At 42.8% G+C, this 974,343-nt stretch overlaps 3 protein-coding genes and 5 long non-coding RNA genes across 32 annotated transcripts; 4 read left to right on the top strand and 4 right to left on the bottom strand.

Annotated features, from left to right (window-relative positions):
* Positions 14,173-49,895, bottom strand: LOC110257511. 3 transcript variants are annotated; one of them, XR_002340229.1, is made up of 5 exons: positions 49,731-49,867; positions 45,314-45,470; positions 41,698-41,849; positions 37,134-37,383; positions 35,977-36,857 (listed from the first exon to the last, which is right to left on the bottom strand). It is a non-coding gene; the product is annotated as an uncharacterized LOC110257511 (long non-coding RNA). The 3 variants fall into 3 exon arrangements; XR_002340230.1 differs by lacking the exons at positions 35,977-36,857; positions 37,134-37,383 and adding an exon at positions 14,173-18,917 and having other exon boundaries at positions 49,731-49,895; XR_002340228.1 differs by lacking the exon at positions 37,134-37,383 and having other exon boundaries at positions 35,988-36,857; positions 49,731-49,895.
* Positions 49,653-180,985, top strand: CPVL (carboxypeptidase, vitellogenic like). 7 transcript variants are annotated; one of them, XR_002340223.1, is made up of 14 exons: positions 49,942-50,047; positions 67,309-67,497; positions 75,633-75,751; positions 91,164-91,278; positions 92,247-92,305; positions 94,256-94,335; positions 99,407-99,473; positions 114,248-114,366; positions 114,537-114,579; positions 115,463-115,594; positions 119,568-119,666; positions 121,256-121,429; positions 132,471-132,667; positions 143,682-143,807. XR_002340223.1 is itself a non-coding variant. In XM_021078578.1 (14 exons), exons 2-14 carry the CDS (start codon positions 67,332-67,334, stop codon positions 180,557-180,559), a joined length of 1,371 nt encoding a protein of 456 aa, XP_020934237.1. In that variant the 5' UTR covers positions 49,942-50,047; positions 67,309-67,331; the 3' UTR covers positions 180,560-180,985. The 7 variants fall into 7 exon arrangements, 6 of the variants coding, with proteins under 6 accessions (XP_020934236.1, XP_020934237.1, XP_020934234.1 ...); XM_021078578.1 differs by lacking the exon at positions 132,471-132,667 and adding an exon at positions 180,545-180,985 and having other exon boundaries at positions 143,682-143,864; XM_021078575.1 differs by lacking the exon at positions 132,471-132,667 and adding an exon at positions 179,332-180,083 and having other exon boundaries at positions 143,682-143,864.
* On the bottom strand, positions 157,507-182,093 carry LOC100515112. Of its 4 annotated transcripts, none has more exons than XR_002340226.1 (5): positions 181,393-181,415; positions 166,450-166,655; positions 164,381-164,610; positions 159,725-159,901; positions 157,507-157,961 (listed from the first exon to the last, which is right to left on the bottom strand). It is a non-coding gene; the product is annotated as an uncharacterized LOC100515112 (long non-coding RNA). The 4 variants fall into 4 exon arrangements; XR_002340225.1 differs by lacking the exon at positions 181,393-181,415 and adding an exon at positions 180,077-180,148; XR_002340224.1 differs by lacking the exon at positions 166,450-166,655 and having other exon boundaries at positions 181,393-182,093.
* Positions 215,944-324,027, top strand: TRIL (TLR4 interactor with leucine rich repeats). The gene is given in 7 exon segments (XM_013985740.2): positions 215,944-216,500; positions 216,503-218,406; positions 231,091-231,193; positions 320,422-320,503; positions 321,379-321,559; positions 322,762-322,812; positions 323,827-324,027. Coding segments are annotated over 2 exon segments (2,427 nt in total). The 5' UTR covers positions 215,944-215,977; the 3' UTR covers positions 231,091-231,193; positions 320,422-320,503; positions 321,379-321,559; positions 322,762-322,812; positions 323,827-324,027.
* On the bottom strand, positions 330,587-754,548 carry CREB5 (cAMP responsive element binding protein 5). Of its 7 annotated transcripts, XM_021078565.1 has the most exons (12): positions 754,431-754,510; positions 750,864-753,943; positions 676,478-676,549; positions 670,621-670,714; positions 656,876-656,997; positions 588,558-588,730; positions 436,489-436,615; positions 430,502-430,612; positions 349,315-349,644; positions 344,523-344,753; positions 337,943-338,051; positions 330,587-337,034 (listed from the first exon to the last, which is right to left on the bottom strand). In XM_021078565.1, exons 2-12 carry the CDS (start codon positions 750,864-750,866, stop codon positions 336,871-336,873), a joined length of 1,536 nt encoding a protein of 511 aa, XP_020934224.1. In that variant the 5' UTR covers positions 750,867-753,943; positions 754,431-754,510; the 3' UTR covers positions 330,587-336,870. The 7 variants fall into 7 exon arrangements, with proteins under 7 accessions (XP_020934224.1, XP_013841203.2, XP_013841201.2 ...); XM_013985749.2 differs by lacking the exon at positions 750,864-753,943 and having other exon boundaries at positions 754,431-754,548; XM_013985747.2 differs by lacking the exon at positions 754,431-754,510 and having other exon boundaries at positions 750,864-754,424.
* On the top strand, positions 759,257-814,780 carry LOC102167346. Of its 5 annotated transcripts, XR_002340318.1 has the most exons (6): positions 759,257-759,356; positions 761,113-761,207; positions 802,434-802,542; positions 809,460-809,541; positions 813,428-813,568; positions 814,061-814,780. It is a non-coding gene; the product is annotated as an uncharacterized LOC102167346 (long non-coding RNA). The 5 variants fall into 5 exon arrangements; XR_002340315.1 differs by lacking the exons at positions 813,428-813,568; positions 814,061-814,780 and adding an exon at positions 809,717-810,426 and having other exon boundaries at positions 759,259-759,356; XR_002340319.1 differs by lacking the exons at positions 813,428-813,568; positions 814,061-814,780 and adding an exon at positions 810,076-810,426 and having other exon boundaries at positions 759,259-759,356.
* Positions 779,318-780,873, bottom strand: LOC110257547. The gene is made up of 3 exons (XR_002340320.1): positions 780,775-780,873; positions 779,565-779,752; positions 779,318-779,409 (listed from the first exon to the last, which is right to left on the bottom strand). It is a non-coding gene; the product is annotated as an uncharacterized LOC110257547 (long non-coding RNA).
* On the top strand, positions 894,134-928,909 carry LOC106506833. Of its 4 annotated transcripts, none has more exons than XR_002340508.1 (4): positions 894,134-894,271; positions 895,990-896,060; positions 914,671-914,767; positions 923,599-923,684. It is a non-coding gene; the product is annotated as an uncharacterized LOC106506833 (long non-coding RNA). The 4 variants fall into 4 exon arrangements; XR_001302413.2 differs by lacking the exon at positions 923,599-923,684 and adding an exon at positions 916,664-916,873 and having other exon boundaries at positions 914,671-914,772; XR_002340510.1 differs by lacking the exons at positions 914,671-914,767; positions 923,599-923,684 and adding an exon at positions 927,426-928,909.

The following is a 974,343-nucleotide window of genomic DNA, read 5'->3' on the forward strand; positions in this document are numbered from 1 at the left end:
GGCTGCCAGCGCGGCTGTGGGGCGCTCCTTCCACTCCCCTCCAAATTGTCCTTTGTTGCGCTGGAGCTGAGCAGGAAGGTGGTTTCCTAAAATACCCCCCAAACACCCTGCAAGCCGGTCTGGCTGCACTTAAGTACCCCAGCCACGGACGGGGCCTGACGGGTCCACGGGGCTTTTGAGATGGACCTTCAAAGAAATAGAGACGTTCCAGACATGTCATCAGGCCCACACAAAGCCGGGTGTCAAAGAGAAAGAGGTTCTCAGACTGTATCTTGCCAAAGATCCTCACAAAAGCCCTAAGACTTGGCAGCAGGTCCAACTGAGCCCTTTCCCGGTAAGGAACTGCTTAGGTGTGTGAGGGAAAGGGACTCCGGCGCAAGGTGTGTCCCTTAGCCCTGTATTTAAAGCTAAATTAATTTCACTGGAAGGAAATATCGTGCCGATTTTTTTTAAGTCTATTTCACGCTCCCAGCAGGGTAATCGGTTCTTTCATTCCTGAAGCCAGAGAAAACTGTGAAATTTGAACAGAAATTGTTAGATCAAAGGAAAGAGCAAACATTAAAGGAATGAAAGTACTCTCATTATGTAGCAAAGTGGAAAGTGTTCGCATTGGGGTAGTTCAATTTTAAAAAACATGGTTAAAAGGACATAGTCAATTTAAAAATTATCAAGAGTGACACAGGAACAGCAGCCATTCCTAGGGGGTCCACCTCAACCAAGCACCTGACACACAGTGAATAATAAATGTTGAATAATCACAATGCATGCCCGTGTCACATTTTCTAGTATCTTATTTTTTTTAATCCCCTCAAAAACACCATCCTCGAGATGTTCCCAGTAAGATTTTTTTTTTCTTTTTTTTTAAATGCTGCTTGCTGAATAGTTGAGGCCTCTTGAGTACTCTCTGGTCACACTGGACTGAGTTTTCCTGATCCTCATTTACATGGAACTTTGAAACATCCTTGCCTGGTATAAGGGGACCCTAGCACCCCCACCCCCCACCCTTCCATTCTTCTTCTTTTTTGTCTAATGCAACCTTGATGCAGCTTAATGTGGAGCCCTACGGGGACATACGGCCCACCCCAAACTTGACCTTGCTATCAGAAGAGACTTCCTGTTTTTTCAGAGTTCTTCTGATCAAAGGCATTATCTACATCTTTGACTGGTGATTGATGCACCCCTCCAGATCTTTAGCTGGGGGACTGTCTGACTTGGCTATGTCTCATAGTAGGGTTATTATCCTCTGGGCTTTGAAGAAGACAACACCCAGGTCCAAATTCTGATTCTGCCCTTTACTAGCTATGTGACCTTGAGCCTGTAACTTCCATCCACCGAGCCTCAGTTTCTCCACCCACAACCAAACATCTGATAAGATAGGGGGTTGTGAAGATTTGAATCAGACAATATGTGTAAAGCCACAGTCTGCCTGGCATAGAGTTTGTGCTCCAAAAGTCATTTTGTTTACTTGAAAGATCAAATCTATGACTTGAACAACTTTTGCTTTCTCCATTGCCTCTGGAGATGACTGGAGGTAACTCATCAGCAGTGACTTGTCTTACCAGGAGAAGTGTTTACCTCTGGCCCAAGGTTTAGATCTTTCTTGTCCCAGATGGAGCAGTACTCAACAGGTTTCATGATTCATCTCAGAAGTCTCACAGAGGGATGCCGAATTCTATTTTTGCCGTTTGCATGATAATAGTTACCCTCAAAGAGCTTTGCAGTCCTTAGTTAGAGGAAGTAAAACATGGCCCTGTTAAGTAGACTTTTTTTTATTATTCCCAATTAATTAGATGGAGGGACAGAGGGGCACTTGCTGTGAAGGTATCACCCCAAGGCACCCTGTGCTACACAAAAGTAGAATAAGATGGACAAGCATTTTTCTTCACTGGGTCCAGAGGCCAGAAAAACACAGGACCAATAAGCATGCTGGCAGAGCAGAAATGGGATGACTGGGGAGGCTTCGCTTATTGGTAGGAGATGGATGGGAACCCTGAAGTCCGTTATTTTGAAGAACAAAAGGAAAGCTCCAGGTTTAGAACTAAAATCTGAAAGTTGATCAATACTTTGGGTGGTTAAAAGTCATAAACAATGGGGAAAACTCAGCAGGCATATGATCGCACACTGACGTTTTTCTCAGATTCAGAGGCCTAATGGCTCGTTGCTACTTGCAAAAATGTTTAATATCAATAAATTAGCAGGAGGTGGCTGAAACAAGATGCTAACCCCCTCCTCAGTAGGCTCAAGAACCTGTTTGTGGACCTTCCAAAGCATTCCTGTAAATGAAATAATAAGAAAATTAGTTCATGTATTTTATTCACTCATGTATGGCACTATCTTTAGACAATGCCTATTTGCTCCCAAAAAGGGGAATATTGGTGTTCAAAAGAGTTTAAGTCTGTGTGACAAGTAGGAATTTTTTTTTAGACACGTCCACCTTTTTTCTTCAAATATTAAAATATTTATGGGGTGAAAGGAGGCTGGTTGACAACTTGGTTTATTTAGGATTAGAAATTACTGTTTTGTTTAAACGTGGCTTTCATGCTTAATTTAGCATTTAGAACTTTCCCACCTTCTCCTTCCAAACATATTTCCTGTTGCCCCCTTCACAAAGGTACCCCTTCTTCACCTCACCCCGTACCACTTGGGGCTGCCAGCACTGGCCTTTTCCCATCTCTTCCTACTGGGCCTCGTCCTTACTATGAAGGTTCTAGAAGAATGCACCTTCCTGGGGAACCTTCCCTGAGCCAGCAGCCAGAAACCAGCTCTCCTTCTGTTGAATTCCTCTAGTCTTTTCTCTGTACCTCTTAAATGGCCAGATGCTCTGTCTTGTTTCAGTTGCAACTGTCAAACATACTTTATTAAAAGCTTCCTGGAGACAGGAGCCTGGCCTGGCCGGCCTTTGTATTCTCTACCACACTTTACACACAGTAGGCGCTCAGTGGATATTTGCTGAATAAGTGCACAAACCAAGGTACAAATGAATCCAAATGGTTCGCATGTACACCAGTTAATTTTCACAGTAGCTGTGACCACAGAACAACAAGATGCGAAGTACTACATCTGCAGCACAGAAAAGAAATTGATGGGCATGTAAGGACACCCTATTTCCAACTAAAATGGTGAAAAGATAAAATTAAATTTACTTCTTTGTGTGTGTGTGTGTCTTTTTAGGGCTGCACCCAGGGCATATATATGGAAGTTCCCAGGCTAGGGGCTGAACTGCAGATCTACACCACAGTTCACAGCAACGCTGGATCCTTAACCCACTGAGTAAGTCCAGGGACTGAAGCCGCATCCTCATGGATACTAGTCGGGTTCACTACCACTGAGCCACGACAGGAACTCCAAGATTATATTTCCGTGGTGCAAATATTTGCAGCCCCAGCCCCCACTCCCATCACCAGCTGTTACAGCTCATGTAATTTATTGTTTACAGACTAGCTCTTATGTTACTATAATTTGTTTATTTTTGCTTTACTGTTGGTTCCTTTGAAGTTTAAAAGCAGACATGAAAACACCGCAGGGTGAATGTGGGCTGTTGTGGCTGGAGCTGGGCTCCCACATCTCAGGCGTGTTGGTGAAGGTCATTCCTTTTCTCAGTGCTAAGCACAGAATGAAATATTCCTGACTTTCAAGATTAATCCAGTGGCCAGCATCCACTGGAGAACTGCGGGGCTATTTGTCAACTAGCTTTAAATATTTTATGGCAAATGCTCTATTACAGAAAATAGGTCCTTTTGCCATCAATTTCTCAACATCGATACACTCTTTGTTGTAGTGAGAAACAGTCCCCTTTGTAGTTCAAGCCGTGTTTCTAATGCAAAGATACCTAGTCTGGTTAAAGAGAAAACATTGGCTCTTCTGGGGTAGTGCCAGGCATAACTAGAGGGCAAAGCTGAGAAACAGTGCGTTTCCTCCAGAGGTGCGCAGGCAGCTCAGGGTAAGGTTATTAAGCAGACAGCTCAGACGCCGCAGGTAGCAGCCCAGCCTCTGAACAAAAGGAGTCCACACCTGGGGTGCAGACAAAGGAGGCCGCCTCGGCTACCCAATTCCCCATTCACACTGCCTGCTGCTGGGGACCCCTAGTGGCCACACGACGCAAGCACAGGTGTTCCTGAATCCTCTCTGAGATGTGGAGGGGTCCATGTGTAATGTTAAAAAGTTCACTCAACTTCTTTCTCTCTCTGACACACACACACAAGATGGCAGGGCCTCCCACTGGGACATTTTCCCACCAGCCTCCTTGGATAAGCATCCTGGTACAACTTGAAAGTAGGGTTTAGTGTCAAGAGTACAGGCAGATTACTCAAGCTCTCTGTCAAATTTAGCCCCTATAAGAAAAAAGAGGATGGAGTTCCCACTTTGGCTCAGCAGATTACAAACTTGACCAGTATCCATGAGGATGCGGGTTCGATCCCTGACCTTGCTCGATGGGTTAAGGATCCAGTGTTGCTGCAAGCTGCAGCGTAGGTTGCAAATGCAGCTCAGATCCGATGTTGGTGGGGCAGTGGCGTAGGCCTGCCGCTGCAGAGGCAGCTCCAATTCAACCCCTGGCCTGGGAAATTCCATATGCCCCAGGTGCAGCTCTAAAAAAATAAAATAAATTAAATTAAGAAGGGGAGAAAATTAACATTAGCTGAGTACTACTGCTGCAACTTTTATTACCACTTAGCACGTTCCCTGCCACGAGCGCTATAGAAAAACCTCACCTTCCACACAGTAATCATTTCCTGTGTGCTGGGCCGTGCCGTGCACTTTATGTTCATGATTCTGAAGTGAGAATCATGGTCTCCATTTTCCATTTGGGGAAACCAAAGCCAAATAATTTTTGTCGTATCTTAATCAAAATGGACAACAATCCTAGTGGTAGGTCTTATCATCCCTACTTTGGTTACGAAAACCCCAAATGAGAGAGAGTACATAATTTATCATGGTTACAGGCATCGGTTTGAACCCAGCTTTGGCTGATTCTTTTCAGAACACACGAGAAGAAAATTTACCCTTTAGATTTTATTTGAATTTTCTGCTTTTTTGGGTAAACATTTTCCTATTTGAGCCTTTGCTTGGGTGAGAAATGAAGACATTTTTTTTTTTTTTTTAATATTTTTAGGGCCCAACCCACAGCATATGGAGGTTCCCAGGCTAGGGATCGAATCTGCGCTGTAGCTGCCAGCCTACACTAGAGCCACAGCAATGCAGGATCCGAGCCACGTCTGCGGCCTACACCACAGCTCATGGCAACACCGGATCCTTAACCCACTGAGCAAGGCCAGGGATCAAACCCATGTCCCCATGGATGCTATTCGGGTTTGCTAACCACTGAGCCACAACTGGAACTCCCCAATTCTGCATTTCTAACAAGCTTCTGGGTGATGCAGTCGGTGCATCACCACAGGGTAAGTCACAAGGGTCCTAGGGCAATGGTTTGCAATGCTGGGTACCAATCAGTCACCTAGGAGGCTCTCAGAAACCCCAGAGTCCTGACCCCAGGACAATCAAACTGAAATCTCTGTGGGTGGGAACCAAACATCAGTTTTTTTTTTTTAATAACTCTTTGGAAAATCCAACATACTGCTAAGATTTGGAGCCACTTAGGGAAAAATGGAATTTAGAAAAGAGATAATAGGAGTTCCTGTTGTGGCTCAGCAGTGAGCTGTGGTGTAGGTTGCAGACTCTGCTCGGATCTCATGTTGCTGTGGCTGTGGTGTAGGTCGGCAGCTTCGATTTGACCCCGAGCCTGGGAACCTCCATATGCCGCAAGTGTGGCCCTAAAAGGCAAAAAAGGAACGATGGAAGGAAGGAAAAAAAGAAAGAAAAGAACGAAAGAAAAATACTATCAAAGGAGTCAGTTGGGGATGGCGATTTAGTGATTTTCTTGAAGACTGTCTCTGGCCATAAAGGAAGAGGAAAACTCAGCTTGCGTCAGGCCCTTTTATAAGACCACGTGGCCACAGCCACCGTGATGTAATATGATAGAATAGGATCTAACATTAGGATAAAACTTTCTCAATCTACATGGGGTAATGCAGATTTGAGTCTATGTTATGATTTTTTAAATACAGTTTTCGATGAAAAAGCATCAACAGTAGGCTCTTACCTTAGGGCCACTCCCACAAGAGCTGCCAGCTGTCAGTGAGGCAGATGTTTGCTGGCAAATCCACTCCATCATTTCTCAATCAGAAAGAAGATTAGAAATGGGATTTTCAGCTCAGATGGGGTTGAAGGGTGATGTTTATGCCGGAGAAATACTTGACGCCGCAGCTAGAGAAATTGCTTTGGGGGAAAAAAAAAAGCCCTCAACTTCTTATGTGTTATGAATATATGAAAATGAAACCCTCAGCTTGGGCAGAAAGAGGCAGTTTCATAGGTGATTGTATCTGACTTCCATGTCCAATGTGGCAGCAGCAGAGAGACAAAAAGAATTCTAGTCTAGTTGTCTTTCTACCCCAAAAATTTATCCTCACCAACACACACTCCCAGGCCTCAGGCTGAAACTGATAAGGGTGACAAGTTAAATAAACTAAAATGTATAACGCAGTTAATCCATGTATGAGGTTCATTTCATGTGTCACCTTATTTGAGCCATGGGGCGCCCAGCTATTTGGTCAGACATTATTCTGGGTGTTTTTCGATAAAATTTACATTTAAATAGGTAGACCAACTGTCCTTCCAAATGTGGGTGGGGCCCATCAAATCAGCTGAAGACCCTAATGGAACAAAAAGGATGGTTCTCCCCTAAGAGAGAATTCTTCCCCAAAGCCTTCAGATTCAGACACCAGTTCTTTTCTTGCCTTTGGATTTGATTTGAAATATTGGCTCTTGGAGTTCCCATCATAGCTCAGCAATAATGAACCTGACTAGTACTCATGAGGACGTGGGTTCGACCCCTGGCCTTGTTCAGTGGGTTAAGGATCCAGCATTGCCGTGAGCTGTGGTGTAGGTCACAGACGTGGCTCAGAGCTGGCATTGCTCTGGCTGTAGTGTAAGCTGGCACCTACAGCTTCCATTCAACCCCAGCCTGGGAAAGTCCATACGCCCTGGGTGCGGCACTAAAAAGACAAAAAGAAAAAAAAAAAGAAATATCGGTTCTTTCTAGGTCTTAAGCCTGTTGGCTTAAGACATAAGCCATCAGCTCTCCTAGGGATCTGTTTTGCTGACTCACATTGCATATCTAGAACTTACCAGCCTCCACTAGCATAAGCCACCATATATAAAGGAATTGGCTTGGCATAAATATATGTTTACATACACATTCTGTGGATCTGTTTAGCTGGGGAAACCTGACCAATAATTCACATAGGTAATTTCTTTATGTATGCCTCCAGATTTTCAAATTATATATAATATAATGAGATTTGTATAGTCAGTGATTTTTTTTTTTTTTTTTTTTTTTTTTTTTTTTTTTTGCTGCAGGGTACAGTGGCTTGATGTGGGATCTTAGTTCTCAGACCAGGGATTGAATCCGGGCCACAGCAGTGCAAGTATCGAATCCTAACCACCAGGCCACCAGGGAACTCCCTAATCACTGATTTTTAAATTGTGTGTCCTTAAATGAACAACAGGAAGGGTCATGTCCTCTCACATCGCAAGTGTCTATACTTGAGAGCAGTGCTGCTCCTCAAACTTTAGAACCCACGAATATGAACTGCAAAGCTGTTAAAACAGGGTCCCATGCGCTGAGATTCTGATTCAGGTTTGGGGTGGGGGCTGAGCATCTGCATCTCTCACAAGCTCCCAGGTGATGCTAGTCCATGGACCCAGCGGAGCGACAAGGTCTATGATCGCTGTAATAGGGATCACGGCCCCTTTCCAGGGGCCTGTGTTTTACTCTCCACTTCCTGTGTTTATACCACCAATTCGCTCCTTAAAAAAATTCCACCATAATGTGTGGTTTTCTTTCTACCTGGCTGAGTCTGGTGGGCAACAAGGGTGTTCTGCCTTTTTTTTTTTTTTTGCATCCTCCTTCCCCAAGAACCTTTCCTATAACAGAATTTCAAAAATGTTTGTAGACTCCAATTAAGTGTTTATCTTTGTTCTACTTTCCCAAGCCATTTAAAGGCAGCGGGCTGTCCTGATTTTGCACACAAAAGGGCAGGAGCAGAATTACCACAGTCAGATGCCGACTGATATTTGCTTCTGCCCTGTCCAAAGAATTTAATCTTCTATAAGCCTAGCTCCCATTCTCTTTGGGGCGGCCATGTCAAGAATCTTTTTTTTTTTTTTTAATTAATTTATTTATTTATTTATTGTCTTTTGTTGTTGTTGTTGTTGCTATTTCTTGGGCTGCTCCCGCGGCATATGGAGGTTCCCAGGCTAGGGGTTGAATCGGAGCTGTAGCCACCGGCCTACGCCAGAGCCACAGCAACGCGGGATCCGAGCCACGTCTGCAACCTACACCACAGCTCACGGCAACGCCGGATCCTTAACCCACTGAGCAAGGGCAGGGATCGAACCCGCAACCTCATGGTTCCTAGTCGGATTCGTTAACCACTGCGCCACGACGGGAACTCCAAGAATCTTAATGTTTCATACCATCGTGGGACGTTAAAGCCTTTCTATTGAACCCTAATGATGGAGACGGAGACCCAGTTCACTCCATGTCTATTTCCAGACATGTGCACGTCAGGGACGGTTTAGACAAAAATGTTTAAACGTTGAACTGCCTTTTTCAGTTTTGATCCAAATGTGTAACCCTGGGTAAAAATATCCTAGGGTTGTACATGGGTCACATCGACTGAACTTGTCAAGTAGTTAAATGTGATAATCTGGCAAGATGCTGCTGATCTGGCAAGACTTAAGGAGAAGTCTGAACGATACTGCAACTTTACACATTGTCCTTCTGAGCTGAGTCTTCATCTGCGCACTCTGTTACACCCCTGTATCACACCACAATGTGTTAATGGATACCTTCGTCCCTTAATGCTGTTTGTGATCTTATTTTATTATTGCTAGACAGAACACTTCAGGTTCAAGCAATTCTTTCAAGGCATTCAGAGCAGAAATCTGCCACCACTGCCCGCCTTCCTCTGCCCTCCTATTTGTCAAACTCTATCATTACCTTCTCTTTTGCACACAGCATCCTGTCATAGTCTCATAATAGAAGTTCAGCTTGTTTGCATATGCATTTGCATGTCTTCATTAAGAGGAAGATGGCAAAGTGATTAATGAGGGTTATTTCTCATTTCGCAAAAGAAATATGTCTGTTTCTTTACAGCCTGCATTCAAAGCACTGAAAGCAGCCGTTATAAGTTAGTTTAACATCAAATCATTTGCAGCATTTATGTTATTGAAAATGTTTTCTCTTGTAAAAATAACCATGCAAACTGTAGATGTGTTAGAAGTAAAAAGACATCAGCAACAGAAAAGGCAAATCGTCCACATTCCCACCAGCATGAGCACGAACATTAACACTTTCGTTGTATTTTTCTCCCTGTGGGGGTTAGCAGTTTAGCAGTCTGCTTTTTTGCAGTTTATGTTATGGAGGCATATAAATATACATGTGTAAAATACTTTGTTAAGACATATATCAAAAGTGGTTAACTCAAAAAAAGTGGTTAACTCATGCTGAAATTATTAATTTTCTATATTGTGTCATTTAAAAATTATTATACTTTACTTTTATATGGGAAACACGAAGAAAGCTACCTTTGTTTTGGAATAAAGGAATAAAGCTGTGTGAATATTCATCATGTCATTACATATTCTTAATGAGTATTTTTTTTTTTTGGTCTCTTTGTCTTCTCTAGGGCCGCACCCATGGCATATGGAGGTTCCCAGGCTAGGGGTCCAATCGGAGCTGTAGCCACCAAGCCTATGCCAGAGCCACAGCAATGTGAGATCCAAGCCACATCTGTGACCTACACCACAGCTCACAGCAACGCTGGATCCTTAACCCACTGAGCGAGGCCAGGGATCGAACCTGCATCCTCACGGATGCTAGTCGGGTTCGCTAACCGCTGAGCCATGACGGGAAATTCTTAATGTAATTTTTAATGGCTGTATAAAATTCCATGGAATGAATTTGCAATAACTTAATTCATTATTCTTCTGTTGATTAAAATTTAAATTATTCTGTAGTTTTTGCTTTTTGTGAATTACGTTGGGATAAAAATCTTTGCACAGGGAGATCCCCTGCAAAAATAATGTACTTTAAAGAGATAATTCCTTTACGTTTTTCTCTTCTATGCATTTTTCTTGCTTGCTTTTGCATTAATAGAATTTTTCTAATTCGATTTTTCTCTTTTCATTTAAAGAGTTTTAATTTGTTTGAAATTTACCATAAATATTTTTACAGATATACTTTCAGTTTAACAAAGCCTAGTGTTAGTCTATATCCTTACTGTACAGACCAAAAATAAGAGGGCATGAGGTTGCTTTAACTCTAGTTACCTGACATCTTATGTTTTGCACCTCCTTCTAGCATTTTAGATCAATCTTTTTTTAAAAAAAAAACAACTGGAAATTAGACATTATCGTTCATTTTACAATGTCACTGTTTAGGTTTAAACAGAAGTTTCTCATCTTCTTTGCTCACAACTCTTTCTTGCACTTAAGACTTTCCTCTGTATTCTTTTTTCTTCTTCCTAAAGCACATTCTTTTAAAGTTCATTTATGAGAATTTAATAGTCATCCCTTTCAATTTTTGTCTGTAAATGTCTTCATTTTATCTTTTTTTTTTTTCTTCTTTTTCCTTTTTTAGGGCCGCACCCACGGCATATGGAGGTTCCCAGGCTAGGGGTCCAATTGGAGCTACAGCTGCCGGTCTACACCACAGCCACAGCACCATAAGATCCGAGCCGCGGCTGCGCCCTACACCATAGCCCATGGCAATGCCAGATCCTTAACCCACTGAGCAAGGCCAGGGGTTGAACCCACAACCTCATGGTTCCTAGTCAGATTCGTTTCTGCTTCGCCACAACAGGAACTCCTGTCTTTCCTTTTGAATAAAAACGTGGGCTTGTAGAATAAAGCTGACAGTTAATTTCCTTCAGCACTTTGAATACACTATTCCACTGTGTTCTGACAAGTTTTCTTGTCAACAAGAAGTTCATTATTAATCTAATTATTGTTCCTTTTCTGGCAATATTTTTTTTTTTATTGTTTTTAAGAATGTTTTTTTCCTCTGTCTGGCCATTCTGAAGCTTTCCCACAGCATGCCCAAGTGTGATTGGATTTATCCTGTTCAGGATTCACTGGCCTTTCTGAACCTGAGAAGTCGTGTCTTTTTCCAATTCTGGAAAACAGCTATCATCTCTGAATATTACCTATTCAAAAGCCTCAGTCATTTAGACACATGTTAGAGTGTCTCATTATTTCTCAATATTTCTTAACCTTTTCTTATTTTTTATTTATTGGTTTCTCTGTGCTCTTCTGTGGGTAATTTATCCTCCACTAATTTTCTGCTGGTTATCAATCAACTAAATATCAATTTATCTAACCTGCTATTTATCAACTGAATTGAATATACAACTTCAATTCTTTAGTTATTTGCTTTTAGAAGTTCACTCTGTCATTTTCCAAGTCTACTGGGTTGTTTTTCCTAGCCTCTTGCTCCTTTATCATCCTGCGGATTCTCTCTTACATTCTTCTAACATTGTGCTAGGAATTTTCTTTCTGGCCCTTCCAAATCCACACCCTACCCTGCTCTGTACCATGGAGGCTGATCAGCTGGACCACATGGGTAGATGCATTCCCTCGTCCAGATGAGCTCTGGCTCCTCTCTCATGACTAGCAGAACTTTGCTTTCTATTGGTGCAGCTTCCCAGGAGCATCAGGGCACGGCTGCAGCATCCTCCTCCTGCATCCTGTGCCACCAAAAAGGATTCTCTCCTGCCTTTGACCTTCCCCCAGTTTTTCTCCAAAGTGCCAAGCGGAGACCAAGGAGAGGTGCTTGGGGGTGGGTACACATCCCTTGGGGCCCCCGTTATTCTAAACTGATATATACCAGTACACTCAGCCTTTAGGGATTCTTCTTCTTCTTCTTATTTCTTCTATGGCAGCCACCTCTTCCTCCTGCAAGATGTCAAAGGTGGAACAACTCATGTGTCCTGACTCTCCTTGGGGGGAGGGACTGTTTACTCTTTGAAATGCAGTTTCCTGGTTTCCGGTGACCTCAGCCCTCTGATGAGTTCAGGAAGACTATGATTGGTTTTGTACACTGTTCAGCATTTTCCTGTTGTCAGGATGGGAGTGACACTCTCTCTCTCGCAGCTTTCCACACCCCAAGCAGGAGTGGAATTCCCAGTGTAGTCCTAAGGGCACCACCCTTCACTTCCCAAGCTCCCAGGTTTGGAGGGTAAATTACTACGTGGCCACTGAAGGTCAGGCCCAAGCTCAAGGCTAGGAGCACCTGGCAGAGGCCTCAGGGCAATGCCAGCTGCAGGGATCACTGCCTCTCTGGGTTCTTGCTGTCTCATTTTGCTGGCCTGAGAGGATTTCCCTTATTTTTCTATAAGCTCTGGCACGCATTTAAAAAGACTTTTTAAACAAATGATCTTAGCCAGCATTTTTACCTGATACGTACCTGAAAATCTCTTCCACGCATCGAGTAAGTCATATAGCCAGAACCAAAACTTTTATGCTAAAATTTTAATAAATTACTTTTTCCTTAGTAAGATGAATTAGTCTCAAAATTATTGATTAGAAGGCTGCGTAAGTCAAAAAGCAGTGGTTAATGTGAAATTAATATTTTAAATATGGAATCCATTAATGTAAAAGATTGACTTTACTAAGCTTTTCTTAAATACTCTTAAATACTCTAAAAATTCAATTTGTCTAGAGGATGTTAACATGAATAATTTAAAATTCATTTTCCAGCTGCAAGGGAGAGAATATCAACTTTGAGGATTCAAAGGGTTAGTTATTTTTAACAATTTTTTTGACAGATGATGAATGGATGGTTATTGATGACAGATAAATAGATGGATAGATTGTTGCTATAGTATAGTAAGATACACTTTAGACATTGATCTTACCATAAACAAAAGTAAGCCTAAGTTTCAAAGTCAGAGGATTCTTGGGTCAGAAAGTTCATCAACTTGGAGTTCCCGTCACGGTGCAGTGGAAGCAAATCCGACGAGGAACCATGAGGTTGTGGGTTTGATCCCTGGCCTTAGTGGGTTGAGGATCCAGCGATGCCGTGAGCTGTGGTGTAGGTCGCAGATGCGGCTCGAATCCCACGCTGCTGTGGCTCTGGCGTAGACCAGCAGCTGCAGCTCCGATTAGACTCCTAGCCTGGGAACCCTGGGTGTGGCCCTAAAAGGACAAAAGACAAAGTTCGTCAACTAGATACAACCAGTCAAGTAACAGAAATCGGTTGAGATGCCTACAGCACCCATGCTACCAAGACCACCATGGGACTGAATCCTGGAGAGAAGATGCTGCTGCATTTGAGGACCTAATAAGATGTCTCATTAAAGGACTGGATCATTGCATGAACTCCCCAAATAGAAAAGCCAGATTCTTCTTGGATTCCGTTTAGGAGGCCCAGCTACCCCGGTATGTTAACAGGCTCCATCAGACCCTACCTCTGATTTGGCTGATCTGGATGGTTGACTTCTCCCTCCTTGGTTGTTCCCAGAGTGTTCTCCTGTGCACGGCCCATGCCGAGTTCTCAGTTGAGGAGGACAAGCTTTTCAGATAGAACCGACCGTTCTCTATAGTCATGCATATCCGACTGTTCTCTATAGTCATGCATATCGGAATGGGAGGCTTCCCTCCAAATCAACATTTTTTTTTGACCTTGGGAAAGTTATTTGTTTATTTTTTTAATGATTTTGTTGTTGTTGTTGTTGTTGTTGTTGTTGTTGTTGCTATTTCTTGGGCCGCTCCTGTGGCATATGGAGATTCCCAGGCTAGGGGTCGAATCGGAGCTGTAGCCACTGGCCTACGCCAGAGCCACAGCAACGCGAGATCCGAGCCGTGTCTGCAACCTACACCACAGCTCACGGCAATGCCGGATCGTTAACCCACTGAGCAAGGGCAGGGACCGAACCCGCAACCTCATGGTTCCTAGTCGGATTCGTTAACCACTGCACCACGACGGGAACTCCTTAATGATTTTTATTTTTTCCATTATAGCTAGTTTACAGTGTTCAGTCAATTCTCTACGCTACAGCAAAGTGACCCAGTCACACACACACATACATATTCTTTTTCCCACATTATCCCCCATCGTGTTCCATCCTAAGTGACTCGATATAGTTCCCAGTGCTATACAGCAGGACAAATCAGCTCTTAAGTTTCACGTGTGGGAACTCTATGTGAGGGCAGGCTTGAAAGCTTCAGTTACGACTGCTTCACTCCTTCAAAATGAAGGATTCGCTACCTTATTTTTGGGGTTTCCCTGCTCGTCTCTGGAGGCTTCCCAGAGATGCCCTCATTCTAATCCCCAGAACCTGTGAACAGGTTGCGTACATGGCCGAAGGGACTTTGTGGATGTGACTGAGGTCACAGATCTCGAGATAATCTTAAAATTGTCCTAGATTCCAAGTGGATTCAATCTAATCAAATGAGTGCAGTGGTCCCCCCTTTATCCATGGGGGATACAGTCTAAATTCCCCAGTGGATGCCTGGAACTGCAGATAATACTGTACTTCATACACACTGTTTCTTCCTCTACATACAAAGCTTAATGTATAGATCAGGCACTGCAGCGACGAACAATAACTAATAATAAAATAGAATGATCATAACAATACACTGAAATAAAAGTTACAGAAATGTGATCTCTCTCTCAAAATGTACAAATTTAATGCCTTTTCCACTTGAACTAAGCACTGGCCATGACTGTGGGCATAACTTTTGCAGTATGAGATTCGAGAGAAAAATCAGCCTAAATTTCTTTGTCCTTCGTCAGAATTTCACAAACACAAGTTTCGTTCTTGCCACAGATCCTGGCAATCTCAGCTTACAATTTTTTCCCTTCCTTATTAAGTCAAAAAAATTCACCTTTTGACTTAAAGGAAGCACGTGATGGCCTCTCTTGGGCACACCCGAGTCGCCAGCATCCCTAGTCTTGCACCTCGGGGCCTTGATTCAATAAACCAAGGGGGCCTTGCACACAAGCACTGCGAGACTTCGACAGTCAATCTGATAACCGCGGCAGTGGATCTGATAACGGAGCGTTTCTAAGCCACGCTCAGGACAAGCTGGACAAAGGGATGATTCACATCCTGAGCAAGACAGTGGGACAGCTCAAGATTACATCATGCTACTCGGAACAGTGTGCAATTCAAAACTTATGGACTGTTTATTTCTGGAATTTTCCACTTAATATTTCTCACTGGGACTGACCTTGGGTAACGAACCATGGAAAGTGGGACTATAGATAACGGGGGGTGGGGTGGGGGGGTGGCTAGTGTAGTTAAATAAAGACTCTTTCCCACCTCTGGTGAGAGAAATCCAATGGAACTAGAGGCAGGAGAGATTCAAAATGAGATGGGGATTTGACCCACTGCTGCGGACCCTGAAGATGAGAGGCCAGGAGAGGGCAAATCCAGGCGGCCTCCAGAAGCTGAAGAGTGACCATGACCAACAGCTAGCAAGGTAATGGGGACCTCGGTCCTACGATAATACATCTTATGAATTCTTTTTTTTTTTTTTCCTTCTGTGACTGTTGTGGTACCTGGCACCATTTTTTTGTTTGTTCGTTTATTTGTTTTGTTAGCTTCTCAATCACCTGGAAAGAAAACATTCTAGAATAACATTAAAAACAGCTCTGATCAAGTACGGTTGTCATTACTACACAACACAAAGCAAGTACGAGATAGTTTATATTCACAGAGGTACAAAACAATACTGTCCTACATCTATAATACAAGAGGGCATAACTAAAAAGGCATGATTTGAGACTTGATTCTCTTTTTCCAGCAGCGGGCCTAAACGATGGTTATGACAGAGCTCTGGTTCAGCAATGCACCATCTTTCTTTCTTTCTTTCTTTCTTTCTTTCTTTCTTTCTTTCTTTCTTTCTTTCTTTCTTTCTTTCTTTCTTTCTTTATTTCTTTATTTATTGTCTTTTAACAGCCAACACCATAGCCACAGCAATAATGGATCCAAGCCATAACTGCAAGGGAGGCTGCAGCTTGCAGCAACCCTGGATCCTTAATCCATATCACGAGACCAGTTAAGGTCAAACCCCGCATCCTTACAGAGGCAATGGCTGGTTCTTAACCTGTTGAACCACAGCAGGAACTCCAAAATGCACCTTCTCTGATAGAATATCCTTTCTTGAATGGCATAGCTCTAGCTACTCACTGCCCTTGATGAATATCAGATGAAAACCATTAGAAAAAATAAATAAACAAAAAAAACACACCACCTTGGATTCAAACAAAGATGACTGAAGACGGGCAAGCAAGACTCAACTTAACTAGTATTTGACCGCTCTGAATGCTAAGAGCTCCACGGAAGAAAGGAGATGCCGAGCAGCCCTTCAAAGCTTTGAGCCACAACCCAAACACAGCACCATTTCAAACGGAAGCAGTAGCCAAACACTGTTCATTTGGATGTGTTCAAGGATGCCGACATCAATATTTCATCACCTGCTCACTCATCCAGGAAGAAGGAGAGATTAGTTACTGTACTTTGTGTTCAACTCAGTTACCATGCTACAAAAATAGCAAGCTGCCATAATAAAAAAAATAAGGCTTCTTTATTCTCACCAGTTATTTTCTGTTCTTTACCACCAAGCCTGTAAATGCTATCACCATGTTCAAAGAACACAAGGGAAAAAGGAATGTCTGACGTCTTAGCTGGGCTCAATCCATTGTTCAGGATTCCTCTGCAGTGTTATTTCCCGCATAATTCCCTTATGAATTCTGCCAACACCTACATGAACAAGGAAATGGACTCAAGAGCCTGGAGAAGGAGCGCATCCCTGTGGACACCTTGTTTTTGGCCTGATGAGACCCACTTTAGACGTATGACCCACAGAACCATGAAGCAGTGTATCTGTGTTGCTTGAAGTCAGTAGATTTATGGTAATTTGTTACAGCAGCAGGCAGAAACTAACACAGCCTCCTGTCTTCTTGTCTCTCATCACATGAAAATGAGATGATATTTCATCATGATGACATTTCATCACTAACACAATACTATATGCTTTACTCTGTACCCACTCGACTCAGGTATTCTAGCACCTTCATGGATTCTTGTAACGCTGTAAGAAGGCCCCACTACAGAGGTGAACACAGGGCTGAGCAGAGCCATTTCAGGTCTGCTCTAAGTTCCATTTGGGGAGTTCCTGTTGTGATGCAGCGGAAATGAATCCAACTAGGAAACATGAGGTTGAGGGTTCGATCTCTGGTCTCGCTCAGTGGGTTAAGGATCTGGCACTTTCGTGAGCTGTGGTGTAGGCTGGCAGCGGTAGCTCTGATGCAGCCCCTAGCCTTGCAACCTCCATATGCCAGGAGTACAGCCCTAAAAATAAAAAAATAAAGACAAAACAGAGGCCATGAAACCAGAGATCTCATAAGGATAACTCTGAAGGGGAAAAAAGCTAAGAGATTCTGAAAGCACAGTGTAAGAACCCAGATCCAGTTACACATGAAAGAAGAAACTTCTAGACTTTTTAATTATCTAACTTAAAAAAAGCAAAAAGAAACTTTTAAGTTTGCTTGTGTTCCCTTCCACGACAAGAAGCTTGGCTGATAAAAGCATCGGTGTCCCTGGGTTGCTAGGGGTTACTCAATAAATGGATCTCGATGATGCAGGTACAATGCCTGGAACATAATGGGCCTCAAATGACTAGTTTTCTTTATTTTTTCAGTCCTTCTTCACAAAGAAAATCTCATGCTTTAGATGTGTCCTCCTGCCTCCAATCTCAAACTCGTGGGACTCTGAAAAGAGACACATAAGCCACGGAAAGTCCTACACAGGATGATCGCACTGATGAACGGGCTCATGAATTACCTTTCCCATTGAGACTATTCGAGACCGAAACTTGGGAGGTACTCTGGCTCCCCAAGTGTATAGTGACTTTCAGGCGCTGTGATCTGAATGTGGAGAAAACCTTTTGGACTAGGCATCCTTTCACTGGTACCCCTTACATTACACATCAAAGGATCGTCACTCCATTAGTCTGCACCTTAAACACAAAACCCCAAACCCCCAAATCTCTTAACGATGACCGAACAAGATTTTCCCTGTGTTTCTCTGCTCTGCTTGCAGAATCTATTTGTTTTCTGGTCTATGTCACATTACATATGTGATGACCAAGACCATGAGAGAAGAAACCATATCTGTACTTTCCCCATCAAGGACGAGCTACTTTTAAAAAGCAACATTAAGTGTTTTCACTTGACAAAAGCTTGAGATTAGGCTATTCCTTTTTGGCAAGTGTTTAGATGGACAAATGAACATGCATGATTTGGAGACACACGGGTATCTTCTTAATTATGCCACGTGTCTGGATTTGACTTCAACAAGTTCTATGCTTTGAACGGCTTGTCTCTTGACAAATATTTAGTTTGTGGGATCGGATGCAATAACATCTCTTAAGGTTTTAGAGCTTGTCTTCCCTGCCGGCATGCGAAAGAAATATTAACAGTCTCTGATCTTACACTCTGTATACAGAAGGCTCTTGATAAAATCCTCAGGACCCGAGCTGAAGAGGATTCTGGGTGAATTCAGTTCCCCCTGGGGGCCCATCCTCGTCCCTTATTCAGGGCAGGGTGCTCTTTCTTCTGGCAAGCTCAGCCAGAGGGCTCTGGACTGGATAATGCTGTATGTTCTTCCATGATGCACATACTCTGTGGAAGGATATCCCCATGGAATAACCAAGCCCAATTAACAGACTGTTCTTCTTATAGACGTGTGAAATTCCCTGGGTGCTCCTAAGGGCTTTTTGGTTTCTGGGAGTGTTGCAGAAAGAATGTAGCAGGAAGCATAGAAGGTGCTGTCAGATCCCATTATTTCCTGTGAAAGAGCAATGCATATGTAAGCAGTAGCAGGGCTCCAGGATCAACAGTCAGAAGGGGGAACCAAACCGGCGGTTCATTACGTTCAGCACCTTTCATCTTGATTGACACACCTGGTAAACAGTCGTTTTTAATAAGAGAAAAGTGGGTTTGTATCCATTTGAGAAACGGATTGGCCGAGGTACAGAGCTCTGGAAGTTGTTTCTGCCTGAGGTTAGGAATTACAGAAAGTCCCTCATAAGGATTCCACAGAGCCTGGGAACAAGATACATTTGTCATGGAATGATTGGTCTTTCGTGAAAATATTCACTAATTATGCAGAAGCCATTATAAAGTGGGGAGAGGTATAAGTTACTTAAATGAGCCATCAGAGGAACAACTGGAGAAAATATGAACAATGCGGGGAGCGGGGGACTAATATTTACAGTATCTAAATTAATTAAAGGAAGGGCAAACTCTGAGATCACACAGAACAAATGTTTTATTAGGGATGCAGATAAAAGAAACACTGGCATGACAAGGTGTGATGGTTAATTTTATGCATCAATTTGAGTAAGCCATTGGATGCCTAGATTAAACATTGTCTCTGGCTGTGTGTAAGGGTGTTTGCAAATGAGATTAGCATTTGAATTGGTGAACTCAGTGAAGACTGCCCTCCCCACTGGGCCTCACTCAATCTGTTGGGGGTCTGAACAGAACAAAAGGAGGAGGAGGGAGAACTGTGCCCCTTTTCTTCCTGCCTTACTGCTTGAACTGGAGCATCTCACAGCATCTTCTCCTGCCTTCAGACTAGGAATTTTACCATCAGCTCTCCTCGCTCCCAGGCCTCAGACTGAATTAGTCACCAGCTTTTGTGGATCTCCAACTTGCAGAGGGCAGACTGTGGGGTTTCTCAGCCTCCATAATTGTGTGATCCAATTCCTCATAATAAATCATCATATATATATATATATATACACGCACACATGTGTGTGTAAATATATATTCATATTCACCTTCAATAGGCTGTATGTATAGCCTATTGGTTCCATTTCTCTGGAGAACCCTGACTAATACAGAAAGCATATTAAAATCTTGCTTTTGAAGATTCATTGTTCCCTAGATTTGCTCTGGTAACAAAAATTGGAAAGAAATATGTCAGATCTTAAGACAAAGGAAAAGTTTTATTAGTATCGCCAGCAGTCAAAAAGCAGCCAAGAAAGCACACTAGAACCAGGTTCAAGAGCTCAGAGAGGTGGACAGAGGAGACTCTGTGAGATTCCTTGCAGCATCACTCCAGACCATGGGCTTCAGCTGGAAATCTGGGAGCACTAGGTTCATCAAGAAGATCAAAAACAAGTACCAAAGGGATGCGCAGGTTCTTATTCCTGCCAGATAACCATGGAATAAGGGCAAGGAGAGCACCAGGCAGGCCAACTCTGCCAACAGTGGCCAGAGGGAAGGGAGAGAGGCATTTCTGGATCAAAGGAATCAAGCAGACCCCGACGAAAAAAGACAGAACTGCAGTGACAGCTCTACAGAGAACGTGAACCAGAAAACCAGTGACCCTGGGTTGGTCTTTTTCAGTTCCTCTTTGATACATTGTCAGCTACCTTCCTTTTTAAAGAGAAAGACAATAATATAACACCTATAAAACAGTTATATTTATTTTTTAACAAAAATTCTTGTATTTAGACATTTGTTTAAAAAAAGTCAGAAACCACTACTCACTAATGAAGTTGCTTAAAATAATTATCAAAACATTACTTCAGCAAGTTCCTCTTATGGTTCAGTGGCAATGAACCCGACTAGTATCCAGGAGGACTCAGGTTCCATCCCTGGCCTCGCTCAGTAGGTTAAGGATCCGGCGTTGCCATGAGTTGTGGTCTAGGTTGCAGATGTGGCTTGGATCTTGCATTGCTGTAGCTGTGGCATAGGCCTGCAGCTGCAGCTCCAATTTGACCCCTAGCCTGAGAACTTCCATATGCTGCAGGTGTGGCCATAAAAGCAAAAAAAGAAAAAAAAAATTTTAGAGAGGTATAAAATGGAATTGTTAAACTCTCAAACACAAAGCACACTGTATACAAATAACAAAGACAAAGCACACTGTACACAAATAATTTAGAAGAAACAACTTGATTAGATGATACACTTGAAGGGAGTTAATGTGAGAATGCTCTTTCCAGATTCTTCTATAATAGAAATATCCGTGTAGTGCCTTTATCCACAGCATTGCCACATATTTTAAATTAGGTACTTTTAAAAAACAATAGTGCTGAACATACAACACACAGACTCCTTAGAATAGGTGTGAAAAAAAGGAAACTGAAATGAGGAGAACAGGGAAAATCTCATATTCTGCTCCATGCGAGATAAATTTCTTCTTATAGCCATTAAAATTACCTATGAAAGTCAAGCCGTAACTTGAGTTCCTTTTCCTCACAATATCCTAACAATCACTAGGACTTCCATTTCCATCAAATATAATTGATTATTATTTAATTCTGAGTCACACTGGGCTAGGCATTATTTCAAACAAGGCAAATAGGCACAGTTCATACATTTTATTTATTTATTTTTCTCAGGCTGCACCCATGGCATATGGAGGTTCCCAGGCTAGGGAATGAATCAGAGCTGTAGCCACTGGCCTACACCACAGCTCAAGACAAGGCCAGATCCTTAACCCACTGAGCAAGCCCAGGGATCGAACCTGCGTCCTCGTGGATGCTAGTCAGATTCATTTCCGTTGAGCCACGATGGGAGCGCCAACAGTCCAGAAATTTTAGAAGCTTATAGGTTAATATGGGTAGTGGTCAACACATATGCATGTAAAAAACCTAGAAGCATAAAACACACCTACTGGGACGTATCTAAGGAACATTTGTATATACTAAATTGTTTCTAGCGCTTTTAGCACAATACATGTAAAAGATTTTTTAAAAATCTCCTTAGCCACCTGGTTGGCCAAGACACAGATGCTCCTCAGAAGCCTACAGCTTAGGTTTGAGGGAAAGAAGGAAAAGGCTTCAGCTTGGGTGGGTTGGGAGATGGGAACAGAGTTCACACAAAGCTGAGTCTCCAAAGAGCAAAGGGTTCTTCTCTTCAAAGATACTCAGCTGAAATTATATGGTTTCAGAATAATCGACTGGACTGAGTAGGGATTACAGACCAAACAAGATCAGCCAGGAGTCAATAATTACTGCAGCTGGGTTATGGCTCCAAGGGGGTTTTTACACTATTTCCTCTACTTCTGCATATGTTTGAAATTTTCTAAAATGAAAAGTTTTTTTGTTTTTTTTAAGAACCAGAGGATTAAAAGAAAAACGATAAATTGCGGAAAGAAAACTGAAACAAGGCCAACAAAAGATGAGAATCCAAAATGTTCCATAAATGAGTAACAGAAAGACAAATCAATTGAAAAATGGACAAGAGCCATAAATAGGTGCTTTATGAAAGGAGGCAAGAGATGTCCAAAAAAAAAAAAAAAAAAAATCAAAAGATGTTTGGCTTCATTAAGTAAGCAGGAAAATCCAAATTAAAACCACAATGAGATACTTTTTACAGCGTGATAGGCTTAGGGTATACTGTTACTGCCAACACCTGAGAATCTTATACTGACAAAAGTTTACCTGTCACTCACGCTCACGAGCCACTGTTAGGCTCCACTCATCATAGTTACTCATGTTCCCAAGGTCACACAGCACCACCTGCTGAATGTTGGGGGTCTCCTTTCCAGAGGGAAGAGAGCCAGGGAGGTATTTGCATCGGCAATTAATTGCCCCAGCCTGGAAGCAGCATATATCTTTTCATAATTCCTAGTCACTACAAGTCACATAAATTCAACCACAAGGGGTCAGGAAGTGTAAGTCCTCCTTCCGTGTGCACGGTAAGGGGGATAACTGGAAATGTGGTCACAGCAGCATGACCAGCAAACAAACAAACAAAAATCCAGCTAGAAGTAGCTCTCACACCCACAAATAATAAAACAGATAATACTCGGAATACTTGTTTATGAGATACCATGCAGTACAGAAGATGAATGAGCAAAAGATACACACATTTATCTGGCTGAATTTCAAAGACATCATATCTTGAGTAAAAAATAACTGTCAAGAATTGTGGTGTTTTGACAAGGGCTTAAAACAATCAAAAACAGGAATTCCCATTGTGGCACAGTGGAAACGAATGTGACTAGGAACCATGAGGTTGAGGGTTCGATCCCTGGCCTTGCTCAGGGGGTTAAGGGTCTGGTGTTGAAGTGAGTGTGGTGTAGGTCACAGTTATGGCTCAGATCTGGCGTTGCTTGTGGCTGTGGCGTAGGCTGGCAGCAACAGCTCCCATTAGAACCCTAGCCTGGGAACTTCCATATGCAGCAGGTGCACCCCTAAAAAAGACAGAAGACAAAACAAAACAAAAATAATATATCGTTTTAGGGATATAAATATACAAATAAATAAACACATCTTAATGTGACACAAAATTCAAGATAGATGTTACCTCCGAGTAGATTGGGGGAGAAAGGGACTGAAAAGGTGCCAGTAATTTTTTTATAATAAACTTATTATTGTATTAATAATGGAGCTTTAAATATGTGTATATTGTATTATTCTTTAACTTGTACATATACATTATATATACTCTTATTTATTACTGAATGCAAAAAAAAACCCAGTGAAATACCTATATTGTGAAGAAAAACCAATCAACAGAAACAACAAAATGACACAAATAGTAGAATTAATAGTCAAAGAAGGTAGAGGAAAGCAAGAACACAAAGGGAAAACTTTTAAATATTAAAAAGACCCCAAATCAAATTTCTAGAAATGAAAACTGTAACTGATATGAAAAATCCACTGAATGGGATTAACAAGCTAGACATAACAGAAGAAAAGCTTAGTGCACTTGAACATATAGCAATAGAAACTGCAAAAAATGAAACACCAAGAAAAAACGACCAAAAAAATGAATGGGGCATCAATCTGTAATCAACATCAAGTGGCCGAATATATATATTTTGTGTACATACACAAAATTGGAGTTTCAGGAGTTCCCATCGTGGCACAGTGGTTAATGAATCCGACTAGGAACCAAGAGGTTGTGGGTTTGATCCCTGGCCTTGCTCAGTGGGTTAAGGATCTGGCATGGCTGTGAGCTATGGTATGGGTCGCAGACGCGGCTCAGATCCTGCACTGTTGCTGTTGTGGCTGTGGTGTAGGCCGGTGGCTACAGCTCCAATTAGATCCCTAGCCTGGGAACCTCCATATGCCCGGGGAGCGGCTCAAGAAAAGCCAAAAAGACAAAAAAGAAAAAAAAAAAAATGGAGTTTCAGGAGGATAATGGAGAGGGGTGACAGAAAATATTTTAATTAAAAAATGCCCAAAATGTGTCCCAATAAAAAGGAAACTATAAACATATACATTCAAGAAGTTCAAAGACCAACAAACAAATTTATTTTTAATGATAAAAACTACAACACAGCACATCATAATCAGCTGCTAGAAACCAGTAAAAAAGAATCTTAAAAGAAGCTGGGTTGACAGCAATCCCACTCTTGGGCATATATCAGGACAAAACTTTCCTTGAAAAAGATACATGCATCTGTATGTTCATTGCAGCACTATTCACAACAGCCAAGATGTGGAAACAACATAAATGTCCATCGACAGATGAATGGATTAAGAAGATGTGGTATATATGCACAATGGAATACTACTCAGCCATCAAAAGCACAAAATAATGTCATTTGGATGGATGGAACTAGAGACTCTCAAAGTAAGGGAAGTAAGTCAGAAAGAGAAAGAGAGGAGTTCCCATTGTGGCCCAATGGAAGCTAATCCGACTAGGAACCATGAGGTTTCAGGTTCGATACCTGGCCTCACTCAGTGGATTAGGGATTCAGCGTTGTCGTGAGCTGTGGTGTAGCCCGCAGATGTGGCTCAGATCCTGCATTGCTATGGCTATGGTGCAGGCCGGCAGCTGTAGCTCTAATTCGACCCCTAGACTGGGAACCTCCAGATGCCGCAGGTGTGGCTCTAAAAAGCAAAAAAAAAAAAAAAAGAAAGAAAGAAAGAAAGAAAGAGAAAGACAAATGCCATGTGATATCACTTATATCTGGAATCTAATATATGGCACAAATGAATGTTTCCACAGAAAAGAAATTCATGCACTTGGAAAACAGATTTGTGGTCCCCAAGGGGGAGGGGGAGGGATGGACTGGGAGTCTGGGGTTAATAAATGCAAACTATTGCATTTGGAGTGGACAAGCAATGATCCTGCTGTGTAGCACAGGGAACTATATCTAGTCACTTATGATAGAACATGATGGAAGATAATGTGAGAAAAAGAATGTATATATATATGTGTGTGACTGGGTCACTTTGCTATAAGTAGAAATTGACAGAACACCTTAAACCAGCTATAATGGAAAAAATAAAAATCATTTAAAAAAGAAGCTGGGTTGAGAAGGGGAAGGGAGAGACAGTTTACAAACAGAAAAATAAAGATAAGAATTACAGTAGATCTCTTGTAAAAAAACAACAAAAAATAAAACAAAAACAAGCCAGAAGATGGGAGTAAAACCTTTAAACTAGTAGGAAAAAAATATTGATAGCTTAGGATTCTTTACCCAATAAAAAAATATCTTTCAAAAATGGAGAATACAGACTTTCTGATGCATGGGGAAGCTAAACAAAGACTTCACTAGCATATCAGCACTACCAGAAACATTGAAAAGAAAGTCCTTTAGGAGAAGAAGCATGTTATGAAACAGAACTAAAAAATGTACTTCTACACAACCCATGAGTCAAAGAGAAAGTCACTTGGGAAATTAGAAATTACTTTGAACTCAATGCAAATGAAAACAAGATATGTCAAACTCTATGTTATGTTGCTAAAGTAATATTGTAAAGGAAAATCACTCCGGTTTCTCTTCTACTCCACTACAACCCTCCACTCAATAGAATTCACTTTTCATCACCAAACAGGTTTTTTTTTTTTTAGCCACACAAAGCAATTCTCAGATACCAGTTGGGTGTCCCGCAATTTAACTCAATTCTGACACTATCTACCTGGCGATAGCATCAGACCTTACAGGTTATTAGCTCAGTCCCACACACTGTCCCCATTTTAGACTCCAATTTTAAGTCCAGGTTGTCCCCTGTGCTTCTGACAGATCAGCTCTAAGGGGGCGGTTCCCATGACTTCCACCTGGGATTTGAGTATTTATTGGCACAGCTCAGAGAATGCAGGAAAACAATTTGCTTACTAGATTACTGGTTTATTACAAAGGATATACCCCAGAAGCAGCCATATGGAAGCGATGCACAGGGCAAGGTGTGCGGAAGGGGTCGTGGGGTTTCCATGCCATGCCAGACCTGCCACATCCCCCACCTGGAAGTTCGCTGAATCTCATACTTTAGGGATTTTTAAGGAGGCTTCACTGCCTGAGCATGACGGATCGCATCGCTGGCTCTTGCTAATTAATTCAGTTCTCCAGCCCTTCTCTCCTCCCTGGAGGTCAGGAGATGGGGCTGCAAACGCAACCCTCTATCACAGGGGTTTTCCCCTTGGCAACCAGGCCCCCACCCCATCTTTAGCAGCTCTTTAAAATCACCCCATTAACACAAACGCAGGCCTGACTGAAAAGGATTTGTTCTGAATAACAAAAGGTACTTTATCACTCTGATCACTTAGGCCATTCTAGAAGTTTTAGAAGCTCTGACCTGGAACGGAGACAGACCAAATATATATTCCTAATGACAAATCTCAATATCGCACATGTTTAGACAGAATTTAGAGCATTAAGTCCTTACATTAGAAAAAAGTCAGAGTTCCCTCTGTGGCTCGGGGAAAGGAACCCGACTAGTATCCATAAGGACATGGGCTCCATCCCTGGCTTTGTTCAGTGGGTTAAGGATCTGGCATTGCCATGAGCTTCAGTGTAGGACAGATGTGGCTCAGATCCCATGTGACTGTGGCTGTGGCACAGGCCGGCAGCTGTAGCTCCAATTTGACCCCTAGCCTGGGAAATGCCCTATGCTTGGGTGTGGCCCTGACCCTGAAAAGCAAAAAAAAAAAAAAAAAGGAAGCAAAAAGCCACCAGTGACCTAAAGAAAAAACAAATTAAAGTAAGGAGAGGAAAGGAAATAATACAGATAACAGAGGAAATAAAAGACAGACAATTAAATAGGAAATAAAAAATAGAGAATATCAATGGAATTAAATGCTGGTTATCTGACACCAATAAGAGTGATCAAATTTTAGGAAGACTGATCAAAGCAAGAAAAGAGAGAAGATACAAACTACCAATTATAGTGATGAGACAGGGGACAGCACTACAGATGCTGCAGACTCTAAAAAGAAACTATTACGAACAAGTTTTTGCCAATATATTTGTCAGCTTAGATGAAACAAATTCTCTGAAAAAAACAATCTCCCAAAGATCACTCAAGATGAAAGAGAGAATCTGAAAAGCTTTTAGTCTGCTCAGGCGACCGTAACAAAATACCACAGTCTGGGTGCTTCCAGATTGAAAACAACTGAAATTTGTTTTCACGCGGTTCTGGAGACTGGAAGTTGAAGATCAAGGTGCCAGCAGGTCAGTGTCTGCTGAGTTCTCACTCCTCGAGGTGCAGATGGCCACCTTCCTGCTACGTCCTCACATGGCAGGCAGATATCTTGCTCTCTTCCTCTTCTTATAAAATCACAGTCCTCTCAGATTAAGGTCTCGTCCTTTATTGTTATTATTATTATTATTATCATCATCATTAGCCTGCTCACAGCATATGCAAGTTCCCAGGCCAGGGAGAGAACCCAAGCTACAGCAGTAACTAGAGCCACAGCAGTGACAACACTGGATCCTTAACCTGCTGTACCACCAAGGAACTCCAGGGCCCCACCCTTACGGCCTCATTTAATCTTAATAACCTCCTAAAGACCCTATTTCCAGTATAGACACAGTGGGGATTAGGCTTCAATATATGAATTTTGGGGGACAAAATTCAGTCCATAGTATTTTTCCACTGGTCCCCCAAATTCATATCATTATCACATACAAAATATTCATTCCATCCTAACAGCCCCCAAAGTCTTAACTCATTCCAGTATCAACTCTAAACTTTTTACTTCTCTAGAATAAACGCCTAGAAGTTCTATTGCTGAGCTATGGGGTAACTGCATGTTTAATTAGAAACTGCCAGATTCCCAGGGTGGCTGTATCATTTTACATTTCCACCAGCAACGTCTGAGGGATCCAATTTCCCAGCATCCATGCCAACATTTGTTATTAGTGGTACTTCTTTTATTTTAGACATTCTAATAGATGTGTACTGACATCTTCTGCGGGGGGTTGTATTTTCCTAATGGCTAGTGGTATTGAACGACTTTCATGTGCTATTTGCCAACCATATATTTGGTGAAATATCTGTTCAACTCCTTTGCCCATTTTCTTTTTTTCTTTTTAGGGCCACACGCACGGCATATGGAGGTTCCGAGGCTAGGGGTCGAGTGGGAGCTGTAACTGCCAGCCTATGCCACATCCACAGCAACGCACCGCTGGATCCTTAACCCTCTGAGCTAGGCCAGGGATGGAACCTGCGTGCTCATGGATACTAGTCAGGTTCATTTTTGTTGAGCCCCGACAGGACCTCTGCCCATTTTCTAAATAATTGTTTATTTTCTCACTGTTGAGTTCAGAGAGCTCTTGTATACTCTACTTTTGAGTCTTTTATAAGATACGGAATTTGGAAATATTTTCTCCAAGTCAGAGGCCTGTCTTTTCATCCTCTTAAAAGGGTCTTTTACTGAGCCAATGTTTCAAAATTTCAATTATCAGTTTTTAAATTTGAATTCAATTACAATTTGGGTAAAAAGGTCAGTCTCACTATGCAAATTACAGGTACCCACATGGAGCTCGTGGTTATCTATTGAATGGCACAACTTAGAGGAAGGGTGGAATTTGGTTGGGCATCATTCCAGGTAAGGGACCAATATAAATAGGACCAGAGCATGATGGGGCAAGGGAAGTTAGAGACAAACAGACAGACCTAATTGGGTAAAGTCTGAGATTCAGGATGAGCAAAGGGACTCCAAATGGAAAGGTCAATTGGGTCCAGACTGTGAAAGATGCTGAATACCAAGAAGACAGTTGAAGCCTCACCAGGTAGCCTCCGCAGAGCACCAGGGATCTTCTGAACAGGAGAAAGCTGTTATTGCAGGCAGTGTTTTTGGAAGATTCATGGGTAGCAGTGTTCAGAGGACTAGGAAAAGTTGAAACCATGCTCTCCTCTCCTTCCTCCTGCTTCCCTCTCCAAACTCAGTCATGAGAGCCCAGTCAGGGATAATGCCAAAAACATTTAAGTTTTTTTTCCTAATCTTGAGCACCTTGCCTTATCTTGTTAATCACAGATAAAGTACAATGAAGAGGCTTAAGATAATACCTTAAGAAGTGAGAGAGCTTATAGGTATTATTGTAGAGAATATCAGTTTATAGAAAAAAAAGTTTTTACAAAAGAAGAGTGGGGAAACAGAGTTAACGAAAGTAAGAAAAATTCAGTGATAAAGGAGAGGCTCAAGGAAGTAAAGTTTTGCTTAATATTATTATCCAAAGGTTGACAGACATTTATAGACAAAAATAGTTGACAGTTTTTCATAATGATCAAAAATAGGAAAGACTACAGATCTGATATCTGTGACTAAGAGACATCATTTGAATGTGATCAATAAGTCAGAAGATAAAGTGGTCTCAGAGTAGATTTGTTGGCTTAGTCTTATTAAGAGCCCAAGCACCTTCAGTCCTTGCTCTCTGCCACCCTTAGTGCACATGTGATGGTTTTTCCTCATGGCCACAAGATGGCTGTCACAGCACCAGGCATCACATTCTCACATGACACCACCCACATTAGGAATCAAGATGTTGGGATTTGGAGTGGGGATGTCTGCACTTCCCCTCTTTTTTCAGGGGGAAACTATCCCAAGCCTTCCACTAGGATTCTAATTACAATTCACTGACCAGGACTTGATTACATGACCAGGTGTCGAACAGTCACAGGCAAAGGGGAAAGGGGTTGCCAATCACGGCTAAGGTCAAACATGACTCAACTCACAGCACACTGCCATCCTGCCCAAATTAAATTGAGACAGTAAACAGGAAGAGGAATGACCGATGGATAAGCAAGTTACCTTGTCTGTCTCAGAGAAGGACAGAAGAATTGACCAGGGGGAATATGGGGGAATTAGAGAAGCTTTATGGGACAGCAGTCCAATAAATTCCAGAACGTACCACTCATGTCTGCGGTCACCACTGAACGTCTGGCACCAATCGTGCACGTTGTGGGTGCTCAATACACATTCTAGGATAACTGAATGAGGAGGTGACAAACTGAGTAGGATTTAAACATGCAGAAATATTTATGAGGGCTGAGAAATCACACTGATATTAAGAAAGTGGGCTTTCTTTATCAGAGAGCCAAAACACCCGCAATGTTTCTCTTTTAGGGAGGCAAGCTAATCATGATGCCTGGCTCTTCACCACGCCTGGGTGCTGATGGACAGGCTTGTCCAGGCAGAAGACCGTGACCACCAATGAGAAGACGAAAAAGGCAGGGATCTTTGACAGCCCAAAGAATGCCATCAGGGGAACAACTCATTAATCCTTCCACACCTATTTCTTGAGACCATAAGAAATATGGCACATAATAAATACGGCACATCAGGCACTGTTCTAGGTACTTGCAATACATTAGCAAACACAAACAAACAAAACATTTCCTGCTCCCATGAGCTTATATTGTGGCATAAGAATGGGTGAATTACAGTTAGCAAAGTGAACGAAGTTAGCAGGTGACAAGTGCTATGGAAAATAAACAGAAGAGGGTAAAAGGGGTCAGAAATCCTGGGGCGGGCGCTATGGGAGGGTTTAAACAGGGTGGTCAGAGACATCTCACTGAGAAGAAGGTGACAACTAAGCAAACTCTCCAACGAGGCAAAGGAGGGTAAGAAAACTTGTGGGATGCAGTTCCCGTCGTGGTTCAGTGGTTAACGAATCCGACTGGGCACCATGAGGTTGCGGGTTTGATCCCTGGCCTTGCTCAGTGGGTTAAGGATCTGGCATGGCCGTGTGCTGTGGTGTAGGTCGCAGAGGCAGCTCGGATCCTGCACTGCTGTGGCTCTGGCGTAGGCCGGTGGCTACAGCTCTGATTCAACCCCTAGCCTGGGAACCTCCATATGCTGCAGGAAGCGGCCCTAGAAAAGGAAAAAAAAAAAAGAGAAAAAAGAAAACTTGTGGGAACACTGTGTCTAAGCTTAGAAACCCCACTTCTCCACGCTACACAGAGACTTTATTATTGGCACCTTCCCTGCCTCCACCCTTCTAGAAACATGGGCCTCCCAAACCTGCCCAAGAGATCTCAGCGTGTCAGGGAAGAGAGCCACTCACTACTTCTCCTGGAAACAAAGTTGAGGACCTCAGTACACAAGTTTTGACTTTTTGCATTGATTGGATTTTGTTATTTCTTCGCCATTTCACACATTTGACACTGAAATATAGTGCTTGCATTTAATTAATTAAGGATGAATCCCCTTTAATTTTATTGTGGCTCATTATCATCACCTTAATATGTCTCTTCCAACTAATGTTTCTTTGTGAGAACTATAATGGGGACAATGTCATGAGAAAAAATTAGCCCCTGACACGTAAGCTGGATCAATGCACTGCAGTTGAGATCTGGAAAAGTATAAACCCTACGAAAATTTAGAAAATACTTATGAAGTCACCATGATTCTATCCTGATGCTCGCTAAGTGAGACTTTTAAGTTACGAGGGAAAAGAGAACGGTCTTGTTTTGGGGTTCTGCACATTCCAGTGGTGCCAATGACCAGTTTGTGTGACATTGGGGAAATGCAATGGCTTCAGTTTCCTTTTCTGTAAAATAAAGGGCTGGACTGGGCTGATCTGTGTGATCCCATCCAGCCCCCAGCTCCTTCAACTCTAAATAATTAGTTTTGTCAAGCTACGCACAGACTTGGCTTTCGGCTTCTTTGAAGCAGATATTTGTTGTGGCCAAAATTGCATTTTCAAAAGAGTTAAATTCATAACTTAAAACTACCCTGCTTTCCAAACTGTTTGTCTTAAGGTAGTGACCACTAGCAGGTTTTTTTTTTTTTCTTAATACAAAATACAGATTAAATGTTATCATGACACCCTGAAACTCAGGTTCAATTTCAATGATAGTACTTATGTTACAAAATAGAACACATTTTAAATGCACCACCTTTAAAAAAGAACAGGTTTTTACTCTATTTGATATATCTATCAATCCAGAAAGGTTTCTTTTTCTTTTCTTTTCTTCTTTTTTTTCCTTTTTAGGGCCGCACCTGCAGCATATGGAAGTTCCCAGGCTAGAGGCTGAATCGGAGCTGCAGTTGGCAGCCTACACCACGGCCATGGCAACACTGGATCTGAGCCGCATCTTTGACCTATGTTACAGCTTGAGGCAAACCCGCTGAACAAGGTCAGGGTTTGAACCTGCATCCTCACAGATACTATGTCAGGTTCTTAACCCACTGAGCCACAAAGGGAACTCCAAAGTTTTGTTTTGTTTCGTTAACACCCACACCCATGGCGTCTGGATGTTCCTGGGGCTGGGGACTGAATAACCCAGAAAGTTTTCAAATTCCACCATTCAAAGCAAGTCCATCTGGAGAAACTCACCCTACCTGAAGAACTAGTAAGCTCATGATTTCGAGATGCCTCAGGGATTTGGGGTTTAACTTTGAGCCTTCCTCAAACAGCTGTGGATCTTGGAAAAACCGTTTAACCTCTTGTGTGCTCAGTTTCCTTCTCTGCAAATTTCAGGAGCTGGGGACCTCAGGTTCCTCTGAGGTTTACATTCTCTGCCTCCGGCCCAGATAAGGAAATCTGCTTGCAGGAGCCATCAGGAGGGAGGCTCTTCTCACCAGCCCTGGGAGGCCTCGCTGGCCCTGCAGCCCAGAGGACAACAAGGCCAGCAAATACCAAAGAGCCACCTATGGACTACACAGGCTTCAACGTGGGCACCCAGATTTTAATTTCCTCTTACAGCACAGTCCCTGGGGTAAACTGTACTTTCCAGTGGAATAATAACCACCGAGGATATTTTGATCGCTCGAGGAGATCTCATTTTGAAATCAGGTTTAAGACACATTTCCCTGGTGGTTTTCATTATCAACAAAATGAAAGCCCCCCAAAGAATGTTTACAAACTAGAGTTTAAATACATTGGGATATGAAAAAGTGTCTCTCCAAGAGTTAAGCATCTGTAAATATTTAAGACCAGGTGAAATCACAAATATGCCTTCCAATGACCTCTTTTACATTTGAGTAGAAGCCAAAGGAGCCAGCAAAATACCAGGGAACATTATGACATGAAACTGTTAACTCTACGGTCCTATATAAGAACTCAAATTACAACACAGAGTTGGGGAAAACGCATAAATTGTCCAGATACAAACAAAATCAACTCCGCACTTGAGAAAACAGATCACACAGAGGACGCTGAAGCATCCCCCTTTCCTCTCGGATACACTTGGATAGTAATGAGTTCACATCAAGACCAGGCTACACAATAAATAAAGCTTCTTTGCCTGAATTTTCACGATTTAGCTGCCCCCGCCCCTAGACAACATGCATCACAGCCTCACACTTTACTCTGGTTCTCTCTGCCTGTGGACCAGACATTATGTTAGATGCTTTATTCACATCCTAGTAAGTGTTCTTCTCAGCAGCCCCTAACAGTAGCAATTGTTTGCTCTGTTACAGGGCAGTAGAAACTGAGGTCCCAAGAGATTATGTGTCTGCTACAAACTGCTTTTCCTTCAAATTCCAAAAAACATTAAGGAAGACAGTCCTTGATCACAGCCTTCCTTCCTTCCTTCCTGCAGAAACTCATTCTAGGAGTTCCCGTCGTGGCGCAGTGGTTAACGAATCCAACTAGGAACCATGAGGTTGCGGGTTCGGTCCCTGCCCTTGCTCAGTGGGTTAACGATCTGGCGTTGCCGTGAGCTGTGGTGTAGGTTGCAGACGCGGCTCGGATCCTGCGTTGCTGTGGCTCTGGCGTAGGCCGGTGGCTACAGCTCCGATTGGACCCCTAGCCTGGGAACCTCCATATGCCGCGGGAGCGGCCCAAGAAATAGCAACAACAACAACAACAACAACAACAACAACAACAAAAGAAACTCATTCTACTTCTAACACACTCTACTCTGTGGAAAGCATCCTATAAAAGCAGCCCACCTCCACCTTTTTCTTTCTTCCTTTCTTTCTCTTTCTTTCTTTCTTTCTCTCTTTTTTTTGTTGTTGTTGTTGCTTTTTAGGGTCACACTTGCGGCACATGGAGGTTCCCAGGCTAGGGGTCCAATTGGAGTTGTAGCTGTGAGCCTATGCCAGAGCCACAGCAACGTGGGACCCGAGCTGTGTCTGCCACCTACACCACAGCTCACGGCGGTGCCAGATCCTTAACCCACTGAGCGAGGCCAGAGATCGAACCCACAACCTCACGGTTCCTAGTCGGATTTGTTTCCGCTGAGCCACAACAGGAACCCCTACCTCCATTTTTTTACGCAGTTTGCAGTGAAGAACAGAACTCAGAGAAATGATTAGCTCAGTTGTGCCTCTGCCTTCATTATCTGAGTACCCCTGTAGCTCGCCTTTTCTGGGATAAATTATAAACTTTCCTTTCTGTTTCCCTTTGCAACCATTTTTCAAAAGACATCTTCTCTTTTAGGAGTGGAACTGAGAAAGAGAAACAGTATTTTAAGAGAGGGGAGTAAAACAAAAAGATTACCACAGCGTTTTTCCATTAGCACCATGACATTTCTAATAATCTACCCAGAAGGATTTTTTTTTTTAGCATCCTCCTAAGTGCCTCTTGAAAACCTCTGTGACATACACGATAGCTACTGACTAATTTGTTCTGGCAGAAAAATGAATTCAGTATTATCGAAAATATGTTTCCTATCACCAGATCTTATTCAGGTCATTGAGTGGCTTTTCACTGGTAGAAGGGAGTAGAATTTACCTTTAATGAAACATTATTGAGAAGAGAGAGAAAAATAACATTTTGACCTACTCCAACATTAGCAAAATGCAAATCATAGTCAATTTTCAAGGAGGTGATATTTCAGTGGCTTGCATTTCTGGGGTTGTGCATTAATCTGAATTTTTTTTTTTAAGCAAGGTGAACGAAAGGGGCAGGAAACAGACTGTGAATAAACAACTGTGAAAAACTAACTTTAAGCAGCTTTCAGCTTAGTGACTGAGATAATGCCATTTCTCTAGAGAAGTTCTAAATATAGAGGAATAATGGATAGCAGTTTACCACAAGCTGTGCAGCTTCCTAAACCAGCAGGGCATTGAATGGGGGAGGATTGTAAAGTCCCCACAGCAACTTCAGAGATTGATTAAGGATGTGTTAGCGACAGGTTCCAATGGGCGTGGCAGGGTGGGGACGGGCGGGGGGGTGGGGTTTACTGTCACAGCTCATTCTTTTTTTAATTCTGGTGCCGAGATGGGGGTAGCTGCACTGTCAGAAGCAGATGTGGGTGATGAGGATGTTAAGGGGAAGAAAAGAGAGCTCTTCATTATTCCTCTTTTGGAAATAAAGAGGGATAAAATTCAGCAATCACTTCCCTATGATTTGTCAGCACAGCCAGGATACTGGCTTCCTTTCCCTAGGTGAGATTGCTTCCTGCTGCCAGCATGAGGGAGCAGGATGGATAAATGTGTGAAAAAGAAAATTAAGCTTGAAGGGTAGCTTTTATTTTGATGCTTGCTAGGCATTCTTTCTTGTGTTAAAATTAGATGTTTTGGAGTTCCTGTTGTGGCACAGTGGAAATGGGAATACGACTAGGAACCGTGAGGTTGCAGGTTCGATCCCTGGCCTCGCTCAGTGGGTTAAGGATCTGGCGTTGCCATGAGCTGTGGGGTAGGTAGCAGACGCGGCTCGGATCTGGCGTTGCTGTGGCTGTGGCATAGGCCAGCAGCTGTAGCTCCAATTAGACCCCTAGCCTGGGACCCTGGGACGTGCTGAGGGTGCGTCCCCCAAAAAAGGCAAAAGACAAAAAAAATTAGACATATTGGTGACTGACAGCCATAGCATTTTAATGCAGGGCAGCTTTCCCTAGAGAGACCCCCCATATGCATAACATAAGGGGCAGTTTTCACAAAGTATTACAACTTCTTGGACTTTGTCTTTAGCTACAAAGAAGCAGAAAAATCTGAAAATCTAGTCTAGTGCCGTGGGTAAACTATGCCAGGGAGTAACAGTCACTTCGATACTAGCAAAAAGCTCCCTGGTCAAAACCACACCATTAAATGCATATTTAATCAGAGTTTATAGACAGAGAAAAAAATTCAAAGGTTCTCTCACAAATGACCTTTATAAGAGATGTCTTCCTCTCAGCTGCCTCAGGGCAAAATTTCAACCAAAGTGAAATGGGATGAGATGCGGCTGATTATTTAACAAGATCTTGTCATCAGAGAGAACGTAACTTCTTTTTTCAGAGTTAGGGCTTCATACATATTTTGGAGATGGTTTGGTGATTCAGCAGTTCAGGTTTATAATTTTCTAATTAAAATGTATCCTTCACATCAATTTTAGAAAAAAGTAAGTAACAAGCTTAACCCATGGCATTTAATCATTGAGATTTGTTTTGACATTTTTAGAACATGGAACCTAATACAGAGATGCGATTACTTCGCAATAGATTTGCAAGGAAGGTGACATGTCGCCTGAGAATTTACAGAGGAAGAATGCATTATTAGTCTGATGGGGGAAGAGAAGACAGAAAAGAGCTCGATGTCAAAAAATTCAACATACATGCATGATTTTCAAAGCGCCTCTCTTTAAAGTCTGGGAATAACCTTGTATCTGAACTTTCTTCCATCGTAGCATGCTTGGCTGCTCCACCCCTGGCCCTCTTTAGATCTGAGAGGAAAGGAACAAGGGTGCATGGAAAATGAGTTGGCTAACCAACAGCCAAAGGGTACAAGCTTGATCTACTGTGTAGGACAGTGTGGCCTGCTCTGGACCCATCGGCTCCCGGCTTACTGCTCAGCTCTCAGACCCTGACATGATGCCCTAATACTGTCCGGACACAAACAGAGGGTATTTAAGGAGTGTCTCTCCAGCTGCTCTGTAGCCTAGAAGAAAGCCATCCCGAAGGTGACATTTGTCGGCTGGCTCCCCCTCCAGCCCGCCTACCTTCCTGGTCCCAGTTGAGGAAGGACTGTCCCCTGGTGACCTTGCTGAAGGGAGAGGATTTAGAAACAGGGAAGTGGGATGGTCATGTGAATAACTCCATCATTCATTTTCAGCTTCAGAGTAGAGGCTCCTGGACACAGATGCGCAGAGGATGGGGGTTTTCGTATCAGACAGGCCCGCATTCGAATATTGGTTCTGCCACTTTGTGACCTTGGACAAATTACTGAACGTCTCTGGTCTTCGGTTACTTCTGATACAGAAGGGAGAACACAATACCTACCTTTTAGGGTTAGGATGAGGTCTAATTGAGATAATATGTGTGTGATACACTCAGCATGGCTTTTGGCTAATAGGGCTCAATATCGTCAGGGGTTTTTTTAGGGCTCAGTATCTTTTTGTTTGTTTTTCAAGAGCTCAATAAAATTTGCGAAATTCTTTCAAGGACCAGAGGGTCTCTCCTTCTAGTTTTGAAAACATTTATTTTTATTTTTAATTTTTTTTGATAATTGCTTTTTTTTTTTTTCCAGGGCTGTACCTGTGGCATATGGAAGTTCCTAGGCTAGGGGTCAAATTGGAGCTGCAGCTGCTGGCCTATGCCACAGCCACAGCCACAGCAAATCAGAGATGCATCTGTGACCTACACCATAGCTCATGGCAACGCCGGGTCCTTAACCCACTGAATGAGGCCAGAAATGGAACCGAGTCCTCAGGGATACTAGTCTGGATTATCACTGCTGAATCACAACGGGAACTCTGGCCATTCTTTTACCAGATCATATAGCTACAGAGGTCCTGTAACTGAGAAACCCACCACCCACGAGGAAGTCAGCACAAGCCAGATTATGATGCTCCCATATATTAGTAACCTGAATCAACCAAGGTTTATTCCTTTCCAAGAATCCAGTGTTGACTTCGTATGAAAAGGAGAAAGGATCATTCCTTTTCTATTCTTTTTGCCATCGCATGTCTGGGTGGGCTGGAGGAGGCCCAACCAAGCACAGGTGGTTACATCCCCTGGGTGATCACTGCGCCGCCCAAGACATGCTGGACAGTTACTCATGCATTCTGACTCCAAGGCTTGCCCGGGCATCCATCTCCTCCCTCTGGACTGAGGGAGGGTAGTAGGGGCAGATGGAGTCCATGAGTTGCCACAAGGTCTATTTTCAGATTCAGAAACCAGCGTTGGAGTTCCCGTCGTGGCGCAGTGGTTAACGAATCCGACTAGGAACCATGAGGTTGCGGGTTCGGTCCCTGCCCTTGCTCAGTGGGTTAACGATCCGGCGTTGCCGTGAGCTGTGGTGTAGGTTGCAGACACGGCTCTGATCCCGCGTTGCTGTGGCTCTGGCGTAGGCCGGTGGCTACAGCTCCGATTAGACCCCTAGCCTGGGAACCTCCATATGCCGCGGGAGCAGCCCAAGAAATAGCAACAACAACAACAAGACAATTAAAAAAAAAAAAAAGAAACCAGTGTCAAGAGAAAGGCTGTAGCCAGGGACAGAGAACAGAGAAGGAACAGACCTGGGGACTGGTCCCCTAGTGCATTCTCTCTTCCCAACTGCTGTGTGCGGCTAGACTGCAGCCATCTCAGATGCAAGCGAGGAGAGTCCTCTAAACCCACAGACGTTAGCCACGCAGGGGTTACTGAGCAGTGCAGCCTGAACCACCATGCATAAAACACAAGATGAAGTTTTACATAACTGACTGAGCATTCCTGCTAAGGTCTACCCTTCACCAATTCCATTTGTATTCCTTTATTTGGTGATATGACTTGGTTCTTGAAGTTCTTGGAAACCCTCAAGAAGCTACAGACCCTGAAGCATAGAGAGGCATTTTTCTAGGCCAGCTCTGCTTTGACTCACACAATTGATCACATGCACAGTATTTTGTTAGCAAGTAGAGCAGCTGGACTAGCCACCAGTGGCGTTAGAGGAAAATAAAATCTGAATAAAAGAAAAAGAGGAGACACCCCATGCCATTTCACCTATTTAGTTTCTTTGATCTCTGTTTATCATTTGTAAATTTTTTGCCTTCGACAAATGAATGACTTGCTTGTTATGCGCCAGGCATTGTGCTATCAGCTCTACAGGCAAGTCAGTAAATCCTCAGATCAGGCCAGCAGGGCTGTCCTCTTTCCTTAAAGGAGAAAGCAATGGCTTAGAGAGGTTAATTAACACAGCAAAGGTCACACTGCAAATGAGTGGCTGAGCTGGGATTCAAATTCCCATCAGTCTACTCCTAAAGCCATGCTGTGCCCTTCACCAGATATTTTAGTGAGCATCCTGGCAGGTTCATCATAATATCAATACACACCTTGCAGGGGTGGCGAGCAAGTTAAAGAGATGATATAGATGGAAAGTGTTCGGCAGACCATGAGGCCCCGCAAAGCTTAGCTGTGATTATTTCTCACGGCTTTACTCAGAGCTAGCTCTGCTGTCCTTGGTGGCCACGTCTTTATTAATCCCATAATTCATCCTTAATCCACCCAAGTCTTGTTTGCCTGGCTTTCTCAATAACCAAAGGGAAACTGAAAATATGGCTTTCGTAAGAAAGATTTAACACCTGCTGCCAAAGGGGGGCTGGATCATCAGAGGAGAAGAGATTCACTTACAAAAGATGTAGATTAATCTGGACGTGATTTCCCAACATAAACCAGGCACAAGGAGGCAAGCAACCCAGGGAAGGATCATTGTGCTGAGAGTGGAAGCACTTATTATAAATAATGACCATGTAATTATCCACAACTTCCCTGAGTCTGTAACCTGTGGCTGGTCTGAGGAGGTGGCCTGTCTTTCTAAGTGTAAGGAGACTGAAGCGCATCCACAAATTTATCAGGGCACGTGTCTGGGCCTCACAGCGGGGTCACCACTTCCTGGGCGCACTTCTCAAAGCTGAGGGCCAGGGTGCAGGACAGCTGTGGGGCCTCTTCTGCTGGATCCCCTCTCCTCCGCTATCAGCATGAAGACTTTTTGCACGTGTGTGAAGGCAACACATCTCCTGTCTTTGCTGAAGCATCGTGTTTGTTTGCAGAGCACATGAACACAATGGGCAGGCCCTGAGGTTCCTCTTCCTGGTGTGCCTCCAAGCCGTGTTCGTGAGCCCCGAGGTGCTGCTGAAGAGGCTAACACCACTCAAAAGGAGCAAGGGCAGGAGTTCCCTGCTGGTGTCAAAGGCTGTCACTGCTACAGCTCGCGCTGCTGCTCTGGCACAGCTTCCATGCCTGGCCTGGAACTTCCACATGCCGAAGGCATGGCCTGCACCCCCCGCCCCCCAAAAAGGAGCAATGCAAGAAACCATGACAAGGGTAGGGAGCGACCCAGCAGACACTTCCAACAGGGGCATGGCTGTCTCCAAGGTTAGTCAGTTCCTCTTGTTTTCATTCCAGTTCACATTAGCTTGGTGGCAGCAGCTAATTTGTAGCAATGGGAAACTCAAGACTAGAATTGTCTTGACCTGCTTGAGCCATGTAAACAAGCTATTTCCTGTGTCCTCTTAGTTGGAATGCAAGGCCTACTGCAAAGCTCCCGCCATAAGTCAGGGAGGGCCATGCCTTTCTGCGGTGTCCAGCTACAACAGAAAACACTGGGGAAAAGGACTCAATTCAGTATTTTGGGTGAGGCAGTTGCAACGAATGACAATCATAGGCCTGGAACCTCACAGAGTCTCATGCTCATCATCACAGCTATGGCTTACTGGGCCCATCCTACATGGCAAGTGCGTTACGGACATCTCATCTCACCCTCTCAATAACACTGTGAGGTGGCTAATATTATTTTTATCAAGTGTGGATGAAAAAGCTGAGATTAAGTAACTTGCCTGAGGTCACTAGATGGCAGGTTCTAGATAGGAACCTGGGCCCAACTCATGCTCTGAACCACCAGGGCTTTTAACCGACCAGAACCTCCCCAGAATCTGCAGGAACAGAAGGCTTAGGGGAACCCTCAAGTCATCTGGACTGATCAACCTGTCCATTTAAAATTGTTTTCAGAAAAGCCAATTCGGAGTTCCCACTGTGGCTCAGTGGGTTAAGAACCCAGCACCGTCTCTGTGAAGGTTCACGTTCCATCCCTGGCTTCATTCAGTGGGTTAAGAATCCGGCATTGCTGTGAGCTGCAGTGTAGGTTGCAGATGAGGCTCAGATCCAGTGCTGCTGTGGCTGAGGCTGTGGCGTAGGCTAGCAGCTGCTGCTCTGATGCGACCCCTAGCCTGGGAGCTTCTATATGCCACAGGTACAGCAGGAAAAAGAAAATAAATAAATAAATAAACCATCAAGCAAAGCCAATCAAAGAATAAGGCTGATCCAAATCTCTTTACAAAGCTATTCTTTTGTCTGCCTTTGAGAACTCCTGATATAAGAAACAGGCGAAAAATATTCTCTCTAGCAGTTTGATCCTCCTCTGCGAGTTATATATTTTGAGTCTTTCAGCTGTTAAGTTAATTACAGTTATGGTCATTTGGAGATAAATGTAAAAGAATACTCTTTAAAGTAGAAATATTTGACCAGTTCTGCCAAAACGTGCTAGTGAGTAGAGAAGGAATACGTTTGCTTTTAAGGAATGACACATACCAAAGTCATTCATCTCCGCTGTGTTGCTGCTGATTACACCTGAACGGTCTGGATGCAAGCACAGCCTGTAGATGGTCTCCTCCATTGCCGCGTGGTTTCTGAACAGAACTTGCTCCATGGGCCACTAGATGTGTCACTTCGGAAGCCACTGTCTGATGGAGAATGGGTGTTAACAAGGACAGGGAAATTATTATTTTTTGCAATGTATAGACTCATCCTTTTTGCCCATCCCATGGGGAGCTGTCCCCAAATCTTCTCAGTGCATCTAAATACCCTTCAAAGTGGTACCCTCTTTTCTATCGTGACTGTGGGGGGTTGTGTAGTGTCCCCCTCAAAAGTCATATCCACCCAGAATCTCAGAAAGTGGCATTATTTGGAAATATGGTCTTTGCAGATGGAACTAGTTAAGATGAGATCATAACTGGATTAAGATGTGCCCTAAATCCCATGACTGGTGTCCTTCTGGGAAGAGGAGAAGACACATGGAGAAAAAAAAACATATAAAGATGGAGGCAGAGATGGAAGTGATGCAGCGACAGGGCAAGGAATGCCAGGGATTTCTGGAAGCTGGAAGAGCCAAGAAAAGCATCTCCCCCTGAGCTTCAGGAGAGAGAGCAGTCCGGCCAATACCTTCATCTCGGACTTCTCCAGAACTGTGAGAAAATCAATCTCTATTGCTTTAAGGCACCCAGTTTGTGGTCATTTGTTATGGCAGTTCTAGGAAACTAATACAGGGATTAGCACACACAATTTGGCCCAGGCCCTCAGCATCTTTTGCAAGGATTATTTTTAGTGAATTAATAGCGAGGAAAAATGGGAAGTGACTCAAATGACCAAATGTTGGAAAGTGGTGGAATACATTATAGTATATTCATATAATTGAACATTATGCAGCTATTAATATTATGTGTTTGAATTAACAACATGTGAAAACAATTGGGATGTAATATGCCAACTGCTACAGAAGAATAAATAACTCCATATAATATTATTTCAATTTTTTTTGGCTGTGCCTGCAGCATATAGAAATTTCAGGGCCAGGAATCAGACCCACCACCACAACAGTGACCCAAACTGCAGAAGTGGCAACACTGCATCCTTAACCCACTGAGCCACCAGGGAACTCCAGTGTGATTCCAGTTTTGTTTTCAACATATGTTTGTACACATAAAAGATTAGACAAAAATATACCATATGGTTATCTCTGAGGGGGTCACAAGATTTTATCTGATCTTTTCATATATCCTCACATTTCTATAATGATCATGCATTATGATCATTATAATAAAAAAAAAAAAGTAATATGGCTTACTCCAAAAATTCAGAAGACTATCAGTTCAGCAGTTTTCAAGCTATTTTGACCACATCTCCTAGTAACAAACATGGTTTGCATTATAACTATAGCAGACTACAGTCTAAAGGACCACACCCCTTATCTAAATTCTTTGAGGCAGTTTAAGGGGGGGAGGTTAAAAAAAAGGATTTCCTGAGTCTTCTGTTTCTTAAAAGCAATCAACCTAAAATGATCCTCATGGCAAAGAGACAATTTTAGGGTGACAAATTTTGCTTCACTAGAGTTGTGCCTTTGAAACTCCCCCAAGAGGTCTCACAGTCCCAAAGTTCAGTTGGTAGATTGTTCTATTTCACTGAACCAGTTTCTCAGTCCTGACAGATACGTCACTTCAGTTAAACTCATTTCAGGAGGTGGTGATGCAGGTGGGCTCCCAAAGGCCTATGGTACCTGCAATCAGGTGTTAAAACAAGGGGCACATCAATGGAAACAAACATGATGCAAGGGCTAATGATGAAACCCCAAATAATCCCAGTTTCTGAGTTCTGAAGGCAGCCAATAAAGATATATGGATGTTTGGCTCAAAGCGTTTTCAGAGAGAGTAAGAGCAGATAGTGGCAAATTGACAGATATTCCTAGTCTGCAGTTTGAATGTCTCTTGGGATCTTTCTGAGTGGCTTATATGGGACTAGATAGGAATATGTCTCTCTACATGAACTGTTGTGATGATTTCTCTGAAGTTTAGATCAAGTGGTCCAATTTTAGCTTGCATGACTTTGGAAAAAAGGGGAATTTTAGTTCTTAACGATTCCAAGTCTGAAGGGTAGGAGAAAAAATTAGAAATGTTAGTTTGGAAAGTTGTAGCCAAATATTGGAGGAAACCAGAAAAATTCAAGATCCAGTCCAGTTTATAGGTAGAAAACAAACCTCAAAGGCAAGGGACAGAATTAGAATCTAATATCCACAGTGTATTACTGAAACATAATTTTTCTCTCTACAATCATCCTTGGGAGTTCCTGGTGTGGCTCAGCAGCTTAAGAACCTGACATAGTTTCTATGAGGATGCAGGTTCAATCCCTGGCCTCACTCAGTGGGTTAAGGACCTGGCATTGCCACAAGCTGTGGCATAGGTTGTAGATGCGGTTCAGATCTGGCACTGCTGAGGCTGTGGCGTAGGCCAGCAGCCACAGCTCCAATTTGACCCCTAGCCCAGGAACTTCCATATGCCGCAGGTGTGGCCCTAAAAAGAAAAAAAATAATAAAAAAATAAAAAAAAATCATACTACTTTTACCAAAGATAGACTAATTTATTTGCAAAATAAGTTTAGTTGCAGTAAACTTGGCCTGTTTAACTACATACAGGGAGAACAGAAAATGCCCATGTAACTCTTTAATCTGCTTTGTTGGAACTTTTCCTACGGAATTTCAGATTGGACTTTTGAATGCCTCTCCAGAACAGGAAGCCAAGCCAAGGATTTCCCATCAGACTCACCTGCAATACTGATACCTTTCAGTGAATTCCTCTCCTCTCGAGAGGTCCCCCCAAAACCTAGAAGTTCCCATGCCTTCCAGGAAGCGACCTTGTTACTCACCAGATAAGGCTGATAGGAAACCTACAAGGAAAGTCTGTAGGAGGAACAGGCCATGGGCTTGGCGATTATGTGCTGGTTTATAGAGTATCTCATTGCATGGAAATTTTCTTGAGGTTAGCAGGTGACTGGGTATCCATTTAACCCCATTCCATGACCAGTTTATCCCCTCATGAGTGCGTCCTTGAGGTGGTGAGCACGCTAATGGCTCTTTCTATTTATTTACTTATTTATTTGAGGGGGATATGTTTTTTCTAATGGCTCTTAATTGCTCTACCCAGGCCAACCAATTTTGCGGCTCTGTCTTCCAAGACATCCCTTATCAGTGGCTTTTACCTCATGTGCATATTCATTCACAGAAAAGTTTGTCTAAACAGGTGCCATTCTGGTGAGAACTGTGAACTCACTAGTCTGCAAGGCTCGAACTGCAGGCCATAGGGCCCTATGGGGCCTGTAGAGCCTATGCCTGTGCTACTACCCTATGGTTTTTCTTCCTTATGACAAACAACATAAAATACAAGGACGAAGAAAAAACAGTGACTGTCTCTGGGAGAAAATGGATCAATAAAGCCAAGAATACACGACCAATTGACCAGTCACTAAGTCCAAGCTACTATAGTTCCGCAAATATTTTATCCTACTAATCAAAATCTAGAAAGAGAGAGAGAAAGTGCCACTTCCATTCTACCACACCCTACAGACAGAGATTCTGGGAGCTGTAATAGAAAAATCTTACCTTCTGCCAGCTTTTGTCAAATGTCCCAGGATCTCTTTATCTGCAGCAGTCTTCGGAAAACAGCTTTTCCAGCCAGTGAAGGATTCTGCCGGATACACCAACTATTGGGGGAGGAGAAAAACTTTCCTCCTACCCTTTCTAGGTTCTTCTGGCTTGTCTAAAAATTAAATTGATATGAGACAGCTTAACAGGAGAAAATCAAATTTAATTACATACTTATAAGAGCCCCATGAGAAAAATTAGACCCAAGAGATGAATTTTGGAGTGGCAAATTTTGCTTCCCTACACCCTGGATTACCTGTTGGGCACAATGTGATCGTGAGGATCCTTTTACAAGAGAGACAGAAAGATCAGAATGATTGGTAGGAGATGTGAGGATGGAAGCAGGAAGCCAGGGGCTGGAGAGACACAAGCACAGGGCCATGAGACAAAGAATGCGGGCAGCTTCCAGAAGACGAAAAAGACGAGAAATCATAACCTCCTCTGAATCCTCCAGAAGGAATGAAGCCCCGCTGAAGCCCTGATTTTAGATTTCTGACTTCAGGACTATAAGATAATAAATTTGAATTGCTTTCAGCCACTAAACTTGTAGTCATTTGGAATCTGCCAATAGGAAACAAATACCATGACCTAATACATAAATCTGTACAAACGTTGAAACAAAGTTTCACTCCACACGATTTACTCTCATATTTTCTTTCCCATTTTCATGGATTTAATTGTGTCCCCTCGAAAAAATATGTTGAAGTCATCACCACCACCCACCCCCAGATCTCAGGAGGCAGCCTTATTTAGAAATAGGGTTTTCACAGAGGTAGTCAAGTCAAATGAGGTCCTTAGGGTGGGCCCTTACTCAGTGGGTCTGGTGTCCTTATAAAAAGGGGGACTGTCCCATGAAAACCAAGGTAGACACTGGAATTACGATGCCATAAGCCAAGAAGGGCCTGGGGCTACCAGAAGCAGGAAGAGGCGAGGAGGAATTCTCCTCCTGGAGAGGGAGCATGGTCGTGCAGACACCTTTGTTTCAGAAGTTCAGCCTCCATAACTGAGAGACAATGCATTTCTATTGTTTACAGTCACCCGGCTTTTGGGTACTTTGTTATAGCAGCCCTAGCAAACTAATACACTCTGTTCTGTTCCATTCCACTCTATTCTATTTCACTAAGAAAACGGATTTCCGAGTGTACTAATTCTGAATGACATCAGTTTTCACTCAAGCTTTTTCCACTTTAATTTCTTAACCTCCGCTGAGCCAACCCCTGACCCATCCCAAATGCATCCACAATAGCCCTGAACAGTCAATAAGTCCCAGATCACAACGGTGCTTCTCACATGCTGTGCCGTTTGCTTGTGCTATAATACCTTTTCCCCTCAGTGTCAACTCATTTTTAACTTTCAGCTACATGTCACCTCCTTTGGGGTGTTTTCCCTGGCTCCTTAGGCAGGCTGATGTGGTCCTTGCTCTCTGTTCCTACAGCACTTTTATAGGACTCAATGACAGCACTTATTTGTGTCAATTTAAGGGATCAGTTTAAGTGTCTCCCTCTCCCTATCGTCTAACTAAACTCCAAGTTTCTTAAAGAAGACTGTTTATTTCCTTTTTTTTTTTTTTTTTAGGGCCACACCAGTGGCACATGGAGGTTCCCAAGCAAGGGGTTGAATCAGAGCTGTAGCTGCAGGCCTACACCACAGCCACAGCAACTTGAGATTGGAGCCACATCTGTGACCTACATCACAGCTCAGGGAAATGCCAGATCCTTAACCCATAGAGCAAGGCCAGGGATTGAACCCATGTCCTCATGGACACTAGTCGGGTCTGTTAACCACTGAGCCATGACAGGAACTCCTTCCTTTTCTTTTTGAATCTAGGTTTAGTATCTAGTATAGAACCAGTTTGATTTTCATTTAAGTGGCTCCATTTTGGATACATGTATTCCTAGGCCAGTGGCTCTCCTTGCAGTTAGGCCAAAGGGGCCCTTGCCTAATGCCCCCACTTTAGGAACCATCCCCCCTTCTCTGGCCCTTGACTGGCTGTACAGCCTCCTATAGGATGATGCATCCACAGGGCTAAGTCCATTGTGCCCCTTGCCCCCAAATCCCTACTTCCCCGAACCTTGTTCTGAGTATCTAGGACCCCCAGTTTGCCTCCCCAAGTGGCCCTAAGCCTGCTTCAAAGGCCTACACATGAGCAAAAGTATTGTCTGCCAGTGTCTACACTGCATAAGTAACTAGTGTGCATGCTTCTAGGCCCAAGAAGAGGCCAGGGGCACGGCTGCCCCTGGGGAGCTGGACTGAGCCCCCATGTTGGGACTGGAGCTTAGCGGGGAAAGGAGCGGGTGGTTGCAGACCAGGGATAAGAGACCAGCTGCCCCTCACACCCCCCCCAACAGGGGCAGATCATCAAGGAGTTTGCATCTGGCCTTTCAGGTTCATTACAAAAGTCTATCTGTCAAGGTAGGAAGGCTGAACCTATCTTATCTAATACTTTTTAAAGGCTGGTGGATCTCGATCTCAAAGGAAATTTTTTTTCCCCCACCAACACATTTTCTCCATGAAAAGAACAGCACTTCCATGCATAGGGTGTGATGGCAGGCAGCGATGGCTGCAGTCACCAGCACACATCCCAGGCCGGGTGATGTACGTGCAGCTTCTCGTTTAGGCCCCCCTACCACCCAATAAAGTACTTAGGAGAGAACTGAGACTCAGTGACATTAAGTAATTTGTTCCAGATTAGAGTTAAAGCTACAGGCTGATGCTGGCCTTAGTTGCCTTAGTGAATGCTCCCAAACTGAAGTGGCTTAAGACAACACTGAATTTTCCCCCAACTAGTGGGCTGGTTGGGCTGCTGCACTGCTGGTTTTGCCTGGGCTAGCTCACGCAGCTGCCCTCTGCTGCAGGATGGGCTGGACTGGTTGGTCGCAGTCGTTTCTCTCCCCAGCTTGCCAGTGGGTGCTGCCGCCTCTGGAACACGGAGGTTCTCCTGCACATGACCTCTCACGCCCCGGGAATCATACTGGCTCCTTGTCATGGCGGTCCCAGGGCAGCTGGCTCAGAGCAGAAGGTGAGGCTTTTTGATTCCTGGGATGGACCTGGCACTTGCCCACAATCTAATGGTCAAAACGAGTTACAAGGCCAGTCCCGATTCAAGGGGAGGGAAGAGCGACTTGACCTCTTGATGGGAGGAACGGCCAGGTCACCTTGCAAAGGAGCATATGGTGACCTTGTTTGGACCATCCCTGAAAACGATGGGTCAGAGCTAGTAGCTACATAGCAGAGCCAGAATTCAAAGCCCTGGGATGCTCTCATAACTGCCACCTCTGAACCATGGCACATGTGGGGACTTGGACCCGGAATGATAACATTCCCGTATTTTGTCTTATCTCCTCGCACTTTTTAGTCTCCTTACCTTCTTAGTCTTAAAAAAGAAATTCAATCTAGTAAATTTTAAAATCTAATTGGCTTTATTAAACGATTTGTGAGCCGGGCAGCATCCCATCTAGCAAACAGAAAGGCATCCCAAAGAGCTAGAGAAAAGGAAAGGCTTTTAAGGCAGAGGGGGCTGGGACAGGAAGTCACAAATGACAAAAAGAATACATGATAGGCTATTTCAGGCAAGGTCGCCTTCTTTGAGGGGAGAGAAGGGTCTGTTAGGTGAATTATTTCACTGGTGCTGTCCAGGAAATTCCAGACTGACTAAGATTATGTTAATGGGGGAAGGCTGGGATTGCAATTAGGTTAGGTATTAAATCCTTGTTTGGTGACAGAGGCTTAGCACAAGCGACCCCATGTTGGGCCTGCTTGCTTATTTATTTACCTTTTTTTTTTTTTAAGTCTCTGTCTTTCCCCAGTGTCTGGCTCAGTGGCCAGCCCCTGGTGGCGGTTAATCCTATTACAGGTGTGTCATATCCAAGAGATGACCTTGAATGTGCTACTTAAACTAAGTCTCCGTTTCCCACCTGCAAAATGTTAATAGTTATAATACAGATTATACCAGGTGATGCCCGCTCAGTAATGCAGAGAAAGCACTTGACACAGTGCTGGCGCTCCCTGTGGCCCCAATATTTGTGTCATTAGCCTGTGGGCATCCAGGAATGCACGTGGGCCTTTTAAATAGGGGGAGCAAAACACCTCTTGGCTTCCAGATGCACACAGCAAGCTTGCAGGCAAGTATTACTGAAATTCCAAAACAGTGTATGCAAATTCCAAGAGAGCAGCTTCAAAAAAGTGGAAGAGGAAAAAAAAAAATAAAAAAGCACCAAGGAACGAACAAATCAAACGGAGCTGCCCCGCGGCCAACCTTTCTCTGCTTATTTTTCCAATTTCACACTGGGGCGGAGGGCTTCTCCCAGGATCGGAAGCCGCGACGGAGCCGGCGCGCGCGGCCAGGTCGCGGGGGTGGGGAGAGGTGGGGACCTACCTTTGACAATATAGGTCTAGTCACGTGGGTCTCCTCCTCCTCCTCCTGAGAGGAGCACTCAAAACCTCGCGATCTGCGAGGTGCTCGCGATTGCGAGGGGCGACAGCCAAGGCCGCCACCCTTCTTCCTGACTCGGGAACCCCGCGGACCGGCTGGCTGGGGTCTGCGCGCACCGCGAGGCGGGAGGAGCGCCGTGTGCGCTGCGTAAGCGCGCGGCTCCGCGGGCGTCGCGGGGTCCCCGGGTCCCGGACGCAAGGCGCGCAGGGAGCGCGGTCTCAGAAGCCCTCCGCGCCACGGAGGGAGAAAAGCCTGGTGGGGTAAGGCCAGGGTCGGTGGTCCCGGGTGGCTTATAGTTTTCAAGTCGGGGGCCTGGGGATGCTTGACACCCTCCTTTGGGCACAGCCAGCCCAGAAACACTCCCAAAGCCTCCCCGCCCAGTCTGAGGAGGTCACCACGGGCTCCTTCCAGACCACGAGACTCTCCAGAAGAGCGCCAAGCTCTGGGGTCCTCCATCACTGTGGATGCAAGGGATTGGGGCGAAGGACACGGCGTCCTCTTCCTGCAACAAGTTTCTTCGGGATGTTTTGATTTCCTGGGAGCTGTGGAGGAGTGGAAACGGAAAATGCCTTCAGTTTGTGAGGGTCCCACAAAAGGAGACTTGGCTGGAGTGAAAGAAGGAAAGCAGCGAAAATCCTATTTTTCCTGGAATGTAGGGTTAGGAGAAAACCAGGGGCGTGGTGGGACAGGTGGAAGGAGCTCCCTGCCACGTCCTTGCAGGGATGTTCGCCGGAGCCAGGGGGCCACGTGGAGACTTGTGTGAACTGGAAGCATCCAGCGCTTTTCAGGTCAGCTTGGTGTTCTAGAAAAACAGGGGCTTTGGCGTACGTATGGATTAAAATCTCAGTTCTTCCTTTGGCTAGTTGGTGACCTATTTAAGCCCCCTGAGCCTCGGGCTCCCCATTGTCACCCTCCCTTTAAATGTGCAACTACTTTTTACTTTTTCTGGTGTGGGATGAGTAAGAACAGAGCTGTAAGGAGAAAAAAAAAATCCGATGAGCATTTTATTAACTTAAATAACTTTTAAGAAGGTTGTTCAAAATAGGAATTGGAGCACTTTTGGAAAAGTAGATGCACTGGCTTTGTTGGCGAATGAAAGTTTGAAACGTTGTCAAAACCCTTTATCTGATTGGGTTTTCTAGATTTGTCCTCCAGGCTAATCTAAGTCCTGTGGAGACTCTTTACAGCATAATGCTAGTGTTCTTAGCAAGAAGGTGTTTTATTCTTCTTTTATAGGAATTGGTTCCTTTGGAGGGAACCACCATATATATGCATCCAGCTTACAAACCAATTTACAGTGAGGTTCTACTAGGCTGATTGTATAGCCTGAGAAATAAGTGGGCTTTGACTGACAGTTCAAATGACTTAGAAGAGTGTTAAGCAAGTCCACTGGGCTTATCAGTTCACTCTCCTTGGGAAAAAATAGCAACAAGACAAAACAGCAGGACAGTATTTTGTTAACGAATTTGTTTTTGTTTTAGAACGCCTATTTGTTAGAGGAAAAATTGTGTTGACAGCTACTCTGGTATTCATGGAACTAGACAGAGAGAAAGAGCTTAGTTATTGCCTCAGGTAACATCAGATACCTCTTTATCATCCCCACATACCCAAGATAAATAGATAATGAGCCATAAAAATAGGAAATGTAATTCATTTTAAAGAGCAAACATAATTATTATTTTGGCCACACCCACAGCATAAGTTCCCAGGCCAGGGACTGAACCCAAGCCACAGCAGTAACCCAAGCCACAAGGTGACAGTGCCAAGTCTTTAACCACTACTAAGCCACCACGAGACTCCAGAGATGATTATTTTTGTTTAATAGTCCCATGGGTTTAATGATGTGGAGTTTTCAGGGACTGAACTAACATTTAAAAGAACTTAGGTAGAGAAAGTTTCCCATAATGAAAAAAGGTGCCTTTAGAAGAACAAATCATTAATATGTATATTGACTTGGCAGAGTGTTAAGCTGGACAGTGAGCTCAGAACTGTACTTTCCTGGTCGAAGCCAGAAATGGAGTTTGAACTTTTATGCTATACAGTTGTAAGTTCGAAGATTTAAGCAATAGACTCAGTTCACAGGACATTAATCAGGTGCCTTCTTCATAAAAGCTGCGCTCCTGCGTGTAACTGAACTGAAACCAGGGTGTTGAGATTTCTCTCCCTCCCCTGAGAGATATTACAGGTACCACCTTGCACATGAAATCACATGCTTTTCTTTTATTGCTTTAACCCAGAATCTGGGGAGCAAGATGGGAGTGGGGGAATAATTCTTTATGTTCTTAGATCCATTAGCCTGGAAAAGCAAATTCTCAGCATCACCTCTTCCCAGGATCCTTGGGTCTTATCTCTTAAGCTTTTCTCTGTGTTCTAATTCTAGTTAATGGCTGTCTTTAAATTGCTAGGGTTATTGTTTATTTAGGCATCCTGGGGCTAGCTCTTCCTCCTCGCCCTCTGGGGACTCCATATTCTGTTGTTCATCTTTCAGAAAGACCCCTTGACATATCTTCTTGTACCTGTATGATTATCTGGGAGAGGTAACCCAGCTTCTAAGAGATTCATTCCCTTGCCCATTTATTCACTGAACTAATATTTTTCCTAGTGTTTGATTATGAAAATTTTCTTTCGGAAAAGTTGAAAGAATTTTACGGTGCCCCGTAAACTCCTATCTACATTCTGTTATCATTCAACTGATCCTGATTCAGTGCCTACTCTTTACCTAGAGTTATGCTTACCTATAAGGACATAGAAAGCAGAGTAAAGTTAGGGAATAAAAAAAGGTTTGATTTGGCTGGCGCATAGTGTTTATAAAGAGGTCAGATGACTGTGGAAAATTTTGCCAGTATCACATTGTGGAAGACATTGAATTTCATGGCAGGAAGCTTACACCTTGTCCTGGTTGCACTTGGGAACCATTGAAGGCGTTTGAGGAGGGAAGTGTCCTGTGCTTTAGAGAGCTCATTTCAGCACCAGCGTTAGACTGAATTGGTATGAAGAGGACCGGAAGTCTGAGAGGCACTTGAGGGTTTGCAAGTGTCCCCAGGGCAAGTAAGGATTGAACTGTGAACGTAATGGATTGCACAGGAGAAAAAAAGAGGAGAGGTGGGACTTTGTGAGCGATTTGAGGTGAGGACTCGGTGTAAGAGCCCCAGCGCCCCTGAGAATCAGGAAGTCAAAGGAGGAGGAAGTTCAAGAGGGATGCTGGTGTTTTAAGACTTCATAGTTTCGAGGGACCAGTTGGATACCTGTGCAGAGGAGCCTGCCGAGAGTGGGGAGCCCAGCAGCAAGGTCAGGATGGAGCACAATTCTGGACTAGCAGTTAGTGAGCCAGGGGTGGTTGAATGAGAAGGTACAGAAGGAGAAAAGCAGGATGAGACCTTGAGGAAAATCTGAGTACATAGAGTTTTGGGTACAGAAAAAAAATAGGGGTGTTCAATTATCAGTTTGTGTTTTAACGATGGTTTGATGGCTCTGTCTACAGCGTTCTTGTAGCTACAGTTCTCCTTGATAACATCAGCAAACTAAAAATCATATCCACAGGATCGGAGTGGCTTTTTTCCTACTCCCGCTATAGAGGTGCAGGGTGGGGAGAGGGTGTGAAAACAGGGTGGAACATAAGGTGGCAGAGGGGTGGGAAGCGGGAAAGTGAAATTCTTTTTTTGTCTGGGTCTTTTAGTGCTTTACCAGTGTGAATATTCATTTCCAAATATCAGGAAGTCAGATAGTTTAATGAATTTGTCCATCTTTTCAGAAAACCACGCCTACTTAATCTGGGAACCGTAACAGCCTGTCCTGATGGTGGCCATGTTTTCTGCACCAAACCTCAGATGGGATGCATATTCTGAAGGCGCTGTCACCAAGCCTTCATCCAAATATTTAGCAACCAAAGCTCCCCTTCCCTTTCCACTTTATTGCTTTTGTCTATGCTCTTTGTGCTGAATAAATATTCAGTTCTTTAAATCCCTCTTATTATAATCCTCTTATTATAATAATTTACCACTGACAAGGCAAGGGAAATTGCATTTAATTAGCATCTATTCTGTGGTCAGGGACTGCTCTAAGGCCTCAGTTAGACGGTGAGGGCGGTACCTGGTCTGAGTTTATAAAGTATGTATATCTTTGTCACCATAACAAGGAGTGATAGTGTGGGTCCACTGAGAATACGAGTACTTTGTCTGGTGGTAGAGTTTTCAAGTGGCAGATACACATTTGAAGCTTTGTTTAAATCCCTTGTGCCCTTCCCATGGGACTGTATTACCGTGCCAAATGCGTACTGTGTGCCAGGCGCTGTGTGAGCTCTGCATATGTAGGTTTCTTCTTGTCCCCCCTCTGGTTTGATAGGTAATTCAGCAAGAAAAGCTCACACCAAAATCACTCAATTGGTTATTGCTGGTGGCGTATCGACCCTCTGGCCCTGTCTTATTTTCACTCAGCTTCTTTAACTCTGCAGGAAGAATCAAACCCTCTGAGAAATGCCACCCCCAAGGAGGAGTTTGACCATCTGTTCATCAGTTCTCCTGAAGCTCTCACCTTCAGTCCTCTGCTGATTTTGTAGAATGAGCTAGAGAAAAGCTCTATGTTGGATTTGTTTTACTGTTTGTTGTTCTCCATCTTTCTTCTCCTTTTCCCATTGTCCCTCTTATCATTATCCCCCATTATCTTATTATCTTATTAATTATTATCATTATCTTATCATTATCCCTCTTATCATTTGATCCTGTTCCCTCGTTTCATTACTTTCCTTCCATCCTGAGTCTTTGGAGAGAGGGTGAGATAAGATACAGGCTTATAGCAGGATTGTATTGACTCTGTAGTTGTAATTGACTCTGATATGCATAAGGAGTGTGCCTATCTGTTCTCTTCATCCTTTGCTCTCCAGGTTGGAAGTAGCCAGTTGCCCAGTGAGCAGTGGGATTGGCATGGGGAGTGAGGTTATTGGCCAGTGCAGACTTGAATAAGCACAGCATTCGTTAGTAGTGGCTTAGAGAACAAGGCATTCCTTGTCTTTATTAGAGCACTTACCCAGTCTGCCTGTTAGTGGGTTTTGTTCAGCCCATCTCCTTTTTCTTAAAGGCGAGTCCTGTGCCTTTTTCATCTTTGACTCCCCTACAAGTCTTAGCAAAGTATCTTACACTTTAATTATACCCAGAAAAATCCCTAATGTATTGAGTTCTGTTAAAGGAGAGAAAACTCTTTGAATGGCAAGAGAATGTGGAGGAGTCTCTACATTTGAAAAGTCCAGGAAATGTGATTCTTGCAGGGAACAGCTGGGCTGGGCAAAGCTCTCTAAGCTCCCAAGTTGGGCAGCGAGAAGTGTAGATGGCTCAATAAAGAAGACTCCATTTGGAGATGGTGGAGTTTATATTTGACACAAGGGGAAAGTGGCAGGCGTAGCTAATTCTGAAAGTGAAACATTTTCCTGCCTGGGTTTCTTGATGAAGAATGTTATTAGCAATCAAGAAATCAACTGGAAATAATTTGGTTTTTTTTTTTCTCCTCCTCTAAGAACTGGAATGCTTGTAGAATCCACTTGGCTTGCAGGAGAGGCAACCCCCTGTGCCATTGCCTGGGTGCTTTAGGACCTGGCAGCCTGCAGCTCTTGATGTGAAACCAAGATTCTTTCCACAGTTCCCAGTATCCCAGCACCTAACATTAGTGTCTAGAAAGTCTGAGACTTGTTTCAGACTGAACTTACTGGAAGCCATTGCGTTAAAATTTGGTGGTAGTTTTTTGTGTTTGTTTTTTAAAGTCTGTACTCAAAAAGCATACAGTCACCAGTTTCGTAGCACAGATACAAAAATAGCCTTTCTTAGGTTTCCAAGCTTGCAGACATTCAATCGTCAGTTCATGGCACCCAGAACTGGCGTGGAGCCCATTCCTGCTCTTTATTCCTTTTTAAGACAGCGTCTGTCGTTGAATGAATACTGTATTGTCTTCTCCCATCTCCTTTAAGATATTGTTTTTGTTTTTGAAGCGCTACCTGTACTATGCATACAGTTTCTTCTTCTTTTCTTCTATGCATACAGTTTCTTTTTTTCTTCAAGTAGTTTCTTTTTTTCTTTCAAATGAGAGGCTTTTTTCCAATGTCTAGTGGTTCTCTGCACTTTGGTTATATGTTAAATGTGAGAAATGGAGTTGCTGGAAGGAAGCTCCATTGTGTGGAAGGAATTTGTCAGGAGTTCCCTGGAAGCGATGGGTGGGTGCAAGAATTTTCTCTGGAGGACCTCCCGTGTCTGTATGTGTGTCCTTTCTCTAAGAGAATTCAGTTCCCGCAGGGAAGGCTCCTGCAGGATTCTTCTGCAAAGGGTGAGGGATAGAGGGATAGAAGCTTGCTGTGCCTCAGCAAGCTTTCTTAGAGCTGAGGGTTCAAGGGGCGTGTTCAGGGTGTGTTGGTAGGTAGACTTTCGCTTAGTTTTCAGTTGGGTGCCTTTTCCCCAACTTTTACTGTGCTTCCTATTCCCAGGCCTAGAGTTTCTCTGGTTTAATTTTCCAAAGAATAATTTTTCTGCAGACCTAAGCCTCTCCTTTCCCCTGTTAGTGTGGGAGGGGATCTGAGGCTTTACCTGCTTTGTTTTACACTCAGTGTATCAGGTACTTACTAATGTTTAGCCTTTCTGTGTTTGTAATGGGAATTAGTTTATTTCTCATGTATATTCTGGTTTCCTTCTCTGCACACTGTTTGTTCACTTTCCATGTAACAGCAACAATATTGATGCGCCTTATTTGCTGTTGTTTTTCCTGTTTTCTCGGGCGATGGGATTTATACCTTTTCAAAGTGTCTTTGCTTCCATCTTAGAGGGGTTTTTATGAAAGGGCAGAGGTAGATGTGTTCAGTTCACTATGTTTTAGCAGAAGGATTACGTTCCATCTTGACAAGTTGAGTTTTATATACAGTAGGGCATCAGGTAGCAAAGTTCAGCCGGCAGTTGGATAGAAGAGCCTGCCGCTGTTAAGAAGAGCGATTATTTTGAGTCGTGTCAGTAGAAGGTGCTACTCAAAGTGATGAGACCACCCGGGAGGGAGTGTGTGCAGTGAGATAAGCTGTGTACCACGGATGGACTCCTGGGAAATCCAGTATTTAAAGGAAAGCGGAGGGAGGGGGAACCGTGAAGGAGAACATTCGAGAAGATCTGTGAAACACGTGAAAGGCAGTGATAAATTTACCAAAGGGGTAGTGTCAGCGTGTCGGAGAAATCAGTTAAGGTAAAAGCTGAAACTTGTCTTTTGAATTTGGGAATCTGGAGATCACAGATGACTTTGCAAGATGGTGTGGACAAGTCAGAATGCAGCACGAGAGTGGAAACAGGTTTTTTTGCTTTCAGTAATTGCTGACAGAGGCAATAATAGAGGGTGTTTCCATGGCTTAGGAACCAGATGAACAAGTTTGTGGGCTTTTTCGACTCTCTCCATTTTGGATACTATGCACACCTGATTTTAAAATACTTAATGGGGGAGTTCCCACTATGGCTCAGCAGCAGAAGAACCCAACTAGTATCCAGGAGGATGCAGGTTAGATCCCTGGCTTCACTCAGCGGGTTAAGGATCCAGCGTTGCCATGAGCTCTGGTGTAGGTTGCAGACGCTGCTCAGATCCCGTGTTGCTGTGACTGTGGCGTAGGCCATCAGCTGCAGCTCTGATGTGCAGCCCTAAAAAACAAGCAAACAGACAAACACTTAAGGAGGGGATCCAGTTCAATATCCTTTTGTTCTTGCTAAAGAGGGCAGTTGTGATTTTGTTGCTCTCTGATTAGCTGTGTGAAGATATTTTGGCTGATTTGCTTTTAAAAATTGTGTTTCACCATCCATTCTTTCCAGGACTCACCAAATAGCAAACTCTTTTCTCTCACCTGAAGTCTGGAGAAATTGAGAAGGCAAAAGAGCAAGGCAGGGAGAGAGCATAATCTCACTTTTCTTACTGAGAGTCTGGACTGGGTTGGAGCTTTTACTTCTGGGCAAGGGGACTGAAGCCCAGGGAGAGCAGATGTGCCCAGACGGGCACGGCCCACCCCTGGGTGGAGAAAGAAAACCATGGCTTTCTCAGGGAACATTGAGAGAATTGAGTCCGGCATGCCCAGTTTATCCATCAGATGAGTCTTTCTGCCGCAAGAGGCCAGCCTTCCCACTGATGGAAGTGAGCCCCCCAAATACATGATTTGATACCCGATCCCATTTGTACCACCCCACCCCCCACCCCCATCACTTGCTGGACTCCAGCCATGCTGCTTCTGCCCTCATTTCTCCAGTTAAAGGGCCTTTGCCATCCCTATTCTCCATCCTGGGACTTTCTTCTCCCTAGAAAGTCGCTTGAAACTCTCAGATACCTTCAGATCTGTTCACACGTCACCTCCTTAGAGGGACCTCGCCTGACCGCTCAGTATCAGTAATTCCACTTCTCGACCACATCCCTTCCTAACTCGTTACTCTGCTTTAATGTTCTTAATAGTGTCACCTGGAGGGGAAAAAACCCCACAAGTATGAGAGTTGTGCGTTAAGTTTTATTTGGGGCAAAATGAAGACTATAGCCCAGGAGGCAGCATTTCAGATGGCTCCGAAAACCCGCTCCAAAGAGTTAGGGAGGTGTCAGTGTATATGTGAGTTTTGCAAAGGGGAAGTTTCATGCAACCAAGCCCATGTTTTGGAGAAGGTCACTGCTCGTCACGAGGAGCAGATGTTACCCTGAAGGATCTTAGTGCTTTTCTCGATGTGAGGAGATGCAAGAATTGGGCTCCTACAGTCTTCTTCTGAAAACAGCTGCCCATCTGAAGACCTGTTCGGCCAGTTTTCCTAGAGCAGAGGGTACCTCACTTCTCATCGTCACCCTGAGCTCTGTCAGGGGGTGTCAAGGGTCAGCAGCAGATTTAATCCTTGTAGAGGCAGGTGGCAAGTGCCAGTCTCCAGGTGGCCATCGCTTTGCTCGCTCTCTCGTCCCCGTTTTACAGGAAGTTTCATGAAGGCAAACCCTTTGTCTCTTTTGTTCCCTGTGCCTACCTTGACGTCTGACATATAGGAATTAAAGATAAATGTGTTTATCTAGTGAGCGGCTGGTCCAGTGAACTTGGGGTCTAACGGTAGCAGAGCGGGACTTGGGGAGTTGCTCCACCCACATGGGTCTCTGTTGAAGAGCTGCTCTAACACCTTTCAAGGTGATGGCGAGGGCCCGCTGAGACAGTAGGTGGAAGAGAGATGAGGGAAGCCCTGGAGTAATCCGGGAGTATTGCATGGAGCTCACTCTCAATCGCAGTAGTATCTCTTTGGAATCATGGAGGAGCTCTTGTCAACTCAGTGACAAAGGATGGTTAAGGTGACAGTGTTGATGCATTTCCCAGGATCATCCTCATGTGAAATATTCTCATTCATCTTGTCCGATATTACCCTCGTATCTGCCACACTGTGTATCCTAATTATTTTATTTAAAAAACTTGGTCATCGTAGAGAGCAGAAAGGAGGCCAGTTCTAAAAAGAATAGGGCTGCATTTACTGCAGCAAAAATAGAGAATTTCTCAGCAGAACCACTGCTTTTGCCATGACTCTTAAAGGACTGAGGGAGTCAGCCACCCCTCCCAAAAAAAGGTTTATTTTCAAAAATAAATAAAAAAAGAAGCCAGAAATCCTTTTTTTTTTTTTTTTTTTTTTTTGGTCTTTTAAGGCTGCACACGCAGCATATGGAGGTTCCTAGGCTAGGGGTCCAATCAGAGCTGTAGCCGCTGGCCTACACCACAGCTACAACACAGGACCCAAGCTTGCCTGCGACCTATACCATAGCTCATGGCAGTGCCTGATTGAATCTGCCTCCTCATGGATACTAGTTGGGTTGGTTTCCGATGCATCATGACGGGAACTCCCGGAAACCCATTTTGAAGCAATCTCTGGGCATCTAAGTTTCAATTCTTTGCAAATAAACATGCCCTCAAATCACTTGCAATTTTAGCAGTTATAAATTTTGCAAAGGGTATGCCAAGATAATCCAGTTTACCCAGAATTCTGATTTGGTCCAAAGTTGCATGGAGGCAGATTTTGTTGTATTTTATCATTTGTACAATGATGTGTGAAAAATACGCAGACGTTGGAATCCTCTAGCTCTTTCTTCAAAGTTGAGCTTTACTGTTCAGTGGTTGAGTCGGGAGCTGGAGAAATTAATCTGGGACTTGAGAAACCAGTCAATTAGGATTTAGTTTCCTCATCTGAGTATATCTTAGATAAATCTCTGGACTTCAGACCTTTCTAAGAAGAGTGACAGATAAAACACACGTGGTCCACAAGCAAGTGAAAAGCTCTGAAATATTCATTCTGTAACCAGGAAACCCGTTTAAGTTTGTTTCGCCCAGGTTTTTCCCAAACTTTTGTTCTTATAAAATCTAATACTATCTTGTATTAGATAACTAATATCCCATGAGGGATGCAGTGGGAAATCCTGGCTTACCGTAATGCCAGACATCTCCTCAATACAAAATCAGTTTAGCTTCTCTTTCCCGTTTTGTTGTTGGCCACTCAGAATTTTCTCTTGGATGCTTCATGATAACTAAATTCTACTCTTTGTCCCTTTACCCCTGTATCTTGATTCCTTCCACAGTCTTGCCAGCTATCAAGGCATTAGTTTTCTAGGGCTGCTATGGTATTGTAATACTAGAAATGTATTGTTTCCAACTTCTGCAGGCTACAAGCCCCAAATCAATGGCCATGTTCCCTCTGAAACTGTAGTGAAGAATCTTTCCTCATCTCATCTATCTTTTAGCAAAAATGTTACTTTTGTATGTTGTATTTCCAAACTTACCTACATAGGGAGGCGAGCCCCTGGCCTGCATAGGATATTTTGGGAGATGCTGGTATTGGGACTATAGAATGGTCTTTGGAAGTTGATTTGGACTGGCCTGCAATCTGTTGCTCTACTGTTTACCAGCTGTGCGACCCTGAGCAAGGAATTTTTTTTTTTCTTTTTTAGGGCTGCACTCATGGCATTTGGAAGTTCCCAGGCTAGGGGTCTAATCAGAGCTACAGCTGCTGGCCTACGCCACAGCCACAGATACAAGCCTCGTCTTCGACCTGCACCACAGCTCATGGCAATGCCGGATCCTTAACCCATTGAGCAAGGCCAAGGATCAAACCTGCGACCTCATGGTTCCTAGTCGGATTCTTTCCGCTGCGCCACAAGGGGAACTCCAAGGGCAAAGAACTTAAATTCTCTGAGGATCAGTTCCTCATCTGCAAAATGGGGTGCTAATAGTACCTACCTGGCAAAGATTACAAATAAAACCACAAAGCAGATAGCACAGTTCCTGGACATAAAGGGCATTCAATAGTCACTGGCTCTTGTCAGAGTCATGCTGATGCTTTGGCTCTTGGGGACGGTCTTTCTGTTTCAAAAGTGTTAACAACATTTTGGGACTTGTCTGCTTTTTATTTTCCACCCTCATTAATTTTTCCTTCCGGTTGGAGTGAAATTTCAAGGTAAAGCTCCCCGCTATAGCATCAGATAATATTATTTTCTCCTCTTCCTGATTCTTTTCTTTTTTTTTTTTTTTTTTTGTCTTTTGTCTTTTGTTGTTGTTGCTATTTCTTGGGCCGCTCCGCGGCATATGGAGGTTCCCAGGCTAGGGGTCGAATCGGAGCTGTAGCCACCTGCCTACGCCAGAGCCACAGCAATGCAGGATCCGAGCCGCGTCTGCAACCTACACCACAGCTCACGGCAACGCCGGATCATTAACCCACTGAGCAAGGGCAGGGACTGAACCCGCAACCTCATGGTTCCCAGTCGGATTCGTTAACCACTGCGCCACGACGGGAACTCCTTCCTGATTCTTTTCGTTCTCACCTGCCACACAACCCAGGTTTGCCTGCCTTTCCTGTGAGCCCAAGGATATGGTGGCGGAGATAAAGATGACGAATTCAGTTAGCGAGATGAGACACCCCTGTCTGATGCCAGAGGGAAGCCTGTGGAAAGGAGACAGGCATGCGAGTCTCAGCGTCGCCTCAGCAAACGGTTGCCCATCACTTTGTGTGTCGTGTCCTCCTTGGGAAAAGAGCACCTCAAATATCAATTTTAGAAATTAAAATGATGTCTTAAGGAACACGAATACGAGAGCCTTCCCAGTAAAGGTTTTCTTTTACCATTTGTTTGTATGGAAATCCTTTAGCAAAAATGGCTAGATTGGGGATTTGGGTTGGTATTTAATTCAGGGTTGCACACAGTCGCGCTTCATTACAGGATTCAAATGTTTTGGATATGCCCGAATAATCTTGAGTGAATCTTTTTTAAATAGAGGGGCCGTTTTCCTGTGCCTTTCTCTAACAGCAGATCTCATGGAAATGCCTCTTACTACTTGGCCTCTTTTTGTTCCTTTGTCTGGGGGATGTTTTTCTTCTGTTAGGAGTTACTAAAGCCAGTTTAATATGTGCGGGAACTCCAGATAATCATTTTAATTGCAGCTGTGATATTTATTACATGGATTAGTTTTATCCTTGGTTTGGAATAATCTGTAATATAAAATGGAGACATGGGAAGGGAAGAAGAGGAAAATGTATGGGCTACGTGACATGTTTACTTTTTGTTTCTTTGTCCTCATTCTGGAGTTTTTGTTTTCGATTCTTTTTTTTCCACTGGTAGAACACGCACTTTCCAGTCGCTTTCTCAGGCTTATTTTCTCAAAGCCTTGCCTATCTCGGCACGCTGCTGGTTGCCTCTACACATAGATGAAAACTTGGCAGGAGCTTCCTTTTTTGTCTCCTCTGATCATTTCATTGGAACTGGGGTATGACTTGAGGGAAGGTAGTTTCCACCTCACATACCAAATAAGGAACATGAGACCAACAAGTGCATGTAAATGTTTAACATCTGAAGCCACAGTTTGGGATGTCTGCTGATTTCTGTGGTGTAAATATTCCCACCATGGCTAATTTCAAGCTATGAGATGTTACAAAACACCAAATTGGGAAGAAATGCAATTAGCAAACCATTATATAATCTTTCCAGCAGAAAAATATGAAAACTATAACTCCAGAGCATAGGTGATAGTAAAATGTAGTGAAATAGGGAAGTGATGTGTTTGAGTACATGTTACTTATGTTTTTTAATATAACTTTTGTTTTTTGTTTTTGTTTTCTTTTTAGGGCCACGCTTGAGGCATGTGGAAGTTCCCTGGCTAGGGATCAAATCAGAGCTATAGCTGCTGGCCTACACCACAGTCACAGCCATGCAGAATCCGAACCTCGTCTGCCACCGACCCCACAGCTCATGGCGACGCTGGATCCTTTAACGCACTGAGTGAGGTCAGGGATGGAACCTGCATCCTTCTAGATACTAGTTGGGTTCGTTATCACTGAACCACAGAGGAACTCCCCAATATAACATGTAATGGTTTGCTTTTAGAGTTTAATTTTGAACAATGGCTCTCATAGTTCCCAGAAGTCTAACCATGGAAATACATTGATTGAGAACCAGAGAAGTCACTGTCTTGCCCAAGATTCAGTGAATGAGTCATGTCAAACCTGGATTAGCACACCCTGTTTCTAAAACCCACATTTCTCTAGAAAGATTTACTTATTAATGCTTCTGTTTATTCATTTGTTTATTATTATTTTTTATTGCATGCTCCAGTGATCTAAAGAAAGGGGTTTAAGGCTATTACAGGTGGTTACTATCTACTGAAACAGTAAGAGTCACAATATCCAAATACATACAATTGTAACCAAAGTTGGGAGAGTGGAAAGTGGATTAAATTTAGAGCCATAGATGAATGCTGTTTTTGCGTCTTGGCCGTACTGCTGGCCAGTGGTGTCATCTTACTTACAAGTTACTTACTTCTCTGGTTCCAGTTATCTAGTCTGTAAGATGAAGGGATTGGGCCATATGAATGTCTATGACCTCCTCTGTGTCTAACATATCATGGTTCATTAGTTAGACCCATCAGTTGAACAAGTATTTGCTTAGTACCAACTATATGCACGTTTGTTATGGACTCTACTCCCGGGAGAATTAAAAAATAAATGTAGTAAGAGTAATTATTATTAGAACAGCATCTCACATGAATGCAGAGCCTTCTAATTCACGAAAGAGAAACTTGATGTTGAGTCTCTGCAGGTCTATGGCTTTCAGAGATCAAGACACCTCTTCACAGAATGTTAGAGAAAGAACCTCTTCTAAAAGAACAAACAGAACCCTTATTCCTAGGAAACGCAAGAGGTCATAACCAGGTAGGAATAAGGAATAAGGAACAAGCCATGCCTACCAGTTGCTTCACCATCTGATAAAGATGCAAAACCAAAAATAATTTTCTTCTAATTATGATTAATTATTGTAGAACATTTAGAAATTCTTAATACGTATTAAATAAGGAGAAAATACCATGTATCCAGTTTAATAGCCTGGTTTTCTTTACCTAATATTAGTATATTTTCCAAAACATTCTTGGTAGAGTCATTTTAATTGCTGTATGTAATTCCATCTTTTTTGGTGTACAGTAATTACTTATATTGCTTACACTGTTGACAGTTTTTATTATTCTAAATAACACTGTGATAAATAGCTTTGTTGGTATCAAAAACTGCATTGGATACATGGTTTCCAATTATAATATTTAAGGTTTAGTTAAGACAGTTTTAGTGAATCATATGCTTTTGGCCTTTAGCTTATTTGATTCTGCCAGTATTGTTTTGTATTTGCCCATGTTTTATTCTATTTCTGGACATTTATTAAGAGGAATAGCTTGCTTGAATCCTTTGATATAATGTATTTGAACTGGAAATAGCACTGATGTTTTCATATCAATTCAAGTAGACATATGATGCAGTGTAGGGGTAATATTTTTTATTTCAACTTTCTGCAAACAATAGCTTCCAGTGTGGGGTTTATTAATTTAGAAAGGGCTCAATAAATGTTCAATACATAAAAAGATTCTGGCTAATTTAGGATAGACAAAAAAAATTTGTGAATGATATTAAGAAAAAAAAAAAACTTCTGCATTCATCATATGGCTTTTATCTTCATTAGGAGAGATGACAGCTAAGCACAGTGCAGGAATTCTGACCATTAAATGAAACTGAAATGAAGTATGTTGTGGCTTTAATTCACCTACATAAGAAACCAGTAGTTATTTGATTAAATGCTAGTTAGCAGAAGCTCCTAAATTGACCCAACTCTTACTTTTATGTATTAGATTTATGTCAGTTAAAACATGACTAGGTTTGCCTTTCTGTCTTTAACATCTTTGAGTCAACATCTGCTTCCAAGGGAAGTGCTATAACTACCCTGGTTATTTAAATATTAATGTCTTCCATTAAAGGGGGCTGGATGTTTGCAGCAGAAAGATTGAGAAATTAGATGGTATGATTAGTTTCTTGTTCCTGCCCCCAGGAAAAAAAAAAAAAAAAACCCTCTAAATGGAAGGGCTTCTTCCAATATGTTTTTAATACTACAGATATTTTTTTTCCCCCTGAATCAGTTAGAGAGTAAGATTGTTTATTTCAAGCATTCTTTGAAAGTAGCTGTTACTGAAATATGAGTGTAACAAGTTCACATAATTAAAAAAATGTTTTATCAGTGCTATGGTGGTCATTACCCTTGGGCTTCTTGGGAACCTAATTTCAGTTTCTAAATTCATTCTGTTCCTCATTATAGTCAATAACAGACAAAAGCATTTTTTTAGCTGCATACTCTATTTGGTTGGACTTGTTTACATTAAGTCTGGGGAATTCTATTAAGTTAACCATGAAAGACTTGACAAGGATTATATATTCAATCAAATTATAATTATAAACTTTTATCTTATTGAAGAAATGTGGCTGCAAAGCTTTTTACATTTGCTACAACCAGTATTTTCATATTAGGCCAAATTGGGTTGTGATAAGCATGTGGTTAATAGGTTTTCACACATTTTGTGTTTTTAAGATGTTTTAATGGCTTGGTATTGTATAGTACTGCACAATCAAAAGCAGTCATTGTATTTGCATAAATTGTGTATTTCTTTTTGCATCCAGATATCTGAGCCAGTGGAGTATTTAAATCCCGGTAGTGCAGAGTCGTGTAACAGCACTGATGTGGCCATCAGAACACTTAGCAGAGTCAGGATTAAGGGGAAGCAAGAGAGGCACCTGCTTTGGGTGTAAAATTCAAGAGTGCTAATATACCCAATAATCAAGATAAAGAGTGTTTTAATGCAATACTTGAAAAATCAAAACTAATGCAAAAAATCCATGGTGGACCAAATTTCAAAATTAAAAAAAAAAAAAAAAAAAAAAGAGAGAGAGAGAGACAACGTTCCCACCTTGCATCTGCATCTGTACCAGTCCTGGCCCCGGTTGCATTCTAGTTCCAATTTCTCCATTTTGACGTCCATGGATAAGGCTTTTTTTTTTTTTTTTTTTTTTTTTTGTCTTTTTAAGGTGGCACCTGTGGCATATGGAGACTCCCAGGCTAAGGAGCCAGGGAGTCTGTAATCAGAGCTGTAGCCGCCGACCTACACCACTGTCACAGCAATGCCAGATCCAAGATGCATCTTTGACCTACACCACAGCTCACAGCAACACCAGATCCTTAACTTACTGAGCGAGGCCAGGAATTGAACCACGTCTTCATGGTTACCAGTCAGATTCATTTCTGCTGAGCCACAATGGGAACTCCCTACGCATTCCTTTGAGTCAAGTTTTCCCTGTCTAAGATTGATGATAACAGTCCTTGCTTTCCTGGTTAAGTTATTAGGATATTCAGATCAGCTGAAAATACACAGGAAAGCCCATTCGAAATGCAGTTAACAAGTTTACAAGTTGAGAGAATTCACCATGTAATTTTAAGCCATTATTTGTATCATCCCAGATGAATACTCATAAGAAAATATCGGATTGGAAGACCCTTGGAAAGCTTTGTGTTAATAATGCTTGAGGTGTAACTGTTGAGTTCATTTGTCAGCTAGTTCTAGGGACAAGGGCCTGAAAATGGTTTCAGGACCCTCCTTCTCGGCCTTCTTTCGTTTTTGTTCTTGATGCCAAGTGTACTGATTTGTCAATGATAGGAAGGTGACCAGAAATCCATTTTGTTTATTTTAAATTTCCCTGCAGTGTGTCCTTTTTCTCAAAAGAAGCTGATCCTTCCCCATTTCTCCTACCAAGCTGAATCCCACCCACCCTTCATTCACCCTCCAGCTTGGTAGGGCCTTCCCAGGTTCTCTTGGCCTGAAATATACTTGTGATCAATGACTCTCTCTCCTGCTCATGTGGTGATCCACTGACAGAGTCCCCGTTGTCTTGATGCTTCATGGAATCCTGCGTTGAATTTACTTTCCAGACCACAGTTTTTGAAATGTTTCTGTAGTTACATTGCAAATCCCTTGAATAGCATTCCATTAGACAGTTAAAATCAGGGTGGGCAAGGATTGGGTCTCTATTATTTAGGTGGTATCTAAGGTGCTTAGCAAAGGGCAATATATATATATATATAGAGAGAGAGAATACAAATGAGTGTCTTACATACAAAGAGGTTCAGTAAATATTTACTCTTTGGCCTCATTTGTGGAACGTTGTTGTTTTCATCCTAGGCCTGGAGGAAACAGTTGGTACCATGTGGAAGGCTCCTGTTTTGCTGGCCCTCTTGATGCTCAGCCCTGGTAGTGATGGCCTGTTTCGCTCAATATATGGGAAAGCCCATGTTTTCAAACCACCTAAAGGAAACGTAGGAGAGCCATTATTTCTAACTCCTTACATCGAAGCTGGGAAATTTGCAGAAGGTGAGTGCAAATCGGAAAACCACTGGTATGCTTTCAACAGTGTGGAGGTTTTTCTTAGGCTGTTCCCTCACAGGATTTCAAATACATTCTGGTATTGTACTCAGTTGTTTTATTTCATATATGAATGATTTGATGTCATATAGTGTCAGTGCTTTGAACTAAAATGGGAGTTCATCAGGGCCAAATTAAGTAGCGCTTGAGTCCCTGCCGTCTGTTTATAAAACTAGTGTAGTAGTTATCTACAACTGGTCGCTTAATAAGGTTAGAACTTGCTACATGTCAGCGACTGACTCCAGTTAATATCCATTTGCTATAAACTCATTTAAGCATCTCAGTTACTTGCCAGAGTCATATAGACACCAGCTGGTACATACAGGATTCACACCCAGATGCTTCATCCACTTTTCCTCCTCTGGTTCTTAAAAAAACTTTGCATTTTAGAAAATTTCAAACATATGCAGAAGTAGAGAAAATAGTATAATAACCCCCCGTAGAGCCAAAACCCAGCTTGAACAATTATTGACTCATGGCCAATCACTTTTTTTAAGGGCCCCATCCACAGCATATGGAGGTCCCCAGGCTAGGGGTTGAATCAGAGCCACAGCTGCCAGCCTGCGCCACAGCCACAGCAATGTCAGATCCAAGCTGCGTCTGCGACCTACACCGCAGCTCACAGCAACACCGGATGCCCATCCTCATGGGTACTAGTCGAGTTCATTATCACTGAGGCACAATGGGAACTCCACTGAAGGCTTTTATTTAGAGATTATAGAGCTTTGTATTATTATGAATAGAAAAAAAATGTTGTTTGATGTCATCAGAGACAAAAAATGTATGACCTGCCTGTGCTCTTAATGCTTCTTCATGGTTAGGAAAAAAATCACTGTGCAAGATAAATTATGCAATCTTTCTGGACATCAGGAGGCTCCAGAAAATAGTATCGAGGCAGCTATTTGAGAAGCTGTTCGTAAAAGGGAGGAGAGAAACAGGGTGGCAGCTGGAGAGAGAGAGTCAGAAGGGTCATTAAGAGGGTAGGAGATAATGATGGAAATGGCCCAGTAAAAAGGGGAAGGTTGCTGGGGGTGGGACACCTGTTCCTGGAGCGTTTTTCTTAAAGGATATGAACATCCATGGATGGTGGTGTTGATGTTTATCCCTAGGCACAGTGGGAAGGCAGAGTTAATGCTTCTGAGGCTGGTAGGTTGGTAGATACCATAGGAGTGTGGAACCAACTGGAAATTTCAGGGAAATGATGTAAACATCAAAAATAACTACATATTTTGGGAATTCCCATTGTGGCTTAGCATGTTAGAACCGACATAGTGTCCGCAAGGGTGCAGGTTCAATCCCTGGACTTGCTTGGTGGGTTAAGGATCCAGTATTACCATGGCTGTGGCATAGGCCTCAGCTGTAGCTCTGATTCCAACCCTAGCGCGAACTTCCATATGCCGCAGGTGCGGCCCTGAAAAGAGAAAACATTCTGTATGAAAGTTAAATGAAAGCATCTTTTCTCCATCTGAATATTTCTCATAGTTAGTATGCTCTCATCAATTCTATTTTTGGTTTGGTTTAAAACCAAAACATCCTCCCCTCTTAAGGGTGCATTTGATTCCTGCTCATACGTCTTTGGCATACACATTGGGTCCATGTTTCACCATCTCTCTTTTAAGAAAAGGTGAAAAACTTTGACAATGTTTAGTGACAATGTTGTCAGTCTTTTTTTTTTTTTTTTTAAAGACTCATTTCTGTTTGATGTAGAAAAGTCATGAAAAGAAGGTAGCCCACTGGGTAGGCTGATATATCACTAGATGTAAATGAAGAGGCAAAATATCATTAAGCCAAATCCACCAAATTGGGTCGCATGCATTTCCTTTGGCTTCCCTTGTAAGTGGGTACTGAGGACTTGGATTTTGTTCATTTGCAACAACTGGAAGTAAATCATTTCATGTAGAGCTGAAAGGAGTAACATGCTTATAATGAAACCCTACCAATCCACGGATGAGGAATCTGACACTCAGATATTTTACGTGACTTGCCCAAGGGGACACAGGGAATAGTGGCAGAGATAGCTTGAAGACCCAGCTTTCTGACTCCTGCTCTGTGATTTGCCTGCTGTACTTTATGCTCCATTGTTTAAGAAGCCTGAGCTCTTCTGGAGTGAAAGAAGGCAATGCATGCTAATGTACTAAAGAATTGCATTTGAAGTAGACATGCTGGGAATTTTTTTCTTTTTTCTTTTTTTTGGTTTTTAAGGCCGAACCCTTGGCATATGGAGGTTCCCAGGCTAGGGGTCGAATAGGAGCTACAGCTGCTGGCCTACACTGTAGCCTCAGCAGAGCCAGATCCAAGCTGTGTCTGCGACCTGTACCACAGCTCACAGCAATGCCGGATCCTTAAGCCACTGGGTGAGGCCAAGGATCGAAGCTGCATTCTCATGGATGCTAGTTGGGTTTGTTAACCGCTGAGCCACGAAGGGAACTCCATGCTGAGAATTTTTAGAAGGAAGCTATTCCTTTTGGTTGGCATCATCTAGGTAGAATAGTAACACCACTAGTAGCAACAGCAGTAGTAGCAATAGTAGTAGTAGTAGTTAGAATAAGAAATAGCTAACATTGAGTAGTAATTATATCCGTAGTACCTGGCACGGTGCCTGTAATTACTCGATACATCTTCGTTGAATTTAAATTTAAATGCTTTATACCCATTAGCTCTTTTAATCCTCAGAGCAACCCTAATGAGGAATGAATAATTACTGTCCCCATTTTACAGATGAGAAAACTGAGGCCCATAGAAATTAAGTATCTTGCCCAGGGCCATTCAAAGCTAGTTAAGTGGCAGATCTGGAATTAAAACCTCACTGTGCCCAAAGTTTGAATCCCTGTGCTATGTGACCAGCTTCAGACTTGAGGGTTTTGGAGGAAGATCTGGGCAAATGAGAAAGGGCCTGTCCAGACTGAGTGAGGAAGTCTGCTTCAACAAAGCATGCAGGGACAGTGGCCATGGCGTGTCAGAATCGTACATCTGGTAGAAGCAGGAGCAGAGAAACCTGCCTGAGAGACCGTCCACATCCCTCCCATTCCTGGATTTCTCGCCTACAAATACTTCGCAGTTATGGGCGTCAGCAGGAGTAAAGAAAGATTCTCAGGGAGAGAGTCTTGTCTTCCGTCCCCTTGTGCCAAGCCTGATCACCATCTGATGAGTGACAACATTTAAAACATTAAATCTGGTGTAGTGTCACTTTCTAAAAAATTCTGTTCCAAAGTCAGAAATCTCTGAACAGAATTATAAGGGGCTGATCCAAAATCTGGTACATCTGGGTATTCAGATGCAGCCCTGACAGCATAATTAAGGATAATTTTATTCATCCGCTTTACCAAAAGTTCAGGAAGCTCTGGACAGATGGTCAGCTCACTTCCCCGCATGCCTTTTGTTTATCAAGTCTGTCATAACCTTAGGAACGTGAGTCTTCATGTCGCAGTGGAACACTGTTGAGATAAACAGTAGTTCACAAAAAGACAAGGGAAATTTTGATTTTTTTTAAAGATTCTCCGGTTGACTGGCTTCGTTTTGTGTAATTGTAATTGCATGTTTGCTTTCTCTGCAGCTAGAATAAGCCGTTACTCTCTGAAACCAAATGAATGTAGAAGGCCAACTTTAGCGTTTTCCAAATACTCCCTTTTCACAAACTTCAAAGAATTTTTTTTTTTTTTTTTTCTTTTTGACGCTGGGCACCCGTGGCACATGGAAGTTCCCAGGTTAGGGGTCCAATCAGAGCTGCTGCAGCTGCTGGTCTACACCACAGCCACAGCAGCAGAAGATCTGAGCTGCATCTGCGACCTACACAGCAGCTCACGGCAACGCTGGATCCTTAACCCACTGAGCGAGGCCAGGGATCGAACCCATGTCCCCACGGATGCTAGTTGGGTTCGTTACCGCTGAGCCCCAGGGGGCATTCCCTAAAGAATACTTTGCTGTGAGGTCTTCATTCATTATTACTTGTGGTCTGGGAGTGTCCTGTCTATCCTGACGACGGCGCAAGTCTTTGCGAATATGAAATGCCTGATTAGCTCGTTCAAGCTCTTTGGTCAGACTCCAATCTTCCTGAAAGTGTAACCACAGAACATAACACGTAGGAAGTGAAACCGCTTCAGAGAAAACCTTTTTCCTTTTTTCCACTGTTTGAAACATTTGTATTGTGAGTCACAGTTCCAGGAAGAATGAAACTCCTACAGCTTGGGAGTTTATTTTCCACATGCTGTTAATAGTTTCTGGAAGGATGAACAGAACATTTGAAAATGGGGAACCTCAATTGAGTTGAAAGAACTTTTAATTATTGTACTGTGGTTTTGTTAGAGGAATTTAAAATTTAAAACAGGGTGAAACACTTTTTTTTTTTTTTTAACAGGCCAGAGAAAAGTTTCTCTATATTTCTTCAGATCTCAATAAGGCCTGCTTGCCTTTGGAGGTTTTTGTAGAAATAAGCTAACCCTAGCGCATTGCCGGTGTGTCATGTTTTCGTTCATTGCTGCACACTTATTTACCGACAAGTGTGTATGGAATGTCTTAGGTGCAAAGGTCAGCATGTTGTGTCCCCAGGTGTGCAAAGATAAACAAGACAGACTCCTGGCTTTCCAGGAGCCCCCGATGCAGAATGCAAGGTAGAAAATGTATCCCAGTCAGTACCAGGCAGCAGAGAAACAACTCTGGAAGGTTCCGAGAGGAAGGGCTGGATAAGGGCATCTGAGTCCTTTTCAGAGCTGGCCAGCAGATCCTGTGCTGCGCTGGTCTCAGAGAGACAGATTGATTCAATCACCCCGCTCCCTTTCTCCATTCCCTCCGGCTCCTTTCTATTATATATTTTCTCTTTTTCTCATTCTATTTGACCGTTCTCATTTTTCTCTGTCTTTCTCGAATGCCCACTTACCCCTCTGTGATTCACATCTCACTCACGCCCAACCCCTTACCCTCTGGTTCTCTGTACCCCCCTTTTTAAAGGCGATGGGGGCGGGGGTGGTCTCTGTTGGAGGATTTCAAGACGAATCGTTTTGTGAAAAAATTTCAAAAGTATTTTAGGTACAGACTTCCAACTATACAAAAGCAAGTCCTGGGAATGTATTGCCCAGCGTGGTAACTATAATTCATAATTCTGCATTGCCTATTTGAAAGTTTCCAAGAGTAAATCTTTATTTTTTATTTTTTATTTTTTTTGTCTTTTTGTCTTTTCTAGGGCCGCTCCCACAGCATATGGAGGTTCCCAGGCTAGGAGTCTAATTGAAGCTGTAGCTGCCGGTCTACACCACAGCCACAGCAACGCAGGGATCCAAGCCGTGTCTGCGCCCTACACCACAGCTCACGGCAACGCTGGATCCTTAACCCACTGAGCAAGGCCAGGGATCGAACCTGCAACCTCATGGTTCCTAGTTGGATTCGTTAACCACTGAGCCACAACAGGAACTCCATCTAAGAGTAAATCTTAAAAGATGTGTAGCTGTGTGTGGTGACGGATGTTAATTAGACTTGTTGTGATAAGTTCACAATGTGTACAACTATTCAATCATGTTATACATCAGAAACTAATGTAATATGTGTTAAGTATAATGCAACAAAAGAATGGCCCCAAGAATGTTTTAAAGGCTGCCCAGCTCTGGAGGTGATCTTTCTTTGGGCTAATTGAAAAGGAAGCAAAAGAGTTCCCATCGTGGCCCAGCAGAAACGACTAGTATCCATGAGGGATTCGGGTTCCATCAGTGGGTCGGGGATCTGGCATTGCCATGAGCTGTGGTGTAGGTCTCAGACATGGCTTGGATCTGGCATTGCTGTGGCTGTGGTGTAGGCTGGCAGCTGCAGCTCTGATTCGTCTCCTAGCCTGGAAACCTCCATATGCCCCAAGTGCAGCCCTAAAAAGCAAAAAAAAAAAAAAAAAAAAAAAGTTAAAACATTGAAAAGGAGAGAGAGGGGTGAGCGGTGAGGGGGGCCTGGCACATATCATTTCTCCCTAAACATTGTTCTTTTCTTTTGCTTAAAGATCTTTCTTTTATCCTTGCCTTTTTTTTTTTTTTTTTTTTTTTTTTTTGCTGGGGAGGGATAGATTTCAATGGGGAGAGCTAGAGAGGTTGGATTAAACAATCTTTCCTGGGGGAACTAGACTGAGCGCCCCAAAGGCAGTCTTCTAGACTGTTCTTGAGGCGGCCCACAGGCGATCACCCCTCTCTTTGCCTGAGCCCTTGTTAGTTGCCCACCTCTGTGCTCAGGGGCCAGAGGTGTGTTTCCATCTGATCCTCCTGGAAAGCCCAGGGTGGAGGTATCGGTATCCATGCTTTGCACAAAAGGAAAGAGAGGCTCAGAGGGAGGAAGCAACTTGCCAGGGAGCCTAGTGAGGGCTGCAACCCCAGGTCGGTGCAGCTGCCAGCCAGGCTCTTCCTAGCCTAGCAGGAGCCTCTGGAAACTGCCCGCTGAGACCGTTCCTTCATCCCCATCATCTCTCCTGCTCCCACGGGCTCTCTGCTCCGAATCAGTAGGTGCATTTTGCATAGAATAATAGCCATGCTTCCTACCAGCCAGAGGTGTGCTGATGAAAGTTCAACAACCAGCACTGGAGTCGGGGCCCCAGACCCCTGAATGTCAGTATTCTCACCACGGCCTGCTGCGGCCTATCAGTGACGTCCCTGAATGCCGAGCTGGGAAGAGATGCTGTTGATCAGCCCTCCAGGGCCCCTGGGCTCTGGTACCCCACTGAAAGCATCTTTAGTTGGTGGCACATGTGTAGGATCGAGCTTCCTTACCTACTCTGTACTAAGCAGGCTCCAACTTAGGAAGTCTCAGACTGAAGTAGCTTTTCTTGAAGGACTCGTTTTTCTTGAGGACACTTGCTTTATTCCCTCTCAAGGAGTCTTCTTCACCCAGACTTGCTCACCACCCCCTGCTCCCTACCTATTTACTGTTCCTCCTCTGCTCCTTTCCTAGTCACTGCTGCCCCTTCCACCTGGCCACCTCTACCTCCTCACTCTCTAGCTGTGAGATGCTGTGTAACTCCACAGTGTGACAGCTGGGTTTAAATCCCAGCTCTCCTTTACTAGCTGTGTGACCTTGGGCAAGTTACTTAACCTCTCTGTGCTTCAGCTTTCTCATCTGTGCAGTGGAGATACTAACTCTACCTACCACATAATGTAAAGCCCTTGGTACAGTGGCTTTGTGGGTGTTAGTTCTGTTAGTAGTATTCACTCCTGGGCGGCCTCAGCTGTCTAAGCATCCCCTCTCTCCCCGTCCCTGTCCCTGTCCTTTTGCTACCACAGGAAAACCCGGACTTCTGCCCTCTACAGCTGTCCCTTGTCCTATCTGGCTCCTTCCGAGTAGCCACATGCTCACCCCCAGTCTCACTACCTGCTTCTCCCCCACCCTTCCCAGCCATCCCCACCCTCCACGTGTCTCAGTCCATTTCCCTTGGTGGAAGTGGTCGGGTTTTTTTGCTTCTTTCATGGTTTGGTAAGGAGGGTGTGGAGAGCACAGGCCTCCCCCAGGCTGAGAGCTTGTACCCCCACCTTTTAGGGTCGGGTGACTTTATCCTGCTCTGGCCTTCCAGGTGGCCCTATGCGAACACTTATTTTACTCTTTACAGTGGAGCTGAGGAAAGGTGATTTTCTTTTCTTCTTAAAAAAAAAAAAATCTTATTATAGTTCATCAAATACATTTGAGGCCAAAAAAAAAAGCTTAAAATGTTGCTTATCCTTGGAGTTCCTGCTGTCGCACAAAGGGATTGGAGATGTCTTGGAAGTGCTGGGATACATGTTCAATTCCCGGCCCACACTGGGTTAATAATCCAGCATTGCCTCAACTGCAGCTTAGGTCACAACTGTGGCTTGGATCTGATCCCTGGTCTGGGAACTCCATACACCATGGGGCAACCAAAAAGAAAAAAAAAAGTGCCACTGTTCTTGGCTAAATGGTGAATGTGAACTGTGCGGAGCTGGCCGGGGCAGGCTGCAAGGTGCTCCAGGAAGCATCTTCCTGCCAATCCCTTGTATCCTTTCTGATCATCCATAACAGAGCTGGCCCTGGGAGAAGTCTGGCCACAGCAAAGATGGCTAATACTCTCTCATTTCTCTAATCCTCGGGTACATTTTTTTTTCCCCTGCTAGGAAGACGGTTGAGTTTGGTGGCTCCTTTCCCAGGATGGAATTTGATGAGTTATTCTGGCTACATCACTGTGAATAAGACTTACAACAGCAACCTTTTCTTCTGGTTCTTTCCAGCTAAGGTAGGCCTGCGCCAGTGCTCTCACAGCTCCCTAATACTCAGGAGCTGACTGTGTTGCTCCAGGTAGAAATACTTGTCTATGGCCAACCTCAGCGATTTTTTTTTTTTAAAAAAAAAACCTCTCAGATTTTTTTCTAAAAATAAGTGCCAGTGACTCTGTGTGCTGTTCCTGTTTATACGCAGGAAACAAATGTTCGTGGGGGAGGTCCAACTTTTAAATTCCTTGTAGCCTTGTTCAGAATATTAGCGCTGTCACCTTCTTCCTGCCACGGTCTTCTTCCTATCTTTTTGTTTTGTTCTAAAAATACTTGGGGGGCAGGGATGGGTGGTGGGGAGCAAGGGAGGACAAAAAGGGGGGATGATTTCTGAAGTTCACAGGTAATGCATGTCTAAGCTTGTCTCAATTTAGTCTATTGTGGTCATGGTCTTACTGGGCTGCTCTGCCAGTGGATTTTGCTATGCTAGTTATTATCCTTAAACTCACTCCCTCATGTAGCCGGTACCCAGTTACTGAGTAGTAGTTTGTGAGGACACAGGGGAGAGAGAACCAAACTCCCTCTATGGGTCTTTAGAAGAGGGGTGGGGAAGACTGGTGACCCAGAAAGGCTTTCTTGAGAAAGGGGCCATTCATCCTCACCCATCCATACCGACACAGGATCATACTTTCTTGTACTTTATCACCTCTGTTTAATGTAAGTCAAGGTCACACAATTCTTCAGCACGAGCAAATTACTTTAGGCTTATGGGTACTGTTGGGTTTATTGTAAGAGATGCTGAGATGCGTAAACAAATTTTATCCCACCACAGGGTAATTTTCTATTTTTATTTTCCAAATTGGATTTGCTTTAGAAGCCAGAGAAAACAAAGAAAACGTTATCCCTATGGAGGGTAGGGTTTATATTTGCATATGATTTGCATATAGCAGTATCGCATACGTAATGCCTGAGTAAATTGCTTAATCCAGAGTAGTTGAAACTAAATTGCTTTTCTTGGTACTGTTGGCTAGTATTTTTTTCACTTTTCATTTCTGCTTTTTCACCCATGGCCTCCGACAGTTCACCAAGTAGATGTGGATGAGGGGAGGCATATAAGAAATGGTGAGGAATTCTAGATACTTTGTAGTTGGGGCTCAGAGTCATTTTCAGACTGTTACCCACTCTGGGAAGCCTCTCCTGGACCCCTTGTTTCTTCCTCCTTGTTATTGTTGAGTGAGGCAGGTAAAGTGTCCGAAGCACAGGATTTAGGGAAGGGCTCGCTCTCAGGGTTGTACAAGTGCAAGGCTGGCCGCTGAGCCTATGGACCACCACCTGGCTTCCGTGCTTCCAGTCCCCATGTGACCCACATTGCCGGAAAGAAACACCTGGGCAGGCACATTCCGATGGAGGTGGTATGCTGTCGCACGCATTCTCCTGGGATGAAGGCTAGAACAGGAGCCTGAAGGGCAAGTGCAGCCTGCGGGGCCAGCTCTCCTATCCCTGCTTGGTGTTCCCCAAAGGCCCACTGGAGCTCCACCACCCTCCCCGCCTCTCCCACCCCCATCCCACCCTCGCCAAACCTAGTTCCTTCCTCTCTCTTCTGCTTTGGTGGTTGGTTATAAGGCCAGTACGTCCCTCATTGACCTCTCCTTGGTGGTGTTTTTTTTTTTGTTTGTTTTTTTAGTAATGATTGAGATTTGTGAAAACAGGAATAAATGGTGAGGGAAGGGATTCAACGAAACAACCCAAAGAACCCAGTCTTTTCCTTTGCAGATTGCATCTGAGCAAGTGGACAGCTTGGTCTAGAATATCGGTGATGCTCTGGGGCTCTAAAGGTAGTCAGGGAAATGGACTTGGGTTCTGCCCCCGCTCCTGGTTGGTTGGCAGACTGAAACCCCCTGCAGGGAACAATAAATGGCCTATTGGGGCCCCCTTTGAATTAAATGAAGACCTACCCACACATCCCCCAATCAGATTATGGTTTTCTGGGCCCAGAATTGTAGCTCTAAACACATTCTAAGATGATCCCAGAAGAGGTAAACATAAGGCCACCACTGCAGGAAAGAAGGTGCCTAAGCCCGCAGTCTTCTATTGGAAGTGATAGACCGAGCTTCCGGGGAGAGAGGCGGGGATGAAAAGATGACAAGTGTCACCATGAGCGATTGATCCAAGTCATCTGCCTTCCAAGACGGGAGCCCACACACGCACAGCCAGGTCTCCGAGGCCCCAAAGCAACCATTCCTGCCAAGCCAGTCAGGCTGTAAATTACGGACCGGGCTAGTTTGGGTGAAGGAGATGAAGCACGTGAGAGGAGAAGCAGTGGTCACCGAGATGGGGCAAGAGTTCCTTTCGTTTGGTAGAAATCTTAGTTTGTTGCCTGCCACGGGGAAGCAGCTGATAGTCTCATCAGGAGAGAAATGACCCTTTCCAAAAACTGAAGACAGAATAAGAGATGCAGGAAGGATGCCACACCGGTCATATCCTCTGGGCGATGCTTTGGGACTGCTGTTTCTCGAATTGTGTGTTCCTGTTACTTCTGTGGGACTCCCCTGTTATTGTATACAAATCAGCGCCTAATGGATTCCAGAGCTTGAAACTGGTGTGCAGTTGGGGACACAGTCTGCCAGAGAAATGAATAGGCATTTTGCATGAAATGAAAAGTACAATGAAGCCAATAAAATTGAAACAATTACAATAGCTCTTCTTAATTGAACGTTGGCTATGTGCTAATAAGCACTGTGCACCTTCTTCTGTAATGCTTACAAAACTACGTGAGGAGGAATGATTATCCTCATTTTATGCATGAAGGGGATTATAGAGAGGAGATAATTAGCCTCCAGTTAGCCAACTAGTAATGGGCAGAACTAGATTTTGGTTTTTTATTTTTAGTTTTTAAAAATTTGTGTTATTGGCGTTCCTGTGGTGGCTCAGTGGAAACAAATCTGACTGCTATCCATGAGGATGTAGGTTCGATCCCTGACTTCACTTGGTGGGTTAAGGATCTGGCGTTGCTGTTGAGCTGTGGCGTAGGTCGCAGACATGGCTTGGATCTGGTGTTGCTGTGATTGTGGTTGTAGCCAGCGGCTACTGTTCCAATTGGACCCCTAGCTTGGGAACCTCCATATGCCACAGGTGTGGCCCTAAGCAGAACCAAAAAAAAAAAAAATTGTGTTTTAGTTGATTTACAATGTTGTGCCAATTTCTGCTGTATAGCAAGGTGACTCAGATATATATATATAATCTTCCATCATGGTCTATCCCAGGAGATTGGATATAGTTCCCTGTGCGGTGCTGCAGGACCTCATTGCTTATTCATGATACATGTAGGAGTTTCCATCTACTGACCATCCCACTCTCTCCCCCCGACCTTGGCCGCCACAAGTCTGTTCTCCATGTCTGGGAATCTGTTTCTGTTTTGTGGAGAGATTTGTTTGTGCCATATTTTAGATTCCACATATAAGTGACATCATACGGTATTTGTCTTTCTCTTTCTGACTTACTTCACATAATATGAGAGTCTCTAGTTGTGGCAGAACTAGATTTTAAAACTAGGTCCCTGGTGGAGGAATCTTGGCTCTTGATTGACACATGCTGATCCTGAGAACACTAGTCATGGAAGGCCACAATAAATCATTGAAAGTAAAGCTCTTGAGGAGTTTCTGATGTGGCGCAACAGGATTGGTGGTGACTCTGGAGCGCTGGGACACAGGTTCGATTCCTGGCCCAGCAAGTGGGTTAAGGATCTGGCATTGCTGCAACTGTGGTGGATGATCCCTGGCCCAGGAACTCCATATGCCACGAGTGAGAGAAGGAGAAAAAGAGAAGGAAAAAAAAGTATAGCTCTTGAGTTAGTCAGGCTTGGATTGCCAAGCGTGATCTTGGGCACATTCTTAACTTCTCTGAGCACTGGTTTCCTGTTTCAAGTGAGGTTCAAAATAGCTACTGAACAGTGATTTAGAGAGAAATGAGATAATGTGATTAAAGTCTGAATGGCGTCTGATACGTAGTCAGTAGAGTTGCTGGTATTATTTCATCATCATCATCATCATCATTATCATCATTATTATCAGTTTTCCTAGTATTAACACAAATACTGTACAGAACAAAACCAGTCCCAAGCTGGGCCCTTAAAGAAGGCAGGAAATAAGGAGCAAGTTCCTTATTTGGAATTGGAAGGATTTGGATGGCAGCCAAAAATGTGGATTAATTGTTACTGGGCAAGGAAATTACAAAGTGAAATTGGGATTTGTCATGTTTAAGAAGATAAAATGGCACAGAGATTATTATTTTTTGAAATTAGCATCCTTCTCGCTGGAAAAAAGATATCTCGCATTTGGCATTGTCCTGTAGACGTGGGAGTAGAAGTAATTCGTTGGATGCATTCAGCCAAAACCTGCCGATCATTTATCTCAACAGTCATGGAGTCAAAAGCTGAGATGTTTGAAGTTGGGCCCAAACCCCTTTATTCGGGACCCCTCTTGCTTCTCGGGCCAAGGACAGCAGCTGGGGTTCCTGGGGTCTGAGGAAGGTCGGCATCAGATTGGGGGGTCAGCCAGGCCAGGACAGGGGGAGCCATGGGGGCACCTGGAGGCAACATTTGAGGTGCCCCCTCCGTCTTAAGACCATACAGCTGCTGGCCCGCCCCAGCAGGCCCCAGGGAAAGCAAGAGAGCACAGGATTGGGTGAACACGGTCCCCACGTCCACAGTGCAGTGCGAGGGCAGCGAGCCCCTCTGTTGCTCATGCGCCAAAGCAGAAGGCATTCTCTGGGAGCAGAAGAGCAGGTCTCCAAAGGTGCCTGAAATGAGATAATGTGTCCTTTGGACAAGCAGGACAGCCGCCCCTGAGAGGGCAGGCTTGGGGCCAGGGCCTCCGCACAGGCTCCATTCACTCCCTCTGGGTGTCTGGACTGCTTCAGTAACAGTCAGGGAGATAGAAGGCAGGGCCCCCCAAACTTGCTACGGCTCATCAGGCATACCTGGGGAGCTTTACAAAGAGCTCAGTGACCAGCCCCTCCCAGCAGAGATTCTGACTCATTTGATCTGCAGAGGGCCCAGGGATCAGTATTTCTGTCAAGCTTCATAGTGATTCCAGTGCAGCTAGTCCGTGCACTTGAATTTGGGAAGAGAGAAGTGGGGTCAGGGTGCTGGGATTCTCGTCGCAGGTCTGCAGTCCCTTGCTGTATAACTTGGGACAGAGCATTTACCCTCTCTGAGCCTCCGTTTTCTCATAGAGAAATAGAGATGTAAACGTAGTTGATGCTGAAGGTCCTTTCCCAGGCTTGCGACCTCTGGTGTCTCTAGTTTGAGTCGGCTGCCTATAAGACATGGCTCAACGTACAACCCAAGATCCAAGAACTCTAAATCAGGGTCTAGGTTGGGTGAAGGAACTCCTGAATTTGGAGCCTCTGTAACTAGCCAGGTCACCAGCCCCCAGTAGAGCCCCCCGGGATCCTCATTTCTTGTACGCATGCTCCTGTGTTGTCCCCTTCCACACCGAATCAAGGCTGGCCTTTGCAACCAGCGCATTAAAGCAGAAATGTTAGTGTGGCTTCCGAGGCTGGACTGGTAACGGCGATGCTGCTTGTGCCTTGGTGTTTTGGACCACTCACTCTGAGGGAAGCCAGATGCCATGCAGAGAGGATGCTGAAGCAACCATATAGACAAACCCTTCTGCAGAGGAAGCAAGGCCTCCACCCTCCAGCCAACCTTGGAGTCAGGCCTTCAGGTGACTGCCGTCCCAGCTGATACCCTGACTGCAGCATCATGAGAGACCCTGAGCTGGAACCATCTAGCCAGTTATACCCAGATTCAAATCCTACAGAAAGTATAGGAGATAAAAACTGATTATTGTTGTATTAAGCCACTACATCTTAAAAACATGTTATGCCGCATGTGATAGCTAATATTGCCTCTAGTCATGTACTTTTTGTGCTGTGACTGTGATATCTTGTGACATCTAGAACTATGGGAGTGACTGGTGACTCCTGTGCCAGTTTTTGGTTGTTTTGTGTGTATGTGTTTTTGGGTTTTTTGTTGTTCTTTGTGTTTTTTGCCTCTCGGCTCCAAATCTTCCCTCTTACCTGCTCCACGATACTTTAAATACTTTAAATATTTTTTTCCTACACAGTGACCATATTAAGCTTTGTCAGCAGAGGGTGCTGGAAGGACATTGCAGGAGGAAGTTGACTTCTCTTTCCTGGCCCCTTGCCCTGTGTCGTGATTCCTCTCCGGCCTGCCGCCCAGACTGTCAGCAGTGCAAGTGGTGGGGCGGGCGGGGGGACAGACATTCAGTGGCACTTGGCTGGTTCCCCAGACCACGACGACCCTCAGCAAGCTTATAGTCTGGACTCTGTCTCCAGGGACCGACCTGGCTGCGGCCTTCTCAGCGTAGGCACCATTCATTCCAGGTCTTGCCAGCGAGCAGGCTTCCTGCAGTCCAACTTTCTCTGGAGTCCTCTCGCCAGCCTGGACCACCTGCACCCCCGAGCGTGCTTTCCCACAGCCCTTCTGACGTGGACGTCATGCGGTGTTAGTTGTGAGCTTCAAGCAAGCAGGCTCCCAACATCCTGACTGCCACTGCCTTCCTCACCCCACCAGTCACAGCCCATTGTCCGTGGAGGCCTTTCCTACTTGCCTACGGGATGTGGGCCAGCTTTGCCTGGGAACCTCAGTGAGCTTCCCAGCCACCAGTGGGCCACAGTCATACCTTCTCTATGGGATCATAGCCATGGGAAGGGCCACGCCTCACCTTAGGAGTCTGTCTCCCTCAGCCCAGGGTGCTCGTTGGAGTTTTCTTTACATATTTGTGGTTATTCTCCCATTATACTGAATACCTCTTTTTCGTAAAATGTCCCTATTCGTCAGTGAATGCAGGAAGCTATCTCGCAGGCTGGCCTTTGGTCAGCACTGGGGAAGTGGCCCATCGAGAAGCAGACCTTCTGACATTCTGTCCCTACTCTTGCCCTGGGCTGGACGTGATACTCATGGTTGATGGGGGCCAGGGCAAACCCTAGAACTTGTGGCAGAATTAAAGGTCAAAGTTTCCAGGTTAAAAAATAGTAGTTAAAAAGATGGGGAAAAAATGAAGAGTTAAAATGACTGTGTGGTTACTGAGAAGGCATCAGGAGGCAGGGCAGCCAGTCGACTTTTCTCTCTCAGCCTTATTCTGCCAAGACCCATGGATCGCTCATCTGTGCTTCGTTCAGCTGTTGGCAGATCAACACGCTTTGCTTCCACATGCTTTTGGCAGAAAATGGCTACACTACAGTATCCAAGTTTACCTGTCCTTGGGCTATGCAATCAACAAAGATAAACGGGCTCTTCTTGGGAGCAGGGTGTGACTGGCCCAGTTGGGGTCATGGGTTCCCTCTTGGTCCAGTCAGCTAAGGCTGAGTGTGCCTGGTCATGTGATAATACATTCAGCTAACGGGTCCTTTCCATTGGCAAATGGAGGGTCTGTTTTTAGAGAAGAAGGTATGGGCTGGACAGATCTCTTAAAATATGTCTACCACTTGTAATTCAGCAAATATACAAGAGGTCATAGACATTTGTCTTCTTTAAACTTTCACTGTTTATCTTCCCTTTTATATGGATTTATGGCTTCAGGGATCTGGACTAGAAGGTAGTTGAGTGAGACAAATCAACAAGGAAGTACCTAAGAAATGGTAAATTATCACATCCAGAGCTGTGTTCACACGCTGCAGCATGCTTTGTGTGCCTGATTCCCTTTGAGAAATGAAATTTTAACATGGAGAAGAAAGTAACTTTTTCAGCCATTTCTTTCTTTGCATCAAGAAGCAAAGTCAGGAGTTCCCGTGGTGGCGCAGTGGTTAACGAATCCGACTAGGAACCATGAGGTTGCGGGTTCGGTCCCTGCCCTTGCTCAGTGGGTTAACGATCCGGCGTTGCCGTGAGCTGTGGTGTAGGTTGCAGACGCGGCTCGGATCCCGCGTTGCTATGGCTCTGGCGTAGGCCGGTGGCTACAGCTCCGATTCAACCCCTAGCCTGGGAACCTCCATATGCCGCGGGAGCGGCCCAAGAAATAGCAACAACAACAAGAAGAAGACAAAAAAAAAAAAAAAGAAGCAAAGTCAGAAAGTTCCTTGTGGCTCCATGGGTTAAGGACCTGGTGTTGTCACTGCAGGGGCTCGGGTCACTGCTGTGGCATGGGTTTGATCCCTGGCTCTGGATCTCCCATAGGCCGTGGGCATGGCCGAAGAAAGGGAGGGAGGGAGGAAGGAAGGAAGAGAGAAAGAAAATCAAGCCTTTTCTTCGACACTCTCTCCCCATTCATTCTAAAGTCCAACTTTCTGAAAGGAGGCATAAACAGAGAAGCCAGAGCTATGTCTTGAAAGAATGAGAGTCAGGCAGAAAGCTTAGGGAGGAGAAAGGTAAAGAGGATTCTAGGGAGCTGTAAGCTGACTCAAATTGATGAAGCAATTCAAAGCTCGATGAGCATCAGTGGGAGCTTGGGAGGCATGTAAGGAGGCCTCAGGACAGAAAAATGTTGGGAAAAGGTCCTTCTCCATATGATGATGCTGTGGCAACAGTCATAGCATAGGAAGTTTTTAGTGAGTGGTCGAAACCAACCACTCTAAGTAAAATGCCTCTGAAAAGCACGGAGGGTCTTAAGCAAGTTGTTCGTACGTGCTGGGGTGTGTATGTAGAATTAAAGTGTTATTAGGTACCTAGTTAATGATTCTCATCACAAAATCAATTGCTTTAAATAAAAAGTTCTGGCTTAAGGTAACACCCTTAGTGTAGCTGCTGAAATATCAGCTGAACTGGGATTCGTGTGGCAAAATAGGAGTCCATTCAAACACACGTGGGGAGTTTTAAGACATTCACTTGGGGTCCCAATGACTTCAGCCACAACAGAGCGCAGTACTTACACCAAGCAAATGAGCAGTCTCTGCATTCAGAAGTGTGAAGGGAACCTTAATTCATGTAGCCCTTGCACTTCTTATTTTAAGCGGTACCAGTGACTTGGGTCTACAGGGGTCAGGGTGCTGTTTTCTTACAAAGTATGGTGTTCCTTGTCGGGAGCCGGAGGAAGGGGTGGCTAGAGTAGGTTCCCAGCCCTAGGCATTGGCAGTGGCAGAAAATATTTTCCCAGTTGCTGAGGTTCCTAAAATTCTCTAGGGTTACTCCAGTAAGTCTTCTGCAGAGAATACAGTCTTGTTACCTGAGCGTGCCTGTCTTCAGGGCTCCCCTGGCCCCAGTGCACGAATGTTCTGCTTCAGGGATAACGTCCATGGCCTGAATGGAAGATTATCTGTACCACGTGATACCCGAAGATGGGTGGGGGCAGGGCCAAAAGGAAGACTCCAAGCATAAGGGGGTGCTTACCACGTGGGGAGCAGTGGGGCAGGAGGGTTGAGTACTGCTGTCATTTCGTTCATGTCACCATATAGAGCCTCCTCTGCGCTCACTTAGAAGCAAGGGTAAAGGAAGAAGCTGGGTGTTTCTAAGATTCTCTTTAGTTCCAGGATGCTCAACCAAATAAATGAGCCGCACTTACTTGGAATGACAGTGTATTAACACAGAGGATTGACTTTTTCACGGTCATAGTGAATAAATTTGCTACTGTGAGAGAGGGTGACATCTTTGCTGGAGATCTGAAAAACAATGGGTAACCTGCCTCCTGGGCGGTTCATTCAGGAAGGAACCCTGAGGAAGGAGCGGCCAAGTTCACGAATTGGCCACCAGGGGTCGCCAGAAGAATTGAAAGGGCTCCTGAGGCAAAACCAGACTCCTGTTCCCCAAGAAGAGGGAAGATCTGTGGGACCTGTGTGCCCTCACCCTGCTCTTGTCAGAGAGACTTCTCGCCCAATTATGAAGGATTCTTTGTCCCTTCTTTTTTATGTGGAGTTGCCTTGTCCCTTCTTTTGGATCATCTTGCTGCACGACTCTGACCTATATGTCATAAGGAGAGATTTTTTCTTTTCTTTTCAATTAAATATGTAAATGCTTATCAGGAGGGGATTGCTCCCCTTTCCGGTCTTAGGGCAAATGCTGGCCCATCACCATAGGTCTTCTTTCAGTATTGGATCTAATGTATCTCCCTTGCCCTTTCCTATCACCCCCTTATGTAATTGATTTTTTAATGCCTGTCTTCCCGCCCGACCAGAACAATAATCAGAGCTAACATTGAAGTGGCGGTGGCAGGCACTGTTCACGTGCGGGGAATAGAATAACTTGGAAGCTGCACAGCGACCTGGTATAATAGATCTTCTTCTTTTTAAGCAGAAGGCACTGAAGACACAGAGAAGTTACATAACTTGTCCAAAGTCACACAGCTGGAAAATAGCATAATTAGAATTCAGACCTGGACAGTCGGGTGCCCAAATCCATGCTTAATCATTAGTCATTAAGTATCCTACTTGTCCATAAGTGGACATTGATCTGTGTCCCCAGCCCTAGAATTAAGCCTGTCGGTGTCATATGTTGAAGGAATGAATATATTGTGAATTCAGAGTGCCGACTCTTCAGCCAAATAACAGTATGACTGTAAATCAGCTATAATGGAAAAAATAAAAATCATTCTTAAACAAAAAGCAAATAATGATATGAACTAGACATGAGGTTTCCACAACATGCTGTTAAGTGAATACAGCAAATATAGAGTATTCTGTATAGCCTGATTCTATTGTTGAAAAAAAAATTGCTTGTATATATAGCATATATAACATCTACAAGATATATGTATGTTTATATAGGGGGAGGTTGAGAGGGGCAGGCATAGAGAAAAATCTAGAAGACTAATATTCCTATGATCATCTCTAGGAAATAGGATTAGTTGAACAAGGGGGATTTTTTTTATACCCTCTCTGAAAAAAAATTAAGAATAAGTACTTGCTTTGTAATATAAAAAGCTTGAAGTAGAATTTTTCAAGTTTTTGACAAAAATAAACACTTTCTCTCTCGTTTCATACACTCTTAAATGATAGCTTCAAAATAATAGAGACTTTAAAAGTCCTGAATTTTGTAACTCTGTATATAACTAAAGCACTCAGTCTTACTTTATTTGGTCCCGCGTTTTGCATTGTGGTTTTGTTTAGGAGTCTGCATTTACGTTTATTCTTTCCTAAACAAGGGGTGATGAGCCAAAGAAGGGCTTCAGTCTCACAGTTGAGAGCGAAGTGTATCACCTGAGGAATTATCGCATAATAACTTTATGGCATCATTATCAATTTAGTTATTGTTATATGTCCTGACATTGTGATACCATATCATCTTACAGAAGTCCATAGGCTCTGTTATAATGAACTTTTGGGGTTTTTTGGCATTGAACCTGTGAACCTTTCATTTCCAGGGTCTGACTTTTGCATCTCCTTCCAGATAAGGGCAGTATTAGTTCACAGGTTGGTTGGCTCATCAGAGTAAGATGTGTGTATCTGGAGTTTTCTTTAAGAAATGGGCTTCTTCAGAGGTTGTTGGGCTCCTTCCTCTCCTTCAGGAAAGTAAATTTGAGGAGCAAGGTCAGCTGAGGTTGGAGGTGTGTATGCAGATCTCTTATTATTTAAGCATTCCAGGAATGCAGTGTCCTGTGCTTCAAAGTTGCATAATAAAGATGTTTGGCACCCGAGGTGTTGACTTGACTTTGTAGTGTGGCCTCTCAGGGTCAGCTTATTTTTCTGAGAGTCCGGAGGTCCCATCATTGTGCCAGGTCACAGGAAGGAACCTGAAAAGCAGGGGAGAATAGGGTGCAGACCAGAAGGCCTGGGGCATCCAAGAGGGCAAACGCTCCCCCACCCTCCAGAGTCTCAGCCCTGCCTGCACATGAAACCCCCTGGGAGCTTCTAAAACAGACCGATGCTGCCTCACCCTAGACCACTTGAATTGGAATCTCTGGGATTTGGGCCTGAACCGTAGTTGGTTTTGGTTTGGTTTGGTTTGTTTGTTTTTGCTTTGGCCAAACCCGTGACATGCAGAAGTGCCTGGGCCAGGGGTCAAACCCGTGCCACAGCAGAGACCTGGGCCACAGCAGCCTCAGCACCAGATCCTTAACCCACGGAGCTACGCAGGAAGTCCTGAGCAGTAGTTATTTCCAGAAGCTCTCTAAGGTGGCCAAGATTGAGACCCAGTGGCTCTTGTGTCGCCCTCCATGGCTTCTCGATGCTCCGCTGCACGTGAGGAAGGAACTGCGGAGCTGGAGCTCCACTGGAATGTGTGGACTCTCAGTATGTCCCATGCGCCAGAGGCTGGAACTGCTTCTCTCCAGATTCCAGGGTCTCTTCCCCTCTGATGCGCTCCTGCTGCTGAGTGAATCCAAGAGGAGGGTGGCCCTGGGGAGCGGTAGTGAATAACAAGGTAGAGGATCCACGGGGAGGTAAACGTCACTTATTCAAACCAAACACACACAGCTGGGGCCAAGCAGACTAGGGCCGAGCTGGTTCCATTTATTCAGCCCAGTAGAGTTGACAATATCATTTTAACTCTAGGAAAATGATGCACTTTCTCCTCAGGGTCCTCAGGCAAGCCTGTGAGGTGGGCATTAGCACCCTTTGATGGATGAGGCAGTGGAGGCCGGAAAATGCGAGGGCCGGGATCACACAGCTATGATATAGCCAAGTAGAACGAACCTGTCTGACTGCAGGTTCCGGAGACACTCTGCTTCCCCGCAGCGGCTTTGAGTTTCATTTTTTCTGCTTCAGCTTGTAAGTCCCTGGTTCTCTTGAATTCTTTATGGACCTTTGCAACACTTGAGGCAAGAAAACGAACTAGTGAAAAATGACCAGAGAAGATGGCCAAAGGAGAAAAAAAAAATAAAATAAAAACCCAAATAAACAAACAAACAACTGTTCCCTGGGGAGGAAACAACTCACTTTTCCTCTTCTCTCTTTTATGGTTTACATAACAGTCGTCTATCTGCCTGTTGTGTCTCTGTTGCAGCAATAGCTGACCTTTGTAGAACATGCACTGTACTGGACTTGATGATGATGAGCTTATTTAGTCCTCCCCACAAACACATGGCATGGGTACGCTTAGGGATCCCTCTTTTCCAAATGGGGAAACTGAGGTCCAGAGGGCAGAGGCAGCCTGCCTAAAGTCACGCAGATAGTGGGGAGTAAAGCCCAGGTTGGGATCCACTTTGGGACCAGAGCTCACACACGTCTCCGTTACACTGTGCTGACTGTTGGAGCTACAGCCCTACTGATCTGAGTTCCCAGGCTGACTCTGGGCTCCTCTCTTTTCTACCTGTTTCCTTAGTTATAACAATCATTTGGGCTTAATGTGCTTTTGTCGTGCATTAAGCTTTACAAATACCATTTCATTTAATCCTTTCACACTGGGAAGTGAGACTCCAGTGGCCCCTCCAGCTGAAGGCTCTCCTCCAGCTCCTGACGGTTCTGACAATTGCATCTCTTTCAGCACGTTCCCTTGGGCCCTTCCCAAAGCTAGCTGTCAAAGGACCTTGTAGATTTTCGGTGACTAGAGAAGAGAAATCCCTCGGTCCCTGCTGTCCTTATGCTTAGAACCCGTTGTGATCAGCTCTTGTTCCAGGTCCTTGGCTGTAGGTCCCAGATCACCTTCCCGTGAGTTAGTCTTGGCTTCTGCCCGCAGCCTTCTCACATCATCCGGGTGGATGAACCAGTCCCCTCTGGCTCCCAGTACAACCCAGGATCTGTGTGACTGGGTTAAGCATGAGGTTGCAGGATTTCGTTCTGGGCTGAAACAGTAGGGTCCTGTCTTGCCAAGCCTGGCTGACGGGACATCAAATGAGCCATGACATCGAATGAGGACCGGCCGTCACATCTTACTCGGAGCCTTGCAGAGGCCAAGTGGAGCCTCTTTCAGATCGCTCTGGAGGATCCACCTTGGGCCAGGCAGTTTCTCTTTGATTTGAGGATTTCCCCATCAGTTCCCCTCTGTCTACAGCATCATTCTCTGGCTCTCCTTGGGGCCGAATCCTTTTCAACTTCCAAGTCTCAATTCTGCTCCGAGGCTCCCATTGAGAACTTCTCTGATCACTGTGACCACGGAAGGTGCCTCTTTCTTAGGCCTTATTTGCTCTCTTAACATGACAGCAAATTTTTCATCTTCCACACTCTCTAATCATTGTATTCGTTCATTGACTTAACTGGCTGTATTTCCCATGAAGTGTAAGCTCGAAGAGGACAAGGACCTGTCCCTTTCACTCACTGCTCTGCTCGGACCTCCTCCTAGCGTAGTGCTGACCCCAGTGAGGTACTGAGTGAGAGCAGTAAAGGCCCCATTGTCATCAGGGGTGACGGCGTTGACTACTGCCAGGAGCTAACTTCCAGCACCCCAACACTGCCAGTGACCTTTTCTTATTTACGTCTCACACGTCTCCTAAATACCTTGTGTAGGGTTTTGTGGCTGTTGTTTGCACGGACTAAATGACTGGGGGCCTGTCTGCTTATTCTCAGGTTCATCGTGTTGAATGAAGTTACAGTTGTCTCTGTGACCTATTGCTGCATAAATAAAATCGGAAAGGGAGTTTGGGCTCTCAGTTAAAGGGGCCAATTGTTACTTCGGAGGATGGATTCTTTGTTGCACCTCTTTGGGAATATGTTGGTCCAGGGGAAGAGTCCCCAGAAAGGGTTTTGTTTTTCTTTCTTTCCATTTTATTTATTTTTTATTTTTTTTATTTTTTTGTCTTTTTGTCTTTTGTTGTTGTTGTTGTTGTTGCTATTTCTTGGGCCGCTCCCGCGGCATATGGAGGTTCCCAGGCTAGGGGTCAAATCGGAGCTGTAGCCACCGGCCTATGCCAGAGCCACAGCAACGCAGGATCCGAGCCGCGTCTGCAACCTACACCACAGCTCACGGCAACGCCGGATCATTAACCCACTGAGCAAGGCCAGGGATCGAACCCGCAACCTCATGGTTCCTAGTCGGATTCGTTAACCACTGCGCCACGACGGGAACTCCCTTTCTTTCCATTTTAGGGCTACACTTACGGCATATGGAAGTTCCCAGACTAGGGGTGGAATCATAGCTGCAGCTGCTGGCCTACACCACAGCCACAGCAACGCCAGGATCCTTAACCCACTGAGCAAGGCCAGGGATCGAACCTGCTTCCTCATGGATATCAGTTGGGTTTGTAACCCACTGAGCTACAGTGGGAACTCCGGGAGTCCCCAGGAAGTTTAAACAGCTGCAAAAATAAAACCATGCCCTAGGCGGTATGCTGGGTGTCTAGGGGCGTTCTGAGGCAATGCTTCTACAATGCAGGGGGTTTCTGGCTATTGGAGAGAAGAGATTTACCTGCACAAGGTAGATACCAGCATGAGAGACAAATACTAATTCAGAACAACAGGCGATGACAGCGCTTAGCTTGTAGAGTGGTCATTGGGGTCTGGGAAGGCTGGGTGAGATTCAGTCAAGACTGTGGAAGACGGAGGATTTGGGTCAGTTTGCTTGGGTCTATTCTTAGCACTCTGTGTAGTCACTGGGTCCTTTGTCCCTTCTAGATAGATCCATGGAATGCTCCAGTCGTCCTCTGGCTGCAGGGTGGGCCGGGAGGCTCGTCCATGTTCGGCCTCTTTGTGGAACACGGACCTTATGTTGTCAGAAGAAACATGACCGGTGCGTATTGCTTGGACTCCGTTTTCCCCTGGAGAATTCTTTATTTAAAGCTTCTATCTGCTCTAGAAATAACTTAGAGTGAACACTGAACTACTGTAAATGGCTTAGCAGTTCCAGGTTATGAAAACATAACTTTCTCGCAACATCTGTCCAAGAAGAAAGAGCCAGCAGGACGAGTGTCCTGGCCAGGTTGCTTTCTCCTTTGAAATTTGGGTGGAAGGTTCTAAGCTGTGTTCTGCCAGTCTGCTGCTGACTCACATGATCGGGCTCACGAAAACAGTTGGCATTTATTACTATGTGGGCGAGCCCTTTTGCGTGGGAATAATGGGTGGAATTATATCCACTATTAGTCACATGAACTGAACACTGTATGGTTCCATCATGTAAATGATCGGATATCTTAGAAACAAGATACTGTGGGCTGGGCTGAGTAAAGGAAAGACTGGAGGGGGGCAGCCCACGTCCAGCTGTAACCCAGGTTTACCTCCATCTCGTTTTTTACTTTTCCTGGGTCGGGATTTGAAGGGCGAACCCGTTTGTGAAGTCAGTAGACTCCTGTGTGCACTTTTGTCCAAGTTGTGGTTCTCTTCAGCGTTGATGGGAGGAAGCGGATTCTGGAGAATCAGGCCTGAAGGATGATGCCCCCAATTGGACAGATGGGTTCATTGCATCCATGCTTACTGGGTGGTTCTGCTTGAACCAGCTGCATGGAGTTTTGTTTCCAAAGTACATCTTAGATGTCAAAACTCTCTGGTTCTGGGGACAGTGAAGGAGAGAAGGGGGGGAAGAAAAGGTGCAGGTGTCTGGTCCCCACCATGAGAGTATGACATGGTGTCAGAGGGACACCAAGGGTTTGTTGCCATGGAGAGGACAGGTGGGCACGTTGGCTCCTAACCAGAGCTAAACCTTACTTAGGTGGGATGCTTTTTCTAAGGACCCAGTCTAACACCTCCTCTTTGCTTTACTAGTGCTTGCCAGAGACTTTCCCTGGACCACTACCTTCTCCATGCTCTACATTGATAATCCAGTGAGTACCCCCCATGGGCCTAGGAAAGGGCAGTGTTGGCCTCGCTTGTCTTTTTTCTTTCATTAAGTGCATTTGAGAAATAGAAAAAAAATACAGATTTCCTTTTTTTATTTTAAAATTTATCTATTAGAAAAACACAATAGAGGTTTAATTTCTCTAACATGTACCATTGCATCCACGTTTGGGAATTTTACTTGCTACTGTCTCACCTTCCTTCTTTTTTAATCTTATGAAACATCGTTTTTCCTGGATTATACCATCTGGGAAAAGGGATCCGTTTCTTCCCACTGGTGATATGACCGTCTCCATATCCTGGGCTCTCGTATAGCATGGGAACTCCTGATTTTTCGAGTAGAGTTCTAGATATAAAAAGTCAAGGCTGGTCCCCTTCACTTATTACAGTAAGCAGAATGTCTCCCCTTGGGGGGGGAGTAAAATGCAGAAATCTCCTTGGGAAGTTTTTTTTTTTTTTTTTTTTTTTTGTCTTGCTGTCTTTTTAGGGCTTTACTCACAGCATATGGAGGTTCTCAGGCTAGGGGTCCAATCAGAGCTGTAGCCGCCAAGCCTACGTCACAGCCACAGCAACACAGGATCTGAGCCACGTCTGCGACCTACACCACAGCTCATGGCAACGCTGGATCGTTAACCCACTGAGCGAGGCCCGGGATCGAACCTGCATTCTAATGAATGCCGGTCAGGTTCCTTCACTGCTGAGCCACGATGGGAAGTCTGGGAAGTTCTATGAAATTGAATTAAATACACTGCAAAATAGGAAAGTTAACTTTAAGGTCAACTTCTGCAGATTGGGGGTGTCATTTTCCTCTAATTTCTCTAACTTCTTTCACTTGCAGGATGGTTCAAAGAGAAAACAGATAAATAAGGAGAAAAGAAATCCAACATTCTTTTTTCCCTGTCTCCCCCCATGTTTTATCCTCTCTCCGAGTCTATTATTATAATTCCATTTTTTTTCCTTGCTTTTTAGGGTGCACCCGAGGCATATGAAAGTTCTCAGGGTAGGGGTCGAATCGGAGCTGCCACTGCCGTCCTGCACCACAGCCGCAGCAATTCACCGTCTGAGCCACATCTGCAACCTATGCCCCAGCTTGCAGCAACACTGCATCTTTAAAGCCACTGAATGAGGCCAGGAATTGAACCTGAATCCTCATGGATACTAGTCAGGTTTTTAACCTGCTGAGCCACAATGGGAACTCCTATAATTTCATATTTAAATAAAAGTTTAATTAAATATCCTATTCCCTTGGGTGTTTGGAGGAAAAACAAAAACAAACATATTCACAACTGGGTGTGTGTTTGTGAGGGGATTCCTTATACATATTATTGACACAAAATAAGTAGTAGGTTATCTTACTGATTTACAGTTCAGTTGTCCATGAACTTGGAGGTCCTTATACCTATGTCCTTGTAGGTATAAGGAAATATTAGTTTAAAGCTAATCTTTATTCTAAAGCCCCTTATCTGCTGAATGAAGGTGAAAGTGCTTAGTGGCCATATTTCCCACATAGAAATGGGGGAACACACACACACACATACGCACACACACACACAACTCTTTTATCTCCAGCCTAGAGAGTTCCTTCAGGTTTCAGAGAGGAGACAACTTTGGGTCCTTTGATACTGTAGTAGGGGCCAGGAAAGGTGAATTCCTGGTCCTTAAATCAAGGCCTGGCAGGGTCTCCACTGTGAGATCAGAACAGCTCAGCCACTGACTCCAGGGCGGAGCTCTGTGCTGCTATTTTATTTGGGCTTGGAGGAGGGAGTGGGAAATAGGTGACATGCAGCATCCACCTGTGAGGATGGCTGAGCGCAAGTGGGGTGATGGCAAAAATCTGAGGTCAAAGGCATGGTCTTTGGAATAAAGTTGATTTCAGGATCTCCAAGCAGCGCATGTGTTGCTCTGCGTTTATACCTGCTTATTTATTTCACCTGCAGGTGGGCACAGGCTTCAGTTTTACCGACCATCCCCAGGGATATGCAGTCGATGAGGATGATGTGGCTCGAGATTTATACAGGTAAAGGCCCTGGCTCTCTCCTGGCCGCCTTCAGACTGAACGATTTTTCATTTTCAGAAGGAAAATTCTTCTGGTAGTAGAAGTATTATTGATTGGTCCCCATAGTCCAAAACCTGAAGCTCTTTTAAGAATGCTTCCACATGAAGAGCTCACATGTGCACGAAAGCACATACCCACAAAGTGCACGCATGATCTGTTTTCCACTTCATTAAACTATCATTGATGAGTGTGAAAGTGGCCTGCAGAGAAAGTAGCAAGAAGAGCTGACATCTGAAGGCACTATTTTAATTTTATAAAAATACCCTTCAAAAAACAATAGAAATAGAGCAGAATTATTCAACCAAAGATTATTTTCCAGTGTTTCAACTAGATGCCTGAGAGGTTTCTGCTTGCTTTCCAAGATTATATTTAACTTTGCATTTGCCAAGAAACATCACCTCCCATGTTTGTTTGTTTGTTTTCTTTCCCAGGATTTCTCCTTTTGTGGCCTTCACAAAATGCAATTTTTCCCTCGTGTTTCTTCTTTGTGACTTTCAGAGGGAAAGCTCCGTTTGTTAGCTCATCTTACTTTTCCCTTCATATTACAAATTATTCTTTTCCAAAAAAAAAAAAATTGAAGAAAAAATGTGAAGTTGTAAACTTGATGCAATGGTATCCATTATTTCTTCTTTTCTTTTTCTGACGTTCACTATTTTTAGTACTTTTTTTTTTTTTTTAAGTAAATGACCTTTCTTCTTTGGTCACATTTTTTCCAATCTGTAAATTATTGCTTGAGACCAAGTTCTGGATTCTCTTTGATCACTAGGGCACCCCCCTTTCTGGGTGCATAATAATAACGTTACGAAAAGAATTCTAGTGGCTAGAAAGCGTTAACTAGCTCCACCGCCCTACCCACCCCCCCACTTTCCCTGAACCGCAGTCTGCTAATTATTTGGTGAGCAAACCCCACCAATCCCCAGAGTGAAAGTGAATCTAATAGGAGTCAGAGTTTTTTGATCTCTGACAAAAGCTTCCCGTTTTCTTCTTCTTTCTCCCCAAGGCAGATGGCTGGGGGGAGTGGAAAAAGGAACTTCCGGCTTCTCTCCTGGAGATGTTTCTCTCTTCTCTGCTGACCCAGAAAACGATATGGCTGTTGTTTGTCTGCCACGCTTTCATGTGCCACATGGCCCATTATTTTAACACTTTCATTCAGTTTCCAGGCGGCTTGACTAGGACCCACCCTTCTGCTTCCAGATACAGAGGGTCCTGGGGGCAGATTGGCCAGATCCTGGCAGGGGTCCCTCCCCGACTCAGCAGCTCCCTCTTTCCCGCCGCAGACATAATCCCAACGGCTGTCCTTACAATTTACTCGAGCACCATGTCTTTCTCATTTAGCACTGACGGTGGGCTCTCTTTTTTCAGATGGAAACCTGTTTCTCCCTTGTTCCCCCTCCTACGCCCACCCTCTTTTGGCTCCAGTCCAAACAACTTCAGTGGTTTAACTAGCAAACACCCCGAGGGCGGAGGGTCTGTGTTAAAGAAACGCATCAGACCCTGGAAGCCAGAGCCTGGCACGCCTGCCCTTCCTTTGCTGTCTCTCCTGCCCCTCCCCCAGAGATGGTCGCAGCTTCCAGTTGACCCTCTGCGTGGGTATTTACTGCTGACATGTGGTTCGTCTCCTCTTGCAAGACATGTAAAGAGAACCTATTTCAAAGCAGCCATTGTTTATAGCTGTTGTAGTTCTTTTTGCTTCAGGCTCTCAGAACTGGAAAATAGCTAATCAGGGGTAGTGCAGAAAACTGATTTCAGCTGTTTCCTTTATAGTTTATACTATTTATTTCCCTTTGTTGACTGCATTCTTCTCTCCAGCTGTCCAGATGGATGTTTGGAATAAGAAGGTTGCTTTGAAACCTAGAAACGGGCTACTACAGGTTGGAAGAGTAGGACTTTTTTTTCCTCCCTTCGAAAACCATTTCTTTTTTTCTGAAAATCCTGTTCCGTTATTAATGCCTGGCTGTAAGGAGCAGACTCCTAAACAGACATTTGGCATTCACGTTTAGGCTGCTTTTCTGTGTGTTTAGAAATGAAACTTTTCCACTAATAAAATGTTCATTTTTTTTTTAACTTTTTGGAGTGTGTTTGGAGCCACAGTACCTCTGGGTTTAGAAAAATATAGATTTCCTAAAGGATAATAAGTTTATTACCTTTAAGTTGGAGTAGACCAGCTGGTGCCACTCTCTCCCTCCACCACTATTTTTTTGCCTGTTCTGTGCCAGACACTGTTCCTGGTGCTGCTGATAGAGTCATAGGCAAGCTCCCCAGTCCCCACTCTCTTGGTGTGCCTGAAGTTATTTTCTTAGCAGCCAAATAGAAAGGCTACAGTTCTAATCCACATATTGGTTTGCATGGGAAATAGTATCTAGTGCTAAACAAAACTGCAAGACAACATGACTATGAGACAGGTTATTAAATGAGAACATGGCATGATCAGAGCAGGTGGAGAAGATCACGGCCCGGCCACACTAGATGTGGAACAAGTGCATGGAGGTGGCTGGTTCCGCATCTGATGCAGCAGAACCAAACCACCGAGGTTCTCGTTGCTGCGCTTCTTTCAGTCCGTCCCTCAGTGACTAAAGATGCACCTTGTTTGGCTTTTGTTGGTATGGAGCTTCTGCTGAGATTATTTTAACTTGATTCTCCTAAATGTCTTGTATTTATTATGCCCTTGACTCCATTAGAGCTGACTGAAGTTCAGGGCTGTCTTTGGATCTGTAATGCATTGTCATTTACATCTAGCTTCTCTGCTCCAAACTCACGTCCTCTTAAAAACAAAACAAAACAAAACAAAACAAAACAAAAACTGAGTGGCATTTTTGCCCTTGCAGTGTGTTTCATCCAGTTGTCTTTTAATGTACCTTTCTGCCACCAGAGAGCCTTTGACTAAAATTCTACTTAACCGACAAGGCCTTGGCACAATGCCAACAAGTTTGCCAGATGGAATCACTTGGAAGAGAGGTGTTTCTTGTGCTGTACAGCACTTGTGCCTGAATAAATGCATGGAGCAGGTGCGCACACACGTGTGTTTGTGTATTATGTATTATGGTTTTTTTAGCAATTCTACTGCTAAAATTTGAAATTTTATATGGACATGATTCTAGATTTTATTTTTCATGTTTTGGTCATCCTGCGGCATATGGAGTTCCTGGGCCAGGGATCAGATCCGTGCTGCAGGTGTGACCCATGCCCAGGATCCTTAACAGTGATTGGGGATGGCACCTGCATCCCAGCAGTCCAGAGACGCCGCCAATCCCATTGCACCGCAGCGGGAACTCCTAGGTTTTATGTTTAAGGAAACCCGCATCATACTATGTATAGTCCTTGACTGAAACGCAGCTCTATGAGCAAATGCATAGCTTCATGTAACTTACTAAATTTACCTTTTTCATTCCCCCTTCCCATTTAAGAAAGACCTACAAAGACTTTGCTGTGATTAGCCAAAACTTTGTTCAGATCCTACTGTGAAATTAAAACTCTATGATAACCTTCTCAAGTGGGACCTTGCCTAAAGAATCCTGTCCTTTTTGAGCTAGAAGCAACCTGGGAGATTCTCTTTCTCAGCCAAGATTGCCAGATAAAATACCGAATGCCCAGAGAAATTTGAATTTCAGATCAACAACAAGTAATGTTTTAATCTAAGTATGTCCCATGTGATATTTGAGAATTACTTAGACCAAAACCTTACTTGTTGTTGATCTGAAATTCAAATTTAAGTGGACATCTTGTGTGTTTATTTGCTAAACCTAGCGCCCGCAACAATTCTACAAATTCTCTAAGGAAATCAGCCTGAGGCTAACGCACACGGCTTAGTTGAGACTTACTATATTAAATTGTCCATTGCCATTCCAAGTAGCAGGAAGAGAGAAGGAGAAGTCATTTTTAGCCTGAAGGTTGAAGTGGGAAGGGTGGAGAATAAACTCCTATTTTTATCTCAGCTCTAAAGCCAGCTTATTGCCAGCACAAACATGGAAGCTATATAATGCAGCTTCCCAGATTTAGTTGCTACAAAGGTTCTAGCTACTATAAATAATAGAGAAATACACAAACTCTGCAGTAGAATTTAACTGTGGGTTTTTATGAGCCTTTGAAAATTAAATATTGCCAGGATCATGGTGATTGGAATGACCCAATTTTGTCTATGTGTAACCCTTGACCTCTCTCCTTCTCCTGGTTTTGCAAAGGCCTCCTGGCCTTTCATCCTCACTGGGTGATTCACGGCTTTTAGTCCCACAGCAGGAAACTGGAACAAAAAACCCTGCCTCGCTTCTCAGGCATGGCAATCTGGGTCACAACATTCCCAAAGCGTCTGAGTTTCACCAGGTTTTGTTTCCTTTTTGAAAGATTTTGTTCAAGGAGAGAATCATTCAACAAGCCACGCTTTTCTTGCTTATTATGAAATAAATTTCATGAGTCTGTTTAAATCTATTTCAGTGTACCAAAGTGGCTGTTGGCAGTCTTTAATAAATGTGATTTTCTGAGCCTGAAGGACACTGTACATTTACTTGGCAATCTATGGCCATTTGGTGGTTTTTCCTTTGAACTGTAGTCAGTTTTACAGCTTTTTGGTTCTTTGGTTACTAAAACGATGAAATTCTGGGAGCCCCATTAGAACATAGAAATGTTCAGGGTTCCCCAAAGAGAGGTTGGTTCGCATTACCTCACCACAAACCAAGGTTAATGGGGTCAGAGGTTTGCAGAACTACCTCTGCAAGTTGTGAGCTAAAAAGTGAAAGCCTCTTGCCCTTTGTTCAAGGGTCCGCTCAACAGGTAGGCGATCCAAGTTGGTAACCCCGAGATTTGGAGAACTTCCCAGAGCATTGGTGTCCACTTGTCTCAATTGCGGAGAATCACCAAGGTTGCCCTCAAGTATTTTCAAACCATCCACAGAGTATGGAGTGTTACGCATGTGAGACTGCAAAAATGCCTCCAGGAGCTTATAGCATAAGAGTATCATGTGAAACCTATTGTCCAAGGGTAAAATTGGGTCGCATAGCATGATGCTGTCTGATTGTTGTCATGGTTCTTCCTTTTGCAGTGCACTAATTCAGTTTTTCCTGCTGTTTTCTGACTATAAAGAGAATGACTTTTATGCCACTGGAGAGGTGAGTTGAAGCCACGTTTTCGTGCGTGCTTCCAGCATCATCAGAACTGAAATGTATGGTGACACTTGTGGTTTACTCGCTCAGGATATACATCACACACATACAAATATTAATTTGGCACATATAAACAAGTCTCCTCTTAGCTCCAAAATGTCCTCTGTGACATTTTTTTTTTTTTAAATTCTGGGCCTAATAAAGATTCGTATGTTATAATGGGTTGTCATGTCTCAGTCCCATGTCTTTTTTGTTGTTGTAGTCATTTGTGATGATGATTTTCAAGAGTCTAGAGCAGACCTTTTGTAGCATGTCCTATTTTTTTTTCTTTTTTTAAAAATTGAAGTGTGGAGTTCCCATCGTGGCGTAGCAGAAACGAATCTGACTAGGAATCATGAGGTTGCGGGTTCGATCCCTGGCCTCTCTCAGTGGTTTAAGGATCCGGCATTGCCGTGAGCTGTGGTGTAGGTCACAGACGTGGCTCAGATCCTGCATTGCTGTGGCTGTGGTGTAGGCCGGCAGCTGTAGCTCCAATTAGACCCCTAGCCTGGGAATCTCCATATGTCACGAGTGTGGCCCTAAAAAGCCAAAAAAAAAAAATTTGAAGTGTAGTTGATTTACAACGTTGTTTTCGTTTCTGCTGTACAGCAAAGTGATTCAGTTTGTGTGTGTATATGTATATATATTTGTATGTATGTATATATTTGTAAATATGTGTATATACGTTCTTTGTCTTAAAATGCTCTTTTTCATTATGGTTTATCGTAGGGTATTGAATGCAGTTCCCTGTGCTGTACTGTAGGACCTCGCTGTTTATGCCCTCCATGTGTAATAGCTTCTATCTGCTAACCCCAACCTTCTAGTCCATCCCTACCCCAACCTCCTCCCCCTTAGCAATCACAAGTCTGTTCCCCTTGTCCACAGAAGGAGACTGTGGACTGTTTCTGTTTTGTAATTAGGTTCATTTGTGTCATATTTTAGATTCCACAAATAGGTGATACTGTATGTTTTTCGTCTTTCTCTTTTTTGACTTAATTCACTTGGTGTGATAACCTCTAGTTGCATCCATGTTGCTGTGAATGGCATTATTTCATATTTTTTATGGCTGAGTAGTATTCCATTGTATATATGTACCACATTGTCTTAATCCATTCATCTGTCAATGAGCATTTAGGTTGTTTCCATGTTTTGGCTGTTGTGAATAATGCTGCTTTGAACATAGGGGTGCATGTATCTTTTTTAATTATAGTTTTGTCTGGGTATATGCCCAGGAGTGAGATTGCTGGATCATATGGTAATTATGTTCCTTAGTTTTCTGAGGAACCTTCATACTGTTTTCATATTGACTTAGTCAACTTACATAGAATGTTCCATTTTCTGACTTTGTCTGATTCTTTCCTTAATGCTTAGATTTGGTGAAAACATTTAGGAAGAATACTACATAGATGATATTGTATATAGTTTCTACTCTATCACATCATGAATCACATAATGTCCCTTTTTCCATTACTGGCAATTCCAAATTTGATCAGTCAAGTGGTGTCTGCCAGATCTTGCCATTGGAAAGGTACTTTTTTCCCTTTGAAATTCATAAAAAATCTGAGACCATGTGAACATCTGTTCCCCCCACCAAATATTCCACCAAGTAGTTTTAGCACCCACTGATGATTCCTGTCTGAATCAGTTTTTACACTGGAGGCTGTAAAATGATTTTTTTTCTCATCTCTCTTCCTTCAGGTATCATCTGTCATTCTCTTCTTCTCTGATGTATATGGTCCCATATTTGGTCAATGGGAACCCCTTCAGGCTGTCTTATGTTCTTTTGATACATTGTCCTCATTTGTCCCCATTAGTCTTTGGGCATTTCCTTGCTTTTTGGCACAAATATATGCTCTAGGATTAACTTGTACTTTCCCTGTCCAGCCCTGGAAATAGTTATTTCTTCAAGGAACTCTGTTTTGTTTTAATGGGTAATGGTATTTAAAAACCAATACCATATTGCTGCTGGGATGCCATATCTTTTAGACTTTGTGGGCAGAGCTCAGAAACAAAATGACTTCATACAGATGCCCACAATTCTAATTTAACATAATTTTTTCTTCCTCTTCCCGTTCTATATTTTTTTCACTCCTCCTCCTGCACTGAGAACTGGGATTCCCAACAGCATCAGTGAATTTACTCTTTACTCAATCCTACGATGCATTCAGAATGGCTTCAGAATTATTACATTAAGTACCACTACCAATAAGAAACCTCCAAGTTGCTTTCAGTATTTTTTGCCAACAATTATTTTTATCCTTTGTATCTCACTGCAGATTTCAAATCAAAGCTCTATGTTTAAGCTGTGTAAGAATTAATTTTTTTTTCCAGGGTGACTATGTTGCAATTTCATATACAGGTTCACTTGCATATGTTGGTTTCAATTTTAGGATTTGCTTTTTTCACCCTTTTAAAATTAAGATTGTTTTAAAAATTAATAGTAAAAATTAATAGTGGCCAGTATTTTGAGAACACAGAAATTTGTAGGTGCTAGGAATACAGTTATGAACAAGACAGAAGAATTGCCTGCCTTCATGCATTCCACAGGTGGAAAAAAGTGATAAAGAAAGAAGTATGTACTAAATGGTCAGGCAGTGATATGCCTGAAAAAGATAAGCAGAGTGAGGGCTGGAGGGTGATGGAGGTGCTATTTTGAATAAAATTGTCAGAGAAAGGACTTTTTGGTAAGAAGACAATTGAGCAGAGTCCTGAGTGATGTAGTGGGGTGATCTCTGCAGTGTCTGGGAGAAAAGCTTTCTTGGAAGAAGGAACAGCAAATGCAAAGACTGTGAAGTAGGGACAGGCTTGGTGCCCTTGAGGATAAGCATTGAGCCATGGTAAAAGGAGCTTGGATGCGAAAGGAAGGCAGATCATTTAGGGTCCTGTTGCCCATGGCAGAGAGGTTGGATTTTATTCTAAGTGTAACAGGAAACCATATTGAAGGGTTCAGTGTTCACAGAAAGGGTATTTAGAATCAAGTTCAATTCAATTCAACACACATATATTGCATATCTAGTTTGTCTGAGGCGTTGGACAAGTTGGAAGTTCAGTGATTAATAAGACATTGACTCTACCCTAAATCTGAGAGTTTGACAATACAGAATGAAAAGTACAATTAGAGAAGGAGCTGTAAAAACAAGTAGCACAGATGAGCGCAAATAGCCACCTCTCATTATGGGGTCCTCAGGAAAGGTCAGGAGAGGCAACAGTTAACTTGGATTTTTAAGAATGAATATGGGTGTATTAGTCAAGGCACTTTTTCTTACAAGTGACAGAAAGCCTATTCTTAGTGACTTAAGGAAAATGGGATTTCTTGGTCGGCATCAGGCATAGCTGGATCTGGATGCTCAAATCTTATCACTAGGATTTTGTCTCATGTTCTCTCCATTGATTCAATTGGCTTGACACTTACTGGTTTCCTTCTTAGGTGAATTCTTTTCACCTGTGCTCTTGTCCCCCCACCCAACTCCAGAGCTCTAGATATAGCCTATCAGCTCAACTTCTCTTTTGTATATCCCTGAATTGCATATGATCCATTTGGATCCCATGCCCATTCTAGAACGAATAGCCGGGGTCACGGGGATGGAGTATACACGTTGGCCAGAATGGTACCCAATGTCCATCCAATGCCCTGGGAGGCAGAGATCATTTCAGGTCCTTCACCCTGAACCACAAAACCTGGAGTGGGAGATGAGAGGTCTCCAGAGGAAGCTCTGAGTGATGGTACCAGAGGGACAACTGGCAGGATGCTAGGCAAGCACAGACCACAGGTGTCCATTCTAAGAGTGTCAGAGTGAAAAACAGCCTCAGCTTTTCTAAGAGAATGGCCAGTTATGGAACTAGGAACTTCCTTCTTTTCGCCTGCTTTCTTCTCTTTCTGAACTGCCTGGAAAGGCTATCCTGACTGCTTAGCATATTACACTCAAATTTTTTTAAGCCAGTTATCTGGTCAGGATTGTTTAGGACCTCTACTAATAATTCCCTGCTGTTTCTTGCCTTTTAACCCACATCAGAGGCGGGCCCCGGGCAGGAAGTGGACTCCTATTATCTCAGTAGCAACCCTTGAAGGCGCCCGATCTCCACCTCTAGCTAAAGAGCGATCTGCTTAGTGTCTAATTCCTGGTCTTGCAAGCAGCATGCTGACGTTATTAACCACGATGCTGAACTTTCAGCAGAGCTGCCACATTCCGGATGAAAAATTTGACTTGTCCACTTCATGTCTGCCTGATGGTTTCGTGTGTGTCATTTCCAAGTGTGGGTAGGAAAGGACAATTTTCTTTTTACATTCTCTGCTGCCAGGATGGATACTTTTAAGGAAACTTGTGCCGTGCAAATGATGCAGGAAGATGTAAATGAGGGCAGGCAGGGCCTGGGGTGGAATTGCACGTGGAGGCAGCACTGTCTTCAGGAGAACTGCACAGGATACCTTAAGTCGAGGCACGTCTTTTTCTAGAAGGAAGAGCACTGAATAATGCCCTGGCGGTTTATTATTCATAGACTGCTGTGTTTCTCTAGTCTGGTTTGTTCCATCTGGTCTTCTGTTCTAAGGCTAGGAAGCAGAATGGAGGAGTGAAAGGAATTCTGGATTAATAATCAGGAGACCTGAGATTCCGTACTGGTTTTGTCTCTCTCTGGATGATTCTAAACCTGCCCTTTAACCTCTCTGGGCTGCTGCTTTTCATCTTACAATCAGGAGGGCTGGTTTTTAGATTAAATCACTTCCAGGGATATTTTCCTTTACTCGTTGTCCAACCGTAGTTACCTAGATATGCTCTGAAAGCGCCTGTATTCAGTTGCAGTTTTAACATGATACCCACCCACCCTCCCTGTGTCCACCCCCAAAAGAAAGGTTGCAGTGGATTCTTCAAGAAAGAGAAAGCCTTCTCTTGTGGATTCTTAATTTCCTCACACTCTTGGGGAGACCGAACAAATGAAAATGCTCCTAGATTCGTAGAATTGCTCTTGGAGCATAAATGCATGAACTCAGAAGGAGTTTTCTGGATTTCATTGCAAATGTCCTGGATGTAAATATTCTCCACATTTGTGTGCTGTGAATGAGGGTAGCCTGATGCTCAGAGGGGCCGGAACAGCTGTTCCGCGCCCTGACTTTGGTGTAAGGGAGTCTGGAAGTAATAACAGTACCTACTGCACAGGGTTGTTTTGAGCATTTAATTAGATAATCCTCCTCAAATATTTAACAGGGTGACTGGCTGTGCTAAGTACCCAACACATGACGGCTATTATTACCATTCATGTTGAAAAGCTGGATTAATATCTTAGGTTCCAAAGCATATGGCCTTACGTGTGTAAACTGGGGCTACACTGAAAAAGCTCTGCTCTCTGGTGTGGGGGGTGGGGCATTGTCTCCCCTCTTATTTTAAGATCATCTCTTAAAAGAAGTTGTTCACTTCATGTAGAAGCTAACGGTGAAGCTTAGACGTGTGCAACATAACAGCGTGTGTCAGGACCGACCCAGGCCCCTCGCCCCTGCCACGGGGACCCCGGCGAGGCCACAGCAGGCGCGGTGTGGACCCTCCGTTGGGGCAGCAGAGGAGGAAGAACGGCTTTGTCTTCTTCCCTTCTTCTCTCCATTTTTGCCCAGAACCCCAACTGGAATTAATTTTCTCTAAAGAGAGACAAATGTGCCTGTAAATCACCCTCCTCGAGGCATGAAAAAAATGTACTTCAAAAAGAGAAACAAGCTGCATTTAATTCACATAATTAACTTTCTTCATAAGTGTTATCCTTTCTGAGCCAGTAACTATTAGGGAGATTGCTCTTTTTCTTGAGGTACAGACACACTTAGAATCCACTCCAGTGTACACGGGTTCAGCTAGACATTAAAGCGAAACAGCCCAGCCGCTGGAAGGCGAGGGTCGGGGGGTGACGGGACCTCGGAGGGAGAGGTCTGCCCGTTATCCTCTGAGCCCAGGGCTTCGTGTCCCCTCGTGGGGAAGACTCAGCACATAGGGGCTGTGGTGCCCATGGGTGGGAGTTCTCCCAAAATGAGAGGGCATGTGGTTAAAACTGGGCATCTCCAACAAATGAATTAAAAACCCCCACAAAAGCCCTGGGCATCTCTTCTCAATCAGCAGGAGGGGGTCTACTTTCCTCAGAGGCAGTTTTGCAACCATGGTTAATTTGAGGGCCGCATCTGAGACAAAACTTTGAAGCTATTTAAAAATGAGTGAGCTTCGTGGTTACTTTATCTTCAGCTGCACGAAGGAAGTCCTGCTGGGCTCACGGAGTCTGATTTCTTTATTGAAATCATCATGGTCCACTGGCTCGGGTGGCGGGCTCCTGGGAGGCGAGAGCCAGGTTTGTTTAAATTTCTTTCATACAATACGAGGCGCCGTGTTTAATGAATGTTAGCGAGTGGCTTCGTGCAAGGCCGTTGCCAGATAAAATAGCAATATGGATGGTATTTCTCCCTGGCCTCTTTTCATCTCCCTGTCATGGCTCTCCCTCTCCCTGGAAACCATTTTCGATTCCTTTATTTTCCAGGGCTCTCTGGTGCCTCCCTTTTCCCGGCTGCCTCGTGCTCAGGTTCTGTTGCTTCATGCTTCCTCCGTCCTCATCACGGATCGTTCTGCTTCTCACCCCTCTTCTGACTAGTGATCAGCCCACTGTCCCTTAGAGAGAATCTGAGCGATTAAACATACACCCAACACACTTGTCTTTGGATGGAGGACAGAGCTTGAGCCATAGACAGCCGCTTGTAATGGGAATTTTAAGCCCAGATACACGGGTGAAGGGGTGGCCTGGGAGAACCGTCCTAGCCGTAGGTCTGACTTGTTTTCTGTAGGCTACACCTTTATCCTATTAGCCCAGCCTTGTGATCATTGAATTCAGAAGTTAGAAGAGGGCCTTCAAGCGTGTCTAGTCCCCTTGTTCAATTTACCGATCTTCGTTGAGAATACTGATTGAGAGTGGATCATAGGACAGGCATGATGCAAAAGCACTGTTTCATGCATTACCTTGTTGAATCTTTACAGCCGCTTTATGAAGCTGCCCCATTTTACAGCTCAGATGACTAAGCCTTAGAGAGGTTAGGTTGGCTTTGCAAGCTCACCCAGCCAGGATTGGAACCTACGCAGCCGGACTTCAGCCCAAAGACTGTAGAAAAGGGACAGGCTAAGGATTGTAACCCCTTGCATGGAGATGCTATCTAGAGCCTGGCTGCATTCTCCTCAAAACTGTTCTGTCTCCAAGACCCGCCTCTTCCCACAGAACAAATCCGCTGTCTGTGCTAGGGAATCACACCTGCCTTTCCTATTCTGCGCCGAATCTCTAAGGGTTACTAACCTTTTACAAACCGAAAAGAAGTTCCCTAGCTTCTTGGATGTTTTCATCTTTCTGGCCAAAACTTGGTTCTAATCGTAAAGACTTGGCTTTGATCATAAAGTTTTATGGAGTAAATGGAAGTTTCAAGTGATATAAAGGCTTGAAGTCCTTGGAATGTAATTATTTCTCAGAGCTTGGAACTTGCTGAATTTTATTAGATGGCATTGGAGCTGCTTTGACTCTTGAGCTAATGACAGATGTCTATTTTCAGTCATGTTCCTCTGACTTGCCAATATTTTCTTTCAGAATTGACAACGGATTTGTGACTATTTAATGAGTTTAATATTAGAAAAATCAGGAGTTCCCATCATGGTTCAGTGGTTAACAAACCCGACAGGCATCCATGAGGATGCAGATTTGATCCCTGGCCTTGCTCAGTGGGTTAAGGATCTGGTGTGGCCGTGAGCTGTGGTGTAGTGGCAAATGCGGCTTGGATCCCATGTTGCTGTGGCTCTGGCGTAGGTCCCCGGCTACAGCTCCCATTCGACCCCTAGCCTGGGAACCTCCATATGCAGCGGGTGTGGCCCTAAAAAGACAAAAGAAAAAGAAAAATCAAGGTTTAAGCTGGCAACCTGAAGAATTGAACAGGGGCATATGGAAATGTTTGCAAATTGGGCCTCTGGCTTTTGGATCGCATATCTAAGTCAAATCAGCACATATGTGCTGATTCTTTAGTTACATGGGAAAGAATACGTTAGTTACATGGATCAGAAGTCATTATAAGCTTTGTCTAAAGTGAGCTACCATGCTGGACCAAGCAGCATGGTGACACAAATAGTACCTGATGGGGTGAGATTTCTAGGCCGGGGACAGGAAATGCTAAATTACATCTATTACGCAGCTTCAACCTTCTAAGTTCTGTCTCTGGTGAGCAAAGGAAGGGCTCGTTTGTTGACTGTCACCCACTATGTTCATACTTTTGTTTAAAAGTCAAATTACCCGTAGTCTCTAAACAAAAGGGCTTATTCATCTGGTCACATCACCTGGCTTCAAGCTGGGTTTCTCCAGAGTTGGCACTGCGGTCAGAGTTGGGGGGAGGTGAGACGCATCTTTTTCACCTATGTTTGTCACTGATGGAATTGTTTTTTAAAGATCCTTTTAAAAGGAAATAAGCGTACATCATTTGGAAGGCAGTACATACTTTTGCATAAATTTATGTGACTAAAAGTTGGATACAGATCAAAAAGTTTTTGTTATGTGTCTAATCCTGCAGATTCTGCATTTCTTTGTAAGCTCACAGTCAAGAGAAATAGATGTTTAGATAAAGTCATGTTCTTGTTAGAAGCTCTTTTTTTTTTTTTTTTTTAATTGCAGCCGTGTGGTCTTGAAATTAGATGACGCATGGTCTAGCAATGTCTAGGAAGTGGTGGAGATTACCACCATACCAAAGTTCCAGCTTTCCTCATTCATTAATTTTCTGAGCTGACCACACCTCTTCTCTCCTATGAAGTCAAGGTCGGCCTAGCTTAATCCTGCCCTCTTAACTGCCATGTTTTGTGCACCTCTAGTCCATTGAGGCTTTTCTCCAGTTTTTGTGGTTTTCAATGTGTGTATAAAATGCTCTTCAAGGCACGTCCCCCTGTTCCCATTGATCGCCCCCGCACATGGGGGTGGCTCTACCATGGTCTGTACTTGGGGACAGCTAGAGGACATGACGCCAGTGGTGACTTTCTCCTGAAGAGCAGCCCACTTGTGCCCCCTGGACGACATGGAGGAGTTCTTGACCAGCCATGAAGTGGATTCTTCAGAGGCATTCCTTCCCGCTGGAGTGGCTGGAGGTTTGGGAGCAGAGCAGCGTAAAGGATGGAGAACGACCCTGACCGTCTCGACATGCCATTGCCGAAGCTGACAGCTCCCTTTTTCCACTTTCAGGTCCAAGTGAGGAGCTAGGGCCAGAGGATAGTGACGCATGGCGCCCAAGTTCAAAGGCCGTTGCTCATGATCGCTGATAAAGGTTCTGCAAGTTTTACCATAAAAGGGATACTTAAAAGCAAGTCCGAGAATGAATATAACTACATCCACTTTCTTTTTTTTTTTTTAAACTAAAGTTTAGTAAGAAATGTAGCCGACGGAGAGTAGCTTAAACAATAGTAACTGCTAACATATGTGAAATTTCTGTACGAGGACATTGTTTCCATTAGAGTATTATTCTCTGACTTTTTTTTTTCTTCTGGAGGAGCGGATTGAAGTTTGATTTTAGATATGATTTTTTCCCCCTCCCTTAAAAGTCACTGGGTGGCAGGGGTATAGTAAGTTTGCTATAAATGTTGTTGAAACATGTAAGAAGGGAGAGATTCAAACAGAATACACAGTTACAAGTTTCTTTAAGTCCAATTTCATTGTGCTTTTACACATCTGGATGATTAACCAAGCATTACATTCTCTCTAGACTATTTTTACAAGTACAATATGCTCCTAACGTGATTTCCATTAGGCTGTTCCAAACATTAGTTAAGAACTCAGAAAGATTGCAGACCAAGATTCAAAAACCACTATGCAACTGTGCTGCTGAGACCTTTTTCTCTCATGGGGGAAATAAAAGATTGAGAACTGAATTCTGAGATCCTTCTGATGTAAGAGGAGAACTGGAGGTTTATTGCTTCTTTTAGCTTCAGCAAACACAGGCACATGCAAACATACCCTAATACCTCCCGCCCTTCATGTCAGAGGTGAGCTCAAAATATGAGCACCCTGGGGCTAAGGAGCCATACAGGAGTAGTGCTGGAAATCGCAGCTTCTTTAATTATTGGAAAGGAATAATTACTAAGGGCAGACCTGATGTGTTGATTGCTAACCTATTTGAATTATTATGTTATGTAAATATGTTTGTCCAACCGAGTTCCTCCCTTGAAGGTCACTGCTGAATTCTAAAATACTATGTGTTCAGATAGTTTCTGGCCGTGCTTTTCCTCTTTCCTTTTATAATTGCTTTGATGCTGTTCCGAGCTTTTATGAGGCCAGGGTCAGATGCGATGGTAGAAGGTTGGTGTTCATTCACAGGCTTCGGGAGCTTCACTGGCCAGCTGCTGCCCACATTGGTGGACACCAGCCAGAGATCAGAGAAACCACAGGGCTGCTAGTTGTGGTCGTCATCGCTTTAGTTATTGTTACGGCCAGAATTCAGAACAAAAGAAGCAAGAGTTCATAGAATTACAGGAGTACAATGATAAGTCCTAAGGGGCCATGGAGTCCATTTCTGATCCATCAGACAACCACGCCTGACTTCTCCCCCCAAAGTCTGGGGCTCTAGGAGTTCCCTTGTGGCTCAACGGAAACAAATCTGACTAGCATCCATGAGAACGCAGGTTCGATCCCTGGGCTCGCTCAGTGGGTTAAGGATCCGGCACTGCTGTGAGCCGTGGTGTAGGTCACAGACGCAGTTCGAATCTGGCATTGTTGTGGCTGTGGCGTAGGCCGGCAGCAACAGCTCCGATTAGACCCCTAGCCTGGGAACCTCCATATGCCACGGGCACAGCCCTAAAAAGACAAAAAACAAAACAAAACAAAAACAAACAGTCTGAGGTTCTGTTCTATTTAAAACCTATCCAGAAAAGAGAAAACTGGGTAAAATAAAACATAGGATGATTTAAGTTGAAGGATGATTGTGTCTGGTTGTCTTTTAAAGTGCTCATAGGGGTCAGAGCATCATTAAATTGAGAAACAAATGGTTCAGGAAGAAGAAACAAGTCTGATCCTGAAGAAAAAAGAAAGGAAGAAATGTGTCTCAACAAGGAGAGAGAAAAGAATTGAAATTTCATTATAATGTTTCGGTTTCTGTTTTCCATAAAAGAATCCTCTAATTGTCTACTGTGTGACAGCCCGAGTCACTCAACCAGTGAAACGATTAATGAAAACGGCAGGGAAGGATTTGTCACACTGACGCAGGGCGAGGAAGTGTGTGATGGTCATGAGAAAGCAAAAACTGAGGCAAAGAGCATCATTGTTAGGCTAGCAGATGTGCGCTGAACATTGAGGAGTGGATTTTTTGGACGTGGTTACAGAAATATCCATCTCACTGTCTCTTTTGCCAGAATCTGTCCCCTTAGCAAGTGTGTAGTTGATAAATCCGAGGGTGGGTCCCAGCCTGGGGGGGCCAGAGACCCATAGTTTATTCCAGGACTGTTGATTGAAATGTCATTTGATAGGAGAAGTGAGAGGTGTAGAAGCAGCTAAGCTTGGATAGAATTCCAGGTGGGCATGTGATTGAAATGCACAGACCTTTGTTTTCATTATCTTAAAATATAGGAATACTAGGACTTCCCGTCATAGCACAGTGGTTAACGAATCCGACTAGGAACGATGAGGTTGCGGGTTTGATCCCTGGCCTTGCTCAGTGGGTTAAGGATCCGGCCTTGCCGTGAGCTGTGGTGTAGGTTGCAGACGTGGCTCGATCCCTCATTGCTGTGGCGCTGGCATATAGGCTGGTGGCTACAGCTCCGATTGGAGCCCTCGCCTGGGAACCTCCATTTGCCATGGGAGCAGCCCTAGAAAAGGCAAAAAGACAAAAAAAAAAAAAAAAAAAAAAAAAGGGAATACTACTCAGCCATAAAAAACAACAAAATAATGTCATTTGCAGCAACAGGGATGAAACTGGAGACTTCTGCACTAAGTGAAGTCAAGTCAGAAAGAGAAAGATAAATACCATGTGATATCACCTATATCTGGAATCTAATATACAGCACAAATGACCCTTTCCGCAGAAAAGAAACTCATGGACTTGGAGAACAGACTTGTGGTTGCCAAGGGGGCAGGGGAGGGAGTGGGATGGACTGGGAGTTGGAAGTTAATAGATGCAAACTATGGCATTTGGAGTGGATAAGCAATGAAATCCTGCTGTGTAGCACAGGGAAATATATCTAGTCCCTTGTGACGGAACATGATAGAGGATAATGTGAGAAAAATTACACTTGTGCGGCCCTCAAAAGACAAAAGACCAAAAAAAAAAAAAAAAAAAAAAAAAGACAAAAAAGAAATTGTGAACTTTACAAGTTTTGTGCTTTATTCATTTTTGTGTCCATACAAGTATCTACCACAACACTTTTGACAGAAGAGCTGCCCAGTAAACCATCATTGAATGAAGACTATAAAATACATCTTTAGCAGTGAAATAATTACTCAAGAAAATTTTCTTTTTTGGGTCAATGTACAGAAATTCTGTTTGATAAATGTTCACTTATTGTCCCAAGCAAGAGAATATAGTACTGTTATACAACAAAGCACGTTTCAGACATGTAAACACGTCTTCATATCACCATGAGGAAGCTAAAATGTACTCGCATGTGAATGGATAAGTGGCTTTGATTCAATACTTTGCCTAAAGCATTGTTATTACACAAGAGGGCTGCCTCAGTGAGGTGATCTTGTGTAAATGATGTAATTACATCCTTCCATCAAATTTGGAAGGGGTTTAGTTAGGATTTGGGGAATGTCGGGCCAGGTCTAATTCTGACTCTACCACTTAACCTCTCGGAGCCCTGATGTCCTCATGTTGAAATGGGAATAATGGTAACTCCAACATGTGATTATGGCATGGAACAAATGAGAGCTCTCTGGAATTCCCAGTCTTTGAACTGCAGACCCCCAGAGAGCCTTGGAAATACTGCGAAGGTTCTACAGATTCATACGTACCCACATAATGCCTCTAGTCTGTCTAGAACATACGTGCATGGCTGTTTTTCACGTGCATGTAGGTTAAGTCAAGATTCATTCCTTCACCAACTGTTTATTGAGCACTGAAAATAAACAGCATCAGGACAGGGTCCATACTAATTAAAAAAGCAGACAGAGATCCCAGTGTTTTTGGAACTTCTCTTCTAGCACGGGTAGGGGAATAACAACACACAAGGAAAAGTTTGCTGGAGAGTAATAAAAATTAGGATGGAAAAGGAGAGAAGGGAATATAAACTATCCAAAAAAGGTATGTCGGAGTTCCTGTCGTGGCTCAGTGGTTAATGAATGTAACTAGCATCCATGAGGATGCGGATTTGATCCCTGGCCTTGCCCAGTGGATTAAGGATCCGGCGTTGCCATGAGCTGTGGTGTGGGTTGCAGACATGGCTTGGATCCCACGTGGCTGTGGCTGTGCTGTAGGCCAGCAGCTACAGCTCTGATTCAACCCCTAGCCTGGGAACTTCCATATGCCATGGGTGTGGACCTCAAAAGACAAAAGGCAAAAAAAAAAAAAAAAAAAAGGTGTGTTAACATTTTAGATAAGGTAGCCAGGGAAGACATCCCACAGAAGACCTCATTTAAGGAAGCGAGGGAGTTAACTGTATGGGTATCCGGGGAACATCCTAGTAGCTGAAACAGGTAATGCAGAGGCGCTGGTGGAAGGAACAGTGGGGGTTCCAAGTATGATTTGGTCTGAGAGGGGCTGGAGAGGAATGGGCAAAGAAGATAGCAAGGGAGAATGTTCGTGACGTGACCAGATCATGTCAGCCCTTTGTTTGTGTGGGACAAAGCACGTTGCTTTTGCTTTGAGAGCGATGGCAAGTCATTGGAGCGTTTGCGCCCAGGTGTGGCAGGAGCTCGTTTCACAGACCACTGTCTTGGAAACAGACTGGATGAGGGTAAGAGCGAAAGCAGCAGCCCACGAGGAGGCTGCCGCAAGAAAAAGACCTCGGGCGGTGGACATGGGCTGATAGGATAGGCAGCGTGGATGAGATTCACTCGTGGTCTCTCGTGGGGTGTAAGGGAAAGAGGTGAAGGATGGCACCAAGGGAGTGAGTGCCCCGTGGGGCTCGGGGGGTTAAGGTTGACATCCTCATTTTGGCCGTGAGGTTTTTTTTCTTTTTAACGAAAGCTTGCCATGGAACTTTCTGATAAGAAAAATGCCAGGGGTGGCAGAATTGTGTTCATTGGTGTCCGTGTTATTTTCTCTTGGAAGGAAATAAGAACGTTCACTTAGGCTTGTTCCCTTGTTATTTTTTGTGCTCCTAACCTGTGACTTGCACGTCCCTTGCTGCTATTAAGTATGACAAGAGAAGGAAGGGACAGAGCTCTTTGCTCTTGGAATTTGGAATGTTAAGAAACACGTGGTGTGTCTTGTGGAAGTTCTGCTTGTTTATGGTGATTTTTTTTTAGGGCTGCACCTGCGCACGTGGAGGTTCCCAGGCTAGAGGTCAAATTGGAGCTGTAGCCGCCGGCCTACACCACAGCCACAGCAACTCGGGATCTAAGCCATGTCTGTGAGCTACTCCGCAGCTCACAGCCACGCCGGATCCTTAACCCACTGCGCGAGGCCAGGGATCAAACCCACATCCTCATGGATACCAGTCTGATTCATTTCTGCTGAGCCCCAAGGGGCACTCCCTGTTTATTGTGCTTTTCATTCACAAAAACTCCTCCTGTCGTAGCATCGGTTTGTGATGGTTGATTTCACCGTCTCCCCTCCTCAGTCTTACGCCGGGAAGTACGTGCCCGCCCTCGCTCACTACATCCACGCGCTCAACCCCGCGGTGACCCTGAAGATCAACCTGAAGGGCATCGCTCTCGGAGACGCATATTTTGATCCCGAGTCAGTAGGTGGCTCCTTTTTCCTTTCCCTTTGGTTCCTTAAGGAGATTAAATCCCCTTTGGTCAGAGGGAGGCTCCTCTTACCCTGGAGACTGAACTTCACAAAGGGAAAGACTGTTGCTCAGTTGACTAATGATTTAAATCTTCTAATTTTTACCAAATGTTTTACAGTGTCAGCTTACGATGGCAGCCTAGGCTGGCAGGGAGCACGAGTGTAAGTGTGAGCATTCTGTGTGCATGTGCTTGATGTGCTTGTGTGTATTTTGTGTGTATGTGTGTTGTATGTCATGTGTGTATTTGTGTGCTGGGCATGCATGGTGTGAGTGCTATGTATGTGTGTTTATGTGGTATATGTTATGTGTATATGTGTGATGTGGTAGGTAGTGTGATGTGTTTGTGTATGTGTGTTTTTATGTATGTTTTATTTGTATGTGTGTTTGTGTGGTATGTGTATTTGTGTGTTGTGTATGCATAATATGTGGTATGTGTATATATTTGTGTGTTGTGTGTCGTGTGTACGTTTCATGCAAGTGTGTGTTGTGTGTTAGGTGATGTGTGTGTTGCGTATTTGTGTGTATGTGTCTCATGTGGTAGGTGGTTTTATATGTTGTGTGTTCATGTATGTGTGTAATGTTTGTGTGATATATTTGTGTGTTGTGTGTATTTGTGTATGTTGTATGTTTCATGTATACATGTGTTTGCGTAATATGTGCATTTGTGCTATGCGTTAGATGATGTATGTGTTGTACATTTGTGTGTGGTGTGTCGTGTGTTTTATGTGCGTGTTTGTGTGACATGTGTATTTGTGTTGTGTGTTAGATGATGTGTGCTGTGCATTTGTGTGTGGTGTGTATTGTGGGTCGTGCGATGTGTGTTGCATGGCAGGTGGTGTGTGTGGTGTGTGTGTGTTTTCTGCATGCGTGCATTGTGTGGTGTATTTGTGTGGTACGTAGGCACTGTGTGTATGTATGTATCGTCCGGCTCTGCTAATTCCAGCATGAGATTGACAAACGACAAAGGCTTTTCACAGGCAGGTGGGCCCCACTCGCGTCGCTCTCTCTTCCTGCGGCATGTGTGTTCACCTCTCTTCTCCTCAGGTCATAGGGGGCTACGCGCCATTCCTGTTCCACATCGGCTTGTTGGACGAGAAGCAGAGAAAGTACTTCCAGAAGCAGTGCGACGTGTGCGTGAAATACATCCAGGAGGAGAAGTGGTCTCAAGCCTTTGAAGTGAGTTCTGGGCCGCGCTGCCCTGGAGCAGCGCGCTCCGGCTGAGAGGGGCCTGGCCCTCTGCTGTGAGGGGGGTGATCTCAGGTGCCGGCCCCCAGCAGGAGGCTGGACCGGTGGGCTCCGAAGGAAGAAAACAGCCTGGGTTTCTGTGACTTGACTTTGGCAGTATGTTAAGCCTGAGATCACCTTGGGGTGTTGATCTAACTGTGTCTTTCATTAACTGTTTTGATTTCTTTCAACACTGTGTAGGCCCTCGGGGCAGCCCTACCAGAAGGAAATCAGAAGAGGGTGGATGCGTCTGCGTCCATATGTGCTCGGAACCCTTCCGAGGGTAGTGTCCTCACACGGGGCTCCAGCTGGGGAGGTGGCTGCAGTGTAAGAAGTGGCACATGTTCCTGTGTCAGGAACAAAGAGTATGAGGGGTGGTCTTTTGAAACTTTTGTGAAGAGCCTTTGGCATTTGGAAATATCATCAAGTCGCTCTCCTGAAATTGAAGATGGAATAATAGGGTTACATTCGTCACCCTTTTGGGGGGTTGTTTAAAATATAAGCCTGGACTAAATATTAGGATACAAGGGGATTGTTTGTTTGTTTACCACTGCAGACAAGATCAGGTGCAAACAATCTTCCTTGGGGGTTTTTGCCTCCTTGCCACCGAGCTGGCATGTTTGACACATGAGTAAATGAGGCAGAGGCTGAATTTGGAGCCTTTATCTTCTTGTTCTTGGAGGCACAGCCTGTCATAGTTCACCTGACAGCATTGAAGGCCAAGGCCTGATATTAATAATCTTTTAGGTGCTGTAGGTCAGCTGGCCCAGCTCAAAACAGGGGACATACCAACTTATGGAGAAGGTGGGGTGACAAAGTTGTGCTCCATTTTACAAATAGGGTGCCAGGGCCCTGCCTGAAATCCCCCAGGGCAGTGGCTGCCCTTGCTATGAATTCTGACAGCAGCAAGTGGTCACAGGGGACCGCTTACCCCCACCCATGAGTGGGGGAGCTCAGGAAGTCCCAAGCCAGCCCGCTCCCCTTTCGGTGTCAGGACATCTGTTGTGGCTGCAGATTGTGGAATCAGAATTTCTTGTGCAATTGTGAATGCAAAGGAAAGACGAAGGAGCTTGTTTTCTCAGGGAAAGGTCGGGTCATTCTTCAACTTGCATTCCCAGTATTTTCAAGACTGGCTTCAGGCTATCTGCTGTGGTAGGCAGAATGGATGTAAAGGACTCAATTTTTAGGAGTTCCCATTGTGGCGCAGCAGAAATGAACCCGACTAGGAACCATGAGGTTTTCGGTTCGATCCCTGGCCTCTCTCAGTGGCTTAAAGATCCAGTGTTGCCATGAGCTGTGGTGTGTGTTGCAGACACGGCTTGGATTCCATGTTGCTCTGACTGTGGTGTAGACCAATAGCTGTAGCTCTGATTCGACCCCTAGCCTAGAAAGTTCCATATGCTGCAGGTGCAGCCCTAAAAAGACAAAAACAAAAACAGGAAAGGACTCAATTTTTAGAATTTAGAATTAATATGGATGTTCCCATCGTGGCTTAGTGGAAATGAATCTGACTAGCATCCATGAGGACACAGGTTCAATCCCTGGCCTCATCAGTGGGTTAAGGATTTGGTGTTGACATGAGCCGTGGTGTAGATCACAGACATGGCTCAGATCTGGCATTGCTATGGCTGTGGTGTAGGCCAGCAGCTACAGCTCCAATTGGACCCCTAGCCTGGGAACCTCCATATGTCACAGGTGTGCCCCTAAAAAGAGCAAAAAAAAAAATTAATATGAACTGTTGCATTGCATGAGACCCATCTGAAAGTGAGACAATTAATTGATGTGTTTTTGAAGACGCATACAGGGATTAACCAATGTCAAGAGCAAGAACTTTTTTTTTTTTCCTTTCTATTTAGGGCTGTACCCGCAGCATGTGGAGGTTTCCAGGCTAGGCGTCCAATCGGAGCTATAGCTGCCAGCCTACGCCACAGCTCATAGCAACATCAGATCCAAGCCGCATCTTTGACCTATAGCACAGCTCACGGCAATGCCAAATCCTTAACTCACTGAGCAAGGCCAGGCATCAAACCCGAAAACTCATGGTTCTTAGTCGGATTCGTTTCCACTGCACCACAACAGGAACTCTCAAGAGCAAGAACATTTGATATATCGACTCAAAGGGATATAGAAAGCAGAAAGATGTCTGTGCTGTGTGTGATCCGGCAGCCTAAGCACCCACAGGATTTGTGAAAAGTTCAGATAATTTGTGTATTCAGAGATAAGGCGAAGATGGTCAGTGAGGTTAAATAGAGCCTCTCCCAAACCAGATTTGCCAGAAAACAGAGAAAAGAACACCCCCTTGCTTACCCCCCCGACCCTGCAAAAAAAAAAAAAAAAAAAAAAAAAAGTGAGGGTATACCATGTCTCTGTGACCATGGGTCGAAAATCTTGAGTGGTAAATTAAAACACTGCTGCTTTTTCAAGGGAAATAGGTAGAATGATACTTGGGAAAGTAAGCCAGAGTGGTAAAATGTGTCTCAACTCATGCAATAGGAGACTCCCAAGAAATCACGAAACCCAAGAGAATACAAATGTCAAAGTCTGAAGCCTAAATAATAAAGCCTTTTCGATGTTCCAGTCGCTTAAAATGATTTCGTTAATCAAAGAGCGGTAACTCACAGCTGGAGGGACATTTAGATCGTCTTCTCTCCCGACTCACAGATACACAACTGACATTCACTGGTTAGGATGCTGAGACCCAGAGCAGTGCCATCCATTGCCAAAAGCCACATCATAGATGGTGGCAGGCCTGGGGCTAGAATTATTCCCACCCTGGTATTTCTCCAGTGGTCATTTTTAGGCGTTCTATAAAAACCCCCGAACAAACATCTTAGCGATTCTGCAAGCTGCACTGTGGCCGACCCCGGTCCTGTTCCGTCTCTCTTCCTGTGGACAGTGTTCGGCATCAGAGCTCTCTTTGTGAAACAAGGTTTGACCAAAAACTGGGTTCCCCAGGTCTCGCCTACCCACCTTTCTGTTTGACGACGCGTGATTTGCCAGCTCGAATAACAGTCCCGCAACCCTATTGTCCTTCACCGCATTGATCCTACTACCCCTTCTGATGCCCCACCCCGCAAGTCTTAATTTCTCTAATCACCCAATTTAAACCCAAGGTCATTCGTCCCCCCTCTTCTCAACCTATGCCCTCTTCGCACTTCCTCCAACAATTTGGGCCCAACCGCAGCCCTGGCTACATGCACCTCTCTGCCCCTGACCCCTGCCTCCATGCAGCTTCACATGACCAGGGAAAAGCACACAGCCATGCCGACGGCTCCCATCCTCAGCTCATGACCCGGTGTTTGTTTAAGTCCAAAGATAACTCCCACCAGTTTCCAAGCAGCTGCATGTATATCCACGTCCTCTGATGCATGATTGGGCTATGGTAACCCTTCCCCACCGGGCTGACTCCCACGGTCGGAGCCTTGGAGCTCACTGCTTCTCCTCTGCCAGGAAGGTTATTCCCTAGATGTCTGCATGGCTGCTTCCTCCCTTCCAACAGGTCTTGACTCAAATGCCACTTTCTAAGTGAGACCTCTGTTTCTTCCGTCCTGGGGTGTCCCCTGGACCTGGGCACACACGCATGCCCACTGGCACACGTGGCACTTCCCACTCCTCTTCTCCTTGCTAGTTTTCTCCGTAGCCCTTCATCACTCTCTCATCCACTGCACATTTTACCTCCTAAGGCTTGTCTGTTGTCCTCTCTAGAGCAGAAGTTCTGTGAGGGAGCCCTTTTGTTCTGCCTGGTTCACTGCTGTGTCTCCCATGCTAGGACAGTGTCTTCAGCACAGAGATGTGGGTAAATGGTTGTTGAATGAAACACTGCAGGAATGAAGCAGTAACTGAATAAATGAAAAGACAAATGCCTAGATATTTTTACCCACCCTGATCTTGTCCTTCTTTCTTTCTCCCCTCTCTTCCAACCTAGTTACTGGATAAACTACTAGATGGTGGCTTAACAAGAGAGCCTTCTTACTTCCAGAATGTTACAGGATGTCCTAATTACTACAACCTTTTACAGTGCACGGTAATGACATTTTAAAAGAAAACCATAATAGTGTTTGCTTAAAACTGTTGGCAAAACCAACCTTCCTCTGATTTGGGAAATATTATAGCTAACTTTACACTAGACAAACATGTCCAAACTGTATTGCATTATTTGCTCTACTAATCTATAGGATTTTTTTTTTTACCTCGCCCATGTTGTATACATTATAATCTGACCATTGAGAATGTGTGATATTCCAGATAACTCAAAAAAAAAAAAAAAGAAAAAAAAACCTTTGATTAACAGTTTCCCCCCCAGGAGAGCTTGTTATACAGAAGTTCTTTTGTGGAGGACAGAGGCCAGGATTGAAGTTCTGGGTATCAGGTCCCAGAGCTCCAATCCTATAGTGAGGTTTTTGAAAATGCCCACATTATTTGTTCTATACTTAAGACAGTTTGGATAACCCAACCTGCCAAACCTTTATGAAAATATTTGCTTTGTCGTGCTTTTAACTTAAGATGTTTCATGCAGTTAGCATGGCCCTCATTTCAAGGCCTCTTGGGATATTTCTCAAAGTATCCGAGTAGTTTCTTTCATAAGAGTAGGCCACAGTTGATGTCTTTAATGTAGAATTAATCAAATCAGACAAAGGGAGCCAGAGTGGGGATTTAGATTTTTGTAATCTTGTGTCTAGCATATATGACAGTGTGTTCTGTTTATAAAATTGCCTCATTTATGAACTATTTTGTTTTGTTTTGTATTTTGTATGAACTATTTCATAAATGAAATATAAAACTAGTTTCAGTGGAATTTGCCAACCCTGTGGTTTTGAATTTAGATTCTACCAGGAGAAACACATGATAGACAAGAAAATCTGTGATTACATTTTTTTCTTTACAAAGTAATGTGTTCATAGTTAGCAAAAATTTTTAATGATTCACAAAATTGTTGATGTCCAACTCTTTTTTTTTAATCCTTTTGTAATGTTTTAAAACCGCAGTTACTCCTTTTTCTGTTCTTTTAGGATATTTTCTTTTATGCGGTATTTTTTAAAAGTAAGACTCATGGACAACTTTTCTTTCGTCTTATGTCCTTCATAAAGTATCATTTGTTTTTACACTTAATATATTTCCCCCCTTAAATTATGGTCATCTCCTTATTCTGCATGTGTGGTTTTAATAAACAGAAAAGAAATCCTCAGCTTTCAATCCACCACATCACCTCCCTGGCCCCTTGTGGTCCATTTTACCTTCTTTCCAAGAGCCTCCAGCCAGGAGCAAATTGATTTTGATAATCTCACCTCTTCATTTTCCTTATCTTTGCCTTGAATGGGGTTTTTAATTGGAGTCAGAGATCGCAAAAGATTTGTTCTTACAAAAAGGAAACTCCAGCACTTGCAAATTGGACATGGGCTCTGAGAGTATCAGATCGTCCAGATTTGTTTAGTAAAGTTTAAATTTCCCCCAAACCCCCAGGTTAAAATGTTCAGGGTGGAGACCAGTTAATAGTCCTGTCACATCTTGTTCACTGTTATGTGTGTTATGAGAAATTTGAAGCTTTCCCAGCATGCTGTTCCCACCACCCAGTCCAGTTCCCTAATATCTTTTTAATGCCCCCCCTTTTGCCAGGAACCTGAGGACCAGAGCTACTATGGGAAATTTTTGTCCCTCCCACAAGTGAGACAAGCCATCCATGTGGGAAACCGGACTTTTAGTGATGGATCCAAAGTTGAAAAGTACTTGCGAGAAGATACAGTCAAGTCTGTGAAACCGTGGTTGACTGAAATCATGAATAATTATAAGGTAAGAGAGTTACTTCTGTTACTATCTATTTTGGGAACTTTTCAGATGACCCAGAGCAGAGATGACTTCTTTCACTTGGGATTTGACTTGCCATTTTTTACCTTTACGGTATCTTATAAATATAAATAACAACCACCGCATTGTTTGATTTCTGTGAATTAAAGGCTTTGATTTTTTTCTTTTCCCATCTGATTCAATCACTTTCCCCTGATAGTTCCTGAAAATGAAATTCTCTTTGGCACGTGCCAGCTCTCATCATTTCTTGAGAAAAGAGGGAGAGCAGAGCTGAGAAGACGACTGGCCTTGTGTAGGCCAATTGTCCCTTATTGTTTGCTTTATGATATTAATGCCAATGAAGTCAGCGATAAATGAGATCAAATGGTTATTCCCAAAATGCTTTTGGCCTGATGATTGCATCCATTCATGTCACTCAGCCGCAGGGTCTTCAGTGTCTGCTTTAAGCCAAACTTTATCCTGGGTTGTCACACTGAAGGGATGAATGAGTCAGGGTCCCTGTTTCGAGGCGTGTAAAGTCAAGCACTGTGGTAGCTGTTTGCGATGTGATTTGCTTCTGGAGATACTAGAGGTTCAGGCAAAGGAGCTGTGGACCCTAGAACTGTCCCTTTGAGGGAAGGACCCCAAGCAGGGGACAGAAGGAGAGGCATCCTGCAGACCAAAAAGTGGCTGCTGCTAAAACAGACTGCATATTCGTGTCTACAGCTGCCATAGCCCACAGGGCAGTGATCCTGGGCATTTCTTTCCCACGCCTCCTCCTCAGTCCTCCAGGACTGCTGGCCTTTGTCCTAGGCACGGTCAGGAGGAGCGTGCTAATGACAGAGGAGGTCACCACCCAAGGGGACCCACTTTCTCTCTGTTTCCTGGCAGAGGCAAGAGTAAAGTTTGGGGTGAAGCAAAAACAGGGCAGCCAGGAACCAACACATGAGTTAGACAAAGGCAGTCTCTCCTCAAGATAGTTTATGTCTATCTGTCCGGAAATTGTCTTAAAATACTGCTTCTATTTGAACCAGACTCCCTGCTGCCATTTTCTGACATAAGGATCACACACTTCTACGATGTCTGTGGTGGCAATAGTGTCCCTTTGGGTTGTTCGGTGTGCAACCTACAGCACTGTCCAGGGAGTCATTGGCCAAATGCACCCTTACTAGATTGTGTTTCAGCATATACCTGACCTAGAAGGCCCATTTTCTGGTCCTGCTTCTAGTACACAAGAGTTTGTGCCCCAGGCATAAAATCTTTATTCATAGAGTCTAAAGTCAATGGCATGCAGAGGGTACAAACCCATTATAAATCTTCAGAACTTGATGAAATACTTTCTAGGAAAGAAAGAGTCTAACTAGATTAGGTCAGAATTTCAGCCATCCCTGTGTTTGGTTCTGTCAGGGAAATGTAGTGGCGTATCCCCTCCTGCCTGGAGCCATCTCTGAGCACCTTTCTTACGTACTGCTGGTCCTTCTGTCTCAGCTCTCAGACCACACTGTCTGTTCCTCTGTGGTCATGCTTAGCGCTTAGCACACTGTACTGCCATTATGGGCTGCCCATTGTAGCCCCAGCCTCAAGCAGATGTCAATAACCCATGAATGAATAAATGAATGAAAAATCAGTTCTACACATTAGTGCTATATCTAATAAAAATATATCTAGTCAACTTGTTCATAATCTATTAGTTATTTATTACCCACACACTTATTAAACCAAAAAGAGCTTAGCACTTGTGTTTTCAAAGCATAAACAGTGGGCATAAATATAGCATTAAGGAATGCAAGATGGTGTTTCTGAATGGAAAGCAGATACGTTCCAGTGTACATATTTTCGCATGTGCCCGTGGAAGATAGATTTTCTTACTGTATAAATTTGACTGGAATGTGATTCCCTTCTCAGCCAAGTGAGGATAGCGTGAGATATGCAGCTCACCTGATGTAAATGCTCCGGTTATTGGCTGATTGCCGTGCAGTGTCCACTTGCTTGATAAAGGAGAATATGTTGATTAAAGATGGTCCTGCCTTTTGATATTTAAACATTTCTGCCCCAGTTTCCCATGTATCCTAAAGATACTCATATTAATCCCAATGAAATCCGAATATTTTCTCAACTTTGAAACTCTGAATCAATTGTCTGAAAAAGAGACTAGATTAGTGGTGCAGATGAACCACATTTCCATAAAGAAGGAGAACAAAGTACGTAGCCACTCTGAGTGCAGATCAAAAAGTAGCTGCTGCTAAAACTGACTGTATATTCATGGCTACAGCTGGCATAGCCCACAGGGCAGTGATTATCTTTGGCTTGTCTGCTAATGGTGGTGAACCTCAGTGTGTATGCGGTACAGTCAGAACAACCTAGGTTGGCTTAAAACATCAGTAGCCTCAAGATTATATTTATGTAAGCCTCAGTGCTAATTTGTCAAAGAAAATTGTGCACATGTTTCTATTCATAGGAACATGGAAGTCCTTTTCTAGTACTGGATTGATGTTAGCCAATGTAGAGTGTCTGATGAGCAAGGAAGACCTTCAGTCAGTTTCTGGGAAGCACATTAGTTTCTTCATAGACTGCATGAACACATAATCCTTTTCTTGTTATGACCTATAGGGGGCGTGTCCTCAAAGTCATTCTCTTTTCAGTAATTTCAGATGTTTGGGTGGTAAATTGAAATGTCATATCATATCAGCAGTTTCCAAAATAACTAGAATGAGAAATAATCTGTTGGGATATTGGAATCCTTCATGATTAAGTCAGGTCAGGTGAAATATTATCAGGATTTCTAGGAGGTACCTGGGTCATAAAAATGAGTCTTCAAGTTAGGCATTTTGGTTTGAGTTCTGGTTCCACTGTTCACTGCCTGTGTTCCTCAGGAGGAGGATGCTAAAGTTCTCTTTGCTTCAGCTTCCTCGCTGGGAAATGGAAATAATAATAGTATTACAGGTGAGTTCTTGGGAACACATGAGTTAGACAAAAGGCAGTCTCTCCTCAAGATACTCTATTTCTGTCCAGAAATTGTCCTAATATACTGCTTGTGTTTGAACCAGACAGACACAAATTGAAGGAATTTTTTGTCAGTAGACCTAACTGTAAGAAATGTTAAAGTTCTTCTTCATAAAGAAGGAAAATGTTACAGATCAGAAACTCAGATCTACATAAGGAAAGTAAGAGTATTACAGAGTAAGTAAGTGGAAGTGGCATGCTTGTCTATGTAGAAAACCGAAAAGAATCAACCAAAAAAAACCCCTGGAACTAAGAGATTATAGCAAAGTTGAAGGATACAGGTTTATATACAAAAACCAATCACTTTTCAATACACCAGCAATGAATAAGTGAAATTTGAAATTAAAAACTCAAAAGCATTTACATTAGCACCCCCAAAATTGAAATACTTAGGTGTAAATCTAAGAAAATGTGTATAAATCCATATGCAGATAATGACACTGTTCTGATGAGTGAAATCAAAGAACTAAACACATGGAGAGATAGTCCATGTTCATGGATAGGAAGGCAGTGTTATCACGATGACAGTTCTTTCCAACTTGATCTATACATTCAATGCAATCTCAACCAAAATCTCAGTAAGTTATTTTCTGGACATTGACAAACTAATTCTAAAGTTTATATGGAGAGGCAAAGACAGAATAGCCAACTCAGTATTGAAGGAGAACAACAAAGCCAGAAAAATGACACTACTTGACTTGGAAAACTACAGTAATCAAGACAGTACAGTATTGGCTAGAGAATAGACAAGTAGATCAATGGAAGAGAATACAGAGCTCAGAAATAGACCTGCATAGATATAGTCAACTGATCATTGACAAAAGCGCAAAGACAATACAATGAGCAAAGAGAAGCTTTTCAACAAATGATGCTGTATGCAAAAAAAAAAAAAAGAAAGAAACCCAAATCTAGACATAGACCTTACACCCATCACAAAAAAAATTAACTCAAGATGGATCATAGACCTACATGTAAAACACAAATTAGAAAATTCTTAGAAGGTAACTTCAGGAGAAAACCTAGATAACGTAGGGTATGATAATGACTTTAGGTACAATGATGTCTTATAACCCATATTCTCTGACCACATACAATTAATTTAGAAATCAACAGTAATAATATACGTAAGGGAGTTCCTGTTGTGACACAGTGGAAACAAATCTGACTAGTATCCAGGAGGATTCAGGTTTGATCCCTGGCCTTGCTCAGTGGGTCAGGGATCTGGCATTGCAGTGAGCTATGGTGTAGGTCACAGACACGGCTTGGAATCCACGTGGTGTAGGCCAGCAGCTACAGCTCCTATTCAACCCCTAGCCTGGGAACCTCTAAATGTGCGGGTGTGGCCCTAAAAAACAAGTGAAAAAAAAAACCTATTAAAATCGAAATAAAAATGTAGTTCTATATAGCACATAGATCAGAAAATTATGATCAAAAAAGGAGGAAAACTTCATATACAGCAGTGATTTAAAAAAATAATACAGGAACACTAGAATGAAAACTTAGGTCAACAAATTCTAAACACATGAAAAGGGAGAAATTCTTGAAAAATGTAATTTACAAAAACTGAGTAGAGAAGAAAACTAAAACTTAATGGTCCTGAAATGTTGAGTAAATTGAGTCCTTGGTCAAAAATTATGCCAACCACACACATACACATTAAAAAAACCCCACATACCATATACATGTAAGTTCCACCAAACTGTCAAGAAATAAAAATTTTAGTTCTACTGAGAGTAAGATAAAATATTCTTCAAATCATTCTAAGGAATTATATCATCCTATTACCAAAAGCAGGTAAGGAAGGAAAAGGAAAATTATAGAAAAATCTCACTTATAAACATATATGCACAAAGCATAAACCAAATAGTATAACAGCCTAATCCACCAGTGAATAAAAAAGATAAGGCCAGGCTGATCTCATGAACGCAAGGACATTTTTGCACTAGGAGTTCTATCGTATAATTCACCATGCTAAAACATTAAATGAGAAAAAATTTCTTTATCTTAATTGATGCAAAAAAAAGTGGATTTGATAAAATTAAAGTCCATTTAGGATAAAATTTTTAGCAAACTAGGAGTAGAATCTGTATTCATTTTCTATATCTGTTGTAGCAGATTACTATAAACACGATGGCATAAACTATAGAAATTTATTTTTTCACAATTCTGGAGGATGGAAATCTGAAGTCACTTTCCCTGGGCTGAAACCAAGATGTCAGTAGGGTGTCTCTATGGGAAAATCCATTCCTTATCATGTCCAGCTTCTGGTGGCTGTTGGCATTCTTTGGCATGAGGCCATTTCATTCCAGTGTCTGTCTCTGTGGTCACCTTGCCTCCCTGTCTTCTGTGGTGAGTATCCTTCTGCCTCCCTCTTAGAAGGATACATGAGAGTGCATCTAGGGATCTCCTGGGTAATCTCCCCATCTCAAGATGCTTAAAGCAATCACATCTGCAAAGTATTTTATTTTAAAAAATTTACTCACAAAAGGAGTTCCCATCGTGGCTCAGTGGTTAACGAATCCGACTAGGAACCATGACGTTGCGGGTTCGATCCCTGGCCTTGCTCAGTGGGTTAAGGATCTGGCGTTGCTGTGAGCTGTGGTGTAGGTTGCAGACTCGGCTTGGATCCCGTGTTGCTGTGGCTCTGGTGTAGGCCGGCGGCTACAGCTCCGATTAGATCCCTAGCCTGGGAACCTCCATATGCCATGGGAGTGACACAAGAATTGGCAAAAAGACAAAAAAACAAACCAACAAAAATTTACTCACAAAGAAAAATGTGCGGTAGAAACGAATCCAACTAGGAACCATGAGGTTGCGGGTTTGATCCCTGGCCTCCCTCAGTGGGTTAAGGATCGTGCATTGCTGTGGCTGTGGCTGTGGCGTAGGCCGGCAGCGGCTACAACTCTGATTAGACCCTTAGCCTGGGAACCTCCATATGCTGCAGATGTGGCCCTCAAAAAAATAAAATAAAATAAAATAAAATAAAAAGCCAAAAAAAAAATGTACAGGTATAAAAGAAAATCCTTATTTGATAAATAGTACAGTAATAATTGTTTTAGGAAAGAATCATTAATGAATCCTAACATTAGTAAGCGATAGTATGATGAGAATCAGGGTATTTACAAAGTTTCAAAATATCTTCCTTCAAAATATTTACAATGAAGGGGAAACCAGTAACTTGACAGTGGAGAAACCTGACATATGGATTAAATGATCTAAGTTAACATCACCAGTAATGGGACAAATCAGCATTATGTGCCTCCTGGTGTATTGTGCTGAGGACAACTGTCAAAGATATATAACGTGAACTTGATCATGAGGCAAAGCAGAGAAGCTCCAATTAGGGGACATTCTACAAAATACTGGCTAGTACTTGTCAAAAGGTCACGAAAGACACACACACACACACACACATTATTTTTATTATGTTCCTTCTTTTTAAGTAGCACTTTTTAAAGAGGATAAACAAATACCCTCTCATACATTGATTGTAAGATGTATCCTGATTTAAAAAATAATAAAATGCAGTAGGGGGTGGATAGATAGATAGATGTAAATAGGGCATCTCTAATATCCTGGAAATGCAGCCCATACCCCGTAAATCCTACTGATTTTGAATCCTTTGCTCTTTGTGGAAGTCCCCTGGCCCTTACTCCTTTCTGATGAAGAAGTTACATTGTTCTCCTGAAGATTCTTGCAAAAGATGCTGATGGTATTTTCTCCCTTTCTCTGATTACAGTTCTTGCCTTCCTAAAACATATGGGTTATAAAAAGGACTGAGAGTACATGAGAGAGAATATGAGTGTGCGAGTGTGTGTGTGTGTATTATTTCCTGTGTGAAACCATTATTTCAAAATAAAGAAATAAATAAAAATGGAGCTACAGCTCTATACATAAAGGCCATTTGAATCCAAACCAAAACATTGCCCTTGGACTGAGGTTGCCTTTGGTGCTACGTTGTCTGGAAGGCCACTGCAGTTTTAAGAGGTACCATCTCCAAAGGCCAATACCTCCACATGCTTTTGCTTTTAAAGGTTAAATTGCCCTTGGGTAGGGCTTAGTTCGCTGTGTTTAAAAGTTCATCTGGTCAGGAAATTGTAAATATAAAGTTACATTTCCCTGTCACTTATCATTCTGCAGCTCATTAAATTTCAACTAATTGCATCTTCAGAATTCAGGATCTTAATATTTCTCGGCTTTACCACCAGACTGAAATCTTAACACCCAGGTCGTTAGAGTTTTATTTACTTATCCGAGGCTGTCAAAAAATCTTCATGAGCAATGGGCAATTCCTGGTTAATGGATGTGACTTAGAAGTTTGAAAGGTAAATATTTCTAGTAAATCTCACTCACTTTAGCCGTCCTCCTAATTGCTTGTGGCATTTTCCTTAATAACATCTTCTGATGGCAAAATGTCAGTGTTACTAGTGCCACGAAACTGGATTTGATGCACATCTAGCATATACCAAGAAAAATTTAACACCCCATTTAAGGCCTGATTCTTCAACTGCTAAGTTGGACCCTGAGCTTCCATCAAACTGTGGCAGGAAAAGTCTGACTTTTTTTGACTGTAACCCAATATGATCATTTTCTTCCAAATCCTTTGAAGACTATAAAAAGAATGCCAGTGCCATTCCATGAAAAACCTCTGGGAGGAGGAAGCAGCTTCTAGGGAAGCATAAAAGAAGAGAGGGAAGCTAATCCTGGAACATTCGTTTTATAAAATCATACTATCAGTCAGCAGTCATCACTTTTCAAGCAAATAAAAGTAGTGTACATTTGAAAATCAGTCATACCGCAGAGTTCTTTGTGAATTACTTTTACCTGTTTTAGTTATAATCCAAATGCAAGAGTAGCATTAATTTTTTTTTTTAAATGAAGCCGGATTCTTCTGGGCTTCTTTGATTTTTAAGCATTTCAGTGAGTAAAGGGGAAAAAGGAATACTCATAAATTATTAAACAGACTTCAGTTGCACTCGAACTTGCCATGCTGTTGGCACCTTGTCTTATTTGTCCTTTAAACTAAAATATTCACATGAGAACCAGCATATTTTTATTTACTCTTATTTCTTTAAGCCATTTGATAATATATTCTGCCATGTGAAGTGGTTTATTTTAAATTGCATTGCTTGGAGTTCCCATCATGGCTCAGCACTAACGAACCCAACTAGCATCCATGAGGACACTGGTTCAATCCCTGGCCTTGCTTAGTGGGTTAGAGGATCCAGTGTTGCCCTGAGCTATGGTGTAGGTCACAGATGCGGCTCAGATCCCACCTTGCTGTGGCCGTGGTGTAGGCTGGCAGCTGCTGCTCCGATTTGACCCCTAGCCTGGGATCTTCCATATGCCGCACATGTGGCCCTAAGAAGACAAAATGAATGAATACATAAATAAATAAATTGTGTTGATGGGATTTATTTTGTTGGTCTTTGAAAGTACCTCATGCTCAGAACATTAGAAGGTCCATTTATAATTTATGGCAGCGGGAAAAGAATTTAATCTGGACCCATCCAAATACAGCAGGGGGAGGGTGGTACGAGAAGAAAGTGTTAAGCAGTGATACCACTTGCTACATAGATTCCAGGGACCTAAAAAAAAATCAACAAGCTAAGAAATGCACGTTTAAGTCCAGTTGCTGTGCAATCCAGCTGTTAGGAAACACAGGTGATTACATTGGTTGACTTGACTTTGCAAAGATAAATAGCGAAAGAGGGAGGGGAGTATTCCTTTCTGGATGCAATGAAGAATTCTTCTTGTGCAATAAATGTCACCCCGCTGGCCTGGCCTCTCCGTCTTTATTGCTGGTGTCTTAGTGTGACGCGGAAGATGCAAAATGATGACAACACGTCTTCTAAAATATTGGCCCATGGGAGTTCCCGTCGTGGCTCAGTGGTTAACGAATCCGACCAGGAACCATGGGGTTGCGGGTTCGATCCCTGCCCTTGCTCAGTGGGTTAATGATCCGGCGTTGCTGTGAGCTGTGGTTTGATCGCAGACGCGGCGCGGATCCCCCGTTGCTGTGGCTCTGGCGTAGGCCAGCAGCTACAGCTCCGATTAGACCCCTAGCCTGGGAGCCTCCCATATGCCGCGGGAGCGGCCCAAGAAATGGCAAAAAGACAAATAAATAAATAAATAAAATATTGGCCCAGTGGAAGCCAGTGGTCTTCAAAGCAGTACGTGCCTACCACATCCTGTGGGGTGTGGGAGGACGGTAGTGTACATGAATGTTTTATTTCAAATATAAGCTTTCTTAGTGTTTAATAGATGGATCGGCACTAGGGCACTTATTTGGTCTTTACGGTAGAGTCACGTGTCAGATAGAGCCAGGATGCCCCGCCAGTGTTTGGCTTTGGTTTTTCTCATCATAGTCATCATTGCCATCATCATTTACGTCCATTTGCCGCAGAATCTGACTCCAGGTCCAGTGCTTTTTGCCCTGCAGTTTCCTAGGTGTGGATGACTTAATTCAGTGGCCCTGACCCTTTAGTCCAATAGGGAAAGCAGTATTTGCATACTTCCCACTGCTTGAGAAAGTCTCAATCACTGACCTCTAGGGCTCTTCATAGTTGTTTTTTTTTAATGGCTGCACCCATGGCATATGGAAGTTCCTGGGCCAGGGACTGAATCCAAGCCACAACTGTGACCTATATGCCGCAGCTACGGCAAAGCCAGATCCTTTAATCCATTGTGGCAGGCTGGAGATTGAACCTGCACCTCTGCGTCAATATGAGCAGATTCTCAACCCACTGTGCCACAGTGGGAAGAGAAACTCCTCTTCCTAGGGGTTTTTCAGCACTGGGTTTGCCCGGCCTGCATTGTAGAAATTGTCAACCAAGCCCCTGCTGTGGGGCAGCCTGTGCCATCTGCTTGCATATTATGAACAGCTCCCAAGGGTTATTGCTGGATAACAGTCAGAGCCCCAGCCCAGAATTCCTGTACTGAAGGACATGTGACCGAATGAAAGCCAGGAGCCCCTCCACCCAAGCTTCTGAAAGGGGGGCTGGAGCCTTGCCCCCTCTGTCTCGATTTTTCTGCCCTGTGGTCCTCTCACTCTGCATATTCATGTCTATTTCTTCTGCTTCCTGACAGCCCCGCTATTGGTTACAGTGATTTGTACAATATGTTTGAGCCCATTTGACATTCTCTGGGAAGAAAAGGGGAAAATACACTTTCCTTACCAAACAAGGGGGAGTTTTTGGGGGGAGGGGGGAACACCAAAACCTAACTGCAAGCCAGTGAGGTGATCTTGATGAATATCACCAGGTTTTCCCACATTGATGAAAACATAAAGAACACAGAGCAGCAGTTCGACTTTTTTTGTTTTTTAATTGGCAAAGAGAAGTCAGCTGTACGATCAGGTCTGTGCCTTCTTTCCTGAGACTGTCCTGGTTGGAAATTTGCTGCTCACCTGGGGATAGATAACAAGCGGAAATTAAGCTTGTAGAAGTGGCTTTTGTGGCTCCTTGGGTGACAGCGTACTTACTGTCACTCTAGTCCTCTCCTAAGAGAAACGCAAAGTAATCTTCCTTCACAGAAAACTAGAATTTTCTCAAGCCGGAAGGCAAGTTTGTTATGGAAGAAGGGGATGCCAGCGGGCCGACGCTTCTTAAAGGGCAGCCAGAATCCAAAGTGGGCTGCACCTTGCCGCATGCTGAGCGCTCCATGCACTGGAGTCTCTAGGGCCTCCCTTCCCACTGCTCATATTTCTTTGGGATCTTCCAAGCACCTCTAACTTGATGCTTTTTGCTGCTGAGTTAGCTTTCCTCTTGCAACAAGGCCACCCTGCTCTCCACCGCCCCTTGGGATAACTTCGGAGAGAGGTCACCCATTTCCTGTTCTACTTGGGCCAAGGGGTAGTAGTAGGGCAGCAGTGACACTGTTTAGTGACAGGGGCTCAGCTCTCCTGTTTCTCCCCCTCAGCATCCTTGGCGCACCATTCAGTTTTATCACGATGCTATTGGTTTTCTCGAACTTGAGCGATGGGGGCAGTGTTAGGGAATGGGGAGCTGGCAGGGGCACCTGACTGCAAGGGGTTTTCCTGCAGCTCCTGCTGATTTCCGCTGTAAAGATTGACACCGTGGGAGTGTCTTCCACGCCTCCCTGTGAAATATTCTCCAGCTTCCTTAATCCACCTTCATGACCTGCAGACTGCTCCTCTGCGAGGGACCATCCTCAGAAGTCACTGCTGGTGTTTGGCAACTGTTGACCAAAGGACCACTTTTCTTTGCAGGATATACCAAGGTATACAGCTGCTGTCCAATAGAAATATAATGCAAGCCACATGTGCAATTTGAAATTCTCTAGAAGGTTCAGTAAAAATATAAAAAGAGGGAGTTCTTGTGGTGGCTTAATGGAAACCAATCTGACCAGCACCCATGAGGACGCAGGTTCAGTCCCTGGCCTTGCTCAGTGGGTTAAGGATCTGGCATTACTGTGGGCTGTGTTGTAGATTGCAGATGCAGCTCGGATCCCGCGTTGCTGTGGCTGTGGCGTAGGCTGGCAGCTACGGCTCTGACTGGACCCCTAGCTTGGGAACCTCCATATGCCATGAGTGTGGCCCTGAAAAGGCCAAAAAAAAATATTTATATATATTTTAATATATAAAAAAGTATATATATATGTGTGTGTGTGTGTGTGTGTGTGTATATATATAAATAAAATAAGGTAAAATTAACCTTAATAATATATTTTCTTTAACCCAGTATATCCAAAATGCTATCATACCAACATTTAATCAATAGTAAGAAGTTATTGAGATGTCATCCATCCTTTTCTTTGTACTAAGTCTTCACAGTTCCGTGTATATCTTTGGAGCACATCTCAGTTTGGACTACCCACATTTCAAGTCCTCACTGACCACTGCTGGCTGGTGGCTACTGTATTGTTGACTGTGAGTCAATTCCTATAGGCTTATTGTAAATCACAACATTTCTTGTTTGCTTTTTTGGTTGGTTGGATCTGCATATGTATACTTGTTAATTAAGTACACTGAAGAATGTGGAAAGAGAAAGAAATTGGTCCTTGGCCCACCTTGGAGTAGGGTGATAATATTGGCAAGCATGTGACAGTCTTTGGGGAGGACCTTGGTATGACCTTGAAGTGGATATTCTGACAGCCAGGGAGGACCCTCCTCTCTGGGAGGAGTTGTTTGGAGGAGAAGCAGGCCTGTTCCTGGGACACTGTCAGTTCATAAAATCCAGTTATTGATGCTGAGCAATACATGAGAGGTGATCATCAGAGGTGAGGGGATCAGAAAAGGGCTCTGAGAACAGACCCTGAAACAAGAAGCAGAGCAAAAGACCCCCTACAGTGGGCCTCCAGCACTCTTCTATTCAAATGGGAGGAAATTATTATTCTGGGTCATTTATTAAAAGTTATTTTAAGTGTGCTGTTCTAGCTAGTTAAAATGTTTTCAAACATGCTTGGGTTGGAGTGATGGCTTCCTGGATCCTTTTCAAGTTGGCTTTGCTTCTGGTTCCTTTCTAAAAGCAACTAAATTATTTAGAGTTAAGTTTCAAAAAAGCTGGAATAATTTTCTTTGGCTGCAAGACATTATTTGTGTAATCGCTGGACACTCACTCAGACTCTTTGCCCTCCTCCCATTTTTTCTTTACTCATCTTGGCAAAACCAGCCAGTAGGGGAATGGCAGGCCCATGGGGGTGTTTATTCTATATTCATTTTCTCTTTCTTTGTCTTCCCTTTTCCTTAAACAAAGTATGGCTCCTTGGAGGAATGGCATGGTTGCAGAACGGACTACTGTTTCATTCGGTGGTTGCATTTTTTTTCTGCCACCGTATCCTCTTGGCAGGCCCTGGGGACTCAGGCTTCCTGGGTATGACAGCCCTAAAGTCACCAGGAAGAAGTAGGGCCAAGAGTGTGAGTAATGGGCAATGGGGGTGGAGTGAGGGGGGACCAGGCATTGTCCCTAAAAGGATAACAGTTCTACCTCTAGCGGGAATGTTGCTAAAACATTGCAGTCCACCGCTGAAATTGTTTTTCTTTTGCAGCTGAGCTCTTGAGAAGCCCTTGGGCATTGCCTTGGGTTGAGGTGGATATTACTGAAACTAATTCTCTTCTATTCAGGAGAAAGGCACTGGTGGGTCATGCTAATTGCTCCAGGCAGAAAGAACTCCTGGCTACGCTGGAGTTTGTAATAGAAGAATGATGAGTAAGGCAGCCAGAAGAGGAAGTGTAGAGGGCTGCTTTGTAAGAGTTTCATTGATTTAGCATCTGTAGGGAAAGCTTCTTTTGAAAAAAAATTTTTTCTTTTTCTCTTTTTTTTTGATTAGTGAACAGGAGAACATTCAAAGCTAAGACAGATAGGGGCCAACTGGGAACGCTGTGCAGCCTGGAATAGCTTAGGCTGCTGTTCAATCATTTCCCCAAACAGGAAACCACAAAATGTTAGAGATTAAGGTCACTAGATCATTGGGAAAAGAGCATAACTTTGTCTGCAAAGTATTATGATGGATTGTAAATGGGCCAAAATATAAGCATAAATCTTTCGTCTAAAAATGCACCGACAGAAATCCAGCCTTCTCGCAAAAGCTCAGTTTGCTTTCCTGGTGTACCGAGAGACCAGAGCTTCCTTCTGTGGCCTTTCTGTAATTTTCCTAATAAATGGCGGGGTAATGGGGGAAATAAGTGCTTTGTGTTCTCTGTTGGCAACACGTGTGTTTTGTTTTGGATTTTTAAAAAGTTAGGGTTTAGATCAGAAAGTGGCCTCCATGTGATTTATTTTCAGTCTTATGCTGTTAGACAGGCGACAGTGAAAATATAACAAAATGCACATGTATGTACATTACTGCCCCAAATTCCATCTTTCAAGTATTCAGTTGTACAGGCACCATTAAAAGCACAGATTTTTTCCCCCCTTTGAGTATCATGTACATCCTTTAACTTAGGAGAAGACCAAATCTAAGTTTAGAGGGTGTGGGATCTTCTTAGCCGAGACAGAGGTAAACAGGCCCGCAGGTATATTAGCTGACACAGCTGGTTGCTTTATGTCTGCCTGGACATTGTTTATCTTTCAGGAGCAAATGCTCTGTGAAATAAGGGTTAATCATCATCTGACTCCGTTCACTAGATTTTTCCTAGAGGGAGGTTTTCTTACTGAGAGAGTTAAATCCATGAACAAACTGCTGATGTATGTACATCCAGAAACTGAAAGTTGATGGTTTGAAATGTGAAAATGAATAGATTCTAGAAAGATTTAAGTGGAACTGACTTTTTTAGCCCCTCTATTTAAGGAAAACAAAGAATGAAAGAGTAAACTTGCTTTTCCTCTTCTGATTTTCCACTGTTTTGAAAAAGTTAAAAAAAAAAAAGTGGCATATTAAGAGACAGGGGCCCATCTTTCTACATCTGTTCCCTTGTCGCCCAATCCTTAGGCTCTCCATAAATATTACTGATGAATACATAGACATTTCCTATGAGCAGATTAAACAAACAAACACATTCTGTATTTAAGTGAGCACGCACCCTTTTCTCCAACTCAGACAAAAGGCCGCTTCCCTTCCATTTCAGATGGAAGTGAAACTTAGCTGCCTGTGGATCCAGGAAGGAAATGAAATAAATAGTTGAGTTGGATTGAGACCTATTGCTCTTTCTTCTCTACCATGACAAAGATAGGGATACAGAGAACATTCTTCTCTTTTAAGAAGAACAATAGCATAAGCATTGAATAAATGACAGCTGTCCTTGCACCTCTGTTGGGGGTGGGCAGAGGACACTCAGGAAGTGGCAGGGCTGTGTCTTGGGGGCACAGCTACTGCCCAGCCTTAGCTCCTTGTGGCCAAGTGGAAATACAGGCTCCGCATGGTGCAATCTTCCAGTATTTAAATGCCAGCACCTAATTGTACAAACAACCTCAACGCTGTGTGGACTAGAAGTTACGTCCAAACTAAATGCAGGTCCTAGGCAGCCAATTTAAAATTTTTACACTCCACTATAGAATTGATTTTTCAGATTATTCTTGATAAAAAGTAAGAAAGACATGGATAAAACCTTGCTTTGCAGGGAGTTCCCTTTGTGACACAGTGGAAACGAATCCAATATCCTTGAGGATGCAGGTTTGATCCCTGGCCTCGCTCAGTGGGTTGGGGATCCAGTGTTGTCATGAGCAGGTGTTTAGGTTGCAAATGTGACTCGGATCGAACCTTGTTTATGGTTGTGACTGTGGTGTAGGCTTACAGCTGGAGCTACAAATGGACCCCTAGCCTGGAAACTTCCATATGCTGGGGGTGCGGCCCTAAAAAGTAAAAAAAAACCAAAAAAGCAAAAAGGTTTGCCCTTCAGGTTACAGGATATTTTTACATCTCGTATTCCATTTGTTTCTCCTAAGAACCCAAGGATGTAGATATTCTACTTCATAGAGGAAAAATAGGAGGCTCAGGGTGAGTACATCACATCTCCAAGGTCACTCGGTACACAGGCCTTGGGAGGCTGGGCCAGAACTGGAGCTCAAGACTCCTGTCTGCACCTGTCACACTACTTTTATGAAACCCTGCCATTTGTCTTGTCAAATTGATGACCTAGTGCAATTATGTTAGAATTCCAGCTCTTACATCCTAAATCACGGTTGTAATCCACAGGTAACATTTCATTTGAAAATTGTGCAGCAATTTTTTTTTCTTTTTTTCTTTTTTTAGGGCCGCACCCGCAGCATGTGAAGGTTCCCGGGCTAGGGGTCTAATCGGAACTACAGCTACACCACAGCTCACGGCAATGCCGGATCCTTAACCCACTGAGCAAGGGAAGGGATCGAACCCACAACCTCAGGGTTCCTAGTTGGGTTCGTTTCCGCTGTGCCACAACGGGAACTCCTGTGTAGCTATTTGAATAGCGATGTTCAATTATTCAAATGTAGTGATAATAATAATAGCTAGCATTAATTGAATATTTACTACTACGTGCCTTGAATACAGAGAGCTGTACCTGCATTATGTTATGTAATTCTCCAAATAACCCTCTCTCATATATATGTTTCTTTTCTACCCATTTTACCAATGAGGAAACTGAGCTCTAGAAGGCTAAACGACTTAAGATGATCTTGCTAGTAAGTGGCAGAGCTAGGATCAAACCCAGCCACAGAGCCAGTGATTTTTAACTGTAAACAAAGAGTGATGCTTTGCATTTAAGTTTTCTCTCTGCATGTGTAATTACAAATAGAGAATAAACCACCTGTTCAGTGTGCCCTTTGGAGGGCATGGGTAGTGACTTAGACAGTGAGGCAGTGTGGAAGAGGGATTAGAAGTACACACTTGGGACACGCTGTGTCCCCAGTCAGCTCACCTTCCTGCACCTCCGTCCCCTTGTTCCTAAAATGAGATAAATAATACCCACCTTCTGGGAGTGTTAGGAAATCATGGGTGTAAAATGCTCAGCACACTTCCCGCAACATAATAGGAAGAATGAGGGAGTTTTACTGTTATTCCAAAATGTCCTTTTAAAAGTGAAAAGCTATGCTCTTAACCATATTTTTCTGGCATTGTATGGGGAAATTTCTTGGGATCTTGAATCCCGTGCTTCAAAACTAAAAGTTTCTTTGAAAGGGTAATTTAGAGCCTTATGGCTCTGACTTCCAAGAAAAGGCTGCTGAGACACCATACCCAATGTGTGTAAGGCATGTTATTTCATTTGCGTACACAGAGTTCAAGTTTACCTTGGCTGGATTCCCTTACTGTTAGCCTTTGCCTAAAAGAGTGAGATTGGCAACCAGGTATTTGACACAAAAAGACCATCTGCATATTCTGAAGGCTCATTTCAGAAGTACTTTGTAGACCATCTTCCAAGGCAGTATCCCATCATCAAATTACTTGAAAAGGGGGAGGACTGACACTCACCAAAGTCTGCCAATTTGTGCTGTGCTAAGACCCTCGTCACATTTTCTCATTAATCCTCACTACAGTGAAGTGTAGGTCTTACATCAGCATGTCCAGGAAAGGGAACCACAGCTCATAGAAGTTAAGCCGAGTATCCTGGGATTCCCAGGAATTGCATGCCGGGACATCTGAGGCATTCGTCCAAGGATGTGTAAGTTTGGATTTCATCCTTTTAGCAACAGAAGCAACTCTGGTTACTTTTTTGTTTGTTTGTTTTTGTTTTTTACGGTCGTGCCCACAGCATATGGAGCTTCCCAGGCTAGGGTTGAATCAGAGCCATAGCTGCCAGCCTACACCACAGCCAGAGCAATGAGGGATCTGAGCCGCATTTGCGACCTACACCATAGCTCATGGCGATGCCAGATACCTGATCCACTGATGGAGGCCAAGGATCAAACCTGCGTTTTCATGAATACTAGTTGGATTCATTTCTTCTGGGCAGAATAATACTTCTCATCCACAACCCTGGTTCCTTGAAGCACAAAAGGAATGGATCAGAGGACAGGATAGGTCAGAGAAATCATGGGCAAACTGAAGAACTGGAATGAGATAAAGATAGGAACCGGGGGCAATTCTGGGAATCCAGGTAGCAAAACTAATGGGCAGACTCTTCAGGAACCTTGTGTTCCTCTGTCCACAATCTAAATTCTAGAGAAAGGGCATTTGAGAGCCCTAGCTTAGGTCACATACTCATCCCTTGCCTAGAGCAGGAGGACACCGACTGTCAGCCTCTGCTAGGGCTGTGTCTGTTGAGGGAGTGGGAATACAGTAACCTGGGAAGGGGGGGTGGTCCCAGGCAAGCCAAAATGCAATCCCTATACAGCATTACTGAAAACCTTTAAAGGGCACAGCTGACTTAACCCTTCAAGTGTTGATACGTCTTATGGGGTGTCAGGCACTGTGGAAAGGCAGTGGGTGGAGTCAGGGCTGAGAGCGTTCTCCTGGAGCTGATGCTGTTTCACAGCTGCAGAATCAAAGCCACTCCTTGCAGCAGAAGTAAGGCATCTGTCACCAGCTGAATAATGTCCTTGTACCCATATCCTGATCCCTAGAGCCAACGTGAGAAATGATCGAGAGATGTTCCCAGAGTGGGACAAACAGACCAGGATGGTTTCTGGACTGGAGATGTGAACTCTTGTCTCCTTTTCCAGCTCTCTGCTCCCTAAGACTTTGGGTAGCACTAAACATACAACTGTGTCCATTTGCAGGAATTTAGCTCCTTTTTTAAGGCATACTGGGAAGACGTTTGGAAGTGTGGGATCACCTCGCCCCTTCACAGTAAAATGGAGGCGGGTCTAATAATACTTCTCATCCCTGCTCTGTGAATCTGGATGAGGATAAAGCCATGTGTACATGAGAGCCCTCTGAAAAGTAAAGGACATCATAAAATGCTTTTCTCATCTCTTTCTTGTGGAAAAAAAAAAAAAAAAAGAATGATCATTATCCAAATCACCCAGTGCCATCTCTTGCAAATGCTTGAATTCTGGGATGAGTTTTTAAGATTACCCATGACTTAGCTAAAGTTATGCTGTTTACCTAGTTGTCGTGAAAGGAAAAAAATAAGAGCTGGTAATACTTGAGTTGCCGTAAATTATTCCTCAATAAAGACCCATCTTTGCCAAATTGAGGGGCCCAACCTCTTAATGACATTGTTTGTTCTCTTATTTTTTCATTATAGATGCATCCTAACCAAACATACCAAAAACACCTAGAATACTGTCAAGTGAAAACAAATCACTCATACTTTGACGACCTTAGCTTGTGAGCATTTTGATGTATTCTTTTCCCAAGTGTGAGCATCTTCATAAAATATAATAATTAGAGTGTGTGAGCGGTGGAGTCAATTTTTCATGGATGTGTTTAACAAGAAGTAGTTTTCCGTGTCTTCCCATCACCATCACTTTCGACAGACTAACCAGTCAGATCTCGAAGTAGTAAAAGAAAAGAGAACTCTCTGCAAGGAGTCCCTCTGCTCTTTCACTGAGGCTTCGCAGCTGACCAGAAAGGAAAGTGAGGAGCCTGGATATGCAGAGGCGCTGCCTGATCTGTCCCTGGAAACCTAGTCCAAACAGAGCGTTCTCTGCCACTTGCTGGGTCAGAGTGACTCCTGACAAGGGAAGTGTAGCTAAAAGCTGCTTTCATCTCTGTCTCCGCCTCTCTGCCTGTAGCCCCTGTTGCTTAAAATACCAACAAGCCTCAGGGGAGGGTTTGCCCCAGACTGTCCCAGTTTTAGCCTGAAAGTCCTGCATCCTGGGAAACTCCTCCATCCAGGGCAAACTGGGACAGAGGATCACCCCCACCAGGAAGAAGTGGGCGAGTGTGTGCAGATCCTTCACCGGTGGCCAACCTGTTGGGGCTTAGGCCTTGTCCTGGCACTTCTCTGACTTTCAGGATGTGGGTGACCAACACGTGCCCTCAGGACCACCCACCCCCGCGCTCCACCCACCTGGCTTCTCAGCTCACTGTCACTGGATCCAGGGATTTCTCGCCCACTCACCCAGCCCTGGAGGCACCCAACTGGGATATTCCTGTAGGGGCTGATGGGAGTAAATATGACATTTAGATAAAAATAGCAGCTCTGGAATTCTGAATAGGGCAGCCTTAAATGCCAGCTCTGAAATCACTTTGCTTGATCATTAATCTGATTTTTTTTTTTTTTTGGTGGCATGTGATTTATGTACCCTTTAGAAGTTAAAAATATTTTCCTTGCTTTGCAAAGAAAGGCTTTCCATTTATCTCCCCCCCCCAAAAAAAAAAGTAGGCCTTCTGCATATCATGTGCACCGAATTATGCTGTCCAGCCCTCACTGCCTCATTCCGAAGGGCTAGTACTCTTTATGATGAGTCTTAAAAGACAAAGGAGACAGTTTAGGGATGGGCTTTGTTTCAGTTCGGTTCAACAGACACCGACTCTAAGGCTGTACCTATCAGTCTGTTTTTTGCTCTGATCTGTGGATTTTACTAACATCCCTCAAAGACAAAAAATCCAAATCAATTTCAAAATATACTGATGATAGTAAGATAGCAAGAGGCACTCAGAAAGATGCAAGCTTCATACAGGGGCCACACAGAGGAGAAACATCGAGATGCACTTTGTATGTGCTAGTTAATTAGCCTCTTTTCATTGAAATCTAGAGGAGGAATTACTTTATAGATGATTATCTTTGTTAATCAGCGATAATCAGGCCTTCCTAGAATGGGGAAGTACTTAAGCCCTGGTTGCTGGTACAGATCGTATGTAATTGTTTCCATACTGTTGGCAAACAGCTGGAGAGGTTTTGCATGGGCCATAAGTACTCCGGGTCTTCGAGGCAGTGTCTTTGTATAAACAATGCAAATTTTTATTGCTATCGTTGAGTTGTTTTTTTTTTTTTTAAGAGGCTTTAAATCTATCAGGATTTTTTTTTTTTTTTTTGGTGGGGAGGAGACGGGGTTCTGCTTAGGAGAGTGGAGGTGGTGATGGTGGCTGAGTAACATGAAAGACCCTGTGTTCCTATAGGGGAGGCCCAGGGGTCTTTCATCTTAGGCTGAATCCTGGCCCACTGCTGCTTGAGGATTTGGAGTGTGTAAAAGTCCTGGGCTTTTTAATTATGTGTAAGCCTTTTAAGAGGCCTGTACCAGGAGGGCAGAGATGGAAACATGTGGTGAGACATTTTATATCCAATTTGAGGACTCAACCAAGGCCTTCACTGGAGCCAAACAAGAACTTCCAGAGAGATCAAACATAGCATGGAATTGAAGGAAATCTCTTTGTTGGAGGTAGAGGGACGATACCGCATGAAAATTATGTTGTGTTGATCGCAAAGAAGAAGAGTAGAAAGGGGGGAAATTACTCAGATGTCCAGCACCAAAAGTTTCATTTTTTAATGTTTCATTCCATGTATAAAAATGACTATATTGATTTTACGTATTCATAATTGTGATTTATGCTTGACATTCAGCTTGCCTACTTACCATTATGTGATAAGCTTTTTCCACGTTGCTTGGTGGTTTAGGCAAAACAGTTTAAGTGGTTTTGCAGTATTCTGTAAAATTTCTGTACCGTGGTTATTTGACCATTCATTAATATAGAACTTCCAGACTGCATTCGTTTGTCATCATAAAGTTTCAGTGATTACAGTTAAATAATTTTTTTTATTTCTTTGGGCTTGTTTTCATAGCATTTATTCCCCAAACTGGCATTACTGGACAAAGAGTCTCAACAGTTTAAAGTTTTTGCATTAAAAACTGACCATTACTTTTCTGGAAAGTAGTGCCATTTTAATACTGTCCCCAGAAGCATTACAACTTCATCAGCATTATTGTCTGAATTCTTTTTCAAGAAAATTGAAAGCTATTGGGGGAGAGGAGAGAAGAGTGGCCTTAGGGTTTCTCCTACAACACCCATCCATTCGGCTTTTTTAATAAAAAAGTGTTTTGAAGGACATTTCTAATTGTTGACACGTGACTGTCATACTTAAGAAAAGGAGGTCTTGAAAGGGGCCTGGCAGGAGTTCCCGTCGTGGCTCAGTGGTTAACAAATCCGACTAGGAACCACAAGGTTGCAGGTTCGATCCCTGGCCTCGCTCAGCAGGTTAAGGATCCAGTGTTGCCGTGAACGTGGTGTAGGTCGCAGACACGGCTCGGATCCCGCATTGCTGTGGCTCTGGTGTAGGCCAGTGGCTACAGCTCCAATTGGACCCCTAGCCTGGGAACCTCCATATGCAGCAGCGGCAGCAGCCCAAGAAATGGCAAAAGGGCAAAAAGGCAAAAAAAAAAAAAAAAAAAAAAAAAAGGGGGGGGGGGGGGCGAGCGCTGGCAGATGTGGTGCCTCCAACCAGTAACAAATCTGAGGCAACTGCATCTATCTGTCTGACTCAAAACCTTATAGTTGCCATTGAAATATAGGAGGGGAAATCAATGGGATTAGTAACAGCAGAGAGAATGCCCATCTTGCCAGCTGTTGCAGCGCCTGAAAGCGAAGTTAATGAAATGCAGGCTTCATGAAAATCCTAGGGTTCCTTAGTTCCACTGAAATGTAACCACAGCCGTCTTCTTCAACAGCCCTACATCCAAGTAAAGCGTATATCCCCGGGTAATACGGCACAAATGCTTCTGCACACAAGAGAGGTGCGTGCAGATTCCTAAGACGAACCAAGCTTCTGGAAGCAGGCAATGCTGCAACAAGGCCTGAGTTTATTTCAGGTCGCTGATGTGGGTCGCCAAGGAGAAAAAACGTGATCTCGCTGGTCTGCTGGGCTGGCCTCTCTGAGCAGGACATCAGAGAAACTCACACCCCCTTTTCTCACACGCATGTGCTCTCTGTACCTACATACACTGACTGGCTTCCCCGGCTGAATCCTGCATTTGCCCACAGCTCAGGTTCCTTTCAGGTTCTAATCTACAATGGCCAATTGGACATCATCTTGGCAGCTTCCCTGACCGAGCGCTCCTTGATGGCCATGAACTGGAAAGGATCCCAGGATTATAAAAACGCAGAAAGAAAAGTTTGGAAGATCTTTAAATCTGATCGTGAAGTGGCTGGTTACGTACGACAAGTGGATGCCTTCTGCCAGGTATGAAAATTCCAGGCATACGGGTGTGGGAATGGGATAGTGGGATTGAAACTAAAGCTCTAGTACCGATAAGGCTTGGTCAGCCTTAAGCAAAGTCATACAGCAGCCAGCATGTCTTCTGTTGGAGAGAAGGGTGGTCGGAGTTCCCATTAAAATACAGATACTCGATGTTCAGACAGAAGTTGACAGACACAAGGGTAGGTGTTGTTTAATAAGAGATAAAGTAACACTTTAAAAGACAATACTTGGACAGTTCCCCCTCGTGGCACAGCGGAAATGAATCCAACGAGGAACCATGAGGTTGAGGGTCCAATCCCTGGCTTTGCTTAGTGGGTTAAGGATCTGGCATTGCCATGAGCCGTGGTGTAGGTCGAAGATGCGGCTCTGATCTGGCGTTGCTGTGGCTCTAGCGTAGGCTGGCAGCCGTAGCTCCGATTCGACCCCTAGCCCGGGAACTTCCATATGCCACGGACGCGGCCCTAAAAAAAAAAAAAAAAAAAAAAAAAAAAAAAAAAAGACAATTCTTGGAGTTCCCATTGTGGCTCAGTAGTTAACGAGTCTGACTAGGAGCCATGAGGTTGTGGTTCAGTCCCTGCCCTCGCTCAGTGGGTTGGGGATCCGGCGATGCTGTGAGCTGTGGTGTAGGTCGCAGACACAGCTCAGATCCCACATTGCTGTGGCTGTGGTGTAGGCTGGCAGCTGCAGCTCTGATTCCACTCCTAGCCTGGGAACTTCCATAGGCCACAAGTGCGGCCCTAAAAATAAAGTGCTTAACCCCAAAATATAAATCATTCATGAGATAATTCGTCTATTTGGGAAATAGACTAATTTCCCAAAAGAGAAAAGAGAGCTTGAACAAGTTACATGAGGAGGTTCAATGTAATCTCCTCTGGCAAACCTATGATCACATGGAGCCCGAGGACAAAATCTCTTAACTGATGCTCTAGCATGACCTTTCCTTTAGGGGTCAGATGTTATTCTGGCCAAGCCTGTCCACTACACCTTCAGTTTGAAGCTCTTGGCTCCTCAAAGATGAATAGGTCTTCCTCAATGACTGTACTGGTGATTATACTGTTTACCTCCAGAAAGTTTTTGGAGAAATTAAAAAAACCCCTTAAGTTTGTATAGTTAGTCTCAAGAGGAAAAATTTAGTCTTTTGGACTTGACTTTTTGTCCTCTAGTTTTTTACGTGAGGCAACATTGGGATCTCAATTCTGTACCTCCAAGTATTTGGAATTACAGGTGTGTTTTTTTGTTTTGTTTTGTTTTGTTTTGTTTTGTCTTTTGTCTTTCGAGGGCTACACCAGCAGCATACGGAGGTTCCCAGGCTAGGGGTCCAATCGGAGCTGCAGCCACCAGCCTACACCACAGCCACAGCAATGAGAGATCCGAGCTGTGTGTTCGACCTACACCACAGCTCACGGCAACGCCTGATCCTTAACCCACTGAGCCGAGGCCAGGGATCGAACCTGCAACCTCCTGGTTTCTGGTCAGATTCATTTTTGCTGCGCCGCCATGATGGGAACTCCTGGAATTACAGCTTTCTAATGCTTGAGTTTTCCTTTAGGCAAATCCATGTTCCAAATAGAAATTAATCAGAAGCATGTTACCTTAAAAGTACTTTTCTCTGGTTTAGTAAATGAGAGTTCACAAAGAATTTCGTGGGGTCACTGCATTATGATATGCATTACTCATTTATGTTAGAAAAAGATGATAGATCAAGTCGAAATTAAAATTCTAATGTGAGAAGGTACCTTTTTCTGCCCTTACTCCAGTCATTCTAAGCATTAAATAACATGTAAGCAATTTCAATATTACACAAAGTGTTAACTACCGTGGACAAAGAAAACAGTTGAGGGTCATATTTCTGGGCTCAAGTGAAGGTACATTTGGAAAAGTTACAGCATTACAGTTTCTAGATAGAGGTAAATTATACCAAAGAATTAAATACTGGTAGAATGGCAAACTAAACACTCAAGAGTAGAAACAGTATAGAAGTTTCTACTATACTGAAACAGTAGAAGCAGTATAAATATGAGGCTTGAAAAGGGACCGGGGAAGGGTGAAAGGGGTGTTGACATGCATAGATCTGGAGGGAGGATGGAAAGTGCTGTGTCAACTCCTGTCCGCGTCTATAAACTTGCATGGAAGCGACCTTGAATTTGGTATTGACTTTGGGGACAACAATAAATAGACAACTCTGAAGAATGATTCCAAAATAGTGGACTTCCTGGACATGCGGAGGCTCTTCAGTTGAAGAAAATAAGCTGGACTTAATTTTTGTTGTTCACTGGTCTCTTTTTAAGTAACACAACTTATATAGCAATTCAGGTATTTTTTAAAAAGAGGGAAAAACAACAATAGTTTCAACATTTGAAATTGCATGTTAATTCATTCCTCTGTGCACAGGTACATTTTTTAACAGTTTTAAAAGTGTAAGATGGACTCTGCTTTGTTACTTCAGAAAACGTGTATATTGAGATACAACATGATATGGAAAAATTAACAAATTACAAATATACACGTAAATGAGTTTTCACAAAGTGAACGTATTCATGTCACTGCCACCTAGATGAAGAAATAGAATTGATCTAATACTCCCCCATTGTCACTGCTACCCTCCTTCTCAGGGAGGACTCCTCAAGTCCTTCGGACATCTAATATCCTAGATTAATTTTGCTGGTTTTTGAATTTTTATAAATGGACGCATTCAGTATGCACCCTTTCGTATATGGTATTTTGGCTCAGTTTTATGTTTATGAGATTTATTTATTTTCTTGCATTAGGCAGTTAGTTCATTTTCACTGATGTATAGTACTCTAATATAGATTTCATATTATATATTATGAATAACATAATTATATTATACATAAATATGCAACTATTATATACAAATATATAATATATATTGTAATATAGTGATACACACCCAATTTATTTAATTATGCCACTCTTTTCTACAGATAGTAGATACTTTCATCTATTTAACTGGGTGGTTTTCAGCTTTTAGCTGTGAGGACTAATGCTGCCATGAACATTACTTTCCATTTTTAGATACACTTTTGTATTGTGTATATGAGGGAGTGGAAGAGTGGGATTGCTGAGTTAAGGGTGCCAGTTCTCACACTAACTAGCAGTGTGCAGATGTTCCAGTTATTTCATGTCTTCTCGGATTGTCAGTCCTCCTTGTTTTCAGTATTCTGGTAAATGAGTAATGCATTTTATTATGATTTTAATTCTCATTTCCCTGATGACAAGTGAAGATGGGCATCTTTTCATGTATGTGTGAGCCATTTGGATGTTCTCCTGTGAATACCTGTTCAAACCTTTTTGCCCAGTTTTCTCGGGTTGTCTGTCTCCTGATTTATATCACTTCCTCATATAGTCTGGATATGAGTTCTTTGTCAGTTGTATGTATTGCATATATCTTCTCTCACTCTGTGGGTCACTTTTCACTTTCTTAATGATGTCTTTTGATGAACAGAAATTCTTCATTCATTTTAATATAGTCCAACCTATCAATTTTCTCCTCTATAGTTAGTGCTTTTAATGTCATATGAATAGACACTTTTTGTTATTGTTGAGAGGCTTTATTGTTTTGCCTTTCACTTTTGGATCAACAATTCAGGCGGAATTGATAGTAGATGGGTGTATGATGTCAAGATTCTTTTTAATCCATAGAAATATCCAAACAATCTAGCATCAACTTGCAAAAAATATTCTTTTCCCACTCTTCTGCAGTGTCACCTTTGTCATAAATCAGGTAACTATGTAGGGATGGCTTTGTGTCTATTCTCTGTTGTCTATTCCATTGGTTTATATATCTGTCCATGAGACAAGACCTTAGTATCCTATTTACTGTAGCTTTATAATAGCTCTTAATAACTGGTAATGTGAAACCTCCAACTATATTTTGCTTCAAAATTTTCATTGTTATTCTTGGGTTGTTTGTTTTTTTTTTTTGCATTTCCATATAAGTTTTAGACTCGCTTTATCAGTTCTCTAACAATTTCTGCTGAGATTGTGTTTGACGTTGCATCAAAAACCTTTTATCAATTCTAGGACTGTTAATACCTTTACAATATTGAATATTCAAAGCTATGCATGTATTATATACCTTCCTTTATTTAGGTCATCTTTTATTTTTCTCAATTACATTGTATAGTTTTCTAGCTAGAGGTATTATATATCTTTTGTTATAGAATCCTGGGTACTTTGTGGAGTTTTTTATGCTATCATGAATTGTATAATTTTTGGAAACTCCAGTTTATAATTATGTGCCAATGCATAGACATACAATTGATTTTTATATTTGTATGCAGTAATCTAGCAAAATTTATTAATTCTACCAGTATGTAAATTCTTTTGTGATTTCCTACATACATAATTATTGTCTTTTATGAGTAATAGCAGTTCTGTTTCATTTTCTTCAATAGTTACAGTTCTTATTTTTTTCCTTGCCTCTCATCATCAAGACTTTGCTGAAGCTGAAGAAAGGTAGTGAGAGTGGAAGTCTTTGCCTCCATCATGTATCAGAAGGGATGCTTATCCCTGGGATTGGTCTACACATATTTTATTTGGAATATTGGTATCTATGTTCTTGAGAAAAATTGGCCTGTAACTTTCCTTTCTTGTAATGTCTTTTCCAAGATTTGGATCAGGTTTATGCTGGCCTCAGGAGGCATCTCCCCTCTTTCCAGAGCTTGAAATAGTATCTTTAAAAAAAAAATACTGGCTCATATAATGTAAAAACCTTATAATAACATACGGAAGTATTCATTTGCTCATCCCTCCCTTTGTGATGGCGGTCTTGTACATTTACGTCTACAAATGTCGTAAATTCTGAAGTGAATAGTTAGGATTTTTGCTTTAAACAGTTCCCCATAAATAATTTAGGAAACAAGAAAACATATTTTATATTTATTTATTATAAGTCTTTGTTCCTCTGTTTAGAGCCACATTTCCATCAGGTATCATTTCCCCTCAGCCTGAAGAACTGCCTCTAACATTTCCAGTAGTGCTGGTCCACGGTGATGAATTCTCTCAGCTTTTATTTTTTGTTGTTGCTGTTATTCCAAAAAGTATTTTAATTTTTCATGAACTAGTATCTTTAAGTGTTAGGGGATTTATTGGTGAAATGTTAGGGCCTGGAGTGAAAGTTTTTAATTATAGATTCAATTTCTATAATAGCTATGGTATTAGTCAAATTTCTGCTTTCTCTTATTGTCAGTTTTCATTTTTATTTTTAAAATTTATTTTATTTTATATCTCTATCTATCTAACTATCTATCTATGTATTTTTTTTTAGGGCCACACCCACAGCATATGGAGGTTCCCAGACTAGGGGTCGAATCGGAGCTACAGCTGCTGGCCTACCCTACAGCCACAGCAACGCTGCCAGATCCTTAGTCCACTGAGCAAGGTCAGGGATAGAACCTTCATCCTCATGGATCCTAGTCAGATTCGTTTCTGCTGCACCATGATGGAAACTCCAACTTTTATGTCAGTTTTCATAAGTTGCAATTTTTCAGGAATGTATTCGTTTGATCTAAAATTTAAAATTCTTTGGCATCAAGTTGCCTTTATACATCATTTTACTATCATTTATGTCTCTTAAAATCTGTAGTGATATTAGTAATTTGTGCTTCTCTTGCCTGGAGTTTAAAAATGCTGTTATTCTTTTCAGAGAACCAGTCCTTTATCGATTTTCCTTAGTGTATTTTTACTCTCTGTTTATACTTATCTTCTTGCTCTTGTTTCCTTGTATGTGTTTTACTATTCTTTTTAAAATTCTAATATGGATACTTAGAATATGACTTTTCAGTCTTTCTTCATTTCCAATATATGCACTCAGTGTGCTGAATTTAAGCATGGCCTTAACTGCACCTGAAAATTTGTCATAGTTTTATTAGCATTGAGTTTAAAATATTGATAATTTCCATTCGCTCTCCTTTGACCAATGGATTATTTTAAAGTGTACTAATTGCATAATTCTCAAACATTTTGGTCTTGTTTCCTTGCATTTATTTCAGGCATAAGGAAACACACTCTATTTTTGGTTTGTGGTCAGGAAACATACTTTTCATAATTCTGATTATTTGGAATTTGTTGAAACTTGTTTTATGGCCTGCCAAACAGTTGATTTTGATAAATATTCCATGTAGATTTATAAAGAATTTGTATTAGTCACTTGTTGGTTGTAGTGTGTCAATTAGGACAGTCTATTAATTTTATTGTTCAAATCTTCATATCCTTTCTTCTTTCTTACTGCTTGTTTTATCAGTAAACAAGAGAGGTCTGTTAAAAATCTCCTGTAATTGAAGTTTTTCTATTCTCTTACATACATTTTTACTTTATTTTGTGTCACTAAGTACATAAAACTGTAGAATTGTTATACCTTTCTGGCATATTAACTATATTCATCATATAAAATGTTCCTTTTTTTATCTATATTGCTTCTTATCACAAAGTCTAATTTGTCGATAATTGTATAACTTTGCCATCTCCTTTTGATTAGTATTTTCTGGGATTTTTTTTTTCCAACATTGTGCTTTTGGTCTTTCTGAATCCTTACATTTAAGGTGTGTGTTTTCTAAGCAGCATACAGTTGTATTTTGTTTTTTTTTAAAATATAGATATTGATAGTTTTTTAAATGGAGTAGTCTATTTACATTTATTATAATTACTGATATATTTGTGTTTAAATATATTGTTTAACCATGTTCCTATTTATCCTACTAGTACTGTATTCCCCCATTTCTCTTACATTCTCTTGTATTACTGACATGTTTTATATCATTATGGTTTTTATCTTTTTTAAGCGTGTTGCCTATGCATTCTTTTAATCTTGTTTGGTGATTATACTTGAGAGTACTATACAAATTCTAGACTTACTTAATCCTAGTATTAATTAGAATTTTACCACTTTCCAGACAAATGCCAGAGCTTTAGATCACTTTATTTTTCATGCTTACTCTCCTGCTTTTTGTATTATCATTATATTTTTTTAAAAAACATCAATTACACATATAGTCTAAATATCACAAGACATTATTTTCTCAGTGTATACAGCCAGTACTCATCGAGACCCATGTAGTTATCCTTTCACTTGATCTGCAATGTCATAAGTATTTCCATGCTTATGACTGGGATTACTTTTCTTTGCCTAAAGAAATCCTTTTAGTATTTATTGTAGTAAAATTCTGTTAGAAACATTTTCTCCATTTTTGTTTGTATGAGAATGCTTTTATGTTGCCTTTAATTGAGAAGGACATTTTCCATGGAATTGGTTTTTAGTTTGGCAGATATTTTCTTGCAGCACATAAAAGATGTTATTCTACTGTCCGCTGACTTCTGACCATAAGTCTGTTTTATTGCTGCTTCCTTGAAGGTGATTTTTTTTTTTTTTTTTGTCTTTTTGCCATTTCTTGGGCTGCTCCCGCAGCATATGGAGGTTCCCAGGCTAGGGGGTCGAATTGGAGCTGTAGCTGCCAGCCTACACCACAGCCACAGCAATGCACGATCTGAGCCACGTCTGCCACCTACACCACAGCTCATGGCAATGCCGGATCGTTAACCCACTTAACAAGGGCAGGGACTGAACCTGCAACCTCATGGTTCCTAGTCGGATTTGTTAACCACTGCGCCACGACGGGAACTCTGAAGGTGATTTTTTTAACCCCCACCCAACTACTTTAAGATTTTCTATTTTGCATTTTCAAAAATTTTTACTGTGTTGTACATAGGTGTGATTTGTTTATATATGTATATGTATACATGTGTATATACACATATATCTTAACTAATTAATTAGTTTACCCAGCTTAGGTTTCTTGAGCTTTGTGAAGCTATGGCAGGTGCAGCCCTAACAAACAAACAAACAACAAATGACACCTAGTTCTTGAACCTCTTGTATTTGCATCACTCATTAACCTGATTCTACTGGGTTTTTTTATGGCAATTTGATCCTTTTTCTTGATATGCCTAGAAGCTTTCAATTGAATGTCAGGCATTAAACAGGTAAAATTATGGAAATAGTTTGAGTTTTTGGCTGATGATATTTACCTTCAGAGAGATGTTATTTGCTTCTATCAGGCAATTAAAATAGGGGCAAGCACCTTTATCAAGTCTGGAGTCGAGTGTATTTAAATCTGGAATTTAGGTGGTCTAGTTCCATGGCCCTAAGTTGATATTTGTGGTATTAACCAGGGTCTCTACCCTTTGGCAGAGCACGAACACCAGTATCTCGCCGTCAAAGCTCCATTCAAGTTTCCAGTCTCTTAACTACGCACTTTATGCTTGGTTTTGTAGCCTCTTGGCCCCTGAATTAACTATTGCTTTGATGTGGACAGGGCCAGGGAATGTCAGACTCAGCCTGTTGCCCTTCCGTTCACTTCGCAAACCTGTTCCCGTGCAGAATAGTGGGCTCCCAAAGAGGTCCTCCTCCTAATCTCTGGAACCTGTCAATATGTTATGTCACGTGGAAAGAAAGAATTAAGGCTACAAATAAGCTTGTTAATCATCTGACCTAGAGATGGGGAGATTAATCTGGATTGTCCAGATGGATCCAGTATAATCACAAAGGTCCTTATGATTGAATGAGGGAGGCAGGTGAGTCAGAGTCAGAGAGTTTTGAAGATGCCACACTGCTGGCTTTGAAGATGGAGAAGGACCATGAGCTAAGGAATGCGATTGGCATTCAGAAACTAGAAAACATAAGAAAACAGATTCCACCCTAGAGATTCCACAGGGAATGGATTCTTGCCAAGATCGTGCTTTTAGTCCAGTGGGACCATGTCTAACTTCTCACCTCCAGATTTGTAAAATAACAAATTATTGTTGTTTTAAGGCACCAAATTTGTGGTGATTTGTTACAGCAACAAGAGGAAATACACCCCTAATGTCCTGGCTACCTTGCTAGATTCTCAAGATCTTCAAGTGGGTGTGTTCTGTATTTTGTCCAATTTTTCTAGTTGTTCTTAGCAGGAGGACTGAGAGCGAGTGTCTCTGCCAGCATAGGATGTGCCACTTGCTGTTTTATTCTTTTAACATTATATCACATGTATCTTCAAAGTTGCAGTATAAATTCTTAGCCTATTTTTAAGCAATATTCCATTGAATTGATATAATTAATTTTCTTAAATACTCTCTTATTGTCTGTTTAAGGTTGTTTTCTTTCGTTGTTGTTATTGTTATTATTATTAATTGTAAGCTAATTTTCCAGCTAATCGTTTCCATAGTCCTACTGATCTACATAAACTATTTAAACAAATCAGTCAAAAGATAGAATATGATTTTTTTGTGTGCAAGATAATGAGAGAAAAAAGGGAAATAAAAGCTAGGAGTTATAAGGGATGGACTTATCTACCTATATTTTAATTCAATAATGATAAAGATAGCTTTTGTTTCTTGAGCACTAAATATGTGCCAGCTGTTATAGGTACTTCGTGGATATTATTAGAATACATCTGAAAATTACATAATGTCATTTCCATTTTACATGTGAGGAAACAGACTCAGAGGGTGACCAGTTACTCTGGTATCATCCACTTGTTCAGTTTGTTCCCAGAGCCTGTTTGCCTGTGTCTGGGGATTTAATTGCCAGTCAGGTGGGCAGTTTTAGCTACGTAAAAGAGAAACGCCCAGGAAAAGAACTTCCTTATTTAATTATTTCATGTGTTTGAAAGACATTTGTTAGGCCTTCCTTAGGGACAATACAAACCAGAGAGTTAATCCACATTCATGAGGGTCTAAACTTCCTACCTCCCATCATCCAAACATAGTAATACTTTTTGCCTGTGGCTGGATATGAAGAAATATGAGTTCTATAATGAAATGCCCATATTCTTTTATTTCCGACTGCATCCTCCCATTCCCTGACCAGATGGCCTGGCTGCTGCACAATCAGCAGGCGGAATATTATTTTTAAAATGTCCCTTCCATCGAGGAGATTTTACCCAAAGGAGGGAAGACATACAGGCAGACAATAAGCAAATGTACACAATAGTAACTAAGATGATGTCAAAACATAAACCTGGATGACGTGAAAGAGCATCAGCGGCAGCTGGGACGGGACTTCTTTGGACGGTGGGCCCCAGGAGCCTTTCCGACGAGGTGAGGGAGGAGGACCTGAGATAGCAGGACAGCTGCCATGTGCACACAGGGGCCAGCGTTTCCATGCGGAGAATGTCCGAATGTGCCAAGGGACAGAAACAAGCTGGGTGTGTCCGAGGACAGCCAGGGGGGCCAGCGGGTCTGAGGTGTGGTGAGGCGCGGGCAGCGGAGGAGGCAAGGCTGGAGGATTGGCTGTGACCTCATCGTGTGGGAGCTGGTAGGTGGGGTCAAATTTGTATGCAGAAAGTTCATCACAGCCCATATAAATTATATAGATATAGCTCCTGTCTTGTCCAACTTCATTAAACCTCAGCCCGTAGATAAAGCTCTAAGCCTCTTGTTCTGGTTTGAGATCCCTTCCAGTACAAATTCTGAGTTACCCTCTTTGGTATCATGAGCCTCTTCACACACATTCTTAAGTAGATTCTTTTCTCCCACACGGAAAAATGTGCTTGTGGACATCTTTCTGGGGGGAAGAATTTTTCAGCACAACTGCTGACGAGTCTAGGAATGATCATTGTTACTGAATCAATCTTGGTACAATATCAGGTTATAGATACATGTGTGTATGTGTATGTGCGTGTGCTGTACATGCACATACCTACAGCATTCGTGAGCAGGACCCTGATTCTATGGAATTAATGTCCTTCTAAGAGGAGACACCAGAGAGCTCACTTGCCGACCCCCCCACCTGCCACCCCCTGCACCGCCACTTGAGGACACAGCACGAAGGCAACCAGATCAGCTGGCATTTTCATCTTGGCCTTCCCAAACGCCAAAACTGTGAGAAATATCTGTTGTGTAAGCCCACTCAGTCTATGGGATCCTCATAGAATTTTTGCAGGGATTCAATAAGCTAATTAGCTTAGAGCAGCCCCTGACGCATAGAAAATATTTGTTATTATTATTATTGTGGTGGTGGTATTGTCACTGTGGATCACCTGTAAGAATATGCAAAACAAAAGGAAAATCAGAAACGGTAAAAGAGCAGGGAAAATGTTTGATTTTCCCTCAGAGGAAAGTTGGAGTATTCACATTCAGCCATTAAAGGCAGACATATGGGCCAGGGTTGTCAGGCAGCCATCGGCACGTCCTTGCCCCCCGCCCCCCCGTCTGCGACCCTGCGTTATGGTGAGAACCCCACCAGGCACACTCAGCGGGTCCTCAGGTCCTTCGATGGCTGCCTCAGCCACCTGTTATTTTATGTCCCCCAGACCAGCCGTGTGAAACGCTCCAGTGCCTGGCATTGCACATGTGTCCTGCTCAGGCGAGATGGGGGCTGCAGGGCAGCGTGTGTCGCAAAGGTGGGGAAAGGGATTGGCCGCTGCTCAGAAACTTGTGGCCAGTATCACCCTGAGCCCGCTGGCTTTTCTTGTGAATGCAAAACACATTGAGACGAAATGGCACTCCTCCGGCTGCCAAAACCCGGGTAACAAAAGAAGCGAGGCTCACATATGTTTGTGATAGAAGTGTTTTACTGCACGGCGAGGGATCTGCATTTTATGTAGGTGATTTTTACGATGTTGGCAGCACTCCTTCCCACGAATGCCTCAGCCTAGGATCTGCGTGGCGGGTGGGGATGGGGGAGGCGGGATGAAGGAGGGGAGGGAGCTCCCGTGTTCACAAAGGCGTTCTCTGCGGATCGAGGATCCTGTTCACAATGGCAGGCATCTGATGATGAAGAAAACGGGACTTGGCTTTTTTAGCATTTGACACACAAAACAGAAGCCGGCATATGCGTCTGCCAAAAAAGAAACCCCGCTCTCTGCCAAACTCCACAGCTCTTAATTTAAAAATCAAGACCAAAGTAGATTTGTCTCCAGAGGGGTCCCTAAAATGTCCACTTGAAGGAATGACAGCTGTCCCAGGAGAGCATCAAGGTGCTGAGATGGGGAGTGTTTTGTCTGTGGGTCCATGGCAAGGGATACCTGCAAAATCAGCCCGTTCCAGCTAGCCTTGGGGATCAGATGAAAAATGCGTGCTTCCTGTTGTCCCCTGTGGGTCCTGGCCATCCCTATCTGTACTAAGAATCCGATGCGCCCTTGTGATATAATCTGAGAGACATGGGTTCTTCTGAGCCTTGGTGTTTTCATCTGTAAAAGGCAAGGTTTGGACTTGAGTTATCTCTAAGATATCTTCAGAAAAAGATCAGAAATATTTTTTTCATTAATCCTCAGAAGGGCTCAGTTAACAAGCAATAGAGGCTAGATAGTGGCCTTCAGTGTGTGTGTGTGTGTGTGTGTGTGTGTGTGTGTATGACTCACTAGTGTTAACAGCGTAGATCAGAGGTTTAATCCTTTTTCTCCTTGGCTGGTGACAACTCATGTCCATCACTGTCAAGGCCACTTTCCTGCTCTTTCTGAGATCTTTTTCTGCCTTTCTCCAGTGTCGTAATTGCTGTTCACGATTTGTTTGATATTGCCAGTGCTTTTGAAATGCAGGACGTTTTGTTCTTATATCATCAAATTGTTATTTCAACTCCAAAGACATTTTGATGCCACATTTATAAATATAAAATTTCCATCAGAATAATAATCCAGGTGAATTTCTTGAAAAACATCTTTGTACAAAAAGACTTCAGCTAAATTTTCTGAGAAAAGCATTTTTCTATCTTTATCTCACTGGAAATATTTTTATTGAAACTAATTATTTTCCATGTAAACATTAAAAGGAAGATTTGAGTCACTGGCCAACTTTCATTCCTATGTAGTCATACAGGGCCTAGCTTCTTCTACCATGAGTTTTGCTTTATTTCAACAAATCTCTTTTTCCTGATTGCAATCTGAAAGTGCAATTTTGGTTTTATGTTTTCATTATCAATAGCAGCTCAGGTTATTCAATAATTAAGGAACGGATTATTCCATCCTTGGGCAGCATTTTCCAGCTGGAACAGATTTTAGATCTCCTTTTCCAGGTAGGAAGATTGAAGCCCAGAGGTTCAGTGACTGTCCCAAAGTCTCCTACCAATTTCACATCTGAGCTGAGACTAGATTCCAGCCTCTTGGCATCCAGCCTGGTGGCTTCCTCCTTCACCAAGAGCACTCACCTCTGGAATGATGGACTGGAAGCGGTAACCTAGTACAGTTAGACATGGAGCCTGCATACATGTCTGCTGTAATTAAAGCAGGCCTGAGAAATAGCGTGTTTTACTTCTAGTCTTAACTCTTAAGTCACATGCACGTGCCCTTCTATAGACAGAGTATCAGGATGTTTGAAAAGATGCTAGAGCTTAGTAGGTGGTGAGGCAAAGTTCAGGCATTGCTGAGAATGTTATAGCTTTACCTCAGAACTTCTGATGTTAATAAAGGAACAGATGCTGAAATTGGCTAAAATGAGCAGAGGAAACAGGGTGGGCAGAGCCTCAGACTGAGAGCGTACGAGGCAGGGCCTAGGCAAGACACACAGTCTGCTTTCTAATCTGGAGCCTGGAGGATGAAAGCTGGGAGAGAAACTGGAAAGGGACCGTGGGGCCCCACGGTAGGCAAAGGGATGAGTGTTCCATTGTTTAAGCAGTAGGGGGTCATTGAAGGGTTTTTTCCCATTTTTTTTTTATTGTGGTAACATATACATGACAAAATTGGCCACCTTCACGGCACTCATGATGCTGTACAGCCATCACCACCCAGCCGTCTCCACAGATCTTTTCATCTTATAAAGCTGAAGCTCCATAATAAAACATCGACTCCCCATCCCCCCTCTCTGAGCCCCTGGCAGCCCCTGTTGTACCCCTGTCTCCGTGAATGTGACTCTAATCTAAGTATCTCATATAAGTGGCAGGACACAGTGTTTGTCTCCGTGGAGGATGTTTAAGCATGTCTTCAGAGCTTCGGAACGTTTCAAGTGGCAGCAGTAGGATGACTTCAGGATGCAAAGAGGTCAGAGAAGGGGATTCCTGGGCCACGGAAGGTCACATGAGGAGCTGTTTTGGAAGAAGGTTCTCCACCTGCTTCCTGAGACCACTTCTTCGTGCTCGATTCTGAGCTCCTGAAATAGAGGAGATAAGCTTTGTAATGTCCAAGCTGTAAGCACCAATTTCTGTTTGAGTGATGATGTTTACAGTGTAGTTAAGCCAACCCGAATGCTAAGTATCCACAGGGAGTTGCCTGGCCCACTGGTGTCATCCTGGGGCCCTCCTCAGGCGGCTGTAGTGAACCCCCCTTGCTCCTCAAAGCACAAGGCCTGAGCCATGACTTTCATACACTCTGACCTTGACCTGGACTTGACTTATGGAGTCCTCAGGCCTGTGTCTGCCACCACTCCTCAGGGGCTTCTCCTGGACTTTCCAAGAGGGATCAGACCGGCCACTGGGGGTCACAGACAGAGAAACCAAAGGGAAGGAGCCCACCACCCTCAAGGCGTGGCTGTCCTGGAGAGTGGCGCCCAGTGGGAGGCAGTCTGGAGTAATGAGAGGAAGGGGGACTGTGGATTTAGACCCACCTGTGTGAATTTCACTTTTGCCATTTAACAGCTATGGGCTGGTTAAATGGGGGTGTCGGGAGGGCCAAAAGAGATGCTAAGGATGGCTGCTGATCCTCCAGCATGTGCAAGCCCTCGGGCGAGTGGTCTGCAGCATACTTTCTTATCCACAATTTTATGGAACACTCACAGCTCTCCTGCATATTATATGGTTGCCTTTACTCATTTATAACTGAAGCAGCAAAAGTTTCACCTGGGAAGCGTGCTTAAGGTTTCAAATACCAGCAGTATCAGAGATTTGACACGCCTGTACCTGTCTTTCCCCTGCATCACTGGCCTTTAAGTACCTGTGTGGGCCGTGGAGCTGGAAGGATGGGCTAGTCTGGTTGATCAAATTGAGGCCCCGTGTCTGTCCTTGGGATGTGTATGTGGTGGCGGTAACAAAGGTGGGTGGAGTGCTGGTGGTGGCCAGTGTACTTGGCGGCACATCCAGTCCACACAGAAGAAACTTTTCGGAGTTCCCGTCGTGGTGCAGTGGTTAGCGAATCCGACTAGGAACCATGAGGTTGTGGGTTCGGTCCCTGCCCTTGCTCAGTGGGTTAACGATCCAGCGTTGCCCTGAGCTGTGGTGTAGGTTGCAGACGCGGCTCGGATCCCGCGTTGCTGTGGCTCTGGCGTAGGCCGGTGGCTACAGCTCTGATTCGACCCCTAGCCTGGAAACCTCCATATGCCGCGGGAGCGGCCCAAGAAATAGCAACAACAACAAAAACAAAAAGACAAAAAAAAAAAAAAAAAAGAAGAAGAAGAAACTGTTTTGTAAAGGAGGGCAGAGTTTTTATGAGGAAGAGGATGGGGAGGGCCTGGTGTGCAGACACAAAGCGGTAACAACTGCAGCTTCCTAACTGTGCTTTTCTAAAACAAACATTAACTGTTTTATTTCTTACACTACCCACAACTGAAAAAATGGTGAAAAGAATAACCACAGTCCTTTGAGTAGGAGGGAAGATGAAGCTAGGATTTCAACATTTCCACGGATAATCTACAGAGGGAATGACAGAGAGCTGGCCACTTGCCTCTCTTGGATTTCCTGCGAACAATTCATTTCTTTTTAATTTAGAATTTTAAACAGCTCAGGGAGCATGAGGAATTATTTCTGAAGGAACCAACAATTCCAGAAAGGTCTTCGACAAGTGGTTGCATGGACAAGAATCAAAGCAAGCAAAGGGCAACAAATGTAACTTTTGCATCCAACTAGTTGTTAGGCAATGAGGAGTTAAAACAGTATTTAATGGAGGAAAGTAGCTATTAAACAGATTTGAGACAATGATTACCAAATGCAGCTAATTTCTGGGAAACTGTTTTGGCTTTGTCACAGAAGTCGTTCACCAGAATCTTCATCTCTCTCCCAGCTCTGCTGACTTCTACAAAGAGGGATGTTCTGATCCATGGGTTCTTTGTCTCCATCTTCTAGATCTGTGCAGATTCTGTCCATTTATGGGAATCAGACTCTGGGCAGAAAACCAGGACGTAGCAATCAAACCACACCCTTGCCCTCTATAATAAGACCTGCCATCATTAGAGAGCCTGAAGGCAGTTCCCAGTTGGATCTCCAGAAGCAGGCATTGAGGCAGAGTTTGGGGTATAAATGTTTATTAGGGATTAACACCTGAGAAAGTAAGGGACAGGAAGCAGAACTGTCAGAGGAGGAAATCAAACTGTGATAGCGCCTGCTAAACTTTGGCCAACCCGGGAGGGCGCGCCAGAGAGACTGGTTTCCATCAGAGCATCTTCCGTCATACAGAAGTGATCAGACCTTTCTACCCTTCCTTCCCTTAGTCCCCAAATGTGGATGCCCCAGGAAGGGCATCATTCGGGGAAAGGCCGTGCTCTGCAGCCAAGGCAGACCCTGAGGGAGCTGACAGCTGGAAGTTGTCTACTGACTAGATTCCCTCCAGCTGAACCCCAAGTCCATCCTTGAAAGGGATCTGATGATACACCTTCTGTGTCTACCACAAAGGCCACTCAGATAATGTAGTCAGAAGTTCTTGGCGTTTTCAGGGGGTAGAAAGCAGCAGAAATGACTGGTTTGCCTAAGACCACATGGATATTGGCCTTCCTTTGTTTGCCTAATGTAATCTTTTGCTTAAGCTCTCAGTGTAATTATTTCTTCTATCTGCTTTAGAACGATGACTCCACCTTATTTTTCAATTTACATCAAGATTCCAAGATAGGGGAGTTCCCGTCGTGGCTCAGTGGTAGTGAAACCATCTAGTACCCATGAGGATACGGGTTTCATCCCTGGCTTTGTTCAGTGGGTTGGGGATCCGGCGTTGCCATGAGCTGTGGTGTAGGTCACAGACACAGCTCAGATCTGGCGTTGCTGTGGCTGTGGTGTAGGCTGGTGGCTACAGCTCCAATTTGACCCCTATCCTGGGAACTTCCATATGCTGCGGGTGCAGCCCTCAAAAGACAAAAAAAAAAAAAAAAAAAGATTCCAAGGTAGGAACAACAGATCTTTTGGGGAAAAGAAGAGTCAGTAAATACATCCTTTTTTCAGTTATTTATTACAAAAGACGAAACTGCTCCAAAACTTACTGGTTTAACACAGCGGCAGTGTATTATTCCCCACAACTGTGTGGGTGGAATGGGCTCACAGGGTCATTGTCCTGAATGGGGTAGGCTGAGGTCACACACGGCAGCTGCAATCAGCTGAGAGTTTAGCTAAAGGAGGGACATCTGGAGTGATCGCCTCTCCTCTAGAGCTTTTTCCACGTGACCTCTACCTATGCAGGGCCCCGGTCTGGACTTCACAGCATGGTGGCAGGTCTCCTAAGTTGAGAAGCAAAAGACACCCATCCTTTTAAGCCCAGGGTTCAAAAGTCCCAGAATATTATTTCTGGGGCATTCTCTTGGTCAAAGCAAATCACAGAGCACAACCAGACTCCTCTTGATGGCAAGAATGACAAAGAATTTGGAACCATCCATATCCAAACCGATGTCTCTCAACCTTTGCAAATACAGATTCCCAAGGCCTGTTTCCAGATATTCTGACCCTGTTGGTCTGGGGTAGACCGGAGCATCAGTGTTTATGCTCCTTAGGGAATTTCATATGCAGCTAGTTTGGGAGAACCCTAAACTGTAATGTCTTCTGTTCCTCTTTTGATACTGAAATAGTTCCCATCTCTCAGGAATCCAGTGTGGCTCATGTTTCGATAAACTTCCATTCTGACACCCACATAGAGTTCTAAATCCTGACCTATTTTACTTACCTATAGGCCAACTAGAAACCTAAGAACATAGTTTTACTCTTAACAAACCAGCCATTGATTTGAAGCATCACCTTTAGAAAAGTGTCCTCTAGTCAACAGCATTTACTGGTATGGCTCTGGGTCTCTGAAATCCTCAGCCAGAACCTTTAACTAAATGTTAAACCTCAGTTCCCTGCCATGCATTGTAGGTTTACAAGTTGTCTTTGTTCTCTTGAAACACTGATAGACCATTGGTAACTTAGACTCATAGAAAAACGCTTTTATTTACTCAAAACATTAGCTTCCTTTTCCCAGCAGAGTTCTGTCCTGTACTGAAATGATGTGGTCCTTGTGTGCAAAGCCTTCAGCTAGTAGTGTGTCTTTGTTACTTTCCAACGAAGATACAACTGGATCAAGCCAGGTCTCCACAAACATTATTGGGCAATATCGTAGCAAAGATGTTGCCCACCATTCACAGTGAATTTGTTTCTGGATATTAATTATTGATCAAACACTGTCATGGACTGATTCAATTAGTCCCATGTCAAAGCAAAAATAAAAATGCAGTGATTTAGACTGAAGCCTTATCGGGTAAGCTTAGCACTTCCATTGGGTGATCATTAGGTTATTTAACAGATTCTTAACCTGGTGTAAGGGTTTGTGGTTAGGATTCAAGGGGTCAATGAACTTAGAAGGGAAAAAAATTGCACCTTTATTTTCCCTCACCACTAACTGAAACACCATTTCCTTCCATTATGAATTATGAAATTTAGCATTTCCTTCCATTATGAATGTAGGCAACAAACCACAGCAGTGTTAACGGTGCCATTGACCTTGTCGCCGTAGAAAGCAGAGATGTTTTCGTGTCGAAGACAGGTGCTGTTGCAGGATGCTTAGGACCATCAGTACTTCAAGGTTACATCAGTTATCAGACCCACGGTTTGCTCTTTTGCGTGTGTTCATATAGAAGTCTGTTATGTTGCCGTTTCACAAATTCATGTTTAACTGTTTTGATCATTTCAATGTAATGGCTTCATTTGTAATCTATACTGTATATATATTATGCATACACATTGGTATATGATACATTATATATATATATATACACATATCTATAGACTCATATATCTAAAAACATTCTGAGAGGTGTCTGTAGGCTACGCTAATACCCATAAGAGTCCACGGCACAAGAAAGATGAAGAATCCATGCGTTAGACTATTTGAATTGGTGAGGATAGTGTATAGCCCCTCCTCAACCCAAACCATGGACCATCTTTGGTGAACTCAGACTGAGAAGTGATGAGCTTGAATTTTACTTCTTGTTTATTACCTTGATGATTCTCGCTGCTTCCATTATGACCTTGCTCAAGTGCCCTTATATTATAGGGATTAAGAGAATGGGTACTGGGTTAGCTAACCCAGCTCCATCGCTTACCAGCTGTGCGACCTTGGGCAAGTTACTCTATCTCTCCAAGAGGTTCCTCATCTGTGAAGTGGGGATGATATTAATACCTGCCTCTCTCACAGAAGGATTAATTATTAGGGCTAGTTAAAGTAATGTTTATGTATGACTTGACTCTGCCTGGCACCTAGTAAGCATGTAATAAATATTTATTTTTATTGCCTTTATTGACCTTTCCTAGCACGAATCTGTTTTTTTTTGTTTGTTTTTGTCTTTTTAGGTCCCCACCCATGGCATACGGAGGTTCCCAGGTTAGGGCTCCAATAGGAGCTACACCTGCCAGCCTACACCACAGACGCAGCAACTCGGGATCTGAGCCGTGTCTCCAACCTACAGCTCACAGTAATGCCAGGCTCTTAACCCACTGAGTAAGGCCAGGGATCGAACCTGTGTCCTCACGGACGCCAGTCAGATTCATTTCCTGCTGAGCCACGACGGGGAACTCCACATGAATCTGTTTTCATAGGGCAGGTTCCCTCCAACCCCATCTAATAGGTCCTTGAGAATGATCATGTCTTGGAGTTCCCGTCGTGGCGCAGTGGTTAACGAATCTGACTAGGAACCATGAGGTCGCAGGTTTGGTCCCTGCCCTTGCTCAGTGGGTTAACGATCCGGCGTTGCCGTGAGCTGTGGTGTAGGTTGCAGACGTGGCTCAGATCCCGCGTTGCTGTGGCTCTGGCGTAGGCTGGTGGCTACAGCTCCGATTCAACCCCTAGCCTGGGAACCTCCATATGCCGCGGGAGCGGCCCAAGAAATAGCAACAAACAACAACAACAACGGCAACAAAAAAAGACAAAAAGACCAAAAAAAAAAAAAAAAAAAAAGATCATGTCTTAAAGGGTCAGACAGTAAAAACAGGCTGAGAATGATTCATCAGATAGACCTAGAACAACTGCAGTTGTATCTCGTTTTCACTTCACCGTGACAAGGAAACTGTCTTGGTGAGAGATGGAAGACGTGAGGGGCGGGGAGGAGTTCCACATTTTGCTGCATGACGGTCTAACAATAGCAAAAAAAAAAAAAAAAAAAAAAAAGGCGCTACATTGAGTGATGAGATGTTTCTAAGGCATTGAGGCCCTTTTAGTATAACGATAATTTGAAACATCCCTGTTGACAATAAATGAAGCATCCAGCCTTTATGCTTTTGTTCTGGTTTTCATTTTTTTCCCATTTGTACTGAGCTTCTAACATAGAAAAGGGAAGAAAGGAAATATAGGAGCTTAGATTGAGAGAGCAAAAAATAATCTAGCCAAACCAAAAAACCAAATGTTTGACACCTTCTTGCTCTTCTGCTGTCCAGCATGGAGATGTGGGTGTTTATTTTTGTTCCTCAATTTATTTTTCTATGCAGCAACCGGAGTCCCAAGGTTTCCATTCTGGCACCAGCTCTGTGTCTTGGAGTCCTTGCCAGAGGGGGACTTCCCACTGCTGCCTTTGTTTCGATTCAATTGCTTCTCCGCAGCCTCCTCACTTACTGTTTTTAGACATATGGTCCATCTCATCATCTCTGTGTTGGGCAAAAGGAAAACACACAACAGAGAACATACTAAATTTCTCAAAGAATCATTTTTTTGAGTTTGGCAGCATTAGTAGGTGGGGTTTTTTTCCTTTTCTTTTTAAATTAAAAATTGAATAATAACCAAAAATATATACCATACTTGTATAAGATAAAACAAATGATCATAAATGAATGTTCTTGTGCTTACTAGTCATTTGGCCTGCCCTCCCAATCCCATCCCCTTTCCTCATTGGCCCTGAAAGTAAACCACTGCCTTGGATTTTGTTTTTATCATCTTTTTGCTTTTTAAAAAATTAATAGTCTTACTACACATATACACCTCCATAAATGATATTTTACTTTTCATGTTTAGTTTTCTATAAAAGGAATCATTCTGTACGTATTTTGGAAGAACATATTTTTGCTCGTCAGTACTTTGAGATTGATCTATGTTGATACATTCAAAACTGTGCTTTGTTCTTTTTCATTACTGCATAGGATTCCATTGTATGATTATATCTTTCATCTGTTCATTGCTGATGGACATTCGGATTGTTTTCAGGTCTTTTCTACTACAGATACCGCTGCTATGAACAGTCTTGCACATATCTCCTTGTGCTTGTGTGCAAGCGTTTCTTGAAGAATAATGCCTCGAGGTGGAATGGATGTGTTCACAGAGCTTGAGCATCTTCAGTTTCCTTAGATAAAGCCAAACTGTTTTCCGGATTGATTGTATTTTTTTCCAGTAACATAAAAGAGTTCTGGTTATTCCACTATTTCACCAACTCTTGGACTTGTCTTTGGGCATCTTCCACCTGGGCTTGTTCAGTGGAAGGAGGTTTAATGTCCTCTCCCATGTCTTACTTTCATGGTCTGAGTTCTTTTTCTCTTTCCATCTTTCCCATCTTCTTCTCTGGCTACCATCAAATTGAAAGACTGCAGCATCTACACCCAGTGAAAGGCACATCAGTGTTGGTGCTGCTTTGGTTGTGTAGATGCACTTTTCTTTTTGGGTATCTTGTGCTGAGGTTGGCTATCAAAATATCCAGCTGAAAAAAATTAGAAACGTATTTCTTCAGCACTTTTCACTGCAGCTTACCAGCAGCAGCTTGGTATAAGACAACTGATAAGAGAGTATGCCTGGATTTGCAGGCAAGCCCTAGACCATAGGAGAAGAACCTGAATCTTCTTCTAACACAGCACAAGTCCCCTCATTCCCATCACTCTTCCACTGAAACAAGGAAGTGAAGATTTTTAGTCACTTTGCTGTGAGTCTTATCAGAAAATTGACTAGTAATTGGCAAATACTACTCGCTCAGTCCTTAGCTAGCATTTCTAACATCTGCTTTATTTTATTTTATTTATTTTGCTTTAAGTGGCTGCTTATGGAGGTCCCCAGTCTAGGTCCAATCGGAGCTACAGCTGCCAGCCTACCACAGCCACAGCCATGTAGGATCCAAGCCATGTAGGATCCAAGCCGTGTAGGTGCGACCTACATCACACCTCACGGTAATGCTGGATCCTTAACCCACTGAGCGAGGCCAGGGACCGAACCCTCAACCTCATGGTTCCTAGTCGGATTCGTTTCCACTGTGCCACGCACGACAGGAACTCCTCATATCTGCTTTATAGTAACTTTCTCGCTGACTGATTTTACTCACTTCCTAGCGCTTGACACAGAAACCACAAAGAACTACCTAAAAAAGGAAAACACTGATTTTACACGCCAGTAAAAAAGTACATTTTGAGGAAATTAAAAAAAAGCCCAAAAAACCCAGTGGCTACCCTACATTGTAAATTCTAAAATGAAACCATTTTTGCCTTGTGGCGTTTTAAGAAAAGACATACATTTTAAAAGATGCCATTCAAGAACACTCTGAATATGTGTTTCAGGTCATCGATGAGGCTTTTTTCCTTCTACAGCAGACTCTTCAGCGAGTCTCAACTCGTCTCCTTCGCTCCAATCTATCCTTCTTCTCTCTGTGCTTTTTCCAAAGTGCAAGTCCGGTCGTGTTTTTTCCTTGTTGAAAACTTCTCACTAAACTCGCTGTGACCTGAAGAAGAAAGTCTGAACTTTGAACAGAGAAGAGTGGAGATGTTTGATCCAGCCTTGGCTTCCTTCCCCAACCTGAACTCTCACCCGCCCTCCTTCTCAGTCAGAATCCTGAAAAAACAAAACCCCTTACAATTCCCCAAACACACCTCACTTTTCTGTCAGCCATTGGTTCCCATGGGAGTCCCTGCCCTTTTCTTACAAGGCTCGTCCTGCTCCTCTGACTGCCTGGAAAAGCCCCATTTGCCTTTGGATCCATTACCTCCAGGAATCCCTTCTGTCAGGATACCCCCTTTTCAGCATCTCTCTCTTTGTATGTGGTACCCGTGGCGGGTACCACACGGGGGGTTTCATTTAACTCTCCAATCGCCTTCCTCCCCTATTCAACACGGAGCTCCTTGAGGGCAGGAATACTATACGACGTCTGCTTGTGCAAACCCCTTAGCACAGTTCCTGGCACTCAGTAAATGTTCAGGGAATTAGAATTAAAATCAAATTGGCCCTGACCCTAGGCCTAGACCCCTCTCATTTGTGTGTGTCTTCAAATACTGCAGTTCTCAAGGAATGCAGTGACCACTTACCATTTGTACACACCAGAACGGCTTCTAGGAAATAGACTAGACATGTTGAGATAATGAATAGTTCCAAACAATTCCCATCAAACGAAAGGATGCATTGTTTATGTCGGCCAAAGACTATTTCCTTTCTGTGTTACATAAGAGAAAACGGGAGGAATAGTCTGGGAAACAAATTTATGGAAGGAGTTGTAGAAATCAGATTATCTCAGTGGCTGACTGGAGTGTCCTCCCCTTTAAAAAAAATTGACTTCTCAGTATTTGAGGGTTTTTTTTCCCTTTTCTTAAAAAAAAAAAAAAAAAGACACAGTTTGCTTCCTGAAAACAAAGGAAATAACAAACAATAGCAACTCCCAATTTTACTCTGATTATTTGCCAAGAGTCCTCTTAGTTCATGTGGTTTGTTTCATTAGAGAGGCCTGATTAGCATAAAAAGAATGCTTCTAAATTAAGCTACCCAAATATGCACTTAGTTAATACTCAGGGAGCTAATTTATTGTATTATTTAAAATATAAATTGGATAGCAGAGCTATTTGCTGAGGTATAACAGCTAACCAATGATGCATAATTTTCTCTTAGCTGTTGAGTGGTTTTTAATAATCTATTGAAATTTAACAGAGAACCATTTCATTATGGGAAGTGAATAAATGCTAAGAAGGCTAACGTTTAAAGTATAATCTGCACATGGAGAATGGGTTTTAAAAATTAATGATCTTTGAGGAACAAAGAGGGAATTGGGGTTTGCTTTTTAGACAGTAACTTCTTGTTGTTTTAATTGGAAGTGAAACCAGATTCACACATTTGTTCGTGTGAATGTTAAATGCAGCCAAACAACAAACAAGCTGTAGGATAGAGGCAGGTAGGGAAACGGGCAGCATGAAGGAACAAAACAAAGTTGTTTGCAATACTGACACGTTGTCATCTGGACTAAGGACACTATTTTTGCCTGGCACTGCCTTTGGTTTAGTAGTAAAGACAGCGTGTCTTGTTTTATTCTAACAAATGACATCATGAAAATGTGGCACCTTTTGGCATGTTTTGTATCCCAAATTCCAGAACCTGGGGACATCTGTGGGTCTGGGGTCCCCTTAGGCTGTGTGCGTCAGGAACTTGGTTCCTCTCTGGCTGCGGAGTTGTCCTAGACTACCTTTGGGTCTGGGACAGGGGGTGTCTCAGGGGCTCTGATACACGCAGAAGGATCCTGACAACATGTTGGTATGGTCTTGAAACTATCCCTGCCAATAATACTAGAACTCAGTGGGGACACGTCAGAATGGAAGCAAACAACAGGACCTTCTTATCTTCCTGCAAATATTTGAAACCCAGCCCATCTCATATCCTGAGCCAAGGTTTCAGAGAAGATTTGGACTTTATAATTTATCCATTTGGATGGATGGTCTTTTGATTCATTTGGGGAAAGAAGACTGCCCTACTATGTTCCCCCCAGGAGAGCCAAAATCACAGAAGCCATGGTCTGAGGGTAAACTGGCTGGGAGGGAGAGGAGTTGATGGGCTGCAATATTTGCCAATTTCCGTGGTATAAATACTCCCACAGTGGCTGATCTCACACTCCCAGCGTGACTTCACCAGATGTGGAGGGGGGCAGCAACATGCATAATCTGATCTCCTGAGCCAGTGGGAAAGCACTCCAGCACACCACTGTGAGAGCCATCCTGCACTACTGTTTGCAGGAAGCAGAATTTGGGTCGGTGGGCTGGCTCTTATTTTCATGTTACCCAGAAGACAGTGAGCCAGGAGCTACGTCCTCACAACGCTGCTGGCAGAGAGCATTGGCTGCTCTAACCTCAGCCCTCTCCTCCCCTCCTCTCATTCTCTCGTCCAAAAGAAGCCTGAAAATGGACATTACAAAGCTAGATACTGAGTAAGGGTCGTGATGGAACTGGATAGTGCTCTTCCTCCTTCTGTGGCCATCCTATATACAAAACGGGACATGGAGGGGGTCAAGTTTTGATTACGTTTTAACTGCATCAAATCCTGTGTTGTAAGGTGGGTTCTTAAAAGGGAAAAAAGGCGGAACGGCTTTTTGCCATTTTGCTAAAACAAGTAAGGGCTTGCTTGCTTGACACTTCTGTGTGGGGAGAGCAGGGTGTTTGGCATGGCATGTGGTGAAAGGGGGCAGAGGGAAAGAATGGGATGGATCCTGGTGTTGGCAAAGCTTAAGGGATCCAGTTCACGCTAGAGTTAAGCATAGTGACAGAAGTTTGATCTCTTATTCAAGTTGCTTTCTTACTGTAATTGGGACTGTCTTTCCCATGGGAAGGAAGGATTCATAGCATGGAAATGAAAGAAGCCTGGAAGAGAAATATTTCCCCTCTAAAGAAAATATTATGATCTTTCTTTCTGAAAAAGTATGGTATTGAAATTTACAGTTATTAGTAACTTCTGCTCTTTCTCTGCTCTCAAAGGGAAAAAATATTCCTTTGACCATAAAAATTCAGAGAATAATAGTATGATGACCTGTGGTTGAGGGTTTATTGTTTGCCTATATGGTACTTAGTGCAGGCTTAAAGTGTGGACTGAGTGCCATGGAACGTTTTATATGCATTCTTTCTTTGAATTCTCACAGAAAGCTGAATATTCTTGGAGTGACTTATCATCCCAGACGGCCTAGCACTTTTTCAGTGTTACCACCAAAATTCTATGTTCCCAGAAAGTCCTCAGACCTGGGCAAACTGGGACAACTGGTCCCCCTTTCTTATCTCCATTTTACAGGTGGGAACAGAGCAGCAGTTAAGGCAGCGTCACAGAGCAGGCTTACATCTCCATCTGCTGCATCCTGAGTCCGTGCCCCTAATCACCGGGCCCAGTCACTTCCTGCGACACTGAACTGTGCTTTTAGGTTCCCGCTGATCATAGTAACCAAGGAAAGAGGAGGCGCTGACCTTGGCCGTTCATTCCGACGTTGCTGAAATTAACACAGAGATCCTTGGCGTTGATATAGAGAAAATTTCCATGACTTTTTTTTTTTTAATTAGACACATGCAGAGCACACCAAAGCATCTGATTTGGTGAGACGAGACTTAAGAGATTTGATCAAAAGGTCTTCACCTCTTAAACATTCATTCTGTACATTTTAAAAAGAAGGAGTTTGCTATTTGATCACAAGATTTCTCCTACTTGGAAAAATTCCCTGTCAGAAGTCTGTTTTTTATGCCACACAGAAACGTCTCTGTCATTTAATTTCATAAATTTTTATCCCATCTATTCATTGGGGGTCATAACACTTTTTTTAAAAAAAATTACTATCCTCTTCATAATATATTATTTTATTATCTATTCTTTTAGTGTTTACCCAGAGATTATACCACACATCCTGATTTAAGAGAGATGGCTTTGAAAATAATGCTATCATTTTCCAGATGTATTACCTTATAATAGTTTAACTTGATTTATGCCACCTTTTGTGCCACTGTTGTCTTTTTTGAAGGGAGGGGAATGTGATAGGCATTTTTATTGGCTAATTTTTTATTTTTCACAAATTTTAAAAAGCGATTGACGTACAGTTGATTTACAGTATTGTGTTAATTTCTTCTGTTGGCAAAGTGATTCAGTCACATGTATATATTCTTATTCATGTTCTTTTCCATTATGGTTTATTGTCTTTTTTTTTTTTTAACTTCTCCATGGTCCAGTCTCCACAGAATATTACGGTTACTGATGTTCATTTATTTTTCACTCACAGATGTAAATGATCTGTTGCTTTCATTCTCCTCTGTATTTTCCCATGTTTCCTTTAGGGATACTTTGCCTTCTGAACGTTTTGTTTTTCTTTTAGCGCAAGTCTGCTGGCAAGACTTTTTTTTTCAGTTTTTTATTTCCTTGAAAATATCTTACGAGGTCACTTCTGTAGGAATTGTAGGTTGCCGTTGTTTTCCTTCTGAACTTTATTTATTTATTTATTTTTGTCTTTTTAGGGCCCCACCCTTGGCATATAGAGGTTCCCAGGCTAGGGGTCCAATCAGAGCGACAGCTGCCAGCCTACACCACAGCCACAGCCACATGGGATCCGAGCCGTGTCTGTGACCTACACCACAGCTCAGATCCTTAACCCACTGAGTGAGGCCAGGGATCGAACCCACAACTTCATAGTTCCTAGTCAGATTCGTTAACCACTGAGCAACAACGAACGGGAACTCCTTCCTTCTGAACTTTAAATATCGTATATTTCACTGTCTCCTAGTTTCCATTGAGTAGTTGGCTTCTTGGTTCTTGAAGGTATTGAAAGCACTGTTCCTTTTTCTCTAACAGCTTTAAGATTTCCCTGTCTTTGGTTTTAGCAGCATACTTTGGGAAGACAGCAAGTGCTTCATGGGCTGGGCCAGGAGTCAGAGTGCAGGAGTATGACTGGAGGCACAGCCTTGGACAAGTAACATAACCTTTCTGAGCCTTAGTTTCTTTTTTTCTTTCTTTTTTTTTTTTTTTTTTTTTGGCTTGTCTTTTTAGGGCCACACCTGCGGCATATGGAGGTTCACAAGCTAGGGGTCCAATCAGAGCTGTAGCCACTGGCCTATGCCATAGCCACAGCAACACCAGATCCGAGCCGCGTCTGCGACCTACACTACAGCTCACAGCAACGCCAGAGCCCTAACCCACGGAGAAAGGCCAGGATCGAACCCACAACCTCACGGATCCTAGTTGGATTTCATTTCCTCTGCGCCACGACGGGAACTCTTTTTTTTTTTTTCAGCCTTAGTTTATTTAACTGTAAGTTGTTTAGCTTTTCTTCCTTTCACCTGTGACTTTTTTTTTTCATGGCTTCTTGACCATAAAAGCTTAGAAATTGGTGAATTTCCTAAAAAGAAAAGCAACACAAAATGGTAACCTCCCTTCTCTGGAATTCTCTTTCCTCCATGATTTGGGCCTCTCAAGTCCTGGTTGCTTTCGGATACTTTTAAATAACTTCCTTTTCTTTTTAATTCAGCTTTATTCTTGTTCTTACTAGAGTGGGGTTATTGTGTCATAATCAAAAGTGAAAGTCCTGTATTATGATATTGTTACAACTGATTGAGTAAGGGGGTGCATTTAAGAAGCTCCTTGGGAACTGTAAGGTGGCATCAAAGCAAGGCAGTGACCACTCTAGAAACGATACCGCAATGGCTGCATTTAGGTTGGCGCACACACCTTTTCCCTCTTATTCAGTGATCATTTGCTACTCGAGAACTTAGTGGTAAATCCGAAGGAGGAGTCTCCCCGAAAACTGGGATCTGTGGGAGCAACTCTGAACCTTGATCTTGGCTTTGTTTTTGTATTTGAAAGTGACTTGCCAGACTCTTTGTTAGGAGGCGGCTGCTAGCAAGCTTTGGCTTATTTTTATTCTCATTCCCAAGTACCATTCTTTGTAGGATATATATATTTTTTATTTTGTCTTTTAGGGCCACACCCGCAGCATATGGAGGTTCCCAGGCTAGGGGGCGAATTGGAGCTGTAGCTGCTGGCCTACACCACAGCCATAGCAACACGGGATCCGAGCTGTGTCTGAGACCTACACCACAGCTCACGGCAACGCCGGATCCTTTAATCCACCGAACGAGGCCGGGGATCAAGCCTGCATCCTCATGGATACTAGTCAGATTCATTTCTGCTGAGCCATGACAGGAACCTCTTTGTAGTATATTTTTTATTTGAGTGTATATTTATTTTATTTCTACTCATGGTGAGTATCTGAGAGCTAAAAGGCAAAAGTTTGTAAATGTGGAATGGAATAAAAAATAATGAAAGCACTTCACTGTAAACCAGAAACTGTAACCAACATGATTCCCTTGAGTGTCTGCATCATTCTGGAGTAGAAAACAAGGACTATAAGTCTATCCTATGTCACCTGCCTCCAACACCTGCTTCTGTCATAGGCCTCTTTCTTATTTCTTGGTTTAATAACATCGCTTCTTTCAAAGCTGCACGCGTCAGAAGCCCGGCATGGAAAGGATGTTTGTGGGGTGGTGGGGGTGGGGGTGCTTTCACTCACTTTTACATCTGATTTAAATCTGATTAATTACTAATTTTATTGTTTCCACCCAACATCCCTCTTCCCCTCCCTTGCTCACCATGTGTCCTTTGAGCCTGCGTCATGTCTTCCCTGTTCAGCCAGTCTCCTACTTTGCCTCCTTCCAGTATCATTTCCTTCCAATTCAGTCTCCTCATTATGTATTAAATCATCTTTCTTTCTTGGTTTATGTCTTTTTAGGGCCACACCCGTGGCATATGGAAGTTCCCAGGCTAGGTGTCCAATAGGAGCTACAGCCACGGGCCTACGCCACAGCCACAGCAATGATAAATCCGAGCCGAGTCTGCAACCTACACCACAGTTCATGGCTGAGCCAGATCCTTAACCCACTGAGTGAGGCCAGGGATCGAACCCGAAACCTCATGGTTCCTAGTCGGATTCGTTTCTGCTGTGCCACGACAGGAACTCCTGAATCATCTTTCTATAATGCAGATCTGAGCACATCACTATGTTGCTTAAAACCCTTAAGGATATATCCAGAATAGGGAAACTGAGAGAGAGAGAGAAAGTAGGCTTGTGATTGCCCGGGACTGGCTGGGAGAGGGGAATTGGAAAGTGGTTGTTGAAAGATTCAGGGGTTAGAGATTCAGGGTTTCAGGATTGCTAAGGGATTTAGGGTCTGCAACCAGATAGTGGTGATGGTTGCACAACATGCGAGTGTACTCAGTGCTACTAAATTGTTCACTGTGAAGGGTTAGAATGGTAATGTTATGTGTATTTTCACACACACACACCCTTATAGGATAAGGTCTGTGCATCCCAGCAGCATGCCATATGGGGTTTACCTGCTCAGTTGTCTTTTCTGCTTTTCCTCTAACTCTCCATAACTGGAAGCTCTTGGAGATTACTGCATGTGCCATGCATTTTCACGCCCACTGCTTTTGAACTCTGCATCCTGTCTTCTGTGCATCTCTCCCTCCCTGCCCCACCCCCACATTGTCTGTCCAGGGATCTGCTCCTCCGGGACCCCTAGGATGTCTCCCCTGACACATCTATATCAACCCACCCATTGTGAACTTCCCTCTTTATTTTGTCATCTCAAAAGGCACCCCTGGGAACCTTTATTGCCAGGTCTCTGTTTCTAGTTCCAGGGAGAAGTGTACTGTTTTCTAAAAACTAAAGTGGAATGAAGCTTTAAAGTATAACTCTTCTAAAATTCATGACACAGTTGTGAACCCTGAAACATCTGGAACATATGAGTTTAAGGGTTTCAGCTCTACTGCAGACACACCCAAAATATACAGTTTCTGGTGAGGAGACCATTTCTCTCCAGGGAGCCTTGAGCTTAATCTTTCACATTTAAATATGTAATCATGGCCCTCTCACATTTTTTCACCTCTAAAAACTGGAGTGGTTTGTGTCCTGGAGAGTGGTGAATAGCTTGGCGATAAACAACAGAGTGGTTGATGTTTTTTCATTACTCATAAATTTTTACTTTTTTTTTTGTCTTTTTGCCATTTCTGGGCTCTCCCGCGGCATATGGAGGTTCCCAGGCTAGGGGTCCAATCGGAGCTGTAGCCACTGGCCTACGCCAGAGCCACAGCAACACGGGATCCGAGCCGTGTCTGAACCTACACCACAGCTCATGGCAACGCTGGATCCTTAACCCACTGAGCAAGGCCAGGGATCGAACCTACAACCTCACGGTTCCTAGTCGGATTCGTTAACCACTGTGTCACGATGGGAGCTCCATAAATTTATTTTTGAGGTTAACATCATAAAATACAGTACGGGGACCCACTGGAGAACACATACTGTGAGAATTTTGTGGCATATTAAAAAGACTTGGTTCCTAAATGAGCTTTTCTTCCCAGTCGTTTTTCTTTTTTTCTTTTTCAGGCTACACCTGCAGTATATGGAATTTCCCAGGCTACGAGTCCAATTGGAGCTGCAGCTGCAGACCTACACCACAGCCACAGCAACGCGGGATCCAAGCCGTGTCTGTGACCTATACCACGGCTCATGGCAATGCCAGATCCTTAACCCACTCAACAAGGCTAGGGATCCAACCTACATCCTCATGGATACTAGTTGGGTTTAAGAACCTCCTGAGCCCCAACAGGACCTCCTCTTTCCAGTTCTAATGACACCATTTATGATGTCATTTGGTCATTACATATGGTAGCTCAGAATTAGGCCTGGGATCAGACAAGTCACTGAGAATAAGAATTATAACACATGGAGTTCCCGTTGTGGCACATCGGAAACGAATCCGACTAGGAACCATGAGGTTGCGGGTTCCATCCCTGGCCTTGCTCAGTAGGTTAAGGATCCGGCATTGCCGTGAGCTGTGGTGTAGGCCAGGGGCTACAGGTCCGGTTAGACCCCTAGCCTGGGAACCTCCATATGCTGCGGGTGCGGCCCTAAAAAGACAAACAAACAAACAAACAAAAAAAGAATTATAACACCCAACCCCTGTTATCTCTTCTTCACTACTTGATTATCATGGACAGAGAGGGGTGTGTGTGTGTGTGTGTGTGTGTGTGTGTGTGTGTGTGTGTGTGTGTAAACAATAGGAGAGCAGGTGATCAGGAAAAAAACACTAAGGTGAGGTCATGAGTGGATGGTAAACAGATTTCTCTTTGTATTCTCTCTTGATATAAAAAGAGAACTGCTTGGTTTGTGACAAAATAGAAAGTTCCTTTAAACAGTGGTCTGCAAAGAGTAGTCTTTGGACCAACAGCACCAGTATTACTTTGGAATTGCTAGAAATGCAAATTCTTTAGGCCTGGCCTAGACCTTCAGAACTGGAAGGTCTAGGGGTGGGGGCCCAGCAGTGTGATTTAAGGAGCTCAGGTATTTTTACGCACGTTCAAGTCTGAGAACCACTGTTTTAAAAAAACTCACTTAAACCAAGGTTTTTTGATGGGAATGTAGGAAAAAAATGTTCTAGGTTATTTAGGATGAAGCAAGTTGTTTTTTTTTGTTTTGTTTTGTTTTTTTAAATGTCTTTCCTAGGGCAGCACCCGCGGCATATGGAGGTTCCCAGGCTAGGGGTCTAATCGGAGCTGTGGCCTCCAGCCTATGCTGCAGCCACAGCAACGCAGGATCCTTAACCCACTAAGCGGGGCCAAGGATCAAACCCACAACCTCATGATTCCTAGTCGGATTTGTTTCCGTTGTGCCAGGACGGGAACTCCTGAATCAAGTGTTTTGACCTTGGATTTTGAACAGAGGTAATTATTGGAAGAAAAATTATAATAGCTAATCTTTCTTTCTTTCTCTCTCATCTTTTTTTAAGGCTGCACCTGAGGCATAAGGAGGTTCCCATATGCCAAATTGGCTAGGGGTCAAATCAGAGCTGTAGCTGCCGGCCTACACCACAGCCACAGCAACACCCGATCCTGAGCCGTGTCTGTAACCTACACCACAGCTCTCGGCAACACTGGATCCTTAACCCACTGAGCAAGGCCAGGGATCAAACCTGCATCCTCATAGATGCTAGTCGGATTCGTTTCCGCTGAGCCACAAGTCCACAATGGCTAACATTTCTTAAGTACTAATCCAGGCCAGGCATTGTGCCAAATGTTCCTTGGATATTATTTCATTAATTCCTTACACAACTGCCCAGGACATACTCTTTCATTCCCGTTATACAGGTAAGGAAGCTGAAACTCAGAGAGGTTAAGTTACTTGTCTAAGGTCACACAGCTTGCCTATGTTCCTGGAGTCATGCTCCTGCATTCTGACTCCCGAGCTCAGGCCGTCAAGTACTATGCTGGCTCCCCATTAGTGGCAGCTCTGTTCCAGGAGGCAGGATGACCTTTAGCTCTTGTGTATTCGGTCTATTACCATTCTGGACGATTGCTGCCAAGCTCACTTCCAGCCAAAGCAGCTGTGATTTCTCATAAACATGACTTCCTTAAGTGTCCTCAGCTGAGCTGAAGCTGCACAGAAATCACTCATCAGATTCCTGCCAAGGCCAAAGAATTGGATGGGAAGCTACAGGAAGAGAATTCTAGCTTGGGATTGGGTGGTGGTGGTGGGGCAGCAAAAGTGTTCCTCCAGAGTCACACACAGGGACTCTTGTCATAGATTTGTTTACTTTTTGGTCCGTGACCAGTGGGACATGTTGGGTTTTCAGATGCAAGCTCAAACACAAACGCTAGATGGGCCCCACTGTCATTGCCTGAGGCACAGATGACAGTTGATAGAAGGTAGCATAAAGCAGATGTCCCCAAAGGCATATGAGGGGTAACTCCAATCTCACAGTCCTTACCTGCCTCACTCAGAGCACTGTTGGGAGGCAGGTGGAATGTTCTGTGACTAAGCCATAAAGTTCCATTCGAAGTGAGAAGTTACTGTGTAAGTACTATAATGTGATTCAAAACACTGGTGCTTGCATGAGAGGCCAGGATTCTAGCTAATTCCCCCACTTAACAATTGTATGACTTAGATAAGCCGCCTAAATAGCTCCAAAGAGCTCAGTCACCTGGATGCTGCTGTGAAAGGTGCTTTCTGCCATTGTTCAGTGCACAACCTCTACAGCAGTGCACTGCAAAGTAAAATCCATCTAATGTTGATCCATTTGCCTCGCAGCAAAGTTGGAAGATGGTGGGTGTTGGGATGTGGGTTAATATAATCCACACACTATGTAAATATATATGGGTTTTGTTTTTCTTTCCTGCTTCAGTTGCCTTCAGATTGAGGGAGGCACAACAAGGCCAGGGCTGGTGAACATGGTCTTTAATTGCTGATTGTGATTCAGCCACTACAAGTCACTGAATGTGAGTGTGTGTTCACTCACTTCATTCACTACTCAGCTCCTGTCCATTCTCCACACGGGCAAGAAGCTCTCTTGCATGCAGCTTCCCAACATGAAGGCCTGCCCTTGTCCTCTCCTTGGGACATTTACTGAAACCAAAGATTTTGCAAGTGCAGAGACGAGACCCCTTCTTAGCAGCCAGGTGTAAGGGGGTCCCTTATGTCTGAACTCACCTCAACTATAGAGTTTTAAGGATGCTTTATGCATCCCGAGAGGTGACACACGGGACCCATTGATATCCAAACTTGGTAAGTTTACCCTTAAGTGGTTTCCATCATATGTTAATTTTACCTAAAATCTGGGAGGAGATGTACTGATATCCCTATTTTACTTTGAAATGTGTCAAAAATATAAGGTGGATTAATGGGTAGTGAAATCAGTATGTTAAAAAATGAGTAAAGGGAGTAGTCATTAGAATGTCGGTATATATGTAAATTCTTACAAATTTCCTGTGTGTTTGAAAATGTTTCATAAAATACTGGAGGAAATAGAATGTTCTAACTCTTTGCTGCTCAAAAAAAAAATGGCCTTTTAAAATTTCAGTTTCAAGGATTTCTTTTTTGTTGTTGTCTTTCTTGGAGAATCAAAATATCCCCTTTATTCATAGAAAAGGCTAAGGTGGAAGGTATAGCTTAGTATGAGGGCCAAGCAACAGGCTAGTAAGGATGGAATTAGGCAGATACTCCCCCAGTTGCAGGCAGAGCTGGTGCTGGTTAAGTTTCCCAACCTCAGGAGCCTAACCAGGTAAGAATGATGGCCCAGCATGGAGGGCAGGAAGAAGACAGGGAGGAAAATTTCCAGTTTTATATACGTGAAAGATGAATGGAGAGATGAATACAGATAATACCATTTATAATGAATGGTGAATACACCATTTTAAAACTTTCTTACCTTAAGGTACCTATTATTAATGCTATCAAAAAGCAGAGCATCAGTTTGTGTCTACTAACCCCAAATTCCCAGGCTCTCCCACACCCGCCCCCTGCCCCTTGGCAGAGAGGTCCTACTGCACAGCATAGGGAACTATATCCAGTCTCTTGGGATAGGCTATTATGAAAGATAATATAAGAAAAGGAATATATGTATATGACTGGGTCACTTGCGGTACAGCACAGCATTGTAATATCACCTATAGTTTTAAAAAAATGTAAAAAAAAAAAAAAAAAGCAATCAGCGTCTCCAACGGCATGAATTGATAGAATATATTCATTTCATGTAAGCTTTAAGAATACTTTAATCCAAATAGAACTTCCCAGGTATTTAGAATATCCAATTTTGTAAATTTCAGCTTCTCTCTTGTCTTTCTTCTTGAAGGTGATTGTTCGGGGTGGAGGACACATTTTACCCTATGACCAGCCTTTGCGATCTTTTGACATGATTAATCGATTCGTTTTTGAAAGAGGATGGGATCCTTATTGATGGAGAAGCTACTTTCCTAAACGAGTTTTACTGGGTTTTAATCTTTGAAAAGAAATTTTTCAAAACTGAAAGTGTCGCATAAATTAAAAAATTATCTTTTTAAATTGGCAAAATATTTCTCATCAATAAAAATTATGCTCGAAAAAAATGAGGTTCTCGTTTGGGGGGAGATTGTTCACCACAAAATTCACTGTAAGAAAACGCTGTTAACATGAATCTATGAATCTAACATCTTTCCTATTTATGCATCATGTGCTCACATATTCTAGTAATTGTACTGTATATTTGGCTTTTTCCACATCATTTCCCCCTCATATTACCCATCTATTAATTGGCTCCCTGGGGAACTAGATTTCAAAAGTCAAAGCCTATTCTCTCTGCAAATATTTTTGAGGTCTTTTAATTTCTCATTTTATGCCTGATTTCATTCAGGGTTGAGATCTTCCTTTCTGCTTTTGTACATGTTGCTCATGTTTCCCATTTATTAGAAGATCTCAAATCAAACATTCTTATCAAAAGCTAATTTTAAGTATTGCAAAAAATAAACTGGGAGAAGCGTGCACAGTTTCGCATGTGACCCCACCCACAAGTTAAAACAGTTGCATTTGGTCCCAGCCAATAAATGTAGTGGAAAGGGTACCAGCTGTGGCTGGAAGATCTGGGTTTCGTCCCAGATGTGTCACACGGGTCTCCTCACTGTGCCAGCCTCCCCAAGTCTCAAAGACGGTAGCCAGAAGAGATTTCTGCCGTTCCTCCCAGCTCATATGTCGTTGTCATACAGACCGTTTCATCAGGGAGCCGTGAGACAACACACTCAGGTGTCCTCATTTTTATAGATTCCATTTTGCATCAGCTACTGACTAAAATTGCTTTGTAACCCTCAAATCAGTGCCTGCTCGCGTTGGTGCTCATTCGGGAACACACACAGAGCGATGAAAAACTTGAGACATCCGACATGCATGTCCTCAGCTGAGGTCAGATGAGGTTGAGGCTACACAGCCTTCTCGTTTTCAGTCTTCCTACTGTAAACAAGTGTCCTTTTGGCAGTCTACTGAGTGCCACATTTTTCTGTATCTTCTTGCTTTTTGTTGATTTTGTTGTTTCAAAGGGCCCCCAAGCATAGTGCTGAAGTGCTGACTAGCGTTCTTGCGCACAGGAAGACCGTGGCATGACATGGGGGAAAAGATGTGTGTTGGATAAACTTCCTTCACGCATGAGTCAGATGCTGTTGGCTATGAGGTCAGTATTATCGACGCGACAATATATGCTAGGTAAGATTTCTTTAATACACATAAAACAAGGTCATGTATTGAGCGGCTGACCAAGATGTGGTGCTCAGAGGCTAGGAGGAACCCAATCCTGGGTTTCCCTGTGAGCAGTGGTTCAGAACTCGAATTCATTGTTTAGGCAGACGTTATAGAAAATATCTACAGCGAACAGAGAGCATGAACGATTTCTTTTTTCGAACCCAAAACCTCATGATTTCTAGTCGGATTCGTTTCAGCTGCGCCACAACAGGAACTCCTCCCAAAATTTTTTTTTGGCCACGCCCACAGCATGTGGGTTTCTGGGCCATGGACTGAACCCATGTCGCAGCAGTAACGCCAGATCCTTAACCTGCTGTGCCATCAGGGGATTCTAACAATTTTTTTAAGTATATTTTGATTTTTATACAATTTTGTGCCTAGGTGACACACACACACACACATTAAACATCTGGTCCAGAATCTCAGAGAAAGAACTGCCCCTTGGGTCATTTTGCTGTGGAAGCAGAGCCCAGAAGGTAGGCCTATGGACTAAGTCTGCTCAGCAGAAAGCCAGAAGGAGAGTGTTTGGGTTCCCTGGGCAGCCTGGCAGTGGAGAGAAGATGGTGCCAAAAATTCAAGGAAAGGGGAGATTTGAGGAGATAAAAAGAGGGAGACTTGGAGTTCCCATTGTGGCTCAGCAGTAACAAACCTGACTAGTATCCATAGGGATGTGGGTTTGATCCCTGGCCTCGCTGAGTGGGTTAAGGATCCAGTGTTGCCGTGAGCTGTGGCGGAGGTCTCAGGTGCGGCTCGGATCTCATATTGTGCAGCCCTAAAAAGGAAAAAAAAAAAAAGAGGGAGACTGGCCACATGTTGGCTGAGACCAGAGAAATTTAGCAATTTAGAAATTCTGTGGAATCTGGAACTAGGAGCAATATTCGCCCTGACCTCCCTGCCCCAACTCTGCAGGAAGTAGGGCAGAGGGAGGCTTGCCGAATGGTGGTGTTGCATTGGGGTAGGGGGCGTGGGGGAAGTGAGGTGACTTGACTTTGGGTTGTAAAGGGGCAGAAAAGCACTTCTGTTGCAGGGGAGTCCATGGAGTAGGGCGGGAAGGCCCAGCCTCAGACTCTAAGAACGTGTGAAACAGGCCCCCCCGGAGGTTCATTTTAGCCGCAGACACCCAATTCTGTAAAACCAGAGGTAATGAGAACAGCTATCCTTTGTAAGCCCCTAAAATCTACCATATATTCACCAAGACATCACTGGGTAGACGGTGTTCCCATTCCACAGAGGACTCATGCCAGTTCACACACACAACGAGGCTTGCCTGAGTTTCTACAGCCAATGGCAGAGACGGTTCAGATTCAAACCTAGCTGTTTCTCATTAAAGTCCACCCTCTTTCCCCAGAGCAGGCATCCTGCCTCCTGACCCCGAAGCTCCTCTCACCGCATGACATCCACGGATAAGCATCAGGCGACCTCATTTGGGGTTAGGGTTTGTACCAGCCTGAAAAATGTGCTTTAGGAGTTCCCGTTGTGGCTCACTGGTAACGAACTGGACTACAAGGAATCGGGTTCGATCCTTGGCCTCGCTCGGTGGGGGTTAAGGATCTCCCATTGCTGTGGCTGTGGTGTAGGCTGGCAGCTACAGTTCCACGTCTAGTCTGTGAACGTCCATATGCCGTGGGTACAGCCCTAAAATGCCAAAAAAAAAAAAAGGCTCTATTTTGAACTACATAAATCATATTATTGGAAACTAGATGTGCAATCGGCTCCACCCAAGAGGAACGAGTGTAAATTTGGATCGTGATTCTCTGGAAGTACTAAGAGCTTTCATTTAACTATTTATTTATGATGTAAAGTTCTTCAGCCATCTTTTTTTCATGCCACCAAAACCCTGGTAGATAAAGCCGGAAAGCCAAGACAGATCCCAGGACCAACTGCATGACTGGAGCCCTGATTGTCTTTTTTTTTTATTTATTTATTTGTTATTTTTTGGGGAAAGTCCACATTCCCATCCCTTCTTGTGAATGACAAGACCCCGCCTCTTCCCGCGGATGATGTATGAGCCGTGGCTGTGTCGGTCTTTAGGCCAGGTAAGCCCCCGATTCTAAGCTTGGAAACCACCACTTCTTTCTTCATGCTGAGCCCTTGTGGGACTGGCTGCAAAGCTGAGTGACCGAGGCCCGCTTGACTCCACCGCCACGCCGGAAGTTTGTACCCTGGGATGAAATACTGCTACCTGCACAGATGTGTTTATGTTTTCTTGCATACTGTAATGGCGATTGCTGTTATAATTCGGAAGATTTAAAAAACATTCAGAAAACAAACGGGAGAGTGATGGATGCTGTTGCCCCTGAGACACCAAGCTTAGGGATTGAAAGCAGGCCGTTGTGATTTATATCCGCTCAACCCCAGGGAAAGACATCTGTTCAATCATTTGAAGGGGAGTGTTGGCAACTTCAGGAGTGTGACGTGGGCTGTGTGCATTTCCCCCGGCTCTACAACTGAGTAGAAGAAGCCAGGCCTGTGGTTGCTGTTCAAACGGATTGAACAGGAAAACTCCTTGCATCTAGCCAGATCTTTGGGGTCCACGTTAATCTTTTTCTTAAATCTTTTATTTGCAAATTGTTTGTTGCAAAAGTTAAGTAGAAACATCCCCTCCCCAACCCCATGCCATACCCAGCGGTGTCGGCTGCTAACTCACCCCAGGCTGAGGGAGGGTGGGCTACTCTGAACTCCGTACCACTACGACTGCCCTCATTGGGGGGAGACCGTGACCCCCCCAAAACCAAAAGAAAACAAGGTGTTGTCTCTAGAAAAAAGGAAGCCTGGATGGTGGGCAGCCAAGAGCCAAAAAAATGTTTACCATACGCACAAGTCAGAGCTCAGGAGAAAGATTAAAGCCAGCCTCTACATTTTGACATGTGGTGGGCACACGCATTGGTAATTTTCCTCATTTCCCAATGCATATTTATAATCAAGACTCACATACATCTAATAGTCTTTGTGGATCCTTTAAATGGTCTTACATGAACCCAAGGGGAAGAAGAAAGGAAGTCCCTGAGGGAACTGAGAAGGGGGGAGGAGGAGTGCTGTGTAAGGGACAGGAAACGCAGATACCCATATCAGCATGAGTATTAGAAATCCCCCTGGATTCTTGGTCCAGTCCTGGTTTCCATCATGGTTGCACTAGGATGCATCAAATTAAAGTCTCCCATGTGACAGGAACTGTTCTGGATGCTAAAGACACAGAGATAACTGTGGCCCACTCCCCTGCCCCTGAGACCCTCTAGAAGGAAGGTGGGTGACAACCACACAATTAACTAGAGTCCCAGAGCGGGGGTTTTTTGGTTTCTATTTTGTTTTGTTTTTTTGTCTTTTTAGGGCTGCACACACAGCATATGGAAGTTCCCAGGCCAGGGATTGAATCAGAGCTGCAGCTGGCAGCTTATACTACAGCCACGGCAACGCCCGATCTGAGCCACGGCTGTGAGCAACACCACAGCTCATGACAATGCTAGATCCTTAACTGACTAAGCAAGGCCAGAGATCGAACCTATGTCCTCGTGGATACTAATCGGGTTCATTTCTGCTGAGCCACAACGGGAACTCCTGGAGTGCTCTGAGAGCAGAGACCAGGGAGTGATGAATGACTCCTAGGGAGAAGGAATTTTCCAAACTGAGGGGTAGCAGGGAGGAAGCCTAGAGCACGCGTGGGTGTGCCTGGGAAAAGGTGGGGCTCTGAGCGGACCCACGGTCTGCCTTCTCCTCTCTCATGTTTATCTCCCCACCTCTGACAGTTCAATTATTTTGTTGCAAAACCTGAATTCTCAAAGGAATTCGCTCTAAACTTCTATCATGGAAAAAGTAGAACTGATTCCCATCCATAGTCAATGGATCTGAATAACCCCCCCCAACAACAACAACGTTCTGTTTTTCCATCTTTTCTCTGCAGAGTCGGGGAAAGATCTAGAAGGCCGTCTCCCTGCAGGTCTATCCATCAGCAGGCTTTGGTGGCATGTGAAATGGCACTTCTTTAGTAAAATCCTCACATGCGCCACAGCAACATGCTGGGACAGGCTGTCTTTTTACCAGTTTCCCATCTCCCCTGGGAAGAGAAACATCCCTTAAGGAGGTCATTTTGAAATGGCCCCATAGTGTGACTCACTGGAGGGACATGCCGAAGGCTTGGGGGCAAAAATAAACAAAAGTGAAAAAATACGTCCCGTTCTATCCCCAAAAAAGGCTGGGAGCGGTGTTGCCCTGGACATGTGACGCTGATCTAGGGGGAGGATTTTGTTTAGTAAATGAGGCAGCTTGTTCAGGGGGAACTTTCACTGGCACATACGTTCCTGGGTAGGGCTGTGAGGGGTCTCTTGTAAGACACGGCTCCCTGCAATCAGCTCCTTCTGCCCCTGAAAACCCAACACTCATTAGGCTGGAACTTCAGGACAGGACTGTAAGTGTTCTAGTTTCTTAAGCACTGAAACATGCAGTTCTCTTCTGGCCTCTTAAGGGAGCCAAACTCCAGGGAGCTTTGCTTCTAGATCATACCCCTCCCTTGTTGGGTTCCAGAGAGTAAAAAAAGATGCACCAGCCCAGGGAGCATGTGATTCTGAACCCCAATTCCAAATTTTCTGAGATTTCCAACTTTTGAGTGGATTTTTTTTTTTTTCCTCCCTGGACAGGAGTTAAAAAAAAAAAAAGTTAATAGTCACATATTCAATTTGGAAACATCACAAAGAGGAGAAAAAGAACTCAGTAATCTTGGAGCTCCCATTGTGGCTCAGTGGGTTAAGAACCCAACAGAGTGTCCATGAGGATGTGAGTTCAATCCCTGGCCCTGCCTGGGGGGGTTAAGGATCCAGTGTTGCCACAAGCTGTGGTGTAGGTTGCAGATGTGACTCAGATCCAGTGTTGCTGTGGCTGTGGTGTAGGCTGGCAGCTGCAGCTCTGATTCGACCCCTAAGCCCTGAGAATTTCCATATGCTGCGAGCGTGGTTATAAAAAAAGAAAAGAAAGAAAAAAAGAATTCCATAAATCGAGTTATTAGGATACACGTGGTTATGAAAACTGGAATTGGATGGTTTAAAAGCACCAGTGCCAACAATTCCCATGGGCGTGTTTTCTTGGTGAAGACAGCACTGATAAGATTGAAACTGCTCAGAGGTTCGTGTTGTTATTTCCTATTTCTCATTCCACACAAATCCCTAAATTTCCAACAGAGGTGCTATCAAATAAAAGCCAGAGATGAGATCCAGGGACAGGGGAGGCATGGAAAACCTCAGCAGAGACCAAAAGGAGGTAAGCAGAGGTGGGTTCCTGAACCACCCGAGGGCGGCATGAGGCGCCTGCCCCAGTGAGATGGATGTGAGGGTCCCCCTGTCTCCCCTGCTCCCCTTGCAGATGCAACAGTGGCCTGGAATCTACAAGGGCCGCTGGTCATTGTGATGCGCTCTCTCTCCCGCTCTGTCCAGAGCCACCGAGTAAAGAAAGCAACTTGGCATTAGGAGTGGAGAGCAGGTGACGTTGGGCCTCCCTGGGGACAGCTGTTCCACACCAGGAAAGACAAGCACAGGAGCTGGGACTGTTGGCAACAGACAGTTGCTACTTTTCCGTGTTTATGATGTTGAGGGATCCTGGCATCTTAATAAATTCCCCCAAAACAAACTCCTAATGAATGGCATAACACCATGTAGATACAAGAGAGAACTGTCCAGCTGGAAACAGAGTGATCAAACTACTCTACACCTCAGACTAGACAGACAATGTAAAGCCCATTTCTTCTCACATCTGCCTGGAGGGATTTCATAAAACCACCATAAAAAGGATTCTGCATTTCCTGGGGAGAAAACCTGAGGCTGCATAGGTCTGCTCCTCTGTTTGAATTGACCCTGTATGTACACCGAAGCAGCTGCTCAAACTGTGCCCAAGCTCAGGCTTCAAATGACTCAGTGACTGCTCCCCTTACTCTCAGGGCATGGCCTTGCCTCCTGCTCCCTGAGACGGTCGATCAAAAGGATCTGACACTGGATCCCAGGGTTTTCCTCCATCATTGCACCAGACTGTTGCAGCAGCACTGCCCAGATCCCCTGCCTGCCACAGCGAAATCAGGACTTCTCTTCCGAGCTCCTTACTCAAAGCTCCAACTTGCCTGATGGAAACTCAGACTTCACATAACCAGACTGCTCATCTTTCCCCCAAACCAGAAGCTCCTCTTGGCTGTCCCTTGTCAGCTGCAGACATCCCCCTTCTTGCAATCACCATCCTTCTCTTGCCTTCCTCTTGTGTTCAGTCAGAGGTCAAATCCTGTTTATTCTACTTTAGCAATACCTTTGCATCTCTGTTCTCCTCTTTCTTCCTGTTTCCAGGCTATTGCACAGCCTACTGAATGCTCTCTCTGCTCCTAACCTTCCTATCACCAGGCCCACCCACTGATCCATCCTAGACAGCGTTGCTATTTCATTTCCTGGTGCACAGCTCAAACCTATCCACTCGCTCTACCACCCAGTGGCTGCCAGGAACCTTCAAGTTGATGTCAAAATACCTTAGCTTTGAAAGCCTGTCATAAACTGACTCCACCTATTCTGGGCACGCAGGGGGCTGGGGGTGGGGCTTCTTTTCCCCTTTTGCTCAAATACCACCAGTCAGATGAGGTTATTTGTCTTCACCTATAACCACCTCTATTTTCTCTTTGCTCATTTCTCTCTTTCTATCCATCATACTCTGAAATGAAATACTCCCAGCCTTCAAAAGTTTCACTCAAAACTGGAAGACCCTTTGGCGTTCCCATTGTGATTCAGTGGAAATGAACCCAGATAGTATCCATGAGGATGTGGGTTCCATCCCTGCCCTTGCTCAGTGGCGTAAGGATCCAGCATTGCCATGAGCTATGGTGTAGGTCGCAGATGAGGCTCAGATCCCATATTGCTGTGGCTGTGGAGTAGGTCAGCAGCTGCAGCTCTGATTTGACCCCTTGCCTGGGAACCTCCATATGCCGTAGGTGTACCCCTGAAAAGCAAAGAATTAAAAGAAGAAAGAAAAAAAAAGTGTAAGATGGCTTAAGCTTTCCTCCTGCCTAGTTTCTCTCCTTCCACCCCTGCCTCAAAAGAATTGCTTTTTTTCCTGCCTCTTCTGTTTCATTCCTGTAACACACATTTCTGCCTCGTGTCAGAATTGTCTGAAGTTTTCCTATTTTGTTCCTCATTTGAGCAGGTAGCAGACTCCACATCCCCGGCTTCAGGAGCAGGGTAAGAAGCAGATGATTCTGGCTTTTGCTTTCTAAAAGCAGCCAGAGGCCCACAGGGAGGATAGAGTTTGAGAAAAGGTGAGTAGCTTGGAAAAACAGGGGAGAAACACTAGACTAAAAGGAAATTCTCCCAGCTGCGGTGGGAGCAAGTTCGGCAGGTTCTGCTTTGCGGCAGGGGCCCTGTTAGGGCAGCACTCGGGGGAGCTGAGGCCAAAGGCAAGGACGTTCTCAGTGCTGGCCAGAAGCAGCAGAGGGCCACAAGGTGTGAAGGGGCTGTGGGAACAGACACAGTGTGATGGGCTGGTTTGAGGGGACCTTCCCCAAAGCCTTTGTCGCCGTATAAGACCTTGAAACCTTAACACACCTTCCTCCTCCACCACGCCAACCCCAAGGTTGGGAGAGGAAGGGAGCAGAGCAAGAAGGGACATGAAATTTCCCCCTAGCCCAGCAGGATAGGGGTGGAGAATTTTTAGATTATTGCAAAAAATAAAGACCATCTTTCTCATCACCTGAATTCATGCATTGGTGTTCATATCACAACTTTTCCCTTGAAGAAGAGAACCTGACCTCAGCAATCTTTAGACCCATTGTGTGCCAGGCCCTGTTCTAGACGGACAGAGATGCAGCAATGAACAAGCCCAAAGACCCCTCCTCAAAGGCATGGCATTTCGGTGAGTGGTCAGTGTTCAAAGGCACACATGCCTCTAGAGATACATATCAACAAGGGCCAAAAAGAAAATCGAAGCATCACGGGAAGCAAGCGTGGCGGGAAGTGAGGGCATAGGGTTGGTGGGGGCAGGCCCTCCTGACATGCAGACCCCGAGCAGAGTCCGAAGGAAGGACAGGAGGGAAGCTAGTCTGTATTTCAGAGAGCTCACTACCAAAACGGCAGGACCAGCCAGGCGCCCAGGCTCTGCCCAGAGAATAAAGCTCAGGATCTGTCTGGGAGGAGGGGCCGGGACTGGCAGAGTCCCGGGTGGCAGGAGATCCAGGTAAAGACTGGAAACGTGCTCAGCTCTGTTCCCCTTCAGGGTGCATCACACACAATACGGCTCAGGCAGTACTTAGGGAATCACTGGGGGACCGAGCATCACGTATCGCTATTGATGCCGCATTGAGAAGTAACAGATAACACACAAAAATATACATAAATACATGTGACATAAAATGACCCATATGCTCATAGCCCAGAGGTAACCACTTTTAAGCTTTTACTATAGTCCTTCTAGTCTTTTATTATTTGTAGATCCTATTTTTTTTCACATTTGAGACAATAGTATGTCCTGTGTTCTTCACTTAATCCCATTGCGATTTTCAATATCCTTTAACTCACTTAAGATACCTGAGTGATACTTTAGTGTATCTTTAATTGGTTTCAGCAACTCAGACAAAGTGGGTGATTGGCTCTTTCTTAAGGGCCACAGGGGGTGCTCAGCAGCCACTGACTTTTATGAGGAGGGGGATCCAGGGCCACCTGTAGACAGAGGGGAATGACAGCATGCCGGCCCACGTGGCTCCGGGCTGCAGGATGCCCTCTGCTCCCTCACATGGGGAATGCCTGCCGGGCTTCACAGCGCCCAGGGCTTGATCATCATTAGGAAGACGGTGCCTTGAACCTGCCTCTGCCCATTAGGGCTCGAGGCACTGGAACATTTCCTGGAGAGTCATTTTGTTCCTCTTGGGTGTCTGCTTCTTCCTCTAGTAACTGCTTCCACCTGCTCCTGATTCTCCCTCTGGGTGAATGACTCAGCTTGACTCGGAATCCACAACTTGTGGCTTCCAAATGAGCCAGATCACATTGTAACACAGGGACATGTACCTCAACCCAAGTCAAACCACCTAAGAGGACAATCATACATTAGCAAACATAATACATATTTATTTTCAATGTCCAGGATTATAAACTCTTCTTCAACTACGAAAAATAAACATGTGCCTGGGTTTAAAACATTCGGAAAGGGCTCAACAGAAATCAGGCAAAACCCCAGCTCTTTCCTGACACGGATTTCTCTCCTTTCACTGAGCCCTGGGAGAAATATAATGGGCATGTTCATGGCCAAGAGGGAGGACTCCCTTAAGTGTTTCTGGAGTAAATGCAGATACTACAGTGGACCAACACTGTTACTGCCTAAAGATGTTTTGGCTGGTTGTTGAAGCTACTTTTTTGTCCATGAGCAATGAATTAATGTATTCAAGACTTGCATTACTGAAAGGAAAACAAAACCAAAGCAGGACGAAATTAGTAGGAAATTTAAGGGAAAAAAAAAAATTACAACCACCAACAAACGATCCTCGGTTTGGCTGAGATAATTAGAGCCAGACGGGGGAGGGAGCCCAGGTGACCAGATGGTGGGGACGTTTCTAAAGGACAGAAGTGGCTGTGCCTTGGCCAGCACAGTCCTAAACCTGCAAATCATTTCAAGTATCAGCGAAGTAGTCCCTTACTGCCTCTTTCTCTTCCTCCTGCTTCTCTTGCTCGCGCATCTTTCCCCACAGCAATGGGGATGTTCCAGGCTGGAGCTCTTCCAAATGAGGAGGCACCGGGAGACAGGGCTGGGTACCAAGACTGAGGAGCGGGGGCAGATGGCAGATGGAACAGAGCAAAGCATCTGGGATTTGAGACATGATCACCTACCCAGACTCTGGATTTCAAAATAAGACTCCCGTCTCAGAGATAATAAAATATACCTTCGGTGGCTCAAAGGCCAAGCAATTCCTGGTGGGGTGTTTCTTTGAGCTTAACCAGACCTGCACATATCCTCCGTCTAATTCTATCATGTGGCTTCTAATGCCTTCATATGTAGCCTCTGGCAACAAAGCCATTTTCCAATTGCTAATATCCTCTCCCTTCAGCACTCATCCTGCCAGAATCACTTACAGCTCCAGGTCTGAATCTTCCCAGAAAAGAGATTTTTTTTTTTTTTTCCTTTGGCGAAATGGTTTCCGACAAACAATCCTTTCTGCAAGACACACAAATATAAAAGTTCTGTTCCTTACAATCAGCACAAGAGTGAAGAAATTCAGGATCTTGGTGCTCCAGATGCAAAAGTTCTTTGTGTGGTAATTTTTAATTTATGCCCCTTATCATATGTGGGACTTCAACTATTTAGTGAAGAGCCGAGTCTGTCCATCACATCGACACTCTCGTTAATGCTTCAATTCATGCTGGAAGCCCTTCCGAGAAGCTCCACGAGCTCTATAAGGACAGGGACTTTGGTCCACTGTGTTCAACCCTGTATTCACAGCTTCTAGTAGAGTAGCTGGCATGCCTTTACAAGCATTCATTAATATTTGCTGTAGGGGGAACTGAGGTATTTCCTAATGGGAAACTGAAAGTCTGGCCATCTTTGAATTCTGTGGTGTTTTGTGTGAAACAGCAGTGTTTCTCTAAACTGGGGTTAAGGAGGAAAAATCTGACCTAGTTTCACCCTTAGGAAGCCACCAGACTCTTCGAATAGATTTTTATCTAGCTTACTTTAAATTTGCAGACTACCACTAGGTATTTAGAAAGTCAACCCTTTCTTCTATTACAAATAAAAATTCCATTTTGTGTCATAGCAGCAGCCCTTTGTCAGTTACCAGCGAAGCCCTGCCTGCAATGACAAACAGACTGCTCACCCTATGTTATGCCTATCAAGAGGATTCTGGACTCAGGTAAAGGGATATACTTCAAATTACATAGGTTAAGATGAATTTTTCTCAATTCTCTTCAACTTTGAGTAAAGTAGGATGTATCATTCTGAAACTACTCCCCATTGTTTTATTTTTAATCATTCTTAGCGATATGACCCAGTGGTTGAGAATCTGAGAAAATATAAAATTTCTCCATCTGCTTTTCACTGAGAAGAACACTGATTTAATAGAACGCCAACGACTGTTGGCCAAATCCCAGAGGAAGCTGTGCGGTGATTCTTGAGTGACTTTTTCAAAGTCTCTCTTATATTTATAATGAAATTATAAATGAAAATCCAGACTGCCGTATAATATTTCCCAGAGAGAAAAAAGTCTGTTCCAAAGGTGCTGACAGCTAAAGAGAAAACCAGTGGGGCTCTCAACAGTAAAACGGGCTCGGATTAAAGAGGCAGAACTGAATCCTTGGACTGAAGTTCAGATGGAGACCTAAGAGTTTTCTGGGTTTTCTTTGAACCCGAGCGTGGGGAATATGTACCAGCCAGAGGTAAAACCAATTGATGATGATGTCAGACCTGCTTCTAAGAGCACTTTCTCCACTTCGAAACTTGCATATGGAATTCCAGCGAAAAGAACAGCATATGCATCAAGAGGTCTCCAATGTGCCACTGAGGATTTGCGGATGGAATTTCCACGTCCCTCCTGTTTTAATACTTTTAAAACCAATTACCGTGAAATGTGGATGCGATCCAGTTGGGGACTTCACCTGCGGATGTGGTGCTCTAGAAAACGAGCAAATCAATGGACCATGTATCTTAGACAACTGCTGTTTAATCAATTAACTGTTCAGTATAAACTATTTTGTTCACGGCAGCAGAAGTGACCATCGATAATTACGGTGTGCCTATTACTGAAATATAAAAAATGAAAAATCTTCCTTTCCATGCCTTCTCATTTTTTTCTGACCAGGTGGAAATGTAATTCATGCATATCTTCTGGGATTCAGCCCCACGCATAGGAAATGTGATTTAACAGCATCTAAGCTTCTGAGAGTTAAATGGACTTGCCTATTGATTTCTTACCACTTTAGCAGGGTTATTAGAAATGTATTTTGTTAATGGGGCTGACAGTGAGGTTGACAGTATAACAGCATTACCACCAAAAGCAGCTTTGATTTTTGCCTTTAATTAGAATTTTCATACCATAGCGGCTTGGATTTCCCTGGAATTCGTGCTTTAAAGGGATTATGTTGACGATTATGAAAGTGGAACCCTCGTGGAAAAAGGCTGGATATTCACCTTAGGAACTGCAGCCCCGTGTCCCTCCTGGCCAAGTTGCTTGTGAATGTTTGAGGATTTCTGTCACGCTCGAAGTTGCCGTGAAAGCATAGAGCCGCTAAAGAAAAATCCTCCCGAGAAAAAGGCTGGGAGTTGGCATGGCAACGGTAAACAGGACCCAACCTTTCCCACTTTAGAAAATTCACACAAGCCTAAGAGCTAGACCGTAGAATGCCAATATGATCTGCATATCGAAAGATGAGAAGACAGCAAAAGTGCTGTTTAATGACTTAAAGAACAAGCCATCAGAAAACAGAGTCGAAGGGTGATGTTAGCAAAGAGCTAAAGAGGCCTTCATTCTTTAGTCCAGTGGAATAAGAATATCAGAGGGCTGAGATGGGCCAGTGGGCATTGTGCTGGGCCAGGCAGCCTTCCAGCTCTGAGGTGGACCAAGGGGGACTGGCTGCACAGGCTGAATGTGACCACTGCCCATGAGTCAATTAAAATGCTTCGTAATTAAGGGAAAATGGTATCTAAGGAGCATTGCCTCCATAAAAGGGATTTGGAATAAGACCAATGATAGAACGAACTGGACCTCGGTTTGAGCCACTGCACTCTGCGGCAATGTTGGCTGTGTCAGCAGCTTCTTCCTCAAGAGAAAATCTGAGTCCTTTTCACATGAAGAAGTGGAGGGCTCTTTCCAGACAACTTCAGATGACATTAATGACAGAGACAAGAGGTACTACAGAAGCCTCCTCCACCCCACCCCCATACCACGTTTACATCTGCAAGAGGTGACAGAGATCAAGCCTCAAGGTGCTTGAAATTCATTTGGAAGAGAAAAGGCTAGGATATCCACGCATGATAGTTTAGAATAGTTATTATCAGGTAATAACCAGCGCAGGTGGACACTCTCCAGATCCCAGAGTCTAGTTTAATTCCATTTCAGCCATTTAGATCCCTGCATAGGAACTTTAGCAGGTATAATGCCAAATTGGGAATGAGACAAACATTGCCAAGTATATGCCTAGACAATACTTTTTTTTTTTTTTTTCCTTTTTAGGGCCGTACCTGCACCATGTGGAAGTTCCCAGGCTAGGGGTCAAATCAGAGCTGTAGCTGCGGCCTACACCACAGCCACAGCAATGGGGATCGGAGCCGTGTCTGCAACCTACTCCCCAGCTCACAGCAATACTGGATCCTTAACCCACTGAGAGAGGCCAGGCATTGAACCCTCATCCTCATGGATTCTAGGTAGTTTCGTTACCACTGAGCCAATGATGTGAATCCCGATACTTTCTTAAAATGGAAATGTCCTTATTGCTCTTACTGATTGAAAGAGAAGATTGAAAGCAACTTAAATATCCATTATCTGAGTCTTCTTATATAAATATGATGCCTGCCTTAAAAAAAAAAAAAGAACAAAAAACTAGAGAATGAGGAAATTCACCTTGTGCTGACACAGAAAGATCTCTGTATCACTCAGCATTCAAACAGGAGAGTAGAAATCACTGAATGTATTTCAAGCAGAGAAGGATGCAATGGAGGGAACTGGTTAAAAAATGCTGGAAGGGCTGAGGAGCAGAGAAAGAAGACAGCTGTTACTGAAAGACTGGGAAGCTGCCACTGTCCCTTGGCTGGATCCTATGAATGGATACTCGCGGCCAAAGTTGCTGGAATACCCCCAGGCTTCTGGAGCTTGTAGCACAAGCAGTCAAAGCCAGCTGCATGTCCCTGACGCTGCCAGTGGCACAGGAAACCTCTTCTTCCCACACAGGAACCTACTACCTATCCCTCCCATTGAAGAACCTAACAAGAAAACAACTGGATGAGTGTCTGGAAAAGAAGATTCAGGATATGTAGGAGGATGAATTAGGACCTAAGAGCCAAGAGACACAATCCAGTACATCCACTCTTTTGCAACTCATATTCACACATTCCATTGTATCCATCCAACATCATACTTCTACCTAACAGAATGCAACTCTATTCCTCACATAAATGAATGCAGGCTCTCAGTCTGTCCCCAAAGGGGGAAATGCAGTGTGACGACTGTGAGGAGGCAGCCTCAACCACTGCGTTCACCTCTGAGTGATGTCAATTCCTCTTCTCTTTTAGTCACCCTAACACCTTGGATATTCTGCAACCTAAGGACTAAATCGTAAAGGGAACCACCAGTGACACTCAATGTTATACATAACAAGGAAAGAAAATATGCAGAGCCGCCATAGTTCTTGCTTTGGTAACTTACTGGTAACAAACCTAGTTGATTGATAGTGATAACAGTTGAATAATAATCATTTTTTGTTTGTTCGTTTTTTGTCTTTTTGCCTTTTCTAGGGCTGCTCCCAAGCATGTGGAGGTTCCCAGGCTAGGAGTCTAATCGGAGCTGTGGCCTCCAGCCTATGTCAGAGCCACAGCAATGAGGGATTCGAGCCACGTCTGCAACCTACACCACAGCTCATGGCAGGACCAGATCCTTAACCCACTGAGCAAGGGCAGGGATCAAACCGGCAACCTCATGGTTCCTAGTTGATTTGTTAACCACTGAGCCACCCGACAGGAACTTCAGTTGAATAATTATTGTTAATGAGCTTCTTCCACTATCTATTCCATGTTCCCTTTGCCTTTAACCAACACCTCAGTTGTCTGGGTGGGGCTCCTTCCTAGGAAGATGATTTAAACCTTCATTTCTAAAGCATCCAAGAGTTTTTAGTAGTCTGGCAGGTTGCAATACTAGTCCAATAAATTTTTTTTCCATAATGTAAAGAGTTCAATGTAATAAACCAGCTACCAGGTGGCTGGCTATTCTGCCCGAGGAATGATCTCACATGACAGCTCAGCATTGGTTTCTGCTGTCAGCAGATTAGGCATCCAGCAGTGACAATAGCCAGAACAGCCTTGGTGAGGACAGGTGCATACTGTTGAGCCATGTGTGGCCTCCATTCCCACCGCATTCTACATAAGGCTACTGAACAAGCCTCAGGGTGACTGGGAAAGGAGCTGACCGACATCCACAGAATGGTCCACTCTGTCCAACTGATTGCTAAGAGCCTTGTCCTGGATGCCCCATGGTGAGCGTTCACATGTGACGGCACCGGTATGGAGAGATTCATCTGCAAACCACTTCCTCAGACTCCCAATGTACCAAAAAAACCTCTGGTCACCCACGAATTGGTACAAACCCCTACCTCTGGCCATCTCTCCATCCAGATAAAGTGGACAGCTGCTCAGGGGTCACCAGGAATAGCATGCAGCATTGAAAATAAGGTTGACCTACATGTATTGGTCTGGAAAAAAAAGCTCCAAAATTACTTAAGTGAAAAGTATCAAGGTAAAGAAGAGTACATGGTAAGCTTTTATCTGAAAAAAAAAAAAAAAGCAGGGAATAAGATGATACATAGAGTTATATAGAAAGGATATATACTTACATGTGCATGAACATTTCTGAGAGATGTGGGCTTATTTCCACTGGATTTCCTTTCCTTTCCTTTCCTTTCCTTCCTTCCTTCCTTCCTCTCTCTCTCTTCCTTTCTTTCTTTCTTTTTTATTGTCGTTTTTGTGGCATACGGAAGTTCCTGGACTAGGGGTGGAATTGGAACGGCGGCTGCTGGCCTACACCACAGTCACAGCAACGAGGAATCCGAGCTGCATCTGTAACCTATGCCACAGCTTGCAGCAAGGCCAGATACTTAACCCACTGAGCGAGGCCAGGGATTGAACCCACATCCTCACGGAGACTACATCAGGTTCCTAACCTGCTGAGCCACACTGGGGACTCTGAATATCCTTTTCCAATGTTTCAGCTGTTTTTAAGAAGTGTATTTATTATTTTTCATTAAAATTTAATAAAAATAGAAAAACAATTTTGCTGAAAGGAAAAAAGTAAATTTAACATTCTGTCTGTGCATTATTTCACTAATGTAAAGACAAATTTCTTATATAATGCTTAAAAGAGAAATACCACTATTTTCTAAGTTATTTTGGAAGATAATGGGAAAGAGTCCTTTTAAACTGATTTTTACTGAACCAGCAGCGTCTTTATTCAATAATTTGCAGTATTGGGATGTAAATTCTCATTATGTATACCCAATATAAACAACCGTTTGTTTTAAATATAATATTTTAAGTCAACTATAATTCAATTACGAAAAAAGATTTCTACTTTCAAAATGTATTTCTGTTGGGCATACAATAGGAATTTCATAAAAATGTTTTGGGTTGAATCAGATCAGTAATTAGATAAATATCAACCTAAGCATTGGGAAATGGAATTTAAATACAAAACATTATCCCTTCTTATTTTTTTAAAATTTTTTTTGTCTTTTTGCTATTTCTTTGGGCCGCTCCCGTGGCATATGGAGGTTCCCAGGCTAGGGGTCGAATCGGAGCTGGAGCCACCAGCCTACACCAGAGCCACAGCAACACGGGATCCAAGCCGGTCTGCAACCTACACCACAGCTCACGGCAACGCCGGATCCTTAACCCACTGAGCAAGGGCAGGGACCGAACCCGCAACCTCATGGTTCCTAGTCGGATTCATTAACCACTGCGCCACGACGGGAACTCCCTATGCCTTCTTTTAAAGATGAGTTTGTAGGTGTGTGTATATACATATGTGTATTGAAGGTAGATGAGCATGTTTTTATTTTTAGCTTAGTGAATAGATTATAAGGGTGCCATGAACTAGCAAACCATTTAATCATATAATTAACAATGAGGAAGTTATCAATTAGGGATGGAAAGGAAAATGAGACCAATCTCCAGAAGCATAATTCATCCTTGAGGCTGGAGTTTAAAAATGCACCTATACTGAATTCAGAGGATATTTTAAACATAAAGGTTTTCATAGTCAATAGTTCTTAAAAAAATAAAGAACTATATATATATATATCCATTGGGTACTTCTGAAAAGAGAAAGTGGAAATTCATCACTTTCAGTCTGTCAGCCTGGAATCTCTCATTTAATACTTTCATGAGCCACATTCGTATTGAAGACCACACTGATGATCTTGATGGATGACGAGACCTTGAACTGCCTCCTGAAACATCAGGTAAGACGGCATTCCTTTCTGTTTTTAGTATTAAGCATACTTACGGTAATCAAATCTTTTGAAAGCTCGTACACTGTGCAACATAATAGCATTAGATATAATAAGCTCTTCATTTCCCAACCTTAAGCATATTTTAAGCATTAGGAATTTTCTGCTATTTGTTTAAGCTTGTATGTTTTTTCTTTCCCTAGTTTACGGAATTATTTATAAGTTACACAATATTCATGCTCTGTGCTAAGTGCCACTTCTCTTTTGCAGCTGGAATACAAGTACCTTCTTCTGTTTCATTATCCATTTTAAAGCTTACCTGAAGCTAAGGAAGTAATCATTCATTGTGATGGACTCTCTGGGGTGGTAGTATATTGTCAAAAACATTAGGATTTTGTTTTTAACATTGGGTCTAGTTGCTGATTTTTTGTTTGTGAACAGACAATGATATATAGGCAATATATAAAATCTTCACACTAAGGTGCAATTATTTGTAGGTAAGAGCTACACCTTGACAGGCATCCAAGATGAAAAAAGCTGAAACTTGGTTTGCTGACAAAATGCTCATCTATTTGAATTCCAAGAGGAATTGATTGATGGAGCATTCTCATACCTATATGCAAGTCTATGCATGATGCTTCAGATAAGCATTTTCCAAACTTTATGGTGCATAAGGAAGCAGGTGCGGATTTTGCTGCCAGGCAGAGTTGTATTCACAGATCTGGGATGGGACCAGAAAATCTCACAAGCTGATGCTGCTGGTCCACAGACCTCACCTTGAATAGGAAGGTATAGAGTAGGGGTCCTCAATTCAGGCTGCATGTTATGGGGGAACCTAAAAGGAATACAGATGTCTAGGTCCCACTTCAGATCAACTGAATCAGAATCTCTGGGCATGTGATTCAGGCATTGCTAATTTTTTTTTTTTACTGTTCCCCAAGTGCCATGGAATATGTTGAAGCCGTAACTTCCCAGTGTGGTGGTATCTGGAGACAGGACTTTTGGGAGGTAAGTGGGTTTGGATGAAGTGATGAGGTGAGGCCTTCATGGTGGCGTTAGCTCTTATAAGCATGGCCCTTACAAGAGGAGACACTAGAGAACTTGCTCTTTCTCTCTGCCAGGTAAGACAGAGTGAGAAGGCAGCTGTCTAAGAGCTGGGAAGAGAGGCCTTATCAGAACCTGACTATGCTGGCATTCTGATCTTGGGCTTCTAGCCTCCAGAACTGTGAGAAATCAAATCTGTTGTTTAAGCCACACAGCCCATGGTGTTGTGTTAGGGCAGGCTGAGCTAAGATACCAGGTGATGCTAATAATATGCAGCCAAGGTTGACAACCACTGTTGTAAAGGGTATTGAGGTGGCATGATCACAACTCTGTGTTAGGATATTTACGACCTACTTGGGGAGTTAAGACTTGGGCCTGTAAAAGTAATAGGTAGCCAAGTATAAGACTGGGTTAGAGAGGTAAAGAGTATTAAGAGATCCAGAACAGGAGAGCAGACAGGGTTGGGGGGGAAGAGAGAGGAAGGCTGGGTCACCATTTAAACAGTCTTGCACAGTATGCACTTCTTTCCATCTGGCTTCTTTTACTCAGCATGATTATTTTGAGATATACCCACATTATCACACGTATCAACACAAAGTCATTAATTTTTATAGTTGAGCGACATTCTATGGATATACCACAGTCTGTTTATCCATTTAATTGTTAGGGAACATGTGAGTTGTTTCCAGTTTAGGGCTATGAGAAATAAGACCACTATGACTATTCTTCTTAAAAAAATTTTTAAAAACATGTTTTCATTTCTCTGGGGTAAATATCTCAAGGTCATGTTTCTTGGCCTTTCATCACCTTGAGGTGATGTTTCTTGAGATAGATGTATGTTTAACTTCATAAAGAAACAGCAAAACAGTTCCCCAGAATGACTGTATCATTTTATGCTCCTCCTAACATTATACAAGAGTTCTTGGAGTTCCCATTGTGGCTCAGTGGTAACCAACCCAACTGGTATCCATGAGGATGTGGGTTTGATCCCTGGCCTCACTCATTGGGTCAGGGGGATCCAGCATTGCCATGAGCTGTAGTATAGGTCGCAGAAGCAGCTCTGATCTGGCGTTGCTGTGGCTGTGGTACAGGCCAGCGGCTGTAGCTCCGATTCAACCCCTAGCCTGGGAACCTCCATATGCTGCAGGTGTGGACCTACAAAAAGCAAACAGACAAACAAAACATGAGTTCCAGTTGCTCCATATTCTCACCTTAGGAACTGTCAATCTTTTTTTTTTTTTTTTTTTTGTCTTTTTAGGGCCGTACCCGAGGCATATGGAGGTTCCCAGGCTAGGGGCCTAATCCAAGCTGTAGCTACCGGCCTACGCCAGAGCCACAGCAATATCAGATCCGAGCCGTGTCTGCGACCTACACCACAGCCACAGCAACACTGGATCCGTAACCCACTGAGCGAGGCCAGGGATCAAACCCGAGTCCTCATGGATGCTAGTTGCATTTGTTAACCGATAAGCCATGATGGGAACTCCAATATTTTTTGTTTGTTTATTTTAGGGCTCCACTTTGTTTTAAAGGTCATGCACTCATCTATGTGATGAGATCAAGATAATCAAGAAGCAATTTAGCATGGTAGTTGAGTACTGAGTCCTTGGAATATAATCTGGAAACATAAAGAGAATTACTAATAAAATAACCCATTGACCCAGCAACCAACTTTTAGGAACCTACCTACATTTATATCTGCTCATGTACAAGATAATAAAGGCACACATTTAATCACTGCAGCATTGATTGCAACAATAAAAGCTTAGAAAGAATGCACAAGTTCCATAATAGGCAGCTGGTTGAATAAACTGCAGTACATTACACAATGGAATTATAAGAAGTTCTAAAGAAGGAATGAGAAATGTTTGCATGCACTGATATAGACAGAGAGATCTCCAGAATATAGTATTAAATGAAAAAAAAAATAAAGCAAGGGGTATGTGAATGAAGGGGGGCATTAAAATAAGGCTGCATCCCCAACACATACACATCCACGTACTCATACATGCAAAAAAATCCCTACTACACTGAACATATAAATAAGAATCTAATAAAATAGGATTATGTATAGAAGCAGGGAGGGGAGTATGAGCAGAAGTAAGACTTCTCTGTGAATATTTTCCATATAATTTTGACATTGAAATTTATAAATGCATTACCTATGAAAAATTACAACTAAAAAAAAATCCTAGAATTGAAAAATCTAAACATATATCACATTGGTAAAATGACGACAGAAGAACTGCAGAAAGAAATACCCTGATTTGTGAAAATCTTTAAGCTCATAATGATACTCTAAAAGAAAAAAAAAAATCAGTTGCCATCACTGAGGTGATTATTAAACTCCTCCCTTTAAGGATTGACAATTAGGGAGTTCCTGTCCTGGCTCAGCAGTAATGAACCCCAGCTAGTATCCATGAGGATGCGGGCCTCGCTCAGTGGGTTAAGGATCCCGTGTTGCTGCGAGCTGTGGTGTAGATCGCGGATGCGGCTGGGATCCCGAGCTGCTGTGGCTAAGGCGCAGGCCAGCAGCTGCAGCTCCAATTCGACCCGGAGCCTAGGAACTTCCATATGCAGTGGGTGTGGCCCTAAAAAAACAAAAAACAAAAAAAAGAAAGAATTGACAATGAAAGGAAGAGGCAGTCCAAAAGCCTTCCCCAGTCGAGAATGTTTGTCAGGGCAACCAAACAGCTCTGGTTGACTGGGGAAGGCGTCGCGTCACTAAGAAAAGCAGCTAGTTAATGTAGAAAAATGACAGCATTGGAAAAACGTCACCATTTCGTGATCTCTAAGGCATATTAACTCCAGCAAGGATTGTCAAACGGAGCTGGCCAGTAGGTCAATAGCTGAGGGGAAGCCGCACATCTGCATGGGGTTAAAGGAAATCCACATGGCATACTTTCTGGTCACAGGGGAACAGCATCCTTCTCTAGCAGCAAGCTCAGGCTGCTATCCCCTAACCAGAGGACAGTCGGAGTTTTGGCACATGATGGTGGAACCCAGATGGCACGGGCCTCCTGATGGAATGCCATCCGAAACACACAACAGCACCCAAAATGTATTCTGGACAAAATGCATTCATATGACTTGACGAAGCTCTTTGATGTAACTTCCGATTTACAGGAAATGTAGGGGACAGAGGAGCAAGCTAAGCGACCACATGAGGAAGCAATCAGACAAACATCGAGAAGGAAAATTAGTAGATGAAAAAAAGGACTGTTTTAGATTTAAAATACCTAAGGGATATAACAAAGCATTAAAAATGCATGGCCCAGACGTAAATCCTGATTTGGACAAGCCAGCTTTGGGAGAATAGCTGGGGAACAATTAGGGTTATTTTAATATGATTGCAGTATTAGATGCCATGAAAATTTATTGACAGGGAAAAAAAGATTATTAAAGGAAAGCAAGCTATTTACAAATTATGATCTTGTTCGAGCATAAAAAATATGTGTGTGTGCATGAAAAGATCTAGAAATAAATATAATAAAAGACTCATGCTTCACAGTTTCTGGTTGGTGGGTGTATTGGTTTTCTTACTGCTGCCACACAAATTACCAAACATTTGGTGGATTAAAATGATAAAAATGTACTGTTACAGTTCTGTAGGTTAGAAGTCCAACACGGTCTCAGTGTACTAACAATCAAGGTGCTGGCAGGGCTGCCCTTCTTTCTGGAGGCTCCCTTTCCTTTCTTTTTCCAGCTTCTAGAGACTGCCCACATTTCCTGGCTCATGGTTCTTCCTCTCTCTTTAGAGCCAGCAACAGCAGATTGAATTCTTCACACACTGCCTCACCTTGAACTTCTCTTCTGCATCCCTCTTCCAATTATTAGGATCTTTGTGATAGTTGGGCCCATCAGGATAATCCAGGGCACTCCCTCATCTCAAGGTCAGCTGATGAGCAACCTTAATTCCACCTGCAGCCTTACTTCCCCTTTGCCAGGTAACTTAACATGTTCACAAGTTCTGGGGATCAAGACATAGATACCTTCGAGGCGCTACTAACTAGCCTACCACAGTGGGAACATGGTATTTATTTTCTCATTGTTGCTCTCTGGATTTTCTGGGTTTCTATAATAACGAAAAACTATTCTTCATTTAAAAATAAGTACAGTAATATTATGGAGAGCATGGCTACACACCTATAGTAAGAATAAAGAAAACACATGACCCAGAGTTCCTACTGTGGCGCAGTGGAAATGAACCTGACTGGTATCCACTAGGATGTGGGTTTGATCCCTGGCCTCTCAGTGGGTTAAGGATACGGACATTGCCGTGAGCTGTGGTGTAAGCTGCAGATGCGGCTTAGATCTGGTGTGGCCATGGCGTAGGCCAGCACCTGTAGCTCCTATTTGACCCCTAGCCTGAGAACTTCCATATGCTGCGGGTGTGGCCCTAAAAAGCAAAAAAAGGGGGGGGGAGACAACATGTCCCTAATTATATGTAAATAAGGATGGGTGGCTTGGAAAATTTCTACTGACAGAATCCCATTTTTTAAAATGCTGTAGTTTAAGGTATATGAAGTGGCAGATGATATAGTCTGAAAAAATGTTATGTATCCAAAAAATGACTCTAGTGATGACAAAGGACCCTGGTCAAAGATTCACTTGAAAAGTGAATGACAATTTTCACAAAATGTGATTTCAAGTTCTAGCTCTGTCACTTAACAGCCGTGTGACTTTGCGCCAGTTTTTTAACCTCTCCTTGTTTCCATTACATTATCTATAAAAGAAGTACTTTCCTCATAGAGTTACTGAATAAGTAAATGATTTAATACCTCATCAGGCTTAGAACGATGCCTGGCACATGACAAACACTCTGTAAATGCTAGTCATGATTGGTTATTATTCTGGCAGGTGTGTGTAGCCACCTGTTTTGGATGGAAAAACCACTCTGGAATTTTAGTTAAGCTGGTACTTATATTCCATCACCTCTGAAAATCATGACAGTCATGCACTAATTATCAATGGGGTTCTTACACCCCAGGATACTAGAGTAATTACCCTGAGGGTGTCACTTATTGGAGTTTTTCCCAGATGGCTGGGTTCCCAGGAAACACCCTATCAGGGTTAGCACGATGGCTAAATAATAATTTTGAGGCATCAACAGTCATTTAGCCCAGAATCATCAATATTCCAAATGTACTTAAAACTATGAGATTCTAACACCTGACTCTATGCAGATGACATGCTACTATGCATAGAGAACCCCAAGGATGTCACACAAAAACTACTCAAACTGACCAATGAATTCAGCAAAGTAGCAGGATATAAGATTAACATTCAGAAATTGGTTGCATTTCTGCATACTAACAACGAAATATTAGAAAAGGAATACAAAAATGCAATACGTTTTAAAGTTGCACCAAAAAAAAATTACATATCTAGGAATAAACCTGACCAAGGAGGTGAAAGACATATACTGAGAACTATAAAACATTAATCAAGGAAATTAAAGAGGATTCAAAGAAATGGAAAGATAGTCCATGCTCCTGGAACAGAAGAATTCATATCATTAAAATGGCCACACTTCCCATAGCAATCTACAGATTCAATGCAATCCCTATCAAATTACCCATGACATTTTCCACAGAACTAGAACAAACAATCCAAAAATTTATATGAAACCATAAAAGACCCAGAATTGCCAAAGCAATCCTGAGGGAAAAAACCAAGCAGGAATCATAACTCTCCCAGACTTCAGACAATATTGCAAAACTACAGTAATCAAGACAGTGTGGTAACTGGTACAAAAACATACATACAGACCAATGGAACAGAATCGAGAATCCAGAGGTAAACCCAGACACCTATGGTCAATTAATCTTTGACAAAAGAGGCAAGAACATAAAATGGGAAAAAGACAGTCTCTTCAGCAAGTGGTGCTGGGAAAACTAGACAGCCGCATGTAAATCAACGTCTCCTGTTAGAAAGAAAAGCCTCATATGTGCTAGTTTGACAACTTGAGGGCAAAGAAAACAAGTTTGCCAGGACTGTGAGAGACTGGAGACAGCTTCCACATACGTTATTCTGCTCATTGTGAATTTATATTAAATTAATTGGATACCATGAGTTGTTGAGATCAGTCAAGCATAAAGCCCACATTTGAAGGATTTTCTCATGAACAAATTCTATGTGATATTGAATAATGTTCCATATCATTCAATGTAATAGATTCCTTAATGTTTAAAACTGGAAGGGATCTTAGGGATCATTTTAATCTAGTGTATCTCAGACTAGATTAATGGTCCTAAGCATCACCTCTTCTTCCTCCCTCCCTCTCTCTCTTTCATTTCTGCAGGATTTTTTTTTCCAAGCCTTGAGCACACTCTTGTACACTGTGACTCTCCAAGACCAAGACCTGGAATATGACCCATCCTGACTACAGAACCTGCTTCATTTTTGATCTCATCATTTTTTAATTTCGCAAGGGCTCCTACAGATGATAAGAACCCTCTGGGCTGGATGATAATCACACTTCATAGAACATGATGCCCAGAACAGCCACATGATGCACTAGGTGCACCACCCAATCTAGAGCTGGCTTGGAATCTAGGTTTGTTCCTACAGCTGTCTAGAGAGAACCCCTGTGCTACAGACTGTGTGCACTGGGCCTGGGCAGCCTGGAGTGGAGCGAGGGAACAATTAAAAGATAGAAGCAGAACCTATAAGGAAAAGGAGGAGAAACAGTCACTGAGAATATGCCTTCCTCCTCTTTGCCTTTCTGCTCAACCGAACATTTATTAAAGATCTGAAATATAAGAAAGATGATGCTGGGGGTTACAGAGGGCACCAAAAAGCTGTGCACAAGACTTGGTCTTATTGAGAACAGATTTGGGGCTGCTGAGGGAGAATGGGGTGGAAAGGGATGAATTGGGAGTTTGAGATTAGCAGATGCGAACTAACACATACAGAATTCGTAAACAACAAGGTCCTACTGCAGAGCATAGGGACTATATGCAATACCCTGTGATAATCCATAGTAGAAAAGAATATAAAAGAGAACATATAGGTGTAACTGAATTGCTTTGCTATAGACCAGAAACTAACACAACACTGTAAATCAACTAAACTTCAATAAAATAATTTTTTTTTTCTTTTTTAGGGCCACACCTGCGACCAGGCTCAGGGTCGAATCAGAGCTGCAACTGCCGACCTACCCACAGCCACGGCAACATGGGATCCGAGCTGCTTATGGCACATGCAGCTTATGGCAACACTGGATCCTCTACCCACTGAATGAGGCCAGGAATCGAACCCGAACCCTCATGGATACTAGTCAGAGTCTTAACCCGTTGAGCCATGACAGGAACTCCAATAAAATAATTTTTCTACAAAAGGTCTTGGTCTTGCCCTGGAAGGCCTCAGAGTCTCACTGAGAAGGCACACATGAAGTTAAAATGTTAGCAACAATCTACTGTCTTAACACTTTTGTAGCTTGTAAGCACTTTCACATATACTTCTCCAAACTCATACATTGGGCAAGCATGATCTGTTCTTTTTATAGATGAGAAAACAAACCAGATCAGAGAGAACCTGATCCAAGAGACTATACCATGGTTCAAGGTCAGAGACCCACCATCTTCTAATCACCCAAAACATATCATATAGGCAGTTTACGACAAACATTTGACTTGACTTTCTGATGACACCTGCCACTGCTGTCGGGGGTGTTTACAATGCATACAGTAAATTGTTTGACTGTATCCATAATTATTTCCACGATCAAGACTCCGTTTTTTTTAAAAAGGTTTATAAGGAAAGCCACTTGTAACAAGGTAAGGAGGACATGGCAGGGCAATGGAGAAAGCAAGAGTGAAGATGGTATTAGGTCTTCTTCTTAAATTTTTTGATTGCGCCCACGACACAGAAGTTCTAGGGCCAGGGACTGAACCCAAGCGACAGCAGTGACAATGCTCCACAGCAGTGACAACGTTGAATCCTTAACCATTAGGCCACCAAAGACTCCCAGTATCATGCATGTTTGTACAGAAGACTTTTTAACTGCAAAAACACATGTTCCCTAAAGAAAATTTTGATTGCAAAGTAGAATGAAAAAAAAAATCTGTTATTTCATCAACCAAAGCAGTGTTCAGCCATTCCCTCACTTCCCAAACTTTTAAAGTCATACACACTATCAAACTTGACGACTTACATTAAGCTTTTGAAGATTCTTTAGTTCTAAACATCTTTAATTGGTAACAACCACTTTTTCTTTTTTAAACCAACAACGTAGAAACCAGAAATGAAAAAGATGCTAAAAGCATTTAAGTTTGAGGTATAGCAATTATATTTTGGAAATTAAATAGGGATGCATGGAAGCTGGAGGAGTGTCCTTACAGATCCATTAGCATTCTAGCCACAGAAATGTTTGATCCTGCCCACAGCAAGGCTCCAGTGCTGTGGCTGGAAGCTTTGATCTTGAGTCCCACTCCAGCATATGGTGCTACTAAGCATAATCAAAGTGCAAATCTTTATAGAAATTACAGAGGCTGAAAGGGGGATGGATGCTTCCTTCCTCTAATTTCCTTTCCTGCCATGTTCTTGGTCTTAAGTAGAAAAACATTTGGTCTTTTGATGAAATCTGCAGATAGTTGGGGAGCATTTTTACACTGTATACAGTCAATTATTTGACTGTCCGAAATGATTTCCATTACTGAGACTGGCAATGTTTCCTGCCAGCTTAGAGCCACGGTTTTCATACCCATTTACCAATGGGTATGAAATTGCCTCCCTTATTTTGGCCCTACACAGTGACATTAGAATAAGGGGACCCTGACAGTTCTGGCTTTTGGTGGGGGGTGGGATAGAGGGGAAGGTACATGACACATGCACATTCAGATTTTGACAATAAATCATTGAAAATTTTCAGGATGAGCTGTGAATTCTTGCAGTTGATCCTCTTCCAAAGGGGTGCCCCCCTTACAAATTTTGGTAAGCCATGAATTATAACTCAGATCAAGGTGTTAGAAACACAGTATTTTTTAAATTAAATTCCCTTCACGTAGATCTGTCAGCCCACTGAAGAGAGTGGGAGACAACCTCTAGATTATAAATTGCAAGCAAAACTCGTGTTTTGGCAAAGTAAATTATCCTGACCCTCTCACCCACACTGCGTTGCTCCATTTGAGAAACTGCCATGCCCCTTGGCCCAGACAGACAGGCCTCAGGCAAGCTTGCAATCTGCAAGGAGCTGGACCAAGGAAGACTCTGTGTGCCGTTTCTCATGGTTACTGCTTATTGTGCCCAAGCCTTATGCACATTATTTTTAATCATGCAGTTATTAAAAAGAGAGAGAGAGAGATGTCTAAAGCATCATTCAGGAAGTTTCGTCAAGTGCAGGCCAGTCTACTTCCAGCTGGTGGGCGCCTGCTCGGCTTCTGTCTGTCCTCACTGGGCAGCTCCAAGCCTGGCTGGCTGGTACTCTTACTGCACCGGTTGCTAAATATTTTGACTATCATCCCGAACTGGCCTCATTAGTTGTACATAGAGGCATGTATCAACAGGGAGCCTAGTGAGGTCCAACTATAAAATCCTGGGTCAGAAGTCAATGGTTTAGATTGTGGTCTGAACTCTATCATTACAGCAGCGGCTCAACCCCAAAGTTAGCTCGCTCCTCTAATCCTCAGCCTCCTCGCCTCCAAATTGGGGCTATGAATAACCCCACCTGACTGACTCATGAGGCATACCGAGGGTGAAACCGGACATCAGATATGAAAGCATTTGTTCTCAAGTTTTTTTTTTTATCAATTTCAAAGAAATCTGTAGTAATGGCACATCATTTAGAAAATGCCAAAGCGAAGGATGTAAACAATTATTCATTTTCTCCTCATGTAAAGGCAACTGTTAACATTTCAAAATTTTTCTTCTAGCCTTTTATGAAAACCCTTTGACAATTCAACCACAGTTGCTGAGGATCTCACAAAAATGAAATAAAACAAGGCTGATGTCCTTCCAGCTGGGTGGGGATATCAAATGGTTAAATAAATGTTACTACTGCAGTATAAAGAAATTCAAATGAAAGAAGAGTGAAAATCTGAGGCTTAATCTCAACTACAGGTCTGGTTCCTGGAGATGACAAATATTTGAGTATTTAAGAGTAAGAGACAGGCTTATACCTAAAGCATTTCCTTAGACGGACTTGGTTCAATTCTAAGGGAAAACATCTTTATCTTACTGCTATAAAATTTCAGGTACTCAAAAGCAAACTCTATACCATAACCATAAACAATGTGTGGAGTTGCCTTATTTCCTCTCTGCCAACAACTGCCTTTCCTTTTTTGGTTTGCCAGCGTTCACTGTAGTTCTTATAGATCCGCTATCTGTTTATACATGTCAGTTTCAAATAGCCAGGCACCTCTGAACTGATGGATGAGGACGTTCCTTAGACAAAAAATCCTTGGACTTTTTTTCCAAGGACATAATTTCCTTGAAATTTTGGAAGCAGTCACCTTGTAAATGCCCTTAAGCATATACAGCATTCTGTGGGCTGACACTTTCTACGAAGGTTTTTAGTTCTTTATTATTTTCTTCTCAAAAGACAATTACTACGAGCCCTGCAAATGGTGCTCATTGTGCTTATTTATGATGGCACCATCCTTCTGGATTATCGTCTTCTTTGGTTTTTGTTTTTGTTTGTCTTTTTAGGGCTGCACCCACCATACATGGAGGTTCCCAGGCTAGGGGTCCAATCGGAGCTGGAGCTGCTGGCCTACACCACAGCCACTGCAATGCAGGATCCGACCCGAATCTGTGACCTACATCACAGCTCACAGCAACGCCGCCAGCGGATCTTTAGCCCACTGAGCAAGGTCAGGGATTGAACACATGTTCTCATGGATGCTCATCGGGTTCGTTAACGCTGAGTCATGATGGGAACTCCCAGGATTATCATCTTTGTATTTAACTCGCTGGCGGTGCTAAGCTCCCAGAAGGCAAGGGCCTTGTCTACTCTCTCAACCGCTAGGCTCCTAGCAAAGGAGACATCGAAATGTTTGAATAAGCCCATAAGAATTCTCAGTCAGTCAAAATACCTAAGACAGTACCTGGGAATGTGCTACATAAACATCTCTAGGCCCTGTTCTCGACATTCTGAGCCAGGTTATCTGGAGGTGGGCTTAGGATCCTGTATTGTTAATGAGCTCCTCAGTTTTCTCCTCTGTGAAATGCGGAGAACAGCAGTTCCTAGCCCACAAGGCAGCTGTGGAAATGAACGAGTGACTTCATGCAGGGTGTTAGACCCCTACATCCGTGCCAGTATTGCTACTGTTGTGACCGGAATAAGATAAGCCAATCCAGACCAGGTGTTCTGGAAATACTATTAATACTATTAATTTTCTGAAACTGAAGTGTGTGTAAAAATCAGCCAGTGGCTCATAAACGTAAGTGCGGGGCCTTGCCTCCGGAGATTCTGATTTCACAAGGCTAATACCTATCCACGAACCTGCACTCCTGTATTTCCTTAAGGGCACAAATGAAGAATCAGCAGATAAATGGTAAACCAGGGGTTCTCTTATTCACAATTCTAGTAGCCAAGGCAAAGAAACACGCCTCTCAGACTGGGGCAAAGACGAGGCTCAACACAGATAGAGAATTTGGGGGCTGGGAGTTCCCGTTGTGGCGTAGCAGAAAGGAATCCAACTAGTATCCATGAGGACACAGGTTCGATCCCTGGCCTTGCTCAGTGAGGTAAGGATCCAGCGTTACTGAGAGCTGTGGTGTAGGCTGACGATGCAGCTTGGGTCTCACGTTGTTGTGGCTGTGGCATAGCCCAGCAGCTCCAACTCTGATTCAACCCCTAGCCTGGGAGCTTCCATACGCTGCAGGTGTGGCCCTAAATAGCAAAAAAAAAAAAAAAAAAAAAAAAAAAAAAAAAAAAGACAGAGAAGGGGTTTGGGGATCACTTGGTAACATGCCAAGGGACCACTAGGGGCTCTGGATTTCCTTCTTCATCTGTGTCAGGGGCCACACCGCCTGTGTGGATCGACTTATGAGGAATGAGGGAACAGCTGCCTTCTCTGCAGGCCGCCCTGAGTAAGCTAGGGACGGGGCTCCAGTAGAGCTTGGCAGGCCCACCCCTCCCTGCAGCCAGGAGCTGCCCTGAGCTCTCCTGCCCCTCACCTGTCCTGCACCAAGGCAGCCTGGGCCAACTCATGCCAGCTCCAGGAGCTGCTGAAGAAAGACATGGCCTGGAATCCTTCCTGCTCCTATAGGTGAAATGCAAGGGAACCACAGGTTGCCTGGGAAGAAAGTGTGTACCTCCCTGGCAAGCCCGGGAAGATTCCATGCCCGGGCAAGAAGAGCTGAAAAACCTTATGCCACATATATGTATCATGGAACCAGCCCAAACCTGCTTGTGCTTCTGACCTCTGAAACACTCCCAGCGTGCTTGAGATTTAAAGGGCGAGCTTTCCAAAAGTAAAAGGACAGTGCTCTTGTTTCTCTTATGAACAGTTCCTTCCTCTGTTGCTACTTGTGATGATGCAAATTATACAGGTAAGCATAATCGATACTCTCCTGCAACCTGATCAAGCTGGGATCCATCTATAAACAAAGATGTTAAATAGTTAAGAGGCAGGCATTTAAATGGAGACAACTCTGCCCTTGCTCTTACTAAAAATTAGTGCTTTTTATAGAAAATTGGGTATAGGCTATGTTATAATAAAGTAGAATTTACATTTAAAAAATGCTTTCCTCCAAAGTCCTGTAATTTTTCTCCTCTTCTTTAATCCAAGAACATGTACTTTCTCCTCCTAAAATGTTACATATGGCCAGACCTGTCTCCAGTGTTTGAAAAGCCTAGGGTTAGAGCCTTGGTCCATGGTTCCCTCTTAGCTCTGGCTCCTGCCTTATCAGGAGTCTCCTGGAGCCTCCCAGGCATTAAAGTGGAAATCCCATCCCACACCTCCAGATTCTTTTGAACAGCTGCCCTTTAGCCTTCTCCTGGCCCTCGGGGTATATACACTAGTGGCATGACTGGTCCCCAGGAGGACAGATGGGCAAAAGGCCTGCACAGACTTAGGCAATTAAGGAAGGAATTCCAGGATCCCAGGAACCCTGAGCAGGAGTAATGGGGATGTGGGCAGTGGGTGGGTACATCTCTTTGGAAGCCTGAAAATGAAACCCTGCTCTTATGGGGAGCAGAGGATAGAGTGCAGGGTCCAGGGCAGGGGCCCAGGCTGCGCTGGTCCAAGAGTGGTGCTGTACACATAGTATCTATATGATGCCTACATGTATGTTACATCCTAGGTCTGGGTGTTCTTTCAACACACATCCTACACACTGTCTCTGTTACCAGTTTCAAGGTTTGAGAAGGTAAGGACTGACAAGAAACATTTTCTTTGTGTAGTACCTACTTTATTATTTACCTCGATGTGGCAGTGCACATATGAGCATCAACTGCCTGCTGAAAGCCTTCAAGGGGAATAAGGGCACATTTATTGGAAGTCATTGTATGAGCAAGGCTGCGTGATAGTATTTTAAAAAAACACAGATGTCAAAAGAATCTCACCAACAAAGATTCAGACAAAAGATCTAGAGGTTCCTAAGTGACTCTCTGGCACCTGTCCCCAGGCTTCCTCTCCTGATGCCCTGCTTACCTTCTTATCTAGGTGGCACTCAGCACTTCCCTCCTCTGGAAGCCTTCCTCATCCTCTCAGTCCAGCCAGGTGCCCCGCTCCAGGCTCCCACAGCTCCTAACACCTGGCACTGCAAATGCTTCCTGCCCATCAGCCTCCCCACTAAGCTGCTGCACCCTGAGGTCTGGCTCTGTGTCTTATCAGCGCTGCATTCCCGCTCATCCTGAGATACAGCACGTGCTAAATTCTCACTAAATGCTTCCTGCCTGATCACCAGCAGTAATCTGCAGTTTTGGAGTTGCTTTTATAGTTCTTCAAGACCAGGCGCTCTAAGTACTGCCAGATTCAAGCAAAATACCATTTTAACTCCCAGAAACGAGGGATGGTCTGAAGATAAATCAAACCCCCGAACATGCTGCCTTACAGACATGGAGACCCCTGAGGGCACATACGGATATCACATATGTGTGCTCCGAATTTTCACTGTCATTCATTTGTAAAGTTGACGTCAGGTTATATGCCTTTAACAAGGGAAGCATTTGTTTTTTGTTTTTGTTTTTTTAATTGCAATCACTTTTTTCAGAAAGAATTTATACACACACACACACACTTTATCTGCACATCTCAAAATCTTACTCTTACTGAAACTGGATTGAGGGTTAGCAATGCCTATCAGAAACTGTTTCTACTTATTTGAAAGTTTAAGCAAGGTTAACTACATGAGGCAGATGGGTTTAAGACAACAGAATGTTATGGAAAACCAATTGTCGTTGGACATGAAGCCATGGATGGTGTTATTTCTACCTGCAATCCAGGACTACTGGTGGGAACATTAAACACCGGGCACTAATACTCCAAACAGCCACAATGTTTAAAAATACCGAACATCTTTAGGGATCTGATAACTTTATACATCCTATATAGAGGCATCTATAAAGGAAAGACACCCCCAGTAGAGCGAGTGATTAGTCCAAACTCCTAGTGGCCTCGGAGGGAAGGCCCCCTCCTTTACTCTGAAAGTACCCCCTACACACACTTCCCCGGAAGAGTCAGAAGAGGAAGCTTATGCAGAGGAGGAGGGTCTGATTTCTGCTTCTCCCTCCTGCCCATCACACCTCTCAGTTCCCCACTCAGAAGGCTGTGTGTGCGTCCCCGGCTGGGGGCTCAAAGGCAGATGCTGTGATGCTTCCAGGTAGATCTACCAGCCCACACTGTGAGCCAGCAGCTTCTGAGTGTTCTTTCCCTGAAAAATCAAATGACCTCTGCTGCCAGCAAGGACTGGGGTCCCTGGAGAAGCATCTAGGGCCCAGATCAGGAGAACTTGTGCATCACAGCACAAGCTTAGGTCTCACCCTCTAGGGCAGCCAGACCTTCACAAGGAGAAATGGAGTCAAGACTAAAGGGGGTTTTAAAGTTTCTCACAATGAGAACTAAAACCCAATTTACCAAATTGCCTCGGCAACTTCATCTTTCATCTTGTTCAGATAGACACCTGGTTCCCACGTGCATCCTTTATTCAAAAACTCAAAGCAAATAATCACAAGCAAACTTGTTCTGCTCACTGGGCCTGGGAGGGACATCTCACCAGCTACCGACTTCCATCCTCCAATCCCATCTCCCTGGAGCGAGGTCCCTCAGTGTAAGGCTTCAAGAAACATGCTGCTAAGGTCTCATCATTCTTTAAATTCACTTGTCTATCTGAATGCTAAATAAGGCAATTAATCACCATCTAACATTGGAATTATTCAAAATCATTTGCCTCTTGGCAGCTTTCTCCCACTTGAGCCTTACATTATTAGTTAACTTTTCCATGCCTTGTCCTCCCCACTGGATTGTCAGCCTCTTGAAGTAAGGAAGTGAATGTCCCTTTCCTTTAATGTTCCACAGAATGGGTCCTTAGAATGACATTTTCTGAATACCCTCTGGATGAGGGGGAGGGAACAGCACGCAGGAACAAACAGTAAGTAACAGCTCTTCCTTGTCCATTCTCATTCTCAGCTGGGGCTGCTGAATGGTGCCATTAATAAATGTTCCACTCCCTATTGATAACAGAGCTTAATACTTCCCCAAATAAACCAGATCTGAAAAACTGGGGGTCAAAAAACTAGTATCACCGGCAAGCCCAGGCATAAAGGGGAGGGCCCAGCAGGTCGCAGTCAGCAGAGAGTCTGTGAAGGTTTATATATATATATGTATATATATATGTACACACGTGCAGAGCCTACCCCAAGGGCTCTAAGACTGGAGGAGAATTAATGGAACTAAATCATCAAAATTTGACGGACACTTTTCATGGTGGTAGAACCAGTTCTGAGCTTTCTTCATGCTCTTGCCTACAGCCAGGCCAATCCGCTACTCAGTCCGGATCCCCTGGGCTACTGGCCACCAGGACCACGACGGTGTCAAAACCCAAGCACGCAACAGCCAGAATGGCTTGACCTAGCTCTTCGGACAGTAGCCCACAGACAGTTACTGGCAGACAACTTTGTGTTCCCCCAAACTTCCCGCTGGCGGACTCTGTGCGGCCAGAACTTCTTGCAGGGTAGCACCTGGAAGGCAAGGCTTAAAAAACGAACAAAACGAGCCGCGCATCCGTTGTTTCGAAGCGACCGGTGTACTCGTCTAAAATAAAAAAGATTTCTGTCTGCAAATCCCGTTTGCTCGCCCGGTAATCCACCCCCGCCCCCAGCCCGGCGTGTCCGACCCGTACAGCTGTTTTTAATCCCTCCTTTTCTCACTTGGCGTCCCGGGCTCGGGTTGACCAGACGCGGAGCCACTTAGCGTTTCCTCCTCCCCCTGCCGGGGTCTGTCCTCCCTCCGCCGTCTCCTCCCCCCCCCCGCCCCCCCGCCTGCATCCCTGGGGGCAGAGTGTGGGAAGAACGAATTTCCGCCGGGTTAGTTCGCCACTCGCCGACTTGGGTCCCTTCCGGACGCAGCCCGCACACCCCCGGCTCCTCCGCGGGCTCTTCCACCGAGGCCGCGCTACCGGTCCCGGACCGGGAGCGAGGAGGCGCAGGCTGCGGGGGCTGAGCCTCCCGGGCGCAGCAGCCGAGCCGCGCCGGGAGGAGCTCTTGGAAGGGCTCCCGCCTGCAGCTGGGGAATCCGCTCGGCGGGGAGAATCCGTGCCAGGGAATCCAGCTCTCCGGACTCAAACTGCAAACAAAAAGCTCAGGTCTTGCTCCCTCCCTCCGCCCCTCGACGCGCACCCGGAGAAACAGTTTTCTGCAGAAATGCAACAAGTAGCACTCGGAGCTCGCGGGGCGCCCCGCGCCGCCTAACTTGGCCAGGCAAAACCTCTGCAGAGACCCGGGCCAGCCACCGGACAAAGGGCGGAGGAGGGGCTGGACGGCGCTGCAAAGTCCGAAAGAGGCCATTTAGCGACTCTGGCCAGGCCAAGGGGAATGCAGAGGAGACACAGAGCCGGCGGGCCAAGAGGACGATCCGGCCTCAGCACGCAGGGCGGGCGGCGATGGAGGCTGCTCGCGCCGTGCGCTTCTTGCTCGTGGTGTGCGGCTGCCTCGCGCTGCCGCCGCGGGCCCAGACGGTATGCCCGGAGCGCTGCGACTGCCAGCACCCCCAGCACCTTCTGTGCACCAACAGGGGGCTCCGAGCCGTGCCCAAGACCAGCTCGCTGCCGAGCCCGCAGGACGTGCTCACTTACAGCCTCGGCGGCAACTTCATAACCAACATCACGGCCTTCGACTTCCACCGCCTGGGGCAGCTCAGACGGCTGGACCTGCAGTATAATCAGATCCGCTTTCTGCACCCCAAGACCTTCGAGAAGCTCTCCCGGCTGGAGGAGCTCTACCTGGGCAACAACCTCCTGCAGACGCTCGCTCCCGGGACACTGGCGCCGCTGCGCAAGCTGCGCATCCTCTACGCCAACGGGAACGAGATCGGCCGCCTCAGCCGCGGCTCCTTCGAAGGCCTAGAGAGTCTCGTCAAGCTGCGGCTGGACGGGAACGCCTTGGGGGCGCTTCCGGACGCCGTCTTCGCCCCCTTGGCAACTTGCTCTACCTGCATCTGGAGTCCAATCGGATCCGCTTTCTGGGCAAAAACGCCTTCGCCCAGTTGGGGAAGCTGCGCTTCCTCAACCTCTCTGCCAACGAGCTGCAGCCCTCCCTACGCCATGCAGCCACCTTCGCACCGCTGCGCTCCCTCTCCACTCTCATCCTCTCAGCCAACAGCCTGCAGCACCTCGGGCCGCGCGTTTTCCAGCACCTGCCGCGCCTGGGCTTACTCTCGCTCAGGGGCAACCAGCTCACGCACCTCGCGCCCGAGGCCTTCTGGGGGTTGGAAGCCTTGCGCGAGCTGCGCCTGGAGGGGAATCGGCTGAGCCAGTTGCCCGTGGCGCTGCTGGAGCCTCTGCATAGCCTGGAGGCGCTGGACCTAAGCGGCAACGAGCTGTCCGCTCTGCACCCCACTGTCTTTGGCCACCTGGGCCGGCTGCGCGAGCTCAGCCTGCGCGACAACGCGCTCAGCGCCCTCTCCGGGGACATTTTCGCCGCCAGCCCAGCCCTCTACAGGCTGGATCTTGACGGCAATGGCTGGACCTGCGACTGCCGGCTGCGAGGCCTGAAGCGTTGGATGGGCGACTGGCACTCTCAAGGCCGGCTCCTCACCGTTTTCGTGCAGTGTCGCCACCCTCCGGCCCTGCGGGGCAAGTACCTGGATTACCTGGATGACCAGCAACTGCAGAACGGGTCTTGTGCAGATCCCTCGCCCTCGGTTCCCCCGACTGCCGACGGCAAGCAGCTGCCCCTACCCACAGCCCAAGAGGAGGAGGTGGCGCCCCCTCCAGGTGCCCTTGCGCAGGAGCCTCCGCAGCCCCAGCCGCAGCAGCGGGGTCGATTTCTGCCAGGGGTGGCCTGGGACGGGGCTGCCAGGGAGCTCTTGGGTAACCGCAGTGCCCTTAGGCTGAGCCGGCGAGGCCCGGGCCTTCAGCAGCCGGGTTTCAACGCCGCTGCTGCCGCAGGCCCGGCGCCACACCCCCAGGACCTGCTGGAGAAGCCAGAGCGGGGACGTCCGACTGCGTCGGATCCTGCCCACGCGGAGCCCACCCAGACGGCTGCGGCTGGCTCGGCGCCAGCCGGAGACCCATGGCAGCGCGCAGCGAAGCAGCGCCTAGCGGCGCCGCAACTAGAAACCGCAGCCCAATCCGACGGCGGGGTCGGCCTGCCGCCGCTGGTATCTGACCCGTGTGACTTCAACAAGTTCATCCTGTGCAACCTGACGGTGGAGGCGGTGGGCGCAGACAGCGCTTCGGTGCGCTGGGCGGTGCGCGAGCACCGCAGCCCCCGGCCGCTGGGCGGCGCGCGCTTCCGACTGCTCTTCGACCGCTTTGGGCAGCAGCCTAAATTCCACCGTTTCGTCTACCTGCCCGAGCGCAGCGACTCGGCCACGCTGCGGGAGCTGCGCGGAGACACTCCCTACCTGGTGTGCGTGGAGGGCGTGCTCGGCGGCCGGGTCTGCCCTGTGGCTCCCCGGGACCACTGCGCGGGGCTGGTCACCCTGCCAGAGTCTGGGAGCCGAAGCAGCGTCGACTACCAACTGCTGACCTTGGCCCTGCTGGCCGTCAACGCGCTGCTGGTACTCCTGGCCTTGGCCGCCTGGGCGTCGCGCTGGCTGCGGAGGAAGTTGCGGGCCAGGCGGAAGGGCGGGGCCCCAGTCCACGTCCGTCACATGTACTCCACCCGACGGCCCCTGCGCTCCATGGGCACCGGCGTCTCGGCCGACTTTTCTGGATTCCAGTCGCACCGACCGCGCACCACCGTGTGCGCGCTCAGCGAGGCGGACCTCATCGAGTTCCCGTGCGACCGCTTCATGGACAGCGGGGGCGGCGGCGCGGGCGGCAGCTTGAGGCGGGAGGACCATCTCCTGCAGCGGTTTGCAGACTAGGTAGATCCAGGGCCTCCAGGGGTGTGGAGACAATCTCATTGGCCTTGAGCAGCCAGCTATCCGCAGGACCCTGCCACCCACCTCGGGGGAATACCCCATTTTATGAGACCTTCTCTTTCCCGGCTTTTGTGCCTTTACCAGAGAGGCCAAAGGGGACAGATAGCTAATTCTGCACCATCCCCCAATCCCAGTACTCACTCATGAAGTAAATGGATATTATTGGTGGTCAAGGCCAAGAGTAGGGGACAAATGGATGTTGGGGTCCAGAGGTGGGAGGTCTTCTCTACGTGGACACATTGGTGCAGCTATAAGAATAGATTTTTTTTTTTTTGGCATTATAATGCAATGGCCTGGCCCCTTTGGGGGTAGAAAAGGGTGCTTGTGCCCTTCAACGTGGCCAGAAAGAGATTTGGATGCATGTTTTTTAGTTTGTTCAGTATCAAACAGAGGAGGTTTGTTTCTATTTAAGGAAAAAAGAACTTATTACCATTACAAAGAAGGCTTGGCAACTGACTCCACGGGTCTGGTGGTCTCTGCCAAGAGGGGTGATGTCGTAAACAGGTGGTAAAGTGGTAAAGTTTAATACACTTGCCCAGGAACTCATTTTTTTTTTTTTTTTTTTTGGTCTTTTTAGGGCCGCACCCTCCACATTTTGGAGATTCCCAGGCTAGGGGTCCAATCGGAACAGTAGCTGCTGGCCTGCGCCACAGCAACTTGGGATCCAAGCCAAATCTGTGGCCTACACCACAGCTCATGGCAATGCCGGATCCTTACCCCTGAGCAAGGCCAGGGATCGAACCTGCATCCTCCTGGATGCTAGTCAGATTCCTTTCCTGCTGAGCCACGATGGGAACTCCCTGGGAACTCTTTTATGTTGGTTGGTAAAACATTCAGGACAACTTAATGTTTAAATAATTAAAGATGCGGTGTTTTTTTTTTTTTTTTTTCAACAATGTGAAGAACTCTGACATTTAACAGACTGACCAATAAACTCAAGGACTGTTTTAGTGGAGCTCAGTAATTCAGCTATTTGCCTTGTAACAGTCACATCACAAGAACATTCGCAGACCTTGAAGTTAACTAAGATTACATACTTTCTTAGGAGAAGGCTTCATGCAAGACTTCTCTGTCAGGGTTGCTCCTGTGGCTTTTTAATTTTATTTTTTTAAACCTATATACGGAAGAGGAAATATCAATGTCGAATGCCATAAAAGAATGTAATGTGTATATATATCCGATGACCCCTTAGGGAATGCCAGCGTTCTGGTTCACTCACCACATCTCTGACAACCTGTCCAGATCGGAATAACTGTGATGTGGTACTTCCGGTGTTTTTGTCAGTGACACGCGGTTGACTGTGCCCTGTGGCTCTTGAGTTGCACAGTTAGGTGATAAATGGTTGCACAGTTAGGTAATTTCCTAATGGGGTGAGCAAAAGGCGACTTGCCATTGATATGTAATGTTTGATCACATATTGTCTTACTTTACATAAAAGAGCAGAGGGGGACAATGTGAAAGAAAAATGTGCATCAGTGGTTGTCTGTTTCTACTAAAACCAGAAGATTGGTATGAGTACTTAAACCTCACTGTGAAATAATTCTATATTTTGCAAATTATTCCCTCCACTACCCAGTGTTTTCTGTCCTTGTTGTGATTAAATCTTATCTTTTAGTTAGTCATTGCAGTATTTCTTTGAAATGTTTTTGTTTTAAACTTAGGGCTAGGCTCCTTTATTTGTTCAGTTGTTTTCAACTACTTGGGGTATTTTCCTTTCCTGATATTTATGAAGTAGATGTTTATCACTAAATGTAGTGCTTTGGTTTACATTAATGATTTTGTGTGTGGTCTGAAACACAGTCACTTAGAGCGTGTGCACGATCTCGTTATGTTAACCGTGGTTATGGAGTCGTTGGCTGTGGGGTGCCGGGGAGGCCACTGCAACGGTGCTAAGGCTAACAGGGAATCTTCTGTTGAGGGCCTTAAGCCCCTGAGGGTCCTGAAGACTCAGGGAATCTGTCATAGTCCAGGGATCCTTGCACCCCACCCCATCCCGTTTATGTTTGGCCTCCACTGAGCCAGGCCTGCCCTTGTCCCAACAGCCGAAGAGGGACACAGGGATTTCAATGAGCGGATCTTTGTTTATGTTCAGATGAGTAAATGTCCAGACCACTTAAAATACAGCTGCTTTTCTGGCGGTCTTATCCGTGGGGCCGAAACTTAATAAACCACAGGAAATGGACTGTCATTCTTAGTTTGCTGCCAGGGCTTGCTTCAGATTCCAGGCCTATTGGCATTTGGGAGCGGTGAAGTCGTTTGCTCTTATTTGCAGCCTTGCACTTATCTTGCAGCTCTTGTGCGCCTAGGTGTTGCATTGGTAGAACAATTGCATTTCTTAGCTCTTGCTTTTCCACAGCAGTGTAATAAAGTGAATCCCTTGAAAGTCTGGAAAAGTCCTCTGTTTCTTCCCACCACCTACCCTTTCAACTGCAAAAAATCACTGAAAATGCTTAATGCCTGAATCCATGTAAAAACAGTTTCACTGGAAAGCCTTTCAGTGGGAAATGAATAAATGTCATACATTGTTATGTTCAGTGATCTCAATAAACCCACTTACTAATGGAGATGTCTTAGTGTTGGAGTTTCCAATATTTTATATGCTTTCATAATGGCACCCTGCCTTTTTCTGTAGCAGTTTTCATCAATGAAAATGAAACAAGCTGGAAGTCTTTCTGTCCTCTTTCAGTGTTTTTAAGTTTCCATTTCCACAGTCGAGTGTGGGCTTAATTTTTAAGAAATGGTTGTGTGACCTTCTGCCCAAAGAAACAGTGAGGCGGCTCTAAAAGCAGATGGTCAGCTGTGAGGTGAGAATGGTGCTAAAACACCAGTGACGGCAACATGATGGGTCTCAGCAGGTTTCAGCTGTTTAAAGCAAACAATTAAAAGTCAAACCCATGGACTCGCCTGGAAAAAGAAGGACTTATCTTCACCTGGAGGCCATCTTTGCCATTACAAAGTTTAGGAAAAGGTAAAATTCCTAACGTAAAAAGAATACACTTTGCTCGAGGTAGGAGTGGTCAGTTCAAGAGTCATTGACACAGTCTGGAAAGTGGTGGGGTCCTCGGTGCAACCAGTAAGATCATTGCTTTCATGAGGCGGATCATTTTGCAATGCTGCCAACTAATAATTAGCATGTGATCAGAACCCCTTCACTGATTTGCCAAACACCTGGTTTTCACCAGGAGTACAGGCAGCTGCTGTATATACTGTGAAACTATTACAGGAGACACTGGATTCCTTGGTATCTGTACTTAACCCCTCCTCTCTCTGCTCCTGAGATGTGGAGATAAGTGACAGTGAGGCATTTTAATGCCAGGAATATATTCACAATTCCAGACCATGACCCAGGATCAAGACAGAGTCCTCCTGAGCCTTGTATCTTCACCATCTCAGAGAATTACAGCATCACTGTAGTTCAGAAGGTTTTTAAGAATGTGAGGAAGGAATTTTAGTCATCTGAGAATAACCTTTCTCTTAATCTCTTTGTGCCGTAGCTTCTCCCCCGCCACATTTGCTGTTTTATTTATCGTGATAGGGACTCACGGATATGTTTTATTCCATGAGTCACAATCTAATACTATTGCGATTTTGTTGCTCAAATTGTCCCATATTACTGAATACAGTAAGAGTGATTACCTGTACTGTTTAAGATTTCTTTCTTTTTTGTTTTTGGCTGTGCCTATAGCACATGGAAATTCCCAGGCCAGGGATTGAACCCATGCCACAGCAGCAGCCTGAGCCACTACAGGGACAATGCAGGATCCTTAACTGCTAGGCCACTAGGGAACTCCAAGTTTTCTTTTTTTGACGGTTTATTTTTGGCTAGGGTATGTCTGTCTAGAGATTTACAGTCAAAATACTGTTTTTTAAAGCGCCCATCATTCCACTAGGAATAGTTCCTCTTAGGGTGGTTTGTTACCAACGAGACTCCTCGAATTCACTTTACTTCCAATTTTTAAGGAACTGGTTTTGCAGCATTTAAATTGATTTTATAGTTAGGTAAAAATTCATTTGGTTCTGAAATCAAATCCGCAAAACGAGACGTTTCAGGAAATTGAGCTTCTGTCCTTTTCCTTCTGTTGTCTTCCCACCCGTCTCTTATCATAGCCGTTTTTGGAAATATTATGGCTTCTGCAACTGTTAAAATGGGAATGCTGGGTCCTGACTGCACAGTTCTATTTTAAGGAATAAATAAGGAAAGAGCATTGGACAACACCAGTTACAAGGAAATTGTTTAATAAGCAGTAGAGGTCTTATTGGTAGCAGTATTCTCCTGTGCTCAGGGTGACAGTTATTTGATACATTTGAGAAGTTTCATGGACAAGGCATTCTGCTTCAGCCCTAACCCATCCGAAAATTCAGATAATGAGATCATAGTGACTCTTACCTCCCCTCGTTTTGGTTAATCGAGGCTCTTCTCTAATTTAGTGGGGAAGGATGGCTCTTGAAATACTCTCTCATTATTTGAAAAGGAAGTGACTGTACTGGTATTTGAGCAAACTTTCCTATATTTATTAAACCCTTAGCACAAGTTGAGTCAGGCTTTAGATCGGAACTAAGGCTGCGTAAGTGGTCTTGCTTACGTGGTGCCCTCCTCCCCCATTAACATAGCGATAGCATCTCCAAGTGTCCTTTTCCTCTCAGTTTACTTAGAAGGATACTTTGCATGCACACATGCTTTTTTCCCTGGGGATTTCAGATTCCTTCCTCCTTCTCAATCATGTGGCAAATAGTATTCTTTTCATTTTGCATGGGAGATTCAGGTCTTTGGAGATTGTACTTACTTATATTGAGAACTGAAACAATTAGAAAAAAAAAATGTAGCTTCCGGAGGATCTGGTTGCTTTATCTTGGGACAAAATACCAAAATATCCTATTGCATCTGTTAGAGAGATTCTAAGCTACTGTACACTGAGAAACCGTTACAATAGACAGTGGATTCCTTGATATCTGTACTTAACCCCTCCTCTCTCTGCTCCTGAGATGTGGAGCTAAGTGACAGTGAGGCATTTTAATGCCAGGAATATATTCACAATTCCAGACCATGACCCAGGATCAAGACAGAGTCCTCCTGAGCCTTGTATCTTCACCATCTCAGAGAATTACAGCATCACTGTAGTTCAGAAGGTTTTTAAGGATGTGAGGAAGGAATTTTAGTCATCTGAGAATAACCTTCTTTCTCTTAATCTCTTTGTAGGTTCTCCCCCCACCCCCGCCCCGCCATTTACTGTTTTATTTCACTTATGGACACAGAAATGTGGCTTTGTGATTTGGCTGTGAGCTGGCATCAGGTGCTAGACAAATTGCCCCAGCATTGCAAACAGCAAACAGCATCTCCTGACTATGTAACTTCATAACATTTCTTTCAAACTCACCCAAGTGTTTTAAATACTAGCTCTGCCGCATAGTTCATGCTGAGACAGGGCAGCACGGTCATGTAAGATCAGCCGTAACCAAGCAGCAATTATGCACCTTCTGAGTTCTAATTTTTGACGAAGTAATTCTTACCCTAAGTTGAGTTTATTCCTAACTCTTAGCATGTGTACACTGTAGCGTGAAGAGACGTACTTTTAATGGTGACTGCCCTCTTAGTCCCTCTCTCTCAATTTTGATGTCTTTCTAAGGACATTTACTTTAGGAAATTAAAATGAGTGCAAATAATAACAAACACCCATATTAGCATCATTCACTAACAGTTAACATTGTGCAATGTTGGTTTTCAGCCTTAATAAATGTCTTTATTGACAAAACTGCTGATTTCCTTCCCTACACTCTGTCTTCTAAAGTAGCTGCCATTGTGAGTTGAATGTGCTTCCTTCTAACAATCAATTCTCCTTATCCACCCAAGTTACGTTGTATAAGATTACAGCGAATATTGAATTAGCAAATACTGAACCATTGCTCCCAGGGGAAATTCAGGGTTAGGTTCCTGCAAGCCTCTGGTCACATTTTCATCAAGCTGTCAATATATAACCTTATTTTATATGTGTTTCTGTTTAAAGACACCTATTTAATATATAGCATTGATTTATTAACATTAAGCTCATGGCGGAGAGCACGGTAACTCATGCCTGAAGCAAGTGTGTCAACACATATGTTTTCCCCCAAGACACATCTTTCTGCACTTAGGGACATGAGCCAGCACTTCAGCCCTATGCTTGGGAGCCCTTTTAAGACAGCAAAATTGTCAACATACAGCATGAAAATGCAGAAAATGTGGCACCAAATAGACTGTGAAAAGGACCCTTGTTTACAGTCTGAGCTATGAAACAAGGAGGCAAAACATTGTCTTGTTCAGCTCCAGCTGGGATCACGCACAGCACCTCGCATTTTCCACTGCTCTGGGCAGGTCTGCCAATGGCCATGAAAGTGCTGCAGAGTGTTAATTCTGGGGTTTTGGTGAGTAGGTGAGTCCACAAATGCATGCTCCGTGAATAATGCAGATCAACTGTAACTTTCATCTTCCCCAGTCCTCCTCCTGTACCCCCTTGCCCTTTGCTCAGTGCCTCAGTTATCTTTTCTACCCCTTGACCAATCTCTCTCTCTCTCTTTTTTTTTAGAGGTAAAAGCGGTATGCAATGTTACATTAGTTTCAGGGGTATAACATAATTCTTGGATCTTTGTATACAAGGTACACTACCAAGTGATCTCCACAAGTCTAGTTACTACCCGTCACCATATAGTTGACCCCCTTCACCCATTTCACCCACCTTCCAACCTCCTTCCGCTCTGGTAACCATCAGTCTGGTTTCTGCAGCTAGGAATCCTGTGTTGCTTTGTTTGTTTGTTTGTTTTGCTTTTAGATTCCATATATAAGTGAAATCATACAATATTGGTATTTTTGTCTAACTTATTTCACTTAGCCTAATACCTCAAAGTCCATCCATGTTGTTGAAAATGGCAAGATTTCCCTTCTTTTCATGGCTGAGTAATACTCCATTGTATGTGTCTACCACATCTTCTTTATCCATTCATCTGTTAGTGGACATTTAGGTTGTTTCCATATTTTGGCTACTGTAAATAATGCTGCAGTGTACATAGGGGTGCATGTATCTTATCAAGCTAGTGTTTTCATTTCCTTTGAATAATACCCGAAAGTGGATAGCTAGAGCATACAGTAGTTTTATTGTTAACAATCTTTTGTCTTTTAAACTGGTAACCAGATAGGTGTGGTTGTATTGTTGATGGTGGTAGCTTTGTATGTGTGTGTTGAGGATGAAGATGGGAGGGTTTTTTTAATGAGTTTTAATTTGTTTGATATTTTCTACTTATTCTTTCCGAAGTGTTTTTCTCCTTTGCTGCATGTGCACAGTTTCTATTTCTTACTTGGGGCTTCTTATCACACATTAAAAATGTCCCTACTTGTGTCTTCTCTTACCTTTGCATACTTAACCGCTTCCCCAGTTCTCAAAGGACTCCACAAAGAAGAAAGGGCTAAGTATATCCCTGGGCTAAGTGTATCCCTGAGCTAGGTGTATCCCTGACTCCATTTGCTCTGGGCTCACTTTTCAGAAGGTGTCAAGTTTTTGTCTCATTTATTTATTTATTTATAAATGCCATGTTCCTGTGGCATGCAGAAGTTCTCAGGCCAGGGATGGAACCAGTGCTACAGCAGCAAACCAAGCCACAACAGTGGCATTGCTGGATCCTTAAACAGCTGAACTCCTGCTTCCTTTGTATTTTGAAAGGCTCTCTGACATTCTTTGTGCCAAGGAAAAGGATGGGTTGCTCTCGTGTCTTACAAGTTGTCTTCTTGGAAGATCTTGTTTATGTGCTCTCACTGCCTTCATATACCTTGTTTGGCTGTATGCTTTTTCTATTTCTATTTTGATTGCCAGTCTCTCTCATTCACACACACACACACACACACACACACACACACACACACACACACACTACTTTCTGTTTGTTTTTGCCTTGTGCTTAATTCTACTTAGGCTTTTGTTTTATTATTCCCTGTTGGTGTCACTCATTATAACTATAGTAAAATTATCAAGATCAGAAAATTTAACACTAATAAAATGCTATTATCATTTTTTGGCCACAACCATGGCATGCAGAAGTTCCCAGGCCAGGGATGGAATCCAAGCCACAGCAGTGACAACCTCAATCCTTAACTGCCACACTACCCAGGGGTCTTAAAAATGCTGTTATCAGATCTACATTCCGTATTCGAAATGTATCAACTATCTTAATAATGCCCTTCTTAGCTGTTGTCCCCTTGGTTCAATGTAGAATCATGTATTGCATTTCCATGGCATGTTATTCTTTCTCTCTCTCCCTCTCTTTCCACTTTTAAATTTGATTTTCTTTCCTTTTTAAGATTTATTGAGGTACAATTTATATACAGTCCAGTTTACCCTTTTGGAGTCTATAGCTTCATTAGTTTCCACAAATACATGCAATCACGTCGCCACTACGCCACTCAAGATGCAGCGCATTCATTCCATCGCCACAAAAAGTTCCTTTGTAGTCAGTCCCTTCCCCCGACCCCAGCCACAAGCAATTACAGATTTGATTTTTGTCCCTGTAGTTTTGCCTGTTCTAGAATTGCACATACGTGAACTCAGAGAGCATGTCACATTGTGTGTCTGCCTTTTCCCCTTATCATAGTGCTTCAAGATTCATCCATTCTGTTGTGTGCGTCCGTGGTTCCTTCCTTTCTGTTGCTGAGTAGTACTCCGTCATGTGGATCTACCACACAGGTTTATTTCTTCACCAGTTGATGGACATTGGACTTATTTTTAGTTTGGGACTGTTAGGAATAAAGCAGCTCCAACATTTGCATACGCATCTTTGTATGAACATGTGTTTTCATTTCTCTTCACTAAATACCCAGGAGTGGGATTGCTAGGATATTTGTAGTGTGTTTCACAAGAAACTGCCAAAGTAGCCACACTATTTTGCATTCCCATCAGCAGTATATAGACTTTCTGATTGTTTCCCACATTTGCCTGCACTTAGTTTTTTACCTGTTTCCAAAAAGCCATTCTGTTAGGTGTGTAGTGTTATTTTGTTTGGTTTAATTTGTATTTCCCTAATGACAAAGGATATTGAGAATCTTTTTGTGGAAGCATTTGCCGCTTATGCTTCTTTAGTGACGTGTTTGTTCAAATATTTCATTTTTTCATCGGGTTCTTTCTATTCTTATAAGTGAGTTATAAGAATGTTTTGTGTGTTCTGCCTACAAGTCCCTTGTCAAATATATGTTATGCAAGTATTTTCTCCCAGTCTATGGTTTACCTTTTAATTTTCCTAGAGGTGTTTTTCTGTACATTTAGGACTATGACCCATTCCAAATTGATCTTTTTATATGGTGTGAGGTATGAATCCAGTCAAGTTGACTTTTTTCGGCTTATGTACATCTACTGATCCAGCAACTTTTGTTGAAGAAACAATCCTTTCTCCACTGAAAAATCTCTGCAACTTTGTTGAAAAAAAAAATCTATCGACCCTATATATAGGTCTATTTCTTGAAACTCTATTCTCATCCACTGATCTATATGTCTATCCTGTGCCAATATCAAATTTTCTTAAAATCAGGTTGGGTGAATCATCCAATTTTTCTCCTTTATCACAATTGATTTTGACTCTTTAGCTTTTTTATTTTCCTTAAAAATTTTAGGATCAGCTTGTTATTGCAACCAAAAAAAAAAAAAATGCCTACTGGGATTTTGATTTACATTACATTAAATTTGTAGATCAATTGGTGATAATTGACATTTTAATAGTGACTCTTGATCTGTGAATGCAAATAAATAAATCTCTCAATTTATTTAGGTTTTTTAAAAAAGTTTTTTTTAAATTTGTGTGTTATTTGATCACATCCATGGCATGTGGAAGTTTCTGGGCCAGGGGTTGAACCACACCACAGCAGCAAACCAAGCTGCTATGGCGACAATGCCAGATCCTTAACATGCTGCACCACAAGAGAACTCTGTCAACATATTTAGTTTCTTTTAAATTTCTCTCACAAATGTTTTATAATTTTCAGCCTGCAAAACTTGCACCTATATTGTCAGCTCTTTGGTTCATGTTTTGATTATTTTTGTAAATGGTATTTTAAAAAACCTTCAATTCCCGTTGTCCATTTCTAGCATATACAGATAAAGTTGTTTTTTATACATTGACCATGCATCTTGTGAATTTGATAAACTTATTTATTTCTAGTAACTTCTTATTAGGTTCTTTGGAGATTTTATGTATATAAAGATAGTTTTATTTCTTTCTTCTAATCTGTATGTCTTTTTCTTGTCTTATTGCACTGGTTAGAAACAGCAATACAATGTCAAATAGAAGTTGTGTGAGAAGACTTCCTGACTCATCGCTAACCTTAGGGAGAAATAAATCAAGCTTTAAATATTAAGTATGATGTCAGCTCAAGATTTTATGTAAATTCCTTTATCAGAGTGAGGAAATTATAATTTGCTGACAGTTTTTATCATGAAAGTATGCTGAGTTTTGTCAGTTGCTTTTTCTGCTTTATTGAAATGATCGTCTGATTTTCCTTTTTAGTTTTTTGATATGGTGAATTAACATTGATTTATATTGTAATGTTGAACCAGTCTCGAATTTCTAAGATGGATCCTACTTAGTCACTATACGTTAATTCTTAGTCATATTAAAGTCTCTGTCTAATAGTTTCAACATGTGGGCATCTCTGAGTCCAGTTTTATTGATTGCTTTATTTAACAATAGGACATTAGGCTGTTTTTTCATGCTTTTTTGTCTTCTACTTTGTAACTATTATGAATTGTTGTGGTTTGTTTTTTGTTTTTGTTTTTTGGCTGCACCCACGCCCTGTGGAAGTTCCCAGGTCAAGGATTGAACCTGCATCCTCACGGACACTGTGTCAGGTTCTTAAGCTGCTGAGCCACAACGGGAACTCCCCAAGTCTAATAAGATTTAACTGAATGCTAAACATCGTGTCAGAAGAATACTTAAGACTGAGGTAAATAGTTTTTATGCCCAGAAGTGGATAATACTCTTCTTCTGTCAGGCAATAGCTGTGAGGAGTTGAATCAATTACGTCAGTATTTGAGCTGGGTTTGGATTTTCTTGTCACTATTAGAGCACCACAGACTTCAAATTTATTCACTCATATGCAGATTTATTTGTCAAATAGCATGTTTAACCTGGATTTTTAGAATTGTTTATTTTCAGAAGCATTTATTATGTAAATTTGAGATTTTCTGGATTTGACAGACTGTGTTTTTTGGAGTTTTTGCACACACGGACAGATGTTTTTTAGTCAAGCTTGTGTAATGATTTATGCTAGTATACATGCAAATTTAGCACCCAGGAACATGTTTTGTTTTTACCTAACTCTTCCCCCCTCAACATTATGTAAAGCATGGGGACTCCTTTGCAAACAGTAAGGCCAGCTTCCTTCTGTAATGAAGAGCTCTGTGGACTGCATTATATTTAGGTAACATCTGAAAGAGTTCAAGTGAAGGAGAGTGAAGAATTGTGTGCTTTTTAAATCCCTGTGGTTGGAACTTTTAGTGTCAACTTGAGACCAGCATCAATCACGATATCCTGAATTCTCAATTAGACGTCTTGCCACATACAGCATTTGCTTAGGAAGAAGCCCTGACTTGTAAAAGGCAATGCCTTTCTATTGTACACATTGAGCTCTAAACAAATGCTTAACCTGAAACCAAGGTGGTAGAGGAGGAGCACAAAGAATTAGATACAGTAGGAGTCCTAGTTCCTGGAATAATCCACAGATGCCCCACTCCAGGCAAGGACTGTTGCAAATCCATTATTGTATAATAATCATCAGATCTCAAACTTTTAGACAGACAAAAATTAGCCCATTGTCATGGATTGAATAAAAACACCCAATTTTAATATTACCTACATCAAAGGTTATTAATTGGCCATACAGATCATCTTATAGAAGGGACATGCTGTATTTGAGATTTTTATCTTAGTTTTATACCAGTCTTATTTTGTGTTAAGACTTAAAGTGGGTATTGCATAGAGTAAGTATGTCAGACTCTCACGTATTAATGGGTTGGAGACAGAGGGCATTTAGTTTTGTTCCAGGTGCTTTTTTAAGAGCTTTCCCTACACTAACCCATTCCATCCTCGTAATAATCCTCTGAGGGAGATACCACTACGCTCCTAACGTTAGAGATGAGGAGATGGAGGCACAGAGAAATTATGTACTCAGACCAAGACCCCTGACTGGGGAGGTGTCGGAGTCTTGACTGGAAGCCAGGCTGGCTCCAGAATCCTAGCTGTCAGTCCCCGACACTCTGCGGCCGTGCATGCACACATGACAATGGACAAAACAGCAAGGGATTGTTCTCAGGATTCCCTGTGAACCTTTCTTTTCTTCCCCAATACATTTAAAAGTCATTTCTAAGGAATTTGACCTTTTTTCGCTGCCCATTTTTTTAAAAATCTGTATAAAACATCCAGGGCAATCCCCAGAGCTAACGTGTGGGTCTGTAAATATTTAATGAGAGAGCTGTAGTCCATCTCAGAGCTGCAAATGCTCCCCTCTGTCCTGACATGCGTGGGTCCCTGTTGTGTGCTGGGAGGTTAGATCTTTCCGTTGGTTTATGAACTCTCTTAGGACAAGGACTCCATGCTGTATTTCTCTTTATGTTTCCACAGAGCCTGGCCAGCTCAGAGGAGAGCTGGCTCCCTGCTTATTGATGAGGGCTGCAAGGCAGCTCTTCACCCTTTCCCACCGAGATCCACAGGCCAGACTGTTTATGTAAGTCATGTACATTCGTGTTTGGGGGCAGGTCATTTAATAGCTGTAATTCTACCCAAAGGTACATTTATATCGCAATGGTCAAAAACTCATGAGTACTGTAAGATGGTACATTGGACCAGGGGTACAGTCTGATTCTTTTTTTGGTCTTTTTAGGGTTGTGCCCCTGGCATATGGAGGTTCCCAGGCTGGGGTCGAATTGGAGCCCTAGGCTATGCCACAGCCAGAGCAATGCTAGATCTGAGCAGCATCTATCTCCTGCACTACCGTTTGCGGTGCCGGATCCCATTGAATGAGGCCTGGGATCCTCATGGATACTAGCCGGGTTCTTAACCCTCTGAGCCACAATGGGAACTCCTGATTCTACTCCTTTTACCTTTAATATAGGAATACAGTTCTCAAAAAGTCAACATTTGGGAAATGTAACATACATTTCTTCTCTCTGGGTACAGTGTCTATTATGTTGCTTAGACATAAATCTGGAGTGATTTATGTCTAAGACAATTCTAAGAATTGTCTAGAATTTATGTCGAATACAGCCTAAGACATGTTGCTTAGAATAGACCTTACTTATGTTGGTATTCCTATCATCTAGCAGGGTGCCTTTCACATCAGAGGTTCTCAAGAAATACCAGTGGATTTTTAAAAAACTTTAAGCATTAGTCCTGTTAGGAACGGAGTTATGGTAGGAGAAATTTTCCGTCGAAGGTCTTTTGGATCTGCCAAAGTCTGGGTTATTGTTTCCTAGGATATGGGACAGAATATTGTTGTCGACACACTGATTTTATTTTCCACCTGGTCCCCGTTCTTCAGTAACTTCTCCCCACCCCCCCACCCCCACGAAATCATGACTGAGACTTAAAAAAAAACTTCCACGGCAAAACAACCGTTTATCAATTTCTTTGTGCACTGGAAAGACACAGTATGACAAGTGTGTTTGTGAGATAAGGGATGTGTTCAGTGACATGGCGACGCACAGATTGACGTACAGGCAACCAGTCCCGCAGGTGAGTGATTATCTGCAGTTGCCAGAGGGAGCAGCTCCCATGGCTGATGGGGCTGCTGACCTTGGTGTATTTATCATCATTATCCCAGGGGACAGAAGCCAATATCTCTCTTCTTGTGAATACACAGCCATAAAAGGAACCACAGTCCAGTGGAAAAGAACTTGTGTGTATAGGTGGTGTGTGTGTGTGTGTGTGTGTGTGTGTGTGTGTGTGTGTGTGTTTATAAGAGATGGGGGTTGGGGAGCAAGAGGTGGTTTCTTACATTTTCTTTCCTCTTTTAACTTTTTTCTTTTTTTACTGAGAGACATGAGTCTCTCACATGCAAGCTCAGATTTATAATAGCTACTCCAGTCTGCAAGACTTCAAGGGGCATATTTTTCCTTATAAGGGAGCTGAATAAAGCTGCAAAACATGGATAATCTGTGTTATCATCTCTCAGGCTGTGATCGCCATCCAATTAGGGGAGGCCAGAGGTGAGGGATGTGACCTTGGATGATGCTGGGGCTGTCAGCCCGGCCCCCCTACCCCAGCAGGGTCCTAACTGCTTCTTGGCCTGGAGTTTAGAGGCATACTTTGGGACCTGAGTTCACTGGCAGCACCAAGCCTGCTTGGGTGGTGGGTGGAATCGAGCCCCATGAAGCTGTTGTGGAAAGGGAGGTGTAAGTGGCAGGGTATAGGGTGCTCAGGCCACAGTGGTCCTAGAGTGAGGATAAGGAGGTGAAAGAGGCTTTATTTCCAGAAAGAAGCGGTTGCCATGTGTTTTAGTTTGCTAGGGCTGCTGTAACTAAGCGTCGTGGACTGGCCAGCTTAAACAACAGAAATGGACTATCTCATAGTTCTGGAAGCTACAAGATCAGGGTGTCAGTGGGCTGGTTCTTCTAAAGACTGTCAGGAAAGATCAGCTCCAGACGCCGGCTGCTGGTGGACTTCTGGCATCGTGAGCTTACCTTGGCTTGCGGACACAGCCTGAGCTCTGCCTTCGTTTTCGTGTGACTTTCTCCCTATGTCCCTGTCTGTGTCTGAATTTCCTCCTCTAATAAGGACACCAGTCATATCGAAGTAAAAGCCCACCGTACTTCAATAGGAGCTCATCTGAACCGTAATTATAACTGCAATGACCCAATTTACAAAGAATGTCCCATCCTAAGGTACTGGAACCTTAGGGCTCCAATACCTGAATTTTGGAGTCGGGGGAGACACACCTTGGCCCCCTCACTGGATGCAGTCTGTCAGCGGTTGATTCACTTGGGGGTATTTCCTTGATTATTCCTTAAAGGAAACAGGGATGGGACATGGAAGCAGGGAGGCAGTGGTGGAGTGGTTGATTTCTCTTTTTCCGATAAAGAATAAGAATGTGAGAGACAAGCCTGTGGGGGGAATTGGTAAGGTTCCCTCATGGTTCATCAGGATAGCCATGGTTTTGAGGACACCAGCGGTATCTGAGTTGAAATATGGTCTGTAGGTCAGAACACCTAAGTCCTCAGAGCTTTTGCAAATGCCCAGTGGCATGTGAATGTCAGCCGCCCAGGCACAATTACCCAAAGTCCTTTCCTGATGTCTTCAGAAATTTAGGGGTGCTCGTCTGAGGGGCCTCTCTCCTTTCCCGTGTCCTAGTTCCGAAGGAGACCATCCTTCAGGAAAGTCCCATCATTTCAGCCACGTGCCTTCCTAGGAGTACAGTGTTTTCAAAATGAGCGATTTAGTTCCTTCACAGATGCCAAGGTAACATGATGTTTAGCTGAGACCGGGCGCTGGGTACTTGGTGAAATATTTTGTTTGCCTTATGTCAGTCCTCACAGAAGCCAGTGATGGTATCATTCCCATTTTCCAGAGGAAGCAATCAAGGCTCAGAGTTCACAGAGGAGTCAAGAGAGACTCGATTTCTATCTCTATTCTTTTTACTCTGCCTCCGTGCTGCCCTCAGTTTTTGAGGTACATCTTTGAAGGATGTGGATTTTTAAAAAAAAGCATCTTAAATATCACATTGAGATAAGAATTTGTTTTATTCCTTGGAGCCTCTGCTGTAAACTGAGGAGACGGGATTTTTGTAGGTGATCTCTGTGTGTCTGGGTAGCCCTAAAACCCATCTCAAATTATGAGTTTTATTCTCCTGTTTTGGATATAAGAAGGAGAAGATGTAGGCTGTCAATTTGCTTTTTTTTTTTTTTTTTAATGGAATTTCAACATCTCTTTTTGGAATTTCCTGGCTCTCAACCAAGTATGTAGATCTCGTTTCTGAGAAGTTCATCTATTTTGGACGGCAAAGGGACCATAATCTGGTTATTTGGAGGCTCTGGTCTTTGGAGACTCATATTTTTCTTTTCATCTCTTCCGCCTCTGTGCTCCTCCTGCTCCTGCAGATGTCCCGAGCTGACCATGTGCAGCTTCCCTGGCACCCAGCGGTAGCCAGTGTCCCTGGCCAGGAAAACATGCCCACTTTCTAGGCTGAGATCCACTTCCACTCCAGGCACATCTCCTGTGGGCCAACCAACAGGCTTTGACTGCTTTAGTTCAGGAAGACATGCTTGTTTGTGGATATGGTAATGACGCCAGTAAAATTCAATTACTGGATCCTAGAGGACGGGAGCTGGCGATAATAAATTAAGAAACATGAGCTTTGGAGTATCTGAACTGAAATTATAATGGGGCTATTGAAAAACAAACAAACAAAAATCCTAAGCATTCATTTAATAATAGATGCTGCCTCTCTCCCCACCAAAAAATTAGTTCATCAACTACCCCTTTGTTCTTGACATAAAGGAATATGTCTGAGACACAGCCAAGAACATTTTGTCTTAATTACTTGTATTGTTGTCGCCCCCAGAGCACACCTGGCTTGGGGGTAACTGGTACACAGGGAGGAAGCAGCCGGCTGGAGGGGGCCTCCCAAGGCCACGGCACTAATCCACGCTGGGCTCACAGATGCTCGCCACCCATGGCCTTGGGTTTCAGGTTGCCATCCCGGGCTGAGGTCTGAATGGAGGTTGTAACCTCAGAAGGTCCTGCTAGCACTTAACCACTGACATCCATCAAGAATGTCAAGGCTCGCATTGTCTCATTAATTTGAACCAGCTTTCCTGCAATCAGATCCTTTTTCATGCCTAATCTTTCCCCTCTGTCTTTCTTCCTTTGTGAGCAGTTTATAGCCTCTTCCGCCTGTGAGTTGTGCCCTGGAAGGCCACTCTTGGGGGAGAGGTGCCTTTGCCCTCCTCCCATTCCGTTAAGCTGAACTTGCGGTATTGGTTGCTGTTTCTTTTCCAATGTGAATTTCAAGTACATGAATGGAGAAAGACCATTTAAAGCAGTCTGATATCTCTGCAGACTCTATCTTGCAGATACTCTGAAGGTTAAATGGTGTGTCCTTCACTTTATTTCCTTTCCCATCCAGATCTCAACATCCAAGTATATAATTCAGAATTGATGGACAGAGGAGATATGGAAAAGATGGCAGAAGTGCTAAAAAAAAAAAATGTCCTGACTTAGCAGCATGGTATTTTTTTTCACCTGCAGTAAATGTCTTTTGAGGCATCTACTGAGACCCAGCCCTTTTCTTAGAGAATTGGTCCTGAGCCCCCACACCCCCTTGAAGGACTGGAAGCGTGGATCATGCTTGTTTTGTGTGACCCCATAGGCTGGTCAATGCATGACCCAGCTGCGCACAGAAGGACCTTGCTCCAGGAACTGCAATGTGGGCAGGTCGTTTGGTTGGGCCAGGGCTTGGAGAAGGCAGAGCTCTGGAGTTTGGGGCCACCGTTTTCAGCCATGTGTCCAGAGACGTGGAAAGCCAGGGGGTGGGGGGGTTTTGCCAGGAATCAAAGATGTCAAGGGAAGCAGACGCCAGACTGGCCTTCCTGGAGACAGGCAAGGTCACTTCCTTGTTTCAGAGTGACTATCCGCTTCCTAATTTCAGACCTGGTGAAACAGGGCCACTCTTCACTGGGTACATTTAGCGTCTCCCAATAAAGTCTCCCTGTTTGCTTTGGTTGATCACAACACGTTGGTGTGTGTGTGTGTGTGTTTAACCTACACATTACCATCTAACATTTTCTTGGGCTTGCAGGACCTCTGGGAACAGCAAAGTGAATGGCTCTAGCATGAGACTTGGAATATAGTAGGCGGGTACCATGACACATGTGTTCAGAGGATGGCAGTGGGGGCGGTCTTACCTTTATACAGGATGACCCTCCATTTCCCTTGTGCCCCCCCGCCCCAGCTCTTGCGCGTGTCCTCTCTCCTAGGACCCTGTGCCTAATACTGCCTCTTAAAGCGTCAAACCGTCATTATGTCTTTATCTCACTTGCCTCTCGGCCAGTGTCTGCTCCATGTCCTTCTTCTTAGCGCCTTGAAAAATTTTTTTCTAAGATGTTCAGAGATGATAAAAACGTATTAGCTCATCAGGAGATAAGGGAATCTGCAATTTGTGGCAGACTGTCTTAGGGCTTGTCTAAATTAGGGGTGATTCTTTCCATCACAGAGACAGAGGTTTCAGGACATCTAGAGACAAAGGATTTTACTGTCTTTTTTATTTCCCATGAAATGCAATGCTAAGCAGGGTTCATATTTTACCCACACGGCTTCCTGGCCTCTGCCGAAAGAGGCGTTTCATCCGGTGCCCCAGCTGTTCTGGAGCCTGCAGTGGGGTGGCTGTCGGGGAAGGGGAGACACAGAAGCGGTTGGGGGCCTCTGTGCAGGCTCTCAAGTGCACTTCCCTCAGGGCAACAGCCTGTGGAAATGTCCAGTCTGACTCTCTTCTTTCGGCACAATGGAGGGCACCTGTCTCTGTTGTTTATCAGAAAATGAGCAGTAAGCACAATCTCTACATAAAGAGAAACTCAAAAAGACTATATTTCTGATCTTCTTGGTGTTAGTTATCTTCTGGAAAAAAAGGCACGGTCTTGGTAGAACTTGTTTACGAATTACAGTTACAGTTCATCAACCCCAAATTCTCTTTCGAAGGAAAAACCAGAATACGAGGTGCCTGTGCTGATTATAACACATGGCCTACCAAGCCCCGTGCTGGGTACTTCCGTGCATACTTCATTTAAATGTCACTGGAGTAGGGCCATCTTACTACGGATTTTTTTTAAGACGTTAAGTCAGGGCCTAAGAGGTCACATAGATGGTAAGTAAAAAATCTGGTAAGAAAAGGTCACACGGCCAGAGTGTGGCCCCAAGTTTACCTGACTCTTAAAAGCACTAGGTCTACCACCCTCTAATGTCTGATAAGACATCTCAGGGTGTGTGCTTGTTAAAAATCCCATCCCGGGCCTGTTGCAGATCAAATAAATCAGCATCTTCTAGAAATGGGTCCAGGAATTCATCTCAGGTGAAGCTTATCAGGCAAGTTAGATAAAAGCTGCTGTCAGGCTTTAAATGCTTTTTTCCCTCTTTCTTTAACCCAGTAATTCTTGGCAAGGTGTTTGCAAAGAAAGCCTTTTCTCTTTTAACAAGCTTTTGGTTTTGGAATCATTTTGAGAAGTTGCAAAAATCACACAGAGAGGTCCCATATGCCTCCTCCAACCTCTTTATCTCTGATGTTAGGATCTTACAGAAACTAAGAAACTAACACTGATCAGCTGTTACAAACTGCGTGTGGCCGCCGCTTACCCTGGAAACGATGACAATGACAGAGAAGGAAAGAGAAAGCTGGGACAGTCCATATTTGCTTTTTTCTTTCCTTTGTCCTCAGTCAGGCAAGGGCAGAGGGTGTTGGTAGATGGTGATGATCAAGGAGTGATTAGAGCTCATCATGTGTAACATTTCCACCGTTCTGTTAAGAATGAAACGCAGGAGTTCCCGTCGTGGCGCAGTGGTTAACGAATCCGACTAGGAACCATGAGGTTGCGGGTTCGGTCCCTGCCCTCGCTCAGTGGGTTAACGATCTGGCGTTGCCGTGAGCTGTGGTGTAGGTTGCAGACGCGGCTCGGATCCCGCGTTGCTGTGGCTCTGGCGTAGGCCGGTGGCTACAGCTCCGATTAGACCCCTAGCCTGGGAACCTCCATATGCCGCGGGAGCGGCCCAAGAAATAGCAACAACAACAACAACAAAAATAATGCCGCGGGAGCGGCCCAAGGAATAGCAACAACAACAACAATAACAACAACAACAAAAGACAAAAAAAAAAAAAAGAATGAAACGCAAATATGCATGCGTGAGCTATGAAATGGAAACTGTGTGATTTTAGTGATTTCGCGTGCGTACTTCTATTTTCCTTTAAAACTAGCATTGTATTGTGTAAAGATGGGCAGAGAAGTTCACACTAACAGTTTAAGGTTTTACATTTACCTAGCATAGCATTAAAATAGCAAATTAAAAATATAACAAGTGAAGGTAGAGACGGAAGGAAAAGAAAAAATTTGTATTTAAAAAAAAATTTTTTTTTTTTTTTTTTTTTTTTTGTCTTTCTAGGGCTGTACCCACAGCATATGGACATTCCCAAGCTAGGGGTTGAATTGGAGCCGTAGCTGCCAGCCTACACCACAGCCGCATCAACGTGGGATCCCAACCTCGTCTGCGACCTATGGCAATGCTGGATCCTTAACCCACGGATCGAAGCCAGGGATGAAACCGGTGTCCTCATAGATACTAGTCAGGTTCATTACCGCTGAGCCATGATGGGAACTCCAAAAACAAATTTTATTTTAGTTCATCTGCACTTGTTTCTTACTTTTTGGACAAAAAGCCCCAGAATTTTACTTTGCACTGGGTCTGATAAAATGCGTAGCCAGTTCTGCTGACCCCTTAGTCAAGACCTATTGTCTTAATGAAGCCACTGATGGTGGCGATTCTGACACCTGGGCAGAAAGAGTGGAAAGAGGTGCTGGGAGTGGAGAGCTTCTGCCATCCTAGGCAGTTACAGCCAAGGGGCGGGGGGGTGCTTATTCTCCTGCATTAACCATCCCTTCCTGCCTAAATGGCCACAGGCCCCTCACCATGAGTCCTATATTTGAACTTCCACATAGGGCCCTGGGGCAGGAGGATTCCTGTTGCATCTTCTCAGGGATGAGTGCTTTTTGATGCAGAGAGTGTAAGAGCGAATGACACATCAGGAAGCAGTGGGACCCTTGACCTGCCCCAGGCATGTGGCTTCTGCATAGATTACTCTCAATTACACTGCTTAATCATTTCTGTGCTCCAGTGGGCAGGTTTTCTAGTTTAGCTCGAATATTCAATCAAAGAAATATCTTTTGCATCTACAAAACCTGCTAAGTCGTTCAACAGAGAACGGGGTGTTTCTGTGAAAAGGCAGCACAGTGGGTTCAGGGCAGCAGCTTTAATTTATATCTGGAAACTAATTAGCCTAATGGAGCAGAACGGGTACAAATGGCTGTACAGACATCCTGCCCCAGCAAACAAAACATGGCTCTGGTAATTAACTGACACAATGGCCGTCTTCTCTGCTTGGACATTTTCATTGCAATGTGCCTTTCAGGATAGGGCATCCCTTTTAATATTGGCAAGGTTTCCAGCGGGTGAAAGGAGGTGCATCCTTCTCCAGGGAGTGGGGGACCCCCAGAGCGATGCTGGCCATGAGCAGGAGGAGTTACCCTTTGTGTGCTAAGGTGGCTGGGGCAGCCCTAGGTGTGGGGCAGCCCTTCTTGTCCCGACGAGACTTGTGTCCCTGGCAGTAAGACGTGACCAAGGGTCAGGCAAGGTTAGTAGGTGGCCCACTCAAACATGCCCCGTAGCTGTCCCTCCGTGGGAATCAGGACAGGGCAGTCTTCTCCGTCTCCCGCCTCAGGCCTCCCTCCTCCTCGCCAGGCAGCCTCCAGCGCTCCTACCAACTCCTGGTTCTTCCGTGTTTGTTCTCAAACCCTCCTCTCCCCCCCACCACACTCCTAATTTCCACCCTTGAGTGTCTCATCTGAAAATTTCTGGACTTTTTTTCCCAATTGGTCCTCCTGCCGCCTTCTGCTTACCTGCTACATAGAACTACGAAAATGGTCCTTTATAAACCAAAATATATGGGTTTGGACCCTTGCATTAAAATCCATTGTTTCCATAGCTGTGAGGATAAAGCCTTCCTGCTTGTTATTCAAGGACCTAAAAGCTCTTTCCAGAATGTTCTTTCCCTGGCTACCGGCAAGTCTTACTCCTCTTGTCCTTCAGAAGATGCTTTGAATATTCAGACTGAGACCGAGCGCCCCCTGACACTCCCTCTCCTCCTCCCCACTCCTCAGCCCCCGCCCCCTCCCCGGTGTGTTTTCTGTACTTAGCTTGTGGGCTGACACTCTCAGTCTTCATTTGTCTTCTTTATGGTCATTTTCTTCACCTGCACCAATATACTTTCTGCCAAGTTGGGTATTTTTCTCCATCTTGTTTGCGGCTGTATCCTGTCCTTGGCACACTGCCTGGTGTACAGTAGGAGCTGGCTAGTCATTTGTTGAGTGAATTGTCAAATGGATTAGAGCCTTGCCTGCTTCTCTAGCTGTGTCCCCAGCCACGTCCTTAAACCCTGAGCTCCAGCCACGTTGGATCTTTGCCGATCTGTATCACACCGCCGAAAACCGTGCATACAGTTCCTTCCCCCTGCCATCCCTATCTTTCTACACATGCCACTCCTTCTCCATCCTTCTCTATCCCCTGGTGCCTTGACAACCCCATCATGCCCTCTTGCAGTGCACACTTGGTGCTGGACCATGCTAACGGGGGCTAGGGTTGTCAGCATCCTCTCCCAGGAATGCTAAGCAAGGGCCAGATGGTGCCTAGTGGGTCTTTCCCCCCACCCTGGGGCTTCAGATGCTTGATGAGCGAATACACAAATGATATGCCCCCAAACACACAACCAGTTAGTGCCAAGGACCAGAGTAATGCCCAGATACTCTGGCCTTCCATCCTTGGTACTTTATTTCCACCAGAGAACCTTTTAGAAGACATTCTTCCCACTTCATGAAAACCCACAAGGTACCATCTGCGCTTCTACATCCTCTAGCTTCCTGGTACCTGGCCAATATTGTTTTCTTTCAAAACCAAATTTTTCTTAATTTGTCATTCTTCTAATTGCCTTCATTAACAATGTCATCTGATTAATTTTCACAAAGTGGTTGTTGAAGCATAGAGAGATTTTTAGGCATGAAGATTTTGTTGAGATTTGCAGATGTTTTGAAGTTACTCACACCAAAGAAATACATCCCAGGCACATTTGCAAGATTTGTGTGTGTGTGTGTGTGTGTGTGTGTCTGTTCCATGAGTACATTTTATTTTTCATGCAAAACTTCAAATACACATAGAAGTAGTAGGAATAGTATAAGCCTGAAAGTTTCATCACTCAGATGAACAGTTATCAATGATTTGCAACATTTCCTGTTAGTTTTTTATTCTTTGTTGAAGTATTTTAAAACATATCTCAGACATCGCATCATCTTATCCTACTTCAAAATACCTCTTTTTAAAAAAACTAACCATAGGACCTTTTATCGTGTTTAACAAAGTTTAAAATGATTCCTTGGAAATATAATGCAATTTTCATGGAGGTATCTGAGGTGCTCCCTTGCTCTCTAATTGTATAACAGAACAGAAATCACTCCGCTAAGGAAGGGTGGAGGTATCCAATTTGTCTCCTCACACATTTCAGATGGAAGCTTGAAATGCCCCATACTTGATTTCCTGATAGGTGGGGCCTCCTTGAGGCTTTCTTATTCATCTGAACTTTTCTCCTTTCAAGAGCCTCAGTAGACACTGGCTTTGAAGAACTGCATTCTCTCCCCAGCCCATCCTCAAGCCGGGCTTCCATGGTCCAAGTCCTTTGAAGGCTGACACCCCCCGCTCACCATCTGCATGGTGAGCACCTGTATGCCAAGGTTAAGTTGAACTTAGATGACCAGGGATTTCCATTTCCTGTCTTCCCTGTTGGCCCTGGCACCTCATAAGCACGGTGACCCATTAAGCTCACTAAGCAGAAAGCATTGAGGTTAGTTAAGTGAATAGCATTCAGGTTAGACTTTCAGAATTCCGATGTTACCTCCACCATCCGTGGAGCCAGGAAGAGGGCACCAAAGAGACACAGGGTCTGGATGTCAACACGCCTGGCAGAGCCTTTCTGGCTTGGCAGTGGGCGTGTCCTACAGCCCCCACTCCCTCCACCCCAAAGATCCTCTCCTCGCTTGCCAGGGCCAGCACCCACAGTGCCCATCACACCCTCCCAGATTCTGCACGACCCAGCCCCTCCCCTCTCCGCCCTCCTTCCTCCACCCAGCCCTGAGGCTCATTCCCTTTCCTTCTGCGATGCCACTTGTTTTCCCGTTGCTAAGCTGCCTGCTGCACTCTGGCTGTGCCGGCTGCCGCCTCTCCACCCCTGCCCTGCTCAGATTATTCAAATCAACCCTCTGCTGCCGGACATAGTTTAAGTACCGGGGCTGTGTGACAGTCCAAAGGACACATCAAGGAGTCAGTAACAGCCCACACCTTGCGTTCCCCAGCAGCCTGTCCTTTCTGGGAGGGAAGGAAGTGCGATGGCTTCGGGCTTTGTGGCTACATGCGCCTGATTTTGCGCTCTGGCCCCAGCACTGAGTAACTGAGTGACATAGTAGTCACTCACCCTCTCCAGCTCAGTCTCAGTTTTCTCATCTGTGTAAGGGGATGATAACGTAAGGGTTTTTGCATTTGTCTGCTCTAAGGATTGAAGGACTTCCCCTGTGCAGTGTGTTCAGTCTTACGTCTTCAAGTAGGAAGAACTCAAGACATGCTAGCCGATAGTAGTGATAGCAGTTGAGTTCGTGCTTCCATCGTTATCATCTGCTTTCACAGCTGCATCTGCTACCCGGTTGGGGTAGCTGTTAATCCTTCCATGACGAGGGTGGAAAACACAGGCACAGAGAAGGAAGCCAACCTGCTCAAAGACCAACAGCCAACGTTGGCGTCAGACTTGTTTTGTGTTTTTCCTACTTTGTCACTGGGCCCCAGAGATATCTAAGTCTCAAGATGAATCCACCCAGCTCCTTCTTTTGAAAAGAGAATTTATTTGGAAGCCATCAACTCCATGTGCCTCATTTCCCACTTGGAAACAGAATAATTTTTGATCAGAATTAAATCATCCCCAAGATGAAAATATGTGTGTCTATTCCCATGTCTTTTATAATGAGAATGAGCAGATAGTTTGGACTTCAAATCAGTGCATGAAGACTGAAAAGGGAAAAACTGGCCTTGAAGTACGTGGTATTGAATCATACATGCCGCCCAGAGACAGGACAGGGCTACAGGAAAGCTGACTTTCATAAAAGAAAAAGTAGGAGTTCCCATCGTGGCTCAGTGGTTAATGAACCCGACTAAGAACGATGAGGTTGCGGGTTCGGTCCCTGGCCTTGCTCAGTGGGTTAAGGATCTGGCGTTGCCGTGAGCTGTGGTGTAGGTCACAGATGTGGCTTGGATCCTGCATTGCTGTGGCTCTGGCATAGGCCGGTGGCTACAGCTCTGATTAGACCCCTAGCCTGGGAACCTCCATATGCTGCAGGTGCGGCCCTGGTAAAAAAGACAAAAAAAAAAAAAAAAAGAAAGAAGGAAAGAAAGAAAGAAAGAAAAAGTAGTAAGAGTACATCATGCTGCCCAAGGAAAAGTGAGTAAGTTCAGGTGTCTTTTGCCAGCCTCCTCATGATTCTAATGATAAAAGAGTTGGTAATTCAGCTGCTTTCCGAGGAGACCGAGGCTCAGATTTGGTGCCTGACACTATCTCCCTTAGTCCTGTTTGTTGCCCCAGGCTGCCCATGACCCCAGCCTGGTCCTGGTCCCTGGGAGGACATCATGAGGGCAGGTGGGCCCTGGCTTTCAACGCCTTTGAAGGATCAGCTCTAAGACTCTGCAACTCTAAGTGGCATTTGAGTACCAGTTTCACAATCTGTTAGATCCGGGACCATTATTTAGTTAATATTTTCTTCATATCTACTCACTTAAAATTTAAAAACAAATTAAATTCATTGTATTAGTCAGGGCAGGCTGGGCTTTGTTGCAGTAACAAATAAACCCTGATATCTCAGTAGCTTAACACAGCAAAGGGTTATTTCTCATTCATGTAAAAGCCAGTGTGAGGGAGATGACTTTCCAGGGCAGCTTTTCTTGAAAATAACTCTCAGGTGGTGACTCTTAGACCCAGGCTTCTTCCATCCTATAATGCCACCGTCTGAGAATGTGCAGAAGGAGCTCAGGACAGGCTGCCCCCAAATGTGCCGCTTTGGCATATTGACTGTTTTGAGCTGAAGGCATTCGAAAAACAGCAAATGCAGGGAAAGACTTTCTGTGAATTCCCCGCCCCCGCCACCTGCCTGAAGACAGATCCTCTGAAAGCAGCTCAATTGTCATAAGTCTCCTCCCCCGGAATTTTTATCAACCAGGACGACTGACCCTTATCCCAGGAGAGGCGACTAGTGGTGGGCGCCACATCCAGACAGTGTCACAGGTGATCACATCTCCCACCCGTTCTTCTAAGGGTCCATTCGTCCTTCCCCAAAATCACATGCTCTCCCCGAGTCACCACACCCTTCCCCTGTTAAGACAGTCTTATAAGCTCTCAAATCTCAATGCTTTTAGGGGATGCTTATGGTTTTTTTCTGATTGCCCTAAGGATATAACATTTAAAAACAATACATCTGTATACCTTTTCTTCTGTTAATCTTCCTGTCAGTTATAGACTCGGTTATTGAACCTGGAAAAGTAAAGGAAAAGTCACAGGGTCCCTCCTGACTGCAGAGGGGCCGGAGAGTGGAGCACAGCATGTGGAATATCTGCTGAGCACAACTGCTTCTGCCACAAAGATGGAAAATGCAAAACTGATGTTGTCGCGTGCTGTGAATGAGACAGTCTTTTTATTTCTTTCTTTCTTTCTTTTTTTTTTTAATTTTACGGCTGCACTTGTGGCATATGGAAGTTCCCAGGCCAGGGGGTGGACTTCAGCCACAGACTGTGACCTATGCCGCCGTCGTGGCAGTGCTGGATCCTTTAACCCTCTGTGCCAGGCTAGGGATTGAACCTGCACCTCTGCAGTGACCTGAGTCACTGCAATCAGATTCTTAACCCACTGCAGCAAGTGGGAACTCAGAGATTCTTAAATAGATGCAATGAGAACAGTGTATTACATTCTAGGTAGATATGTTGCTTGTTAAACATTCTGATTCTTAGATTCATTTAGTTTGTCCAAGATATTGGGGTTAGGGTGGAGGGAGAGATAGAAATATAGAGAGAGATACAGAGACAGAGAGAGGAAGTTGAAGACATATTAAGACCTATTAGCATATTGGAATTCCCTTGTGGCTTAGTGGGTTAAGGACCCAGCATTGTCACACTGTGGCATGGGTTCGATCCCTAGCCCGGGAGATTCTTCATGCCATGGGAGCAACCAGAAAAAAAAACAACAAAAACGCAGTATCTTAGAACAAATGGAGACTTTCTCCCTGAAGGAATCAGAAAGGTTGAAGGATGATTGAAAGAGGAAGAATTTTCTCATTCTATAATTTGATGCTGTTTAGTACTTTATCCACGTCCTAACTGAAATCATCTCTCTTTTTCTACTTAAAATCTTCGGATGGACAGCAGTGGTCCACGTGACACCCTCTAGGAAATGCTGTCCTCATGGGCCTGGGTCCACGTCACCCTCCAAGGCAGCCGCACACATTTTTAAGATTTGCCATGTGCCTGGCACTGTGCTCTGGCTGCTGTGGGCAGAGGTTATGGTGACCTTCCTTGCCCTTAGATTTCAGAGACTGGCGAGACCAAGAAATAACCAGCAGTATATGAAAAGCATTTGGGGACTCTAAGATGTTACTGGAGTGACCCTTACAGGACAGCAGATTTTGAAAGACCGCTTCCATAATGTCCTACTTCTGTTTACTCACCCTATGATTTTATCTCCTTTCCATGTTTCTTTCCATGGTCTTAATGAAACCCACTGGTAGAAAGAAAAAGAATCAGCTAATGTGTTCTAGGTACTTTGGATTTCGTGTCCCTTGAGACCTCAAACATCCTTGGAGGGCCATGTGATGAGACAGGTGATGCCACTTCAGGATGTGGGGAAGCTGGGTCGCAAGTCATTAATAACAGTGTCGGATCCACACTGCAGTTATGGCACGTACTGAACAGAGGGGGAAAGGCGGCCGCTGTGGGTCTAGCCCTGGTCCTGGCCCTCTTCCCGCTGAACTGGGCAGTACCAACTCAGTTGTGTTCAAGGTGACTTCTTGCAAAAATTAGAAGGTTGGACCAAATGTGTTTCCTGCACATGAATGGTCCTGGATGCAAAGGAAGCTTTCCCCTCAAGCCCACCCACGGAGCATGGATGACCTTGGAGTTCTTGCCCTCAAAGTTTAGCCCCGGCCGTTCCATCATTTCTTCTTCTGGCACATTTGACTCTTTGTTTTTTTAGGGGCTGGGGACATAGTAGTAACCTCATCAGTGTTGCTTTTGTTTACTTATCTTATTTAGTACTTACTGTGTGCTGGGCGGGCCCCGACCCAGGTATGTTAACAATATTAATTTAATTATCATAGCAGTGAATACTATTATCACACCCATTTTAGAAACGGGAAATATGAGGCCCGGGGACATTAAGTAACCTGTTCAAGATCAGAAATCTCTTGAGGGGCAGAGAGATTCAGCCTCGGGCAGTCCGGGGCTGAGACTGCCGTCACTGCTCGGCACGATCTCTGGCCAAAACAGTTGAATGAGCTAATAATAAGAGGAGGCATGCAGTGATGACATACAAAATAAGTATTTTTTAAACAGTAAACGATGAGACAATCAGAGGTTGCAGGTGCACTTGGGTGAAGCCCTGTGAGAGAAGAAACAGTGAATCATGCCCTGCGGAGAGAGAAGGGGGAAAATGCCTGTCAGCTTACAGACCACAGGCTTTACATGCATCAGCTCGTCTTCTCACGACAGCCTTGCGGGGCTGGGGCCTGTTATCATCCCATTTTACAGAGGAGGCTGAGGGACTTGCGTAAGGCCACGCAGATGCTCAGTGGCGGAAGCCAGGGCCTGGACCGCAGTGCCTTGGGGCGGAGTTGGCTTGGTGGGGGCGGGGCCAGAGGATCCGCTGCTGTCAGTTCAGGACCCAAGAGCCCGGATGTGGTGCAAGGGCAGCTGGTGACAGCTTTGCTGGGGACACGGAGGGTTCCCTGAGCGCTTCATCACCTGAGAGGAAGGAGCCAAGTACAGAGGAGGGTCTCACAGGGCCAGTAAGGATCTGACACACCCCGTGTATCTGCCTCTACACGTTCCAGTCATACTGACCGGTCCACTGAGGGAAAAGATACACAGTGCATAGGAGATGCGTATAGACAACGAGGAGAGTGAGCCTGGTTTAAAATGCGACAGGACTAGATTACTGTCCTGTTGCACAGAAAACTCTGCTATTGCTTTGCACCAGGACCCCGCATCTTTCACGCTATGCACTTTTTTGAGGAGCAAAACCCTACTAGCTGAGTTGCACTTCTTTGATCTGGTCATTTGGACTTATGAGCAGAAAACGCTTCCAGAAATTAGACTGTTTTGAGGTTGAGGAGTTCAGTTTTTCTCTAAAGTTCCTTCTAATTCTCAGGACCTAAGAGGGAACAAATAGTGGATTACCATCCACGGTACTTCATCCCTCAGTTAACTTTGGATATTTGGGGGCGTGAAGGGGAAGAGGGATGGGAAAGCATACACAGGCGGCACACTTCTTTACAGCACCTGTATGTTTTATTTAACTGTATTATTTCACCGCAACGTGAGCCCGAGCTCTTGTCCTGCACCACATTGCCCTCTAGCGGTCACTTCGTGCTATAGCACCCAGAGAAAATTGCCTTTCAGAATGAAGCCAGGCCGGGGACCCGCTGAGGAAGTGGGCGGGTGCAAACAACCCTGTAGCTTCTGGCTCCACCGCGTGCGGATCCGCCGCCTTCTCCTCCCAGCCTCGCCCTTTCCTCCCACAGCACCACCCGGCCTTCCTGCCACCCCACTCAGGGGCGTTCCAGCACCCCGTGACCCCCTGTTCCCTCCTGCCGGCCCCTTCTGGGCCTCTTTGTGGAGAGAATGCAAAACTGCTTCCATTTTAAATAAAAAGAGCATCCTGTGGCTAGAAATATCCGAGGAGAAGCGTTTTTAGGAATCCCCTGAAGAGAGCTGCTACGTGAAAAATAGGCATGATTCAGCTGAAAAAATAATCATTTGCTGTTGCTGCTTTTAAGCCGGACCTCAAAAACGTCCCCTAGCGGAGGGCGGCTCTGCTTTGCCAGTGCCCCTCTATCCCCCTTGGCCACGTCCAGACCTTGTAGTTAACCCCGTGGGACAGCAGCAGCCCTGCAAATGCATGCATTTGTCATCTTAAGAGCTTTGGATGAGCCGACTTGAATTTCAGATCACTAGACACCGTTCTAATGGCTTGCTTCTGTCAGTAGGTGACATTGGGTAACTTCCGGAAGCTTCAGTAATCCCATGAGGCTTTTGGGAGTAGCTTAAAAAAAAAAAAAAGGTAGGAACCAAGAGAACAGAGTCAAAGAAAGCTGCTCTGCATAGAGTTAAACTCGGTCTTCCAAGAGGACATTTTCAAAAGTAGCTTTTTATATTCACGTGGGCTTCCATTATATACTTAATGATGCCCAAGTAGAACGCTCAAACACCACCCCTGCTTGGGTGGTGAATTCATGATAGATGTTTACTTCTTATTTCTGTATTTATTTTTTTTTGCAAAGGGGGTTTTCTGTTTGCATACAATAAAATTGTATTTAAGGCTATGGGAGCTAGGATTTCTCTTAACAATTAGGTAAAACAAATGACCCCAAAAGTTTAATTGTAGACTGGCACTCCTGAAGTAGTTGGGCGTTTAGGCCATACCAACCAAGAACAGCAAATAACGGAGAGCTTGCAGGGTCAGATATTGTGAACAGGAAATCTGCCGAAGCCTTGGGGATGGGCGGCAGCTGGATTTCCTTAAGATTTACAGGCTTACCAGACTAAACATGCCCTTGTTTATTTCTGCTTTCTGTGAACACACTCCCGATGAAGATACGCCACTACCTCCTTTAAATGCCCCACGTTTGAAAAAGCTCCCCTTCTCTCTTCGTGTCTCTCAGTGTGACTGGCTTAAATGTTAATGTGTTTTAAGACCATAAAACATGCATAGATGTTTTATTAAAAAGATGGGAAAGAATAGGCATTTCCTTTGTGCTGGTTTATATTTCTAAAGCTTACATGATCTGTTTTTCCTTGCCATTTTGCGTAGCATGACTCTGATACCCCAAATTGACATAAGCCTGAGCCCTAATACTCTAGTGATAATACCTAAAAGAAAAAAATGACACCCGTGGAGGCATAAAAGAAGAGTCATCACCCATGGAGTTGTCAATATGATCAACATGGATGGTGAACCCAGGTAGCTTGGGCCAGTGACCTTGGTGCAGTCGCTGAATTACCCTTCTGCAGATCCAAGGGTCTGCACGACCTTCACAGCTCTGCAGACACAGCATCGAAGATGACGGGGGGGCGACGACTGCATCACAAAGGAGACAGGGGCTGCTGCAACGTCCAGAACTAGTGGCTGAATCATTTAAGGAACTTCAAGACAACTATCCTTCAACACAAAAGGATACACGATTGATCATCAGTGGTTAATATAACTGGGTGATTCCTATGAACACAATGTTAAAAAGAAAAAAATCAAAGGAATAAAGTCGAGGTCTTGTCCCTAGCCATACAGAGTCCCTGATAATGGGACCCTCTGGCCTGTTATTGGATAGCCTGTTGAAGCTGTTCTGAGAATGGCAGGACTGTCAGAAGAGCCGAGATCCAGTTGATTTAGAAGGTTGGCTTTTTTAAAGGGGGGGCCGTTACCTGTGCTCACTCTTCCTCCAAGGATCACACTGATTTTCCAGCTCCATAAAATCCTGTCCACTTCCTTCGTCTCTCCATTCCTTTTCTCTTTCCTTCCCCCTCCTTTCCCAGGACAAGGCTGTTTCAGGCCCTCTGCCCACAATGACAGCCTGAAGATTTATGAGAAATTGTTTCAGCCTATCAGGAGAAGAGAGGCAAAATATTTAACAGCATAGGAACAGGCAGGGGCAGACCTAGACTCTGTGAAGTCATTTGGGGAGCTCAAAAAAAAAAAAAAAATGCTATGCAATGACAAATACAAAGGTAAGCATGATAGTAACATTTACAGAAAATGAAAAAAATATATCACAGCAAATTACTAGAAACCTGGAGGTTTCAGTCCTTTGGTATCTTTTATACAAGGTACCTAGAATGCTTAATTAGAAATGCTTTCTGAGTGCAACCTGGCTTCCCCTGCACCCCCCACCCCCCACCCCGGGAGCCCTTGGTGACTCTTCCTAGCACTCCCAGTGGCCTGAGCTGAAGAAGTCCCAAGCCTTCGCCTTCATTTCCTTCTTCAAATTCTGCATCTAGTCTCAGGAGCCTTCACTCAGAGTGATCAGCAGCCGAAAGCAGCCTGTGTCCATGCAGCGAGGTCCTGAACCGTTTCAGAACCCACATCCTGGAAGAGGACTGCCAGGCCGTGTCGTTTGTGGTCGAGAATATCGGTGCAGGGTGCTTGGCAAGATGGGTTCCAAGTCTCTGCGTGTGAACTTCGCTTCTTGGAACCTCTTTTGTTCCCCTTATGTCTGTAAAACAAGGGTGATGAAAAGAGATGAGCTACATAAAGCCCCCAGCCAAGCGCCTGGCATTGACTCGCCTTTGCCTGGTGGGGGGATTTATTAGAGCGTTGGATACTGAAAGTTATGTGTGTGTCTCTTTGCATGTGTCTCACCGTCCCCCCAGCCCCCTTCCCTGTTGACTACAGGAGACATTGAATATTGGGGGAAAATCCATTCCCTATTTAATGTTCTACTGTCTCTGCCTTTTCTACTGTCTCTCGGATCCAGTCCAGCATGTACGTGATCATATTATCCATTGCCTTCTCTAGGAATAAGCAATGAGGGGATGGTGTTTTGTTTTCTGTGGTCCCCTCTCAGGAGACTAGACCCAGGATGCAGGTTTCTGCTCCGTGGCTGATGGGAGGGTGCAGATAACGAATTGTTTACGTTCCTGGCGTGGAAGGCAGGCTCCTTGGGAATTCTGTGCTTCTGGAAGCTGTGGTCTTCTGTATGAACACTGCTTTGGTCGCAGCCCTCTCTGGCTGATGGGAATGAATAGAAACCTCAGGATGTGACCGGATCCACCTGGGTGAGGTGTGGGGCGCGCTTAAGAGCCACAGTGTCCAAATGGCTCTGGTGAAGTGCCTGTGGAGTTTACCCTCCTCACAGGCATCAGTGAGGGGTTAGGACCCCAGAAGCTCCTCAGTGCTGCAGAAGGCTTTGCAGTCTTTGGATGCTAGGAGCTATCACTTAAGTTCTTAATGTCTCAGTTTCCTTGGCTGTAAAATGGGGATAAAATCTCCCTTGCCTGCTTCACTGGAACAACAAAACATAATAATGCAAGTGGAAATTCCTTATTTCTCTAGAGAGAGCTATAAAATATTGCTATTGAAGCAATAGTAGGCGTTCCTGCTTTGGCGCAAAGGGATCTGTGGCATCTCTGCAGCCAGGGCGCAGTGGGTTAAAGGATGGAGCGTGGCTGCAGCGTAGATAGAAACTGCGGCTCAGATTTGAGCTCTGCCGAAAGTTACCATGGGGTTCCCTCTATTTACCATAGGGTACACCATATACCGTGGAATGTACCCTCCATATACCGTGGGGTAGCAAAAAAAAAAAAAAAAAAGCAATATTGTAAGTTAGCATTATGGAGTCATTCTACACAATTTCTTAATCCACTTTTCAGTAATGAGATTTCCTCATACTTCTTATATTTACACTTCAGTCCTTCTTTATTGTTTATATAGGTTATAAAAATTAATTTTAAATGTTAAGCTCTATTGGGTTCTTTCCTTCAAATTTGGAGTAATATGCAGGTGATGCCTTCCTGTATAACCATGGTCTTTCTATTTCACCTGCTTCCTGGCGAGCATTTCTCAAGTCGGTGAAATGGCGCCATCGTGTGGCCTCATGACTTACTGTCCTTCACTACTCATTTAAACCGTTGACTTTTTAATATTATTGGCAGTTAAGTATCAAAACGTCTATTTTCTGTTTATATTAAAACACTTTCCCCATTTTACCTCTAAAATATATAGATTATGTGGAAATTTTAAAAAATTCGGTGGAGCCTCCCTTCAGCTGCTTTTGTGAACTATTAGTGGAAGTTTCCATTTGTTCTTGGCATGAAAGTGCTTGAGTAATGTTTGTGAGTGATAACAAACTTAATCTGGGCCACAATCCTGCCTTTGTGATGGTGGAAAATAAGAAAACTCACTTTTAAAAGATATCTCCCCCAATTGGCTGATGAAAAATTACATATAATATGTATCTTCCACAAAATACATTTTATTGGGGGGGTACATAAGGTAATACATTTTAAAAAGAAATATGAATCAAAATAAAATTTTAAAGTGTGCTTAGCTAGATTTACTCAACTATATTTAATCAGTTAAGCAGTTCAAGGCAGAAGCACTTTTGGAAATGGGATATCCTATATTGGACGTATATTAAATGGAAGGGTCTGGCAAGGATAAATTTGTTAGGGAGACTATCACAGCAAGGGATGGTTCTCTTTTTTCCTGCTCACCCTCCCCCTGCCCCACCCCCCTGCCATGGGATAAGAATGAAAGTAATAATGTTTATTTTGCAGTGCATTGTGTAAAGCTCTTTTCCTGCATTGTTTCTTTCAGTAATTGCGGAAGGGTGTCAATCATGTCCCATTAAAACATTATGGGAGTTAAAAAAGAACAACTCAAAACTAGCCAAAGTGACCAGAAGCACACATTCAAGCTAGGAGATAGCCATCTGCCAGCAGGGCTAGGGGCTCCATAGCTTTGAACGCTTTGGGTGGTTGATGCCCTCTGGTGGCCGTTATGGGAATTTACTAATTTAACACAAATTTGACCATTACTGGCACCAAGATGTTTGCTGGTGAGAACCAAGTCCTGTCCAAGGAATCTGAAGCCACTGACATGTGACCAGTGACGTACGTGAAATACAACCATGTTTGTCTTCATTAAATTCCTGCTGTAGGAGTTCCTGTTGTGGCTCAGCTGAAAGGAACCCGACTGGTATCCTTGGGGCTGCAGGTTCGATTCCTGGCCTTGCCCAGTGGGTTAAGGATCCAGCATTGCAGTGAGGTGTGGTGTAGGTTGCAGGTGCGGCTCGGATCCTGCGTTGCTGTGGCTGGGGCGTAGGCCGACACTTACAGCTCTGATTCGACCCCCCAGCCTGAAAATGTCCATATGCCTTGAGTGTGGCCCTAAAAAGACCAAAAAAAAAAAAAAAAATCCTGCTGTACATGAAAGAGATAATCAGCAAGTGATTTTACATGCACCGGTGTGTTAGGATTCAGTGTGGAATGTCTACAAAATGATGTGGGTTGATGCTGGGTTAGCATGGCCACTGTCTGTTTTCCCACTTTAGCTGTTGAATCAAGTGAGCGCAAATACTGAAAACATCAACCAAGATCACCCAAAGGGGAAACTAACTGTGGTTTGTTCATTTGATCTGTTTACACGTGAAAGCTTCTGTTTTAAATGTACATCACATATTTATGCATTTGTGTATGTGGACACCTAGGAAATTCCCGAAGGACAGGTGTCGGATTGTCAATCACCCTAACCTTTGGGTCCAAGATGAGGAGATCAAAGAGAATGAAAACTTTTGCTTTATCATTCATTCACGCTTTAACATAAACATGTGTGTCTTTCCTAATAAAACAATCTTAAGTAAAATATACAGATACCAAATAAAGAGTCAAACATATGCCCACCTGAAACATAACATGCCCTGAAAATATGATAAACAGGTTAAGGAAGTGTTGTAATTTATTTTATTATGTAAGCCTTTAAAATATGGATCACTATATATTGGTTTTGGTAGAATTTGTATGAATTCCCTGGTATTTTCCTTGCTCCCGAAGGTGACTACAGATCTAAAATATTTTCATTACCTGCTGAGGAGTGTAAACTAACAGCGAAAGCAAGACATTTGGATTCCTCTTCCAAGTTCCAAATTTCACAATTTCCATATTTGTTTTAAAAAAAATGTCCTTTTTAAGGCAAATGACAGGTTATGGACCACAATTATGAAAAGTCGCCCCAAAGCCACTTATTAATACCAGGCCTTTGTGTCAAAAGAGTTAAGGGTTTTTTTTTTTTTTGGAAATCGCATAGAATACAAAACAACATAAAAATGGGCAGGAGGCACAAGGAGAAGGGAGAAGAGGAAAGAGACCTAAAACAGACCCAGGCTGGAGAGAGTCCACAAAGCTTGCTGCAGAAGAGGAAGTTCTGTGAGACTTTCGGGGAGGCTGAATCACAGGCTTAGTTTGGAGTTTGCTAACAATTTTAACAAAGGAGGAACGCCATGCATTCCAGGAGTCACAGGTCCTTAGGAGAAGAGCACATCAGTAGTGAAGGAGAAACAACAGCTTCTGGGCGATGAAGACAAGAAAAATGGTCCCTGCTTGACTGGCTTCTAGATCAACTTAAGATGTATATATATATATATATATTTTTTTTTCAGTTTGAAGGAAGTTTAATTTTTTTATCATATATATATATATATTTCTACTGTACAGCATGGTGACCCAGTTACATGTATACATTTTTTTTTCTCACATTACGTGCTCCATCATAAGTGACTAGACAGAGCTCCCAGTGCTACACAGCAGGATCCCATTGCTAAGGCAACATTCTGCATCTGTTTACCCCAAGTTCCCTGTTCCTCCCATGCCCTCCCCTTCCCCCTTGGCAACCACAAGTCTGTTCTCCAAGTCCATGATTTTCTTTTCTGTGGAAAGGTTCCTTTGTGTCGTATATTGGATTCCAGATATAAGTGATATCATATGGTATTTGTCTTTCTCTTTCTGACTTACTTCACTTAGTATGAGAGTCTCTAGTTCCATCCATGTTGCTGCAATGGCATTATTTTGTTCTTTTTTATGGCTGAGTAGTATTCCATTGTGTATATATACCATATCTTCTCCTACTCCAGTCATCTATCAGTGGACGTTTGGGTTGATTCCATGCCTTGGCTCTTGTAAATAGTGTTGCAGTGAACATGTGGGTGCATGTGTCTTTTTTAAGGAGCATTTTGTTTGGCTATATGCCCAAGAGTGGTTACAGAATGGGAGAAAATAGTTTCAAATGATGCAACTGACAAGGGCCTAATCTCTAAAATTACAAACAACTTATACAACTCCACAGCAAAAAAGCCAACAACCCAATTGAAAAATGGGCAAAGGACCTGAATAGCATTTCTCCAAGGAAGATAGACAGATGGCCAACAAGCACTTGAAACAATGCTCAACATCCCTGATAATTAGAGAAATGCAAATCAAAACTACCATGAGATACCACCTCACACCAGTCAGAATGGCCATCATTAATAAGTCCACAAATAACAAGTGCTGGAGGGAGTGTGGAGAAAAGGGAACCCTCCTGCACTGTTGATGGGAATGTAAGCTGGCACAACCACTGTGGAGAACAGTATGGAGGTACCTTAGAAAACAATACATAGAACCACCATATGTCCCAGCAACCCCACTCTTGGGCATCTATCCGAACTTAAGATATTTTTCGTCCTTGCAGAGGAAGACGGGTACCAGTGCTGAAGCCACCCCTAGGTTATCCTGGGCTTCAGGCAAGGCAGCTGCTGTTGGTCAGTCTTTCATCCTCCAGAACATTTCATCATCCGCTTTCTGGTGTCTCCACTTTCTGTCTGCCGGGATCTGGAGCCCAACCTCACCCTCTGCTTCCGGGGCCCTGACGCTTTCTCCATTTCTTCCCAGTCCGGTCGCTCCGTGGGACGGCTCTATAAGACCCTTTTGTTTCCTGTGCTCATGATCAGCAATGCGGTTGCGCCCACTCCCCACTTAGGGCATTTGCCTTTATTTTTTGTTGTCTTATGATGGCAGCTGGGCAGGTGGGTGTCACTACCCATCGTTTATACCAGTCGCTCCCCTTCACTCCGTTAGCGTCTCCTCTGGCTTGCCACAGTATTTGCAAATTCTCCTTTGGCCGTGGAGATCACAAATGCACCCTAGCCGATTAAATGCATCAGCTTTATTTAATACGTCCTGGTGCTGTCTTCCACATATTTCATTCCCGAATTGTTTATTTTCTTACAGCTGCCACCCATTGATAGTCCAGGGTAGGGTCTGCGAGGACCTCTTTTAAATCAGTCTTGAAATGAGTCCATCCATCCCCACTGGCTGTGTGTGTCCTTCCCCCGCGGTCTCCCTCCCTTTAAGTGTGCATATAGCATCCAAGTTCACACATAAAAACACATGGTGCAATGACAGACTGTGATGTCCTAACCCAGGGCAATAAATGGACTATTCATCTCACCAACGTCTTGGCCCCTGCAGGAGACTTGAAAGGAAAATAAACAAAGTTGTGAGTGGGTGTAGGTGGAACCGTCCACATTTCCTTTTCCAGACAGCACAAGAAAATTAGGCCAGGTGCCCAACGTGTAGGCGCTGGCATTCTTCGCTTCTAGTTTTCCTGCCCATAAGACAGGAAACCAGTGCTGGGTCCATGCAGTTTCACACACCAGGTAATGGCTGGGCCAATTCAAAGACCGGAGGTGCTTTTGAGAACCAGCGGTCCCTATAGTTGTTTTTGGTGCCGAGGGCACGATCGAGGTCTAAAAGCAGAAGACTTTACAAAGTGGGCACACGGGGACCAAGATCAGTGATGGCTTTGGGGAGACATCAGTGCTGCCAGTTGCCCGGAAACCTTCTCGTCCCACTCTGGCCCATCTGATGCAGCCTCCTGTCTGCTGTGTCATCGCCTGTCCCAAATGTACGCTGCACAGTGAGGACGCATTGCCACTCTTTCTCGAGAGAGGGTCCGTGTATATTGGACCTGCCATCAATTAGCTGGTTGGAACTATAGGTTGGAACAGAGCTGTGTTAGGCTACAGGTTTTCGGACCAAAGAGGTGGCAGTTGTGCTGTTCGCCTTTGTGAGAGGGAGTTCAAGTTGTAGATGATGCTTCGACCTTCATCAATTAGTAGGCACATGTTTATATGGGAATCTACGTGGTGTACCTAACAATACTGTTTTGGTAAATTTCTTTTTCAAAAATTTTACTTCATATCATTTGATTCTAGTTCATTAGCTGCATGGAGGTTTGCAATGCCTGACCTTTATGGTGGATTGATCTTCTGTCAATATAAAATGACATTCTTTGATTCATGTAATGCTGCATGCCATAAAATGGCCTTTCCAGAGACATGAGACCGTGTCAGGGCCCTGGAGGCACAGGGTGAGGTTGGGGTCCAGTTCTTTTTTTTTAGGGCCCCTGTGGCTTATGGAGGTTCCTGAGCTAAGGGTCGAACCGGAGCTGCAGCTGCTGGACTGCGCCACAGCCGCAGCAATGCCAGATCCAAGCCGCATCTATGACCTACACCTCAGCTCATGGCAACGCTGGATCCTTTAACTCACCGAGCTGGGCCAGAGGTCAAACCCACGTCCTCATGGATACTAGCTGGGTTCATTACTGCTGAGCCACAACGGGAACTCCAAAATTGACTTTTTAGATATCAGGATTGCTACCTCGGCTTACTTTTAGTTGGTATTTGCTTGGCAAACCTGCCTATACTTTGCTTTTAAATTTTTAAAAATGTGTATTGCCATATATCCTCTATACAGAAATGAGAATGTGTAACTTGATGAATTGGCCCCAGTAACTCCCTGGTGTAACCAGGTCGCAGATCAAGAAATGGGAACATCGCCAGCACCCCACCCCGAAGGTTCCCGAAGCCCCTTAACCATCACAGCCCAACCCCAAAGATAAACAATAATCTGACACCTACACCAAAGATTAGCTTTACCTGCTTCTGTACCTTTTATGCATGAAATCGTACCGTTGTGGCTCCATGTTTGACTTCTCACATTCAGCGTGTTTCTGATGCCATTCGTGGGCGGGCATGTAGAAATGGCACCATCATCCTGATTGCTGAATAGAAATCCATTCTTAACTGCACCACCAGTTACCCAGTTTACGATCATGTCTCCAGCTTTCGGCCACGGCCCCATTCTGCTGGGAACATTGCTGTACTCGTCTTTGGTGTGCCCACGCGTACGTTTCAGTTTGCTGAACGGGACTGGCATGCTGGATAATTAGCTATGCCGGTGTTCAGGCTGCATGGATGGTGCCAAATCATGTTGCAAAGTGGTCGTACCAATGTCACTCCCAGCAGTAGTGGATTAGAGCTTTGGTTGCTTCCTAGCACCAGGTATTGTCAGACTGTTTACTTCCAGCCATTCCAGTGGCTTTTCTGTGGTATCTCGTGGTTTCTACTTGAGTTTTCCTGATAGCTGATGATATTAAACATCTAGGTTCTCTGTCCTGTTCCCTGGTCTACTTGTTTATACTTGCGCTATGAGCACACTCTCTTAATCGCCTATAATTTAACTTTTTGTGTCTCTTTGGTTTAGGCATCTCCTTTACTAGCAGCCTATAACTGCCTTTAGGTTTCTGAATCCACCTCGGAAATAATGTCTCTAAAAAAGAAGTTTTATTAAGCCATTCATTGTTATTGTTATAGCTGATACATATGACCTAGTTTCATGTTTCTATTTTGATTTATTTAATGTTTACTTTCTCCTCATTGGTTAATCTTATTTTTAAAACACCTCAAAACTAAATAATTATAACTATTAAAATCAGTAAGTTCATAAGTATTAATGCCCTTTCAGTCATAACTTTGGCATCAAGTCTGTGGCAGTTTACCTTGAGCTTTTCTGAACCCTGTAGGTTGGAATCCCTGTGCTTTATAGCTTGAATCCTTTTTTTTTTTTTTTTTTTTTTTTGTCTTTTTGTCTTTTTCAGGGCCATACCCACAGCATATGGAGATTCCCAGGTTAGGGGTCTAATCAGAGCTGTAGCTGCCGGCCTATGCCAGAGCCACAACAATGCCAGATCTGTGCTGTGTCTGCAACCGACACCACAGCTCACGGCAACGCCGGATCCTTAACCCACTGAGCAAGGCCAGGGATCGAACCTGCAACCTCATGGTTCCTAGTCGGATTTGTTAACCACTGTGCCACAACAGGAACGCCTATAGGATGAATCTTGTTTGTGCCTCTGTAACAATCACTTCGCATTGATGTCATTATTTTGTCCTTTCTCCTGATCCTTCAAGGGATTTCTTCACCTCAGTGATTTGTTGTCCTAAAGCATCATTTTTACTCTTGATCATATTACCATCAACTTTATTCACGCTATTGTAATTTTAGTTTTCTAATGTTTTGGTTAGTCTCTTAGTCTCTGAGCCAGGAATCAGACCCCAAGGGAGGCAATAAAGCCGATTTCTACCTTTTTTTTTTTTTTTCCTCTGGCAGGTTGGTCCTGTGTTGCTAGCAAACTTTCTGGGCTTTAAAGGGCTAGTGTTTTCAGTCCAGCTTCATGCTGTTCATAAGTTAATGGAAAAATCTTCCCTAGTTATGGCAATAAATTCACTCTCAGTTTTCATTTTTTTTTTCAGCTGTGGGATCTCATATTATCTGTTAAGTAGGATGGATGCTAATAAAGCATTGGGAGAGATTTTCTCTGTTGCCAACAGCCAGGGGTACCTGAACCTCTCCCTCCAGCATCATATATATCACATCATTCTAATATGCTTCTTCACAAATATATTTTTATGTCTTTTTTTTTGGGGGGGGGTCTTTTTTGGGCCACACCTGAGGCATGCGGAAGTTCCCAGGCTAAGGGTTGAATCAGAGCTGTAGCCACTGGCCTCACCACAGCCACAACAACTCAGAATCCAAGCTGTATCTGTGACCTATGCTGCAGTTTGTGGCAATGCCATATTCTTAATCTACTGAGTGAGGCTAGGGATCAAACCCACATCCTCATGGATACTAGTCGGGTTCTTAACCTGCTAAACCACAACAGGAACTCCACAAATATTAATGTAATAAAAATATTTTATATTTAATAAATTTAATTTAATTTAATAAATTACTAGGTTTAATCATTTTAAATTTAATATTTAAAAATAAAATTTAAATGTATTTAAATTTTAATAACTTATTAAATTATTATTAAATTTAATAAATATTTAATAAACTCTTTTTTAATATAAGCTATAAATTTAGAGGTTTTGTGTTTCTGCCATCTTTCAGCTTGGGATCTTCAGTAATTCCTGATTAATTATTCAGGGTCATTCACTCACCCTCGCAGTAGCCTCCTTTATGAGCCAGTCTTGAATCTTCCACTATGTGTAGATTTAATTCAAGTACACACCCACTGGTGATCCTGGTTTCCTCAATTCCGACCATAAGGTGATTGAATTAAATTTACCTGAAAGATGCTTTACAATGTGAAATCCCATTTTTTAAACTACACTAAAAAAAAAAAAAAAAAATCACAAACCAAACCAGCTTGCAGAAATCGCAGGCACTGGCATTAATAACCTTTCCTTCCTAACAACTTCTTTTCGTTGACTCTGCCCAGAAACAGTTGGCATTGTGACAGTGAAATGCTTGTGCATGTCCAGAGTGCACCTGCTCTGAACCTTTTCATTAGTTAGGATGGTGGACTTACTGCATCGGCACTAGATACGCTTATTTATTAGACTTTGGACATTGCCACCTCACAAGGCTTCTGTGGAAACAGTGCATGGCTAACATATTAATCCACACTTAGGGGACAAGCAATATCCTGCAGTGGGGGTAAGAGGAATCCTTTAAATTCTCCCAAAAGATAAAAGATATTCTAGAGACATCATTGATTCTAGAAAATGGAAGTTATAACCTACAATCTCTTTTCACGTACCCAAATGTCTTTTTTTTTTTTTTTTTTTGGTCTTTTTAGGGCCGCACCCACAGCATATGGAGGTTCCCAGGCTAGGGGTCTAATCGGAGCTGTAACAGCTCACGGCAACGCCGGATCCTTAACCCACTGAGCGAGGCCAGGGCTCAAACCCACAACCTCATGGTTCCTAGTCGGATTTGTTTCCACTGCACCATGACGGGAACTCCACAAATTTCGTATTGTTTTCCCACTGTTCTCTTCGGGCCGTTTCATAGAATACCACCATAAGAATAATCTTTTTTTTTTTGTCTTTTTAGGGCTGCACCCATGGCATATGGAAATTCCCAGGCTAGGGGTCAAGCCACCCGCCTACACCACAGCCTCAGCAACTTGGGATCCCCAACCCACTGAGCAAGCCCAGGGATTGAATCCATGTCCTCATGGATACTAGTCAGGTTTGTTAACCACTGAGCCACGACAGGAACTCTCCATCATGAGAATAATATGATGGGTCAACGACAAAGCCAGAAAGAATATCCATATACAAATAAAAGAAAACAAACCCCAAGTCTGAATATTTTACCTCTGTACTGCTGAGCCAGGCACGTTGTGACAGTGACAGTGTTGACTCTTTGGAGCTGCGTGTGTGGACCCTGTGTGTGTGTATACGTGCAACGTGGCACTGGATGGTAGTGTATTTCTTTCACAGTTTAAACAACTGCCTCCAAAATAAAATAAATTTTAAAATTGTTCAAAGACTTTTTGGTAAAAGGTTTTAAAGTGTCTCCTCCAAAAAGATTTTTGGAGTTCACCCTGGGAATGATTTTAGCATCAAAGACATTGTTTCCAGCCTGTAAAACACCATTTTTACCCACAACGAAGCAAAGTTTAATCCTCATGAAAGCAGCGTTAGCACAGACCTGTGGTATTTTAGTACCAGAGCTTCTTGGAAATGATCTGGAAGATTTATAAAAAGGTTCTACCCGTGAATTTAGAGGAAGGTGAAATGAAATGTGTCGAACACTCTGGCCAGCCTGCAGTCGCCGTGCGTCCTAAATGAGAGGCAGGTGTTGCTCTGGAGCCAGGTGAGACAGTGATCGTAAAACACACACATCTCTGCTTGAAAGTTGCAGGACGCATGACCGTCTCCATCAAAGGTTTGCAGTGATCCTCAGCCAGGCTGTGCAGACACGCACAGGTTGGAATATTTTTAAAACAAAAAAAAGCTGGTGAGGCAACCTTTCAAACAAGAGGCCTCTGTTTTGAGGATCTTTTTAAAAGCAAATGAAAATATAAGGCAGTATAAAGCACACTGAAAAATGGAGCATCGAAGGAAAAGTAGTGCGACACCTATTTAAAAAAAAATCTGTCAGCAAGGATTGTCACTTTCGAAACAAGACATTGCCAAGTGTTTGCCTCGGGGGGATTTTATAGATTTTTCTAGTCCAACCCATGTATCCTTTTCATTTAGGTCACAAACATTTGTACATTCAGCCTTACTCTGCACCAGGCAGAAGAGAAAAGCTGAGGCGTGGAGGTGTGTTAAGTGGTTTTACCAACATCACACAGAATCTAATAGTTATCTATGTAGGTAACAAATTACCTCCAAATTTAGCAGCTTAAAATGACTTCTTATCTAACCATTGCTGTGCACCCAGAATCTGGCACAGTCTAGCTGCATCCTCTGCTTCAAGGACTCCTCACAAGGCTTCAATCAAGGTATCAGCCAGGGGTGGGGTCTCATCTGAAAGCTTGCATGAGGCAGAGTCAAGCTCCCCAAGCTCAGTTAGATAGTTGTTGGCAGAATCCAGATCTTAAAGTTGTTGGACTGAAAATTTTAGTTTCTAACTGGTTGTTGGCTGGAAGCCTCCCCTTATCTCTTGCCACATGTACCTCTTCAAGGTGCAGTTTGCTTCATCAAAACCAGCAAGTTCGTATGTGAGTTAATAAGGGGGAAATCATATCTTTTGTAACCTAATCACAAAGTGACCCCCCCCCATAATCTTTCTTATAGTCTATTGGTTAGAAGCAAGTCATTTGGTCCAGCCAAGGAAAGGGGATTTTATTAGAACACTAACGGGATGGGATTATATAGAGAATAATTCCAGGAGGTGGGGGTTATTGCAGGCTATCTTAGAAGTTTACCTACCCTACAGAGTAAATGATAAGACTTAAAATATACTATGATGTGTTTTACATCCTACAGACAAAATACTTTAGGTAAATAACAGAGAAGAATCCTTTTCTCTTTTCTGAGCCACGTAGAGTAGTATCTACAGAGAAATCCAGTTGATTTCCAAGAAATTTTTAAAAAATCTCATCAGGAGTTCCCGTCATGGCAAAGCAGAAATGAATCTGACTAGGAACCATAAGGTTGCAGGTTCCATCCCTGGCCTTGCTCGGTGGGTTAAGGATCTGGCATTGCCATGAGCTGTGGTGTAGGTCGAACATGTGGCTCAGATCTGGCGTTGCTGTGGCTGTGGTGTAGGTGGGCAGCTGTAGCTCTGATTAGACCCCTAGCCTGGGAACCTCCATATGCCGTGGGCGTGGCCCTAAAAAGACAAAAAGACCAAAAACAAAAACAAAAACAACAACAACAAAAAACAACCCTCATCAATTACTTTGAATGTGAGAAGGTGTTCAGAAAAGTTTCCAGTACAGCAGTCATAACCCAAGGGGCCCTCTTCTTCATTTCCCACTTCAATCCGCTTATATTAGGTGATTATATAATGTATCTGAACTAGGACGCTTTTGATAGTGAAAGGGGACAGGATGACATTAGAAACTGCAGGAGTGACCCAGGACCACTCCTGGTAAACCTGGCCTACTTATATCCACAATGGAAGAACAGCCCTCCTCCAATTTGGAAGCTCAGAGCTTGAGTCGTGAGGAAGGAAAAATAGACACGGAATCCACCTTGGCCATCTATGGAGTTGCAAATCTGCAGCCAGACACCCCTCCCCGCATTGTGCATCTGAGTGGCTTCTCTGGGAGTCTTTTCCTGAAATTGAGTGCCTCTAGAAGAGATTTTTGATGCTTTTCAATTGCTTCCCTTCATTGTCATTTCTCATTCCTTTCTCTGTTAATTTCACGAGCAAATATGAGATGTACCTTGACTCTTTCTGGTTTTGTGATAGCTCTGTTGGCTTTTAGCCTTTTACTTCCTTTTTAGTATTTCCAAATGCAGTTCATACAGGAGAGATGGCAAAGTTTGTCAGTGATTGGTGTTTGGATGAGCAGGTCATTTCTTGCTATAACACTGACAATAGATTTTTCAATGGAAAGTGATAATCCAGTGTTTCATCAAATGCTTACTTAAAAATGAAAATCTGTACCACCACTGTTTATTACTTGTCAATCCCTCTTCCTCTTTTGACACTATGTCATATACTTCCAAGTTAAATTTATAGAACTGACTTAAGTTAACTAAAGGCAGCAAACATTTGTGAATATTTGTTGAAACTCATGGAAATACTGCCTGCAAAGTAAGCATTTGTTGGGTCAAAACTGTCTGTCAAAATGCATACTTTCAATGAGAACCAATAGCTGGTAAAACATTTACTTTGTCCGAATCGATATACTTACTACTTTAGATGGAGTTCTAAATATGGGAATCATTTCTTTACGCCCAGGGCATCAATTAAAAGTGAGATCAGACAGAGAAAGACAAATAAATGATCTCATTCATATGTGGAATCTAAAAAGAACAAAAACCATGCCCACAGATACAGAGAACAGATTGGTTTTGCCAGAGGTGGCTGTAGGGGTGAGTAAAATGGATGAAAGTGGTCAGAGGTGCAAACCTGCAGTTGCAAGATATCTAAGTCCTGGGTTCTCACTCCCCGAAACTAACACAACATCGTAAGTCAACTATATTCTAGTAAAATTAAATTTAAAAAAAAGATGTGCAAGTCCTGAGGACGCAATGTACAGCACAGTAATTGTAGTTAAAACAAAAAGAAAAAGAGGTGTAGGACAATTTCTGCTATGAAGGACTTCCAGGAGTACCATATACGCATGACTGAGCTTGTCTTCTGGCGGCTGCTGAGAGGACAACGCTCCCTCCATTCTAAGCTGTCCATGGGGTGGGGGGCATATTGCTTTCCAGCAACTTAAACAAGAGAAACAGGGCAGCGTTCACAATTCCTCCTTCATCCCATTCTGAACATGTCTGCATTTCTTCTTGAACATATATGTGTGTGTATGTGTATATATATATATATATATACACAATGTATATAAATAATAACATGATGCGACGTGACATGATAAAATCTTTGAAAACTCTGCAAAAAACATCATCCATCACAAATTACTATCCCATTCCCTGGGGCAACCATGATCAATGATTTCTTATGTTTCCTTCTGGAATTTTCTATGTCTGCGCAAACATATAAACATTTGCATATGTTTCTTTTTTACACAAAAGGGAGCGTAACCCCCCCCACCAAACTTAACACATTGAAGTTCTTTCCAAGTCAGTGTCTATTTGTTGATCTTCCTTGGTGTACCAAAGAATGCTCCAAGTATTTCACTAATGGATGCACTTCATCCAGTATGGCCAGTCCTAAACATTTAGATTGCTTTCTATTGTTAAAAACTTGCTGTATATCCACTTGTAAACCTTTAGAAGGATTTATACATTTTTTTCCTGCTAAATATTGCCAAACTCTCTATTTCCCCTCAATCTCCAAATACACAGCTAACTCACAGAGACTAAACATGGCTTTTCCCTACATCTTCCTGTCACCAAACTAGTTCATCATTGCTCATCTCACAGATGAAAAACATACTTTTTGTTTCTGACTTGATGGTCTTTCTTTTTTTTCTTTTTTTTTTTTTTAGGGCCACACCTGCAGCATATAGACGTTCCCAGGCTAGGGGTCACATCGGAGCTACAGCTGCAGGCCTACACCACAGCCATAGGAACACAGGATCCGAGCCGTGTCTTTAACCTACACCACAGCTCACAGCAACACCAGATCCTTAACCACTGAGTGAGGCCAGGGATCAAACCTGTGTCCCTGTGGATACTAGTCGGATTCGTTTCTGCTGCACCACAACAGGAACTCCGATTTTTCTTTAATTTTGATGATGGTTAAGTATTTTTTCAAATCCTTGCATTTCACTTAAACTGCATTTTCTATGAACAGCATGCTTGCAGATGACTTGCCCATTTTTCTGCCAGATTGTTGGGTTTCCCCACTCTGAGATTTGAAATGTTCCATAGCTTTGGGTGGAGTTTTCATAGAGATATATACTCCAAATTTATAGAATATATACCAAATCCCGGATCAAGGGTTCTTGGGAATAATTTAACCACCATAATGTTCTTATATGTGATTTTTATTACCCTTTAGCTGCTATGGCTTTGGGCTTTAAAAAATACACAAGGCCTGTCTTTTACAGAATGGATTTCAATTTTTAATGTCAGCTCTTAAGAAGTCCTCATCACTCCTATCTTTCCCTTAATGATGTGCTGGCACTCAGCGTCAGCAAATGGCATTTTGTTTCTATGAAAGCATTTAACCCTCTCTGGTCCTGGTTTTCATTGACTTTCAACGTCAGATGCTGTGGTAACAATAAAAGCAATGCCATGTGTCACTTTGAAGTGTTCAAGTTGAAGGTCTCTCAGAGATGCTGATTTTATTGGGCCGATGTGAGGAAGCTTTACGAAACCAGGGCACGTGTCTCGATCCGGTTAATGCAAGTCTTCAGAGAGGCTATGCAAATAGAATATATTTATCCCTTCTTTTGATTTATAGATTGTCTTAAATGTTATGATTTACATTCTGGTTCTGTGTCTCTCCTAATGTTGCTTTCTGAGAAATGCAAAACCTGTGGGGAGAAAGAACCGTATTCCAGGATCTGGCTTTTGAGAGATTTTTCAAATGTAACTCCCATTAGCATCACTGGAGACGGGGCTCCCCCATCCTTCTCACCCCAGCCAAATGCCTGGAGGGTAATGGATTATCTTTCTCTCAGCAGACTCCATGGGAGATGGTCTCAATGGCTTATGCATTCTGGCCGGAAAATACTCCCTGCAGGCATGCGGGAGATTTCTTCCTGAGTTCTCTAGCAGAGGTCCGCGGGGATTGAATCTGGCTCACAAAGTGTAAACCCCATGTACTGTAAGAAGAAGATCAAGGGCAGCATTGGCACTAAGTGGTTGTTCAAAAGTTTCCAACTGTTCTAACTTTTCAAAAACAGAGAGTGAGTTTTTGTTGCTTTAGCCTTAGGGAATACTGGAAGAAGGTGTCTTTAAACACCCACTCAAAATGCCCAGATTTTAGGAGGAGGAAAGAAAGCTATAATGGGAACAAAGCTATGGGTTTCACATTTGGATAAGAAACCAGAAAGGCAGGAAAAAAAAAAAAAGCAAAATCTTTTAGAGCAGACTTTTATGTTTGTCTGTGTGGAAGGCATTTTTAAATTGAAAGCCAAACAACGGGTAACCAAAAAATTATGTGGTAGCTCCAAAATAGTTCCTTGACGTGTAATTGTGTTGCGTGAGAGCTTAGGTATCTATAGCATCTTTTGTGATGAAGCAAGGGGTAAGCTTACTAAATGAATAATGCGCTTTTGGAAAGTCAGCAAGAAAAATCTTTGAGTGCAATCCAAAGAAACAAAAGAGCTTTCTTTAAAAAAAAAAAAAAAAAAATCGTCAGGGTGGAGTTGTTTCTGTATTTCAGATCCTGGATCGGGAATTCTGGAAGATTGATGCCATTACCCAGCGCACACTCAACCAGCGCAACTTCATCACGTAATGTTTTTCTGGTTGTTCCAGAGAGCTTAAAGGACAAAAGGTTAGCAAACACTTAAATTACCAGTCACATTAAGCTTTTGTTTTGTGGTTCTTGGGCTCCAGGGAGGCCTACAATTTTGGATTTGAGTTGATAAAAGGCAGATTCAGGGAATTATTTATTTTGCTCTTTTTCCATCTGGGCTTCCACATTAATTGAATGGATTCATTTGGTGCCATTTTCGTTCCCCTTAGAATTTTGGTCATGAAAATTAAGAATCGTAACTCTAATATCTCACACAGTCTGTGAGTAATGGCAGGATGCTTTATTGCACTGACCTTTCCAGTTTTCTAAGTTTTGATTTGCTGAGTTCTTTCCTCCTCTTTCTTGCAGTTTACTTATTATGATTATTAATGAGGAAGCAGAAAAAATGACCATTCAGTCAAACTTTAGGCAGTGGGACCTAATAAATAGTTTCTGTCTAAGATCTAACATTTGCCCCTAAATACAGTAATTATTAGGTTGCCTGATGATGTGCTGAATTTTACAAGGCTCTTATTAGGGAAAGAAAAAGAACATAATAAATCCACTAATGTGGGTAATGACTGGTATGGAAATTGAAAATGGTTCAAAATTAACCCACTCCTTTTTTCCATCTTCTAAATGCCCCCTGGGTCTTAATATTATTCATCATATAAGTACACTTGCTTTTCTCTCATTTCAATTAGTTCTGCATTGCCAAGAAGCTCCAGAATTATTTGCAATTAAGTGCTATCGGGCCTACCCAAGCACTGCCAACAAATTAAACAGAATCAAAGGAAAAATATAACAAACCTGCATTAGCCAATTGATTCTAAAACTGGACCGTTAGCCCTTTGTGTCTTACTCATTGTTAGTTCCCTGGCACTCTGAAAAACACTGGAACTGAGAGGCACCAGTGGAAGCTCTTAGCATTATCACTGGGTACTCAGTAACGACTGCTGAAGGGTTGAATAGCATAGTTTCCTCTTTGGGCTTTCTTACTTTTATGTGGCAAGATAATCTTATATTAACTGTAAGACTTTCTATTTGTCTTTTAGAGAAGCCAAAAGACAAAGGGTGAATGAGGGGGCATGGTGAAGATTGAGGCAGGGAGAGTATAAAGGAATGTTTTCTATTTTGTGGATTAAAGAATATTTGAGGTATGATTTTCACTCTGCAGTGCTACTGTCAAAATTTCAGGTTGTATGAAACATTGCATTTATAAAATACATCTTTGGAATAAATTCCGTGTCATTCACAAATGTAGTTATTTGTTGAGGATAAAACTTTAAAAAATAGACTGAGAAAAAGACCTTAATGTCACCCCAAATCTCTCCTCCTTGTAGCTCCTATTGGTGTTTGAAATTTTTTAAAAGCTTAATTGAAATCAGGGCGAGGTAGGGGGAAAAGTGAAACTCAGCTAGGACCAAATACCAGTTCTACCAAACAAAATAAAAGCAATAAATGAAACAACAATCAACCAACCAACCAAAACCCCACCAAACCTTTAGCTAGGAAGTTGATCAACCTAACAAAGATTATCTACCAGAAAACAAGAGCTAACATGACACTGAACACTGAAACATTGGAAGTATTCCTATTAAAATTGGAAAAAAGAAAAAGATGTCCATTATTACCATAGAATTCAACACTATATTAGAGAGTTTGCCAATGTAGTAAGACAAGAAAAAGAAATTAGAAGTAAGGATAGAACAAGAGGAAGAAATAAAATTGTCATTATTGGCAGATATGATTGCTATTATGGGCTGATTTGTGCCCCTCCCTTAAATATATATGTTTAAGTTCTAATCCCCAGGATGTACATAATTATATTTGGAGATAAGGTCTTTAAAGAGGTAAGTTAAAATGAGGTTTTTAGGGTGGGCCCTAATCTAATATGACTGGTATCCTTATAAGAACAGGAAATTTAGACACGTAGCGTCACTGAAATATGTGCAGAGGAAGGTGTGCCCACGTGAGAACACAGTGGGGAAGGCAGCTATATGCAAGCCAAGGAGAGAGGCTCAAAAAAACCAAGCCTGTTGAACATCTTTATCTCAGATATCTGGTTTCCAGGACTGTGAGAAAATTAATCTCTGTTTAAACTACCCATTCTGTGGTATTCGTTGTTCTGGCAGACTTAGCAAACTAATACACATCTACTTTAAAATGCAAGTGAGGGGTTCCCATTGTGGCTCAGTGGTAACAAACCGGACTAGTATCCATGAGGATGTGAGTTTGATCCCTGGCCCCGCTCAGTGAGTTAAGGAATCAGCATTGTCGCAAGCTGTGGTGTAGGTTGAAGATGTGGCTCAGATCTGGTGTTGCTGTGGCTGTGGCCGTAGGCCAGCAGCTGTAGCTCTGATTCGATTTCGATCCCTAGCCTGGGAACCTCCCTATGCTGCCCTGCAGCCCTAAAAAGAAAAAGAAAAAAGATGCAAGTGAATCAAATAAGGTCAATAAAATGAGCAGAGAGTAATCAATATGTAAACATCAATTGTGCCTTTATATTCTATTGTACTGGGGGGAAAATATCCAATTCAAAATACCAACTTGAAACATGAAATGAATACTAAGTATAAGTACAACCCCATCTATGCAAGATTTTTAAAAAGAAGATGATAAAATTTTACTGAAATACATTGAAAAAAACTTAAGTATACAAAAATGTACCATGTTCCTGAATAGGAAAAGTCACTTGTAAAAATGACAATTCTGCCCCCAAATTAATCTGAAAATTCAGTGTCATTCCAATGAAATTTCCATCAAGATGTTTTTATAAGGCTTAGTAAGATGATTTTTAAAAGTTAGAAGAGAAAATTTGAAGGAAATGAACAATTTTTGAGAAATTAGAAAAAAGCAATCTTTTCCTATTAGCTATCAATATATCATAAAGATATAGTAATTAAATCAATGGGTATTTGTTTAGCAAGACGAGGTCAAAGGAGCAGAGTAGGAAGCATGCATGTGTACACTGGAATTTTTTAAATCTTCACATGAAGAGAGAAAGTATGTCCATTTAGTAAATAGTGTTGAGGTAGTCCACTTGCCGTTTGGAAAACAATAAAGCTAGGCTTGCACTTGGCACCAGGAATTTAGATTTAGTAAGGAAATGGAAATGGGACTAGGATGGAGGGAAAGGTAGTAGATAAAGGATGAATTCTCTGTTTTGCTTTGTGTATGTATTTCTATTTGCTTGAATATTTTCTAATTAAAATGAATTTAAAAATTACTTGATAAACTACAAAATTACTTAATAACTTCATAGGCACATACTCCTACACAAAAGGAAATCTTGAGTTTGGGGCTGAACAAAACAGAATGTATAACTAACGCTGCTGGATGTTTTCAAAATTCTCCCCTCTGCAAGAGCAGCCCTAATTCAGTTTCTTCCCTCCCTGCTGTTTGCTTTCATGGAGAATGTGGATTGGTGCTCTGAACACCCGGCAGAATGATGTTAAAGTGTAAAATTAAAAGGTGCTAGAGAAAGCACCTTCCAGCTTTTTCTAAGGAGGCATCGCTGGGTAGATGGTGGAAGAGAGGGAGTGCTGGCAAGACAAGGCTCTGGTGAGGGAGGGGGAATCGCTGTCTTTCTGGTTACCTTCCACCTACCCCTGCCCTGTGATTCCAGGAGCTGTCAGTGAGGAGACAGGGGCAGCAGCAGGCCCTGAGGCTTAAATTAAGCCCCACTTGTCCAGAAGCTCTGAACAGCAGGAAATTAAGCTGGTGATCTGGGAACCCTAGCCTGGCAAAACTTCAATCCTGGGAGTTCTCGTTGTGACTCAGAGGGTTGTGAACCCCACTAGTATCCAGGAGGATGTAGTTTGATCCCTGGCATCCCTCAGTGGGTTAAGGATCTGGGGTTGCCGTGAGCTGCAGTGTAGGTTTCAGACGAGGCTTGGATCTGATGTTGCTGTGGCTGTGGTATAGGCCAGCAGCTGCAGCTCTGATTCAATCCCTACCCTGGGAACTTCCATAAGCAGTGGGCGCAGCCATAGAAAGCAAAAACAAACAAAACCCCGAAACTTCAGCCCATATCTTCCACAGCCTGAATGTGTACTGTCTCCCTCAAAAGAGCTGAGATCTTAGTAGTCCATTCAGTCATTATCAGATATGCCATAGTTAACTAAGAGCAAAAAGAAATGGCTTACTCAATCAAGTGTGGCTTTTAAGCTACCGCTTATTCAGCTAAGATTTCTGTTTTCCTAATTCCAAAGAGTTTTCTTCCCATAGAAACTGCCACAGGGAGGCGTATAGTTGGGGAGGAAAGCCATGAAAGCTTCATGCCAACACAAGATGAAGATGTTCAGGAGATAGACAATCGATTTGCAGCCAACATTTAACATGGCGCGTAATAGGGTCAGGATTGGGCAGCTGTCTGAGGGAGGGGGGTTTGAACTGTGATTTCAGGGACAGGGTGAGGTGGCCAGGAGTTGTGCTGAAATCATCAGAAGGAGGGAGGTTGTTCCTGGTGTAAGGGAAGGAGGAACAAAAAGGCTTGGGGTTTGAGAGTGGGTGCCCTGTGGGAAAGATGTGAACATGGAGAGAAGGGTTAAGTTGGGGAAAAGTATGGCTGCAGATAGAAATTACATGCGACTTGGGCTGATTTTCTAATATTTCTGCCCCCTTTCTCCATATGAAAGTATCATATAATATACTGATCACCCATCTTAAAAGCAGTGTGAGAATTCATGAATTCAATCTGTAATGGATTGTGAAACATCAAAACCTTTATTTACATTTTAAGCATTTTTTTTAATATATTGAGGAAATGCTTTCTACCAGTTTGTCAGTTGTCTTTTGGCTTTTTAAAAATTGTATTTTGTTTGTTTTGTGATGCAAAACCTTTAAATTATTATTAGTAAAATTTATTTTCCATCTCTTCTTTGTAATACCTCTGGAGTTTGAGTCATTGTTAGGAAGCCTCTCTTACATTAAGTCTAAAGAAGAATTGATCCATATAAACATCTAGTACTTTATAGTCTCATTTCTTTTCCTTTATATCTGTAGACCATTTGGAGTTTATTCTCATACATAATGGGAGCTGTGGATTTAATTTTATCTTCTTCCAAATGGCTACTCGGTTGTCCAACATTATTTATTTTAAAATCCATCTTTACTCCAGTGGTTTCAAATAACATCCTTATCATGTATTAAATTTTCATATGTTTTTGAATTTATTTCTGAATTTTCTATTCTATCCTACTGGCCATATGCCAGTACCACACTGTTTTAATTATAGAGACTTTATAGTATGTTTTAGTGTCTGCTAGTTCCCCCTCATAAATATTTATTTTCAGTATTCCCTGGCTATTCCTGCATGTTTGTTTTTCCATATAAACTTTGGTATCAACTTAACCCCATAAAATAGCTTGTGGGTATTTTTATTAGGATGCATTGCATGAGTAAATTAACTTAGGGAAAACTCACATCTGTATAAAGCTGAGTTATCCTATCCAAGAAAAGAAAATGTCTATTTGTTCACATCTACTTTTTAGTCTTTCAAACAGTTCAGGAATTTATTAAAAGAGTCTTTTTTTTTTAATTTTTTTTTAGGGCTGTACCTGGGACATATGGACATTCCCAGGCCAGTGGTCTAATTGGAGATAAAGCTGCTGGCCTACACCACAGCTCACGGCAACGCCAGATCTTAACCCACTGAGCAAGGCCAGGGATCGAACCTGCATCCTCATGGTTCCTAGTCAGATTTGTTTCCCCTGAGCCACGACAGAAACTCCAAGTAAAATATCCTTTGTATGTATAGGTTTTACACATTTCTTATTAAGTTTATTATTAAGCATTTTAGCCTTATTAATGCTATTTATTGTAAATGAAGTTTTCTCTACTATTATATCTTCTAACTTTATATTGTTTGTGTATATGAAATCTGTTGATTTGTAATGTTGATTTTATATCCTGCTACGTTATGGAATCATTTTATTGTTTGAGTTAGTTTCATCATTGATTCTCTGGGGTTTGCTAGTATTTCAGCACCAAATAAAGATCATTTTCCTTCATCTTTACTCATTCTTATACCTTTGATTTCTCGTGTCCACTTGCCCTGGCTAATAACCCTAGTACAATGTTGAATAGAAGAGACAGTGGCCATCCTCGCCTTGTTCCTTATTTTCATGAAATTGCCTGTTAGGTCTTTTATGCAAGATCATGGACACTGATTATGAAAAATTATAGAGAATCTGGATAGTGTTACCTTCCTGAACTTGGGTGTTAAGTTTCTTCTGGCAAGCATATAGCATATTAAAAAGTCACCTTGATCCAGTTGAGGACTGGATATTTCTTTTTTTTTTTTCTTTTTTTAATTTTCCCACTGTACAGCAAGGGGGTCAGGTTATCCTTACATGTATACATTACAATTACAGTTTTTCCCCCACCCTTCCTTCTATTGCAACATGAGTATCTAGACAAAGTTCTCAATGCTATTCAGCAGGATCTCCTTGTAACGGATTGGATATTTCTCATTTGCCCTTACTTTTAAGGTGTATCACTTTCAGGCTTAAACATCATTAGAAGCTCCTTTTTGTAGGTTCTGAGCTCCAGTTTTGTCTTCCTAGTAGATGTGAAAATGTCAGAATCTCTAACTAGCAGGTACTTTGGGTATAGTTTCACAAATTTCACCCTGCATATATACGTCTTAGGAATCAGCAAATACCTCGAGGGGCAGCCAGGATGGAGTGTTGTGCTCTCCTCAGTTCACTTTTCCTCTCCCCGGGATCTGAGCATCTCAAGTCTTCTTTTCCTTGGGTACTCTCTTACAGCTTCAAACAGCTTTTTTGTTTGTTTGTTTTGTTTTGTTTGTATTTTATCTAGCTTGACAGTTGTTCTCAGCAGGTGGGGTAGTCCGATACCAGGTACGCCATTAAAATGGGAGCAGACATCATCCTCATATTATCTTTCTTAAAGTGAATGTCATTCTCTGGTGACATTTGAAGATCTTGTCAGTCTAACTTTTGAATATAAGTGGGTATTCACATTGGGAATTTATGCTTTCCTCCCCTCTCAAACTTATTACAGCACTGTCATGCAAGAAATACCGTTGCCTCGGGTCATCTATATTGGGAATCTTAAGAGCAATATTCTAGTAGGTTTTAGTTTTAGCATATCCATTGAAGTTATTGTACATCTTTCTTGGGTGATAGTACTCAGATTAGAAATCGTATGAGTTTTAAACTCTTCTCTCCTTCACTTCTCTTATTGTTCCAGTCTTAAAGACCTACTGACTCTACCTCTTCAATGATGCTGTTCTATCCTTTACTTTCCATTATCAGTGGTAGCGTCCAGATTAAGACCTTATCATCCTTTTCCTGGACTATTGCAGTGGTCACCTGTCTGGATTCCCAGCCTCTCATTTCACTCATCTATCTCCACTCTCATCTACCCTGTATGCTGCTCCTAGAGGTAATCAACCTAATACACAGCTCAGAGTATGAAAGTCTCTTCCTTAGAAACCTCTCCACTGCTTCATGAGTGAAGTCTAAAAATCACAAGCATGGCGTTCACTATCTGATCTCCCATTATATTATCCTCCACAGCTCCTCTCATTCTCATTTCCAGCATCTGTGACCTAGACATTCTGTCCTTGAATATGCCACACCATAGCTCACCTCCAGGCTCTGTTCATGTAGTTTTCTCTGATGAAATCGCCCATTAAAACCTTCTCAAATTTTTGAAATCTTACTCATCCTTAGTAGTCCAACTGAAGTGCCATGACCTCTTTGAAACCTTCCCTGTTCCTCCAAGTCAGAATTAATTTTTCCTTCCTTTGTATTTCATAGCATTGCTTGTAACAATACTTAGCATTTACCTTGCATAATATTAAGAGTTAACACATATGAGTGCCAGTATGTCCTTGAAAAACATGTCTTATTTATCCCCCCAAATTCCATGAGAAAAGGACTAGTGCTATATCCATGTCATTTGAAGTGCAGAACTAGCTGATAATTAGTAGCTTCTCTCTCAGTGCCTTCTATAACGTCGACTCTTGTTTACCAGTCTTGCTGAAACAAAGAAGCCCTTTATTGATGACCTCCCATTGGCCTGGATGTCATTCTTAACAAGAGGTCACTTCCTCCCTTCAGGTAATGAAGTGGAGGAAACATTTACTGACCACTCCTCATGTGAGCACTTGTATATTTCATACAATCATTAACACAGGTTCTATTATGTTTCCCATTTTACAGCTGAGGAAACTGAGGTTTTAAGAAAGTTAAGAAACCTGCTTATGGCCACACAGCTAGTAAGTGGTAGAGCCCAAGCCAGAACTCATGGCCTTCTGTCCCCAGAGCTACAGCAGTTAATCATCCTACTATAGTGTCTTAAAAAATGGATGATAACTGGAATTGGTTCCATATTTGATACCTCGGAGTGCCTATTACAGAGCACTATTTGTCTCTTTAAACGTCTCCTTTTCTTCCGGGGAAAATGGCTTCGCAGCTGGAGGCTAAGTTTCCCAGGCTCCCTTGCAGTTAAGAACAGCTCTATTTTCACCAATGAAACTTAAACTTTAATTATGTGAACAATTTCCACCTCCCGTACCTCGGGGGAAAATGTTTGCCTTCTATTTCCTCTCTTTCCCTTTCTCAAGAGTTTAAAATCAGGCAAAGAAATAGCTCAGTTTCAATCATTTAGACAAAAAAAGACATTTTATGAATGGCACAGCAGCAAGATGAAATGAATCTAAGTCCCTCAAATGGTTTTGTGGAGCAGAGCTGCCCTCCCCCTATTTCCACGAGACAGAAATAAAACCAAATCTTATTTAAGCCATTGTATTGGAGGGATGTCTTTTTGTTACAGAAGCTTAGCCTTTATTACCCTAACTAATACACCATCTATTCCAAATGGATGCTGCCCATTCTTTTCTGAAGACGATTTGAAGTTTCACATCTTGAGATTCTCAGTGTAGGGGATGGCTGTGGACCAAGCAGGTATTTATGAATGCATCAGTAACAAACCAAGGATCAATGACAAAGTTGTGGTACTAATGACACAGTTAAGATGTTTTTCATCATGCTTTATGACCCCCAGTTAGAATCTCTTTCCATTGTAAACTTCACTTCTACACCCTCTATACATACTTTATACTAGCTTGCATTCTAGCCACAGAAAATATTTTTATTCAGGTGATATGGAGCAAGCCCTGAGAACTTAATGAAATAACCAGCTGGGTGACACAGAATATATTCTTCTCGGTTCTCTGGATGCACAAAGGGGAGAAGAAAACTGCCCCAGCAGGAATAAAAATGTGAAGACACCTGGCCAAGAAGATAATGAGAACCACATCAGCGCGGAAAAGGGAGAACAGGCTCCTGAGGACTGTTGAGATGCTGAAGTGTCAGAATATGAATGCCGTCCAAGGGAAAAAGCATGTTTATCCTATATGTGCCATAAGCCAAGGTGGGGACTGGTTTGAAAGGCTAAAGAAATTTAAGTCAGGAAAAAAACCCAAACCAAACAGGTCGAGAATGAAAGGGGGAGAGCGAGAAAAAAGATAGGAAGGAAGAAAAGAAGGGAGGGAGGGGAAAAGGAAGGAAAGGGACTCTATGGAAAAAAGTAAAAAAAAAAAAAAATCAGCTTCACAAACTGTAGATGGGTTAGTTCATGGTCCTCCCTTAGAGGTCATAAAACTTTCCTTCGGGGGGGCCCCCCTCTGCAGATGTGTGACACACCCAAAGGAAGTCCAGTGTGGGAGTCCAGTGACACAGGACTCACACCTCATCTCAAGCCCTTCCAGCTTCTGGCAAGGCTTTTCGTGAACTTTACACTCAGGCAGAGTTTCCTTTCTTAGGCAGGCACCTCCCTTGTACAAGTAGGAAAAAAAGCCAGAGGCAGCAGAGAAGCATCTTTGCTCCAAGGGCTAACTTCTTTGAGGGTTTTATATATCCCAGTGGTATACCAGCCATGTCACCGTTTAGACTCATGGTGGTTCCTTGGGAGAGCTAAGGTCTCCCACAGGAAGCAGTGGGTGGACCAGGAAGTCCACAGACCTTTCAGATGAAAGACCTGGGGTCCACCATGGGGTGACTCATGGGGGCCCAGAGCTCCAGTGATCTCCAGATCTACTCCAGTTTCCTAGTAAACTCAGATCTACTCCAATTTCCTAGTAAACTCCATCTTCACAATCCTCTCTCCTTCCCAGAAGCCTCAGCCCATTTATTTTTTGTACACTTTTTTCGCCTGGAAGATTTCAGCCAGTAGTCTCTTGTGTTGGAATTTTTAGCTGTAATAGATCTTATTTATAAATTTGCAGTAGTTTGTACTGATTGTCCACAAATAAAAATAGAAAGCGCTCTAGCCCGTTACACACAGGAAGGTCTTTTCTTTCCTCTCTGAAGTCTAATATGAACTCATATTTCACAGCTAAATGTTTTCTGGTGTGAATCATTTAGGGGTGTTGGTCCTTTTAAAAGCATCATTGATAAAATGTTAAAGGGACACATTTAAACATTCTTTAACAGACTGACCTCAAGAGCTTGTCTGGAGGACTGTAAAGGGTAATAAAAATAATATATTACTTACAAGCTATTAGAAGAGGGGGAAAGAAATAATTAAAAGTTAAACCAAAAGATGGCAAGAAAAGAAAAATTAAAAAGATAAATAACAGGTGGAAAATAATAGGAAGCAAACAAATGGCATGATGGCAGATTAAAACTCAAACATATTGGTAATTAAACATGAATTGATTTAAAACTCCAAATAAAGGACAAATATCGTTAACAAATAATAAAACAAAGCCCTAGTACTTGCTACTTGAAGAGATTCATCTTAAAGGATGCAGAAGTGTTGAAAATCAGAGGATAAAAAAGAATATAAAATTCACACAATAAAATAATGAAAACTAATAGAGCTATCTTATGGTGAGAAAAATTAAACTTCACAAGAAATATTGCTAGAGATAAAGAGAGATATTTTATAATGATAAAAGTTACAACATTCACAAATTTTTGTGCAATAAATAATACAGTCTCACATTGTATTAAAAATTGACAGAACTAAAAATAGAAATAGCCATATGCACAATCATATTTGTATTTTTTTTAACAAACTCCTCTTAGTAACTGATAGAATACATAGAAAAAATTCATAAATACATAGGCAATTGAAAAAGCAGGGGTAACTTAACCAAATTTGCATATAAAAAATTCTGCTCACAGCATCTGTGGAATACATTCTTTTCCAATGGACATTTACCAAAAGAACCATATGCTTATCTATAAAACAAGTTTCAACACATCTCAAAGAATGGAAATAAGTTATCTGAATGCAGTGAAATTAAACTTGAAATCAGTAATAATAAAGAGCCAGCATGGGAAAGTCCCCAAATGTTTGGGAATTTAGCAATACGCATCTGAATAACCCATAGGGAAAGGAACAATTATAATGAAAAACTTAAAAGAGAATAAATTGAACTAAATTATAATAAAAATATAACATATAAAATCCAATGGACTGCAACTACAGCTGAGCTTAGAGGGTAGTTTCAAATCTGTATATTAGAAAAGAAGGCTAACAATGAAGAAGCACTTATCTCAAGTGGCTAGAAAAAGAACAATAAAGAAATTCTTTAGAGGAGTTCCTGTCATGGCTCAGTGGTTAACGAATCTGACTAGGAACCATGGGGTTGCGTGTTTGATCCCTGGCCTTGCTCAGTGGGTTAAGGTTCCAGTGTTGCCATGAGCTGTGGAGTAGGCCAGCAGCTACAGCTCTGATTGGACCCCTAGCCGGGGGACCTCCATATGCTGCAGGAGCGGCCCTAGAAAATGCAAAAAAGAAAAAGAAAAAAAGAAATTCTTTAGAAAGTGAAGAATAAGGATAAAAGCAGAACCAATGTGTATAAAAAATATATACTAGAGAAGAATCAACGAAGCCAAAAGTTGATTTGTTGAAATACCCCCTTCCATTGGTAAACTCCTACAAATATTATTCAAGAAACCAAGCAAAGTGAGAGATCATCAAAATCAGGAATGAAGAAGGAGCCTTTCTACACAATATCTCAGGTATTTAGGAAGAAATAGTACCAATTTTATATAAATTCCTCCAAAGCATTGAACTAAAGGGGATAATTTCCAGCTCATTTTATGAGGCCACAAATCTTGATAACAAAATCTGAAAAAGTACATTACAAAGAAAGAAAAGCTTAGGCTCATCTCTCTTGTAAAAATAGGTTTTGGGAATCTCCAACAAAGTGTCAGAAAAAAACGAATCCAGCTATATGTAAAAAGGATGCCCCTTTATGATCACTTTGCATTTCTTCCAGGAATACAAGGCTGGTTTAACATTTGAAAAGCTATGAAATCTGTCATCACTGTCAGAATAAGGAACACCCAAATGAGCAAATGAGTAGCTGCAGAAAAAGTATTAGAATAGACCCTCATTTGTCATAAAAAAAAAGACAGGCATTGAAGGGAATTTTTGCAATTTTATCAAATTTTGGAAAGTATCTCAAAAAAAATTTGGTCTTCAACTTACGGGGAAAACATTGAAAACTTTTGCTGTGTGAGATCTCAGATAAGATAAGGACATGTGACATCATTGCTTCCTTCAAAATTGTACTGGGAAGTGCAAAACCATGGAATCCCAGGATGCCCCAAGGTAGCTGAACCTCAAGAAAGGGTTAGTCCTTTGAAGGGTGGATTCCCCAGGGGTATCAATGCTTGGAAGAGAATAAAAGAGAGGACAGAGGAAAATGAAAGGGAACCCAGAGGGCTGGTTCTGTTTGGGGGGTGGGATAGAGAAGAAAAACTTGGAAAGCAGCCAAAGTTACTAGAATCTGTAGGGGAAAGATGGGTAAAGTGGATTTTTAGAAAGAGAGTTCCAGTGAAGACCTATTTTATTTTACTTTTCAAGGCTTAAAAGGTATTTTTTGGAGGAAGGGCAAAAATGCCCAGTTTTAGTCCAGCTACGTATGTAAGGTACTCTAATTAGGGTTGCCAAATAAAATACAGGATACCCAGTTAAGTTTGAACTTTAGATAAACAATTAATCTTTTTTTGGTATTATTGTGTCCTAAGTATTGCATGGGACAGTTAAAGGATAAAGTAAGGCATATTAAAAATTGTAAGAGTTTATTTGAGCAAAAATTGATTGCAATCAGGTAGTGACCAACCAGAAACGGTTAGAAGAGCTGGGGAGAGACTTTCATGGAGAAAAGACAGAAGCAAAGCAAGGACCTTATTGATTGGCTACAGTTTAATGCTTAGTTGGTTGTGATTGGTTGCTCTTAGCATTTTAATCTTGTAAGCTCGAGGCATTTACAGGCTTAGAATTTGGATTGCTTACACAGGCCACCACAACATTAAAGCCATAGCCATCTAATGGCATCTTTGCCTAATTAATTTGACAGGACCTACTTATACTAAAAGAACTGTGGGTTGTTTGTATGCAATTTACAGAACCGGGAATCCTATACTTTTATTTGGTAAATCTTGCAACCCTGTTAATATTAGAATCATAAATGACATGGGAAACTTTTTATTATAGGATCACCATCATTTATCCATGGCAGTGTCGGCTTGCATTTTAGTAGATATAAACACAGATGCAAAAAATTTTTCAGTAATATTTTCTTTTGAGAAGACTTCCTTTTAATTCACTGTGGCCCGTGTGCTTCTGAATGCATGGTTTGTGCTGCTGATAGACTGCTCGGTGAAGAGCTTATCCTGTGTTGCAGGGCCCCAGAGAAGTCGGATCTGAACGGAGGTTTTACAGGAGGAGAGGGAGGCAAGTTTATAGGAGCCTCGGGAACTGGGTGGTAGAGAAGAAAAGGTGAGAAGCTGAGAGTATCCAACACAAGCTTTAGAAAATGGACTCTGTGCTTCTCCTAATTTGTAGCTACGGCAAAAATCAAACTTCGTTTTACTGCTTTTCTTCCAGCTGAAGCTCATTAACTGTGACTTTTTCCACCTCAGGGCACGCTAAAAATGCTGTTCTATAGAATGCACACTCATTTTCCTGCCCAAGCCCAAACTACTGAAAAGTCATCTCCCTATCATCTTATCACTTTCATGTGTTGTGGAAGAGGCTTCTTGATTATTGGTTTCAATTCTGCTTTCTTTATATTCCTGCCCGAATATATTTCCTGCCTGTTTTTCATTGTTCTTATTTCTGTCCACTTTCTTTTTTCTAAGCCGTTGATTCTTGCTCTCACACCATGAGTGCATTCTCTAGTAAGTGATATTTAAATCTTTATTGTTAATTCTTTGCAACTTTAATATTTCTTTGTAAACCTATTTTCAAAGTTCTTTAAAATAGACATTTAGCAAGTTCAGGGCTACTTTTTAGGCACTCTACCATGTACTGGATTGAATTGTGAGTACTATGTGTATGATGTTGCACCTCTTTCTGCACCATCATAAAGGAATACAAACCCTCATATATAAACGTGACTTACAGTGCATCCTGGGCATCCCATTTAAAAGATTCTTCAATTTGTATGACTCTGTCTCCAATGAAGAAGTCCAAACAAATAGCCTAAAGAGTCAGTGTCACCACTGAAAGGAATTTCTTCAACTCATTGGATAGAAAATTCTCAAAAGATTTGGCTTGTTTATACAGAATGAGTTATAAAATGTGTGGTCCATAGAGAGCAGAGTTTATGGCAGAGTCCCTAAGCCCCCACCCCCCCAACCCCCCCCAGGGAAACTTCAAGTTCATCCCGTCACCTTGTCTTAGCATTATAAACACAAAGCCTTGTATAAATAACCCCGAAGAAGTGCAAAGACATTCGACCGCATTAGAGATACTTGAGAATAAGTACAAACGTAACATTTTAATGTGGCCTTGTTTTCTAAGGGGCATAAATGGCTGATCATTTTGCAATGTACTTCAGCCCATGCCTTGAAGCAAAAACAGAAAAGTGAGGTCAAATTTCAGCACCTTCGTCTGCATCCCTGGAAGTCTGAATTAATTTTTGTACATCAGCTAGAATAACCACATGCATTTCCAATAACAGTAATCTTAGTCTAGCCTTAGGAATAGAAGTTAATAATAGATATTATTATTATTATTATTTTTTTTTTTTTTTTTTTTTTGTCTTTTTGCTATTTCTTTGGGCCGCTCCCGCGGCATATGGAGGTTCCCAGGCTAGGGGTCGAATCGGAGCCGTAGCCACCGGCCTACACCAGAGCCACAGCAACGCGGGATCCAAGCCGCGTCTGCAACCTACACCACAGCTCACGGCAACGCCGGATCGTTAACCCACTGAGCAGGGGCAGGGACCGAACCCGCAACCTCATGGTTCCTAGTCGGATTCGTTAACCACTGCGCCACGACGGGAACTCCTAGATATTATTTTTAAGTTAACAGTGGGCTAAAACCTTTAACATCTTTTCTCTTATCCTCTTAATTAAAATGTTTTAAGCTCATTCTTTGCCTGACAGACAAGTCGTAACCTAGTTACCAGATGGTCCCACCAGATAGCAAGATTTCTCATAAAGCCGGAGTAATTGAGATGGTATGGTTTGGGTGTAGGAAAAGACATACCAATCAGTGCAACATCCCTTGTACATGAGGTCACCTTGCTACTTGGAAGAGGTGTCCTGCAGATGACTAAGGAGGTGGATGGGTGGGAGAATGACTGTCATTAAATATGTTAAGATAACGGGTAATCCACCTGGAAAAAAATCCATTCTGATCCTTACATCACATCACAGCCCTATCACTGACCATACCCCCAACAGACTAAGAACTTGAGTGTTTGAAGCAAAATAAAAGATACATGAAGAGTATATCTTTATGAACTTGGGGCAGGGATTCGTCTCTTTAAGAAAACACAATAAGGAGCTCTCCTGTGGTTCAGCGGGTTAAGGATCCCGGCATTGTCACTGCAGCAGCTTGGGTCACAACTGGGGCGTGGATCTGATCCTTGGCTTGGGAACGTCCACCTGCTGTGGACATGGCCAAAAAGAAAAAAAAAAAGAAAACACAAAACACAATGAAAAGTTCCATCTATTTGACTACCTCAAAGCCGAAAATTTCTGTTTACCGAAAGACATCATAAAAAGAATGATTAGGCCAAACACATAGTGGGAAAATATAATTATTAAATGTAATTAGCAAGAGATTAGTATCCAGTATTTATAATGAACTGTGATACATCAATAAGAAAAAAACTGATAGAAATAAGAAAATAAGCAAAAGAAATAAAAAAAGCATGTCACTGGAGGAGAAGCATACTTGGTGAATTAAATCAGAAAAAGATGCTCAACCTCATCAGTAATCAAGAAATACAAATTTAAGGAGTTCCTGTCGTGGCTCAGTGGTTAACGAATCCGACTAGGAACCATGAGGTTGTGGGTTCAATCCCTGGCGTTGCTCATTGGGTTAAGGATCTGGCATTGCGGTGAGCTGTGTTGTAGATCGCAGATGCAGCTCGAATCTGGTGTTGCTGTGGCTCTGGCATAGGCCAGTAGCTACAGCTCAGATTAGACTCCTAGCCTGGGAACCTCCATATGCTACAGGTGTGGCCCTAGGAAAAGACAAAAAAAAAAAATGCAAATTTAAACTACAGTGGGATTTGTAAACAAATCTGTATGATTGGTAAAAATTTAGAAGTCTGACAATACACAGTACTGGTGAAAATGTGATTCCACAGGAACTCTCATACCTTGCTAGTGGCTTATAAACTGATAGAACCACTCTGGAATACAATTGTAAACAATAGTTTAAAAGCTTTTAAACCAGAAATTCCACTTGGAGTTACATAGCCCACAGAAACTCTTAGGCAAGTGTATCTGGAGACACATACAAATTACAAAATCACTTGTAATAGCAAAAAATGAAACAGCCTAAAATGTTTATGAACAGCAGAATGAATAAATAAACTGTGATGTATTTCTAATAAAGTATAAGGTGGAGCAGTGAAAATGAATAAACCGCACTGACTCCAAACCAGGGAGAATTTCAGGAACATAATTACGACAAGGAGCCGTATTACATGTAAAACTCAACTACCAGGAAAACAAAGCAATTGTATCCTGCATATTCAAGAATGTATGTACAGGATATAATATTCTTTTAAAAAAAAACAAGAGAATGATCAATACAGCATTTTGAGAGTTTTCCTTTAGGAAAGAGGTGGAACATACAGGTAGATGATGTAATATACTGATTTCTAAGGTGAATGGTGAGGTGACAAGTGTCATTTTCTCTTTCAAAGTTAGTATGTGTTACATACCTTCTCTTTTGTGTATCGGGTATTTCATCGTCATTGTTATTGAGAGATGTGGTTGCCAGTGTCACTCCCTTTTTGAGAGCTAGGTTGCCAGACTCTCACAAAAAGCTCACCCTCTTTGTATACTTTTTCTCAGCAGTGCCACCTTCCTTACACCACTTTTCTGCTCTTCACCCTTCTCTCTGACCAACCCCTTGGACTCTCTGCCCAAGCCATCTTTGCAGGCTCAGGGATACGTGTAAAACACTCGGGCTGGCTGTATCTAGTTCTCCTAAGACTTCAGCCTCAGTCTGAGCCTCAGCTCCCACTGGCCTGCGAGAGGTAGTTGGACAGCAGGTCCCAAGCATGGCGGGACCCAGAGAAGCATTAGCAGAGAGGTCGAATGAAGAGTTCTAGTGCACTGGGCAAAGGGACTTGTAGACCATTGACTAGTACAGTAAGTAAACCCTTAAAGCTGTTTATTTAGCCCAGGCCTGGGCAGATTCTGAATAAGCAGGGGTAGGAGTAACAGAATTTTCTTGTCACATACTGCATTGACTGCATTTGAATTCGTGGTGCCAGTGTTCTGTGAGTTACTCAGACAGATTAGATTTTTTTATGATATGGTCCCAAGCTGAATTTTACACATGGTCATGGGAGATGGAATCAGTTCCATCTCTTTCCTCTTCCTGGTATCTACCGCTTTTGCCATTTGCCATTGCAGTTCTCGCTGGAGATGGAGGGAAACCCCTGGCCCTTGACTAGGGGGCAGGTGTGTGACTTAGTGATACAAATGGAGACCTTTGGGCCTCTACTATGAGAGGACTCTGCCAGTGGCGGCCTGCTCATCTCAGACAGACGAAAGCTCCATCAGGCAGACCTGATCTGAACCTGCAGGCTGGAGCCAAAGCCAAATGAGATCAGTAAGGCTGCCTGGCCGACCTGCAGATGCGTGTAACAGAATAAATGCTTATTAGTATATGTCACTGAGTTTTGAGTGGTTGATGCGGTGTTGCTTTGTCACCAGGTGACGGATACACTGGTCTAAGGATCACCATAGCTTTCCAGGAATCTAAAAGTACCACAGGGACCGTTTGGCAGTCATCACACTTTTGCCACCATCACCATCATCACCCCTCTGTCATCATCATGATTAGGAAAGGGTCGTTGCTGCGAACACCAAAGCAGTGTTTCTGAGTTTGATTCCTAGCTCTGCTTTTTTTTTTTTTTTTCTATTTCTGCTTTTTTTTTGTCTTTTGTCTTTTTGTTGTTGTTGTTGTTGTTGCTATTTTTTGGGCCGCTCCCGCGGCATATGGAGGTTCCCAGGCTAGTGGTCGAATCGGAGCTGTAGCCACCGGCCTACGCCAGAGCCACAGCAACGCGGGATCCGAGCCGCGTCTGCAGCCTATACCACAGCTCACGGCAATGCCGGATCGTTAACCCACTGAGCAAGGGCAGGGACCGAACCCGCAACCTCATGGTTCTTAGTCGGATTCATTAACCACTGCGCCACGACGGGAACTCCCTAATTCTGCTTCTTAATCGCTCTGTAGTCCTGGGCAACTTACTGCTGTAAACCCCAGTTTTCTTATCTAGTTACTTTGTCTACCTCTTGGGAATTCCAGTGCTTATTAACACAAGGCAGCCTCTGAGAACTTCTGTAATGAAGAAAGCTTTCACTTTCTTTAACCTGGTTTTATCCAAGTTGGTTAACCATGAAATTCTTTTATTTGCAGAAAACCATTTAATATCTCACAGGGCTTATATCACTTGGGACATGATTTTCAAGTGTTGCTTAGTGGCCAGTAACATGGTCAAACACCCTTGATGCAGGGGAGTTTTTGCCTGGTTCTAAAATATTTCCTTTCTAGCAACAATAAAATTTTACTGTCCTTTTCTCATTTTCTGCTTAAGATAATAATGATCAGCAAAGCCTTGCTTTAACTATCCACTTTAGACAGTAAATACTTTTCAAATAGGAGACAGAACTCAATCTGTTTAATAGGGAAAGATGAAAGTCAAAATTATACTGCCTTAGAATTCCAATTTTCCTTTATTTTTTTTTTCATGTCAGTGCACCCTGTTCCAAAGGCCAAAACTTCATCTCTGAGCTCTTGCCAAAGTACAAGATTCACATTTTCATCCTTCTGTTGAACATTTTTACCAGTACTTGAAGCTCAGAATGTCCAGAATGAAACCAATCATCAAGTGAAACTGTTCTTTCTGATTTTTTTTTTTTTTTTTTTTTTTGTCTTTTTGCCTTTACTGGGGCCGTTCCCGCGGCATATGGAGGTTCCCAGGCCAGGGGTCAATTCGGAGCTATAGCCGCCGGCCTACGCCAGAGCCACAGCAACTCGGGATCCAAGCTGCATCTGCGACCTACACCACAGCTCATGGTGAGGTCGTATCCTGAACCCACTGAGCAAGGCCAAGGATCGAACCTGCAACCTCATGGTTCCTAGTTGGGTTCGTTAACCATTGCGCCACGGCAGGAACTCCTCTTTCTGATTTTGTAAATGTCATTGATGACAATGCCATCTTGTTGGCCTAGAAATCTCTGAGTTATTGGTCTTTTCTCTAGCTCACTCTATTTCCTTGAGCCCAAGAATTTACTAGGTCTATAGATTTGACTCCTGTCTGTCTTTTACATCAGTCATCTCCTTTTTATTTCTGATGCTCCGGGTCAAGGGTAGCAAACTTTTAATGTTAAAGGGCCAGATAGTAGATATTTTAGGTTTCACAGAGTCCTATAGTCATCTCTGCCATGTAACTTGAAAGCAGCAATAGACAATACCTAAATGCATGGGCAAGGCTGTGTTCCAATAGCATTGTATTTGCAAAAGCAGGCTGTAGTTTGCTAGCTCCTACTTCTGGCTAACTTCTTTATCTCCATAGGTAAAATCTGCATTTGTTTAGGGATTTATACATTGATTACTGCTTGTGTGTGTGAGCATGTGTGTATGTGTGTGAGTCTGTGTGTGTGATGCTTTACAAGCTCACAACCATTCAACACTGCAAATATTATCTTGACAGAAGGAGAGATTGAATTTGGAGGGATTAAGTGACTTTGAAAAGTTCCATAGATAGTAAGTGGAGAGCCAGGATTCAAACCTAAGTCTTTGCCAAAAGAAAAGAAAGAAAGAAAAAAAAAATCTAATGATGGACGTTATCTGGACCATTGGCTCCTCCATGAACTCCCAATCTTCTGCCTCCATCTTCATCATTTGTCCTCATAAATAACCACAGACCATGTTCTAAGTTATAGCCTGTTCATGTCATGTCTCTGCTCAAAGCCGTCAGTGGTACTCTATTTCTCAACTGGGTGTGAACTCCTTATCTAGTTTTCAAGACCTTCTACAGCAGATTCACAATTGCCTTTCCAACAATAACTGCATGGTGGTCCTTTTGGAATCATACTTGTCACCAAAGACCTACTTCGTATGCCATTTCCTGTGAAGACTTTTCAAATCTACCCAACCGTCATGGATTGGGTACTTCTTTGGGAAGTAATCTCTTAGGCAGAGATAAGTATGTAGGATGTTTATTAAGAAATGTCCTTGGAGTCAACCCTGTGGAAGGGAGGGGATGAAAGCAGGAGCTGTTATGAAAACTCAACAACAGATTTAGCCATCACATGGGCAGCTCTGGTGCTAGAATGGTCCTTAAGAGGTATCCCAAGTTGAGCCAAGATGTCCAAGCTTTTGCTTCCACATCAGTTAGTCAATAGATGTGGCTTCTTGGAAAAGGGTATGACTTTGAATAAGGCAGCTTTCTGTAAATGGGCCAGTCCCCAAAGGGGCTGACAGCCAGAGGTTGCATGTCTTCAGCACTACCTAGCAACTGAGACAATGAGTCTTTCATCAAAAGGGAATCATGACAACATCCACCACATCAACCAGATGCTGAATTTCTTTGTACTTCTTTTATTTGAAATTTCTTATGCAATTTACAATAATCTGCTCTGTATTACAGTTTTGTGTATACTTGCATTTCTAAATCTGTATTATCCCTTCTTTGCAAGTTAAAGGACACAGTATAGAAAGAGCATGGATTTCAGATATACCTGACTTGCATCTCCGCTCTGCCTCTTACTAGCTGTGATCCTGGGCCACCTCCCCAACCCGACTGGGTTCCTGTTTCCTGATGCAGGAAATCATAGTGCCATGATATTCCAGAGTTGTCATGAGAATAGCATGAAGTGACAAATGCCAAGTGCTTGACTCATAATACTAGTTTCCTCCATTTTTAGGGAAGAAACTCATTTTGGTGTCCACCAAAGCAATTGTCACAGTGCCATAAACATATAAGGCACCTGATACATCTTTGTTGAATGTTTGAAAGATTCTTTATAAATTCATCCCTACTACCGATAGGAATCCCTCATACGTATATGGGCTATCCATGTTGGAGCTAACCTAGAGACTTTGGAAAAAGAACTGAGTGAAAGAGAGTGAGAGGTGGGGGGGGGGAAGAAAGATAAAGAGTCTTTTAATGTTTCTTTGTGTGGGTTTGAGTGTGTGTATATGCATGAGGCCATCGGGACCACTGGGTAAATACTTCTTGAGTGTATCTTGTTGAAAATCCATCATTTAAAAACCATCTGTCTTAAGAACCATAGGACAGCAACAGAGTCACAAAAAATTAACCAAGGCCTTTGTTCTCAGAGTTGGCAGTGCTTAATGACAGTTCTGGCCCTCTCCTTGGGACTACAATCTCTTTTGCAGCAAACAGCAGTAAATGTCAACTCTGAAAGCCACCCAGTTTGACAACAAATGATTTAAGCGCCCAGGGTGACAAGAAGACCATATTTTATTGAGCCACTGAGCTGACTTTGAAGACTTACTTGCTGTCATTTCATATCAGATGGGCAAAAATGCCTACAGTAGCAGATGGAAAGTGTCAGCCTGGGAGTTTATATATACATAAAATCTTAGCTTGCAATGAAGGATAGAAACTGAAGCTGACTTTCCACATTGTTTTAAAAAAGAATTTTGGAACATTCTCATGATCTATGTTCATCTAAGTATAAAATTCCAGAGAGTCATATTATCCATATCCCAGTTAGAAGCAACTTGTGCTTCTTGGATGCTACCACTTATAACTTTCCAAGAAACCCCTGAGATTGGGAGCAACTTCTTGATTAATCTGAAAATTCATCATTGGTAGAATATTATCAATGGAATTTTTGGAAAAAGATGAAGCTTACTAACACACAATGCCTCATTTCTTATCATTGTTATTGCCTTGAATGCAAAGCACCACATACTTGTGCCAGCTGTACCCCTTACAAAGCCGCCCACCCAGGTAGGTGAGTGGGGTGGAAACCCAGGTTTAGAAATCAAGCTCTGGCTGCACCCACCACCAGGGGACATCTTTTTTTTTTTTTTTTAAAAAGCTCAAATGCTGTCATTTAAGCTTTTAAAAAAACACAACTAATTTTCATAATTTGATGTCTCTTTATTATGCCTAAAATCTCAAAGAAAAGTAGATATATGGAGAAGAGAGAGGGAGGGAGGGAGGTGTGATCATTAAGAATAACACAGGGATCCTTGTGGCGTTGGAACAATCCTGCAACTTGACGTGGTGGTAGTTACACACATATATGCACATGTGATAAAACTGCATGGGACTTATATACACATACAAACAAGTGCAAGTGAGACAGGACATCTGAATAATATCAATTCACTAATCTTATGGATATTGTTCTATAGTTTTTGCAAGATGTTATTTCTAGAGGCAACTGCTATAGGGCATGTGGGAATTCTATTATTTTTTTTTACAATGGCATGTGAATCTACAATTCTCTCAAGATTAAAAAGTTTAATTAAAAAAAAATAGATACTCCAGGCTTCACACCAGGGTGGTCTTCTTGCTCTTTATGGTGAAGCGTCAACTTTCTCAGCTAGTGGGAAAAGATGAATGGCTTACCCTGTTTTATTAATAATAGCATGACTTGGCCAGGACTGGAGGGAAATGGTTCTTGATTGCTGTCTGTGTGCATTGCAGTGATCTTATCACAAAGATTTTTTTTCCATTGACATTTAAGAGAAAATATAAATATGGGTGTGAAGATTTTAAGCAAGCCCCCAGGGACAGGAGCTTGAGATTACAAATCTTCAGAAGTGTTTTAATAGTCTGTCAAACTCAGTTGACAATGTTTTATCAATTATGGAAGCTAGTTCCATAGTGATAAAATTAATAGTTTAGAAGGGGATGGAGAATTTCTTTGACATCTAAACCCAAAAGTCATCCCAGGGGTTTTACAGATAAATCAAACCCTGTGCTCCCTTTGTTAATGAAGAGAACCCATATCAGGAGTATACTTCAGTTCCAGAAACATCATTAGTGGGAAAGGAAATAATAAAGAAAGTACAGGGAAATGTTCCAGGATGTCAGATAAAAGGCAGTCCAGATTAAAAAAAATATTAAGTAGTTACTAAAATGAAGTCCAACATCACAGAAAGCAGATATCCCTGCGGGGATGGTTGGGACTGTGGCTTTCATGCTCTTTATCTCTTTAATTTGCCCAAGGGACTTCTGGTGACAGAGGGATAGTTCCCCCCACCTCCCCAAAGGGAGAATGTGTATTATATCATCTCCCTACCCAGGGTTCCCCAACTCCACACTCAGTCTATTTTTTTTTCTCTGGAGAAATAATATCATAAGCACATAAACCATAAGCACATCTGGGAGCATACAAAAAAAAATTAAGCTTTTAAAAGTTGCTAGTGTACCACAAGACTTCCCTCTTTTCACATCTTAATTCTGCCGTCTTTTATTCCACGCCTATGATCTCTTAAAAAATTTTTTTTAATTAAAGTATGGTGGATTTACAAGGTTCTGTCAATTTTTGCTGTGTAGCAAAGTGACCCAGTCCTACATATATATTTATTCAGTAATGTTCCACCAGTGCTGGAGGAAACTTAAGGATGAGTCTTTTAAATCCCCTATAGCTCTAAAGTCAAATAAATAGATATACATTAATAAGTCTGACATAAAATAACATTTTTTATTTTCCCAAGACACTTCAGAGAGCGATAATATTCCTCACGTAGAAGGTGCTAAAGTGTCCTCGTGCTTCTACAGTAAAATTGATAGTTTCCTTTATTATAGTTAATGGGAGCAGTGAACTTGGCCAGTGGGTTTATCCAGATCAAACAAACCCAGAGCCTTTCATTACAAAACCGCATCAGGCAGAGCTGATGCCTCTAAGAGGCCAATGCTAAGTTTCTTCTCAATCTGCCATCTTAGAATCAAGGGAAACTTAAATTTTCATCTTTGAAAAAGCCCTTTCCTTATTATTTGAGAACAGTAGGCTTCAACAGACTGGTTTGGGACCATACAGGGATCATCAGAAAGATAGTTTGACAAGGCTACTTTCTGCATAAATTATTGTTCAGAGCTTTTGGCCAGGAGTCATGTGTTTGTACCTTGTACCTTTTCCTTTATTTAGTAAATGGGGCTTTCTGGATTTAAAAGATCTTTGTGGACAAGGGTCATTTATCTTGCACTTTTTAGAAGGATGAATCCCAGGGTCTTATGTGGACCCAACTGAATTTCCACACAGTATGATCACGTTTCTCCCCCATGTGGTCTTTGCTTACCCCCCATATGTGCTAAAACCCATCAGTGGACCCCGTGGCTCTTCAGACCTCAAGACCACAGCCAGAGTCCTCTGGGTCACTTTCCAGGCCCTGTGTGACCTGCTCCAACAACTTCTGCAGCCACCCTGGCCTCTCCCCTCTCTGGACCCCTCAAGCCCCTCATCCCCATGGTAGAGCCTCATCATATCCTCAGTGGAATCTTCGTGAGCTCTCTAGACCTGTGCATCCCCCAGGAATGGCACTCACAGCACCCACACCAATCCTGGCAGCCCCCATCAAGTGGTAATTGTCCATTTCTCTGTGACCTTTAAAAATGTAATTCCTGGCTTTTCCACTAGACCATAGCTTTCCTAGTGGCAGAGTTTCCTTTTTCTTGCTTTGCCATGAAATCCCAGCACTTAGCATTGTGTCCAGCACGTGGCGAGCACGCCATAAGCATTTGTCGAATGGCTTCATGCATGAAGGATGCAAACGTATTTTACTGATGGCCAGATTGGGAAGTGAGTGAGTAGGCAAGAGAAGAAATAGAAGGGAATGTGAGAAAAGCAAAGAGAAAGAGAGGCAGGTTACACTACAAGGTGTAACCTAATTATTTTACAAAAGCAAAGAAGGATCATGGAATTACATCCCCAATACAAGAGAATTAATTATACCATGTAAACTTAATGCATGTAAAGACATAGGGACAATTTCTCAGTTCATTCCTTCAAAAAAAATATTTCTGAAGCATTTACCAGGAACTGTGCTCAGTATTAGGGACTCAGCGATGTACAAAACACTCAAAGTTCCCGCTCTCAGGTAGCTTGAGTTTTATATTTGAAAATAAATATTTAATGTAGAAGCTGGTCCTAGAGCTATGCAGAAAAATGAAGGCGAATGAGAGGGAGACAGTACAGAAGGTGCTATTTTAGACAGAGTGGTCAAGGAAGGCTTCTTTGATGGGGCAGTGACATAAAAGAGGCATGGAGCCTTGCAAATCCCAGAGTAACAGCCTTCCAGGCTGAAGGAAGAGCAAGTTCAAAGGCCCTGAGGCAGCAGTGTGCTTGGTAGAGAAACAGGGAGGAATGCAAGTTCCTTCCCCAGAGACGGGGCTTTTCATCTTTGTTCTCACCCACTGGTGCTGTCCTGCCTTCTTTGGCTAAGTTCTCTCGGGCCTGGGAGGAGAAGGCTCTGCTCCTTTAAGCCGTGAGGAATCTCAGCAACCCATTAAAATTATCCAGCAACCAGGAGCTTCAGGGAACCTTGCACCTGATTCTGCCCTAACTTTGACCTATTGGCCGCCCATCTTTCTCATCGGGCTCTTCTCATCTTACCCATCATGCCTGTCTGCCAGCAGTACCCTCACCTTCTTCTGACCTTGACACTCAACCTAGGGCTGTCAGGTTGACCTGACCTAGAAATCAGGCTCTCCATGGCACTGACCCCTTCTCAGGAGGTGTTCCTTCAGACTTTATTAGGATGCTGGAGCTGAATCAGCATGGGGTAGCCATCATCAATCCTTGCCAAGGTGTTATCTGACAGACTTTCAGTGTTCATCCTCCAGAGAAAACATCAGTGTCAAAAATATCCAAGTAATTTTCAAACCCAATGAGTGCTTCTTAAAAGCATGCAGGAGATCCTGCCATGGCAGGGGTGGGGAGGGGTTGTCTCTGCTTAGCACGCTTAAGTCACATCTCTGCTATAGTCTCTACCTTATTAGAACATTGACCTTGACTAGCAATGTCATTGACAGCCCTCTATCTCCCAGGGGAAGGAATTCAAGACCATCCATGGCTCTCTGTGTCTGTTCTGAATGATACGCTATAGAAAGGGGTTTGGAATAGGAAGAATGCCACCCCTCCCTCAGAAATATACCTTAATGCTTAGTGACAATCAGGACTCTCATTGGCTGCGTTCTGTATTTCCTCTGGAATTGGACAAATGTTTGCTGTTCTCTTAAGAAGACATCACTAATCTCACAACACATAAAGTAACATGAGGTTCCATGGTAGTTGGGCTTTTAACAAATACCACCCATTTCTCTGGGTTGGTAGAAAGAATTGTAACAATGGTGCAGATGGAAGAAGTAGCAAAGCCACTGTTCTTTCTTACTGCCTTAACATGCTGTGAAAAGAAACGCAAATATTTTAACAAAGAGAAATAGCATCACCTTCTTCTAGGCGTGGGTAGGGCAGAAGGAATTCTCTTAAACCCTTAAAGATTATTACAAGACCCAGTTTATGAGTATCAGCTATTAATTTACATGTGAGAACTTGGATTCCAGATGCACATAGGGCACAAGCGTGCATTCAGAAAGAGCAGCAGTGGAGTTCCTGTGGTGGCGCAGCGGAATCGAATCCGACTAGGAACCATGAGGTGGCACGTTTGATCCCTGGCCTTGCTCAGTGGGTTAAGGATCTGGCGTTGCCGTGAGTTGCAGTGTAGGTCACAGACAAGGCTTGGATCTGGCATTGCTGTGGCTGTGGTGAAGGCCGGCGGCTGTAGCTCCAATTGGACCCCTTGCCTGGGAACTTCCATGTGCCATGGGTGTGGCTCTAAAAAGACAAAGAAAAAAAAGAAAGAAAGGAAGAAAGAAAGAAAGAAAGAAAGAAAGAAAGAAAGAAAGAAAGAAAGAAAGAAAGAACAGCAGAATCCTCTCATCATCTTCCAGCTAGCCATGCCATATAGTCCATGGTTAGTGATCATTAATTATCAAGTTATTGATATAAATTGCCTCTTTTAATATTTATTTGTTTAACCTAGTGGTTGGTTATTTGAACAATAGTTTCTGCTATAGGACTTACTGACACATCCAAGCAAAATTTATTAAGCCTCAGCAAATGGTATGTTATACTGAGGTCTGTTCCTTGTTCATATGTCTAATTCGCCCCATCAAAAATATAGTGTCTAGAGATTAAGGGCCTTTAATACGATCTTTATTGGCTGTTTAACTCAAGACAATGATGAGTACCAGTGACTACATATACTTTCCATGATGAACAGAGAGAGAGAGAGAGAGAGAGAGAGAATACCAACAATTTAAGTTAAAATTTCCACATCGGGAGTTCCCCAGTGGCTTAGTGATGAAGGATTTGGCATTGTCACTGATGTAGCTCGGGTTCAATCCCTGGCCCAGGAACTTTGGGCATGGCCAAAAAAAGTTCTGTATTTATGAATTTGGGTTATGATTTCTTTAGTTTATAAAATTAATGACTATGCATGAAAACCCCAAATGTTATTGGGTTGAACCCTGCGGTGGGCATTCCCTCCTTTGCTGCTGCTCCTTCCTGCTGGCACCCCAGTTTCCTTTGGGGGAATTATGAAATCTCAGGGCCAGTCTCTCAGGACATCTGAATAAATCTTTGTGCATTTGGCTTAAATTTGCCAGAAGATTCTTTTCCCTTTAGCCAAGAATCCTAAGGGATATATACTTTATGAAGAACAAGGAAGAGAAGGAAATAGCGGTTGGCATTTCAGACCCTTTCTCTTTGTCCGTGATTAAGATACCGTATCTTAATGACAATGAACACGGTGGAAAGAAATGGGTTAATATTCATGCTTCACCTTAAATGTCTTTGGATGAAAAGTGTTTGTTGGTATTACCATTAGTGCCTGCTCACTGGGGTACGAAGAGGAGAAAAATAATCAATAGTCCCTAACTTCCCTGGTCAATATTGTTTTCTAAATTCCTCTGCAGTCTTACCTGAGTTATTCCATTTTTTAAAACTGAGAGTGATGCACAAAAACTAGCATAAAGGAAGATGCTTCGAACCTTTAAAAAAAAAAAAAAAAAGCACTTCTTATTTATTCTCCCTGTTGTCTGCTCATTAAAACCCTGTGTGTGCCACCTCTTTCTGACAAAGGGGGTTTGGTTCTAGGTCCTCTGTGTACTCTCCGTGGGGCCGAATGACCTGGCACTGGGGCAGATCTCGGAGCAGTAGGGAACTGCTGCTCCCCTGCCACCCCTGCGTACTTAAATTTTTGCCATCAGAGCATCTTCGCCACGGGGTCCTGAGATAATGAGCCGTTTCCTCCTAGATCCAAGGCATGTTAGATGGAAAAGGTACTGGAGAGACCATTTGGTTTAACCCTGTCACATTTTGGAGGAGAACACGGAGGCTAGTCTAAAATAACACAGTTTAATTTGGATATGAGAGGGCAGACTGGATTTTCATTTCTAGACATGACTTCAATCCTTTCATTAAGGCCTCTGCATTTCTCCCACGGAAATCATTTGGAGGCATGGTGCTGTGCCCTACCTGGTAAAACAGTACATTCATTTAATGCCGTAGGCGCCACTGTCCAGCAGAACTTTCTGCCGTGATGGAAAGGTCCAAGTCGTGTGACTGACGGGCACACGAAATGCGGCTGGTGTGGCCGAGAAACTGCGTCTTCTTTAACTTTTCGTCGTGCGAGCACAGAGAGTTCCTGCCTAGCCTTCCCCCAGCCTCTCCTGACAAGTTATATGACCATTATATCCATCACGAAGAATCTCCAGCGTGAAGAAATCCACCTTGATACACGGCGATTAACTCACCTACACCCTCTTTTCGGGTAGCACCAATTCTTACTACTCGCATCTGTATTTCTCGCCTCAGATCCAGTCCGGGATCCCACATTGCTTTTACTCATCAAATCTTCTGGAAGAACTGAATATTTAATTTGATCTGATTTAAGTTGAAATAGCCACATGTGGCTAGTGGCTACTGGTAGGGACCGTGCAGCCACAAGCGGACAAAGTAGGTTCACCTCCATTGCTTTCCTTACTTCTGACGACAGCCCAATGCAGAGGAGGACAATGAAGCCTGGAGAATCTGTGCCTTATCTCATCACATCGCCAGTAAGTGGCAAAGTGGCTGAAAGCCTCCGGGATTTTCTGACCCTCGGCTGCCTGCTTTTCCCACTCGACCACAGCTGCTTCCCCACAGTGACATGTATGACTTAAAATTCACAGGAGACTCTGATGTAACATTTATTACTAAGATATGTGGGAAAATCTATATGTCTTAGAACATCTTTTACAAAGCAGACAGCCCTTTGGAGTGGAAAAGGTCTCAGCATTCGGGAAGGACAGCTCCTCCCCTCCCCGACCTCTAGATGAATGTTGAATCCCGGACCCCCGTCTTAGGACCTCTTCTATATTTACACACTCTCTCTAAGTGATCTCATTCAGTTCCTTGGCTTTAAATAACATTTAGAAACTGATGGGCCCCAAATTTATATCTCCAGGCCAAACCTTGCCCTGAAACTCCACCTGCTTCCCTCTTCTAGTCGCGTGACTGCCTAATGGCATCTCAAACTGAGAGTGTTGCACGCTCTCCAGTGCTTCTGGTCCAGGCTTCTCTGGGTCTTCACAGTTTTGTAAATGGCACCACTGCTGTTCATTATTCAGGCTGAAAACCTAGGAGTGGTCCTCAAAGCCTTTCTTTCTTGTTCTCATGTGCAGCATCCAAACCATCTGCAAAGGCTGTTTCTCCATCCTTTCTTACCTGGGCTGCTACTAAAAACTCCTACCAATCAGCCTCTGATCGAATCTTGTAACTTCCCCCTTTAGAGTCATCTAACAGCTTCCCACTGCCCTTAAAATGAAATCCAACCACCTGGAGCTAGCTTTAAAGGTCCTAGACGATTTCATTCTCTGTATTCTTGGAAGGCAGCTGTGCTCACCACTATACCACCAATGCTGTACGCATGCTCTATTCCTTTTTTTTTCTTTTGTCTTTTCTAGGGCCGCACTCATGGTATATGGAGGTTCCCAGGCTAGGAGTCTAATCCGAGCTGTAGCTGCTGGCCTATACCACAGCCACAGCAATGCCAGATCTGAGCCGTGTCTGTGACCTACACCACAGCTCATGACAATGCCAGATCCTTAACCCACTGAGCAAGGCCAGGGATCGAACATGCAACCTTATGGTTCCTAGTTGGATTCATTAACCACTGCGCCATGATGGGAACTCCTCTCTGTATTCTTGATTCATGACATTCTAGCCAAACCAGACTTCCATCAAACCAAAGACTCAAATGCACCAAATAAGGACTCATCTACCTTCAGGGCTTTGCAGCTATTGTTCCTTCTGTCTGGAAGTTCCACCTCCAGATCATTGCATGGATGGTTCCTGGTATGAGGGCCTCAGCTAAACTGTCACTTTCTCATAGAGACCGTCACTGACCAACCATCCACTCTCCATCACGTTGGCCCAATTTTTTTCTTAGTAGCAGTTATCCGCTCTCTGAAATTATATTCGATATTTTTTTTCTGTTGTTGTTGTTCCTTTGGTTATCTCCAACTTAGATGTCAGTTCCATGAGACCAGGGACCTTCTCTCTTGAACACCATATCTCCAGTGCCTGTAAATATTTGGTACATGGCAGAACCTCAATAAACCACTGGGTGGATGGATGAAGGAGGGCTCCCACATGAACATTTATATGCCAGACCCTCGGTAAATACATTCCTATTGCCTATAAATTCATTCCTATAACCAGAATCATTGGTTAATGTTTTGTTTTGTTTTGTTTTTTGTTTTTTGTCTTTTTAGGGCCACACCCGTGGCATATGGAAGTTCCCAGGCAAGTGGTCCTATTAGAACTATAGCAACTGGCCTACACCACAGCCACAGCAATGCCAGATCCGAGCTGCATCTGTGACCTACACTGCAGCTCATGGCAACGCCGGATCCTTAACCCATTGAACGAGGCCAGAGATTGAACCTGCAACCTCATGGTTCCTAGTCGGATTTGTTTCCATGGCGCCATGATGGGAACTCTAGTTAATGATTTTCTGAGTGGCACTCAGGATCAGCCCATTATTGGATCTATCTCTGTCTAGCCTCACAGCCATGAAGATAACAGAATAACACACCAGAAGTCATAGCCATTGTGTTAGCTAGGCTAGGTGAGGTGAGGCTGCAATAACAAATATACTCAAAGCCTCAGCAGCTGAATACAGCAAAAGGTTTTAATGCTCACAAACTCTAGTGCAGACTGGGCTGCTCTCTAGGGTACTTCTCCCTGAGGCAATTCAGCAGTCTAGATGGTTTTGATATTATGATGCTGACATCACCATAAATAGCTTCCTGGTCTCCTAGCAGACAAAAAGAGAGCTGGCAGTTCACACACCAGCTTCTAAATGCTTTGGCCCAGAAGCAACAAACACTCTTTCTGATCACAGCCCATTAGCCAGAAGTGCTCATGAGATTCTAATTGCAAGGGGGTTTGCAGTATGGAGGAGTCAATGACTTTTTGGTGAATGGAAAATGTCTCTACAATATTCTATCCTTGAACACACATAAAACAACTCACACCTCTCCAAAGGGGATTATCTGAAGTCCCACCTAGTCATTGCATCCAGCTCCTAGCCCTGGATCTCTAGAACATCTGTTGAGTCAGGATGAGGCTCAGCATGGTCCAGAGACCTGTGAACTAAAACAACAAGTTATCTGCTCCTTGCCCCCAATACCCAGTATACAACAGTGGTACAGGGAGGGGCCAATCCCAAAGCACAGTCCCTTTTGGAAAAGAGACAATTGTGAGACATATGGCAGGATGTAGTCGGTAACAGGGTCCAGGGTGCTTCATAGCCTTTGGCTCCACCTCTGGAAGTTCCTTCCTTTTTCATTATTTTTCTTGGCCAAATATAAATTGGGTGTTGGGGAACATGTCCTGTTAGAGAGATGCATGGCCTTCTCAGCCCATTTCCTGCTCACAAGATATTAAGTCTCAAATAGTCTCAAATAGAGCTCATCAAACCAATAGTTTTCTCATCTATCTGTTTCCAGTCAATTCTCTGAGCCAGCAACCACATCCATCTTTCTTTTTGAGAAATGATCTAGTCTTTATTTCCTTGCTTCCTTTCCTCTCATGGCCCTCCATGTCTCGCCTTCATGGTCCTGTCTGCTTTGGTGGGAAACGTACTCTTTCATAGGATTTTTATGCTGAGTCTTTTTATTAAGAACGGTTTCCTTGAGCACCACATGATTGGTCTGATTATTTCCCTGAGTTGCTTTGGGTTTTTGTTGCTTGAGTGTTTCCTCAGTACCATCAGGAATCAAGAAATTGTCCCTTGACCAACTCATTTCTAGAATGTACTTTTTCCTTACTGTTTGTCAAATGGTCAGTTCTTTATTGAGCTCGTCTCTTACTTCTAACACTTTGCCACACATAGTCTACAGCAACCTCTTCCCTGGGAGTGGTAGGCTCCCTACCCAGTGATCTCCACTGTCTTCTGCATTGTTAGGGTTAGGGTTAGGGTTAGGGTTAGGGTTAGGGTTAGGGTTAGGCCAATAGCCTGCATAGCATGGAGTACCATTTCCCTCAGATCTGACGTTCTTGTCCTTACTGTGCACTGCTCAGCCATTGAGGCAGGGCCACATGTTTCAGTTTTGAGGGTTGTTTTTTTGTTGTTGTTTTTGTTATGGTAGCACCCAGATTAGGTCATCTCCCAGACCCCTTTAAATTCCAATGTTCTATGATCTCAAGATGATGCACCTTGGTCTCTCCGACAATAAAATTCCTGTTGCTGGAACGCTATTGTTGAAAGCATGTACATTAGACCCATAAAGAAATCAGCATGCAGAGTAAATACTGGTGTATATTTTCCTCCTATGCTTGCCTTAGAGAGAGCAGGAGAATAAAGAGGCAGTCGTATGATTTTGATTGTAAGTCTTTGGTATTTTTGGTGTAATGATACCACATCAGTCTAGTAAAAGAAGAACAAGACACAGCGAGCAATGGAAAAAGCAGTCCAGCATAAGGGAGGGAGGAACAGAGCGTTAAGGAGTGTAATTGAGAGGAGTCCTTCCTATAGTCAAAAAGGGTGTGGTGGGCAGAGGCAGGAGGGACTCCGCCTTTTCCAGTCTTTGGCAGCTGCTCAGGGAAGGGGTTTATGGCCAACTTTCAGGAAATGACTCAAGCAAGAAGCAGGGTTAGCCATGAAAGCTCAGGGTTTTAGACAGCACTGGTAATGCCAGGCTCCAACGACTTTCTTTAAGGGATATTTGAAATTCTATTCATCCTGGGCTTTGTAAGAGCCATAGCCAAGTTAAGGGTTGGAACTATGGTCAAGGGTGGAGACGGGTGATGCAGTGAGAACAACAGGGACCAGAGGCTCTTTGACTTTGGGCAAATTACTTAACCCTTTGGAGTGTCACTTCCTTCATCTGTGAAATGAGGATAAGAAAAATACTTAGGTTTGGTGAGAAATAAACGAGATCATGTGCATAAATAGCAAACGGTTTATGTTCACCAGTCACCAGTGTCGGTAATAATGATGGCGCTTATGATAATGATGCCTTGTGGGAGGTAATGGAGGTTCTCAGCCTCATCGGTACATTATAAACACCTGGGAGCTTTAACAACCCAGTGCCTAGGAGGCATCTCACCCATTAAATAGGACTTGCTGGGGCGGAATCCAGATATTAGCACTCTAAGATCTCCCCAGTGGATTCCAATGTACAGTCGACGTAGAGAGCCATGAGTTAAGGGTACCACCTCCAGAGAACAGGAATAACTTATTAGAATCCAATACCTCTAAAAGCATGGTCCATTAATCAGGCAAAATTTTAAGAGATAGCATTTCAGTGTGATGAGCAGTGATCCAGAGGCGTCCTGGGTGTGGATCTACCATTAATATAACTGTTTAACAAATGTTTATTCAATCCCGTTATTTATTTCCCTCTGGCAAGTCCCGGGGAATCATCGATGAGCAAGGGAGGGAAGCTCTTACTGGGGAGGTGAAGGTCGAGTGCAAGAACTAAGCGAAAAAACCCAACCCCAAACTTGAACAGTGGCGGCTTCAGTGAGAGATGAGTCACCAAGGGATCTTGACTCTTTGGATCATGGCTCGTTTCTTTTAAAAAGAAGTACTGAAATCATTCCATCAAAGACCTGTTCAATTTGGGTGGTGAGCATGTTGGTATTTGTTATTGTTTGCACTTTTTTCTAGTTGAAATATTTCATTAAAAAAGAAAATGCTGCCCCGTGCTAAGTGCTATGATGGGGGTAAGATTGGGAGACAGAGGGCATAGAGAAGAGGGCCACCCATCAGCTGGTTCAGAGTGGGTGCGGGAAGGCACCAGAGAGGACCATGGAGAGCTTTCAGGAGACCAGTGACACTTCTGAAACAGGAAAGTGTCCCAAGAGGATTTTCATTTTAGAAAGATGAAAGGGGGTAGGGGTGGGGAGAGCAGAGATGGAGGCAGGGATTTCATTAGAAGACCATTTTCTCCAGACGTGAACTTCATAAGGCCTAGACTAAGGCGCCTACAGTGAGTGTGGGAGAAGGCAGTGCAGGGACCGGAGACATTCTGCAATGAACTGATAAAACTCAGATGCCTATTGGATGTGCAAAGTAAGCAAGAGGAAAGCTGGAGGCCTTCTTGAGTTCCTGGAGTGGGCTTTTGGGTAGACACAGATCTTAACACCATCAACTCAGCTAGGGCTTTCAGGATGAGCAGCAGATTGGAAATGTGAGAAAGAAGATATCAAGTTCTTTTGGGGAACCGGTGCTGGTGGTACACCCGAGTGTCTACAGCAATAGGACACATGGGCTCGGGAGAGAGGTCCGTCCAGAGAGAGAGATATGGGGCCATCGGTGTACAGTTCATCTTTTGATGTGAGGGAATAAGTTCAGACAACAGGGTGACCAATAGAGAGCCCCAAGAGTGGGCTGAGAATAAAATCCTTCCAGAGAGGGCTGAGAGGAAGCAAACAAACAGGACGTAAAATTAGGAAAGAGTTCTGACCAAACCCAAGGGAAGGTGTGAATATCAAGGGGAAAATAACCAAAAAGGTAAAAAAAAAAAAAAAAAAAAAAAACCATGGTGCAGTCAACAGGATACCCATGAATGTTATTACTAAATATAGGGACTCCTTGGCTGGCCAACGGTGATTACAAAAGCTATTTTAGGACACTGGATTGTAGAAGGTAAACTTGCAGCATGGAAGGTACTCATTAAACACTGGTTGGATTGAAATGCACTGGGTTACTGCCATCATGGGATAGGCCTTGAGCCTTGAGGCAGAGGTAGGAGGTGTAGGAGAAGGAATGAGGTCTTTTACTGGGCTTCTCCATCTGGCTCAAGACCAGTGTTTCTGCTGATGAATCTAGAGAGGAGGGTCCCCTTTGCCAGCCTGAGTTAAGTTGGCTTTTGCCAACATTCTACAGCCCTGATCCATTATCAGTAAGTGTCACCCCTTTGCCATATATAGAAACAGTAAGTGCAAAAAAACGCATTGTGGGGGTGGATGACTCAGGATGTTTGGCAATGAGATAAATGAGCATTTTACCTTTAGTGGTGATAGATCGAGGGCCCTCAAGGCAAAGACTGCTGTCTGGTTTTCCTCATTGGCGTCCTCCTCCTACTAAAGTTTTGCAGGGCTCTAAGCAGGCCACCAGGACCCACAACAAAGCATTAGTTAAAACTAGCTTCTGGTCCAGGTTTGAAAAGCTCAGAGTTGCCCTGTGGAGCTGGGTGTGTACCCATGAGAGAGCTTCACAAGTAAGGGAAGAAACCCCGTTAGCTCTGCTCTCAGTTGCTTCTCCAGTTTATAGCGCCTTGTCCCTGCCACCAGTAGACATTCAGAAGCTGTCTGTAGACTGACATTTGGGAGGAACTGGGGTAGAATCATCTGGCACTGTGAATTTCCTTAGTACTTTTTCTGACTTGGTCTATGTGAATTGTATCAGCTAGGATTCAACCAGACACACAACCAATGCATTCATATATATTAAGAGATATATTACAAGGAGTTGGCTTATACTATTGTGAGAGCTGGCTGAGCAAGTCCCCAGTTTGTCAGGGAGGCAATCAGGAAGCGATCACAAGCAGAGTGGAGAGCTCTGTGGGCATGGCTGAAGCTTCGGTCCCCAGGCAGTATTTCTTCTCTGTCTCTCCATCCCTGTCTCTGGGAAGACTCAGCCCAGTTTTTAAGGGCTTCCAACTGATTAAGTCAGGCCCACCCAGGTCATACATTATAATCTTCCTTACTTAAAGCCAACAGAATCATGACTCTAATGATATCTGCAAACGCCCCTCGCAGCCACATCTGGATCAGTGTCTGATGGAATAACTGGGAATTTTAGCTTAGCCAAGCTGACATCAAAAAAGCCATTACATGGGTGTAAGAATAATGTGTTGGAGACCCTGTGACTGAGTAAAGAAAATAGATGGTGTGTGCGTGTATCCGTGGGTGGAGAGACAGCGCTGAGGGGTGGGGCTGGCAGGGAGAAGGGTGCTGAAAATCAGGGGACCTCCTTGTTCTCCCCTTTTAATCTGGGATCTCATGAAAGTCTGGGGAAAGTCACTGGTGACTAACATACTGTTGAGGAAAACCATGACCTCAGGTTCTGTAGCCCCGACACTGAGGAAGAAGGCCAGTCCAACGTTATTAGACTGCCACCACTTTGCTTGTATTGCTCCGCCTCCGCCAGAACTGCCGCCCACCTTCCTTCCTATTCAAAGCAAAGCGCTGCTCTGTATTTTCCGCCACGCCCCCTCGCGTGGTGAATTTCTCCATAGCGCCGCCAGAGGGCGCGCGAGCGGAGGAAAACGCCGCCGGGCTCCTGGAGCCGTCAGGCAGCCGGTGCTGCGACGCGGCGACTCTGGAGACCTGGGACCCTTGGCCAGGGGACTTCTCCTTCCCCAGAATCCCCACCAAGGCTGTCACTTTTTTGTGCACGTTTCGGAGAAGGGCAGACAGGACTCCTGGGAGCAAAGAACTGATAGATTTGCTTTCCTTTGTAGAGGATGGGAGGAGGCATTTGCTGGGGAGGGAAGCGGTGGCCCGGGGACAAGGAGAAGAAACCGGGCGTACCTCGTGTCTCACTCTCAAGCTGTAGGCCCCTACGTCCCATTCCTGAACCCCCTGGGCACCATGTCTCAGTACTCCGGACATCGGAAGGCCCACCGTCCGGAGAGGAAGGCACCTGGCGTCCGGTCCCCTCCCGTGGGCGCGCACAGACCGACTGGGCGCAGACCAGGAGCCCCGCTTCGCGCACAGCCCCGCTGCTGGATCTGCCTGTCTCCCCGACGTAACCGCCCCGCTCACTGGCAGCCCAACATCCTTAAAGTCAGGGGCCCAAGGCAGAGACGCAGTTCTTTTCCGTGGTTTTCTGTCTTTTTAATCTCGGGATGAAAAAGCATGTCTGCCACAGCTGACACATGTCACCCATCTCTCCTTTCTCTTTCCTCCTTAAAGATGCAGAGTCTTCATGAAAAGCTATTAAAAGCACTATAGATTTTGAGAGCAAGGAAAATCACGAGAGGACTTCAACCAAGGTTTTAAAGCCATGGGCGTTATTAAAAATAATCACAGGCCTGGCTTTTCGCAGTTCTCAAAGGCGGATGGTGAACAAAGACAAGGAGAGTAGATCAGACAGTTCGAAATTATAAAGAGCGGCTGCAGTGCTCATAATTTGCGCTCCAAGCACTCATAATTCGCACAATAGGGACGTTTAAACACCCAGCGAGCCTGAGCAATAAACACATTTCTCACTCAAACATAACCAAGGTCAGAGAGGGAGGCCGCTGCTCTTTTCTTGTCTCATGTAGGCACCTCGTGGCCTCAGCTTATGTGTGGTTTTGGAAAACTCTGACAGCAACGAGTGTCTGGGAGACTTCTCAGTTGTCAAGAAGCGTCTTATGTTTCCTAAAGAAACTCAACCTAGATTCATTAAGCCATGTCACAGAGCAAAGAGAATTAAATATTTTTTTAAGACTGCAACTAATCCTGAAACTTAAATATAGGAGACAGAATCCTACCTATGAAAGGTCTGTGAAATTTTTACAGGAAATGTGCAAAGATGCTGTGTTTAAATATGCTCAGATGAGAAAAAAAATTGGGATTTCCCCCCACAAAAAAACCCAAATGATTTTTAGCCGTCTGTTCCCAGACCTCTCCTCATAGACTTCAATTACATAAAATCACATCTTTTTGAGTCATTTAGAAAAATATTTATATCTCAGTGAAATCAAGGAGACTCTTTGAAAGATATTGCTAGTGTATATTTGAGTAAGGCCAAAGCTTGTATTTATGCTTTTTTTTTTTTTTTTTGTCTTTGAAATTGTAGGCTCACATTAAGGATTTTCCCTCCCTTTATAAACATCAGCACAGTGCCATAAATTCCTTTATTTGCAATTGGTATATCCCATGCTTAACAAAGAACTTTTTAAAGAAAAAAAAAAGTTCCCTAATGAAATTCAGTCCTTCTTTATAAAAAGAAAAAAGGATCTTTTATATGCATTTTTATATGCCCTAAATATATAAGCGCGGTGTGTACCTGGTAAAGTTGCTTTCTGCTGATGGGGTAACACAGGTAAATCAACATAGAGGCCACAGCACATTATAGGGTCCACTTTATTGGGTTTTACCTTCAGGTAAAGACTTCTATTAAGAATGTACAAGTGCCTGCATACCTAGGCTGCCTTGTTTTCCACAGGGCTGTATACATAATCTCTTTTAAAATTTTTTTAATCAAAGCTTGCTATATTGCATACATTTAATTGGAATCCAGTGGTTAAAAAATATATAAAAATTTACTGCTGTAGAAAAGTTTTGATTAGTCCTTTCCATTAGCAAGTGTTGTGGAGTAAACCCTCTAACAGTCTATTTACATTCAGACAAGAACGGACTTAGCAAAACAGGTGATGCTTTCAACTGTACAAATATATTATTTCCCATAAATACTCCTAATGAAAGAGGTGGTCTGTTTCAGAGGAAGTAGCTGCCATGAAGACCTTGAAAGAATCCAAAAACATTATTCCTGACCTTGATAAGTACAGGCATGAAGGCTTGCACGGTGAGTTATTAGGTGTGGAAAGGCAGAGTCTAGAAACTTCTCCCACGTACATTTTAAAGTAAGCTGCCCAAAAGCACAGCTTCTGAGAAGCACTGCCCTTTCTCCCCACTTCCAAAAAAAAAAAAAAGGGTGAATTCCAATACAAAGAAAGGTTGTTTTTCCTTAATGAGATGTTTCGGAGGATGGGAATTTACGCTGGAACGCCTGACTTGATGATGCTAACATTTTTTAAATAAAAGAAACAAAAGAGAGAGAAAAACATCATGCTTCTCAACAAACTTCATATGTGAAATATGTTCAATTCTCTTGGACTTTTCTGATTAACTTTCCTCTGATGTTTAGATAACAATTTGGACTTTATCAGCTAACATCAAAAATAAAAATAAGATTCAGGTATGGAGTTCCCGTCGTGGCGCAGTGGTTAACGAATCCGACTAGGAGCCATGAGGTTGCGGGTTCGGTCCCTGCCCTTGCTCAGTGGGTTAAGGATCTGGCGTTGCCGTGAGCTGTGGTGTAGGTTGCAGATGTGGCTCGGATCCCGCGTTGCTGTGGCTCTGGCATAGGCTGGCAGCTGCAGCTCCGATTCGACCCCTAGCCTGGGAACCTCCATATGCCTCGGGAGCGGCCCAAGAAATAGCTAAAAAAGACAAAAAAAAAAAAAAAAAAAAAAAAGATTCAGGTATGACAGGGAATCTTGGGTCTGTCCCATTTATGAGTCTCCAATTCAAGAAGAGCTGCATTTCTCTTCAATTGTTGGGCAAGGTCTGGAATCAAGATGCTGTTTTCTAAGTAACTTCGTGTTCCTGTGTTTCATACATGACAGACCTCTGACTTCACACAGTGAAACCTGCAAAAGCCCCACAGGCTGGAGCCACAAGTCTGAAGCTAGACTTTTCTGGTTCATCATTCAGGCTGTTTTTAGAGTTAAGTGAGTGAATATCTTCATTATTTTTTTTCACTACTGCTATGTTTTTGGTAAATTTCTAGCTGCTATAATCCTGTGTGTGAGACAGAAGGAGAGAGAGAGGAAGAGGCCACAAGAAGACAGAGCAGCAGGGGAAAAAGGAAACACTGGGAGTGCAGAAAGCTTCTGCTTTGGGATATGACATGTCCTTCTTTCCACTATCTTAATTCATGGTGAATTTAAAGAAGGGTCTTATTTACAGAAGTAAATCCCTGCTTTGTTTTTCAAAATTGGTTGCAGTTATAGGAAACTACTCTGTGTCATGATTGTACAGATGCAGTGTTTCCATTCTGTGGCTTATTCTGTGTGCATGATACACACACACACACACACACACACACACACACACACCCCTTTTCTTTCTCTTTGAATATCAGCGTAGTTGGCTGACAATGAAACCGTGAATAACATCTCATTCTTTTTTGTATCCCCATGTTCTTTCTTTGCAAAATTGATACCTCTATTTAATGAATATAATTCAATGTCAGCAGCAAACAATACCAACTACAACGTGATGAGTGTAAAGAATGTTACACCATAAGAATACTTTGCGGGAAAATGACATTTCATATTAGATTTATTTAATTTGATTATGATGAAAAGAGAATTTTTTGTCTTTTTGTCCTTTTTAGGGCCACACCCGCGGCATATGGAGGTTCCCGGGCTAGGGTTCTAATTGGAGCTGTAGCCGCCAGCCTACCCCAGAGCCAGAGCAACCCCAGATCCAAGCCGCTTCTGTGACCCACACCACAGCTCACTTTGACAACGCTGGATCCTTAACCCACTGAGCTAGGCCAGGGATTGAACTCACAGCCTCGTGGTTCCTAGTCAGATTAGTTTCCACTGCGCTATGATGGGAACTCCAAGAGAATGTTAATGTATTCTAATCCAATAGTAAACGGTCAAAAGAAGCAAAATATGTATAATAATCTCAGTTTTTCGGATGTAGTGTATTTGAGTACTATTCATTTGATGTGGTCCTACTTCTTTAAATTTGGCTAATTAAATCTGAAGTTGCACAACCTGTTCATCTGATAGGTTAATCAAGGGAAGAAATTTAGTTCAAAGCCTGAATAGCATGCAGCTGTAATACTTTTTGATATAAAAAGAAACCCTACTCACAGACTTACATCCAAGTGGGTTTGACAGAAAGACCTATTGATAACTTCCATTTGTAAGAAACAGCCTTATTTGCAGGTAAGGAGTGCAGTATTATGTGCATTATAATACTATCACATGTAATGCAATACTAACAGCAACCCTTTTGTCAAAAACCTATGATGTCTGGCACCGCACAGAGGGGGCTCACACAAGAATGAACAAGGGTGCAATTTCGTAGTTCCTGTTGTGGTTCAGCAGTAATGAACCTGACTAGTATCCATGAGGTGGCAGGTTCAATCCCTGGCCTTGCTCAGTGGGTCAAGAAACCGGCGTTGCCGTGAGCTGCGATGTGTCGCAAATGTGGCTCAGATCTGGCGTTGCTGTGATTGTGGTGTAGGCCGGCAGCTGCAGCTCCTATTTGACCCCTAGCCTGGCAACTTCCATATGCCTCGGGTATGGAAAAGACAAAGAAAAAAAAAGAAAAAGAAGGATGCAGTTTGTCCTCTAGAAGATGCAATCCAGTGGCTCTTTTAGGAAAATAAAAGAATTACCTGCTCTTTAGTAAGTTTTTTGTTTTGTTTTGTCTTTTGTCTTTTTTCCTTTTCTAGGCCCGCTTTTTTGGCATATGAGGTTCCCAGGCTAGGGGTCTAATCAGAGCTACAGCTGCCAGCCTACGCCAGAGCCACAGCAACGTGGGATCCAAGGTGCGTCTGCGACCTACACCACAGCTCACAGCAATGCCGGATCCTTAACCCACTGAGCGAGGCCAGGGATCGAACCTGCAACCTCATGGTTCCTAGTCGGATTTGTTAACCACTGTGCCACGACGGGAACTCCTGGTTTGAAATGCAATTTTAAAACAGTGACTTTGTGCCTCAGCTCTCCCCAGAAAGGGCCAATTTCGTAAACTCCATGCAAACAGTCAAGAAGCCATTTGTCGCCACATCATTTTTCTCTTTTCCTAGCTTGTTCCACGGACCTTCTTTCTAAAGTGTTTAGTTCTAAAGTAAATTCTGTTTCTTTAATGTTGGGCGTGTCAGGAAAAGAAATCGTGGAACATATAGGTTTTGCTTGCATTCCTCATGAATCTGAGAATGAGACAGTCTTCCTGCATAGAAAGAAAGCACAGCATTCAGCAAACTTACACCAAATAATCAGAAAATGCTAACAATTTAAGATTTCAGTGAAACTTCGTATGGCTGTAAGAAAAAAAAGACCTATTTCTAAAATCAATTACCTTGTCATGCAAGCAGCTCTGATGAAGCAAAACCTCTTCTTTATTTAGAAATGATACGTGATGGCTATAAGGAGATTTTCAAAAGAATTATTGTTTTGCAGATGCCCAAATCACACAATGATTTCTTTAAAAAATCAAGAGAGCAAAAAGAAAAATGACTGAGGACGTTTCACTCTCTGCCTTTTTTCTGTATCTCATCCCGAGGGCCCTGAAGGAATAAGGGAATTGCTCTCCTCCACGCTCCCCTTTCTGCTCATTTCCTGTCACATGAGAGGTGATTTTTCAATGGCCATCTCCATTGTCATTCGCCTGCAGCCCCCAGGTCAGAAGACTGACAGTATCTGGAAATCTACAAAGTCAAAAGCATTGTAGACCCACTCCCTGCGGATGCTATGCCAAGAAGAGTACAAAAAATAAGCTAAGTGAGAGTCTCTCCTGTGTTCATCGTGGACAGAAGGTTCTAGAAGGAAGAAGTGTGTTTCTGAGTGTTCCTGGGTGAGCAGAAATTCTGTTGCTGCCATGGAGTTTTCTTCTGTCTTTGACATCTCCAGCCATGGGCTGGATTAAAACCCTTGGCCATGAGTGAGAATCCAGCTCTCCGGGGGGTGGGGAGAAGGCTGAATTCGCTCTGCCTCGCTGCGTTGGAGCCGCGATATCTCCTGCTGACCAACGGTCTGGTGTGTCGGGCCGCGTTTGGCTGGCCCAGGGTCGCCTGAGTGACATCTTTCTCTGTCATATTTTGAGACTTCCCTACTGTTTTTCTAACACAGCCGAGGAAGGGTGGGCCTCGGAGGGGAAGTTACTGTTTCTTTCCTGAGATGCTCCATAAGGCCGATGACTGTGGGCCAGGGTGGGGCTAGGACCCGGCTGAAATCTTGGCGGGAGCCTGCGAGGGGACCCCACCTACAAGCTGACCGAGCGCAAGGTCCTGGTCCCGGCTGTCCTGCAGATGTCAGCCGTTGCCTCCCAGTTCCAGCTGATCTGGCTTCGTGCACGAAATGGCATCTTTCCCTTAGGGACCCCCGTTCCTGCAGTGTCACTTAGGAGATGTGCTGCCTGTGATAACAGCGCCTCGGAGAAGGCAGCTTTTTACACCCAGTCCTTGGGTGACCTCTGAGAGGGGTGCCATACCCACAGCCCTCGTGTCTCTGCCAGGGCCCACTCCTGGGAGGGCGGGACTCCTTCCTTGTCTGTGGTGACCCCTCGTGTCCCACCCCCACCTGCCACCGAGCTGGGTGCCGGGTGGGGAGCCTGGCTGCCTGGCCTGGGGGGTGTGGGGGAGGACTGATGGGGGCCGCGTGGCTGCTGGTGCAGTTATTTATTATTTCACTGAATTACTGCTGAGTGACAAGGGCTCCCTGCATCCTAGCAGCCTGGCATCCACGGAACATATTTGTAACATGAATCGCGAAAGAAATAACAAAAATATGAAATGGCTAATTAGAGAGCCATTTCACAAAGGTCCTGCCTGATGACAAGTTTTTTGGTCAGTCTTGCCATTTGCTAATTTCCAAGTGGGAGTGAAATTGGAGTCCATGAATCCAGGCCTCCAAGCTGGAGCGAGCAAGGAAAGAAGACAGAAGCCTGAGATGTTCAATATACCTTCTCCCAGTCGTAACATTTAGGATGAATTCATGGCATTTGGGAAAGCTCTGAGGTACCCCCAGAGGGTTTCGTGGGAGGTGTGGACCCATAGTCATACAGCAAGTGATTCTAGCCTATTCTGCTCTTTCTAAGACTCAACTAGTCCCTGGTTAGCAGAAAACTCAATGCCCTTAGCCGATGTTTTCTCTCTCTCATATTAACCATGCATAACAAGTTGAGTGACTCTTTCCCTGTAGTGCAATGAAATAGTACAGTGTTCTCTGGGAGATTTTAAAAGCCTTCGAAGCAGGCAATCATGCTTCTGAGGTCACATGAGTGATGAATAGCCAAGTCTCTATTAATCTGTGTGTGAGCATACCTTTGGAGTTTATAGCAAAGATGAAAAATGGACTGGCAGGGTCTTCTCCACTATTTGACTGGCTAACGCTGCAACAGCTCCTTCCTTAGAGGGTGGGCACGGGAAAGAGCACCCACGTAGGCTCTACCAAGATCTTTTAAGCATCGGGAAGGACTATTATGCTGTATTGCCTGCCTCTGACTTACATAAAGGGAGAAGATCGGTTCTAGAAGTGGAATAGGAACACACAAATCAGCAGAGAACACAAAGGTACTTGGGTTTCTCTTTTATTTCCATATTTATGGGCTAACAAGATGACATTCTAAGGCATGTCAGGATTCTCTTTCCCTTAGCATTGTATATCCACCTTAAATCCTCTGTATTTTGGTAAATGTTTCACTGCACAAAAATACCATCCCCAAACCTAATGGCTTCAACCAACGATTTTATTTTGCTCACAGTTTTGGGGGTCAGGCATTCGGGAAGGGATTGGCTGGGCAGTTGATCACCCATCCTTAGGAGGTCAGCTGGGGCTGCTGGGGCTGCAGGATCCTTTCCAAGAAGGTGTCTTCATTCACATGCCTGGAACCTCTGGGACTGGGATACTGGGCTCCTCTCCCCCTCCCCCTGCCCCTTCCCTCCCTGCCCCCTCCCTTCCTCCCCTCCTCCTCCTCTCCCTCCTGCTCCTCTGCCTCTTCCTTCTCCCCTCTCTCCCCTTCTCCTCCTCTTCCTTCTTCTCCTCCTCCTCTTCCTCCTCCTCTTTCTCCTTCTTCTCTCTTTCTCTCCCTGTGGCATCTCATCCTCCAGGGCCTCTCCATGTGGCTGGGCCTCTGCTCAGCATGGTGGGCTCATGGAGTCATGGCGAAGCCCACGTCTTACTTGGGGGCTGGCTTTCAAGAGGTAAGACTTGAAAGAAGCCAAGCGACTGAAGACCCATGCCTAGGACAACCTCAGTGTTTCTTCCATGCCATGCTCCTGGCGAAAGCGGTCGCAGGGCCCTCCCACATGCCAGGACTGTAGCTGTAGACTCCTCCTCTTAATGGGAGATGGGCCAAGGTCCGTTGCTGAGGGATACGTGGGATGGGAGATATTGTTGTCACTTTTAGCAACTATAATCTGTCACAAAACAGAGGTCTAAAGAAAGTTTAGTTGTTAAGACACGACCTATAAAGTCTTCCTTTTCCATTCTGATGTACGGATTTGCATTTCTGTCATGAATCCTCCTTCTTTGGAATCTGTGCCCATTGGGACTCTGCATGCAGGTCACCTGTGCTCAAGCAGCCCCTCCTTGTGAAAACCACCAGGCAGACTGCCATGCCTCTTCCAGCCTCCAGCACCGGGTGCATCCCTGTTATCACCTGTCAGCCTGCTCTCTGGCTACCTGCCCATCCTTACTGATGGACTGTGCCTTGAGGCAAGAGCTGTATCTTATTTATTTCTCTGATTTTTAACTAAGTCATTAAAAAATTTGTAGCTCATCTGAATTATGGTGATTGACTTAATAAATGAATAAATGTCACCCTGATTCCAGGAACTTGACCCTATAGATTCATGAAAAGAACCAGTAAAAGAAAAAAAAAAAGAAAAAAAGAGAAAAACCTGAGGGTAAGGCCAGGAAGACTTTTTCCTATTTGGAATCAGGGCGGAGGAGAGTGAGCCAAACCCACACCTTCTTCACCTGATAAGAGAGATGCTGAAGAGCTGTGAATAGCAGCTAACTAGCCTGTTTATTTCCAGAAAATAGGATTTAATTAAACACACTTTCTTCAGCAGCTCTTACCAATCAAAGGATTAGAACCACTCTGGGTGCCAAGTACAAGCTCTTGGGAGGAAATGATCTGGAAGAAAAATAATTTTCTCCACCTCAAAATAGGAGTAGGAAAAATATGAAAACAAATATTTTTGGTCTAACATTTAGTAATTTTAAAATTCCACATTCAGCTCTCCAGTGTCTATTTCTTTCCTTTAGACTAAAAGTCTTTTTTTTTTTTTTTAGATTTTATTTTTTACTCCGAGGATTTTCATGTAATTTGGGGGGGTGTTTTAATCACATTTCTGCAGTTTATTACCTTGGAGGTTTGCCCATTGTCTAGAATGAGGAGTTTATTTGCTAAATTGAGGAAAACGTAGGCGAATGTTTGAGCTTGTGGGTAAACGGATCAGGATGCCCGGATCACAAGGCCGCGTCGGCCATCTGCTCTGAGCACAGCCACATCTGTGGGGTCACAAGAGGGTCTCACCCAAGGGGGCAGACTTAGGAAGCCCCTCCCAGCCACAAGGACATTTCACCTGCTTATCTGGCAGAGATGGCTAGACCGAGGCCAGCTATTGAGCAGGTATCAGAAAATGGCTGATTTGAGAAGGTGACTCATATTGACTCAAGGGGATGCTCGCCCGGTTAGGGTTGGATGCAGATTTGACTGTTGACAGGAGCTCTTCCATGGCGCTTGGGGGTAGACGGCTCTCCCAGCTCCAAGGCAGCATCCAGCACCAGGGGGATGGCCTGGAGCTGTGCTGTGCGTTTCCATCTACGCGTGCTTTTCAGGGAGCCCGCAGGTCAGATGTTCTGCTCATGACTGACGAAGCTACTAACTGCCTGGGGAGGTTGGAGAAAAGTGAAGGCGAAAGGCCACACACTGTTCCACAGAATTTTTGTTTGTTTTTAAGGGCCGCAGGTGTGGCACATGGAAGTTCCCAGGCTAGGGGTGGAATTGGAGCTGCAGCTGCAGGCAGACACCACAGCCATGGCAATGCCAGGTCCAAGCCATTTTGCAACCTACACCACAGCTCAGGGCAACACGGGATCATTTAACCCACTGAGTGAGGCCAAGGATCAAACCCAAATCCTCATGGATACTAGTCAGGTTCCTTACCACTAAGCCATGCCGGAACTCCTGAAGAATATTCTTGTTTGTAGATTCCAGAGTTCTTAGGTAAAATTTTTATTTTGCATTTGGGCCAATTGTGTGTGTGTGTGTATGTGAGAGAGAGAGAGAGAGAGAGAGAGAGAGAGAATGTGTCTATCTCTGATATTACTAGTGAAGTTATTGTATAGATTCAAACACATCTCTTAGCGCTCCCTCAGTGCTAAGTAAACCGCGTGCTAAGCCAGATGGGATTATAGAAATGAGCGAAATACAACTCGGATCCTGCAGATGCTGTCACGGAGTGGGGAGACAGCACAGACAAATATTGACATGCAGCACATTGCAGTAGGGGCTGTGATAAGAGCAAGCCGAGCACCATGAGAGTGGAGTAGAGGGAATGGACGCATTTTAGCTGGCAATCTCTTGGAGAGGCTTTGTGGAAGAACAGGCAGCCTCACTCGGGGTGGAGGGGCGGGCAGAAGGATTCCTGGCAGAGGGAACTGCCAGGCGGTGGAAGGGGCAGCCTTGTCTGGGGAAACGCGTCCCTGGGGTGCGGGGTGGGGAGGAGGATGGAGAGGATGTAGCAGGATGGAAGGGAAGGGAGGTTGAGGTGACATTGTGGAATCCTGTCTGGATGCCTCAAGCTACTGAATCTGGACTTTGCTTATTTCGCAGTGAAGAGCCATGGAAGGTGTTTGAGTTGGGTCAGGAGTGTGTGTGTGTGTGTATCTGTGTGGCTGGAGGAGGAGGAGAGGGAGAGAAGGAGGGGGAGGGAGAGGAGGTCTGTGCTTTAAAAAGGATGTGGGTTGGCAGTTTGGGCCACGCAAAGACACGAATGGAAGCAGGGAGGCCGGTTCGCAGGGTGTTGCCATTGCGCAGCTCAGAGACAGTGCGATTCTGCAGGAGGGCAGCGGGCATGGGTAGAGAGGAGGCAGATTCACGTTTTCTCATGAAGGCACAGTGGCCAGGGTTTACCAAGAGTAGAGCTGAGGGTTAGAGAGAAGGGTGAACACGTACAAAATACGTACGAGGGCTCCACGGCACCGCGCTGGCCTGGGATGGGGAAGGAGAAGGAACCACTTTGTGTGTCCAGGTATCCATCTGTTAATGCACAGAGCACACTGTTGCTGAGCACGTGCAGGCACGGAGCTGGGGACTGGGACACCGCGGAGGACCCAGACGGCTGTGGCGCTCCAGGGCTGTGGGAACTGGGGTCAGGAAATCCCGAGAGTAATTAGGTTCTGTGGTATAGACTTGGGAGTTGGCCTTCAATAATCAATCGGGGACTCCAGGGGGTTGAGTCAAGGAGGAAGTTCACCAGTGGGAAGAAGGTCTCATAAAATTATCTGCTCCTCTAACCCTTCTTAGTGGAACTTATAGTTCTTTTGCTGAGAAAAAGATCATGAAGATATATATATATATATCTTATGTGACAATATATATAGCTCATAACGATCTCTCTCTATATGAACATATATGTTTGTCTGCATTCAAGACCACCCGTCCTTTCCCCCCCCTCCCTGATTTCCATGCTGTAGACACAGATACTTTTTTCTGAAGTCATCTAGATTCAGTGCCTCTTGAACCTAATTAAAGTAACAGGAGACAAAGTGGAGAACAGCTTTTCAGGAAGGATGTGGGGTGTCTGGGCTCTGAGCCTGCAGGGTCCACACCTTTGCAATCTCGCTGTGCAGGTCAGCTCTGCAGCTGAATTGTTTTCCCAGTCCTTGGAGACTAGCCTGATCGGGTTCACTAATGGTTGGACTTTCCTTGGTATTTGCTTACATAACACTATCAGGACACAGGGCTTAAATATTTTATCAGGTTGAAAGGGTAGTTTTCATAACACGGCATTGTGTGGCCCGCAGAACAGACGAGAGGGGAGGAAGAAGGGTCTTGGCCTGTGCTAAGGGACATAACTTGAATATGCATTCTGATATGAAAATTTTGATTAACTTGATAACAAGACTGCAGGGATTAAGACGTTGGTTTCCCCTGAATTGTAAAGGCAGCTATTGAAGCATAGTGTGTTTTACTTAAGTGCCTTAGCTAGTGTAATTGACTCCTGGGCATAAAAATCATGTAGTCCTGACCTGTGTCTAGGCTGCTCCTGGTTGGGGAGAACCAGGCAGGGGCTAATTGTGCGACTGGGCTGTTTGCGCACAAATGCTCCTTAGGATCCACGAACACTTAGAAGGGAGATGGAAATTTGTCCATTAGCCAAAAGAGCCGAATGCACTCTGGGATGCAGAAGAGCCACTCTCTTTGATTATTAAGTGCTTCGTAATCGGAAAGTATAAGTTAAGAAGAATAAAATATGTGCCCCGGGAGCAGACCTTTCGTAAACCTTAAAAGGAGAGAAGCAACACCAGAGAATCTGCCAGGATCCTTTCAGATCTGTTCTAGGCTGCTAGCTGATTACGAAACAGTGTCTGCTGGAGAAAACATCCGCATATAAATGAATATTTGAATGTTTGCAACCAATTCAAATTACCCTAGGAAACAGGTATTTCTCCCTGACTCTTTGAACAAAGGAATCGCTCAGGTTTTGCCTTTGACTAAACTGGCCCTGAGGATGAGGGTCACAATCCGAGCTGGAAATACTTGCTGTATGTTTTAGTTTTTCATATCAAAGTGCCTTGGTTCCTTTGGCCTCATCCGTCTTCCTGATGCGTTAATCTGTTCTTAGATTCTATCAGTGATTTTAAAATTCCAGCAGGCATCAAGGTCACCTGGAGACTTGTCAAGACAGATCGCCGGCCTCACCGTCAGAGTTTCTGGTTTAAAAAGCCTAAGGTGGGGCCTGAGATCTTGCATTTCATACAGGTTCCCAGGTGACGTTGCTGGGGCTGGTGCCAAGACCACACTTTGAGAACCCCCAAATTTGGTGTTTTCTAAGCTTCCTCTTAGTGGCTCCGAACAATCCAGGGAACTTAATGGAGGCTTTTCTGCCATGATAACTGATCAATTTAAAATAGTGGCGCCTTTCCCAATTTCCTTTTATCAGAAAACTCTCTGATCTCTACTGGAAAGTAGATTTTTCACAAGTGCATGTATGTAGAGCAAGTGGTAGAGTATTAGCAACCACATACACAGATGCACCTCAAGGGCATCGTGCTAAGTGAGAGAAGTCAGGCAAAGACAGACAAATTCCATATGATCTCACTTATGGGTGAACTCTAAATAAGCCGAACTCCTTAAAACAGAGAGTAAACTGGTGGCTGCCAGGGGTTGCGGTTGTGGGAGAGAGATGTGGTTTTGAAACTGACAGCACTAACGGCCTGAACTTAGCCCGAACACAGACTGGGACTTGCACCCACGTGCTGGGACTCGAACCCAACCCAGAGCCAGATTGGGACTTAAACCCACGGTTTTAAATAAGAATTGCTCACCCTGTAACTGGACGCACTAATGTTCAGGTTCTTTATGCCTCTGCACAGAAGGAATTTAGCCAGCGACAAAGTAACAGGTAAGAAACAGATTTATCAGGATAGGACGCTTGTAAGAGATACAAGCAGGCAGGCAAGGAAGCTCTACCCTGAGGATCCAGGGGGGCCACAGTTTTATCATCCAAGTGGAGCAGGGGTTGGAAAGGCCCCCCTCTTCCTTTCCGGGAGTAGTAGCTCCTCCTCAGTATCCGGTAAGGTGTGTATTCAAATCAGCTGAAGGGCTATCTTCAAACTCTTTATTTTTTTATTTAATTTTTTTATTACTCAAATGAATGTATCACATCTGTAGTTGTATAATGATCATTCATAGGATTTCCATCCCATAACCCAAGCACATCCCCTCGCCCCCCAGACTGTCTCCTCCGGAGACCAGAAGTTTTTCACTCTTGACCACGGTCTGAATCTGAATGAACGCAGGCCTCGTCGCAACCCCACCCAACGTCTTGAGGCAATTTGCGCACCTCGACTAGTCAAGCAAGCCTGCCTCGTTCTCATGGCTTCCTTGAACTTGCAGGGGTCTCCCAACCTCCCCCAGGTTTCCCTCTTTATCTGTGATCCCCTATTAGGGCTTTTACAACCACCTGTGCCTACTCTACCCCTATCAGTTTAAGGCCCCAAACTTGCAACTCATCGAGAAAAAAAATCCTGCAGATCTAATGCCCAGCAGAGTGATTCGAGACAACAATATTGAATTATAATCATCACACTTGCTAAGAGACTAGATCTTAATTATTCCCACCACAAAAAAAGAAATGAGATGTGACAGCCGTGCTGGCTACTCCGACACAATGGCAGTCATATCACGATATATACCGGCATCCCATCGGCATGGCTACACCTTCAATTTATACAAGTCACACATATTTCAATTATAAATAAATAATAAATAAATAATTTGAAAGTTAAAAAAAATGGTAAACTGATGTAAACTTAAATGTTGGATTCTAGTCCCAAGAAAAGGGCTAACTAGCTGTTGAACTTCTTGTGGGTTTTGTTTCTCAGCAGAATGAGTTGGCTGCATTACAAAAAATTTAAAGGAAGCAATCAATATTGATAATATTTTCCCTTGATGTAGCCTGGAGGCGTAAGTTACAACCAAATAGGGTTATTGTATGAAAGGAAAGTTCCAGGGAAGCGTTGGGGTGGCGATGAGGAAAGGAGCAGGAAAAGCTGAATTGGAAGGAAGCAGCGGGAGCTGTGGGTTAAGGAATGAATGAAACCTGTATCAGCAGCGCCAGTGACAACACGTGGTCTTCTCAGACCCTTTGGTTCCTTGCCTGTTACTTTCTTTCCTGACCAAAGCCACCCGATGGACGAGGTCTGTCGAAAGGAATGCTTTTCAAACTCTTAACTGCTTGTCAGTGACTTGAGGTTCTTACCAAAATGAAGATTCCAGTTCATTAGGTCGCAGGTGGGGCCTGAGATTCTGCATTTCCAACCAGCTCCCAGGAGACGCCAGTGTGGCTGGTCCCCGATCACCAGGGCTGCCTTCACGAGCCTGCATCAGTGGTGTCGTGCGGTGCATCCTGTCATTTAAGGTGAAACTTAACACATCACATTACTTTCTTCTGACGTAGCCTTTTCTCCTACAGCTGCGCCATCAAACGTTTGGTTGGCTTGTATAACTGCTGCCGCCGCACACAAAGCCGCCAGAGCTACAACTGACCCCTTTGAGTAAGTGATCCTGATGCTTCCTAGTTTGTATATGGAGGTTGATCAGCAAATGCTCTCCTTTGCTATTTTTTCAAATCTCTCTGACATGCACTTTTTTTTTTGGTCTTTAGGGCCTTACCCAAGGCATATGGAGGTTCCCAGGCTAGGGGTTGAATTGGAGCCTCGGCTGCCAGCCTACACCACAGCCACAGCAACTCGGGATCTGAGCTGTGTCTGCAACCTACACCACAGCTCACGGCAATGCCGGTTACTTAACCCACTGAGCGAGGCTGGGGATCAAACTTGTGGCCTCGTGGATACTAGTCAGATTTGTTTCCGCTGAGCCACGATGGGAACTCCCAGACATGCACCATTTTTCTTATGCTAAATTGTTAGTCTGACTTCTTTTTTCTTTTTCTTTTTTTCTCCTCTTTTTGGCCACCCACGGCAATGGAGTTCTCAGGCCAGAGATTAGATCCGAGCCACAGCTGTGGTGACGCTGGATCCTTTATCCCAGTCAGCTGAGCCAGGGATCTAATCTGTGTCCTGGCACTGCAGAGATGCCTCAGATTCCATTGCACCACAGTGGGAACTCCTGACTTCATTTTTCAGATGAATCTTATTAACTGATTTCTGGGGTTTGAAGTCAACTCTTGTTTTCGGACTCTTCTTCTAATTCTGGGTCACACAGCTGACACGAGACATGCTTTGATTCCCGTGGTGGTCTTTGAATCATCAGTAGCCCCAGCCTAGAAAATGGATGCCATCTGGTGATTCTTTGTACGTGCCACGCCAGCTTTCTGCATTTGCACGGTTTCAGTCCTTTTCCACGCCTGATGTGTATCCAACATCGGGATGGTTTAATACATTTTAATTGAGTACTTTATATATTTAAGGCACTGATGAGAGTACCAGTCTAGGCTCTCAGGGTGGTTATAACCCAGGAGAAACACTTGGCTGGAAGGGGAATTACTTCAGGTGAAGACTGAAAGCTTGATTCTATTGAGCAGTAAGCCGGCATGTAAGGACCCACTGCTGGTGTAATAACAGCGGCCTTGCAAGGCTCAGGATCACCAGGTAAGGTTTCTTCCTCCTGCTCCTGTCAGAATCCCCCCAACACCCAGGTTTTCAGTATCCATATCAGGCAAAATGGATCTGGCTACTTCCATGGAATTTGCAACTTTCATGAAATTTTTCTTTTTCTGCAGTTAGTGTATTGAGTGATTATGTTTTGTAGCTGTTACAGGGCAAGTTCAAGTTTCTCGGTCTGAAGGCTTTCATTTCCTAGGCACTGTGCTGGCTTTCATGCAGTGTCTCGTGGACATTTCTTGAGATATATGTTTTTGTCCTGATGTTGCCGATGTAGTTACTGAGACCTTGAGAGGTTCATTTGTCAGGTTAAATAGCCAGTTAAGGAGCCAGCATTTGGGCTTGGAAATGCTATTTGAGGTCCATTGTACCAACTCATGGGTTTGCATACTTAATAAGATTCAGTTGAAAAGTAAAAAAAGAAAAGTGAGGGGAAGAGAGAGTTATAGATACAGAATTTAAGGTGGTCAAGGCAGACTCGGCTCCCTCCGTGAGATGCAGGCAGAATGGTTTTGCGAAAGACACTGTTCTGAAAATTTGTTCTCAGGGGCCGGAAGATGGCGAAGGAACAAGAAACAGGGCTGCCTCCCAGTTTAGCTGGGAAGCTTGGCTTGTGGTGGGCAACCAATTCTGTTTAAAATGGAATTATTTTGTAATGTTATTAAGGTAAGTGGACCATGCCCCATCCTGGAGGAAAGAGCTCTGCGTGGAGAGACTTCATTTAATTGCTTTGTACAAGGGGCCACATCTTAGCTTACCTGTAAATGAGAGCAAAGGAAATAAGCATACACAGCTATGCAATGCTCTGAATTCAATACAATGGAAACTTATAACCCATTGCGGCAGGCGCTGCTGGGCTGCCCGGCTGCCATCCACTCGCCAAGTCTTTGTTGCAAAAAAGGACCTCAGAGTGTTTGGGATGGTGGTGTGCCCACCTCTGGGAACAGGTGGTCGGTGATCTCAGCTAGCGCTTCCAAACGTTTTTCATGACTTGACACATAGTCAGTGATTAAATTTGCACAGTGAATTCAAATATTTACAAAGAGAGACATTATTAAATTTGAATACAATTTCCAAATAAACTATTTCTTATTTTTTTTGTAAATAAGAAATGCAATCTTGTTTTCACAAACCTAAGCAGATTGCAGACTTGGAATGGTTAATTAAGCATACTGTAATTTCTCTTCTAGATTTTCTCTCAAATTCCTGATGGTTATCGTCATTTGGGGTCGCACAAATTGGTGAGTAAAAAAAAAAAAAAACCCGTATTTATAATGTTTCAAAATTTATGATAGTTGAAAAGGTTTTTTCTTAAAATCTCATATTTCTTTGGCAAGTATAGTATTAAAGTTTTGTGTGATCATGTGAATGTATTTCAAATCCAGTAAAATTTGTTGTCTTTTTCCTAAGGCCTGTTTCAGAGGCCTTGCACAACATAGCACATGAGTTGGAAAGCATGGGTCTAGGCAAGCTTGATGATCCTGTGCCCACTCTTGCAAGCTCTTTATTTTTATTTTATTCATTTTCTTTTATTTCCTCTTTATTTTTTTAAAATGATTTTTATGTTTTCCATCACAGCTGGTTTACAGTGTGCTGTCAATTTTCTACTGTACAACAAGGTGACCCAGTCATACATGTATACATTCCTTTTTCTCACGTTATTATGCTCCATCATAAGTGACTAGATAAGTTCCCAGGGCTACACAGCAGGATCTCATTGCTTATCCATTCCAAAGGCAATAGTTTGCATCTGTTAACCCCAACTTCCCAATCCCTCCCATTCCCTCCCCCTCCCCCTTGGCAACCTCAAATCTGTTCTCCAAGTCCATGATTTTCTTCTCTGTGGAAAGATTCATTTGTGCCATATATTAGGTTCCAGATATAAGTGATATCATATGGTATTTGTCTTTCTCTTTCTGACTTACTTCATTTAGTATGAGAGTCTCTAGTTCCGTCCATGTTGCTGCAAATGGCATTATTTTGTCCTTTTTTATGGCTGAGTAGTATTCCGTTGTGTATATAAACCACATCTTAATCCATTCATCTGTCAATGGACATTTAGGCTGTTTCCATATCTTGGCTATTGTGAATAGTGTAGTGCAGCCTCTTTTGAAGCTAAGAGAGGCAAGTGACCTCGTTCTGGCCAATGAAACACAACAGGGTTGGCCAGGGGTAGGATTTGTTCAGGGACAGTTTTTGTTTTTTGAGTAAATGAGAACCAAAGTGAATGTGCCTGGTACTGATCCTGCCCCCAGCCTTTCTCCCTTGACTGGGGGTGTGCTCTGGAGCTTCAGCAGCTGTCTTATGATTAAGAGGTGAGACACATCAGGGAGAAGCAAGAGTACTGCAGAGCTGCTGGTGCTGGCATCATTAAGCTTCCAGATTAAGGCCAAGAGCCCTATCTCCAAATTTCCTACTTTGTAAGAAAAATAAACTTTTACTTGTTTAAGCCCTTAGAAGTTGAGTTGTCTGTTATTTGCAGTCAAAAGTATGACTTAACCTGTTTATTTTACTGTGCCCCAGAGACACACAGGGAATGAAGGACTTTAGAGTTCTTTATCTATTCAATGAAAAATTTAGAACAATTCCCTTCCTGTGCAAGTAAAATGATAGTCTGGTAAACGTTAAGAACTTAAACTTGACTCATCATCTGTGAAATAGGTGTGAATGTCCTTCAGTACATGCCACTCGTTGGTCTAGGGAGCCACCTTTAATGCCTCTTCCAGGGTGGTGATGCCCTGGTGCGTGGTGAGAATGAGCTGCGTCTGCTTGCAGTGGCTGGGAATGTGCTGGGAATAGAGCATTAATTAGTTCTCTATCACTTCCAAGAAACCCACCTACCTTAAAAGGAGAGATTTTTTGGAAGGACCTTGGGTTGTTTTATGGTAGAACCATTCAATGCAGAGAGAGGTGGATGCAGTGAGTCAGGTGAGACCACTTCAACAGGAAATGACCGTCTCCAGAGCTGTCTTTCTGCCTCTGGCTCCTGCTCCTGCTGTCTTGGCTTTACTTCTTTCTCTTGCTACAGACTAGTCCCCTTATCTGGCAGACACTTGGCTCCTGGTAGCTCCCAAGTTTACCTCTTTTGTTTTTTTATTTTATAATTTTTTATTTTTTTGGCTTTTGTCCTTTTTTTTAGGGCCGCACCTGCGGCATATGGAGGTTCCCAGGCTAGGGGTCTAATTAGAGCTGTAGCTGCCGGCCTGCGCCAGAGCCACAGCAACGCCAGATCAGAGCCGCATCTTCGACCTATACCACAGCTCAGGGCAACGCCAGATCCTTAACCCACTGAGCAAGGCCAGGGATCGAACCCGCAACCTCATGGTTCCTAGTCGGATTCATTTCCGCTGTGCCACGACGGGAACCCCCCAAGTTTTACCTCTTTTAGATTCAGTTTCCAGAGGGAGATTGACTCCCTAGACTTTACCTCCCATCCCTGTATCCAGTTGCTGGGGCTCCTTGTTCATTGGGAGCCAGGGCAGAGTACTAGACTAAAAGCTATGGCCAAAGGCCAGACATTAATCTTCTGTCAGAGCCAGAGGGATGGAGTGGAGGGAAGAGAAATTTCCAGAGAAGGGTACGGTTGCAGTATTGTGCAGAGTTCTTTAGCTAGCCACCACAGAGGTAACTCTCACCTCACTCTGTGTATGTTTATACTGACAAAGGAGACAAGTAAGGAGCAGACATCTGTGTTGGTTTAAGGTCAAAGAGGAAATCAATAGATAATTTAGTATGGAGTTCCCTGGTGGCTCATCAGGTTAAGGACCTGGCATTGCCACTACAGTGGTTCAGGTGGTTGTTTTGGCACGGGTTTGTTCCCTAGCCTGAGAACTTCTACATGCTGTGGGAGTGACCAGAAAAAGAGACAATTTAGTATGAAAATGTAGAACTATAAATTCTTATTCCAGACTGTTCTATTCGCTTATTTTAGCCTTTTTGTAGTAATTCTCATTGCTTTCTTATTGATGAGAGTTGCCTTATGTCCTTGTCACAAAACTTTCTTTAGTTACTACAGTACCTGGAGGGAATCTGGGGACAAGAGTGTTTTCTAACCTCATTCTGGAGACATCCTTATAAACACAAACACACTGGAATCATTTATGGAGAATGTAAAAAAAATAGAGCAATGATCTTTCCTGAAAAGTATAATTGTAATCAGTCAGTTTAAATCAAAAGAGTGGGAAGTTGTAAAACATGACAAGCTAAGTCTTTCTCCCTTTTGTTGATGGTTACTTTTTATATTTTGAATATTATGGCCTGCAGGCTAAGCCATAACACCCAGAAAATTTATTTTATTTAATGTTAATGAATATTCAGTTTGTTTCAGTTCAAGCTTTCAATAACATGATTCATTAACATTCATTCATTCAACAAACATTTGGGAGTTCCTGTAGTGATGCAATGGAAAACAAATCTGACTAGTACCCATGAGGATGCAGGTTCGATCCCTGGCCTTACTAAGTGGGTCAGGGATCTGCCATTGCAGTAAGCTGTGGTGTAGGTCGAAGATGCGACTTGGATCCTGCGTTGCTGTGGCTGTGGCATAGGCTGGCAGCTGTAGCTCCAATTTGACCTCTAGCCTGGGAACTTCCGTATGCCGAGGTGTGGCCCAAAAAAGCAAAAACAAAAACAAACCTCCACAACAAAACAAAAAACCATGTGTTAATATCCATTCTGTGCCCAGCTTTGTACTGTCTCCTCATTGTACTTTTTTCTCTTAATATGTCTCAAGGGTAAATGACTGGACTTCCATGAGATGGTTTTAGAAATAACAGCTGTTTCTTTCTCTCCAGCCGTCATTTTCTCCCCCCTCCCTTTATAGAAGTCTTGATCTGCCTTCAGAAGCAGGAGCTTTAAATCCATGTAACCCTACTTCCCACGACACAGTTGATTATACTAGGGATAAAAGCCTCACCCGATATGGTCAATCAGATTCTCTCCTAAGAAATTAGACTAGAAAGGTGGAAAGTGAGTTGGTGTTAGAACTAAAACACCAGAGATGTTGGATGTTGAAGGTAGTATTTTGGTGCAGAACGAATGGGCCCAGATAGAAGCAATTAGGTGAGTATACAAACCAGTATATGGAGAGAGGGAGAGAATAGACAGAGTGGAATGAGGAAACATCTTTCCTCAGGGACCAAGGCAAGCCAGAGAGATTAGCTTTTTAATGACTTTCCGGGGTCATCATTATAGTTGCTACCCTTACCTGGTTGGGCTCCATGAGCTACCTCTTACATCCCTACAGGAGAATCACCTTCACTCAAGCCTACTTGATAGGGTTTATCATTCTTTTTCTTTCCTTCCTTCCTTCTTTCCTTCCTTTAGGGCCACACCTGAAGCATATGGAAGCTTCCAGGCTAGAAGTCAAATCAGAGCTGCAGCTACTGGCTTACGCCTCAGCCACAGCAATGAGGGATCTGAACCGCATCTGCGTATTATGCCATGGTTTGTGGCAACGCCAGATCCTTAACCCACTGAGCGAGACCAGGGATCGAACCTGCATCCTCATGGATACTAGTTGGGTTCTTAACCCCCTGAGCCACAACGGGAAATGTGGGTTTCTCTTTCTTTAAGCAAACCCGCTCTGACTACACTGTGAGTTGATGCAGGTCAAACAGTCAGTGAGCCAGTTTAAACAGAGTGCTGCATGTAAGATAACACCAGTGGAATAATAGTAGATCGAAGACTTGTCCTGTGTCAATGCAATACAATCAGGTTTAGATACTTAGAGCAATTTTCTTGTTATGAGAGTATTGAGGAATTAGAATATATTGTGAATGTGGGATTTTCCCTTTTTATTCATTTAAAAGAACACGTAGGAAGATCTCTTCTTGACAAAGTGCAAGTGATCTATGGAGAACTTGTGTGACCTGCTGGCTCTACGCTCATTGGGCCTATGTTGTAGTAATACTGGTTTCAAGAAATTTATGGAGGATTACTGATAATTGGCTCCAGTTGGTATAAGGACATATGATGTGAGCCAACACACAGTGTCTGACAACATAGAAGGTGAAACTTAGTAGTTACTAAAGGCTTCATGACTTAATTTCCAGGTTTAAATATAACCATTTTCAATAGCAATAACAACAGCAATAATCATAACGACAATAGTTTTGCTAGATCTACCAGCGAAAAAACTCTTTTCCAGATGTTTTCATTTATCCACCCTTTCAGCCATTTTGAAAAATCATCTACAGTTGCCAAAAGGGAGTAGCTTCTGAAGTAGGCTAATCTGAACCCAGATTCTATATCTTTAAAATCAGTAACTTTTTTCTCCTTTGTGGCCTAATTCTCATGCTTGTTCTGCTTAAGGTGGTGTCACTGCCACGGGAACAGATCTCACAAAGTGTCTTCCTTTCAATTACTTTAAAAAGGAGGCCTGTTGTGCTCCAGGAGTTTATGATCTCATAGTAAGGATGCTTAGGATGCCAAACCACAAGGCAGGTTGTCTTGCTGAAAAACTATTTTTCTTGGATAAGAAGATATGTATCACAAAATTAAAATGAGATCCAGTCACCAACCAGGAATCGACCACAATGGCAAGTGTGAGATAAGAGGACATTATTAAGCCCCAGAGACATACGGGGATGAAAGGTGGGGTGGGGATTAGTGCTGTCTATCCTCAAAGTATAAATGTGGAATCGTAACAGTTTTTAACCAATAGTAAATGGCTTTAAATTGCAAATGAGTGTGGGGTGGGTATTACAATGGCTCTCTTGGGAGCTATGAGTGTACTGAGTGGGTCCTAATGTAAGTGTAACAGATGAGATTGCCATTAGCACAGCCATCCTCTCCCCACACCCCAAACTGTTTCTGTCCCCAGTTCAAATATCCTGTCTCCGTGTCAGGCCGTGTGTCAGATGACATGCCCTGGTACTTGGTTTTCAAGTCCAAGTGCTGTGGCCACAGAACCCAGTGGTCGAGTCGGAGCATTCTGAGAACAAGGGAGAAAGAAGGCAAAAAGGAAACAACACATCAGCCATTCCACGAATGTTCGTACTCGGTGCCCACTGTGTATCCACTGTACTAGGTTTTTTTTTTTTTTTGCTGTTGTTTTGTTTTTTAGGGCTACTCCTGTGGCATATAGAAGCTCCCAGGCTAGGGGTCAAATTGGCGCTACAGCTGCTGGGGCTACACCACAGCCACAGCAACGAGGGATCCAAGCGATGTCTGTGACTTATGTCACAGCTCATGGCAATGCCGGATCCGTTAACCCACTGAGTGAGGCCAGGGATCAAACCTGCATCCTCCTGAATTCTAGTTGGAGTCTTAATCCGCTGAGCCACAAACTCACACTGTTCTAGAGCTTGGGTCACACGGGTGAAGAAAATAGAAAACATTCCTGCTCTTGTCGAGCTTACGTTCTACTTGGGGGAGACAGACGATATAACGTAACAACTAAACATAAGTTATGTTTGATGGTAGTTGATGCTAGCAAGAGTGGGCTGGGCAAGAGTGAGGGTGATGTAATTTTACGTAGGGTGGTCAAGAAAGGCTTGTCTGACAGGGAGACGGATGAGAAAGTGAGCTACGCTGACAGTTGGGGAAGAATATTCTGGATAGAGGGGATAGTGTGCAAAAAGGCTCTCCAGCGGACAGGAGGAGGGATGTTTGAGGAACCTCGCAGGCATTAATGGAGCTGGAGAGGTGTGAGTGGGGAAGGAAAAGAGCAAGAAATGAGCTTGGGAAAGAATAGGGTGAGGTCAAGGTCAAGTTTATGAAATTTGATAGTAAGGAATTTGGCTTTTGCTCTGCATGAGTGGCGAAGTCCTAGCAGGGTTTTAATTGGTAGAGAACACGGTCTGATTTCCACTTTCCAGACTCCCTACGGCTGCCCGTTAGAAGGAGAGTGCTGCAATAGTCCAGATGAGAGATGCTGGTAGTTTGGACAGAACGGTAACGGTAAAAATGGCCATCTTGGATGGTTGGATACCGGCCCCGCTGATGGATCAGACTGAGTGTGAGAAAAAGAGGAGCGTGCCTGAAAAAAAAAAAATGCGAAAGAATAAAGAAGAGGAAAGCAGGCGGTAGAAAAGGGAGGCAGGGTCATAGCTACAAGAGTGCATGCTTACAGGGTCTAAGACTGTCCCTAGGGCTTCTGGGAAGTCAAGCAAAGAACTCCAGGATTTGACTGCTGACTAGCCAGCATGTTATTCTTGGTACCTGGACACGACTTAAATGTGAATGAATAAATTAATGAATTTGCCCTTTTGGGGCTGCACCATCAGCATATGGAAGTTCCCAGGCTAGGGACTGAATTGGAGCTATAGCTGCCCGCCTATACCGCAGCCACAGCAATGCAGGATCCAAGCCGTGTTTTCAACCTACACCACAGTTCAAGGCAGTGCCAGATCCTTAACCCACTGAGTGAGGCCAGGGATCAGACAGGGGTCCTTATAGACACGAGCCGAGTTTGTTACCGCTGAACCACAATGGGGACTTTATACTGGCTGCATTTTTTCTTTCTCTTCTTTTTTCTTTCCTTTTATGGTGGGGGGGGGGTGGCACACCAGCAGCACATGGAAGTTCCCAGGCTAGGGGTTGAGTCAGAGCTGCAACTGCTGGCCTACACCACAGCCATAGCAACAGGGATCTGAGCTGCATCTGCACTGCAGCTTGTGGCAATGCCGGACCCTTAACCCACTGAGCGAGGCCAAGGATTGAACCCACATCCTCATGGATACTAGTTGGATTCTTAACCCTTCTGAGCCCCAGCAGGAACTCCTGGCTGCATTTCTTGACTGTTAGAATCTGCTAATCCCAAAGGGAAGTTTAGTTGTGTAGCCAACCCACTGTGAGTGTGTTAGACTGGTGGCCTCAGGTGGGAAGTTGGATGGAAGAGGCAATGGGAGAGCAGAGATGGTCTGGGGGGAAAAACATCTTACCTGCTTTTGTCCCTACATGCTGCTGACCCTGAAAGAGTAAGCCTTGGTTTACAAGGTATGAACAAGACTTTGTACAGAATAGATGTCATTATCCCCAAACCCCAATTTTATCATACAAAGGGTACATATATTATTTGCATTTGAGTGCTTTATTATATTGGAATTGCAGTGATATTATTAACATTTGTACAAATGCACAAAATCTTGTCTCTTCTTGCTAGAAAGAGATGTAAAAATCTGACCTAGTTGAACCGTCTTAATGAACTCATTGTCCATCGGTAACAATAAATGTGTTCACGATGCAACAAAAAGCTTAACATAAAATTAAACATATTAAATGCTGCAGCAAGTATTTACACGTATGTACCCCCCAGTTTTTTTTCTCCTTCCAGTAAGGAAGGTGGTTGCTTTACAAATAGACAAACAAACACAAATGCTTTACTGTTTACAATTACAGACGCCCCCCGCCCCCCGGCCCCAGTCCAGAACTTAAAGTGACAGCACCTTTTTTGAGGACTTCCTTAGTTAACACTTACTTTGCACAATGCTAACTTTTTTTTTCTTTTAGTTCTATTTTTGGACAATATTTTTATTCCAATTGTCCTAGAACATTGTGTTTGAACAGAACCATTTTCCTGGGTCTTTTCAGAAGATTCCCAAACCCCATGTCCTCTCCAGAGAGAACATTTCAAGCTTATCTTTTCTCTAAGACAAACCTCAAAGGCAGAACTCCTCTCTCTAGGAGGCAGGTGTGATTTAGCAGAAAAAGAAGGAAAGAGGGAGGGCCGATCTTCTGTTCTGCTGGCTGATGGGGAGGGGTCTTCTCTGAAACCCCCTCCACTTCAGCATGGCTGATACCTTTCATCATCTCCTACAGCCTTGGTATTTATTCTAAAGGAACAAACTAATGAGCTTATTGTGCATGAGTTAAATGATGTCTTTTAAGCTAATTTATTCCAATTCCACATTCTCAGTCCTGAGGCTAAAATGATTCTGTTAAAAAAAAAAAAATCCTATAAAGTCCTATAAGATGAAACTCAATGTAAGAAAAATCTTAAATGGCTTAAGAAAAGCTTTCTAAATCCTGGCTTCTAATGAGCTAGATAGTGTAAGTTGGTCTAAATATAACAGCTGATAATTATTGATCCCCCTCTGATGATAAGCTTGGAAAGGTATCAGAGTACCACTTAAGAATATTAATCTTTTAACAAATGCTGGCAATTTGGCCTTACCCTCCCCCCCTTTGACTTGTGGTTAAATAGCTTTTTTAAAAAATAGACAATTTATAAGGGAAAAAAATATATAAACATTCTTTAAGCAATTTGGCTCTAAGCATTACATCACTGAAAACTCCACAAGGAATAGGAAAATATTTTGAACGGACAGACACTTTTCATTTCCATGACATGATAAGCTAGGTAGGGTTCTCTTTGTTTTGGTATTGAACTTTACTTATAAGTTTATTGCTTCAGTGTCTTCTTGTCCTTTCATAGATTATAATTGTCAGAGGTGCTGTCCCTAATTACGGTACAAGGCAATACTGTATTTTTGAGACCTAGGAATGAAAGAGTGAGGGCCACCATTTTTTCAGCAGCCCAGAGACGATGGCAAGGACAACATCCAGCATGCAACGTGATGCACAAAAGAATAAGTCTCCTGGCTCATTCAGGACACTTTGGTTTGGAGAATGAGATAGAAACTTCTTAAGTGTAGCATAGCTGCTGCCTCACATCTGTTGCATAATATAACATTAAAAAAAAAACATGCTATGAAGAAAGGGATAAAGAGTATAAACTAGCTCTTCTTGGCATTCTCATAGCAGGTTTCATCTAGGCTGATGTGAGCAATGTGTCTTGGCTCTGCTACTTGCGAACACACGCAAATGTACCTGGCGCAAATACTCCATAAAGTATTTTAAATGATGCAGCTCAGAGCCTTAGAGGCAGCGTGGGGGGGTGTTAGGGACGGGAGAGTGAAGGCAGGTTTGAGGACAGGGGAGGAGGTTCCAAAGAGAACGAGAGAAACCAACAGGGATGAAAAACGCTAAAGTGCAATTTTAAAACATAAATTATTTTAAAAGTAGAAGACAGATTCTCAGTTGCTACTGTTCGCATAGGCACGGTTTTATTCCAATTTAAGCAGTTGTTTCCTTTCCCTTCTCAGATATACTGCATCATGGAACTTGAATGGCTTAAAGCTACTGCACATTGTTTGGGAAGGGTCAAGAAGGAGCCCCCAGGAAGCTCAATAGTGCAAGGCATTCTAGGAAGCTGGGGGTGGGGTGGGGTAGGGAGAAGCAGAGATGAAGTTGTTTTTACATGTTGATGAGAGAGCCGTTCCAGTTATAGCTACTGATTCCCTTTAGCGGAACTCTGCTTCCTAAAAGAAAGAGCTTACTTTAAAAATGAGAAAAGAAATAGATGTTTCTAAACTGCTCTGAACGTAGATTAAAAAAATAACTCACAGAGCAATAAAAATCCTTGAAATTTCTATGCACAGAGATCTAAACAGACATTTCCACCCAATGATGGGAAAGAGCCATTGAAACCCTGAAAAATGAAGATACACGCGACTAGAGTAGTTTATTACCAACTAATGCTTTAAAAACAAGCAGATCCTACAGAAGAATATTGTTCAAATGGAATGTTTAAAAATAACATTTATTAATAAATATCTTATAAAATTCTAAATTAATAGATTCCTGTTCAAATTTTGCTTTGGTCCTTGAATTCCACTGTATACACACATACATACATATATATTTTCTTAGATGGTTTTCATTAACCAGAAAGAAGCACATTCTATCCTAACTGGATGGCTAGTTTTATAGCAGTTACAGATGCTTAAAACCCTCTAGCCGAGGGCTGGTCTTTTTATCGCAGCTGGTTGAAGGTTTTCATGACAAACACCACCGAACACACGAAAATGTACTCAATAGGCCACAACCACCTAAACATTCACCACGGATGCCTCGCAATTCAAAACATGCTCTGCATATGATTTCCCTGACCCAGCGCCCCCAAAGAGCGACTGCTCCAAGTCACTCTAATTATGAAAACGCATGCAGTGACAGCACACAAACGGGCTGTCCCCCTGGGCCCGTCTTGAGGCTGGGACTGGCATACATTGCTGTGGAGACAGGTGTAAAGGGAAAACATCCAACCTCACGCCAGCTGTAAAACGAGTCCATTCATCCACAGGAAGGAAGTTCACTCTACTGACCTCATAGAAATGTCCTGAGGAACGAGGAAGATGGGCACGTCTCACTTTAGGTGCGGCGTCACCTGGTAGAAACGCTCTCAGTGTCCCCATCTCAGCGGCCGACTCCTGCCCCAGAAGGCAGGAGAGGTGCCGTGGAAGCTGCCAGGCAGGCTGGCAGTGACTCGAGGGGCAGATCCTGGGTGTGAATGAGGAGGGGCTGTGCTGCGGGCCCTCCTTCCTCAGGATGGGTGCTCTGAAGGTCACTGCCACTGACCTGGGACAATATGCATGGGTGACCCCGTAACTGAGTGGGAGAAGAGAACGGGGTAGAAAGGTTTGTTTCCCCAGGTTGGCAAAAGAGTGTGGGACCAGGAGGGATTTTCAGGCAGGCCGACTAGTCTACGATCTGGTGAAAGTTAGGCCTTCAAGTGAAACAGCTCATACAGATAAGCCGAGTGTTGGATTGGACCCGTGAGCTTTTCTGTTTAGGATTTGCAGAAGCTCTGACAATTGGCTGGCAGCTTCCATTGACTGTATTTCCACTCTGCTAATGAACATACCTAAAGGCCCTGAGTAGAACAAGAAGACAGTTTATTCTAATTATACGTTGAGGCCCGTTTGCTAACGTGTGTGTGTGTGTGTGTGTGTGTGTGTGTGTGTGTGTGGTTGGTTTGCCTACTTAGCATAAAAAACAGACATAATGAGCTATACATAATGCACATCAGTCAAACTGTCAAGGTGCTGAATTAAGAAAACTCAGGCAAGTTCTTAACTGCAGAGGCTTTCGGTTTAACAAAATATTTCAATCGAGAGGTGGAACAGAAGGAAAGTAAACCATAATTTTAGTGACAGCCTACTCCTTGGACATTCTGATATTACCAGTGGATTTAAAAAAACAAACAAACCCATTTCATTAAGTGCTATGCATGCAGTAAAGGAAGAAAGTATTAGTCAAAGCAAAAAAATAAAATAAAAATAAAAAAAATTAAAAAACCCAAACATTTCAGTGAGCAATTTCTCCTTTTTAGGGGGACATATAAATGGTCAAAGAAAGGAGTTTTGAAAACATTATTTTTGATTTCTAAGTAGAGACAAGCATGATAACTTCTTTCTTAGCTAAATCTTAAACTTCTTAGGAAGCCAGTTAGGTCAAACCATTCAGCTATTACTGCTGGGATTCAAAACAAAACAAAACAACTATGAATTCAGTATTTAAAATACTTAAGAATGATATGTTTGTCTAAAATATAATAGAAAATCCTTTCATTTTTGCATTTTTTTCTTTTTTTCTCTTTTCTTCTTTTTTTTTATGCTTTTGCTTTTGTTTTGATTTTTTTAGACCCTATATTCAAGTTAGGAGTTTCACTGGAAACTCAAAACTTTCTTTTGAAAGCACTGCATACATGAAAAGATCGCTGACAAATACTGATTTAAAAAGTAAATTATTAGATACAACTGAAACTAGTTATAAAAACCATGCTTCATGACTCTTATATTTTCTTTTTTTTCTCCAAAATAGATTCTTACACTATAGTGAGAGAAAAAAAATCCTTCCCTTTTCTGAACTCTTATAAAAGCTACACCTTTTGTAAAATACTATTCTTTTAAATTCCATAATCTCCCTTTCTCTTACACACACACACACACACACACACATGCACGCGCACACGCAAGCACAGTCACACTCACGTCCCAAGGTCAAGCATTCAAATGGAGATGAAACAGCAGTACCTGCCTACACTGCTAGAGAAAATCATTAGCCCCAGCGATTTGTGAGATGCACTATTAAAACCTTAGCATAAGTAGAATGGCTTGTTTCAAGGAGGCACAACTGTGGTTCAGGACTACCTGCTCTTTCTAATGGGCAAAGTCCACGCAAATTGCTGAAAATAGAAATCAGAATTATTCAGAAAAGTGGAGTAGCCATGTCCACGGGATTCTGTCAGCAGCTGAAGAGCACTTTAACTGTTGTGTGAGGGCAGAAAGCACCTCCATGGAAATTAGATTTCTTTCTCTCTTTGTTCTTCCAGAAGTTCATCTACTTTCAGCCACTAGGACAGCCAAGCTGGTTCCATAGGCTTAAGGAAAAAAAATAATCTTAGGCTATTAGCAGCTGATGATTGAACAATGTAATCTGTGTAGTGCACAGAGCCCTTCTGAATTATTATATAGTACATGGATTTTCAACATTATAGACACGCCATATAAAACCAGTTGTAATTCGAGGGTGTGACGTTATAGCTTGGCATTATAATTTGGACTTTTCACAATTGACGCTTACAAAGTTCCCTTCCCCAGTGTCTCCACAGCTGGCATTCAACAGTGCTTCACCTATGGCTAAGCCAACTTTTATTTGCTCTGATTATTAAAAACATTAAATCAGGCACATTAAACATCTCCCGGTTACTAGTTTGTAAAAAGCAAGAGTTGAATGAAATCCAGCTGTAGGTCACAGGCAAGGGAAGCCACGGCTAGGTCCACATTAGCTTTTTTTTTTTTTCCTTTAAATATTATTTTCTTCTTTACATGCAATGCTAAAGGTGGGGGGGGGGACTACAACAGAAGAAAGTAAAAATGAAGAGTCAACAGGGAGCCCAGAGGTAAAAGTACAAAAGGGAATTTGGGCATTCTAGGAAGTGGACCAAGAGGAGGAGGAGAGGTGGTAAGATGCTTGGTGGTTTTATGTGGATGTCGATGGATCTTACACTTTTTTATGATAAAAGAAAAGAGTTGTGGGGGATTCTGGTGACATCACAGCCAACTCAACATGAGTTATGATGTCATCGGACCTCTCCCCCAGTTGCCTTGCAATCTGTTTACTGGACATCTAGGTAAGCCTCATTTTGGCTAAAAGCTGCGGTTTAACAAGATTCACCATTTCTTAGGCAAAGGGTTGGACTGATAAGAATGAAACAATGACTATATACAGAAAGAGTTCAGTTTATAAACAAGAAACCGGTACCAGAAAATTGGAGAAAAGCACCGAAGCATTTCCCAAGCGGATAGATTATTAATTGCATAACTCCCTTTTTTTTTTCCTTATATAACTAAGTATAAAAGACAACATTTCCAATAATAACTATAAAAATGAAAGCCAGTCTTCGAAGGGCTGAGGAGTCGTCCAGGTCTGAGTGAATTCTAAAAATGCCCTTAAAAGAAAGGACGCAGGAAACACGACAGCTCTTCTTGGAGGCAAGGTCTGACCCTCGGGTTTTAGAGAATCGGATTCAGGTCTGTTCTGTGAGTGGTGAGCTGACTGAGGGTGGAGCTTCCTACCACCTCGCTGACGGCCGAGGACGTGGTGATAGTATTATGCTGGATGACTTGCTGCTGAGAGCACGTGGGGACAGGGCTGGCGGGAGGGCTACTCTCTGGACCTAGGGAAAAACACACACACACACCCCAATATAGCTCCTTCTGGGGGGGGGGTTGGGGGTGACTCCAAAGACAGCGCTAGGTGTTTACTGGAAATAGGAGGGTTTCACACATATTCTCCCTGAGGTTAATTTCCAAACCATCTTTTAAACTACTGTCACAAAGCTAGGCCTTCCCAGTCTATAGCCACAAGCAAAGCCATGCTTTCTAGATCAGCAACATGATTTGATGGGCTTGAGTCTTGGCGCATGAACGCCCCATCTGGTCTTTTCGAGTCGCCCTCCGTCTAACAAATGTGGAAGAATACTCAGATGTGGTGGGAGAATCTGTGTTGTTCCATCTAAAAAACTATTTGAAGAGACACTGACCTTCAGCCACGAATCCCTGCTCCTCCTCCCGTCCCCACTCAATTAGCGTGGCGCCTATTGGCCTTCCAGGTGCAGAGACTGGGATCTAGGAAAAGGGACCAGGAAAAGGGACCCATCTTTGCATATTGGTAAACTGAGACCTGGTCACTAGCTTTGTGGCCCACTGAATACCATACTGCACATCTGAGACACTGGATATGATTCACCCACAGCCTGTTTCCCAGCCCATAGATCTCTCTGGAAGGCTGCTTAGCCCACTGGAATTGGGCTCCTACTGACTGCGGAATTGGAATTTGGTAGAATTTTACAGTCTGAAAGGTGAGGGAAGGTCTGGCTAGAAATTATCAGAAGGTGGTGGAAATGGTGAGGAACAGGGGTCAGAAAAGAAGGATTCCCCCTGGGCAGCAGTCCAGCAGCCACTCCAGAATTCTAGCAGGATTTCTGCCTGGGTGTGCACTCTATGTTTGTTCTTTTAATACAAGCCAATGTGAAATTAGCGGCAAAAACCAAGACACGAAAAAAGCAAAAAGTCAATGACTTACTTAGATATCCTTGTGATTCTTTCTGCATGGCTGTTATGGGGCAGTCTTTATGCGTTAACAACAACTGTTTCAGCTGTGCCACTTCATTTTTCAACATGGACACTTCGTTCTGGAAAGAGACAGATCAAAGCCATGTGAAGAAGACCAGAGAACACAAGCCCAAGGCCCTGTGCACTTTAATAATACAACGGGCACACTTCTGTCACGTCTGGATGACATTAATAATATTATTTAACAGGACTTACCTGAAAATGTGTAGCTTGCCATCACTTTGGCCCTCCCACTTACCAGAGGCTTTCTGAAGAGACTAGGTTTAACTCAAGAGCTGAATCCTATTAAAAGTCCCGAGTTGAGACGGTGAACTCGGGACCAGGCTACTTGGGTGGGACCCTGCCTTCTACACTGACTGGGGATGCTGGGCAGGTGACATAACCCGGCCGAGCTCCAGCAACCTTGTTTTTCAGACAGGGATGCAAAGAGTACTGTGTTCTTGGAGTTGCTGGGAGGATTAAATGAGGGAAGAGACGTAAAACACACAGAACAATGCCCAGCACACACTAAGCTCTCAGTAAACTTGGCTCTCGTAATCATCTTCGTGCTGTCTTACAAGCTCAAGTGGGCACCGATCAGGAGTAGACGGTGAACATGAGGCACTGGGAGGAATCGCGTGGCCTGGTGAGTGGCCTCAGACTGCATGGCCCTCAGAATAAGCTGGCTCATCTACCGATTTCCCCAAAGAAGTTCTTAGTGGGCTGCGTTCAACAGAGCGCATTCCTCTGCCTGATGCCACTTAGCAGAAGCCATGGAAACATATGGAGCAAATAATGGTCCTCTACTTGTGGGGTCAGGTCAGCCCAGGGAGCAAAGAGCAGTAGAGTTTGCGGCCATGACTGAAGCACTGGGATTGGTCCATTAACTAGTTTGGCTCATTTCACTCTATAAACTATCCCCCCTCAATATCAAGGTGTTGCGGGTTGCATGTGCATTTTTAAAAGGTACTTAGATACGTGCCTCAAATCTCCACTTTAGATAGTCCATAGTAGGTAGTAATTCACAAAGACAAGTTCCTAGCTTTGTGGTATAATGTACTTGGCCCTACTGTGTACAAGTGCAGTGGACCCTTGAACAACATGGGTCTGAACTGTGTGGATTTTTTCAATAGATATAGCCCTATATGATTAGTAGTTGATTGAATCTGAGATGCAGAACCACGTATGGGACTTGAGCAGAAGCAGATTCTGGTGTCTGAGGCCAGTCTTGGAACCAACATCCCCCACTGATATAAACTGCAGAATAGATGGTTCCAAGGTGCTTCCACTTGATAAAAGTAAACTGTAAATGTCCCACTAGCTCAAATAAGCCAGTTTACAGTTGTGATAAATAATACCCTTTCTCTGGCCAATGTTCATTTGTGGCTGCCAGACTTTATATTCCACATGGAGGAGACTTTAAAAAAGCATGCACACAGAAAAAGGTGTTTTAACCTTGCTGTCATTAAGTTGTATCTACACTTGCAATATGAACTTGGCTTTTCAGGCATGTATTTATCACCTAGAAAAGTAAGTTTAGAATTCCAGAAGTTAATTAAAAAAAATTGGTGGGGGGACTTGTTTCAAAGAATACCTCCTATTTCCATATTGATGTGCAAGATGTATTATAACCAACCAAATGTTGAGTAGCATAAACAAAAAGAATAACAAGCTCATCTACAGAGGCTCTTCTCTTTTTCCCTCCAAGCTTAACAAAATAAAAATGCCTAGCTGCGAAATTAGCATGAATGCTGAATAAATCACTTCATTTCACAGGAAAATTGCTCTTAAATTTGAGAACATTCAGGAAGGTGAATTGTATTTCCCACCTCCAAATGAGTGTGGTTGATAAGGGGCCCTGTCAAAGCTGAAAGTGTCCCTTGTCAACTCGGGGGTCAGTGGGACAACTTTATTTATAGGACAATTTATTTTAGCCTTAAACACTATTTTTTTTTCTTTGATTTTATGCCCATTTAAATTCAGACAGCCCTCCTTGCTTTCCCCAGGTCTCCCTCTGCTTAAAATAGGCTGTGTAAAAGAAAGTTACTTTTAGACCATTGAAGTGAAGGCAACCCCTGGTGAAAAACAGAGAGACACAAAAAAACGGAAAAAAAAAAAAAGAAAACAAAGATGTGTGAATGTATATACATTTGGCCTCAAAATGAAATATATTATTTGTATTTGGACTCTAGAAAGAACACTTTTCTGAAAAAAACAACCGAGTCCATGTATGTATCCGTATTGTGAGAGCTTTTACAGAATCTTCATCAGATTCCATAAAGGAGCCTTGGGGTTCAGAAAGGTCAAGAACCTTCTGCTGCCCTAGAGAGAGCAGAGTGAATCGTGTGTGTGCTGTGCATGTGCACAATCAGCTGAAAGCCTCCATCGTAACAGAGTGCTTGCTGCAGGAAATGTACAAATACCTAGAAGATATTTTTAAGTAAAAATCCTTTTCAAGGTAACATAAATAGAAATTACCTTGAATACATTTTGGAAGAGAACAGCCAGACAGTGAACATTTCAAAATGCATGGAAGAAATCAAAAGTGGCCTGCAGTTCTAGTAGGAAAGTAAAAACCAGGACTTCTAGAGGCATTTTCTTACTGTGAATTACCTTGCTTTATGAATTGAGGCAAATCACTTTTTTTTTTTTTTACTCCCTTGTGTGGGTTATAATAATAACTATAGGTCTTCATATGAAAGCACTTTGCAAAAGCAGAATATTAATAATCAGCTGAAATCAGTTCATTTTTTTTTTCACTTGCAAGCAAGTTCAGGTTTGCTGCTCTAAAAAGGTTGGTCATTTAAATAGAGAAGGTAAGACCACAGATGCCATTAGATCAATCTGTTCTTAAACCCGTAAGGCTGCCTTGAGATGAAGTAGCACCCTTACAGAGACATTCAATACTAGAATAACATGCTGTAAACAAGTACTCCGAGAAGTCCCTGGTAGCTACATTTTCAGTTTTTGGTTTGGGGGGCATGTCATTTTGTTAATATGCTAAACTCAGAATGCTCTTTGATGCTTTGATGCAAGCAACAGTCCATGCCAAAAATCAAATCAAATCAAATCAAATCAAAACGGTTCTGCAACATAGCACCCCCAGCCCCAGCCCTTTTTTTGGTAGATTAGCTGAGGCCAGGTTTGGTTCATTCTAAAACAAAGGACTTTCAATTTGTAAAGCAACATTTCCCATCTGGCCTGTTCTCTTGCCAAGTCCCAAACCTGGGCTCGTGTGTCTAAAATTTCAGCAGCGACTTAGGCCATGTGTCTTTGCAATGAGAAAGAAAAGCAATTATTTCCGTGGGCGGCCAGATAATTTCCTATCATCTGTTGAACACAAACAATCCACTAGGCACCACCTTAGCACTTGGTGACTTTAGAGCTGATCTTAGCCACTCTGTTGGCGAAAAGAATGTGGATTCCTTCATAGCTGAAGAGCTTTCTAAAATGAAAGATCACAGAGCAATGGATTAAGTCAAGAAAAGACTTGCTTGGGTCCCCATCCTACTACTGGCTGGTTGTGTGACTTTTGGGAAGACACCTCCTGTCGCCAGAGCCTTGGTTTCTCCCTCAGTGAAATGTCAGATTGGGTGGCTTCGAATATTTCCCCCAATTCCTATACCTGTATTGACTTCCTGGGTAGGTATTTGTTGTAAGACGAGGAAATGAAGTCTGGGAGTTTTGATTTTGTTTTCTCGGGTCTGATTTTTCCAAGCTGAAACTCTGCAGCCTAACTAGAAGGCTCTAGGCTGGAAAACAGCTCAAAAGTGGCAGCTGGCCATCCAGACCGTGGATATTCCATTTGGCTGGAGTTTGTTTGTTTAGCACCTTCCACTTCTGTTTACTTAAAATTTGGCTCCACTGGACCAGCCTCAAGAGAGACACCTTTTTCTTTTGACGAAGGTCCAGTGAGAGGGAAAGGGTCATTCAGAGGTGGCAGAATCTGCACATCCTCTCTAGCATCACAAGGCACGAGGCCGCGCACTCAGCATCCCAGAAGACGTGGAGCCATTGTGGCTTCTGTCTCTCTGAAGCAAAGCAGTGGTTGGAAGACACCAACAACTTAGTCTTTTTGAAGACCATCCCTTCCCCAGGCATGGCTTGAACAACCAAAACATTGGTGCCTGCTGAACGGCCCAAAGAGAACTTATTTTTCCCCCTGATATTCAGGAGCTATAATTCTAGCATCTCTTAAACTTAGCTGATTTGGCTCTAGATGTGAAAATCAATATGTTAGGTTCTCATATGTTTACCTGACATGTTAAGTAAAAGCTAGAACATATGCATATGTCAAGTCATGAACCTTCTGACCTCAAAGTAAACCAGCGTCCTTACTTTTCCTGGCTCTCTGCCATGACCCCCTCCCTGTCTTCATGCTCCAGAATGATAGTCAATACCCTAGAGTCATTCTGCAGGGATTCATTTTAGTTAAAACTGATTTAAAAATGTATCGGCCTCTGACTCCATGTCAGCTGGCTGCCCATGGCTCCTTCATCTAGGCCAGTGATTCTCAATTGAGGGTAATTCTGCCCCCTAGAGGGGACATTTGGCAATGTCAGGAGACGTTTTGGTTCTCACAACTTGAGATTCGGGTAGAAGGTGCTACTGATATCTAGTGGCTAGAGGTCAAGAATACTGCTAAGTATCTACAATGTGCAGGAGACAACAGAGAATTCTAGAGCCCCAAAATAGTAGCGCCAAGATTAAGAAAACCAACACCCGTCCATGGTCCTCTTGTGGACCTTGGAACTGGCTGCAAGTTCCAGAGGTTCTCATACTTCAGTCATTACAAAACCACTGCAGTTATTATTTGCTGGGTCACATACACCAGGACTTTTATTTACTTAACGTGTTTATACAACTTAACTCATTTTTTTAATGACTTAGTCTGGTCATTACCAAAAATACCTGTGAAATTGAAGGTCTGATGTTCTAATTACACTTTGCGATACACATGAACATTGAAATATGATTATTAATATTAAAAGTGTGTACTCGTGGTCTACTTAAAAGTTTCCCACATACTACTATGCCTGCCAGATTCTAGAATTATAGACTTTTAAGTCAGAGAGGCTTCGGAGGTGTTTGAGTCCCGCCATCCCCCTGCGGCTTGATTCCCTCAATCACATCCTCGCCCAAGTGGTCAGGCAGCCAGTTCTTGGACCCTCCAGAGGGTCCAAGAACTCATTCACTTATTCAACAAATAGATATTGAATACAGGCTCTCAGGAACTTTCCATGCTAGACCTGACACTAGAAAAGGAGGGTAGGAGGTCAGGGGAGAGGGTAACAAAACATAGCCCCCACCTTCATGAAGCATGCACACCAGTGGAAGGAATGATCTTATTTCCCCCATGTCTGCGATAGAGGTTTCCCAGCTCTTTCTTATGTCTGTCATATAAAGATGATAAATGTGGGGGGGGGAGTCAACCTTCATAAATTATGACAGTTGGTCCATGTATAGCCCACACGTTCTTCGTATACTTTCCATTTGTATACTGAACACCCCAAGGCCATTCCAATGTCACAGAATGAAATATTCAAAGGGTTGTGGGTTTGGCACCCTCACTGCTCCTTTCTAAGGATGCACAGACAACAGGGGGTAGGGGCGAAGGTGACCTATGAACTACTGAGGAGCAGATTCTCCCTGTTTGGGGCACTCTGTGCCCTCTTCCCTCTACTCTTTAGCCACTCTCTCTGCTCCTGGAAGTACTGGGTTATAATCCACATTTTTTACTGCTATCCCTACACTGCTTCGCATAATCTAATACTTGCTTTTTCATTTGCTGGTGAACCATGCACTCCTTTCCATATCAGAACAAATGCCCTAAACTGCATCATCTGTGAGGCATGAAGTCCGCTTGGAGAAGCCCGAGGTCCTCGAGTTTCTCAAACACTCCTAGAAACGGCCTTGTTATAAAATGCCCCCCATTGGGCCACCCATGAAATGCAAAACTCATGCAAAAGTCGAATATTGTCAAGTTTGAAATGAGATGGAAACAGGCCTTTTCTTATGGAACAAAATAATAAACACAAACTCCCCTCTCCCCCTTAAACAAAAATACAGATAATCTGGTATAAACTGAAGCAACTCCTCATCCAGCGAACATAAAGGATCGCCTTTCAGTTGAGGATTTATGATGTGCCAGGCACTGTGCCAACGACTTTGGAGACGTTAGTTCATTTATTCCTCCCAATAACTTTATGAGGCTATTATTCCTATTTTACACATGGGGACACTGAGAGCCAACGAGGTTAAACACAGCACATAGGTGCTGAACAAGAGTTTGAACCTCTGACCAAAGCTTCTGCTGCCAGTCTTACAACTTAGTTGGGCAGAGTCTCCCGCCCCAGAAGAGATTGCTTTAAAACTGAACAGTTGTCTTGTTTGGCAGAGTGTCTCAGAATTCATCAAGCTTGGGGAGTAAGCCTGCAGTTGCTCTGTGGGCTAACGGGTGGCCTTACTTAGGTCAACAAGCGCCTGCGGGGCAGGACATGCCAACTGTACACAGGGCCTTTGAGTGTGGGGCGAGAGACAGTGGCCTGCACCTGAAGCTGCATGTTTGTCTGGGTGAGTTCTTCTGCTTTCTTTTCCAGTGACATCACCCAGACCTTCCTCTTCTGTCTGCAGCGGGTGGCGGCGGCCCGGTTCCGTTCCAGAAATTTCCTCCGCCTTTCGTCGGGATCCTCATCCACCACCCTTCGCCGGCGCCCCCCTGTGGGCTGGGGCGGCTGTATCGTCTGGGTGGGCTGCATCTGTTGTGTCGCTGGTGAGACCTGCTGGGAAAGGGAGGGAGGGGGTGAGGGGGAGAGAGAAGGGACGAGGGGGTAAGGTGTTGACATGCAAAGCACAGAGAGCCGTCGGTTGCGTGCGTGAAGCACGTCCAACGTGGTTTCTAAGAATGAAGTCAGTGACGCCACCACGCTCAGGAGGAGGAGACGCATCGCCCGGCTATCTTCTATGATATTTTGGCCAGATAAAGCGATACCTTGTGAAAAGGAGTCAAGGAGATTTTTTTTTTTTTTTCCCCTGAATGGCATCTGGCTGAATCAGGATGAAAGAAACATTTATTCTCCTCTGATGCTAAAAACGTTTTAAGGGGCGTTGTAAATCGTGAAAGCGCCCCCGTGTGGTGATGGTCACAGGTGAAAACAGAGAGGACAGGGTGATGGTCATCCTATGGATGGGTCTTCTGGCAGGTACAGAAAAGTCGTCTGGGGCAGGCGGCGAATGCCTTTCATGTGTCAAAGCCACGTTCCTAGAACACACCTCTGGGCCAGCATCACCTCTGTGACGCCTCTCAAAAGAACCCTGCGAAGCCTGGAAAGCGGCTCAACTCCTTTTGTCACAAGATCACAGTTCTCCATCCAAAGGCCTGGCTGGACCTGCAAACTCCAGATGGGTCTGCCTCCTCCTCAGAGCTTGACCGAGGCAGAGGGAGCCACAGGAGGGCTGTCAAGGTGATTGAGCAGCAGGGCCTTTGAAAGTCCCTGCCCGAAGCAGCAAGGAGCCCTGTAATTCATCCACCAGGGAGAGGTGGCTCTGGATCGCCACAAACTTACAAGGAAATCTTAGGAGTGGCAAAGCACTTTATTAAAAAGTGTTACTATGCTTATAGATTCCTTGTAAGGTCTGCAAGGGGCTTAGCAACATCTGAGGTTTTGGGGACCCCCACACCTATAGCTTTACTTCCCGTCATGCAGCAGACACTCAGCACCTAGTGAAATGTCTATGACGGACTCTTTATGTGTCTGGACACCTAACACTTCCTTAATGCACTTCACTCCTTCCCCCTTTCTTCATTCTCAATAAAGGCCATTTCTTTTCTTTTTTTTTCCTTCCTTCTCAGTCACTCAGGCTTATGGCCCTAGTACCTATAAAGCTGTTTTACAAGAGACATTTAACCTGCAGAAGTAACAGGCAAAAAGTTTTTAAAACGAAACCCAGCAACCTTTTCTACCACATTCCAACCCTATGATTGAAATCAATCAGAATGACTGTAATTGCAGTAATAATGGCTCCTGGTTGACATCCGCTGACGGACGGTGATATAGTTTAATCCTAAACTCTATCAAGCCCTACACGACTAACTGTAAAAGAATCAGGCTCAGGACTGAGGTCAGACTGCATCTCAGTAATTTTATTTCAAGCGAAGACATTTTCTAAAACTGTTTATTGTCAATTCCTTTCCTCCCGATCTCAGAGGAGTAACAAACTAAGATCTTACTCATCAGAGTGGCTGCTGAAGATGTAATCCTTGTTCCCGGCAAACATTTAGCACGAGTCACTTCGGATGCTAACTTCCGAGCTAACCACCACAAAGCGAAGCCCAACGCACTAACCTGGCTATTTTTGCCTGTACCATTTCTTCCTGTGAATTAGTGACCTCACCTTGCCAGACCTAGACAAGACTCTAAAGCAGGCAAAACTAGGTCTGAATCTCCACTGCAGGGATTGCTCTTTCACTATGGTATTCTCCCACGCTGACTTTAACCAACCTTTATTTCCTGAAACTTTTCCTGTGCCTTCACCTAAAGGGGTTAAGTTCTGTGTGGTGGGGTTCAGGCTCGGTCCAGGTTCAGGGGTCAGCCTGTGGTTTGGCTAAGAGAAATTCCTGGTGGTTGAGGAGCGACAATAGGACTCTGAAATCACATTCTTATATGCAAGAGAATCACAAGAAGCCAGAAGAAATTGCAACCCTAAGATGAGAATCTATGTCTCTGGTAATTATTCTTACTCGTCATCTTTTTAAAATGGCATTCTGTTGGGGGGAGGGGGGAGGTACCTTGGGAGCATGGGAGTAATAGATGCACATTATCGTATATAAAATAGATAAACAAGCATTTACTGTACTTTGCTGTACACTTGAAACTAACATAATACTGTAAATCAACGGTACTTCAATAAAAAATAAATAAAATGGCATTCCATTCACATAAGTTTTGATCTGAAAGTTTTGATCAAAAATAACTGATTGTGATTTCGAAAAGATTTATTCCAAGTCATCTTAGAATCTCAGAGTTGGAATGGCCTTAATAAATTTCCTCTCCGGTTGTTCTGACAATCATACAATTAGGCTACATGACAAGAATCTCATGTAATCAGGTGAGGTAATACAATCTAAGAGTAACATTTCGAATGCTGTCTAAATGATCTTGCTCAAATGTCAGCAAGGCAAACCTGGACTCTTTCTTTTTAGCAGTATAGAATAAAAAAGCAACTTTGTGCAGCCAAATATAAAGGCAATTAATTAATTAATCGCATATACAATTGGCCACTTATGGACTTGAAATGGATGGCAGTTGGCTAATTGGTAATTAGCTTGTGAATGGCTTTTATATTTCATGAACTGTTAAACTTGTCTGTGAAGAAACTTGCCCACAAAGGCATCCAAAACTTGATGCTATCCATTTTCTTAAAAAAGTAAGTACACATGTGACTCTATCTACCTATCTTTGACCTTGTAGTTTGCTTTTTTCTTCTAAATACATGTCCTCCCATGGCCTGTGATGAAAAAGGTGCACTGGATGACATTTTATTGCTAAAATACTTTAGAAACTTCTAGCATATTACTTCGGTCTGGAATTAATCATGGCGAACATGCATGGAAAACTGTGCTGAAGGATAAACACTCTCTTGTCTAATACTCCTAAGAGTCTATGAGCTTAGTCTACTATTACCCCATTTTTCAGATGGGAAAACTGATGCTTGGGGAGGTGAGTCTACTGATGGCAGTCATGCAGCAAGTAAGACAGGAATAGAATGAAAGTTTTCTTACTCCAAAGCCTGCACTCTTATCTGCTCCATAGGATACTTCTAAGAACCTTTGCAAAAGTAAGCTTACCTGGTGAATAAGCTTATCTACTGAATAGATTAGGAAGCTGCTTGTGGATCACCCAGCTTGTGAACGGTTGACCAGGTTTGGTGTGTGTCGGAGAAGTTGCAAAAGCTCTAAAAGCTGCCTGGTGAGAGGTGCGGTGGCAGATGATGGAGGAGACAGTGAATAAGTGTTATTTGGCGATCCCAAGCTTCCAACACCATTCTGACCCAGCTGGTTGGAACCGGGCAGTTTGCATGGGTGGAGAGAACTGACAAAGGTCATTCTGCTTGAAGGTCCAAAGCGTGGAGGGCTAGCCATGCTCCTAGACATGTCCTCCACTCATTTATTAAAACTCACTCGGGAACACGGACCCGCCTCTCTTCTTGGGCTAGGTGATGTAACGTCTGCCCGGTCCCCCGACCCTCTTCCAGTTGAGTCTAAAAGCTGTTCTTTCTAGCCACTCCTGGTGACTCTCCACCCCTGGGATTTGGCCTTTCTTTTGAACCGATCATCTGCAGAGCTTGGCTCTCTGCTCCCTCCAACACGTTTCACATTGGGTAGGATGAGTCACCCCTCTTCACCAGTTACACAGTACCTTACACCCTAACAGCCATTACCAAGCCTCTTTGTCTGCCTGAAATTGTTACTCTTTAAATTTTTAACATTTACTGTTATTCAGAAGATTGTGCATCATATTTAACTTCTGACTTACAGGTAACAAAATTGAGTCTCTAGTAGTTCCCATTGTGGCTCAGTGTTTAACGAATCCGATTAGGAACCGTGAGGTTGCAGGTTCGATCCCTGGCCTTGCTCAGTGGGTTAAGGATCCAGTGTTGCCGTGAGCTATGGTGTAGGTGCCGATGCGGCTCGGATCCCGAGTTGCTGTGGCTATGGCGTAGGCCAGCGGCTACAGCTCTGATTAGACCCCTAGCCTGGGAACCTCCATATGCCGTGGGAGTGGCCCAAGAAAAGGCAAAAAGACAAAAAAACAACAACAACAACAAAAAAAATGAGTGTCTATGATATTACAAAGCACTGAAGCTAGAACCACGATTAGAATTAACTTATTTTGCACATTCTTAAGTTTGTTTGTTTGTTTGTTTTGCCATGCCCAGGGCATGCCGAAGTTCCCGGGCTAGGGATTGAACCTGCACCACAGCAATGATTATTTTCCTCATTCTATATCAACATCTTTCTTTAATGCTTACTGGCTTCTTCATCCTCCCATTGGTATTATTATTTTTAGGGTTAATTTTGCGAAACACTGCCAAAATAGATTTTGGAGAACTTGAAGTTTACATTTTCCCCTAGACACTAGACCTGATATTCACTGTATTCGTTCTAGCAACTATGATCTGGTAGGGTCTTATGGGTAACCGTTACCTCCTAGGTAATGAACAGAGCCCCCCAGAGTGTCAGATAGAACACCTGGACTTGTCAAACAACGTTGCCGCCAATGAGCCCACATTAGAGCCTGTACTTTGAACATGAAGGAGGAAAGAGTCATGAAAAAGGTCTACCTGTGCTTGGTTGCCGGAGTGCAGGGGTGGGTGTGGCGAGGTCTGGTGATGTGCTGGGTGTGCATGAAGGTGGGAGTGGGAGTGATGGTGTGGGTGGTTCTGCTGGTGATGGGGTTGAGGATGAGGATGGTGTGCTGGGTGCTGGTGCTGGTGCTGGTGCGGGTAGGGGTGATGGGCTGGCAGTGTCTGGTGCTGATGTGGGTGGGAGTGCATGTGGTGGTGTGGCGTCTGGTCCTGCCGGGAGCCCATCATTTCCATCATGTGTCCCATGGTGTTCATATTCCCATTTGACATGGCAGCCGGGTGATGGGTCAACGCAGCCTTCAACCTCTGAAACAGAACAAAACAAGAGGGGACAACTAGAGGTCAGTCACGTAGTACACGATAGGGATTTTGAATCCAAATGACTCATCTTTTCAATTCTATAATGTTTTCCGGTACTACTGTTAACATCTTTTTTTTTAAACTGGTAGCAGTATGGCTTTTCTATTAATTTCAATTTTTCATGCGTGTTATAGTAGGTAGGAGGGTCAATATCAACCGTAAATGTTACTTAGTTCAACGGTCATGGCAAACGATCAGGATATCCTAGACATTCTGCTAAAAGGTACTTCTGCTATCCAATTGTTCATCATAACCTATTGACAGCCAAACGCAAGCATGAACCCAATAGAACCATTCAAGTCGATAATACCCCTGAACAAAGGGCCCATCTGATATGGTCTGTGCTTAATAATGAGTCAGAAGAATGCAAGAATTTTGTTTCCCAAAAGATTTCTAAGACCCACAGAGGACATAACTTCAAATTTTAGAATACAGGAATACTGCTCATGTTATTTTAAGTCTTCAAGTTAGATTAGAAATATACAACTTTTGGAGGCCATTTGTTACTATGATATTTCTCATAGTCCCTCAGATAATCTAATTTTCTCACACAGTAATGTGCTTCTGTTCTTCTGATTTGAGGAAGGCAAGGAAGAAAGTAGGAGAATATGATGTATTGCAGCCTTCTACAGCCTCTTTGACGATGACATCGCAGGCTAAGTTCAAGTTGAACACGCAAGCCTCATCCACCAACAAGCAAACAGACATGTACACAAATAACTTCTCCCTGAATCTAACCCCTAAGCAGAGGTCGGAAAACTTTTCTATAAAAAGTCAGATAGCAAATATTTTGATCATTGCATGCCGTAGAGTCTCTCAAAACTACTCAATGCAGCCCTTTAAGCACAAAAACAGCTATAGATGAGATGTAAGCAAATGACCATGCAGTGTTCCGACACAACTTTATTCAGGAACAGGAAATTTGAATTTCATATAACTTTTGCATGACATGAAATGCTATTATCCTCGGTTTGATTTTTTTCCCCCAATCGTTTAAAAATATAAAAACCATTTTTAGCTCCTACGCTGTGCAAAATTAGGCAGCGGGCCAGAAGGGGCCCAGAATCTGGCCCCGATTTAAAGAATCAGTTGGTAATCAGCTTAGTCACAGTTTCTTCAACATTGTTTTTTCTTGTACACAGACAATTATCATCCTATCCTGAGGGGCATAACGTACAAAGTACTCTATAATACAGTTACTCCTTGGAAAGGTATCTTCTGCAGAGATGATAGTCTAGTTGGCAAGCTCACATTGGCTTCTTAAAGTATTTACTAGGGGGCTCCAAGTTCTCTCCTGATTTGTGTTCTTCTCTGATTGATGATGGTGGTGTAATCGTTGCAAAATGGAAGAGTTGCATTTAAAATGATGATCAAAGCAGCCATGCTCCAGCATGCACAATACGAATGAGTCTCAACCAAACAGAGAAAACTACTGATAAATACCAATTCAATTCTTTGAAATCTGTAGTTAAACCTAAAGAGCCTCCACTTGTTAAAAAAAAAAAAGTCTGGGGGGGGGCACAGTTTGACAGACTATGTTCATATTCCATAAGCACTGAAAACAATTCTTACTTCCTGATCCAGTAACCACTGAACCCACCTGCCTCCTCTTTGATGAGCAGCATCTGCTGTACAGCAGCGCCTGACCCGAATCCCAAAGAAGCTAAGCTTACTGAATCCCTGGGAAAGAGTAGATGCTGTGTATTGTGTTAATCGCTAAATGAAATAACAATAAACAGAAAAGTGACCAGATGCTCCTCATCTCCAATTTTCAGAAATGATTTCATTGTTTTTATACAAATGCTCATTATAAAAAATTCAAGCAATGCTTAAAAGTACAATGAAGTCAGCAACCAATGAACCAAATGCATTGTTTATATCTGGTGGGTGAGCAGCATTCCAGACAACTCTCTCCATGCACATGTAGAGATGGAGGAACAAGCAGAACAATTCCATAACAGTGGAGTCATAATAGCATGTGATTAAAAAAAACCCTCTCATTTGAATAGAACGTAAGCAAAAGAAGTGAAAACTGAATGAATCACTGGACTTCACATACATGTTTCTTTACTCAAGAATAGTTTCTAAATGATATCTCTGAACTTAAAAGTGAAGAAAATTATGAAAAATTGCATTGAAATCACTATTTTTAATTGACATACTGGATAGTATTGATGGATTTTCTAAACTATTTTTATAATTTCACTATTATAAAAATATACAGATGGAAAGGAAAAAAAAAAAAAGCAAATGACAACCAACTATAAGAATATGAGGTAGAAATGTCCATCCACAGATGAATGGATAAAGAAGATGTGGTACATATATATACAATGGAATATTACTTGGCCATAAAAAAGAATGAAATAATACCACTTGCAGCAATATGGATGGACCTAGAAACTATTATACTAAGTGAAGCTAGTCAGTGAAAGACAAACATCACATGATATCACTTATATGTGGAATTTTCAAAAAGGATATAAGTGAACTTATTTGTAGAACAGACTTTGAAAAACTTATAGTTACCAAAGCGGACAGGTCAGGGGTGGGATGGACTGGAGGCATATAGACACTGAGGTATATGGAATGATTGGCCAGTGGGGGCCTGCTGTATAGCACAGGGAAATTTACCCAATATTCTGTGATAATCCATGTGGGAAAAGAATCTGAAAGAGAATAGATATGTGTGTATGTATGACTGAATCACTTTCTCTACAGCAGAAATCATCACAACCTGGTAAATCAAATGCACTTCAGCAAAACTTTAACTCCCCCCCAAAAAGAATATGAGTTGGAAAAGTAAAAGCCACCTGTCTACCCCTTCCTTCTAAGCCCCATTCCTCAGATGAAACCGCTAAGTACTCACAGACATATCCTTAGCATTTATCAGAATGTGTCTGTGCAAACCCTTTTTATGATATATTGTTTTGTATCTTGCTTTTTCTCCACTTCAACAATATATATATATTTGACATCTTGCTTTATCAGTAAAAACAGCTTATTATAATGGCTGGCATTAATTGAGCACTCACTACATGTCGTGTCTCATTCTGTGTTGTACAAATATTAACTTCCCTAATCTTCAGAACCACCCCGCAGGGCACAAAGAGAGGCTAAGCCACACGCCCAAGCCCTGGCCACTAGAGGGGGTGGGGGCAGGCTACCTTTAGAGCCTGTTCTCTACACCTGGAGAGGAGGTGCCAGAAGGCTTGCTAAGCAACTTTGCCAAAAACGGAAATAAACTGAGTTATGCCACCTCCTCATCAAAAGCATAGGCAGAAAGAAGGGCCTAGAAAAAAATGACAAGATGCCATTACTGCTCGTTCCAGCACACAAATAGAGTTCCAGATACACTTGTTCCGAAACTTGGCAGAGGCAAGGATGGGTGTAAGAATTTCTAAGCAGCTCAACTGCAGCGAAGGACCATCCAGAGCTTACCTCCCTTGATACATTTGTGAAAAAATGGTTACTTAAATTTCCCCTCAAACACAGATCTGAAAAGGTCCATGAATCTCTTCTCCCTAGCTTTACTTCCTAACTTTCAGGTCTACGACCTAACTTCCTGAGGTCCATGAATCTCTAAGATCCACAAATTCCCAAGGTCCAAGGTCCAAGGCCCACGAATTCCTAAGGTCTACGACTTAACTTCCTAAGGTCCACTAATCTCTCCCTAGCCTTATGTCCTAACCTGCAGGTCTATGACTTAACTTCAGGTCTTTCTAATGCTCAGAGGATGAAAGTCCAGCCTTTAATGTGGCCTATGCATAGGCACTGCAGTGTGTACCCAGCCTTCCCACTAACCCTTTTGCACTTGATCATCTTCTTGTCCGGGGTGATTTTCCTTTTCCTCGAATGTTCTATAGCTCTCTGCTCCAAGATCCTCCGTAGTAAAATTCTCCCCACTCTCCTGGTCTACATTAATTCCTGCTGTTACATGGTCCTAGTAGAACCATACTCCTCTTTTAAAAATTCAGTTTGCAGTTCTGATTTCTATTTTTATTTTTTTGCTTTTTAGGGCTGTATCTGTGGCGTATGGAAGTTCCCAGGCTAGTGGTTGAATTAGAGTTGCAGCTGGCAGCCTACACCATAGCTCATGGCAATGTGGGATCCTTAACCCACTGAGTGAGGCCAGGGGTCGAACCCGCATCTTTGTGGATACTGGTCGGGTTCATGAGCCACAACAGGAACTCCCGCAGTTCTGATTTTTAGTATGATCATTAAATTAATACTCATCAACCATCCCAGAATGTAAGCTTCGTGAGAGCAGAAACCATGTTGGATTTTGCTCGGTATTAAAATTCAAAGTTTTAGCTAGTACTTATGGGGCACTGAATTCATATTTTTAGGAATGAATGAATGGATGAAAGTTTCTGAGTCTTTTGATGAGAATGTAGCATTTTTCATCTTGGCTCACTGCAGGTGGTATTGGTATGAAAGGATAATTTTACTATCAACCAAGGTCAGCAGAATGACTACAGAACTCATACAGGCAGATGGGCCATCAAAGTACCATCCGAGGAGCTCCCCACTCCACACCCTGCTTCCCCTCTAACAGAAAAAAGGAAAACATAAATAAATAAGAGGAATGTGCATTAACTTCATCTTGATATATTTTCCCTGAAAGAGTGGCACGCACAGAAAATTGAAAAGCTGTCTAGCAGTGGGTCACTCTATTATCCTTTCAATGCTACAAACAACTTTTCCACCTTTAATTAGGAGCAAATGGAGCCTGACAAATGCACACTAAGCACCAGATCTTCATCTCTCAAATAATTAGCTTGTACTGTTAAGGGAAATTACTTGATTGCCTCAAGTCTCTTCTTGCATGTTTCATGCCAAGGCAATCATATTAATAAGGCTATAACATTCCATTTACCCATTCATACAACAAATATTTATTGGGCACTAATGTTAGGCATCTTATTATTTGCCCATGACCTGAAGGAAGTGGGAGACACACAAAACCAAAGGTTTTTCAAATCACTGGGAAGAAAAAAACACATACTTGAGGATGAAAATAAAGACTTGCCGGCGCTCCTTACAGACTCTGAGGGCTTTGGGCGGAGTCCACCCCTAAAGCACCAGCCTGTGTCATCTTTGAAGGATGGCACTGAAGATAAAGGATTGAGCTCCTTTGCATATGCCACATTTAATATTCTCCATGCCATTTCTAAACAGTTTGGGGGCACTTCTCAAAGTCCCAAGGAGCCCGCCGCTTCCCTACATCCTGGTGCCAACAAGAGTCATCACACTGCAAATCATGAAAACATGCCAAATATAGATATTCGTACCCCACTCTCTGAGGGATGATAAATGACCAGCAGATGAATCCAAGCTGTATTTTGCTGAATGATTTTTCATTTTGAAGCTGAACTGGGTCTTATGTTAAATAGCATTCTACCCAATGCCAAGAAAAGGCAAGGAATAGAGAGGCAAATTAGTGAGCAAATAAACATCTATTTTTCAGCTACGAAACCCGGGGCTATTCCTGAGGTGCAACTGAAGGAAAGAGAAAATAATCCTGTTTACTTTCTCTCCGCCTCTACCACATCCATTTACTCGAGAGAGCAAATCAGGAGAGACAGCGGGAAGCCTGACACAGCTGGTTTCAGGCAATAGGGGTCATTTTCATTCAGTCTGTGTATTTTATTTTATTTTATTTTATTTTATTTATTTATTTATTTTTGCTTTTTAGGGCTGCATCCGTGGCATATGGAGGTTCCCAGGATAGGGGTCAAACAGGAGCTATAGCTGCTGGCCTATGCCAGAGCCACAGCAATGCAGGATCCGAGCCAAATCTGCGACCTACAGCACAGCTCACGGCAACGCCAGATCCTAAACCCACGGAGCGAGGTCAGGGATCGAACCCTCGTCCTCATGGGTGCTAGTCAGATTCGTTAACCACTGAGCCACGAGGGGAACTCTGGTCTGTATATTTTATAAGCTCCTTGTTCACTGTTCCCAATGGGAGAATGGACCTGCTGCTGGGATGGAGTCTGGTAAGAAACCACCTGTCAACCTCATCCCATACCATGCAGGACCGCTGCCCTGATGGCCCAATCCCAGGGCCTCTTTAATCTCGGGCTTAGCTCAGTTCTGTATTGCCGCACATTGTGCGAAGCCCAGGTACATGCAAACGTCATTACCTCCACGTGGGTGCACGCACGTGAGCCTGTGTGAGCACACGCATGATACACCCTCCCACACCCACCCCCGGTGATGCATCTCCCCTTTGCAGCTCGCTCTTGCCAATCAGAAACTCTCCTGGAACTGTAAAAATACTTCTCCATTTTCAGCATAGCAGGTTGCTTACGCCTTACAGACTCTGAGAGCCAAACAGAATTGAATGTTATTTGAAATTCAGTTGGATGGGTTGAAACAATCCTTCAGAAAGATTTTCATTAAAAATGCCTCTTGGGTTTTGTTCTGGAAAAGGATAATACCAAAATGTAGTGCTGCTGAGTTGACCACAAGAGACCATCTAAATAAAAATAAGATAAAAATCCATATTCATATTTCCTTTTGAATACACAAAAACTGCCACCACTGGCCACCCCAATGTATTTCTGTAAAATGTAATTTCTTCTTCCATTCTCCTCCCAGAACATAGCAGCTCAGCTGAGGTGGTCAACACAGGCTTCTCGAATGATCCAAAGGGTCAGCAGTGTACACCTCTAGAACACTTCACCGGAGGAATGCTGGCAACATCAAAGTCTACTGACCTACTCTAGGTATCAAGGATTTCTGAAATGATGTCCCTGAATTCACAAAAAATAACTGATATTTAGCCACTGAATTTTCTGACTATATGTAGCCAGTGTGGATCCCCAAATCCTTCCCAAGCTTGGACAGAGGTAGGGCTGAGAACTGTCCTGGGTGCCATGGGACAGTTACACGAACTTGGAGCTTCACTTAGCCAAGGTACACGTACTTTTAAGGCCCAGATTCATATCCGGGCTTCAGGATGTCTGCTGAGAATGATCATATAAGCCTGATGGCATAGTGGATCTTAAAATCCATGATTATTTCGGGATCATTGTTTAGACAATGAACTAAAATCACACCTGGCTTAATCACTTGGAATAAAATATGCTCCTGTCAAAACTTTCATACTATCTCAGCGCTGAGGGTTTCTCAATTTGAGTATTCTGCTTTAGGTTTTGGTTTGGTAGTAAAATTTCAAATAAGGCTAGAAGGTTGGGAGGAGAGACTATCAGGGAGAGAGAAGGACGCTACAGGTCTAGGAGGGAAAATATTCATACTCTTTGTCATGCTGTCATTCAAATGTGTTAACTCTAAAGATATTAGAAATGATGTAATTAGGAAAAAACCACAAAGGGATTGTATTATAAATCAATACTATAGTCCTTTGGAAAATGATGCCAGGCAATCTCACAAACAAGGATGGTACCACAGAAAAGTGGCACTTGGACAGTTCTAAAGTAAGCAAGGAAAAGAACTGGGTGTTTGTTCACTCTTTCACTGTCCACCTGTGGGTATAACTTCTAAAGTGAGGTACAGCAGACCTAAGTGCTGGGTGACATGTTCAACTTCAGTGGTTAAAAAAACCAAAACCAAAACCAAAACCAAATCAAAAGGAAACAAAACCCACGCAAAACCAAAAAAAAAAAAAAAAAAAACCAAAAAAACCCCAAGATAAGTCTTAAGCAATTTTCCTGCCAGCCTTTTTATGTTAATATCTAAATTATATACTAATTACAGTTCAAGAGTGACTGTTCCATTTATTCTTGTTAAGTGAGGAAATTAATGAATGCACATTTATAGCATTGTTTTACTTCAGATACCCTGCATCTCTTTGATGCCGGAGCTGTCTTTTATAATTCAGCAGGCTAGTGGGCATTTTAAGAGGCTGTGCATTTTAGTGAATTTCAGAACCAAGAGCTGTTCTGAGAGCAAGAGCTAGTCCTCATTTTACTTTCGTTTTAGGTAAGTCCTTAAATAAGTAAACTATTGGCTCTACGTGCCTTAATGTACTTAACAAATGAAGGCAGGATTCTGAGCTCCCTATTCCATCAGGGAAAGGGTCTGAGTTGATGTTAGGCAGGAATCTATTGCAAGAGTGAGTTGTAGGAATGTCTAAAATAAAGTCGTTATTGCAGAGAATTTCAGAAGAAGAACAGGAGACTTGGACTGAGAAATCTAGGTTTGAAAGCCTGGTTTCATCACCGTGGCTGGTCATCTTGAGCTTCAAATTCCTCTTTTATGAAATGGGGATACATAATGGGATTAAAAAACTGTATAAGCAGTAAGGATATGCAGAATAATCAGTGGGACAGAGTGGAGTTATTTTAAGAGCAGAGATTAAGACAAGCTTTGGATGAAAAATAAGAAAATGAGATAGTAAAAACCTTTTTCTTATCATTAAAATGTGTTTAGTTAACTTTAGATTTTTAAAAATTCAAAATAAAGCACAATGGAATATTATACATCCATAAACAAGGGGTGAAGTCTTGATACCCGTTGAAACACAAATAAATCTCAAAAACACTATCAAATGAAAAAAGCCAGACACAAAGGGTCACGCAGTGTATGATTCCATTTTCACAAAATATCTAGAATAGATAAATCCAGAGAGACAGAAAATAGATTAGTGATTGCCAGGGGATGGAGGGGAGGGGAAGATGGAGAGTAACTGCTTAATGGGGACAGGGTTTCCTTTTGGGTGATGCAGATATTTTGGAACTGGATAAAGGTGATGGTTGCACAATATTTTGAATGTACTAAATGCCACTGAAATGTACTCTTTAGGATGGAATATATGAATTTTGTCCATTAAAATAGTTTAAAAACAGGGTTCCCATTGCTGCTCAGCAGTAATGAACCCAACTAGTATCCATGAGGATGCGGGCTTCAGTCAGTGGGTTAAGGATCTGGCGTTGCTGTGAACTTCAGTGTAGGTTGCAGACTGCTCAGAGCTGGCATGGCTGTGGCTATGGCATAAGGTGGCAGATACAGCTCCGATTTGACTCCTAGCCTGGGAACTTCCATAAGCCGCGGGTGTGGCCCTAAAAAATTGTTTTTAAATAAAGCGCATTAAAGCAAAATAGGAATCTCTTTCTTTTAACAGGATGCTAATAGAAACTTTTGACCTCTGAGGATGACTACTATTCATTATGATGTCACCTTAAGTGAAACACTATGCGAACAATAAAAGCCAAAGAGACATTTTGCCCTAGTCTAGGATAAGGTCCATGCCGGGTTTTCAGTAAGTGTCTCAGGAAATTGACTCTGCAAGACAATGGCACCTTCTCTCTCCTACAACTCTATCATCTCCTAGCTGGCTCAGAACTAAAGAGAAAATGCAGAAGCCGCAGCCATCAACTGTGTATAACATAGAGCTAGTACAGAGTGTTAAATACACTGCATAAGGCACTGATTTCCCAAAAGATCTTGGCAGCCTAGCATCAAGAAATCCAGTAAGAGAAATTTAATGGGGATCAGCGTAAGATCTTATGCTTGGTTGACAAAAACAAAACAAAATAAAACACACAAAACAAAATAAAACACACAAAACAAAATAAAACAGAACAAAATAAAACAAAACTCAGAAGACTCCAGAACGGTCCAAAAGCAGCTCAGGAGAGATGTAGCATGGTGATTACATATATAAACGGATGCAGGGGTTTCATTCGACCTGTTTCAAGCACCTTTATGCGATGCACGTGTCCAAACAACTGATGTGGCTTTTCAGCTGCCTCGACAAAACTAGATTCGAGACTTTAATGCAAGAGGGTAAGAGCTGTGTTCACCTCTGCAGAGGCCAGGATGTGCACTATACAAGCCCAGGTCCCCACATCCCTGCCTGCCCACAAAGATCTCACATCAGGCCTAATACGTGTTGGATTTCCTCTCGGGGAGTATCCCAACTGTCAGTTGATACGACAGACACCCTCTTACCATTGTTTTCCCTCTTCAATGACACTGCAATGAATATCTTTGTATTTGCATATCTTGACATATTTGCCTGATTATTTCTAAAATGTGTTTATTATTAAAAAAAAAACAAAAAACCCCAAACGGATGACTTGATCAACCCAGTTGTATCGCCTTTCTGGGCAGAGGTGAATGGTAGGAGTAGCGCATGCATGTGTAGGGGGGCGGGGGGGATGGGAGCTGGGTATCTGTTAAGAGGGAATCTGTACTGAAAGGATGGGGCACCTGCTAAGTATCAGTTTTCGTTATTGAGCCCTTTCTTGGGTCTCATTTTCTTCTTCTATCAATATCCTCATATCCAGGTGAGATATTGCCATATTACAGTTTTAGGGTCCCCCGTTTTATTCAGATGACTGAGCTTCTTTAGCACTGTGGAATGACTTTCGGTACTAACTTGGCTCTAGCAGATAGCATATGCTCCTGGCTGGTTTCCCTGGTAATTTTAAAGGTGCTGAATACACAGTGGGCTTAGAATAAATATTTGTTGATTGCCTGCCTGCCTGCCGCCCGCAAGTCTCCAGGAGTGGTGCCTAGCCGTGGAATGTCTTTGAAGCGCTGGCCTATAATTTTCTCCACAGAAAGAACACCTTCTGGTGGTGGTGGCAGGGAGAATAATGCCCTTTGTCTTGCTAGCAAACCCTACTCACCCCCCAAAACCCAGCACCTGCAAGCCTGGGTAATTTTAAGTGAGGGCTTATTTCCAGCTTTTATAGAAGAAAAAAGTTCAATTGGAAAAAAGTAATCCTTTGTTATTTTATTTTGGACGAGCTTTTAATCAGAAACACAAGCAGTAACATATGTTAGCAAAAAACATATGAAACATAGAACTTTGCATTTATAACTCACTGGAAAATCCATGTTACTGCAACACTAAGTTTGGGGTTTTAATTGCACAGAAGTCAGGAAATTCAGATTCAAGTTCCCACAGCAAACTTTACTCTGTACATACACCCCAGGGCTCTTTCTGAGGGAGGTGATCTAATTATTTGGCCAAAAAGTGATGCAATAAACAGTGATGGAAAGGATTGCTCCTCTTTGCTACATTTCCCATCATCCCAAGCGAAATGGACATCTGGCAATGTTAACCACAGAAAGTGTGCCCTTTTAAATGCAAGGCAATCCCTGGCTGTGTGCTTGGTGACCATCATGAAGAGCAATCCCACCGCAGAGCTGGAGGCAGGAGGCCCACGACTTGACAGTGTGTGGCTGGGGTGGAGCAGCCAGGTGCCCCATCACCAGTCCCCCACTGGATCCTTCCCCACACCCTCCCAAAAGCAGCTGTGTTCAGTGGGCACTGCTTTACCACCCCCACTCCATCCCTGCAGGGCACCTCTCAGGAACTCAGATGCTCAAACTTCTGCATCTGAAAGTCTGACCAAAAGGACCTCCCTGGACACACCTCTGCCTGGTCCTGGGAAGACTTCTCCAAGGCAGTTGTTCAATATTGTCATCTTCTGGCTTTATGCCACTTTTTGGGAGATGGCAAGATGTGTGGCACTGGTGGAGACGTTGACTGTCTGCCCAAGGGGGCCTCAAGCTTAGGATAGGTAGGAAGTCTCCAGGTGTTCCTCTCCAACCATGTATAGTAGATTACATGTACCTCGTACCCCTTGATATCGATACCCACGCCTATCTAATATGCTATGTATGTCCAGTTCTGTTTTTCTTCCTGGTAGAATAGGAACGCTATATTCTGGTTCCCCACTCTCTCCTTTGCCTCTGATCTGATCCCTGTTTGAGTGCCCCAAAGCATGTCAACACAGACATGGGAGGAGAGTGGAGAGAGGGGAGGTGGGCAAGAGGAAGAGTGTGTGTTCTTAAGTGCTACGTTCCATCTGGGGCTTTGTAAGTGCCCGTGGTCCAAAGCCACTGGACCAATAGCCAAATCAACGTGCAGTGATGGTTCTACTATCCTGCTAAAGAAGAGTTCCAGGTCTGCCTGCAAGTAGCCTGGGTTCTATGGTGCTCAACTCAGTAGTCCTGAAGTAATAAACATAGCACATCCATAAACAGCCCCTCGGCTCTGAGCACACTGAGAATCAGAGATGCCATTGCGAAGGGCCTGTTCTCACTGAGCAGGAAGGACCAGGAGACACCTGTGAGCGACCTGGGCTAAAGCAGCACCGTCATGAATAGAGGTTTCTATCACAGCCTACTCCTTGATTTTTTAGGCAAACCATACCAGGGAGAACAAAGCTGTATGCGTGTGGGTGGTGGTGGAGGGACCAAAATAAAACACAGCATCTTTTTTTTTTTTTAACTACATGTCTACATTTAGGCAAAAAAATATTTTTTATAAAGCACAGCTATACTTTAGGCATTTCCAAGAGAAGCCATTTATAATTTATGGAGAGTCTGGCTGCTTGTGTGCTTATAAAAAGTTAGGCTCAAGGAGAGCTTTTGAATTATGCCCAAGAAGAGGATGGTGCAGAGAGTTTCCAGCCAAAAATGAGGAACAGCTTTTTTCTGAGCTGATGTGCCTCCAAATCATGTTGATTCTCACGCGCCTTTAAAAAATCCCACTAATATTCTGGGGTTGAAGAACATTAAGTTTACCGGGCTCTTTTCTAGTTTGAGAATTTTTCTTTCTGTTTCAAGAGGTAGGACCAACATGACACATGAACTCTTTGGCACATTTTTAAGAGTGAAATTACAGTCCCTTGCTAAGCCATCTTTTTACCTCTTCATTCCTATTGTCTCCACGGTGTACAATTCAATAAACCGGAGACCTAAATCTGCTCTTTTACTGCCTACGACATAAGCAATGGGGGTGGTGGGGTGGGGAATGTGGAACCATCTCTTTAAATCACATTGTCACAACTGAGTACCATTCTAAAAATGCCAAAGAGAAAGCTTTCTGCTTGATTTATTAATTGAAAATGGCCTGTCTAGGAACTTATCTTGTAACAAGCCTAGGATATCATTTTCATGATCTGTCTTCTTTTCTAGCTCAAGCAATTTCTTTTCTGACTCCAAACTTCTCTTAAGCAACTGCTCACTGGGGAGTGACAATAATACAGTAGTTTGCCTTAAATCAGTGCCATCCTTCTAGAGAGAGCAAAGCTCTTTGCAGATATTAAGCCTCCGAAGGAGGTGATGAAAATCATTCCCCATGTTTTGGAGACGGAGGAAATACCTCTGAAGAAAAAAATGCCCAATCACTTGCTTGAGAGCCAGTGTAAGCAAGGGATTTGAATCTGATCTTGTTCTTTGTGCTGCAGCCTGACAGCTTGCCTAGTGAGAAGAAAGATGGTGGATAATATAAAGAGCGTGGAGAGGTGCCTGTTGTGGCTCAACAGTAACCAACGTGACTAGTATCCGTGAAGACCTGGGTTCAATCTGTGGCCTCAGTCAGTGGGTTAAGGATCCGGCGTTGCCAAGAGCTGTGATGCAGGTTGCAGATGTGGCTCAGGTCCTGAGTCATTGTGGCTGTGGCGTAGACTGGCAACTGTAACTCTGATTCAATCCCTTGCCTGGGAACTTCCATATGCCACTGATGTGGCCCTAAAAAGACCAAAAAAAAAAAAAAAGTGTGTGGAAAAGGCAAGAAAGGAGGAAAGAGGCAAAAAGCTAGAGGAAAGGGGAAAAGACATAGAGGAGAGAAGCAGGAGAGAAAGCAGGTCAGTTCTGGCTGGAGATGGAAAACGTGTTTTACCTAAGGGCTCTGAGACTTGTATTTCCTCATACACTAAATATACTATGATCAGGCAGAATCATTGCAAAAGAGAAGTGGATACAAGGTTGACTCAAAGTACTGCAAACTCAAACAAGCTCAATTCCCTTTTTTTAGAGAACTATCCCCTCCACCCTAGTTTCCAGAAAAATTAATCACCAAGAGTGTTAGCAAGTGATTTCTGCCTTTCACCATATGCCAGTTAAAGAGAGGCTGGATTTGGTGTGGCAGATAAGGAAGGAACTGCATCCTGTAGGGTTGTTTTTCACATGAATAACTTTCTACACAGACAATCTCCCACTTCTGTAAGGTTTTCAAACCATGCGTGGTTAACCAGAGGCTAACAAAATGGTTAACCAAATGTGTCATCTGCTAAGCCAAGTGGAAACAGTGATGGCAGCACTAGCAACGGGGGGTTGTTCTTCTGTTTCTGTGACACATGCATCCAGCCTGACTTTCAGAATGGCATCAAGTTTGAAAGAGCATAGGGGAGGCTGCAGACTTCACATAGGGGAAGCCCGGCTGACCAGGGGAAGGGCCGTCTACATGGACAAACTACTTCTTCCAAAAGAGTGTGCTGAATTTTGCACACTCTTCATGTGCAGAGATGGTAAGCCCTCTGAAAGGACTCTCTCCATCCCACTCAGCCTGCCTTAGTTTTCATCTCAAGTAAAATTCAGATCTAGGTAACATCAGTTCTCAATTAATTAAGGAAACGATCAAAAAGATATCATAGCAAAGCGCTTTCACCCAGTGTTGCCACTCTGGGTATAGACTGTGAGCTTTCTCCATCGTGCCCATATTACACTCAGTTCTGGTCTAAGTGCTGGGACCTAGCCCACCCAGTGGGAATCTTTTAAAGGAGATAGATTGTTTTTCTTGCTACCATTTCACTGCTTGCTACTTCCCCCCTTTCTCTTTCTTTTCTTTCTTGATTTTTCTTTCTTTCTTCCTTCCTTCCTTTCTTTTTTTTTGCTTGAAAGTATCCTTCTATTTCCTTCCAAAACCCATTCACTATAGGAAGCATATCACTATGAAGCTTCTTTGGTGGGACGCCACATATATTGTGCCTTGCCAAAGAGGACAACTGCCAGTTGTCAAACAATTTATTATACTCCAGTAACATTTGCTATTAAGAGGAGGAGTAGTTTTTAAATGAACCGATTTGATTTGTATTATTTAGTAGCTCAAAATTCTTTCTGGAAGTAGGAGGGATATGTACACTCAGTTTGTAAATAAACAAAGAAATAAATTTTACACTCCTTTGCAGCCAACCACAACTATTTTCCCTGGGTGGAATGGGCAGGGAATATCTTTGAATCAGATTCTAACAAGAAAAAAAAATACATCTAATTCTCCTTTTTCATTCTATTCCAAATCTTAAATTCAATCTGGGTCTATAACATTGCCTCCGCTGGCATTCTTGGACAAAAGACTGAAGAGATAAGGACAGAGGGAAAATGAATGGAAAAGGGACATGTCTTTTAAGTCTCTTTCTTCTATCATCCCAGGTTTAAAATGTTTAACTAGTCTGTTTTTCACTTAAAGACAGATCATGTGTCACAGGATAAAAATCAGGGACTCCAGGCATGGGTACTCATGATTCATGCTGAGTACACTGGTATTTAATACTATATTCACCTACTTGCTGAAATAACAGTTACACTTCTTTTGGATCCTAACTTTGCACACTTCATGTGCAGAGAGGAGAAGCCCTCCAAAAGGACCCTCCTCATCACATGGCTCTCTGCTTTGTTTTGATTGCAGATAAAATTCAGATCTTGGTAACATCAGTTATCAATTAAATATATTATCAAAAAGATACCATAGCAAAGAACCTTTCAGCTGGTGCGAAGAAGGTAATGTTTTTCCAAAGCACTTGCCATTCGAAGTTTAAGAGGAGATGGGACAGGAAGATTATCAGCCTGGTTGATCCCCTTCTGAATGACAATAATTACTTAAGGAAGAGGCAAAATTCCTTACATGAAGTCGATTTTGATCACTTCAGAACTTAATGCTTACAAAATAATATCAGCTGAAATCTACAAATCTCATGAACAGGACCTAATGATTGCATTAACTGATTCATGAATTTAGATGTACTACTGTTCTGAGTTTGAAGGCTGGTTTAAAGAATACCTATAAAACATCAAACATGAAAACAAACTCCATATGGTACCCATGTCTCCGGCGACAGATACAGGTAGATTCTGTTTATTGAGATGAGAAAACTGTCAGGATGACTGAATGAGACACTTTAAGGTCACACTCCTTAAGTGCATTAGAAAATCAGGGAGATGGACACGCAACATGCACATCTGAGATCTCCACATCCCATGCCAACAGCATAGATGCCAATTTAGGAATACAGAAAACTTAAGGTAACTGAATCTTTCACTCTTTTATGCTCTTGGGGAGTGTGGGTGACATACATAGCTTGGGCTCTGATGCACTGTGGCTGGCCATTAAATGTTCCATGACTTTTTTTTTTTTTAAATCAGGAGAGAGTTTTAACCTGGCTCCATTTCAGCTAGGGTAGTAGCAGCCTCCCTCCCCAGGATTCCTCTACCCTTCCAACTGGCCAACGCCTGCTTGACTTTCTCAAGTAGAATAAAGATCACCCAGAATAACTGGCTGGGCGTGGCAGCTCCTCCGGTGCTCCCCTGATGTTTTGGAATAAGCTGTACATTCTTTCAATATACATTTAATGAGCATTTACTCTGTGCATGGTAAGAAATACAAAGCCAATCCCGCCCTTTCCAAAGAGCTTGAGATCTAGTCAATTCCATTATTCTGAGGTCCTGGGACATTATGGATTAAATGAGTTATTTCTAGTGATATTTTAGATCAAGGTTTGATTGCTCTAGCCTGAACTAAATACATCCTGCTGGTGTTCTGGGGCTAACTAGCATTTCGGATTGCAACATATTTAAACCTGACTTAAATTGGGACTTTTTGTCATGGTTCAACCCAATGGTTCTCAACCAATGGTGATTTTGCCCCAGGAGACACTTGGCAATATCTGGAGACATTTTTGATTGTCACAGCTTGGATGGGGGTACTGCTGGGACCTAGTGGGTACAGCCTAGATACTGGTGAACATTTAACAATGCACAGCACAGTCCCTTATTACAGAGAATTATCTAACCCCAAGTGTCAATAATGTCGAGGCTGAGAAACACTGCCTTAACCTGACTCCCAGATTAACTAAACCAGGACTCAATGACATTTACCAATCAGTTATTTATTTTATTACTTTGAGGGGGACACCATAAGGCCATTGTGATGTAGGTACTAAAATGAGCTGGTATCAAAATCGAAGTTAATAACAAAATATCTTCTGTGTGACATTCCTTTCTGTCTTTAATGAAATTGATCAGTTCTCTCGGGCTCATGAATAGAAGTGGCAGTAAGGATACTGAGAATTTAGTTTTCTATAAACATAGGCTCTAATAACTGGAAGAGTTTGGGGGCCTACCTGGACCAAAACACCAATTACATTTTCTAAATTTATCTATAAGATTTCTTTCATAGATTAAGAAATTGGGGGTTCGCAAGATTGAAAAGACTTTGTGGTTCCTCAAGTTCAAGGTTGAAGGTAAATTAGCATCCACACCTCCTGACTGCCAGTCCAAGCCTCCTCCACTGTCCTGGAGACTGAACTGGGACTCAGGTGCATCTTAAACTCAGAAAGGCAGAGGTGACACCTGAAAGTGCTAACAGCCCACGGGCTGTGTATTTTCGCTGGTCCTGAGACAAGTTCTAAAGCTGGGCTACTTCTCCCCATTGTCAGCCACTGTGCACTGGGGGAATCTAGGGCAGAGTGTATGAAACAGGCAGTTCTCTGCATTTCCTCAGATGGAGGAGACGGGTGCCCCAGGTTGGGTGCTCCGGGAGCGGGTGCTCTGGGTCAGGTCTGCCAAACTAGAAGGCAAGGGCAGATCCCAAGACCTTTCAGGGGATGTCAGAAAGGGCCTAACCACAGTCTCCTTTCCCAATGGCAGCTGGGGCACTTCTCTCACTTTTATCCCTCTAGCTCCTAAATTGGTTGTTGGATTGCATTCTGCTATCCTTCAAACAATCCCATCCCTGTAAAGGTCTTTAAACGGAATTATGTGAAGCTTCAGTCCTGGCATTCTCTTCTCAGTAACATCTTAGGTTTGCACATGGAATTTGGCCCATCCAGTGAGAGAAGAGGTGTAGACTCCACCTGCCTGCAGAAAACGAATGATGATAGGCTCTGGATTAGATAGTGAATTTCCTACTTCTACTTGCAAATCATCAACCCACATCCAGAGATTCTGATAAATAGTCTGATAATCCTTTTTCATAGATAGAGCTCACATTTATTTAGTCTTTCAGCGTAGGGAGGAGGACTTCCCTCCCATTCATACCCTATCTTTTGTCTATAAAGAATTTTAAGAGGGGAGCCTGGAAATACAGTAATCAAGGTATTACATAACTTCCCTTCCTTTCTCCTTTCGGATCTTCTGTAAAATAAATACAAGGTATGTCGAGGCCAAATGCAAGCTTGAAATCTGTTTCACATTTTCTTTGGAAGTATTGGGCACAAGGCATGGAAAATGGGTGGTCAAGAAGCTTCATGCAAGTTGGCTGGCTCCTCTTTCAGCCTTCGGACACCATCACTAATATTCTCCTTGAAACTGTCACCATCTGTCGCCCTCCACCCTCAGAATCTGCCTCATGACCAAGGAAATGGGACAAAACAGGGGACCTGAGAGTTTGTTGAAGATGAAGAAGGGGGAAAGTGGAGGGAAAGGTACCCTGGCCCATGACCAAGTCCCAGAAATAATGCCGAAGTCTGCCCAGAGATTTTCCTATGGCCCTTTAAACAGGATCCTTGTTGGAATTTTTGGATTCTGTCCAGTGGAGTTCAAGTGCATTCTTCAGGGCAGCCAGTTACTGTTCCACAGAGGTGTGAATGTCCTGGAGTTTCACAAGCACAATACTTCACATTGTTCGTTCCGAATTACTTTAATTCCTCTTTCTACCACCCCGCCCCCATCACCATTAAGAAGCTGCTGCATCTGCAGAGAAGCCTAGCACAGCCAGGGCTGGAAACACCAATGAAAGCAGGAAAAAGACCTTCAGTAAACATCCTAGTATGAGACTATAATCAAATTTTTGCCCATTTTCCCCTGATAATGGTTAAGGTCTGACTTTAGCAATTACATGGTTTGCCCCAAAAGCTCTGTTTTCCAAAAAGATGAAAAAAAAATGAAGGTTCTGTTCTATACAGACAATAAAGCACATACACTCTGGGAAAAGTTTCTAAATGTCTGGAAGCCCACGAATCCAATAGATCAAGAACTCGTGTATTCACCCCGTCTACATCTGTGGCCAGTTCCAGATTGTACCCTGCGGATGACTTGTATATTATTACACGACGCAACATCCTAAAATGAAAGCACCTCTAGGAGAATTACGGTGCTAAATTGGGATATACAATCCAGATGCTTCCCAACTCGGGTGAACCCCAGGAGGTCTCTGCCTCCGACAGACTGAGACGACACAGAAAAGGCTAATGATGCCTCCACATGGATTTAGCCTGATGGGGACTGTTTATTTTTCTGACTTTGAGAGACTGCACTGGGGACCAGCAGAAAAATGAATAAAGAAAGGTCCCCTTGAGCTGTACAGAACCTTGAATCCCAAAGAACAGCTTCTAAACATCCATATCTTTAACAATAGGGACTTGAAATCAGGTCTTTGGAGACAAAGAAAAGAGAGTGGAAGGAGACACCGAAGAAAACGGCAAAGGTGCAAAAACGAGTGACAAGTGCAACAGCGTGTCAGGTTGCTGCTTCTCTTCCCCAAGCCTTTGGCCAGCCCTTGCACTCATTCCGGAAAGGCCCCAAAGCTGTTTGGCATTAGAGGTGGGGCAAGAAAAAAGCAGACATCACAACACTCTGCCCGTGAACCACATCACACTCCCCTCCCTTAACGAGAATCTTGTGGGCTTAAACCACAGGCTCATAACCGAACCTTCCCTGCCAGGGCAGCAGACAAATCTTGCTTTCCCACAAGCCGGCTCGGAATGTCTGCATCCCACCACAGGGCCCGAGCTTAAGGCTCCATCATCGAGGGCAGCCAGATACGTTCCTCCACCCCTAGCGACTCTGTCCTGGCCCTCAGCCAACGTGAGGAGACCAGGGAGGGCGGGAAATCCTATAGCTAAGCAAACGGAGCAGGAAGGCTGGGAGCAGCACAAAGGGTTGAAGTGGCTAATTTTTCCACGTTCCCCCCGCTGTGGTTAAAGCAGTGACAGATAATTTATCACATATTTTGATTGCATGCCAGCTGGCTGAAAAAAAAAAAAAAGAAAAAGAAAGAAAAAAAGAAAAGAAAGAGTTGTTTATTAATTCAATTAGCTGGCTTATTTATCAGGGCTGGGTTAGCAGGGGCGGTGAGAAGGCCAAAAGATGCCAGTGTCAAGCTGTCTCTTGCAGGACCTGCAGGCAAGTGGAGACATGCATCCTTACCCCTCAAGACTTTGAGTGTCGCACTAGCTGTGTTTACCCTGAATGCTTGGTCTGCGACCAGAAAGCCCATCAATTGTAATAAAATACGAAGGTGGGAAGATGCTCGGAATGGGACAAAGTCATCTGAGTGGCGACAGTCAGCAGGGTTCCTCACCCGTTCAGGGGCCACTTTCAGAGACGATATGGCGTCCTTTCCAAACTCATGCTTTTGTTTTTTTCTCATTCATGGGCGGATATTTATACCCAAGGCTGCCAGTGTATCAGCAGTTTGTCCAGACCACTGTTGCCCAGGATCAGAGGAATCATTCCTACACTAAGTGGTGTTATGCCACTTACTTTTCTACTTTAATAAGAAGAAAACCCATGCAAAGTTTATTAATTGTTGCTTTGTGCCAAGCTCTGTTTGTGGGGCAGGTGCCCATACTCTTGACCCTGTTCTTGGCTGGTCTAAGCCAATGTCTACTTGGTGACCGAAATGGGCATTGTCTGTGGATCCTGTGGGTGGCGAGTAGAAAAGAATGGGATGGGGGGGGGAAGGGGGAGGAAGAGATGGCTACAATTTTATGTTTTATTTCAGAATAACCTAATCATAACAAATGGTTATGATGTATACATTTGATTCTGCTTTTATTCAGAATGGAATAATTCCCCTCAGTAGCCTGACAAAGAAAGTGTTTTATAAACTTGGAAGGAAAATAACTTTTGGACTAATATATAAGTCTATGAATTCTCACACGTAATTTGGAACAAATGATATTTTGGATTAAAAAGAGGGGAAAGGAACCATAAGAGCGTGATAAATACTTCTGGTTAATCAAGCAGTAAATGTGACATGACGATGGAGCCCATGATAAGACCAAATCAGCCTTGAGTGGGAACTTTGCATATTAAGGGGAAATGTGATTTGGGAGCCTGTTCAATCAGGGCCGAACCTGAGCATGAGATGAGGGAGACCCTTGAGGATTTCACTGAAGGTGAGCATCCCGGAGGCCTCTGTGTCTCAAGCTTCATTGTTCATCTCAGTCACTAATTATATGGGGACAACGGTTTTCCCCCAGTCTCTTGAAGTGTCATCTTAATCTGTCCTTTCTTTCCTCCCTCCCTCCTTCTCTTCCTTCCTTCCTTCTTTCTTGTACACATGCAGTACCAGCTCTGGAAATAAAACAAACCCTCAAGTGCACTCAGAGCAGTGCCACCTCACTGTGACTCCGCTGGCTTCTCTGCTTTGTGCAGCCTGAGGAAGAGCCCAGGGTGTCAGCTCCCTTTCATCATTGGCTAACTCAGCCACTGGATCCTTGAACTTGGCTTCTCCCTTGAAAATTTCCTTATTTCTAAAATGCCCCAAGAAATACTAAATCCTTAATGCAAATTCTTCTTGGTATTTCAACGCTTATCTTCTAATGCCACCCTCCCCCCAACTTGTAGATGACTATTGAGTTGGATTAAATCAAGTGGAATTAAATCCCACCTTGCCATTAACATCTTTTGTCTCCTCAGTTGTGACTGCTTGAGAGTGTCTGCTTTCAAAAATGGGAAGGAAGTTTATGTGACGACACACTGGTGTTCCTTTAGCGTTTCTTTCATTTCTTCTTTTTATTTTCAGATTAAATAAAAAAATTAAAAACTGATATATTTTGCCTAACTTTGGATATTCTGTTTTTCATATATGTTCAATTTTTCCAGTTGAACAAGCTGTTCAACTTCTGCTGTTGATGGTGTATCAACCTGAGACTTTGAAAATTTGGTTTATCAGTTATGTCTGGAGATGGTAAGGCCAACATAATGATCATCCTGACATTACTTTTTTTTAATCTTAAGAGATGGAAACCTTTCCAAAAATTTCTTCAGCAGTCTTGGGTCAAAGGGTCAATTCTTACTGTATTTCCACCAAAGGAACAGATGGATATACATGTATGCACACATGTTTATTTTTGGTTGAGAAGTTTATTCATAAGCAGGAAAAAATGCTCAATTTAAAATTTCACGTTGTTTATCTAGTCACTTGTAATGGAACATGATGGAGGATAATGTGAGAAAAAAGTCACATATCTATGACTGGGTCACTCTGCTGTACAGCAGAAATTGACAGAAAATTGTAAATCCACTATCATAGAAAAAACAAAAATCTTCAAAAATAAATATTTTTAAACTTAAAAAAAATAAAACTTCGCAGTGTTCAAGTCTAATGTGTATTTTTGGATTCGGCAATATCTCTAGTAAAAGTTCAGTTTCTAAAGTTCACTTTCCATTTCTAAAATTATGGAAAAGCCCAAACCCTCTGCCTCAGCACAGCCTAAGCACTAGATATACTATTTCTAGGGAAAAAAATTATTATATAAAACAATAAGCTTGATTGACAGGACACTTCAGGGAAGAACTCATAGCTTTTCTTTGTAACTATTTTATCTGACCTCTCAATTTGTTTCAAATGATTAAGTTTTATTTTTTTATTTTTTTTTATTTTTTATTTTTTTGTCTTTTTGCTATTTCTTTGGGCCGCTTCCGCGGCATATGGAGGTTCCCAGGCTAGGGGTCCAATCGGAGCTGTAGCCACTGGCCTACGCCAGAGCCACAGCAACGCGGGATCCGAGCCGCGTCTGCAACCTACACCACAGCTCACGGCAACGCCGGATCGTTAACCCACTGAGCAAGGGCAGGGACCGAACCCGCAACCTCATGGTTCCTAGTCGGATTCGTTAACCACTGCGCCACGACGGGAACTCCAAGTTTTATTTTTTAAAAGTGAGAGAAATCTCGCAAAGGTGAGAGGAGTATCTTTTTTTTTTTTTTTTTTTTTTTTGCCATTTCTTGGGCCGCTCCCGCGGCATATGGAGGTTCCCAGGCTAGGGGTTGAGGCAACCTACACCACAGCTCAGGGCAACGGCGGATCATTAACCCACTGAGCAAGGGCAGGGACCGAACCCGCAACCTCATGGTTCCTAGTCGGATTCGTTAACCACTGCGCCACGACGGGAACTCCAGGAGTATCTTTTATTGTGTTGTGGCCACCTTAGCACTGAAAGTCTGGCTTCTCATCTTGGGTAGGAAAGGCTGTGGATGACACTCCCCCGAACACTGCCTGACCTTTCACAACGGTATTCTCAGACTGACTTCTGGAGTTCGCTTCCAGAAGGTTCTTACAAAGAATGCAATGTTACATTTCAAATCTGATGCCTTGGGAAATAGAAACTCTTGTCAGATAGATAATGCCACTCAATGTAAATTTGTCAAGACTACATATCAACATTTTAGAGATTCTTTTTTCCCCCCTGATAGACTATTTCGTGTCTCTGCAGATAGAACAGATCAGGCAAATTGGGGATTTTTTCAGGATTTCTCTTCATATTGTCCCTGGAGAATGGGTATCCCATCTGCTTGGCTGAATGCAGAGCAATCAAAGGGCACTGATCTCTCCAAATGGCTTCATTCATCACTGTCCTTGGATGCTCCAGGGCATCTGCCTCTAGGAAGGTCACTCGGGCACCCTCTGGCCCCCCATACAGTGAAGCACAGCAGAACCACCCTCCTCAGGATGCAAGATGTTTGGAGACGTGTGACTATTTCTCCTCTCAGAGCTCAGAGTTATAGAAATAACATAATTCTATTCCTCAAGTTCTAATTTAATAGGCATTCAATCCAGCACTGTTTTGGCTAAGACAATTTGCATATATTTTACCTCTCTGCCATCACAACTATAAACTATAGTGCCAAAGGGGAAAAAGTGGGCTATAGCTCCCGAATACTGAGAGAACAAAAGTATTCTCTTGTACGTTGGGTATACACTTCAGTATATCTGAAAGACAAACAGTGGAAAGAAGCCCACTAAGAACCAAAGCACAGGTTCCCTGAAGGGGCTTGATTTTGAATCATTTTAATACAGCATCAGTCATGATTTGAATTGTGAAAGGCCTTTTCTATTACTTAAAGCCTATCTCCGCCATTTAGGATGGGAGAGCTGTGTTTTGTGTGGTGGAGAGCAGACCCGCTTCACCAGGGGTTGTCTGTTTGCACACTTCAACTGACATCCAGCTTCTTCATCTCCTGAGTATGAAGGCGTCAGCGTTACCCTGCAGACCGCAGTCTCCTTGCCTGAGACACAGAAACCGGTCCACCAGGCTGACGGTGTGAGAAAGATGGCAGGAAGTGGAGAGATGCAGAAGTCCTGGCTCTATCCTCAAGAGACTTACTGTCTAGTTGGAAGAAAAAAAGTACACCTCCCATAGCTGGGTAGGCTTCAGTGCCAGATTAGTAGAAGGGACAGAAAGTGTCAAAGGAGACAGAGCCGGATGGCAACTGGGGTGGCAGGAAGGTGAGTTACTAGGAGGTTTTAGGATGGTTTGAGAGGGACAAATTCCAAGTTGCTAACAAGGCGTAGTGAACTAGACGAGCAGCCGTATGAGCGTCTGTAAAGGTCCCCTTCTCCTCCGCTACTCATTGCCAACACTCATTATTTACGTCAAGGGACCCCAGGTGCTTATTATCTATGCGGGTCTATCCTTCTCTTTCACTAACCAACAGCACGTTATGCCTTTGGTCAATTTCATCTCTAAATAGAAAAACCTGGTCCCAGCCACCAACTGATGACAGTCATGGTTAGTGGGCCTGGACGAGGAGTCAGTATAATTTAGAAAAATGTATTATTTGTATTACAAGAAGATTCATTTTTCTCCCTTTTCCTTTTCTGAAGAAAGGCTATGCAGAAACAAATAATTGCAGTTAATAAATATCCCAGGATAGGTCCGATCAGCCCGTTTCTTTGATTTTTAAACTGCGGGCTTTTTGGGTGTCTACCCACCCCCCCCTTTCTTTTCCTCTGAAGCAGGGCTGGATGTGGCAGGCTGTGTTCCAAAACAGTATCCTTTGCTCTTCTTCCAGGAAAGAACTTTTCAAATAAGGTCCCAAAGGCTCCTACAGTATTAGCGAGCACACATACACCTACACACGGCTGACACTCGCCAACTCCTGACATGGGAATTCTCAGAAGCACACCAAAGTCTCTGTTGGATTTAAATTTATTTTTAATCACATAAAATCCAATTTGGAAAATTGATGCATGGGATTTTCTGAGTCACCAGAAGCTCTTTATAAGATTGCAAATGCATTGAGAAGGAAGAAATCTGTCTTGGCATGGCTGGTATTTCATAACAACGGTAAAAATGATTGGTTTCCTCGGTTTAGAATGAATGAGATGAGTTTCAAAATCTATAAAAATATGCTATTAAATCCAAACATAAAGTCAAGATATATTTGATATATCTGACTCACGGGGAAGAACAGGAGGAAAAAAGAAGTCAGCCTTTTGAAACAAGTTTGTTTTGCAAACTTTCTTTTTCAGTCTTATTTAATTGCCCAAATAAGATTTATTATTCTGAATCATATTAATTAATTATAAAAGTGATATTTATTCTCTACTCATAGTCATTTTTTTGTTGTTTTTGGCAACATACTAGGACGTTTTTCATTTCCTTTAGGAGTCTCCAAAAATGATAATGATGAATGTAATTTGAATTCATTTCATACTCAGAGTCCTTATTATTTATATCCCCATGGAAACAGTCCCTATATCTGTAAGCGGATTTCAAGAGGGAAGGCATGAAGGTTTTTATTAAATTAACTAGTGGTACATCTCCAACACGATCGGGAATCACAAATTTACAACAATAATCAGTTCTGATGATAACTGATCGTCAAATCTTAAAAGGAGAGGGTGGGACAATTTCCCATCCCTACATATTTAATATGCCAAGAAGCCCTTAAAGTGTTGTTTGGCTTCTTTCTATGCACAGTTACTGTAATCCTTTGCTTTTTTAAGTTACAATCTCTTGCCTTGTCACTGTTAGACTTAAATATTATGCAACTTTTTAAATGAATTGCACATTAAATTAAAAGTACAACTGGAAAATGCTGTTTACATGAAGATGTTTTTCTAGTTCCTACAAGTTCTCAGTATTTTCTTATGAAATTTTCTTGTTTCCTATTCTTTCCATGGGAAAAGTAGGTAAGTTCTGAATGCCTGGGTTATCTTTCCCACCGTAATGTGAAAGCAAGTTAAAGGTATGCACAATTCAGCATGGAAACATCAACAAACAATACAGAAAAGATCAATAAACTGTTCTCCATCAGGGGGATGGTTCCATAAATCACGGTACATTCATATGGAGACATGCCGTTCAACCAGAGAGACCGAGTATTCAAAGATTATTTATGCATAGACAAAAGGCCAAAAGAAAATATTCTATCGAGTGTAGTTGTCTCTGAGTACTTACTTTTAATTTTTCTTTTCTTCTATCTTATTTTGCAATTCCTAAAAATTGCTTTTGGAGTTAACACAGAACTTTCAATCAGAAAACAATCAATATAATTTACAAGATTCACCACGCATCAAAACACTTAAAAGAAATAGTGTGAAGGCTTATATGTGTGCAATTAAAAAAAGTCTCCAAAACAAAGACGAGTCACAGATCCCAGGACTTTTGATGGGCAAACATCTGGACGGCAGATTAAGTTGTTCTTGTTCTGATTGTTTTGCGGTGGTGTCCGCAGGACTTTACACTTCCCACTGTCTATTTTTGATTTGATTTGATTTTTTTGCTTTGAATATGAATCACTTACATTGTTACTGCAATGCAGTCGCATGAAAAGCTCTACATTTTAAAACCAGGGGGTATTTTTCTGCTAATCTTTTTATACCAGAGCCATTGAAGTTTGAGATAAAATAAATGAATGTGGGAGGGAAATTACTACAAGGATTTTTCATACAGTGAAACTCTGCCAAATTGAGGTTAATATATAAATGCAATCTGGAATGACTGTTTCATTCATAACTGGAAGGGTAAGAATGAGAAATTAAGTTAGGGAAATACAAGCGTAGTGACATCAGGGGATAATACAGTGAGTTCAGACATTGTTTTACAATTCAGAACCTTCAATTGGGGACCACAAGGATAGCAATTTAGGAATGTCTTTGGGGTGTTGAGTTCCTTATAACGATCTACTATGTAAAAGGGTACAGCTGCTTTGGAAAACAGTTTGGCAGCTCTTCAAAAAATTAAACATAGAGTTATCATATGACCCAGCAATTCTACTCATAGGAGAACTGAAAGCACAGGTCTACACAAAAACTTGTACCTGAAGATTCAAAGCAGCATTATTCACAATTGCCAAAAATTAGAAACAAGCTAAATGTGCATCAGTTGATGGATGGATGAATAAAATGTGGTACAGCCATACAATAGAATGTCATTCAACAATAAAAAGGAATGAAGTGCTGATACACGATACAACCTTGAAAAGATTCATGGATGAACCTTGAAAACATTATACTAAGTGAAAGAAGCCACTCACAAAAGGCCACATATTGTATGATTCCATTGATATGAGATATTCAAAGTAGGCAAATCTTTGGAGGCAGAATTTGAGTGGTTTCCCCGGGCTGGAGATGGGAGAAGGAGTGGCTGCTAAGGGATAAGGGATTTCTTTTCAGGGTGATGAAAATGTTCTAAAATTAGATAGTACCAATGTAAAACTCTATAAATATACTAAAAGAGGTAAATTTTTAACAGGTAAATCTTACGGTATATGACTTATACCTCAAAAATTGTTTTAAAATCAATCATATTTTATAATGAGATGCAGTTCTTCCGAGGGAAAAGCAGAAATAATGTGACTTAAATTTTTTCAAAGAAGTTTCAAGTTCTGGACTAAAACATTCAGAGTCTTATGAATACATTAAAAAATTTTTTTATCAGAGTATGGTTGATTTACAATGTTATGTTAACTTCAGATGTACACTTAGGAATCCATTTTGATAAAGAAATACAAAGATTAAAAAATTCTGTATTTTTTTTTTAATATTCTCTAGTAAATGAGAATGGTTTTTGGTTTTGTTTTTTTGTCTTTTTGCCTTTTCTAGGGCCGATCCCGAGGCACGTGGAGGTTCCCAGGCTAGGGGTCTAATCAGAGCTGCAGCCGCCGGCCTACACCAGAGCCACAGCAACACGGGATCCGAGCCGCGTCTGTGACCCACACCACAGCTCACGGCAATGCTGGATCCTTAACCCACTGAGTAAGGCCAGGGACCGAACCTGCAAAATCTCATGGTTCCCAGTCGGATTCGTTAACCACTGAGCCATGACGGGAACTCCCAGAATGGTTTTTAAGACGGCACTGTTTAACTTCGTAGCCAAGGCAACCAGGAGATCTCACTTCTAAGCCCCAGGCAGGTACATGGTGCCAGTTTCCTCATTTGTAAAAAAAGTGGTAACTCCTGGCTTTCTCGGAGGGACTTGATTCAAAAGAACAAACACACATAGATCACCTGTTGGGTTCATGGGAGTGTAGCAGGCATTGCAGCAAATATAAAGAGGAACAAAATGTGGTCTCTGCTCTCAAGAAAACGTTAATCTCACGGAAGGTAAAAAATAAAAAAGTATAGGTAAATAATCTTAAGATATAATAGTAGTGTCATCACAGTGATTTATTATGGGCTCAGGTGAAAATACCTTAAATGTGTATCAACAGAGTGAAAAATAAATTTTGATGATGGAATACCCTAGAGCAGTAGAAATGAATGAACCAGGAGTAGCAACATGATAAATCTGATACACCTAAAGATGAGTCCTCCTTCCTAGTGATCAAGTTTAAGAAGAATAGATGTGGCATAAAAACATTTCTCTAAAGCTTAAATGTACTGAAATACTATATTATTACTACTAGAATCCCTGAATATTAAATATCTGCTAATATAAAATGTTAACATTTAAAAATGGAACATATAATTATATTACACAAATATTGTATAAATATATATTAGTATTATATAAACCTACATAATATATAACTACATGAAGATATCTGTGGGAACAACAAATACCAAAATCAGACCGTGGTTCTTCTAAGGACTTACGGGGCTTCTACCCTATGAATGGTGGGCAAATTGGTGATTATTACATTATTTCTTGTACAGTTTTATATATCTTAAGCACTGCATGACATTTTTTTAAAATTGTATTAGAGAGAAACTATATGTCAACATCTAGTGGGTGAAGCTAGTGGATGAGGGAACACTTCTAGGAAGAGGTGCCGGAGCTGGACCAAAAAGGGTGCATGATTTTGACAGGGAGAGAGGAAAGGACGGCCTTATGGAGGAAGGGAATAGTGGGAGCCAAGAGAAAATAACAAGCCTTTGGCGTTAGGAACCACAAGGTCTCTTTAAGGCACACAAAGCATTTTTAGATCCCCAGCTTCTTACAGATTTTTCAACTGCCAAATACAAAGGACAGGCACATTTTAATGAATACACTAAAAACAAAACATAACCAGAATCTCCAACTGTGTTTGGAGAGTGGCAAACCTGTTCTTTCTTTTTCATAGTGAGAACAAATTGGGATCCCTGGAATATACCACTTGGGAGATGGTGGGAGAATAATTTTATCCGCAAGTATTAAGTTGTTGCCTGAGGACAGCTGAGTAAACAGTTTGCTGAAGTCTGTTTGAGGACTGCCAGCTAGTTACACCCATAATTTCATCTCTATTAACAAAAACAACTCACACTGCCGCCGTGCCCTGCTCTGGCTACCCCGTGGTTTGCAGAATTTGAATTATGGAGTGTCACTTGAGTAACATTCTATAGCAGTGGGGGCTGTGTTTTGATGTCCTTTCGTTACCCACCCCCACTCTGTTGATTTATGGCAAACCACGCAGAGACTTAAATCAAAACTCGAAAATACGTGTGAAATAATGCAAAACAGAGTCTCAGGGTTGGCAATTCCGTAATTATACCTAAAGGGAAAATAATTATGTAATACCTTATGGCAAGAGTAAGGCTCAGAATAACAAGTGTCCATACTGTAAATGTGGAATTCTGGAAAGAACACGCAGGGTCTTGGAAAAGAAGCCAAGGGAAAGGTGGCATTTTCAAAGGACCCAGAGACAACTCTGTGAATAATACTTGGCCTCTGATAATACTTTCATGGTCCAGGAAATGAAAGCTCGAGTGAGTGAAGCGACACGGACTCCGACAAAATGAATGCCAGAAACTGGGACAAATCTCGAGTTGTTGATTGTCTCAGCTAAGCCCCGACGACTACGTGCGACAATAGCCATTGGTTTTACCTATCGGTTCAAATTCTAAACATGTGAAAGCAACTTATTGATAGAAAACAGACAACTCTCCAAGTCTTGATGGCAACTACGAAATGGAAATGAAAACCAAACCCAACCAAATCAAACCAAACCAACCAAACCAAAACCCCCCTCATACTGGAGACCTTTCAGTTAAAAAAAAAAAAAAAAAAGAAAGAAAGATGAAAGAATTCTTCAGTAGTCAAGAGCATGAAACGCTCCCCTCGAAGTTTATCAGTTAATGAACAACCTCTAAAGTCAAGGGAAATATGAGAGCAATGACCTGGGCAACGGTCCAGCTTAAATCTTCATGTTAGAAAACAACTCTCCACCTACCACCATATGGTAAAGCCCTGGCACGGGAACTGGAATGAAAGATGCGAGGAAGGGATTAGGTCACGAAGGCTCTTACAGGCTGACTTTGCTCATTAAAAAGCAGCTCTGAATTTAAGTGTTCCCGAAGTCCCTCAAGGCACCCACAGGGTGGAGCCATCCCAGGTGAAACTGTGTGAGCTGGGGGACAAAGGTGTCAATGAAAACCATTCCAAACAGGGAAATCAGGGAAAGATATGGGTTTCTTTACGGAAGCAGTTGGCAAACTACTGCCCTTGGGCCAAACCTGCCAGCTGTCTGATTTTGTAAATAAAGTTTTATTGGAATACAGCCCTGCCCTTTCATCGATATTTTGGCTTTGGAGGCTTCTGAGATGTAACTGTAACTCAGGAAGTTATAGGCACCATATGGCCCACAAAACCAAAATATTGATTATCTGGCCCTTTTCAGAAACAATTTACCAATGACCTGGAACAGCTTCAGTTATTAAAATCCCTTTAGAGGAATAATTTATAACACAGCTATCTAACTGGGCACAACCTTTAGGCATTTATGCTCAAGACTTAGAGTGAGAAATTACCTCCCTGGGTTCTTTTTGGTTATTTTACTTTTCTAATTCAGGGTAAATATAAATCACGTATTAAATTAGGCTGTAACATTTGAAATTGGGTCTTAACTTTTTTTTTTTCTCTGTGAGAGAGAATGACAGTAGAGGTTGGTGGCATCTAATGCAGCCAATCTTAAAGTGATTCATTTTGGAAACCAAGCTCTTAAGAAAGTATTAAAAAAGAAATGTGGGGTGAGGGCCTCGAGGGAAGTTAATATACTTGAAAGTAGCCCACACATGGATGTTACATGGCCCCTTTAGAATGACAACATTGAGATCAATGAGAAAGTTGCCTGGGATTGTGGACGAGCAAAACGGCAGACCAGGTCAGATCACAAGACTCACTTTCAAATCCAAATGCTCTCCATACTCCACCGTGCCCTGCCACGCAGTGCATCTTGGAAGGAGGTCTTGCTTGGGAAAGCTGAGCCCTCTTATCTTAAACCTGAGTGAGCTTGGACAAGTCTTTCAGTCTTTCTGGCTCTCAGGTAATTTATCAAAAAATGAGTCATCATATTCCCAAAAGGCTTTACTGCTTTGCTCTATGAAATCTACAATCGAGACTTTTACCACATGTAGTTTGAAAAGACCTCTAAAAGAGAAGTTACCTTCCTGTGTTTCCTTCATAACAATTCTTGCTCCCTTCTCAAGTATTCAGCCGGAAGAATTGGTAGTTTCAAACATGGGGTGCGTTTGTGGTGGACACACTGGCCCCCACCTCTCTTCACTTGCTGCGGCCTCAAGGAGTCAGGGTTCCGGGGACCCTGTCTCACAGCCTCTGCTGGTGGGTTTGGCTTCACATTCCCCAGGGCCCCTCAGGGACACCCTGCTTCCCATTCAGTTTTGCCCCAAGCAGCTGCCCCTTCAGCCTGCCCAGGTCACACTGCTGCCCTCATTGCTCTTACGCACCAGCTTCCAACACCTTTTTGCCTTTAACCTAAGCATTTTCTAACCCTGAGCTCATAGGTCCTAAGGTCTGTAGCCTGAACTGGGGTCTCTCTAAAGAGAGATTCTGTCAAATTCGGGAAACTCCACCAGCCTCTGCTCTCTGAGGAAGTGGATTTTGTAAGCGAAACTACTCCACATCCCTTAAAAAGTCTAGGCTGGGCAGCCAAGCTAGGTAGGCGAGTTTCAGAAGGAGAACTGCTCTTTGCTATCTAGTTTCTACCAGGCCAGGAACAAAGAGGTGACCTGCCCTTCATGAGAAATGTATTGCCTAGGGAAAACTGATGCTCAGGCACCAGCCACGCAGAGGCACGGGATGCTCTGACTCTAGGAAGCAGAGTCACTCAACTTTTTTTTTTTTCTTTTTAGGGCCACATCCACAGCATATGGAAGTTCCCAGGCTAGGGGCTGGATCGGAGTTACAGCTGCCAGTCTACACCACAGCCACAGCAATGCCAGTTCTGAGCTGAGTCTATGACCTACACCATAGCTCATGGCAATGTCGGATCCCCAACTCACTGAGCAAGGCCAGGGATTGAACCCAAATCTTCATGGATGCTAGTCGGATTGTTTCTGATGTGCCACAATGGGAACTCCCCACTCAACATTTTTTGAAATGACCAAAAAAAAAAAAAGTTATAAGTGTAAAAAATGCCTTATTCTGAGAGACGACCCTAACATCCCACTCACCACCCACCTACCCACCCATGGGGCCCTATAAATCAGGTGTTACTGACATGGCAAATTGGCAGCCAACGATTTAAACATCACGAAGTGCCAGGTCTGGGCCACAATACAGATCCCTTTTTGTTTTAAGGACTTTCCACTTAAAAATACACTTGGAAGTTTCTGGAAGGGATAGGGCTATAGATGAAATGCCCACACAGAGAGAACATGATATGGGAAGGAATGTCTTGCTTCTAACAAGTACAAGGAGCCTGATAAGAATCGTTTCATGCATTCACATGACTCTCTGAGGTAGGTGTTGTTATCCTCCTATCAAAGAGGAAGGGGGGCCTTAAGAGGAGAAGGAACTTGCCCAGACTCACTTGAATAGAATCCCCTTATTCGAAGATGGCTCCCTTGACAAGGTAGCATTAACTGACTAAACATTTCCCTTGAAAAATACTGGGAATTGTAACCATGGCATTTCAAGTCTTGTGTTCCTCCCCTAAAGTATGAGCCTTTTTCTTTCTGCTTCCAGAACCACCGAAGCTTTCGAGTTCAGTTCATCCAAACCCCTTCGTAGAACAAAGAAAGAAACTGATGCATAGAGATGTAGGGTGATTTATTCAAAAGACAGAAACTAATCACTGACAAAGCTCTTCTTCTCAGTCCTGCTACTATTGCAGAATTTTTTTAACATAAGAGAGAACACCCCCATCAGTAGGAGAAAGAAAAAATCACCAGGGATATGTGACTCAAAATTTAAGGCCCACCCACATTTTGTTCACTGGCAAAAACCACCAACAGATATCAACTCATAGTCTCATCAATGGTATGACTGTCTCTACCATAATTGGGTTTCCTCTCCTTTTTCTTAGTTATTTTCCTGGTTATGAAAACCAACTAGTAAGCAGACTAATGAATGAAAAAAAAAATGAATCATGATGAAAACTCTAAAATACACCCCTGCTCCCCTGGCTGCATATCCAATAAAAAGTTCTTTTTTCCTTCTCATACTTTATTCAGAAAGGCTGGCTAATGAAGAAGATGCTGGGCAAGACTGCAAGGAAATGTGTAAATGTTCTGGTTTTTGCTGTGTTTCTCTTTCTTTAGTCCCAACTTTGGTGGTGGGACTAAGCTCAGCAGCAACTGGAAGCTCCAGTACACCAGACGTCCACAGATACCTAAGAAAGCTTGAAACAACCTTGTGCCTCAAAGTGGCCACAGCTCTGCTCTTGTGGGCAGGACAACAGATGGAATTTTAGTTGAGCCCTCGTCTCTCTCTTTCTCTCCACTGGCTTCCCTTCCTCACAGCTCCTTCTTCACAGCTCTCACCCCAGCAGAGGCAAGAATGAGGCTGATGGGAGAAACTGTTGTGGGGGGCCCCCCTGCCCCATCTGAGCTTGGGTTCCATGTCTGTCACTGGCCAGCTTCAGTGCACAGAGGTGTATAGGACAATGGGCCCGCCTGACAATAAGTGGCCTAAATTCTCCTCTGGCAATTGCCCCCCTCTTGCATTGTAATGGAAATGCCTGGTTTTAAAGCTGGAAAATACTCCAATGATCCTTTTCACTTTTTAAATCTGATCCCACCTTCCTGAATTCCAAATAATGGATCATCTCATTTTGACCATGGTCATACTCCAATTCTCTCCATGGCGCCCCCAAAATGACAATTCAATCAGGGATCTTCCCCCAGTCTCCTTAAATAGGTGTTAACTCTGAAGCCTATTTGCATTCACTTGAATGTACAGTTACTTGCTTCAGAGCTGTAGCAGGACATATGCTTAGAGGCTCCAGGACATGTCCTTTACATGCATGGAAGGTTAATAAATAAAGCACCCACCTAATGGGTTATGGCTGCAGGCCTGGTCAAAACAGGACTAGTTTATCTAAATAAAGGAAAATGAAAAGATAGTCTGTGCTCATGGATTGGAAGAATTAATATCATTAAAATGTCCATAATATCCAAAGAAATATATAGATTCAATGCAATTGCTTTCAAAATTCCAATATCATTTTTCACAGAAGTAGAAAATACAACCCTAAACTTTGTATGGAACCATAAAAGACCCCAAATAGCCAAAGCAATCTTGATAAAAAAGAACAAAGCTGGAGTCATCATGCTCCCTGATTTCAAACTATATTACAAAGCTATAGTAATTTAAGCAGCAAGGTATTGGCATAAAAACAGATACACAGATCAATGAAACAGAATAAAGGGCCCATAAATACGCCCACGTGTACATGGTCAATCAATTTATGACAAAGGAACCAAGACATATAATGAGTAAAGGACAGTCTCTTCAATACATGGTGTTGGGAAAACTTGACAGCCACATGGAAAATAATGAAACTGTACAACTCTTTTACACCTTACACAAAAATCAACTCAAAGAGGATTAAAGACTAGAACAAGGCCTGAAACCATGAAACTCCTAGAAGGAAACATAGGCAGTACGCTCTTTGCCATAGGTCTTGTCAATGACTTTTTCAATTGATACCAAAAGCAAAAGCAACAAAAGCAAAAATAAATAAGTGGGTCTATAGCAAAGTCTAAAAACTCTGCACAGCAAAGGAAACTATCAGCAAAATGAAAAGCAACCTACTGAATGGAAGAAAATACATATAAATCATGTATCTGATAAGAGGCTAATATTCAAAATATATAAAAGCCCCCATAACTCAATAGTAAAAAAAAAAAACAATCTGATTAAAAAAACTGTAGAAGATCTGAATAGACATTTTTCCAAAGATGCATACAGATGGATACATGAAAAAGTGTTCATCATCATTAATCAGCAGAGAAATGCAAATCAAAACCACAATGAGATACCACCTCACACCTGTCAGGATGGCTGTGATCAAAAAGACTAGAAACAGGAGTTCCCATCATGGCTCAGTGGAAATGAGCATCTTGGATCTGGTGTTGGCTGTGGCTGTGGTGTAGACCAGTGGCTACAGCTCTGATTCGACCCCTAGCTTGGGAACCACCATAGGCCACAGGTGCAGCCCTAAAAAAAAGAAAAAAAAAAAAGACTAGAAATAACAAGTGTTGTGGATAATATAGAGAAAAAGGAACCGTTGCACACCCTTGGAGGGACTATACATTAGTGCGGCCACTATGGAAAACAATATAGAGGTTTCTCAAAAAATTAAAAATAGACTACTATATGATCCAGCTATCCCATTTCTTGCTTTTTATCTGAAGCAAACAAAAACACTAACTCTAAAAGATACATACAACCCCATGTTTGTTACAGCATTATTTACAATAACCAAAATATGGCAAACTAAGTGTCCATGGATGGATGACTGGATAAAGAAATTGTGGTGTATATGTATATACACATCATTATACACACACACACACACACACAGACAGAGATAGAGACAAATACAGAGCTGGAGAGACAGGAATATTATTCAGCCACAAAAAGAATGAAATCTTGCCATTTGAAACAACATAGATGGATCTCAAGGGCATTATGCTAAATGAAATAAGTCAGACAGAGAATGACAAATACTGTGTGACCTCTCTTTTATGTAGAATCTAAAAAAATCAAAAACAAAAAACCAAACCAAATCAAAATAAATCAAGCTCATAGAGCATGGACTGAATTGGTAGTTTGCCAGAGGCAGGGGCTGGGTGGGTGGGGCGGTACAGGGAGAGAGGGAGGAAGGAATGGACGAAATGTTTTCATTTAAATAAATTGAATAGTTTATTATTCACTCAAGAAGATAAATGCCACCTTTTTAAACCTTCTCAACTCTTTGCATGTTAATGCTTCCTCATCTAGTTCTCTTTAGAGTGTCAAAGTATTTACACCCAAGCATACATAACTATAGGTCAGTGCCCACTCATTGCAAGACAGGGTCTTCTGGATGGTGTGGAAGAATAAGAGAGGTCCTGCTTGGCTCAGGAGGCTGCCTGAGCAGAAAAGCGTGAGACTGACGGAAGGTTATCCTCAATGAAAGCTGCTCAACTCAGATTTTATCAGCTGGTTGAAACTGCCTGCTTCTGGGAAGATGGCCAACTTGGTGAACTCGTTTGGGTAAGGAGAATTTCTCTATGAGGTGTCATAAATGGTGGGACTAGATTGGAGCTCCTGACCAAACTTCAGTGTTTGCAGGACTCTCTCCATAGATTGCCCAGAAGTGAGTGCTTAAAACCTTAACTTATTCATAAAGAACTAGGACGAGAAGAGCTTCTATGCAGGAATCCCTTTTCCCCAAACACATACCCAGTATCCTCAGAAGGCCGCCATTTTATCCTCTGATTCAGAAAGGAAAACCTCAATGTCTGTGAAGCAACTTATTCTACCCTGAGGTAAAATCTGTCTTTCTGAAACCTAACTCCTTTCCCACACTGCAGACTTTCCAAAAAAAAAAAAAAAGAAGATAATCATCACCTTTAGATATTGGGACTTTCTCACTCCTCCACACAGTATGGTTACCAGATTCTCTACCCATTTGGGTGAGGACAAACTACCCCCTACCCTTTGCCCTCTGCCAGGGCTTCACCCACCTCTACATCCCTAAGACTAAAGCATGGGATGGAAGAGCCTTCCATTGTCACTGGCCACCTCCTTCGAACTTCTCCATCTCCACACCCTCTCACCTCCCATGAAAGTCTTTTTCTTCACTAACTTTTCCTCTTTCTCTTCTGAGGAAAGGGAAGAGGTGCCCCTCCCCCATTCCACGCTCTGGAACCTGCTCCCTCTGACTCTTCCTCCCCTCCCCTCACGCCCCTCTTTCATACTTCATCCAACTCCGACTTCATTCTGCATTTTTTACCAAATGAGTCCAATATGTGCAAAATCCAAAGATTTTATAAATGATAGGACTGTTTTCTTTCCTCAACTGACCAACTTTTAAATAATTTCAGGACATCTGGAGAGCTTTTCTAAAGTACCTTTTTTCACATTTTGATTTTTTCTTTTTACAATGAAATTAAATGTTAACATATTTGTGGACCACCTGAATAAATGCAAAATCTCTTACACAGGAATGACATTTTAGATGGGTCATGAATGGATGCATCTTTAGGGACCTGCTTTAGGCTGAAGAGGCTTTAAGCAAGATGGCCTGCTTCTGTCCCCTAGTTGGGAACTTTGTAGCAGGGGCGGGATAGATACAGATGCTTTGCAACGTCATTATTTTGAAAAGAAACTGCCACATGGAAAAAGCCACGGAAGTAAAATTGAGGGTTGTAGAAAGGGTATTTGCCAATTCATAATGTGCCTCTTCTCTCCCCACCCCTAGGTTAAAGGTTAAAAATGTCCTTCAGTCTATGCCTTGTCTGTCCTGATTCATCTTGGAAATTCTGAGTCTTTAGGGCCATGCTGGGCTGAATGGTTATTTTGCAACATCTCTAATCAGAACAACTGCCAAGTTCAAAATGAAGCCAGGTTTGTTAAGATATTTACTAAGAGGAAGATTCCTAAAAGGACAGAGCAAAGTTCAACCAAAGAAAACAATGCTGTGAATACAGCAACACAAGAAAGCCTGGCTAACCCATCTCAGAATTTCTATCCTCTCTCTCTCTCAGCTATGCTTTTTGACTTGTCAGTGATGTACTGCCTATAGCTGGGTCGGAAACACATAATCACAGTGAAAATAAATACAAAAATTCACATACAGAGGGGAGCAGCAAGAATTTTAAAATAGTGTCATTCTGATTTTTTTTAAAATTCAGTCATGATGTGAAGACAAAACATAGAGTCCAGAGTGATTCTCCTTCCAGAATTTTTCTCTGAGCATGCAGAGTGTGTATTACTCCTCATTAAAACATACACATAAAAGAAGCACAACTAGACATCAGTATAGAAATAATGTTGGGGCTCTGTGCTTAAACTGGTGCACAAATGACTTGTACATGTTTCCTATTTAAAGAGACTCAAAGCCTGATATCACCTTGACCTCAAGAGTTACCTTGTAAATGAAACTTTGCTAAGGAGACATGATTGTCCCTCACCTTCCAGTGGAGACTCGTAGGTGAGGGCGCCCGAAAGTCTAGAAGGCTGACCAAGTCTGGCTGACCTGGAGCCTGAGGACGTGTCCTCCTCATCGTTATTTAAGGCTTAGTTACCCATGAAAGCCATTCCCAGGTCTCCATCTCAACAAACAGCCACAGATGATGGACTGTTTTCACTTTTGTGGCTGAAAACCTGACCTCCCCAATCCTGGGTTCTCAAGTGATTGTCATACTCTAATCATCAACTTCTCCTGCACTTGCCAGAGGAAGCTAGACAGCAATTACAAGGGGCTCAAGGCGGGCTGTTTAAATCCCTTACCAAGAACTAAGAGGGACTGAAAATAAATCCTGGGACCTGAACACCGCTTTTCCTTCTTTTCACTAGACTGTGTTTTATTTCTCATTTATTTAACCAAATGACTTGTAAATAACTTTAAAGAGACAAAGTATAACATAAATAGCATAGTGGCTAAACCAGCAAACACTATATAATAAGTTCTTTTTTTTTTCTTTTTATGATTACACCTGTGGCATATGCAAGTTCCTAGGTCAGGGGTCGAATCAGAGCTGTCACTGTGACCTACACCACAGCCACAGCAACACCAGATCAGAGCCCTATCTGTGACCCATGCTGCAACTTGTGGCAATGCTGGATCCTTAACCCACTCAATGAGGCCAGGGTTGGGCATCCTCACAGAGACAGGGTTGGGTCCTTAACCCACTGACCCACAATGGGAAATCCCTAATGAGTTCTTAATATGCACTGGGCACATGCTAAGGAACACACAGCTATTATTTCATTTTTTTTTTTTTTTTTTTTTTTTTTTTTTTTTGCTATTTCTTGGGCCGCTCCCGCGGCATATGGAGGTTCCCAGGCTAGGGGTCCAATCGGAGCTGTAGCCACCGGCCTACACCACAGCCACAGCAACGTGGGATCCGAGCCGTGTCTGCAATCTACACCACAGCTCACAGCAACGCCGGATCATTAACCCACCGAGCAAGGGCAGGGACCGAACCCGCAACCTCATGGTTCCTAGTCGGATTCGTTAACCACTGCGCCACGTCGGGAACTCCTCATTTATTTTTTAATTTAGTATGTCTTGAGGCTTCTAGTTTACTCTCTGGAAAACTGTAGCTCCAAGTCTAAGTAATGTGTCCAAGGTATTCAACTCGTGTTAGTCTGATTTTGACGTCCTGCTTTTTCCTGCTGTACCACCCAAAGAGAACTTCTGCGATTACAGTCTATGATGACTTGTGGCTCCTTCCTAAACCTATCTACACATTGACATTAACTTCAGCAATCTGCCACTAGCTGGGTACAGAGAGGGGACCTGCAGCAAGGTGGTGGCCCCATTTGGAAACACACCGTGTTACCCCAATTACTCTCTGAGGGCACATTACTAAGTGTCCGCCATAAATATTTCTGGATTTGAGATCTGGTGCAACGTATGAGAAACAGATTTTCTGCTGTAAATACAACAGGCAAAGAAGAGATTCCTTCTCTTCGGTCATTCATGAATTGACCAATATTTTTCTCTTTTTATTTCTAGGTCTGACCCTCTTTTTTCAGTTGTTTTTGTCTCTCCTTCCCTCCTTCCCTCCTTCCTCCCTCCCTTCCTTCCTCCCTCCTTTCCTGTCTACTTAAGTCATGGCTCCACAAGAAGGATTAAACATAGGGAGTTCCTGTCGTAGCTCGGCGGTAACAAATCTGACTAGTATCCATGAGCACATGGGTTTGATCCCTGGCCTCACTCAGTGGGTTAAGGATCCGGCATTGCCATGAGCTGCGGTGTAGGTTGCAGATGCAGCTTGCATCCCCCATTGTTATGGCTGTGGTGTAGGCTGTCGGCTGCAGCTCTGATTAGATCCCTAGCCTGGAAACTTCCATATGTCACAGGTACGGCCCTAAAAAGAAAAAAAGATTAAAAAGAGAATTTATGCAAAAATATGGGTAAGGCCAATGTGATTCTGTGGTATTTGCTCTACTGGAGAGAAGAACACCAAAGGAAGGAACAACAATTAAATATCTCATTGCACATCTAAAATGCAATTCTGGCTCTTTGAATGAAAAGTTTATAAAGAATCTTGAATAAATATTTTTACAGTTTAAAGAGCTAGATTTAGGCAAGGGTAGAACGTCTAAGAAATACAGACTCTTGTGTTACTGACCTTTAACAAAGAACTCTGATTGTGTCTGAGAAAATCAGACCAGACTATGGACAATGTCTACCACTGCATCCACCCTTTATGGTTTTCTATCATGGCACATGTGACAAGAGATGAAATATTCAAAGGCTAATTTGTAATAAAGTCTGCCATCAAATATTATAATTCAAAATAATACAAATGTCACTCACATAAGTAACAGTGAGATAATCAGCTCATGTGTGTCACCATGAAAATGACCAAGGTCTTAGCTATTCCCTGGCTATAAGAGCAGAGAATCTGACTATAAACTTCGTTAGGTATACACCTCTGGAAGACGATGTGAAGGCAAGTTGTGTTGGGTCAGATAAGATGGAAGTGACTAAAGAGGATTTATGTGACATCAACAGGGTGTCAGGGACCATTCTAAATCCTGCCATTCTCAGAAATAAATTCTTCACAGCAAGAGAAATAGAAAACACCCTCAACATTTGTATCTAAACATGAAAGAAAAGAAGAAAAGAAGGTCTCACTTTTTCAAACATGTAAAGCTGACCCACGTTTCAAAATGTAACAGTCAATCCATGAGGAGGGATTTTATTTCTCACAGGAAGATAACAGCTTTACAAACCAGTAGTGTTTGCAAAGAGTTTTAAAAAGTGGAAAAGCATACTATGAAAATAGAAAACAAATAAATTATGGCTCAGACTTTCTTTAACCCACCGGAATCAAATGGTCTAAGACTATCCAACAGGAATATTTGCACCAAGCAAATATTTATACATATAAACCCTCTCGTTTTAGTTGTGATCTTTCTCTTAAACATCATGAATTTTACAGCTTGGCAAAGTGTTATGTTTGCCATCCAAAGCCCCGATGGCTAGCAGTAGACTAGAAGTGTCAACTTCTAGGTCACTCTTCTTAAAAGAAACTCAGGACTGTGCCTGCCTTTCAGCTCTGGCCTGTTTATAACACTGTGCAATTTGTTATAAGGTTAACATTATATAATTTATAGTTCGGTTGAAATTTGTTAAAAAATAATGAGTGACATAAAAATGATAGAGAACTTGGGGTGAATTCAGGTCAATGGAAAAAAAAAAGTTTTTATAGCTATTGAGCCAGTATTGAAAAACACATCTCCAGCACCACGAATGTATTTCTGTACTATGCCAAGCAAAACAATCTCTACATTCCTGATTATATCATGCTTTCAAGTCTTACGAATAGGGAAAAAAGTCAGCAAACATTCCTAATAGAAATATATCTGTTATCAATCACGAAATCCCAGAATAAGAGCAGGATAATTCATAAGAATATTGAAAATCCACTGAAAATATATTCAAGGGCTCTGCTTATTGTCAGGCCTATGCTGTAAAATAACTAAGCACTGGGGAAAGAAAAGTTGTGCCTTGCCTCAGGACCAATGTTCAAGGCTGAAGTGTGGCAGGATAACGGGGGTTATAGCCGTGGAAGGTGTTCAATTAACTACAAGGGGAACTTAGAGATTTCTTGAAATACTAAAGTAACAAGCCCAAGATAGTCCTGAAGACGACAATTTTCTTCCCATCCCAAGCTCTTAAGAAATAGTGGCCTTGCTTGAGAAAAAACAAATTACAGAAAGAAAAAAGGGACTCCCTTTGAAGTAGCACCTATTGCACCTCCAAAAGTGAGGTAAATATGCTTATTTAATGCAGACACACCTCATAATACAAATATCTGTTAGTAAATTACTAAGAAGGCAGAGGTCTATGTAAAAGATTTTCTTGCTTATGAGAGCGGGAATGTTTTCATTTTAAAGAGGAGAACAGATCATGCGGCAAAGTTCATGGGAAAAACAAGACAGCTTCTGATGTGATCATACTCAAGAAACTCTGGAGCTGATAAAGGCACTTGAGCCACTAAGCAAGGTTAGTCTTCCATTACAGTGCCCACTTTTTTTTTTTTTTTTTGTCTTTTTGTCTTTTTGCCATTTCTTGGGCCACTCCCACAGCATATGGAAGTTCCCAGGCTAGGGGTCGAATCGGAGTTGTAGCCGCTGGCCTACACCAGAGCCATAGAAACGTGGGATCCCAAGCCGCATATGCAACCTACACCACAGCTCACGGCAACACCGGATCTTAACCCACTGAGCAAGGCCAGGGATCAAACCTGCAACCTCGGATTCGTTAACCACTGAGCCATGATGGGAACTCCCAATTCCCACCTTTTTTGAAGCTCCTGAGAATCCGTATCTTCCCTGGATAAAACTCTGCAAAGGTAAGAAACAAGTCCCACATTTCAGCTGAACATTTTAGATATAAGATCCTCTGGAAGGCAAGTATTATATATGAATGAGTGATTAAAGCCAAGGTTCTCTAACAGATTTATTACATCTCTGAGCTCCAAAGCAAAACAGAGCACTAAGACAGTATGAGGAAATAAAGGAATGAAAAAAATGTGCTCTCAGTTTTATACTATCTAGAGGTCATCTGAGAGTCTAAAAAAAAGGTCCAGAGTTTAAGATAGATAACAATTTTGCTGAAGAACAGAAAAATATACTTAGGTTTATCAAGTTTTTATTTTTATTTTTTGTATTGAGTAGGATGGAGGGTTCAAGATGCAGACGTGCATTAATTCTGGGTGTGTAGTGAGCAGCGAGAAACAATGATAAAACGGCCACTAAAATTACATCACAGCATTAGTTTGCTGTGAGTTCCATAGCATTAGTTGTGTGCCAGCAAGCTATTTGCATTGAATGCTGCATATACAATTTCTAGTCCTTGTCCATGTTGATAATAAGAACAACAACAAATAGTTCTTTAATAAGTATTGGCTGTAAAACTCAAACCACCAAACACCAGGTACTGAAAATTCTTTTAAAATTAAAAGTAATTTAATCTATGTGACCTGAAAATTTAAGCTCATCATTTTGACGTCTAAATCGCTAAAATTCTGTTCACACTAAAATTTTTTTGTAAACATTTGTTCCCTTAGGATTTTATTTGAAATGTGAGTTGTTGAAGTTAGCTGATTCGAATTGACGGTCCAAACAATAGTTGATGCTAAATGTGAAAACCAAGTTTAAAGAACAAATAAATTTGGGTTGCATCCTTGCAATGCGGCATGGATTGTTTGGAGAAAATCTAGAAAGCTATAATTTTAATATCTTGGCTGATAAATTTACCTTTCTCCTCACTACAAACTTTCTTCCTCAAGAAGTTAGAGAATGAGGTCAGTTTTATCCTCAACCAGTTAGGTTACAGTTTGGACTCACACGTTTCTCACTATTTTATATTTATGTCACAAGTTCACTTCTAAAAATTATTCTGCTTCCAAAACCAACCAGAATCACACTATTTTGGAAAAGGATAAATATTTAAGGGATTGCTGAAAATTTCTCAACTCTTGGCATATACCATTGGCTTATTTTCATGAAGTTATCATATTTATCTCCCCCCCACACACGTGTTTCCACAAGAGAAATGATACACACACACACACACCTCACACTTTTAAAATGACCACATACAGAAGCAAATACTCTCTCCCCATCATATACAATATTAGCTACATGACTTTCTCCACCTGAAAAAGCCCCACCCTATTTGCATCTGTGATACGGGGACTGCCCCGTGAGAGAGAAATCTTTAATTAAGTCTGGAGTTTAAATTTAATTAGATAAATGGACTGCCTGGAGATTTATACCACGTCGCAGCTCAGCAGCTAGAGAGGCAGCCACTCGGAAAACATTCTGCTAGGACCCTTCCAAAGAATGGAAACATGTCCATTCACTCACCCTTTCCTTCAGGCAGAAACCCGTGAATGTGAGGGAGAAAAGGACTTTTAGAGATTTGGTTTGACACCCACCACGATATAGGCAAAGAAACTTCAGAGCAGTTAATAACGTGCCCCAGGACCCACTGATGGTTACCTGCAAATATGGAGCCCCATCTGTGGTCTCCTCCTGGCCCTTCTCTGCTCTCAGAAACACATTTCACCCCTAAGCAAACGACTACCTTTAAACACATCTGAATTTTTCCTCTATCTATCTGCATTTTTCTCTTCTTGAACTTGAGATCATCAGGCATACGCAGCTCGTTCTGGCATTTCTGTCTATTAGTGTGTGCCGCCTTCGTCTCTGTTTCTAAGCCCGTCAGTGTGTTCCGGGCTGTTGCAGTTCCCCACCTGATGATACTCCCTTTGGTGGAGTGTGCGGGAAGCAGGGGGAATCGTAGGTAGACAGTCTCCCCGGGTCCTCCCGTGAGCGGGGCTTCCAAATGTGCTCCTCTCCACACAAGTGGAGGAAGGCACGTTCCCGCCACCGAGAAATATTATGGAAGATTAATTAGTTAGCATTTGTAAAGTGCTTTGAAAAATGAAAAGTGCTATTATGACACCTAATTGCATTTCTCTCTTCTATATTCAGCAACAATTTCATTTGTATTTGTTTCTGTGCCAAGAAAATAGCTGTGTAGGCTTATACAGGCAAGGATATGAAAATCAGCCCTACGAAGGTTTTGCTTCTTTTTTCTTTTTAAAAATTTCTCTTCTTTTATCACTTCTTGTCTCTAGACACAGATCTGTGCTGCATGCCACATCTTCGTAAGTCAATGCTATATTTTGAACTGAAATGCCTTTTAAAAAAAAGTTTTATTGAAGTAGAGTTGATTTATGAGGTTGTGATAATTTTGGCTCTATAACAAAGTGATTCAGTTATATGTGCACACACATCCATTCTCTTTCAGATTCTTTTCCCACACAGATTATCACAGAATATTGGGCAGAGTTCTCTATACTATATAGCAGGTCCCCGTTGGCCAATCATTACATACCCATCAGTGTGTATAGTCCAATCCCAGTCCCCTACCTGTCCCCCTTGGTAACCATAAGTTTCTCAAAGTCTGTGAGTCTGTTTCTGTTCTGCAAATAAGTTCATTTGTATCCTTTTTTTTTAAGGTTCCCCATATAAGCGATATCATAGTGAAATGCCTTTTAATAAATAATTTTGATGTGTGTGGCAAAACAGGCAACCGATAAGGTAAATGCTGATTCACAAAGAGACAGCCACAAATGATAATATGTGCCCTGCAGAAGTTATGGCAAGACTGCCCATCAGATGAACACAAATGTGCAGAGACAGCGTTGGCTGAAGCAAGAGCTCTGGAAGGTCTGAATCATCCCCTCGCATCTTCAAGGTGGTATCATCAGTAGGACCTAGTAAACATCCTTCCTCACTGGTTAGGCCACTGTCTTAACCTGTCAGGATGCATCAGAAGTGCAGAATAATTTGGCTGGTCTGGTTTTGCTGCCACACGTAGATACCCAATGGAATCTCCAGAGAAAGGAAAGAGAGAGAGGTGTGTGTGTGTGTGTGTGTGTGTGTGTGTGTGGAAACTCAATCTGATTTAGAAATCAACTCTCCGGTAGGTAATGTTGTGTTCTAATAAAGACCTGGAAATACAGACTCAGAGGGTGTAATTAACAGAGTTGGGAAATCAACAAGCCAGAAAACTGTTGATAGAGAAGGATTTCTATTGTTCAAAACATGTTTTGTGCACTAGGAAAACAAAACCAAATTCTTTCTCTTGGCATCTACCTTGAAAAGCACATCAGCTAATGAAGGGGGCACAGGGCTGACATCATAGCATAACCAGCAGCCCGAGACCTATTTGTATGTGGTTAGAAGCTAAATTCTAGTTTACTGCTGATGTCATTAGTCAGACTTGCATTAGCGATGCGGATTGGCAAGCTTTCCGTTTCTTCCACATAATCAACAACCACGGCACACCACAGAAAAACATAAACCTGACCATGTCAGGCATTCTGAAAAGTTGCTTGGTACATGCATTCCCATCAATTCCCATGGCCAAGGCTGCAGGAGCAGAGACGAGATGGAGTGATGACATATGACCTTCCTATTCTGCATCCTCTCTACAAAGGCCAGTGAGCCGCCGTCCAAGCCTGAGCACAAATGAGCAGAAATGGTTTTGCAGCGAACTTATTTAGCTAGACACACGGGCAGCCAAGGCTCCGCTTGATAAACTTAGCAGGAAATAAAGCAAACGAAGCCCTCATTTAAGGAACACGGTTTGATCTGCATGACTGTGTACACTGTTAAAACCAAATTGTACGTCTTTAATTTCTGGTAGACTGCACACACGTATCTGCTGAAAGAACCTCAAAAGTATGCTGCCCATCTGCTCTGGCTATTGAAACTCTGAGACAGCATTCTTCAAATACGTTATTCTAAGAAATCCCACGTAAGTATAAATAACCAAAGTCAGACTTCACACATCTGGCAAAAGTGCATGTCAGAATTGGGTAAATTTATATTTCATTGCTCCTTCTCTTTATTTTGGAGCTATTTCCTCTCTACTTGGCAAGACATGCCGTACCTTAGCCCAAACTCAGTTGAGTTTCCAATACAATTGCTGTGATATATCTGTTAACAGAAGTACCCTGCGTAGGTATTCCCAAACCTCAGTTAATCTTTACTTTCTTGTTTTAAGGGGGAAAAAAAAAGGAGGTTCGTGCATGTGTGAGTGTGCCTATATACCCACACAAAAACACACACATCCATTGCCTGGATAATCTCTAGCGGTTTCTACAGAAGTGTGTTCTAACAAAGGAAACAGTTGAGGTAATCACTCCCAGTACAAATTCGGGGTGCTCAGGACGGAACCAATTGCTCTCCCATTGGCCTCCTGACGCTGTGCTTTTCACTAATGCCATTCCCTCGGTGGAATTACTGACGTCTAACTTTAAATACACTTTTCTGTAATTCAACTAACAAAACTAATTAGGAACTGTGAAAGGCTATATTGATAGAGTAAAAATATATAAAACAGCTCTGACAATTCTCCTGGAGGCCTCCATACATCACGGGACTTTGGGCTCCACTTCGGGCTCTTTGGGGCTATAGCATGTAAATAAACTGAAGTAAAATCTCAGGTTTTAAAGTGCCTTTAAAGAACCGCACGTTTCCTGAAAGAGCCATTTTCAAATTACATATAAACATGTTTAATCAGTCTTTACTGCTCTAAGCGGTGGGGGCACTTTACAGGGGCTTGACTCAGTGACCGACAGACTGGGGGGCTCAGAGCCCAGCAGCGTCGGAGGCTACTGGGTTGATCTGTCTCATGAACCAACACGTGCGTTCCGTCACAACTACTTCGCCTGGCTTTCCCCAACATACTCCCTTCCCTTCATGCACCAGCCCTCGCGTGCACCTGCTACACCCCAGCAAACCGGTAGCTCGCCTTTGACAAAGATGCAACCAAGGGTTACAGCCACAACAGAACCACTCCACTGAGCCACAGAAGTCAAGCACCGTGCTGTACGTGGCTCACACACCCCCGAGCAGGGATTTCTACAGGCTGCAGGGACAGCTGTTTACTTCTTAAGTGTTCATTCTAAGAGACAGCAAAGGACTCAGGTACACGTGGGCACAAACCCTGCTTTGATACTTGCTAGTTATTAGGTGTTTCTTAGCCTCAATAGCTTCATCTCTAAAAGGACTACAGGGACCAGAATGGCAGAGGCCATGATGGCTGCTCCCATTACATTGCTCCTTCCAGTAATACTACAAGAGTATCATTCCTACGGTAGTCCTGCTACAATACTCCAGCAACACAATGCCCACCATTGCTGTTACTGCTGCTATAACCACTGCTGCGACTGTTACACCGCTGCTGCCATGCTGTGGGCCTGTGATACCCCAACATAATTACCACAATGCTCCCACTGCGCCTCCTGTGCATGCTGATGCTGCCACACAATTACTACTATAATGCTACGACTACACTACTGCTCCCACTGCTACTCAACTACTCTCCCTAGTACTGTTAACACTGTTACTCTTCTCTATTTCAACTCATATTGCTGCCTATTGTTTTGGGGGTATTTTGTATTTGTTTTTTTTTTTTATGATTTTTATTTTTTCCACTGTAATGGCAGCCTAGTGGTTAAAGGCATAAACTTGAGCAGTGAGACTCCTGGGGTGACATGTCAATTCTGCTACTTACCCTGTGTGACTGCATGACTTTGAATAAGCTATTTAAACGGTGCCTCAGTTTCCTCCTCTATAAAATAAGAATGGTATCCGTACATATCTCATACGATTGTTATGAGGATGCAGGGCGCTAATATCTATAAAGCGTTTAGGACGGTGCCTGGCTCAGAGAAAACACTATTGAACAGGATGCTGACAAAAACGAGCATGGATAACTGATAACCGGCAATAATGCAACGTGATGGGCACTGACTGTGTGTAATCTGGGACGTGTCACCCACAGACTGCGGACTGTCAAACTCATTTATTAATGGTTGGTCATACAACATTAGAAAGGTGAGTGCCTGAACCAATTCTCCATAAAACCATTGGGTCGTAACCAGCAATTTAAACGGGATGCAAGGATGGCCAACTGCCCCACCCCCCGTCTCCCTCTCTCGCTCTCTTTCTCTGAAAACTGCCGTCAACTCCCAACAAATGTCTCTGAATATCAGGAATGCACTTTGTAGTATCTGGTTGCAGCTGAAAATGATAACCAGAGATGATGGGCTGCGTTGGAGAAGGCCAACAGCCGGCATGTCGGCCAGGGAAGTTTGGGTTCTCAAACTTCTGGAAAAGATTCCTTTCTAAGTGCAAAATAAACAGGTCTCCATCCCACTGAAATGTAAGAGGTACTTAGACACAATCTACTTTTTTTTTTTTCTTTTTAGGGCCACTTCCTCGGCATATAGACGTGCCCAGGCTGGGGGTCGAATCAGCTACATCACAGCCACAGCAACATGGGATCCGAGCCGCGTCTGCAACCCACACCGCAGCTCACAGCAATGCCGGATCCTTAACCCACTGAACGAGGCCAGGGATCGAACCTACATACTGATGGATATGAGTCGGGTTCATTACCACTGAGCCACAACGGGAACTCCCTAGACCCGGGTTATTTTTGACTGAGAAAGGGAGCTGGAAGGCCCTTCCTCTGGCTGTGACTTGCCCCCCACTGCACTTGTCTCTCTTCTGCGTAGGGCCACAGGGGACTGGGTCCTCTGCAAGGCCAGCAAGTGCTTCCCAGCTGATGTGTAAGTCGCTCGAGACAAGCGGGTCTGCCTAGAGTGGGATGACGTAGGCTGTAAGCTGTGGGCGCCTGCACCTTCCTACGCTCTGTACAAAACTCTATAATGATTAGATCTAAGTTCTTTTTCCTTATTTTTAAATTTTACCGTTTTTTTGCCTTTTTAGGGCCACACCCAGGGCATGTGGAAGTTCTCAGGCTAGGGGTCAAATTGGAGCCACAGCTGCCAGCCTACGCCACAGCTCACAGCAATGCCAGATCCTTAACCCACTGAGTGGGGCCAGGGATGGAACCTGCATCCTCATGACTAGTCGAGTTTGTTACTGCTGAGCCACACCGGGAACTCTCTAGATATAAGTTCTTGCAGAAGATAGAATGTGTGCTGCTTCTCATTATACCCTGAGGGGCTATCTCAGTGCCCAGCACACAGAAGGTTTGAACAAATGTTTGCTAAAGGAATGAATGAACAAATGGACTTAGAGATCTCTTGAACACTTCGGAAATACACTTTAGCCCCTGAGACTGTACATTTTTTTTTGTCTTTTTAGGGCCGCACACGCAGCATGTGGAGGATCCCAGGCTAGGGGTCCAATCGGAGCTGTAGCTGCAGGCCTACACCACAGCCACAGCAATGCAGGATCCAAGCCATGTCTGCGACCTACACCACAACCATGGCAATGCCAGATACTTAACCAGGGATGGAGGCCAGGGATCGAACCCATGTCCTCATGGATGCTAGTCAGGTTCATTAACAGCTGAGCAAACTCCTTTTTTTTTTTTTTTCCCTGAAACATATACATTTGAGAGAGCTGGGTGTCTGGCCGGCAGTGTCCATTTCATTTTTCTCATAGTGAGCCGCTGCCCAGATCATTGCTCTGCAGCCACTACCAGCAGTGAGCAGAGTTCATCCTTAATCATGGTCTAACGCTGCCCAGCACGGAACCTGTACTATTCCTAACCCAGTGCGGCCTCTTCCTTATTATGATTAGCTGATATGTGCTTCTTGCACATTGCTGCCAGATTCATCTCCCAGAAAAGCTGATTTCATCCTGTCCCTCCCTGCTCTTAATCCTTAGTGACTCATTCTTGCCTGAAAGATAATGACCGTTTCCTCAGGCTGGCATTCCAGAGCCTCCAGGGTCTGGCTAGCACCCAGCGTGCCTTGGCCAAGGGACCTCCCCGTCTCCTTCACACAGATCGACCCCTCAACAGGTCTACCTACTGCTCAAGCCAGAACGCAGAGTCAGTCACCTGTCAGTTGATGCATCGACTCGAGAGTTTGTATCGGGAGCAGCTGTTACCAAGAAGGCATTAGCAACCTCTCTCTTCATATGGTTTCCTCAACCAGGGGAGCCAGAGTCTGTTCTTCCTTCAATGCCCTACCTGCTTCCTTTACCAGGTCTTTGCGCCAGGTCCACCTGGTCCAGAAGCATGTTTGCCTCCTCCGAATTTCTACAGCACTTCGTCCTGATAGCATGCCTGTGGTACACTGGTCACAAACTGCCTGGCGTTAACTTCCTGCTCCCCGACTTTAGCGGGGCTATAATCTCCTCAAGGGCATGGATCCTGTACCCCTCGTACAACTAACAAACCTAGGCAACCTTCAGCAGTCGTTTCCCCTCAATACTGAATCCTGGATGCAATCTACAAGATGTGATCATTTTAAAGAATCAAATCGTACCCATTCTTCCAAGTTAGGTTCGGAGAGGGCTACCGCTGTATGGGATGGGGGTTTGTAAGCTCAGACCTCAGGTGAGAGAGTTTTCCTGGAGAGCCTTTTAGAAGCTGATGTTATCTTTGGTATCATGGCACCTACCAAGGCAGATACAAGCAAAGGCTTGGTATCCATATCTTTAAAATATCTTATTATTTAAATTGGATGTTGCCTGATGCCAAGTGCAGAGTGAAAGATCTCTCTCCAGTGTAAAGCAGGAGGCAAAAATCTTGGAGAGCGTGTTGGGGGCTGAGGGGAAGGAGTGGGTTTTCTTTCAAGTTCTCACAGCTCTAATAAGATGATGATGTTGGCAAGGGGCTGTCTGCCAGCACGCTCTTGGCAACTGACTTCTCTAAGTTGGTAGGAACCGTAGGTAAAATATGAACTGAAGTGCACCTTTAACCACACTGCTGGTGACTTAGCTCTGACATGCCAGCCTGCTGCTGCTTGGGAGGGCAACACACCCCAGTGGCATCACCTAACGACAGCCAAATTCCTTCCTGGGTCTTGCGACGGAGCTGTCGGAAATTGATGGGATCATCTTTTCCTCTGAGAGCAGGTGGCCAGAATGGATGTTCCGAGGACGGAAACCATCCGCTACTGCGGTTCTGGCCACGGGCACCGCCTTGCACCTCTGCTTCTCTCGTGGATCACTTGAGTTACGCATGACCCACGGGGCATCACGGCACACAGGCGAGCCGTGCTGCAGCCCAGCGCAAACAAACCGAGGGCCTTTGGTGTGAGAATGGCAGTTCTGTGGCTTTAAGAAGGAGCTGGTGCGCCCTGCAGCAGAAAAGCCTGTAGACTCAGCTGTGTTCTTACCTCACTTTCCCTTCTGCAGTGACCTCACCCCACCACAATGCTACTATTCATGCAGATGGAGTGAAACCCTGCATACAAAAGTTTCATTTAGTCACATAAACATGAATATTTAGGCTCTTTGATTAAAAAATGAAAGCTAGATATTTGGTTTTCTGCAATTTCATGGCATTGAATGAGTATTTTTAAAAATAAGTTTAATTTTAAAGACTAACTTTGAAGAAAATAATAGAAAAAATATTCAGCATGCCCCTCTACCTTTTTTTTTGGGGGGGGGGAATCTATATTTCCTGGTAGATTTACCCTTCTCTCATCTTTTATTGTACCATAATCTTTAGATCCCGCAGATTTTCTATTTACTGTTAGAAAGTCAACCTTGGAAAATAAAGATATTGAAACTTTCCTTGAAATACAGATCTAATTTTTAAACTTTTATTCATTTTTCATTTAACCAAGAGGTTCATTGGGTTTCTCTGAGCATGTGTGTGCACATGCTAACAAGTATTTAGAATAAACTCAGAAAGTGCATTCAGTTACTTTCAAGGTTGTAAGCGACTCAGGGTTGGAAAGAGGACTTAGAAAGAAGTTTCAAAGAGTCTGGTCCCCCAAAGGATACCTGTGGAATTATTGCTAATTTCAACTTCTCAAAAATATCTTTTTCTTGTTAATAAAAGAAACCCGGAGTAAAAGAGTTGAAAAACAAGCATAAAGAAGAAATAATAATAAAAAAACCCTCATGATTCTGACACCTAAAGATAAATTTCTGGTATATCTTACCTGGTATGTGTGTTGAGGGGGGGAGGGCAGTGTGTGTTTATGTGAGAGAGACAGACAGGGAGATTAGGGACATACAGTATAAACACTATTATTTCTATTTTTGTTCACATTGTATATTATTGTGATCACCAGAACATTTCCTCCTGCCATTGTTTTTTGAAAACATAATTTTAACTGTGGTGTAGCCCTGCACTATTTGCTTGTTGTTGGGCATTTACCCAGTTTTCCCAATCCCTTCTATAGCAGGGTAGTGAAGACCCCTGAACACAGAGCTCTACCTAGCTCTGCAACTATGTTGTTGAATTTATTCTTTTAGGTAGAACTGAAGGATACGGATATCTTCAAGGCTAATGAACAACCTCGAAGGGCCTGGTGCATCTTGCCAATTTGCTTTCCGGAGAAGAGAATCCCCACTATGGGTGGCAAATAATTGAAATCCTCTTAGCCTATCCACTTGGGTATTAAGTATGCTGCAGAACAGCATCTAAAACATTTTCGACCAAAAACCATATATTTTTCCTTAGTCTCCTAACTATTTCCAACAGTAACAACAAAAGATTCCTTTCAGTAAAGGATAAAGAGTGGAACATAAACACCAGTTCCTTCTCTCAATGACCTGCCAGGTATGAGAAATTCTACTTAGTTTTCTAATCATACAAGGGGATGTGAATACATTCGTGCCTTATTGGAACAGACATATATTATCCTAAAAAAAAGATATTGCCTCAAAGAGTTGTATAACTCAAGGTTTCTTGAGCGGTATTTTAAAGAGACTAGAACTGAGATTGCTACTTAAAATGAAATCTTCAGTCAACCTGCAGATTTATGAACATCAAAATAAATTACTTATCATGATTTAAAAAAACAAAAAAAAAATGAAATCTTGGTTGCGAATCCTTTGGGGAAATGAAGAATCCTTTGTTAATGCAGGAAATTACATCAGTATTTATTTCACAAGTTTGGATTTCTATGTGAAAATCTTCCTTAAAACAGGGAGTACCTTAGTCTCAACATATTCTCCTGAGACCGTTGTTAATAGCAAGGAGAAAGATGGTTAACTTAATGGTGGAGAAGCCTGACAGATACCAGCTTTACCAAACGATCAAGGCTAACGCCACGAGTAATAAGATCTATCATCATGAAGTACTTACCCCTGAGATGAAACCGAGGAAAGGGCACAACATCACCTCTGGATATTCTTCTAAAACACGCCTAACCTCAAGAGTTCCTGTTGTGGCTCACCGGTGACGAACCCGACTAGTGTCCATGAAGACATGGGTTCGATCCCTGGCCTTGCTCAGTGGGTTAAGTATCCAGTGTTGCTGTCAACTGTGGTGCAGGTTGCAGACATGGCTTGAATCCTGAGTTGCTGCGGCTATGACTGTGGTTGTGGCTGGCAGCTACAGCTCTGATTTGACCCCTAGCCTGGAAACTTCCATAGGCCACGGTGCAGCTCTGAAAAGACAAAACAAAACATACGTAATCTCAATAATCATGAGAAAACCTCAGATAAACATACATTGGGGGACATTCTCTAAAGTAACTTGACTTAAAAACATCAAGTTCCTTAAAGACGGAGGACAGACTGAGAAACTGTTATAGATTACAGAGACCAAGACAACGAAATGCAATGTGAGATCCTCAGTTGAGGGATAGAACAGAAACAGGACATTAATGGCGGGGGGGGGGGGGTGGGAATGGGAAAATATGAAAAAAAAAGTCTGTGGGTTTAGCTAATAGCATTGCAACAATGTTAATTTCCTGGTTTTGATAATAATCCTATGGTTATAGAAGATGCTAACATTAGGGAAAGCTTGATGATGGGTATATGGGAACTCCATAGAGTTTTGCAACTTTTCTGTAAGTTTAAAATTATTCCGCAATAAAAGGTAAAACATTTTTCTTTAATTTTTTATTTTAATTTTTACTTTTTTGGGGGGGGGGCTGCACCTGTGGCATATGGAAGTTCCCAGACCAGGAGTGGAATCATAGTCCTGGACCCAAGCAGCATCTGTGGCCTATGCCACAGCTTGCGACAATGCCAGATCCTTAACCCGGTGAACAAGGCCAGGGATCGAACCCACATCCTCAAGGAGATTTTGTCAGGTTCTTAACCTGCTGAGCCACAATAGGAACTCCTAAAACATTTTTTAAATTGTGACATTAGTAATGAAAAGGAAAAAACTATGCACCTATAACATAACAAATTTCACATAAAGAGGCACGTCCTATCTGGAAGGCACTGGATCCTCTCAGATGATTGTAACTCCATGACTGAGTAGCAAAATTACTCTCCATTCTGAAATGGCTCATTTAACCTGTCTTTACAGAAACCTGAGAACATGTCAGAGACAAAATCCAGGGGCTCTTCACATGGCCAAGAGGTAAATTCCAAATATGTCAGCTTTTCTCTTCTCACCAAATGATTATTGTGTCCACCCCTTCAGGACAGAGTCATGGCTTTTGTAGAACGCTGAGAACGGCATCTTAATGAATAAGACACATAGGAAAAAGGGACATTTCTCTCCTCCACGCCTTCCCCACGGGCCCATGTTCAGTCTGTGTGCTACCTGATACCTGCCAGGTTTGTGAGCAACCAAACTGTTTCCTTTTTTGGCAAATGAGGAAAGAAAGAAGTTGCCTTGATGTTTAGGAGAAGCCTCGAGAATCTATACCAAAACAGTTCATCCGGGCACATGCCATTTAAATTCTTGGTGAGATTATCAACTATCCTCTTTCTGCCCTTAAACATTTGCAGAATCTGTGCTCAACCAGAGGGATAATTGAAAGATTCCATAGGGATAATTAGGCCTGTGTTTGGCCAGTTCTGAAAGCTGATGGAAGCCTGAAATTTCATTACCTGGTAAATTCATTCCAAAAAATTAGATTTCAACTCATGACACTTCAATTACATATTTAAAATGAGTATTTAATTTGATAATTATTTCATGCTAATTAGGTGAAAGTGTATCATGGAAAATATATCTTCTCTGGCTTTAATTACCACATTGCAGAAACATCAAAATAAGACTTAATTCATATGTTTTAATCATCTTTTACTAATTAAAACATAATAAGTATGGAAACTACAAGCATCTCTAACTCCAAAAGGAAAGAATTACATATCTCACATTAAGGCTTAAATCGTATTTCTTATATTTCTTGTATACCAGATACCTATCGTATGGGTTTTAAAATGTTTAACACAGAGCTATCCGATTCTTTTAAAATGAAATTCATGAGTTTTCTTATCAGACATGTTTCATGTTGAATGCAAAAGCAAGTCCAGATAACTCTATACGAAAACCATTTCATATAAAGCTTAAAGACAAGCAAAATGAAAAATACTGTTGCTACAAAACTCACATATGCATGATAAATGCTTTTTTTTTTGTTTGTTTGTTTTCTTTTTAGGGCTGCACCTGCAGCATATGGAGGTTCCCAGGCTAGGGGTCTAATCAGAGCTGCAGCTGCCGGACTACACCACAGTCATAGCAACACAGGGTCTGAGCCCCATCTGTGACCTACACCACAGGTCACGGCAATGTCGGGTCCTTAACCCACTGAGCGGGGCCAGGGATTGAACCTGCATCCTCATGGATCCCAGTCGGGTTTGCAACCTGCTGAGCTACAGCAGGAACTCCTAGGTAGATGCAATTTTTTAGATGCTAAGGACTGATGGGCGCAAATCTCAGGATAGTGGTGAAAGGGGGAGGCAGAGGATGGGATGCGGAAGAGCACACAGGTGGTTAGAAATGACTGCTGACCTAGCTCTGGGGCTGGGCTGGGGCTTCACGGGTATTTGTCTTATCACTTGTGCTTTATAATATGCACGCACACTGCATATGTTCTCATTTTAAGAACATTAAGGGAAAAAAAGAAAAAAGTGTATTCCATTTGAAATGCTATCTATTACTATGACCAACAGTTAGGAAAAATACTTGATCATTTGCATACATAGGTTTATTATTAAAAGTTATATTTGGGGAGTTCCCGTCGTGGCGCAGTGGTTAACGAATCCGACTAGGAACCATGAGGTTGCGGGTTCGGTCCCTGCCCTTGCTCAGTGGGTTAACGATCCGGCGTTGCCGTGAGCTGTGGTGTAGGTTGCAGACGCGGCTCGGATCCTGCGTTGCTGTGCCTCTGGCGTAGGCCGGTGGCTACAGCTCCGATTCGACCCCTAGCCTGGGAACCTCCTTATGCCACAGGAGCGGCCCAAGAAATAGCAACAACAACATCAACAACAACAACTAAAGACAAAAAGACAAAAAAAAAAAAAGTTATATTTGGGGTCCAATATATCTAGAAAGGATATAGTATATATTTTTATATTATGCACATTAAAAAAAAAAGATTAGTTGCCAAGAATGATGTCAAATTACAGTTCTTAGCCAGCTTCTTGGCCAATTAGATTTTACTTCTGAGACATGTAAAATTATTTATCTTGCACAAAATCCTGGCAACTGCATTAAACACTTCTTCTCCTGGTACTTATGTATTAGGTACCCCTAGCAACCTAGTAAACATGAAATAACCTTAAAGATTGCCTTGAAAAATTGGCTGATTCCATCATTATGGACATTGTTGTAATGAGACCTATAAAATGCAGAGAACATCTGATAGAACTCAAAACAATAATTTAAAGTCTGAGTTAATGCCAGCATCTACGGTCTTTGTTTTAATAAAGGCAACATACAATGAACATATGGAAACTGATTTGATATGGCCAGTGTATGAACTGCCCTCGCAATTTGTAGGAGCCAATGATTTCTTATTCAAGAATAATTTCCTCCCAGTTACTTGTATTCAACCCCCACTTCTTTTCACTGTCCCTTTAAGCAGGTAGACCCCCCAACAGCTGGGTGCCACCCAATGAGGCTTGAAGCAGAGGAGGCAAGAGTGACTCAGATCAGAGGAGCGCCTTGTAAATCAGCCACATGCAGCCCTGAGACATCCATCAGGGCAGTGTGCCCTTTCTCCACCGCTGCAGTCATGAAGTCATGGGCCTGCCATGGGGCTAACTTATTATTAAAATAAATCACTGGCCTAGAGACTTGAGTTTAAATGCCAATTAACTCATAAGTAAATGGGAAGGAGCTGACTTGTCTCATCAGAACATTGTGGCGAGAAGTTGAACAGTGCTGAAATTACCACCCTGTGTTGAGGCCTGGGTGCTCACAGATGCTGAAATACCTAGAGAACAGGGGCCTTTTAAGGCCAGGCTTGAATTCTGCTCAAAAATCCTCCCTTTCTAGTTTCTTCCTCAAGAATAGCTGCAACTGGCTACCAGTAGCTTCAGTAGAAGCATGAACTTTCAAATGCACTACATCTTCCTTGATTGTCAAATAAAACAAATTAAAAAAAAATCACAGCCACCTGCTCTCGGGTTGCTTTCTGTCTCTGCACAAAAGCAGCTGTGTCACTGGGAAAAAAAAAGGCATTGAGATTTTCCTCCCTTCTTTGATTTTATTCCTTTCCAGGCAACATCTCACAGAGATACACAAGCCCGCTGTCTGCAGGGCCAAGACCTACAAGCCATTCTGAAATCCTGATTGCATGCTGGGGCACAGGCCGGCTTCTTTTCCTCCCCAGCATGCCACTCGTAGTAAGTCAAGTCAGCAATATCCTCCAGCGCCAAATTCTAGCTTCATTTGTTCCATGGATAATGAAGTCTCATTTCTCAAGAATGAAGTTGCCCCCACAAAGCCTGCTCAGGGCACTGAAGAGTCTTCTCGGAGCTCTGAGATTCCTCTTGTTTCACAGCATTGAGCTATAGAAACTCATCCTTCTTGGCCAGGACACACCTCTTCTCTTTGCAAGAGGGTCACACTCAGAAGGCAGGCTCTGCCCTCAAGATCGCCAACTCTGGCTTTGAGGACAGAGATTTCCCCTACCTGCACATTATTCTTTCTTAGGATGACAACCAGAGTAACAACTTGAACTTCCAAAGAGTCCTGTACATCTCTTTGTTTGCCTTTGTTTGCCAAGATGCCCACAGATCTAGGAATTTACCCTTCAGTGTGCCCTGTATAGATGTGGACTTGCTTAGACTACCACAAAGGCAGCCCGGGCTGCAGGGAAACAAAACAAAACACTTCACTTCAGCTCTTCACTGTTCCTGTTCCAAGTGACCTACAGACATGTTATGAAAACATGGCCTATTAAGTCATTATTTTTTATCCTACTTATCCAACGCCATCAGGTAACAAACCATCATCTGAAGCCAGCCACATGGCCACAGGCCCAACTGGAATACATCCATTGACCCTGTCATATTGTGCTGGCTTTTCTCCTACAGGAACAGACAACACCACACCACCTTGAACTGTGATTCTAGAAGGGCCTTCCCCACACCTTTCAGGATCTCCTCCACCTCCTTCATCCAGCTGAGAAAGCGTGTGCCTTCAGGGAGGGAAGCGGTTCACAAATGAAAGGGAACACTGGTAAACAAAGACTGTTTTTCATCGTCCATTATGAGCTGGGAGGCTTTGATCTTTGTGTCAAGGAAAGTAGGGTCAAGCTTTGCCTCTCCATCACTTATAGGACAGGCCACAGGCGTCCTGTCAGCAGGCCAGCCCAGCCCAGGTCTGAAACTTCCTCAGAGGATGGAACTGGAAAAAATGCACGGGGGCTGGTCCTCCTTGCCTGGGTATCTGGCTTCAAGTTAGGGTTCAAGAGTGAATGTCGTCTCTCTGCTTGGCCCTGGAAACAGGAAGGTGAGTCCCTTCAATGTGACAGGTTCCAGACAGCTGCCAGCAAATCCATATGACATGGTTGCCTCCCTCCCTTAAAGGGGATTGGCTGTCCCTCCCTGTGGATAGAATTCTGCCTCGATGCAGAGAAGTGCCTTGTTGTTCAGCCACTTTGCAGTTCTAAATGCCTCTTTCTCATTATGGGATTCATTTTGGCTTTAGCCTTAATGAGGAGTGATTGATGCATTCATCGTCTATTATAGAAACGATGCTGCTGAGAATATGTAAAATACAGACAATGAAAGATCATCAGATCACCAACCAGGTGCTCTGTGTGTGCACACATGCACGTGCACGCATGTTTGTGGTTTGTGTCCCCTTTTTGCTTCTTCTCCATCTGTCCTTCTTGTTCATATAAGATGATACAAGTTGGCAGCCTTCATATTATTTGCTTACAGCAGAAGTAAGGAGTTCCAGAACTGCCTCAGGAAAGAAAGTCTTACTTCTAATATGGAGAACAACTTAGACAATAGGAGCTTATAAAACATTTATAAAATAAGGTATGAAAAAGGAAGTATACATTTTTTTTTCTTGAGAAAAAAAATTAGACCTGTTTTGCACTGAAACTCTTTTCTACACTGGATCCTAAAGCTTCCAGCTCCTTCCTTCCGCAGAATCCTAAGAACTGTCTATAAACCAGTAACATTGTCTCAGGGGATTTCATTACTGAAAGGGCTCATTAGGAAAGACATTAAAATACGAATTACCTCATAAACTATTTAGTTGTGTACCCAACGGGAATGTGTACTTACTAGGGCCTGAGCTTTTCACAAATAGAGCTAATCAATTAAGCTTCATTAGAAACTGAAGGGGGTCTTTAAAAGATTGGACAAGTCAGGGACCAACTACAAAAGGACTTGACAGGAAAGAAGCATCTTCTATAACATAAATGCTAAAGTTAATTAGCAGCCTTGGAGTACAGTGGATAATTCAAAATATTCCTCTCCCTGGCTAGAATTCCCCTAGGTTCAAAGGTTCCAAAACCAGTTCACCTCACTTTCTTGTGATCCACCTGAGGATCTTATTTTTGTTTGTTTGTTTGTTTGTTTGTTTTTTGTCTTTTTGCTATTTCTTGGGCCGCTCCCCCGGTATATGGAGGTTCCCAAGCTAGGGGTCAAATCAGAGCTATAGCCACCGGCCTACGCCAGAGCCACAGCAATGCGGGATCCGAGCTGCGTCTGCAACCTACACCACAGCTCACGGCAACGCCGGATCGTTAACCCACTGAGCAAGGGCAGGGACCGAACCCGCAACCTCATGGTTCCTAGTCGGATTCATTAACCACTGCGCCACGATGGGAACGCCAGAGGATCTTATTTAAATGCAACTTTGCATTTAGTAAGTCTGAGGTGGGGTCTGAGATCCTGCAGCTCCAGCCAGCTCTCAGGTGATGCTGATGCTGCCAGCTCAGAAGCCCCACTTTGAGCAGCGAGGTCTCAGATAATACAATTTAGCCCCCAAACACAATTCAAGTAGCCTTGCTGGTGCTAAAATGGGCTGCTACAGATAGATGCCACGTTGAACCTAATTTTTCTTGCTGCTTGACATGGTGGGATAGAATGAAAAAGGTACAGGCAGGCTGCCTTTGTACCAAAATTTCTTTCCCCTCAGGTTGCTAGAGAATTTATTATCACTAATAATATTGGTGAAACTTTCATGTAACACTAAAAAAAAGAGGGAGCCTGATGTAAAACTAGCTTTATATCTCTGAGAGAGACCAACTTCTAAAGGAAATGCTTCAGCACGTTTTTAGTAGTTAGACAAAAGGGTAGATAGAGATAGCTATTATTTTCCCCTCCGAACAAGGAAATATTTAGTCAAGCTCTGCGACTGCACATCCAGGCACTGAGCTAGCATGGAACTGGACTTCCTACAGGAGCACTCCTGCAGGCTCTCAGAGCAAGCACAAGTTCTTGGGCAAAAGCAGGGAGCTGAAGGATCCTGGGTAGGATGAAAATGACAACCCTGAAAGCCCTGGATGAGTGGTTCTCGCTGGTCTCTTAGAAAACAGCAGTTTTCACTGTCTTGCTAATCACGCCACTTCTGGAAGGAGAACATCAGCACTGCTTCAGAGGTGGCATCGGTCACATCAGTCACTGCAGGGGCAAGGAGGAAGCCTTTCTCCTACCTCAACAGCACCAAGCCAACTGCGAGAGCAGCAGGTGGAGGCAGCAGCATGGACATGTCTTCTCTGGGCCACAGGGCTCCACTCTGCCATGGCAGAAATGTGGCATCAAGGTTTCTCAAGTTCATGGCAGAGGCAACAGCCAAGGGCCGGGATGAGGGTGGATATGCTCCTTCTCAGCTCTCGGAACAGAGCTGGGTCCTTCAGATGGGGCCAGGGCACTGAAGCAATACCAAACCCTCAGCACATTCTGAGCCTGGGCATAGACTCAGGCAAAAGGGCACTGGCTCACTTTCCAAATTCTGTGCTGTTCTCTAGGCCATTGAGCCCACAGCTGAGAATCTGGCCAAATAAGAGCAAGCATACCATCAGGTTATAAATGCAGAGATGTGGCACAGGGACCTCAAAATCTATTCCTGGTTCAGTGGCTGTCACTAACAACAGGTGTGGACTCAGGACCCATGTTCCCTCACCCCATCTCTGTTAACAGTCACACTTTCAGTTACTTCTGAGAAGCTGGCCAGGACGTGGTTGAAAGAGCTATGTGCGTGTGACACAGGGTCAGCTTTCTCCTTCCTCTGAAGAAGTGCTGGATGAGGGTGAAGCAAGAGAATTCCCAGGGCACAACACTTAAGGGGCCACTCAGTCTCAGAGTTGTGCAAATGCATCAGTGCAAAGTCATCAGTTACACAACCCTTAGAGGGAGTGCTTGTTTTTGTTTGTTTGTTTGTTTTGTTTTTTGGTTTTTTTTGCCATACCCATGGAAAACAGAAGTTTCTGGGCCAGGGACAGAACCCAAGCCTCAGCAGCGATCCAAGCTTCTACAGAGACAACACCGGATCCTTAATCTGCTGTGCCACAGTGGGAACTCCCAGGCATGCTTTCTCAAGTTTGTACCTTGGGTACCTCTCTTGTCCGTTCACCCAAATCCTAGCCCTGCTTTCAAGCTTCATAAATGGGCCAATCTGCAAGCTTCTACGCTTACCTGTTTACCGAGGGACAGCTCCTCACTGGGAAGGCCCATGTGACCCTGGGGCTTTACAGATTCCCATAGAAGAGCCACTGGAATTTGAGACTAGATTTTTTCAAAGGTCAACCATGGGGTTGTGTCAGGATTTTGTTTAAGATTCTAATATTTAAATAATCTTCAGATTACTTTGGTAAACTGATATGGGCTGCATTGTGCTCCCCCCAACAGTGAAGTCCAAACCCCCAGTACCTCCGAATGTGACGATATTTGGAGATGAGGTCTTTAAAGAGGTTAAGGATAAAATGAAGTCATATGGGTGGGATCTAACCTAACATGACCAATGTCCTTCTCAGGGGAGGTGATCAGGACACAGACACACACAGGGAGACCATGTGAAGCCACAGGGAGAAGGCGGCCATCTATAAGCCAAGGAGACAGGCCTGGGACAGAGGCTTCTTCCGCATCCCTCTGAAGGCACCAACCCTGCTGACACCTTGACCCTGGACATCTACCCTCCAGAACGGAGAGACAATACATTTCTGTTATCTAAAGTCACCCAATCTCTGGTACTTTGTTACAGCAGCTCTAACAAACCAATACAGAAACCGTTTCTTACGTGCTCCAATTTCCACTTGATCTTTTTCCCCCTTCTTTTAAAAATAGCCTCAATCACTAAGGACAACCAGCCATCGACACTTTGGCTCTACACGTCCATCCAGGTCTCAGCTCTCATCCAGGGAAAGCAAAGCAAGAAAAAGCAATAGTCTGGGATATGGAGAGAAAATTTCCCAAGTATATCATTATAGGTGAAAGACGCTTGGAAGGGTAGTAATTTATGTTTTTAGAACTCACAGATATAATTTCTAGGTGGACAGAATGTTAGAAAACGCTAGGTTATTAATAATGAGGAGGAGATGAAGGGCTTGTTCTCGAAGATGAAGTAAAGCCTATAGAAGCGCTTCAATTAGTTCAGCCTGGCAGGGGGAGATTTAATCTTTCTCTAGCTCATCTCCATCATGCCTGTCTTTAGTTTTGATGCTAAAAAGAATCAATCAATCAATTGCTCCGACATCAAAAAGTCACAATACATCAATCGAATGTGAGAACCGCACGCTGTGGCTATTTCTAAGAGCTATGAAAACGTCAATATCTTAAGCCGGTCGGAGATGCCTGCCTTTGCTAATGATGAATCCTAGGGACATTGATTTCTATGGTCACCTGATCATCATTCCTCGGCTTTCTAAATCCAGTAATGGTGTCAAATAGCCATAATAGAGCTCACGGTAATAGAAGAAGGGAACGTTCAAAACATACTTAATTCCGGAGGTATTGGGTTGTCTTTTTTTAAGAAAAGGAATACATCTTGACTTTGTAGAAGTTCGCTCTCCAAAAGCCTGGACCAGAGAGGAGTCCAAGGACTCCTTCTCAGAGCGAAAAGTGTTTCCTGTGCTTCTCAAGGAACCTCAGGAAGCTCAATCTCTACGGCAAGTAAAAAGCACTGTCTCCTAGGATGGTGGGAGGGAAGCCTTGTCCCAACGACTTCTCTCAACACATGTAGACAGACTCTTTCAGGTACATTATGAATAAAAAGCTTTTGTGAGGAGCCCTGGGAAAGTAACCATCTCTGACATTTCTTGGGAAAAAAAAATTGTGTTTTGAGTTCTGAATGACTGATTTTTAAACACACTTGGGGAACACAGTCCTGTGTGAGAGTCAGGCCTGCCTTTAACAGAATTGTTTGCAGAAGATTCACCTTGGCGTTCCAAAGGCAACACTATAAACCTTTTGAAAGGTGCTCAATCCCACAGCACTTTCGGTAATTCAACAGCCTCCAGTCAAGTAGACATCTGTTAATTTAACAAGTGCGTAGAAAATCCACTGTGTGGGTAATGTGTTGATAAGGTATTCTTAGACCTGAGAAACTCAAAGCATAAAATCCAGTTGGAACACTGTCCTCTGAAATCACATTGGCTTGAAAAAATATCAAACTACGTTGAACTACATTTTTTTTTTTTTTGGTCTTTTATCTTTTTTGTTGTTGTTGTTGCTGTTGTTGTTATTTCTTGGGCCGCTCCCACGGCACATGGAGGTTCCCAGGCTAGGGGTTGAATCGGAGCTGTAGCCACCGGCCTACGCCAGAGCCACAGCAACTCGGGATCCGAGCCGCGTCTGCAACCTGCACCACAGCTCACGGCAACGCCGGATCGTTAACCCACTGAGCAAGGGCAGGGATCGAACCCGCAACCTCATGGTTCCTAGTCGGATTCGTTAACCACTGCGCCACGACGGGAACTCCTGAACTACATTTTAGAACTTGCACGCCAAGTGATAACGGAAGAAATTTTCTCAATGTCTCCTAAACCATTCATGCCATCTTTCCAATCGCCTTTTTGTTTCCTTAAGAATTAGATGTATGGAGGGTTTTCTACTGAAAAGGGATACAAAAGCAAGCTTGGGTTACCCCATTTTAAAGGAGATTTCGAATAGTGATTTGTAAAACTGTTTCTTTCCCTTTGTCCTGCTCACCATTTTACACGATTTCTAAAAACCTGATCTCCACGTGAGTCTCAGCACACTCGAGAATAGTTTTTGTTATGGAGACCTTTCTCTGTCTATCCCCTGAGTCCATCTCTTCCTTCAAAAGGATTGCTGTGACTGGTGTTTCCCAAACAGCAAAGTCCATCATAATCCTAGGAATGAAAGCCCAAGTGGCTTTTGTGATAAGCAAGACCTCAATTGCACTTGGTAGACACTTCCAGCAGAGGGAAAATACCAAACAGAAAAGGGAAGTGCTCATTGTCTGTAACTTCAGGGAATAAGTGGCCAGGGGTGAGTTTTATGAGATCTGACTGTACAATCCAGAGAATAAAATTTATATATGTACACAGTCGTTTACTGATATTTTCATTGGATTTGCCTAAGTCATCCGCCCATAACACGCCTAGAACTGCTTCCAAGTTCCCTCACCTAGTGGCATATAAAAGCTGCTTTTACAGAAGTCTCCAGTTTCCAGCCTACGTATCAGCCAGTGATTTGCATAATCCTTAATACCCACCGCTCCCGGGTCCTTTTTTCAGCCACCTAATGCAAACAAGATCTGGCTCAAGCTTCCCTAAACTAATCCATGCTAACACCATTTAGAAGGGAGACGATTCCGTGTAAGTTGGCACAGCCGAATAAGCTCCCCATTGTATCCAGGGCAGTCTGAGGAGAAAGACATTAATGAATATGCCAGTGGGGAGAGCCCTCAGCTTCTCAGCTGTTTGCTGGACCCTAACGCTGGAAGAAACTTGAATGTTTTTTTAACCAAGGTAAGGAATTTAACTCTACCTCCCTGTCTGGATCCTAACAGCTCTTCAAGACCCAGATCAAAAGCAACAGCTTCATGAAGACTGAAGACTGACCCGACCCTTCAGGACTCCCTTCCTGACACCCAATAATCAGTCTTTCTTTTGAACTCAAATATCGTTTTTTGGTAATGTTTTATGACTTCCCCCAACCCTGTTCAATATGTATGTTTTTTGGAGGCTGGCATAGCATAAATAATAAATGCTTCTTGAATAAACACACACATACATATTTTTTAGATAATTTTTTAAAGCTAACTTTCTAACGCTATTTCTTCTCGAGCATCCCCAGGCTTCTGCTCATTCTGTTTGTTCTCCCTCGAAAACCTTTCCCGCTCACCCTTCCAGTCTGCTTAGACCAGCGCTGCTAGATGGAAATTTCTGTGATGCTGGAAACGCTCTTTATCTGTGCTGTCCAGTATGGCAGTCACTGGTCACAGGTGGCTACCGAACACCTAAAATGAGGCTAGAGAAACTCGGAAATGGAGCTCTAAATTTCATTTTATTTTAATGAATTTACACTTTAAATAGCCACATGTGGCTGGTGGCCACTGTGCTGGAGAGCCCAGGAGCTTGACTCATCCCAGAAGTCTTCCTGGAGAGCCACTCTGGAGGCTCAGCACCGTCACCAGCAAGGTGGATTTGCCACACTTCGTACTTGACTTTATCATAACATGTATCACAGTATACTTAGTTGTCTGTGTATTCACCTGATGTTTCCATTGGACTGTAAGTTCCTGTGGGCTTGAGGTATGACTTATTCACAGTTTTATTCCCAAAGACCAAGTATCATATTGGCATTTTGGAGGGGCATGATATTTTTTTCAATGGCTCAGTGGATTGGCTCGCTTCTTCATATATAATAAATCTACAAAACAGATCTCTTGGAACCATGTGAGCGGGAACTAAGAGATTAATGGTGGTGATGTGACAAATTATCTTTGTCTAAGGAGCATGCACGGCTCTTTAGCTTATCTTTCCTTGCAAATGCAAGCCCTATCTTCTTCGTAACTGTGACTGAGGAACAACTTGCTTGTAGAGCTCTTGGTCATTAAGCCATGACTCTATCCAGACTTGCTCTTTCAGAAAATTCCCAGGAGATAAAAGTTCACTGCAATGATGGAGTGAGATAAACATGCTTTAGCTGTGATCCCATGTTCTCACATAGCCCGTACTGGTCTACAGAACAGCTGGACTCATTCATCAGATTTGAAAATAATCAGGTCTTCACACTCTGTTATCACGGGGAGGGTTGTTCCAGAGAGTATGTTGGCAAAGAGCCTTCTTAACCATGTCCTAGAGACTCAACCACCTCCATGCAAGGGGCTAGGGGGGTCTCCTTCACCAGCACTTCCTCCAAACCCACTTGCAGAGCATAAGGGAAGTCCTCATTGAAAGCAACAACAAGGCTAGGTGTTTGCGCGGGAAAAAAGTAATGCCAAAAGTTGGCATGGCACCACTTCTGTCATTTTAGGGTACATAGTTGAGTCTTGTGGCTAGACATACTCCAAATATTTGTATAATTTAAAGTAATTTGTACCGACATGGTAAAAGTCTATTTTAGGCAATGGAATTTAATACATATTTCTTGGTAAGCTTTTCGTCTTTTGTGTAATTTTATCCATATTATTTTAACATTAAAATGTTTAATGTTATAAAACATTTTCATATTCATATGTTTGCAAACTAACAAAGCATAAAACAAGAACATGTGTTTGAAATTCAAAAATATGCTGCACTGAACTCCTCTTTCTAAAATAAGCTTTTAACTACTTAAAAACTTTTTGTTAAGTCATTTGCATTCTTACATATTGCACTTAATTGGTGAATTCAAAGCAACAGCTGTATAACTCCCATGGGTTTCCAAATCTAAGTCCCTATAAGGAGCAGCAGAGTAATTTACTGCATTAATCAAACCTAGGAGTTGAATTCTAGAACTGAATTTACCACAATTTTGCTGAATGATCAAAGGTAAGGTACTTAATCTCTCTTAGTCTCAGTTTTCTCTTTTATGAAACTATGGACTTTGTACAAGTATGTTTTAAACTTCATGAATTAAATCAGGAAAAGATAAGCATCCTTTGAAGCAGGGGAGAAAGAAGGAAAGAACAAATTATATAAAGTAGAAAGAGAAATTACTATGTGCCAAGTACTGTGCCAAATGATTTCCCTGTACTACCTCATGTAATCCTGAAAATAACTCTGCAAGTGAGGCCCTACCATGAGCCCCAATTTATGGTTGAGAAAATGAGGAACAGAGAGGTTAAGCAATCAGGTTGGAAAGCTAGGCTTCAAAGCCAGGCAGTCTGATTCCAGGGTCTTTGTTCTCAACAAGTGGTTCATTCTGCTTCTCAAAGAGAAGACAAAAAACAAACAAACAAAAAAACTTATTCCTAATTCCAAATGATCGCTGTGCCCCCCCCCCGAAGAGCCTGCTCATCTGCATGAAAGACAAAAATGGTCCACCTATCTCAAAATAGGAGCTATCAGTCATTATTAACCTTATTGTTAAAGACACAGAGACTTAACATTCCAGGTTTCAACGTTAAAAAATAAACCTCAAATTCCATGATCTATAGTAATAATCTGAGTTTCTGCTGGGGTGCAGATTTAAACTGTTTGCTATACTGCTCCCGGCAGGAATATGACTGTCAGTCTGGCCATCCATCCAGGGTCAGGGCTGCAATGCGGTTTTCTCTAACTGTTGCCCTGGGTGCAGGGACATGATGTGTTACAGGCACGACTTTGGGAATTCACAATGCTGGGCAAAACACGCAGGAATGTCAGGAGTCTACTGCTTAAGAAAGAAAGAAAAAAAAAAAAAAAAGGAAGCCTAGTGCAAAGTCGACACGAATAATAAATATTTGCCAATTAGTCGTCACCACTTCCACATTTCTACCCATCCAAGGATCCAGGCACCATGCAGTTTCTAGGTTGCCAAAGCAGAGATCCAGCATGGAAGGGTCATATTCCAGATTAGGGTTCCAACCCTCATTTGCTGGCTGAGTGCTCTTGGGCTATGTCTTTTGTACATCAGTTAATTTGCCTGTAAAAACAGGAACACCTACCTCATAGGATAATTGTAAGGATTAAATAAAAGAATATTTGTAAATGCCTAGTCTCAGTGCTTTAAAAAGTGCAGTTTCTCACCAAATCTTCACGTCATGGAAATCACATGGCCACGTGATGCATGATAAACACTCCATGCATGTTTGATATTATTATGTAATTACTCATATCCATCCATTCGACAAAGAGATATTCTGTGCCAACTATGTGCTGGGTAGTCAGATCCCTCCCCTGAGGGAGCCTGGGTACTAGTAAGGAGGTTACAGTCTGGTTAACATAAGACTCACTCAACCTTAAAATAATGCTCCATTAATATCTCCCCATGGGAATTAAGCCGTTTCGTATTTTCAGCTTAACTTTTCTTGCTTGAGAAGGGATTCAGCAACATTTAACCATCCAGTAATAATGATAAAGTTCAATCAATATAAATCCATATACTTCCATCATGGCTGGTGAAATTAAAATGGTCAGAGGTTGATTTCTCAAAAGTGGGCTATGAGTAGGATCCATAAAATCCTATCTCAGGTAAATGGGAGAGACACAAACATATCTTCAGTTTATTCAAGGTGCTCAGGTTTATATATAAATAAACAAAGCCTCGGTTAGATGGACATGGAAAATGTGGGAGAGCCCCATTTATACTCCCAAGGAAGCCAATATTTTTGCAATAAATAAGCTGAATAACTATAAGAATCAGAAAGCTTAAGGAGATTTTTTGTAAACCTTCAAAACACTGTGCTTCCAAGCAAAAGACTCAGGTAAATAGAGCATCAAAAAACGATGAAATATACTTTCAGACATGCATTTAGTTTTAGAAACAAAAATATAATTAACAAAGAAAGGTAATAAAGCCAGCTAATTATTATTATTATTATTATTATTATTATTTTGTCTTTTGTATTTTTAGAGCCACACCCGCTACATACGTAGGTTCCCAGCCTAGGGGTCTAATCGAAGCTGCAGCACCAGCCTACACCACAGCCACAGCAACTCGGGATCCGGGACCCGAGCCACATCTTCGACCTACATCACAGCTCACAGCAACGCTGGATCCTTAACCCACTAAGAGAGGCCAGGGATCAAACCCACATCCTCATGGATACTAGTCTGGTTTGTTAACCACTCAGCCACAACGGGAACTCCATGCCGGCTAATTATTAAGAATTTAAAAAATGCAGTAGAGGATGGACAATCTGCTCTGTCATTTGTCCTCTGGATTCAGACTCACCCCAATTAAGACAAGTTGCCTTAAGTACAGAAATTATCAAAAAAGAAAATCGAGTGGTCAACGACCATGGAAAAAGATGTGCAACGTTACCCACAGGGTAAGAAATGCCAACCAAAGCTGTTCCAGATTTTGTTTAAAAATCCGGATGTTTAATACTTCTGAAAATGCTGTAAGATGGATGGCCTCCTATAACATAGGAAGGAAAGAGGATCAGTATTAATTTTAAGAAATTTGGGAAGTTCTCCTGTGGCACAATGGGTTAAGGATCCAGCATTGCTACAGGGGTGGCACAGGTTGAAACTTCAGTACGGGTTTGATCCCTGGCTCATGAACTTCTACAAGCCATGGGCATCCTCCCCCTCTAGAAAAAAGGGGGGGGGAGAAAAAGGAACGGAAAAATTAAAAAAAAAAAGAAATTTGGCAATATATATATATATATGTATATATATATATATATCCTTTAAAATGTTTATTCTCTTTGACCTAGTAATTTATTTTAATTCTGGGACTACATCCTAAGGAAATAATCAAAGATGTAATCAAATAATTTCAGATCAGCTTTTTGTTTAATTTATTTTCTATAATCAAAGGGTTATTTCTAGCAGAGACAATCTAAATACCCAAAAATAGACATAAAGGAAGTTAAAAATTTTATGTGATATCCATAGGATAAATTATACGATTGTTGAAGTGTTTTCAAAAGATACCGAGCGGTATGGGAAAATGCACAAATACCATGTGAAACTTTTCACAAGTGGGAACACAAACCAGAGGCTGTATGCAGGGCTGCTCTATAGAGCTGTGCTTGACTGTGGCTGGCAGAGCCCCAGATACCAATGCAGGGATTTGGGAAATTTGTGGCAAGGATTCTCACCTGCTCAAATATCTCTCCCCCACTCACTTGCCATAGGGTCCTGAAATTCTACTGCTGGTGAGTCAACCATCTGAGTTAAGTCCTACCTTATCTCTGGAACTTATAAAAAAAAAAAAAAAAAAAAAAAAAAGCCCAAAGTGTAGGGCAGCGTATTAAGTCACAGTAACATCTCCATCTAAAAGTTTATCTGATTTTTCCCTCCTCCCTTCTATCAGGAAGTATTTACTGGGTGCCTGGAACACTCAGGAAAGCTGCCAACCCTGGGACATGGCATCAAATTGGCCTCTGTTCTCAAGGAGTTCACAGGCTGGCCATGGGGCAGGTTCACAGACAATGACATGTAATAAAGCCTCTACAAGGAAGAGATAAACAAGATGCAAATGGAGACTAGCCCAGCAGAAGGCATGGCTCCTGTCTACCTGAGGAGGTTGAGAAGACTTTGCAGGAAATGTACATTTGAGCTAAGTCTTAGAAAAAAAGAAAAGAAGTGGCGTTTGCAGAGCAAAGGAAATAGGATAGGAGAGGCAAGGCAGCCAGAGAGAGCAAGAAGTCCTCAGAAGAAATGTCAGGCTTCTGGAAGGGGCTTTCGGAGAGGGACCATGCTGTGTGGAGCTGAGTGGAGCAGGAGAGGCTGGGAGGGACACAGGACCCGTTCCCCGGAATCACGGGCACATTCCCATGTAGAGGTGACAAAAGGGAGATAGACAGTCCAGGAAAGGGTACAAGTGAAACACTTGCCAACTCTGAAATTCTACCCAAGCGCGAACTTGCTCCCTCTTATACTTGAGATGCTGGCTACCTACTGAAATCAGGTCACTGCCTTGCCTCTCTGGTTGCACCTTTAATCTTTAGAATCCAAGGCCAGAGTTGAATGAAAATCTTGTCCTCCTTGAATATATCTCCTGCCTGGTGAGTGCAAATACCATTTCGAAATAAAAATACTCGATCTATTTCTGTTTTTGTTGGGACTCATTGATTCTGAGAACCTAATGATTCATCTTATCCACACTACAAAGAAGGCAAGGGAATCGGTCATATACTGCAGTACAGCTAGATTTTCAAACAAACAGGAAAGACCATTTTAAAAGATATCAATGGGAAAAATATATTCTCTCTTAGTTTTGGATTTGAAGATTGGATTCTCCCTTTTATTATTATTTTTTAAAAATTTCCTTTTAAAACTCCCAAACTTTTAGGAAAACTTTGCCTTCTCTATGTGCCCCAAAGCCCCACCTTCCATTCCCCTCAGGGCACACATTTTCTGACGAATCTTCTGTACTTCCCACATAAAACACCAAACCAACGCACAGCAATCATCCCAAAGTGCAAAGCAAACTTTTCTTGTTAGTTGTGCTGGCAAAAATCTTGGAAAGTGTAAGCTACATAAATTCCAAGAAAAAGACCAAAATATATCTCTGCAAAGCAGAACTTCCTTCTAACAAGATTTGTAAAATTCCGCCCTTCACCGCCTCCCCCCCCAGCCGCTATTCTGACACAAGCTGAACTTATTTGCACAACGTTCCAAAGCAGACAGGGACACACGCGAGCGCACACGTACACAAACACACAAAGAAGACGTGCCTGAAGACTGTCTGAGAGGGAGTGTTCCGAACCAGACCGACCGTGTGCTGTGTCCTTGCCCAGATGCATCTGACTTCAGGCTTGGGAACATTAAACAAACACAAAAACAAGAGCCGGCGATGTGCGTGCTGGGCTGGGTGACAGAGGCAGCGAGCAAATATTGGGATTGTATTTCACCTGTTGCCATGGTTACCAAAGCAGGGTGGATACTTGCAGAAAGAGAAAGAAAGAAAACTGGGAAGACAATGAGTCCTAGGAGACCGAATGTGTGTACGCGGAGGCGCTGGTGAGGGCGGAGGAGGGTGAGCCAAAAGAGAATATCCCATAAAAAGGGCCATTTCAATACCGCTTTGTGCTGGGTGCTCAGAGAGCTTGGTCATCCCTCCATACCAGCACGAAACAGATCTCCAAAAGCCCAAGGAAGATCCTCGAAGCCCCAAAGAACACGGCAGTGAGACGTGGGACGTTTACTTTTGCTTGGTGGCAGGCAAAATCAAGGCAGTTAGTACTGGGTACCAAGAGATGCAAAACTCAGCGCATAGCCATTCTCCTGGGGATCAATAAGACCAGCTTAGTGATCTCAAGCCCAGACCACAAAGTCTCAGAAAGAACTGCAGAGAACTCTACCCATTTCTTCAGGCATTCTGATGATGAACTTCAATTTCTATTTCATACAAAAGCTGACTGACCCTCTTCTTCCCAGGCACTCTGTTTCACTAACGCAACTCTGCAGAAAACGCTTCAGGAAACACTGGCTTAGAAGGTTCACTATCACAGCAACCAGCAGATGGCTTTCTGTGTCAATTCTTGACCAGCACCTGGGAAGTGAAGTACTCTAACCTTGAAAACTTGGAATCTGGGTTCCCATTCCATTTCTTCTGCTGATTAGCTACATGAACTTAAACCAGTTGTTAACTTGAATGTCAGGCTTTTGTTTCTCAAAGGAAAGAATTTTGCTAAAATAATCCCTGAGCTCCTTTCCTGCTTTGGAATTTAGTGACTCATAGCAACAGATAATCTCTCAAATTCTCATTTTCAAAACAAATATAATCCAATGAATAATCCCATGTATTTGGAATTCTGATCAGCACCTGGAATGTAAACCCTATAGGAATTTGTTCTGTAGAAATATAAATAAATGGTTGCTAGCTCTTATCAATGATCTCATAATCTAATCATTTACATTGTACCAAAAAAAAAAATGGACACCATGTATTCCTAAATGAAACGTTCTACATTGTGTTAAGTGGGCAACAAGGCAGAGGTATGTACAAAGTTATACTTTCAGCCAAAAGAAAGGACCTGGGGCTTCCATTAGCTCTTAGAGGCATGTTGTTGCTTTTAGCTCTGTAATTCAGCCCTTGTCTTGGCCAGACAGAAATATGGATTAGCCTGCTCTCCAGTGTTTAGATGATAAGAACTAGAGAGGCTAATAGGTGGCTGAGCCCAGCTATTAATTTAAGCCAAGACTTCCTTTATACACCTGAGTTTTACTTTGATAAGAATTTGCTTTGATTCAGAATAAGTTATCATGGGGATGTCAGAATCAGCACAATGTAGTAGAAACAGGGTGGAAATCAAAGAAGACTTGGGCTCAGGGCCTGATCGTGCCACTGGATAATGCTGGAAAAGTTACAAAGAACTTCTCGGTGTTTATAAAATGAGAATAATAACATTTCCCCGTCGACTTTACAGGGTTGTTATGAGGCTCCAATGGGACAAAGGGCACGGAAGCACTCAGAATTTGGAAAGTGCTTTACTAGTATAAACTCACAGGATGATCATCCCCCTGGCTGGCAAAACATTATGGTTTAGAGTCAGGACCAAGCGCCCAATGCCTGGGTTCACATCCCAGCACCATTTTTTTTTTTTTTAAATCAGCTTGAATGTTCTTTGCAAGTTATTCAATCTCTCCGATTATTCATTCATAAAACAAGATGAAGGACCGTACCTCCGTCAGTGGATTGTTTCAAGAATTAAACGAGCTAATAATACACTGCAAGATGTTTAACATAATTTCCGCCACATACACAAGTGATTCATCAATGTCATCAATTACCATTTTCTACTATGATGTTTTAAGGTAAATTGCCCTTAAAATGAGATCCACTGTACATAGCAGTGAGAGCTTAGATTTTTGCTGTGGTCAGTGTGGAGTCTTAACCGAATTCCTATTCATCTGCATATTGGCCCGTGAGGGAAAAGGATTCTGCAAAGAGTGGGCACCTTGGTTCAGCCCATCATTGTGTTTTGATCACTGGCTGCAGGGACACAGGACTGCTGGCACCCTCCAAACGTTAAGAAGAGTTTCTTCCAAGCCAACAGCATTTCCTGCCTTGCCACAAAGCTTCTGAGAAGCAGACATGCTATTTATCACTGCTTTTTATTCCTGGACTTTTAGGAAGCAAAGCTGGGGGTGATGAAAGCAAATAGGCAAATTGAAGAACTGCATTTCTCAAGAGTGCCAGGGAGATGTTACCTGGAGACTGCCTTTTCATGTGTATAAACTTTCCAGGCAACTCCATATGGAGCCAGGCTTCCCTGTGATTTATCTGTTGGACAGTGGGTGGCCAAGGGGCACGGTAGGCAAACAGTTATCCAGCTTGATAATTAGGGAGGGGAAAGGCAAACACAAACACACCCAGGTTGACATTCAAAACAAAGTGGAGATTTAACCATGGATTGCTCACTATACCACCCCAGTTCTCATCTGCCAATCTGCCAGGAGGAAACTAGGAGCCAAAAAAAGAGGCGCTGTTAGTAATTTATCAGTACAGCTCATGGAAAAAGTGCCATTCTGGGTAGAAGCATGAAGGTCTGAGTTGGGACCCAGCTTTGTGTTTAAATGATGGCTTGACCTCCCTAAGTCTTTACCAGGCTTTGGTGTCCTCAGTTGTCAAAGGAGGAACTGGATAACAGCCTTTTATCACTAAAAGGCCTTAACACTCCAATCATTTTGGTTTCTTTCATTCATTCATTAATGCATATATTTATGTGTTCGTTCAATAAACTGCAAACCTAACTGTGGATGAAGTATTAACAGTCAGTGACCAAAATACAGCACAACTGGCCTATCACAATGGAAGAAACAGAATTTAGTATTCATTGCTTTCAATTCCTAGGAGGGCAATGATATTCCAAGTTCTGTTTTCTAAGGAAGAGACACACTGCTTTCTTCTCAAGGAAAAAATATGATGGATATTGTTTCTGGATGTCTTTCAAACAAATCAAATGTAGTCAGCTACTTTTTACAAGCTGAATACTTAGCATTTAACAAAATTTATCCTCCTCTTCTCAGCTCCACCCTTGCCCCCTACCCGCTCCATCCCACCCTCATTTCCAGAGCTAGGGTTTGCTTCCTTCTCATAATTTTAATTCACCTCAACTCAATTAAATTCAGTTCTCATTCACGGGACCTTTCTCAGTACATGGAGCTTACACAATGCAAGGATTATTTTCAAGGAGCTTCCAATCAATCAAGTAGGAGAAACACACATGTAAAACAAGAAATGTCAAGGTTAAAATGTGTTTGAATAAGAGGCAGTGAAGCTGGATCAGTCAGTGAGGCCACAGAGCTCTGATTAAGCCAAGATGAAAGTTCCATACTAACTAACCAACCATTCCACATCCTTTCCAGGTTATCTGGAGGTCTAAATTACCTTTGTCTCCCGTTAGTATGTAAATATACATTAATCTAAAAAGAATTTGATTTAATCTGTTGATTACTGATATCTGGAAGCTGTATATTTTTATCTAAAGAATCTATGCTGTGATGAAAAAGCTTTGTCATTCGTGTCTGATACTTTAGCTTTTGCTTGGTGATATGTTGTTGGGCTAGTTTTTTAACTTCTTAAAGCCTCAGTTGCCATAGCTGTAAAATGGGAACACTATTGCTGTTAGGGGGCTGTGCTGAGGATGAAATCAGGTCATAGCTATGCATACCTTCTTTCTGGCAACCATACCTCATAGGCTTGACTATCCCTATCCAAATTGAAGGTGCAATCTGGGCAGAGCAGCCAGAGCCCTCTAAGAATGGGTGTTTATATGGCATCCTTCATTTTAGTCAGTTTCAACGTGGTAACCTTCACCTCATCATTAATGAGACTTGAGACTCAAGACAGGTGTATGGACAAGTTCTCCTCATCTCTTATTTAGTTTCCAACTGTATTACTGACTTCTTTAAAAAGAAAAGAAAAGGTAAACATTTTTCAGGGTTAGCTAGAATTGGTTTAACTCTCACGAATAGAAATAAACACAAATCTACACAACTCTAAGGGCAGCACATCCACATCTGTGCAGAATCACGTGCACCCAGCAGAGGCTAAAAACAGCTTGCAGTCTAGTGTGCATTTCCCCGACTCATTCTATCCCCTTCTCCATTCCTCTTTGCTCATCCCTCTCCTTCCCTCCCTCCCTGCTTTGAGTGTTAAAACGATCCACCAGGTATCCATTTCCTTCCAGCAGACCTCACTTTCTTGGAAGACACCTACAGATCCCAGGAATCTGGGAGGAAGTGCCTATTATTCAGGGTGGTTAGAAAGATGGAAGGCTATCACAGCTCTAAGTCTGATCTGACCCTCAAATGAAGTCCAATATTCACAGATTCACTTGCATAACGGTGAAGCCACACATTTGTTGGCTTAATTCTTCAGAAAAAGATCCATAAAACTAAATCATTATCTGCTAGAACTATGATAAAATCAGCTTGGACAGATGTGACTACATTGCCTTGAGGTACACTGCTTGATACTTGCACATTAAATCAAAAGAACACGCGTGATGCTTGATTTAGAATGTCACAGATTAATACACCACAGAGCTTATTGGGGACCCTTATTTTGCTCTCTCCTACAATAGAAATGACTGATTTGGAGCAAGGACAATGGATGTATTCTATTGAGCCATCACTGGTCCGACAGCTTCTAACAAAGCTGTACATTTAAAGCAATCCTGTTTTAAGCTTGAATCCACCTCCAGGACCTCAGAGTTTCAACAGAGATTCAGGATGATGGCTTTTTCAGTGGCCAAGAAGGAGTGTAAAATGGACACTCTGACACCACTGGCCCCAGGAGAACAGGTCTGCAGTGTTGTGGGGTGAGTGACAGCTCCCTGGCAGCTCTCTGGTTTGTCCTAGGCTCTAACACACCCCACAGAGTTTCTTCATCACAATAGCCCATGTGTGACCTTTGGAAAAGTCCTTGAAAACAGTGAAACAAGAGTCTTAGTTGAAATCTGGAATCCATTCCAGTCTTACACAGGAAGAAAATTAGGCATAGAACAACAAAGCCCATGGTTCTGAGAAACCTGGGGAGGCTCTGGCTGACATTAAAATCGTGGAAGACTTTTTTCTTTTTCTCTACTTTGTCGTTTATAAAAGCTTTTCATCTAAGCGACCCAAAGCTGCTAGAAAATACTGTACAGTTAGGAGACGGGAATGAGAGATGTCTGCAGCGAATAAAGCGAGCAGAAATAAAAACTGAGCTGCTGAGTCATGTACTAAACAGCATTCACTTAGCACTTTTCCAGCTACTAGAAATGTTATTATTCCAAAATATAAGCGGTTGATAGAACCATTTTCCCCTCTGGATCAACAATAATCCAAATTTGTATTGGCAATAATGGGGTTAGGAGTGGGAGCTTGGAGCAGAGGGGAAAGCTGTGCTCCTTAAATCCCAACTCCATGGTACAGTTCATCCACCCAGACATCATGGATCTGGAAACATTCATTCACGTAGAACATGAGTCAGTAGAGTAGTACGCTTGCTCAAACTTCAACTCGACAAACATTTGCGGGATAACACTATTTTTATAGGTACAGACCAATTCCCTTTTGTCTTCTGCTGATATAATTCACTATTAATCTGCCACATCCTGTTTGTATTTCATTTGTATATAAATAGCCATAAACCTGTCCTCTCTTTGGAAGCATTTTTCTTCTTTGCCAGCAGGAAGGGGTAGGACACTTCTTCAGTTGAGTGGTGGCATAAACCTCCAGTGAAACTCAGCTGGCAGGGAAATCTGGTGTGGACTTGTGTTTCTGCATCCACCTAAAGTTTGTCTGGGAGGTCCCTCAAAAGGGATACAGACCCTGAACCAAACAAGATGATTCAGAAATAACCCAGCTGCAGGAGTAGCCTCGGATGCTCAGACCCAGAACACATTCATACACATGAATGTTAATTTTGTTTTTTTCTTAAGTACCTTCACAGCTCATTTTTTTTTTTTTAATTTTCCTTTCAAAAAATGTAAATGGCATTACTCTGGTCTCCAAAACAGATGCCAGTTTGGACTTGACTCTTCCAATAAGTATTTGGTTTGGCTCAGCAGGGCTTGGGTTGAAAAAATATTTGCCAATTCCAAAAAGATTTAACGAGCTTTGCTGAAGATCCCGGTGCCATCTGGCACGTCACAGAGACTGTGGCACAGCAAAGAGAACTCTCCCAACCACAGATTTTATTTGCCCAATGCAGCCAACACTGGGAGTTCAGTTGCTTCCTTGGGTTAAGAAGCTGCAAGTCAAATGAGAGAACTTTCCAAGAGAAAGTGACCAAAGCAGGCATTAAAAAAAAAAAAAAAAAAAAAAAAATTGCTGCCACCGAGAACCAAATCTTTGGGTTTTGATAGCTCATTTTTAGAGATGTCAATAACATCCTCCCACCAGCCATCAGACACGGTCCCCGATGCTGTCATTCAGCCAACCAAACAAATCTTCAACTTCTAACAAAAGCTCCCCTTCTCCAATATCAGATACTAAAAACTTTGCTGTATTTTGTTGTCATCAGATACCTTATTAACTGGTGTCAGAATTTACAAGAAAACTGAATGAACTACTTCAAGTAATTCCACCAAATACAACTAGCAAGTTGACTTTATATTGCCAAGACTGACAAGCATTGCTTTTATTAATATTTAGTAGAATATGGATGCATGAATTTATCACTTGGATTGGAAAGACTGACCTTACTGCTTATCAGTCTCATACATTAAAAGTCACTGAAGGCTGTCACCTAAAATCAGGCATTTCGGTCTGAGCTGCAGTGACCCCTGGAGAAAACAAGGTTCTGGTCCTTTCAAATCAACGTCATGTCTGACGACTCTAACAAAAAAATGAAAAATATTTTCATAATAGTGTGTGCTTGAAAGTCACACATCTGTTTTGGTGGCTATGGTGACAGGAAGAGTAGCACTGAAATTGTAACCACCTCGAAGGAGAAAAACTCTGGATTGTTTTCGTTAATTTCACTTTTTGAGCAAACATACACACACTTGGGTGTGTCCCACCTCAACTCCTTTGGGTCTCCCCGAACTTCTAAATGTCCCTTTCACTGAGGCCACAAGCTGATCCAATGCTTGTTACACAGGCACCCAATGCCAAGGTTCAGTAGGTTCAGTAACAAATAGCCTCAAAGAGAAAGCCAAGCCCTGCACTGCCTTTCCACAGAAAGACTTATTCACTGAAACAAAGATGGAGCCGTCTACCTGACAACTGAACTTTGGAAGTCGGAGCAGAAATCAAAAGAAAAAGTCATGCCATAACAGAAGGATGATTATAACTGTTATTTACCATTTTGGCTTCTGAATGCATTGGCTGGACTTGGGGAGAAGCACAGGGGTTGCTGAGATTTGGACCTTGCATTCCCAGGAGGTTGGAGTTCACTGACATTTGTCTCTCCATCTAAGAGAAAGGAAAGTGAGAGAATCAGAAGTCTCAGAGAGGCAGTGATGGTCACAGACAAAGCTGCATTTCTCTTTCCAATGGACCTGTTTAGAATTTCCGCATTTAACTCCGGGGAAAGCCTGTGGTTTGGTGAAGGGTAGGCAATGTATTCCTGAGCCTTGAACTCAAGCACATCAAAGATTCATCCAAAGCTGCACCTTCTAGAGAATACGACTGATGCCAGAGAGAACTACGTTGTCATGGTAGGTCATTTCCAAACAAAAGTATGGAATATTTCCATTTTTGCAAACACTCCAACTGCTTCTCATCACGTTTATTTTTAGAACTATAAAGAATAACATATGCATAGAAAAATGCCGGAGGGACACAGAATATACCAAATGGCTATCTCAGGTTACCTGGGGCTTTTTTTTTTTTCCTCCCTAAATTTTATACAGAAATGAGAATCATTTTAGCAATAAGAAAAAATTCATTTTAAAGGCCACCCTCTTAAATACGGTGCATCTTCCCCTTGCTCTAACTCAGGACCATAATCTAAATGATCCAGCAAAAGTATCTGAGCTGCTGCCCCAGGCGTATCTTCTCTTCCCTGTTTACCTGGTCATGACTTGCAATTGTAGGCCTCCCAGCAGGGAGAGGCCTCTGAGGAGGTGAAGGAAGCAGGGAGGGTGTAGTGTGTCATGTGATCAACTCTCCCCCCTAGTCCTTCAGCTCTGCCATGGAGTCCAGGGTGAACATCCAAACACCTGAATTGAATTCTGGCATGTTTTTGTCTCTAGGGTGTCCCTGTTAAAAAGTGGACAGGCCAAAAATCTCTATTTCAGCTGGGGAAGGGTGTGTCTGATTCATATTTTCTGTTTCGTAGAAAATCAGCACTTTTCAAAGAAGGAAAATAATGCAAGAATACTTAATACTTACATCGCACAGCAAATAATGAGACTTCCCTCAGGGGGGAAATTGTGTCTTCAAAGCAGAAGTTTTTCCATTTGCCAAAGGATGGAAATGAAAACAATGGTCGGAAATTTTAGGAAACCAGGTTTCTGCTCAGTTAGCCTAGGTAGTCTTAGGAAAAGCAGAGTTCCTTATCACCAGAGCTCGTCAAAGAGCGGAGGATGGAAACCTCACATGTGAACTAAAGGGCCCTTTGAGGTCCCTTCCGTTGGTGAGACTCTATTACAGCAGTTCCTGCAGTGTCCACCCCAGGGCAGGGGTATAATTATAACACTAATGTGTGGATTGGCAGAGGAGCTGTTAAAAGCCTTCTCACGAATGATTGGGGAGCATTTCCTTCACATCAGGGCACCATCAGCCCTTACCTTGTCCTGAATTAGCTTATCAGTTATCTAGCAGCATCTGCATATGTGAAACTGTTTCCAAAGGAGTTATTTAATGACAGAGAACCTTCTAGAACACTCTAGCAAAACTTTTTGTGGCTTCAATTCAACAAAGTAAAATAGAGTTGTCCCTTGATATCCGCTGGGGATTGGTTCCAGGAACCCCCTCCTATAACAAAATCTGAGGATGCCCAAGTCCCTTACATAAAATGCCATAGTATTTGCATAAAACTTTCACACATCCTCTCATAAAATTTATATCTTCTCTAGATTACTTATAATATCTAACAAAATGTAAATACTATGAAAAGAGTTGTAAATACAATGTAAATAGTTGCCAGCGCTTGGCAAATTCAAGAGATATATTTTTTGGAACATTCTGAAATTAAACAAAAAAATTTTTTTTTCAATCCATGGTTGGTTGAATCTGCAGATGAGGAATCCACAGGCAGAATATATTCACTCTCATATGACCCTAAGTCTCCAGGCAGCCTACATACGCTCATCTTTTAAATAATCTTTTAAAATCATGGTAAAACATACATAACATAAAATTTACCATATAATACTTTTTAGAGGTATAGTTCAGTGCCATTAGGTACATTTATGTCTGCTAATTGTTCAGTCACTGAGGTTTATCTAAAAAGTGCTCATTACTTAATCACTCCCACTTCCAGAGGCTGAGGGATAAGAGAGTGGAACTCTCTTTATTTGACTCTTTAGTCCAATTAGTGACCTTCTCCTAGAGGGGAGTCAGGTCTGGAGGAGCTTTTGCTTCAGTGTTCTGCGGGAAGATGGTTCAGCAGTACACACCATTGTCAGGGTGTTTTTCAAGCTACTAGCTCTCGTGCTGTACAAAGAAGTGAGAGGAGCCTGCTGGCTGCCTGTGGATCCAAAGTCAGTCAAGCTTCCCACTTTTTGGAAAAGTTACTGTCTATGACCACTTCTACCTTGTGACTCACAAATTAAACAGGCTGATTTCTCTATCTTAAAAAATTACATTTTTTTTTCCCACCTAAGTAATTATAGGGGGTTAGCAAAAGCTTCTTCAAAACAACTATTTGGTGCTTTGTGCTAGCAAGGCTCTGCCCATGAGTGTGGCTTTAGTAAGTGGACTAGAATTAAGAGATCAGAAAATGGGAGTGGCTTTGCCAAATAATAACTGACATTAAGCCCTACAGGTAAAACATCCAGGTAAAGGATATCACCTTTTTTTTTTTTTTTAAGCTTCTTTTTCTTTAAAACAAATTGGAAAATGGGAGCTAAAATGACCATCGTTCACTGAGCTTTCTCATAAATGGGTGTTCATACTCCCAAATTATTTCAGCATTTGACTTTCAGGATCTTAAGTCATGACCCAGTGAACTCCTGGAAGGCAACACCTGCTTCTTCCTTCATCACATCCTCAGCATCCAGCACAGAGCTTGGCCCATAGGAGGTGCTCAACAAAAGTGTATGAAAGAAATGAATAAAGGAACACATTCACCATTTGTTTCAGACCCAGGGCTTTGTGAAATATGGAGCCTGACAGCACGCACTACAAATCAGTTAAGAAAATCACCTTGACCTACAGACGTTAACTAATCTACTAGAGCAAGAGAAGTGTGGTTTCTCTGGGCAAGAACTCTATGGGAAGACTATGCTTGACATGCCGATGTTAGAGCACAGGAGCTGGTGACTTGATAATAAGGAAGAAAAGGCTCAGGTTTCTAGGGCCTAGAACTCTCAGCATGTGCTTTGAGAGATCTTGTATTAATTTTCATTAGCTACACTAATGTCACTCTAGATCACCATGTCCCAACCTCGGCACTACTGACATTTGGGGCCAACTAATTCTTTGTTGGGGTAACTGTCCTGTGCACTGCAGAATGTTTAAGAGCATCCCTGGCCTCTACCCACTAAATGCCAGTGGCATTGCTCCCAAGTTGTGACAACCCACTAATAGTGTCTTCAGATATTGCCAAATGTCCCCTAGGGGATAAAACTGCCCCCAGCTGAGAACCACTGCTCTAGGCTGACACTATCCACATGGCAGCCATGGGTCTGGGAACTCCTATGGGGACAGCAGCCCTGACTCTTTGTCCACACTGGCTCTTTAACACACACCTGGTCCTTTGCTTCCCTAATAAGGTATCAACAGGAGGCAAGTTGTACAATGAAGTGATGTAGTGGAAACCAGTGCCAGGCACCCTTTCTCTGGGCCTTTTCAGCCCAAGTGTCCCATCTTTGCTCCTGGGAATGGTACACAGGTTAGTCAAATGGGAAAAAAAAAAAAAAAAAAAAGATCATGGGATAATATTTTTCTGGACAATTCACAGAATTTCCGAAAGGAAACTATTTTGGACAAGAAGGATTTAAAGCCTAGATGAAGACGGTTTGTGGTAAAAATGTTACTGCAATTAATGGGATGAATAACAGCATCGATGGTGCCGGGTTCCTTCATTTAAAGATAATCATGGCGAGGGAGTCCCCAAGGTGGCTCAGCGGTAACGAACCCGACTGGTATCCACGAGTTCTTGGGTTCGATCCCTGGCCTCGATCAGTGGATTTAGGATCCAGCGTTTGAACTGTGCAGCAGGTCACAGATCCATCTGGTGTTGCTGTGGCGGTGGCAAAGGTCAGCAGCTGTAGCTCCCATTCGACCCCTAGCCTGGGAACCTCCATATGCTGCAGGTGCAGCCCTAAAAAAAAATAAAGCAAAAAAAAAAAAAAAAAAAAAAAAGATGTTTATAGTGAGCAATGCAGGTAAAATGAGTCAGCTCACCTGCCCTTCTGGCCCAATTTACAAAGACTCTTTCTAGCCTCAACTACCGGAATACTTGCAATGGGCAGGCCCCTGTCGCCACAATTGGGCCACTATAAGCCCCTCTCCATCCCCCTGCTTCCACTGGGATCAATGAGCAAACTGCTCATCCTGGGATGATGCGGGCTGCTCGGCAGGAGATGAAAGGGCACCCTAGTCCCAACTCTTCACGCACAAGCTGTGTGACGTTAGACAACTCGCTTCCGTGTCTGACTCTCTGGCTTTCCACAGGTGAAACACGTAAATCAAGGATGCCTGCGAACCTAGTCCCACAGGACTGCTGTGAGGACAAAAGGAAATAGCAAATTTGGACAATTCCCTAGAATGCTGGAACGCTCTGTGAAACATGGCTGATGTGGGAGGGGTTTAACTGGATTGTCACGTGGCCTCTAGGACTTTTAAGGACTCTCGTGGCTCAGGGAGTCCTAACACCAGCCACGTGCACCAAAACACAACGCCAGGGAAGAGGAAGACGTCCAGGGCGGGGCTCTGTGGCCGGAGAGCAAAGTTCACTCTGAAACAGTCCATATCTGCCTTTTGCACCAACCTGTTGTCTTCAGGGAAAGGGCAGTGTAATGTCACATATGCGTGTAAATGCGGGTCAGACGACCTGGATTTAAATTCTGAGTCTGTCACTCACTAGCTCTTAGGGACCAGGTCACTTAACCAAGTTCCTCAGCCTCTTGTGCTTCAGTTTCCTCATTGGCAAAATGAGGGTAATGAGAGCGCACCCCTCAAAGGTTAAGCATGTCTGGATCACATCGAGGTCAAGAGGGTGGGCTCCAGGGAGGGAAAATTCCTGGGTTCGAAACTCAGCTGTTTTGCTTCTCAGCCGAAGAAGTTAGTTACTTGCCTTACTTTCTTCATTTGAAAAGTAATAGTACCTATTTGAGAGGGGATAGTAATAGTACCTAATTGAGAAGGTTGTTTCACGTATTGCTGACATGCTTAGCGGGTGACTGGTACATGGTCAGCACTCAATAAGCACAGCTAGAACACAACACGGTAAGCGTGGATACATGTTATCGGTTATTCTGTACCATCGTTATTGGTTCTGGGGTTTTTTTGCTTTTTGTGTGTGTGTGTGTTTTTTGTTTTTTTTTTTTTTTTTTTGCTTTTGAGGCCTGCGTTCAAGGCACGTGGAAGTTCCCAGGTTAGGGGTTGAATCGGAGCTGCAGCTGCCGGGCTACACCATAGCCACACTAATGCCAGATCCGAGCCGCGTCTGCAACTTACACCACAGCTCACGACAATGCTAGATCATCGACCCACTGAGCAGGGCCAGGGATCGAACCCACATCCTCATGGATACTAGTCAGATTCATTTCCGCTGAGCCACAAGGGGAACTCCCCATCATTATTATTGTTATTACAATAATGACCACGCTGAGTCCTGGTAGATCACTCGCCGGCAATTTAAGGACACTGTGTATATGGCCCAACCTATAGACTTTGGAGTAGTCCTAAAACCCTGTGTCCCTGAACAAATTCCATTTCCTGGGTATAACAAGCCACTTGTCACCGGCAGAAAGATGGGACCTTGCCTCACAGGGAAGCAGTGAAGGACAAGGAAGCCAGCAAGACGCCTAGGGACGCACCACCGGGCACTCAAGCAAACCAGCGTGGAGCTTGACTTCCCATCCAGAAGAAGCCACTCTCTTCCCCATCAGCTTAGATCTCAGCTTTTCTTGTGCTCTCAAGGGGAGCAAGCTTCGACAGAAGTGAGAAGTACTTACTGGCATCAAGACGGCGGAAGATCCTGGCATGGTGGGGTTGGGCAGGGTCCCGGGCATGGAGGCTGGCATAGGCTGTCTCTGTCTGTTGTGAAGATGTAGCAGGGAAGATAGAGAGCCTGGGACAGGCCTGGAAACAAACAAACAAACAAAAAGCAAACATTATTCCCAAAGCCTGGGCAGGAGATTCACTGCCTCTTTCCCAGGTCCAGATCCAACAGGGACAATACCATTACACGAGCAACAGATCAGATCCTCTGATGGGAGCCACATAATTGAGGATATTAGGGAAATAATCACAAGTATAACACAAGCCTGGCTTCCTTTGCTGTTTCCTAGTTAATACATCAAATTCCACTTCATTTCCTGACCTCTGTTATCTAACTGATACTCAATAGACAGCAAGTCGGTAAATCTGCAACAACTTTTGTATCTTTGGAAAGAGACCTGGTGGTGAAATTCTGTGTGTTAACTCTGGAGTCTCTGCCCTCTGGAGGATCCTAGAGCCTGAGATCTGCATGCATTTGTTTTTGCCCACACTTCACACCTCTGCCTGGAAGCCTGCCCGGATATACTTTCACTAACTGGATTTGCAGAGTCAACTTCATTCATAATTTCCCCCAAATAATCCATTTTGACTTTGTCATGGTTCTCCACTGTGAATGAAAAAAAAAAAAGGCAGGTCACAAATCAAAGTAGCCAGATCGTGGTTCACAGCAATTCAGTGAGGCTTTCTCAAGGCTAGTCTAGAGGCTGGGCCCCAATTACCCCCAACCCCTCATTTCATAATAACTCGAAGTGTTAGGCTGTTGGACAGAACCTGACTAGGGCTTGACCTGCAGGACTTGCATAGGCACTTCTTGAGGTGGGGAGGGGTACACAATTGGAGCTTTTCCTTCAATTTACCAAAAAAAAAAAGTTTCAGGCCCTTACATTGATTTCACGAGCCAGGGACTATGGGGCTTAGGCAAAAAAAAAAAAAAAAAGGGGGATTATTTGTGTTTATTAAAAATGGCAAACAAGTGACCTCCCTGGCTAGATTCTCAAGCTCCTGAAGCTCTTGCTCTGGGCAGCTGTATACATGTTAAATCCATGAAGTAAAGACAACAAACAAATCAAACAAAATGAAAAACACCCCTGAGGACCTCTGAGTCTTCCTTGTTGAACCATCTTAAGCCCGAACGCCATCACAGAAACCCGGGCTTCCTGGATTAATGTGTTTTCTTAAAAAAAAAAAAAAAAAAAAATCCCCTTGGGCTACACACTGGGGGGCTACACACTGGGTAAGGATTGCAGAGCGACGTTCCAACGCCTTCCTGTATTTCAGGGTAGGACTCCCCGGTTCAGAGAAGTCTCTTCTTTGCAGCTCACCTGTCTACCATGGGGAACACATGGAGACTGAATGGGGGGAAGTCCTTCGCACTGCTTTCACCATTCCAAATTTTCCGTTCTTTGTGCCTGAACTCTTCCTTGGAAAGAGAGCTAGCTATCACAGTCACACACATCACAGAGGGATTAGTCCAAATTACTCCTAGATTTACATGATGAGGAAGGCGTATACATGAAAATAGAAGCGAATATAAAACTCGGACCCAGAGTTAACATGACTGTACCAAAATTACAATCAGTTCTATTAACAGAATGTGTTGTGAGAGGGGTTGCATAGACAGGCTAACGTAAGAAGCTTGGAACAATGAAACGAGTGTTTTCAGAAAAGCGAATGAAGTACTATGGGTACTCCTTGACAGGTACGCTTGAGACTTCTGGTGTACGGATTAACAGTAAGGATTAGTAAGGCCTTTGCAGGTCCATGTCCTTGTGTTGTTACAGTTGTAGGAAATGGCTGGCTTTAATGGCTCCAAAATTCTATAGTTTTCATGTCACTGGATCTTAACGTCTATGTCACTCAGGGATAAAGAGCTCAAGACAGAGAAGCATAAAATGCCACCCAGTCAAGAGACAAGGTTTGTTTTATATCCTCCAGTTTTAACGTTTTGTTTGGGTCCTTTGCTAAAAAAAAAAAAAAAAAAAAAAAAAAAAAAAGCCGTATATTAAAGTATACGATTTTTAATAATGGTAAATTCCTCCAAGTACAAGATTAATAATACGAACTCCCCACTTTCATAATGAAACCCTACAGACAGTTCATCATCCATTCACCCATTCATCTTAGATACCCAGATAGAGACAGACAGACCTCTGCAGACACATACATACATACAGCCTTCTACCACATGTCTGCTTAGCAAGTCACCAGGGATAACGCTTTGAGTATAGACAGGTAAGGACAAGCAAAAACTGTTACAGGAAAGACGACTAAAAATATTCCATTATGTTGATGGGCAGTGTCACCCTCACGAACAAAGGCAACACGTTGTCATCATTTACATTTTGTCTCCAACGTATTAATGATAATCTTGGGTATCAGTTTTTATTGATGGGTTATTTTCAAAAAAGGAATCAATGAAACAACTTAATGGTATGCCAGGGATGATGCAAAAGTAATTAATTTAAAACAAGTTTTCATTCTTTCCCAAACCACAGGAAGCTCCCAGTTGTACAGACTAATGGGGAAATGGTATGTTTCATTTACTTCACCGTTCTTATTAGGAAAGTTATTTCTATGCCATGCGCAGATCTCCTAGATTTTAAAATATCAAATATTCTCGCACTAATTAAGAAAGTCTTTCAGGGTACTGGGTTCCCTTGGGGTTATGATAATAATTACCTGATGATACCAATCAGACCAATTAGCAATGTATACTTGCAGGGAAAAATGATTATTTGAGGACCCTATATATTTGAATTCTGAGTAATTCTGAATTATTGTCTTACATAGATTCTATAAATAATTTCCTCAACCCCACCTACAAAGCCTATGGAGTTTTCTAGGCTTCTTGCTCGAGCTTTTAAAACTGCAAAAACTGAAAAAAAAAAAAAATCTGTGCCTACCTATCACTAGATATGCAAAGGATTAGAATAAGGCAATTACACTGCTCGGCCCAATAAATAAGCCTATGTCTAGAGTAGTGAGAACGCTGAGGCAAGAGTGGTATTGGAATAATTGCTTTAATTGTCTAATTCCCTTCATGCATATAGAAATAGCTATTATTTAATACACTGTGCTTGCACAAAAGTTGTATTGCACTTATATATCGCTTCATATTTTTCTAAATATTTTCACCTTCGTGTGACTTGAACTGACGCAATGTGGTAGGTGGGTCATATTAAGCCCATTTTGCTCAGGAGTAAGCTGAATTCAGAAACATTTAAATGTGCCCAGGGTGATATGGGTCACGAAAAAAAGCGGAACTTGAATTCAGCTTGCAATATAGGGCTTCCCTCATCCCACCTTGATGGTTCCCAAAACTAAGTTATTATTGATTTTTTAATACTAAAATAAATCCATGGTCCATTTCCTTTGATACTCACATTCCTCTCTGGATTTTCCAATGAAGTAGTAAAATTCTGGAATACTGCTAATATGAGAAATCACTCATCCATGGGAAATTGTGTTTTTTCCCTTTTAAAAAACAAAAAAACTTCCCAAACGACACATCAGCTAGGCTCTGAAAATAAGACGGCAAATTGCAGCAAAGTTGTGAAAACAAAGACCCAACAGTCTTTCTCCAGTGCAGGCTTGTTGCCATGAGCTAATAATTCCAGACTTTGAGCAAGCCGAGCCTCCTTTTTAATAACCCTATGCCTCTAGGTAAAGTATTTCTACTAAAAATTATTGAGGCATGGAACAAGGTAAGATGTGTGAGCTCATGTTGGATTGTTCAATTACTAAACGGAGTCTCGCAGCATTAAGAGTTTTCCAACTTGACAGATGATTCCTCTTCATACACTTGTATAAACATACTGCTTATGGCTGAAATCTATGTAAGCTTTTCTTTCAATTAAAATGTCAGGGATGACAGACTGTGTTTTCACTGTCCTTAACAGAATGATGGGTACCACAGCGAAGGATTTCATGTCCTCATTTTTCCCACTAAAGGATGTGTTTCAGTGTAGAGGTGGTTGTAAAGAAGGACTCTGTCTGCTGGTCTTCCTCGCCCTTGGGCAAGCCTAACTATCTTTTTTTTTTTTTTTTTGTCTTTTTTTGTCTTATCTAGGGGTACAGCATAGGGAGGTTCCCAGGCTAGGGGTCTAATTGGAGCTGTAGTTTCCGGCCTGTGCCACAGCCACAACAACGCAGGATCTGAGCCGTGTCTGTGACCTACACTACAGCTCACGGCAACGCTGGATCCCTAACCCACTGAGCGAGGCCAGGGATCGAACCTGCAACCTCATGGTTCCTAGTCGGATTTGTTAACCACTGAGCCATAACGGGAACTCCAAGACTAACTATCTTTAACAAGCCAGAGTTTGTGTTTGGAAGATCTCAAGAGGGTCATTGCAGACTGCTCTTCCTTCCCAGGTTTTCAAAAGATCCATGACCTTCTGAGATTGCTTATTACCCTCTAACAACAGGCAGAGGCCAGGTTTGTGGAGAGACAGAGAGAAAAAGCAAATGATACAAAAAAAATTACATTGGAAAATTTGGAGATCAGTATTAGCATTGAAATCAGATCACAGGTATCTAAGAAAGCTTGAGCAGATAACAAAATAAAACAACAAAAGGACTTGGTCTTGGGGGTGGTGGGACAAACTGGAAAAAAAAAAAAAAAAAAAGAGCCTGAAAGCAATAACCTGGCAGGAATAATGCTCAGGGAGCAGAGGCCCCAGGTGCTATTGATATTAGAGTTTCTGACTCCTTAACTTGTAGGTTCTCCATCTCATCATCTGTTGGATGAAGGGATCAGGCTATAGGCCACCTGGAAATGCCTTGAAATCACTCTAAAATTCAGATTCTAGGGATCCAGTTGAAAATGAGATGGTCTTAATCTAGCAAGACTGTATGTTCTACTATGATAAGGGCATATTCTTTATCGCTCACTGATGCGTCCACAGCCCTCAAGCAGCACCGGGCATGTAGTAGGTGGTCACGTGTATACTAAATGAAATTGAGCTAGCACAGCACTTAGTTCTTAAGACCACGACTACATTTGAAACATGAATAAATCCCAAAGAGACAGGGTTCCTAAAAAGGGAGAGAAGTTGCTAAAAAATGGACACGATCCATTCCATGGGGCCCATGTTTTATTCTCATTTAAATGTTACAGGATTTCATAAACAGACTAGAGAAAGCTTACTGCCCGCTGTCTTTGTGTATGCTTAAGAAAAGAAAACTCTGCTTCCTTTGCACCTTTTTAAATGAGGTACTGTGGCCTAACTTAGCAAACGAGCCTCTACTAGGATGGGGAAACTGAAGAGGGGAATACAACACTCTTAAATCTTAAGAGAGGGCAGTTTGTAATGAGAAATGCTTATTTAAATCTTAAGAGAGGGTGGTTTGTAATGAGAAATGCTCATTCGTCTCCTAAATGGAATTTTTTAAAATTTTATTTTGATTAGCGTATAGTTGATTTATAGTGTTGTATCTATATTTAGAGTTTTAAAATTTATATTTATTTATAAATAAACATTCAGTTATATTTATTTGTAAATAAACATTTATTTGTAATGATTTATATTTGTATATATTTATTTATATTTACAGTGATTTATTTATATTTATAGTTGATTTATGTGTTAATTTCTGCTGTAGAGCAGTGACCCAGTTTTATATATATATATTCTTTTTCTCATATTATCTTCTATCATGGTCTATCCCAAGAGACTGGCTATAAGTGGAATTCAAAAATTGTAAAATTCCTGTTTTCATAAAGAAAGTAAATTGCCGGCACAAGCAAGTAGCATGTGAGTTGGAAAGACAATACGGTCCCTTTCTTCTCTGGGTGAGAACTACATTGTGAAATGGGTAGTGAAGAACATGGGCTCAGGAGCTGGCCTGCCAAAGCTGGAGTTCCAACTCCGCCACTTAGTAGCTGTGTAACCTCTGGCAGAGTTACTTGGCTTCTCTGTGCCTCAGTTTCCTCAACTGTAAAATGGGGTGATGGGATATTTACCTCATGACGTTAAATGAGTTATCACATATTAAATATATTGAATATGCTTAACAAAATTAGTTGTGGTTATTGTTATTATTACTCTTCTGAAACACTGACCAAACAACCGATTCATCACAACACTTTTACCAAGAAACTGTGGCTTAAGAACATCAGTCCTGGAGTTCCCGTTGTGGCGCAGTGGTTAAGGAATCCGACTAGGAACCATGAGGTTGCGGGTTCGGTCCCTGCCCTTGCTCAGTGGGTTAAGGATCCGGCGTTGCCGTGAGCTGTGGTGTAGGTTGCAGACGCGGCTCGGATCCCGCATTGCTGTGGCTCTAGCTTAGGCCGGTGGCTACAGCTCCGATTCGACCCCTAGCCTGGGAACCTCCATATCCCCGTGGGAGCGGCCCAAGAAATAGCAAAAAAAAAAAAAAAAAAAAAAAGAACATCAGTCCTTAGCTTTAACTGAAGAATTACAATCTAACAGATATAAAAATGCCCCCAACTCCCTGCATATATAAGCTATTTCTTTTAAAATCCATCAGCTTTAGAATCCCAAACCCTTCTATGGAGGCAAATGGATTCCTTCCACCAACAATTTTACAGAATTGCAAAATGACTTCACACTATGCCTCAGAAAGGATCCTTGAAAATATTTCCTCAAAATGGAACCAAACTAGGTCCCCAGAGATCAGTCCTTAGTATCTTGTTTTTCCTGAAAACAATGACAAAAATCCAACAGAAGCAACAACTAGGAAAACAAGAGAGCTATCTGACCCACATCGTGCAAGACATCATATTACTTGTATCTTTCTGAATGAGCTCATGTTCTGTACCAAGTCTTACAGCCAAGCTCCTGAAGTTGGATGGCAAATGCAGTAGTTCCCCTTTTAAAAAATGAGGAATTTGAGGCAAAGTAGAAATAGCCTTAGAAAAGGCAAAAATTGTCAGAATTCAATAAAAATATGTATTTTTCTCTTTCAAAGCTTCTTCAGGCTCAAGAAGGACCTCTGATAAAGATGGGGAATCTCCCTGCAAGAATTGTCCCCACCCCCACTCTTCATCTGATGACACAGACATTTGGGTGTCCAGGAAGAGAACTGTGCCTCCAGTCTCCTACCCAGCTTTAGCCCCCATCTTGTCCTGAAAAGCTAGTAAAATCGCCAGGGCAAAACAGCAAATGCTCCAGCTCATCAGAGATGCCAGTAAGCCCACATCTTTGTGATGGAATTTAACATGGCTCCATGACCTTGTGTCATCTGGCCCCTCGCTGCCTCCCCAGCTCATGGCCCTGGGCTCCACACACTTGCCATAATGACTTCCTTATAGACCCTGGACACAAGTAATCCTACAACCTTCTCTGGGCAATGCCATCAGGCTAGGGCCTTTGCTGGAGTGTTCTCAGTGCACCCTAGTAGCTAGTACTTTTTCCCTAGTAACATTTATCACCATGTATTCAATCAATCATCAAAAACCAATTAAGCACCTAATATTTGTCAGACTCTGTACACTTTCATTTCAGAGGGGGAAAAACTGATTTGGCAAATTAGGTCACTTGCATAATAATTCATTTACAAACATCCAGTTGGTAACAACATGATGATAAACAAAACAGATGTGTTTCATGATTTCCCGGAGTTTGCCATCACCCCTTCTCTATTCATTAATGATTTTAAATGGTTTTAAAAAATATCTCTGCTCCCAACCAGACAATACACGTTGTAAGTCAGAGATTGTGTCCGCTTTGTTTACCAAAGTAGATACTTCTGAAACCTAAGGAAGCACACAATACCTGGCAGGTATTTAATAAATATTTCTTGAATTAATGAAAGCATAGATATCAAGAATCTCTTCCACTAGCAATGGACACTGCAGGAATAGCGTTCAATAAATTTGCTCTGCTAACTAATGAGAACTTAATTGATTTACAAGTTGTAAGTGAAACTCCAATTTATATTAACAGCCTAATCTAACCCACTTCTGTTCTGAACAAGCATAGTTGGTTACCTCCAAGGTAATCTGTACTTTTGATCAGTGCCCCTTAGATTAAACTCGAGCTTTCTGATGAGTTCTAGACCCATTTATTTTTGCATGAATTAAATTAATTTCCATTTGAAATTATTTGGGGGGCATTTCATAAGAAAAGGTCACAAATAATTCAAAAACACTCATCTGTCTCTAACCTATATAATGTTTTAAAAATTGAATGCCTGCCCTGCAATAAGGTTGCACTTTATAATGTCCAGAGCTCTGGGTCCAGGGGTACCAGTTACACCCATATCATGGTCAACTAAACCTCTCTGCTTTGTACTGACTTAGCCATATTGACAAGAACGTTTTTGTAATCACTATGGCCAGAGGTGTTGGAAATTAAATTTACCACAGAAGATAAAATTAGGTCTCTTAAAAAAAAAAAAATCAAGTTTGTACTACCGCCGCCTTTATCATATAGATGTAGTATCTGATGTCCTGGAAATGTAACTTCTTTTTCTTTAAATGAAAGCCTGACTGTGAGAGAGCCAATGGTCATAATAAAATGTCATAGAGCTAACAGAGCTGCCTCCTGCTGGAGCCTTTGCTGGGTTTTACAGCATTTGTGCTGCGTGTATTCAGGCAGAGGCGATGTTTACTGGTGCTTTTAAATGTTTTAAACAGAGAGAGTAGTGATGGAAGGAGAGATGCGAATTTATGGCTATTCTGTTAAGGCTAGTCAATCAATCTCTTTTTTCTTCTTCTTTAATGACTGATTTCTGCACCATTAATCTGAATTAGCCATGCAGTCAGCTTGATTCATTTAAGTTAACCAAAAACATGGCTGATTGGTTTCTGATGCATTATTGTCCAAAAAAAAAAAGTTTTTAAAAATCTGATATTTTTCCTTGTAAAGAGCAAAAGACTCTTTATAAAGACCCTTTATAAAAAACTCTAAATGGCTGAACAGTTTGGCATTAGCCATGGGTCAGATTTAAAGACATGAAGAGATGGCTTTTCAATTAGCCAATAACTTCTCAGTTGCATCAATTATTCATAAAGTTACACTTAGAAAAGGCAAGTAAATGCACATCAAAAGATATAAAATAAAAGATTTTGAATGCAGGCTCAAATAAATGATATATATCTATCTAGCTGGCTGGAGGGAAATTTTTTCTCCATAGAAACATATCTCTAAGGAAAATTTCTTCCTGTTTGTGAGTTGTTAATAAGCTTCCTCCTTGCTTCCTAAGGACAAATAAGTAGCCCTCTGATTATGAGCCTTGTTGTTTCCATGTGACTGCTGCTTGCATTCATTCACCATACATGAATAATTCATGCAAACATTCACTAACACACTTGCCTGGATGTTCTGCAGAGGCTGAGCGCTCCCTGCACTTACAGATGCTCCCTTCCCCCGACTCTAAGTTCGGCAATTCCCGTTTTGATTTCTTCTGGATACTCGGCTGGTCAGTTACCATATTTGAGTGCGTAATTCATGGCATCATCCACACCCAGCACAATCCCCCAGTACTCATGTTCCAAATAGACAGCTCAGTTTTGCTGCTGAATGACGGGAGCTCCAAGCGCAAAAGACTTCAGCCAGCAAAAACAGAGAGCTCTTGCAAGGATCATCTGGGCAACCTTTACTCATCCTTGCTAGGTCACCCCCACTAATGCCTCCATCTAACCTCTTCTTGGATCACGAGGCAGGGTCTCTCGGGCAGTTTTCAAATGCCTCTCCTGGGAGACCAGATTTATGACAGGTCCCACCCTGCCGCTCGCCAGGATTATTTCAGCTCTTTAGGGGGAGGTGATAGAAATGATTAGCTCCACAGCTAAACTGGCAAGAGAGGGGATGTGTCAGCAAGGCAGGAGCAGCTTCGGGCAGCTGAAGTGACAGGCATGGGCTCGGCAACCCTCAACTGCTGAAAGCCTGATTTCTCAAGTTCTGTTCTTCATGATAAAGTAACTGAGATGCTGCAGGGTAACACGTTCACTGGGGAAACACAGACAAGGAAAGAGACATGGCCTCAAGGCTTGGCAAACTCTTCACTAGGTTACAACCTAACAGCTGCCAATTCCAAACCACGGCTGTAACCAAATAACCAAAAACCATAGGATGCGGTGTGGGATCCGAAAGAAACCCTGGTCAGGCAGGGGATGAACATCATTTGGGGATGGAGGAGCCACGAAAAAATGCTAAAAGGCCAGAAGGGAAGACCTAACTGGGAAAGGAAAAGGAAAAAGCAGACTGGGAGATGTTGACAACCAGCTTCAAATTTCCAAATGGCTACATTCAGAGCATGGTGACCAGTCACTTTCAAACCCAACTGGAGCGGAATAATAACAATAATACAGCAACAGCACAAGGGGTTTAACTTATAAGAAAGAACATCTCCCGAGAGCGAAGGGTGTAAAACAATTAAATGGCTTACTGAGGTTTTGGAATTTCCTCTTCTTAGGCTCTTAAAAAATAGATTTGTCCCGGTCTGGCAGGGTTTCCAGGGAGGAGGAGGAACTGGCAGACCTCTCCTAGTCCTAAATTAGGTCTATTATTTTCACTTATTCCAGTCAGAGTGGCTGACAGAAATGATAGAGATAATGCTGGCTGCCATCATTAACCAGAAAATCGAATAAAGCTGACAAGGCACAGGCTTTGTGTCGCCTGCTGGCCCTGCCACGCACCACGCGTGTGTGCTCTGCACAAACCACTGAACGTCTCTGTTTTCTCACTGGCACAAAGGGGACTAGTAGAGCCACTCCATAGGTATGGCGTGAGGACGATTCGATAACCAGGTACAACATTCTGTGTGTGCTTGTCCCTCGCAAGATGATCAGTGTATATTCTACTCGAGCAATGATTCATCTATTTTAGAAAACCAAATTGCAGCGAGTGTCTTTTAAAAACACAAAGTAAACCTATAGTCTCCTCCGCTTCAGGGGGAAGTGGTTTGGGGAAAAGACTCAGAAACATCCGGCCTCTAGGAGGATCTGAATGTCTTTTCCATTACTGGCAGCCCTGGTGCATCCTGGCCTATCATCTTCTTAGAGAAACCTGTTGATTTCTCCAGTCTAGGCTAGTGTCTGCTGCATGCCTCAGGCTCTCCCTTAGATTGGAGGGAAAGTGTCAGGGGGCACAGAGCTTGGCACACAACAGGAGACTTATGGAGGTTTGTTGAATGACTTAATGAGGTTACTTCACTGTACAGGGTCTCTCGCTTCCTGGAAGCAACACTCCTATGACTCATCCATGCCAGACCTCTTTTTCAAGGATCCTGATAACTTGAAACACTACCCTACAGGGACAGTCACCGTATCAGTGACCTGAGCAAGGGGGGGTTGGAGGAGGGGTGGAGTTTCTAGGAAACTTGTGTGTCCTCCTTGGGCACACTTTCCTGAGCTACCTTTCAAGTCCTCCCACTTTGTAGAAGCACTTATCAGGGAGCTAAATTGATATTAGTCTGGAACACTTAATAAAATAGCAATAAAGTTCATGATAATGACACTTGGCATTTACTTTGCACTTTGCATCCCCAGATCTCAAAGGGTTTAGCAACTAGACTTTTGGCTATTTTCTTTCTCTCTTCCTTTTTCTTTCTTCCTTCCTTCTTTCCTTCCTTCCTTCCTTTCCTCCCTCCCTCCATCCCCTCCCTTTGTTTTTTTCTTTTTAGGGCTGCACCCGCAGCATATGGAAGTTCCCAGGCTAGGGGTCAAACTGGAGCTACAGCTGCCAGCCTACACCACAGCCACAGCAGCACAGGATCCAAGCCACACCTGTGACCTACGCATAGCTCTCAGCAACGATGGATCCTTAACCCACTGAGCGAGGCCAGGGATGAGACCCATATCCTCATGGATATTAGTCGGGCTCGTAACCTGCTGAGCCACAAGAAGAACTCCTGGCTTTTGCTATTTTCAAAGCTACTCATGGGCTGGACATACAAGCAAAGAAACTACTGAGACAGAGCTTCTCTTTGGCCCGAGTTGGTGCTATTGTTAGGCTCAGAGATTGAGATAATGACCATGCTATGTATATAGACACACCCGCTACACACAAGCACCCACAGACCTCAGACGTCTACATGCTCAACGCAAAAGTGATATGAAGACTTTTGGTCCCAAACATACTTTTGTCTGTATCAGCCAGGTCCAACCCTGGAGGCGGGTTTGCCTTTTGATAGATTAGTTTTGCCGTGATATATCTTTCAACCTCCTTCTCAGTATATTTATAAAAACAATCGGAACATCTGTGTCTGTGCTGTAAAGGCATGGACGTTTTAAAGGGCTTATTTTTCCTTGAAGCTCATTCCGGAGGAAATTTTGTTTAGGCTTAAATGATTAGTTAAAAGCCACACAGGGCTTTATGTATAAAGCATCTCTTCGAAGGCACTTCTCCCTTCCCTGGTGGCCTTGCATTTTGCCAAAGAGAGTGACTTGCTCAGTTTCCCATATTATTCCCCAGACAGTCCTAGTCCTGCTCCCAAACAAATGTGGTATTTGGGGTTTCGAGTTTAAATGTAATTTGGTATCATTTCAGATGTCTTCCTACAGCTTAATAAACATCTTCCCCAGAGGGACGTGGGGTCTGATTTTAATTTGTGGTAGGGTTATGGTCACAGTAAATGTCAATTTTAGCTATCGACAGTAAGTCCCTACTAGAAACAGAAATAGAAAGCGACTGGTGGTACATTTATAGGACACGTGCCTTCCCCCAGACATCTCTCCACGGGTGTGTGACGACAGCTTAGTTTCTCCTCAGGCCCCTGGAAAATCAGTCGCTCACCGGAACAGAACGTGGCAATCTGAAGCTCATACAAAAGATACAGTGAAGGAACTGAGCCCTTCATGGTATGGCTTTGAATCTGAAGGCGCCACTAAGTGTGTCACTTCCCTTCCTCCGCTGTGGGTTTGCCTGGCGATTGTAGGCTGTGCTCTCAAGACTTCTGCGTTTCCATTTCTTTATGAATAAAATAAAGCGGCTGAGCCAATCATCTTCAAGAACACTTTGACTCCAAAATTATCTAATTAGATATGCTCAAGAGTGCATAACCTGACCCATGGAGAAGCCCAGAACTAGTTATTTTGGGGAAGCAGCCCACTGGTTGTGAGTGGGTCTTCCTCAAAGCTGCAGACAAATGGGTACTTTGTCCCTAGCCTCTTTTTGGACATTCTTTTTCCTCCAAAGATGCCTGGGTGCAAGTACCACTTAGCCAAGGAGGGCAGAACCACAAGTCCTGAGGGCTAAAAGGAGGGGTCGTTTCTTCTTGCATATGAAAAATGATCCTTCTGATTAGCATGAAATAAAGGTTTCACTCTTCTGGGCACTTGAGTTAGTCCTTATCATTAAACAGAAAAATATTCTTTGAGAGAGGCTGGGCAGGTCCCGAAATCAGCAGCAGTTCTGTCTTTTCACTGTGGTACCATCAGGCCCTTTGGGATGGGACTACACTGGCTGTTCTGAGGAAGATCAAGGTTCTCCAAGCCTGTGACTTGCCAGGAAAACCATTTTCACTACCGAGGAGTAAGTACTATCTGACCCTACCTGCTAAAGAGCTGAGATAACAAGCCCTAAGGGCCTACATGGAGCCTTATGGACGGGCCTGTCCACAGGGCCTCTTGTGTGTCAACGTGACTAGGCTGCGGGATGTGCAAATATCGGGTTCGACCTTATTTCTGGGTGTGTCTGTGAACGTGTTTCCACAGAGGGTGGCATTCGAATGGGTGAACTGAGGAAAGCAAGCTGCCCTCCTCAAGGTAAATAGGCAGCATTCAACCTGCTGAGGGCCTGAAAAAAACAAAGGAGGTGGAAGTTTGAGAGGGTCTCCCCCCGGCCCTGCCCCGACCCCTCACCCCCTGCCTGATGGGGACATCAGCCTTCTCCAGCCGCTGGACTTGAACTTAAACCACCTGTCTTCCAAATGTTCGGGGTTTGGTATTTAGACTGAAATTTACATCATGGCTTTCCTAGGACTCCAGATAACAGGGAGAAGAACATGTCTCAGCCCCCATAAATGGCATAAGCCAATTTTTTAAATAATAAGTCATATGTATCTTCCTAGCCTACTGCCTATTGATTCTCTGTCTCTGGAGAACCCTAACTAATACAGTGTCTCCTCTTTAGAACCTTCTCCCTAGAAAGTATCCTATGTTTTCTTTCTTTCCTTCCTTCCTCTCTCTTTCTCTCTCTCTCTCTCTCTCTCTCTCTCTCTCTCTCTCTCTTTCTTTCCTGTCTTTTTAGGGCTGCACCTGCAGCATCTGGATGTTCCCAGGCTAGGGACTGAATTGGAGCCACCGGCCTGTGCCATAGCCACACCAGATCCAAACCGCATCTTCAACCTCTACTGCATCTGGCGGCAATGCCAGATCCTTAACCCACTGAGTGAGGCCAGTGATCCAGCACACATCCTCATAGATACCAGTCGGGTTCTTAACCCACTGAGCCACAATGGGACCTTCTATATCTTCTTAAATATATTCGATAACTGTGAATTAGTGGAATCTAGGCATTAACTTTCACATCCCTCATCCTTCACTTCCAATCATTCACCAAGTTCTATTCACTCTACCTTCCAAATAGACCTGGAATCCATCCTTTTAGCTTCATCCTCACTCCCAAGATTCCAGTCCAAAACATCATCTAGTCTCATTTGGTGCTTCCCAGTTGCTATCTCCATTTTTGCTTTTCTCCAATCCAGTCTCTGCACTGCAGCCAGAATGACCTAATCATGACATTTACCTGCTCAATGTTCTCCCACGGCTTTGCTCAGCATTCAGGATTTAATAAAATCATCCTGTAAGCATTCCACTGCTCAGATGTCTTACTACTTTCCACCCTGACTTGATATGTTCCACCCATCCTGACTTTTGTTCATTTCCCAGAATGTGCCAAACTCTTTCCTACCCCAGGACCTTCACACATCCCACTGTCTTTGCCTGGACAGATTAGCCATTGGCTCTTTTGTTGACCAGCTCTTATGTATCTTTTAGATCTTGGTTTAAATATCACTTTCTTAAAATTTTCTCTGACCCCCAAATTGCAGGTCCTCTAATCGAGAGGACTACACAGCTCCATGTGCTATTCCTTCATGCTTTTCTAACAATATTTTACAGGTACAATTATTTATTTAGCGCCAGTCTTTCCCATTAGACACATATCTCCCTGATGGCAGAGGCTTTTTCACTTTTGAAGACCAGAGGTAAAGTTATTCTGATTTCTTTTAACCACTGGGAAAATCTGTGCTTATTTTCTGGAATAGTCCACCCCATTTGGATGGAGAACGAGAAAGACAAATACCATAATATAGCTAGAAAGCTTTCTAGAAGTTAAAAGGATTGATCCAACATAAGTGAGTACCATAGTAATCACCTACATGCCTTTAGTCATACATCTTTCTGCCTTTCTGAGGCCTGGAGCTCCTTCTTTTGAAGAGCACAAAAGCCAAATGGGAATATTCATTCCAGGACTTCTACTTTGTGCTCTAGGTTAATGCTGAAGCACTCAATTGTTCTTATGACAGGTAAGTGTTTTCTTTTTTGGCCAGTGGTTCCAATTGTTACAGCTCTCCAAATGAGTCAAAACCCCTAAGTTTTAGGTAAGGTTCCCGAGCATCAAATATACATGCCAACCAAACTTCTTCCATTAAAATAGGGCATGAAGAACTATAGTTTAAGTGCCTTGGATTGCTTTCCTTATAAGGCAGGAAACTGAAAAAAGATCTTCTGGTTTTTTACTCAAAAACAAAGTAAACAAAAATCAGTGACTTCCAAGTCCAGTGTGGCTGAGAAAATTCATTTTCTTAATATGGAGTGGGTTCAGGAGTGACGGGGGAGCGAGTGGACGTACAAGGATGACGGTCTGCTGCAGACTTCTGGCAAACTCTTTGGCCTGTTGGTCCACAGCCAGTGTTTTTCTTCATAAATGGATTCCACATCTTTATTAAGTTAAGTATTTCTTTTTTTATTATTTGAAACATACTTTAAATATTTTGTTTTATGACGTCCTGGAAATTGATACAATTCCTTCTAGATCAAGGAAGATGGGAAAATCAATTACAATTTTTTTTCGCATTGAGAGCGATTACCAAAAATTATGCCCCAATTTAATTTATCCATTACGCTGAATATCATTTGACGTCATGTGTGAACAACTCAAGACAGCCAGAATTAAGGGCCGTCCTTCTGATTAGGTGAATCAGTTATTTTCACAGAAAAGCCCTAAATGATTATGAAATAGAAACATACCCCTAAGTGTGTGAGTTGATTTGTAAAAAACAACACAGAATTGTAAGTTTTAAATTACACTTAACCTTTTATAAGAAACCCCCCTGCAAGAACACACCAAAACACATCAGAGCCTGATGTGAGCATCTAGTGTCAGATCCTTTACACAAACAAGTTACATTTTGTAATCCAGGGAATGAATCTTATTAAAATAAATTTTTATCTGACATGGATGGAATTTCAAAAGTGGCCCGTTTACAGATGAGTTAATTGGCTTTCTCCAAAAATGGAGGAATTTTTAGGACCATTTAAGTCATGAGAACTATTGGCTCAGAATGCGGAGAAGGGCTCGAAGCCCAGCCCTTAGCAGAAACTAGAGTTGCCTTCCCTACTCTTCAAAACCAAGTTCTCAAAACCTCCTAATGGGTTTCACTGTTTTCTTTCCAGTGCTTATCATAATCAGGGAACCACAAATTTGCATCCCTAATGGACTCTTTTCAAAAGTGTGTTGACATTTCAGTAGGTTTTGAATAGCTCTTAATGCTTCTCTCAATTTGGGCAGGTGCCCACAGATCTCCTTATATGGATCTGGACCTATAGACTGTCTGCTTTACTCACTTTTTTTTTTTTAAATCCCTGGGAACCGATCTTAATTATACCCCTAAAAAAGTGAAAACTCTGAAGTCAGATGACTCAGAAAACGACCTGGATATCCACAGGCAGGGCAGCATCTTAACTATATCTGTGAACCCAGGCACGAGTCAAGAGTGTCACCTCTTGCGTGGTCAATCCACTTTTTTGAGTGTCTATTTTTGTCAAAAGGAAATAGATATAAATAAGACCATGGAGATAAACATAGGTTAGGGAAGAAAATTGAAATCAAGCCGAGAACGCACCATCTAAGCAAAAACTTCATTGCATTTTATTGCTTGAATTTTCTACAAGGACCCAGAGGGCCTACAGAGGGGCCATTGCAGTTCCACTTACTTTTTGTGGCTTCAGTATGAATACAATCCAACAGAAACACAACTAAAATTATTTTTCAAGTTTTTTTTTTTTTTTAAACATTTACTCAGCTCCTGCTATGTTTCAGGAACTGTGCTGGGAATCCAGAGTGAATAAAAGATCATCCCTGCCCTTAAGAATTCCGTCCTTTAGTGAGAGAAACAGATAAAGCATGGAAGTCAGAGCAGGTGTAATGGGAGAACCACCCCCCATGCCAATTGATATCTGATACTGGGGAGTTCAGGGGAAGGATTCTAGGAGAGGAGACACATGAATTGTTCCAGGAAAGAGGAGACGTTAACCCCCTCCACTGCATGTGTACACATGTGTGTGCATTCATGTACGTGTGTGTGTGTGTGTGTGTGTGAGAGAGAGAGAGAGAGAGAGGGAGAAGGGATATTGGTGGAAGGGGTTCAAAGCAGAGTTAATCATCTGTGCAAAGCACGTTATTAGAGTACAAACAGACAGGCCAAGAAGATATTAAATAATTACTGTTGTGCATAGCTTATCATGAGATGAAACTCTCTCTCTGGGTGCTAAGAATCCCTGTCTAGAAAAAGGCATGCTATCTGATGTGCGACTATTCAGCCCGATTCCCCATAGGCGACAAACAGGGTAGGTAGGTGACTATATACATTGAGAATTTTTTAAACTGATTTTCCAGTATTTCATGTAGATGGCTGAGTTACAAACGAAAAGACCCACTTGACAGAGCTGTGCAAATTCAATTCTTTTTGAGGTGGTGAGCAATGGAATAAAAGGAAGAGAGATTTAGGGTATAGGGCAGGGTCTCAGCATTTTCCAAAATCAAAGGAACCTTTCTTGGCCCTATTTTCTCATATTAAGCTGTTTCAGAAAAGGTGAAATGGAGCCAGAATTTGGCCCTCCTTTTTCGGACTCAGAAGCCTTCCAAGACAGAAAGCTGGTATCACTGAGTTTTCTCTCCAATACTCCTACTTTTCATGTATTTCCTACTTTGAGCTCAATCAATATAAATAGGCATGAGATGGGGGGTACTCATAGATAGTTTTAACAATCACTGCTATGCAGCGCTTTCACTGGAGGTACTGAAGCTAGTTTTCTGCATTTCCTGTGAATTTTACACTCCCTTTGGGGTGCTCCTTTTGCGACAAATTAATTTTAGTTCCTGGAGAGGAAAGTCCTACCTCAAAACACAGTGTCAGATGCTGTAGTACCAAGTTAATAAATGGATTTCCCATTACTTCCAGCACAGAGTTAAACATACAGATTGAAAGATAGCATAGCCTTTTTTTTTTTTTTTTTTTTGTGGACTACATTGACTTGAAACCTTTGAAAAGTATATTGTTGTCCCCTCGTTTCTAAATCGATATTGGCAGTCACTGAATGCCCCCTTTCTTTCAAAGGAAAAGAAAGGAAGGAAGGAAGCGGGCAGCAAACCTTGGTCCTCCCGGCTTAAACATGAAAATGAAACAAGGGCTTAAGACAAGGTAGCGCCACAGAGCAAATGGCCCAGCTCAAGCCTTCTCTCCTAGGTCCCTTCCCTGACTTGCGGTGTGCAGCTCAGAGCCCATAAAACTACTCCTTCTGTGCTTTCGCATGTGGAAAATGAGACTGTAAAAGCATCAGCCGGCTTCTGACAGGAATAGCTAGTAAAAGAGAATGGGAGGGTGCCGCATACATAAGATGCACCGCTCTCATCAGAGAACCGGTCCGTGGGTCCTTCATACATGGCTCCTGAGGTTCCACCTGCCGGCAAGAATTCTAAAGCGTGGAAATGTCCTACAGTGAGGTTGTGATGATGGTTGTATAACTATAAATATGATAAAATTTATGAATTGGAAAAAAAACAAAAGAGCACTACAGATTTGTAGTAAACAGCAAAAATTAAAATTATATAGAAGAATGTAAAAAAAAAAAAAAGAATTCTGAAGTGTGGCGATGTTTTCATAGAGCTTATTGAATAAAGAAACTATAACAGCATTCAAGTTTCCAGGACCATTCCCAGCAACTTGAAAACCTCAACCTAGGCCCTGCCTCTATAATATATAGCATTTCCACACTGTGGCTGTTTTAATAAACCAATGGATATTTCCCTCCAATCTGTTTGCTTTTAGTGAACTTTTTTTTCGCCGTCTCTGAAGAAGCTGGCACTATAATGTCAGACAAATGACTAAATAACTGTGCATTGCTCTAGACACCAGCGAATAAAATATACCAAATGCTGCATATCCCTAGAGTGTATTATTCCACTTAGAAAGGGGTATAATTGACTTTGGGTAGTATGGGGAGAAAAAATCCAAGAATTTTTGAGTACTGGGGTTATTTTCCGGTAATTGCCTGACTTGAAATTTTAGTTTGTCAATCAGACCGTTCTCCTAGCCCTAGAAATGTGGGGCTTTTTTGGGGGGAGGTTAGGGGGCAGTATAAAAGGAGAACTGGGAAAATGGCTAAGCCCCATAGGCCTTTTTTCTTGTCACAAAGTTGTTGTCAAAAAGATTCGCTATTATGTCTGGGATGGGTGAACTCCGTGGCATTTTGCCTTCAGTTAAAAATGTCTCAAACCATTTTTCAAACATTTTGAGGTTTGGCAAAAACCTGAAATCCATCCTGCCAAGCACTTTCCCCCCTTAATTCTTAAACCCATGTGTCTTTCAAGGGAAATTTAATCCGTATGTTTCTGATTCATTTACACTTAACTCATCAAAATGGTGTTTTGTAAGAGCTATTTGATGTTCAAGAAGTCTTATGAGCTTCTCTTTTTATAAGTCTGAAAAGCCTTTCTTTCTGAGAACCAGAAAATTGTATTTTACCAGCTGTAAGCCAAATGATTGGAGCTGCGTTAAGAATCAAGAACCTGCCGAATTGAGGAGGCAAGAAACTAGCAGACACAATGACATAAATAAACATCCTAGGTCTGCCTGCTCGCACATCAACCGAAGGCCTTTCAAACTCTTCCTTCCCTGAAGAAGTCTATCCCAGGAGGCCTATGATCAAGCCATAAAACTGAAGTGGGCAAGAACTGGGATTCTGCCACAAAAATACCCACTGATTCTGGAGATCACCACTTGTAAAATCCCAGCTCAGAATCATGTGTGTTTCTTGAGATAAACCTATTACCTAGGAGATAAGATAATCAATGAACGCCAGAACAAGAAGAGACTTGGGTAATTTCTGCTCCGGTGATATTAAGATGGTGTTTCAAGGACTTCAGGGTGAAGGTGGGGGCATGTGTTGAGACGGAAGCTATGCGCCCATCGGAGGCTCTAATTTTTCATACCGGGCTTCCACATAAGAAGATTGTTTTAAAAAGGACTCTAAGGGCAAATTCACTTTGAAAACAAATATCTGAATTTTATATGAGGATGCTGAGGTCTGGGGACGGAAGCTTGGCGTTGGGACAGAGCTGGCAACACAACCCAGGTCTCCTGACCCTTGTCCAGTCCTCCCCTGACCTTTCCACGGCGCCGATGCCTTTTGAACTCTGGCTGCAGTTCATTAGTGAGGTCAATTAGTGAGGAATTGGTGAGATCAGTTTAATCCGACATGACTAGTATTTTATAGGATATGATATCCAAGAAATTATACACAGTAAAGATTCAGTATTGCCTCACACAGACCGACACACACAGATGTAAACATATATACATGTGCATATACTGGGCTGCGATATAAAAAAATGGTTTTTATTTTTCTGGTCTTTTTAGAGCCACACCCTCGGCATATGGAAGTTCCCAGGCTAGGGAACTGTAGCTGCCGGCCTACACTGCAGCCACAGCCAAGACAGGTCTGAGCCGCGTCTGCAATCTATACCACAGGTCATGGCAATGCCGGATCCTTAACCCACTGAGCGAGGCCAGGGATGGAACCTGTGTCCTTTGGATTCTAGTTGGGTTCACTAACCACTGAGCCACGACAGGAACTCCTATAAAATATATTTCTTACTATTGTTCATAGCAAAAAAAAAAGTTTCAAAAGCCCTTTTCCATAAAAAAAAATCACATTTCTTTTACTGGCAGTTCAGCCGATTGGAGTTTTCCATTTGCCTCATTAAAGGCCACGTGGCTGGAAGATCCAGCATGAAGGACCCTCTCACTTCAGGGAAGAAATCCTAAGAATCACCGGCCTGTCTCACCAAAGGCAGCTTAATACCGATTGGGAGAAAAGAACAAAGAACAAAATGTGTGATGTGGAGAGGAGGGGGACATGCGGGGACAGATACCTAGTTGAGAAGAGAAAGGGTCCTCTCATCTTCACATGATTTACAAATGGCAAGAATGATTTCCGACTTGCACACGGTGCAGCTGCACGGGGCACGATCCAGACATATTAGCTCCAGCATGTTTCCAAAGCGCATTCGCCGAGCACTTAACAATCATCAATTAGTTAGAAACATCCTTTCGAGGTCGGGAGGCGCAATAGTTCATCTCCACACCACAGAGCTTTGGAGACTTTAGGGAAGCCAAACCATACAGCACCTGGATAATTACTGTGGGAAGATTAATTGGGTTAACTGGCTGTGAGGAATCTTGTGATAAAGCATCATGAAAAATGCTGCCCCCGTCGCACTCTTCCATGTCAACGCTGGAGTCCTTCGTGCCTAACAGCTGAAAGCTGCCTCCATGGGAAAGGATGCAAAGTCATTAAAACAACTATGAATTACCCTTTGCGCGCGCGCGCTCTCTCTCTCTCTCTCTCTCTCTCTCTCTCTCCTTTTTTTTTCAGAATCGTAATGAAGTGACAAGTTTTTTGTGGTCACAAAGTGCTGGAGTCTCTTTGGGATTAAAGTGCAAAGTGGGGCTGGGTTGGGAATTGTGGTCCAAAACCGTTCCCTAGGTGGGGAGGGAGAGGGAGGAAGCAGCAAGTTTCAGAGCCCAGAGGTCACATCCTGCAGGTGGGTGGGTGCTGGATCTGGGGTGGTTTCCAAGCTCTGGCCTCATCAGACACGCACTCAGTGGAGCAGCGAGGGGGGCCAGAGAAGGCAGAGGGAGGAAGGGAGAGAGCAGAGCGTGGGGGAAGCAGAGAGAGCCTGACTCCGGGACATTTACCTCGTCTGGCTAATGGACTAGGGACGTACGCCCCACCCACTAACTAGACACTGGGGAGCTTTTGGCTGGAGGCAGAAGGCAAACTATCTAGTCCCCCTCCCCTCCCTCCTGACCAGAGGGTGGAGTCTTTGCACAGCCAGGTGCCTGAGCGACTCCCAGCTTTCCAAGCCTGGCCATTGCCCCTCTGGCCCCTGCACCTCTCAGTCTTTCTCTGTGCTCTTCCCACCGCACCATCCCCAAGAGCCAGAACTCAAAGGGGACTGAGAAGCATAAGCTTGAGCAGAAAGATGCCATGCTGGGCTCCAGGAAGCCCAAGAGCCTGGGAGGGCAGAAACGTGCTCCTCACCATGTTGGAACCAGGTCCTGGCACTGCCAGCAAGTAGCTTTATGATATCAGGTAATATGTCACATTTTGGGATGGCTTCAATTTCGGACTCAGTAAGTTGAAGGATCTCTAAAGTTCCCGCCTATCCATGCATTTAGAGGGATACAGGATTATTAATCTACCACTAAGAGTTCTGGATGCCCAGAGTGAAGCCAGTGCAAATGCCATCCCTTGTGACTGTACACCGGAGCCCCCTCTTCACCCTCGGTGGAAGGGAAGGCAATGTCAACAAGGCAGCCTTGTACTGAGCTAGGGCAAAGTCTGAACTAAGGAAGGTAATGCGGCTTGAGAGAAGCCACTTTGTAACCCATATTAGGGTGGATGCTGGTGAGAGCGAAAAACTACAGGTGAAAATGCAACGCAAGAGTAATTTACGTGTCCATTTACACTAAATGGGTTTATCATAATTGCTGTTATTATGATTAATTCCAGAGGAATTAAAGGACCTCAGCCCTTTGTTGCAGAGCGTTGCTGAGCTGCCTGAAGCATGATGGTAAATAAGAATGTCAAGAAGAGGCAGGTGCAAAAGAAGAATTGCTTTATGCAACATCTGAAAAAGAAATCTGCTACTTAACTAAAAGCTGTGGGGGGCGGAAAAAGACCCAAGCCTTCTTGGCTCTGAAATGAACTGTTTTCCCGTGTCGTCTTAAACCTCATTTGCTGGCCTGTGAGGAGATGGTCCCGCAGAAGAGAGGCTGTGTTCTGTCTCTCTTCCCACCTCTCCTCCTGCTCACAGTCTCCTGGGCATCTCGGGACTCAGTTTTCCTTCCTGGGAAGGAACCGCTGGACGACAGTGTTTCGCTCTATGCAGTTAAAGCCCCAAATATACCATTATCCGGACTACCAAAAGAGTCCACTAGTCCCATGATTAAATAACTAGCACGTATTGAACATTTACTATGCTAAGTGCATAACACTGACTGAACATTTACTATGCTAAGTGTCTTATAGTCATTATCTCATGGATTCCATTTCATGGATGAAATAATTGAGGCTCAGAAACTTTCAACAGATGGTCAAAAATCACGCAGCTACAAGTGGCAAAGCCAGAGTTGGAACACAGAGCTGCCTGACTCCAAAAGGACTCTCAAAGCGTATCACTTGGGCCTTGCAGATTTTGAACAATCCGGCCCTGCCTCTGCGAAGAAGCTTCCTCTGCACCCTTCCTTAGCAGTGAGATGGGCCCCACTGAGGGCAGAGGGGCAGAAAGTGGGAAGCCGGGCCCATGAGGCTACAAGAGGCCCAGCTGGCCTCTCTGCCGTGTCAGCACATGTATCCAGCTCCACATGACTTCAATTCTTTAAAGATCTTTGATTCTGAAAGTTCACAGGCTCCTAAAATACTGTAATTCAATGGCAGGCCTTCCAGCTTATCCAACACAGTCTCTTGGCCCCCATTTTCCTTCTCCCATTATGATGAGTGATTGAGTCTGTGCTTTAATAGATACCTTGGCATTTCTTTGAAGCCTTATTATTGTTTTTTTCCAGGCTTGGCTGTTCCAAACACCTCCAGTTCTATTTCGGCCATTAAGACGGCAAGGAAAACAAGTTAAAAGGTAAAATTCAATTTCTGGTATGGTGTGGAAGAAGGGAAGATTTTGCTGAGAGCTAGATGGGTCTTGGCTACTGTACATCTACTGTCGCACCCTCCATAATGATTGTCAACTGTTGATTAATTCTTCTTGGGTGCAGCGTTGCTTCATCAATCATTAAATAAACTCTCCTGCTGGGGTAGGCACAGGAAGAAACGATGTATGGACTGGTTATAAAGTGTATGTGTACTATGTCGTGGACTTTGGAGTCCTAAGTCAAAGTCGATCTCAGTTTTCCAGGATGTAAGGAGTCAAGGAACTGCTGTGGTTGCATCCAAAATTTGTGAAATACACACCTCTGAAGGCACCAAGCCTTAACGTACAGTTTCATCAGACTAGCAAAATCTGTACAAAATTCACAAACTTTGATTTGGGCCAGAGGATTTTTATTGGCCTGGCCCCCATTTATCAATGCGGCCCATTTCCCTTCCTCCTCTCTGCTGTCTACCATATCTCTGTGCTCTATCTGCTGGTGCAGATGCTTGCACACCCAGCTTTGGCAAACCCAATGCAAAAAGAGTCCCTTTGGAAGGTCAGAGGCCCAAGAAGACCAAACAAAAAGAGAGCAGAAAGAAGAAGCCCATGTTCCATCCACCGTTTCTACTTTTCTAAACACAGTTTCAGGTGTCCCCACCCTACTTTCTGTCAGACCCGTGACAGGGTTCAATCTCAAATCCACACTCATTTCTGCCTCTGAGTGTGGACCTGCCCTCCTGCCCAGTGCTTACTGAGGAAAATCTGAGACAACGTTTTTAGAATGCAGCTTGAGACAGCCTGGGGCCTGTTTCCGGCAGAGACTTGGGGACCCTGGAATAGAACCCCTGATGGCAGTCTTGGGCCCCATCACTGCGGCATGATCCCACCAACTTCACCATCATAACGGTTGCCACCTTGGGGATCCCCTTCTCTGCAATCTCCAAAACATCATTTTTATGACCAGAAAAGATATGTGAAAGAGACAGCAGGCTTCAAAGGCAGCCTCACCTGACCAAAGACATGCATCACACACGTGTGCTACTGCACAGAGAAATCCTCTTTGTCAAGCCCCAAAGGCAATCCAGTTCTCACGACCAAGCTCGCTCTTCTCCGTTTCACTCCATTTTCCCATTCACAAAGCCACGGCTGAGCATGAATGGGGACGCAAGGGTCTTTTTTTCCAACCTGCATTGTTCTCTCTCCTTCCACTCAGGTCACTGGAAACTTGGCAGGTTTTGAGGTTTTCTCCTCATCTCACTTTAATCAGAATGGACCTTTTACCTCTGCTTCTAGTACCTGACTTGAGCTCAGACCTGCTTGATTTTCTAAATAAAAAGAAGGGAAGAGAGGCTGGGAAAGGAAGAAGTCTGAGTGATGCTGGGAGCAGGATGCCCGCCAGAGTCTGCAGTTGGTCGCCTGCACAGACACTTCCCCATAGGACCCCTTCCTGTATCCGCATGATGGCAGCAGCTGAGACTGCATTCCTGTGATCCCACTGTGTGCCAGGGCCCTTAAAATATGTCTCCAGCCCTCATAACTCCACACAGTAGGTATGGTTATCCTCATTTTACAAAAAAAAAAAAAAAAAAATAGAAATTACAGCACAGTGAGGTTCAGTGACTGGCCAAAGTTGCCCAACTAGCATATAAAAGAGTGACTTGAACCCAGCCTTCTGACCTCAAAAGCCATGCTCTTTTCAGAAGATTCTATACTACTTCTCTGATCAATGGCTACCTGACTTCCTGGTGTCACCCCCTCTCTGCATGCCATAGATGTGTCCACCAAGAGGGAAATGGCAGGGCAAGGGGAAGAAGGCTGAGCTTGGCTGCAACTTATGGGTAAGCTTGAGCGTGGACAGTGGGTATCCCTTAGTTCTGTATAGATCTGTGCCTCTTCTGTTGTGCCACCAAAGCCCCGCCGCCCCCCTTCACTTGCTAATATGTGAGGCATGGCCCCAAAGACCCCTAGGGAGGCCAAAGCTTCCATCGAGGCCATGCCCGGAGGGAACGTAAAACATGAACCACGTCACCAAGATCATACACGGACAAGCACAGCCACTAGGTCCATGGTGGTCCTGATGGTGGAGGAAGGTTTATTAGTGATGGCAAAGCTAGAGCTAGACCCTGTGTGGACTGGACTCAACAGGTTAGAGCTCGTATGAACCAGGGCAAGTCTGACCCTTGGTTTTCACATTGACAAAAACAAGACACACACACACACACACACACACACACACGATACAGGTAAATCCAGGAAACACTGAATGAGAGCAGTAAATTAGAGCAATGTCCATATCCTGGTTGTGATATTTACTCTAGTTTTGTCCGATGTCACCGATGGGGGAAACTGGGTGAACGGTACCCGGAGTCTCTGTGTGATTTCTTACAGGTGCATGTCGGGCTACAAGGACCACAATACAAATTTCAATTTGAAAACAACAATAATCACAATAAAAACTCCCAACGAAACCATCACCAAACAGTGGAGCCGGTGATCCTCACCCTCCTGGGTTATCCCAGGGAGGAAGTGGGGTAACCAAGTCTGACCTGGGCTCACAGCCGGGCTCACACTCCTTGCCTGGCCTCTCTGTCAGTCCTTCCGGACCTCTCTGATGATAGGTGAACACCTCGGAGCCAAGTCAACATAAATTGTAATGCACTAAAAAAAGAAACCATGCCCTCTTTATTCCTGAAGAGTCTCAAGCACTCACTTGGCACTCGTCAAACCCTGCACAATGACTAATAACCTTCAGCAGTGGTTTCGTTTCAGCTCTGAGTAATTCCCCCTCCCCCCCATAGGCATAGTTGTGATCATTCCCTGTGCACAATTAAGCTGGGCCCATAAATACATACTTTACAATAAAGCCACTACCCTGGCATTTGCCTGAAGAATAGGGATATTGTTTGGTAAAATTATCTTTCGAACAGGCGCATATATAGTTTTGCCTTTCAAGTTCTTCGAAGGTTTTAAATAGCCTTCAATCTCATCTAAAACCTTGAATTTATGTTAAAATTACCAAAACGTATCAAGGAGTCGCAAAATCTTTGGGGGGGGGATAAATTATTTAAAAGTACTGTTCTGAATATGCAGATGAATATGAGGGCACGAAGCACAGGTGCCTCCTACATTTCAGCATCATTTTAGACATCAGAGGGCCTTGTGGGATCTTTTCGACAAGTTGACTGCATTGATGGGCCTTCCTTTCTATTCCGCCTTTCTTTGGGACATACTCACCCAGGTAATTATCTCTCACTGAGGACTCCTCGCAGGTTGCATGTGGAAACTAAGGATTTCACAAGAGGAGCGTTCATGCCAAAATGCGAAAAACAAAAAGCAAGCTTCAAAGTGGGGAAAGACACGTTCCCCTTCACCCTCCCCAGCTCGTGTCTTTCTTGAATTCAAATGTACTTTTCGCTGAAAGGCTGTGCCAAATACCTTTTAGCAAAACTTTTACAGAACACGGACACAGACACAGAACTTTCAAGCTGAAAGGGACTTCCGAGGTCACCTTAGATTGGTTCCACACGGGGTGGGGGTGGGGGGGGGCTGGTTGCCCACTTTGTCTGCTCTGTCATCTTGAAATGATGCTTTAAGGGACTCGCTCAAGGTCATCAGGCTTAGCACTCAGGCCTCCTGACCTTCCGCCACAGCACGCTGTTTCTTCCCCACTTTCCTCCCCCTTCCATCTCTGTCCACCCCCCTGCCCCCGAGGGGAGAAGACCCATAAAAAGTCATGATTAGTTATATCCCGAGCGTGCATTAAATACATAAACAGAAACACCTTTCGGGTACATGCTCCGTGCCTCTGCATCCAGCTGTGTGATGATCAAAGCTGAGTCAGAGACGTTTGGAAGTAGCCACGAGTCAGGGTAGACTCTCTCCCTGGACTGGCCCTCCAGGCATGGAGGCCTTCAGCTGACAACTATCTAATAATGCTGGGTGGTTTCAGAAAGCATTGGGCCCAGACCGAGCATCATGGCACTAAATACATTTATGAAACGCACAGAAACGTGGTAATAATGTTCAAAACGTAACAGTCTCTCTCTCCCTGGGTATCCTGGATCCTTAAAGCATCAAGAACACCATCGCCTGTCCCTCACTCCATTTGCTTCCTGTTAATTCCTTCCTCACAAATATTAACTAGCTGTTTCTAGACCAATCAGTCCGGAAGTTTTCATCATCTCTCCCTTGACCGCAGAGTATCATCTTGGAAAATAATTCAAGAACATACACGTTTTAAAGTTAGCACTGGATTAAGTTCATTGGCATGTGAAAAAACAGAAAGTTAAAATTAACCGCAGCTAACGTGAGCTGAACAAATAGGCGAAGAAGGGCTGTAGCTGCTTTGGGGAGCATCATCTATTATGTGAAAAAGCGACAGTACGGTCTTGAGAAGAAACACAGTGGCACAACTCTTTCGACTCAGCACCGCACACCAAAGAGTTTTCCAGGCATTTGCAATTCACCAGTTACCCTCAAAAGCCACCCCCCACTCCCACCGTCACTTCACTTCGTCCGACCTTTTATGAAAAGACAACCCTTGTGAGCCATTTCAGAAAGAAAGAGGGAGAGAATCCTGGTGGAAAATAATACACAGCTGTGATAATATCACTTTTTTTTCAAACACCATAATATAGTTTTACTTTTAATAATAAAAGATAAAAAAGGGGCGTCTGTGAATAATTAGAGATTGTAGTCTGAAGCCAGTTACAGTCCCTGCAATTGATAATAAACTGAAAACCCCTTGAGAGCAGGTAAATGCTTTGCAACCCTGACCCCCTGGCTCTCACATTACTTAACTACCCTGCGGTTCTTGCATTACATCACCATTCAAGCGATTGGTTCCTGCATTTTAACTCTCTCCCTGTCTCCTCCGATTAGGAGCGACACTGCAGCGAAGAAACTTCGCCCAAGAGTTTGCTCCTTCTCGCTTCGCTTTTTCTGTGTGGCCCTTTTGCGCCTGTCCCTCCGGCTCGCTCCGATTTTTTTTTTTTTTTTTTTTGCGTGTGTGCCCAACCCAGCCTCCGTTCAACTCATGCAGGTTGCCATTACTAGAACAAAAACTCTGATCCAAGTGAAAAGAAATGCCTCTTCGGGACCAGAAGAGGAGCGGAGGGGCTGGGGGAAGAGGAGAAGGAAGGAGTGGAGAAACAAAGACGGGCAGGAAGGGTGGGGGGGACAGGAGGAGGAGGAGGAGGATGAAGACTCCAGGAAAGAAGGCAGTAGGGACCACCTCCCCCCCCAAATCTATAAAATCGGGAGAAAGAAAATAAAATTAAAAACAAACCTCATGGACATCACTGAGGCTGAATTCCCTCCTGAGGTGCAGAACATGAGAGCTGTGGAATGAGTGTGTGTAGAATTTGAGCCAAAGCTTAACTAGCCTGAGTGAGTCACATCCTTCCCACTTGATTCCAGGCCAAGCGATGATGTCATGAGCTGGCCCTTCTCTAGCGCCCGGCTCGGCTCGCTCACTCTCTTTCTCCTGGGCTCGCCCTCCTCCCCCTTCTCCTTTTTAGCTCCGTGCTGGTGAAGTCACCATTTAAATCTGGCAGAACTGAAGCAAAAACTTCAATGTAACCAAAACAGCCCCAGGCCGAGTTCCAGACTCAGGGAGCCTGAGTGGTGCAATTGCCCTTAGAAACCAGTAAACAGAGCGGGGAAACAGTACCGCCTGGGGCTGGCCCAACAGCTGCCTGGGACGCAGACAGGGACCCGGGAGTTGTGCAGGCAGGGGTCCACTGGTTCCGATTAAAAAGAAAAAAAAGTCCTTGAGTTTGGAGGAGGGGTAATCACAGGGGAGACACACGCAAGAGGCGGAGGCGAAGGGGTCAAAGAGCGGGTTGGGAGGAAGGACGGAGCAGGAATAACCGAGACAGGTCACCAGCCCAGGCTTTTCTTCAGAACCAGGTGACACGTTTCCATGGCCCACGGCTCTTTTTTTCCTGGAGCTGGATGGGATTTTCTGTTGCTGAGTGCCAACCACCAGCCCTCCAGAGATGCGTCGCCTCTGACCTCCCTGTCAGCAAGGGCAAACCCGCTTCTGGGCCAAATCCAGCCCTCCAGAGGGGGAGATCAGTCACTGCTCCCTTGGCCCAGGTGGGCTGCTCTTCTACATGCAGAAGGGGGGAAAAAACCAAAAAAAAACAAAAACAAAAAAAACCCCTCGTGACTCAACACAGAGCTTGGCTTCCTGAGATTAGCCTCCACTCTCAGGTGAGTTGTCAAAATGAAGACAAGCTATGGGTTCCCCCAACGGCTGGGGGAGCATCGGGGAGAGGGGATGCTGACTGTGAGTTTTTCAAACACTGGGAGAACAAACCCTAAGAGTGTGTCTCTTTTTTAATTACAGAGGGAGGAAAAACAGCCTGGGGTGGGGAGTGGGGGGAAGGGAGTCAAACATTATCCTTCACCAATGACTGTGAAGTCCTTTTAATTGTGGAATTCTAGCCCTCACGTCACTCCTCTCCTGCTGGGGGACTTTTCACCAGGACAGTCCAGACCCTGGGTGGCTGGGTTAGCAAGGCTTTTTAAACTTTCTCTCCTCTCCGTTTTCTCTCCCCCCTCACCCTTAATGCCTCCTTCAGAAAGAAAAAAAATAAAAAATAAAAATAAAAATGGGAAGTTCGCTAGAATTTTTTTTAAATACCACAAAAGCAGAAGACAGGCATGGCATTGCAATTTTTTTAACTATGTGTGGCTTTTGCCAGCGTCAATTGCCACTCCTGGCTTTTGTGATCAGTGACTTCAGTAGGTGATACAAGCCCTGATCTGTTTGCAGGGTGCCAGGCAGAGAAGATCCCAGCTTCTAAACCTGCTTTCAGAGAAATCTCTTAGCTTAAGAAAGATACCTGCTGCCAGCGGCCAGGGCTGTTGCTCATCCGGGTGCCTTGCAATTTCAATGAGAGCTTTAGGGAACATCATCAAACTCAGGGCGAAAGAGTTAAAAAGCCAGGTTCGCCCAACGGTCTTCCTGACCCGGGGGGCTGGGGTGGGGAAGAGCTCTCTCTCCCAGTCTGCCCTGGGGCACGACATCCCCAATTGACGCTGATGCCACAGTTGCTCCAGTGACACCTTTATCAAGGCAGGCAGCTCTGAATTAGAGGTGATCAGCCGTAATTACAGCTGGCGCCACCAAAGCCCGTGGCCTGACAGCGGCAAATGTGGTTGTTATAAAGTTTGGTCCACCATGTCAGTGGCCTGTATAACTCACTTACGTCTGACTCGCCAAGCAGCTATTGATTTTTCTTCTGATGCAGCGAATAAATAAAACAAAATCTTGCCTCGGAGCCTACCAGCCTTTCCACTTCAAGAAAGGATGACAAGATTTTATAAAAATGACTTTCGCCTTTTTAGAAGAGCCTCTGACCATGTGGGCTAATACAAAGCTAAGGGCTTTCACTTTTCCTTCTCTATGCCCTAAAAATCTCCTTAGATTTCATATGGAAATGTTATTATTTTAGGCATATCAAAATGGATATGCGATGCAGTTTTCTAAATTGGCATCTTCCTGTAACCACAGGGGGAAATACTTTATATAGGACTTTTTCTTAGAATGTATCCCAGGGGCTGGGTGAGGCTGCTACTCAGTGGGCTCCTGCTTCTTCTTTTTTCTTTTCTTTTTTTTTTTTCCCCCAGCGATGTAGGCAAAAGGGACCCTATGCTGTAGGTAAAGATTATGTAAAGATCTGTCTCCTTTGCCTTCCTTGGAAAGTAACAAAGAAGACTGCAGTTTGGGGCAAGGCCAGGTACAGACCTGTCATGAGACACCCCAGCACCCCTGCTCCTGCCGGGAGGAGGAAGAGGCCAAGAGATTCCAGGGTGGTGAGGGTGCCTCTGGTCAGGGACTGATGGGGCCAGTGGGTTCAGGGCTTCTAGCCAAACTCCGAGAACTCTGCAGCTGATGAAGATGCCACTGAGCCAACAACACGTGGGCCACACGGACACTCCAGTAAACCTTTTTTGTTGGGCTGGCCGGAGTCAGAACCCACGTCAGAGTTCAAAGGGGTCTGAGTATTTACATGTGCACTTGGCTTCCGAACATAACAGTGGCCCCTTCCCCGCCATTCCAGGCATTTTCACTGGCTGTTGGGTTTCTCCCCCCTGCCCGGGCCCCAAAAAGAAACCCTGCTTTTCTCTTTCCCTTCCTGTGAGCCGTTAATGATAGAGAATATCCTGTTCCCAAAAGGAAATTCCCCCTCTGACTCAAGAGCTCCCTTTTTCATCCTTTGGACCCTCTGGTCGCCTCCCCCACCCCGTGCGGCCCCTCCGTGTCCTTGCTGCTCTTCTGAAGAAGGGGGCTTTGCAGATCCGAGTTGTAAGATGCTGTAATTCCAGCGGGAGCCTTTTTAGAAGTAGCCCCTGGCCAACAGGCGAGGCCTCCAGATTAGCTGGCTTGCTCAGGAATGCGTACAACACCCTCCTTTCCGAACGTGTCATCCTTGGGGAGAGGGTGGTGGGTACCGCACCGCGCAGCTGTTCGGTGTAACTCACGTCCTCTCAGCTCCTGATGAAATGTTCGGCTCTGAAGAAGTGAAAAACCCCTGAGATTTGAGCTCAGAGTTCAGAATGCGTTTGGGCTATCTCCAAAACACCCCACTAGAAAAGCACAACGTGGATTGCGGGACCGAAGGGCACCCAAGCCACGTCGAGGCCCCTCTGCGTGCCCGGGTGAATTTCTGAGCGCAGACACGTTATGGAAACACACAGCAAATACAAGAGATGCTAATCATCCTTCCTAGACAGAGCTGATTTTTTTTTTTTTCCTTTTCAGTTGGACTTTAGTCTCCTCAAGGAAAAGCATATCATCTTCTTTCAGACATTGTTTTTAAAATTTAACCCACGATTCCTACAGTCCCAGGGGAGTTGGAGGGGTCAGATAATTTCAGAGTTAAATAAGCTCTAATGACTATCACATGTACCCAGGCATAAACCTAGTATTAAAAATTATTCAGAAAAAAAGTGGCATCTCTTCCTTTTTTAATTTACAATAACCATCCAGGTGGTTTTCTAAGGCCTCCTTTGCAAATTGCTTCCAGCGAACCTTCCGGTCACAGACCACTGCACACCCACGTGGTGTCATTCAGCCCTCCCTTCAACTTGGGTGTCCTGTGCTTCCGCAGTGGACAGAGGCTGAGGGGCTGTCTGGGTCACTCCGTGCAGCATGATCCTAAACTGTGTGCGAGTGGGATTCACTAGTTTGGATGGTTGGGGCTGCTCTAACCAGCTCCCGGTTCTAACAGGGAGAAAGCAAGAGAGTGGTCAGACCTTGCTTTTCTTCTGTCTTGTACCTGCTGTAATCCCTATACCCCAGCTCAGGCTCCTAGAACCCTCAGGCAACTCGCTGGCCTTCCTGTGTCAAAACCTATTTTTGATGTTCTGAAGTGGCAATGTTTACTGTGACAGGCAAAGGAATGCATTTCTAATGATGGAGGCATCAGGAAGCCTCAGGGGTAGGTATTGGAAGAGCCCTTTGATCAGCCTTAAAATAGTATCCTCAATTCTGCCTATCTAAACGTTTTTTTTCCACCTAGCTTCTCCCGCTTTAAAATGCGTATGTCATTGCATCACTCGAACGCATCCCCACAGCAGAAAGGCAGCTGACATTCAATGAAAAATGAATGAGCGAATGAAAAAACCTCAGCTCTGGCACTATCTTTTCCGTGAACACCTGGCAGGACCACCAGGCTGGGGTAGGCGTGTCCATTCCTCTGAGCCCCCATGGCATCCTGGACCAGATTCTACCCCAGCAATAAGCCAGTTATGGAAAGTGCCCACTGCCATGCCTGTCTTTCTAGGAGTCCTTAGCTTCCTCAGGGCAGCCGATTCACCTTGGCATCCCTAGCACTTAGTAAGCACCTGACTCCCACACAGTAGGCCCTCAAGCAATGTGTCTGAACCTGAAGGGGTAGCTGCATAAGCTGCTCAGTCTTCCCTGCATCTTCTCCCTCCTAGCAGTCCTTTTCCCCTTTTGCACTCTCGCCACAGTTCTTCTGTGGCTGCCTTAAGATCTGGAGCGTCTAGAAAACCTAGAAAAACAATATAAAGCAATCCTAGGAAATGTACCGGTTGGCCTTGCCATTTCTCCTCCAAGGGCCTTAGAATTCTTCTCGCTCCCCATTCCAAAAGCCACATGGCAGCCATGCCAGGATGAGCACCCCAGGGTCTTTGTCATGAGAGCAGCTGACATTAAACGATTTCTGCCAGTTTCCTACATGAAGCATCTAGAGGAACTGAAACTCGAGGTGAGAGGAACTGGTTTTCTCCTACTGGTTGGGGTGCCTTTTGCCTGGTTGCTGGGGCACTCTAAGGAAAGGGAGACTGCCACCACGGGACTTACCCATCTCCAAAGAATGGTGGGGTCAGTTCTTTTTTTTTTTTTTCCAGTTTCATTGAGAAGTCATTGACCTACATCACTCTCTAAGTTTAAGACCTATGCAGAGCATGACGGTCTGACTTACATATACAGTGAAGTGCTTAGGGGGTATCTGTTCTAATCACCAGTTCCTACAACTCAGGGTTAGGGCTACGGGAAGAATGAAAATGGGAGAGGTCCAAACATGGGTGGGTAGAAGGACACACGTGGTCCTATCTTAATGGTGTGGCCAGACTGCACGGAATTCATGTTCTGGTCTTGAGGGGACCCAGGACGTGGCACGAACAGGACCAGCTGGGGAACAATCCTGCTCTGCTCCGGAGATGCTGGCATGTGATGGAGGGAGAGAGGCCTCTACGGTGGGCTCTGGGGGTCACCTTGGTTAGGAGAGGTCATCACCAAATTCCCATCATCCCTTTAGAAAAGTGCAGTGACTGGTTCATTTAGGCTGAAGCCAATGGGATGCCCAGGCTTCAAGTTTTTTTTTTTTTTTTTTTTTTTTTTTTGTCTTTTTGCTATTTCTTTGGGCCGCTCCCGCGGCATATGGAGATTCCCACGCTAGGGGTCTAATCAGAGCTGTAGCTACTGGCCTACACCAGAGCCACAGCAACGTGGGATCCGAGCCATGTCTGCAACCTACACCACAGCTCACGGCAACGCCGGATCATTAACCCACTGAGCAAGGGCAGGGACCGAACCCGCAACCTCATGGTTCCTAGTCGGATTCGTTAACCACTGCGCCACGATGGGAACTCCCTGTTTTTTTTTTTTTTTTTTTTTTTTTAGGGCTGCACCTGTGGCATATGGAGGTTCCCAGGCTAAGGGTCGAATTGGAGCCATAGCTGCCCGTGTATACCACAGCCACAGCAATGCTCATCTGTGACCTATACCACAGCTCAGGGCAACGCCGGATCCTTAACCCACTGAGCAAGGCCAGGGATCGAACCTGCAACCTCATGGTTCCTAGTTGGATTTGGTTCCACTGCACCATGACGGGAACTCCCAGGCTGCAAGATTTAGGGAGGCAGTCACTCCACGGGGCATTCGAGGGCAGGGTGGCGATTATACAAGCCTAAGAGTGGACACCCCACTTGTCCTCAGCCTCCTGCCCAGGTCCAGGCCCTGGGTGGTGAAGCCTTAACAGCTCTCTGTACTTCACGAGCACCAGCAGGACTAGGATCGAAATATCAAGTTCTGGGTCTACCTGGCCAGCTGGGGAGAACACGGTGACCCCTGCAACAGACTGGACTTTCCCTCAGAGGCGCCACTTCCACCTATCTTTCCGTCTTCTCAATTCCGGGTCTTTGAGCTGGCCATCCTATTTTTCCCACTATGTTTGCTGCTTATGTGAAACATACGTCTCTATTTTCTCTGTTAGATTTGCGGAAACTGATGTTTTTTCCATTGTTTTGTAGCTATGGTATGTTTCATTGACACATACATATATATATCTATGATATATGTGGAAGCATACAGATGTGCAAAGTATATATACACACGTATGTTTACATACACATACAAGAGATGAATATATATGCATGTGTTTGTGTCGGCCTTTGCCATCATTTACTGAGCACATATTCTGTGCTGTGCATTGTTAGGTGTCCCACAGATGTTAATTCTTTTAATTTTTCAGGAACGCTATGAAGTAGGCACTTTCATTACCCCCGTTTTATGGATGAAGAAACTGACCCATGGGATTTAGTAACCGCCTGAAAGCCACAGTGGAGATGACACTTGAATTAAAGCTGTCTGATGCCAAAGTCGGGAGTGTGACCGTGACACCTCACTATTTCATACCAGTGCACTCGCACTGCTGTTCCCGGAGACCTGGGTTAACCTGCGTGTTCCCAGCCATCAGGAGAGGAAATGTGGGTCTTAGGAGATTCAGGATTCTGATCAGAGAGACTTCCCAAGGGAGGGGAGGAGTAGGCAGAGAAAACCGGAAACTCTTTATGGTTTAACATCAGAAAGTGAGAAACGGAAGTCCCTCTCTCAGGTCACAGGACGAGGCTGCCTGCCTCATACCCCTCACCTGGTCTTCTCTTCCTCATTATCGCACCTGAAATCTCATCAGGGGCCGCACCCTGACCCAACACTGCCAAGTCCATACTTACAGCCCTCCTAGAGCCCTCACGCCGCTGGTTTCCGAGGCTCCTTTTCTTGCTGGGTTTCCCCATTTCAAGGGGAGGGAAATGCGTTCCTGCTAGAACCTGAGCATCGTTGTTTACTGAGAACCCCGATCTGGAATGTTACCCTTTGCATATTTTCAATTCAAACACTGGCGTGTCTCTTTCTGAATATCCCCCCGCCCCCGCCCCGCCAAATACTTTGCAGTTGCACCAAAAAAACCCTTCTGGAAAAGATGGCTTACTTGTTTGGATAAAAGCCCCCAAACCATACATTCGTTCAGAGCTGTTTTCATTGTTAAACATTTTAAAATGAAAAAAAAGAAGACCCTGCAAAAGTCAGAATGAGTTTGAAGAGGTTTGGAGGGTATTAGAAATAAGAAGGAAGGCTTAAACATGGGAATTCTATTTGTGGCTGGTTTTCCTTTCACAGAGATTCCAGCTCCAGGGCTCTGCGTGTCTTTAATAACTGACCTCCCTTTACTCTGAGCAGAGAGGTTCACCAGCACTGAGCGTTCTGCAAGAGAATGAACCCTCTAACACTCTTGCCTGGAGGGGATGAGAAGAATATATTTCTTTAAACCCCAAACATTAAGCTCTTGGGCCTTCCAAATGAAATTATCTATGTTTTTATTAACAGAGCCCCTGAGTTAAAAAGTTGGTTTTGATAAGAGAGAATCAATGAAAGAGAAAACCGCTGACATAATATTTGGGTTTCCAAACCCACTTCCACATTCTGCTGTCCCTGGTCTCAGGCCTGTGCCTGACAGTGGTGCCTGTATTCACACCAGAAATGCCAGGCAGAAAGGTGCAGTTAACCCTGCCCTGCATGCTGCGATTCCGACCGCAATTAACAAAACCATCACAGGGATGCTTTCACAGGCATGGGTATGCGTTCCTGTCCTTCTCAATGTGCCTGTATGATTCATAAATACCTTAGTCTTGTCCTCTCCATTCTTCTGAGAGGGAAAGTCGCTATTAGGATGCCCAAGGGGTCTTTAGGTTTGGCTATAAAAGATTTTAAATTTCTCATTCTTCATAAGCTTTAGAATTCCTCTGCCATGAATAGAAATAGGAAGGAAAGAGAGATTCAAGCACCATCTGGGCCAGTCGGGGTGCCCAGGGCTCCTACCCAAACTGGAAAGCACACTTTTAAGTTGCTTGGAACACACCTTTCATGCATGAGCCATGATCCTCCCTGAGAATTTCATGAAAACTGGGAACCCGGCTTTTAACCTTGGACCTCAGGTTAAAAATCCTCAAGGCAAAAAACAAACAAACAAACAAACAAAAAAAACAAACACGCTTTCTTTGTATTAAACGTCAAGCTATGCCCTTCTACAGGGAAAGAAAAGCAGGCAGGGACAGGTGAATCCCAATCCTTTAAAGGCTACCCTCCAGCCAGGCACCATCACCAACCAGCAGACCAGGGTCTTTTTCTAGCTCAGTGGCTCTCAGGTGTGGTGCTCTTGAGAACAGGTTAAAACACAGCTTCTCAAGCGCTACCTCAAAAAGTTTAACAGCCAAGATGGGGACGAAGGGAATATATTTTAAAGCAAAACGCTCCAGAGATTTTGATGCTAGTGCTCCGCAGACCACACTTGAAGAAAGGCTGCATTCGAAGTGGTCATCCTTGGTCATGGAAATATTACAAACAGATGAACTAGGGAAGAGAAAAACTGTTTGTTTACATGTGTATTTTCCCTGCCGTTCAGGGTCTAAAGGAGCTGCGATTTTCTTTTGCCCTTTTTTAAAGGGAAAAAGCAGAATAATCGGCCCTAAAATGATCAAGCCTTCAGAAAAGGGCTTCTCCAAAACAGGACGCCTAAAAAGGGATGGAAAGAAAACATCTGTGTTCCCAGTAACACAACGCCGTCTAAATGGTCGATGGAATTATGGTCTCCAGGACCCCCCGATAAGATTAGGGTTTCCTGACCTGCGGCTGGTTTAGCAAGGCACGGCTCTCCTGTGTTTACTATCAATGCTTCCAGATATTTACTTTGCAATATTTCCAGTCTTCTAACGACAACCACAGGGAGGGCACTTCAGGGAGGGGAAGGGAATATTAGTGGTAACTGAAGAGTAAGTCTCATGGTACCAGCCCACCGCACCTTTGGCCCGACTTGGCTATCTTCCAGAACGTTCACTGAACGTGCGGTCCTGGTTCGGTACACCACAGAAGCCCACGGAATTCTGCACAGAGTCTCCTTCTCTGGTGTTCTTCACCCAGCACTTTTTCCAAAGGATGCTGTACAACTTTTTTCAGAAGTCTTTCATTTTTAACCTTGTAAAGTGCCAGTCCATCCGCAAACCCAAAAGCAAGAGAGACCGATGAAGGGGAATGAGGATCAGGACCCGTGAGTCATCAAGGGCTGCATCTGCTCGAAGTGGGAATTAAATGTCTGAATTACAATGATGCTCCTTGTAATTTCTGCTAGACCAACTCTCTGCCATATTAATATGGTCACAGCACCACTAAACAGACACCACCCACCTGCCCAGGGGACAGACAGGAGGAAAAACCTTGGTAGGTGCCGAATGTCTGGGAAATAATGCTGTCACAGGAGGTAGCAATGTTCTAAGAGATAAAGGGCAGGGAACATCAAAAACAATGACGGTGACGCCAAAAGCAAAGCGGTGTCTTAAGCATTTCTTTGGTGACTTACCACCCTTCTAGCCAGGGGCCATCATGCCCCTTCCATTCGGACAACTGATGCAGCTTTTTACATCCATTGACTTAGAGAAGCCTCCTGCTGACAAGAAGAGGAAGGCCTCCAAGATTTGGGGAACAAAGAGATACTGTTTGTTATTAATGACTCTAATCTTTGAATGAAATAGTTTGGGGGTAGTAGCCACCATCTCTAAACTCCTTTCAGAACCAAATAGTCTATAATGGCCAGCAAACTGCCCTTTCCATTTGGTAGGAAAAAATGTCCTTCTGGCTGATTTCTCATAGTCAAACCCAGAGTCCTCCGTGTCTCAAATCTGAGCTGCCTGTTGAGTGTGTGAGCGCATGCGAACCTTATTCCAAACTGAAACAGTATCCTTGGTGCAAGGTTGCACAGGGTAGCACAATTTTGCAAGGTTAGATGGTTTTGAGTCTGGAAGGCCCCATAACTCAGTCTGGGCAGCTTCATATTAATTTGTCAAAGTTGCTGTTATTGTAACAAAGGCTATTTGGTGTTACCTGATATCTCTTGGCCTGGCCAAACCTCAGCAAAATTGAGATCCTTTTGTTTCTCTCTCATCTCCCCTTTCGATATCTCTGTGGACATTTCCTGATGCCCTTTTGTTCTTCGCTGGTTTCAAGTCATCTCACAAAAGATTTTAGCTGATAAAGGCAACTGTACTGCATAATATATACCAAGAACTCAAGGAAACACAAAGCCACAAGGTCTCATGATGGTACTGGAGCACTAGGACAGAAAATGGGAGGCAGGTGATTTGGTAGAAGGATGCTGAGGAATCTTAGGTTATAGATTTCAGAGAAACTGCAGAAAGCAAAACCAACATGGTCTCAGACTTCAGGGAAACAGCATTCTAGTGGGTGGAAAGAGAGGATAAACAAGTAAACAACACACAAATAATTACAGATAGTGATAACAGCTATGAAGTAAACAAAGCCTGGTGATGAGGTGGGATATTGGCTGTAGTGAAATCTTTTATTTATTTATTTTTTTCAGGGCCACACTTAAGGCATATAGAAGTTTCCAGGCTAAGGGTCCAGTCGGAGCTGCAACTGCTGGCTGGGATCACGTGGGATCAGAGCTGGGTCTGGGACCTACATCACAGCTCACAGAAATGCCGGATCCCCAACCCACTGAGTGAGGCCAGGGATTGAACCCATGTCCTCATGGATGCTAATAGGGTTCATTACCGCTGAGCCACAACAGGAACTCCATGGAAGTCTTTTAGATGAGGTGTTCAGGGAAGTTTGCTCCAAAAAGATGACATTTTACCTGAGAAGCAAATAATGAGCTACGGAGGGGTAGGTATAGGTATGGACGAGAAAGTATTCAAGAGAACAAACTGGATTGATCTCCCAGGACAGGGAAGGACTGTGTGTGTTTCCTGCAGGGAAAGAAAGAAGGCCTTGAGGGAGGGAGAGGGAGAGGGGAAAGAGGCAGGTAGGGGTCTTGAAGACCACAGGACAAGGTTTCTATTTTCTTTTGAGGCAGAGAGAAGCTATTGGTAAATCTAAAGAAGGGAGTGCCCTAAACTGATTTGTATTTGCAAGAAATTGCATTAACCGTTGTATGGAAAATGCACCGCCCAAGAGTAATACTTCAAGTCTGGGGAACAGTCGAGAGATTGTGCAATAGTCTGGATGAGTGGCTATGAAGACTGGCATGAGGCTGGTAGCAGAAAATGGGTGAGGAGAGGGCAGAGCCAGGAGGGATGGAGGTGGCACCAGCTGCACTACCTGAGTCGGCACAGGAGGAAGGCAGAGGAAGCATCAGGGAGGACTCCGAAATGTTGACCCAATCAAGGGTTGCTATCGGCCTTGAAGAAGAAGACTGGTGTTGTAGATGACTTGGGGAGGGGGGAGGGCTTTGCTTTGGACAAGTGAAATCTGAGCTGTCCAGTGACCTACAGATGGAAAAATCAGAAAGGCAGAAGGATAGGAAGCTCTGAGCTCAGCAGGGCGGTTAAGGCTGAAGACATCCATCAGGAATCAATTCTGATGGACCGTCTTCAAAGCCACAGACTGGGTGAGCCTCTGAACTGAGTCACACAGGCCACCCTTGCAGTAAGAGGTGGGCAGGGCAGGATCAGCTAGTGAGGTGGGAGAAAAATCTGGAAAGAGGCAGAGGAGAGTCTTGATATCAGTATAATAAGTACAATAGTCACTTCAGATGACCAGGAAGTACGAATTGGCTAAGAATCACCACCTGTCCAGTCCCTCTTGTGGCCGTGCGCTGCTTAGGAAAAGATTAAAAGGCAACAGAGAGTCAGCTGAATCAGAGAATCATGCCTGTCACCTTCCTGCAAGCACCGGGCCCCTTCTCCCCAGGCTCTTACCCATCCAGAAAGAACTCATTGTAGTGAGGAGGACTTGAAGATTTTATTTGCAAGCAGCAAAAGATAAGGAGCTTAAAAAAAAAAAAAAATCCTATCTGGGGGCCAAAGCTTTTCAATACCCTCTGCCCGGGTACCTTCCCCTTTTATAATTCGCTGTTCCCGAGGGAGTTAAAACATGGCTCTCACACCCAGATAAATATGTGTAGTTTTTATTAGCAAGAGATAAACTTCCTGTCAACAAGGGCTTCTGCTTTATCCAATACCAGTGTTGAGATTTAGCAGAAATGAGAAAATTGAAATTATCCATGAGCATTAGATGGAGACCTTCTTTTGTCTCAAAGGCTCAGGAGCTAGATTAAAAAGAAAATCCTAAGAAAAGGAAGAAAGAAAGAAAGAAAAGAAGAAAGAAAGAAAGAAAGAAAGAAAGAAAGAAAGAAAGAAAGAAAGAGAGAGAGAGAGAGAAAGAAAGGAAGAAAAAGAAAGAAAGAAAGAAAGAAAGAAAGAAAAAGAAAATCCTACAAAAATGTTTTTAAACAATAAACTTTACTAATGTATGTGATTTTAATACCTCGAAGACATTTCCAACTTGGAGATGATCCCAGGGGGGTTTGGGAATGTGGGCTGCTCAATAGGTTCTAAAAGCTGCTTTCCAGCAGACATTTTCTAAAGGAAACAAGTATCCTGGGACAAGTTTTAAAACGGGGAGGTCCTTTTGGAATGTGTGATGCTGTCCATTATACTAGACCCGGGAGGCCCCGGATTTTCAAAAAATGGAGACTTGACAAATTTACCACCCCACACTTAAAATCAAATAATACATTTAAAATTTTGAAAGCTAAATGGTAGATGTTTTTATGAAAACCCTTAAGCTGTTCCAGGTAAATCCAAATTTTCCTAAACTGTTGTGGCCTTGGGTCTAAATAAATCTGTCCCTCCACTGCAGATGTGATTTAGAAAGGGCAACAGGGGGGGAGATAGAGGGTGGGTGGGTATTGGGGTACAGGAAGCCTAGGTAATTGTGAGGCCAAGTGCTACAATGTTTAAATGTAGGGGAAAAGCAGAAAAATATGCTACAATTTTCAAAGTATTTGTTACAATACTTTGTATACATATTGGCACAAAGTATTTGTTACAAATATTTGTTACAACATCAAAGTATTTGATATATTCACTAAAATACATATTTGTTAAAAACAACCTCATATTTGTTTAATTAAAAAAAAAAAAAACCTCATAGGGTGTTGGACCATGAAGATTTTGAAGTCCAACTTTCCTCATTTTGCAGGTGAAGAAACTAAAGTATGGAAAAGGGTCATTAGCTCAAAATCACCCTCAGGCCCCCTGCACATATTTCGGAGCTCTTTCTTTCTTTTACACCCTGGATGGAGGTGGGGGATGCGGAGGGGAGGAGAAGCTGCTGGCATCTCTGGGCTGTGGAGACAGAGTCTCGTTGGGTGATTTTCCTTAATTCGTTCTTGGCTTTGGGCTCTTGGGAGTGGAGGCTGTGCTCTGAACAAGATGTCAGCCGAGGGGCATTGGAAATGGCCCATTGAATCCACAGCTGGGGTCCAGGGCATTTCCCCTTAACTGAGTCAAGACGGCCAGTCTCTGTCAATCAGAATTTATCAGGGCCTATTTCATTGCACATTATTAAATGCCCTGATGTTTTTGTAACCAAATAAATGCATTATGAACAGGACACTTTTCCTGCAGTTCTGTACAACATCCTGGCTCTGTTCTTAGAAGTGGATACAAGGCAATAGGGACTCTGGCCACAATCATGCCAATTTATCTGTTATAAAGCAATCTGTTACCTCATTTAATCCTCCTAGAACTTTTCCCAAGGAGAAAGCTGAGGTCACAAAGGTGTACTGACTAGGCCAAGAGCACACAGAGTTATTAACTAGATCCCAGGTGTTCTGGCATCTTAGTCCAGTGTTTTTTCCCCATTTATACATAATTTTTCTCCTTGTCTAGTCTCCTGGATGTGTATTGTTTTATTCTGAAAACTGATTTTTGTATTTGGTTGGCTGTAGTGGCTGGAACTTTTTTCCCCATTCACTATGATTGGATATCATGTAAAATTTGCCATTTTAGAAGTTCTTGTTGTGGTGTGGTGGAAACAACCCCAACTAGTATCCATGAGGATGGGGGTTCAATCCCTGCCCTCGCTCAGTGGGTTGAGGATCTGGCGTTGCCATGGCTGTGGTGTAGGCTGGCAGCTATAGCTCCTATTTGACCCTAGCCTGGGAACTTTCATATGGCACAGGTGCGGCTCTAAAAAAAAAAAACAAAACAAAACTAAACAAAATTACCATTTTAACCTTTTTAAAATCTACAGTTCAGTGGCATGCAGTACATGGCTGAACTTTGGAGGGAGGTAGGAAGAACAGGGAAGTGTAATAAAAATTATTATAAACAGAAAAGCTAATCAGGGAGTTTCTGCTGTAGCACAATGGGTTAAGAATCCCACTGCTGTGACCCGGGTCACTGTGGAGGTGCAGGTTTGACTCCTAGCCCCATGCAGTGGGTTAAAGGATCTAGTGTTGCTGCAGTTGCAGCACAGGTAGCCACAGCTCAGATTAATCCCTGGCTCAGGAACTTCCATATGCTGAGAGTGTGACTATTAAAAAACAAACAAACAAGCAAACAAAAAAACCTAATCAGTAAATCCTTACTAAATGCTAACCAATGTGCTAGAAGTTAATTTGCAATTTCTCACTAAACTGTAAAAGCAAATCTTGCTGCAATTCTCATCCTTCTTTCATACATGAAGAAACGAAAGTTCAGAGAGGATAAGTAACATGCCCAAGGTCACACAGCTGGCACGTGGACAGAGTCAAGTCCCAAATCCAGCAGTTGACTAATGCGTTCCCACTCTAATCCACCACACCTTGTTGCTTTTCCTTTGAGGCTGCTATTAAAACAGAGAACTGAAAGGCTCAATTCTTCTTCCTTGGCTTTGCTATCAGGGTTTTGAACCTTCCCATGCAGACTGGCAACTGAATAACCCAAGTACTATCCGAATCTGAGAAGCACTGGAGCCAGGGAAAAAGACCAACAGTCTCCTGCTTTTCTCCTGACAATCTGCAAAATTCAGATTGCTGTTTTCATTAGCAGTGTGATCCTGCTGTGGAGCACTAGGGAACTATGTCTAGTCACTTAGGATGGAGCATGATAATGTGAGAAAAAAGAATGTATACATGTATGTGTGACTGGGTCATCATGCTGTACAGTAGAAAATTTACAGAACACTGTAAACCAGCTAGAATGGAAAAAAATAAAAAGCATTACATTAAAAAAAAAAAAAAGATTGCTGTCTTCTAGTTGAAGCTAGCAACATCTAAGACTGGCCCAGCATACCCAAACCATGCTTATGCTAAAGCTAATTAATTGTAAGAGAGCCTCCATTTTTTGGAAAAAGACCATGGAAAGCAGGAAACATATTTCTACATAGGAAGTGTCTGAATTCATTTCGAAATAAATGTCATTAAATAACTCAAGCAATCTAGTACACGCTTTTGGATAAGAGGCTGTGGTAGGAAATGTAATTATAACTTCATCAGCAAAGCAGGCTGCTACAGACTGGTGGAAATCACACAGGCACACGGTGTAAATATGCACATGCCTGTCTATTTCTATATTAGCGAACTTCTGTTGTTTGGACTTGTATAGATCTGTCCTCTCGGGCTTTTTAGATGGCACATGGGAGATAGGCGGAATTAAAAACAAACTTTGAACAGTTACTTCATATCAGCTACATATTTCCTCATGCTCCCCTCTGGATACAGGTTTTTGTGGATGAAATCTGTTTATATTATGCTGGGTGAACTGTCAGCCTCTCTTAATCCACATTAATGACTACAGAAAGTATTTCCAAGGACAGAAACCTAATAGCCCCTAGGATCCCCAGCTCAGGTAGAGGTCCACTGACAGCATCTATGAAAAGGCAGTGAACTCAAATAGGCACTTTTCAAATGAGGTGCCAACTGGTCTTAAAAACATTTTACAGTTAATGCATCAACATGCATCTTTTCGTATGCAGCAGAGAATACTCAGAATGACATCAAGAGGGACAACTGGTCAAAGAAAACAAGAAAAGAAGCCCCCCAGGAGCTGGGACTCCACAGTGGGGCTGGTGCATGGGTCCCCAGAGCTGCCCTTGGCTTCCAGCGGAGAGGTACATCCTTATGCAGGCACAGGAAGAAGCAGGCCCCAGGAGCAGGTGAAATTACAGAAACAAAGATTCTTGACACAGGAAACAGACTTCCAGAGCTTAGGGCAAAACAACAAATGCTTTACTTCTGTTCTAGGAGCTTGGCTTGTAGCCACAACCAAACCCTCCCCTGACGCCCCTGATGCGAGGGTCCTGTGTTGGAGATTAAGTCCCTAGTGGTGTTTTGCTCTTGTTTCTTTTTATTTTGAAATAATCTTCAGAAGAGTTGCAAAGATAATCCAGAGCCTTCCCAGATATCCCTCATGGAGCTTTCCCTAATGTTCACATTTTATTGAACCCTGGCACATTGATCAAAACTAAGAAACTCACACTGGTGTGATACTGATGACTCAGTTACAGACTTCATCATCTTTTTCACTAATTTCTCTTCTTCACCAGGATACCACCATAATGGGGCTTATGTAATTTTATTCCCTTGCTCAAAAAATAAGCTCTCAATTGCTAACAGGAGCAAACTGTTCTGCAGTTATTTGGTTGCATCCTATATTTTTAGAATCATCTGCCACAGTTCACCAACATGTAGTTTATAAGGTTTGGTTAGAGCCAAAGTGGACATGTTTGCTTTCTCTCAATATAACATATCCCAATCTTTCTTACACCTCCAACTTTGCTCATGATGTTTCCTCTGCTAGAAACATCTTCCAGGGCCTCGTGGTTTTATCCTTTCTTTAAGGCTCAAAACAAGTGCTTTCTACTTCAATAAAACGTTCCTGGTGCCTCAAGTCAGAGATGCTTTTTGTCATTTTTTAAAATAAATGATATATATTTTCTTCTTCTCCTCCTTCTCCTTCCTCTTCTTCTTCTTCTTGCCACACCTGTAGCATATGGAAGTTCCCAGGCTAGGAATCAAATCAGAACAGCAGCTGCCAGTCTACATACACCACAGCCACAGCCTCACCAGATCCGAACTGCATCTGTGACCTACACTGCAGTTTGTGGCCATGGTAGATCCTTAACCCCCTGAGTGAGGCCAGCGATCCAGCCTGCATTCTCATGGATGCTAGTTGGGATCTTAAGCCACTGAGCCATGATGGGTACTCCTCAGATGTACTGGCCTAAGGATCACTGGTGGGCAGTACTGGTGCACTGCTTGTGCAGCATCCTGAGGGTACCACCAAATGGGACATCAGAGCAGGGCAAGATGGAGGGTATGACCAAGGCAGCTGAGGTCAGAAAGACAGGAGGCCCTGATCCCTGTAAGATGGAGATAACGGGAGTCCCAGGATGTAAGTACTGCAGTGAATTTGAAAAGAAACTTCTCACTCTCACCCACTGGAGTGCTTGAGGCACAACAACAGAATGAGGCTCTGATATAGACTGAAATCATACCATAAAAATAATATAAAAAGATCAGGTTATTTCCTCCTTTCCATGACTTTAATTGGAATAAAGCCTGTTTTCACCCAAACTCTTGTTTACAGGAAATCCTAAATCTTTGTAAACTTTCTCTTGTTTTAATTTTTGTGTTTTGTCCTCCTTTTCTTAGGATGTCAAAGGTTATAAGAAATAATTTTTTTTCTTCTGTAGCCACTTTAGGGGAAAACATACAAATATTCCTGACTACAGCAATTGTATTATACTTCTATAATTCTACATTCATATTTGCATAATTACAATAGAATTTTGTATAGTTACCAATATATGATAAACATGATTACTAAAAAAGAAAGTTTGACATATCCAGAGATGTTTTCAAAACTCAGACAATGAAAAGGAATGTATGACGTGATCTCTCATATTGGAATGCAGAACACTGATTTTTTTTTCCTGCAAATGAAAAGATGTGATTTGCTTTTTATTAGTTTTCTTACATATCTTTTAGCATTAAGTTAGTAAAGAAACTTAATAAAAACCGAACAGTATAAAGTGAGATCATGCTTTAGACATAGGAAGGAAAACGTCAGGAATTTTCTTTATATATCCTCACAATGAATTCTGAAATAAGTAGAGCTTAATAGAGATTCAAACAGGATATAACCTGACTGTAGAACATTTTATGAAAAAGTTTTGATTTTTGTATATGACTATGCAATGTTCCAGGCTGGGAAAATTATGCAAGAAGACATATGATTAACTTAATGTGACCAAAAGGCAGACATGCAGTTTTTAAACCTTTAATTATCTTATTCACTGTAACTTCTTTTAAAAGGCAAAGCAAAAGTTTAGAAAAAAAAAAAACTATTAATAAGAACTGAGTATTTACCAGTTGCAGTTTTTAAAAAGTCTAACACATCCCTCAAATAAAAGTACAAATGTGGACTAATTTCAACTCCATTGAACAGATATTTGTTTTTGTTTCCTGGGCTTTGTCATCTTGAGGAGATGGGCTGGATGTGACTTCAAAAACAACTGTATAGAAAAATGTTTATTTTATTTGCAAACTTAGAAATATTTTGCAAGCTTACAAATAAACAGAACAAATTCTTCTCTGATGTAACACTGAGAAGGTTTTTTTTCTAACTGTTTAATCTTTTTTCTTTTCTTTCTCTTTTTTTTTTTTTAACATCATCCAATAGGATTTACTTAGAAAATGATTCCTATCCCAAAGAAAATATTTAGGCAGATTTATTCATATCCTTGGTTTAATATGGATAGAAGTAGTCTAAGCGTATTTCATTGAAGAAAGGAAATATATCCACAGTTCCTTTTACATATTAGCAAGTGCTTTTGACTCCTCAAACCCCAAAACATTCTATATGTTTAAGAATTTATACAACCACTATGGAAAACAGTATGGAGGTACCTCAGGAAACCAAATATAGAGCTATCACATGATCCAGCAATTCCTCTGCCGGGCATATATCTGGACAAAACTTTCACTGAAAAAGGTACGTGTACCCCTATGTTCTCAGCAGCACTATTCACAATAGCCAAGACATGGAAACAACCTAAATGTCCATTGACAAATGAATAGATTAAGATGATATGGTACATATACACAATGGAATATTACTCAGTCATAAAAAAGACAAACTAATACCATTTGCAGCAAAATAGATGGAACTAGAAACTCTCATACTATGTGAAGCCAGAAAGAAAAAGGCAAATAACCGTACAATAACACTTATTTGTGGAATCTAAAACATGAAACAGATGATCCTATCTAAAAATAACAAATAAAAAACAGAAACAGATTATGGCCAAGAAGAGCAGACTTGGAGTTCCAGGGCGGGGGGAGGGGAGAGAGTGGGATGGATGGGGGTTTGGGGATGCAAACTGCTGTATTCGGAATGGATGGGCAATGGGATCCTACTGTACAGCACAGGGAAATGTGTGTGATTGGGTCACTCTGTTGTACAACAGAACTTGATGAAACATTGTAAATCAATGATACTTTAACAAGAATAATTTTAAAAAGATAAAAAAGAATTTAAACACCCTCAAAAGAGCAGTTTTTAGAGAAGGTCACGGTAGCATTTTAACTGACATCAACAAAGCTTGATAGTAGTTTCAAGCAACTAGAAAGGCAAGGTAAGTGCTAACAGGAACATACACTAAGCCATAGTATCCTTGACGGCTCTGGCTGGTATTGCAGTGGTCACTCTGGGACTGATCTGGTCCACCCAGTGACAGCATACATCTAAGAACTTTTAGATGGGGCTGTGCAAATCATCTGTGTTTGTTTAGACTGGATCTTTCAGGGGAAAATCAGAACTTTCTACCAGATCCTAAGAGGATCAATCCTTGTCTCACTCTCTCCCTCGAAGAGCAGATCCTCAAATCTTGTTGCTGATGACCCACTGGCTCCAAGCATAATTTGTAACAACCAGGTCCCAGAAATCATCAAATAATTAGGGGCATCCTTGCGAGTTTCTTGACATGGGTTTGGCTTCAGAGGATCACTTATTTCCAGCTTTTGCTGCTCCCATATCTTTCCACCTCCCTTTCTTTGGGCCACCCTGTGCTCTGACTTTTATTTTAAATTTTTAAAAATCTTTAAAAGAAAAAAAGAAAAAGAGGCCTTGGACTGATTCTCAAACAAGCTGCACCTGCATATGTAAAAACCCGTTAACAGCAGGAAAAGAAAGTGATTTGGGACTGACTCAAGGCAGGGAACTACCCACTGAATCATCGCTGACACCTCCAGGGTTTCTTAGGAGGTCTCCCATAAGAACACCGACCTAGCCCAGCCCTGTTTCTTATAAGAGCTTAGCTGAAGGCGGTATGGCCGCCAGCCATATTACTCATTGGGGATATTGAGTCATATACATTTATAAGGGTGGGCACAGAACACGAAATATCCCTAAGGTGTTTTGCAGCTTGAATGATGCTACCAAGCCACAGAGTAATGGAGCTCAACGGCTCACTCCGGGTATAACATGCACGCTTCAGCTTCGCCACATGCGGTTCTTGTTTATTACCTAAACTTTTGGCAACTGCCCCTTGTTACAACGTTCGCACATTTCCAAATGAGACTGTTTACCATTTTTTTGAGAGGTGGAAATGAAAAAAGAGAGCACAAAGTCCGTTTCTGTAGATAGTCTGGACCATTTGATCCATCACGGGTGGGATGCTCTTTATGTGGGATCACGTATATGTCTAAAGGTGCAAGAAACATTCTTTGTTTAGACTGAAGACTCGTCTCTTAATTCCACTTAAGTCTAACCTCAGAAGCTAGGTCGTGTCCATAGTAACGTGCATGAGATTCTACTGGGTACCCCTGCCCTGCTTGCCATTCAGGCTGAGCACAATCTGTGAATGGTGGCTTTGCAAGGACAGGAATATATCTACCTGTTCCTTCAACAACCATTTGCTGACACTTATTGGTCCAAGCCATTCTTCCCCCTCATCCTTCCCGAATTCCTCTTTCTCACCAAAAGAAAAAAAAAATTTTTGATAGCACTTGCTTGTCTGTTTCTTTCTCCCACCTTCTTTGAAAAGTCCCTAAATACATTCTTTCAAATTTCATTTAAACTGGAGCATTTGGTAAGTTGATAGTTATAGCATGCTCACAGCTGTGGGAAAACTAACATAAAAAATAACCAGCTCAGAAAAAAAAAAAAATGGCCCATGCACAACATCTTTGAGTTTTTATGTTTTATTAGCAATTCGGACTCATTACTGTTTGGGGGAGGAAGGAAGGGAGGGAGAGAGAGGTTTCTGCAAGTTGTTTCTTTAATATATTAAGCAGAGATTTCCAATCAGGTTTCATGTGACTCTGCCCAGTCCTTTCAGCTGGGCTATAGCAAGGCAGGATATGTTGGCCATGGGCCCCCCATTCTCTTCCGCTCAAACCACCCCACCCATGCCTTTCACTCCTCCCCCACCCCCCCTTCGCTGAAATTCATTATCCCACAGCAGAGGTCAAGCTGAGCATTTCATGAAGCTTTCATAGAAAAATGAGATAACCTTCTTATCTCAACTCAGTATGCTCTCTGATCTTTCCTAGCTTTTGTCTTCTTCGTAGTCTTTTGGGCAAAAGCAAGATTACCACTTATTGCTAGCACAGTGTCACTGTAGTTCTGAATTATGACAGTCGGAAAGAGCTGGGCCATATTTAATAGCTTGAGATCACAGACTTCCCTGACACAATATTTAGCCAGGTCTGTCTTTCTTCCAGAACTCTTGTTATTTGTACATGTTGTGTGACTTCTGGGGAGAATATACTATCTCTAAAACTCACTTTTCCTTTCCTTTGCTCTTCCAGTATTAATCACCCCCACCTCCCTGCTCACTCTCCTGAAAAACACTGCCCGTTTTACTATGAAAAAGCATGAATGTAGACTAAAAGAGTTCTGTTTCTAATCTTTTATGCCTCTTGGTGAATCTTTGGGATATAAAAACAAACTGCGTACTGAAATAGCCTCTGTGGCAAGCCTCAGGAAAATCACCAATTATCACATTTGAGAAAATGTTAAATACACAGGCATCATGTTTTCCAACTCAATTGCTACTCTTTGCCTAGGAACACAGGAAGGAGGATGATGGAAAAGGGGCAGGCACAAGAGGAATCAGAAGAATGAAACAGGAAAATTCATTTATTTAACCCCTTGCTTTCAGAGAAAGGAAGGAAGGTAGGAAGGAAGGGAGAAAGGGAGGGAGGGGGAGCTGGAGGGAGGGAAAGAGAGAGAGAGGAAGGAAAAAATGTGACTTGTAAGATTTTTCTCTTTCCATAGGCGGAAACTATTTTTTAAAGTCCTGGAAGGAATTGAAAAGGGAAAAGATTTGGAGTCTGAATTATCAAATTGTACTTGAAGGGCTGAATTAGCTCAGTGCTCCTTGATATGATACATAGCTGGGAGACGAGAATGCTAATTCCGCCTCCATCAAGGAGATGACTGGTCTGGCTTGTTTTTCATGACAAGGTTGAAAGCTCTCAGAAAGAGAGATATTAGAAACTAAGGAAGCTGACAAGTCCTGTATGATGGGTTTCGAGGCCAGTGCAGCTCTTAACTGAGGTCTGGGACCAGCCGCATCAGCGCCACCTGGGAACCTGTTAGAAATGCAAATCCTTGGGCCCCACTCCAGACCTGCGAATCAGAATCCTTGAGGATGGGGCCCAGGAGTCTGTGCAATTGCCTTCCAGGTAATTCTTCTGCAGGCTGTTTGAGAGGCTCTCTAAACACCCTTCCCCCCAAAGATTTTAGCCTGCACTGGGGAAGGAATCGTCCTTATCCAGCCCTCCTTCAATGAAACAGCAGTAGGACTAAAGCACCAAGAAAGAATACAAGACAAGGTGTAAAAGGCCTCATTTCTTGTGAGCAAAGGAAAGACAAGGATAGAAGAAATGAGCACACACACACCCAGAGAGCAGATTCACGGAATCCCTAGAAGAAAAATAAATAACCAGAAATATTTGAGGAGAGACTCCAATCACAGGATGAGAACAGGTGTTCGGTCTCAGAAACCTCCGTCTAGAAGCCAGAGATGGTTCCAACTGGAAAATAGAAATATGGACTCTTAAACCAGGGATTGATGGTCCCATCTTGCTTTAGAGACCCCTCAAGGCTTCGCACACAGAGGGGTGGGGAGACATCCCTCCACGTGCTGGCCTATCCACCAAATGGAAATGTGTCAGCAGAGGATTTTACTAATAGAAGAAACTGTGATCTTTCAACCAAACGGATGCTCTCAACATCGACCTTCCTCAGCAGCAAATGAGTATTAACTAGGAAACCTGAGAGTGAAACCCAATGGGCAGACAACTGTTAACTCATAAACCAAAGGCTTTCTCATCCCTTCATTATCCTCCTTGAGAGAAGCAGGGACAGGACTTATCCAGGGCGGAAGGCCCCAGAGACGCTTCCTTACACAGCTCACAGCGTGGTGTTCATGAGTCCGCTCATCAGGGCTGGGGCGTGTGTGTGTGTGTGTGTGTGTGTGTGTGTGTGTGTGTGTGTGTGTGTGAGAGTGAAAGGGTCATCATTTGCAGGTAAGTGCTTAAATCAAACATCAGAGAGAGATGACAAGTCAGCTTTATGGTTTGGCCCCTAAAGACTTGCTGTGGGGAGCAAAAATCAACAAGCCTGCGCTGTACAGGTTTCAGCGGCCAAGTTTAACCACCGCCATTTCCTGCCGAGGCCGGCACGAGAGCACACTTAGCCACATCGTGTTTGGAACGCCTCTCGGTGCCGGTGTCAAGTGCAGAGCTGCGGTAAAGCCACCTGGTGAGGTCACCCACCATAAGAGCTTTGCAGGTACTCAGGGGCTCTCTGCCTCCCCAAAGCCCAGGCCCTTTAGAACATCTCGTCCAAACCACGTTAAGGTTTTCTTCTCACCTTTTTAATCAGGGCTAGTGGCTATTCGCGGCCGTCAGGCAGCCTTTCAACTCCCTAGACCATCAGAGGAACAACCTGTCTTTTCTTCTGTTTGCTTCTTTTCATTCGCTCATTGCAATGGTACTCTCTCCTCTAGGGGATGACGGGTCTGCACAGCCAGAGGAGCAGCCCGTTTTCCTGCTGTTCACTAAGGGGCAACCACCTTGTCCCTGGGGCTGGCATGCACAGATCTAATGTGAAATGCACTCATAGGAAACGGATCCAAACAAAGAATTGTGTTTCCCTATTATGTGATGTTTCTGTCCGGGTCAGTTTCCTTTACAGCTGGCGTGTCTGCCTGTTACGACAGGAAAGGCAGTGGTCGTTTATAGGGTTTACAATTTTTCTACAACTTTCACCTTAAATCCTCATTATCCTCCCCTTAAAAATAATGTATTAAATTTCCAACTTTGTGTAAGTGCAGGAGAGGGTATGACCTGAGTAAGCAGAAGCCCCCCGACAAGCCCAGGTGAGTGAGTGCTTGAAAGCTAGAAAGAATCAGAATGAATTTACAAAATCAGTCAACCGTGGCTTACTTAGGAGAAAAACAAAATTCAGAAAATCCCAGAGCGCTCATGAATTCTGTGACTCTGTTTCAATAAAGACAGGGAGTTTTATATATGAAGTTTAGTCTCTCTAAACCTAGTGAATAATTGATGCTGACAGTATGCACACAGCCAAGAGAAAACAGATAATGAGCTAAGAAAAATGTTCTTTCAAACAGATCGAGGGGGAAACAGCTTCCGATGACATGGAGACCAGGTTCCATGGAAGCTGGGGGAGAAGGCTGGGGAAAAGAAGAGAGACTATTTAGGGGAAAATCTTTATTCCCATTCAGGATATTAATTTAAGAAATATTGAGCATCCAGCAAAAGTGATACCTGTACCACGTAAATAAATATGACATAATAAATGCTATAGGAGCAGAGTTATGTTGTGTCAGGAGAAGGGCCACTGGCACTGGGGTTGAAGAGGAAGGAAGCAATGAAAGAAGGCTTTATTCAAGAGGCAACTCCTGAACTGGGGTTTGGAAACCAGGGAGAAAGGAAGCAGGAGGCAATAAGATCTTGAAGAAAGGGCCATATTTTCTTCTTCATACCTCACCCTCACCCCTACAACTAAGATGAGCCTAGAGCAAAAACTCAGTTGAGGCTAGTGAGTGGGTGTTGAGAGGCATTCAGACAGAAGACAGCACCAAAGAAGACGAGGAGTTGCCAAAGTGATTGGCATCTTCAAGGCCTGGCAAGTAATGGAGAAAGGCCAAGGGTAGGGTTTGAGGGGAGAGAAAAAGGGGGGAAATAAGCTGAGGTCACACGGTGGAAAAGCTTTGTAGGTAGTGCCAAGGAGGATAGCTTTTTCTCTGGAATCAAGCACTTCCCAGAGTGTGCTGTGGGGACAATGAGTTCCACAGAATTACTAAGAATAAGAATGGGAAGAAGAATGTTGGGAGGAGAAAAGAGGGGGAGACATGAGGTTAAACAAAGTTATCTATCCAGGCATTTTACTGTAAGACTTCTCAGTTTTTAATAAAATAATATTTTACCTGGAAGCCACTGTGGGCAGTACTAGATAGTGGAACTTAGACCTGTTTGTAATTATGCATTTATTTGATTCTTTATCTCGATTTCCAGCAGGGCATGGACTAATTCTGTTTTTACTCACTGTTGTATCTCCTGTGAACCACAGAATGTCTAACACACAGTAGGTATTCACAAAATTGTTGAATGAATAAATGATAGTTTGGCTGGGTATACAATTGTTTTCCCTCAGTTTTTGTTTGTTTGTTTGAGGACAACTGTTCCTTGTTTTCTGATCACTGGTATTGCTGATGAGAAGTTTGAGGGCATTCTGAATCCTGTTCTTTTAAGAGTAACCAGGGCTTTTTTCTTTCCTTTAAATACTTAGAAAATTTTCTCTTTGTTTCTGTAGATAAGCTGTAACAGCTTATGTTTCTCTATGCAATTACATTTTTGGCATTATCATAAGGAAAAACGATACCATTTACAGAGGAGAAAGGAGATCCTCAATTCACCTGAATGTACTTTTTGGTTTTTTTTTGTTTTTGTTTTTGTTTTGTTTTGTTTGTTTGTTTGTTTTTTTTTTGGTCCCAAGGCCACTCCTGCTCTTTGGGACTGCTGAATTGAAGTTTGGAACATGACAGCAATTTCTGCTACATTTTTTCCCTCTGTTCTAATCCTATCTTCTAGAAATTTCTAAGAATTTTTGATCCAATAATGATATCTTTTGTCTTTTCCCAGTATTGTTACAGTTTCACATACAAATATGTTTACTTTTTCTCATTTCAAGGGGAGATTGGAATTGCCCTGGGTTTGCCACCTTGAACAACTGTATTTGTATTTTCATTTCTGTTTTTTAAAACTCATCATTTATTAGAGATATCCAAATCACACTGACATTTAATTCAATTTAATCTAATCCATACTGCAGTAGATTTTCTTATGTGTGTAAATTAGGAAGCAGCTTAAAAACAAACCAAAAAACCCTGTAAAATGTGTTGTCACAAAATGATGGTTTCCAGCTCCTTCTGCCAAAAGATACTATGAGGATTAACAATAAAATGTTGGTCAAAGGCTTTAGGCTCTTTGTACCTAAGATATATCTGGCTACAAGACAGTGTCATAGAGTATTGAAAGAATAAAAAAATTAAAAAACAAAACAAAACAAAACAAAACTCCTGAAATGGGTTTAGGAAGAGTGTGCAGCTGACACCTTAAATTTCTTCCTTAGTGAAAAAAGTGCTTTTTTGAACCCAGGTTGCCCTCCTTGGCTTACAATATCCAACATCCCATCAGGCATTTAGCTCTGAACACCGTTTCCATAAAGTGCCACAGGAACCGATTCCAGCTGCTGAGGGGACTTTCCAGATATTGAATAATCTCCTGCAAAGGCTTTCCTCATGCGTGCCTAATAAACAGGAAAAATCTCATCCGCCCAGCACACTTACTGAGTAGGTTATTTAAAACACTGACTCTCTGGTACGTCTGTGAAAGGGATGAATCAGTAGGTCAGTGTCCTGAGGCCAGAGGACCAGATAAAATGCTCGTTCCCATTTTGGAGATCCCTCTACCTGAAGACCTAGTATCAGTTATGCTATATGTGTCACCTTTAGAGCCTATCGATGCATATTTAGTACACAGTGAGATGGAAAGATGAAAGACCCAGCCAACTGAGGGAGCATTCATTTAAGGCAAATAGCCTTGAGCCTATCTTTGTGCTGTTTTTTCCCTGCAACAAGAGGCTGCTATCTCTAGCCATGTTTGTCTCCAGTTGTGCAGCAGCTGTCAGCCCTTTTCTTATCCCCCTCCCCAAACCAGAGACTCAACATGGCCTTCCCATCACCCCTTGCTTTAATCAGCTCCAAGTATGAGAAAGCCAGGCTGCATCCTCTTGGGAACGCCACGAACCTGCTGGTGGGCTACTTGGCCAGACCTCAGCAAGCTGTCTATATGATAGTGTCTCTCACATTTCTCTGTGTCTGAGTGCAGACGTGCTTATTCAAGGATGCCTGAGCTCCCCAGCGCAGCTGCAAGGACTGCTCTTTCTTGCAAATGAAGATAATTACTGTAGGCACAGAACAGACTCTGGCCTCCGCCACCAATGTTAAGCACCTCTAGTCTGTGTGAAACCCCACATGAAAGTCAATCTCCCCAAAGAAGCCTTTAAAGCAAAACAAAGGCTCCGATCCATTCATGGGCAGAGGTAGACAGGAGGGATTGTGTGGACCCTAATTCTGTTTCTTTCTGGGTTTACCCAACCACAGAGTTAGTCATGAAATGAATTTTTACTCCTTGACTTTGGAAATTTGACCCTTACTCTCTTTGGAAAACAAAAGTCTGGGGCATGCACAGGAGAAATGGCTCTAAAAAAGCAATTGAAAACTCATCCTGTCATTTGCCTGGAGCCATAAGTATCCTTAGGTGTGCAAGCCATGCTCCACCCTTATCAGTACGTTTATTGATATTGCATGCTCTGTATTAAGCAGGACAATGGTGTGGAGTGAATGGTGCTCACGGTCACTAATATTGTTTACCCAAGAGTAACCGAAGATAGACCATCATGTGCCTGCTCAGTGAGCAGACAAGAAATGGAACCAGCAGTTCATCTTTTTGTTCAGTGTTCTCTGTGTGTGAACAAAGAGATTTATATGCACAATAAAGCAATAAAAACATCCTTCAGAATCTTTCTATGAATGCGTTTATGACTACACTCTAATGAGCCACGCTGGCATATATCTAAGCAGCTGGCTTGATAGCTGATTGGTTCCACTACTTTACAAAGGAGATACAGTGACCAGAATAGAGAGCTTTGGAGCATTTTTTTTTAATGTGTAGCCAAGGGGTGGGGTAGGGGTGTGTGCGTGAGGCAGAGTAGAATTTCAGAGACCAAGGGGACTGAGAATCACCTTAGTTCTAATGCCACTAGAGAGAACTAAGGAAAGCATATCCTCCTGACCTGAAAGGTTATATGTGGAAACCAATCATCCAGAGAACGCTCCGCGGAACTTTCAAGTGGTCCTCTACTCGTCCAATACATGGCGTGAAAACTGATTTTCACAACCACATCTACCATACATTTGAGACCCTTTGTGAGTATGGCAGATGCGGGGAACAAGGTTGGTCTTTAGAGTTGGGACAGGTGTGTTTTCAGAAGGGGTGATGTGTGTTTGGGATCACGTCTGCCTGGAAACATATCCCATTATCCCATGGTTTGAAATTCTCTAGGAAAGTGCCTTTTCCTCTACTTTCTTTCCTTTAAATAGTCTCATGTGTTGTCCTGCGAGTTGGTTATCTTGCAATATTTTGCAAAAAATAAGGATACTAAAAGGGGAGTTAAAATCTTCTTATAGGCACATGTACAATGTAAGAAAACGGCATTGTTATAATCAAGGAGCAACGCATGACAAATAACGTGTTCTGGAATAAAATGGCAACAACGTCCCTCTTTTAAGGCCCAGGCTGAGTGAAGGTGCTAACAGAGCAGAGAAATACATACTTAGGTCTCTCCTGTTCATTGACAACTTGGCCCCTCCCTCCAGGGACAGAAGGTCAGGTGCTTGACCTGACGATCTTCTTGTGGTACAAATCCCAATGAGCCTTGGTGGGACGTGGGTTATTTCCCATTTTACCCTCTGAATCCGGAGTCCAGATCATTGATACATCATGCTGCTGTGAACATCATCTGATTTTAACACAGAATACTGCCTTTCTCATAGCCAAGGAAGAAATTACTGGGTGCAAAGAACTGAGAGTGATCTCTTTACAGTTTATAAGTATGTTGTACTCAGTAATTTCATCCAAGAACCTAAACCACATGGCCATCGTGCCTCTGGGAGTGAGAAATACTCTGCCAAAGGGGGTACATTTAATTTTTTTAGGCATAAAGAGTATCCCAATACAGCTCTCTCTTAGCCTCGTCTTCGTAGAGTATTTTCTTCATTGTTTTCATTTTCAGCTGAGCGAACTCTAAAAAGACAAATTAATGCTCCATTCGAGCGCAGGTCTTGTCAATAGTGCCTTGCTGATTATTGTTATGAATAATTGCAATGTATTGTTATACGACCAGCCCACAGAGGGGCACACCTGGGCTGAATTTTAGACAAAGTCCCCAATATAGGTCCATTTTTTTCTCCCTTAATCAATTGAAATGTTATTCAATAGGCTCCATTTCCTGCATTTCAAAAATGTTTTAGAATGTGTTAATGAGCTGCTGACTTTGACAGGGATTAAATAAACTCTGGCGGGTTATTCTTGTTATGATCTTTGCATAAAACTCAGTTGATGGAGGACATTCAGAGCTCCCCAAACTGCATGGTTGTGTAAAACAAAAACACAAGCAAAAACTCCTATTCATTCCTTGGTAAATATGACACTATTATTAAAACTAGACTCACAGATATCATGATTGACAGAAACTTTCAACATTTTATTTTACTTAAAGATTTTTTGCTGTAAATTTTTATACAGCAAAAGTTTAAAAAGTAGGAGTTCCTGCTGTGGTTCCGTGGGCTAAGAATCTGACTGCAGCAACTTGGGCTGGAAGTGGGTTAAAGAATCCAGGGCTGTCACGGCTGTGGTGTAGGTTGCAGCTGCAGTTCAGATTCAATCCCCGGCCCAGGAATTTCCATATACCACAGGTGCAGGCATTAAAAAAAAAAGTTTAAAAAGTAAAAAACAAAAACCTCAGTACCCACCACTCAAACAGAGAAATAAAATGTTACAAATGGGAAAATGGGACTGGATTTTCACCTCTAACCCCCTCCTGGGTCCTAGTCACAACTCTCTCCCAGCTAGAGAGGTCATGGAATTTTGAACTTGGTGATCAGCATCCTATATCTACTTTTTAATTTTACTATGCATGTGTGTCCTTGGAATCTCTCACTTTTCAGCCAGGATACCTAGTTGATATCCACTGTGATGCCTGGTTCTGCGGGAGATACCAAAATCTAATAATTTTTTAGCTGGAAAGGCATAAGACACCCCATGTCTTCAAACCACCTGCCATCTTATCACTGGTGACCTCATTCTCAAATACAAAAGGCAGTATGACAAAAGGTAAATGAATCATCCAGGGTCACACAACATCTGGCTAGCAGAATGAAGAATACAGCATGGACGGCTCCCACACATGCCTCCCACTAACCTATGATGCTCTTGTGCTCTAGTGCTTCATAATATATTTATAAGCACTCCACAATATGTAATAAATCATTGTGTATTGATTTAAACAGTGCCATTTGCAAGCCTCAAAGCGCTTTACTGTATTACATCCATAAAGGCATCAAATCAGTTCACCAGCCACGACAGGCCGGCAGTACCTGGCTATTAGGGTGGTGTCAGCAAAACTCCAAGGCAAGCTAAGAACTAGGAGTGCGTTTGCATTGGCTCTTGTAAGCAGCACATCTTGGCTAATTGGCGAGGAAATATGTGCTAGAGTATCTTAGATTTTAACTGCTTGGATAGAGAGAGAATCTTTTATGTGTATAAATCCATGTTTTCATTAGAGGTCTGGTGTGTTGGAAACTTCACAGGTGTAAGGGACTGGCTACAGGAAAAGAAAGACTGAGTTAATCCACGCAGGAGAGGAGCACATTGGGAAAATCCACCTGCTCTTAGAGGTAACCTCAAGTGACAGGCACCTGTCAGTTTCTTTAAAATGTTTTTGGAGTTAAAGCCATTTCAACGGTCAGGGCTGGGGATTTTAAAATTCACTCTAAGGGCTGTGATGTGCTAAAGCCAGTTGGACCAGCTTTGGGGGGAGACAATTGTTAAATATTCAGGAATTCTGTAATCACTTCTTAAAATGTTGGTATGCTGAAATGGACATACTAGTAGAGGCACAAAAATTGGTAAACCCTAAAATCAGGACTAGCCCCTACATGAAGCTGGTTTGCCAGCACACTGCTACTTCTACTCATCCTTTAGGTGGCGGAGTTTGCGCTTGAACCTAATTTTTACTGGATTCGGAAATGAGTCTTTGGAGCAGCCTATGGATTCATTCACAGATAGTTGTTATGGAAAAATATCTTTGTACCTGGCTGGCAAATAATGTGAGGTGGTGTCTATCATGTTCTCCTGGATGAGTGGAAAAACTCATACTTTCCCAAAGTGTAAATCAGGAAATGGCTATCATGGAAATAGCTACTTCTAAAGAAATAAAATAAATGTATAATGAATGTTTTCACCCACGTTCGGTCAGGCTCAATAAAACACTCTTTGCCTTCATGCTGGAAATCTGAAAGGGCATGCCATGTCAACACACTGACAAGTTACAGAATTACTTCTGTTCCCAAGAAAATCACCAACACCTCAATATCCCATCAACCCAAAGTGCCTCAAAGGGAAAAGGTTCATAGACATTTAGTGAAAATGCCCAGGTCTACTTTTCAATTAGTAACTCATTTAATTATTTAGGGATGGTTCTTCCAGAGTAAAAGTTGTTGTCAAAGTGGTACCTTCACATCTCGTGATTAAAAGAAATACTTTCCATCCGATGTTAACATTTTGCATGGAAATGGTCCAAAGTAATTACTCCGACTCCCTGCCAAATCAAACACACTGGGTTACTTACTTTCCTAATTTTAGTTTCTTCTTAATTTTGGTTCCTTCCTAATTTTTGTTTCACTCATGTCTGGGTGGAAAGGCCTCAATGTCATCCCACACCTCACTGAAAAAGACTGTTATAGATAGACGCAACAAGATTGAATCTGGAATAGCCATCGCCACAGTTTTCACTTGGGGGGCATGTGTGCAAAGGCAGCCGCAAAGGCAGATTTTCCTTGAACCTCCATGACAGCCAGCAATGAACCTGCACATCTGGATGGTATCAGAAGAATCCATCATGATCTTCCCATTGTCAAGGGGAATCGAAGAGAATTAATGCCCAGGTGGATGTGCGGGGATGGACAGTTTTATAATAACAGTTTATTGAGCATCTAATCTGTGTACAAAGTACCACTTGGAAAGTACAGGAGATAGAATTCAGACCTGCTCTAGCTAGCCTTTTTCCTCCACACCACCTGCCTCAATACGATGCTATCTGAACGAGATCATGGACTCGCCCTCCCTTCTAGATCTGCTTTTAATAAATAGTCTTTTTTGACATTAATAAAATTAGAGCCATTAAGAGTTTTGGTTACTAGAATAAACTTTGTTAAAAACGTGATGTGAAAATATTTCCGTTATAGCTGTAAAGCAGTTTGAAAATGGGAGCTTTCACATTTGGAGTGAAATTTGTGAATTGTGAAATGTCATCCGGTTATTCTAACTGTAATAACTAGTATTGAGAGTAGAAAAGTCATTATTTAAAATACTAGATATGAGAAAGGAATAAAAACTTTGAAACATGGCTTGCTTATAAGTTTACCTTTATTTTTCTAATTAAAAAAAAAAAAATTAGAGCCACGCCCACAGCATATGGAAGTTCCCAGGCTAGGGGTTGAATCAGAGCCGCAGCTGTCAGCCTACACCACAGCCATAGCCACACCAGATTTGAGCAGCGTCTGCAACCCACACCACAGTTCATGGCAACAACAGATCCTTAACCCACTGAACAGGGCCAGGGAAAAACCCCTGTCCTCATTACAAGTACCCATTATGAACCCATGTTTGTTACTAGTAACCAGTAAGGTTCATTACTGCTGAGCCACAGCAGGAACTCCTAGAAGTTTACCTTTAAAATAAAGTTTTCATTAATTATTTGGGAAGCAAGAGATTACTCCACAGCCAAAGTACACTATTTGGTTATTTTTACCACTTTGCACAATAATAATGTTAGCGCCTTTCACTTTTAACTACAAAAAGCAAATAGGTCGAATGTCAATTTTCCAGTTTCACAAATGAGGAATTAGGGTTCAGGAGTGTAAAGGAACAGAGCAAACTGAAACACAGCTCTTACCATTCTCATCAGGTCCATTCTCCACCACACTACACAGAACAGGGAACTTTAAGTTTGACAGAGTGACAGCACAAGAGACAGGGGTAGCACTTCTGAGGATAGAATGACGAATTCCAGCTCAAATGTAACGTACACAGTTCACGATGCCAACAACACACCGAACAGGCAAATAGTGATGAGAGTTAAAAAAAAAAGTTAAGCAAAATATTAGGTCTGGCGTAGGTTGGTACCCAGGGCCTAGAGGATGAAAATGGACCAGAAAAACACTAAAACCAACAGAAAGGCCCCAACGTCTTCCTAAACCTGTGATTCAAGTTCATTTAGGGCTTGTTCTGTATGTTGCTACACACACGCTGCTATAACATTAATAAGGCATCTGGTGAGGCCACTTTTTGAATGTTTTCCCTGAGAAACACGCTTTCTCTCCTTTTGCCCCTTCCCCCAAGAATGCAGTCACAGTCTTTTGTGTTATTTTTAGCATAGTCTCCACCACACGCTAAAAAGACAGCAACAGTAAATGGGCCTCTAGTCACTACTGTGATTTTCAATAAAATTTACCTGGCCCATACTAAAGTCTATTTGTTAAACCATATATTTGTTTTACAGGTTATTTTGCCAGGAGGTGTAAACCTGCTTCTCCTACTAATTGAAAGAAAGAAAGAAAGAAAGAAAGAAAGAAAGAAAGAAAGAAAGAAAGAAAGAAAGAAAGGCAGGAAGGAAGGAAGGAAGGAAGGAAGGAAGGAAGGAAGGAAGGAAGGAAGGAAGGAAGAGAAAGAAACAGTGAAAGCAAAATCATGTCCTCCGGCGACGAGCTGTCTTTATATTCCCATCCCTCCTTTACCAGCAGTGCCAATTCTGGATCACCGCCACCACTGCAAGTAACCTGCAAAGGGGGTTTTGTTCCCATTCAGCATGGTACTTTGCTTTTCCCTTGCTCATGTTTATGTGACTCAAATCAATGCAGCAGAAAACTTCAGTTCAATATGCCGACATCCAATAATCAAAGATGATTAAAATCACCGCTTGTTTTTTCTCTTAAAAAAAAAAATCATTGAATTGGAGATCTAAAGAGCCATCTGCTACCAAAGGTGTTTACTGGTCTTGGTGAATGCGTCCTTGGTTTGGAAAACAATTGGCGATATTCTTTTTCTTTGTTATTAAGAAATACACCTTCTGGAACGTTCTCACCTATTCGGCTATTCGGTGCTACTGCACGGCACCATCGCATGGTGATGAGGCTCCTCCTCATCTTAACATGAATTTCTTATGAATAAAAAATGCTAGGCTAATTCTTTAGAGCTTGGTGTTTTGAGGTTTTAGCATTTCCCTTGAAGGATTTGAAACTACGTGAATTTACATGACTGAAAGAGCAGAACTGTGGCCTGGCAGGAGCAATCAGTACAGACAGCTCAATGATGTGTAAATGGAAATGGCAACACAATTGATTTGACCAAGGCACTCAATACTGCCTCTGAAGGTAGCAAAAAATGAGCAGGTCTGCTGGGCTATGGTCGCACTCAGTGGTTCCAAGTAGATATAATTTACAAAGCATGCGAAAGAAAACCTTGCTTCAGAGAATCTGGGTTTCTAGATGTAGGTGAAATGCCCAAGTCAGCACCTGGCTCAGGGAAGGTGTTTAAATATTACTTTCCCCCACTTTATTCTGATCACAGAATGTTTCAAGAATTTAATTGGATTACATATTTTCAGTATCAAGTACAACCACCATTAGCAGATATTGCCAATTATTGATATGTACACGACTCAACTGGTGTAAATGGGAGCCAACGAGCTACCTACTGACTTGGCACATCTTGTGGGACATGCTCATGAGTCAGCACATTTTCAAAGTGAATGGTTAGACGACTTTCAATTAAGAGAGCTGCTTATGTTCCACTTCACTGTTCTTGCTATTGTCCTAAGTGTTTCCTAGTAATTAGCTGGCTCGTTCGATCATTACTTCAAGGCTATAATAATTCTGATATTTCATATGCAGCCATAATAAAAAGGTAAGTAGTTTGTTCCCAAGGAATATGTATGTATCTGTCTATTTAGCTATCTAGCTATCTCTATGTATCTACTTACTCATGTCTCCCTTTATCCATTTGATCATTCATTCATCAAATATCCACTTTTAATATACATATATTTTTATTACTCAATGAATTTTATTACATTTACAGTTGAACAATGATCATCACAACCCAATTTCATAGCATTTTCAAATAGCTATTGATCACCTTTTCTTTGTAAGGCTTAACAGAGGATATAAGATATAATAAGATATGGTCTATTCCTCAAAAAGCTTATTTACTTTACTGGAAGGATGGTGAAAAATAATCTCTCATGAAAAGGTAAAACTATCTTTTCTGATCCCGAGTCAAATGCCATCCAAATATGTTGAATACTTTCTGGTGATTTGGAGGGTGACCCCCACTTTATGCCATCTCCAAGGCCAGGGGTTGGCAAGTTTTTCTGTAAAGTGCCAACTTCACCAGCCATATGGCTATATTGTCTCTACAGCAACTCTTCTACCCTTCATCAACAGACAGTATGTTGATGAAGGGCCTGGCCATATTGCAATAAAATTTTATTTGTAGGTAGTGAAGTTTAACTTTCATGTAAGTTAAAAAAAAATTTCATCTAAGTTTTACATGTCATGAAATAGTCTTCTTTAATTTTATCAATCATTTAAAAATGTAGAAACAATTCTTAGCTCTTGAGCCATATAAAAGCAGGTGTCAGGCTGATTTGGGCCTGGAGTTATGGTTTATCAACTACTGTCCTAGACTGAATGAAGGCATTTTGGTGGCTTCCTTTCTCAGGAAGGATTTGCTGGTGGCCAGGAATCATGGGAGTTTCAACCACCTGCTCTGTACCTAGTTCACCTATGACCACATATGTGAAGTCACTGATAATCCATGGCTTCCAGGAAAAGCACTGTGGGCTTTCTGCATACCTGCTGAAAACCAGTCCCTTCCTCTCTGGTAGTTGTAGTTACCTGAACACTACTGAGCATCTGGTAGTGTTATGTTTAGACTCCCAAAGCACAAACACTTTATTGGTAGCACAAAAGTACTCAAGGTAGCTTTAATTAAAAAGAGAGCAAAATAGGGAGTTTCCGTCATGGTGCAGTGGAAACGAATCTGACTAGGAACCATGAGGTTGCAGGTTCGATCCCTTGCCTCGCTCAGTGGGTTAAGGATCTGGCATTGCTGTGAGCTGTGGTGTAGGTCACAGATGAGGCTCAGATCCCATGTTGCTGTGGCTATGGTATAGGCCGGCAGCTGTAGCTCTAATTTGACCCCTAGCCTGGGAACCTCCATATGCCATGGGTGTGGCCCTAAAAAGAAGAAGAAAAAAAAAAGAGAGCAAAATAAGAGAAACTTCAGAAAAACACAGACTTTTTTTTTAAATAAAAGAAGCCTCAGGTATGTTATGAAAATTCCAGTAACGTTTTAGTAACTCTTGATAATCAAATAGTTAACAATGCGTGGCTTGTTCACTGTCCCCATACCAGTGTTCTAATCTATGCATGGAGTCAGAAGTCAGGCATTGCTTTTCTAAGGTCATAGTCCATCGTTCTTCTAGCTCTTCTTCAAATAAAATAATATCAAGACAAATCACAGATATCAGATGATGCCACTGACAAGGGCTTAATTTTCAAAATATACAAACAACTCATACAACTCAATATCAAAAAAACAAACAACCCAATTTAAAAAAATGGGCTGAGTAGATATTTCTCCAAAGAAGATATACAGGTGGCCAATAGGCACACGGAGCAATGTTCAATATCACTAACTATTAGAGAAATGCAAATCAAAACTATAATGAGGTTTCACCTCACATTGGTCAGAATGGCCATCATCAAAAATTCTACAAATCAGAAATACTGGAGACGGTGTGGAGACAGTTGGTGGGAACATAAATTGGTACAACCACTATGGAAAACAATATGGAGATTCCTTAAAAAGCTAAAAAGAGAACTACCATACGATCCAGCCATCCTTTCGTCTTTGGAAAAGACAAAAACTCTAATTATAAAAGACACCTAGATCTGATGTTCATAGCAGCACTATTTGCAACAGCCAAGAAATGGAAACAACCTAAATGTTCATTAATAGAGGACTGATAAACAGCAGAATATTACTCAGTCATAAAAAGAATGAAATAATGCCATTTGCAGCAACATGGATGGGCCTAGAGGTTATCATACTGAGAGAAGTAAGTCAGACAAAGACAAATATCATATGATATTATTTATATGTGGAATCTTCAAAAAATGATACAAATGAACTTATTTACCAAACAGAAACAGACCTACAGACATAGAAAACAAACGTGGTTATTAACAAAGGGGAAAGGTGGGGGGGTGGATAAATTAGGAGTTTGGGATTAATAGATACATACTACTATATATAAAACAGACAGACAACAAGGACCTACTGTATAGCACAGGGAACTATATTCAGTGTCTTGTACTAACCTATAATGGGAAAAAACCTTGTAAAATAATCTATAATGGAAAAAAATATATATATATCTCACTTTGCTGTACACCTGAAACTAACATAACATTGCAAAACAACCATACTTCAATAAAAAATAAATAAAAAGAAGTCACACATTTTGTTGCTAATCTGTGGTCCCATCTCAATGTAAATTCTCTGCGAGCCTGATTATCTTTTATCTTACCACTGAGAATGACCGTCTCTGCATCCTCCCAGTCCCTCTCACCAGGTATAAACCTAATTATCTTGTATTCAACCCATGCTACTTTAAAAATAACAAACTTCAAACTTTCTACAGGAATCTCAAAAATTCTTCCCAGCTTGACATTATATAGCTATGATTTTCAGAAGATTTCATCTGATATCTGTGTATCCAATATATTATCTGCCAGCTGCATGTGGCTATTTATCTTTAAACTGAGTGACATCAAATAAAATTAAGAATCTGGTTTCTCATTTTCCAGTCCTATTTCAAGTGCTCTATAGCCACATTCCCATCATGGCAGAAAGTGCTTCTGCACTGCCCTTATTCAGATGAGAAAACGGAAGATGAGCAGTTGTGACTGTCATTCTTCTTGATTTATTTATATCAGAATTATCCTGATCGCTTAGTTCTCTATTTCTCCAGAATAAAATTACAGATTTTTTGAATTACAAGTGCTAACAATGTGTTAGTATTAGACCCTACCCTCTAATAATAGGCTAGGATGCTTTTCCTTTTAAGGCTTCTATTTCCCATGTTTAGGACCAGGAATCAGCAAAGTAATTTCAATCATATCACCTCTGGTCAACATATAGCATTTAGGGAGGATCTGCCTTCCTCCTTTGGGGGGAATTCCTCTTGAGTAGGGTTGTAGTGGAGCACATGAGGCAGGCTTGGTTAGGTGAATGGTCCACCCTAGCTTATAATCTGGGGCAAGTAAGACCAAGAGAGGGCAGACTGAGTCATTTGTGCCTTGTTGGCGACAGTGTCCAATAGTGATGGTGGGCAGTGCCCAGGGGTGGCAGCTATGATGTCCTGGTCAGGCTATTTTTCTTCCCCATATGTACCTGCAGCATATGGAAGTTCCCAGACTAGGGTTTGAATTGGAGCTGCAGCTGCCAGCCTACACCACAGCCACAGCAACGCTATATCTGATCCACATCTGTGACCTCTGCTGCAGCTTGCAACAACGCTAGATCCTCAACCCAGTGAGTGAGGTCAAGGATCAAACCCTCATCCTCACAGTCACTATGTCAGGTTCTTAACCTGCTGAACCACAATGGGAACTCCTTGGTCAGGCTATTTCTGCTACATGCTTTCTAGGCCCTTTGCAGCTACTCTGATCTCTGCCCCCTTTCTAACGCCGATTCCCTCTCTGGTTGATTCTGGGAGCCCAAATATCCTTTGAATACATTTCTTTTTTGGCTTCAGATAATAGGAGTTAGTTCATTCTTCTCTCCACCAAGAGCCACCACTGTTACTGCCTGTTATTTCCACATTCTACAATCTTTTCAGGTTAATCTTGTTTTCATGAAAACAAATAAACCTAGATGCAAAGGTTTTTGTTACTGGTGCCATTGTTGCTATACCAAGGGCTACTTTTTAGAAAATTTACAATTGCTGTTAATTGCAAAATCAATAACGTCTCAGCCCAATAATAGTAATAGTAATAAGAACAACAACAGTAATAATAATAAAATATTGCTCACAACAGGGTTATTTCAGCCCACAAACAAAAAGGAAACCATAAAGAAAACACATTTCAAATTCTTAGTGGTGCGTTCATCCTGCCTTTTGGGTTTCTGTGTCACAAACGTTCTTCCCTCTCTGAAAGATTTCTTTCTTCTAAGTGTGAAAGTTTTGTTCTCTGCTTTCCTTGGTTAATGCTCTCATGGTAATGGGCACTATCCCTCTTCAAAACACATGCTATAACCCTGAACCCAAGGCGCTCAGAGGCTGGCCTTTTGCATTGTTAACGCAGTCATGCCCCAGTGTGGGTGGAGATGGCTTTGACCTCAAATGGTTACTTCAAAATACTTCAGGAGATGACAGCCCTGGGCCTTTCTAGAAAGGGGTGACTGGAGTTTATCTTTTCCACTTCCTCTCTGTTTTCTTGGGTCTCCGGGCTGAACTATCGCTTGTGGAAAAAACAAAGTTGGAAGCGTTTCTCCATTGAAGAGGGACTTTCAGGTTTACCTAACTCCCTGGCCAAGATATTTCTCTCCAGAAAAAAGCAGCCTTGTGTGCAGGTCCACCTGTTGCCTGGTATCAGCATCATAGACACACTGGTTATGTGCACCCAGGTCTTCCTCGAACCACTCAGAGAAACGAAAGTCTCCAAACAATCACAGCAGAAGAGTAAATGTTCTCTCTCTGCCCACATTTCCATACTCTATAGTCTACATAAGCTCAGACACACACATGCTATATCCACATAACAGAATATAAGATCAGAAAAACGACTCTGATTGGCCACAGTATCATATCACACTAACAATCAGTTCTATCCCAAACCTACAAGCAAACAGGATACTTCACAAGATTTCCTCAAAAGAAGGTAAAATCACCATCAACAGAACAACTACAGCTTACGCTGGTCTCCAGGGAGATCGTACCTTCAGCCTGAAATCTCCCTCCTGAAGATTCAAAGGCAATTAATGTTATCACAGTAGTAATTTAGCATCAAGAGACTCATACATTATAGAATAAGATAAAAAAATCATTCTTAGAGCCACCTACTTTTTCATGGCTTCTACTTACACTGTGATTACTCTTTATTATCAGTCTGAAGGCCGGGCCAAAACCTAGTCATGTGACTCAAAAAGGGGAGCAATTGGAAGTTGTAGCAAAACTTGGTTTAGATACCATCTTGAAAATGGCACTGGAGTGCTTCCATCTGAAAACAAAGAGTTGGCCAGGGACTGCTGGGAGAGGTTTCCCCAAGCCTCTTCATGTGTCTGTGCTCTAATAAGCCCAAATGCTCCCTGGATGTGTACACTAAGTGCCATCACTCATAACAAAGAGCAATTTACAAAAACTGGTACAAAATGGTATATGTGGGACAGCAAGTCTAACAAGCATTTTGAGAAACACACACACGCACACATGCACCCCTAACATAGAGGGTCTGTGTCATTCAGCCTTAAGAGATAAAAAAATTTAGGTGCAGACAGGTGCACTAGAATCCTGCTGGCTTTTCTTTATCTTTTCTTTGTAACCATCAAGAACAAAAACCAATAAAACTTCAAACTGGATCATAATCTTTCACTCCGTAACCTTCCCTTCCCTCTACCTAAGTTCATTCACATACGTATCCTTTGATTCCTAGTGGGCAGCTGGTAGAATGTTGGGGCCTATAGAAAAGATTATGTTTCTAGAGAGACCTGTATTTTTGTCATAATGGGAATGATTTTCATTGATAAAGTCTAGCCTCCCAGAATGACCTCACATCTGGATAACCTGAAATTCCTATTGATAGGCTGAAAATACTTCCTCTGGTGCTATTCTGGAAAGCCTAAAGGAAAGGTATTCATATAGAAAGATAACCAGCCATCACTCACCTCAAGGCTCTTTCATACCTACCAGTAAGACCACACTTAGCCCAAGAGGGTGTGCTTGCTGCATTAGATGGATGGTATTCTTTTTTTTTTCTTTTTAGGGCCACAGCCTCAGCATATGGAGGTCCCAGGCTAGGGGTCGAATGGGAGTTTGTAGCTCCTGGCCTACACCATAGCCACAGCAATGCAGGACCGAGCAGTGTCTGTGACCTACACCACAGCTCACAGCAATGCTGTATCCTTTATCCACTGAGCGAGGCCCGGGATCGAACCCACGTCCTCACCGATACCAGTTGGGTTCGTTAACCGCTGAGCCACAACAGGAATCCAATGGACAGTATTCTTGTAGAGATTTGCCTCTAGCTCAAAGTTGTGATGATAAAGATGGTAAACCTGGTACCTGGACTCTTAGGAGGTGTTTACCACTTTCCAGACTCATTACATGTATTATCTCATTCAGTTTCTCAACACGGTTGAAGCAGTTACCTGTATCATCTCCCATTACAGATAAGCAGACACAGATAGAGAAGCCTTCACTTCCCCAAGGTCATTACAGTTCCATTCAGTTTAGAGAGGGTGTGTGTCTGAGACTGTGAATAATGTAGGGGCCAGAGGTCACCATGGGAACCAGTTGTGCACCATAAGTGAATGGGGAAGGAAAATCCATGCTAACCAGTTTAGAATAGAATAGAAACTCCAGATACACAAAGCCACCTAGAAATTGGACATACACTCCAACCCTTTCAGTGACCCCGAATGACTAGGCCCTGCAGTTAGCTAGAAGATTCCCTTCAAGAATATGCAAGTGTTTTTAGAAATTCCCAGGACAGCTGGCTCCAGCGGAGGACTCTGTTGGATTCTTACATACAGTGACATTATTACATCAATTGACTAAACGTTCAGAAAGTCTAAACATTCAACACAATTCCTGCTGAACGTCTTCAGAACCTGACAACGGAGAATAACACCTTGAGAAAACAGGCTTCCTCTTAAGATGTCTAGAACTTTGGAAGCCAGTCAAGCCATGGTGTGTGTGTGTGTGTGTGTGTGTGTGTGTGTGTGTGTGTGTGTGTGTGAAGAAAGAAGCTGACCCTTTAACAGTAGTGCCAGAACATGAAAAACAGGGTTAAAAATCTATTTCCTTCCTATCTCCTTCCGGCAAATTTTGAACAAGATCTTTAGATACTTGTTTGCATCCCCCTTAACAAAAATGCCAGTTCTTCTACATGCACATTTCCATGTGCTCTCATCTCTATTCGGACTGCACACAAACACTTAGAAAGGAAAAGGAAAAAACTTACACAGGACAGTTCAGTCAGCCAGAGCGACAAGTCTTTCTGAACCGAATTGGGATGAGGCTAATAGGTGAGCCGTCAATTAGATCATTTTCAGCAGGAGCGAAGTGCACTTTGATGCATGCATTGCGGCCCTAAGAAGCATGGCCCCACTGCTGGCCAACATGTCTACCCATGACAACTATTAACAGGCTGATTGGCAAATCATATGAAAGCACTTACATGGAGAAAAGGCCTTTGTATGTGAAATAGCAAAATAAAGTTCAGCTTGAACTATTTAAAAAAACTGAAGTTGGCAAATACATGATTCTGTTGCACTAAATAGTTATGTTAGTATTAGTAACAGCTTCTCACTTTCTGGAGTTTTAATTATGTCTCTCGGGACTGGGAGAAGGGTGAGGGCAGGGGGATACAGATTTTTAACAGCTTATTTGGTTGCTGTCCCTACCTTTACTGCTGTTGAACTAAAAAATCTCCACAGGCTAAAATTCTTTACATTGCAAATAAAATAGTTTTTCCCTGGTTTTTATCAGCACGGGTCCCACAAGGAACCGACAGCCGGTTTATGTCAATGAACAAGACTTATTGTTTTCAGATTTATTTTTTTATAGCAAAAAAAAAAAAGAAAAAAAGTTGGTGTTGAGCTTAAACAAAGGCAACAAAGAACAATGAAGACTCTAATTTGGGGTTCCAGCGCAATTGCTGGGTTGAATAAAGGGCATCTTGTACCCAGCTATTTGTGGGAGGACTCACTAATCTTGGTGCTCCTCTTGAACTTGCTACACATCATGATCTGCACACACACGAACACAGACTCCTGCATGTGCGCACATGCTTTCATTTTTACCCAATGGGCAGACATGTTTGCTCTGCGTGTATTTCTGGTTTCCGTGCTCCATCCATAAAACCCAATGGGATGGGGACTGGAGGTCAGAGAGGCAGAAAGTAAAGCACAAAAGAGAAATCCTGGAGGACTTAGGGCATTTCATCTGAGACAAGAACAAGAAGGTGGCAATAGTCCTTGCTCTGCTGGATTTATAAAATCTCTTCTTACTTTGGTCTAACTCATCATTTCCTTTATCCTAGAAAAGAAAATGATGTTTCTAGAAATGTGGGCGATACAAAGCCCAGTTGTTTTCTGAAAACACATGTCTGCGGTCCATTACCCTTCCCGTGCCAGAGGGTAAGTCCTCCTGGCAGAGCGGAGAGTATGGTTGGAAGTCAGGAGACCTGGATACTGATTCCGCCCCACCAAAAAACGGCTACCTGGATTCTGGCAAATCACCAAACTCTTTAATCCTTAGTTCCTTTATCTGAGAAGTGACTTTTCCAAGGGACTTGTCCGGGTCCAATATTTCTTGATTCCACATTTCCCTCTTTGAACATTTGGCTGCATCTTCCATTCACTCAAAAATGGTCCCTCCGGAGTTCCTGTTGTGGCTCAGTGGTAATGAACCCAACCAACATTCATGAGGATGCAGGTTTGATTCCCAGCCTCACATACTGGGTTAAGGATCCAGCGTTGCCGTGAGCTGTGGTGTAGGTTGCAGATGCGGCTCAGATCCTCTGTTGCTATGGCTGTGAGGTAGGCCGGCGGCTACAGCTCGGATTCGACCCCTAGCCTGGGAACTTCCATATGCCGTGGGTGTGGCCCTTAAAAAAAAAAAAAAAAAAGGTCCCTCCAGCCATCACCTGATGGTGGCTCGTTTGTCACGGCCCTTCGATTCTAGTTTCTGGATGGTTCCCTTCAAACTTACTAACCATCAGGTCCTGAGTTGTATGGGAGTCACTGGTGACAAACAATCACCTCCAGGGCATTAACTAACATTGACCCAAGGTTCTTAGCTCCCAGGAACAATGCATTTCCACTAGGGCTTCTTAGAGACCAGAATGAGCTTCTGCTAATAATGAAATTTTGGTCCCTCATCCAGGTAGAAGTGAAGGAGTGGTTTGGGGTGATGTCTTTTAGTAAGACACTCATCAACCATTTGGAGAAGAGCAACGTTCTGAAAACAACCCCAGCTGTGCCAAAGAGTCAGAATTGGAGTAAGCAGCAAAATGTATTTGAGAATGAATTTTAAAGCACCATCAATGAAGCTCTGAGGAAACACAGAACTGGATATTAACACTCCTTCTCAGGAGTTTTACATGCTGTTACAATGACCAATGAACTGGAGGTGAGGAAGTAATTTTCTCTCAGTACACTGGGGAAGGGGGTCTCGCTCTGGGGAGCTAGGTAGAAATAATCAGCTCGAAGAAGGGGAGACATGAGTTTCAGGCCTTTACAGGAGGTATATAATTTAAAAATGCTGTCCTGTCACTTTCTCAGTTTCAAGGCTCATTTTCTTCCGGGATGTGGCCAGCTCACATTTTGTAATCCCTTTTAATTATGGTGCTCATCATATGAAAGTTACGTCCATAGGTCTTCCTAAGATCACTCCTAAAAAAAAAAAATGCACTCAAGCTGATTTTCTTAATTCAATTTTGTCAGAGAAATCATTTGATAGAAATAATATAAAAGAAGTACTTTGTTTTTTTCCCCCCGCTAGTTTTGGGTAGCGGTTGCTGAAATTGTTATTTCTGCATGGTCGTTGTTGTTGTTTTGGAAGATCTCCGATAAACTTCGAGCAACATCACAGTGTTCTGTCTGGCTTCTTTCTGTCCACATGCGATCACAGTCAAAACACCCCAGAGGTGTTGTCCCTGAGTTCATGTGGTAAGAATGGAAAATGTTCAAGTGGTAAGAGAGGGGTGAGCATCACAGCTTTGTGGTGTGAGCAGCCTGGCGGAGAATCAGGTTCTGTGGTTCAGGCTCTTGAGTTACTACCTAGACCTTCACAGTCTGGCGCTGAGCTGACAGAACAGGGCATCATCTTACTCACTTGCCTACGATGTTCTAGCCCAGGTAAGCACCGAGGGTAACATTTTCAAACAAGTTCTTCCCAGACTGAGATTGGGAGGCCAGGCTTTATCCTGTACTCTGTGGATACAGGGGGATTCTATTCCTCTTCCACGTCCAGCTGCTTCGTGTGTGTGTGCTCACACGCACGCACATGCTCTCAAGGTTTTGCCGTGGTGGGTGCATATAAGACCACAAACTTGGCCAGTTGTGAGTTCCTGTGGTCTCCTGAAGGATTGAGAGGCATCTATTATGACTCCACAGCACCACTGCTGGCCTCAGGGTTGAAATTCCTTCAAGCGTCAAATAAACCTCCTTTATAACTAACTCTTGCCTGTCCCAATTCAAACTGAGTGGAAAACTGGGTTCTCTTACATAGTAGATAAGACAGGACACCAGGATTCCTCGTTATTTGGTCTTGATGAGCTTCAGATAAGGCTCTGTGTGGTCTTTGAGTCCATGCCTAATGCCTAGCTGCATTATTCAGGTTCTGATGAAAAACCAGCAGCAAGGAATGACGGATGTTTTGTTTTGAGTTTTCTCACATACTATGAAAAATTGAAATATGGATTTCTTTTATTGAATTTAGATGTATGTTCGTTGTTCACTTTCCAGAAATAAAAAGTGCATAGTTGAGGTAGAATATAATGAATTCCACAGAAGTCCATATTTCTGTTTCTTATCTCTTGGGACACAAAAATTAAACCTACTGAACTGCTTACCCCCTTTTCTCGGGCTACATGTCTGTTGATATTTTAGCACAGCACATCTGTTTTAAGCAATTTTGTTTTGGCGTACCCTAATTTAAGAAGAGACCCATGCTTGTATCAGAATGTTGGACTTACTCTAGAAAATGCTAGAGGCCAAACAAAGGTAAGACTAAGGCCAAGAAACTTACAAGACCTTGTTGAGTATCAGGAGAAACTGAAATCATTAAGTTGAGTCATTACCATTTGATTGGTCCAGAGAAATAAATGTATGAAGTATTCATGAAATATAGCATGCTGGGTACTGGGCTAGTGTGGGTGTTACACATTCCCAGGCCAATATTTTCCATAAATTTTTTTTTTCAAAAAGTATAGCCAAAAATGTATTTCAGATAATTAGAGGTGCTAATTTTCCTTTCATGCAATACATAATCAGGATAAAAAAGATTGATATGGACATTTTACTTCTTTGAAATTTGGGAAGGAGTGCACAAAATATTCCTCACTGATGAACTAGCCCCCAGTTCAAAGGAAACAAAATGTCCAGGTTTTGTTCTCAAATTTGCTAAGTGAGTTGAAAAGAGTCATTGGTAGATGATCAGTCTCAGTTTTCATAAAGAAAATGGGCTACTTTCTACGGAATTCCCATCATGGCTCAGCGGTAACAAACCCGACCACTGTCCATGAGAATGGAGTTCAATCCCCTTCACTCCGTGGGTTAAGGATCCGGCATTGCCACGACCTGTGGTGTAGGTTGCAGACATGGCCAGAATCTGAGTTGCTGTGGTCTTGGTGTAGGCCTGCAGCTACAGCTCTGACTTGATCCCCAGCCTAGGAAACTCCATATGACACAGATGTGCCCCTCCCCCCCAAAAAGGGTTAATTTCTAATATATATTATTGATAAGTTGTAACAGTAGAAATTGAGTTTGTGTATTCTCTTTGAGAATAAGTGTACCCTCCTAGAAGCCAGCACTGTATTTATGTGTTATGTATGTTGTATATGATACATACATGTCTGATCTCTTTCTTTAAGATAGGAGGTCAAATGAAGACTGGATCATGATTTTCTTGACCAACACTATAGGGACCGTTACCTATTACAGGTTTTTAGTCCACACCTCTGCCCATATACCTCACAAGAACCCCTGCATCCAGCATACACAAGCCCAGAAATTTGATAAACATTGGAAAAATCCAGGAAAAAATTATTAATTAAATACGGTAAGTCATTGTTTATACCCAAGGAAGGAGGCGAACAAATATAGTAACAAAGATTCCCAAAGAGGTATATTAATTAACCAAAAAATATATGTCAGCTATAAATTGATAAGACAAGGCAGTCTGAAGCACTAATTATCTGAATTCGTCTTAATTTCCAGACCTGAGATCTACTAATTTTCCTTGGTCAAACTACTTATCAAGGGTTTTAGAAAAAAACAGGGACACAATAAAAATAAAAATGGTAAATCACCCAATACTTTACATCTAAACATAAGTTCTAAATTGATTGACTTACAGAACTCAAGGACTCAGTATCTAAAGCAACACCCTCAATCCACAGACTGAAACACACAAGTTCTTCCCCACCAAAGGGTCTTCATCCCACTGCTCTTTCTGCACAAATACTTTTCCCTCTGCATCTTTGTGTGGCAGCTCTTTCTGATCCTTGGGGGGTCTCATCTGAAGTGTCATGTTTCAGATAAGCAGTTCCTGCATAACCCATCTAAATATCCCGCTCCCTTGTCCTTTGCCCTCTTCTATTGGTCTCTATTTGGGAACCCTACTTGTTTCCTTTGTGGTGACAATCATCACAAATTGTGCTTTATAATTAAGTATTTTATACTTGTTTCTTATCAGTCATCTTCACTTGTCTACAAGCTCCTTGAGAGCAAACTATTACATTAACCTCTACATAGCAAGCTTCTCATACACCATCTACCCTATGATAGCCTTTCAAGAACTATTTCTGGGATGAACAGATGAATGAATAAATGAATATTATAGGGTCCCACTGAAGCTGGAGATATTCCAAGCTCAGAAACATCGTGTGATCAAGTTTCCTTTTGAGAAAAGTAACTCCAGCTGAAGAGCGTGGAGGCTGAATAAGAGAAACCACTCAGGAGACTAGAGAAAGGGTGATGAGAGGCTGAGTCAAGGCGGTTAGGGCAGAAATGAGGACAGAAGAACAAACACGAGATTTTCAAAGTCAGTAAATAATATGCAGAACACCAATTACCAGCTTATAGGTTATGTAGAAGAGTTTTAGATGTGACTATGGGGGATTTATTTATTCCACAAATACCTGGGGATGTAACAGACAGGCATAACACCTGACATCATGAAGTCCATAGTCTAGGAGAGGGGGCTTTAAACAAATCTTTATATATAAATAAATTCTTTAATGAGAGCTGAAAAGTTACATGGAAATAAAAGGGGACCGGGTTTACGGTGTTGCCGAAACTGAGTCAGGGAATACAGGAGGAGCGAATCCAGAGGAGGAAGAAGCTGACAGGTTCATCAGCGACGTGGTGGTAATAGTCCTTGCAGTCCTTTTGAATGCGAGGATCACATGTGCAGACGTGCTCACACATTCCACAGATGAAGGCTGTTACTATTCCTCTCTGCACCCTTCACCTCCCCAGCAGAGAACTTCCAGGCACCATCCCTCTAAGGTACAGGGCGTGAGCTGGATGCACAAATACAGCTTCTGTGTGATTCTGCCCTTCATTTTCCTCTTTCGTTAAATGAGGGGTATTATGTGAATTTATCTGCTTATGTAAAAAGGAGATTAAAGTATGAAAATAAAAAACCAGCACATTAAACTTTTTTTTTAAAAGGAGGAAATTGGAACAGACGATCGCTAAGGTTTCATCCAGTTCTGTAATCCTATGTTTTCATTGCTCAATAACTATTTGCTTATTTTATTTTATTCCTTTGGCATGCTCAGTTGTTGGACACGCTTTGTTCATTTCTTTAGAAGGCTTGGCGCACAGGTCTGAGCTACATGCAACAATGGCATGGCTTGGAGGCAACTGAGAATTCTCAGGTGGGCTGCCAAGAGTTCAGGATGCACCATGTTAACTGGCACCTGCCTTTCTGGAATGTGACTGGACCCAGAAAACAATATGAAGGAATGAATGAAAGAATCAACAGAGACTCTGCAAAGTAGAAAAAATAGGCTGGTCCAAAAATAAGCAACCCTAAACCAAAATGAATACATATAGATGATAGAGACTTTCAAAGCCAGTAGATAATGTGCAGAACACAAACTACCAGGTTGTAGGTTATGCAGAAGAGTGCTGGTTGACTATGGTGATTTATTCATTCCACAAATGATTTATTCATTCCACAAATGATTGAACAGGCAGGCATTAACACCTGCCAGCATGAAATTTACAGTCTAGAAGAGGGCATGGATAAGATAGAGCATAGAAGAAGTATCAAGTTAGAAGATTCTGACTAAATTAAGGAATTTATGGTTTTAAAAAGGCTAACAGCTCTTGTTTCAGCAGCTTGTCAGATGAGTCAAACATTCTAGCACCGTTTTCATGATGATAAGAAAAGACTGAAAGATCCATCAAGATCGGTCTGCTGATTTAAGTGCATGTTAAGTGTTTCTTTTTAGTTGGTATTTAATTTTTTCACTGAAGGTTAGTTGATTTAAATATTATATTAGTTTTGGGTGTACAACACAGTGATTCAATATTTTTATAAATTATACTCCATTTTAAGTTATTATAAAATATTGGCTATAGTCCCTCCTGTGTTGTGCAATATATACTTCTAGCTTATTTAATTTATACACAGTAGCTTGTGCCTCTTAGTCTCCTACCCTTATTTTGCCCTCCCCCTTCCTTCTCCCTGCTGGTAACCACTAATTTGTTCTATATATCTGTGAGTCTGTTTCTGTTTTGTCATATTCATTTGTTTTATTTTTTAGAGTATACATATAAATGATAACCCACAGTATTTTCCCTTCTTTGTCTGACTTATTTCACTAAGCATAATACCCTATAGGTCCATCCATGTTGTTGCAAATGGCAGAAATTCATTCTTTTTTATCTTTAGTATCTCATTGGATGTATATGCCACAACTTCTCTATCCATTCGATGGACACGTAGGTTGCTTCCATATCTTGCCCATTATAAATAATGCTGCTGTGAACACTGGGGTACATGTATCTTTTCAAATTACTGTTTTTGTTTTCTTTGGCTATATACCTAGGAGTAGAATTGCTGGATCATATGACAGTTCTGTTTTTAGTTTTTTGAGAACTTCCATACTGTTTTCCATATTGGCTTCACAAATTTACATTCCCACCAACAGTGTGCTAAGGTTCCCTTTCCTCCATATCCTTGCCAATATTTGTTATTTATAGACTTTTTGATGATAGCCATCCTGAAAGGCAAGAAGTAATATATCATTGTGGTTTTGATTTGCATTTCTCTAGTGATTAGTGATGGTGAGAATCTTTTCATGTGCCTGTTGGCCATCTGTATATATTCTTTGGAAAAATGTCAACTTAAGTCTTCTGTCCATTTTTAAATAAGTTTTTTTTTAATATTGAGCTGTATGAGCTGTTTATATTTTTGGGATATTAACTCCCTATTGGTTATATAATCTACAAATATTTTCTCCCATTCAGTAGGTTGTCTTTTTGTTTTGTCAATGGTTTCCTGTACTATGCAAACATTTTTAAGTTTAATCTTGTCCCATTTGTTTATTTTTGCTTTTATTTCCTTTGGAGATAGATCAAAAAATATTGCTATGATTTATGTCAAAGAGTGTTCTGCTTATGTTTTCTTTTAGGAGTTTTATGGTTTTTGGTCTTACATTTAGGTCTTTAATCCATGCTGAGTTTAATTTTGTGTATAATGTGAAAGAATGTTCTAATTTTTTCATGCTTTTACATGTAGCTGTCCAGTTCTCCCAGCACCATTTACTGAAGAGACTGTCTTTCTCTATTGTACTTTCTTGCCTCCCTTGTCATAGGCTAATTTGATCATAGGTATGCGGCTTTATTTCTGGACTCTATTCTGTTCCTCTGATCTATGTGTTTGTTTCTGTGCTGGTACCATAATGTTTTGATCACTGCAGTTTTATAGTATAGTCTGAAGACAGGGCACATGATATTTCCACTTTTTTTTTTTTTTCTCAAGATTGCTTTGGTTATTTGGGGGTTAAGTGTTTCTTGTTTCCTGAGAACAATAAACCTCTTTTTGTGTTTTTTTTCTTACTTGCAGGTGAATGTGTTCCTCACTGACACAGAGCTCTACCCTCAAGCTGCTTGCATCGCCTTCAAAAGGTAATTGTAATAGTAGAAAACCTTTTTTGAATGAAAATGTAAAATTAAAGGAAGATACTAGAGATACAGATTCAGTTCCTTTAAGAGTTCAGAAAGGAAGATGGACCACAGCTAGAAAGTGAGGGAAGGAGGCAGAGCTTGATGGATGGGTGGTAGGATTTCTGGTTCATAGAAAAAAGAGAAGAAGCACATAATTGAAGCTCTAGGTATGAGTCATTGAGAAGAACCAGTTTGACAACTGAGGCAACAAAGCAGGATACACAGGGGAGGGCTTGCAAGGTCCTTAGCCATCAGGCCAACTATATTTTTTAAGCAGTAAATGGTATAACGAAAAAGCAGTTTTGTAATGCATAGCTCATAATAATTTTAAAATAAAAATTGTCAAAGCGATGTAGCCTATTAAATATTTTCCTTAAGGAGAAAATGAAGCCCATGATGAGATTTGTGCCTCTTTTGTCCTCATTATAAAATATCAGTTTTAATTCATAAGTATGCATTTATCTGTTCAACTGGTCTGAAAGGGAAATGACATGATTAAAGCTTTGGGTGAAACCAGTTTTTTTTTTTTTTTTTTTTTTTAAAGAAACTCCTTCAGAGCCAAGAGATTCCGGTGGCTGTTCCGATACAGGCAGGACTGGTAGATTAAAGCTCAAATGAAACTCCCGTGGAAGTCTGCCTGCTGTTCTGCACGGCTAGAGTGGAAAACACCAAGATTACACTTACAGAACACCGCCAACCTCTGAGAAAAAGACGAGGTTCCAAACTGTTATCAATTACCTTCATTTTACTTTTAATTCTGGGAATCTTAACTAACCAGATGGCCAAGAAGACAGGCTAAGGTTTCAGACTCATTGATTTTCTTTTCACTCTTTTAAGAGCCAGACTCCTGGCTTCAGATAACAGTGATTTAGAGAGTTGGTCTCATTTTATAGTCAGCATGGAATTTGTGCTGTCCAATAACTGGAGACAGGCTAGATTATTATCTTTTCGATTTGAAGATGTAAGACCTAGGGGGACCCAAAGAGAGATGTAGGGCCACTGTCTCTGTATTTGTTTCTTTGGACAAGCTCAGGGCGCCCATACATTCATAATCTGCCTCCCTGCCTCCCTCTGCTCGGGTCCTCACTGCCATCGCTGTGAGATCCGTACACCAAGCGGTCAGCAAATCCAAAGGGAGCCGGGAGGCCTAACTATCGTGTGAGAGCCCTGCATGGGGTAGAAATGGTATTTGTTAACAGAGGGGATATGGGCTTTACTTTCTCTTCAGGGGGTCTCAGAAGTATTTTTGTAGGTGTGAGATGTAGGCAGAGGCAAAAATAATTTCTGATAATCCAAGAGATCAAGCCAAAAGAACATCATTCGTGGTGCCAAATTTTCTACATTTCATTTCTTTTTCACACACACACACACTCACACTACTGAATCCTCCTTTAGTTACACTGATGAAGCGTCTCATTTGTGGAAAATAATTTTGTTATAAGAGTTTTGTTTGTTTGGCCTTGGTATCATGAATATTTCTTTTGGAACAGCAACATGGTCTATGGGATATCAGTACAGTGGATAGAAGTGCAGTTTCTAGAGCCAGATGGTGTGAGTTTGAATCCTAGTTCTGGCACTTATGAGTTGTGTGAGCTTGGACAAAATACTCCATTTCCCTCAGCCTTAGTTTACACATCTGCAAATAGGAATAATACCAGTGCCTGTCTCAGTGTTTATCAAAAGGATGAAGTGAATTAAGATGTTGAAAGCACTTGGAGGAATGCCTAGAACTTGATGTGAGCCATGGAAGTATTCTCTCTCATTATTATAACTTGATCTATCAGTACGTTCATCATTCAGCCAGTGGGTAACCATTATACGATAGACACTGTTTTAAAAACTGGATACACAGGGTGAACAGGACGGTGAGTGCCTTAAACTCAGGGTGCTTATATTGTAGTGGGGGAGGCAGATAATATACAAAAAAATAGATATACAGTATCATTTCAGAGAACGGTAGATGCTGTAAGGGAAATGACGATGGGTGTCATAGAGGATGACTAGGGCCAGGGGCTGGCTAACTTTCAAGGGGGTGGGCAGAAAGTCCCCTCTTGGTGACACTGTTGCTGAGACCTCAGTGACATCTCCTGTGTAAGAAACACCAAATAGAAGTTAAGCCATGGCTTTCTCAGTTCTCCAAGGATCTCATTACAACAGGTCCTTCCTGCCTTAGCATCACTAATGTTCTTTACATATCATAGACAAGTTTAAGTCTGGTGAACAAAACATTTGAAAAGAAAATGAGAAGCTCAGCCCTACTGGAAGGCACCTCCAAGTCAAGGCACCAACAGGAGAGAAGGAGCCGAGCATCACACAGGGACCCTTTCTGCTCCTTTTCCAACATATTGTCCCGGCGCAAGTCAGGCAGTTCAGACTCCAGACACCCATGTCCTGTCATCAGTCAACTGCAGGAAATTTTTAGAAATTGTTGCCCAATCTGCAAGGACAGGAGGTGGAGGAAATGGAAAAGTGAGAGAGGGAGGAAGTTCTGCTCCTTGGTAGATGATGGCAATCAGGGAAAACATTACTGCTTGTGTTTGTTCAGTCCAGGCACCTTAAAATGTTGGGGGGTGTGGATAAAGGCTATTATCTTGTGGAAATGGAACAAACTTCACTGGGTTGGAATGTTAGTCTTGACTCTTACGGGAAGAACATGGTCTGAGCTGGATTTTGCAGGAGGCCGAGGCTACTATTTTTCATTTGCAATAAAAGTTTGAGCTTTTTTGTCTTTCTAGGGCAGCACCGTGGCATATGGAAGTTCCAAGGCTTGGGGCTGAATTGGAGCTACAGCTGCCAGGCTACACCACAGCCACAGCTACAAGACATACGAGCCAAGTCTGTGACCTACAGCACAGCTCATGGCAATGCTGTGGATCCTTAACCCACTGAGTGAGGTAAGGGATTTGAACCCTCATCCTCATAGATACTAGTCAGGTTCTTTACCACTACGCCACCATGGGAACTCTGCGATACGAGTTTTGTTTTGTTTGCTTTTTAGAGCCACACCTGCGGCATATGGATATTCCCAGGCTAGGGGTCAAATCAGAGCTACAGCTGCTGGGCTATGCTATGGCCATAGAAATGCAGGATCCGAGCTGCATCTGTGACCTACACCATAGCTCATGGCAATGGCGGATCCTTTTTTTTTTTTTTTTTTAATAATAGCATTTATTTCCTAGATGTTATTTATCAAGTGCTTACAATGGGCCAGGCATTGTGCTCATTGCCCCATACACATGATCTCATTTAATTTTCACAACCACCCCATTAGGTTGGCACTGTTATTACAGCCCTTGACAAATGGGCAAGTGAGACATAATGTGGCAAGTTAACTTGTACACTGTCCTGAGTAAGAGATCCCTAAATGCAAATTCAGGGTCCTTCTGTGTGTCCTTGCCAGGGCAGGGAGCTTCAGACCACTACAATGCTGGATCCTTAACTGAGCGAGGCCAGGGATCAAACCTGCACCCTCATGGTTCCTAGTCGGATTTGTTTCCGCTGAGCCACAATGGGAACGCGGAACGCCCATGCAATACAAGTTTTTTGCATGTGTTTATCCTATCTTGCTTTGCAAATTGCCCTCATACTCATATATGATAAATGTTCGTTAATCCTGTTTCCCAGGTTAGAGCCTAAGAAAGCCATCCTGAGGCCGGAGACTCGTCCTGCTCTTCACTTGCCCGATATCGCCTCAGTTTTTGGACACCTTCTTCCAGAGACACCATCCCTGGCCGCCTTATCTAAGCAGATGCTCCCACCCACTCAGTTTCCCTGTGCTAAGCGCTTTCCTTTCCGTCAGAACCCCGATCCCTATTTGTAGTGATCCCTGTGTTTGCTTCCTTCTTGTCTAGCTTCCTTACTCGACTGCAGGCTTTATAAGAAGGCAGCGCCCATGCTTTCTTATCTATCAGTGTGGACCCAAAACTTCACCAAGTGCTCGGCACATACAAGATGCTCAACACATGCAGCAAGTGTTAAAATAAAAGAATCCTGACCACAGTCATGGGGGTGAATATTTTTAGAAATGAAGAAGTTGAATCTCCAGTGATGGAGCACCTTGTCCAAGGTCACACAGCTCCTGGTATCTGGCAGAGCTTGGACTCTAAAACTCAGGAATTCTGATGCTCAGGGGAGGGTTCTTTCTACTGCACACCACACACAGTGACTCCCAATGACTGTCAGGGCACTAAAGAGAGATGTGGGGTTTCCAGGTATCCCACTGGGAGGCTGTGATACCGTGACTTATAAAAAGAAATAGTTATTTAGTCTTCATCCCTGATTTTGGCACAGAGCTCTAAAAGCCCTTGGGATTTCTGAAATTGTCTTTTGTTATGTTAATAGGTGACTTTTGAACACCCCTCCCCCAGCCTAAGGATACGAATGGTTGCCAGGACCACCAACCACGTGATTAGGGGGTTGGCACTTTCAGTCCCACCCCCAGACCTCCATGGAGGAGAAAGGAGCTGAAGGTTGAATCAGTCACCAATGGTGATGACTAAATCAATTACGTCTATGCAATGAAGCTTCCAGAGAAACCCCAAAGGAGAGGTTTCAGAGAGCTTCCAGGCTGGAGATTTGAAAAGAGTGGTACCACTGGAGAGAGCATGGAAGCTCCAGGTTCCTTCCCACGCGCCTTGCCTGTGCACCTCTTCCGTCTGAGTTATACGCCTTTATAATAAACCAGTAACCTAGTAACTAAAAATGTTTCTCTGAGTTCTGGGAGCCGCTCCAGCTAATTAACTGAACCCAAGGAAGGGGTCATGGGGACCTTGGATCTATAGCTGGCTGGTCAGAATCATAGGTGACAACCTGGAGTGGCCACTGGCAGTTGAAACAGGGTGGAGAACAGTCCTGTGAGACTGAACCCTTAACCTGTGGAATCTGACACTATTTCTCTGTAGATACTGTCAGAATTGAGCTGAATTAGAGAACACCCAGCTGGTGTTGGAGAATTGCTTTGGATGTCTAGGGAGAACCTCACACACTGGAATTGGGGTGCAGCATTTTTAGAGGCAGATGGAAGCCAATGATGCTTTGGAATCAGCATCCTGAAGTCCTCAGCACAGAGAAAAATGGTCCCACCCAGGGTACACTCTGCAGCTCAGGGCTGAAAAGTTTCCATATGTCTGCGGGTCCCACTGTTGGTACCGGGGGGTGGCAGTCGAGACTATGTGTTTTGTGGTCAGATCTGTGGTTCTAACCCCAGTGCAATCACTTACTAGTTGTGTAACTTTGGGGAAGTTACAAACATTTGTACCTAGTTTTCTCTTCTGCAACATGGAGAAAATAGTCATTTATATCTCTCAGTGTTGATACTCTGCCTAGAATACCAGGGAGGTACTTAATAAATAAATGTTGAACCTATAGACCTAGAGGAACCTATAGATGTATCTCTGTGCACAAGTCACTCTCTTAGCTAGCAGGGTGGTGACTGAGGTGAAAAATGTATTTGGAAATTTTTGAGACTTTCAACCACGCTCTTGCTCTTTTATACAGTAATCTATGTAATCAGAATGATTACAGCCCACAAGCCATAAACCGAAGTGCTTCATGCATTGACCATTTTGCTTCACCATGTGTCCCTGGATCACTCGAGTTTTGAGCGACTACATTTTTTCAAACTTTTTCAGCTGCTACACACCCAGCATGATACCTTAAGATGCAATGTCAGGTGAAAATGAAAAACACATGTTTTTTCAGTACTTGGTTTCAAGAATTCTTGGGTTTCCAGAAAACACAGATTTGAGAATAAGATTTGCAAACAGACTATACTGAAACGTAGATCCCCGATTGTTCCCGAAGTCGCTATTAGGAATGGGTAATTAAGCAGCTGCTATTAGAAGTGAGCAACGTTTTGGAGCAGGAATAAATGGATTTAGTGTTACATTAAGTGAGTAGAGCTAAGTCTTACGGGTAGAAATGCAGAAAAACCTAACTGGCTCCACAGTAGTAGTACTTTCTAACAACTTAAGCGGTCCAAACAGCCATCACAGGAGCGAGCTGCTATAGGAGCTAGCGAGCACGGGGCATCTCAGGATGGCTGGGGCAGAAGCTGGACGGCCACATCTCAGGGCTGTTTGGGAGTTACCCATTGGATGGACAGCTTGGACTAGGAGACCTCTGAGGATCCTATCAATCTTGGGAGTCCGTGTTTCCTGAATGTGATACAGAAGTCCGTCCTGTCCTTCTAAATCTATGCTCCTTTGTCCATCATTGGTCAAAAGTTCTATGGTTATAGAAACATAATCAATACTGATGCTTCTCTGATGGTGGAAACTCAATTTAGCAAAGAGCCTTTGTATGTTAATGATGCCTCTGACAAACAAAGATTAACTTTTGAAATTCATTACATAACCAGCCCTCATACAAAGCAGAGGCAGCTTTTAAGAATATCTGAATTGGGGAGGATCAAAGCTTTGAGAAGACCTGTGACTCCTAAGAGGCAAAGGAGTCAGAAGGAGAATGTTCTGGCCCTCTGTGGAAGGGGTCCTGACTACCTCTGGAAAGCCAAGGAGTTTTCTGAAAGCAGCACAGACTGTTCAACCCTGACTCTCCTGCTATCTTTTGGAGCAAAGAAGAGCCCCACTTGCCAGCCGCCTGCTCAACTGCGAATACAGAGCTGTTTGTTGGCTGCCCCAGAGCCTCTCTGCTGTGTCGACTGGGGCCAGAAAGAAGAGTTGAGGAACCAGCAGCAGCTGAACCGTTTGGCTGACCTGTCCACCGGGTGCGTGATTCCAGAACAAGTCTCGGAGGGAAGGGAGGAGGTAGCAGGAGAAGGGGCAATAAATTAGTCATTGAGATTTTCCCCCACAGGACCTGCCTCTGTGTGTGTCCACCCTCTAGCTCTCTTTCTCAACACAGTCTGGGGGATTCACACCAATAATCTAACCCTCATTCAGTGCCTACTACGTGCTCAACACTTCTCAGAGGATTTTTCATCGCTCGTCTCACTTAATCTCCACAATAGTCTCTATTTTCTTCTAATTTATTTTTTTAATTTTTTTGCTTTTTAGAGTCACACCCGCAGCATGTGGAGGTTCCCAGGCTAGGGGTCGAATTGGAGCTGTAGCCACCGACCTACGGCAACGCCGGATCCTTGACCCACGGAGCGAGGCCAGGGATCAAACCCGCAACTTCATGGCTCCTAGTCGGATTCGTTTCTGCTGCGCCGTGATGGGAATTCCCAGTCTCTATTTTTATTATATCCATTTTCAGAGAAGTAAAGCCCAAGGTCACACAGGTAGTGGTGAACCCACCATTTAAATAGAGAGCCTCATTTAGAAATCTAGGCTCTTAACTCCTGCCCACTAGGTGAGAAGGAAAAAGGGGACATGAGAGAAAAGGCATTTGAAGTTTGGCCTTTTCATCTTTTATTTGATTTTAATATGACTTTTTTACCCTGGTTAAATCGATCAATATTCAAGGCCTGTTTAACTATCTTCTTCCTCCCACCAGACTGTACTCCCTGAGCCAGGGCTGTCCTTGCTGCTTCTTCACCACTAGTAGAGTGTCTGGCCAGGGATAGGTGCTTCATCATAGTTTGCGGAAAGAATGAAGAGCAGAGGAGATGTCTACAAAGGATTTGTCTAGAAAAGTCAGAGAAATAGGACATGTCAAAGCAGTAACATGCAGCACAGCATCTCAAATGTCTCAGGTGCAACAAGTGACTTCATGAGTCTATGCCTTGACCACCACGTCTGTCCCTTTGCAGGCTGTGACCTTCTCCGAGCTCGCACTGTCCTCTCTCCAGTTCTGCCCCTCTGGCTGCCCGCATAGAAGCTGCTGGTTTTCTCTGCAGTCCTCTCCTCCTTCTTTCGCCCCTTGAAAAGCAGATTTCTTAGCCAAGTCCTCGAGGAGACTGTTCAGTTCCCCCTGGGTGCTGAAACATCTTGGGGAAGGGCTTGGGAGCAAAGGAAATTGACAGATGCTAACCCTCCTGGGGGGACATAGAACTAGGAGAGGTGACCAGACAGGAGATGGACAATAAGCATGCATGGGGGGGGGGTCGCTGTGGCAGCACTGGCAGGAACAAGTTTCAGTAAATAAACAGAGGTAAGCCCAGGAAACCTGCCTGGTCTTCTCATGTGTGCTGCAAACACAGACCACAAAAGCCCCTGGTGGCTGTCTGTCTTTAGTGTCTTAAAGATAGGAGATGGGAGAGGACTCACTGACATCTCTGAAAGGTAAATTGATGATGTCGGCCAAAATCGCCGTGATGAGAGTTGGTACAGAAAAACTCCCCCCTCTGAACTGGGATGCTCCAGTAACAGGTAGATTGGGAACTTTTGCATAAATTATGCCCTTTAATTTGTAAACAATCCTGGAAGGTCAGCATCGTTACATCTATTTTACAGACGAGTAACCAGATTCATCTCCAAACTCACACAGTAACAACAGCCCCTGCATTGTGTACTAAGCCACACACAAATTTTGATTTCTTGAACACCCAGTATGTACCAGGCACTGACAGGAAAATGACCTCAGGTGATTGTCCTGGTTTGTCTCTGGGCTGGAGATAAGCTGAAACATCTCAGCCCCGAAACCTGTTGGCCTCTTGCAAAGGATGAGGCCAGAGGTGCCTGGGGGTGGGGGTCACTTCAAAAGTGCCATGAACTTCATCCTTTCCCTTCAGACTGGGGGTGACCATGCTGTACAGCAAAAATCTCTATCCCTTTTCACATTTTAACAGATAGCTTAAAACAGACAGGAACTACAACTGTCCATTTAAATGAATTTAATATATTTCTGAGCCAAGGGCTTTCAGGGTCTTGGTATTCAAATTTAAGCCCAAAGAGTAATTTAGTGTTTCTTAACCATGACCTCATGTTAAAAAAAAAAAAAAATGAAAAAGCTGATGCCTGGGCTTCACCCCAGAAGAAATGATTCAATGATTCAAACTTTCTGGAGGTGGGGCCCAAACAATGGTATTTTTTAAAGCTTCCTAAGTGAGAGCCACAGGTAGCCAAGACTGAATTACTCTTTAAACGAGGGTTCCAATGCCGTTTTATCTAATACCAACAACTGAAGCTCAAGCTGACTTGAAAATTTAAGGTGATCTTGGAATCCATGGAATGCTGGCTATCAAACTCCAAGCAGACAGTAATAAGGAAAACTGTGATGGAGGTTCAGGGAACAAAAAAGCCCAGCAGCCAGGGCAGAAAACAGGGAAAGAAGATTATCCGAACCACCACGCTAATTATGGAAAACCAGACTCCCTGGCAGAAGGCCAGGGATGTGGCAGAAGGGAAAGGGGTGGGGGACTGAAGAAATTTTAGGAAATTAGAAATTTCAATAACTTTGGCTGTTAAAGAGTTGCAACTGGATGCTGAATGGCTCCTACCGTCTTGCAAACCTTGAGAGCAAAAACAGATGAGGAAAGAAACTCCTGCAGCACATGCTGGCTGCTTTTCGTTTCTCAAGTTCAGGAACAGAAAAGAAATGAAGCCTTCCCGGGACTGCTCTCCCTCGTCTGATTACGGTCCCCCATAGGCTCCCTCTCTGAACACCAGGGGGAGTAAGTCGTGTGGGCCTCCCTCACCAGGCCTTTCAATTAGAGCATGAGAAACAAATTCTTGCTTAGTGTTTAGACGCCTACCTAAATAAGCTCTTCCTTCTCTCTCTGGCTGAAGATAACAGTCTACTTGTACTTTGTGCTCATTTAAAAGAGTACACAGGAGTTCCCCGTTGTGGCTCAGCAGTAACGAACCTGACTAGCATCCATGAGGACGTGGGTTCGATCCCAGGCCTCCAACAGTGGGTTAAGGATCTAGCATTGCCCGGAGCTGTGCTGTAGATCACAGACATGGCTTGGATCCCACACTGCTGTGGCTGTGGCACAGGCCAGCAGCTGCAGCTCCGATTGGACCCTGAGCCCGGGAACTTCCAAATGCTGTGGGTGTGGCCCTAAAAAGCAAAAAAACCACAAATAAATAAATAAATAGGTAAATGTCCTTTAAAAGCAATAAAATGGATTCTATCACCCCACGGTTGAAGCAGTGTTGAAGGGGAGGAGTGAAGAGAGCAGGTACGGGGCCCAATTCCCTCGGGTTTGAATCCCAGAATCAGCATTTAGTAGCTGTGTCACCAAGGGCAAGTTACTTTACCTCTCATGTCTTGATATTCCTGCTTGTAAAATGGGTATAATGACCATAGGATGGTTACGGGAACTGATGGGTTAACACACACGTAAAGCTTGGAAAAGTCATTATTTGCTAGGGTTTTTAGCAAAGAGACCACCAGGAAATTTTTAGATTTGAATTCTTCCATACTTTAATCTTTCTACATACTTCACGTTAAAAACCATCCAACTCAGAAATGGGAGAGCCAGCGGAGCCTTGGACAAAAAATGATATTTCAAGGCAGAACTGTGTCTTTTTTTTACACACAATGAAGGTACTTATTCTAGTAATCTTATGATAAGAATAGCCAGGAAATAATGAATTGGTATTATCAGAATGGTAATACCAATAATGAATTGGTATTATAAGAATAGCCAGGAAATAATGAATTGGTAAAATCACACACCTGCAAAGAATGACCTAATCACACGCGTGTACCAAGATGAAGGAAGACATGATCCGTTAGCCTATCAGCATCGCAAACTTTTCCCAGAGGAAGTGAGAAACAGGTGAAGAAAAGGAGCATATGGGACTTAAGGCCAACAGCCCCAAAGACTCTTAACAGTAGTTATTTCACTAAAATGCACATGCTTTTATAATTCCAAAAAATCATTTTGATTGCAATAGAGTATCCTCTATGACGCTACGTCACTTTAAGAAAATGGGCAGCCAGTAAGGAAGCTCTGGGCCAGCTTTCCCTGCATGAGAACTGATGGCACGTTTACCATGGATGGCGGCCACGGAATAAACATGGCCGTATCAAACATTCCTGACAGCGAGGGAGAACTCTGCTTGCATGTTTTTTCGTACTAGCGCACATAACTTTTTTCCCCTGTGGATCTTCAGCGAGGCCAGGCAGTTGCCTTGGCTGTATGGAATTCAGCAAACAGAAATGCATGACCAGTGACCACACACTCGCATCTGGAGGAGGTTTTGGCTGACTGTGCTTTGGGATTTTAACTCCAGCCACTAACAAGGATCCCCTTCTTTTTGACTATATAAGTCAACTCTGAGAGTCACAGGGTTGAGTGAATTTTTTCTGTAGTTTCCTCCATGTCTCCCAAGCACTGTGAGTGTATAGGTGGCAGACACACTGACTTTCTTGCCATCTGTGCCTCTAGTAGTTGGAGGTAATACCAGAGTCTGCAAGACATAGGAATGACGGGGGAGGTGGCTGCCTTAAAGAGTGAAGTGAGGAGTTCCCGTCATGGCTCAGTGGTTAACGACTAGGAACCACGAGGTTGCGGGTTCGATCCCTGGCCTTGCTCAGTGGGTTAAGGATCTGGCATTGCCGTGAGCTGTGGTGTAGGTTGCAGACGCGGCTCAGATCCTGTGTTGCTGTGGCTCTGGCGTAGGCCTGTGGCTACAGCTCCGATTTGACCCCTAGCCTGGGAACCTCCATGTGCCGCGGGAGAGGCCCTAGAAATGGCAAAAAAAAAAAAAAAAAAGAGTGAAGTGAAACTCATCCTATTAAAATGTGAAGGGAAGCTGGACACCGGATATCTGACAGAATGACACAGGGATCAAAAGCATGGCCTGGGCCTGGGCTTGAATCTAGGTCCACACCCACCAGCCCTGTAACTTGGATTCATTGATTTAACCCCCCCGCCCCAAGTTCATTTCCTCATTCTGTGAGATGGGGGTAAGAGTAGTCTCCTCTTTACAAGGTAGTCATGGGAATGAAACAAGACGGCACTTATAAAGTGCTTTATCCTGTAGTGTATTTTAAAATCCTCCGAAAACTCCTATGAGGTAGATGCTATTGTACTTATTCTGAGATGGGAAACGGAGACTCAGACACGCTGTGTAACTGGCCCACAGTCACCCAGCAGAAAACTAGAGAGAGCTTAGGACTGCTCTACGCAATCACTGGCCCATATGGCAAATCCCAGGAAGTCAGGACTAGTGGGTGCTCAGTCCCACTGAGTCAGCCCTTCCTTTTATAGAGAAGGAATAAAATTAAGAATAGTTTGGTGATCTGGCCAAACTAACAAACTAAACTTAAGGGTGGAAAGTGGGTACAAGAAATCAGTTCTAAAAACTCTTTGCCTAACAGTTCTCTTTTGGTTCATATCCCCAACAAGGAAGAGCAAAGAAGAAATTGAGAAAAGTGTTCAACTTAGACACCAAAATAGCAAGAGTACTGACTGGGGTAAGGCAGAAGGAAAAGAAAAAAGAAGGAGCCATGTGGACCAAAGCCTGTTAGTTTAGTAACTAGAAATGCTGGTTGGATGTGGTGTAAAATCTAAACTTTCTGAAATGAAAACGGATTTGAGATTTTCAAACCTGCTTTTATTTACTATTCATTAAATACCTATTATCAGGAAACAAGAGGTCTTAGTCAAGCCAAAGAGCAGTTAGCTTTTTCAAGTGTCAACAGAGAACTAGTCACAAACCAAACTCCCAGCTGGTCTTCTCTGCTTCTGACATTGGCCTCAAATACACATCCTCCAAAATTCAGAAGAGAAATTTAAAATAAATGAGTTACTAAATACTTGCTTCTTCTTTGGGTTCAGAATTCACACAAATTAGACCTACAGAAGTTCCCATGATGGCCTAGCGGTTAATGAACCCCACTAGCATCCATGAGGACGAGGGTTCGATCCCTGGCCTTGCTCAATGGGTTAAGGATATCCAGTGTTGCCCCGAGCTGTGGTGTAGGTCACGGGCGCAGCTCAGATCCTGCGTTGCTATGGCTAGGCCAGCAGCTATAGCTCCGATGTCCCCCCTAGACTGGGAACCTCCATATGCCATGGGAGCAGCCCTAAAAAGACCAAAAAAAAAAAAAAAAAAAAAAAAAGAGAGACCTATGGAATAGAAAAGTTTTCTTTCTTTAACTGGCTTCAGTATTCCATTTGCATTTGTGCATTAGTTTGTGTGTTTGAGAATGCTTTATCCGTTTGTATGAATTTGATACTACCTGGTTTAGACTGAATACCTGCAGAGGGCAGCATGTCATATTTATTTAATGGATCGATGCAGCCTCTCTCCCAGTGCTGGCGTGGTGATCTTCGCCATCACTGCCAACATCAGCAGCAGCATTAGGATATCATCATCAACAGCAGCAGCAGCAGCAGCAGCAGCATCCTTGTTCTTATCATACTCCCGGGTTTTGATCTTAGAGAAAATGTCCATTACCAAGCGGCAAGGTAGGCAACAGGTATACAATCTTTCTCTTCGATAATGAGCTTTGATAATAACAATTCAACAATAAAATCGTTCAATAATAGAACTGATAATAAAATCAGTCATCTGGAGTTCTCGTCGTGGCTCAGTGGAAACAAATGTGACTAGCATCCGTGAGGACGCAGGTTCGATTCCTGGCCTTGATCAGTGGGTTAAGGATCTGGTGTTGCTGTGGCTGTGGCGTAGGCCAGCAGTTACAGCTGTGATTGGACCCCTAGCCTGGGAACTTCCATATGCCGTGAGTGTGGCCCTAAAAAGATTAAAAAAAAATCAATCAATAATAAAATCAATCAATCATAAAATCATTCAATAATAATGATTAATTGTGCTCATTAATTCCTGATGTTATTTCACTTAAAATGCAAAAGGCTCTCCCACTTGCACACCGCAAAAGTATTATGTAAGATGTTGGCATAACATTCTGCCGCTCTGCTATTTAAATAATTCAAAACATTTCAATACAACATGCAAAGGCCTATCACTAACAGAAAGCTGTGGGCAGAGGAATCAAATGGAAAGTTAGCTCCTCACCAAGATATGTTTTCCCTCGCATTAGCCTGTGGTCAGAAACAAACACTCCCCGTTGAATCTGTTTCTTTAAGATTCTAAAAATAAATTGATCTGTAAGTGACTTTGCTGTAATACATACAGTGAGTCAGATCAAGGAGTAAGAGCCATTTATAGAATGTGAACTCAACACTGGCCTGAGACAGCCATTTAACCCCTGCCAAACAGCGAGCAGGCATTTCGGATTGTGCAGAGTTTGATCTGCAAGGCTATTTTGAAATAAGAAGCTTCTTTTACTATAGCCCTGGCTGAAAACATTAGAATATGAACAGAGGCTACCTCAAGGTCAAAACATGTGGTAACAAGACCACTAGTGTGAGAGCGTGCACGCGTCCATCTATGATGCCTTGGGCACGCTCGCAGCAGAGTGCATCCATATTCACACATATGTAAGTGGAGACTATATCTGGTGCAGAACAAGCTGCCATTCGATGCACTCTCCTATAAAGAAGTAGGTGGGGGGATTTTGACTTGCATTGCATGGTGGATTTAGAGTAGATGTGTGTGACCATAAATAAGTTACTTGGCATCTTTGAGTCTCCGTTTCTTCATCTGTAAGATGAAAATAAATACAGCCCTTACCTCAGGAGGTGGATGTGAGGATTAAATAAGATGATGCATATAAACACTCAGTACACATTATACGATTCGGGGGGATATCGGCTACCACTGAGCTCTCCTCAGCCCCAGCTGTTAGGGGACGGTGCAGTCTCCCTCCTCTTTGGGAGCCCCTTCATTGCTGGAGGATGCTTTGTAGTCTTGTAAAGAGCGCAGCTGCCTTAAGGGGCAAGTCTGATGGCTACAAAGGGGTTAAGGGTTTTCTTTCCCTTCCTAAAAGGCAGATGTAATGAGCATCTTTAAAGGGACATATAATTGGAAGGAGGAAAGGGGTGTGTGTGGGTGTGTGTGTGTGTGTGTGTGAGTGAGAGAGAGAGAGAGGCAGGGAAATGAATGGGCATATGTGTGTGTGTATGAATTCACCTGGCATTTAGAATGGATAAGCAATGAGGTCCTACTGTACAGCCCAGGGAACTAGATACAGTCTCTCGGGATAGAACATGATGGAACATAGTATAAGAAAAAGAATGTATACATATGTATGACTGGGTCACTATGCTATACGGCAGAAATTGACACAACACTATAATCCACTGGACTCTAATAAAATGTAAAAAAAAGGAATTCACATGGCAACAAGAGGAACTTGCCACTCTCCTCACCCGAGTTTCACGCACAGGAAACATTCAACATTGCCTGCACACCGATCTCAAACCTGGCACACTGCAAAGAGCTGTACTGCAAGAAATATGACTTCATATCACCGTGTTCATCGCTGACCTCTGCCCTGGTAATAGGATCTTTTCTGGCCCTTGTGCAATTAGGATCCACCTGAGACTTCCTAACCATCTACTCGATAGCAAATTGGCAGCAAGGATTAGGAAATTCCATGCTGGTGTTCGGATGAGTCTTTTCCAGTGATAATGTTTATTTGGATTACAGGCACTTCCTCAATGAAAACAATACATCAGCCATTGTAGTTTTTTTTTCCCCCCTCCTCTAGCTACACGTTGCTCTGACTAAAAGAAGCTGGTATGATAGCCCCATCCTGTCTTTCAGGTGTGGTTTCAGGGTCACACTGAACACGTGTGTCCGGGAGGTTGACTTCACAGCACAGCACGGCCACATTCTGCTCCTCAGAGGGGTGAGATCATGGCGCTGGCATGAATTTATCGCTTCTTTAAATGAATGGGGTTGAATTCAATCTACTGACCTTGATCGAGAGGCTAAGTGACCCAGGCTGTGTAAAACAAAACAAGGCAAAATAAACAAGGGAAAAACCACAGCGCGTGCAGCCACTTGGTTCCAGAGGTGACACTACTGAATTTGGTCTCTGAAGGTCTTGTCACATGAAGGTCTAGAAATAGCAATGACCTAAACATGGGGGTAGGAGGCGACCCATTTAGAAATGAATGGACACATTCCATCGAGCTTGCAGAGTGCTTAAAATCTATTTTGGGGGCAAAAGGGATATTGTAAATACTTTCCTTTGTTCATAACTATCATAACCCAAACTTTCTGGCTCTCAGCATTTTTCAGTAACCCTGCACGCCAACAGTTTTTTATACACCGCCTGACAAGGCAAACATTATTCTACCAGAGACGCAGGATTCCCTGGATCCCCCTGAACGTCCAGGGCCAGCCAAGACTAGACTGGACCTCCTGACTAAGCCTAGACTGGACATCTCTGGGGCTGTGCTAGACTCACCGCACAGTTCCAAGGGCACTAAGTTCTAATGGCCCTCGGGAGATGCTGCCATATTAGGCATGTGGAAATATCCACGTCATTCTGAAATTATTTGGGAAATAGGGATTGAATGTAACTTTTCTGATTAGCATTCAATTCCAAATTTGGGATTAGTTTTTAGGTGAAATTCATTCTGGGAGCTTCTCATTGGTTTTGTAAAACTTTAATGCCAGCAAGCATTACTTCATCTTCAATACCAGCTGGATCATAGATTTGCATTTAATTCTCTCTTTTCTTGTTTTTGTTTGTTTGTTTTGTTTTGTTTTGTTTGGCTGTGCCCACAGCATGCAGGAAGTTCCCAGGCAAGGGATCAAGCCTGAGCTTTAGCAGTGACCTGAGCCACAGCAGTGACAATTCTGATCCTTAACCATTAGGCCACCAGGGAACACCTAATTCTCCCTTTTTCATTTATTCTGTCTTTGGTGAACAGCATTTCAATGGCAGAGGGCAGGACAATCTTTACAGATACTTCTGACTCTAAAATGGCTGGCTGGATAAGCTGATTATTAAATGCAGATTTTACTCTGTGGCCCCCTTCCCCTTGACCAAGATAGCTCTGGATGCCAAAAAGGGGGTAAAATGGGGAGGAGCCTGGGGCTTCGTATGGAAAAGTGAATGGTATCGGCATTTCATGAATATATGGTTCCTAGTATCTCCATAAGGCCAAGTACAAATTGTAGTTAGAAATTGTTACCCTATGAACATCTTCATCATCTAAGAAGACTCCTTCTGGAGAGAGCAGTGACCTCTATTAGGCACCAGGCCTGTGTAAACATTTGGAAATACCAAGACATGACCTTGGTGCACGTGACTTCACAGGAAAAGTGGGCTCTTTAATAGCACTTTAATTCCTTTACGGCACTGTTCACTGAGACACTCAGTATAAATGGAACCACCATTCCAAGTGGATTTAGTTATCAAAGAAAGAGAATTTCTTACAAGACAGCTTTTCTCAGTAGATGGCTCCAAAACAAAGACCTCAACAATCTTAGCATAAAGGGTTCAGGAATAGTTATTTTGGGCATGTCCCAAGAGCAGTTTCCTTCTAATTCTGCTACCTCAATAGGAGAGAATACATCAGAGACCTGGCATTGACTACTCCATCGAGCTATTAATTTTTAAGTCTTTTACTGATTCCGTTCCAACTATATGTTGAATGGAGACAACTTTTATTTATGGTTTAAATCACACAATAATCTAAGCAAACTCATCAGTTTAAGGATATTAAATCAAAATCTATTTACAATGAGTAGGATTTCGATTAAGATGGAAGCTGGTGATCCAAATCTGGGGTTTAACGAGAGCCTCCTATCCTAGAAATGATGCCAGAAGACTGAGTGCTCACCTAGGAAGGTACCAGGGTTATGTTATTGATACATCTGTACAAAACAATTTACCATCTTAATGCCTTTTCTTCCTTCTATCACATTATTGTTTACGATTAATCTCTTACTTAAGCATTATCAAAAGGTCACTAGCCAATGCTGTATCTACTTCCAAAGTGCATTGTTAGGCTTACATCATATCAATTTTAGGCACTGAACAGTTCTGTAAGGAGGATCTGAATGACCATATTGGAACTATTTTTTCCCTGTATTTATAATAAGGGTTAGATCTTTTCAATTTTCAGAACCATTTTTTAAAATTTTTACTTTATGGTTGTAAGAATACTTACTATGGGATATAACCCTCTAATAAAATTTTAAGTAGATTATATTTATTGCACATTATTACATGTCATTATTATTACACTTTTTATGTTATCGTTGACTATGTAATGCTGTATAGCAGATCTCTAAAGCTTATTCATCTTAAGCTTAACTGATTCTCTATGCTGGTTGGTTAGTAACACCCTACCTTCTCTTCCCCTGAGCCCCTGGAAATCACCATTCCATTCTTTGATTCTATGAATTTAACTATTTTAGACAGCTTGTATAAGTAGAACCACACTGTATTTGTCTTTCTGTGACTGGCCCTCTTCACTTAATATAATATCTTCATGGCCAACTTGTATATGAAAAAAATGCTCATTGTCACTAGTCATGAGGGAAATGCAAATTAGTATCATGCTGAGGTAACACCTCATACCTGTCATGATGGCTATTGTCAAAGAAACAAATGGCAAGTGTTGGTGAGGCTGTGGAGAAATTGGAACCCCTACACATGATTGGTGGGAACACAGAATGGTGCAGCTTTATGGAAAACAGTATGGAAGTTCCTAAAGAAAACAGAACTACTGTAGGATCCAGGAATCCACTGTTGGGTATTTACTCAAAAGAATGGCTCTCAAAGAGGTATCTGCACTCCCATGATCAGTGTGCTATTATTCACCGTAGCCATGGTGACATCCTCAATGTCCATCAGCAGCTAAGTGGATAAAGAAAATGTGTATACATACATCAGAATAATACACAGCCTTAAAAAAGGAATTTTGTAATATAAATTTTTTTTTCAGGCAAAGCTAACAATTTTTGAGCATTTACCATGCTTAAGGGTCACATGCACTCTTTCAATTTAATCTTCATAAACACCTACATAGTTAATTACTATTATGTGTTCATTTTTCAAGGGAGGAAATGAGGCTAAGAGCAGCTCAATAATCAGTCTCAGGTTCAAAATAGTGGAGCCAACACTCAAGTCCAACTCTTCTGACTACAAATAAGTTGTGCTTTTCTCTGAAGCTCACACACTCTTCCCTACCACTTGATATTGTTTCTATTCATCAAGACTTAAGTTCCTCAAATGTGAATCTTTTCAAATGTGAAAAAATCAGAAAGGAGATCCCCCTGTGGTGCAATGGGATCAGCAGTGTCTTGGGAGCACTGGGATGCAGGTTCGATCCCTGGCCCAGCACAGTGGGTTAAGAATCTAGCATTGCTGCAGTGGCGGCTTAGGTCACAATTGCAGCTCAGATCTGATCCCTGGCCTAGGAACTCCATATGCCACAGGGCAGCCAAAAGGAAAAAAAAAAATTAATTAAAAAATTTTTTAAATCAGAAAATTTTTTTAAATATTAAAAGTTTGATTTATTCTGAATTTTCTAGAAGAATCCATAAGAAGACTGCAAAAGTTGCTTTTCTTGTCTATGCAGCTTAAATATATCCCTGGTTCAAATTGTAAGGGATGAATTATTGTACCATCTTGAAAGTTACAATTCTGAGGAGTTCCTGTCATGGCGCAGCCAGAAATAAATCCGACTAGGAACCATGAGGTTGCAGGTTCAATCCCTGGCCTTGCTTAGTGGGTTAAGGATCTGGCGTTGCCGTGAGCTGTGGTGTAGGTCACAGATGCAGCTGACATGGCTGTGGCTGTGGTGTAGACCGGCAGCTGTAGCTCTGATTAGACCCCCAGCCTGGGAACCTCCATATGCCACGGGTGCAGCCCTAAAAAGACAAAAGACAAAAAAAAAAAAAAAAAAGTTACAATTCTGAGAATCTTCACTAAATCAAATCCATAAATAATAATCCCTAAATTATGTACATGCTTACAAACTGTTTTCAAATCTCATTAAAAAAAACTGTTTTGCATTGAGGTACAAGGATATGCTTTGAGGAATAAAACATTGGTTAGAAACTGCAAAGAACCTTAGCATTTGTACGGTATGCTTCAGTTTTCAGAGTAATTCTTGTAATCTTTAAAACAAAACAAAATCTGAGATAGGCAGAAGAGTCACCATTTACTACCTCTGGGGCTCAGTGAAGGGCAACCAGCCCAAGGTCACATTTTAGCACATGGCCACAATCCAGGCTTTCTAGTGCTGTGTTCAGGGCTGTTTCCCCACGGGCCTCTGCTCCCCACAAGACATGGAAACACCCCTTGTTCTCAGTGGCTTCACTGCCATCCTGGAGAGACAAGGGCAGGGTTAGATGCGTGGTTTTCTCACTGAAGAGCATGGCGTCTATCTCCACGCGGAACGACAGGTGACAAGTAAACAGGCACAGGCAATCTTCTCCCTGACGGCCCTCTCCAGTCCCACCTGGGTTAAAGCAGACCCACGAGAGGGAAGACATCTGCCCAGCAGAGAGGTGTGCCCTTGGGGAACACGCCCTGTGATCCCCAGGAATCCTCTTGGCTGGGCAAATGGTAGATTTGGAGAACCACTGTCTTCTAGAACCAGGCTGCGGGCCACCTGGGGCGATCTTGGGGGCACATTGGCTGAATTCATTTTGAATTCAAATCCTACCTCTCCCGTTGACCAGCTGCGCGCCTTCGAGCAAATTCTATAACTCCTCTGTGCCCGTTTTCTTCAGCAGCAAAATGAGGATGACAACGATCTACCTTGTAGGACAATTTAGGCGCTTCAGTGAGTTAAATGCGAAGTGCTTAGAAGGAGACTTGGCAATGTGTCCAACGAGAGCCATTATTTTTATTGTCTTAATGAATGAGCCTCTTGATTTCTTCACATATAAAGTGGGAATAATAATAAACTCTGCAACAAGAATCAAATTAGATCCTGACTTTTGAAAGTTATTTGTAAACCATAAAATGCTCTGTGCATCTAGAGAATAACTGCCGTGGTCCTGAAGAGAAAGCTGCAGGCTCTGAATTATATACCTGCTTTCCTATTGCAAGGAATTTCCCCTTTCTCATCCAAAGAAAGTGATTTATTTTGCGATCCCTTGCCTAACCCCACTGGTATCTTGGTAGGCAGGACTCATATGTCGTGTTAGTGTCTAACCCAGGGTGGGTATTTACCCAAGGCCTGGTGAGTCTCTGCCTCCCAGAACAGGCTCACAGCGGTTGTGCTTGCTGGGATGGGTGGCCTGCCCCAGCTGCCTGGGGCTGTATCTGAGTACAGATCTAGAATCCGAGGGCCCTACCAGTCCTGCAGGATTACTTGGGCAAAGCCACAGGCTGCCTGGAGCCCTGAAAAGTGGGACAACTGCTTACTGTGTGGATGGCTACTCAGGGGAGCCTAGGGCGACACCAGTCCTGACATCAGAGCTACATGTGACCGAGAAGCAGATGCGTCAATCTGGGATTAAAAAAAAAAAAAAGTAGAATGAAACATTTTTTTCAGAGCTTAAGATGACATGTGATTTCTTTTTCTTTTTCTTTCTTTTTTTTTTTTTTTGTCTTTTCTAGGGCCACACCCACGGCATATGGAGGTTCCCAGGCTAGGGGTCTAATCAGAGCTACAGCTGCCGGCCTCCACCACAGCCACAGCAACACGGGATCCTTAACCCACTGAGCGAGACCAGGGATGGAACCCGAAACCTCATGGTTCCTAGTCGGATTCATTTACCTCTGCGCCACAACGGGAATTCCCGACGTGATTTCTGACAAGAGCAATAGCAGTGCAACTGATACAAATGAGGGAAACATAAAAAAAAAAAAAAAAATACCTCCCCCTTTTCCTCCAGCATATTGTGGTCTCGCCCAGCGACATACACACAGCCTCTGAGCATCTAATGTCTTCGTCCCCCTGGGGACAGCTGTTCCCTGTGCCCCTTCCTGGCTCACTCTGGATGCTCCATCCTGCATGCCTCCTGCCTGGCTTCTCCCAGGAGTTCTACCCAGTTTTCCATGTACAGTTTCAGGGTCATCTCCTTTCCTAAACTGATTCTCAATCTCCACCTAGAACTAATCTCTTCCTGCCACATCCTCATAAAACTTTCATCCATACCCCTTTCAGGCAGAGCTATCAAAGTTTACCTACTTTCATAATGAGGCCTGCAAACTGCCTCGGCCTTAAGCTTATAAGCAAATGCGCCTTGTCATCTCTGTGTCAGGGTGACACCTACGCCACAGGCTGCTCAAAGGAGCCACTCAATAAATATTCATCAAGGGAATAAATAAATATTTGTTGGCGATAATTAACCTGAACCGAGAACTTCATGGCCTCCAAGAAAGGCTCTGAACTTGTGAAATGAAGCACTGCTCTTCCCCCCTCCCCTGCTCCTAAGGTTGTTTCATAACATCTCCTGCCAGGAACTGCTCCCATTATTAAATTATTAAGCGGTGCCAGTGGAGCAGCAGCACCTTCTGTGATTAAGGATTGGGTGAAACTGTGATGAAGGGAAGCCCCCATTCGCTCCTAATTTCAAAGGTGAGAAGTGTCGACTTTATTTCTGGGCTTTTTCTGTCACAAGCCAGTGTGATTCCAATGGTAGATTTTGGAATTGCGTTTGCTGCTTTCCTCCTTCTATTCCTCCCCCCGACCTGAGCCACTGTAAATACACGAAACCAGAGTGGAATTTCCGGGTTGCTAATGAGAAAATAGGGTCCACATTTCCTGTTTGGAACAAGGGAACTGGGCTGAAACAAGACTTTGTGCTTCCAACCTGTCTTCACTCACTAGCTGTGTGGGTGAGGGTTCTCTTTGCAGAGAACTGAGGCACAGGTTGGGGAGGAGTCTGGAAGTAGGATCACGGATCCTATTTTTCCTCCAATTTGAGAAAGGACTTTACCATAGAAAGAATTAATGAGAGTTCTTCAGATGTTCTTCTAAATTGCTTTTCCCTCTCAGGGACGTTGTTAAATATTCCTTGTGCCGGCTCCCCCCTTGGAGACTTCCATGGGGAAAATTCCAAATTTAGCTCTCAAGTACATGGAACCATTCTTCTTTTCTTTTCTTTTTAGGGTCAAACCCGCGGCATGTGGAGGTTCCCAGGCTAGGGGTCAAATCAGAGTTGTGGCCTACGCCACAGCCACAGCAATGCCAGATCTGAGCCACATCTTCGACCTACCCCACAGCTCATGGCAATGCCAGATCCTTAACTCACTGAGCGAGGCCAGGGATCCAACCTGCATCCTCATGGATACTAGTTGGGTTCTTAACCCACTGAGCCACAGAGTAACTTCTGGAATCATTCTTATAGATGATGTCAATCAAGCCTTCCAGGAATCCCACATCCCTTCCTCAACTCTCTGAACTCTAGGCTGAGGCTTCAAGAATGGTATCCCCAGAAGACCCCCAAAAGGTTATAGATCACAGTCCCATTCCCAAGCGTTAGACTTTATAGGGACTTAGAGAGCACAAACCCTTGTTTAAGAGAATGAAAAAAAAAAAAAATGAACTACCAAATTAATGGATGAATGCATGAAATAATGCACTCTCAGAAATAACACTTAGCTCTTTTAGGTCACTGGATCCTAAATATCCTGATGTGGACTTATGTCCCTGGATCCTAAATGAAAAAATTATATAATGTTCCGGCTGAAAGAGACCTTACGGATAGACTATACATGATGTTTAAAAGTCACAGCCTGATTCGTTCAAATGAAATTAGAAGATTCTAATGGAACATGCCTGCTTATGAATTGATAACTGTTTAAGCTGGGTGTCAGATCCATGCTGGGTCATTATCCTAACCTTCGTACTTACAGAATGTTTGAAATTTTTATAATTAAAAATTTTAAGAGGTTTCATTCACAATTATAGCAAAGATAGTTTTTCCTACTTGTTAAAAAACAAAAAAAAAAAAGTTAAAAGCCAAGAAGGGATTTCACATGAAGGTGAGAAATTTTCAGAAATGCAAGGGTCCCTCACTATGAGTAGCTCATGAAGAATCTATTGGAAATGATAACAAAGTGGAATATCACCTCCACTTTGACTGAAGCTAGAGTAGACCAGGGCAGGAAACCTATCGGTGGTAAAGGCGGTATCTCCTGAAAAAGACATGTTCTCACTTACTTGGTCTTGGTCTCACTGTCTTTGTTATGGGTGACAACAACAGCCTAGCCTCTGAATGTCATAATTAACTCATAACAGGACATTATGGGACTATATAATTTGCAATGTAATTACAAGGTCATTCCATAGCCGCAAGATCAAATCCCAAATGGATAGCACAAATGACTGCCATCTGAATAAGCATTAAAATACCATTGTACTAACCCTTAAAACATAGCATTCCTGAATAAGATCAGAATGTTCCGGGTTGGCAAGAAGCCTCTTTGGATTCCAAGTTGCCCCCAAAGGATACAGTGGCTTGTCCATGAGAAATTTTATCGATGACTCTAAGCCACCCCAAGAGCATTTGTAAATTACTGCTGGGGTAATTTATAACAATTGAGATTTGATGACCTAGAGAAATAAATATTTCCACAAATGCCTAATGCGCCTGCAGCAGTCATGCTGGCAAGATCTTGTGTGAATGTCCTGAAGTCAAATATGTCATCAAATATGACAATTTCCAAAAAGGATCCTGGGTGGGTAACGATCAGTAATTGATGGGTCAAATCAAAGTATACGGAGGGATCCCAAAGCTTACGTCTAACTTTGTCCTTCAAAAACCCAAATCCAATGCAGCAATCAATCTCCATTCAGTTCATATAAAGTTGAAATGATCTTTTAGTCTAGGAGTAATGACTTGATGACTTGACACCTATGAGTCATAAGTGGCCCTTTGTAAAAAGCCCTGTGACAATGTGTTAGCTCACACTTAAACTTCGGCTGTGTTTCCCACTCTGTCCCCAGTCGTCCCCACTTCCACTGCATCTAAGGCAAGGCTCTGAGCCCAGACTCAATGAGGGGCCTCGGTTTCAAAACAAATCTATTGCAACGAACCTTAAAAAGTCACACATTTGCAATGAGACTTTTCTCAAGGGGAAAATATACGTTTCGTTATTTGGCCCAAACAAGGCAGATGCTCAAAATGTTGAAATAGTGATGTCTCCACTATGTCACTACTATTTTGCTGAGGCAAAGATGTGAAGATACTTTTCTCTGCAGCTCTGACAAGCAGGTGTGTTTATCAATTAGGACCCTCTATAATGGACGTCCAATCAGATACATTGGTCCTCCGGGTGATTCCAAATTTCTGCATCAAGAGTTTGGCTTCTTTTCCTAGAATGACTGCATTTGGAGAATGACCTAAAATGGTCAAAATTTTCAATATATCTTTGAGAAGGGTTAAGCACAAAAATCCCCTTAAACAATAATGGGATTTGTGTGTGAAACATGACACTCTTTGAACACTTTTGAGAACGTTGCTCTCCTCTTTCCCCTCCGACTAATAACAATTCAACATTATTTAACATAATCCTACTGACAGGTAATTTCTGACACGAAATTTATTACTGGCTTGCCCTTGGAGGGCATGTTTCACTCTTAATGTTTCCTTTTAAAAGCTATAGCATACATGAGGTTCTCCTCCAGAGTTCCCCCATGTTTTCCTTGGAAACCCCTACTTTCTGTGGTATTTTACATTGCCCAAGCCTGTTTTAACTCTGTATCCTTATACACACACCCCCCCACACACAGCTCCTCTCCAGAAATATGTCCAAAAATACACCTACCATTGAAACATTTTATTCTATCATTATCAGATTTACCTTTGCCTGAATAAACATTAGCAGAGCATACATTTAAGTAAGTTTCTCCTGTGCCTAACTGGGTATGTGACTGAGCTTGAATTCAACAGGACCACCCCGGAAACTGGGAGAAGTGTAGATGGTGGCTGTTAGCCATATAGGGCCAGCGACACTCTGATTGGTGCGTTCGAGCCTTTCACAGTGCAGGACACAGGAGACTGTTCAGAACACATTTGTGATTCTGACTCATTCAGAGAAGTGATTTTTTACCTGATGAGTCAGCATGAAGCTAGGTATCTCCCTACCTGTGCGAACCATACAAGGGCATTGCTACCTGGAGGGTTAGGTCATCCGCCCCAGAAGGAAACACAGCATCTCTGCTTTTTCTGGTAGAGCTTTACTGGCAACATGAGCTCATAAGCTAGAGCTGACTATGTGGTGTCCTTCCTTTGAGAAGGGAACATTGCCTAAGTGGCTTGCTGGCTGGCAAAGCGACCAGGAGACAGGTGAAAGAAATATCCACCCATCCACCCATCCATCCATCCATCCATCCTTCATTTCTTTATTTCTTCATTTGTCATTGTAATAGTCATTTGTAATTGTAATAGTCGAGTGTACTGTTATAATTTATAGATAGTAAACTTTGCCTTTTTAAACACTGTGGTTCTACGAGATTGGACAAATGCATATAGTCATGTGACTACTACCACAACCAAGCTACGGAACAGTTTCACCACCTCGAAAAATTCTCTTGCCCCCTGTGTAGTTAATCCCCTTCCCTACCCGCCATATTGATTTTAAAATAATAGATGATTTATAACAGAGACAGGAATTCACCTGCAGGCTGATTCATGGACAACCTTGTAATTCGTCTTTAAGGCAGAAGCAGGCTTTACTGGTAATGAGCTTCAGGGGCCCTCCACACCACCAGAAGTCTGCGAACATGCCGGGTGAAAACTATTGCCTCACGTTTGCTCTCATGGATAGAGAAACACAGGCAGGAGTGATCATACCAGGTAAATTCTTAGCTTCCTAACGCTTCTTCTCAGTTTAAGAGGAAAACTTCTATCTTCCTCCAGAAGACTTCACAAGTTCTCTTCCATCTCTCGTCCCAACCAAATCCTAACTGGGAAAAGCTAGGGATACTCACACCCTCCCCTACTTTGGCCCCAGCTTCTTTCCCCATAGACTGACACACATAGGCAACTCTCTCACAAAACAGAGGCAACACAAAATACCGCCCAGTCTGTGGTCCTCAAATCTCCAAGGCCACGATGGGACCTTCTCGGCCCAGACCTGTGCAGAAGCTCAGGGTGAAAATCCTCCCTCCTGAGAAGCAAGGGCCTCGCACATCACGGAAGAGTTACATTCCTAGGTTACTGGGCCATTAGCAGCGCTGCCATCCATTTTTCATTTGAAAGAACCTTTTTAAAGGTTGAATTCTTATCTTAGGGAGGCCTGTAAATGCAGTTCTTGTGTTTTCATTGGGTTTATTTAGCCTGGGGGATTTGGGTCCCTCTGTTTAGGCAGTAAATTTTCCCCTTTGTGTGAATGTATGTGGTTAATATACTTAAAAATCCATCAGGCACGGCTAACAAAAATGCAGCCGCCTTTACACAGCAGCTTTTGGCAAGAATATAGTCACTCAGGATGGCTGTGTGGTGCTTATAATTGAATTGTGGTCACTAAGCTGAACGCTATCAACGTCTGTAAAAACCCAAAGCCAGATACCTCTGAACACGCTTTTCACCACCTTCCCTCCGGCCCCTTCGGGTGCGGCCAGCTCCCCCGATCACCCAGCGGGCAGAGTGGGACCCAAGATGAATAAACAGGAGCCTTTCAACATGTAGTGGGAGAAGTGACTCCAGGGCCTGAAAGGACAGGACTGAAGACCTGACTGCATGAGTTGCAACGCTTGAGAGGCCAGGGAAGGGGAGGCTGCTCAAGAAAAGGAAAATGCCCTTGGCAGGTGTCCAACTCTTGGCGAGAACAACCTTAACGTTCGGCCACTCAAATCAACATTATCTGACATTATCTAAGGCACAGGTTTCTGGCTCCCCCACGAGCTCTCCCCACAAGGGTAACCTCGGGTGATCTATGGTCTCAGCCAATTTTTCCTCCTTCCTCCCCTGACCCCACGTGCTCACCTCTCTGCCATCTCCCTCCCTGGCACTGGTGCCAGAGCCCAGTCAACCACAGGCTGGGTTCAAAATCTGTGGGCTTTGGCCACAACAAGCATGAAGACTTCTCATTCAGCCACCGCTGTTGCCGGCACCAGGAAACTCAACTACCGCCACACCCCCTAATGCATCCAGCTCAACCTGGTGGTCTTGGTTTCTGACAGATTTGAAACAAAAAGAGAAAACCAGCTCATTGCAGACTCGTTGCAGGAGGAAAGAAGAAAATATGCCACACCACTCTTCTTAACCTAAAGACAAAACAAAATCAAAATTCTCTTACATGTAAGAGAATTGTAAGAGGATTGTCCTACTTAAAAGCAATCTTTTGGAGTTCTCATATGGTTTAGTGGGTTAAGGATCTGGCACTGGCACTGTAGTGGCTTGGGTTGCTGCTGTGGCAAGGGTTAGATATCTGGCCTGGAGCTTCTGCATGCCACAAGTGTGGCCAAAAAACCTTCACTACCTTTTTTTTTTTTTTTTTTTTTTTGGCTTCTTAGGCATCCATCCATGACATACGGAAGTTCCCAGGCTAGAGGTCAAATCAGAGCTATGGCGGCTGGCCTACACCACAGCCACAGCAACATGGGATCCAAGCTGTGTCTGCGACGTACACCACAGCTCACGGCAACACCAGATCCCCGACCCACTGAGTGATGTCTGGGATCAAAACGGCTTGCTCATGGATATTAGTAGGACTCAGCCACAATGGGAACTCCAAACCCGCGCTATCTTTTAAAACAAATAGATAAAAATAAAAACTACCTTCTTCATCAGGCTAAGGGCTAGCACAGTACTTCCTAAGCCTCCTAGGCACTGCACTCATTCATCAAGTATTATTCTAAACAGGCACTTACTAAATGTAACAATGGTACCCTGGCCCCGTGGGTACATAAGCCCATCCCCTATGCCATGTAAAGGCTGAAAGAGCACTTTGGACTCAACCACCATCCTAGGGCAAATTCTGCAGAAAAATATGCTTCCAGAGCTAAGGAGCCTAGAAACAGGTGAGCTCAGATCCTGGAAATTCAATACAATGGAAACCACAGGTGGTCCAGCACAAATGGCTTCAAAGCAAAGGACAAACTGTCCTGTAGCCCTAGGTCCTAAAAGAAAGCTATATCTAAAATGCATGAGTCAGAGAGCATACATTTCTCAAAAGTAAATACACAGCCTACTACTCAAGAACAACCATGAATTCGGTTTATTGCTGCTTCCTGCTGACAGTGGTTGCCTAACTAGCTCAGGTCTAAATTTCTAGAAGAATGTATTTGCAAGGCTATTTAAAGTTGCACCTCTGACATCCTGCTTTAAATGGTAAGCTCTAGAAGGAGTTATTTGACTTTCTTATTAAAACCACAGATATAGCATGAGGTCATAGGTCATAGATGATGACTGAACACTGTTGACTAATTGCTATTGATTAATGTTTATGCCAATACTTATAAAATCCCCTCTTTTAAATTAAAATAAAAGAAATGTGGAGATCTTATTCTTCTCATATTTGAGCCAGGCAATATAAGCTTACATATAACCGACCAGTTCCCATCATTAACCTTTACTGACCTAAAGATTACTCATGTATCAACACATGTCAAACCATCGAGTTGCCCCATGCCCTCAGGAATTTCAGAGCCCTGGTTTTAAGAACAGAAGGAATGACTTCTGAAGGAGGGAACAATGAAATCTCATGTTCTAATATAGTTTTAGAGTGTAAAAGTCCTGCCGTAAGTCCTTAGACCCTGGCTTTTAGCCTGCGTGTGTGCCGCGAGGTAGGAAGGGAGAAGAGACAGGGACCAGGGAGGCAGGAAGACAGGACTGATGACGTCCTATGACATTGCGGAGCAGCATCCTTGACAACCAAGTTCTGCCTGGCTCTGACCACAGGTGAGTGGGCAGGTTCAACTGCACAGTAGTTCCCCTTCAACATTTCCCTCCCCCTCCCCTGCATGTTAAAAAATAAACGTAATTTTTTTATGTTACCGCCAAAAGGATCTTTCTAGCATGTTGCTGCTAACGTCCTATCTTTCCACCTACCCTCTTCTACTTCCTCCATCTTTCCACTATGAAAAAAATCAAAACTGCAGGAAAAAAGAGAATGGAAAAGTGAACACACATAAGGGGTAAAACACTCCTTGCCCTGCTTTCTTCCAAAGAGTGAGGAAAGACACAAACCAAAATGAAAGGCAAAAGGAACGTGTGTGTGTGTGTGTGTGTGTGTGCGTGTGTGTGTGTGAGAGAGAGAGAGAGAGAGAGAGACATCTGTGTGGTACAAGAGGAAGCCATATAAGATCTCTGAGTGCCCTAATGTCATCCTTAATAAACAAGCTCACAGCCAATGACATTACCCAGGAAATACCAAGTCCTGTGCTGTTCAGTGTTTGTTTCAAAGGGCTAAGTCTGGAGGAAAACAAAGGAAGCCAGAGGGAGGAAGAGAAATTCAGTTTAACTGTACTGAGTTCAAAAGCAAGCCAAATCCCAAGTCTGCCTTTTTCATCCTCTACGCAGAAAATCTTTTAAAGAAGCCACCTGATAAAGAAAAACCTATCGGCACTAGCCGTCCATGGGTAAGTCAGTGGTCTTTATCACTTTGTGGTTTAACAAATAAAAAAGCATTAAACCACTTCCCTTCCAGGACATCATACGTTGAGAGTTTGGTCCTGTAACTAACACAGAGCTGTGTACTTTCTTAAAACTTGGAGATCCTACCTGGTTTAAGGTTTAACAGATCCATAAAGCAGTAGTTGAAATATGGCACCATTTTCTCATATGGCAGCAAAGGGAATCCAGCCTGTCTTTATGGACTGGATCCTCCTGGTGGTCAGTGTGCTGGACAGATTTGCACTTTTCATTCCCTGGAAGGTGTCACATGCCTGCAGCACATGTACATACAGGCTGCTTCGCTTCCACTCAGAGAACATACCATGCAGGCTCCTCCTTCTTCGTATTTTCCCTTTGTATTCAGTCATGTGTTCCCACATTTTACACATTTCTGGGGTCACTTTATTCTCCATGTATTTATAGCTCCAATACATATATACTTTTGGTATCTTTTGCTACCTTCAATGATTTTGCCCCCTCACCTCCCTAACTCCTACCCACCCCTCTGGCAACCACCAGTCCATTCTCTGTACCTATGAGTTAGTTTTTTAAGTCTATCTATGTTGCAACGAGTGGCAGGATTTCCTTCTTTGTTATGGCTGTATAATATTCCATTGTACAGTTGACCCTTGAACAATGTGGGGGTCGAGGGTATGTCTGACCCTCTATGCAGTCAAAAATCTGCTATAATTTATGCTTGGCCCCTCTGTATCTGTGATCCCTTCGTATCCGAGGTTCTGCTTCTGCAGATTCAACCAAACATGGATCATGTAGTACTGCAGTATTTACCATCAAAAAAAAAAAAAAAAAATCTGTGTATGAGTGAATCCGGGCAGTTCGAACTCATGTTGTTCAGGAGTCAACTGTGTGTATGTATATATATATCTTGATCCATTCATCTGCCGACAGACACTTAGGTTGTTTCTATGTCTTGGTTACTGTAAATAACGCTGTAGTGAATAAGAGGGTGCATGTATCTTTCCGAAGCTCACATTTTAAATACAGTTAGAGGGCTGGCATTTACCTAGACTATCTCTGAAATGAATCCAGCAAAATAATCAGAAAATCACAACTTTTATATTTGCCTTTAAAGCCTAACTACAGCAACCACTATCCAGTTCCTCAAAGGGATCACTATATCTGTAACCAGGTAAATCTCTTCTTTACTTCTGACTACCTCAGAAGTCAGAAGTTATAATGCATAAGATGGTATTCCTGACTGAGATAATTAAAAAGAAAAAAAGGACACAAAGGCAAGGAAAAGCAATGCTGCATCTAACCAAGTTTGCAAAGGCTTAAGAGGAAACAGTTCTGATTAGGAATATTTGATAGGGCAAATGGATATGAGCCATTTCTGCTTGCTGAGGACTTTTTTTTCCAGGGGTAAGAGGCAGTTCTCACCAGAGCTGGGCGGGAGCACCAAAGGTGTCTGCCAGGAAGGCCATGCAAAGGTATGTGATTTGAATCAAGGGGACATGGGTGTAACTCATTGGGTGATTATTCCCACTCTTAGCAGGGCAACCACGAAATTAATATGTAAATATTTTAAGTAAAAATAATATTTCTACCCACGGGCATATGGAATTCAAAGAACAGAATGTAAACATCTCTAAGAGAACAATCCTGCTCCATGAGATAAATGATCTTACAGTGGTATTGCATGGACATTTTAATCTCATAAAACATAAAAAGTGGCAGTGGCTATCAAAACAGTGATTCCAAATAGTCATTTCCTCTGTTCTGACACCAAGGGTAAAGGACAAGCAGGGAGTTGGCAGTAACGCTCTTCAAATTGAATTCTAAACACAATTTTTAAAAAACCAACTTTGTTGAGATACAAATTACATTTGATAAAATGTACCCATTTCATGCGTATGGTTGTTGAGTATTGGCAAGGGTCTCTACCTATGTCTTCACCAACACAATCAGGATATAAGACATTTTTGTCGCCCCCAAAATTCTCTCATGTCGCTGCAAGGCATTTTGCCTATTCTAGAATTTTTTGGAGGCAGAATCAACAGATGCCTTCTTTTGTGTATGGCTTCTGCAATCTCTATTTGCCAATCCCACGAAGTTGCTCAAAGCCCTGCGCCCCTCACTCCTGCATCTCATGGTCAGGAAATCAGCTTTGACTCTGTTAACAAGACCAGATATGGACGAGCGCCATTTTTGAGAAAGTCACTAAAATAGCAGGAAACAAGGAGCAGGAAGTAGCAAAGGTCAATTCCAGTTCATTTCCTTTTGGGGTATTAATTTTAGCACATTGTTTGGGTTCCCCCAAAAAAGATATTTTTGGAAGAAGGGAATTCCAAGCATGAAGGCTAAAATTAGAAAAGAAATAGACCTTTTCCATACTCTTTCCTACATATGCTTTAAAGTGTTCTGTCTTCGACCAAACAGAGGCAAGATAAATGTTTGATGATGAAATCAGAGAAAGGAGAAAGAGAGGGGTTTTCTCATGATATCCAGAAGAATTCAGGAAATACTAAAGTATCAAGCAATTATGGATTACTTATTTCTGAACCTACTGATGTTGCTCTCACTTAAAGTAGAATTTTCCTGGGTTTACAAACCAGAAGTTTTTCACTTACCACCACTTAACACCAAACATGAATACTTTCTTCTTGTTAGGACCAAGCAAGGATATTTTCAGTTGTCTGTGACATCCAGCTCTCTATGGCCCTGATACTCTCCCCATAGCCCATCCCAGCATCAGAAGAATCCTAATTATCAAAATTATTATGCTATTTTGTTTCCTGATATCCTCTAAGACTCTCCTGTGTGACTCAACTTTTTTTTTTTTCAAATGAGAAAAGGTTTAAATTGTTCTGCATTCTAAGTCTTTATATAAACATCAACTCCTGGGTTCTATTTTTCCTTGAGCTGCTGTCACATAATAATCAGAAGAGAAAATATTAATTCTTCCAGGGCCCTGGGGTATAATGCAAGCAATAAATCAATTTACATCACTTTTTGAAATAAAGCAAAGGGAAAAATTAGTTAAAATGATTTATTTAAGAGTAATGCTTGTCATTAAGAACCTTTCTACTTCGACTGAAACAATTTTGATCCCAATGATAAGATTATTTGAATGGCATTGTACTAGATGAAAAAAAAAAAAAAGCTAAGGCAAAAACAGAAAACAACCAACATGATATATATTGAGATGAATTACAGACAGGGCTGAGCTCATGAGTTTTCCTATTTTATTATTTATTTAATATTTATTATTTTATCATTTAGTAAGAAATTATCTGTTGGATTCTTGCCCAGACAGAGCAATACTTCCTTCATCAGACAGATTATCTGACCAATGAGGTGGCTAATCAAACCAGTAAAATAAAATGAATATTTTAAAGAAAAAAGTTTTGATTCTTCTGAATAGTAAGTCAACATCACACACTACTTAGTAGGTGGTCTTGTCTTATGTTATCTAGTTCTAGAGAAAAAAAGAAGTTTATAAACTCTTTAAACCATATATCCAAAAGATCAATGGCCATAAAAATGATCCTTTCACTGATATTTCTCAAGGCCAGACTTCACTATAAACATAGGCTCTTTCAAGTATCTTAAGCCAATGTAAAAGGGAAATAGAACTTGTCATATTTTTTCGGTATCAAGGGTGTGTGCAGAGACAGTGGATTCTGGTGAAAAGAACACCAAAATAAAAATTTTATAGCTAGTCCTTGACTCCTCACTTCCTGTAGGAGGGACTTTGAGTAAGTCATGGTTCTCCTAGTCTTCTTTTGTTCTCTAATTGTTTAAAAAAAAAAAAAAAAAAGTAATTGGAAGTTGTCCTACATTCCTGCTCTACCTCGAGCGAGATAACAAAAAGATTCATGCGAATTGGCTTGAAAACTTTTTCAAGTGTCACACAAATGCAGAGCACTGCCACTCTTTTACAAATACCGTCTCTCTAAATACTGTCTGCTACACGTGTTCTCACACAGCACTGCCCTTAAACTTGTGAAACAATCCAGCTCTGGCCACAGATCTCCTGAGGACACATTCCTTCACATCAGCAATGCACATTTACATTTCCTAAAGACCCCCTAAATTTACAGCAAAACCTTCTGTGCTCTGCCTTCTAAACTTTAAGTCCAGCTGGCTCTAACTTAATAGCTAACTCACTGACCAACCAACTAACTAAAACACAGGGGAAAAAAGCAGCATGTTCAGTCAGCTTACCAGGTTTAAACCAGTATGGAAAAAAAAAAAAAAAAAAAAAATCCAAAGCCAAAATGTGGGCAGAAAAGAGCCCAGACAAATCCGTTATTATTCCTCAAAAAAATCACACTCCTTGGAAGATCTACAAGCTAAATACAAACTCCCACGGCAGGATGTCACACACATTCAGATTGTAGTCATTGCTCAGTGGCGGCCACGGCCAACAAAGACCTTCTTTGAGACAACTTCCACCTGGTCGGGGCACCCCAGTTGTGAACAGTCTCTTGCAGCCAAATGCATCTCCTCCTTGTCCTGCCATCTGGTTGAGACAGGAAGTTTACAGGGATAGCGATAAGGGAGCTGGTACTACATGGAACAAAGATTCAGATGAGCGACTGCCCAATTCCTCTTTAAATGTGATCAAAAGACCTCAAAAGATAGGCTAAGTTCTCAGAGGCTGTGGACAAATTATTCTGCATGTTTTCGAAAGTTCACCTAATTACATGTAAAGGTTTCTATCACTGAATCTTCTCCTGATAGCCATGGAATACAGTGAATTTATCAATTTCGGGGTAGTATGTAGTTGCTGACCCTAAGATGCTCACATTCAAAAGCAGTCAGTTAGTTCATCTTTTCAGTGATTATCATGAGTGCCTGCACGGCGAGACTCTTATCTTGTCATTGTAGGATTGTGGGAATCAACTAACTTAAAATCAAGTATAACACAGGGAACTATTCTCAATACCTTATAATAGCCTATAATGGAACAGAGTATTTAAAAAGACTATATATATTTATATATGTGTGTATTTAACTGAACCACTTTACTATAACCTTATACTAACACAAATTGTAAATATTTTAATAAAATTTTTTAAAAAAGAAATAAACATACCTTAGATTTTTTAATTGGGGGGGGGATAATTATAGAGTCACAAAAAGTTGTGTAAGAATATACATGGTGGTCCTGTGTACTCTTCACCCAGTTTACCCAAAGGGCAACATCTTGCCTAATTATAGTACAACATCAAAATCAAGAAAGTGACACTAAAACAATGCACAGGATTTATATAATGTTTTACATGCATTCACTGTGTATGAATGTATTTGTGCATGTGTTTAGTTCTACAAAATTTTACATATGTATAGATTTGTGTGGTCACATTACAATCAAGACATAGACAATTCTATCACCAGAAGGACTACTCGTGATACCCCTTTATAGCCACTTCCAGCCCACCCCCCATCCCTAACTCCTGGCTCTCCATCTCTATAATTTTGTCATATCAAAAATGTTATATTAATGGAATCATCCAGTACATAATCTTTTGAGATTAACTTGTTGCATTAACTATAATTCCCCTAGATCCACTCAAGTTATGGCATGTTTCAATAGTTTGTTACTTTTTATTGCTGAGTAATATTCCATAGTATGGATATACTAGTGTTTGGTTAACCAATCACTCATTGAAGGACATTTGAAAATACATTTTTATTCTAAAACAGTTCAAATTTGTGAATTATGACACAGATAAAATTATTTTTATTTTATTTTTTGTCTTTTCTAGGGCATATGGAGGTTCCCAGGCTAGGGGTGAATCGAGCTGTAGCTGCTGGCCTACGCCAGAGCCACAGCAACTTGGGATCTGAGCCACATCTTCGACCTACACCACGGCTCACGGCAATGCCGATCCTTAACCCACTGAGCAAGGCCAGGGATTGAACCCGCAACCTCATGGTTCCTAGTCAGATTCGTTAACCACTGAGCCACAACGGGAACTCCATGATCAAATTAACTATGTAAAGAGAAAAGATCTGTCCCAACTGGATGAAAATATGTCAAAGAACAATCTATTCATAAATTGATTATACCCTAATATCATACATTCACTTTAAGGCTTTTACCTTTTGTGACAGTATGAAGTTCTCAATAATACGTTCCAGTTTTTCTGTGCTTTTAAAACAAAACAAAACAAAAAACCTCTAGAAAAACTTTCTGCCCAAACATACCTTTTCAGTCCTAGATTTTTACAGTAATGCTTCAATGTCCTCCACAGAGTCTAGAATTTTTTAGAGATATCTATTTTTTTTCTGGATCAAAGAACTGAATTAACCATCTCCAAGATTTCTGAGTGGTTTTGATCTGCTTTGCTTTGATCCTCTCAACCATTTTATGCATTGAAATATTCCCAATGCAACTATAAGTTCCAAATGAAGAGCTGTCTTTCCTGTTCTTTCATTTAGAGCTTTTAAGATGCCATACAAAACAGGGAAGATATCATGGGCACTTGCCTTGTGCCCAGCACTTGTGGACTGACTCCTCTATACATGACAAATATCCTTGAAATTGCCTCTATTATTATTTTCATTTCACAGATGAGGAAACTGAGACCCAAAGGGGTTGAGGTACATTTCTCCCAGTTAGACATTTAGCAAATGGGGTCTAGTTCTAGCATCTGTGCCTTTAACATTGAGCCCCACCAATTTTCTTCCTTCAAGGAGTACATGCCTGCTTGTTCAGTGTGCCAAATGCCCTTTTCATTTCCCCACTCATCCCACTGTTGTTTCACATAGTTCCTCCTTTCACATTTTTTTTCCTCGTTGTTATCATCTATTTCTCTAGAACAATTACTATTTTACCCCACACTTCCCATATAGTAAAATAGAAGGTCTACTAAAGTTTACTACGTAGAACCAGGCATCATCTGTTCTTGGGAATTTGATGTGTTCCCTTTCTTTGGTCCTTTGATCTCTCATGTTGGATTGAGTTTACCCAACTAAGGTGGACATAGGACAAGGAAAGAACATGAAACTCATGTTGGCTGAAATGACCCTTGACGGGGTGAGGTGGGATAGGGGAAGAAAAGAGGCTGTTATAACTCTTTGGCCAAAACGGGTTAACTTGGGTTGAGCTATTCATTATTTGTGTGGTTTTACTTAGTCCACAACTCCTCTAGAGGAGAACCCTTATTGAAAGACCGTAGGATGTGCATTGAAAGTATTCTTTTGCTAACTCCCATTTCTATCCCTAACATGGTTGGCTTTTATACAACAGGGACAGTGGAGTGGTACAATTCTTTCACATTTTGCCCATCATGTGTAGTGGAATCAAAGAATCTGAAAAGTTTGCCTTTGCCTCACACCAAATCGTAAAGCAAACAAAGAGCCTTGAAAGACTGTCTATCCCGCAACGTTTTGCTCTCACATAAACCAATTACTAGCCTGCTCCTTCTCATCTCCACTCCTCCTCTACCATCCTTGCTTCTCATAGAAATCAATTAAACCACCACAGGCATTGGCCTGCTACAGTGAGTTTTATCACAAAGGTAATTCTCAGGGAAACCATGCTAGAAACTTTGCTTAGATGAAATTACTCATTAGGCCCACCATCTGATCTTCATGCAGCTGCTTTGGTTAATGTTAAGTCTTGTGCCTGATGCTTCACTGGGCACACTGAAGATAGGTAAAGAGAGTTTCTGCACTGTGTCTCTACTTCCTGTTCAGCAACTCCTGGATTCAAATAGCATTTTCTTTCCAAACCCCCAAGGTCCCTTAGGGGACTCAGGAAGAGGTGAGTGTTAAAGAAGGGAGGACATAAGGCAGGTCTAGGGCCAGGGATATAAAGGTGGGGTATGGAATTGGAGACGGGGAGAGAGAAGGGAGGAAGTGGGAGTCACTACAATGTAGGTGCTACCTACCCACAGCCCTCCCTAAGCCCCCACTCCTACCCACAAACTCTGATCACAGATTCTGTGGTCCCCACCCTCCCAACCTGGCATGTTTCCTTTTAATAACTCCACTATTGATGCCCTGTGAACTTTATAAGCAGCAGAAGTTAAATCACAGGTGGCATATTTATCAAGGCAGGCACATCACAAAATGATGGACAATAGGTGTCTTAAAGATCCTTGTGTAACAATGTTGATCTCCAGCCTTGACTAACATTCCTGATCTGTTAGGTGGCTTCTAAGGACAATATGATGATCAAAGAATGAATTTCTAGCTAAAACTATCAAGAAAAACTAAGTCTTCCCTGGAACATTAAGAATCAAATTTCTTTATTCATGGGATAGAAACTGATTTTAGAATTTTATTAATTGGTCTCCACACAAAAACAACTAGAACTGATAAACGAACTCAGCAAGGCAGCAGGATACCAGATTAATATATAGAAAGCAGTTACATTTCTTTACACTAACAATGAAATATCAGAAAGGGAAAGTAAAAAAATGTCAGAATAAAATGAAATAAAATACCTAGGAATCAACCTGGCCAAGGAGGTGAAAGATTTATATTCTGAGAACTATAAAACATTGATAAAGGAAACTAAAGATGATTTAAAGAAATGGAAAGATATTCCATGCTCTTGGATTGGAAGAATTAATGTTGTTAAGATGGCCATACCACCCAAGGCAATCTATGGATTTAATGTGATCTCTATCAAATAACCCATGACATTTTTCACAGAACTAGAGCAAATAATCCTAATATTTATATGAAACCATTAAAGACCCAGAATTGCCAAAGTGATTCTGAGAACAAAGAACAAAGCAGTAGGCATAACCATCCCAGACTTCAGACAATACTACAAAACTACAGTAATCGAAACAGCATGGTATTGGCAAAGACAGACAAATGGATCAGTGAAACAGAATAGAAAGCCCAGAAATAAACCCACACACCTATGGTCAATTAATCTTCAACAAAGAAGACAAGAATATGCAAAGGGGAAAAGACAGTCTCTTCAATAAGTGATGTTGGTAAAGCCGGACAGTCACGTGTAAATCAGTAAAGTTAGAACACACCCTCTCACCATGAACAAAAATAAACTCAAACATAAGATATGATACCATAAAACTTGAAGACCTAAACATAAGACATGACACCATAAAACTAGAAGAGAACATAGGCAAAACATTATTTGACATAAACCATACAAATGTTTTCTTAGGTCAGTCTCCCAAGGCAATAGAAATAAAAGCAGAAATAAACAAATGAGACCTTATCAAACTTATAAGCTTTTGCACAGCAAAGGAAACCATAAACAAAACAAAGACAGTTAGCAGACTAGGAGAAAATATTTGCCAATGATGCAATCAACAAGGGCTTAATTTCCAAAATATACAAACAGTTCATACAACTCAATAACAACAACAACAAACAGCACAATCAACAAATGAGTAGAAGACCTAAATAGACATTTTTCCAAAAAAGACACACAGATGGCCAATAAACACATAAAAGGATGCTCAACATCCCTAATTATTAGAGAAATGCAAATCAGAACAACAGTGAGCTACCATCTCATGCCAGTCAGAATGACTGTCATTTAAAAGCCAATAATAAATGCTGAAGAGGGTGTGGAGAAAAGGGAACCCTAAATAGGTTCAGCCACTATGGAGAACAGTATGGAAGTCCCTCAAAAAATGAAAAACAGAGTTGCCGTATGATCCAGAAATCCCACTCCTGGGCATATATCTGGACAAAACTCTTATTAGAAAAGATACATGCACCCCTATGTTCACAGCAGCCCTGTTTACAATAGCCAGGACATGGAAACAACATAAACGTCAATCAGCAGATAAACGGAAGAAGAAGATGTGGTACATACATACCAGGAAATATTACTCAGCCATAAAAATAATAAAATAATACCAGCTGCAGCTACATGGGGACCTAGGACTATCAGTCTAAGGGAAGTAAGTCAGAAAGAGAACGACAAATACCGTATGACATCACTTATATGTGGAATCTAATATATGACAAAAATGAACTTACCTACAAAACAGAAATGGACTCAGGGACATAGAAAACAGACTTGCAGGAGTTCCCATAGTAGCACAGGCGAATCTGACTAGAAACCATGAGGTTGCGGGTTTCATCCCTGGCCTCACTCAGTGGGTTAAGGATCCGGCGTCGCCATGAGCTGTGGTGTAGGCCTGTAGCAACAGCTCTGACTAGACCCCTAGCATGGGAACCTTCATATACTGTAGGTGCATCCCTAAAAGACAAAAAGACAAGAAAGAAAGAAAGAAAGAGAGAGAGAGAGAGAGAGAGAAAGAAAGAAAGAAAGAAAGAAAGAAAGAAAGAAAGAAAGAAAGAAAGAAAGGAAGGAAGGAAGGAAGGAAAGAAAGAAAGAAAACACACTTGCAGTTGCCAAGGGTTAGGGGTGAGGGGCATGGGGGAGGGCTGGATTGGGAGTATGGCACTAGCAGGTGTCAAGTATTATTTATTGAATGACTAAACAACGAAGTCCTAGCATATAGCACAGGAAACTAAATTCAACATTCTGTAATAAACCATAATGGAAAAGAATATGAAAAAGAATATATACATATTTTTATAAATATCTGAATCACTTGGCTATCCACCAAAAGCACAACACAGTATATCAACTACACTTCAATAAAAACAAATATATAAATAGGAAGAAAAGTATTTAGCTAATTGGCAATGGTGCAGAGCTGTGGACATCTGTCTTTACACACTTAGGGACTCATCAGTGACAGAGGCTGTGCTGTGAAATAGGGTATCGACTTTGGCTGGAGGAAGTACCTGTGAAAGACCTTCCAAAGCATCCCCCCTCCCCCATACAGTCTCCTGGTAATAAGAGACCAAAATGCTTGCAAACATCACCTTGTAAAATTATTTTAATATTTCCAGACATTCTCATTTAACTACTGGGAAAGAATAAAACCCCAGAATATGTGGTTACGGGTTTATTTTTCACATCTTTTATAATTAGCATTATTTGAGGTTAAAAAAAATTAAATAAAATGTGAGAAAATGCACCATATTTGTTACAATCTCTCTCTCTCTCCCTCTCTCTCTCCTCTTTCCTGTATATACTTCAATGAACTTCAAATGAAACTTTAAGACATAACTTAAGCTATAGAAATTAGTTCAAAGCAGGAGCCTCAATCACATCTTACAGATCAAATGGTCAACTCAATTTGAAGAAAAGGGAATGTTTCTAATCCATTAAAACTTAGTGTATGAAAAACAAGCATCTTTATCTTATAGAAATTCTCTTTGAAACCTGTCATTCAACAAAACGGGAAGGGCTGAGGTTGTGCATCAGAACACAGTACCAGAAAAGCTATGAGTCCCAGTTTGCCTTTTCTAAGTTGCTTAAGATACCCCCCAAAAGTGAGGTACCCCTCACTTATTAAAAAAAAAAGTGAAACTTCTTTCCACTAAAACATACCATGAACGTAAAATAATCCCATCCTATTTTAAATCAAGATCCCCTTTAAACTCTGCGCAAAAACTCCCCAGGTGTACCTACATTGAGCTTTTTAATACTATCAGGTCACCACACAAAATGCAAATTATAAGACCAATTCAACAGAGGAGCAGCATTCAGATAAAGCAATGATGGATAGAGTGAAGTAAAGAAGGAGTTTGGTCCTCAAGATGCTCAATCACTAGTTCTGGGTTAGGGGTGAGTGATATTACACTGGCTTAATGGACTTGTCAGTGCTAATTAACCTAGGACACAAAGAATGGCCAAATGCATCATGAGAAGTTGTTATAATTCTTCCATTAAGTCTAATGATCACAGAGATAATTCACTGACCAAGTTGTCTGATGATGCTCAAGGGTAGCTATAAAAACATTCCACCATACACAGAAGATCCTTCTAGCCCTTGGAAGCGTTACCTACCCTTTTTGCACATTTCTTAAACGAGATAACTCATTAAAGTGCCAAGTTCATAAATAAATAAATCTTAGTTTTAGCTCCCATTTTTGCCTTTTCCTTTGGAAGGAAATCAACACCAGTTTGCCAAAGAAGTCTAATTATAGGTCCATTTTTCCACCTCCTTGGAACTCTAAGGTAGAGATCAAGTCTTGTCTCTTTTCCCTCTGATAGAAGGCAGTCCAAGGAGGCATACTGCTTCTTCACTCCCTGTCTCGCTCTCCCATGCCTTGGAGACCATCCCTCCGCCCACACAGGCTGGAAATCCTCGCCAAGGAGAACCACAAGGCTTCAGCTAAGCTGTGGCTCATCAGGATTCCCCAAGTTAGGAGACTGAGGAAGAAGCTCTAGAGTTGAGGTAGGGGTGGATGTCGTCCTAGGATTGGAATGATGACAGGTTATTCATTCCCCCTTAATCTGGTCCGATGTCAAATTAAAAGAAACATCTGATCTGAAGTTGGATCCTTCCAAGGATTAGTTGCATGGAATATGACTTGCATCTAGGCCAGACTTTCCAGGTCCACTGTTTATCTTTCCTGATCTGGAATCAGGTCTCTCTAAACGTTTCCAAGGGTATTGTTATCACATTTTATTGGTGGAGAATGCACTGGAAATGACATTATTCAGAGTCCCCAGTGGACATCTTAAAACCCTTGTGCTAGAGTAAGCCGAACCAAGGATAAGCTCTCCATCTGCAAAGAGGTATGCTCTTCTGTATTGCTCCAGACAGAACATCTGCTCCTGGTGGCCAAGTGTCTACACTTCATCAGAATAACCAGGGATCAAATGGAAGGCCTCAGGCAACGCATACTTAGCCAACCCTTGGGTTCCAGACTGTCCTGTCAACATGCATTTTGTAGCTGGAAAGGAACAGAGCTGTACCGCTTATCCTGCCAAGGACATAACAGATCTGGGCAATTTCTGAGTTTGCCTCAGGAAGGTTTATCTATCCATTAAACACATTCTTGAGTTCAGGCTAGAACACCATGCATTTCAGGTTTCATACTAAATCACAATCTTGGTCCCAGATTAGTGGGTGTGTTGAGACCAGAATCATATGGCACTGTCCTAGCCCCAAGGCTCACAAGGCATTAGACAACTGGGATCCTTTTCACTACTGAAAATCACTATCACATGCTAATAACAATAGCAACAGCAATAATAATGAATACCTTTGTGTCCTCATAATGAAGACAATGCTCAGTATGCTCAATACTTTACATGTGTATTATCTCACTTATTTCTGATGACAGCTATGTGAGTTGACCACTAATAGCCACCTTTTAGGGATGATGTAACTGAGGCATACAGAATGTAAGCATGTCCAAGGTCACAGAGCATTAATTGCTCGGGCTAGGATTTGGACATAGGTCTATCTAGCTAGAAGTTCATACTCTTAGCCCATTCAAAACTTCACACATGGCTAAAAGAACTGTTTTATTTAGGTAGAAGAATAGGAAAGACAATTCTAACAAATTCCTCTTTCAATAGTTTCATATGAACTGTTCAAAGTGAGCAATTGAGATGCTTCTCGAGCATCTATGAATCACTTCTTTTGAATCCCAGAGTGCTGTTATGGAAATAAGCTGCAGTGTAGATCATACGTTTCTTCAAATATATGCAACAACAAGAAATTTCAGTTCTGAGATATTTAGGCAGTTGGCTCCTTTCTTTGCCCTTTGGGAAAAGTGAAATTTCAGTTTATTTAAAGCATCTCGAACTTTGAAGTGACCACCTTTATCTTTGTCCCACTGGCCTGGCTGCCTAAATCTTTAGTAGAAGCAATTTGGGGGAGTATTCACTCATCATGTTTGACTTGGGGAAATATGCATTCATGATATCTGTGGAGCTGCCACTCCTAAATCCCATATCGTCTCTGAGAGGACTCTTCCAGTCAGAATGGTGGTCTCTTTGGGAAGGGTCATTGAAATCCCAACATTTAGGTCCACTGGGTGGAGACAGTTGTGTGACTCTGTGATTTAGGAAGTCTCAGCCTAAAGCGCTGTGGTAGGCATGATGAAAGTGAGGCCGAGGATCAAATTTCCCAAGGAACCCAGAACACCATACCAGAGGTAGGCGTATGATATCCGTCTGCTGAACTTGTGACGCCAGAGAACTTCCACTGGAGAAACATGAAAACTGGCCTGGCCCCTCCAATTTCAAAAGCATCGGTTCCTATCCCCTTTGCTTTGATGGTGTGCAAAATGGGTCTGAAACATGATCTCTAAACTATTCCCAAGGTTGCTGCTGCCAAAAGAAAGAGCCATAAGCCAGACCCTTTTGCACGTTCAATCTTCATCCCCAGCTTTGAAATTAAGACCATGTTGGTGGGAAGGTTAGATGTAGAAAGAGGAGGCCTCTTTTTGCCCAGCCTTTGGCTAAGGTTAAAAGTGATGTATTCTTTTTTGCACTGCTAGGTGCTTGGTGTATAGAATGGGAGATATACACAGAACCCACTGAAGTCAGTGGGTACACCATGGGATTTGAGGTAGAAGCAGAAAGAAAGGTCAAACTATGAAAACTGTTTCAGATTAGACTCTTGATTGGAGCTACATAGATATAGGTATATAAATATAGATACATAGATATAGATACATAAAACACATAGATACAGATATATAGATATAGACATAGACTATAAAGTTTGGGTGAATTTACTATGGTATGGTGATACCTCAAATTGCAGAATTTTTCAGAAAAATCTTTCCCTGACCTTCTTAACAAAATCAAGCTCTTCTACTAGCTGTTTTCATAGCAACATGCATCTGTGCTTCAGAGAGTTATAATTTTATAGGTATTTGTATAAATCTTCAATGAGTGTCCATCACCCTCCCTAGACTATGTGTTCCATGATTGTCTGTTTATTTTTCCCTCCATTATTTTCACAGTACCTAGCATATAATATGATACAACTATAAAAAGATATAAAATATATATTAAAACATATGATCTATATTATCTATTTTATTATTTACGTATACAATTGACCCTTGAACAACACAGGTTTGAACTGCGTGGGTCCACTTATACACAGATATTTTTCAATAAACACATTGGAAAAAATTTTGGAGATGTGCCACAATTTGAAAAAATTTTCAGACAAACCACATAGCCTAGAAATATGGAAAAAAATTAAGAAAATGGTATGTCATGAGTGTGCAAAATATATGTAGATGTACACACAACATACAAAATATGTGTCAGTTGACTTTATGTTTTCAACAAGGCTTCTAGTCAACAGTAAGCTATTAGTAGTTTCGTTTTGTTTTGTTTTGTTTTTTGCTTTTAGGGCCACATCCATAGCATAAGGAAGTTCCCAGGCTAGGGGTCATATCAGAGCTACAGCTGCCAGCCTGCACCACAGCCACAGCAGCACCAGATTCAAGACGCACCTGTGACCTACACCACAGCTCACAGCACTGCCAGATCCTTAACCTCTGAGTGAGGCCAGGGATGGAACCCACATCCTCATGGATCCTAGTTGGATTCATAGGTGCTGAGCCATGATGGGAAATCCAGCAGTTAAAAGTTTTTGTTGTGTCAAAGTTACGTACAGATTTTTGACTGTGCAGAGTCGGGGAGGGGAGCATGGTTCAGGAGCCCTACCCCTGCATTTTTCAAAGGTCAACTGTATATATAAAATATATGTGAAAAAATACATGCATAATACGTAGAATCTTTTTTTGTCCATAGAGGAGAACACAGATATTAGCTGTGAGGGGGGGTTGGAGGTTGGGGATGCTCAGGAAATATTTATTGAAGGACTTGAGTTAGAAATAACTTAAGGATGCTCAGGGACCCAAGCAGGGTGTAAGGAGATCTTTTGGCAACTCATGTTCCCGAACCACATGAAGTTTCAAAGACTATTGTGTCCTTATATAGCTAGAGGCACTTATAGAGCCTGCTGAACTGAAATTTTACATTCTAGCAGGGAAGATTGAATGAGGAGAAAGAATTAATTTAAAACTCTCTGGAAGTCAAGGGGTTTGGTTATCTGGGCCTCATACTTATGAAAGAGCCTGTCATAGGTTGAGTTCTCCGAAAGCAGGTGCTCAAGAGTTTGATATGAAAAAAAATCTTTATTATAGAGAAAATGAATGTTTATCCTTAATGGTAATCAGAGTCCTATCCTGGCTGCTCCTATACCATGTACTCTTCAATGATTATTTAATTATTGCCTACAGAGCTCCAGGCACGTGATATGAGCCGTCAGGCTGGGTAAGTGACATGCTAAAGTCACACAGGCATCACCATACGGAGCGGGCAGGGTCAACTGGGGGTGTCGGGAGGACCTTCAACTTTTCTAGAAAGTTAATTGTAACTAGACTAATAACCCGAGGAATGTTTAGGAGCCAAGGCAGCCTATGTTTATCCAGGCCTTAAAGAGAGTTAAGTGGGCTGTAATCCTTGAAACCAGAGTTGTAGAGGGAGGTAAACTAGATTTCCTTTAAGTTCAAGTCAAACACACATCATATTCATCAGGTATCTGAATCCACTCCTCCCTTCTAATAACAGAACAGGGCTATGAAAACAGTTACCTAGGCTAAGACACTTTAATTAACCATTTGACTTTATCGATGAGGTTAAGAAAGTTTTACCTTTTTATTTATACTTCATAATTCTGTTTTGTTCAGGGGGTCCAGCCGGCAACATAGACCCCCAATTTTCATTTTATTTATATTTTCATTTTTTGTCTTTTGTCTTTTTAGGGCTACACCCACGGCATATGGAGGTTCTTAGGCTAGGGGTCTAATCGGAGCTGCAGCTGCTGGCCACGGCCACAGCCACGGCCACAGCAATGCCAGATCTGAGCTGTGTCTGCGACCACCACAGCTCATGGCAACGCTGGATTCTTAACCCACTGAGCAAGGCCAGGGATCGAACCTGCATCCTCATGGATGCTAGTCAGATTCATTTCTGCTGAGCCATGGAGGGAACTCCCCAATTTTCAATAAAAAAGGAGAAAGGAGGTAGATTTCTCATCCTTTGGAGAGGAGTGTTTATGAAACCAGGCAGATGCACTTGCCTGTGGAAGAGACTGATGGCTGACTTCCCATTGCTCTGGAAGGAACGAAGTTCATGGGCTGAGCAGCGTCCCCTCCCCTGCCAGTGGTTACTCGGCTCCCTGCTGCCAGTGATAACCTCTCAGGAGTTTGCAAATAAAGTTTCTTCCTGGAGTTTTACTCTTTCCCACTTGGCAGGCTCTCTGTTGCTAATGGATCTGAAATTAATGGGTCCTTTCCCCTTACTCCCTTGGATCTCTGACAGAGTCAGCACTCTGGGAAATGGGGCAGGCAGTTAGTTATCACCTATGGCACATGCACAGGGCAGGGCCCAAGCTTCCATCATCACACCCCATGGCTCTCCCACCAGGTGCCTGGAATTACATGGAAATAAACTCAATGTACATTCACCATCTCTTCCAGATTTTCTTCATAGACGTCTCTTCATCTATGGATGGAGCATGCCACCCATTTTTTTTCCCAAAGGCATTTTCTATGTGTGTATAAAATTCAATTCAACCAATACAAAGGAGCAATTATTGTGGAGCACACACACACACACTGCGATGTCTGGGTGTGGTTATCAGGGTAGTCAATTCTCTTTGGGTGAGAGGCTAACAACTTAGGTTGAGGTTTATGCCATTTGCTCCTATTATCCACAACCAGATCTGTCTTCCAGGTGCCTAACTTGCTCTAGAGAGGTATATCACGGTTGTACCAAAGCTCTTCATATCAGAACACCTGCATTTGAATCCTGGTCTGCCATTTATTGTCTATGCAACCCTACAAAAGCAATTTTTTTATGGCTGCACCTACAGCATATGGAAGTTCTCCAGCCGGAAATAGAACCCATGCCTCTGCAGCAACCCAAGCCACTGCAGTGAGACTCTTAACTCACTATACCACAGCAGGAACTGCTTAGGAAAGTAATTTAACTTCTCTGTACCTCATCCCCTCATCTATAACATAGGAATCATAATTATATCCCCATTTTCCAGATAAGAAAACTGAGGCACAGGAAGTTCCCATTGTGGCTCAGCAGTAACGAGCCAGACTAGTATCCATGAGGATGTAGGTTCAATCCCTGGCCTCGCTCAATGCGTTAAGGATCTGGCATTGCCATGAGTTGTGGTGTAGGTTGCAGACGTGGCTCATGTCCGGCATTGCTGTGGCTATGGCATAAGGCCACAGCTGTGCCTCTGATTTGATCCCTAGCCTGGGAACTTCCATGTGCCACAGGTAGAGCCAAAAAAAAAAAAAAAAAAAAAGAAAGAAAGAAAAGAAAAACAGAGAGATTTAGTAGCTAGATTACATATGAGGCAATGGGTGCACCTAGACTAGTACCTGGTACATAGAACACATCAACTCATCATTATTGTTACTTCAGGTTCCCGTTCCTGGGCAACCCTTGACAGATACTTGGGAAGTCCAGGCTTTAGCACCCAAATGGGTTTCACTTCCCCTCGTCCAGCATGAGGCTAAGTGACCCATGCAGGATTGAACTCTTGACCTCTGTAAGCTTAGCCCTGTGCCCTTGCTTGCTGACCGTCTAAACGGGGGCAGGGGTGGGGGGAGGCGATGCAGGGCTGCTAACTACCAAGCTATCCGTTCTAAAGGATGTCAGTCCCCTTTGCTCCCTCATCCCAAATCCCTTCAAGATTTAAGCATACCTTCTAAGTTCATCTGTTTCAAACATTTGCTTAAGAAGTAAAAGAAGTCAAAGTGCCTGCTGCTTCACTCAAAGTTGAAAATGGAGATACCAGTCTCTTCCCCCACTGGTCCTGCATTCTATCCCCCCCACCCCCAAGTTCCTTGCAAGGGAAAAAAATTATGTTGGCCACAGTTGCAATCAGCTTTAATTCATTCTTTATTGCTGCTCTGGTTTTGTGTTATTTGAGCTGGTTTAACTGTTAAAAGCGTTTCAAATGTTCACATGGTCTGCATTAGGTTACCGAATTAAAACAGGAACAGCCCACCAAATGTAGCTTTCTGAAATGCAAACCACATGAGTTTGATTTCTTTGTGGTATAACTTTAATTGGGTTCAGAGGTCTCGGAGACTTACCTGTCTATCTGCTCCATGACGGCCCGATCTGATAAGACTTAAAGGGGCTGAAGGATCTGAATTGCTTCAACTCTAGTTTCAGAACCAAGGCTGACCATACTACAGCTCCAGCCCATTTGTGACTATCCAAACTCGGCTCAGTTGGAAATCGTAGCATACTCCCTCAGGGCATCTTCACTTGCTGGGCTAGCAAGTGTCTGGCACACCCAGAGCACACAGGTTCCCTACACAGAGTGCCGGGAAATTGCTTATGTAGTATTGCTAACCAGACGTCAGAGGCGCCACCTCCCTCCATGCTCCACATTGGAGTCAGCAGTGCCCAGCTCCTGTCCTTTTCTGACTCAATAGAAAAGAAGGCTTTAGGCTCAGATTGCCCCTTCTCGGGTCCCTTGCTGGCACTCTCTGGCCAGTCTTCCTTGTTCTGTGACCACCTTCTGGAACAGCTTTCACAGCTTCTAACTTTTCCTAAACTGGTCTCCCCTCATCACTGATGAGGTCAGGTGGAAGCCACAATGAACTGTGGTTCAGTTCCATGAAGAGCTGCACTTTCCCCATGTAGAAATTCTGAGAAGTAGCCCCATGACCTAAGCAAACCGGCAGATATTTTCTGAGCGTTAGCCCACAAGCCACCACAACGCACGAGGCTTGGGAGGGAAGTAGGGAGAAAATTCAATCAAACATGTAGCTGATCTGAGATGAAGGGCAATGGGGAGGAGAAGCCAAGGAGATGCCCCAGGTTTTAAGCCCGGCTGCTGGAAGAAATACTACTGTGAGCGCAAAAGAAACCTCCCTGTGACTCGGGTTGCAAAGGCAGCCCTGGGGACCCAGTGGAGGAAACGCGACGGATGTCCCTTGCCCACTGCCCTTCCCTTCCTAGATAAGACAGGACTCTGGGCATGTGGGAGGGAGAGACTGAGGAAGAAGCAACTGAAGTTAAAGCAGACGTCTCGGTTGACACTAAGCAGTGCTCCCTTCCGTTAAAACAGTGGGGAAAATACATTTTCGGGATTTCCTCAAAAGTTCCTTGATCCCACAACAGATTCACTTTGGTAATCTTAAAAATGTTCAAGTCTTTCTAAGTCGACTCTACACATAAGCACTGACCTCTCTCCACACACTGAGCTGGTATTTAGGTGGTAACCGATACTCGTTAATGTCATTGAGCACATACCACATGCCAGGTAAATTTCATCCACTATGCATTGAACCAACATAACCTTAGAGGACAATATTAGCCTCCTTTTAAGAGAAGAGGGGACAGAGGCAGCGAGTAATGATGAAATACCATTTGCTCAAGGTCAGTGTGACTTGAGTTTCCATGTAGCTCTCTGATGCCAAAGCTAGTGTTCCCTACCTCCACGTCCGTGGCCTTTCCTATCGTGGCAGCAACAAGGGATCAAAGACAAGGGAAGGGGACCCAGACATGGTAGAAGGAGCTGTGAGTCTGTCTGCAAAGTGTAAGCCTCTCACATTCCTTCTCTCTTCCCACTCCTTCCCGACTAGAGCAGACATGGCCAGAGAAGAAAAAAGTAGGTGAATACTCACCACCTACACATGCTAATCTTAGCTATTACAGAAACTTTTTTTTAAAATATTTTCATGATTAGCTATTGATAATATGAAAAGCCAGAAAAGGATATTCTACATTAATGGGGAACATTAATATATGATACTTGGCATTTGTGTGTTTCACTCTTCATAAACATCAATGACAAAAAAAAAAAAAAAAAGAACCATAGCTAAATAATGAATTCTATTTAGTGATACAGATGCTGAAGTGGTTAAGGCTAAAATGACTGATGACTGCAACTTACTTTGAAATGCATCCAAAAAATTAGATGGATTTATGGATGGATACAGAGAGAGAGATATGCATAAATGTATGCTAAAGCACATATAATGGAATGGTTATTGTAGAATCTAGGTGGTAAACAAACAATTCTTGACGCTTCTTATGTCTGAAAAGTCTCATGATAGAATGTCAAGGGAGAAAGTGACCATAAAGTGAGGCTCACATTTCTAGGCTGCTAGTTTCCTGACACCACACTTGAGTTATTTAGAAAGCTGGGCAGTCAGGTAAGAAGAGAGAGAGCCGACATCCCCAGGAAGAAAACCAGCATCGGCCAAGCATCAGGTTGTCCCTTCCAGGGAAAACAGCGGCTTGGAGAGGAATTCCCTGACCACTGCTTGGTGCCCAGATCCAGAGTCTTGAGAAAGACTCTCATTCCAAACAAAAGTCAAAAGAAAATACAGCAGAGGCAAGAAGATGCTGGATTTCAACATACACTGCGCCCTGTGTCACAGGTAGGGCTGGAAAGGAAACTGGAAATGCAAGCAGTATTTTTTTTGGGGGGGTGGGGGGTTGTGACCGAGACTTGGAAGGCTTGAGTATCTACAGAAAAACAAAAACGAAACCTCAAACAAAAAAACCACTGGTTCCTGACAAATGTTTGATGAGGGACTAAACGACGACTATTTTGTTGAATGGTAGTAAACAAGAGGAAAGCACTCCGGCAACTCATTTATCTCTCTTACTGTTTAAATTAAGGAATTCTGCAAATATATGTGTCTCTTTTCGACCCTTTCATACCCACACGTATAAGCGCATCTTCAACCGTACAATCCTCCAAGTGGCCACGTAAACAACGCGGTGGTCAAGGACTTACTCTCCAAGCCGCTATCTTCCTAATTCTTGGCCGGTGCTGGCTTTCCTCCTTAAGTGTTGCGGGAGGTACAGAAATAAACACACCACGATCTTTGTTTTAAGGACTTAAAGCCTAGAGGGAGCGACATACACCACGTAACTCTAATACAAAGTCTGATACAGTAAGTGCCACAAACAACAGAGAGATCCCACCCAGTTTTGTTGAGGTCTGACTCACAATCTAGGTCTTACACACAGTATTCAAGTCACTGAAACGAACTGCTCTATAAAGGAAACGGCCCCATCCTAGAGAAGGTGTGATCCAGGACATCAGAGGCCAAAATTAGAACAGGGTGATGCAAATCAGAGCCCTCTGGAGGCCTGAGGCGGATTCTTTATTTTAACTGGAAGGGTGGAATTATCCCTTTGTGAAGAGAACTTGAGGGCTTTTCTGCTTTTTGTCTTTTTAGGGCTGCACCCATGGCATATGGAAGTTCCCAGGCTAGGGGTCAAACTGGAGTTGCAGCCAAAGGCCTACACCACAGCCACAGCAATGCCAGATCCAAGCTGTGTCGGCGACCCACACCATAGCTCACAGCAAGGCCCGATCCTTAACCCACTGGGGAGGCCTGGGATCGAAACTGCATCCTCATGGATACTAGTCGGGTTCGTTACTACTGAGCCACAACGGGAACTCCAAGAACTTGAGATTTCACAGAGGGGTCAGGAGTCCTGAGCTGGAGTAAAGGGGCCTTGTAGCATCCTTAGCTGCACTAACTAATGCCACTGGACAGGTGCCAGGGCAACCTGGTGATGGAAAAACAGTCGTGAACTGGATGGGGAAAAGACTAAGTCAGTGCTCATGAAGAAATTGTAAGTATTGCAAGAGAGGTAATGTTTTCCACCTAAGGGCATCCAGTTGGAGACTGGTCTAAGCTGGTTCTCGTTTTATAACCTCTCGACACATGTGTGTAGTCAAGGCTGAATTTAAAACCTATACCGTGAACCTTAGGAAAATAAACCACATTAAACAAGCACAAATTGAAAATATTACACAAGAGATTTCACAGGAAATTGGTCCAAATTTAGCCTCACTCTTTATGTATTTAAGCCTCTTATTCGTTGCTTAGAACTTTATATCAGGAGTTTAATATGAGTCTGACCCCCCCCCCCCGCCTCACGCCCCCGGGTCCACCTCCACAATGGCCTGCTTAGTTTTACAAAACTTATTTTTTTAATTCCCAAAGAATCCTGCTACCTTTGGCCTGCTCTTTCAGCGCTCACAAACACATGTACCAAAACAGTGCGCTGATGACGCACAGCGTCCGTGGTTAGATGAAGCTGAACCTACACCTGAAAAATCCACGGCAGGGCCAAAACCAAGCTTCATTTCTCTCCTGAAAGTTGATGACTCCTGGAAGAAGCCCTTTGTGCCGGCAGACTCAGACACTGAACTTACTTAGAAGATGACAGCAATCACGACAAAGGCCATTCGCAGCATCCATCTCGGCGGCTTTTGGTCTCATTTAGAATTTTCTTTCTTTCTTTTTTTCTTCTTTGCCCCCCCCCCCCCAGGGGTATATGGAATTCCCAGGCCAGGGATCCGATCTGAGCCGCAGGTGCAACCTACGCCGAAGCTGCAGCAACACTGGATCCTTAACCCACTGTACTGGCTGGGGATCAACCTGCATCCTGGCACTGCAGAGACTCAGCCGATCCCATTGCGCCACTGCGGGAACTCATTTAGAATTTTCTCACACTGCTTTCCTTTGTTCCATAGTGGTTTTTTTTTTTTTTTTAATGTCTTTTTAATATTGTTGTACTTTCTGTATGTCTCCTTGAATCCCTTTTTGGAATAAAGTCAAGCTTAGATAGATAACAGAACTATTTAGAATCCTATATATTTAACAGTCCACCTCTTACAATCACATTCGAGGTGATTTTATGAATAATGGTCACATAGTAAGAGGCTCGCTGCCAGAAGCCCTGGCTGGACCACTCTCTCCACTTCGGGTCTGGGTTTCTGCCATCAGAAATGCCCTGTGGGGTGCTGCCAGGACACTCCAGGCTGCAGCCCTTCCGAGCCAGGCAGTTGCCAGGTAAGAACAGGGATGCCAGACCAGAAGGTAGTTTTGTGGGATGGACAAGCATGCCCTGAGGCCACACGGGGCTGTCCCATTCCCTCCCACTTGTGCTACCCGCTCGAGTGTGATTATTACTGAAGTTTGCTTACAAACCACTTTTTAGAAGACTTAGTAAATGAAAACTTATTTTGTATTTAGGTTGGAATTTTTTTTAATCATTTCGAAGTCGAAGATTTATAATGCCTTTGTGATTCTATTTATCATGCCAAAGAAAAATGCTTGCTGGTGAAAGTGATCAAATTTTCCTGCCCCGTTCTTCACTCTTATTATTCTCTACTTCTGATGGAAGTTATAAAGCACGAAAGTGTAGAGTAAGACCTGCGAAGGGTTCAATGATGGATCTCAGCTGGGGAGAAGTGGGAGTTGTCAGAGGGTGAAAGGGACACTTACCCCATTCTTTTACTAGTCTGAATTGCAGGAAGTTTCTTTCCAGTTATTATTATTTGATGAAAATTACCAGAACATCCTGGATCCCTCCCAGAGTTCTGAGCAGCTCTGGGGATCTCTCTGCTTCCTTCCCTCTGCTGCCATAGCAGCCACCCCACTCACCTGTCGGGCTTTCATCAGGACCCAGAGAGGAACCCGCCTCTGGAAGACACCCAGCCAGAGTTCTGACCACTGAGGATGAGGACACAAACAGCATGAGCTTAGGGGGATGTCACAACACCTCACCTCTGTGGTTTGGCCAGGGGAGTTGCTTCAGTGTTCAGGTTTATTAAAAATATTAAGGGAATCAAGGTGACACGGTGATTTGATGAGCCCATTGAGAAAAAAAAGGTCAGGATCATGCTGGATCCAAAAAATGCAAGTTCTTAAGGCGTGAGAATGCAAACAAAGCTGCTAAGGGGATTGGGGGGGGGGGCAAAAAGAGCCCTTGAATCTTTACACTAAGAAGCCAACAAACCTCCATAATTGCAAATAAGGCTTTTGCAAGAAACTCCTGCTGTGGCACAGGGGGTTAAGAATCAACGGCAGCGGCTGAGGTCGCTATGGAGGCTCAAGTTCGATCCCTGGCCCAATGCAGCGGGTTAAAGGATACAGCATAGCCGCTGCCGTAGCATAGGTCACAGCTGTGTTTCAGATTCAATCTGTAGCCTGAGACCTCCATATGCTATGGGTGCAGCCATAAAATAAAATTAAAAATATATATATTTAAAAAAAAAGACATTTGCTGGAGTTCCCGCCATGGCTCAGCGGTGGTGAATCAACTAATATTCATAAGGATGCAGGTCTGATCCCTGAGCTTGCTCAGTGGGTTAAGGTACCAGCATTGCCATGAGCTGTGGTGTAGGTCGCAGACATGGCTTGGATCCCAAGTTGCTGTGGCTGTGGTGTAGGCCGGCAGCTACAGCTCAGATTAGATCCCAAGCCCGGGAATTTCCAGGTGCCACAGATGCGGCCCTTAAAAAAAACCAAAAACCAAAAAACCCCACATATTTGCTAATGTCTAGTGTTAATCTCATCCCTAGGTATCCACAGGCCGAACACCCTACTCAGTGGGTACCCACAGAGGTCTCTGTCTCCTTGCTTTTAATGCCCTCCCGCCCAGGCTCCACTCTGGGTGGTCATCTCATACCCCCTCGCCTCTGGACACAATTCTGGCAGTGGGCTTTATTGGATTTCTCGGAGCATTAGGTTTCTGGGAGCATATAAACTCCAGGATTTTTCCTTTAAATCACTCAGAGCCAGAGAAGGAGGCAGGAGGATGCTTCAAAAAGAATTAAGAAAAGTTAATAGATCAAAAGAACAGCACTGCTACATAAGCTATTTCCTTTTTCAAAACCATGTATTAGGAGAACAGCAGCTAAAACCCTGATCAGTCACGAAAATGAGCACCAGCCCGAGGGCTGAGGGGCTGAAAGGAATTAGGCACCACCTAAAAAGAAATCTCTTGGTGATTAAGCTCACTGTCTAAAGAAACTCTCTCTCTCACTCTCTCTCTCTCTCTCTCACACACACACACACGAAAACAAAAGCAAAAAACCCATCACCCTGGACTGTCTATCCTCAGACCAGTCATGGTTGCCCCTTGCCTCCATATTCAAGGAGTATCATTAGCTGCTAAAAACGTCCAGAAGCCTGAGTTTAAACCCCCCCATAACCTAAGCGCGATGCTGCTCTTCCCTCCGTTGCAAATTATAGAGCAGGCAGCTTCATCAACAAAAAGTGTGTGCTTCAGAATCCAGCAGGTACCACTGAGCATAGTATGCAAGGCTAAAGAAAAACTCTCCCTGGTTCCCCTCGAAGTGGATTTTTATGGCAGCGCATGTTTGAAGCCCAGGTAAAATGCATCTCTAATAATATCTTTCATCAGGAGATATTAACGGGGGATCTCTTTGATGGAGAGCAGTCCTCTTCACTCCCTTTCTGTACAGATGGAGAATTGGGGGTGTCCCCCCAAACAGTTCCCGACTCTAAGATCCCAGTTCTCCGGAGAGTAGTTTTACTTTTATTCTTAGTTAACTTTTTTCTCTTAATGTTTTTATCCATACATCTGCTACAGTTGAATAAAAGAAGGGAATAATAGACTTTTTTTTTTTTTACCACAATTCTGTTGGCAAAACAGATAGGTCCATAATTACACGAAGACACATGTATTAGTTTCCTAGGGCTGTCGTAACAAATTACCACAAACTGGATGGTTTAAAAACAACAGAAACGTATTCTCTCACAGTTGCAAAGGTGAGGAGTCAGAAGTCAGGGTGTCAGTGGGATGGTCCCTTCCCGAGTCTCTCAGGAGAATCTGTTCCACGGCTCTCTTGAAGCTGCTGGCAAATTTCTTCTCTTGGCTTGAGGCTGCATCACTCCAGCCTCCGCCTGTGCCATCTCACGGCATCCTCTGGTGACTCCCCACGGCCTTCTCATAAGGACATTCATCATTGGGTTTAGGGCCCACGCAAAACCAGCATGACTTCATCGTAACTTGATTACACCTGCCAAGATTCTATTTCAAATAAGGTCACATCTGAGGCACTGGGGGTTAGATTTTTCTGGGGGGACACACTTTGATTCACGACAACACATGTATTAGCTGAGTCTTGCCTAGGAGACCAGACATGGCTGAGCCTGCCGAGGACTGTCCTAGGCGCTGAGCCCCGGGGGCTGGGCTTTCCGGGAAGTCGATGCCACGCTGGTGTTCCTGTAGGTGTGCTGAGAGGCAGAGTTGAGGCGGGCCGGGGCGGGGGCGGGGGTGACAGTTGTGAAGAAAGAAAAGGCAACGGTGAAGTCCTGGAGGGCTCGACTGAATCAGAAAAAGAGAGGAGGCCTGAGGGCGGAAGGCGGATGGGGTGACACAAGGGCGTCTGGGGTCCTCGGGCCATGAACCCTGCCTCCCTGGCCCCCCTGGTCTCAGCATCTGAGACCTTGTAATCCCAAGCGTTGGTGCATCTGCCTGAAAGAGTCAATGGAACACAGTACAACTTCCTTGGCTGTTAATCTACCTTCTCCCGAGAGATTCAAATGGCTGGACTCCCCTGAAGTCTTCATCTTCTCCTTTGGACAATCTTCTTCCTTCCCATGCACATAAAAGTTCTCTCATGTTTTATTCCCCTCGCCCCACGTCACTTCAGAAGCCACAGCTTGTTTCTCCAACCTCATTTACCTTCCGCAACGGCCAGGGTATCATGACTTCTCCGGTGAATTGTCTTCAAGGTGGCGCCTGCATCAGCATACCCAAGAATTCATTTTTTCTCAGAGAGAGAAAAGAAATCCTGCTGTTTTCAAACTTTTTTTTTTCTGACTATAGAACTCTTTATTCAAAGAAATGCTTATGTAGAAACTCAACTAAAGAAATAAATGTGGAACTGCTCTGGGTAAGGAGGTACCTAGGAAATGGGGTACCCTAACTGCCTGGTCCATCTCCACATCCCTTCATGTGGGCAGCCCCGAACAGCCCAGCTGAGTGGATTCTAGTTGTTTAATATTCTAATAAGTCATCTTTATAAGGTGGCACATAGGCATCACATTATAATGTGTTGGGGTCTACCTGCTCATCTTTTATACCAAGCAGTCTTTTTTTTTTTTTTAAAGGAGAAATTTCTGTGCAGCTGACAAAACAACTGTTTCCCTAATGTTGTCATATGGCAGACTGTGTTGTCACCTCTTTCCCTTGGGGTCTGCCATCTAATGTGATTTTAGCCTCTGACGGTACCCAGTTCTGTTTGGGAGCTCTCCCCCAAACCCACCACCTCCCTCATTCGGAACAATTAACACAGTTTTCAAGCTCTTTTCCTCACTGCTTGGCTGTAGAAAAGGACTTAAAATTGCCAATTCGCGGAGAGACAATGCTCTCTGATAATTTACTAGAAGAAACATCAGACCCACTACTATAAAGAAACAGTGTAACAACAACTAGACTCTGGAAAACTCCCAGCTTTCCCGAGAAATTCATTATGAAAGCATGAAAGATCAGATGCTTTCTATAGAAAGAAATACCCTTACTTCCTATCGTAAGACTAAAAAGGACTTGGTACAACCGGATCTTTGAATAAAAAAGCAGCTTTGGGAGTTATTAAGGACCGGTAAAAACAATGTACTCCACCAGGCTTTGTAAACATGTGGTTCCTTGTGGAGGTTATCACTGAAAAAGAACAAGGTAAGGTTCCATCTTTATTAAACTCCGTGCAGATGGAGCCCATTTCCCTGGCCTTCCTCTACCTCTAAATTCCTAGAACAAATGAAAAACGAAAAAGCAGCAATTCGGCACGCTCAGGAAATCTTACCCGAAGACAGGCTTTAGTACTGCTGAGAAAGTGCTGGATTTCTTTTTTTCTCCAGCACGATTTTGCCATCTTTTATAAAAAGCCAGACAGGAACGCTCCTCCGTAATACTTTCCCTGCTAAGCAGTTTTCCTACATATATTATCCAGGACCACAAATCCCTGGAAATCGCTGCAGTGAAACCCATCGTTTGCATCTCACTTGTACAGAGATATGCAGGGAAGGAACTCATTAATGAAGTGTCATAACAAAAGACGTCCTTTTTCAATGCCTAGGACAGGGGAGGGGTTCTGGTCACTCACCCCATCCGGGCACCATATCTGGGAGCAGGAAGGTGCCCAGGTGCTTCCATTCCTGACTGACACAGAGGCATTTATTATGAAGACACGGTGGCCCCCCCCGTGGCCCTGGTCCTCGCTGACCTTGTCTAGGAATCGCAGTTGGCTTTGGGCTTCGGGATGGAGGACAGATCCTTTGGGTGTCTGTGGGTTGGGCCTGACGCGTGGAATGGAGGCTGCTGGGGTTTTTGTCCTTCTGATTCAGCAGTTTCGAGGAGGCTGATTCAGCAACTTTTGCTGCAAACTCCCGTCTGGGAGGAAGAGGTTAAAGGGAAGGGACAGACCCCCACAGTGGAGGCCGTGTGCTCTTGAAGCGCTCGCGGGCCTGTGACTGGTACAGACTTTGGCAAGAAACCAGTGAAGGCGAACAGGAAGAATCACCTCTGGAAGAACATCTGCTCATGCTCTTTTTTCCTGAATCACTCCTGAGCCTTCCCGCCAGGGACAGCTTCTGTTGTGAGCACTCACTGTCCAAAACACCTGGTCACATTCTACCTGAGGTTCCCAAGGAGGGCGGAGGGGACACTCGTGACACAGTTATTTCAAAATGAAAAGGTGAAAGGACAGGGAAACAAGACAGAATCTGGAATCTGGAGGGTCTGCGGCCAGGAGGCCAAACCAATCAGGAAAAAGTCACATTACGGTGGTATCAATTCTGCCTCGCAAACAAGCTGCTGCCCTTCCTCTGGGTGTGTCCACCCGTCCCATCCTCTCCTACCGCTTCAAGCCCAGCCTCTAACTGAAGATGCATTTATGAGTTATTTTTCTACTTTTCATTAAAGGAATACAGTGGCATGAAAAGGACACTCATCTCCAGACTTGAGAAGAGCCAAGAATTCCAGCATCCACACCCAGAAGCTTTCCGAGGGCGCATGCGCTCATTCAGGCCGGTTTTGCATCTGGTCAACTTTTCATTCAACCGGAAGCTCGACTGCCTGAACCACAGTGAAGGGAACCAAGCAGAGGGTGTCGTCCGAACACGCTGAAGCCCCTGGGGTGCCTGTGCCTGCCGCGGCTCCCATGAGACGCCTCTGTCTCAGGCAGGCTCCAAACTGCCAGCTCAACAAGGCAAATAATAATTAGTCCTAATGGCAATCGTAATTACAGAACGGGGCGGACCCAATACAAGGCTGATTGTCTGTGGCTTTGGTGGGGCAGCCAAAGCTTCACACACTCGTTTTTATACAAATCAGCCTCTCTCTCTCACACACACACACACACATGCACATACACATACACACACACACACTTGCCAAAAGATATCTGGACAAACTCACTCCTCTGGTTTCCTGCAAAGTGCTGGACTACAGAGCTAAATGCAATAAATAGCAGCTATCCACACACTGACGGGGGCACTGGGACATGGAGAGTCACTGACACACACACACACACACACACACACACACACACCACCCCTACACAATCTCTCATTTTCCTTTTAGTTAAAAGTTTTAAATTTTCTCCAACTCCAGACTTTTAGCCAGAGCCATGGCCAAACGGCAGACATGAAGAATTTGATGTACTCACCCTCTCCTTCTAGGGGGGATGGGAGGGAGGGCGGGCTAGAGGAAGAGGGGCAAGTCAGGGCTCTAGATGGTACCCCGCCTCCCTAGTCCACTCCAGCTCTAAATGGGAATCTCCCCGAAGATCAAGGCCTTCTCAGGCGAAGCCCCCAGCTCAGGGTAGGGCCACGGCCGGTTTGCGATGAGACAGTCTCTCTGCTCCCCACACGGAGGGGAGGGACTCGCCCCCTGAGCTGCTGCTCCCTCCCCTACTCTAGGGCTTGGCTGTCACCACCCTCCCAGGATGTCTGCATTAGCACCTAAGTATCTCATCCCACATGCCAGTGATGTCAAGGTGTCAGAGAAATAAAAAGTGGCTCCTTCTGCAAACATAATCCATCAATCAAACGGTCATTTGCTAGATAATGAGGACTTGTTTCAATTTTCTCAAAATTAGGTTAAGGAGCGAATGTGAATCTACATGAGATTTTTTTTCTTTTCTAATCTTATGACGGCTTGTTGGTCACTGTGATTCCTCTTTAAAAGTGGTTCCAAGGTACAGTTTACTGCCATGTGAAGGGGGATCAAAAGGGATATTCGAGGCATTGTGAAAAACCATGCTGTGTGGAATACACAGAATACACCTGGAACATTTCTTCAGGGGTTTTGAACAAGGTTATAGATACGTCAAATGGCCTAAATTATGTCCTAGAAAAGCAAAATATTATGAAATGTGTGTATACATACACATATATGCACACACAGATAATTTTCATTTGAATGCAACTGGACATTAAAATTCCCAGTCTCCTTTAATAATATACAGTTTAGTTCAGATTATTTTTAAATTCATTCTTTCAATGTTTTAGAGAGGCTGCGATTTGAAATATGCATCTGTAAAGTTGCATTTTCGCTCAGTTTTGCCATTAAAAATGTACCCAGACTCAACACAGGGTTACAGAAAGACTTCAGGGCTAGACTTTGGTTTCGCTGAGTTTGCAAGTTCATCAAAATGGCACCACTCATACAACCCAAACAGCACTGAGGTGGAAGCAGCCTCTAGCTCTCTCTAATATCGCACTTTACTGCTTATCTCTTCAGGTACTCAATTTGAACAAGACTCTGGCAAAAGTGACAAGAAATGTCACACGAAGCAGTGATCCCCAAGAGTCTGCCAAACACTTGGCCCCCAGCCCCTATGGATGCTGGGGACACCATTTTGCATCTGGCAAGTGTTCAGGGGCTTGGTAACTTGGGGATGGGTGCTTGTCGAGGCAGCTCTCATTATGATTGTGTAAAAAATGGTTAGGGGTTGTATGGACCGAAAAGAATAGACTGGAAGTCAGCTGTAAAGTGCTATGCCTTTGGCTTAGGAATTACCATATCTGAAGCGGTGCATGAGGAGCACACTCAGGAAGTCATTTCTGGCATTTCAAAGATGTCTGGGGCCATCTGTTCGCCGCAAAGATCTGCAACTCTGCGAAAGCAACCCGAGCACATTCCGGCATGTCTCTACCCCACACTCACAAGGGTCCTATCATTTTACAGGCTTTACCGGCCTATTCACCAGCCAAAATGCACTTTGCAAAAGGAGGGAACACTATAAAACTCCAAATTCTTTTAAATGTGTCTGGTACCATTAAGAACGTTTATTACTCCATAGAAATTTTACAGTTGATGTTTACCAAAAGCACGGCATACTTGGTGAAGAGATGACTAGATTGTCTGCTAAAGGTGATGGATCTGTTTCAGGAGATTTCTTCTTCCCTAATTCCCATCAGCCAAGTCTAAGGAAACCAATGTGTTCCTAAGAGCTAGGAAAGGGCACGTGGGTGACAGTCTAGTTTCATTCCTTCATTTTATAAGATGGAAACGTAGGGCCCAGAGAGGTCAAGAGGTCGACATCACAGAACCTGTGAGTGGTGGAGTCAGGACCACCGGCCATGGCTTTCAGTCTCTAGCAGTGACTGCACTGCCTCGTTGAAACAAGAGTCCATGGGTATGTAACTGAAACTCCATATAAAGGATTCCCTTTAGATCCAAAATCTGAGACCAAATTGGATAGTTAGGTGACATTCTCATCCAATCAAAGGTAAAAGGTCCCCAGAGTTTGCACTACCTTTACCTAAATCCACCATAGAAAGGATATAAAAAAATGACCATAACGAAAATCCATTTGGTCTAATATTACTGAAAAATACATATAAGAGAACCTAGTAAATCGTCTATCGTTGAAATCCTAAAATGTCAAATTACATGAATACACAGTATAGGTAATGGGCACCATAGGTAGTTCTTCTCTTTCCACTCAGAAATGACTTATATCCATCAATTCAGACATGAGCCATTGATACTTTATGAGACATATAGTCTTTAAGAATGTGAAAGTTACAAATAATCAGAAATGCCCACTGGGATACCACTGTGTTACTTGCACATGCTCAGCCTTCAAAAAAGCAAAGTGTACTTAATCCCAGTTGAAAAGGACCAGCTCTGCTTTACCAAGTTCATTTCTCCTAACATGCTCACCTTGAAGAGTGCGGCACATGCCAATCATTTTCCCACATTACAACCTCTTTTGGTATTCTTTAAGAAATGGGTACACTCAGTCCTGGGATTCTTTCTAAACACAACACTGGGACTCATGTAAACCTACACTGGTGAGCCAGCTAGACATTTATGCTTCTGGCCCTGAAAACAGAAAATACTGAGCCAATGCCCATGTAGGCACTCTGACAAGTACAGAAAGGGGCAGTGAGTCATTGCCCCCAACAATACCTTCCAAGTAGTTTTCAAAATTAAATTTGTTATGAAAATCATTAGCCTTCTAGTGCTGGGCAGGACTTTGAGAATTTTCTGGTGATGCCTCCTCATTTTATACATGAGGAAGCCAAAATCTGAAGTCAAGTTCATTTGGACCCGTGGGACAATGCAGTGTAGGTGGCCTGGCTTCTCGTTCTGTCTCCTGCCCTTGATCAGTATGACCTGCCATTAATCAGAGAGACGTCAGGTCTCTCTGGTTCCATGTGTTAGGACCCTTCTCTTGCCTCCCTGGTCTCCTCTTCCCAAGTCTTATCCTGCTCTTACACATGGGGGTAATGTGAACTCACCCTGGAACTCAGAAAATCTACAGTCTCTACCAACCTCAGCTCCAGGAGGGAAACAGCCTGAAATGGAAAATAAATTTGAGACAGAAAAGAAGCACTGAATGAAGACTATGTTGCTGAGAGTGGCTTGTAATCAGCTGGTTAACCTTTCTGTGTATAGTTGAAGGAACTGAGGCCCAGGGCAGTTGTTAGGGTGAGGGCAGTTGTGCACTTGGCCAAGGTTGTAAACCTTGTAAGTGGCAGAGCCTAAAGCCATGAGCTCTGAACCCACAGCCTATACTTTTCTAAGACTTCCCTCTGACCTGACATGGCTTGGCTCTCAGCAAGTTCTTTTCCAGGCATATCTTTTCAATATGCTGCATGAAGGACCAAGTGTCTAGGTTTATGACAGACAATGATCCTGGGCCATTGGCTCTAGAAACTGACCCTAACCTGGTCTATCTGCTCTAAAAATGGTGCTGGGGGGGGGGGGCACAGAGACACTTATATAGAAGGTTCTAGAACTTTGAGAGCAGGGCTGCTGTTTATAAGATCTAGCAATGAAATTCTCCCCCAAGAGGATGTCACAGACAAAGTCACTTAACCACACAAGAATGAGAATGAGCCTGGAAGTCACACTTCATCTGGGCAGGAGATGGGGAGACCAAATGTAGAGCAACCAACAAACGGCTGGAGAAAGGGCAGTCCCTCTCAGCGGTGACTCTAGTTTTCTTACAAAGAAGGGACTCCGGCCAGGAGATCTCCCAGGAACAGGCCCTCTCTCTACATCCATGTGTTCAAACAGCCTGTCGTCTTCCCTCCTTGAGGGCCAGGGAGTGCCTGTATGTTTCTCTTGAAGGACGAAAGCAGCTGCTGGCAACTCAGTGTGTCTACCCCCGCCCTCGACCACCCTGCAGGTGTGTGAAAGCCAGAAGCTCTTCACACTGTAACCAGAGACTGAGCATTAGCCAACTCTTGTGGGTAGATGACTCTCCCAAATGGTCAGACTCGCTCTGCATCTTCCACGGCACTGGGACTGCGATGGACAGGAGCACACCAAAAGCATGTGTGCAAAGTCCAACAGACTGATGTTCAAAAGCCCTCTCATCCCACTGGCTAAATGACCTTGGAGAAGTTACTTCTCTTCCTTCAGCAAAAAAAAACTAGCACAACTCATGTCTACTGCTCCAGGCTTTTGGAAAATAATGGAAAACAACACAGAAGCTAGAGCAGTGTCTGGCACATAGGGGATGTGGGATAAATGTTGGCTTCCTTTCTTCTCTTCGGTATCAGCCTGCTAATCACAGGCTTTTCTAACAAAGGGCTTGAGCCATTGGAGTGACTTCCAATTTTCTCTCCCAAGAAGACTAGCTGTCATGGACTGAATGTTTGTGTCTCTCCCAAATTCATATGCTGAAGCCTTAACTCCCATGTGATGGTAACAGGAGGTGGGACATTTGAGGGGATAATGAGGTTTAGATGGGGTCACAGCCACCATAACGGGATTAGTGTCCTTATAAGAAGAGAAAGAGACACCAGAGGTCTCACCCTATCTGTCTCTTGTTCCTCTGTCTTTCTGTCTATTTCTCTCTGTACAAGCACAAAGAAGAGGTCAGGTGAGCCCACAGTGAGACGACAGCCATCTGTGAGGCAGACAGAGGGCCCTCGCAGTGTACCAAATCTGCCAGCACCTTGACCTTGGATTTTTCCAGCCTCCAGAACCGTGAGAAATAAATGTCTATTGTTTAAGCCCCTAGGTCCATGGTATTTTTCCATAGCAGACTGAGCTAAGGTACCAGCCTTGCAGTACTTTGGGTGAGGAGCTGAGACACTTAGAGGCACAAGGCTGGCCTGAGGCATCCCAGGCAAGGACCAGATTCAGAGCAGAGAGCAGAGGTGTTTTCTGCTTCTTGGAATATGTGGCCATGTGCTCTGGCGTTCTGGCTCTGCCCCCTTCCTGTGGCCACAATACCATGTGGTATTACAACTTTTGGATGTTAAGAAACCTTATATTTCCTCAAGTATCAGTACTTAATGTTTCGTTCCACACATAAAACTCTGTGAGTGGAAGGCTGCTGGCCCCCTTGTCAGAGGTAATTTCTCAAGGCTCTGCCTGGGATTTAACGGGAGCCATATGGTTAAGTCTGTCAACCCTCCCAGAAAGCATCCCCCTGAAGAGCCCTCGTAAATGTTCTCAGGGCTGTGAAAGATCCAGCAAATTTCTAACAATAAAGCAATGTTCATAGCCATGATATTCAGCAAAACACAAAGCAGGAAATAATGGCTTCTGGTCGGAATTACTCAGAGGGGGGGTTCAAGCTGTCCTGAAGAAGGGAGGGAGTGATAACCCAGGACCACTAGCTGCTGCTCCAGCAGGAAGGAGGCTGGCCTGAACGCTGCTAGCACCAGCCTGTGGTGGGCAGTGACAGTCTTAATTATGGCCCTTTGGTTTGTGGAGTTTAGGAAAACTCCTAATAATGGATTTATTCACATATGCATTTACAGAGCAAGCACATTCTTCAACAGTAAGCTGCTTTATTACCTACTTTAAGCTGTGCCTTTCCGTGATGGCATCATTTATAGACTTCTCTCCTTTTATTTTTTCAGAGCAACAATGACACAAAAACCCTTGAATCAATTGACATTCCCATCTCAATGGACACCTCAAGCAGCAACAGCACTTCCTGCAACAAAGCCACGTGATTCTCCCCGACAGGCAAGGTGGCATTGCTTTTTACACCAATAAGTTCTGAGATGGAATAAGCATTTTATTACTATTGTTATTATTAATTATAATCATTATATAATAATAATAATAAAAACAAGCACGGGAAGGGTAAGAGAAATACAGTTTATGATGAGTATCAGCTCCTTTTTATTTTTACACAAAACAAGATTTGCTTCTACAATATTTTATATAAGCTTCTGGCTAAGTCGTAGATCTATATAAAGTACAGCTTCAGGCAAATAGGGTTTATGACCAAACAGCTAGTATAGCTACACATCACACAAACTTATATGTGCCAGGATGAAAACTGGCATAAAATCAGGGAGAAGTTTCATATATATCCATGTATATGTATTTGGTTCAAGGTTGAACATATTTTTTATGTTTCACAATGGACCAAATACCTTCTGTTCAAGTATCAGCCTTGAGTAGGAACATTTGCTCTGATGTTAGCTGTATCACACCTCCATTGCAAACAATTGCTGTCAAGTAATTTTCACCAATAATCTAACAAGCTTATGTATTTGCCCAATTGCACGCAGAGAACTAAATCAATAGGACATTATGAATACGAGAAGAAAGCTGGTGGAGTATTTTGGCACTGCCTCCCATAAGCTGTCAGACTCTGTACTGCTATCCATTCTTGTAAAGCTTCACGCTCCGTATTATCATCATTGTTCTCCTGAAGAATTACCGAGCATGAATTCTCTAATCCCATTTACTCCAGAAGGAGAAATAGGTTTCTTTGGGAAAGCTGGGACCTCTTAAAATTACAGCCACCTACTCAACTGATTGTTGGCTTCTACAAAAATGTCTCATGTGCGCCAAGAGAGAGAGACAGAGACAGACAGAGAAAGAGGGAATTTCCGTTGACTTCCTCCTTTGACTTCTCTCCTTTTTTTTTTTTTTTTTTTAATACTTGCTCATCCCCCATTTTCCCAGGTTTTGCAAACTTGATCCTGAATTAAAGAGCCTGTTACACGATATCCAATAAAAATGACTGGAGTAGAGACACTGCTTGGAATCTGCCACATATTTGGTCCAAGGCTGAATTGATTTCATCTATATTTAACACATGCTTGTTTTCTGTCTCACTTGTCTCCCACACAGCCCGTGGCTCACTCTTTTTTGTTTTGTTTTGTTTTGTTTCCATCTGGAAAACTTATCTCCTAAAATGCTACCATCAATCAGCCAAAGACGTTCTTCCCGACAGAGCGTCTGCCAGTCTGACTAAGCACAAGTAGTCACTAGTTTGGGGATGCCTCCCACACTCTCGAGCGCTGGGTGTTTTTCTAGCCTGCCTAACCACACGAGTGCAATTTGGGATATTTATACATACGTCCAGATTCTATTGGGATAAAAGTGCTCCTTGGACAGCACTGGGCACCGGCACGGTAGGGATGATATGGGATGGATTGAAAGTTGCCCGTGTTGTTTGTCTACCTCTTTTTAACCTGGTTTCTATGGCTTTTTTGCATTTCTACCTGTTGTGTTCTCCTTTGGCTCCGTGCCTGCTCCAAAAGTAGGAAAACCAAATGCTCGCAAGGATGCACACACTCTGTCCTCCAATTTCCCTGAGAACAGGCACTGCTTCTATTTCCCAGTCCTTCGTGTCAATGCCACTCCCAATCCGTTCAAACCTCGAAGTTTAAGTACAGCATGAGAGGAGGGGGCAGAAAGGAGGCAGAAAGGAAGGGGCAGAAAGGGGCAGAAGCTGAGCACAGGTCCCGGTGGAAGGGAAAGAGAAGCAAGAGCCAGAGACTGGAGGTCCCCTCCCCCTCCCACCAAGTTCCAGTCCTGAACACACCCACTGGCCGCAGCAAAGGAGCCCTGTGCGTGGGCACAGGTGGGTCCCAGCCTCTCTGGCTGGATGCAGCTTAAGCGCTGAGCCTGAATGAAGACTTTCATTGCTGTTTGCTGTTTTTGTTGGCCAGTAGCCATGGCAAACATTTGCAGGTGGCTTGGCCAGATTTTGACACTTAAATATTTGAGGTTGTGATAAAAATCAGAATATTACTACAATATGGTTCTGTGCAGCCTCAGGAAAAAAAAGAAAGAAAGAAAGAAAGAAAACTATCTGCAATTTCAAATGCTCATTTAAAGACACAGTCTCCAGAGGGAACGCATGTTTTAAAATAAGTACTCATTTCCTCTTTGCTGAGAGAAATAAAAGAGGCAACCATCCCCAAATGTTACCACCTAGAGTTTCATTCTGAATCCACTGACGAGATGGGTTGGGTTGTTCCGTGCTGAGCCCCACGATCATCCGGGCAAGGTCTGAGATGGGTCACGTGGAGAAAATGGAAATGACAGGCTGTGTGAGTTGGAACCAACATGGTGAGCACGATAGGGAAGGAGCTGAAGCAAAGAGCCTCCCTCAGGCTTGGCACTGAGACAGGTCCTAGCAGTGACAATTATCTGCTAGAACCCACCAGGAAAGGCACATCACGCTTCCAGGACTGGGAGTAAACGGAAGACGGAGTGGGTCCCAAGAACCAGAGAAGCAGCCCCACCTGTCTGGGCACAGTGACACAGCCTGGAAATGTCACCCAACTGGACAGCCCGGGGCTAGCTGGGGAAATGATTGACAGAGTCAACACCCGTCTTGGAATTGAGTGCTAACCCCTAAAAGATTGCTTTAGGAAAACCATCATGGTACCAACAATGGCCAAAACACTGAGGGCCTTCCGGGGGCAGAGGTGGGCAGGAGGCAGAACTCCAGGGGGGAAAGAATGCTGTAAAACCGCTAGTAAACTCCAGCACATTTTTATGTTTTTCTCCCCCTTGAAAGAAAAATAAAATAATTATAATTAGCTGGCCTAACTGTGAATTGTTTGCCCAAAGCCAGGCCATCGGTGTGAAGGAGTCCCTTGAGACTGCGATGCTGTCTTTAACCACCCCACCCTCTTAGTATATCACAGGTTCTTGCTTTCGATGGTGGCAACATTTGCTCCCACAGCCATTTGAAAAGAAGGGACATCTTTAACAGAGACACAGTGAATTTGGCCCTGGCTTCTTCCAACAAAGCCGAGCATTCAAATGGCCAGATGAAATTTTCTGTTTCTTGAATGGGAAACCAAAAGCACCCGTGGCAAACTCACAAAAATGGTCGTTACCCACAATTATCATTTGTTAAGGTTTATTGCCATACGTCACAACCCATCCTGATGGGCTGAGAAGTGTGAGTGACAAGGTGCCCTTTCTAGAACATTCTAAGGAGGGAATTCTTACAGGCATTTAAAACAAGGAAGGGAAAAGACACATTGGCTATAAATAGGGACAGCTTCTAATTTTTTTTCTTAAAATCACCATATCTAACATTCAACGGAATATTCAAACTTAATTCTGGTGCATATATCAAACACAGCAAGTTCCCTTTCCTATTTTAAACAGAGAATTCTGGAACAAAGAGCAAGCAGTTCTCAGCATCCAGTGATATAAATTTATCATAGCTCTTTGGCTTAAGTTACTATCTTTTCTTCCTAAGATCCCAAGCACTGTTAAATCTTTTATGTCTTTTTTCCTCTACCCTTGTAAGGGTGAAAATAGAGACACCACCCTCATTCTGGAGAGAGGGAAGCTGGGCTAGAGATTCTGCATGTCTAAGAAGCTCCTGGGTGATGCTGGGCCTCAGACCACACCCTGAGTAACAAGGGCTAGAGTAACAAGAGCTAGAGTAACAAGACGATACTCAGGACCGAGTGTCCTTTCCATCTCAGAACACGCAGTGTCTGGGACCATTCTACCAATTTTTCTCAAAGCCTCGGTACTGTATTTTTTTACATAAATGAGAGAGATAGGGTCTGCTTTCTTTGTGTTGTCTACTCCAGGAATGAATATGGACCTGAGCAGAGAAATGAGAGCCAACTGGTGGTACTAACAAGGAAGAGAAGCAAAGAAGAATGTTCGAGGGAAGGGGGACTGTGGAAACATACCAAAGACACAGGTGATGGGCTTAGGTCTTAGGAATGGAGGGACTCACTCTGCTGGGGAGGAGGCTGGATGGGTGAAACTTCCCTTTGCCATCCCCAACCACGTGTCCTGAGAACGGTGCTCTGCTCTCCATGGGGTTTCCCCGCGGTCATTTAAAAAAAATTCAAGAATCTTATTTGAAGAAACAATGACACAATGACTTGCTTTTCTCCCCAAAGTGGGGGTCAGAGAGCTTGCACCAAACATAAGACTCCCTCCTCCCTTTTCCCATGAAAACACCACTCTGCACTCTAGGCATTATCACACCAGCCAGGAAAACCAACATCTGTCTCAGCCAACCTTGGTACTAGAAACCAGGAGAAAGACCAGAACATTCCTGGAGCTCCAGCCAGGACCCAGAGACAGCCGAGGAGGTCTCCTTACCCGATCTGGCGGTTGGTGGAAGGTGCCTGTGTGATGACAGAGCTGGACTGGGGTGACGGCATGGCTTGCTGAATCACAACGCTGGTGTCATGGCTGGGCATCCGGGTGCTGCCGAGCTGGTGAGCTCCAGGCCCCGCCATGGCCCCACCAACCGCGTTATGCATCGAGATATTCTGCCCAGAGAAGACAGAGGGGAAAGGGTCAGAAGAGATTAATGCTTTATTCTACTTTCAAGCTCTCAAAGGCCAAAATGGGGAATCTGGCCATGTCAGCTAAATACAGAGTTATGGCTTCTGGCAAGCCATGGGTCCATTTATCTTGTTTAACTTACAGATATGAGGAGATGAAAAATAACTATTCACCTTAAGAGCAAAGCACATAAGAAAATACGTGGAAGTTCACTAATCGCCCTGCCGCCATCCTGGTGTGAGGTTTCCATCAGGGATGTTTAGTGCATATCTGCTCTGACTTGGTGTGGTATGTATTGCATTTGAAAATGATTTCTGTGATAAGTGCATAATACTGTGATTGAGTCAAGAGCCATTCAGCACCCTGCTTTGAATGGCAAGCACACTTGCCATGTTTTTTCAGTCCTATAAGAGTGGTCAACCACCTCCTTATTTTTTTCCAGGAAACTACTTCCCCAAACCATAATCCAGGTCCTCGTGACCCAAGTCAACAACCCAGGGAAAGAGGATGAATGACTTGAAAAGATGACATGGGGTCTAGGATCCAGTGACAAGAGCGAGAGTGACGACTCTCGGCTGTACGTCTGTAAGATCAATCCCTAGCGATTTTACGGAATAATGGAACACAGACGATTGCTTGTCTGTTTACTTGTTTACTGCCTTTCCCTCTAGAACATAGAATGCTGTGTTCATCGCTCTATCCCATGCTGCTTGGAGAAGAGCAAGTAAACACGCATTGCCTGCAGAACGTAGTGAAGAGAAAAATGAGACAGCTTGAGAGACCTAACTTCATGTGTTTATTGCCAGTGGCTTGAATGAAGCCTTCTCTGTTTAAAGGTCAAAAGTAAGGTACAATAGGCATGATAAAGCTGCTTAAAGGACAGTTCTTCCCAGAAATGAATGTCACTGGGACAACAAGAGAGGATTCACATTGAGGCAGAAGAGGGCGGAAATGTGAGAAATTCAGAACCTGGAGGGGAAAAAAAAGGTGCAAGGCAAAGCACCACAAGTGAACGGGCCTCTATAAACAGCCAGGTACAGCTCTTCAGCCCAGAAGGGTAGCGAAATCTGAGAGGTCCGTTGGACAGTGGGTTGAGGATGACAGGAAAGAAATGGAGTGTCGCTAGTAATTTCCTAGAGGAAAAATATGTATCTGTCTGCGCTTTGGGATTAGCCAAGGAAAAAAATAAACAAATGTTACCCAGGAGTACAAGAAGTGGCGCTTTGAAGTTCTTCTGCAAAGAACAGGATTTCCTGCACTACGTGTTAAGTGATGGTGATAACATATAGGGTATTTGGGGTGGTTGTATCCATCACATTGCACCTTTCCCAGGTTTCTGATTTCTAAATCCTGACCACACAATCTCTCAGGAGTCCAGATGGAAACTGGGCACCTGGCTTGGACTGTGAGCCGGCCATGCTGTCGTGGGAGTCCAGAGGCACGAACAGGCACATATATACACACACGACCCAAAGGCTCCTCTTATACCCTGGCAGGGCTTTCTGACATGGGAAAATATTGTGGTTGGTTAAAGTAAGATGAAAGGAAGTGGGGACTTGTATTGGGGTGGCAGGGCAGGGATATGCTTGAGTTCTTTTTATAGGCTCAAGAGGCATAGAGAACCACACAAAAAATAATAGCGCAAGTAAGGATAATTGCAATTTCTTTGGAAAGTGAAGCTTAACGAACTTATTTTCCTAGGTCTTAAAGGAGGTTGTAATGATGTAAACAATTATGAGCATTATTTTTGCCATTGTTTAGATCCTTAAAGATACTGAAAAATGTTCGTCTGGCTCATGATCACTTACTTTAACAATAACAGAGCTGAGGCACAGAAGGATCTCTGGCTCTCTCTTTGGAATTACTTCTGCAATGCTGTGCTAGCAAAAGTTATCGACGGAGATAAACATTTTTAAGAAATTATCTAAAGCCCATGCTTTATTCATGCTTAGTTTTCACTTAACTGTCTAGGATCCCATCTAGGATATCACGGTCCATTTATTCGTCAAGTCTCCTTAGGCAACTCTTAGCTTTGATAATTTCTTTTTTTGTTGTTATAACTTTTTATTATTCTTTTTTTGATGTACATATTTTTTAATTAAAGTGTAGTTGATTTACAACGTGGTGCCAATTTCTGCTGTACAGCAAAGTGACCCAGTCATAAACACACACACACACACACATATATATTTTTTATGTTACCGTCCATCATGGTTTATCCCAATAGATTGGATATAGTTCCCTGTGCTGTACAGTAGGACTTCACTGCTTATCCATTTTAATGTAATAGAACCCACACTCTCAGTCCATCCCACTTCCCCCCTCCTTGGCAACCACAAATCTGTTTTCCATGGCTGTGAGTCTGACAGTTTTTTAAATAATAATCTCTTTAAGTTCATGAACAATGATATAAAATCTCTGAACCCTCCTTAAGTTACCTTTTGGCACCTCTTTCTTTTTTTTAATTTTAATTTTTTTCTTTTTCTTTTGCCATTTCTAGGGCCGCTCCCACAGCATATGGAGGTTCCCAGGCTAGAGGTTGAATCAGAGCTGTAGCTGCTGGCCTATGCCAGAGCCACAGCAACTCGGGATCCAAGCCGTGTCTGTGACCTACACCACAGTTCACAGCAACGTCGGATCCTTAACCTACTGAGCGAGGCCAGGGATCGAACCCGCAACCTCATGGTCCCCAGGTGGATTCGTTAACCACTGAGCCACGATGGGAACTTCCTGGCACCGCTTTCTTATCATCCCCATACGTGGTCCCCACTTCCTGTGAATTCACTGTAAGCATCCTTCTTCTCTTTCTATCTTTCCATCTCTTCTTCCACCCAACTACTGTCTTCTTCTTTCCTGGACTGGACAAGGGATCTCCTAACTGGTCTCCTGTCACTGACTTTCACATCCCTTCCTCCTTTTTCCCGTACCACAGCCACAGTCACGTTTTCAAAAGGCCCAAGTCATCACACTGCGCACAAACCCCCTACCTTGGCCACCCTTGCCTTGCTTCTTAGATGGTTTCTCACAGTTCACTAGACACTGCCAGCACTCTCTGTGTGATCTCCAAAGTCTGTGTGAGAGCCTTGCCACCTCCTCAGCTCATCTCACACCACTTCTCTTGCTCTCTGTGATTCATGCCACCCACTGGAATTTTCCTCCTCTCATACTGAACATGCTGCATTTCAGCACAGAGCTAAATGTGCTGTTTTCTGTTCCCTGTGCTCTTCCCCTGACTCCATCTTCAAATCGCAAATGAAGCATCATGTGAGAAAGCCTCCCCCAACCGCTCCAAGAATGGGAACCATCGCCCCTCCTTCACAGCGCTTTTCACAAGCTTACAATTGTTTTCAATGATTTGATCGATATAAGTACAACGAGATAAGGGACTAAATCTGACTTTACTCCCCACCGAGTTTCCATTGCCCAGGTCAGTGCCTGGCATTGAGCAGGCACACAGTGAATATCGAGACAACGAGTGAGCGATAAAATGACATTGCTAGAATACTCAGTATGATGAAATCCTATCTTGTATTCCCTGGGCAGTTTTTGAGAATGCTAACTTTCTTATTTATTTACCTTCAAATCTCAAAGTATGCTCACAATAATAGATGTTAAGATATGTTAGATGTTGGGAGCTCCTGTTGTGGTGCAGTAGAAACAAACACCACTAGTGTCCATGAGGATTTGAGTTGATCCCTGGCCTCGCTCAGTGGGTTGGGGATCTGGCACTGCCGTGTGCTGTGGTGTAGGCTGGCAGCGACAGCTCAATTTGACCTCTAGCCTGGGAACTTCCACATGTTGTGGGTGCAGCCCTAAAAAGCAAAAAAAAAAGATATGTTAGATGTTAAGATACTTGTTTCATTATGGTCTAGAGAGACAGAGAAGACCAAAATTAAGAAGAAAGCCACTTGGAGTTCCTACTGAGGCATCGTGGGTTTGATCTCCAGGGCAGTGCAACAGGTGAAGGATCCAGTGCTGCCGCAGCTGTGGCATAGGTTGCAGCTGGGGCTTGGATTCAATCCCTGGTCCAAGAACTTCCATATGCTGCGGAAGCGGCCAGAAAAGAAAGAAAGAAAGAAAGGAGGAAAGAAAGGAAGAAAGCCAGCCACAAACATGGAACAAAGATTAGACAGTAAAGTCTTTTTTTAAAACATTTTCCAACAGCATTTGTTCAAGTAGAGCCTTTGAAAAAATATTAAATGAGACCCTGAAGGAAGATAACAAGAAATGAGCATCAAGTCTTTGAGCACTCTGGCTCAAGCGATGTCCATAACCATTCTTTATCTCCACCAGGAAAACCAAGAAAAACTTGGTTCAAAGTTTTAAAACTTGGTGCAAAAAAACTGGTGTGAGTTCTTCAGAGTAAAGCATGTTAAATGAGAGAAAGAAGTATGTCTCCTCTCCAAAAGTTTTAAAAATCATCTTTGAGAATCATTAAAATTAATTTTAAAAAGACCGTCGGGGCACACTTCCCCTCTCCCCCACCAGCATTTTTAGGATATCTCTTTGTCTCTGTGATTTCCATCTGAGATGGAAAAGGCTCCTGAAAATTAGATTCTAATTTTTCAAAAATCTCCTTTCTGCCTTACACATGCAATCTGCAAAGTCTCCAGGCTCCTTTCCCCCAGACCCAGAAAGTAATTTTAAAACATTTTGGAAAAATAAACAATTTAGGCAAGCATTATCATTCCACTTTGAGAGAAGATGATTTTTTTTCTTTAAACATTACATAGTAACTCAAACATGAAATTATTTTCACATTTTCCCAATTATGGGTTCAAAACCTGTCTTCCTTGATAAAAGAATGGCATTTTATCTTTAGACAAATTAAATATCCAATTTCAAAAACACAAAGAGTGACTATATCTCGCTGAGCTATTTTTGTGAGTATAGGTGCTTCGACTTGGAGCTGGTGAAACAATGTCACCAAATCGATGGACTGATGTCAATACACAGGGAAGGATCTGAAGTGTTGCTGGAGGCTCAGCCTTTGGCCTTTTCTGGTTCAACATTTTTATCAACAGCTTGGATGAAGATGTAAAAATCATGCTTGTCAAATCTGCAGTTGACACAATGTTGGGAGCCACCACTAAGATTCTGGAGAGTAGAACAAGGTTTGACTTGAGCCAAATGTGTGATCTGGCCTCCAAAAATGCTAACATAAATCTAGGTTGTTGTAGGAGAAGGGCAATGTCCAGATCAAGGGAAGTAATTATTTCACCGTTGAGCGTATCGGACTGACTACATTTGGGCACCACATTTTGAGGGGGAAATTGACAAATAGGAGGGAAGGAAAGCAATGGAGGCATCCAAAATGCATGGCAGGAAGCATGGTAGAGGAATCAGGGAAAATTTAGTCTGAATAAAAGGAGACTTAGAGGTCATGCTAACTGCCTTCAAATATTTGTGGGATTAGACACAGTCTATGTTGCTCCAGAGGGCATAATTTCAAAAAATGGGATCATAACGACAAAAGCCAACAATAACTACAATTTAAGCACCTATTGAAGCAGCTATTATGGTAGATGTTTTATAAACTGCACCTCTAATCTTCACAATGACCCTGTAAGATAGGCATTATTTTCCTAATTTTAAGATTAAAAAAAAAAAAAGAGTAAAACTCTATACCATCACTAATACCATTCCATGCACCTCTGGCCACACTCACTCCTTCTGGACGGATGCTTTAAAAGAACAAATTCGACCTTCTTTTGTCATCAATTTACCAATATGTAGGGAGAGCCAAAGACAAAACAAGTTGCCTTATAAAATACTAAGCTTCCTAGCATTAAATTAAAGCCAGTGGGGACTAGTAGCCCTCTGTCAAGGATGCCACCAAGAGGATTCCTGGTGGCAGGAAGGTGATGGCACTAGGTAACCTCCAAGGTCTCTTCTTGCTAAGATTCTCGCTTTTGTAGTACATAGTTCATACTTTGGCTCAAATGCTTCCAAATGATTAGTAATGTGTGATAATATTGAAAATATACTGGCTTAGGAGTTAGGAGGTCTCTTGTAGTCCAGTCTCTCTACCTCTTCTTGTAGCCATGTAACCTGCATAAATCATTCTGCTTCCCTTGGCTCCACTGCCTCATCACTAAAAGGAGGGGGGGTTGGACCACATGGGCTCCATGATATTTTCCAGCTCTGATACACCACAAGTCTTTCTGTGTTACATTTTATGAGACACTAAATATCCAAACAGACTTTTTAGACTCTGATTCATGGGCCTACAAACATTGATTTTTCTCTATAACCATACGCCTTTGCAGAAATGAGCCTTCCTGAAAATTATAGCTTTCCACCAGACCCAAGGGATCATGATTCAAGAAACAGATCCAACAAAAAGTAAAATTTCTCAAACATCAAAGGTGAGAAAGCTTCTCAGACAAACCATCGTCACCTAAGTTTTCATCCCCTTTGGTTCAAATTTCTCCGCATGTCCCTGGCTTTCTCCTTCCCTTTATGCCCTGCACTATACCCTGCTCTCCATTCACTGTTGTTCTGAGACATAAAGGGTGTGAATGGGATGAGAACCTTAAGGGTAATAATGAGTCTTGATTGCATAGTCAGGGAGCTTGAGGTAGAGTGGTAATTGTCCTTGTGCATGCATGGGCTTGGAATACAATATGCAAAAAAACAACCTGATGTATAGGAATATAAGTCCATGCTCTTACAAATAACTATAATTTCAGGGTGTGGTAATGAAGGATGAAGGGATGTGGACCACAAATGGAAGTGAAGGTTGGAGCATACCCGGAAAAACGATGTTGATTCCCATACAGTCCCCAAATGTTATCTTCAAATCTATATTCTTTCCAACTGCCAAAGTGTGGAGACTTTGTAAGTTTCTCCACAAAGTGCCAGGGTCATCCTGACAGGCGTTTACAAGTTGAGTTGTGCAATCTTGGAATTGTCTGCATCTTAATGAGGCCCGGGCAGTTAGGAAGACTTTCAGAACTTCCCAGATGTAAACATCCATGAACTGCATCCAAAGGATGTCTGAGACAGTCACGGAATAACCAAGGTTCTGACATTCTGGAAGATACTAGGCTTTCCGGAGGTGCAGGAGGGATTCTGGAGGGTCTTGACTCCTCCTTGCTGGTGCTCTCAGGAGCTGGAATAGTATGAGTGTTTTGCATCCTACTGAGAGGGTGGGCTGCTCCATGACAGAGGAGACAGTGAGGTATTGGAAGAGGCTGGGCAGGGGGTGCGTGAGCCCAGGGGCCATACAGCCTGCCTCTCTCTCCTAAGCATAGTCACACAGTGCAAGATGGACCACATAAGAAGCCATCTCAAACAAGCTCCACAAGAAAGGAGAGCACAGGGCACTGTGAAAACTCCAGCCTGGACATGCACATTTAAATCCTTTTTCTTTCTTTCTTTCTTTTTTCCAGAGTTTGCCACTTATCTCTGGAGAATTCTAAAAGGAAGAAAGGTACAGGAAGAAAACATGAGCACTGGCCTCCAGCTCAAGTGTCCTTCAGCCCTGTATCATCTAGGGCATGTTATTTAAGTTCTCTGAGCCATACCTTCCTCATCTTTAAAATGAAGATAACCATCTAATGGACAGGATTGCAGTGTGCTTCGCATGAGATAACAGATGTTCCATCACAGTGCCTGACAGCAAATGTGTACTTCTTCCCTTTTCATAACGTTCAGAATGTGAGGCTCAGAGAGTGATGGTTCATTCTGGGTTGGCTACTCCCTATGACTGATATTAACAGAAATATTATAAGCAATGGCTAACATTTACACAGCATGACCATGTCAGAAAACTGATTTAATCCTTATCATCAGGCTAGGAGTTTGGTAGGATTATTATTCCCACTTTACAGATGAAGAAACTGAGGTTGAGACTTGCTCAAAGTCACACAACCAGTAAGTGGAGGAGCTTGGAATGAGGCAGTGTGGCTGCAGAATCCATGTTGTTATCCACTAAGCCATGCTGACTCTACAGTCTCTCTGTAAAAATATTTTCTGGTGGAAGGTGACACGGTAAAAAATAAAGTGTACCTGATATCCTTTCTATGGATATTAAAAGAAGTTATGAACTGATGCTGGCATGTGAACCTGAGAATTGCAGTCTATCTGTCATACCACTAATCTGGATCAATGTCATCACCACTGTCTTCACACCTAGAAAAGCCTGGGAATACACCATTAATTCATTTCAAAGTGATTGATTAGCGGCCCTTGTCTGAAGGTCATGTTGCTGGCAAAGGCATTTCTAAACTGCTTTACAATGAATAGTGCAGATTAGGATTAGGGGAGGGAAGCTGTCAAAAAAAATAGGGTCGAACAATACTTCTATCAAACTACCAAAACAAACAAACAACTGTCCTGAGCTCACTCACTGGTAAGAGTTCCAAACTCAGAAAAAGCCTGAGAAAGACTGCTTCCCTGATGTCTGGATCAAGTTCCACCTCTAAGGCAACATCCCTTGCAATGGGTAGAAAGGCAGCCTGCACACGGCTGTATCCCTCGGTGGCCCTAGTCCACCCCCCCAGGGAGCAGGCAGCCCCCCAACTCCCCGCCCAGGCCAGGGGATGGGGGGTGGGGGCTCTAGATTTCAGTCTGCAGGATACAAGCAGTAAGATCCCGTCTGACTGGTCTATGCTCTTCTCCAATCCCAGCCCTCCTTTCTAATACTGGGTTTGAGGCAATGGAGCCCTAAACCATCCCTTGTAAGCATTTTATAGCTATTCATTTAGTACTGTAGTAAAAAATGCTCAAGACAATAAATGTCTTCTCAGGTGCCACCCTTGACTGTGAGAAACAGTTCTGGGGTGTCTCTCAAAGATCCTGCTCCTTCCTATTAAGATTCTCAGGGTCTTAGACCGTCCGGGTCTCCACCTTCATCTCCGTGTTACAGGCTTGGTAGCTTCTGCTAAATGTAATCATATGGGATACAAGGGACAGAAGGATGCAAGTATTTCATTTGGGTTACTTAGAACTACATGGAGCAAATTTCTGGAGTTGCTGTATCTACAGATAGCCTGGAAGTTAGAAACTAGTCTAACACACTGAAAAAGATATGGAATGCACTCACTGGTCGCTGGTAAAAGCTTCCTCATTTCTCAAGCATCTTCTTGCAGAAAGCTGTGCATTCCAGCCTGGCACCAGCCTTCTTAAACCCTTCTGCAGGCCATCCGTTACCTCCTACCTGTACTTTTGCCTCGACTTCAGCCTTTTCCAATCTAGTCCCAATCGATCTTCCCCACATCACCTCCTGGCAACCCATCCTCCCCATCCCCTCGCCTCCCACTCTCACACACAGACCTTAATGCCTCCTGACTATTCCGCACCGTGTCATGTCTCTTTTTCACCTTTGCGCATAATACTTCCTCTGGGCAGTCAGTTCATTCATCAAGATCCAGCTCCGATGCCCCCTCCTCTGTGGAGCCTGCCCCCCCCCTCCTCCTTCTGGCCCCCTTGGTTGTTCCTTGCTCTGCTCTCCCACAGCACCTGGTCCACGCCTCCATTAGAAGGCCTGATGTATTTCCAAGAATACTTCCTCCAGGACACTTGAAAAAGGGAACATTCCATGTTTATCTGAGAAGAGCCAGTGTCTGCTCCATGACACGCACTTCGTGATGTGCAATAAATTCAATTATTCGGGGAATAAACGAGTAATGGGTGATCTTGAGTAAGTTTATAGCTTCTCTTGGCTTCAGTTTTCTCATCTGTCCCATAGGAACACCCCTACCTCGTAAGATTTTTATAAAGATTAAATTAGGTAATATACGCAGAGAGCTGAGTACAATGCTGGGCACATTACATGTCCAACAAACGTTTGCAGTCATTACCGTCCTTGGGAGAAGGATCACGACGACTGCCAGTGCTGATACCCCCGCCCTAACTAACGACACCCTCCCTTGCTACTTCCTACCGCAGCACCCCAATCCGCTCCTTCAGAGCCTTGTCACAGCGTGCACCTGTGGTCAGTATTATTTCCAGATTGCCGTATCATAATCAACTAACCACTCCTTTGCCCTCCATCCCGTACCACACATACTTCTTCCCAAGCTCCTACCACACACTGGTCCATTCGCTTATACGCTTAAGGTCAGTTTTCCCCTTCTAGCTGTGAACCCTTCGGTGACAGGGACGGAGTCTAATTTCATATCATTGTCCTCAGGGCTTAATACAATGCCTATCACCTGTCACATAGATGTTGACTGACTGAGTACACAGTACATGTAGCTCAGGCTGTGGAAAGAGAAAAAAGAAAAGAACTCTCTTGGAGGACCAACCATTGGGAGGGAATATGGAAATTTAGGGATCGAAGGGGATGAAAAACAAATTAATCTGAAAAATACCTTTACACACACGCTATAGAAGGAGGAAAGGACACATCATCTAGAGCCGACCAGACTCTAGTCTGGAGGCCAGAGGGCTAGGCAACAGGTCCGGGTTTCCGTCTGATCCACCACTAAGCACATGATCTTGCTTAACTTCTTCAGTCTGATGATGCTGCCTCCATCACGAGCCCCACAGCCGGCTTCTCTTGATTTCCCACAAGAGAGCTTTCGCACTGCTTATCCTGATCCCACAGCAGCTTCCTAGGTCCATTCACCATGTTATAAATTCCAGGCAGGCGGGGACAGTGCTCGTCCCGTGTCCTCTTCTTATCACTAGGGCCTAGCCCCGTGCCTGGCACATGACTCAGTGACTGATGACTGAAAGGACAAATGAATTACAATCTCTGAGGTGACGATATGGGAGTAATGAGCCATCAATCTACAGTCTCCTCTTGTCGTGGCTGGGCACACGGTCATCTGAAGCCCAAGACATAAAGAGAGACTATGTGCTGGTTTGAGTCTGGTAAGGCAACACACAGAGCCCGGAACACACTCAGCAGGCTCCTCGAATGGACCACGGGTCCAGTCAACTCAAACCTGAGCACCAGACGGGCCTTTCTCAGCAATCGGAAAACAGGAAAAACCAATGCGAAATGATGAGAAACAAGCAAAAAACTGGGGGTCCTGAGGCAGGTACAGGAAGGGTAAGTAGACGGCACGGATGGCATTGCCAGGCTCGCACTTCTGTGTGGCACAGGGAAGAAAAGCAGCTTTCGTATCAGGAGAGCAGCACTGAGCATACAGGCAGATGCTGAGAAGCCACACTGAGTACCTGTATGGCTGTGCAAGAGGCAAGCAGCCCGTTCTAGAATGACTGAACACATCTCGCTCCCTTCCTTACCAGAAAATGTCAAATTGCTAAAAATAAGAGTGCGCTCAAAACTACCACAGGGAGTGCTGAAGGTCTATTCCTTCAGCATTTCAAGGAAAATCAAAGCTTTACTTAACGGCCAGAAAGAGAACGGAGCGCTCTCTTGAAAGCTGCTAATGATACGCCCCAGGTCTCAGGAGAGACTTTTTGCCAGGCCCCCTCTCCCAGCTATGCTCTCCTGGCACAAAGAGCTGGAAGGTAGGGGCTGGCCCCTAAAACGAATTTGCTGGAAAACTCCCTTGCCTGGGGCACTGGCTGAGCCTCTGCCTTCCTGAATATCTGGCAACATTATGCTCGGAACATAAAATGGAAATGGGACCTTCAGTGGCAAGAAAATGGGCAACAAGATGGACTTCCCTCTGCAACAATGGAGAATGAAGAGCCTGCACTTCACTTTGATGCTGGTGGAACTGTGTGTGGCTTTGCTTTGTAAATTGTTCAGTGCTTCACAAACATGAGTTACTGTGAGGCTGTTCTAATGATCGATGTTAATTAAGTAGCATATTTCTATCCTGGAAAGTGGCTGTTGAATAAGTACCCTTGAATTGCCACTGCTTCCAAGGAAACTGAATCAGAGCTACCGGTACTGAAGTCTTAGAGCAAACCCCAAATGACACAACGTAATAGAGGAAATTGGTGAGAGATTCGGTCTGTTTTATTTGATGAATCCGAACATAAAGAGAGAACATTTTTCTCTGGACCATAGCAAACCAAACAGCACTTGTGTGGCACAGGAGAACTGGCCACAACTGGACATGACAGTCCCCAAAGAAGCTTCTGGAAGTCCTGTCTGATTTTTTTTTTTTTTTTTGGTCTTTTTAGGGCTGTACCCATAGCATATGGAGGTTCCCAGACAAGGGGTAGAGTCAGAGCTGTAGCCACTGGCCCATGCCACAGCCACAGCAACGCCAAATCCGAGCGGCGCCTGTGACCTACACCGACGCTCATGGCAACAGTGGGTCCTTAACCCACTGATCGAGGCCAGGGATTGAACCTGCGTCCTTGTGGATACTAGTCAGATTCATTTCCACTGAGCTACGACGGGACCTCCTGTCTGAATATTAGGAGTCAATTTTTAAAAATTTTCCTAGCAGTAACTTGGGTTGTCAGGATCCTTAGGTTTCCAGAAAAGTGCAATAGGGATCAATGAGATGGTTTGCATGTTTTTAGTGCCTGCAAGGTGCATCCCAAAGCCTACACAGGAACACCCATCACTGGACCTCATTTCCTACCCCCCTTACGCATTCACTCTGCTCCAGGCTTGCGCTGACCTCCCAGAATTCTGCTAACATGTGGAGCTTTGGCTCCTTCCTCTTAGCCTCCAGCTCCCTCCCTCCCATCTTCCAAATGTTTGCTCAGAGGTTACCTCCCTGGGAGGCCGTGTCTGAGGTCCCAGCCAGGCCACTCTGCTTGATGTTACAACTCTGCCTCCTTGAGTCCGCATGTCCCTTACCTAGCCCAGCTGTTCCCATTCATAATACCCACTCCTACCTCACTTATTCCAATCCAAAAGCACCAGACCATTTCTGATCCTTAGGCTTAAAACAAGAATTCAACAAAAGAAAAATACAAAAAAAATCCCGTGGCTCTATTTTTTTTTTTTTTTTTTTTTAACCACCAAGGATCTCTTTTATGACTTCCCTCCTTTGGATCTCATGTTTTAAAAACATTTCCTTAAAAGTCATGCCTTCATTTTTCCTATACATTTCTTGTCTTTTGAAGTTTTCACATTCCTTAATTTTTAAAATTTCATTTCACTGTCCTGTGCCATCAGACCTCCTGTTGCACAATGCTGAAAAGATTCTAGTCAAACAGAAGGAAACAGATGCATTAGTTAATCTGGCAGACTTACGAGTTAAATGGGCAATTTCAATTAGTGAGCTTGACTACTGTATCACAGGGGTCCCAGTAGGAAACAGACAGCATGCTTGAAATGGATAATTTGAGGAGTGATTAATAAAGAACTAGTTGTGAAGTTGTGGGCAGAGTGCTGCAAAGCATAAGGCATAGTGCAGGACCCTGGGGTCAGTTTCAGCAGAGAGCTATTAGCATCCTGAGGCTTCCAGGAGTAAGAGAAGGGAGAGGCTACCAGGACTCAGGGGAGACAGGAGGTTAGTGGGACCAGGGTGGGTAGAGAGAGCTATGTGGAGAGGTATCTGGTCACAACTGTGACCCTTGGTCAAAAGAAGCAAATAACCGAAGAAGCTGAGAGGAGAGACCCTCAGAGCCCCTTCGTCTCTCCCTGGAACCTGCTGGGGCAACCCTGTGGCCACTGGTCCAGATCCAGTGGGAGAACGCAGGTTAACAAAGGTACACATTCACATGATGTAAACAGGTCAGCTTTGCAGGACAGACAGCGGACCACAAAGGGGGAAAATGGACCTGAAAGGACAATCAGAAAATATGCAGTACAACTATATTGATTAAACTTGCATTATTTTATTTGACAAGCAATGTATTTAATGACATACTTGTTTACTAGAGAAAATGTATACCAAGAAAAAAAGTGGGAACAAAATTACCCATTATCCTAACATGCAGAAAATACTAACCTTTTACTATATTTCTTTAGATAGTTCTTCTTTGTGTGCATAAACATACAAAGAAGAGTGTGTGTATATACACTATATATATATCTTTTATATATTTATATATACCTTATGCTATCCAAGGGACTCAAAAGATCAGAAACCCCAGTTTAGGACCCAGTGACATTTTTCATTCCACCCCATCTACTATAATTTTTTTTTAAATGTTATCTGTATCTTTATTTCCTTATCTTTAATTTGAAACATCTAAGGGCAGGACTTCACTAACTGAACTTGCTCTGTATTTACCCATGTGCATAAGATTGGACAGATAAAAACAATAGAAGGCAGAGCTGAGATGTACCCATCCCATGCTGTGCCCAGGTAACCCAGCTCCATCCCACAGAGATGAGCCAGGACAGGCATGGCTCTTCTGAACCCAGTTACGCAGCCTCAAAACAAGGTCTGACTTTTAGGCCACAGCTTCCCATGTGTCAACATTCCTCCTGGAGAAACCAATGGGCCTGGAATAAGAATGGCTTTACATGTGGGCGTCACAAAAGGAAGAATTTGGCACCTGGTGTCTATGTACCACAAAGCCAACACGGCGCTGAGCTCAACTCTCCTTTCTGCCAGTTGGTGGCTGGAAGGAAAGTAAATACATTTAGAAGCTGCATTTTTCTACCCTAGACACTCAGAATTTACTGGCTGGCTTGCTAAGCAGAAGCACAAAGGCCAATGAAATATTTGTATTTAGATGATCTCCGTCTGTAACCTCTCACTCTTTGTGTTAGGATGCCAAATCTACAGGGCCCTGGTCTTTGGCAACTTGAACATTCTATGATTTGCCACCGTGAGCTCAGTTTCATCCTATTGCGTCACTTCTCTACTGATAACTTTGTGCGTGCGTGTGCGTGTGGTGTGTGTGTGTGTGTGTGTGTGTGTGTGTTGGGAGGGAGTGTCTGTTTTGTTTAATTTTATGTTTTAATTTTTTAAATTGTTATTTCCCCAATACAATTTTTTTTCTCCTGTACAGCATGGTGACCCAGTTACACATACATGCATACATTCTTTTTTTGTCACATTATCATGCTCCATCACAAATGACTAGACACCATTCTCAGTGCTACACCACAGAATCTCATTGCTAATCCATTCCAAAGGCAATAGTTTGCATCTATTAACTTTAAGGTGGAACAAATTTACTGATTAGTTGATAGGCTAAGAAACAGTATTTCTTTTTTTTTTAATTTTAATGATTTTTATTTTTTTCCATTATAGCTGGTTTACAGTGTTCTGTCAATTTTCTACCGTACAGAAAGGTGACCTAGTCACACATACATATACAAACAGTATTTCTAACCCCTTAACAAAGAGGAGATCTCAGGGCAGTCAGGGACCCACATAAGGAACCCATCCAGGTGCATGGGTGGTTTAGTGGTAGAATTCTCATGTGACACCTGGGAAGCCTGGGTTTGATTCTCTGCCCCATGCAGCAAAAAAGAAAAAAAGCCAAAAGAAAGAAAGAGAGAGAGAGACACCAGATGCCAAATTCTGCCTTTTGTGACACCCACATATAAAGCCATTCTTATTCCAGAGAGAAAGAAAGAAGGAAAAGAAATACATACAAATTGCAGGAGTTTTAGTGAGTCATCAGACAAAAAGCCTATATCTCTCCTGCTGCACTGATGCTTATATATTTAAGCTGCTGTTATATGTGCATTTGTTTGCTTTTTGGCCCACAAACAAATATATGTAAATTTGTACACATATGTATATATATTCGAGTGGTGTCTGGTTACTTTTAAAGAAACCTGGAGATCTAGGTACAAAAATTTTTTTCATGTCTTTTCATACCTATATTGCTTACCAGCCACTTTATGAAATGGTGTCAAACTTTGATAGATGAATTTAGAAACTTAAATCTGCTCTTAAAAGTCAAACAGGGATTGCATTGAATCTGGAGATTGACATTTTTCAACTAGAACAAATGATCTAAAAATTTATATGGAACCACAAAAGACCCAGAATTGCCAAAGCAATTCTGAGGAACCAAAACCAAGCAGGAGGCATGACTCTCCCAGACTTCAGGCAATATTACAGAGCCACAGTCATCAAGACAGTGTGGTACTGGTACCAAAACAGACATACAGACCGATGGAACAGAATAGAGAACCCAGAAGTAAACCCAGGCACCTATGGTTAATTACTCTTTGACAAAGGAGGCAAGAACATAAAATGGGGAAAAGACAGTCTTTTCAGCAAGAATTGCTGGGAAACCTGGACAGCTACATGCAAATCAATGAAACTGGAACACATGCTCAGACTATGCACGAAAATAAACTCAAAATGGCTTAAAGACTTAAATATAAGACAAGACACCATCAAACTCCTGGAAGAGAACATATGCAAAACATTCTCAGACATCAACCTTACAAATGTTTTCTCAAGTCAGTCTCCCAAAGCAACAGAAATAAAAGCAAAAATAAACCAATGGGACCTAATTGAATTGACAGGCTTTTGCACAGCAAAGGAAACCTAAAAGAAAACAAAAAGACAACTTACAGAATGGGAGAAAATGCAACTGACAAGGGCTTAATCTCTAACTTATACAAGCAACTTCTACAACTCAACAGCAAAAAAGCCAACGACCCAATGGAAAAATGGGCAAAAGACCTGAATAGACATTTCTCCAAGGAAGATATACAGATGGCCAACAAGCACATGAAACAATGCTCAACATCCCTGATTATTAGAGAAATGTAAATCAAAACTACCATGAAATACCACCTCACACCAGTCAGAATGGCCATCATTAATAAGTCCACAAATAACAAGTGCCAGAGGGGGTGTGGAGAAAAAGGAAGCCTCCTGCACTGTTGGTGGGAATGTAAGCTGGTACAACCACTATGGAGAACAGTATGGAGGTACCTTAGAAAACTATACATAGAACATATGACCCAGAAGCCCCACTCTTATGCATATATCTGGACAAAACTTTCCTTAAAAAAAGACACATGCATCCATATGTTCATTGCAGCACTATTCACAATAGCCAAGACAGGGAAACAACCCAAATGTCCATCGACAGATGATTGGATTCGGAAGATGTGGTATATATACACAACAGAATACTACTCAGCCATAAAAAAGAACAAAATAATGTCATTTATAGCAACATGGGTGGAGCTAGAGACTCCCATACTGAGTGAAGTAAGTCAGAAAGAGAAAGACAAATACCATATCACTTATACCTGGAATCTAACATATGGCACAAATGAACCATTCCACAGAAAAGAAAATCATGGACTTGGAGAATAGACTTTTGGTTGCCAAGGGGGAGGGGGAGGGAGTGAGACGGATTGGAAGCCTAGAGTTAATAGATGCAAACTATTGCTTTTGGAATGGATTAGCAATAAGATCCTGCTGTGTAGCACTGGGAACTATCTAGTCACTTATGATGGAACATGATAATGTGAGAAAAAAGAATGTATATATATGTATGTGTAACTGGGTCACTATGCTGTACAGTAGAAAAAAATTGCATTGGGGAAATAACAATAAAAATAATTTTAAAAAAAGAGAAAAAAAGTCACACAGAATCTCAGTACGAAAAGCCATTTCAAAGGAGTGTAATTGTCAGTAAAGGGCATAGTCAGGGCAAAAGAGGAAGGAAGGACAAAGTGTCTGACTTGCTTGTATTACTTTACCCTAGTTAAGCAGCTTTGCCTGTAAGTAAGTTCTGCACTTATACATAATACTGGGTTTCTCTGAGTCACTAACTAACTCTCCAGCCCCTTTTTCATGGAACAATGACAATGTTTAGGCTTCAAATCTAATCATCTGCTGGCAAAAGAAGAGGCCACTCCCCAAAGTCTTGTCCTGTCCCTTGCTCCATTTATTTAAACAGCCTTTCACATCTCTACCTTTGATAGAGGCTTAGGCTCCAACGTCCGAAGATGTGCTGACCAGGTGAAAAGGTACCACTTCCCGTTCTCTCTCTTCCCTCTCCTTTCCTGACATTAAAGCCCTCAAGAACTCTTCCCAAAGTGTTTAGTGCAGTTCTAATGGCAGCTGAGGATCTTTGGAGAAGCTTTGTGTACACACACACACACACACACACACACACACACACACACACACACAGTGTTGCTAACTCTTTCTAAAACAACTTGGGTACCTTGAGCCCTAGCACGGGCTGAACAAAATTCAAGTGGAAGCTGAGGAGTGGTAGGGGAGGGACGCTCAGCCAGGGTGGAAGGGGGAGAGTGAAATGCTTATGGTCTTTTATCTTCATTTTGGTGATATGATCCAATTACATCTATCCAATAGTGCCCTCTAATTACTAACAGAGATGAACCATGAAAGATACCCCTTGTATTCAAGCCTTCCCCCCACCCCCCGAGCGGGCTTCCCTCCTCAACTCACTTGTGTGAATGTTCTCGATTCACACACAGAGCATACCTAGAGCTTGCGGCATGCTCAGCCAAGCAGAGCCACTTAGAGGGAAATTCGAAAAGAACGTCAGGGCTTTAATAAGAGGCTGTGGCTACAGGCTGACCCTGCAATTGGCAGGGTGGGACAGCAAGGGACCCTGTCCTGCCTCCAGGCACCGTGTCTGTAACCAAAAAGATGTTGGCCAGCAGAAAAACGTCAGAGTTCATTGTTGATTTCAAAGGTAACTTAGGCACATGAAAAGGAACAAAGAAAATGCACGGGAAGATAAAATAATTACTGACACAGTGGAAGTGGGGAGAGTGAAAAGGAAGGATGACGTTATCTTCGCCTCATCAGGAGTAGAAACAGGCCTGCGGATGATAAACCCCAAACAGGGTCCAGCCTGGATGCGGGCTGGGAGGACAGAAAGGAAGAAACTTGGAGTTCGAGAAGATTTCATGGCGCTGATAAGCACCTGCTCTCAGACCTTTAGATCTGAAAGCTACCACAGGGAGTCTTGAGTCCAGCTCCTTGATATTACAGAGAAGAAAATGGAAGCCAGAGAAGGACATGCAACCAGACCAGAGGCCTCTGAATGGAGGCAGAGACGGGTCTAGGATCTAGATCTCTGGCCTCCTAATTCAGTGCTCTTTCTGCCAGAATGGATGCGTGCAGAGAGGTTCATTTCTGAGAGGCAGAGAGAGTAACTTTATCTCAGGGCCACCTTTGGACCTGAACATGTTGGACCAGCAAGGTAACGGTTTCATCTTGGGGAAGAGAAAGGCCGACAGACACTCAGAGGAGGCAGGAATGAAGGCCAAGTCCAGAGGATGACATCAGCATCACCAGGAGGGGCCAGAGGGAGGGGGAAGGGATTCTCTCTGACAACAGACATACTGACCTTCAGGTCCTGCCCTCTCCCGCAGGCCCTCTGGCCGCACAGGGTCTGAGGACACTCTGATGTTGCAGTGATACTTTCAGCCTCCTCAGAGTACAGCCTAGTGATAAGGCTGTGTCCCAGCCAGTTGCTTCAAGCATTTTCTAAAATTCAACAACAACAAAAACCAGCAAAGAGCTCCTTTTGTTCTGACAACGCTTCCTTACACGTAAAGTGCTGGGCACAATTGGGGCCTTTGATGCCATGGTCACTTAGATAATGCTCTGATAAAAAGCTTCAACTGCAGAGTGTGGCTGGGGGACAGGAAAACATTCTTGCCTCTATGGTTTCATATACAGATTGTGTCATACTTAATGCTGAAATCATAAACTATCTATTTTTGCCCCCTCCAAGCTGCCTATTGTGTGCTTATAAACAGGAACCTGGCAGCATGTCAGGGGTGCAAATTGATTTCCTTTCCCAAATAAAATTTTAAAAAGCAAATAAACAAGGTTATGTTGGCTAATGAAACATCACATGCCAGGCTGGAGAGAATTCTTTTAAAATGTATTTTCTTGAGCAAAGGCAACACAAAGCATCCGTAAAAGGTTCTGTCATAAACAACATGTTTACACAAAAATGCATTACTCGAAAGAAGGGAAAGTGATGGTGCATCTCCCCTGATAGATTTAGATTGTGTTTTATGAAATAAATCAGCAATGGGTGGGCAGGGGGTGGGCGGGAGGCCTGCAGCACCACAGAATTTGGAAATCCACTAAAGCCGCTCAGAAGAAGTCAGATGAAGTCGTTCTTGTTTAGACATTTTTTTTTCAATCTTGGGATTTTTATAATTTATCATCAAGACATAAGTAGCCCACTTGGAGTGTATTTTATTGTCATGAAGAAAGCTGGGAGAGAAAACAATCCTGACACCATGCTTAGATAATGCACAGTAAGCCTGGGGGCTGGCATCCATGGAAACATCGCCTGGAGAGTGGCCTGTTTCCCAGCAGAGGGCCTGGACCACCTGGAAGTGGTTTTGGTCATCTATGTAAAAAATTCTCTCCTGGATCTTGCCTTCTTCATACTTCACAACAGAGGGTGAATTTCAACCCTGCCCCAGATCCAAGGCCAGGCTCAGGTCAAACAATGCTGCCATCTCCTTCCTTCAAGCATCTCTGCTCATGCCTTTCTGCTGATGAACTCAGGTAGAGGAACCCTGAGGCACAGTCTCAAGACAACACGCCACACGGCCCAAAGGATGGGGCTGAAAAGGCAGAGGGGCAGACTCAGGACCGCCCAGTTGAGAGGGGAGTTGCTACTGCTAAGGGCAGAAAATGAGCTGAGGACATTTTGCTTGTCCTCCCGAATCCCAGTGATCCATCCTTCTCTCATAGTTACCGCCTGCCATCCAGCGATGGTACCTTGCACTAGAGCCTAGAGGCACAGGTGGAAAGTCCCCACCATACTAAGATGGGCCTGATTATAACGAAAGTAAAGGAACTTTTTCATCCGACTCAGGAGCTGTGGATCAGGTTTAAACTGTAACTCAGACAGCCAGTTAGAAAAAAAAAAGAAAAAAAAAATACTCGGAAATCACAAAGGTGACCCTGAGATCCTGCAGACCTGACGGCCTTGCCCCAGAGGGCTCAACGGTGAGAGGATGCCAGGTCTGGGAGATGGAACAGAGCCTGAGATGGCAAGTTCTCTCTCTTCCCCACCCTGACCCAGCGAGCAATCTCGGTCAGGTCCCCAGGCCACTCTGAGCTTTCTTTTTTCCACCACTTTTAATATAAGGCAAACACTGTCAGTCTGATGGTCGTGGTGATTAATGAGGTAACATTTGTAAAATGCTAAGAGCTTTCCAGAACTCGAATGCAAATACTTTAGACCAAATACTCTGGATAATAGTTAAAGCACAAAAAGGGTTAGTCACCAATTGGCTGAGGATACGAACCTGGGAAGAAATTGCAGCAGGAGTGTGTTTTGTGAAAGGATTTGACTAGGGCTGGGTGGACATCAGGGGAAGGGAGAAGAAGGGCAAAGAAGCTCTAGGGCTTGCAAAAATCTGAAACATGAACTATTTCACTTGCAAAAGAGGCCATTAACTTTCAAAACTCTGCACCTCTCAACACCACCAGAGATAACTTAATTACACAAAACCTTTTTCTATACACATAATTCTACGGGGTATAACCAAAGTGTGAGAGTAGATTATACTGAAACTTTTGTTCTTATCCCCAGAAAATGATACGTTATTCTCTGGGGGCCTTATACCAATGGGCTTGGCACTTGTCACCACCAACTTTACTTCCCCCATTTTCTGGGGAAATGGAAGAATCGAATTAATCATTGGCAAATTCGATAACAGATGTGTTTCTTAGTGAATCCACATCAAGCGCTCAGAAAGTAATTACCCCCTAAAGCTGGTTAGGTTCCTGTGTACATTTGGCATCAACTAAAGACTTGAGCCGCTTTGTTTTTATCTGACGTGAAGTTAAAGCCTTGGGGTGATACTCCTAGTGCTGCTTTAGATTATGAAGTCTTAATAGCCCCTCGCTTTGGGGCACTGTGTTTATTGATGCAATGTAAGCAATTTACAGTCCCTTAATAGCGCGTTCACCACAATGCTACAGTGTTTAACTTGTTAAATTATATTTAGAGCTTCGGGGAAAATTACCTCATTGGCTTCACCAGCGTGGGTTATTGATATCACACAGGAGTTATGGTGGCCTCCACCTGACTGGGGACAGCGGCAAGAACACTTTACGGGCTGGAGTCGGAGGGGGAATACACAATTGGAGCGGAGAGGTGGAGGCAGGCAGGAAAGGACGTTGAGAGAGTTGGAAGAGGAGGCAGAGCTGGGGGAAAGGCAGAAGGGACAGAGGCAAGCAGGGTCGGCCTCTGGTAGAGCCACTTATTTAGGTGTAAAGCAACACAATTTGCCACCGATGGCCATTGTCATTCCAACGTGGATTGAAGCCACTTCCACAACTGGGCAGTGATCCCTCGTCTCCCTGGCTGCTAGAAAGATGTTTGGGGTGCAGGGACCTGGGAGATGCCATGGCCTTCTGTTGCCACTCATCCAATGGGTTTGGCGTTTAGCCCTTCAGTGGCCCAGATACTGCAAGGGAAGTAGAGGACATGCTCAAAAGAAACATAAAGGGAAGGAGGAGGTGATGATAAAGAAGTGGGAGAGGAGGAGGAGAAAGGAGAGGAAAAAGATATGAAGGAGGAAGAAAAACAATAGCAGCAGCAGCAATAGCAAAAGCAGCAGGAGCAGAATCTTTATTAGAATAAAGAGAGACAGAAAATAAGGCTAAAATATCATTGAGCCCGAAGCTTAGTGATGTCATGAGCCTTTTTCAGAAAAGCAGCCAAAGGCCAAGGTATTAAAATCCACTGCAGAGGCTGGAGCGCAGGCTTGTGAAACCAAGCAAGCGGCTGATGCACTCTGGGGTCTTAGTTCAGGTGACATCTGCCGGCTCATAAATGGGACTAAGGGTTTTGAAGCGAAGCATCAGAAATGACAAGTATCAGAATGGGTAACCTCTGTGAGAAAACAGCCTTTCCTCTTTCCCCACATGCAGCTTCTGCACTAGGCTCCTCATGCTTAGGATACTTAATAATAACCGCAAGCCAAAATAAAACAGAAAGTTGACAGTCCAAAAACAACAGGCATCCAATAAGATAAACACCACTGCTCACCAGGTCGTTTGGCTCATGTGATTGTTGACAAGGAATAAGGGTGGGAAAGAGCCAGTTGTGTGTATTTCTAAAGATAAAGGATTCAAAGGGAGAGGGGGAGAAATGCTGTCCCGAACATGAGCATAGCGTTTCCTATGAAAATGAGAATCAGCTAGGTGTACTGGTGTACATTTCAGAATATGACTCCTTGAAGAGAAATTGTGGTCTTAAGGACAAATCAGAAAGTCCCGTTGCTCCTAGATTGAACGAATTTTAATGCCTGCTCTAGTAACTCATATTAATGCCTAGGGTTGCATTTCCCAAACCGTGCACCGAGGTGCCCCAGGGTGCCACACTGAATGCTCAAAGTTGTTGCCGTGTATAGTTTGAGGGAACACGGCAATCTTCTGGACGCTGTTCAAGCTTGAGGCCGTCTGTGTTTCAACATTAGATCACGCTACATTCCTTTGATTATATCACATTTTTCCAAAGCCAGATTCTGGTGATCGCCATGATAAAAAGTAAATATCACACAAAAAATAAATGTGGGGAGTTCCTGTTGTGGCTTGGTGGGTTAAGAACCTGACTAGTGGAGTTCCTGTTGTGGCGCAGCAGAAACAAATCTGACTAGGAATGATGAGGTTGTGGTTCGATCCCTAGTCTCGCTCAGTGGGTTAAGGATCCGGTGTTGCCATGAGCTGTGGTGTAGATCGCAGACACGGCTTGGATCAGGCGTTGCTGTGGCTCTGGCCTAGGCCAGCAGCAACAGCTCCAATTAGCTGTTGAGAACCTCCATATGCCGCAGGTGCGGCCCTGAAAAGACAAAGGACCAAAAAAAAGGGGGGAACCAACTAGTATCCATAAGGATGTGGGTCTGATCCCCAGGCTCAATCAGTGGATTAAGAATCCGGCATTGCTAAGAACTGCGGTGTAGGTTGCAAATGCAGCTTGGACCTGGTGTTGCTGTGGCTGTGGCTGTGGCTGTGGCCGGCAGCTGCAGCTCCAATTCAACGCCTTCCATATGCTGTGGGTGGGGCCAAAAAGACAAAAGAAAAAAATGTGCAACAGCAAACAATTTGACTCAAGGGTTTGAGAAGTTGTGGGAAGCCCAACAGGTGCAAACACTCCATTAGTAATTCTAGTTATTTCAGACTGAAATAAAAATATTTTTTTAAAAATACCTCTGTGTTATTTATTTCAAATAGCTACTGAGATGTTTGTATTTTTAGGAAGTTGTTTGGACCTAATTATTTAATAAGCAGAATGATATGCTATTTCTTTGGCCAAGGTGTGCCATGAAAAAATTATTAAAACACTAAGAGTGCCTGGATCTGAGAAAGTTTGGGTGCCTCTGGCCTAGGGAAAACTGACAGAGAAAATAATGTGTGGTAATATTTAACACAGAAGTAATCAGGGGAAAAAAGCAACATGATTTGAGTTAATTAGCCCTCAGGACAGCTGGCCATATGGGTAAAAGAATCTGCTATGTTTTTCAAAGGGCAGTAAAGATTCAGATGTTCTGGAAACTTTATCGACTGAGCTAGCTAACATCATGCATGGAGATTTCTGTGATCTGAATTTTGTAAAGTTCCCAACACATGTAAGACCTAGAATCGGACATTTCTGTAAGCTTAGTTCTCTCTACATCCATTTGGCTTCTCCAATGCCTTGGCATTTACTTTTCTGACTGGAATGATTCTTTGCTATTAGGGTGGTACCAGGAATGTCATCTATCATTGACAACACTCATTCTATTGCATAAGCTTGAGACAGTTTAATACATCATAAGAGACATTTTGCCAATGACGAGGAAAGTCACAGAGCTCTACTGCAGTCACCAAAGTTGGGATCCCACCTTCCGCAATATATTGGGGCATGATGCATTTAATCATCTAGGACATGGAATAGGAAAAGATGGATCTGCAAGAATCAAAAGGAACCTTCAAGACACAGAATGTTTCACCAACAGCCAAGTGTTTCAGGTTTAGAAAAGACCAAGAGAAGAGCATCAGACTCATAAGCTAGTGTCAGAGTTTAAACTCAAGCTGATACCGGAGAAGGGAACGTATGTGCTTGCCTGGCCAAAAACAAACAAAACAAAAAAAAATGACCCTACTAAAATTCTAGTCAAAAGTTGTGTGGAGGGTTTCTTGAAGTCTTTTGGTTTGTAACTTGGGTGGGAGTGTGGGCATAAAAAGAAAGATAATACAAAATACCAAAGATCAATTCTTAACTCCAAATATTTACTTTGATGTTATTTTCAAAAAGCCGCTTTTTCTGTGCATTCGTTTTTGGACAATAGTTTATGAAGCATGATGTGGAGTATCCAGTAGTTCCATACAATGAACTATTATTTGGCCATAAAAAGTACTGATACATGATACATTACGGTAAATGAAAGTCAATCACAAAAGCCCATGTATTATATAATTCCACTTACGTGAAATGTCCAGAATCAACAAATCCACAGAAACAGAAAGTAGATTATGGTTGCCTAGGACCAGAGGGAAGGAGGCTAGAGGCTGGGGAGCAATGCCTAACAGACGTGAGGTTTCTTCCTGGGGATGAAAATGTTCTCAATGGATGTGGTCATAGAGGAATAAAATGAGTGGATCCGTATCATGAATGCCATAGAGCAGTTAGAAGCAAAGAAGAAGTACACGACAAGGATGAATCTTTAAAAGGGTGTTGCAGGAAAGAGCAACAGCAGAAGATCTACAGCATGTCGCCATTCAATTAGCACATGCCCACACCCTCACAGACACACGCAACTATATTTTTATAAGGAGACACGGAGACCTAGGAATGTACAACGAGTACATGGCAATGGGTGACTAGGAAGGAAGGGACTCGAAGACAGAGGAGACTACGGACAGAGCGAGAGTGGGGATCGTCCCAGACTAGTGGTGACAAGGTGCCTTGACCTGAGAAGTCAGTCAATACTGGGGATTAACTCAACCCAGCACCCAAAATTTGAAAGAAAATTTAGGAAAGATAAAGAAAGCAAAAGAAGTTTTTAAAAATACAAGGCAGCTGCAGCAGACTGTCTTCTCCCAAGTTTCTGAAAGTTTGTGAAAACAACGTGAGCAACACAATGGCACAGGGCAAACACCCTGTAGAGCAGGGAAGTGTGTCTGCACCCTTTTCTACACAGGACAGTGGAGCACTTAGGCCAGAAGAAAAGATCTGTATCTTAGCTTCCCTGCAGAAAGGAAAAGAGAGTGTTTGTACAAGGAAGGCAGTGAGTGAAGTCATTGAGACAAGTTAATCACCCAGAGACACCCTAGTTAGAAGATAGCACACAGTCCTCAAAGTTCCAGAAGGAGCTTCCAAAAGTTGATGGAGAAGGTAGGTGAAGAGAGAAAAAAGAAAATCTTATTCTATTCATTTTTACTTATATCTTTTATTTTGTTTGCTTTGGGCTTGGGGGGCAGGGGGAATGAAGCGGACTTTTGAGATTTTGAAGAAAGGAATTTTTCAAAAATGGAAACTTTACTAACTTGGAGAGGGCTGTCTCCAGGACTGTCATATTGATCTATGCAGTGCTGAACTGAAAACCCCTTCTTCATAGTGACAGACAAAATGCTGCACACACCCCCTGCCATCCTTCTTCTGCCTCTCCCTACCATCCCCACAGCTCCTGCTCACAGAGAGGGCCTGACCCTGCCAGCCAATTACATTATGCTAATCTGTCTGTTACTCTGACTCCTGCAGGGGCATTCACCACACAGAGCAGTTCCCAGATTTATATTGTCTCTGGCCTCCTCTGCACACCAAGCCGGTTAATGGATCTCTCCGCCCTGCCCCCACATTCCCTCCCCTGCCTCCAGCTCAGGATGCAAGATGCGGGCAGTCTCTACCAGAGACAACAGTGTGTTTTGCAAATGACAGCTCTGTAGATTCAGGGCTGTGCAGAGCCGAGCCTAGGCATTATCCTGTGTGTCCCTCCAGAATGCACTGTTTATCTTAGGATACCTGTCCTCCAGAGAAACTTGTTTTCCTAAGTAAATATACTGCTGCCTTTTTTTTTCTCTTTTAACATAACGCAAAGTACTAGGCGAGTGTGTCACCGGCTAAAGCATCTGTGCTTTACAGAGCACACATCAGCCCGCAGGAAGTCTATTAGAGTAAAAGTTAAATTAAAAAGTCATGCAGACTAGGAAATCCGAATCAGACTATGATTCTTCCCCTGTTAAACCGGGTACTGGAGTTCCTCTGACTGTGGCGCAGAGCGATCAACCTGGAATCATAGAGAAAAAAAACAGACAAGGTCATCAGCTAGGTCACAGACATGATTCCCGGGTACTAGAGCCTTGAGCTGTGGCGCAGAGGAAACGAATCCAACTAGGAATCATGAGGTTGCAGGTTCAATCCCTGGCCTCACTCAGTGGGTAAGGATCTGGCATTGCCGTGAGCTGTGGTGTAGGTCAAGATGTGGCTCGGATCTGGCATGGCTGTGGCTGTGGCATAGGCCGGCGGCTACAGCTCCGATTAGACCCCTAGCCTGGGAACCTCCACATGCCACAGGCGTGGCCCTAAAAAGACAAAAAGAGACAAAAAAAAACCAGAAGGTACTAGAGTTTTGGTTTGGAACACACATCTGAGAGTGTAGACTTTTCTCCCTAAGTCAGGAATTCATGGAAAGCCTCCTATAGCCAGTGTCTCTCAACACAAGATCCAAAGTTCACAATCTCCAGACCAACCAGGATTACAAAGCAACCACGTGCCATGTGCCAGGCTGTGAGTGGGAAAATAACAAACAATAATGTACCTCTAAGGCAATGAGACCAGCTCCTATGGGCTGCATTTCGAAATCAACTTCATTACATTAGAAATTTACAATCTACGGGACAACAATAAATGTTAAGTTATGGAAAGACGATAGCTGTTAAAGAAGCCATCTTTCTCTGCGGAAAGCTACTTCATCAGTTATAAACTGTGACGCCAACTTAGAACACTCATAAAACTCTCCACTTAGCAAGGCAAAAATAAGAATCCCTTTGAACAACCACAGCACTCATGAGGTAGATACGATTAATCCCATTTTACAGGTGGGAAAACTGAGCTCAGAGGGGCTAAGTAACCTGCCCAACATGGTGAATCCATGATGGCGGTGGAATTCAAAATGAGCCCACACTCGTAACGTCCATTCAGCCTTTATTAGATCTATCAAACAGCCCTATTTTGCAGATAGAGAAACTGAGGCCTAGATAAATGTATTCCCCCACTCCCCAAAAAACAAAACGGAATGCCCTAAAGATGCAGGGTTATATGGCTAATCTCCAGGCACCTGGTCCAGAATGCCTCCCTGTCTGAACTCCTCTCAGCAAATAGGAATCTGGCACTGGATGACATTTTCAGGAGGTTCTACTTTTATTTTTTTATTTGTTTGTCTTTTGCCTTTTCTAGGGCCACTCCCTCGGCATATGGAGGTTCCCAGGCTAGGGGTCGAATTGGAGCTGTAGCCGCCAGCCTACGCCAGAGCCACAGCGACGCCAGATCCGAGCTGTGTCTGTGACCTACACCACAGCTCACAGCAACGCTGGATCCTTAACCCACTGAGCAAGGCAAGGGATCGAACCTGCACCTCATGGTTCTAGTCAGATTCGTTAACCACTGCACTATGATGGGACCTCCTCTACTTTTATATTAAACACGAAATACAGGAAATCATTTACAAAACAAAAAAATGAATTCCCTTTTTTCTCCAGTGGATTGGATTGGATTCTGTCCTGACAAGACCCGGCTAATGTAAGCCCATCTCTTCAACCTGAGGTACCCTTGACTCACACATTTTATGACCTAAAATAATATCTGGAAAACAGACTTTTAAGTGGCCACATTGTTATGTGGTGGCTGCAAAGAATGATGGAAAGCTACTGGTAATGATATGGAAAGATGCCTAGGATGTATAATTAAGTATGTTAAAATGACATAGGCCAGATCATCTCTCATTTGGATAAACAGAAGAGGAGAGATGGACAGATAAATGAATAGACAGGCAAAGAAGTGCACACTATTTTTTCTGGGATGCTATAAATTATGGTATGTGAATAATTTTTCTGGACTGATATAAAAGAAACTATTAACAGGGATCACCTGTGGGGAGAGGCACACTGGGAAGCCAGGAGGAAAAGGAACTTTATTTCTCATTTTATGCCTTCCTGCACTGTCTGAAATTCCTCACATGCACATGTTGCTTTTATCCTTAAAAAATGGCCAACGGACATTTGTTCCATATAATACAAATAACCAAAATTTCAGATGTTCCAGGGAAGAGGAAAAAAGCGTGTTCTGAGGTTCCTATCAGGCGAATGGGATGGAGAAAGTGAAGAGAAAGCGCTCTATAAACGAAAAAGAAAGGTCTATGGATAGAAGTTCTATCATGAGGATGAGCGGGGTGATTAGGCTGATGAAGAAAATCACAACCAGAAGAAGCGGGATGAAGGAGAACAAAGATCCAAAGTTGTGGGGAGGCTGGGATGTCACTATGAAATAGATAGAGCCAGATGGCATCAGCTGATTTGTTTTTAACAGGATTTAACATTAAGTAATGTACCCCCCAAAATGCACACCCAGTAAATTAAGGCTGTAATTCCATCTTGGTGTTATGGTGACATGAAAATCCACTCAAGCTTTTCTGTCAGGGTTTATGAAGTTATCAAAGCCCCTTGATGGAATTACAACACTATTATGTACAGCTGGAGGGACATTACTCCTTATCTTAACAGCAGTTAAAAGCACAGTGGCACAAAAGGGCACTAAAATACCAGTTCCTCATTAGTGAGCCGCAGGGGGAGAGCACACATGTGTGCACGTGCGGACACACACACACACACACACACACGCACATGCACACGCACACACAAGTGCGTGCGCGCTTGGAGCTGTCTGCATTCATGATGACTGGTCTGAGGTGCAAAGCGGCTGCATCTTCCGCATGGTCCCTTGCAAGATTGAACAGAATTGTTCTCAGAGACCACGGTGTCTGAAACAACCGGTGTTTCGTCACCTTCTGGACATAAAGGAATATTGGCCAGAGTCGATTTTGCTCCCTAGCATCCCTGCCCCCCAAAAGGAGCCACAAACATAATAATCTGTAAAAATAACTTAAGATGTTTAAAAATAAATAGCACCAAGGTTATGAGCAGAGGGTAGGTCTGGGTTAGAATCTGGCTCTACCATCTACTGTGTTATTTTGGGCAACATACTTTCTCTTTCTGTGTCTCCATCTGTAAAATGCAGACAGTAATGAAGCCCACTTGGTTGTGTGAGATTGCGGGAGATAATATTGGTTAAATCATTAGTATAGAGTCTAGATACAAAGTAAGCCCCTTGTCACATGTTACTACTGTCAGAGCATCAGCAGCATTGGTATCTTCATTTAGCAGCCTCCTTGATAATAATACAAGCTAAAACTTTAAAGTCTCAAGAAAGACACAAATGAATTTAAGAATCATGGATGATTCTTGTAATGTAAAGTATGATATATAATAGGACTCTGAGGAAAAACTAGAAAGAATGGCCAGGATACCACCAACCTTTGAGTTCGACATAAAGAAAACTATCAGGGACCTTTTTAACTACAGCAGAAGACATTGAGACAAAGGAGTTAGTTGATTAACTGAAAAGGTGAATAAAGAGAGGAGCAAAAACATAATAGGTGTATACTTTAAACATTTGTTAACTTAAAATGTTTAAAAGCGGAGTTCCCGTGGCGCAGTGGTTAACGAATCCGACTCGGAACATGAGGTTGCGGGTTCGGTCCCTGCCCTTGCTCAGTGGGTTGACGAGCCGGCGTTGCCATGAGCTGTGGTGTGGGTTGCAGACGTGGCACGGATCCCGCGTTGCTGTGGCTCTGGCGTAGGCCAGTGGCTACAGCTCCGATTTGACCCCTAGCCTGGGAACCTCCATATGCCGCGGGAGCAGCCCAAGAAATAGCAAAAAGACAAAAAAAAAAAAAAGAAAAATGTTTAAAATCAAGGGCACTGTCCACCTTCTGATGGGGACCAATGCCTTTACTGGGTGTGGGTTGGCTGATTGAGTTTTGCTTGTTCTTTCTGTCAAAGACTACACCCTGAATGTATACTCAGTGATTTCTAGTTTTGGATTTTTAACAGAAGGCAAGAACTTAGCACAGAGAAGCAGCCTGAGCGTAGAAGTGCATTTCCACAAATACATTCCCAGTCATTTACAGTTCTGGTCCAATCTTAATTTGATAGCTTTTCTAAGAGATTCTCCTGTACTAAGTCTTTGCAAGCATCCAAATTAGGGCTTTCCTTTCATGCTCATATTTTATTCATGTACACATTATTTAATTAAGTTATGGAGATCTAATAATAGGTTTAACCAGCATTGTCGGGTTTGGAAATAAATACAACTGCCATTTGGTAAGCACTAAAGAGTTGGCAGTTATGAGCATTCAAGGTTACTTCAAATCCCCTCACTTTCCCGTTTCCAACCTTTCTTTGTCATCAACACTGAAAGCAACCCAAATGTTGCAACAGAACAAAGGGTGGGGAAAAAAAAAGTAATTGCAATGTATACATGTAAGGATAACTTGATCCCCTTGCTGTACAGTGGGGGGGGGAAGCTTCAAGAACGAATACACATGTGCACCAAACAGAAAGATATATTAAAAATTGCCGAGAATTAGCAATTTTTAATATAAACACAGAATATTATGACATAACGTCAATGTTGTTATGCTAAAGGCAGAGAACAATTATCTAATTAAATGGCATTTGGATGTGCAGTTAGAGGATGTGGGCAGAGGCAGCCTCAAGCAAAACTTGAAGCTTCCTCGGCTATCACATGCCTGCCCTCAGAAGACAGGGCTCTTTCACCTAGCACCCCCAAACGCAGATACCTGCTATACCTGTATTCTCCTCCTTCTGCCCTGCCTCTCCTCAGGCCAAACCTCAACGCACTCTTAGGATCCCATGTAATAAACTCACTCACGCACAGTATGAACAATTAATGAAATGCAATGCTCTCTTTCCCAAGGGCTTGTATACTAGAACCAATAAACAAAGTAGCAAGGTGACATGTTCAAGGAATAAGGGAATAAAACTGCGATTACAGGACATCTAGGGAGACGAAGGACACACAGAAGAATTATATCAGCCCCTTTGAAATCACCCTAAGCAAGAGATCAGGTGCTCCCTGTTGTAAAATAGGTTGAGAAGCTAAACCAATATGATTTTGGAAATGCCGTTTATAAAATATGTTAAAGTCTTCAATGTTCCTTGAAAATACAAACTGGTCTCTCAAGACTCTAGGCTTGATGTCAAATTTCCCTGAAAGCCCCCCACATTACACGTGTATCATGCATCCTTGGAAACAGCCATAACAATTTATGCCCAATGAATGGGAAAGAATGTTGATTTCACTTGCTTTACGACTTGGGTGATGGTGGGCTGGTAACCAAAAATGTCTGTGCTTATTTTCAGAACTGACACCATGACGATCTCTCAACCACCATTTGCTGAGTTCCCACGAGGTGACGACGATAGATTTTTGTCTTTGGAGGGTGTTAAAGGCTGGAAACCTGGACATGTTTTCAGCTCTCCAGGACTCTTGCCTTTTTTCAGACTGAAATTGAGGGGCTGAGGGGAAGCTAAACCACCGGTTGGGGGAACAAACGTTCCCCTGGCCTGAAGGATGTATATACATCCACAGGGAACAACCTCAAAAACACCTGATTGCAAAAAGTATTACTTATCTTATTTGAATGGAATAAAATATGAACTGGGAATGCAGAAGTGAACTAGAGGACAAGCAGTTGCTAATATCTCGAGAAACAGAGTCTTGCATTCAAGTTCCTTATCTAGTTTGTACCTTAATCCATTGGTAGAACACAGATTAATGGTACCTACCTCTTGGGAACACTGTGAGACCTGCTATTTAAGACCCATGCCTTATAGTTTAATAGCAAATGAGAGCAGACAGGCAAGTGGATGTTATTAGATCCAACACAATAACCAGTAATAATATCATTAATTAGTAATTAATAATAGCTAACATTTCCTGAGTACTTACTATGTGCCAGGTACTGTTTTTTAACATATTCCCAGACTTCATGCTCACAAGACTTCTTTGAGGAAGACACTGCTATTAGCTCCATTTTATAGACCAAGGCACAGAGAGGTTAAGTAACTTGCCAGTGTTGCATACCATCAAGTTTCAGCAAATTTCAAGGAATTAAAATCATGCCGGATACATTCTCTGACCACAATGAAATTAAACTAGACTCAGTAACAGAAGAATAATTAGAAAATTTCCAAATGTTTGGAATTGAAACAGTATGCTTCTAAATAACTCATGGGTTAAAGATGAAATCACAGTGAAAATGAGAAAATATTTTTCATTGAAGGATCATAAAAATAAATATATCAAAACTTGTGGGATACAGCTAAAGTTGTGTTTAGAAGGAAATGTATAGCTTTAAATGTATATGTTAGAAAAGAAGAATGGCTGAAATCTCAATTGAGCTAAGTATCCACCTCAAGAAGTTACAGAAAGAAGGGCAAATTATGCCCAAAGTAGAAGAAAATTACGAAAAATAAAAGTAGAAATCAAGGAAATAGGAAATACATAGACAATCAAGAAAACTGACAAAGCCAAAGCTTGATTCTTGGAAAACACTGATAAAGCTGATCGACCTCCGTCAAGACTAGTCAAGGAAAAAAAGAAAGGAGGCATACATTATATCAGGAATGAAAAAAGGCCTATTGCTACATGTGCCACAGACAACAAAAAGATAATGAGGATATTTCTCTAAAACTTCAGGCCAACAAGTTTGGAATTTTATTTAAAAGGATAAGTTTCTAGACAAATTCAATTTATAAAATTGACACTAAAAGAAACAGGACATCTTGGAGTTCCCGTCGTGGCTCAGTGGAAATGAATCTGACTAGCACCCATGAGTAGGCAGGTTCGATCCCTGGCCTCATTCAATGGGTTAAGGATCCCGCGTTGCCGTAAACAGAGAACTTGGTTTGGATCTGACGTTGCTGTGGCTATGGTGTAGGTCAGTGGCTACAGCTCTGATTCAACCCGTAGCCTGGGAACTTCCATATGCTGAGGGGCAGCCCTAAAAAGACAAAATAAGTAAATGAATAAGTAAATAAATAAATAGAACATCTTGATAGAAGGAGAGAAAAGATATATTCTTTCCCCAGTGTTTTAAGGTGCTGTTTTGCAAAGGAGGGGTGGAAATATGTGTTGACCACAGCTAAAATATTATTGTAGAATCATATTTGAAGTAGTTACAAGCATTTTCAGGAAGGCAAGAACACTTCCAGTGCCTCTGTCTGTGGCAAAATCACCCACTTTTGAATACTAGGATTTTACTTAAAAGGAAATTAAAATCCAAAGCCAAGTTTTCTCCTTAGCTCCAATGAGTTTAAAAGTGCTTTAAGTTCATTCTTCCGATGTCTGGGAAAGACATGGCATCTAGATTCCTTTCATCTAAAGTTTGAAGGTCTCAAAATCATAATGATGCTGGATTTTACTCCCTTCTCTCAGTCTCTATAGATGGTGGGGGCGGGGGTTAGAGTTGAAGTAGACAGAAAGGTTATTGTCCATTTTATTGATACTGAACAATTTAAGTGATTTGTCCAAGGTTCCAGTGGCATCTGGTGGATGGATGCACCTAGAATCTGAGCACAAAGCTTCCGACTACAGATTCTGTGCTCCTTCCATTTCTCTGACTCATTGTTAGAGAGCCCAAAATGCAGCCAGCCTCTGCTATGAATTTTTAACCTATTCACAGCACAAAGTCTATTAGATTGTTGGTGCAAGCATAGCTATCCATCAACAGAGGCTGTGGGAAGCTGGTCCTAAAGATTGTTTATTTCCTATGGGTTTCTGTGAAATAAAATTTTCTTCAGTGAATGGTGTGATACAGGGGTCTCCTGTCCTTACAGTGCGGTATACTATAAAGATAGTGTCTTGTCTGGAGTTAGGCTCTCCTGGGTTCCAGTGCCAGCTCTATCATGAACCAGTTCTATGAATTTGAACCTGGCTGCCTAATTTTTCTCTTTCTCAGTTTTCTTAGTTGTAAAATGGGAATGAGAGTAGCACCTGTCTTATAGGTGTTCTCTGTTGTTTGCTTGGGTGCGGGGGCGGGGGGAGCTTTTTATGAGAAGAAACACAAAAGCACTTAGAACAGTAACTGGCACACTGATAAGCTCTTGAAAAAACAAGACGCACCTGTCAGGCAGCTTTCTTCTTCCAGTCCATCATCACCTCTAACTTTACCTTGGCTTTAAATTTTAAAAATCAAAGTCTATTTTTGCTCACTGTTCTTTAAAGCAAAACATTGGCATCTGAACCAAAATGTCCCTCTGAAGACTTACGTAGTACCCAGAATAGAGGATTTACAGCTGAGCAAATGATGTTAGCTCCACTACAAATACTTTCAGGAAACGGCGACGTGGGAGATTTCAGCCTAGGACAGGGTCCGTGTGCCTAGCTGAAGTGAATTAAGAAGCCATGGAGGAAACGTATAGATTTTCCCCCCAATATTTTTGTAAGTGACGTTTTAAAATATTTCACTTGAGCTTGGTCATATTCCTTTACAAAGATTTATCAGTGAAAAGTATGTCGCCATAGGGAAGGTCCGGTAAGTCTGTGGTTAGAATCCCAAACGGCTCAACATAAAACGAAGACTGAATGAGAAAAAGAAGGGTATGCATATACATCAAGTGTGACGCAGACGGTTTGAACCTGAGATTCAGTTCTTTACTTTTGGCCTCCAACAAATCAGTTGATGAATTTGCAAGATCTGTAAACAAATTTTGAAATCTTGTTGTAAGTTCATGTTTCTCTTGCTAATCTCTCCTTTTCACTCACAGGAGCATCCAGCAGCCTCCCATTTCTGCCTCAGGTAGCTCCCCGAAATGCATCTGCCTAGACTGTTATTCCACTGCCTCCAGCCATCCCAGCAGTCTGCACCTTTCTCCACGCCATCCTGCGGCACCCACATCACGTGAGCCACCTCGGGTGTAATTTTAAACGACCATGTGTTCAAAATAAATGCAGACACTTGGCTATGCTGAAAACCAAAAAGTCTTTAAATGCACGTTATAGAAACTTCCTTTGTGTTTTGGTGGTGAAGTTCAGAGCTGTTCTAAACACGTATTGGACTTTGGTTGATTTACCAGAGTCTCTCGAGACCTCATTTTCCTTATCTGAAAACGGCATCAATCCTCCCATCTCACAAGACGATTATGAAGATTAAATCACCCACCCGCACACGATAAACTTACAGTGTAGTCATGGGACATGGGACATGTGTAATACATGGTAGCTGGTACTGCTGGAGGTATAATAACGTAGTCAAACAGTATTACTGGCTTTGGAGGCAAACAAATCAGGCTTAGTTAGACTTCGGATACCTCCACTTACGGGTAAGGTGACCTCAAGCAAGTTACTTAACCACCCTGGGCTTCAGGCTCCTCATCTGTAAAATGGGCATCAGACTGCCACCTTTTAGGGTAGTATAAGGATTAAGTGAAACTAAATAAGATCAAGTGCATAAATACTCCTGAATGGACAAGTAATACTCACAAGCAATTAGTATATACTCAGCACCTGATGAATGTCCGGTAACCAGCGGTAGGGACCACGTGAAATGGTCCTGATGCTGTAAATAATGTTAACAATTTAGAATTGATGACGGACCCTGGACCCTGGAATAGGCTGGAACTGAGCCTTACTCATTACGTGATTCACAGACCCCTGGCTGGTCAGGCCAACACAATGCTGCCTCCTGAAGGTGTCAAATGTTACTGCAAGGAGCTCGAGATGGGAGCTGGATCAGGCCTGGACAGCAGAGACAGGATTCCCACCACTGAGTTTCAGAACTGGGAGGTAATTCTGTATGTGGGAGGTGGGGGGGAGGGGCAGCAAAGATGACATTCCAGGGAAACACACTCCTCGATGGAGTAGAAGAAAAGGAGCAAAAAGAGGAGAAACAGACCCCAAGAAAGGACGGAGTTACAGAGACCATGACCTAGAGCCTTTGCAAAGTCTAAAGGCCTGCATTTCCTACTGTTCTCTTGAGATGGTTCCACATCTTTGGAATAGAGCAAGCTAGAAAGAGTCCCTCATGTGCCCTCTGGGTTCCAGGAGCTTTTCGAGCACTGGTCTGCTGGTTTCTCAGGCCGGCTGCCTGTTACCCAGATGGGAAAACACCCTACAAGGAGTGACTTTCCACGATAAACACTTTGGCAGTTTCCCCTCAAAGTCTCCAGGTCTCCGAGGAAACCCGTTTATGGCTCTGGGCTTGGAACCATGATCTGATCTGACGTGTTTCAATTAAGTTGCAACAATTTCTTTTATTCCCTCTTTTAGAGAAGAAACATGAAGACCATAACCAGGCTTCCAAATGTAAAACTTTGGTGGGACAAAAGATAGTAGGTCCCACAAAGGGAAAAAGAAGCGTGCTGCAGAAGTGGTCGGGCTTCCCGAGGCTGCAAGAGTATCTTCCCTGGGAAACCCATGGTTGCCATGCCAAGACATTTACTTTCCTGTCTTTCTGCCTTCTTCTTTTCATGACTTCACACTCTTTGCTTTTTTGATTTTTAGGGCCGCACCCACGGCATATGGAAGTTCCCAGGCTAGTAGTCAAATTGGAGCTGCACCTGCCAGCCTACACCATAGCCACAGCAACACCAGATCCGAGCCAGGCGTGCGACCTACACCACAGCTCACAGCAACACTGGATCTTTAACCCACTGAGTGAGGCCAGCGATCAAACCTGCACCTTCATGGATCCTAGTTGGATTCGTTTCTGCTGCGCCACAACAGGAGCTCCAATCACACTCTTTCTTCTTGCTTCTTTCTCTTCCCCATTCCCTTCTCTCTCTCCCTCCCTCCTTTCCTTTTTGCCTTCTTCCTTCCTTCTAGTCTTCCCTTCTTTCCTCCTCGTCGTCTTTCCTTCCATCCTTCTCTTCTCTCCCTCCCTCTGTCCACTTTTCCTAAAGCAAATAGCTTAACCTAAGTCTGAAGGGTTTTGATATTTGCAGCCAGCAGAGGACAGAGCCTCTATTTCTGTATCTGGAGATTCATATCCACATCCACAGATTCAATGATCTGCAGACAGAAGTTACGGTGCTGGTGGTCGGGGGCGGGGGCGAGTATGTGGAGAGGAAAAGCAGAGAACACCAAAAAGTTCCAAAAAAGCAAAACCTTGAATTTACCACATACTGCCAACTATTTACATAGTATCTATGGTGTACTGACAACAATTTATACAATATTTACATTGTATGAGGTCTTATAAATAATCAGATGGTTTAAAGAATATGGAGGATGTGCTCAGGTTATGTGCAAATATAATCTACATAAAGGATTTGAGCTGCTTCAGATTTGGGAATCCTCAGAGGTCCTGGAACGAATCCCCTACAGATACTGAGGAAGGGCTCTAGTCCTTCAGAAAGTGTTAATTTGTTATCAAATCAGGCCCAATCTAGCATTCCTAGCAAGGATCACCTTATTGGCAGAGGCTTCACCTTATTTCACTGAATAATTCACCAAGGACTGGGAGGAACCTACGATGGGATCTACGGCGCAGAAGCCTTCTCTAAAGGCAAACTGTGGAGTTTCCTTCGTGGCTCAGAGGTTAACGAACACGACTAGAATCCATGAGGGCATGGGTTCAATCCCTGGCCTCGCTCAAGGAGGTTAAGGATCCGGCGTTGCCATGAGCTGTGGTGTAGGTCGCAGATGCAGCTTGGATCCTGTGTGGTAGGCTGTGTTGTAGCTGTGGTGTAGGCCAATGGCTACAGCTCCTATTCGACCCCTAGCCTGGGAACCTCCATCTTTCAGAGGTGCAGCCCTAAAAAGATTTTTTAAAAAATCGTGGAGCCAAATCAATTTCTACAAAGCAATAAGAAATGCGAGGGAAGTGATGTGGGTCACCAGGATTTTGAGAACTCAAGACTTCACAGTCCAACCAGTTGGATTCAATTTGGGGCTTTGTGACCCTGGGTCAGTCGCTTCATCTCTGTGTTCCTCAGTTTTCTGATCTCTAAAATGGGGGCAATATAGTGCCTGCCTCAGAGGGTTGTCTTGAGGTCTAAATGATTGAATAGGGACGCACCACATAAATGTTGGTTATGATAACCACAAAGGAGGTGTCTGGAAATCCAGGCCGTCTGAATAAGCATAAATGAAGGAAAGCAGGATAAAGGAAAAGAGAAGTGGACGACACAAAGACAGGAAAATATTATCTGAAACGGCTCCTCCTGTTTGAAAATTTGCATATTTTGAGAAAAGTGGATAAAAAAGGAGTGCCCCCCCACTGCCACTGAAATGCCCAGTTGGAAGTGTCATCTATTGTATGAGAGCCCCCACAGCAGTTGGGGGAGAGATTGCCTTAATTGCTACTTCGTTTAAATGGTGTTCTCCCTCCAGCCTAAGTAAAAGAGTCCAGGCGTTCCCCCCCCCCCCATCCACTGGGAGAGGGAGGAGCCCCGAGGGCCCTGGAGGGAGGGGCGGGGCTAAGATGCAGAGGGCAGAGCCTCCATCTGCCCTTCCTAGAAGCCAGGGCCTCCCCATTCTGTGTAATAAAGAGGTCCTTGTCTCTCAGCATACAGAGTAATCTCTGAAAGACTGCCCTCCAATTTGAGAACGAGCCAAGAGCCAGTGGGAAATTCTCTAGCAAATGGGACAGGGAGACAACAATACGAAGGGCGACGGGATCAAAACGCCTCTCTCTTTTTTCTCTTCTAGAAATTCCTATCCCTTAGGCCAGAGGCATTGCTGGTCTGGCATTCTTTTCACCAGAAGTTGTCAGGATAATACTGTTCACAAAGCAGATACAGATTTGCTGTTCCAGGGTTGAGGAACAGGAGCTGGGTCCCCAGAATGTAACTTAAAAACTCCATACCAACAGCAAATGTTGGCGTCCCAAACTTGACCTGCCATTGGGATTTATAAATGTTTGCACTTGGTTTTTTTTAAAAAAGAGATACTGACCCAGCCCATGTAACACCCTTTAGGAGAAGAAGGGGGGAAGGAGGAGGAGGAAGGAGAGAGGGGTGGAAGTGGGGGAGAGGAGGAGAGGGGGAGGGGAGGAAGGAGGGACAAGAACCAACCTCTCAGGGCTTTGGCTCAGCATGGACACTCCACAGTGTGCTCAGGTTGGGTTATTGTACCAGGAAGTAAAAATAGGCACTGGAATTTCAAGCTCCTTTAGAACAGAAGGTTGTCGTTGCCTAATGCAGCCCTAAGCCCATCGAAGGCTTCTTAGAAAATGTCATAAAACGCCGAGCTCAAAAGCCTACGAAAATGTCCTTTAGCCTTTTAGCAATTATGAGTTTCTTATCAAGCAGATTTTAAATCACGACATCCCCAGGAAATCCGTGTGGCACTTTCTGACGTGACTTCTTGATGCTGTGACTTAGGTCACCATTGCCACGTACAGTGCAGGTGTAGATGAAAGGAGAGCAGCTCTGCTGGAAGGGACATAGCCATGACCATAGTTTCTATGCGTCTTTGGGCCCCGAACAAGTTCTGGTCTTAGTGTCCCTTTCGTAACAGGGGACAGTTACTTTTCCTCCTGAGGTTTATTATGTTCATGTATGTCTAAGGTTGAGGAAGCTCGGTTAGGAAAGCATAGTCTTACCTTCATCACACAAGTTCTGAGTTCCCACTTCCTAAGAGGCTGCCTCTCTCAACCTGTGCCCTAATTCAACCACGGGACATGCCACATTATCGCCCTAGCCCTGTGTTCTCAAAAGTAGGAACTTAATCTTACTGTGTGCCAAACACAATTCCAAGTTATTATCTTTTGTTAACTATTTTCTATGAGGTGGGTACTATTATTATTATTTCATTTTACTGATGAGAAAACCAAGGCTGAGGAGTCCCTGTTGTGGCATAGCAGAAATGAATCCAACTAGGAGCCATGAGGATGCGGTTTCCATCCCTAGCCTCACTCAGTGGGTTAAGTATCCAGGATTGCTACGGCTGTGGTGTAGGCCGGCAGCTGTAGCTCCGATTGGACCCTAGCCTGGGAACTTCCATATGCCACAGGTGCAGCCCTAAAAAGCAAAAACAAACAAACAAAAACCAAAAAAACTAAGGCTGAGAGTACAGTAGTTTCCCCATGGCTGCCCAGCTGGGGAAAGCTGGGATTTGAGCACAGACAGCTTGGCTCAGAACGCTGTGCTCTGACCATGATACTGTCCTGAGGCTCAAGTGGACAGAATCACCAGTTTAGCTGAAAGTGCCCACCATGATAAAATATATCTATTTGCAATTGCTTTGGAAGTATATATCCTTCATTTCTTTAAGAAACAAAAAACAAGCAAATACAACCAGAAGCCCTCCTTACCCTAAGCCTGTGTCACTCTTGATGTCTGGGACTCTTCCCCTTGATGTTGTCAGGCTAATCCTGTTTCACCAAGTAGATACAGATTTGCTTTTCCCGGGTTGGGGAGCAGGAGAACTGTATTAGATCTTATTGCTGCAAAAGAAACTACCCCAAATTCAGATTTCATGAAACAGGAACATTTATAATCTCACAGTTTCTCTAAGTCAGGAATGCAGTAGCGATTTAACTTGAGTGACTCTGGCTCAGGGTCTCTCATGAGATTCCATAAAGACGTGAGCTGGGGAGTTCCCGTCGTGGCGCAGTGGTTAACAAATCCGACTGGGAACCATGAGGTTGCGGGTTCGGTTCCTGCCCTTGCTCAGTGGGTTAACGATCCGGCGTTGCCGTGAGCTGTGGTGTAGGTTGCAGACACGGCTTGGATCCAGTGTTGCTGTGGCTCTAGCGTAGGCCGGCAGCTACAGCTCCGATTCGACCCCTAGCCTGGAACCTCCATATGCTGTGGGAACGGCCCAATAAATAGCAAAAGGACCAAAAAAAAAAAAAAAAAAAAAAAAAAAGACGTGAGCTGGGGCCACACTCATCCAATGGATTGACTGGGGAAGGTCTCTTTCCAAGATGTCCCCCATATAGCTGTTTGGGCAGGTGGCCTCATTTCCTGGCCACATGGACCTCTCCACGGGGCTGTGCAAGTGTCCTTCCAAGAGGGCACAGGCTGCTGTCAAACCATACAAAACCCTGCTTCACAAGCAAATGTTGGAGCCTCAAATGCAATGAATAATTTCCCACTGATAAAGTTTTGACTTCAGTTTTTAGTTAGGATCTCGACACTCCTCTCTATTGGCTGACTTCCCGAATTCCTCTGTAAAAGAGAACTTGGAAAAGTCCAACAGATGGTGTTATGTGTTGAATTGCACTCCTCCCCATAGTCACTGGTTAAAGTCCTAACTCCTAGTATCTCAGAATGTGACCTTATTAGGAAACAGGGTTGCCGCAGATGTGTGTAACTACGTAAGTAAGATAGGGTAGAGTGGGGCCCTGACCAATACGACGAATGTTTGAATGGAGAGAGACCCCCCCTCAAACCCCAAATGGGTCTGTTCCCCTTGGAGACCTGCTGTGGACACCCTCTCCTGGAATGTGAAGGCTCAAGTTGGGCAGCAAGAAACCATGGCCTGTGGAAAACAACTGCCCGCACAGATCAACCTCCTACAAGGACTAACTGCTCTCTGCCATGGGACTCAACCCCCTGCCCCTCCCTTGACCTTCCCCTCCTCCTTCTTCATTGTTCCTGCCACAAGTTCCCACCATGAACTCCAGCCACAGATTCTACCACAGATCCTTTATAAGCCTAGCACCTCCTCACAGTCAGGGCTGGTGCCATCTTGAGCTCAGCCAGTGCCCCTTTGATGCCTTAAAAATCTCTCTTGCTCATGGAAACAACCCAAATGTCCATCGACAGATGATTGGATTCGGAAGATGTGGTATATATACACAATGGAATACTACTCAGCCATAAAAAGGATGACATAATGCCATTTGCAGCAACATGGATGGAACTAGAGAATCTCATCCTGAGTGAAATGAGCCAGAAAGACAAAGACAAATACCATATGATATCACTTATAACTGGAATCTAATATCCAGCACAAATGAACATCTCCTCAGAAAAGAAAACATGGACTTGGAGAAGAGACTTGTGGTTGCCTGATGGGAGGGGGAGGGGTGGGAGGGATCAGGAGTTGGGCTTATCAGACACAACTAGAATAGATTTACAAGGAGATCCTGCTGAATAGCATTGAGAACTATGTCTAGATACTCATGTCGCAACAGAAGAAAGGGTGGGGGAAAAACTGTAATTGCAATGTATACATGTAAGGATAACCTGACCCCCTTGCTGTACAGTGGGAAAATAAAAAAAAAAAATCTCTCTCTTGCTTTACCAACTTGGCCTTGGGCATTCCTTCCTCGGCAAACCTAACAGTGTCCTTATAAAAAGGGGAAATTTGGACGGAGACACACTCACATGGAGCACACCACATGAATATGAAGGCAGACCTCCGGGCAATACTTCTGCAGGCCCAGGAACACTCTAAGATTGGGGCAAACCACCAGAACCTAGGAGAAGGGCATGGAACCAATCCTTCCTCATAGCTCTCAGAAGGAATCAACCCTGCTGACACCTTGATCTTGGACTTCCAGCCTTTAAAACTGGGAGACAAAATACATCTCCGTTGTTCTAAGCCACCTAGTTTATGGTATTTTGTTAACAGAAGCCCTAGGAAATTAATATAGAGGGTAAAGGGGAAAAAATTCCCAAACTGGACATCTTTGGTACCAAGAGATCTTTAAAGGACAGGAGGCATGGTTATCTTGCATCCCTGGGTTGACCATGGGGCTTTGCTCAAAAGATTATATTGTCTTTTTCCTGCCACCCATTAAAAAAAAAAAAAAAACCGAAAAACAAAAACCAAAAAACCCATTTGACCTTCCAAAAGTACACTCCCAAGTAAAACTGGCAAAAACTCAGAGTGGACAGTCAAGGTTTCCTGTTCTCGCCCAAGAAAGCAGAAATTGTATTACTCTTTCATGACCACAAGGTATTTCCTAAGCTCATTAAGCACATTTTTCCTGCACAAGATCTTGTCTTAATAAGGCCACCGACACCCCATTCCTCCGGCCTCAGTCATCAGGCAGGATGAAAGGCTGGTGGAGATGAGAGGGGGGCTCTGGAGAGTTCCAACCCTGCTTGTTTATTTTGAGACACACTTGTGCTCCGACATGGGCCATCACAATCGTGGTCAAAGCATTAGGACTCTGAAGAACACAAACAAAGTTAACTGTGGCAAAGGGCCAGGGTAAAGGAAGGGCCAGGGTGAGGCTTTTTTCAGCATCTTACAGGGAGGGCAACTTTGCATAGCCTTTTATATGATAATCACAGCCCCTTCGTCTGTATTGAACTCTGCCCCAAGAAGGAAAAATAAATAAATAAGGCTGACTAATGGCTTGTTTCCCCAGAGGCGGCTTTTTATGGGATCATATGTTTTTTCAGCTTTTCAGTCACAGTTTCCTGCTTGGACGTGAGGAGCCCTTGACATTGGCTGTGGCTTCGTGCAGTCTGGACAGCAGCCCAAGCCACCTCAGAGCAGCTGGAGAGGGGTCCAGCTGGACCACAGCACCTTCCCAGGTCACGGCTATGGCGAACCTGGTCCCCTTTGATGAGCTGCACTCAGCGGCAGGTCTTTCAACACCTTCCAGGTCAAGCATGACTCTCCTTACCCGGTTGTCATGTGGAAGACAAGGGTCGGGTGGACTGGGAGCTTGTGACAAAGAGTCTGGAGGCATTCAAAAGCAGGAACAGCGACTCTGAACTGCTCTTGTTCCTGTTCTGTTCCCCATTGCTCCTTCCAGTGTCAGAGAGGCTTTCTGGAATTGGACTGCCTTGAGTTTTCAAATCCCAGCTCTGCCACTGGGTGACTAAGAACAAGTAGCTGAATTTCTGAGCTTCCTTTCTTAGCGGCAAAACTGTTAGGCGATACCCGCCTTATGGACCTCTTATCAGGGTAAGAGATAATGTCTGTAGGACACCTGGCAGGTCGTGTAGTGCTAAGCAAGAAGTAGCCAGCACTGTGACCCAGTGTCCCACACACCCCCACCCTCAAGGCAACTTCCCTGGAGGATTACTCTACAGAAAGGTAATACAAAGCGTGTTGGAGCTGATATCCTGAAGTTGGGCCGAGTTAACAAACAAGCACCAACCACAGTCCTCCAGCTCCCTCTATGCAGCTTTCACTTTATTTCACTGCTTTTGAGTGGGAGGAAATTATTCTGGAATGCTTTCCATTTTGTTCTCCCTTTGAGAGGGTCACAGCACAAAGGGAATCAGGATGGAAGAAGGGAGAGAGACAAATGTGTGTTCTTGATTCTTCCCACCTTGGCTGGGTGGATTGAGGGAAGGGAGAGGTTGATTAACATGCACCACCCTCTTGGTCTTGGATAATTGCAGTTTAATTATACTTAGGGCAGTGCTTTTATCATATTAAATTTGGGGAAGAGTCACAAGATGAGTCATGGAAAAATTTTTGATAAAATTATGGAAACTTGGGACATCTGTGATTTTTTTTTTCTTCCTCGCCTCACTCCTTTCCTACTCTCCTGATCCACCCTTTTCTGCTGCCAGCAGGGCTCCCTGCAGAGAGGCATGCTGAGGAGGCTCCCTCCTGCTGGCAGCCTGACTCCCTGGGCCTCAGGTTTTGCTGAGCCTCACAATCAACCTCTTCCCTGCATTCTGGCAATACTGGAACCCATCTCCTTCCAGGGGGCCAGCTGGGCACACACTGAAGTTAGGGAACCAGCTGCATGCTTCAGACCAGAGTCTTCCAGGGGCTCCCATAGAAGAATCAGGAATCTGTGGCCTTTTCTTATCAATCCCATTCCTCTGCCTCCACGTTGGTTACATCAAAAGGACTAAGCTGTTTCCTTGGTTATGGGGACTTACTGAAAAGACACTTGATGCTCTCCCCTCTCATTGCCTCTCTGAGATCCAGCCTGGAAGTGAAAGGCCATATATAACCTATAGAGTTGTACAGGTTCCCCAAAGAGTTTCTGAGCTGGATAGGGTCAGAGGAGGGCCAAAGAAGGGAGAGAAATAGCATTTTCATCCTTTCCAGAGGAACGCACCGATTCTGCAATAGCAAGGCTTTTTTTTAAACCAAAGACATTTGTTAAGGTAATAATAATTACAATCACAACCACTTTTATAGCACTCTGAAGCTGATGCACTACTTTCACATAATTTAGCATCAAAATGCTATGTACTCTAGATGTCACAGTATCCTCAGAAACCACCCGCTGGCTAACTTTTTGCGTCATGGAAATATTCCCTTTGACAACTGCAGAACAACTGGTGCTGACTCATTAAGGCCATAGCAGGAAGACCTGCTCACCTGAAGACAGAAACTATGGGCCCGAGTTTCAAGAAATCTTTGGACACATTCAAAATATCCTGAAGTGACAGTACGTTCAAAGAGAGTAGGGGTAGAGAGTTCCCGCTGTGGTGCCGTGGGTTAAGGATCCAGCATTGCTGCAGCTGTGGCATAGGGCACAGCTGAAGCTCAGATGGGAGCCCTGGCCTGGGAGTGCAGGCCACGAGTGCAGCCAAAAAACAAAGAGAGAAAGAGTGGAACAAAAGTCAACACAGCTCTGACATGAATAGACAAAACATACTTTCTGTTTGTTAAGTATATTCTCAGAGTTCCCTTCATGGCTCAGCAGTTAACAAACCCAACTAGTATCCATAAGTTCGTGGGTTTGATCCCTGGCCTTGCTCAGCGGGTTAAGGATCTGGTGTTGCTATGAGCTGTGCTGCCGGTCACAGACGTGGCTTGGATCCCGTGTCGCTATGGCTGTGGTGTAGCCAGCAGCTACAGCCCCAATGGACCCCTAGCCTGGGAACCTCCATGTGCAGTGGGTGCAGCCCTAAAAAAAAAAAAAAAAGCAAAAATAAGTAAGTAAATAAATAAATAAATAGTATATTCTGAATGCAAGGCAACTTTCTAGGCCCTTTACCTATAATTATGCCTAAATTTCACCATAAAAGGTAGATAGAAAGGGAGGCTCAGAAAAGCTGGGTGACTTGGTAAAGTCACAAAACCAATAAGTCAAGGTATCTCCAGCTCTTTCCATTGCAGTCATGCAAAGTCAGTTCCAAAGGATTATGGCTCCATGGGATGTTAACAGCTTTTCCACAGAAAGAAAAGCATTCTGGGGTCAAATACTAAGTTAGAAAAAAGGTGGGATGAACAAAGTTTCTTTCACGCAGGACCCCTTGAAGGCTTTAAAATTCAATGCACATTGTGAATCCCCAAGAGAAGCTGGTAAGATTAAAGGATAAGTGAATGTCACGACAGAGGAATTCTCAGAGAACAGTGGTTTTCAAAGTTCAGTCCCCAGGCCAGCAGCATCAGCATTACTTTGGGACTCGCCACACCCAGACTTAGCAAATCAGTCTGGAGTGGGGCCCCAGAATTTGTCTTTTTAGCAAGTCCCCAGGTGATGCCGGTGATGTGGGTGATTCTGAGGCCGCATATGTCCTCAGGAGTAGTTTCCCAGGAAAGGCATTTCCGTAAACCCAGGAATAGAAGTACTTGTGTGCCCCTGACCTTTGGCTATTTGGTTCCAGTAGCAAAGGGAAAAACAGAGGGACAGGTTTCCACTGGGGGCAGAAGGTTGCTTTTTCAGCTCTTACTTAGGAAGGGATAATAGTAGCTGTGGTTGTGATGGTTTCAAACTAGTTTCTGGAAGAAGCTGGAAAAGCCCATTTCAGCATGCCTCAAGGCAACTGGCCAAGGTATATGACAAGTCTCAGCTCTAACTCCCTAATGAGTTGCCCTCTTTTTTTTTTTTTTTTTTTTTTTTGTCTTTTTGCCTTTTCTAGGGCCGCTCCCCCTGCATATGGAGGGTCCAATCAGAGCTGTAGCCACTGGCCTACGCCAGAGCCATAGCAACACGGATCTGAGCCTTGTCTGTGACCTATACACAGCTCACGGCAATGCCAGATCCTTAACCCACTGAGCAAGGCCAGGGATCGAACCCACAACCTCATGGTACCCAGTCGGATTCGTTAACCACTGCGCCACAACGGGAATTCCGAGTTGTCCTCTTTTTTTTTTTTTTTTTTTTTTTTTTTTTTTTTTTTTTTTTTTTTTTTTTTTTCTGCTTCCAATCTTTATTTATTCTGATTGTTGTCCTCTTTTGATACAAGGTAAAGAGTCAATATTCTGCCTCCATCATGGATCTAACATTTCCCAGCTTTCCCATCCTTGGGGGTGTTGCGTAGAGCCTGTGTCCAGATGTTAAGCAACAGCTGTCACGTAAGTAATGAAGTATGGATAAATTAGACGCCACAAGGAGATAATGGAGGGCTTCACTAGGTCTGTGATATCCATAACAAAAAAGAAAACAAGAATGAGTGAACTGTGTGGTTCAGGGCCTGTGCTCCAAGCTGGCGTGGACTTGTGCACATACTCATATTGCCTCCCAGAGCCCTATTCCAGAAGGACTGGGAAGGCCAGCAAGCAGCACCTCTTTTGTGTACATCGGGCCTTGAAATGGCCAGCGTGGTCAGCCCGCACAGCCATGCGGACTGTTCTCTCCAATCACTCCAAACTTGCCTAAACCATGAACTCAACCTTGATGCTTGATCTGCCCAAAAGAAGGTTCATTTTTCTCTACCAACAATGTTCTTCAGAAAGAACTGAAGAACAGGTGATTCTCAACACGCAGATGCCAGAGGAAGTTCATCTTCCAAGAAGCTACTCAAATGCCAAGGAAGACGAGGGGAGATGGAATCTGGTGGGACGAGCAATTTTGTGGATAAGTAACTGAGGAACAGGTGACCATGTTCTAAAGATGTTAAGGTTTAATATCAATTCATCCCATGGGAACTTCTATTCCATTGCTCAGAAGGGAGCATCCTTGAACATTTTTTCTGACCTGGAAGTCAGCCTTGCCAACATCTGCCAAACCTCCCTAAAAATAAATAGTGGAGATACTCACTACCTGGGCTGTGAAAGGAAACACTGGGGAAGCCCTGAGATTATGGATTTATATAAGAATCACCTGTAACAACAGACGACTATCTCCTGCCGGGTATGGACCGTAGACACCAAACCCACCTCTGAGTTTTGACTAAAGCCTTCGGAAGGTTTTAGTCTGTTGGCCCACTGCAGTGATGGAAGGGACTTCTGAGTCACAACTACCAGGAAAAATTATGGGCCTAGAGCATTTGCTTAATTTCCCATCCCAGATTTGGCACGAAAGTCTCAGCAGCCTCTGATCCCTGAGTATATGTCTAGTGAAGAATTACGAGCAGCACTGCATACACATTACAGAGCCTAACACAGGAAGTTTCATTTATCATCAATAACACCTTATGTGATAAATAATTATCACCATTTTACAGGTGAGAAGACTGAGTCTCACAATGTTAGGCTACTTAATCTACCAAACCTACCACTCTCCCCATCTCACACACACACACATACAAAATACTGCACTAGGAAATCCCTAGCTTAGCCCTATTATACTATTATGGCACAAAACTCTTGCTAGCATTTTAAGTGATATCTTATTGAATCCCAATGAGTTACACATATAAAACTTTGCTGAATGAATAGCCGAATTTCTCATTCAAAGCCTTCTTGCTTTTTTTTTTTTTTTTTCCTTTTTCAGCCAAAGCTGCAGCATATGGAAGTTCCTGGGTAAAGGATCAAATCTAAGCTGCACTTGGATTGCTGCAGAGGTGCAGCTTAAAAAAAAAAAGAGAGAGAGAGATCAAAATGTAGTTTCCAGGGGGTTCCTGCTATGGCATAGTAGGTTAAGGATCTGACTGCAGAGGTTGGGTTACTGCAAAGTGGGTATACTCACTACCTGGGTTGTGAAAGGAAACATTGGGGAAACCCTGGGATTTTGGATTTATATAAAATAAATCAGGCAGCCAAAAAAAAAAAAGAAAAGAATCCAAGCCACAGCTGCAACCTACACCACAGCTGCAGCAACACCAGATCCTCAACCCACTGAGCTGGGCCGGGGATTATACTCATGTCTCAGCAGCAATCCGAGCTCCTGCAGAGACAATGCCAGATCCTTAACCCATTATCCACAGCAGGAACTCCCTCCCAAAGCTTTCTTGCTCTGAATTCATGATTCTCTACATAGTATGGCTATTAACCAATAACTATGCTATTGGGTATTTTTCATCCTTCATCATCCTAGATCCCCAAGGAATTAGCAAATTCCTTGAAAGAAAATGGATACTGAAACTCGTTAAGAGATCTCGCTCTTAAAGTGCCACTGAAAGCACTTCAGCTCTCCTTGCCTTGGATAAACCAGGTAACGTAATCTTGCTGCATGAAGACATTCGCTCATGTGTTTATGTTCATTCATTCACCCGGTCCAGTAATTCTTCATGTGGTTTCTCCCACGTGTGAGGTAACAGCGCCCGAGTGATGGGAGGGGGTGGGCACTGCCTTGCCACAACTTGGCGGACCATCCAGGGAGAGAGAGGATGCAGCAAATTGAAGAGCATGAACGGGACAGGCAGAAGTGCCATAAAAAGTGCTTGAAGAGCAACGGGGGGATTCAGGGGAGGGCAAGACTGCATCACGGGAAGGGGAATCAGCAAAGGCTTCAGGGGTGGGTTGGGTTTGGTCAAAGATGGGGGTGGGGGAAACCTCCCTGTGATGATAGCTGTGTGGGCAAAAGCACGGTGAGGTGGCAAAGCCACAGACAGGCTCAGGGAAGGGAGCTTTATTTTCCTGGAGCAGAAAGGACAAGAGAGAAAATAACGCAAAAGAGAAAACTGGTAAATTAGGTCAAGGTCAGGTCATGGAGAACAGGCAGCTAAATGGAGCAGCCACAGCCCTTGCTGGTTCCACTGTACATGCGATCCCGGAGGAGCTCAGACCCCTCAAGAAAGCCTAACTTCCCCTCATGCTCTTAGGCTAGCAGCTCCCCTACGAGAACATAGTCTTAGCACCTGGCCCACTGAGCACAGCACCTGGGACATATTAAGCCTCAATAAAGGTTTGTTTGCTTGAATTGGGAGGATATAATAGAAACATTTCCAGCGGTGAAAGTTGGGGGTGGAGGGAAAGTACATGGCAAAGCTTTCCTTTAAAATCCAAAGTTTAGGAGGTCCTGCTGTGGCTCAGCAGGTTAAGAATCTGACTAGTATCCATGAGGAAGTAGGTTGGATCCCTGGTCTCACTCAGTGGGTTAAGGATCCAGTGTTGCCACAAGCTACAGCATAAGTCATAAATGTGGCTCAGATCCTACACTGCTGTGGTGCAGGCCAGCAGCTGCAGCTCCAGTTTGACCCCTAGCCCAGGAACTTCCATATGCCATAGGTGCAGCCATAAAAAGAATTAATTAATTAAATCCAAAGTTTAAATATAGAACCTGACCACAGCCTATGCACAAGCCATTACTCCTTATCCTCCTGCTCAAACTCCTATGACCCCCCAAAAATAATGGCATGGCAACCCCCCGGAATCCCAAGGCAGTGCCTTCAGAGACCCTAGCAGCCTTCTCCTAAGTGAGTTCTCCCCATGGCCAGTCACTCAAGCAGGCATTGCTCCATTAGAATCTAATGTAAGCTCCAAGTGCAACTCCACTCGGAGAATGTTCATTTCACTCAAGGAAAGCGGTGGTCACTAGGGCCAGGCATGGAAGGACATTTCCTATAGCAGGAGGACCTTACTCACAAAACACCAGAGATGAGAGGATGGCCCCAGGTCTGGTTTGGACCAAGAATTACGTATTTTGGGGAGTAGGGCAGTGGTGGTGGATTGCATGGTCTTGGTGACGTTGGAAAATGCATTATGGAGAGAAGCTGCTTTGTTCCCTGAGGTTTCAGGGCCAGCGGTGCTGCTGCAGCCACAGCTATAGAACATGGAAGAATCTGAGGCTGAGACTGGAGGCTGTGAGAAGAATTTTTAAAGAGCAGGATAGAGTGATGTAGTCAAGCTTTCTTTCATGCATCTGGGCAGATCACGCACAGTATGATATTTAGCAAAGCTTCCACTGACCTTTTTTTTTTTTTTTAGTAAATTACTATGTATGTTAAAATATACATGTATCATAAGGAAAAAAAGATGGGAAGAGACAGTCTGAAGTTGTAGGAGGCATATGAATTTTCCAGCTGATAGTCCTATGTACCAATACTGAATCTGTAACTTCCTAGCTTTGTGGCCTTCAGCAAATTATTTAAACTCTTAAGACTCTTAAGCTTTAACTTATTATGTTAAATGAAGGTAAGAACATTTACCTCATAAGATCATTACAATGATGAGGGAATAATGTAAACAAAACTTCTAGCATCATGCCTGACAGATAGTAGAGTAGAAACCTATAAATGGAAGGGAGTGAATTTTATTCTTACTAGTTCACAATCTCAGTGTCTCACAGTTTGGTCTAAATTTGTATAAAATGGGCTCTTCAGATATTCCAAACTCAGTTTCCAGAGAATCATGGAGACTGTGAGTTGGAAAGAAATTTAGGAGCCATATAACCCAACATGGATGTCATCCTAAAGGATAAATGAATGTCCTTTCCTGAAACATCTTCCTGGCACCCAAGCTCTCTCTGTGTCCCCAAACCAGCCCTTATTTATATGGTCAGAAAGACAGGATTCTGGAGAGGGAGGACCATGGGCGTGCTCTGAAGAATGCCAAAGGAGAGTCACAAATGCATGACTTCTCTGTGGAAGGTAAAAGAAATCCAGTCATTTGGGAAAGGCTATTGCTGTTTTAAAAAGCTATTAAATACAGTGATTGACACAGTAGAAGGGGTTACAAATAAACAATAAATCATGCAATTATTACTGTTTGAATTTTGGCAAGATAATAAAAAGAGCAGGGGTATAATCAGGAAATAATAGAAAAGATCTGCAAGGCACCCCTGCAATTAGTGATAAACAGAACTTGGCTCCGAGTTGAAGCCCCAATATGGCTCTCATTAAAGAGCCTTGGGACCTGTTCCTGGGGCAGACCTCTGCTAGCTTGGGGAGAAGTGAGGTAACCAAAATGTCAGTGCACCCCCCCCATATTCAGATAATCTTTTACTATAGTATTATAACCACCTGGCCTGAAATGACTACCTTATGCCGAGGGAAGACCAATCCACGGTCTTCCGAAAGTCTAATTGAGATGTTTCCTGTTCTCAGCTTTTTGACTCTTTCCATTGTAATGCCATAAACACACACACACACACACACACACACACACACACACACAGAGAGAGAGAGAGAGAGAGAGAGGCATTTTGCAATGGGTGCCTTCATTTCTTTTTTTCCTTCCCCCTTTCCTTTCACCTTCTTTTATTAATGGTACCTCTTAGAGAGATAAATGCTCCCACACAAGTGATACCACTTAAACAGATAAATAGTCCATACTGGAGAGACACAGAGAGCATGAGAGAAAACCCTGTCTTATTAGACTGGAAACAGACACACTATATTAATGCAAAAAAAAAAAAAATCAGCATATGGTTCTAATAGGCTTTCTTAAAATGATTTATCAGCTGTGATTAAGCCCTCAACCAGCATGTCTATCTTCATAAATAAAGCAAGAGTGTACCTTGCTCTCAAATGTATCTGCACTATCTTATTACCCAGCCCTGCGCAGGGCATTCTACTTACAACGCGGCTCTGGGGAGCCAAGTATTTGTGTGTAATCACAGAGTGTGTGCTCTAAAGAGACTGCCAAGATTTAGGACTCTTATCTCCGCGATAGTCTTACTAAAAATCCATTACAATGAAGGTTTATCCCCTCTCTCTGTGCCATGGAGCTCGGCACTGCTGAAATATGAACAGGTCATTAAAAGGATATGCCTGATTTTACAGCGAGCCCAGTGACACAGAATCACCAAACAGCTGTTGGGCAAGGCATCTGGCACAAAGAGCAGGTTACCTCTGCCAGGGGGGTGTGGAAAAGGGGGACCACTTTAAGAATCAGCATTGGCCTTTCTTCTTTTCCATGGAAAGGCAAGATGAATGCAAGTATTAGTCATTTTGGTCCAGACTTCATTCTCCGACTGGCTATGTCCAATGGTCTCAGCGGCACACATGAAAGGGGCTTCACCAACACCCTGGGCGGGGGATGAGGAAGTTGGGGCGGGACTTCTAAAAGCAGAGGAGGAACTGGGTGAAGGAGGGTGAGTGCAGGGAGCCATAACAGGACGCCGAGCCAACCATTTCATGCTCAGAGAGCACGGCTCTGCTGGAGTCGTGTTTACTCTTTGATTAAAAGCCAGTACATCCAGGAGGATGAGCTGAACAAGTCCCATGAAGCATCAAAGGAAAGTCTTTTAGTAGCTAACTTCCTTTCTAGCCATTCCTGACATACACACGCAGCCCCATGCAGAGTCTCCCTTCTAACGCCCACCTGTACCCGTACGCAATGATCAGAGGCACGGAGGATGTCCCCTGCTCTATGGGAGCATCTCGGGCTTTTCTCTACATGTCCCCTTGCAGTTTGAGACAGAAATGTGCGATTTCGGGTTCTTTAAAGGCAGCAAACCACTGCTACCCAATCGAGGCAAGTTTGCTGCGGCATTGTGAGAGTCTGTCAAGAGGCAGAAGATGTTGGGAAGGATAAAATGCAAACTCTCTGAAGAGGAAACAGTGCTTGGGCTATTCCATCCATGCTATTTTTTCTGTAAACTACACCAGTCCTTTGTATCAGGGGTAGCAGCACGGGTAGCTGTAGTCTGAGTGTTAGACTCCATCAGAAGAATGGCAGGAAGGAGCTCAAAGCAGCTCCTCTCTTGCGATCACCGGCTGCATCCCTGGGCCTGGCCAGCTGTCGGGCAATATGTGCTTCTGGTCACAAGGGGGTCCATGGGAGGGGGTGTGTGTTTGGATCTGGGTGAATCCATCACCGCTAATGGAAAATCACCCCTAGGTTCACACCCAGCTGCTGGGCACATGGGGCGTGTCGCCTTCGCTACCGGAGGGCAGCAGGTAGCTATACTTGAACATCAAATGTCTGTCAAGCTGGTGGTGAAGGGGACACTGTAGGCAGTGCTAGCAAAGGTCAGGAAGGCGAGGACTTATTCACAAAGCCTGATGGCCGCTTTGCCTAAAACCTGTACTCATGGCCGTGGGCATGACTCTGATGCAAATAAAGGGAAACATCTAGCAGAGACCTGGAACAAGGAGCTATTCCTCTCCTGCTGCTGGGCAGGGGAGAGACGCTTTTGCAGGCAGTGAGGTCACCGCTGTCTCACTGTCTCTGTAAAACTGCACTTGGGTTTCTGTTCCCAGGACCCTTTAAGGACATTTCTTTCGGTCACCATCAGAAAGAACATTCCAGGTGGGATACCGCAGTGATACGTGAATCTGATGCTGTCTACCTAGGACTTAGCTTTACTATCTATGCTCTGGATCTCAGTGTAATTGATCAAACATGTGTATGTTTATAACTCTACGGTAGTTACCAGTGAGAAGATGAAAAGTCACGCATGGCTTTTAGGGAGAGATGGGATGCAGTCTGGATTTCTTGCTCTCATTCTGAATTCAGACAACGCTCTGTGCTACTTCTCGATCCACGCCAGGGCTGTTGTGATTAGCCTAGGAAGTGCGGGAAGGCCACTTTCAGGAGGCCCACGGCACAGACACCTGACAGTGCACGTCATACTTTGACACAACTCACCACAAAAGGGACCGCCAGAACACTGGGCCATCTTGTTCCCTTCTGGCCATGTGGGGACCAACCCAATGGGGCTGGAAAGTGGGGCTCACGCCCGTTCTCCATTTGAGAACACTGCGGGTTCCGGGCTCGCCCCGGAAAAGACAGGGATGCCTGGACCAACTGTGCCAAAGAATCCAGCAATAGCCTCACGTTCACAAATCCTCCAGGTTTCCAAGCTCTCGGCGCATAAGTAATCGCACGGGGTGAAGGCAGGAAGGGGAAGACATCTTTGAGAGCGGCTGTGATTCAAATGCCTGGCAAGGCATCATCTGCAGTCAATCAACCCGACTAGCACACACAACAGGAACGCTTTTCTTCTTTGGGGACAGGACTGCTGACAGAGCCCAAATAAGCCCCCACCCAACCACAAAGCCACAGAGAAAGGTGGCGCCCGGCCCCGACTCAGGCAGGATTCAGTCAGCACTGTGATCAACTTTCAAAGTTTTCCGGTAACAGATGGTGCACTCAGCCCACAACTCAGATCCCAGGGATGCCTGCGGCTGCACCCACATGAAACCCCCAATGTGGGGTTTGCCCCACTTCACAAAGACTGGGGCCGCCCCCATGGTATCAGACAATAAGGGAGAGTTGCAGGTGGGACAATCCGTCCTTCTAGCTGCAACACTGTCCAATAAAACATTCACCTTCAGGTCAAAAGTCAAAATATCATCTACATACACAACAATCTGATGCTGCCAACACTGCTGAGTTTTATTGGGAAATATGTGCTCAGAGGGGATGCTGACCATAAAGCCCTTTGGCCATTCCATTTCACTCTCGAGTCCAAAATGAGAAACTGGCCCCATCATGTAGAAGAGGCACAGGTTCAAACAGGCTAAAAATAGCCTTTAATATCCCAGGAGGCAAAGAGCAAAGCGAAACCAGACGGTGTTCTGGAGAAGTCTGCAGCCCACATCCCATCCCACCTGAGATGCGAGGGTGATCGCAGAGCACCAGTGAGGAGCCCACAGGTGACACTGTGCCCGGAAAGGGTCTGAGCCCTTCTCCAATCCAATCAGCTTGTCAGCCTCTCCCGGTCAGCAGGACAGCCAGTTCTCCAAAGTGTAGGAATGCAGTATGGGTGGGGGGAGTCTGCCATGGCAGAAGCTTTCCTAGGCTTTGGCGTTTGGGTGGTATTTGGGTTAAGAACAAGGCAAGTGTCCCTCCAAGATCCTGGTGCTAAAATCAGTCACCGCACCCCAGGTTTGAGTCAATAGCCAACATACTGGAAATAAGGCCCGGAGGAATGCTTGGAATCCCAGTTCCTGCCCGCAGCCTTATCAATATGGAAATAACTTAACAACACACAAATGCTAAAGTGAGGTTCTCAGAGTAAATCACTCCCATACCTGCTCCCAACCATACTTAACATTCACCTGGATTTACGAGAAGATGGAAGCAGGGACTCTTGCAATTACTATTTTCCTTTTCTCTTTGCACCATGTCACTGTTTTTTTCTCACGGTGAGGGGCCCAGGTAAGCGAGTCTCAGCTGCAGATGCTCAGCGCCTCGAACATTTGGACCAATTTTCTAAATGCGAGTGTGGTTGTTTGCCCAGAACGGAAGCTTCATCTTTTAGTCATTTTGTTTTAAGCTGGCCCAGAAAATAGATCTGTTTTCCTGCTCTGCCTTCAGGAGCATTAATGTGGGGCCTCAAGGAGGACAGGACGTGCTCCTCTGCAGATGCCAAAGCCTCCTGCCCCAGGTACACGCTGCCCTGGCGGGTCCTGAATTACTCACAGCTGGAAATGGACGCCTTCGGAGAGTGTCCCGTCGCTGCTCAGATCCCGCTTGTTAATGCCTTGAAATCCCCGCCTGGCTTGCCTGCCTCGGGACAGGTAAGGAGTGCACAGAAGAATCACCCCTAAGAGAAAGTCTCCAGCTGGGAAAAGCTGCCCTTTCCTCAGCCCTTAAAGCTGAGCTTTGTAACTGGTTTAGCGAGGAGGGGCCTCCTGGCCAAATCATTCAATCAGGCTACTTTTTAGCTACAAGTAGGACCACCTGATGGGAAAGCGACCAAAGAAGCCATCCTCCCAACTCCAGTCTGGGTTGGCTACGGTGGCTGGGGAACTCCAGGGCACCACTGTGTTTTTAGCTATTGTTTGTTTCTCAGTTTTTTTTTTTTTTTTTTTTTTAGGGCCACTCCCCATCCCACCCCCATCCCTGCTTTGGACCTTTCAGATGCATTCTATGCACAGAATATCCTAGAATCAAGACCATGTTTAACAGCTCCCAGTGCACCCCCCCTTTCTACCTATAATATCCCACGTGAACCCCTCTACCTTTTAACACTGACGATGTTTGGAAGATCATTCAACGTAACCACAAGTGAGAGGTAAACACATTCAAGAACAAATTTTTTTTTTTTTTTTTTTTTTTTTTTGGTCTTTTTAGGGCCACACCATCAGCGTATGGAAATTCCCACGCCAGAGGTCAAATCAGAGCTGTAGCTGTCGGCCTATACCTCAGCCACAGCAATGTCAGATCCGAGCCACGTCTGCGACCTACACCACAGCTCACGGCAACGCCGGATCCTTAACCCACTGAGCAAGGCCAGGGATTGAACGGGAGTTCTCATGGATATTAGTCAGGTTCATTACCGCTGAGCCACGATGGGAACTCTGAGAACAATTTTTTTTGTTTGTTTACATGTAAACATTCAGTTTATTTTTACGTAGTAAAATTAAAATTCTGCAATAATAGTACTTTCTTTAAAGTTGGGTTAACCCCTGCCCGGCTAGCTCGGTCGGTAGAGCATGAGACTCTTGAAGTTGGGTTAGTGGACAAAATATTTGCTTGGAATTCATGTCAATGACTCCCTAGGAAGTGATGATGGGCTGGACTTGAGGGGACAGAAACGGAAATAAAGAGATGACATGAGGACTCCATCCTGAGGACGTTGATGGGACGCAGTGAGTGGGGAGAAGAGAGGAGGGAGGCACAGCTCCTGTGGGGGAGGAACGATGCCTCCGACAGACCAGGGCAGGCCGCCTTGGCCGTGACTTTGTACAGGAAAGCCTTGAGCACAGTTGTGAGCAGGCTGTGCCAGAAACGGTAGCTCCAAGTACACTCAAATGAGAATGCTGGCAACAGCTGGAGATCAGAGCCTACTCTTCACGGTAAAGACTAGATGCACAGATAAAGGAACTCACTCTCGGAGTGGTGCTGATGGTTAAGCCATGAGAATGTCTGAGTTTGCTGAAGAGAAAGTGTAAACGGAAAATACCTGAGAGTGGATAGAGCCAAAGAGGAGGAGGCAGAAAGAGCACAGAGAGGCAGGAGAAGAGCCAGAACTTTGACCCCCACCACTGCTCCTCCTTAGTGAACGCCTATCAATTCCTTTTGTCTCTCTCAACAGCTTATTCTTCTGAATTTAAAATGGGGAACATAACATTGCCATCACTGCCTATAATTATTCCCTGTTAACTAAGAGACCAAAATCGAACTTTTTTTTTTTTTTTTTGCTTTTGCTTTTTAGGGCCACACCCACGGCATATGGAGGTTCCCAGGCTAGGGGTCTAATCGGAGCTTTGTAACTGGAGCTACAGCTGCCAGCCTATGCCAGAGCCACAGCAACATGGGATCCGAGCCACGTCTGCGACCTACACCACAGCTCACGGCAACACCGATCTTTAACTCATTAAGTGAGGCCAGTGATCGAACCTGCAACCTCATGGTTCCTAGTCGGATTTGTTTCCACTGTGCCATGACGGGAACTTCGCAAAATATCAGATGGGAGCCTGAATATGCCTCCTGATATATAAATGCTTTATTACCATATCCAATCACAACTGAACAGAAGAAAATACTGGTGGAAGAAAATACGATTTTATTCTGCAATGCTTCCAACACTCGTAGAGGTCCCCAAAATCAATGCCAAGTTTCCTCTAGCAATTTTCATGTTGTATCTTAAGCAGGACCCAATCCTCCGATCTCTTCTACTCCATAGCTTCAAATGGAAACATCAGTAATTCATAACTGAATACCTATCACAGCACAAAATGAATGCAAAACTTTCTAATTCAAACTTTAGCCTCTGAAACCTTGTAATCGGTTCTCCAAAAGACCTCAGGCAGAACAGATGCCCTGTGATAGCAAATATAAATTAAACCTATGACCGAAAAACTAAAACACTTCATAATGAACTCAGAGAATAATAAAACCTGCCACTCAGAGGCGAAGAGACATTCATCTGCCATTACAGCCACTACTATCGCCCCCCTTTAATTTGGCTCCTAAGACTGGCTGAAGGCAGGGCCATGATGCCAGATGGTTTAGCATTAGAAACTAAATCCTCAGCCTCACTAGATAGAAGTTTTTTCTTTAATGTGAACGTTAGGTTGTAAAGACTCATCTGCAAAGGTTAGGAATCAGCCAAATATAAAAACTGTCCAAGAGAGGAAATGAACAAACACCCGGCCCCTCCCCAGGTCAGTAATCCTCCAAGACTCAGGGCCCTCCCACCCTCAGCATCCACATCGAACGCACCTGATTTTGTGTGCTCCCTCTTTGCAAGGCCACAGACAATACACGGTGTGACTCTGCGGATACAATGACTTTCCATAAAACAAACAAATGAACAAAAAACAAGGAGTTCCCCTCATGGCAGAGCAGTAACAAACCCAGTGAGTATCCATGAGGATACAGGTTTGATCCTGGCCTCACTCACTGGGTCAAGGATCTGGCGTGGCTGTGGCTGTGGCTGTGGTGTAGGCCGGCAGCTGCAGCTCCAATTGGACCCCTAGCCTGGGAACTTTCAGAGGCCACAAATGCAGCCCTCAAAAGACCAAAAAAATAGACAACGCCATGAGTTTTGTTTTTTTTCTTTTGGACTCCACTTCAAAATTGAGTCTGAGTCTGAGATCACATCACGATTCACTGACGTATGTGGAAGTGGATACTGACTGTTGATAATCTCTTAAGATTGTCCTCATTAATCCTAAATCCCAGGGAACCAAAACTCATGAAATGGCTTCCAGTTTATCCACTGGTTTAGTCATTCCCCTGAGTGGGATGCAAAGACCAAGCCTACTTCGCTTCCAGCTTCAAATTCCACCTAAGCTGAGGGCATAATTTAAACCTATAAGGAGAAAGCTGAAAGGGCGTCACATTCGTAATGTACTGAAATGGGGAGGGGGGAGAATTCTTATGATATAAGGGTTCAGTTTTCCAGTTATCGGGGTGGGGGAAGAAATAGGTTGTCATCTTTCATAATGTTGCCAATGGGTGTTTCCTTTCAGTCACGCTGATTTTAAAAAGAAAAAAAAAAAAAAAAAAAAAAAAGCCAAACCAAACACATCAAACACTGTCTCATTGAGGAGGATTTAACAAACATGGCAATATTTGCAAAACCTGGATAAAACCAACTTTATATTTCATAATATTCTTTTTCTTTAGACTTCTGGGGCCGGGGGAGGGGTTGTATTACACAAATATCATAGAAGAAACATGTTAACATAACCGGAAACATGCAGCTGTTGCAAGTTTGCTCAACCTGGTATCTTTTATTTTCCACCCGGCACCACGCACACCTTCCCCTGAGAGCAGCCGTGCCCGCCAGTGGCTGACAGAGCAAGACCAGGGGACGACAGCAAAGCGCCCCCCTCGCTCCCCGAGTAACTGGTGGTGTCGGATAACACGATGTCCAGGTACAGAATTTAATCAGATTGCGCGGCTGACGTTTCTGAGTGGAGGCTGACCTGGCTGTGCCCTGTTCCAAGACTCCTGTAGAGCTGGGATCCAAGATCTTAAGAGTATAGCTTGTCCCTCGTTCCCATGTGTTAAACAGTCAACACCCTCTGGGAATAGAGTGCACTTTTCATCATTTGGGTAGGAATTCTAGAGCATGGAAATGTCCTAATTTGCTATTGCTGCATCAGCATAAAGAGTCAGATTTAGGCCCTAGGGGAGAATAACAACATTAGCACTTATACACCACGCTTTTCATCTTCAGGGGCCTTCACCACGTTAGGCAGCAATGTTCTATTTCTCTTAGCAAGACAAAGGAGGTCATTTCTAGTCCTTTCCACTCCCCTTCTTACACAGACACTCGCACGCAGCTGCTAGCATAGGGTGAAGCTCTCTCCCGCCTCCGAGATATGCACTGTTGGATCTCTCTCTCTTATTTATTTATTTTTTTTAAGACATCAAATGTGAAATGTCAGGAGTTCCCATTGTGGCTCAGCAGTCACGAACCCGACTGGTATCCATGAGGACGTGGGTTCGATCCATGGTCTCATTCAGTGGGTTAAGGATCCTACACTGCCGTGAGCTGCAGTGTAGGTTGCAGAAGCGGCTCAGATCCTACCCTGCTGTGGCTGTGGTGCAGGGGGGCAGCTACAGCTCTGATTCGACCCCTAGCCTGGGAACATCCATATGCAGCTATAGGTGTGGTCCTAAAAAGACCAAAAAAAAAAAAAAAAAAAAAAAAAGAAAAGTCAATTTGCTTCCTTTAAAAATAAGTAAATAAATAAAACAACTTTTGGGTTTGTTTTTGTTTTCCTCTAACATGAAAGATGGAATCAGCACGCTGACTATCAGCTGCTGGAATCCATTCAGCATTACTGTGAGGGGTCCCGTATTTGACTTGGGTCTTCACGCCTCCTGGTCGGTCTTCTGCGTCGTCTCTGGCCACTGAGGAGAGCTGAAGGCTCTGTCTTGGAGGATCCCGGTGGGTTCCGCCTCGTTCCCTGCTCAGCCCTCTGCTCTACCTCACCTCCATCCACTCCTGGCCCCAGGTGAGCCCAAGGAGTCTCATACATTTAAACTCCCCCCGGCCCGAGTTTATATCGCCACACGAGTCCAAAATTACAGACCAAATATCCATCTGCCAATTCAACATCTCCGTAACAAGTCTGCAAATAAACTCCTCAATTTTCCCCTTGAACCTGCTTCTCCCATAAGCCATTCCACCCTTCCAATTGCTTAGGCCAAAAACCTGGATTCATGCTTAATTTACTCCCCAGATCTAATCCATCAGCAATTCCTATGGGCTCTATTCAAATCAGATACAGAATCTAAACACTCCCTCCAACCTGCTGTCCTTTTTTTTTTTTTTTTTGGCTTTTTAGGGCCGTACCTACAGCATACAGAAAATCCCAGGCTAGGGGTTGAATCGGAGCTGCAGCTGCCAACCACAGCCACAGCCACAGCCACAGCAGATCTGAGCCAAGTCTGCGACCTATACCACAGCTCACAGCAACACCAGATCCTTAACCCACTGAGCAAGACCAGGGATCGAACGCACATCCTCATGCGTTGGGTTTGTTACCTTGGGGCCACAACAGGAACTCCTGCTCTCATCTTTAATCTAGAGTCTTGTTGAATAAAAGTGGTGAGAGTGGGCATCCTTGTTTTGTTCCAGATTTTAGCGGGAAGGCTTTCAGCTTTTCTCCATTGAGTATTACATTGGCTGTGGGTTTGTCATAAATGGCTTTGATTATGATAAGGTACATTCCCTCTATACCCATTTTGGTAAGAGTTTGTATCATGAATGGATGTTGGACTTTGTCAAATGCTTTTTCTGCATCTATTGAGATGATCATGTGGTTTTTGACTTTTCTTTTGTTAATGTAGTGTATGATATGATTGAACTGCATATGTTGAACCATCCTTGTGAACCTGGGGTGAATCCCACTTGGTCGTGGTGAATGATCTTTTTTATATGTTGTTGGATTCAAGTGGCTAAAATTTTGCTGAAAATTTTTACAACTATATTCATCAAAGATATTGGCCTACAATTTTCTTTTTGGGTAGTATCTTTGTCTGGTTTTGGTATTAGGGTGATGGTGGCTTCATAGAACATCTTTGGGAGTGTTCTTTCTTCTTAAACCTTTTGGAAAAGTTTAAGGAGAATGGGTATAAGTTCTTCTTTGTATGTTTGGTAGAATTCACCTGTGAAGCCATCTGGTCCTGGACTTTTGTTGTAGGGAGTGTTCTTGTTACATATCCAATTTCATTTCTCACCCAGAGTCTTTGAATACCCTCCTACCTGGTCTCTCTTTGTTACTATCCTGCAACAGCTTACTTTCAACTCAGCAGCCTAGGCGATCCTTCCAATATAAGTCAGATCCCATCACACCTCTGCTGACAACTAGGGTTCCCCATCTCACTCAGAATAAAAGCCTTCCTGCATGTGCCCTCACATGCCCACTCTTTACATCACCACCTACCCTCCTCTCTGTGCCCCGCAGCCCACAGAGCACCCTCTGGCGTCAGGGCTCTGCACTTACTGCTCTCTCCACCCTGTTCCCCAGCACACACCTTCTCCTCCTTCAGGTCTCTGCTCCACTTATCACCTTCTGACATGTTACACATTTTATTGTTTTTACTTGCATACTGTTTGTCTTGCCCACAAGAAGTAATCGACCTGAAGGCAGAGTTTTGTTTTTGTTTTTTCAGTCAATTTTAGCCCATGCCTTGGACAGGCCCTGGCACATGGCTGGCTCTTGAAAATACTTACTGCATGAATAAATGATGAACAAAAGTGTTTCATGTTTCAGGACATATACTAGCCTGACTTCTAAGCCATAGGCAAGCTGACATTTGCGATGCTGCTAGTGAGGGGTTCTTTTCCAAGGGGGAAAAAAATCTCTCATTAAAGATTTTTGATGCTATGAGTTTATACTAAGGTGGAATATGGAGGCAATTATGGCATGTGTTGTCTGCCATATATGCTAAGGGTACAGACATTGGTTTTTTTGGTTTTTTTGTTTTTTGGTTTTTTTTTTTTTTTTTGCCCTTTCCAGGGCTGTACCCACTGCACATGGAGGTTCCCAGGCTAGGGGTCTAATCGGAGCTGTAGCTGCCAGCCTACGCCACAGCCACAGCAACTTGGGATCCGAGCCATGTCTGCAACCTACGCCACAGCTCATGGCAACGCTGGATCCTTAACCCACGAGCAAGGCCAGGGATAAAACCCGAAACCTCTTGGTTCCTAGTCGGATTCATTAACCACTGCGCCACAACGGGAACTCCTGGGGCTTTTTTGATTGGTTATGACCTGCCTCTATACACACATTGGGATGCTTTTGGAAAAGGGTGTCAGGATTAGAGACAGTCTATAGAAGAGATTTTTTTCTCCCAACGGATAGCCGAACAGGATAAACAAGGATGAATTCTCTAATTGCTCTCTAATACAATTTTTTAGACTAAACTTCAGCTAGAAATTTAAAGGTGGAGGGAAGGACCAGCCCAGTCCTTCCTTCTAATGGGTTTTTGTATAAAATACTTGGAAAGTTCAAGCAAGAACCTTTTTAAACCAAATTCTCCAGGTAAACTAACCCATCTCCCACTTTACTAAAACTTGCTGAGGGAACTCATGCAAGTTTGCTCTTAAAAGACTCAGAGGAAAATAAATTAGAAGAGAATTGGAGCATAGAATTAAAATGAAATCCTTATCAAAATGTAGAGCAAAAGGGAAGAAGGAGAAGACAGAATTCAGTGATGACAAGGCATGTGCGGAACAAAGAATCTGTATTCCTCCTTTTCAAGCAGGGAACAAATAAAGGAAGTAGGAGCTGGTGGTGGCAGTGTGTCGGGGATGTTGGGAGTCGGAGAAATGCGGTCAAAGGGATGAGTAAAAGTCTGATGGCAGACCAAAGAGCACCTCCTACTCTTCATTCCCTACCTCCCCACCCCGCGGCTTTCAAGGAAATGCTAGAGCAGAAGCCACCAACACGGCCCCTCTGGCTGCTGGATGCGTCACCATGCATTAGACCTCAAGAAGGTGCCCTCTTGGGTCGCCATGGCCACCGAGGCTGGATATGGCCCCTCTGGTTTGAGTGAGGCAATGGAAGAGGATAGACCTCACTGGTCTGAATGCTGTCCATTTACTAGGAATGCTTCTAGTGCCTGCAAGTGAGGTTGGGGTGTGACCTGAAGGGCCCACCCCCAGACTACGGGGGAAGCTGGCTGCAGGATCCCCACACATACCCGTCACAAAGTCATCACATGGCTAAGAACAACACTTGAAAGAGAAAAATACAAATTTCTGTGACAACAACAATAGCCCTCCTCAATTCCGCTTGCCTGACTATTTTAATTTTTAACATCTAATTATTCATACTCTTTTCAACCCACAAGGGATCAAAAGCAACTCACAAAAAATGCATAGCATGAAAATGTGTTTTTTTTTTTTAAATTAAAAATCAGGACCAGAAGAAAGATAAACTAGAACTGAACGTCTAGTCTGTGGGGGAAGTAAAATGCTCATTAGAGTGTTCTAAAAAGTTCTCAGCATTGGCATCTCCTTGGCTTCGTGTTAGCCAAGCAGTCAAAGCGAAAAGAGAAACAGAACCAGTCACAGGCTTCTCATGTCCACGAGGAGAAAATATTTCAGTTCCTCAGGGGAAGAAAACTATTTCCTGGAATTTAGATCTGCAAGAATATCCTCCAATGGGGCTTCATGTAGGAGACCATGAGCACGATGCCAAGGAGAAGATCTGAAACTACGCCCATACCATGGGCTCCTAAAGCTGTTCTTGGAAAATGTCTTCAGGAAAATCAAGGGCATCCACGTCCACTAAAAGCATCCTATCAGAAATGAGGACGATAGGGTCCAAGGACATGCCTTTCTTGGAGTTCAGTTTAAGATGCCAAGCTTGAGTATCTTGAGGATTGAATGAACTTATTCTCTTGCTACATATGTCACATCTACCGGGAGAGCTAAATTTATGACTCGACCAGAGGAAACCTACTAGATCTTTTGGTTCCTCTCTCCTTTGCTATTTTTCCCAGTTTTTAAACATTTCTTTCTTTCTTTCCTTCCTTTTTTTATTTTATTGTGTGTGTGTGTGTGTGTGGCCATATCTGCTGCATGTGGAAGTTTCCCAGCCAGGGATCGAATCAGCGTCACAGCAGCGACTCAAGCCACTAGAGGGATGACACCAGCTCCTTAGCCCACGGTACCACGAGAGAATTTCTGAAAATCTAATGCTATTGCAATGAGATAGAGAATGTAGCATTGTTATTTAGGTAAAAATGTTAAGTGCTCAAAACAGTGTCTGGCAAATAAGTGCTACGTAAGGATCTGTTTTAAAAAAGAACAAAAGGCCCTTCGTGTCACTGGGCGAGAGGGATGGGGTGGGGCATCACCTGTGAATGACTACTTATAAATCAAATGAGTTGATTAAGATGTTATACCCCTCTTATAACCTTCACCTATTGTCAGGATTTTTCCTAAAGCCGCACAGACTGACTACAAGCCCTTGGCAATTTTGACGTGAGAATGTGACATGAAAAATCTGGTGGAGGGGATTATTATAATTTCACATGGAGGAAGATTCAAAGGTTTTGAAACACTTAGAGAAATATCAAAGCCTTTTAAAACTGCTGTTCCGGATGGGACAGCTGGAACTTCAGAATCCATTAGGCTGTAGCTGGTGCTTCCTTTCAACTGACTTTCACAGTTTAACTCTCTGTTCATGGAATGTATCTAAGTTGTACATTTAGTACATTATTGGGCGTTCTATAATGATCTATCAAAACAATTTTAAAAAACAAGAAAATCTTCAGTATCATTCCTATTTGTGACCCCATTTCCTTTCCTTAATCTGGCAAAGTGATTTTTTTTAATTGTTTAAAATTTTATTTTGTTTTCTTTTTATGTCTGTACCTGTGGCATAAGGAAGTTCCTAGGCCAAGTGTTGAACTGGAGGTGCAGCTACCAGTCTACACCACAGCCACAGCAGCACCAGATCCGAGCTTCATCTGCAACCTACACCATATCTTGGGGCCACACTAGATCCTTAACCCACTGAGCAAGGCCAGGGATGGAACCCGCATCCTCATAGACACTAGTCAGGTTCTTAACCCACTGAGCCACAACAGGAACTCCCTTTTATTTTTTTAATTTTTATTTATTTATTTATCCATTTATTTATTCTTTATTTATTTTCGTAGAGCTGCACCCTCAGCAAAGAGGTTCCTAGGCTAGGGGTCTAATTGGAGCTGTAGCTGCCAGCCACAGCCACAGCCACAGCAATGTGGGATCCAAGCCACATCTTTGACCTCAGCTTGGGGCAACGTCAGATCCTTTAACCCACTACGCAAGGCCAGGGATCGAACCTGCATCCTCATATGAGTCAGCTTCTTAATCCACTGAGCCACAATGGGAACCCAAAGTGAGTTTTAAATACCAGCACAACATTGCAATAAAAACTGACTACATTTTGGAGGGAGTCATAAAGTGGATTTTCTACATTTGAAAGGACAAGTAACCCACACTTTCAGTTAACCTATTTGTTTCAGCAACAACAGATGTTCAATAATACAACCAAGAAGGAACTGTGAACCTGGTGGAGAGATACCAGGTGGCTGTGGAAATCGGACGGTGACAACCTGGGCCAAAATCAGATGAAATCACCTGTCCTACGACTAGCATCATTCTATCGCTTGTCGTCTTACCACTTGACCCTTGTTTTCCACACTCACCACTCATGAAAGGCTTGCTATTATTTAGCAAAGTCAAACAACTAGTTTTGAATAGAAAAAAAAACTCTGGGAGTTTATCTGACTCAAGCTCAAGAATCAGGTAACTTTTGGGGCGGGGTGTTTGAATTTCATATTTCAGATATCTGCTTTTCTCATGATCTTCCTAGCTCAGGATTCTACCACAACCAAGAAGTCTTCAAAAAAAAAAAAAAAGAAGAAGAAGAAGAAGAAGACAACAAAGGCCATGTGCGGGCCGCATCAGCACAATGGCAGTGCCACCTTCCCGAGAGGACATTCCCATCAGGCGTTAGAGGAGGTGCCTGCGCAGGTGAACCTACCCGCTTGCTGCTCTCTTCCTCCTGAGCCTTCCTGAACTCGTGCTCCAGGGAGCAGTCCAGCTCACTGAACAGCCCCACTTCCTCGCAGTTCTTCAGGAATCTCGTTGGGGTCGGAGTCTGATCTGTAAGCAGAGACCAAGGGATCAGAAACAGGATCCTTCCCTCAATAGTCAGTGGCAAATCAGAGCTAAATTTACTAATCCCCTCCCCTCGCCTTGACTGCCGTGCCGACGGGCCCTCCTCCATCATCTTCCAGCCCTTGAAAGAAAACGAGACTATGGGAGAGAATGAAACCATGAATCCCAGAGGCTGAATATGACATGTAGAAAAGGGAAGGGAGGGCTTTGCCAAGCCTCCCTCTGGGCGACGTTAGGTGAGTTGGTCCCACCAACAGCCGTCCGGGGTCTGAATGGTTTTTCTATACTTTGCAACATGTGAAATAACTTTTGCGTGTGTGTGTGTGTGTGTGTGTGTGTGTGTGTGTGTGTGTGTGTGTGTGCTTTTAAGGGCTGCACCCACATCATATGGAACTTCCCAGGCTTGGGGTCGAATCAGAGCTGTAGCCGTCAGCCTACACCACAGCCACAGCAACGCCAGATCCAAGCCACATCTGCGACCTACACCACAGCTCAAGGCAACGCCGGATCATTAACCCTCTGAGAGAGGCCAGGGATTGAACCGGAGTCCTCATGGACACTAGTCAAATTCATTACCGCTGAGCCACAATGGGAAGTCCCTAAAATAACTTTTTTTAACTGGAAAATAAATGGATTAGCTAAAACAAGGCCAAAAAAATCTACAGAGTCGATGTGAAGGCTGATTTTAGACGGCTAAGAGGAAAAACAATTTTGTAAATTTTTATATCAAACAGAAAGAGAGAAACAAGCATTTGATTTCTTTTTCTTAATGGGGAATAAACACTTAGCAATTCTCTCTCTCATTTTGAGGTCACAGGAGGATGCTGCAAGGTTCCAAGTCAAACACATTCAGTTTCCATCCCTTGAAAATATAATTATTAATTTTATTTTCCTTTGCTATAGCCAAAAGAATGTTCTGAGAAGACTCTTTAAAAGGAATAGAATTTCTTTCATAGTCTTGATGGTCTGGAGAGCTAACTACTTAAAAAACTGGACGATGTGAAGCCACCATTTGTGGCTTAATATTTATGCAGCATTTGCAGTTTATAAAATAGTTTCACACACCTTCTCCAGAATCTAGATCTCATAAGATCCTGTAAGGTAAGTAGGGCACAATTACACCTTTGCGATAATTTTTTTTTTTTTTTTTAGCTTTTTAGGGCTGCACTTGCAGCATATGGAGGTTCCCAGGCTAGGGGTCTAATTGGAGTTATAGCTGCCAGCCTACACCGCAGACACAATGCAAGCTCTGAGCCGCGTCTGTGACCTACACCACAGCTCATGGCAACACTAGATCCATAACCCACTGAGCAAGGTCCGGGGATCAAAGCCAAAACCTCATGGTTCCTAGTCGGACTTGTTTCCGCTGTGCCACGACAGGAACTCTGACCTTTGTAATCATTACAGACAGTCATCTTCCCTGGTAAAGGTGAACCTGAACAAAACTATAAACTGCTATTTCTCGGAAACAGAAGATGAAAGAACCAGAGAGGACCACTTTTGACTGGAGAAGTCTGGCCCTGCCAATTATTTTGCAAGTGAAGAAAACCAAACCCCAAATGAGGAAAGGTCTTGCTCAAGGTTTCCCAGGCAGATGCAGCAAGACCAGAATTATAATGCAGGGCTTGGTGCTACTTCCATTAAGTACATGCATTTTTCCCACCTGAGCCTATGGCAGACACTGCTAGCCAAACTCAGTCTCAAATCTCCTTCCGCCCAGTCCTCTAAGCCGTCACCACCAGTCAATTGAAAAGTGCTCTCAAGTTGAAATTAATTTGCAATGTCTGTATTCTCTTTATAATTTCCCATATGACAAGAAACCAGAATCCTATTTACCTTTTTTAAGTGCCGCACCCATGGCATGTGGAAGTTCCCAGGCTAGGGGGCAAATCAGAGCTACCGCTGCCAGCCCTACACCACAGCCACAGCCATGCAGGATCTAAGCCAAGTCTGTGACCTACAGCACAGCTCCTGGCAATGCCGAATCCTTAACCCACTGAGCAAGGCCAGGGATTGAACCCACATCCTCATGAACACTAGTCAGATTTGTTGCACCACAATGGGAACTCCCCCTACTTACTTTTCTAAGTCATGAGGAGAGCAGTAAATCCCAGTAAATTATCTACAGAGAGTCAAAGAATATTTTAACACTCACAAAGCTGAAAATGACTCGATATCTCCATTTAATCAGCCTTTCCAGGGCTGTCTGCTGATACCCCATGGGCAACGGGCTTTCCCTACCTGTTAAGCACTCAGATGGTTGACTTGGATTCCAGTGCCACAAAATACCCACCTGCATCTCCCCCATTCTTAGCCTGATCTCCAAGATACTGATCTCTCTTTGCAGTATATAGAAAGCCCACCACAGGCAATCATAAATTGGACATTGCAGATAGAATATATGCAGAAGATTGAGTTTTACTAAAGATGGTTTTATTAGAACATTAATTAATTTACTAAGATACACATATATGCCTATACACCCAATACATACCTATATCAGTTATGTGTTATGTGCTTATAAAATATAAAATTAGTATTTATGCAGCATTTTACAGTTTACAAACATTTTCACCCACATCACCTAGAATCTAGATCTCACAAGATCCTATGAGGTAAGCAAGGTGTATATTATTATTATTATTATTATTATTATTATTATTATTATTATTTAGGGCTGCATCCACAGCATGTAGAAGTTCCCAGGCTAGGGGTCAAATGGGAGCTACAGCTGCTAGCCTACACCACAGCCACAGCAACACAGGATCCAAGCCCCGTCTGAGACCTGCGCCACAGCTCATGGCAATACCAGATCCCCTTCCCACTGAGTGAGGCCAGGGATTGAACCCCCATCCCTCATGATTACTGGTCAGATTCATTTCCACTATGCCACAACAGGAACTCCAAGATGTCTATTATTTTGGAACTGGAGAAATAAGTGCTTTGCACAAAGTCACATGATTTGTAACCAACTTATCACTATTAGGTCTTTGCTCTCATTTTCAGATGTAATCCCTTCTCCACCTAAATCCTATGCTGTGCTCAGACTCTCCTTCCAGGTCCAAGGGTCTCTGGTGTATGTATAAAAGACAACATAAACAACTCAGAAATTTAGATTTAAAATTGTGTGATTTGGGGGAATTTACCTATATTCTCTGGACCTCATACTCATCTTTCAAATAAAGTTCTAAAGTTATATGATTCTGTGAATTCTAAAATCACTGGCTTAACTGGGTTCCCCTCAAAAGTCTTTGTCAGTAGACCAAAGAAACATACAACCATGTAAAGGACAGCTGAATGGGAACACAGGTAACAAACAGCTGGTTAGACACCAGAAATTAGGGCATAGGTAAGGGCTAGATGTATAGATAAAGGAGTTTTATGAACTGAAGGTGTAAACAGACAAAGCCAGAGAATGGAAATAAAGAGAGAAAGAATGTGTGTGTGTGTGTGTGTGTGTGTGTGTGTTGGGTGCTTATTCCATGCCAGGCATAATGCTAAGTAAGTGCTTTGCATGCATCATCTCATTGATTTTTAAACCAACCCACATTGGGTAAAAATTATATTCCCCATTTTACTTAAGAAAAGCTGAAACTCGCCTTGGGCACCATTTAGAAATTGAGTTGAAGCACTGTATCAGTAATTAACAATCCTAACAATGCTTGGTTCTTCTGAAAAATCTTGGAATCATTCATATCCATCACACAATAGAACTGCCCTACAAATCTACAGACTCTCTACTACCCGGCAGGAACATTTTTGTGACCAAAAAAACCTGAGAAAATATCACATAACAGAACTGAAATATTAGACCACTTGTCATCAACAGGAATTTAGTTTGCCAGGTTTTAATTTTCCTTTTATGCCTCTATACTTCTATGTTGGAGATTTACACGTTGCAGGCCACGATTCCGGGTAGAGAGAACAGTAATCCCAGAGGCTCCATAAGACTTCTGAACTCTGAGACAAGTTCATGAGATGGTCCATGAAATTGAATTCAGGTTGGCATTTGAGGGCTCAAGCCCCAAGCAAAGCTGAGAGATGTTTTCTGTCTCCTTGAAAGCAAAATTATTCCCAGACACCAGCCTACACCCACAGATATCAGCAAAGGATGCTGAAGCAGCATGGCACAAGGATATGAGGGCACTGTCCATCACAATGAGCCTCTCTGCAGCAACAGGGAGACAAAAGCTAGCGCACAAGGGGAGCCATGGGCAGTAAGGACAGCTGGTTCCCTCAGATCCCCAGAGCAGAAGACCCAGAAGTGGGCCCCAGAATTGTAACCCAATGTAACTTTGCTGTATGATGCAGAGCGAGGGAAAAGCAAAACAGTTATCTACATCCACATTTGGAACAGATAAGGCACACTGTTCCTAATATTTAATGCATTTTTTTCTTGTGAATGAGCTATTCTTTCCAGTTACAACAGGAACCAGAAAATGGAGCTTAACTTTTGTTTTAACATTTATTAGAATTAATACAGGGACTCTAGTCATCTTTGATCCCACATGGTACCAGTTCCAAGTAAGCCAGGAAATGTGCAAATCTTCAAAAGGGGGACAGCTAAATCTATCAGCAGCTTAACTAAAAGAGGCAGAGTTCCTCGGCCACATGAATGCCTTGTCAAATAACTATTTCAGCTGAAATTAGACCTGAAGTAGGTGGGTAATATCCATGGCCATAAATTAAAATTCTTGTAAAAGGCACCTGATTTAGAACCAAAAGCATGCACCCGAAAGCTATGGCAGCAGCAATTTCTATGTCCTGAATAGCAGTGACTGATGCTCTTTCGGTGCATAATATCTAAGGTGTGTTCAGCAGTGACAGGCCACACTCCAAGGACTTACATGAACTGGTTCCACTGGGAACTCAGAGCTGAGATATCCTTTAAGGACTTTTGCCTCCCTTTCTTTCAGCGCTTCCACTCCAGGGAGGACCACCTAAATGAGAGAAGGAGATAACCCCAAATCTCAAGCTAAAAGTTGGTAGCTTTTGAGTTTGAACTTGACCCGAGTTGAAAGTATTTTGTTGTTATTACCTATGTAGATCTGCATTGGTGCTACAGAAACACCTGCGTGTTACCTTCTCAAAAGGATTTTGCAAAGAGCACAGCAGGTTCTCAGGAGACCCGGACACCCAGGGCCAATGCAAGGAAGAAATCATATCTCCTTGGGTACCCCTCTCATATGTCCTTGGGTATTTCTTTACCAATCAGATGTGAACGATTTGCACTAAAAGGGATAAAGTATCCTTTGTATAGTTTTTCATGGTTCAATACCTGGTGCCTTTCCTGGAATGATGAGTCTGTTTCTTGAAAACAGGAGCATCTTTCCATAGAATCACCATCTCTGTAAATAGAGGACATCGGCCATGCAGAGACCCTACTTGTATATCTGCCTAAAAGAGGCACAAATTTGGCATGAGCTAGGAATTCATCCACTATTTATATGCTGGGAAATCCTGCATTACATTACATCTGGGAAGGACCACACGTGTATGGCTAGAATGACTTGGAAGTAAAAGCAACTCACTAAGTTTTCCAATCAGTCCCTAGTCTGTCGAGCATCAAGTGCTTCAGCTCCAGCAAGTATGATTATGCCAAAGCCTAAATGACAAGCACAAAGCTCAAGCATGAAACCTGATTCTTCTTTTTAAAAGTGTTTAGTCTGCTCCACATTTAATAATAGGTTGCTGTCTTATTTGGTTTCAGAGCTGTGTTTGAGTTATATGTTTGTCTGTTTCATCTTCCTCAGTGATAAAAAAAAAGGTAAGGTGACAAGTCATCAATCTAAAAAGAAAGAAAGAAAAGCAGAGTTCTCATCATATACCAAGGGGGAGAAATATGATTCCTCTAAGCAAGTTTTTTCCCTATTGGTCTGATATTCTCCTCTATGGTATTACTAAAGGATTAAGTAAAGTAATATTACATCATTTTGTATTAAATCGATGGTAGCTAGTAGTACTATAAAAGCCTCACTATTCAGAACAGTTATAAGAAAGGTCAGTTTGAACTAACTACAGGGTATTCTTGTAAAAGGCAATGCAGTTTGATTATGTGCATGACTCAAATTCAGCCGACAAAATGCGGCTAAATAAAATTCCTCACCAGTGCCACCAAATCAATAGTGAACAGTATTGGAATTGGCCTCTATTTTTTCGTAAGGTTGGGGTACTCAGAAAAGGCTTTTTCTTGGAGACTTCTATTACTTTTTACGGTCTTATTTACCCCATGCATTGTTTAGCGAAAGCTTTCTTTAAAATATCCTTAGTCCCTACATGAATTTTTAATGAAGTCCTAATTAAGAGAGTTTACATTAAATGGATTTTAAAGTACATCATCCTTTATAAAAGCAATCATCAGCAACAACTGACAGAATTCCATGGAATTCTAGACAGGCTTCTTTGCAATAAATGTGCCTTTTATTGAGTGTGAATATACAATAGGAGGAATAGCGTCCTCTCCCTAACACTCACTTTTTATCTCCCTAACATCTGTCCCAAGAGGCAGGGCTACCATGGGACAGGCCAAGGCAAGTCTGATTTTTAAACAATAGCTGTGGAGTGCTTGAAAACTGACCCCGGACTGGGATCGTGATCCAGGTCCGTGAGAAGTGAAACACACTCTCACACATACTCTTGGGTCACGTGCTGGAATCCACTTATTGTCAAGGTGGAGAGCTGGTGGACTAGCTACCCTTGGAGAGGCTGTGAGTCCACTGGAAAATGTTCTGACGAGGGCCTTTCTTATGGCAGGCACATGGCTCCAGAAGACATAGATACAGATTTAAATTATACAAGTATATATTCCACACCAACATACTATCAGCCATGGCCCACCCCCAAGTGTTCCAACAGCAATTGAGCTTCAATTTCAATTCTCTTTAGAGGAGCTGAGCTGGTAAAATGGTTTGTAAACCCTGTGAAATCATGTCTCTGCTGGCCATGTGAACGAAAGGCTCAAAACCTGGCCTAAATAGTGGAAGCCTAAAGCTTAACATTTCCAATTCATCACTAATTGCCTGAGGTCTCCTATGCTCTTGGTCAGAAGGGACTGGCTCCCAGATTAAATAACCTGGAAGCCAGTTTTTCATATAGAAGAGGACCTCTGATGTACTCAGGTAAATTTTCAAAATTCTGTTTTGCTTGACCAACTAAAAACAGGAATGAGAAGCTGACATGTCCTCAATGTCAATAGCCACTTGTCATGATGAATGAAAAGAACCTGATTTAAAAACACAACTCTTCATTCCTCTAAATGCTAGTGTGTTATAATCTCCTTCTAAAAACATTTGACTGTTTTTTTTCCATTTCATGACATTGAAGGGGTAATCCAATAATACAAGGAAAAAACAGGTTGGATTTATATCCAAACATAAATCTAAGACCAAAACATACTAAGAGTATGTGTGTACCACATCAAATCTAGGTGTACAGTGAGAAAATCATAGACAGACAGGGACTTCAAACAAATTGCTTATGTTCTTGATCTTGTTTCTTCATATGAAAAAAAAAAAAGTGGCCAGGATTAAATAACACCGCACATAAAGCAGGGAGCACAGTTATAGGCAAAAGACAAGGCAATAAACGGCAGCTATTGTCACTATCATGCTGCCCTATGATGAAAGCCACTTCACCACCCTCTGTCCCATAAAGATCTGACTCATTTCCACAGTGAGACGTTACTATGTACCTTCACCATCAATGAAAAAGGAGTTAAGTATGGGCTATATGTGTGTGTAATTTACTTTTTATACCCTGGTTCATTCTGCAGAGAATCTGGAGTGAGATATGTCACTTTCCCTCTGATTTCCTGCTTAAAATGTCCATAGATTATTAAGTAGGGTTTATAGCAAAGATCCATGAGCAATGGACTTGGATTCTGAGATTGTTTGATCATGATCAATCTTTTGGAGACAAAAGTTCTCCTTTGTTGAAAAAAATTTTTCTTTCTGCATGGGAAGAATTAGGTTTAGAGCCTGGAACCAGAGATGGGCCCTACGTCTAAACCTAACCCAGAACCGGGTTATGAAGGACGATGCTATCATTTCTATGGGATGCTCTGGATCAGAAGGTGGTAAGGAAGATGGGATGAGGAAGCCAGTCTCCCTCACCTGTGTTGGCTCAAGATACTGTCAGCTACATCGCATCCGGCCTTGGGGAATTACCATCTCCAGACCCACCATATTCAGAGGTGGGGGAGAAAGAGCCCCTGAGCCTGCAAGGCCGAACATCAGGGCTTGTCTGAAATGCCACTCATGCAGAAGAGGCCTTTCCCGACTTCCCCTAGGCAGCCTGCTGGCCGCTGGTGTCACGTTACCACGTTTTATTTTCCTTGCAGCACTCACCTCTAACTGATAATATTTTCTTCTTTACTTATATGGGGCTTTTGTTTTGTTTTGTTTTTTCTATTACCTCTCTTCCTCTCCATCCATGACAGTGTATAGTCATTTCCACGGACGAGGGACCACATCTGCCTGGTTCAATGTCACATCGCCAGCACCCAGTACTATAGGGTCCTTGCAGACATGCGTTAAATTTTGTTGAATAAATAGATGGTGGTGAAAGGGTAAATTCAGACCTTCTTCCTACACTTCAGCTGGTGTCTGTGCTAACTTCTTTCTCACCAAGAACAGCCCCGTTGCCTGTAGCATTAATTGGGCTATGACGTCTTGTGAGGGAACTGACCAGGCATTTAAAGGCATGGTCCCCTGTGTCTCTTTCTCAGGTTTCCCACCTGAGTGTTGACCAGGGTTTTATCTTTGGTGAAAGGTTCACAATATTCTCAAACTTTCTCTTTCCCTTTCATGAAGCAAAATCCATCATCTTCTAGGCCAATATTTCCACCATACTTCTCCAGCATACAACACATACACAGAGTTCTCATTTAGAATATCATTTGCTAATTAATATTTTATTTGCTTATTATTTGTTCAGCTACAAAGTTATACTCTAATTCCTTTTTTTTTTTTTTTTCCCTGTACAAAGGCTGTAAAGAAGTGAGGGTGGGGATGTTTGACAGGGCAGGATTTGGGAATTCCTGGATACCTGGCCATAATTCCATTAAAATAGACCCAAACACCATCTTCTTCATCACTTACACTGAAATTTGATCATCATTTGCAAGCCAAACCGATCTCATGACATGTGGTAGCTGGTCATTTTGCATCCTGCGTGTGGAGGTACATTGTCCTCAATGGATTCCCATTTCAAACTTGGCCTCTAAAAGCCTTTGCTATCACAGCGCCCCTCACCATGAAATGATCTTCTGTCAGATGGAGAGTAACTGAAGGGGAAGGTCCATGCCCCTTATCAGATCAGGACTCTGGAAATGTACCACTTGGCCCAAATAAGGATGGAAGGACCAAGGTGGGAGGGGATGGAAGTCTTTGCCCTCAGAATCCAACGACACCCCCACTCACGCCTCTACTAATACTGCCACTTTACAATGAGAGGTTTCATGTTTACTGCCCATCCATAAAAGCAGGCTCATCTTAATAAAACACCATGACTGTCACTTATTATCTTTCCTTGTGGCATGTCAAAGATCATTTATAGCCACTCCGAGTAGTAACTTCTACCTGGCCTAAATAAAATGGACTTTACAGCAAAGCTATAGAATAATTTCAATATGACAACTCTTTGGACATTGATCCTTAAGGAGTACATCCGTGGTATCTTACTAACTTCCTTAACTGTAATATTTGCAACTACTGAAGTGATTTTCCAAAAATTTGGTGAGCCAGAGATCCTGAAATTAGTAATGAACGTGCCTACTACACTTTATCTCTTCAAAATATATGTCAAACTCCAATTTACCTGAAATGAAATTTTGTGTAATTGAATATTGCTTGGGAAAAAAAGCCCAACAGGGATTTGAAGATTTTTTTTCCCTGATGAGGCTTGCTGATTTGATTTGATTTACACTATTTTATTTTTATCATTACTATATTTCGAGCTGTACAAAATCATTCGTCTTCCTGAGAAGCCACAAAATAGGCTTAAGGTACATCAAGAAATAAAATTCTAGGAGTTCCTGCTGTGATACAGTGGGTTAAGAATCCAACTGCAGCAGCTCTGGTCTCTGCAGAGACACAGGTTTGATCCCCAGCCCAACTCAGTGGGTTACAGGATCCAGCGTTGCCACAGCAATGGCTCGGATTCTATCCCTGACCCAGGAACTTTCATACACAGCCATTAAAAAAAGAAAATTCTAATGAATATATTTTAAAATAAAAGTAGTAAGACAAAAAGACCAAAAAAAAAAAAAAAAATCCTGAGGAGTTCCCATCGTGGCGCAGTGGAAACCAATCCGACTAGGAACCATGAAGTTGAGGGTTTGATCCCTGGCCTCACTCAGTGGGTTAAGGATCCTGCGTTGCATGAGCTGTGGTGTAGGTCATAGATGCATCTCGGATCTGGCATTGCTGTGGCTGTGGCATAGGCTGGTGGCTACAGCTCCAATTAGACCCCTAGCCTGGGAACTTCCATATGCCAAGGGTGTGGCCCTAAAAAGACAAAAAGGCAAAAAGGCAAAAAAAAAAAAAAAAAAAAAAAAATCTTAAAATAAAAGTAGATCCTGGGGGAGTTCCCGTCGTGGCGCAGTGGTTAACGAATCCGACTGGGAACCATGAGGTTGCAGGTTCGGTCCCTGCCCTTGCTCAGTGGGTTAATGATCTGGCGTTGCTGTGAGCTGCGGTGTAGGTTGCAGACTCGGCTCGGATCCCGCGTTGCTGTGGCTCTGGCATAGGCTGGTGGCTACAGCTCCGACTCGACCCCTAGCCTGGGAACCTCCACATGCCGCGGGAGCGGCCCAAGAAATAGCAAAAAGACAAAAAAAAAAAAAAAAAAAAAAAAAAAAAAAAAAGTAGATCCTGAAGCTCTTAATAAATTCAAATCTAAATCTAAATGAATCAAGATATAGACAAGTAAATTTCAGTCATATTTACAATCCAAATCTAATATGCTAAAACTAAAATGAGGTTTGAGATAAATATATATTAAAGACTTGACTGTAAACAAACAAACAAACAAAAATAGCAAAGCAAAAATACCCAGCAAGTAGCCTATTGCAATTTGGTGTGGACAGTCTTGGCATAGGACATGCAGTTGACCTCAGCCCCTGGAGCTGGATTGGATAGCTCAGTATTCTGTTCCAGCAGGAAAATTCTGCAAGACTACAGACATGTAGAGCGGGTAGCAAGTTAAAAAATGTAGCACTTAATTTCACTGGGAGTATGAAATGGCCTCATACCAGCTTCAACAGAAAACCTGAGAAAGCAAAAGAAAATATGCTCTTGTATTATTCATGCTGTTTTTCCTCATTTATTTCTCCCTCCATTTTCTTATTCCAAGTTTGACATAATAAAAACTGGAGTGACTTTTCTCTCAATAATTCTCCACCTGGCACTGCCAGTTATTGGCTCCAACAGCCGCAAACTAACAAGAGTCTGGTAAGAACAACTGAAAAGCTGCAAGAGCTTCATGAAAAGCCTGTTTACAGGAAATCTATAGAAACATCCACATATCCTTAGCTACTTTTGTTCACACCTTTAGCTGGGGCTCCTTGTAGGGCCATCCCGGCAGCCCGCCTCAGAGACGGCACACTGGTGTTTTTCTCCAGTCGTGATAGCTCCGCACAACTACTTCTCCCTCACCCTCACCTCCCGCTCCACCACCAGGCAGCCTATTTTAGGGATCCTGTTTGGAGGAAAAAAAGGGTGAACTTACTGTTTTAATATTGGGAATTCCAACGTCTACAGCCTTGCTACTTGCATATACATGTCCGTGACTGAACTGTAAGGTTATGTTATATGCGGATTCTATAGAACATGATGACAAAAACCAAAGAACAGACCGCCCTTCCTAACCCTTCTGGGCTTTTGTAATTCTTAGAAATTTGACTTCCTCTATCTCTGTTTCTAGACTTAAGGAAAGACAAAAACTGTTTCTGAAGAGCCAGCTAGTTCAATAAAAACAGAGCAAGAGATCTGTGGTGGTGGGCCAGGGAGAGGGGAGGAAAGAGGCCGCCTTTGAACTTGAGAGTCTTCGAAACCACAGGGATCTATCTGCACCATGAACAAGTCACGGGCTGGATTGTGAAGAGGGATGGACGGTCCCATCACTGAGAGTATTGGATCCTATATACAAACTGATGAGGCCCGACAATGCAGTAGCTGGTGCACATCAGAGGGTTAGGACTGTAGGATCAAAGGCCCTATATCTGGCCTCTTGGTGAGCTTGGGAAAGCTGCTCCCTCACCGATGCCTCTCCACCTCTAAAGTAAAATGTGGGTTTTCATAATAACCTGTCCACAAAACTCTTAGAGGCTTTGCTAATAACAGCGATAATAAAATACTTTCAAAATTTAACTGCCATAGAAATGCTCAAGTATATGAGCCAGTTTTGCCTGGCAGTCAGGTTCTCTCCTGATATCATTTAAAACATGTTTAGGGGCATATTATCTCTTTGATAATGGCAGGGAGAAGTGGCTTGGGTAAAGTATCTCCAGCTCAAGAAGGGCAACAGAAAATGCTTCAATTACCCTGCTAGGGTTTATGAAACACCTTTCTAAAATTCTTTCATTGGGTCACAAGAAGCCTGTGAAAGAGACTGGACAAATAAAATCATCCTCACTTTATGGAAAAAGAAACTGAAGCCCAAAAGCATGCACCATTTTGCTCAAGGTCATCCGACCAGGCTAGAGTTCACGTTTCCTCACTCTTTGCACTCTTTCTTCTTTTTTAAGGTAAATTTCTTTCTTTAAAAAATTTTTTTTTCTGCTTTTTTAGCCACACTGTGCATACGTAAGTTCCCAGGGCCAGGGATGGACTCCAAGTTGCATCTGCAACCTACACCACAGCTGCGGCAAAGCTAGACCCTTAACCCACTACTCCACAGTGGGAACTCCTCCTTGCACTCTTTCTAATTTACCACACTACCTCCTAAAATGGGAAGAAATGGCAATTAATTGATGGATTATCATTATATTTATTCTTACTCACATTTGCTGAGCACTTGCTATACTTCCATGTATTATCTCATTTAACCTCCCAAGATGAAGCAGGTACTGGTTCTTAAAGAAACCTGCACCTGAGTCCAGAAAGAAAATTCCTCCCACTGAAGTCACACAACCTTTTTCCTTACAATGTTCATTTGATATACATGACAGGCAGCCCTCTATTCTAGCTAGGTCTGCACACACACATTACACGGCAATGTCCTCAAAACACCAGGAATCACAACAGTCTTTGCGCCTCCATGGCACTCAGAAAAGTGCAGTGTGCCTGCTAGGTGCCCAATCAATATTTGTTGCTTAAGTGGTTACAGGTGTGTGATTTTAAAGACTATTTATATGGAGCTAAGTTTCATAGTAATAAATATTTCACATTCCAGAAAATAAGAAGTCTTAGCTCTCTAATTATTTGAGCGAACACTCCATTAGCCGATTACTTTTCTGCTTACCGTTATTTTAAGCCTCCGCTATACCTTGGAAACGTATATTTTCAAAGTGCTGAATTTGCCAGTGGAGATCATCCCATCATGTAGAATAAGCATCTCACAGGTGGCTAATGTGACCACCCAAAGCCTCTTTGCCTGATGGCTCCTTACCTGATAACATATTGTCTGTTTTTATTGAGGGAAACTTCAAAGTCATTTCATGCTTGTGCCTATGAATCATCAGATGGTCCTCTGTTGGGAAGCGCTGTCAATCAGAAAAAAAAAAGGGAGAGAGGAGAGGATCCATTCAGTTTTGTAATATATATTTGCCATTATAGAGAAAAGATTCAATAAGCATTGCAAAAAAAAAACATAACAGGCAAAACAAAAAACTAGCTCTAAAAAAGTGTGACAGTATGGTAAATAAAATGACAAATTATTTAATGCAAGCACATATATGTTCACGTCAGACTCCTGGAAAGAATTACATGTCATGCTTAATTATTTGACATATATATCTACAAATGTACACCATGGCATTTACATAGTATGTTTCCGTTTATGAAGACCTAGCACACTGATCATCTGCTTAATTATAATTATACGTATGATTTATAGTAATGTGACAAATTATTTTTAGTGTTCTTACTGTGTACAGTGTATTAAACCAACATTTTATTTTTAATTTTCAGAGAATGATATTACTGTTGTCAAAAATGCTGCACCCCAATATTTTCAGCTGTCTGGCTTGCGGTCATACAGTGAGATTGGATTTCCTAGCCCTCTTGTGGTTGGGTGGGGCCATGTGAGTAGTTCTGCCCATTGAGTCATGAATGGAAGTGACATGTTACACAAATGTGAACATCTGTTTCCAGGTGCAAGACCCTCTCCGCTTTGGCATGAATCTCTGAAGGATTATGAAGAGCATCTCTGAATTCTGAAGGATTATGAAGTCCTCCCTGCCAATCTAAAATGTATGCTTGGATAACTGAAATGAGCCTTTGTTGTTTAAAATCACTGAAGCTTCAGAGTAATGTGTTACTGTTGCAGATCCCAGCCTATCCTGACTCAGACTAGTACATTTTAATAATTAAACGTCACAGAGTATCTGCTTTATCAAACTCAAATGAAAATATAACAAAAGACACAAAATCTGCTGAATATTTCTGAATCTTTGACAAAAAATTTTGTCGCTTTTTGTTTTTGTCACTTTTTGTTTCCAATCTAGAAAATCAGTGTCCTAGGACCTCAGGATAGCTATTATAAATTTCAATTACCATTGTATATTAAGGCAGAAATCTTTTCTGCAAATGATTTGCATGCAAACAAGGGAATTCACTGGACGAAATCCTCTGGAATATTCTAAATGCAGTTATTCAAATAAATATCACTTATCTCTTTATCATTTGTATACTACAAGGTGGAGAGTACAGAAGTTGTGAAGCGTGGTGATTATGCCTTATTTCTGAAGTCTTCATACATGTAGGTTTTTACTGAAGCATCACCTATTCTCTTGGTCCTCTGTAATACTGTAGTAGAATGACTATATCAAATAGGTGATACCATGTGTGGCTTAGACACATAGGTTAAATTTCTTAGTCTTTCTGTCAAAAGCCTTATAATTTTTTGCGTAATACATAATCAAAAAAGAACACGGTAATAGCCTTCATTTGCTGCCATTGTGGGCTCCCATAAAATAATAGCCTAAAATAGAATATAAACAAGAATACTTGTTTTATACTAACAATAATTTCCATAATATCTCATGTTAACTACAATTACCTTCCAAAAGACATAATGTATCTGTGATTTTTTTTTAATTTGGTAGGAAAACAGCAACAAATTGTAAATAAGCCAAATGTACAGTAGAGCTGAGAGAGGCCACTGGAACTTAACACGTGGTTAATACAGAGGGCAAAGGAACGGTGAAATTAACAGTGGACTTTGTGAGATCAGACAGAGCAAGAGAAGTTTGTCTTTACTTCTGGGACAAAGCTAATATATAAGGAGCTGTAACATACAAACAAAAAACCTCCCAGGTATTATAGGCGACTCCTTTTTTTTTTTTTTATTTTTTTTATTTTCCCACTGTACAGCAAGGGGGATCAAGTTATCCTTACATGTATACATTACAATTACATTTTTTTCCCCACCCTTTGTTCTGTTGCAATATGAGTATCTAGACAAAGTTCTCAATGCTATTCAGCAGGATCTCCTTGTAAATCTATTCTAAATTGTGTCTGATAAGCCCAAGCTCCCGATCCCTCCTCTCCCTCCCCCTCCCATCAGGCAGCCACAAGTCTCTTCTCCAAGTCCATGATTTTCTTTTCTGAGGAGATGTTCATTTGTGCTGGATATTAGATTCCAGTTATAAGTGATATCATATGGTATTTATCTTTGTCTTTCTGGCTCATTTCACTCTTTTTTAAATTTATTTTATTTTATTTTTAGTCTTTTTAGGGCCACTCCCACGGAACATGGAGGTTCCCAGGCCAGGGGTCAAATGGGAGCTATAGCCACAGGGTAAGAACCGCATCTGAGACCTACACCACAACTCACAGCAACGCCAGAGCCTTAACCCATGGAGCAAGGCCAGGGATCAAACCTGTGTCCTCATGGACACTTGTCAGATTCATTTCCACTGAGCCATGACGGGGACTCCCTATAGGTGATTCTGGATAGATCAAAGGTTCTTTATAATGAGGGAAAAAGGCGGGGGTGGGGGTGGGAAATCCATCCATCACCTTCAACACAGCACAAACACTCATAATCCATATTTACTCCCCATCCAATTCCCAGCCATCCTTCCTTCTCCATGCAGATTTCCAGGCTATGGAACGTCATTAAGGTAAATGCCAGGATTCACTCTGATTCCCTAACACCCTACCAGGAGACCAGGGAAATCGCTGGCCAACTACTACAATCCTCTCAATTTTAATACCTCTTCAAGCGAAAGATGCTCATATTTTTATAATAGCTTGTCAAGGAAAAGAAACTGCCATGCTGTGGCTGTGGTACAGGCTGGCAGCTGTAGCTCTGATTCGATCCCTAGCCTGGGAATTTCCATATGCCACAGGTCTGGCCCTAAAAAGCAAACAAACAGACAAACAAAACAAGAAAAAAGCAAAAAGAAAAGAAACAGGTCTGCATTAAATAAAGACATAAAATTTTAGAAACATCTTTACATTTGAATTTAGTGGGGGTTGAGGGAAGAGGCTTAGAATTCACTTTGAAACCAAGAAACTATGTAAATTCTTAAATCTCATGTTTGTCCAAATCTTTCTTCAGGCCAGGCAGCCTCCTCAAGGAAATGTCCTGCTCCCTCACTAAAGTTCAAGGTCATTCGAAATGCACCCCTTCAACCTTGGTTATCACCTCCATCACAGAACTGGCGTTAACTTCACAGGTTCCATGCCCGTCGCCTCCTGTCTCAGAGGATTAAGCTCCCCCACCGCCTCAGCAGGATCCTCTACAGCCCAGATCTTCGAGGGTTTGGCTCCAAATGTGGTCCTTTAAGCCAGCATGCTCCCTCCTCCCTGCCCTTAACGAAATCCACCCTGGCAAGCCTTTATTCTAAAAAGAAGCTCTTTCAAGCTGCTTCCTTCTCAGGCCACCATTATATGACTCTGCTTCCCGTCACTCCCTAGCACTCCTGAAAGAGACCTCTATGCTGGCCACCTCCACTTCCTCACCACCCACTCCCTCCGTAATCCCTTCCAATCTGGCCCCCGCCTGGACTCCTCTCATAGGTCGCCGGCAAGTGCCCAACTGCCAAACCCAGCTAACCCTGCTCAGGCCTCTTGCTGTCCCAGCTCGAGCAGCATCTGACACCAGTGACTGTGCGTCTGTAGCATTTATTTATTTATACCCTGCCTGATTCCAACAAGGAGACAAGACGGCTTAAAGCAATGCCTGAACCAGAGTGGGAGAGCATCATTTAGAAGTGATGCCCACAAGGGAAGGGATCCCAAAAGCAACAAGACGAAAGCCAAAATGCAGGCCACTGGGCAGTCATTCTCAACTGGAGACAAGCTGCTTCCCAAGGGGACATTGCCTGGATACGTACACGATTTTCCCCAAGGGGAGTGCTATGGGGAACTAATAGGAAGAGGCCAGGGATGCTGCTCTGACTCATCTAAAGGTTAGATGCGGCTGAAGACCCTGCTCCTCAAAAGGCTCTCCTCTACCATCATTCATGACCCTGGACCTGGAATCGGAGCTCACCACGAACTCTCTTTGGCCTTTGCTAAGTCTCTTGAGGGCCCCATTCCCTTAAACGTCCCTTCCACAGAGGGACCCCCATTATCCTCCCCAAGCAAAGTAAATCCTCCTATGATATTCTTCAAGACGGCCTGTGCTCTTCCGTCATGGAAAACTGCAATTCATTAATTGATGAATGGATCACACGGTTATACATGTGATGCCCGGGCTAGAAGCTCTGTGAAAGCAGGGATACAGGTGTTTTATGCACAGAGCAGAACCCCCCCGCCAAAAATGTGCTGAGTGACTCAAACTGAACAAAACTTAATGTCACATTCACACAGCCAAAGCAAAGCCAACTGCGCAAATGGTCAGATTCTTTCTGGCTATTTAGACTCCTCCTTAAGGAAACGAAGTGGAAATCAGTTTTAACTTAGATAAGGCAATTTTCTGCATTCACAATGAAGGGTCTTGGTCTAGCAGAAGTCTTGCCAGGACTTCAACCTGTATTTTCCCAGTGTTTTCTATTTCAAAATGACCTCCAAAACCAGGTTGCCAAAAAAAAGTTGAAATTCAAAAGAATTTTCTCTAGTGCTTTTATTTGTAGGTTGAAAACCAACATTCACATGAAAACCCCCAGCAGAATTGGCCAAAACCCAAGCAAAGGACCGGTTTCTCAGCAGGTGGCTAATGTCACCAGTGGCACTAGCAATAATATCTCATGTTTCCATGGCATTTTCCTTCCAGGAGGCTTCCAGAACCCTCCTCAAACTCTCAGGAGAGACAGAATAAAAAGAACCCTCAATGGACATCACCTCTCACTGACTCCCAGATTTTGCTCCATGCTGTGCCTCCAACCCCACCAAGTAAACAGGTCAAAAAGTGGGGCTTCGTTCCACTTAAAACTACTAGACACTTTAGGGGAAGAGAGCATCACTACCCACATGGCTGCACTCTGAGTTCTAAGCTTGTCCTATATCCCATAAAACAAAGATCCTGGCAGGAGAGCAACAACCATGTTGAGGACCTTTTCCAGTGGCTACAACTGGAGATACCTAAAGGGTCAAGTACAGAAAAAAGTCCCCAGCAAGTTCCAAAGGGAAAATGCCAAATTCTGACTTTAGGTGGTAGATATTTCCAATTTCCAATTTCTTTCAAAGAGATGGGTTCTCGTACAACAGTTGTGGCAGTCGTCGTCATAGCAACAGTGGACCTCAGTTGAGCACAATGCGCAGGTCCTATTCTAAACACTACATACACAGCATCTCATCTAATCCACTTGATGGAAGCCATCGGAGGCTAAGAGAGGGTTAATCCAGCACAGCAGGCCAATTTCCTCTCAAGTTTAGATAAATGAAAAACTGCAGGCTCCAGAAGAGTTATAGGAGGGTTATTTTACACAAATGGGAAAACAAAACAAAATCGAATTCTGTCTCTGATGGTGAACTCTTTTACCAGCAATCCAATGGCCTAGGATTCAAGTGGCTCTTGTCAAAGCAGGCACCCTCTGCCCCTCTGTCTGAAATAACAGTCCTGAACATCTGGCGGGCAGGATGCGGCTGGCTGACTTCCAGGGGAAAGTTATAGGTGGAAATGGCCAGCACCGAATTTCAGAGGCTGTGAGGGAAGGTGTCCCATTCCAAGTGGAAGATGGTGATGATGCTGATGACAGTGAGCGGGACTTTGAGGATGTCTTGGTGAAGAAGAACAAACAGCCAGCGGCAGGCATGACCGCCAAGGGAGAGTTGCCTCCCTGTAGGAAGGCAGGTGCGCCCCCTGCAGGCCAGAGCAGAGCCCCCACCCGCCCCCCCAACACACACACACTCACCTGGGAGCAGCCGGGCGCACTGCAAACAAACGGCCTCTCCTGCTCCAAATTCATCTTGGATTCCTCATAAATCTGAAGGGTCAGGGGAAGAGGGAGGAAGGAAAACAGACATCCATGAATATCTCCTGCCTCTATCTGAGAAACACAAGAAAGGCAATGGCTCAGAGCCCCCTCCTATGCCAATTCCCAAATTAAAGAAGAAAAACATTAACATGAAAAACAGGTCTTGCTTTGCTGAAGTTCATTAGGCCCCCTGCAGTCCAAGTTCCTATGATGTGTTCTTGAGCGATATCTTCCGTACTGTGAAGAAAAATGCCAACTAAATGCCATGAAAAATTTCTGTTGCAGCAGAAATTCTGCCTGTGGAAATAACACTTGGTGGGTGTTGCTACCAGGTAAGACCCCCACCTGTGTAGCAAGATTCCAAGGTGAAGTTGGCGCCCGTCCTTTGGGGTTGGCTATGTAGGAGAGTAAGAGAAGGGGCAGTTACTGGACAATTTTCAGTGTGAGGACCAACCCTGAGCATCAGGTCAAATGCTTCGCCCATGCTGCTTCAGTCTGAACAAGGGACACAAGGTAGCCCTACAGCCAGCTCAGCAAATGACCCTGGTGACAAGCCACGGTCTTAAATTCCCTTTCATCTCAGGTATTTAATGATGCTTCAACAAAAATTATCCAAGTTAGGGAACAGTAACGAGGAATCAGAAAACGCAAAAAAAAAACCCAAAAGCATTACCTTAAGTATTTCCTTAATTTGGTTTACTAGGCGGATTTGAAATTAAAATTACGTTAAGGCAACTGCCCCTCTGATCTAGATAAGTTATCTGGAATAAGGTAGTTGCATAGGGAAAAACCTTATGTTATGATCGCAGACATATGTTAAATTATAGCGTGGTCTTTTCTTTCTGTGGGAGTTTCTTTTGCTTTCTGTCGGAGTTAGGTTCTAAGATAAGTTCAATAAGCAAAAATTGAGTGTAATCAAAATTACCTTTGCAAATCCCCCCCAAAGCTGATAAAAGTACAGTATACATGATTGTGTGGTTACTAATCTATACAGAAACAAACTTTTCCCGAAATATCACAAGAAGTATGAGACAACTGAAGTTGAACAATTTAGTTTTCTAAATCATACTTTTCTTTTCATTGATTTTGGAATTGAGTTTAAATAAGCTCCATGTGCTGCTGGTGGGACATGGGTTCATAACAGAACTAAAACCTACTGCTTTGTCTCTGAATGAAGGAAATGATTTGCTTCCTTAAAATGCTACTTGTAAGTTATCCCAAAGGAGTCCAATCGCCTTCGCCCTTGAAGGAGGGAACTCTGCTTCATTCCTAGAATAGCTACCCTTCACCCAAGAAAACTTCTATCATCTTGGACAAAAAAAGAAAACACAATTGCAATGTGTATGTCATTACACCCTTCCCCCAAACACTAATACATCCATGTATAGTCTTGGAGAAAGAGAGGCATATTTTCGCTTTTCTGAAACACAGAGTGAAAAGATTTGTCTGAGGTAACACTCCCTACTCAGACATTAAAAACAAAACAAATATAAAAACGTAAACTCTCTTCGCACCACTCTTCCTCCTCCTCATATAATTTTCACCGAGTAATGCCCTTTTCACGCTCCATTTGGAATGACCGGCAGCCTAGCGAGGCTGTAATGGAGCATCCTTTTACAGCTTTCCTGTATCAGGCACGTGGTTTAAACTTTTTCACTCTATTATACTTAGAAGAAGGAGAAACATGCAGATATCATTAGAAGCTTTCCACTTGCCCCTGTCTGCGGAAAGTCATGAGCAACCAAAATGACTTCTCATATCTCCTTATTCACTGGTGTTTGCCATCGCTTGTCACAGAGCATCCTTCCTCTCCCCTGTGAGTGCTGACAACTTATTTCTAAGCCTCCGCATAAAGGGTCACTTTAAAGCTGAGAAAATGATTTTGGTCCAAGATAGAACAAACAGCAGAGTAACTGGGTTACCCGTTAATATTCGTTAATATTAAATATGCCTTGTTTTTCCTAGTAGATTTTTTAAAAATCCTTTCCTGGAACTTTCCTGTCTCTGTGTCCCTGATCTGCCTGACCATTACCAGGTCCCTAGATTGCTTCACGCCTCAATTCCTTCTCCTTTGCAATGGCGGGGTATGAATATCACTCTCCAGCTCCTTCATTCCTGTAACTGCACCGGTCATTTTGGGGGCCTGTAGTGTTTCCAAATTACAAAATTAGGTCTGTGTATTTAAGCGCGTGTGTTTGGAGCTGGGAGGAGGATTTACGGACAAGCGTTACTGGAACCTCACGCTAATCTTAATGACTCCTTACGTATAAAAGGGAATTTGCTATAAGGTAAGTCTTTTTGGACATCACCTAAGAGTTTCAGTTGCTAAGTAACCAAGGAATGCCAACACTAGTCATGTTACTAACCAACATTAAGATGACATGATGGTAAAATGCAAAAGTTCCACATAAATACTTGCATAGCCTACATCTGAAAGTAGTAATTAGAAGAGTTCCCATTGTCACTCAGCTCAGCAGTAATGAACCTGACTAGTATCCATGAGGATGCAGGTTTGATCCCTGGCCTTGCTCAGTGGGTTAAGGATCCAGCATTGACGTGAGTTGTGGTGTAGCTCACAGACTCAGCTTGGCCCTGGCGTTTGCTGTGGCTGTGGCATAGGCCAGCAACAGCAGCTCTGATTCGACCCCTAGCCTGGGAACTTCCATGTGCTTCAGGTGCAGCCATAAAAAGGAAAAAAAAAAAAAAGAATGTAAGTAGCAATTAGTGATAATAATTAAATAAATGTCTAACCAATAGAAATGGTCAAGATTGGACTGCTAATGCTTAAGGTAAGGGGGATTCATTAACAAGCCAGAGTGAAGAAAAAAAAAACCCAAAAAAAAACAAACAAAAAATGGCTCATATAGATTTACACTGTGTTATTGAGTCTTCAGAGTCTGGACGCCACATTTAGAGGAATAGGATCAATCAGAAAACTGAGTCTGCCCTCAAATAGTTTTGAGTTCAGTCCATTACGTTCAACTGAGTTACTAGTCATTGTATTATTTTACTATTAAAACATAAATGAATCTGTATCAATTCATTACATGCTATGGATCCCATGGACCACATGTTTTGGCAGCATACTACTGGCAAAGAGACCTAAGGTAAAATAGCAGTTGCTAAAATAAAGTAAGTTTAAAGTGATTAATAAGGTCTGAGTGGGTGTAGATATAGACGTGTGTGAACTGCAACTGCTTTATTTTGATGCTCTGCAGTTCTGCATGCAGCCCTCTGTAAACAGCACACCCTTGCTCATCCCTTTCCGTGTGGGTGTTGGTGGTAGTTTTACTGAATAGTACCACTCTACCACACAGGCTTCATTGCTTTTATCAGCCGGCATGATCTGGTCTGATGTATTAGTCAAGAGCCGGGGTCTATTTTTATGGCCTATTATTAAGGTTCTTTTCTAGCACATATTGTAATAATTATTCCCTCAAACAGACTTCGACTAAAGCCCTGTGTATATTCTTTTATCATCCATCAAGCAGGAGGCAAATTACTCAGACATGATTTTACCCAGGTTGTGCTGCATTTGGTCCTCAGAAGTCAGGCCTCATCTTCTCATTTCCCATTCAGTTGTTTTACTAGCTGGGATGTTTTAATGAACCAGATTTTGCTTGGCAACCGCCCTACCCCAGACTCCACCACACAGAGCTGCCTTAGTAGGCGTTCAATAAATATTTGTGGAATGGATAATGAATCCTGAATCATCACAATAAACCGTCTCAAACAGCTTGCTTTTTTTTTCCTACTCCTGAGGCAGTGGTTCTCCAACTTTTTGGCCCACAGCCAAGTTTTCAACAAGGCAAGAGGTTGTGCAGACCGATCATTCCACCTGTTCCCAGTTAGGACCAGAGAAGAAATCTTTCCAGATTTAATGGGAAAAAGTTAAAGTTGCTTTGGCGAAAAACAATAGGCTAGTTTTCATTAAATTTCACATGCAAATGTATTAGCTATGAATTCAGTCTGCTAATAGTATCATAGACATTGAAACCACTGGAGTCCAGTCTATTAACCCCTGGAGGACTATGTATATCCCCCCCACCCCAGAAAGGGCCCTTTGAGTAACACTGAATGACTCCATATCTTAGGTTAAATACAGTTACAATTGTGGCAGGAGCTGTCTAATCATTTAAGAATTTCTTTAAAAAATAGTACTATTTTCTGTTCCTTTTTTCCTAAGTTCAGACTCAGTGTTCACTTAGAACAAATGCCTCAAGAGTCTAATTTCCCTTCAAATTTTTGGAAAACAATACAAAACCCTAATAACAAGCCCTAATGGTGTACGAAGCGAGGAGAGGTCCTCCCCACCCCCGAGGTTGACAAGGAGATGACAGCCTTGATTTACAATTCAAACCCTAAACTGCCACTGGGCTCCTCTGGCCTCCCAATGAGCAAGAATCTCTTTCATTGTTCAGCGTTTGACCCCACAAATTCCTCCTGGTCTAAAACGGGAAATCTTCCACAATGGCTGATGCAATCCATTCAAATGCTTTGCCAGGCATTTAGGGATATACTTGGAATTATCCCTTCATGAAGGGCACACATGATGCAAAAAAAAAAAAAAAAGTTACAGAAAACTTGGAGAGTCTACACAAAATACTGTAAATATGTATTTTAAACTGAAGAGTAGCAAATGAGCCCAAAGGGGGAAAAGAAAAACCTACATCATCTTCTTTGCTGGACTCAGCCAAGAGCGAGACTTCCCTGTCTAAATCATAATAAACCACTACTGATTCTTAGTTAACGGCAAACTCCAATCTCAGTGGAATGGACCCGATTTCCCCCAATAACAGCAGAAAGTGATATGGGAATCGGAGTAGTAAGACACTACAGATGTTGTTTCAATTTGAAAATCTGGCATGTACTTTTATCAACTCCCAAAGTTCTGGGAACTTCAAAGCTACAAACTGTAAATATAAAGGAGCACTAATAATAATATTGACCGTCCTCATCAGCGTGGTTTGTTAGTCTGGAGGCGAGTGCATTACAGATCGGAAAGGGGGGCTTGCATCTTAATAGCGATGTTAACAACCTCAGCCTTTATGGCCCTACATGAGCGCAGACTTGAGTCTTCCTGGCAGGACTTGTGTGAAGCAGATCTTGCTACCCTGCAGAGCTCATGACACTGCAGAAAGGGTTCTAGAGGAGGAAACGGGTCCTTCCTAGGCGCCAAGGTTAGCGGATCAACATCTTGAGCTCACCACACTGCCTGCGAGTCTAGATCAGTCTGTCTTTGTTTCTGGGAACAAAGGTTGTTTATTAAGTCAACTAGTTAAGGGCATAGCCAATTTGTACTTTGTGGTGGGAAGCAAATACTTCTCTCAATGTGTGGGGGGTGGGAAGCAAATATTTCTCTCAATGAGTTGGTCAGAATGGCAGAGTCACAATACACATGCATCAAAAACACTCACTCAAGTACATTATTCTAAGAGACCTGATTCTACTATGAAAGCTAGGATGCAGGATGGTTCCCCCAACACGTGGCTAGCTGTTGGACAGGAATCATATACCTAATGTGAGTTTAAGCTTTCTTTGTTTCAAAAGATATGGGACCTTTCACTATTTTATTGGCTCATCTGTGAGGCAGGACCATTTCAGTAACACATTATAACGTAAGACCATTTACAGAGGTATGTTTTGAAAAAATAATTACTTTTTAAATTAATTTTAAATTATTGAACAGTAATTATTTTAATATCATAACTTCCAATAGAAAAATAAACTCCCTTGAATCTCAGGCCAAGAAAATCAATTATGTTGTGGGTATGTCTCAGTATGCCTTTCTGATACAGTATCCTTTTCTTCTCTCTCAAAAATCCAACATCTCAGAGTTCCTGTTGTGGTGCAGTGGGTTAATGAACCAACTAGGAATCATGAGGATGTGGGTTCGATCCCTGGCCTTGCTCAGTGGGTTAAGGATCTGGAGTTGCTGTGGCTGTGGTGTGGGCCAGCGGCTGTAGCTCCGATTAGACCCCTAGCCTGGGAACCTCCATATGCATGTGTGAGGCCATAAAAAGTGCAAAAAAAAACCCAACAACCTACATCTCTCTGTCTGTTTCTCTGTCTTTGTCTTGTTAGGTATATCTTTGTCTCTGTCTGTCTGTCTCTCTTGCACACACAGACACACACACACACAGACACACACATACACTCATTTTATCAGATGTGTTCTTACTAGCTTTACTGGTAAAAAGATCTAGTAGGCTTGTTTCCTGTTTCAGTGTTATTCTTGAAGTGGGCTGCAGTAGAATCTGAATTTCATTGGGCTATTATTATTTGCAGCTGTGTGACCTTTTTAACCCTGCTTTTAAAGTGACATTTCAGCCCTGAAGCTTGAAACGCCTTGAATGCTGCAAAGTTTTCAAACCGGAGATTTACACAGGGTCCAAGACCAAGTGGGGGACTATACGTTCTAAGTGAAAATTTCAGCTGAACTTGGCGAGAATGGGGTAAGTCGCTGGGCATCTTTCAGCCACAACTCTTCCCTTGAAAGCGCTCAGTGTTACCCACACCGCGTGTGGTTAAATGGGCCGTCCTAGTCAAACCAGAATATTACTGTCCATAAAAGATGTTCGCCCTCCACTGGTATCCCTAAAGTTCAGGGTCTCACAGCCTGACCCAGAGACCTCTTCAGGGTCGTTTCACACGCTGCATCCCGCTTAAGGGACTGTCCGGGGTTCCCGCTGAACCAGACCCAAGGTTCCCAGGAGGAAGGACCGCCAAAGAGCTTTTGTCTCTGGAAACTCACCAGGCCCCTTGCTTCCGGGCCCTCCCAGAAGTGAGTGCTGAGGGCTCCCATCCTCTCCGTGTACTTTAGCAGAGGTTTGTGGTTTTATTTATGTGGCATTTATACTGTGTATGAAAAAACATTCCAGTGGGATTGAATTTTCATATGTTAGATTCCTTTCTTTTTCTCCCTTTTTTTTTTTAAGTTTTCCATATGTTTCTTTGGATATGAGGCCTCTTTTCAAAGTTACTAGCTAATTTCTACTTCTGTTTCATGCAGTCCTGTCTCGCAGCCTTCCTATCGCTGGCTTCAGTAGTTCAGGAACATATTTGTTAAGCAACAGTGCGGGACATGCAAGGTGCAGCGTGTCAGTCTCTGCAGAGTGTGTGTCTGGGCCTGAGGCTGTATACTGAAGCCTGTGGTGCTGCTCTTCCTGCTCGCACCTAGCACAATACATTTTTTGCAAGACACACCCCGTTTCTATGAAACGTTTATTGGATGTGCATGTGGTTAACAAAACACTCGCATCGAGATTCTCAGGTTTTGAAGGAAATACTGATCGTAATGAAATCACGCGGCTTGTTTCTAATGAGGCTGAACCCACTCTCAGATGACAGGCCGAGAGGCAAACTCTTCCTTTTCACCTACTCCCACTAGGAACAAAACAAAGAGAAAAGAAAAGAAAAAAATTGGAACATGAGGTGACCAGGGGTTCAGCAGACCTTGTCATCTGTACCTTTCCAGAAAGTCTCCCATTGCAATTTAACATAATTGCTCCATGAAACCCTGAGAGGAAAAACTATGTTAGCAAAGAAATTCTGTGCAAAACTGGGTATATTCTTCATTCTGGTCAAGCGCTGCTTGCCTTTAGAAACTCAGGAAAAAGGTAGCAGTAGAAAGAAAAAGTTCTTCTTTTCCATTCTTGCTCTACTCTAGTACAATGTGACTTTAAAATTGTAACACGTTCCCAAATGGGACTACCCTGCCTCTGGATAATTTTAAAGACATTTTGAGCACATTTGGTTTTTAAACTGTTTTCATGTAAAATGAACATTTTAAAATATTCTGCAAAATCACAACTTTCTCGTCTTAGCTTGCTTGTCACACATTCAAATGATTTTTATTGGCTAGAACTGATGGCTTCATATCTTTCTTCTATATAAGGATCCTTGCATCACCAGCAACACTATATGTTTGGTCCATCCAATGTATGGACTGAAGTCATCTTGAACAAACTATCTGAGAAGTTTCCTTCTTGGACATGAATCAGAGCTACAAACCTGACCCTTTGTATGAAACACAGTGATCATCATGCCAGACCTCTCTGCTTTCTGTAAGACTTGGGAAGAGACTAGCTCATCTCAGCATTAAATCTTACAGTTACCATCACTGACTCACTAGTAAAAGACAGCTGAGAAAGACGGTATCAAATGGGGTGCTTTCCCCCCTGGACCCCAGAAGAAAGCTAGGCATTCCCAAGTTCTATCTAAAGCAGCCAGCAGTCCTGTTCAGAGCCTGTCCCTTCTCACCATGTCAGTTGAAGGCAAGGTAAAAATACACTTGAAGAGTTGATTCAGATTCCTACCACACTATGCTTCAAATGTCAAGCATCTGACAGTACCAGCAGGTCATTTAAAGGCCATGTTAAGGCAAAAATCTGAAGTCATCTGAAGATTCTGTCATCATTCTAATAAAGTTCCCATTCCAAATACCAGCAAAAAGCACATTCTCGTCCACCTTCCTAGGGAAGGCACAAGTTCCTTGCACGGCCCAGTCAAGGGACTTGCAAATAAGTGAAGCCGGTTTTTCATTGCCACTGTTACTGGGAGTTACCACTGTCATTTAATAGGTGGGGTCAGGGAGATGAAATCCTCCGTGATATGCAGGATGGGCTGCCCCGGGCAACACCAAAGCTTCCCGACCCAACAGACAAGATTGCAGATTTTGCAAGAGCAATAATAACATGAGTCCCACTGCCCCCCGGTTTAGAGGTAGAAAGCAGATAAGAGTAAGAACATAGTAAGCGTGAGACAATAAAAACAAAATCAGCATACAGGAGAGGAAATGAAAATAAGAGACTAAACACATACCCACCTCTTTATAATTTTCAAACAGCGCTGGAAAACGCAGGCAAAGTTAAGCTTCGGATGAGGCTAGATTCGATGCCAATAAAAACTTTATGAATATTCAAAAAAGTATGTGAAATTATCATTCCCTCTCAGTGTGAAGGCGGGCTGGGGACGGTTGCCAAAATTTAACTAAGCATAAGCATCCCCTTTCAGGTTCAATCCATAAGGAGACAGATGAGTAAACTAGAGCAGGTTTTTTAAGTGCATTACCCCGTTTGGATACCAAAAGCCCCACGCTCCAGTTCACTTACCACATGGCCCTAGCTGTGTTGACTCAACAGTAGCAACAGAAAGCCTTGGCCCAAGGTGGGAATGGCTCTTGTTCAGATGCCCTTTCACTCCTGATAATTGTCTTGTTTATTTTATATTATTGCTGAGGATAGCTCCATCAAAAAAGACATGTTTTCTTTTGTTTTGGTTTTAAAATTTAAGTAGAGAATGTTGCAAGCTTCTAAACTGTTTTAATATGATTGGTACCATCAGCCATCAGCTCAGAGAATTCTTATTAGGGGAACACTGGCCTCCTAACCAGGATCGAAACTTATTAATAGTCCAAAAACTTATGTAGGCATACACACACACACACACACACACACGTGTATATATATAGACATACATACATATATGTACACACACAAATGCACACACACACACATATATATATACATACATAAATACATAGGCACAGACACACATTTATGCATTTAATTTCTTTTCTCTTTTGGCTTCAGTTTTCTTATTGAGAAGCTGGGCTGTGTGTGTGTGTGTGTGTGTGTGTGTGTGTGTGTATCTAGTCACACCCATATTACCGAGATTATCTCATCTCCACAAACCAGCCCAAGTCTCAGAACCAAAGCCTAGTCCTAAATGTAACCCAGAGGAGGCTACTGAGCTCCCAAGGAGGCAGAATAAGAAAATCCAGCACAAGTTCATACAGTTGAAGACCATTAACCTTGCATTTCAAAAGTGCAGAAGTCAGATGTATTTTCGAGAGCCACTAGGTTGTTTCTACAGACTAGAAAGTCCTTCGTGTCTTTCTCAACTTCCTATTAAACAAAAGAGTCACTCACTAAAGCCTATAAACCCACTGAAACACCCTGGAAAAAAAGGACATGGAAAGAAAAGGCCTTTTCCTTGAACCACCACCCACGAGAGGTTATACTGTACCAGACTCCAATTCATCAAAAGGTCCAAGCCATTAACAAACAGACGAGGGGCCAGCTCCTTCCATCCCCAGGGCTCGGCCCCCAGACAACAGCTCCATTTTTCAGTCAACACGACAAATCAGCACGGAAAGGGAAAGGGACTTTGTTTTTAACTCCCCTGCTCTCCGAAACTCAGGACCTTTCCCTGAGCTTGACTGGGCTCTCTGCTCGGGGGCTGCAGGTCAGGTCCTGGGAAACACCCTGAACCCGGACTCTTCCGAGAGGGAAAGTGAGCAGAGACAGGGTGCCCGTGACACCCAGAGGGGACTTGGGGGAGGCCTTCTGATGTTCCCACTGAAAGGCTGGGTACAAGCAAAGGGACGAGCCCCCAGGTCCACACGGGCGCATTGCAGCTGTCCGACAAGCGACTTCTAGGATCTTCATAGGGCATTGTTCACTGGCCGCTTCGGGGAAAGTGGCCTGTGGACAGTGATTGATTACCTGTCACCCAGAACTTGTTCCAAAGCGATTCAACCTCGGCGCGCACTGGGGTGGGATCAGACTCAGAGGCCTGGTCTCTTTCATGCATTCTTTCCTCACAGAGTCACTGGGCACCTCCCAAGCATTAAGTCCCATGCCAGAGGCCTGAAGGTGCCACAGAAATATGCCCTGTCCTCTAAGCACTGACCATCCAGTAGGGAGGCGAGGCATGGACAGACGTCCACGGCGGAATAGAACTTCAAAGGCCATAAAGTCGTTTTAGCAAAGTGCTAGGAGAGGTCTGAGGCCAGGAGAAAGCAAGGCTGTTTCATTAACGACATCAAATACCATATAATCTCCTTTCACAGCTAAACATTTCTCACACACACACACCCCCACACACACCTCCAGGCTCTCTTTCCGTGGTACTAGAAGTAAGGGTTTTTTTGTTTGTTTTAATTTGGCTTTTAATCCTAAGACTACATTATTTGCAATAAACCTAACACTGTAGTCAGGGGAGCAGATTTTATATTAGAAAATCAATCATTAAATCTCAGTTCCTGAAATTCCTGCTGTGGTATCGTGGGTTAAGAATTCAACAGCAGGAGTTCCTGTCGTGGCGCAGTGGTTAACGAATCCGACTAGGAACCATGAGGTTGCGGGTTCGGTCCCTGCCCTTGCTCAGTGGGTTAATGATCCAGCGTTGCCGTGAGCTGTGGTGTAGGTCGCAGACGCGGCTCGGATCCCGCGTTGCTGTGGCTCTGGCATAGGCTGGCAGCTACAGCTCCGATTGGAGCCCTAGCCTGGGAACCTCCATATGCCGCGGGAGCGGCCCAAGAAATGGCAAAAAGACAAAAAAAAAAAAAAAAAAAAAGAATTCAACAGCTGTGACTCAGGTCACTGCAGAGGTGCAGGTTTGTTCCCTGGCCCAGCACAGTGGGTTAAAGAATCTGGTGTTGCTGCAACTGCAGCATAGGTCACAGCTGCAGCTTGGATTCAATCCCTAGCCTGGGAACTTCCAAATGCTGTGGGTGTGGCCATGGGGGGAAAAGAAAAAGGAAGAAAAGAAAAGGAAAGGTAAAAAAAACCCTCAGCAATCTTGCTTACTAGCTGTGTGATCTTGGGCAAGTTACTTAACTTCTCTGAACATTATTTTCCTCACTACAAAAAGAGACTGTAGACAATATGGACATTATCTGCCTCTGGGAAAATTGGGATGATCAAATGTATGATATTAAAACCCTACTACATAAACTGCAAAGTGCTATGAAATATTGGTTGCTGTTTTTATCATATAGTCACCTTGCAATAAGCACACGGAATTGCTAAAGTACTGCATGGTACAAAGAGTTATGTCTATACTTGACAGCATAGGCAGAGCGATTAAAGATTCTGAAAGACGTTGGAAGGGGTGATATTTAAAAAGATCCTGACCTGCTACACTTTTCTGATAATTGTGCAATTACCAAGCCAAACCTTCTCTACCAGCTTTTTACTTGTAAGCTCCCAAGTAGAATTATTTCCTTTGTCCTCCAGTTGAGATGTGACGTCAAGAAATGCTCTGGAGTCCAGTCTGTGTTCAAACGCTCGCTCTGTGATATACCAGCTGAACTATAAGCTTGGGTAATGGGTCACGTGACCCAGGGATAAATTTGGCTGTTGCTGGTTGAGCAAGCCAGGGAGCACCAGACACCTTGCCCTGGACTCGGAGGACCAGAGCTGGAAAGGCACATGAATCTGTTTGCCTTCCTGGAGCATCGCTCTCGACCACAGAAATTCAAAGAAAGATCTTTGCTAGGAAAGTCCACCCCAACATCTGTGCCTGGCTACGCTGTCCTTACCCTCCAGACCCCAGTCACGTTGTGGCAGAAGAAGAGTAGAGTCTGGGCACCTGGGATAAACTGAGAAACTCAGGGCCTTCTCATCAGTGGGTGCTTTTAGGCTCACCTGGAGTCATTAGAAACGGGACTAATGCAGACTAATAAGGTTCATATATGACTAGTGGGTAAAGGGGAGAAGAAGGTTAAAAAAAATGCAGTTGAGGGAGTTCCAGTCGTGGCTCAGTGGTTAATCTGACTAGGAACCATGAGGTTGTGGGTTCGATCCCTGGCCTTGCTCAGTGGGTTAGGGATCCAGCGTTGCCATGAGCTGTGGTGTAGGTTGCAGACATGGCTCGGATCTGGCATTGCTGTGGCTGTGGTGTAGGCCGGCGGCTACAGCTCCGATTTGACCCCTAGCCTGGGAACCTCCATATGCTGCAGGAGCAGCCCTAGAAATGGCAGAGACAAAAAAAAAAAAAAAAAATGCAGTTGATATAAAACAGACATAGAAATTTTGATCATATTCAAAATATAGATTTTACAGATATGTGTTTATATTATGCAAAAATGAATAAACTCTGGAAAAAAAGAAAAAAGACTAATAGAGATTATGACATTTGTTTCCCTCCACTCTCCACCTGGACTATCGGAAAAGAAATCAAGTCTTCGGAGTTCCCGTCGTGGCGCAGTGGGTAACGAATCCGACTAGGAACCATGAGGTTGCGGGTTCAGTCCCTGCCCTTGCTCAGTGGGTTAACGATCCGGCGTTGCCGTGAGCTGTGGTGTAGGTTGCAGACGCGGCTCGGATCCCTCGTTGCTGTGGCTCTGGTGTAGGCCGGTGGCTACAGCTCCGATTCAACCCCTAGCCTGGGAATCTCCATATGCCGCGGGAGCGGCCCAAGAAATAGCAACAACAACAACAAAAAGACAAAAGACAAAAAAAAAAAAAAAAAAAAAAAAGAAATCAAATCTTCCTTTCACTGTTCAACTTTCTTTAGCACCTTACATTTTCCTTTGCCATCTTACTGCTTATTCCTGTTCATGCTTTTCCTTATTTTTCCTTTTCTTCCTTCTCCTTTTCATTCCCAGAATATCTCATGCGATATTTAATAAAAAATACTTTGAATAAGGCAGTAAGAGTTAGTTGGCTGTGGAAAAAAAAAAAAAAAAAGAAGTCATAGCACAATCAAAGATCTGGTCAATTCAAGCCCTTGGAAAAAAGGGGAGGTGCTATTTCAATAAAAGCAGCATTTCCTAATCCAGGAAACTGGGTTGTTGGTGATGATCAGCCTGAGCCCTCTGTCCCTGAAAGCAGATCACTCTCCCAAGACGGAAAGGCCTGTATATACAGAAAGCTTGACCCATTTTGAGTGTCTCTAATGCTTAGAAGCAGTGAAAATTTTATTTGGTGAACATATCTCTTCCATGTACCACCACATCCTATGTGTCAGCCATTTTTAATCTCTGAGAAGCATTTTCCATCAAGGCTGAAAGCAAGCCTTGATTAGATACAGCCCTGATTTATCTTCTCCACTAAGTGCCTCTGCAGGAAACACAGCCGGATAAAGCAGTTCGAATATGAGGTAGGAAGGCAGAATTCTCAGTAATTTCCTAAACCTTCAGTTTTCCTATCCACCTTTTGCGCTACCCACATCAAAGGAGTTCTGGAACTCTTGAAGTGACGGGATTATTTAAAGAGTGACATCCAGCTAACGTTTGTAAGATGCTTCAAGGCCCTTGAACACCAGTTGAAAGCAGTGATGCCATCGTTATTTCTTCATCTGCCCTCTACCGTTTCCAAAGAAACAGAAACAACCACTTGCACGCCGCACACACACACACACACACACACACACACATCCTCCGGACACCCAAGTTAACCAATGTCTCCTTTCTTCCCAAACCGCCAATCAGCCAGTCACCGGGCAAACAGCTCAAGCACCGGGCGAGGAAAACATGTTATTTTTCTGGGCAAGCCTTAACTTCACTGCCTACAAAACACAGCCCCACGGGGCACATCCCACACATGGTGAGATTAAGGCTCCCCTCTCTCACTGGAAACCAATAGTTACCCGGCAACGCCTGTGGAAACTGAGGTCAGGACTCGCCAGCCTGCACCCTGAGTCTCGAGATTTCCCACCCAGACCAGGACTCACATCCAAGCCATCCCTGTAAGGCGTCTTCTGCTAGTAAAACTCACAGAGAGTTTGGGGCTAATAAAACTCAGAGAGGAGGAGGAGGAGAAACAACTTCTCTCCAACCTCATCGTCCAGCGGCCCAGCACCCAGCGGACTTCTCAGAAGGAGAGAAATTGCTCGCTGTCAGCGCTGGACGCTGAGTCAAGCGGGTATCTGAATGCCCCCCCCAAAACAGGCGATTCGATGAACTAAGGGAAGAAAAAGAAAGGAAAACAAACAACAAAACCGGGCTTCAGAGAGTCCCTTAAAAAATGCGGCTCTGGGGAGCCCAGTTCCACAGAGCGCACCCCAGCCGCGTTAAGACGCACCCCAAAGCGTTCATCGCAAAGCCTCAAGGTACAAGGGAGGCGCCCCTGCTCTGGCCAGGGTCCCGGACCCAAAGGGGACAATGAGGCACTCCCAAGAACAGCCGGCCCGATAAGCGGGGGGCCGGGCCCTTCCAGACGGTGGGCAGCGGCCTCGGCCGCCCGCATCGCCGCAGCCCGGCGCCGCCCGGCGCACCCGAGCCCCACGCAGGATGCAGGTTTTCGGGTGACTGAAGCGTCATTCTCTGCGCTGGTGTCCCCGTCGCCTCCAGAAGACGTGTCGGGCTTCCAGGCACAGTCTCTGGAGGCCCTCGTGGGGTGCGCATGGGGGAAGGAGACGGAGGAGGTCCCTGGGCTCGCGGAAACAGCGAGGCAAGCACGCCGACGCCACGCAGAGTAAGGGAAGGCCAGCGGCACCCACGGCAAGGGAGTGACCAAGAAAAACAACCGCACGTTTTGGAAAGTCCACTGCAAGAGATAAAGAGGGTGATGTGCGCGAGAAAAAGGTGGCCCAGGGAACGTTTTCAAGGGAGAGGTCGGCCTGAAGGATGCCAACGAGCGGAACGATGCCGATGAACAAACGCCGGCGGTCCAGGGGCGGGGACCGCAGAAGCAAAGGGCTGGGGTGTCTGTGGGACTGAAAGGGGGGCCAGTGGGCCTGGAGTGTGGCAGGTGAGGGACAGAGAGTCCCACGGTCTCTGAGAAGCAAGCTGACTTCAAATCATCCAAGAGGAGGATTTACTCTAAGTAAAGAAAAGCGCTACAGAATTCCAGGCTGGAGAGAAAGGCCTTGAGCAGCTAACGTTTCTGTTCTCAGTCTTCATAGGAAACACGAGGCTCATAATAACTTACTTTGGGGCTGTTGTGAGGGTTAAAGGCATCCCAAAATTAGGACAGAGGCTGGAACAGAAGGCAGACCCTCACCCTCTCATGAATTCAACAACACAGCCTGTCTCACGCATAAACAAATATTTAGACTCCCCCCCCCCAAAGTAAGAATGCTGCTAAGGAGTGAGAGGTAGAGAGAAAACAAGAAAGAATAAACAGTCCCTGTGACATGACTAACACAAGCCGACAATATGAAAGTCTAAACACTGGCCCTGGGATTAATTCTCTCAGTCACCACTTTAGTTGCAGCTTAAGGTCACACTGCCTGGTTTCAAACCATGGATGTTTGACCTTGGGGAGGTAACAACGTCTCTGTGCATGTTTCTTCTATAAATAGAGATAATGGTATTTCCTAGGCTTATTTTGAGGACTTATTTATAGATATATAAATGTATATTAATCTTATTATATAGAGAATATGGAGAAAATCAATACACAGAATAGAGAGAGAGGCCAGTCTCTGGAACACAGTGAATATACAATACATATTAGGTATAATTATAGTAATAATTGCTTTTTTTCTATCAGAAGAGACACTGATTTGCCTTTCAAACAATACACCGAAGTCTTTTCAATCTCATATAACCAAATTTAGGACAATTTCAACTACTAATTATTTTTTCTTTTGCTTTGACTGTTAAATACCATATTTTGGACTTAGTGGTTAAAAGGACATTTTTGACATCAAAGTAAAAAGCACCTGCACAGCAAATGAAACTACCAACAACATAAAAAGACAACCTACTGAACAGGATAATATATTTGAAAAATCATATATCCAATAAGCGGTTAATATCTAAAACATATAAAGTACTCATACAACTCAACAACAAAAGAATCCCAAGTTAAAAACTGGCAGAATTGAACAGATGTTTTTCCAAAGAAGACATATAGGTACAATGAAAAGATGCTTAACATCACTAATTATTAGGAAAATGCAAATCAAAACCACAACAAAATTTCATGTATTGTAGCCTGTTAGTATGGCTATTATCAAAAAGGGAAGAGATAACAGGTGTTGGTGAAGATGTAGCGAAAAGGGAACCCTTACATCCTGTGCGTGGGAACGTAAAGCGGTGCAGCCACTATGGAAAACAGTATGCAAGAGTCCTCAAAAAGTTAACTACCAGGTGATTCAAAAACTCCATTTCTGGGTACTTATCCAAAGAATACTGAAACACTAATTTGAAAAGATATATGCACTCCTATGTCCATTGCAACATTATTTACAATAGCTAAGATGTGGAAACAATCTAAGTGTCAATGGGTGAATGAATGGATATATATATAGAGAGAGAGAGAGAGAGAGAAAGAGAGAGAGAGAGAGAGATACATACATACATACGTACAAACACACACATACACAGTGGACTACTACTCAGCCATTAAAAAAATGAAATCGGAGTTCCCGTCATGGCGCAGTGGTTAACAAATCCGACTAGGAACCATGAGGTTGCGGGTTCGGTCCCTGCCCTTACTCAGTGGGTTAACGATCCGGCATTGCCGTGAGCTGTGGTGTAGGTTACAGACGCGACTCGGATCCTGCGTTGCTGTGGCTCTGGCGTAGGCTGGCAGCCACAGCTCCGATTAGACCCCTAGCCTGGGAACCTCCATATGCCGCGGGAGCGGCCCAAGAAATAGCAAAAAGACAAAAAAAAAAAAAAAAAATGAAATCTTGCCATTTGCAACAACATGGATGGACCTTGAGGGTATTACATTAAGTGAAATGTCATATGCAGAATGACAAATACCATATGATTTCATTTATATGCAAATATTAAAAAAAAACAAAATTAATGAACAAAACAAACAAGTAGATAACGAGATCAGAGCAGTGGTTACCAGAGGGGAAGTGGGGCGGGCCCATCTATCACCATGGATAAACCGCGTGGTGATAGATGGGCACTGAAAATTTGATGGTGAACACGCTATAGTATATACAGAAGCAGAAACAGAATGCTGTACACATGAAACTTATGTAATGTTACGAACCAATGTTTCCTCAATAAAAATAATTTTTTTAAAAAAAAGAATCCTTTCGTTTTAGCGGAGAAAGTGCATTAAGCATATAATATTTATTTCTCAATAGGCTGTATTTGTTTTGTTTGGTTTTTACGGGATTAAATAATGATTTCAAATGTAAAGACAGTTTATCCACTGAAAGTTGGTAGAGAAAACTTTGGTAATTGACAAATCATGTTTTTATCTCAAGTTGTGATTTTATGTACAGAGGAAATTTTGAAGGATATACACCAAAACATTAACAGGTTTACGGTGGCTGCAGCTAGGTACGCATTTTTTGTGTATCTCTATTTTATTTTTCTTTCTATCATGAACACTGATCATGTGCAAAATAAATCAAAAACTCAATGTAAGATAAAAACAAACATATCCAAAAGCATGTGATGATGGCAAGGACGCTATAAGAGTCCGTGAAACTGCCTTATTAGCCCTTGGCGGCTGTCTGTTTCATCCTCAACAAATTTCTAAACCTCCCTAAATTTTAGTTTATTTGTTAAATGGACAAAAGAGTTACTTTCAGTACATAGTGATTACTCAATAAACCCCAGCTCCAGTAAGTATAGTCTTTAAGAGTATCTGATTTCAAACCTTTTTTCTTTCATTAATTACCTGTGTGACCTTATACAAGTCACTCAGCCTCTCTGGGCCTCAGTTTCCTCCTGTCGTCTAACAATGGCACTTACCTCATCAGGATACAAAAGTATATGAGGATTAAAGGAGTCAACATATGTAAACAATTTGCAACAGTGCCTGGCACATGGTAAGTGCTATGTAACTGCCAGTTCTTATTACTATTATGAAATCTAAATCTAAAACTTCTGAAAAGCATACGTTACATAATGATGTAAATATGGTTTATTTTATGGTGACAAAAATAACAAGCAAGAATAGCATGGCATTTTAGTATCATTCACTGGCAGAGACACTAATTTTTATTCATGTATAAACTTGTTACGTTTATATGACAAGGAAAAAAAAAGCGAAGCCCTAATTTTTTATTTGTTTCCATGTATTAAACACAACCTATAATTTCAAGACTACCTAGCAAGCTTAATTGCCTGAGGTAATTTCTCCAATGAGCGTTTTCTTTACCATCACTCTGTCTTTACATTGTTCCACCAGCACAGAACAGGATTCAGTACGTCTGCATGTATATTTGTTGGGGTTTGTAATCCCATAGTGCGGCAAAGCACAAAGACACTTATGTGGCCCACTTACTCATCAAAAACATTTTTTATTGAAAGCCTAACTTCTCCAGAACCCTAGGCACTGGGGAGACCTAGATGAAAAATGACTTAGTCCCCAAGAGATAACATAGTGGTCAAAGTTCGGAATAACAGAACCAAGTTTCATCCTCTCCCCACGCTCTGATCTATCCTCATACACAAAATAGGGGTAACAGTAACAACAACAACTACTACTACTCCTACCACCTCACTGGTTTGTTGTAAAGACTGAATGAAAAGCTGCCTGTGATCCATTCAGCACATGGTAACTTTCAGTAAATATTGACTATTGTCATGTGGTCTTCAACAGCGACAGGCACAAGCTGATAACTGCATGTTTAGGTGAAGTGTTTCAAAGAAGACTATGAGAGCACAGAAGAGGGAGTGACTCAATTTACCAGTAGATGTCAGGACTTAGGACAAGGGAATTAAATGACTCTTCTTAGCATCTCCTATTCCCTACTCTGGTGCCTTCCCAACCCAATGACCACGATCCTTAGTTGGGCAGATCTGCCCTGTCTCAGACAAACGCGGCCCCATTCTCCACACTCTCATCCCAGACCCAATCAAAGCTTACTCTCATCCTCAATGAACGGGAAGGTCAAGGTTATCTTGTTCAACCATGCATTTGATGCTTAAGTCCTATTCAATAACATCCCAAAGAACTCATCAACCAGATGCAGCCGGAGGACCTGCAAGTGATAATGACCTTGTCTCCATGAGGGACTAGACACCATCGTTAGAGGCTGGGCAGCATCAGCACACAGGTCTTGACCCAGGTCTCTGAAGCAGCCTGAGACAGATAAACTCCATCCCAGAAATGAGCTCAGCACCCCATGCCCAAGCCTTGTCTGCCACAGCAAGGACCCCATGTCTAGTCTGCAGGTAAGCTCTCCTGCTCAGTAAGCTCTTCTGTTCAGGGCATTGGACACTGCCTCATGCTCTGTTCCTAGGCTCTGTGCCCCAGTCTACTCTCTGCCACAGTTTCCTGAGTTCTGACCTCTGAATTACACCGCTCCTGGCAGAAGCATGTAGTGACCTTCTAAGGCCACCTACCCATCTTTACGTGCTCTCATTGCTTAAGAACTTCCACCCCATCTCCCTATAACCTGCCACCACTGGGCTTTTCTCAGCCTAGGGGTCATCCTGAAGAAATATAATCTTTCTTCTTTTTTTTTTTTTTTTTTTTTGCTTTTTAGGGACACACCCATGGCATATGGCAGTTCCCAGGCTAGGGGTCCAATTGGAGCCACAGTTGCTGGCCTACACCACAGCCACAGCCACGCCAGATCTGAGCCGTGTCTGCAACCTACACACAGCTCACAGCAACACCAGATCCTTAACCCACTGAGTGAGGCCAGGGATTGATCGGGCAATTTTATGGTTCCTAGTTGGATTTGTTTCCGCTGTACCATGACAGGAACCTTCTTTAACATGGAAGAGTTTCAAACCTTTACAGTGGCAAACTGCCTGCCGCTCTCCTCTTCTCTTAGACAGACCTAACATCTCCAGGTTGCTTCTGATGCTGCCTTTGAGATGTTCTCTCAAGATGCCACCCTGGTCAACTTGATACAGGCATGAGGCTGATGATGGCTTTTATCTGTCACCCTCCTAGGGAATATTTGCATTTGAGGTGGTTTCAACACAGTAAGAAGCCCCAGAAGTTAGCAATGTGGGAAATTCTGCCCAATGGTTAGGCTGCTGATGCAATCTGGGGTGACTTCTGCACACTTTCTATTGCCTCATAAGAGCAATTCGTCATCTGTCTACAGAAAGAAAAGGAAGGCTTGCAAGCATCACCAGGAGCAATAACCCATTTTCATAAATCCCAACAGGGTCTTGCAAATAGGCGCTAGATCTAAACTATGTGTCACCAGAGTTGTGGCCACAAATGTGTTGCAAACAGTAGACAGGACTTCTCAGAACCAAACCTGGGTAATATTATGTCTTTTCCTTTCTAGATGTACAGAAGGATAGGAAAACAAAACAAAACAAAACAAAACAAACCAAAACAAACCAAAAAAACACGTTGAATAAAAGGTTGTCTTTGTGTGTGTGACCCGTGCCCTGTGGTTCCAGGACTGGAGTTGGTCTGCAGAATGCCAGAGCCAGCCCTAAGGACCCTCCTTCACTGAGAGGACAGTTCTGCTGGGGGGTCTTCCTCTGTCCCTATAGATCTATTCTCTGCCCCCCATTCCTGTGTCTTAGGAGGCTGCCCTCTACCAATTGCCCCCTAAACTCCTTGATTGGAGGGAGGAAGAGGAGAGGCATCCACTCCTGGCACTGCCTCTCTGCTGGGGTTTGGGTGGCAGGGACTGTGTGTGTCCATGTATGGCAGGCAGCCCCTTTCCCACAGCTAAGCCCTTCCCAGTGGGCTTTCCCTGGACCCCTTTGGCCCTCCAGGCCCCCCGTTAGCCCCCTGTTAGCCCGACCACAGCTCTGAGATAGTCCCTTTACTAGATTTTCTTTCATTATTCCTAGAAGAGTGCCATCTGTTCCTGAAAAGACCCTGACAAAGATAGAGCGGTTGGTGTTTGAGGAATATTTAATCATGCTCATATGCCTACAACCACCGTGACCATGCATTCTCTTAGACCAGAGCCCAGATTTGCAAGGTCTCGACCTGGGGACTCAGGGGATTTCAGGATTCTCTGGAAGAGTCAATGGACCAGATAAATGTCATCTGACTACCCTGTTAGGGCAGCTCTCAGAATCCTGGACAAAGAAAAGTCAGACCATTCAGGGCATATTTGGAACAAGGTGGAAAACCTTGTTTGGAAATGTTTTCTGATTAAGTGATGTCAGTCTTATGATACGAAAAGCTAAATCAAAAAGAAGGCAGGGAAGGCAACCAAGATTTATTGCTGTATATTTAGTCTTCATCACACCCTGTTTGAAAAGGTATTTTATTCTCCCTAGTTTACGGATGAGAAAATCTGAGGTTAATAACTTCCCCAAGGACCCAGCTAGAAAAAGGGGAGCCAGGAACCAAACACATACATATCTGCCAACCCAAACGCCCGAAGTCTTTCCTCCACCCTAAGCGCTTTTTTTCTTTCAAGCCTGATTGAAACTTTTCCAAAATCATCAGTCCAAATTCCCATGCCCTTGGCATGCAGAAGCTCCCAAGGCCAGAGACTGAACCCAAGAGACAGCAGTAACAATGCCAGATCCTTAACCACTAGGCCACTAGGGAACTCTAATACAGCATGATCTTGAGAAACATTATCATTCTCAATTTTCATGAGGGACCAAGCTAAAAACTTCAGAGCTTTTGTTTTGCAAAATATAATCAGGATAAAAGTGATCAGGTAATAACTAGATGGAATTTACTAGAAAGACCACAAAAGAAAACATAAGAACCTATTTATTTAAACGCTTTTTATAAATGAAGGTGCTATTATGGCCTTCAGGTCTGTTTTTATTTCATTTCTCCAACCTGCCCAAGTCTGGTTTCTCGGTTGTCCTTATTTTGACTGTTTCTGCCCCAGCAAGGTGCTGCAGGTTCTGTGAAGTCATTGCCTTTACAGCTGTGCTTGCTACCTTGTAGGGAGGCCAGAGAAATACAGTCTCTCTGCTTCCTTTTTAAAACCCGACAGTCACACTTTCTCCACTTCAAAGCCACACCATATGACCTCAGCGGGCTGACATAAATGGACACTCATGCAACAGATTATTCATTCAGTGGCTTTTTCCATACGGGGGGAAAAAAGAGCCATTCGTTAACCTTTGCAGGGTTTAACAGTTTACAAAGCCATTTTCCATACATTAATTTAATTTGGTTCTTAGACTGATTTATGAGATGGATGTATTTTTTTTTCTCATTTTGCAGATGATGAATCTGGGATTTAGAGAGGGAAAGTAATAGGACTGAGGTCACACCACCAGTGAAAAGCAAAGCTAGGACTCGAATTCAAACCCTCTGTCCCTGAAATATTATGATATTCTTAGAACAGAGCAGAACAAGCAATGTGCCAGGGCTTTGGGATGTTTCTGCCCCTGGGGGATTAATCTAACTGCCAGTGAGTCCTGAAAATACTTCTATGACACAAAGACACAAGTATGGTTCTAGAAAGCTCTAGGCCCTGTGGGGTGTTCCCAAAGATGGGGTGCAAGTTGTCCCTTTACCTTGGAAGCTGGAGAAACTATATCGTGAAGCTTTCCAGCATCCTCTGCCCTGGATCAAGCTGCAAGACTCTCCATGCTGTGTCCCCATTCCAAGCTCCTCGTATACCCCCCTAGACATAGCCTAAGGCAGCCTCTGGAAAATGATTTGTGTCCATTCAAAGGATCCTTCTGTCCTGCTCCCTACCTTGGCAGCACCTACTACAATCTTGGTTCCCAGAGCTCCCCTGAAGCTGCAGGAATCCTGACATCTCTCCACTTGGCAGCCTATCCTCAGGACCTCCTGACATTTTATATAAAAAGGTGGCTTAAGGAGCTCCTGTTGAGGCTTGGCAGTAATGAATCTGACTAGAATCCATGAGGACGAGGGTTCAATCCCTGGTCTCGCTCAGTGGGTTAAGGATCTGGTGCTGCTGTGAGCTGTGGTGTAGGTCACAGATGCAGCTCGGATCCTGCATTGCTGTGGCTGTGGTGTAGACTGGCAACTGCAGCTCCAATTCGACCCCTAGCCAGGGAACTTCCATATGCCACGGATGCAGCCCTAAAAAGAAAAAAATAAATAAATGAAACAAAAAGGTGGCTTAAGAATTCCTCCTCTCCCAACATAAGACTTGGTGCAGACAGGACTAAGTACCTCTGCTCAATGGATTCTACTCTAAGTGCCCAGGTTATCTGGGTGTGGTTACCAACCCCACCACATACCAACTACTTACCCATTATAAGCCAATAACATAGTACCTACTCAAACTGTTGAAGCGCATGAAACTACATATGTAAAGTAGTTAGCAAAACACCCAGCACATAGTAAGCACTCCATAACAGTTATTATCACAGGCCTACACTCTGGAGCTACATAGATCTGTCTTGCAGAAGCCCTTAGTATAAAAAGTATAACATTTTTTCATAACTTGAAACAAAGTACATGTGTTATGAAGAACTGTGAACAGGTTATATAATCTACATGAAATGGATGAATTCTTAAGACACAAACTACCAAAAATGACTGAAGAGAAAACAGAAAATCTGAGTAAATCTATAAAAAGTAAAAGAATTAAATTACTAATTAAAAAAAAAAAAAAAACCTTTCTGGAAAGAAAAGTTCAGGCCTGCATGAATTCAGTGATGAATTCTACCAAATGTTTAAAGAATTAATACCAATCCTTCTCAAAATCTTTCGAAAAATAAAGAGGAGATATTTTCCAGCTTACTCTATGAAGCTGTTATTACTCTGATACCAAAACCAGACAAGGAGATCACAAGAAAGGGAAAAAACAAACAAACAAACAACAACAAAAAAAAAACCCTATGCACCAATGCTTCTTACACAGATGCAAAAATCCTCAACAAAATACCAGCCAACCAAATCAAACAACATATAAAAAGGACTAAACACCATGACCAACTGGAATTTACCCAAGGAACGCAAGTTTGGTTTGGCATCTGAAAAATCAATCACAATAACACATCAAGTTAACAGAATAAGTAAAAAATATATATAGCTCTATAGACACAGAAAAAGCATTTTATGGAGTTCCCGTTGTGACACAGTGTAAATGAATCTGACTATTATCCATGAGGATGCAGGTTCAATCCCTGGCCTCACTCAGTGAGTTGGGGATCCAGCGTTGCTGTGAGCTATGGTGTAGGTCGCAGATGAGGCTCGGATCTGGTGTTGCTGTAGCTGTGGCATAGGCTGGAAGATGTAGCTTTGATTCAGTCCCTAGCCTGGGAACTTCCATATGCTGCAGGTGTGACCCTAAAAAGCAAAAAAAAGAAAAAAAAAAGAAAAAAGAAAAGAAAAAAAAAGCATTTGACAAAATACAACACCCTTTCATGATAAAACACTCAAAAATCTAGGAATAGAAGGGAACTTCCTCTGCCTGATAAAGGAAATTTACCCACAAGAGCTCATAGTTGATATCATATGTGATGGTGAAAGACTGAATGCTTTACCCCTAAGAACAGGAACAAGAGAAGGATATCAGATCTTACCACTTCTATCTCACTAGAGGTCTAGCCAGGATATTTAGACAAGAAAATGAAATAAAAATCATCCATATTGGAAAGAAACAAATAAAATGGTCTCTAATTACAAATGACATAATCATATATATGGAAATACTGAGGAACTCATCAATTAAAAAAAACTATTAGAACTAATAAACATGTTCAACAGGCTTGTACTATACAAGTTAGTATACAAAACTCCTTTGTATTTCTATGTATTAGCAATGATCAGAAAATAAAATGAAGAAAAAAATTTCACTTTGAATAGCATCAGAATAAAAAAAGACTTAGTAATAAATATAACAAAAGAGGTACAAGACTAGTGTGCTGAAAACATCAAAATATCATTGAAAGAAAGTAAAGAATACCTAAATATATGGAAAGCCAAGTTTGAGAATTGTGAGGATTAATTCTGTGAAATGGCAATACTACCCAAACTGATCAATGCATTCCCAATCATGATGCCAAGTGTCTTTTTTGCAGATATTAACAGGCTGATCCTAAAATTCATACGGAAATGCAAGAGACTCAGAATAGCCTAAACAATCACAAAAAAGAAGAACCAAGTGGGAGGATTTACACGTCTTGATTTCAAAACTTACTACAAAGCAGTAGTAACCAAGACACATAGATCAATGGAATAGAGTTAAGAGTCTAGAAATAAACCCTTACATTTACGGTCAATTGATTTTCAAGAAAGATACCAAAACTGATCAATGGAGAAAAAAAAAATTGTCTTTTTAACAAATGGTACTGGGACAACTGGATATTTACATGTGAAAGAATAAGGTTGGACCCCTACTTCATATCATATACAAAAACTAACTCAAAATGAATCATAAAACTAAATAGAAGAACTAAAACTATAAAACTCAGAAGAAAATATTGGTGTAAATCCTCATGATCTTGAATTGGTCAATAGATTTTTAGATAGGACACCAAAAGCACAAGCAACAAAAGAGAAAATAAGTAAATCCGACTTCATTAAAATTTTAAATTTTTGTGCTTCAAAGGACACCATCAAGAACGTGAAGACAACTCACACAGTGGAGAAAACATGTGCAAGTCATATCTCTCAAAAGGATCTAGGATCCAGCATATATATATATAAAGAACTCTTACAACTCAACAATGAAAAGACAGCCTAATTAGAAAAAAGACAAATGATTTGAATACACATTTCTCTAAAGGTATCCAAATGACCAAAAGGCACATTAAAACAATGTTCAACATTATTTGTCACTAGAGAAATGCAAAGCAAAAACACACTGAGATATGTCACACCCACTAATACAGCTAAAATCGAAAAGACACATAACAAGTGTTGGTAAGGTGAAGAAATTATAGTCCCTCGTACATTCTCAGTGGGATTGTAAAGTGAGGCAGCTACTTTTGAAAACAATTTGGTTGTTTCTCAAAATGTTAAACATAGAGTTACCATATGATCCAGCAATTCCACTCCTGAATCTACACCTAAGAGAAATGAAAACTTAAGTCCACTTACACATAAATGTTCAGAGCAGCATTATGTCCACAGCTAACAATCAGATAAAATGTAGTCTACCCTTACGTTAAGGCATTATTTGGCCAAAAAAAGGAAGAAAGTACTGATATGTGCTACAGCGTGGATGAACCTTAAAAACATTATACTAAGTGAAAGAAGACAGACACAAAAGACCACACATTGTACAATTCCGTTTACATGAAATATCCAGAATAGGCAAATCCATACTGACAGAATAAAGATTCATGGTTGCCAGGGGAGAAAGGAAAAATATGCAGTGACTGCTAAGTCTCTTTCCGGGGTAATGTTCTAAAATTAGAGAGTGTGATGGTTACACAACTCTATGAATATATTTTAAAAAAAACACTAAACTGTATGCTTTAAAAGAGGGAATTTTATAGTATGTGAATTATATCTCAAAAAAACCTGTTTTATATCCACTTAAAAGTCTACAAGTGGGTTCACTACATTTTATTCCATTTTTCCAGTTTGAAAATGGCAATGGATTTACAAGTTAAGCTTTCTCTAAGGCTATAAGGCCCATATCTTCTGAAACAAAATCAGGACACATTCTGATGCAAGAGGTTTCTGCTTTTTAATTTGTTTAAATGGAAATATCTACACATTGAATCACAATGAGTCATTTTACAAATCATCTGTTGGGAAAGTGTCACAATGACATGGAAATGGAGCTGTCACAGAAAACCCTAGTACAGCCTCATGTCAGCCATTAGTCCAGAAAATACACACTAATTTCGAGGCTTTAATCATGATGAGTTCATGGAAAATTGTGACTACCAAAAGGCATTTATGCAGGAAAATACGTATCACCCATTATCTACTCTAAAGTCACAATATGAACATTTAATGAGCACAAATACCCATCCCCAAAAACACAGTAACCAGAATATATTGTGCTGTTGATTGCTGTCCAGTATAAGAGGTGCTCCATAAACAATGGTTGAATGAATACATGGATCGTCCCCTCATCAAATCACAGCTGTATTTCCTTACTGGTGTTTTCCTTTGTCTGCCTCCTCCTGTGATGACACCTTTGCAAACACTGGGTATTTTCATAGACTCAAAATCTCTTTGATATCCCTTCCACCTCTCCTTCCCTTTCTGTGCTCTCTTCCCCTTTTCCTGCCACTCCTCTCCTCTCACAGCTCCCTCTTTCTCTCCTCTCTTACCCCCACATATGGTCAAACTCCACTTCTCTTAAATATGTCCCGCTTCCTCCATTTCCACTGTCCCCATCCCAGAGAAACCATCTTCATTCTCAACTGCTCTCTTGGAGCGGCTCACAATACGAACAGCAGCCCTTTCTGAAGCCCTCACCGTGCAAATTAGCTCCCACCTCATCTTCGCAGTAGCCCTCCTAGGCATGCGCTGTCATTATTCTTTGTTTTTAAAATGAGGAAATCAAGATCAGACAGGCTAAGTCACCTGTCCCTCGTATATTGACAATTGAGTCTGTTGGACTCCAAAGCCTTCATTCTCTCCTGTCACACCATCCTGCTCCCAGCCCCTCCACATGGCCAGTGTGGTTGCCAGGGTGAGTTTTTTTGTGTGTTTTTGTTTTGTTTTATTTTGTTTGCTTTTTAGGGCTGTGCCTGTAGCATACGGAGTTTCCAGGCTAGGGGTCGAATCGGAGCTACAGCTGCGGGCCTACACCACAGCCACAGCAATGCAGGATCCAAGCTGCATCTTTGACCTACACCACAGCTCATGGCAACACTGGGATCCTTAACCCACTGAGCAAGGCCAGGGATCGAACCTGCAACTTCGTGGTTCCTAGTCGTATTCGTTTCCACTGCGCCACGACGGGAACTCCCAGGGTGGTATTTCTAAAACGCACAGCTGAACACGGTACTCCCTGCATACAATCCTTCACTGCCCTCCAGGGTAAATTACAGACCCTTAATAAGGTTCTGCCTGATGTTGTTCTTGCTTAAACCCTCCTGTCTTACTTACTGCCAATTCCCAAGAGTCCTTCAGCAATCACCTTAGTTGTCGCCACCTCCATGATAGATACCACACCTAAAAAATTAGTTAGGAGACCCTCCCATGGGTTTCCCAGTCCCCATGCCCTTACTCCTGTGAAAGCCACTGGGCGGCAGAACACCAGCTCATCAGCGTTAAAACTGCAGGCTTCCGAGGCAGACTGTTAGGCTCCCATTCCCATCTGCTGTTTACCAGGTGAATGATCTTGTGCAACATACTTAACCTCTTTGTGTCTCAGTTTCCTCATCTGTAAATCAGGAATAATAATCGCACTAGCATGTACCTTGTCGAGTTGTTATGAAGTTTAAATAACACATGTGAAGCAATTAGATACGGTAAGCACGTATGTATTCACATGTAAAGATTTCTCCTTTTACCTTCTCTCATTCATCCTTTTTTATTTCTTTCTATGCTACTCCTGCCAACTTTCATTTTCTTTATATAAACTTCATATATTTGTAAAAGTGTGTCCTTATATTTGTAAAAGATTTAGTCCTTTTCAAAATTCTTTTTCCTCGAAGCAATTCTGTGACGTAGATAGGACAAATCATTTTATAGAGACATCAAATATCTTCATATGTTGCATGAATGCAGGGGGCAAGTTGCAAGGGGAAGATGGGTTTAGTGAGAGCAAAAGCAGTAGAAGATACAACAGTAGTAGCAGGAACTGTAGTTGGAGGAAAATCATTGGTTTCAAAGTTCTAGCCATGCCACTCATTTACTTCTCTGAGCTTCATTTATTCATGTATAAAATGGGGATGATGGCACATATTACTCATTTATTCATGTATAAAATTGGGATAATGGCACATACAGAAGATCGTAGTGAATATCAAACAAGACAGCATACCGGAAGCATCTGTTCAATGCGAGGAATATACTAAACACTCAATAAATATTAGACAATGACAACCACATCTGACAAGGACAAGGTCACTGGCAAAGGCAAGGCCAGCACAAGCCCACATTGGACTACACGCCTTCTACCATGTCAGCCCACCTTTTCACAAACAGAGCCCGATCATGTTTTTAGTAGAACAAGTCAGTCATCTCTAAAGGTGTATCCTGCCTGCTCTCTGCTTCACCTGGAAGAAAAACAGAGGGATGGGGTGGGGCTGGAGTACAGAAGAGGGAATTTAATGCATCCCATATGACAGGATTCCAGAATCTAAAATTGCTCCATGGGCCCCACCTCTATGGGCGACCTAATGAAAAAGCTACCTGACTCCGATCCAACAACCAGCCTTGGTTTTCTGAGAGTCCTGACAATAGAGGAAAAAGACAGTTTTTCCTGATTCTTATTTTCAGTGCTCTCCCACTCCTCCAAACCAGATGAAAGGATGGTTATGATGCAAATGCAAAGCCTGCTGGATAAAACAGCAAAACTGGATGACTGGATGACAGATGAGAGGGGTGGGGTTTGCAGAAGTGGTTGAAAGGTGGTCCCCCTGTAAGCACGTGACCACTGCAAAGCACCCAGGCTGAATTTTCCGGGAGGACGTGCGTGAAGCCCAATTCATGTGGAGGGGTCAGTGAGGGAGTGGAGACTCCAAGGAGTACAGTCCATCTTGGCAGGAAGGGTGACAGGGTGTGGGTGTCCTGTCATCAGATCTGCAGGACATTGACCCAGCCCATTACATCAGCAAGAATCACATCACTCGGGAGCAGAAGGACAAGGCCCATCAGGGTCATCAAATCCCATAGCAAGGCATTAAAAGCCTCTCGCCTCTCGCCTTCATGGTTCTTTTAAGACTCTCGATGGGAACTGCCATTCCCATGGCCCCCTGGGTCTCAGGCACCACCTACGTACTTAACTCATCTTAAAACATTTTATTCCCCCAACACTCCTTCCAAGAATGCAAAAGCATCCATATTTTACTGGTGACTAAATTGGACTCAGAGAAGTGAAATTATGGGCCATGATCACACAATTGGTGTTTAGCAAAGCTGAGATTCAAACTCAGATCTGTCAGAAACCACAACCCATGTTATTGTTGTTTTTCTTTTTTCACCAGAAGATACAGCTTCCAGAGTAGGTTCAGGATCCCTCTCTTGACACAGCCCCTTACCACCTGCCTAAACTCAGTATTAGTAAGACTTTTAAAAAAACAGTGCTGTAGACCTAAATGCAACTTTACATAATCTTTCATTGCTTTTTTACATTCTTAAAGCATCACCCATGCTGCTTACATTGCAGCCCATTATTTAGGGAGGACGACACTGTCAGGCACCTTGCTAGACCCCAAAACATACACATTAATAAGACACAGTCTCAGGCCCTTCCTCAAGACCCCAAACTAAGCCTGATCTCATGAAGGGGTTCATTAAGGAGTTAGTACCTAAAGCTAAGACATGGATTATTTTCCTCATGGCTAATGTGTCCTAATTTTTTTTTTTTTTTTTTGTCTTTTTAGGGCTGCACCTGTGACACACAGAAGTTTCCGGGCGAGGGGCTGAATCAGAGCTCTAGATGCCAGCCTATACCACAGCCACAGCAATGAGGGATCCAAGCCAAGTCTGCAACCTACACTATAGATTACGGCAACACTGGATCCTTAATCCACTGAGTGAGGCCAGAGATCAAACCTGCAACCTCATGGATACTAGTCAGGTTCATTACTGCTGAGCCACAACTAGAATTCCCCAGGCCAGCCATGTTCTGTTCTGAGGCACACGTAAACCAGGTTCCAAGCCCACCTACCAACAATCTCACTTTTGGAAGTGACCAAGCTTACCCAGTTGAATCCCAAGACAAGACAGAAATGGTCCCTTTGTTTCTCAGCCAGAAAGCCAATCTTCTACACACTTAAGTTTTTCTGCCTAAGCACATCCACATAAAAGCCATCCCCCTGGCATGGTCCACCGGCAGGAACTTTAAATTCATGTTGTTTACTTTTTGTGTAGCACCTTCTCAAATTTCAAAACAAATGTTAAAATTATTTTGAAAGAAGACAGATGGGAACTATTTCCCAGTCAACTACTCCCCACTTCCACAAATGTGTATGAACTGCCCGCCGCAGGCAGGACGCAGGGGAGGACCTTGTCCCTTGCTTATGGAAGAGATGTGCCACCCAGCCTATACAGACTTAGATCCCTGAGATTAGCAGGCCAGTCCAAAATCTAGCAACTGTAAGCAGTCAGAATCTTAGTGCAAAGCCTTACTGGGCAACGATCGTTCTGAGCAGCCAAAGAAGAAGAGAATGTACCCAGGCCCAGTTCTGTAATAAAACAGCAGAGGTCTGTCCATGTGCAAAATGGCAGCTGGGACACTCTTTTTTTTTTTTTTTTTTTTTTTTTTTGTCTTTTTTTGCCATTTTTTGGGCTGCTCCTGTGGCATGTGGAGGTTCCCAGGCTAGGGGTCAAATCGTAGCTATAGCCACTGGCCTACACCAGAGACACAGCAACGCAGGATCTGAGCCAAGTCTGCAACCTACACCACAGCTCACAGCAATGCTGGATCCTTAACCCACTAAGCAAGGCCAGGGATCGAACCTGTAACCCCATGGTTCCCAGTCGGATTCATTAACCACTAAGCCACAACGGGAACTCCCAGGACACTCATATTTAAGGAAGCCCTGCTGACCTGTCTCTCTGCTAAAGGGACATGATCTTTAGAGGTTTTTTCATTTACCTGAGAACTGAACAAAGACCCTGCAACTATACCATCAACTAGGGCTCTCTTCTGGAGGGAATGATTGTGTAACCGAAAGGGTCTTTAAAAGCCTCCATCAGCAGGCAGTCCATCACAATGAAACCCCTCGGCCAAGGACCATCGTCACGTGTCCGCCAGTGACAAATCCATACCCATAAGTGAGAGCATTAAAAACAGCACATGAGAGATTTGTTTTCCAAGAGCAAAGGAAACAAACTAGGAGACAATTCTCCAAAGACTGAGCATTCACAACCCAGCAAATGCCGGCTGGAAATTTATATGCTGCGAGTGTAAAAGCAGTGAAATTCGATAATCTCCAAGCCACAGATTTGTAACTTGCACTTATGTAAATATTTATGGATTCTTTGGGAAAAAAAAATCAATCCTCTCAGCCTCTCTCTTTAGTACATGCTTCAGAGGGAACATTTTTTTTCCCTCAAGACGAGGATGTAAACTCTAGCTATTGCTTAGGAACATTAAGTCAGCGGCCTGCCTGAGAATAATCTGAATTCCATTTATGATTTCACACTAACAGATCATATCCCATTCTCTTCCCAACACCAGTGAGAGCATAGGAAAGAAAAAAAAAAAAAAGATATGCGATCATTCCCAAATGTGGTCTGGCCTCTCTGAGACAGAGAGGTTAAAAGTTGACCAGGTCAGTAACACTTCTTACACAGTAAGGAAAGCAATAAAGGTATCAGTCATTCCTCCAATGTGACCAAGAAGTAAAATGCACGCAGCTCTCCATCCATATCTGAGACGAGCATACGCAAACCTTTTGTCCATAGCATCCTGGCCAGAGCTATTAAATCGCCTATTAACCATCTCCTTCCTGCTTTCTTACCTCTCCAATCCCTCCTTCATATTGTCCCAGGGCCATCTTCCTAGAATCCTGGTTTTACTGCGTCTGCCCCCTTCTGATTCCCATCTGAAACATCAAAGCCCCCAAGTGCCAACTACACTTCTTAGCAGGTCGGTCAGGGCGCTCGGCTGTGCACCCCAGCGTTTGCCCCCACCAGGCTCAGGGCTCCATCAGTCCTACGGCTCCACCATCCTGAATCTCTTGCCACTGCGCAGGCCAACCACACAAGTTTAGCATTTAATTGACAAATAGCATATTTCTCATGCTAAGTCAGCAACACCCCTCTACCCCTCTTTGTTCATTAAAATCCTGCACTCCCTTCAAGACTTGGTTCAAACGCCCCCATTAAAAAGCACGGATATTCCCCCTCGTCCCCTCTGTCTACTCCCAAAGCAGAACTGCTCTGTCTGCTTGCCTGTTTCCTCCCCAGTCAGGAAGAGCTCGCAGTCATGTCCATCTCTGCAGCGCTGTGGAGTTTAGCCTAGAGCGTTCCACATCGCCTGCATTGCAAAGGCTGTCTGGGGATTGACATATGCCCATTAATAAGTGAACAATTCTAATGCCTCAACACATGTGACTGATGACTTGAACAGGCTTCATGGGCAGCCTCTCACCCCACTTTTGCCAAACGCTATGTTTAAAGCTTCTGTTCATTATCTGATTAAAAGAACTGAAGGTGACAGAAGTACTGCCCTTTTTTTGGCTGTGTCCACAGAAGGTGGAAGTTTCCAGGCCAGGGATCAAACCAGTGCCACAGGAGCGAGCCAAGCTGTTCCACCTTCCAGAAGTACTGCCTCAATGTATGCTGGGGGGCGCAGGGGTGGAGCAGGTGTCAGATGCCACTGCACACTTAGGAGGGAGCCTCACTTGAGGAAAAGTGAGGTGGTATGCCAAAGCCACCATAAAGGCATCCGTTCAGCAACCCGGACAGAAAGGGATGCGGCAGTGGGAACCAGTACACATAACCCTCCATGGCTGACCAGCCCTGTGATAAAACGCATTCTATTGCAATAGGCCAGATCCTGCAAGGGATGAAAATAGTGTTGAGATGGAACGCCAGCTCTTTCCAATTGTAACACAGCATGGCAGCCCTTTAGAAAGCCCTTTAGAAAGGGAGTTTAGGTGTTTACTAGCATAGCCTAGGAATAATATTTACTCCAGTGGGATTTGGGGCCCTGAGACACAGACACTGCCAGGCAAGTCTCATAGTAGTAAGGGGAGGGTGGAGCCCCAGGTAGACCCATCAGACCGATCATGACATAAAATGGCCCGGCTTACTGGGCTCAGGTGGAGATGCGGTCTCCACAGAGGCTGTGAGGGGGCAGTGGGAGGCAGCATGAGATGAGGAGGGAACTGGGAGAGAGACGTCCTGGTGGAAGAAGTGATAGATGGCAGAGCGCAGGGGCTCAGATGCTGGCCCCTGTCACCACAGGTGCCTCAGGAGCCCACATTCAGGCTGACCCGATGTCCCAGGAAGCAGTGACTGGGCCCCTGCAGCTCTAAATACACAGCTCCAGCAGGGGAGGGTGCGTGGAGTGGGAACATGTTAGCAGAGAAGTGATGAGGAAACTTTTGCAGGAATAAGACTTGCAGGAGAGTGTCTTTCAGAGAATAGCTGGCCTGGACCTCATCCTCTCCCAGCAGAAAGGTTTACAAAACCTCTCTCAACCCAGCAAGGGGAAGAAGCCAGTATCTCAATTTACAGAGATTTCCTTTTGTTTCTCCCCAACTGCACTGCAGAAAACATGCACTTCTAGCAATTTCATGGGTGATGACCCAGTAAATGCACCAGGAATAGCCAGAGCAGTGGCTGATAGCAGGAGGGGCCCTATACTAAGGGCATTCTGAAAACTCTTGGGTGCTTCATTTTGCTCTTTACCATGATTGGAAGGGGTGCTCTGGGCATTTATTTAGTGGGTGGGCATCAGGGATGCCAATCGACCTGTAATAGAAAAGACTCTGCTGCTGAATGGATCTTTGCTCTGCACCCTTACATCAAACTCAAATGCCATTCACCTAGAAGAAAAATACACTTAAAATCATCCAAGAAACTAACGCAGCTTTGTATGTATAAACATAATGAATTCTGGCATGATTTTAATAGACGCTGATATTTTTTGCTAGAAAAGCAACCTGGAAAGAGAAAACTGTATTTGGTTTAATTTGGAACTTTATAGAAAGTTGTTCACCATCCGAGAACAGAAGTACCAACGCAAGGTTATACGTTTGCTGTCTTCCTGGGGAAATCCTACACCAAGATGCAAGGACTGGACCCTTCGGGAAGTCTTCCAGTGCAGCAGCACCTGGCAGGTGCAGACTGAGATACTGTGCTGGATTCTCCATCTGCCCCACCCGACCTTGATCCATTCTCTGCCTGGCTTTGTCCTTTCCGCCTCAGGAGGCTGAGTTCCGGGGACTGCAACCCTCAAGCTCCCTGACCCTCTGGCTTCTAGCATTTCAGCAGCAGGAGAGCCATGAGTGACAGGAAGAAGAGGCTGGGGTATTCACTGGGTAGAGTCTCCCTTCCTCCTAACCCTGGGGGTGGCTGCCTCCCCTCTTCTAGCTCCAGCTCTTGTGGGGCTCGAGCAAGCCTAGAGGTCATAAGAGCTTTCAGCTGGTCCCTGGTCTCTGCGTCTCTTTCTATCTTTGATTGGTTCCCTTAACCCTGAACCTCACATTTATTCAAGTCTTTTTGGTTTAAAAAAAAAAAAGTCCCTTTGTTACTGGGCTCTTTCCTGTCAGGACCTTGACTGATAGAAACACATATTATATTATTAAAATTACCTTTTTATTTCTTTATGATATATTTAGGGCATTTTTGGTAAGCACGTGTCTAGGGCAGAGTTTTATCTATAAGACTTTCTGCAAGATTATGTAAGAGTCTACTGTAAAATGTTTGTCATATAGAGAAATCATTGTATCTGATGGCCCCAGAGATAATGAGGACACAGGAAATAGGGAAACATAACATTGAGTGACTTCAGGCAAAGAACCGGGGTTGTGTGGTGATGTTAACGTCCATGATAGAAAGAACTCACCAGTTCAAGATGGGCTGGAGTGGTCGGAGATGGGCTGACAGATGACGCGGGAAAAACAGAGGGTGGGGGCTGGGACCTATTTCCTTGCCAGGAGGAGCTGGCAGCTCGTGCCAGGACATGTAGCAGTGACACCTACACACAACTTGCAACTGCTATAAATGTATGTCCATTGTATAGGTACACACTTGAAAATACATGACCTGTTTGGGAAACCCTATGGAAGGTGGTCAAGAACGTGAGCTCAGGGATCCCCATAAAACCCATCCACTTTTCTAAAAGTGAGCCAACTCTACTATATAGAAACCCAACCCATATTTATATTCAAGTTCCCAGGACCCAAGCTAGAAAGTCCAGGTTACTAGCAGCATTCTCTCGAGAGGGGTACCCGAGTAGGGATGCTCCCTTAGGAGTATATCCACAGCATGTGCACACACACACGCACACACACCATGCCACCTCTAGGTAGATTCAGATTCCACCCTTTTTAAGTTATAGCCCCACAACTGGCTTTACCTAAGACTACTTTTCCGGGGGGTATACACACATACACGCACAAACACTTGGCAAAAGGACAGAATAGCATCCCAGGCAAGTGGAATCCAGACCAGCCTTGAATGGCCAGAAGAGCCCGGGCCCTACTTGTTATACCCAAACCACAGAAAGGCTTACACAGCCTAACAGAGTTGTTGTTCACTTGAAGTCTGAGGCATGTTAGATGACAGCCACAATGTAGACTAGCTACTTTCTAATCATGATATTTCCCTCCAGAGAGGCTTCTCGAGCAGGGACCCTCTCAATGGTATTCTTCCTTCTGCTGCCTTAGTGCACCCCACACCCACTCCATACACACACACCCACTCCATACACACACACACACACACACACACATGCCAAAGACCCCTATCATCCACCAGATTATAACTAGTGCTAGGGTACTTGGGAAGCACATCAGAAGCTCTTTTTCTTTCCACAAAATCACTTTGACTGGAGGCACAAAGAAAGAGGGGAACTCCTTCCATTCCTACAAATGGTAGATATGCACACATAGCAATGTCTCCCCTGCTCCCAGGTTTATAACGCCTTAAGGACATGCATCCAACCTCATCAGAAATGACTCCAAACACTGCACCTTATCAAAAAGAAAATTACTGTTTCAAAAGGTCTTATGAGAAAGCAACCTGTATGTCCATCAACAGATGAATGGATAAAGAAGATGTGGTGTATATACCCAATGGAATAGTACTCGGCCATAAAAAGAATGAAAAAATGCCATTTGCAGCAACATGGATGAACCTAGAGATTGTCATACTATGTGAAGTAAGTCAGACAGAGAAAGACAAATATCATATAATATCGGTCATATGTGGAATCTAAAAAAAAATGATACCAATGAATGTATTTACAAAACAGAAACAGGAGTTCCCGTCGTGGCGCAGTGGTTAACGAATCTGACTAGGAACCATGAGGTTGCGGGTTCAGTCCCTGCCCTTGCTCAGTGGGTTAACGATCCGGCGTTGCCGTGAGCTGTGGTGTAGGTTGCAGACTCGGCTCGGATCCCACGTTGCTGTGGCTCTGGCGTAGGCCGGTGGCTACAGCTCCGATTCGACCCCTAGCCTGGGAACCTCCATATGCCACGGGAGCGGCCCAAGAAATAGCAACAACAAAAGACAAAAAAAACAAACAAACAAACAAACAAAAAACCAAAAAAACAAACAAAAAAAAACCACAGAAACAGACTCATAGACATAGAAAATAAACCTATGGTTACCAAAGGGGAAAGAGGGGGATAAATTAGGACCTTGGTATTAACATACTACTACATATAAAACAGGTAAATGGTGCAGTGTATGGAGTCATTTCTGATGTGGTAGATGCATACCCTTAAGGCTATTGTGTAGCACAGGGAACTATGTTCAATATCTTGTAATAATCCATAATGGGAAAGAATTTGAAAAAGAATGGATATATGCATATGTGTTACTGGATCACTTTTCTGTACACCTAAAACTAACCCAACACTGTAAATCAACTCTCTGTCAATAAAAATTAAAATTTTAAAGCATTATTTAGAGTGTGGAAAAAAGGACTTATGAATTGCAGAGAACACATGTTCTAACCCATTTTTAAGATTTTGTCAAGACTTGACACAAATCTAGAAAGTCAGCTTTCATCTCCTGCTACTCCATGTTCTCTTCTCGCATTCAAGACCCACAGAGAGAGAAGGGGTGGGCAAAGCCACGATGAGGTGGAGCATCTGGCCAAGCAGATTCAGCTCCTGTGGTAATCCATTATCTGGGGAAAATTATGGTTTACCATCAACCATTTGAGTTGCTGCAAATACTCTTTTCTAAATCTATGTTGGGTGTTTCCTAATTGCATATTTTCTTCAGCATGAGAAATTGCATGCTTGGTAAATTATCTATTTCAATATTTCACATAATATACAAATCAAGTATCAGAATGGTAGTTTAGAACAGCAGGTATCACACTTACGAACTGGGATAATTTTTGAGATTTTTCCAGGCTCTTCCTTAAGTGGCTGTTTCTAGTGACGTATTATAAAAAGCCTTCAGATACCCACTAATTGATTCAAAACCCAGTTAGGCATATTATAAATACCCTTAGGCTTTTTATTATCTTGGTCCAACAGAAAGCATCAGAATCATTATTATCAATCACAACAGGATCCATCAAACAAACAGCATCTATTATACCGACATCCTCCTTTGGGAAGAAAAGACCAAAAATAAATAAATAGACAAAGAAAGTTAAACTCATCAGCAATACCAATTGATTCTCCAAAATTACAGCTTCTCTGATTACTATAGGGCACCTATGATTTCATTCTAGTTGTCCAAAAGAAGGCCAAAGATTCAATCTCATTGTTGACTAAGCATACCTCATAGAGTGCATCTTCAAATTCTGAGTTTCTAAACCTAAGAAAACTCAGTGGTATTTGCCTCTCTTTTACTGTTAAGGGTGAGAGGGGGCTAGGAGAAAGAATGAGACAAAAAATGAGAGGGAAGCCCAATTGGGCTCTTCTCAGGAGAAAGTGACAGCGTTATCAATCTTGGTCAAGCGATTTCAAGCAACCAATGAAACATTAAAAAAGCCAATCATGACCTTGAAGTTAGGACTAGTCCTCTTTGGCAGGCCCTCAAGCTATGACATTAAGTTCCCTAGAGAAAATCCTAATACATGATTTGGCCAACCAACCAACAAAAACTGCATTGTCTCAATATAGAAATGCTATCCATTGATTTCCAACTTTTAGAGATAATCAAAGCACAGAATACACGGTTGTGGTTGAAGACGGAATGGTTAAGGTAAACCACCTGAACAAGGTGAAGATACCTACAGAGCTGAGAAAAGGTAGAGTGTGAAAGAGTGTGGGGTGCAGAACGGGTCCTCAAAGGACTCAGAGCTCCATCTTAGGGCACTTCACTGAAAACTGACAGAATAGAAAGCAAAGGGGCAAGTTACAATGCAAAGGCACAGGCAACAACAGAAGGAGTGAAAGCAGTGAAGAAGCACTGAGCGAAGGCAAGGGCTAGAGAAGAAGCAGGGCAAGTGGACTAAAACCCCATTTGTAAACAGTAGATGCTATCAACACAGGGTTAAGAAAGAAACATACATAAGAGTGTATGATTTAGAGCCTGACAATCACTTGCAGCAAAAAAAAAAAAAAAAAACAGAACCACCCAGAAAAAAAAATCACCTTTGATGAGTGACCAAGGGGAAAGGATGGTTTTTTAACTTAAGTTCCTTTGCATGTGATTTACTTTGCTTCCATGTGCACATCTGACGAGCTACAGGAGTGAAGGAGAAGGACAAGAAACCTGGTCAGGAGGAAGAGCAGGAAAAGGCCATTTTTAAAAAGGTAGGAGGGTTTGGTGAATGGCTAAGAATTGGTTAAGGAGTTCCCTCTGTAGTGCAATGAGTTAAGAATCCAACTGCAGTGGCTTGGGTTGCTGCGGAGGTGTGGGTTTGATCCCCAGCCCAGTGCAGTAGGTTCAGGATCCAGCAGTGCCGCAGCTGTCGCATAGGTCACAGCTGCAGCTTGGATTCAGTTCCTGGCCCAGGAACTTGTATGTGCCATGGGTGCAGCCATTAGAAGAAGAAGGAGAAGAAGAAGGGGGGGGAGAAGAATTGGTTAAGAAGGCAGAGCAGAGTTTTATTACCACCTCGACCAAGGATAGGGGTGTGAGCGGAGAACAGAAAGAACCCAGAAGAAGGAATCACAAGGCCTGCGTCCCCAGCCATGGCTCTGCTCCTGGCACTATGACCAGAAGCAAGCTATTTACTTAACCTCCCTGGGCCTCAGTTTCCACATGTGTGAAATGAAAAGGTTGGACTGAATCATCTCGAATGCCGCCTGCTTGCAGGGCTCATATAACTGCGTTTGCCTTTAACCAAGAATTTATGAAAGTAACACTTCACATGTTATTTGTTGGGGTTTTGTTTGGTTTATGTTTTCAGGATTTGAAAGCAAATGCAGCGATAAACCCTAGTGGTTGACCAGTTCCCCCTTCCTCTGAAGCAGTCAATCCCTCAGGGACCAAAAGATTCAGGGCATGCATGTTCTGGAAGTCACAGCTGGTGATCAGTCAAGCCACCCACAGAATTTAGGAGGTTAGAGGCCCATTCCAGGATCTGCAGAGGCCCCCGGAAGAGCCATGAAGATTATGGCAAACCTGCCAGCTCCTTATCACTAACACCGACGGCTCCTGAGTTGAGAAGGAAAATGGAATCTGAAGAAAGAAGGGCCTTGGGGTCAGGGATCTTGTCAGAGCCAAACGACTCTGAAGTGTCCAATGGTAAATTTTTTTTCTAAAAAAAAAAAAAAAAAAATGGAAGGGATAAAAATGAAACCACACATACACCCCCCCCCAAAAAAAAGTCACTCGCTGAAGTGGTTTCTTCTCCTTCTTGTCCCTTTCCTTAGTAGATTCCAATCTTAATAAATACCGGCTCCATGTCAAAGGGAGAAGCCAATGGGAAGAAAAGAAGGCCTAAGGTGCACCCAAGGTTGCCAGGGATTGTGGAACAGTTTTGTAATCAGAAGCCACCTTTTGGAAATGCCAGGGAAAATAAAAGGCCCTTGAGACATCAGCGTCTTTATTTTGCTCTCCCAGCCGTGGATGCACCACCCACCCCACCCCCACCACCAATACATACAACCCTCCACCCCCAACCCCCAGCAGGTGCCTGTGTGGGGCCCACGGCCTCGCCACACACTGAGTGGACGTCCTCTGGCACTGGTTTCTCTCCACTGCAAACACGGCCGAGGATCCCTGAGGTCGGGCTCACCCGAAGCAAATGGCTCCATGAAGGGGACAAACACCCTAAGACACTGAGTTGGCTGGTCCACATCGCTCCCTTTGTAGGTTCGTAGCAACTAAAGAACGCATGGATGAAGACCATTTTCAGGGTTAAAGTCCCTCTGGAACATCCTAAAAGATTATCGTCCTTTCTTGGGATCAACCCCAATGAAACACAACACCGTAACCTGTCAGATGTGAAGGGGAAGACTTGTTGAAGAAGGATTATGGAAAATGGAACTAGCATTTGTTAAGCATTTACTGTTTACCATAGTTTAAAAGGCAGATCTGTGCCAGGCACCGGGCTTCTAAGTAATAACCATTGCTGACATTCTAAAACCCCGGGCTCTGGGTAATAGCCTATTTCATTCTTAGAAGAACTCTCTGAAGTAGGTGCTGTTGTGCTTGTCACTTGCGGGGCGAGAGGTTAGTAACTTGCCCAAGGTCACGAGGCTAGAAAGGAAGAGAGTCAAGATCCAAGCCCAGCCTGTCAGACTCTCCATGTCCAGCCCAATGGGAGTAAGAAATGGCCTTGCCTTTGAGGTGCTCATGCTGCAGGAGAGGAGCTACTGCAGCACACACTCTCTGGCACATAATAGGCACTCAATAAATGACTCTGTTTAACCCCAATGGCACCCTGACAAAACAGGTTAGAAGACTGCTATTCTATAAACACAGAGCTGGGTTCAGAGATGTCACCCAGCTATTAAGGGACAGAGCCAGGACCAAGACCCAAAACTGTCTAGTTCTTTTCATGCTCTCTGCTCTCAGAGAGAGGCGTGATGAAGACTTCACACCCCAGCATACAAGGAACATTTGGTTCATATTTTCACTGGTGTCATTGTTTTGGAAGCTGCCAGCAGTCACATTATCCTGCCAAGTCAGCCCCAAATGCTCCAGTGTGTGTACAGCCTCCCAGAGCTGGGGGGTAGGGTGGGGGACCCAAAACAAACAGATCAACCGAAAACAACAACAAAGAGACTGTGGGCGAAAACCATCAGGAGGAAGAAAATGGGAGGAGACGATGGGCTGCACTGAAGGTTCCTTGGGAGCCGTGTGATTCAGGGGCATCTTGCGTGGTCCCCTCAAGGTAAGGCACCCTGGCTGCTCTAAGGGAAAAGGAGCAGAACCAAGTAATCAGGAAAGTAACAACACATGGTCAGGGTTTTTGTCGGGTTTTGTTTGTTGAGGTTGCTTTGCCACGGCCATGAACAGGCCTCAGGTACTCAGAGCAAAGCAGCAAATGTTCACTCCTCACCCCATCAAGTATATGCAGAGAATATTAGCTCCCAGGGCCACTTCTATTCTTAAATAAAACCCGGTTCCGAAGATTCCTGTTTTCTTCCTCTCCTTGACTTCGCTGTTGAGGTGTACAGAGGAATTTCCTCTTTCTGCAAGCCTGGTCCAGAACTAGATAGACAGAGCCTGTCTGAAGAGAGAATCCTTTTGCAAGGTGAATGGCTCTGGAATCAGGTGCTCTGAAGGAGGCCCAGCTCCACTACAGAGTTAGGGTATAACCTTCCCCTCTTAACATTTCAGACGAGGAAGCCACGCTTGACTGTGACGGCTTCACAAGGAAGAGTTATGGCCCCACTCTGCTGAGGTTCTGGGGTGGCAGAGTTCTCTCTAAAACTCCTTCCTTCAAATTCTTCACTAATTAGATTTTCTCTGGCATCACAGGGAGTTGAAATAAGCTCAGGAAACAAGGCCAATAGCTCCAGGTGCTGAGGAATAGGCCAGCAGGAGAAAATTTCTCACTGTGTTATGCTAATATGTGAGCACAGTGGCGGGGCTAAATGAGCATTGGTGAAGGCTTCTGTCTTTCTTTTTTTTTTTTTTTTTTTTTTTTTTTTTCCTTTTTTTATGGTGCACCTGGGAAGTTCCCAGGCTAGGGGTCAGATCAGAGCTGCAGCTGCTCGCCTATGCCACACCCACAGCAGGCCAGATCCAAGCCACATCTTCGACCTATATTGCAGGTTGCGGCAACGCCAGATCCTTAATCCACTGAGCGAGGCCAGGAATCAAACCCGCATCCTCATGGACACTATGTTAGGTTCTTAACCTGCTGAGCCACAACAGAGACGCCGCAGTATTTATTTATTTACTTACTTATTTACTTACTTAGGGCTACTTGGCATATGGAAGTTCCCAGGCTAGGGGTCAAATCAGAGCTGTAGCCAATGGCCTATACCACAGCCCCAGCAATGCCAGATCTGAGATGCATCTGTGACCTACACTACAGCTCACAGCAATGCCGCATCCCTGACCCACTGATCGAGGCCAGGGATCGAACCTGCGTCATTATGGATGCTAGTTAGATTCATTTCTGCTGAGCCATGCTGGGAACTCCCACTCATTTGGTTTTTTAGGGTACAGATTCCCCTCTGACAGAGAGAGATGCTAGCAGAACTTTTCCCCCTGAAGTCTCTCGGTTGAAAAGGGCAAAGTTTGACTGGTTAAGTTTTACTTGGTTTCTTCAACACAGTTCAAAGTTAGATACCAGCCCTCTTCATTATTCTGTGTCCGCTTTTATTCTTTTCCTAGGAAAACTGGCAAACTAGCTCTCTCAGGGGAGCCTGTGCTGACAGAGGAGAGAAGTTACAGCCTAGGAGGCCCCCCTTTGGAGTGGAGGAGACCTCTTTGCTTGGAAAGGATGCTTCTGGTCAGATTGATGCCAAAACTTTTTTCCTCTCCCCAGATTCCAAGTTCATAATCACTTAATATTTCCTGACAGACTGACTCAGGCACATGCCAAGAGGGATCCCACAAGCTAGCATGGGCACTACCACAACCTTGAAGTCATTTCGTGGCATCATTATACAAACCTAAAATAATGCTGATTAACTGGTAGAGGGATCAACGGCGGGGGGCGGGGGGGAGAAAACCTTCTGAATTTTGTACAGAGACCAAATTATTCCCAAGTCCCAAACCTCAATTTTCCATTTCAAAATTATTCGCATTTAACGTTCCGATCGCCAAGCACCACCATCTTCCTTGTGCTGCTAAATGTGACCTCTGACCCAATTCCATACCCACATCTCAGGCAACCCTGCTGCATCTGGGCATCCAGGGCTGGGTCAAGCTGCAGAGGGAGCACCTGATGGCAAGAGATGCACGTGTCCCAAAGAGTCATCATCCTCTTAAGTTAATGACTGTTTTTATCATTGGTCATTAGACGGGGAGACAAGATGGATAACGACCGAGGAGGTGAGGGGTAAGTGGGTCAGGGGATACGTTAGTGGCTTACGGTCTGCATTGGCTCCCCCTCCTCTACTGTTTAGCTGTGTGACCTTAACACACACAGGTGCTCGATAAAAAGAATGAATGACTAAACCTCTCTGAGCCCAGATTCCTTGTCCATAAAATGAAGATAATGATGGTTGGGAGACAACTCTCCTGCCATTACGTACATTTCAGAAGCAGAGGCACTGACGGCTGGCATCTTTTCAAACATGTTCGTATAGCGAAGAGGAAGACAGACTTAACGTGTACATTGGGAGCAGAGGATAGGTGTGCTTACTGGCCAGTATAATAACGTCTGTTTTTTGAAGCTTTGATTTGGCTCTTCAGCCATAACCTAAGCCCGCTGTGCACGCAGCACCCATTCAAGCCAGTTCAAAACACCCTGGTAGGACCTGGGGGATAAGGGCAACTGATGCAGAGATGAAGCTGATGTTGCTCGCTGGCTGTACTAACTTTATGTTTTTTCTTTCTTTCTTTTTTTTGGGGGGGGCAGGGGAGGGGGCTACACCTGTGGCCTATGGAAGTTCCTGGGCTAGAGGTCAAATCAGAGGTGTAGCTGCCAACCTAAACCACAGCCCCAGCAACACAGGATCCAAGTTGCATCTGTGACCTATGCCACAGCTTGCAGCAATACCGGATCCTTAACCCACTGAGCGAGGCCAGGGATCGAACCCTCATCCTCATGGAAACTAGGTGAGCCAGAATGGAACTCCAGCAATAACTTTATTTCTGACCCAGTTTCTACATCATAGAGTTGTTATGAGAATTAAAGGAGATGGGCATAGATACCGAGCTCTGCAGTGTCTGGTCCAAAGTAGATTTTCATTTAAATAATAGCCAGGACATGGAAACAATCCAAATGTCCATCGACAGATGATTGGATTCAGAAGAGGTGGTATATATACACAATGGAATACTACTCAGCCATAAAAAAGGATGACATAATGCCATTTTTTTTTTTTCCCCCTTTTTGGCCATACCTGCAGCAGGCAGAAGTTCCCAGGCCAGGGATCAACTAGAGAATGGATGCAACTAGAGAATGGATGCAACTAGAGAATCTCATACTGAGTGAAATGAGCCAGAAAGACAAAGGCAAATACCATATGATATCACTTATAACTGGAATCTAATATCCAGCACAAATGAACATCTCCTCAGAAAAGAAAATCATGGACTTGGAGAAGAGACTTGTGGCTGCCTGATGGGAGGGGGAGGGAGTGGGAGGGATCGGGAGCTTGGGCTTATCAGACACAACCTAGAATAGATTTACAAGGAGATGCTGCTGAATAGCATTGAGAACTTTGTCTAGATACTCATGTTGCAACAGAAGAAAGGGTGGGGGAAAAACTGTAATTGCAATGTACACATGTAAGGATAACCTGACCCCCTTGCTATACAGTGGGAAAATAAAAAATAAAAAAATAAAATAAAATTAGCTTCTCTGGTACTAGATGTAAGGAATGATCTTTTAATATGTACATAATTAAACAGCATAATATTTTATATGTATTCACTCTATTCAATAAGAGAGCATAATAGAAAGTGTCAGCTCTTAACCATACGGAGAGACTCAGTTATAACTCAAGATAAGCTCTGATATTGAGTCAACATTACCATGATACTATATATCATATACCATACACTATACAACTTAACAGTTAAAACTTGTAAAGGGCTAGATTTATATTCTAGCTCTTTCACAAACCATAAGACTTTTGGTAAATCATGTAGAGGAGTTGTATCTTCCAAAATGCAGAAATTAAAAGCATCTACCAGATACTATGAGGATTAAACAAGATAGTAATTTGTACAGTGTCTAACAGTACCTGGCACATGACCAACATTAACTATAGGTTGAATATCTATTATTTTATTTAAAGAATAATAATATCAAGAAAAGAGATGGGATTCTATTTGTGGAGCTATTTGTGTTTTCCAAAGTTATTTTCATAAAAGCTTTTTTAATCCTCTCAATAATTCTGGGAGATAGGCAAGACAAAGATAGACCGACTTTTTTTTTTTTTTTTTCCCCCTTTTTGGCCATACCTGCAGCAGGCAGAAGTTCCCAGGCCAGGGATCAAGAATGCCAGATCCTTAACCCAGGGAGCTCCTAGCCCGAATTTACAGATGGGAAAACTGAAGCTAAGAGAGGTTAAGTGGCTTTCCCAAGATCAAAGATTTAGAAAATGGCAGGCATTTTATTTTTTAGAGTTTCTTTCCACATGCACAGCCACCAGAGCTTATCAAAAGGTAAAGATGTCTCTGCCCTTTTGAGTCACATGTTACCAGGAGCTGGAGAATGCACTTGGCCCAGCTTTACAGTCTTATGGGCTTAGAGCTTTCAACCAAATGCAAAGTTTTGGTGTGTGTGCTTTTTAGGTTTTGCCAAGAGTAGACAGCTTTCTGTTTTTAAAAAGGAGGGAGGAGAACATTGGAGGGCATTTAAATCAAGTTCTAAGGTCTTCATGAACATCAAATAACTCTTAGAAAAGAACATTTTGATGAGCTGAGTATAAATGAATCGAAAACATATGGAGTAAATAGCCTTTGAAATACACAAACGTCTGAAAATTAAGGGGGGGAACACATTGATAAAATACACTTGGGATTTCACTGAAACCAAAACATTTACAAAACCATTACACATCCAGATGCCCCTAACCCCAGTATGCCCTCTTTAACTGCCACGGCCAGCCTCCTTGGGCCTCCCCAATAATAGGCTGCCAAATATTTCCTTTTTTGCCAAAAAATCACTGGACTCTAAACCACCAGCAAGGTTTGGATCCTGTCTTGGGTGCGGTTGATGAAACACCTTCAGTCCAAAGGGTACAAACTCCAATTCTCCTGTATTTTGAATCATCGGCCCTGATGAAATGGCTCTGTGCGCCCATCATTCTAAAGGCCTAATAACCAATTTCTGCCTAAACGGTTTTTATAAGTGGCTATTAAATTACGCTTCCCACTTGCAATCCTAAAGCGAGTAAACCATCAGGTTACTCTCCAGGCTTGTAAAATTAGCTAAAGATGAATTTAAAAGCCGGGGCAGGGGCTGGCATAGGAGAACAGGACTCCAATAGATCATGCGACTATGGGCACCACTGCAGTGGCTTCCAGCAAACTGGCAATAAGCATGTGATATTAACTGAAGCCCTTAATTTAAGGAAACGAGATCAACCAACTGGTAATTAACAAATTATTCTTAAACAGACTTAGCTTAAAAATGAAGTCGAACTACCGTTTTTCTATAACTCGTCGGGAAAACGCTGACGGGTACTTTTTTTTTTTTTTTTTTTTTTTTTTTTTTTTTTATTTTGTTTTTTGTTTTTTTTTTTTTTAATTTTATTTTCCCACTGTACAGCAAGGGGGTCAGGTTATCCTTACATGTATACATTACAATTACAGTTTTTCCCCCACCATTTCTTCTGTTGCAACATGAGTATCTAGACATAGTTATCAATGCTATTCAGCGGGATCTCCTTGTAAATCTATTCTAAGTTGTGTCTGATAAGCCCAAGCTCCCGATCCCTCCCACTCCCTCCCCCTCCCATCAGGCAACCACAAGTCTCTTCTCCAAGTCCATGATTGATTTTCTTTTCTGAGGAGATGTTCATTTGTGCTGGATATTAGATTCCAGTTATAAGTGATGTCATATGGTATTTGTCTTTGTCTTTCTGGCTCATTTCACTCAGTATGAGATTCTCTAGTTCCATCCATGTTGCTGCAAATGGCATTATGTCATCCTTTTTTATGGCTGAGTAGTATTCCATCGTGTATATATACCACATCTTCCGAATCCAATCCTCTGTCGATGGACATTTGGATTGTTTCCATGTCCTGGCTATTGTGAATAGTGCTGCAATGAACATGCGGGTGCATGTGTCTCTTTTAAGTAGAGCTTTGGCTGACGGGTACTTAAAGTAAACACAACTTAAGCAGATGGCTTGCTCTCACAGAGACCAAGCCTATACTTAAATAAATCAACATTGTCGGACTGGAGTGCTACATGGCTACTCAGCAGAATTCACAGGCATCTTTGCAAGATTTGGAAGTGATTTACTGTCACGTGAAGATGACGGCTGAGAGCTCGAAGTTTTCCTGTTGGAATGTTCTACACCCCTGAGACAGGTAAAGTCTACTGGAAGGAAGTATTTTTCAACAGACATCCCAGAAGCATGCCGTAGAAGGAAAGATGATCCTGACCCACCTGAGCACAGACAAGGGCTTCTGTTCATTCACTCATTCATTCTCTCACTGAAGACATAAATCTACGAGGTGCTTACCTGGTGGCAGGCATTTTGCTAAGCCCGGGGCACACGAGCTAAATGATACTCAAAATTACTCACAAATCGCAAAGGCACAGAAAGACCAAAATACCACAACTTGCTAAATTCTGTTTCGAGGCTGCTTTAGAAAGCACCTTGGGAATCCTAAGAATGAAAGAGATTATTCCATTTGAAGGATTTAGGATCTTAGGGAATCTTAGGGGAGGAGCAGTGTGGCATGGGGGGGTGGTGAGAGTACAGATCCGGCAGTGATAGGCTGTAGAGGTTCAAATCTCAGCTCCACCATTTATTGGTTATGTGACTTTGGGAAGTTTACTTAACCTCTCTGGGCCGATTCCTCCTCAGCAAAATGATACTGATGATGGCAACCACTTCACTGTAAAGCCGAAAGGAGTGCCTGGTACGTAATAAGTGTTATCTTAGTTGCATATTATAGGAACTTATCCAACAGAGATTGAGCAGAAAAAAATATTCCAGTTAGCAAAACAGCAATGTGTAAAGGCAAGGGTTAATAAAAGGTCTGGTAGCTGCAAGAATGATGAAAAATTCAGTGTCGCACGTTCATAATGTATAGGTGGAGAGGAATCAGGTGTGGATTGGGATCATATTGTCAAAGACCTTATACCTCAAGCCAAGGAGGTTATATTTTAGCCCATGGGCAGTTGAGACCCAAGAGAGGTTTGGTACAGTCAACTCTGGTTTTCCAGATCATTCTACCTGCAGTGCGGGGTCCAGTCTAAAGGGTTGTATGAGGTCCACTGCACATGTGGAGAGGAAGCATCAGATGAAGGGTCTGGTTGGGTTTGGGCTTTATTTATTTTCTATCACAAGAAGAACTGTCTGTGGTCAGCAGTGACAAAGTAGGCACTGCTACTTTTAGTTGCTGACCAAGAAAAACTACGGGGTACACCCAATGCACAGCTATTCCCACACACTTATCCTGCTCTCCACATTTTGGGGGTATCTAACTTTGCCTCTTCCCTCACCCCACAAAATGTCAGACCTGGGTTTCAAAACTCGCTGCTGGGAGTACATTTGCAACTGGCCGATTTTATTAGCTTTAATGGTGTTCACAAATCATAGAATGTTAGAAGTACAAGGGAATTTATGGCAATTGCTAAATCCAATTGCTCCCCACGTGGGGGTCTCTGGATTCCTGAGCAGCCTGTGAAAGTAATAACAGAGATCGGTTCTATTTTCAGTATTTCCAAAAGCTTAACATATATTTAAACATTTCGTGATTCACAAAAAAACACTCTCACATGCCAAGTAAAATGTCAACTTTCTGTACTTCTGGCTGGAAACTTTCTGATTCAGCATGGTAACAACAGTCACCTCGTGATTATCACAGTTTCTGATGGACAATTATGAATGTCTTTAATTTTCAAGAAAACTAATTTTTATCAAGTAAAAAAAAAAAAAACCTTTCAAATATAAAAGTAAGAAAAATCAAAGAGGTCGTTTATGGTCTAAAGTTGAGAATCAGTGGTCTCCGGTTCACCCTCAGCTGTCCTGTCCCAACACCCGCTTCACAATAACTTGCTGGCGGAGTTCACATCCTCTTTCCCACCCCACCTCCTGCCTCTATTTTGAGTGCAAAGCATACTCTTTAGTGTGACTGTCCGCTGGAAATATAAATCACTGGGTGCAGAGCTGTCTAAACCTAAAAGGAAACCTGAACTTCAGCTCTCAAGACATGAATGAGTTAAGCAGTCGCTACTCCCGGATGAAATTCTATTACATAACAGTCAGCGTGTCTCTAGACAGTAAGGGCTTTGGGCAGATTCTTGTGCTTTGTCTCTTGCCCACTCTACCCAGTAAACACTTAAGGCACTGCATAAATGATGCATCGCGATGCATCCCGACCACAAATGGTTCCTGAATAAAAGCCTTTTTGGATAACTGGGAACTATCAGGCAAGGATGAATGCCAGTGTTTGTAAAGCCTGAATGTTATCAGATTCTAATCCCACCAACGTCTCTTTGCTCTTCTGTTCCAGAACAGATTTGGAACTTTAATTCCAAAAACCATCACACAGAGAACACCGAACATGTTAATCATTGAGGGACTGCATTTAAGAAGTGGGATCAATGAGGTTTCGGGTTCATCCCTGGCCTCGCTCAGTGGCTTAAGGATCCGGCGTTGCTGTGAGCTGTGGTGTAGGTCGCAGACGTGGCTCGGGTCTGGCGTTGCTGTGGCTGTGGTGTAGGCTGGCAGCAACAGCTCCGATTCGACCCCTAGCCTGGGAACCTCCATAAGCCGTGGGTGCGGCCCTAAAAAGACAAAAGACAAAAAAAAAAAGTGGGGATGATATGACACTGCTTACAGTTAGTAGGACTGTATCTTTAAACACAGCTATTAATGCTATGACTACTAATAACAGCAGTTGCAATTCCAGTTAGTTAGATGATAGCACCAACTACACCTTAAGTTACCCGTAGTTATGTGAAATGAGCTGTGCTTTTATTGCGTTTCTTGAAATCAATGGCCATATAAAATTAGGATTTTGGAGGCATGCAGTAACATATCTGGTGACAAACTAGAAAGTACCTTGTCTTCGTAGAAAGTGATGGAAGGAAGATCTATGGACTCAAGACTCGGGTAGAATTTTGCCATACAGATAGGTTTATCTGAAAAAGATGGAATGGTGGTCTCTCTAGGCAAGCTTCACAGAGTCCTCCTTGTGCTCCTAATACTGTACCATACAGTGTACAGGAAGCACGCATAGGCAGAGAGGGGATGCTACTCTGCCACTTAATAGCTAGCTGGTCTTGGGGAAAATTTTCAGTCTCTCTGAACTTTGGTTTCCTCATCAGAAGAGAGAGAACAACACTGACTACATAAAACAATGTAATGAAAGGATTTAACATGGTGCCCAGCATACAGTGGGCATTGATCAAATTAACTGATTAATCATGAGCAATAGTATGAAGTCTCTAACCATGCCCCTAAGAATCCTTTTGAATGATTGAGTAAGAGGGACCTTGTGAGGAAGAGCGGAGTTCTCTGTGGGACACTGTCCTATTGAGTAAGTGGCATCAGACACAGTCATGACCGGATTGCACCAAACCAAAGCCTTCTTGAGGCTTACTCTCCTTCTAAAACTGGGGAAAGGACAATTAGGGACCCTTTAGTATTTGTTCTAATACAACCTTTGAGTTACATCAAAAGCAGACGACACAATTCCTCCAGGGACTTTTATGTAGCAAAATAAATGCAGCCTATTCCCCCAAATGGCATCATCTTGGTAACACTTCCTTAAATCTCAGCGCCAAATGCCAGGAAAGGTTGGGCTGGTCCAACTCATCAGATTAGTTCAAGGAGAATCTGACAGAATCTCAGAGTGTTCCCTCTACTTTGGAACCCAGTCCTACAATTCAACACTGGATTAGTTCCTAGAAGAAAGCTGCAATGGAAACTCCACTGGGTAGAGAAAAATGTTAACTGCACCTAAGCACCGGCAAATAACGGGTCATCGTGAGTCTTAGACTCTTCGTACTTGGCATATTTAAGATGGTATAATTCAAGTCTGAAGGGGAACTAAATGGTTTTAAATTTTGCTACCCCCTCCGGAAAGCAATCGTCTTCAGACGTTCTCGACACCCCCAACTGAAGGAAAAATACATAGACAAGTAGGAAACGGGTCACGTTCCGTGGCCACTCCCCAGGGCAAATGCTGGGAGAAAAAAACCAAAACAAAACCATCCTCTGCTAGAAAAAACATAAGCCGACAGATTGTCTGTAGTGGGGCTGAGGTCTCAGATACGTTTCAGAAACATCAGAAAACATGGGTGATGAAAGGCCATATGCGCAAATGCACACAGCGGACACAGGCTACATAATAAGACCTCTGCAGCTTGAGCAGCAAGGGCACGAAGCATTGATTTTCACTGGAGAGGGCAGATCAGGTTACAGGAATGCACACATTTAATTTTTATGAGACTGAAGGCTCCCAGAAACAACAACAAAAAAATTCCCACTTTGTGACCCATTAATGTAGCCAGGAAGGGCAACTTTAAAATAAAACAAAGGGAAAGGCTTGATTGTGTTATCAAAAGCCCTTTGAAAATAAACCGTAATGCCACAAGCCGCTCAGACATGTTCTGTGACACTTTTAGTCTCCTGGCAAGAGAAAGGCTGGACTCAGGTCACAAACCCAAATCCTCTTTTTTATACAAATAAGTATAGATGGTGTTACTCACCCCTTCCTGGTTTCTCTAAGGAATGGTTTTCCTTCTCTTGGTACATCAAAGAGTCACCAATCATCCAGCTCTCAGCCCCAACCCAAGAAGAGCAAGCAAGCGAGGCAGAGATGTGGTTTCATACCAGAGCGTCTTCTCCCGGCCAAATGTAATTTACAGCGGAGTGTTTGGTTCATCTGTCACACGAGAATTACACACCCTCACCACTTACCCTGAAAATAAATATGCACTCCTCATTCAGGTAAATGAGATCGTTTCAGAAATAAATTGACTCCCCCACTAAAACTTGCCTTCTGCAAAGAAAATAAATGTTTGAGATGTTTCTCCTGATGAAGATGAGGCAGCTGACACTTAAATTTAAGAGGCCGGTGGTACGACGGCCCTCGTTCATAGGAAGGCCAACCCAGGAGAAGCTAGAGGCCTGGAGAGCCGGAAACATCTGATAATAACACTGCTGCATCAACCCTCCGCTCTTACCAGCATGCAGAATCTCCCAGGCAAAAATGGAGGGGAAGAGGTCAAACACACATCTCTGCTGACAATCATACATCTGGAAATAAAACCACCGGACACAATGACACTGAATTTTGACGAGGCTACACCAAGCTTTTAGGCATCCACTCCCTCCTGTGCAGTTACTTTCATCACTTGAACTTCACGATAAGCCTTGTAAATTAGGGAAGGTATCAAATCTCATTTTAGAGATTGGGAAACTGAGGCAGCATGCAGTTACCCAAGTGTTCAAAGGCTCACAGCTGGTTATCAGTGGCGTCAAGGTGAAAAAAAGCCAGGTGGCCGAGGTGATAATTCCAGCATTCATTCCACCCTTCTGATTTTAGAGGAATCACAACACATGGTCTTTATTCTTATGGTGCATGTGACCGAATTAGAAAAATAAGAGATTCACACGCTAAATCAAATGATGCCATTGAAGAAAAACCACCAATGCTAAGATACCCTCTTTTGACTCTTGGCAAAGCCACATTAATTTTCTTTCTTCTTCTTTTTTTTTTTTTTTTTTTTGTCTTTTGAGGGCTGCTCCCGCCACATTTGGAGGTTCCCAGGCTAGGGGTCTAATCGGAGCTGTTGCTACTAGCCTGTGCCAGAGCCACAGCAACACGAGATCTGAGCCATGTCTGCGACCTACATCACAGCTCACAGCAACACAGGATCCTTGACCCACTGAGCGAGGCCAGGGATCGAACCTCGTGGTTCCTAGTCAGTCAGATCCGTTTCTGCTGCGCCATGACAGGAACTCCAAATTTTCTGAATGTATGAAATTAACAAGAAGATTCTTGGTCATCAACATACGGTTTCAAACTTAAAACAGCCCAGTAAGAGAAGAGGGCCACTGATGGGAACATGTCATTTGTTAAATTACTGAAGGCTTTCCTGTTGAATATTGAGATAGACTGTAACAGACATAAGTATAATTATTTACCAGTGACTGTATTATATGGCTCACATTGAAGGGGAAAAGTTACTGTGGTTTAAAAACCAACAGTCTCAAATATTTAGCTGTTTTTATTAGTGAGTTACAACTGATCTGTGGAGATATAAAATGATACCATTTTTTTTGGCATTCCCTCTTCTTGGACCTTCAAAATTCCTAAATATTTTCGACAGACTTTCAAATTTCTACATGTTAAAGAATTCACTTAGCATGGGGTAAAATACACAAGAAGCTGTGAAACTACTAGGCAACAAAGCCTCCACAAACAACTGAATCTGGGTGTTGAATTTGGGGCATTTGAATGAAATTCCATACAAGGAATGAAGAATTAATGATCTAATAGTTGTAGTAATTAGCAATTATATTTTCAGAGGCTCTAAGAATAATTAATTAGCACATACCTTTGAGGTATTATTATCTCCATTATAAAGCGAGGAGCTGAGATGGAGCTGGGATGAACCTGTTGCCTCTGGCCATGGGTTGTCAGATACCTGAAATTCCTGAGCCCCAGGCCTCCTAACTAAGCCTGCTCACTCTGAGCTGGCATCAGGAAGCTCATTTTTACATGGCATAAACAAGAAGCTGTCTTTTTTCTTGTCTCAACTATTTCTCTCCCTAGAGCTGCTGACCCCCTTCGGTTCTCATGTGAGATTCTTTTCAGATTCTGGTGTCCTCGGCAAACTGCCACCTAAAAGTGTAGTTGAAGAAAGTGAGATAAGTAGAAGTCTGAATCTTTTAAAAAAAAAAAACAAATTTTATTACAGGCGAAGGAAGAGGGAAACAAGCAGAAAAAATAGAAGGAAGATTTCATGTAACTGAATCTGTAACAAGCAGGAGTGACCTTACTCTGAAAGCAAAAAGTCTATGGCTATATTTATGCCTCTAAATGTTTAAGAGTACATACCCTTGCCATAGCAAGAGATGTAAATTTCAATAAGCAAAACATAAAGACTATGAAAGAAAAATGGCCAAAAGGCATAAACAGACATCAACAGATAATGGACAAACCGCCAGCAGATAAATGGAAATAATGTTTGCTGTCCCTTTTAATCAAATAAAAGCAAATTAAAACACTTTTGATTTAATAAATTGGCAAATACCCCTATTTTAGTGACTAAATCCTGGGTAGAGGTCAAGTTTGATAGGTGCTCTGTACAGCCTTGATGATGAGGCAATTGGTACAGGCTGTTTGAAAGCAATTTAATAAAATGTATTAAAATGCATTTGTTGGAATAATTCCTTTGGAAAAATGAGAGATGCACATGAATAGTTGTGTGCAAGAACAGTCATCAAATATTGTGCATTACCAAGGAAAAATTCAAAACAAACTAAGCATCTAAAAATAAGCAGAATGGCTTAAGTAAATTATGACAAATACAAGGTGACATGGTCATTAAAATCGTATTTTCAAAAATAAATCATGATCTTGGAGAAATGATCACAAAATAATGTTAAACAAAAAACAAATCCAAACACAAAAGTGCAAATACTCTATGAATTATAGGCTACATGATATGGATGGATAAAAATAAAGATCATATGACGGATATGCATCATCAAAGTCACCAACAGGGATTATTTTGGGTTAGAATTTTCTTATTTACATGTTTCTGTATTTTCTATGAGTTTTTTTCTTAAATTTGAAAACAGTACATTTATCTCTAAATTTCTTTTTTAAAAAGGCAAGTAAGGGAATCCTTGAACTTCAGATCTAATTGACAATCTTTTTGCCATTTTTGTCCAAGCCAGCTAAAATTTGTCTTAATGCAGAAAGGAACGCACCATCCAGTAGATTTGAGCATCAGGATTGGCTGGTTTCCTGTGTTAAAACTTTGCAACTTTCCTTTCCTAGTAACCTTTTCAGGAAAGAGATGCCCTATTGTTCCTCTTTGGGGTATTTTTCTCACAAGGTCAGCTTTGGGGGAAATGTGGGCCAAAGAGAAGTTACCTAGACCACTATTTTAAATGGAGTGCTCTAATTTTACAAGCTAGATGACACCGCCAAGCTGCCTTGATGCCGGCCGGCTTAGAAAAGGGCCACCCGCATACATACAGGCAGCAGCCATAAATGACACAGCCGAAAAATGATTGCCACTTGTTTGAGAAAATATGCAGAGAATATGCCAAAAAGACTCCTACACTGGATGTTTTTCTGAATGAATTTCTTGTGAGTCCTGTCACATGAAACTAATGTAATACTAGGAATTCCCTATGATATGAGGACCTCATTCCAAGTGCATCTACCACATTGCCTTTGCCATTTGGCTGGTCGAAAGAGACAACACTTCAACTCTGTGTTCAATGCATTGCTGAATTCAAACATCCTATTATAAAGTTTCAGGGCTTATTTTATCTTTGCCCAAGCATGGCTTTTAGTTAATAGACTTCAGAATCTTTCTTTCAAGAACAGTTCAATGCAATAACTAATGCAATGAGAATCACACACTCAGAAAAAGTTATCGCTGTTTGCAGTTACCCCAAGCCCTGCAATGGCTCTCCGCTGCATTAGCCTGAAATCTAAACCCCTAACCTGGCTTACTACACCTCACCTCCGGGGTCATCTCATTGCATCTACTCCCCTTCCCCCTACACTCTGGCCATACTGGTCTTTTTTCTTTTTCTCAACCCTGGCAAGCTCGTTCCCATAGCACAAGGTCTCCTCTATGCTTTAAGAGACTGTTCTTTCCTTTAATCTCCAAATGATTAGACCAACTTTGTTTTCAGGTGGGGGGGGGTAAGGTAATCAAGGGAACGGATGGCTTATTAATCCCGTGAAATGGCAAATTACAATGAACATATTTTTAATTCAGTATTCTTACTCAGGAAAGACTGACATTTGCTTATCTCCAATATTTGGAAGGCACCTTTCAAATGCTTTCCTGCAAAATACAGAGGTTGTAAATGTCTGATCATGAGCCAATGGCAGAAGCAAAAGAATGAACCAGGATTCTATACAGGTTGCAACTCAAAATCTAGAAGGCTCTAACACCAGCCTCCCCTGTCTGCCTTCACTGTTGTGTCTTAGGGGAATGATGGTGTTTATTTCCTTTATTTCTCCTATTTTGAAAAGTGTAACATTATTAATGCCATAGCTATAGCATTAACTCATAGTATTATTTATAAGTACTGCTGCAGCAGACTGTCTTTGAAATGTCTCCTAACAATTCCAGTCTTATGGTATACACGTGTGTAATCTCCCCTGAGTACAGGCTTGGCCTACTGATTTGTTTCTAACAAATAGAATATGGCAAATGTGATGGGATGTTATGTCTGAAATTAGATTTAAAAAAAAAAAAAAAGACCGTGATTTCCATCTCTTATTTTCTCCCCCTTAGAACCACTGCTTACGCTTAGCCTGCCAACAGCCATACAAATAAGCTTGCATGTGGATCTTTAGAGGCCTGTAACAGCCATGTGAGTTTGGCAGTAGATCCTCCCCTAGTTGAGACTTAAGGTGATTACAGCCCTGGCCAAACATCTTGATTACAGCCTTAGGAGAGACCCAGAACCAGAGGACCCAGCTAAGCCACCCCCAGATTCCTGACCCACAGAAACTATGAGTTAATAAATACATGGGGGGGCTAATTTGTTACACAGCAGCAGCTAACTAATACAACTGTTTACAACCCAAACTATATATTTGACATGTTCTTTTCTTATTGTCAGGATTGTAATGAAAGGAAATTCAGCTTCCCAAATTATAAGGATAAAATAAGGTCGTAGGAGGATGTAGGATATTCAGAGTTAGAAATAATCAATCAGGATTTATTCTCAAAGGGAATAGTAACTATATTCGGTGCATTAATTATAATAGCCATTCATAATGTATATAGCATTTTAAAATTTAACTGGTGTTTTCACATTCAGGACCATCTACTACCCTTGAAAAGGTTAAGACGTAGGTATTATTATGACCTTTATCTTACAGAAGAGGAGCCTGAGACTCAGTAGAGTTCATGACTTCCATGAAGGCAAGGACCTTTTCTCTCTGGAACATCTCTTTTCCCCAATGCCTAGCTCTGTCATTGCACAATACATATTTGTTGAGTGGATGTCTTCCACAACATTATCTATAGAGCTGGTGACTTTTTTTCATGAAGTTCTCCAGTGGACATACATCTATCAATCAACCAATCAATTTCTATATATAATATGTGTAACACAAAATTAATATTCATGGAACCAGCATCTGTGTTTCCCAAACAACACAGGCTCCTCTGAAAGCTCTCTCTAGCTTTAAAGACAGTAAAGAGATAAATCTCTAATTTAATCCTGTTGTTCATACAGTTCTACACCGACAGAGACCCAGAGCTCTTTTATGAGCAAACAACCCTTTCTTGGTAAATCAAATCTCTTCCCTCTCATATCACTTCCTACAATCTTCCAGGATGAAGCTGTAGACAACAGACCTTCCTAAGAGCCACCAAAGGAGGTCATTAGTTGGCTCAGAGCCCCCCATTCCCTGGTGACACTCCCACCTTTCCTCTGCCACGCCTGGCCTTTGTTCTCCTGATAAACGAGGTGAGTAGGAAGTAATAGGTCTTGCCAAAGGTCACTATAAAATAACCTCGGGCAATGTTAGACAGAGGAGTCCATGGAAATGCAATGAAACTGCTGACAAGGAAACAGGAGGTGGGGGGATTTTGATTAGGAAGTTTATATAAGCCTTAAATTCCTTTTCTTTTCAAAGTTTCACAGTCAAGTGATCATTCAATCTTCAATCATAGTCCAGTCTCTACTCACTATTACCTAATAAAAAAAAAAGTGTTCACAAAAACCATGTGGAGCTATTAAAGGATAAATTAGTCTATACTTTAAGAAGATAAGAAAATCATTAGGTACAATTATCCTTGGAACTGCAGGATTACAAGTGGAAGAAATGCAGCGTATCACATATATGGTAATAAATGAATAACAGCCATCCACCCATGCAGCAAATATTGAAGAAGTGTCTGCAATGTGCCTGCACTAGGTGTTGGGAAAATGGTGATGAACCAATCGTGTATGATCGCTGACATTTCAGAATTTAGATACTACTGAGACATATGGATCTTAAAGTTTTAAAAATTAAAAATCACTTAAAGAAATATACATTTGAAAACTGATAAATGCTGTGAAGGAAAAGTTGAGGGTAGTGTGAGTATTTAACAGGGGACCTAATTTAGATTACAGAACCAGGGAAAAGCAGCAGTAATCCAGGCAGAAGGCACAGCACATGCAAAGGCCCTGTGGCTAAGAAGGGCTTGGTGCTTTCAAGCACCAAAAATTCTAATGAAGCTGGGGCTGTATGTTATGAGATGAGGCAAGCCTATGTGGTGCCAAAGACAGGGATCCTGACCCAACTCCTCGCCTGAACAGCAGACTCAGCATCCCACTGTCTACTGTACAGCTCTTCACACGTAACATGCCCCAAATTGAGTTCTGCGTCCTCCTCACCAAACCTCCACATACCATCTTCCCCATCTCAGTTGATGGCAACTCCATCCTCCCACTGTCTCGGATCAAAAACCTTAGCACCCTCCCTGACTTCTTACTTCTTCCCACACCCAATCTGTCAGCAAGTCCTTTTGCTTTTACCTTCAAAATAAGCCAAACTCCTTCTCACCACCTCTTCCACCATCATCTAGTCCCAGCTGCCATGGCCTCTTCCCCCAACAAGTCTCCTTGCTGCCCCCCTACACCCTATACAGTCTGTCCTTCAGCCACAACAAGAGAGGTCTTTAGAAGTGATGGATTCTCCTCTAGAAACTCCCCAATGGCTTCCTTTATTACTGAGATTAACATCCAACATTCATAACGTGGTCCACACTCCCCGACATGATCTGGCCACCCACTACCTCCTTGTTGTTTCCATTTCTGCCTACGCACCAGAGCCTTAGTATGAGAGGCTCGCTTGGCCTGAGAGCTCTTTCTGCAGATCTTAGCAGGAACTGTGCCCTCCCTTCAGCAGTCCTTACTTGTCGCCTTCTGCAACTACTCCATCTGGAAAGATGAAAGCACACACTGTATTCACTTGGCTCCATCTTTCTTTTTAGCAGTTTCTTTAACTGCTGTAAGGTGTATCTCTGTGTAGAGAAGTTGTCTGTTGATGCACCACCATACCCTTAGAAGCTGGAAGAACTCTAGCTAAACAGCAAGCACGAAGTTATACCTTTACTAATGTACTTGGATGGTCTATTACATGGCCATGGCCAGATTACATAAAATGTCACACTCCTAGGAAACAGATTGTGTCAAATACCTTCCTAAGCTTGAAGTTCTGGAGAAGTAAGAGAAGGAGAGAGAAATCTGATCAGGAGGAGGAAAGAAGGCATGGTTTGTGATAAATAGGTCAGGGTCTGGGGGAGGAGGGCAGCCGAGGCTCTATGACAGGCAGTGAAGTGGAACAGAATGTGCTGAGGTGAAGAGGGGGCAGAAATAAGAGGAATAAAGGGAGTGAGAGGCTGCCCAAGGCAAACGTGGTCTCTGTCATAATCTTTGTTGTCTATGCTCAACTCCAACTCCAAAGGAAGATTTTCTGCCAGCAGAAGGGGAAGGGGATTAAGGTCTTCAGAGTATATATTTCTCTTGCCAAAAGACTGGTCATGTGTTTTTTATAATCATAAAAAAAAAATCCACAGCAAATTTAAATGTCAAACAATAGGGGATGGTTAGGAAATTATGGTATAGCAACTCAATGGAATATGATGCATAATCATAGTTTTGAAAACTATGTAGAAACATGAAAAAATGTCTGTGGTACAGTTTTAAGTGAAGGAAGCAGAATTTTTAAATGTGTCTATGTTCTGATTGAAACCATTTAAAAATCATGTTCACCTCTGGACAAGGTATGGAAGAGACTATAAAAATGAAAAATCAGTGATTCCTTAGGGTTGTGAAAACCTGTGATTTACTCATCTCACCCCATCTCTGGAGTTCTAAAATACTATTACAATAGTTTTTAAGCTATGGGACTATCCATCAATATACCTGAAGAATCTCCCAAGGCTGGTCCTCCCAGGAGCACTCGCCAGACATTAAACAGCTCATGCTGATAAGAGGAAATTCATGACAAACAATAATGTTTGAGTCCTCCTACAGTCAATTCACTCAGGAATAATTAACCATCTACTCTATGTAAGGGACTATGTGCTAAGTTCTAAGAGGGAAATTGAAACTGAGCAAGAGTCAATTCTTGCTGTCATGGAACTTATGATCCGGCAGACAAAAGTTATGACAAACCTCAAAATAACCACGATATAAGATTTTTTTTAAATCATAGGAAAAAATGTTGACACAGCACTAAGGAATTAAGTAATTTTGCATCCAGTTTTTGGTTTGAGAGATCTAGAGATGAGTATTCCCCTAGGCAGAAGGTGAGTGAGGGGTTGGGGGGAAAGAACAGATGTTCCAGAGGAGATGAGAGTCTGAACAGGGCAAAGAGGCAGTCAACACAAGCAAGAGTTAATTATGGGTCTGACCTGAATATAGGGTGTACCACAGGGATGGTGGTTGGAGCTGACCAAGAGGTCTCAAAACAAATGCTGGTGAAGGCTCTTGAGCAGAGAAATGCGATGTTCAGAGCCCTAGAGTGAAACAATTCATTTAGTACCCAGAATGGGAACAGTCTGAGCTCAGCAACCAAACAAAATGGTTCCAAACCCCAACTCCTCCATCTACAGGTTTTGTCACATTATCTGGTTTGTCACTTAACCTCTGAGCCTCATTTTCCTTATCTATAAAAAAGGATAACTTCAGCTTCTTGGTAGATTTGTTATGGAGGTTGACATGGTAGAGCAAGAGAGTAAGCTCAATAAAGATTCAATAGATAATTCTGATCCCCTTCATTCTCAGCTCAGAGAAGGAACTGGTTAAGAAGAGAGGGTAGAAGGATAAAACCAAAGACACTGTTCACGTGGGATCTAGAAGACTTGGCATGACATCTCATGACGGCCAAGGGAAAAGGCAAAGTCAGCAACCGCCACGACAGTTTGAGCTGGGGGCTCAGAGGACGATGGTAGCCCTCACTGAAATGGGTGAGTCAGAAGGAGAAATGGTATAGGACTCGCTCATGTTCAAACAACGTGCACATTAAGGAACAGCAGCCGTCCACCTAGGAAAAAAAGACCGAGGTGAAGTGGAGGTCAGGACTCACCTGGGAGAGAGGTATGGGCTGGAGACACATGACATGACCTACAAGATGTTCAATAGTTGACCACTCCTGTCACCAAAGTCTAAATGCTCTTCTCGGCCTTTCTCCACAGCTCATCTTAACATATCTCCAATACATAGAGAAGCTGTTGGATCAAAACACCCTACCTGGCATATTTGCCAACTAAATTGAGCATCCTATATTTTTCTCTATGTGTTATCTTTTTTAGCAGTTTATGGACTTATATAATTCACATATCATACCATTCACCACTTAAAGTTTACAATCCAATGGCCTTTGAATATTCACAGATTCACAAGCATCAACATAATCAGTTTTAGAACATCTTCATTGTCTCAAGAAGAAACCACACTTTCCCCACACCCACCCCCCACCGATGTAGCCGGGTAGTCACCCTCAAGTCCCCAGCCCCGCCCTCAGCTCTAGGCAAGCGCTAATCTACTTGTCTCCATACATTTGGCTATTGTGGACCTTTCATGTAAGTGAATCATATAATATGGAGTCCTTTGTGTCTGGCTTCTGTTTCTCAGCACAAATGTTTTCAAGATCTATGCATGTTGTAGCATGCAGCATGACTTCATTTCTTTTTATGACCAAATAATTTTCCAACATATGGATAGACCACATTTTGTTTATCCACTCATCAGCTGATAGGCTTTGGGTGATTTCCATGTGTGGGCTATTATGAATAACCCTGCTGTGAATATTCATGTACAAGTTTTTGTGTGGACATATGTTTTCATTTCTGTTGGAAGTATACCTAGGAGTGGAATTGCTGGGTCATAAGGTTTATGTTTAATTTTTTGAGGAACTGCCAAACTGTTTTCCAAAGTGGCTGTGCCATCTGACCATCCTACCAGCAGCAGATGAGGGCTCCTGTTTCCTTCACATCCTCATCAATACTTGCTATTGTCTGTCTTTTTGTTGTTGTTACTATAGCCACCCTAGTGGGTAAGGAGTGGCATCTCACTGTGGTTTTAATTTGCATTTCCCTGATAACTAAGGATGCTGAACAACTTTTCGTGTGCTTATTGGCCATCTGTGTATCTTCTTTGTAGAACTGTCTATTCAGATTCTTTACCCATTTTTAAATTGGTTATTTGTTTTTTACTATGGTATGTTTATATTTTATTTTTTTATTGTTTTGCTTTTTAGGGCTGCACCCGTGGCATATGGAAGTTCCCAGGCTAGGGATCGAATCAGAGCTAAAGCTGATGGCCTATACCACAGCCACAGCAACGCCAAATCTGAGCCTCATCTACGACTTACACCACAGCTCACGGCAATGCCGGATCCTTAACCCACTGAGCGGGGCCAGGGATCAAACCCTTGGCCTCATGGATACTGATCGGGTTCATTTCCATTGAGCCATGATGGGAACACCTGATATGTTTTTAAAGTATGGAATTTTCTCTTCTGTGCTGCCACTGTGTAAAAGAGAGGTAGCACATAGGCATAAACTGTCCATCAACAGTTAGAAAAGCAGAATTACTTTTCCTCCTGCATCAAATCATCTATGTTCAACTTGGTGTGTCTCTTGTTTATAGGAATGAGTGGCTTTTGTCCTTGTCAGTAAATATTAGCACATCAAAACAATGGTTGTTAAGCCTGGCAGGGTGACAAACTGCAGTTGTATTTCATTCTCTGTTCTCAAGGTTAAAAGTTGGTGTTGCCCTTTTGGCACTGCTCTTTCACAAACTTTGGAGACAAATTCAAGGCCAAACCAAGGACAATGACCACATCAGCAAATCCATTCATCAGTGTCGTACATACACATCTGTTTTAAAGAATAGGCTTCTTTTGTTGGCTTCATCCATTCCTGGTCATGTATAAACCCCCAACTTTGGAGACTTTTTCTAAGTTTTTGTGGGGGTCCTTCTGACATTTATTTTTAACTCGTGCTAAAAAATGTCTGACCATGATTCACACAACTCCCAGTCTGCCAGCCTGTGGAGGATCCCACTACTACTTGTCCTGGGTGCTGCCTTCTTGATGGGCATACTTCTTGTTATGAGACGAAATCCAAATTGTCCAAATCTCCAATACCCCAGAATGTGACGAAGAGGAGATAAAGTCTTTACAGAGGTAGCCGAGTTAAAATGATTGGCCTCTTTATTAAAAGGGGAAATGTGGACACAGAGACAGCCACGCCCCTGAGGAAGACAATGCGAAGAGACACGGGAAGAAGACAGCCACCTAACAAGCCATAGAGAGGACTTGGGACAATTTTCCCTCATAGCCCTCGGAAGGAACCAACTCTCCTGACACCTTGATTTTGGACTTCTGCCCCCAAACTGTGAGAGAATAAATCTCAAATGCTCAAGTCACAGAGTTTGTAGTACCTTGTTATAGCAGCCTAGCAACCCAACACCCCTGGCCTTGTACTCAACCCCACAAGTGCTAGAGCTGGGGCTGCCCTAGGGGGTACGTACCCCTCTCTGACACAAAAGGTGGAAACTGCACTGCCTTACAGCCCAACAACTGTGCTGCAGTTTTTAGTTCTGGCTGCTCTTTGAGTTTTTGTTCAGTTGTTTTCTCTTTTCTTCCAAGCACTCAGACACAAGCCACGTGGGGTACTGGGCCAGAAGGCCTCCCCCACTCTGCCATCCCAAAGGACAGCCCAGACTTCGTTACTGGGTCAGGCTTATCGTGCCTGGCTCCCTCTTCCCTTTGCATGACGAAACCCCTGTCCATTTCCTTATATCCTAGTGAATCAATCCTCCAGTCATATCAATCCTATTTCACAAATGGCTTTTAAATCTGGCACCATCGTTGCCCAAGCCACTCTCACTTCTTGCCTGGACAACCACACTAGCACCCTCGCTGGGCTTTTCTGTCTCCAGGTCTGCATCCCCCCACCCTCCCACAACCTTCTGTTTCAATGATCTATGTGCTGTCTCTCCTACCAGTAAGATCTGGGAGGAGAGACTATGTCTTCTTTTGATCATGCATCTCTAGTACCTGGCACATAATAGATGCTCAGTAAATAGCTGGTGAAGGAAGGAAGGAGGAAGGGAGGAAACTGTAGATTTACATTCCTTTACATAACTAAAGGCTATATTTTTTCATTGCTCTCGGTTGAGCGTATCCTTGTACTGAGAAAGCCAATCAAGTCAGTATAAGTAGAGATGTTCAAACAATGCCAAATGGTGTGCTTTTCAAATTAAATGATCTAGCTCTCTATGTACAGGTCCCATCTAGATTCAAGCCGGTCTCCAGAAAAGAGGCAATTTGTGCTACATGTGCCTAGCTGTTGTCCTTCCTGGATTCTCTAATATGTCAGAATCATATCACACATCTGTCACCTCTCTGCATTGGCCTGAAGTACAGAAGTCCTCTTTAGATTTCTGTTCCTTTCATTAAGACACTGAAGTGACAGAAATTGAGACAACATTATAAATTAACTATATTTTAATAAAAAATATTTTTAATATATATATGTATGATTGGGCCACTTTGCTGTATAGCAGAAATTGACATGACACTGTAAATCAACTATAATTTAAAAAAAAAATTTTAAAAGATACTAAAGCTGCTAGACCTAACTGTGAACTGGTAGTCTATGCGTTCTATTCTTCCATCCTGGGAATGGGTACAAGCAAACCTTATCCCTCCTTTTTTTTTTTTTTTTTGTCTTTTGCCATTTGTTGGGCCGCTCCCGCGGCGTACGGAGGTTCCCAGGCCTGGGATCTAATCGGAGCTGTTGTCGCCAGCCTACGCCACAGCCACAGAGCCACAGCAACCCAGGATCCAAGCCACGTCTGCGACCTACACCACAGCTCACGGCAATGCCGGATCCTTAACCCACTGAGCAAGGGCAGGGATCGAACCCGCAACCTCATGGTTCCTAGTCGGATTCATTAACCACTGCGCCACAACGGGAACTCCCATCCCTCCTTTTTTTAATCACTGTAAAAGACACATAACAAAATGTACTATGTTAACAATTTTTAAGCACACAGTTCAATAGCGTTAAGTGTATCCACACTGTTGTGCAACCAATCTCCAGAATCACCCATTTTTTCAACAAACATTAAATAACTAGAATTCTGTAGAGGAATGTAAGATTTCCTAAATATACCTCCTAAAATATCTGCTAAATGTTAAACAAAGATGAGACATCCATTTACAGCCTTCCTTTTAAAGATATTATAGTTTTTGTGCTTCAGGAGCAAAAAAAAAAAAAAAAAGCATATGTCCCAGAAAGAGTAAAAATGCATCTTGGGTGAAAGGGTTAACCTGTCTAAGACTGTCCCTTCCAAAGGGCCTATCAAGGAATTTACATGTAATGTTTTTTTCCTCCCCGATTTTTGTGAGTGTTTCTGGGGCACAAAATAACTGTGCTTCCCTGCCAGTGCTGCCTCCATCCAATAGGCAGACATCACTGTTTTGTTTTGTTTTTGTATTTAATGTTTTGAAGGGTTTGGAGATTAGCATGGGTATTTAGCAAAAAGTACGATTTCAAATTACAGGCTGCCTCATGGTGCCAAAACACTGTCCACCGTCATCTTTGATGACGTCCACCAACCCAGCCCTGAGGATGGTGGTGGTTAGTCATCTGGCTTCGCAAAGCTGGGAGATGAGGTTGTAAACAGTGTGTGCTTCGACAGGCCTTATTAGAAGAGTGTCTTAAAGATGGTTTCATTTTTTTAAATCTAGCAATATCTTTTAATCAACAATATGTGCATCTAAATCAACGTGACAAATAGATACCTGCTCCAAAGGAGGAACAATTTACCCGTGGGCATCCTGACAAAAAGATGACCACTCCATTTACCGGTATACATGCTTGTAACACTCTGGTTTTTACTGGCTAAGGATTTTATTTACATACAAGTTTAACCACCATAACCACATACATGTGTGGACACTAAAACTGCTTTATCTGTAGTATAATGCTTAGAAAGGGACTCAAAATAACCCCTCCCAGGCACTGGTCACAGATTGCACAATTAATCCCAGCTTGTTTCTCAGCCATTGAAGATGCCGAGGTGCAGAGAGAAACTGCAAATGGCCAAGCTCAACCCTAGTCATTATTAGGAGAAAACAAAAACCAAATACTCCAAAGCAGATGGCTCCAGGTCAAGTGTGAAGACAGGACATTGGTAAACAAGAGTTAAAATGTTTTATTAAAGACGGTTCAGGAGCTAAGGCTACAGGCTTTCTGTTCAAAAATGAATACCTAAAACCTTCTCCTTTTGATACCCAAAAGAGTTGAAAACTTATATCTTTAATCTCATGGTATCTCCACAAAGACCTCTAAGAGTCACTCACAAAGTAGCCTGAAGAAAGTTTCCCTAGATACCACCAAAAACACAGGTTTGTAGCAGATGCCTCCATGCAACGGTTACAACACATTCCATGTTAAGAGGCTGATATACCCATATTGATTTGTTAACCCATCTAGGTCTGGACATGTAACCTAAAGCTAGGAAGTAAGAGTTATTAGCAGAGAAAGTGACAGGAAAATAATGCACAGAAAAGCATCAGAAAGAACATTATTTATAAGTCAAAGACGAATGCAACAGCATACACAAGTGAGAAACCCCCACCTGGAAGCCATCTAGAGTGTTTAGGCGCTAAGAAGTGTGAGTTTTTGCTCACACTGACTGCCCTTCTAATTAATGAACATGATGCCTGGCTTTGTCAGTCCCTCAGTTTCTCCACCCTTAAAATGGGAATTAAAACTGTGTGTTTAAAAAGGGAGGTTAAAATTCTTTGGATGAATGACATTACAGAAAACGCCAATACTATCCCCACAAAATGTAGAGAAACGTGTGATTTTGTACCTAAAAACGGTTTAAAGTCATGTTTTCAAAGCACGTGGTCAGGGAGACATGTACTTGGAAGCAGACTGCTATGCAGGGGATAAGGAGAGAGGCTCAGGGTGAAATGACTCACGAATGCGGGAATGCAGAGGCTCTCAGCAGAATGAAGTCACCAGGGACCGTCCCTGAGATCTCTCCTCCCCGCCACAAACAATGCTGTTTGTTGACTTCAAAAGAAGAGGGGTGAGGAGTTTAGAAATTCTTCATTCTTTTTATTTTTTGGTTCTTCACATCATTTACTGATTGCACAGGCTAGTACATTGTTTTTTTAAAATTGTGAAAGGAAAAGATTCTGGTGTGCACTGAGAAATATTGATTCTTCTAACACTGAAAGGATGACAAAGAGAATGAGCACCTCAGGTCGGGGGGGTTATAACTAACATCTTGAGGTGAGCAGAGAACAAGTTTGGTCGCTGCAATGAGACAAAGCTTAGAAGGAAGACACACAAAGGGATCCAGATGTCTCAAATAGAGTTCAGAGTTTCCCTCCAAGACCAGCTAAAGGCAAGTCGTATCTGGGGCAAAGCGGTAAGCTAGCAAACAACTGAAATGTGGTGATCTTGACTTTTTCCAAAACAGAGGCTTTCGAAGAGTTTGCATGTGAACCAAATCATAAATTAAGACGTCCCAGGAAGCAAGCCACTTTACACAATCCATATTGGAAACTTAACACAAAACCGAGCTCATCTGTGGCACAAAGAATTATCTTCTAAAAGATGTAACCTGTACATTGTAATTTTTATTAATTGCATTCTCTGAAACATGTTTGGCAGCATGCAGCACACCGATAAGCAACCACTTGCTGCCCTTTGAACTCTAAATGCTTTACTGCAATCCCTTTCCTTAAATAGAATCATGGGATATTAGAGTAGAAGATTCCTTAGAGATCAGTTAGAATTGCAAGTCTCAACCCTGGCTAAACTTTAGAAATATTTCTGTTGCTTTAAAAAAAAAAAGAGAGAGAGGCCCGGGTCCCTACCCCAAACCAATTAAATCAGAATGGAAGGGAGAAGGAAGGTATTCGTATTTTATTAAAAACTCCCCAGGTAGTTCTATCGGGCTGCCAGGATTAGAACTATCGATACAGTGTATAGATTTATACTGCCTGATGCCACCGACAGGTTATGGTACCTGCGGCCACTGAGCACTTAAACATGTGACGACTCTGAACTGAAATGTGCAGTAATTATAAACACATACCAGATTTCAAAGATTTAGTAACCCCCCCATCACAACGTATTTCGTCAGCATTTTTATGTAGATTACATGTTGAAATGATAATATTTCGGATTAGGTTAAATAAAATATGTTATGCAAATTAACACCACCAGTTTGTCGGGTTTTTTTTTTTTTTTTTAATCTTTTTAACATGGCTACTGGAACATTTAAAATTATATATGCAGCTCACACTTGTGGTTCCCACTATTGGACAGTGCTGGTCAAGACCAACACTCTTTTGTTGGTCTTGGCAAGAGAAGCATAATGCGTTCAAAACAGCACCTTGGGGATCCCCTCTTCCAGTGTGAGGCTTCTCCTGCTGCCTTAACCCACAAGGCTGCAGAGCTAGGAATGGCAGAGCCCCACCTGCCACCAATCAGATTTCAAGTCTTTCTCTTTTTCCTTCTGCTCATCGTTTCTTCTAGGATTTGATACTGAAATCTATTTCCCTTACAGAAAAATGGCCTCGCTCTGTCTGTGCACACACTTGTGATGGTGTTATTGCAGGGTCACTCATGAAAGCATAGCAACTAGAACGGATGTTTACAAATAAATCTGGAAAAATACTGACATAAGGAAAATGCAGAGAATGGATGAAGAGTTATTAAGGCTTTTAGGGTGGAGCTGGGCAAGGCCTCGCCCATGAGTGTTGCCCATGAGTTTAATAAATAACCCTGGCGATCCTCAGCATTCTGAGCACCATCTCTGGCACAGCATCAGCCCTAGCTCAGAATTTAGAAGTCTGAGCCCATACTATTTTCTTTCCCCCCAGGAGGCAGTGTTTTTCTGGACAATGTTGTCACTGCAGTGAGGCACATCGGGTTCTTCATAATGGCACACTACGTCATAGCTAGGTACCCTGCTGGAAGTAAATGTTATCCTCAAAGCCTTCTACCCTCTGGTGCATGGGTTAGTACCTGGTCCTTCAGAAGCCAAACTGCATCATTGCTGAGTTAAAGAAGAAAATCTTGTTTTGATAAAGTAAAATGGTACCATCAGATCTGGCAAATGGAGATAAAATGTATTTCTCCCAATAATCAGCTATTTCAAACAAAAACAAAGCTGTTTTTGTTGTGTGTGGGTTTCCCCCTCTTGGGAAGTCAGCAGAGAGAGAATTGCTAAAACTGGCTAAAATGTGTTATATTTGAGAAATCATGCAACACAGGGGCTGCTCGGTGTAATCAAAGAATAAAAGAGACTTGAATTCTGATATAAAGTGTTCATGTAAAGAGCTGGAAAGGAATCCTATGTATCAGGCCAAACTACACATACAGTAGATGCATTCAAGATTTCTGTTGAGACATTCTTGTGCTCCATCCTAAATACAGCATAACCTAAATGTCATCTTAAATCAAATGTTTGGTGCTCTGGAGCCCCCTATGTTGCATGCATGATTTCTACTAGCTAAGAGCAGTCAAGTTTTGCCAGTCACACCTCAAAGAGCATACTTCCAGACTCAACTCACTGCTCGTGTAGTGATATTCACTTCTAAACACTCTCATAGACACCAACCTGCAAAGAGACTATCTTACAGACAGATCTGGGCAAAGGCACATCTGCCAGAGTGAAAATAGCACTTGCTATTCTACTCAACAACAAGAAAGAGTATTTATTTCAACTTTAGCTAATTCGGGGAGATCCCTTCCTCAAAGACGAAAAGACAGAAAGTAAAGAGAGTTACAGCTTTATTCTGAGACGGTCTTACAATTTTTAGTTCTGCCTGGCTTTTAGTCTCCAATGAAATCTGAATGGTATCGTTTTACAGGGCATGTCTAGTAATAACAGGGAAGAAGAGTGGCCTTCAAATAAGGCCAATATTAGAAAAATTAACACGACAGATATGTACAAATAACTAGAATAGAAACTACGGTTTATACGGTCAGGGCATTCATTCAAAAGATCTGATAAAAAAAAGTTTGTCATTGAAAGGTTAGTGAACAAAAGGCATGAAAAGAGCAAAGCGTCCAAAGCCATGGGTTATGCTGCACTCATGACGAGGGCATTTATGGTGGTCTGACTCCTGGAAAGACAACCCGACCTGGAGACAGGGACCTGCTTCTAGGCTCAGTCTGGCACTCTCCAGCTCTGGGCCTTGGTGAGCCAGGAGAACCCCCGGGCCCTAGGCTCTCCTCTGTCATGTACCGAGGTAGGTCTATCAAGGAGAAGACCTCCCCCAGCTCCAGTTCTGCCTAACGCTACCACACAAATCTTTCTATCTCATAACAGAACCTCTAGGCCAAAAGGAACTCTTCCTTAGTTCAAGCCAAATGCCAACATGGTAGTTTTCAACCCTTGTTAATTTTAGGGTAGAGATTACAAACGTGAACCTTGAGGAAGTAAAAGGAAGCAACTAAAATATGCATTTTTAAAGTGTTAAGTTGATTCTGTTCTATTTCTCAGAAAAGATAATGGGCAACAGAGTCAGTTTAGAGGAGCAAAGTACAGAAATGTGACTGTAACATCTTACGCATTCAGGAATTTATCCTTAACTTTTAAAGTTTTAGTTTGAAAGTCCCAGAGTCTCAACGAGAGCTTTTTACTTTTGTTTCTGTAATATGTTATCACTACCTGGAAATCTGCAAAAGCTTTCTCTTTCTCTTCACTTTTCTTATATTAAATCCATGATTTGTGATTCCCAACAATGGAATACTAATGGATCCTCAAAAAACACTAATTGCCCATTTTTTTCCTAATTACAAAATGTAAGAACACTTTAGTGAAAACATTAAACATGATGTCATTTTTAAAGTGCCAGAGTTTCTATTTAAAGCAATGCCATAAAATAGATAGCTTATTTAGTTTACAAATAGCAACACAAAAAGGTTCTTTAAGTCTGTTCAGCATATCTTAACGTGCTTCTTTCTCACATTTTAATATTTGGGGCTATTGTCCTACCCACACACCCCCTGCCCAGTTTATTTCCTTATCTCAATTGTATAATTTTCTTAAATAGGATTCAGGGAAAGAGTCCGAGATTTAAATTTTTAAACACTAATTTATAAAAGCATTGGTTGATTCCCATAATACAGCTGGTAGTCAAACTGCACAAGATAATGAATTGACTGAGATCATTGTTCCATCTTCATCCAAGAAAGCTGCCGCTAAAAAAAGATCTTAAATTGCTGTAGAAATCCAATTTGTAAGAGGCAAAAGAAGCATATAGATGGGAAACACCAGCCATGATCACATTAATTTTGTGGCTAACAGCACTGCTTTGAAGTGAAGAAGAAGAAGAAAAAGATGACAAAAAGAATACGTCCACTCAAATCCCCAATTTTAATCTAATAGCACAACCAGAAGAAAACCAAGCACAGACACAAAGTTCACATCTTTGTGATCCAGTGAACATCACAACCCACAAAATAATTTTCAGCATAATAAAAAGCAAAGCAATGCTAAGGAAATACGACAGGATGGTGATGCATCATTGCTAAAAAACAAATTATGGTAAGAAATCAGGAGATCAAGAGCCTGACATTAGTACAAATAGCCATGGAAAGTCCATGACGGATGAGTTTTTGAATCCACAGGTGTAAGAAATCGACAAATAATTGTAACCGAAATCTTCAACCTACTGTAACTGAAAATCCATACAGGAAAAATCTCTCTGACAAACTACCATTCACTTAATCCCTATTCAAATAGAAACTGCAACAGCCCAGAGATAAAAAATAAAGGCACCCGTTTCCACTTTTTTGTGGGAAGGTTCTAATAAACTGTCTTCTCATATATAAACTGTATAAGGTTACAACTGACTTCTAATTGACAAGCAATTTCTAGATATCAGTAATTGACATTCAAAACCTGTTCACAGAACATGTCTGAATAAACATGTTTAGCCTGACTCAAGTCCAACAATAAAAATCACTATGAATCAGTCAGGATTTAAAACTAACCAAACTATATAAAATGCTACAAGCGAAGAAAAATGAGAAAACTTGTAGGGAGGCACAACTGAGTTCTTTTACTGTTTTCTTTTTAAGTTTTATAACTAAAGTAATAGCTACTATTCAATCAATAGCATCTCTCTTCAGAGGAACTCACATCTAGGATGGTTTTTTGGTTTGTTTTATTTTTAATTTTTAAGTTTCTTTATAAAGAACTCCTTTGTCATCAGCACTTAAGTACTTATTGAAGTGATTCACAAAAGCTTGTGGAAAAGGGAATTCTTACCTGCCACGTTATTTAACACGCTTTGTAGCTCCCCCACTGCAGTTCCCATGCTTATGAACATTATTTTACCCAGAAAGTAATGGTCTTATTCACAGATACACACACACACACACACACACACACACACACAAAACCTTCCACACAAAAAATGCTATCAAGATCCAGGAAACTGGCAAAAGCCACATTCAAAGTCAACGTAAAATAAGAACTCCATTTGTGAATTTCACCTATGAAAATACAAGATTGTTCTCATTTAGCCAACCACAAAGTTCCCTTTCTGCTTAATAAGCGGAGCAAACATCATCTTACCATTATCTGTAGAATAAAATCAGCAACGTGTTGCTTCCTGCAGTCACCCAATCAAGATTTTTTTTTCTTCCTGTCTTTCTAGCAACGTCTTTTTCACCAGCAAGATTAGGAAGAAAATAAAGCTTTGAGTGTTTGCCTCAGTAGTTCAGATCACAAGACCGTGAAGCTAGCTCTTAGCCCAAAAAAAAAAAAAAAAAAAAAGAACAGGTCTGGTATTTTACAATCACTGCTGCAACCCAGAGGTACCTCCTGGTCTCCCCGTACCTCCTCTCCTCCTGGGTTCTACGTTTCTTTTAGTAATGAGACCAATTTTTCCAGAAGCCTTGAACTCCCTAGATTCAACTGACATGGAAAATGTGACTAAAAACTTGTAGAACTGTCTAGCCTCCAACCCTGCACAGAATCAACTTTGTTGTGAGTGTGGGAGAACACCTCGCAAGCAGCTACTTGCTCCTTTGGACTCCTGCAGGACACAGCACAGCACACCAAATAGCAGTGCGCCATCTAGTTAGCAAGCTGCACTCTCCCTTCTAGAAGGGGGGACACCTTCAAACCCTGGGAGTTAAGGACTTGTCAGGGTCCAGCTGCTTTAAAGGTCCAATTGTTTATTTAAATAAAAAAAAATATCGCTACTGAGATAATCCACATCAAGTGGATATGGGAAAATTTAGGTTATAATGGCACTACAAACTTTTACATCTAACTTTGATTTACAAGATAAAAGCAAGTTTTAAATTAAAAGGGCTTTCTGTTAATAGAGCTTATTATTCTGAAGACGGGGAATGATTTTCTTCGAAAGTTGTCCCTGGGTGCATGCCTATTATCTTTGCTTTCCCCCTTCCACTAATGAGCATTTATCTAAAGAGCCTGTTAATCCTCTGATGTGTGCTTCTGGTCAGAGGTAACAGTTTGAATAAAACCACTAATCACTGATCACTAAATCACTGATCATTAATCACACTCTCCAGTGCTGGTGACCCGGGCCATTTTTCCCTTTGGGTCTATGTATGCATCACAAACAAGAAGTTTAACATTTTAGATGCACATGTATTGTGTGGGGGTTATACTATTTCATCTCTAGATGTGAATAAATAATAAACACTGCCACAAACTTGGGGAAGGAGATGTCAATTAGACCCCAGACAGGAGTTTCACAAATGCCTACTCTACAGCACGGCTTTCACTTTGAAGAAAGCAGATTTGATTATAACAAGACACGCATGCTTCAAGAAATTCCCACATACTCAGAATATAAATTTTCCTTTATTTAACTTTCACCAACTCCAAATCAGAGAGCCCTGAAACTCTCTGCCCTCCTCCATCCAAAATCCTGTTAGGAAATCTTCTATTTGACTCCTGCTGCACCCCCGCACCCCCACCCCTCGGAGATCTTTTTACTTTTATCCCTTAAACGTGTCACAAACAGTATTTTTATTTCAACTGCCAGATACGGAGATTCTGGCTCGATTCAGTGACTTCCATACTTAACTTCCTCTTTAAATAAAGAAACTTAAGGTTAAGATTAAGAAAGTAACACACGCCCCAATTTATTGTATAGTATTCGGGTTCCAAGACTCACATTCCCTAACTTTGGAAATGAAACGTTTAATCTTGAGCCTTTCGGATAAATTTGATTTAGTCAGCACAACCTCGCCATCCCCCTCCGGCTAACTGCTGGAAGGAAAGAGGAAGGCGTTATGTAAAATTAAGTACTTTGTTTGCTGTGGGTGTGTTGTTTTCCTAAGTCAACACAGGGACGTGGTATTATCCACCGTAGCGTCTCTAAACATTTCCTGAGATGCCTTTTCTATCAGGACTAAGTTATTTTTGCCCTAGAGGAGAGGGCTCGCTAGCGCCTTTCTTAAATAATAGAAAAGGGCAGCTTGTGTGCCCGCAGATCAGGTACTGTGCCCCCCTCAGCCGCCAGAAGCTCTCACCACGCTCCAGGGACTGTGACCGCCCCAGGGAAAGCAGTAAAAGGCGGAGGCGGGGCCAGAGTGATAACGGTATGGGCGGGAGAGAGCGGGCGGAGAAGGAGGGGTCCAGAGGGAGAGGGTAATAAAGATGCCCAGGGAATCGGCGATTGTACGAGTATGGTGGGGGCTGGGGATGGAAAGCATAGTTGCTTTGTCAGCACTTCTAAGCCCCTAACCCTTGAGTATCTGAAGCTGTTAATCAAACACTTACGGCCTGCAGAATGACGTAATGGACCTGTCTCCAGCCTTTATTCCTTGACACATGTCAGAGAGGGAGGGAAAAATAAAAATCATACACTCTGCGGGCTCTGACAACGAAATACACAAGAGACCCACTTGAGTTCCCGGCCCTGTACCAGCCTCAAGTGGGGGCGGCACCCGTTCAAGGAAAGTTAGGGAGGAGTGGACAAGATCAAGATCGGGGGCTTCATCTACCAGATTAGCACCCCCCCCAATAAACCTATAGCAAAAGAAAAGCGAAATGCAGCCGACGGGGAAAAAACATCTCTTTGGTTGCTTCGTGCGTCTTGCCCCTCTAAGACCGTCGTGAAAAGTTTTAAGCGATTCCTTGAAGAATCTGCCTGGAGAAGAGGGCTTCGCCGCCGCCGTATCCTGGGAACTGCCACCGCGCCGCCGCGGCAAAAGCGGGAGCTGTCATTTGGGGCAGCAGCGGAGAAGAGGTAATGATGCCAACGAGAACCGGACGGAGGCAAGAGGTGGCTGGAGGAATGAAGGCGAGAAGAGCCTCGCCACTCTCCAGCCCTCCGCGCCCGGAGTGAAAGCAAAGTGCCCTCCAAGAGCGACGTCCCCTCCCAGGGCGCGCGCGCCCACCACCTGGGGCCGGCAGCCCTGCGGGAGAGGTGGCAGCAGCAGGCTCAGCACCGGGGAGGGAGCGAGCCCCCCGCGCGCCCGTCCATCCGCCCCCTAGGTGACCCGGCGTCCTCGCCGCGCCCGCTGGAAGTTTGCAAACTTTTTCCGGGGGTTCCGCCGCATCACCGGGAAGTTGGGGACGCGGGGGGCGGTTCCTGGCTCGCCGTCTCCGCTGCCGCCACCGCTGACGCCGCTTGACCGCACTTCTGGAGGGTTCCGCACCTTGCCAGGTCTCTGGAGGCAAACACACACCCCCGATTCATAACTGTTCCCCGTGTCAGGGAAACACACGCGCGCTCCCACACACGCACGCACGCCGGGGCTGACACGGCGCTCGCTCCACGTTAGCATCCCTCCAGTCGCACGGCGCGGCGGCCACCGAGACGCGCTCCGGGACGGACTCGGCGTGGGGTCTCTGGGGTAGCCTCAGGACACAGCCGAATTCCACGGTCCACCAGCATTGGGGGACGGACTTCCCTCTGGTCCGCCAGAGTGTTTACAAACACAGATCATCCTCCAAAAAAAAAAAAAAAATGCATCGCATCTTCCCCTACTTCTTGCCCTGTGACCTGCCCACTAGACCAAGTAACCTCGCGGCTGCTGCCGAGAACCAGCCCCTGCAAACAAGTACGTTCCCGAGATGGCTCCCGCGGCAAGTGCAACAAAAGTGGCTAAATGCAAAAGCCCCAGAAGTGGCCGAGCCGTATTTTTAGGAACTTACCAAACAAGTGTGGAGAAGGCAAGAGCGGAGCCCGGGTGAAGGGACCACGTTGGACTGAGCAAAGATTACAATACATTCTATTTAGAGTGCATTACATCACCCCCCCGGTGACGTCACGTGGGATTCCTGAACTTCTAAATCATTGCGGCCCGTGGGGGGGTGGGGGGAGGAGGGAGGGGCGGGGCCGGCGCGCCGAGGGGGCGGGCCCCGCCCGCGCACCGCCCCACCAGCCGACTCTGGTGCACCCGCGGGGGAGCGGCGGCGGCAGCGGCGACCGCGCGAGCAACAGCTTGCAGAGGCCAGCGCCGTGTGACACGGCTCCCTGACATTAGTGGTGTGAGTCAGCTTGGAAACAATCGTCACGGTTTCAGACGGGACCACGGAGGAGGCAGGGACCTGGGCTCTCCCGTGAGGAGGGCCTGGTGGCATTTGAAAGGTGTGGGGACGGGGAGTAGGGGAAGGGTGGGAATGGGGAGTAGAGGAAGGGTGGGGAGGGGGTGCAGACGAATGCGGGAAGAGACTTTCTACAAACAGAAATGAGGAACGCTCCCCCTTCCCCCACCAGCAGATGTCCAGCTCCTTTTTGCCTGCGACAGTCGTGACCTCATTACAGTGTTCCCTGCATCCTGGCTTCTCAGAGCATTCACTCGACACCCCTTTTCACGGCCCTCCCCCCCCCCCGCCGCGCCCCATTTCACCTCCAAAGGAATAACTTCTTTATTGTGCACACTCATTTGGAATGTGATGCCCCTGTCCTTCCCAAGACCCCTGCTTCATGAGTGTGAGAAGCTGGAAGGAGCGTTGTTCCTGCAGGCGAAAGGTGAATTACAGCTAGAGCCAAATGATGAGCCTGATTTAGACTCAGCGTCAGATCCGGAAGGGCCCTTGGCGCTCACTTCCAGAGCCTCCTCTGTTACTTGCCCAAGCTCATAAGCTGGCAAGTGGCAGAGCCAGAGCCGGAATGCAGGATTCGGGGCCCTGGTCTGCAGTACGTTCCTGACAGCTCAGTGAGAGAAGGAGCCTGGTGTTTTCAGCATCAGCCAGGTCACCATGGCCATCCCCAGCTTAATTTCCATTCGGATGTTCTCTCTGTGAGTCGGACTCAAAGGGAAGGCAGAGGCTAAATCCAGGAGATGCCAGACATCTCAGAGCACCACGGTCATCCTTGCAGCAGCTCACACTTTGCAAAGCACTGGAACCCACGTGGAACTCCCCTGATTCTCACAACAACCCAGCACAAGGAGAAGTAGGGCAGGTGTTATAATTATCCCCATTTTACAGGGAGCCAAGGCAAATTCCAGAAGCTTAGGGGGCTGGCCTGAAGCCACTGGATAACTCCCGCCCCTGTTTTAAAACTCCAAATCCTAACTGGACTCCTTTCTAGAACCAGGGCGGAGCTTTCCATTCTCATGGGTTATTGATGGTTAGAACCTTTGCTGAGGACGAGTTGGCTGGGAGTCCAAGCTTTGCTTAGGAACAGTTTAGCCCCCATTAACAAACAATAATCATTCCTGACATTTATGTAACATCTGACATTTATATAGCACCTCTCATCCCAATGCATCATAACCATGACTGTGCAGTTTGCCAGAGAATCATGACTGGACTGGCTAGAAACTGTCGTGCTTTGCCTGGATCGTCACATACTTCTGAGCTGGTTTTGCCATACTAAATGGAAGAGCTCTGTGTTTCCTTTCTATTTTTTAAGTGTTTAAACAACTCTCTTTCTTGGTGTTTCTTGAGACCACAGGGACTGCTGACTATTCCTTTCCCACAGCTTGATTCAGAACTCATCACTGCGTTTCCTATTTGTTCTCTTCCACGTGTAGCCCTGAAGGAATTGCAAAAGAAGGGCTCCAGTCCTAACTTGAATCTTAACTAATAAAACTTTTAAAATGACAGCTCAATTACCTGTGTTTACAGAAGAAAGCAACAGCCTCCTGAGGAACAGCCTCCTTGCCCACATTCCTACTCAATTAGCTGGACATCCTTTTCCACCTAAAGCAAGGATCTACCTCCTTCTCCCTTAAAGAAAAAGCGTGAACCAGACAAGGAGCAACCTTGAGACAGAAAAGGCAGACAGCCTAACTTATCAATGCTCAGTCAGAGAGCTCATCTCTTCTTCCGGCTGACAGGTGTGGACCAAAGGAATAGAATGGAGAATTGAATAAGCAAAACTGAGATGATGATCAAAAGAGTTTAAAACCTGTAATTAGTTAATCAACATATAAATTTAAAACATTTAATTCCCAATATTCTCTAAACAGAAGCATATATTTGAGTTTTAAAGCAAGTAGCTCATCAGTTTCTAATACTATCCAAATCAGTTGTCCATCCTTGAAAATTGTTGCTGATCTTTTGTTTGATGTGCTGTTACCAGGTAAACATCACCCTGTCTACACCACGGTTGACAAGAGAATACACATGGGACTCTTCCAATGACTTCCCCAAAAACTTGATAATCATTAGGTTACTTGGAGTCTCAATGGACAGATAATTTCTCCACATCAGCCATATTGTTTGTGGTGCTGACTCACCTCTTAGCTTCTGCTGAACTGACAGCAATTTCATTCACAATGTTTCTAGCCATTGCATTACAGTTTTCTGTATATTTCAGATCTCTGTTACCAAATAAATCACCCATACATACAATTTTTTAAATGTAAAATGAAAAAGACAGGTGGTATTTATGAACGTGGACTCCAAAGTGAGGCTGGCACAGGACAAATAAGTACTTACCCTCACTTTTATCAATGAAATTAATGTGGCCAATGCCATGACAGAAGGAGAGCCAGTGATTTTAGCAAACTTAACCAAATAAATGCAAAAAGAACCTGTGTCCCCAGACCCATCCCAGCCCCACACTAACCCATACATGCACCATCTGTACCAAGCAGGCTCTCATCTGCCAAACCATGCCAACAGAGCCCTCAGGTTTGTGGGTGTGAATCTCTGCAGGCCTCGTGCTCACCATGTCTCTGTCAGGATCTCTCGGAGCCAGAGTCCCATGGGGGCTGCAATTCCTAGAAGCAGCCATGCAAGAGCATCTCAAGGAGTACCTTAGCAGGTGGCAGCCATAACCTGGGGCATTTGCCTGCTGGTGTGCCAGCACCACCTCCAGCAATGCCACATTACCTACTAGGACTCTGCCCATTACGGCCTGAGAGATATGTGGAGACAGGGACCCTAGAGTCAAGGTAAACTAGCTGGGGTACCACCCACCCAGGGCCCTTCCTACCTTCCTCACCACCCTCCACAGAGTAGGAGAACAGGTGAAGCACAAGGCTAACCATAAGACACCACACTGGCTGGACCTAGGAAGAGCTACCTTGCACCTACACTGACCCCCTGGGAGAGCAGAGGTTAACCCTTTAGTCACTGGATCACGTGGCAGCCCAAGGAAGAGGCCCAGGCAGCTGGGCCAGTAGAGTAGCACAGAGGTCAAAGCAGGGATTATTTACTAACCGCCATGGAAGAATTTTAATATTTTAACCAATTTACAGCCTTACCAGTATTTTCCTACGGAATGTGAGGCCTGAGGAGAACGATCCTAAGGATCCTTGGATGAGGAGAAATCATCATGCTTTGGATCCAGTCATTTCTCCAACATTCAACAGAGGTCTGCCCAGTACTGGGGAGAAAAAAAAAGGTCTCCTTCCCAGTTCCTAGGTTCCTGCAGAAGTTCTCAAACTTGGCGGCAAAACAAGTACTCGGGCAAATTGTTAAGACGGTTTCTTGAGTCAGACTTCCCCAGTCCGAACGTCTGGCATTGGGCCCAGGATTCTGCATTTGTGATTCTGACACATGTGTCTGGGGACCCCACTTCAAGTGACTCTGGTCAAGTGAATTCACAGATGGGCAGTGACCTGAGAGGATGCTGCCTGCCACATTGAAAAAGAAAAAAAAAAAAAACAAAAACAAACATGACCCTGGGCTCACATGCCTAAGACAAACCCTCTAGCTGCTTCCCCTAAAGACACATATATCCCTGAGAAGGCTTCCCTGTCCCTCCTATGTGCACCACTCAGAGGCACCTTTCCCCTTTTTTCTGTCATTCCAGGCTTTTTGCTTTTCTTTACTTTCTTTCTTTTTTTTTTTTTTTTAGGGCCACACCCAAGGCATATGGAAATTCCCAAGCTAGGGGGTGGAATCAGAGCTGCAGCTGCTGGCCTACACCAGCCACAGCAACACAGGATCCCAGTGGCATCTTCGACCTACACCACAGCTCACAGCAATGCGGGATCCTTAACCCACTGAGCCAGGCCGGGGATCAAACCCACATCCTCATGGATTCTAGTTGGATTGCTTTCTGCCTGGCCACAATGGGAACTCCAGCAAGGCTTTTCTTAACTGAGTTAACACTTGCTAGGTTTCTGGTTAAACCCCTTGCTATGGACCACTGGGAAGTTTCTCTCTCTTCTAAGAGGAATATTCCCCAAGTGTCTTCATTATTTTAACGGATAAAGAGTTCCAAATAAATGGAATTGCAAAATGCATCTTAACACAGCAACAACTACAGCAAGGCTAGCTAACACTTACCAAGCATTTCATTTTCTCTGGGCCAAGGCTTGGGCTAAGAGCTTTAAATGTGTTCTTTCAGTTACTTTTCACAATAATTCTAGGAGGTGGTTGGACCTGTTCTCATTTGCAATGAAGAGATCGAGTCTTAGAGCAGCGCGGAGCTTACCCAAGAGAGCACACCTAGGACACGGCACCACCCAGACCACAGGCGCAGTACCAGGGCCTCCCGGAAGTCCAATGGGACATAGAGCATGCGCGGAGCCCAGGCGCTTGTGCAGAGCGCCAAGCATGCCCACTGTACCCTCCCATCTCATTTGCATTCAACGCTCCTGACGCTTCCCGTGCGCAAAGGGCTGGGGGACCCGAGATGCCAGGGAGTTCGGAGGGTTGCGAAGCCGCTACCAGGTAAGCCTTTTTCCCTGTGCGGCAGGCGGGATGGTGGTGAGGCGGGAGCGGACAGCCCTGAGAAGTCCTGTTTTCCTTTCAGAGCAGAACATTCTTGGAACTCAGAAAAAAGGCAGAGGCGCTCAAAGACACACGAAAAACGAAGCAGCCCTGTCTTACTGGTGTTGGTCTCTGTGTCGGACAACTAACCATTTCCATTGAAAATGATGCCACAGAAGGAAAGGGAAAGACAGAGCAGCTCTTTTCCTTTCAGTCTTTCTTTACTCATGAGTACACAGAAGGCAGAGTATTGGTAGTGTGTGCACACGGAGAAATGAGATAAAAGACAGCTGAGTTCATTTTGTGTAGCATTTCCCCTGCGCGGATAAGAACGAAATACATACGCACATAGGAGCCGGGAAATACAAATTGTGTGAATTCACTGATGCCACGGACGAGTTAACATGTTCACATTCAAAACTGGTATTGCACAGTATAAAGATGAGTGGTAAAATGAGTGCTAATAATATTTTAGTTTTTTTGTTGCCTTGAACGTTAAATAGCAAATTAAAAACACTGTGACAAGTTGAGAGATTGACTGTGGGAGAGAGGAGAACCTTTCTATTTAATATCTTTAATGGCACTTTTCGCCAGTCTTTTGAACAAGAGGCCCTGCAACTTCAGTTAGCACCAGGTCCAAGAATTATGTAGCCAGCCTTAAGTACAGACAAATGATTGATGCAAGCCACCGTGCCCCTGGAGCCAGGCTCAACAGGCTGAGAATAAGGGCAAGCACAGCAGGAGGTCTAGCAGCTTCAGCTTTGTCACTTACGAAGTGTGTGACCCTGGCCAGTTTTTAACCTCTCTGAACTTCAGATTCTTCATCTGTAAAATGGAGCTAATATCAGCATCAACCTGCCAGGATATTGCAAGGACTCAATAAGTTAATATATGTAAAGTGCTTAAAACAATGCCTGGCATATTGCAAAAAAATGTTAGAGCCTGTGATGCCTTAATGAGGTTTAGGGGAGAATTTCATAAAAGAATCCATGTCAAGGCTTAGCACATAGGCGTGTCGCCTAGAATGTTCGCAGCAAATGTCCATTACATATAATTGCAGGTAAGCGGTAATACTGAAGTTCTGTGGATTCGAATGGAGGAATCAATCCAATCTGACCTCAAATTAAGGGCCTTTGTATACGCCACTTGCATTTGAAGGAGTTAGATGAACACATCTGCCCTAAATTTGGGCAGATGTGGGCAACAAAGCAGTTTTACACTGGCTCCTGTTCAAGTTGAAACCATCACAATGATCTCTTCCAGTCTTGACAAATAAATGCATTTTTACACCAGCAGTTGTGTATTAACTCTTGTGTGGTTTAGGTTTTCTGGAATCACTTCTTAAAATCCCAGCAGGTATAGCTTGAAAATGCCATACTCTTGCGGTGGAGGTGAGAGTTCATGTCAGGTCTGCAGTGTTGTTGAACAAAGGGGAGCCTGGTCACTTGGCGAGCTTGGGAGACCTCATCTGGAAAGCCATCAGTTGCTGATGGCTTGACCTGTTCCTTTAGGGTTATTATATTCACCACCTTATAAAATGTAATGTTTTCTCTTGAACTGGGCTGGAAATCAAAAGCTTCACCTATCCCAAAGAATATTAAAGTGTTAACATTCCTATAAAAGTTACTTGTCTTAAGATGTTTCTTTTTATTTTTTTAAAGAGAGACCTGATTAAACAAAAAACTTCTCTCTTTTTCTCTCCTGCCTGGGGATTAAGTGAAAGAGATTGACACCTGCTCTGAATAATGACCCAGAAGAGAAGCGCTGTGTCAGCACACTCCAAAAATTTTAGTCATTTCCTTAAGATCAATGGTAAGTGGAAAGTAACGGTTTTACTATAATTAGGAGTGTTTTATATCTAGGGAAGGTTCATTTAGACTAAAACATTATTGATATCACATAAATTAATATTGAGTGTCGCCTCATATGAACTGATATTTCACATGGAACCTCTTTTTATATCATCGTTAACCACATGTTTAACTCATGTACTGCTGACATGAAAGGTTATTCTCATCTCTTTAGGGGCATTTATAAGTACCTTATTTAAATGATTCTTGAGAATCTCAGTAGCTTTTAAACCTAATTGATCAGCGATTCCTCCTCATTCTTACATGATAGAGAATATTTAAAAACCTGGAAAGTGATTCTCAACCTCATTTGAATCCTGAAAATTGCCCACTGAGAGAGTCAGAAAATATAAAGCTTCCCCATCCCCCACCCTGGTTTTAAAATATTCTCTCTATAGCTTTCACAACAGTGCCCTTACATGAGAATGCAACACAGACAGTACCCTGGAACATTGTGCTGTTTAGAAAAAAACCATCTATTTTCAGGGCTGCTATTGCTATTTAATGCTACGCCAAAGTCTGAGGGGAAGCAAAAAACACTACTACCTGTGAGCACAAACTGTGCTTCAAGCCCATTGTATATTTTATCTCATTGAGTCCTGACAGCTCTGAGTGAAAGATGTTATTACTCCTGTTTTATTGGTGGAAGTATTAAAGCTCAGAGAGGCTAAGTAATTTGACAAGGTCACACAGCTAATAAGTAAGGCAGCTAGGTTTTGAATCCAGTTCTAACTCTAGAATCCCCGTTGTCCATCATATCCTGCTACAGTGGCCTTTATTTCAAGACACTCCCATCTCTCTCATTCTCCGCATAACATTATTTTGTTTTGTTGAGCAACCCATGCACACATATGTACAGCAGAGGCTGAAAGCTGTTGGCCTCTCCATCATCTTTTTGTGGGAGCTGTAACCTTTCATAGGCTGAATCCTGTGTTTGTAGAGAGGAGCAGTAAACCTGTTTGATGAAAATCGGAGGACCCTGAATCACAAGTCCTGGCCGTCGTAGGTGATCCAGGCATGTAGAAGTCCCATTTGTGTTGGGGGGGATTGTGGTCAAGAGAACCAATGGCTGCCCTGAGTATTTATTACGACAGAGGGCTGCCAAACATGACTTTGACCTTAGCCCCACTGAGAATAAAAATCAGCAAAGGCAGAGAAGGTGGGGGTCATTGGCGTGGTGGCTGAAGGGATACTCGAAACACTAAATTTGCCAGAGGAAGACAAATGCAAAGATAGTTAAGATTTCTGGAACCCTATTTATGGCTTTCCTTTCAATAGTCACTCATCTGCTTTCTTTTTATGGACTCAGATCTGGGGGCATGCTACATAAAAATAAAAAGTTTCAATTGGGGAGTTCCCCAATGGCCTAGCAGTTAAGGGTCTGGCATTGTCACTGCTGTGGTTCAATCCCAGGCCCAGGAACTTCTGCATGCCCTGAGTACAACAAAAATAAATAAATATCTAGTTTTACATTAGAATAATGTCTTGAGAAATATGAGAGCTTTCTCTTCTCTTTCTCTCCATAGCCAAAGAGGTCCCTTATGATCTTTTTTTTTTTTTAATGGAAATGTTTTATTGTTTCTGCAGGTTATAAAATTAATATATGCTTGTAAAAACCTTAAGTAACACAAAGGGTTTAAAATAGAAAATAGATTTCTATCTATAATCCCATCTAAAGATAACCACTAAAAAGTTTGATGAATATCCTTCTGGAGATTATATTATACTATAAACAGAAATTGCCTGAATGTGGTCAGACTACATATTCTATTCTCAAACTGCTTTTTCCCATAATTTAGTGTTCAGTTTTACAATGTATTGTGACATCTGTCCAGAGGAATGTTATAATATGGCATGATCCTTTTTCATGGTTATATAAGATTCTGTTGTTTGGGTGCAGTCCCTCAGTTCACTTTGAATGGATATTCCTGTAGTTTCCAATTTGTTGCTATTATAATCAGTGCTATAGTGGACACCTGTTCATGTACTTGTTCACACATATATAAGTACTTTTCACAGAAATGATATTGCAGGGTCACAGGCTATGCATGTTTTAAATGTTGTTATCTCTAGCTTGATAGCCTTCCAGAATGGTAGCACCAATTTACTGTCCAACCCACAATGAGCAGGAGTATCCCCTGTCCCCACACCTTTACGCATAGAGCACCTTTTAAGAGTAATTAAATTCTTACATGAGATATCAAACAGATGCAAGTCTGTCTTATAAGCAAAACTGAAATTAGTGGTTTCTACAAAGAAACCTGCAAATAAAGGACTATATCACAAATGCAGATGTGATAGTATGACAGAATTCATACTATAAATCATAACAACAGCTAACTTTGTCAGCAGTCAGTGTAAGTCTGTCCTACACATCTCATTCAATTAGGATAACCCTGTGAAGTTAGTATTATTATTATCATCCTCTATTCTACAGAGGAAACTGAATTACAGAGAGGTGCAGCAACTTGCCTAAATGACTGACAAGAGGTGGAATTGGGATTCTTTTTTTTTTTCATGTTTTTAAATTGATATATAGTTGGTGTACAATATTATATACATTTCAGGTGTGCAACACAGTTATTCACAATTTTTGAAGGTTATATTCCATTTGTAGGTATTATAAAATATTGGCTATATTCTTTGCGTTGTACTATATATCTTTTTTTTGTTTTCTTTTCATGGCTGCACCTGTGGCATATGGAAGTTCCTGGGCTATGGGGTGAATTGGAGCTGCAGCTGCAGGCCTATGCCATAGCTACTGCAACACCAAATTGGAGTTACATCTGCAACTTGTGTCGCAGTTTGTGGCAACCCCAGATCCTTAACCCACTGAGCAAGGCCAGGGATCTAACCCACATCGTCATGGACACTGTGTTGGGTTCTTAACCTGTTGAGCCACAATGGGAATTCCATGTAGTATATATCCTTGTAGCTTATTTGATACCTAGTAGTTTGTACCCACCCTTGTCCTGCCTCTCCCTTCTCCCCTCTCCCCACTGAAAACCACTAGTTTGTTCTCTATACCTGAAAGTCTGGTTCTGTTTTGTTATATTCACTAGTTTGTTTTACTTTTTAGATTCCACATATAAGTGATATCATACAGTATTCGTCTTTCTCTCTGATATGTATTTCACTTATCCTAATACCCTCCGAGTCCATCCATGTTGTTTCAAATGGCAAATTTTCATTCTTTTTTATGGCTGAGTGGTATTCCATTGTGAGTGTGTGTGTCTGTATGTATTATATCACATCTTATGTATCCATTCATCTGTGGATCAACACTTAGGTCATTTCCCTATCTTTGCAATTGTAAATAATGCTGTTATGAACACTGGGGTGCATGTACCTTTTTGGGTTAGTGGTTTTGTTTTGTTTGATAAAGACTCAGGAGTAGAATTGCTGGATCATATGGTACTTCTATTTTCAGTTTTTTGAGATATCTCCATGCTGTTTTCCAAAGTGGCTGCACCAATTTACATTCCTACTAAGAGTGTAGGAGGGTTCCCTTTTCTCCACGTCCTCTCCAACATTTATTTGTGGTTAATTTTTGTGGTTAATATATAGAACATAAAAATTACTTACCTTTTTAGTCATTTTAAGTGTACAATCTGGTAGCATTAAGTACATCTACACTGTTGTGTAATGATCACTGTCATGTATTTCCAGAACTTTTTCATCATCCCCAAAGGAAACCCTATATATAATAGACAATAACTCCTCATTACCTCTCCTTCTGGAACTGGGATTTGAATTCATGAAACCTGAGGTTAAAGCCCAAGACTTAAATACCAGAGTCTAACTGCTTTGATGGTCCTACCATATTCTCCTTCACTGGGGCATTTGAATTAAACTTGGACTTTAGTGCTTTCTTTTTGTGGGTAGGGCCTTGTGTGATAAAGGAATGGTAGCCATAGAATATTTCCAGAATAATGGGAAGCTCTGTGGCAAAGGTGGGATTGTGAGGGCGCAAGTCAAGCCTTAGCACTGCTGAGTTAGCGTTACTGAACTCACCCGTGGTCATTCTAATTGCCAAACATGAAGACCAGGGTTTTAAACCTAGGCTGATGAATCAGGGGTTTTTTTGTTTGTCTTTGGCTGTTGTTTTTAAAGAGGAACCTTTTCTATCCTGATTCACTAATCCAAAGAACCTGTCAAGGGGCAGCTGTGGCAGGTATGGGCCCCCTTAGGGCAAATCCTCAGTATCCCACAAATGGAAGGAGAGGGAGGTGAGGTATCCTCTAGAGGCTGGCTCCAACCCGAGGTCCAGACAGATGGGGTTCTTTCGTCTCCCCACCTCTTTATGTGGGTCCCACCCTGTGCCAAATTTTGCTTCCCTGAGTAGATCCTTCTGGAATACAGCAGCCATCACTCATTGCATTGTCAAGGGCTAAATGGCTGCCTTTTTGGAGAGGAATCTCACTCTGTAAATCAGCCACCAGGCACTGTTTATCCTACTGATGGATGTCACACATCCACACATATGGGACCTAAACCAAAGCTGTAGGTTTTTTTTCCAGTCCACATTTTAGATGTTTTTCTCTGTGTTTTTGATTTATTACATTACTGTTTAAGAGTAAGTTCTTTTGGGGAAATCATTTTCCATATATTATTTAACCCTCCCATCCAAGACAAGAAAACTTTGCAAGAAAATGTATACCATCGTGGCATTTCAAACGTATTACAGGAGTTCCCTGGTGGCCTAGCAGGTTAAGGATCTGTGACATTGTCACTGCTGTAGCTCAGATTACTGCTGTGATACAGGTTCAATCCCTGGCCCAGGAACTTTCATATGCTGTGGACGCAGCCAAAAAAAAAAAAAGAAAAAAAATGTATTATAAGGTTGTCTGTCTTCATAAAAAGAGATCCAGATTTTTTCCTCTTTTTTCTACTCATAGCCCAGTGAAATTAATAAAGGTAAATAGTCCAGAATATAAGGAGAAGGAGGAGAGGAAAGGAATATAAGGAGGAGGAGGAGAGGAATATAAGGAGGAGGAGGAGAGGAATATAAGGAGAAGGAGGAGGAGATAGAGACCGAGACGGGGACAAAACAGAAGAATACAGAAGTTAGGGTTTCATTCTTACAGTGTTACCTGGTATTCTTCAACTTGCCAAAAATAAAAAAATACTAGAACCCAAGAGTTATGGTTCTGTTTTAAAAATAAAAATAAATTGCAATTAAAATGATTAAACTAAGTAAAACAGACACAGGAAACATTACAGGAAAAATATATTTTCTGCGCACTAAGCCTCTGATCCCATTAAATGCTTAAATAATATCTTCCTGACATCCTGACTATAGAAATAACATGTTACTTTCATATTTATGACATTATGAGATTATATTACTCGCTTATGAAAAAATGTTTAATTTGCCATTTTAAAATGACATTGCTATAGACTAGTATATGTTATAGAATTACATACATATGCTGTACCAGCTAGTTTTATACTTTATTATAAACATCACCAACAGGTGCAAAAATACCACCTAAAATAAAACAAAAGATAATGTGTCTTAGAGCAATAAAAGCATATCTGCCCTGCATTCAAAAAGAAGGGTAAATATATGTATATTCCCATCATCTCACATTCCTCTTTCTAGAGCTTTATCTAACTCTTTCTTGGGCACAGTGCCATATACCCATAAGCTTTTGTATCTTCTGATTAAAAGAAAATAAGGGTAGAATCATGTTTGCCACAGTCTGCTGCCAAAAGTCTATGTCTATAATCCATCATTAAAATGTGACAGTGTATGGCTACAAAGAAAGAAAAAAATCTCAGTTTGTCATGCTCATTTGCAAATGTCTCAGGGGCTGGAGATTGTTTGGCAATCTTGCTGTTTCTAGGTTATTTGTGGAATAACCAGTTTAATTGAGCTGATGATTGCCTTGTGCCTACATTGCTTTTCTGACTTAGATCTTTATTTTCGGCAGTTGGCATCGGTTTGTGCTATGTGGCAAGGGAATGGCATGCAGTCAGCAAGCCCAAATTCCCGAGTCCCAGCCCACCCCTTCCTTGCCCTTGCCAATCTGATTTCTGAGGAATTTGCCTAGCGTTGTTACAGGAAAAAAGAAAAAAATAGAAAAGGAACTCCTCGCCCTACTTTGCAGGCCATTTCATCGAATACCTCCTTTGACTTGACATTCTTGGCCCCCGGCCGGAAAAGAGAGTTTTCTGTCTTCATGGAAATGAAGATGTTGAGGATGCTCTCTGCAATTGGAGCACCTCCTGCTGCATGTGGTACACAGTGTAGACCAACCTGTTGCAACCTGGAGTGCAAGTCAGATATTTGCTCCCCAACAGAGCCAGTTGGAGAAAGACAAGGGTGGGGGGAACCTGGGTTAACACCAGCCTTGTCCTGACATGCACCAAGGCTACAGCAGGAAGGAAAACTGAAAACAGAAACATCAGGAAGATCAGTGAGAAGGCAGGGCCTCTCCTTCCTTTACTTTGTTCCTAACAAATGTTCATCTTCACCCTCTCTAAATCATGTCACTTGAATGAAGACTCTATAAAAGTATGAAGTTCATACTGCAAAGCCAGTGTGGAGAGAAATTGCCCTTGACCACTAATGGAAACGGCCATATCCTGCTTTGGAATGGGCTTGTTCCCCTTGAGAATAGGTGAGTACCCCAAGCTAGTTGAATCTTGGAATCTGAGATTATGATGAGATCCACAGACATCACTGAAAAGGGTTTGTGTTTGTCTTCCATGAGAAAAGTCTAATACAGGCCCTTTTTGAAGGGAAATTTAGAGAATTGTTTCTAGGTATACAGTAAATTTCACCTGAAAACCTCCAAATAGTTTTCTCATAACTCCCTGTCCCCCAGGGAAGTAATTGCAGTCCTTTACTCTTTCAGAAAAGAGAGAAGCTCTATCCTTTCAAAGGAGGAGAAAGATAACTTTGATGAATATTGCCAAATACATAAAAGTCACTCCAATTCAAAAAAAGGTATAAGACCAAGTGTGCTAAAACAAAACAGGAATGTTTGATAATTCTTTTAGTCTTCCTCTACATAAGCAAATAAAAATTGAAGGGTTAGAGGATGAATACCCAAACAGGCTTCTTTTCATGACAAAATTTTGAGCAATAATTCTCAATTCTAGGTGAAACCAAATCAGTTCTGAACCCTCAACTGGCACAGCATATCACTAAATTACAGGAGGCACAGTAAAAAGCAGGTGAAGTTTGTGCCCAATATTAAAAGATGGGGAACTCTCTTCATATGAGTTATATGAAAAGGAGGCAAGCAAGGGCTAGCTTCTAAAGAATATCTGACTGTAAGACTGCATGATTTGTGTTAAGGAGTGGTTTATCTGAAAATTAATATAGCTACTCTAGCTTTTTTTTGGTTAGTGTTAGCATGGTATATATTTCCCCATCCCTTTACTTTTAGTGTCTCCATATTTAAAGTACATTTCTTGTAGACATCATGTAGTTAGATCTTGTCCCTTTTATCCACTCTGACAGTTTCTCTCTTAATTGGTGCATTTGGACCATTCACATTTAAAGTGATTATTAATGTAGTTGGAATTATATCTGCCATATTTGCAAGTGTTTTATTTGTTGCTCTTGTTCTTTTTTTTTTTTTTTTTTTTTTTTTTTTGCCTTCCACTCTTTTTCTGCTTTCTCCCCCCACCTTTTTTATTTTTTGTCACCCCACAGCATATGGAGTTCCCAGGCCAGGGATCAGATCCGAGCCTCAGTTGCAACCTAAGCCGCAGCTGCTGCAATGCTGGATCCTTAACCCAGCGTGCCAGGCCAGGGATGGAAACCACATCCCAAACGCTCCCAAGATGCTGATCCTGTTGCACCACAGTGGGAGCTCCTGCTTTCTCTACTTTTAACTATTTTATATGGTTCCATCTTTTCTCTTTCATTATCAATTACACTTTTAAAATTTTTTTATTTTAATTACTCGAATTTTATTACATTTATAGTTGTACAGCAATCAGTTACACTTTTAAGACAAACAATGCGTGGTTTCCCTAGAATGTGCAATATGTGTTCACCTCTTAATTCAAGTTCCACATTAACACTAAACCACTTCATGGGTAGTACAGGCACCTTGGAACAGAATTCCCAGTTCTTACTTCCCATCCCTTATAACTTTGCTTTCCTTTCTCTTATCCATAAGCTATAGCTACTCAGTGTATCTTGGCTGTTATTATTTTGAACAAACTGCTTTCTCTCAGATAGTTGCTTATTTTCAGTTGTGGATGTGGGATTGATGACTTCCAAGTTCTTTACATGTTGGACCAAAAGCCCAAAGTTGACCTTAATTTATATCATATTTACAAGACTAAGAGAGAACAGGTAATTAGGATCTAGCAGAAAGAGTAATGAGACCAGAATCCATCATCAATCAATAGACTATCAGAATAACTAAGAAAAGTTGAAACAAGTTGGCAGGTAGGGGAAATGTCGTGGAGAGAAGGGATGGGGAGAGATGTTTGAAAATCTAAAACTTTAAGCTTGTTGCTTTCTTTATGAAATGCAGAGTCTGAGGAAACAAGGTTTCTGAGAAGAGAGTCAGAGTCAATATAAATAGTTGGTATTATTAATAGTGGCTAAAGACACCACTCCTTTGTGGCTTAAGATGGCTATATTTTATTTATTTATTTATTTATTTATTTTTATTTATTTTTATTTTTGACGTTTCCCGGGCTGCTCCCATGGCACATGGAGGTTCCCAGGCTAGGGGTCAAATCGGAGCTGTAGCTGCCGGCCTACACCACAGCCACAACAACTCGGGATCCAAGCCTCTTCTGCAACCTACACCACAGCTCACAGCAACGCCTTAACCCACTGAGCAAGGCCAGGGATCGAACCACAACCTCATGGTTCCTGGTCAGATTTGTTAACCACCGAGCCATGATGGGAACTCCAAGATGGCTATATTTTAAACGAATAAATGAGTAAACAAAGAAACCGCATTAAGCCTGAATTCACGAAAGCTGAAATTGTGCCATGAGACAGACAAGGTCTGAGTTACGGGACTGAGGTGTTACCTGTACCTAGAAAATCTCTTAGGCACTCACAGCCCCCTTTCCCTGGCCTGCGCCACAGCCATGGCTTCACCAGACCTGTAACCCACTGAGGAAGGCCAGAGATCAAACCCATATCCTCACAGAGACAATGTCAGGTCCTTAACCCACAAAGCCACACAATGGGAACCCCCCAAAATATTTTAAATACACATTTTTTTGCTCACATAATTGTGTTCCAAAAGATTCATTCTATAATAGGTAAGAGCATATTAGTAGTGACAAACGGAATCCCATTAAGATGAGGGAATGAAGAAGGAGAAAAAGGAAAAATATTGTTGAGTGCTTATGTGTCAGGCACTGTGCTAGGCTATTCAGATGAGGTCATTTAATCCTCCCATTGCCCTTTGAGAGAGATGTGATTACTCTCTTAGACGAGAGAACAGTGCCTGATTTCCTACGCCACATGTAAATTGCACTTATTGAAATCCCTAAGAGGTCTAAAGTCTATACCAACACCTATGAAAAATTATGATAAAATTATTATATAATACTACATTTGAACAGAACACCAAATTAGAGCAGAAAAATCAAGTGATGATATAAATATAGTTTTATCCTACAATTTTTAATTAAAAAAATTAAAGCAAGTGCATTAAGGTGCTAAATGAGCCTCCGAGTGAATTGATGTGTGGGGTTTTTTTGTCTATTAAAAAAAACTAAAAAACAAAGTTATCAACAAAGACTTTAAAAATCCAATCAGTAATAAAGCGAATGTGGCAGGAGGCATGCAATGCATACTATACTATCTTCAACCTATCTTTCAAAGAGTTAAAAATGCATAAGGAAAGTCTGGGTTTGACTCCAAATCATAAACTCGACTTGAACTCTGTTGTCAATTGGCAGGGAAAGCATTCCAGACTCTAAGAAACTTTGATTTTTTTTTTTTCTCTTCATAGCATCAAGAAAATGCTGGAGGGCTTATAGGACCCCTGGCATGTAAATTGTAGCCATCAGGAGAAAAGCCCACTGTATTAACAAGTGATGCTTTCGAAGTCATTTTCTTACAGTCCCTTACAATGCTGCCACAGAGACAGAATAAAGATGGGACAAAGAATTCTTCTGGTTTGAAATCACCCAAGTGATGCAGAAGAAAAAGAAGCATTTTGCCAAAATTCCAAGATTAAATATATTAAGGAGAGAGGTATCTGTCACCATCCAAAATAGTTTTGTAAACAATAGTTGCAAGACATCAGAGCCTCTAAAAGACAAGATTTCTTTTCAGTGCCACCTTTGAAGAGTGATCAGGAATGTATTTCATTTCTGGTTTAATAAGGTTATTAACAATTTCTTTTTTTAAAAAAGCAAAGTAACATTTTCTGTGAAGTTTGGCCGATAAGCGTTCATGTAGTAAAGAATTGTGTGCTTTTTTATGAACAGTCTACACAGTAGAATAAAACACTATCTACATGAGCTTTCACACAGCAGAGCAATTAATTAACTTATCTCGGTGAACACTGTTCTCACTGAAACTTATTAAAAGTCTGATTCATCCACAAAGCCCCAGGCAACCATCAATTGCCTCATAATAATACAAAAGAAAAATAAGCTATGGTTATGTTCTCATTTAATATCCTAAAAAGATCCTCTTTGCCCTCTGTCTTTGTTTGAAAATATCTCTATTAAGAGTTTAAAAAAAAAAAAAAAAACTCCCACTTGACATGAAATATGTTATGGCAGGGAACTGTGGGAGTAAATTACAGAGCCTCCAGGATACCAGATTAAGAAGAGAAGCTGGACTTTCTCAAAGACACACAAATCATTCAACATGTAGCACAACAGGGCATACAGTGTGTTATCGATGCCGAGTTCCAAGCACCATTGTTAATACAGACCAGAAGAGGAATTGTTCATTAAATAATAAAGGGGGAGGGGAGGGAATGCTCAGACTCCAGCATTAAAAAGCCTGCAGCAGAGGCACGCTGGTATCACAAGTATTAAAGAGCTTAAGAGTTATTAGTCTGCTTAGGGTTTTGGTTTAATTCAACTCTCCCAAATATCAACCTAACAACTTCTAAGCAGAGACTATAGTTTATGAACCATGTATTTTTTTTTAATATTTGGTATATAGTTGACAATATCAATAGCGCCCTCTACAGGAAGTTTCAGACCCACAATTTGAGTTTTCTTAAATTTGAAAAAGGCTAAGTAAGGTGAACACCATCTGAGAACAAGATGAAAATTGATAAAAATTGAAGAAAAATGTGAAATCCTTATGATGTCTTCATTTCATGGCATATTTAGGAACTTGGAATGAAACAAAACAAAACCACAGCTGGAAGCCTTAGGTTATTCTATATTGGGGTGTGTGTATATATATTGGCAGTGGTGGTTTGTTAACATGTAGTCATTTGAGACTAACACTGAAATCCTAAGGTGTCTTTTTTCTTTATATTGAAACCTTAAAAACATACTGCTTTCCCTATTCCAAGATTTGCTAGTTGCAGTACTCTCCAGTGTCAACCAGATTCCTTTTAATAGTTTACTTTGGGGGAATACATTGATAAGTGTACATACCTTTCAGATTATGCTTATTTTCCTAATATGCGGTAAAGATGCTTAACTTTGGGTTTTTGCACATGAGAAAGTCTTGATGCTGGTAAGATAGGCCTGTATGAATCTGAAAAACGTGGCTGTTTCATAACTACAAATCATTCCTCTCCGTGACCCCTGCTTTCAAATCCAGATTCAGAAGCCAGAACTTGCTTGAAAAAGTTGTTACAGCTAAATTCTCTACTACAGCCTTGGAAGGCAGAGATCCAGGCTTCTTATCTCACAGCTGTAATAATGACCTTGTGACAATGATTTAATCTCACCTTACTTTAGCAAGTTATCACAATTGGGAGGAAATTGATTTCTGATTTCAGAGTTATCTTGAGAGTTACTAGGAGTGACACAACAAATGCCAGCTCTAAAAGCAGCAGCAGTTATTTTGTGTGATCCATGAAGGCATATGAATAAGGAGTTCGGAGGCCGAGTTTTAGTTTCCGCTTTGCTGTGCCTTTTTAAAATTGATGAACTTTTCTGCACTTAGTTTCTTCATCAGAAAAAAAAAAAATTAGAAACTCCTGTTTGGGGAAGTATTTAGAACTGGATACCTAGAAATGCCAGATGAAATATCATAAACATCTCTTTCATAGTCGAGCTATTAAGGAAGGAAGGATAAACAAATAGTTAAACTGAAGAGAGCCGGAGAACAGGTGTTAGCTGAATCCGAGGGTATCCTGTAGGCATTTGCCAATCTTTTTTTTTTTTTTTTCCATTTTTTTTCCTTTTTTTTTTTTTTTTTTTTTTTTTAAGGGAATTTGCCAATCTTTCTAACCAAGAGACTGGAATTTTAATGGCCATCTGAAGCCTAAGCAAGATGCAGACTTGAAACTGATCCTTCATAGAAAACCAAAATAGTGAAGGGATGCACTTTCCAAATTAAACCTTGTAAAAGGAGATAACAAGGAAGTCCTCCATCTCAACCTAGGTTGTGGGTTGGAATATTACATCTTCCCTGAAAATGCAGAACCACAAGCCTGTCCTTAGAAGGTTTGGGGTTAAATTTATGTTACCTGTGCAATTCAGGAAACTTCAAGTCAAGAAGTTAACCCAGGAGTTCCCTTCGTGGCTCAGCAGTTAACGAACCTGACTAGGATCCATAAGGACGAGGGTTTGATTCCTGGCCTCCCTTGGTGGGTTGGAGATTTGGCGTTGCCATGACCTGGAGTGTATGTAGGTTGCAGACACAGCTCAGATCCCGAGTTGCTGTGGCTGTGGTGTAGGCCAGCAGCTGCAGCTCCAGTTCAACCCCTAGCCTGGGAACCTCCATATGCCACAAGTGTGGCCCTTAAAAGCAAAAAAGAAAGAAAGAAAGAGAAGTTAACCCAGTGTGGACCCAGATGAGTAGTGTGACCTGCAGGGCCTGGCAAAGATAAACACAGATTCCCTCTGAGGGACTCCCCTCAACGCAGGTCATGCAGGATTCCTACAGATAAAGCTGAATAGTCTCTCAGAATCCAAAATTATGGAGTACCTGGGGTAACAGGTCCCATGAGTGAGTCAGCAGAAGCAATAACAGCTGAATTAGACCACCAAGAATTTTGAATATTGGAATGGATGGTACAGAATATAAAATAACCAGGTATGAAATGTTAATGAAATAAATAGAGAATAAAAAAACTCAAAGAAAGTAATAATATACTTTAAAACACTAGGCAGATTTGAAAAAGAACCAAATATTTTTAAAACTGATAATATAATTTAAAAGCAAAATGTTTAACTTCATAGGTTAGAATTGAAAAACAAATTGGCAAAATGGAGGATATCACTCAAGAAATTGACCAGAACTCAGGAGAAAGAGACAAAGAAATGGTATTTGTGAAAGAATATTTGGGGAGTTCCCTGGTGGTCTAGCGGTTACGACCTGGCACTTTCACCCCTGCAGCCTGGGTTCTAGGAACTGAGATCCCACCTCAAGCCCCTGCATGCTGCAGCCAAAAAAAAAAGAGAAAAGAATATGTATTTTAAAAATGGAGAATAGAATAAGACCTTTGATGAATGTCTAAGCGAAGTTCAAGATGATTTCAGAGAACATGCCAGTAATAATGACATAGAAATTTGGGGAATGGATGAAAGACATGAATGTTCAGATTCAGAAAGCACAAGTCCCAAAAAGGATAATAAGAAACTCACACTAAGACCCATCACAGTATAGCTGCAAAACAGCAAAGACATAAAGACAATATTGAAAGCATCTGGAGGAAAAAAGGACATTATCCATAAAAGAATAATTAAACTAGCAGCAGACTTCTTCACAGCCACAACAAAGACCAGACTGTAGTGGAATCAAATCTACAAAATGTTTAGAGAAATAATCAAACTAGAATTTTACGACTGGTGAAAATACAAAGGTAAAACAGACATTTCTAAAAGCATCCAGTATATAACCAGAAGATCTTCAATTCAGGAAATTTGAAGGGTAACTATCAGAAAGGATAATGATTGTAGAAGGAAGGTCTGAGAAGCCAGGATGAAAAATAGACAAAAAATACAGATAAGTGGGTGAATCTTAACAAACATTGACAGCATAAAGCAATAATGTTTAAATCAGTAAAGTAGAAAAAGGTGGCCCCACAATAGTGGACAACACTGTTAAGTTAGATGAAAGAGGAGTGATCAGACTTAGCAGATACCTAGATACATACATATGTGTATATAAATATAGAAGTCATTTTGAATGGTGCTCTTCTGGTAGCTGTGAAGGAAGGAAGACAAAGAAATGGTATTTGTAAAAGAATATTTGGGGAGTTCCCTGGTGGTCTAGCGGTTAGGACCTGGCACTTTCACCCCTGCAGCCTGGGTTCTAGGAACTGAGATCCCACCTCAAGCCCCTGCATGCTGCAGCCAAAAAAAAAAAAAAAAAGAGAGAGAGAGAGAGAAAGGAATATGTATTTTAAAAAAGTTTAAAAGAACAATAAGACAGCACCCAGTTTACCCAGGAGCTTTGACCATGAAGCCATAAGTCTCAAAAGAATAAGCTGGAAACTCACTAAACCATATTATATCTTTTGCAGTGCTCATATTCTGTACCTCTTTGGTTTTTTTTGTAATATTCACATTTTTATTCTAAAAATTATAAGAACCTATCTACTTTTCTTTTTATAGCCGCACCTGTGGCATATAGAAGTTCCTTGTCCAAGGGTTGAGTCAGAGCTGCAGCTTGCCAGCCCACACCACAGCCATGCAGCAGCACTGAATCCAAGCTGCATCTGTGACCTATGCCACAGTTTTGTGGCAAGGCCAGATTCTTAACCCACTGAGTGAAGCCAGGGTGGAACTCACATCTTCGCAGACGCTACGTTGAGTTCTTAACCCACTTAGCCACAATGGGAACTCCCTATCTACTCTTGAACTCTTTTTTTTTTCACTCTCATGCGTAAATCTTCTTCCATTGACTTCAAAGGAGAACAACTGAATTTAACAAAGCTGCACAGGAATCATATCTGTGCATATGGTCATACCTATGCTGCAGCTGCAGCAATGCTAGATCCTTTAACCCACTGCACTGGGCCAAGGATCAAACCTGAGCCTCTGCATTGACCCAAGCTGCTGCAGTTAGAGTCTTAACCCACTGTGCCACAGAAGGAACTCCTCTCTCTCTCTTTTTAATCCAACTTAGAAATACAACTCTGGGAGTTCCCTTGTGGCACAGCGAGTTAAGGATCCATTGTTGTCACTGTAGTGGCTTTGATCCCTTGCCCAGAAACTTCTTCATGCCATGGATGCAGACAAAAGTAAAAAAGAAAAACAGGAAAAAAAAAAAAACTGCTCCCAGGTAAGAACTGCTTTCAGAGGACATCAGTACTCTTCGTCTTTCAACTACTTAAGACACATTCATGCAATTTAAAACTAAGTGCACATATATGCTGTGGTGCTGTCTTATCGTTCTTTTAAAATTTGAATTATATATGTTTATTTTTTAAAAAAATACAGGTGTATATAATTAGTGAAAGACCCTTCTCAAAGAAAATAAATGTTAATATTTTTATTATTTCTTAAAGAGAGATTATTTTAGTCTTAACAAGAAGGAAATTTGCAAATTTGAATTTAAATTGATCACAGCAGTCACTGGCAAAGGGTACTGATGTCCTCTGAAAGCAATTCTTACCTGGAAGCAGGGACTCAGATTAACTCTTTTGATTTACTTCAGTAGGAAACATAAAAACTGGAAAATACTTCCAAAGAGGACTTGTTTTGATGGCCTCTTTTTCTCTTTGCGCCAAGTATGCTGTGGCTCTCAAATGAGTGCTATACTGTGTCAAACTTATCTCCTTGTCAGACAATAGCTATTAAAGAGAACATATGTTCATTCATATGTTCCCAGGATATTAATTAAATGAATAGTCTACCTTTTGTATTTTAGCTTAGGATAGGTAACTAGCAGTTTGAGTTCTTTTTTGTTGGTGATCTTTTTTTTTTTTTTTTTTAGGGCCACACCTGTGGCACATGGAGGTTCCCAGGCTAGGAGTTGAATCAGAACTGTAGCCACTGGCCTACACCACAGCCACAGCCATGTGGGATCCAAGCCACATCTGAGACCTACACCACAGCTCACAGCAACGCCGGATCCTTAACCCACTGAGCGAGGCCAGGTCTCCAACCTGTGTCCTTGTGGCTGCTAGTCAGATTCGTTTCCTCTGAGCCTTGACAGGAACTCCTGGCTTCTTTTTTGAAATTAAATGATCCGTTTGCAAATATGAAGATGCTAATAATGCTTATTCATGCCTGGTTATCTGTAGGGTAAGGATGGGAACACTCTCCCTGGAAGCCTACTGCTGCAATACTGGGATAGGCAATGTAATTTTAAGCCCCTAAATTGGTGGTAATCTGTTATGGCAGCAATAGGAAACCAATACAGACCCCACTCAAAAGATGATTGTAAAGCTGTCACAAGTCTGGGCTTTGAAAGCAAATTTGCTGCCTTTTCTTCCTCTGTTATGATATCATACCCTTGTTTCCACTAGCAGTAATGCACACTGGGGTTACCATTGTTAATCCTGCAGTCGTACTTTTCCAGTTAAAGACGGTAGACCTTTGGCCCCTTTTTCATTCCCAAGGTGTCCAGTGGGTGGCCTGTGATGTCCTTCTGCTAACCTTAAACAATATTTCATCCCATCTAACAAGCACTCAGCTCAGATGGTCGTCTGTGCAAATGCCACCAGGAACATCTCCCATGGGACCCAGGAAAGTATTCATTTTCCAAAGAGAAGTAAAGCCTACATTGATAGCATATAAAATAAGGACACCATAAAATGTAAAGAGTGATGAGGTTATTTCACCCTTAAGTTATGCTTTCAGGAAAAAGCAAAATTTAAATCTTAAGAGATCTGTAGGCCCACTTGACACTGCAAAGAAAGAGAAATCCAACTGATGAAATAGATCCTAACTTCCTCCCTCAGCTTCCGTACTCCCCAAATTGCTACCCTTTTCCAGCCGTTTCCATTCTTCTGCTAATTATCTGATCTGGAAGTTTGGGAGTGATATATTTTTTTCTCCCTTTGGTGCAGCCCTTAGGAGACATTCTCATCTTGTCCTCATTTTCTCTGGCTTCCTCTTTCTCACCATTAATATGCATGCACCTGAAACAACTCCTGGTGCCCAGGTCTGTCTCCAGTGGCAGGCTCGCAAGCCTCTCTCTTTGGATTCACACTATACAGTCTGTGCCTCTTTCTGCCTTCCTCACCACACCACTCACTCCACCCTCTACAACAGCCTTCTGCTGCTTCAACCTTAAGTATAAATCCTTCTGCTTAGTTTTCAAAGCCTAACTACCCAGCGTTGTTCTCCACATCTCTCAACATTCCTTCCCTCTTCGGGACCGCCAGGCACTTCCCAGTGATTCATAAAATTTCGTTTTCTGCTTGGTAACCCAGGAGAAAGGAACTAGGCTGAATAAGACATTGACTCCTTTCTTTGGCAAGTGTAGCTTCGTGGGGATGGGGTGTGGGGAGCCAAATAAGCTAATCAGCATTTCAGGTGCTGTTACAAACAAGAGCTGTGAGCACACCAACAGGGGCTAAGGGATTGATTCTTCAGGGGGAGCAGGGTTGGAAAGGCTTTGGAGAGCAGGAGATGATAGAAAAATGAAAAATGAGTTGTCATTCTGAGAAGTGGCTATTTCCCAGAACATCCTGCAATGAGCAGCAGACTCTGTCAATGTTCATGCGAGTAATATAATAAGGCTACCAACCCTTTCGAGTCAGACCCCGGTTAGGGTCCTCCCGCCCAGTGTCACTCACCACGCCAGTTAGCACAACACCGGGTTTGGTTCAGAAGCAAAGGAAAGTTTTATTCTTTGATCGCAGAGTAGCGCTGTGCAAGCCAGCACTGCAGACACACGCTCGTGCACAGGCCGCAGGGAAGGGGCTGCCGCTTAACGTTCTCGGCTGTGAAGAGGAGGGCGGAGCTCTCGCGAGACAGGCGGGGCGCGCGCAGCGTCTCTGCGCGCGGCCCGCCTGCCCGCCGCCATCTTGGATTGCCGCGCGTCTGGCCCCTTGGCGGTTTCCTGCTGGCACCTCTGGCCTGAAGGGCCTGGTGCGAGGCCTCTATAGGCGGCCGCCTGTGAACTAGTGGAAGTAGACCAGGCACAGAAAAAGAGGTTAGGCCTTACCACCTGGATTCCATCTGACTTTTCCTGGGGACCCCCGATGGGCTTTACCAGTCATAAAAGGTAGGCAAAATACGACCACCACCGGTTTCCTCCCTGGGAGAAAATACTCACCTTGGTACAGTTCTGTTTTGTACTTAGGTGTAACTATTACTTAAGAGTAGGTTATAGGTGGGTTAGGAAAGCGTCAGATTGATTTGGAACGGTCAGCGCACCCATGTAGCTCATTCTGCTGCGGTATATGTGCTTTTCCTCAACCACGCGTAGAGGAAAGTTCCCGGTAGTTTTACATCGCTCTGCAACTAGGCAGATACACAGCATGGGTTTGAAAACTAAGTTTTTGTCTATTAATTCTGCCAATATCCTGTATCAGCTCTATGGGAAATCAAAGTCTGAAACCTCTGTCATGTTTTGAGGAGCTCTGGGGAAAATACTCCACTTCCCAACCATCTGCAAGTTGTCTTAAATTCTACTGTTGCTTTCCTCACCATTAACATGGGGCAATAACAGCAGTAATTCTAAGCCCTGGACACCCTCATCTCAATTAGCATGTTCCTCTATTCCAACTGGGAAGTGAAAGTGAACTTCAAAAGAATAAAGACAGGCCAAGATTCTAGCTTGAGAAAAAGGATGCCATGGGAAAAAAAGGAAGTTTTTGGAACCAGGGTGAGATGAGGCTCTACAGACAAACATTCTGCTCTATAGTTTTTCTAAAGCCTAGTTCTGAAAATCTAGCTAAAAACCAAACTGACTTCGTGGCAGGTGCATAGGAGGCTTATTGAATAACCACCACTTACTAGTATTGGGCATTTTCACAAATATGATCTCAATCCTCATAGCAACCCCATGAGGTAGGTATCATCGTTCCCTGATTTTATCAGAGGTAACAGATTCAAAAAAATTATGTGAGCCAAAATCACACTGCCAGAAAGAAGATCCAAAAATGGCTACTGTTCCTCCAGTGCCAGCTCCTGCTAAAACAAGTGGCTCTGCAGCCGCGGACAGCACAGCTCCAGGCCAAAGTTTCCTCCAAACAGTCCATTCCCCACCCCACCCCAAGGCATGATGCCCAAGATGTTCCACTAGTTTCTGACTGCCTGATGATGTTTGAGTTCTGTTTCTTCCAAGTGCCAGAAATGGCTGTGAAATTTGCGTTTTAACCTCCAGAGTGGTATTCTTCCTTGGTTCTTTTGTAGCAACCTAGCACTGTTAAAAGTAACCCTTGTATGAGCCATCCTGGCTTGAAGGCATTCATGGTCTGTTCTGCAGGCCTGCTCACTGTCTGAGGGGGAGTAGAGGGCTCAAAGCTTTCTGCATAGCTTACCTGCCAACTCCTGCAGCTTTAGAGAGCTTTAACTGGCTTCAGACCAGATATTTTCAGGGTCAGTAGCACTTGACAGGGCAATCTTTTTTTCCAAGAGAAATGAAAGCCTAAAGCAGTGGATTTCAAACCTTAGAATATATCAAACTCACCTGGAGGGTCTGTTAAAACACAGATTCCTGGGATTTTCCTTTAGGGTTTCTGATTCAGTAGATTGGCGTATTGGAGCTGATTGGAGGCTTCAGAGTTGAGAGTAGTAGGGTGGGGGATGAGAATTTGCATTTTAACAAGTTCCAGGTGATGCTGATGCTGCTCGTCTGGACTCCACTTTGAGAACTGTTTGCAGAGATCAGTGTCTTGATATTGGCTACATTAGAATTCCCTATAGAGCTTTTAAAAATCCTGACACCCATCCACACCCAAGCTAGTAATCCATGTTTCTGAGGATAATATCTGGACACCAGGATTTTAAAACTTACAGGTGATTTCAGTTTGGGAACCATAGGCTTGGGGTCTTTGAGAGCCAAGCCTTGTCCTTCTGGATAACCCCTAAGGGTTGAGCAGAGGAAGCATCCTGACATCTGCTTTTTCTAACAGAAGAGAAAATGTTTATGATTCTTAGTGGAAAAGCATTTAGCTGTTCTAGACTTAAAAACAAAATAAACTGTAGCTATCTTAAAGATAATAGCTTCCAGAACCTTAAAGAACATTAAGAGTCAACAGGGAACAAAACGTAATAAATTCAGTTGCTTGGGGGGGGGGCAAATGGCTTAAATTGGTGGACAGAACATATTAGGGGGGAAGGTTGTGTCTTATCCAGCTCCCTGGCGTCACATAACTTTATCCTTTAACTTCATGCATCATTATTCATCATCACCTTTTATTACTGTGGCTCAGCTTACTTAAAAGCCTGTGTTATCTCTCATTTTCAACCCAATGTAAATTTAATTTTCAGCGAAGCCTTTGTTAAGACAATTGTTCCAGTTTTCAGAAAGATGTTAGAGAATGGAGGAAGTAGATTCCAAAAACTGCAGCCCTGTGGGTTTGATGTTAAATCTCTGGCAAAACTGTGGAACAAACTATTTAAAGACATGAGAAGGGATTGCTGGGAGCCAGTATAGGTTCCCGAAGTCCGTCTTTCACCAAACCAGTCACATGTCCCTTTTTGACAGGTTTACAGGTCATGGCGATCAGGGGAATATCATAGACAAAAATATATCTTAATTTCAGCAAAGAATTTGACATCCTGTGGACAAGAATGACATGAATGACAGTACAGTTGAGTAGATTTGTAGCTAGTTGAACAACTTTACCCAAGGAATGTTGACTGCTTAATGAATCGCTGCCTCCCTGAAGGGCAGTCACAATGACAGACGCCCAAGCACAATCTATGGCTTATCCAGTCCAAAATTTCAATTAATGATGGATGAAGACACAAAGGACATGCTTATCAAAACTGCAAATATGACAAAGCTGGGAGAGAATCCTAATTCAGTAAATGTCAAATGAACCGAGAGCAGCAAAAGGTCTCAATAAACTCAAAGGACAGGCTAACATGTATAAGAATAAACTTAAAAGGGATAAATGTAAAACCATCCATTAAAAAAATCAAGCACAAAAGTGTGGGAGATTAAGATTGAGTGACAGGAGATTGAGATTAAAAAATGGTTTTATGAGAAGAAATCCCAGGATTTTTGAGTTACCATGGCGTTGGTACAATCTAGTAGGTCTTAGATCTCTTTGAAAATCTGTGAATGTGTAGACGAAAAATATTGCCTGCCATTTCAGTAAACAAAGAATGATGCCCGACATCAAGGCATCAACGACTGCAGCTGCCCTCCCCCCAACCCCCACAGATGGTGCACCCTGAGGGGAATTCAGAATGGAGAAAAACAGGAAACTGGCCCAAGTTAATGAAAATGCATATCAAATGAATAATTTCAATGATCCTAGATTCTTGCATCTTCTCATACAGAGAAAAGCACTAAAATCATTAACTTGAGATGTCTGTCTTTTATGATCAGCAGTAAGTTCAACTACATATTTGTTTTCCTGTATATCCTGGTTCCTCCCTTGCCTCTTTGAAACAGTTCCTCAGAGCTGAGAGGCCTGTTTCCCAGGCTATAGTCCTCAGTGAGCTTCCTGGATGTCGCAACATTTAGGTTGTGCAATTTTGTTTTGTCTTTTCAGTCGACAAAAGCTAAAGACTATCTCATAGACACATGCCCATAGTTACGATATTTTGTTTACAATTTCACCTTGAGCCCATCTGTGACCCCCAGGGGTCACAGACCCCAAGATAAGAATCCTTGAATAGTATAATTGGGCCACATAAAAACTACAGCAAACTATGTGCTTTTACAAAAGTGTACTATCAAAACAATGGCGATAATAGCCCCAAAGGGCTTGCTCATCTTCATTATAGTCTTCAGTCCACAGTATTCAGCTGAATGTAGAGACTGAAAAAAAGCTGGAATATACAAATGCTGAAAGGTCTAGAAATTATGTTAAATAAAGAGCACTGAAAGAACCTGGGACATTTACTCTTTTTTTTTTTTTTTATCTTTTTGCCATTTCTTGGGCCACTCCCGAGGCATATGGAGGTTCCCAGGCTAGGGGTCAGAGCCACAGCAACGCGGGATCCGAGCCGTGTCTGCAACCTACACCACAGCTCATGGCAACGCCGGATCCTTAACCCACTGAGCAAGGGCAGGGACCGAACCCGCAACCTCATGGTTCCTGGTTGGATTTGTTAACCACTGCGCCACAACGGGAACTTCAGAGACATTTACTCTTTAAAAAAAAAAATTGGAGGAGGATGTTCCCGTTGTGGCTCAACAGTAACAAATCCATGAGGATTCGGGTTCGATGCCTGGCCTTGCTCAGTGGGTTAAGGACCCAGCATTGCCATCAGCTAAGGTGTAGTTCGCAGATGAAGCTGGCATTTGCTGTGGCTGTGGCATAGGCCGGTAGCTGCCTCTCCAATTCAGCACCTTTCCTGGGAACTTCCATATGCCATGGGTGCGGCTCTAAAAAGACACACCCAAAAAAGTAAGAAATAGGAGTTCCTGTCGTGGTTAACGAATCTGACTAGGAACCATGAGGTTGCGGGTTTGATCCCTGGCCTCACTCAGTGGGTTAAGGACCCCGTGTTGCCGTGAGCTGTGGTGTAGGTTGCAGTTGCCGCTCGGATCTGGTGTTGCTGTGGCTGTGGTATAGGCCAGCCGCTACAGCTCCGATTAGACCCCTAGCCTGGGAACCGCCATATGCTGTGGGTGTGGCCCTAGGAGAAATAAAAAAGACCAAAAAAAATTTTTTTTAAATTAGGGGAACGCAATAGCAGTCTTGCAAAATCTGAAGGCTGCCATTTGTAAGAGGCTGCCAACTTAAAATATTCTGTAGCAGTGCTACCCGGTAGAAATATAAAACCAGTCACATACATAATTTAAAATTGGTCACCACATTTAAAAGTACAAGAAACAGGTGAAATTCATTTTATTAATATATTGCATTTAACCCAGTATAAAAGAGTATCATTTCAACATGTAATCAATGTAAAACTTTTTTGTATTGAGTTTTTGAAGTCCAGTATGTATTTTACATTTAGAGCACATTTCTATTAGTACGACCCACACTTCAAGTGCTCTGTAGCCACATGTGGCTAGTAGCAACTGTATTGGACGACCTAGCTCTTTAGCTTCCCAGGGCAGGAGAGAGTCAATTAAGAGGTGTTCGAGAGGAAGAATTTTCTAAAAGAACTTCCCCCCAGATGGAAAGAGTGCGCTTGTAGAGCAGTGAGGTCTCTGTCATTGGATATGTTCTAATTCAGACTGGGTGACCACCTGTCAGGAGTTACTTAGGCTGCATAGGATGGGAGCTGGAATGGATAATCTTGAAGTTCATTCTCATTCTGAGGCTTTCATTCTGTGACTGTCAGGTTGGAGAATTGAGGTTATTTGACCATCAACTTCATGATATTCTGGGACAAGTGGGCAGCCAGCCTTTCCTAAGAAGATCTTGCCAATCTTAATTATGCAAATACATGCCAGGTCACATCAACAGAGCCAGTGTGCCTCTGCCCCTTCTGTTGTGGAGCTGCAGCCTAAGTTATCTATAAAGACAGTCCATATGCTTGGCTCAGGCTCTGACATGCAGCTGAAGAGAGACCATTATCACATCACTGAGCTAAGCTCAGCCTGGAAATAACCTACCCCAAACATGTGTCTAACACACTCGCTTAATTTTTGCACTCATCTAACCAGCTCACTTTTAGTTCCAGTTTTATATTAAGCTCATTAACGGAAAATTAAATGTGTAGCTGTGTTAAGAACATACAGGTACTTCTCTGGAGAGAATTCCAAAGTGTTCTTCAAAATGAAAGCAGCTCATAAAGAAAGGCCATTTGCTTGTGCTTAACAAGTCACAGTCCCAGCCTTCAAGGTCTGCAACAGCTGATGATTGGCACTCTGAACCAAATTGGATACGCAGCCAGTGTTTGAGGAGCCTGCCCCAGGATTTTTGCAATCCACATGCGACTGCAGTCTAGAGGAGCTGGAAAAAACATGGGGGAAAAGGATGAGCTCTGGAAGCCGACTAGCTGAGTTCAAGCCCCACTTGTGCCTCTCACTAGCTATATGGTCTTAGGCAGTTAACCCTCTGTAACCTTGGTAACCTGGAATTCACCCTTTCACCTGAGGTACTGATCTTTCCCTGCCAATTATTTTAGTGTTTATAAAACTAAAAAGTCATCCATGGAGTTAAAAACAAGTATTTGGTAGAGTTTGGTTCACTGGTGATTAACATTTCTGAGACTTCTAATTGCTGTTATTTTTCCTGAATATATGGAATATATGAATACGCATATGCATGTGGTATACATCCATTACAGAAAGTTCGGAAAATATAGAAGAATATTTAGAAGAAAGTTTAAATGACCCCACTCTCTTACCATGCAGAGCAAACTACTCTTTAACATTTTGTCACTTCTACATATATTTTTTGATGTAATGGACATATGGACATATTTTTAAAAAAATCACTTTCTGATACTCTCTAAAATCCAAATAACAAAGAGGAACTTTCCTTGAAATCTCTGAAATCTGTTTTCCTTGCCTTTTTTCCTCCTCTCCTGGCTGTCCTAGAAGGGAAGGGATATGGCCCTACTATCATGATGTCCCATTCAGGAAGGGACATCATGAGTCTGGATAGACTCCATGAGAGGAAATAGGAATCAAGTCCTAGGATAGGGCTTAGTAGCAGATAAAAAACTATTGGAGTCCCCATCCTGCACTTAACAGATGGGGAAACTGGAGCCCAGAGAACAGAGCGACTTCCCTATGATCAGCCATTCAGCAGGACTTATTGCTGTAACCTTGCCCACCTAAGCACCCTCCCAGCTCACCCCACTGCTTCATACAGCATGATTCAACCTTGTGCATTCTAGCTAATTTGGAGCCCACTTTCTGCTAGGCATCTCTCTATTTTAAGATCAAAATTAAATGCTTAAATATAATTTTTTAAATTGTTGCATGGTACTCGGTTTGATAATAGGAAAGTCATTTATTCCACAAAGGGCACTTTATGAGGCTGTCTTTCCAGAGAAAAAGCTCAAAAGAATTCTCTTAGCCATGTGCAAAATATCCACTTAATCAACATGAACACTCATATTACTAGGCAATTAAAATGATTTATTCGAAGAGCTTTATAGTCATGCCTTAATACCAATCTATAATAAATAGGAGAAATAAGAGCAATAATACTTACTATCGTCCTAGTTAAATATAAGCACCATAAATAATATTTGCGCCTTTAAGCAATTCATATATCCTTCCCAAATAATAAGATTGTAACATGGAGCTTTTGCTTTTCAGTGGGATAAAATATATTACTGAGCTTTATTTTGTTTTTTTGCAAGGCTAACACTCAGAGAGGGATTTTTCCTGGTCTATTTGGACTATTTGTCTGCTTGAGAAAGAGATAACTTTAAAATTACAGGGACACCTCTATTATTACCTAGTTGCTCCTTCCCAAATGCAAGGAAGTAAATTTACCCCCAATTCCTAGTTCCAAAGCTTTTATATTACCTGCTGCATTGAATTACCATTTATTTGTTATTTATTAGTAATGTATTTATCTGCCTCTCTTATTAAATCGTTCATCTGCCTTCCTTGAGGGCAGAGTTTGCTTGAGGATTAACTAACAGTATATGTAATACACTTAGCACAGCTCCTGGCACAGAGCAAGCATGACCTGATATTACCTGCTGTTATCATCATCTTTATTATTGACTTTAAAAGCTCACTGCTGCCCAGAACAGAATCTGGCACACTCAAAAATAGATGGATATGTGCGTCCTTAGAATATCTGGTGTCATAACCATCTAAGTTCTGAGCCATTAACATTGTACAGTCTCAGAGGAAGATTCTCCTTACCTTCTGAATCAGATTTTCACTAGAAATGGTGTGAACCAGACAAAGTCTTAAGCACTGAGTTTAAGTGCCCTCAAAGAGCTCGTAGGCAAATACTGGAGAAACAAATGAGTACCGTGTCTTGGAACCACAGTGAGGAAAGAAGTGCAGAAGCAGAGAAAAGTGGCGTGCAACTCTATCTGGAGGAAACAAAATCACTTTAAACAGCAGCCTTTGTCCTGAATGTTGAAGGTGGTGCCAGGGGAGGGTGTTCCAAGCCCCAGCGGACAAATAACACTAAATTACTTTCTCTAATGAAAACAGAGAAACAAGGTCATTTATTTTCATGTGTGGCACCTATGTGGATAGGGCGGGCATGGAAGGACGTTTTACTGGCACTGTGCTGCCTGCAGGGGGCACCGAGGAGTGTGGCTTACAGGAATGGAGGACCTGTACCAGCTTCAGGCTTGGCTTCCCAGCATTTCTTGGTTCTGCTTGAATGTTTTCGGCTGCCAGCATCCGTCTGCCTCTTCTGGTTTCCTCAGTCGTCACTGTCTGCCACTTTCTTAACCTTTCTGCTCCAACAACTTTCCTTTGCCTGTCTTATCTTTTCTGTCTCCTGTCTTTTTTTTTTTTTTTGCCTCTTGGCTTTTTCCCAATCCCTTTGAAGTGCTTCCTTCCTTTTTGCTAAGGAATAATTCAGTACCGGGTATCTAAGTTACCTTCAAGTTGTGGGTTCCTCGAACTTTGGGGTTCTCATTTTCATTACTGCTTCCTATGCAAAAATGTCTCTCTCTGCCACCATGAAAAGTGTTCATTTTTCTTATTTCTGAGTTTGGCAATGTTTAAGGTGCCAAAGTGCAATCTTTGAATAACTAAAGCCTTATGTAGGCAGCTCTGGGGGACATTTTATGACTAATAAATCCTATGAAATGCTGTTTTATTTTTAATTTAATTTTTATTTTTTATTGGGGTATAGTTGATTTACAATGCTGTGTTAGTTTCAGGTGTACAGCAACGTGATTTAATTATACATATGCACATATTCCTTATTTTATAGATTCTTTTCCCATGTAGATTATTACAGAACATTGAGTAGAGTTCCCTGTGCTGTACAGTGGGTCCTTGTTGATTATTTATTTTATACATACATAAAGTTTTAATTTGTACCCTTCCACATTTCCCCTTTGGTAACCATAAGTTTGTTTTCAAAGTCTGAGAGTCTGTTTCTATTTTGTAAATAGATTCATTTGTATCATTTTTCATTAGATTCCACATATAAGTGATACCATATGGTATTTGTCTTTTATCTGATTTCACTTGGTATGATAATCTCCAGGTCCATTCATGTTGCTACAAATGGCATTATTTCATTCTTTTTTATGGCTGAGTAATATTCCTTTGTGTATATCACCATATCATCTTTAACCACCCATTTGTCTATGGAGATTTAGGTTGCATTCATGTCTTGGCTACTGTAAATAGTGCTGCAGTGAACACTGATGTGAGTGCATCTATCTTTTTGAATTATGGTCTTCTCCAGATAGGAGCCCAAGAGTGGGATTGCTAAATCACATGGTAGTTTTATTTTCAGTCTTTTAAGGAACCTCCATACTGTTCTCCGTGGTGGTTGTACCAATTTATATTCCCACCAACAGTGTGGGAGGGTTCCCTTTTCTTCACACCCTCTCAAGCATTCATTGTGTATAGTTTTTTGATGATGGCCATTCTGACCAATGTGAGGTAATACCTCACTATAGTTTTGATTTGCATTTCTCTAATAATTAGTCATGTTGACCATCTTTTCATGTGCTTTGTGGCCATCTGTATGTCTTCTTTGGAGAAATGTCTATTTCGATCTTCTGACCATTTTTTGATTGGGTTGCTTTTTTTTTAGTATAGAACTGCATAAGCTGTTTATATATTTTGGAGATAAATCTCTATGAAATACAATTAATTTAGCGCCCCTAAATCATTCTCAGAAGTCACTGAACCCGCATTCTCAGAAGTCACTGAACCCGCAGTGTGTATATATTTTATCATTTACAAAGCACTTCTACCTTACTCTGCTTTTATTTAAGTAAGGGAAACACGTGTACCACAAAAATACTTTCTTTAAAACACAATGTATGAGACTCTAACATATTTCCCCTATTTATACATATTTAAAGAAGCTCACATTTGTGCAGTATCTTAATGCCTTCACTTCCAATTCCTGAACTAACCAGAATGTCACTTTTATACCTCAAACACCTCATCTTTATGATGTGTTTTATAATTACTCACCTCTTTCACATATGAGATTTCATTTACTTCTTTCAACAGCTCTGTATTATTTTTTCTCATTTTAGAATTGACAAAAGTGGGGCAGAGAGATGTTGAGCATTTTTCCCCAGCGAGGCTGTGAGGGGCAGTGGCCTCATGAATGCACATTGCTAAGGCTCAGACTAGGGCACATACTAATATTATTTTAAATGTCATTAGAGGATAGAAAGACCATACTTTTTAAGCTCTAGGGCCTTGCCCCTTATTCCTCTCATGAGAAATGTGATGACTTCTTTCCATTCTTTCTTCTTCTAGTAATAGAGCACTCCTCCAACCATTATTAGACTAATGCAAAGACATTGTGATAATTCTCACTTCTAAATAAGGTTTCTACTATGAGCAGGCAAATATAACTAATAGATTTGGCATGACGAGAAAAAAAATATCTGCCAGGGTTATAAACCCTATAAATGTCTTCTAGTAGAACAAAAGGTGATAACCACTGCCCTAGTCAGGTTCCAGAGGTACAGAGCCTGAGATGGGGATTCATGCACATGTTTATTGAGGCATTGCTCCTGGGAAAAACTGATAATGCGTGAAGGAATCAGGATGGGGAAGATGTGGCGTCTGGTGAAAACTAGCATTAGCCTGAACTGTAGGGAGATCTGCTAATACCGAAGGCCTGCCCCACTGCTACAGGGCTCCCCAGTCTTCTCTGCCCTGAAGCAAGGGAGCAGGATTTTGTAATCCCCTCCAGTCTGCCACTGGCCATGGGACAGACCAGTTAAAGAAATTCCAGAGGAAGTAGAATGGGCGATAATGATAACAACAATAATTCAACAAATACCATTAGTTGAGTGCCTACTATGTGGGTTTCTTACCAATTCTTACAACAGTTGTGATGTTTTATATATGAAGAAACTGAGGTATAATGAATGATGTGACTTATCTGAGGTCTAAAGCTGGACACTGGCAGTTCTAGGGTTAAATCCTTATAAATCCTTACCTGACTCTGAAGCCCAGACTGTTTGCTCTTCTGTGATACCAGCTCCAGTTCTAGGTCAACAGTGGGATGAGATGGTAGTTACTATCTGGTCCTACATTTCTAACTTACTCTTCGCTAGAAACAGCACTGAGACATGCTTCTGTACTTGAAAAAATGTAGCAAACACTGAAAAATTCTGCATCCATTCAGCAAATACAGATTGAGGACTAACTGTATGTTTTACACACTTGTGAAATTTGAGATACAGAGATAAGTATGACACAAGACCTCTGCTTTCAGGAAGCTTACATACATAACAGCAGAAATAACCTGTTTTTAATAGGATACATCAGAGGATCCTACTAGAAATAGGATATAATAGGATCCTATTTAAAAAATAGGGTAATAGGATAGAGAGAAAAGTAGTAAGAGAAGGCCTCTAAAAGGAGAGGTGATGAAGCTGAGGTCTGAGGAAGGAAAATTAGATAGCAATGGGAGTGGAGGAAAAGAGAATTCTAGACTAAGGACCCAGCAAACGCAAGGCCCTGAGGAGAAGAGGAAGCTCAGCATGTTCAGGAAAGAAAGAGCATCTGTGTGGCTGGAGTTTGGTGACTAAGGGAGTCATGCACATGGAGCTGGGCTCAGGCAAGTGGGCAGGGTGAAAACCACATAGCTCCTGAAGTCCCAGACAAAGAACTGGGATTATTTTTCATACAGTGCATCAGTCAGTGAAGCAGCATGGCTGTGCTATGGAGCATGCATCCTTTGGTGAGAGGTGGGAGGTGGCAGAGTGAGAGCAGGAAGACCAGCAAAGGGATATCCCAGACTTCCAGGTGAGCCCTGATGATGGTGTCTCCAGCTAGGGAGAGAACAGTGAAGATGACAAAGAGACGTCATCTCTATTGAGATGACTGGGGATGTGTTTTATAGGTAGCATTGATAGTTTGCTGTGGGGGGTGGGGGAGTTAGATAAAAGAAATCAAGAAAACTCTTTTAAGTTTTTATATTTAGCAACTAGGAGAATGATGTTACCATTTTCTCAGGTGTGGAAGGTTGTGGAAGTCTGGATGCCAGAAGGGTCATGGAGAATGATGAGTTCTTTAGGCATGGTCATCTGGGGATGCTAATCAAACATCTGCTCAGAGAAAGCAAATCAGAAGTTGGATGTGTGAATTAGAGCTTGCCGGGAGGGAGGGGTCATGGTTGGGGGTATACGTTTGAGATCCTCAGTTTATTGACATTATTTGAAGCACTGGGACCAAGATCACCCAGGGAAAGAGATGGCCCCCAAAAAAGGGAATAAAGGCAGCCCAGGAATGATGCCCAGGGCACTCAACATCCAGAGGTGAGCAGAGGAGAAATATTCAGCCAAGGGACTGAGAAGTAAAGGCTGTGAGGTAGGAGGAAAACCGGAGGTTTTCAGAGTATGCAAAGGTTTGAGGGGAATACAGGCGTAGATAGTTCTAAGGAGGATGATTTCTAGACCCTCAACTTCATATCCACTCTCTCCAAAAGCTTACATGCCTGAGAATGTGCCTAGTGAAAGGAAGAGCTTCTCCAGCCTACTTCCTCTCACAGGCACCTGTCTCCCACTTTCATCTCTCCCAAATCTTACTAGAGTGCAGTGCCCAGCAGTGTTACAGACATCCTGGGCACACACACACAAAAATAAACAGAAATACCAGTGTCAGTTTGATGAACTTCATGACTGTAATATCTGGGTAACAAAGGCTTATGCAAGTCAGGTGATGTCCAGTATTTTGCTTTCCACAAAACTGGAGAAGAATCTAATTGAGTTGAGAACTGGTGGATTATTTTTAAAATGTTGTGATAAATTACTTTGTGATTTTTGGCATATAATGCAGGAGTTCAAAGAGTTGCATACAGCTCTAAGACAGTATTCCATCTACTTATGTATATAAAGAGGTTTTCTCAGAGCATAAATCTTTTGAAAAGGAAAAATAAGGAATTGATGCTGAATTCTGTCTCATGACAATTATAAGTTGTAATATCTGTAGAAATATGAACTAATTGGGAAAGAAGCCCTAGCCAACTCATAAGAATTTGTATTTATAATAAATTTTTCTTTTTAGGTTAATACTTTTTCATCAAAATTTGTATCATACGTACTTAGGTTATTTTGATCAAGTGTATAAATACTAATTGTATTATTTAATTCTTTAATTTTAGATAATTATTTAATTTTAGATAACAGAATCTAAAAGAAATGTTTTAATTTATAGAGCCTGATAGAAGCCTTATAGCCTTCCTATAAAAATATAGGAAATTTTAAAATTAATTTATATACTTAGTTTAGTTACAAAAAAAGTTGGTAGAATGATAAAACATTACATTGGGAAATTTTTTAGTGTAGCAAGTTGAATGAAAATGTAAATTCGAGGGGAAATGGGAATAGTGTACAATATCTAACTGTCAAAGAAGTCTGTGTATTTTCTAAATGGTTGAGAGTGAATATCAAATTTCTATGGTGTTTAGATTCCACTGGGCACATTTAATAACAATATAACAGTTTTATTTTAAGATGCTAGTATTTGTAACAGAGTGGAAATTCTATCCCTAGCAACTATTTAAACTTATGATGAAAAACAAAGATGTCAACTCTAAAAATGTGCAAAGGTCTAGAAAGTTTTGCAAAATTCTTTTAGGGGCTACATGAGGAAAAATATTTGAAAACAACACAGGGAAGGCAAGAGGAAAAAAGGTTTCAAAGAGAAAATGGTCAGCTGTTTGAATGCCGTAGGAATAAAGAAGAGAATACAATTGGACTGGCAACAGGTATCAGTGACCTTGATTGGAGCAGTTTCAGTACAGTGAAGGGGCTAGAAACCTAGTTGGGGTAGGTTGAAGTGACAGTAGTAGGTGAGGAAATAGAGACCACAGTTAAAGACAACTGTCAATAAATTTTGCTGTGAAGGAGAGCAGATAAAGGGATTCTTAGCTAAAGGGATGGAGGAATCAAGAGAAAGTAGATTTAAAAAAGGAGATACCAGAATATGTTTATATGCTGATGGGCAGAATCCAAATAGAGAGGAAAAAACTGATAATGCATGAGGGAAAGGAGGTAACAGGAGCAAAAGTGAGAGATTGGGATCTGGAGCACAGTGAAACGTGGGCATATCTTCCATTGTCGAAGAAAAGAAGGCATAGGATGTGGCTGTAGAAACCAGTGCTGTTATTTTTATAGATGAAGAGGGTGATAGGTAGTGAAAAATGTTATAACATCAAAAGATTGGATGTCTTGATAAGGTCAAAAATTATTGGAGTGAAGATAATAGAATAAATGAGAAGAAAAAGTACTAGAGAGAAAAATGTCCTAAACTGACACTTTAGAGGAGATGCAGTTACTGGTTTGACCCAGTAATTGGTGGAGAGGAAGAGTTGAGGAAGAGGTCATCAGATGAAGTTAAGGAACTGAGAGCCCAGGCTATTAGATGGATCACCCACATGAATGTTGAAGCCACCAGGAATAATAAGAGGAATAGAATGAAGAATAGGACAGTGAATGAGGTACCAACCTTATAAATAAAGGGCTTAACTGGGAGGCTAGTGGAAGAGGGCTCTAAGAAAATGTGTTGGGTGGAATAGTAATAATGTCACAAACTTTAAAAGATTTGGGGTTTGAAAGATGAAGGAAGACAAGTAATTTCTAGTGGGTAACAGGTAACCAGAAAGACATCTATCCTATGCCAATGTCCTGATGTATACGAAGCAAAAGAGTAAAAGCCGCCATCACTTAAGACAGATGTCAGGGAGGTAGATGCAGGTGGAGCACAAGGGTCAAGGGCTATTCAGAGAAGAAGGTGAAAATTCGAGGAAGTTTGGTGATGATAGAGAGTGAGCACATGAACATTAGAAGGACCTAGGAGGGAGTCTGAATGATGCTGGATGGCCCAGAAGGCTTGTGCTTCTATGGACAATATCAGAATGACGGAATTTTCCCTTTTGGCAAGACATGCCATCACTGCATTCAAAAGTCCAGAGGACTTAGCTGCAAGATATGTGGGCAAGTGTACATTCAACCCAATTTTTCACTAATAGGAAAACCAATAGATGTGGGGAAATTGGTCAAGGAGAAACTATACTTGTGAGCAGTCTTTTTTTTTTGGGGGGGGGTGGCCCCACAGCATATGGAGTTCCTGGGCCAGGGATCAGATCCAATCCACAGTTGGGACCTAAGCCACAGCTGCGGCAATGCCAGATCCTTAACCCATTGTGCCAGGCTGGGGATTGAACCTGTGTCCCAGCACTCCCCAAGACGCCGCTGATCCCATTATGCCACAGCAGGAATTCCGTGAGCAGTCTTATCATATCGCATCCTCAAAGGACTGGATTTGTTTTCTGATGTTCCTGCAATTAGGATATGTTACCTCTAGGGAGCAGTAGTGCCACAAATATGTGATCTTAAAAGACTCATTTTCTCTTTTATTTCAGGGATCTTTCTGCTCAAGCCTCTGCAGTTTCCTGACATAAAGCTTTAACATCCAATTGAGGAAACATAAATTCATTATGAGCACTAAAAATATTAATCATTAAACCATATACAGATAAGACTGAGAATATTAGAAAAATAAGCAATAAAATAGATTTTTACTTTTCCATTTCAGCTTACTTAAACTTTAGTTCTAAACCTGATTTGGTGTACAGCTTTTAATTAGAATATGCCTTTACTATAAACTCTGTTATTTGAGACATGAAGTCAGATATGAAGTATCTGAAATTGTAAAATTTTGTCTATAAACAAACTCTTAAAATAAATTTAAAACTCTGTGCACACATGATCTCATTTGATCATCCAGACAACCAGCTGAGATAATTACTCTTATTATTCCCACTTTAGAGATGAGAAAACTGAGCCTCAGAGGTCTTGAACTTCTAACTAGATTCATCAGGGACTTAATGATTTTTTTTTTAATTAGCAAAGTTTATCAAGTTTTCCTTTTTATGCCTGTACTCAGTGATCATGCAGATGGTAAATACCACCACTGGCAGATGTAAACACATAATTTGACTTTACAAATGCATATTAATACAGTCTTGCTATCCAACCTAAACTCAGAATAACTTCTTGTACTGAGGATGATCGACAAATTCAGGAATTGCAACTCTGCATTTCGGTTTCAAGTATTGTCCTCTGTGCCCTTAGAAAATAAAAACTGCTTCCATAAAAAAAAAAAAATGAAATAATGCCATTCGCAGCAACATGAATGGACCTAGAGATTACCATACTAAGTGAAGTAAGGCAGAGAAAGACAAATACCATATGATATCACTTTTATGTAGAATCTAAAATATGACACAAATGAATTTCTCTGAGAAACAGAAACAGACTCACAGACACAGAACAGACATGTGGTTGCCAAGGGGGAGTAAAGGAAGGATAGATTGGGAGTTTGGGATTAGCAGATGTAAACTATCATATATAGATTGGGTAAACAACAAGGTCCTACTGTACAGCACAGGGAACTATTTTCAATATCCTGTATAAACCATAATGGAAAAGAATATATATATGAAATCGAATCACTTTTCTGTACAGCAAAAATTAACAACATTATAAATCAACTATATTTTAACAAAATAAATTTTTAGGGAGTTCCCATTGTGGCTCACAAGCATCCATGAGGATGCAGGTTCGATCCCTGACCTCGCTCAGTGGGTTAAGGATCCGGTGTTGCCGTGAGCTGTGGTGTAGGTCACAGATGTGGCTTGGATTCTGTGCTGCTGTGGCTGTGGTGTAGGCTGCCAGCTGCAGCTCCAATTTGAACCCAGGCCTGGGAACGTCCATAAGCCACAGGCGTGGCCCTAAAAAAATTTTTAAGAAAAGCTGCTTTAATTTCTCATACCCTTGAATTTCACAGGTTATATTTCTAATGAGAAAAGATACATGCATACTATTTTTATTAACTTAAAAATGTTTGACAAATTTTAAGCCACTGAACAAGTATAATTTACTATTAAGCTATTATTTCAAATCAGAAAGTGAAACTCATCTAAATTCTTTTCTAAACATTCATACTTCCAGTCCAGAAAAATAATCTAAAAATAACAGTTAATGAATGTCTTAATTGTTCTTCCTTGTGCTTATCACTAGCCATTGTCATTGCTTGGCCGGACTGTTCCCAAATGTACACAAAATGTGAATTTCTATTCTGCACAGATATTAAAATAGGCTCTGACAAAGACAAAGGATGAAGTGAAAAAAAAGGATAACTTCAAATGTGTATTTTACAATAAATGTACCATGTACTTCTGAGAATTTGCTTAAATCAATATTTTTAAGTCATATTGTTGCCCAGTTCTATTTGCCAAATGTAAAAGGTTCACCACAGGACAGAGTTAATACACTTTGCTAATTTATGTTTATTGATAAGGACTTGGCTGGAGGAGGAAGATTCAGCTTTTACTTCGATAAAGAATGTGAGCGTTAGAACTTGGAACTGAATATTGCTGCAGTACTACTTGGAAAAAATACAATTAAAAGCTCTTCCCTGTTTTGCTTTCATCTAAGCTACAGACCCACTCACCCATCCTGATCGCCTCTGCCAACAGACACCATACATATAGTCCTATGTTTGTATTCATTGATCACTGATAAGTAAGTGATCAGCCAAGGGTTTGGGTTGCCACAGACGGAACCAGCTATGCAAATGTAATGGGTTGGAAGGCTGTGGGAACACTAGTGGGTCCACCAAAGTCTGAAGAACAATCACTGGAAAGACAGGAACCAAGGGACTCTGTGGCATGGAGAAGCAGACACACCTGTAGGAGCAGAAACCCCAAGGCCAGCGTGCTGCTGCAAGTTTTCATCACTTCTTAGGCTCAGGAGTCAACCTCCTGGAAGAGATTGTTTGATTGGCCAATGTCAGGTTGCATGACCACTCCTGGGCTAGGCCAGGGCAGAGAGAAGGAGAACACAGCCTCTTTCATGTCCTTAGAAGTGTCTGGACTTAGGTTCCCACCAAGAACTTATATAACTAGGGAAAAGAAATTCTCAGAAAGGAAACTGGTATACTCTTGAAGAAGAGCAATGAATAAATACCAGCCAGCTACAACTGTATGGATATTTACTACTGTAAGTTGAGGAAGGATTGATAAGAGTTGCCAACAAATAGCAAGGACGATGGGGAGAGCAGCTGCAGGAACACTGAGCACGAAACAGCTTCCCTGAGCCTTTGACATTGGCTAGGCACTCAGCTGTGATTTAGTTGTGTCACTTTATTCAACCTGCATGACAACTCTATGCTGTAAGTACTCTTCCTGTTATTTCTGTCTTACCTTGAGATCAAAAACAAAACAACCTAAGGTTTATAAAGATAAAATGGTTTATTAATGCGGGCAGCATTGACGTTGGAGCCAGTTGGTCCTTTGTTATGGGGGGCTGGCCTGTGCACTGTAGGATGTTCCACAGCCTGGCCTCTACACACTAGACACTGTTTTACCCCACCTCCCACTTGTGACAACTAAACATGTTTCCAGACATTGCTAAATATGCCTGGGGCAGCACAAAATTGTCCTCAGTTGAGAACCTACTGATATAAAGTCATTTTCCCAAGTCACGCCCCATAAGGATTTCTCTCAGATGTGTCTGAAACCAGAACCTAAACTGCCAACCGTGTTCTTGACCCACATCACCCACATACAAAGCATCTTCACACAGATTATTTCTCTAGTATCTGTTAACACTCCTATAGGGGAGGTGAGGCAGGTTTGGTTGTCTTCCTGTTTCCTTTGGGGAAATGAAGCTTCACCGAGTTTGTGATTTGCCTGAGATCTCTCAGTTCTCAGTTTGTCAAGCCACCACTCAAAAAACCTCTTTTTAGGTTGTTTGGCTTTTAGTTTGTTTGGTTTTCTTTACCTCTAACCCAGGATTTTTTTTTCCATTCTGCCACAGTTTTACTAAACAAGAGAATTAGTATTAGGAATACCACAGAAAAGAAAGTTGGACTTGGAGAACAGAATTGTGGTTGCCGAGGGGGAGGGAGTGAGATGGACTGGGAATCAGGGATTAATAGATGCAAACTATTGCCTTTGGAATGGATAAGCAATGAGATCCTGCTGAATGGCACTGGGAAGTATATCCGGTCACTTATGATGGAGCATGATGAAGGATAATGTGAGAAAAAGAATGTGTATATATATGTGTGTGTGACTGGGTCACTTTGCTGTACAGTAGAAAATTGACGGGACACTGTAAACCAACTATAATGGAAAAAACAAAAATCATTGTAAAAAAATTTAAAAATCCAATTTTCACAGCAAAAAAAAAATATTAGGAATAACTTCTTTGATCAAATGTTAAGGAGAAATATAAATTCCCCTTGAATGACGAAGTTTTACTGTTTTGAAACAAGTAAAAAGTCAAAAAGAATGAAGGAGGAAAGAGGAAAGAAAGAAGGGAAAATAAGTTCATCTGGCTGCCCCAAGGTTTTATCCTCTCTCACCAAAAACAGACTCTCAATACACATCACAAGTCACTTTGTACCCTAGGAGAACTAAAGGGAAAGACTCCTTTGGGTTTCCTTGCAGGATGGCCCCATACTCCATCTGACATGCTCAGGCACTGTTTTATTTCTGACTCAGAGGGAAGACTGACTCACAAATACCACGTTACCACTTAACCTTTCATTGAAAGTCTCATGGCCAAGACCAGGTCTAATTCGAGGAAGCTTGGAGTAAGAGATCAGATGAGTTCATGGCCCAAGGCAGAATGGCTGCAGATGGTTGGTAAGGAAAGACTTTGATAGCTGAGATGTTCGTGACTTAAAAGCAAAACAAAACTCCTGGCTAATTGGGAACCAAGACAGTGCCTAAAAAGGAAACAACAGGCCTTGGTTAACCGCCAGAGCTCCCAAACCTGGTCCCATCTGCTGGGAAGTGGTGACCAGCAATGATATCTAAGAACGCTAAGGGTCCTGCTGCTCACCATCCACTATCACCACTGACCTCCCCAGCTGCAAGTCCTGGAGACACAGCATCTGGCCCAGCTTTGATGAAAGTGTGGCTTTGGGGGAGTGGGAGATGTGAGGGCTGTATGAGCTTAAACCAGCTTTCCAGCTCTTCTTTTCTGCCTCTCGTATGTCAAACCCAGTGTGGTACAGTAGACAGAGCCTGTGAGGGCAGCAGACTATATTCAAGCCCCAGCTTTGACTTTCAATCTTTACTTTCTTTTGGTCTCTGTTCCTTCGTCTGTAAAACTAGATGATTGTACTTGTTTCCCAGACTTGTTGTGACAACTTAATGAAGGTCTGTTTGCAAGACATCTAGGAGAAATGCGTGTCATACAATAGATGCTCAGTTAAGGTTTTCAGCTCCTTTACTGTAGAACCCAACTTGGGTTTCCTCCACACAGCCTCCTTCTCTGCTGTCAGTCAGTACACACTGAATGTGGTGATGTGAGTTTCACTTCTGCTCCTGCCCCTTGCTCAGGCATCACCCCCCATCCCCAGATGCCCTCGCCTTTTCCTTTAGGGATCTTTCCTTCCTTTCATGAGCTAGAGCCACTTCTGAGAATTCTTCAGTGAAGGCTCTGACTTGGATAGAGTGGCACTAAATGCTATTTCAAGCACTTGTTTCCACAGTGAACTCCTGGCACAACACTGTATTGACAGTTTCTTATCATGCACAGAATAATTCTAATGCATACACTCCAGGCCCCCAAAGTTCCTGTCCTCACTGATACACTCATGTACACAAAGTCGTACATTTCTAAACAAGAGAGATTAAAAACTCAGCAGGAAAGTAAAAGAAGGTTTGGGGACTGTTTTCTTCTTTATTTTTTAATTGCTTAGATGAAAAAAGATCCCATGGGGGGAGACTCTTCTTTTAAAAAATCCAGGTTAATGAAATTCTTAACCAATTTTAAGGAAAATCTTAAAAAATTCATACAAATATCTGATTTACTGTATCTCCCTTCATCTCCGGTAAATTATATGGGCAGTCCCAATCTCATTTTCTCCTAGTAAAGACTTCTCTCAAGATAGGAAAGTCAGAAACCCATTCAAATTAAGGCATAAAAAGCTGATAGTGAAAGTTTTTCCTAGAGGAAGTTGCTGTTTGATCAAGAAAGTAGACTCATGCTGAAGAAAGTTGTGCTGTGGAGTTTGGACGTCAGCAAAGTGAGATTTGGGAGGGCAGCCTTCCCATTACCCCTCCCTGGAGAGTAGGAAATATTCTTCCATTTAGGATTTGCTTCTTGGCTTGCAATAAATATCTCTTTCTGGGTTTTAGTCAGGGATTTAGGGAAAGAATGAGGAAGATGGGAATGGTCCAGGCTGCAGGAGGTTTTGTCTCATAACATGCTACAAAACAGCTTTCCTCCTCAATAGAAACAAGTATGCAGAGCTCACCAGTAGACCTCTCAGTATCCACGCTCACCAGTTCTTGACCTCCGGGGGTGGAGACACATCATCAGCCCCCTTGCAGCTAGCTAGGGTCATGTGACTTAGCTCTGGCCAATAAGAAGTGTCATGTGCCAGTGTCACGTTCCACCTGTACCCTTGTCAAGGCTTCTTCATCCTGTTGCTGAAACACGGCACTCACTGTGTTGACCCTGGGATGTGGGTCATCCATGGTGAAGCAGTGCAGTAGAGAGAGCCTGGTTCCCTGGATGCCTGGCCCCCTGAGATCATAGCTGCCCTGAATCATCTGCCTACAGTTTTAAAATAGACGGAAAGAAGCTTCTCTCCAAGCTATTTGGGGGTGTGTGTGTGGGGGGGGTTGTTCCTCGCTCTTAAAGCTGAATGCAAGCCTGCCAACAAGCCTACAACAGATAAGTGTAATGTCTCAGCTTAACTAAAGCTCACTAACTAATCCTATTGATTGCCCGTCGTGTTTATTTGTACTTAAGTTCAGCTCATGCTTGGTGGGCTAGCCTGGTTAAATAATCATCATGTTTATCGCTTTTCTCTAGTTAAGTGCCAGAGTGCCCCTAACATTGCCTAACATGATGTTGTAACATAAAATTTATTTCTAAGAGAGCCTTGCACACAGACCCATGTAAGCACACACACGTGTGTGTTATAACATATACATACTTTCATTGAGATAGCAGCTGTATAGGTGGAAAGCCTTCTTTCCAGCATGCCACATCTGGGTAAACTCCAAGAGCCAATTGCCTTTTTCACTTTGTCAGAGAGTAGAAAATGACTCATTGTATCCAAAGCAGGCTTAAGTGCCCCTGATTTATTTACCTATCTGCATTCAATTAGAAAAGTGCCCTTATTTTCTATTTATTTATAGACGTCATTTTGGTTATGCCGGTGCTTTACTGTATGTTGTTCACTTCCCCCGAACAGAGAGGCATGTTTACAAAGCCCTTACCCATAATTAGTGTCACTCAGTGGAACAAGGCACCTCTGTTTTGTACCTGCCACAGCTGTCATGCTGTCTTCAGAACGAATTGCACTGATGGACGACTTGAGTCACCAGTTTCTTCAGAAAGTAGCATAAAAAGTGTTATTGCTGTGAGTCTGGTGCTCAGGGAAGCCGTATCAGGTGTTATACTCTGTGACAGCCTAAGCTCAGAGAGAGCTTCCTCTGTTACATTTCCAGTTAATTATTCTTGTACTTTTCAATAGCTCCATGTCATAAAAACAAGGCGTGCAGTCAATTCGGATTAGCTTTATCCTGTCAGGTGATGGCAGACCTCAGACGACACGTTAATCAGTGGAGTTGGCTTGGGTGTTCTACGCTTGTGACTACTGTCAGCCATGTTTAAGTTGTGGGGGTAGGAGGCGGGGAAAGCATTTTTTATGGGTATACATTTCATTAGGATTCTAATAAAAGTGCCGTGTCTGAGAAAAATATAACATGCTCCACGGCTGTGTTTAATTTTTCTTTAGGACACTTTTCTATTAACATAAATTGCTTGAAGGAAAAGCATGTTGTAAGTAATATTTTTCTCCAAACATGAAGCCTTATTAAAACTTCAAGATATTTTTTTTAAATCATCATGATTCTCTCTTCTTTTGCTTTTGGTTCTTCAGATTCAATCACAGGCCAAATGGACTTCATTCCAATGCCATGCCAAGTGTGGGCAGCAAGAAATGGAGACATGGCTGATGGAATTCACCAGGCCTCCTCCGGGCTGTCCAAGTAGGTACTGCATTGCACACGCACATTTTGTCCCCAAGGAAGCAGAAGCTTTACAGAGCTGCCTTCCAACCTGCTAGTGTAATAAGCACAATATAGAAACTTCCTTCTCTTGCTTGAAGAGTTCAAGATGTGTATACACAATCAAAATGAAACAGAGAAGTGAAAATCTCTTGTACTGGATTAATACATGCCACTTTACTAGGAATGCTTTTTCCTGTGGGTAACAGAAGAGGTCAGCAGCACTGGCGTAAATCAAGGCACATTTATGTCTTGCTGAATGATGTAGCTCGGTCCCATTGAAGAATTTGGATGTCATCAGGGACCTAGGCCCTTTCCATCCTTCTGCTCTATGTACGCATTCATCCTTAGTCATGGCTTTTCAGGGTCAAAAGATGGCTCCAGGCAAGAAGTTAAACTCTTCCAGAAGCCCACAGTCTAACTGGATCACAGGAAGGTATCTAGAAAGCAGATAATTAGATTTTTCAGTCTGAAGTGGGATGTGCACAGAGGAGAAAGGAATTGGGAATGGCTGATGAGTCAACCAGCAAAAGCCACTGAAAGACCCCAGGTCATGCAGGGGGCCAGTCGGGGAGCGGGGCGGAGGGCACTTGAATTAGCCAGATAGTGGCCTTCCTCCTCCACTTAATAAACTTAGAAGCACGGCCTTAGTACTGCAGGAATCCACTCTCCACCTTGCAGTCAGAGAGATCTTGCTAAAGTTTTATTCTGATCAAGACCCTCTTCTGCTACAAATTCTTAAACACTTACCACTGATCTCAGGGTACAGTTCAGATGCCTTAATGTGCTTAACACTATCTTTAATGGTTCACTTCTTACTTCTAGAGCCTTATCTCTCAACACTACCACCCTTTGAGTTTGACACAAGTTATTCTGACCTACTTCGAGTTTTCCAGTTGTACCCCAATCTCCCATTTTTGTATGCTGCTCCCTCTGCCTGAAACATTTTATCCTGCAGACATGCACACATACACACTATTCCACCTGGCTAATTTTTCTTTTTTTAAAAGATACGATTAACATAAAACATTGTATTAGTTTCCAGTATATAACATAATGATTCAGTGTGTGTATGTATTGTGAAATGATCAGTGAATCTAGTTAACATTCATCACCCCACACAGTTAAAATTTTTTTTAATCTGATGAGAACATTTAAGATCTATTCCATTAGCAACTTTTATGTATACAATACAGTATTATTAACCATAGTCACCATGCTATAGGTTACATCCCCAGGACTTATTCTTGTGGCTGATCCTGCAGATCTCAGTAGAAATAATTGTAACTCATTCTTTCTGGGAAGCTACCCTCACTCCAATGGCAAGTTCATTGCCCCTCCCATAGACTCTCCTAGAATCCCATACTACTCTATCAGCATGTGGGATCTAGGACTGGACTCTGGGGAGAAAAAGAAGCACTTCTAAGGGAAAGAATGTGGATGAGAAAAATGAAAAACAGTTTTTATCTATTTCTTTCACTTAAACTGACCCCAAGTCCCCATTCAGAGTTGGGAAGGTATTTACCATGGCCAAGCAGTTTAGTGCAGTGGGTAAGAACATGTGCTGAAAGTCAAACTGCCTTAGTTCAGACCCCTGCTTCATCCCTTATTAGTGGAGAGATGCTGGGTACATTGCTTAACCTTTCTCAGGTTCAGTTTCCTTATCTGTCAGATGGGGTAATGGTAGGGTTTACCTAAAGTAGATGTGATTGGCTGTCTACTCAACATCTCTTACCCCCACCATGAGCATCTTCTGCAAAAAGCACAGGTGGCCCTAAAGAAAATGAGATGCAAGGAAAAGTGAGTCCCCTTTGCTTCCTCTGGGGCTAGACATAAAGAACACAAACGCTGAGATATCGTGGCGGTTACCTTATGACCCCGAAGAGAGTCAACTCAAGGACAAAGTCACATACTGGAAACAGAGCAAAAAGACAAAAAGAATCCAGGTTCTTAATGGTATCAAATGATGAATTGACCAATCTTAAAGCTGCCCTACCTTTCGACCTTTTATTCCTAGGGATAATTCATTTCTTTATCACTTAAGAAGTCATTTCTAGTTGGCATTTTTCATACTTACAACGGAAAGAAGTCTTAGGTAATATGCTCCCTCTAAAGACTGTGAGAATAAAAAGAACTAATGCATATAAAGAGCTCAGTGCAGGACCTGGCGCAGAGAAGGCCCTTGAAACATGATGTCAGTCATCGTCATCAACCAATGGCTCTTCTGGGTCAGTGAAGAGAGATTGTTCCCAGTGCAGCTCACGCCAGGGCAGAGAGTTCTGGAGGATACATTCCTCGAAGGAAGGAACCTTGTCTGTGTAAAAGTCACTAATTCCTATCATTATCCAGGCCAATGCCAAAGACTCTATGAAGAATAATTAGAATAATTTCTGATTACAATGTGGCAGTCTCATCAGCTCTATGACTATCAAATGATACCAGAATATTAAGCTTCAAATCATGTCTCTTTGTTTTTTAAAAAAGATTTTTAAAGAAAATCTTGGAAAACACTTGGAAACTGGCAATTATAACTAGTTGCATGTGGTTGCCATGAATGGCCCAGTTTTCTAAACTGTTTGATTTATTTGGGGGGAATGTTAATTTACATTTGTCCCTTTCACTCATCACTATCCCTTTATTACCAAACTTTATTACTGTGGACTATAAATTCCTACACAGCATATGGACCACATAACTTTCTTGGATACCTAATTAACAAGGATTTTCTTCTAAACTGTAATTATAACAAAATATGGTACATTTAGCTTAATTTTCAATTTAATGCTTGAAGGTGCATAGGAAATTTAGCTCCGTGGCTCAGAGATGGGGAAAGCTGCCATGTATACACTCAATCCTTAAGAGTGGGTCTGGGAAACAGATGTTCGTAGGAGCAAAAGAGAGATGAGGATAATGAAAAAGTGTATATGAAATGATATCAATGATTAAAGGCCAGGATGTAGTTCATGCTCATTAATAGATGAGGAGAAAGGAATAGGAAAGGGAAATCTCAAAGTTATCAAAGAACATAAAAGACACTCCATTCTTGGCAGAGGCAGCCTGTCTTCTTCCTGGCTCCTTCACAAACATCTTTCTTCCTCCTTCATGCAGCCCAGTGATGTGGACCTGAAGCCACTCAGGTCCACATCACTGGGTGTGTGTCTCGAATGGGAACTAATTCCTCTGAGTAGGAAAGACCACGGAGAACACTGGGAAACCTAACATTAGGAACTATGCGGTCCTAAGATTGTTTTTCTAGGGCATATGTTTCATGAAAATATTTAGGAGATGAAAGCTATTCCATAAAATCATATGTTACCCCCCCCAAAAAAAATCTCAAATGCTTTTTTGCAGTCATAGTTTCTATTCCCACTTCACCCTGCCACCCCAGCCACTTAGCACAGTTAGCTCTTAATTTGCCTGAGCAGAGATATATATAATCTACCTCTGGATGCATTGATGAGTGTCTTTGGAATGCATTTTACTCCTATCATCATATAAAGGTGTCTGATGGGAGTTCAGGAAGAGTTCAAAATTCATGGTACCTATTGGGACTCTTTATGTCATATTTGTGTCTATATGTCATAACTGACACAAAGTCCAGTTCAAATTGACTCAAGCCAAAAAAGGGAATGTACTGGCTCACATGATTGGAAAGGCCAGAGATAAAGCTAACTTCAGGTAAGGCTTTGATCTAGAGGCTCAAAACAGTATCAGTGGCCAACAGGCACATGAAAAAAAAAAAAAAAAAAGCTCAGCATCACTAATCGTCAGAGAAATTCAACTCAAAACCACAGTGAGATATCACCTCACACCTGTCAATAAGGCTCTCGTCAAAAAGAACACAAATAAATGTTGGCAAGGATGTGGAAAAAGGGAACTCTATCTAGTACGCTATCGGTTGGATTACAAATTCATGCAGCCACTGTCGAAAACAGTATGGAGATTCCTCGAAAAACTAAAAGTAGAACTACCATATGATCCACTGCTGGGTGTATATCCGAAGAAAATGAAAGCACTCATTTGAAGAATGCATGCACCCTAGTGTTCATAGCAGCACTGTTTATATAAATATGGAAGCATCTAAGTGTTCCATCAACAGATGAATGGATAAAGAAGATGTGTGTACGCACACGCGCACACACACACACACACACACACACATACACACACACACTGGAATATTACTCAGCCATAAAAAAGAATGAAATTCAGCCTTTTGGAGCAACATACATAGACCTACAGGGTATTACTTAGTGAAATAAATCAAAGAACGGCAGACACCTTGTGTTGTCACCTATATGTGGAATCTAAAAAATAAAACAAATGAATGTATATGACAAAACAGAAACAGACTCACAGATATAGAGGGTTACCAGTAGGAAGAGAGAAGGGGAGACAGACAAGATAGGGGTAGGGGATGAAAAGACATGCACCACTAGGTATAAAATAAATAAGCAAGAAGAATATATACAGGGAAATATAGCCATTATTTTGTGATAACTTTAAACGGGGTATAATCTAGAAAATATTTAATCACTGTTATACACCTGATATTAATATGAAATTGTAAGTCAGCTCTACTGCATATAAAACCCATATGACAAAAGAGTAGGCTTCTCTCCATGTCTTTGCTCTTCCTTGTGAGTTGGGCTTTATCGTCGAGCTTTCCACAGTGTCTTCCGTGCCCTGCATCACCCCCGAAGTTGAGGGCTCTTCCTGGAATGACAAGTGAATGTCTGTGTCCATCCTCACACACTACACCACACCATCTGGTAAATCCCGTGGAGGAGAGAAAGGAATCTCTTTTCTAGAAGTTCTAGCAAAGGTGTGGGGTTTTTTTCCTGTCATCTCAATGGATATTGTTGAATTAATGGTCTCTCCTTAAAGCAACACCAGAGCCAGAGGAAACAGGTGATGTGATTGGCTTCAGCCAATCACATGAAATTTTAGGAGAGTAAAATTCCACCCACACCACGTGGTAGAAGTGGAGGAAGGGCACTTTCTCAAAGGAAATTTGAAGGAGTAGAAGCCAAGTGTGCTAAACAGCTAGTGGTAGCACCACATCTACCCAGGTAGCTTACCCTCAACAAGTGGCACTCTTCTCCATCTCAGAGATGTCATGGAATGTCACTCTTTGGAGGTGTCAGAAAAGGCAATGAAATATCCTTAAAAGGATGTAGATACAGATATTATATATATGAACATGGATATAGATATATTTCCTTAGTATATTCCTTAGGTTAACCTTCGTGACTCTGAAGGACAAAAGGCAGCACTTTACCCTGCATCTCACCATGGATGGTAAAATGCCAGAATCCCTACAGGATATTCAGGGTGTTAACTTTCCTCTTTAATTGCCTCTGTATAACACCAAGTATATGATTTAAAAGGCCTTTACTATAACCAACAGCAATAATTTCATTAACTAATTCACCCGCAAATAAAGTAAGAATTGATTTTTTTTTTTTTTTTGATGGGCATCATAGCACCCTTTCCCCAGAGCACACAGGAAACAAAATTCACAGTGATTTCTCCAGTGTTTGGCACAAGGTGTGTCACATAGTACAATGTGAATAAATATTTGAACACATATTCCTTTGAAATGACTATTCCTTTGAATGAATGATTGAATAAGGTAAAAATGCAGGTGTCAAAGTGAAAAGAGACTTGGTCACAATCCCAAGTTGTACATCACCTCCTGGCACCTTTGCATCACTGGAGCTGCGGTCCCTGATGAAGCTGGTGACCATTCACATGGTCATGGCTTTAAAAAATATCTCATTTTAGTCCCAGTAAGCCAGTTATAATTGGACCTACTTTCTCAGCTGGTTCATAGGGCATAAGGACTTGGAGCAAAAGCAAAATTGTAAAAATTCACACCTCTCCTATTGGCCCTTCCTCCTAAAATCAGTGCCAAGGCTTACACCCCTCTTTCGCTTTTCCTGCCACAAAAGGACACTGGACTGATGAGGGATGGGGAGAATTTGGATCAGAAAAAAAATCTGTAAAACCCATTACATTTCAAGTGTGGCTCCAATAAGTTGCTAATTTGACATGAAAATTAGGGAAAGCTAAGAATAAAAAAGCATTCCATCTAAAGTTTATTCAGATGAAGGGTAAAGTGAAAGGCAAAAGTTAGAAATAGTCCTAGGTAATCTTTTGTTTATAGTTTCCTTTAACTTTACTTCTAAGGTTATAACCCCTGCCAGGATACCCTGCCGAGAGCTCTCCCAACTGCAAAATGACAGAAAGATCCTACTGTTGCTCTCGGCCTGGCTGTCACTGATGTGCTGTGGACTGTCTCCACTTAGGGCAGTTCTTGCCACCCTAGAGCCTAGAATTGTAGAGCCAACAATACCCTGACAAGGTCCAGCGCAGTTGGAGTCAGGAAGTCTGCACCTGGCAGCGTTTGTCTGTGGAATTCGGGTTCCTACGTTGCATGTCTTACCCCAGCACTAATACTATCATTTAAGAAATGAGAAAAGAGCTAGGCCAAAGGCAAGGTTGGTTATGCCATAAATAACCTCACGTTCAAAGCAATTTATGCAGCTGCCTGGTGAGCCAGGCCTAAGAGACTGGCACACACGGCTGCTACATGTATGGCCCAGTTGGGGAGTGTTCTGTGCATGGAATGTGGCTATTGGCACAATTTTGTTCTGTACCTGGACCGATTTGAATTGCTGACTCATTGCCAGGAAACCTAGCAGACCTTTGGGAACCCATTAAAAAGAAGGCCATATATTTTGTGTGACTTGTGAATGGAAAGATGGATGTTGTCAGAGGCCCTTTTTTGCTGCCAGATTGGGCATAAGATGAGCATAATGGGGATTTAGATTATACAGAAAGACCCTTTTCGTAGACTTTATTTTGTAATAGCTAATAATTATAATAACTTCCAGGTATTGAGTGTCTTCTATGTGCCAGGCGGTATGCTGAGCAACTTAGATATATTATCTCGAATTCTCATCACTGCCATGTAAGGTGAGTGAGGGTGTGTGTGTGTGTGATCATTATAAACAAGGCAGCTGATGTTCAGAGAGGTTAAATGACCTGCCTAAGGCTAGGAATGTGCCGCAGAGGAAATCAGACCTAGTTTTCTTCGGGCTCCCAAGCCTGTGCTTTTCTCCCTAAGTCATGCTGTCTCCTGCCACGGCAGGGTTCTGCCCGAGCAGAGTAAAAAGCCACATAAATAACGGATGCTCCTGTGAACACCAGCCTCTGGATGGACCCCTGGGGGTGCTGGGATGGATAACACACAGATCTCAGCACATGGACGTAGCCCATGCCCAACCCAGGGCAGCGTTTCATTGTTCTCACTCGGAAAGCATCTCTTCCCACACTTTCTCTGGTCGGAGCACCAAGTCCAGGATGAGATTTTGAAACCCAGTGGAGATGGACACTTGGAACACAACAGTCTCTCCAGGATACCAGTCCTCTCTAGCTCAGGACGGAGAGCTCCGCTAACAAATGGTTTGAATTATAGGGAATTTGAATGTGTTCTCTTTTCTTGGACAGAGTCGATGCAATTATGAAATAACCCCATTTTGAAAGTGTGTTGTCCAGATGCTGCTACAGCTGAGTCTTTTCACGAACAGCAGACTCCTGACCATTTCTTGTGGAGTCACACCCCCGCATGAGCAGTGGACATCCATGATCTGAGAAAGAATTCCAAAGTGAAATTGACACTATTGCATTGGAAATTCAGGCTATTGAAACCTAGAAAATCCTGATTGGGGAGGGGGCAGAGTTAATATTATTTAGAAAAGAAACAACAGCTGTTTAATGATAGCTTAGGAATTAGAAAAATCTCGTAATTTGCCAAGATGAGCCAAATGTTGTGACATATTAAATGCTGACATTGAAACATGCTCTATTATGAGTTCCCCATGGCTTACTCACTTCGTTTTTTTAAAGGGGAAATTTTTTGGGGGGGGGGCATAAGAATTTTCTATTCTTGGACTCAATCTAAATAATTTTCCCTCCTTCCTGCCTTCCAAGTGGTATTAAATCAAAGACCACTTTGAGCTGTGCAGAGAGGGGATGAGTCTCTCTAAAAATTAATTAACTAATAAAAAAAAAAAATCTCCTGCTCTGGCCTTAAAACCCAGAATGGCTGGAACAACACAATGGAAATCTCACAATAAAAGACTATTAATTTAGGCCTAAGGAACAAAATTGCATCAATGCCTTGACAAATACTTCTTAAAATTAAAATTGCATGTTTGCACATGGTGACTAGATTTGACTGTGTGAATATTTTTATGGCATTATAAGCCCCAGGGTCATGATGTACAAGATTTGCTAGAATGAAGAGGGAGAAATGTCCCACAGAGGTCCTTTTACTTCCCCGTTTCTGTCCTTCTCAGTTTCTCATAGACGGGATCACTGATCCCTTAACCTATATAAACTGAGCCACCATTGCCCACCCTCCCCCCGTCCCATCCAAGGGTCCAGAGCAACTGGGTTCAGAGAGAGAAAGTATGCAAATAGTAATGGACTGTTCCTCCCACTCCTTCCTAACCCCCTCCCTGCCTCTGGCTCCCCTCCCATCAAGGTCAATGCAGTGGGGTTTAGTATATTATGTCTTCCTTTTCATGTTGCTCAGAGTTCTAATATCTCCATTCTATCACTCATGGCCATTGAGGATACTTTGTCCCCCAGGCTGTAACTAACTGAGGTGGATGTTGTGATGTGCTCCCCAAATCCCCTTTCAGGTCAGAAGAACTTAATCCCCCAGCTGCTGGGAGTGCAGCCAGAAGAAGGCCCTCACCTATTTACCATTTTTGAGACTTGCTTCTGTTGGAGAAAAATGTCTGGCCCAAATCCACACCTCCTTCCAGCAGCAACTGGCATCCGATGACCAATCAATATGGGAATATAAAGGCCTGACCCCCTCAGGTCTCATCCTGCAACTCAGGACAGTGCTGAGGAATTCTCCCAAGTCAGCCATGGCCTTTGCTGGGATAGCATCTCAGCTCCCATCTCTCTTTTCAGTCCCATTCCCATCTCTTCCTTTCACAGAAAAGTTGATCCCAAGAGCATTCCTGAGTATACCTCCTGTATTCTGATTTGAGTCACAGAATCTGCTTCCTGGGGAACCCACCCTGTGTCACCCATTCTCATACTGGCCCCCTTGCGGTAAGGTGGTGTCTGTACCTAAATCTTGAGTTTAACCGAGACCCCACTTTATCCCATCCCTGCCTCTGCACTTTGTAGAGCCAGGCTTCTGCTTGGGGAACTGTGCTGAGATGGTCTGCCCTCCACTGAGGGTTAAGCTGCACCACTGCTGCACAAGGCCATGGTCAATAGCTGGATCTGCATGGCACATCAGCAGTTCCTACCTTCCCAGTAGGCAACGCCTTCACCTCCCCGTTGGCCCTGTGCTGGGCATCTGCCCGATTCCAGACAGGCCTTTGCTACCTCCTGCCCTCTTGAACCACTGTGCGTGCCTGGTTCACCCACTGGCTGAGCCTCTGCAATGAACAAGGCCTGTCCTGCTCTAAAGGGTGAATTGAGACCCAGCCTTTCTCCTTCCAGCACCACTTGACCCCCATCTCAACAAACACCCCTGTTTTGCAACAGATGACGCAGAGGGCTCGGTGGGATCTCAGAAGTGACGACTGAATCTCACATATTGTTTTGCTCCTTTGTAACCTGTGATTTTCAAGTCTTTGTAGGTCTGGCAGAAGGTGGGACAGAGGGGTTGCAGATGCACGGGGGGTGATATTAATGGAATAAACCTCTTTTTTGGCTCTTAAAACGTTACAGCCGTAAACCAGCTATAATGGAAAAAAATAAAAATCATTATGTAAAGAAAATAAAAAATAAAGTGGTATGATATAAAAAATAAAATAAAAACTTTACAGAAGTTTGAAACTCAAGAAATCTTAATGTTTGTGATCTCGCCATTTTAACTCGGCACCAGCAACGCTGCATTGTGAGGAACGCTGCTGGCGCAAACATTCGTTACTTAGAGTTACCGAACAGCTACAGCTCACCTTTCTTTTCCTAAGTATTTAGTAATTCAGAATTTGCACTCCTACTTGTATTACCCCTAAGTAGTCTGAATCAGTGAGGTTTATATCCCAGATACTTTCTTAACCATTCCCAGCTCATGACAGAAAGGGGCTTCTGTCCCACTTTGGTCTTCCTACTCAACCCTCCCTATGCTTCCACACTGAGGCATTTACAGCCACATCTAGAAATAAAAGAGAACACAAGTGTGCTGATGATACATTTTTACATATTAGAGGTTTTTACATTTAAAGATGGTGGGATTAGCAAAGTCTTGGCCAAGCAAGCACCAGAACAGCCTTGCAGAAGGAATGTGGTGTAGGAAGCAGAGAAGGGCCTGGCTTCCTCTGCCTCTCTCCATCTTTGTCCCCAGGGGGCATAGGCTGTTTTCTGCTTCCAACACCACAGTCTTTTTTTTCCAGATTATCCTTGTGCTCACTTAACCAAGATTTCACTAACATAAAACTGTTCTCTGTGTCTGTGAACAATTCTGTCTTCCAACCACATGTACTGCGAAGAGATTCTCATTTCCAAATGGCCTCTCCTTTTCCCTCTATTCAAATCATGCCTGTCCGTCAACGCCAACTCAGAGCCCCACTTCCTGCACAAAGCTTTCCCAGCTCCTGACTTTCAAGAAAGGGGTAAAGGTGGCTGGAATCCAGTGAGCTTGGCATCCGTCCCTCGTGAATTCCAGAAATGGATTATTGAATAGATGATTAATGAGCAAGTGCAAAAGAAAGTGCTGATTGCTAAGAGGTTGTGTAGATCCACCGCATTGAATTCATTATATTCTTGGGGACAGTTCAATTTAAAACAATGAATGTTAATGGGTATTTCTCATGTTGCACACCAGGCACTGTATTAAGCATTCTGGAGAATACAGGACAAGACGAAAGCCAGTACGATCTGACAGAGATATTATATGAGAGGAAAATAATGGAAGACCAGATTCCATTAGGAGTTTAATATCAACCAGGGGGGAAAGCCTTTTGAGGTAAGAGAGTTCCTTCTCTTACCTAGTATTACTCAGCACTGCAATCCCTAACAGAGAGGAGAAAATAAAATACAGCCATACCTCATTCAATGGTACTTCAGAGATAATTGCATTTTTTTACAAATTGAAGGTTTGTGGCACCCCAGTGTCAAGTCTATCAGCATCATTTTTCCAACAGAATTCGCTCACTTCATGTCTTTGTGTCACATTTTGGTAATTCTCGCGGTATTGCGAACTTCATTACTACTGTATTTGTTATGGTGATCTGTGATTAGCGATATTTGATGTTACTGCCATGATTTGTTGAAGGCTCAGGTGATAGCATTTTTTAGTGATGTAATATTTTCAAATTAAGTTATATACATTGTTTTTTAAGACAAAATGCTATTGCACACTCAATAGACTACAGTATAGTATAAATATAACTTTTATATGCACTGGGAAGCCAGAAAATTCATGACTCACTTCATTGTGATATTTGCTTTATTGCAGTGATCTGGAACCGAACCCAAAATATCTCTGAGGTCTGCCTGTACCTGCTTATTAGGTGTGAATGACTTGTATAATGGAGCACAAAGTGTAGTTCCAGAACTATCTCAGTGGATTGAAATGACAGAAGAAAATCCATTTTTCTCAATAATAAACAGAAATAAATGTAAAATCTTAAAAGTTTAATGAAAAATCAGTAGTGTACCAGAAGAATGTTTATGATGTGGAGTTCAATTTAAAAGCAGAAACCTGCATGCCTAAGCTATGATTAAGTGTATATAAAACTCCCACATGGATTATTTTTGAGTATGTATAATCAATTGCTCCAACACAAATTAGGAGCACTTCATAACTGTTCAGGTTAAAAACCATAGGGGTTTTAGTTAATCACAGGGTCAAAAGAAGATAGCAATATGCTGTCCCATGAAAAGGTAGCAACTAGCTCACAAAACTAATGAAACTATCTGCCACATTAAGTATAGTGTTCAAATCAAAAGTAATGATAGTTCACTCTATTGGCGTGGCCAGATTTACCCTGTGTCAAAAAGGCTATTCGATTTTAAGAGGACATTAGCACCCATCAGGAAGAGATTTGTTAAATCAGTTATAGTAATCCCCACAATGGAAACCCAGTTGCTGTTAAAGTGATCATGTGTAGCTACACTTATCAACATGGAGAGATGCCCATGACATGTTATTTAATGAGAGGGGAAAGCGGGTTACAGGAGAACCTGTATAATATCATCCAGTTTATGTAAAGTTAATGCATGTCTATATTTTTTAACATTCTTGAATTTTTTAAATGCATGTTTGAGCAGTTCTCTCATGGCTAAGCAGATTAAGGATCCAGCGTTGTCAGTGTTGTGGCTCTGGTTATGGCTGTGCCTCTGGTTTGATTCCTGGGCCCAGGAACTTCTACATGCCGTGGGTATGGCCAAAATAAATGAATAAATTTTGAAAGTGCATATTTCTTAACATGAAAATTTGAGAGACAGGACTAGTCTGCCTCCACAGAAGATTGTTGGAGAGGGCAGGCAGACGGGAAGGAGTGCGTGGCTGTAACCCTCAGATAACTCCATCTAGCAGAGGAGGCAGTAGGCTTAGAGTTGCCGCCTACTCACTGTTCCCACTGTGCAATGTAAACTGAACACTGGCTTTGCGTCCATCACCAGGCGATGCACTAAGACCATACAGGTGAGCAAGACACTGTATGTGTGCCTTTAGGAAGAGGAGGAGAGATGGCTTATTTGTTTACTGTGGCTGTCATAACAGATGACTACAATCTTGGTAGCTATAAACAACAGAATTTTACTTTCTCACAGTTTTAAAAGCCAAGATCTTGATCTTGATCAAGTCTGAGATCAAGGTTTGGATCAGGCCATACCCCCTGCAAAGGCTAAAGGGGAGACTCTCTCCCAGCTTCTCGTGGCTGTTGGCATTCCTCGGCTCCAGTCTGTCTCATCTCACATGGCCTTCTCTTCTGTGTCTGTATCAAATCTCCTTCTGCCTCTCTCTTCTAAGGACACTTGTCATTGGATTTAGGACCCATCCAAGTAATCCAGGATGATCTCACTCTGAAATCCTTAGTTATATATGCAAAGACCAATATCGCCAAAGAAGATTATATTCACAGGTTCCTGGTGGACAACTTTTTTTGGGGGGGGGGGCAGAGGGCAATCATTCAACCCACTACAAATGGCTAAACAAGTACTTGAAATATATAGTCTTTCTGGATGTCTGTGCAAGAAGGGGCAGAGAATAAAGTAGAGGAAAGGGTGCTTAGGCGGATATATTGGGATTTAGATATTTGCTTATGTATCTGCAACCCCACTAGACCATGCATTCTCAGTAGGGGTGCTTTTCTTCCCACAGGGCAGAAATTCATTCTGGAAAAGCAAAAGGACCTTTTTTATTTTAAAAACACAAATATACATATGGTATATAATTAGATATATAGTATATCTATTATGTTAAAATTTCATATCCTTCACTAGGAGACCTAGCTCATCCTCTGGGATAGTTTCTTATCTATGATATTAAATTTCATGGAGGCTGCCACTTAAGAAAAAAAATGTCTGAAAAGACTTCTTAAGGGAGTAATAATGAGGAAAAAAGGTTGAGGAATCTTGAACTAGACCAGAACCACGACAAAACCAAAGACTGTCTCATAGCCATCAGCCTGTAGACAAAGTACTTAGAAACTGTTAGTTGGTTAAACGAACAAATGGATGAAGCTTTAGGGAAACAAATTTGGCCTTAGGAGAAGCATTCTACAGAGAAAACTGACTAGTGGTGAACTAGAGCTGCCCCAGGAATGTTAAGTACTCTTTCCTTGGAAGTATTCAAGTAGAGATAAGTGAGGATTTTCATCTGGGAAATGTCTGAATGAGTATAGAAGTATTTGGTAAGCTTCATCAGTACATGACACACAAATGTCACAATACCATAAAGACCATGGGGTATTTGCTCAGCTGCTTTGGCTTCTAGACAAGCCAAGTTTGGTTATTGCGGTTCTCCATGTCAGTGACTGACGAGATGTAAGCCATAGCCATCACTTTAGCCCACCTAGAAAGGAAATACAGCGGCCTAATGAAAACTGGTACTGTTGCTTTCAACTTGTCCTTCAGCTAGGAGACCTAGCCCATTGTCTGGGGTGGTTTCTTTTGCTGCTTCTCTTTCACTATTCTATTTTGCAAAAAATAACCCTAAGGATACTACAAATTCAATGAATTAGCGAAGAGTGAGAATCAGCGATAAGGCAAATTTCTCCCTTCAATCTGCCATTGACAACATTTCCCATCCGCTTTAGCAGGAAAGCGCTGGGGCGGGGCCGGGTTAGGGCGTTAATATCATTAGAAGAGATCCCACTGCTAAAGCAAATTAAGGAAAACAAAGGCAAGGTTCTGTCTATAGCACTTGCTGAAAGACTAGATTTTTTAAAAAATTAAGTCATATTCACATAAGGAGATGGTTCAACTCTCCTCTCAATTATTGAGAAACTGGGTAAGATAATTGATCAAAGAGTCTATAAATTTAAGTCACTTAAAGCAGCTGATGTTTCACAGTCGATGTGTAAGATACCAAGGAAACCTTCAAAACAGGAAATATCAGACTCAACTCTAGAGAGTCAGGCTGTGGTGAATTTGTACTTTTTGGTTTTGCACAATGATTTGCAGATGTCTTCTGAAGCCTGTGGCCAAGAGCGGGCGGCTTGGGCCATGCTCAGCCTTCCCTGGACCTAATCTTGCAGGCACCCAGAGCAGGAGCAGCCCCATGGAGTTGCTTAGCTGCCGCCCGAACAGGATGAACTGGTGAGAAAGGTGTTTCAAATTAGTCTCTCCTTAAGCGAAAACAGCTCACAAAGCCATCGGTTTAAAAAGTACTTAAGCATCTGCTCTTATTGAATGTGTTTGGTTTGGTTTTACTTCTCCGACCAGAGCCACATGGGATGGCACAGCCAAAGTGGTGAGGTCTCCGCCTGCCTTAACAGGAGAATTTATGCCCCTCAGCCCTGTTAACACCGTAAGATGCCAAGGGCGTAAATCGTCACATTAAATGCAGAGAATTGCAGTTTTATCATTGACAAAGAGCTGCACCCTTTCGTGGCTAAAACCTGACACAAGATTTCTCACTCTGGGGAACTTTATCCAACAGGAGGGGGGAAAAATTGGCTCTAAAATCTCACACACCATATTCCAGCAATTTGATTTTGAAAAAAAAAAAAAAGTTAAACAAGTTGGCAGTAGGTCAAAAATATCACCATTCTGATTTTTATGAATGTTTAAAATTTGAATCTGGGTTTGTTTTCTGAGTGTAGGAGCCTTGGGCCCAGAGCCAACTTGAGAATCAACAGCCCCAATTCAAAGTCTCTTCTCCCCAATGTCACCCCATCTTGTAGCTGGAAGGCCAAGGGGAGGGTGAACTCCCCACGGACCGACGCTTCTGGAAACACAATCACAAATGCAGCCCCTCTCCAGCTTATGACCTGTTAGCAGCACAACTACAACCGTCTCCATAATGAAGAACAGAAAATGACACAGAAAAGAGAGACATAGTGATTTTAGCCAGTAGATTCAACAGTCATCATTATTTCGTGATACAAGGATGATTGCTCCTTTTCTGCGAGAAACTTTCCCATGTGCTAATCTGTATTAATCCATTAGAAGGGGAATATGTATTCACATAAGAAATATATCCTGGACCTTAGCAAATAAACCGCTAAGATATTCCTTTGAACAGAGAGCTTCGCTGGTTACACTCAAGTGTTTCCAGACATCAAATCAAAAATGCCTCAGAAAGGCTGGTGTCAGTCACAGACAGAATTCTACTGGCTTCACCAAAAATGTATTTGCATATAGCTCTCTAGGAATGTCGCTCATCACATTACGATGGATGTGGTGACAGCCAAGAGTCCCGTCAATACCCTAAACAGTGTTTTTCAAAGTATGGATTACAGAAGTATACCCTTTCAAACACTCTGCCAGGTGATTAATTTTGATAAAGTTTGCAAAGCACTTCAGAAAGCGGAGCGTCTGCTGGTAGTATATGCGGTACATTCAGAAGGACTTTGCCTCAACTTGGGCTAATCTGTACAGACAATAAACACTCAGCAAATCTTACTGTCATTGGAAACAAGTATTTAAGAGCCTTTTGGCAGTAAGGGCATCTTTTTTTTTTTGCGTTTTTAAAATTTATTTATTTTTTATTTCTTTCTTAGGGCTGCAGGTGAAGCATATGGAAGTTCCCAGGCTAGGGATCGAATCGGAGCTATAGCTACCAACCGACAACACAGCCACAGCAATGTGGGATCTGAGCCGCATCTGCGACCTACACCATGGTTTATGGCAACTCCAGATCCTCGACCCACTGAGCAAGGCCAAGGATAGAACCCGAATCCTCGTGGATGCTAGTCAGATTCATTCCCACTGTACCACAACGGGAGCTCCAGTAAGGGCATCTGAATGGAAAAGAAAAAAAGCCAGGTGGAAACCCAGCCACACCTTAAAAATACATAGCATTTAGGCACTCTCACACTTTGGCTGAAGACTTTTCTCTTGCCGAGGATACTTGAAACTATTTGAAAGTGAGGTGTGCACCTCACCAAAAATACAAAGGAGACTTAGTCATAACCTTTTGTCTGTTCCAATTGCTCTGTGTTTCTTAGTTCCTTTTTTGTGGCCAACCATAGGCATGGCATGTAATAAAAATAAAGTTTGTAAATTGAATCTTACTAAAAAGGAAGCTAAAACCATTGAGGACTTCAGGCTTATATTGAAGACAGTTACAGAAAGCTGCCATCCAAAGAATGGCTTGCCCTCATCCCCTCCTCAGAGTTCACTGGGTATAGCAGACAACTGACTCTGGTTTGCAGGAAATCCAAGAAGCAGATAGGAGGCGGGTCTACATGTTTGAGGGGTGTCAGAGTTATTTAAACAGTATCCTTCAAAACAGGAACACTTATTTTTGTTTTTTGATCTTTAAGCTGGTTATTATGATGGATTATGAGAACAGAAGCTAAATGTAATAAGGGGTCTGAACAAAACCAGACTCATTTTTTTTTAGAAAAGGAAATGGAATATAAAGTAACTCATCCTCAGATGGAGCCTCTAAGAAGCCATCTTATCTGCCACAAATCAGGCCTCATAAACAATTTCTAATACCTGTGTTAGCATTTCCTCTCTCGGGGAAGGAGTAAAAGTTATTCCAGTGAAATTCTGCAAACCTATGCTTATAGATGTTAAAAACTGGAAGAATGTTTTTGCAGGACTCTTCAGCAGGATGTGTGGCCACCGTAAATAGGAAAATGAAAGAAAAAATTAAAAGTTCTCAAAAGGTTACACTACAAAAGCAACAGAAATGCCAAACGCGAAAGAAGTGGGAAGAGCCGAGACAAAAGAGAAATAACTGTTAATGTGTCTTAACACATACTACAGCAGTATATATGCAATATATATGCAATATATGTGTATATATGTATGTGTGTGTATATATGTGTATATATACATACATGTAAACTTTTAATTATTAGTAACCAATTGTTATCAAAAACCTACCATGTTCAAGGGACACTGCTGACTAATATATAGATGAGTTTTAAGGCTATATATTTAAATTTCATTTCCTTTTAAGCACCATTGTGTTTTATGACAGTAAAATGAACCAGGTCATTAAGTCACTCTGAGATACATGACAAAATGCAGATTCACAGATTTGAAGCTTTTCTTGAAGCCGAAATGTATAACTCTTGGTGTGGTTATCACATAACATGCCAGAGAGAAGTAAGCGTTGCTTACTTGATTATGCCTACTCTGTATTTCAGAATCAGAGTCAGACAAAGTCTACCAAATACGGTGTCTATACGTTTATCCACATATATCTATCTAGAACATTGTTTAACTTGGGACTGCGTGGAGACTTCAAAAGGGTATCTGAAAATGACTGAGCCCTAATTCTAGAATAAGAATTATACAGGTACATAGATACACTCACATACAACACACTCTAAAGTTTAATGAAAACAAATACGTCTAGAGCAGAGACACGCGATCTAGGATAATAGCCATGAGGTCAGATAGTCTGGTCATTGGTGTATCCACAGCATTTCAGCATTGTGCCTGACATAGCCTAGATACTCAGTAAACATTTGCTAGATGAACAAATGAGAGAATGACCACAAATGGATGAATATCTACTGGAAGGCTGTAAGTGGTTACTTTGGAACAACACTAGGGCTGGTTGCATGGATTCTCGAGTGAATTTAGTGTGGCCACAGAGACACTGTGTGCCGGGAGATTGGCCAGGATCAATGAGCACATCTCAAACCCATATCTTGTTTACAAGACACCATTCTTTACTAGAAGGAATGAAAGTTCTTGAAGAAATGACTGATTCCAGAGTATAAAATGAAGTATAAAGTGAGCCTGGGAGTTCCTGTTGTGGCTCAGCAGGTTAAGAACCTGACATAGTCTCTGTGTGGATGTAGGTTTCAATCCGTAACCTCACTCAGTAGGTTAAGGATCTGGTGTTGCTGCAAACTGTGATGTAGGTTGCAGATGTGGCTTGGATCTGGCGTTGCTGTGACTGTGGCATAGGCTGGCACCTGCAGCTCCAATTTGGCCCCTAGCCCAAGAACTTCCATATGCAGCAGGTGTGGCTGTTTTAAAAAAAAAATTGATTAAAAATAAATAAAATGAGGAGTTCGCGTCGTGGCTCAGTGGTTAACAAATCCGACTAGGAACCATGAGGTTGCAGGTTTGATCCCTAGCCTCGCTCAGTGGGTTAAGGATCAGGTGTTGCCATAAGCTATGGTGTAGGTGGCAGATGCAGCTCGGATTCTGCGTTGCTGTGGCTCTGACATAGGCTGGCAGCTACAGCTCCTATTAGACCCCTAGCCTGGGAACCTCCACATGCCGCGGGTGCGGCCCTAGAAAAAGATAAATAAATAAATAAATAAATAAAATGAGCCTGAAACATCTTTTTGTGCCAGAACATAATAATGTATGCAAAGTATAACAGAGGCATCTCTAAAGGACAGAGGAAGCGATTTGAAGGGACTCCTGATGACCAAGTCTGGAACAATTTGAGCAGCAAAATGAATAATGCTAGCAATTGATTATAACACATCAAATAAAATAGGAATTCATGATTCCGTAGTGATATAAATAATAAATGTAGCATTTAAGCCAATATCTGAATGAGAATAAGCAACTGAATGAGATGCATCATGAGAATTCTGGCCAGCGGAAACAACTATGACAAGGGTTCCTTGGTTAAGATGACCTTGGCATGTTTGAGGAAGAGAGAAAATCAGTGTGGCTAAAGTATGCAGATGGGCACATGAAGCGCTTTGTGAGGTCAGTGGAGACCTTGAGAGGTGTCTAGAGCAGGAAGAGTTCATAGTCACCACAAGAAGTTTGGTTTTTACTTGCAGTGTCAGTGGAAGACTTTGGAATGTTTTAAGCATGCTCTGATTTAGATTTTTTTTTTTTTTTTCAGGGCTGCACCCTCAGCATATGGAGGTTCCCAGGCTAGGGGTCTAATCGAAGCTACAGCTGCCAGCCTACGCCACAGCCACAGCAACTCAGGATCTGAGCCATGTCTGCGACCTACACCACAGCTCACGGCAACACCTGATCCTTAACCCACTGAGCGAGGCTAGGGATCAAACCTGCAACCTCATGGTTCCTAGTCAGATTCGTTTCCTCTGTGCCACGACGAGAACTCCTAGTTTTTTCTTTCTTTTTTAGATACACAGCTCTCTGGCTTCTATGTAAGGAAAGGATTATAATGGTACAAGAGTGGAAGGAAAGAAATTAATTGGGAAGTTATTGCAGTTGTGCGGTCTAGAGAGGAGGATGGCACATGGTAGAACAGTGGTATTGGAAGTGGAAAAAGCAGGCAGTTTAGGGATGTATTTTGAAGGAAGTGTTGACAGTTCTTGCTGATAGATTTGACATGAAAGTAAAGAAAAGAGAAAATCAAGATAATTCCTGGATTTTTGGCTTCAGCAGCTAGGTGGATGTCAGGGCTGCTTACTGAGCTGGGATGATTTGGAAAGAAGCAGATCTTGGAGGCAAGAAAAATATCTGCGGTTCTGTTCCGATAGCCATGATAAGTTTCAGCTTCCTATCAAAGATCCATGTGATGATGTCATATGGACAGTTGGCTATAGAAACCCTGAAATTCTCAGTAAAGTTCAGAGCTATTGACACAGATTTGGGAATCATTGGTGTGTAGGCTATATTGAAGACCTTGAAGTTAGATAAGATCACCCACAGGAAAAAATATTGCTTGGGATTAGATGAGAACCCCAAAATGTGCTCCAGAAACCTCTAGCACTTAGAGATTGTCTAGGAAGGAGAAGGAGCAAAGAAGGAGACAGAGAAGGAATAGCCAGTAAGTAAGAGGAAGACCAGGAGTACGTGGCATCAGAAGTCAAGATGCATTTTAAAGGGATTTTTAAAAGGAAGAACAGCCATATAATGTAAGACCATATGTTTGGTAACATGGAGGTAATCATGTCCTTGACAAGAGCAGTCTCAGGAGGAGTAAGGGGGACAGAAACCCAACTGGAGTGAGCTAAGCAGAGATTGTGAGACAAGAAAGTGGAGTCAGCAGCTGTAGGCAACTCTTTAAGAACTTGCTAGGAAGGGAAGCAAAGAAATGGAGCAGAAGCTAAATTAAATGGATCAGAAAGATAAATGGAGTCGAAGGTTTTTTATTTTATTGTTTAGGCAGGAGATACTAATATTAGAGCACGTTTTTTTATCTAGTTGTGTATCCCCTAGACATTTGTGATGCAGTGTTACAAGAGAGGAGACACGGCAAGTCAATGAACTGAAAAGTAAAGCAACAGCTGCTGAGTACAAATCAGTCTTGATAGGATGGAGGAGAGACACTTTATTATGATACAAGGTGGGAAGGGAAGGCGTATGCATAGATTAACTGATGGGAAAAACAAGAGAACCTGGCTGCTTCTGTTTTTTCAATGAAGAATGAAACAGGTCACAGGGTAAGAATAGGCAGAAGGTGAGGAGGAGAAGGTATAAAATAGTAACTTTGAAGAGTGGGAAAGTGAAGTAAATGCTGCTATGCTATCAACCTGTCCATTTGAGATTTGAGACCAAGAGTTTAAAGTGACAACAGTCAGCACAGGTGTGAGTTTTCCTCCAGCCGAGCGCTAGCACAGTTATGTTTTTAACCAGAATTGGACCCTACTAGCCATGTTCAGTGGGGATGAATAAGCAAGAATTAAGGAGGTTAATGACGTCCATAATAATGAAACATGACGTTTAAGCTGGCTGTGGAGAGAAGTGAGGGCACCAGGGGAGGCGACTGAAAGTGATGGTAAATGCTTTGGAAAACTCAGCAAGGTCAATAAACTGCTAGTGAGTGCTAAACTAGGTGAGCTAAAGGACAGAAGGAATGTGGTCTTGGTAGTGAACGGCCGTGGAAGATGAAAGACCAGATCATTGGTTGAAGAACTGTGAGACCAAGTTTAATTACAAGATAAACTCATTTTGAAATTCAATAATATCTCAGTTTACCAAATGGACTCTCTTTTTCCATGTTCCCCTGATCCTTCCTAAGTCTAAGAAGAATATTTAGAAAAGAGTGAAATACAAGGTAAATGGTCTGAAAAAAACTTATTTCTACTAAGGAAGTAGTGCTGATTTGATCTGATTTTTAAAATCAGTTAATTTTGTGTTACCCAGTGACCCAATTTTTCCCTTCAGAATCCTTTTCTCAAGGAACACACTGTGGAAAATGTTGACCTAATGCTTTTGGTTAGGAGAGCATAAAGATCTTGGTGAAAGTTACTTTATAACTATATCTCTGGGGTAGACCAGTTGGTGAATAGTACCTTTTAACCTGCCCTGAGTTTCACAAATGGATAAAATGACTTACCCAGTTTGTGTTGGCCTCACCACAACTGAGAGCAAAATCCAGTTTCTACCTCTTAAACCAATCCCTTGATAATCAAAACGAGGTTTTAACTGACTGCTAAGGAGTTCCACGGCTCTTCTATTTTCAGGGCTGGCTTCATGGACCTGTGACACAGGGCCCTAAGCTCAGAAGGGGGCCCACACTTGGGGCTTTAATGTTCTAGTGATCACTATCTTTAAAAAATCTTAATAATTTGTCTTTGAATACTTTTTTTTTTTTTTTTTTTTTTTTTTTTTGTAAGTGAGGTCCTGTGGGACAATGAAGCATTCGCCAGAGTTTGGAACCTCTGCTCATGTGCAGCCCCTCCTTCCCCTCCCACTATTCTGCCTCCTCAGAAGAGGCTCTCTGCCATCCTGCAGAGAGGATGGGTTCGAGTTAGGGGCCCATTTACAAAGACCCCAGGCCTTTGTGAGGGTCTGCACTCACTACAAGGAATATCCTTGCGTTTGTGTGTGTTATTAGGTAGCAAGTAAAGAACACCATGATAGAGAGAGAGGCCACAAAAGAAAGGAGAAAGCTTTTCTCCTGACTTTTGGACAAGAGGCCTTGCAATTTCATTTTGCAGTGTGCCTACAAATTATGTAGCCAGCCCTGGCCATTGCGTGTGATGATGATGGAGACAGTGATGGTGAAGGAGGGGAGGAGGAGGAGGAGAAGAAAAACGGGGGGAGGAAAGGGATAAGAGAAAAGAGGAAGAAGACCAGTGCTTTTACTAAAAAGTTAATGCTTTTATAGCACTAACTGTAAGGCAGTGTTCCAAGTGCTTTATTTAAGCCTCTCAACAGCCCTTTGAGATAAGTTCTGTAATTGTTTCATTTCACAGATGAGGTGAAAGCGCAGCCCAGAGAGGTTAAGTAACTTGCCCAGGGGGTCCCAGGTGGTAAGTGGTAGTGCCAGGATTCAGACCCAGGGTCCGTGTATCTACGCTTTTCCCATTCCACCTCTCTGGGTTTTTTAATCAATTATAGATACTAGTACTTGCATCTTTATTAACCTTTAAATATGTTATTTTTATATAAAACTTCCAGAATAGGAATTCATTTTGCTTGTTTGCCCTCCTACACATAAATCTTTATTTTTCTAATTATTTCCTGCTTCACGTAAGGACTGTCATCTGCTTTAGTAACCCACACCTAATAAAAGTGCTGAATAATCTTGGCTCTGCCGTGTAAAGTGAGAGTTCTAATTTTTAAAACGTTGTCTTTACAGATATAGGCAAGCTTAATTTATTCACTCACCAGTACTTCACCATAGACTATGTTGAGAATATGGGCCTGCACTTAGCCTGAAACCTTAATGTAGAACAATTGTCATGCCATTTCCTAAATCCTGAAACTAGGTATTTACTCAAGATAGAAATATTGAGAGTTCCCTCCGTGGTTCAGCTGTTAACAAACCCTACTAGGATCCATGAGAATGCAGGTTCGATCCCTGGCCTTGCTCAGTGGGTTAAGGATCCAGTGTTGCCATGAGCTGTTGTGTAGTTCTCAGACCTGGCATGGCTGTGGCTGTGGTGTAGGCCTGCAGCTGTAGCTCTGATTTGACCCCTAGCCTGGAAACCTCCATATGCCTTGGGTGTGGCTCTAAAATAGAAGAAAAAAAAAATCTTTATGCAAATAAGGCCCTTAGGATTCAGGCAGGATCCAGAGCTAGAATTCAGCAGAGAAAGAGAGAAGCCTAACAAGGAAATCCATGGCACTAGACTCCTGTGTGGCCAATGTTTTTGTCTAGGTTTCTTTTCCACACTCCTGGCTTTTATCTCTGCAACCACCAGCTTTCCTGGGACCCTCTGGTATTTAAGACTTCTGATTCCCTATTATGGCATTTTCTTCTCTTTGAGAAGGGAATCATTTCCTCATCAGACATCAACACTCTTTATAATCCGTGCTGGATATATGGGGTTGGTTATATCAAGATTACGTTAGAGGAGAAGAAATGTAGTAAAGCCTTGTAGAGGAGAATTATTTCCATTAAGATAAATATTAAAAAGTGTAGCTACCATACTAGACCCCTGCCACTCAAAAGCTTTGATCAATTAACACTGTCTCCAAACGCATGGGGTAACGCTTGGGATAGACTATGTAAATAATAACTGAGGAAGCAAGCTCCCGACTGATGCCTCTGCCCTTTATGGTGCTAGTCCTGAAATTGAAAAAATTGTGGAGTGTTTCCACGTGGGTGGTGGATTGGGCAGTGGAGAAGAGTATAGTGGAGGGTTCAGCCGTATCCACCTCTGTCAACTCCAAATATACAGGAGACCACATGCAGATTGAGAGCCAGAAGTGGCTTTTCCAGGAACATCTGAAGGTCCAGCCTCCTCTTTTGTCCTTTGATCAGAGAGTAACAAAGAAAATGCTCTCTACCCTCTGTTAAGAATATTGCAAATCACACCTTCACTCTTTACCCAAGGCTACCCTGTAACTTATTAACATTGGTAAAAATAATCCAATTTATGCTAAAGGTATCCTATGTAAATGAGTCATACAAGTGAAGAATCAATAAGGCACACAGGGATTAATACCTAAGTCGCACAATCCCTCTTGGCCTCACCAATGAGCAAAACCTAGAGGTCATTGTTCAGTTGCCCTTTGACCCAGAGGCCTTCTCTATGAACCAGGTAATATGGCAGACCTAATAAGGGATGCTTTTTTCTTCCGTTCCCTCCCCTAAGGTTTTACCCTAGAGCTCCTCGTCCTTTCCAAGCTAGGGCTCAGGACTTGAAGTATGCTCTAGCCCCTGACCTCACATAAACTAGAAATGAGGATAGGAATGATCTCATGTGTCAGTCTGCCAACTGAATTAGCACGTTTTACATACAGATAAGCCCCTTCCTTTAGTTGAATTGATTGAAATGCTGCAGATAAGAATGTCAGCCCAGAATCAGAATCAGTTGACTAGAGGATGTTTGGAAGGACTTGTCTGACACTTTTCATTTTTCTTCACATAATCATTTCAAGGTGTTATCAATCTGCAAAAGCCAAAGCAATTAGATTTTCATGAACTACAAAATTCCTCCCTCTCCAGCATAATGACTTAGAATTTAAAATGGTATCATGTTTCTTTTCTAAGAGTCCAGTATTTAACTCTGTACAATTAAATATAGGACATTTTTGGCATCATCCCTGGACCAGAAACTGGCTTTGCCTCTCAGTCTCTTCCAGCCTGAATGTATCCCCTAAGTCAAGCCAAGTGGTCCAGCTCTTCTCTAGAGCAAGTCGGAGAAAGAGGCCTTATGGAGAGTCAGTGGGATTGAAAATACTTGTTTTGTTAATCATTTCTTGAAATAAATAATAGCTGTATTTTTTATTTAGCCCACTAATACCTCAAGGTGTGTAGTAAACCTACTTTGAAACTTAAAAAAGAATTTCACATACGCTTATAATAGCACTTATTTTTGCAACACACATTTTGCTGGAACAGCTATTTCTAGAACATCTGCATCTTGTTTGCTGCGGCATCATTATTGCCGCCTGTTCTTGGAACCAGTACGTTGAAGATTGGCTCTGTTGGTAATACAACCTTTGCATATCACATTGGACATCCCTATGTGGTCATCTGAACTAAGGGAACTAGCTGAATATCCGAGAATTTATGGAAAAGAAATATAGACTGTGGTAATTGCAATGTCAGAACCATTCCAAACTTTAAAAAAAAAAAAATCCTAAGGCTGAATACTAGGAATGTCTGGCAGGTTTTAAAACTAGATAACTTCATTTATCTGGAAAAAAATTGGCTGGGAATATTAAGGATTTATTAGAAAAACCACTATTATGGTATTACTGGAAAATTCCAGAATTGTATTTAGAACTTTTAAAAAAATGTCTCTTAAATAGGTTCTGGGTCCAGTCCTCCTATGCTAAGGGCTGACTTTGCCTTGTTATTAGAGACCAATGTCTCAAATAGCAAAGACCATCTGCATTGCATGTTCAGTCAGTGCTGCGGTGACCCCATGTGGGACTCAAGAAACATGAGACGCAATTCTCCTAAAGGTACTTAAAACTGAAATGAAATTAGAGCAACACATATGGAACAATGATCTAAAACACACTGTACATTATTATTAATAAACATATATCTAAGATTTACTCATGTGCAATGCACTATGCAAAATATTTTCATGAATCACCTAATTTAATCCTTGCATATGGTAGTGAAGGAGGAGGATACAGAAACTAGGAGTCAGGAAAATAAGCAAATGTGCCCATACCACATACTTGTGGATGGTGAAGCTGAGCTTCAGACATGTCTGCAAATAAGCACAAAGCTGCTGCTTTTAGCTCCTGTGTTCTGCCTCTTAATGCACATAGCACAGCATCAGCTCTTGGTGCTGCCGGGATTCAGAGAGGCAGGAAGTCAAGGACACGAGGAAGATGCCTTTTCTCCTTACCCCACCCAAAGTGTTTTTTGAAGTTTTATGTTTTGAGATTTGAAGTTTATGGGATGCCCAGAGTGGAATAAGGGAGAAACCAGCTGTTTGCTCTTTGACAATTGGGAAACAGCCAGAAATCCATCTCTGTTTCAGGAGCTGTCGCTCCTGTGCCACTCTGGTTTCATGCTGGTGGGGATTCCTCCACATAATACTCTCGGAGGGAAATCTGAAGCTGTACACAGCATTTCTCAACCTTTTCCTATGAAATGGCAATTTAGCACTGTGCAATGAGAAGAAACTCATTGAAAACAGACATAGGCAATAGAAAGCAGATAATCACCAGGTAGAAACACTGTCAGGGGAAGAGACAGAATGGATCTCATAAAACAGAGTCTTCTTCTGTTCTTGCCAAATACCTATATGGATATCAAGGCCATAAGTATGCCAGCCTCTTAAGTCATGACTTATCTTCAGAATGAAAAGTTGACACCAAATGAGAGGCAAAGTCATATTTATTGCTGGCCCTACTATGGGCCAGCTCTTTCAACCACTTTGCAAAACAAGTCTTTTTATCCTCATTTTAAAGATTAGAATATTAAGGCTTGGAGAAGCCCCAGGCACCCAGCTGCCTTCTACTGTTATGAATCAACAGTGATTATTTAAAGTATTTTTAAGTGTAACCATAGCAATAGCTGTTGAATCAACTGTACTGTAATAAGCAGCAGAAATATCTTCTATAAAATAGTAACTGCCATTTACATTTACCTCCTAAGAAAGATGAAATACCCTGGTTGAGTCAATCTCTGAAACCACATCCTGGGGACATCTCAGGCCTTGTTGCTGAGCTAAAGCTAGCCTGGTGGGACAGGAGCAACTTGAGATGTCCCGTATATGCAGACGCTGCCAGGATGTGGCTGTGTCCCTATAGCATTCGTCTTGGCTCCTAATAGAAATGGCATTTAACTGCCAAGCTCCTGCTCCTGATTGATTTTTCTCTTTTTGTATCTGCTTTGTGATCCAGCGTTAAATGATAACCTATTTATTACTGACAGCCTTTATTCCCCAGCCCAGCAGTCTCCCAGGTGATCTGCTCAGCTCTGGTTTTCCCAGGCATCATCAGCTCTATCTGTGGCTCCAGTAACTCTTGTGTTTGTCTGCAATTGCTCCAGGCAGATGTCTGAAAAGCACCCACTGACAGATTTATGGCTGTCATCATCCTCTGAACCATCCTCCACCCCCACTCCCAAACTGTATCACACTTGTGGCTGAAAGCGCTTGAGGTCCTCTCAAGCACATGCAAAGCTAAGCCACGAGTTGCAGTGGCACCCTGCCTGCCTGCTCTCCCTCTGCTGTGTTTCCTCATAAACCCGGGCTCCTCAGCAACACACGTTCCCCTGGCCCGGTTTCCTCCCAAGATCTGGAAAGAGTTGGGTCTCCAGGCTTTTGAAACAAGATTAAAAGCTCTCTTTTACAGCACTCTCGGAAAAACTCCTCAGAGGAAACGCGGTTGGCAGGTAGAAAAACCGGGACCTGTCTCCTTGAAAATCACAGCTGTGTTATCTTTTTCCTCCACTGATCGCTTCCAGATTATCATTCAGGGCAGCCAGCCAATTAGCCAGCCCTCCGTGTCACCGAGCCTGGCTCTGGCAACAGCTCATTTCTCCTCTGAAGGGAACATGTTTGAAGATGTGTAGCCCGGTGCTGTGCAGAGCCCAGGGAGGGAAAACGTGTGAGTGAGTGTGCCCTCACCATGGCAAGTCAGCGCACGAACGGGAATCGAGAGCTGGCGAAGGCAGGAAGTTTACCAAAGCCTCCAGACAGGGCCAGACACAAAAGATTCCTTTCTCAGAGGAAAGAGGATTGAAACTGCAGGGGAAAACAAAATAAAAACACACCCCATGTGAACCTCGTAATGATGAAATGGACTGTTGAGAACAGAACCCTTTATTGAGTGTCTCCCGCTTGCCTTTGGCGAACAAGTTTTCTGCAGAGCCCTGCTGGAAGCATCTTCTTCCTCAGGATTCTCTGGCACCTGGCCACCACTCAGGTCTGACCTAGAGGAGTGATTAACAAGTGGCAGCCACCTCTTCATGACTTTGGACAAACAGCCCTCACCATGACTTCTCCAGACAGATTGGTCAGACTGAGACCTTGGTTAGTCCAGAGTCTGTTCAATGAGGTTCTTTAACCTGGCAGAATTGTAGGAACAAGGGCTCATGGGAGGAAGATTCGTGTTCTAATCCCTGTTCATGATGACTTTGCAAACAAATTGCGGGCCCAGGAAGTCATTGTTTTGGCCAGAATCATCAGGAAATTGACATACACATACAACCCAAGCATGTTCTACACCTTCTCTGGGCTGGGACTCCACAAAGCACCAAGGACAGTCTTACCTACCTTTGATCAGCAGCAAGCAAACTGTGCCCTGGGGAGTACCAGTGTCACACAGGGTGTTTATCATCTTGTCATAAAGATAGGTTCCTACCACTTAAATAAGCTTAGAAAATGCTTCCTTACTTGGAGAACAGACTTGTGGTCACCAAGGGGGAGGGAGTGGGATGGATTGGGAATCTGGGATGAATAGATACAAACTATTGCCTTTGGAATGGATAAGCAATGAGATCCTGCTGTACAGCACTGGGAACTATATCTGGTCACTTAGGATGGAGCATGATAGAGGATAATGTGAGAAAAAGAATGCGTCATGTATGTGTGACTGGGTCACTTTGCTGTACAGTAGAAAATTGACAGAATACCGTAAACCAGCTATAATGGAAAAAATAAAAATCATTTGGAAAAAAATGCTACCTTAAACAAAGTGGAACAAGCTTCATTACTGTTGGGCTCTTCACAGAACTTAATATGCTAATACATTTGTTAGCAGCATTTGCCAGTTTCTCTACCCTAGAGCTCTTTTTTTCTTACAACATAGTTCTTAAGATTTAATTGGACCCCAGTGATCCAAGGCACAGAATCTGGTAAGAACTGCTCTAGGCTCTCAGAAAAGAGATGGTGGAGACCTAGGGACATAGTCCTTTTCCGAAAGGGACCATCCGGTTTTCTTTCCCTTGGGGAAAGTGTGTCACTGCTCATTGACCCTTATCCCAAAGTGTGTGAACTATTACCGGAGCATTTGTTGGTCACCAGGGTGAGCACCCTGAGTGAGTCGTGTACAGCCTCATCATATCTCGTAACAACCTTTGGGGGCAGTTATCACTCTCCTGTTTTTGAAGGACAGTAAAAGTGAAGCTCAGAGATGTTAACCTCACAAAGAAATGGTGCTTTCGAAGTCTGTACCTCGAGGGACAAAGATTTGCACCCTGCAATCAACAGCAAGAAGTCAACCATCTTTCCCTGGCCCCGTGCTCAAGATGAGCAGTGAAGACCCAGCCATCTCCAAGAGAAAAATGCCTAGTTGCCTGATACTTAAATTTCCATACTTTGAATGCAAAAGAGCACAGTCATTTCACCCTAAAGTATTTCCCCAAAACATGCCTGATTTAATAAGGCTGCTGTACCTCTATTGTTAACTAGGCCTTTTCACCAGATATGCAGAAGACAATATCCAGGATCTTTCCTCACATAGCTGCAAGAATCAGCAGGATAGCCACACTTCAAAGACAGCAAATACTTACTCTTTCCTTGGAAACATAGATGTTTCCTTAAAAATGAGGTCCTGGTTGAAACTCCACTAAAAATCAGTCCCTAATAATTTTTTTCTGAAACATTCTGCAAAATTTTTATGGGGGTTGCTTTGGCATGGCCAGTATTTTTTCAGTGGTGTCAAGGTTTTGTGCTTACCTATTCCTATTAAAATTATATATTTTTGCAGTTCCCAATAAAACTCATTGTATGGTATGCTAGAATAAATCTCAAAATCTCCCTCAAGTGCTAGAAACTTTCAGATATATGTCTATTAAAATTTTATTTCTTGAGCAAGTTGCATGGGTGCCAAAATATGCATTTCATTGCTAGAATGGTCTAAGTCCACAAAGCTGTAGTGGAACCATCAAGGAGCACTGATTTGTCCATCACTAAACATCCATATCCATCACTTTCCCCAAGGAAAAGAAAACCGGATGGTCCTGGGTGATGGGTATGGATGTTTAGTGATGGACAAATCACTGAAAAGGAATTCTGATGTGGCTGTTAATCTGGGTGTCCCCTGCTTCTGAAACACACTAGGCATTCAAAATGCATTTATTCAGTTGAAGCTGTTATCCCAGGAATAGAAGATCAGAATTTTTTCTCCTTAGAATGACCAAAGGTTGTTTTGGTTTTTTGTTCTTTGGGTTTTTTGTTTTGTTTTGTTTTGTTTGTTTTGCTTTTTAGGACCACACCTGCAGCATATGGAAATTCCCAGGCTAGGGGTCTAATTGGAGCTATAGCTTCCATCCTACACCACAGCCACAGCAATACCAGATCTGAACTGCATCTGCAATTTACACCACAGCTCATGGCAACGCCGGTCCCTTAACCCACTGAACAAGGCCAGGAATCAAACCCACAACCTCATGGTTCTTACTCGGATTTGTAAACCACTGCGCCACGACAGGAACTCCTCCGTTTTGTTTGTTTGTTTCTTACCGTATCTCCAGATTATCAATAGTCAAGTTGTCTTTTGCCCTTAGAATAGTGAATCATAAACCAAAACTAATGAAAATGATTTTTGAAAGTCTAAAATGAATAATTTTTAACTCTATTGTTAAAGAGGCAAAACAAAGAGGCTGTAGGTTAAAAGGGGAGGGAGACAGGTTTCAGATTAACCTCAGAAAGAACTTCCTAGCAGGTTGTTTGTCAGTGCAACAGGATCTCAGAAGATAGGTTCATGGGGTAGGGAGTTCTTTGGCTCTGGAGGTATTCAAGCATTGTCCAGATCAGTGCTTCTCCGAGTGTGACACCCAGACCAGCAGCATCACCATGCCCTGGGGACCTGTTAGAAATGAAAATACTTGGGCCCCATCTAGCCCTATGGATTCAGAGACACTAGGGCTGATGCTCAGCAGTCTGGGTTTTAACAAGCCTTCCAGGTGATTCTGATGTTTGCTAAAGTTGGAGAAACTGACTTAAACTACCACTTGGCAAGAATAATACAAAGAGGATACAACCAAGAGATGAGAGATTAGACTGGATGACCATTCAACCCTGTAATTTCACGAGCCTAATAACGTTCTTTGGCCTGCACGATTTCTTTTTAGAAATGAGGAACCAGTGGCCTCCCAACATCAATGGCCTCCCAACACTCAGGCAGCACTGAACCCTTGGGCAACACTGAATTATGTAAAGGAGCTGAAATTTATTATCACAGCTGTCGTAAACCCTGACAGTCAAATCTCCTAAAGAGCTTTTTAAAAGTGTCAATGCCTGGCCCCCCAGAATCTCTAGAGACAGGGCCCCAGGTCTGCCTTTACCAGGTGCTTTCATATTAATTATCTCACTTAGCGTCCACCATAGTCATGTGAGACAGATATTATTACTATGTAATAAACTCCCCCTGTTTACAGATGAAAACTGAAGCCGTAAGTGATTGAGTGACTTGTCCATTTTCATAGAGCCAGGAAGTGTCTGGACTGGGATTCAAACCCAGATCTCAATACCCATGCTTTTTCTCCTCCACACTCATCTCTCCTCCTTCCCACTTCAGAGACTTTCCTGATGCATGCGGTCCCCCCAGCCCCCATGCTGCCCTCTGACCGCACAGGTCTTGTCACAGCAGCCCCCAGCTCATGCTCACCATTTCTGCAGCTCTCCGCCTCTCTGTACCCTCTCCTATATGAAATCCTGGAGTTGGGTGTTTTATTCCCTCACAAAGATGCTTTCCATTGGCTATCCTCCAGCCCCCCTCCATGAGCAAAAATAAGAGGCTCTATTTGGGTTGTGGTATGAGGGCAGCCAGAAGGCTCTTAGAAGCCGCCTGGGCACTGATAACTAAAATCCTACATTTCTCTCAATTAGCTATTTTCATCCCTGAAAATGAAAGTGGCCCTAAAGGAGGTGCACGTTAAGTTGGTCACAGCCAATGATGTCTTAAGAGTCTGAATTCACGAATTAGATCTTCTCCAACTCTAAACAGGTTTCTGTGTGAGGTCGAGGAACAAAGGGGTACCAAGCGAGGAGGACTGGCTTTGAAGGAGGCGCAGGGATGGAGGGAACAGCCCAGAGCACCATGGGAAGTACAGAGGGCCTGTGGAGGGGGCCCCACGAGCATGGAAGCCGTCACTGAGAAGGGAGGGATGACAGCAGAGACAGAACCTGCCAATGGAGGATGTGCTGAGGGAATCCCGCCCTGGGCAGTTCCCCCACGCTCTGGTTGTTTACCCTGGGTCTTCGCTTGCAGGCAGCAGGGGTCCAGAGAGGTGAGGCAGCTTGCCCAAGATCACACTGACCAGGCATTGGCAGAGCCAGAACCAGCTCCCAGATGTCCTGCTTTTCTAAAGGAATGTGCCTTGACATGGAACCGGACCAAAGTCAGTGGGAAACTGAGGAAAATTAAAGAAAGAGGCCACGCACATCAGTGGCTACACTAATTTGCTGGGATAGAATATAAAGTACATTCTATGTGACCAAATTTTTTTTTTTTAATTTAAGAGGAAGATAGTTCCAAAGGTCTGTTTCTTATCAAAAGACGAGTGACAAAGGGACCACAGGATATTTTCAAAGAACTGTACAAGGTTTAACTGCTTGGTTCCCATCCATTTTAATGATGTAGCCAACCGCTAAAACTCTGTATTTCTTTGAACGGGTCCTGAGGGCCCAAGAGTCCATGAAAAAGATACAGAAAGAGAAACAGTGACTGCTTTCCCAAGCAAGGAGTGCAGGGTCACAGAGCTATTTGCAGTGTCTCCTTAAATGCTGCTTAGGCCCCCCTCACTGGTCTCCCAGGAACACGTTTTGCCTGCATTTGAACTATCTGTTCTTTAAAAGAGATTAAAAGACATAGCAACCATGTCACATGTGTATCCTGATTCAAATAACATTTATCCTGATTGAGTAAACATTTATTTTTGAGACAATTGGGAAAATTCTATTATGGTCTGAATTTTAGATGATACAAAGGTTTTTTTTTTTCCTTTTTGTTAAATGTAATAATGACTTTGTAGTTCTTTTTTTTAAATGTCCAAATATTTTAGAAGCTTATAGAGGTAGAAGTAAAATGACATGACGTCAATGTTTTAAAGTAATTCAACCAAAAAGAAAGAGGGGAGGAAAAAGGAAGAGCTCAAGCAAATATGGTAAGATCTTCACTGGGTAAACAGACTTTTGTGTATGTTAGAAATTTTCTAAATTATAAATCCTTATGCAAATACGTGTAAACATGTAACCCTGCTCTTATAATTACTCCTTAGAACAAAGTTGATATTAAAACTCTTAAAGTTTCATATGCGAAAAGCATGTTAGACCTTATCCAGTTCACTCCACCCATCCCTGTTTCCCAGACCAGGGCTCTGCGATCCCAGCAAAGCTCTTCCAGTCCTTTAGTGGCTTAGCCAGGACTAAGATTTGGGTCCTTCAGACTCTTAGACTAGCGCTTCTACACCAAACCACCACCAAAAGGTAAAAACATTGCTTTCAAGTTCTCTTGTGGCGCAGCGGGTTAGGGATCCAGTGTTATCATTGCTGTGGCTTGGCTCACTACTGTGGCTTGAGTTTAATCCCTGGCCAGGGAACTTCCACATGCTGTGGGCACAACCAAAAAAACAAAAACAGGAGTTCCCATCGTGGCTCAGTGGAAATGAATCTGACTAGCATCCATGAGGACGCAGGTTCCATCCCTGGCCTTTCTTGGTGGGTTAAGGATCCAGTGTTGCCGTGAGCTGGGTCTGTGTAGGTCACAGACATGGCTCAGATCTGGCGTGGCTGTGGCCGTGGTGTAGGCCGGCAGCTACAGCTCCATTTGACCCCTAGCCTGGGAACCTCCATATGCCATGGATGTGGCCCTAAAAATACAAAAACAAACAAAAAAACAAACATTGCTTTTATATCCTTGAGTTATTAACTCTGGGACAAGGTACCTCACTGTAATTATTTTGCAGAAGTGAATCTGTTGAAGGGACCCAGGAACACCTCCTTTCTCATTCTGAGTAAATTTTTGCATTAAATGAGTCTCTGCCATTCTCCCCAGGCTTACCCACCCCATTAGCTTCCATTCTTCCTTTAGGCCCCAGGACCCCCGTTGTCCAACCTCTTTGCATCTTTTGCAGGTTTGGAGCTCATGCCACATTGTTGAGGCATCTGTGTCCAATCTCCAGTACTTAGCTCCGCCTGCTGAAATCTGGCGTGGTTTCAAAGCTCAGCACAGTTCAGCCACCTTCATGAAGTCTCTCTACCCCTTCCAGTGGAAGGTGTTTTCTCCCTTCTATGGACACCCCCAGCCCTTGGTTTGAGCCTCTGTTGTAGTCCACACTGCCTTCCTTCTTTCTGGTTAGGCTCATGTCTATTCTACCTTCTGACCGTCTCGTGTCAGGTATGCCGAAACTATAGTGGCAGAAATCAGAGGGGAAAGAAGGGAGCCAGGACCAAAGAGGCCCGTGTAGAGCCAGAAACTATCCCCAGGATATGGCAAGTGAGGGATGTAGAGCTTTGGGCCAAAATCCAAATGTAATTTCCAATGGGTGAAGAAGCCAGAGCTTTTTCTAGCAGGAAGATAAGGATCTGAGAGAAACCAGCTTTGGAGGTGGAAAGGCCAGTAGGCGAGCTTTCCTAGCATTGATAGAATCAAATCAGGTAGCTCAGTAATTGGGCGGCAGGGCAACACCTACCAGGCCCTCAAACTGGGAAGCTGGAGAGGGCTAAGCAGGACATCAGCTAAGAGGTCTGGGTCAAGGACAAGTCCCTACCCGTTTAGAAGGGTCGGAAGCTTGGATAATTACCATTACAGGAGCACAGGACTGATACAGAATGCAGGGTATTTGCTGCAGAACAGTGTGAAGCAGTCTTCTGGAAAGTTTTTCCAAGACTAGTGAAGAACTGAAGGAGTCCTGCATCTTTTTTTTTTTTTTTTTTAATCTGCTTTTGTTTAAAAAGCCAGCATTCCTCTGCTTCATAGGTGTTCTGCATTTGAGGTGTAGTGAAATCTTTGCTGTTAACCAGATGTAATGTTTTAGTTCTTACAGACAGGGTTGGTGGGTAGGGGAGGTCAAGCAAAAACTAACATTGAAATTATGAAACAGCAGCAGAGTGAGTGAATTTTAATTTTTGTTCATTGTTGGTGGTTTAAAAAATATTCCTGGAGTTCCCACTGTGGTGCAACAGAAACAATCCAACTAGTATCCATGAGGATATGGGTTCAATCCCTGGCCTTGCTCAGCGGGTTAAGGATCTGGTGTTGCCATGAGTTGTGGTGTAGGTCGAAGACATGGCTCAGATCCTGAGTTGCTGTGGCTGTGGCATAGGCTGGCAGCCACAGCTCCAATTCGACCCCTAGCCTGAGAACTTCCACCCATATACCACAGGTGTGGCCCTAAAAAGAAAAAAAAAAAAAACTCCCCCCATGTAATTATTGTGAACACTTTGCTTTGTGGTCACTGTAACATTTGGCCGGGGGGTCGGGGGACAGGGGAAAAAAGTAACGATAGTCCATATGTCCCTGGCATCTATTCAGAGCAGTGTGCAGAATGTAATGCTCTTTTGTAAGAAACGTTTTATGATTTTTAAAATAAATGTAGTGAACCTAAATAAATAAATAAATAAATAAAAACACACTCAAGGAAATACACAGAATAATATTTAACCAAATATCTGATGGCCCACCCAAGTTGATATATAAAATTAACCATCAAAAATAGTAAACAGGGAAAGTCTCAACTAACTTCAGGAACTGGAAGACTGATGATAGGCCTTATACCTGGATGAAGGTGCAGGTCCTGATGTGATACTCCCATGGTCGGGAGAGAATTGACTGGGGGGGCAGGTGCTGGACCTAAGGCATGGCCCTATCCCTTCCCAGCTTCAGTGTTCTCCTCTTCAAAATGGGACATCTAAAAGAAGAGTACTGGAGTTCCCGTCGTGGCGCAGTGGTTAACGAATCCGACTAGGAACCATGAGGTTGCGGGTTCGGTCCCTGCCCTTGCTCAGTGGGTTAACGATCCGGCGTTGCCGTGAGCTGTGGCGTAGGTTGCAGACGCGGCTCGGATCCCGCGTTGCTGTGGCTCTGGCGTAGGCCGGTGGCTACAGCTCCGATTCAACCCCTAGCCTGGGAACCTCCATATGCCGCGGGAGCGGCCCAAGAAATAGCAACAATAACATCAACAACAACAACAACAACAAAAGACAAAAATAAGTAAATAAATAAAAGAAGAGTACTGCAGGCACATGGAGAGTACTTGGTAAATGGTAACTGTTATAGCTAGTATCCAGTTTGACAGTGGGTGAATTTCTGCTGACCATAGACACAAGCAGTAACTGCTACAATTAATTACACTTCACTTGGCTACAGCTAGAGCCCAGGAAAGAGTCTGGCTTTCTCCAACAGGTAGTACAAAGGTATCATACAGGGATAGTCACTGTATCATTGGTTATAATAATGAAAAACTGCAATTAACCTAAATTGCTAAGAGCACCAGAATAACTAAATAAAAGCAAGTTGTAGAAAAGAATGATCTTTTTTTTTTGGAAAAAAAAAAAAAAACATTGTTGTGTGCATTTACACACAGGTGCAGGTGCACACGCACACACATACAATGCTTTAGATGTTTAGACAAATACCTAGATAGATTCCCACATAATATAACAATGGTTTGACTTCTTCTTCTTCTTCTTTTTTTTTTTTTCCTTTTTGCCATTTCTTGGGCCACTCCCACGACATATGGAGGTTCCCAGGCTAGGGGTTGAATCGGAGCCATAGCCACCGGCCTATGCCAGAGATGCAGCAATATGGGGATCCGAGCCACGTCTGCAACCTACACCACAGCTCACAGCAACACCAGATCCTTAACCCGCTGAGCAAGGCCAAGGATCAAACCCACAACCTCATGGTTCCTAGTCGGATTCATTAACCACTGAGCCACGACAGGAACTCCCAATAGTTGCGACTTCTGATGAAGCTTATATACTTTTGTTTCATTTGAATTGGTAACAATTTAATGTATTCATTTGTAAATCAATCAGCCAATAAGTAAATGAATAAATGAATGAATAATTGTTCTGCACCCATTTCTAATGTGTAGGGGTAGTTTTTCCACACCACCAAGCAGTTCTCCAACACCAGCTGGATGTCCTGTATCAACACGATTCTGACACCATCTACCTAGAGATAATATCAGATCCCACAGATTAAGGGCTCAGTCCTACAAGACAGTTCCCACCCTTCAGATGCCAACTGCAAGGCCAGGTTGTTATGTGTGCTTTTTTGACCCATTGACTATAGACTGGAGGTTCCAACCACCCCCTCCTTGAGTTCATTTTTTTCTTTTTTGCTAGAGGAGCTCACAGAACTAAGAACTATTGTACTCACTAGACTACCAGTGTATTATAAAAGGATCTAACTCAGGAAGAGCCAGAGAGACATAGAGCAAGATATGGGGAAAGGTTGCTGAGCTTCCATGCTCTCTCTGATCAGGTGAACCTCACCAGACTTCCACCTGTTCATCAGCCCAGAACCTCTCTGAACTCCATCTATTTGGGGGTTTATGGAGGCTTCATTACTTAGACATTGATAAATCATTGAACTCAGTATCAACCCCTCTCTCCTCAGAGCTCAGGAAATGGAACAGAAAGTTCCAAACTTCTAATCCCAAGATGGGCTCCAGGGAGTTCTCTTATGCACAGTGGGTTAAGGACCTCTCATTGTCATTGCAGCAGCTCAGGTCGCTGCTGTGGCACAGGTTCAATACAGGAACTTTCACCTGCTGTGGGCATGGCCAAAAATTAATAAATTAATAATGTCCACAAGATGGACTCCGCTGGCAACCAGCCCCATCCTTATGTGACCTAGGGGCCTTCCAAAAGTCACTCATTAGCAGGAAAAAAGACACCATCATTCTCACCACTTAGGCAATTCCAGGTGTTTTAGGAGCTTTGTGCCAGAAACAGGATGAGGACCAAATATATATTTCTTATTATAAATCACCATATCACAGTTAAAAAGTCAATTAAAAGAATGAAATCTTAAAATAAATCAAGAGACAGTAGCTATTCACCAAGGAGGCTAACACTGAGGAAGCCAGGCGAGGATGGAAAAGTGTTGCTACTGGGAGATATGAATGGATGAGTCACCCAAAACTCAGTGAAGTCGCTTCAGGAGGCCTTGGAGTGTCAGCAAGTTCATGCCTGTGGTTACATTCTTCCCTGTGTCACCAGGAAAGCCCAAAGGGAAGACAACAGCTTTGGGTTTAATGCTCACTCCTTCTCAGAACCACTGAGGCAGCTCCACTGAGCCACAGAGAGAATTCCCAAGGGGCACCGGTTACTCTAACACCTGCCTGGATGTAGAAGGAGACACAGGGTTGTCTTCCAGACTTTGCTCAGTAGTGGGAAGCAGGTTTTCCTGGGATGTTGTCTGAGGACACTTGGAGAAGAAGGAAGGAGCTGAAGGCTGGAAAAGAGAAGCCCAAAAGATTGGAGATAAGAAAGCCAACATGTGGATTCAGAATTGTGTTCCCCCAGGAAGAAAAGCAGGAGAGGCTCTGAAGTGAATTGTAAAAGAAGGGGACTTGAACTTCACTAAGAGAGGAATGCTAAATATTCCCAGGTTATGTTTTAGGATGAGCTGCAACTCATAGCTTTGTGACGTAGAACAGGAAACTGGAGGAGAAAAACTTCTTAAGAGTTTGGAACCTCTGCTCATGTGCAGCCCCTCCTTCCCCTCCCACTATTCTGCCTCCTCAGAAGAGGCTCTCTGCCATCCTGCAGAGAGGATGGGTTCGAGTTAGGGGCCCATTTACAAAGACCCCAGGCCTTTGTGAGGGTCTGCACTCACTACAAGGAATATCCTTGCGTTTGTGTGTGTTATTAGGTAGCAAGTAAAGAACACCATGATAGAGAGAGAGGCCACAAAAGAAAGGAGAAAGCTTTTCTCCTGACTTTTGGACAAGAGGCCTTGCAATTTCATTTTGCAGTGTGCCTACAAATTATGTAGCCAGCCCTGGCCATTGCGTGTGATGATGATGGAGACAGTGATGGTGAAGGAGGGGAGGAGGAGGAGGAGAAGAAAAACGGGGGGAGGAAAGGGATAAGAGAAAAGAGGAAGAAGACCAGTGCTTTTACTAAAAAGTTAATGCTTTTATAGCACTAACTGTAAGGCAGTGTTCCAAGTGCTTTATTTAAGCCTCTCAACAGCCCTTTGAGATAAGTTCTGTAATTGTTTCATTTCACAGATGAGGTGAAAGCGCAGCCCAGAGAGGTTAAGTAACTTGCCCAGGGGGTCCCAGGTGGTAAGTGGTAGTGCCAGGATTCAGACCCAGGGTCCGTGTATCTACGCTTTTCCCATTCCACCTCTCTGGGTTTTTTAATCAATTATAGATACTAGTACTTGCATCTTTATTAACCTTTAAATATGTTATTTTTATATAAAACTTCCAGAATAGGAATTCATTTTGCTTGTTTGCCCTCCTACACATAAATCTTTATTTTTCTAATTATTTCCTGCTTCACGTAAGGACTGTCATCTGCTTTAGTAACCCACACCTAATAAAAGTGCTGAATAATCTTGGCTCTGCCGTGTAAAGTGAGAGTTCTAATTTTTAAAACGTTGTCTTTACAGATATAGGCAAGCTTAATTTATTCACTCACCAGTACTTCACCATAGACTATGTTGAGAATATGGGCCTGCACTTAGCCTGAAACCTTAATGTAGAACAATTGTCATGCCATTTCCTAAATCCTGAAACTAGGTATTTACTCAAGATAGAAATATTGAGAGTTCCCTCCGTGGTTCAGCTGTTAACAAACCCTACTAGGATCCATGAGAATGCAGGTTCGATCCCTGGCCTTGCTCAGTGGGTTAAGGATCCAGTGTTGCCATGAGCTGTTGTGTAGTTCTCAGACCTGGCATGGCTGTGGCTGTGGTGTAGGCCTGCAGCTGTAGCTCTGATTTGACCCCTAGCCTGGAAACCTCCATATGCCTTGGGTGTGGCTCTAAAATAGAAGAAAAAAAAAATCTTTATGCAAATAAGGCCCTTAGGATTCAGGCAGGATCCAGAGCTAGAATTCAGCAGAGAAAGAGAGAAGCCTAACAAGGAAATCCATGGCACTAGACTCCTGTGTGGCCAATGTTTTTGTCTAGGTTTCTTTTCCACACTCCTGGCTTTTATCTCTGCAACCACCAGCTTTCCTGGGACCCTCTGGTATTTAAGACTTCTGATTCCCTATTATGGCATTTTCTTCTCTTTGAGAAGGGAATCATTTCCTCATCAGACATCAACACTCTTTATAATCCGTGCTGGATATATGGGGTTGGTTATATCAAGATTACGTTAGAGGAGAAGAAATGTAGTAAAGCCTTGTAGAGGAGAATTATTTCCATTAAGATAAATATTAAAAAGTGTAGCTACCATACTAGACCCCTGCCACTCAAAAGCTTTGATCAATTAACACTGTCTCCAAACGCATGGGGTAACGCTTGGGATAGACTATGTAAATAATAACTGAGGAAGCAAGCTCCCGACTGATGCCTCTGCCCTTTATGGTGCTAGTCCTGAAATTGAAAAAATTGTGGAGTGTTTCCACGTGGGTGGTGGATTGGGCAGTGGAGAAGAGTATAGTGGAGGGTTCAGCCGTATCCACCTCTGTCAACTCCAAATATACAGGAGACCACATGCAGATTGAGAGCCAGAAGTGGCTTTTCCAGGAACATCTGAAGGTCCAGCCTCCTCTTTTGTCCTTTGATCAGAGAGTAACAAAGAAAATGCTCTCTACCCTCTGTTAAGAATATTGCAAATCACACCTTCACTCTTTACCCAAGGCTACCCTGTAACTTATTAACATTGGTAAAAATAATCCAATTTATGCTAAAGGTATCCTATGTAAATGAGTCATACAAGTGAAGAATCAATAAGGCACACAGGGATTAATACCTAAGTCGCACAATCCCTCTTGGCCTCACCAATGAGCAAAACCTAGAGGTCATTGTTCAGTTGCCCTTTGACCCAGAGGCCTTCTCTATGAACCAGGTAATATGGCAGACCTAATAAGGGATGCTTTTTTCTTCCGTTCCCTCCCCTAAGGTTTTACCCTAGAGCTCCTCGTCCTTTCCAAGCTAGGGCTCAGGACTTGAAGTATGCTCTAGCCCCTGACCTCACATAAACTAGAAATGAGGATAGGAATGATCTCATGTGTCAGTCTGCCAACTGAATTAGCACGTTTTACATACAGATAAGCCCCTTCCTTTAGTTGAATTGATTGAAATGCTGCAGATAAGAATGTCAGCCCAGAATCAGAATCAGTTGACTAGAGGATGTTTGGAAGGACTTGTCTGACACTTTTCATTTTTCTTCACATAATCATTTCAAGGTGTTATCAATCTGCAAAAGCCAAAGCAATTAGATTTTCATGAACTACAAAATTCCTCCCTCTCCAGCATAATGACTTAGAATTTAAAATGGTATCATGTTTCTTTTCTAAGAGTCCAGTATTTAACTCTGTACAATTAAATATAGGACATTTTTGGCATCATCCCTGGACCAGAAACTGGCTTTGCCTCTCAGTCTCTTCCAGCCTGAATGTATCCCCTAAGTCAAGCCAAGTGGTCCAGCTCTTCTCTAGAGCAAGTCGGAGAAAGAGGCCTTATGGAGAGTCAGTGGGATTGAAAATACTTGTTTTGTTAATCATTTCTTGAAATAAATAATAGCTGTATTTTTTATTTAGCCCACTAATACCTCAAGGTGTGTAGTAAACCTACTTTGAAACTTAAAAAAGAATTTCACATACGCTTATAATAGCACTTATTTTTGCAACACACATTTTGCTGGAACAGCTATTTCTAGAACATCTGCATCTTGTTTGCTGCGGCATCATTATTGCCGCCTGTTCTTGGAACCAGTACGTTGAAGATTGGCTCTGTTGGTAATACAACCTTTGCATATCACATTGGACATCCCTATGTGGTCATCTGAACTAAGGGAACTAGCTGAATATCCGAGAATTTATGGAAAAGAAATATAGACTGTGGTAATTGCAATGTCAGAACCATTCCAAACTTTAAAAAAAAAAAAATCCTAAGGCTGAATACTAGGAATGTCTGGCAGGTTTTAAAACTAGATAACTTCATTTATCTGGAAAAAAATTGGCTGGGAATATTAAGGATTTATTAGAAAAACCACTATTATGGTATTACTGGAAAATTCCAGAATTGTATTTAGAACTTTTAAAAAAATGTCTCTTAAATAGGTTCTGGGTCCAGTCCTCCTATGCTAAGGGCTGACTTTGCCTTGTTATTAGAGACCAATGTCTCAAATAGCAAAGACCATCTGCATTGCATGTTCAGTCAGTGCTGCGGTGACCCCATGTGGGACTCAAGAAACATGAGACGCAATTCTCCTAAAGGTACTTAAAACTGAAATGAAATTAGAGCAACACATATGGAACAATGATCTAAAACACACTGTACATTATTATTAATAAACATATATCTAAGATTTACTCATGTGCAATGCACTATGCAAAATATTTTCATGAATCACCTAATTTAATCCTTGCATATGGTAGTGAAGGAGGAGGATACAGAAACTAGGAGTCAGGAAAATAAGCAAATGTGCCCATACCACATACTTGTGGATGGTGAAGCTGAGCTTCAGACATGTCTGCAAATAAGCACAAAGCTGCTGCTTTTAGCTCCTGTGTTCTGCCTCTTAATGCACATAGCACAGCATCAGCTCTTGGTGCTGCCGGGATTCAGAGAGGCAGGAAGTCAAGGACACGAGGAAGATGCCTTTTCTCCTTACCCCACCCAAAGTGTTTTTTGAAGTTTTATGTTTTGAGATTTGAAGTTTATGGGATGCCCAGAGTGGAATAAGGGAGAAACCAGCTGTTTGCTCTTTGACAATTGGGAAACAGCCAGAAATCCATCTCTGTTTCAGGAGCTGTCGCTCCTGTGCCACTCTGGTTTCATGCTGGTGGGGATTCCTCCACATAATACTCTCGGAGGGAAATCTGAAGCTGTACACAGCATTTCTCAACCTTTTCCTATGAAATGGCAATTTAGCACTGTGCAATGAGAAGAAACTCATTGAAAACAGACATAGGCAATAGAAAGCAGATAATCACCAGGTAGAAACACTGTCAGGGGAAGAGACAGAATGGATCTCATAAAACAGAGTCTTCTTCTGTTCTTGCCAAATACCTATATGGATATCAAGGCCATAAGTATGCCAGCCTCTTAAGTCATGACTTATCTTCAGAATGAAAAGTTGACACCAAATGAGAGGCAAAGTCATATTTATTGCTGGCCCTACTATGGGCCAGCTCTTTCAACCACTTTGCAAAACAAGTCTTTTTATCCTCATTTTAAAGATTAGAATATTAAGGCTTGGAGAAGCCCCAGGCACCCAGCTGCCTTCTACTGTTATGAATCAACAGTGATTATTTAAAGTATTTTTAAGTGTAACCATAGCAATAGCTGTTGAATCAACTGTACTGTAATAAGCAGCAGAAATATCTTCTATAAAATAGTAACTGCCATTTACATTTACCTCCTAAGAAAGATGAAATACCCTGGTTGAGTCAATCTCTGAAACCACATCCTGGGGACATCTCAGGCCTTGTTGCTGAGCTAAAGCTAGCCTGGTGGGACAGGAGCAACTTGAGATGTCCCGTATATGCAGACGCTGCCAGGATGTGGCTGTGTCCCTATAGCATTCGTCTTGGCTCCTAATAGAAATGGCATTTAACTGCCAAGCTCCTGCTCCTGATTGATTTTTCTCTTTTTGTATCTGCTTTGTGATCCAGCGTTAAATGATAACCTATTTATTACTGACAGCCTTTATTCCCCAGCCCAGCAGTCTCCCAGGTGATCTGCTCAGCTCTGGTTTTCCCAGGCATCATCAGCTCTATCTGTGGCTCCAGTAACTCTTGTGTTTGTCTGCAATTGCTCCAGGCAGATGTCTGAAAAGCACCCACTGACAGATTTATGGCTGTCATCATCCTCTGAACCATCCTCCACCCCCACTCCCAAACTGTATCACACTTGTGGCTGAAAGCGCTTGAGGTCCTCTCAAGCACATGCAAAGCTAAGCCACGAGTTGCAGTGGCACCCTGCCTGCCTGCTCTCCCTCTGCTGTGTTTCCTCATAAACCCGGGCTCCTCAGCAACACACGTTCCCCTGGCCCGGTTTCCTCCCAAGATCTGGAAAGAGTTGGGTCTCCAGGCTTTTGAAACAAGATTAAAAGCTCTCTTTTACAGCACTCTCGGAAAAACTCCTCAGAGGAAACGCGGTTGGCAGGTAGAAAAACCGGGACCTGTCTCCTTGAAAATCACAGCTGTGTTATCTTTTTCCTCCACTGATCGCTTCCAGATTATCATTCAGGGCAGCCAGCCAATTAGCCAGCCCTCCGTGTCACCGAGCCTGGCTCTGGCAACAGCTCATTTCTCCTCTGAAGGGAACATGTTTGAAGATGTGTAGCCCGGTGCTGTGCAGAGCCCAGGGAGGGAAAACGTGTGAGTGAGTGTGCCCTCACCATGGCAAGTCAGCGCACGAACGGGAATCGAGAGCTGGCGAAGGCAGGAAGTTTACCAAAGCCTCCAGACAGGGCCAGACACAAAAGATTCCTTTCTCAGAGGAAAGAGGATTGAAACTGCAGGGGAAAACAAAATAAAAACACACCCCATGTGAACCTCGTAATGATGAAATGGACTGTTGAGAACAGAACCCTTTATTGAGTGTCTCCCGCTTGCCTTTGGCGAACAAGTTTTCTGCAGAGCCCTGCTGGAAGCATCTTCTTCCTCAGGATTCTCTGGCACCTGGCCACCACTCAGGTCTGACCTAGAGGAGTGATTAACAAGTGGCAGCCACCTCTTCATGACTTTGGACAAACAGCCCTCACCATGACTTCTCCAGACAGATTGGTCAGACTGAGACCTTGGTTAGTCCAGAGTCTGTTCAATGAGGTTCTTTAACCTGGCAGAATTGTAGGAACAAGGGCTCATGGGAGGAAGATTCGTGTTCTAATCCCTGTTCATGATGACTTTGCAAACAAATTGCGGGCCCAGGAAGTCATTGTTTTGGCCAGAATCATCAGGAAATTGACATACACATACAACCCAAGCATGTTCTACACCTTCTCTGGGCTGGGACTCCACAAAGCACCAAGGACAGTCTTACCTACCTTTGATCAGCAGCAAGCAAACTGTGCCCTGGGGAGTACCAGTGTCACACAGGGTGTTTATCATCTTGTCATAAAGATAGGTTCCTACCACTTAAATAAGCTTAGAAAATGCTTCCTTACTTGGAGAACAGACTTGTGGTCACCAAGGGGGAGGGAGTGGGATGGATTGGGAATCTGGGATGAATAGATACAAACTATTGCCTTTGGAATGGATAAGCAATGAGATCCTGCTGTACAGCACTGGGAACTATATCTGGTCACTTAGGATGGAGCATGATAGAGGATAATGTGAGAAAAAGAATGCGTCATGTATGTGTGACTGGGTCACTTTGCTGTACAGTAGAAAATTGACAGAATACCGTAAACCAGCTATAATGGAAAAAATAAAAATCATTTGGAAAAAAATGCTACCTTAAACAAAGTGGAACAAGCTTCATTACTGTTGGGCTCTTCACAGAACTTAATATGCTAATACATTTGTTAGCAGCATTTGCCAGTTTCTCTACCCTAGAGCTCTTTTTTTCTTACAACATAGTTCTTAAGATTTAATTGGACCCCAGTGATCCAAGGCACAGAATCTGGTAAGAACTGCTCTAGGCTCTCAGAAAAGAGATGGTGGAGACCTAGGGACATAGTCCTTTTCCGAAAGGGACCATCCGGTTTTCTTTCCCTTGGGGAAAGTGTGTCACTGCTCATTGACCCTTATCCCAAAGTGTGTGAACTATTACCGGAGCATTTGTTGGTCACCAGGGTGAGCACCCTGAGTGAGTCGTGTACAGCCTCATCATATCTCGTAACAACCTTTGGGGGCAGTTATCACTCTCCTGTTTTTGAAGGACAGTAAAAGTGAAGCTCAGAGATGTTAACCTCACAAAGAAATGGTGCTTTCGAAGTCTGTACCTCGAGGGACAAAGATTTGCACCCTGCAATCAACAGCAAGAAGTCAACCATCTTTCCCTGGCCCCGTGCTCAAGATGAGCAGTGAAGACCCAGCCATCTCCAAGAGAAAAATGCCTAGTTGCCTGATACTTAAATTTCCATACTTTGAATGCAAAAGAGCACAGTCATTTCACCCTAAAGTATTTCCCCAAAACATGCCTGATTTAATAAGGCTGCTGTACCTCTATTGTTAACTAGGCCTTTTCACCAGATATGCAGAAGACAATATCCAGGATCTTTCCTCACATAGCTGCAAGAATCAGCAGGATAGCCACACTTCAAAGACAGCAAATACTTACTCTTTCCTTGGAAACATAGATGTTTCCTTAAAAATGAGGTCCTGGTTGAAACTCCACTAAAAATCAGTCCCTAATAATTTTTTTCTGAAACATTCTGCAAAATTTTTATGGGGGTTGCTTTGGCATGGCCAGTATTTTTTCAGTGGTGTCAAGGTTTTGTGCTTACCTATTCCTATTAAAATTATATATTTTTGCAGTTCCCAATAAAACTCATTGTATGGTATGCTAGAATAAATCTCAAAATCTCCCTCAAGTGCTAGAAACTTTCAGATATATGTCTATTAAAATTTTATTTCTTGAGCAAGTTGCATGGGTGCCAAAATATGCATTTCATTGCTAGAATGGTCTAAGTCCACAAAGCTGTAGTGGAACCATCAAGGAGCACTGATTTGTCCATCACTAAACATCCATATCCATCACTTTCCCCAAGGAAAAGAAAACCGGATGGTCCTGGGTGATGGGTATGGATGTTTAGTGATGGACAAATCACTGAAAAGGAATTCTGATGTGGCTGTTAATCTGGGTGTCCCCTGCTTCTGAAACACACTAGGCATTCAAAATGCATTTATTCAGTTGAAGCTGTTATCCCAGGAATAGAAGATCAGAATTTTTTCTCCTTAGAATGACCAAAGGTTGTTTTGGTTTTTTGTTCTTTGGGTTTTTTGTTTTGTTTTGTTTTGTTTGTTTTGCTTTTTAGGACCACACCTGCAGCATATGGAAATTCCCAGGCTAGGGGTCTAATTGGAGCTATAGCTTCCATCCTACACCACAGCCACAGCAATACCAGATCTGAACTGCATCTGCAATTTACACCACAGCTCATGGCAACGCCGGTCCCTTAACCCACTGAACAAGGCCAGGAATCAAACCCACAACCTCATGGTTCTTACTCGGATTTGTAAACCACTGCGCCACGACAGGAACTCCTCCGTTTTGTTTGTTTGTTTCTTACCGTATCTCCAGATTATCAATAGTCAAGTTGTCTTTTGCCCTTAGAATAGTGAATCATAAACCAAAACTAATGAAAATGATTTTTGAAAGTCTAAAATGAATAATTTTTAACTCTATTGTTAAAGAGGCAAAACAAAGAGGCTGTAGGTTAAAAGGGGAGGGAGACAGGTTTCAGATTAACCTCAGAAAGAACTTCCTAGCAGGTTGTTTGTCAGTGCAACAGGATCTCAGAAGATAGGTTCATGGGGTAGGGAGTTCTTTGGCTCTGGAGGTATTCAAGCATTGTCCAGATCAGTGCTTCTCCGAGTGTGACACCCAGACCAGCAGCATCACCATGCCCTGGGGACCTGTTAGAAATGAAAATACTTGGGCCCCATCTAGCCCTATGGATTCAGAGACACTAGGGCTGATGCTCAGCAGTCTGGGTTTTAACAAGCCTTCCAGGTGATTCTGATGTTTGCTAAAGTTGGAGAAACTGACTTAAACTACCACTTGGCAAGAATAATACAAAGAGGATACAACCAAGAGATGAGAGATTAGACTGGATGACCATTCAACCCTGTAATTTCACGAGCCTAATAACGTTCTTTGGCCTGCACGATTTCTTTTTAGAAATGAGGAACCAGTGGCCTCCCAACATCAATGGCCTCCCAACACTCAGGCAGCACTGAACCCTTGGGCAACACTGAATTATGTAAAGGAGCTGAAATTTATTATCACAGCTGTCGTAAACCCTGACAGTCAAATCTCCTAAAGAGCTTTTTAAAAGTGTCAATGCCTGGCCCCCCAGAATCTCTAGAGACAGGGCCCCAGGTCTGCCTTTACCAGGTGCTTTCATATTAATTATCTCACTTAGCGTCCACCATAGTCATGTGAGACAGATATTATTACTATGTAATAAACTCCCCCTGTTTACAGATGAAAACTGAAGCCGTAAGTGATTGAGTGACTTGTCCATTTTCATAGAGCCAGGAAGTGTCTGGACTGGGATTCAAACCCAGATCTCAATACCCATGCTTTTTCTCCTCCACACTCATCTCTCCTCCTTCCCACTTCAGAGACTTTCCTGATGCATGCGGTCCCCCAGCCCCCATGCTGCCCTCTGACCGCACAGGTCTTGTCACAGCAGCCCCCAGCTCATGCTCACCATTTCTGCAGCTCTCCGCCTCTCTGTACCCTCTCCTATATGAAATCCTGGAGTTGGGTGTTTTATTCCCTCACAAAGATGCTTTCCATTGGCTATCCTCCAGCCCCCCTCCATGAGCAAAAATAAGAGGCTCTATTTGGGTTGTGGTATGAGGGCAGCCAGAAGGCTCTTAGAAGCCGCCTGGGCACTGATAACTAAAATCCTACATTTCTCTCAATTAGCTATTTTCATCCCTGAAAATGAAAGTGGCCCTAAAGGAGGTGCACGTTAAGTTGGTCACAGCCAATGATGTCTTAAGAGTCTGAATTCACGAATTAGATCTTCTCCAACTCTAAACAGGTTTCTGTGTGAGGTCGAGGAACAAAGGGGTACCAAGCGAGGAGGACTGGCTTTGAAGGAGGCGCAGGGATGGAGGGAACAGCCCAGAGCACCATGGGAAGTACAGAGGGCCTGTGGAGGGGGCCCCACGAGCATGGAAGCCGTCACTGAGAAGGGAGGGATGACAGCAGAGACAGAACCTGCCAATGGAGGATGTGCTGAGGGAATCCCGCCCTGGGCAGTTCCCCCACGCTCTGGTTGTTTACCCTGGGTCTTCGCTTGCAGGCAGCAGGGGTCCAGAGAGGTGAGGCAGCTTGCCCAAGATCACACTGACCAGGCATTGGCAGAGCCAGAACCAGCTCCCAGATGTCCTGCTTTTCTAAAGGAATGTGCCTTGACATGGAACCGGACCAAAGTCAGTGGGAAACTGAGGAAAATTAAAGAAAGAGGCCACGCACATCAGTGGCTACACTAATTTGCTGGGATAGAATATAAAGTACATTCTATGTGACCAAATTTTTTTTTTTTAATTTAAGAGGAAGATAGTTCCAAAGGTCTGTTTCTTATCAAAAGACGAGTGACAAAGGGACCACAGGATATTTTCAAAGAACTGTACAAGGTTTAACTGCTTGGTTCCCATCCATTTTAATGATGTAGCCAACCGCTAAAACTCTGTATTTCTTTGAACGGGTCCTGAGGGCCCAAGAGTCCATGAAAAAGATACAGAAAGAGAAACAGTGACTGCTTTCCCAAGCAAGGAGTGCAGGGTCACAGAGCTATTTGCAGTGTCTCCTTAAATGCTGCTTAGGCCCCCCCTCACTGGTCTCCCAGGAACACGTTTTGCCTGCATTTGAACTATCTGTTCTTTAAAAGAGATTAAAAGACATAGCAACCATGTCACATGTGTATCCTGATTCAAATAACATTTATCCTGATTGAGTAAACATTTATTTTTGAGACAATTGGGAAAATTCTATTATGGTCTGAATTTTAGATGATACAAAGGTTTTTTTTTTTCCTTTTTGTTAAATGTAATAATGACTTTGTAGTTCTTTTTTTTAAATGTCCAAATATTTTAGAAGCTTATAGAGGTAGAAGTAAAATGACATGACGTCAATGTTTTAAAGTAATTCAACCAAAAAGAAAGAGGGGAGGAAAAAGGAAGAGCTCAAGCAAATATGGTAAGATCTTCACTGGGTAAACAGACTTTTGTGTATGTTAGAAATTTTCTAAATTATAAATCCTTATGCAAATACGTGTAAACATGTAACCCTGCTCTTATAATTACTCCTTAGAACAAAGTTGATATTAAAACTCTTAAAGTTTCATATGCGAAAAGCATGTTAGACCTTATCCAGTTCACTCCACCCATCCCTGTTTCCCAGACCAGGGCTCTGCGATCCCAGCAAAGCTCTTCCAGTCCTTTAGTGGCTTAGCCAGGACTAAGATTTGGGTCCTTCAGACTCTTAGACTAGCGCTTCTACACCAAACCACCACCAAAAGGTAAAAACATTGCTTTCAAGTTCTCTTGTGGCGCAGCGGGTTAGGGATCCAGTGTTATCATTGCTGTGGCTTGGCTCACTACTGTGGCTTGAGTTTAATCCCTGGCCAGGGAACTTCCACATGCTGTGGGCACAACCAAAAAAACAAAAACAGGAGTTCCCATCGTGGCTCAGTGGAAATGAATCTGACTAGCATCCATGAGGACGCAGGTTCCATCCCTGGCCTTTCTTGGTGGGTTAAGGATCCAGTGTTGCCGTGAGCTGGGTCTGTGTAGGTCACAGACATGGCTCAGATCTGGCGTGGCTGTGGCCGTGGTGTAGGCCGGCAGCTACAGCTCCATTTGACCCCTAGCCTGGGAACCTCCATATGCCATGGATGTGGCCCTAAAAATACAAAAACAAACAAAAAAACAAACATTGCTTTTATATCCTTGAGTTATTAACTCTGGGACAAGGTACCTCACTGTAATTATTTTGCAGAAGTGAATCTGTTGAAGGGACCCAGGAACACCTCCTTTCTCATTCTGAGTAAATTTTTGCATTAAATGAGTCTCTGCCATTCTCCCCAGGCTTACCCACCCCATTAGCTTCCATTCTTCCTTTAGGCCCCAGGACCCCCGTTGTCCAACCTCTTTGCATCTTTTGCAGGTTTGGAGCTCATGCCACATTGTTGAGGCATCTGTGTCCAATCTCCAGTACTTAGCTCCGCCTGCTGAAATCTGGCGTGGTTTCAAAGCTCAGCACAGTTCAGCCACCTTCATGAAGTCTCTCTACCCCTTCCAGTGGAAGGTGTTTTCTCCCTTCTATGGACACCCCCAGCCCTTGGTTTGAGCCTCTGTTGTAGTCCACACTGCCTTCCTTCTTTCTGGTTAGGCTCATGTCTATTCTACCTTCTGACCGTCTCGTGTCAGGTATGCCGAAACTATAGTGGCAGAAATCAGAGGGGAAAGAAGGGAGCCAGGACCAAAGAGGCCCGTGTAGAGCCAGAAACTATCCCCAGGATATGGCAAGTGAGGGATGTAGAGCTTTGGGCCAAAATCCAAATGTAATTTCCAATGGGTGAAGAAGCCAGAGCTTTTTCTAGCAGGAAGATAAGGATCTGAGAGAAACCAGCTTTGGAGGTGGAAAGGCCAGTAGGCGAGCTTTCCTAGCATTGATAGAATCAAATCAGGTAGCTCAGTAATTGGGCGGCAGGGCAACACCTACCAGGCCCTCAAACTGGGAAGCTGGAGAGGGCTAAGCAGGACATCAGCTAAGAGGTCTGGGTCAAGGACAAGTCCCTACCCGTTTAGAAGGGTCGGAAGCTTGGATAATTACCATTACAGGAGCACAGGACTGATACAGAATGCAGGGTATTTGCTGCAGAACAGTGTGAAGCAGTCTTCTGGAAAGTTTTTCCAAGACTAGTGAAGAACTGAAGGAGTCCTGCATCTTTTTTTTTTTTTTTTTTTAATCTGCTTTTGTTTAAAAAGCCAGCATTCCTCTGCTTCATAGGTGTTCTGCATTTGAGGTGTAGTGAAATCTTTGCTGTTAACCAGATGTAATGTTTTAGTTCTTACAGACAGGGTTGGTGGGTAGGGGAGGTCAAGCAAAAACTAACATTGAAATTATGAAACAGCAGCAGAGTGAGTGAATTTTAATTTTTGTTCATTGTTGGTGGTTTAAAAAATATTCCTGGAGTTCCCACTGTGGTGCAACAGAAACAATCCAACTAGTATCCATGAGGATATGGGTTCAATCCCTGGCCTTGCTCAGCGGGTTAAGGATCTGGTGTTGCCATGAGTTGTGGTGTAGGTCGAAGACATGGCTCAGATCCTGAGTTGCTGTGGCTGTGGCATAGGCTGGCAGCCACAGCTCCAATTCGACCCCTAGCCTGAGAACTTCCACCCATATACCACAGGTGTGGCCCTAAAAAGAAAAAAAAAAAAAACTCCCCCCATGTAATTATTGTGAACACTTTGCTTTGTGGTCACTGTAACATTTGGCCGGGGGGTCGGGGGACAGGGGAAAAAAGTAACGATAGTCCATATGTCCCTGGCATCTATTCAGAGCAGTGTGCAGAATGTAATGCTCTTTTGTAAGAAACGTTTTATGATTTTTAAAATAAATGTAGTGAACCTAAATAAATAAATAAATAAATAAAAACACACTCAAGGAAATACACAGAATAATATTTAACCAAATATCTGATGGCCCACCCAAGTTGATATATAAAATTAACCATCAAAAATAGTAAACAGGGAAAGTCTCAACTAACTTCAGGAACTGGAAGACTGATGATAGGCCTTATACCTGGATGAAGGTGCAGGTCCTGATGTGATACTCCCATGGTCGGGAGAGAATTGACTGGGGGGGCAGGTGCTGGACCTAAGGCATGGCCCTATCCCTTCCCAGCTTCAGTGTTCTCCTCTTCAAAATGGGACATCTAAAAGAAGAGTACTGGAGTTCCCGTCGTGGCGCAGTGGTTAACGAATCCGACTAGGAACCATGAGGTTGCGGGTTCGGTCCCTGCCCTTGCTCAGTGGGTTAACGATCCGGCGTTGCCGTGAGCTGTGGCGTAGGTTGCAGACGCGGCTCGGATCCCGCGTTGCTGTGGCTCTGGCGTAGGCCGGTGGCTACAGCTCCGATTCAACCCCTAGCCTGGGAACCTCCATATGCCGCGGGAGCGGCCCAAGAAATAGCAACAATAACATCAACAACAACAACAACAACAAAAGACAAAAATAAGTAAATAAATAAAAGAAGAGTACTGCAGGCACATGGAGAGTACTTGGTAAATGGTAACTGTTATAGCTAGTATCCAGTTTGACAGTGGGTGAATTTCTGCTGACCATAGACACAAGCAGTAACTGCTACAATTAATTACACTTCACTTGGCTACAGCTAGAGCCCAGGAAAGAGTCTGGCTTTCTCCAACAGGTAGTACAAAGGTATCATACAGGGATAGTCACTGTATCATTGGTTATAATAATGAAAAACTGCAATTAACCTAAATTGCTAAGAGCACCAGAATAACTAAATAAAAGCAAGTTGTAGAAAAGAATGATCTTTTTTTTTTGGAAAAAAAAAAAAAAACATTGTTGTGTGCATTTACACACAGGTGCAGGTGCACACGCACACACATACAATGCTTTAGATGTTTAGACAAATACCTAGATAGATTCCCACATAATATAACAATGGTTTGACTTCTTCTTCTTCTTCTTTTTTTTTTTTCCTTTTTGCCATTTCTTGGGCCACTCCCACGACATATGGAGGTTCCCAGGCTAGGGGTTGAATCGGAGCCATAGCCACCGGCCTATGCCAGAGATGCAGCAATATGGGGATCCGAGCCACGTCTGCAACCTACACCACAGCTCACAGCAACACCAGATCCTTAACCCGCTGAGCAAGGCCAAGGATCAAACCCACAACCTCATGGTTCCTAGTCGGATTCATTAACCACTGAGCCACGACAGGAACTCCCAATAGTTGCGACTTCTGATGAAGCTTATATACTTTTGTTTCATTTGAATTGGTAACAATTTAATGTATTCATTTGTAAATCAATCAGCCAATAAGTAAATGAATAAATGAATGAATAATTGTTCTGCACCCATTTCTAATGTGTAGGGGTAGTTTTTCCACACCACCAAGCAGTTCTCCAACACCAGCTGGATGTCCTGTATCAACACGATTCTGACACCATCTACCTAGAGATAATATCAGATCCCACAGATTAAGGGCTCAGTCCTACAAGACAGTTCCCACCCTTCAGATGCCAACTGCAAGGCCAGGTTGTTATGTGTGCTTTTTTGACCCATTGACTATAGACTGGAGGTTCCAACCACCCCCTCCTTGAGTTCATTTTTTTCTTTTTTGCTAGAGGAGCTCACAGAACTAAGAACTATTGTACTCACTAGACTACCAGTGTATTATAAAAGGATCTAACTCAGGAAGAGCCAGAGAGACATAGAGCAAGATATGGGGAAAGGTTGCTGAGCTTCCATGCTCTCTCTGATCAGGTGAACCTCACCAGACTTCCACCTGTTCATCAGCCCAGAACCTCTCTGAACTCCATCTATTTGGGGGTTTATGGAGGCTTCATTACTTAGACATTGATAAATCATTGAACTCAGTATCAACCCCTCTCTCCTCAGAGCTCAGGAAATGGAACAGAAAGTTCCAAACTTCTAATCCCAAGATGGGCTCCAGGGAGTTCTCTTATGCACAGTGGGTTAAGGACCTCTCATTGTCATTGCAGCAGCTCAGGTCGCTGCTGTGGCACAGGTTCAATACAGGAACTTTCACCTGCTGTGGGCATGGCCAAAAATTAATAAATTAATAATGTCCACAAGATGGACTCCGCTGGCAACCAGCCCCATCCTTATGTGACCTAGGGGCCTTCCAAAAGTCACTCATTAGCAGGAAAAAAGACACCATCATTCTCACCACTTAGGCAATTCCAGGTGTTTTAGGAGCTTTGTGCCAGAAACAGGATGAGGACCAAATATATATTTCTTATTATAAATCACCATATCACAGTTAAAAAGTCAATTAAAAGAATGAAATCTTAAAATAAATCAAGAGACAGTAGCTATTCACCAAGGAGGCTAACACTGAGGAAGCCAGGCGAGGATGGAAAAGTGTTGCTACTGGGAGATATGAATGGATGAGTCACCCAAAACTCAGTGAAGTCGCTTCAGGAGGCCTTGGAGTGTCAGCAAGTTCATGCCTGTGGTTACATTCTTCCCTGTGTCACCAGGAAAGCCCAAAGGGAAGACAACAGCTTTGGGTTTAATGCTCACTCCTTCTCAGAACCACTGAGGCAGCTCCACTGAGCCACAGAGAGAATTCCCAAGGGGCACCGGTTACTCTAACACCTGCCTGGATGTAGAAGGAGACACAGGGTTGTCTTCCAGACTTTGCTCAGTAGTGGGAAGCAGGTTTTCCTGGGATGTTGTCTGAGGACACTTGGAGAAGAAGGAAGGAGCTGAAGGCTGGAAAAGAGAAGCCCAAAAGATTGGAGATAAGAAAGCCAACATGTGGATTCAGAATTGTGTTCCCCCAGGAAGAAAAGCAGGAGAGGCTCTGAAGTGAATTGTAAAAGAAGGGGACTTGAACTTCACTAAGAGAGGAATGCTAAATATTCCCAGGTTATGTTTTAGGATGAGCTGCAACTCATAGCTTTGTGACGTAGAACAGGAAACTGGAGGAGAAAAACTTCTTAAGAAAATTTATTTTTCCTGTGTAATTGAACAAGCATGTTGCAAATTTAGGAGATACGAAAAAAAAAAAAAACTCATTGAAGGAAATAATACATAAATATACTGCCCAGAGGTAATCACTGTACACAACTTTGGTGAATATACTTCCAGCCTTTTATTTTTATAAATGTGTACATGTTTTTATCAGAGTGATACAGTATTTACTGTCTTACTACCTTTTTTCCCCGATGTAATAATACATCATGAAAATATTTCTATTCAAGTAAATCATCCACAGTGTGAGTTTTAATAACTATGTAGTATTCCATGATATAGGTATATTATAATTTATCTGCTAGTTCCCCATTATTGGATATTTATTTCTCTCTTTTTAAATTTATTAATACTATTAATGTTTACACATGCCTCTTCTTTTCTTAGAGATTTCCTAGGTGAATGAGGTATGAACAGGTTTGCAGTTTTCCATCAACTTGCCCAGTTGTACTTCAGAAAAGAACCAGTAGGCACTTCTACCACCAGGGGTAGGAAAGTGCTTTGCCTTCCATCCTTCCAAACTCATCAAAATTGGGTATTAGCATTTGCTTTGGGTTCGGGGATGATGGAGAGAGGAAGGGGATGAAAAAGAGCAATTTAATAGGGAGAAAAGAATTTTAGTGTAACATGGAACCCAAGGATAGGAAGCAGAAAATCTCACTCATGTGCCCTCCAGAAGAACAAACGTAGTTACTGAAGGCTGATCCCGGAAATATCTTATTTACAGAGGACCTTGACTGGTCTCCTGATCAGTGAACATCTGCCAAGAATCTCTCTCATCCTCAAGCCAATGAACTTACTTCTCAGGCTCTGGCTGGACTTCTCCCTCTTTGTACTCCTGACCCATGAATACGGCCAGTCCCAAACTTTCAAAGGTAGCTTGCTACAGTTTGCATTTTCCAAATGGCATTTCCTCTGCTCTTCCTGAATAAACTTACTTTCTGGTAATTTGAGCTTGCCTCAGTTTACCTCTTAACTTAGGTTGACACTGAGATCACATCTTTAATAGAAGACTTTTAGATAAAATAGGAGTAAGCCCTCTGTTTATTCTTGCTATGGTTATGTACTATAATAACACTTATTTCATTTGTGTATTTGAGCTGGATTATAGCATTTTGAATGCCAATATTGGACCCATAAAAAGGCAGCTGTTCTTTTGAGCTGTTTATTCTCTTATTAACAAGATTGGCTGATTTTTATATTAAAACTATATTTATTTTATTTCACTTTTATTGCCAATGTAAATTAAATGGGTATTTTTCTTTGCATTTATTTAAACTTTATTTTTGAACACTTGTGCATAAGATATTATAAAATCCAGTTAACATTAATCAGGTCCACATTTCTCGAATTCTTATTTGCAGTAAGTTAAATATGTATGTGTTTGTGTATACTTTGGACTGTTTCCATAAGTTTTTAGTGAGAAAGGCAAAACTGGATATTTATATCAATCCTATTCTTTTACTGACTCATAGAAGTTCCAACGCAATATACAATTCCTATTCATCTTCAACAACCATGCAAATATTTGTGTCAAACAGCCTAATCAGAAGGCGTGTATATACTTATTAGGTCTTCGTATATTTTTACATATGGCAAAGTTAGGAAACCAAAGAGAACAGTCTCTCTATGTGAAAATGCTTCAGGGTTAACTTGATAAGGGCTGAATAACTCCTCCCTCTTGATTATTGTTCCAGTATTTTTAAAGAATGTTTTATAGCTTTTTTCTTGTAGTAAAATGAAACTGTAATCGTATGTTACTGTTTCTCTATTGGGTTTTTAGTTAACTGTGCCAACATGTAAGTGAGGGCCTAAATTTTCAGCTGGCCTCAAAAATTGTGCCTATGAATTGGGCCAGTCAATCATTATATTTCTAAGGGCCAACAGCACTTAACCCAAATAGATAAGGTTCATGATAAGTCTACTTACTAAATAGATATTGTACAAACATTTGGGATTAGACAAGCTGCAAATAATTCCAATACTAGACTAGCAAATTAGATTTTTGCTCCAAATTAAAAAAAGAAAAAAATCAGTGCGAGAAGATGGGAGAGCAGCTCTACATTCTGCCATCATCTTGTAAAACAGCATAAACAGCTTTCCCTTTCTTTCAAGTTTGATTTTTATAGTAATTTAACCACCATAATTCATGGGCAAAGAAGTGATTTCCATAATTCTTATGGTTCCAAAGCCAAGCAGATGTGGTTTTCTGTTCCAATGTGATTTTCCACATTCATCATTAAAGGTGGTGCTTCACAGCCCGCCTTCTTCTGGAAAGGGGGGCGGGCTCTCCATGGAAGGTGGAAGGTCGTACCTTACACTCTAGCAGGACAGTCAAGGCCCTTCCTGCTCCCTTAGTCCCCAGCCCACTCCACTGAGAGCCCAGCTGTCTGGGGCTTTGGAAGAGGCATGAAAACGTTCTGGCTCCCAGGGGATTCATCTATAAAATGAGGGGATTGGATTCAACACCTAAGATCTCTTCCAGCTCTAAATGCTATGAAGTTGTTAAAATCCCATGGTGTAGACAATTATATTCTATATAATAAAAGCACATTAAGTTCACTGTAAATTTTAGCCTTACTACAGATGACTCAATCAAACTAAGACAGATTTTCAACTTGTGATACTCACTCCAGAGAATCATGTATGATATGTTTGTTTCTACAATAATTTGGCATTAGTATTTCTTCTCGGTAGAAGCTAAAAATCAATCCCCTAAACCCTCAAATTATTAATGAAGTATTTAATGTAATGTGAAATAAGCAGTTTTTGTATTTGCTGCTTTAAAACTAGAAGATTAATATTTTCATGTTGTATATGGGATATTGAAATATCACACTTCATTTAGCTTAAATAATATACCACACTTATTATAAGAGAAAGTAAATTTTCTAATTCACTACCAAATATTCTCTGGGTTTTTTTTTAATTTCCAACCCAGTCACATTATTATTATTATTATTATCATCATCATTATCATTATTTTGCTTTTTAGGGCCATGCCCGCAGCATATGGATGTTCCCAGGCTAGGGGCTGAATTAGAGCTGCAGTTGCCAGCCTATGCTGCAGCTCATGGCAACACCATATCTAACCCATTGAGGCGGGGCCAGGGATCAAACCCACATCCTCATGGATACTAGTGGGGTTCATTTCCACTGAGTCACAATGGGAGCTCCCCAGGCACATTATTTTCTGAAGCAATTTCCAAAAAAAGATCAAAATCTAACTCCACTCATTCGCTTTTCCTGTTTAGCAAATCTCCAAGGGATTTTGTCTCAAGGTGAAAATTTTAAAGAGTAAACAACAAATCCAAAGAAACTTTTTCAAAAGCTTCACTGACAAATAATTGACAAATATATATTTAAGATATACAATATGATGGTTATATATACATGTACATTGTAGAATGATTACTGAGAACAAGATAATTAACGCATCTATCACCTCATATAGTTAATTCTTTTTTTTTTTTTTTTTTTTTTTTTAATCTTCTTGTCTTTTTGCCATTTCTTGGGCCTCTCCTGCGGCATATGGAGGTTCCCAGGCTAGGGGTGGAATCGGAGCTGTAGCCACCGGCCTACACCAGAGCCACAGCAATGTGGGATCCGAGCTGCATCTGTGACCTACACCACAGCTCACAGCAACATTAAGGAACCCACTGAGCAAGGCCAGGGGTCGAACCCGCAACCTCATGGTTCCTAGTCAGATTCGTTAACCACTGCACCACGACAGGAACTCCACTCTTTTCTTTCTTTTTTTTTTTAAAGCAAGTGTTTCTTAACAGTAGTTTCTGTCACATTAGCCAGCAAATCCCCAGTCATGTCACTGCACCTTACGCATCCTTCTCTTCTAAGGGATGCAAAACAAATCCTCGCACAACAAAAATTCATCCCAAGGCTGTAGCTTCTAGAAATTAGAATGCTTTCTTTCCTTCTAGGTACAGAGTACCTTGCGACAATAAGAATCTCATTAAAGTGGAGATCTTGATTCAGTAGATCTGAAGACGGACCTCAGTCTTCGTTTCTAACTTACTACTCAACACTTCCAAGCCACCAGCACCAGCATCACCTCTTGGGAATTTGTTGGAAATGCAGAATCTCAGGCCCAGCCCAGTTTATTAGGGGATTATTTCCCAGCGGGCTTTGGTTGATTCTGAACTTGGCTCCCACACACCCTAGTCTAGAGTGAGTAGATTCTTCCCTTTAAAAACATGAAAGTCCCTTTCTGAAGGTTTGACCACAGTCTAAAGACAGCTGGAACAACTGGCTCTCTGATGTCAGGCAAACCTGCACAGTTCCAAATCAAAAAGAAAGTCTGACCAACTTTTCTCCTAGGGCAGTGGTGCTCAAATCTGTCCAAACCTAACAATCACCTGAGAGGCGTTTTTAAAAAGACCAAAGCTTAGACCATGCTCCAGACCCATGAAATCCGAATCTCTAATATTCTAAAATTTAACAGCATCTGCATCACCAAAGAGCTTGTTAAAACACAGGTTGTTGGGCCCCAGACCCAGTCTGATGCTGTAGGCCTGGGGCAAGGCCTGAGAATCTGCATTTTAACAAGTTCCCAGGTTATGCTATTGCCGTTTGTCTCTGGAACACTCTTAGAACCATTGCTCAAGAAGTCAGGCCCAAGTTTCAGTATTTTTTAAAAGCTCTTCATAAGATTCCAACCTGCTGTCAAGTTTGATAACCACTGTCCTAGGGAAAGATGAGTATTAAAGAATGAGACTGGTTTCCCACACATTTTGTAAAACGTGTTTCATCATATTAGATCTCAGCCACTAACACTGGACCAATTTCGGGACCAACTATCCACAGTTCCAAAACTTCTTGGCAAAATAAAATATTCAGTGATTTTTTTTAAAAAACTGTCTTTCTACTGCGAGTATATCCTCAAAAGCAAGGATTATGTCTTGAATATACCTTCTTACCCCTAAGTACTAAGAAGCATGAGGCCTGGCTCAAAAGACATGTTCAGTAATTGTTTACAAGTTGCATCTATCAGTTACCCAGAGATGGGCATAGGCTCCATCAAGAAAAAGGACACAATTGCCTGAAATTTTCATTTTTCACCAAAAGCATATAAACATAAGCAAAACTTCTAAATGTTGCCACAAATATTAGACAAGCAAATTATCTTCTCACAGCCTGTGCAGTCAGCATATCAACATGATATTCTCAATAGGAGCCAGAGCTTAAAAGCCAGCATTTGGTGGGGAAGGTGGAGGCGTAGTTTGAGCATTCCCCTTCCAGGTAGTGGAGAGTCTGGGGATGAGGAAGGGGAGCAAGCCCTTTCTACATAACTGAAATGAAACACCTAAGGTTTGGGGGGAAAAAAAAGAAAGGCAGTATAAAGGACAAAATGAATAGGAAATATGACAAGGATCAAAAAGACAACATTAAAAAAAAGACAACATATAATATAAAAACAAACCTGGAGGAGTTCCTATCGTGGGTCAGCAGAAACCAATCTGACTAGCATCCATGAGGATGCAGGTTCGATCCCTGGTCTCGCTCAATGGGTTAAGGATCTGGTGTTGTCATGAGCTATGGTGTAGGTTACAGACACAGCTTGGATCCTATGTTGCTGCGGCTGTGGTGTAGGCCGGCAGCTACATCTCCAATTTGACCCCTAGCCTGGGACACTCCATATACCATGGGTGTGGCCCTTAAAAAAAAGCAAAAAATGGAGTTTCCATCATGGCTCATGGTTAATGAATCTGACTAGGAACTGTGAGGTTGCAGATCCGTGGCCTAGCTCAGTGGGTTAAGGATCCGGCGTTGCTGTGAGATGTGGTGTAGGTTGCAGATGCAGCTCAGATCCCGCGTTGCTGTGGCTCTGGTGTAGGCTGGCGGTTACAGCTCCAATTAGATCCCTAGCCTGGGAACCTCGTATGCTACGGGAGTGGTCCTAGAAATGGCAAAAAGACAAAAATAGTAATAATAATATAATAATAATAAATTAATGAAAATGGACCTGGAGAGATTAGAAATCAAGGAATAATTATACTTAACTATCAAAATCTTGGTGATATAGATTCTGAACTGATTCTTACAATATGCACTATGCAATTTATTTTTAAGATAATTTTTATATCAATCAAGAATGTTATCCAGTATGTATATTAATCTATCCTCACTCCTAAATTTTGGTAACACAGTGTTGCAGAATTGTGCAGATAAACAAATATCTATTTAATATTAGTTAAATGTTAAGCAAATGTGTATTGGTTCAAATTGCACAAACAGGGCTCTCCCAAAGAGTTACTCTGCAAGAGCAAAAAACATCCATTTTTTTCTCTACTCTTTAGGGGACAATAAGAAAAGGATTAGCAGCCCTGCCCAACAGAACTTTTTGTGATGGTAGAAACATTCTCTGCCTGCACTGTGGATTGTGGTAGCCACTAGTCACACAAGGCTGTTGAGTGATGAAATATGACTAAGGGCCTGCCTTTTTAATATTCTATTTAAATGAATTTGAATTTTAATTGAAGTAGCTACACACAATTGTCATCTACCATACTAGACAACCACATATAAAGAATCATGCCAGGGAGTTCCTGCTGTGGCTCAGCAGTAAGGAACCTGACTAGTATCCCTGAAGACATGGGTTCGATCCCCAGTCTCACTCAGTGGGTTAAGGATCCGGCATTGCCATAAACTGTGATGTAGTTCACAGATGTGACTCGGATCTGGCACTGCTGTGACTGTGGCGTAGGCAGGCAGCTGCAGCTCCAATTCGACCTCTAGCCTGGGAATTTCCATGTTCTGTGGGTACAGCCCTAAAAAAAAAAAAAAAAAAAAAAAAAAAAAGAATCATGCCAGAGCATAAAAGCCGTAGCCACTTTCTCTGCAAATAAGCTTGTAACCAAGTTCAAAACGTGCCTTTTACTTCACTCCTTGCATTTACCAGATCAAAAAAAAAAGAAGACAACTCTTAAAAAATACTCCAGTTAACTTCATATAGAATAACAACACAAAGACTTCCCATGTGAAATCCACACTCTTTGAAAGGCCACAGACTCCTTCCCTTTTATAAACAGTCCCTAAGAAAAAGCAATCACAATGGGCAGCAGCTTTTGTGTTTATAAATCCCAGCCCTTGGGAGGGAGGGGAAAGTGCTCTTTTTAAAGCCCAGGACTCTATACAGACTTCCAATTGTGCCACCCAGTGGCAGTATGCTTGGTTGAATTTCTGATTCCAACAGGATCCTTTCTAGCAAGAGAAGAATCCTGCCTGATCAGATCAGGATGCTAAGCGGAGCGGGCTGAGACGGGAAAGGATGATGGCATGAGTGATCTCCCCTCCATTCACACCATAATTCTGTTACATTTATTTCCATCTTAATCAAGGCTTCACTTTGTAGCCTTTCTTAAGAAATACAAAAATAGGAATTATTCAAGAAGAGTTTTTCTCTGAATTCTCTCACCCCAAAGTATTTACATTAAAAGAAATTTATTTTCCACTGGCCAGCTAAATGCAAAAAAAAAAAAAAAAAAAAAGTGACGCTGGACAACTTTCTTATACCATGTACAAAAATAAACTCCAAATGGATTGAAGACTTAAATGAAGACCTGAAAGCATAAAATTCCTAGAAGATAACATAAGCCAACCTCCTCCATATCAGTCTTAGCAACTTTTTGTGTGATTTTTAAAAAATTTTTTAAATAGATTTTATTGGGGTATAGGTGACTTACAAAGATTCTTCGTTTTTAGGTGTACAGCAGAGTAAATCAGTTATACATATACATATATCCATTCCTTTTCAGATTCTTGTCCCATATCGGTTATTACACAGAATTGAGTAGTTTCCCTGTGCTACACAGTAGGTCCTTGTTACCTATCCGTTTTATATATAGTAGTGTGTATATGTCAATCCCAACCTCCTATTTTAACCCTTCCCCTGCCACGTGTTTCCCCTTTAGTAACCATAAATTTGGTTTCAAAATCTTTGAGTTTGTTTCTGTTTTGTAAGTTCTTTTGTATAATTGTTCATTAGATTCCACGTATTAGTGATCTCATGATATTTGTCTTTCTCTGTCTGACTGACTTCACTTAGTATGATAATTTTTAGGCCCACCCATATTGCTGCAAATGGCATTATTTCATTCTTTTTTATGGCTGAGTAATAGTACATTGTATATACGTACTGCATCTTCTTTATCCATTTCTCTGTGGATGAATATTTATGTTACTTCTGTGTCTTGGCTATTGCTGCAATGAACATTGGGATGCATGTATCTTTTTTAATTATAATTTTCTCCAGATATATGCCTAGGAATGGAGTTGTTGGATCATATGGTAGTTGTAAATTTCGTTTTTTAATGAACCTCCATACGGTTCTCCATAGTGGTTGCACCAGCTTTCATTCCCACCAACACCCTCTCCAGCATTTATTTTTTGTAGGCTTTTTGTTTGTTCGTTTGTTTGTTGTCTTCTTATGGCCGCACCCATAGCATATGGAAGTTCCCAGGCTAGGGGTCCAATTGGAGCTGCAGCTGCTGGCCTACACCACAGCCACAGCAACACCAGATCTGAGCCGTGTCTGCAACCTACACCACAGCTCATGGCAACACCAGGTCCTTAACCCACTGAATGAGGCCAGGGATTGAAACTGCATCCTCATGGATAATAGTCAGATTCATTTCCCCTGAGCCATGATGGGAACTTCTATTTTTTTGTAAGCTTTTTATGATGGCTATTCTGACTGGTGTGAGGTGATACCTCACTGTAGTTTTGATTTGCATTTCTCCAATAATTAGTGATGGTGAGCATCTTGTCATGTGCTTTTTGGCCATCTGTATGTCTTCTTTGGAGAAATGTCTATTTAGATCTTCTGCCCATTTTTTGATTGAGTTGTTTATTTTTTTTGATACAGAGCTGCATGAGTGACCTGGTTGGGCACTTCGTTTGCAAATATTTTCTCCCATTCTGTAGGCTGTCTTTTCATTTTGTTTATGGTTTTCTTTGCTGTGCAAAAGCTTTTAAACTTAATAGGTCCCATTTGTTTATTTTTGTTTTTATTTCTATTACTTTAGGAGGTGAGTCCAAAAAGATATTACTGTGTGTTCTGTGATTTCAGATCAGTGTTCTGCTTATGTTTTCCTCTGAGAGTTTTACAGTATCTGGTCTTATGTTTAGGTCTGTAATCCATTTTGAGCTTATTTTTGTATATGGTGTTAGAGAGCGTTCTAATTTCATTCTTTTACATGTAACTCTCCTGTTTTCCCATCACTACTCATTGAAGAGGCTATCTTTCTTCCATTGTATGTTTTTTCTTCCTTTGTCATAAATTGACCATAAATGTGTGGGTTTATTTTTGGGTTTTCTATGATGTTCCACTGATCTATATTTCTGGTTTTGTGACAGTACCATGCTGTTTTGATGACTGTAGCTTTGTAGTATATTCTGAAGTCAGAGAGCTGATTCCTTCAGCTCCATTTTTCTTCCTCGAAACTGTTTTGGCTCTTTGGGGTCTTTTGTATTTTCATACAAATTAAAATTTTTTTGTTCCAGTTCTGTGAAAAAAATAATGCCATTGGTCGTTTGATAGGGATTGTGCTGAATCTATAGATTTCCTTGGGTAGTATAGTCATTTTGACAATGTTCGTTCTTTCAGTCCAAGAACATGGCATTTCGTTCCATCTGTTTGTGTCATCTTCATTTTCTTTCATCAGTGTCTTATAGTTTTCAGAGTACAAGTCTTTGCCTCTTTAGGTAGATTTATTCTTAGGTATTTTATAGCAATATTTTTTTTAATATGTCTCCTCAAGCAAGCACCACAAAAGCAAAAACAAACAATTGAGAATACATCAAATTTAAAAGCTTTTGCACAAGGAAGGAAACCACCAACAAAATGAAAAGGCAACCTACTGAGTAGGAGAAAATAGTTGCAAATGATATATCCAGTAAGGGGTTGATATTCAAAATGTATTTTTAAAAACTTATACAACTCAATATCAAAAAAAAAATCTGATTTAAAAATGGGCAGAGGACCTGAATAGATACCTTTCCAAAGAGGATATACAGATGGCCAACAAGCACATGGAAAGGCGCTCAACATCACTAGTTGTCAGGAAATACAAGTCAAAACAATGAGATACCACCTCACACCTATCAGAATAGCTATTATCAAAAAGACAACACATGACAAGTATTGATGAGGATGTGGAGAAAGGGGAACCCTCACACATTAGTGGTGGCAATATAAATTGGTGCAGTCACTATGGAAAACAGTGTGGAGGTTCCCTAAAAAAAACTAGAAATAGAGCTACCACACTATTCAGCAGTTCCACTTCTGGGCATTTATTTGAAGAAAACAAAAACACTAATTAGAAAAAAATATATGCACTTTTGTTTACCACAAAACTATTTACAATAGCCAAGATTGGAAGCAATCTCAGTGTCCATCCATAGATAAATGAATAAAGATATGGTATGCGTATGCACGTATATGTGTGTGTATATATATACACACACATATATAAACATACATATATATAAAACTGGTATTGGTGTGGTCATTTTGTAATATATGAAATTATCAAATCACTATGTTGTACACCTGAAACTAATATAATATTGTTTGTTAATTATAACTCAATTTAAAAAGATATTTATTTCTTATTCATCATATTTTACATGAAGATATTGGATGGGTCTTCATCTCTGATTAAGAACTTTTTAAAATACAATATTTAGCCGGAAACACTTGGTAATATCTTTTTCCGAGGGTTTTAAAACACTTCAACATAAAATTAAATACAGATGTATAACTTGAGAGTTCATGAATCATCAACTTGTGTACTTTTATAATTATACTAAACAGGTATTCTAAAAGCCACATTAATCTCTGGCCACTGTATGGAAATGCAACAGATTTCTGTATATCTATTTTGTATCCTACAACTTTACCAAATTCATTGATGAGCTCTGGTAGTTCTGGTGGTATCTTTAGGATTTTCTATGTATAGTATCATGTCACCTGCAAACTGACAGTTTTACTTCTTCCTTTCCAATTTGGACTCTATTTCTTTTTCTTCTCTAATTGCTATGGCTAGGACTTCCAATGCTATGGTGAATAGAATGGTGAGACTGGGCATTTTTGTCTTGTTCCTGGTCTTAGAGGAAATGCTTTCAGCTTTTCACCATTGAGTGTGGTGTTAGCTGTCGGTTTGTCATATATGGCCTTTATTATGTTGAGGTGGTTCCCTCTGCCAGCTTTCTGGAGAGTTTTTAAATCATAAATGAATGTTGAATTTTATCAAAAGCTTTTTCTGCATGAATTAAATTGATCATATTGTTTTTATTCTTCTATTTGTTAATGTGGTGTATCACATTGTTTTGTGGATATTGAAAAATCCTTGCATCCCTGGGATAAATCCCACTTGATCATGATTTATAATCCTTTTAATGTATTGTTGGATTTGGTTTGCTAGTATTTTATTGAGGATGTTTGCATCTATATTCATCAGTGATATTGGCCTTTAATTTTCCTTTTTGTGACATCATTGTCTGGTTTTGGTATCAGGGTGATTGATACTGCTCTCATCTGGCTATTGTAGTTAATCCTTTGGTAAAGAATTTGAATGGCATTCTAATATTGCATTTTACTTAGAATACACTGTTATAGAATCGTGTGTGGGATTAGTTGTTTTTTTTCAATTTAGAATTCCCCCAAATGGGAAAAAATGCTCAGTATGAAATACAGGTAAGTGTCCTATAGATGTAAATTCTAAGAAGCAAATGTCTAAGGGGCAAAAATTTTAAATAACTGAAAATAGTCGACATCATGCAGCATTTATTACCATTGTCAGATAGGCAAGTGGCACACCTTCAGTCTCCGTGACTCAGAGGGCCTGAGCCCACTATGTTTAGCACAGAATTGTGCTGGTAATCAGGATCTCACCAAATGTAACCCCAGAAGACATTTTAAAGTGACAAAAGCTACAAATCTTCCCTGGAACAAATGCAGAGCAAGAATGAGCATAAACATAAGAAAAATAGCATGAATTTAACATTGGCCCACTTGCCATGGGTTGACACTTTTTTTGGCACTTTTAGCAGAAAGATAAAGACTAACTGAACACAGGAAGCCTTAAAAATTTCCAGTGTGAAGAGGAAAGTTGTGGGAACTTGGCAAATTTGTTTCTTGGCACTAGGAATCAACAATGTATTGTCAATCCATGGTGGCTATTCCATCTTTCATTCCCACCAACAGTGTACAAGAGTTCCAGTCACTCCATATCCTGGTCAACACTTGTTGTTTTCTAGTTTTTGATAACAGACATCATAATGGGGGTGAGGTGGTATTTCACTGTAGTTTTGACTTGTGTTCCCTAATGATTACTGATGTTGAACATCTTTTCATGTGCGTGTTGGCCATTTGTTATCTTCTTTAGAGAAATGTCTATTCAGGTCCTTTGCCCACTGTTAAGTTATTTGTTTTGTTGTTGTTGAATTTTAAAAGTTCTTCATGTATTCTAGATATTAAGTCTTTATCATATATATGATTTACAAATATTTTCTTCCATTCTGTGAGTTGCCTTTTTACTCTGTTGATAGTATATTTTCCATGTCTTCCTCCCCCACCCCCAGCTGTGGCTTGCAGTGGCTTGATGTGGGATCTCAGTTTCTAGACCAGGGTTTGAACCCAGGCCACAGTGATAAAAGCACTGAGTCTTAACACTAGACTATCAGGGAATTCCTGATAGTGTATTTTGATGCACAAAATTTTTAAATTTTCATGAAGTCTAATTAGTCTATTTTTTCTTTTGTTACTATGCCTTTGGTGTCATATCCAAGAAATCATTGCCAAATTCAGTGTTATGAAATATTTGTCGTATATTTTCTTCTAAGAATTTTATTGTTTTAGGCCTTGAATTTAAGTCTTTGATCTATTTTGAGTTAATTTTTCCATATGGTATTAGGTAAAGGTCCAACTTCATTCTTTTGCATGTGGATATTCAGTTTTCCTAGCGTGATTAGTTACAAAGACTATAATTTCTCCACTGAATAGTCCTAGAACCCTTCTCAAGAGTCATTTGACCATATATGGGAGGGTTTATTTCTGAGCTCTCTATTCAGTTCCACTGAGCTATACATCTATCGCTATACCTGTACCACAATGTTTTGATTGCTGCAGGTTTGTAGTAAATTTTGAAATCAGGAAGTGTGAGTCCTCCAGCTTTGTTCTTAAACATGCTGCTGGATTCTATTTGTTAGGATTTTTTGGTTTGTTTTTTTGTTGTTGTTGTTCTTTTGTTTTTTAGGGCCACACCTGTGGCATATGAAGGTTCCCAGGCTAGTGGTCTAATCAGAGCTATAGCTGCTGGCCTGCGCCAAAGTCTCAGTAACACCAGATCTGAGCCACATCTGCGACCTACACCACAGCTCACAGCAATGCCAGATCCTTAACCCACTGAGCAAGGCCAGGGATCAAACCCACAACCTCATGGTTCCTAGTCGGATTCGTTTCTGCTGCGCCATGATAGGAACTCCCTGTTTGTAGTAGTATATTCTGGATTTTAAAAAATTGAAGTCCATAAATGAGATTGCTTTGCCTTTCACCCCTTTCTTATTTCCTCCTCCTCTCTTTTCCTCCTTCCTTTCCTCTTTCCCTTCTTTTCTTTCTTCCCTTCTTTTGTGCTAGGTATTGTATGTTTTTCTCATGAATTCTCCTTACTAGCTGGATTGTTTTTCTCTGACTCAGTGACATCATAATCACTTTCTACCTACTGTCTCTATGAATCTGACTCCCCCAGGTACCCCATAAAAATGAAATCATACAGTATTTGCCTTTTTGTGACTTATTTCACTTAGTATAATGTCTTCAAGATACATCTATGTTACAGTTATGTGTCAGAATTTTCTTCCCTTTTTTTTTCTTTTTAGGGCTGCACCTGAGGCGTATGGAAGTCTAGAAATTCCCAGGCTAGAGGTTGAATCAGAGCAATGCAGGATCCAAGCCACATGTACAACCTATACCACAGCTCACAGCAACACCAAATACTTAACCCACCAAGTGAGGCCAGGAACTGGACCCGCATCCTCGTGAATACTAGTCAGGTTCATTACTGCTGAGCCACAATGAGAACTCCAGAATTTCCTTCCTTTTTAAGGCTGAACAATATTCTATCATATGTATATGCCACATTTTGCTTTTCCATTTATCTATCTATAGACATTGGGTGACTTCCATCTTTTGGCTGTTGTGAGTAAAGCTACTCTGAACAGAGGTATACAAATATTTGTTCAAGTTCTTACTTTAAATTCTTTTGCGTATATACCCAGAAGTGAAATTGTTGGATCATGAGGTAATAATATGTTTAATTTTGAAAGATAAGTATCCACTCTTCATCTTATTTTATAAGCCCTCTTAATGAAAGGAAATAGAACAGATGAATACTTCCTTTCTATCACAGCATTTTTCATGTCAACTCAGAAGGCAGCATCATGCTTAATGGAGAAAGTAAAAATATTTACATCAGTGCCAGGACCAAGACCAAGATATCCGCTATCACTACTGTCACATAATATTGTTTTGGAGCTACTAGCCAACACAATGTGACAAGAGAAAGGAATAAGAAGTATGATAATTGGACAGAAAGAAATCAGATAACCATTATTTCCAGATGATATAGAATATGTGCCTGGAAAACCCAAGAGAATCAGTTAAAGAACTATCATAAACAATAAGAGAACTCAGTAAGTTAGCTGGATACAACTTTGACATATATAACAGCCACCAGTTGGAAAAATATAATTGCACAGGATGTAGAAGAAAGAAAAAGATGAAACATGAAGACACGAAACACAAAACAAGGTTTAAGCACAATTATAATAAGAGGAATGTAAGTTAAAATAAGACTAACCATTCCATCTACATCAAGTTGACCCTTATCTGTCCATGCATCCATCTCTTCATTTATCCAGGAGACAAGTATTGCATGCCTACTACGTGTTGGTTTTGCACCCTGTGTGAGGCTCAGAAGCAAAGAGCTCTGGACTGAAATATAGTCAGGTAGAACCTGGGTTCTTTCTAGATCTAGCTCCCCTACCTGCCCGAAATCCTTGAGATAGAATTTTCCCTTCTCAGATTGCCAAAACTTAAAAAGGTTGTTAGAATAACATACTACAGAGAGGAAGTTATGGAGTGTGTTAGAGTGGGTATGGAGAAATAGATACCCGCATACACTGTTGGTGGAAAATTACAGTCATACAGCTTCTGTGGAGGACAACTGGGCAATGTTGATTAAAACTAAAAACCTACCCTACTTTCTGACTCAGTGATTCCAATTCTAATAATTTATCCCTATCAATGTAATCGTGCATAATGTCTTTTTACATTTACTCAGAGTTATCCGTTGTACATTGTTTGTAATAATAAAGATAGGAAACAAAGCCATTGATAAATTATAGTACATTGTCACAGTAGACTACTTGGGAGTCATTTAAAAAATGGGATGATCTCACTTCATATGTAGAATATTAAAAAAAAACAACAAAGTCATAAATACAGAGAACAGGAGTTCCTGTTGTGGTGCAGTGGAAACAAATCCGACTAGTATCCATGGGGATGCGGGTTGGATCCCCGGCCCCGCTCAGTAGGTTAAGGATCTGGCATTGCCATGAGCTGGGGTGAGGGTCAGACCCCACGTTGCTGTGACTGTGGTGTAGGCCGGCAGCTGTAGCTCCAATTCAACCCCTGGCCTGCATATTCAACCCCATATGCAGCAGGTGTGGCTCGAAGAAGAAGAAGAAAAAATACAAAGAACAGATTGCCAGAGGTGGACAGGGAGGCCAGATGGGTGAAGCAAGTCAAAAGATAGAGACTTGCAGTTATAAGAAATAAGTCCTGGGGGTGTAATGTACAACATGGTGACTGTAGCTAACAATACCGTAGTGTATACTTGAAAGTAAAGAGAGCAGATCTTGGAGTTCCCTTGTGATGCAGCAGGTTGAGGATCTGGCGGCACTGTAGAGGCTCAGGTCACTGCTGTGATGCAAGTTCGATCCCTGGGCCAGGAATTTCTGCATGCCACAGGCATAACGAAAAAAGAAAAGTAGATCTTTAAAGTTCTCATCACACATACACACACACACACAAAGGTGTAACTGGATGGCAATGAATGTTAACTAAATTTGTGGTGATCATTTCATAGTATATGCATATATCATTATGTTGTATACCTTGGGTTAATACAATATTGTTTGTCAGTTATATCTCAGTTGAAAAAAAAAAGGTGCAATGGGGGCATTTTTCTTTGTGCTGACATGCAAGAATCTCCAAGAAACATTATTATTTGAGAAACACGATGAGAAAAATAAATGTGCCACCATTTGTGGTTTTAAAGAGAGAGAAAACATACATGTGTTTTTGCTTTTAATGCATTTAATATCTCTGTAGGACACATAGGCAACTAGAGACGGTGGAGACCTTTAGTGCTGGAAGTGGTACACAAGGGACTAGGGTGGAAAGGAGAAACTTTACTTCATACTCTTTGTACCTTTCTGGCTTTTGCAACATTACCGATTTTTAATTAATTTTTTTAAAAAGAAGTATCTGCCTAGATCGTGACCTAAATTACCGAGAGAACTTGCATCCATATTCAATTGCTAAGACAGCAGTTTTAGGTTAAATAAATTCTTCTGGTTGACTTTTTCCAAACTGTTGTCAAGACAACCTTCCCTTTCTCCACAACACTGAGAAAATTAGGTGTTAACCTGGCATCTGGACAGAACTAGCAGCTTAATTCCAAGCGTGGATGGGTCAGGAAGGCTGCAAAGTTACTGTTCTTATAGATTCATGTAACACCTTGTAAATACTTCTTGCCCAGTGGGGGCTCAATAAATGCTGCTGACTCATCTGTCACAGAGAAGCAATATTAACTCAGAAGGACTAACCAAAGTCATTTAATCAGAAAATCAATTTCATTTTCCTTGTCATGAGGAAACTATTTCTGCTAAGTCGAGAAATATGCAGAGGTGATTATACAGTATCAAGGATTCAGATGGGAAGCCAGGAGTTAAATGGTGTGAACAAAACAGATGCAAATCGATTTGCTTTGCATTACAGTTGGCAGTGTTGAGCACACTTGGCCCCATATGGAAGTCATGTTTACTATTTCAAGAACGTAGTATCACTTTACAGCACTTAATATTCAAAGGCCCACATTATTATTGCTTTTTTGCAATTTTTGAGCAATTTCTGAGCCAAGGTTTGGCACCAGGGTTACTAAAGCCCTAGAATAATTGCGAACTTGCTCTCTTCCCGCTGTGCGTTACTCCTTGTGGTCCTAAAACCACGATTGTATCAGATATTAATCTGCAACTCAACCACCAAGTGGATTTTATTGAAGCTGCTGTAATTCCATCGCCAGAAAACATGACAAATAGCCAACATGTCACTGAAGATTTATGTTTGGTTTTGAAACCCATTATCTTTTAGGAAATATTACATAGTATGATTCACTGAGTGGTAGCAGTCTCATATAACCCAAGGTTTCTCTGTATCGATTTCACAGTCATTATTACAAACCCCAGTGTCTAAGCTTTGCTAGGCTCACACAATTAAAACCAAAATCAGTCTCAGGGATCATTAGCAAGACATACATGTACCTTGCAATACTAAGACTCTCTGACTGAGCCTCCATGTGCTAGGAATACACAGTCTATATTTCTCCACTCTGTTTAAGGCAAATTCAAGAAGGGGAAGTGGATTGCTTTGACTAAATTGGCTACACAACTGGTTGGCATGGTTCTTTTCACTGCTGGGAGATGAAATGGGACCACTTCAGATCTAGACAATACTGGAACTTAAGCCTTAAAGATCCTCCAGTTCTAAACTCTCACTTGCCATAAACTGGGGCTCAAAGAAGTGACGTGACTCCATGCCATGCCAACACTCTGTCTTTCCGCCACGTCTAGCAGCTCTGTCCATGCATGAGGGGATGATGTAGAAAAGAGGCAGCTCAAGGGACCATGAACATAGCGCAAGACCATGGACCTGTCAACCTTCCCTTACTAATTCTCTTGGGGAAACCCTCTTGATTGGGAGAGGGTGTTAAACACTCTTTGGATGGCGGAAATCTCAGGGCTTTGCCATTGCAGCGAGTTGAAGAGGGAGGTGGAGGAAGATGCCACTGGCAGAGGATGTTCCTTATCACCTTTAGGGACCATTTCAACAGCTTGCAACCCAGGTGCAGACCCCTTGCATCATTACGCCAAAGGTTCTGGGCTCCTGTTCCCTTGTCACTCAGATGTTCCGAGTTTTGGAATCCATCTTCCATTCTCTGCCCTCACTTTACTAGACGTCTCTTCAGCGCTGGGCACAGCTGGCCAGTCTCTCCTGCTTAAGACGCCTTCCCTCTTTGTTTCCTCAACCCTACAATCTACTAGTTTCCTTTCCTCTCTTGGGCAAGGTCTTCACAGTCAGATTTTCTCTCTCACCCCCCTCTCTTCTTTCCTCTGACCTGCTCTCCACTTAATGGCTGAGAAGTATTTTGTGCTCCACGTGTCCATGAAAGTACTCATGATTTACTTTTCCCCGCTGCAGAACTTAACTCCATCTCGCCCCCTGTCTTTCCCCCGACCTTAGTAAAATCCATTATCTTCTACTCAGCTCCTCAAACCAAAAACCTAGGAATCATCCATAGTTTTTTCCTTCCCCTCATATCCTGCCCCACATCCGAACCATAAGTAAATCCTGTTGCCTTTAGGTAAAGTACATCTGGAAGCTGTTCTGCCTCCCTGCTACTGCCCTTGTCTAATCCATCCTTCTCTCAAACTAGATCGGGGGCTTTCCTTCTTGCCCATCCTCTGTTTTCCGCAAAACAGCGGAGGAATCTCTAAAATGTAAACTAGATCGTGTCACAGAATGCCAGTGGTTTCCCATTACTTTCAGAATAAAATCTAAATTCCTTCCACAGACTCCCGAAGCCCGGTGAAATCTGGTTCTATGTGGTTCTGTCTCCTCCCCTGCTCATTTTTGGCTTCCAGACAAACCTACCCCCTTTCTGCTCCTAGAGGAACCCAGAATCCAGTTCGTCCCCATCTAAGGCCTTTGCATGCTCTTCCCTCTACCTGAAAAATACTTCCTCTGCTACTTCACAGAGGCAGGTCTTGACCATTTAAGTCATAGCTCAAATCCACCTCCTCAGAGGGACCTTCTCTCACTGTCATGTTACAATATTTTACTTTCTTCTGAGCAATTTTCATAATCTGGAATTTTCTTGTCCATTTATTTCTTAATACACCTTTTCTCCAGTAGAATGCAAGCTCCATGAAGGCAGGAAAGCTTTTCATGTTGTTTGGCACTCTGTTGATCTCTAGTGCCAGAATGTAATATTGGCGCAGTCATTCATTTGTTGAATGAATGCAAAGATACATAATCATAATAGCCATCTGAGTATAAGAGCTGTAAAACTATTCTTACTATTATTCTTCATGCCATTGCTCTGGAACCCCAGTCACTTTCTAGAGGTAGTAGGCGACATCTCACTATGAATACTTTTTAATCTTTTAATTGAGGTTAAGAATAAGTCATCACAGGAGTTCCCATCATGGCTCAGTGGTTAACAAATCCGACTAGGAACCATGAGGTTGTGGGTTCGATCCCTGCCCTTGCTCAGTGTGTTAAGGATCCGGCGTTGCCATGAGCTGTGGTGTAGGTTGCAGACGCTGCTTGGATCCTGCATTGCTGTGCCTGTGGCGTAGGCCAGCAGCTGCAGCTCCAGTTCAACCCCTAGCCTGGGAACCTCCATATGCTGCGGGAGCAGCCCAAGAAATGGCAAAAAAAGACCAAAAAAAAAAAAGAATAAGTCGCCACTGATTCCATAGTATAGGCATAAAGGCCAAAAAGAGAAGGTCCCACATTTGAAGCAGAGCTTAGATTCGATGATTTCCTACGTCAGCAGGGGAGGTTGCCACTTAGTTGCAATGGCAGTGTAAACAAATCACTTATCTTGAAACCTGGGGTAATGTCTGTTTCTTATTTTCCAGTTACAAATACTGGCCAATACTAATCGCCTCCAAAGCCTGCAGGCGATTTCAGAGTGGGCAAAGTCTCAGCTTAGCGACCAATGACTGAAAAATTAGGATTACTTTTGTTTGATGTTTGCTGGTTATCATCAAAGATCCTTCCAGGATAGATGTGAGAGTGGTGGAGAATATATCCTTCCCCTCATATCCTGCCCCACCTCCAAGCCATAAGTAAATGGTTATGTCCTGTTAGGATTGTAGAACAAATTTCTAATAACATACTTGACTTACTTTGTTTTCTTTTTTTAACATCTCCATGGACTGTATTTGTTGGAATTTGGCTTGGATTCTAGTTATTTTCCAGTAATAACACATGAAAGTTCAGGCTCTCTCACATCTTTAACTTGGGCAAGCCCTCACAGTGAGAACAACTTTAGGACAAAGAACGCCTCTGGGAACCATGTGCTATACCCCCGGTGTATCTCATTCTTAGCAGAGAGGAGGGGGAGCTTACAGACATGACCAGCTGCCTGGGCCCTAGTGGGGTGAAGGCTTTGATTCCTTGGGGAGTCTCAGTGGGTTTTAAAGGCACAGCCTACACAGCCAACCATTGATGAATGTGGCACGCTTGTAACATAAACTCAGTCTTGCCTGATATGGGTTGAGAAAGAGCTTTAGTTCACGAGAGCCAAGAAGCTATTTCGTAGTTAATGAAAGATTCCTTCCAGAAAAGCAATAGGTGAGTAGTGTTACTTGTGACGTGCAAGTGGGAGGGAAAAGCAGAAGGCTCTCAGAGGAAGAAGCATCATTTAAGAACACTGGCTGTGCGGAGTTCCCGTCCTGGCTCAGTGGTAACGAGCCTGACGAGTATCCTTGAGGATGTGGATTCAATCCCTGGCCTCGCTCAGTGGGTTAAGGATCTGGCGTTGCCGTGAGCTGTGGTGTAGATTACAGATGAAGCTCAGATCCCATGTTGTTCTGGCTGTAGCGTAGCCTGGCAGCAGAAGCTCTGATTCCATCCCTAGCCTGGGAACCTCCATATGCCACAGGTGTGGCCCTAAAAAGACAAACAACAACAACAACAACAACAAACCCAAAAAACTAAAACCCTGTCAGTGGAAAGTGCTGCTTCATGTTTTCTAGTGTCCTCTGCTGTGTGTAATTGATGATAGGAGCAGAGCTGAGGCTCTGGCACAGGAGGCGTTTCCAGAACACATCAGAGTCAAGACTCAGTAAGCGCAGAGGAAGAAGAAATGAGGTTGGGGGAGGGAAGCTGGGCTCATGGAAATGGATATGCTCACCTGAAGCAACATCTGATGGTCTGAACTACAGCACTTACTCTCCATCATCATTCTCTTACCCAAAATAGAGCCATGCCCCCAAATACCTCTAATCCAGGTGCTGCAACCTCAACATCACTGACACGGGGGACCAGATAATGCTTTGTTGTGGGAGCTGTCTTATGCATTTATGTAGGATGTTTAGCAGCGTTCTTCACCTCCATGCACTAGATGTCTGCAGCCCTGCCAGGTCAGGACAACCAAAAAGTCTCCAGACCTTTCTAAATGTCCCCCTGGGGGGCAAAATCACCCCCAGCTGAGACCATTGCTGCAAGATTATTGAAAGTCCCAAAAGACAGTCCTAGAGAAGTGTCGTGAGTCCTGTTTCCTGTACAGGAAGTGTGCTGGGAGTCCTCCTGGAAACAGCACCTGAAGGGGGTGGAGGAAGCGATACTGGGCAGAGGGAAATGCTGAACAGAGATGCGGTTGCAATTACAATGTGCAATGAACTCTGGGGCCATTTGGGGTTGTCCCAGATCCAGGCAAGGGGCTGAGTCTTCCCTTCTCCAACTGGTTGCCTAGGACATGACTTTGTCAAGGCTCTGTTCCATCCAGGGTAGTGCCCCAGGAGGACCCAGCTGTGACCTGTGCTCCTGGCATCGGGCAAATGAGCTTCTCAGTCTTGAAGGAAACTCTAAGCAAAACACCACAGCGCCTGCTGTCAGGAGAGAGGAGTTTCGACTGTCTCAAGGCCTTGGTCATAAAGACTGAGCTTGGCTGTCTTTAGAATTAACTGCCAGAAGGCCTCAATTGCACAATCACAGTGTTCTTTCATAATCCAGTGCTGTGATGGTCCAAGAAACGTTTAAAAAGCTACTTCTGACTCCAGTTATTTTTAAATATATCTAATTTGATTGCAATTTTCATAGATTCATAAGTTGGTTTTTAGAGGTTAGAGTATCAATAAAACTCACGATACTGCCTGATAATGCTGCCTTAAACCATGCTAACTAGAGCTCTCTTTCAGAAAGACTTCAAAGCCTTTTCCATTCCCCCATGGAAATGATCAGTGGGTACTGATTTTGATTTGTTTTGTGAAGGAATAAAGTTAGAAAATTTCCTCTGACTCTCTGAGCCATCGTGAGTGTTCCATAGGATAACGGGACAGTTCCCAATCATTCCTGGCAAAATGCTCGCTGGGCTGGTTGTGACAGGCTGGAGCTGGCCACTGTCACTATAATTTAGTCTCTTCTACTCAAAATGTAATCCTTCAACAGCAATAGCATAGCACCATGTGTTCTGCTTTGCATGATCTCAATTATAAAATAACAACCCTAGGACTACCTGAGGCACTGTTCTTAGTCCCAATTTACAGGGGGGGAAGCTGAGGCCAAGAGGATTTATTTACACTAAGTCACCCAGTTACCTGGCAAGTAGCCAGGCCAGGACCCAAATCCTGGTCCGTCTAATGGCAGTGCACAAGCTTTTGTTTCTTTGTGTAAATATTCTACATTGTGGAATGGCTTGTTGTCTTTGTATGCAAATATCTAAACCCTGCAGCTACTGCAGGAAGAAGAATCCTAACAGGCAGTGGCTTTTGTTCACCAGCCAGATGCATATTCCTTACCTGTTCTCTTGAAATTTCACAAGAGAGGAGGAGATGTGAATACGTTCACAACACATTTTCCTATCTGTCTTCTCGGTTGGTCGTGACAACAACCGTCCCAGGAGGGGACAGTGTCCTGACATTGTAGGTGATGAAAAAAGGCCCGGGGAAGGACTTGGTCGGTCAGTGGTGCTCAGGCTTCTCTCCAAGCCTTGCGCTCTCAGCTCTTCTCAGTAGTTTCTGGAAGCACTTCCAGTGGGCCATTGGCCGTTCTTCCCATCAGGAAAACCCTTCCCGAGATGAGTTCAATTTGTAAGTTGGCCGGACCTCTTGTAGCCTTGGCCCCATGTTTGGGGATGTGGTAACTGCTGTGATCTGTGTTGTTTCTATGGCACCTATAACTAAATAAATAGCATATCAAACTAGAACCAGGTGTAGAAATGTTTACTTGGGGCTTTAGTAGGCACTAACAGCATAAATTGTGCAGTGGAAGGAAAGCCTAGAGAAGGATTTTATCTGAGGCCACCCTGACCAGGTAATGGAGCGAGAAATAGCGAACAGGCTGATCTGGGTTCTGTGCCCTTTCCCACCTGCTGTGTTCTAACTACAAGATGCAGACAAAGCAACACGCTTGATTTTTCCTCAAGTTTGCAAATGATGACGATTTGACAGAGTTTCAAATTCTTGGAATTGAAAAGGAACAGAAAAAAATTGGACAGGACTGTGATCACACACAGACATTGTTTCAATAAATAAAAGGGAAAATGCTGTGGCCTTGAAACTTAAAGATGTGAATGCTGCCCACATACTGTATGTGTGTGTGTGCTCAGAGCAAACGTTTATTGAGCATATACTATATCAGGCATTACTCAAAGCGCTTTAAATGTATTCACTCCTTTAATACTCCTCCCTGTGATATTATTTTCCCAGTTACCCAGGTGAGGAAATGAAGACCCAGAAGAAGTAAATAATTTGCCCTAGACCTCTCAGCTAGTAAGTAACAAAGCAGGGATTGAAATTCAGACCTTCTGCCTCTAAAATCTGTCCTCTTTTTTTTTTTTTTTTTTGTCTTTTTTTTTTGCTATTTCTTGGGCCACTCCCGCAGCATATGGAGGTTCCCAGGCTAGGGGTCGAATCAGAGCTGTAGCCACTGGCCTATGCCAGAGCCACAGCAACGCGGGATCCGAGCCATGTCTGCAACCTACACCACAGCTCACGGCAACGCCGGATCGTTAACCCACTGAGCAAGGGCAGGGACCGAACCCGCAACCTCATGGTTCCTAGTCGGATTCGTTAACCACTGCGCCACGACGGGAACTCCTAAAATCTGTCCTCTTAATATTCATACTGGACAGAGGCAATTTCTTTGCTAGGGACAGGGCTTGCTTCATGGACCTGCCTCATGGGCTTACACCTGTGCAAGTCACAGGGCCCTGGGCTCAGAAGGGCCCATGCTTGGTTTAGTGCTGTCACTGTCTTAAAATTCTTAGTGATTTTGAACAAGGAACCCTACATTTCCATTTTTAATTGGGCCTAGAACTTATGTAGTTGATCCAGGATAGGGAGTAGTGATTAGTAAAATTATTCCTTAAGAATGTAACTTTTTTTTTTTTGTTTGCTTTTTAGGGCTGCACCAGTGCCATATGGAAGTTCCCAGGCTAGGGGTCAAATCAGAGCTGCAGCTGCCAGCCTACGCCACAGCCACAGAAACGTGGGATCCGAACTCTCTTTGCAGCCTACACCACAGCTCATGGCGACAACAGATCCTTAACCCACTGAGCAAGGCCAGGGATCGAACCTGCATCCTCATAGATACGGTCAGGTTCATTACCTCTGAGCCATGACAGGAGCTCCTAATTTTATGTTATCTTCTTTAATTATTTGGGTTTAAAAAACACACTAAACTAAATGCTTCTGCTTTTGTATCCCTCACTGGTATCCTTTGGATGTGCTTGAATTTGCACAAGTATCTCAGAAAAAGTTAAGTTTACAAAGATTTGTCCTTCCCCAAAATATCTGAGTTCTAATTCACAAATTTGCTAATGGCTTTCACCTCCCAGATGCAAACCTCTATTCAGCCATGGGCAGGGGCACATAATAGTCTGGAGGACAGGCACCAGACCGTCTCTCCAGGTTAAAATTAGAGTCTCGGCTAACGACTGAAGAGGAAAGAATAGAAGGGCCTTCAGAGCACATTTTGTCAGAATGGACAATTTAGCAGTGGGGAGGGCTTTTAAAAAACTGGCCACTCTCTAGGAGGCTCAATGCTGTGAGCAGTACTTTTCTTTCCAAAGTCACTGGGTATGTTCTATGCTTGGGTTTGAAGGACTGAGGTGGTGGCCTGTTGTGTAGGGACATGAAGAAGTTATATATTCGACAGAAGGTGAACACTACCTTCAAAAACAAGCAATCGTGGACTAACCAAGACCATTGTTTCAAGAAAAAGGTCAGAGGAAGCCAGTAATTTTTTAAAGAAACTTTTAGAATGTATGTGTTGACTGACTTAAGAATCTAGATATAGGAATTCCCATCGTGGCACAATGGTTAATGAATCCGACTAGGAACCATGAGGTTGCGGGTTCGGTCCCTGCCCTTGCTCAGTGGGTTAAGGATCCGGCGTTGCCGTGAGCTGTGGTGTAGGTTGCAGATGAGGCTCAGATCCCATGTTGCTTTGGCTGTGGTGTTGGCCAGTGCCTACAGTTCCCATTCAACCCCTAGCCGGGGAACCTCCATGTGCCATGGATGTGGCCCTAAAAATTAAAAAAAAAAAAAAGAAAAAGAAAAAGAAATGAATCTTGAGGGACAAGAAGAGAGCAAGTGAGAAAGCCTCCCCTTGGCAGGGCTGGAGGAGGCTTGCCAAGGATGTAACACAGTGAGGCTGCTGCTGAGAAGGTCAGTGACGCTATCTTGAAGGAGCCCGTGGCAGAAGACAGAAGACACGAATGGACTTGAGATGCATTTGGAGGTCACACTCACAGACAATGGGGGCTCTAGTGCACGAGAGGGACAGTTTTCCAGGGCCCTCATACTACTATACTATTTTTATTTTAAAAAATAATTAAAATAAATAAAATACTAAGTACAAAAATAGGAATTAAACAATTTAAATAGAATTTCAGTGCCGCTTCCACTTGTATTGTGTTGATCATTAACCGCTGAACACTTATCTGTTTTTTTTTTTGTTTTTGTTTTTTTTTTTTTTGTCTTTTTGCTATTTCTTGGGCCGCTCCCGCGGCATATGGAGGTTCCCAGGCTAGGGGTCGAATCGGAGCCGTGGCCACCGGCCTACACCAGAGCCACAGCAACGCAGGATCCGAGCCGCGTCTGCAACCTACACCACAGCTCACGGCAACGCCGGATCGTTAACCCACTGAGCAAGGGCAGGGCCCGAACCCGCAACCTCATGGTTCCTAGTCGGATTCGTTAACCACTGCACCACGACAGGAACTCCTGAACACTTATCTGTTTATGGCAATTTGACTGTATTCTTTTGTGCCCTGCCTAGGTTTTTTTATTTTCCCTTTGCTACTAACTTGTTCTCTTTCTGGTTGTTCATGTATTTGTTTCCTAGGGCAGCTGGAACAAAGTACTACAACCTAGGTGGCTTAAATAACAGGAGTTTATTCTCTCACAGTCTGGAGCCTGAAGGGCAAGATCAAGGTGTTGGCATGACTGTCCTCCTTCCCGAGCTTCCAGGAGAAGCGCTGTCTTGTCCCTTCCGGCTCCTGGCAGCCCACGTGTGCCTTGGCTTGTGGACGTATTGCTTCCCCCTCTTCTATCTCCACGTGAGTTTCTCCCTGAGTGTCTGTCTGTATCTCCCCCCACACCCCCTTAAGGACACCAGTCATATTGGATTTACAGCCCACGCTAGGCTAAACCTCATCTTGTTGCTGAAATATCGGCTGCCTCTCTGCACCGACGCCAAAGAGAAACGTGGAGGCAGAGTTGGAGGAAACAGAAAAAGTTGCTTTAGTTGCCAGACAAAGAGGGGAACACAGCAGGCTAGTGCCTCAAGGACTGTGCCCCCCTACCTCTTAGAGGGGGTAGTGAGGAGTCCTGCCGTGTTTGAGGAGCAGGGTATGGTCAGTTCATGGGCATGTTCTGGACTGGTGGGTGGTGAGGTCACTGGGAGTTAGCGTCATCAGCCTTCTGGTTCCAACTGGGTCTGGCGTCAACATGCCTGTGGGCAGGCATACAGTTGATTTCTTCCACCAGTGGGGGCTTCAGCACCTGCAAAACAGCTTCAAGGACATGGGCCAGAATATTATCTATAGTCTTTGAAGAACTGAAGGTCCTTGATTTTGTTGAATGGCTGAATTATTAATATTGCTTCCTTTTTTCTCTGTATTTTTTAACGCTTGTCCAATTAAACTGGTTCTTTGACTAAAGTTTTTCTATACCTAAAAAGGCAGGTTGAGGACATGAGTGGGGGGGTCCACCCTGGGGAGGCCTCCCAGGGTCCTACTTGGATACAATTTTTTAACTAATTACATTGGCAGTGACCTTACTTCCAAATAAGGCCACATTCTGAGGTTCTGGGGCTAGGACTTTGAAATATCTTTCTAGGGGACACAATTCAACCCATAACAGCTCATAAGAGATCTTTACATGCTGCAGATATTCTTCTTGGTGTGTCGTTTGCCTTTGTATCTATTTTATGATTTTGTTTTTGTTTTTGTAGGGCCACAGGTGTGGCACATGGAAGTCCCCAGGCTAGGAGTCAGATCGGAGCTACAGCTGCAGACCTATACCATAGCTCACAGCAACACTGGATCCTTAACCCACTGAGTAAGGCCAGGGATTGAACCTGCATCCTCACGGATACTAGTCTGATTCATTTCTGCTGAGCCACAATGAAAACTCCTATTTTATAGTATTTGGGATAGAGGTGGTTTAAATTTTATTTCAAGAATTTAATCTATCAGTCTTTCTTCAGTAAATATCAGTTCAGTGCCTTCTGTTTACCTGGTGCTGTTCTAAATGCCCTCAGTAAGGCGAATGAAAGTGGGTCCCTCATCCCTGTGTGCTCAGTCTAGGAGGCAGACATGCAAACAAATATAATTCAGTATGACTACTGCAGTAACAGAGATTTGAACTAAGTAGAGAGTGGTAAAAATGAGGAAATATCCAGCTGAGTTTTGGCAACTGGGGACACTACACAGAGGAGGTCCTTGTGTAGTAGTTAAGGAATACCAAATTTCACTAATTATGCCTCAAACAGTAAGATTCCTGGCCAGCTGTGCATAGTCTTTGCAAAGTGTGCCCCGTGGACCACAGCAGCAGCATCACCTGGGAGCCTGTAGGAAATGCAGAATCCCCAGCCCAGCGCAACTGAATCAAAATCTGCCTTTAAGCCCCATCCCTGCATGATTTGAACACACATGAAAGTTTGAGAAGTACCGCCCTATTCTCTGGAAGTTATTTTTTCAGGTTCACAGTCACAGGCCTCTGTCTGCAATTGTAAGGACATAATTAGAAACTACCCTAGAAGCCTTGCAATACAAAGGCAAACTTTTAAACTCTTCCCATGTGTTATGTCAAGATGCTGATTAGTACATCAAATGAGCAGCCTTCACCAAATAGCTCTATAATCCATGGGAAAAGAGACCTAGTTTGCACATTTCAGGGTAAGCTCATTGGAAGCCAAGGGGACGATTTGCTCCAGGGATGACCCTGGCATGACCCTGTGATTCAGACCGAAGATAAGCCTCCAAATCCATGCCCTGGATCAGCTGTTCAAAGGGGATTTGTCTCCTCGCTTATAATTGGTCTCCCGCTTGTATTTTGAGCAGGTGGTTCAGGGAAAGGGGAAACTTTGTTTTATTTGTTTAAGCAGTTGAATAAAGGAAGCGTCTCTTTGGGGAAAAGAGAGAGACAGGAGTGGTTTCTGGTGTGGTAATTGGGTATAGTAAGCCGGAGGAGTTGGGGATAGAGGAGAAAGTGATGGGGAGAGCAGAACGTTCTCACTAAAGTGTAACAGCTGCTGGATCACTCAAAAGCCAAGTTCAATTCTGTGATGAAAAGGAAGGGACACAAGGTGGATGACTAGGATGCAGGTGTCAGATACTGCAGCCTCCTGATAGAAAATGTTCCTTGCAAAACATTGAACATGTCTGAAGCCAGCCTCCTGGCACTCTTCAGGGGGCATTTCCTAGCTTAACTCGGTTATAGTTTTAGTAGAACAAAGACTAGAGTCCATCTTAAAAAGATTTGACAGACACACATTCAATACACACTGTCATCTGGCCCCTTCTTACTGCCTGCCTCTATATATTCTGCCCACTAAGAACTTGCCACTGATTTTAGAGGGAACTTCTGAGAATTCATTTCAGCTCAACAAATAAATAGTTAGACTTGCTGCCTACAATTTATTGAACAGTGTAAATCCTCCATGACCATCCGGACAGTTAGACACGACCTCACTCTGAGCACCTTTAAAATGAACTGCGCCATCCAGACCGGCACACACTGCTGGGGCTGGGGGAAAACAAAGGTGGTTAAGACAAGGTGCCTATATTTAAGGACTTAGACCTTGATGTAAAAATAAGTAGCTAGAAAAACTCATCTAGGAGAAAGCTCAAGTTTCTTGTGACCTATGAAAATGGGAACTAGAAAGTTTAAAATCCACTCATCTGCATAGAAGGTGTATAAAAGTTATTCTGGGGTTCATAGGCTATTTATTGAATATGTTTTTAGTTGGATATTTCAAATTTTGTTATTCTTCTGTTATTTTGTTATTTCTAGACTTTTGTGAGAGTTTTTAGCTTATGAATAAATGAGGTCTTTTGGCCAAAACATAACAAAACAGTTAGTAGAACAATGGGGCTATGGAATGCTTTGCCATGCAAAATGTCACAGGCAGAAGCCATCTGACAAATCCATCCCCAGATCTTTTTACTAAGGGAAATGCTCACTTTGTTTTCATATTTCTTTATCTAATTTAGTCTAATGATGATCAATTCTAGTCTATAGGCATACAAATCTTGAAGCAACACATTTTAGGAGTTTGCAAGCTGTTAGCTCATTGTGAGTATAAGCTTATTTCCAAAATATTTAAAAAAATTTTTATTCCTAAAAAAATCATATGCTTCTCTGTATACATACACCATGTACAAAAATTAACTCAATGTGCATTATAGATCTAAATGTAAGAGTTAAAATTTAAAAACTCTTCCAGGAGTTCCCATTGTGGCTCAGCAGTAATGAACCCGACTAATATCCATGAGGACATGGGTTCGATCCCTGGCCCTGCTCAGTGGATTAAGGATCTGGCATTGTCACAGACGCGGCTTGGATCCCACGTTGCTGTGGCTGTGGTGTAGGCCGGCAGCTGCAGCTCCCTTTCCACTCCTAGCCTGGGAACTTCCATTGCAGCAGGAGTAGCCCTGAAAATTAAACAAGCAAAAAACCCAAACTTTTCCAGAAGAAACGTAAGCATAAATCTCCGTAACCTTAGATTTGATAGTGATTTCTTAAAGATGATCCCCAAAGCAGAGGTAACAGAAGAAAAAATAAATTAGACTTCATTAAAGTTAAAAAATTTTGTACTTCAAAGGACTCCATTAAAATGAAAAGACAACCTATAAAAAGGGAGAAAATATTTCAAGTCATATATCTGATAAAGGACTTGTATTCAGAATATATAAAGTACTCATAACAATGAAAACAAATAACTCATATAAAAAATGAGCTAAGAATTTGAATAGACATTTCTTTAAAGAAGTATGCAGATGGCCAATAAGTTCATGAAAAGATGCTCAATATCATATTAGCCATTAGAGAAATACAAATCAAAACTACAGTGAGGAGTTCCCATTGTGGCTCAGCGGGTTCAGGACCTGTCGTTGTCTCTGTGAGGATGCGAGTTCAGTCCTGGCATCCCTCGGTGGTTTAAGGGCCCAGCATTGCTGCAAGCTGCAAGGTAGGTTGCAGATGCAGCTCAGATGTAGACAGGCAGCTGCAGCTCCAATTCGACCCCTGGCCTGGGAACTTCCATATGACTCAGGTGTGGCTATAAAAAGAGAAAAAACACTGCAGTGAGATACCACTTTACATGCACTAGGATGGCTATAACCAAAAAGATGGGTAATAACCAGTGTTGGTAAGGATGTGAAAAATAAGAATCCTTATATAATACTAGTGGGATTGCAAAATGGTGCTGCCATTTGAAAAATCCGTCCAGTAGTTCCTCAAAAAAATTCTTCAAAAGATTAAACATAGAGTTACCATAAGACCCATTCCACTCCTAAGTATATCCTCAAGAGAACTACTACTATACTTCTACACAAAAACTTGTTCATAGCAGCATTATTCATAATACCCAAGAAATGGAAACCACCTACTCATAAACTCATCAAAAAAAGGTACTGTGTCTGAATGATGAAATATTATTTGGCCCTAAAAATGAAGAATTGGTACCTGCTGCCACATACATTGTAAACATGACGTTCAGTACAAGAAGACAGACATAAAAAGCCACATCGTATTGTATGATTCTGTGTCTGTGAAATGTCCAGAATTAGCAAATCCATAGAGCCAGAAAGTAGATTTAGCGATTGCCAAGACTAGAGAGAGGAGGGAAGGGGAGACTGCTCCGGGTACCAGGTCTTTGGGGAGTAATGAAAATGTCCGATAATTAGGTAACGTGATAATCGCACAACTATGTGAATAGGCTAAAAACATTGAATTGTACACTTCATTTTTTTATTTTCCTTCCAGTTTTATTGAGATATAGTTGACATACAGCACTGTTTAAGTCGAAGGTGTATAACATGACGATGTGACTTGCATACTCATGGAATAATGACCATGGTGAGTTTAGTGAACATCCGTCATCTCATTTAGACACAAAATTAAAGAAAAGCTTTTTCCTCATGATGAGATTTCAGGATCTACACTCTTAACAAGTTTCATATATAACAAATAGTAGCGTTAATTGTATTTATCATATTATAATTGTATACTTTAAAGGGATGAGTTTTATGTTATGTGAATATCTCAGAAAGCTATTATTTAAAAAAAAATTACATCCATTTCAGAAAAAGAACAGAATGGATGGAAAAAATTCGCCTCAAATCCTAACACCCCAAACTTTTCCTGTAAATATTTTTCCTTCAGAAAAATGAAAAAGCTAAAAAAAATGCTTAACTTATCCATTTATAGTTCAAAAATGGTTAGATAATTCCATAAACAATTCACTCAAGTGAATTCTATGTGGAAAAGACTCTATGGCTCTTGCATGGGGCTTCAGTACACACTCGAAACTGCTTCTCAAAAACGTGTGCCTACACCCTGAAAATTTAGGAATGTAGAATCATGAGATGTACAACCTACTCGCAAAATGTTCAGCAATAATAATAATGACAGCAATCAGTATAAACACACAGGGACAGATAAAGAAAACCCAGGAATAATAACTGATGAGCCCATGTTAAGGATACATAGTAGTTCCTTATACAATTCATGCAACTTTCCTCTAAATTTGAGTTTTGTTTTCAAAATAAATTGTTAAAAAAAATAATGAGGTAAACTAAATACAACTCTCATTTGGGGGACCTAACACAAGGTCCCTAAAATTTACTGTGTACACTCCTCTTTTAACTGAAAAATTAGATGGGGGTGGTGGTGAAGGGCAGTAAAAAAGAATGTCCCCACCATGCCACCTTCCTGATCTTGGTTTATGGTGTAGGCTTCTTAGTGGTGGGTGGCATTTGAGGAAGAAAGCATATCCTACCCCAACCAGTAACCTAAGAGCATCCCAGTCATCAATCAAGGCACCAGTCTGGAGTACTGTCACATGCGCTTTCATCTGGGTTTCTTCTTCTGTTTCTTTATTCCAATTTATTTTGAAGTTGTTAAGCTATATTATAAAAAATGTATTTTACATTATATTGTATTTTATATTTTATATTTATTTATATATATGTATTTTATATTTTTATATTATAAAAATGTATTTCTATGTATTAAAAAATATATACATAAGAAAAGGATACCCACTAAACTGGCAGAGGAGGGAGTGGAGTGAAGTAAAAAGGGATTTTCACCATAGTTCATGTGTTTACATACATCTATATTGTTTTCATTTACTTTAGTATTCATCATCAGCCGGTACTACTTTTTTTTTTTTTTAATGGCCACACCTGCAGCATATGGAAGTTCTGGGCCAGGGGTTGGATCTGGGCTGCAGCCATGACTCACACCTTATCTCCAACAACGCCGGATTGTCAACCTACTATGCTGGGCTGTGTTTCGAACCCAGGCCACTGCAGCAACTCAAGCTTCTGCAGCTGGACCCTCAACCCACTGTGCCACAGCAGGAAATCTGAGCAGGTACAATTTTTATAATTAAAAACCACTGCTCAAGTTTCTGGGATAAAATTACATGGTTTCAATAATTTGCTTTAAAATATTCCAGCAAATGGGCTGTGGGATGGAAATCCTGTGAAATCAGATTGTTATGATCATTGTACAACTACAGATGTGATAAATTCATTTGAGTAATAAAAAAAAAGATTTCATAAAAGAATAAATAAATAAAAATAAAATATTCCAGCAAAAAAATATAAGGAGAAAATAAACGTGGCAAAATCTTGATAATCATTGAACCTGCAGGGGGCAGGGGGTAGAATATGGCCGTATTGTACTCTCTACGTTTGTGTATGTTTGAATTCTTTATAATAAATGTTTTTTAAAAGACCACTGTAAGAAAAATATTTTTAAGGGCAGGAGAATGAGGGAGGAAAAGAAAGTAGCACCCATCCCACCAAACTATATGATCACTTTGCTGTCTTATTTTTGGAAAATATTTAAGAGTATTGGAAGATGCTTCCTCTATATCAGGGATTGGCAAATGTTTTCTGTAAAGGGCTGGGTAGTAAATATTTTAAACTTTGTATAGTCTATAGTCTCTGCTCTAACTACTCTGTTCTACCACTGTGATGTAAAAACAGCTGTAGACAATACAGGCAGCTGTATTCCAATCAAACTTTATTATGGACACTGAAATCTGAATTGTATATAATTTTCACATGCCAGGAAATGATTTTTTTTTATTCTTTTCAACTTTTAAAAAATGTAAAATCATTCTTATGCTGTAGGCCATGCCAAAACAGGCGATGGGCTGGATTTGACCCCCTGGCCGTGTTTTTCTACACTGTCTTATTATAATAAGGCAAGTAAAAACACTTACCTTATTGTAGATACAGTGCAAAAGTATACATAACTTCTCTCTATCAAAAAATACGTGGACGGGTTAAACCAAAATGTGAATACTGACTATGTTTGGGTGATAGAGTTACGAGTGATTTTTATTTTCTTTAATTTTTCAGCATTTTCCAAATTTTTGCAATAAATGTGTATTTCGCATAAATAACATTTTTAAAGCAATAATTTCACTGCCCGCGAGAAGAGAGACAGGGAGATAGAAGGTGGAGATTAAGCTCCTGCCCATCTGTCCTGAATGTCTTCAGGAGTCCAAATCGAATTAAGAAACTTCTGAAGATTTCCTTCCTGTTCTGGGATTCGGCCTCCTCACACAATCAAATGCCTGTAACATAATTCCCTTCATATTTGGAAAGCAATCCTCTCTCTCACTTCACTCTGAAAGTAAATTTCGGAAATTAAGTCCCATAGACTGAGGGGCCCCCTCCCCCATTTGGGCAAATGTGATTAGCAATCGCATCTGGTGTTCAGGGAACCGGGCAGTCTTGCTGCTCCTCAAACCAGCCTGGAAATGTGAACCACAATAGGAAAAAACCCAGCGGAAGGCCACAAGGGGGCAGAGAACCTGCAACCCAAAGAGAAAGCGGGCTTGGCCCCTAAAAGAACATACCCTTCTGCAAATTGCCCCAATTATCTAAATCCCTTTCAGAAACCAAATTAAGAACAGTATAAAGACTTTGATTTGTTCACATGAAATGGTAATTCTCAAAACTGAATGTGCCTTTTCCTAGGGTCTTTCAAAAAGGCCAAGGCAAATTGTTTGTTTTTTTTTTTTCCTCAGAGTCCAAAGTAATGGTTCTGGAAATTTGACACATTTTCCTTCCCAAACGGATTTGTTCTAGCTCCAAGCACCCACTGCTTTACAAGGATAATCTTTTTCATTTTTTCACATGTGGCAAGTCAACCAAGTCGAATTTAAGGGGAAAAGAAATTCATGTTTTTACAACTCCCCCCTAAGAAAAAAAATCTTGTAATCAACCGAAGTACTAGAGATATAGACAAAGGAATTACATTTAACCATATAAGTTTTTTAGCTCAGATTTATTTAACTACATCTACACTATTTTATGTTATATATATTATATATATACTATTTTGCATTATAGTTATTTAACAACATTAGCCATCTAAATTATTTAACCTATAACTGTTTATCCATATGAGTTATTCTAATAAAGTATCCTAATGTGGTTCCTGAGTGTGATATTGTGATCGACAATGAGGAATACATATTTGGTCTTGCTCCTGTTTCTGGCACAGAGCTAAAACCCTTAGAATTTCCTGAGTGATGAGAGTGGTAAAGGTGTTTTTTGGTATGTTGATGAGTGATTAGGGGGAAACACCTGAGGATGGGAGCTGGTTACCAGGGGGGCCAACCAAGTGACTAGAGGTTTGGAGGTTTTGGGGAGGGGCTAGAGAGTTCAGTGACCAATGGCCAATGATTTCATCAGTTATGCTTACATAATGCCCGCCTCCTTAAAAACCAATAAAGGCGGGGCTTTGGAGAGCTTCCTGGTTCACGCGTGCAGGCTTGTGGAGAGCAGCTTTTGGAAGGAGCGTGGAAGCTCCATGTCCTTTACCCGTGCCTTGCCCTGTGCTTCTCCTCCGTCTGTCTGTTCCTGAGTCATAGCCTTTTGTAATAAACCAGTAATCCAGTAAGTAAAATATTTCTCTGAGTTCTATGAGCCATTTTAGCAAATTCATTGAACTCGATTGGGGGTCTTTGGAACTTCCAATCTATAGCGGGTCCATCAGAAGCACTGGTGAAAATCTGGGCTTGCGACTGGCGCCTGCAGTGGGATGGGCAGGCACTCTTGTAGGACTGAGCACTTAAGCTGGGAGATCTGACGCTGTCCCTGGGCCTGGCAGAGTTGAGCTGAACTGTAGGACCCCCAGGTTGCTTGCTGTGGAGGGAAGAAACCCACACATTTGGTGACCAAAAATGGAGGGCTCTATGTGAGGAGCAAAGGAAACACATAAGTGGAAACCTGAGTTTTTCTAATATACTAATTCTCAAATTTAGAATAAAGATTAAAATTTAGGTTTTGCCTTGACCAAGTAGCAAATAATTAACAGCTAATGGTAACTGCACCTAACACGTTTTCAGAACTAAGTGCCACGTGTTATGCCGAGTACTTTTCACATGTTTTAAAATAATCACCATGGACTTCCCTTTGTGGCACAGTGGTTAATGAATCCAACTAGGAACCATGAGGTTTCAGGTTCGATCCTTGGCCTTGCTCAGTGAATTAAGGATCTGGCGTTGCCGTGAGCTGTGGTGTAGGTTGCAGACGCGGCTCGGATCCTGTGTTACTGTGGCGTAGGCCAGCAGCTACAGCTCTGATTTGACCCCTAGCCTGGGAACCTCCATGTGCTGTGGGAGCGGCCCTAGAAAAGGCAAAAAGACAAAATAAAATAATCACCATGAATATGAGTGTAGATAATACTATTTTTCCCTTTTTTATAAATGCAAAAACCTCATCTACCTGTTTCTTACCTAGACATTGCTAAATTCAGGTTTGTTTCTCAACACATTCTGCTCTGGCAGGCTTTCCACTGAAAGAGAAAGACTATGTAAGCTTTCTTAACAAACAATTTGGGAGTTCCCTGATGGCCTAGCAGATTAAGGAGCTGGGATTATCAACTGCTTTGGCCCCGGGAACTTCTGCAACCTGTGGGCATGGCCAAAAAAAAAAAAAAAAAAAAAAAATGATGACTGAAAAAAAAAACCGTAATTCTTCATAATATGAACAACTTAGGATCACAACGCAAGAACAAAACTCTTGGCCTGACTTCTCCCTCCAAGTGTGCCCCATTTTCACCTTCCAACCACAGGAAATTCCCTACTTGCTGCCTCTAATTTCTCTTCCCCAGTCTCTCTCCTTTTAATTAAAAAATTTTTTTAATTGTGTTAGATAAAAATTTACCATCTTAACCAGTCCTATAGTGTCAAGTATATTCACAGTATTATGTAGCCAATTTCCAGAACTTTTTCCACCTCCCGAACTGAAACTCATACACATGAAACAACTCTTCTTTGTCCCTCCCCCAGTCCCTGGCTACCACCATCCTACATTCTGTCTCTTTGAATTTGTCTCCTCTTGATATTTCATACGAGTGGAATCATGCAATATTTGCCTTGTTGTGACTGGCAGATTTAACTTAATTTCCTCAAGTTTCATCCATGTAGTAGCATATGACAGAATTTCCTTCCTTTTTAAGGTTGAGTAGTATTCTACTGTGCATTTACTCATTCAGTCATGAGAGATATTTGTGTCTTAACAAGCCCTGCAGGTGATTCTGATGCAGGCTAAAGTTTAAGGACCATTGCTTAAAAGGTTCCAACTGGATTTTTTTGTTGTTTCTTTTTTAGACTCTTCCCTGAAAAACTCTCATGAACAGGACTCCAGTAATGAAAAATATGAGGAGCCATAACAGAGTTTGGTGAGTCATTTTAAGTGTTTGTATTTTGGGAACTACATGCATATTTTGAATATTTAAGCTAAGAAGGAAAAGGAAAACCCTTGAGCTCAGATTTTCCCCCAGAGTTAAAGTTTACCATTTCATTCATGTCATTGAATGCTTTGTACAGCCTCCCTATAAAAGAAGATCTTTATATAAAATTTTCTCCACAAAAGATTCTATTTCTTAAAATTCCCTTCTTTCTGTGGGGCCTCCTGTACAACATACATTTAGAAATTGTTTTGCAACAATGCTAATGTCAACAATAATAGCCTCTTTTTTCCTATACTAAAAGCAAGTTTGGGGAGACTTGTTTAGAATTGTAATATATCTACTGCAGAGATCCACTTTTGTAGACATATGCTTACACTGTCTGGTGCCGCCAGAAAGATAGATGTGTATGTATGAAAAGAATAAACTTAATATTATCAGGCAAAAGTGAGATGAAAAATTTCTTCCAAAGAATCCTAAACATTTGCAAAAGTGCGATTTAGCCTTGGTGGTAACCCCTGCCAAATTTGTCAAGTTGTGATGTTTCTGAAAGTTGTTTGGGAAATGTGTGCTCCAAGGAAATAAACTAATTGAGAGAGAAAACATTGCACTCACGCCATGAAAAGATGGAAGACAAATGAGTGTTTTCTTTATCTAGAGGTTATGTAGAAAATCAGTAAAACTTCTCCAACAACATGATGGTAAATCCCAGCAAAATTTTTCTAGTCCCTCAAGTCGAAACAAGTCAAAATACTCCAGTAAATTGGCCTTAACTCATGTGTGACATTATTAGGTGCTGAAGTGAAGTAATTGGTGATGTGGCTGCCTTAATCTGATGTAAATTAAAATCCTCCTCAGTCCTATCCCTTTTCTTTAGAAATGGCACTGTTGTCTGGTCTGTTACTCTTTGCTCATGTCTTGAGGTCTCAGCTTCCTGGTTTGTTTATTTATTTATTTATTTATTTATTTATTTGTCTTTTTGTCTTTTGTCTTTTTTTGTTGTTGTTGTTGTTGTTGCTGTATGGTTTGTTTATTAAATGCTAAAAACTCATACTTACTGAGCCATTGCTCTGGGCCAGACCCTACCCTGAGAGTTGCCTACATGTTTTCACTGAATTCTCCCGGTGCCCTTGTGAAGCGGGAGGTGATACCCACTTAGCCCATGAAAGACTCCAAGATAGGTTAGGAAACTTGCCCAGGGTCTTCCTGTGGTAACTGATGTAAGTAACCACCACCAGGAAACAAAAAGTCGTCTGTCTTAATTACAGTTAATGTTCCTAACCAAATTTTAAAAAACAAAAACAAAACCCCAGATCTCTAAACTAGAGCTGAGCTGTCTGGGAAATACTTGCAGAGATGAAGCAAAGTCATCAAGGGAGATTTAAATTCAATCAAAGGGATCGAGTGGTTTGCAAAGAACACTGCAGTTCCCAGGAAACCACAGGAAGGCTGGGTTCCTCACAGAGAGAGGAGAAGGGAGGGTTTTTCCTCCATGTAATTACCGTGACCGGCACAAGCCCTTAGAGCGGTGGTTCTCGAAGTGCAGGCCCTGGAACAACAGTACCAGCAGCCTCTGAGAGCTTGTTAGAAGGGAAAGCTCTAAGGCCCTACTCCAGAGCTGATGAATTACAAAGTCTGGAGTGAGGCCCAGCAACCTGCACTTTAGCAAGCCCTCCGGGTGATTCTGGTGCAAGCTCCAGTTTGGGACCCACTGTTTCAGAGTTTATTTTCTCCACTGCTAGGAACTCTGATCAACATAACTTATTACAAACGAGATTTGCTTGTTTAAATGTCGGACCTATCTTCATGGCACATTAATCTTAATAAATTTAAGAATGTTCCTCCAGTTCAGCCAAATGCTTTGGTGCCTAACCTAATGCTTTGATCCACTAGGTTTAAAATAACAGTTGCGACCTGGCAAGGACTTACTATGTGCCAGGTGCTGTTCTAAGTGTCTTAAATTGATTAACTCATTTAGTCTTCATAACAATCTGTAAGATGTGTGCTATTCCTTCTCTTTGTGTCAATAAAGTCGTTGAGGCTAAGAGAGGTTAGGAAACCTGCCCAAGTCACTGAATGAAATCTGAATCCAGGTTACTTGAGTCCAGAGTCCAAGTTTCTAACTGTTAGACTATCTTGCAGACAAAAACTTTTCAAAGGAAATCTATTTAAGGGAGTATTCTTAGGAAAAAAAAAAAATTACCCAAGAAGTTTGAAGAATTTTAATCCTTTCTGTCAAGCCAGTCAATCTATAAGAGGCAAATATCAGGCCTTCTAAATATATTATCATGACACTCAGAGTCTTCAGAAACTTTCATTTGTTCTTGGGAGATTTGGAGGAGATGTCAGGCTTAGGTGATTTCATGTATCTACTAATTTTAAGACTTGATGAGGCTATTTCTGAAGCAATTTCTTTTTTTTCTCCTATCTCCAAATGATGCTATGATCTTCCCCTTGGAGTAGTGCATTTATCCCCAAGTGTAATAAAAAACTGCACCAGAAGGCATATTACACCAGTTGATCAAATATCTACCCCATTTGTTTTGTCATATTTTGACCCAGAGAGTGAACATAATAAGTGGAAAGAAAGATTTTACTACAAGTTCCATGATTTTTATTTTCAATGTTAATTATGGTTTTTTTCAGACTCTTTCTGGTTAGCTGGCTTACTCACTCTCTATGAATATTAATTGTTGATTTACCAGCATGTATGTAGTTAACTAAACACATGCAATGACAGGGGTTGTGAATTCAGAATTGAAAAGCTCTGCATTGGTCCTTCTCTACTCCATGGACTTTCTGTGGCTTCGACTCATTCTAGGGTAAAAGCTGGTTGTCCTGTACCCTCTGAAACCTGAAAAGTTTCATTGTTGATGCTTTGTACAAGAGTTTAGTTTTTGAGTGACTGAGGAGGAGAGGGAAGGCTAGAATAGCATGTGGGTGGATAGCAAGCAGAATAGGCCCAGGCAACCTCAGAGGACGTCTCTCGGTGTCCAGGATAGTGTGTTGGGATTTTGTTCTGTGCGAAAAGAAAGATGTATCAAGAATACACTTAAAAATTGTCTCTCTTTCACACAATGGGAGTGTCTTCTTTGTACAGGCACCACCTCCACCACCACCACTCCATATGGGACTTCTTTTTTGTTATTAAAGTCTAGTTGATTTATAATATTGTGTCAATTTCTTCTGGACAGCAGAGTGACGCAGTCATACATGTTTCCATTCCCATTCTTATATTATCTTCCGTCATGGCCTATCCCAAGTACATGGGGCTTCTTGATACATATAAAACACAGGTGATCAGCTGCTTTGGAAGAAGGATGATAATACAAGTCATTTGCTGGGCTTAGAAAGTAAAGCGCCTCTGGAAACACTTGACTTACTCTGTTTTCTTGAGTAGGTGCTCCATCCTCTGTCCTAAGTGTAGACCTTTCCCAGATTCATGGTGAGATCTCTGGAGTCCTCCTACTGCAAATAAAAGATACACATTCTCCCCCACACTGGAAACTGCCGTGTGAATTGACTTTCTAGGGCCATGCCTGCTCCTGCCCTGGTGGCACCTGGGATACAATCCGAGCACGTTATTATTAGATCCAAAAAATTACCCACAATCCACCTCCAAAATAACAAACAAATGATGGGAACGGGCATTGGGGGGCTTTTTGGCTGCAAACTGTTATATCTGGAATGGATGGGCAATGGCATCCTACTGTACAGCACAGGGAACTGTGTGTGATTGGGCCACTTTGTTGTACACCAGAACTTGATGAAACATTGTATATTAACTATACTTTAATAATAAAAAAATAACTATAAAAGAGAATTAAGACATAAAAAACCCCAAAAACTACAAATGATGGGGATCTTGCTGAAGAGTTCTAGGAAAAGGAAAAGGGGATTTCATGGCTCGGCTTTTGCTGGGGTAGGTTAATGAAGACCTTGTTCGAATGGTACCATTTGAACGGAGACGTGTTGAGGAGGACTCGGGAACAGGGCAATCTGGCAAGAGCATTCCAGACAGAAGAAACAGTCTGCTGGAAACAGAAAGGGGGTTGGCATGCTTGAGAAATGGAAGGTGTGTGTGGCTAAAACAGGGCTGCTCAGAGAGTTGTCTGCAAGCACGGGTGGAATTTGTGCCACCGTGCAAATCCAAGCACCGTTCCTTCTTCCCAGAAGCTTTGCTCCAAAAAAAAAAAAAAAAAAAAAAAGGTGAACTGAACAGTGCTCTTAAATGATTGCTTCTCTTATAGCACATATTCTTTTTTTAATTTTGCAGAAATATATAAAGAATATTGAAGGAGTTTAAGATTATGTAAATTTGATACAATTTTTGTGGTTTAGTAATTTAAAGATACTCTAATATCCTTTTTTGCAAAAAAAATTTAAAAGACTCAATATTTTACAAATAGTCTATAATCCAATCACTACTACACTTTTATTTTAATAGCCTTCCATTCTTTGTTCCTGTGCATATATATCCTTACGTAGTTTCAGTCATATGGTACACATACTTCTGCTTTTTCAGTTAATACTGAATCACATGCATTTTATAAATCTATAAATAGAAATAATAAATGTCACTTTTACAACTGCATAATAGTCCATTGGGTTTTTAACAATTGACTTAAGCATCTACTGTTCATGAGACATTTCTTTTTTTTCCCTCTGTAATAAATAACCTGGCTATGAAAATATAACTGCATACTGCTTTTTCTTCTTTTGGATTATGTCCTTAAAACATCCTCAGAAGCTGAATTACTGGAAAGAATATTTCAAATGTGGGTTTAAAAGAACCTGCATTTGTTATGTATTGCCTTATTGCAATATATATTTAATAATTTAAAATTTTATCTGCAAGGCTTTTCATGCAATGCAAGGCAATTGGTACCACTTAAGCTTTTTTCTTTGGAATCCTCAATTCTAAGAGGTGACATCCAAAAATGAACTTATGACAAGGATTTTACCATATATATATGCATATATTTCTGTAATTCAGTTAATAAAATAATAAAATTATCACAACAATTTCTTAGAAACTACCCATTAACATCTGAAATATTAATCACTCAAAAAAACAGATACAATCCCCTAATAGCCAATAGCCATTGTTCCTTCTGGAGCGCTTCTGTAATCCTGATTTTTTTTTTTTTCATTTGACATATAGTTGATTTACAATGTTGTGTCAGTTTCAGGAGTAGAGCAAAGTGATTCAGTTATATGTTTATAACTTTTGCAAATTCTTTTCCCCTTATCGGTTATTACAAAATATTGAGTATAGTTCCCAGTGCTAAACAGTAGGTCCTTGTTGATTACCAGTTTTATGTATTGGTGTGTGTATGTTAATCCCAAACTCCTAATTTATCTCTCTCCTGTTGTAATCCTGGTATTTTAAAGGCACCCAGTCACATATGCCACTTACTAGGATAAACTCAAGTTGTGACCTCAAGTTCACTCTCCTGCAAATGAGGCAGGCTTGTACCTACAGAACTGGCAAGAGTCAAAGTTCATTGCACATGGAAATCAGAAAATCAGAAATGTAAAGAATTCACCTAGATGCTCTCAGGGAGAGACAAACCAGATAAATTTTAAAAGGAGAAGCTTTACTTAATTCCATCTAGTTTTTTAATATACAATATTTATTTTGATATATTAACTAAATTACAGAGCTGAACATAAAGATTCAGCTTCTCTTTAGTTTTTCAAGGACATTAAGATCCTAGCCATTCTCTCATTGGTTACAGTATCATGGAAATTCAAAGAGAGTCTCTTCTTTTCATGAATTCCTGGTCACCAATAGTTGCGGCAGGCCCACACTGGTAGAAGTAAGAGACGTGAATGCCCCATATCTGATCCTTGTTCCCCATGACTCTCAAAAGAAGATGTTGTTTAAAGAGAATCGGTCCCAAAGCCAAAATGTGAGTGTATAGGTTTCCCCTTCATATCAGCATTCTGGCCTGTTTTGGCTTTCATCAGCTCTGAGAAAGAATTTGCTGCTTTCAGCAGACAATTTCTGAGGATACCATGCCGAGCATTCAATAACATCCTTCCCTCTGTTCTGTGTGTGACTTTGACACTAACCCCTTATTAGATCCAATATGTAAAGGGTAGAAAATACCACTTTTCCATGGGAATGTTTACTTGCGGGATTCTGCGAAGAGTGTGTTGAATGCTGCTTGCCACCTGCAAGGGTTATCATTTCAAAGTGTAAGTCACACTATACTTTGAAGAAACTTCCCAGGAAAGGCGGACCATAGGTACAGTTTTAGCAGCACTGAATGGAGTTGCTGTTTGTGGACAAAGGCTTCAGGCCAACGGTGAGACCAAGAGGCAGTATCATAAGCAGCAAGAGGCCCTTTTGTTAGCAGCCTCCTCAACCACAGTCACTACTCAAAGGGCTGGCTCCCCATGCGCTTAAAGTGAAAGAACTTCTCATTTCCATTAGGCCTCTTCAGGCACACACACGCAGACACACTCATGTACTTGCGCCCCAAACACACACGTATGTTAGTAACCGTCTTCAAAAGATGAGGGTTGATGGGAAGAGTTAAGGCCCATGTGCAGTCCACTGCTCTGTCAGCTAGCCTTGCCATCATCAAACCAGCAGGTAGATCTCGCTAAAGAGAAGCTTCTTTCTGAGCCTACATCAAAATGAACCTTATTACAAAATCTTTCTTGAGGGTTTAAAGTGAATTTACTGAGAAAATAGGAATTTTAAGGGAAAGGAAGTAACGAAAAGAATATTTCCATTGAAATTTAAAAAGTAAAGCAAGCCGTAGATATTTCTGAGACATATTTTCAACTTAATTATATCAAGGGTTTTTATATTTAGAATAAAAATTTTCTGCACACTCGGAAATATTCCTTCTGATAGTTCGCATGCTACAAGAGAAGTTGGCTAATGAGTAGATTATTTGATTTGGACTTTAGCATGTTATCCTGGTTAAAAAAAAAAATAAAGTCCATAGTAAGTGGAGGGAAATACCCATCTTCTCTTTAGTCATCACTTAAAAAGTTTGAATTAACTAGCTGAAACCACTATGTAAAATAGTATGGAGATTCCTCAAAAAACTAAAAACAGAACTACCATACAATCCAGCAATCCCACTCCTGGGCATCTATCTGGAGAAAAACTGTAATTAAAAAATACGTTGGAGTTTCCGTCGTGGCGCAGTGGTTAACGAATCCGACTAGGAACCATGAGGTTGCGGGTTCGGTCCCTGCCCTTGCTCAGTGGGTTAACGATCCGGCATTGCCGTGAGCTGTGGTGTAGGTTGCAGATGCGGCTCGGATCCTGCGTTGCTGTGGCTCTGGCGTAGGCCGGTGGCTACAGCTCCGATTGGACCCCTAGCCTGGGAACCTCCATATGCCGCGGGAGCGGCCCAAGAAATAGCAAAAAGACAAAAAAAAAAAAAAAAAAAAAAAAAAAACAAAAAACAAAAAAATACGTGCACCCCAGTATTCACTGCAGCACTATTTTCACTGGCCAAGGCATGGAAGCAACCTAAATGTCCATCAACAGAGGAATAAAGAAGCTGTGGTACATATATACAATGGAATATTCCTCAGCCATAAAAAAGAACGAAATAATGCCATTTGCAGCAATATGGATAGACCTAGAAACTATCATACTGAGTGAAGTTAGACAGTGAAAGACAAACATCATATGATATCACCTATATGTGGAATCAAAACGAGAGGATACAAATGAACTTATCTGCAAAAGAGAAACAGACTCCCAGACTGTGGAAAAACTTACGGTTACCCAAAGGAACAGGTGAGGGTGGGAGGGATGGACTGAGGGTTTGGAAATGACATATGCACACTGAAGTATATGGAATGACTGGGAGACGTGGTCATGCTGTATAGCACAGAGAACTCTGCCCAGTATTCTGTGATAATCTATGTGGGGAAGGAATCTGAAAGAGAATGTGTATATGCATGACTGAATCACTTTGTTGTACAGGAGAAATTATCACAACCTTGTAAATCAACTATACTTCAATAAAACTTAAAAAAAAAAGTATCAGAGTTCCCACTATGGCTCAGATGGGTTAATAATGTCTCTGTTGCACCAGGACACAGGTTCAATCCCTGCCCAGCACAGTGGGTTAAGGATTACGCATTGCCACAGTTGTGGCATAGGTTGCAAATGAGGCTGGGATCTGATCCCTAGCCAGGGAACTCCATAATGCCACGGGGTGCCCCCCCCCCAAAAAAGAGAGAGACAGTATCAAAGGATTTCCCCTGGTGGTGCAGAGGGTGAAGGATCTTCTTGTCACTGCAGTGGCTCAGGTCCAATCCCTGGTCCAGGAACTTCTGTATGCCCTGGGCACACAGCACCCCCTCCCCAAAAAAGACAATATATAGTGCTGGTGAGGATGCCCAACACCAGGAATCTTCCTCTATTGCTGGTAGGAATCACCCAAAACTGGAAACAACCTAAATATCCTTCAGTGTAGGAAGGGATAATCAAACTCTAGTATAGTCACACTGTGGAATACTATTCACTGATTAAAAAGGAATGAATGAATGATTCATACACCATTTATGGATCTCAAATCATTTGAGAAAGCAGAAGAAGCCAGACTCAAGATACTCTAGACTCTATGATTCCATTCATAGGCTTTTAAAGAAAAGGCAAAACTAGAGAGACAAAAAAATAGATCAGTGGTGTCCAGGGACTGATTGTAGAGGAAGAAATTGATTACAAAAGAACACAGGCGAACTTGTAGGGGTGAAGGAACTATTCTATATTTTGACAGTGGTGGTTCCACAACTACATTTGTCAAAACTCATAGAACTACAAAATGTCAATTTTACCAATGTAAATTTATCTCAGTGAAAAAAGTTGGATTGGATTCTATTTCATAATTCAGAAATTAAGAATTAAACTATAAAAGGCAAAATAAAACTGTTAATAGCCAACATGGGGGGAAGATCTTTTAAAATCTTAAGGAAGAACTTTTAAAATAAAACCTAGTATTAGAAAAATGATATCTTTGATCACATCTATTTATCAAAGATCCCAAAGTAAAAAGTGAAGCCCCAAATGATATTTGCAAACACATATAATTAGCAAGAGATTAGTATCTAAAATACATAATGACTACAAAAGAAGAAAGCATACAAAACCCAAGCAAACAAACATCAAAGAACAGTTCTGTGGCTGTGGCATTAAGTACAATCACAGTGTCATTGCAACCATCACTATCATCCATCTCCAGAACTTTCTTCATCTTGAAAAACAAATGCTATTCCCATTAAGCAACAACTTCTCATTCCTCCATCCCTCCAGCTCCTGGAAACCATCATAATACTTTCTGTCTCCATGAATTTGACTCCATGAATCAGAAAGTATTTGTCCTTTTGTGAGGGGTTTATTTCATTTCACATAGTATCTTCCAGATTCATCCATACCGTAGCATGTGTCAGAATTTCCTTCCTTTTATAGCTGAATAATATTCCGAAGGATGGCCATATCACATTTTTTAAATGCATTCATCCACTGATAGACAATCGTGTTGTTTCAACCTTGTGGCCATTGTGAAATATGCTAAAAACATTGGTTTGCAGATACCTGTTTGAGTCTCTGCTTTAAATTCTTTTGGGTATACACCCAGAAGTAGAATTGCTGGATCATATGGCAGCTCTAATTTTAATTTTTTGAGGAACCATCATAGTGTTTTCCATAGCTGCTATGCCATTTTTCTTTCCTACTGGCAGTGCACAAGTGTTCCAGTTTCTCCACATCCTTGCTAACATTTTGTCCTTGTCTTTGTTGTTGTTGTTGTTTTTAGTAATAGTCATCCTGATGGGTGTGTAGCGGTATCTCATTGTGGTTTTGATTTGCATTGCGCTAATGATGAATGATATTGAACACCTTTTCATGGGCATCTTGGAAAGAAACCGCTTTTATAAAAGAAATAAACTTTTCTATAAAAACCTATTATATAGGAGAGGAAAAAAGAAAATATAAACCTCAAAATATTATCAGTGTGCTGAAATACTGTCCAGCAAATATTGACTCTCTTCCCTAGTATCACCACGGGAGGATATACTTCCCCACCCACTGAACTTGGACTTCCCCTTCCTTGTTTTGGCTACTAGTGGAGCATGGACAGAAGCAGCAGCATGCCAGGTCTGAGCTCAAGTCTTAGAGCCATCCCATGTTTCCACTCATCATCTACACAGACTTGCTGCAGGTATCCATTGAGCCTGAACCACAAAAGGACAACTGTAGAACAGAGCTAAAGTTGTCTTGTTGCCTGAAGCAGCCGTGGGAGCTGACCCATAGAATTGTGATCAAGTAATTGCTAGTAGCTATGCACCAGTGAGCTTTTTGAGGCCATTTGTTACACTGAAAAGAAAAACTGATACACAGAAGCTTCTCTCTGGATGGTGAGATTGAGTAATTTTTCCCCTTCTTTGTACTTTTAAAATATTTTCCAGTTTTTCTATAATTCTCTACTTATTGATAATTTTAAAAATAATCTGGGATTTTTCATATGAAATGACTAACAGTGGTTATTTCTGTTACAACGCACATATTTTTCAAAACTTTTACTTAAATTCTGAATTTTTTTTTCACAAGGAACATGTCTTATTTTGTAGTCAGAAAAAAAAAATAACAAAGGCTTTTGTTTCATTTTTTTTTCCTAGAACAATAGCCATTCAAAAAATCTCAAAGGAGCTTCCAAGAGTTAGTAGTAAAGCCAAGTAGAAAAGGATGAAACATTCTTCCTTATTGGTTGCCTGGGTTGGGAGTGGAAAGCAGAAATCACTGGGATGTTTGGGGGGGTGGGGGTCGGTGGTTAGAAATGCTCTAAAATTGGGTTGTGGTTGCAGTTATACCAGTCTGTAATTTGCTAAAACTCATTGAATTATATACTTAAAAATCGTGAATTTTAAATAATTATACATACCCTCAATAAAATGCTTTAAAAAACCCATTCTTCTTTTACATGACAATTTAAAGAAATAAGCTTTAGTTTCAAGAACTGGAACCACAGATAACTCCTCCAATAACAGTGCAAACACTGACAACAATAAAATAAATACACAATCTCTTATTGAAGAAGTAGAATAACTAAAAGGCAAATTTGAGTGAGAATATGGAGCAAAGAGTCTTTGAAAAAAAGTTCGTAGGGAGTGCCTGTTGTAGCACAGCAGAAACGAATCTGACTAGTATCCATGAGGATGCAGGTTTGATCCCTGGCCTCTCTCAGTGGGTCTGGGATCCTGTGTTGCCATGAGCTGTAGTGTAGGTCGCAGACACAGATCAGATTCCGTGTGGCTGTGGCATAGGCCGGCAGCTGTGACTCCGATTCAACCCCTAGCCTGGAAATTTCCATGCGCCAGGGGTGCAGCCCTAAAAAGCAAAAAAAATTCCTAAATTAAACAGAAACATTTTACTTTCACTGAGCAAACTGTGATTTGCCAATCGTATTCTGTCACACACAGGGGCCAGGCTTGGGGGCAGAGGATTAGCAATGGGATCAGTTTGTATCCTTGGAAGCCAGCACACCTTGAGGATGGGATGGGAGGCAAAAGTACAGTAGTATTCAACTTGCTAACAGCAACTGCAAAATGACAGGCAACTTGCCAGTTACTTGTTGAAACTTGGAGAATATAAATGCATAAGTTAAATAGTGCCTTGTAGGTACTTGGGATGGAACCAAACACTCTGTGGACACTTCAGAGGTTAACGTATTTGAATTGAAATGATTTAAAAATTATGTTAAAAGACACAGTAAAATCCCTGTGTCTCAGCCCCAAAGTCCTAAATCAGCCCCTCTGTCTGGAAGTCATCTGCTTGTCAAACCTCTAAGCTAACATCTAGCTTTTGCAACATGAAAGTTGCCATGACAACTGAGGAGAAAGTTTTGGTCAACATAGTATAATCAAAAAACAATTTAAAAAAACCCTTTGAGCAACTTTTTTTAAGCCAAGGGGGATTCAAATGATACCCCAAAAGCATAATGTCTCACAGGTATAAAATCTGGGGGTCATGGAGCAAGAAACAAAAACTTGATGGCGAAGTCAGATGGACAAAGCAAGAAGCATGGTTGTCCAAACACCTCTTCACCTTGGGCATCTTATGTGTAAAATATCTAAGAAATGTTTGTTGGTTTAATCTGATTGGACTCCAAATCCTTATTTCACATCCCAAAGAAGAATGAACTTGTGTCATTTGAGCTGAGACCCGAACATACTCAACAGAAACGAATTTCCAGAAATCCCAGTACTTGAAATCACTAAGCTTTTCTGCTGTGTTTCCTTAACCACCCTAGAGGTAGCATTTGATTTAAGTTCTAGGGGGAAACTGCTTTTGCAAACATTAAATCCAATTAAGACAAAATAGAAAATAAAACATTTGAAAACAACTTATTTTTGAAGTATATTCTGGGAGAAATGCTTTCTCTGTGTATAATGGGAATTTTTCTTATTTTTCTGTGCGTCACCTATCCTCACTTTATCTGATAAGTGCCCCTGGTTTTCCATCACCCATTTTGAGCTGTATGATTCAAGGGATTGATTCCATCTAAGTTTCAGGAAGATGCTGTTTACTAGGCTTGGCCAAATCAGAAGCTTTATCCTGGAGTTCCCGTCGTGGCGCAGTGGTTAACGAATCCGACTAGGAACCATGAGCTTGCAGGTTCGATCCATGCCCTTGCTCAGTGGGTTAACGATCTGGCGTTGCCATGAGCTGTAGTGTAGGTTGCAGACGTGGCTCGGATCCCGCATTGCTGTGGCTCTGGCATAGGCTGGCAGCTACAGCTCCGATTAGACCCCTAGCCTGGGAAACTCCATATGCCATGGGAGCGGCCCAAGAAATGGCAAAAAGACAAAAAAAAAAAAAAAAAAGAAGCTTTATCCTCTCCTGGCCATAATGATTGGTTCAGGATTGCACACATGACCTACTCAGAACCAATGGCATCACCTTTGGACCATTCCCTGATGGAACTGAAAGAGTCTTTATAATGTCTTCATCCTCTTGGGTTGTAGGGCACCGTGGCAGACTGCAAATACCATTCCACTGACAGAAGGACTTGTTTTAAGGTCCTGTTACCTACCAGCTGTGTGATCTTGATCAAATCATTTCACTTCCTTGGGTCTCATTTTACTCATCTAAATTCCTTGCTGGTTTTGGTGAAGATTTTATAAAGGATGCATATGTGAATTTACATTATAAATTGTAAAGCTTTACTGAAATATAAGACATTGCCTTTTGCTCTCCTAGCAACCAAAACTGGAATAAGCATGTAGAAATGTTTGGGCCCATTCAGTGCACTGGAAAACAAAGAATATTACCCAAGAAGAAGAGAATCTGAAGCCACAGAATGCCAGAGCCAAAAAAGACCTTGGAGGATATCTGGTCCAACTCACTTATTTCATAGATGAGGAAACTTGCTCTGTCTACCCTTGAAAGGGAGGAAATAAGATAAGAACGACTATTGCAGCCATTTAGCCAGGGTCCCCACATTAAATTAGTGCAAGTAGATAATAAACTATGGCCTCTAAGCCAGAACCATGCCCCTGTCTGAATAATATGCTTTCTTCTCCCCGTTGTGAACAGCCTCACCGAGAGGAATGACAACTACAGCGGGGAGAAAAGGAATTTACCAAAGAGTCCACCTCCTCCACACAACTCAGCCTTCTGAGTTCTAAGACGGGAGGGAAAGAATTTTGCAGTTGGAAAAATTGCTAACCTTGTGTCTGAAATGCTTAACAAATCACAGTGGGGACTTTAATTTCTTTCATTTTCCCTGTTGGTGAGAACCATTCCTGCCAAGAAATTATTTGCCAAATGGTGACTTCATTTATGATGTTGGCCATGTGATGTTTAACAGCTGACATTTGACTGCTTTTTAAAAATTATCCCTTAGCTTAATTGCAACAGAAGTGCTACAGAAATTTAGAGGTGTACATGTAATGTTCAGTGATTTTGTATGAATAAGAAGATACGAAACAAACCATATCTGGTCCATATTTTTAAACATTGTAATTATAAAGGTCATAATAAAACATCTGGCACAAAGAGTACTTTATGTATATTAAATAACTCAATCGCAGAATAACCCCGGAGGTTTGCAGTGAGACACAGAGAGGTTGTGTAACTCTCACATTCAGCCAGTGAACAGACTAGGATTTGAACCTAGGCATATTGGCTCTGCAGTCTGAATGCTTAACCACTCTGCTAGACCTAATGGTAATTTTCTACATAGAATGTCTTATGTGTTCTTAAGTAACTTGTCTATAAAATTAAAAGGTTAAAACGTCTGCTCAAATTTATCTTTCTAAAACACTGTTTCAATCACAGCGTCAAAAGAGAGCAGAATTACATGAGTGAGAATGCACGCTTTGGAGCCAGGTTCAATAGAACTTGAGTTCGGTGATGGGCTGTTAAGACCTTGGGCAAATTCCTGAACCTTTCTCTGTGCCTCAGTTTCTTCATCTGTGAAATAGGGATAAAAATGTTACTTAAATCCTAGAGTGATGCTGAGGGTAAATGAGATAGTTTATGTGAAGTACATATCCCAGTGTCTGGGACATAGAATGTTCTCAAGAATTACCACTCGTTGTCATTATTAATATCAATATTATTATCACCCTGTGTATCAGACACACTTCAGCTCTGTTTCAGCTACTCTCAGCCTTACCTTTCCCTCATTCCAGCCTCCTCCCTTACTGGCCTTTCACCCCCTGCAGCCCAGTCCTGCACAGGTTCTAATCCATTTCTCCCGTCCGCTACCTACCAGGGTCTCACCTTAAACCCACCTGTGCCCCGTCACTTCCTGCCCTAAGACATCCCTGTTGATATCAATGCATGTGACTCCATGGGAAACTGCTTGACATCTGAGTGTATGCAACCCAAAGGTACTGGCGGTGAACCCTCCTGGGCAAAACTTTGACCCTTTCTTCTTCCCTGTCAGAGGATCTGTTTGTTTGCTAGGGTGGCATAGCACAGCACCGCAGGCTGAGTGGCTTGACCAACAGAAATGTATTGGGAGTTCCCTTGTGGTGCAACAGGTTAAGGATCTGGCGTTTTTACTGCAGTGGCTCAAGTTGCTGCCGAAGTGTGGATTCCATCCCTGGCCCAGGAACTTCCATATGCCGTGGGCATGCCCCTTCCCCCCCAAAAAGGGAAATATATTATTTCACCATTTTGGAGGCCAGAAGTTCGAGATGATTAAAGTGTGGGCAAGATTTGTTTCTCCTGAAACCTCTCCTTGGTGGAGACAGCCACCTTCTCCCTGTGTCTTCACATGCTCTTTCTTCTGTGCTTATATCTCCCTGGTGACTCTGTGTTTCCAAATTTTCTCTCTCTCTCTCTCTTTTTTTTTTCTTTTTTAGGGCCACACCTACAGCATATGGAGGTTCCCAGGCTAGGGGTCGAATTGGAGCTACAGCTGCTGGCCTACACCACATCCACAGCAAGGCCAGATCCTTAACTCACTGAACGTGGCTAGGGATTGAACCTGCAACCTCATGGTTCCTAGTCAGATTGATTTCCGCTGCACCATGATAGGAACTCTTTTTTTTTTTTTTAATGATTTTTATTTTTTCTATTATAGTTGGTTTAGAGTGTTTTTCAGTTCTGTCAATTTTCTGCTATACAGCAAAGTGACCCAGTCTCTCTCTCTCACACACACACATGCACATTCTTTTTCTCATATTATCCTCCATCATGTTCCATCACAAGTGACTAGATATAGTTTCCAGTGCTATACAGCAGGATCTTATTGCTTATCCATTCCAAACGCAGTAGTTTGTGTCTCTTAACCCCAGATTCCCAGGCCATCCCACTCCCTCCCCCTAAGTTTCCTCCTCTTAAAAAGACATCAGTCAGATTGGATTCGAGCTCACCTAACAGTCTCATTTTAACTTAACCACTTTTTAAAGACCATCTCCAAATACAGCCACGTCCTGAAATACTGGCTTTCAGCATGTAAATTTGGGCAGACACAATTCAGCCCATAACGGTGGTACTAAGACATATTTTTTTAGGCTCCTCAGATGCTCCTATGGGATAGGGTACCAAGTTGACCACAGCAGTGGCCAATTTGAAGTATCCCCTTCTCCCTGCTTTGCATCTCTGCTGCTCTTTGGGATTACCAATGAAGTTCTTACACATAAGCCTTGGCCTCAGTCTCATCTCTCTGGAGAAATCAGCCTAAGACACCTGGTGGAAGCACCAGAGGGCCAATCAGATTGGGCAGATGTGACCTCAGCTGTCCTTTCAGCCCTCCTTGCCCAGCCTGCAGAGGGCTCAGCGTGACCTAGCCACCCTGGACTCTGCCTTCTCACTTGTCCTCCCCAGGACAGAATCCTCATCTTTGGATGGCAGAGGTGAGTCTCTTCCTCCCCTTCACGCGCTATAAGAAAGCTCAGTTTCACCTTCCTATGAATGAACCTCCTGAAATGAGTGATTATCTCCATATAATTTTAAAAGAAATACATACTCTGAGCTAATTAGGAAGATGAAAATGTTCCAGACTCGCACCAAAAAGAAAATCACAGTCCTTTAGAAAGTATCTAAATTAGCGCTTCAGAATTACATAGTAAAAGTTAACAGATGTACAGTTGGCCAATCCCAGATTTTAATTAAAACCCATCTTTTATTGGTCAAAACATGACTCGCACGACAGCCAAGCCAAAAGAGAGAGCTTGATTAAGGCACGCATGCTCCGTCACACATACACAAACACATACTTAGCATTCTGTTATTTTATCCTATGTGGAAGCAGCAGGATGTCGATACAAATGGATTTTTCATGTATTTCTCTTGGCATTATGGCCATATTTAATGTAGCATCCAGTAAAGTTGAAATTTTAATTAAGTTTATGCTTTGACCATCTGTATTTGTTTGGAATTTCTGCCTCTTCAAAGCAAAAATGTGAACCTGGCTTTAGACCTGGAAATCTCTCAGGCTGCAACCACACGCATTATCAACAAACTGAGAATGTGTGGTCTGAAATATAAAAAGATTGGAGGAAGGGGGGAGCCCATTATCAAACTATCAAAAAATACCTGATATTAATTATGCAGTCACCAATTTATTCTGACATGCTTCAGGGAAGATAAAAGGGAAATTTCCAATTTTTTTTTCAATGGAAAAAAAGAGAAGTCTCAGTATCAGTAAACTGCCAAAGTACTGATCAATTAAGTACTTTCATTTGTTTCTGTGGGTTTTGATGCTACTTTTCTTTTAATCTTCACTTCTTGCATTTTGTAAGTAGATAAAACTGATGTACAATCTCGATCCAAATGGTTTAGTTAATCATTTAGGTTCCTTTTCTTTAAAACAGTAAAAACTCAATAATGTACACCAAGCAAGAGTAGTAAATGTGGCCAATATAAATTAATAAAAGTATTGGTATATACTTGGGAGCAATAACAAAATATTCTTTTAAGTTTTTATATTAAAGTATAGTTGATTTAACAATGTTGCGCCAATTTCTGCTCTACAGCTTTGTGACCCAATCATACACATATGTACATTCCTTTTCTTATTTTATCCTCCATCATGGTCTATCCCAAGACATTAGATATAGATCCCTGGGCTGTACAGTGGAATAACAAAATATTCTTGTAAAGGATTCTGTAGCACAGACACAGCATAGACCTGCAGTCTCTGGCACGCCCTTTGGGGAATGAACTGAGCTGCCTCTAGTTCACCTTTTCATTCTCTGTGAGGTGTTCATTAAGTAAATTAAAAGTGTAACTCCATGTCCAGTTTGAAATGGCAAATATGGGTAGAAACCCTGAAACAGCATCTCCCACATTCCTACTAAAATTCATATGAAGACCCAGGAAACAAAAATTTACAATGCAGAAAAGAAGGACAGTCATCCCACAGGCAGGGCAGGCCTCGCCAGTTCTTGCCTCTGGAAGATGAGATTGTCTATCTGGGAAGAAATGAATTTGTCCTTTCACCACCATCTTGCCCCACAAATATAGGCCTAGGCCAAGTGAAAAAGAAGGACTTCTGTCCTGTTACATGATGGCTGCTTTTTGAGGCCGTCAAGGCGCTGTCTCTTCTGCTACACTCTCATTTCAAAGCTAACCCTCTTCTCTCAAACTTGTCCGTTAGATACGTTCATAAATTTACTCAACAGTTATTTATGGTGTGCCTACAATGTGCCATGCCCAGCACTGTTCTAGAAGCTAGGGATACTTGTGGAGCTTCCATCAAGCAAGACATCAATTTTATGTCCATTTACAGACTGACACTCAGAAAACTCAGCAGGAAGTAAGAGAGAAACGGGAGTGACAGTGCATCCTGGGCGGTGTGGCCCCTCAGAAAAAATGGGGGAATATGGAAATCACAAGTTTTTCTTGGTGTTCCCGTCATGGCTCAGTGGTTAACAAATCCGACTAGGAACCATGAGGTTGCGGGTTTGATCCCAGGCCTCAATCAGTGGGTTAAGGATCCAGCGTTGCCGTGAGCTGTGGTGTAGGCCAGCGGCTAGAGCTCCGATATGACCCCTAGCCTGGGTACCTCCATGTGCCACGGATGCGGCCCTAGAAAAGACAAAAAGACCAAAAAAAAAAAAAAGAAGAAGAAGAAGAAGTTTTTCTTGTGTTCCATCCATTCAGAGTGATGAAGACTGGGAAGTGGGCCTAATGCTGCCCAGCAAAGCAGAACCCGAAAGAAGCCGCTAGACAGCGTGGAAGTGAACCTGTTCTCCATCAGGTGGGGTAAGTGTTGTGGAGAAGAGCAAAAGCAGGGTGAGGGGACAGGCATGCAAGGACAGAGGTGGAAGTGGGGAGAGGGCAGTCAGCGGGGCCTCTCCGAGGAGGTGACATGTGAGCAGAGCCTGAAGGAAGTGAGGAAGTGAGCCATGCAGGTGTCTGTGGAAGAAGAGTCCCAGCCTGTGTGTGAGCGCCAGCCTCCACGTCCAGGCTCTGAGTGACTGGTGGTACGTCCCTTCAGTTTAGTCAAGGCCCAGCTGTTGCTGTCAACAGCATCTCTACAACGTATCACCTCCTCCTGTGCTCTAGAACCTCTTCAGTCCTGACCTCTCCATCCCTGGGGATGCAGCTTTCATGGTGGAAGGGCTGCAAGAAAAAGGAAAAAATAATAATAAAATGGGTGACACAGAGGAAAGTGTATCTAGGAGGTTCATAAAAATCATATTTACATTATGCATATTCTAGGAAAATTATTATATTAAAAGCAAAGAACAATCCAGACAGGCAGAGAGAATAAAAGTTTACTTACGAAAGGATACAAAGAAAAAAAAATCAAAAAACAAAAAACGGGGTTCCCGTCATGGCTCAGTGGTTAATGAACCTGACTGGTATCCATGAGGATGCAGGTTCCATCCCCGGCCTTGCTTGGTGGGTTAAAGATCCAGCGTTGCCGTGAGCTGTGGTGTAGGTTAGAGATGCAGCTCAGATCCTGGGTTGCTGTGGCTGTGGCGTAGGCCTGCAGCTACAGCTCCAATTTGACACCTGGCCTGGGAACCTCCATATGCCACACATGCAGCCCTAAAAAGACAAAAGACCAAAAAAAGGGGGGGGGTACAAATCACCTTGCCTCAGACCTGACCTCTATGATAGCAAATTCTAGAAGACGATAAAGTTGTGTCTACGGACTTTAGGAAAAGGGTTGTGACACCAGAATTTCACATATACATGTAATTGCCTATGTTATTCTCAAGTATGTGACATCTTAGAACATGAATCAGGGAGTTCCCATTGTGGCTCAGTAGGTTACCAACCCAACTAGTATCCATGAGGACGTGAGTTCCATCCCTGGCCTTGCCAAGTGGGTTAAGGACAAGGCATTGCCATGAGCTGTGATGTAGTCGCAGAAGCAGCTCAGATCTGGTGTTGCTGTGTCTGTAGCTGGCAGCTGCAGCTCCAATTTGACCCCTAGCCTGGGAACTTCCATATGCCACAGGTGCACACCTCCCCCCACCAAAAAAAGAACATAAATCATTTCTATGTCTTACTGTCTTACTTGAGGAAATTTCTAGAAGACATTCAGGTGACCATTATATCAACCAAACTTAAGAACTGCAGGAAGAGGAAGCTGTAGCTAAAAGGTCAGAAGATTCTCATCTACTCAGGTCAAGACCTGAAATCAGGAGCTCCAGTGGGGGTCTGAGTGCTGGGGCAAAATTTGGCCCTACCCCACTCAGCCCACTTGGCCCTCAACGTGGCCTCTCCTGTGGCTGCTCTTTCTACTTTCCAGTTCCAGGAAATGGGCTCATTGAGCCATATCCTAAAACTTTCGGTTCAGAAGAAATCTTCTGCATGCTTAATGGTCACTGACAATAGTAACGGGTCATGTTCTCTCCCAGCACTTGCTAACAGTGGCTGTACTGGTCACTGTGTTAAGAAACTGAACCAGAAGAATTGCTTTTTAAAGGTGCTTGCCCTGCACAAAAGTAGAATAATATAGTGCAACATAATGGCTGCTTTTTTTTTTTTTCCTGCCATGGAACATGAATGATGATTTTCTGTACCTTTAAAAGTCGTAGTGAGAGTCCTGAGTCATGACGTTGGATTGGGAAAGACCAGTAAACCACCAAGTAACAGATCAGATAAGTCACTGAACCTCTTCATACCTTCTTTCTTACAGGATCTGCAAATGTTCCTGAGTGAACAATCTTATTTCCAACATAATCGCAATCATGTGGAGGGGGGAAAAGTATGGAAAAGAAATTACAAAGAAAAGCACACAGAGATTAAAATAAGGGACAGTAATGTATGGGCAGTGGGCTTCTAAGAAATGTTTTCTGGAGTTCCCGTCGTGGCGCAGTGGTTAACGAATCCGACTAGGAACCATGAGGTTGCGGGTTCGGTCCCTGCCCTTGCTCAGTGGGTTAACGATCCGGCGTTGCCGTGAGCTGTGGTGTAGGTTGCAGACGAGGCTCGGATCCTGCGTTGCTGTGGCTCTGGCGTAGGCCGTGGCTACAGCTCCGATTTGACCCCTAGCCTGGGAACCTCCATATGCCGCGGGAGCGGCCCAAGAAATAGCAACAACAACAACAACAAAAAGACAGAAAAAAGACAAAAAAAAAAAAGAAATGTTTTCTTCCTGCTTCATAGAGGTAGCAGATTTTTTTCTTTTACATAATTGATCATTTTTTTGGTGTTCATTTTTTAATTGAAGTATAGTTCATTTACAATATTGTGTTAGTTTCAGGTATACAGCAAAGTTCTCTTTCAACTTCTTTTCCGTTATAGATTATTATTATATTGTATTAGATTATTATTATATTATAGATATTGACTATAGTTCCCTGTGCTATACAGTTGATCCTTGTTGTTTATCCTTTTACATGTACTACTGTGCTGTGTATATGTTAATTCCCAAACTCCTAATTTATCCCTTTGGCCGCTTTTTCCCCTTGGGTAACCATAAGTTTGTTTTCTATGTCTGTGAGTCTGTTTCTGTTTTATAAATAAGTTCATTTACATCATTGTTTTTAGATTCCACATGTAAGTGATATCATATAATACTTGTCTTTGTCTGACTTCACTTAGGATGATAATCTCTAGGTCCATCTATGTTGCTGTAAATGGCAGTATTTCATTATTTTTTATGCTTGAGTAATATTCCATTGTGTGTGTGATGGAATATCTTCTTTATTCATTCATATGTTGACGAGCACTTAGGTAGTTAGCCGATATTTTTAAAGCATATTTTTAAAGAAACCAGTATTTGCAATTTTATGTATACCATGTAATTGCAACTATGTAAAAATTATTCAAGAAGAAAATACATCACAAAGTGTTTGTGAGACTAGTTGGACATTTTTTCCTTCTATTTTATTTATAAAATTTCAAAAAGAGCAGGTATGATGTCTGTAATGGAATTTTTGCTTTCTTTTTATTTATTTGTTTATTTATTTTTGTCTTTTGAGAGCCACAACCATGGCATAAGGAAGTTCCCAGGCTAGGGGTCAAATAGGAGCTGCAGCTGCCGCCCTACGCCATAGCCACAACTAAGTGGGGTCCAAGCCATGTCTGCAACCTATACTGCAGCCCACAGCAACACCGAATCCTCAACCCACTGAGCAAGGCCAGGGATTGAACCTGCATTCCCATGAATACTAGTCAGGTTTGTTACCACTGAACCAAGACAGGAACTCCTCAAAATTTTTTTTCTTAAAATAAGATGGTGAGTGATTTGAGCCTTCTTAAAGAGAGCAAACAGATTGCTCTGTGGATGTTACATGGATGCCAAAAAAGTAATTGCTAATTATAAACAATTCTCATTTTCATCAAATGATCATTTCATCATCTACTTATACTTCTAGTAGAAGCCAATGTTTTTAGCTGGAAAGAGCAAATATTATAAATATTTTAGAGTTCAAACTGCTCACATAAGCTTTTCAAGAGCATAGTAAAAAGTTGAATGGAGTAAGTCCATATTTTAAAAAAGTATTTTTTTTTCTAATTTTAAAATCATTTATTTTACATGGCTTCATTTCAAAGAGAGATATTCAAGTTGTTGGTCATTCTGTGGTTGTAATTCATTGAGTGTCATTTGGCGGAACTGAGCAGATATGAGTTTTTATTGAGGTTTGGTCAGTCTGAACAATGGAAAAGCAGGTTCTCTGTTAACTTGAACAGGTTCTCTGTTCTTTCATACATATAATTTTAGTAATTATTTCATTTTAGCAAGAATTTATTATTTCTCTTGTCTCCTGGTCTGGGGCAGGCAGAACTGTTAGGGGAGGGAGAAGAGTGGGGTAAGAGTGATGCTGACAATTCATACTTTATCCCAAGACCATACTTGAAGATATTTGCTTTAGCATCTTCCTTTAATCTGCTTCATTTCCTCTGCTAATCTTTCAGTTTGAATTTTCTATTCATTGGAGTTCCCGTGGTGGCACAGTGGTTAATGAATCCGGCTGGGAACTATGAGGTTGCGGGTTCGGTCCCTGCCCTTGCTCAGTGGGTTGATGATCCGGCGTTGCCGTGAGCTGTGGTGTAGGTTACAGATGCGGCTCGGATCCCACGTTGCTGTGGTTCTGGTGTAGGCCGGTGGCTACGGCTCTGATTCGACCCCTAGCCTGGGAATCTCCATATGCCACGGGAGCGGCACAAAGAAATAGCAAAAAGACCAAAAAAAAAAAAAAATGAATTTTCTATTCATCTTCTTCATGATCTTGGGTAGTTTAAACACTACTCTTCAATAAAATTCCAAAGTAACAGCTCCCCAAATTTTTATCAATGATACATGCATTCCGTTACGGTACATTCTGCCAAAGTGACTATTTGACAAGCCAGGTTTCATTTGACTTTTAAAATATTTTTCTCTCTTTTTAAGTCATTATTTAAAAAGTATTTTTTATTGGAACTTCTATTGCATAGCCTCAAAAGGGATTAACAGATCTTTCAAGGTCTGAAGCAGATCCTGCCAGGCGCTCAGGAAGAGTGCTGGTCTTTTTTGTAGCCCCCCCCCCCCCAATACAGCCTGGTCCAATTTGGACACCAGCTCACTCCTTAATTCCCCTGACATCTCCAGTCTAAAATTTAAAAAGAAAGGCCCATGGAGGTAGAATGGCGAGTTCACTGTTCTGTCTTAGAATATGGTACCGATTAAAGACCTAGATATAAGGCCAGACACTGTAAAACTCTTAGAGGAAAACATAGGGCAAACACTCTCTGACATAAATGGCAGATCCATCTCTTAGAGTATTGACAGTAAAAACAAAAATAAACAAATGGGACCTAATCAAACTGAAAAGTTTCTGCACAGCAAAGGAAACCCTAAACAAAACGAAAAGACAACCCACAGAATGGGAGAAAAATCTTTGCAAGTGAATCAACTGACAAGGGATTAATCTCCAAAATTTATAAACACCTTCTGCAGCTCAATACCAAAAAAAAGCAAACAACCCCATCAAAAAATGGGCAGAAGACCTAAACAGATGATTCTCCAAAGAAGACATACAGATGACCAAAAAACACATGAAAAGATGTTCAGCATCACTCATTATTAGAGAAATGCAAATCAAAACCACGATGAGGTACCACCTTACACCAGCCAGAATGGCCATCATCAAAAAGTCTACAAACAATAAGTGCTGGAGAGGGTGTGGAGAAAAAGGAACCCTAGTACACTGTTGGTGGGATTGTAAATTGGTGCAACCACTGTGAAAAGCAATATGGAGATGCCTCAGAAAACTAAAAATAGAACTACCATTTGATCCAGCAATCCCACTCCTGGGATCTAACCAGAGAAAACCACAACTCGAAAAGACACATGTACTCTGATGTTCAATGCGGCACTATTTTCAATAGCCGAAACATGGAAACAACCTAAATGTCCATCGACAGAGGAGTGGATCAAGAAGGCATGGTACATATACACAATGGAATATTACTCAGCCATTAAAAAGAATGAAATAACAGCATTTTTTAGCAACATGGATGGACCTAGAAATTATCATGCGAAGTGAAGTCAGCCATACAATGAGACACCAACATCAAATGCTTTCACTGACATGTGGAATCTGAAAAAAGGACAGACTGAACTTCTTTGCAGAAAAGATGCTGACTCACAGACATTGAAAAACTTTTGGTCTCTGGAGGAGACAGTTTGGGGGGTGGAGGGGTGTGCTTGGGCTGTGGGATGGAAATCCTGTGAAATCAGATTGTTATGATCATTATACAACTACAGATGTGATAAAGCCATTTGAGCTATAAACAAAAATGCTTTAAAAAAAAAAGAATATGGTACTGACTCAATATTTGGGAATTGAAAAATCTGCCACATGCACCCACTTTCACTGAAGGGTTGGAAATAACAAAAAGCAGCAAATGAAAGATCAAAATAAAAGCAAAACCTTCAAGCTGAACCATAAGAAGAGCCTCTCCAAACTGGAGTCACCTGCTAGCTCTCCTCTTTAGTCCCTGGCCTGCAGCCACCATCTTGCAAAGGCTGGCGCCTTCCCCAGCAAGAGCACCTTAGACCAGATTTCTTCTCCCAGAGCCCAGGCCCCCACCAGCACTTGAATGAGGACTTTGTGGTTGAGGATCTTCTACCTTCCGGGATGGCGGACTACCCAAGAAGCCCTGACTTCAGCATCCAACCTGACATGGTACCTTTTCCCAAGTCTGGGACATTTTGTCTAAAGGAACACCAAAGGGAGTCATGCACAGAGCTAAAGATGCTGAGCTTCGCCACTCCCACCAGCCCAGTTCCACCCTTCTGGAAGGCTTCACACCCACAAAGGCCATCTAGACTTTCCTTCTGCTCCCGTCTGCCTCTGTGCCAGCTCTCCTGGTGAAACTATTTGGTAACTCTTTGGGGAGCAAAATAATGTCCAGATTCATAGGAGTCTAAATCTATATTAAGAACAAAGAAGCATTTCCTACAAGTAACAGTCTGCCAAGATTTCATCTCACTCACAATGAAGATGGCCTTTAGTTTCCTTTCCTGATCTATTTAGCTTTCATCGTCTTAAATCTTTGCACTTCTGAAAGGATTTGTTTTTCCTTCGAATTACCAAAAGTCTCATGAAAGAGGCTCTCCCCGGTGTATTTGCCAAGTGGAAATCAAGGCACACTTTCTCCAGCCCTGTTTCTCCAAGTTTGTCCACAGTTGTCCAGTCTCAGAAAGACTAGGTTTTTTGTTTTTGTTTTTTTTTTTTAATGCAGAGTCCCTGAGTCCTGCTCAAGATCTTCCAAGTCAGAATTTCTTAGAAATGGGCCCCAGACATTGCATTTAAAAGCAAATTTCCTGAGGAAAGAATATATGTGGTTCACAGTATGTTGGCAGTTAAAATGTGCTGAATAAATTAACATAGAAAGAGGGAAAGTTTCCTAGTGATTCTAATGCAAACTAAAGTGTAAGAGCCACTATTTTCTCTAGAAAAATAAACTGAAGTTTTATAAACCGCTCTTTCCACTCTCCCTTCTGATGTTTTTCTCTATATTTCAAATTATTGGAGTTTGGACTCAGTTCAAGAACCCTTTTGTATCCCTCTTTACATATAGGAAAAGGGATTGCAGACGTGCTCTTATACAGAATTCACAACTTCAAAGGCATCTGACTTCAAAGGCGTAACATAATAGCCAATATTTATCAAGCACAGTGGTCCGTGTACTATGCAGACATTATCATGCGTAATCCACACTGTAAAAAGATAAAATCTCACAAAGGAACTGCCTTTATCCCCATTTCGAAGAAACTGACAGAAAGAATTTGAACCCAGGTGTATTTTGTCATCTGAAATGTGAGCTTTTCTTGTTGTGGCCTGGTGCCTGCACCCACCCTGAGTTTTCTTTTGTTCTGCCTGAATATATTCTATAGTCTCTCCAGTACCTTCAGTTACTATTCAGAGCTATCCCGTTGACATAAAGCTTTATTTTTTGCTAAAATTTGCATTTTATTACACTCAGATTAATATCATATTAGCTGGAAGTTCCTATTGTGGCTCAGCAGTAATACACCTGACTGTACCTATGAGGGTGTCGGTTCGATCCTTGGCCTCAGTGGGCTAAGGATCTGGCATTGCCATGAGCTGTGGTGTAGGTTGTAGACACAGCTCAGATCCTGCATTGCTGTGGCTGTGGCGCAGGCCAGCAGGTGCAGCTCCTATTCAACTCCTAGCCTGGGAACTTCCATAGGCTGCAGGTGTGGCCCCAAGAAGCAAGAAAAGAAAAGAAAATGGGTGGCAGAAATGTAAGAGGTTGTATGTAAGGGGTAAGAAGAAGGCCTCTGGCCACGCTGAGAAGAGAGCACCACTGATGGGTGGCTGTTATCCTCACAACTCTACCAGGACCAGCTTGCACGGGAAGCCAGTATTGTCCTCCTAAGTTTCATGGTCACTGAGGAAGTCCTGTTCCCCCAATAACTGAGATTTTCAGAGGATCTGTGTGTGTGTGTGTATGAAAAGCAGGAGATGTTAACCTGGAGACAGGCTGAGGATACGGTTGATATCAATTAAAATAGGTATGATTGTTATTCATGCTGCTGCTTGGTTGATCGCTGGTATAAAAATGGATGCAATGGGGTGTGATTCAACCTGGCAAATCACATTTCTGAGCTTTTCCTTAACGTTAGGCCAGTACCTGGTCCTTCACCGGTTCAGAAAGGAAATGACTCCAAAGATAAGGTTCAGCATCTGAAAAGGCAATGGAAGCGGGGAGGGATCCTGTAGAAGTGTAGGCCTTTGGTCCTTAATTTCATTATTTTCATGAGAGTGTTATTTAATTGCAAGCTCTGTGAGTTTGGGAAAGACGTCGTCTGGCTGGTTCACTAAACATTTGTGATGAATGCCGTATTTGAAGCCTTTCAGAAAACACTACATCGACTTTGTTACAGTGATTTTTTTCTTACCTCTTATAGAGTGATAGAATTGAACCCAATGACAGTGCCTTGAGTTGTTAAATATCTGAGCCATATGTAAGATTTCAAATATTCTTTTTTGTTACTAGAGATCTAACTAGAAAAATGATATGGTAGATTAGAACAGTGTTGAAGAATCAAATAAATACAAATTCAAAATATCACAACAATGTTTGTTACTATTTTTCTCTTTCCTTTTGTTCCAGAATGATATTACTTGGCTCCAGGAACAATGAATCACTTGTCATCCGCATTATGCTCTTTTCCAAATAAAATAGCTACGTAGAGTGGATTTAAAGACAAAAGCCTTTTTGAGTCTAAAGACATGTTAGAATAATTATTTGAGTAGTGATTAATCGCAGTTATAGGAATGTCATACTTAAGTTTTAAAGCCTAAAATGAATCAATCTTTAGGTTGCTCCAAGTTTGTTCCTAAGGATCATAAATATAGAAAATATATGATTTCTTTATGCAGGTATAGCTCTTAAAGTAAAATGGCTTTGTTTTGTTTTCAAAAGTATATACTATTCAGGGCTATTGGACATAGAGTCGTTGGCAATCTATCTGTTTACTTATCGGGGACATGCTAATCCTACAAGAATCATTACACTTCCATGTTAGAATGAGAGAATTCTAACATAACAAAGTTAGAAAAGACTTCAAAATCTCATAAGGTATGGGCTTTATTGACACATATATTTGGGGCTAAGCAATGTGGTAAAAAGTCTTAAAAATATGCATGACCTCTGATCCAGTAATTCTGCTTCAAAGAATTTATCAGAATATGCATAATGATACAAATATATACATTATAATCCTATTTGTAGTAGCATGAAATTGGAAACAGCCTAGTTATGCAACAGTGGAAGATTAGTAACATACTTTATGGTACCACTAATAATTTGCAGCCACTAAAAGTCAATAGTTATTTGCCAGCTATTGTCAAGTAACCAAGAGCTGAGAAGGAGGGAGTTCCCGTCATGGCACAGCCGAAATGAATCCGACTTGGAACCATGAGGTTGCGGTTCAATCCCTGTCCTCGCTCAGTGGGTCGAGGATCTGGCGTTGCCGTGAGCTGCAGTGTAGGTCACAGTCGTGGCTTGGATCTGATGTTGCTGTCCCTGTGGTATAGGCTGGGGGCTAGAGCTCCAATTTGACCCTTAGCCTGGTAACCTCCATAGGCCTCGGGTGTGGCCCTATAAAGACAAAAGACAAAAAAAAGCTGAGAAGGAGACAGAGGATGGCTGGTATGGTGCCATTTTGGTGAGTTCAAAACTGTGCCTTTATGTGTGTGTGAACATGGGGGTACCCGTAAAAAATGGGAAGAGAACCATCTAAACGTTGATAGCACTGGATTGGATGCTTCTTAAGCCTCACATCCCCTTCAGTCATTGCTGTTGAAACCAGGTGAGCAGGTGTAACCTGACAGTAGCTTGCTGCTGCTGCTGCTGCTGAGAGAAGGTTTTCTCACTCTCATGATTCATCTGCAGAAACCCTCTTGGCCTTCTGTGCAGATTTGGAAGAACAAGAGAGTTTGTGCCCCGTACAATGACGCTTGACTGAGGGAAGATGGAAGCCAGTGAATAAATATTTCAAGTCACGTGCTGGCCAATGTTTAACATCCAGCTTGCTGCCAAAAAGAGGCCTGATTTGGGGCATTCACCAGTTTCCTTGTTGGAAATACTCCCTCTGTGGTCAGTTTCAAACCACCAACTTGATGTCATCGAACACAAAGTTGGCAAGAGATGTGCACTGTAGACTGGGCCAAGCTGGGACACGCAGGGTCCAACACACCACTGAATAACACCCACCTCTTCCATCTCTTGAGTGAACAATCTACAGCACCTTCTATGTGTCTCCTCTCCTCCCAGTGGTTGAGCTCATCTTGCCCGGAGTGGTCAGCAATTTGACAGTACACCTTTGATTGCCTGTCCATGCCTCCCTACTTCCCTCTCCCCAGCCCTCCACTCTTGTTCCCCGAGATCACTTCCCCAAAGAAACAACCTGCTCAAGAGCCCTCGTCCAAGGCTCTTTTTAGGGAAAGCCCTTGTCCAAGGCTCTTTTTAGGGAAAGGTAAAACAGAAGTTCTTTAAAGATATGACCATTCTGAGTAGTTTGGATTTTTTAATTTGTACTTTTTAATGCTCTCGGTTTCTTATATCAGTTGTGTCATTTAGGTAATTTAAAGGAAAATAAGTATAATTTAAAATTCTTGGCAAATTCTATATATCATGATAGGGTCCCTGTAAAGTGGAGCACATTATACTATTCAGGAAGATCTAGCTGTCTCCAGGGCTGACATTTGTTTTTCTCCATGACTGCTGGTCCTGTTCTCCTATAAGGCTGGAAAGAAGCCCATCCATAGGACAAGGGGCAAAAACTGTGACCAGAAAAGCAAGAATTAATGGAATAGATAATTTTTCTTTATTGTTGGCTTAACTTTTGTTTAATTCCAGTCACTGGTCACATATTCGTATTCATTAAAGGATAATAGAAATAGTAATTATAGATATGAAAGCTATGATTCGCAGATGGAATAATGAAAAAAGAATATCAGCACACCATTCACATTTAGAAAGATAATCAGTAAATATAGTGATTTAAAACTTACCAGTTGGCAGGAAGGCGATAACATCATCATGATTTTTAGGAAATATTTCATTCTGAGGAAAACCTCTGCAGGAAAACAATCTTGTAGTTAAAAGAGAATTTAGGTAAACATCCAGATACAAAAGAAAAGAATGAAAGTCTATAGATGTTAGAAATGGTAAGGGGAATATATAATACAACAAATATTTTTGTTTGCCATGTTAAAAACAAAACAAAACACACAGAAGAGTTCCCATTGTGACTCAGCGGAAATGAATCTGACTAGGAACCATGAGGTTGTGGGTTCAATCCCTGGCTTTGCTCGGGTTAGGGATCCGGTGTTGCCGTGGGCTGTGGTGTAGGTGGCAGACACGGCTCGGATCCTGCATTGCTGTGCCTGTGGCGTAGGCCGGCAGCTGCAGCTCCAGTTCAAGCCCTAGCTTGGGAACTTCCATATGCTGCAGATGCAGCCCTAAGAAGCGAAAAAAAAAAAAAATGTAATTTTGTTAACCCCAACAGGAAATGTGTGGTACCCATATCTCAAAAAGTGCCAAGTTTTCCTGAGGGATATAAGTCTTAGGAAAGCTGGAGGGACTGCCATGTGAACGGACTTGGTCCTTAACCTCATTCCATTTCTAACCATGATAAAGTCAAAGAGACTCTTTTAAACACCCAGCAGTCACACCACAGCGCTTCAGAGAATCTTTTCCATTTGTTTCTTTCCTGTTTGCTTTGTATGGAATTTCTAGACATGTGTGTGTATTTATATAGACGTACATGTACATACACACGTATGCATGCATAGAAACATACATGCCTACAAAACCATAACCATGGAAGGAAATATATATAAAGGTTAAAAAATTCTATGCAGTAAATTTTTAGTGACATTTATTTTCTTCTTTGTAATTTTTCCGTTTCCTACAATAAAGCTGTATTATATATTACTTCCATCATCAGGAAAGTATTTAAAATCAAATTCAAATGGAATGAAACACCTTGAGGCTCTCAGGTATGTATGCCTAAGTTCTCCCCCTTCAGCCTGTATGACTACCCACCCGGTGGCTGTCATCAAAATTTGGTCATCAAGTACAAGGAGCTTCTGGGACCAGGCTTTGTAAATCCAGCTATTTCAGTGGCAGCATTGGCCACCCCAGAGAAACTTGACAACCACATGGCTGAAATGAAAGTATGACTTGGCAATGTCCTGAAGTTCAAGAGGTGCTAAGACATGGATTCAGTGACAGAGAGTTCTCTTGGGCAACTAGTTTATCAGGAGCTGGGTTTTATTTCCCTCCTTCCTTAGAGTGAAATTCGTGTCACAGCTTTTCCAGCTCCATGTGATCTTAAAGTATCTATCTAAGGAATATGTATTTTGCTTGCTCATTGTTTCTCTTTGACCTGATTATCTTTTTGGTTTTGGCATTTTTCTACTGTACTTTAGGTCTCTTTATATAATCTGCCTGAAATCATTTCGGAAGAGAAAGGACACAAAACCCAACAAATTAAACGGAAACAGGAACACACTGAGCTCCCTCAGCTTCCCAGGACTCTGGGAGCTCCCTGCGAAGCACAGCTCAGTGCAATAGGAAGAAGTAAGTGGGCAAAGGAAGACCAGCTTCCAAACATGCCCTTCTCTAAGAGAGGCCTGAGTCAAGGGGCGTCGCTTCCCTGACCTCAGTGTATGGAAGGTTTGCTTTCTTCGCAAAGTTCTTTGGAGCTTCCATTTGTCCTGGTTTCCCTCACCTGCAGAAGCCATCACAGCACCTGCCATAAAGTTAGTGGAGATGGCGAGGACCCCGATGTAACAAACGTCTTATGGGGGTGTGTATGTAGGGCAGTGTTAGACGTTAAAATCCGCCCACTCTACCCTGAAACCCCACTTCTCTGAGTTAACTCTGAGAATTGCTTTCAAGACCTACTATCAAAATACATGTACACACTCACGCACACATATATGTACATAGCAGTTTCATTCATAATGACAAAAAGACGTGATACAACCTCAGTATTTAACTATAGGGAACCAGGGTAAGCAGTTTCTCAAATGTAATTAAAAACAGTAAATATTGAGATGATGTGGAAACGGGAAATAACGTATGTAATAAAAGCGAAACATAAAACTTAATTGTAATTGTGCATATAGATACAGTTAGTATGACTCCACCGGAATGTAAAAAGCTCAGAATTGAACAGAATTATATTTCTGAGGTATGATGGGTAGAAAAATTAAATGATTATACCAACATCGAGTCATTTGAACATTTAAGTTCAAAACTTCAGATAGACTTTTACTTCTGGAAGTGTGAGTGCCCACAAATGTGTTCAAACCCTAAATTCTTCATCCGTGGGTTGAATAACCATTCAAGAAAATGTCAAGGTAAATTATTGCCTCAGGAAAAACTTGGGACAACTTCTCTCACAGTTTAACAATTTTCAGTGTTATTTTGGCTTTAACAAGATAAGTTTTTTTTTTTTCCAAGAGTTCTTTTGCTCATGATGCTTATTCTTTACTGCGTGTCATAATTTTATGTTTGTAGCAAAATAATCATTTCCATAGCAACCAACTGGGATGTCTCAAGAAGAAAATTATGACTTCAGGAAAGGAATAAACAACAGGAGAGAATGAATAATGAAAATAATCATGATTCTTATTCTCAATAAGAATAGAAAAATGCTAGAATGAGAAAATATGTTATAGATCTTTCAGAATTATTTCAGCCTTAAAAAAACGACTTCAGCTCAGTTTTCCAGGAGGCAGTAGTTATTCTAGGAGGAAGGTTCCTCCTGTATCACAGTCTACTATGTGCCTTAAAGAAGGATGGAGGAGGGAAGCCTAATAAAGTCTCCATCACACTTTAACTTACTGTTATGTATTGGAAAGATATGGGAGTTCTAATCATGTGGCTCAGTGGTTAATGACGCCGACTAGTATCCATGAGGACATAGGTTCAATCCCTGGCCTCACTCCGTGGGTTAAGGATCCAACGTTGCCATGAGCTGTGGTGTAGGTCGCAGACACAGCTTGGATCTGGCATTGCTGTGGCTCTGGCGTAGGCCGGCAGCTGTATCTCTAATTAGACCCCTAGCCTGGGAACCTCCATATGCCGCGAGTACGGCCCTAAAGGCAAAAGACAAAAAAAGAAAGAAAGAAAGATATGTATAGGTATAGTAAGTACACTATAGGAGCAGAGCTGAACTACTTTATTTCTTAATCTACTTTTTTTCTAGAACAAAAGGAATTCATGGAGAGTAGGACAGAGAAAAATAAGCCATTCAAATAATTTCTTTAAATAAAGCGGGGTTTAATTTAATCTGCACTTTTTCCATTAAAAACCGTTTTGGATTAATAAAAAATCCAAAACAGTTATCAATGAAATGTGCTGTGTCATCTGTATTTTAGAGCAAGTAGTCCAGAGTAAAGTGATTGATGACATGGCATGTCAGCAACCCTACATGTGTGGCACTTCTACGTAGTACAGGTTGCATGTTGCACAGTTTGCCCTTTAGGCTCTGCACTTGCATCTACCTACATTGTCAGCTACCTCAGCCAGCCCACCAACGTGCAGTCGGCCAATTCTGGCGAAGGCTAGCCCAACAGAATACCAGGAAATGTTTTTTGAACTTGTTTTCATTGTGATATATTTTTAGATGGTAAAATGCACCTATCTGAACTGTACAGTTCTTGGGGTTTGACACATGTGTGTGTCCAGGTGACCAAAATTGGAATCTAGATAACCAATTCCATCCCCCCAGAAAATTCCCTCATGCTTTATTCCTCCCCTCTGACCTCTGCCAAGGTAACTCCATTTAGACTGTCTTCACCTTAGATGAGTTTTGCCTGTTCAAAAACATTGTGTAAATGGAATCATACAGGATATATCCTTTTGTGCCCAGCTTCTTTTGCTCAATAGCGTTTGAGTTTTTGAGATTCATCTACATGTTTGCATATATCAGTAAGTAATTTCCTTTTTATTGCTGAGTAGTATACCGTTGTATGCATAACTCATTTTATGCATGTGAATCAATTATGTGTGACTAGTCTACCTCATACAAACAGGCCAGCCTGTTTATATGACCTACACTTCTTTCAACGGATGATCAATATTTTACATTTGTAATCATTAAGCTGATGTTAAAACTCTATAATTTGGACTGATAAAAAAAAGCCAAAAGGAGAGAATTTTTTTTTTAAAGCAATGAATTTCATTCCTTTCATATTTATACCTGAACTTGTAGCTACCCTTAGTGCAAAGCGGAGATTTTCTTCTCAGGGCTACTTTAATGAATCCACAGGGATTTCAATTAGCACATCACTTACTTCAGAGCCACCAGAGGGCACAGTTTGTGGAGCAGGCCAACTTTGATTTGGAAATCCACCCCCGTTGCCCCCTTTCATTGCCCACTCCTCTTTCTCAAGGCTTTTTACCCTACACCCTCCCAGGATGGCTGTCCCAACCCCAGCCCCATGTGGCCTTGATCACAGCTGGCTCTGACAGATGGAAATGGTTCTAATAAGTTAATTCTAGGGGTTAGATAATGAGAGCTTAGGGGGTTTTCCATGCCAGAGGGAATTTACATTTTAAAAAGGGAACTCTTGGAAAGCAGTGCCCAGCATGTGGAAGGTAATCAGTGTTATCTCCATTCCCTTGAAGAACCAAAGTCAGGAGACTTTAAAAGTAAAATTAGAGGAGTTCCCGGGTGGTGCAGCGGAATCAGCAGCACCTTGGGAGTGCTGGGACACAGGTTCCATCCTTGGCCCAGCATAGTGGGTTTAAGGACCTGGCCTTGCCTGCAGCTGCAGCTTAGGTTGCAACTGTGGCTCAGATCTGATCCCTGGCCTGGGAACTCCATGTGCTGCAGGGTGGCCAAAAAAGAAAAAGAATAAAATGAGATAGAGGGTAAGCAAAATATTTTCAGAAGAGATAGCATAGCATTCTTTGAACTCTACTGATAATGCTGTAGAACTGCCAGAAAGCATCTTGTTATTGCAAAAAGACAAGCCGAAGAGTGGACTATGACACAGGGAGGAGCAGCCTACGAAATCATCCAAACCCTAGCTGCGGACATCCCTTGGACCTGCTTTACTAAAGCTGGAAAAGCTGTGTGTGATCCTTCACCAATGGGGAGGAAGGGCACTTTGAAATACTGACCTGTGCGGCTGCTTTCCCCAGTCTCCCAAGCTACCCCATCCTTCCCCATTCAGGCAGCAGGGTGTGCGCGTGTGTCTACACGTGTTCACATTGCTCTCCCTCAGAGTGGGGTTGCCATAACAGAAATGCAAAGTGATGAAGAGACATTGCCTGTCAAACTGGACTTTTGAAACAAGAGACAATAGTTTGAGATAAAGCATTTTTGGAAGTTTCAAAAGGCTGGATTATCAGAATCAACACCAAGATCCGTAAGGACTAGAGGCATAAAGTTTATATTGTTATTCACAGATTTGGGGAAAGAATGTTTTCCAAAGCAGATACAGACTTTTCAAACTGAGAGAGGAGGAGAAAGAAAGCTACGTAGACATTGGTGGGTGTTCCAAAGAGGGAGTCACCTAGGTAGAGCCTTCTAATAAATTTGGGGATCTGAGAGCAGGCAATGGCTGTGTCTATTCCTTAGGTGGGGCACAGAGAAGTAGCAAATCTTGCCGCAGTCCCCCACACTAGCATAGTAGGACAGAAGCAAGAGACAAAGGATGGTCTGTCTAGGCAGAGAAAGCTTTCAGCAGCCTCACTCCCCAGGTCACTCAAGAAAGTATTTGGAAGTCTTTGATTTTCTCCTACAGTCATGAGGGAAGTTACCTTGATGCCGTGATAGTCTCTAAGTACACCAGCAAGCAAGTTACCCCAGAGGTTCTGGATCAGAAAGGCCAAATTAAGATGTGCAAATCACCCAATTTATTAAATCAGTGTAAAACATGCAACCAGAGACAAAGAGAAAGAGCCGGCCGGGTCAGGTAACATACCAAGGACAGGGTGTGTTAGTACTGTGATACTAACAGTAGAAGGATTACGCTACCTGAAACCTGGATTATGTGATGCTCATAGGACCCCTCTCCCTGCCTCATCAGCCTTTCCTGCTAATGGTATGGCTACAAGGACCAAAGATAAGGTTTGAGCAAAGAGGACCAAGAGACAGAAGATGCCTGGGTCCAACACAGACACTTGTTCGTAGGAGAGCCACAGGGACGTGTAAGCCTGGCCAGAGCTGTGGCTCACCAGATAGCCTGATGAGCAGCTGTGGATCTTATCTGGCAGAAGACACTTGGGGCCAGAATGGGTTTCACCAATGACTGGCTACTTTAAGACTTTATAAATACCAAGTGCTTCATACCTCCAGTGTATTTAATGTATTGTGAAGATTAGGCGCCTCTGGTGCCCCATGTATACTTTGTGTTTTGTGAAAAATAGGCTTCTTTGTTCTTCCCTTCTGTGTTCAGTACACATAAGCCTTACTTATTTTATCTGTGTTTGGCATGACTTATAAGTTACTAGTTACCTTATCTGTATTTAGCACATTTAATGAGTGTTATTTTTTTTCTGCAGCAGAATTGAATGTTCTCAAATATTAGAGCAAATGCATATTCACCTATTGCACACATATTCCCCCCCCCACACACACACACAAAGTCACAAGTAATACTTAGGGGTTAACCAGCAAACCAGAAGCTATAGACTCCTGAGAGACCATATGCCCCGAGACCAAATAAGAACTCAGACATCTCAGCAAATGACAACTGGGAGACCGAGAACCAGAGTCCTTCAAGGAGCCTTATGAAACTGAGGTGCCACTGATGGCATAAAGGGAGCACAAGGGTCTGCTGAACTGACCAAGAAATCTTTCCCTTGAGTGAGTTCGTTCAACATTGGTTGTGTTTTCAACCTCTGGGTCTGTGCCTTTTTTTTTTTTGCTCTGGTGGCATATGGAAGTATGGGGATGGAACCTGCACCCCAGCAGCAGCCTGAGCTGCTGTAGAGACAATGCCAGATCCTTAACCCACAATGGGAACTCCTATCCTTTTCAAGATGGCAGATGGCTACTATATTTGACAATGGCAATATAGAACATTTCCAACATCTTAGAAAGTGTTCCAGGACAGCACTGTTCTAGATATAAATTGAATTACAGAAAAATAAAGTATATCCCTGGAGCACCTACTTTATAGACTGGCCTTGTCACTTGGTACACATATCATAAACATTCATTATTGGAGCATATTCAACACTATTCTTTTTTACTTTATTCTTTGTTTTTGAGCAGAAATACTCTGATTCAGCCACTTACTCTCACTTCATATTTTCTGTGTTCAGTGGCCTCTGTTTTCAAGACAGCTGCGGGAAAAGGATTCAAGCAGAACAGAGTGAAACAAAACCTAAACAAATCCTAATAAAAGAAAGAGAACCACGGTATTGTTTGCTAGTTAAGGTCACACCTGGGGGGAAATAGAAAGACTGCCTTCTTCTCTGAGTGAGATGGTGGCCATTGGAGCAGGGGAGTAAGATGATCCAATGCGTGTTTTAAGAGTCTTGCTCTGCCTCTGTGGAGAATTAACTGGAAAGGTGCAATGGTGGATAGAGGAAGACCATTTATTGCAAATAATCCAGGCTGGCTGCTCAGCCCGGGATTCTGGCAATGGAGATGTTGAGAAAGGTTTTCTGAAAATACTCAAAGGGAAGCCTGCACTGTTGCCAAAAGAGCCACCTGGGGTAGGAGAGGAACCAGGATAAATCCATGTGATTTGGGCTAGGCAACTGGAAGAAGCATGTCTCCATTTATTGAGCTGGGAAAGCCTGCAAAAGAATAAGGGTTGGCGGGGTGGCGGGGTGGGGGGCGGTTGGAACATGTTAAATTTGAAATGACTACTTATTCATCATGCAAATGGAGACACTTTTTAGGCAGCTGGAAGTGCAAGGTAGCAGTTTGTATAAAGCAGAGTGCTATCTCTCAGCTTATAGATGCCATTTAAAGCCATGAGGCTTGGACAGGATCATTTAGAGACTGAGTAGACGAGTGTATCTAGAGAGGAGGTCTGAGGGTCTCATCCTTGAAGAACCAGTGGTTAGAGGCAGAACCAAAAAAGGAGAACTGGAAAGAAGCAAAGTCTGAAAAGCAAGATGGTGGGGTCAGGGGAGCCAAGGAAAGATAATGAGTAACTGATCAGCTGCGGTTGATAGATAGCACAGGTGTGCACCATAAAGGGACCCCTGAGTCTGGAAACATGAAGGTCACTGAGCCTCGAAGAGAGAGGTTTTAGAGGGGTGATGGAGCTGACAGCCTGACCAGAATGTGTCTCGAGCTTCCTGGGCTGCCTGGTTACCCCTGTGACATGTGAAAACACAGAACTGTTTTCACATGTCACATTGATGAAATGTGAAAGCACAGAACTGTTTTCACATGTCGCAGTGATGAAATGTGACATGTCACAGGTCACATGAGCATGGACGGAACCAATAGATGTTATTGATTTGGGTGGACCTAGTGAAACAAGTCTATAGAGAGATACGTTTCATACCTGGGAGACAGGGCAAAAGCACCTCAAAATTAGGCAAAGAAAATAGCAAGAAAATCAACGATGCTGCAGTTATTAACTCATATTGAAAACATATCAATTACTGAGGCTCTGGAAACACTGGATTATTTGTGTTATTGTTAGATGAATTTTCCTCATATTTAATTCTCTGACATTTCCTCTTAAAACTTTTGGTTTTTCAGATTTATGCATAAACTGTAGCTGATACCTTAAGAAGGATCAGATTAGTGAGATTAATAGAAAGTATAATCTGCCTCATTAGAAGGCTGTGGGTTTTTTAAAAAATAAGCACTTTATTTTTGTACCTTTTTTTAAGTACAGAAAAACATATAGTAAAAAGCCCCACCTAGACCATCTCATCAGAGGAAATGTCTTCTAATCATTTCTGGGTTTGGTTATTTTTACATAACAGGCTTATGTTTCTTTTCAAAATTTTCATCGTCAGTTTAAGAGATTATCATTCAAAAGATTCAAGATCAGACATGTAAAACTGAGTCACTTTGTTGTAGAGCAGAAATTATCACAACCTTGTAAATCAACTATACTTCAATAAAAGTTTTTAAAAAATATTCAAGATCAGGAGTTCTCTCAAGGTGCAGCGGGTTAAGGATCTGTCGTCACTGCAGGGGCTTGGGTCGTGGCTGTGGTGCAGGTTCCATCCTTGGCCTGGGAATTTCTACATGCTGCAAGGACAGCCAAAAAAAAGTTAAATGTATTAGAATGATAATCACACAAGATAATATAATATTTGTAAAAAGATTTAAGATGGAGACCAAATTAATATTCATTATTCTTTTTCTCCCTCCACAATGTTGATGACTGTTTCTTTAGCTCTTTTTATAAAGTCCAATAGCCATTTAAATAAACTTTCGAGTTTTTTCACATCAGTTTTAACCATGACCTCTTGGCTCACTGCTGAAATAGATAAGTATATTAGGACCCTTTTAGAAGTATTCCCAGATACACCTCGATAAAAAATAATTTTAAGAGCAGGATCATTTGAGGCGGGAGAGGGAGTTCTTTTCACTCCTCTCCCCCAACCCAGGCAATCCCCATCCATCTGTGTACCCCCATTTCTATTACCCTGCTTCAAGCTGCCAACCCCCACCATCATTTCTGACCTAGATTAGTGAAGTAGCACCCTAAATGTTTCCCCTCCGTCCCTTTAAATCCACTGGCTCTCAGTTTCAAGCCGGCACCAGAATCACTTAGCTGACTGTTTGAACATAGATTGCTGGGCCCCACCCCCAGCGTTTCTGATTTAGTAAATGCGGACTGAAGCCTGAAAATGTGCATTTCTTATCACTTCCCAAGTGAGGCTGATGCTGCTGGTCCAGGGCCCCACTTTGAGAACCACTGCTCTGTTTCCCCTCCTAAGCACCCCTAAGCATCAGCATAAAGGATCAATCATAATCGGACACAAATTGTGTCCTTTTTAAAATAGCTTTATTGAGATAGAATACACATACCATAATTATATACACTGAAGTGTACAGTTCAATCACTTTTAATATAGTCACAGTGTTGTGTATATATCACCTCAGTCAACTCTGGAATTGTGAAAGTTACCCCACATCCCTTATAGCCATCACCCTGACTTGCCCATCCCTTCACCTCAGCCCTGTGACATTAATATGCCCTACCAGCTTTTACATGGAAGATAAATATACTTCTATTTATTTCATTAGTTATTTTTGGTTTTTTGGGCCACACCTGCAGCATATGGAAGTTCCCAGGCTAGGGGTCGAATCGGAGCTGCAGCTGCTGGCCTCTGCCACAGGTACAGCAACGCCAGATCTGAGCTGCTTCTGCAACTTACACCACAGCTCACAGCAACGCCGGATCCTTAACCCACTGAGCATGGCCAGGGATCGAACCCACATCCTCATGATTACTAGTTGGGGTCTTAATATTCTGAGCCATGGCAAGAGTTCCCTAGGAATCCCTTTCCTAATGGTGTTCTTTAATGTACAATTTAAAAATTTTGATGAAGTCCAGTTAAATTGTGTCTTATTGGTCTTTGTACTCCAAACACTTAACACAGTGCCAAGCATAGAGCAGACATCAACCTGTATTTGTCAAATGAAAGAAAAAATTCAATTTAGTTAATAGGCTATAGCTAAGATTTCTACCATATAATACAGAAGCATAGAATAAATTATTGCAAACAATGCTGGTTATCTCCTCATATCCAGATACCTCTTCTTGGTAATAGAACCTTAATTCACATTTGGACACATTGCCATCCAGCTAAAAGAGCATACTTCCAACTCTCCCTTGTAGTAGTTGGCCATGAGACTAAATTCCGACTGAGATGGAAGTGGAAGTAATACATAGAACAGCTGAAGTCTTCCCAAAGGGAAAGGGCCACACCCTTTTTATCCTGATGCCTGGAACTAGGATGTGATATCTGGAGCTCTAGCAGCCAACTTGAACAATGAGAAAAAAGAGGCAGAAAGTTGGAAGGGCCTCTCTCACCCTTCAGGGGACCCCAGTGACTTTCCTACCACCGTTTACATGAAAGATAAATATGCTTCTAAATTTTAAGCTACTATTTTTGCAATTTCAATTACTCTGCGATTAATCCTCACTGATTTATGAAAGTCCATTCACTTTCCACTGCATTACAGAATTCAAGGTACATCAATGCCTCTGTCATGACTGTTGAATTTAGCACACTTTTTGTTGTCACTTGTTAGTGTATAAGCGTCCCCAGAACTTGGGGGTTGGTGCCAAAGTTTCCCAGTCTCTTGGAGTAGTCAGACCATCTTATAGTAAGTCCTTGCTCTGTCTCAATAAACTTTGCTGAGCTCCAACTTCTTGAGCTAAAGGGTCATAACAAAACCTACCCCATGCTAACTAGGAAGATGAGAAGAGATGGAGCATGTGAAGTATACAGAGGAGAAGCTGGCACCTAGCATATAGATGCTTCTTCTTCCTGCTCATTTGAGGTTTCTCTAGGGAGATCAGTTTAGAAACTAGTTGAGACATCCTTGGGTATTTCATAGAATCCACAGGAGACAACTATGATTTAGAAGAACTTGAGCAAGATTATAAATCCCGTGAGGGCAGAGGCTGTCTTATTTATTGCTCTATTTCTACCGGCAAGGCATGTTGGCTGAATGAAGTCATAAAAGCATGGTAAGTTCCGTGGCCCCAATGCCCCAAATCAATATTCCCCTGAATGTAACCCACACTAAATATAGGCCAGTGTTACAGGTGAGCTGATCAGTCACACCTATATTAGGATCTCCTTAGGCCAATGCCAGAGCAACCTCCAAAATGCCCTCTGCAGCTGTTTCAGGATCCTTAATCTCTGCAACCTAAAAGCAGGTCATGATGCTCAGCCATCAGTGATAAGCAGCGGGTTGGAGTTCCTGATGTGGCGCGATGGCTTAATGATCCAGCTTGTCTCTGTGGAGGTGCCAGTTTGATCCCCAGCCCCAATCAGTGGGTTAAGGATGATCTGACATTGCTGCCCTGTGGTGTAGGTCACAGCTCCAACTTGGATTCGATCCCTAGCCCAGAAACTTCCACATACTTCGAGTATGGCCAAAAAAGAAAAATAAAATAAGCAGCAGGCAATGGGATGCCAGTGAAAGTCACATCATGGCAAAGCAGAGACAACCTGTGTGAAACCAACTTAAATCCCGGGTACTCGGGAGAGATGAAGGCTTCCTTTCTTTTTTTCTCTCTGGGGGGAGAGTATGACTGGGAGATAAATTCTGTGCCCAGATCCTGCTTTACCTGCTCTGCTAAGAAAAAACTCCTCTCACCCCCAGAGCTCCAATGAGCTAATTACTTAAAATTGCTATGAGACCCATTAGAAAATGTAATATCCCTATGTGATCCTAGCAGATGCCTCAGGAGAGAAGCAGCATTCTCTCCCCTGACTCTTTATACATTTTAAAAGTTTTCATTGAGGCTCCATGCAGTCGCTCTGGAAATTCCCTCCTAAAGTCAGTGAATAAGCTGGAAACAGCTGGAGTTCCTGTCGTGGCTCAGTGGTTAACCAATCTGACTAGGAACCATGAGGTTGCACGTTCGATCCCTGCCCTTGCTCAGTGGATTAAGGATCCAGCGTTGCCATGAGCTGTGGTGTAGTTTGTAGATGCGGCTCGGGTCCCGTGTTGCTGTGGCTCTGGCGTGGGCTGGCAGCTACAGCTCCGATTAGACCCCTAGCCTGGGAATCTCCATCTGCCGCGGGAGCGGCCCTAGAAAAGGCAAAAAGACAAAAAAAAAAAAAAAAAAGGATGGCCTTCCTCTCCCTGGTAGGGCATATGCTTTCCTAACCAGGATAGGCCGGGGGGACCTGAGAGGGAGGGCCAGGGAGCTTGCTCCCACAGCACCCACCAGTAGAGAGTTCTCAACCTGACAACTCATTAGTCTTGCCCTTTGCTTACTGGCTTACTTTCCTAGGCTTCTCTCAACCTTCATTCCTTTATTATTAAAGGAATGAAGGGCTGACACATTCTTCAGCATGGATGAACCTTGAAAACATTATGTGGAGTAAAAGAAACCTGGTACAAAAGGTCACACATTATATGATGCATTTATACGAAGTATCCAGAACAGGCAAATCTATGGAAATAGAAGGTGGATTCATGGTTACTTACGGCTGGGGTGGGGGGATGGAGGAAAGAAGGATTGTTAGCTACAGGATATGGATTTTCTTACTGACATGATGCAAATATTCTAAGATTAACTATGATGATGTTTGTACAACTCTGTGAACATCCAAAACCATTGAATTGTACACGTTGAGTGAGCGACTTGTATGGTATGTGAATTGTGTCTCATGAAAGCTATTACCAGAGTTCCCGTTGTTGCTCAGTGGTTAACGAATCCGACTAGGAACCATGAGATTGCAGGTTTGATCCCTGGCCTCACTCAGTGGGTTAAGGATCTGGTGTTGCCGTGAGCTGTGATGTAGGTCGCAGACACGGCTCGGATCCCACGTTGCTGTGGCTCTGGCATAGGCTGGCAGCTACAGCTCTGATTTGACCCCTAGCCTGGGAACCTCCATATGCTGCAGGAGCAGCCCAAGAAATAGCAAAAAGACAAAAAAAAAAAAAAAAAAAAAAAAAGCTATTACCAGAAAACAATAAAAACAAAACAGCAACAAAAAAAATTATGGCTAGTATTTTTTTGCTTTTTAGGGCCACACCCACAGCATATGGAAGTTCTCAGGCTAGGGGAAGAATTGGAGCTGTAGCTGCCAGCCACAGACACAGACACAGCCACAGCCACAGCATTGCAGGATCTGAACTGCATCTGCAACCTACAGCACAGTTTACAGCAACTCCGGATCCTTAACGCACAAGAGTGAGGCCAGGGATTGAACGTTCATCCTCCCGGATCCTAGTCGGGTTCGTTAACTGCTGAGCCACGAAAGGAACTCCCTATGGCTAGTTTTAAATCATATTATTCTTCATGTAAAAACAGTGTAATATCAGAAAGCGATATCAAGGAAACAAATCCTATTTATTACTGCATCAAAAAGAATAAAATACCTAGGAATAAACCTAAGAAGGCAAAAGGCCTGTACTCTGAAAACTATAAGATGCTGATGAAATAAATTGAAGCTGACACCATCGGAGGGAAAGGTATACTGTGTTCTTGGATTGGAAGAATCAATATTGTCAAATATGACCATACTACCCAAGGCAATCTTCAGGGTCAGTGCAATCCCTATCAAATTACCAATGGAATTTTCCTTAGAGCCAGAATGAAAAATTTTTTAATTTGTATGCAAATACCAAAGATCCCAAACATCCAGAGCAATTTTTATATGTCTCCTAGAGTAATGGAAACAAAATCAAAAATTAAAAAATGGGACTAATCAAACTTAAAAACTTTTGCACAGCAAAGGAAACCATAAACAAAACTAAAAGACAACCTACAGAATGGGAGAAAATATTCCCAAATGATGCTACCAACAAGGGACTAATTTCCAAACTATAGAAACAGCTCATACAGCTTAAAATCAGAAAACCAAGCAACCCAATCAAAAAATGGGCAAAAGACCCAAACAGACATTTCTCCAAAGAAGACATTGGGATGACCATCAGGCATGTGAAAAGATGCTCAGTGTCGCTATTTACTGGAGAAAGGCAAGTCAAAACCACAGTGAGTTATCACCTCCCAGAGGTTAGAATGACCATCATCAAAAATCTATAAACAATAAGTGCTGGAGTGGGTGTGGAAAAAAGGAACCTTCTAGCACTGTTGGTAAGCATGCAAATTGGTGAAGCCCCTAAGGAAAACAGTGTGGAAATTTTTCCTTTTTTTTTTTTTTTCTTTTTTCTTTTTAAGGCTGCACCCATATGGAGGTTCCCAGGCTAGGGGTCAAATCAGAACTACAGCTGTCAGCCTACGCCACAGCCACAGCAACACCAGATCTGAGCCATACCTGCGACCTACAGCACAGCTCATGGCAACGCCAGATCCTTATCCCACAGAGCAAGGCCAGGGATTGAGCCTGCAACCTCATGGTTCCTAGTCAGAACCATAACAGGAACTCCAGAAATCTCTTAAAAAACTAAAAATAGAACTACTATATGATTCAGTAATCCCACTCCTGGGCATCTATCCAGAGAAAACTCTAATTTGAAAAGATACATGCACCCTAGTGTTCATAGCAGCACTCTTTACAGTAACCAGGACATAGAAGCAACCTAAGTGTGCACTGACAGATGAATAGATAAACAAGATGTGGTACACACACACACACACACACACACACACACACACACACACAGGAATATTACTCAGCCATAAAAAAGAATGAAATAATGCCATTTGCAGCAACATGAATGGATCTAGGGATTATCATACTAAGTGAAGTAAGTCAGAAAAAGACAAATTTTATATCACTTATATGTGAAATCTAAAAAAATGATACAAATGAACTTATATGCAAAACAGAAATAGACCTACAGACATAGATAACAAACATATGGTTACCAAAGAGGAAAAGGGAAGAGGGATAAGTTGGAAGTTTGGGACTTGATTAACACACGCTACTGCAAATAAACAACACAGACTCACTGTATAACACAGGGAACTGTATTTAATATTTTGTAATAACTATAATGGAAAAGAATCTGGAAAAGAATATATGTATGTAGCTGAATCACTCTGCTGTTCATATGAAACTCACACAACTTTGTAAATCAACTGTAGTTGAATAAAAATAATTTTTTTTTTTTTTTTTTGCTATTTCTTGGGCCGCTCCCGCGGCATATGGAGGTTCCCAGGCTAGGGGTCAAATCAGAGCTGTAGCCACTGGCCTACGCCAGAGCCACATCAACGCGGGATCCGAGCCGCGTCTGCAACCTACACCACAGCTCACGGCAATGCCGGATCGTTAACCCACTGAGCAAGGGCAGGGACCGAACCCGCAACCTCATGGTTCCTAGTCGGATTCGTTAACCACTGTGCCACGACGGGAACTCCGAATAAAAATAAATTTAAAAATTGTTCGCATAATTTTTATTGCAACTCTTTACCAGAAAGGATACTCTGTGGGTTAGGTGGGCAAGTGAATACATTTAATCCATGTATGCAATTCAGAAGTTCCCTGTGGGCACCCCAGAGGATACTAGGTTTTCAGCGGCTAAGAGGCATAATAATTATTTTTTAAAAGGTTTCACAGTCAAGCATTTTGGGGTTAAATTTAAATAGGATCTTTGCTGTTGGAGTGCTCAGTTTCAATACGCTGACATGCACTGTGAATCTCCAAGAGGGGAATACGAGCATGCGTGGTTTACCAGACTGGTTTAATCTTGAAACCTTTCATCGCAGAGCATCGTGCCGAATCAGTCTTCCATGACTTTATGCTGGTAAAGGCTGGTCTAAGTCTGTAATCTCAACAGGAAACCCTGGAAACGAGCGTAGCAATGTAAAATTAATACAGGCCTTCACCCAGTTGAAATATTTTCAATTACTCACCTGCATCCATTTTTTAAAAGTTCAGTCGCAAAGTTCTTGCTTTCTAAATTCTTTTCATTCTGTGGTTGCTACCTATAAACATGGTGAGCTTGGCTTAGAGTAAAAATTCCCTCCTTTACTAAATACGTAATTCTCCGGTATAACGCCACTCGCCCCTGAGAAATGGAATTTGTATTATTTTCCTCCTGAAATAGAAAGGCACTCTAAGAACAAATAAAACTCCTCAGTAATCCTTCTGTCCCCGACCCATAGATGAAGTCATTCTCTCAGAATTCCACTGATGGCACTTCTCAGCCTAGAGGTACTGGCAGGCTAAATGGGAGCCGTTCCAAAATTATTCGGGCTTTATTAATGTGACAGAATAGGCTTTGAAGTACTAAAATAATAATTAAAAGTGAGTGGCACATTTGAAATTAGTGAGCAAATTGTGGAGGCATTATTCTTTTCTTTCTACCCCGTTGTTCCCTCCTGAAGGCACAACAGAAAACACAGTTGTCCCAGCTACAGCTCCCCCTCTTCTCTGCTTGGGTTCCATTGCCCAGACTTATTTAGAAATAGCTTTTTTTTTTTTTTTCTTTTTACAGCCACACCTGCGGCATATGGAAGTTCCTGGGCTAGGGGTCGAATCAGAGTTGCAGCTGCCGGTCTATACCACAGCCACAACGACACCAGATCTAAGCTGCGTCTGCAACCTACACCACAGCTCATGGCAAGGCCAGATCCTTAACCCACTGAGTGAGGCCAGAGATTGAACCCACATCCCCATGGATGCTAGTCGGGTTCATAACCCGCTGAGCCACAATCGGAACTCCCCTGTGTCGGGGTCTTAACTCACTGAGCCACAACTGGAATTCCAGCGATAATAATTTAAGAGGAAAGGGATGGAGACTCATAGTTACTGAGCATAATAACTGGATGGACAGAAATATGAAGAAAGAATACTCTATGCTGAGGAAGGCACCGAGTCGAGAAACTTTTGCTGAGGGTGGCCTCTCTCAGCAGCTCGTTGGCAAGTAACAACAGGCGACATTCATAGGCTTTCCAGTGAATGTCTTAACCCTCAGATCTACCCTGAGGGGTGGGTGCTCTCTCCCCATTTTACAGATAGGGACTCTGGAGTCCAGAGGAATTAAGAAACCAGCTCAGGATCCTCAGACAGTATATCATGGTACAGCGATTTCGCTCCAACGTTTCTGGATTCAAAATGCACAAGCATTCTTTCCACTGATATGCAACCAGGAGAGGTTAGAAAGGCAGGCTGGGGAGAAGTTATGGAGGTCCCTGAAGAGCAGATAAGTTTATACTTTACACGGCAGGCAATATGATTATTATTTTTATCTTATCCAAATGCTTGCAGGTTCAATATGCTTGGACAAATAGATTAGCCCTTTCTGATGCTCCTGAGAAAAGTTCCTGAGTATATGTCATTAGAACCCTCAAATGGGTTCAGAGCATCATAATAACATCAGCTCTTTCACTTGCTGTTTTTATCCAGTTTTACAAACGTTCATCATGCAGTCAGGCCAGGATCTTTCTGCCAGAGGTCATTTTTAGTCATTAACAAAGGATACAAACAAGCTCCTTTCCTAACTGTGTGTCTGCACCTTTAAGTTTTATACTGGAATAGAAAGCATTATGACAAAAAGGTTTAAGGCCAGTTTTATGTACCAGTTTACTAATATATTTCACACACATTAGAGGAGCGCCTACTGTATGTGTTGGGCATCATAGGAGTTGAGCATTTAATAAATGAAGATGACATGCCCCCTCATGCTAGAGCTTACAGCCTGATACAGGAAAGTATCCAGGCAAATAGTGTCAGGTGATAAAGGCTATCACAGAGGAAAGACAGAGATGCTCAGGAGCACACAATTGGGACCTAGGGGGTGGGGAGGTTTTCCTGGGAGGTGGTTTAAAGGCCGAAGGACTAAGTACAACAGTGCCCTGGCTGCATGCAGGAATTCTAATCCTGGCTTGCGTTAGACTTGCCTGGGGAATTTTTTCAGCAACTGTGCTCCAGACCCCGCCCATGCCAATTCAATCTGAATCTCTGCAAGTGAGGGCCCAGCAACGACTTTTATAAACCTCCCCAGAGGATTCTAATGCATGGCCAGATTTGAGACTTAAATAGTTACTAAAAAGTTTTTCAGAATGGAAACTACATGAACCATCTCTAAATTCAGATTTAAGTCTCATGTAAATTGAGAGGTAATCATTTTAAAATGGTTTTCTTTGTATCATGTGACCTTTATCTTAACTATCTTGGAATTCAAAAATATTTATGGCTGCAGGGAGATAATAAATATTCTTTACCAAAAAAATAGATGAATCTAAATAGTCTGTTGGTAGATTTCCCAACAGTGGGGAGAAAAAATGCTTTGTAGTAATCATCCTTGTGATTACCAATATTGTCTGCTCTCCTCTTACGGGCAATGTGGAAAACTGTTCTTCTTTGAGCCTTTGAAATGATGAGTGGTCATGGGACTTTCTTTAACCAATAATATGTGAGCAGAATTGACACGTGTCCCTTCCCTGGGTAAGTGCTTCAGAACTGGTCAGTTTATGCTCTCTTCCCCTGCCTCAGAGGTCCCTGAAGACCAGTGTTGACATGGGAGGGTCGGAAGATGCAGAGATGGTGCTCCCATCGTGGCTCAGCGGTATCAAACCCAGCTAATATCCATGAGGACGAGGGTTCCATCCCTGGCCTCACTCAGTGGGTTAAGGCTCCAGCGTTGCTCTGAGCTGTGGTGTAGGTCACAGACATAGCTCGGATCTGGATTGGCTATGGCTGTGCTGAAGGACAGCAGCTGCAGCTCCAATTTGACCCCTAGCCTGGGAACTTCCATATGTAGCAGGTGTGCCCCCCCCCAAAAAAAAGGAGATGATGATGCCCAGACAATGAAGTCAAAGCAGTCTGGAGGGCTGAGCCAGCAGACAAAGAGTAGTCGCCTTGCAGAGCCATACAGGCCTGCACTGGACATTGCAGGCTCAAGGAAGAAATACTTGTTGATTTAAGGGGCTAAGACGTTAGGATTGTTTATTGCTGCAGCATGACCTAGTCTCACCTGACTTATGTGACCTTCTCAGTCGGGTGGATCCCTATTTTTCTGTTTTCTTTCTCTGATTCACAGATTTTCTACTCATATATTTATCCATGATGAGTGTTACAATTAATGACTGTCCCTCCTTCCTCGTTTCCTTCCTTCCCTCCTTAATAGTTAATTTAGGAAGTCACTAGGGAAGCCCAAGCAAGGACAGTGAGAAAGCTGTTGAATCACTGGTGGCCCAGCAGGTTAGAGGATTTGTTGCATATATGGGGATTGAGCAAATAAGTAAATATATTGGGGATTATGGAGCCAGATTTCTTGCTGTTAGATAAGGAAATTATAAGTATAAAAAGGAAGAAGGATAATGAACCTTGCGGTGCTGTGCTATGTTTGAACTGAATTGGAAGTACTGTTGTGAACTCATTTTGTGTGTGTGTGTCTGTGTCTGTATAGATAGATAGATAGACAGACAGTAACATGAATATAGATGTATTTATGTTCTATTGTAGTTCGGTCCACTGAGAGATCCTGGAAGCTGCAGCAGCCCATAGCTGTAAAAACACTCAGATGCAGACCTTTTATTTCTAAAACCCATTTTGCAGAAGAAGTCTTAGAAAAAAGGACCGATTTCAGAACTGGGGCAGCAAAAGCAAAAGATGAGTGTAGAAGGTAATTTAATGTCAGGAAGGAATGAATTACTTGAAAAATGACAGGGACACATGAAAAAGATGCAGAAGCCAGTGTGACGAGCCAGCCACTGGGCAACTCTGGGACAATCTGAGCATCAAAATCAAAAGCGATTGGAATGGATTATACCCCCCATTGAACAAAATATCCTTTTAATCCATGCAGATTTAAACAAACAAATAAATGGGAGAGGGAAAAGCTTTTCCATTTAATAGATTGCCAACTATTAAATGTGAGAGAAATAAAATAGAAAATCACCATTAGCAACGATCTTAGTAATCATTAGTCGAGGCAAGAAATATCAATGAATGCTACAACTTACAGATAAAAGATGACAAATGGAATATTTACATAGTCTCAGAGTATCTGCCCGCTTAACAATTATAAAGGGGAAAAGAAAAGCTTTCCAGTGAATTAAGCTGGCAGAGACTACCTTATCCAAGTGTTCATATCAAACGTAACATCAGCTGATTGAAATCATGTGCTACCTGACAGGAGGCAAGGAGGAATTAGCATTGCTTTGGTGATATTCCCGGCAAAAATGCACACATAACCTGAACCTAAACATAAGGAAACCTCAGACAACCCTACACTGAGGAACATTCTGTAAAATAACTTGCTTGTTGTGTTAAAAAAAAAAAAAAGGGGGTTGTAGTCTTGAAAGCCAAAGAGGACTGTGGAATTGTTCTGGATTGAAAGAGACTGAAGAGGGTTGACAAGTAAAGGCAACAGATGATGCTGTATTGGATCCTTTTGCTCTGAAGGACATTGCAGGACAATGGGTGAAACCTGACTAGGGTTTCCGATTGATGGATAATAAGGGTTCTTTGAACTATTCCTACCACTTTTCTGTGCTTTTGAAATTATTTCAAAAGTAAAAGGTATTAATATTGTTGCAATGTGAAATGCTTCTATAGACTTCCTATTCAGGCTTACATCATAAAGTGAATCAATGTAGGAAGTTTGCAGGAACCCCCTAATTATTTGGTTCAGCTATGATGTGTTTTATGCCCCTCCCCACCTTTTTTAACAAAGTACCTGAGGTTAGGGATCGTAAATAAGTAAGGAATTAAGTTCATCCTCACTTAAGTTTGCAAATCACTTAATGCTTTCAGCACAGGGATGGATTCTAGGGGAATATGGGTAGAGCAATTAGGCATGTGTATAATACAACGGATTTACCAAGAAATTATTTTCATCCAGGTCTTTAGTAACGTGAATGGCTACGCAGAGCATAGCATACACCAAAAAAATATGACTGAAGAGCTTATTCAATTCAATATAGAAAAGAAAAATAGATTGCAAGCATTGAGCTTTTTCTGCATGCTAAACATAAGAAATTTCATTTGGCCAGAGGATATCAAATGAAGATTTTTTGAAAATTCTCCTAAAAAAAAAGCAAAATATTTTGTGTCATAAGCAATCTATAAAATAAACATTAGAAGAATTTATTAATGAAAAAAGCTATTTTTCTATCTGAGTAAACATCATAGTTTGCAGATTATGCCCCCAAAGGCTGCTCTTCAACTTGCTAGCAAACAGGTATCCTGTTGACAATCCAACATGCATCTCCCGACAGCTTCTAGGCCAAATTCTAACCTCATATACCGAAGGAGACAACAGGGGTTTCAAATCTTGGCTTACTGTCTAGGGCTGGCCTCTGAGCGAGCCTTCACTTGCCTTCATCCACAAAGTACATACAGTCCATTCCACTGTAACCCCCAGTCATCCCGTGAGGCATTTATATTAAATTTCTACCTGTGCCAGGGACCCAGGACCAAGCTGGACTCTTTATTCATTACAGGGGAACACAGTATAAAGGGAACTGAAATCCTGCCCCTGCCTGACTTACAACTACATTGAAAAGCAGTTCTAGTTATCAATATATATTATGCCATTTCATATAATACTGCTTCCATAAGTTTTTATGGAACAACAACAACAACAAATCAGAACAAGAAAATACCACAGTTCCGAAAGTTTCAGAAAAGATTTTCCATTTATCTCAAAATTGAATGACTTTGTGGACTCTTTAAGAAGTGTATTAAAATAAACAGAGCAGAGACGGGCAAGTAAGTTTCCATCCACCATATTTTCTTGATCTCCAAGCTGTAGGTTATTTAAAGTCAGACATTATGTACAACTCCTTGGCCATCCCCAGCTGTATTCATGTGCTAAGTTTGTCATAAAAGACAGCATGGCTTGAACAACAGAAATTTATTTTCTCATAGTTCTGGAGGCTAGAAGTCTAAGATCAAGGTGTCAGCAGTGTTGGTTCCTTCCAAGGTCTGCTTAGCTTGCAGGTGGCTGTCTTCTCCCTGTTTCTTCACAAGGGGTTCCCTCTGTATATGTTCATGTCTATCTAATCTCTTCTTATAGGGACACCAAAAGATTTAAGGCTCACTCTAATGACTTCATTTCACTTTAACTACCTCTTTAAAGGCATATCTCCAAATGCATTCTGAGATAATGGGGTGGAGAGATGGGGGGGTTGAGGTGGAGTGGGGGGAGGGCTAGGACTTCAACATATGAATAGATGTGTGTGGGGGGGGGGGACGAGACACACACACACAACTCAGTCCATAACACTAAATGTTGGTTAAGAATTGTTCCTGTTGCCTGGCTTAGAGCTTTTATCAATAATAGGCACCTTTTCAAAAGAGATGAAGTTCATATCATAATGAGTTTCTAGAAAAATTTCAGAACCGCATGGACAGCTTCAGTGTTGGGGAAGTCACGTTTCCCAGCTCCCCAATTCAGATTCCAATCAGATCTCTCTGCACTTGATCTTAGGGAAATCAGCACTATCATAAAATTCCAACATGATCTCTGTCCTTCATGGGCTTAACAGTTTGTTTTTTAAGTCAAGACACATGGGGCTCCAGGATATGACTGAACGCTCAATTAGTATTCATCTTATGATGGGTTTTAAAAGCAACTGCGATCCAGTCCAAGTCCCCACCTTGATCACAATCTCAAGGCCACGATTTCTAGAGAAGCCAAGACAGCATTTGAGAACACAGCTTTATGAGTTGCCTTCTCCTAGGTCCAAGAGTATTATAATGCTAGGAAGGCGGTGGTAAAACTCTCATAATTACTGGTGCATTGGAATGTAACTGAGTGGTAACTATCAAAAGTAAAAATATATGATACATTTTGGTCCTGAAATCCACTTCTGAGCATTTACTCTACAGAAAAATGTATGTGTCTGTATAAGCAGTAGATGTGAAGATTCATTCATTGTAATATTATTTATAAAATCAAAAGATTAGAAAAAGTATCCCTCATAAGAGAGTGATTAATTACTCTGGTATATGCATATAAAAGAAAATTATGCAGTTGTTAAAAAAAATAGATGATTATACTGCTATATTTTTGGTCTTTTTGCCTTTTCTAGGGCTGCTCCCAAGGCATATGGAGATTCCCAGGCTAGGGGTCTAATCGGAGCTGTAGCCGCCAGACTACGCCAGAGCCACAGCAACGCGGGATCTGAGCTGCGTCTGTGACCTACACCACACCTCATGGCAACACCAGATCCTGAACCCACTGAGCAAGGCCAGGGACCGAACCCGCAACCTCATGGTTCCTAGTCGGATTCGTTAACCACTGTGCCATGACGGGAACTCCTTTTTGGCCTCCTCTTGACATGCAGAAGTTCCCAGGCCGAGGATCAAACCCATGCCACAGCCACAAACCAAGCCGCTGCAGTGACAACTATACTGCCATTTTTGCTAGTGGCAAGCTAAGTTATTCAGATCAGCCCTCCCACTGGAAGCAATTACAAATGCTGGGAGAAAAACATTTTTTAAAAAAGCCATATCCCTTAAGACAAGGAAAATCTGACAAGTGAAAAAATATCTAAGCAAAAGCAGGAAACTGAGGGAAGTGAGGATAGCGGCCGCTTGTGCCCTGAGATCATTTATCAAACCCAGCAACTGAACTTGCGTTTGTTGGAGTGAAAGAAAGAAGAGAAATCGAAGCCCTAAGCTCATCCCAAACTGGAAATATAACAACAACAAAACCCAGAATAAAAAGATAGGAGTTCCCATTGTGGCTCAGCAGAAATGAATCCGACTAGTATCCATGAGGACATGGGCTGGATCCCACCCTGACCTCGCTCAGTGGATCAGGGATCCCGAGTTGCTGTGAGCTGTGGTGTAGGTCACAGACATGGCTCAGATCTGGCGTTGCTGTAGCTCCAATTTGACCCCAGGGCTGGGAACTTCCATATGCTGCAGTTGTGGCCCTAAAAAAGCAAAAAAAAAAAAAAAAAGAAGGGACCCCACAGTAAGACCTAACAGAAGTAAAACCAACACTGACCCCAGCCCAGGGAAAACAAGGAAGTTACCTTCATGCTGGGCTGAACGGGGGTGCCAGGGGACATGAATTTAAAGTAATCCCAGACCGACAGTAGTTAATCATGTGGCAACAATGAGGACACATTCTGTCTAGAAGGACCACTTTTATTCTTGGCTTCAAAGAATCCCTACGTATAACTTTCCAAAGGCAGTGAGAAGCACATAGTCAAAAATAACCAAGCGCCCAGGGAAATTAGGCATCACATGTGAGAACGGCAGAAACACTGGAAAGTAGACACAGACCCACAAATAATTGAAGTATTGGAGTTTTTAGGCTCAAGCTGGAACTCTTGCTGTGGCACAACAGGATGCAATTGGTTCCTGGGACCAGCACAGTGGGTTAAGGATCCAGCGTTGCCACAGCTCTGGCATAGGTCGCAGCTGTGGCTGGAATCTGATCCCTGGCCCATGACCTCCATATGCCACAGGGAGGCCAAAAAAGAAAAAAAAAAGGCACAAGCTACAGATATAGAAAATATAAAAAGTGACCTAGCGTATTTGAAAAAGAACTAAATTGAATGTTTTGAAATGAAACGAGTAACTCAAAAACTTAACGTAGTCAACAGTAATATTAGAAGAAAACTAGGAGTTCCCGTCGTGGCGCAGTGGTTAACGAATCCGACTAGGAACCATGAGGTTGCAGGTTCGGTCCCTGCCCTTGCTCAGTGGGTTAACGATCTGGCATTGCCGTGAGCTGTGGTGTAGGTTGCAGATGCGGCTCGGATCCCGAGTTGCTGTGGCTCTGGCGTAGGCCGGAGGCTACAGCTCCGATTCGACCCCTAGCCTGGGAACCTCCATATGCCGCGGGAGCGGCCCAAGAAATAGCAAAAAGACAAAAAGAAAAAGAAGAAAACTATCTGGGACACAGCCAGCGTAAAACAAGATGGGGAAAAAATGGAAGAGAGATGAAAAAGCATGGACTATAGAGCCTTAAGCTCTAATATACATGTAATAAAAATGATATTTTCCATGTGCTGAAAGAAAATAGCCACCAATGTAACATTTTATTTATTTTGTAGTTAAAATGGCTTTCAATAAAAAGGGCAATAAAGACCTTTGAAAGAAACAAAAGCAGATAATTTCTTACTAGTTCATTCACAGGAATTCTAAAGAAGGTACTGCAGTCAGAATGTAAGGGAACTCGGATGGAAGGTTTGCAATGTAAGGAGTTAACCATAAAAAATAAAGAGAGAGGACATAAGAATAGAAGTGAAGGCATTCCCGTCGTGGCTCAGTGGTTAACGACCCCAACTAGGGACCATAAGTTTGCGGGTTTGATCCCTGGCCTCGCTCAGTGGGTTCAGGATCCGACGTTGCCATGAGCTGTGGTGTAGGTCGAAGATGTGGCTCAGATCCTATGTTTTAGACCCCTAGCCTGGGAACCTCCATATGCTGCAGGTGTGGCCCTAGGAAAAAAAAAAAAAGAATGAAAGTGAAAAGGTAAGGAGGGGTGATGACATAAAAGGGTGAAGCAAGAGGGTTGGACGAAGTGTTTGGGTAAAGCTCTCCCACATCTACAGCGTCTTCTTCCTCCCTCGCAACTTTTGGAGCAGAATTGACAAATGCCTAAAAACACGATTAGTCATCACAAAACTAAAACCACCCATTGAAAACCAAGATAACCAGAGACAGTGACATTCATAGGTAGGCAAGGGAGGGGGTGGTTGTCAAACATCCTGAACTGATACTGTGACGAAGGGAATAAAAATGAAATGAGGAGTTCCCGTCGAGGCGCAGTGGTTAACGAATCTGACTAGGAACCATGAGGTTGTGGGTTCGGGTCCCTGCCCTTGCCCAGTGGGTTAACGATCCGGCATTGCCGTGAGCTGTGGTGTAGGTTGCAGACACGGCTCGGATCCCACAGTGCTGTGGCTGTGGTGTAGGCCAGTGGCTACAGCTCCAATTGGACCCCTAGCCTGGGAACCTCCATATGCCGCGGGAGTGGCTCAAGGAAAGGCAAAAAGACCAAAAGAAAAAAAGTGAAATGAACACCAACAACAATATTGAAAGCAGTGGAACCAATCTATATAAACGTGGTTGTAAATGGTGATGACGCATAAGTAAAAAACAAAACAAAACAAAACCTGCAGTCTTTATATGGAAATGAGAGAGTGAAGACATAAAGACGTCATCTGTGAAGGCTGGCTGGCATGTCACTGTACCCTAAGAGGTGGCTGGGCCATGCTATTGCCACTTCTCTAGGTTTGACTTTCAGTTCTGCAGGTCCCAAACTCCAATTTGTCAGTGGTCCCAAAGTGAACTGCCCTTTTGAGATTGGCTTTCGGTTTTCCATTTGTTAAAGTATAGTTTCTTCCAGGACCAGCATGCTTGCATCCACTTTTAAAGTCATCTGGTGCTTGAATGAAGGTGCAACGAGTATGTATATTTATATTTTCTGGTCGGTGGCTAAAGAAACTCTGAAGGGTGACCTCTGTGTGTCAGGAGCTGACTGGCTAGGGGCTAGGAGTGGAGGAAGATTTTGGGGGGCATATGTATTTACATGGTTCAGTAATCTTTGAGTCATATGAATTAGCTATCAAATTTAATGAAAGCTATTGATTCTCCTCTGAAAACTCTTCAAGACATTCTGAGCAACATGGTACCACACAGAGGTAGGAAATGATGGATCCTCTCATCTGTTCTTACACTGTTAACACAAATCATACCATATACGCTTCCTTCCCTAAATTGCACACTTCCTGCATCCTGTCACTCTGTCACAAAACAACCTGAATCCCTCACTGATGCCTCCTCTGGACCTGCCAGGGAAGGGACACCCCTGAGCCAGGAACAAGCCTGCAGTCAGATTCTCTGCAGGAGAGAGAGATGGGCTGCCCCTAGGGTGACTAACTCATTCCAGTTTGCCCAGGATTTCCCAGATTTATCACTGGAAGTCTCATCTCCCGGGAAACCTCCTGGTCTCAGGTAATCTGTGGTCATGGGTCACACTCGCTGCCACCAGCTTGGCTGTTGTTTCCTCTTGGAGCCCAAATGACTTCAAATGCATGAAAAAAAAAAAAAAAAGTTGTTTGAACAGGACCCAAATAATAATATTCATTCATTATTCTTTTCATTTCTTTTCTTTTTGTCTTTTTAGTGCTGCACCCGTGGCATATGGAAGTTTGCAGACTAAGGGTTGAATTGGAGCTGTAACCACTGGCCTATGCCACAGCCACAGTAATGCCATATCTGAGTCATGTCTGTGACCTACATACACCTCAGCTCATGGCAAGGCCAGATCCTTAACCCACTGAGTGAGACCAGGGATTGAACCCACATCCTCATGGATATTGGTTGGGTTTATTACTGTTGAGCCACGATGGGAACTCATATTCTCGTACTTCAATTCAGTACCTACAAGTGGAATTTCTGGGTTATTATAACTCTATGTTTAAGAATTTGAGGATTTCCCGTCATGGCACAGCGGTTGACAAATCCGACAAGGGACCATGAGGTTGCAGGTTGGATCCCTGCCCTTGCTCAGTGGGTTGAGGATCTGGCATTGCCGTGAGCTGTGGTATAGGTTGCAGATGCGGCTTGGATCACATGTTGCTGTGGCTGTGGCATGGGCCAGCAGCTATAGCTTCAATTAGACCCCTAGCCTGAGAACGTCCATATGCCGCGGGAGCAGCCCTAGAAAAGGCAAAAAGACCAAAAAAAAAAAAAAGAATTTGAGGAACTGTCATACTATTTTCCAAAGCGACTGTATCATTTTACTTTCCCGCCAACAATGTATGAAGAGTCCAAATTTTCCACATCTTTGCCAACACTTTGTATTGTTTTGTTTTTTTGGTTGTAGCCATCCTAGTGAGAGTTGAATGGTACATCTCATTGTGGTTTTGATTTGCATGTTCTGATAATTAGTGATGTTGGGTATCTTTTCATAGGATACCATTTCTTTGGGGGAAATATCAATTCAAATCTTTTGCTTCTTTTAAAATTGGATTATTTGTCTTTCTACTGTTGAGTTGTAAGAGTTCTTTACATATTCTGGATACAAGTCCCTTATCAGTTACATAATTTGCAAACATTTTCTCCCATTTTGTGGCTGACCTTTTTGTTTTCTTGAGGTGTCCTCTGGAGTATAAAATCTTAAATTTTAGCTTCAGTTAAGTCCAGTTTATCTATTTTTTTCTTTTGTGGCCTGTGCTTTTGGAGTCAATCTAAGAAACCACTGTCTAATCTAAGATTTACTTCTATGTTTTTTTTCTGAGAGTTTTATATGTTTATTTCTTACATTTAGGTCTTTAATTCTAAAACTAATGTTTGTATATGGTATGAGGAAGGGGTCAAACTCCATTCTTTTCACGTGGCTCTTGTTGGGCAATTATCCCAACACCATTTGTGGAAAAGTCTATTATTTCTCTTAATGAATCACCTTGGTACCATTGTTGAAAATCATTTGACCGTAAATGTAGGAGTTTATTTCTACACTCTCAGTTCTATTCCAGTGATCTATATATTTGTCCTTAGGCCGCTGCTACTTTGGCTTGATTAGTGTAATTTTGTAGTAAGTTTTAGGGTTAGGAAGTATTAGTTCTCCGGCTTTCTTCTTTTTCAGGATTGTTTTGACTATTCTAGGTCTTCTGAATTTCCATATGAATTTTAGGATCAACTTGTAAATTCCTGCTCCTACAAAAAAAAATGGCAGCTGGGGTTTTGTTAGGAATTAGGCCGATAGATTTGGGTTGTATTGCTAGAGATCAACTTGGGGAAAATTGCCACCTCAATATTAAGTGACACGTCTTTTCATTTAGTTACGTCTTTAATTTCTTTCAATAGTGTTTTATTTTACAGTTTTATGTGTCCACACCTTGCACTTCCCTTGTTAAATGCATTCCTAGGGATTTTGTTTCTTTTTGATGCTATTACAAATGGGATTGTTTTCTTAATTTCATTTTTAGTTATTCACTGCTAGTATATAGAAATACAGTATATTTTTATATATTGATCCAGTGTCTGGCAATCTTGCTGAACTCATTTATTAGTTCTAATAGATTTGTGTGTGTGTGTGTGTGTGTGTGTGTGTGTGTGTGTGTGTGTGTTGGAATTCCTTCAGATTTTCTATGTATGAGATCATGTCATCGGTGAATAAACAATTGCCTTTTGAATGTTAAATTTGCCAGTCAAAAGTCCTGCCTGCACTGGAGTCCAGGAAGGCTTGCCAGTGAGCTGCAAAGTGCCAATCTTGTTATTTAAGACAAAAGGAAAGTTTTCATCTTAGGGTTTTGCTGGAATGTTCGATTAAGCAGCTGTTCTTGAATGGAGGAGATTTTTGCCCCAGGGGACATTGGCAAACTCTGAAGACAATTTTAGTTTTCACAACTGGGTTGGGGAGGGGTGGGGTGGGGAGATGATGATACTCTCGTCATACAGAGAAGCCAGGGATGCTAGTAAACATGCTGTCACACACAGGACAGCCACCCACTTCACCCTCCAACCAAGAGTTATCTGGCACAAAACGTCAGTAGTGCTGAGGTTGGGTTAAAGGAATAGCTTCTCATAAATGTTCTCTTCTCTCGTGCTTTCCTGAGCTACTTTTCTCAAATCTGCAAGATTCTAAAGAACAAGTTTGGAGTGGTGTTCGGAGAGTGATTTCTCAGTCCTCAGAGAGATGGAGACAGTGACCTGGGCCCCAGGACCGCAAGTCCGTGAACGCTTGGACCAGACTGTGCACAATCTCCAGGAAGACAGAGACCATCGCTCGGCACACAACACATTGCAGCTGCCCGGTGCCAGTGGCCATGTGTGATAACTACTAGGGCACTGACAGGGGATGTTAGGTTTTGTGGAGCTTGCTGCTTATACACATGGAAGGGGGAGCTCTTTGAGAAAAAAAATCCTGCATTGGTTAGACACAGGGACTTGGCAAAGACCCTTACAACTTCCAGGGCCCTGAAACGGAAGTGCCATTCGCTTTCGGGTGCACCTGCCTCAGAGCAGAGGTGGTACTGAGTGCAGTAGGACCACCTGAAAATTGCTTCATCTTTCCTGCGTTTCTGAAGAGCACTGTAGCTAATTTGCATTACAGAAACTTGAAGCAATATGGTGTGTTTTATTCTCTTACATATATTTTCTAACTTTTTCTTTGGTGAACTCAACCTAAAGTTCTGCAGTTTGGCTTTAAGATTGAAGTTGACAGTTGCAAAAAGATAAACAACACTCCTAGACACTTCAAAGCAGATGCTAAGTGGTTAGTCGGGACACCAAATGGCTTTGATGATGCATAGTTCCAAATGCTGCATGATGAATTCAGTACTGAAGAGGTGGGCTTTGAAAATACAAATGAGTCAGGTAACCCATATTGTGATAAAAGCGGTGGAATGTACATTTTTATAGTTCAAAGCATTATTCACGTTTTTGTGTCACTTTGTATCTGCTGGGTGTCCTCTAGCCTTTAATTATCTTTTCATGATCTGATGAGGCCAGATCCTGGGTATTAGCATCCTTTCAAAGATGGGGAGGAAGAGGCAGAGGTTACCGGGAAGGAGGAAGAGGGGAATGCTGTAGAAGGACAGACTCAAAGGAGCAGGAAAATAGGCGAAATCCAAAGGAAGGCACGCGGAAATGGCTGCAGTTGTGATCATCAGAGAGAGCTGAATTTCTAGGCGGTGGAGAGGAGGGGGCATCTTGCCCAGAGTCTGCGAGGGGGTGTCAGAATCAATAACAGGACATGTTGTCTGTCCGGCTTGTAAGTAAGCACGGCAAGCAGGGAGAGGTGGTTCTTAGCCAAATTTATGAAATGGATTTGGCCAAATGGATGAATGACCAGGCCGGAACTAACTACCGTGAGAGTGTAGAATTCCAGCAGTGTCAGAAAGGAAATCCAGGCTGTCTGGCTGCACTTTCTCTTAGAGCCACTGTGCCATGCAGGGTCCACGGAGGGCAGGCAGTGAACCTGAGCCAGGACAGCCAGATGTATGTCCCATCTGCCTCACTGATCGGTCAGACCTGGGTGGATGCCTGCAAACCACTGAACTCCTCCATGGTCTGTTCAGAACCAGCTGAAATGTTTTGAGTCTTTCTGGGTGTCTGAAATTCCAGCATTATAGTTACTCATGTTCAGATAAAAATAATGGCTGGCACTTGCTGCTCAATAAGGACCAGGCCCTGTCTTAAGCACTTACAGACATAAACTCCATGTAATCATCACAATAAATACTTATTTAAGGGATAAGAAAACGGAGGCTCAGAGGGGTTAAGTACCGTGCCCAAGGTCACACAGCTAGTCAATAGCAGAGTCTGGATTTGAGCCCTATGCAGACTGGCTCCAGAGTCTGTGTTATAATCTCTATAAGGCCTTATTAAGACGCTTTGAAATGCTTTCTCGTTGTGTGATTTACAAATAAAATACCAAAGAACATTCCAGCCTTTCAATAGCATTAGAAAAAAGGACAATGAGCAAGCTATTTTGAAAGATGGGAGAATAATTTCTGTGTCATCATTTTCAGGATCACCCACACACACTGTACGTTCTTCTTTTGTGCTTCTAAATTGTCTTGGAACGTAACGATTGTACTTGTTGTTTTCTCAGTTATAGGTAGTGAGTCCAGAAAACACTTCTGTTCTCCTCTATTGGTTTCTGACCTACCTGAGCCAGGAATCTTTAGAAAAAAAATCATCATCTTATGCCTTGTATAATGTAACCATTCCCTACATGTTCAATGAAATTAATGGAGTTAAATACAGTTCAGGCAGTAGGTTGGTTCCAGTCTGGTAGGAGATGAAAAAAATCACTGTAGTAATATTGTCCCATAGACCCTTCTACCATGAAGGAATTATTCTATATCTGTGCTGTCTAATGTGGGAGCCACTAGCCACATGGCGCCACTGGGCCCTGAAATGTGGCCAGTGTGCCTGAGGAACTCAATATTTAATTGTCCTTAAATTTAATTAACTTTAAATTTAAATAGCCATAGCTGTATAGTATTAGGTGTTCAGCCAAACAAATTGATTTGCGTTCCTATTTCTAAAACCGTCACCTGACTGAAATTCAAAGCCGTTATTAAAGCCAAGGACCTTAACCTAGCAGTCCCAGATAAGAGGCCACAGAGAGTGAAATTATTTTACCTTTTAAACGATTTTAGGATAACTGTGCATTCAGAGTAGCTCAAGTAAAATGCAGTTTTTAAATTACTGTATCAAAGAGATATCAACATTTCAAATGTATATCCCCTTTGAACTTGCAGCTCATCTTCTAGGAATTGCTTCTATTCTGACACACGCTGTAAGGCATACGTACAAGGATAGTCATTAAAGTAATAGTAGCAAATGACTGTCTAAAAGTCCATGTGGAGGAAGCAAATTACATAAACCACAGTGCTGTGGAAGACACAACAGCGGCCCTCCAGAGATGTCTACCTCCCAATCCCTGGAATCCGTGAACCTGGAACCTTCCATGGCCAGAGGAATGAATTTACTAAGGATCTTGAGATGAGGCGGGTATCCTGCATTATCAAGATGGGCCTAATGTAACCACAAGGGTCTTTGTAGCGGGAGGCAGAAGTGTCAGAAAACGTGCTGACAGACAGAGGTCAGAGTGAGACAACTGCTGGCTAGGGCCGCAAGCCAAGGAACGGGGTGGCCTCTAGAATGTGGAAAAGACACAAAAGGAAATTTCCCTAGAGCCTCCAGAAGGAACACAGTCTTGACAATACCTTGACTTTAGTCCAGTAAGACCGAGTTGGACTTCTGGGCTCCAGAACTGAATATTAATTTATGTTGTTTTGAGCCACTAAATTTGGGGTCATTTGTTACTCCAGCAGTAGGAAACTATGCGCGTACTCTCCATAGGTATAGTGAAATGCTGTGTGACCATTAAAAAGAGTGAAGAACAGGCGTTCCCGTCATGGCACAGCAGGTTAAAATCCAGTGTTGTCTCTGTGACGATGCCAGTTCAACTTCTGGCCTTGCTCAGGGGGTTAAGGATCCGGTGTTGCCACAAGCTGCAGTGTAGGTTGCAGATGCAGCTCCGATCCGGCATTGCTGTGGCCGTGGCGCAGGCCGGCGGCTGCAGCTTTGATTCGACCCCTGGTCTGGGAAATTCCAGGTGCCGCAGGTGTGGCCGTTTAAAAAAAAAAGTGAAGATTTTTATAGTTCTCGGCATATAGGTCCTTTACCTCTTTGGTCAGGTGTATTCCGAGGGATTTGATTTTGTGAGGTACAATTTTAAAAGGTATCGTATTTTTGTATTCCTTTTCTAATGTTTCATTGCTGGTATACAGAAATGCAACTGACTTCTGAATGTTAATCTTATATCCTGCCACTTTGCTGAACTATAAAACTTTAATCAAAGAAATCAAAGAAGATGTAAAGAAATGGAAAGATATTCCATGTTCCTGGATTGGAAAAATCAATATTGTGAAAATGGCCATACTACCCAAGCAATCTACAGATTCAATGCAATCCCTATCAAATTACCCAGGACATTTTTCACAGAACTAGAACAAACAATCCAAACATTTATATGGAACAACAAAAGACCCAGAATCACCAAAGCAATCCTGAGAAACAAAAACCAAGCAGGAGGCATAACTCTCCCAGACTTCAAGAAATACTACAAAGCCACAGTCATCAAAACAGTGTGGTACTGGTATCAAAACAGACAGACAGACCATTGGAACAGAATAGAGAATCCGGAAATAAACCCTGACACCTATGGTCAATTCATCTTTGACAAGGGAGGCAAGAACATCAAATGGGAAAAGGAAAGTCTATTCAGCAAGCATTGCTGGGAAACCTGGACAGCTGCATGCAAAGCAATGAAACTAGAACACACCCTCACACCATGCACAAAAATAAACTCCAAATGGCTGAAAGACTTAAATATACGACAGGACACCATCAAACTCCTAGAAGAAAACATAGGCAAAACACTCTCTGACATCAACATCATGAATATTTTCTCAGGTCAGTCTCCCAAAGCAATAGAAATTAGAGCAAAAATAAACCCATGGGACCTCATCAAACTGAAAAGCTTTTGCACAGCAAAGGAAACCCAAAAGAAAACAAAAAGACAACTTACAGAATGGGAGAAAATAGTTTCAAATGATGCAACCGACAAGGGCTTAATCTCTAGAATATATAAACAACTTATACAACTCCACAGCAAAAAAGCCAATCAATCAATGGAAAAATGGGCAAAAGACCTGAATAGACATTTCTCCAAAGAAGATATACAGATGGCCAACAAACACATGAAAAAATGCTCAACATCGCTGATTATAAGAGAAATGCAAATCAAAACTACCATGAGATACCACCTCACACCAGTCAGAATGGCCATCATTAATAAATCCACAAATAACAAGTGCTGGAGGGGCTGTGGAGAAAAGGGAACCCTCCTGCACTGTTGGTGGGAATGTAAACTGGTACAGCCACTATGGAGGACAGTTTGGAGATACCTTAGAAATCTATACATAGAACTTCCATAGGACCCCGCAATCCCACTCTTGGGCATCTATCCGGACAAAACTCTACTTAAAAGAGACACATGCACCCACATGTTCATTGCAGCACTATTCACAATAGCCAGGACATGGAAACAACCTAAATGTCCATCGACAGATGATTGGATTCGGAAGAGGTGGTATATATACACAATGGAATACTACTCAGCCATAAAAAAGAATGACATAATGCCATTTGCAGCAACATGGATGGAACTAGAGAATCTCATCCTGAGTGAAATGAGCCAGAAAGACAAAGACAAATACCATATGATATCACTTATAACTGGAACCTAATATCCAGCACAAATGACCATCTCCTCAGAAAAGAAAATCATGGACTTGGAGAAGAGACTTGTGGCTGCCTGATGGGAGGGGGAGGGAGTGGGAGGGATCGGGAGCTCGGGCTTATCAGACACAACTTAGAATAGATTTACAAGGAGATCCTGCTGAATAGCATTGAGAACTTTGTCTAGATACTCATGTTGCAACAGAAGAAAGGGCGGGGGAAAAAATGTAATTGTAATGTATACATGTAAGGATAACCTGACCCCCTTGCTGTACAGTGGGAAAATAAAAAAAATAAAAAAAGAAAAAAAAATTAAATGAAAAAAAAAAAGTGAGGAGCACAAAGAACACCTGTATATTTTCAGATGGAATGCTCTCCAAGACATAGACCTAAATAAAGGGAAAAAAGTCCAAAGCAACGTGATATCATGGCACCTTCTCAGTGACAAAGGCTAGGAGTTCCTGCTGTGGCTCAGTGGTAACAACCTGGCTAGTATCCATGAGGATGCAGGTTCGATCCCTGGCCTCGCTCAGTGGGTTAAGGAGCCAGCGTTGCCATGAGCTGTGGTGTAGGTCGCAAACGTGGCTTGGATCTGGTATTGTTGTGGCTGGGATGTAGGGTAGCTCCCAATCGACCCCTAGCCTGGGAATTTTCATATGCCACCGGTGCGGCCCTAAAAAGCAAAACAAACAAAACTAGAAACAAAAAAACCCAAAGGATACACACACAGGCCCATGTATTTCTGGAAGGCAAAACAAAAAATGAATATTAGCGACTGCCTCTGGGAAGGGGTACCCTGGGGAAAGGGGTACCCCGGGGAAAGGGTGTCAGTGTCAGAAGGGAGACTTACTTTTCGCAGCAGGCTGCTCAACGCTGTAATACAGTTTGAGAACTGCCACTTGTAGAAAATCAATTTTCACATCAAATTTTTGGGAGGCAGATAGAGAAACCACCCTCGGGAGTTCCCTGGTGGCATAATGGTTAAGGATCCCATGCTGTCACTGCAGTGCCTTGGGTTTGATCCCTGGCCTGGGAACTTTTGTATGCCGTGGGTGCAACCAAAAAAAAAAAAATTGACAAGCAAAACAAAAAACCCTAAGTGCCAGAGGCCTTTTGCAGATGTATGGTTCTGAACTTCAGGAAAGAGTAGATAAATGACACTCCTGACATGAGCAATGAGCTGCTGGGTGTGAGGACAGCTATGTGTGCTCCAGAGCAGCCAGACTTGAAGGTCAGATGGAAGCAGAGAGGAAAAGCCCCAAGGTCATTGTGAAGAAAGGGACATTAACTCCACGTGGAGCATCAGACCTTTCAGAAGGACAAGGCTGCACTTTTCCCCAGAGGTGTGCCACGAAGGAAGTGTCAGAGGAGGATGTGAGTTCTGTGAGCTGGGAACCCAGGACAGGACACCTAAACCCTGGTGAGGCCACAGCTGATTAAGTGTGAACCAGGGAGGAGAGGAAACCAGCCACTCCTGCGACCTGGTGTCGTCACCACCCAACGCTCGTGTCACCGGACCAGGGAGCAGCGCACAGCATCTGAGCAGATGCTGCATGAGGCACCTCCCATCATCCCAGGGACGTGACGGCAAAGCCCAGGGGAGACTCTGACGCAGGAGGCCCCGGGAGAGAGGAGGAACCTGGCTGGGGGCGATGATGGGAGTTGGCTTTGGGACAAGGTGAGGGAATGGATTTGCAGGTTAGGTTTGAGGTGTGAAGAAACAGCTTGAAAGGCCCCACACAACTGGGGATGTAAGGCCATGACCCCTGCGCCGTGGGATCGAGGGCTTTTCAAAGCAGAGGAGAAAAGGAGAGAAGCCCCTGAAGTGCGCAGTCGCTTAACATTTGAATCATTGAATCCTTCTCAACTACAGTTTATTTATCTGTTCCATGAGAATAAATACCTTTTCTTACTTACATGGGGAGGGTTAACAGAGCTTGTCACTGAGTTTCCCAAACTCTGTGGCACTGTGTTGTGTAGACAGTACGCTATGAGCTCCGCAACAGCCCTGCACGGCAGGCTCATTGTTCCCTTTTTACAGATGGAGCAACTGAGGGGCAAAGCACTCCAGCAGCTTGGCGTGGTTGTCTAGGAATTCAGTAGTTGCAGGGGCAGGTTTAACCCCAGGCAGCTGGGTGTTCGAGGTCCTGCACTTGCTGTAGTGAATGGGGAAAAGTGGCAGTTGTGGGGAGGAGGCAGGTCCAGGGTCAGCCTGAGGCACCCTAGGAGGCTGGGACTTCTCACCCATGTTCCCAGAGTGAAGGCGGCCAGGGTGGCCCTGGCATGGCTCCAGGGCAGGGGCCAGAGCAGAGGGGCACTCTGGTGGCCCAGAGACCCTACAGGACTCTGCAGGTGAGGCTGCCAGGAGTGGCCATGGACGCTGGCGGGAGTGGAAGCTGTTACAGGGCCCTCAGTGACCCGCTGTCTCAGCTGGGTCAGGAGGAGGCGCCTGGGAGCTGGGACTCAGAAGGTGACTTGCGGTCCCCATCATCCCTTAGCCTCTAGCCTGGTGGGCTCTAACGTGGTTTTGAGTTAAATGTCGTTTGAAAACTGTCTCCAGCTCAGCTTCAGAAACCACAGGAGAGTGAAAAGTTTAAAGCTGCACCATTACTAGTGTGACGGGAGATGGCTCGGGTCCTTAGTTTCAGACGGCACAATGGAGGTGACGTTCCTATTTTGGAAACGGGCTTGTCTATTTGCCAAACTCGTAGGTCAGGCTTGCTTTCGCTGGGGTTATTTTCCCTGTTTTCTTGAGGAAGAACAGTTATATAATGTTATGACGATTCGATACATGTGCATGTTGTGAAATGATCACAATAAATTTAGTTAACATCCAACCCCTGGCAGAGTCCCAAAGAGGTTTTTTTTTCCCCCCTTGTGATGAGAACTTTTAAAATCTATTCTCTCAGGTGCTTTTCAATAACAGTATTGTTCACTCTAGCCATCCACAGACGTTGTCTTAAAACTGGAAGTTTGTGCCTTCGGAAAAATCTTCCCCAGTTCCTCCCCCACCCAACGCCCCACAGCTGGTATCACAAATCTGATGGCTGTCTCTACAGGCTTAAGTCTGAACTCGTGTCTTTTTTCTGCTCTTCTTTTCCTGCCTTAATCCTCAGTTTGCTTTGGTTCGTGCACCTATAAATTGCTTTTTTGGAAGTTGTACTTCATAAAAATGTTTCAGAATGAGGTTGACCTTTTTTGTTTGTTGGTTTCTGTAAACATTTTCTATTGGCAAAACTTTATTTTTCTGCATCTAATGATGATTTGGGAAAACGAAATGAAAAAAAAAAAAAAGGAGGAAAACGGAGGGAGGGATAGAGACTGAGTAGAACTGGTGCCGACCCCAGGGATCAGGTTCATTGCTGACTGCAGGGATTATTTCCACGGGTGGTGGTGTTGGCATGGAGGCTAGCCCAAGGCCAGGCGAAGGAAGGCAACTCCAGAGAGAAGGTGTCCATGGGCTGATTACAGAATTATTTTACAGAATTATTTTATACCTTCCACAAGATCCTACCTAACATTTAATCAGGCATCTTGATTAAACAGAAAGGCCTACAACTCAGTGTAAAGAGAGGAGAAAGTCTCCTATTTGTTCCAACATATTGCCATGGATCTCGCTTTGCTGCCATGACAACAGGCTGAGAGCTCTGTATGACAGCTCTCAGACCTCAGCCTTTGCTTCTGCCCTGCAGACTTCCTCATACTGCCCGGGAATGGAAGGACTTGCCCTGCCACCTAGTCCCTGGTTTCATAGTGGATCATTCAGCTGGGTGGAGCCTTTAAGGCTTAATCTTTGATGATCCAGGCCAGGAATCTAAATGAGCTGGATGCATCTCTGCTGTATGTCTTCTGTTCAAAGGCAATTATAAAATGTTGAACAAATCACATGAAGGATTACAAATGAATGAATATTTTGAATACCAGAGTTGCACTTGACTATGAGTAATAGAAATCTGAGACGCAGTGGTTTAAATAAGACAAGGATTAATTTTTCTCCCAGAATAAGAATTCCAGAGGTAGGCAGCCAGGGCTAATGTGGCAGTTCTAGGGCGTTATTCTGGAGTGTGGCTTTTATCTTCATGTTCATGAGATAGCTGCCGTAACTCCAGCTATCACATCATGTTCTTCTTGGAAGTCGAAAGAAAGGCCAAGGGAAAATGGGTTCCTGGCAGTCCAGTCAATATGGTTTTTAAGAAGCCTTCCCAGAAACCCCATCCAACAACTTTCACTTACACCTCAATGGCCAGAACTCAGTCATATGGCTACCCATCCTGCAAGGGAGGCTGGGAAATATTGGGTTTAACATGAACATATTGCTTCCAAGTATTAGTAGAGACGATATGATATCTTACTGCCTGTTTTATCAACATATATTGAATAATATGCTATAATTTTACATTTTCGTCTGGCTGCTTCTCGTGTGGAAAACCACCTTTCTTACTATTTTCCAACTGTTCACCATCTGCCACACACACACACATACACACATGCCCCACACACTCCCTTCCCAACTCCGCTGCTAAATGTAAGGATGGGAGATGTTGACAAAGTGGTGAAGTGTCCCCATTTCATGGTAGACAATTTATAACCAGCAGGTTCTCAGGCACTTGGGTTACACTGCATTTTTTTATAACTTCACTAACATAATGAAAATGTATTTACCTCTAAATCATCACTCCAAATTACTATGCTACTTGAATTCTTACGCTTTTGTGTGATCGTGTAGATGTGTGTGTGTGTGTGTGTGTGTGTATGTCATTCTAGCAGCAACTTTTGAACTTGCTGTTTGGAAACTGCTGTGCTCTGGTGAAACCAGAACACCTCATTTGTCAGCCTGTGGTCAAAGTGAAAGTCAAAGGCTCTGGGAACTCTCAAACATTGATGCTGGGGATGCAAACTGGTAAATCGACTCTGGAAAACGGTTTGGTGGCATCTCCTAACACAGAACATAGGCATAGTCACACCCCACATTTTCCTGTCCATCAACCTACTGACACTGCTTTACCCATCTCCCCATGCTAGCACCCACTCCTGCCTGCCTCCCCCATGACAACGCAGGCCTCGTTGTTGACACCCCCGTCCAGCCCTGTCCTAACCATCGACTGATGTTAGGTGGCCCACCTCAGCCCAGCAGAAGCAAGCTTATGCCTGGACACCTATCTGGGAACGATTAGGAGACTTGAATAGCTTGCTCTCAGAAGCTCCTTACACTATGTGACATTTCCACCTCGGCTCCAGAAACCTTCAAACTTCCTGCCATTTAGGATGACCTCACCCCTCGCATCTGGTACTACAGAGCCCAACACAAACGGGCTCAGACAATAAAGGTGAGTCCTTGGCTTATAGAACTGCAAAGACGAATGTGGGCTTCAGGCATAGTTCTATCAGAGCTCCCCTTCAGTTTCTCTGAAGTCTCTCAACTCTGTGTCCTGCCGGGTTGGTTTTATCCTCAGGCAGAAGTCCCTCCTGGTTGTAAGACCTCTGCTGGCATCAGCTTGGCAACCTGCCTCCTTGTTCCCAGGAGGAGCAGAACTTCACCCAGATAACCCCTGACTAAAAGCTCTGAGTGCAGCTCTTGGGACCTTCAGGGTCCACCTCCTGAACCAGTCATTTTGTTAGCAAAACTCCATCTGCCTACAGAGTTGAAGCCCCAAGTCCCAACGAAGCAAACAAAATAAACAAACAAAAAAACGACTCCTGTAGCACCTTCTCCCAGAATGGGAGCTTCCTCTTACTATGTCTGCATAACTGGAAAGGCTGGCAATTCGAAATGTTAACTTCCCTTTTAAAACATGAAGTTCTGCCTCTCTGCTGTCCCAGACTGTAACGCTCCCCCCTCTTCTCAAGAAATCCGGGGATATTTGGTGAGAAGAGATGACCACATGCCATAGCACCTGCAGCACTGGACCTAGGGTAATGAGGATGATAACAAATAGGAATGCTTCATCTTTGATTAGCATTTTACAGTTTCTAATGCATTTCACATGCTGCATCTCATTTCACCCCTGGGAGCTGGGTAGGATCTGCGCTGCTATATCTAGCTTTTAGATAAGGAAATCTCAGCGAGAACGAATGACTGACTTAGCCAAGGTCAAGGGCTTGCCAGTGATAGAGCTGGCCCTGGAATCTAGGACTGTGTGATGCTAAACTTTCCTGGAGACCTTTCTTCTGATTAGTCTTTTACACCAGGGTACAGAGTGAGAAAGATAAGAAAGATGTAAGTTTGTGTAAGACTGAGTAGGGGTGGTTGGAAAGGAGGATTCCTCTCCTGCAGGCCTTTGATAACCATGAAAGAGAAGCTAGAATAGTTCTTTTCAACCTTTGCTTTGGCCCTTTTTTGGTTTTCTTTCCCAATTTCCTTTTTCTTTTGGTTTTTTCTCAAAATCTCTTCTATGGTACAACTTTCTGAAATACTGTACCAAATACTTTCCATGCCCAGGCCCGATTCAAGAATCAATCCTGGGAGTTCCCTTTGTGGCGCAGTGGTTAACGAATCCGACTAGGAACCATGAAGTTGCGGGTTCGATCCCTGCCCTTGCTCAGTGGGTTAAGGATCCAGCGTTGCTGAGAGCTGTGGTGTAGGTCGCAGACACGGCTCGGATCCCGAGTTGCTGTGGCTCTGGCGTAGGCTGTCAGCTACAGCTCTGATTCGACCCCTAGCCTGGGAACTTCCATATGCCTTGGGAGCAGCCCCAGAAATGGCAAAAAGACAAAAAAAAAAAAAAAAAAAAGAATCAATCCTGGAGTTCCCTGGTGGCCTAGCAGTGAAGCACTCCGTGTTTTTGCTGCTATGGCTCAGGTCATTACTGCGGCACAGCTTTTGATCCTTGGCCTGGGAACTTCCGCATGCTGTGGGTGTGACCCCCCTCCCCCCCAAAAAATCAATTCTGAGTAGAAATTCTGGGGCGAGGGGTGAGGGGATGGGTCAGGATGGAGGAAGGTTTATAGGATTGGGAAGGTGGGTAAGAATGGGATGGCAGAAGAAAGAGAAAAGAGAAAGAAATTGGAATCATGAGTTGACTCTGACACCAAAGATTACCTGTAATCTAAAATGTTCAGATTATGGAGTTCCCCGTCGTGGCATAGCGGAAACGAATCTGACTAGGAACCGTGACGTTGTGAGTTCGATCCCTGGCCTTGCTCAGTGGGTTCAGGATCCGGCATTGCCGTGAGCTGTGGTGTAGGTCGCAGTCGCAGCTTGGATCTGGCATTGCTATGGCTCTAGTGTAGGCCGGCGGCTATAGCTCCAATTAGACCCCCAGCCTGGGAACCTCCATATGCCACGGGTGTGGCCCTAAAAAGACAAAAGACAAAAATAAATAGATAAATAAAATGTTCAGATTATAAGAAATGAGATCCTGCTGTGTAGCACTGGGAACTATGTCTAGTCACTTATGATGGAGCATGATAATGTGAGAAAAAAGACTGTATACATGTATGTGTAACTGGGTCACCTTGCTGTACAGTAGAAAATTGACAGAACACTGTAAACCAGCTAGAATGGAAAAAATAAGAATCATTATAAAATAAAATAAATAAAAAAACCCAAAATGTTCAGGTTAAAAAACAAAAAATAAGAAGTTCCCATTGTGGCTCAGCAGGAACAAATCTTGCTAGTATCCATGAGGATGCGGGTTCCATCCCTGGCTTCACTCAGTGGGTTAAGGATCCGGAATTGCCTTGAGCTGTGGTGTAGGTCGCAGACTCAGCTTGGATCCTGTGTTGCCGTGGCTGTGGTGTAGGCTGGCAGCTACAACTCCAGGATTGACCCCTAGCCTGGGAATCTCCAAATGCCGAGGGTGTGGCCCTAAAAAGACAAAAAAAAAAAAAAAATGTTCAGATTACTTCATACATTTTTTAAGAGAAGTAATACCTTCAAGGCAATATAACCTTGACCTGTAGACCCAGGAGTGGGGACACTCAAAGACTGGAAAAGCCAAACCTACCAACTGAAGGGTTTTATTAATTACTTTAAAGTGTATCTGGACACCAGCCATGAATTATAAAACGTTCTCTTTATAAACAGCATTCATTTTAGATAAATTTGGAGTATTTACATATTCAGTTTGTTGAAAATTAATTTTAAGACTCTGATCTGCGTTGGGAAACATGGAAAAGAATTGAGAACCAAGAAGTGTTAGTGCCTGGGAGAAGCCCTGACCAACTCTTTCTTCTGTCTCCTCTAACCAGTCCTTGGGCAGCTCTTACATCACCTTGGGGAGCTGTTTAGGCACAAAGGGTTCTTTTTAAATTTTTTGCCCCAAGAATTAGATGGCATCTAATTTCCTAATGGTAAGAAATTTAGAAATGATATGGATACTCTTGGGCTGTTGTGACAATAAAAGGAATCTAATTTTATATGGCAGTTTGGAGGGAAAAACAGGTTGCAAACAGTTGGGCACAGGAGCCGAGATGGAACTTGTTTGCTTTCCAGTGTTTTAAGAGAAGAGTGCTCTCCAGTTCAGCACTGGTCCCCACCATTCATACGGTCCGCACATGTGCACCCCCACACCACCCTCTTCTCTCCCTTGCTTCCCCTTCCTGGCCCTTAGAGTTTCTACATTGGATGCCTTTAAGATAACAAAAGTCGGGAGTTCCCGTCGTGGCGCAGTGGTTAACGAATCCGACTAGGAACCATGAGGTCGCGGGTTCGGTCCCTGCCCTTGCTCAGTGGGTTAACGATCCGGCATTGCCGTGAGCTGTGGTGTAGGTTGCAGACGAGGCTCGGATCCCGCGTTGCTGTGGCTCTGGCGTAGGCCGGTGGCTACAGCTCCGATTCGACCCCTAGCCTGGGAACCTCCATATGCCGCGGGAGCGGCCCAAGAAATAGCAACAACAACAACAAAAGACAAAAGACAAAAAGACAAAAAAAAAAAAAAAAAAGATAACAAAAGTCATTCCACATATGAGGCACTCCAAGAGAAGAGGAAATCATTTATGGTGGCAAAAGCATCATGAGATGGAAATTCTAGAAAGGTAAATTTAGTTATAAAATCAAGATGAACGTGTTTCCTGGAGAAGTTACCAGAATCTGGGTCCATTTTGTGAAAGGCAGCAGTAGCTTCCACATAGGTCTAGTGCTGGAAGAGAAGGGACAGAGCCTTTCAGGATGGCATTCAGCAGGTTGTCTGTACTACGGTTCCAGGAACGAAGACTGCAACAGAAAATATGATTAGGCCAAACAATTGGCTGAAAAGCAACGTAATTAGAGTCATTACAGATAGGAGACAAAGAGCGTGACAAAAGCAGAAAGAGGCACCTTTCCACGTGATGGGGAATGGCTGTGTTCCCTACCCCACCCCAAAATCAACAGTAGGAAGGTACACAATGGAGGGGTGAGTCAGGAACTGGCTGAAGAACAAAATAATGGTATCTTTTCAAAGTCTTACTTCTCTATCAAGTTCCATTTTAAAACCAGGTATTTAAGGCCTGTCAACAACTTGGCAACAGCAATGAAAGGACTTTCCAAAAGGGAGGGAAAGGGAAAAGACAGGCCAAGATTCTCTCTCTAGCTCTTTTTTTTTTTTTTTTTTTTTTTTTTTTTTTTGTCGTTTTAGGGCCACAGCAGAGGCATATGGAAGTTCCCAGGCTAAGGGTCAAGTCAGAGGTATAGCTGCCAGCTCACACCACAGCCACAGCAACACGGAATCCAAGCCGAGTCTTCCGACCTACACCACAACTCATAGCAACGCTGGATCCCTGACCCACTGAGAGAGGCCAGGGATCGAACCCGAGTCCTCATGGATAATCGTCAGATGCTTCACTGCTGAGCCACGATGGGAATTCCACCAAGATCCTCAGTACCTGTTGGAGACTGCAAGCCCCTCTCTATCATCAGTGACCCATCCTGAGGACCCACTCCTCAGTGCATTTGGCAAAGTAGGACACTTTTGCCTCTAAATCTCAGTGTCTGTGATGTACTTGAGCCTGGTCCTGCCAAGAGCCCAACTTGTCCCTCAGACTCAAGGGGAGAGGAGGAGATGTTGGGGAGCACCCAGACTCAAGGTAGGGATGTTACGTTAAGTGCCAGGTCTCTGGAGTCAGACAGGCCTAAGTTCAGATCCAAGCTAATGCTTGTTAGCTCCATAGACCTTAGTAAGTCACTTCATTTCCCTGGGTCTTGTTTCTTCTCATCCATGATCTGGGCAAATATGTATTTGTCTATCTCATAGGGTTTAAAAACAGATTTGTGGGCTTTCCCGTTGGAAAAGCACTGGCGAGCCCAACTGGTATCCATCAAGATGCTTTCAATCCCTGGCCTCTTGCAATGGGTTAAGGATCTGGTGTCGCCATGAGCTGTGTTGTAGGTCGCAGACATGGCTCGGATCTGGCTTGGATGTGGCTGTGGCATAGGCTGGCAGCTGTAGCTCCAATTTGACCCCTAGCCTGGGAACTTCCATATGCCATGGGTGCAGCCCTAAAAAGCAAAGCAAAACAAAACAAAACAAAAACCCAGATCTGTGTTAAGCCATCTAGTCCAACAGTGCCTGACCTGGTGGTAGGCCCTCAATAAATGCTGGTAATTGTTATTTAAAATAATCAGAAGGAACTTGAATATCTGTGAAAGGGTCCTAGTCGGTGAAATTAAAGAAGAGCTAGTGCCAGATCGCATGTCATGGCTCAGCGCCTCCCTGCTTATCTCTGTCCAACTGAGCAGCTCTGTCTGCCTCAGCAGAGACTAGGAAACCAGTGCTATGAAAACCAATGAGACAAGCATTTCATAAGTGCCTGTTAGGGGCACAGGGCAGTGACACTGGGCTAGACCTGAAAAGAGGTCTCTCCAAAGGTTGGGCCATGATCCTGGGAAGATGGAACTGTTGTGCTCTATCCAAGCTGAGAGATGACTGAAACCTGTCTTTCACTGGTGCTGCCCAAGAGAAGAACAGTAACCAAATAACCATACTTTAATTTAAAAAAAACTTTAATAAGTAAATTTTAAAAAGAGAGAACAGTGACAAATTGTTGGAAATTACTTTGGCATTAAAAACTAAAATGCAGGAAGTTCCCCTTGTGGCTCAGCAGTAACGAGGAGTATGCCTGGCGTTGCTCAGTGGGTCAAGGATCCAGCGTTGCTGTGAGCTGTGGTATAGGTCACAGGTGCAGCCTGGATTCCATGTGGCTGTGGCTGTGGGTAGCAGCCATAGCTCCCATTGGACCCCTAGCCTGGGAACTTCCATATGCCAGAGGTGCCTCCCTTAAGACAAGAAGCAAAAAACAAACAAACAAACTGAAATGCATTGTTTATCAAGTGCTGAGCTATACCCCCATGCAATGTTTATTGAGCCCTATGTGCAGGCACAGTGAAAGATGCTCTCCTTTCTCACAGGGGCTAGGATCAGGATTCCTAAGATGGAATGCATTCACCCGGGATGGGGACCAGATAATACTCTTGGGTGTGGGATGAAGATATTGGACCTTCCACTTCTGTTTTTTAAAATATCATCTTCTGAAAGCACCTGAATTATTTTACATGTATATATGTGAATAGTAGTGTCTGTATATAATTTATAAATAAAAATACTCATATGATCAAGGTTTAAATTTTTGAATTGATGGGGTCCTTGATTCAAAAGATTGGGGAACTACTGATCTAGAGGGGAAGGAAGACCAGTAAGCCGACAATCAAAATCAAATGCCGAGGGAGCTTGAGTGGAGCACAGATGATGAGCATTTGCTCAGCAGGGAAGGAAGAGGAGACAGGATGCAGGGAAGGCTTCCTGGAGGAGGTGACGGGATGAGCTGCTGAAGTGTGTTTGGTGGGGGCAGGTGACACAACACATGCAAAGGCAGAGTGGCCTGTGCATGGATAGTGAATGCATTTTGAAAATGAAAATAATTTGACTCATCTTGAATTGCTGGAGGTAGGGCTGGGAGGCTTCTGCAGACATCCAGTTATTGAAGGTCATTGAATGGAGAGCTTATTTTTTTCCTCCTGTCTTTTTAGGGCTGCACCTAAGGCATATGGACGTTCCCAGGCTAGGGGTCGAATCAGAGCTGTAGCTGAAGGCCTATGCCCCAGCCACAGCAACGCCAGGTCAGAGTAGTGTCTGCAACCTACACCACAGCTCATGGCAATGCTGGATCCTTAACCCACTGAGCAAAGCCAGAGACCGAACCTGCATCCTCACGGAGACTAGTTGGGTTCGTTACTGCTGAGCCACAACGGGAACTCCTGGAAAGCTTATTCTGATGGTGAAGGATGGTGCAGAGGGATTCTAGCAGGAGAGGGGAGTTCATGCTGCAGTGTTCCCAACTTGTTCCTCTCGTCCAATCTCCGTTGATACTTCTCTGAGTCCTAGAAAAAAAAAAAGTATTGCGCCCATGGGAGCTGAGACAACCTCAGAAGGCCAGAACAAAAAAAAAGGTGCTAGCAGCCTTGGAAGGGATATAAAATCCTCCACACTGGGTATTGCTGGTTGAGCACCAACAGTGCCTAAAGACATGACTCTGGAGGACCTGCAAAGCATTTGGCATTCCCTCATGAGGAGAGGCTGCAGTAGTCTTATTCGAGTTGTATCCTTCATAGGTTGCACAGTGGGTCAGGCTCCACGGTTGTACAAATCCTGAGGTCACTGTCCAGGCAGTTCCTGTACAAATATACCATTGGGAGTTGCGCAAAAGAAGCCTGGCATAGACATTCAATCAAGATTTGTCAGAGGAACGGATGAAACAGTGATTGATGCGCTGCTCTCATGACCTTACTTAAACCTCTGGCTGGGCTGGGCAAATCCCATCAGATGTGGGGCTGGAGCATCCTCTGGACGGCAGTGTGGGGCCTGCCATTAGGGAAGTAAACACGGGAGCTCAATGAGAACTACAGTCATTTCACTGTTATTCTGGAGAAATCTTGCAAGAAACTAGACAGGTAATGGCATAAGGATGTATATAGGCAGTAAGCAGAAGCAGGAGAGTTGAGAGCTAAGGGTAGCAACCATGAGGAGTGACCACTAGTAGCATCCAGCTAGAGAACCCCCGTTACTCATTCTGAGCCAATGCTTCATTCTAGGCATAATGAGACTGGGGGCCAAAATGAGAATTAATCACCCAAAAGCAGAT

Source organism: Sus scrofa, chromosome 18 (assembly GCF_000003025.6).
Source record: "Sus scrofa isolate TJ Tabasco breed Duroc chromosome 18, Sscrofa11.1, whole genome shotgun sequence".
NCBI lineage: Eukaryota > Metazoa > Chordata > Mammalia > Artiodactyla > Suidae > Sus > Sus scrofa.

Coding starts and splice junctions, on each gene's coding strand:
- CPVL (XM_021078575.1), top strand. CDS start 67,332: ATGTGGAAGGCTCCTGTTTTGCTGGCCCTCTTGATGCTCAGCCCTGGT. Junction 67,498..75,632: donor AGCTGGGAAATTTGCAGAAG/GTGAGTGCAAAT, acceptor TTCCCCTGCTAG/GAAGACGGTTGAGTTTGGTG. Junction 114,367..114,536: donor GACGCATATTTTGATCCCGA/GTCAGTAGGTGG, acceptor AATGTTTTACAG/TGTCAGCTTACGATGGCAGC.
- CREB5 (XM_021078565.1), bottom strand. Junction 670,715..676,477: donor GTGCGCCCGGCTGCTCCCAG/GTGAGTGTGTGT, acceptor TCTGATTGACAG/CGCTTCCCAACAGAGGACCA. Junction 338,052..344,522: donor AGACAAACATGCAGCTTCAG/GTGCAGGCCACT, acceptor GTCTCTTTCCAG/AACGAAGTGTCCATGTTGAA.